Here is a 1096141-nt window from a genome sequence, read left to right on the forward strand (position 1 = left end):
ACTTTATTAAAAATTAACTACCCTAATCTTATTAATTACTCGAATAATTTAAAAATTACTACCTTAACCTTAACCCTAATGCATTCCTACTATTCTATAATTACCCTAACCCGTTTAAATACACAATTAAATAAAAAAATTATTAAAATCTTCTTCATGGGTATTCAATTACCCAATTAACTTTTCTAATATCGTAACTTCTCTTTAGATTTATATGTTATAAGTTTATATAAACAAAGGTATATATATTGTAATTAATTTCACAAAGGTATATATATGTTATAAGGTATATAAACAAAGGTTCTAAATTAGCCTTGAAAAGTTAAGTGTTAGGTTGTGGTTGAACCTTTGAAAAACCACTTTGGGTTATAGTTAAGCATGGGAAAAACTATTGTGAAAGGTTTTGGCTAAGCCTGGTAAAACTAATGTAAAGCTTGGTGAAAGCTTGTGACTTTCACCGTTCTTAGTGGATTGATTGGAAAATCCTTGGTTGAATAATTAAGGTAGTGGATGTAGGTCTTGGATCGAACCACTCTAAATTCTACTATGTTATCTACTCTGTTTTTGTTCTTATTTTCATTCATTCTTTTCACTTGCATTTTTTCCCATTTAGAGCTAATTTTTGAAAGAACCAAATTGTGCTATTCACCCCCATCTAGCATTTATAATTGAGACCAACAAGTGGTATCAGAGCTAGTTCCTTGTTCTTAAGGTCTAACACCCTATGAGAGGATCCAAATGACTTTCCAAAAATCCATAGTTGCTGAGGGACAATCAACAAATAGACTACCCCTGTTTGATGGCTCTAACTATCCTTATTGGAGCACTAGGATGTCAATTTACATTAGAGCTATAGATTATGAAATGTGGGACATCATAACTGATGGACCTTTTATTCTCTCAATTTTGAATGTAGTAACTAATGAGTTGATGCCAAAGCCAAGGTCTGAATGGACCGAGGCTAGAACTAAGAAAGTCCAAACAAACTTTAAGGCCATCAATACATTGCATTGTGCCTTGACCCCCATTGAATTCAACAAAGTTTCAAACCATACAACAGCTAAACAAGTGTGGGATAAACTTAGAATAATCCATAAAGAGACTTCTCAAGTTAAGGAGTCCAAAATAGCCCTCTTAACACATAACTATAAAATGTTTAAAATGTATCCTGGTGAAGACATCACTAGCATTCTAGACAGATTCACAAACATCACAAATAAATTGAGTCAGCTAGGCAAACAAATACCTGAGTATGAAATAGTTAAAAAACTTCTTAGAAGCCTACCAAAAAATTAGAAGCCTAAAGTAACTGCAATCCGAGAGGCCAAGGACCTAAATGTTATTATCTTAAATGAGATTTGTGGTTCTCTCCTTACTCATGAACTGGAGCTTAAAAAGGAAAGAATGTAGATCAAAAGCTCTATAAAGGTATGATCGGTTCACTACTCTATTTAACAGCAAACAGACCAGATATTCAGTTTAATATGTGTTTGTGTGCTAGCTTTCAGTCACAACATAAAGAATCACACTTAACAGTTGTTAGGAGAATTTTTAGATACCTCTTAGAAACCCAAACTTTAGGCATATGGTATTCTAGAGAGTCACTCCTTAGCTTAGTTGGATATTCAAATGCTGATTTTGCTGGTAGTAAAACTGATAGGAAAATCACTAGTGGAACCTGCCAATTTTTAGGTAGTATGCTTGTGTCATGGTCCAGTAAAAAGCAAAATTCAGTGGCTTTATCTATAGCAAAGGCAGAGTATGTATCACTAGGAAGCTGCTGTGCCCAAATATTATGGATTAAACAACAACTAAAGAATTATGGGTTATCAATGCATAACATACTAATATACCGTGATAATACAAGTGCAATTAACATTTCAAAAAATCCAGTACAACATTCTAGGACTAAGCACATTGAGATTAATCACCATTTTGTTAGAGACCATGCAGTGAAAGGTGATATTAAGATTGAATTCATGAATACTTTGCATCAATTAGCATATATTTTTACCAAACTTCTAAATGAAGATAGATTTTGTGAAATTAGGAGGAATTTAGGAATAATTAGTTTGTAAGAGTTATGAGAAAATTTTGGCTCATGCACATAAAACAAAATGCATTTAGTCGACTAAGGTGAATCTTAGTCAACTAAGAGTGTTCTATTAGCATTAAATAGTAAGATCAGTCAATAAAATGAAGAAAGAATAAAATAATGAAAAGAATGTGTCTACCGGGTAATAAAGAAAGGGGAAAAACTGCCTAAGTGAATAACGAAAATTTAGAGGGAATTTTTGTAATTTTAAGCAAATGAAATGAGGCAATATTTAAAGGGAAGGTAGATAGTTTTCTAAGAGGAAATTAAAACTGTTGACAATTTCTCTCTCCCTTAAAAATCGATCATCTGAAAATTAAAAACTTTTTTTTCTCTACATTTTGTCTTTTGAAACTGACTCTCATACAACTGAAACCCTTACAACTTAGAACCTCAAAACCCCAATCAGAAATCTCTCAAATCGAAATGGCAAAAACCTCTCAGAGCAAAGAAATTATTAAATAGAAGAAAGGAAAAAGGCTACTAGAAGTAAGGTTAGAAGCAGAAATGTAAAAAAAGAAACAAAAAACTGTGTCTGCTTCAATGACTGAGAAATCAAGGAAATTATAGAAAGAAAAGAAGCAGAAATCAGAGAAAAGAAAAAGGACAAGGATACAACGCCTAAGAAAGGTACTACTTCTTTTTCTAAATTCAGAAATAAAATGCATGAAGAAAGGTTTAGAACAATAGAGAATGCTCCTATCACCTGCGGGAAATACATTGATTGGGAGAGTTTTAGTAAAAATCCAAAGATTCAGACTAGTTTATCAGATTATTTTGATGAATTGAAATGGAAGGGGTATAACACATTTAAGATTAGATCCTACAGTGCCAGCTTGGTGAAAGAATTCTATGCTAGTATAGCATTAGGAAAGGAAGAACTAGATGATTTTGATGGCTATATTGAAAATGGACTAAATGTATTTTTGAATGGAAAGGAATTTGTAGTTATTGTTGATGATCTTGGTAATTTGCTGAAAGTTGAATGTGAGAATGGAGAGTTTGAATTCTCAGAGAAATATGACCCATCCTCTTTATGGGAAATCATTACTGGGAGAAAAGAGAAGTACTCATTAAAAAGCAATGCTGGTTTGACAACCAGTCCCCAGATAAGAGTTTTACATTACTTTATTGCAGCAAATATCCATGGCAGAAGTGGGAGTTTAAGCTACATTAGCCTTCAGGATATTTGGCTGATGGAACATGCTTTTAATGGGGTTGCTCTGAACCTAGACAGATTCATGATTGAATAGATGAGAGGAGAATGCAAGCTTAAGAAAATTAATTTGTCTTTTGAAAATGTTATCACATCCTTATTGCAGAAAAAGGGAGTTTGGGCAAAAATATATGAACTTGATGTGGTGAAGAGTAGAGACCAGGCTATCTACTTAGGTAGTCTACCTAAAATGGGTTACAAGTTGGATGGAGACAAATTTACTAAAACACCCAAGGTCTCTGTAATACCAGCACCAACAGAGTCAACATTCTCACAATTGTTTAGTGAAATAATTTTTAATCTATTAATGAGGATGGATGGAAAGCTCACTGATCAAGGAGCTAGGATGCAGAAAATTGAAGAGAAAATTATTGAACTGGAAAATGAATTGAAGGGAAAAGAAAAAATCCCATCAGAACCTGCTGCTACAGATTCCTTTGAAACACCAAGTGTTGCACTAGCACAGCAAGGTGCTGGAGGTTCAGCTTTGCAAGCATAAGAGTCTGCTCCTCATGGTGCAAGTCATGGTGTTCAAGCTTAAGGTCATGAACTTGAAATGGAATATCCAAGAAAATCACCCTTACCTGAGCTGCAGGATAAGGATGAATCCGATCAAGGTACCGAGGTGCTTGAATCTAATCAAGTAAATAACCCAACTAAACCCAACTTCAACCAGAACCTTAACCATCTCTTTCACATTTAGAAAAGGTTTTAATGATGGGATTGTTCCATCAAATGGTTCAAGAGGAACAAGCTGAGAAAGAAGTAGTTAAGGAAAAAGCTCAGCAAGCAGCATCTCCACCAGCCTCTAGAGTGAAAGCAAAATTTGGAAAAGAGAAACAAAAAGTTGCTACAATACCACAGACAAAGACAAAACCACCTGCTAAAGGGAAGAAAATAATGGCAACAAAAATAGCATTCCTCAAAAGAAGGCAATCCTCCAAATTGGCAGAAAAATTCAAGCTAGCAACAGCTTCCTCTCCACAGGAACCACTTGAAGTGTCTGACACATCCTTACCTGATTCCCTTTCTCAAGAATTACCCCCAGTCTCCTCTCCTCAACCCTTAGATGTTCAATATGGCACTGATGAGTCATCTTCCTCATCCTCCTCAAATGATGCTTAGAGATTGATGATGACAAAAAGAGGGAGGAATATGACAAAACCTTAGTGGGAGAACAAACCAGGAAATTAATTAAAAAAAATGTTAGGGTGGAGGAACCAGGAATTTAGGAAAGAAAGGAAGCAGAAATGAACCAAGGGCAATTTAGGAATATCAACTATTGTTTTTTATTTTTCTACTGTTTGTGCCATGATGGCATTTGAACACTTGAATTTAATTTTGTTGCTTATATGTTTGTGTGAAATATGGATGCTGATATGTTTATGGTATTTTGCTGTTGATAATTGAATATTTGTTGATATTTTGCTGTTTATAGTATTTTGATCGTTGTTGATAAAAGTCTGATACTACACTAATGTTGGGATTGTATACTGATTACTGATTTTTACTATAAATTATGTTTGTGAATGGATATGGATGTTGTGTATAGTATATCAGTTGAATGATGAATGATATAGACAAAATCTGATAATAATATGTTGTTGATAAACACTGTAAAATTTTGATAATAATCTGTCAACATTCATTTGCTGTAAATCACTTTATATTTTTGCACATACATACTTTGAATGTATAGTGTCAATTTCTAGACAACATGAATAAAATCTTCTGGAATGAATAAGCAAAATATGCATACACTAAGGGAGAACACTCACTTAGGGGGAGTAATCCTTATTGTTTATAGAAATTAAAAAGAATTAAAAGACACTGTGCTATTTATCAATGAATGTTTTGTCATCATAAAAAATGAGGAGATTGTTGGCTCCATTAGTTTTTGATGATAATAAAACATTTCCATTTTATTTGTGTCTAACATTTCTAACTAAGTGTGTAGGACAAAAAGTCATATGGAAATAATAAATCAACCTTTCAAATGTGTATATCAAAAATCATGAAAATGAAGAAAAACGATTGATCAACAATAAGGAAGGTCTTTAGTTAAATAATGAAGAATGTTGGTTGACTAAAATTTAAATTGGAGAAATGGCGGGTTGAAGAATATTGAGAAATAGAACCAATTTAGTCGACTAAGAAGCTACTGCCAAAAATGAGTTAGTCGACTAAATGCTCTCTACCAGAATCTGTGACCAGAAGACAGAACCAACTTAGTCAACCAAGACGAAAGTTAGTCAACTAAGAGCTTTCTGTCTGTAATTTGAACAAGAGCACTAGAAGACAGATTAACGGCTAGAGCCAACTCTCAACTATTTTCAACGGCCATAAATTACCAAACTGCCATCAGAGTTGTTTCTCTAAGTATAAAAAGGTCTCTCAACGGTTAAAAAATAAGTTTTTGGAAGTTTTGGAAGAGATTTGAGTCATTAAGAGCTAAAAAACTAGAAAATCTTCTCTGCACCTTACTGCACTTAAACGCCAATCTTTTGTATTTATATTCTGCACTCAACCTTGTACCATTTAGATTAACCCGTGATCATAAATACTTTCTTTTACTTCTCTTCTTGTATTCTTAGAGTGAGGGAGTCATTCTAAGTGGTTATTTCAAGCTAGGTTTGCTTGAATGTGTTAAGGTTCTAACTTAGCCTTGAAAAGTTAAGTGTCAGGTTGTGGTTGAGCCTTTGAAAAACCACTTTGAGTTTTGGTTGAGCTAATGAAAAACCATTGTGAAAGGTTGTGGTTAAGTCTTTGAAAAACCACTTTGGGTTATAGTTGAGCTTGGGAAAAACTATTGTGAAAGGTTTTGGCTAAGCCTGGTAGAATCTAATGTAAAGCTTGGTGAAAGCTTGTGAATTTCACCGTTCTTAGTGGATTGATTAGAAAATCCTTAGTTGAACAATCAAGGCGGTGGATGTAGGTCTTGGACCGAACCACTCTAAATTTTACTGTGTTATCTACTCTGTTTTTGTTCTTATTTTCATTCTTTCTTTTCACTTGCATTTGTTTCCACTTAGAGCTAATTTTTGAAAGAGTCAAATTGTGCTATTCACCCCTTTCTAGCACATATAATTGGGATCAACAATTTTCATATAAGAGTTATAAAGTCATATCACACTCGTTTGGCGGTTACTTGTAAGGAAAATGCATGCAAGTTTGCTTTGCATGAAACAAAGTTGCTTGTAGGAGAATATTGGCAAGTTTGGATGTTCCAAAAGGTACACACGTGTACCGTTGATGGTTTGCAAGGTGGGTACCGAACTACAAGCATGAGGTTAATTGGTGAGCTTATCTCCACCAGGTTGCAAGGAAATAATGTAACCTCATTGAAACATAAGGAAATAATGGAAGAGATGAATCATAAGTGTAGATTGAAATGCCTATATGGTAAGGCTTGATAAGCATTCGATCCCCCAGAGGAGTCATTCCAACTCCTTCCTTCGTATTTCCATATGTTGGACTGTAAAAATCTTAGTACTATCATAGCTATTGCTACAGTTGGGGAACAATGATTCAAGTATTGTTTTTGGGTGTTCGAGGCATGTATCCAAGGGTTCAGTGCTATAATGCAGCCTGTAGTTGCTATTGATGCCACACATCTGAAAGGTAGATTCAAAGGTATTTTGTTTGTTGTGGTTTGCAAAGATGCAAATCAGCAAATATATCTAGTTGCATTTGGCATTAGCCACGTGGAGGATGAAGAGTCTTGGTTGTGATTTCTTTCCCAATTGCATCGTGCAATTAGTTGTCTTGAAAATGCAATGTTCATTTTTGATCAGCATCTTGGCATTAGGAATGCAGTGGATAAAGTGTACGACAACGGGCACCATGGTCTGTGCAATTATCACTTGGGGAAAACTGTTAAAAATAGATTCAAATGCGAAAATGTTGTCGCAATTTTCACCCTGGCCACCAATTGCTACAAGCTTATCTATTTTAACAAACATATGAATCAACTAAAATAGCTTTGCAAACCTGCGTACGAATGCCTTATGATATTACGTCCTAAGAGATAGGCATGTGCATAATCACTGGTAAGGCACTACAAGCTCATGACATCCAACATTGTGGAGTGAATTAACTCTTGTCTAAGGTAGGCAAGAAAAATGCCAATAACCGTCTTGATCGAGTGCATCAAAGGCATGTTCTAACGTTGGTCCCATGATCGGCACAATGAGACATTGAATTTGACCACGCCCTTTAACCCTTGGGCTACCGATCTGTTGAACACACGGTTCAATGAAGCATGTCACTTTTCCACACAACCAATCGATCGAATAAAGTTCCAAGTTATAGGCAAGACAGAGGATAGAGTCGTTAACCTGTCCACCAAGACGTGTTCATGCAGTGAGTTTCAGACCGATCTACTCCCTGGCACGCATGCCATGGCTGCAATAAGTTATGAATATTCATGTTTTCTGATTTTGTGTGTGATGAATTGAAATTTTACATTGTTCACCAACTATGATTTCATTATCTTTGCAATAAGTGCAAATGTGCAGTTATTGAATTCTGCTCAGACTATTACAAGACTCAATCTTGGGTGTAGGGATATGCGATTCCCATTCGCCCGGTTGGGCATCCTAGTGAGTGGGACATCCCCTTTGATGTTCAACAAATTGTTGTTTTGTCACCAACTTGACGAGGTCAAGCAGGAAGACCTAGGAGGAAAAAGATTTCGTCAACTAGGGAAGGCAGTCGACGATGTAGATGTTCACAATTCAAGAGCTATGGTCATAATAGACAAAATTGTCAACCTTCGTTTCCAAGTCCATCGACAAATTTGAAGACATCGTCTACTCAGTCGACAGCTCAACGATGACGACGATGACCCAAGACATGTTCAATTTGCAAACAAATCAGACACACAAAAAACAGCTATCCAATGCGGATTAAAAACTTTGAGAATGTTTTGGGTGTCGTACCTGAAGATAGTGGCTCCTCAAATGTTAGTTGTTAGGGATTGTTTCCAACTTGCCATTGAGATTTGCATTGAATAATACTATTTTAACTTGAGTTTGACCGAGTCTGGAGATGATACTCTGACGTCTAACAATAGCCAGCATCAAGATGTATGCCTCTTAAGATAATATTGTGGGATCGTCAAATGCGTTGTACTCTTCCGTAATTTGTTTATCTTTGTAAACAATTAAATAAAACCACAATAGATTTAATATGGCATAAATTATAGGGAAATTTGTTTCAGGATAGGCATGATAGGTCAATCTATCAATAAGGAAGTGAACTTTTGATATTATCGACCTTTTTAGTGTAGATACGTTTTATCATTGTATGTATACTCATCATGATCTTTTTAGCAAGAGACTTGGCTTGGTTGTGTAAAATTCAACTGTACAATCTACCATTGATCTTGCTTTCCAATCATAGATAGAGGCCAACAAGATATGGTCTAAGTCACGCAATGCAGTTGAGGACGTCGGTTTACGCAATACGCAATTCTTTAAACATCATTAACTGTCTTAAGCAGTGACGGAGTTAGGATTTTATGTTTGGAAGGGGCGAAAAATCGAAAACAATATTTGTAAATTAAATAGTCATACTAAAAATTCAATGTAAAACAACTTAAACAAAAAAAGCTCATATGAAATTATACAAATAAATCCTAAAAATTATACAAATAACTAACCTTAGGTACTTAAGCAAATTACTTTCAACAAAAAATAGCTAAGACGGTAAATCCTATATCAAAATCATCAAGTGGAAATTATTAAATAAAAAAATTAAAGTTAAAAATATTAAAAATAAAATGTGTAAATACAAGTGTAAATCTTTTTTTGTTGCTAAAACATTTGTTAAAAATAAAATAAAGCAAGTAGTGGTTGTGAGCTTTTGATGAAGTGGATTTTGAAAATAATTCTATTGCAATTGATTTTATAATTTTTTTTTTGGAAAATGCAATTGGGTTTGTTTTAGTCCTATCAAAAATTAGTTGTTGAGTAATTGTTGTGGGATATTTAACCAAACAAAAAATTATTGTAGGGGTAAAATTATAAAAGTTCAAAAAAATAAAAAAAAATGTTAGAAAAATTTTAAAAAATACAGATAAATTACAAAAATTTAAAAATTGTTAGGGGGCGGGGACCCTTACTAGCCCTTTCTACCATCCGCCTTTAGTCTTAAGAGCTCGGTTGCTATACATAATAGCTAGTCACATACTTTCCAATACGGGATCACACTATTCGAATGAGTCACCTACCTAAAATGTGGTCATGTAATGCCAAAAATTAGGTCACGCAATGCATGAACAACGAATCACGCGTAGCCTGATTCACCCGTCTTGTATGAAATCCAGGGTTTTCTCTCCTTGAATAATGGGTCAAAAGAGCTGTTTATATACATGGTGATTAACAGTCAATTAAGAGAAAGAATGTACATGATTACTATGTTAACGAACTAAACAAAAACTTAAACAATTGTTATACAAAACACTGCGTTTCTGCTAGCACAGTTAATTCTTTTCCTCTTATTCAAAATGGAGTTGTTTTGTCTCCTAGTTTCCTTAATACCCTGAACCCTAACCCATAATTCAACAAAAATCTATTAAACCTATCTCTAGTTGTAAGTTCAACCCTTAAACCCAAACCCTCATACATAATCAAAATCAACGGCCACATCTTCTCGCACATCTAATGTCAGTGACAATGTCCATTAAATTAAGCGTGATGATAAATATTCTATTCAATACTGAAAGAAGAAGTGGAAACTACCTCTTGAACTTTCTATCGCATCTATAAGTTTTTCCATTGAACAAGGTAACGTTCTGTCTTTGTCCTCACGGTTTAAGAACAACGCACATGCTACTAAGTATAAGGTAATAGAGAATGCCATCATAAAGTGCTAAAAAATGGTAGATTGGGAAAGCTTAATGAATACGTAGACCTTAAGTATGACTTAAATACGTTTTTTGACATGGGTAAACTTAAGGATTTAATTACTTTTCCAAATATGGATTATAGTCCGACTCTTGTTAGGTAATTTTACTCCAACATACATTGGAGTAAAAATGAATTTGAAAATCCTTATGATTTTAATCCATATGTTTTGAACATGTTTTTGAACATAGAGGAACATGACAAACTTCCCCCATTTTATGAGTCGTACGGCATATGGGCTATAGTGACAGGAAAAATAAAACCATTCACGACAAATTCATGTTCTGCTCGTCATTTGCAATCTGCAACAGCTAGGCTCGTACATAATTTTCTAGCATCCACATTACAGAGAAAGATCAACTGTTAAAGACATGTTAGCGTTGAGGACCTATGTATGATGGCATTAATTGGAACCCAGTTGGATGTGAATATTGCACAACATATGATCATCAGAATGAGAAAAGTCGCCCTACGAGATGAGATGACTCTGCCATACGGAAACATCATATTGGCTCTTTTTAAGAAGAAAGGGATTTGGAGCAATAGATATGTAGCAATTGGACCAGTCGCAGGCTTCGTAGTCTCTCTATTGGATGGCTCTTGAAAAAAGGATATAAGATGAGTGTTGATGAGTCATTCAACTTTGTCGAATGTAGCCCAATTCATCTTGCCCATGATACTCCATCCACTAGTCTATCTAGAGTTATTTAGATCCTATTTCAAATGATGTGATGTATAATATGCTTGTAAGGAATGATGAGAAACTCATTAACCAAATTGATAAAATGCAAACATTGGAATTAAGGATACAGAATGTTGAGAATCTTCTAATGCAAAGAACAGATACAACTGATTGGGCAGCAAAAATGCGATCGAAAAAAATAAACAGAGATGATTTTCTCCAACATGAATCTCAAAGAAAACGAAAGTTAGTTATCATTGGTTCTGGCTGAGTCAAGCATAGTAGATGAATATTAACATTTTGTGATTAGAGATGAACGATTTGTTAACTGGTTTAAGGATATTGTAATTTGTTTGCTAAATAATTTGTGTTATATTGGTTTTTTTTTGGGCTACATGTGATTTAACTTTCATGTGTTTACTCATACTTTTGGTTGAGGGTTTAGAGTATTCAACTAGATATTATGTTATGATGGTTCTTGGGGTTGGTTTATGGTTTGATATTGTCCATCATAATTGCATTACCTCGCTTCAAAGAACATGACACACACTAAGTGAGCCAAGCAATGCCATAGCAAATAGTCACCTGATTCTATATTAACTAGTCACGCGATTCCAAATCATATAGTCACGCGATTCCATATCAAATAGTCACCTGATTCTATATTAACTAGTCACGCGATTCCAAATCATATAGTCACGCGATTTCATATCAACTAGTCACATGATTCTATATTTACTAGTCACGCGATTCCATATCAACTAGTCATGCGATTCCAAATCAAATAGTCATGCGATTCCATATTAACTAGTCACGTGATTCCATATCAATTAGTCACTTGATTCAATATCAACTAGTCACGCGATTCCATACACGCCATTCACGTAATGCATATGTCATGCTATTACTATACCCCATTAACGCAATGCCCCCGCGATATCAACTAGTGCGAGCATTGCAATATGTTACATGTCTATGTCACGCAATTCAATTCAGCATGTCATACAGTCTATAAAGTCATGGGGTTGGCATATGCAAACTCATGACCTCTGGCATGTAAATTGTGTAAAATACTAGCAGAATTTAAGATATGAATAAGAAGAAAACAATGTTATTGTTGGACCCATCTGCTTATCACATCAATGAATACCGAACTATTCTTATTGCCTTTCTCTTTGTTAAATGATACAAAAAAGAATAATTTGTAAATGATACAACAAAGAATAATTTGGAGATTATACACAACAATGTTACTTTACATATTAGGAAAAGGAATAAACAAATTAAAAAAATTAACAAGTCATGCTATTTGCAAAAATCTCAATGGAAAAACTTTTTCAAAGGCCGTCTATGGAGTTTTCCTTCAGGGTATGATCCTCCAAACCGATCAACCACTACAACGAAGCGATAACCCAATCCCTGTAACTGTGCGAATCATGTTATGTCTGGTTTTTACATTTAACTTATACCTCATCTGTGTAAAAAGTCATTTTTTAACATGTAAGCTGCAAAGTGCCCGACCCGATGGCATACAATGGAAAACAATATTGTTAATGGACCCATTTGCTTATCACGCAAGCTGAACTTCATTGCATTTATCTGACTGTACGATGAGTCGACTAACATCATACTCTATTTCTACAAGTTGATGTGCACTACCACCTAGTGACCGTTGAAAAAGCACAGTATGAAAATTGAGTCAACCTAAGGCCATGGCAAACCCTAAGAAGGATTCCCACCCCTCGCATATTCAAGCACGTGTTCTGGCAATACCGCCTCAGTCGGCTTGAATGTCTTCTTGGTCAAGGGAGGTCACATTTCTTTACTCAGACCTAGCAAAATAAGCTGTCAATTAAGTTACGCATAATAGTTAAAGGCCATGAACTAATACACAACCCATACATTTTAATAATTACAACTCATTAAAATATACTTACATAAAATTAGCTGTCAACAATGCATATTTTTTGCTTGTAGAGTTGTGGCTGGTGCTCGCGTGCCCGCTTACACATGACATTGATCCATGTGTCAATGTGTTGGTTGTCCAACAACTCATTCGGCATCTCCAATCACTAGAAAAAATAGGGGCCCTCCTACCTTTCAATGCTTAGAATGTTAACCCTGCATATATATAACACCCATGTCAAAAGGTCTATGGAATCAATAATCTAGAACCATTACCCTAATATCGTGTACTGTTATCATTTTACCTAGCTTACTCATTTTTCATGAAGGAATCATATTTGTCCTTTAAATCATCTTTCGCTCTACACTAGACTAATATCGAGCTAACGTATGAGCTTTGAAAGTATTTGCTGGCTATGCTCAAACGTGCATCTTCTACCTAAGGTGGAGGTGGAGGTGAAGCCTTAAGAGAAGGTTATGATCTAACCATGTTAGGGGGCCTTTGGTGGAATTGGGACATGAGCAGGACACGGAGAAGTTGTAGCTTGACTACTTGCAGGATGAGGTGCCTTTTCGACCTAAGGTAAAGGTGAAACCTCAGGAAAATATGTGCCTGATAATGTTGAAGGGCCTCTAGTGGAGTTTGGATAGGAGCAAGATATGGGGAAGTTGTAGTTGGACTACTAGCAAGATGATCTTCGATTGAGGCAGTGGGAGATGAGCTTGAAGCCGATGCAATTGCTTGATTTATGTCACTTGCCTCATCAAGATCAACCCTAGTACCGTTGCCTTCTTTGTTGCGGGCACCATCCTCTTTACCCATTGACCAACTCTACACCGTGAAAAAAATCAAACACATTAAAATAATGTATACATCGTACATGTTATAACTCACGCAATGCAAAAAGATAAAAGCTCATACTTCATAACGATTGATCAGCTGACCGACAATCTGATCCTCTAACCTTTGTAGTGACTGCTAGATACCCAGATGCAGTGACAGCATCTGCAGCTGCATTACCCACTACATCTCTAATTGCACTGCTCGTTGGATCTCCAACTACATTGCATGTATATGCATTTACATGTCTCGTTCAACCTCCATCTGCAGTGACTACATCTGCATTTGCATGTCTATTCTCATTTTCGTCCACATTGACTATAGGTTCTTCTTCCATTGTGTCTACATCTGTTGCATCTTTCACTTAAAGCTTGTAGTCATTTGAAGATGCAACAACGAGTTACATGCTTAAGCATGAGGAGCATCATGAAGGGCAGTAACAAAAGTAGAAGGAGGAGCAGCATGAAAAGCCATGACAATAGCAGCAAGAGCAGCAACATAAGAAGCAGTTAGAGAAGCAACATCATGAGGAGCAGTTGGAAAAGCAGCATCATGAAGAGCAGCATCATGAAGAGCAGCATTATGAAGAGCATTGGGAGCAACATAAGGAGAAACAACATGAAAAGTAGTAGGAAAGGCAGTAGGAGAAGCAACAAAAATAGAATTAGGCGCCTCAACAACAACGAGAGCCTCAGTAGCAACGAACTGAGCATGGATCTCCTCATCCATGGTGTGACTACGCTTAACACCTTCTCTTACCGCACTTTTCTGTTTATGATCCATTGTCTTCCACATTTACTGGGGATCGAATTCTGACCGACCCTCCAACTTCCATAATGGAATGTATTGCTGCCCCTTATAGATATTAACTTTAATGTCAGTCTAATATGCGGTCAACATCTCTTTTGCGGTTGGCTCCAATATCTCGATTGCCCACAACTGCACCAAAACGTACATTGCCATTAGGTTGAACCCTAGCTACTTTATGACAAAAAAAATAAGATTAAATAAAATAAAAAAATATGATTTCTTTACTTACTTTGCCTTCTTTCTCCAAACCTACAATATTGACGTGGAAGTATATAGGCCTCTTGTCACAATACCATTTCAGCATTCTTGGGCAAACCTGTCTAGATTGGCGCTGCCTTTCAAACAAGCTTCGGATATCAAGAATTGCTTCTAACACCCAAAACTGTATATCAATTACGAAACATTTTACTCACCTTATAAAATCTTATGCTAAAAGAATAATGATAAACATTAGGGTATGGCACATTACTTGAAATGCCCATATAAATTTGTAGAGGTGGTAATGTTTCTCTTTTGCTACTCCCGCCACTAGAGGTTTGAAACCCTTCATCAAGTAATCAACGATTAGACTCTAAACGTATGTGCCCCATGGGAACTCATTCTAGTCATCGATGTTTTTGACCAGCGACAACAACCATAAAATCACTAATCATCTATAGTCTTGATCGAATAAAACATTGTTCGTAATTAAGACGAAGGCCATCTTGGTCGCGTCTCCCTCCTGTTGTAATTGCCCTCCCTTGAACGTCTCTAAAACTTGTTGTATTTTCACCTCGTTCCCCAGTCCCTAATGTCGCTGGTGAATTTCTCTAGGGACGGCCTCGTAGGGATTGACAATAAGAGTTGGTATGGTACCAAACTTCAATCCTGTCACTAGGCAAAACTCCCTTTTCAAGAGCTGGACCTTCATTTTACTTATGGCAAACCATAACTCACCCTCGATGGCATTGAATTCACTGATTTTGTGTAACATTAGGTTATCCATGAAACTAACCCAGAATAAACTCTTTTCTGATTCAATGTCCATCATATGTCCAAAGCATGTTCTCTTCAAGGCTTCCAACTCATTTACTTTGCGCAACATATCATATATCATATGTAGATGCGACCACTTACAGTGGATGTTAATGCCAACATTGAACCCTCACCAGTGCCTCAACACTCAAAGCAAAGATTCCACATTATCTTTCTCTGTTCCTATGCTGGCTATCTGCAACATAAGACAGATAACATTTCCATTTTAGTTAATACGCTAATTATAGATTAAAAAAACAAGAGGAATTTCTTAGAAATAGCCCTACTCCTAAGCTCACTCCAAAAATGACCCTTACGATAATTTTAACTATTTTTAGACAACCTTGAAACGGAATAATTAATGCATATGTTGAGTATGGATTATTAAGTAAATTAATATATACATATTAAAACATTACAGTTGACCCAAAATATACAGAATGAACGCAATGTCGGTCATGCAATGCCATACAGATAAATTTCATGCAGTTGTAATACTCGCGTAATTTCATATAAAAACAAGTCACGCGATTACTAACATTAAATCATACAATGATCTATCAATAAGTCACGTAATGCTAAGAATAACTAAACCAATCATGCACAGACTAAGTGATGCCATGCTTGAATCATATTCACGCAATGACCTATCAACCAATCACGTAATCACATATCAACCAGTCACGCAATGTTAAACCTTAAATGCAGTGCCTAATGCAATCACACACACCCTAAATGACGCCATGCCAAAATCCAATCGTACATAAGGTGTTGACCACATACGCAAGCCCTCAGTAACGCAATACCTAAACCCTAAACTCAATTCCTATCAAATGATGATAACGCATACATATCAACCAGTCACACATGCCCTGTCACCTTTCGACCCCAAAAACACCAACTTCATGTTTATATTCAACAATTTCAAACAACAAGAATATCAATACGAACAAGCAATATGCATACGTTTATGCTCAAAAACCATAAATGAAAAACATGAAGAATAACAATAGCCCTAAAAACATTTCTCCACATAGTTCAAAATAAAATAAAAATATATTATACCTTTCTCCGCGTAATGTGAACTTTCTCTCACTGCTCAATATGTGAACTACCTTTATGCGAATAATAACCACTCCAAAATGCTTTTACCACTACAAAAAATGCTTGAAAGTTGAACTGGCGAGGAATGCTTTCGAGAGAATTCTTTATATGGAGATGTACGGTCTGTTGATGAGAATTGACGAACACACATCTTGTAAATATACTTAACCCGTTAATAGGTTTCAAGTTTAGACTCGGAGCCAAACAAATGGGTCGGTTTCATTTAGAGCAATTTTATCTTAATTTTAATTCTTTTGACTAAAAATAGTTAAAATTATAAGAAAATCTATTTTCAAAAACGCCTTATGCATGAGGCTCATTTATAAAAAAAAAAACTCTTTAAACTATCCACTTGTTGATGATTGCTTGTCTAGAGAAGCTGACAAAGCTGCAGTTGCTTTGACCACCTAAAGAGACAGCCATTGGATATTCTCTTGCAACATTTTATGTTGTTCTTAACTCTCTGTGCAAAGACTCTTTTGCATATATTAATGGGATTTCATGCCTTAAATAGCTTACTTCATAAATTTAACATTTCTTTCTCACTTAGAAATTTTCTACCTTGGAATTCGCCTTAGTTTATACCAGTAATTTTTACTGAACAAAGTATTTTGAGACAGTAATGTGATTATCTGATAACTTATTTCATCACTTCATGCTAATCTGAACTCCAAATTGAAGATTGCAATAACAAATTAACTTATTTATCAAGTTAATATATTTCCCTGTGACATTGTCTCCCTTGCTCACAACGTGACAAGCTTTGTCAAGCAATACATCCCCTTTTTTTGGGATAAGCTAAATTTCATATTATCCAAAGTAAGGAGGAGGCCTGCTAATATGAGTACTAGCAGCAACTAGAACGTACAGCAAAACTAACTACAAAGAAGAGCAGTTTACAGTTACATACAGCCACAAATCGGTAAGAAAACAAAACTCAGACAAGAAGACAGGAAACACTTCTCATCCTCAAGCTGAAGCCTATGTTTTCTCGATTGGATTCGGGAGGGGAGTACGGTTCTTAGAACACGCAATGAAAACTTAAAACTATGAAAATTTTGCATGAGTTTTCAGGTGCGCTTGCCGACGAGGGATAACCTTTATATTTCCTAGCTTTCTGTCCGGAGGCTACAGTTGCAGTGGTTAGAGGGATGCCATTTCTCTTGTAGCTATACCAATCGCTGTATAATTTGTAAGTACCACATTTCCTCACAAAAAGAAGGGATTTCTACCATTTGCTTTTGTTGTTTGTGCTTGATGAATTAGTATACTCCGTGTGTCATTTTGATAGTACATCATGTAAAATAGTCAGATTTCTGTTACCTGAATTATCGACTGTAATCTTGTTAACAGGCATCATGAATAAATTTTATTAACAAGATATTTTGAGGTGGTAAGATTCATTAAGTTATTTCATCAATTCATTCTTATCTAAACTCCAAACTGAAGATAACGACCATAAATTAGCGACCTACTGTGAATTGAACTGTGCAGTTTAAGACTTGAATTGAACTGTTGAAAATAAATGATAGCAATTACTACTGCCCATCTAAAGTATAATGAATCCTACCTACATATCTTCCCTATACTTGACATCTGTCCTTGGTATTTCAACATATTTGGAGGGCATTTTTGACTTCACAGTTTTGTTTCTTCTTTCTTGCTCACCTAGCTTCTTCCGTCCATATTGTTAAAAAAGAGTTGAAACGGGAGGGGAGGAGAGCTTGGATCAACCAGAATTTTTTTCTTGGTATTTATTTGTCACACTTGGATTTGTCATTTTTTAATTCTAAGGAACATTGTTGAGTTTTCACTCCCATTTCGTTTTTTTTTCTTTTTCTTTTTTTGTTCTTTTGCCTTCCACAACTGCCGCTTATGGCATTTTTGTTCTCTTTCCCACTTCATGATTCTAAGCTACATAAGCTCTTTACCCTCAACACCTGTATTTGGAATTTCATGATATTTAAAGGGTATTTTGAACTTTTTCTCTTTCTCTCCTTCTCTTTTCACCCATTCGCCTCTTATTAAGCCACACCTGGGTTTATCATTTTTTAATTCTGAGGAACATTGTTGAGTTTTCACTCTCATCATTTGCCACTTCATTCCGGTGCTATTAGCCGTGTGAATATGGTTTACTATGCCAGTGCTTTGTACACGTGGGTGACATGCAAGGATAATTGTTGATGTGGAATTCAAATTGAGATGAGGATGTCGAATATTAGGTAATTTTTTTTACCTTTTTGTCTTTTTTTTCAGTGCAGTGTTTGTCTCTTATTTTTATTTCTTACTTTATTTGCTTTATTTTTTTGTTTTTGTTCTTTACTTTTTCTTCTCTTTGTTTACTTCGGTTTTTCCGCAACATGTGAAAAGTAACTTACACTATCTTGCTTGTGGTCTTATTTTTTAAGCTTTCACATTTGGAAGGGTAGCTGTTCAGAAAGGTGTATAATTATAGCTTTCGAAGGTAATGTAGTTGAATTATACATTATTGTGCTTGAATTTGGAACATTATTGTGCTTTTAATTGTGTAAATATTACATGTTGTTGACTGCAGTTGTATCAATTATTTTCAGCATGAACTTTTGGTTTGTCTTTATATGTAATGACTGATATCCTAAGTTAAATTGTGTTCTTTGCTGTTTACCTTGTATCTTCTTTAACTCTTTAAAGTGTAGTTACTGTTTGTTATTCCTTTGACATGTCAAATTGGCTTTAATCACTTAATGACATGTTGCATACGCCGGCCTTTGAGGATGCTACAAATAGAAGGAACAAAAAAAGGTGGAGGCTGTTTTCTGTTTGAGGCCCGGTAGTATTTGTTAATCCACGATTTATGGAAGATTAAAAAAATCGTGGGCTATTTAGTGAGTAGTCACAGCAAAGTTAAGCAGCTCAAAAGAGCGGTTCTTTTGGTATAATAGCTGATTATGTAATAAAACCCGAACCAAGAATTGCAAGCGTGTTTGTTTGGTCCTGAAAATGACTGAAATCTATATCAGTATATATAGGTAGTTCTTGCCCGTGCCCCTGCAGTATTTCTAACCTTATTTTTTATGAATAAACATTGAGCAGTATTCAGCATTTTTCACTATTGTATTGATCGTTGGATAGTATATTTGGTTTCTTATGTGTGAAGCCATAGTTTTATAAGAGTATTAACAATATTAAATGGTCTTAAATAGGTGCTTTTTTCTGCTGCAACAGCTTCGAGTACTGTGAGCAAATTTATATATATATATATATATATATATGTGGTACAAGGTGTAATTAAAAGTTTAAAAGCCATTTATCTTGATGTTTTTTAATTGCCTTTCCAAGGCCTAAGAATGAGGGAAGAGGAAGTAGAGAATGTAGAAAAGAAAACTAAATCATAAAACAAGGGTTGTTTTCATAAGCAGAGTAGGCGGGAGGGCTTAATCTCTTCTTCAAGAAAATATTTGAAAACTTTGTAGAAGAGGTTTAAGCTTCTTATTTTTCGATTCTTTTTTTCTTTTACTCATTTTGGCAGCATGCTGTTGTTACTTACTATTTTTATTTAGGTAGTGTTAAATTTATGTTTCTTACGTGTTTTGATTTTTATTTCATTAGATTACTTATTCTTTGTTTCTTTGTATGTATCGATATAAATAAATTACCATGTTTTTGCTAATGTAAGCATCTTTTATAGTATTTTAAATTGTCAAATATCTAATCTTGAAACCATACTTTTTTTCCAGGCTATATCACCATCAAAGCTAGGATATTCTCTTGGGTAAGTTTAAAGTATCTTAATTAAAATATCTCCATCTTTATGTTTTTATAATTAAATAATCATGATTATAAAAATTCCTTTGAATATTTAACATATTGTTCAAACCTTTATAATTTTTTCCTGTGAATATTTAATTCCTCATGATCATATGGTAAAATTACTTATGTTACTTACTGTTGTTATTTAGGTAGTGTTAAATTTATGTTTACTCATTCTTTGTTTCTTTTTATGTATCGATATAAATAAATTGCCATGTTTTTCCTAATGTAAGGATATTTTATAGTATTTTAAATTGTCAAATATCTAATCTTGAAACCATTCTTTTTTTTTTCCAGACTATATCACCATCAAAGCTAGAGTATTCTCTTAGGTAAGTTTTCCTTTATTCACATGTTGATAAACAGAGACAAAGCTACGGTTAGACTATGGAATGTGCCAAATTTTATTCTAATTGTCCTGCTTTTGTCTGTCATCGAGATGTTTTCCTGTATTCAGTTGTTGGGTTTGATGGTGAACTAAAGACTGTGTCTCAAAAATCTGTTGATGTTTTCATTCCTTCTGATTTTTATAATTTACGCTTCTTGAATCCGAACACAAACGGACATTACACATCGTTGGCAAGCACCAGTCAAATACAAAATTCTGTTGCATTTAGAAACTCCAAACGAAAGCTTGGTTATAACACTGTTGAATCGTCATCCTATATTCAAAATGTTGAACAAGATTGTCGAAATTCTCAAAGGAGAAATATTGTGAGTTTTGAGATTGATCATAGAGATGATGACAACTTTTTCGAACAAGAGCTATCTCTTGCTTCTGATGCTTCTCAAATGCTTCCTATTCTGAATGATGAAGATGATATCTCAACATTTAATCAGCAAACTGCTCACATTGGGACCAGTTTTGTTGGAGATAATTCAACTTCTACGCATTTTGATTCAAGTGAGTATTTTTATGAATTCCCATTTTATATGTAATATTTCTTATTTTCATGATTATTTATTCTTCGTTTTCCTAACGATTTTATATTCATTATATGCAGATCAATATAATATTCCTCTAAATCTAGGTGGGCCAAGATATGTGTGTTGTTTTTGCGGTGCACAGATGTGGTATGAAGAAAGAAAAAATAAGTCAAGGAATGAGCGGAATCCGAGATTTACCATGTGTTGTATGGAGGGCAAAGTGTCTCTGCCACATTTCAAGCAAACACCTTCATTATTGGCTACATTGCTCAATTACAAAGGTGGTCGAACTGCTTATAAATTTAGACACAACATACGGGTTTACAATTCGATGTTTCAGTTCACTTCTATAGGTGGTAAAATAGACAGTGAAATTAATAGAAGGCCAGGCCCATATGTCTTTAAGATCAATGGGCAAAATCATCACAAGATAGGTTCTTTGCTACCTGTTGATGGTGAAAGACCGAAATTTGCGCAATTATACATTTATGATACTGAGAATGAAGTGTCTAACAGAATTAATGCATTGGGATATGATGTTCAACAATCTGGTGTCGAAGAGAATATTGTGAAGGAATTAATGGAAATGCTTGACCAAACTAATCAAATTGTCAAAGCTTTTCGAATGGCCAAGGAACGGTTTAAAGAACCTGATTACATACCAGTTAAATTGAGATTGATTGGTGCACGAATGAATGATGGTCAGCAATATACAAATCTTATCTCTTCAGAAGTTGCTGCACTTATTGTGGGAGATGTAGATCAATTGATTGACAAGCGTGACATAATCATTGAACATAGATCTAATGGTTTGCGAAGGATAAGTGATTTGCATCCAGCATTTATGCCTATGCAATATCCACTGTTATTTCCTTACGGAGAAGATGGCTTTCATCTTAATATTCCATACCAAAAGTGGAATCACACAACCAAAACGAAGCGAGGGACTGTGACTGCAAGAGAGTTTTATGTTTACATGCTTCAATTTCGCTTGAATCAAGGTTTCACATTGTTCTTGGGTGGAAAACTTTTTCACCAATATATAACTGATGCATTTACAAGCGTTGAAGGAATGAGATTGGATTATAATTTGAGGAATCAAAAGAAGTTCAGAACTGAAATTTTTCAGGGAGTAGTCGATGCTTTCACAAGAGGTGATACAGATGGAAACATGGTTGGGAAACGAATAATTTTGCCAGCAAGCTTTACTGGAGGGCCACGTTATTACATGCAAAATTATCAGGATGCCATGGCAATATGTACATATTATGGATACCCGGATCTCTTTATCACCTTTACATGTAATAGTAGATGGCCAGAAATAATTGCAGCATTGAAGTTCATTGATGGACAACGAGTGGAAGATAGACCAGATATTGTTTGTCGGGTTTTCAAGATTAGACTTCGATGTTTCATCAAAGAGTTGGTAGATGATCAACATTTTGGAAAAGTCCGAGCAGGTTAGTCTTCAAAATTAATTTATTAGTATTTATCATGTTGCTGCAATTTTTCAATAAACAAACAAAGCATTAATACTATTAGTATTTGCTTATTTTTTGAAATTCTCAATTTGTTCTCATAGCCCTTTATTTTTTTTATCAAGAATTAAAGTCTGAGATTGCATGTGTGTTTTGTTGGTTATACATTTTTTTCTTAAGGATAGGTATTTTGTTCATAATTTGTTGGTTATTTTTTCTACTCATTTTATGCTATAATTTCTTCTTTTCTTTACTGGATACAACTTTTTATATTTATTTCTATTTCAATTTTTAAATGATTTGTTGACAAGTTCATTATATGTTTTAATATAATATTGTATATTTACTGTTTTTTCCCATAAAATATTGTTAATATCACTAACAACATTTATTTATGCATTGTTGCTAACTATTATTTTATTACTCAATTCAAAGATAAAATATATTATCAAATTATTTAACTATTTAAACTAATTTTTAAACTATACATATCAAACAGTAACTTCTGCAGCATAGTTGCTTAGCGCTTGTATTCTCATCATCATAAAAAAAAATTATCAGCATCTTTTCATTCTTCTGTTTCATCAGTTATCTACATGATAGAATTTCAACCAATCTTTGGAAGTGTTGGGATCTTAGGACAGTTTGGAATGATGGTTCTGTGTTTTGTAGGACAAAAGTAAAATCTAAACAGAACAGCTTAAGCTATAAGCTTATAGCTTTCAATTTCATCAACTTCCTTAGAAACAATCGTTAGCACTTCTTTCACAGCCTAAATATTCTCCTCTGAGGACAGTTTGGAATGATGGTTCTGTGTTTTGTAGGACAAAAGTAAAATCTAGACAGAATAGCTTAAGCTATAAGCTTATAGCTTTGAATTTCATCAAGTTCCTTAGAAACAATCGTTAGTAGAAGAGTAGTACAGAAAAATAGTATGATTTTATTTTTGATTTTTTTTGTATCATTATCTGTTTAGACAATGGTTTTCATAGTTAATTGTGTTTTGTATTTGGATAGTCAAGCACCTTGGAACAATCTTCTGTTTTGAACCTACTAATGTCAAAATAATGGGTATAATCTATTGTTATTGATGTTAGTTCCCAGAGATTGTTCTTTTGAACAAACTTGCTTAGTGTTTGTATTCCCATCATCATAAAATAAAATAATCATGATGTTTTTACTCTCCTGTTTCATCAGTAATCTACACGATAGAATTTCAGAAGAGAGGGCTTCCTCATGCACATATATTACTGTGGTTACATCCTGATAATAGGTGTCTCAGTCCGGAAGATATTGATCGCATTATTTCTGCTGAAATACCTGATCCGAACATTGATCCTTTGGGCTATAAGGCTGTCATAGACTTTATGGTGCACGGACCATGTGGAACAATGAAGCCAAATGCTATATGCATGATCAAAAACCAGTGCAGCAAACATTATCCGAAAAAGTTCCAACCTCGAACACTTTTACCAGAAGATGGAGTTCCACTTTATAGAAGAAGAAATCAATCAAAAGCTATTCTGTTGGATGTCAAATCTGGATTCGAAATTGATAATCGATACATTGTTCCTCACAATCGGAATTTGTTGGTCAAATACCAATCCCACATCAATGTTGAAATCTGTAATAAAGCAAGATCCATCAAATACCTTTTCAAATATCTAAGCAAAGGTCCTGACAGAATTAGAGTTGCTATCGAACAGAGTGCCACAGCAAATGCATCCAATATTCACATGACTTCTACAGCAGTTGATGAAATAAAAAACTACTTAGATTGTAGATATGTTTCGGCACATGAAGCATGCTGGAGGTTGTTTAGTTTTGAATTGCATTATAGAGATCCATCAGTGGAACGTTTGCCCATTCATCTTCCTAATCAACAGAGGGTATCTTTCTGTGATAATGACTGCTTATTACGTGTTCTTTCTAGACCTGGAATTCGTGATACAAAATTCACAAAATGGATGGAAGCTAATGCACTACATGAAGATGCACGATGTTTAACTTACGTAGAGTTTCCTACAAAATGGGTTTGGAAAGACAACTTAAAAGAATGGAAAAGAAGAGAAGGAGGCAGATCTATTGGTAGAATTAGCTACATTCATCCAGCAGCAGGAGAACTATTCTATTTAAGGATGTTAATTAATGTTGTTAAGGGACCATCTGATTTCAAAGATTTACATACAGTTGATGGAATCTTATATGAATCATTTCAAGCTGCCTGTAATGCATTGGGTTTGTTGGGTGATGATAAAGAATGGGATGATGCTTTGGCACAAGCATCTGGGTGGGCTATGCCTTATCAATTGAGGCAACTTTTCACAACAATAGTGCTCTTTTGCCAAGTCACAGATGCAAGACAGCTTTGGGAAAAACATTGGGAAGCAATGTCAGAAGATATTCGACACCGATTCCAAAGTTTATATCAATTACAAAATTATGTAATACCAGATGAACATATCAAAGATTATACATTGACTGCTTTGGAATTACTATTTAGCAACAACTCCACCTCATTAGCAGAGTACGGTCTTCCAACTCCGATGCTTAACATGAACAGCCAGTCGATTGACAAGTTGTTGATGGAGGAATTAGATTACAACACTGAAGAACTTCGTGTTGAACATGCGACATTATTTGCTAAATTAAACAATGAGCAAAAAGAGATATACCATGCTATTTTGCAATCTGTTGCTCATGATGAAGGAACTTTTTTTTTCGTGTATGGTCATGGTGGTACAGGAAAAACTTTTCTTTGGAAAACCATCATATGTGCCCTCAGAGGAATTGGTCAAGTTGTTTTAGCTATTGCTTCATCTGGCATAGCTTCTTTATTACTTCCTCGAGGTAGAACTGCTCATTCAAGATTCAAGATACCTATTGATGTTGATGATCTGTCTACTTGTGAAATAAAAAAAGGAACACAATTAGCAAGATTGCTTCAAAAAACTGCTCTTATTCTTTGGGATGAAGCACCAATGATACATAGGAATTGTCTGGAAGCATTGCATAGAAGTCTCCAAGATATTATGCTTGATGATACCCGACATGAAAACAATAAAACCTTTGGCGGAAAAACAGTCCTCCTCGGAGGTGATTTCAGACAAATTTTGCCTGTCATTCCATCTGGATCTAAGCATGATGTGATCAATGCTTCGATATGTAAATCTCCTCTATGGGAACATTGCAAAATCTTTACTCTACAAACAAACATGAGATTATTGAGTCGATCGCTTGATCAAACTGCAACTGGTGAAATCAAAGACTTTGCTACATGGATTCTGAATGTTGGTGATGGTTGTGCACAAGGAATTGGTCCTAATGTTGATGACGATACAACAATCATCAAAATTCCAAATGATTTGTTGGTTAGTCCAGGAAATAATCCAATTCAAACAATATGTTCTACTATCTATCCTGACTTTGCTCAAAAATTTGCAGATATATCATATTTGCAACATAGAGCGATAGTAACTCCGTACAATGATACAGTCACCCTCATCAACGAGTTCATGCTTTCCGAACTGCCTGGTGATATCAAAACTTACTTGAGCTGTGACACAATTTCAAAGAGTTCGTCGAGCACCAGAGATGAAGATTTTTTTTATCCTACTGAGTTTCTCAATTCTCTATCTTTTAATGGGATTCCGAACCATAAACTTCAACTAAAAGTTGGTGCTACAATCATGTTATTGAGGAACATAAACCAAAGCTTAGGATTATGCAATGGCACTAGATTGATGGTGACTCATTTAGCATCCCGTGTGATCCAAGCTGAAATCATCTCTGGAAACCATATAGGTGAAAAAGTATTTGTTCCTAGAATAAACATGACAGTAAAAAATTCAAAGTGGCCATTTGTTTTGACCAGAAAACAATTTCCGATCAGATTGTGTTATGGGATGACAATAAATAAGAGTCAAGGACAAACACTTGACATAGTTGGCCTATTTTTGCCTAAGCCAGTTTTCACTCATGGCCAGTTATATGTTGCTCTTTCAAGAGCAACAAGTAGAGAAGGATTAAAAGTATTAATCCAATCTGAAAATGATTCTAATATAGGAACTACTAAAAATATTGTTTATAAAGAAATTCTACATGCTTTACATTAGATATATTCCATTCTTTCTTGATATTATTATATTTTGCGGTATCCTATTCTATCCTATTTATAATATAAATGTTTCTATTGATTAACTTGATGCATATTATGAATTATTGTATCATACAAGATTTTTGTGAATTATAGTAGATATTAATTGAATCTTCTTCCATTACTATTCCCAACATCTAACACTAGATGTTTTTCTTCATTTTACAAAATTTTTGCTATTATATGGTAATACTTTTGTTTATATTTATTTTCCATCAATATATCTAAAATCATGATAATTTTTTTACTGCCAAAATTATCTAAACTTATTATTCCATGCTTTCACAGGAAATCATGTCATATCAACCTCTGTCTGAATTACAAATTGGAAAAGAAGGAGGTACAATTCAAATTTGTGTTGCACGCATTTGGCACAGCATCAACTACAAACAGGCAAATGACATTATCAGCCTTGATTTCCTTGCCACCGATGATAAGGTTCGTTAACTTTTGATAAGGTTGTGATCTTAAAATAGTAATGCTCCAAATCTTATCAAACAATTAATAATCTTCTTTGCATCCAGGGCAATGCAATTCAAGCTATCATCCATAAAATACATATGAAAGAATTTGAATCCATCCTAAAAGAAGGACATGTTTACTGCATCTCTGAGTTCAAGGTGTCTAAACCAAAAAAAAGCTACAATGTAATTTCAGCTCCTTCTGCGATCACAATCACTTCAAAAACGAAGATTGTCAAGGCATCATCATCTGCTTTATCATTTCAACGCCACTACTTTCAGTTTTTGGAATTTGAACATCTGCCACATAGATATAAGATCAACGAAACTCTCACTGGTATGTTTAAATCTTTTTCTCAAAAATATCAGTTATTTATAAATTTTTACATAAAATTTAATTCAATTAAAATACTTACACAATACAATCAAATTAGTATTGAAATGATAATATATGAATCTATCCTAAGTTAAATATTGCTTCAATTTGCTAGAAAATATGATCAACTTACAATTTCGAGTGGAGAATGTATGCATGGACTATTATTAAATATTTAGCTACTTTTGATAAGAAATTGAAACAAATAAGAGATTTACACAAAACAGTATAAGTTAAGTTGTTAGATTATAACTTGAATATTGTTTAGTTTCGTATATCAAATGTTTAAGCTTTTACCTCATCATAGGACAAAATGCATAAATAAATTTCTCACCAAATAGAACTTACACTGCTAAAGTGCTATTCCCCTTCACCAAACAGAACTTGCAATGCTGCAGCACTAAGTTCTCAACGCTGCAACATTGTTTCCCTTCACCAAACAAAACTTAAAGCACTGCAGCACCAAGTTCTCAACGCTGCAGCGCTATTCAGTACCATTCCTACAACGCAGTAACATCACTTCTGCAACCTCAAGTTTCAATATGTTCAAACAGAATACGATAGCCTTAACCAAATTAATTCGTGTCATTATTCTTCAGAATGCAACATTTTTTTTATTGCACCATACCTTGTAAATATAAGCATACTGTATAACTGTTTGTTTTAATTAGTTCATTATCACATTTTCCTCTTAGTAATTCTATATATAATGTCAATAATTCATTTATTGTTAAATGTAGATATCATCGGTCTGATCATTTCAATGAGCAAAGTTACTGCCATATATGTCAGCAACAAATCAACTAAAGTTCCTAAACGGAACTTGCAATTACAGAACATCAAGTTTGCTACATCGAACTATACTTTCTTAACAAATATTACGTTTCTATAAATGATTAATATAAGTTGACTATTATATTCCTTTTGTTTCTATCTAGAGGCACAATAATTAACGCAACCCTCTGGGGAGATCTTGCATATTGTGTTGATGATGACATTATAGGACTAAAAAGCAAACCAATCATTATTTTGGCTGCTATGACAGTTGGAGAATACCAAGGTAAATGAATTAAATCTTCAACCATTATGCTATCTTCAATCATTATAATGTTTGACATGAACATACTCATAATTTAATCCATTCTATACATAAATTTATAGGACAACCATCTGTTGCTTCATGCTCTGCATCCAAAATTTATGTTGACTTAAATATTCCAATTGTGGCAGACATGAAAGCTAGGTAAACATTGAATAAAAATTATGATCTATCATACTTTTTTTTTTCATTTTGTTATTGTTTCTTTAACCACCATGCATTAATATTGAATTTATTATTTCTTGCTTTCATGTTCAATTCACACTCAGATTCGATGAAAAAAATGCACCAGTATTACTGCTTGATGTCCGCCAACGACCACAAATACCACCTGATCAACAAGAAAATCATAATCGTGTGACGATTAAGCAATTGCTGCAAATTGATCACTCCAAAACACAAGTAAGAATATCTTCCAATAATTAATTATGAAAACAAAAATCATATTCATTCTATTTGTCATCATCACTTTTTTTTTTTTTTAACATCTCATTACAGATAGAGACATACACTTGCATTGCAAAAATCAAAGAATTTGATTGCACAGAAGGATGGTATTACATCGGTTGCAAAATATGCATGAAAACATTGCAACAAATAAGTGATACTTTTTGGTGTCCAGATGCAAAACATGGAGAACAACTGCCTCATCTATGGTACATTTATCATCATAAATCATAATAGTCATTAACAGAACTTGATTTTTCATCACTCCTATCATTCTTTAACAAAATCATCTTTTCTTTCTTCCAAATTAGCTACAAATTAATCATCACTGTTGAAGACAATACTAGCAACGCAACATTTGTGGTATTTGGTGATGATGGTGAAAAAGTCATTGGTGCATCAATTCCTAAACTTGCATTGCTAAACCACTTAGACAAATATATCCTTCCTGAACCAATCACCAAACTCATTGATCAAGAAAAGCTATTTAGCATAAGCTTGGTCACAAAATCATTGGACACTGGAAATCTTACCTTCAGAATCAATAGTTGCAAAGCTGTTAATGAAGCCCATAAACCAACAATGATGCTTGGACAATCATCTACCTGTGAATCTACTTTACATTTGAATAAAAAAAAGAGCAACCTCGAAGTCCAAGAATGCCCTCCTTCCTCACCAGAAAACCAAATACAGCAAGACCTTTTTCCTGAAGAATCTCCAATCAAAAAAGTCAAATTGAGGTAATAGACAAGTACTTTACATTTTCATATATTATTTTAGATTTCTGTATTTAATAATATACATCTAACATGTCTTCTCAGTGACAATGTTGCTGTTATGATTATATTTTCCTTCATATTAAATATTATCTTAAACTAACCATCTCTTATTTAATATTTGTTACAGTGCTGAACAGAAACAAGATAAACATGGCTGAAAATCTATAATCACTGCTGTAACATAAGTTTTTGTTACTTCATAAACACCATCTTACTTCTCTGATGTTGTCCAAAAATTGACGCTGCATATTTTGAAAGAATTTGTACTGATCAAACTTTGTCCTTTTTTTGGACAACAAAATGTTCAGTTGTTCATCACTGAACATAAAACAACTTTTATATATTTTGTAATGTATGATATTATTATAGTAAACTTCATAATCATATGTGTGATACCCAATGTTACCACGAATGCATTAGAAACAGCAAAAGCTGCTCTTGAAGAACTCTTTTATCATATAATAACAATGATATATGTTGCTCATCTAATACTTCCAAGTACAGTACCAAGAATGCGAAGAATTGAATGTGGAATTGTCACTAGAATTCTTCCAAGTGATTATGGCTTCATCGAAGTAACAGGCAAATTTAGACTAGCAGCTGCAAAATGATTCTTCATGAAAGGATTGCTCACATAAACAAAAACTACCTGGTTTGCGATTACAAGGACATTGAACAGCATGTAGATCATGTTGCACAGAACAAGCTGTCAATGAAATATGACTGCTACCTTTCCTATTTTGATTGAACAATTTCTAGATGCTAAAGATCAATGCTAATAAATATCAGTTGACAATTTACATAGAGTTGAAGACGTTGCCAACCAATTAAAAAAAAAGCTCTAAGTAACATTAGCTGTTGACATAGGCACGAACCCAGAGAATACCAGAGAATCATTTCTTAGTAAATTGAAGCAAAATCAATCGTATTTCTTAGCAAATTCAAGCAATACCTAACTTAGCATAGATTCATTTATTATCAATTAATAACACCCGCGATATAACGCGGGTCAATAACTAGTTTAATATGAAGCTAAGGATTTAAAATTAAAAATCACAACAACCTGAAGAATTCTGAAGCTCCGAATTTTCGGCTAAGATGAAGCTAAGGGCAACCCATTATGAGTGAGATCATTTCACCTTGGTCCAGCTCATTTAGTATGGCTCTTCGACACTCAGACGAGCCCAATGTCTTAGGGCTGTCTGTCATCTCCAGGACCCAATTCTACACCTGACTCGGTTCAGTCATCAAGGACCGTCAAAACTCAATTACTCTTTTTATTTTCTTGTGCTCTTTAGTCCAATGGAGAGTGGCTTAAATTTCCAATTCATTTCCATTCAGGTAATTAATTTCAGATTTAAGAACCCCCTTTTCCAAATTGGTTTCTTTTAAATCTTGTTTAGATTTTCCTCTTTCTAATTTTTTTAATTTATCTTTACCCTTAAAAAGCAATTTGTTTTCTTTGTTTTATGTTCATTTTAGTGATTCTTGAAGCGGGTTTTTTGTCTGATACGTATGTGCTTTGGTCATTTGAGAACATTAAGCTACAATAATTTCAGGCTTGCCTCTATGATTTTTATGGTATAACACATGGTACATTTGCATCACTTCACTTAGTTCTCAATTATGAATTGTATGAAGGAATTATGGTTTTCAATGTCATATCTTCTGTTTTATTTTGCAACAATGTTATATAATATATATATATATATATATATATATATATATATATATTATGGCTCTTATTTTTCCCTTTATATCCTTTGTGATGGGATTAACAATACTGATGATGTATATTCTTTTTGGTTTGACATATTGATGATGTTATGTCCATTAGTTTTTAGGATTTCAGGGACTTTGAGTAGTTTGTGATTTGGTTCATGTTGATATTGTTTTGTAGAATGAGTGGCGTGCGATGGGAGTAAAACAGAGCCGTGGTTGGGTCCATTATGCGATTCATCGCCCTGCATAACACATAATGCTCTTTAAGAGACCTTTTGTGGTTAGTTGATTTTTGTTACTAATTTATTCTCTTTAATACTATATAGAAAATAATAAAAATAATTAAAATAAGTGAAGTATTACTTCATATAGAATATAACAATAAGAACAAGTAAAGTGTTATTTCATGCAGAACAAGTAAAACATAATTTCACGTAAAATAATTAAAATAAATAAAGTATTATTTTATATGAAACAATTTAAATTTAAATTATTGCATTTATAATATTTTACATTTCTACTACTTAAGAAATATCAAAATTTATTATAATGGTATAAATTATAATTTTTATTATTTTTTTTAACATTTTATATTTATTATTAAAAAATATAGCACTAAAATAATAAAAAATTATAAAAAAAGAATATTGCAATAAATATTAACAAAATTGATATGTGCATCGTAGCTCGCGGCTCGCGAGCTACAACATAGTTTGTGCCGCGAGCTGCATGGCCGCGAGCTATAACATAATTTGCTCGCGGTAAGTACATTACAATCTGCTTGCGACAAAAGCCTCGAGTTACAAGCTAAATAGCGCGTGGTAGAAGGAAAAATAGTGCCGCGTGCATAGATAGGCAACTTGCACGCGGCGGTTCGCGAGCTACAACATAATTTGTGCCGCGAGCTACATGGCCGCGAGCTATAACATAATTTGCTCGCGGTAAGTACATTACAATCTGCTCGCGACAAAAGCCTCGAGTTACAAGCTAAATAGCGCGTGGCAGAAGGAAAAACAGTGCCGCGTGCATAAATAGGCAACTTGCACGCGGCAAGTACCGCACACAACAGAACAACTTGCCGCGGTCAATACAAGTAGAAAAGCCCACCCAATAAATAAGTATGAAAGATTTAATTAACTACCCTTAAATACACACGTAAAACTGAAAAAAAGGAACCATTTCAGCTGAGTAGTTGTCAAGTTGACAAATTATGATACTCGGCTCAAAAGCAATTTTTTGTCAAAGAACCATTTTACTGGAGCTTGTCAATATCATCCATGATATTCAATAAAACATGAATCATTGCATTTAGCAATAATATTTAATCATGCAACGTAAAGATAGTACTTTTACTTTACTTTTAAATATTCTCATTATGTTTTCAAAAAAAATACTTACATTCTTTTTAAAGGTAAAAAATCTGTTTTGTGCCCTAATATTTTTTTTGTTTCAAATTTGATTTACTTTTCTTTTAAAATTTTAAAATCTTTATTCTATTTACAAGTTGATTATATCACCCTAACTTTATACATGAAAAATTTCTAAATCTTATAATAAGAAAATTTTCATGTAGGGGACAACAAACAAAAAAATACACTAATGATTTTTTATAAAAAGAGAAAAAATTAAAATTTTTCTTATGATCACCTAAAAAAAAGAAAACCATTTCCTTACTCTAAATATTGCATAAGGTGTTATTGTGTAAGGTGTTACCACTTAAAGAAAACCATTTCATTACAGGCGTTACAGCGCAAAGTGTTACAATACATGGTGTTACAATATAAGGCATTACTATATAATGCATTATAGTACAAAATATAACTTTTTCTTAAATTAATGCATAAAAACTTTTTAAGTAAGAATTTTTATTTAAGGGATAAAATATATATAGTTGATTTTGGCTATTAACTTATTCTCTTTAAGAATTGTTTTACAACTTAGTATTATACAAAGAATAATGAAAACAATTAGAACAAGAGAAGAACTATTTCGCATAAAACAACTAGAGCAAGTGAAATATTACTTCAAGTAAAACAATTAGAACAGTAAAGCACTGCATCACACTGAATAACTAGAGCAATTAGAGCATTACTTCATGCGACACAACTAATACAAGTGAAATAACTAATTTATATAAAATAATCGCCTCATACTAATAGCAGTGAAAGTAACTCGAAATAAGTGGTAGGGTTCATGAGTTACTTTCATCTTGAGATGTTTTAAAGAGTTTAGTTTGGTGGCTTAGATATATGAGTGCAGGTAAGAGGTCTTCCTCTTAACATTTTCTTGGAATACAAGTATTTTTTCTTTTACCTTATACTTTTGTACCTGTTCACGTACACTTTTTTCTCTTAACTTTTTTTTGTATAACTTTTCATATATATATATATATATATATATATATATATATCTTTTTTCTATTTCGTACTTTCTACTCGAGAATTACTTCAACGACCACATACTGAGTTTCTAACCTTTATTCATTATATGCAATAAAATCACTATTTTAATATCCATATAATGAGTTGTAGTAACGGTTACTCACATTAAAACTTTTTATAATAATGTCATTCATCACACACATTAAAACTTATTTTTGAGTAACAGTCACTTTTGGTATTATATAAAACCTCCACAATTCATTTGAAGGAACTTCACTTTTCTAGAGCTTCTCTTTAACTTCTCTCTAATTCTCTTCTACGTTCTCTAGTTATGCTCTTCCTATTCTCTTTCGTCTGTCACGATACTCAGTATTTCAGGAACTATTCCAATATTTTTCTTCACCGTTAACTTCAATTACATCCCTTTTACTTATTTGTAACACTTCTTTTTCCTATCACAAGAACTGCCTTTACACCTATCAATTATCAATAGCAATAAGAGAATCAGGCCCAGCAAACCATGCTTGCTAAGTAATTAATATTAGTGTTCATTAACCAGTATATAGCAAATGGATGAAAAAGAAAAAAAATACATATTAGTGTTTATGCATGGCATAAACAGTTTGGATGTCTTAGGATTCTGGGTTTGTAGTCTAATTCTCGACTGTGGGAGAATTCCATGTTTGGGCTTGTTTCTTGCTTTCTTTACTACGTTGTGGATGACACAATGTCCTTGCTACTACATCTTTAGATATAAAAATGCTTTAGATCTGGTGTACTGCTTAGATGGAGTTGATTAAAATTCTTCTTGAATGGTCACATGGATTTCACTTTTATGTGATTTTGCTCTCCAAGGTCACAGGACTTAAATGATTCCTATATATGTTTTTCAATCGTGAGTTTCCTCCTAACACTAATTTGTACACTCATTTGTTTCGTGATCGAGTTTACTCCCTTTTTTAAGTGTTTTTCTTAATGGATGAATTTCCAGGTTATAAAATGGGATCTATGGTTGGGGGAAAAAAAACAAATCATCAAATCTATGGAAATTGGAAAGCTCCATAACAAAAATGAAAAAATTATATTCTCCCCGTTTTAAAATTCCTTTATTCATTTCCACTCCAATTACGATTTTTCTTTTTCTTCCTTTCGTCTGTCTTATTTTCCACCTCACCTTACAGGTTACAAAATCCGATCACTTGTGGAAATGTCTTTTTCATGAAAAAAGAAAAAAAGCAATACTATTTTATTAATATAATAGTGGTAGCCTCACTTGCCATATACATTACCAAAAAAAACAACACCACTACGAAAACTTTGTGCAAGCAAAGAATAAGAGAGAGAGAGAGAGAGAGAGAGAGAGAGAGAATATATATAATGTTGGTTCTCTCTTACGCGCGATGTGTTAATTGTTTTTTCTTTTTTGCACAAGTTAAAAAATTGTGTGGTTTTAATTTCTTTGGCACAATTAAACAATAGGTAGAAAAAAATTAAATTAAATCAAATTAAATATTAGTCTAACCATAGAGACATTTAGCGTCATCAATAAATAAACAGCGTTTAGTTAAGAAGTAGCAGCGTAATAATGCCTTAAAAGGGGACAAAACTTTAGGCAAATAAGCTGGAATTGGGCGTACCATGTTCGGCTGTAAGCACTTCATCCTGTGTTGCATGCAACCTGACTAGCCCCTGTAAGTGCTCCGACATGTGCTATTGGTGGCAAGGCAAGACCGTCTCACCGACGAGCCATTTAGCTCTGCCACTAGCCTCCTAATCTTGTCACAATAAGCTTGTTGTGGCTATAAACAGTCAAATCTAGCAGCTTACAAGGATTTTAATTGGCCTTTTTAGCCACTGTATGTGACCTCAACAGTCAAAATGAGATATTCTCAACCTTTGGACTAAGGGTAAAATTTGTATTTAATTAATATTATCTGAATAAAAAACGTCAATTAAGTAATACCTCTACTCCTAAATCATAAGAAAGACTTTTGGGACAGAGCGAATACAAAACAATATAAAAACATGTGATGATTCATTAAGTAATACCAAGTGCATGATTGGAGGCTAAGCTTGTGAGAAATTCTCATAAGAATCAAACCAATTGTAGGAATTGCTAAGCTAATCTTGGTCTTTTATTTGGAGGAGTATTATATTTAAAGAATTAGCTTTGATATTATCAAATCATCACATTAATATATATTATCCCAATTAGAGACATTTGGCAAATTGAGCTCTAATTTTGTGCAACTGTCCTATGTTGGGATAATCAGGGGAAGTTGAGCATTAAACTACATCGTTTTAGCTTTCTATGGAAAATAAATGACAAAAATGAAAGATAAAAAAAAAAAGAGCGAGAGAATTAAAGAAAGAGAAAAATAACAAGGTTTTAGGTTTCTTGTGTGGAGAAAGGGCAAGAGATAAAGGACCAGAAAAGGCAAGAAAAAAGAAAGAAGAAAGAAAGAAAAGGCTGTCTGTCGGTTAGATCTGTGGTGGTTTTGCTTTTGAGACTATTTATTTTATTGTCATCCATTGGTGCATTTAGGGGTGAGCAAATAGAAATCGAACCGAATAACTGAATCGAACCAAAATAAGTTTAGTTTTTTCAATTCGGTTAGTTTGATTTTTTGATTAATTCGGTTAAGATAATTTGATTAGTATAATTACTTCGGTTCGATTTCGGTTAGGAAAATATCTAACCGAATAACCGAACTAATTGAAGGGCATTTTGGAGATGTTACCTAAAAAATTCCTAAATCCCCATTTCCTCTTTCTAGTTTCTGTCGTCCTGTCTCTCGTGACTCCTATCTCCACTATCCACTCTCGTCTCTTGCCCTTTCTGGTTTCTGTTGACTACAGTCCGTCTGCATCCGATCTCCATTCTCGCTCGATCTGGTTTCTACTGACTGCCCCTTCTAGTTTCTGGTTTCTGGCTTTATCTTTAGCAAGTCCAAGTTGCTGCCATTCTTGTTCCTTGATCCTTCACCTTTTTGGGCCTTCCCTCATCAAGTGACTAGTAAGTTTTTTGGGTTTTTTCCATCGTTTATCTGGTGAAGGCTTCACTATTCTTTTTAGTTTTTTTCTGGTTTTTACATTTTACATTTTACGTTTTTCTGGTTTTTTTAGTTTTTTTTTTTCTGGTTTTTTCTTTATCATTGAAAATGGCCATCCAAATACAGGGAGAAAGTGATGTTATTTGTTATTTGTATAGCATAGTACAATACTAATTAAAAAATATAAAACATGGAGAAATTTGATGATGATTTAATTTAATTTTAGTTACATATTTCCAATGTTAACATTGAACCATCCTAGTTTGATATAACTCTCAAATTATTCGAAAAGAATAGAAAATCACAAGAGTTTGATTTCACATTTTTATAGTGTACTAAGTTAGTGTGTGCAAATTCCTTGGAATTATTCTTAGGGTGCAGTTTCCTTGGATTCTTGTCTCATTGCATATCATTTTGCTTGATTGTTGATACCTAGCTGTTATTTTCCTTATTTTGTTCTTTTTCAATGCTTCAAAATTGGTTCTTTCAAGTCTCTTTCACAAATTTTACTTTTATCCAGTTTTGTCTGGTTTTAATGGTTTAATCTACAGTTGAAGGTCATGTTTATTCTGGATTTTTGATCTTGTTGGTGGGTTTTTAATTCTTTGCAGTTGAGCATTGTTGTTAATTTTGCTTTCATTTTGTTTTTTTAGTGAATTGATCGATTTTCATTCTAGGAAAATGGTAAAACATTCGTTAGTGCAATTTGGGACCATCTTTGATAAATCAATGTGTTGAAATAGGAGAATTTGTGTTTACTTTGCCTTTTATTTTGTTTCTAAAAACAATGCTGAATTACTTCAAATGATGAACTGTATTTTGATCATTTGGGTTTTAACAATTAGGTTTGATTATATTATTCGATGTTTGAGCATATTGGTTTATGTGAATTGTAAGTTTCAGGAATTGGCTTTTGTGCTGCAAATATGGCAGCTTGTATGTCTCCTTGTTTTGTACCATTTGACTCTCAAGCATTTGTTGGAGTGTTAGCCTTATCCAGAAAATATAGTTTGAAGGAGAGGTGGATTGATGGAGCTAGTTCTTGAAGGGTTTTAACAAGAGGGGTTCATTGGGTGCTTGCCAAAGGCAAAGAGATTTTCCACTTTTCACAAAGTTTAAATGTTCTGTTAACTCTAATAATGTTAGCCCAAATCATAGTAAAGCATCTTTTTTGGATTTACACCCTGAAGTTTCAATGCTTAGTGGTGAAGAAAATGATGCACTTTCTAACCGGAGAAATGAAAATTATTCTAAGAACATCACTAAGAGCTTAAGTGACAAATTTCTACAAATTTTTTTGCATTTAAGTTTTTCCAACAGAAAGTTATTAATATAAATTTGCTAATTAATTAATTCTTTTTGAGTGATAGGTTAAAGATTTCAATGGCAAGTGAAAGCGATAATCCAGCTCCACCTCCTACTTCTAGTGATCCTGCCATTGCACTTCCCTTTGTTACACCACCCTTGTCTCCTGCATCTTTCCTTCCATCTGAAACCCCCACTGTTGTTGTTGAAGATGATTTGTTGTTGTTTTTATCTAGTTGAATACTGTTAATGATTTGTTATTATTTGCTCAAAGATTATTTGTTATTGTTTATTCTATGTTTCTAATTATTTATCTATGTTTTTATCTGTGGGAGAGAGGTAAAAAGGGGTGTTAAAATCATTGGTCGATTGATATTTGTATACAAATAAAAAAATTATTAAGTTCGATTTTTGGTAATCGAACCGAACTAATTGAGTTAGTTTAGTTAGTTATTTATTTCGGTTCGATTTCGGTTAGTTTTATATAGGAGTTCGGTTAGTTCGGTTACTGAATGTTCAGTAACCGAATTAATCAAACTACCCGTTTGCACAGCCCTAGGTGTATTCTCGTTGCTTTCGAACCTTTTGTTTGATATTTTGTGTTAATATTCTACAATATTTTTATTATTTTACTATGGTAGCCAACCTCCCTTAAGGAACTACTTTTTGTGCAAGTCAAGAAGAGAAGAAAAAGAGAATATAATGGTGTTTCTCTCTTACTCGCGATGTCCTTTTTGTTGGCACAAGAAACTGTGTAGTTATAATTTCTTTGGCAAAATTAAAAAATAGGTAGAAATTAAATTAAATTAAATTAAATTAAATCAATAATGAACAACATTTAGTTAAGAAGTAGTAATTTCTTATTTTTGATGGTAGGGTAAACAACATCTAATAAGGAAATAATAATCTTCTTTTCATTTTTTTTCTAACAAGCTTATTTGTGAAAGAAAAAAAAAACACTCATTCTTTTCATTTCTTTTTCCTCTCTTCCAACTTTCAAACCAAATTTGAGGGTTTATAATTTTCCAAATCCTCTCCCCAACCTATTTCTCCCAAGGACCCTATCAATGTCAGGACCCAACACAACTGACCTGACTTAACACTGACAAATTCAACTTTCCTTTTTTTTTTTTTTTTACACTGACAAATTATAATTCCTATTATAATTTCTTCTAAAGTGGGATGTGGTTCAATATCCAAAAAAGCAAACTTTGGATTATTCACAAGAAGAAACAAGCAAGACTAAGGGAGGGACTTGTCTCCTCTAGCTCTTATTGCAACCCCGCTGCCAGCCACTGTATTCCTCGCGACAAACCGCACAGTAGTCAGGTTAGCTGAATTGGGTCCTGACAGTGATAGGGTCTTCGGGAGAAATAGGTTGGGGAGAAGACTTAGGAATGTCAATGACTACCCTATTATAGGATACTTGTAAGTACTTGACCCGGTTATTTCGAGTCAGAGTACCCAATAAACAGGTTTGAGATGGGTTCGGATAGTGATTTTACTATTAGAATCGGGTTCGGATACGGTTCGGATATCACACTTTGGATAAAAGTTACCTGATTATTTTTTTAACCAGATTCCGCGGATACCTATCCCAAACCCATTTACAAATACCCATTTATATATCTTTTTATTATTTAAATAGTTGAATAAAATTGATAATGATTGAACTCAAACCCAAGCCAAGGAAGGAAAGTACTCACTTTCTTAACCATCTTGACAAACAATTTCCTTCATTGTATATTGAGAAATATATTTAAAATATAGTTAGTTAAATAACTAATATGATGATATGAATATATATTAGATTATTAATTATGTTTAAATAATATGAATATCATATCATATTACAAAAGAATATAATTACTATTATATACATTTTTAATAAAAATGTATTTACTTTTTATTTTGGGTTAAAATTACAAAAATTATAACTTATAATATATATTTTTAAAGAGAGTTTTTGAGTTTAAAATAGTTTTGGAATCTAACTATTTTTTTAATTTCATGTAATTAAAGATAAACTCATATAGTTAATTAAATTTATTCATTAAACTATGATTATTAATTAACTTGAAATATTTTTAAATATAAATATATATTATATATATTGAGTAATATTATAAGAAATATAATTACTATATTATATATATACTAATACTTTTAGTATATATATACTTTAAATATAAATATATTTATTTTTTATTTTATGCTAACATTATAAAAATTATAACTTATAAAATTATTAATTGTAATATATACATATATATATATATATATATATATATATACACTTTATAGTTATTATAACTTGTAATGTCATTTAACACATACACTTTATATTATTTATTATGTTCATTTATAAAGAATATAATTACTATTATATAAATTAATTACTAAATAATATATATACATTTGTTTATATAAATTTGCAATATATAAAGTTAATTATCTAAAAAGAAGTTGTGAGATCATAATAGTTTTGAAATTTAGCTATTTTTTTTAAATTTCATGTAACTAAGGGCAAATTCATATAATTAATTAATAAAATTATGATTATTAATTAAATTGTAATGTTTTTTAATATCCATACTTTATATACATTGGGTTCATTTATAAAGAATACAATTACTATTTTGTATATACACTATAATACTTTTAATATATATACTTTAAATATAAATATATTTATTTTTTATTTTGTGTTAATATTATAAATACTATAACTTATAAAATTATTAATTGCAATATATATATATATATATATATACACGTTATAGTATATATAACTTGTAATGTCTTTTAACACATATACTTTATATTATATGTTATGTTCATTTATAAAGAATATAATTATTATTGTATACATTAATTACTAAATAATATATATACTTAATTATTTAAAAAGAAGTTGTGAGATTAGAATAGTTTTGAAACTTAGCTATTTTTTTTTAAATTTCATGTAACTAAGGGCAAATTCATATAATTAATTAAATTAATTAATAAAATTATAATTATTAATTAAATTGTAATGCCTTTTAATATCTATACTTTGTATACATTTGGTTCATTTATAAAGAATATAATTACTATTTTGTACATACACTATAATACTTTTAATATATATACTTTATAATATAAAACTTGTAATGTCTTTTAACACATACACTTTATATTATATATTATGTTCATTTATAAAGAATATAATTACTATTGTATAAATTAATTATGAAATAATATATATACTTTTGTTTATATAAATTTATAATATATAAACTTAATTATCTAAAAAAAAGTTGTGAGATTAGAATAGTTTTGAAACTTAGCTATTTTTTTAAAATTTCATGCAACTAAGGACAAATTCATATAATTAATAAAATTGTGATTATTAATTAAATTATAAAGTATTTTAATAACTATATTTTATATAAATTAGATTTATTTATAAAAAATATAATTACTATTTTGTATATACACTATAATACTTTTAATAGTTATTTATTTTTATTTTATATTAATATTATAAAATTATAATTTATAAAATTATAAAATTTATATAACAAATTTTTTTTTGTGCTTATTAGAAAAACACTATTAACTTACTTCACAATTTCTTAATCCAAATGTGAAATGTTTATGTAATTGATGTTAAAAAGAAAACAAAAAAATTAAAAAATAAAAACCCTAGCCACTCCCTTTTTTTCTTTTTTTTTTTCTCTTCTAGTCAGTAGTCACTCCTTGCCTCTTTCAGTCGAATCAGTCCTTATTCAGTTGTTCTTCCCCAAGACCCCAACTGCCAACCTACCACGCCACGCTCGGCTCCTTCATCAGTTCATCTTTTTTTTCTCCCCAGTCGCCTAGCCATAGCCACGCCCTGCCAGCTACCTCAGTGTCGCCCCAAGCCCCACGCCCTTGTTCTTCCCCAGTTGCCGGCTTACCACGCCACGCTCGGCTCCTTCATCAGTTCATCTTTCTTTTCTCCCCAGTAACCCAGCCACAGCCACGCCCTGCCGACTGCCTCAGTGTTTCCCTAAGCCTCACGCCCTTGTTTTTCCCCAACTGTCGGCCTACCACACCACGCTCAGCTCTTTCATCATTTCATCTTTCTTTTTTCCCCAGCTGCCCAGCCATAGCCACGCCCTACTGGCTGCCTCGGTGTCACCCCAGGCCCTACGCCCTTGTTTTTCCCTAGCTATTGGCCTACCACGCCACTCTAAGCTCCTTCATCAGTTCAGCTTTCTTTTCTCCCCACCCACCGTTATTAACGCATATAGTAGCATAGTTGGTGAAATTCAAAATTGATCAGCTCATCTGCTGGTTATAAGCATATAGTATTTTGAGTTAAAGATATACAGCTGCTTGATTTTCTTTCTGTTGGTTGTCCCTGAAGATTAAACTGTTATCAATTGATGATATTTTGCTAGATAAAAGCAGATGTTGAAACGAAAGGGGAATTCATCAACAGTCTCATCCATAAAGTCTTGGCTGCAGCTCATACAGATATAAAAGATGTCCTGAAATTTATGGATTGGCTTAACAGCGAACTTTCGTCATTGGTAAAGTCTCAAATCTTTCTAGGTTGTTTGCTTTACCATTGATCTTAATTCGTATTCATGTCACTCTGCACAATAAGTCTTAAGTTAATTACCACCACCTGTATTTCAACTACAAGTTACGAGTACTCCAAAGATAACAAAAAGGGGAGATTAGTCTACAGTTTATCGGTTGTTCTCAGTTCCAATAATACATAGCAGTGGTAATCTCTTTCTTAAGACTCCATAACTAGTATATAAGTTAGTAATAATGATCATCTCAGAATCTCTAGAAAGAAATTTAAATCATAGAGGAGTTTCAGTTTTTGCAGATTAAAAGTTCAATATTAACACTATTTTTGATATCTTCCAAGTGGACAGGGCAGTGTAGACACTTTTTTTTTAATTATATAATAAATAATAAATCATAAATATCAAAGTAAAAAAAAGTAAAGTAAAAAAAAAGGGAGCTGAAGCACACTTGGCCTCCATTGTCAACAAAATACAGAGCATTCAATGCTCCCCAAACGGCCAAGATTTGTGTGATCATTTTCGGTGGATATGTTTTGACTTTAAGGCTTATGATTATCTAAAATTTTGGACAATCAAGCTTTGAAACATTTTTGAAACTCAGGCATAAAAGGAAAGCCGGATTGAAAACCAAGCCTGAGGAGGCTCAGGGGGATTTTAAAAGCCAGGAAAATCAATAAAAAACCAAAAAAAAAAACACAACAGCAGCAACCAAAAACCAAGAAAAATTTTAAACCCCTAGCAGTTAGAACCACAATCCACAACAATCAAAAATACATACAAAAAAATACAAAATAATAAAAAAAAGAGGATCGGCTTTAGAGAGAGTGCCGAGGTTGAGAGAGAAGAAGGCAAAGGATTTTGGTCAGATTTGGGGTGCTGTAGGTTCAAAGGAAAGGAAAGAGAGAAGAGAGAGATGCTGGCCTGAGGGCGAGTGGCGAAGGAGAAAGAAGGGAAAAAAAAGAGAGGAAAGAGAGAGGAGATAGACGCCAGCGTGAGAAGAACGGTGTCGGGGAGAAGAAAGAGAGAAAGAAGAAGAAGAAAAAGAAAAAGAAAAAACAAAAGAAAGAAAAAGAAGAGTTGCTGGCTAAGAAGGGAGAAAGAGAAGCAAAGAAGAAGAAAAAAGAAAGAGAGAGAAAAAGAGAAAGAAGAAAAAAAAAAGGATAGCAGCTCCAAAACAGCACCGCATCAGTTGGAGAAAGGCTTCTCCCTCTCCCTCAGGTGGGCCAATTGCTAGATTGGATCCGGTGGGCTGTGCATAATTACTTTGGGTCATTATTCTGAGCCCAAACTAAGGTAAAATCTTTTTTCTTAATTGTCATATGGGCTTGTTTGCTGACCCAATATGATGTTAAGGAGCATTGTAAGTATAAGAAAATTAAGGAAAAGAATTAAGAGTGTTATTATGGTTAGAGATTTTGAAAGAATAAAGAAAGTTACAAGTAAATAATAGATGAACGTTTAAATTTAAATAAGTAAATATATTTATAAATGGAAAACATGGTGACCGATTTAGGTAGGAGGATAAGTCAATTTTAGTAGGCTATTAACTAGAATAAAAAGATAAAATACACATTAGATGTAAGCAGAAAATATAAAAAATATAAAAAAAAAACAAAACAAAATGAAATAGGTGAGAATAAAAATAGAGTGTTTTGTAATATAAAAAATGGGAGTAGATGGAAATATAGGAATACATATATTTAAATATATGATAAGTAATAATAAGATTAATAGAAATAGTTATTTAGTTATAAAAACAGATCCAAAAGTAAAATATATAGAGAAACAAAAAATACACTTAATTACTAAAAATAAATATATATAAAATATATATATAAATAAAATGTAATGGAATAAAATTGGTAGATGACAAGCTAGTTAAAAGAGATAGTTTTATATAAAATATAGAGATAATGAAAATGGGACACGATAATAATTATTTAATATAGATAAAAAAATCATGATACAAATATAAGAATTATAATTATTATAAGAAAAAAGGAAATGATTATTTGAGTGATTCCACCTTAAAAGATCAAAGAGTTGCCTCTTTTGGGTGGACTACTTATGTGTGGAGTTCAAGACGGATTTTCATCGAAGCGTCGGGATAAATCCGAAATCTATACTCCAATACCCATTAATTCAAATAATGGTTGTTAAAAAATAATATACATTAGAAAAAATAAATAATTAAAAAAACAATAATAAATAGGTAAGCAAGGCAACAAACCACCTTAAACTATTAAACATATTATTACATAAATTATGAACCAACTAAATCAATAAACGTAGTCATGTAGATATCATCATTTTATACTGTCATAGCATGCCCCATTCATCTTATTAATGGGGCGAGAATTTCGATCATGGGATTTCCTCGAAGAGCTCGTAAAGACGAATTCTTCCGAGGTATCCCTAGGTAAGGAAAACTTCGAGACTTCACCAAAGCGTTAGGATGGTCTACGAATGATTTTTCAATAAACGATTGTCGACCTCATCGTTTAAAATTGAATAAATCATGACATCATTTTACCACTATATCACGTGCATCTATGAAACCGACTAAAAGATTCAATTAGATAACATAATAAAAAATTAATTAATAAGAAAGATTAAGGAAACATAGGAATAAAATCAAGATAGGCTACAATAGGATAACTTAAGATTAAATGGTACCGTCCGTGGAACGGGCGTCACGAAGGTGCTAACCCTTCTCCGTGCGTAACCGTACTCCCGAACCTATCTCTGACAAACGTGGATCAGTTCTCGTTCTGTCAACAGACCTAAAATTAATTTAGGATTTCGTTGATTAGAATCGGATTAATAAGTTGCCAATCACACCTAAATAAAAAAAAAAGATTGGTGGCGACTCCTAGTTATTTTATTTTCACCCATGTCTGACGATCGGCTTTTCGGACCCGACACATTACAACAGGCAGCCTCTGATCTGAAAACCACAAATATGAGACTCAAGGATACTGTTAACCAAGTAATTTGGATTGTCTTTCATATTTTGATTTCGGATGAAAGTTGATGTCTATCTTTTCCTTAATTTCTGCCATGTTACTTTGATCTGTTCAGCTGAGGTCAAGCCGTAACTTTTGCATTGATATCATCCTCTTATGCATAATTCTTTGTATTGCTGTTTATTTATACAAGTAAGTTTCCTAATTTTACTTGAACTTTTGCATAGAGTATTGCACAGTGCAATTTGTTTCTTAGGCAAAACTTCACTGATTAAATTGTTGCTAATATATTTGCATAGTTGCTTCTCATATTTTGTTATTTTTATGTTTCTAGGTCTTTTGAAAAATGGATGCAATAGACAAAATGTGATGATAGTGTTAATTATAATTGCAATAAGACCCCCTCTCAATCGTCAGCATATGTAGGGTCAAGTTCACAACAAGTACCTATAATTGAGCCTTCTAGAACTCCTACTAGTGGTAGTCAAGCTTTGATCTCTCCTACTGGAAGTAAACCTCCATTGTGTAGTTAAAGTACTAAATGTCGTCGGAAATTAACTTCAGAGGTTTGGAATCATTTTTGAAAAGAAAAATATCAATGGGGAAGATGTGGCAAGTTGTAATTATTGTAAAGCTATTCTTAAGGCCAATAGCAAGAATGGAACAACCGCTTTGAAAAATCACATGAATACTTGTGTAAGGAGAAAAAATTCAAGCATTGAATAATGCTTTGAAAAGCAAAAGCAACTTGACATAGATACACAAGCTGATGGGAAGGTTCATATTCGAAATTACATATTTGATCAAGACATTTGAAAACATGATTTGGCTTGTGCTATAATCTTGCATGAGTATCCGCTTTCTATTGTTTCTCATGTTGGTTTTAAGAAGTTTGTTGCTGGTCTTCAACCCTTGTATAAGATGGTTTCTCGCAATACACTTAAAGAGGACATTCATAAGATTTATTGCTCAAAGAAATCCAAGCTACAATAGGGGTTTGAGAAGTTAAAAAGTCGAATAGCAATCACGACGGATATGTCGACTTCAAATCAAAAGAAAGGTTACATGGCCGTCACTGCTCATTATATTGACGAATCTTGAGAGTTGCAAAGCTATATCTTGAGATAAGCAATTTTTATTCTAATTCTTTAAATTGCATTATGTTATAGATTAATGGTTTTATGAAAAAAATTTAAGCAAATTCATTAATATTATTTTGAACATGTAAATTTGTATATGTCCTAGCACCTCACACGATGGATGTTCTTGCTCAAGAAGTGATGAATGCTTTGACTGAATGGTATATAGAGAGCAAACTCTCTACTATCACTGTGTATAATTGCACCTTCAATGATGGTATAATTTCTATCCTAGTGAATCACTTGGGTTCTGAACTTTTACTTGATGGAAAACTTCTTCACATGAGATGTTGTGCATATATATTGAATCTTATTGCTAAAGATGGATTATCTGTGATTGAAAATGTTCGTGATAATGTAGTATATTGGTCAACTGGTCCATCTAGATTAGAAAATTTTGAAGAAGTGGCTCATCAAGCTAAAGTGTCATATTCTAAAAAGTTGAGTTTAGATTGTAGAACTAGATAGAATTCAACTTATGTGATGCTTCGGACTGCTATAGGATACAAAGATCTTTTCCTTAAGTTGAAACTTAGAGACAAAGGTTACTCTTGTATGCTTAACGAGGAAGATTGGGAGAGAGCAAAAAATCTTGCTGACAAGTTGGAAATGTTTTTTATCTCACTACTTTTTTTTCTGGGACAGAGTATCCTACTGCAAATTGTTTATTTGTCAAAGTTTGTAAACTTAGAATTACAATTGTGAATTGGATGTGCTCTGATGATGTGACAATTAGTGCAATGGCAAAGAAAATTTTGATAAGTTTGAAAAATATTGGAAGAATATTCATATTGTGCTAGTTGTGGTGATTATCTTGGATCCTACGTATAAAATGAAGGTGGTTGAGTATTATTTTCCTAAAATTTATGGTGGTGCTGCAAATTATGAGATTGAAGAAGTTAGAAAAACTTGTTATGACTTACGTCAAGAATACCAGAGTAGATCCACCAATATAAAACTAGAGTCTTCTTAGAGTTCATTCGCAACAACATTTGATGAATCACCCGAATCAGATGATTTGTATAAATTTCTTTATTCTTCTACTGATGGGCATGTGAAGTCAGAATTGGATCATTATTTGGAAGACAAAATTTTACCATTCACTAAAACTTTTGGTATTTTGAATTGGTGGAAGACAAATGAGATAAGAATCCCACTTTGCAAATGATTGCTAGAGATTTTCTTGCTATTCCTATTTTTACAGTTGCATCTGAGTCAACCTTTAGCACTGGTGGGAGAGTGGTGAGTGACCATCGAAGTAGGCTTAAACCATACACTTTGGAGGCATTGATGTGTATTCAAAATTGGTTGAGGAATGAAACGAAAGGTAAATAAACTCATATTTTTATTTCATTTCTTTTCTTTAGAAAGTATCTATTATCCCAAGTGTTATATATATTCTTATTTTTTTTATTTGTGTAGGATCATGTATAACAAATGAAGATTCAATTGCCACGCTTGTTGACACCAACACGGAAGAAGATGATTGAATTGTTCATGAGCTTGCCTTATTGTCAATTTGTAATGTTGTTTAACTAGTTGTTTGGATATTTATTTTAATTATTTAAGTTTATGTTGTTGTCGTTTGGATATATGTGCTTGGTTATTTAAGTTTATGTTATTTGTTTGGATCTTTAGTTATTTAAGTTTATGTTGTTGTTTGGATATTTATGTATAGTTATTTAAGCTTATATCGTTGTATGGATATTTATTTTTAGTTATTTAAGTTTATGTTTAAGATCTTTGTTTTTTATTATTTAAATTTAAATTTTATTATTTTTTATTAATTTAATTAGTAGTTAATTTTATAAAATACATAGAGAAATATTATTGTTTATGTATACGAGTTCAGGTAATTAGATACCCATGAAGAAGATTTTAATAATTTTTTAATCTAATTGAGTTTTTAAACGAGTTAGGATAATTATAGGATAGTAAAAATATAATAGGGTTGGGGTTATGGTAGCAATTTTTAAAATTATTCGGGTAATTAATAGGGTTAGGGTAATTGATTTTTTATAAGATTAGGATCAGGTATTTTGAAATTATAGGGTACTTGACTCGTTGACATCCTTAAGAGGATTTGGAAAATTAGAAATCTTCAAATCTGGCATGGAAGTTGGAAGAAAGGAAAAAGAAATGAAAAGAGTGATTTTTTTTTTTTGCTTTCTCAAATGTGCTTGTTAGAAAAAAAAATGTAAAGAAGATTATTGTTTTCATAAATTGTTTGGTAACACCGGCAAGTTGGAGAAAGAAAATAAAGGCTTGATTTGAATAATATTTTTATTTTTTGTTTTTCTTTTTTAAAAATTAATAAAGAGCAAAATATAAAAAATAACAATGAATAAATTACAAAAAAATCAACCAAACACAGTTTAAAATTATTGTTTTTCATTATTATTGTACGTTTATGGGTAGATATAAAAGGATTTTTTTTTAAAAAAAAAATCAGTATTATAAATTGAAAACACTTAATTCAGCTTTTCTGTATTTTCATTTTCTTTTTACTCATCTACATCATGTATAAAAAACTATATTCTTTATACGTTTTTACCTTAATACTTTTTTTAAAAAAATTCAATTTATATCAATATATAATTATTATATAAATAAAAAATTCATCATTTTAAAAGAGTAATTACATGGTTTGATTTTGACGATATAAAAATAAATCAAACATCAAGTCAGGGATTAAAAGACCACGGAGGGAGCACACGGCCCAACGGTGCTTGACGGATTGACTAAGTAGCTAAAGGACTAAACGTCAACCCGAGGGACAAGAAGTGAGACAAAAGGATTTGGGGGTTCTAATGGAAAATGGCAACATTAGGTTTTTGCTAGAAACTCGCGTAATAATAAAAGTTACCTTTAGCGACCCCCAAAGCTACCAATTATTCTTGTCTACCTCCCCTCGCGCACGTCTAACGATTCCCTAGCTTTTGGAATTGAAAACTATTTCCTCCATTTCTACCCAGCTTATCTCATCTTTTATCAGTTCCTCAACTCACGTTTTTATGCCGTGTAAATGGAATCAAAATAACCACGTTTCCCGCTTTGAAAATGGAACCGGTTATGACTCAACAACTTCTTACGTACAACTAAATATAAGATTTATAAAATCTACTGAGGATGCTTTTTGGAGTAAAAAATTAGAAATTATATAAAGACTTTTGCATATATAATTAAGTTCCTTTCTTCTTCTTTTTTTATCTTTTTCTTTTAACACTTGTAAATTTTGCTTCTTAAAAGAAAAATTAAGAGATTGAGTATCATTGCTGTCGAAACTCAACAAGATAATTGCGTTTTGTCTATATAACTATACACAACGCGAAACAATTCATCCCTTTTATGGCAAAGTAGTAGTGAACATCAAACTTATTTATCCTTAATTTTAATTTGAAATATCGTCATATTTAGTTTATATATTTATATACATATACATACATACATATATGATGCAATAGCTTAGGATATATATCCATTTATGCTGAAATTATCTTTGCAATCAAGCTATAATGAGATAGTTCTTTGTTACAAATTATTATATGATGTAATTGATTAGGATTTGTACACCCTTTTTTGCTGTAACTATTTTTGTAATCTAATAGCTTTTTGGTACATATCATTACATGATATAACTGATTAGGATATAAACCCTTTTTTACTGTAATTATTTTTAATCTAATTATGATAATAATGAAACAATATATACTAACACAACCAATAAACAATATATATATATTTAATTTATTAAATTATGTATCGATACTTCGTGTGCGAAAGAATTGATTCCATTATAAAACTTGATAAAAACATTTATTTAATTAAAAGTGATATGGATAAAAAATCAATGTGACACAAATTTAATAATAAAAATAAAAAATAATTATTTTTATGTATGTAATTAATGAGAATTAAGTCAATAAATTTTGTGTATAGAAAATATATAAATTGTAATAAATAATTTATTAATCATAACATTAAAAAATAAAATCAATATTAAAAATTTTATTATGTAAGATCAAATTTGAGTAAAAATTTCTTAAGACTATTTCTCGTATCTCATCCCAATTATAAAATAACTTAATTTTACATAAACTCGGAATACTGATCTATGTACAATCCCTATTGCCGCGTGAGGTGTCGGTCAACTGAAAAAGCTCCTGGCCTAAGTTGAATATGGTGGGAGCAAAACTCAGACAGCCCTTTCCAACGCTGAACAAAACCGCGTGCGCGTGAAAACTCACGTGGTCTTCTTCCATTTTTAATTTAATTTAGTTTAGTGAAAGTCGTCCGGAGAATCCCAGAAACCAAACCGGGCCTCCCTCCCTGAGCTGCGGCTTCTGAATAACAGCTTTATGTCACTGACGATGGCTGAGTTTCCAATACCTCCACGCTTCTCGGGTTGCTCCTAACGCGGTTTACTAACTAAACCTTTCAAACGAAACAGAGGCCGATTTGATTGCAACAGACTAAATTTTGTTGTGGGAAATCACTTTGATATTCGGACTGCCATGTCGTTTCCAAGTCAAGAAAGTCAGAGCGAGTTCAACCACTGCCCAGATTTAACCGCTATGGTTCATAATGTAGATCAGACTCCTTTAGCCATTTCTCCGGACGACTTGACCCAGAGGTCCATGAACTCTCAGTTTCATCCTGACGTTGAAGTGGAGACCGGTTCTGTGGCACAGAATGGAGATGGGAGTAGTAGTTGGGGATTATCTTTCTCAGACATGCCGTTGGATTCATATTGGAAAGACCTTGATGTAGACCTCAGTTCTGTGGCACAGACTGAAGATTTGAGTCCGATATCGACATCTAAAACAGACACGCCGCGGCCAGGAGGAGGCAATGCTAATGAGTTACCCCAGCAGTTCAATTCCTCTGACCAGCCATTGAATTCACTTGCTGGGAATTTAACTGCTGATCAGCTGGTGAACTCTCACGGAGACGTTGAAACGGAGGTACGGTGTTCTGAACCAAACCAAAGCCACCTGGATCATGAAGAAAGACCATCTGATCAAGCTTCAAATGGACAAAAACAAAGGGGTCGTAAACCAAGGGTAACACCAGTGGAAAAAGCAAAGAACCAACTTGATCAAGCAGGAAATCACTTTGATGTTCGGACTGCCATGTCGTTTCCAAGTCAAGAAAGTCAGAGCGAGATCAACCACTGCCCAGATTTAACCGCTATGGTTCATAATGTAGATCAGACTCCTTTAGCCATTTCTCCGGACGACTTGACCCAGAGGTCCTTGAACTCTCAGTTTCAACCTCACGTTGAAGTGGAGACTGGTTCTGTGGCACAGAATGGAGATGGGAGTAGTAGTTGGGGATTACCTTTCTCAGACATGCCGTTGGATTCATATTGGAAAGACCTTGATGTAGACCTCAGTTCTGTGGCACAGACTGAAGATTTGAGTCCGATGTCGACATCTAAAACAGACATGCCGGGGCCAGGAGGAGGCAATGCTAATGAGTTACCCCAGCAGTTCAATTCCTCTGACCAGCCATTGAATTCACTTGCTGGGAATTTAACTGCTGATCAGCTGGTGAACTCTCACGGAGACGTTGAAACGGGGGTACGGTGTTCTGAACCAAACCAAAGCCACCTGGATCATGAAGAAAGAGCATCTGATCAAGCTTCAAATGGACAAAAACAAAGGGGTCGTAAACCAAGGGTAACACCAGTGGAAAAAGCAAAGAACCAACTTGATCAAGCAGGAACATCAGCTAAAGCTCGCAATGGACAGAAACGAAAGTCTCGTCAACCAATAATTCGCACAGAAGAGCAAGAACATGAAAGAAAAAGGAAAAAAAATGAATATGATAGACACTACCGGGCAGACATTAAGGTAAAAGAAATCCCTCTATTCATGTCCCGTTTGAGTTAAAGGATTTCACTAAATTTTCTTTGCTTTCTGTGTTGCAAATGGAGAATGAGTTAACGGAGCTGAGGGGACTCAAGGAGAAAATTGTGACAATAGTGTCCGAGTTAGAGGGGATTGATCAAAAGGGTTCACAGATTGACCGCGTGAGCCCTGATTTACAAAAAGGCCAACAGGAAGTGGTAGGAAACGATATGTCCCAGCAAGTAATAATTGATTCTGCCGATCGAGTTCCACCGATTTGGGCAAATGAAGTCCCAGTATCCATCTCGTCGGATAAATACGAGGTAATTAATGTGCTGTAATTTTCCCTAGTTACTATCACAGCAGTTTAATCAGTTGCTTTTAACTTGAACTTTGACTTGCATGGTCATGTTAGTTGAACTGATGTCAAGATGTACGATTTTTCTGACAAGGAAATGGAGGCCGACTGTCGTAGACTACAACGAATGAAATCCAAGTATGGAGAAATTGAGAAAATTGAATCCATGTTGGATAAATTCAAGAATTTGGAAGCCGAGTCACGTAGGTTCAAGCAAATAAAGCTCTTGTTTGGTGGAGTTGATGAAATTGAGCGCGAAATAAATAGGCTTAAGAAAATAGAGCTGCAGCTCGACAAATATAAGCAAATGGAGACCACAAGGGAAATGGACTCCTTTCAGGCATCTCCTGGTAGGCTTCAGGTATATTGTCTTGCTCGCTATCTTTCGTTTTGATCTGGTGAAAGGTTAAAATTCAACACTCTCATAGTCTCATTCTTCCACCCTTTTTATGATCTGCTTATATATTTCCTGTTTTTCCATCCCCCAGATCTGTCTTCGGATGGCCTCTTCATTGAACTTACACTCATATCACTAACATTACTTTTTTGGACACGAATTAATGCTGTGAGTTAATTATTTGCTGCACTGGAATGTGCCAGCAACTGGAGATTGATCAATCATGCTGTTATGAAAATTGTCTAAGAAACAATAAAGATAAAACTAAGAGAAATCAAGCAAGTAAAAAAATATAATAATTTATATGGTTCGGCCTCTTATCTACGGAATGCAATTATTCTTTTATTATTGAGAAATTAAAGTACAATAAATTAACCTCTATAGTTTCCCAAACCAACCCAAAATCTCTTACACACTCTTTCTCAATAACCTTGCAAGAACACTCACCCAAACTACTTTAACTTCACCTAGAGCAAAAGATAGAGTTACAAGGTATCTCTCTCTAAAGCTCTCAAAGCACTACTTGCAATTCTTAAAGTCTAAAGATCCACTTTTATAGTATAAAAGTCCAAAGTGTAATGTGATTATGACTCGATGTGGAATAAGAAATTTAAAACTATACAATTACTCAATGTTGTACATAAATAAGAATCCTAATCAAATAAGATCTAGAATTCTAGTCAACCTAAAACTCAACAAATCTCCACTTTTGACTTGAATTCAAACTCCTTAAACCTCTTCCACCAATCGTACTTAATTACAATTTCCTAATTTCATCTATTTTTCAACACCCTGAACAATTCTCCAAGTATAAGACTTTCCCAATCATTAGCCTTTATAATTACTACAACTACACATACCGAATCAAATATAGTCCAACACTCGATTCCATAAAACGGCCAGTGCACTTGTGTAACTATCAAGTCAATGGCACTAATTGACTTCGGAAAGGACCTTTATGACCCTTTCAATTCACTACTCACAAGATTTTTCATCTTTTCACCATCGTCTACACCATGGGAACCTTTCATCACCTCATCGGTAAATGAAATCTTACTTTGATAGCTACCATCTCCTGTGCACTGTTCCCATCTTTTCAAAACCTCACATTCTAGACGATATAAGTCATTATACAAATTCCCCCTCATCAGGACCATGTCGTCTTGTGTGACTTTTACCACTCCATCACAAACAGAATATCCATACCTTTTGGAGTCTAACAGGCTCAATGATATTAGATTCTAACACATCTATGAGTCATAGACCACACCACCCAAAGAATGCACAACTTCATTAAAACTTTTGATTTTCACCACTCCAAGACCCATGACCTTCACTATTGACTTATTACCCAAAGTAAAATTCCAAGCCACCCCTTCTTGAAGTAAATCAAAACAATCTTTTTGATAACATATGTGAGTTGCAGAAGCAGAATCTAAATATCAATCAAAATTTGCATCCATATTTTCTGATATTGCAAGGACATCACAATCATCACAATCATACTTTCATCCCTTTTTGTACGACAATCCCTTTTTGTACGACAATCCCTTTTAATATGTCCATACCTTTTACATTGAAAGCATGGGAGATTGTTGGATCTAGACTTACCACCCTTAGATTCCATACCGGTTGACTTCTTCCTACGAACCTCAGTTACCAATACCAAGCCACTTGGATATCTATCCCCTTCTTTACTTTTCTTTCAAGCTTCACGAGACATTAACGTTGCTTGTGCTTGTTCTAACATTATTGTATCCATCCCACATATCAGAAATTCCACAAATACCTCATAGGAGTCTTGAAGCAAAGTCATGAACAACAGTGCCTTTGCTTCTTCCTCCACTTTTACATCAACCTTTTTCAACTGATCAATGATATCATCGAATTCATTCATATGCTTCATAAGGTCTCCATTTTCCTCTATCTTTAAGCGATATAACTTTTGCCTAAGCTGCAACTTGTTGGAAAGGCTTTTTGCCAAGTAAATCTTCTCTAACTTTGCTCACAACCTTGGAGCAAAATCCTCATCAATAACATGGTTAAACACATTATCTCCAATGCAAAGCCAAATAGTGCTCACACACCTTTGCTCTAACTCTGCCCATTCAACATCAGGCATGTCATTTGGTTGCCCTTCTTTTTTTCTTAGTAAGAGGCGCATTAAATCTTGCTACACAAGAAGATCTTTCATCCTTCTCTACCACTGCGTGAAACTAGTCTTCCCATCAAACTTCTCAATTGAAAAATTTATAGAATTAGTAACTTTTGACATCCTTGTTGAATCTTGAATTTACCGAACCCGAAGCTCTGATACCAGTTTGTTATGAAAATTACTTAAGAAACAACAATGATAAAACCTAAAGAAATCAAGCAAACAGAAAAACACAAAAATTTATGTGGTTCGGCATCTTGCCCACTTTCACAAAGTGAAATTGTTCTATTATTATTGAAAAATTAAAGTACAATAAATTGACCTCTATGATTCTTAAAACCAGCCTAAGATCCCTTGCACATTTTTTCTTAATAACCTTGCAAGAACACTCACCCAAAGCACTCTAGTTCCACATAGAGCAAAAGACAGAGTTACAAGATGTTCCCTCTCTAGAGCTCTCAAAGCTACTTGCAATTCTTAAAGCCTGGAGATCTATTTTTATAGTAAAAAAGTCCAAAGTAGAATGTGATTAAGACTCGACGTAGAATAAGAAATTTAAAACTATATAACTATTCAATGTTGTACACAAACAAGAATCTTAATCAAATAAGAACTAAAATTCTAGTCAACCTAAAACTCAACACATGCAGACAGCAAAAGGTGGCTGATCTTGATCGATTCGAGCAAATGAAGACTATGAATAATGGAATTAAGAAAATGGAGTTTATGTTGGATAAATTCCCTAAGATGGAGGCCGCGTTACAAGAATTCGAGCAAATAAAGTCTGACTTCGGAGGAATTTATAAAATCAAGGCCGGAATATATGAGCTTAAGAAAACTGAATCGCAACGCGACAAACAAAAGGAACCGCAATTCTTTACAAAATCTCCTGGTAGTCTCCAGGTCTGTCTATCATTTTATAGATGAACAACAATGGGTAGGAGGCTAGATCAAAAATGTGTGACAATAATATAAATTTTTCGCTATATTTTGTAAAAGGGTTAGAGAAAGGAAGTAAAAAAAAGCCAAAGGAGAATAATGTTTTATTTCTTCTTTCCTCCCCTTTAGTGGGAAGAAAATAAAACGAATGGACACTTTTTTAACGTTTTTATATCTAATCTTTTTAAAAGTGAAATTAATGAATAAACAATAAAAGAAAGGAATATATTAGATATTTTTTAAAATTTTCAAACATATTTTATAAAAATATTCTAATTCAAAATAAATAATGTCTATATTTTTTAAATTAAAATTATATAAAAGTTTTCAAATAAATAATTAATATACAGAAGCTCAAAATTAATAAGAAACATTAATAGAGTGCTCTTTTACTATTATTATTATTATTATATTGAAAGTAAAGATCAGTAAGTTACATTCTAAAGTGTGAGACCAAAATGGTATGTTCCCCAAATTTTAAGGATCATGGAAATAATTAACTCTATTCTATAATTTGCTTTCCAGGAGCAGCGTGGGATGCATTCATTAGACTTGAATAGCGACTCTGATGTGGTATGGTTATTGCGTTAATTGCACACACTTTCGTTTGTTGAGTGAGGTTCCGTATGTTCATTTTTTAATTTATTTCTGCTTTACACTAGTTTGTTTATTGTATTGATCTTTTCTCCGACTTGTGTTGATTGTTTAGGCCTCAGATGATGGAATTAATCTAAAGCCCCCGGCCGCTGTGGGGTGTTCAAAGACAATACATGACATGCAGTATTCTGATGCTCTTGTCACTAAATTTATGGCGAAGCTTGATGATGACAACGCTGTGAGCAACGTGGATCACTCCAGCTTTAAAGATTTAGATGGAGAGTGCGAAAAAGTTGGCAAGTATAATATCCCACTGTCTCTGGTCTCGACTGCAAGGGATATCATCAAGGCCAAAGATGATATCACGAAACAGAGTAGATTTGGTCATTGTGTTATTGAGCCTGCTTATATTTTGCTTTGTGCTACAACCAAAGAGATGAGAAATTTGCCGCCTGAACAAGTTACGGAAGAGATTATGTTAAAGTGGAGAGATGCAATCAACGATGCTAAAGGTCTTAGATGTGATACGGAATTTGCTATGAAATATTTGAGAAAATTTGCTCAAGGTTACTTTGGTCTCAAAGCAAACAATGACCGGAAAAACTTGGAACGGAGGATGACAATTCTAAAGACCGAAGAAGAAGTCTTGAAACAGGAGCTTCAAAAGAAGACAAGTGAGATGAAGTTCCTGAAATCCAAACAAGAAGACTTAACATCTGAGCAATGCAAGGATTGTCTGGAATTCAAGAATCAAATTTTAACAAAAACTATTAGACTTTTTGATTAATTGGTTCTATGTTTTTTTTTTCTTTTGAGTGATGGTAGGCCATACATCAGGTACAAAGCAGAGAAGTTGATACCAATTAGCGGTAGAGACTAGAAAATAGGTTGTGTTTGGTACTTTACAATGCAATGTGATTACAGGTAATGTGATTACAAACAATATAATTGTAGAGAAAATAACATTACAATATTTGGTATGCAAGCAAAATAATGATTAAAATGCAGGAAAGATAACACCGCAATATTTGGTTTACAAGTACTTTACTGGTAATGTAATGTTAATTTTCAAAATTATCCTTATTTATTAAAATGCAAGTTTAATATACTTGTATTTTTTATTGTTAATTTTTATATAATATCATATCTTAAATATATTTTTAATGTCATATATTTTATTTTTATTTTTAATATAATTTTTATATTATATATTTTATTTTAATTTCTTTTACCTATATTATATAAATTTTAATTTCTTATATTTTATTTTATTTTAATTTTTGATTTTTATATTTTATATTTTATTTTAATATTTTTTATTTTAATTATAATGTTACAAAATATTTTTAACAAGGTAATAAAGTTGAAGAGTAAAAGTGTCTTTAAGAATATTGGAGAGTGTAATGTAATGTGATTGCATTAGTTTTGGATTACAATTACATTACATGCCTTGGTTGTAATGTGATTGCATTGCGATCTTACATTGCAGTGATTTATTACAAAACACACACTGCAATGTAATTTAATTGGGTACATTGCAGAGAATGTGCTCTCACTTCTGTCGTAGCAGGCGCTACCTTATATTTACTAACTTTCTATCCGAATGCTACTTCTGCAGAGGTTAGAGTTAAAAGGGATGCCATTCTCTGGTACCTACACCAATCGTTGTATGATTTATAAATACCACATTTCCTCACAAAAAGAATGGATTTGTACCATTGAATTTTGCTTTTGTTGTTTGTGCTTGATGAATTATTATACTCGTGCGTCATTTTGAAAGCACATCATGTAAAATAGCCAAGTTTTTGTTATTTGAATTATTGATTGTAATCTTGTTAACAAGCATCATGAATAGATTTTATTGACAAGATATTGTGAGATGGTAAGATTCATTAAGTTATTTCATCAATTTATTATTATTTAAATTGTAAACTATATTTGAGTATTTGATTTATTGATTGATGCATGATCTCTTTATCTAAAAAAGAGGGTTCAAACCTCCCTCCTCCAATTAAGAAAAAAACTCCAAACAAATTGAAGATAACAATCATAAATTAACGACCTACTGTGAATTGAACTGTTGAAAATAAATTATGCCAATTAGTACTGCCCATTTAATATGAAGCCACGGATTTAAAATTAAAAATCACATCGATTTGAAGAACTCTGAAGTTCAGAATTTTGGGCTAAGATGAAGCTAAGGATAACCCATTATGAATGAGATCATTTCAACATGATCCAGCTCATTTAATATGGCTCTTTGACACCCATTCGAGCCCAATGTCTTACGGCTGTCTGTCATCTCCAGTACCCCAATTCTACACCTGACTCGGTTCAGTCATCAAGGGCCTTCAAACCTTAATTACTCTTTTTTTTTTTTCTTGTCCTCTTTAGTCCAATTGAGAGTGGCTTAAATTTCCAATTCATTTCCAGGTAATTAATTTCAGATTTAAGAAACCCCCTTTCCAAATGGGTTTCTTTTAAATCTTGTTTAACTTTCCAAATGGGTTTCTTTTAAATCTTGTTTAACTTTTCTTCTTTCTAATTTTTTATTTATCTTTATACTTAAAAAGCAATATGTTTTCCTTGTTTTACGTTCATTTTATTGATTCTTGAAGTGGGTTTTTGTCTGATATACGTATATGCTTTGGTCATATGAGAACATTAAGCTACAATAATTTCAGGCTTGGCTCTATGATTCTTATGGTATAAGACATGGTACATTTGCATCACTTCACTTAATTCTGAATTATGAATTGTGTGAAGGAGCTATGGTTTTCAATGTCATATCTTCTGTTTTATTTTGCAAAAATGTTTTCTATTTATATATATATTATGGTTCTTGTTTTTTCCCTTTGTATCTTTTGTGATGGGACTAACAATACATGATGTATATTCTTTTTGGCTAGGCATATTGATGATGTTATGTCCTTTATGCGATTCATTGCCCTGAACCACACATAATGCTCTTCAGGAGATTTCTAGTAGTTAGTTGATTTTGATTACTAATTTATTCTCTTTAAGAATTATTTTACAACTTAATGCTACATAGAAAGTAATAAGAACAATTGAAACAAATGAAATATTATTTTATGCAGAATAGAACAATTATAGCAAGTGAAGTATTATTGCATACAAAATAATTAAAACAAGTAATGTATTATTTCACGTAAAACAATTAGAGTATATAGAATACAATTTCATACAAAACATCTTAAGTTTAAATTGTTGCATTTATAATATTTTATATTTTTACTACATAAAGAATAACAAAGTTTATTATAGCGGTGTAAATTATAATTTTTATCATATTTTTAACATTTTATATCACTTATTAAAAAATAAAGTACTAAAAAATAAAAAATTATAAAAAAAGAATATAACAATAAATATTAAAAAAATGATATGGACATACTAGCTCGTGGCTCAAGTGCCGCAAGGTGCAACATAATTCAAGCCACGAGCTACATCACAATCAAGGCCGTCAGCAATAACATAATTTGCTCGCGGTAAGTACACTACAACCTGCTGACGGCACAAGCCGCGAGTTACAAGCTAAATGGCGCTTGGTAAAAATGAAAAATAGTGCCGCGTGCATAAATAAGCAACTTGCACCCTGCAAGTACCGCACGCAAGAGAACAACTTGCTCTCGGTGAGCACAAATAGAAAAACCCACCCAATATCTGATGAATAAGTATAAGAAATATTTAATTAATTACTCTCAAATACACACGTAAAATAAAAAGAAAAAAACATTTTAAATGAGTAGTTGTCAAGTTGGCAAATTATGACACTAGGCTCAAAAGTAATTTTTGTTAAAGACCCACTTTATTGGAGCTTTTCAATTCCATCATGATATTCGATAAAACATGAAACATTGTATTTAGCAATAATTTTTAATCATGCAAGGATAAAGATAGTACTTGTACTTTACTTTTAAATATTCTCATTATCTTTTCGGAAAAAAATAATGTACATTCTTTTAAAGATAAAAAATCTGTTTTGTGCCCTAATATTTTTTTCCTTTCAAATTTGATTTACTTTTCTTTTAAAATTTTAAAATCTTTATTCTATTTACAAGTTGTATTATATCGCCCTAACTTTATACATGAAAAATTTCTAAATCTTATAATAAGAAAATTTTCATGTAGGGGACAACAAACAAGAAAATACACTAATGATTTTTGATAAAAAGAAAACAATTTAAAATTTTTCTTATGATCATCTAAAAAACAGAAAGCCATTTCCTCACTCTAAATATTGCATAAGGTGTTATTGTGTAAGGCGTTACTACTTAAAGAGCTATGGCATAAAATGTATTGCCTAATACATTACAAGCGTTAAAGCGCAAAGTGTTACAATACATGGTGTTACAGTATAAAGCATTACTATACAATGCATTATAGTGCAAAATATAACTTTTTCCTAAATTAATGCATAATAATTTTTTAAATAAGAATTTTTATGTAAGGGGTAAAATATAGATAGTTGATTTGAGCTATTAACTTATTCTCTTTAAGAATTGTTTGACAACTTAGGGTTATACAGAAAACAATGAGAACAATTAGAACAAGTAAAGTACTAATTCACGCAAAATAACTAGAGCAAGTGAAGTATTACTTCAAGTAAAACAATTAGAACAAGTAACGCACTGCTTCACTACAAATAACTAGAGCAAGTAGAGCACTACTTCATACGATATAACCAATGCAAGTTAAATAACTACTTCATACAAAATAATCACTTCACACTAATAGCGGTGAAAGCAACTCGAAATAAGTGATAGGGTTCACGAATTACTTTCATCTTGGAATGTTTTGAAGAGTTTGGTTTGGTGGCTTAGATATATGAAGGTAGTTAAGAGGTCTTTCTCTTAACCTTTTCCTGGAATACAAGTATTTTTTCCTTTTACCTTGTTCTATTATCCTTGTTCACGTACACCTTTTTCTTTGAACTCCTTCTTGTATAGCTTTTTATGTATATCTTTTCTCTATTTTGTACTTTTTGCTCGAGAATTACTTCAACGACCACATAATGAGTTTTTAACCTTTACTCATTATATGCAATAAAATCACTATTTTAATATCCATATAATGGGTTATAGTAACGGTTACTCACATTAAAACTCTTCATAATAATACCATTGATTACACACATTAAAGCTTATTCTTGAATAACAGTCACTTCTGGCACTATATAGAACCTCCACAATTCATTTGAAGGAACTTCACTTCTCTTTAACTTCTCTCTAATTCTCTTCTATGTTCTCTAGCTATGCTTTTCTTGTTCTCTTTCGTCTGTCACAATACTCAGTATTTTAGGAACTACTTCAATCTTTTTCTTCGCCGTTTCAATTGCATCCATTTTACTTATTTGTAACACTTCTTTTTCCTATCACAAGAACCACCTTTACACCTATCAACTATCAGCAGCAATAGGAGAATCAGGCCCAGCAACCCATGCTTGCTAAGTAATTAATATTAGTGTCCATTAATCAGTATCTAGAAAATGGATGAAAAAGAAAAAAAATATTTATCAGTGTTTACGCATGGCATAGACAGTTTGGATGTCTTGGAATTCCGAGTTTGTAGTTTAATTCTCTATTGTGGGAGAATTCCATGTTAAGGCTTGTCTCATGCTCTTTCCACTACGGTGTGGATGACATAATGTCCTTGCTACTGCATCTTTAGATATAAAAATGCTTCAGATCTGGTGCACTGCTTAAATGGAGGTGATTAAAATTCTTCTTGAATGGTCACATGGATTTCACTTTTATATGATGTAGCTCTCCAAGATCACAGGACTTAAATGATTCCTATGTTTTTCGATCTTGATTTTTCCTCCTAACACTACTTTGTACACTCAATTGTTTCGTGATCTAGTTTACTCCCCATTTTAAGTGTCTTTCTTAATGGATGAATTTCCAGGTTATAAAGTGGGATCTGTGTTTAGGGGAAAAAAAAAACAAATAATCAAATTCTATGGAAATTGGAAAGCTCCATAACAGAAGTGAAAAAATTGTATTCTCCTCGTTTTAATATTATCTTTTTCATTTCCACTCCAATTACGATTTTTCTTTTTCTTCCTTTTGTCTATCTCATATTCCACCTCACCTCACCGGCTACAAAATCCGATCGCTGTGGAAATGTCTTTTTCATGAAAAAAGAAAAAAACAATACTATTTTATTAATATAACGGCGGTAGCCTCGCTTACCATATACATTACTAAAAAAAAAACACCACTATGAAAACTTTACGCAAGCAAAGAATAAAAGAGAGAGCGAGAGAGAGAGAGAGAGAGAGAGAGAGAGAGAGAGAGAATATAATGTTGGTTGTCTCTCACGCACAATGTTTTTTACTTTTTTTTCTTTTTTGCACAAGTTAAAAAATTGTGTGGTGTTAATTTCTTTGGCACAATTAAACAATAGGTACAAAAAAATTAAATTAAATTAAATTAAATATTAGTCTAACCATACAAACATTTAGTGTCATCAATAAATAAACAGCGTTTGGTTAAGAAATAGCAGCGTAATAATGCCTTAAAAGGGGATAAAACTTCAGGCCAATAAGTTGGAATTGGGCGTACCATGTTAGGCCGCAAACACTTCATCCTGTGTTGCATGCGACCTAACTAGCCCCTTGTAAGTGCTCCGGCACGTGCAATTGGTGGCAAGGGAAGACCATCTCGCTGACGAGCCATTTGGCTTTGCCACTAGCCTCCTAATCTTGTTGCAGCGAGCTTGCTGTGGCTCCTGTAGTAACGTGCAGGTCTGGGAATCGAACCATCAGACGTGATAAAACACGAGGAGTCGTCACCAATCTTTTTTCCTTAGGTGTGATTGATCATCTATTGACTCGATTTTAATCGACGAAATCTTAAATTAATTTTAAGTCCGTCGAGAGAATCTTAAACTGATCTACGTTTCTTAGAACTAGATTCGGGAGTGCGATTATGCCCAGGGAAAGATTAACACCCCCGTGACACCCGTTTCATGAATGGTACCATTTGGTTTGAGATGATCCTATTGGGGCCTTAATCTTTATATTTATTATGTTTCCTTAGCTATTATTCATTATTCTAATCGAGGCCGTTCTCCCAAATTCGCCCATCATACTGGTGAGATCTGAGGATGTTCTCTCACTTAGAGAATTATCCGAGAAATTCGCTTTGGCAAATTTGACGAATAAATCTCATCATCGAGGTTATCGTACGTTTTTTAAAAAAATATTTTCATGAATGCAAACCTATTACGAGCAAAAACCTTTTTATTAAAGGTGTTTCCCGAGCCCTCCCATCGTACTAGTGGGACCCGGGGACATCCTTTCACCTAGAGAGCTTTCCGAGAAAAACTCACTTTCACAAAATCTTCGAAAAATCCCATCATTGTGAAGTTTATTATTTTTTTATTTTTTTTTATTTTAAGTTCTCCTATGTATTCCTTACTATTTCTTATGGATTTTCTTTCTCTATATTTCCCTTTATAGTTATACATATTATAAATTATCTATGCTTCTATGTTATTTAAGTAAACCTTTTTTTACTATTTAAATGATCTTTTCACTCCCAAATCTATAGCATGATATCTTATTTCATAATTATATATATTTTAATTCTATTTATTTCTTTTTTAATTATCTATCTTATTCCCTTTTCATAACACTTATTAATTTATTTAAATATATTTTATGCCACTAGATATTTAAATTTATATCTTACACCCATTTATTGTTTTGAATTTTCCATTATTGACTATTTTATTTATTTATTTATTGTCATGAATATTACCATTTTCATAATTTTCATTTTTTTTTATCTTTGGACGACTTAAATATATGCCATATATTCTCTTATATATGCCATATTTGTATTTATATTTTGTTTAACCAATTTATTGTATAATAATTTTTATTTATTTAAAATTAAAAAAATCTCGAAACCTCAAAATCGAGGCCCTCCCATCGTACTGGTGGAGCCTTAATTTGGGTTCCGAACCTAAGGAAAATTAGCTCAAGATTGTGACTCCTTACGTCCCGGCCAATCATCCCATCATCGATATTGATTACTTAATATTCCTATGATTAATATTATGGTGCTTTGAAATTCAATTTATATACTATCATAACTATTAATATTGACCCAAAACAAAGATTTTATTATTGTAATTAATGTTTTCTCTATCACACTATTTTAATTCTTAATAACAAATATTTACCTTTTTATTCGTTTCTCTTATAGTATACCTTGTTATTACTTTTTATTTCGCTGAACATTTATTTACTTATTTTTGCATTCTTACCTTAACTAAATATATCCTCATAATGACATTTTGTTTATAGATTCACTTTTTATTTATGTGTATACTCTATTTAGCAAAAACTCTTTTCTTTTTTCTTTTTTTGCGAAATAAATAATCACCTAAGCTTATATATATTTTATATATCCATACATATTTTTTCTTACCTGGATCTAATTTTACTATAAAACAATTAGTAGACTTATATGAATAACTTAAACTTATTACCATCATTTCCTAACCATTTGTTACATTTATTATTTATTTCATATACACATATTTTTTAGTTCCCTAAAGTCTATTATCTATTATGTTAAAGATTTTCACATTTTGCTTTCATATATTTCATTTTTCCTATGTATATAGTTCAGAAAATAATGGCACTATTATGACTAATAAACAAGAAATTAACATATCCCAACATCAATAGTCCAAACCCAAATCACTGGTCAGTGAGCAGATCCATTACCTACTGGGTTGAAACTGACCCACTGCTCTTAGTGAATTTAAGCTTTGTTGGGCTAAGGCTGCCTCCGATTCGGCCTAGGTCCAAACAATTCGCTCCAACCACACCACTTGGGGAAAAGGGAAAAGTTTTTCCTTCTCCAATCGTGCGACACTGTTTAGAGGCATTCTCTCTAACTACACAAGCCGACTTCTTTACTTTTTTACTTCTGTCACTCTTTCTCCTTTTTCTCTCTTTTTCTTCTAAAACAGATCTCCCCCGGCTCCCCCATTTTTTCCTTCATCTTTGCTCCTCTACTAGCTTTCTTACACACCTCACCGATGGCAACTAAACTCCCAAACTAGCGACACCAACCAGACCTTCTCTCCTTCCCAAACCAACGACGTCGACCACTCAAACCAGCTCTCCCTTCACCCCCCAAACCGGGCTTCTCTCTCTGTCGCTGATCTGCAAATGGCTCCCCGTGAAACCTCTAGACCTTTCCCAAACACTATAGATCAGCTCTCCCTTCACCGCCCAAATCGAGCTTCACTCTCTGTCACCGATCTGCAAATGGCTCCCCATGAAACCTCTAGATCTTTCCCAAAAACTGTCGATCGGCTTTCCCTTCACTGTCCAAATCTGCTCTCCCTTCACCACCCAAATCGAGCTTCCCACTCTCCAAGCCGGTTTCTCTCTCGTTGCCCGAATTGAGCTTTGCTCCCCTCGCCTGCGTTACTGTAGACACTGTAAAAAAGAAAAATCATAATTAATTAAAAATAAATAAAAAATAAAGAAAAAAGAAAAAAAGAAGAAGAGAGAGGTACGATTGGTAGGGTGCGAACGCACCCTGCCAGCCACCACCCTCACCCTGCCAGACGCCAAAAATTCACGTCTGGCAGGGTAGTGGGAGCGTGCCCCTTTCAACCCAGTATAAAGGGGGCACTGTAGCACTCATCCGAGGGGGAACCAAAAAATGAGCCAAAAATCAAAGAAAAAAACCTGCAAATCAAGGAATTCCTAGTTTTCTAGCAGCCACAACTATCCACAATCCAACAAATAAATAAAAAAAAGAGAGACCAAAAAATCATCAAATATATGCACAAAAAGGGGTAGAGAGCCTTGGGGGTTTTTTTTTGTCCCGTCGATTTTAGGGGAGAGATTTGGGGTTTTCGGGTTGCTGGTGAAAGGAAGGAGAGGGAGAAGAGAAGCTCCCAAGCCGCCGGTAGGTGAGGTTGGGGAGACAAAGTGAGGCGGCGCCGGTGAAGGGAGAGTTTGATTTGGGCAAAGGAAGAGAGCGATAGAGGGAGGTCCGGCGTGGGGTTGGTCGGCGGTTTGGTAGAGAAAGGGAGAGTCCGATTTGGGCAAAGAGAGAGCAGATCTAGGCAGCCAGCAGAGGGAGGTCCGGCGTGGGCTAGTGGCCAACAGTAGGAAGAGAGCGGCAAAGGGAGGTTCGACGTGGGGTTGGCCGGCGGTTTGGTAGAAAGAAGGGAGAAAGTTTGGGATCTAGAGAGAGAGACAAAAGGGAGAAAATGAAAAAAGATGAAAAAAAAAGCCATTTTATACTTAGGGTAAGACATCAAAACGGTGTAGTTTTGTACTTTGAGGAGTGGGCTTCTGGAGCTATTGTGGACATTCGCGGGTTTAGTTTCGGGCTAGTCCAAGCCCGACTTTGGTATGTTCTAGGCTCTACAATTATTGGGTTTGAATCTTTGATGCCTATTTTGAATGTTTTTAATTTTATTTTATTTATTTATCTATTTTAGTTATTTTTAGAGAAATAAAATTACAACTTTATATATATAAGAAGTGGGATAAGACAAACATATAAGAATATATATATATATATATATATATATATATATTTGATTATGTAATAAATAATTGTAAAATTGGGTAGAAAGGTTATTTAGTTATAAAAATAGATCCAAGAATAAAATATATAGAAAGAAACAAAAGAACATCTAACTAAAAATAATAATAGGTTTAAGTGAATGTTGAACATAAAATAACATTAAATATTTAGTAAATGGGAATAGGTTCACTTAGATTAAATTATATGTATCATAAAAGGAAATATATGACTAGATTAAGAATATGGGTAAGAGAAAATATAAAATGTAGGAAGAGTTGAAACGTGAGACATAATAATAATACACTTAATTAGGTGAGTTTATATGGGGAAATCATGACTGGAAAAGAATTTGAAAAAATAATAAAATAATAAAAATAGAAAATATAGTAGAATAAAATATGTAATTGTCAAAAAGATAGTTTCATAAATGAGAACGGAGCAAAGTGATGAGTTATTCAATTTAAATAAGATAAGTAAACAATACTAATGATGGGATTATTGGTCGGGACGCAAGAAGTCATAATCTCGAGCTCATTTTCTCTAGGTTCGGGATCCGAATTAAGGCTCCACCAGTATGATGGGAGGGCCTCAATTCCGAGATCCCGAAATTTTTTATAAATAATTTTTTTAAAACACAAAATCATTCAAAAAATAAATAATAAATAACAAATAATAGGTAAAAAAATATATATAATAAATAAATAATAAAAATGATAATAATAATTCAAATGTATATATATAATAAATGTATGAAAAGGTAAAACCCATGACATTAAATAAATAAACAAGTAGTATAAACTATCAACAAGGAAATTCCAAAACAATAAATAATTTAAAAATTAAACATTAAATATCTAGTGGTATAAACTATAGATTAATAAAATGTTATGTAAAAGAAAAAAAATAGAAAGTAAAAAATGGAATTAAACGTAGATATAAAATTTTAGGCATTAGGTTTGAATAAAAGATTGCTTACAAAAAATAATAAAATAAAAATAATAATTAGATAATAATAAATGACCAAAAAAATAGATAATTGTATTAGCATAGCATGTATATTGCATCATGCATATCATTGCATATAAATATTTCTATTTTCGAGTTTAAGCCCCGATGATGGGATCTTCCGAGGATCTTGCGAAGGCGAGTATCCTTCGAAAAGTTTCCTAGGTGAAGAGGTGTCCTCGAGTCCCACCAGTATGATGGGAGGGCTCGGGAAATATTTTTAATAAAAGGCTTTGACTCGTATTAGGTTCATTATGCACGAAAACATTATTTTTAAATAAAAACATACGATAACCCCAATTATGGGAATTATTCGTTGAATTTACGAATGCGAGTTTCTCGGGTAATTCCCTAGGTGAGAGAACACTTCGAACCTCACCAGTATGATGGGCGGGTTCGTGAGAACGTTCTCAATAAAAGGTTATTCGTTCGATATTTTTATCTCACGCCAAGCATATCATCTTTTCTCACATTTGCATTCCATTTTAGGTTAAATATAAGGAAAAATAAGATAACAATAACTAAGGAAATAAAATGAACTTTAAAAAATTAAAGCCTAATAGGATAATCTAAAAAATGATACCGTTCATGGAACGGACATTCCGGGGGTGCTAATCCTTCCCCAAGCGTAACCGTACTCCCGAACCTAGATTTTAAGAAATGCAGACCAGTTTAAGGTTCTTTTCGGTGGGCTTAAAATTAATTTAAGGCTTCATCGAATAGAAACGAGTCAACAGGTGGTCAATCACACCTAGTAAAAAAGATTGGTGGCGACTCTTAATTTTTTTTTTAAGTTTTCACTCACGTCTGGCGGTCAGGTTCTCGGACCCACACGTTACGACAGTTACTCGAAACTCATTTCCCTTAACTCAATGCCGCTTGGGCCCTCTCTCACTACCCAGCGGATTCCTCTCTTTTTTTCTCTCACCCAAAATCTCCTCCTTACAGCCGACGGCACCCACAACCCACTCTCTCTGCTTCCGAACTAAAAAAAATCCACCTTTCTAACCAATCATCCAACCATCAAACCCCCTAAAAATCTATTCCTAAAAACAACCTAAAAATCCCCAAACCCAGCTGCTTTCCTTTTCTCATTGTGTTTTTTTTTTTTTTTGTATTTTTTTGGTTGTGGATTTGTGGTTGTTTCTAGTCGCTAGACTAGGATTTTTTATTTTTGATGCTACTAGGGATTTTAGGGTTTTTTGGTTGCTGTTCTTTGTAGCTACAGTAATGCTTCTTTTATACTCCTCTTTCAGCCGGGTGCCATCTCCACTAACTTGCGAGATGCAATTTTTTCACATCTGGCACTGCGTTGTGCCTAGCAAGGTGCATCCACACCCTGCCAGTCTTACATTTTTTTTTTTTCATTTTTTTGTTATTTTTTTTCATTTTTCATTCCATTTTTTTTATATTTTCATTTTCATTTTTGTTATTATTATTTTGTCTTCTGTAAGATTTAAGTAACTCCTAAAAATATGGTGTCTACAGCTACAAACAGTCAGATCTGTTAGCCTACAAGAATTTTAATTGACTTTTTTAGCCACCATACACGACCTCAACAGTCAAAATGAGATATTCTCAATCTTCAGACTAAGGGTAAGATTTGTATTTAATTAATATTATATGAATAGAAAACGTCAATTAAGTAATACCTCTACTCCTAAATCATAAGAAAGACTTTTGGGACAGAGCGAATACAAAACAATATAAGAACATGTGATGATTCATTAAGTAATGCCAAGTGCATGATTGGAGGCTAAGCTTGTGCGAAATTCTCATAAGAATCAAACCAATTGTAGGAATCACTAAGTTAATCTTGGTCTTTTATTTGGAGGAGTATTATAATTAAAGAATTAGCTTTAATATTATCAAATCATCACATTAATGTTATCCCAATTAGAGACATTTGGCAAATTGAGCTCTAATTTTGTGCAATTCTCCTATGGTGGGATAATCAGGGGAAGTTGAGCATCAAACTACGTCGTTTTGGCTCTCTATGGAAAATAGATGATAAGAATGGAAGATAAAAAAAAAAAAAAAAAAAAGAGAGAGCGAGAGAATTAAAGGAAGAGAGAAATAACAGAGTTTTAGGTTTCTTGTGTGGAGAAAGGGCAAGAGATAAAGAACCAGAAAAGGCGAGAAAAAGGAAAGAAGAAAGAAGGAAGGGGCTGCCTGTCGGCTAGGTGTGGTTATCCCTCCTAATTATTATTGTACGTTTATGAGTAGATATAAAAGGATTGTTTTTTTAAAAAAATCAGTATTATAAATTGAAAACACTTAATTCATCTTTTATGTATTTTCATTTTCTTTTTACTCATCTACATCATGTATCAGTAAAAAACTATATTCTTTATACGTTTTTAACTTAATACTTTTTTTAAAAAAAATTCAATTTATATCAATATATAATTATTATATAAATAAAAAATTCATCATTTTAAAAGAGTAATTACATAGTTTGATTTTGACGATATAAAAATAAATCAAACATCACGTCAGGGATTAAAAGACCACGGAGGGACCACACGGCCAACAGTACTCGACGGATTGTCTAAGTAGCTGAAGGAGTAAACGCAACCCGAGGGACAAGAAGTGAGACAAAAGGATTTGGGGGTTCTAATGGAAAATGGCAACATTAGGTTTTTCCTAGAAACTCGCGTAATAATAAAAGTTACCTTTAGCAACCCCAAACCTACCAATTATTCTTGTCTACCTCCCCTCGCGCACGTCTAACTCCACCCTAGCTTTTGGAATTGAAAACTATTTCCACCATTTCTACCCAACTTATCTCATCTTTTATCAGTTCCTTACCTCAAGTTTTTATGCCGTGTAAATGGAATCAAAATAGCCACGTTTTCCGCTTTGAAAATGGAACTGGTTATGACTCAACAACTTCTTACGTACAAGTAAATATAAGATTCATAAAATCTACTGATGATGCTTTTTGGAGTTAAAAATTAGAAATTATATAAAGACTTTTGCATATATAATTAAGTTCCTTTCTTCTTCTTTTTTTGTCTTTTTCTTTTAAACACTTGTAAATTTTGCTTCTTAAAAGAAAAATTAAGAGATTGAATATCATTGTTGTCAAAACTCAACAAGATAATTGCATTTTGTCTAGATAACTAAACACAACACCAAACAATTCATCCCTTTTTATGACAAAGTAGTGGTGAACATCAAACTTATTTGTACTTAATTTTAATTTGAAATATCGTCATATTTAGTTTATATATATATATATATATATATATACATATATACATACATATATATATATAATTAATGATGCAATAGCTTAGGATATATATCCATTATGCTGAAATTATCTTTGCAATCAAACTATAATGAGATAGTTCTTTGTTACAAATTATTATATGATGTAGTTGATTAGGATTTGTAAACCCTTTTTTGCTGTAACTATTTTTGTAATCTAATAGCTTTTTGGTACATATCATTGCATGATATAACTGATTAGGATAAAAACCCTTTTATACTGTAATTATTTTTAATCTAATTATGATAATAATGAAACAATATGTACTAACACAACAAATAAACAATATATATATATATATATTTAATTTATTAAATTATGTATCGAAGAAGTTTCGTGTGCGAAAGAATTGATTCCATTATAAAACTTGATAAAAACATTTATTTAATTAAAAGTGATGTGGATAAAAAATCAATGTGACACAAATTTAACAATAAAAAAAATTAATTATTTTTATGTGTGTAATTAATCAAAATTAAATCAATAAATTTTGTGCATAGAAAATATATAAATTGTAATAAATAATTTATTAATCATAACATTAAAAAATAAAATCAATATTAAAAATTTTACTATGTAAGATCAAATTTTAGTAAAAATTTCTTAAGACTATTTGTCGTATCTCATCCCAGTCATAAAATAACTTAACTTTACATAAACTCGAATTGTTGATCTATGGTGACGTTTGGTACTTTATAATATAATGTGATTACACGTAATGTTATTACAAATAATATGTTTGCAAGCAATATGATTGTAAGGAAAATAACATTATAGTGTTTGGTATACAAATAAAATAATGATTAAAATGCAGAAAATATAACATTACAGCGTTTGGTTTACAAAAACTTTGCTGAGAATGTAATGTTAATTTTCAAAATGACCCATATTTATTAAAATATAAGTTTAATATACTTGTATTTTTTATTATTAATTTTTATATAATATCATCTCTTAAATATATTTTTAATGTCATATATTTTATTTTTATTTCTTATTATAATCTTATTTTTTTATTTGTTTAATATAATATTTTATGTTATATATTTTATTTTAATTTCTTTTACCTATATTATATAAATTTTAATTTCTTATATTTTATTTTATTTTAATTTTTTATTTTTATAGTATATATTTTATTTTAATATTTTTTATTTTAATTATAACATTACAAAATGTTATTAACTAGGTAATAAAATTGAAAAGTAAAAATATCTTTAAGAACATTATAGAATGTAATGTAATATAATTATATTAATTTTGGACTGCAATTACGTTACATACTTCAACTGTAATTTAATTATATTATAATCTTATATTGTAGTGATATATTATAAAATAAATATTATAATTTAATTTAATTAAATATATTATAAAAAACGTGCTATCACTTATCTCGTAACAAACGTGACCTACATACAATCCCTATTGCCGCGTGAGGTGTCGGTCAATTGAAAGATCTCCTGCCCTAAGTTGAAAATGGTGGAGGCAAAACACAGACAGCTCTTTCGACGCTGAACAACCACGTGAAAACTCACGCGGTCTTCTTCCATTTTTAATTTAATTTAGTTTTGTAAAGGTCATCTAGAATATCCCAGAAACCAAACCGGGCCTCGCTCCCTGAGCTGCGATTTCTGAATAACAGCTTTATGTCACTGACGATGGCTGGGTTTCCAATACCTAAAACTTCAACATATAGCAGTTTCTGAGCTTGCTCAGTGCCGGAACCTCCACTCTTCTCGGGTTGCTCCTAACGCGGTTTACTATCTAAACCTTTCAAACGAAACAGAGGCCGATTCGATTACAACAGACTAAATTTTGTTGTGGGAAATCACTTTGAAGTTCGGACTGCCATGTCGTTGCCAAGTCAAGAAAGTCAGAGCGAGTTGAACCAGTGCCCAAATTTAGCCGCTATGGTTCATAATGTAGAACCGACTCCTTTAGCCATTTCTCCGGACGACTTGACCCAGAGGTCCTTGAACTCTCAGTTTCATCCTGACGTTGAAGTGGAGACCGGTTCTGTGGCACAGAATGGAGATTTGAGTCTGATATTGACATCTAAAACAGACATGCCGCGGCCAGGAGGAGGCAATGCTAATGAGCTACCCCAGCAGTTCGATTCCTCTGACCAGCCATTGAATTCACTTGCTGACAATTTAACTGCTGATCAGCTGGTGAACTCTCACGGAAACGTTGAAACGGGGGTACGGTGTTCTGAACCAAACCAAAGCAACCTGGATCATGAAGAAAGACCATCTGATCAAGCTTCAAATGGACGAAAACAAAGGGGTCGTAAACCGAGGGTAATACCAGTGGAAAAATCGAAGAACCAACTTGATCAAGCAGGAACATCAGCTAAAGCTGGCAATGGACAGAAACGAAGGTCTCGTAAACCAATAATTCGCACAGAAGAGCAAGAAAATGAAAGAAAAAAGATAAAAAAAGAAATCGATAGAAGATACCGGAGGGGCAAGAAGGTAAAAGAAATCCCTCTATTCATTTCCCGTTTTCTATATATGAGTTACGGACTTTGCTAATTATTTTGCTTTCTGTGTCGCAAATGGAGAATGAGTTAACGGAGCTGAGGAAACTCGAGCAAGACTTGGATAGAGTTATGACAATAGCGTCCGGGTTTGGGAGGATTGACCAAATGGTGTCACAGATTAATCGCATGAGCTGTGAGTTACAAAAAATGCAACAGGAAGAGGTAGGAAACGGTATGTTCCTGCAAGAAATAATTGATTCCGCCGATCGAGTTCCACCGATCAGGGCAAATGAAGTCCAAGTATACGCCTGGTCGGATAAATGCAAGGTAATTAATGTGCTGTAATTTTCCCTAGTTACTATCACAGTAGTTTAATCAGTTGCTTTTAACTTGAACTTTTACTTGCGTGGTCATGTTAGTTTAGCTGATGTTAAGATATATGATTTTTCTGACAAGGAAATGGAGGCCGAGTGCCATAGATTTCATCTAATGAAATCCAAGTATGGAAAAATTGAGGAAGTTGAATCCATGTTAGATAAATTCAAGAATTTGGAGGCCGAGTCACATAGACTGAAACTAATGAAATCTAAGTATGGAGAAATTGAGGAAATTGAATCCAGGTTGGATAAATTCAAAAATTTGGAGGCCGAGTTCAATAGATTGGAACTAATGAAATCCAATTATAGAGAAATTGAGGAAATTGAATCCATGTTAGATAAATTCAAGAATTTGGAGGGCGAGTTCAATAGATTGGAACTAATGAAATCCATGTATGGAGAAATTGAGGAAAATGAATCCATGTTGGATAAATTCGAGAATTTGGAGACCAAGTCACGTAGACTGAAACTAATAAAATCCAAGTATGAAGAAATTGAGGAAATTGAATCCATGTTGGATAAATTCAAGAATTTGGAAGCTGAGTTCAATAGACTGGAACTAATGAAATCCAAGTACCGAGAAATTGAGGAAATTGAATCCATGTTGAATAAATTCAAGAGTTTGAAGACCAAGTCATATAGATTGGAACTAATGAAATCCAAGTATGGAGAAATTGAGGAAATTGAATCCATGTTGGATAAATTCAAGAATTTGGAAGCCGAGTCACATAGGTTCGAGCAAATAAAGCTCTTGTTTGGTGGAGTTGATGAAATTGAATCCGAAATAATTAGGCTTAAGGAAACAGAGCTGCAGCTTGACAAATATAAGCAAATGGAGGAGAACCGAAAGGAAATGGAGTTTATGTTGGATACATTCCATCGGATGGAGGCCAAGTTACAAAGATTCGAGCAAATAAAGTCCGAGTTCGGAGGAATTGATGAAATCAAAGCCGGAATGTATAGGCTTAAGAAAATAGAATCGCAGCGCGACCAACTAAAGGAACTGCAATTCTTTACAGAATCTCCTGGTAGTCTCCAGGTATGTCTATCATTTGACAGGTAGGGGGCTAGATCAAAAATATGTGACAATAATATCAATTTTTCAATACATTTTGTAAAAGGGTTAGAGAAAGGAAGAAAAAGAAGCAAAAGGAAAATAATGTTTTATTTCTTCTTTTCTTCCATTTTGTGGGAAGAAAATAAAATGAATTTACACTTTTTTCTAATCTTTTTAAAAGTGAAATAAACGAATAAAGAATAAAAGAAAGGAAAATATTAGATACTTGTTTAATTTTTCAGATGTATTTTATAAAAATATCTAATTCAAAATAAATAATTTCTATATTTTGTAAATTGAAATTATACAAAAGTTTTCAAATACATAAATATAATATACACAAACAAAAAATAAGACTTAACCAAAACATTAATAGAGTACCGTTTTGCTATTATTATTACAATATTGAAAGTAAAGATCAGTAAGTTACATTCTAAAGTGTGAGACCAGAATTTGTATGTTCCGGATCATGGAAATAAGTTACTCTATTCTATAATTTGCTTTGCAGGGGCACCATGGGACGCAGTCATCGGACTTGGATCGCGTTAATGGCACACACTCTTGGTTGTTGACCGAGGTTCCGTATGCTCATTTTTTAATTTATCTCCGCTTTTACGCTAGTTTGTTTATTGTATTGATCTTTTCTCCGACTTATGTCGATTGTTTAGGTCTCAAATGATGAAATTAATCTAAGGCTCCCTGCCGCTGTGAGGGGTGCAAATACAATGCATGACATGCAGTATTCTGATGCTTCAGTTACTAAATTTATGGCGAAGCTTGATGATGACAAGGCTATGAGCAACGTGGATCTCTCCAGCTTTAAAGATTTAGATGGAGAGTGCGAAAAAGTTGGCAACTATAATATCCCACTGTGTCTGGTCTCGACTGCACAGGATATCATCAAGGCCAAAGATGATATCACGAAACAGAGTAGATTTGGTCAATGTGTTATTGAGCCTGCTTATATTTTGCTTTGTGCTGCAATTAAAGAGATGATGGATTTGCCGCTTGAACAAGCTACGGAAGAGATTATGTTAAAGTGGAGAGATGCAATCAATGATGCTAAAGGTCTTCGATTTGAAACAGAATTTGCTATGGAATATATGAGAAAATTTGCTCGAGGTTACTTTGGTCTCAAAGCAAAGAATGACCGGGAAAGCTTGGAGCTGGGGATGACAATTCTGAAGACCGAAGAAGAGGTCTTAAAAATGGAGCTTGAAAAGAAGACAAATGAGATGAAGGTCCTGAAAGCCAAAGAAAAAGACTTAACATCTGAGCAATGCAAGGATTGTCAGAAATTCGCTGATCAATTTTTTAAAAAAAGCGTCAGTGTTTTTTGATTAATTGCTTCTATGTTTTTTTTTTCTTTTGAGTGATGTTGGGTCATATATCAAGTAAAAAGTGGAGACTAAGACTATATAGTCTTTTAGAGAAATCTTCATTCTTCTTTATTTTTCATTAGTTTTTAATTTATTACTGTTTTTTGGTTTACAGTGAAAAAGAAGCAAGACTGCAAAAGAGAAAGAGATTGAGGCTCTGATTTCTTGATTAGTTTAGATGCTTGGTCAGTGAACATCGTGCTGTTATATCTGAAAATTTGATGAAAACAAATAGAATTGGTGTTTATATACGTAGAGCATAACAGTTCGGTTTTTCAGATGTATGAACTTTGAAGGTGGAAAAGATTCTAATACTTGCCCTTCATCCTTAAACGGAAACCTATTCCTTGTATCAGCCTTTCATATTGCTGTGGAGATGCGTATTGGTGGTGACCACCAAATGAAATACGGGTGTCTCGTTGCCTCAATTGCATCAAACAAACTTTCTTTGAAGGGTTATCCGCCCCGACCCTCTTCAGATTCTCTAAGTGTTTCTTCCTGAGTGGATTGAGTTTTTCCATTCCTGTACAAAGAAGGGTTGAATTAACCCTTGATGTTGATACTAGCTTCCATCCTTCGGCTCCAGTCATTGATAATTGCAGGGCTAGAGTCGCTGACAGAGCTGTAGCTGCTCTGGCCACCTAAAGAGAGAGCGTCCTGCTGTTCCAAACTCTCTGTGCAACACTCTTTTGCACTATTGGTGGGATCTCATCCCAGCAATAGCTTACTTAATAAATTTAACATCTCACTTATAAATGTTTCTACCTTGGAATTCGCCTTAGTTTATACCATTTGCTTTCAAAAGACAAACATCATACAACGCCTTTGGTTGGGGCATAGTCTCGAATGGTCAAGTTTCTGTCACTAAATTATCCTCTTCGATCTATAAAACAGGCATACCAGTAGTTCTTACTGACAAAGCAATTTGGGACAGTAATATTTATTATCTGATAACTTATTGCATTCATTCATGCTAATCTGAACTCCAAATTGAACATTACAATAACATATATCTGACAACTTCTTTCAGGCTGAGGGGGTCAGGGTGAAGCCCTTTTTTCTCGTTTGAATTCTGAAAGAGGACCCTCCCTGGAAAAAGGGTGAAGAAACCTGAAAAGGTACATCACATAAAAATCAATACACCAGCAAGTCACAGTAGTTCTGGAAATGCCCCAAAGGTCTTCTAATCAAACAGCAAGAAAACTCATCAAGCTGCAGTATATAAGATTTTCAATTTTCAAAGTTTTTCCAATTAGCCCAAATTGCTGCTAAACCTCACCTATAAAAGAGGCAAAACCTGAAGCTCACAATAGCACAAAACAAAAACCAAAATGAAAGATTAAGAGCAATTCAAAGTTTCAAACTTTCAACTTCATTAACAGTATTTGGATTAATGGGATGCACAGAAATCATCGTTAACCTTAAAATCCTACACATATTTTTGAGTTTGCAGTTCGATGCCCAAAACAGCTAACCAGACAATGAAGCCAATTGATGAAAAACATTACAGAGAAACTACAAATAAACAACAAAAAGAAATCAGAAACTAATTAACCCCATTAGCGGACACAGTTTCCCCCATTATCTCCATAATCTGCTGCTGCATCAAGTCAGCCTTCTTAGCCACCAATTTAGCTTCTTCAACCTTTATAAATATCCACTCTTGATCCATCTTCCTCAGCTTCTCCTCTTCCAACCCCTTCATCCTCTCTTTCCACACCTCATTTTCAGGCAAAACCCTCGAAAACTCAGCCACCAAATAAGGAAACTTCTCCAAACTCCGCACCCAATTTCGCTCTCCGCTTCCCATTTCCTCTTCTACCTTCTCATTGTTCGTTGCGGATATTTTCTTGCCCCATATTCTTTTTGAAAGCTTGAATATTCTTCGGTCGTGATGGGTTCTTACGAGGGACTTGCTTCTTGCATGTTTATGGTACTTGAGTCTCAGTCTACGGACCTTATCGTTGATTTGGGAAGGAGTGAACTTGTAGTTGAGACGCTTGATGATGCGGTTGATTGTTCGGGTACCAACGGTTGTGATTGGTGGAGGAATGGATTTGGTGGCTCTGATCAAACATTTCAGGATCTGGATTTCGTCTGATTCGCTAAAAACTCTTGCGGATCTGCCGTTCGGAGTCGTGGAAGGAGGTGAGGTTGCCATGGTTTGACGGGGATCGGAAAGTTTTTGGGACTTCGAAGTTCCAATTTCTGGAATAGAGTATATAATAATATAAAAGTGTCTTATGGACCGGGAACCAGCCCACTAAACCCAAACCTTTTAAACCCTTAAACCCAAAATCTTAAATCCCTTAAACCCAAAACCCTAAACACAAAACCTTAAACCCTTAAACCACCCAAACCCAAAAAACCTTAAACCCTTAAACTACCCAAACCCTAAACCCTAAATACTTAAAAAACCCTAAATACAAAACTCTAGACCCTAAACACTAAAATCCAAAGCCATAAACCTTAAACCATTCAACTCTTAACTTAAATTGTGAAATTCATCTTTATATAAGTGGGTATAAAGTTTCTTGGCCAAAAAATTTTGAAGTGGGGGTGAGGGGGGGAAGCTCTGAAGTTTAAGACTTGAATTGAACTGTTGAAGAACTAAAAAGTATACATTTGAAGATTAAAATTAAAATCATACTAATTAGCACTGCCCATTTAATATGAAGCTGAGGATTTAAAATTAAAATTAAAAATAAGAAATCATATTTGAAGAACTCTAAAGTTTCGACTTTTGGGCTAGGACGAATGTAAGGATTATCCTTTATGAGTGAGATCAGTTCACCTTGGTCCAGCCCATTAAAAATGGCTCTTTGACAACCATAAGAGCCCAATGTCTTATGGCTGTCTGTCATCTCCAAGACTGCAATTCTACAACCTGTGTCAGTCCAGTAATCAGAGAGCTTCAAAACTCCATCACTCTTTTTTTCTTGTCCTCTTCAGTCGAATTGAGAGTGTCTTAAACCTCCAATTCATTTACATTCAGGTAATTAATTTCAGAGTCAACAACCCCCTTTTCCGAATGGGTTTCTAACAAATCTTGTTTAAATTTTCTTTCTTTATAATTTTTTTAATTTATCTTTATTCTTAAAAAGCGATTTGTTTTCCTTGTTTTATGTTTACTTAGTGATTCTTGAAGTGGGTTTTTGTCTGATACTTATATGCTTTGGTCATTTGAGAACAATAAACTACGATAATTTCAGGCTTGGCTCTACGAGTTCGAATATGGTGTAGTTTTAAGTTGATTTCTTTGTATTCTTCTGCTTACTTTTGCTTAGAATTTACAATAAAAAGTTAAGAAAGATAAAGCAAGTAGAACTAAATGTTTCGGACGGTGAAAGTTAGTGTCCTGTAATGAAATCCCCCATTTTCAGAACTGGTTAGGTGATCCCACATTGCAATTTCAAAAGGGTAGTAGTGAATTGTGGTAATTATGGTGTAGAAAGTTGCTGAGGCCAATTGTCTTAGTACATGCAAGCATACTTGCGCTGGTAGTTGAGGCACGCTTTGCGGGCATATTGGTAATCATTTGTATAAATCTTATGTGGACAGTGGAAAGTTTTGTGCTTCATGTGCCTGTGGTAATCAGCGGCAGTCAAGACATGCCGAGCTAGTTTACTTAGAGTTGCAGGTTAGTCATTAGGAGTTGTTGTTAGCTTGTTGGTAGCATGAAATGAGCTTATCAAGCGGGCACTTCTCTTGCTTCTTTAGATCAGTGCTTCTAATGCTCTTAAGAATGAACTCAGCTGTTCTAGTTTATTATTATCCCTCATTTGCTGTTTTATGGGTAGTTTGAGTTAGTATCTGCGGTTCTTGAATATTACTTTATGGGTTAACATGTAAAATTTCATATTGATAATGGAAATGACAATAAGTTATTTTACTTGTTAGGTCTCAGTTAATTTTTTTTAACTTCATTTGGAAAGTCGCAATGACACGAGCACGCAATGTTGTAGTTGCCACTGGCTTACTGGCTTTTGCAGCTGCAGGCCTAGCGTTTCCATTTTATATGGCGTAAGCATACTTCTTTCTATGACAATGTGTTGTTGTCTTGTTAAGAACTATATTTGTCAACCTGCAAAATTTGATTATGGGTTTTGTATCATCCAGGACCTCTAAGAGACCTGTGATTGACTCATCTAAGCCACTTCCCCCGCAGGCAACTTTCCGAGGGCCTTACGTAAATACTGGTTCACGTGATGTTGGACCTGATCATCAGACTTACCCAAAGAAATGATTATTTTCCTTGAATAGCTGGTGTTGATTGTAAGTAAACTGTCTGCTCATTTGCGCACTATATGAATTGAAGATGTGTTTGAAATTGGGCACTCTTTTGGACTAATGGATGTCTCTTTGGATACTGGCCTAGAAATTCGCTTAGCTCCCCACAGCATAATGAGTAATAGCTTATTTTTTGTACTCATGGAAGAAGACAGGTGAATATCACATTTATTATTTTGTAAGAACTCAAATGTGAGAAGTATGACATAATTATCAGCTTCTGCTTCCATCATCTGAAGTGGAATATAAAATTGATTGTGTGCAAGTTTTCTGGAATATTTTATGCGCCAGGATAATCTTGTCCCAGTGCACTTGGTAAGATTTCCTATGCTTGCAGCTGATAGCTTGATCTGTATCCTTCAGTATACATTTTAATCAAAAACTTTGTTTTGCTTTTCTCTGTTGAAATCAAGGACGTAACATGAATAGAAAAAGAGAAAAGATGGAAAAATTGAGCATTGAGCAACTGATGATTGGAGGCTTGTAGTGAATTTAAGTCATTTGTTATTTGGTGGCTTCCTGGTCTAACAATGCACCCAAAATGCCTGTTCTTATTTCTATTAGTGTGCAACTTTTAAACATTGCATTGTAGGTAATAGTGCTCAAGGAGTTGTTTGCCCATTTGATTGATGCTACTCAGGTGTGTTTGATATTTATGGCCAAGGAATGGTTCAAAATTTATATCAATCAATGTGTCCATAAAAAGCCTTCTGAGCTGATGAAGCCTAGGATTCGTGTGCAAGTTCTCTAAGGGTGGATAACTACTTATCTTCCTCATGCTCATGTTAATTTTGGAAGTTTCTGCTGATGCATTTTACCCTTGTGCTCATGTCCATTTTAGAAGTTTCTGTGGATGCATTATTGTTCCTTCAGGTTTACTAGTTTTATACATAAAAAGCTTGCCCATTCTGTCAATTTATTGCTTCACGGTTTGCTGCCTGTGCTTTCATCTTACTAACATCACTTCTTAAAGAGAAAATTTTGTATGTTGTTCTAACAATATTTATATCTTTAGTGAAAGAGGAAAATTATGCTGACCAATTCTTGTGAATGCCTTTGCATCATATCATGGCTCGGGATTATTAGATCTCATTCTTCTGCTGAATTATAGATATAGAGTCATGAATCAACTGTTTGACTTTTTGGAGACTTTGTGGCATCAACTTACTAAATCAACATCTCACAGAAATTTTGTTACCAAAATTTTCCTCAACACTATTTTAGGTGTTCCAACTCATCATTATTCTCCTTTTTTTATATGGTTCTTTTTTAGATGCCGATGATCCTTCCCCCACTCCTATCTTTTACCTGTTCTTCATTAATAGAGCACTCTCTCTATAGTTAAGGCCATGCCTATATTATTTAAGTTATGCTCCAGGTAGTTTGGTGGATATGTTAAAGTAACCAATATCCTTATCTAGGGCTTGAAGGGTTTTGGTTCCTTGGACCACTCATTTAGTGTAAGTTATCAGTTATCACTTTCCATTATTTGGTTTGTAAATTGCGTAGGCCAGAGGGAAGAAAGGTTATTTACCCTAAATTATTCTTCTGTTTTTATTCTATCCTTGGAAAACATCTTCAGGGGCTGTTTCACTTATGAATTTTGCCAATTTTCTAGTGACATTGAATCCTTCCAAAATGGAACTCCATTTCTGCTTTCTTGCCAATGGACACAATCAGCTTTATTTCGCTCTGGGAATGGATTGAACTTTGTTTTTGGTTGGGTATTGTATAAGTTATGCTTTAATAATATAATTAAAGATTAATGGGAGAGCAATTGTATTTGTTTGTGTTTAAAGAAAAAAACAAGAGCAGCGAAAAAAGAGTCAAATAAGAAAAATATCAGGCTGCTCAACTTCACACGTGCCAAAACTACTCCCAAAACTATTCATTTTACGTGTCAAATCTTTCCTCCTACTTACGCCACGTAATTTGGAACTATGGCCGTTAATAGCGTTAAAAATTGTGGCTGTAATGCCATGTCCGATGTAAACACAGTCTTTTGGTCGGTATCCCAAACAACTAATCAGCTGTAAGTTCCATTCCAGCAACGGCAACAAGTCATCCAATGGGCCACTCAGTATAACGTGTCTTCATCCATTGGCTGTTGGCAATAGCCTAGCAATGAGATAAAACACATAGGATACTTCCTCCCGGCGCGACTTCAATGGTTTTAGAGCTTTCGCTGTTTGGTCTTAAAAGGACCCACCATTGCAAACTTGCACGCAAGCTTCTCTTTTTTTTTTCTTTTTCTCATCTTTGCTTGAAAAGAAGAAGAGCCCAATTTTTCTTTCTTTTAAGAGACTCAAATCAATTAAAGAAGCTAGAATTCTAGCACGAACTAAAAAGAGAAAACATAAGTAGAGGTAGAAGAATGGCTGTTTTTCTAGCTACTAGTACTTCTACTGCCAATATAGCAGCTTCTTTTATTGCATCTTTACAGTCAAGCAAAAGCCATCCTTTTATATATCCAAGGAAGAACCTTACTCCAAGGAGAATTACGAAGCTTACACCTTTAAACGTGGCAGCTCCTCCATCATCATCAGCGGCATCACCAACTTCAGATCGAAAACTAGAAGAAGAGTATAAAGTAGGTGATGAGTTTGGTGAAGAGAGTTCAGAGGCTAAGTTTTCGTGGAAAGATCATTGGTACCCGGTTTCTTTGGTTGAAGATTTGGACCCAACCTTACCAACCCCATTTCAGCTTCTGGGTCTTGACTTAGTGCTTTGGTTTGATAAAGGAAGGAACGAATGGGTTGCTTTTGATGATAAATGTCCCCATAGGCTTGCTCCTTTATCTGTAAGTTTCTTAATTCTCTGTTTTAATCAGATCCTGGTTGCTACTTATTTGGTTTTTAATAAATATGAAGAATTTGGATTAAATTTCTATTTAACAATATAGTACGTACAACATTTAAACTTTTTTAAACCTTCTAGTCATTTTGTAAACTTGGTTTTAGATTTCAATATAGCCCATATTATTTGTTGGACACTATTGGTTTCTTTGAATTTGTAGGAAGGACGAATAGATGAAAATGGGCACTTGCAATGTTCGTATCATGGATGGTCTTTTGATGGATGTGGATCTTGCACTAGAATTCCTCAGGCTGCCTCTCAAGGTCCTGAAGCTCGTGCAGTTCAGTCTCCAAGAGCATGTGCTACTAGATTTCCCACAATGGTGTCTCAAGGCCTGCTTTTTGTATGGCCTGATGAGAATGGTCAGGAAAGAGCAAGCGCAACAAAACCCCCAATGTAATTGACATCTAATTTTGATTTCTGTTAATGGTTCATTTACTATATCAATTACTGGACTAGATGATCTGGGTGAATATCTTGATGAAACATCATTGCTATGGTTAATTTTCAGGTTGCCTGATGACTTCGAAAAACCTGAGTTTGCAACTGTGAATATTCAGCGCGATCTGTTCTATGGCTATGATACCCTCATGGAGAATGTCTCTGATCCTTCCCACATTGATTTTGCTCATCACAAGGTACTTTTACTAGCTTTACAATATTTAGTTGATTTACATGGGTTAGATGTTATTGCAAGATGCATCAAGCCATAGTGTAGATGATATTGAAAGATTCATTATTTCCGAGGGAAACAAAGTGTTGTGCAGGGTGCCATGGCTTTGTGGTTGGCACATTTCCTAGCTAGGTTAAAATTTTATTTTTGGTGTCTTCTAGTATAAGGCAGATGGCAAGCTAATATTATCTGGTCACCAATTTGTTCTGATGTTGAGGGACCAAGTAACTTCTGAGATGAGGCTTCCTTGAAGTTCTAAGTTTTATTTATACAAACTAGCTTTTCAAGATTAGGGTTTTAACCCCCGAAAATCAAAAAGTATTTAGCTTAAAATATCTATGTATGCCTGTGTAATTTCTTGCTTTCTACATATAATTAGGTTAAATCGAGATCAAAATCTTATATGCATATTTCAAACATGTCTCTTTAGGTACTAGACCAATTTTTCTTTTTTCTGTAATGATTTGGCAATATATAATTTTGAAACACACTAGTTCTTATAGGGTTTGTAATGTTGTTTTAATCCCTAGTCTTAGTTGTTGGAAGCGAATAAGGTAGCGAAATGTAATACATCCATTGCTGACAACATTTTTGCTCCATTCAACACAGGTTACAGGGAGGAGAGACAGAGCCAAACCTTTGCCGTTTAAGGTGGAGTCTAGTGGCCCCTGGGGCTTTGGTGGATCAAATGAGGGTAATCCAAAGATCAGTGCTAAGTTTGTTGCACCATGTTATGCTATGAATAAGTAAGTTAATTACCCTTGTTTAAGATTTAAAATTTCAATGCATGGTGGACTAACTTCATTTACATGTTACCGAAAAGTTTCATAAATTTGATATCTGCATGTCGAGGTATTCCCCATAGCATTATCAAGAATTTATTTGGTATCTTGTGATGAGACTTGTGTTTCAAAAACTGATCTAGGACTATTCTTAAAATACTTCCTCATGCCAAGACTCATGTTAAATTAAATGCGTCAAAGGTTACTGGCAAAGGCTTGCCTTTCAAAAAATTTCTTTGAAGTCTATTCTGCCTTTCTAGTCTGCTGCACATCTTTCACGTGTATAATCAATTTTATTTTGATAAAGATGACCTAATTGCTTTCACACTGATTGCAGCTTAGGTCAGCTAATGACTTATTGTTTCTTGTATTATTGTCCTTAAAATTTATGGAATGTCTTCCAAATTTATCGTACTTGTGCCATCTTTCCCCACAGAATAGAGATAGACACAAAGCTTCCAATAGTTGGTGAGCAGAAATGGAAGATATGGATATGTTCATTCAATGTACCAATGGCTCCAGGGAAGACACGATCAATTGTTTGTAGTGCTCGGAACTTCTTCCAGTTTACAGTACCAGGATCTGCCTGGTGGCAGGTGAGCACTGTTTCATTGTGCTCATATGCAAATGTTTATGTGTGATGTTGGAGTTATATGGGGATCTTTACTCCTATTTTCTTTTATGACCTTACTCCTTTTCGGCATAAATTATGTTTGTAGCTTATTGCAAGGTCAATGCGGGCTATTTTATTGTTTTGGTTTCTTTGAAATATACAAAACGTTTCGTAATCTTGTGTTAGAATTATTTGAACAGAGCCATAATCTGAGATTTTTCTTTCAAATGGTAATGACTAGATCTGTACCTGAGGAATCGTAACGTGCTAGGAAGTTTTGCATGAGAAATCACAGATTCATACAGATGTCTTCATGAACTAAAGACTGGGGTATGCTAAATTGAAAGATTAACTGGAAACTTTCCCCTCATCTGCTTGCAGTAGCTAATGATAGGCTTAAGCTCATCAAACATCTAGGTTCCTAATCAGAGCTTCACACTAAGGGAAAAGCCTTGATATAAGCACTCAAGTTATGCTATGCGACATTTCTGTATAAATTATAGTCTCATTTGTGGCTTCTCGTGTCAGGTGGTTCCTAGATGGTTTGAACATTGGACTTCAAACAAGGTCTATGATGGAGACATGATTGTCCTTCAAGGACAAGAGAAGATCTTTCTCTCAAAGTCAATGGAGAGTTCAGAAGATATAAATAAGCAGTACTCAAAGCTCACATTTACACCCGCACAAGCCGACCGCCTCGTCCTGGCATTCCGAAATTGGCTGAGACGTCACGGCAACAGTCAACCTGAATGGCTCAGCTCCAGCCCCCAGCAACCTCTCCCATCAACAGTATTATCAAAACGCCAGGTAATACAAACTTGTAACTTTCCATACTGATACTCACAACAGCTTCTTTGGGCATATTCTTAAAACTTTCCCTTTATCATTTGCAGATGTTGGATAGATTTGAACAGCACACTCTCAAGTGTTCATCATGTAAACAAGCTTACACATCATTTCGAACATGGCAAAAGATCCTAATTGGCGCAACTGTTGCATTTTGCGCGGCAGCCGGCATTCCTTCCGACATCCAGTTCCGGATCGTTTTAGCTGTGCTTGCACTGGTTTCTGCTGGCTTGGCATACGCATTGCATGAACTACAAAAGAACTTCGTTTTTGTTGATTATGTACATGCTGAAATTGATTAAAACACGTTCGGACCTTCAGATTGTATTTTGCAGTGTAAGCTGAACGTTAAAATACTGAGACTTTTAGTGTATATAGAAAGAAATTTAGAGTAATTTGAAAAGATGAGCAATTTTCCATTTAAGCTCTGGAAATTACAAAAGACGCAAAATTAAACATACTAATTTTTACAAAGTAAAATCCGCCAAACTACCTTTATCCCCTAAACCTAAGAACTAGTAAACTTAGTGACAGCCTTCGTCCCTTCCGAAACAGCGTGCTTAGCCAACTCTCCAGGCAGAACCAACCTCACAGCTGTCTGAATCTCGCGAGACGTAATCGTCGGCTTCTTGTTATAGCGAGCGAGCCTCGCGGCTTCCTGAGCGAGCTTCTCGAAAATGTCGTTGATGAAACTGTTCATAATTCCCATCGCCTTGCTCGAAATCCCGATATCTGGGTGGACTTGCTTCAAAACCTTGAAGATGTAGATCTTGTAGGTTTCCACGCTCTTCTTGGCTCGCTTCTTTTTCTTGTCGCCGGCTTCTTTGGGGAGTTTCTTCTCGGCGCGAGGCTTTTTCTCGGCAGCTGGGGCCTTCTCAGCCTTTTTCTCTTCCGCTGGCTTTTTCTCGGCGGGCTTCTTCTCGGCTTTTGGTGCCATTGGTAATTGATTTCAAGGACTGTTAGGCTTTTAGGGAAGAAGATCAGAAAATGTTGTAATGGAATGAGGAACACAGGAACTGAAAAGGTCATATATAAGGAAGAGGGGTGTAATTTGATTTGTTGGTTTTGATTTGCGAGGATCGGTGACGTGGAAAGTACGGGCCGTTGGATTTAGGAGGATGGGATTGGACGGAGAGGATTGGGTCTTGTCGTCTTTGTGGTTTAAGAATTTAAGCGGGATTTTGTTTCGTTTCCGTTTTTTAATTTTGTGCCAAATTTTCAATGTTTCGCGGGTAAGAGGGGTGGCTTTGTGTAAAGCGAACCATAGAGGGAATGAAAATGTGAGAACCAGTTTTTGGTCTCCACGTGGCGTGTGAAGAAGCGTTTTCTTCCCTTACCAAAGAAAATTACGTTTCTTTCTCGTTTTTCAGCTTTTTCCATATACATTTTTTGACCTTTAAAAGGTGATCTAATTAATTTTGTCTCATTTAGTTGTTTATTTTACTTTAATTATTATTCTCACCAAATTTAAAAAAAAATTATTAATGACAATTTTTTATAATCATTATCTTAATAAGTGCATATAAACACTTTTCAATATATTTTCCCCTCTTATTATAAACATAATATTAATAGTTGAATTTTTACCAAAAGATTGATTCGATTAATAAATTTATGTTTAACTGGATGTAAGTGATTTTGGATTTTAAATTCACTGAGAAACTCCTTGTTGGCACTAATCTTGAATAGATAATAATTTTTATGAGAATCGATACATCTTATTTTGGTTAAGAAATTGAATAATTAATTCATTTATTTTGAATTTTTGAAAAAAAATCAATATTTAGTATTCTTCGACGATAATAAACATTTACCCATAGTATTTGAGGTAAGTCATATTAATCTTTGCATTTATGATTCAAATATATATGTTGGCATATTTTTAAAATGAAATGTTATACCTATTCATATAAAAATTTATGGTTTTTCATATAAAAAATTGTGATTATTGAAAAGACATGTCAATCGAAAAATTATTTCTCATAGTGCAGTTATTGAATTATTAGTGGTTTTTTATATAAAAATTTATATTTTTTAGTAAAGTGATATTTGAAAAAACATCTGTAAATTCAAAAATTATAAAATAATTGAAAAACACCTATATTCAAAAGTTACAACTTTTCATATTATTGTTTAAAGGTTATGTCTTATGTCATAAATTGTTGTTATTTCAAAAATTAATTATTGAAACAATACATTTATTCAAATGTTATGTCTTATAACATATAAAGATGTGTTTAAGATATAAAAGTATCATAATGAAAAAGTTGTGTCTTTAAAGTTGTATCTTTAAGATTTATATTGTTCCCATCAATCATCACTCAGTATGTAAAATAGATTTATGCGAATAATCTTAGATACAATGAACCAACATCTAATTTCATTTTACATTTATTATAATAGACTGTTAGACACATTTAAGGATTGTAAAATTGTTTGGTCTTAGAGTTTATTTTCTGTAACAAGTAGATTATAAGGGATTTTGTATATTTTGATAAATGGAGTGAACTCAAAATATTTATGTCTTTTTTCTAAATTTGTATTCAAAACATAACACTTCTCTTGTTCCTATTTTTTTGCTCGTGTCTTGTTTGTTTTATGTCTTGTTGTGTGTCAAAATGATTATCAACAAGTCCTTTATATAGTTTTATTGAAAGATATCCTGATCTTACTTAATTGAATCCAAAAATGTAAAGTATCAAATTACAAATACCCATTAATATGTCTAAAAATTTTAAATTCGATGATGTATTGATAATATACCCATATGGCAAAAAATGGCCAACGTATAAAGTTTCCAAAGATGATTTGTGGTCGAAAACCTTAAAAATAATCAAGCACAGTAATTACTCACAACCCTTAGATGACTCAAAACAAAACAATATTCCAAAAAAATCTACTACTAATTATTAATGTCCGTGAACTCAAAATGAAGAAAGAAAATCAAATGTGAAGTAGCTTTTACCAGGACCAACTCGACCCCTCTTTATTAGTAATATTAGACATGAAGCACATTAATTCATCAACATCAAATAATTTACTTGGGAAAAGTCATATCAATTAAGATTAAAAAAATTCTAGTTCTGATCAACGTCTCATTGCAGGTAATAATAGATAACCACAAGTACTTTGGTGCTTGTAATAGCATAGAATATAGTCTCTTAAAAGCATTGGCTATTATAATATAACAAAAAGTATCATAAGGTTAAAGGGAAAATATGGAAATTAAATACATATATATAGTGTAAAAAGGTGATTTAATTACCTAATTATGTATTACAACGATGGATGTGGTTACCTATGCACATACTCGATAAGGCCACGGGTTTCAATTACTTAAATTTCAAAACTATCATAACTATATAAAAAAACAAAATATTACTACTATAAATTCTATACAGGGAATTCAATGTTTCAGTAAAAACTCAGAACTGAAATTATGGGGAGGAAAACTACAAGAAAATTAAAGAAGGAAAAAGAAACTGTGATATACAGGGTACATATATATAGCTCATGGCAAAATGTATGATGCTTTCGAATTCTTCTTTACAGACGTTGCTTTTAACATGCTGCCTCAAACATACATATCGAACTCCAATCCTTTGGAGTAAGCCTTGAAATAAAAAGAGAGACAGCAGGCCATACAGATGCGCTCTCCCTACAGGTTCTTGCTTCATATAGTTCATCCCCTATGAATATATATATAGGCGGCACATGGTTAAAACTTATAACCCAATTTAATTAGAACATAAGTTAATTAATTTCAAACGAGGTATTTTTCACTTGTGAAAGAATTATATATATATATATATATATATATATATATATATATATATGTATACAAGTTAAAATGCAGTAATCGCAATTATACTTTAGCATTTCGATTTGTTTCACTATAAATGGAACAAAAGATATAAATGTTTTAATTTCATAGTTCTCGTTGTTTTGTTATTTCGTCATTTACATTAAATAGAAAGAAAAGCATGAATCTAATAGTATTATTTATACGCAAGTGCTTCATCTTACCTATCATCTAGTTGCATACTGGTGGCTTGGAGTTCGAGCTTCGCTGGCTTTGTCAAAGGAGTAACAACTGGACTATGCCCAACGAACAAAGCAACGTGACCCATCAGCTTATCTTTCCTGGAAAATGTGGTACCGCAAGAACATTGCCACTTGAGATCACCGCAGTGCTTTTCATGAGTCCGGAGATCCGACAGCACTGAGAATTGCTTGCTGTTGCACCGCTTGCAAACATACATCTTGGGGCAATGGCTCCTCTTGTAGTGATTCTTCATGCAAATCATGGATTTCAGTGGTTGGAACTTGGCATGTTTCTGGTTCCACCTACAACCTTCCTGCGGACATGAGAATTTCTTAGGCAAATTCGTCGAACAGTTTGATCCCGTGGCACTTCCCTCATGATGTATCTTCATGGGGTTAGTCAAAGCTGCACTTGTCTTGTATTCATCACCATGAGCTCTCATGTGCATTCTCAAATTTGCGTCTCGCTTGAACCCTTTACCACAAACTTGGCAGTAGTGTGTGTACTTAGCTAATAAGTCCGCAGCATCCACTTCGACTATATCATAATTCTTCATTGAAATCCCTTGTGACCCTTCACTAATTTCGCTTCTTCGAGGCAATTCTTTCCTAATTTCCAGCTTATCATCATTGCTAACTTGCAAACTTCGACTGCTGTTGTTGTTGTAGTTACGATTATTGCAGTGATCACTATACCAGGTAATAGTTTCAGTACTAGAATAAAAGCCTTTTCCTCTTTCTTGAACTATGTTACCAACACAGTTATCATGACTAAAGTTTGGTTGTTGAGATATCCCATTATTATCAGGAACCCTAACATGCTGCTGGTGCACTTGATCAGTTGTGCTATTACTGTTACCTGCTGAAGTGGTTCCAAGAGACATTTGCTGGCAAATGAATATCATCGAAGACGCTGTTACAATGATTTCTTGAACCAAAGAACCCATGCTTGCTATGGCTAAAGACGTTGACTCAGGGTTGGTTTGATCTGGAGCGATAAGGATGCTAACAAGAGATTGGACCTGATGAACTTTATCTTTCAGGATGGCGAGATTATAGAGGAGAGAGCTCGAATGAGCCTCTGGGCCTGAACCTGCTTCAAGGGAAGATGGAACCATGTCTTCAGCCACAGAATACATTGGCAAACATTCTGATGCATTGGAGAAACATGAAGTCGCCCCTGAAATCATTTTCAAACTCTTTGCTTACGAGCTATCGGCTGCCTCTATATGTCTCTGATGGTAGTTTTATCTTCCTTTGGCTGGATTTGAATGGCACATTTCTAAAAGGCTTGTTTTGTGGGTAAGATTGATTATATAGGAAGAGGTACATACAAGAAAGCTTTTTCGTTCTTGGAGAAGTGTGAAAACAAACATAAAATTTGTTTAAGAAATTAAGACATGGACAATGAGAGAGCTGCTAAGTCAACTAAAGAGCTTCAATTCATCCCCAGATAAGACCTCCCTCACATTTTACGAATCTCGAACTATGACAACACTTAAATAAAGAAAAAGTCCATGAGAAAGTTGGCAAACATTTTCATATATAGTATTATATTATATTAAACAAAAAGAAACCCAAGAAACCCTATTGCTGTCATGAATTTATTAGCAATATTTTGTTTACATGCATGTAGGACAAATTGGATTGCATCATATCAATCTCTTATCTCTAGTTCTCCAATAAAAAGCAGATATTTTATTCTTATATGTCAATCTTTCACGCATGACTTGAAGTATTCAAATTGTTGAAGGTTATCCAATATGATAAGAATAAACCCTTGCCTCCTTTTTATTAGCCATCACTCATGAGCTCTTTCCTCAGGAAATTGAAACTCTAGCGAGTGTAAATGAAGGGAAAGAAATAAACTAATGAAGAAGGGTTCATTTAATCAATCCAGACAATTAAAAAATAAGCAAGCTAAATTTCTCGTTTTTGTTGTTTGTTCATGCATGGCATTGAGCAGGAATCTCAGTGAGGTATGTTGAAGTCGCATATATATTAGCCTCCAATTAGCAAATTTGAGTGCCAGTATTCGCTTGGAATATAAATGTGTATATTAGTAATAATCACACCTTGGATGATCAGCTATCCGGGCAGCTTAATAATATAGATTCTCTACTTCTTTTCATTAAGCTATAACGTTTGACCATTTCTTTTAGCTATAGCCATAATATAATTAATTGAGTAGGTAGATAGAGAAAAGTACCTTTAAATGAATAATATTAGTTAATCATTACATTAATATTGTAAATTATGAAACATAACCTCATGGTACGCTAGAAATAGGTTTGGAAATTAATTGATAATTAATCCATGATATCTATATATCTTTACCAAGATTTTAGGAGTAGTTTATTTTTTTTTTTTCAATCACTTCTCGACTTATCTCAAGGTTCTCATTTTTTTTTGAAAAGTAATTTCATGTATAAGCTAAAAAAATAATGATACATTGAATATCAATTCGAATATGTTGTCATGAGTACTTTTAGCTAGGACTATTTCATTATCCTTGTTATATATTTTAACGTTCGGCATCAGCCCTTTACCGCTTGTTGTTAATCTAAACTTTTACTTTAATGGTTTATTTGCCGTTTCTACTTTGTACTGATAGCATGTTTAGCCATTCCCCCTTTATTCCCAAAGAATTTTGGTTCCTTTGTTTGGTTGAAAAATGATCCAAGGAATAGTCATTCCTATGGAATGGCTATTCTTCAAAATCCTTCAAAACCAAGGAATAACTAATACCACCTTCTCCCATGGTATTAGCTATTTTATGGTTGAGGAATAAATTCAAAAATTAATAAAGACAAAAATACCCCTTACAAGTTTGAAAATTTACAACTTTATTGGTATAAAATATTTTTTTTCTCTCTCTCCTCTTTCTCTCACTTGATTCCAACTTTTAATAAAATATTAATATTAAATTATAAATAAAATATTAATATTTAAATTATCAATTATTAATAAAATAAATTATAAATTATTCCTATTTAAAAACAAAATAAATTAAAAATAAATAAACATAATATCATTTAAATTAGATAAACAATATTAATAATTAAATCATCAATTATTAATATTTTAAATAAATTACCAATTATTAATATTTAAAAAAAAAATAAAAATTAATCATAATAATATTTAAATTAAATAAAATATTAATATTTAAATTATATATTATTAATATTTTAAATAAATAATCAATTATTAATTTTCAAAAATAAAATAAAATAAAATAATTGATCATCATAATATTTAAATTAATAAAATATTAATATTTTAAAATATAAATAATTAAATTATAAATAAATAGTAATATTGAAATTATCAATTATTAATATTTTAAATAAATTATCAATTATTAATATTTTAAAAATAAAATAAAATAAAAATTAATCATAATAATATTTAAATTAAATAAATGTTAATATTTAAATGATTAATTATTAATATTTTAATTAAATTCTAGATTATTAATATTTAAAAAATCTAATAAAAATAAAATATCACATAAATAATAAAATGTGTTTTTATTTTTTTATTTTCTATTCTTTTCTTGTTTCAAAATTATTGTTACCAATCAAACACTACAATAAGTCATAATAATTATTCTTGTCATATTCCCTTTGTCATACCAAACTAAGTAATAACTATTCTATTCTATTCCCACCTCATTCTATTCTCACATAATAACTATTTTATTCCATTACTGTCTATTCTGCCAACCAAACGTACCATTATTGTTTCACCTGGGAAACAATTTCCCTTCGTGATTAACAATGTGAACAAATAAACCTGTGTGAAATAATTAAGCATGTTTAATTAGCTGTTGATGGCTTGGCAATGTGAAAAGTAAATTTTTAATTCTAAGGGCCGGGACTGGTTAGTTCTTTGAACTCATCGGAAATAAATGGGAGGAAAATTAGTGCCAGCAACTTGGTCACCAGGTATGAACGTTGAACCTAAATTGTTGCTTGCGGTCAATGATTTATTTTCTTCAAACCTAATTATTTAGGTTTCCTTAATTATAACCAGAGTCAACTTAAAATGTTGGGTTTTAGCCCATCTTTAAATACTTTCATAATATTAGCAAACCACTTTCACTCCCAAACCAAAAAAGAAAGATTAGCAAAGCAATGTAGTCCAAGTCATGTAGAGATCCAGAGACAAGACAAGCCTTATCAGTTTGGGGTCATAGATTCTGGTGGAGTTTCTACTGGACAGGGCATGTTTGGAAGTCGATGGAAGATGCAGGTACCAAATAAAAAAACCAAACGTCAAGCTTTCCGTTTCGGGTAAATACATATTAAACAAAGTATCAAAGTAGTACAGTTGGCTGAAGGATTTTGGGAAACTTTGTGAAAAGGAAGAGGAGGCCATGTCCAGCCAAGTCGATGTTGCTTCGCAATGCATGGATTTTGAGAAGCAAGGTTGTTGGCGGCTGTCTAAATGGTTTATTCTAGTATATAGTACACTAGTAGTAATAATGAGATTAAGAATGCATTAATCTCAATTTATTTATTTTTAAATAATATATATGTTAATTAACATCATATTTATAACCAAAACACTTTCAGTTTGATTTGACAAATTATTTTTCTTCTCACGAATTTGTCTGTATTTTCAAATAAGAAAGTATGATTTCAGAGTATCCTTGTTTTATTATGTTGTTAATTTCAAATTCAATCAAAAGCAATAAATACAATATTATAAGGTTTATTTTTGATATATTGTTATTGTATAATACATATATATTATCACTTAATTGTAACATTTCATGAATGTGTAAAGATAAAGTTTAAAAAATCTTTCAAAATAAATATTTTTAACATTATTAATATTTAATTTTTAAACTTTCAAACTTTTAAATTTATTTAATGACAAAGTGATAACATTTGATTTCTATAGATTGACCGTGTATAAAATATAAATCTTATATTATATAGATTTCATTAATTTTAAAATATTTATGTGACTGTGTTTGTAATTTGGGTTTGGCTGTTTTAATAGTTACATTATTTAGGACTTAAATAATGGCACAATTATTATCATCAAATGATTACTCTAATCTTAATAAATGTTGGCAAATTGGCTAGTTAGATTTGAATTTTTATATATATATATGTCACGTGCTTGATTTCACAAGCAATGCTCATGGGCGTTGGATCGTTTATTCTTTCGGGTCATCGGGGCGTTGGATCAAAACTCATGGGCATTTTCAGAAGTAAAGCTCGATCCAGTCAACTCAAGTGTTCTACTTATTGGGTTATCCAGTGGACCGTTTTCAGCCCGTTTAGGCTTATTAACAGAGACAAGACTCAAGAGTCAAGACAATGCAACAAATTTTAATATCCCATTTGAATAAAACGCAAAAATTACTACGTTGGTATAAAACGACGAAACATGAAACGCAAAACGGTGGCTTACAGTGACTGCGAAGAAAATGCAATAACAGATAAGATTACAAAGTGGGGGAGGGACAAGAGCAGAGACAAAAGACACTGAGCTTTTCTCCAGGGGGTGGCAATGGCAACAGCTACAGCAGCATCTACTCTCTCATGGCTTCACAGCTTTGGAGGAACCCAAAATGAGACAACAAAAGTTACAGACAGAAACCGGGTCTTCGTGGTTTTTGCCCAAAAGAAAGCTAAAAAGACTCGAAAGGTAAGCAAATTGTTTCGTAACATGAAATTTTGATTCTTTTTTTTTATTATTTAGTAAGCTGATTGGGTGTTGGTTAATGTTGGGTGCAGATAATATTGAAGGAGGATGTGGAATACCTAGGAAAGAAAGGGGAGCTTTTGGATGTGAAAGCTGGGTATTTCAGGAATTATCTTTTGCCTATGGGAAAGGCCCAGATTATCACTCCTGTTTTGCTTAAGTATTGTCTAACCTTAATCTTTTTTTTTTTGAATTTTTGTTTCTTTTCTTGATTTTTGAATAGTATTCAACTAAGAGTTGGAATGAAGTAAGATGAATTTGGTTTGGGATTGTAATAAACATACCTTTTGTATAACTGGGAGAAAATGTACCTTACATACGATTTGGAAAATAATTGATGGTTTTTTTTTTTTCCAGGGAAATGAAAATGGAGGAGGAACGAATTGAAGCAGAGAAGCAACGGGTAATTTAGTGGCACTTGTAGTCATTACTATCTTCTCCGTATTTAACAATTTTGAAAATTCGATGTTTGGGTCATCTCCTTTCTGCTTTTTTGTTTTGGTCTGTAATCCCACTAGTCCACTACACATTTAATGATTTGAGGCTGAAAGCAAGTTTGCAATGTCAAAATAGGAACTTCCCTGATTGAGGTGACGCTTGTGTTAGTATCTGTTTGTGTGTTTGCTCTGATGGTATGAAGTAAAATCATACAGGATTTCTTTTTGGTGTAGAGTGTGCAGTTTAATCAAACACTAGATTTATTTGTTCCAAGCTGGTATGCAAGGAACATAATATACTGATGTTGTTTCCCTATGGTGTTTTTTGACTTATTGACTGTTTTTCTGCTTGCCATTTGTGGTTTTAGTAGAGGAGTTTATTCTAATCATGTCTGTGCACTGAATCTTGTTAGATAATCTTGTTTTACTACAGGTAAAAGAAGAGGCACAACAACTTGCTCTAATATTTGAAACTGTTGGAGCTTTCAAGGTGAAGCGGAAAGGTGGTAAAGGAAAGCAAATTTTCGGAAGGTGAGTAGGATCCAACTCTAGGGTAAGCAGTTAACATTTTAGTTGTTTGCTTATCATATTTGCTCTCTGACATTCACCTGTTTTTGTCAGTGTCACTTCTCAAGATCTTGTAGACATTATCAAGGCACAGCTTCAAAGGTACCATCATCAATCTTTGTGGGTTTTAGATGTAAAAATTTGTTTACTTATTCTACTAACACAAGCTTTGTAACTCTGCAACTTATTCAGTAAATTTGTAACATTAGTTGCACTGAAACAAATTCAAGCAATTTGCCTAATTGAGTCGTAGCATTCAAATTTATGCATATGCCCCATTACAATTCTTAACACACATCTCCATCTGCTGATACAAGTTACACAATACAAATGAAGCTGATAAACTGTTCCATAAAGTTAGTTTAGTTCCATTGATAGATGCAACATCATGAACCATTTTCATTATGTTAAAGAGTTATAGTCTCCTTTAAGTTTCAGTGTTTCGCTGTTAGTAAAGATGTTAAGAAAGTTGATTTCTACGTGTATTCATGGTTAGATGATCAGCCACCAATTGGATATTATTATCCTGTTATTTGAACGGGTATATGAATCTTAGAGAAGAACCCTTTCTAAAAGGAAATCCCTAATCAACCAGATCTTTTGAAACCCTAGTAAATAGTAATTAAGAAATGTGAGATAAAAAATTCCCATTCTGACGTGCACTCCTCCTGACAAATTTTCCTCATGTACCAATCTAGTTGCTTAATTCTCAACTCTTTTATTGATTTGTAGGGATGTGGACAAACGAATTGTTTCTCTTCCAGAGATCAGGGAAACAGGAGAATATGTCGCAGAGCTGAAGCTCCACCCTGAAGTTACTGCTCGAGTGAGACTAAATGTTTATGCTAACTAAGGACAAGTCCCTTCTGTGCATCTCCTCTCTGGATGGGCAACTTTCTTTGCCACTTGCATCAGTCTAAGGCATGTGAGCATCTGATAATACAATTCTTTGAAATAGTGGGGGTAACTTTTCCTTGCAGCTTGTCAATAAAGGTTCAGGAATTGATCTTAAGAAGAACGTTCCTTACATTGGTTCTCTTACAAAGTTCTGCTCTTGGTACCTATTCTCTGCCAAGAATGACACCACTTGACTTATGATCGGCATATAGTTTAGGCTGAGAATTTAAAGAAGATAAAATTTTTGTTCTTAGATGTTCAAAGAGAAGCCGAAATTACCCAAGAAAAAAGATTACATTTGATTAAGTTTCATAAGGTTTTCACTACAGGTTTTGTATAATTCCAAATGGAGTGAATGAGTTTCACAATGCTGAATTCTTTATTGTTTGATTGCAGGAGGTAAATGATCAAGGCAAGTTCAAATGGTGCCCGCTGGAGAGTGACAAATATGTAATTTTTGTGTAGACATGTACTAGCTGTATTTATCATAGCAGAGGAGTTCTATATTTCTTTTTTCCAGGATTTTTATTATTCTCTTGTAGAATGTATTGATCTGTTGAAAATTATTCATATATTGCTTTATTTCATCTGGAAAACAGCTTCTCTATGTGGTTCTCATGGGTTGCATATGCCAAGCTTTCTCTCATCTTTATTGATGCTTTTTGTTTGCTTATGCCAATATATCGGAGCTTGAACCCTTGGGCTTGGCTGAAGTGGTGAGGGTGGGGTGAAATTTGGGTGTGTGAATACAGAGGGAGCAGTTATGATCAATCCTGCAAAACCATTCACCCCTATTGACAGAAGAGTCATAACTTTATACCTTTGCTTAAATTTTCTCATGCAAATGGCTCCTAATTTAGAGTTGCAAGCAGGATCGAATAGCCAAACCAAGTATACGACTATTTCATTTAAGTCGATGTCCCTTTCTTCTATACTAAATAAATGAGACAATGGTAGTCTGAAATTGGGGGTGACTAGAAGAGTTTCTTTTGTTGCGTAACTAATAAGACAGTAAACATGCGTGAACTGGTGTTATTGGACTAGGTCCAACTATCAGAACCAAAATCCTTTATGGCCCAAAAAAGGAAGAAAAGACTTGTTGCTGCCCAGGATCGAACTGGGGACCTTCAGTGTGTAAGACTGACGTGATAACCACTACACCACAGCAACGTTTGGTAGGCTGCGGTTGTTTTAATCAATATGTTGTGATATAAGATGGTCAAATTATTTCCAACAAAAACTAATATGATAGCATAAAATAGATTTCAATTTTTTTTTTTTATAATTGAAAGAAAAAGAATTCGAATTTTACTCTTTAAGTAGGAATCATGTACCAACCATGAACTAAATGCTCGAGAGTGTCAGGTTGATTTCAATTAAATTACTAACTTTAACACAAATTTCAAATTAGTAATAGCATCAACCAGAATATGATTTTCCTTATATGAACATTTAAACATTTGGAAACTATCATAGTCTTTCATAAACCATCTTCATCTTTGCATTTAATGCAAGAATTTAAAGTCAAAATATTTCATAACTCATTCAGGTAGGGAAGTATAATTAGCTAAATGGGATGAGATTGATCACAAATGAATTTCCCATAGTTTTGAAAACACTTCTTCTTAAGCAAAACTTTTACTTGAAAAGAGTGACTTATATATTTTAATTACATGCCATTATCTGCATGCACGGTAAGCATAAATAAGTACTCATCACTTTCCCTTCCACACATACTTTTCATTTGGTAACTACCATGACCTTGAAGAAACCTAACTGAACCAAATCTGTATGTGAAGCACATTAGGTAGGCAACATCTCACCAAAAAAGAAAGACTAACCACACAAAAAATTTATAGTGAAGAAAGCCTAATTGAATCTAACCCATGATGTATTAGTATGATACATGTGAAAATTAACTAAACCGAATCGATTTGGTTGATTGTGTTGGACTCAAACCCAAGTTTATGGAAGTTGAGTGATCAGCCAAGTGATTGGATGGATTGATTAGAAGTTAGAAGTTTGTTTAGCGTTATTATTACTGAGAGGAATAACCGGCAAATACCAAAATCACACCAAGCTTAGTTGTCTCAGTTAGCAAACACCTTGGAGCTTTGGTCCACAATGACTTGGCCACAACAACACAGAGAAAGCAGCAGACAAGCTCAAAGCGAAGAGATTTCGATACCCATCCAGCTGTGAAGTTGGAGGCCACGCCAATTCAAGATATATGAACTGTCCACATGTCACTTTGTTGGACAATATTGGAACCCACCCAAAGTACACCAAAAACACCTTTTCTAATTTTTTATATTCTCTTAGTGTGATTGGCTAGTGATAACTCTGGTTATCAGCCTATTACAAGCTTACAGGGTGGATTTCATTGTAGCCAATTAGGCATTTTTCTTTTGTTTGCTATAAGGGGTTGTTTGCAAAGCTTTCAACTTCTAATTTCAATCCCATAATCAATACTTTTAACCAGCTAGCAGTAGTTTGAGTTTATATTGCTAACCATCTCGATGTTGAATTTATTTGATTCGTTCAAAACAAGTCATGTTTAAAATTTTAAATTGAATAAAGTCAGTTCACATTAAATTTGAGATTTTATTGATATAATTTAGTTTTGAGATTTGACTGGCATGTATCTAAAACATGATAACATGTATAAGTTCTTGGCTGAAAACTTTTGGATAAGAATTTCTTGATATATATATATATATATATATAAGGGAAAGAAAAAGACTTGGAAAAGCATTATTGATGTTGAGACATTTTCTCAACACAAAGCTAGATTTAGGTTCCTTTGAGCAGTTAAGTGGCCAATGAAGAGAACCTTTCAATAAAACCAAGCAAAGTAAGCATAAATATATTATGTGGAGAGTGTTATTAGCACTTTGTTTAGAGCACATAGAATAATTAGAAGAGAATATTAGGAGGTTGCATGACAAGGCAACTCTCCCCCCACTACATGTGCAAATGTCAATGATGATCTCTCTCTCCTCTCTTTGTATTTGGACATCTCACGCAAGTGTCCACATGCTTCGCTTACCAACATTCACCAAAACGTGCACATAACAAACTCCATTTACACACAAGTGAGTGTGAGTGAGTAAATTAAGTCACCCCTTTTGTTTTCTTCTTTCTTGTATCTCAATGATAAGCCATGCTCTACTCATGTTATACTCCAAGACATATTTTTACATCAAACGAGTCTAAGAGTTTTACTTATTCAACATAAATTTAATTTCGTGACGCATAATTCGTTTTTTGATTACAAATTATTTACTCAAGACACGTGTTTAAATTTTTTGATGTCTTTATATTTAAAGATTTCAAAGTAAGCAATTAGTATCTTCTCAGGGAATATCAATGGCATGGATCTGGACCCCATTGGATGATTGGCAATTTAGTTAAGTTACTTGCAAAGTAAGGGATATTACAGTTGGTTAATTAGGTGTAACGGGTAGACTTAGAGCTAAGAAAGCAAGATAGACCATTAAAAAAATAATTTATATATATACAAAAAGAAATATAGAAGAATGATATTAATGAAGGAAGGAGAAAAAAAATGTAGAGATACAAATGGATACATATGGCTAAGGGCAGTTCCCAACTCAGCCTGCTCTATCCATTTATTCTTTGTCATTTAATGAAACAGACTGTGGTGTGAGAGAGTGAGGGAGAAAGAAAATAAAACAAAATTTAAAAGAGTATTTTTAGCTTTATTGTAACCAAAAAAAAGAACACCAAGGGGAAGAGAACCTAATCCACGACTTTTGGTTGTGGTGCTGGTGCTGCCAAACCCTAGATAGCCCAACCCTCCCATATTTCTTGTGTGTATACTCTCTTTTTAGTGTTACACATCGCTCTCTTCCCACTAGGAAAAGAACAATAACTGAAAACAACATAAATTTTAATGGGGGAAAAATTATAGAAACCCCATAAAGGAAAAAAATAAAATAACAAAAAAAAAAAAAGATGCCCCCATCACTCACTTTTCGTGAATGAAAGGCAACCATGAACACTAACCACTTACTTACTCAAAGTATTCAACTTCAACAAGTAGATCATCAAAAATCAGAAGTCTAAAGAAGAAATAAAAGAAGGAATTCAAAGAATAATAATTGATAACTGTAAATAATATCAAATTGAAACAATACTAATAATTCACATTGATCGATCCATAAATTTTTTTTTTTGGAGTTTTGGGTTTAGTAATGGCAATCTACCAAAGCTGGTGTCGAGAAAACAATAGCTTGTTGGGGTACTGCTCCAAATTGGAACTTGGAATCCCTGAGATCATCTTCCGGTGCTGGAAGATTAAGATCTAAAGATAGAATATTTCTAGGCTTGATGTCATCACCATTGCTGGAGTCGATTGTAGTGCTAGTAGTATCAGCACTCATGGTCATGCCAGCTGGATTGCTTGCAGCAGCAGCAGCTGCTGCTGCCGCCGCAGCCGCCGCCCTGTGCCGTCTCATATGACCTCCGAGGGCTTGACCAGAGGTGAATTCAGAGCCACAGATTGAACACTCGTGAATCTTACCCTTGTTCCCATGACAAGCCTTGTTGTTGTTGCTTACTTGTAAAGCAAGAACAGGACTTTCCCTGTTGAATTGCCCTTCTTCAACATCACCTTTCACTGCCAAAGCGAGTGGTTTTTTCTCTTCTGCCGTGGCTCCCTTGGGCTTCTTGTGGCTTGCCCTGTGCCCTCCTAGCGCTTGGAATGAAGGAAAAGATCGGTTACAGGTTTTACACTCGTAGATATAAAATCCAGCCTTGTTTGTCGTAGTAGCTATCTCAGAGAACTTTCGAGTTCCAAACTTTTCAATCTTGACTTTCTCTTCCATATCCCTTTTCGGACCATCACTTTGTGCTAACATGATCAGGCAATTAGCCATGTCCTCTTCTTCCTCAGTGCTCTCATAAATCTCGCTAGATGTCGTCGGAGAGGAAATTGAGTTGTATTCCTCCACCACTCCTCCTCCTCCTCCACCAGCAGCAGCACCAGGACCACCGCTATTGCCACCACCACTAGCACTTGAAGAGCTAGAGGTCACCGCGACACCGAACGGGGACGCTGACCTTTGGCGCTTTGTACGCTTGCCCTTCATGATCAAAGCTTGGTCATTAGACCCCACAAATTCCTCTTGAGCTTGCATATCCACCCTCTCCCCCAAACCAAAGCCCAGCCAAAGAGTACACGGGAGTTAGAAAAAGAAAAAAAATTGTACTGTAAGAAGGAAAAAAGAGAAGCGAGTGACCTAACAAAGGAGATGAGTAACAGCTAGAGAGAAAACAAATGAAGCAAGCAAAGATAGAGAGAGTATAAGGGGAATCTTATATATAGTGAATGGTAATAAGGGTGGTTGGTGTTTATGTATATACATTGAAACTTTCGTAATAAATTTGGGGTCAAAACTCAAAAAAGCCGCCCCGTGAATAGTTACTATGTACTCTATGAATTTCCATATATACCACCAATCTTTTTCTTGCTTTCCCAACCTTCAAAGTTGTTACTATTAGTTGAAACAAATATCTTACTTGTGTCTACATCATTCGACCAATAATCAAATATCATTTCCCCTAATTCTTCCTTCTCATCCAATTTATATTTAATCTTTCAGTAATAATATTATAAAGAATTGTTGGTTTGAGAATTTGATTCTGAAGATTTTTTGGGTTAGAATTGCGACAACCAATTAGGAGAATAACTATATATATTAAGCATTGATTAACTAAATCTTGGCAGTATCTTAGGGAGGAGAAGATAAGTGTAGGAAAAGATTAGAGTTGAGAATTAGGTGGAGAGAGAAAGAGAGAGGGAGAGAGGCTGAAAAGGGGCAAAAATGAGAGTTAGGACAGTTCAATTGAGTTGGTGTTGTGTTAAGAGTCAGTTTCACACACAGACACTCACTTTCTTACACACACTGTGGCAGCCAAGTCACGAATACACACAAACAAAACCATTAAAAGCAAAGGGGAATTGCACGTTAAAAGCATGCTGCCCTCATTCACTCCATGTCTTCTTAAAGCAAAGTAGCGCCACAAAAATTGAGTCCCTGAGAGAGATTCTGGTTACTTTCAAGCAAACCCCATCACTTTTTTATTCTTTCTCTCTCTTTTGTTAGGATTATTATGATTTTGATCAAAGTATGGCATTTCTTTTTTCTGTCTGTCTCTGATCTCATGGAAAGCTTGTGGGAATAGACTGTAGTTTAGGGCACCCCCCATGGCCAACGCCCAGCCCAGCAAGAAAAGAAAGGCATTCAACTGCAAAGGTTTCCGTTGTCAAGTAGGCTTTTGTTGAACAGAGGATGTTTACTTCACAAGTCACAAAGTATGGTTAACACAGGGATTCTGTGACTATTTTTCCAATTTCTTTTTTTCATGCTCTTTGGAAAGCCATTACATTGGGTTAATAATTCTTTCCCCACCATGCATATATCTAATCAACTAATTTCGTGAATTATTGAATCAATAGCTGAAAAGTCAATCTTGGCCTGTTAAAGAATTAAAATACCAACTTCATTTATTGAAAATTTAATGGGGAAAGCTTAAATTTCAAGTTCAGTCTGCCAAACAAACCATGTTAGTGAAGCAGTTGGCATCATTGAAATGCTGGGAATGAAAAATCTATGAAAGTCATTACCCACCAATTTTCTGCAAAATAAACAACAAATACACTAACAGAGTAGCGCCGAGCATTTAGCTCAATAGTTGTGTATAATCTCCTTGTCTTAAGAGTAAAGTTTGAATCTCCCTTTATCAAATTATTAAAAAAAAATATATACTAACAGAACAAGCATTTCATACTGGCAAAGTGGTAATTGACATGAAAATCATGATGGATGAGATTAAAAAAAGATAATAATTCATGACAAATTTTGTCATTTCAATCCCTCAATTTCAAAGGACGGGTCTATATCTGTTGCGTGGATGTGAATATATTAATATACATATACACATATTTACTTCCCTAACCCCAATTTAATAGCAAAGAGACAAAAAAAAAAATAAGACTTGGTAAAGTAAGGTTGAGTGTAATTAGCTAGCTAGTTGGCTAATGTAAAAAGATTCTCAACTGACAATGATTAAATCCGTACTTTATTTATTCATACAAGTGCTAAATTCATTGTTTCCAACGATGCTCCTTGTCAAGAATTCATGCATCAATTACCACATTGAAACTAGTTTTCCCAGCCAATGTTTCATTTTCTCCTATAATTTGATTGAAATTCACTATTGTTTAGTGACACTAGGTGATATATACTCCAAAAAGTTATCAATCCTTTAGAAGCAATATGTGCAGTGCTCTGATTGTTGTTAAGATGTGATATCTGTTTTTTCTTTAATTATTGGAAATGAAATCCTAATAATCACAAGAAAAATTAAATCATGTTTCCGAAACTTAATTGGACTTGCTCTTCATAATGTTGATTCTTCAAAATCTTGTTTAGATGCCAAGGATTAGAGTGGTCCTCACATATTCCTTGTAATGGTAGAGTGATCAGGCTGTGCTCAATAAATTATTAAAGTGAACCTCCACCAAATACTCTTTCTCAATTGTTTTTCCTAAAAGAAATCTTGCTAAATTAGAAATACTGCAAATTTTACTGTAAATTAATTGTAATTTGTTTAGAAAAATAAAAATCTGGAGCAGATAATGACTCCAACCCAAAATTATAGGGCATCAACTTTGAATCTATTGCTATAATAATTCACTATAATTAGTGTTTATTTACAGAAATATTACTCTCTTCTCAAAAAATTAATTTGAAAGAATATGCAAACTCATAGTTATAAGTTTTTCAGGATCTTTAACGTGTTTGGTACGGAATTGAAACATTTTATTTATTTCTTTTAAAGTGTTTGACATGACATTTATTTAGAGTATATTTACACTTATATTTATTGAATAACTTTTAATTAGTTCAATTTTTAGAATGTAAGTGACTGAAATTGTTATAATTGTTCATCCTTTCATTAATTAAGTGGTGGAATAGATTGGGGATCGATGGTTTTAACACAAATATAGGTCAATTTGTTTGATTTGATTAAAATTAAGAGCCACAAAAGCTTTAAGTTAGGTGTAAGTCACCAATTAGGTACCCCAAATCACAATGCAAATGATGCTATTAATGATTAAAGGTGTTATCAATGTTTCTAGAAAATCAAAATAAGAAATGTGTAGGTAGATGTCACAAGTCTTCTCTTTAGGTCACACTTGCCAGAGTAACACGTTGCTAGTTGTGAGCAATGCTTAATCTTCATGCCTTGCCGAAGCAATTAATTGCCTTGTCTTGTTTTCTGTTTTATGTATTTTTTTTTTTTTATAATTAGAGAGGGAGGATTCGAACCCTATTGTTTAGGCAAAAGGATTATGCATCAACTAATGAATCAATTTTTTTTGTTTTATGTATGATAATATAATGAATATCGTGATAAGCATATCCTTAATTCATGTTTTCTTTCCTAATTCGTTGTTAGATCGAAAAGTGTTAGTTGCAAACCTCGACCCACAGCCAAATGAACTACCTTTTTGCCCCCTCTTTGTGCCTTGGGGTGGCAATTCGGATCAATTATTCTGATCAAATCAATGTTTGTATCATAAAAACAATTCTCATTAATTTGAATCTTGTGATGATGAAAGGGTGGAATTCATATGGGATGGCTTCTTATATATAAAAAAGGATTGAGATTAATGGGTTGGAAGAAATTAATTTGTAACATGATGAAACGTATCATAGATTCATGTTTTTAATCTAAAAAATCTATCTGATAAGTGGATGAAGATTTTTTTTTATAAATTAAAAATTCATTCATCTCTTACTTATTTGAAATTATGAAAAAAGGTAGATTCCTTCTACTATTAAATATATAGTTCCAAAGTTAGATGTATGAGAAATAAATATATAAGATATGTATCAGAGTGGGGCTGAGAGAGCTGATTCTTGGCGTAAGAAATTAATGTTGTTTGTTATATGAGGCACGTAAGGGAAGGTGCACAGCCGCAATTCTTTGCTGTCTTCTGTTGTTGCTAAAGCCCCTGAAGGAAGTTGTAAAGTAAAGCAAAGCAAAGCGTTCTTCTTTTTCTCATCATATACCCAATGCCAATGTAACAGAAAAAGCTAATTAATTTGATTATAAGTTCATATATAAGATAATTATCAAAATCTTAATTAATTAAGATGTGATTAATGAAATATAAGAGTTTACACACTGTACATTTATAAAGTAATACTTTGTAATTAAGTAATAGTGTATAAATTCTGTGAAGTTGAGATATGTGATACCTAGTTACAATTTAATTCTATCACTTACACTATTCAAACCGGATATAACAAACTTTGAGTCATAAAAATAGAAATTGAGTATTTTGATTTCTTTTTTATTTATTTCATTGTCTTTTGATGTGTACTTAAGTATACTTTGTAAAACAATTACTCTTTTTTTTTTTTTTCGTTCAGTAGAACAATTACTCTTGTTTCTTTTTTCTAGCCTTAGTGTCACAGTCCCAAAAAGAAGTCATGTGAATCTTACATCGAAGAGAATATATGATTTTCAATGGCTAGAGCCATAAGTCTCACAAAAGAAACCTCACAGATTGAAAGTGGTGTGAATTTTTAAATGCCAATATCACTCTAATACATAATTAATATATAAAATTCATTGCTTCGACCATGACATCTTCTCCCACTTCAATAAGGATCTATTATCTTCAGTGGCATATCGCTAGTACCAGAATTTGTTTTGATACCAATTGGCTCCATTATCCTCAGTGACACGTTGCTAGTTCCAAAATCCGTTTTGATATCAACTGTCACGGTCTATATCAGACCCTATTAATCTGTTCGCCTCACAAGTTGAAGGTGGTGTGAACCTTTAACTGTCACGCCCTTTGATCTCACAAGTTGAAGGTAATGTGAACAAACAGTCAAGGTCCACACTAACTCTTGTGAAGTATTATCTACTTTGGTCTATTGACCTTACGGTTTTGTCTCACAAAAAATGCCTCACAAGTTAAAAGGTAGTGCGAACCTTTAAATGCCTAATATGACTCTATTACATAGTCAATCTAAGATTCATGGCTCTACTTGGCTCCTCATTGAAGCTTCTGTTTTATGTGAGACTTATGACTCTATCCGTTAGGAGTATATATTTTTTTCGATTTGAGATTCACATGGCTTCCCTCTAAGTCCGTGACACTTAACAACCTTGTAGTAAACATTATCCTATAACAAGATCATATTAAAAAAATCCAATAAAATGATACTATTTAAATCTGGCTTAAGATATGCTGATGAAGAGATGTTGATTGATCAAATATAATATTTGATTTATATAAGCATGTATTAGCTAAGAAAATCATTTTGGGATTGGCTGTACATGGGATTCGTTGATGATTATTTTTAGATATTTGATCCAATATCCAATTGGACTTAATTGCCGATTAAGTATAATTAGAGGATAATTATATTTAATGAATAAATATTTTTAACCCATAGAAATTCTTGGTGATCAAGTAATAATGAGAGAAATGAATTTTCTTCGGAATAATAAAAATATCATATTACATAGGGTGGAGGGTATTTCATAGATTTAAATATTAGTGAGTATGAAAATTTGGTTTGTTTCAAGAGTTGAGATTTAGTGTTTATTTATTGATGCTTTGTATTTTTTGTAATCTCTAATATTAATATTGAATGTGTTTTTATTTAAAAATTTGACAATTGTGAATGAAATAAAAATTAATGAGACTGATAATGAATTAATAATGGATTCTAACTTAATTTTTATCAGTATATTAACAAGACACCATAGAGTTAATCTCATCCAAAATTGAATACTAAACTTTTCTCAAATTTGGGGTCTTTTCCAAACTCTGGGCTCTTTGTTGAGAGATGGGGCCTATCTGCTGCTGTCATCAGAGAGAGCAACACACTCTCAAGCCTCTACAGACACTACACTACACTCAACTAGTGAACTTAATACTCACTCCACTCACCCACCTCTCTCTCTGACCATTTCTCTTGGGAGAAAGGGAGAGGGATCAGGAAGAGGCTGAGCCACAAGTCATGGGGTGTGACTCATGGAAGCATGTTAGTTGCAACTTGCAAGTTGCAGCTCAACCTCAAATTAAACTATTTGATTAAACAAACAAACAGATGTAAGTGTTTTTGTTTTATATGTTTTTTGGCTGTCAGTGAACAAACAAATTAAGCTGGCTTGTCCTTTATTCTTTTTTATTTTTCTTGGTTGTCAGTGGACCAACTCCCTTTGGAATTGGAACTGGTAAGAACATAAGAAAAATCCCTTGAGTAAAGTATCTAGAAGTCAGCATGGCATTTATGTCTAGCAATGGTGGATGACCAAAACCCCTCAAAAACTGGGGAGATCAAAAGGAAAAAGCTGTAAGGTTGGTTGAGCCAAATACAGTGGATGCTCTTGTTCTTATAAAAATTCAACAACAAATTTGGGATTTCTTTAATCTTTTGCTTCTTACAAAAAACCCAGAAACTGAGTAGACATTAGCAAACAAATTACCAAACCAAGTGTAATAAAGCATTAATCCAGCTCATGCTACAAGGAAAAGATAGGGATGCCTGGTCCAAACCGGTTGTTACAAGAATTTTATTATAAAGACTCTTCGGTATCATTACTACTTTGTTTGCTAGCTGGGATAACTAATTCTTGCCTGCACTTGGATTAATTTGATGAATTAGGTTACTTTTTGCATAACTGCTGGTCCATATGCCTGATGTCATCTGAAAATTTTCCCATGATTTTCCTTCCATAGTTTCCAGTGCTACTTTGATCTGTTTAAACTTCACTCAAAAGCATTCCCCCAAGTCTACTTAATGCAGGGTTGGAGTATTGTGCAAGGCACCTTTCCTTCTCATCTAACAGTATATTATTATAGTGTAGTTCAAGTCAGATCCTTGAAACATCTATTTCTTATTTATTTGTATTTACTCGCAGTTCACACCAATATATATGCATGTTAGAAATCATCTTGGTGTGGTGATAGAGACATTTGAGGCGTGGGATGAGTAAGGATTTAGCTTCTGGCTTGGACCAAAAAGTAGTACAAAAGTAAATATCGCTATCTGCAGAAACCCAATAGCAAGCAATGCAGAAGGAGTCAATCGCCTTTTTTTTTTTTTGGTAGGAGCAACCCCACTTGCATTATCCTGAGTGCGTCAACTATCTCTAATTTAAGCGTATAGTGAAGCTGAGAGACTTACAAACCATGTCAACAGTTTAGGGCCAAACCACAGACTGTATTCATCTGTCAACTTTGCTACTTATATATATATATATATTAGATACACACTGATAATAGCCATGAATAAATGGAGCATGAATCCAGATAGCTAACAACAGCAGCAGAAGAGAGAGTTTTGCATGCCGAATCCTATAAAATTTGTGAGTTTATCTTGCACTTTCATGTTGACATAAAGGTAATGGTGGGTAGTGGCAGTGTCAGTGATGGCTTTTAGTAGCAGACGATGATGCGTAGGAGTACCACTTTGGGAAGTTGTAAGTAATGGCACAAGGAAGAAAAACGAGGACAGCGATAGCCATCAAATCCTTATACTAGCTTTTAAGGACAATTGACTTTATGCCAACTCTATACACATAAATCCATTGATATAGGCTTCCACGACTACTCTTTTCACTTGTTAATTTCTACTTTGCATCTCACAATTGCCTCGTGATTTAACTCTCGATCAAGCATTAAATCAAAGCTAACAAATCTTAACTCAATAGATTGCTGCCGTATACTTGCCCCCAGCGGCCTTCATTGCAGTACCTCTATACATTAGCTGTTCCAATCAAAACCTGACAGACAACAAAAAAAAAGGCATGTTCCTTTTTCATATCTGTTTAATTTGAGTTTGATTAGGTCGCCGACCTACTGACACTCTTTGTTCCTTAATTTCAACCTAACGATTAATGATTTCAATGAATGATTGAGTGACCAACCTACTCATTTTTGCAAGTAATTTGTCATATAATAAAAAGCTTGTATGAGATTGTGGAACTTGATTTTATGAATACAAGTAATTAAGTACCTTTCTTCCTCCCATTATTTAACCATAAAATATATTTTTAAAAAATAAATCATATTATGGTGATCAAACTTATTGAATGATATATATCCTACAATAATTAAGCAATAATCCTTCTTCCACAACCCTTAAAAACCTGATTGAAGTTTGTATTTGATCTGCTTAGGTTAGTTGACATGTTTAAATTAACTTAATAATGGGTTTTATGTATTGCAAAAAAGAAGTGGAATTAAAGTCTAGTGCTAATAGAAAATTCCAATCAGCAACTAACAGATGTGACATGAACATAATCCCACTTGTTTCCTTTGGTGCACCAGTCAAACTAATTACTATTACTTGTTCCACTTTGTGAAGAAGATTACTGTTCAAAGGGAGAACCGTTTCAGGAAAGATATTTTCGTATTTTGTATGTATATATACATATATACATGAATTAATGGTTACTTACCAACTGAAAAAGCAGGTTGCTTCAGTGGCTCATCTGCTTGTTGATTAAGATTTTTCTTTATTCTTTCATAGTTCGGCGCAAAATACTGGGTGGTGCTTCTAACTTAAATAGAAAGGCAACACTTTGTACAACTTGTGAAAGTAATGTAATCTTCACCAATTTTATAAGATCAATAAATTGGAAGTACCAGGTAGGTTTAATGCTATGGTAAAAGAATCGATTTGCTGTTATATGTGGGGGTGGTTGGGCTTCAGCTAATAACCACCAGGCGGAGGCCCATACGACGAGCTATTAGCTCAACGGTTCATGGTTCAGGATGCCTTGAGGGCAGGGGGCACGTTGGTCTATGTAGCGAAAGCTACGGCCGAGAGGCTTAGAGGCTAGGCCCAACGTTGAAACAAGAATGTAGCTGGTATTTCTTGGGTCCAAGAGTTTGATTAGTGTCCTAGCAGATTTACTGGTTTCTACTGGCAGACAGCCAGAGACACAACTGGCCGCCGCATGGCACAAAAATTTCTGTAGCTAGCAGCATAAAGTTTCATTCTCAAATTGAAAAATCTGTGAAAAGATGGAATTAGCAACTCAAAAAGCAAGTTCGCTGCTACATTCACAAACCATGCAAGTTAAGTTTTTATTGTGTAGGGAATCATGACAGACAAAGATCAAGGTCTCATATTACACTCTCAACCTTGAAAGTAACATGCGGCTATGTAACAGAAGTTGGCAAAAGCAAGTGACAAATAGCACGGACTGCACTTTTATCATTGCAAGATTTATATTGGAGTCAAGCCAACGACACCTGCACACATATTACCAATACAAGTGAACATGCGAGGGAGCTAAGAATTCAATAAATGTTTGAAATGTATCAGCTTTTATATGAAGAACATATGTTATGCTGGGAAGAATATCGGCCAGGCATGTCAAAGATTGTCAGAATTTAAAAGTCACAACAGGAGAATGCCCAACTGATATCAGCACTGTAAGATCACTTAGTCCAACATTAGCTTTTAAACCTCCAAACATGAGTTAAACATCTCTTTCCCTATGTTACAAAGGCTTGGGGACAAACTCCTGGATATTGGTCTCAGATTAGATGTTAAGGCTCTGAATTGGCACACAGCAAATGACAAAATTATGTCCAATAGAAAGCAGATAGATATATATACCATATCCATTGCCAAGCCATAGGCATTTAAGTAATTTAAACATTTCAAGACTCCATCTGTGATGGCTTACTAGTTCTTCTAGCAGTTGCAAATTTATCAAAATCTAAAAACATGATATCTGTTAGTCCATATCCTCCCATGGCCTTCTAAAACCCCTTCCCACACCCCCACCACCACCCCCCACCACCCCCCCCCCCCCCCCCCCCCCCCCCCCCTCCAAAAAAAAAAAAATTGAATAAATAGACTTGAAGATACACCTATCTGAAGGAAGTACAATACACTGATCTAATTTAGTCAGGTTTTGAGAAAAGGTTAAACCAAAAGCAATATCAGTCATTCAAGCAAAATCAAGGCTTGAACAGAGCCAAGAAGCTTAAACCCCAAAATAAAATAAAGGCCATGGGAAACTGGTATTAAAAGTTGCAGAGTCCTCCAAGCTAGTAATATACTTTTTGCTTAGCCAAAATAATCAAGGACAAAACAAACAAAAGATAATTATGCTCAAACCATAGATGCAGGAATAAAGAAATCAGAGATATCTGGAAAAAGTATGAACTTCTTGTCTACTCTTAAAACACATAGGCATATACACAAAAGTACATGTATACGTACCACATGCCAATCTTCCACCTGCGTTGCCAGTGGTTAGACTAAGTTCATGTCCACCTGCAGATGCATAACCATATAGAAATATAAGAAAAACAAAGTTAGGAAGCAAATAAGAGCACATGAAAGAAATGACAAAAATATAATGTGATTATAGGAAAAAAAAATTCCAACTGTTTTCAAATAAAAACCAAAATATGCCCCTGACTAAGTATAACAGCTATGATGAAGCATAATATTTAAGGAAAAGTATTCTTTCTCTGACCAAATTCCACTCTCCTATGTCCAATATACTATAAGTCGCCCTTCTCTAACTATAATAAAGTACGAATCCACAACTTATGAGGGAAGTCTCCTTGCAAAGCAAAGTTGAGAATCATGAGCCAAATAATTACCCTTTCCAAGATCATCCTCAAGCTCATGAACCACAAGTGCTCTTCCAATGATTGCATTGGGGCCGCTTAGTGGTATCTGCACATGAGAGTAAAAAATTTAGAAACTGAAAAGGAAGCAGTAACGAGAGCCCTTCACACTGCGAAGGAATATTGCGCATGCACAGATACACAAGAGAATGGGCATGCTTGGACACTTGCACACAATTTATCAGAAAGAAACATAGGTTTGAACAGCACCTGCTTGTCCACAATTGTTGCCTCTGCCACTCCTGTCACCCAAACATTAAGCAATGAATAGAGCTAATTGGTGGACAGAATCATTTTATACAAAATTTAAGAATGCATTACCATCAGCATTAGCAACTATGTTTCCCAGGTCACCCGCATGGCGTACTTTATCCTCAGGAGCACCATGTGTCATGTTGTTAGGATTGAAATGTGCTCCTATCAATTAAAATTTTAAAAAATAAAATTTTATATATACATTAATTGAAATACAATAAGATTCTAAAACATGAGATTCAAATGCAATAAGTTCTACCTGTTGACATGCATCCATTTGTTGTGTCACCAAACTCGTGCTACACGTAAAACAAAGAGAAAGATTAAAATCATAGATTTGAAAGAACTTTTCTGTACTCAAATCCTTTGACAATGAGCAGCTAAAGCCGAAAACACTCACTAGGTGGAACCCATGAGGCCCTGGAGTAAGACCAGTAATACGAACATTTACAGTTGTAGGACCTATTTACAAAAGAAATATGTAAGCATTTACAGATGATAGCAACACTTGATTGCCAGAAAATTGGAAAACTACAAACTTAAAATTTTTTCTTTTTTACTATTGAATTTTCAGTGACTCCTAGAGTTGAGTTTCCATATCAAACAGCGAAAGTAAGAACATGTCAAGTAAAGTTTCAATAAGGCCTTCATTTCCTAAAATTTGTTGCAGGCTAGACATTCCCTTCAACTTTAACTTGAACATCAAAAATCTGAGCACAACACCCAGAAAACAATCAGTATAATTATCAGCTTGAAAAACTAGAAGATTATTGTCCTAGCACTAAAAATCTGGCATTTACAACATTTTAAAAAAAAAATCTCGAAGCAGAACTGAGCATACCCTAAATTTACCATGACTCTATCCAACCTCAAAGTATCAAACTTGGATATGAATTCGCCAATAACAAAAACCCCCAAAAGCAAAATGTACTCTTTTCCTTTCTTTTGCTTCTTCTCCTCAAACAAACAAAGAATTCCCAAGAAAGAAACCAAATTTCCCCACTAAAAAGCAACAAAATCCAGAACCCAAATCACAAAAATGTATCAAAAAAACCTAAATACAAAGATAAAAAGATACAAAAGAAAGAAGAAACTCACCATCATCATCTTGGGTCAACGTGACGACACCTTCAACTTTGGAATCACCTTTAAGGACAGCCACTGCTTTCTTGGTAGCAGCGAAAACAATAAGTGGCTTCTTGGGAACAGTGGCAGCAATGGAAAGGGATTGGCAAGGGAGCTTGAGAGAGACACCACGAAATGAGGATTGAAGAACTGCTGGGGTTGATGGGTTAGTTGGGAACGGAGCAAGGAGAGTGTGCTGAGATGTGGTCACTGTGAGAATAGCGTGGGCTGCCATGGCTGCTATAGCCGCAGCTTGCATTTGAGCGAGTGAAGATTATGATGGGATAATGTGAGCTGAGGTTGTGGTGGCTGCTGCGGCCCTTGGGATTTAGCTAGAAAGTAGTGTGCTGGCTTATATATGGGGAGGAAATGATCTATCTGAGTCTGCTCGGTAGATGGTGCTTGAATAGCCTGCGGGGACCGGTGTGGGTCAAAATCTCTAGTAATAAGTGAAAATCCAGGAATTTTTTTAAGTATTACCTTCATAGTATCAAACTTCAATTTGCTTTTACACTATCTGAAGATCAGCTTTCAAAGCCTTCAGCCACATTCAACAACAATTTCCCATGCGTCTAAACTTAATATTCGATTAATTTACCATGCCTATAAAAGATGGAAAATGGGAAAAAAATATAAAAAAATGTTTTAAGTTGAATTATTTTAATTAGATTATTGAATTTAATCATGATTACCATAAACATGATACATGCTGTCGTTTCCCGTAAAACCAAGTCTTATTTTTTCATTTAAAATGATTACTCTTCCGCATCCAAATCTTTGTTATTATCAGTTAAAACTAATTAAAATTAAATTATTTCATTCTGAATTGTGAAATGAATATTTCCTATTAACACAAAATAAATTTTTATGCGTTATGACTCTCATTTAAAACTTGCTTTTATAAAAGTTTCAAGATTGAAGTATAAAACTTTCTTTTTTAAAAAAACATATCAGAATTATTATTTATCTTTATGAGATCTAATTAATTAATGTCAAATTCTAAATTACAATGATTTACATTATATTTATTTATACTAATTATTATTAATTACTAAGTTTAATGTCACAAATAAAATGATATCAATTCAGTTCATTAAAGTTATTTAAAATTAAAAATATATATTTACAAACATAAAACTAAGAATGAATATATGATTTTGTTTTGACATAATATTCAAATAAATCTTTAAATTATTTAAGAAAATTCAAATAATTCATTATTTTTTTATTATTTTCAATCAAACTCCATATATTATTATTTTAAATTAAATAAATTTTTATAATTAATAATTAACTAATTATAATAAATAAAATATTATTTGTTATTTTATATCCACGTGACATTGTTGATATAAAAAATAAAAGATGCCACGTGTACATATTATTATGTCAAATTAAAATTTCATATAATTATCAATTATAATATATTAATATACTACATCATCATTAATTATAATATATTTACATATCATATCAATGCCATATAATATAGAATAATAAATTATATTTTGACTAAGTTAATTATTAATCATAAAAGTTTATTTAACTTAAAATAAAAATATAAAAACTTATTTAGTTCAAAAATAAAAATATAAAAATTTAATTAAATGTAATAAAAGTAAAAAAACTTATTTAATTTTTTAAAAATATTATATTTTATATTTTTTTATAAAATTGATTTTTTTTCATATAAAACTACTCATTTAAAAAATTTACTCAAAAATTTTTTTCCTTTCACTCGTAGAGTGAGTGTGCTAAATTGAAGTTATATTAGAAAAAAAAAAGGTATTAGAATATCGAAATATTCTAAAAGCAATTATTTATTTTGTAGTATAGTATTTTTTAATTCAAAAACTATAATAATATATTAAATACATATTACATAACTTAATTACGAAAAGAAAATTTCTTAGAAAATAAGAGAAACAAACAGCCGGAGAGTTTGTTGCTTCTTGCTCGAAGCCCCCAAACCGGAAACGGCCCTTTTCTCTTTTAATTTCTTTTCAATAGAAGTCCAACAAATCCAATCCAACCCACATAATCGCCTTTTTCGTTCACCTTTTCTCAATTAAATGGACTCTCCCAACCCGCCTTTAATGCGGGTCCTGACCCGACCTCCTCCTTCACCTGTACCCGCTTCCTCTTCGGATCCTACCCCTCCGTTACCACCCTCCTCGCCTTCACTCCCCCGCTCTCTCGACGGCGTCGTGGTGGTGGGCTTCATATCTCGGAGACCCGACGACTCTTCCCAGCTCATTAACCGGGTTGTAGACTCCAACGTGTTCGGGTCGGGTAAAATGAACCGGGTTTTGTCTCCTGATAAAGATGAACTCAAGGATTGGTTTAAGTATAGGAGAATTAGTTACTACCATGAAGAAGATAAAGGGATTTTGTTCTTGCAGTTTTGCTCAAACGGGTGTCCAGTTTTTAATGGGTCATTGGCTTCCGGATCGGATTTTGATGGGGTTTTGGAGGAACGGGAGTTCGGGGATCTTCAAGGCTTGCTTTTTATGTTCTCTGTAAGTTTTTTTTTTTTTTCAATTCATTCTTTGCTTGCTCTAATGGTGTTATAGTATTTTTAATTGGTGAATTTAATTTAGTTAAACATATCAGTTTTCAGTTTAGAATTTGACTGTGGTATTGAATATAGCTATATTTGATGAATTTAACGAAATTTAAGATAAGCTTGGAGTATGTACTTAGATTAAGGTGAAATGGAGGGTTTTTATTTAATTATTTAATTATTTTTATTATTTTGGGTAAATGTGTATGCATAATTTGGCATAATCTTGAAATGAAGTTCCCTTTTTTTTTCTTATTATTTTTTGAGAACTGAAATGAAGTTCCTCGATTATGAGTTAAGAGCATAAATTTGAGAGCATGAGTCACGTAATACTAGCCAAAAAAGGAAAATTTGTGGACGTGGTATTGCTCTATCAGTGTGTTAATTATCTGGCACTAAAGTGGCATGCATCTATCTTTCTTTGTATATTCAAGTCTATTTGTTTATTGTTTTGTGTTCTATGTTACAATTAGTCAGACAAGAGGCAATGGAAAACCTCATACCATACGACAAACTCTTTAAGAAAGCATGTTGTTGAATACTTACTAATGGCTTATATGTCTAATGATTAACTCAATTAGCAATGCAGGTCTGCCACATAATCATATATATTCAGGAGGGTTCACGCTTTGATACTCAAAATTTGAAAAAATTTCGGGTCTTGCAAGCTGCTAAGCATGCATTAACCCCATATGTAAAATCTCGAACGACACCACCATTGCCATCAAGGCCTCATTCTTCCTCAACTTCTCGCCCTTCAACAATAGCAACCACTGCCAGCACTTCTCCAGGTAGAAGTGGTGGCATGTTGGGTCGCAATGCTTCAGCTATCTCTCTCATGTCAGGTTTAGGTTCCTATACTTCTTTGTTTCCTGGGCAGTGTACCCCAGTGACACTATTTGTTTTTATTGATGATTTCTTTGATGTGTTAAATTCTACTCCTAATATTGAGGAGTCAGTAGAAACATCCTCAATTAATCATGCTTCTAATTCAAGCAGTTTAGCTAGGCCAACCTTGCCCATGAAAGGTTCTGCTTCAGTGGTAGTGTTAGCACGTCCTGTAAGTAAATCCGAAGGTGTTTTCCGGAAGAAACTGCAGTCATCTCTAGAGGCACAGATCCGTTTTTTAATTAAGAAATGTCGAACACTCTCAGGTTCAGAAGGCAGCCACAGTGGGTCAAGAAGTGCAGGTGTTTCAAATTCAGCCCCTCTGTTTTCGCTTGATGCATCCAGGGCTGTTGTGCTGCTAGACAAGTCAACAAATCAGAGAGGGGAATCTCTGGAGTTTGCCACTGGTCTTGTGGAAGATGTTTTGAATGGAAAAGCAACTTCAGATTCTTTTTTGCTTGAGACCCATAGTCAGAGTGCAAACAAAGAGGATCTTTCATCTTTGAAGGATTTTATCTACAGGCAGTCAGATATTTTGAGGGGAAGAGGGGGATTGGTTGCTAACACCAACAGTGGCCCTACTGCTGGTGTTGGTATGGTGGCTGTTGCTGCTGCTGCTGCCGCTGCCTCAGCTGCCTCTGGGAAGGCGTTGACTATGCCTGAACTTCCAAGTTTAGATATATGGTTGTCTTCCAGTCAGCTTATTCTAAATGGACTACTCTCTGCAAAGCGTGGGTGTATAAATGAAACTGAAATCGGTAAAAGAAAACCTCGTCGAAATGCCATTTCTGGACTGACTGAAGGGTTTGCTTCTAGAAGTAGTGAATCTTTAGATATTGCGGTATCTTGGTTGGAAAGTGGTAAAGGGCTTAACACAAAGTTTTCTAGTTTGTGGTGCGAGAGGGTCCTTCCAGCTGCAAAAGATATTTATTTGAAAGATTTGCCTGCTTGTTATCCCACATCGCAGCATGAAGCTCACTTGGAAAAGGCTTTGCATGCTTTTCACTCAATGGTCAGAGGACCTGCAGTGGAGCTGTTTGCAAAGAAGCTGGAGGAAGAATGCACATCAATGTGGAAATCTGGAAGGCAACTTTGTGATGCTGTTAGTTTGACAGGAAAGCCATGTATGCATCAAAGACATGATGTTGAGACTGGTGAGTTGCCTTCAGGAACTTTGATGAAACCTCATTCAAGTGGATATGTGTTTCTTCATGCTTGTGCTTGTGGTCGGACACGGCGATTACGATCTGACCCTTTTGATTTTGAATCAGCAAACATTACTTCCAATTGCTTTCCTGACTGTGATAAGCTTCTTTCAACACTCCAGCTACCAGAAGTAAGCAGCAAAGGACCAATTCAGCCATCTTCCTGGAGTTTGATTCGTATTGGCAGTGCAAGGTACTATGAACCTTCTAAAGGCTTGCTCCAAAGTGGGTTCAGTACCACTGAGAAGTTTCTTTTAAAGTGGAAAATATTTTTAGGGAAACGGGAAGCCCAAAATGTTGTATCAGCAAGAACTGTGCAGCTAGGTTCTATGGGTAGTTCAAGTACAGATCCTAAGGCTGAGCTTAGTGCTGACGTTGAGTTCAAGAAGGCTAGTGCCACAGAGTTCTGCTCTGGAGCAATAGAGAGTGCTGTTGAAAATACAAGAAAACCCTTGGAAATGAGCAAGTTCAATGGTAACAAGATCAGTTTTGGCAGAGGCCTTCCCAATTTCACAATGAAAAAACCTTTTTCGGAGGTTGTTGCTGGATCAGCAGCCACAGATTCAGGATTCCCTCCTCTTCAGCAGAGGAAACAACCTTCATCAGGGTCAGAAAAAGGAATGAAGAAAAATAAGGCAAGTGATCAGAGTTTGGAAGGTGTACATGCAACTGTTGATCCAGGATCTCAAAAACCCATACAGATTTCATCTGTTCAGCAAAGCTTAAATCAAGTAAGTTCTGATTGCAGCACAGATAGTGATCCCTTTTTACGGATAGGCAGTAATGTTGTTCCTGTGAATGTGAGCAATGATGAAAAATCAAAATTGAACCCTGACATTAAGCATGTGATGGCATATGTTGGTTTTGAGCATGAGTGCCCCTGTGGCCACCGTTTCTTACTGAATCCAGAGCATCTCAATCAACTTGGGTCCCCATATTCATTATTTGATGAATCTCAAATCGCTTGCTCTGTGGAAACTTCAGACTACACATTGGCTGATTCTTCAAAGGTGGGTAAGAATGGTGGTCAGGGTAAAGTTCATCGGAATTCAAATGGCACTATTAATGTTGCTGCTCCTGTAAATAAGATGAAAAGCAAGGACAAGGGTAAACAGGTGGTGGCAAATGGTGATGTCTTTAAAGATGGTTCGGCACAGCTTTCTATGCCTGAGAATCAGACATTTGTGAGTGTGGCAGGTGTGCCTGTCACTGTAAAAGACCTTGAAACAGGGCTTCATTCTGTTAGCCTTGACGATGGTGGCTCTGCTTTCTCCATGTTGAATAGAGATTTACCAATATACATGAACTGTCCACACTGCAGGTCTGCCAGAAACAAAAAAGATCAGCCTAAGGTTAAGTTTGCTAGCTCAATATCGCAGCTTCAGAGAATTTTTCTGGTAAGAAATACCACAAACTCTTGTCTGGCACATTGCCTTAAACTTTCTTCAACTTGTTTGAAAAGTAGTATTCAATTTAATGACTATATGCCCTGTTCAGATTTATTTGGAATCATATTAATTCTGCATCTATTTGTCTTCTTGGAATGCATGCTTTGTCCTTTCATCGAACATGAATACTAGGGACCATTGACATTTGAATCAGGATAGCTCTCATTTATATAGGTTCTACCTACCCAAAGTAATCAGTATTGCATATGAAACAGATTGGTAGACGCTTAGAAGTTTGTGAATTCTGACTTAGTGAATACTTTAGGGTTTCGTGACAAATCTTTGTAAAATTTATAGTATCATCACTCAGGCAACAAAGTAAATGCTTCTGGTTACATTTAGGTTTATTGTATTGTGTATGCTGTGCTGTGGGGTGTCTTTGTTTATTAAATTGTAGTTGAAAATACTTATTGTGTATATATATCTTGTTACATTTGTGTCATCTTGAAGCATTTACAATTTTTTGTCCATTTGATTGCTCAATGAGGTAGTTTCTCTCACTGGTGTACCATTTTCTGCATTAAAACTCATACATGATGTCTTGAAAGAAAGGCTATTGTCTGAAAAAATGAAGGAAAGAAAGAAAGAAAGCAAGAAACTCCCTACTCCCTCTTTACCAAATTTATCCCTTGACTATTGTAAAATTGTGTATAGTTGTATGTGTATCAGAAACTAAAATAGGATCAACACAGCTCAAATCTTATTTGTTGATGGTTTGATGAGTGGAGTGGATCATTTGGAGGGCTTGTTACTATTTTTTCAACCATTGCTTCATGCAATACCTTTTTTTCATTTTCTGGGAAAGATCATTGTTGATCATAATTCTGGAACTTAAGTATGCCTAACTGATAGGAGTTTCTTTCGTCATATTTTTCTTTTTGCCTCCAACTACAAGATGCCTGATCAGTGAAATCTGCTTCCAGGTCACACCTCCCTTTCCTGTCGTTCTGGCAACTTGTCCAGTCATACAATTTGAGGTATGTCTCACTTCCTCACTCATGAGCTTTGCTTTCAACAATGTATGATATTACTCCTGGTAAACCTTATGTGCTTGGGGATTTTAGCAGGGGCTCCTAGATTATTTTTATGTTGTCTTGTGATTTTCCCTTTATATTGATATCATGCCAACTTGATGATAATGAAGCGAAAATTGATAGATGCTATTTCTTGGATTTGTCATGGGAATGAGAGTGCTTTAAGCTTGCTAAGCATTCAGTGGTTTTTGTGCTACTGCTTCTCTAAATTAATAGTAAGAGTTCTGTTATAGGCATCATGCTTACCCTCATCAGTTCCAGACCGTGAACAAAAGTTGCAGTTCAGCCTTGGATGTAAAGTGATCTTACCACCAGGGAGTTTCCTTGTACTGAGATTGCCATTTGTATATGGTGTACAACTGGAGGATAAAAGTGTGCATTCTCTTAACCCCTTCGAAGATAAACCTGAAGTAACCGGTTGGATTAGTAGGGACACAACATTGCAGCTTATGTCCAAAGGAAGTGGTCTCAATGAGGGAATTTACAAATAGATGAAGTTACTGAGCCTAAAATTGGCTCAAATGGATATTTGCACCAATAATGAGTCTGCAGAGGCAGAGTTGTGTGACCAGCTCCATCTGGACTCAGGTGAGGCATTTAGAAAGATGCTTAATAAGTTGTTATTGTTTATTCTTTTTTAAATTTCTAGTCTGTTAAATTTGAAGTGGCTATTGTTTATATCCTTTCTATCACTTCATGCACTTCTTTCCTAAAGAAAGATTTCACAAAGCACATCATTAAAGATGGATTTGAGTGAAAATATGTAACTAATTTCTTGATGTAAGATGTTGCTCTTAATGAGGTGAGCCTCAAGTTAGAACCTCAAGATCCGAGAAGAATTCTGTTATGGTTGGTTGATGTTTTCATTTTGAGTTTAGCTCTTCTGAATGAAAGTTTTATTTGGTGTTAATATTCTTAAGTTATAATAAGAGACCTAGGTTGGAGCTTAATAGGTAGAATGAGGGTATCTCTACATCTCCTCCTCTAGAATGATCTCACCTATGTGTATGAAACTTATATTCAGAGGTGTCTTTGCAGAACAAGGATACTCATGTATTACCATCATGGTGCATTTGGTAACTGGTGAAGTTGATAAGAAGGCAGAGGTGAATTGAAATGATTAGAAATTTTCAGGTATTTATTTTACAACCTTCGTGTAAAAAGGATATTTATTAATTATTATCCTCAAATAGTTGGGCTTCCTATTAAACATGTAATTTGGAACCTCAGGTGGCTGGTGCTCTCTAGTGGACTCCTGATGATGTGTATGTTCTCTATGCCTGGCTTTCCCTCATCCTTATGTTTGTATTTTCAAAGATGAGTAGATATATTTGTGACTATGCACATCTAACTTGATTTTCTTTAGAATAACTAGACCAAGCTTGGTGCTTTCAATCCATGAATTCTCTAAAATACTAGTACTTTATGTTGATGCTCTATGTATCAAAATAATCTTGAAGATATAATTAGTGTGATTGGGAGTAGTGCTCTCGCTGAACAAACTTACGAACTTGTACAGATAATTTGCATGGTTGTAGTGGATGATTAGGGACAGATGTTGCACTAATCATGAAGATACAATTGACTAAAGATAAATACTACTAGTTATGTTTTACAGCTTATGCCATCTTCCCCTATTACTTGTTTCTGCATAATGTGAACTAAATGCTAGGAAAGGTATTGATATTGTTCCTGTTCTTCAATATCATTCCAGTTGTTATGAAAAGTTAACATGTACTGCGTGTTACTGATTTGTTTATTACATGCTACCTAAATTAACTGCAGTTAAGTGATACAACTTGATTTGAAGTAGTGTTATTGCAGCTTGTGGTTGGATTGGTCTTGGCTTCAAGCATGCTGTGTTGATTTTTATAGAACTTGAGAGAAGATGGTGGAGCAACTTCAAAATCTCATGCATGCACTTGCGTTTGCTGCTTGGGGAACTAGCTTTGTCATGGTGAAATAGTTTCATGCTTGTGGACTTGTTACTTGCCCGACAGAAAATGGAAGTTTGCATTAACCCCTGTTCACTTATTCCACATGAAAAAAAGTGTACATATGGGGATTAAAGAACAGCAAGTGTAAATAGGCAGACAGGTTTATAATGGGAGCAGGACTGTACCACAACTGAAATACTGAAAAGGTGAAAGAAACCTTTTTGGTATTATTATAACTAACTGCAACTACCCCAAGAAGAATTTTAATTAAATATCTATTGGAAATTGTTCGGATTTTTTATCCTTTGTTTATTAATGTATAGCATCTTTTTTCCCTATTATGCACATTAAGTGCTCTAAACATGTTTTTTACTTGGCTTATATATAAGAGCTTTGAAAATTCGTTTGAGGATTCTTTTGGGGCAAGTGAAATTTTTACCTTTCTAAGCTCTCTCTAAAACACTCCCTCTAAAGTTCTCTCCTGCTTGCTTAACTCTTCCTCTTACTTATTCTGTCTTATTGTGTCACTTTCCTATTCTCTACATTGTCTATCAATATCCACCACAGTACTTTACTCATCAGAGACTGCTTTAATAATCCATAGATGGTTTCATCTATGTCTTGCTATTTTGGGGATGTGTGAAGGTTTGTCTGTTTAAGGATTTGTCATTCTTATCCCTTTTTTTTTTTTTTTTTTTCAAATTGCCAAGAATTAGTGTCTCTTTTTTATATCTAAATCAATGACCACCATATTATCAAAAAATAAAAAAAGAAAAAATCAATAGATCCCCAGTGACCAAGTCTAATTCTTCTATTGTATTTTCGGATACATTGGGCCTCATATGTCACCAATAATGTAAATTGGGGAGCTGACCAAATGCCAAGATCTAGAACAAGTTGGAGTGATTAGATCACAATAATAGGCAGCAACTTAAACTATAAATTAAACAAGTTGACTCTTTGGTTAAGTTGGGTTCCTCTAATTTTTGCGCTTCATTTAGATTGCTTGTTCACAAAAATACTACTAGTATAAATCACACTCGGTAGATTGTCCATTAGAAGTTACTGGCCTGATATTACTAGTTCAGTTTGCGGCAACAGGATACCGATGCACGTATTAGTACAAAGTTTCAGTCTCGCATGTGAGATCTAAAAGCCACAGATATGCAAGCCTTGTCAGAAGAGAAAACTGTTCATAACAGGCCAGCACTTAGGAACTCAATGCTCACCGATGATCTGCACTGCAGACATCGTTAACAGGTTTAGAAGAGACAAGACTAGGAAGATAAAGGTGTTGTAAACTCAAATCCCTGGTTCAGGAGAGCCCCAGTCACCCATAACTTCAGGTTTGGCAAGTTCATGGACAGCTCGAAATCTCTGACCTGTTTTCGCAAAACAGCTTATTGATTGCAGTAGAAAAAGCAACAGGAAATCTACAAAAGGAACAGAACGAGGATGGCAAATAAGAAAAGGATCACTTACATTTAGAGTAAATGTCAATACAAATCTCTCAGAAGCAGTGTTCAGATTGGAATTTTGGACTTTGAAGTTAGTAAGGGTCTCAAGAGCCTTGTAAAGTGATACTGCAACCCCTTCACCTTTGTCGCACACCAATCTAATGTAAAACCCTCTTTCTTCCACTTGAAACATGTCCATCTGCAAAGCACAGCTATAAGAACTTGGCGATGTTTAACTTACATTTTGGGACTACTCTTTCTTTTATGTAACCATTGTTTTCGTTTCTATGGAGGAAAGGCTTATTAAAGTAAAAATCTTAAAAAACAAGGGAATGTTATTTATCTTCGTATGTACCTGCGTAATCTTCTTGCACATAGGATGGCTTTTCCGTGCAACTTGAATCTTCACAGGCTTATCAATTGGTTCTTGGTACCTTTCTGACCCTGCCAATGATGCTTCAAGACCCGCAATCTCAGCTTTTAGCTTCTTAGCCTGCATTTGCAGGTCTTGCACACACCTCACAGCATCTCCAATTATGGAAGCCTTATCCATCTGCAGGCATAAGAAGTGTAATTGTAATCCATAAAGATAGAATTAAGCTTGCACAATGATGGGTGCAACTGTAAATCGATGAACCGCTGTATTCTTGATGCTAAAATGGGTCAAAAAAAAAATCTGATAAACTAGTGACACTGGTATCACACGTACCTTGGTTATGTTAGGAACCAGGGAACGCAATGCATAGAGCTTCTCCTTCATCCGACCCCTCCTCCTCCGCTCCGAAATCAAAGTTCTTGACCGATCAAGCTTTGCTTTCTTTGTCGCTGTTGTGATAGTGGTTGTGGTTGTTCCGGAAGAGTTCTCATCATCATCGTCATTATCTTCCTCTCCGTACTTCATTATGTCCCCATCAAAACTTGACAATGCATTGTAAATGTAATTAGGATCCGGCACCATGGCGCTTGTAGCATCGAAGCCAAAAGCATCTCCAGGAGTTGACCGAATCTGCTTATCAACAAAACAGCCATTGACAAGATCATAATCAAAATCTGCAACAGAATCTTCGTTTTCTCCACGAATCAGATCGTTGAACTGATCGAAGTTAGGATCATCAATGAAATCATGTAGCTCAAAGTCGTTAGGGTGCTCCAGCGCGTAATCTCTGGATGCATCCATTGGTTACAATGCATTGCCTGATTGTGAGAGGTGTGGCTGACTAGCTGTTATAACTTATAAATTAGAATCTAGACGTGCTGTGCGTCATTTCATGGTGTGAAAGGAATCCGATGGAGAATCTGACGCTGCAAGTGATGATTTTTCCATTATTTAGTAATTACTAAATTAGTAAGGTAGTGACATATATAGCCTGTAACATCAACCATAGACTTAGAATTGATCGAGATATAATACATATTCAATTTTATTAAACAACTCTTGAGATGAAAATTAATCATTGATGTTGACTAGCCGGTTGTAAGTCCTCTAGGATCGGTTTTGGGTTAAAAAAAACAGAGAGAAAAGGGATCACAGATCTGAATTTATCCAAAATTTTAATCTATCCTACTGGCTGGATTAATGAAGTTCATATGGTAATAAAATCATTGGCATCAGTATACAACTTCAATGTTGAAACTTGGTCAGAATATGACGATGAATGGACCTCTAGGTTGCAAGAAAGTATTCAATAAATGCATGGACCTAGGCTTCATATTTGCCAGAGTTGAGGCTACTGAACTAGCGACATGCATCAAACAAAGGTGTCTGATATGAGAATGGTGATGGCATATATCTGTTTGGTGAATAGTTCTTGTTTGCAACTGCTAATGTGAGGTGAAAATGGTAAAAAAAAGGCTATCAATGGCCCAAAATTCTCCAAGGTTAGTTGTCTCGAATGAGTCTAATGACATCAGAATTCGTCTTTCTGTTGGGCAGCCATCCCCTGGCACCGGCATTCACGTTCTAAGCTGACACGCACTTTTGTTTTAAAAATGAAACACGACGCAATTTATCGATATCTTTTTGTGGGTGTGAATGGAACCGATAATCTTTTGTTCCATTTGAAAAATGAAAGGACAAAATTAATAGCTGTCACATCTGTCTTGTGTACTCATATTATATTATATATATATTAGTATAAGTTATAATTAATTTCTTCTCTTCTCAAGTTGAACAAAAATCCTCTGTACTAAGAAAGAGATGTTTTGCTGCCAGCTCTGTTCTTTCTCTCAGTGTGGGGGTGGGGTCTTGCTTACATCTTAACTGACAACATTAATGTCTTAATCATTCTACACAAAGCAAGCTTAGTGCAATTGATCATTTAATTATTCTATATGATTGTTTATTGTTTCAATGGAGAAATGGGGCTACGGGGCAAACGCATGGGGAAACGTGCCCCGTTGTGTACTTGAGATGCTCCTTTTGTTGGAACATGAATAAATTAATGAAACAACCTCGGGGTTTCCACAGGCTTTTCCTTAAACCAGATTTTAATGCTTAATGTTCAATTTTTCAGGGCGGATTACATAGGCAGTCTCAGCCCAACCAAATTTTTGGGCCTTTGTTTGATGATAAAGGTGGCATGGCCCATCAGGATTGGCCATAGATTTGGTTGGGCGTAATCTTTTGCTCCCATCAAACTTTTGGTTGGTCTATGGGTTTCTGAATCTTTTACCTATATACATATCACGCAAGCAGCCCTATCTTTATAGGGATAGGGCCATTTTTGTATTTCTGTGATAAGTTATGGATATCTACTTAGCTTAATATCTATGGCATTTTAGGTGCACATATATTGTAAACATGCAAAAATTAGTGGTATCAAGCTACTGGAAAATCAATTGATAATGACACCTACATATATATATTTTTTCAACATATATTTATCAAAGAAATTAGGAGGCCATTGTATAATTTTTCAAAAAATATCTTTAGATATAATATATATATATATATATATATATATAAACTCTTACAAAACTTGAGGAGGTCATGTTTCCTCAAGCTTGTTCATTGCTTCTCGCCTCCTCTAGGAGATATCACCTAGTTTTATGTGATTCATGAGAAATTTAAATGGAGAACAAAAAAAAAAAGAAAAATGAAACAAAAATGAAGAATATCAAACCCCAAAATGAAGACACGTAGACAATTAATTGACTGGAAAATATACTTGACAAAAGACCAAGTGGCATGATTTTATGGATATTCTGCAAATAGGACCAAGTGGAAAGGACTTAATTAATATGTAAATCAGCAACATAAACAGTGTCTGGTCGTCGCATTTTTTTAAAAAAATGTTTGTTTATGTTTTTGTGAACAAAGAAATCATCACCAACTCTTTCTGGTTAAGATTAAACAAAGCATGCCATTCGTTCTTGGTTCGACCACTTGTCTTTTGATATGATATTGTTTCTTTGTAGTTGCATCACGGACCACGACTGCCCTTTCAATTCAAACCTTTGAGATTTTAGTATTATTATTATTATTTTTATCTAAGTGCGGCAGTCTTCAACCTTGATATGATATCATGAATATCATCTCCATCTTCAATGGAGCTTGAGTTTGAGTATGTCTAAATCGTTGAAAACTTTGTTTCACCACTTTCAGTGATCCACAACAATCTGCACTCTCTTTCAATTTCTTACCCCAAATTAGATCTCTTTGGAAGTTTTTCGTTTTTTCCGTATTTGGATCCTAAACCACTACTTCCTCTCTAGTTGCAAATATTGACATTTAAAGATAAGTAACATAATAATAAACCAAGTCTAAGTAGCAAGATTGTTAAAAACATGATAATATCTCAAAAAAAACCTCTTAAATTATTCAAAAATTTTAAATAAATTTTTATTTTTCTAGTACTTTCAATTAAATTTTTGTATTTTTATTTTAAATTAAATAAAATTTTTATGATTAATTATCCTTAATCAAAACACCATTTATAATTTTATGTCACGTGGTGTTAATGTGGTATATTTACATATTATAGTGAATGATGATATGAAATGTTGATATAGTTTGATAATATGATCACATGATATGTTACTTTATACGTCAACGTCACATGAATATATAAATGATAAGTGATAGTTTAATTAATAATAATTAATTAATCGTTAATTATAAAAATTTATTTGATTTTAAAAAAATAAAAATTTGATTTATCATTCTGTTTTTTTTTTTCTCTTTATTGCTGCTCTTCCAGATGGGTGGGAAGCGGGATTATGACTGGTTCATGTATTTCTGACTTTCACGAGCTTTCTGTGAATTGCACTTTGCTGTCACAAGTCTTTCTCTTCCCTTGACTAAAGACTTTTTGCAGCATGCATGTATATTTTGGTTTATGGATAAACCTTTTTTGTCTTTAAAAAAAAAGTTTTTTCTTAATAAATTGTTAGGGGAAAAGAAGGAACCCAAACTCCATAGCACATGGCCAAGAGCAAAACAAAGAAATTCAAGTACCAATATATTAGGGTAGCAAACAAATATAGATCAATTATTGGTTCATAGTACAATTATTTAAGTTGGGTTCTTTTACGTGTCACCTTGGGGGACAACCGATCAAATTGTACGAGTTACATTACAAAAAGTTGCAGATCACAAACGTTAGCTTATCTAAATTGTATATTATAATATATATATATATATATATAATTTATATAAATTAATGGAATAATTGGAATGAGAGGAGAAAAATATTGTGAAGCAATGTTGTGGCAGTTTCAATTGAGAATTTTAGTTTGAAAATTAAACATTTTAAAAAGTAGAGTCTAGTATGTGGATAATCTACTATATGGAAATCATGGTCTTGTAAGTGTGCTCATTTTACAAGTTAAGATGACTTTTTCATTTCACCTTTAATTAAGTCTTAATAATTAAAAAATAAATTAGAATGTAAGTTAATCCATTCGAACTGGATCAGAGCCAACCTGTCCACTTGTCATTTTTGTCATTTACTAATAAAAAAAATTTACAAGTAATGTCCCTCAAAGACTTTTGGAATTTTGTGGAACAATAATTCAAAACTTCCAAGTCATCGTTTAATTTAAAAATTTTAAACTTAAATTTTAAAAAATAAAAAATGTGAAATTAATAGTACTCTGATAGTGTAACCCAAAATTATATGTATTCGGAAATACCATAACTCTCCTTTAAGCTTAGGATTCAAAAAATAAACAAATTGAAATTTAAAAATTAGAAATTTTATGTCATATTATATAACTTTTTTTTTCATTCAATCGTATTATATAACTTGCATTCAAGTATTTGATTGGTTGATTGATGTATAATTTTTATTTAAAGAATAATATTTTAATTTTTTTTAATTATAAAAAAATTATATTATATAACTTAAGGTGCAAAGAAACAAAACTTAGTAATAATAAAAAAAAATGGTCGCCCAATAATTGCCCTTAAAAGAGAATTCACACTTCAAAATTAAAAATTATATATCACAGCGTATAAGGACAACCCTGTCGGTATCCTAGAAAGTCAGTACCTTGGCAGTTGCATACGGAACTCAAACGTGTCGCCGCACGAAAAGCAGATAGAATTTGGGACCATTTACGGGGCACACCGCAAGAACAAGAACAAAGACATTTAAAGAGGGATCATCCCATTGGAGCTTACCAACCCAACAAAACTTAATTATTCTTCCACCCCCAGTCGGTGTCAATCTCGATGACCTTTTATTTACTTTTTCACTGTTTCACTGTCAATCAGTTTCGTCCTCTCTTTTTTTAGGGTAAGGATTTCTAACGTCTATCCCGAATGTAATGACCCTTCCAATACGCCACATAATTCTGACGTGTACCATCGAATTATTTTCCACAAGACACATTATTGAGTGGCTATCCGTTGCTCTCATTCGTCTGGGGACTGGGGTGTAGGTTAATTACGGAATGAGAGCTGAAAAAAGCCAACGGGAAGAAATGACTTTTGTTAATATTGTTTTTCCTTTTTATGACCAAGACCTTTTCCATTGATAATACTATCATCTTACAAGACATTGACAATGACTCGATGTAAAAGTCGTTTAATCTTGTATCATTTGTTTTGTAATACACGTGCTTTACGTGCCAAAAATGTCCTGCATTGAAGCCAAGTTTTTCCAACTTGACGATTTATATCACTCACAATCACTGTACTTTTTTCTGTATATAATAAAGAAACAATTTCTATGATTTTAACTCTCTCTCTCTCTCTCTCTCTATATATATATATATATATAGAATATAGAAAGTATAGTACTATTTAATGTGAGAAGGAACACTTTCTGTGGCGAAAAACCGACGAGTACTTCTTGTTGGGATTTCCATCTTCCACATGACGACCAAGTCAAAATAAAAATCTAGCCATAAGAAAGAGATAAAGAAGAAGATAATATAATAGAAGCATGAAGCCAGCAATAAATATTGAAAATGACGTGATCGACCACTCGAAAAGAAAGGGGTTGAAACTTCAAGCGATGCTTCAATTTGTTGCAGTTGGGAACAACAGAGATGGAAAAAAGATAAGATCAGGAACTTTGGAGTTTATCCACTCATGGATCACATGCTGACAAAGATAAAGGACAAAAGATATTTTTTATAAGGATTAAGGAAAAGTAAAACCCAAATAAAATATTGAAAAAGTAAGAAGATTGTCTATGTTCATGCAATGATCAGCACGTCTGTCTTCCAATTTTCTTTTTCTTTTTTATGGGAAAGAATGATAAATGACAAGCGATTGTATTTTATTCTGCCATATGCAGTGGAAATTGCACACATGGATGGTCTGGATAATTAATCCTGATCGTTCAGTTCTGTCCATACCCAATCCTCTTTTTCTTTGTTTTTTCTTTTTTTTTTTTTTTCCTGGTACATTTGCTCGTGCTATAGGATTGGGAATTCGAGATTGAGTTTCGATGCTGTCAGGCTTAGCCAAACCCCAAAAAACAAGATATGCCTGATGGTGTGGGGCTATCAAGTAACATGTGCCCTTGCATCCTTCTGCTCATTTCATTGCCGAAAACAAGAATACAACAAATATCCAGTACTCGTTGGCATGGCTCTCTCTCTCCCTCTCTCTTAAAGAAAAGATGCTGTTGTAATTATTAGTTGGACAGTACGTAGCTATATACTTTCACGGTCTCCAACATTGATCGTGTAAGCACCTCATTGGGAGAAATGGGATGTTGATTTAACTCTCGAGCTGGTATGAACACGTTGCAAGTGTACCAACTGAAGTTTTGTCCGACACTATAACATCAATTAACATGACCAATAATAGTAATAATAGTATCATTATTTATCATCAATGATACATAATCTTTATCCGTTTAATTTATAAAATAAATTTTTATTCGAGTATTTGATTCATTAATTGATATATAATTTTTTAATTTAAAAATAAAATCTAAATTTTTTTTCCTTCAACTAAAAAAAACTTACAAAACAAATCTCAAATCCAAAATTAAGATGTATGGTTTAGACTCTTTTACACTATTTAGTAGAAAAGGATGAAAATAGAGGAAAGGGTAAAATTGTGTGAGGAAAAAAATTTTGAAGGGGATGAAAGAAAGTTGTTTTTCTTTCCTTGTTTATGGTATGAAAGATGAAAAATTAGTAGGAGAAGAAGAAAGAGATGGGTTAAATTATAAATAAAATGACTAAATTAAGTAAAATGAGTTTATTCTTCTCAAATTAAATGTATCAAATTTGAAAAAAAAAAAGTACAAATTCATCCTTTATTTTTAAGGAAAGAAATATTATTTTTCTTCCACTCCCTTTCCTTTCTTCCTCGTTTCCTTCTACTAAATATAACTGTGTTGTTACTGTTCACACACTATTGCAGAAAAAGAACCTAACAAGACCCAAATTTCATAGGTCATATGGGTTCCTTGGTTGGCTCATTTTAAGTAAAACCAAAATCAAGTCACGGAAACCTTGTGTAAAGAAATTTTTAACAACTTTTACTTACATTTAAAACTTATATTTCATATGTTATGATTTAAAGTCTTGAGCAATAGTACAGAATATATATATATATATATATATATATATATGTATATTTAATAGTTATAGATGCATGCGTGCATAAAGTAACGTATGACTTTTTGCATGTTCAATCTTGATTATAATTTTGTTCACAGTTCCAATTTAAAAACAAGAAAAAAAATATTTTTTCTGAAGTGACGGGCTGATGGTCGGGTTAAAAGACTTAAATGTGTAGAAGTCATAGAAATTATTATTAACATACAGCAAACAATACAAAAGTTAAAGTAACGAGTTCTAATCTCATTACATATTTTAATTACATTCTTAATTTGCTACATATTTATATCACAGTACTGAAATAAAAACATCATAAACAACACTTAAACATAACTGAATTTAAAATTCTTATACTACAAAGCTAGAAATTGTAAGTAAAAACATAATAATATCAATGCGAACACTACGCAACACACGTCATTATTGCTTCATCATTATTATTTACAATCTTTTCTGTAAAAGGAAAAATTAACACAATTTTTATATATATTTTTCAAACGAAGACACATCTAATAACAGAGGCAGAGGGGAGGGGGGCTAGTGGGGGCCCAACCTCTACTAATTTTTAAAGTTTTATAATTTATTTGTATTTTTTAAAAAACATTATAATTTTGTCATTTCAATAATTATTAAATTTTTATAACTTATCTTTACTTTTGAGAAATTTTATAATTTCGTCCTTATAAAAAGTTTAAAACTTTTTTAACATATTTTTATTTTTTCTGAAATTTCATAATTTTACCCTTACAATAATTTTTTATTTAGTAAAATATCTCACAATAATTAGTCAATAACTAGTTTTAATAGGACTAAAATAAAACCAATTGCATTTAAAAAAAATTATAAAATCAAGTGTAATAAAATTATTTTCAAACCCCACTTTTCTAAAACTTCACAACCACTACTTGATCTCTTTTCTGTTTATCGAATGCTGTATAAACAAAAAAAAAACATTTTTTTTACATTTTTTTGCTTATCAACATTCTTTGTGTAAAAGACTTTTAGTCAGTAACTCAATTTTCATGTCATGATAATTGACAAGATTGGTTTATTTTCTTATTTTATCTGTAAGATTTTCAACTTTAAAATTTTTTATTTAATAATTTCTATTTGATGATTTTGATTTAAGATTTACAGTCTTAGCTATTTTTTGTTGAAAGTAATTTGATTAAACACTTAAGGTTAGTTATTGCTTATTTATTTAGAGATTGCTTGATTATTTTCCTACAAATTAGTTGTGCTTTTTTCTTTGCTTAGATTATTGTGAACAATTAAGTTTTTTATTCGAGGATTGTTTTTTCGTTGAATTGTCTATTAATATGGTATTTAATTTTTGTGATTAATTTTAGAGAATTGCTTCTCTATTGAATTGTTTATTGATAGTTTTTAATATTTTTTAAGGGATTGCTTTCAATTGAGATTTTTGTTATTATATTTGTTAATTTTTGTTTGATGTTAAATTTATCTAGAAATTGAGATTATTGTCATTATTAAATTATTTATGATTATACTAGTTAATTTTTTTAAGTAAATTATTAAGATTGATTCCTTTGAATAATTTTCATATGAACTTTTTTTGTCTAAGTTATTTTATACTATTGTCAAACATTAAATTTCTACTGTAACTGTTTAATTTATAAAAATTATTTTTCATTTTTTGTCTCTCCAAATATAAAATCCTGACTTCGTCACTGTTTGACAACACTTCATAGTTTATTAATCTATTGAAATAATTTTTATAACTTTCAAGATCTTTTACAACGATTTAATTAGTCATGAGACTTAATCGTGTATGTTAACTGCAAATGATTATAAGTGATCTTGCATTCGAGTTTCCTCAATAGTTTGCTCTGTTGCTATTACTCATGGAGGCGATTTTCAACATCTACATTAAGGATTGAGCAATCAATCTGCTTCAAATATTTAAATATAAAAGAAAAAAAAATCAAAATCCCACATCATAATCTACAGTTTCCAAATCAGAACTCATTGGAGTACTTTATTTTTTAAAGGTTGAAAGGGATTGTGGTTTTGACAACACAGCATTGCTTTGATGTACCCAAAAAAAAAAAAAACATAGCAATGCTTTGCTCTACTTAATAATTAGATTGGTTAGGTAGGACCAATAGTTATTGACGCAAATTAAACGGCTGAGATTTTGATATCATCATCTTCTTTGTTGTTGAATGTTGGTGGTTAAGTATTCTGCTTAAACTAAATCCGCCAATGGAATTGCTATCATCATTTCCACCATCATTTTTGCGTCAGTATCCGATAAACAAAGCAAATTAGCCAATAATTAATCATGAACAGAGTCCATGAATGATGTTGCTTCATTCTTCTAACCAATTATTTTCTCTTACTGTACAATATTATATAAAAACACATGCAACTTGGTTAATTAATTAGTCTTTTATGATGTGAAAGTTATCGCTTCCTTCTTTAATTATTAACCTCAAATTACCCCAAAAAATCATTACTTATGATCCTAATGTGCATCAAGCACTCCTTATGTATTATTATTTTTATACGATAAGAATCTCATAGTATATTTTAATGTTCGTCTAAGTTACGTGATTGAAGTTATACGTAATTTAAAAGATAAGATATAAATTTTTTTTAAATATGTCACCATCTATCAATTTTTGCAAACTTATGGATTTTCCTCCTATTTTTGCGAACTTTTGTTAATATGTCTCCCAATTTAATGATGTTGTGCCTTTTTTTCCTCCTATTTTCTGTCGTATATTCCTTCCTCGTCTTTCCAAGAACGTTAAATGTGAAATGACGTATGGATTTTCCAAAAGTCATTTGTAGGGAAAAAGATGGAGGAAGAAAATAAATCTCTAAGAACCCTCTAAAAGCCAGATAGAGGTTGTGGACTAGAAAATTGGGAGTAGTTTGTTTGTTTGCCTCTTTCTTTTTTCTTTCGTTTAAGGTTGGTTTTTGGTTTGCGAGTGATGTGTCTTCCTACGGTTGCCTCAAAAGCCAACTTATTTAATAATCTGAATACGTTAAGGGTGACCTACTGATGAACCAAAAGTCAAGAGATGGGAATAGTATCAAATCATGAATAAGCAAATGACCTCAAACTCCTTTCTAAAAGGCAGGCATGTCAAAGAAAAAAAATAAAAATTATATATTATAAGGGAAAATATTTGATCCATTGATATACTGATACGTTATCTAATACTTCATTAATGAGGTATTACTTGAAAGATATAAAAAGTTAATAATTTTTGAGAATTTATCAATTTCTTATTTTTAAAAAAATAATATTTTATTAACAAAGTATCAATATTTAATAGTCTAATCGTGTATAGAAATTATACATAAGTGCATCAAATATTAATCTATATGATATATAATATCTTATTTATTCCTTCATTATACACCCATTACTTAGAGTTTATCAAGTATATTATGAGATTCCAAAAAACATTTATTCTATTCTTATGGCTCAATATAAGTACGTGATATAAGCCATGCATTTCTATATTATCAACTTCGTAATTATTAATTCAATGGTTTAGTCCGATAAAATATATTAATTTATTATTAATTTAAATAGTATTATAAAGAAACAAGTATAATCTGCTGTTGATTTAAGATCAAAATTTAAATGTTTTGAAGAAGGAAATGATAATATAAATAGAAAAATAAATTAATAATCCATTCTTCCTACTGTTAATTTTTCACTTTCGCTTTTTTCTTATATTTATGTAAGAACAAAAAGGAGAAAGAATAGGTACTTTCGGTGTACTTCCTAGCCATGAAATATGTCTATATACTCCTTTGTACCTGGCTCATATTTATGACTAGGTACAAAATACCAAGTGGTTCACGATATTGTGAAAAAGTTGTGGATGGGGACGTTGCGCACTATCATCTGTAATCTTGTTTTTCTTTATTATATATTTTTATTTTCTTGTAATTCTAAACATGTTTTCTGTGCTCCAGTTTTTTTCAATATATTCCTCTTTATTATTAACCTAATTTTCAGAAAAAAATTATGTATTTTTGTCATTTTTATCTTAAAAGGTAAAATAAAAGGCAGCAAGAAAATTTAAATATAAACTGGAACTTGGTTTATCCATTTGTTGGAAAGATCAACTTTCTTGTGCCATGTCATGTAATTTAACTCTCCTGAAGTGAAATTCTTTGTTTAATCCTTGAAAACAGAAGGTTATTTTGGACAAAGACAATGTCATTTTGATTGCAAGAAATTGGAACTTTGTACGACAGGTTAAAAAGGTTAAACGTTCCCTTACGTTAGGAAAAACAGAACCAAGAAGCATTATCTTTTGCCAGAGTAGACACCCTGTCTGCATAATGTTTGAAGGGAAGAGATTGATTTGAAGGGAACAACAGCAATTAAAAGACCGGTTAATTGCCCACAAAGCAGACAGCATGATTGGTTTTCAACTTTCACATTTTACAACGTTAATTGTCAAGATCAACACAACTGTCTGGCGAGAAGATTTTAAGTAAAAGCGGCCCAGTGGCAGTAATTCTTTTCAAACCTACCATCATTAATTTTAAATATAATAAGATTTATCTAATTATCAAAAACAGTAACTATATCATAAAATGGAAAAAAAAAAAAAAAACAATTTGTTGGGTTCATATACATGTGAAACATATTTTTGGCATAGGCAATTTATTCCTCTTGACTTCTTCGTTTTTGCCTGTTTTTTCAAAGATGGCATAGGCAATTTGTTCCTGATGCACAACTTGCCTGGTGGTAGTGAATTATCGTTTCCAATGCCCAACAGCGAAGGCAACATACATATATTCTCCATATTTTTTCAACTTCCATTATGTTCTTGGAGAAATTAAACTAGACCATCTAGAACTTCAATTTTTATGTACTATGAAAAAATAATAAAAAAATTAAATAAACTCCACTTACAGTCGGATGTACAGACGGTTTTGTCGACTGATAGGTTTTATGTTTGATACTTTATAATTAAATAAGAACAGTCCTCCAATAAATTAATGCATCCTTTTATCGACTAGACAAGACAAGTGATAATTTTTTTTTTTTTGAAAAAATCAATCCCGAAAGAATCTTCCCCATATGATATGATATCACCGAAATTCACCTTGTTTAATTGTTGTCTTCCTAATATGAAGCACGTAAAAAACATGGATAATGTACAACATATCACCTCCTCTTTCTAACTCCTAGCCCTACAACTGCAACCCCCCTTCAATATCCCCCCTAATAAGTCCACCATATCTTCGTCTAATTGCAAGCAAGACAACACACAATTATTGCAAGTTACGACCGAAATGAGTCTGAATAAAATTTTATTTGAGAAACATTTTAAAGGAAAATCTATTAACTCATGGATGGAGTGAAAACAAAAGTAATACGACAAAAGTTTTATTTGGGATTTTAACATCTTGTTATACCATTGGTCGATTATTTCAACAGAAAAAAAAAAGAAGACAAAAATAAATGGACCATCAAATGAATATATCAAAGCGGCAATATTTAATTTTATAATTTTAAAATACTTTTGTCATGTTCTTTTATTTGTTTATTGATACGCGATGATTCGTTCACCAATTTCTCAATAATTGCTTGGCTTATCTGAGCTGAAATCGCATTTTTATTAATAAGAATTGAAATATAATTTACTTGGAAAGTTACGTATTGTATTGTTAATTATTTTAGATATTTACTCAATTTATAATGGATTTTGAAGATACGCCTTGAACATATCTCAAGTTAAACGAATCAACGGCCTAGGTTGCATCGCCAGAACTAAGAAAAGTAAAAATCCATGTCAGCTATGAGATCCAGTTTATGGATGACACGTGGATGGTTGAAAAAAGGGGAGGGGCACGATAATTTTGACAATGTACGCTGCTGCTGAGTCAGAAATTGGAAATGGATAAAGCTTTAACCGTGAAAACTGGGGGAACGGTCAAAAGTAACAGTAAAAACCAACCACGTGGCGAGAGGAGAGCGGTGGACCGGAAGAAGTGACGAAGCGGTGTCGTTTTGGGGCTTCACCTGAAGTTTTGCAACTATAAATACGTGGCGTTTGAGATCTTTAAAACACAGCTACGTGTTGGCTTCCCCTGATTACGCTCCGCTGTTTTCTCTGTTTCGTTGCTCTGCAAAATCCTTCTTCCTCGTCTCTGTTCTTTTATCCTTTTGTTTTTTTAAGGATTTTAAGACTACCCATTAGTTTAGTTTAGTTCTAGTTCTTGTAAAAAAAAAAAAAAGGGAAAAAAGGTGTCTGCGAGTGTTTATTATTGAAAGAAAATGTGTGGGATTTTAGCAGTTTTGGGTTGTTCTGATGATTCTCAAGCAAAAAGGGTTCGAGTACTGGAGCTTTCCCGCAGGCAATAATCTTTTCTTTCCACCTTTCCGTTTTTCTTTTTGGTCTCTACTCTTAGCTTTTGATGTTTGTGTCTTTAAAAGGTTGCATAAAATTTGTCAAATAGGTTTAAATAATGACAAGCTTTTTGAGTTTTGTTGCGTACAATGTAAAGAAAAAGAGTTCGGTGACTTAAGGTTTTTGTGTTTTTAATCCCTTGATTGTAAAGTTGAAAGCTCAAGGTAAAAAGTATAGATGCATTTTTATGTCGCATATTTCGGTTATGATGAAGTTCAACCTTGAACATGGTCTTGAATCCTTGATCATCAGAAGGTGGATAGCTTATACGGAAAATTTCCACCTTGAGAGGTTACCAGAAACATTTTTTTTCTTAACTTAGTCTTGGTCGTGAATTCTTGATCATCATCATTTTTATGGACTACGGAGATGGAGGCGAGAGCAAGCCAAGCTCTGTCAAGAGTCTTGAAACAGGGAAAAAACAAAAGAGTGGGAGAGTCTATATTTAAAGATTCTAATTCAATCAGATAATGAAGACAAGCATAACAAATTTCCATTAGATTTATCACTTATTAGTTAGTGATGTGGCCATAATTTAACAATTATTTGGAGAAAAATATAGTAATATTTCTAAAAGAAAAATGATGGATGTAGAACAATCAGCTGAAATAGCTATACTACTACCCTTTTCAACAGGCTGAAGCACCGTGGTCCTGACTGGAGTGGGCTGTACCAACATGGAGACTGCTATCTGGCCCATCAACGCCTTGCCATCGTTGATCCTGCTTCCGGTGATCAGCCTCTCTTCAATGAGGACAAAAGTGTTGTTGTCACGGTAGGCCTCTAAGCTTTTTTCTTTTTTTTTTGTCTTATTTTCCCATTTTCACCCTATATCACATGGGCCTTAGTCGAGACAAGTGGCTCTGCCCTATGTGCCTTGAAAATGGAAAAACCCCAAAGAATTTGGGATTTTGGAATAATTGTAATTTATGTGTAGTTATCGGTCATGAAGCAAAGTTACTAACAAAGGAAAAAAAATATGTGCTGAAAACCAGGTGAATGGAGAGATTTACAACCATGAAGAACTAAGGAAGAAGTTGGCAAACCACAAGTTCAGAACTGGCAGTGATTGTGATGTTATTGCCCATCTGGTAATTCGATTCATTTGATTTTTGGTCAAATTTTGTTTTTTGTAAATTTTTGCTCAAACAAGTGTAAGTTGTTCTTTAAATTTGTACTATATGCTAGTATGAGGAGTATGGGGAAGACTTTGTGGACATGTTGGATGGAATCTTCTCATTTGTGCTGCTGGATACCCGTGACAACAGTTTCATTGTTGCACGTGATGCTATTGGGGTCACCTCCCTCTATTTTGGCTGGGGTCTTGATGGTATTATTTTCTTGCTTCCTCAAATAGTATTCTTTTGCATGGATTTATAGCTGTCTAAATTGTGATTGAAAATTGGTTTTTGCTAAAATTCTTTTCTACTTGTTATGTTCAGGTTCGGTTTGGATATCTTCAGAATTGAAAGGTTTGAATGATGACTGTGAACACTTTGAGACCTTTCCTCCTGGCCATTTGTACTCTAGCAAATTAGGAGGATTTAGGAGGTGGTACAACCCACCATGGTTCTCTGAGGCCGTTCCATCAGTTCCATATGACCCCCTTGTTCTCAGACATGCATTTGAAAATGTAAGATTGATGAATTGCAGCCTGAGAAACATTTGACACTTACTAGACTAAGCAAAGAATTTTTTTTTCTTTTATTTTTGTGTAATTATAGCTTACTGGTCGGATTCAATATATTTGCAGGCTGTGATCAAAAGGTTGATGACCGATGTGCCTTTTGGAGTTCTGTTATCTGGAGGGCTTGATTCATCATTGGTCGCTTCTATCACAGCTCGGTACTTGGCTGGTACCAAGGCTGCCAAACATTGGGGAACACAGCTCCATTCTTTCTGTATCGGCCTAGAGGTAAAGCTCTACTAGCATAGGACGAAACCTTAAAGTACAGCTTTAAAGGATTTAATTGGTCCTTAAAACCTGTTTCTCAATTTGTCTGCAGGGTTCACCAGACCTGAAGGCTGCAAGGGAGGTTGCAGACTATCTGGGCACTGTTCATCATGAGTTTCACTTCACTGTTCAAGTATATTGACTGAATATTTAGTAATAGTTTTAATTCAAGAATTGTGGTCTAATAATTCTAGAGCAAGCTAAATTTCTCTCTAATGTGGCAGGATGGAATTGATGCCATCGAAGATGTCATATACCATATTGAAACCTATGACGTGACCACAATCAGGGCAAGCACTCCTATGTTTCTGATGTCACGAAAGATCAAGTCACTAGGAGTGAAGATGGTTATTTCTGGTGAAGGCTCTGATGAGATTTTTGGTGGATATTTGTACTTCCACAAGGCACCAAATAAGGAAGAATTCCACCGTGAAACATGCCACAAGGTAATAGATTATCTTACTTGGCGCTTTACGTATTAGCAAGAGGAGTTAGGATAGATGGATATAACCAAAACTGGTCTGTTTTGATACTTTTATGTAGATCATAGATGGATATAACCAAAACGGGTCCTGTTTTGATACTTTTATGTAGATCAAGGCCCTCCACCAGTATGATTGCTTGAGAGCTAACAAAGCAACATCTGCATGGGGATTGGAGGCTCGAGTCCCCTTCTTAGACAAGGAATTTATCAATGTTGCCATGGCTATAGACCCTGAATCAAAGTTGGTACGTACTTAAACAAGTATTTCTCTTAAAGGAGAAAAGTATATTTGTTCCAGGAATTGCTTGGTTTATTCTTCCACAGACTTATCAAGAATGCTTCTCTATTTTTTGAATCAGATCAAAAAAGATCAAGGACGCATTGAGAAGTGGGTTCTTAGAAGGGCCTTTGATGATGAAGAGCGTCCCTACCTGCCAAAGGTGTTTTAGCATCTTTTGTTGTCTTTGGTATTTGTCAACTAATTAAGTACCCAACTAACATGTCCTGTTTAATTTACCCTGCAGCATATCCTGTACAGGCAGAAAGAACAGTTTAGTGATGGTGTTGGTTATAGTTGGATCGATGGTCTCAAAGCCCATGCTGCCCAACATGTAAATATCTTTCTACTTCCTTTTATTGTCTTTCTTTTCCCCTCAATTCTTTTTGCTGTTTCCGTTAGTCTATTGTATATTTAATAACCATATATAATTTCCATTTGGAATCTGGAATTTTAAGTAGACTAACTTGAGGAACAAATAATTCTCACCTTATACTTTCAGGTGACGGATAAAATGATGCTTAATGCTTCTTACATCTTCCCTCACAATACCCCAACTACAAAAGAAGCCTACTACTACAGGATGATTTTTGAGAGGTTCTTCCCTCAGGTGAATATCTAAATTTCGCTGTTTGAATACATTTATATATGCTTTTAACTTTCTCAGAAGTACTGATGACTAAAGTGATCATCCTCCTTTGCCTGGTCTAACAGAACTCCGCTAGATTGACTGTCCCTGGAGGAGCTAGTGTAGCATGCAGCACTGCTAAAGCTGTTGAGTGGGATGCTGCCTGGAAGAACAACCTTGACCCTTCAGGCAGGGCTGCCCTGGGGGTCCATCTCTCAGCTTATGACGCAGAGACACCTCTGAGCAACGTGCCATCCAAGGTTATTGATAGTATACCAAGGATGATGGACCTTCCAGGAGTTGCCATACAAAGTTAGCGCCTGCCTACTGGAGGGAAGCAGAATGTGTGAATCTAATAATTAAGAGTAGGATTTGTGGCATATCCATGCAACTTCAGTATGCTCTGTTGTATACGATAGGCGATGTGTACGAGTACTAAAATATTTTGTGGCCGTCTGATCAATGTTTTCTTATCATCAACCTGCTGTTGTTTTTGCTTTTGCAGTGTGTTATCCATATTTTGCAGTGGAAGTTAATCATTAATTGAGAATCTTCCCTTTTGTTCTTATCATGTGCGAAAGCTTGAGCTGTTCCCATTTATAAGTTGCAATATGAAATGTGAAATCTGTTCTTATCTTTTACTTATTATGACCTTTTCCCGAAACTAAATTAGTCCTTTGTTATTCTGGCTTCTTTTGTCAAATCCAGAAATCTTGTCCTCAGAAGACTGTTATGTCAATTAGCTCAGCCATTCAATAATTCGACAAGAAATACGCTGTCCCTACTAGTTTAATGGAGCATTACCCAGTCTAAATTCTAGCTAATATTGGACTTGACAGGAGGAACTGTTGTGAGTATCATTATTGAGTAAGTGTCCTGTGGGAGGAGAGGGATGATTCAAGGAAGTTTGTCGAAGACCGAGTTGAGCAATTGGCAGTGAGGCAGCTCTAAGAAGTAGGACCTCTAATGGCCCAAACTGGCCCGCAAAAGGATCTAAGAAAAAACTTAAAAAGACCCAAAGCTTTTCCCTCCTCCCCTTTTCCTCCCATCTTGGCTCACATATCTAGTGATAATGGATATTGGCAACATAATAGTCTCAAAGACACCATCAGGAGAACAAATACGAAATAAGTTGCCTTATTTCTCTTTAGAAACAGTATGTGTTACTTTACAACAGAGGCTACACTAACCTTGACTAAACGGACGAGAGAGATACTATAGATGCAGAGAAAAGTGCATTTTTTCACCCTCTGCAAACCTATAATCAAAATTAATAATAATTAATTATAAAATGAAGAATACCACATACAATCTAATAGAACAACACCGTGTAGAATAGTTCATTCCAGGTATCAGGCAATCCAGGAAGGCACCAATGGCTACAATCAGCTGACCGGTCCGGGTTGGCCTTCTGAACAGGGCTTAAATCACCACTGTAAATTGAAGGGTGCCCATCTTTCCGAAGCTCAGAAAGCATGGTTATGTCCAACAAATATGCAGGAACGTGCATTTCCCTAATGACTTCATCCACCACTCTCATCTGGTCAGGGTATGTGCCGGGGTACGTAGCTTCGGTCATTGGCGTTGTTTCTCCATAACAGTTTTTTGTGGCGGCCACTGTTGCTCCAGCACTCCATTCACTTGGACTGTCAATGAAATTCCATCAAGATCATTGAATTTTGAATAGCAGTCAACTAACTAGCAAGTCTTATTAATCATGTGACACTAAATGGAGGTCATCTTACACCTCCGGGAGTCTTGTAATGAGACAGTATACATGTTTACATCTACTCCAAAAATCCAGTCCCAGATCAAAGAGGGTTTTTTGGAATGTGTGAAGTAATTTTCTTTCTGACATATCAGTTATGAGAACAGAACAATATACTCATTCATGCATCATGTGTTTTTTGTGAGAGCCATGGGCAGTGGTCCACCGAAAAATAGCAGTGAGGCAAGGTGTGGTCGGGCATTTTGCAGGAACGTTTGTAGTGATATATTTCTAAGCATTTAATAATAAAGGGTCAGTTTCCACCGACACAAAACGTTGTTCAAAAAGACACTTTCCTCACTGTATCACGAGGTTACAGTTGTAAAAAGAAAGAGCAAGGAGTAAAATCAGCTAACCACATTACTAGTTCTTGTACTATTAGATCTTTTTTTGCTGCAAGTACTCCTATTCTTTAATCAATAAAAGTAATTTGACTATCTCATGAAAGATGGGGAGATGGGTGAGAAGAACTCGAGGGTAGTCTCAGTACATCAACCATCTATCATGTATTTCTCATGGGAGGCTGGCAAAATATCTCCCGTGATGAATGGTCGAGTGAAGTTGAAGAGTGTATGCACCAACATTTTGTCCTTTACTTCATTTAACAGATGACCGACACTGATATTTTTATACTGCTGCTTTTTTTTTCTGCAAGTGTGGTTTTTTTTGCCCTTTCACATCCATGAAGGACCCATAGTCCCAAACCAATTTTCTTTGCAATCCATTCAATTATTTCCTGGTACCAGACCAGGGGCCATACTGCATCACTTCTTCCCAGTTTTAAGCTTTTTTTAAATAATGGTTCACACTCAGATATCTCCAAGCTGTATGGTAACATTTACTGTAGTTGCTTACACAGTTGTAGCAATTTCGGCAAGTCGCCATAGGCTATCAGCCATTTGTTTAATCAGTCACACTCTTCTATAATCAATGTTCTGTTGGGATTAACCTAAGCAGACGAAAACTGAACTCAGGTTGGGGCACTTCAGGCAGCCCTACTGCACAGCTCAGATTGGACCGAATTTTTAGTGCTTGGAGTCGGGTTACTTTTCCAGTTCCAAACACACAATTATTATTAATCAAAGCCTAGAGCTCCACTCCACACAATTATATGAGAGAGGGGGAGAGAAGACTTACTCGTAATGTGTGGGGGAAATGGACTGGAAAAAGACCCTGGTTCTCGTTATGTCAACATTGGTGTCAACCCAATTGGCCCATGTTCTCAGCCCTTTCTCCAAAGCAACCAAACGATCCATGTCCTTGTAATACTTACCCCCTGATTCAATCAAATCCCACCTGTCCAGATTTACCTCAAGCTATTAAATTACACAAACAAATCCCATTTTACAGTAGTACATGGTCAGAGAAATAGAAAAATTGCCTACCCTTGGAGGGATCCTTTATGAGTCCACCAGTGGCCTGTGTTGAACAACAGCACGTCTGCCATTCGCCAGGCGTTTCCATTTCCAGCTATGTCCTCTAACTTCAGGATTCTCCTCCCTTGTACCACATCTATGTCTACCAAATATGGAGCTCGATAAAATGATATCGATAAACCATATTCCTGCATTAATTACCATTAAAACAAAAATTCAAAATCAATACACGTTGTTAGTGCTAAATAAGGATTTTGGGGGGAAGGAGTGTTAGTTTCAACTTCCAGTTTGAGCTGATTGAAATTGCACTCTCTAGCACATGGTAAATCACACCAATGGAGGGAAAGAGACCGACAGGCCATCCTTAATGATTTGGGATACTAAATTGAAAGAACGCCAATTTATGATGCTTTCGAGGCCAGTACTACAGTATAATTCGAGGAAAAAAACAACCTAGCTAGTGCCTTATAGTTGGCAACAATTTACATGCCTCTGGCAATATAATGCTCACTTTGGGTCCCTCAAACCGTCAAACGTCAAATCCATCTCTGCCCCTTACCCTGCACCTGTGGTTTTTGGCTAAAATACCGCTGTAAAGACACATTACGGTGCGCTTGAAACGACCTTTTTGACCAGATTTTAAAAGCTTAAAACAAATTCTGCGTGTAAGGAAGAACAGTTCAAAAAAAAAAAAAAAACTTGTACACAATTTCTGGAAAGAAAAATTGGATCACAGACAGTAATACCAAACTACGAAAGTTTCAAATAAAGTTAAGACAAAAGCAGTTGCTTCCAGCCTTCATCCCACCACCGTAGAAAACCTTTCTTTTTCTATTTTTTCAGCAGCATTATAATTTTTATAAGAGCTAAGGAATCGGAATAAAGTACTAACAAGCTTTCATAAGACTAACCAGGAACTTGAAGGTGGAGTAAGGATCTCCTCTGATCATCTGAGTCTGCGTTTGTGGATCTGCAGCTGAAATCATACAAATCAAAGACTCCCATTGATTCCTCCCCAGAGAGTCACCAACAAACATCACATTTCTCTCTCTCATTTTCGACAGAAACACAAGTCCATCGAACCTGACATAAAGATACTAAAACCAAAATCATCACAATGTAAAACATAAAAAAAAAATGGCATTGCATTTTATATATAAAAAAGAAAACTAGCAGCAGAACAAAGCTATCTGATACCTTGGAAGCTGACAATTAAGAGGCTGCCATCGATATTTAAGGTAATCAGAATCAGGTCTTCCATTCATTTGGCAGTTGAATCCTGCATCTATGATTGGACAGCTGGAATATTGGTACAATGGATAAGTATCATCACGAACCCAAGTGCCTGCAAACAATGCACAAGTACTTTGGTTTGTTTGGAACATTGGCCTTCTATGTTGTGGGTGGCTATGGTGGTTCCTCAAGCTCATTATCAGAGCTGAAGAAGCTGTGTCGGATTGAAACAAGGCTAGAAAAAGAATGGTTAGACATGACTTGAAAAGATGAAATGAAGGAGATTGGGGAAAAAGAGGGGCCATTTTGCAGAGCCTATAAGAGAAGTGATATTGAAAGAGAAAAAAGCCAAAAAAGAAAAGAGAGAGAAAGAGAGAGGGAGAGAGGGAAGAATTTGTATAGTATAAAGAGAAAGTGGGGCTTTAGATATATAGTTCCTGTTAAGTTCTTATAAAGGAGTACAGTTTTTTGTTCCGTTGTGGTGCATGTGAAGTTTAGCGGAGAGGCTGCTAGGCCTTCACGTGAGTTTAAATGGAGTGTTTGCAGCTTGGCGGTGGATTCGTGTTGTTTGATTTTGGCCCTTTGAAACAGAGTCTCAGGCTTCCTTAATTCCTATTGGGGATTCTTTTTTGTCTGCAAGTTTATCTTTGTCCATTCCATGGGGTTTCCCTTTCCTAATTCCTCCCTCTTCTTGGGTTCTCTGCTAATCTGAATGTAATTAAATCGTGAGATTCTTGTCTGAAATGGTCAAAAATTGCAAATTTATAGAAAGAAAGAAGATGATATCATAAAGAAGGGAAGTCATTGATAAAAGGAACTGGTCGGGAGATGGGGCCAAAACTGACAAAATGCAATATAATGTGTTCCTTTTTTCTTTTTCTTACAAATTTATTTTATTATTATATATTTTGGAGATGGTCGACATAAGACTCCGACTTGGCGTGTGGCGTTGTTGTAGATGTCGGGCTCTGGTAGGCGCCATAAAGTTTGATCCTTGATCTCTCGTCCCTCTGATCATCAAAAGAGAAGAATACTTGCTGCCATGAACAAAAGCAAGATTTCCTACTTTCTATCCAACAAGCCAAATTTTTTTGCAAAAGCAAAATGTTCTTTGCTTTCCTTCATCCACATGCACAGAACATCATTCTTTAGCATTCAACTTTTTTTAGTTGATTAAACTACGGTGTGAGATTCATGTTTGATGATCATCTCCATCATCACCCATCTCTTACACATTAACAGAAACTTGATGCCAGTACTATACTTTACTTCCTTTCGTCAGCTTTCTCAATCATCGGAAGAGTTCATCAGAGTGATGGAAGGAAAAATTTAATCCCAATCTGTTTGAGTCAATTTCAAGTTCATGGTACTAGAAATTATTGATCAGGTGGGCTGCCATTTTCAGCTAGAACTTTATCAATCCAAATTCAAATGATTTACCCGCTATGACCAGTCTCATTCGTTCAAAACAAGTTGCAACAACTAACATCAGTCATCACTGCAGGAGTCACGAGTGACAAGACTTAAAGAAGATAAGTCGACGGTAATCTCGCTGCTGGGCCGATTACACAAGTGCATATAGCTGGTTGGGGGTCCAGACAGGGTTAAGTACGGTGGCTGAAAGCCATTAATACCACCAAAATGAATGGGCGAAAAAGTTGATTGTGATCAATGTGGATCGTGCAAGTTGTGACATAAGAAATTAGAAAGATTTGGTGTTGGAAACATCGCAGACTCTATAGCTGGGTGGGGGGGCGGGGCTAGCAACAGAAGCTTCTTTTGATATCTTTAGTTAAAGCGGTTGTACTTTCTACTTGGAAATTTCTTTCTCCAAGAAACGTCACTAGGTTTTTTAATAACCAAATCCAACAACTGACCCTAAACGTGTAAACTTTAACATTATCAAATATCAAATTAAAATTTAAGATTTGAGTAGTTATAAGGTTAGGAAATCTCATCAAATAATAAAGTTTAGATAAAATATTTCACAATAACGAGTACTTTATTTGTTGATATCTGAAAAAAAAATTAAATTATATAAAATATAATCTTACACTCTTTATCAACAGTTAAGTAATTCATGACGTTTGAGCGAGAATTGTTATTTTTTCTCATGATATACTCATGATTAATTTTTTTTATATTGAAATTATCTTATCATAATAACGAATTAGGTAAGATTCATCAAAATATTATATGAAATTTACATTTAGAAGTTTTTTTTCCTCAATCAATGAAATTTTTTTTATTAATAATGTAGAGGATTATTCTAAAGAAAACCATACATGATAGTTGCTCAGTCATAAAGATATAAAAAAGTAATAGAAAAGAAAACAAATACAATACATATTTATCTTTAAAAACTAAAAAATCAAAAACACCCAACAAGAAAATCATATTGAAAACAACATAAAAATCAATCTAAAATTTCATCCGACAAAAACTCCGTTAGAACAAAAAGCCATTACAACACCAATAACAATGATAATATAAATCTAACTCCACTTTTCATCCATGAACCATCAAACGGTTTCCAAACCATAGAACAAATCCATCATACCATTACCACCTTCTTGCCCTTTCTTCTCCCTTTTTCACCAATTTTGTATATTTAAATTTGAAGCTAAGTTCAAATAAATCCACCTCTCACGTAGTATTTTGTCATTTTTTTATAAGTTATGGATCTTATGTAATTTTTTTGTTATTATTATATAATTATAGAATTATAATAAAATTAATTGTAAGGGATATCTTCCTTGTTTTAATATCTATTCTTTGGAGCAAAATTAAGAAACATCTGATTTTGATTGTAAAGGATAATAATTTTTTTTTTGCATATCTTTCACAAAATTTTCAATCATAATAGTAATAATCAACGTGACAAAAGTTATTGTTTTAATATAATTTAGTCTAATTGCTTAATATATTTATTTTATTAACATAAGCAACATTTGAACCATCCAAACTAACATACTATTTTAAAAGGATGAAATATTCCTTAATAATTTTCTCCTTAACTTAAAATTAGTAAAATTGATCCGAACTTGAAAAATCTGTTTGAACTTGATCTAACTCTATCGGACAAATGAAAGTCAATAACTTAACATGAAACAACTCGATTCTAAATTAATTTAAACTTAAATTAATACTAAGACAACAATTTAAAATTGACTCGACTAATGAAGACCCAATCCTTGCCACCTCTACCTTAGTTCAATGGTTAGTTTGATTAAATTAAATTAAAAAGGATAATGATTTAAGGGTAGGAAGTTGAAGGGCCTCATTATGGTTTATCTTTCCATTTTAATACCGCATTTGACATTTATTTCTTTACTTAGAGCAAAACTCATGAATTCCATTCATGGAGTTTACATTAGATTAGTTAGGAGTAAGAGATTAGAACTGTTTCCCATACACGCTTTGATAATGACCTCGCCATGCATGGACAACACAAAACATGAATAAAATAGAACACATTGGTTTCTACAACTTTTGATGTTCTTATTATTCTTATAAATAAAATGCTCTGCAGAAAAGCATTCATTGGACAATTCAGTTCCCAAATTAAATTATTTAGGGAATAAGATAGCCAAGTTTCGATAACATTAACATCATCATTAATAAAGGAGGGAGAAGGGATTGGGCTATCAGGATAGGACAGAAAGTCATGGGTGAAAATGAATACAGCCTCCATTGAACCACAAAAGTTGCTGTCTTTGGACAAAATCCAAGAGCACATATAAAAAACAAGTGCCTTACGATCTTATTTTTACCTAATTATTATGGATTTTTTTACCAGAAAGTTGGACTAATTGCTATGAAAAATGGGTATGTCAGGAAACTAGAACCACCTAGCCAAGAGCTATAGAAGTAGGAAGTCTCCTTCTGTCCCCAAGTAGAAATTTGGAACCTCCTCTGCCTCATTCTCTTCCTCTCTGCCAGGCCTGCTTTCTCTTGTATCCTCCTTCCAAAGAAATGTAAAAGGAGTAATAAACCCAGAGCAGCTTCTAGGGTTGATCACATTGCCGTTGCTATAGCTATAAAGTTTGAATATAAGTTTAATTTCCAAGAAGAAAAAGGTTTATGCCCTACTCTGTCTATCGACTTTCCATTTATTTATTTACTTATTTTTCTCTTGAATGGAAGGTAATAAATTGTCTTATATTCAGATCACCAAGACAGGAATATACCATTATTTTACAAGATCTGTTGCTTCTTCAGAGGCCATCTTATGGCATTTTAGTTTCCACCCAAAAACCAATTAAACAGACATGAAGGAAAGGTAACTTTCACTAATATAAAAGAAGGTAATTGGATATGATATGCTTCTAAATTATACATCCATAAGGTTAATAGGGACAAAAGGATACTCAAAATAAGCTCTACGTTATTGATCCTAAAAGGTAATGAACTCTACATAATCTCCTAAACTATAACGTTAATAGTCTTTATCTGAGTTTGAGATGATCTGTCCGACTTATATTCTGTACAGAGGATTTACACATCCATGAGGTAAAATTTGGATGTCCTGCAGCCGGTCTACATGACAGCATCAAAAAACCATCTAGGCTAACCGTGGCACAATTCTTCCCAAGAGCAGCCTGGAAAATCATTCACTGGTCTAATTGCAGAATCTATGCGAACAAAGCAACACTCAGGCAGATATCCTCCTGCGCTTGTAGCACCTAATGGAATCACTACCACTGCATTTTCTTTTCTTATAATTGGTATCTACAACTGACCACTCTGGATTGGCTTCAGTATCACATGGTTCATGGTCAATTTGAGTTGGTTGGTTTACCTTTAAATAAGAAGGAGATCAAGTATCTTGTCAGAAAAGAAAGAGAAATGAGGATCAAAAGGAGATATAAAATGAAAGAATAGGTTAATGATGGAAAAAAATGAAACGCTTCAGAGTCAATAGAAGCACCATTACCACAATATGAACACAGTCTCCTTTATTACCACTCCCCCCACCTGCTTCAATCCTGCCGAAAACTTAAATCTGTTAGCGACTAATTGAGCACCATTGAAGACGGTAAGTTTGAAAAAGGAATAGAAAACCATGCAAATTCAAGAACAAAAAGAGGTTGCTCATGTGATATATAGTGGACTCAAGTAATGTTTAAACCAATATGATTCTAAAGGAGGATGGGAGGATTTTACCGGACTAATTTTCCTTCAACTTTAAAGACACATCAAACGTGGCACTGAGCAGAAACAATTAGATTGATAAATAGCTGGTATAATATTCAGTACAGCCTCATTTCAGATGAGTAAGGATTATATTCAGCTTGCCTAGAAATATGATGGAGCATGATTGATTTGGTGCCAGAATGAATGCAGATTGCAGATTTTCAAGTCATTCAAATTACAAACTGCTCTAATTCAAGCACACTGTTCTATCCTAAAGTGATAAAGTCCACTTCATCCTCAAGTTTGGTACAAGCCAAAAGAAAACTACATAAAAGTATACAACCTTCCTTTCATTAATGTTAGTGGCTACAGCTCTTCATCATAGTTTCTTTCACAAGCTTAAGCAATAGTAACAATGCTGTTCAATTTTCCCTTCCCTAGATTGAATGGCATTGAAGGCCAAGAGCTATAATTGGTAACATGCCTTATTTTTCTCTGTCCCCTAATATTGATAAGGAATGGTTTACACACAATTAGGCCCCATTTGGAGCTGAGCTGAGGTGCAGCTGCGCACCTTTTTCAATCTCACCACAATAAATCTAAACTCTAATCTCATCATTACAGTTATCAATTTCACCGCTATCACTGTTTTCAATCTCACCGGAGCCAATCAAGCCCTTACTGTGGTTAAGATAATAGATATATAAATTAGATTCTTCTTTTCCAATAAAATTCAATGGGGATGAAAAAGAGGGGGAGAGACAAGAGTAGGCATGGGAGAAAGAAAAAAGGCAGTTCTAACAAACAATTTCTCAAAGATGAAGGGGAAGAAACAGGAGAATATCTGACTCATTTAAAATATTTTCCAAAAGAGAGATACACCAACTTAGCTCATGGCTTTATACATTAGCATAGATAGTGAGGTTACACATCTATGCATCTGTGTGTTTGAGTGAAGAGACAAAGGCATCTTCTTTCATACTTTGATCATTTCCAAAAGGATGGTAAGTGATATGCTTGAAATAATTCAGGGTTCAAAGAACACCAACCCATCGCTATTACTATCAAACACCATATCCAACTGAAGCATGCCAATCCAGTTGAATTATAGGTTTTCCTTACCTTACTATCAAGGTATTCTGTGCCAGTTAGTGCTTCACCAGTCTTCCTTTGCTTTAGTAGTACATTTACATACGCAGACATGGGGCATTCTAAGGTCACCAATTTTCATATTTTTATCGAATTTACAATATCATTTATATACCATGGACATTTGCTTGATGAGAATTGTCATTTTATGATCTCTTCTTCTCCAAACACGTTCTCTTTACCAAGCAACTCAAATACTCAAAGTCAAGATGATTATCTAACAATATTTTCCTCCCATATAATCACGATTACCTGAATTTAATGACTGTAAGATATCCAAATGGATGATATTTACATAGGAGAGCTTTCATCTTTACAACCTGGTTAGAAGTCTAAGCCAGTAGTTATCATGAGTGTGACCATCCTAACAGGAAGAGTGAAGCTTGAGTGTTTTTTATTTTTTTCCAATTTCCCTTTTTTTTTTTTTTTTGCTAAATAGATTAAAAAAGAGGTGAGACATACTCCACTAGTCCTTGATCAATAAATCCATTGTCCTCGATTTGTCCTGCTTGAAATACTTCAGAGACTGCACTGGATCCATCGAGGTCGACATTATCACTGCTTTCAATAGCATCATTGTAAAGTTTGAACTGCGATCCTGCAAAACATGAATGAAACATGAATGTGATTCAGTGCAGTAATTAATACTTGAAGAAGGTGGCCAGGGAATAGGAAGTACCAATTGATAAGTTTGATTCCACTAAAGGTCTCTTAAGTAAAAGCTTCTGGCACATGATGGCACCCTGGAAATCTAAAAATGTATAATCTACATATGTTAATCTCTCAGAAGGCATCATCTTTGAAAATCCAAATGAAGTAGTCCACGTGTGTAGCACATTAGGAACAGCAGGTAATATCAGCCTCTGTACTCCTAATTCCATGAGTTTCTGAAGAAATCATACAAGAAACACTAGTAAGAAATTTGTCAGATGCCACATATATTAGCGAATAAATGTGGGATTATATTGAACCCCAAAAATGTCGTGCAATGTGGTTCGCCCCCGCCCCCCTCTTTTTTATTCTCCTTGATTTTTTTTTTCTTTTTGAAATATTATCTCCAAAGAATATACATGGAATTAATCTACAGCCATTATATTCCTTCAAAACATGTAGCAGCATTAATTATAAAGTATCAATTCAATATTAGTACCTAATTATCAAAACAGACACTGAATTGAAATGTTTTACATATTTTGATGCTATATAAAATGTGAAAGACCATATAATCAACATGTAAAATTTTTTAATTTTGTAATCATATGCTTCATAAAATTTATAAATGCTGCCCTTTATAAATTAATCTTAGTGCTAAATTATTTTGAATTTTTAATATATTTATCAGGTCATAATGAAACCACAAGTCATATATCCATTTGAACCTGATTAAATCTCTAGACCTTAACCCTCAATTTTACAACTTGAAAACTGTCTTAGTTTCTAAAACATTGTTTGGAATCCTCATCGATGTGAAATTCACCAATAGTAAACATAAAGCACTACCAATAAAAGACCCTAGAAACATGATAAAAATTACCTTTTCAAGCTCGTTCATCAAAATTCGACACATTCCAAGTCGCCGATATTGAAACCTGGTACCAATTAAAGGTATTTCGGCCACCTTTTCTCCATGGACCCTTGAATAGACAAGTAGCAATTAAAACTACTATTATCAAAAAAAGCATGCACACAAGACAGCCTAACTAAGAACTGTAGTCCTATACATCTTACTATCATTAATTAGAGAAGCTTACCTAACATTAGCAACGGTAATAAGTTCATCATGTCTTTCCAAAAGTATTGTGTAGAACCCTTGGAAGTTTAGGCGGTTAAGTTCTGAGCTGCAAAAGTCAAAATCACAAGGATCAAGCTTGAAGCTATTTCCTTATATTAAACACCCAAAACACAAATAAATCATCACTAATTATACCGAAGCAGCAACAATAGATTATGAAACTCAAGTATCAGCAGCAGAATAAGGCCCGATGGCCTAAATGCATAGACCTTGATAGGCTACCATATTAAATATAAGGAGGAGAAATCCAGGTCATTTGATACTAATTTAAAAATGTAGCCAATTTAAGCAATCAACTCCAAACAGGTTAAGGCAGATGGTCAGTCCAAGACAAAGTTTGGCCAGATTATTGAAGATAAATCACACAAAGTAGAGAAATCTGCTCTCTGTGATGCAGGCTTTGACAGCATGCATTGCCTACAGTTCTGCTGCCAGGAGTTTTTAAATCTACACTACTCCCCACATAAAGTGACAAGAATATATGAATTACAATGCTGCAACATGAACTAACAAGCATGCCAAAGATATAAAATTCAAACCAGTCCTCAAATCAAGAGGCAACATCAGAAAGAAAATCAGAGTAACATTGTTTAGGAACTGCGATAGTGGCATTCACCAAAACATTTAATATGGTTTCCATTTGTTCCTCAAATCATTTTAATAGCAAAAACCATGATAGTTGCAAATGAATCCAGACTTTGCAGCTACATTTTTCAGAATAGTAACAAGCACAACACCCAGTATATATTAAAGTTATCAAGATGACATCAGAAAACAAGAATTACCCACCTTCTACTGAATATAATATCTGCTACAAGATCTCTGCCGGTGTGAGGTTCTTTCACAGGCTCAAAACACTCATGCATCACATCAAGCGCAATGCTAAGCTTGCTGTAATTCTCAATTATGGCTTCGTTATCTGAAGCATCAAGATCATGAGTATCCGACAGCATGGTTTTAATTAGTGTCCAAGTTAGATTGTCCCTTCCAACAGGAATTGGTCTCCCTAAAAGCTCATGAAGGCCCACAAATATCTGCAGCAAAGCCACCACTATAAGCAACATTTCAAGATGTACCATCAACAGTGTGATATTACATTGCTCATGCACTAGAAACTTTTAAGGTAGGCTGCTGCCTTAAGAAATGAGTATGACATAACATTTATGATGTAAATCCTACAAATTTTTATCAATGACTAGCACAATGAAGGCAAAAGTTGACTGTTAATCTCAACCACATGAAATTCAACTGGATATAAATAATTTCTGCAAAAAGATTCTCTAAATTGCAGAAACATCTCCCCACGAACAATCATGCTCATCACTTGATCAAATCGTAAGAACTTTTGCTGTAAAAGCCAGTTCTCTGCCACTGCTTACTAGGCTTGCACTACTTGAATTCTAAATTTGACATATAAGAAGAACTAAAAGTGGTCAAAAGAGAGAAATGAAAATTTTACTAGCTTCTCATTGTGAAGCACTAAAGTATTTAAGAGAGGAGTGAATAGAGAAACAATTTATGCCCAAAGAAAAAGGGCAGAAAAAAGTCAGCTACTAGTCAATGCACAGTTCAATTCACAAAAATAAGCTGATTGGATGTACCTTTTCACAGTTTTTGCTGCAAAACCAATTTTCTTTTGCACATATTTTCAACTTATTCACCCCTCTACTGCATATGCACACAACGTGATCTGCACCAAATGCATGAAAACTGCATAAGAAACTATCCAAATGTGCTTTTAACCAGTCAGCAAGTGGAGAAAAGCAACCTACATTTATGCTCACACTGAGCACAAGTGAGAATTCTGTCATCCACAAAATCTGCATCATCTTCTTTAGGCTTGCTTTGACCACAAATTCCACAACAACATGATGGACAGAACCAGTCACCATCCGGAACACTCTATGACAGAAAATTCCAACAGAAGAAATCAAAGATTTGTAGGTTCTAAAAAAGGGAATAGAAGTAAATCTCGATAGGAATGAACTGACAATGAAACAAAAGAGATACCTCTAAACCAAGGCAACATTTGTGGAATGAGGATGGACATTGATCACATAAAATTAGTTCGCCCCCATAATGACAAACAGAACAAATGCAGTCGTTTCTGTCTTGTCGCCAACTGCCCTTCAACCGGCGATTCTGCTTTTTTTCAAACTTCATCTTATTATTATGTATCATTTGCAGCTGGCAATCTAACAGAGACCTACCATCTTCCAAGAAGATGTTGGCAGCTGGTCTGTGGCTACTGCTACCAGCATGTGCTACAAAGCCACCAAGGGTGTACACCTTGTCACAACAACTGCACTTAATTCCATCACGAGTTATCCGCCCTTCAACTTTCAACCTCTGCTCCTTCCTCCAGTAAAGCACTTTTGACCTTGGCAAAACAACATTGTTATCTATCAACCAAGACAGCACAGTTCGTGGATTCTGGTGCAATGGACTAGGGGTTACTACCTGCTGCACTCTTTTGGTTGATCGTAGCACACGGTTATGTTGACTACCTTTGAGATTCTCTCTTAATTTCATCAATGCCAGGGGTGTCTTTCCACCTTTCAATCTTGAGATGCTAGTGTTTTCAACAGGTGAGTTGGCTGGCCTTTTATCTAAGCAGGACACAGGATACAGTGAACTATCCTTTCTCTTCCTTTTGGGTTTTCGAGTTCTTTGGCCTCCTCTACTTAGCCCAACAAGATTTCTCTTCTCCAATTTCAAGTAAGACTCTCTGGACAAATTTTCCGATTCAGCATTTGATCGCATCAAGCTTCTCTGGATACCTATATAAGAAAGTGCAGAAGAAAGCTTCTCACTTGCTAGCTGACTATCAGCCTCCTCAATGACATTAATTTTCTCCAGAGGTCTAGAAGGAGAAGCATCAGTTTGAGATACTCCACCTTCTTCTATACACATTTTGCAGGCTGCTCGAAGTGAAAAGTATATCCTTCCACTTGGTGACGTGTAGCACAAATAGCGCCTTCCATTGCTGCTTGCATGGTGAAATGCCCAACCCAGCCATGAGAGATGCTTTTTTGCCTTTAGTGTCATATCACTTCTCTTGGAATGGCACTTGTGAGTCTCATCCAGTCCAGCCTTAGACCAGTCCAAAACAGCTTGAGGACAATATTCTGGTTCAACAACATGTACATCTTTCGTGGTTGGTTCACCAACAGATAAATCTTTGGTGTTTGAACAAATAAGTTCCCCGGATTGTTTCATCAAATCTAAACAGAGCTTATAAAGAGAGTAATAACAATCCCCAGTAGGTGAGATGTATCTCACTCTGACTATATGTTTGTCTTGCTTAGACTCAATTTTCCATCCCTGATATAGAAGATGCTTCCTAACATCAGTTCTCAGAGCATTCGCATGTTTCTTACCAGAAAGAGCATATTTGGTAATGGCATCAGGGCATGACTCAGCTTTAGGAACAAGGTCTACGCCAGCAGTCATCCATGTCGCAGTTTCATCGAGTCTTGAACTTCTGGCCCTCCTTTTGGCCAGATCTAAATTGGTTCCAGAAAACCCTTCATTGCTAGTAACAGAACTGATGCAGGAAGTGCCATCTGCAACAGAGGGTGAGACCAACAGAGCCTCAGGTAAAACACAGACTGCTGTGTCAAGACAGAATCCATTTGATCCAGTCAAAATATTGGTATCATCCTTTGAGGTACACATCAACTGACCTATATCAGATTTCTCTTGAATTGATTCAACAGTAGCTGGGTTTAGACTCATCATAGTATTGCCAATTGGATTCTCAACAGGTACAAGAGCAAAAGTGTCAGCTAAATCTGCATCAGAACACATATTAACATCTGCTGCTGGAATAACAGGCTCCAGTTGTGACTTGGAGTCTGGCTGGGAGGACCCAGAAAGGCCTGATACCCTGATAAAATGATTCACTGTGATTTCATGGTTATCTTTTATAACCTCCAGCACCAATTCTTTCCACAAAGCTTCACAAGAAGATGTCCACTCTCTAAGATTTTGAAAACCCTCTTTCTCCCGTAAATCATACCAAATTTGCTTCAGAGAAACTGAAATGTACCACTCTTGCTCATATTGTTCAATCAGCTCAAGAAACAACCAAGTCCCACGTCGGTGCCACTCCTCCTCCAAGTCATCCCAATCTTGAGTAATCCGTAAGTTTCCAATTTCAGCAATCATTTCATCACCCAAATCAGGGAAGAAAACTCTCCTCTTCTCCAAACCATCTTCATAGTCAAAAATCACACCTTCCCACCAAGAGTCCATAAAATATACATCCACACAGAGTCCATAGTAAAGACTCCATTTGCTAATCTCTATTTTCAGAGGCAATGGCCTAATAGACCCACGATAGTTACATTGATTTCCACAGGGACAACCAATGCCACCTACTACAGGTGAAGGAACACCCACAATGTCAACAAAATTATCTGAACTATCGTCAACGAGAATATGATCATACTTGACGTGACACCCTTGCTTATCCCATGAAATAACAGTTCCTTGATGCCATGAACCCTGAAACCCCTCTTCCACACTCCTCACCTACAAAATTCCAACATTTTTATGCACAGAACCAAAACTTCCAATGCATCAGATATTCATACTTTAAACAGTAAGTGATCAACCAAGGACTCTCAAAATTTTGAAAAAAAACTTCTAAGTTAACATTGCATGGCTACCAAGCAGACCCAAAACCAGGTGTATAAGAATGTTAATAATGAGATAAAGAATTAAACAACACAACGTAGCTCTAATCACACTGATTAACAGCATTGGAAACTTTCGGCTATAAACGAAACCAAATTAGAAGTTATAACCCAGTTTCAAAAAAAAAAAAAAAAAGGTTCCCACATTAAGAAAACTCAATGAGACACCACAGAAATCACAACCCAGGATTTGAAACCCCCTCTAAAAAAAGAAAAGAAACCCACCAAGAAGAAGCATATAATTGAAGGAAAATCATTCAAAACCAGAATGGGCATTAACCACATTACCTCAACTTTGTCATTAACATCAAGAATCTTATTTTCACAGATTCTCCGACGTTTCTTTTTCCTCAAAACAGAGCCTTTGTCTTCTAAAACACCAACCACCGCCATTGGAGACCTCCCTCCCCAAAAAGAGAAAACTTGATAGTTGATACCCTTCTAACTGAAGTACGTATTAACCAATGCCAAGAGAGTTATAGAGAAAGAGAGAGAAAAACAATAAAGGGTAAAAGAAGGATAACGAAAATCGCATTTAAAATAACAGCTTTCTTCTCTCTCACATTTAGTTTCCCTTTCTCCACCCGATTCTTTCTCACCAAGAAACAGCCTTATATACTCTACTGTCCTCTACATGTATCATAAGAAAACCAAACCTTCTTGTGCATGCACTATCATCCGTCCATCAACTCAGGACCCATCCGCAACGGCTGTGATTTGTTTTTCTCCTGTTTCACGTTTGTGCAGGAACGAAGATGTCGTCCGTCGTGTCATCAATATATGAAATTAATTTGTAATTTTAATTTTTAAAAATTCGTTTTGATCCTCGACGTTCGTGTGTTAAAAAAGGGTGGGGCCTTTTAAAAGCCTTGTGATTATCGTATGGATTGATTTCCCGTCCGATGGCAAATGGGAATGTGAAAAGAGATCTTTAAGTATAATTATCAAATATCTTTACTTAATGTTAATAGTTGACTCCACCTAATTGATTTAAGGCAATGGGCAATCTCCAATACATATATATATATTTTTAAACCACAAATTTAATTACCTAAATAATTAATGTGATGATTTTATAATATTAAATCTTTTAGACACCTTTTGTCTTTGATATATATATATATATATATATATATTACATTTGGTTTTTCAGAGTTTCCATTGCTTTTTCCAATGGCAAAGAAAGGTTGTTTATCGTGTGATTATATTCTTTTTAGAGTCTATTTGTTTGTTCATGTAGCATGCATAGCTTACCATGCAAACACAAGAGGAATTGTGTGACTACGAAAAAAGCATATTCCGAATTAAAATGGATAGAGTACTGCTGGTGATCATCTTTCTTTCAATTCTTGTGTGAGTCTAGAAGTTGAATGTTTTTCTATTTATTCATCCAAATTTTGAGGGAAACATTGATAAGAAGAATCCAAATTCATTCATGGTGGTTATTTTATGTATTACCCACATGAATTTTGACTGAATTTTGTCATTCTTCAGTTGCTATACATACATACATATCCCTTTAAATTTTCAAGTAAGTTAGAGTAAGCAATATATAGGAGGTAGTTCCCGAATTCTAGGGGGATTGTTTTTACTCTTTCCATGTTGACATAGATATCATTTAGGTAAAGCTTTTTCTAAAAAAAATAATTTAAATAAAATCAGATAGTTTTGTTTTACTATAATTTGATTAAACATATTTATAACTGACACTCACAAAAATTAATTAATGTTTTTGAAATGTCAATCTTTCAATTCTGCAATTGTAAAAAATAAATAAACAAAAATGAATTAGAAAGTTTGACTAAATCATTATTTGATTATTTATTATTATTATTATTTATAAAATCGACTTAACAAAAACATCTGGGTAAAAAAAATTGTCTGATTATCATTGTTTGTTTCAGCCATCATCACAAAATGAAATCATTAAGCCAATAAAAGCTTAATTATAATTCTATTTACTAAACTTGAAACCTTCAAAACCAACTATGAATCCAAAGACTCAATATCTTTCTGTCCTTGTGCTCGAAATTCATTTTTTAAAATCTCAATCTTTCAATTACGCGATTGTAATAAATAAATAAACAGAAATGAATTAGAAAATTTGATTAAATCATTATTTAATTATTTATTATTCTTATTTATAACAGTTACTTAGCAACAAAAACATCTGGTAAAAGAAGAAGAAAGATGTCTGATTATTGATATTTGTTTCAGCCATCATCATAAAATGAGATCATTAAGCCAAGGCTTAATTAGAATCCTATTTACTACGCTTGAAACCTTCAAGCCAACTACGAATCCCAGGACTCAATATCTTTCAATCTTTATGCTCGAAATTCATTAATTGTAACTGAAAAGCTTATACGTAGAGCTTCAACCATCATCACAAACTGAAATCATTAAGCCAATAGAGACTTAATTATAATCCTATTTACTAAGCTTGAAACCTTCAAGGCCAACTATGAATCCCAAGGATTCAATATCCTTTTGTCCTTGTGCTCGAAATTCATTGTAAGTGAAAGGCTTGTACTTAGAGCTTCGGATAACACAGTCAAAATCTGGAAACACAAAGTAATTTACCGAGATTCGATCTTCTTGCTTGTACACCCTCACTCTATGCTTCGCACTGACGTACCTGTCATCGCTTATAGCCTAAACCAAATCAACAAGTTAGTAAAAAGTAACATAAACCATGCAAAAAAGTAACTGTATTCGCACTTAGTCATAACTTGTCGGTTTTAACTATTATGTTTTGATTAAAGGTTAGAAAATGATATTAGAAAAGTGCATGAGAGCTTAAACAGACCTTCATCATTTCACCAAGATTGATGAGCAAGGTGTTGGCAACGGGTTTCACAGGAAACCATTTGTTGTCCTTGTAAACTTCCAATCCTCCAATTTGATCTTGGCTCAAAATTGAAAAAAGAGAGCCGTCTCTATGCGGTCCTGCACCCCAAGCTTGCTTACCTTCAGAAATTTGAGGGTATCGGTGAGCACGAATAAATGCAGTTGATTCTGCTAAATATGATTCGGATTGCCTTGGATCTAGATTGAGGTTTTTCGCCATAACTTGGAAGATAGTTCTAGCAATTCTAGCGAGATGTTTTCCATATTCTTCCACTTGATGTCTAGTGAAACCACAAAGAATAGAGATCTTGTTAAATTTAGAATGAAAACCAAAGAAATACAAGAATCCAGACACACACATATGTTGAAGACAAGTTTAGCATAGTGACCAAGCAGGCAAGTTAATCTTACTTCATGTTTTTAATGTCAATTTATGTGAATATAATAGATTATTCTCAAAATATTTAAAATAGTTATTAAAAAGGGATCTAGAAGAAGGAACGTAAGACGCACATTTATAACTGCTGTACCTGAAAGAGTCAAGCAAGGAATCTTGAGTTTGGAACTGTGAGAGTTGAGTGACAGGAAAATTGATGACTTCTGCCCAACAATTGAACATATCCTGCGAACTTCTCAAGGCAGCCCCTGATGAGCTAAGGAATACAGTTCCCCAAACGTAAGATAGAGGACTGCTTATAACGGCCTGTTTATGCTCAAATGGGAGGGAGAAAAGCTTTCTGGCTTGGTCCTGGATTTGGCTTAGAAGTGTTGAAGGCACCCCATGGTTAACCAAACGAAAGAGACCCCAATTTTTACAGGCCCCATCAAGCTTCTCCAGGCATTGAAGGTCTATGACAGGGATAGGATCCAAATCTTCGATATGTTCGATGCGTTCATCAGGGTCAATGTTCTGGGTTAGATTGCTATGTGGCCTGAAGAGAGGAGGGTATGATTTAATGTTCATTTCAAAAACATAAATGTTTTTTGTTCTTTACTTTGTATCTTTGCAGCTATATATGATTATGGTTAGGTGTCGAAAAAGCTGCTTTTAGAGTAGTACATTATCGTCTATGGCAAGCACTAGTATGTTATGCTACATACAAATGAAACATACTACATAACTTTGGAACATTACTAGATATTCAGAGCAATTATAGTAACGGTTTTTTTATAGAATATAGTATTATTTTGTCCGAATTCGGATTGTTTAGTTATTAAAACAGGACCTGAAATGATGTATAATAATTTTATGAATTTTTATTTATTATAAATAATATAATAAATTATCAAAAAATTAAATATCTAGAAAACTCATCCTATTCTAGAACAAACCCCTTGAATATACCATAAATAGAGCTGCTCCACAACAAAAGCATCAAAACTAATGTTAAACAAACAAAAAGAAAGAAAGAAAGAAAAAAAAAAACTGATTAACTGGTTCAGTCATCAGATTAGCTAACATGATTAACCCAACATATGCTTAAATATCCCTATTAAGCTTAAAACCTTCAAGGCCAACCTTATATCCCAGTGTCTCTATATCCGTCTGTCCTTGTGCATGAAAATCTTTGTAAGTAAAAGGCTTATAATTAGAGCTTTGTATAGTACAGTCAAGTTCCGGAAACACAAAATAGTTTATTGAGATTCGATCCACCTGCTTGTTCACTCATAATTAGAGCTTTGTATAGTACAGTCAAGTTCCGGAAACACAAAATAGTTTATTGAGATTCGATCCACCTGCTTGTTCACTCTTACCCTGTGCTTCACACTCACGTATTTATCATTGCTTATAGCCTGATCAAAACAAAATATTGTCAGCAAATTAAGCTATAAACATAACGACGTAACAATTTAATCATAAATTAGTGTATGATCATAAATTAAGAACTTGGTATTTGGTAGAACACCCAGTTTGAACTTCTTGTTCCAAGAAGAGTCAAGAGCTTATTTACCACTAGTCTGCACTGAATCAAAGTATTACAATGAAGTAGCCGGATGCAAGTACTCAAAGGGGAAAAAGAGATTGTTAGGGTTTAGATGTACCTGCATCATATCTCCAAGATTGATAATCAGGGTGTTGGCAATGGGTTTAATAGGGAACCATCTGTTTTCTCTGAAAGCCTCTAGTCCTCCAAGTTGATCTTGGTTCAATATTGAAAGAATTGAGCTGTCTGTATGGACCCCGACTCCCCAGGCTTGGCTGCCTTCAGAAATTCTTGGGTACCGATGAACGCGAATAAATCCAGTTGCTTCTGATAAATAAGATTTTGATAGTCTCGGATCAAGATTGAGGCTTTTGGCCATACCTTCGAATAAAGTTCTAGCAAGTCTAGCCTGGTGCCTTCCATATTCATCCAATAAATATCTAGTGCAACAATAAAGATTTGTGGCTTAATATCTAAATAAATCTTTAAATTATATCAAGAAAGTCAATTTAGCATATATAATTTTTTTACAATAAATCCCTTAATTTTTATTTTGAATAAAATAAACTCTTCTCATTAATTGTTGATTAACTTTTGTTAGTCAACGGTACCGTCATGTTAATGTGTCATCTTGATAAATTCAATGTCACGTGATAGATGATGTGGCATAAAAAATTACTGACTTGAAATTAGGTTTTTTCCTTTTCAAATGTCCAAAAACTATTGATTGGAGATTTGAAATAAAAAATTAAAAAAAAAACTAATTGTTTCAATTCTTTAACTAATTACCATCCATCATTCGTAATAAAAAAAAATCTAATCCAATTTTTTTAGTTTGATTGAAACCATTGTTGCTCAATTGAAAGTTGGTGTAGAGAAATTCGAGAATACTCAAAAACAATTTTGAGAAAAGAAAGAGTAAAGGTAGGACACACAACGTTTATTATATTGAAACTAATAAAGACACGTAATGTTGATTTACAATAAAATAAAATTAAATCCTTCTTTTCTCTTTCCTAAAATCTGTAAGGAAAATCTAATATTCTTTTCTTCCCAAGAATCTATAAAGAAAATTTAATAGTGTCGAATTTTATTTATTAACAATAATAGATTCTCTCTTTACATCTGATTTAAAAAATTCAAGACTACTCAAAGAACTATTTTTAGAAGAGGAATAGAAATTGCATACAGAGAGAGAAGAAAGTAAAGGCTTGATGATTTCAATATAATAAAAGTTAGGGAATATTGAAGAAAGTAAAGGTTTTTTTTTTGTTAGAAAGGATGATTTCAATTAAGAACATGGTAATTAGTTAAGAAACTATGACAATTAGTTTAAAACAAATAGGTTATTTTTTAATTTTTTATTTTAAATCGTAATTAATAATTTCTGAATATTTAGATGGATAAAAAAGGAAAAAAAACTCAATTCCTAATCAATAATTTTTTATACAACGTCATCTATCATATGACATTAACGTCATCAAGATAACACATCAACATGCTATATGGAAAATAATGTGCCAAAAAAATTATTAATTGTAATGTTGAATAATGGAAGTTAATTAACAATTAGTGTGAGGGTCTTATTTGATCCAAAGTAAAAACTTAAACACTTAATTAAACATAATAAAAATTAAATTAACTTTCTTAATATAATTAAAGGATTTGTTTCCATATTTAATCAAGATTTAAATTATTCAAGGAATTAGAGAAAAATGCATCCCTCATAGGGTGCCTTGGATTCATTAAAGAACAGATAAAAATAATTGTCAGTATCTAGATTTCGAATGCAAAAGTAAAAAACCTTACATTTTGCTTTAATTTATTATAAGAAAGAACTTATTAGCCTGAACCTAGTTCTTCAAGTTAAATTCATTCTTTTTTTCTTTGTCACGTGACTCACCTAAGCTAAGCTAAGTTTTGCTTAATTAGTGACTAATCAGGTTGATGCTTGATCCAAAGAGCCGTCCATGTGAAATTAACATGCGCAACCTAGCTAGCGAGTTGCCTACCTTTCATCGTCAACAGTACGGTTGATGTGGAAAATCCAAAGAAAGCTATGCTTGAAATGATACAGTCAACTACAATAATTGGCCTAGCTTTCCAGTACAGATGCACCATTATTTTCTTGCAACAGTGAATTAGTATAGTTAAAAACTGTTTACCCCAAATTTACCATGTCTATTAAGATTAGTTTGTTTTGACGTAAAATATATTTTAAAATATATTTTCAGAATTTATACTTATTTAAAAAATAAAAAAATTATTTCAAATATAAAATATTTTACAAATTAATAGAAAAAATATTTATTGATCACCTACAATGTCTTATACTCTTGTGAGGGTAAGACATTTTAAGAAGAACTAAAAAAACACTCTTATACTAAACGTAGTAATATAAGTTTAATGGATATTAATATTTAATTTAAAATATTAAAAAAATCAATATTTAACTTAAAATATTAAAAATATTAATATTTAATTAAAAATTTTTAACTTAAAATATTAATATTTAAATTATTCAATACTATAAAAATATTAAAAAATATTTTTTAATGAAATCATTCAATGCAATTAAAATTTTTATTTATAAACTCAATAAATCTTACAAATAGTTATAATAAAAAATATGTCAATTATGTTACTTAATGAATACACATTTATAAATATAAATTTTGAATGTTTTACACAATTGATAAATATTAATATTTTTATAATTATAGTAAAAAAATGGGATGAAATTTTTTTTGGAAAATTAAAATTTACTTTCAATATAGATATGTGCTTAAATGTTCTGAAAAATATTATCATTTATTTTATCAATTTTTATTTACATTTTTAATTTTGTATATGTTATATATATATATATATTTGGAGTGATGTATATGTTATATTTTAATTAGCAAGCAAACCCTTAAAACTAATTTATGTATGTGACAAGAAGGATCTTAGCTATCTAATCAGTCAGTATACCCTACTGAAATCGGTGGAAAGGATAAGAAGCAGATAAAGGTTTTTTACCTGAAAGAGTCAAGTAATGAATCTTCAACTTGGAACTGTGGGAGTTGACTGAGAGGGAAATTAATGACTTCTACCCAACTGATACTCTTGGAACTCCTCAGGATCCCCCCAGATGTTGTACGAGCCGTGGTGCCCCAGAAATAAGACAGGGGACTCCTTAGAATGGCCTGTTTATACTCGAACGAAAGGGCGAAAAGCTCTCTGGCTTGGTCCTGGATTCGGAGCAGTAGCTCTGAAGGAATCCCATGGTTGACCAAACGAAATAGGCCCCAGTCTTTGCAGGCTTCTCCAAGCTGGTCCAAGTCAAGGTATTGAAGGTCTATGTGAGGGATTGGATCCAAAGCTTCCACATCTTGGATGGATTCATCAAGGTCAACGTTCTGGTTTGGGTTGTTTCGTTGGCTAAACAGGGGAGGATAGGATCCCGTGTCCATTTCCTATTGGAGGAAGAGGAAAATTTATAAAAACTAGTTTCACTCACTTGCATTTCAATTGACTAGTACAAGAGGTATTTATAGGTACAATAAATGACCCTTCCCATCATCTAGTTGCATAAAACAACAATTAATAGACGTACGTGAATCACATTAATTTAAGATACATGCAATGAATTTAAACACGCAAAAAACTTCAGATTGCTAATTTCAACATTCCCCCTCAATTTGAAAATTTCTTCATCACCCCAAGTTTTGTTCTTAATCTACAAAAATCTTTAAACTTGAGAGGGTTCCTACAAAATATCTACGACTTGATCATGAGCCTTCATTTACTTGAGCTCCATTTTCTTTCTAGCAATACATTCTCTAATGAAATGATATCTTGTGTCTATATGCTTGCTTCGATCATGAAATATTGAATTTTTAGCGAGTGCTTGTGCGGACTTGTTGTCAATGCAAATCTCCGTAGCTTCTTCTTCTTGTTAGAATTGTAGTTCTTTCAACAACCTTCTAAGCCAAATAGCTTAAGTACAGGAAATTGCAGCAACTTATTCGGACTCACAAGTCAATAAATGGAAAGAAATCATACATCTGTTCTTCTTGTGCCTCTCAATTCCATGTAGTATCAAACTTAACATGTCGACTTACCACAACTATTAGCCTTTTGAATCCGAATCATAACCAATAAAGACAATGCTTGATACTTGGATCATTAAGTTTGGATCTTTCATATTGGGGTACATGACCATATCCAATACTTCCAAAGACTTGCAAATGATTCTCCAAGCTTCTTGAGGAGTTTGATCTTTGACATTTGTTGTTGGAGATCGGTTGGACAAATAAACTGCACGAGCAATAGGTTCAGCCCAAAACTCCTCGAGCACATTTTTGGCTTTCCAACGCGCATCTAGCCATGCTAAGAATAGTTCTATATATTCTTCTTGTACGCTACTCCATTTTGTTGTGGTAATCTAGAAAGTGTTAAAAGAAATGAAAAGTAGGAAATATTTATTTATTTATAACAAAAGAAGATGGATTAATTGGTCCACACTCATGTACCGGTAAAAACAAATAGAAGTGGCTTGGTTGCTCGTGACATGGATTCCTTTGGAAAACTTTTACTGGCGTGCTTACCAAGTAGGCATGCTCTACACAATTGATTGGGGTGATTGATTTGAGGGCCTCTTCTTTTCTCTCGTAGCTTTGAGTGCACCAAAGTTCAGCTGGACAAACCTCATATGCCAACATCATGCTTCAGTCTTGCACACTAGCCTTCAAGCACTTTGGATCAATTATCTTGATATTCAACTTGAACATCCTATTGCTTGAGATAAAGATCATAGCGATCAAATTAGCATTTTGATCTCTAATTCGATTTTTCCATGATAAGTTCATATTTCTTTTCAAGAAGTCGTCTTAAAACATAAGATATTACTTTTCAATTTAGTAGCATAATAAACAATATCAATCATGAGCTTATGACTACCATTTTTTGAAAAAGTTAAATGGGACGGTTCTTGCTGTGGGTCTTGTTTGATACTTTGTTTTTGCTATTTCTGATAAAATGATCTTGATGCAACCATTGGCTATAACTAATTGTGCTGAGCTCTCATCCTTAGCAGATACCCATGTACACTAGTTTTGATGAGAGCAAATTGTAAACTTCTCATCTCCAAGAGCTGAACATTGTTTCCTAATTTCACTTTCATCTCAAATCAAAGAGTTAACACATGTCAGGCTGTTGTTCAAAATGCACATCTTATCATAAATCTTCCAATGCCTCCAACAGTGATTTCCCCAGGCCGGCTTATCAACAAATTGCTGAAAGACTTTTGTCGGGGAGTGATCGATGGGATCTATATTTTGAGTTCGATGACGAGCAGGTTGTCACTTTAAGTCAATTTGTTTAATCATTCACAAAAAGCAACAAAAAATAAGAGACAAGATTCACATGGTTTATCAAATCAAAATCTAGTTCTGCACTTCCAAACTGATATCACTAACTCAAAACTATATATCCCGAGTATAGTATAGTATAGTGATTTGATGTCATAAAAATGTAACCCTTTCGACATTTGTTGAACAAGTAGTAGGTGTAATTTCATCATTCAGGCCCCGCCAAGGGAAGTACCAATTGAGAGTGCGAAAAGAGGGTTGCTCTTTTAGCACCCAAAAGAGAAAGTGGAGTTCCTTTTTTTAAACTCTTTATAACTTTCATGCATCTTCATCTATCATTGATTATCACTATTTAGTAGCAAAAATTGTTTGGACATATTTAGAAATGGAATCAAATGGAAGGGTGAAGATTTAGATATATAAATAAATTAATATTTATAATCAATGATTCTTTTTTAATAGTTCACTGAAAGAGTTTTATAAGTGAAAAACTCAAAATAATAAAAAGTTAATCATAAGATTCAAATTTTTAAATAATTTAAGCCAAAACATACCAACTAATCAATTAAATTAAACAATTCAAAGATGGGGATTCAAATTATTTATACCATTTTATCATGGTTGGTAAGTCAATGCTTCAGCCTTGATTTCAATAATAAAACTTTAGCTAGCTGGAGATAAATGCAGCCTAACTGCCCAAGTACACGAAGGTAACAACGGGTTTGCAGACCTACTTTCTGGCGACATATTGAAAGCAGCCCAACCCTATCTCTCTATTTGTCCACAAAGTAGCTAACTTAATTATTGAGAGGCAAAGAGCAGCCAATCCTTTGTCTACATCTTCAGTTCTTGAGGGTTCCACATTCCACTGCTAGCTAGTAGTTTTTCCATATCCTCTGACATATTTTATATTAGGGCAGGCCTTTGGTCAAAAATGGAAAGAACAGAACACACAATGAGCACTGAGATACGCATTTTCCATAATCAAACTTCTGCTGCACACTCTTAGTCATGATCCCAGGAATAGGGCAGGAAACATGGGATTAAGACGTTGAAGTCTAACGTTTTCCGTAATTAACTAGTAACTAGAAAAGCACACCATAAATGAAAGAACCCATGATCGCTAAGGACTAATCAACCATCTGCAATAAGCCTGAATCTTTCGAGCCCAACTTTATATCCTAGAGTCTTGGTGTCTTTCTGCACTTGTTCTTGGAAATCTGTGTAAGTGAAAGGCCTGTACTTTGAGCTGTGGATGACACTGCCTTCTGCTGGGAATACGAAGTAGCAAATTGAGAACCGCTCCTCGCGCTTGTTCACTCTCACTCTGTGTTTCACACTGATGTATTCGTCATCGCTTATAGCCTATGTCACAAACATTTTAACAAAAAAGGTGAACTTTCCAACAGTAATGAATATATATATAGGGATATTGGTTAATATACATCTTGGTCTCATTTCCTCAGGTTACTTATATGATTGACATCTTGTATATGGAATTCACTGACTGTGTGATTTTGAATTCCAGAATAGGATTTTCGGGGAGTAAACTTCAATTGTGTAAGTAAAATTATTCAGAAAATTATGACAAAGTAATAGGAGATGAAAGCTGAAAAGAAATTAAAATCAAGTAAGATTTTGTAGACCTGCATCATGTCACCAACATGGATTATAAGAGTGTTTGGGATTGGGTTAACCAGGAGCCATTTATTGTCCTTGAAAATTTCGAGTCCCCCGACTTGGTCTTGGCTCACTATAGAAAGCACTGAGCTATCAGTGTGTGCGATCATACCCCAAGCCTCATCAGCCATGGAGCCAGATGGATAGCGGTAAACACGTACGAATCCAGTGGATTCTGCCAAGTAAGACTGGGATTGTTTAGGATCCAGATCGAGATCCTTCGCCATTGCTTCAAACAAGGTCGTAGCAATTCTTGCGAGGTGCCTTCCATATTCTTTCAACAAAAGCCTAGCGAAAAGGACAGTTAAAGAAAAATATCTTGTTACACAGAAAGAAATAAAAGGAGTTAGACAAATACATATCAGCCTGTAGAAGCTCATCACTTATCATTTTGATTAGCAAGACATAGCAAAGTAGTAAGGTGGGGCATCTCTTTGTGAGTTGTAGCTTGGATTTATGTTATGTGAAAGGGAGATATAATTCAGTTCTTATAAAAAGTTTTACACTACTTTGAGCGACCATGATAGTCATGTCGAGAACTGAGAAAGAAGATTCGTTTTAAAAATATGCAGACCCCAAGGACTTTATGGTTTTTGTTTATATATATGATGGCAAAGAATAATTTTCTATTGATAGAAAAGCCTAAGACATTGAGGGGCAGTGCCACTTTTCTTCACTAAAACATATCAATCAAAAGCTGTTAGAAAGTCATTCTTGCTCCTTCATGCTTTTGATGATTTTTCCTTCTTTGCATTAGCTGACAAAGCATGCAATGGGAATGAATAATTAGTTGCTCGATATATAAAATATCAAGACGCATTATATATACTCTGAGAGGATCCTAGGCAAAATGAATTCAATCTTACTCGAACAACTTCCATTTGAGTTAGGTTTAATTCGATAAAGGCATCTAGCTAGATAGATATGGGCAATCAGACAAAATTGTTAGTGTCAGGATTTAGGACATGAATCTAGTTATAGTTCAGGCTTTATCATCATTCATAAAGTAAAAGTTTTAGCGACTAATTAAGATCATTAAATATAGTTATCCTTTTGTAAGAAGAATGAGATCCAAATCGTTCCTCTCTCTCTTTATATTTTCTCATATGTACGTATATAAAGATCAGTAATACGATGAGGATGCTCACATGGACCCCACCTATGAAGTAAGACTAGTTATCCTTTTCTATGGTATTTTGTTTGCTACATTTAGTTCAATGTTCATGACATAAATTGGCATTGGGACATATATAGTTTGACAACTATGGACGACGACCATCTATGATTAGCATTCTCCGGTCGTCTCCACAAAGTTCATCACAAGCAAAGGGAACAGTGGAAAGAAAAATATTCATTGTACCATCAATTTATGATAGTTAGCCAAACCGACGTATTGGTCCCACAGCCAGGAAATTCTTGATGAATCTAAGACTGACAAATGAGGTATGTGTTATTAAAATATATCCAGTTGCAGATGGTGGATACCACCTCCCCCACATCCAGAAAATATAACATCATCATACTCAAGTGCCTAGAAATTAATTAATTTCTTCCTATTTTAAGCTTCAAACTATTAAATGAACCATATGGTAAAAAATGTAAGGCATGGGAAATTAAAATTCAAAGAAAGTCTGACGATTGGTCTATTATTTTGTTACATACATTTTTGCCAGGGGTCTGAAAAGTTATTGATGCTGACCTTGCAATCTTCATTTTATGCAAAAGAAAATCCGAGACAGTTCAATCATTTGGTCACTTCGTGGTATTATTGCCCACCCAAAAGCAATACAAATCTCAAAATGCCCACCAAAAACAATCAACAGGGAAAGGACAAGAAACAAAATGAAAACAGTTACCTGAAACAATCAAGCATAGGATCTTCAGATTGGAACTGTGGTAGTTGACTGAGTGGAACGTTTAAGCCTTCCAACCAGTTGATATTTAAGGCACCCCTTAGGGCATCCCCGGATCGGGTAAGGGCAGGGGTGCCCCAAAAGTAAGACATAGGGCTTGTGAGAAGGGCTTGCTTGGAGTCAAAGGATAGAGCAAATAACTTTTTGGCATGGTCTTGAAGTTGGCTCAAAAGGCTTGGAGGAATCCCATGGTTGACCAAACGAAAAAGTCCCCAATCTTTACAAGCCTCTCCAAGCTTATCCAGACTAAGAAACTGAAGATCTACCACGGGAATAGGTACCGAACCCTGAGTGTCTTCCATGGCGTTTTTCAGTTCAGCAGCTATCTGGGGAGCACCGTTGAGATGGCGAAAGACTGGAGGGTAGGAATCAAGGTTGCTCATCTCAGGCATGGTTTTTTTAAATTCACGCTTTACGACGGCTAGATGGACGGGGTATCTATATATAGAGAAGAGCTTTTGTCTTCTTAGGAAGTTAATTTATTCCTGGTAGGGGCCCATTTGGATTTTTCCATGAAACGTGTCTATCCGGTCTATATCTATGTCCTGGCTGACTTGTTTTCTTTGGCATTTGGCCATCTTTGCAGCTGGGGTATCTTCAAAATCTGCAGCTCTTGGGTTGGATTCCCCTGCTTTAAACGATAAGCACTGGAAAGCCTACCTCATTTCCCTTGCCTGGCTGGTCTTGAAAAGCCTTCCCCTGGTGCAGTGGCAGTGCAACTTTTCAATCAAAGTACACTAATTCATGAGGGTTGCTTCTGGAACCAGGAGACAGGGGCCATGAAGTAAGCAAAGCAAAAAATAGCAAATGAACGTGGGTCTGTCCATATTACTCAGACTGCCCCCCCTTATGGCCTATGCCGTAATAGAAAGTGTCCATATTACTCGCAACCGAAATCCGTGAGGTTGTATTTATTACACCAAAATGTTCAAATTTCTGACAACTACATGGGTGGACTACTATTCGTAAGAGGTAAATACTCATAAATTCGTGATTTATTTTATTTTTTAAAAAGTTAGTGAATTTGAATCAACGATGATAGATACAAAAGAGAATAAATTCATGATTTATTATATCCACATCATATATTAAGGATCAATTTAATTACTTCAGACTGTCCAACCACTTAATCACAAGTCTTTATATGCTATTTGTGAGAGGTCAAACAACCAACCTATATTTGTAAGATTATCAATGAGTGCAACTCTTCTGCAAACCATTAAGGCCGAGTGCAGTTTTACCTAGGCTGAAAACATAAACCCGTCTCGAGGTTTTAGTTTAATTATGAAGATGGGCATGAAATAATCAATTAAATGTGGGGTTATAGGTCGGGTTTGGGGCATTCCAAGATCCGCCTTAACTACCTCTCATTTGCCATTTCCACATTGTAACACGTGGTTTGGTTTCTGGTTTGAGAAAGAGAGCGAGAGAGGGGAGATTGAACTTTCTAGTCACTTGGCAGAGACGAATGTTCGTTAAAATCCTAATGGATTATAGCAATTGCTCAAGGCTCGTAGTGGCCTACTCTTATGTTTGAATTGAAAGAAAATGGAGAGGAATAAGACTCCCATCCAATCTTGCATAGAGTAATTTTCTAGTCAAATGCTCATTAAGAGTGACAAATTTCATTTTTTTTAATATTAAAATTGGGCAAAAGAGGAGAATTGACGATGTTGGGGTGGTGATGTGTTGAATGTTGATAGGTTATATAAAAGTTGAAAGGAATTTAGATCACCACTTTAATAGAATCACCACTTTAATAGAAGCAAGACATCATTGTCGGAGTTTGGATGTTAGTGCCCTACTGCTACTAAGTTTTTTTCCTACTATTTAATTAGTGACAAATATGCTTATGGATGAGCAATTGACTGGTTTAGTTGGTTCAGTTAATTATATTTAAGGATCAAATAAATTAAATATTTTTAAAAAATATTACAATTGATTAAATTTTAAAGATGATCGAATCGATTAAATATCGAATTGATTCGATTGATTCGATTTTCAACCAAAAAATCAATATTTTTTTTATAAATTACAATATTTAAAATTTATAAATTTTATCTATAATTATAAAATATATAATGAAAATTAGTAATGAAAATATATATTTTATATAAATTTTTAAAAAATATAGATAATTAATTTATTCTTTTGGTTAATTCGGTTTAAAATTTTTAAAATAAAAAATTGACCAAATAAACCAATTAAACCAATAAATCCAATAAACTAATTAGATCCAACCATTTTACTTGAATTACATTCAATTTGATTGAATCATTGATCCAGTCCAATTTTATTTACCCCACCTATTTCCTACTATGCTCTACCCCTTTTTCTCTCTTATATTTGAAAACATTTGCCATCTTATTCATTTTCGTTTGTTTCTCCTTTTCCTCCATTTTCCCACGCTTATTGAAAAGATAAGTTTCCTTTCTTAGACATGCTGAAATTTACAAAAGCATTTTAATGTCTCCAAAATTTAAATTAACTTTTAACATAATAAAGGTATCAAACTTTAATCTTTATTTTTTTTCTTCATAATTAATGTATTATATTTTTAATTTATTTGGAATAGTGCATTCACTAAAAAATATTTTTTAATATTAAAAATTTAACTAATTTTAACAAATTCTTTTTTACAAGATTGAAGGATTATTAATAATTTTACTTCCAATATCAATATATAACACGGACGAATTGTGTTAATGTTAAATTATGGTACCATATTCAATGTTGTTAAATTTTGTTGTTGTGCTTGTCGATATATATAGGGATGAGTAAAATTGGATTGGACCAATGACCTAACCGAATCGAATACGATTTGGGTAAAACGATTTAGTCTAATTGGTCAATTAAATCTAGGTCTAAAAAGTTTGGTATAATTGGTTTATTTGGTTAGTTTTTAGTTTTAAAAATTTATTATGTCAAAATTTATGTAATATATATTTTTATAACTAATTTTCATTCCATATTTTATAATTATGGATGAAATCTATAAATTTTACATTATAATTTTTTTTAAAAAATGATAAAATTTTGACTTTTTTGACCCAAATCAAATTGATCGAACCAATTTAATGTTTGATCAATTTTAATTGATTTTTAAAAAATATTTGATTTATTTGATCTTTAAGTATGATAGATCGAATTGAGCAAACCGTTCAATTGCTCATCTCTAAATATTTGAATATAGAATAATAAAATTGATGAAATATTGTCAATTTTCAACACAATTAAAAGTATAGTGATAAAATTTAATATCAAATGGTAAGATAATGATATATTTAAAAAAAAAAACTAGGGGTAAATTTCAGAAACGCGTGAAACATGATGGCATCAGTCACCGTCAACCTGTATTTTTCCCATCTCTAGCAGAGATAAGTTGCTCAATGGGAAAGGCTGTACATTGTTCTCGGGTCCCCTTTTAAACCATTGATGATTAAGCTTCAAAAGTAAAGTGCCAAAAAACAATTGCTCTCCTGCCTGGTTGGCAATGAGAGGTCTTCCCCGTCAGTTTATGGCAACAAGGCAAGGAGGGGTTTGGAGTTTGGGGAGATAGAGAGAGAAAGAGCGAGACAGAGAGACGTGACGGGAAGAAACGATGACAACAAATAATTTAGAAATGACAAGGAAAGTTAAAGAGGTGATGGGGATTGGTTACTGAGTGTACGAGATGGAGCTAGTGCGACGAGTGATGGACATTGCAGGCCAATTCCTCCATTTATGATTGTCGAGGTAATTCATGACTGTGATGGTTGTCCTTCTTTTTGTTTTTTTGGACGAGGATATATTATAGTCCTGCAATACATTTTTGACCTAGAGATTTGTTCTTTGCAGACCCTCTTTTTTTTTTTTGGTGAAACAGGTTACGTGTCATTTTAAAGAATATCTACAGAATTTTTTAAGCTGTTTAAAAAATTTTAAATAAAACTTCCTTCTCTTATTATCGGTTAAAGTAATGCAAAATCACACCGAATTGAAAACGAATCAAAGTGAAATGAATTTCATTTTTACGATTCCATTAGATTGATATATATGTGGTGATATGGGGTAATTAAATTCGATTAAAAAGATATTATCCATTCGATTTTCGAATTGAAAACTTTTTTAACTAAATTAATTGAAATCCATATTAATTATATCATAAGAGGTACTTTGGAATTTTTTGGAATGTTGGACTTTTGTTGTTGGTTGTTTAAAATGTTGTTCAATATTATTGAATTTGCTTGAGTAGGTTAACATTCATATTTTAAATTTTTTTATTAAATTTTGGGAACATGACCTTTCGGTATTTAAGTTTAGTTTTCGGTTCGCTTTTAGTTTTTTCATAAGATGAGTTCAATTTATTCAATTTTAGAATTTTCACTGATTTCATCAAATTAATCGATTGCACAATCTTAAGTACATTCTTTAAATTTTTATATTTTTATTTCGAATTAAATAAACTTTTATAATTAACAGTTGATTAATAATTATTTATGTCACATGATACTGACATAGTATATTAATATGTTATAACAAATAATAACGTAACACAATGATATGCTATTGTGATATGGTCACGTGATAATTTTTATTTTCTACTTTAGTCTCACGTAGATACAAAAGTGAAAAGTAACTTTTTGATTAATGACAAATTAGTCAATAATTAATTATAAGAGTCTATTTAAATCAAAATAAAATTATAAAAATATGATTGAATGTAATAAAAAAACTTATATAACTTTCTTAAATAATTTAATTTTTTTAAAAAATATTATAGTTTTTAAAAATCAAAACCAAACCTACACAGTCGAATTCAACCAAGGACTATCATAGCAATAGGGTTAGAAATTTTGGAACCATTGTAACAAGAATGTAACGAGATTGTTTTTGATGAGAACCATACCAATTACGATATTTTTTTATTATATAACTAATCAATCCCAACCATTAATAATGTTATGTGAAGCTCACTTGAAGTTTATATTGATGGTCATATGAATCCCAATACTCATTTTCTTTATTGAGATTGTATAATTATATAAATTAGTTGAAATAAACTATAATAGATATCATATGGTCAACCAAACCATATAAGGTTGCTAAAGAATTTTGCTCTTGAAAATAAATTTTAATTTTTGTAAAAATTTTGATATAATATTTTTAAAAAAATTTAAATAAGTTTTTCTTTTTTAATTATATTTAATTAAGTTCTTATACATTTATTTTGAAACAAAAATTTTTTTTGATTAACGGTTGACTTATTATCATTAATCAATAAAAAGTCACTTGTCATTTTTTTATTTAGCTGCTCAATTAAGAATATGACAAAAAAATTCCTCATTTTGTTTGATAATAAATTGAATAATATTATTTATAATCACATAAAATATAAATTAAAAAAAAGAAATACTCAATCTTCGTGTTCCTTAATAAATTATTCGCGTTAAGAAAAATTAAAATTTCATGTTAATTTTGTCAAATTTAACAAGTGAACGGCCCCACAAAAGCCCAACTGCTTTGAAACAAACGTCCATGATGTTATCTAGACTTTTCCACAACATTCTAAAGTAAATACGGCCCGAGTTAAAGCCGAAACACTTTTAAATGGGCCAAACCTAAAGCCCAACTGACTTACCCCATTGACCCTATCTTCTCTTCCAAATCTCAGCCCTTTCTCTTTCTCTTCTTCTTCGCTGCGTCGAGACTCCGGCAAATCACGATAGCAGCTTTGCTAGGCCCCCTCAGGTCAGCCTTACCTCTCTCAGTTTCTTTTTTTTGTTAGATCATATTCCTCGGCTTCCTGTTTCTGGAAATAATTTCTGGTTCAAGTTTGTGGTTTACAAGTTTTTTTTTTTTTTAAATAGTGCTTTTTTAGTTCTCATTTCTTTTGTTTGTTTTGTTAAAGAAAAAATTTCACATGATGGGTTTTGTTTGGAGAACAAAATGCGTCATTTTGATTGTTATATGGAATGATTTTGTTATAATTTGTGTTGTATTTTAGTTAAGTGTTCAATTCTGTAGCGATTTTTAGGAAGAAAAAGCTGAGAAAAAAAATCGCGAGTGGTAAAGGAAGGGAGTCTTAATAAGTTTCGTCTTTGATTTTGTGATGTTGGTTTTTTGAATTTATGTTCATAATAATCTTTACTATTGTTTGATTATTATGGTTTTTGACTCTGTGAGGGTTTTTATATGCTTTTTGTTTCAGTTACTAGAACAACTTAGAAACGAGTTGCGGCAGTCATGGCCAAGCACCATCCCGATTTGATCATGTGCCGGAAGCAGCCTGGTATTGCAATAGGACGGCTGTGTGAGAAATGTGATGGCAAGTGTGTAATCTGTGACTCCTACGTGCGTCCTTGCACCCTTGTGCGGGTGTGTGATGAATGCAACTATGGCTCGTTCCAGGGTAGGTGTGTTATCTGTGGAGGAGTGGGAATATCTGATGCATATTACTGTAAGGAGTGTACACAGCAAGAGAAAGATCGGGATGGTTGTCCGAAAATTGTTAATCTGGGGAGTGCCAAAACTGACTTATTCTATGAACGTAAAAAATATGGTTTTAAGAAAAGATGATTGCTGGATGATTTTATCTGTAGTGTGATTTTCTTTTTTCTATGGTTATGTAGTTGAGGAATGAGGGATTTTAAAATGTCGGAATTATAGTTAAGGCTTTAGGTTTTGAGATTGTTGTCTGTTAAAGATTTTATCTTCAAGAACTCCAATATAAGTGTACCAGAGGCCTGATCTACATTTTATCTGTTATGGAAATAGCTAGTTTTATTGCTTATGGAGTTCTATTAACTGATTTGCTCTTATCTGATTCGTATTTGTATCATTGCGTCTTTACATAGATATAATGATTTACTTTACTATGTTTATGCCTTCCTTTTGGTCCATGTGAAAATCTATTGGATCTTGCGGTACATGATGTGAAGTAGCTTTCTTTTATTCTGTCAAGTCTCATCTTTTTTTAAGATTTGAACATAAACCTTTTAATTTGAAGACCTTAAGTTTTAACTGTTAGGATATTTTGTTAAGGACATGTCACTATATGTCTATTTGTACAATCCTTCATCATCATTCTACAAATTTATGTGATTCCTAGGGTTCTTTGTGTTCTTCAACCCGTCTATTTCTTCAATTTTAGTGACTTTCAAGCTGGTGAAGCTCATCTTTGGACAGAATACAGGGGAATTCATGCGATTACAATGAATACTTTGCGTTTTGCTAACTGTTCATGACCTCAGTTCAAGTAACTTTTCGAGTCATAAAGTTAAGTCTTCTGAACTAATACAAAGAAAATGTTGATTTATTAATGGTTAACTGAATGATGGTTAGGATGTACTTGTGAAATACCGCCATACTTGAATGGTACTTACCTTTCTCCTAGTGTTACTTTCAGTCATCTGTCCTTGCTTATAGATGCTTTAGTGAGCTGATACCTCTTTGGTGATTTGAGACAATCTGGTTTCTATTCTCCGTTTGTAACTGTGATTGTGCTCAGTGACTATAGCAAAAGTTGAGAGACAAATAGACAACATAATCTGCTTCAATTGGATATGGATGATGATGTGCTAGCAGAGATCATTCAAGTGGTGGTTGGATGAAAATTGATGCTAGATTATCTTTTGCAAGCAGACTGAATCACTAAGATCTTAAATTCAACAGCAATCACTGTACTCCAAAAGGTAAAGTGATTGGATGTTTGTTTATTAACTCCTGCTGTTGTAGCAATAAAGTTGTCGCTCTTCCTGTGAGAATAAAAGCAATTTCAATAAGGATACGATATTGTGGAGTGAAATTCATATTCAAAGTAAGGTGATTCATTTCAGAAACAAAAATGAATGCCTATCATCAACTTTTGAGCCATTCAAAGAAAGCAAAGGAGAAGAGCTCAGTTGTGGTTTTTGTCAATAGAAATGGGCAATTGACGCTTCTGCTATATTGTGCATTGCATTCAGATTTGGGATAAGATTGTTCCTTTTAGGCTGATCATAGTTTCTGGGAATTCATATCCAAAATTGGAATTAGATTTTCCTTTTCGGGTGGATGTTACTTTCTCTAGAACTCTCTTCATGGATCATATTTGTATCTCTTCTGTAAAATATATGAAACTATTTTGCTAAAGGGGGACAGTTCCCAGTTTCAACACTACAGTTAATACTGGAAAAACTTTGTTCTGTGAAGTGAAAGTGATGGAAGTAGTTTGCCCATGGTATTCACACAGACAAAAATGTCAACAGATATATCAAGTCTAGCTCTAGTGACTCCATTTGCATTTCTATAATGCCACTAATCTGAAAACCTTATTTAAAACGTTTTCTAGTGGAGAGAAATCTTCCTTTGATGGTTTCACCAATACAGAAAAGATAACGCCTCTCCAAGTTGCAGAAAGCCAGAGATAGGAGCTCCTCAATGACATTGCAAACTCTGCAATGCGGCTACAAGTAGCAGTATTTGGAGAATAAAACAATGGATGGAGTGCACTTTGAGAAGAGCAAGGGAAGAAATTGCTACTGCCATTGAAACCAGCCATAGGAAAACACCAGCTAGCACTCCAAAGCGGTACGGAAAGTGGATCAGTGTCAATTGAAAGAAACAACAATATGCTGATAGCAACTGCATTCATTTACCCCTAAACAACTTATTTTTTTTACACAGTTTTTCACTCTTAATAAGCCACTAAAATTAATTCTACTTTGCACAATTAATATGGCAATGCCCTTTTTTTTTTTTCTTTTTGGTGGCAAGTCATGTCTGTTTTCTAAACAAAATGATATTGACTAGCAGACTTGTCTGATTAGATGGCCGAAACTGGCTCCAGCTGACTTCCAGATTTCAAACATTATAACACCCTGTGATTGTCAACATCTTTCTCGAAGAGATAATGCTCCTTACAGCTTGAATCAATTACTAATCCATTATCATGGTTTTGGCCAAAATGCTTTATATTTTAAGCCTGGTACGATGAACCAAATCTCTATCATAATCCATAGCTTTATTGAAGTTTATATGATATTCATAGAAGTCAAAATGTCACAACAACATGGATTATAATTTATTAGAGTAAGAGAAATAGCGAGCCTCTGAATGTTCCCAGGTTATAGCGGCTTCCTTTATAAGCACTTTGTTTAGCAAGCATCATAACACATTTAACAAATATTGTTTTCATTATTGCTTCCAAAACTGGGAATTATGAATTTCCGCTTTTCTTATAGGTTTGAGAACTAACAACGTACTCTGAATAAATTTTGTTAATACCTTAACCAATATGCTTAGACCAGTACTCCTCAATATTTCAAAGCTTCTATATAAATCTTTTTATTATTATTATTATTATTGATTTATTTTTTGTAATTTGAGAATATCACAAAAAATCTCAATTTTCTAAGGAATTTTTACAATGTGAAAAATGATATCAGCGAAATATTCTTTAATCAAGAATACGTCGAAGACAATAATGAATGTGTATGTGCAATGGGAATGAATGAAAGAGTAGAATTTATTGTATTACGAGAGAACTATTAATTGGTTTGGGGGTGGAAACACAATTATGAGTAGCTGGACATTCATGTAGAATCTTCAGCACTTACTCCCATTGTTATTTGATGATTAACTTCTGTCTACACTCTAAACAATATATTTTCTGCCGAAACTTCACAGTTTATTACTATTTGGCAGTGTAGAATAGCTTGCAAGATACACATTCTATCAAGGGATATGATCCCACCATATAAATATATACCAGTGACAATACGAAAATTAAAATTAAGCATTACACATTAATTGTTTAAATCACAACTTCCAACTGAATTAAGTAGGATATATGTACCTACAGTATTTTACTCATCCTATCATGGAGTAGAGTGTACATGAGAAAAATGATTACGACTTTAGGATAGATAAAGCTTTCTTCCTTCCATTTCTCTTGTTTTTTTTTTTTCTTTTTCTGGTAAAGGAAGCGACAGTAACCTCGTTGACCAAATGGAGATCAACCAACGGCTCAGATCCAATCATGTAACAACTGTTGCATGAGTTGAACGTGGCATACATGATCTTCAAAACATCAACTCTCAGCATGAAACTTTTCTCTCTATAAATACGTCTTCCTGGTTTCTACCGGACTAGCAAATATTCAAAGGGCTAGAAAAATAGAGAGATGGGTTGTTTTGGAGTGAAGCTTTGCTTCTGCCTTTTGCTCACCTCGGCCATTTTTGCCTCTGCAGCTCGTAACACCATTCCACTTTCAGGTATGTTCTCTACTTCTCTTCCATTGTTAATTACTCAGTCATCCAAACCTTTAATTGCTTGCATAACCTAGTAAGTGTCCATAGAAAAGCACCATACATAGGATTTGTATTAAAATCGTTGTTGTGCGTGAAGCAAGCCAGTTTGGTTTACCCTACATGCAGGGTGGCATCCATGGATTGTCTTTGTTTCGGAAGAGACAACCTTCTTTGTCTGCAAATACAGATTTCCAATGGTTTTTTTTTTAATGATTTAAAGTTTAAACTATGTGGATTGAGTTGTAGTAATTGCGAAGTCATGTTTGTTTAATTAAACTGAATTTCTGCTCCCAAGGCATATAATTTTATGTTAACTTCATGATGATCACCTTCTACTACCAAACTAGCATTGGTTTTAGCTCAATGGTCGGTCACGTGAAAAGATGAAAAGATACAAGTATTTGTAAATTGTAAGACCTAGGATATGGAATCTTTTCATTTTCTATAAGACCTTAGTCGGGGACAAAATGCCTATAATCCGTTTGTGTATTGAGCTTACTTTGATCATTTTGCAACCAATATTGATTTTTTTTCTTTTGATTTTCAATTCATATAATTTATTTAAATTATATTTAAAAGTTTATAATAATCAAAGATTGCATACGTTAGTGATTTTATGCATAAACAAAAGTAATAAATCTAATGTAGCAATGTAGTTAAATGAAACATTGCATGGGTTATATATGTTGCAGGGGACAAGGTTGTGTTGGCCGCCGAGGGAAGGTCTCTAATGGCAAGCATCGAAGATTACAGTGAACCGACGGCAAATCGTGGCCATGATCCTCCTTCAAGGACTAGAGGTCGTAGCGGCAAAAATGGTGGTGGCCGCAGAGGTCGACTGGATTAATGCTACTTAATTTTTTTTTTAAATCTAAACATATGCCTCAGTATTGTGTATATGCTAAGGTTTTGCCGTGTAAGGTTGCTATATATGATTGCAATATATGTCAAATAAAGATTATTGTATTCTCTGAACTTTAATTGCTTCAAGTGTATAAATATGACTGCCTTTTATAGATAATATGCCCCAACAAGGACTCACCCTCCTTGCGGCAAAGCCACAAGCATTACTCCACCCCCCGGCATAGCCCGCCTCCGCCTCATATGCAATGAGCTCAACATATACTAAAATCTCTCTCATCTTTAACTCAAATGAAGATCAAAGTAGATATTTCCATAATTTAACAGAAGATTAATAATTGCAAAACCTTAGAACAGAGTTCCTCTTTTGTGAGATTGATAGGAATATGATCTCATCTTTGTGAGATCAATTCCATGAGAAAAACTTGGCCCGTTGGGCTTTGTGCTGTAAACATGAGTTCCGTCACGTGGCTTCTTGAACAATACACGTGGCACGAGCCCATCAACTCTGGGGCCAATGCAGCCTACCACGTAAACTGAAATCTTTGCACGAATCAAAAAGATCTAGAATATCCACAATCCTGGGACCTAGAAAAGGCATCTTTGTTTTCCCAAACAAATCTGCAACAGTTTCTTCCTTATGAATGGTAAATAGTAATCAGAAAGAGAAGAGCAGCCATGTTTTGGTATAGAAACTTAATCAAAATCTCAACAGCAACCAGACCGAAAAGCCCCATCACCACAAATCTCCTACTGACTTCCTTATCCCACTTCAGCACCGCCAACCAATCCCCTGCGGTGGCTCAGCCTTCAGGGCTGGGACCCACCAAGCCAAATGAGAAGCCAAGGGTGGTGGTGTTAGGGTCAGGGTGGGCTGGTTGCAGGCTAATGAAAGGCTTGGACCCCAACCTGTACGACATCGTTTGCGTGTCACCTAGGAATCATATGGTGTTTACGCCGCTCTTGGCTTCAACTTGTGTTGGGACTCTCGAGTTCAGGTCCGTGGCTGAACCCATTGCCAGGATTCAGCCCTCGATTTCTTCCGCACCCGGGTCGTATTTTTTTCTTGCTAATTGTACTGGTGTGGATACTGAGACCAATGAGGTAAGTGAAAAAAATGTTTCCTTTTTTGGGGTTAAAATAGTTATTTCCTTTTAGTGGGACTTTTGGACATGGGGGCTCTTTGAGAGAATGAAACGGTGTTGGCTCTAGGCAGAATTGGAAGTTAATTCAAAGCGGGGAGTCTGTTGATGATCCTAATTGCTAGTGCTAAATTTATGATGTTTATTGGATTTTTTCTTAAAACACGGCTTGATTGTTTGAATATTCTGGTTTTCTTCCCTCTTATTAGCATTGTTTTTTGGAACAATGAACTGGAGAAAAAAAAGTTGTGAAGTGGCTTAACAGTTAAAGTTTTGGCTTTGGGCTTTTGGCTATTGAGTTTAGTAAACTTTTAACAAAAATTTAGTTTTTAGAGAACAGTGTCGTTACAACAATCATAATAAATTGATGGATCTTATTTTTATATTGCTTGGTAGAATGAAATTGGTTGAATTAAGCTATAGCTGGTAGCATTCCTATACCAAGTGAATAATATGATATAATCTTCTTTTCTTGGTTGGAAACGAAAATGCTGTATGAAGTTTTTGAAGTTTGGGCTTTAGCAGTGGCTTAATCATGGAATATTTGGTTTGAGCATTGAAGGTGCAATGTGAGACTATTACTGCGGGAACTGACGCCTTGGATCCATGGAAGTTTAGGATTTCTTATGATAAGTTGGTAATTGCATCAGGAGCAGAGGCATCAACTTTTGGAATCCATGGTGTGAAAGAACATGCAACCTTTTTGCGTGAGGTTCACCATGCTCAGGAAATTCGCAGGAAGCTACTTCTGAACTTGATGCTATCTGATGTGCCAGGTAAAATACCACTTGATTGTTTTACCTTTTTTTTTTTGTTTCAAAAAATTACTGTAAATGCTGACTTTTACCATTTATGGTGGAGACAAATAACTCAAGTGTGATTAGATATTTTGCTTGCTGGTTTTGTGTTGAAGCAGGGGTTTCTGAAGAAGAGAAACGTAGATTGCTGCATTGTGTTGTTGTAGGAGGTGGTCCTACAGGAGTTGAGTTTAGTGGTGAACTTAGTGATTTTATTAGGAGGGATGTTCACCAAAGATACACACATGTAAAAGATTTTATCCATGTTACACTGATTGAGGTTGGTTTTACTTTAATCTAAGTTATGCAATACAAACCATTGATACTTCTTGATGTATTCCTCTAGTTTTGTCTTCCAACATATTTGTTTACACATTGCTGTTTGTCCCAAACTTTGCCTGGAAACATGGACGCCTACTCAAGATTCTTGCTGTTCTCCTGTATCATGTGAATTCCAGCATTAGGAGGTTCTCAATTGTAATAAAATTATTCTTTTCTTACTAGGCAAGTGAGATACTGTCTTCGTTTGATGATCGCCTCCGACGATATGCAATTAAGCAGTTAACAAAGGTGAGAGATAGTTGATTGATGCAAACATGAGTTTGTCTTTCCTATTTCTATTAAAGGAATTTCAATATCTCTTCATGTGTAGAACAGAGGATTTTCTTATTTTATTTTGCGCTCTGGATTTTTTTCATATTTAATTAAGTAGTTTTTCTCAGTCAGGGGTTCGTCTAGTTCGTGGGATTGTCAAGGATGTTAAACCTCAAAATCTAATTCTTAGTGATGGTTCAGAGGTTCCTTATGGATTGCTAGTGTGGTCAACAGGTGTTGGTCCTTCTCCTTTTGTAAACTCTCTGGGACTTCCAAAATCTCCAGGTGGAAGGTAAGATAGATTTGCAGAGCGACTTCTTTGTTCTAAAATTTTTCATGAAGATTCTCTTGATGTCATGGTAGTATGCACCTTATAAAAGCTTCTAACTGACATAAAAATTTAAAGCACGGTACTGGAAAATTTTCTTAAAATGGATGAATATAAATTTTGGACTTCAGCTGGTTCCCCCCTGATATTGAGGAAGGAATGTAAATTGATTCGATTTCATGCCAGTTGATTAGATGCCCTGCCCTGTGTCATAAGTGCATTATCTTTGAATTTACCTGCACTAATATCCTGCTTTGTGAAGCTTACTTTATTATGGGGTTGATTTTAATTTTATGACTTATTCCTTGTTGCTAACAGGATTGGTATTGATGAGTGGCTTCGAGTTCCTTCTGTGCAAGATGTGTTTTCAATTGGTGACTGCAGTGGGTTTCTGGAGAGTACTGGTAAACCTGTGCTTCCAGCTTTAGCTCAGGTAAGCTAGGAAGAGGTCTGACCTTTTTAGAGCTCTCCTTCAATTCTTTTTGTGCTTGTAAAGCTCTCTGGTGGAAATTGGACTTATTTGTCCAATAAGAGTTACCTGCCTGTGTTACTTCATGAACTCATTGCACTGACTAAGTAAATCAAAGTCTACCTACGTTTAAGTTTTTGTATCTTTGAAAGGGGTCATATCTTGAAGGGGACAGAATTGAGTCTTCTTAATGATGTTTTATTTAAGCTGCTCTTTCCATCCAAAATAGGGGTACAATACAAAGCTGTGTAGCCTATTGGATGTCAAGGACTATGGTGGACTTCCTATACTATCTTTTTAGAACATCTGTACTCTTTATTCCTTCAAGGTTGTGGGTATCTTTTGTTGCTTCAAAAACTGTGGTGGAAATGTTTCTCTCTTGGACAGGTTGCTGAGAGACAAGGAAAGTATCTGGCGAACCTATTGAATAATATCAGTAAAGCTGGTGGAGGACATGCTAATAGTGCCAAGAACATAGACTTTGGAGATCCATTTGAGTACAAGCATCTGGGAAGCATGGCGACTGTTGGCAGATTCAAGGCTCTTGTTGATCTGAGACAGAGCAAGGTGAACGCTCATTCATTTTTAACCTATCACTTTTGAGCTAGTAATATTGATGACTTATGAGCCGTCTTTGATATTTCCTGTAGGAGGCAAAAGGGATATCTCTAGCAGGATTCGTCAGCTGGTTTATATGGCGTTCAGCATATCTAACGCGTGTTGTTAGCTGGAGGAACAGATTCTATGTTGCTATTAACTGGCTGACAACTTTTGTGTTTGGTCGTGACATAAGCAGAATATAGATTTGAAGAGAGGTCAATGCCAGGTTTAAGATCTGAATCCCCTATTTCTCTCAATTCTTTTTGTTTCTTCATATGCTTTTCTGTACCTTTTGATTGCATGGATGATCGGATTACAGGGCATATTATGAATTTATAGTAGTACCAAGTTTTAATTGGGTGTCTAATTTGTAATTTTTACTAAAGGTTAGCGGCTTGGAAAGTTCCTCTGGTGTTCATCGGAGAATGGGATTATCAATGTTGCAAGATCTCTAGTTGTTGCTCTGCCGTGTGAGCCTCCACTCCAAAAAAGGAATCCAATTCAATAATAACACTATTGATGCTATTGACTAAAGCATATCATCCCAAAAGTACCTAAATTTCCCTTTGGCTAGTTTTTTGCTGTTCTTTATGCATTTTGTGTACACAGAATTAAGTGATATATTAAATCCACGGCAGTGTAGACTGAACTATATAAATAAAGATCATTGAGTTACAATAGATGCTCTATCTCATGCTTACATGTAGGCATCTCCACCATATGTTGAAGGTGGTTGCTAATACCTTCTCATATCATCAATCTTTAGGACAGCTTCGTTGCTGAAAATTTAACATTTGATATGCCAATTTACGCGGACAAAGTAGCAAAAGATTGGAATACCAGTAAAATGAAACCGAAACATGCTTGCGGATTTTGTACTCTCACAGAGCCTTGGCACGACAGTAAGGTGTTCATATATAAATCACCAAGTAAACAGCCGACCCATGCATACCTAGAAACAAGTCATTAGACACACTGCAATGCAGGAAAAAAGAAGCACCACGAGAGTGGCACAAAGCTAGGTGCCAATGACTAAATGATTATAGAGGATCGTACGTAGAAAATTTTCATTGGGTACTGGAAAATTATAAGTATTGACGTTTGCAACTGACATCGTTTCTAAAGTGGCGAGATAAGTGAAAATGGAAGCTCCATACAGAGTATATAAACCCTGCTCCCATTTCTTTTAGATATTTTCGCTACAGCAATCTAAGAACTAATCGTAGACAACCTCGAGCCTGGGACAATTCTGCTTACTTTCAAACTAAAAGCTCATATGTCCAGCCTATGAGCTAAGGCCACACTACTCCAACGTTGTCAGTTACTGTTGATTTCGCCAACGTTTTGCTGACAAGATCTTTTAGCTCGATCTCACCTGGAAACCTTCCCTCCTCCAGTTTAGAGAAAACCTATAATTTGCAGAAGTGAAAAGGTAAGTAAGCGAATGGAAACATGAATTCCTGAATTAAGAGTTAATGAAAAGAAAAGAAAAAGCTTTCAACACTCCTCACGTACTTATGTCAGGGACAAATAAAAAACAGATGAGAAATGAACGTAACTTTATTATAATACCAAAACTCAATCTAAGGTTTTCCAAGCAGCTAAATGAAACTCCATGAATCAATAAGCAATAACAATCTGTAAGTACGCATTCTCCAATGCTTGCAAGTATTAATTAAGTTTGGGTTCTCAAATGCCGGGAAATAAACAAGGAAGAGACTAAGATGGAAGCAAAATCATGGACTGTTTCATAAATCTTGGAAGCTCCTAACATTGGTTCGTGATCTTGTTCAAGGTTGAAAACATCTAGTTACGTATCATGACAGTGGAAACCTTTATATGTATCATCAATCAAGAATCTGTCAAGGATTTTCACTAATCCCACCATATTAAATTCCTGACAAGCAGAAGAAATTCAAGCCAAATCATCTAAAACCAGACATAAGATAGTAGAAAGGTCACTTTACCAGTTCATCATTGCAGTAAACCTCGAAAGCCCCTGAGCTTTGCAGAAAAGACTGCAATACATTCCCAAGAAGCCAAGCACTTGCAATGGACCCAAATCTATTTGCACGCAAAGAATAATACCATGGCGGTGGTGTCATAATCCCAATCATAGGAAAAATATGTTCACCTGCCATTATAATCCCTATAACTCCAAACTGAAAAACTGGAACCACTTTCGAAAGCAAACGTTTTGGCAATGGTGGTGGATAGTTAGCGAGGATTACATCAATTCCAGGAAACTGGGTTTCTAACATTTTCTTCATTGTCACCGCGGTTCCCCTGCAAAATTTCGTCGTTTACTTTTTAATTCTTCAAATACAGTATCTACGTTGTACCAAGGAAAAGGCAAGTATGAAAAATAAATATGAAATGGAACCTGTAAGAGCAAGAAGCGCAAAAGTTGATATTCACGGTGCTGCCATAACCGATTCCTCCAAGAGCGCTGGGTTTCTATAAAGGTAATAAAACGAGAGAAAAAAAATTAGATAAATTAAAGAAGAAGTTTACTAAAACAATTGATCAATGGCTAAAATTACCCGTAAAGGAATATCTAGGGTTTCATCGATGAGTGGAGGTTTGGGTTGACTGTGGTGGTGGTGGTGGTGGTGGTGGGACGGCGGTTTGGGCGGCGGAGGAGTGAAGAGGCTGAAGAGATCGGAGACGAAGAGGACGAGAGGCAATCCTAGGAGAAGGAGCTGGGCTCGATCCATGGCGGAGATGCGAAAGCCAACGAAAGATTGGGAACTTGGGGAAGTTCGAGAGTGGAGGAACGATTAAAAAATGTTTTTGGGCAAGTCAAATTAACTAACAACCTGTTTGGGTGATTGGATAACTCTACGCGGATCAAAGATGGAGCAAACCCGAAAAAATCTGAAACGGGTGGGATCGGAGTACGTTGCGTTGTTTCTGGAAAGTTGACTTAAACGTTCGTAGAGTTCGGTACAGAGCTTTCTTTAATTTTTTAACTTTCTTTCTTTGATCTTTTAGTCACGACTCAGAGTCAAGCTTCCTTGCGTTTGCCTAAAATGTACTTATTAAAACAACTTGGTATTTGAGAAACGAGTCAAACCAATTGTTCAAGGGGTTTGCATAACGATAGCAGTGGGAATGGTAAGTATAATATTAGATTTTTTTTTATTCTGTTTTTTTTAAGCTAAATAAGTTGAAGTTACCAAGCTATCCCTCCTACTTCTAGATTTACTTTGTCATGAAGCAATAGCATTGAATTATGTTATTAATCTTCAATCTAAATTCATAAAACACAATAATTAGATAAATTTATAAAATCCCCCACCCGCACCCAATATTTAACTCTAATATAAAAAAAATTACAGACTTAAATAAATTTTTAAATTATTTAAAAATTTCAAGAATATTTTTATTTTTCGATATGATTAATAATTTTTTTTAAATTAAATAATTTTTTATAATTTAAAAAATTTAATCATCATTAATTAAAATAATATTGATCATTTTATATTAACATTATATTAATGTGAAAAAATAAAAAAATCACATAATTGTACCTATCATGTTATATTAACATCATATAATATAAAATAATAAATAAATAATTATCATTAATTAACTGTTAATTATATAAAAATTTATTTAAATATAATAAAAACTTTTAGATATTATGCAGTCTTTACTTTTACCTGACTCAGTCAATCTTCACCTTGATTTACCGAGTTATGAGACAACGTCAAGCCCTTTGGATCGGGTCAAACCCGAGTACGAACTCATAATTTACAAGGTACAACCAATATAACATACAGGACTTTACCAGAATTTAACCGCGGGAAGGAAAGTCCGCGCCCGCCAAGTTACACCTTGACTTATCTCCTTCAACTAAAACTCCTTTGTATAAAAGCTTAACTCCAAGAAAAATTCAAACAAACAAACAGCTTCAGTCTTCAGCTAAGCAAACCAAACAATTGTTTAACCTTAGTATTTCCGATTTTTGCAAATGCAAACCTTCCAACCAACCGCAATTTCTTTTACGTTCAGGTCGCCGTGAAATGACTTCACCAGCACCACCTTCCACAGCGGCCGCAGCGGCGGAGTCCATCCACCGTTCACTCGCAGAGCTCACTTCTTCCTCGTCCGATTCCTTCGACAACCCCCGCCGGTTCACCGCCTTTGTTTCTCGACTGCGGCTCCTCCTCAACCACAACCACTTCCTCAACCCCGACTCTCTCCCTCCGGCTCTCCAAACAGCTCTCAAAGGAATCGCCTCGGATCTTTCCAAAGCCACCGAAACGGTGTCGGTTTACCGTAATAGAAGCAAGATCTTCGTCCTCATCAACTGCAAATCTCTCTCTTCTTCTCTGCAACAGCACTCCTCCGCCATAGCTTCCTGGCTCGCCTTGATCGAATCTTCCCTCTCCGACAACCTCCCTGAACTCCGCAAAAAAACCTCCGATCTGTCGCGTGACATGAAACAATCTCATTTCACCGTACAAAATCTCACCCCAAAAAAATAAACTTTTCTTTTTTTCTCAAAATATAAATATTAACAAATTCGTTTCTTTTTCCATTTTAGGTTACTGAAAATGAAGAGAGAGTGCATCGTACGCTACAAAAAGAAGGAGAAGGAAGGCAAACAAGTAAAGCAGTACAAAGCGCGATAATAATGGATTTAGCGAGATGCTTAGGAATTGATTCCGATAACCACGGGGAGTTAAATAATCAAGTTAAGTTGTTAAAAACGGATTTATCAAACGCAAATTCAGTTCCCGCAAGGCGGATTTTAGTGTCCTTGGAGAAGATTTTGGATAACTGGTCAATAGTTCCGGGAATGTCAACCTCAAACGTTGACCGTGATTTTGAAGAAGAAGCTCACATTTTACCTTTTAAGAATTTTTTGTGTCCGTTAACAAAGGAAGTCATGAAGGAACCCGTTGTGTTAGAGTCATCACAGACTTATGAACGAACGGCAATCAAGTATTGGTTCGAGAGGTGTTTGGAGGATGGAAGGGAGCCGACGTGTCCGGTAACGGGTCAGGTTTTGAAGTCGTTGGAGATGAAACCGAATATTGGATTGGCGGGTGCTATTGAGGAATGGGTTAATAGGAATGTTGAGATTCAGGTGAAGGGCGCGGTGGAGCAGCTAAGTAAGGAGGTGGAGGTGGAAGGTGTGGAGAGGGTGTTGGATGTGGTTTATAAGATATCAGAGGAGCATCCTTCTAATAGGTTTCGAGTTCGAAATGCTGGGGTTGTGGTGATGATTGTTACGTTGCTTAGGAATTGTTCAAAGAGTATTGGAACTGTTTTGAGAGGTAAAGCTCTCGCAGCTTTGCTTAGCATGGCAAAGGATGAAGAAAGCAAGGTTAGGACTTCCATTACATGCTCTTACATGTTTTATTTTATCAATGTGGAGAGTAAAAACTAGAATGTGATGGAAAAAATTTGGCTGGATTTTTCTGCTCCTTATTTACATTTAAGATTGGTTGCCGAATTTACTTGTATGCTTGGTTGAGTTATGTCTTCTGGAAAAGATATGAATTTGTTTCTCATATGAAGAAAGGATGATACATGTAAGTAATTAGGAATATTAAGTGCTTGAGGAAGTATTGAACTAGACAACGTCTTGTAATTTTGAGTCTTCAAATGTTTGCCTGTATTTCAATTTGGCAATTATTATACTTGCATATTTCTAGCTAAATTGTTTGTTTTCAATTCTCTCACACAAAAAAAGGAAGTAGAAATATTGCTTGCACTTTTGTTATACATATTTTATGCTTGTTGTTTGACAATGGAAGGTCTGTTCTGGAAAAAGGGTTCTGTGATGCTTATCATGTCTAGTTTCTGATATTGTTTCAAAATGTTTATTAGAAAATAATGCTTGAAGAGGGCATCACTAGATTGGCCATACATAGTCTTATTGGAAGCTCAGAGAAAGAGAGGGAGTATGCTGTGAAGTTATTACTGGAGTTCTCTAGTGATGAAGCTTGTTGTACGAGAATTGCTTCGGAGAAAGGAGCATTAGTTCTTCTCTCAAGCATGGCAGGAAATCTGGAGCACCCTGCTTTAGCCAATTTGGCCGAGGGGGTATTGACACAAATGGAGAAAGTTGAGGGTAGTGTTCAGCATTTAGCAGCTGCAGGAAGATTTGAACCCTTGCTCAGTCGATTGCATGAAGGTATGTCTAATGCTAACGCATTTCATGTTTGTTATTCAATTGATATAGAAAATGGGGATATGAAATATGTAAAGTATCAGCAGTTCTGGAGAAAGCAGAGAAGCTTTCTTTTTATCATTTGCTCAAAGTAGAATTTATGATATTACATAAAAGTGAAGGTGCTCTTTTACTTTGAGCAGGACCTGATGATGTCAAAATAGAGATGGCATCCATTATTGGGAGAATGACCTTGACAAATAATAGTAAAGAACGAATTGCCAGGCAATGTGCTCAAGCGCTAGTTGAGTTGTTATCTAAGACAGAGGGAAGAACACCAAGCTTGCAAGCATTAAATAACCTGTCAGGGTTGGATGACAATGCAACCATTCTTGTCGATTCTGCTGTACTTCCAGCACTGATAGCTATTCTTTTACAAGACCAAGGTGCTTCAACAGAATGGAAAGAATTAGCAGCATCAACAATTGCAAACATAGTATCAAATCCTGGGCACTGGGAATTAGCTGCAATCGACAAGAAAGGAAATTCAATGCAGTCAGAATCAGTAGTCTTTAGTCTTCTTGGACTTCTTTTTGTTGCATCCCCACAATGTCAAGCGTCTATTCTCCGCATCCTATATGGAATGGCTTCCTCACCACAGGCTGCAGGTAAATATTTTTTTTGAATTACCTCTGTGAAAACAATCATCTTCTTGACAATATGAGACCATTATGTCTTTGCTTATAAAGAAATTTGTGAAGGAATTTGGACTTCATGTACATATATTTGCATTAACAAATATGCTATTTGTTTGCCTTTTTTGTTTGTTTATTTATTCAAATATGTTGGATCTTTCAGAGTCAGTAGCCACACATATAAAAAATTCTGCGGATGGCATCAAAACGATTATACCATTTCTTGAATACCCAGAGGATGAACACAGAATTTATGCTTTTAAGCTTATAAGAGTACTCACAGAAAGGTTTGGTCATGATTTAGCTCTTGAGCTTAAACCTTCTGACAAGCTTTCCCTATTAAAAGAGAAATTACTAGACGACCAGTCAACAGACAGTGAGAAATCTGATGCTGCATGCATACTTGCTAATCTTCCACTCTCAGAAGATGAGGTAAAAACAATCCTGGGGGCAAGCTTTTTTCAATGGACAGTAATGACTCTTAAAAAGCAACAGCGTATCTCTAGTGGAAGAACATCCCGACGTACATCAAGCATGGCAGAAGGACTTCTAGGCCTATTACTCCACTTTACAATGAGCCTTGATCAAGAGACTATTGATGTGGTCATGGAGTATCAACTCATGACCATTTTCTGTGAGCAGCTCAGTTTTGCTGCAAAACCTAAAGTGAAAGAGCTGGCTGCTGTTGGATTGAAGAACTTGTCTGAAGCTGGAAGGTTACTTGCACCTGCAGACTCAGAACCATTACCTCCCCAAGGCTGCTGTGCTTCCTTGATGTTCTTGTTTCGGAGGGCTTCTCCAGAACCTTCCACTTGTCCCATACACAATGCTCCATGTGAAAACAATAGTCAGCTGTGCTTACTAAATTCCAATTGCATCAGACCCTTGGTTGACATTCTCCATGATGAGGATATGAATGTTCAAATTGCTGCAATTGAGGCTCTTTCAACTCTTGTGTTAGATACTTCCAATGGTTACAAAAGAGCTGTCGATGAGCTCGAAAAGCATGATGTTATTGCATCTGTCATTGAACTTTTTACAGAACTTCGTCCTGGGTTGCTTCAAGAGAGGGCACTTTGGATCATAGAGAGGGCATTGAGAGTGGATGGCCCTGCCCATAAGTACTCACTCAATCAATCACTGGTTAGGGCTTTGGTAGAAGCCTTTAAGCATGGGAATGCTAACGCAAAGAGGCATGCTCAGGATGCTCTTACCAACCTAAAGCAGCTATCAGGAGTAAGCGGAAAAGCCTCTAGTCAATCTCGACCAAGGAGGTAGGTAGCAATGGCAAATACCAATTGTTTTTACTTCTTCTGTGTCAATATTGTTTAACGCTATGATGCTTCTATTTTGTACAGCATTCACAGATACCAAATTTTGTATTCATTACTGTATGAATTCATCATAGATGTTGTGTATTCATCAGGCAAGAAAATTGATTCATAAATTCCTTTAATCTTTTCCCTGCTCAGCAGCATGATTACATACAGTTTACTCCTGCTTTAGAATTTAGAAATTCTGAAAAAAAAAAAAGAAGAAGAAAGGTTCTCTAAGCTGATAAGCATTCTTTTGAGCACTTGTTGCAATGTCTTTTACCGACAACATGCCCCTCAATTGTAGAAAAACAAGTGACATGCCGAAAAAAGAGGAAAACAACTTTGCCCCCAGACAATTCAGCAGGACTTGGTGTTGATGGACAGGAAAAAAAAATTATATGTTATTTCTTTATTTTCACTGATCTCAAAACATTTATCCGACATAATTGAGCATGTGAGTTAGCTTAATCTGACTTATAGGGACATACAACAGCGGCTTTAAAATCATTAAAGCCGAGTGACTTTCCTAAGTTTTCTACAGTCTGCTTCCTTCACATGCCTGATTTAGTAAATGTCTTGGACACTGAAACCCCATATTCACCGCTACGTTTAATTAATTAGAGCAAAATCGATGCAGCAGATTGAAAAAACAAATATATATATATATATATATATATATATATATATATATATTCTTTCAGTAGGAAGAGCAGAGTATCCCATTGAGAAAACAAATAGAAAGGAACAGAAACTGTTGTAGCTGGCGACTGACAGCAAACGACTTTATTATATTTTGATCCATATAATTAATTTTTCTGAAATTTTTTGTCAAGTTTGGGTGGAGGATTTAAACTTCGAATCTATAAAGCATTACATGTTTTTATCAATAAAGATTTGTTGAATGTGTTGATAGTTTTAAACAGTTGTTATATATTGATCCAATTGAAAACCTTTTTCTGTAAGCATTAAATCAAATTCACAGATCATTAGCCCTCTAGGTTAAGTTACATACTTGGCATGCAATCCATATGCTGTTTTTCTCCTCAAATATGATTATATTTATATACACTGTCATCCATTATTTTTATTTTCACCCAAAAAACGTGTGCTCGAAATTAAATCTTTTTAAACAATCTAAAATTCTGGGAATTGGATTCTGAGAATGCTGTATATCAATGGATCCACAGTTGCAGGAGAAGATGACTTGCAACATAAACTGTCTAAACTGCCCAAAAAGGACCAGTTAACTGCCAGCGCCATTGCAGCAAGCACCACCCGGTGACAGACTAACATTGGGCTGCCATAGTATATATCCGGCCTCAAAGCAATCTATATTTATTTTCATCAAAGGTACGTTGTCCCTGCTTTCTACTATTTTAATTTCATAATTTATAAGTTTAATTAGATAATAAATCTATGTCTAAAAAAAAAAAATGATGATATTAAATTATGTTATTCACGTAACTAACTTTTTTCATCATCTATTGTCATTTAATTTTAATTTAACATATTCAACAAGTAACCCACTGTTTACCATATAAAAAAAAAAGGTTTTTCCATTTGAGCAGTCAAAGTTCTTTGTCCTAAACCTGACAATTCTATTCAAGTAGCCCCATTTTATGATCAAAAAACGTATTTCCATTGAGCAATCGAAGCTTTTTGTCCTCCACGTACCGACAATCCCATGCAGCCAGCCAAAAAGGGTTTTTGTTATAATCAAACTCTGTGATTATTAAGCATAGTAGGGGGCAAAAAATTTAGGTTTGCACGTTTTCTGGCATTATAATCATAGTGTTTTACGATGGATGATTGTTATAATCAGACTCTTTTGAGTGTTAAGCATAGTGGGGATGATATTTATGTTTGCAACTTTTCTTTTTTTGCTTGCATTATTGATGTTTTATGATGTTGCATTGTGACCACCCCAGATCTTGATGTTCATACATTTGATTTCAGGATGTCAATAGGCAGCACTTTCGTTACTTTGTTTGAATATTGAGCCCACTACGGTTTTGACATTATGCAAGCCGAGTGCAACATCACCATGATTTTGTACCCATTCAAACAAAAGAAAATTTATATCATGGGGCTATATAAATTGTAGATTAATTAGCATTAAAGCTAACCATTTAAGAAAGAGGATAATGGTTCAGTAATAAAGTTGTGTTAGAATGGATTTAACTTAAATTTAATTCATACTAAGTATTTAAAAAAAAATAGACAAAATGTCAACGGCGACAAAAGCGTGATTGGATTAGATAAGAGAAAATATCATGTAACATATTTCAAAAAATAAAATAAATAGTATGTTTCAATCTCAAATCAAGCAGATAGAAAGATTTTAAAAAATTTATAAACATAAACATTATAAATCCTATTAACTTAATTCTTTCGAAAATATATAAAAAAGATAAAATTAATTCATTCGGACAAAATTAGTTTTTTTTTTCAGATATAGACGATTAAATATAACCACAGACCAAAACAAAAATGTTTACAATTTGTTTCTCCTCGAAAATGCAATTCACAAATAGTCGACAAATTGGTCCAGAAAACAAGTGTTTCTACCCCCCACGCCTTTTGCATTCTCAACCGTCAAACTATGAATATTAATAAGCATATTTACGTAACTTATCATGCAGTTTGTACCTCATAATATTTTCCAAATTAATTAGCTGATTAATTAAGAAATTAAACTACTGATGAAGTAGTATAGAAAATTATGAAGAACTCTAAATAATTAAAGACAAGAAAGATGTAGAGATGCCCTTTATTAGCTTTTATAGCAATGAATCAAAAATTTCAAATTACCTTTGCTTTCTTTCCCATGTGTTAATTGTAGTCTGACATTTTACATGTGCAAAAGGGTTTGCATGAAGGGCAAGTTCAATGGGGATCTCCCCAATTGCGTAGCTTTTTTTAACAAGTAAACTTAGTTTAGGTCTAGACTTAGAGCCTGTTTGGCTTAGCTTTTTTCTAATTTAAAAATTATTATAAAGTTCTTATGAAAAATAATAGTTTTTTAAATTAAGTTAAAGTTGTTGGTTAATTTTTTTTTTATAAGTTCTTTTTTATAAGTTATATTTTTTGTTAAAATTATCATAAAAAGTATTTTTTTAGAGAGTAATATTGTAATTATTTTTAACAAATGAGGATTTTTTTGAACAAAAATAAAAATGTTCTTGTATTTTTAAAAGAAGAGAAGAAAAAGTTCTTCATTGGAGCTTTTTTTTTAACTCTTTTTTAAAAATTTTGTTTTTTTAAAAAAAGTTATTTTTTTTTAAAAGCTTCTCAAAAGATCGTGTTTGTCTTGACTTTTGCTTTTAAAAAATAAATAAGTTAAAAAAAAGTTGGGCCAAACATGCACTTAGTCCTTCCATATTATATATTTTCCTATGTAGATTTAAGTTGTTAATTTGCTAAAGCATTTACATCTTCCTTGACAATATGCTCCCCTTGATCGTCCCCATTGCCTAGTTTTACATAAAAGAAGAAGAATTGTCCAAGTTTAGTTTGTAGCATTGAATCAGACTTAAACTTCATATACAGCTTCTTCAGGTACGCTGCCATTGCATTGCTTTATTCTCCTCTTTCCCATGTGCATGTTGTTTATTAAAGCATTTAACCCATGCTTTTACAATTTAAAAAAGGGGTTTTCTTTAAGAGCAAGGTCGAAAAACCTCCTGCGTAATTGCCCAAGGGACCCTATTTGTTTCCAGACCTTGTGAAGTGGATTCTATTTCTTTTCATCATCTTTTGGCCTCAGTAAGAAACCTCTAAACTATTTTAAAATGTATAACATGCAACACCTTCTACGATCTAACCTTGCCTCTTCTTCTTCTTTTCCCACCCCTTTTTCACCGTGCTAAAGTTGGATTGTGGTCTATAGAATTTGTTCCCTCATTTCCGATAAATTAGAATCCTGACTTTGAAGAATAAGTCTACTTTGTTCAGAAGTTATTCTTTCTTTTATTCCTTCATGATGATCATTCGTTTCAAACAATAACTTCCATTGCTTTAATTAACCTTCCGCCTCTCCAATCTCATCGATGGGCATTTTAATGGACTGTTGACTTATTAATTTGCATGATAAGTTATGCTTGCGAGATCATTCTTTTCAAAACTGCCGACTTCTTAAATTGAACAGCATTTCCAATCCCCCATTGGTTGATAGTTTTCATGTACTTTTGCAGCACCAAAAAGTTTGATATATCATTATTCTGAAAGGAATTAATTATCTTTGAAAAGATTCAAAAGTCCTACTGCTTCAAAGAAATTCCCCAAAAATCTTCCTCACTTTTATTTCACCCGATCACAACTGCAATGTGAACGTGCAGAGACTTATGAGTGACTTGTGGCTCAATTCCAACTTATTTATTTAGTTTAGCTAAGTGAACAAGTTGGGAACTAAAATTGTAATCTGGTATAATGAAGGAATCAAGATTGGACACGGTAAGTTAATGACCCACCCTTCATTTATACTCATCAAATTCATTAAGCATGAACTTGTTTACTATTAAGCACATTGCTTTTTCAAGGGGAAAGTGGTTGACACTTGACAATGTGTCAAGAAGTATAGCCTACCATAGGAGTATTTGGTCTTTAAGAGAAAATTATGAAAAATAAGCTTTCTTATAAGCTCAATTTAAAAATATTTTTTATTATAATTTTAATTATTTTTAGTCAATTTTTGACATCACTTGACAATAATGCCTTTTAAATAATTTCTAACAAATTAAAATTTTTTCAATTTTCTCTATCCTACTATCTAGATAAAAATTTCAAAATTAAATATCGATTTCTCTCTCTTGCCAAATACTGTCTATCTCATCATCCAGCTCTTTTTCGCCATCTCAAAGAGCAAAAATGAGATCGAGGTATATATTTTACGTTTTTGAGTTTATTGGTTTATTCATAAAATCTCAAAATTGAGAAATTGAAATTGGTAAAATATATCTGTAAATTAAAACACTATATGACTTTGATAATTTACATTTAATTACGAGTAGGCAAATCAATTAGTTATTAGGTATTGCATTACTGGTTTTTAAGTATTACGAGATTGATTTTTAGGTATTACGTGACGTAATCATTGTATTTCTAGTTTTTAGATATTACGTGACTAATTTTAAGTATTGTGTGATTAGTTTTTAAGCATTGTGCTCAATGCCTAAGTCACACAATGCTTTAAACTTAGTTACGTAATGTCTTACTAATCAATCACATAATACCTATAAACTAGTCACGCAATACCATATCAACTAGTCACGTAATACTATATCAATCAGTTACGGAATACTAAAAAATCAATAATATAATGTCTAAAAATTAGTTACGCAATGCTCAAAAATTGATTACACAATGCTTAAAAACCATCAAAATTACTGAATTTCATTTAACAAATTCAATAACTTCAAGTAATACATCATATTCCATTTAACAATATAATCAACAAATATGCCTATTTGACGAAAAATACTCAAAATGCTAAAAAAAATTTCTTCATATATCAAAAATCATTTTAAAATATTTTAAAATACTCAAAACGCTCAAAGTTTTTTTTCGTGTATCTAAAACTACTCCAAAATGCTCAAAATACTTAATAGTTTTTCTTTCTGGTAAGAAATACTCTAAAAATGGATAATTTGACGAAATAAACTTAAGAACCTAAAACACATACTTTGATGTCTTCGCTTAAAAGATATGAATCAGATTAAGACGTAAACTTAAACATATAGATTGATTTCATTAAGATAATTTTGTTTAAAATTATTTTTTAAAATTTAAAATAGTTAAAATTATAAATAAGATTATTTTAAAAAACACAGGAGTATTTTTAAAAAGAATCCTTGCTTTGTCGTATAGCCCAAATGCAGACCCCGTAAACCCCAATTTGACATGACATCCATCTACTTCAGTATCCCTGTTTGCTCTGTTGTTTTGCCTCTGTTTCTTTGGTCCCTGTTGTTGTTTCCTTTGGTCCCTGTTGTTGTTTCCTTTGGTTCTTGCTGTCTCGAGTTCACCACAAGATAATGAAATAGAGTGAATTGAAAACCACAGTTCCATGCAGGCAGGGAGAGGGACATTGATTGCTTGCTTTCTCCGAAAGAGGGTTCATTATGTAACCCTTTTCTCAGCTTTTAAAATACGGCTAAAAGTAAGAAAGAACGTTAAATTGATGCTGTTGGATATCTGATATCTTTAAAAAGGGAAACTTTTTTTTCCCTACCAGGTGCAACAATTTGAACAATGTAAAACTTTTTTCAAACGCACGTTGTGTACAGCTTTTAATGAGATTTATGAGGGAAGAGATTGGTCCGTACACAAATATTTATGAGATATGGTAACTCGTTCGAAATGACAACCATCATAAAAGAAATGCAGTTTCTCGATTACCTTTCCTTTCCCTGGAACGCCAAAGCTCTAAGCTTGCGTATGGCCATCATCCACCGTCACGGGTAACCCTAGTTTTATATGGGTACTACTATATGATTTCGAGACGTGAAGATATAGATTAGTGCTAATTATGATACAGGAAACAACCTAGAAAAGGAATGGTGCGTGTGATTGGAATATAGTTTTCTTTCTTTTAACTACAGAATGATTAACTCCGTGCTTTCAAAAGGTTTAGCTTTTTGTTTAGAGAAAACACTCTTTTACTTTTTCCAACTTTTTGTCTTGCACTTTTTGGCGTTTTACACTACAAGGAAACATTAAAATCTTGGGGCTATTTCATTTTCGGTGGTTCAAATGGTAAATTTAGAGTTCGACAGCTATATTAAGGCTTCAAAGATCAAGTCAAGATAACTTGGGATATCGTTGGCTACTGGTCACCTGTTGGCTTAGTAGTTCCAGTCTTTTGATTTTCTATAAACTCGACTTGGTTTTGCAGACAAGGGTGTGGAACTCAGAATGAGCCCTTCAATGCAGGATGCATCATTCGGAACAATGGAGAGGAAAGGAGAGTACGTTAATGGGGTTAGTGGAATCAATGACCACAGTGATTTTGATCCGAGTGCTCCTCCTCCATTCAGGATTGCTGATATCCGAGCCGCCATCCCGAAGCACTGTTGGGTCAAAAATCCTTGGAGGTCGATGAGTTATGTTTTCAGGGATGTCAGTGTGGTTTTTGCTTTAGGAGCAGCAGCAGTCTACCTGAATAGTTGGTTCTTTTGGCCACTCTACTGGCTTGCACAGGGAACAATGTTTTGGGCTATATTTGTCCTTGGACATGACTGGTAATCTTTTCTATACTTTATCGTCGTATGTTTTCAGCTTTGGTTTATATTTCAGAGTTAAATCCATTTGGGTTTGGATTGTGCAGTGGCCACGGAAGCTTTTCGGACGATCCCATTCTTAACAATGTAGTGGGACATATCTTACATTCTTCAATACTTGTTCCCTACCATGGATGGTAAGTTAGGCAACATTTACTCAGTACATTGTATACTTGGAATCTTTCTAGGGGCATGCAATTCCATAACTTCATTTGAAAATCTTGCAGGAGAATAAGCCATAGAACTCATCATCAGAACCAGGGAAATGTGGAGAAGGATGAGTCATGGGTTCCGGTCAAACATTCTCTACTTTTTTGCTTCTGCTCCGTGCAAAAGTTTGAGTGTTTGTTTCAAGGTCTCTTTACAAGGATAACATTGGAAACTGACCCTTCACGCTCTCTTTTTTAATCTCAGCTCCCTGAGAATATTTACAAGAATTTAGACATCAGTACGCGATTTCTGAGATTCACTCTCCCCTTCCCCCTTTTTGCGTTCCCTCTATATTTGGTGAGAAAGCTTGTTTTGATTGAATTTACATGAAAAAATTAACATTGTGCCATAAGGAGTTAAATTCCCTATCTTTGCCTTGTTTCATTACAGTGGTATAGAAGTCCAGGCAAGGAAGGATCTCACTTCAACCCTTACAGCAACTTGTTCACCCCCCAAGAGAGGAAGCTTGCAATGACTTCAACCGCTTGTTGGACTGTGATGGTTATTTTGCTTGCCTATTTATCCTTTGCAATAGGTCCAGCCCAAATGTTTATGCTCTACGGTGTTCCCTACTCGGTAGGTCTACCTTACTCCTCATGTTTCTAGATTTTTTAGTACGGAATTTCTCTGATAGTAATTTACTATATTTGGGAATGGTCTACCATTTCGTAGATTTTCGTGGTATGGCTGGATTTAGTGACCTACCTAAATCACCATGGCCATGAGCAGAAACTTCCTTGGTACCGTGGTAAGGTAAGGGCATAGCCTACCTAAATACACTTCAATTCACTTTGAATGCTGCACTGGGCAGTAAAATTTTCTTCAACTTGACAGGGGATTTTACCACCCAATGCAAAAGCATTCATTACTGAGGGTTCTGTTCTGTATTTGACAGGAATGGAGTCACCTCAGAGGAGGGCTTACAACAGTTGACAGGGATTATGGTTTATTCAACAATATCCACCATGACATTGGCACCCATGTCATCCATCATCTCTTCCCTCAAATCCCTCATTACCACTTGGTAGAAGCGGTATGTTCTTTATTAATTTCATCAGACAGAATGATCAAACAAGACAAAGTCTTTCATCTGTTTGAGTTTATCCTAATGGTTTGATGCTTTTGGCTTGCAGACCAAAACAGCTAAAGCAGTGATCGGAAAATACTATCGGGAACCAAAGAAATCTGGGCCTATTCCATTTCACTTAATAAAGACTCTAGTCACAAGCCTTAGACAAGACCATTATGTTAGCAACACTGGGGATATAGTATTCTATCAGACTGATCCACAGCTGTTTCAGTTACTTTCCCCTGGCAAATCTGGATGATGCTTCTAGGATATAGCTGAAGAAGGATTATTATAGTTCTTTCAGTTGTTTCAAAATCAAAACATGTGGCACACTTAAGACTTTGAGCTTTGTTCTTATCATTTCCAATAAATTTAACATTGTTAGCTTGCAACACAATCAAATATGCTTGTGGCTGTTCTCCAAACATGGAGTCAGGAAAGTTTCAGCAATCTCATCACGGTGAAGATGTTGGTCTTTTTCTAAGTGAAGGATATTTCCTTGTTGAATATATATCCTTAATATGCATAAAGATACGGACACTAGAAAATTTTTAAATTATCATTTTAAATATTTTTATCATAAATATTAAAAATATTCATCTAATTTATAAATAATAATTATAATTACTTCCAATGATTTTTATTGAAAATATTATTATAAATATTAATAAGATTTATCCAATTTGAAAATAACTATTTTAATTGCATTGGATACCTTTTATTAAAAAAAATTTTCATAATTGTAATAATATTGAATAATTTATAGATTAATATTACAAAATTTCATATATTCATTACATTAATAAGATTTATTCAAGATGAAAATAAAAAATTCTAATTACATCAAATGACTTTTATTAAAATATTAATAATTTTATTAATTGTAAATAAGAATTTTAATTGCACTGAATGACTTTTGTTAAAATTATTTTTTTATTATAAATGTTAATAAGGTTTATCCAATTTGATAAGAATTTTAATTGAGTTGAAAGACTTTTATTAAAAAGTAATTTTCTAATCTTAAATAATATTGAATAATTTATAAATTAATATTATAAAATTTCAGTTCTTTAGGCATCATTATATTAAAATTAAAAACACTCTTTTTCTTTTATTACATTCAATCAAGATTTTATATTTTTATTTTGAATTAAATAAGTTTTTATAGTAAATTATTAACTTAATCAAAATATCACTTATCTATATCATTTGACGCTGACATAACATGCAGACATATCATAATAAACGATAACCAAATACCACCAAAGTAAATGCTTCCTTTCTTTTCTTCTTAAATCTCCCTCTACCCAGGCTCTAGCATAAAGAACCTTGAGAATAATCTAAAACTTCATGTGATGTGTCAATTGCCAAATTATTAAATGCAATGTTCCTATAACCGAATTAGTTATCTACATATCAATTAGCCTACTGTGCACTTCTAACTATAGAATTGCTCTTATAGTAATTTAGTATATATTTGGAAATGACGTACCATTTTCGCAGATTTGCGTGGTATGGCTGGATTTAGTGACCTACCTACATCACCATGGCCATGACCAGAAACTTCGCAGGTAACATACACTTCAATTCACGTTGAATGCTGCATTGGGCAGTAAAATTTTATTCAACTTGACTGGGGATTTTGCCATCCAACGCAAATGAATTCATCACTCAGGGTTTTGTTCTGTATTTGACAGGAATGGAGGAGGGCTTACAACAGTTGACAGGGATTATGGTTTATTCAACAATATCCACCATGACATTGGCACCCATGTAATCCCCCAAATCCCTCATTTGTTTCAGTTGCTTTCCTCATTGAATACAAATCTATAATATTAACAAGTTTTTCTTTTCTTTTTTCGGTTTGCCTTATTCCAATGATGGGCTGGTCCCAGTACCCTAAAGAAGAACGGCCCAATAATAGACTAGGTCAATGCAGCCCGACCCAAAACAAACAAAAACTTTAGCCCGTGGCTTTGGCTTGTATGGCTCACATCGAACTGGCAGCAGCTAGTGAGAGAGTTTAAGTTACAGTAATTAACCGCATCTAAATTAATTAAAAAAAAAAACAAATCGTAGACTCACACAAGGAAGGTGTACGGTCGACGCCAATGTGCCCCATCTAGTACCAGGCTTGAGTCCCATTCCTGAAAATTTGAAATTCCAAAGAGAGAAAAAGCAACAGATTTGGGTCGGAAGTAGTGGCCAAGTTCAAAAGGCCGACATTGTAGTGGGGAAAGTCAGCATCTTCGGCTCCAAACCCCAAAGAATTTCCACAGCCCCACACCTCCTGACTCACTGTCTCACTTTCCCATTTGTCTCCCACCCCCCACCTTCACGGCTCAATCCTTTCCATTTAAAAAAATTCATATTTTCTTTAAGTTTTCTCTGATTAATTATTCATAACTTTATTACTTTTTATAATTAATCCAGCTGTCGTGCATTTTATTATATGACTTATCAAATCATAAAGTATACATAGGTTACTTTTTAAGCCTCAATACATTCAAATACAAATCAAAAATCTGAATACTACTTTTATTTTTTATTAATAGCTTTTACTATACGTAGGTGAATAATTTAATATATAAATATCATAATTATAATAATAAAAATAACAAATTAATAGATTATGATGTATTCAATCCACAATTAATTAGCATTTAATAGCATAAAAACATAAAATATATGTAAGTAAATTGTATTCTTGTGAAAAATACTAAAATTATATAAATTTTATATCTAAAATGAATTTTCTTTATAGAATATAATATATTATAATCAAGTGAATTTTCATTAATAAATTTTGAGATCATAAAAATAGAAAAAAGAAGAAAACATATTAATTTTGACAACAAAAAAATTTATAGTAGAAATTAAAAATTAATTTAAATTATTAACCAATTAAATTATAAATAATAATAGAGTAAAATTAATTAATTCAAAATAATTTTATATATATATATAAAGAACATAGATACGTAGGCCATCAACCAACATTAAGCCATGCATACCCTCCTGATGAATTAACAGCCGATGCTTCCAGCTATGAACAATTTATTTTAATAAAGAGTTCAAGATTAATAGAAAATCGATAACCAAAAATTAATGAATATTTAATTAATTTAATAAAAATGAAAAAAAAATTAAATTAATAAATTATGAAATAAGAATTTGATTAGATGTTGATAAGAGATAATACTAGTAAACAAATTCCCCTAGGCGCAAGGAGAAGGGTAGCCAACCCCATTATAATGCAAAGACAAGTAGACAAGAAAATGGTAAGAAAATAGACTCCTCATAGCGCGTGCAAACATATTCCTGAAATGGCTACCAGCTTTGCCCAATGCCCATTGCCTCCCTCCCCCCACTTTCAAATGCAAATCCCGCCATCTCTCTCTTTCCAACTACCCTTTTCCCCTCTTTCACCATCACCCTCCCACACATTCAAATTTTTATGCTTTTGGGGTCCCTTTGGAATCCATTCCTTTTTGCAAAGTTGTAAGCTGAAGTTGCTCACAGTCACAGAACCCATTTATTGCACTATTTTTCCCTTGGTTGTTTTACTTCCTTTTTGTCAACATGAAGTTGTTATCTTCTTCTTCTTCTTCTTCTTCAACTGTCTCTTTTGATCCCAAACTGTGCACTTCAAAGAGTGCAACTGCTGGTTGCCTTGCAGGGATCCTACGTCGAATTCTTTGCTCCCGTAGTCTCCCAACACACCCTTCTGATCACATTACTGAGGCTAATTCTGTGGCAAGTTACAAGAACCAACAATTCAATGCTGAGGACAAGGTTGATGCTTCCAAGTTCACTCCAGGGATTGTAGCAAGACTAATGGGCTTGGATTCCTTGCCTGAAATCAGCTTACTTAAGACACGAGCAAATCCAAATTCAATTACAAGAAGCCGGTCTATGAATTCAGCAGATTATAAGCAAGGTACTGATTCAATCCATGCCAAGCATAGACGAGTAAACTCTACATTGTCGTTCCGCGATATGCCTACCTACTTCGAGCTTGAAAATGAGGAATATTTTGTGCTCAGCTTTGAGAAGGAAAGTGAAAGGGAAGAGCTGAGATCCAAGCGAAGAAAATGTAGAGGAGGGAGTGGAGAATTGAAGCAAAGAAAAGAAGAGAAACATAAGGAGAAGGAAAACAGAGTGGAGAAGGTAAAAGAGGAAAAGAATAAGGGAAATCAGCAAGAGGCTAGCAAAAGGGTATTAAATGTGTTGAATGAGGAAAAGCTGAACAGAAGAATTGTTGATAAGCCTAGTCAGGAAGTAGCCAAATGCAACGAAGTTAATGGTGTCTACTTGGAGAAGCCAATTGTCAGCATTGGGGGTCTAGAGTGCTCAAAACTTGTGGACAAGAAAGGAGTGCCTGATGGAGCAAAATTGAGGAAGAAAATACAGCATCGTGTAGCTGAAAATGTAGAGCCTGAATGTAGCTCAGAAGATTCCAGCCCGGTTTCTGTTCTTGATTTTGATCAATTCGTCATTGATCATGATGTTCCTACATCAGGTTGGTGCCTCCCAATTCTGTTCATCACTTAATAGAAAAGTTATTTCATTCATCCTTTTAACTAAATGTGAATTGTTTGTAACAGAGGAAGATTCAAAAGCAGATGGGTCTAACTCAAGAAGGATATTATCACCAGACCTGGAAAATTATGGGTGCAAATCTCCTAGCAATGATGGTAATATGATGGAAGATGAGCTAAGGGTAAAAAATGTTGAAGGCAAAAGTTTGGGGTCAAGGAGAAAAGATTGCCACAGTGAGATAAACTTGGAATGTTGGGGTGCAATTAGCAGGATGACTGAAGCTGAGGTGGCTAAATCAAGTTGGTCATGCTCAAAGAATGAAGATCTTGAAGATATTACTGCAGATATTGGGTCAAAAATTCTAGACCAATTGTTAGATGAGCTGGTAATTTCAACCTTTGGGATCTCTCCCATGAAGAATTTGAACTTGTAAAAGTACAGCAGTAAAGCCCCTTTGTAAATTTTGCCATTGCAGAAACCTATAGTCAAAGATATATAGTACTTCCAGTATCTAATTTCAAAATGTTTTCTGTCAAGTCTTGCTCCCCTTTATCAACTAAATATAGTTTAAAATTTAAATTCTTTAAATGAAAGGATTAGGTAGCTTCAGTTAACTATGTGGCTGGATTCTTTATCTTCACCATGCTCTTACCTGTATAACAAGTAAGACCTGTCAAGTGAAGAAAACTGGATTACCATCACTGTAGTTCTGGCTGTCTTCTGAACGAAAAAGTTAAAAGGATGTGGCTGACAGCAAAAGCCTCATTCTAATATCCTGAAAACAACAATTAATACTAATAAATTAGTTGGAAGCTGTCAAAATCCTTGAGTGGATAAAGTGGATAGGTTGAGGTGGGGAAAAATGGGGAAAAGAAAAGATTCATGTACTAGAAGAACCTTCATTGCTCTAGAAAAGAAAAGAAGAAGAATCTAAATTCCAGCCAAACCATTTGCTTATCTTCAACAATTTATGAATCTTCATTCATGGTACAATCATCAAATGAATATCTTCATGGGAAACTCAAATATAATAAAATATGGACAAAAATTCATGATTGGACCCCTACAAGGACCACAATGGGGCTTGCCTAATTGATCTTTGCTTGCAAATTTCATTATGAAACTAGGTTAGCTACCAAGTCATTTAATAATGACTACTTGTAGAGATAGTTATTCATTTTTTTTTTATGTTTAAGGTATCAAGAATGAAATATTTTGATCTCAAATTATAGAACGAAGTGTAGCTATTTTGTTAACTTATTGTCTCACCTAGAAGCCAGAGACAATAACTTAATTGGATCTGCAGAAAGTCTTCTTTGTTTATTCAAGCTCTCCTCCTTGTGAAGCAAGTCATTAAGCAACACATTCGATCAGGATACCAAGTCAAACTTTGATTTGTCCTAATCTTGAGCTGAGTTTGGGGAATATTTTCATACCGCAAACTTGAAAACAATGCTCTATTGTTTTCTATTAAATTGCAAAGTTTGTCCTAATCAATGCTCAGTGTCACGCTTTACACCAATCTGTCATGCTACACATCAATCTATATGAGGTATTATCCGTTTTGGTCCATAAAAAAGTAAGGCAATGCTCAGTGTCACGCTCCACACCAATTTATGTTAGGTATTATCCGTTTTGGTCTATAAAAGGGACTTTACAAGTTAAAAGTAGTGTGAACCCCCGTTAGGAGTTTCTCTCCATAACCATAACATCTTTGATGGGAGTTTCTCTCTATGACCATAACATCTTCGATCTGGGACTTTATAGCTCAACTCGCTGAGAGCATTATTTCTATGATGTAAGATTCATGTCCACGAAAAGACCTCATGTTTACGAAAAGACCATGACATCCTCCTTTACTTCAACAAGGGTCCACTGTCACTGTCTTTAGTAGCACATCGTTAGTACTTAAAATCTGTTCTGATACCAATTGTCACACAATTGTCACGGTGCACACCAACTCCTATAAGGTATTATCCACTTTGGCCCGCTAGTCTCACGGTTTTATCCAACAAAAAGTGCCTCACAGGTTGAAGATGGTGTGAATTCCTATATTCTCAATATCGCTCTATTACATAACTAATGTGTGATTTATGGCTTCCCTTATAGAACCATAACATCCTCCCTTAATTCCAGTTGGGAGTCTCTCTTTAGGATCATAACATCTTCTTTTAATTCTTGTTAGGAATTTTTTTTAATGTGAAATTTTGTAACTCAATCCGCTAAGAGTATTATGTCGTGAAATTCACATGATGATGTGAAATTCACATCTAGACAAGGATCGTGACACTCAACCCCAACAGCAAGATAAAATAATCCCAAGACAGGTGGACAACGTTGGCAGCAGGAGTTTAGTCAAAGAAGTGGCCTACCCTAGATGAAGATATAATTAACAATTTCTGTTTCTGCATCTCCAAGAAACCTTATTGAACATTCACAACAACATTCTTGTTTTTTGCTGATGAGAAGCAAAAAAACTCATTGGTTCATTGTCTGAAATGACAGGCCTTGAAACTGTGGTTCATTCTTCCTGGCTTGTAGTGTCCATCCCACTACCAAGTTTACCCAATAAGAAAAGTTAATCTAAAGACACAAACGAGCTAACACTGGCAGGACTGCCTTTTTGTTAGTGCTCAACAATCACACCCACTTAGAATTATGGAATCAATGAACCTTCACCTTTTGAATGCCGAAAGTAAGATGCAGAATTCTAAAAAGTTGATAGGTAAATGGCACTGTAACGAGATAAAAAGAAGGATTACAGTGGCGAATCACATCAAATGATCCATCCATTCTTGTGCTTTGCGTAAAGATATTGAACTCTTGAGGTTTATGGTCTTTAAAAGAGTGCAGAAGCTGGATGTTGACATCCATATTTCCATTTCTTCCCAGCTAGAGATAGAATGTTGGGTTTAATTTGCATGCCAGCTCTCTGGTGGTAATGAGCAATGGAAAGAATAAAAAAAGCCATCTGCTCGTCCAGATTACAGTATAGAAAAGCATTATGATTCAACAAAATCAGAACTGGTAAGAGGACGAGCAAGTTTTCACTGAAAAAATATATATATTAATTAAATAAATGCGATAGTTTCTGGTACATAAAATGTGTACAACCCCCACCAATTGAAAATAAACCAAAAAATTAGTACAGCTGCTTCCATTTGCTAATTGAAATGAATGTATCTCTGGAAATTGACTAGTTGAACATCCGCCTTGCTACCCTCACCGCAAATCATGTTTCTACTTGGATGTATACGGAACTCTCATCCAAGACAAGAACCAAATTTAGAGACTAAAAAGAATAAAAGATATTATTCTTCAGACCTAAGAGCAGTGTTAGCAGAAATCTTTCCTTCTGCTCACCTTGTGTTCTCCTAAGGGGGCAATCAATTTTCCCCTTCCCCATTTCATTCCAATTACAAATGACGAATATTGATAAAAATTCAAAAAATGGCCGAAAACAAGAACTAGTTAAAGGTTAACTGAGAAGCTAATGGTGGGGCTAGCTTTGCTTTTAGGCCACCATCTGCTCCTGCTCCATGTACAATTGCTCCACCCAGGCAGGGAGCATCTCCGCACCCCCGGAGTTAAGATGACACTGCTGCTGCTCCTCGTCAAAACCAAATTGCCCAGCAGAAGGGGTGTCCTTCACCAGAGACTGGACCCAAGACACATCTGGCTCATCAGCAGTTGGCAACATTGAGGGTGCTGCATTTGCCAAATTGCTCCCACTGCTTCGGAACCCAAAAGAAGCAGATTTTCTTAGTTTACTTAGCTCTTCTCCCTGTATACCCCAGTCTAATTTGCCATCAGGGGAACCCCAATCTGACAGGTTAGAAGGCATTGCACTTGCTGAAGAAGTTGGTGAAGAAAACCCTGCATGACGATTTACAGCAGTACGCTCAATAAAGCTCTGGCTCCGCTTTGCAAAGGCAGCTGACCTTGAACTTAAAACTGCTGCTGCAGTGGGCCCAGATGATGCATCAATCCCAAAGGATGGAGATGCCCTCACAGGAGAGGATGCTAGGTTGGTTGGGTAGCTAGCACGAAGCTGCTGGTTAATATTCTGGCGCATCTGAACTCCAGTGGGAGACTGCAGCTGAGGAGCTGTGCCATCGAGTGAGATTCCTTGTAATTGCGGCAAAATAGTAGTATCAAGAGATCCAAAAATATCTTCAAGGTTAGTGGGCTTCACCCCTCCAAACCTATTTAATTCCCCAGTTCGATCACCAGTGGCAGAAAAAGCTGAGGCAGACGACAAGGGATTGTTCCAACTGGTTGGGGAGGAAAGACCAGATATCTCATCAATTAGCTGCTGCTGCTGGCGGCGACGATGGCTTTCCAGCCCAAGTAGTTCCATGTCTAAATCCATATCCCTAGCACTTAGTGCAGTTTTTAACCTACTACCAGGAAGCTGCAAGGTAGGAGGTACGATGCTTAACTGGTTTGGCCACATCGCTCCACCCATAGGAGAAGAGGTACCGGTAGGAGTCAAGGGTGGTGTTGATGTTGGAGGTATCATAACAGATGGAGAGCCAAGAGCAAGTGGGCTCATTGAACCCATGTCCAGCGAGGAACCATTAGCTGCATATGATCTTGGGGAAGGCACTGCCGAACCTGTTGAAGCATACAAGGGACGAAGCTCCTCTGGCTTGTGAGCAAAGAAACAGACCCTCCTGCTGCAATTAGTCTCGTCCTTGCATAGACGAGTTCGATACTGGGCAGGATGAAGCCAGCACTCAAATATACCATGTGCATACTCACAGTTATCACCCTGCCTGCATGATCCCTTACGAAATTCAGGGCAAGGGACACAGCTATAATGGTATTTCCTAGGGTCACGCCTCCTTGCATTCTCCCCAGGATGAACAAAGGGGCACTCAGTCCAGTCATGAGAGTAAGCCCTTGAGCAAGGCTTGACCTTGAAAGTATACATCCTAAACTCATCTGTCCCATATATCCCATTCTTAATGTCTGGAAGAGTAAGATCAACAGGATACTCTTTCTTCTCAGTTCCATCTTTCAAAACCCGGGCTATTGAGTTATCTTGCTGCTCTTGCCCTTCCATTTCATTTCCTTTTTGAGCAGGCAAAGCCTCCATTTCACCAACACTACCACTTCCTCTCAACAAAGCTTCCAACATCTTCTTCCTCAAGCTGAAAGCTGAATTACAAGCTGGTGTAATCAAATCACCAGGCCGGTTTCCATTAGCGTCAACGGAATTGATATCAGCAGAGGCATCAAGCAAGATCTTGACAACCTCAGCTGAATCAAAGGAGCCACCAGCAGCAGCACAGTGGAGAGCCGTGGCCCCATCTGAACCACAAGCCCTGTTAACATCCACACGGCCACTTCCAATAATATAATTGACTACATCCTTGCTGCCGAACATGGAAGCAATTAAAAGGGGTGTTCTTTCTTCAAACCCCATCTTCTTTAAACCTATTCTCCTTCCATACCACAGGCTTGGCTCATCGATATCATGACCCTCTTCCTCAATAGCACTTTTAAAGCCAATCAGATCATTTGAAGCCGAGAACTCGAGCAAAACAGAGAACTTTTGAGGAAGCATATCTTCTTTATGAGACTCCCCCTCCATCACAAAACCAGTTTGAGTTGGTTTCCTTTTTGAACCACTGCACATGGAAATTTCTCTTCTTTCCTACAAAATTGAAAACGCGGGGAAAAATCGTTCACCAACTCATCGAATAAATTTAGAGCCTAAAATGGACATAAAAGGCGACAAGGAGAGAGAGAAAGGACTATAAAACCCCACAATTCAAGAATTCAACACAAAATGAAGAGAAAGACACCAAAATTTGTTTCTTAAATCATTCAATTTTACAGATAAAGTTCCAATCTTTAAAACCAACCATTAAATTCATAACATATAAACTTATCTAAGAATTAAAAACCACGACTTAAAGTTTTAACCGAATAAGAAACAGAAAATCAGTTTTAAAAAAAAAAACAAAAACCTCAACAAAAATGAACTACACATATAAAAACACCAGGCAAATTTCCGAAAGTAGTACACATTAAAAGGAAAAAAAACTAACTACTCCCCCCACAACAAAAACACTTCATAAAGTTTCATTCTTTTCACACATTTTCTCACCTGCCAAACAGAACACAAACAAGGCGCCAACATAAGGAAAAAGAACCAAAAGAAAAAAAAAGGAGAGAAAAAAACATACCTTTGAAACACAAATATGAGAACTGGAGCAGAAACCCAGAATGTCTCTTTAACAAAAAAAACAACCTTTGTGTCTTTTAACTTCAAACCCGAGTTTAAAAGAGAGAGAAAGAAACAGAAAAGGAAAAGAGAGGTCTTTTGGTTTTGGGTTTTTTCTCTTTTTTTTATTATTTTAAATATTATACTTTTAAAGAGTCAAAAGGAGTGAGCCTATGGCTCCTTCCTGTCCTTTTCCCTCTAAAAAAAAGTTGAGACCCAGAAGAAAAAACTCAAATTCAAATGCAAATGCACATGAAATGCAAATTAAACTTTAATTCCTTTTATTTTTCCTTTTTGCTTTTCATGGGATTTTGTTACGTGGGAGTGGGATCCACGGGAGGAGCTCTTAATATCTAACCTCCAACGACTCAAGAAACGCCACGTGTCGATAGTTCTCTTGGCTTTTATTTTTATTTTTCTGTGTGTGGAAACGGCCACTCGATTTTAGAGAATCCGGATTTATCACGCCTTGCGCGTTTCTTTGGCTCTTGGCGGATGACGTGGACGTCCATGCACCGTCAGCAATGTCTTTTTATTATTTTAAAATCCTGTTCGTTAGTTGGTTCTGCGGATATTAGCCGACCGTGATTTTACGTTAGGAGACTGTCGAAGGGAGTTGAGGGATGGAAGGCGTACGGCGGGCTGTTTACTTGTCTGTGAAGGATGTGGGCGGTGACAATAACGGGGGAGATTGAATTGGATATTGTTTCAAGGAGGCAAAATTCTTGATGCTATCGACGAATCGCAGCGTTTCGATGGGTTCTAGAAGCATTTATCTGTCTTCTTGTTGGGACTTTTTTGAACCCTTCTGTTCTATTTGTTTAAATATACATTAATAGCTCATTAAATAATTTTGTTAAAATTTTTTAACTACGGTAATTCTTTTGCTGACGATAAATGATGGGTAAAAATTTTGGACCAAGTCTTGATAACATACTAGCTTTCCCACACTTTCAAACATAATTTTCAAATTTTGATTAATATTTATTAATTTTATATATAATATTCAAACATCGATACGTGAAGTCATTATCAAGTATACTATTTACAACCATTAACATAATTTATATATTTCGTATTACATTTTTTATCATTTTAGTATTAATTTTATACAAAGATAATTACTAAATACATACTGGTTTGTTGTTTTGTTCACTGGAATTGAAAGAAAATTAAAAATTTAGTTCATTATAAACAAATTATGTTTATAAAGTGGTAAAAATTTAGATTAATTTGTAACCATATTAATTCTTTAAAGGTATAATACCTAAAAAAACTCATAAATTATTTCAAAAAATTCTAATTAAGTCGTTTATACTTTTATTACATTCAATTAAGTTCTCGTATGTTTATTTTAAGTCAAACAATCTTTACATTCTATTTTAAATTAAATAAAATTTTATAATTAATAGTTGATTTAATTAAAATATCATTTGTTATTATATACAACGTGATATTGACGTGACATGTTAATAACATGATATGATGATATAATCAAATTGTATTTTTCACCCTCCATGTCGACAATAAGTCAACATCATATGAGTATAAAATGATAAAGAGTATTTTGATTAAAAATAATTAATCGATCATTAGTTATAAGGACTTATTGGATCTAAAATAAAAATATAAGAGTTTCATTGAACGTAATAACATAATAAAATTTTATTTAAATAATTTAAAGATTTTTTGAATATTTTATTTTTTAAAAAAATGACTTTAAGATAACTTCTTTCCTAGTATCATTTAGGTACCTATGTACTGTTTAATGAAAAGTAATTATTAATTATGTGGTTCCCTCAATTTGTCAATTTGACTTTTCCTATGCAATACTGTCTTCTCCCTTCTAAATTAATTTTGAAATGTTATGTCAATTGTCTTGTACACTATACCCAAAAAATATGTCTTATAATGTTAGCTAAAGAAATTCAAAAGATAGAAGAATGATTATGGGAAGTGGGATACCTAAAGGTTTGTCACAAAGACTAATGATCACATTTTCTTGGCAATTTGTCTTCCATTTACAGTCCAAGGGCACAGTAAGAAATCTTTTTCATATCTTCAAGGTATTCTTTTTATTTATAATTTAAAGGTTAATTATATATGAAAGAAATTATTATGCCATTGAAAAACTTGGGTTAAAATTAAACTAACTAAACCTATTGTTCATCACATTATTGATTGTAAATTTCCCTTTCACTTCTACTTTGAGTTTATTAATCCATAAAATAAAAAAAGAAGTTAAGGAAAGGATTATTTCTTTCCTTAATTTGATTAATATTATTTTTACTGTCAAATCATGTATCAAAAATCAAATACGTTTTTGTAAAGTTCTTGATTTTTCAATTCATTTTATAATAACAAAATAGTCATTGTTGCTCATGTCATGTACATATTTCTTCTCGTTGGATGATGAATGTTAAGCAATGATCTTATAAAAACCAATATTTCCATCATCAAATTATTTTAATGCACGAATGTAAGAATATTACAAATTCTTTTTTGGCAAGTGGATCAATAATTCCAATATATTGCGAAATGACGTAAACAGAACTATACTTCATGCAAAAATATAATACAATAAAATATCTTGAAAATAATTTCTTTTAAAACCCAAAAAAAAAAACATGACATTTGTCTTAATGGTTTAAGATATTGAAGTGGAGTTAATTGCTGACTAGATAATCTTAACTTATGTATTTTTTTTCCTAATTAAAGAATTCTCCATATAAACAAGACCGCCATATAAGATTCTTCCTTAAAATATTTATAATAAGTGTCCATCAAGAACTAAAATAATAAATTGGATAAGAATTTGGGGTGTAGCTCCAAGACTTGATGTCATACTAGGAACCATTGACACTTCCTTCCAAAGGGATAAACACGAAGAGCAAAGGCACTATAAAAAATCAACCTTGTAAATATCAATACAAAAAAAATAATGATTTTTTCACGATTCGAAATTTAGTTTTTTTTTTAAATAAAATTTAAAATTTTATTTTAACGATCAATTGAATGGGTCAAACGAATCGAACGACTCTGATTTTTCCCTTTTTTTTCCGGAGACAAAATTGACTACTAAAATCTATGAATTTGTTAAAGCATACAATAGAAAAGTCCATGGCGTGCTCTAAATCAGGGACCCCAGTATTAAAAACATAAAAGACGCTAAGGTTTACAAAGGATTGGGACCCAAGCATTTGATGTCGTTTTCCAATGGGTGGAAAGATTGCATTTTGATGTTGCAATCAATCACACTATGGTTTCTATCACCTTTCAAGAAGGTTATGAATAGATGCTCATTTAATATAGTAGGAGAAAAAAAATGGAAAAAGGGGGCTTTAATTTGCAAAAGGAAAAGAATTGGGTTGCATTACCAATGGTCATGATTGATCTTATTATATATACTTATCATCCCAAAAATATCATACATTGCACATAGAGATTATTGGGGTAATTATGACCTTTGCATATAGTTGATGATCATTTTTTCTTTTTATCAAATTCTACTTTTCTTCATTCATTTCCATATAAAGTGCCAAAGGGTCTGACTAAACGTGTTTAAAGAAGCTAAGTCAAGTTGTACAGAAAAGCATGGCTTGTTAGGCATCATAATTCATAGTAATAATTTTTTCGGTTTTTGGAATTTTAGTATCGAATCGATCATTTGCATACCGCGAAACAAAAGCCTAAAATAAAAAAATCCTGACAAGCGACCTGTTAATAGAGTACTGTTAAATTTGTTGAAATTATCCTTTGATATTATTGTATATCCGAAAATAAATAACTAAAGTTTTAGACTAGAGAGAGAGCGATAGCCTAGTCTTGATCTCATTTTGTTCAAATTAATAGTAATAATTATAGATATGTATATTATTTAATTTGGATAATGAATCTGTCATGCATTTTTATAGTTGAAAAATTCATGGGGATTGAATGTCGAAAATAATCAGATAACCTTTTATTTATCGGTAAAATATCTTAAATTTTTTATGTTTTGATTGAAATTACATAGTAATCTATTAGTTTTCGAAATAGACACTCTACTTTAAAAAAATATTTTTCGTTAGACACATAAGTCCAACTGTTAATATTTTTGTTAATAACTACTATATTTTTTATTAATTAAAAAAATCTCTTAGGGAGTCCGATCGGGGCTCCCCAGGTTTCTTGGTGAGTTAGGGAACACTAATCGATGCTCTCCATTCTTTTTATTTTTTAAAAAACGTAATAATAATTTTTTAAATTAATAAAAAATATTTTAATATTTTTATAATTTTTGTTAACGATATTTATATTTTTGAGGTGGAGTGTTTATTTTAAAAATTAATAAATTTTTGTGTAATTTTGATCAAAATTTAATAAGTAAGAATATTTTACATGATTTCTATCTTTGAACACGAGGAAAGAAAAGAACCTACTATGAGCTGAGAGGAATATTAAATTAAAGAAATGTCTGCTTTATCAACACACAGAATGCATTTAGTAAACAATGATGTGCTACTTGTCTCTTTCCTCTTTTGTTTATTCATTATGATGTTTCTCAGGCAAATTTCTCCACACATTATGATAATAAATTTCTATAATTGGAGATGCAAAGTGAAATTACAAATTCCAATGTTAATTGCTGTGACTTGAATGGAGCTAGGGTTTTAGAAACATTTGGTAATGTTAATTTATATCAATATGTGATGTTTTTTTTTCTTATTCTTATTATTTTTTAAGAAAGATGATTTATAAATTAAAAAGATTTATTCTTGAATAAATTATGGATCGAGGTTCAATAAGTTTAAAGTAAGGGAAATTATATTAAAGTTTGATGAGTTGGGATAAGAATTCCACTTCTTTTATTTACCATTCCATGGGCATATTATGAGCTTTTTGACCAAGAAATTTCACAATTATTAGAACCAATAAGTTAAAATATTGAATACTTCTTCTGCCAAACAATGACATTGAAACATTTGATGTTAATGTATAGTTCTGACTAGAATACTAGTTGAAGAAGCTTGTTGTTGTTGTTGTTGTTGTTATAGTGGAGGAATCAAACTAATCTAACATCCTGAAGCACATTAGAATGATCAAATATGTCGGAAGCTCTTGAATTTCTTTCCACCTTTTCTGGTTTATGGGGAAGAAAAGCAAAAAAGGGTCGGGAAGAGACTAGAAATTTGAGGCAAACGTGTAACATCAAGGCCATAGTTCAGCAATTTTCCAGCACCAAACAAAGCCGTCAAATCAAAAGGAAGCAAAGTCAGAGTTGGGCATGGAAAACTTTGTCTTTGCAATGCAAAGGCGGTTTCGTTTTCCACAAGGTTAGCTTTTAACGTAAGCCGGACCACGGTCCAGTACCACCTGGCCTCCTGCCATCTCGCGTGTGCCTCGTCATCTTTTGTTGGCTTTCGAACTCCTGTCAGCGCAAAATTTAGCCCTTAAGGTCCGAAGATCTTCTGTTAAAAAGATTAGAGAGATGATGAATTTCATGAATGAGGAAAGCAAAAGCTTGCTATGATGTTTACAGAGGCACGTTAATGGTTTGAAGAGATGGGTAGATGGCACCATCGGAGCCCTCACAAAACAAATGTTCAAACTCGTGTGCAAGCCCGACAATTTGGCAACCAAGCCAAGGTCAATGATTAATAAGTGAGCTTCAACATTTTTACCCAAGGTGTATCTCCGTGCTAAAACAGTTGTCTTGGTCCATCCGTGATCTAGTATTCTAGTTAGTGTTAAATCCTTGTCTCTAACCCTGTCACCAAACCTGACCCGAACTAGAAGAGAAATGACGGGAAGCTAAAGGAATTAAACAGGAAAACCAAAAGCTGTGGCCTAGGTTCTTGGTTGAATTTGGTAAGAAAACATAGGAAGTAGATAGCAGTTGTAATTTATTATTAGAACGGCTAAGAGACATTAACTGGGTGGGGGCTTAAGGAAATGTCATCTTTGTAAGTGGTTGGCGAGACAGCAGAGGTTAGGCAGTGCTAGTCTGCTAGAGGCCTAGAATCAGGACATAAGCTTTGTGAGAAAAGCCTATGGATTTTAGCCAAGGCCTGGGCCTTTGTAGTTTGACAAATATAGTGACTTCAAGTAGCTTTGTAGGTTTCTGAAGTATGACCAAGTGAGCGGCTGTTGACTCTAACCAATGACTCGCTTTAGCTTAGCCGAAAGAAACAAAGCAGCATTGGGATTATTTCATCTACCGAGCATGGCTTTTAAGTCCATTGCGCTGAAAACAGCAGCAAATGTGTAGAGCAGTGGGCTCTGGGAGAAGGACATTAAACAAGGACTATTATCCTATGAGATGGTTCATGGAGAAAAAAGTCTTATGGCTGATTAATCAATTGATCACATGAAGGCAACTTGCATCATTTTGCCCGTTTTGAGTCTTTGTATGCCAGCTTCAACTTCAGGAAGGTCAGATTACAGGTAATGCAGGCAAGCTGAGAAGAAAGTAACCCGTTACTCTTTCGACAAGGAGAACATTATACATTCTTTGACTGCGTTTAATACAACACAAAAATAATACCCAAAAGAATTACGTTAACGCTTGCCAAAGGCTTTAGTTACTAGAACCTATAAACTGGGGTCTACATTATACAATTTAATTACAACATCAAAAAATCAGTTCAGATTAATTTTAGCGGGAAGACATATTCCAGGAGCTTGCTCATTCACACCAACACCTTCACATGCAACTAGTTTCACAACAGACTGAGAAGTGAGATCGTACTTCTGCTGAGCCTCAGCAAAGCTTCTGCAGAGAACTTTTTCAAGCCAGTCTTCTACTGCTTCCCTTTTGTCTGATATCCAGGCAGCCGCGAGTATCTGTAACATGACTTCTTCATCAATCTCCAACCGAACCCCACACCCAACAGTGCTCTGAAATTGTGAGCTGACTTCCTTTACAATTTTATTGGCAAGTTCATCAAAATCAAACGGGTTGAAAACTATCTTTTTATATACTTGGCTAAAGAGTTCTTCCAACCAACCTTCTGAGTTCTCAGAGAGAGATTCACTGTCAGAGTCCCCCAAACTGATGCCCTCGTCTGTCTCCTCCACAGGAAGATTTAAATCCAGACAGGATCTCGACGCCTTGGGAACTCTCGTGTCTGTTTTCTCGAGCTCAGAAGAGTAACCAGTGTCAATCATCTTTCTTTTATTAACAGTTGCAGAAGTGGAAGCTTTTTTTATTATTGCAACTCTCGTGTTCGTATCATTGCTTCTGCTGACATCATCAGAAACGGAACCAACTACAATTTGCATTTGCCACCTTTTGGCTCCGAGTATTCTTTCCTCAGAGAATTTCATGGATTTCTTCTCACAGAGAACATTTATATTACCTTTTCTGATGGCTGACATTATAAGAACAGTATTGTTGAGGCTGATTTCTCTCCCATGCGAATCAGGAAATTTACCTGTTCTAATAGCCTGGTCCAAACTACGTTGGACATAATAATCAGCCTTATGCACATTTTCAAGGAAGATAACAGAATGGGGTTTCTTTCTCAACTCCTCAGCGATGAAGTCAGAAACTGTTTTTCCTCTAAACTTCACATCATAACCATTTAACTCTTGGCATTCAAAAATCGAGTTTGAATGGCTACCTTTGTCTTGCATGCTCAAATCCACAGAGATTAAGTTTTCCTGGCTGCCAAATAGTACCTCAGCAAGTGCTAAAGCTATTCTTCTCTTTCCAACTCTGTCAGGTCCAAGGAAAGTAAGCCAAATATCCCCTTTAGGGTTTATGCCAGAACGGCTTCCATATCTGCTCCTTAAATGGGATACAGCTTGGCTGACAGAATTTACAGCTTCATCTTGCCAGCCAACCTTTTCAGAAAGAACTTTCCTAATGGACTTGTAACCCCCTTGATCAAAATGCTCTCCTGATGTAAGACCAGAGCATGACGAAGATTGGGCAAATTGATATGAAGTATTCTCACTATTTGCATCAGCAGATATGGAACCTGAGAAGTGCTGAAGATGTGATTTATGATCTAGCGATTTTGTGGTGTTTGATTCCTGACTGGTCGATGCATATATTGTTCCTAACTTTAAATCTGTGGTGACGGGAGGAACAAATAAAGGTGTGCGTCCAGGACAAGAGCTCAGATTTGGCTGAGGGTTATTAGTAAACCAGGGCACATCCATATCTGTCTGCTGAGCTAGGCTTGACACATCTGCAAGTAACCTGGATTGGACATTAATATTCTCAGCTTCAGAACATGGTATTGGTATGTTACGTTTTGGTGGAAAAATCTTTTGCAATTGCATTTGTGTGCTGGAGCTTTGATCGGGAAATCGACTTTCACTGATAGACAGATCTTCACCACTGCTTTGCTTCTTGTCTGTGGCAAACTGTGGGACCTCAACAATTGGAACCAGAGACCTGCCAGAGGTAATATCCAACTTGTGGAACGGTGAAGTGTGATGGAGACGTCGGCAAATATCATTCCATTTCCTCTGCAACCCCGAAACTTTAGCATTCAACATGGTTTCACCATCTTTAGTCTGCACTGAATAATGAAGCACATTCTTAAATAAACTTAATTATAATTTTATCATTGAAATAAAGCATATGACTACTGCCAACAATGGATAAAAAGTATGTATGTGGTTGTTTATCTAAGCCAAGTCAAAGATTTCAAAATCTGAAGTGCTAACCCACCTTTGTCACATCCGCACCCTTGGTCGTGTCAACTGCTGCCATCCGTAACCAAGAAGGCAAGTTTTCTGAATACTGATCAGCAACTGAAGCTGTTGAGCCTCCCTTCAGAATAGCAGCAACTTCTAGTTCATACTTCTCATTACAAAGCTTGCATCGAGGGATAGATTGGTTTCTGCCACTTAATGGACTTCTCAAATCTGATGTTGTAGGGAAGAAGCCACCAAATGGAACAAAGGACCCCATCAAGCTGTAAGTATGTCATGAGCATGGAACTGTGAGATCCATTGGGTGAAAAACTGTCAGAAGCTAAAGGGCACTGGCAGTAGACACATACATATATAAATATAAACTTAGAATGGCACTAACTACTAATGTGCTGCAAAAGAACTACATTTCAGAGACAAACATATAGCAACCAAGCATAAGCTCAATGGTAGGTGCATGTATCCCTGGCTCAAGAATCACGGCTAATCCCCCATTTCCCAAATAAATTAGGAAAAGAAAAGAAGACAAGCCTATAAAATTTACTGAGACAAGAACCAAAGCTAGAAATATGTCATGAGTATGAGATAGGTGAAGCATCACAGCTAGATCATAATATATGTAGTGCATACATTTTCCCCTAAGAATGGAGTTCTTGTAAATTCTCTGCCAGAAACAAATAAAAAATTTATTATCCATTGAAAGAAAGAAGATGTTATTAAAGCACGTTAGATGCCACTCCCAGTGCCTAGATATCTCATACACTAGGGCTATGGTGAACTGAAGACAAAGTGCAAACAAGATGGTCATCAGAAAAAAATGAAATTTTAGTGCTGAAACCATATCATCTATATATACTTGGTGCTCTGTTTATAAACAAAACCAGGCCCTTTTTGCTCCAAAACCTAGAGACTTATGAACTTAATTTGGTATTGAGATATTTTATTGAAATACTGCATCTCCAGTTCTTCAAGTGATATCTACATCTACACATTAAAAGGACGCAAATTATCCAGCCGAAAGCCCTGATATAGCTCCAAACATTTATTTTTGAGTGCCTTTATCTTATCAAGTACTACTTTAGTAGTATTATATAGGACAAAGCCATGAGGCATGAAACCTTTTTTAACTACTAGTAGTAGTACATATTTATTTTATTGAACACACGTTCTAACAACACGAGTCACTAAACATCCAGGTAGGCAAAAACCCCTGAACAAAACATTTTATCAATAACCTAACACGAAAAAGCAAAAAGCAACTAAAAATAAAGAACATCATGTATACAGTATATATATAATGTAACAAATGGTGACTCCACTTGTAGAAATGCAAGACAAAACTTCGGTTTTGGCAAGAAATCGACAGATTACTACAATAACTAAGAGAATTTCAATCAAGCAAAATATGAACAACAAGAACATATTATATCAAAAGCCATATAAAAGATATTTACAGCATTGAGCAAAAACCCACCTGGATTTGGAGCAAACCCCATCAAATGAACTCTTGGAAGAAGTAATGGGCAACAACTGCAAATCCCAGTCTTTTTCTATATTGGGAAATTTGTCGGAAAACTTCCTATACATTTCGACACTAGCCACAGCTCCAATCAACCATAATTTCCTTCTATAAACTTCCATTAAACCCGTTAGTTTCAAAACCAAAGCACTAACAGAATCACTTAAAACACCATCCAAAATCAACCCTTTTAAATCCCCAAAATTTAAAACCACTCCTCCTCCAAAACCATTACACTTCTCCAAAACTCCTTCCGTTTCCTTCAACTTTATCCCCAATTTTTCCTCATTTCCTCCAATAACGAGCTCATTAACCTCATTTTCAATCGAAATCACATTCAACCCAGCCAAATCCCCATCCAAAAAACCAGATTTCCCTCTTGCTAAACTCTCTGTAAAACCCCTCAAAGCTTCTATAGCACAAACCCCAACAAGCAACGGACTTTTCCCGCTCTTTTTAACCATAACTTCACCAATTCTCCCACAATTCTCATCAACCCCGTCTTCTTGACCCGGAAACGGAAAATTGAACGCTGCCCGACCCGAAACCGAATCCGTTAAGTTACACAAAAAAATAGGCGGGCAACGGGTACGTGAAAACCGAGGGGAAACTTGAGTTACCGGCGGGTGAACTAAAGCCAACTTTATGTCACAGCTCCTAAACCCAGCTTCCCCGAAGACCCGACTAACAATCGGGTCATCGAGAATTGATAAAATAAAGTATTTAAGTTCGACCTTCAAAAGCGACGCCGTCTGAGAACAACCGGTGGCGTTATTGTTATTATTATTGTTACTGTGCAACTGCTGTAAATGGTAACTTTCTGGATGGCGCCGTTGATTGGCTTGCGACCGTTTGATTGCCGCCATCAAAGAGTTGGAAATCGGAGGGTCCTCGACGGTCTTCGAAGAAGGTAAACGGTCAAGCGAAACCCCGACGCAAAGCTCCAAGGCGCGGAATTGGAGTCGGGACGGATACGCGCTGCTTCGCGCGCGTGCACACGCGTCTCGGAGAGTGGACGACGGTAAGGAAAGCAGCGCCGACACCGCGTGGAGCGATGTCGTCTGTGCATGGCTCCTTCGACGCGCCACGGCCACCGCTTCGTCTAACGCACGCGCCGCTTCTTCCGTTAAGCATTGCCGAGCTGCGGTTGCCGGCGTCGGCATCGCCGGCTAGCATATAAACACAAAAAAAAAAACCCACAAAAAAATACCCAAACAAATATCTGATTTAAAAAAAATAAAAATGCAATTTTAATTAACTGAATGAAAATTCATAAAAAAAAAAAAGAAATATTTGTGTAAAAAAAATTAGAAGGGGGGATGGGCTGTACTTGGTGTTTTTAGTTTTTTGTCAGTTAGAGGCGTTAAGGCAATAAAAAAATTGAGGGAGTGTTTACTTCAACAACTTTTTGAAATTATTTATTGGGGGAAGGAGAAGGAGGCAAAGGCTGGATAGGGGGGTGCTAGCATAAAGGAAGAGACACTGTTTGCTGTTTTTGTTGTTTCCCTCCTTTTCTTTCGAGGAGAGCGTGGGGTCATGTCATGGGAGAAGGAACAAACAGATGGCGAGCATAGATTCTCTATCACCCAAAAGAAACATCTCCTTACTTCTTCTTCTTCTACTGCCACTTGTATTTTTTTTTTTCTTTCTATTATTATTAATATCATTAAATATATAACAAGATTAAAGAGCATATAATCAAAAGAATATGAGAATAAATACAGATAAGAAAGAGTTTAGAATTGTATTAGCTTGTCTCCTATGGTTATTATCCGTTTCCTTTATATAATAATACAAGTAAATAGTAATGATACGGGTTTACTTTTGAGATGGAGATGCCGTGTCCACTGAAGCAAATGGGCCAAAGGGAGGAGCAGTCGGGTCATTGTCGAGCGTAAACCAGCTTTCCTTTCGGGGAAGAGAGAGAAAGAAAGCAAAGAAAACTAGAAAAAAAAAGGTCATACTTTGATTTCTATATGCATTTGGATTTTGCATATTTTTGATAACAAAGGCAAGGAAGAAAGTTTTTAAAGAAAAAAAATAGAGGGAATAAACCAAAAAGCATTAAATCCAATTCACTATTCTCCACCACACGTATCCCTCCCGTCGCAGTCACGGAAAAAGGTCGAACATTTAATATGCAAACTTTTTAGCTGATGGGCACCCTTCCTTCCTTTGCAATTATCTCAGTCCTTTTCGATTTTAATGCTTTACATTATTTTTGGGGTTTTGAAAAGCTGCCACCACATCGTGACCCTCCCCTGGACCTCTCGTGTTTCATCTCTCTGCAGGGATGAGCAATATCAAACTAAATTGTTTATTAAAATTATATGTAATTTAAGTAAAATCATTTGATCTAATTAATTCATTAAATCAATTAATTCAAATTGTTTGATTAAATTGATTTTTTTATCGATTATTGATTTTAAAATTTTTAGATTAATTCATTCAAAAAACTAAATTAATTTTTTATATATTAATACATATAATTTTTTTATATATATCAAGAAGAATTAATAGTAATTTTAATTAATAATATACTTAAAATATATTATTTTATTATATGTATGTATCCAAATTATAATCATAATAATTTAATTTTAATTATATATAATTTATTATAAATCTATATTAATATGAAATTACAAATTATATATTTTAAATGACATAACTTATATGTTAATATTATAATACATTATAGTAAATATCCTACAAATGAATATGTTATGATTATCACATTATGGTAATGTTTCATAATATAAAATATTATGAATATATATATAGAATTGTATAAACATTATATATATTTAATTTATACATAAACATTAATATAACTTATAATAAACTTTAGTTATATAATTGTACTTAATAACCTTATTAATTATCACCTTAGTTTTTGTAACATATTGTTCATAATTAGTTATTATTTATACAAATTTTGATATAAAACATTATAACATATAAGTTGTGTTATTAATTTCATATATACATAATAAAGTAATGTATATTATATATATATATATACATATATTTAATTTATACATAAGTATTACTGTAACTTATAATAGACTTTATTTATATGATTACACTTAATAATTTTTTAATTATCGCCTTAATTTTTATAACATATTGTTTATAATTAGTTATTATTTATACAAAATTTGATATAAAAATCAAAATATTGTAACATATAAGTTGTGTCATTAATTTCATATATATAATAAAGTAATATATTATATATACGTATATTTAATTTATATATAAGTTGTATATATCATAATTATGGATGAAGTTTATAAGTTTTAATAATATAATTTGTTAAAAAAATGTGATAAAATTTTGATCAATTAATCCAAAACCAAACCAACCAAACCAATTCTATGTTTCGTTGGTTTGATCATCCTTTATGTTTGACTGATTTTGGTCAATTGTTCAAAACATATTTGGTCCATTTAATCTTTAAGCGACCAAATTATCTAATTCACTAATTTGCTCACCCTTATCTCTCAATGTTTTTCCATATATATATTCATTCGAAAAACCAACTTGTTTTACTGTTTTAGTAAAATTAAATAGGTTTGGTTTGGTAGGAAGACATTTTTATTCGGTATAATGTTTGAACATTTTTTTAATTATTTAAAAATATTTAAATAATTTTTTACTGGTTTGTTTAAGCTTATTTATTTTTATTTTAAATTATATAAGTTTCTTATTATTAATGATTAATTAATTACAATTAATTCAAATATTCCTTGTTATTTTATATTTATATGTTGTTGATGTGATGTGATGTGAAAGGTAAAAAATATTTTACGATTATGTCATCATACCGCATCAATACATCATGTCTTATTTATTGTTGACATGTAAGTATGTCACGTATCACATAATAATAAGTGATATTTTGATTAAGTTAATTATTATCATAAGATCATAAAAACTTATTTAATTTAAAATAAAAATATAAAAATTTATTTTATTCAAAATAAAAAAAATAAGAACTGAATTGAATTAGGAGTTTATTTAAATTTTTTTAAACAGTTTAGGAGTTTTTTACCTTTTTATTTCTTAAATTTGAATATTTTACTTAATTAGATTTACAGAACAAATTTTTTTTATCTATAAAAGTTTAAATTTTTACAAACATATTTATATTCTAAATCAACTACTCAAATTTTATCTCAACGAGTTATTTTTCTTTTATTTATGTTTGAAGGCAGAGTTTTAAAATGAAAATATTAGTTGGGGTTGGGTATTTAGGCCAATTCAACATCACCTCCAAATAAATTTTAAAAAGTAATTTATTTTTATATGTAAATATATGTTATACTTTCGATAATATTGTTTAGGATTTCCGTGACTGATGATTTGAACAAGAAAATGTAGCATTTGAAATATATTTTATATCAAAATAATAGATGAAATATATAAATTAAATATAATCAAAACATTATAGAAAAAATGAAATCAAAGTGGGACAGGTTGGATTCCCATTTTTCTTTTTCCATTTGTGCTATGATTTTATGTTAAAAATCAAGTCATGTCAAGTCAGGTTAGAAGTATCAAGTTAGATATGTGGATGAAAGAAGCCCACATTGCCTCACTTATATTATCTCATAAATTCAAGTAAATATTTTTAATTTGTATAATGTTTTATCTAAGGGGAAAAAAAGGAAGATGAACCTCCTATAACTATATTATTATGTGACAAATGATGCAAATAAATTATTAGATCAAACCAAATTTCTAAAAATTGAAGAATTTTAGTTTGTTATGAGATGATAACACTTAATTTTGTTGGTATCATATTTTAAATAGGTTTTTATACTATTTTAAAAAATTAAAAAAAAGTTTTATATTCTTTTATTCTGTTAAATTAAACTTTTATATTTTTATTTTGAGTCAAATATACCTTTATGATTGACGGTTAATAACGTGTAGTTAGTGAAAATGCTATTTATCATTTTTATATCTCATGGTGCTAACATGCGGTAATGGATGGTAACATAGTATGTTTTTATAGTATGATGACATGTTTATATGATATTTTTATATTTTTAAGTCAATGTTACATTAACACCACATGAGTATAAAATAACAAATATTGTTTTGACTAACAATAACTTATTAACCATTAATCATAAGAGTCTATATGATCCATAATAAAAATATAAAAACTTTATTAATCACAATATAAGAATAAAAATTTATTTAAATTTTTTTAATTTGAAAGTTTTTTATAACATTATAGCTTTTTCCTTTCATGATTAAAATTTGTATTGCTGTGATTTAAGAGCATCTTAAATTTTTAGTAATTTCAATTAAAACATCTTAAAGGTTAAAAATTGAAATATTAATTTAAAAGTTTTGAATTTAAAAAGAAGTGTTTTATATGTACAACAAAAAGGAAAAATGGATCAAGAAAAACAATATTAATCTATAAAATTCAAGAACAAAGGGAGGGATTCAATTAGGTGATGCAATAATTTGATGTGAATGAGGTAGGAACTCTTCCTAGAAATGGGTATTGAATTGATTTTGTATAAGAGTTGAGTTAAGCAAAATTGGTCTTCGACAATGACCTTTTGACACTAGCCGTGCGGCATTACCATCAGCCATAAAGCTATGCGAGGAGATAAAAGAGGGTTGGAAACTGCCAAATGCCAGGCCATTTGTCGCTAATGGTTCGTTTTCAGATGGGACCCCAACTAGACTAAATCCCCGTTGGGACCCCGTTTTTATTGATTGGTCCATACTGTCACGTGCATGGCAGGTAGGACGAGTCATTTCTTAGTTTTTACTAAGGTCCAATCGGTTTCCAACACGTGGGTTGAGGTCATCAAGAGTGAATGTAGAGGATTTCTGCTAATGTTGAGGATAACTCCAAAGGGAAAGAGGATCAATTGAAGCAAGTTCAATTGTTTTTCCGTCTCTCCTCGTCACAATGGAAAAAGGTGTTCGATTTGACCTGCTTCTTTTCGTTTTGTTCCCTACTGTTTGTTTTATTTATTTATTTGGTTTCTTTCCATTTTCCAATAATTTTCGGAAAACGAAATGCCCAAAAAATACTATTAATTCTACTTTCGTAAATATCTCCCATGTCCTAAAATTCTATTTTTAAATAAATAAATTTTGGACATGAGAATTTGGATTCTGTAATTTTGGTTTTTCCAAATAATGTGTGGTTACTATTACAACAATTTAAATCTAAATCAAATCATTGGTGGTAATCAAAATTTTTAAATGAGATATATTTTTTTGAGGACGAGATGAAAAAAAAAGAATTTAATCTTTTTAACAAAAATGATATATTAAATTAAATATTCCAATATTAAAATAAATGAATATGTAAACCTTGTGGCAAGCATGTCATAATTGTAATCTACCTCTTGCTTTCTAGAAGTTCAATAAATTCAAGTGTGGTTCATTATGACAAACACGAGTTTTGTTGTTGAATTAATGTTAGGCCAAAGTTAGGAAAGTGATGACAATGAAGAAGGAAAATTGGTATAATATTTGATTTTTTTTTGAATTATTGAAAAATTTTAAATAAATTTTTATTTTTTATTACGTTTAATAAGTTTGCATATTTTTACATTGGATCGAATACATCTTCTATGATTAATAGTTGACAAATTATCGTTAATTTAAATATCACTTATTACTTCATGTCATGTGATATTAATCTAAAATGTTGACCTATTATAATTGATGATCACGTGATATACTGATGTAACATGATCACATGATCTTTTGGTATTTTTTATTTTTCACATAAATACCATGTCAATGCAGTGTAAATATAAAATAATAAGTGATATTTTGACTAACGATAGTAAATCATGAATTAATCATAAAAACCCATTTAATCTAAAATAAAAAATATACAAACTTAATTAAACATAATAAAAAAATAAAATTTTATTTAAATTTTCTTAAATAATTCAAAAACTATTTAAAACATTATTGCCATAAAAAATTAAGTGTGTATTTAAATTTAGATAGCTTTATTTATAAATAACATATAATCAACACGTGGAGGTTATCTTTTGAATCATTTCAGTAAAAAAAAAAAAAGAACTTAAACGAAGTTGTAAGAGATAATATTATCATCTAGATTAGTTTTATTAGACAATCAACAACTATATACTATAAATATGAATATGAAAGTCTTGTCATAGTATTATTTTTAAAATGCTTACTTAAATGACTATACTAATCTAACTCCAAATACAAACTCCACCAAGTAAAATCCAAGTACCATATGCATAGAAAGAGTTGAAAAAATAATTTACTTATCAATATGAGAATACCCAAAGTGAGTATTGGCCAATGGATTCCATAGTCCAACCAAAAGGAACCTTTAAAACGTTAGCAAAAATTTAGTTAGGTAGTGAGAATAATTTTTGGGTTATGTGTGCAACAAGTCAACCATTTTTAGTATGCTTTTTTACAAGCTGAAATGCCCAAGTGGTCCTACCAAATTCGTGTCCAACCATATAAGAACCCACAACTACTTATTTTCTACTTTCAACGATAACTATTTTTTTTCTATAAAAGCAAAAATAGTATTAAAAAAAAGAAGTTGACCACATGGACCTCATATCCCCTCTCTCTTCTATAATTTAGATAGCCACCTGTGCTGGGGCCGATCCCCCAATCACTTTCAACTTTGAGCTTCTCAATCGGCAAAGGGGCAGGGCGAGGGGCCAACGTGGGGGGGAAAAGCTCTACCCTTGTGACAGCTTGTTTGGAGTTACATAACCCAACTTGCTGCCAGCCTCAATGAAGTACCAAACCCCACTGCCATTCCTCACCAAGGGAAAACAACCAAGGAATGGTTATGGGAAGTTTGTTTGTTTATGGTATGACGTGTACGTATTATTATAGATTGGTTTGTTTTCATTTCTAATAATAATAAAAATAAAATATTTAAAGATTTATAATTTTTAATCATAATTACATGTAATTTATTAATTTTCAAAATAAATATTCTATTTTACACGTTTAAACGATATTAATATTTAAATTTTTTTTCTTTTTCACTCTTTCCGTTTCTCTCAAATTATACACCGATCAGATCTTCTCAAAAAACACCAGATTGGTGCTCCCTTAGCCTAGGGAGCATTCTGTTTGCTTGACTTGGGGAGCACCGTCGAATGCACCCCAGGCCAGAGGAGCGTGACTAAAGATTTGGTCGGATTTGACCATGCATGACCAAATTCAATTGAGAGGTGGTTAATCGGCGATGAGAGTGTTGTCGGCCAACTGTTTGAGAGAAAAAATACATAAGGGAGAAAAGATTTTTTCAATAGGGAAAAATTTTGAAAATAAAAATTATAATTTATATATTGTGTAATTTTTAAAATTAATAAAAAATAAAATTATTTAAAAAAATTATCACGTCAATAAATTAATAAAAATATCAATAAAATTTTAACAGCTAAATTTATGTGTTCAATAAAAAGTAATTTCTGAATAAATTGTTAATTTTTTATATTAATAGATTTATGTAAAGTTTTAATTAAAACTTGAAAAGTGTCGATATTTTATTCTAATAATAAAGGGTTGGGTGTAAATATAAGAGGCGTGAGCGCGTGGGAGGAATGGTGGCAATAATGGAGGCGGAAAGGAATGGAAAGGGAAGATCCAAGTAATTATGGATTTTCTTGGATCTCACTTTCTGCATAAAGTGGCTTTTGCTTGAATTGGAACACTTGGGCGACACCATAAAATGTTGCCCTTCAACATTGTGCTCCTGTTTTGAGCCCGGACCGAACAACACACAATCTGGGGCTGTTGCTTTTGCCTTTTCCATTGCCATTAGGCCAGATGTTAGGTTTTTATGGTCCTAAGTAGAAATCCTTTTTCCTTCTTCTTTTTTTTGGGTCCAAGCTTTTGTCATTTATTGGATAATGTCATGGTAGATTTATTTATCAAAAAATATATTTGAATAATTGGATGCTAGAAAATTTACTTGCTTATCTTTATGTGGTTCGTATCCACAAATCAATTCAGATTAATTACTCGAGCAACTTGAGTTTAAATTCGGTTATTTATTTAATTAAGATTCACGAGTAACTTAACTCATTTAAATCTTGTATACAACAAAGTGGGAGAAAAGAAAATGAAAAGGGTAGCTTTGCTTGCAGTGTCAATCCAATGGTACTCTTGAGATGTCATGTGTGTTTGCTCATCACATATTTTGTCTTTGTGAATTGACCCTCTTTTATTTCCTTTTTAATGGAATACTTCATACTACTGTATTTGTAAACATAAAAAGATGCTGATTAAAAAGTGTTCACTTTTTCATTTTAGATGATCTAGGATATCAAATGACCCTTCCATCCTTCCACTTATCTTATTGGTTCTTATATGGTAAACACTGAAACAGATACTTTGCTTCAATTTTTGATCATGAAAGAAGGAAAGAAAAGGGTAGGTTTATGTAATTGAGAACAAATCGGGGCTCACCAACATCAATCAAAAGATCTAAAAATCTTTACAAAGACTCGGTTTTTTGTCCACACTCTAGAAGTGTAACTCTCAAGTGTATATCGAGGTATATTGGGTTTGATTGTATGATTGTGATGGGGGAAGAATGTGATTGACTTGAGCAGCTCGAAAGTAAATCACTCAAGGAAAACCCACCAAAAGAAAAGAAGGTAGCAAGCAAAGCAGTGTTTTGTGTTTCGAACTTTAACGATAAGATGGCACTTCATCATTGATGTGACACCATTTTTCCCAATGGAAGAAAGAGAAAGAAAGATGTGGGAGAGAAAATTATGAGAGATGGAAAATGGGTCGGTGTGTGGGGGGACCGATATATATTATTTTATCAAAGGGAAGCAGCTCCCCCTGTTTGATGGATTGCTGGATTTGTAAGATTCCCCTGAACATATTCAACCTTCCACTGAAATATGAAGCTGAAAACTACTATACTCCAAATAAGCATATTTGGGTACAGTCTCATACTGAAATCCTTTTTGAATTTAGCTACTTGGGTTGATGGACGTTTCCATTTGGTGCTAACTTTTTCATAAGAGCAAAAAGATTTCAAAGTATTACTAATCAGGTCAATTGTTCTAAAGGAGGCATCATGTTAACAACTATAATAATAAGTAATATACTAGACCTTGCTAGCTTTCTTTAAAAGCATTTTCAACTTGTTTTTCTAGGCAATGCAGAAGATATTCCCATGATTGAAAATGAACTAATCTCATAGTTTGCACACCTTAGGAGTTAGGACCAGCTATGTCTCTACAAAGCTACACTTTCAGTAAATTTAGTAAGGAAGACAATAATATTAATTGTATCTTGTCACTTGAGCTTAACTTATGTAGTATCTGGCAAGGAGATGATACAAATTGGAGTAAAGATTTGAGTTATAACACTCATTTTGGCAGCAAATAAAGTTTTAATCAGCTGGAACTTGGAAGGATTACAAACACAGATTTTAGAGGCAAGGATACATGTCCCCTTTCTAATTCTATCCAAAGTTGGGTACCATTCTCTTTTCTTATTCCTTATTATTTTTCCTCAATTGAGACAAAAGCAATACAAAATACAAGATCTGGGTATAAATCTTGTACCATACTCCCTCAAGAAAGGGAAAAGAAACTACCTTGTAGTTTCTTTTTTCTATAGACACTACACACTGAATTTGGCAAAAAAAAAAAGAAGAATTTAGTTATTTTAGAATAACTTTAGTTAATTACGAAGAAAAGGAATCAAGTTGTTTTGGAGGCCTTTTTGTGAAGGCTCAATTCATAATGAGATCCTAATGGTCCTATCTCAAGGCCTTGGTTCAACAAAATTCAACTTCAAGGCCTACAAAGCCCAACTGAAACGAAAAGCAACATAATCCAAAAAAAAAAAAAAAAAACCCAAAACCTCAGAGAAGGCAAAAACCCTACAAAGTTCCATTAATCCTAGTTTTTCAGATTCACTTCATCTTCTTCTTTGTTGTTGTAGTTGTTTTTAAAGGTTGTTTCTGAGCTTGTTATTACCAGGAATGAGAATTGCTCGAGTTCTGTTGGGTTCACTGGAAGGTGGCTTATCGCGCCCACGTCAACTTCTTCAAAGTGTCAGATTTCTCTCAACAGGTTTATTTTCAAGTACCCTTTTTTTCTTCTTTTGCAAATTTCATTAAAGTTTTCCCTTTGATCACAATTTTTTTAAATTTGTTTATCATCAAACAGGAAATGGGTTTGATGGGCAGCAGCCAAATTCCAATTCATATGAGTCAGCTGATGAATTTGAACGGAGGATTTTTGGTGGGTATTCTGGGGATAGTTTAAAGGCTCAATCTTTTTACGAAAAGCTCGATAAACTTGGGAGGGCACGTAACCGTTATAGTCCTAGAGTGGGTGGTGAAGATGGGCCATTTTCGTCATTGGATGACTTGGATGAGAGTTTCAATACGTTATCAGATGGAATGGATTGGAAATTGAAGGAAGCAGCCACTTATTTTGAGTTTGATATGGATGAAATTGAGAGGGAAGATTATGCTTTTAGACCAGATGCTAACTTTCCGCCTGGAACGACATATGAAACTAGGGTGTGTTTGTAAGCTTATCTTTGTTTCTTCTTATTAAATTTGTGTTGAAGGATTTTCGAAATACTGAAGCCAAAATTTTGATCTTGTTATTTGTCATGCACGTATTTCTTGCTCATGTATAAACTTTGACATTGGTGTTTGGCTTATGATTCTGATTGAGTTAAGTAAAGGATGAATTGATATGACGCAGGAATGGGCTTTGCAAAGTTAAAGGGTGTTGAAGAAAGACTAGTTAGAAAAATATTGATTTTCCAAGGTTCATGAATGAATAGTTACTAAAACTTAGAGAAGTTTCTGATTTATTATGCTACATGTTTAATCTGTAATTCCTGGCTTTTTCCACTAATTGTTTTCTTTTCTTAATAGCTGGATGTGTTCTTAAGTGATATTTTGAAGCACTTTAGAATGGTTGATAGCTTCAAGTACAGTTCAGAGAATCATTTTGCATGATTTATCATACTTGCAGAGATAAATGAAGTGCATGGGTGGTCATAAAAGTCATTTTGGTGAATGAAATTAATAATTCTTAAGAAACCAAGGATAGACGTATAGCCTACATTTCTTTCTATCTACATCGCCTTAGAAATCACCAGGATACAAAACAGTAGTTAAACCCAATCTATTAAACAAACCAGCACAAAAATCTGCAACACCATATTGCTCCCTAAAAACATGCCTACTTCTGATAGAGAAAAACCTGCCGTCATTCTATGAGATGGCTTTCACAGACTACAACTAGTTTTTTATTCATTGTTTAAAAACAATATTTGCTAGCAAAACATAAGCTTTCAGAGTAGATACATGCAAAATGACTAATCATAGCCAATAACATGGAACTTTGATTGGAAAAAAGAAAACATTGAATGTGCAGATTTGTTAGGCTTTGCAGTGTCTAGAAATCATTATAATTAGTAATTAGTACTGTGCTGCTACTCTAGTGTTTTGTTTTTTGGTATGTCAATACAATTTTTTCTTTCTAATTCTTTGTGGTTTAACGCAGGATCTTGATCTTAGAAGGCCAGGAATACGTAAACCTGTCAGAATGCCCACATTTGAAGTAACTACAGAGGAAGTTCTGCGAAAAGCTGATTTCAGGGTGAGCCTATCAAAATCTAGCATCACCGTTTTTTTTCTGAGTCTAAACAGAAGTGCACTCCTGTTTTTTAAATGCTGTAATGTAAGGTGAATAAGAAAGAAGAGGGGCTGGTGGAGGGAAAAGGGCAGGTGAATTTGACATTTCTATGATCCCTTGCTTCAAAACCTAAATAGTTCAAATGTGAGTTTTAGCTTTTCTTTGGCTGAAGTGGCACATGATGTGATTGATCACCTAAGATAGCAAACTTTCTTATGAATGCAGAATCAATCTTTTACCATTTTATTCTTTTCTCAGTTCTCTGTAATAGTAACTTTTCGAATATTCTTTCAAGCTATCTCTACCTTGTTGTTCCCTCAGTTATCAGCATTGACTTACAATTATACATAATAATTCATGTTGGGCAGAATGTTAGATTCCTGGCAAACTTCTTAACAGAGGGTGGAATTATTATCAAGAGGAGCTCGGTAAGTCTTAGTGCTTATTCTATTTATCTGGTTGCTTCACAAATGGTATTTTATAAATTTCCTTTAATTATTACCTTTTAGTTCATCTTGTAGACTGGTATTAGTGCCAAGGCGCAGAGGAAGGTTGCCAGGGAGATCAAGACTGCCAGAGCTTTTGGTCTGATGCCTTTTACGACAATGGGGACAAAGTCGTTTGTTTTTGGAAGAACTATGGAAAATCTTGATGAGGATTATCAATACGAGACTTTTGATAATAGCATGACAGCCGATGCAGACGAAAAAGATCCTTTTGAAGGCTAAGCTTGGGCTGAAATCTGAGTCTGAATAGTTTCATTTCCTCGTATCCTACTATTTGGGGCAAGTCCCATGTCAGCTTACTGTAGCTGAAATTGGAATCGAAATAAGATATAATTAATGCAATTAAGGCTGCTCATACCTTAGCATTTCTGGTGTATGGTCAAAGTATACACTGCATTTACAATCAGATTAGTTGGTATGATTAATCGAGGACGTTAGAAATTACATTATTCTATCAAGGGAACAGTTGTGTTTCTTTAGACTTCACGGATTAATGAAAACCTTGTCGTTTCTGGATTGATCTAAGGCTATATATAAGTATTTGGCAGCCCCAAAGTTTGAAGTTGTGCTTTTATTTCAGCCAGGACCCGCAATTGAAAGCTCTGAGTTGCTTGTAAACCCTGGGAGTTTGATTCAAGCTGTAAATTGGGTGGAGTGAATGACTGAATGGTAAAGAGCTTTGGCCTTATTAGTCTGGTGGGTGTTGTATTAATTTGATTACCTCATTAACGTATACCAACTACCATATACTTTTTGACAGTTAATGATGTGATGGAAGCCCCTATCGTTTTCCATGAAATTTAAAATTAAGTTGGGTTTAGGACTGCTTAATTTAATTTAATTTAATTTCCACCTTGTGACAAAAGGCTAAAAGATTCTAAGCTTTGCCTTCCTATGATGCTTCACTGGGTACCGGACTTGGTCTCCTTGTTTGAATACCTAATCTAGCTGTTCTACCGTGTCAGGAACCAGCTGTGTCTACACACTCTAAACTAAAGAACCCAGGGGTAGGCATTCTAAGATAGAAGGCCAAGTTCAAGGACAAGAAAATAAATAAAAGTAGATCTTTCTGATATGTTTAGAACAGTTTCTTTGATGGGGGCTGACCAGTCACAACATTGTATTATATATGTTAAATTGTTAATTTTCCACATCAAGTGAATCACGTCCTTATACTGACATCAAGTTCATTAAAACTAGCTTAAAAAATAGCTCTCGAGGTCAGCCCCGTGACTTAACAGATCAACCAACAATCAAAACAGAACATAAACCAAACTGGCCTTCTGTTCCTGTATACTAACAAAAGCTAACCTACAAGGAAGATTTTTTTTTTTTTTTTGTCTTTGCGCTTATGCAGGATTGAATTGATTGCTTGTTATAAAGATGAACATCCAACAAAATCTAAGTTAATCTCTTTCTTTCTTTTGTTTGTATTAAATTGTATTCCCCATATAACTATATGTAATTCTTTATCCCCATCAATCCTAGAAAATAAGTGACCAACATTTTCTCTCCTTTTTGTTGTGGGAACTATGATTAAAGTACTCTAAAAAGGTTTCACAACTGTAAATTCTGGAAGCAGGAAGGGTTAGCAGGGCAGAGAAAGATTGTTACTTGAGGTCTGTGGAAAAGGGCAGTGCATTGAAGTGTATATCCTTTTTGTGAAGTAATGTTTGATAGAATCAATTTCTGAAAGTTTTGAATCACCAGGTACCCTCTTCTCTCAAAAACACCAATTTCACGGGACCACACGCTCCACACTTGTATGAATTGTATTGTATTGTTTTATTACTCAACTCTCTTTTATCATTCCCCATCGTGCTCTCACCTTTGATCTTTCTTTCTTTTTTTTTTCTTTTTACTCTTCGATGAGAAACAACAAGAAACTACCATCTCTCAAATGACCCTAACACCCTTCTCCTTCACCATTTCCCTCCACCTCACCGCCATTATCATCATTTCATTAGCAACAGAATGTGCTGTTGTTGCTGCCCTCGGCTCGGCCTCCACGGTGGCTGTCACCTTTGGCACGGCTACTGTTTGTGGCATCATTGCTGGTGAGCCAACACAGAGAGTCCAGTGCTACCAAAATGGACTCAACATTTCAGTTTTGCCAAACGTATCATTCGAAGCAATCTCTGGTGGCACAAGCTTCTTTTGTGGCCTCAGGTCAGGTGGATTCAGCATCCTTTGTTGGGAGACTAAAACTTTAATGAATTCAAGTTTTAGGCCAAAGCGTATATATTTCAAACACAATGTCTCGTTGACTGACCTGGCGGTTGGTGATGATCAGGTTTGTGCCAGAGAGGTGGATTCTGGTGTAGCTAGATGCTGGAGAGGAGGAGGTGGTTCTCCATTTCCGTCACCTGGTCTAGGTTTGAAGTTTCGTGCAATCACATCAGGGAGTGGCTTTACTTGTGGGATTTTGAAGAATGATAGCACAGTTTTCTGTTGGGGTGGCAATAAGATTGGAGCTGAAATCCAAAGACAGTATGGTAAATTGTCAATGTCAAATTTGGTTGCTGGAGATTCTCATGCTTGTGGATTGACCAGGACAGGATTCTTGGTTTGTAAAGGGAATAATGAGTCCGGACAACTGGATGCTCCTTCTAGTTCAGCTTTTGAGTTCTCAGGTCTTTCACTGGGAAGCAATTTTGGTTGTGGTATTAGGAGAAGAAATGGATTGGTTCTGTGCTGGGGAGGAGATAACAGATCCAAATTTGATTATGATGCAGTACAAGATGTTTCATTTGAGTTGATTATTGCTGGTTTGAATTTTATTTGCGGCTTGACAACAAGGAATTTAACAATGATTTGTTGGGGTCCTGGGTGGTCTAATGGGAGTAATTCGACAAGTGATCTTCCTTTGGGAATGGTAATTCCAGGTCCATGTGTTCAGGCTTCATGTAATTGTGGTACATATCTGAATTCTGAGACCTTGTGCGATGGTTCAGGGAACATTTGCAAATCATGCCAGACTGAACTTCCAATTCCAGTGCCGTTGACACCAATTTTAGCACCACTCCCATCACAAGGATTGCAGCCATTTTCTCCAGCAAGGAAAGGTATTAACAGGCTTTCGTTGGCATTTTTGATTGTGGGATCAATCGGAGCTTTTGCAGGGATTTGCACTATTTTCTATTGTTTATGGGCAGGAGTATGTGGCTTCTTGCTTTGCAAGACACATAATTCTGTGCAACCCACGCTTACAGGTGCCAATATAATTACGACTGTTGTGGATAATAATGATTCCATCGCCCCCCCTTTAAGATCATTTTCCATCAGGCGCAACAGCTCACGGAGACTAGGACGCCAGAGAAGTGGGTCATCATCATCAAAACATGCAGAGAAAACCCAATTTTTTTCACTATTTGAGCTTTCTAATGCTACTAACAACTTCTCGCTGGAAAACAGGATTGGTGCTGGGAGCTTTGGGGTGGTTTACAAGGGCAAAGTTCCTGATGGTCGTGAAGTTGCCATTAAAAGAGGGGAAACTTCCGAAAAGGTGAAGAAATTCCAAGAAAAAGAAACTGCATTTGATTCAGAAATAGCGTTGTTATCACGTCTTCACCACAAGCATTTAGTGGGGTTAGTTGGATTCTGCCAAGAAAATGATGAGAGGCTTTTGGTTTATGAGTACATGAGCAATGGCGCCCTCTATGATCATCTACATAACAAGGACAATATTGAAAAGGGTAGTAGCATTCTAAATTCCTGGAAAATGAGGATCAAAATTGCATTAGATGCAGCAAGAGGGATTGAGTACCTTCACAACTATGCCGTACCACCTATAATTCATAGAGACATCAAGTCGTCAAATATACTATTGGATGCGAATTGGACAGCTAGAGTTTCAGATTTTGGTCTATCATTAATGGGACCAGAATCTGATCAAGAACATATGTCAACCAGGGCAGTTGGGACAGTTGGATACATTGATCCAGAATACTATGTATTGAATGTACTGACAGCAAAGAGCGATGTGTATGGCTTAGGGGTGGTGTTGTTAGAGCTTTTGACAGGAAGAAAAGCTGTTTTCAAAAATGAAGAAGGTGGGACAGGGCCAATGGGGGTGGTAGAATATGCCAGCCCGAGGATATTGGCAGGGGAACTCCGAGCAGTGGTGGATAGAAGGGTTGGGGTGCCAGAGATTCACGAGGCTGAGGCTGTGGAGCTGATGGCTTATACAGCTATGCATTGCGTGAATTTGGAGGGAAAGGAGAGACCTAATATAACAGACATTGTTGCCAATTTGGAGAGAGCACTCAGTCTTTGCGAGGATAGCCCTGCTAGCCTCTCTTCTAGAACGATTTCCATTCCTTCAGATTGAGATTTAACAAGAGTTCATGCAATTCTTTTTCTTTGCCAATTTTTTTTTTCAGAACTGTATCTTAGCTGATTATTCCCCATTTCAGTAATAACCCAATTTTCTTGATTCTTGTTATTATTTGTTGAATGTAAATAAAAGTAGAAAAAAATGTGGTGCTCTCTTTTGAAGCTAAAAGTTGTCCAAAAGATTGAAAAACAGGAAAGAAAGATCAGTAGTCACAGACAAAAATGGTCCCTATAATCTTGTTTTAGTGGTTAACTCTTATGCCCTACGTCGCTTTTGTACAACTCAAAGCATTTGACTAGTTTTTCTCTTTTGTCCTTCATCATGAACTTGAAGTGGTTTCTTATCAGTTTATCTTGCTTTTCACCTGTCAGTTTACGGTAATAACTATTGTTGTCCACGTCAAAGGCCTGTACTTAGGAGACAAAGCGGCAATTACTCCTCAAGTGGTTTCTTTTCATTTGTTTCTTTCGCCACCCCCATCCATCAACTCTCTTTCCTTGAAACCTTTTTGCTTAAGGCAATATTCCATTTCCAATCTTTGATGCTACCATGGAGAAACCGTCAACTGAGCTATCGACTAGAATCTAGCTGTTGGCACCTTCCTCTTGCCTTTGCATTCGACAGTTTTAAAGGTAATTCCTGATTAACATAGGCCTGTGTTGGAGATTCCACTAAAATCATTATGACCACATGGTTGGATCTAAATCAGGTCGGGTAATATTAAGAATCAGCTGATTTTTCAATGGAACAACCTGTCCTGTATAATTACACCAAATGGTTCAAGAGCTATAGCCTAATGTCTAAGCAGTATTACATATTCTAGCCCCAGCTCATGCATTTCCCCTTCCCCCAGCATTGCAATGGACAGAAAAGAAAACGCATAGAGCCATCATTCTTTGGGTTCCTAATTTTGGTCAGGAAAGGGGCGTGGGAAGCATTAAAGCTGACAAAAGGGATTACTTTACGAATATGGCATTGGTTGAAAGCTTGAAAGGGGCTTGTGATGATTTCAGGCATTGTAGTGAACGTGAGGTTTTAATAGTGGTGCCCGCTCTGTGCTTGGTCAAATTTTAAGAGGATTACGGTGATTTGATTGGTTCACCATCTTTCCTTGCAACAGAAGTTCTCCAAGTCAAAGTACTTGACAGTTCAAGGCCTGATGGGCTTGAACCGTTGTAAACATTTTCTAGTAAAAACGAATCTAGCACAGTGTTCTGAGATCCAATCAGAGGATTGCTGGGTGGGATCGGTTGTTAATAATTTAGGTATCTCCAAAGCTCACGATTCGTGCGATAAAGGAGCCCATTTCAACTTTCAAACCACTCCTGGACTTTTTTAGTCTAGCCCTTCCAAGATGGTGATGGAGGTGTCTTTCATCTCTTGAATAATGCTTTGACCTTGTAGCTTAGGTCATGTGACAACAAGAATCAGGAGCATAATAACAGTATCTTCTTACTAGAAGCATCGTGACAAAGATGGTAATATTCATATTTATAAATTTATTAAAGTTTTTAATTTTTGAAGCGCTTAACGTGATATTCTCTTTCATCTTATGCTTTCAATGTTATTAACATCCATGTGTGCCTCCACTAGAAATGCTTGATATAGATCGGATCAAAATTGAATCCATTCTAATATAATTTTATCACGAATTCATTACGCGAAAAGCTAACTTGATAAAATATGCAACATCCATGTTGACAAACTTTTCAAAATTTTCTTATCCATTTGATATGGGATTGAAACATCCTATTTATTTCTTTTCAAAATTGAATTTGACTAGATTGAAACTCCTGGTTTTGATTATAGATCTGTAGTAGTCTCATGAAAGTATTAAAGCTTCAAAACCAATTTGATATATCCTACGTAGTTAAGAACACGACCTGGATTAGGTGCTCAAAACCAATTCTTTTCAATACATTCCCTGTTCAATGGGCAAAGCTACATTGCCTTATTTTGCACGAGACGGTTGATATATAATTAACATGCTATGAACAGTTATTATCTAAGAGTTATATCTAACTCTCTAAAGTTTCGATACAATAAAATCCAATTTAAAATCAATCTAAACTCAACTCACGAACATCTCTAAATTATTTTTGTTATTTTTTTTCTTTAATCTGATTAATCATTACCGCATGTTAGAACTCGTACAATAAAAAAAGTTTCTTGGAACTTTTTGTGTCCAAAGAAACCATGGCAGCTTAAGCTAATTTCACGTGGAGCTGATTATTTAACATTCCACAATGTTTAAGTCAACGCCGCCCATGTCGATGAAAACATGTTACTTATCTTAGAAAGTGCGGATGCCCATGCAAAGCAAGGTGGCTTTGCCTTCCCAAAGCTCTCTGCCCACCTCTCTTTAACTTTGCTTCAAGATCCCAAATCTTCCCCTGCAAGACCGTTGGGAGTTTAAAAGTCGGTGCATAAACCATACATTATGCATACCATCATAAACAACAAATAATTGAGAACAATTATCATAGAGGGACCATGGTTTATATATAAGGAAGTAGACTTTGATATGCATATATCATCCACCCTGGAAGTAAATCATATACAAACTTTGCAAACCAGAATTTTCAGATAGCTAGTTGGATTTCTCTAAGCCTTCCAAGCAAGCAAAATGACGGTAAGAAAACGTCTCAATTTGTTTCTTGTTCTATTATTCTACTTAAACAACTTCAATTATTCTACTTCTTATAGTTACTTTTATCTCAATTATCATCCCATCGGTATTAATTAATTTAATTGGTTTTTTTTCCTCAGATCATAGAGATGAGAGTTCATATGGACTGTGCTGGATGTGAAAGCAAGGTGAAAAGTGCTCTTCAGAAAGTTAAAGGTTGGTACCACAAATTATCCACACCAATCAATGTTATAGTTTTTCTATATGATTTTTCACTTGTATGTAAGAATTTTTCAATTTATAACATTCGGGATTTCCATGTGCACACACAGGTGTTGACGAAGTTGACATTGATATCAGTATGCAAAAGGTGACGGTCACCGGATGGGCTGACCAGAAAAAGGTTCTTAAAACAGTCCGGAAAACCGGCAGGCGAGCTGAGCTGTGGCAGTTGCCCTACAATCCAGAACACCACAGTTTTGCTAATCACTACTACAATCAACACCAATGCAATGGCCCCTTGACATATTATGCACCCCAGCCTTCGTCTTCTTACAATTACTATAAGCATGGATATGATAGCAATGATCCTTCCTATTATCATCACCCCGCTCATTCAACTATATTTGGTAACCAAAATGGTTCAGCTTTTAGTGATGAGAATCCTCATGCTTGTTCTATAATGTGAATTTAAACAAACAAAAAATAAAAAAGAAAAGAAATCGCTGCAACCCTTGTTTTAGGATCTAAGAAGGATATAGTGTGCCTTTTTGTATTTCTTTGTAATGTACGAGCAAATGCACATCTAGATGTATACATACACACACATCTAGATGTATGTATGTTATTTTACCCATATACATGAAGTGTACCCAACTCAGCTAGGCAGCTCAAAATCTGTCATACGGAAATAAAAAGATCTCAGGAAAATGCTACCATTTCATAGTTTTTGTTAATGGCTTTTTGATAAAAGCACACACTCAACTCAAGTATTTTTATTCACTCTGCAAGCAGTCAATCCAGCTAGGTAAGTAGAAGATGTGTGCATGCACTGTCGAAAAAACAAAGAAAACAGTTTCCTATTTGGGTTAAGAAGAAGAATAAGAGGGCATGCCATCAAGTAGGTTTTCAGGTTCACTGTCAGCTCCAAGTATGAATTTTACGATGGACAAGGCACCCCTTTTCTCAATCTAACTGTATATGGTTTCTCAATCACACTTTTCTGGGGTATTTCCATCATTTAAAAGCATACTACATCCATGGCTTCCTTTTCAGGTTGCAGCTGTGAGGGCAGTGTAGACTTAAAGCAGCGGAAGCAAATAAACAGAGGTGATTTCTTGTCATAAGGTGCTTGAATTTCATTGAGGAATTTTTATAAACATAACGTTCACATACTTATTTACACATGAAAATCACAGCATTTGATTCACAAAGACACACCTGCTAGCTCTAATTCAAGTTCTATAATTTGTACATTCAACCCAGCAAACATATATAAATAACGGATACAAAGCTACCTATGTATTTGCTGGCAAAATAGAACAATTCCAGCACAAGCTACAACTCTCCACAAAATGTAAATAGGTGGCGGACAGAAGAGTTTCACTTACAAGGAGAGTCGGCGTTAACTCTTTAGGCCAGTATGGTCTCTCTCTAATCACCAATTCCATCACTTATCAGAAGTAATAAAATCCCCAGAGTTAGATCCACCTGCCCACAAGTACAAACGCGCATAATTTCAAAGGGGTCAAACAAATTCCAATTTTAGTGCCGAAGCTAATATGTTTCTACAAATAAACTGATATACATATATGTGTATGTGTGATCAAGTACTCAACTAATGAAAATGCAATGCTTTTTCTAGTTTTTCCCCTTTTTTTTTTTTCACTATCATTAATGTTCCAGCATTGATATTGTTTCAACATGCTGGAATAGCAGCACTCAAACGTAGCCAAAATAACAACTATACATTTTAAATTACAAGTTCTTCAGCATTTGGGATTTCCTAAAGGGAAAAAAAGAATATTTCCATGAAACCGAGCTTATTATAACCATTTGACATAGTTGAGATTGAGCCTCTTCCTTGTTTCGGAACAAAATTTTCTTTTTCTTTTTGTTAATTATTCTTAGCAATCAGACAGAAACTATATAAAAAACCCAAAGTTTTAGTCTAATTACTGAGAGAGTAATTTACCTCAAGGAGCACGTTTGTTCAATTTAAGTTTTCTCAAACGATTAATAGCGTGAAAAATATCACCTCCATGAACAGGAAACCCATCAGCCATCCAGCTTTGAAATGCTGACCCAACCGTTTCTTCTTTAAGGAGTCTCTCAATTCACAAAGATAAACACTTGGGTTCTCCTAGTTCTCATTCTGAAGTTTGCCCTTGAAGGTTATCAGCTGTTTGGGAACAAAAGAACCTCGAGAGATGAGGTAGTGGCATTAAACACTTGAGAAAGAGAGCCTTCGGTGTCGTAGCAGAGCCAGTGCTTTGGCATGCTTCGGCTCTTGACTTTCTCGCTAAAGAGCTGGATTTTGTAACTTGGTAAGTAATGGTCTCGAAGATAGGCCCCTTGTCCAATACCTAAAGACCACAGCTCAGCTATCTCTTTTATGATGATTCTGCCATTGGCTAATTCAAGTTTGAATTGGGCTAGGATTTTGGGCTAGGTACTTAGATCACTAGGCTTTGAATTAATTTTTGTTACATCTAAGCAACAATTTAGTTTAGATAAAAATAAAGTTTTAATAATTTTGGATTTGGGTAATTACAATTTTTGTATTATATCAAGTTAAATTTCTTACATTTTTTTATGTAAATTTGGATTGAGTTTTAAGTAGACTACACCATATATTTGACTTAGATTGTGTTTTTGGCCACTCTTTTGGCCTTTGCTTATAGTAATACATACAAAATAAAGGCTGAATAAGCCACCGACTATAATATTGCCAATGAAAATGACTTTCAGTTTTTCTTAGTCCATGATGAAGATGGGGATTTGATCCCATCGGTTGATCCAATCTACAAAGAGAGCTTGTTCATTGTTGACAATATTGTTCTAAGTCATTATCACATAGCCATCAACTTGGCACACAATTTTCTCCTTGATGACCAAATCAACCATACAAATTGTAGGAAGAAATAAAATTTGACAACACAAATGAAAGGAGCTAGATGCATTCATTAATGATTCATTCACTCCAGGAGGCTGAAGCTCCCCCCTTCCGGGCTTCCACTTTTACACAAGACTCCATACAGACAAATGCAGCGACTAGTTATACAATTTAAACAAAGACCAAACTAGCCACGAAGCAGCAGCAAATCCTTGGAAAAGGAATTGCCAAATGCCCTGGCTGTTTTATTTAGGACAAGCACTATTAGACGAAGACACACAGAGACCCTATCAAACCCTTTTTTCTCTTCTTTTCTGTGCGTCTCCTTAATCTTTAATTATTACAGGACATTGCTGCTTTGTCTTTGGCATGTTTCTTCGGCTAACAGTTGCATGGATCGCAGCTGCAGTTTGATCCACACTTGCAACCATTCCCTCCTTCAGAGCTCACCTCGGTCCCCTCAAAGTTCCTGCAAGTTAAACCCTGATTTCAATACTCTTAATTCCCATAAAAACTGGTTTACTGGTAATGAAATTGGAATCCAATTTTGTTTGATACTAACGTCTTCACTGTCGCAACTCCAGAGATGATGGTCTCAGTGGTGGTCTTCTCTGCGGATTCCAAGTTAAGGTTCCTGCTGCATCTGCAATATTCAAAGGTAAAGATTGAAATCAAACAAGTTAAACACGCACGTATATGCTCATATACATACACATAACATTTATACTTATTACCAATCAAATAAAAAGAAAAAAGAATTATTACCCGCAGCTGTCGCCGCATTTGCATCCAGAACCGCAGCTGCATCCTGAAGACATTTTTCTGGGAAATAGTTTGTACTAGGAAATTCAATAGACAAACGCAATCTCAAGGGTGAGTTTGTTTGAGGGAACTCGACTGGTACTTATAGTGGACTTGAAAAGAGGGAGAGTGTATATTCACCGTACACGTGGCAAAATCCTTGGATAATTGCGTCTTTGGAATTGTACAATTGCGTCATTCTCTTCCCCAAGTAAACACCCAGACAAATCTTTCTCTATTGCCCGTCCTTTTAATCCCTTGTTGACAGCCATTAAAATTATTAATATTACACTATACCGAGACTAGTACTTGTCTTATCTGACAAATATTATTTTGTCACGATGAATTAAGACAATAAGCCTTTCCTAAAAATTGGAGAATGATCAGTTTGATTCTTGTTATCATAGAACAAGAAATTATAGAGTGAAATATAAGTTCATTAAGGGGGGGAATATTTTCCAATTTTATGTGAACTAGGATGTAACAAGACTATTCCATTCCAAGTTAAAATGAAAAACATAAAAATGGGTTGCTAAAGCTAATCGTTGCTTTGGGTTATATTCATCTTTTTCTCATTTCTTATTATGAGATATTGAATATGGATGTCCACTTATGAATTCTTATAAAATTTGCCGCCCGCCCTTCAAGAAAATGTCACTTATCCAAATATAATTATACTAACAAGCTTTAAAAAAGAAGTCAACTAACCTATTGTAGACAAAGTGGAGATATCTACAATCTTCATTCATAGTGGATTGGAGAAAGCATCACAATGGAAATATATGTCATTTTCACGTGTAAATATTTTTTCCAATAAGTTCTAATCAATCAACTGTGGGAATGTCGAAACTTTGGGGTATGTGATGAGAATGTCTTGATGGGTTAGAATATGATGAAAATTGTACATTAAAAAAGCAATTGGTAATTGGTCAAGGAGAGAAGAGCTTGTGAGAAAAAAAGGCATGAAGCACGCATGCAATAGGTAAGATACAGTACTCGTAGGCATCAAAGTGATGTAACCTTCGACACTTTCGTGCAGACAACTAAGTTTTGTTGTTCTTCCGTGTAATGATATAAAGACATCAAAGTTCAAAACTATATTTTTCTTGTCATGAGTGTCTTGGATGAATTAATGGTAGCTTGGTAAGTAGGTGAGATGAGTTACCTGCTTTCAACAGATATAGTTTAGATCACTGTATATGTTTCTCTTTTAATATTTATGGATCTTTTCATCTTTTTGGTTTTTGCATGTGAAGCAAAAGCTAATAGTTATAATATAAATAAATGGTGGGTTTAAATGATCTATTACCCCTGATGCTGGGAGAAGCTTTCTGCTTCTACTGGTTTCTACCATTCTTTTCTCTTTTAAAAGATGGTGTTTATTTAAATATTTTTAGCCCCACAAAATTATTACTTCGTATTACTTCTACTAGTCCTGATGGCTGATGGAGAGAAATCTACAGAATTTTAAAAGAGCTTTAAAATCAAGTCCGATAATGCAGAAATAAATGCAAAAGTTGAGCCTACTGCCAGGAAACATGACATATGGTTTACTTATTCAAAAAGCAATTAACAAAATAAAACGGAAGCACGCATCTATCTAACAAAAATGGAATTAAGATGCAAAACTAGAACAGAGAAGGAATGATGTCAAAAGGAGAGAAATCACCTTATAGCTAATCAGCACTTTATGTTTTCTACACTGAGTGAGTTTGATTTCTCATCACCATTTACAAGCATTCTAAGGCCAGCTTTCAGCTCTGATATTCCTTCCTCCAGCACTGCGCAGACACAATATATAGGAACGCCTTGTACTCTCCTTTCCAACTCTTCATATACTTCTTCAGCCCCAGCCTCATCAATTTTATTTGCCACCACCAAGGATGGTCGATTGGACAGACCTTCCTGATGGTGCTCTAGCTCTAAGACTAAATCTCTCAGTTGATTCCATGGTGGAATTCCTTTCCTACCATCTAATGCAGCAGCCAAGTCTACAACATATGCCAAAACCTTAGTACGTTCTATGTGGCGGAGGAAAGCATGTCCAAGTCCACGATTCTGGTGAGCACCCTTTATCAATCCCGGAATATCAGCCACTGTAATTGAGAAGTCATCAAAGTTTAAATTCCCTAAATTTGGCCTCAGAGTCGTGAAAGCATAGTGGCCAATTGCAGGCTTAGCCCTTGAGATAGCCCCTAGAAGAGTACTTTTACCAGCATTGGGCATCCCTACAAGGCCCACATCAGCAATGCTCTTAAGTTCTAGAACAAGAACAGCTTCAGAACCAGGCAAACCAGTACGAAGGGAGGATCGATCATCATTTGATACTTCAACCTCAAATGCTTTATCCCTATGGACTTCATCCTTTGAAGTCTTAGGCTTCATTGGACCACTCGAGTAACATACATTACCTAAACCACCTTTCCCTCCATGAGCAACAATCATTCGCTGACCTTGCTCTGTTAACTCTGCCACATTGTACCTAATTTCTTCCAAAGCTTCAGATTCAGGCCCATTTGCTTGCTTCATGCCTCTTGATTGGTCCACAGTCAATCCATTTTTTAATGAATATTGCTCCACAGTTATTTCAGTACAAGATGATAACTGACCAGCAACATGCACTGATTTGACTTTCTCGGCCATACTTGAGTTCTTGGAGGCAGTTTGCTGATCAACTTCAGATTGATCATTAGCAAGTGTACCAGGGAGTTCCCAAGGATCCAAATCAGTTGAAGAACGATGTTCAACCATGGATGGTATTTCACCCTTTTTAAGATGAATTACAGTACCAATAGGCACTTGGAGAACCTGCCACACAGAAGAATCTCTTAATTCCAATTGGTTAAATAGAACACGAGTGGATAGCACAATGTTGGAAGTAAAGAAAGATCTTGAAAGTATTAACCTTGTCTTCTCCACGAGTTCCTATCTTGTTCTTTGAGGTTCCGTGTCCACCTCTACCTGCATTCTACAGCGAATCACAAATACAACACAATTCACATTCGATAAAGTGATTGAATGAAGACGAGAGAGAGAGAGAGAGAGAGAGAGAGAGAGAGAGAGAGAGAGGAAAGATAACATACAACATGATTTTGCAGGCCACTGAAGTCCCAAACTGCAGTGGAACATTCTAGAATCACGTCACCACCTCTTCCACCATTCCCACCTACATTAGTCCATTAAACATCATAAACAAAAGTAGCGACAAATCTAAAACTTTTCCCAAAGTTTTTCTAAGTTAAACACTCATTATCACCAAAATGAAACGAATTAACAACCATCACAATTCTTAATTCCATGTATGCGATGCATGAGTACGCATGTGTAGTATGAAGGAAAAAAGACTAGTATGTAACCATATGAAAGAGTGGTTACAGACAGGAAACACTGAGAGAAAACTCACCATCAGCTTCACCACGACGGTCATGGCGACTACGGCGAAAACTGGTGGAGCCATTACCACCATCACCCCCTTTGGCATAGAGTGTAAACCTGTCTCTCATTCTAGTCTCCTGCAAAAGAGGCCCATAAACCCCAAATATCAAATACAAGTCATAAGGATATGAATCAAACCCCTGAAAGTGAGCTAATGAGATGAAGATACACAGCAAACCTGTAAAGGGGTCTTCTTGTGAGGAACGTCAGAGTAAGAAAGCAAAGAGAAAATGTAGCATGGCGATCTCAAACATCTGCTTATGGTTTGCAATTGCAAAAGAGGTTTTGCTCGGTGCACCCACATTTGTGGTCTTGACGAGTTTCATAAATTCATTAATTTAACTAAGGATAATAATACAAATCAAAAAATAGGAGGCAGCCACTCAAGCATTTTATCAAAAAGTTAATGTTCATAGCTTCACAAAATAAATAAATGCATTTCTGATCAGCTTAAACCGTTCACCTTCAGCCTGTGTGGGTGACATGGTGATGGCTAGGTTCTAGGGAAACCTGATATTCGGAAGAAAGTTTTGCTGGCTGTCATTGTCAGGCTGCGGAAACCATGGTGCCGAAAGGATGGTTACTGACTCACTGGTGAGTGAAATGAAAGGGTGTGTGATTGGTGATTTCTGGCGCCCAATTGGAAAAAGAAAGTGCTGATCGGAGCCCAAGGATTGCTATGGAGATTGAAAGATGGGCTTAAGGATAAATAGGCCCAAAAATAGTAATTGCTATTTGTTGTGAATACGATGAGTATTTACAAACTAATTTCTCATTTTCTTTTCTTTGTCATTTGAACATAGGTTGTGCATTTAATTTGAATGAAATACTCTATATATAAGTAAAATTTAGCATTCCAGAAAAAGCTATAGTTTTTGAAATAAAAATTCTTTGCCTTCATTCGATGTTCTACTTGATATCTTTATTCATAAATTTATTAAACTTTTAGTATGAAAATTTAGAGATTAAGATTTAGGGTTTATAATTTAGAATTTACAATTTAGGATTCTGAATTTAGAATTTAAGAGTTAATAATTTTGATTGATAATATCAAAATAGACACGTGACGTAAAACTATGAAAAAAATATCAAATGAATGTAGAAAATTTCTGTTTGTAATTTTTGTACCTAAATAGAAATTATGTATCACCAAGAATTTAGTTTCATTACTTAAAGATTGTAATAAGTTTTTCTGTCTTTTTATTACACCCATGAAATGGTGGCAATCAAGCTAATAGTGAATTATACACAGATTTCATGTACTAATTCAAGGAACCATATATCTTACAAGTATAATTCTGCAATATAAAATCTTGTTAATTCATGAACATGGATTTCATCAAGAACCCATATTTATGAATGATCTAGATTCATGTATTGTTGAATTAAAACACAAAAAAAAAAAAGGAAGTTGGAGAAATCAACCCCTATTTTCTTAGGAAGCAATCTATTTGGCTTAAACTACTGTCTCAAAACAAATAACTTCATCTAAAAGCTCATCAAGAACTAATTCTTCTAGCTCAAGTGCCACAAATTCTTCTTCGGCTTGAGGGTTCATCCATGCATCTTTGGCGAAATCCCGAGCTACAATATCATCCAATGACTGGTCATGTTCTGGTCGGGAGGCCAGGTTCCTGCTGACTTTTGTCCACGTCTCTTGAAGAACATTGTTTTCCTTAAGCATTGGACTAATGCGACAGTTAAAGGAGAAGGGCTTTGGAAAGTATATAGATGATTTTTCATTGCTCTCAAGAAATGCCTCATTAACCAGATCATAAACGAGCTGTTGATCATAGTTGCTTCCAGCTTCCTCAAAGGAGCATTCGAGTTCAGGGCGGAACAAAGTCTCCAATTCCTTGAACAATGAAGGGTTCAATGGTTGGTTTGGTGAGTACCATGTCTGGAGGTACTCATTTTGTATGATACCTGGGAGCTCGAGATTATCTCTTATATTATTGTAGCAAGGATCAGCCTCTTTATCTGATTCAAAGAATAAGAAGCTACTACTGATCCCCATGGTTTCATACTCAACAATTTCGTGGCTTGTTGTATCGCAAAAGCCTGGTAAAGAATCTGTATTGTACGGGTCTTTTAAGATGGTAGAAGAATCTGTTTCATCCGTTGGAAGGTTTGGACAATTCAATTGTAGACCTGATAAAAGTTTAGGCAAAACAATGTACAATTAGCAGCCATTCCTCCAACAATATCAAGAACAGAACAATTATATCATACCTAAAGCAAATTACATTAGCTCAAGGAAATGAAAGTTTACTAATTATGCTTTGTGAGGTAGGCATATTTACCTTCTGAGATTGGATGCTCTGTCATGCTAATTATGTCATCTGAATCTGAACTTTGTTGTGTAGGCTCTGCACTTGGAATGACTTCACAAACACTCTCATGCTCTAGGTGAGGACTGCTTTTCTCCACTAACAACTCAACAATGTCTTCATCGAAGTCACATGGTTTAGCAATTTGTTGAGGCTTTCTATCCACTAATAAAACAGTTGAACTGCGGTTATTTCTTTCAATCATTTTTTCCTGTAATTCAGCTTCTAGAACAGCTTCTACTAGTTCAAATTTGTCTATATCTTCAGGGAAACTAATTGAATTCGGTTCATTATGCCCATCGCTCTCCCTGTTTGCATCATAATTTAAAACACTCCTAATTGGCATCTCTGAAGAAAGAGCATCGCGTGACACCTCATGTAGAAGGGAGCAGAAGGACTCAAGATCAGATAGAGAGGAAATCCTTCTGAAAAATTTCGGAGCACGCCTTCTTGATGCAACTTTATCTTCATTGGTCAATGTTAAGCTTTTAGAGTGATGCAAATTGGCCTCTTTGCTTACACTATGCTCAAACAATTGAGTATATCTTTCCAATGACTCATTTATAGATTTTGTTCTTCTTATCTTGTTGCGTCTACCGTCACTGGTATCGGGATCAGAAGCATCAGTCTGATAAGAACGACTGAAAGTTTTTATACTATCTTGTTCCACAGTTGTCTTTTCCAAGCTTTCAGACATCTCTCTCTCATTTGTGGACAATGTATCTCTTGAAGAAATCTGGAGGGCGGGTCCATCCACCATTGTGTGGTTAATACCCTTTCTCCTTTCCTTGAGGGCCTGCTTAATTATATGCTTAATATACTTGAGACGACTCATAACTAAATGATTCCAGCTTTGAGAATCAGATCCCTGGGATGAAGAGCTTGCTTCTTCTGTTATGGTGCTCCTAAGTCCATCATCAGTTCTCAACGCCCTTGACTTGGATAATCGAGTACCAGAACGTGATTTTTCTCCTTTTCCTAAGGACCAAACTTCCTTTTGCTTGTGCTCAAGTGTACTAGACCTAAGATATCTAGTCCGAGGTGAATCAGAAACTGGAAATGACCCTGATTTTGTTAATTTTAACGTCTTGTAAGTTTGCCTTGCAGGAAAATGCTGTGAAATACCAACCTCCGGATCTTGCAGAATATCTAGGAATAAATCTTTGTTTACCTTAAATATCTCCAAAACATCCCTGCTCTCCTTAACCTGATTATTTGAAACTTCTTTGTTAAGCTTCGTAGCCATTGGCTTCTGATTTATTAAGGTTCTAGTTCCCCTTTTCTTATCGAACTTTTTCTGGACAGTGGCATGCTTCTTAGAATTCTCTTCACGTTCCAAGTGGTTTTCTGCATTCACTCTGTCATTGCTATCAGGCTTTTTGCTCCTTGTAACTTGTTTCCTCGGGGTCTCTGGCAGAGAGGAAGTCGAGCTGGTAACAGAGGTGTCGGCTCTATTGCGGACGAGAATAACTGGATTCATCCAACCAGGACCAAAACCTGAAGGTTCCAGATGATGGGTTGAATCGGTTTGCTGTACCTGTGGTCTTGCAGAAAAGCCCAAATTCCGATGTTTATTGCTCTTTTCCTTGGGCTTCTCTTGACTGGTTAACCCCTTTGTGTAAGCTTTACTGGAGTTCTTGTTGGTTGAAAATGTATTTCTTGTTTGCTGTTGAACCTGTTAAATTAGGCAAGTCAATTTGATATTCCGTTGGATGCAAAAGAAACAATTCCATTGCATGATTGAACAACAACTGCAACTTCAGTTTAGCTGTTGATCATCATATGCATTATACAGATGAAAACACTAGGAATTTTATCGTAACTTACTTGGATTTGGCCTGCCTCTCCACCTAACAATCCTTGGGTTTCACCAGGTTCACGTTCCATGGATATAGTTTGTGGATTTGCACAGACTGCAATTAAGAATAAATTCTTCTAAGCATTAAGGAATCCCAATGAGCTTCCAGACAAAGTACAACATCATATGGGTAATACGCTCTGGTTGGATCAAGTTGGCAAGGGAGAATCAGATTTATCTAGGGAAATATATACCTGTTTTAAAGGCTTAAGATGAGATCTAAACGAGTTTCATATAGTAGTGAACAACTACTCCGCTTGCTTATCTATAAATGCATATTACTGCTGCAATCGAAATAGCTCAAATTGAACCATCCATACCAAGCATTTTGCAGCTTCATAGATAAAATTTTGCTGCCTGGGGGTGTTAGGGGATACAGACTTTTGCAGCCTTCTAGCTTTGATGACATGCATGATAGATTGCAGAAAATAACAGGGGATGCATCAGAATACTCATTAATTGTAGTTTAGTTACAAAAGCATCCAATCCAACACTGTTATATCTTTCACTTAACTGCACCAGATTAAAAATAAATCTTTGACATCATTTTCTGTACACTACATTTGAAAAATGGTCATGCCCCAATTTTTTGTTTTTCTAATAAGGTTCTTTAACACTTCAGAAACAAGTAGCTTCTTGCTAATAAGTCAATGTGAAAAGCGAAAAGGGTCCTATGATTATCATATAAATCTTTGACTGTAGAATTTATTATGAATTATATTTGATTCTGGTAATAAGAATTTGATTTATTTGTTAACTTATTAAGATGAAATTATAAAATATAAGCGTAGTATTAAAAGAGAGAGGTGAAGGAGGAGACAAGCTGAGATTTGCTTACATTTGACATGTCTTCCTCTGTTGTACTTTCTATGTAGGAACATCTTTTTGACATTATACCAATGATGGTAGTCAAGAACATTAAATATGCCCCCCATGCAACCTGGATGATAACTCTCAAATTCAACATCATCAAGATGTTCATGAAGTTCCCTTCCCATGTTGAACACAACAAGAAATGATCCTTTAAAGCCTGAATCCTCTGAGTGACGCTTGATTTCAACTAATAGGTCTGTAAAACCTGATAATGAAAAACACAGTTTTAATAAAGAAGGGAACTCGGGTATTTTCCTATACCAAATACTAGAATTGAACAGCAGATAACATGTATACAAGATGGTGAGAAGAGGTGACAAACATTTTTCTGACTATTTCTCCTGTCTGAACTAATCAGCAGGGAGGACTCATTCATGTTTGAAAAGTTTGTGAAATTTTCTGATTTTGACATCATCAATTATTTTTAGTGAAATTAAAAAAATCACGTACATACCTTCTGATCATTTCAAAGTGAAGAATAAAGAGTAAAGTAAAAAAAAAAATTCATTTAATGGAAGATGTTGCCACTATATAACAAGAGAAGTCTTTGACATGAATTTCTTGAGAAGAAAAACAACAAGAAAGGGTCAACTTCAATAAAGAAGCTCAAGGTGATCAGGTTCGAAACAGAAAAGGAGAAAAGCTTGCAGATTTGGCAGCCGTTTTCAATTTCACAAAGTTGGTTTACTTATTGATAACTTTCAATCAATGTTGAAACATCAGAAAAATTTATTATGGGATGGAAAAACAGCTGCCTTCTATTGATCATGCAGTCAATAACATAACAGGAGAAAAACAAAATAAAGGCAGAGAGAGAGAGAAAGAGAGGAAGAAACTGAGGAAAACACATTAAAACCTTAAAAAGGCTTACCTGAAATGCAGAAGGCTCGAGATTTTCTTTAAGCATGAGAGAGCTCAAAGCTCTGAAGCATGCAAAAAGGTGGAAGAGACAACGGAAAACAACAAATAGGAAAACATCTATAGAACAATCTTCTACATAAGGATCATTTGAGCGCAGAAGACACGCTTTCTTTAATCTGGCACCAAATAGAAGAAGACGATGAAGGACGTTACTCGTTAGTCGTTGCTCTAACAGTAGGAAGACCCAAAAAAAGGAAGGAATTGGATAGACGCCAAAGTTGGTTATATGAAGTCCCAGTTTACCCGCCAAGACTGGTCCACAGTTTCGGATTTTGGCAAAGACTAGTCCAAATACAAATGGCCAAAAGGGTCACGTCTATGAAATAAGCAATGGGCAAACATTAGCTGACCAACCATAATAATCATATATATTAAAAGAAGACTGCAGATAAGATGTTAAATTCTCACTTTCTGCAGATTACCAACCTTGTTTTCCTGTCCATAAAATTCCTCTATCACCAACTCGAGGTTAGGCTGTTGTGGGAGGAGGTGAAGGCTGGTTTCAAAGCAGCGGTTGTAACTTACAAGTCTTAGATTTGATACCTTAAAACGGGAAGAGTAGATTCCACTCATTCACAAAATCAAGCGAAATTTAATGCCTTGCCATGCATATATATGCAATGCACATTCTGGAACAAAAAGAACTGATGACCAAAATCTGAAACAGATGTCTTTGTATGTCTCCCTTTTAATTTATAGATGAGAAATCCTTTCCAGATACATACAACGTTAATTGAAAGCACATATACTGATTGACCCTTCAGGTAAAGAATCAGACTCAGAACATGTATCATTTCTTTTTCCATAAACCCTTTTTTTGCCCTCAGATGTTTCCTTAATTTTTGGTGCGGAGCATGCATCATCAATTGAGTAGAAAGCATTGCAAATTTATTAGTTAAATGATGTTTTTGTGGTTGAGAAGTCAACAGCGAGTATATGTACCTCATGAATACTGTCAACTTATTAAGAGCTAGAGTCATTAGTAATCTCATGTGATCACTGGAAGAGATCAATTTTTATAAAATATATAGTAGTAATTTGAACAATCTATATGTAGCATTGCTCAGAATCAGTCAATGCAATTCTTCCCTTTTTCAGAAAGAGTGGTTGAAATAAAATTGGAAATCTAACCTAAGATTCTTACTTAATTTTTAATTGGTGTCTCCTCCGGGTTGTACTGTAAGAAGTTGGGAATTGGAAGGAAATCTTGTCTGCACAAAACTTCAATTGGGTTAGGGAGCTTCTAGGTGAGGAAAGGACTATATATATTTCATAAGCTCTCACTGCAAAGATTCAAACCTTTCCCTTTGATTCTAGAATCGAGATTTTAATAAATTACTATAAGTCATGCCTATAAAATTAATCAATTAGTTATACATAGACCTTATCTTATTCAACTATTTATAATTGTCTGCTAAATTAACATGTTAATACTATTGGAATATCTGAAAGATTATAAGGCTGCTAGAGTATCAATTATTAACATATTTTTAAGAAATTAACACTAATATATTATCTTTCATTAATATACTCTTGTCAGACTTTAAATTCTGGCTGTCAATGTTGATTAGTAAAGTCTAATAGGCCACTAGTATATCACAAATCCACAAATATTTACTTTATTTTAGGCTTGAAAATATCAGAATCAAGGGTCCAATCTATAAATATAATTAAGAAATAAGTAATTTAGATCTCTTCCTATTCATTTTCCCTTTTTGTTTATCATTCCCATACCTGTTGCAGAGAAACTGAGCCGAGCAAGTTGTCCTAATGCTTGCAACAATTTTCATAGGCATCCAAGCTTTTAGCTAGGAACTGGTTCTGGTAGAATTACAGAAGCTGGTTGAGGAGTGGGGAAAAAAGAAAAATCTGGGTTTCATCTACTCGTATGGCAGTATGTTATGCTGCTTTGAAGATATCTAACAAAGCTTTTGAACAATTTTTGTCAATATTCCATGAATTTTACTTTGAAGATACCTAGATAATTGTAAACCCTTCTTGTCATCATATGACTTGTTCAAAGCTTTTGATATTAATTAGATTAAATATGTATTAAAGTAGAAGATTAATCCAAAAGGAACTCACTTGTACATAAAATAGAATAGTCAGTCAAGAATGAATAGTTCAAGTATTAAAAAAAATGAAAATAAAATTAAGTGAAAAAGATAAATACATACCATGTTTACCATGTAGTTAAAAAAAAAAAAAAAAACATAATCAGTTTGACTTAGCGTGTGTAATGCGACTATCTAAGCATTCATTTCTAGTCAAAGAAATGCACCGCTGAATAATCCACCTGGGGGACGAATGGAACCTCAAAAAATTGACCTAGAAATATGACTTAATGGTTCTAATCTCTCTCGAAACTGAAACTTCTGGGAATGTTGATGTCCACCATTTCACTGACTTAGAATTAACATTCACATTTAGATCTTTGGGTTATTTTATTTTATTTTTATTTTTTTGCAAACCTAAGTAAGCTTTGTCAAAAGGTTGGCATTGTCTCATTCGTCCAGGTTTTCAGATCATTTCAAAGCGTGGACTGAATCAATCAAGGTTTACGTTTCAGGAGAGTGTTCTATGCGTCAGCAATGGAGCAACGTTCCGTAAGCATTAAAGATTGAACGGAAACTGACACACCCATATTTTTCAAGGTCAAGAACTTGGGACTTGACTAATTTTTGTGTTTAGACAACTGAAGAAAATTGTGTTGTGTTGTTGGTGAAGTAAAACAGATGTTGTATTTTGATGGATATATGAGAAGCATAAAAGAACAACAAGTGAAATAGAGTTTTTTGGAGTAACAAAAGTTTGATATCTCTAATATGCATTAATTTAGTTTTTAATACATAGCAAAGCTTAACTAGTAATCTTAGATCAGTACAAGGCATAAGAATACATGCTAATCATTGCATAAGTCTTTCACTAGATGCATAGCTATCATAATAAGATAGGAATCTAGCTGTCTTAATACAAAATGATCACATATGATCCTAAAGTTAATAGCATGCACTGATGTGGTTTTCAATGCAAGTCTTATTTCAACACTCCTCCGTAGGACTTGCTTTGCAAACCCCTAGCATTAATCTAAGGTCTTCAAACCTCTCCTTTGGTAGTGCCTTGGTAAAGATGTCTGCTACTTGCTTGTTTGAGTTGCAGTAGCTGAACTTCACTTCATTTAATTTTTTAGCTTCTCGGACAACATGAAACTTTACATTGATGTGCTTAGTTCTGCCAGGGTTTAGAGGGTTCTTGGCAACAGCAATTGCTGATTTGCTATCCAAGAATAGTTCTATAGCTTCCTTTTGTTCAAACTTCAGATCCAAACACAACTTCATGAGCCACACAGCAGCTGCAGCAGCAATATATTATGCTTCAGCTGTTGACTGAGCCACTACCTCTTGTTTTTTTGAGTTCCAGCTAAAAGCAGCTCCTCCCAAATAAAACACATATCCTGATGTGCTTTTGAAATTTTGTTGGATCTCCAGCAAAATCACTATCACTGTATCCAACCAATTTGACTTCATTTAAGTATTTGAAGTGCAAGCCAAGATCAAGAGTGCCTTGCAGATACCTCAAAATCCTCTTAGCAGCTGAGAGATGCTGAACAGAAGGACTTTGCATAAATCTTGAGAGATAAGTAACTGAAAACATGATGTCAGGCCTTGATCCACATGCATAAAGTAGACTGCCAATTAAGCTTCTATAGATAGAAGGATCAGTGAGTTTGGGAGAGTTAGCATCATTGAATTTATCATTTACAACCATTGGAGTTGCAACTGATTTGCATTTCTACATGTCAAACTTTTCCAAGACTGCAGCAATATAAGTTTTCTGACAAAGGAAAATACCCTGGTGAAACTAATCAATCTGAAATCCCAAGTAGTACCTCATTTTTCCCAAATCAATCATGTCAAACTCAGTCTTCATGGTTGCCTTAAACTGAGTTATTAGTTTGCTTCCAGAACCTGTGATAAATAGATCATTAACATATAAAGAAACCATCAACATTACTTGATCTTGGACCTTTAAGACATAAAGTGTAGGTTCATTTACAATCCTGCAGAACCCTTTTGACTCCAGATAGTTGTCCATCCTGCTGTACCAGGCCCTAAGGGCTTGTTTGAGACCATACAAGGCCTTATGTAGCTTGTAGACCTTGTTGACTCTGTCATTGACTTTCAGCCCTTCAGGTATTTCAACATAGATAGCTTCCTATAGGACTCCATTCAAGAATGTTGATTTGATGTCAAGGTGATGAACCTTTCAACTAAGACCACCAGCTATAGCAAGTAAAAGTTTAACTGTCTCAAATCTGGTCACTAGTGCAAATGTATTAGTGAAATCAATTTTTGGTCGTTGAACAGAACCCTTTGCAACCAACTTGGCTTTATGCTTGTTGATTGAGCCATCAACATTGTACTTGGTTCTAAAAATCCATTTAGTACCAATGACATTCATAGAATTTGTTCTATCAACCAAGGACCAAGTTTTGTTTTTGTCAATCACCCTTAGCTCCTCTTTCATGGTAGCCTGCTAGTGAGCTAATTCTTTGGCTTTTGAGTAACTTGTTTGATCTGTAATGGCCATATTGCATCTGTCATATATGCTTTCTAGAATCCTGGTGCCCTTGACAGCAAATTCTTCATCATTAGGATCTTCAAGAGGTTCTTGAACCAATTCTGGTAATGTCCCTGGACCAAGCAACTTGTCATTTGAAGCCTCAATCACTTTTGACTTCTAGTTCCAATAGGCTTGCTCATCAAATCTAATATCCCTTACTATTTGAACCTTTTTGGAGCTTAAATTGAACACTCTGTAACCTTTGGATTGCAAACTGTAGCCAAGAAAGACTCCTAGCTCAGCTCTTGGTTCCGGCTTGGTTCTTTTGGCCTTTGGAACATGCACATAACAAATGCATCCAAAGACTTTGAGATGGTTAACAGCAGGTTTCACATTATACCATGCTTCATAGGGTGTTAACTTCTCCAAGGCTCTTGTTGGCAGAATATTTTGTAGATAAACAGCAGTATTTGTTGCCTCTGCCTAGAATTCCTTAGGCATTGATTTTTCAAATAGCAAGCACCTAGCCATATTCAATATAGTTCTATTTTTTCGTTCACAGACCTCATTTTGTTGAGGTGAATATGGAACAGTGAATTGATGCTTAATGCTAGCAGTAGATAAAAATGCTTCAAACTCGTCTGAATTGAACTCCCTTCCATTATCAGTTCTCAAACATTTCACCTTGCACCCTGACTCAAGCTCAATAGAAGCTTTGAACTTCTTAAATACTGAAAACACATTAGATTTGAACTTAATGAAATAAATCCAAGTCAACCTGGTATAGTCATCAATGAACAACACAAAGTACTTGCTATCATTGAGTGATTCAACACTCATTGGACCACAAACATCAGAATAGATCAGTTTAAGCTTCTCATAGGCTCTCTTAGTGCTTTTCAAAGGAAATGGTAGCCTTGTTTGCTTTCCTAATTGGTTGACTTCACAAACATCAATGTGTTCATATATGGAGGACAATTTTGTCACTAAATTGTTAGATTTCAGCAACTTCATTGTAGAGTAGTTGCAATGCCCAAATCTCCTATGCCATAGCTCAGACACATTATAACCATCCTTCTCAATAGCTTTTAGACTCATGTGATGCCAATCAAGAGGAAAACATCTATTTCTCATTTTGACAGACATTCAAACATTGCCTGAGGTTCAATGATAGTGCACTTTTTGTTTTTAAACAAGGTATAGTCATTGTCTACCATTTGATCAACACTCAGTAAGTTTTGACATGCTTGAGGCACTAAAAGAACATTTGAGACATACTTGGTTTCATTTAATGTTGGTACAACAACTATCCCTCTGCCAATGGCATCCAAAAACTCTCCATTCCCAATTTCTACCCTTGCACATTGATTCTGATCAATTGTGGTGAACAAGGATGCATTTGGTGATATGTGACTTGAACAAGCACTGTCAATTAACCAGGTCTGATCTGTCTTTCCCTTTTTGCCCTCTGATGCCATAAACAACAACTCTTCCGTTGTCTCAGCTTCCTCTAATACTTTAGCTTGTTGGTTTTATTGAACAGCTTTGTTTTTCATACCTTTTCCATATGACCAAGCTGATTACACTTCCTACACTTAACGTTTGGCCTAAACCAACAATATCTTTCAGCATGGTTAGTCTTTTTGCAGTAAGAGCACACTGCAATTCTGGTTTTCTTACTTTGTTGCCTCTGATTTGAAGTTACTACCTTCTCTTTGTTCCTTGTCTCATCTTGGAACTTTTTGTTGCCATCGTGAAGGACATTCTTGTCCCTAAACTTTGCTTGCAAAGCTGTCTCAATATGCTCATCAAGCCTGATCTGTCTTCTTGTTTTAGCAGCTTGAAGGGCATTTACCAACTCTTGTATTGTCATTAAGGTGAGGTCTTTGGATTCCTCAAGAGCTGCAATCTTTGACTCAAATCTCTCAGGAATACTCACCAGCACCTTCTCCACACTTCTTGAATCTGAAAGCTCAGCTCCCAAGAGCCTAACTTGGTTGACTATCTTCATAAGCTTATCCACATAGTCTTTCACAGACTCATTCTCCTTCATCTTCAGCTCTTATTGCCTCATCAAATTCAGAACCTGCATCTTCTTGGTTCTGTCTGACCCTTGAAACTCCTCCTTGAGCTTATCTCATGCTTCCTTGGCTGTTTCACAAGCCATAATTCTTGCAAATATAGGTTATATTACAGCAGCATGAATATAGGACAATGCCTTGTACTTTTTGGCTACTTATTCACTGTGCTGTCTTATTTGGTTTATAGTGGGATTGGCTTTGAGCTCAGGGGTTTCTCCTCTATGTTCAACAACTTCCCAGAGGTCAAATGCTATAAGAATAGCCTTCATTTTGACAGTCCATGATGTATAACCCTCACCATTAAATATTGGTGCAGAGAGACTTGCTGTACTGCCACTTGATGCCATACCTTTTGAGAGGAGGTTGTTTATGTGCTATGAAGGTTTTTAAGCTTGCTAACAGACCTCTAAGATCATTAGAGCTATGATACCATGTTGTGTTTTGATGAATATATGAGAAGTATGAAAGAACAGCAAGTGAAAAAGAGTTTTCTGGAGTAACAGAAGCTTGATATCTCTGATATGAATTAACTTAGTTTTTAATACATAGCAAAGCTTAACTAGTAAGCTTAGATCAGTACAAGGCACAAGAATACATGCTAATCATTGCATAAGTCTTTCACTAGATGCATAGCTATTATAATAAGATAGGAATCTAGCTGTCTTAATACAAAATGATCACCTATGATTCTAAGGTTAATAGCATGCATTGATGTGGTTTTCAATGCAAGTCATATTTCAACAACAGTTTGAGATGTCAAACACAATCCTATGAACTGCTGTGCAGTAAAAGAAAGTATGATGATCAAATTAACTTGTCATGGAAGTTGGATTAGGTTCTGGCAATCAACTCAGCTCCACTAAACTTTTATTTGCTATTATTTAATTTTTTTTTATCGAACATTGATACCAAGCTGGTGGTGATTCAATCCAAGACTATATGCACCTTGTGAGGTTTCTCTGTTGATTTATGAGGGAAATACATAATAGATTGAGGAATGTCATTGAGCAGTGTTTGCAGTGTATGATAATCATTACAAATATTAAACAAATCTCAGTAGTCAGAAATCATAAGGTAGCCCAAATTTGATGCTTAAAAGAAGCCTGACATGCTTGTACTTATCACCCTTTTTGTTATCTAATGGAACCGTCCGGATCCCAGTTCTTAACTCTGATACAGGCAAACATGTTTGGCCTCCGAAATCAGGTCTCCCTGTAGTGTCATACTCAAGGACTTCAATCCGAAGCACAGCCAATTCAGGAACTCGTAACAGGAATTCAAACTCCTCGTTCCATACAGGTAACCATTCGTCTTCAATTATTTCTGTTTCCTTTAAAGATCGATCTGCTGGAATGCCAGCAATTCCAATCTGCAGACAGATTAATTAGTCATCAAAAACTGCATACTTGTCCTGTTTATTTCCCAACAGTGAGCTGCATTTGAAACATATTAGGAATTTCAGTTACGTATGGAATTTTAATCATCTCACTCTTGCATAGAAGTCCGGTGGAGAATAGCGATCAAATGCTGTGTGGTGGAAATCCTGATGCCAACCTTCTCCTAGGAAAACTTTCACCTGTAAACATGGAACAAAAACACATCTTAAAGATTCCAGCTATGAAAGACTGACATCTAGATTCTAGTGAAGGAACTAAATGATGCACTTATGAGTAGGGCTAAATTCACCCACCGTCATAACAGTCTTGACGCTCAATTCCTCATTAGGATTAAAAACCTCATCATTTGGACCCCTATGCAATAAAAAGTCAGGTTTTTTCACATAGCCGCATCCACCATTGGCTTTAAACATTCCTTTCATTACCCAGAGGTGCTTTCCATAGCCCTGTCAGAAGAGAAGCCACAATAAGAATAGCTCAAACATGAAAATTGAGTGAGTAGAGGATGGAAGTTATTCCAACAAGCATTTAGATTATGAGTTCAAGAACTTATAGTTAAACATAGAATCAACAGAAGTGCTCCAGGAAAATTTGACCATCCTTGGAGGTCTGTAGGCAAAAGTTAAGCAAACTTCCTTAAAAGGATCCCGTGACATGGGTCATGGGGCTAGGTAATTCTTCCATAGAAGAGGCTGATGAAAGAATCAAGATCAATATTATTTGCCGTGATGTAAACTTTTTCCAGTGTAAGTGTCAAACCAGAAGTTTCTGTGAAATAAGATTGAAGCCATACATATTGGCCCATTTTAGAGGCCCTGAAAAGGTCTTACCTGCATATTAAATGCAACCATTTGAGCTCCATGCATCCATCCAACAAAAGGATTATAATTAGATGAGTCAAGGCGTATGCCCTTAGGATACACCCTAAGCAAATTCCGCTGAGTGAACCTAAAGAAAGAATTCAATAAATATGACAACTAAAAAGAGTGAAAATATGAAAATGTCAATGTTTATCATCAGTGTTTAAACATATGCAGGCAGTACACTCTTGCTGTTGGTTAATCTGAGGTATACATCATGTTATATAATGACTTGCTAAGCTACACATCTTTCGCATTGCCAGGGCACAAATTTCTTGTGATCTTATCTGAAATGTTGATCAAGGAGACTGAAATTTCGGGTTATGAAAATGCACCCATTTCAACATGCAAAACTGCCATGCTTTACAGGCTTGTTGATTTATGAACAATGAAGTATCTACTGAAACTAAACAGAGGCAGCTATACCTGACAATTTTAGTTCCATGTGTTTTAGTAGCATTTTCAAGCTCCTGCTCACTCAAGCTAAGCCGTCTGACTTTCTTAGGATCATCACTCAGCCAGTTTTCTAATCCACCTTTCAGCTTCCCTGCATGTATGGCAATTAGTTCCCTGTATTGATTCACAGCCTTCTCCTCATCTTCATCCGGAACATGTTCTGCTTCATCTGGTGGATTCTGCTACCAAATGATAAATGACAACAAGGTAAGCAATTTTTCTTTGTTCTCAACATTTGGTCATCGGAGCATGATATATATTCACTCTAAGGCACCTGTCTACTATTTTGACGTTCATTTCTTGCAGTTGCACTCTCATTTTCTGAAACGTCTTCCCCTGCTCTGCTTTTTGATTTTTTCCTTTTTTTTTCCTCAATGGTCTGGCCTTCAAGGTACTCCTTCGGGGGTTTGGTTGAAATCAGTACCTTTTTCTTCAGAAATTCTGGTGAAGGAAATTCCTCTAAATTTTCTGATTTGGTGCAGTAGAGCATTTCTCCAAATGTTTCTTTGACCATCTAAAAAGAAATCATGTTCAAGTTTAAAAGCACATTTCAAGTTTAGTAAAAAAGGTAACATTCCATACTGCCACCATCATTTTCACCTCACCTTAGCCACTTTTATCTGAAGATTTGAATTCAAGTGGTCTTCAAAAGTGATCACAACAGGATATTCTGAATTAGTAAATGCATTCTCCTTAATTGCTTGCAAACATTTTTGGAGGTCCACAGGAGGAGTGAGAGTCCTGCAGTTTTAGTGAAATTCATCACTCTGTACAGTTTTACTCATCTTTATAAAAACGGTAAACTTCCTGAACAAGTAATGTTACGAGTGCTAGTTATTGTGTATAGAAGAACATAAAAATAATATTAGCAAGTGAATATTCTTTCAGGATCACTTCGTTTCAAATTTCTTGAATTCGTAAGAATGAGGTTTCTTGTACAGGAAAAGAGAATGGATTGATAAAGAGTATGTTAGCTTCATACCCGCCATGACGAACTTCCGCATCAGTTCCCTTGGAATTTGGCCACAGATCCAATTCGATTGCTCTTACACCTTTAAGTAGAGCATCTTTAATCGGTTCGACACTGCTGGGACTGCTGAGTTGATTCCCAGTCAAGTAGGAGTTATGGCCCGTGAATAAGAAATAATGTGCCAATGGAGCATCCATGTCATGGTGCACCTGAATTGAAAGACATCTTCCACTGAGTTAACAATGGCAGACTGAATCTCTCCAGAATACTAAACTAAATTCATCAAAACAATGACAGATTATCCAATGATTATTCCAGGAAGTGGAAAATGGGGAATGGAATTATGGGAATAGAGGGTTTAAATACTTCAATTTCATCACTGATTAAATCAAAAGAAACAAAGCATTATATGGTTGCTAGTTATATTATGAACTAACGCATGAATGTATATATATTGATTCCTCTCATCATATTAAAGAGAAAAACCCCAATTACCTTTTGAGATGGAGGGTGAACAAGGTTATGGTCACCAAGGAGATATCTAAAGAAGGCTTCTAAATGGAGGCCCCTTCTGTGGAAGATGTTGAGATGCTTGAGGCTATCAAAAATGGCCTGCGCATCGTCCTTGGTGGCATTCTTTTCTCCTTGATGTTCAATCAGAAACCTCAGCAGTTCATCAATTGTCATCATTCCACCTGGTGAGTAACGGTAGAACACGTTCTTAACATCTAAAGGTGGCTCAACTACCCTTGTCTTGAATATTCTCCTCCAACACAGGCAGACCTTGAAATTCTGCTTCAGCATCTCCCTTTCACAGACAAAGATTGATTTCTCAACTGTGATGATGTTTCTTTCACTCTCCCCGTACTTGAATTTTTTCTTTTTTGTACATATATCAACTCAGGAAGATTGAAAGACAGGAATGCCGTTTAAATGAAGTGAGAATATGTGCTCATGCAAAGACTGTAAGGAAGCTGAAACAATCCATATTCCTTTTTCTGTCAGCTCTTTGGGAATGAAATGTTTAACAGGCTGCTACTTTTTTACTTGATACCAAGGGAAGAGATTGCTTGTCATTCGCTTAAAAGGGGTAAATCAAGGGTCAAGGAGAGCAAGGAATGAAATGGGCCCCGCTTCTTTCACTCTTTTTGGCAGCAAAGTCCAGCCAAGTTCTTGAGACCCAGTTTTTTTTTTTTATTCTCTAGCCAGGCAAGGCAAAGAATTTCTCAAGGTTTTATATCAGGAGATTCCATGGATTATGGATCATTGAGCTGGAATTGATCAGCCATAATCTTTATTATATAAATTAAAGAAACAAAGCATAGTGACTGGAATCTTTACGGTCAATAACAATATGTAGTACTACCATTATTGTAATGTGTACGAATGTTCAATCACTATTACGGATGCTTTCTGAAGATTGGACAAGAGAACAGATGCTGGGCCCCTGGGGCCTAAGGGAAAACATTATTTAAGGCGTTCTTGGTTTAAAATAAGTAGTTCAGATTGACTTAAGTCGTCGTGTTGACAGCTGTGAGTCGATATACAAGTCTTTGGAGTTTCAATTTTGACACAGGATTGTGAAACATCATCATGTTGTACAATTTCAAAGTTAGATGACTTGCGAAAGGTAATGCACTATAAATTCCTTACATTTGATTACAATCACAGAAGACAAAAATGAAATTTGATGGATTTTCTTTTGGGGGGATTGGTATATAGTGTGCTGTGAAATCTATTGCATTTGCATGAACTTCCCCAACTACGGGGAAGTAGTGTACTGATAAAGTTTGTTTAAGACTAAATATCTACTTGGACAAACTCAAAGCGCATGAGAAGCCCAAGTGAAGTGAACTTTTCTCCTTTGCGGTTGAAGAGAGGCACTGCCCTGATGCCTGGTCTCAACTCGGACACTGGCAGGCAAGTCTGGCCAGCGAAATAGTCTTTCTCTGACATGTTATATTCATGAACTTCAACACGAAGTAAAGCTATTTCAGGAACTGTCAATGGATATATGAATTCCTCATCCCACACCAGGGTCCAGTTGCCATTTCTTTTCTTTGTTTTCCTCATTGTCTTGTCTGCTGGTACTCCTTCTATGCCAACCTGCTCAGGAGCTTGGACATGTAAGTAATTGGATGATTGGTTTCTGCCACTCAAATTGCTAAAATGTACCATAAGCAAGAAACAAACCCTGGTGTAGAATTCTGGTGGAGACCAATGATTGAGGTGCCTTTGTTTAAAATCTAAATGCCATCCATCTCCCATGTATACTTTCACCTGTTGAATAACATGGGAAGGCAATTAGACAAAAGATGACCACTATGGAGGGGAATCAATTTTTTTTTTAAATAAAATAAAATAAAATTGAACTCCACACTCACTTTTAAGATTTTCTTCACTGGCAGCTTTGCTTTAGGATCAAAAACCTGATCATTTGGACCCACGTTCATCAGAAATTCTGGCTTTTTCACATAGCCACACCCTCCGTTGGATCTAAACATCCCATGCATCAACCATAGAGATTTTCCATATCCCTGCAATCAGACCATAAACATGTTATTATTAGACCCAAATTTTCAGAAAACGTTTTTGGATATTGAAAAAGGAAGCAGAAAATTAGAAACCAAACCTGCATATTTAATGCAACCATTTGAGCCCCATGCATCCAACCAATTAGGGGATTGTAGTTTGAGGAGTTAACCCGAGTACCCCTTGGATATATCCTCAAAATGTTCCTTTGAGTGAACCTATATACAACAATCTTCAAGCATTAGGTTCAGTCATTAAATAAACTTCGAACAATTTTCGTATTTAAAATATTAAAGTTATCGAACTTGCTGTGTACCTTACAACTTCTGTTCCATGGGAGATAGTAGCCTTTTCAAATTTTTGTTCACTCAAACTTAGGCGTCTAACTTTATCTAGCTCAACTTTTAGCTTCTCTCTTAGCTTTCCCTTAGGCTTTCCAGCTGGAATGGAAATTAGGTTCTTGTACGCTGGTGCTCCTAATGGGCGCAATAGACGATCACAGGCTTCATTGTCACCATCGCATAGACTATGTTCACTTGTATCACAGTCACTCTGCAGTAGAACAGGCCAAGCCATTTTTAAACCCTAAAATAGCAGAAATAAGAAAAGCAGAATAAGTTGTTGTTTTTTTTTTTTTCAGCTGACCTTCTCATCATCATTTGTGAGGTCTGGTGACATTCTCCCCCATACATCTTCATCAGAATCTTTTTCTTTGACTGAGTTACTTCTTCTGCTTGATAAGCTTTTATCTTCAAGGTATTCCTTTGGAGGTTTAGTTGATATGATAATTCGATATCTCAGTTCTTCCGGGGAAGGGAATTCTCTCACACAATCAGAATCAGGATAAAACAACATGTTTCCAAATGTTTGCGTGACCATCTATGGACAAAAACAAAAAAAAATAGGTATAGAAGCATTAGAAATGTATAATTCCAGGAAAGAGTGGTGGTATTGAAGAAGATTGACAACAAACCTGAGCTACTTTAGCTTGAAGATCTGGGGTAAGGTGGTCTTCAAAAGTAATTATTACAGGGTACGGAGAAGCAGAAAAAGCATGCTCTTTAATGGATTTCAAACATTTAATCAGCTCCACAGGAGTTGTCAAGGTCCTGCAATTCATAAACGCACATATAATCGAAATTCATCAACAGAAAAGAAAAACTGGGAAATTACAAGAACCTATCGAGCTTTCTTTAATTAAGTAAATTCTGTTGAGAATTTTTTTTTTGGACTTCGGACAAATATGCACATACCATCCATGAAGAACAAGCACATTATCTTTTGTAGAATTTGGCCATAAATCAAGCTCCACCACTCTTAAACCTCTCTTTAGTGCCTTTATGATTGGAACATCGCTGCAATCACTGCTGATTTGGTTTCCAGTCAAATATGAATTGTGACCAGTATAAATGAAGTAATGGGAGAGAGGAGCAGTCATATCTTGATGAACCTGAATGTACCATATATTCTATGTTAAACGTTGAAATGTATTTCGATTTTTCTCTCCAGACAAAAATATATAACTTGCCACCAAGAGAGAAGCAAACAGATTATACCTGATTAAGGAGAGAAGGGTTGAGATCCACAGAGAATAAGTAAAAATGAAAATCTTCAAGGCTTAAAGCCTTTTTTGTGAACTTTACGTTATAATGCCTCCTCTGAAGCACTTCCTCCACAATCCTCTCCGCATCTTCAATGGAAGCTTCAGCATCACCTTGAACCTCCACCAAGAACCGCCTCAGCTGCTCCACCGTCATGCAGGTACCCCCTCCCGCGTACTCCATGAACACCTCCTTCACATCCACTGGCGGGCCTGCCTCAGTGGTCCCGAATTTCTTAGGGAAACAAATGCACAAGCTATAATTTCCAATGTACCCCATAAAAAATAGCCTCGAGAAACCTTCCCTCACAGGGTCACAGATCAAAATAAAACATAAAACTTTCAAGTGCTAAAGAGTAAGGAGTGCTGTATATCTTTTTCTTTTCTTTTCTTTCAAACTTTCTCGGAATATAGTTGATTGCTGATGATTTTGTCAGGTGATATCTCCAACCCTCTTTATATATCAGATTTATTCAACAAATTCCCGCCTTCTTTGTTTTACTGCCATAAGTCATTCCTGGAAAGTGGATTTTATTGTCACATGCAAACATCATAGGGAAAAAAAATGGGAAGCAAATATCTTTGATAAATGTTGTTGTACTTGTTTAGAAGCAAGAATCATCTGTGATAGTCGTGGATGTATAAATTAGTCCTTTAAGTGGTCGGTTCTTTCTGTGTTTTCAGTCAAGCTCTCCTTTTACATTTGGTAGTTTGCATCTGCTTTTTATTTGTTTATCTTTTTCTCAGAAAAAGCTTGTCAACAGAGGCTTGTTGGTTTATTTTATTTAATTTTTCGCATTTTCACACAGTAAGAGAGAATCCTCTTTCCCTTTCGAATGAATTTTGAAAGACCCCATAAAGGAATCAATTCCAAAATGTTGCATTACTCGTCAGGATCGAATCCAAAATCAATAACTCTTTTTTAAAAAATAGAATGGATAATATCTTTAATTCAATATTTATACTAATTTTTTAAATTACAAAACCAAACTAAGCCTTATGAGGGGGGCTTTACCTTGTATTTGTATGTGTGGGATCAGAATTGACCCAACAATTGATTTTTTTTTTTTTTTGCATGTTAAGGTGAATAGCATGCAAAATGACATATAGATATACCATGACTAAGTCTGAAGAATATAAATTCTCTTATTCATTTGGTGTCTCGTTTTAATATTTTTTTCATAATTTTACATTAAATGTTCAATAAATTTCTCATAATAAAATATAAAGTTTAAGATTTGAGATTTAAAAGACTTAGGAATTAGGGTTTTTAGTTGATAACATAAAAGTGTCATATTAAAGTGTAAGGTTTACTGTTTGGAATTTAGGGTTTAAGATTTAAAAGCCTTAATAGTTAAGGTTTTTAGTTGATAGCATACAAGTGTGTGTAAGGTTTACGATTTAGGGTTTAAGAGTTAAGATTTTTAATCGATAGTAAAAAAATGCACAATATCAAGTGGGATAGAAGTTTTCTATTTGAATATGAAAGTGGTCAAGAGAATGTTTTTGCGATAGTTAATAGTATTAGGAAGTGTACCATTAGTGGCAAAATTGTTACTCTTATTTTTTTGGTTTCTTTCTTCTCTCAAGAAATACATCTACACTCTACAAACACATTTTAAAAAAAAAAAAGCATAATGTTTAAAAAAAAAATTTGAACTATTTAAGAAAATTCAAATATCTTTTTATTCTTTTATTATATTCAATGGAGTCTCTATATTTTTTTCTTGAATTAATTAAGCTTTTATAACTAATAGTTAACTAATTGTCTTTAGTTAAAATGCTACTTGTCATTTTATGCTCACATGATAATGATATGATGCTGATACGAAAGGTGAAAATGTCACATAACTATGTCATCATGTCACATTGTCATCAATTATGATATGTCAGCATGTCACGTTATCATCGATTAGGATATATCAATATGTCAAGTTAAAGCCACATAACATAAAATTACAAGTGATATTTTGATTAAGTCAACCATTAGTTGTAAAGACTTATTTTACTCAAAATAAAAGTATATGAGTTTATTTGATTTAAAATAAAGGTATAAAGACTTGATTGATTACAATAAAAAAAATAAAAATTTATTTAAATTTTTCTAAATAGTTTAAGACTTTTTTTAAATATTATATAAAAAGTACTACTATCAAATCAGCTAAAGTTTCTCAAAAATCATAACTATTAGCATTACCATTCTTATTATGCATAGACATCAAAAAAGATTGAATGCATAAAAATACCATTTTTTATTAGATATTATTGCAGTTCAAAATGAAATGCCTGTGGTTCCAAAGATATTATCATAGTTAAAATTTGAGACCAATTTGAATTATAAGAAAAGAAATGACAAAATTTATGAAATTAAAAAAAAATCAAAAGAAATTGGTTTAACTCTGTAAGTGAAAGGTATTCGGAAATCATGTAAAATAAAAAATTAAAATTTTATTAAAAAATTTACTTAAAATTAAAAAAAATTTAAATAATTATTATTAATTCGGACATGAATTGTGATTGAAGGGGATGTTTTATATCCATCCCATCCCGACCTTGGCTAATGTAACATTGATTACTTCTAATTATTGAATCAATCAATTTTTCTCGAAATGTCTTTTTTTTTTTTTTCCTGCAATCAGCTTTTGGGTTTGGGGTAATGACATCAGCAGCATGAGCATAGCAAAGCGTAGAGGAATTAATGGCAGCCGCAGAAGGGCAGGTGGAGCGGAGAGGAGATGGACCCATTTGCACGTGAATAACGCTGCTCTACACATAAACCAGCCAGTCAATTTCTCAGTAATTTAATATTCTTAGTAAAGTAAAATAATAATAATTAGTCATCTTTATCATGACCCGCTACATTGACCAGCTTCCATTTCTTTCTTTTACACATTTTAGTTCTTTCTGTTTTTTTAATTGTTGGTCTGGACTGACTTGCCTTTTAGTTTGTTTTAAAGCTTCTTCATGACATTGGGAAGTGTTCTCTGCCCAAGTAATTGGTTTGATAACAGCATAGTAGTATTTGTTGTAGTAAATTCTGACCCTATCTTCATTAAAGGCTGCAATTTGTAAGGTTAACCTTTGTATTTAGAAGTTCATACTGATAATCCAGAATGCTTATTAGCTTTATATTTATTAAGTTAAAACTATGAAGGTAACTTGAATATTTGAGATTGAAGACTCAAATTAGTAAGTCTGTTTATAAGTGAAAATGGGTTAATTTGTTTTAAGCTAAAATGATCCATTGTACCAATAAAGAGGGTTTTTAGTTGTTAAAAGATGGTTCAGTCAATCTATATGTATTTGGTTGTTAGTTTTATGGATGTAGGTATATTTTACAAGGAAAAAGATGAAAAGAGTTCTGATCTTTGGTAAACAGATATCATGTTACTGGAATTTGGGACATTAAATCTAAAAAGTTAAGATGAAAGGAGCAAGAAATATCCTATCTTAACAACCCCAGTGAAAGTGACTGGCATCCAGGTTTGGAGTTTGGGTCATTTGGATTCCACCAAAACCCAGCTTTATCTTCCAAACCAAAGTGGCAAGACAACATTGACTTTACAGGACTTCATATCATTCTTCCCAACAGGCTAGTTGTACTTGGCAAAAGCTATCCCGTTGATGTGAGATTTCAACAGGTTCGCATAACCTTTTGTAATAAGAACAAGTGTTTATTATAGCATTGGCGGCTGGAGCCAGCTATTTGGTACTTGAGAGGCAAATAATATTGTTATGGATAATTAATCATAACTTCAAAACTGAAATCACAGTTAGGTGGGAACTTAAGCATGGACAATCATGGTTGAAGATAAATTGGTGAAGTAGATACTGTAATGAAGCTGGTGTGCACCAAAGGGGGCACAGGGAAATAACTTGACCTGTATATGTATGTGGAACATTGTTCTGAAATACTGTTAACAAAAAATTAAGATCATAACTATACCGCAAAACAGAATAAATAATGCACAGAGAATAACTGTAAAGCAAAAGATTATGTTACACGAATAGAATGGACATCTGATAGTGAAACCTCAACAAGACTAAATACACCAGTCAAAACATCTCTTCATAGTCTCAGACGAACTCAAATCGCATGAGAAGTCTTACAGAGTTTAACTTCTCTCCCTTGCGATCAAACAGGGGAACTGCCCGAATCCCTGGTTTCAATTCAGAGACTGGCAAACAAGTTTGACCTGCAAAATCATCCTTCTCAGACATGTCATATTCGTGGACCTCAACTCGGAGCAAAGCCAATTCAGGAACAGTCAATGGCAATGCAAATTCTTCATCCCAAACAGGTGTCCAGTCGTCTTCTTTCTTCTTCGTTTTCTTCATTATTTCATCATCTGGCACTCCTGCTATGCCAACCTGCATTAAAAATTCAGAGTTAATATGTAGCAGGGTCATTAAACTACTTTGTTGTTCGTCAGTTCACTAGAAGTTTGGCTTTAAAATTCAAAATGTGAAATATATTAGAACTTGATTTGAAATAAACAAGGTCTAGATTACTCAGAAGTTCAAATACATGAAAATACAAACAATTAATATCTCGGTCTATGGGTGCAAATCAGCTTACCCTGGTATAGAAGTCAGGTGGAGAATACGAGTCAAAGTGTGTTTGTTTAAAATCTAAGTGCCACCCATCTCCCATATAGACTTTCACCTGTCAAGTAGACAACAAAGGATTCAGTAAAGGATGCCAAGAAGGATGAGAATCTGTTAATGTTGCATAATGCTCACCTTTAAAGTTTTCTTCACAGGTAACTTAGCTTTAGGATCAAACACTTGACCATCTGGATCCACATTCATAAGAAACTCAGGCTTTTTCACATAACCGCAGCCTCCATTAGATCTAAACATCCCATGCATCAGCCAAAGAGATCTACCATATCCCTGCAATTAGACCAGAACCCTGTTGGTTGGATGCATAAAGTGCACTACCAAACCATGTCATTCATATTATGGTCACAACAACGTATTTTGCATTCAAATTGAGAAGGAAAAATAGCATTGAACAAAAATGCTCTTAGTATTTATAGCATGATCTAATTCAATGTGCTCACTTTGGTGACTGAATGCTAAAAAATACCTTCAGGCAGGTATGTTTTTCTTTTAGTCTCTATAAACACATGCATAACTAAATCCTATATGAAACGCATACATAGGTTAAACCCTTCTATCCCCACAAGCTACTATCTTATCACCTGTGACCACATCCTTCACCTCATTCCTAAGGGGAAGGAAAATAATGCCATTTGAGATGAGCTGATGAAGATATTGCGATATCATCCCTCCATCCACTGTTCACCCCCCCCCCCCCCCCCCCCAAAAAAAAAAAATAAAATGAAAAGGTCTCCTCCCTATTCTCTTTTAACATCTAATTTTCTATTATGAATGAGACCAAATACATACACTCAGTTATGTCACTGAGGGACTTACTTCAGTGAAATACTAGTAGCTTACTTACCTTCAGCCTGAAGTTTATGAACTATAACACAAATCTAGAAACGATGTTCTAAACTAATCCAGCAACTTGAGGCAAGATTCGGAGGCATTAATTTCAGTGTAGAGCATTTAAATACTATGATAAAGGCAACTGAAATTACTAAAGAAAAAAAACCTGCATGTTAAAGGCAACCATTTGCGCTCCGTGCATCCAACCAATCAGTGGCTTGTAGTTGGAGGAGTTAAAGCGAGTACCCTTAGGATATATTCTCAGGAAATTCTTCTGGGTAAATCTAAAAACAATGATATTGAGGATTAGAAAAATGGGAATTCCAAAAAAGTTACAGCAGAAAAATCAATCAGATTTTACATATGCAGCACATCATCCCAGGATTGTGTGATTAGAAACTAATACAAATAATTACCTCACAACGTCCGTCCCATGAGACATTGTAGCCTTTTCAAGTGCTTGTTCACTCAGACTAAGGCGCCTAACTTTATCAAGTTCAACTTTAAGAGCTGCCTTCAACCCACCCTTGGGTTTGCCAGCATGAATGGCAATAAGGCGCTTGTAGACAGGTGCTTCTGAAGAGTGTAAATCAGGTTCAAATGCATCTGTGTCTTCATCATCCTGATTGTTCTCACTTGCATCACTATCAGTCTGCAAAAGATAGAGGAAACTTCAGTGTGACTACCAAAAAAGATACATAAGTCTTTGGAAGATGGTGCAGATATCTAGATGCACCTTTAAAGGATTCCTCATCATCGTTAATAAAAGGTACATATTAAGGTTAAACAAAACCAATATGTAATTCAATTCATTTCCAAACACACCTTCTCATCTTCTTGATCAGCCGTACGCTCTCCTGGTTCTTTTCCCCAAACATCATCATCAGAATCCTTCCCCTTCTGTGAATTATTCATTTTGCCCTTGTTACGCTGAGCTTCAAGGTACTCTTTGGGAGGTTTGGTTGAAATAATGATCCGATACTTCAGATCCTCTGGTGTAGGGAATTCTTTTAAACATTCAGATTCAGGACAAAACAACATTTGTCCAAATGTTTGAGTAACCATCTACCATGAAATTATTTTCACATCAGTCAAAGGTGGTTGCAAGCACAATTGTCAACTGAAAGATACAGAATTTCATAAAGTACCTGAGCAACTTTTGCCTGAAGATCTGAAGTCAGGTGATCTTCAAGAGTAATTACAACTGGATACGGGGATGCACTAAAAGCATGTTCTTTAATAGATTTCAAACATTTAATGAGTTCAACAGGAGTTGTCAAAGTCCTATATTCATAAACAGACAATTCAAAGAATGTTCAGGAAGCAGAAACAAAACAAAAATAAAAACAATAGAGCTGACTCATGATGTAAGTAAAAATCAAATGAGAAGGGCTGCAGACAAAGACGGAATAAATGCCAATTCCTTGCCTCTCCTCTACTCAATGATTTTTTCCACTTTGATATTAAATAGATACTCAAACGTGGATCAATATCTACAAATAGACATTCTTTCTTTCTTTTACTCCCAATTCAATAAAAGTTTCAAGGTTTAAAGGTAGCCAAGTTAAAGCTTCCTGAACATGGATCTAAATAGGGATTGATTCATTGATGAACACACACAAAGACATAAGATCAGCACGCTTAATAGTTATAACGTCTAAAATTAAGCTTCTAAGTATGACCTGTAGGGTAGAGACAATCAGGTTAGTTGCCTCTACCATTTATCTTGTATTCAGGAGCTGTTAACAATGAGTTTATCTAAAGAAACAAAATTTAAACATCCACCTTAATTACTTCCTCCAAGGAAAAGAAGCCTAATTTGGCTACAAGTCAACCACGAAGATCTCTCAAAACTACCTCATTGCTTGATGGACTTGGTCTCCTAAAATACTTTACAAATCATGGACTTCTCATGCAGAGGAAATGGATATCTGACTGACCGACAGAGTAGAAGAAATGGTCAACTTCTTTAAGATATGGGGATCAACAGAAACAGGAGCTACTGAGCTCCTCATTGAACTAAGTAAATAAAAATACTAAGTTATCAAAAGTAACATTGCATTTGTAAAAAGCTCAATTATAAATCAAACCATGCCAACTAATCAATGCTAGAAAGGCATACATTTTCCCCCATAAATGAATGATTTCTAAGTTGTTCCTATTACCATCTTAAGTCGCTATCTAGAGAAAGAAAATCGACATAGTTCTACAAAGACATTCTCACATTGAAAACATGATGAGTGCAGTTCTACATCACAATCCAAACAACAAGGAAATTAGAAATATTTTACCTTCCATGCAGAACATGCACATCATCTTTTGTGGAATTTGGCCATATATCAAGCTCCACTACCCTCACACCTCTCTTCAGTGCCTTTATGATTGGGACATCGCTACAGTCACTGCTGAGCTGATTCCCAGTCAAATATGAATTGTGGCCAGTGTATATGAAATAATGGGACAAAGGAGCTCTCATGTCATGGTGGACCTGAATTTAAAGATTCCATTAGATGTCAAAAATGGCCCCACAATCCACAAAAAATTTGCTAGCAAGTTTTCGATTGTGATTTGAGTACAATGGCATTAATCAAGCAACAAGAAAAAAGATTAGATAAAGAACATTCCTCAATATTCTCTAAAAAATTGTAAACTTTTACTATATATTGGATCAAAATTTGAAAAGCCTCATCAATATGCGTAAAGAGAACAACTTGTTCAACCAACAAACATCAAAGACGAATTTTGATAGTTTTTATGAGCAGTCCATTTGCTGCCCAAACAAAGAAAGAACAAAGCCAACTTTTGAAGTACATCAAAAGTGTCAAAATCAACCTCCACCAGCGTCAAAAATCCAATCTTTAACATACCAAAAAAGGGGAAAGTCCACAACCAATAAAATTCTATCAACGATAAGAGTTTAAGAACCTCAAAAGAAACAGAACATGTAGAAACAGAGTAAAAACGGAAATGATCAAAAAGAAGAAGGAAAAAGAAAACAAAGCACCTGATCACCAATAGGCGGATTTAGATCTGCAGAAAACAAGAAATGATGGAAATCGTCAAGAGTTAGAGCGTGTTTCCTGAACTTAGCCATATGATGTCGTTTTTGGAGCACCTGCTGCACAATCACCTCTGCTTCCTCCACCGTTGCGCCGCCTTGCCCCTGCACATCTATCAAGAACCTATGCAGCTGCTCCGCCGTCATGTGGAGCCCACCTTCAGCATACTTATTGAATGCATCTTTAACGTCCGTTGGCGGTGCTGCCTCGGTGACTTTGAACTTCCTAGTAAAGCAGACACACATCCTATAACTCCCCATCAATGAACTCTGTTTTTCTGATCAAGAATGAAAGAAGTTATTGGGAGAGACGGCTTCAAGGGTCTCTGGTTTTCTGGGGGGCTATATATAGGGATATAAGATTGTATTATTGAAAGGCTTAAGTGGGTTTTGTTTAGTATCGTTTGTTTGTTTCCGTATTTTTATATTGGAAGTATCTGATGAGAATGGAGCAGAGCTTTCACTCGGTTGATGTCCAGCTTTTGGTCAAGATTTTATTTTTATCTAATAGCTTCCCTGCCCTGCAGCTCTAAAGCCTACTCTTTTGTTTCCCACTGACGAAAAGAAAATGTCTTCTTTGTTATTAGATAGTGCAAAATGAAAAGATGAAAGGCGTTAAGCATTAGGAACAGCTGTTGGTGACACAAATTAAGTAATCACCTTGTTCACATTTGAATCAGAAGAGTCCACCAAATAAGAAATTAAACCTTTATTTTTCCCTATTTTCCTAGTTTTAAATTCATAATAAAATAAAAATTCTTAATAATTTTGTAATTAGCACAACCCCAACCCTTGAACCCAAAGGCCTTTCGTTTTCCCAAATGTTGGGGTCTCCCATTATCTACTTCCAAAGGTTAACAAGCCGGCAGATGCTTGCTGAAACGTGGAAATCCGCTCTCTCCATGGCTTTACGTGGGTATAATCTCAATGCTTCCATGACAATGACCGCAAGTAGCTCTGGCTTTCCATCTCTGGCCGATCCCTTCCTACCTGGGTTTTCAGCCTTCGTTAGCGCATGGCGATTGCTTAATTGCAAGGATTGAGTCTATTTTTTTTAAATAATACATTCTTGGATAATAAAAGATAAATTTTAAAAAGTACTTTCCTTTGAAAATAAAAATTTACTCTTATTTCGGAAATAACTCTTCAGTTTAGACAACATTACTACTTGAATTTACTTGTTTTTTATAGGATTTATTGGGTGTATGACATTGAAATTCAAAAAAATAAAATGAAAACATGATTAGGATAAAGGAGTAAAGAGTGAAATACACATTTCTCTTTTGGAACTTAGTTTATAATTTTCAAAAGATTTCAATCAGATTTTCTCAAAAAAATTAAATATTTTGAATTATTAATTAATTAATTAAATATTAAACTCTCATTTTAATATTAGGTATATAAACATTTTTTCATTGATTGATATATGATCTTTTATTTAAAAAAATAAAATTTAAATCTATTTCTTTTAATTTAAAAAAAAACTTTCATTTTAATATAACTTTCGTAAACACATTTAACTGTGAAATTTAAATAAAATTTGATGCATTAATCCTAGTACCATCACACTCTCATTTAATACGAAAAATAAATCAATAATCGAAAAAATATTAACAAAATTTCATTCTTATTCTAAATGAAAATTAAAAAAATTGGAATAAAAATATACTAATATTAATTTTATTTGATCCATTTTTCCCCCTTGATAAAGGCGTATTTTTTGGTGTAAAGTTAGTTCAAGGAATTGAAAGAAGGCGATGGTTCCGATTGGTGGGGTCTAAAACGCTCCCTGTGTCAATAAAATGATGTTACATTATTACTCCATCACCATTATTTGGTCGGGGCTTGCTCTTTACTTATGCTTCAATTTTCAAACACTGCCAAAATTTTTGATGCCCTGCCAGATGAATCCAATCAAATATAGAATTTAATACCCTTTATTATGCAATTTAAAATCTGTATATTCATTAATAATAAAAAAATATAAATCACAATAATTCTACTTTCAAAAAAAAAAGAATTGAGACAATAATTGCTTAGTGGGTTATCGTTTCTTATTAAATTGGGCTGTGGGATTTGCGAAAAAAGAAATTAATTAATACAGCTGAAAGCATCTATGGACATGATTATGGTAGGTCCCATTGAATGAATAAAATAAGTGTAAAAATGTTAGGTAGGCATGAGTTAAACATGGAGGGATTGATTGTTGAGTGAAAGGTTTAAAAAAACCAAAGGTACGCGTTGATAAAGGTTTGAAATAAATAAAGGCCACCAATTGATTTTGTATTTATACCGTGGACGCGGTGAAATGAATTTTTTTTTATTATAATTTAAAAATACTGATGATTATATTTAAATATTTAATTTATTGATTGATGTATAATTTTTATTTAAAAAATAAACTTTGAATCTCATTTTTTTCAATTAAAAATAAATAGTGAAGACTATGCTGTGATTAATTTCTTTAAAAAAATACCTCAATTAAATTGTTATTTTACAAATATTTTAATATTTATCCCTTGTACAATAATTATAAATCTGTGAATGGTTTTTTTCTTTTAATTTTACGACAAGGCTATTTGTATGTATGGAACAAAATATAATAATACAAACATGTATAATATATGTATAAAAAATTAAATAAATTTTTATTTTTTTATTATGTTTAATCAAGTTTGTATATTTTTATTTTGAGTCACATAAGTTTTATGATTAACCGTTGATTAATTGTTATTAATCAAAATGTCTTTTTTTATTTTATTTCATATGATAAAACATGTTAACATATTATAATAAATAATAACATAATATATTAATACGGTATGATAATATGATCACATTATATTTTTATCTTTCAAATCAATTTCCTGTGATATAAAAAAAGTAATATTTTAATTAATAATAATTAATCAATTATTAATTTTAAAAATTTATTTAGTTTAAAAAATATAAAAATTTAATTGAATAGAATAAAACAGAATAATAAAAATATATTTAAATTTTTTTTAAATAGTTTTAAAGTTTTTTAAAATATTAAGATTAAAAAAAATTAGTTACGAGAACAAAATGCATGTATTATTAGTTTACCTTTCATTGTTGGCTGAAGTCACCACACCTTTTTCCTTTTTTTTTTTTTTTTTTCTATTTCTTCTCGTCCGTAAGAGGAGTTTACTTTGACTTGATCAAGATCTTCTTTCCTCGTATCTTAATGACAAAGAAGATAATTGACAAATTAAATTGTTTAGAAATTACAACTGTACTGCCAGCGAAACCTGCACTGCAAGTGTCAAATCAAAAACCTCTGGGGTGCTGTAAGTTGTGGCTAACGCTACCCTTTGTTTCTAAATGCAATGGGCCTATTCACAATCGTTGAATGTGAACTTCGGCGGTGGCCTTACCACATTCAAACTTATTATCTCAAAAAAAGATTGTTTTTCTCGGGAATTCAAGGGCAATTATTAAATGGATGGCCACAAACTACAAGACAAAGGAACCAACTGGAAAATGTAATGTGAAGGCCGAACCAGTTTACCACTTTTCTCTCACTCTCACGGTCCGAATTTATGTTCGCCATTGCTCAAAGGGAATATCTGAACAATTAGAAGCATGTTACAACTGTCAGGTTATGCGGTGGCAGAAACAAATGATGGGGAAAACGACGATTTGTGTCTGTCTCGCCCTGCAAATTGTGATTGTCATGCATCTAATCATTTGTTGACAATGTATTCCATTCCACCGTCCATGTTTAAATAGCTTTTCTTCATAGTCAATGTTGCCATGTAAACAGCATATGGAGCTATTTACTTTGCCTTATGGTAGAAGTTAATTACTTAAGTGAACTGATTCTATATAGTGTATGTGAACTGATTCTATATAGTGTTTATAAGAAAAGGAGAGATCTACAAGTGACTCTAAAGCTACAAAATTTCTGTATACGTGGCAACTACATACATATTCTAGTCTAGATCATATGTCTCAGTGCATTTCGCATCTCCATATCTTTCACATGTTGTATTAGTTTCTTCTTATGTTCAGTTAAAATGTTGAAAAAATTACTATTGGGAGGCTTGGCGAGGCTGCATGGAGGTGTTGGTGAACCGACAGCAGCGGCTCTTTTAAGGTATTCCTTCTGCTTTGGTTCTGCCAAGCAAAGTAGGGATTCCTCGCACACTTCCTGAGCCGATGATGGTGGGACAGGCTTGAAGTCTTGCAGCTTTGAGTATTCTGAGATGAGGTGAAACATGTAATCGTAGACCTGATCCATGCTTAAACTTTCCATGAGTTGTTGCCCTCTTTTTCCAATTGCCTCAGCCTGTTTACCCAAATTTATCAGAAAGAAAGAAAAGGCACAATAACAAGCTTCTTCTTGCAAAAAGGTAATAAGGTCATTGACAATTGATTGCTATTGACTATTTATTATACTCATAGATTTTTACTCTTAGTATTGATATTAATGTTATGTGTAGACTCGGAAGCCAGAAATCTAGATTCAGCTAATCCAACAAATGAGAATTAAAATTACTGCAGCATGACTAATATCAGTTCTTGCTTCTTGCCATTTTGTGGGCCGAAAGATCATACCTCTGATGGGTTTGTATTACCCCAATCAACAGCAAACTTTATGGAGTGACATAAATCAACAGGAGAGACAGGCCAGTAGTTCAACTTAGGAATGAGACCACGAGTGAAGATATCTTCATATTGTGGGGAAATTAATAGAGCAAGAGAACCACAAGATAGGATATATTTTAAGCTTACAGACCAAGCATAGCCTTCAGCATAGATTTTATAACTGCAGAAAAAAGGGTAAAAAAAATATAACGTCAGTACATTACATTTAAGTTCAAACACTGAATGATGCACTTTTGAGCCTCAGCACTAACGTTCCTAAACTCCATTAACAGATGCAGCCCTCATTCAAATTAACCCCAGAAAGGGAATGCAATTCAAGTGGATAGAATTATCAAGTTACAAAGTCTGACAGAGTTTCACTCAACGACAGAAAAAAAAGAGAAAATTTGGGGGGGGGGGGGGGTGCAGTAGTACTTCAAATCGAAATTGCAAACTGCAAATGCTAGGACTACAAATCTAACTTTGCAAACTTTAAAATTGATGTGCTACTATATGAGACACAATAAAAATAGAACAACTGAGACATCTGCTCTGCAGGTAAGATCACACGAAAAAGATTCTCACCGATGCTTACACTGATTGGATAGTTTGGACTGCGCAAATCCACCCTTTGCTTCTTCTGCCCAGTTCTGCAATGCACAATAAAAAGCAACATTATCAAATAACTTATTTTGTCATTATTGCACTTAAAGCACATAATTTTGGCCCTTCGACCTATCATGTCTACAATAGAAATTCAAGCATTCACATTGTAATTTCAACCCAACCTGACGAATAATTTGTGCACCCCACTGCCTAGAGTGATTGCACTGCATAAGCTCCTGGCGAATTGGAGCTTCGACATCTGGATTTCCTTTCCAAAATGCCCAGGGCAACTTCCTTGTCCAATTTTCAGCTTGTGAACCCTGTTTAATATCTTTGAATTGCTTATCCCAGGGCTGTATATTTGTCTCTGGCCTGTAGACAAGTCATTTACCTTAAAGACATGTAAAAGAACTCAAATCATAACCAACACTAATACTAATTGTAAACCACATCTCTTATATCGTCATCTGTAGCTGAGGCTAATAGAAATTCCCAGATAGATGAAAACAATGCCATTTGCAAAGACATAGGTGTCCAAAATACATATATAAAGGATTTACATAACTAGAGAAAACTTTAAATAAAGCACTTAGCTTGACATTCAAATCAAACGAGTGATTTAACACGAATCATATGGATGGCATTATCAGTGAAACAAATATAACCAGGCACATTCAATTAATTAATCAACTTGCATATGCATACAGGCATGCAATATTGTTAAGATTAGCATCTCTTGGATATTTTCATACAATTCATACTTCAAATCGTCTATTCAATTTAACATTCTATCCATATAGAATTATCACTAAGTTAAAGTTATATAGGTCATATCAGGTTTGCTGCAATTTGGGTTTCGTAAATTCAGGTTTGGAGTTACTCATATAGTCAACTTTTTCCAACTCTAAGTCTCTAACATTGATTGTGGACACGATCTTGTAGCGAATGTAGACAATTTACAATCTGACAAAATAATTTGTGATTCAATGATTCTTACCAACCCCAAAAAGACCAGTCAGGAAAAGGGATGTCAAAGTGAGACTCAGTCGTACAATACCGGAACAGGGGCAACGGAAAAGACCCATGTTCGATTCTATCAATAGTAGGCTTGTCCATGCAATCAAACATCATATCCACATCAGGAACCATCCCAGGGTACCTTTTCAGAAGCTGTAACAATCCCCATATTGTAAACATCAATCTACTCTGTACACAAGCATAATATAAATCAACATACAATCTTCCCTCAACGATTACAACCCGAAGAGCAGCGTGTTGCTTGGCCTGCATTGTGTGGTTAATTGATATTCGGGTTTTGGCCCATGGTTCAAGATCACGGTAAATGAACTTGAAAAAGTTTGGGCATTTTTCAGAAACTTGAGAGGACATGAAACGGCGGCGTTGCTTCTTCTGCTCCTCCGAGAGTCGAGCGGCGTCGTTGGTGGCGTGGCGACAAGTGAGATAGGAGCATTGGATGATTTTGTAAGCGCGGGCTTGTCGGGTTTCTCCTGTGAATTTTTTTGCCGGGAAAATGTGCCATGGCGTTGGCTCTAAATTGTGTCCCGCAACTGTTTTCGTTTGTGAAGCAAAATCATCCACCTATTCCATAGAATTCCCCCAAAAGAAACAAAACCGTTACAACATTTCTCTTTTCATTACCACCTTTTACATCAAAACAAAATGGTATTCATAAAAGAAAAAAAAAAAGGACCTTGTAGATGAGGAGGGCGGCGAGGGAGAGGAAAGAAAGAGCGACGACAGAGTAGAAGAGATAGGAAGTAGAGCGAGGGTGGTGGATTCGAGGGTGTGGACAACCCATGCTTGATTTTTTGGCTTCTGCATCATCTCTCTCTGCTTTTTGTTTTTTTTTTTTTTGACAATTTAATAGTATTTCCCTTTTTTCTTCATGGTCTCTCGCATGGTCGTCTTGGGGCTTCCACTTTTCTACCACCTCCACCGTCCACGTGGATGGAATTCCTTGCTTCCTCCGATGCCGCCGTATCGCATGGTTTGCGAGTTGCGATGAGTTTGTTTTTTTTTTTTCTCTACAGTGGGCGCGGGTTCACTTCCTTTCGACTTCATCAAGTCCTGGGCCTTTAACCTTTGAGTTTTACTCCTAAATCTGGGTTCAACCCAGCATTGGCCTTGGTCCAAAAACCCATCTAGAATTCTCTTGGCAATTGCATTAAGTGATCAGTAACCAGAACTGGCAATCTTCTGGGTACATGATGATTATTATTATGGTACCTAAGAATTTATCGAAGACTAAATACGAACTGTTTAGAATTATCCAATCATCAACTGATTTCAATTTGATTAGTAGTTAATTGGTGAAATGAAAAGTAATAGTATAATTTACAGAGGATACCAGTTCAGCCTACCTGGGGAAACAAAGAAGAGATTTACATGATATTGACTAACGACAGAGAAACTTTTATCTAGAAGAATATGCAAAGCCTTCAATCAAACCTTTATGGAGCTCTTGGCAACAAATTTCATACAGTCCTGTATTCTACAAAACATGTCTGTATTGATTGCAGGCAGTGAGAAAAAAAACCATGCTCTTCTGTGGGGCATTGGAATTTACACCATCAGGAAGTGGCTGCAGAACCATTAATTAAACTCCTCAAACTGTAAATATCATCCTAACTTTCTTCATCTTCCTGCGACATATTGGACAACTACCAGCATCTTCTGCAATCCTGCAGTGATAAGGAGAGCCCATAATCTGATTTACACTAGTTTACAAGCTGCTGATATAATCGTGAGAATTCAATTATAGTAATGAGCTCGGTGAATAGCTTAATATTCAATGATGTTGATGCTATATCTTACCTTGTTCCGCAGGTGAAACAGGTAGCACAATGTCCACAAGGAAGAAAGAAACAATCTCTTGGTGCATCGAAGCAAACGACACAAAGACGAGTATTGTTGCTTTCCCCTTCGTTTGAAGGCTTTCCTTCAGGAAAAGTCTTCGCCAGCCACTCTTCCAGAACCTCCTCATCATGCGATACAGAATCATAAGATGAACCCCAGCTCGAGATATCATCATCCTTTTCTGGAAGCAATGGGGCTCGTTCTGATTCCATCCCTCCGGCATGGAGTCCTATTCCATCTATACTCTGGAAAATTTTACTGATTCTGAAGGCTAATAATATGAGGATGGTCATCACACCTACAATCGCAGAAGGTAAATGTAAAGATGGACTAATTGTTCTTCCTATGCAATAAGGGCTATGCAAGGGAAATAGAAAAACCTGATCCAACGAAATATGTAATCCATCGAGGTCCATAGGATACTTTAACATACCAGTTACTGTTAGCAGTTTCCTGAAAGAACCAAAATTGTGTGAAGTTCTTATATTTGAAATCTTAAAAAGAAAAAAAGAACACAATGATACTGAGAACTGTCTGGACAAAAACAGCTGAAAGATTATTGTCCATGCTTAGCAGAAACATCTTCAAAGTAGGAACTACTCTGATCCATTTATAGAATGATTGCAACCAAAAAATTTCTCTCACTAAAATTTAAAGTGAAAAGAAGAAACACTAATTAGGATAATAAAAGGCCACTACTTTTTTTTACTGGGTTTCCCTTTCTGGGGGAGAAACTAATTGTTAACCTGAGAAAGACATTGAAGAAAGCAGAGGTGCAGTTAAGTTCAATCTAACTAGAAGCAATTGAAGCCGATAACTATAAAGTTAATGGATGTTATTGTTTTACCTCATTAGGACCAGGTGAAGATAGGACAACAGCATTTTCTCCTAGAAGATAAAGCTCGAATGTACACAAACGGTTGCCCAAAGAACATCTGTAATATGCTTGAGTTGTATCACAGATGAGAGCATTGAATGAGAACTGCAGCTGTATCTGAATCATAAAGAGTTACGAAGAGATCAGGCATCTCAGGATGTGCACATTAAGTGTCAAACAAAAAACAGAACCATTGGGGAAAGTTTAGGTGAAACTGAAAGGACCATTATCACTCCACTTTATCAGCTGATGCAGCAACAATGTGAAAATTGATGAAAATTTGTGTCTCAAATTAAAGAAGGATTTTCATAATTCAAATCAGTCTGTTAGAAAAATCCAATGGTTAGGTTAATTAATTCAACTGCATAGTTCTATGAGAACTTTTGAACATAGGTAATTGTAGATTACTGATGTAAAGAGTGAGACAATATTTGAGGAATTACCTCCACTTCCTCACAGTTCAAATTCCTCAGAGCAATATAATAATTAGAAGACTTTGGAATCTCCTGTTGGATCTTTCCACTACCTGCAAAAATCGAGTTCATGGATGTATGGCATTTATGTGGCCTGATGCATTTCCAAGGAATAATCATAAACATACTTTCTGATATAAATCTTACCATATATAATATTCCACGACAAAGTTAAATTAGGATATGATGGATCCTCTATCCAATCAACAAGGCTTTGTGTACCTGCACGTTTAATTGAAATTTACTCCAATAAATACATTTCAACAATGCATTTCTGGTATCAAAGGTTTTACGAAAGAAGCAGGTGTCACCTTGAGCAATGACAAGGGATAAAGGTGAGGAACTGGTGGAACTTATAGCGTACGAAATATTCACTTTAGACCCTTTGTTTAAGAAGAATAGCCACTCCTGGAAAAGAAATGGATTAAAATTCTAAACCATTAATGGCAACTTCTAAATTAGCTCTGCTGCATAATTGATGCAAATTTATGACTTGACAGTTGAAATTATGAAATGAAACAAAAAAAAAAAAGTTCTTATGAATATGGAGAAACATTTACCTTATGTAAATTTGCTGGTACAAATGCATCATGTGTTTCAGTCCAGGAGATTTCAACATCTGAGGGAGGTGGTCTGCGAAATCCATACAGCATTAGCCCAGGTTTTTGCTTATTCAATTCTTTCACCTGTTGACAGACTAATCATGATTAGCCCAAAGTAATGACAACAGCAGAATCAAGACCAAAAGAAAGAGAGAGAGATAGAGAGAGAGTGAATAGACATATGCAGCAACATTCACCTTGATAGACTGAACTAAGAAAGGGTTAGTTTGTATAAGGCGTGAGCCATTCGGACCCAATTCTAAAGTCACAGATCCGTAATAACCCAGAATCAGAGTCATGGATGCTGCTGGGACAGAAATATTGGAAAACACAAAGCCACAAACAAATTAAAGAGATATCATTAATCTTATGAACATATTAATCCACCACTTGGTACTAAATACTCAGAAGATCCATTAACACTCAACTTCTTTGTTTTTAGTTTTTGAGAGAAGGGCTTTGCAGGGTTATATCTAGTTCTTAAGCAAACGACAGACAAAGTAAACTGATAGAACATTTTATAATAAACTGGAAGAAATAAGCCAAGAATAGAGAAAGAAAACTAACCAAAAAACCAAAATGTGACAAGCACAACCAAACAAGACCAAACATCATCCCTCATATCAATCCTGGCCACATTGGATATCGATATATTCAGGTGATAAGATACCCCAGAACGTTGTTGCTCTTGCTCCTGCTCTTGGTGGTGCAAGTTTTCATCATTTCTTTGGCCATTATTTTCTCCTTCTTCATGGACTCTTGAACTAGAAGAAGATGATGATGATGATGGAAGATTGGTGAGTGTAAAAGCAGAAGAAGGTCCAGGTGCATGTTGACTGTGTTGTGGGGAATGTTCCATGGTAGAAAAATGTTTTAGACTCTGAGACAGGGTATGGAAACAGAGTCGTAGTAAAGATGAAGAAATAAAGCTAGCAAAAAGGGCTTCCCTTATTCTGTTCTTTTCCCTCTCTCTTTTTTTTAATCTTTCTCAAATCTCTTAAATTTCGAAAGGAGCAGACATTGACGATTGAGAGAAGGGAGGTGTCACCAAGCAGTCCTGCGTGTGTTTGTTTCATGTTTCCTGGGATCTGGGAATGGTAGTTGCTGGGTGACAGTTAGTTGAAACTTGAAGGCACGACTTCAAGTTACCTTTTGAGGAATTCTTGGGTTTCCGAATATTAATACGAGGTTATTGTGTAGACGTGACGTGGCAAATTCTGGTTTGGATGGATTCACCGACATGTGTTGTTATGGATTCACATTTTTACGTGAAACATCTTATTGCATCTATTCTTTTATCTATATAAGAAATTATCACATTTTATTCGTAATATCTCTTATAAGATCTCACATATTAATATTAATAAAGATTCAATATTTGTGAAGATTTGAATTTATTCAAATATCACTTATCACGAAATTATTATCTCTTTTAAAAAAATATATTTATTAAACAAAAAAATACCGTTATTTATAAATTTAAAACCTACCCCATCTAGGCAGGTATCATTTGCAATATTTATTTGTTTAAATAAGTCATCTAATGTGGCGTTGTCGAAGGAGATAGGATTTGGTCCAAAAACACACAATACAAGCCCGAAGGGGCCCAAGTTCCAATCAAATTCGGCCCATAGGATACGAACCAAATATTCATATGGCCTGAAGCATGGCCATAGGATCCTATCAAAGCTCGGAAAACCAAATCCACTTACGGCCCAAAAGAAACAAGACAGTGTAGAATCCAAAGTTTCCAGGTAACAGAACTCCACATCCACTAGCCAATAATAATCAAGCAAAACACCCAATCGATTCACGTGGCACACAACCATTGGCTGATCGGTTTACCGGTGACATCATTCCCCATATATAATGCTCCTTTGCTGCTCCCATCTTCACATTAATCACCCCGAAAAGACAAAAAATAGTGAAGAGATGGAGAGGTCAAGATTGCTGTCTCTCACTTTGCTTTGCACTTTGGTCCTTTTTGGATCTCTAACTCTCACTCAGGTTCACCTTTGTTCATGTTTTTTCCCTTTTTATTTAATCTGGGTTTTAGCTGAACTGTTTGTTATTGGCTCTTGATTTGTGAATCAAATGTGAAAATCGCCTTATATTTTGTTGAGATTTTATGGGTTTCTTCTGTTTTTGATGTTTAATTGTTTGCTGAATTTCATTTACTTTGTTTCACTTTGTTAATTGAGTTTAAGATTGATGTAAGATTGATGGAAATTGGTTAGCATTAAGTTGTATTGTTATTAGATAGGCGAATATAAGAATCAGATTTGATTAGTGAATTTGATTGTTTGATGTGTTTTGTGGAATGTTCAGGCAAAAAAGTCCAAGGAAGATTTGAAGGAAGTTACTCACAAAGTTTACTTTGATGTTGAAATTGCAGGAAAACCTGCCGGTATGCTTCACATTTACTTAAACACTGGATATGTGATAAAGCGCCTTTTCTTTTAAAATACTATCTGTTAAGATGTGATAGGAATTGCACAACAGTGGTTACGTGATGATCTTTTTGTAAATAATTTGCAAGAAGAGATAGATTCTCGTATCGATATAATTAAGGATGGAATTCTTTTGTAAAACTGAATACCTCTTAGCTTTCTTTTATGCTATTATTTTTTAAGAGTTGGTGAAAATTTCATGGAATGTAGTGGCTTAAACGTCTTTCTACGGATAGACCTTTAAAGTTGAAAACATAAAGGGTTCTCTGAGTATGAAGTGATCTAGCATACCTGTAATAACTAGTATCTTGAGAAGAAACGAGGTTTTAGTTCTAGGTGTGGATAGAGATTTAATATAGTCATTCATATGGATTTGTGTGTAGAAGTGATGTGTTACTTCTCCTTCCACCTAATTGTGCTTTCAATGTCGAGAGCTAAAAGATTACTTAACTATTGTTCTCAGGTCGAGTTGTCATGGGACTCTTTGGAAAGGCAGTTCCCAAAACAGCAGGTCTGATCGTGTTATGGTTGCATTAATGGCTTATACATATGTTATGCAATTCTCCTAGCAATTATTTGCTAATCAGTTTAAACTTTCTTATATGCAGAAAATTTCCGAGCACTGTGCACAGGTTAGCAAGTGATCTCTCTGATTGGCCTCTGTTACTGTAAAATTTTCCTAAACTGGTAACAGGAGCCTGTAGAGGCATAAAGATGTAATGGCTGTAGGACTAGGCAAAAAACAAGAGTAAAGTTTGGCTAGCCATTTGTGAATGGCTCCTTAGGTACTTTTGTTTACAGTAGGGTCTTTCTAAGATTGGGTTTTCCATTGCAGGGGAGAAAGGTGTTGGAAAGAGTGGGAAATCTCTCCACTACAAAGGTAGTGCATTTCACAGGATTATTCCAAACTTCATGATACAAGGAGGTGACTTTACACTTGGTGATGGAAGAGGTGGAGAATCCATTTATGGTGAGAAATTTGCTGATGAGAATTTCAAGCTGAAGCACACTGGACCTGGTAAGCCATATGTCATTCTATCAAGTGCTATATGTAGCTTTCTGTAAGGAATGACTACTCAGAAATTCTGTGACAAGCATAAATTTCTTTGCATATAGGGCTTTTGTCAATGGCAAATGCTGGTCCAGACACCAATGGCTCGCAATTCTTCATCACAACCGTGACAACCAGCTGGTAATTACAAATTTACAATTGCAACCAATAAGATAATACAGTTATCACCTTTTACTTTGCTTCTAATCATTGACTACTTTCCACAGGTTGGATGGCAGACATGTTGTATTTGGAAAGGTACTGTCTGGAATGGATGTTGTTTACAAAATTGAAGCTGAAGGAAGGCAGAACGGCACACCTAAGAGCCAAGTTGTCATTGCTGACAGCGGTGAAATTCCTCTGTAATTATTTTGCTCATGTTCCAGTTGACAAAAAAAAACTCGGGGTGTCTTGTTATTCCTGTTTAGGCCGTCATGAAAACTCGGAGATGAACAATTTTTGTTTAATTGGGAGTTTTTCCTCTTAATTAATTTAAGGTGACTTCATTTACCTGATCAAATATCTATATTTTACTTGCTCTGTATTGGTGGCTGCTTCCATCTATATAAAAATAATGTATCTTATTCTTCATTTAGTTTTATATAGTATAGTTTAAATACTAATTAATGAGACTAACTTAATTAAATATATTATATTTAGAGATAATTAAGATGAAATTTAAATTTAAAAAAATTATAAAATTTACATGAAAAGCACACTAAATAATAATATAATAAAAATAAATTACTGAAGTAAGCCGGGTTGAAAGAGATTTATGCGTATTTTTCTTGAATATGCATCTCTAGCTCATTGGGAATGCCCGATATAACAACAGGGTGTCACTAAAACGTCCCCGACTTATCAAAAGCTACCCTCACCTTTCCCCTTCTATTCCCCTTGCATCAGGTCTGTTGTTCGAGAGGGCAAGGACTATGGAAATAGCTCATCTGACTGTATCAATGGTATAAGATGACAAATTGCTAATAAATAGACACACAATAAGCTACATTTGTCACCAGACACCAGGTTTATAGAACTGACCACCTGCTTCTGTAGATGAACTTCAAGAATGGTTAGGAGCTTGGCGGCATGAGTTAAGATCCTACGTAAGTCAAGGAGAAATATGAAAAAAAAAAAAAAAAACAGAGAAACGAAAGGAATAAAAATAGATTACTTGATCAAAGAAATGCATGCAGTGGCAATATTAAAGCCTAAACATCACCATGAGCTGAGGGTGGTGCTGTAAACTGAATTCGTGATCATGATACTCTGTCATAAGTTCCATTATAATCTGATTTTGCTATCAAAACAAACACAAATTAAGATGAGACCAGAATAGCGATCATATGTATTCAAGTAATAACAAATAACTGGTATACTCTTATTCTTTCAGAGAGGATTGGGTCATCATCTTACTGGGATCCGATAATGACTTCCTAAAACGGCAAAAGTTGAAGAGAAAATAACATGTTCCAGCATCATAAAATTGGATAATTGAATAAGTTGTTGAGTGTAGCATGTAGTAGGACTAGACATGGTAAGAAGAGCGCGGCTGAAGTTAATATCAGTGTATTATTCAACAAAAATCTGCCTTCTCCTCCCTGGTTTCTGAACACTTGCAGAAAATGAAAATGCCTCACTTTGCTTCACAGCCACCACAACCACCTTAATCCATAGCCCCTGACCAGAATTATACTATGACTTCAGCAGCCACCACCCTATAGCTAAAACTTCCACAAGGGCAATTTTATCTTCCTAAAATGATCTTATGAACTCAGTTCGTCACCACCATCAACTTCCACATGCACCGTATTATCTTCCTCATACCTACCAAAAACAAATCTTCCACAAAAACTTGCAAAGTAATATAGTCCTTGTGACCTAATCAGAATCCACCATAATTCCCCTGCATCCATAAGCAGAACCACCAAACTAGTCCATTACAACCATGGATGCCCACCTTGACCACTACCATCACCCCCTATCTTCTACCCCACGAGCAATTGCATGCACCAAACATTCAATACCGCCCATCTCCAGAGAATGAGAAATTTTCACTCAGATAATCAAAGAACAATAGATAGTAACTAAGAAAACAAAATGCGAGGAAAATTTATCTTAAGAACATATAAATGAGCTTTGCTGCCACATCCCTAAAGATCCTCCGTCCACCAACCAGTTGGTGAAATTTGCAAAACAAAAAAAAATCATAAAATAAATGCAAACAGATGAAAAATACCTCATATTCGTCTGCGGGGTAGATTAACGCAGACAAGGAAGTTCCGCAGCTATAACATAGAAAAACACAAAAGAACACAATATAAGCACAACCACCATCAGCTTAAGATTAACTTTCAAAATACGGTCCAATCACAGTTCAGTTCAGACTTAAGAGATGACTTAAACTAAACACACATCCCTTGACTCGTAAAACCTGAACCACACCTGAAACTGACTTGTTATTGAACAAAACAAACGACATAATGACACAAACAAAACGGCAAAACTTTTTATTGATCCCAATTGACACCACCACGATAAAAGACCAAACCTTAATCAAAAGACGAAGCTGAAGGTTTTTCGAAAATGAATCGAAAATCATTCTATTCAGTTCAAGAGCGCCTGCTGTCCACCTTCCCGTTCCTGGTCCTGCTCCGTTGACGAACAACATCCGAGAACTTGAACGACAAATCGCAGTAAATCTCTACAACCTTGGAGATATTCCCGTTGATCTCCTGTATCAATCCGACGTTCTAAACGAGATTATCGGGAATCTTCGACTGGTGATTCTCGTTAACTTTCTTGATGAGTTCCCGATTCTGATCCAGTACGGCTTGTGCCTGCTTAAAGCTCTTGCTCAGATTATTCCAGACTTCCACGTCACACTCCTCACCGTCCGTATCATCTCCATCTCCGTCATCCACTCCGTTCGCCTTCTCGGCTCCGCGGTTGAAACGCTTGTTGTTGCTCCTGGTGGTGTCGGCCATGCTAGCCTCCACCAGAAATGAAGTGTTTCAAACCGTCGTTTTTGTTTAATAATTTTTTAGTTGTTTTTCAGAGTTTTCTTTTGCTTTCTCTAGGGTTTTTCAGCAGGAAAATAAAAATCGGAGAGTTTTTTTATATATCTTGTGGTAAGAGAGAGAAACCGGAGCGGTGATGGAGCTACCAGTCGGAAATGGCGGTTTGTGTGTCTGTACTTCGGCTGTGATGGGAATGACTGACGGTCAAGTTATTATTGGCGGAGTTGTGCTTGCTTGCTTTCTGAAGAAACGTGATTGGTTTGTGATTGAGGGGGTTGTGACAGACAAGGGGAGGATAAATAAGCTTGCGATGTGTCCTACATTCATTTTATTTCCCTAGATATTTTGCAATCTGTTTGTATAGCTGGGATTGGATGATCACTTGAAAAAGAAACATTTAAAAAATAAATATCTGCCAACAAAGAGAAAAAGGTGCTTATATCCAGCTGTGCGTGACCTTCACTTTCACCTGAACGCGCGTGGAATGCCAGTAAAACGACCGCCGGTTAAAGGGTATCATTGTCTGAATAAGCCTTTCCTATGACCTCGGGTTCACATGATTTATTGAGCAATGTGTACATTTTATTAGCATTTTATTGGGGGAAAAATCATAAGGCTATGATTTCAATTTTCCCTCGTTCTTTCAAAATAAATAAATAAATAAAGAAAATTGCTAGCTTGCACCAAGAACAGAAGATGCCTCATCAACATAGTCTTTGTTTGTAACTTAGAAATGTAGTCTTTCATGTGTCTTTGTCATTACTAAGAACTGAGTCGGGTACATGATTTAGCTAAAATCAACATATAGGAACAGGGAAGCTTCATCTTAAAGAAGCTTTCACCGGCCTACAGAACTTCTACATACACATATGAACATCTGATACCTGTTGTTAAAAACACTACATTAACCTGTTATATTACATCCTAGTCATTCTTACACTAACAGAGGATGATGAGGAAAACCTGTGGTTGATATTACATTAATTACTTTACTCGGTGTCACTAACAGAATCTAAAAAGCTAAACTCCCTGTATCCATCAAGCTTGACTAGTACAGTTCCGCGGTTCTCTTCTCGCCACTGAATACCTTCCTCTTCCAGAAGCTTAATGACCTGCATGCACCAATTGCCAATATAAACTACTAGACAATGTCAATATAAACTAGACTATCCTTCAAAGAAAAAGCAAAACAGGTAAAGGGCTTGCAATGGAGAAAATGAATCAAAGTCTGAGATAAATCAGTCCAAAACATTTGAACCACATATAATCTACCAAAACATCCACATTGATATTTTCCAGATTAATCAACAAAGTTAACCATAAGGCCACAATGCAACCACCATAAAAGAGTCTAAGCCACACCAGAGAGGAGAAATAGTTGGATTTGGAATGATTAAAACCCTTACCGACTGTTTCAGTTTTGACTTCCCCATGCCATGCGTTCCACATCCAGTGATAACCCTCAGAGTTTGAACCGCTGGAGCACATGAAGGAAAGTAATTTAGTATAGAACTGCAACAGAAACACACAAGCTCACATACACAATGAGGTTCCACAAATGCTTACAGGGCACATGGGTTCCAAATAGAAGGTGCAGTTTCAAAAGTCTCATTGCTTGATTGACATGTTGCCCATGCAAATCAATTGTTATCACATTTTCAAATCCTTTGTTCCTGCAAAGACAGCTGATTGATTAGTTCATTTGACCACAAAAAAGGTAGAGGCAAACAGAGAATACTTCTTGTTCAGTTATATGAGGACTAACCTAGCTTTAAATATATCCTGGCTTGCCCTTTCATCTGCTTCCCTGGCCAATTTAGTCTGTTTCTTCCCCTACTCAGATGCAAGGTATCATGTCAGCATTTTACTCTAAAGCAACCCCCAGCCACAAATTTGAAATAAGACATCATATTGGCGTCAAGCAGAAAAGAAGACAAAATAAACATTGTGGGGATATGCTCCCCGGTTCTCATTGTTGCTTCAATGCACGTTTTTCCTTTCTCAAATTCACCAATAAAATGACATCACAACTAGAACCTATATGTAACATGTTGTCATTTGCACTGTTCTTCCCCTAAGTAGAACACACACCTGATCAGAAAGGTAAGCTGCATACTCCCATTCCCCCTTCGAATATGCTGTAGCAGCCTGTGGAAGAATGTTACTTCTATTGTCAAGTAGTTACCATAGTCAAATCAAGTTTAAACCTCGACCTATATATTGCAACTTTATCAAAGATATAAAATAATGCTATAAACATCTTACCTTCTGATAGTAGGATCTCATTGAATCCCAGTGCTCTTCGGCAGTCTTTCTAAATTTGTTATATTCATCTCCCTTAGCTACAATTCCAGGAAAATTGCGTTGTAAGGAAAAAGGCATTGCCAAATAGTACATAAACATATCTATAGGTTCGACAAATGAGTTTATGACAGATATTCTTGAAAATGGTTGAAAATGCTAACTGAAAAAGGAAACAATGGAAAAATGATATCAACCCTAAAAAAAACAACATTGGATGAAGAACCTCCTCAAAACTTACCTTTTCCTTTCACTTCTTTTTTCTAAATAAAACGTGCTTTAACAAAAGAAACTAGAGTGACTTAATCACTGTTTCTGCAGATTTTATGTTTTTGTTTCTCAGTATAGGAGGAAAGGGGGGGGGGGGGGGGGTGGTTGCGTGGTTGTTGATATACATGCACAGATAGCTGCAAGCAAACTAATTATTCAAGTAGGTTTGAGAACATTCAAATTATGGCCCATTAAATAAGGATTTTAACTCATACTTACTACTATCGTGTCTAAATCTTAGGAGTCAGGACAAAGACAAGAATAAATGTGTCAATACATATGCAGTGCCCAACATACATGTGAGTACTCATGGAAAGGTAGTTAATATTTTAGGTCTTTGTCAATTGCACTTCTAATAGAGATCCTCAATTACAATGTAGTGGTAGGACAACTTCAAAGTACGACTATTCATATTGATATTAATAATCCCACTTCAAGAGTAAAGGTCATGTTCAGTAACAAACTCATACATATAATAGCAAAAAATGCACGAGAAAATTAACATGAGAATACCATAGATTTCCTGCTGAGGCTCTGCAACACTAGATGGACTAACATCAATCCCTGGTCCCAATGACTGCATCTTCTTTACTACATTCCTCCAATTCATAGTGCTTGGTTCCTGTTCGGAGCTTTTGGGGATGTTAAATAAAGAAGCCAACACCTCATGAGGGAGATCTGACACATTACTCCTTGGGCAAGTTGGTAGAGCTTCAGAACCAGCAAGAACCTTTGAGTAATTCCTAAAATTGAAAAGAGGGCTACAACTTCAAGACCTGGTTTTCGATGCTTAAGATCCTTAAAGCAGGAGCAATTAAATTTAAAGGCAATACAAAACCTTACTACAATATTGCTACAGCCAAGGCAACATACAAGTTGTCTAAATCAAGAATTCTGAATAATACAAAGACTTCAGCACTAACATGAGAGATCTAATATTCAAACATGAAAGTGCATCATGCATGTTGTAGATGAGCATTGTTATATCAACCAAAAGTAATTCTCTATGACTGTATTGTCAGCGTCGACCATATAGTTTACATGCAATGCAAGTAAAAAATCCACCAGAGGTGGCAAATACTACTTTTACACCATACTGGTAAAGGACTAAAGAGCTTCTTTTAATCCAGTGATTGAAAAAAATTGTTGCTTTGTTCTCTCTGTAGTTTCTTCTAAGTCTAACAGGCAATTAATTGATCCCTCTCCCACAAGAATTATATCAAATGTAAATGATCTTATTCTTCAAGATTTATGCATGATATGTCTTGACACCATTTGGTCATCTACAATGTTTAAGTCTCTTATGCTATTACAGCATAACTTAAATGTAAGAAAAAGACTCCAAAACATCACTTAAAAGAATAACCAAGTAAAACAATCAAGGACAATGACAGACAGAATGAATTACCTGCAACCATAGCCCACTGACCATATACTATCCTGAAGTTCACTTTCTGATGAATTAGACATGCAATCAGATGCCCTATCTGTTACCTGTTAAAAAGTTTTATTTATCACTCCATATGGAATAGGTTGCAATGTGAAAAGCTTGAGAGAGAGAGAGAGAGAGAGAGATTTGAAATCAGTTGGGCAACAGAAGAAGTACTATAAAATATAAAGAACTTTAAAAACAAAAAATGATACAAAACTATAACCTCATGCATGTTCTAGCGCTGTCTGTTTCCAGAAAAATGGGAGCATTTTCTCAGTTTTCACTCCATTGCTGACTAAATAAATTTATATACATACAAAATAAATGTTCCCTTCAGTTAAATTTCGTTTGCAATACAAAGATGGACCTTGACTTCAAAGCCCCCACTGATCTCTCCTCTGAAAGTCAAAACCTCAAGCTTAGTATAAGAAACAACCACCAGATAGAACACTAAAGGACAATTTTAACCAAACTAAAAACTGAGAGTAGTTTCTTTCTATGTCTCCACTGTCCCTCTTAAGAAGAGGGTAAGCATTCTAATAGCACTGAAACCAGATCCTCTCAACCATAACACCTTAATTCCATCAAAACCTAGAACTGCTCTAGTGGGACAGAGAAAAAATATTACCAATTTAATGCCTAAATTATTCCAACAACAAAGCGTTAACTAAAAATAAATTATATTTAAAACAGAATGAGGGAACTGACCCAGGAAATTTGGAACATTTAAGTAACAAAATCCATATTACTTACACTGTCCGCACAGTCAGTGAGGAATCCTGTATCTTGTCTATTGTTCACATTGTCCTTACAATTCTTGGATTGTTCATAGGAGGAAGCAGACAAATCAAGTAATGCATCCAAAGCCTGGAAAGAAAGAATACACTGAATTTTAATGACATTCTTCAAAAATATAACATAGGAAAAGTATGCACACCCTCAAACTAAAGTAGTAAATCCATATTTCAATAGCTTAACCCTTAAACTCGTTTCCATTTTGTTAAGCAAGGTTGAACTTATGAACTCATCATCCAGAGAAAGATTATTAAAGATCTAAAGTCAACACAGTCCAACCCCTATTTAAATCAAGCAATCCAATTTCCAAATTTGCCTTTCTCCAAAGGTGATAATCAATTTAACCGCATAGAATCCTGATCCCTTAATGCAAAGCTGTATGGATAGAAATTATTTTTTTATCAACATTTAACAAAATTAATAACACTAGCAAAAGCAACCATCTATAAAGTACCAGATATACGCTAAAGGGAGCATTGCACAAGCAAATTTTATGTTTTTTCCCCTTATTTCCTCAATGACATCAAACTGCTTTACAGTTTAAGAAGTCTTTTAACATCAACATCATCAAAGAGGTCAGATTTTAGGACTCACAGTACCTTTTCCAAATTGTATCCACACTGACCTGCGAAGACAAAAGTTTTTGGTCATTCAACATGCAAAAGATTAAAAGTAATTAGTCCCAGAACTTCTTTATTCTAACAAAATGACAAAAACAAAAAAGAAATAAAAAAATCTCACATAAAACATCTCTAACAACACCCATGCTAAGTTCACACTCGTCCCCAAGCATTGAGCATAAGAATTGCTCCGCCTCTTCCTTCACCAACACCGATCTCCCCGCCGCCGTTGGCGCCGAGCCTCGCCGCGGGCTTGCCCTAACGTATTCTTTCCCGAGAACCGTCGAAACCATCCCCGTTGCTGCCACCACTCGTTTCTGCTGCTTTCCCACTCTGCAGCGTCCCCTACCACCATTCATATTTTGCATGCAACCCGTTTCAGCAAAACCTGACCCGGATGAACCCGACGACGATGATCCGCTCCAGATCGAGCTCGTGGACGGTTCCGGATCTTCACTGTTGTTATCTTCATCGGTCAAATTGGACGGAATCACCGCCGCTTTATCCAAATCCCCGTTTGCTTGGTTGTAAGCTGTAGTGGCTTCTTCTAGAGAGATCGAACCAAAGGCTTCCATTAACGAGCAGAGAAGCTTTTCTTGTTCTTCCTTGTCTTCCACTTTTAGCTGCTGATCCTGCTGACGTTGGGTCTCACGTGACGAATCGTTGACCGCCGGCAGTTTCGTCGCACGTGGCCGCTTCTTCTTCTTCTTCTTCGTCGCTGCGTGCTTCATTCTCGTTTAAAATCCCGAAACCCTAATTACGAAAGAAGAGGAGTACGGAGGAAGGCAGAAAAGGGGGTGAACTTGAAAAGAAAAGCTGGGTTCAGGGGCTGAAGAGAGGTTTACTGAAAATAAACAACCGGTGAAATTTGCAAGGTGTTGTTGAACGCTGGGGAGGGAGATTTTTTTATTTGTCTTCCTTTTGGTGGGGATGGAATCATTGAGATTCTTCGCGGGGTGGGGGTGGGGTATACAAAGATTTTGGATTCTCTGACCCCACGCGCTTTTATAGGAGGAATCAGATTTTACCAGTTGGTTGCCTTTTCTTGTTAGGATTAAAAGTCACCTTTTGATACTTAAATGTGATTGGTTGATTAATTATGTAGTATCCAGCGTGGCACGCTTCGATTAGGAATAACCTCCGTAAAATTAGGAAGTTAAATTTTGATTATCTAAACTCTCTTTTTTTTTTCTTTTTTTTTTTTTTGTTTCTTTCTGTTGTTCAAAACAGAGGATTATGGAATGTACCTATCCTTAGATAAATACCTTCAATAAATCAGGTCATTAAATAGAGCGGCGGGTTCGGTTAATTCACCAAGTTCGGAAGCTAGTTGCAAGGAAAATTGGGGGGTGGGGGGGCAATTAATTCCACAACAATAGTAAATCAAAGTTTGAGGAATCAATGTTCCATGATCCAATCACGACTTGGCTTGGCCCCTCAAGAAGCAGAGGGTTGGTCAGCAATGGTGATGCCATTGGAAACGCTAATGAGACTCAGACACTGCTATGACTACCACCATCTTTGTTCCATCATTCAACCAATCAGGTGAAAAGAAGCACTTCGTGAAAGTCATCTTTTTTTCTGGGTTGACTAAGAGCCAATGGCAATTGAATCAACATCCTTAATTGCTATTGCTTATTCACACACTTGATGTTGATTTGTAAAGTTGCACACCTCCACAAAGAGTACAGTGGTCTGAATTGGTTCAAGGGTTTGTGTCCAAAAAGACAACAAATGGCCACAAAGGGAACCATCAAGATTGGACCAATCACCAATCCATATGTTTGGGAAATGGTGATGGATCTCTTAAGGCTTAAGCAAATCTCCTTCAAACAGAAAATTAAGCCCACAGTGAGAAAACCACCAGATTCATAAAGGGAATTGCAGTTAAAGAAGCATACAATCTCTTCATGATTCCTTTTCTGGTGAACCAAACAAATTGTTGATTCAAAAATAGCCTCCTTTAATCATAAAGAAATTGGCTGATAACCACTTCTCCCCCTTTCCTTCCATGGTACCACTTATGCTTAGAAAGGAAGGACTCCACAATTGCAAGGCCAGCATACAAGAAAAAACTATACCACTATTTGAAAATTTTTTTTAAAAAAAGCATATAAATATGACATGCAATGCAAGCTTTATTGCTAGTAATTTACTAATTTAATTTGCCATTGATTTCCAGACTTTCATCGCATGGCTAACAAGGCTCCAAGAGATTTCTTCACTAGTCACATTATTTGAGCAGACAAAGGAAAAATGCTCCAACCATATACTCATGGTCTACCCTGCACTGTTTGAATTGGTTCGTCAAAAACAGAATTTACTAACATCTTTGGCTGCCCGTTACACTGAGGGCAGATAACCTGCTCTACTGTCCTGGGTGATCTTGGCTGATCTCGTTGGCATTCTTGAATGGAGCATGTGGAAACTAATTTAGTTGAAGCAAGGGAAGCGTGGAACTCTTCATGCCCTGGTGGCTTGCTGAAACTCAACTTATCATCTCTTGTTTCAAAGGAGCAGGTGCTGTGTAGCTTCCGTCTTTGCACCTCATCCTTGACTCTCTGTAATGTGAAAAATAAAAATAGAAATTTAATAACTAAAAAACCACTTATGAAAGAAGCATTCCCAGGTCATGATGAAATAATTATAAAGATCTTGTTAAAATAAGCACTTGAGATGACATGATGAAAAACTTTCCCTTACGTTTCCTTCTCTTTCAAATAAGAGGCTTATGGGCACCTGAGCATTTGACTCATTAGTTAGTACATAATCCCCTTGCCTAAAGAGCAAGGTTCAAATCCCCCCTCCCCCAATTATAAAAAAAATAATAATAATAATAAGAGGCTTATGGAATCTTAAGTGTTAAGCATTCACTCTTCCCACCAGCCTTTCAGTTTTTATGTCAGTCAAACAAAGAATATCCAACAGAACCCACTCACTTCTCTATGTAAAAGTACCACCTAGAGAAACTGTCTCATGGAACCCAAATGAAATCCTATTAGGTAGAATTCCATGAGATCTTCCAAGTATGAGGAGAATATTCTTTGAATTAACAAACTAAGTACATAATAATCAAAGGATCCAGATAAAAAGACATATGTCTCTATACTCAGGAAGCCAACTGCTTATGAATAACACATGAAAATTTCCCAAAAAGTAATAAAAGAATTACAAAAAATAAAGTAGAAGCGATTTGTTTTAAGATGGAGATTCTCTAGAAGGAGCATCATGTTGGTCAAGAGTAATGTCTTGACATGAATGTCAATTCGTTAATTGAGTCTGGTACTTGATAATAACAACAATCTAACATCTTTATGCAAGAGAATGTGGTAGACAGAAAAGTAATTTGACCCTTCATGAATCATACAACTAACCAAAGTAAGTCACAACTTTACATATAACATTTTGGAAACCAATATCAATTCATAAAATCTTTAAATCAACAAACCATCACCTCATTTTAACCCTCACTGCACAGAAAGCAATGGGGAGAAAGAAACACAAAAAATCTAGTTCTGTTATCATCCATCCACAAAGAAAGAAGGAAAGAACTAGAATTTCCTAACAATGATTGTTTTCAAATAGTTCCTGTATCCAGTTCCTCAAGGAAGAACTTAAAACTTACAAATCCCACTTTTATTATACAACACCACCAAAACAAAGAGTATACAGAACAATGATGTACAACTCATGTCATGCATTCATCCATAAAACGAAGCTTACTAAAAATAATACTCTCATAATAAGTATGAAGACTGAACTGCAAATAAGATAGACAAAAATCAGCTATCAACACTATAACCAAGACAAGAAACATGTAATTCCCTTCCAAGTACAAATCTTTGATAAAAGAGTAGCAGAGTCACTGCATTATATGGTCTGCCTTTCCAACTAACATCCAACTTGAGTCTAGCTTAAACAGGCACTCTAAACATTTAACCCCTGGCCTACTCCAGAGAGACCCACTATATTCACTCCCTTGAAGATACTGCTAAGCACGTGCTACACACATGGTTTTTACAGTCAATGCACATCTCAAAATGTTTCATTTACTTAAAAATAAGCAATATCGCATTCATCCCAAATGAAGTCGCTCAAATTCTCACTGTCTAATTCCAATAGTATAAAAAATGATATCATTAACAAACTGAATTCCCTCAGTTGTTCACTCAAACTCATCTCAATTTAAGCCTCCCAAATTCACATTTTTTCTAATAAAAAGGCCATTTTCCCAACGTTATCCAACAAAATTCCAAAAGAACATCAATGAAACAGTACATTAATGTCAGGTCAAACAATATTATGACCATAAAATTAGTACTAACATTTCCCAAAAACAAAAAAGCAAGAACAAACCTGTAACAATCTCAAGTCGAACTTAGGGAGACCAATCTGAGCAACGGTAAGTGAACCAAATAAGTTCCCCAGCAAAGCAGCATCAGGAACAACCAACCCATGAACCAAACCACCAATAAACCCACCCAAAAAACTATCTCCAGCACCCGTGGGATCAACCTGGTTAGCCACAAAAGGCCCGATTTTCATTTCCCCATCTTTCCAGAAAACCTCACATCCATCTTTCCCATGCGTTACCACCACACAACACCATTTCCTCACTTCCTCCACATCCATAAACAGAGCCTCCTCCTCCGACGCCTTTAAAAACTTTACCCGCGGTAACAAATGGTAAAAGCCACTCTCTTTTAACCCCACCAGTCTTACAGTCCCATTTTTTTCAAAAGCGCGGATTAAAGCTTGGATGTCAACAAAAACGGCATCGCAGATTTCAACCATTTTCGCCAGCGTTTCCGGTAATATCTCCCCGCCAACCCCAACCGCCATTCCAAAATCGAACCTTTTATCGGGTAGATCCGATGGGTTAATCGGGTCGCATGCTTCGACCCGTTTCAAGACCCTATCCTGATGGGCATTCTCGCTAAAACCCAGATCGAAATAGGCGTGGAAAACTGTGGTTTTGGAAGTGGGGACCACGATGGGATCGTAACTAACTGGGTATTTGAAATCGAGTCCAACTTTTGAGGTTAACTGGAAAGAAACGGAGAGGCCGTTGAGGACGTTGGAAATGAAAGAGGCGGCTCCGCCGAGGGTTTCGGCAACGACGGAGCCTCTTTGGAGGAGGACATCGTGGCAGTAGTTACCAACAATGAGAACGCTTTGAACTGGGTTGTTTTGATTTTGTGGGTTGGTGGTTACCATGGTGGAGGAGTTGAAAGAAAAAAAGGAAGGTTTTCTTGCTGTGTATTGGGGTCATGGAGGGAAAAGAAATGGGGAAGCTTTAAGAATTGAGAGACTCCATTGAATGGAGAAGGAAAGAGAGATATCTAGAGGAAGAATTGGAGGCTGTGAAATGTAGCCAAAAATCTAGGTGTCAAGATGGGCAGGACGCGCGCCAAAGAGAGATTGTGTCATCGTGTGGGGGGAAGGTGGGTTGGGGGGGTTAATAGGTAGCCAAGGCCAAAAACAATGCAAAAATGCATATTTTTCATATTGTTTTTGTTTTACTTTGGAGGCGATCCAGGGTCGTTGTTTTTGCTTTGAATTGCGAACCTAAGAAAAGGACTGATTCTCTACATCTTTAACCATAAAGAAATATGTAATTTCATTTTTTTTATGTTATTTTCATCGCAAATAAATCGATTTAAACTCGCATACATTTTTATTACCATTTCATTTTGATTAGCCCAAAATCTTATTCTTAGGAGGAAATTGTTTTAATTATATATTACATCATAATTTGTTAAATAAAATTTTAATACGTGATCAATTATTATTACTCAAAATATCAATTGTTATTTTATGTTACGTATGATATTAACGTGTTAAAATGTGACGATGACTTATTTGATTCATATTGAAATAATAGAAAAATAATATTTTTTTAAATTTTATTTAATAATTTAAAATTTTTTTACAAAAGTATATCTAAAAAATATTTATATAATAATTTCCTCCCCTACATTCTTTAAAAATAAAAGAAATGGCATTTATTGATGGAAGGAATCGCAGCTCTGGTAATTCGTGACCAAGACAAAGACTACTAGGGATCACAAAGTAATGGAATCAATCATATATCCTAAAGTCCGATACTAAGATACATTTATAGCGCGAAGTTTTTGGTTGTAGTCACAATTAGCGACAAATAGACGTTTGGATCACATTTACCCAATGATGATCTTCAATGGAGTTAACCAAGGAATATCTTTAATTAATACAATTAAATACATAACTTAATTTGTTAATTACAGAATCTTTAATTCAAATCTCCCTTTTTATCTTCAAGTTTGTATTTGATGTAATATACATAAATTTTATATACTATAAATGAATAAAATGTTATCAAATATAAACTTTCTTTTTTTTTTTTTAAAATCAGTGAAGTACATTGCTAGCTTTAGATGCCAGCGTTGAAATTAATCAAAGCATATTCCAAAAGAAAGGAGCTAAGGACCATCGTTCGTTCAGTCCTACGGGAAACTCGGTCACGATTTAAAGGCAGGAGCATCATGAAAAAAAGAAACATATGAAGGAATATGATTCTGCTTCATCGACATCTCGAGACTCCTTTTATATTCTACGTGTGAGAACGCTTGGCATTTCGAATATGATGCTCCTTTTGATGGACCCCTTTTTCCTTTTTCTGCCTTTGCTTTAATCTTTTTCCTTCCGTGCAAAAACTAAACTTGACTACAAACACACAACGTTGTTAAGGCTAATCCATCCAAAACTCAACGCAGGCAGCTTTTCAGCAAATAACAAATCAACTCCACAACCATGAAAATTTAAGATAAACCCCAAGTCACCTTAAGTCATTGTCTGATTCAATGTCAGCAAAGACGGTGTGTGGGCATCTTTGAGAGCGAAATGTCAAATGGTTGGACCAAAGGGTGTAAATGAGTCAAGTTACATGAATTCAACTCTCTGAATACTTGAATTTGTCTCCTTCATTATAAAGCTGAACTCGAACTTGAGCCGAGGTTGAGTTTTATGAAACTACAAAAATAAACCCAATTTCTTATGGTACATTTGAACATACTGATCACAAACCACATAATAGCAATACTCTCGTCACAAATTGATGGGTGAGTTAATAAGTTAAGTCATGCCTTAGGACCAAGGGGAGAAAGCACATTAGATAGCTATTTACTAAGTGAAGGTCAGGATTTAATACAGGGCAATGTAAATCATCAACCCTTCACATGAAGACTGTCAATCAGAACGAATACCACCCATAAAAGTCCTTGGATCAGGACAGCTCCCTGTAAACTGAGCTTGAGAGAAGTCGAAGCCTGGATTCTGCAGTATGAAAATAACACTGTTAGTGTAATGTGCAAGTTACCACTACACAACTAGTTAAAATAAGGTTTTAACTAATTATCAAGTCAAACATTTGACAATTTGACTCAGATAGCAATGAACTACATAAGAATCAAGTATTTCATAACTGTCAAATAGCATTTGGATAGACAACTAAAGCGGAAACTAGTGATGAAAAAACCAGACCAGACCAGTTCAACAGGAACTGGTAGCCTATCCAGTCCAATAAGATCATTTGAACCAAGAGTACATCAGACCAGTCAATCATCTGGTTGAACCGGTTTTAAGCATTTATTTCATCATTTAAACTAAAAACTTCTTTGCAAATGGTGAGACTTGGACCATTAATGACCATACCCTTGAGCCAAGTGTATTTTTTGTTAAGTATTTCCTGTATCTAATACTTATTAAATACCAAAATCATATTTTAAACTACAACACCCCACTTTTAGTTGGACCAGCCAGTTGGACTGATTAAACGGGGATCAGTTCACCTATGGTCCGGTTTTTAAAACATTGGTGGAAACAAATGAACAGCTAAAATGACAATTATAAGAAAAAAGTTTCTCCTAAAATGTATCATTTACATACAAGTGATGAAAAGACCAATGCACACTCTAAAATAGGTGTCAGGACTTTCCATAACACATGCATAAAGCTAGCATTTCTACCACTGTCAACTAACCATGCAAATATGTCCAACTCTGAACCCAACCTAATGTAGAACAGATTGAACAAAAATTTATAGATGATGTCTTCCTCTAATTCAAGAGCCAGCTTCTTGGAAACAACTTCCCTTTTTATGTGATCTTGCTTTGTCGTATATAGGATATTACATCATGTTCCAATCTACTAGATTAGCCAATAGCTACCTAGGAAGGTAGTACCTACTCAACAGTCTGATTATTGAATGTTTTACCAATTAGTGGTTACAAACTTCATTTATATCACTGTTGATTTTCCTGTCTAGAGCCTATTTTCATTTTGGCTGGGTGGTTAACCTCCCTCACATGCTATGCAATAAGATACGGCAGAAGAACCACAAAGTTAGTGCAATGCTACTAAGAGAGTCAAACCAAATTCGCAATAGGCAGCTTCCTGAGGGAGTAAAAGGAATAGATGCCTCTGGTGAGATCATTTCTCATCAATTTAGAAAGCACATAACAGGACTTTCACATTTTGCACTTCTACATAAAAGTAAATTATGAAAAGCCTATAATTGCAATGTAGATGAGTAGCACCTCACCCACGTGAAAAAGATGAGGATCAAGCTTATGTAATGTAGCATTTAAGTTTTAAAAAGCACATTGCATCATCAAGTTCTTAAGAAGGTTTCTTCAGAAATATTTCTTAGCAGTACTTGTTACTATGGCACGAAAAAGAATATAGGCACATTACAGAGTGACATTATATATCAAGAGAACTAACGCATGTAATCCTTATACAATTGCTTGACAACATCAAAAAATCTACAGAATCCACATGAAAGAAATATAAATGAAAAGTAAAGTAAAATGAAACAATATAAAGCTACATATAGTAATATTGCTTGCTGAAATGAAAAACATCTGCCAATATCCTACTCAGGAGAGAAAGCCTAAAAAGTATAGTTTGACAAAAGACAATTCACACAGAGACAGGTATGGAAAAAAAAAAAAATCTTTTCTCAAGCCATGGGTGTGTGTGAACAAGTTTAACAAACATCATAAAGGAACAGGTGGATCTTGAGAGCGACCAGCACTGTGAGCACATTAAGTTTAAAGAAAATAGCATACAAAATGACATTGATATTGTAACAATAGAATCATTCACTACAGCTGAATCAAACAACCATGTCATAACATTTATAAAGCAAGTTAAGATGGAAACACATGATTCACCTCTTCCTGAAACCTCTGGAGCATGAGGCGCTTCTGCTCGAGATCAGTTGCATAGGGGTCTAGCTGACCCTGACCTAGTATAGGTGACGGCCACGTCTGACCCTTGTCCCTCTTTTGCAATGTTATGTGCATTATATCATCCTCTGGCCATATTAAGACATCCCAGTTTAGCTCAACTCCAAAAACTAAAATTTCACACTCAACAGTCGAAAAACAAAGAATTTAAACAATAATCCATCATTCTGAAACATAAATTCAGCTTGACACAATACAATTAAACCTAAATACTCCACTAAATCATTATTAGGTATGTTCTAAATCTAATTTTCCTTCCCTAATCCCTAACTTGAACCAAAAAATAATTTAAGGAAAAAAATAAAAACAAAATACCTAGTGTCCAAAAAGACGAATCCGTCTTCACGGGGCAGAACAAATCATGCTAAAAAAAAAAACATCAAAATATTATTGAAATATACCAAATAAAGATAACCTCAAAATTCAACAAAATGATATATAAATTAAAACAGAAAAACATTAAAAAGACTAACATTGAGATAAGGAGGGTTGCCTTTGATCCCAACTTCGACATGTTTGGACTGAATCTTACAGTAAAACTGCTTGGAGTGAACATTCGGCGGTAAATTTATGTAAACATTTACCTCGTCTAGGGTTTGATCCCATTCAAATACCTTTTCACCTAAAAAAAAAGGAATTACAATAAAAAATAAAAATAACTTCAGACTTCCCAAATCACGAAAACAAAAAGAACATAAAAATGTAAACAGAGGGAAATGGAGAAACACCGTTGTGAACGAAACTGTGTCGTTCTTCAGGAGCCAATTTCTCCGACATATTTTATTTAGGGTTCGGAGGTTTTTTCTGTTACTGATTCGCTCTTTTTCTTGTCCTGGTTCGCGCGGTTTTGTTAACTCTCGTTTTGGTTTCTTCTTGAAACTTCTTCTCACATAATTTTTCAATTTTGTCAACTAGTCCTTATTATTTTACTATATTCCTTTTCAAGGTAAAAATTTAAAATAAATTACACTTTTGATCTTTTATTTTTTATTATATGTCCAAATAACAAAATTCACTCATTGAAAGCAGTAATCAAACATGTTTGTTTGTTTGTTTTGGATAACAAGACCCAACACAAAATGTTAATTTATGGGGGCAACAGTTGTGATTAAACTAGCAACTAGGTTGCTTTTTCTTTGTTAAATTGAAATCTCATCTTCTTTGATTAGCAAATGACCTCCATTGCTTTTTCTTTTTTATAAATCTTCATGCTTAGTTCTAATCCTTAACATTTGGTTAAAGCATGGAGTTAAAACAATTCTAGAATTTACTTAATCTGTAACCTTCCCTTTTAGCTCCTAATGTTTTGACCCTCGTCCAATGTTGCATAGAAGATAGTTTAGTCGATTATGATGGAATAATTTTAATTTGTGAGCTTAGGAATCTTATTAGGATGTGTTGAACCATGGAAATATAAATCTTATTTAATTTGATCCCAAACACAACCGATACAAATTGTTCTCATATTTCTTATACGTAAGGCGTACGTGAGTGGAGAGTTTGATATCCTTCTGCGTGCCACATGCACTAGTTTTTTTATTGTGAACTTTATTAATGAAATCAATACTTATATTTAAAAAAAAAATTCACCCCTAGAAAAAATACCTAGCAAAGATAGATATGATTCTAATTCATTTGAAGTCCAACTATTAGAGGATATTTTCTTACCATCCAAGGTAGTTGTCACTTTCATAAAAGATGACAATGGCAACATGAGTAATAAATTTTGGAGTCAAACTACCTGCAAAAGCAAATACTTTTGTAATAGCATTTTTTTAGTGAGTCCAAATTGTTCTTCATTCAAGAAAAGGACATACTCCATTTGTACAATTCTTATTTATATGATTTTATTAAATCTAAACCAAAAAAAAAAAAGAAGTTAGATAATTTATTAGCTTCTCATTGAAATTGCCTTAAAGAAGCACAAACCACACAAGGCAAAGTAATCCAAGTTAGTACTTGTTGAACCATGATAGCAATTTAAATGTCGCATGTCCAATACAACCTAAAGGGAAATTTCCTTCAATTCTATCTTTACCCAAAACTTTAGTAATACATTTCTTAATTTTCCATTTTCCAATGAAAGCTACAATAAAAAGGAGAACAACTAGAAAACCATGAATAAAGCAATAAGAATCCAATGTTTGTCTTCTTTTTCCCGAAGTAAAATAAGTATTCAAGTATATAACTCATTAACTAGTATATGATTTTCTACCTAAATAACAAGGTTCAAATCCTCTTCCCTCAATTAAAAATAAAAAATAAAAAAATAACATAAACGCGCCAACTTTAACAAATACTTTATATTTATAACAATTAATAAAAAAAACATAATTAACTCTCACTTTCTCATTGCAAAGACAAGTCTTTAAAAAAATCTTGCCAAGTTTTATTTTTTATCAAAAAAAATTTTCAGATTCGATTATTTTTATGAATTCGATGTCATAAAATCTTTATAATACAAATGTCTTTTATCGTAAATGCCGATAAACATTTATATCACAAATAGATAATCTTAGGCATGCAAAAAAACTCAAAGTTGAGTAACTTGAGCTATCTAAATACAAAAATCTACTCTTTAATTCCCTTGCTAGCAAAGAAAAGAGTAAGTGAGGAAATTTCGTCCAACATACTTTCTTGCTTCTAAGAATATCAGACCCGATCGAAAATGGCAGTACCTGCTTTTTTAAGTTTTGTCATTTTTTTATCATTTAGTTTTTGATAAAAAACTAAAGGAAGTAAAAATGGCAACCGTTTGATTCTTTGCAAAGGAAGCCATGAAAATACGAGGAAAGTTCTGACCCCTTTGAGTGTACGGATCTCGCTGCTCGATCCTCTTTAGCTATCATCCACACGGCAGTACCGGATCATTCCCCACATGCGCCCATGCTACACCACGTCGAAATTTTGGGGGAGGAAGCAAGCCGTTTTACGTGTTCCCATGTTCTCTACTTAGCAGTAGGAGTCTTGCAATCTCGAGCGTTCATCAGGTTGACCCAGCTATAGTGTTTTACGGTTAACCCTTTGATGTACTTTCAAGAATCGTTCATGGGGCCCAATTTACATGTTCCTGTAGTTTTGAGTAAGTCCACCTTGTCTAAATAGTGAAATTAGGATCATGACTCATGATTTTATATAGTTTACTATTGGAAGAATCCATTGGAAATTACATATGAAAAGCAATATGTGTCTAATTAATGTTTACTCCCTTTAATGACCTTGAGATAGGGATTTGTGGGAGCCCGAAAGATCTCCAATACTCTTCAATATTTAGAAAATGAGATTAAAATCAAATTTACTATTGTATTATATATACATCAATGTTGAATTTTGTCATTATACTTTCATTTTGTTGAATTTTGTAATTGTATTTTCACTTTTGTTTATTTTTTAACATAAAAATAACGAATTTGATGGAAAATTTTATTTACATTAATAAAATGTTCCATAAAATATTATAATTTATTATTTTTATCCAAAAATCAACAAACTTGAAAATATAATGACCAAATTTGTTATTTGCATTAACAAAATATAAAGTAAAAGATCCCAATGTCATTTTTTTTGTTCAAAATGTCACGAAATCAAAATATGGTAACAAAATTTAAAATATATTTATAATATAATTATAATTTTTACCTTAATCCAAAAAAAAAAAGGAAAAAATGTTCAAGATTTAAGTGGACTTAGATACAAGTTACAATATTTTTATTTTGATATGTGGAATAAGATTGTAACAAATGGAGAATATCTTTAATAAAGGGACAGCCAGTTAGTTCAGATTTTTCATATATAATTGGTGCCATGCCATCATTATCGTGCCGGCCATTGCAAACAAACCCTTGCTCGTACGATAAAGATGTGTGCAATTTGATGCATCACTTCTTCATACAAAATTAACTATATATGCTAGGTACCCATCTAATGCAAGCCATATTTGAGAGAATAATGAACTATGATGTTGGTGTTCTTACTTATATCCCAACAATAATATCAATCATATTATAAAATTAAAAGAAATTAACATTACAATATTCACTAATGAACCCAGAGGTCTCACTTATTATCTAATTCCTTCTTTGCTTCGATAATTTTATCCACATTTTATACAATATGGAAATTGCAAACAAAGTTTTGATCGATGTATTATATTTTAAAATGTTTTTATAAGATATATAATCGATGATTTGTAGTTAAAATTAATGTAGAGCAATTTTTTAGAAGAAAATTAGATGTTAGACGAATTAAAAATATTGAGTGATTATTTTCAAAATTTTATATTGAACGTTCACAAATAAAAGAAATGTAATTTTGACATTTTAAAAATATATATATAAATTTTAAAAAAAATGAGACCAAGGGGAGTAATACTATTTTTCATATATAATACAAAACAAATAGTTAGAGTGAGATCTAGAATATTTGCTAAGTTGTGGGGGTATTCTTGTTCAATTGAAGGTGGAATTTTTATTACTATATACTTCCATTGGAGCAAAACCTGTTGAATTGCCCTTCTATGAAGAATACATAACAAAATTAATTAATATATATATATATATATATATTAATTGAGTATATATATATTTGTTTCGTGATGCTGCCAAGTTTAATTTCTACCAAGAGGCGCAAATTACGATTGAATACCAGCTAGACACCTGACATATATAGAAAACTGTACGTGGAAGGCAAAAGGGTCATGCAAGAATGACAACAAAAGGGTGGGAAAATTCCGGGAAGCTGCACTCATGAAACGGTACCTCGACTCTTTCAACAATGCGGAATTTATAGCTTTGTCCCTTATATATAACCACCTGCATATACAGCACAGAGAAACTCCTCCACTTTGCTTTATTTCTCTTAGTTTTGGTAAGAGAAAATACATTGTAACAAAGCAACAAGCTAAGCTAAGCTAGTTGTTGGTGGTCGTGTGGGAATAAAGCTAGCTGTAATTGCACCGTTGCATTAATGGACTCAGGGTCAGGGGAGCTTTCTTACATGGAGAATGGAGACTCCAAGGCCTTGATGGGCAAGGAATTATGGAATGGAAGGATAGCTCAAAACATGTCGACTTCGCTTCTGCGTAAGAAATCCGACCCAATGCTGGTGTCAAGAGTTCGGTTTCAGATGCTTAGACAGTTCCTAGCCAATTTGCAAGAGGTCATTCTTGGAACTAAGCTTGCTGTGCTCTTCCCTGCCATCCCTTTAGCCATTGCTGCTGATTTCTACAAGTTTGGTCGAGTAAGTAACCTTGTCTTGAATCGATAAACTATTTTTCATGAGGGTTTTCTCTGAATACTAACTATCTATCTATGATTATCGTGGCCGATAGCCTTGGATATTTGCTTTGAGTTTGCTTGGTCTCACCCCGCTTGCTGAGCGTGTCAGCTTCCTCACTGAGTAAGTTGGCTAGAATTATTCTCTTTTTCCATATAGATTATTCCTTGAATATCTGTGCAAGATTTCTGACAAGGTTTTTCTTTTTTTCCTTTGTATAAAAATTCAGACAAATTGCATACTACACCGGTCCCACAGGTATTTTACATTTCAAATTAATAATCCATTAAGACAAAGCTTTTGTAATACTGAATTTGAGATTGGTGAGAATCGACAACAATGAGACTGAGAGAGGGTTGAATTGCTTTGCAGTTGGAGGGCTCCTGAATGCAACTTGTGGTAATGCAACAGAGCTGATAATAGCTTTGTTTGCTCTCTACCAAAGCAAAATACATGTTCTCAAGTACTCTCTCTTGGGTTCCATTCTCTCAAACCTCCTCCTTGTTCTTGGCAGCTCTCTCCTTTGTGGAGGCCTAGCCAACCTGAAAAAGGAGCAAAGATATGATAGAGTAAGATCACAACAGACAAAATATTAACTTTACAAAAAAAAAAAGAAAAAAAAAGAAGAAGAAATAGAGAAGTGTGACATATATATATATATATATAATTTATATATTCTGATGATTTATCTGTTTTCAATGAATTAACAGAAGCAGGCTGATGTGAACTCTCTGCTGCTGTTACTGGGATTGCTTTGCCACATGTTGCCGTTGATGTTCAGATACGCGGCAGCGCCAGGCATTTTCGTTGCTGACTCTACTCTTCAGCTGTCGAGAGCGAGTAGCATCGTCATGCTTGTAGCTTATGTTGGATATATCTTCTTCCAGCTTAAAACTCATAGGCAGATTTTCGAGTCTCAAGAGGTGATTATATATTATTTCTAAGAAACGAAGCTTAAAAATGGAAAATTATTAAATGAAACTTTTTTTTTTAGTAACGTTCCCTTTTTGTCTTTGCATGCATGAAAGTCGCAAACGAATAAATTAAAAAGTACAGGAAACTTTTGAACAAGAGGAAAAGAAAAGCAGCTGATGACAAGTACAACCATCTAGAAACCCATAAAAGAAATTTCACTTTCCTTTTCATAAAAGAGTTGGAGGTTGAAGTTAATTACAAAGTAAAAAAACCCAACTTCCAATTGTTTTTGGATTAACTTAGATCCATTGATCAAAGTGGAGAATGAACCACTTAATGAAACTTCAAGCAGGCTTGGGAAGAAATTATCTGATTGCTAATTGATTGGGCAAAAGGAATGTGATAGAAAATGATCAGACCCTGAAAATATAAGCGCCCACAGACTAACTCAAATTGATGAATGAGCAGGAAGAAGAAGACGAAGAAAAGGCAGTGATAGGATTTTGGAGTGCATTTAGCTGGTTGGTTGGTATGACACTCATCATAGCTTTGCTATCTGAGTATGTTGTGGGCACAATTGAGGTAAGCAGCCTAAATTTTTGATATATTACAGTTGCATTTACATTGATTCGAATATTGTATAACGTACATCTTGTCTTAATCAGGCTGCATCAGAATCTTGGGGCATTTCCATTAGCTTTATCAGCATAATTTTGATACCCATTGTGGGGAATGCTGCTGAACATGCTGGAGCAATCATATTTGCTTTTAAGAATAAGTTGGTATGCAAACGAAATAAGTTTTATCCATTTCATCTCATTTATATATCTAACTGAAAGTGGATTAATTAATTTACTGAACTGTGTTAAACTCTTTGAAACTGTACAGGACATATCTCTGGGTGTTGCTATGGGTTCTGCAACTCAAATTTCTATGTTTGCAGTAAGATTTAAGAAGCCCAAAAGCAGGTTCTTAAAACACTTGTATCTCTAATGGAATTCTGACAATCATCTACACATTTCAGGTTCCCTTATGTGTTGTAGTTGGCTGGATAATGGGAATCCAAATGGATCTTGATTTCAGTCTGCTTGAAACTGGTTGTCTAGCCTTAACAATAATTGTCGTAGCCTTCACTTTACAGGTTCTACAATCTTATTCCCTCTTTCCTTTTCTATGACATGTTAAAATTATAGTACTTATCTCTGTATATATATATATAAACCCATTTTCTTATTTTCAGGATGGAACTTCACATTACATGAAAGGAATAGTTCTTTGCCTTTGTTACACAGCCATTGCCGCATGCTTTTTTGTTCATAAAATTCCAGCCCCATTGGGTAAGTACACCAGCTTTGGTCTCCTTATTTTCTCATCAGTAAACACTAATTCCTTGCGAATTTTGCTTTGTTAATTAGATCAAACTAATGTCAACCTGGGACTCAAACCATCATCTGGATTCTCAGCCTAGCCGGCATCGCCTTTTCTGGCGGGGTGGTCTCTAACGTACCCCCAAGTCAAGGACATTGCAGTCATCCATTTTCCCAACCCCATGACAAATATTTTCATTTCCATTTTGATAGAAAGAGGACCTTGGTGGAGATTTGAGCACTGAGAAAGAGTGTTACAGCAGCCATGAAATGTCTGAGGCCATTTTCAAGTTAAATATATGAGAAGGAACCCACTTCTCATTTGAGAATGTTTGTAGATAAACTCTGTTCCTGTGATTTCCACAATAAGGTTTTTGTCGCTGATTTTAAATTTTTAATCTCTCTTGTCTCTTCATTTACTTATGTACTTGATTTATGCCATGAGACAAATGCCATTTTACCTGTGGTGATGTAATAAATCATAAATCAATCAATAAGGAAAGCCTTCCAGATCAGAGTTTATTTATTAATTAAAACTTTTGAGTTTCTTTTTTATTTTTGCTCGATTAAAAACTTTGAATTTACCCTAATAAAATAAGGGAAAGAAAAAAAGAAATTCCCATGCAAAAAGGCTATGACCATTAGGTTTTAAGACCCACCAGGCTCGAGAAATAAAGCTGGTGTTTCCCTTGTTCTAGACCAAGGTTGAGGGTGAATTGGAGAAACCAAACGCTTTTTTTCATATTCTTTTTCCTATTTTTTGCCCCAAAAGGAGAAACAAACTTTGGGAAAGACAAACTGACTGTACCAATTCCAAAGTTCCCATAGTATTTTGTGAGATTCGGTGCATGTATGGCCCTGTCCTCTTTACCTAACTGACTTATTCATTTATTTATTTATTGATCAAACACCTCTATTTGCTCAATTCGAAAGGACGGAATGAATTATTTTATTATTTTGCTTGTACATTCATTAAGCAATTTGATGTCACATCCCAAATTGAATAATGCAGTCCCTCCATGTTGCCTTTGACAGATGGAGGTTTTGCTTACATCCTGATGCATGCATCCTTTCCTTCTACTTGTTTCCACATGTTTAAACTTGTAAACAACACTTTGATTAAAAGAAAGTATTGGCAATTTGGCATGGTCGTCTCTCCCCGAACACATGACTCTCATTTACCTCCATGATCATTTCTTTTATGCCATCTCCAACTGCAATGATGATGCAGCTCATCATTCTCCCCAGTCAAAGCTGGAGAGAACCCTCAACTTGGAGTAACATATATACAGTCACATGGATCCATCATTCCAGCCTGTTGTAGGCTTTTCCTGAAACATCTGAATAAGATGGTTTTTGAATCTTTAACTTAATTAAGTTCATATGAGTATCTAGCACCACAGTCAACTTATAGTTGTACCACCAGCATAGTTGCAGCTGGCTAGCTGCTAAATTGGTAAGTCATAATCTCTCTTTCCAATCTCATATATGAAAATTAGATCTCGATTTATACAATTAAGAGTTTTTTTATTTTCAAAATATAAATATAAAATCTTTCGATTGAAATCTCATATTTTAATTATTGAATACATGATCGAAAATTAATTACGATGCCCTTGATGATTTAGTAATACTAACACATGTGCTAGATTATCTGATTTCTTTATCATCAAGTTAACACTATTCAATTGTAAGGCAGTCATCCTCATATTTGATTACATGCACCAAAAGGATCCAAACATTTGATTACTGAGATGTGGAGAGACATAAGAATCCAATTACCCTCCAATTCTTTTGGACCAGAAAAGAATGGAAATTTTAGTTAAAAGAAAAAGGACATTAGGTTCTTTAATTTGCCCATATTGAACTGTGCTTATGAAGGAAATGTGGTCCTCAATTGCTGCTTTGACCATTGACGAGCAAACTCGGATATGATTAAAGCCACAAGAAAAGTTATTTTTAAACTCAGTTGTTACCAAGATGCCAGCATAGAATCGGCCATGGTCACAATCTTGCCAGCAGACAACACCTTAGTAGGCTTTGACGCCTCAAGAACATGCCGATCACTAAAAAAAAGGCTTAGTTAATTCTCAATAATAAATTCTTTTTAACTTAAAAGAGAAGACAATAGATTTGGAGTTTTCTGATCCTGATAACTGCTAGTGGCATATTATAATCCAATATATTAACTTGACATGCAAGCCTGAAACCTTCCAAGAAATCCTCCCTCAAAAGAAGATGACTTCCTGTTTTCTTGAAGCAGCATATCCCCCACCATTTTTTATTCATCGAGAATCTAATTAATTAGAAAAAGTGATCAAGTCCTTTAATGGGATTTAACTCAAGAGTTTGTATTGCGTTACATCTATGCTGCCAGCCTAAGCAGGTGTTTATTTGACTGATTAGAAAGACTGTTAGAAGCTAATTGTAAGATACATTATCTTGGATAGGTGTATTTCTTTCTATAAAGATGGTTCAAAGTTTAGACAGAGCCAAGCTAGCCGAGTTACAACTGATGGCAGACAGGGAATGCAATAGAGAAGCAGAAGCTGCCAGTAACAATGTTGCCATTATCTTTGGGGTTACTGGGCTTGTTGGAAGAGAGCTAGCCAAAAGGCTAATCTCAAAATCCAAGTGGAAGGTCTATGGCATAGCTCGAAATCCCGAGAGGATACCAATCAAAAGTTCCGGCAGGTACCATTTCATATCCTGTGACCTGTTAGATCCTTTGGAAACCAAACAGAAACTCTCTGTTTTACAGGATGTGACTCACATGTTCTGGATCACTTGGGCAAGCCAGTATCCCCTGGATAGTCCAGAGTGCTGTGAGCAGAACAAGGCCATGATGTCCAACGCCTTGAGTGCCATCCTCCCCACAGCCAAGGCATTGAAGCACTTTTGTCTTCAAACTGGGATGAGTCATTATGTACCTGTGAAAGGGGAAACAGCTCATTTGTTTGATGAAGAATGGCCAAGGGCGGCAAATGCTAGCTGCAACTTTTATTATGTCCTGGAGGACTTGCTCCATGAGACGCTGGCCGGTAAGGTGGCTTGGTCTGTGCATAGGCCTGGCTTGATAATGGGTAGTTCTCATAGGACTGTGTTCAATTTTATAGGAAGTTTATGTGTTTATGGTGCTATCTGTAAACATTTAAACCTCCCTTTTGTGTTTGGAGGGACAATGGAGTGTTGGGAAGAAAGCTATATGGATAGCTCTGATGCTCGGCTAGTAGCTGAACAGCAAATTTGGGCTGCCACAACTGATGAAATACCTTCGACTGATGGCCAGGCGTTCAACGCAATCAATGGTCCGAGTTTTACTTGGAAGCAGATATGGCCAACTCTTGGAAAGAAATTTGGAGTCACAGTGCCTGAAGACATGTTTTGGGAGGATTTTTGGTTTACAACAGCCATGAGAGACAAGAAACAAGCATGGGAAGAAATTGTGATCAAGGAAAGTCTGATTCAGACAAAGATGGAAGATTTGGCCAATTGGCAATTCTTGGACATTTTGTTTCGGTTTCCTGTGAAACTGCTGGGGAGCCGAGGTAAAGTTGACCGCCTTGGTTTCACAATGAGAAGCAAGACACTGGATTCAATCTTGTATTGGATTGATTTCATGAGAGATGAAAAGTTCATTCCCTAGACATTTCCTCCTCTTTTCTGTGTTTATTGTTTCTTCTCGCTTTCATCTCTCCCTCATAGCTTGTTTGGTTTCATTTGGAAGCAAATCAATAGACAAAAGACCCCCATATTGTGATCACAGAGGCTCATTTGCAAATTAAACAATGTAGATTTCTTGTCTAAACAAATTTCCCTCTTGTTCCTGTTTTCGGAACTTAAACCATCAAAACAAGTCTATGCTGCACAGGGAGAGCAGCATAGGCCCCCATTCATCTATTGTCTAAACTTACAGCAATTGAGAATTAGACAGAGTTAAGAGAGAGAAAATGGAGTTCTGTACTTAAATAACTTTCAGGGTGTGATTCCCGAGTTTGACCTTAATCAAGATGGTCATATACAGTAACAAATGCTACTGCTACAGTTACAATACTAGAGATTATTTGGTTTGTGTTTGCATTCTATGTTGTAATGATCCTAAAGAATTGTTTCAGTCAAAATCTGTAATCAGTTTGATCAGTTGGTTGCTATACCAATGAGAACAAAGTTAAGACGGTATTAAAGAATGTTGGGAAGGATATCTGCATCTTGATGAAGTATTGGCTCTTACAGAATCTGTTTGTGCTCAAAGTTGGATGATGACCACCTGTCACGTGCTGATGCACAGAGCTTTTGCAATAGTTAAATTCATCACTCATCTTTTCTGGAAGTTAAGAAATCTCACTGAGAAAGCAAAGGCACCAAAAAATAGGACTGAAAAGCCGACTAGTGCGGCCACTGAAACTCCGATCATCCCAGAATCAATGCCGAAAACAGTGTGTATATACTCTTTCACAGTGCCTTGGAATGTTGGTTCGACAATCATGGTTTCCACATCACCAAGCTGAGAGCTGATGATACCATTTAAAGTCCATGCAGTAGGGCAGATGTAGTAGAACCAGATCCACCATCCCGGAATTCTCTGCAGTTCAAAACAGAAAAGTAACAAGTTAATGTCGGTTAGTTTAGAAACCACTAGGGTTGTGCTCTAGAACATTAGATAAAATACAATTCGTTTTCATCATGTAATTTTCTATGGAAAGGAATCTAAGCCCTTCTCCATCTAACCCCACCTCTATGGCTTGGCATCATATAAAGCACATACGGTTGATAAGACACCCAAAGATTTTAAGGATTAACGTGGACAAAAGCCTATAACACTCTTACACTATGAGTAGATTTCAGATAGGCACGTCCAATTTTTATCAGAACACAACGCTGTTCAAATGCATTGGAGTGGCCAAATAGGTCATCTCATCCCATAGCCATCATATTTAACAAACAAAAAGTGTCAACTGATAAAGCATATAACTAAGGGGATGGCAAGAAAAGAAACATAGCTGAAACACATTACCAACGCTTCAATAAGATTCAACTTCACATGGCTTCTTTTAACTGGCAATTTGGAAAAATCACACCCCTTACATGTAATCAATGTGCTTCTGATGTGATGATTTGACATAATATGGAAGAAATTAGAAAACGAATTGGCTAAGTGAATTCAACACGATTGTACTTGAGGGGTGCTTGATTCTCTTTAGTCAAAAGTTCACTTACTTATGTTGCTGTTTACTACGAAGCGAAAAAAGAAAATAAATTGGCAGAAAGTCTTTTAAACTACTGGCCAAAAGTAATGGTTACAATAAAAAACATTTCCCAGATATTTATTTGTAGAGTACTACCACATATTTTATAACAACAAATGCCCCAGTTTCCTTATTATGGAACAAATTGTCTACTTTCAACTTTTAGCAAGTTGCCCTTCAAATGCTTGTGGTAAATTACCAGTCCAACAATGCTTCTTAACCAATTAAAGAAGATGGAAAAGATCTAGAGAAATATTATTAACTCCATAGAAAGAGATCAGCTGTAGAATATGCAGAGAGCATTGTACTACTTACCGGCTTTGGGATAAGAAAACCTGAGAGGAGATTCCATAAAGAGTAAAAGGCAGAAGAGACGACAGCAGCCATTTGCTGAGAAGGTGTGAGACCAACAACCATCAAACCATAAAAGGTGAAGTAGGTGAAGGTAAGGAACATGAAGAGAAGATAGAGGAAAATTTTTCCTGCAAAAAAAGAGAGATTCTTATAAGTAAGATGCATTACAGAAAGTTGGTTTACATAGTACTTACCAGGAAATATTCCTTTGGTTTCAAAAGTACACATTTCATTTCTTTTGTCTTCTAGTAATTACTACTTATTATAATCAGAAATTGGATTCATGGAACACTTTTGTTCCCCATCAAAGAAAAAAAAACGACAAATCACTTTTTCTTGTTTAATATTGAATAGTAATGAACATAAAGATAAGATGGCAATGAAAGACGGGCTAGCTTATCATTCTCTAACAGGTTGGCCCCCCTTGGAGTTGAGGATAGGTAAATCCAAACCGTTTAATATAGTACTAAAATAACCTTCAAAACCAAAACATCAAATCCTTTATAAAATTCACCAATCTTCAATATCCAATCCAGAGAAGAGTCTGGTATAATTGACTGTACTTACCAACCAAAGAAGACTGACTGTCTATTTTCATTCATTGCTCAATAGGCAGACGGGACATACAAAGAAACCATTAGTAAACATTTTTCATTTATCCAGCTCATTCATCTGAAGAGACTGGTATATCTGTGATTTGTTTCATACATAAGTTTTCTGTTTGTTAAATACAAAGCCCTGTTTGTTTAGGGAGCAAGGCTGGGAATGCTCAAACCAAATACGTTTTGAAAATTCAGGAATCAATTTCTAAAAAAATTTTATTGCTCGCTCAGTGAATAAACTCCAAGCAGTTTTGAACCCCTCCCCCACCGAAAGCGGCATATATGATCTTCCTATTAATGGATGAAAGCTATCTTATCAACTACTAACTTAATTAGTACGGAAAGATATATTGAAAAAAGAATCAAAGACGATTGGGCTAAATTTGAGCAGTAAGGATGGGGGAAGGTTTGGGTAAAAATCTTAAGTATAATCCCTAAAGCTCTTTTTTGTACTTAATAATAACATCAAGGCAACCATCACTCTTGGGAAAAACAATCAGAAAAGCTCCACAAAAAGAAAAAAGGAATTGGTAAAGGAAGATACAGAATCTTACCAGCTGTTCTTTCAAAATTAATCATGAAATATGTGATGACCCCATACAAAATTGTCTGACCGGCAATGTATGGGAGCTCCACAAGACCCTGTTCATAAAAGAATTGAAACATTTTAGCAATTTAGTCAAAATAAACAGTACTGAAAACAAATTTCTTTCAGGACCATGGCAATTACCTGGGCTGCTGCATAAGCAGTGGGAGCATACATTCCTGCTGCTTTCTCTCTATAGAATACTGTTCTCTCAATGGATACAACTGGTTGTACTGAGGAAGCATTACTGACCCCAAGAAACAAGCATGAGGCGTAAAGGGCACCCATAACCATAAACAAACCTTGAGTTGTATCTCTGCAGAAACAATTTATATACCGAATGGTTTAGTAGGTTTGTAACAATGGCAGAAAAAAGTGACACCATAAATATACCAAAAATTCTTCTTTTCAAGGACCATGTTTTTAGAATCAAAAAGCAAGGTAGTGTTTAAAATAAAATTAACTGGAAATGAGTTTACATTAATAGCCTACTCTTGAATATTATGAAATTCAAAAGGGGAAAAAGAAATATTCATCAGAAACAGAGCCCAAAAGAAGGAAACGATAATTTTTCAAAATCAACAATGGAGGTCCAACTACAAACAATGATTTTGTTCAAGCCATTTTCTAAGTATTTGAAGTGTTAGCACAGAAACATGAAATAACTAAGATTACTTGCCTTTGGGAACCAACATCCCAGAACACGGAGCCTAATATTAGTGCGAATACCATCGTAAAGACCAATCTCACCAAGTTGTATTGTGGACTTCTCCAATACACAAGGTTTTGCTTCCTCAGGCAAATCAGAAACTGAGACAGTTGATTTTGCGAGTATGAGGAAGAAAACTTTAAAGGTTGTGAACCAGGAGGTGGAACACTCAGACGCATAATGGAATCTTCCACTTCCCTATAACAAGGATTAAAAATATTCATTTATGAATGCCAAAGCAAATTAAATTAAGAACTCAAGGCAGGTTGATTTAACCATACCAAAGAACAAAGTATATATTAAGTACTTGTCTCATCTTGCTTGGTTTAGTAACATGACATCACAATGATTACCTGTACTGCTCAGAATTTCTGTATATATCTGCGAAGTCTCTACCAATTCTCTGCTCTACTGCAGGGCTAGTAACCTCAAGCATCCACGTCGCCGGGTTGTATCCATAAGGAATTGATGGAATTCCACTAATTCCCTGTATAAAGAGAACAAATGTGAAACCTCTCCTAAGGAATTGCCATTCTGATCATTAGTATTTTAAATTGTGAATATGCTGAAATCTGGGTAGATAACTACATAAAAGTCCAAAGGAATAAGAGAAAATAATATGTGCTCCAAGGATGGATTACATTCAAATGGAACTTTCAGAAATTAGAAAAGAAAACTTTGGATTTAAAGGATAAAGCTTGGCATTGGTGTTAATGTTGCATACTAATTACTCTCAAGTGTTCCAGATAGTCTGGAACCATAAAATGCCAAATAAAGATCTCACATGTATCTGAGAGTAATCTTTTTGAGCATGATGCTAATACCTCGTGAAATATCTGTAACATATCACTCAAGACTTGCAACCTTCAATGAAAAATTTGTAACTTTTCCAGGTTTATTTCTTGAACTTTTTAATTTTTCTGTAACTGATGGGTCAAAATTTATCAACACAATGCTTCTAGTAGTAAATAACGCAGGCCAGGACCATCTTTGCCTTCTAAATGTGTTAAGGGGTCAAAAGACAGAGGAAGGCAACTTGCACTTTTATAGCTTAGACATAAGAACAACAAGAAAAGGAAGGAACAAAAACTCTGCTCATGAGCAAATATAAAAGAGGGTATCATCTTATTCTGTTAAGTTTTTCTTCTTGATACAATGATGAACTATACGAATTCAAGAACCTACAAATAATAATAACATTGATAATGCAAGGTCACCTGGAAATAGTCTATCAAAATCTGTGAGTTAGCTCCAAGCTTTCCTCCATATATAACCTGACCTCCTCGTTTCATAAGCAACAGCTGCAAAAGAAAATTTATGGGCAAATTCATATGAAAAGACACAAACATGTATTATGCACAACTCTTGTATTAACTTTGCAATATAACAACTATAATCAGACTCACCTCATCAAATGATTCAAAAATTTCAATACTGGGTTGGTGAATAGTGCACACCACAGTTCTTCCAGTATCAACAGTATTACGAACAGTTCTCATCACAATTGCTGCTGCCCGTGCATCAAGTCCAGATGTAGGCTCATCCATGAAAATAATGGAAGGATTTGCAACAAGCTCCACTGCAATAGTTAAACGTTTCCTCTGCTCTGTTGATAAGCCACTGCTTCCTGGTAAACCAACTAAAGCGTTCCTAAGTGTATCAAGCTCTACCAAACGCATCACTTCTTCAACAAACTCCTGTAAGGAAATGCAGAAAAATTATATAAAAAATGCAGTGAAAGTAACTAGATTAAAATAAATATAAATGTACAAAGAGTTATCAGCTCACATGTCTCTGGACTTTGCTAATTTCTTTCGGAAGGCGAAGACTGGAGGAAAACCAGAGAGACTCCTCAACTGTCACTTGAGGAGAATGTATATCATTTTGCTCAACATATCCAGAAACTCTGGCAAATGTCTTCTGTTCCTTTGGGTAACCTGATATCTTAATATCCCCTTCGATGTATCCGCTAGTTTTCCTTCCAGCAAGCACATCCATCAAGGTAGTCTTTCCTGCTCCACTTGACCCGACTAAAGCTGTAAGAACACCTGGTGAGAATACTCCACTAACGTTTGACAAGAGCTGCAATCTCCTTTCAGGTATGCCATGTGCACTCATTTCCTGAGATATTCAACCAGATGAAATAGGAAAATGGAAAAAGAAGGTTTCATATTCGTTAAAGATTCCAAAACTCCAAGAACCAAAAACCACGAGACAAACAAACCTTGGGCATATCAACATAGTAATTGATATTATGAAAAGTCATTGTTAATGGTTGAAATGGCAGAATCATTCCCTTCTTTTTACTGCCGCGGTGATCAGACGGAACACGTGATTCCAAGTCCTCACTTTCAACTGCATAGATAAGTCATAATTTTGTGAAGGAATGATCAGATTCCTTTAAAAGAGGCACAGATGCCCTACACATTGCAAAGTAAAATTATGTTGCATATATCAAAGATGACTAACCATCATTCCTAACAGAATTTTCTTCTGAGTCATCAAGTGGAATAATTGCCTTGGCTTTTCTGAGTGCTACGGTGAACAAATATAACAGAAAGACTTCTATGAGTATTTAGTTACATAAAGATAAAGTGTGGAGAAAGAAAGCTGTGTATGCATTTGATAAGTAAAAGGAAAACTCACGATTAAGGTAAGCTAAGGCCAGTGTCACAATGATGTTGAAAAGCACGGCATAAAGTAATAACACACCAACCCCAAGCCAATACCAATATCCATCAGAAGGTAGACCATGTGAATAAAGAATGTTATATCCGACAGTATTGTTCCCAATAGCAGATATCTGCAAGATGTCTCAACAATTACACGCCTAGGCATATAAACCGATATCAATTAACAGCCAATTGAAGGAAGTGTTTATTAATGCACCTTATTCCACCTTGAGGCAGTGAATTCATTAACAGAAATTGCTCTTTGTCCATACTGTAGTGGTGACAACCAAGAAGCCCAAACCCACCAAGGTTTAACCTTGTCTGAAAAAAGAATAATCAACCAATCAACTAACACTATCTTATCTTCCATTCCGAAGTAAAACTTACCACATCATACCTTTTGGTATAAGAAATCCACCCAACAAAAATATAACTAAAAGTGCAGCCGATCCAAATGTATTTGCAACGACTGTATCTCGTGCGATTCCAGCCAACATTCGGAATAGACCAATTGCCATTTGGTGCACTGCAAAGTTTAGGAACATGAAGCGGAAAAACCTACATTTAAAAGCAAGAATTAATTGGAAGAAATTACTAAGAGAGAAAAACATCATCCATCAGAGTGAGTGAAATAGAAGATACCTCCCAGCAGCAGGGGCAAAACCAACACTGTAGTATACAACAGAAGACCACACGACCGACTCAACAACGGAGTAAGGTACACGTAGAATCCAACTGACCACAGACCATACCCATGCAGGATGAAATAGATTATCTCGCTGCTTGTAAAAGACTGGGAGTCGAAATATCAGAAGGGGTAGCTCCGAAAATCCATTAAACATCATATGCACTACCCCAAAGAAAAGGCAAGAGAGGTAGAGGTTGCCATTAGTCTCATCTACTGGATGTAGTCTTGTTCGTAGAAAAATTGTGCTTGTGACGAATCCGACAAATGCAACCTTAAAGATGTGTAATACATAAATTTCAAAAGTGAAATACAATTACAAAAACTTGAAACGAAAAATAATAAAAAAATCATAGTACTAAGTTCCTATGTAATTGCAATCAACAAAAAGAGAAAAGAGGCAAGGTATAAAATGAACAAAGCAGAATTATTTTTTGTAACAGACTATTTGCCCTGCATCTTGGATAAATAAAATGTCCATTTTTCCAAAAACAAAAAGAACAAAGCGGAAGTAACAGACTAACAGTCCATATATTATCAAATCATAGATGGTTAAGAATATTGGTATACACATCGAGAAGTAAAATTCAGAAGCAAATATATATAACAATCGCAGAAGTGGCAAGCAAAGCATACCTGGCATGTCCTGAAAATGTAAAGAAAACTATGCCTGGTGATTAGTAGTTTTTCTCGTGCAAAGCACGTTCTCAAAAGTTCCCATTTTGATGCAGCAAATCTTGTTTTGGACAAAGCTGACGGATGATTTCGGGATTTATCATATGGAACACTAAGTGTTGACTCTAGAGACCTTCCGAATCTGGAATTTTTAAAAGCATTGGCCATTTCTGAAGCAGGAATGAACACATATGGCTTTGAAGGATCAGCCCAGTATTGAGCTTGATCCTTTTTAGAGGTCACCTGGCAAGTGTAACTTGTTAGGATAATACTTAAGAAGATCTAAACATAGAACTAGCAGTGAGGAAAATAAATACCTCTTGAAGAAAATCTGCAACACCCTTACGCGGTGGCAATTTGAATCCTAATGACTCAAAGAATTCCAAAACTTCTGCTCGAGGGCCCTGATACACCATATATCCTTCTGATAATAGAACTAGGTCATCAAACAGCTCAAATGTCTCAGGTGCAGGCTGTAGAAGAGCCATAAGTACAGTTCCTTCCATTAGATGAACAAAATTTCGCACACATTTTACAATTTGGAATGTTGTAGAGCTATCAAGTCCAGTAGATATTTCATCCATAAAAAGAGTTTTTCTCGGCCCAACAACCATCTCTCCTGCATAAGGATTGTGCTGACTGTTAGAAAATAACGGAGAGTATCACAGAATGGAGACTGGATTATAAAAATCATTCAAACTTTAACCTCTCTAAATTAAAATTCAAAATGAATGATAAGCCTCAATAAAGCCATTGCTATTTGCAGAACTCATTTATATTGCATTAAAAACCTTAACCAATTAGTTAACTGTCCTCAACCAAGCATCCTCCTATAGTGCACATGTTTGTGGTGAGAGAATAACTTATCTAGAACGAAAATTTCACCATTATACATCAAGCCTTCCCATGAAGTCATCAACATTTAGAACAAATGCAAGATATCATGCATCCCATCAATAATTATTGGTATGAATTCCAATTATAATAAAACTATAAGAAAATTAGTAAAATCCTCATCTGTCTGAGGACATTAAGATTTGAAACCCAATGCCCTAGCTGCAGGGGAGGACAATGTAAGTGATAAGAATCTGACAAAATTCACTGGTAAGGAAATGGTATCCAGATAGAAAGAGACCTGTAGTAACCCTTTTTCTTTGGCCACCCGAGACACCCCTGAGCATATCATTCCCAACCACGGTGTCAGAACATACATCAAGACCAAGCACTTTCATGACATAATCTGTTGAAATGCTATGCTTTATACCGCCAACAGATGACGCCTGTGCAAAATCAAAGAAGTAAATAAAAATCTTAAATCAGGAAAGGAGTAAACACTCAAAAATAAATGCACAGATAGTTAATATAAATTTTTAAAAAGGTGACCTTCATGAAAGCATCAATCTCTGGGACTGGACGTATCTTCCTCTCCTTTTCTAAATTGGCTAAATCTTTCATATACTCTGCGAGTAGATAGAAATATAAAAAGTGCATGAGAAAAGTAGTCAACTGAAACAGAAGTTAGAAAGCTTAACAAGGTTATAACAAAAAGAAGACGAGGGATGCAGTTTATAACAAGGTTAACTACCAAAGCTTGGGACACAAGAGTATATACAAAAAGAAAACGACAAGTCAAATCACAGGAAAAATGGGTTGTTCCTGCTCATGGCCTCGGTCATGAGCTTACTCCACTTCTTAACAAAAAAAAAAAGGCCTACTCCACTTCTAAAAGTGTCCGGTAATTAGCAGGAGACTAATAACATTGAGGCACAATGTAACATCAGAAACATCATTATATTTTTCCTTTTTTTGCTGTGATGATGAAATTTAAGAGGACAATAATAGTAAGTAAGAAACACAAAGTTGAAAATCTAACGTTAAAGTGAACTACAAGTATAACTAACATTTCCAGATAGTGGAAGTTAACAAACCTGCCAAGCCTTCACTTGCACCTTGACATCTAGCAGCAAAATCAAAAGTTTCTCGTACAGTGAGCTCTGGAATGTGATTATCTGTTTGGCTAATGTACGCAGAAGTCCTTCTAACATAAAACTTATCAAGTTTTGTGCCATTGTATGTGATTTCACCACTTGTCTGCAAAACATAAAAAGAAGTTTCTTATATTAACAATTACAGCTACCTTTTCTAAACTTAGACTGTGCGGCAATGACATGTTTTCACAGTATAGTTTCGTCGTTGCTTTAAATGTTGATCCTTCAGGAGGGATAAGAAAGCTTGGGCTAACATCCCTGATAATCCAACGGACCCGATATACTACCTAGGACAAAAAGGTACAAATCTGTCTTTTTATAGGAGTTTCCCAGCTCATAAGCCCGAATTTATTAATGAGAAAACAGTTTCGTTGACCATTGACCGTTGAATTTTCATTGTAAAGATTTGGTCTCTCAGCAGGAGCTGTTCAGTGTTCACGAATTGCAACTACTATGGGCAAAAAGCAAGTTGAAAAGTGATACGGAGTGATTCTTGATAATGACAGTAATTAACAAGCATGCACTGAGTTACATGCGGTTTGCTCAAGAGCAGATATGCAACAATGACTAACCTTCAAAGTCTTGTCGTCAAGTTTCCCAGCAAGAGCTAAAAGCAAGGTGGATTTGCCCGATCCTGGAGGTCCCAACAGCAAGGTCATCCTAAAAGAAGCAAAATATTTGTAGAAAAAATATTAGTTGCAACTTTGGTAGTATTATCATTAAAATGGTTGATAAAACCCGTGCAAGTAGTTACAAACCATCTCCAATAAACTGTGATTTTCCAAATGCTTTTTGGTTGCTAATTGAAGATATATTGAGTCCATGTCAACCATGGACAAGAAAGAAAGAATTAACAAAGATGGTAGTAATACCTTCCTGGTTTAACAACACCACTGACGTTTCTCAATATGTTTAACCGGAATTGTTTAGGACGTAATATCCTTAAACTTGCTGCGATTCTCTGTATTGAAATCAACACAAGTATGGTGTTACTATGTATAGAACCAAGAGAAAATTAAGAGAAGGGAAAAGAAAGATACTTAAGATACTAAACCTCAAAGAAGTCACGAGTAACGTTGATTAAAGTAGGTAAAGCTCTTGAGCCAATTTGCGCATCCGCCTCGACATTGAGGTTCTGGAACCTTACTTCAATCTTTGCCACCTCCATCCCAACTCTGTCAAAAGTTTTTTTTTTTAAATAAATAAATCTCAACCATAATCAAAGATCAAAACTCAAAAGAAATCACATGAAAACGTGATACCTATCAAGGCGTTCTTTCATAGCAGAGAGAAGCCAATAATTATCTTGGTCGTCCGTAGCCAACGCTTTCTTCACAAGGAGTTCTCTTCTAGCTCGATCAAGCTTTGTCACATCAATCGCCTCCGTCCCTCCGTTTTCTCCTCCTCCTCCAGCACGTTCATGCTCCGAAGGAGTCCTTCTCAGAATCGCGATATGTCCTCGCTTCACCGACGGCAAGCGCGATATTGCTTCCCACATAAGCTCTTCCTCATCTTGCTGAACGGCCTCCGCATTGGACGGTCTATGAAACGACTCTCCAACCGCCTCCATATCGAACTCAAAATATTCGCTTCCATTCGAGGCCGCCATAGCCTCCGTTTCTCTGTTTTTTCTTCGTAAAAGCTTTCAGAAGAGGGGTGAATGTACTTATACAGAAAACCAGAGTTTGAGTTGTAAGGGAACGCTGAATAGCTGGTACGAAGCTGTGCCGGGAACTTTGAAGATCTAAATAAAAAACCTGAATTACCCTTCCCTTACAGTAGGAAAGAACAGGGGTAAAACCGATATTTTAGACTTAGAAGCTTGTAAGTTTGTTCCTAAATGCGTGAGTCGGTTTTCTTTTTTTTTTCCTTTACCCGATTCCTACGATCAAATAAATAAGCGCTGCAACTAACACTGACACGTGTTTCAACCTTTTTTTTTTTTGCTATTTTTTCCCTCTTTTCCATATTTTTCGCACAAGAAATACTTTTGAATATTAAAGAAAATTTAACACTTAGATATTTGAAATATTTCATCAATTTCAAATATTTCCCATCATCACATATAATCTATTTAGAATGGTTGAATGAAGTGGTTTATGATATATATAAAGAAATTATTAACTAAAATTCTTCTTAATTACCAAGTTTAGTTAATAATTATAAATTTAAACCTAAGGTTTCAATGCATGTTATGTTGGTTTATTTATTTAACTCGTGTTTTAAGATTGAACTATTCAAAAAATATTAATATTTATAATAAATTACTACATATAGCATGAAAAATAACATTTTTTACAATAACTTCAAAAATTCATAAAATATATATCGAAAACTAATAAATTGACAAGTTATAGAAATAAGTAAGTCGAAATTTATATAGTGAAATATTCTTTAAATATAAAAGTATATACTTAAGTATTGGTTTGTGGTATACAGCTAGATACGGTGGCCTCATGTAATCAACTAATCATCAAAGTTGCAAATTTAGTTTGCTTTTGCATACGAGGATAGAAGAAGAGGAAAAGGTTACCTTTTCCACTGCCCAAAGGAGAAGAAATTAACGTGTCAATCTCACTTTGCATTACGTATTGGATGACCTTAGCTAAAGCTGATAACTTGTTTACGCATCGTAGTGTTCGGTTCAGCTTTTGCATATTTTTTAACTTTTTGGTCTGGGAAATTTTCCAGAGGCATGTGATTAACTGTGAGCCAGCACCAAACTAAGATGATTCTTTATGCTTAGGTAGTGTGAAATCTGATGATTTCTGCTAAATTACACGACAGCCTTAGCGTTAGGCTGACGTGATGATTTGTCACGTGTAGATTTAAGGGTTTTCCTTGCACGGAAACAATAAGATTTCAAGCAGATAATAAGGGCTCATGTTTGTTGAATATGCTTGAGGGGATGACAAAGCTCATTGAAATGGCAACTATGGTGACCAAGGGATGAAGCCGTGGGTCACACGTATAGGTTCTTCCTGTTTTATTGTGCTATTAGTGCAGATAATGCTAGTCTATAGCTAATTACTTGATAGAGCAACACCAAATTCTAACAGAAGAACAGCTCCCTTCATTGAGCTAGCTTGATTTTGACCGCCAAGGACCAAATTTTCTGACTTTTAAAGGGGATTTACGATCGGAACCCAGAGCAGTAAGGGTTTGGTGCCATGCAAAAATCAATGCTCAGAAAACAAAAAAGACAACGATAAATACTAACTCAGCTACTTTATCAGTGATGAGAAGAGAGTTTTTGCTGAAGGGAAAAGGAGGCTAGGCATGTTAGTGACCTGTACAGCATTAGCAGATGGGAGTTTTCAAACCCAAAACAAAAAAGCTTGTCCATTGCAGACAAAAGATTGATCCAGAGCGACCATGTTCCTTACTCAGCGTTTCGCCTTTCGACTATAACGGGTTGTTTGCTTCTCAGACTTTTTGACCTTAACATTCTTGCCTTTGAAGGTGAATTTGTCATCATCAGAATCATCATCATCTTCATCTCTATACTTCTTGCCTCGCTTCTTGCCATCTCCTCCAAAGACAATAATTTTCCTCGCATCTAACGGTTCTGCAACGCCTAACTTCTCCTTTGGCCTCCAAATGAACAGAGACCTAAGGAAACAGATTATATCAGATCATGAAGATTAATGACAACATAAACAATGATAAACTTCACAACAACATGAAAAACGAAGTAACTTGACACTGAAATTATCTGCTGTCTCATAGATTCTTACTAATCGTCTCCATTTATAAGATCTAAATTGAACAATAGCTATAACCTAATCACAGTCATTTAGTCTAAGCTTTGCAAAATCAGATCAACAGGAAACCAACATTTCTAGACCACTAACTTGAATTTATTAGATGTAAAATATCAATAGTCAAACAAAGCTTGAAAGTAAATCTTGCTTTGCTCATGTACCTCTTCCATCATTTGAGACAAATACCATCCAGACCCACTACACATGAAAGAGTGGACAGACTGTCCTAACACTATTGGCAAAATCATATGTGCTTAAATATTGGATGCCCTCACATGTTTCTTCCCTAGCAGCTAAAACATAATAATGAGACAGTCAACAAGAAAACATACTATCAACCAAACACTTCATTGCCAAAAGGGCTTCATGACAAGTTATAGAGGCATGAAAATCAGTATCACAGAATGCGGACTAAAGCAGAGAACAAATTCCAACCTTGAACTACCAGTTGCCAAAACATCATCTCGTGGATGTAGTTTGTTCACAGGACTAATAGTAGTAATGTTCGGATCCATAACCTCAGCTACTAAATGCCCTGTGTTGATATCTATGAAATCAATGGGATGTAGGGCAGTTCCATTATAATTTTCACTTATGTAGCGACCAATAACTGCCAGAGACTCTGATGGATCCTGCATAAAAAGTAACAATGGAATCTTTAAAGGTGAAAGCATACATAATAAACCAATAATGAAGTGTCTTCATATCAAATTTTCTAACCTTGGGATCCCATTCAGCTCGGAAAGGCGTCAAATGTCGATTGAAATCATGACTATGTACAATTTCTCGACTTGGTGAGTCCAAATTACCAAAGATGGAATCCCATATACGAAGGCGATTATCCTGAGATGTGGTAAGAATTTTGCTGCCAGACAATGGAGAGAAATAGGCAGAGTTAACAACACGCCTATGCTCTAGGTTATAAAGAGCAGATCCAGCTTCTAATCGACGCATATCCCACAAACGAGCCTGAGGTGATAAGAATATTTTATTGTTAGAAAAGTTATGCAAACTTACATGCAAAAATTGAGTATGTGTCCAGACAGTCTTTAAAGTTTTTGTTACTGATGATAGTAGCAAGAAAAACACAAAATCCCCATGTATACTTAGGTATACAAAAGGCTGCAACAGCTTAATATCTAGAACAAAATATGATGTGATGTAATTAGAAGCCTTACAAAGTGATCATTTCCACAGCTCAACAAAAGATCTGGTTGAACAGGATTACAGTGTAGACCGACGACTTTGCTTCTTTTCTTATGGATCATAATTGCCTTCCCAATTCGGCTGTTGGAGCGAGTGTCCACCCTGGATACAATAAAGAAATTTCCAAATGAATTGACTTTAACACTCAAATTTCTCAAACAATGAAAACTCATAATTTCATATTTTTGGGACTTGAAGGGTTTAAAATGAATGCATGGGAAAGAAAATTACTCACAAGTAGAGGAAACCAAAGTTATCCGCCACAAGCACAGCACCTTTCTCTGAGTTAATATCCATGCCATAAAGCATCCTCCAACTGCCTGGCCCCTAAAGATGTAAGACATATTAGTCATGCTTGATAATATATTGAGAAACAAAATACAAATGATGCAGGTAAAAACTACCTTTTCTTCCATTTTTAGTTTTACGCCTTTTGTCCCACCCACCTGAGTGGCCAGCATGAAGGGGGCAGGAAGGGTCCAATGTGAACTCTCCTATCTCTACTTTTCTTACATGTTTCTATTTTCTTTATTAACTGCTCTGTTCAGCTAAAATGTACTTAAATAAACACTGCCGCGTCATAGTCCTCCAACTAAGAAATGCAACCACCAAGTTTTTCAACTTATAAAATTATTTTTTTACAAATTACAGAAATCAAATATATCAAGCATCCTAGCCTCCCAAGCTTAAAAACAAATAAAAGGCATTTCTACTTGAACTTGCAGATTAATAAGGGCAATATATCATCCATACGGATTCAAATAAGTGAATTAACATGTATTTTGATCAGAGGGTGAACATGCAAAAAACACATTTCTGCATTGTTAGTTATTATAATTTTATAATATTATCAAAAGCATCAACAATTATGAATCATTCGTATTCAGAGAGTGATGCATAAAGCATAAGATCTTTGGTCAAGGAAACTCTCTTGTGTTAGCAGCATTATCAAGAAAATAATAAGAAATAAAAAGCATAAGATATAGGGAAAAACAAGGTTATCACAAATGATATGCAAATGCTGAAGAAGAAAACTGCAAAGGAATTGTTACCTGCCAACCATCAGGATTAAGATTCATTAAAGATGTTGAGATTCCAGTCTCCAAGTCAGTGCAACTAACAGTTCCATCTGAGGATGCAGCATATATTGTACCATCATTTGCAGGACTGAACCTGCAAGGATTTGAGACTACTGATTCTGAAACACTAAACATGCGCTAAAGAGTCTACAAAATAGAATTATATCCATGTACATTTCTTTTCTTACACAAAGCCACAAATACATATGCCCTTGTGTAATTTTATGCAGACAAAGTAAGATACAGCTTCAAACAAGGATCACTCACCTCATGTTATTGAGTATACACGAGTGTATGTTTCCATAAACTGTCTTTTCATGCACTTTAGCAAAATCCCAGACTCCAAGTTGTCCTTTCTTTAAAAAGAATTATAAAAAAGAGAGATAGATACCTCATTTTCAGAATCTTGGTTAACATAATCGTAAAACAAGTACCAACTCATTATCTAAACGAGGATAACCTTGTCTCCTGACAAAAGGATGTGATTGTATGTGGGATGGAACTCCAAACTCGTTACCCTTCTACTGTGGTATCTGATAGCGGCACAATTCACTTGATCTGGGATCACATATGCTGGCTTTATCTATAGGTGAAATAAAAGAAAGTAAAATAAATTCATTTTATGAATAGAATCACAGAATATCCCTACGAGATCACCATAGAACAGATAATTTCAAGGGTTCATAAAGGTTCGATCGAACAAGATCAACCAACATCAAATTGTAAACATAGTCTACCCTTAAGCGTAAACTGATTAAATATAAGCCCAAATGCAAAGAAAGCAGAGTTTCTCGCACCATAGGGTGTAATCGACTAAATCAGGAATTTTCAAATCTATAATATTATCACATTGCTGCTATAGACGTTGTCTCAAAAAAAGATTGACAAATAAAAATCTCAGTGTAAAAAAATCTTGAGAAGGCAGACAGTAGAACCTTAAGTTTGCAAAAATGTTAAGCCTTGATATAAGTTGCAAGCCACATCCAGGATATCAGCATTTCCCAATTCAATTTCCACTAAAAACTTTTAAAACTAGAAAATTTGATGTTAGACTTACAGTCAACCTCTAAAAAGTCAAAAATAATCAAGGAACAGTAAATTCACATTCCATATGTCCAAAAAGGTGATTACAAAAAACTGACATAAATGCAAACTATAGAGCCCCATTTTGCTTCGTAATGGTAACAGATGGAAGTGCTTGACAGACGTGTGACAACAACTAAACTACCTGGATGGTTTGCCTAACTATTTCAGTTTGCAAACAATGTGGCATGGTAAGTAACAGATTAAATGACATTTCAAATGGCATACAATATATTGTCAAAGAAGATAACTTGAAGATGCACAAGATTTACAATCTTAACTCTTGCCGCTAAGTTACATCTTAAAAGGATCACCAAAAATATTACTCAGCTGACAGACAAATGAATTACATGTGGAAGTAACTTGAAAAATTCACCTAAACAACCCTAGAAGCAATTCTGCTAAAGAGAACTGGAAATTTAACTTGCATCGAAGTATCCAAGTAGAAAACGATAAAAAGAAAATGATTGCACTCAAAGGTGAAAGAAATCCAACTGTCACTGCAAAAAGGGAAAATTCAAAGCTTACCGAAGCAATTCCAGGTCTAAGTTGGCGCTCAAATATAAATTCCACTGGATTCTGGGTATTTTTATGGGGTGCTGGGATGACCCCATGCTCTGTAGCTACCCTATGTGGACATGTCATTGTAGTATGACCTTCGAGATATAAAACACATGAACAACAAACATGATCAACCATATTTAATAAACAACAAAAATGTAATAGAATCTTCGAATAAAATTTATCATCATGGTTCATTTCACAGTGTCACAAAACAAGTCAGTTAACTTTTAAGTACAGGTACCAAAATAAACAGGGCATCGGTCAACTCTAGCAATTTGTAAAGTACCCATTTCAGTAATGTAGGAAGGAAACAAAAGAAAGAAATTACTAAAAAAAGGAAAAAGAAAGAAAAGGACTAAAGGCGAGAGACATTCAAGAGCAAATATTTGAAAAAAGAAGTGACTGACAACTCACCAGGCATTTTGCAAAGAAAGCAAGGCTTCATTGGGCAATCAATATACGTAGCCCCCTTAAACCCCGCCTCGTGACCCGCCCTCCTACAAACCTAAACGACAACTATACTTTACAAAAAGGAAAAAGTTTTCTTTTCTTCAAAAAAAGAAACGCCCCATCAAAACCAAAACAAACCCAATTTACTTACTTTACAGACTTTCTTGAGACTGATAGTAATGGGTATCTTTCCTTTCCTTTTGGCATCCTTAAAATCTTCCATTTTCTCTTCATTTTCATTATCTTCTTCTGATGGTGGGCCTCCTTCTTCTTCTTCTTCTTCTTCTTCCTCTGAAGAGCTTTGTTCATAGTCCGAATCTCTCCCAATAAGTACCTTAGGAAACGCTGTTCGTCTCGTTTGCGGGGCCATTTCTGGAAAACCAAGTTAAAATAAATAACAAAATAAACACGACAGAGATACGATACAAGGAAACTGAAACTAAAAGCCTAAAACGGCAAAATCGAAGTGTCTGGGGCAAAGAGGGAAAAAGACGAGGATACAAACGGACTTTGTTTCAATCGTATTGGGAGCACACGTGTTGTCGAATTTACAAGTTTGTCCTTAGGACATGATGCTGCCGAGGAGGGGTTTTAGGAAGTTGGGGTTAGTTTCGAGATTACGTTCGGGTACAAGACTGGAGATGACGTGGCTCGTTGTCCTCCGTTCGGAGTTTACCACGTGGATCTGTTATAAAACGGCGAAGTTTTGAACTATTTGGGCTATCCACGAAATAATAGAAAATAATTGTAGCTTTGGGTTCCGTTAAATAACTTTAGTGCATGTTTGATCTAATATTTTTTAATTTATTTATTTTTTAAATATAAAAATTAAGTTAAATATGATTTTTTAAAAAAAATTTAAAAAAATAATTTTTTTTTAAAATAAAATTTTTAAAAAAAAGCTTAAAAAAAGTTCTAAAGATGAACTTTTTCTTCTCTTCTTTTAAAAATACAAGAAAATTTTTATTTTTGTTTTAAAAATATCTTCATTTATTAAAAATAATTATAATATTACTCTCTTTAAAAAAATACATTCTATAATAATTTTAACAAAAATTATAACTTATAAAAAATATATATCAAATAATTTTAGCTTAATTTTAAAAACTATTATTTTTCATAAGAGCTTCATAATAACTTTTAAATTAGAAAAAAGTCAAGTCAAACTGGCTCTTAGAATAACTAGTTCGAAGAAAAATTTTTTGTGTAAAATGTTTTATTAAAAAATTTATTATTTTTTATTATTTAGATAAACAGTCAAAAATATTTTTAACATTTTGTACAAATAATTTACATCATGAATTATCAACATTAATTTTCTACCATAACACCATAAAAATATTAACATTCCTTAATTATGCAATGTATAATTATTATTATATAAATAATATTGAACTTTATTTATTTATTTCTTTCTTATCATATTATTGTGCTAGTAAGTTTGTTAAGTGCCCGTTTAACTTAATTTATTTTTAACTTATTTATTACTTAAAAACAGAAGTTGAGTCAAACAAAATTTCATGAAAAGTTATTAAAAAAATATTTTTTTTAAGAATAAAATCTAAAAAAAACTTAAAAAAACTCTAATTAGGAGATTTCTTTTCTCTTTTTTTTTTTAAAAAAAAATACACCAGCTTATTAAGAGAGCTATTTTTTCTCAAAAAATACTTCCTCCCTCTCTCCCTATCGATCTCCCTCTCCTCTCGCCCTTTTTGCAAATCATCATTCTAGGATTTTTTTTTTGTTCTTACAAAAATTAAAAAAAATCTAAAATTCAAAACTACATTCAAGTAGTATTTCTTCTTTTTCTTTCTATTTTGTTTTTCATTTTATTTTCTATCATTTTTTTTAACTTTGAAAACTCTTTTTATTAGTTGATATTTCTCAGTTTATTATTTGATATGACAATTATATAATATTCATTTATTTTTAACTTTTTTATGATGTATATAGTATTTGATGATTATAATTGAAATAATTAATCAAATAAATCAATGGTTGTTGAGATAAATTATATGAAAATTGAGATAACATTTGTTGATTATGGTTGTTGAGATAATATTGTTCGTGGAGGTGAACTTTGTTGGTAAGGACATCAATAGCTAAACGTGATTTTCTTAAATTATTACTATCACCTTAGACTTCTCTTCTTCTTTTTTGAGTTCTCATTGTTAGGGTTAAGGGTTCTAGTAGTAGACTCATTGTTTTCTTTCATCTCTTTTTTTATGATTTGTTATTAATTATAAACTTTAAGTTATATAAAAATCTTTTTTATATTTTCAAATTTTTATTTTAAATAGATAAAAAAATAAAGTTAATATTTTTTTTGAATAAAGAAATTCAGGATTAATAAAAATTTATTTATTAAATACATTTTATGATAATTTTAACTAAAATTATAGTTTATATGAGTTTTTTACCAAACAGCTTATTTATAAAAAATAGCATATAAAAAGTAAATTTACCAACAATTTTAACTTAATTTTAAAAGCTATTATTTTTTATAAGAGCTTTATAATAACGTTTAAGTTAAAAAAAAAAAACCAGACCAAACATGCTTTAAGTCAATAAATATTAAATTAAAATTTTAAAAAAATATATTGTCATGCGTGAAAATTTTATTTTCTATTTTATATAAATTTTTCTTTAATTGACTTTAATTAGTTTGTATTATATTAAAGATTGTGGTATCTTAATAAAAATAATTATAATAATATGATCCTTATGAAATAATTAAATAAAAATAACTAATGTTGTTTTCTTGAGAAAAAAATAATGACATTTTTTTTTGAATCCATCACAGAAAGGAAAAGATAGATAAAAAATGTTTTACATCTTTCTCAAACGTAAAACATATTATGGTAGTTAATATAAATTTTGTCATTGAACCATAAAATATTTGTATTGGGTTCTATCTTATTGGCTTCGGTGATATATGTGGAATGGCAGGTATCTTATTTTATTTTTATTAGAAAAAAATAAAAATAAAACCGTTACATCAAAATAGCATGTGAGAATGAAAAGTCTCGTAACGTCGCTTAATAAGATTGATCCTTTACCCTTAAAAGAATTCTTGAGAAACATCGTGCTAACAGAATATTGAAAAATCATATTTATAAAAAAATCTGTCAAGGGATTAGATTCACAATATTTATGAATAATTTTAATTTATCATTCCTTATTCAAAAAGAATTTTTTGATCAAAGTCAAATTTGAATCAACATTTAGTTTATCTGCTTCTATTTGAATCACTTACTCAGCTATTTTGTGATCCATAGCCAGAATCACTTGATGGCATTCCTCATCCGAAGCCAACAAAAGCCTCATAATTTTGCTCGATATGCAAAGCAGTTTCCAAGGTTGACTAAGAATCCACGTGTCCAAGTCTTAAGATGGTCACGAAAGACACCTGTCGTAGTAAACTATTGGCACGAAGCTCAATGAGCTCCACAAATGTTGAGTGGTATCCAATTATAAGGCAGCAGATACCATCTGATCAACACCTCCACACGAGGCCTATCAAGAATTCCAAAGTTTGAGTGGTATCCTAAAATTACTTTTTAGTTATGATGATCTTGTGAGTAGTAATCACGTTGTAATATCTAAATACCGTTTCGTTCTTCCATTTTCAAATGAACCACACAATGATGCTAAACAATACACCCAGTAAATATTGCAAGACGAGAATACCTCCCTTGAAGTTTTGATAAAACCAATCAAGAATATCCCAGCTATAAAAAGAGCCACAGAAATTAACAAAAATGAAAGAATTCAAACAGTTTTAACAAGAGGGAAATCACAAATGACATGAATAATCAACTCAGCTTCTATGTTGCACAAGGAGCAGAATGAACTGCTAGAGATGATGGCATGCCCGCTCCAACTTAGTTAAGATGCAATCTTTCCATGCCAACTACAAAAAAGTATGAATGCAATGGGCACTGAGCATTTGCAAATCAACAAGGGCGGGCATCTTTAATATCATTGCACAAAGCAAGTAAATTTAGTGGAACTTTAGTATTTAGTCCGTACTTGAGAAACCAAAGTTAAAATTTATAAGATAAACTTAATTTACACTCTTTGGTTTCAGTTTTTTTTTTCCGTATAAAACTCATGATTTTTTTGTTGGTGTATTTTTAAAATAAAATGTTATGTCACATAATTAAAGTTATCTTAATTTAAAAATTATGTCACAAATAGTAACATAGTATGACTATTAGATTGTAAGTGAGTTTTTCATGTGAATGGTTATATTTCTTGGTAAAGTGACATATAGAAAAAATAACTTTGAATTCAAAAATTATAAAACAATTAAAAAATACTATAGTTAAAAAGTTTAGATATGAAAAGTTAGTTTTTATATTGTAACTCAAAAATCATGTCTTATGAAATGAATGATTGTTTTTTCATAAAATCATTATTGAAACAATACCTTTATGTAAAGATTGCAACTTGTAAAATGTAAATGTATCTATAAGACAAAAAGGTGTTTGATGAAAGAGTTGTGTCCTTAATAAGAGACGCTTGTAAGTCTATATAAAAGATTTACTGCCAACCATTTTGGCACACTAAAAACAAATAAAACAAGATTAGAAAAATCAAAAGAGATAGAAGTGTTATACTCTGAAAATAAACATAAACACTTGAATTTTCATCATTTATTAAAAGAATCTATTTTTTTTTATAATCTACTTGATGCAAAAAGTAAGAACAACTTTGCAAACCCTAAATGTATATGACGCTTTACTCTTGTAAAGTGTAAAGATGAAATTAGACATTGATTTTATTATATCCCTAACGCTATTCACATAATTTCTTTTTTGCATATCGAGTGATAGTAACAAAATAAGTCGTAAAGATGGCGTCTATAAAAAACTTGCTTTAAAGTCAATTTTGCATATTTCTTAAATTCCATCTAAATCTCACTTGCATCAACATTTTTAATTTTCTAATCAATATTTAATAATTATAGTTCTATTTACATAAGAAGTTTTTTTTATTAATTTCATCAAATAAAATTATCAAAATATTCTCAATTCAAAAAATATTCATTTGTTCATACTTAAAAAAACTTATAATTTTACAAGATAAAATTAATGATATAATTTTTATAAGAATAGAATTTATTCACAAAATGTTAATTGAGAAAAAAAATTATAAGACACTACACGAAAAATGTTGAAATTACATGTAGTTATTTATCAAATTTATACTACATTTACAAGTGCAAAGTATGTATTAGACTTTGAAATTCTCGGTCAAACTTTGCTAGAAATTTATACGACTTATTCCTTCCATTCTCTATTATTTGCCTTCAATGACATTTTGCCAAGATTAAGAAAAATAATTTTGGTTTTATTTATTGTATATTAAATTTTTTATTTTCCATAGAATTATTTTTTAGTTTTTTTAATGTAAAAAAAAGTGAAGAGAAAAACATGAAACAAAAAAAAATTTAAATTGAAAAAGATAACTTCATTATTTAATCTTTTTAAAAAAATGAACAAAGAAAATATACTGAAGGAAGAAATAACTTTTCATAAAGACCTGAGTACATAATATTAAAATGTTAAGCAAACTCGTTCAAACAAAAATGAATAGCGACAATGATGTTTCTAGAGCTCTCAAGACTTTCAAAAGGTCCAATAGATATAAAAAAATTATATTTTAAATATTTAATTCAATAATTGATATATTTATTTTATTTTTGATATTTGAATATTTGATTCAATTTTTAAATTATTTTTCTTAAATAAAAATATAGTTGAGTACATATTTTTTTCAGCCTCAAATTGTTCAAATTGAAGCAACTGATCTCAACCTGAGGATAAGTTTCACTTTCGCTAGATCTTCATGATTAAATGTAAAGCAATAACATTACATCAAAAACTCATTGTTGCCCACTTGACAAAATCAGAAAACAATTTCTGATTTTTTGCACTATTGCCAAGTAAAAGTCTCCTTCTATTTCGACTTCGAATAAAATGACAAAATTAAATATAAGTGGCAGATGAGAAACAGAGAATTCACTCGCCGTACGTAAATAAAGAAAACCAAAATAATTCTAAAAATTTATATATGTCAATATGCAATAAATTTAAAGCCACATTTTAAACTCATGGTATCTGGTTAGTCGCTAGGAAACGATGTCGTTTTAACGTCATCTCTAGTTTCTTGGCGTCCCGACGGCTTATCCTGTATATTTGCACTCTCAAGAGTTTGTTCTTTGTTCGAAACACGCAGTGGCGGCAAAAGGCGCAGATAAGGGGAAGAAGCAGAAAGACTAACAGCCTAAACAGTTTAAACGCTATTCTTAACGAGAATAATGCTATCCTTGAGCCTTGCTATTCCAACCGTCAACACTTTATCTCCTCCCAAGCCTAAACCGAAGTCTAGTTTAGTTCAAACCGCCAGTAACCAAACAGAGATTTTTCCTTCTCGGGTTTTTGTTCCCAACCGTTTTGGTTATAAGCTGCAAGCAGCTACCACCGACGTAGCGAATGGGAAGATTTCTGTGGCGGGAGAGTTCTCGGAGGAGGAGGAGGAGCTGCCGGAGGGGCTTAATAAAGAGTTGATGCCGAAGCACGTGGCGGTGATCATGGATGGGAATGGGCGGTGGGCTCGCCAGCGGGGATTACCGACTTCGGCTGGGCATGAAGCTGGTGTAAGGTCGCTGAGGGAGCTCGTCGAGCTATGTTGTCGGTGGGGAATTCAGGTTCTCACTGTCTTCGCCTTCTCTTCTGAGAACTGGATTCGGCCTAAGGTGAGATATTAAAATTATTTCTCACTTACTTCTTAAAGTTATACACTTTCATGTAATATAGTATTCTTACGTGTTAGATTAAGGTGAGGAAGCTTCGGAGTGTTTAATTTGGGGTAAGCTCAGTGCAGGTGGAGGTTGACTTTTTGATGAGTTTGTTTGAAAGAGCGTTGAAGTCAGAGCTGGAGACTTTCTCTAGGTATAGTCCATCCATCCTTTCTCCTTTGACACCTCTGTCCTGATTTTGGCATTTAGAGAAACAATTTTATTGTTTATTTAAGATATAATTTCTAATCATTTCATTACGTTGGATGTATTTTGGTGGAAAAGTGAATATCTAGGGCTGAATTACTCTATATTCAAATTGTTGCAATTCAGCCATTATATGAATTATTAATTAATTAATGGTAGGGGAAGTAAGTTGGTGGGAAATCCTTAAGTGAAATGCAAATACTGTTCAACAGCATCTTGAAACAATTTTTGGATTATATTTCAAGTTTGAACAACCTTTTGTATTTTTGGTTTGGTATTGCATCTCTTCATGATTGTCAGAGGGTTATTTATTTCCTTGCAAAGGTTCTTTCGAGCAAAGCAAGTCTGTATGATATAGGTGCCTCATTGTGTTCATCTATGTTCTTTCATATATGTTCTATTTATTTTCTGATTTGCTTCAGATACATGGGGTGTTTGCTTGAGATTATACTTGATTATCTGATCATGATTTTGGTCTCACCAGGGGAGGCATTCGAATATCCGTGATCGGGGATTCATCAAAGCTTCCCACATCATTGCAGGAGCTGATCCATGAGGTAGAGGAGACCACAAAAGACAACTCCAGACTCCAACTCATTGTAGCAGTCAGCTACAGTGGGAAATACGATGTTGTACAAGCATGCAGAAGCATTGCTGAGAAAGCAAAACATGGCAATATTCAACTGGAAGACATCAACGAAAGCCTAATCGAGAGAGAATTGGAAACAAACTGCACTGAGTTTCCCTACCCGGATTTGTTAATTAGAACCAGCGGTGAACTAAGAGTCAGTAACTTTTTACTCTGGCAGTTGGCCTACACAGAGCTCTTCTTCGACCAACAACTCTGGCCTGATTTTGGAAAGGATGAGTTCGTAGAAGCTTTAACTTCACACCAGCAGAGACAGAGACGCTATGGTGGAAGACATTCATAAGCATTAGGCAGTTCATAAGCAACAACAGCTGATAACAAAAGTATAGCCTTTAAAGGGCGGGGACCCCAACGACCAAATTCAATTTTATTATACATTTACAGGAATAGTTATACCAATATGTAAAGCTCTCTTCAGAATAGAAAAATCAACATCAAGCTATTTTATGTATAACCTGATATGTTCAATCATGGCTTCTCAAATTTTATATACATCTTTAAATGGTTCTAGTTTCTGTGATCAGGATCTCCTGCAATAGTTGAGCAGATTGGGATGCTGCAATCCTTTTCTTGGCACTGACGTCTTAGATGCTTGGCTGATTAGTCCTACTTGTTCAATCATGCAGGGTCCAATTAATTTTTGGTAACAGACAAAATGCCAAATTTTCCCGACCGCAAGTTCATCTCCAAGTTGAGCTTATCTTCATTTCCAGCCAACCGTTTGCTGAGAAAACGAGGGAAAAAAGACTAGGAATTCTAACTTTCAGGTAGTTAACCGATTGATGCAAGGTTAATTTTAGTTTAGCCATTTGATTCCTAAGTCTTCACTCATAATATCTTAGATTTCTTCCATTCTCAATAGTCTTCTACCAAGACATAAGCAGCAAGAATAGAAACTTGGAGGACCCATTTTCTTAACTCTTATGGAAATTGGATAACGAGTTTAGAAATTCACACCTTTTGTCCGTTTGAATCATTTATATATAATATTCAGAAAGAATAGTACCCATGATTAGGAAGCTGAGAATTTAATCAGTCCTTTAAATTAACTATGTTACATTCTTTTTCTTTTCTTTTTATTATTGATGAGGAGTCTCTTTCTTCAAACTACTACTAATTAAAAGAAGTAGGAGCACCTACCTATATCAACACACCCAATAAGCCAAGGAAGTCTAGTCTCATTCTCATCACCGGATATTTTTTCAAATCATCCAATTGGGTTGACTTTTCATTTGGATTCCCTTCTGGCCAGGATTTGCCATCAGAAGAAACCAAACCAATAATTAAAAGGACTAATGCCAACATTTAGCTAAGAATGTGGCCTTGTTGACCTAATTTACCTTATCCTTAACCATGCTTTAATCATGGAGCAGTACCAATCTCCCATGTTTCTCTCAAGAATATATGTTAACAAAATATGTTATGTCTATGGATTGGAATAAAAATTGATAGTTCATGTAATTTTATTATAAGGAGCTTATCTATCTTAGTATATTTATATTATCTCATCATAATTTGTCAATGGATATGTGCTGTAGAAAGAAAAAAGGAATTGAATTGAACCCTATTTTTAATATAAAGCTAGTTAAAGTCATAAAGCCCATGTACTTGAGTATTGTGATTAAGTTCTTGAAAGGAAAACGCTTTCTAGGTTCTTCCATTTTATTTGTACTTTTTTCCTTTCAGTTTCCAAGCCAATTTCCCTTTCACCCAAGTAATTAGAAATAGCAATGATCATATTATAATTGGGTACTCTACATAAATTTACCTCATTAATTACTATATGATCCTATGATGGGTAGGATTCGAGTAATGGAATTTGAATACTCACGGTTTGAATTCGATTAAAAATAATATTTTTTTATTTTATAATAATATTTTTTATTTATAAATTATTTATAATTAATATAAATAATTACTAAAATTCATTAATCGTTGATTTTTAATTTTAATTTATTTTTATGAGCTAATTTTAATTTATTAGTTTAATTTAGTAGTAATACAAATAAAAAATAGTTTTAAATGGAATCAAATTTTACAATGAATTCTCATAATATTTATAATTAAATAGTCAAGTTTGAGTTTTTGTGAATATTAATAATCGAGTAAGGATAAGTATGGATAATGCATTTCAAAAAAAGGGGTAAATATGAATAATTAAATTTGAATTAAAATATCTCAAAATTAGCATCTATAGTATATACTACGAATTTCCTATTTCGGGCACACCATATCTATCCAATCCATCATTTGTACCATAGTACAATACAAGATGACAAATTTTAGATATTTTAAATCTTTCACAATTTAAATAAAAAATCCCATAAACCCGAACATGATTATTCTAAAAATCTGCCATGCCTTAAACTTACCAAAATTCTAAGCAGGTGAGTGGGCCTATGATCTCTTATCCTAAACCCATAATTAAACCATAATTAATTCCCTTAAGAATGTAACTTAATTAAGATTATTAATTAATAAATTACTATCTTTTGGATAATCTGGTATGGGGAGGCATTTATTCAACAGGTCCCTGGTTTTTAAAACTTTAGGCGCCGCCACCAGATCGAGTAGATTCCCTACTGACAACCACAAGCCTTTTCCATTGATTTCCAATAGTGTCTCGCCACATCACTCATCAGGGGGGCATAAAACCCTTCCATTTTGTCTTTTCCTTCCACGTCGTTGGCTTTTTAAAACAAAATCCCGGAGAGACTGACAATAGGCGATCCATACCGGATTAGGTTCATCTAAGGACAACATCGTAATTTCAGAACCCTTCTCCCTTTGCTTTAAGAAGTCGTAACTGACAGTGTTTGGAAAGTGCAGTTAAGTTCGTCGCTGGTTACGAGGTTTTTGTCGAAAATTACAAAAATACCAATTTATTTCTCCCTTTTTTGGTTCGGATAATTGGGGGTATATTTGGAGTTGAAGATATTTGTTTTTCTGGAGGATTTTTTTAGTTTGATGGGAATAATTTTCTCGGAAAGTACCTGGTCATGGGAAAGTCGTCTTTCAAGGATTCACTCAAAGCGCTCGAAGCTGATATTCAACATGCTAATACTCTGTATATCTGTTTTATCTTTTTTATTCGATTATGTATCTTCTTTTGCTTTTCTGTTTGATTTTTTTTTATTGCTGGGTTTTTTATTTAACTTTTTCTATGAATTTTGATTCCTTTTTCCCCCTAAAAAGGAACTTTCTACTCTAAAAAGGGCCAAACTTTGGATAAAATTTTATGGGGGTCTTCTCCTTTTGTTGGGGTTGATTGTTTGTGTACTTTGTGTTTGACAATGCAAGATTCTTAACAGATTATAGAAGTTCTGAACATTCTTCCAAGGTCACATTGTTGTTTAAACTGAGAATGGGTTTAAAATGTCTAGTGGGGTTTAAAATGTCTAGTCAAACTCTTGTTGCATTATAAATTGTAGAGATAGATTATAGGGAAGGAAGCGTTTCTAGGTGGTGTTGTGAAGGCATGATCGCATAAACAAATGAAACATTCTAAGCCTACAAAGGGAGCTGAGTGAAGGGTATCCCTTGATTCTAAATGATCCAAGCTTTACACTTTTTTTCTTTCGGGTTTGTTGACAATTGACACCGACAGTGGACTGTATCTTTGCTTTTCTTGGAAGATATATATTTTAGAATTTGGTTCCTTCTGGTTCATGGTAGTAAGGGCTGAATTGCTGTTATATGTGGTGAAGACCAGTGCAAGGATATTGGATCCATGGTAACCTGCAAGATGATGGAGGAATTCTTTGTTTTTTTTGGATAGCTGACAATGGGGGAATTTTTTTTTCTGTATCTGATTGATAGGATTAGTGAAACAGTGTCCCTAAGTTGTGCATGTAAGTAATGGAGAACCGACTGAATGACTGAAATATTCTTAATCCTAATGTCAAAGATTATGAATAAAGACATTCTATTTTAAATTCTTTTTTGCTTTATTATCGGCACTGCTTGATGGTTAACCCTGTACTTTTGCCTGCTTTTTCTCTACTGATTTCAGGGCTTTAGATCATCCAAGGGAGAAAGATGGAGCACGTCTTCAAATGAGACTGTCCTACAGTCCAGCAGCCCAGTTTTTCCTTTTCCTTGTTCAGTGGACTGATTGTCAACTTGCTGGTGCCCTTGGTTTGCTCAGAATACTTATTTATATGGTATATTTCTTTCCACCATATAATTCTCAGCAAGATTATCTTTCGCTCTTTGAATTGTTTGTTTGTGTTTCATTTAACACCTCCACCCCTACTTCTCAAGAGTTCCCGCTTTCCACCAAATCTTTCACCCTTTCTTTTATCTTGATCAAAATTGTAATCTCTTACCTAATAGTTACTTACAATTGGGCTGTGGCAATCTGGTGAACTGATGCAGACATATGCTGATGGCAAGACCACCATGTCTGTTTATGAGAGGAAAGCCAGCATTAGAGAATTTTATGGTGAGTGCGATTTTGAGAAGTCATAAATTTTGTTAGAAATGCTTAGTCTTACTCTCTCTCTGTTTTATAATTGTTTGCGCTGACAGCATTGTTTAGCTCAATTGAAGTGAAATCTGTCTCACTAGTTTGTTTTTGGGTAAACAGCTGTGATATTTCCTTCTTTATTGCAACTTCAAAGAGGTATCACGGATTTGGAAGATAGGAAACAGAAAGAAGTGTGTACCATGAGGTACCGGAGGAAGGATGAATTTGAAAGGGGGAAGCTCTCCGAAATTGACATAGAAAGGGAAGAGGAGTGTGGAATTTGCATGGAGATGAACAGCATGGTTGTATTGCCTAATTGCAGCCATTCTCTGTGTTTGAAGTGTTATCGGGATTGGTTAGTTTTTCCTTTTATGAGTACAACTTGATACTGTTTTACTATTATATATAGCCACATGATAATCATGCTCCATCAGTTGGAACTGTTGTTTCGGTTGATGGTAGTGTGTGTCTTACATCCTTGAGTGGAACCTTTTTATTTCTTCAGTAATCGTACTATGGGTATGGGCAGTTACCATTCATGAGGGTGACTAGCCAGTTTTACTGCATTTAAGGTCAATGTTTGCGTTCTGTTATAGGTTCATGATTCATGTTCCACTCTTCCTTTGCAAGTGACCTGATGCTGTTGTATTTCCTGTCAATTTCAGGCGTGGCCGGTCTCAATCATGTCCCTTTTGTCGGGATAGTCTGAAAAGGGTCAATTCTGGTGACCTTTGGATTTACACAGATAAGAGTGATCTTGTTGATTTATCATCTATTTTGAGAGAGAATTGTAAGAGGCTCTTCATGTACATCGAGAAATTGCCTCTTGTTGTCCCAGATCCTGTATTCGTTCCCTATGATGTTCATGTTAGGTGAGTGCTTTCATACAGGGCTATGATAACTGCCTGTATATAACTAGCATGGCTGTATATCCATATGATAAATCACCATTTTGAAATGTAAATACTCTCAGGCTTTGGCCCTCTGAATCCTACTGGCTTCAAAATGGGTCTTGTCTCTTTTTCCTAATAGAAATCCCTACTTCATGAGATAAGGAATGCTTATCTGAATTCTATTGTTTTTGTTATTTTTGAAATGGGTATATGATTTTCAAGTATAAACATTATTTCTCAATATGTAATTCAATGAGAAGATCAAAGAATAACAAAATTGCCAGTGCCCTGCCAATGTTTAACAGCAAACTGCTATGACTTCGATTTGGAAAATATTATATGGTTACACACCTTAACAAATCAAGTTGATGGTAAACTTTCACTTTGGATTTGTAGTAATCCAATGAAATTTTGGATAAATAGAATGCAGGAAAGTGGCAGGTAGCTTATGACTGATCTTGCATGCTCATATAATCTGCATTAAAACGAGGTTGATTGTCTTCCTGATGAGTATTATAAGCATATCCTCCATGGCTGGAAATGTCTAGTCCTGCAATTTCCTCTTCTACAGAAATTCTCAAGATTCTTAGCCGATGAAGGGCAAAGAAAAGAGGCCCCATTGTCACAGTTACCCAGCTCACTATCACCAAAACCTCAATCACTTGGCACCCAAGCAAGCCCCAGCCCCCACCCATGAAAAGGCCGTGGGGTCGCACCACCCCGCTCTCTCCTGAGTCATAGGCTTGAATCACAAACTCCTCCTTTGCAAACAATCCAGTGAAAATCAAACCCCAAGCACCACATCCCCCATGCAGTTGCGCAGCCTCTAATGGGTCATCAAAATTCAGTTTCACTGCCAGGAAATTAAGCCCGATCAAGACCCAAGCTGCGAAAAACCCACAAACGATAGCGGCCCACGGCTCAACCACTGAGCAGCCTGATGTGATCGCCACGAACCCACCTAGCAGTCCATTACAAACATCTAGTGCATCCCAATGGCCCACTAGTAACCTTCGGCCGAACAGCGTTACTATTCCGGCTGTTGATCCGGCTAACGTGGTCGTAACTGCCGTCCGTCCAATCGCTGTCCAATTACCTTGATCAGTTGTACTAGGGTAGGCCACAAGAATCTTATCAAATGAGCCTGGATTGAACCCAAACCATCCAAACCACAACAAAAATGTCCCAAGAACAACTAGAGTTGCATTATGCCCACGCATGGGCATCACCTTGCCAAATGCATCGAACCGGCCAACTCTTGGCCCTTCTATGAAAGAACCCCAAAGCCCAGCAACCGCACCTACCAGATGCACCACCCCACTCCCTGCAAAATCAATAGCACCAGAAGCAAACAGCGGGTTGCTTGAACTGGCACTGAGCCAACCGCCAGATGACCAAACCCAATGAACCACGATAGGATAAACAAATCCACTGAGGAAAAAAGAGAAAACCAGGTAGGCACTGAACTGGGTTCTCTCAGCTATTGAACCACTAGTAATTCCAGCAACTGCAATAGCAAAAGCCCATTGGTAAAGAAAGAAAGAGTAGTCATATGAACTATTAGGAATATCCTTCAAAGCAAAGAAGTTTGTGCCAATAAAAGGGTTGGAGCTATCACCAAAGGCAAAGGCAAAGCCGAAGAGATAGTAAGAGATACTACCAACAACCGCATCTACAACATTTGTGAGCATAATATTCATGGCATTCTTGGCCCGGACTGAGCCAGCACAAAGCATGGCAAAGCCAAGCTGCATAACAAAAACTAAATAAGCAGAGAAAAGAAGGTAGATAGTGTTGATAGAATAGGTGACGCTCTGCTCCCAAGAGATCTCCATGCTTGTTGGAGAATGGAGAGGGAGTTTGAGAAAGAGACAGATGAGATTGGTTAGATGTGATGGGAAGAGGGGAGAATGGGTTGATAGTTTTGTAACTGTGTGATGTTGTAATAATCTCGTTGAATGGTAGCTATGCTTGTGCCTTGTTGTCAGTTGTGAGTGTTTTTTACTTATTATTACTTACACTTTCCTTTAGGGTCAGTTTCTGAATGTGGTGAATTGTTGACTGGCAGTGCATTCTACTTCAAACACTGGAACACCCAATGGATAGACTCCTTAACTCGGATGGGTTAACTTGGACCCAGCAGACCAGAGTGGAGGAAACTGGATTTTCTATAGGATTATTATAATGTCAAAACTTTGAGCAATGCCACAATTTCCACAAGTTTTTCATAAAAGATTTGGCAAGCATATGAAGATGAAATTCCTCGTGGATTGAAGAATCTCATTGCCAATTTCTAAGATAAAATTTCATATACTACAGCAGAAAGAGAAAAAAAAATGCATTGTTCTTGCAGACTGCAGGTTTTGTAGTAGCTGGTATCTTAGAAGGAGCAATCATTTACAAACTAATCCTTGAAACTCCAACTTCAGTTTACATTTTACAATTGGTCATCTAAGGGGGTGACTGGAGAGAATAATTGATTGCTTCCAAACAAGTACATATTTAACCACAGAAGTGTCATCAAGGAACATCTGGGAAAGAAACGTGTAGTATGTAATAATTGTAAGGTTATAATACACAAACAAGTATATTTGACCTGGGTCAATGATATTCAGTTATGATGCTAGAGTACTCTGGCAGATTGGCTATAAATATGTGCAGGGAAAACTATATAGTGTGATAGTCTAAATTTCTATTTACAGTGAGCAAAGGTACAAAGGGACTAATATGCTCCCACATTGCTGCTCCGATCTACCTTAATTCGACTGGTAAGAGAAGGCCTCATTGTCACAATTGCAGATTCATTAGCTCCAGCTCTTATAGCAGCCTTTCCAGCTTCGATGAACCTCTTGACTGCATCCTCTACATATCTGTTGGCTTCACCCACTGTCATGCTTCTGCCAATATATGGGTAGGTATTGAGGACATAATCACCATTGAGCTGTGATGCAAGCTGAACGAGTTCAACTTGGAATTCTGAGAGGCGAGCATCTTCTTTTGGTCCCCATGGCCTCAATGATGTCTTCACCTCAGGTAGAGTTTCTGCATCCAAATTTCAGGATTTATTCTGAATCATTCTTGTAAAGACGTAATAAATGATTTGATCAGAAATTTACAAGCATCTGAACTTTTTATCTGACCATTATGACATCCAGAAATCTTTAGTTGACATAAGATAGACTTTCAATATTCAAAATCAAAATAATACGACCAAAACATGCTCTGTTCCAGTATATTGCGCTATCTTCCTGCCAGACCAATTATTATGTTTCATCTTTTACGTCTTTGGGCAGCCATGTGTGCGAAGGGAGAGGATGTGGTTGTTAGAAGAGAAGAGGGCACCAAAGAACAGTGTGCCATTCCTTACAACAAACGACATCTCCAAAGCATGAATCATTCAGTCAAAGTACTTTTATAGTTGCAGGGTTCCCATATGACTATGATTTTAGCAAGGAGAAAAGGGATACAATCCAAAGAAATGCACATAACATAATACTAATAGAAGCAAATTCCACCAGTGATACAAGAGCACAGTGCAAAACCATATTCCATATATATATGATAGGAAGTCAACTGATTAACAAAATACAAAGCATTATGTAAAGAAAATTCAACTCAATTCTATGATCAAGGAAATTGATGCATACCTGGACAGTCATTACGTGGAGTTTTGCGCAGGTTAAAATAATTCTCGAAGGTACCAGCCCAAGCATCCCTCTTTGTCAGGAAATTCGAATTCAGGTTGAAAAGCTTCTTCACTGTTGCAGGGATTGAAGAATGTTCGAATTGTGAATGTGGTGTTGGCCCAGGTGGCTCATGGATAACTGCACAAAAACAGAAAAGATTCAAACAGACAAAAGGTCAGGAATTGCAACATTTAGTAAACAACAGTGCATGCAATTCAAGAAATGAAGCAAATAAGAGAGAGGACTGACAGGACAGCTCTGGGAAATGCACTTCTCATAATATCATTTCAACATAAAAATGAAAAAACTGGACAAATAACACAATATTTCATTATTGGCTTTGCATCTACTAAAAAAGAGCTAAACTTCAGAGCTGTCTTCTGGTTGACTACACAAGTTTTCATCTCTCATACAGCCAATTGTCATCTTCAGAATCAACTGGAAATAGTTAGGGATTTAGCAATCAGGGGGATGTCGGACATGTTTCATTCTTTCTAGATAAGAAGCCATATCTTTCGAATTCAACACGAGTGGGAGTTTCCATTCTTGCATATCAAACAAGAATTTTTGAACAAAAGAAAAGCAAATAAAAGCAAATTCAGAAATGATTTGCCAACTCAAAAATAGACTGCTAGAACTTGCTACCTGCTATAAGTTCAGAGCTGTTACACATCTACTATTACAATTTATGTTTATCTATATCTATGAGTTACATCATTAATGATTAATTTCTATCGCAATATACTTTGTTACATTAGAATGAATTGTCTTAAGATCTTTTCCATTGAAGAGTGCAAGCTATACCTTTTACTATACATTGCACACAAACACCCAAAATTCAAATTTCCATACTAATACAGCACTTCATAAAACCAGGGAAAAAAAAAATCGAACTCAGGTTTACGGAGTTTAATGAAAAACTATGCGGGTAATTCAACTTTCCCCCTTTAGTGAGCTAACTGATTTAACTTAAAAAGCTAACCCCACTAGTGAACTGTTATCTAAAGACACAAAGACATCCCATCAAAAACAGGGTACAATTAGAAGTAAAGCTATGTCCTCTCAACTTTCAAAGTTCAAACCATGCTTCTAATCAACACCAAATCATTAAACTAAACGAACAAAAGTTCCGTAACAAATTATAGTTAAGATGAGATAGCAAATTATAATTCACTAACAGTACATTAATTATAGTATTACAGAATTATCCCTCCATCAAATATAAACCCATTAAAACAATGAAAAAAGAAATAAGTTAACAATTAAACAAAGATTTTTTCTTGGACAAAGAAACTCACCAGTAGCCTTGTCGATCCAGGGAGAGACCAAGATAGTAGGGACCCTAACACCCAACCTATTAAACTTGAAATAATACGGGTCGGGACCCACAATCCCATCAGGGTTAGGCACACCCGAGACAGGAGTCGGCACGTGATCATAAAACCCCCCGTGCTCATCGTAAGTAATCAAAAGCGCGGTCTCCTTCCACTGCGGACTACCTCTAAGTATCTCGTACACCTCCTTCACGAATTTCTGTCCACGCGCCACGTCGTGCGACGGGTGATCGTCGTTGGCCGGAAACGCCGTCACGTCAAAGTAGCGTTGCTCAACCACCACGTAATTGGGTAACCGCCCGAGCCGAGCATGGAGCCCGAACTTCAACGCATAGCTGTGGAATTTGGTCAGGTGTTTCAATTTTCTTAGGCTTTTGAAGAAAAGGGTGGCCGGGATATTTTGGTAATAAATGCCGAAGCTGAGGCCATTTTCGTCCAACGAATCGAAAATCGTTTTCTGAGGGAATCCGTTGATGAGATCTTTCTTGACATTACTCATGGCTCCGAACGACGTCGCCGAATGAACGTAAAACCGGTTCGGTTGAGTCGAAGCGGGAACCGAAGCAAACCACCGGTCGAAAACGCCGAACTCGTTCGCTAACTTAGTGTAAACCGGTAATCGACCCGGTTTAAACCCGCTCATGACGGTTTTTCCCATGCCGTCACCCATGCTCTCCGCTTGTTGGACAAAGCCATTCATCGGCGCGGGGTTGGCTGAGCTATCGTTCGACCCGAAAATCTGTTCTCGGATCGCTTGGAAGGAGTGGCCCGGGTCGGAATCGACGAAGAAAGCATCGTCGGAGACGGAAATTTCGGGAGAGTTGGGGTCGGTGACGTTGACTGGATTTGACTCGGAGCCGGTGAGGCCGTCGATATCGGGTCGGGTCGATTTAAGCCAACCTAAAATATGGTCAAAGGATCGGTTTTCCATGACGAGGATAACTATAGTTTTAATGGGTCCTTTGATTTTGTGCTTAGTTCGGAAATTATAGTTAGAACTAAGAGAGTGAGAGGAGATTATAAGATAACAGAAGAGAATGAGGGTGACGGGTATTCGTCGGCCGGAAGTCATTTCCCGCTGACGGTAAAGATGGTAAGAAAAACAAAATGAAAGAGGATTTGGTCGTTGGCGTACGAAATATAGTATAATGTTTTGAGAGTTATTTGGTAGAAGGAACTGTGTTTTAAAAAAAGAGGCTTTGTTTTACTTCAGTTCTGGTCTGGTTTTTCAAAGACCCACCAGCTGCCCGTGGAGAATCGTTGGGCCTTTGCCGGAAACCAGGCTTTACGGAACTCCTCTGACCCATGGGCCTGTCACAGTGGGGTAGGAGTTGATTATATTGGAAAGAATATTCGAATCCGAACCCGGACTGCCAATGAGACTTTAGAAGAATTTTCATTTAATTAAATGTTGGATTTGATAGTTAAAAATTAATATTGTCTTATCTAGTTTATATGTGGCTTGGAATAATATTTATTTATAACACAAAATTTGTCCGATGTACATAACTTTTAAATAAATTATCCGTAAGATGGCTGAATTAAACGACTTAAAATAAAATAAAATTGAAATTGACGTTTTCTTTTTAGTAATAATTGATCATCATGCTGTTGTATCTTCCTGATTATTTATTTGCATATGAATACAAAGGTTGATGTTTACGGAAAAGGGCATGAAAATGGCCCTTTAACGTCACGAATGCCTACAAGTAGTTCAAGGAAGATAACTTGACGGAGTAGCTTCCGTAGAAAATAAGCGACGACATTGTTGACTATGCCTTACATCAATTAACTGCGGGACCAACAAAGAAAGCAACCTTGATGAAATATGTAAGATATTTTCAACAGTAATAAATGTACGACACAGTTCCACGTTGAAAGAAAAAAAAATTAAATATAAAAAAATAAATTGATAATAATTTGATTAAAGTGAGAAAAATTTTAAATTAAATAGTAATTATAAGGACAATTAAACACTCTTTCAATACACTATCAATGATAAAATCTTAAAAACAATAGCATCGATACAAGCCTTAAAACCATTTTATTATTTTCCAGTCTTATATTCAAACAAAACCTAAGATCAAAAATAGGATCATTATCCTTGTCCAAAAAGAGCTGGTTTCGTTTTGAACAATTTAGTAATTGAAAATCGAAACCACAAGAAAGAAGAGCCATTGTGATCAACTATGCTTCAAAAAACTACATAGAAAACCAAGTATTTACTTAATGATCAATGATTTTTCTGGAGAGGCATAAACCAAATACTATAGACTAAGCTCAGGGAATAGACTAAAGAGATTAGATGCATTTTCTGGAACATAACTGGGTGGTGAAGGGCTCATCGTCCCGTCGAATGAGACAAGGGAGTGGTTAACTGCAGGCAGCTGTCATCGATCAAGACATGGGCAACTGGATGTAATCTCCAGCTAGTGAGGATTAAAAAAGATCGACTGCCATCTTGAGCTTGTTTTGTCTCCATTTAGGAAGCTTGTAGAAGGCTCCCTTCGGCATGCCAAATCTTTCTGCAAACTCCTCCTCTGACAAGTATGCCTACAAGAATATGTAACCACAAATTCAGATGCATTCAAGGATGATTCACAAGGATAGGCTGAAAAAAGTAATGGCAGTGATTAACAGATTATCATTGTAAGAAATACTAATTTCAATCTCTAAATTTTGGTTGTCTTATTTTCACATGCAGTCTCATGTCAAAAGCTTTAAAATTTTTTCACAAAATTTAAAGGATAAGAGATCCCTTTTTTCCCTTGACAAATAGCAAGTCACATTGTTTCAAATTGCATTGAAACTTAGGAATTCATAAATGTTGAAGTATCCTTAAAAGGTTTATTTGAAGTTTGAACACTAGGTGGAACAAGATTTTAAAAGCTGTATACTGTTAGCTGTTACCTCTCTTTTGGTCACATCTATGCCTGGAACTGGGTCAGTTGACACCACTGTCAATCTTTGATAAGGATATATTAATGCATTTGCACTGGTCTCAATTGTATCAATCTGGTTTGAGTTTTCATTTGTTGAAGGGGAGCTTGGTTTTACTACCGGAGAATCTGCAAAAAAGGTGATTCAATAAAAAAATTACATATTTTACGACAGGAAAGACAGCATAATTAGATAGAAAAGTTATAAATAAAACAAGGCATCCCAGCATAATGTGCATGGTAAATTAGTTTGCAAATGGAGTCACTCGACCTCAGTCTACGCATGCAAGTCTTTGTCAGAATCATTCTGCCTAGTGCAGATTCTTCTTTATTCAAACTAAAACACTCTGAATCAACTGTGCAAGTTGTTGATCCAAGAGGGTTAAGGTATTCCAATTTCAAGGTCATAATCAAGTTTTGTCTGGTCATCAGTAAGAATGCAACTCATTGAGTGGTTTAAAGCTAGGAAAACTTACAATGACTCTTAGTATCTATTACATCAGATGCATTACTTTTTCCCCTGTTCTAAAATATTCAAGTCTGCCGGATCTTGTAGAGATTATGAACTAATGAAATTGCATTTCCCTATACAGGCACAAAAACTTAATTTAAGCCTAAATAATTTCATTGAAAAATCAATTATGTTCAATGCACCTTGATAAGGTGAGGACCCCGTAAAGAGCTTCCTGACAATTGGTGTTGGGCTGGATACATTGTGGTTGTCAGAAAACTTCAAATGTGAACCTGATTTGCTAGATGCAGGAGATACACTTCTTTCCCATCCATTTGAACTGCCAGATCTGCTTCTTGGGCCATCTGGGGTAGCTTCCCTGGAGTAAGCTTTCCGTGCATTTCTTGCTGGTGCCTGAATGGTATAAGCTTGTGTAAAATTAATTTTGTTTTAGAATTGTAAAGTTCAATAAGTATCCCAATGTATTTCAGTAAAACATATGTTATATATACAAAATGTGGTATTTGCTAATAAATTCTAAAAAGATTAACCAAAAAAAGAAAACCAAAATTCCAGGGTTGCATTTATTTGGTTTTGCTTGATCATAAAATTTTTGCAAGGAAAAGGTTTCTTCTACTTGAACCAAAGGTGCCTTTGGCCATTAATGACAACTATCTGGCAATAAGTACAAATATTGTTGCACCACCCTATAGGTATTGTCACCCTTGCCTTGGCTGCACGCGGCTTAACATCTGTTGAGAATGCTAAGGGACAACTAGATCTTGAAAGGTATAAATAAAATATTATGTAACTTGAGCACATAGCATCTGAATATGTAGCAGTGAAGTGTCCCACAAACACTAGTTCCTTTAGTGAATAATTAAACAAGAATTACAGCTGACTGTTATTCCAATTGTCTATAGTAGACAGAATGAAAAACTCCCAGTGACTTGAGACATTATTTAACAGCTTCCCTGATTAAGCACACTGTGAAATGTCACTCATGGACGAACAGGCAGATCTCCACTGTCCAACAAACTCATGTTTCTGTACTCTGTATTCTAAAAGAAAACTGGCTGACTGTCATGTCTATTCCATTCTACATACAAAACTCCAAGACCAAATATCAATGAAGATATCCTCTTTCTTTAATGGTGAGACAGAGACCAACAGAAACTCAGGAAAAAAGAAACAAGTGGGAGAAACTATATCAAGTCAAAAAAGAATGCCCACATAATGAACCTAATACCTAAATTCTCATACATACATCTAAATAAAGCTCAGTAACAGTCACTTACAGTTCCACTTGATGTTTTCCCCTTCAAGGTAGCAAGCTTCCGCTCAAATGAATTGCCATGCATCTGCAAGACAGCAACTCAATTAAAACTTTAAACTGGACTTGTTCTTGCTGCCAAAATGCATAACTAAATCATGGAGATACCAGTTACACAATAAGTTCCCACACAGCAAAACTAGGATATTCTCTGATAGGAGGAAAAAGTAAATAAAATGAAAAACTTAGTAATAAAATCCTTCTTTGTTTATTATGTTACTTTTTACTAATGTTACTTTTTGAACTTGACATTAGTTCAAACCATTTAATGCAAAGGACAAAGATACATAATAATATAATAAATAGATAAACAAGTAAGCATATAATAAATAACTATGTATCTATATCATCAAATAAATTAGTAAGTACATAAAAATAAATATATTCATAGTTAATTAATGAAATTAAATAAATTAATATATTCATAATTAAGAATAAAAATACTATTGTAACATCTTAAAAAAATATAATTTGTTACCTATAAGTATGTGAAATATATTATTAACTAATATATGTGAAATATATTATTAACTAACATCTTCATTTTATTTCAATATATAAACAATTAGTAATTATTTCATTGAATTTTTATTTTATTACAATTTTCATTTAGTTTATTTAATATACCATTAGTAGTTAATACTAATTTTTATTTTATCTATTACTACAATACAATTGAAATATGTCAAAAATAATAATTTTTGTTTACTTAGACATACATGTAACTATATTATTATTTCACTGAATTTCCTTTTGCATTTCAAAATCAAATATTGTAAAATTATAAATTACAAAATGCACTTTGTCTCACCACTGAGCTATCAATTTCACCGTCACCACTGTTTTCAATCTGACTACTATCAATCTCATTGTTATGCCAAACAGAGCCTTAGATACTACCAGCAGCTCAAAGTTCAAGTATTTTTGCTGAAACATTTTCTACTATATTACACGTGTTTTCTATCCAATAAAGGTACTTCACAGAGTTCACAATATCAAGTATGCCCCCGCAACCCCGATATCCACTTATTCTGCATCACTGGTCATCACTGACTGGGTATCCAGGTCTAATGGAAATTGATTAGAAACAATCATAAAAAATTAAATAAAAATATGGATTAGCCAAGACAGTGAAAGTACACCAACATCATTGACAAGGAGCTAATAATAGGTACTTCTAACTAAGGCAGATTACCCACTTACATTTGCCTTTGAGGGATCCCATTCAAAGAAGCATGTGAAAAATGGTGGCTCATGGCCTTCAGTGATAACATATATAGGAGTTTCCAAAGAAAGTTCTTCTTCCAGAATGTCTGTTTCAAGGAATTTCTGCCAGTCAAGGAAACAAATATGAGAGCATAGAAAGAACTGAAGAGTATAAAACATTCACATAATGATAACATTTGTAAATGTTCAACATCAAAATATTGGTATGCCAAACTACAGATAATCCAGGACACAAAGAAGACCTTTGAGAAAATAAATTCTGAGAGAGTCTAGGCATATAATTTACCAGACCAAGATTAAGGGCTACTTGTTTTGATTTAATAGTTGAGTGGCGTCCAACCCAAACATATATTTCTTTATGGCAGTCTAGCACTAGTACATCTTCAGTAGTTAAATCATCTTGAGTGAAGCTATATATCTCTTTAACCTGAAAACAAAACCAAGCCAAAGTAAATCCTCAATAAAATCAAAGAGGTATTTTATAACTCAATAGTTGCTTTCCAATTTAGCAACAAATTCTTTCTTTAGAGAAAAAAAAAAAACTGAACATAATACTAATTTTTTGCCTTTTGAATTTCAAATTTTTACAGAGAAGAGAATGGAATACCACAATAATTTCATCAACTACGCACCATTTTATGTCCAGAATAATCAGATAGAAATTCAGCATGATTCAAAACTGATTAGCAAACTTTCAAGAAAGCAGAAAATTTGCATAAGGAACCCAGCCAAACCCCTTAAAAGAGATGCTTTCAGACCATTATATATATATATATATATATTTATCTTTATCATAGATTAATGAGTTTAATCCAAGATGACATGACTTCTCTATACTTCATTTTAGACACTCAGCTGAGACATGATTCACCAGGCAAATTTAAGTCCCTTCCTTTTACTACCTAGGCTATAAAATTCTGACAAAAGGTTTGGACAGTGATAATACTCTCCTCTACAATACATGACAAACTGTAGTATATACTGTGGCTATCCTGAAAGGAAATTCAAAAAGCAATTGACCAGCTTCATGGGAAAAGTTAAAATGTTTCTGACCAAAATGATGGATGAACTAATCCGTAGACTTGGCTGCTTATGCAAGGCACATTCACAAAAGGAAGTGAACGAAGAACCTACTTTCACAACAGGTCCTAAACACTGTAAAGATTAAAGAACTCTTATGTCTCTATGACATGCAATCCTAGGAATAAGCAAAAAGGATGAAATTTATGATTATATCCAAAGTCCATTCAATCTACTTGAGCATAGAGATCTCTCCTTACAGAAAGTCCATGGAACTGAATTTAACATAGATAGGTAATGTCAATCCTATTGACATTTGAATGGTTTCAAAAATAGGCATTTCCCTTAACTAGCCTAAATTTCAATGAACTCCTTGTTAAAAATCTATATGTGCAATATGAGTTGATGACAACATTTATATTGCAACCAAACATGCTTAACTATGAAAGGTATGCAAGCCAAAAGAACCAAACAAGGTGTACCTTGACATCACCTGAAAAGGGAAATCAAACCAAGCGGCAAAGAACCATAACCAACTGTCAGACATGTTTTGCAGCAATTTACAGCCGGCAATCTTCTGAACCAAGGCAGAAGCAAATTATCCTTCCAGAGAACAATAGTAAAAAGAGAGGAAATTTGCTTACCTTCAGTAGAGGTAAATTTAAATAAATGTTGATCTTCTATGAATTTTTTCATCTCTTTTTCTCTTGGATACTCTGTCTTTCCACCAAGTGAACTCCAGAAACTGTCTGGTTCGCTTCCTTCCCTCACCGATATGGGTTGCCATGTTGGCTGTAAATAGCATCAAAGAAATAAAATCAAGGATGATTAAATTAAGGATCAGAAAACAACAATGAGAAATTCACAACATAAATTTGTAGCAATGGCTTTCTCAGCCATTGAGAGAAAATTTATTGCTAAAATAGAAACTAATTAAAATATCTAATATTACAGCCCATTTGAATAACATAATTACATACATTAATCAGTTCAAGCATTCTATCAAGAAGATCATGGTCTCTACTCAAGGTGAGATTCCCAATCCAAGTGAAGACAGATGTTCCATTTTGCAGGATGTAACAGTAGGATGAATTCAGGGAGCTTGAAACCTGAAAAGATTTTAGTTTAACAAGTCAGTCATATGTGGAGGAGCATATGTACCGAAGCAAAATTATTCTAACCAGCTAAATAATTTGAGAAAGCCTAAACAAAAAAAAAATAATTCTGCTTGAAAGTTCAAAGCTTTCTCAAGATGAAAACTAATCAACCTTTGAGCATGACTTAACCATTTGATGACTTAATTGATATCAAGTGTTGCTCTTTTGACAATGTAAGCATAGTAATCATGTTAGCAAACAAACAGAAGGTGCAAAAGTAAACTGGAGATTCAATTTTTTAACTGATTTTCCTATAAAAAATTAAATGCAAGACCACTAACTCATTTATATTTGGCATATCATATTCATGGCAATGGTAGGTTGCTCTCAACAAGTACCACAAGTTGTATAAACATATAGGATATATTTTGGAATGTGGAAGTGTATTTCTCTTATAAAGAAAACATAATTCTTATACTGACAACAGGATATTAATGTTTGTTGCAGAGGCTCCTATTGGCATCCAACAGAAATATGATGTTTGAATGGTTATCAGGCAAAACAATATGTATTAAGGCATGTGAACGCCTGTGGGTGTAAGTCTGGTTGTGTGTGTGTGTGTGTGTGTGTGTGTGAGAGAGAGAGAGAGAGAGAGAGAGAGAGAGAGAGAGAGAGAGAGAGAGAGAGAGAAGGAGGGAGATGGGGAGACAGAGAGAGAGAGAGAGAGAGAGAGGGAGAGAACAAGGGTACTGTTTTAGGATGAATGTTAGATCTTGGACTTACATGATCAACCTGGATAGCTTGCATGTTTTCTGGACTCGTCCCTTGAACTCGAAAAAGTGCTGTTTTTTTTTCATCATAAGTATCATCATCAATACCACTTTCAGCAATAAACTTCTTGTACCCTGCACTGATACCTCCCTTTATTTTATATAAAAAAAAAAAGGCACAATGTAGTGTTAGAAGACTGCCTATTTTGTCGGTAGATTAGCACAAAAATTAATTTATACTCGAAAGTAATTAAGGGCAAACGTATCTTGTGAAGAACCAACCTTATAAACAATTAATGTCTGGAAAATAAGGAAAAACTGAACTGGCTCTCTATTTTCAGTAACCTGAGCCTGAAAATAAAACATGAGATTTAACCTAGTGAACATCATCTGTTGAGATTCAAAAGATGTTAGTGTTATACATATATCCCTTAGTAGTTAATCCTCATACATTCATGAAGAATAGCAAAATAGATCATACTCCTTTAGAATCAGAAAAGCAAAGGACCATTGCAATGGTCAACAAAGAGCAAAATAAGAATTTGCCTGTATGACATAGCCTGTCATTTTCAGTACCATGAATGAGTAAAACCATTGGCTTTCTCTGACAAAGCAAAATCACATAGAGACAAATCACATAAGATACACTAAAAATTACTTACAACTACTTGATTAATTCTTGAACATCCTAAGTTAACTTGTAGCATCAGGTTAATCAAACCAAAGTAACAAATATTATAATACGTGTTGGAGAATGAAAAATAGAACTTGCCATTACTGGATCCCCTCTGGTTGAATCAACAATTGCACTCATATGGAAGATGGCATCAGCTCTATCTTCCTGCAGGAAGGAACAGATAATGAGAAAAGGAGACAAATGACATGGTCAGAAAGCTGATCTAGTGATCATATGTAAAAACTAAAATGTTACAGCAAAATATAGCTGAAGATACCAAAATTGCATACGTAACAGTATTGCATGAAATTAAGAGCCAACATTTTAGTCCAAACAAGAAAATGCAACTCACAAGCACAGAATGAAATAAGTAGTCATATTGTTTTTGATTCGACATGATCATATCTAATGAGATATTTTCATTGGTATTGTTTCTTTGCTCTTCCTCTACTGCCTTTGGCATTAAAAAAATACTTACAGCCTTTGGTCATGATAGCACTTCAACAATCACTACAAGTTAAACTTAGCTTCTCAAGAAAAAGTTCATATTTCAAATAAATACTTTACTAGTTGAATAACTCATAACAAAGGCAGCAAAACCTTTCAACATTTAAGCAAGGCATCACCTATAAAATCTGCAACATTAAACGCTTCTAATTGTTCATTATAGAATTGTGATTGATTAAAAATCCTGATTAAACATATATAGAAATAAACATACAGGATCTCTATCAAAAAGGATAAATATTCTCGCATGCCCTATGCAGTAATCTAAAGGATTTTTTTTATAAAGTTTGCATGTCTAAGATTCCAATTGCTTGCTGTAGGATTGGGATGGATCCTAATGCCCAATCTCAAGCATCTCCTGGTTTACCAGACAAAAGCTCAAGATCTAAATGAAAAAGGTTATCATGTATTAATGAAGCATGCTTACCAGTACACTTCGGTGACCAAGCCATGCATAAAATAAACTCTCATCCCTTTCATTTCCAGGATATGTATACTGCACAACATAGCAATCCCCACTGTAGAGCTTTGTCTGTTCTGAAACTGGAATAAGGGACAGTTCATGACCATTTACCCGCCAAACCTGGCATTTCACCATTGCAAAAACACAAAATATGAGACAGTAAAGGCTTAAGCCATCACTCAGAAAAAAGAAGAATCATTTTCTTGAAATTGATGCTACTTTCAGTGTGCCTCTGCAATTTATATAAGACTGGAAGTCTTCTTCAGGAAGCTCCTTCACTTCATAACCCTGTTGCTTGAATATTGCTGAAAGAGAAAATGAAGTGAAATTTATAAGTGCATCATATATATAGCCTACAACTGATCCCCTTCCACCTCTTTCTTTCCAACAATTTTGTTGCAATAGGTGCAAACCTGCCACTTTTTCTCGCCCTTCATCATACAGCTTGGTCTCTGCAGTTTGAGGCCAAATATTGAAGTAGGATTTAAACATTGAAGTTTCTAGACCCTCAGTTAAAAATGTTAAGTGAGTCCTGCTTGACCTGTCATGCTTTCTGAGGAAATCCTGTAAAAGAGTAGCCAGCAATCCAGTCAGAAAGAATGCCTTAAACTCCTGCCGGCAAGCATAAGTAGAGGCAGTAACACTTGTCAACAAATTCTTCAATCTACATATCACAAATGCTCCTTACATTCACCAGCCTATCTCATACAATTAATGCCTTTTGGGCACTTTCTACATTGAGGGATAAAACCTTGTAAAACCATAGAGTGTAAATCTGGAAAAGATAGAAACCTATGAAGGTGGACTCCAGTAGATCAAAGTTTCACTTAAAGACAGAACCTGATATCCATGGATGTCCGTCTTCTTTAAGGGAATAATAAAATCATTTATTGTCAGAAATTTTCTCGCTTGTATTTTATACATAGCCTGAGGGAGCCATAAAGTGAAATAGGGGGCCCACCTTGTTTAGTCAAGGCTGGTATGTGGGAATAAGGAACCAATGTAAGTAACCTCATACTAAAACAAGTAATTTAATTAGAGATTATTCATCTACAGCTCAAGCAAAGCACTGCCTCTCATTCTCCATGCTAACTTTTGATATAAATAGATATACCAAAAAAAGAAAAGCACAAAAAGGCTTAATAGACTGCATTCTGACTTGATAATTCTATAAACAGCTTAGATGATTGAGGAACATTACAGCATTTGAAGAAAAGGTACAAGACAGCTTATCATATTAACTCAATGTCTTAATTAATAATATTCTTGCCAATCTTCTCCAAAGAAGCCAGAGCATCCTGTACAAAAATTATATCAGGTCAAATGGCTATTATGATTTTGGGATAAAATGCGGGAGAATAGGGAGAGGTAAAGGGAGGAAAGGGATAATGTCAGTTCATCTATAGATGCAGGCCTGGCATTTCTAAATGCATCCAACATATCCCCCTAATGATGCACTCAATCCAACATTTTGCTTTACATCTACATGTGTGAGTAGAAAGAGCGGGATGGAAAGGAGAGGGCAAGAAGCAGAAGAAAATAACTCTTACCTCTGCAGCTGAAATAGATGTCTTTCGTTCAGTTATTGAAGTATTTCTTCCCATCCAAACAAAAATTTCAGCACCACAGTCTAGCATATAGCACTTGCTTTTCTCAAGCATATCTTTATCCAATGAATTACTTCCAATTTGAGATAGTTTCCCCTGAAGATTTATCCTGAAAGATCTTAAAGTGTCACTCGAGAAAGGTATGCTATTTCATTTAAAGGAAGAGAAAAAAAAAATTTCTTGGAGAACAGAAAGAAAGAAAAGAAGAAGAGTAACACAGAAACTAACAGGACGAATTGATTCAATCAACAACATCTTACACCAGTTCAAAAGTTAGAAAAGAGCAGCTATTTATAAAAATATAGGAGGTAATAGCCAAAAGGTATACAGTATGATTTGACTCTTACAAATGCACAACACAGTTGTTTCTGACTACTCATATACAACCTTGCAAATACTTAGGAACTAAGTTTGTTCAAGTTGACAAAGACATATTAGCAAAATTCAAAGCCAAACTCACCAGAACAATATTACAGGACTGTCAACTTGTTGCTCACCAGCCAAAGCTGAGTCCCGGGGAATTGGTGCATAACCACCAAAAAAACTCCAAAATTCACCAACATCAGAATCACCAACCAATTTTCCATCCTCTGCAGCAAGAGAACCATTTAATAATTGCGATATCTTTTATTGGAAAAAAAGGTTGCAAGAAAATTTCCAACCTATAATTGCCACTTCACAGTTTCCAGCGTGCTTATTCTCTTTGATATACTGAACAACCTCCAAAGCTTTAGCCCTTTCTTGGATACTAGAGTTGCACCCGCTAAAGAGGAAAATTTTTGATGCAGTTTCAAGAATGAATACATCATTGTGATTCAAGGATGATCGAGAAAAAGGCACCTGGTCAGCAAGCATGACATAGGAAGAATCATAGTTAATGTTAAGCCAAGGTATTGAGAACAACAAAACTACTTTGTGTATTTATCAACATAGTACCAGTGCATAACAGAACCATTCAATTTTAAAGATTGATAATGAGTTCATGGCTTATTATTGAACAGACTCCTTGTATTGACTTGTTGGCATTGTATATAAATACAGCCTGTAATTACCAAAATATGCCTGCTATAGAACAATCATCCCTAAACAAGTGTTTTATTGGATCACTAGATTTTGTCTTGTAAAATAGACCACAAGAGCAACTTGGCTCTTTCAAGTTTTAATTTCTCAACTTGAATTTTCATCATTGCCCTGCAGAGTTATTTCGGTAATTATGTTATAAGACATGTATCTAGAGGGTTTTTTTTTTTTTTTTGGAATGTTAACTCAAATAATTAAATTCATCTCAATTCCTTTCCCAAACTTCAAACACAACTTACTTCTTTAACATGAACTACATGATCTCCCTTGCATGTTAACAAGGTGACTTGGTTTGTTTCACCATTTGAGTTCCCTGGCTGTGAAGAATATACTCCTTCAACAGGAATAATACAAGGTTTAAAATATGACAAGAATTTCTCTGTCTCTTGGCCTTGAACTTCTCGATACTGCACAGTGCAAGACCCTAGCGCTGCATCTAGTTGCAGTGCTTTGTCCGATGCTAAGGCTGAGTCTACCTGCCAATACAGCAACCATTCTCAAAATACCCAGTAGTAGCATAAGACTGCATTATGTAAATATTAATGGATCAATACCTGATAATTTTGGGTTTCAGGTGGCAAACCTTCTTTTTTTTAAAAAAAAAAAAACAGTGTTTAATACAATTAATAAATACTAAAATATTTCAATAATTTTTTCTAACAAAAAAGTTTCAATCGTATTTCAATCAAGCGGAGTGATACTTAGGCCTAACAACTTGCTTTATTTGGACATAAGGTCAAACACATTTGGCAGGTTCCATCCATTTTCTTGTCTGTATCATAACTCTTCCTGATATTGAAGAAACTACCAAATTTAACATTCAATAAAAATCTTGAAACATAATCTTGTCCATGAATAGAAAGACAAGAATGTGAAAAAAAAAAAAAAAAAACACAATCAATAACCTCATTTGCATCATTTCCCATCCAATAATGTATGTCGTGCTGCGGAGGCCCACTTTTTAGCACGCTTGTCTGTCTCAAACAACAACCAAAAATCCAAACATATAAATCTTTAAAAATCTAAATGTAATAATCATAACTCCATTTTACTAGACCAAAAAGTTAAAACGCTAAAACTTACACTTAAAACGACATATGCACTTCCAGAGTAGAATTTTCCATGAGAGGATTTTGGAACGGGAACCAACCGCAAATCCTCAATGCACCAGATTTCTAATCCACTAGATATACACAAAAAGGAGATTAAAACAGAGAAACACAAGGAAAAAAGAAATAAAGTTAACAGTTATGAATATACGGTTTTGCCCCTGCGCCATGTAATGCTGAATCAACGTCTTTGCTGTAAAAAGCCATTATCTCTCATCACTTAGACTTAAAGAACACAATCTGCAATCGAGGCATTGAATGTTAGATCTGAAAGCTTGATCAAAATCAAATGAAGAAGAAACAATTTGAGGGGAAAACGAAAAGGAAAAACCAAACCTGGAACTGACCAAACAGAAAGTTGAAAAGAGAAATGTTAAATAAAATATTCTGATCAGTGTTTAAGAATGGAGATTAACAGAGCAATAAAAAAGGTTGGGGAACGCCGAAAGGGGGAAGGAGAGATGAGACGCTTGGCTTTATCGTCCAGCTAACTGGGGACCCACGGCCCAAAGTGAAAGCTTTTCTGATTTGTTGAAAACGAAAGAAAGTGGACAATCATAGAAAAGGGGCGAGTGGCAGAGTGGGGTCTGGTTCTTGTTGGTTCCCGCTCCCGCCCGCTCTGGATTTCAATTTTTGCAATCAAAAACGACGTCGATGGATGCCTAATTTTGTATTTTAAATGGATTGGGACGTTAAATTGGGAGTTTGGGTCGGTGATTGGCCAGTCGTGCCGGCTAGCCTAAGCGTCAACCATCAATAGATGGTTCTAAAATTTTTTAGTACAAAGCAAATTCGAATTTGGACACGTGTTTGCGCTTGAATGAACAAATATTTTATTTAATATTTAATTCGAGAAAGAAGAGAGAAATTGTATATTAATAACTGAAAAAAGATAATTTTAAAAAATAAAAGGTCTAAATTTGATAAACCTGTTACAATCTTTTAAATCAAAGATACGTTCTCATAGTTAAGTGAATTAATTAATAAAAAAAATTCATTTATAAATTTTATTTAAAAAATCATGATTGAAATTAATAAATTATTATCTTAATTACTTGATTACGCATGTAATATGTTAGTTTGAATACATAAATAGATATTTTAAAATAAAAATAAGATAATTTCAGTTTTATATATATATAAAAGAAAATATATATAAGACGTGTTCGTAATTTATGATGGTTGGTAAGAGTTTTAAAGTAAAATAAAATGGTCTTAATGGTATAGGCCATGAACCATGTCAAGCATGGGAGAGTTATTAAACTTTTTGCGATTTATGAACTTGACAACGCAGCGAGTAGAAAGAAAGTAAGTAACATTAATCAAAGAAGCATTAATGTTGGAAACAAAATTAGGTTAATATGTAAGGAATTAGGTAGTCAAAATGGGTGGGGAATCTAAGGAAGAAACCTATTCATTCCGACTTTGAGATAACATTTGTGTAAGTGGCACCATCAAATGGGATCTTACTAAAATGTTCATGTTAAATGCTTGAATTTAACATGCATTTCAAAATTCAAGTATGATTTTAAATTAAATATTTATGAAATATTATTTTTTAATTAATAATTGGAATATAATTCGGCTCAAGTAATCCTGAACCCTTACTTACATTCTTATGCACATGTATCTAATTCCCAATTAGAATCCTATTATTAATTAACAGTAAGTGGAACCCTTCGATATATGGAATATTGGGCCAGATTCTTCTTACTTATCGGCCTAAGACTTGGGCCGCCACAATCAGGGCCTGAGCCAAGGAAATTTAAAAATTAAGGAATTGTCTTTGTAAAGGGTTTTGTTCAAATTCGGGAACTCAAAATTTAGGGTTTTCGCTGAAAAATAGGGGGAAGAACTGAAAGGTTCAGCAGAATCCGATGAATCCATTAACGTTAGTAAAGCGATTGCAGAACATAAACGCAAAAGAAGCAGATCTGGGGATATCGGAGGAAGCATCATGGCACGCTAAGTACAAAGATTCGGCTTACGTTTATGTAGGCGGCCTTCCCTTTGATCTCACAGAAGGCGATCTCCTCGCTGTTTTTTCCCAGTACATTTTCCTTTTCAAATTTCCTTTTTTCCGCTTTAAATTTTGTTGGAATTCGTCATTGGTTTGAATTTACTTCCTGCATCTGACTTGAATGTTTATTAATTTTTCTCAGATATGGAGAAATTGTAGATGTTAATCTTGTTAGAGATAAGGGTACTGGGAAGTCGAGAGGCTTTGCTTTTCTTGCTTACGAGGATCAAAGAAGTACAATTCTTGCTGTAGGTTAGGATTTCACTCTCTTAACGTTCAAATTTAAGCATCAGTTTTTTTTTTTTTAATGACGAAGAAAGTGATATGATAGAGTTTGTTTTTTGGTATTGAAGATAATCTTAACGGGACACAGATTTTGGGTCGAATTATAAGGGTTGATCACGTTGAAAAGTATAAGAAGAAAGAAGAAGAAGATGAAAAGGAAGAACAGAAGAAGAGGGAGGCCCGAGGGGTTTGTCGTGCTTTCCAGAGAGGTGAATGTACTCGTGGTGCTGGATGTAAATTTTCCCATGATGAGCAAGTAAGTTTCATTTCCTTTTCATACATGGTTAATTTGGGTAGCCCTTCATGATCATCATTTCTATGTTCTTAAGTCAGTGTTAGGAGTCCAGATGAATTTAAAGCTTAAATGGCTTATGCTAGCTACTAATTATGCGGACCTGTTTCCCTTGGGATGTTTGTTTAATAATTTATTTATGTGAAAATAAAATGATTAATATGTGGTACTTTCAAAAAAGCATGTACTATTTGCAATGTTAATTTTGAGTTGAATGGAGTAATCTTGTTATTCTTTTATTTCGTGGAACTCATTATCTAGATCATAAAACTGGCATGGTTATTGACTACCGCACTTTGTTAGCATATGTGGATTCTTTCTCATCGGAATGCAACAATGTTTTTGTCCAATTGATTTTGTGAACTATGATGGCCTAAGAGAAGTGTGCTTTGTTAATTTTGTAGTTACTTTTTGAAAAAAAAAAAAAAAAACTTGTTTTCCCTCTGTTATTTATCATTCTTGGCTTTTTTTCTCCATCTTGTAAGGGCTGGTGTTTTAAACATATCAAGTAGAGAATGTAGTTTGCCATTTATCGTTAGCTATGCCAAAGTCCTTTATGTTATATTATTTATAGTGTTGCCTATTTATGTCTTGTTCCATTTTCTGCCCAGAGAGCTGCAAACACTGGTTGGGGTCCTCAGGATCAAAGTTCAAGATGGGGACATGAAAAATTTGAGGGTTCAAAAAAGAATGAGAAAAGTTTTGGCATGCAAGAGCGTGCAGTTCAAGAAGGTTCTCAACCAGCAAGGAGTAATGAGAAGGCCTCAGAGAAAAGTGATGGGAGGGAAGGAAAGAGATCTAGAAGGTATGATGATAGGGATGTTGGACCAACATCAAGAGAAGATTATGATCATAGAGAGGAAAAGAGATCAACATGGCACAATGACAATGAATTCGAGCCTAATTCGAGAGATGATCGGTATAGAAGGGAAGAAAAAAGATCTAGAAGGCACAATGATAGTGACTTTGAGCCAAGGTCAGGAGAAGATCGTTATAGGAGGGATGAAAAGAGATCTATAAGGCATGATGATGATGAATATGGGGCAAGGTTAAGAGAAGATCGTTATAGGAGGGATGAAAAGAGATCAAAAAGGCATGGTGATGACAAGTATGAGCCAAGGTCTAATGGAGATCATGACAGGAGAGAAGAAAAAAAATTAGTAAGGAATGAATCAGAATCTCATCCAAGAGAAGATTATGATAAGAGAGGTGGGGAGAAATGGTCAGCCTATAACAGGGATTCTTCCTCCCATCAACGTGGAGAAAAGGATGATCGTGGGCATAAGTCAGATAGATAAAATTTTTATGTATGCGGAGAGGAGCTCTGTGCTTGATGTTTACTTGTACAGTGCGAAGTGCATCACTCATATCTAAAAGCCATTGTCTACTTAATTTGGCCTAGCTGTATCCTGAGCTTTGTTTGAAGTTTCTGTATTCATCATAAATATGGGGGGTTGTTCTTCAGGAGCAATACACAAATTTTTTATTATCAAGATGATCGGTCAACTGTTTAATTGTTAATCCGATTCCTGATGATGTTTTACATGTATAGCCTAAGATCAGGTTCTTCATGGCTGATTTAATGTCTTATGTTTCTTCCCTTTCCTGCTTTTGCGCAACATGGTTTGTGGGCGCTTAGTTCTGCATCCATGAGTTATATTCGGGAAGAGGTATTTTGTCTCGCTGATTGGGGCATCCAAGGAGAGTGAAGCAAAACAGCACACCATAAGACATTGCACGTAATTCACGTTCAAAGTAAATGGGTTGGAATTAAGAGGTAGCTCTAGGCATGTTGCGGTCTTCAGCTGCAATTCTTATGGAATTGTCAGGAATGATAGGTTCCTCTAACTCGTTGGAAGTGATTTCTCATCAGCAGCTGCCACTTTAAGTGGTGGTAACCCGGGTACTAAGACAGGACCTTCTCACAACCCAACATCTCTCCATCAATCCTTTGGTTTTCGTTTGATAAGGTTCTAGGAGTTCTTTGGAGTATGGATGGTTTATCTTCTGCATAGCCAATGTTTTTAGATTCAGATAGCCTGACACTCTTCAAATTAGTTAAAATTTTGCCCCTTAGACGAGTCAGATATTCTCACCAAAAGTTGGTTCCAGAACTTGATGATCTCCGAATCCTCCTTTTCATTTACCATTTGCTACTCCATGACATTCTGAACTTCAACATTGTCCCAGTCTTCTTCTGTAATGACTAAAGTGTTCTTGATTCCCCCAAGTTCGAAAAATTCCATCTGGACCAGGCTGCCATAGTAGATCACCTGAATCTTGTTCGAGTACAAACTTGAAATCGAATCAACAAGTCAGTACGCATATGCATATCCTAATCAGAGTTAACAAATTTGCATCAGATTTTCACAATTTTAAATCTTTTTCAACGTTTTGCAGAGTCTTCAAGAGTCTCTTTCTTACCATTTCAACCATCCATAAGTGCCCATCTGACCATGTTAGTGGTATGGCGCTCAAAGGATCCCACATAGACCAAGAATAGAATCATTGCCCACCAAGAGAAATTGTTCACCAAATGAGCACTCCTTTAATTTGTAGCTGAAATTTCACATGGACAGTCTTTTTACTGCTCCAAATTACAGAGATAGCCAAGAATCGATAACTTCTTGTCAGAATGAAGTACAAGAATTTGGTCTTTATATAAGGTGACAATTTGTTTCTTTTATTTTCTCTTATGCACTTTTCCTTTTTCCTCTATTAAGACTTGAAAATTTCTTTTCTGACATCAATTACCAGGTTAACATTAGAAAAATAAACAGGGCAGATGCATGATCAAGTGTTAGTACAAAGATAAAACATGAACAAGAAGTAGATTCCTCAACCTTAAACTGTAAATTAGTGCAAGAAACAAGAACATGTGAATTCTAAGCTTGAAATTCCTGGGAATCTATATATGGCAGCCTTTAGTTAGCAATTAGCAGTAATGAAACTAACAAGTCAATTTAGAGTTTGATGAGCGATTTCTATTAAATGTCGTTCTCATGACATTCACCAATAATCCTTACATGAACAATGTCCTCCACCAAAGTGATGGAATCGATACCGATCTCTTAGTATAATCTCTCTATTATAGAGCCTAGATACAAGCTTAGCAACTGAGTGACAGTCCCCACAAACACGAAGATTTTTTATGATTCGGATCGGCTGAGGTGCTTCCATGTAAAGTAATCCGAAGGCAATTGCTAACTTCTCACTATGAAGCTTAAGGGCATGTTCCTGCAGGTCGTCCTCTTCAATAAGTTGCAGAAGGTGGGACTTTTTGGGTACATAACCAACTGATTTTAATCTCGCCACAATCTCATCCAATTTTGAGTAAATTTCCTTGGAAAGTGGATGGCGGTTATCTCCCGCCAGAAACTCATGAACGACTCCATTGACCTCAATTGTGCTACAACCTTGTTCTTTCTTTAGTCCAGTCACTCTCATGTGCTTCCTTAATCTAGAAACACTATCCCATTTCCCAGTTTTGGCGTATACATTAGATAAAAGAACATATGCTCCATGATTTCCAGGATCCAACTCAAGCAAACGGCTGCAAGCCTTTTCAGCAAGCTCAACATTTCCATGAATTTGACAAGCTCCAAGAAGAGCCCCCCATACAGAATCACTAGGAACTATAGGCATTTTCTCAATAAATTCAACGGCTTCTTCGAAACGGCCTGCACGACCTAGTATATCAACCATGCAAGAATAATGCTGGACCTCAGGTGGAATCCCATAAACTGGTTCCATCTGATTTAGGAAGGTTTTTCCCTCCTTCACCAACCCTGCATGGCTACAAGCACATAACACATTGGTAAAAGTCACAGAATTGGGCTTCATTGTGGCTTCTTGCATTCTAGAGAACAAATCTATTGCAGCTCTCCCATGTCCATGCATCGCCAAACCAGCAATCATGGCGCTCCAAACAAATACATCCCTCCTCTCCACAGAATAAAATACCTCAAGTGCCTTATTTACATCTCCACATTTGGAATACATATCAATGAGTGAGGTTGTAAGATGACAATTTAACTGAATCCCCTGCTCTTTTACGTAGGCATGGATACCCCTGCCTATATCCATTGCTCCTAATTGAGCACAAGCTGATAGAGTGCTAACAAGAGTGATCTCATCAGGTTTAGCAATCTTGCTCAGTTTCAACTCATGATATATGGCCAGAGCCTCCTTTGGCTTCCCATTCTGTTCATAGCCAGAAATGAGAGCATTCCATGCAGCAATATCTTGCCTTGGCATGATATCAAGAACTCGCCTTGCTGCCTCGTACTCTCCTAATTTAGCATAACCATCAAGCATAGTTGTCCACGTGACAATATCCTTCTCCTCCATCATATCAAACAATCTTTTTGCATCTTCAAGACTCCCACATTTTGCATACATATCAAGCATCGCATTACTCAAAGTCAAGTTCACACTTATCCCATTCCTTTCAATATACGAACACACCCATCTCCCAAACTCCAAGTCCAACTTCTTCGTGCAAGCCGATAAAACACCCACCATTGTCACATCATTCGGCTTCACACTCTCTGCATCCATTCTTCTAAACAGCTCCAAAGCCTTTTCAGCACAACCCTTTTGTGCCAAACCAGTGATCAACGAATTCCAAGATACAACATCTTTTTCACCAATCATCATAAACACTCTATAAGCCGAATCCAAATCCCCACATGACAAATACAAATGTATCAAGGAATTCGAAATAAACACATCGGCTCCAAGCGAGGCCTTAATCACCATCCCATGAAGAGCTTGCCCAACGCATACACTAACAATCTCTGCAGCAGCCTTGATTACGAAAGGAAACGTGAATTTATTGGGGTAATAAGGACTCTCATCAACCATTCTTAGAAAGATCAAAATTCCTTGGAGGGGTTCAGGGCCCGAAGCATAAACACGAATGAGGGTATTCCAGGTGTAGAGATTCGGCTTGGGAATTTGATCGAACACTTTACGAGCATAATCCAAGCTCGAAAAAGGCGACAGAGCAGAGGCTGCAAAGAGTTTGCTAGCGGAGTATGGGTTAAAGAAAAGGCCTGTACGGAGCATTTGGGCATGGATCTGCTTGAGTTGGTTTAAATTGGTACATTGGTTGATACGTGACAAAACTGGGTCGTCATGGTCGTTATTGACCGTTTTGGAAGTTGGATGACGTGGAAGAGACAGGAGACGGGTGCCTAGAGTTTCCATGTTTCAGATGGGGGGATCTTCATCGGCTAGGCTTATCTACTTATAGATAGGCCTGTTTGTTTATGAGGAGGCTTAGAGAATACGGGCCAAAGCCCACTTAGATACTCTTGGTCGTTCTCCAAACGAAGATTACCCTTTTGAAGAAAGGAAAATGGGAAGGAAATGCATAAGATAAGCAGTAAAAACTCTTTGATCCGATAAGAAAATTTGTCAAAACATCATTACCTGAAAGGGAGATGGAAATGACTGAACCTTCACTGCTGCTGGATGATCAAGTTCTGGCTGCTAACAAAAATGTTGGAGTTGCGCCAAGTAATAGCAATAGGAGAATTAGTAATCAGGAGAGCCTGCTTGCTGTTGGAACAATGAGAGTTCTCTGTTCAATTGAATCTCCAAGGGAGAGAATGGGGTTGAAAGATGTTGTAGTAGTAGTAGAATTGTGTGCTATAAGGAGGAATTATCTTGGTAATGACGCATCTGACATGATTAGGCTCCCCAATCTAAACAGAAATTAGCTAATTGTCCAAATATTATCATGTATTATTAATTAAAAGTAAATAATGTGTCTTCCTTCTTCTTTCTTTTCTAGTTGATTAATTGTCTTAATATATGCATAGCGTTTTGGCTCTCTTTTGTGAATCTGAACCAGATTGCTATAACACTATCCATGATGATGGTTTTTTACAAGAGGAATGTGGCACTCAACAACGGCAGAGATGTAGTAGGCTCCCAAGGATGGGAAGAGGTTCTACTTTGATGGAGGTCAATGAGTTTGATTCCATCAGGTTGCGATTCATTGAGTGATATGGTGTATGCATTGACAGTAGAAGTGAAGGGCAATTCCATCCTGGTGCTGGAATCAATATAACCTCTGCTTTCTCATCCGTCAGCTTTCTTCCTGGATGGGCCGAAATGACAACACACATAGCTAAGCACATGGATGTTAGCATCAAAACTATAACAAAGAAGGTTGGTGACTCGAAAAGAAAAAAAGAAAAAGAACAAGATCTGACAACACCTAATTGATTTGCTTAGCTCTGTGTGTTGTCATTTGATGGAATTTCTGGTAATTATATACGCAGTGGTTGAAACGTTGCAGTATCTTACCTAATCCGGCTTTGATACCCCTATTCCAAATAAAAAAATTAAACTTGTTATTAAATGTAGTAGTTATCTATGGCGTTAATATCTCTTTGCCTATGTCGCCTAAAGATATTGATACCAATGGATTTAGGGTATTTTCTGTTGACTCTCATGCTTGCATGTGCCAAGTGGGATGAATGCCACATGTCTATCCACTTGGATACCATGCATCTTGGTGCATGTTTAAACACATTTGAAAAAGCTCAACGTGGTGCACTGCATGCTTATAATGTGATCTGGTTTTACACCTGTATTAGCTTCTTGAACAAGTGTTTTAATCCTAAGAATGTTGTTCATAATGTATAAATTCGATTAGTACGAAGGGAATAGTATGGCTGTCACCATAATCACCACAAGCCTCTATTCTTGCCTGTTTGCCATACCCAAAACAGAGGCTGCATTACAACAGCCATATACCAACTTTTCTGCACAATTCCTGGTTTCAATAAAATTTTGAAGGTATTGATTCTTTGGTGCCATATGAAAGTAGTTGTGTTGATGAGCTACAAACCATAAAGGTTAATTGTAATGAAAGAAAATAACAATATTAGTGCTAAACAAATTAAGTTGGCACATGCTTTTATATCTTTTTTGAGCAATCTCTCCTTGGTGGAAACAAAACAATGCTTAGAAACTTAATTGTTTAACATAGTGAAATGAAAGAAACATTATAAAAAGGCATAGGGATCAGATAATTGAAAAGTAGTTTGTACTTAAATCAACAACCATAAGCAGATTAGCAGGAATGCCTACAGCTGCTCATTGGGATTCAAAACAAAATGCATTATAAAGAGGAGAATAGTAAGTTTTTAAGTCTTCTTTTCTTAAACAATAGAGAATAAACTGATATACCAGTAGAACCAAAGTAGCCAACATGTCAGTTGCTGCCTATCATATCCTCTATCAATCTTCCAATTGAAATGAACGAGGATCCACCTTTCATAACAGCCTTCCTAGCCATCTCTGCCATTTCTTTCACTTTCTTTCTCAAGTCACTACCACCATCCATAACCAGCTGAATAGCTTTCTCTATCTCTTCTGCCATGACAAGATCACTTCTACCTCTCCTATAATCCAACCTCATCACTACTGCTAATCCGAGTTCCTTCATCAGATACGCATTGAGCTGTTGTTCAGCATACATTGGCCATGTTACAATTGGCACACCAAACCACAAGCTTTCCAGGATTGAGTTCCAACCACAATGAGATACAAACCCTCCTATTGCCTTATTGGCGAGAACCTCCACCTGCGGCGCCCACTCACATATTATCCCTCTCCCTTGGATCCTTTCCAGGAATCCTTCTGGTAACATTTCCTCAGGATTCTTGTAAATTAAGGTGTCATCATTTTGTGATGGTGGTGGCATACGCAAGGACCATAAGAATCTGTACCCACTCTGCTCTAGCCCAAGTGCTATTTCTTTCACTTGGGGTGCTCCGAAGCACCCCATGCTTCCAAAACAAAGAAATATCACTGATGATTGAGGTTGATCATCAAGCCATGTCATGACCTTGCTGCGTTTATCCAGGTCCAACTCTGGGTGAGGCAGAGCATTGAGGTCAATTACTGGTCCAACTGGATAAATTGGAGGGTTTGGGCCATTGAGAAAATAGTTAAGAGCACAAGGCTCAATCGCTTCAAACGTATTTACAATGATACCTTTGGCATCCTTAAACCTTTCAGCAACCTTGACGTATGCGGTGTAACCTCCATACTTGTTAAACACAGCTGAAGGCAGAACACAAAGAGGAACAGGATTGACAAATCCTGGGATCAACTGTTCAGAATCCGTGATTTCAAATTCTGAGCTGTTCTGGCTATGTCGGGTTGGTAGGTACAGCATGAGACCCAGGAACGCTGTATTTGTGGTTAAGTATATATAAGAAGGAAGACCCAATTCAGTCGCAATATCAATCATGGGGGCACAAAAGAAATCAAGAACTAATCCTGCAACTCGGCCCGAATCCGAGCTAGATCTCAGTGACACAATATTTCTGACAGCATCCCTAACAGGAGGGATGTAGCTCTCAATGAATGCATAGATGTAGTTTTCTGCCGACTTCCGAAGATCTAAGGAAGGAGGATCTACTTGAGGGAGGTCAATGAGTTGGATTCGATCAGGTTGCGAAGCAACAAGCGATTTGGTGTATGCATCCACTGAAGCACTTGGAGACCACTTCATTGAAAGAACAGTGATCCAAATTCGATCATCCTGGTGGATCAGGCGCTTTGCAAACTCAATAGTTGAGACCAAGTGGCCGATTCCTGGTGTTGGAATGAATATGAGCTCTACTTTCTTCATCTCTCAGCTCGTTTGATCTTCCTTTCTCGGCCTGTAGTCCTATTTAATCTGCCTTTATGTTGTATTGTACCCTGGAAGGGACCAGACCAACCAAAGCAGTGCTTCAAGCACAAATCCAAAAACTTACATGAAAAGTGAAAAGGGCGAATGAACAGAGAAATGAATGAAAGTATGCACCTGTTCTGTTGAGACTATTATGACTCCACTTTAACGAAAAGGATAGCAGAACCAAATCGCTGTGCAGCTTGCTAAAGATATGTGCTTTATTTTCTGACTATTATAAGCTTTTTATCTTAGCTGTAGTGGAAACTTATAGCATGTTTGGTTGGGGGAATGGCTTTTATTCTCAAAAAATTTTAGTTTCTTTGTTTGGTTGAAAAATTATTCAAGGAATAGCCATTTCATAGGAATGACTATTCTTCAAAATCTTTCAAAACCAAGGAATAGCTAATAACACCCTCCTCCATGGTATTAGCTATTTCATGATTGAGGAATAAATTCAAAAAATTAATAAAGACAAAAATACCTCTTACAAGTTTGAAAATTTATAACTTTATTGGTATAAAATATTATTTTTCTCTCTCTCCTCTTTCTCTCACTTGATTCCAACTTTTAATAAAATATTAATATTAAATTATAAATAAAATATTAATATTTAAATTATCAATTATTAATAAAATAAATTATAAATTATTCCTATTTAAAAACAAAATAAATTAAAAATAAATAAACATAATATCATTTAAATTAGATAAACAATATTAATAATTAAATCATCAATTATTAATATTTTAAATAAATTACCAATTATTAATATTTAAAAAATAAAATAAAAAATTAATCATAATAATATTTAAATTAAATAAAATATTAATATTTAAATTATCTATTATTAATATTTTAAATAAATAATCAATTATTAATTTTCAAAAATAAAATAAAATAAAATAATTGATCATCATAATATTTAAATTAAATAAAATATTAATATTTTAAAATATAAATAATTAAATTATAAATAAATATTAATATTGAAATTATCAATTATTAATATTTTAAATAAATTATCAATTATTAATATTTTAAATAAATTATCAATTATTAATATTTTAAAAATAAAATAAAATAAAAATTAATCATAATAATATTTAAATTAAATAAATGTTAATATTTAAATGATTAATTATTAATATTTTAATTAAATTCTAGATTATTAATATTTAAAAAATCTAATAAAAATAAAATATCACATAAATAATAAATGATGTTTTTATCTTTTTATTTTCTATTCCTTTCTTATTCCAAAATTATTGTTACCAACCAAACACTATAATAAGTCATAATAATTATTCCTGTCTCATTTCCTTTGTCATACCAAACTAAGTAATAACTATTCTATTCTATTTCTACCTCATTCTATTCTCACATAATAACTATTCTATTCCATTCCTGTCTATTCCGCCAATCAAACGTACCATTAGAGTATTTCTTACGCAGGTAACAGGTTTCTGATGTCGTCAATTTTGTTTTAGGTGAGTGGAGGATTATGATCTTTTTGTATGCATTCCTTCATGTTTCGGTTACTAATCATGTCCACCCTCTGAGTGGCTAATAAGAAAAATAATATTCCTAAAGAAATAGAATATAAATATCAACAAATGCTAGACAAATAGGAGAATAAGTTTCCTATGTCATTTAAGAAAAGCATAGATAGGAAAAGTAGGTGTTTGAATCGGATATGTAGGCATTAATATTTTAGCAGGGATGTCATTATCATCGTCTACCTGCCTTGCAACTGGGGTTGAAAGTGTCTCCTACAGATATTAATATCTATTGATGTATTTTCAAAATAAAAAAAAAATTATCTTTTCATATGTAAAGTTGTAAATGAAATTTTGTATTTTTTTTTAAATGAAAAGTTATGATTATTGAAAAGTTATTTCAATTGAAAGGTTATGTAAATATTGTAACTATTAAATTGTAATTGATTTTTCAAATGAAAAGTTATATCTCTTGATAAAATGGCATTTTAAAAAAATAATTTTAAATTTAAAAATTATGAGACAATTGAAAAATATCAATACTTAAAAGTTTGAATATGAAAAGCTATCTTTTTATATTATAACTCAAAAATTATGTCATATCCATGATTATTTTTTCATAAAGTAATTATTTAAAAAAAATTCTTTATTTAAAGTTTGTGTCTTGCAACATGCACGGATGTTTAAGATAGAAGTGCTTTAATGAAAGAATTGCATTATTAAAAGAAGAGACACTTGAAAGTTTATATAAAGGACTTGTAACTAATCATTTTGACACACCAAACAAACAAGATAAGAGAAAAAAAATCTAAGAGTAAGTGAAGTGTTATGTTTTAAATAAAATTTAAAAAGTAATTATATTTCTTATATTTTTTCAAAATAAAATCAAATAACTTTACAACCTTCAAATGTGTCTAGCAGTCTATTCTCGTAAGTGTAAAATAAAATTGAATGTTGATTTCATTGTATCTTAAAACTATTCGCATAATTCTCTTTAATTTATTGAATTGTAGAGATAAAATATAGCTTAAAAGATAACATCTATTGTAAGTCACATCTTGAAGTCAATTTTATCGATTCTCTTTTAATTTCAATAAAACACCATTTACATCAGCATTTTTATCACAAAAACCTGTGAGAAGTTTAGGGGAGTGATTGGCCTTTGCTAACATAGATAAAGATGGGGCAGGAGTACTTCTAGATTTCGTAGTCTAGAGACAGTTCAATTCTCAATCAAGACGAGTTTCTAGCAAATACTAAATTAGGTGAATTAATCAACTTATCATAAAAAAAACACAAGGAAATAGAAATTCATATTTGAGCAGTGGCACAGTATTCGCATCAGAATAATCTATAACATAAGTAAAAAGAAGTCCCATAGGGGCTTCTTCCTTTACCCACTTAGAAGGAGAAAAAAGAGGCAAAAAAGAAAGAAAAAAAAAAACAAGTAGAAAGTGGCCCGTGTGCAATTTACCAAAGCTAAAATATTATTTGGCCACAAAGCTAAAATATTATTCTATTGCTATTTACCAGGGGTGGAGCCGCCCCCCAAAATTTAAAAAACTTTTTACATACTATATGAACTTTTTAAATTTTTTTAATGACCCCTAAAACTTTTTTTTAATAATTAATTCAAATAAATGATAACAAAATAATTTTAGATGTTTAATTTAATTTTAATTTTTTTATTTTTTTCATTTATATTATTATTTTTATTTATTTATTTACATTTTATTTATTCATATGTTTTAAATCTTTATAAATTTTTTTCATAAATCTTTACAAACCATAAATCATATTCTATTTATTCATATTTTTTAAATCTTTATAGATTTTCTTTTATAAATTTATACAAATCATCAATCATATTCTTTGTCTTTCTTTTTTATTATGTCACATGTGGATTCTATTTTTTACTTGTCATATTCTTCTTTTTTCTGTTACGTAGATTTTATTTTTTATAATTTTAATTTTTAAAAATAAATAAATTATTATATAATTCTCAAATATAAATTACAATGTTGCATTGTTACTTAGAATTTTATCAATATATCATTTTTATTCAAAGAAACCAATGCGTTCTAGAATGCATATTGCAAAATTTAAGTAACAAAGATATATATTAAAATTAATAGAATAAAATAATTATACTGCTTTCAATACAATTTTATTTATTATATATCTTTAGTGACCCCAAAATAATTTTTTTATTTTTTAAACTGTTTGATAAAATTAGAGTAATTATGGTTAGTATATTGCTAGTTATTGATAATATTAGCCCATTTTTCCAAAAAAAAAATCAACCCATTTAATAGATTTTTTATTTTTTAAAAATAATTTTATTAGTTATAACATGGGCCCTAATAAGATGTTGCATAACCCATTCTTCAAGACTTGGAATTCGGGTAATTTGATCCACTGAAAAAAAAGAAAAAAAACAAAGGCCAAAGCAAAAACCTCTCAAAGATTATGGATTAGGGTTTTGCACATTTACATAGCTTCGAAGTTCCTAAAACCAGAAGAAATGTGGAGATCAATGGCAGGAAGGTCCAGGCAGGTAGTAGCACGGATCTTCTGTGCAGCCAACATCAATCAGGTTCTCTCTGAAACTCAAAAACCTTACCATTATCTCCCCAAAACCTTACTCTGTCCAACCCCTCGTTAGTAATGGTAGGACGGTTCCTAATATTGGCATTTGATTTTTTCTGACGTATTATGCACCAGCGAATATTAGAGTGTGTAAATACTCGATTTTGATTATTAACATATTAATCTTTTTAATTAATATATTTAGATGTCCATTAAAATAAATTTGCAAAAAATTTGCTCGACCTTGTAAATCATTGGAACTTTTTTTTGTGTGCGTGTGTGTTGATATCAGGCAAGTCTAAAATTATTTATTTTAGAAATGAAAAATGAAAAATCAATCATTAGTTAAAACAAAAAATGAAAAAGTAGAAAAGTCAAAATTATTTAAAATCAATCATTAAATTTGACTATTTGAGTTTGTATTTAAGATTCTGCTATATATGGTACTTATATATTCTGAATAATAAATTAATATTGATAATTTAAAATATATTTATTTTCAAAATTTTTGAATTTTTTTATTATTATAAAATGACATGTTATAATTAAGTGTTAGGTATACTTTAAAAAAAATCATTAAGTGTTAGTGTATAAATATTTCATAATAACGGTATATCAAATATAAACCATTTAACAAATGCACGTCAACTATTATAAATAAAAAATTAATTTTTTTACACCGGTATTTTTTACACTATTTTAGTGTTCTCCCTCTTTATGAAGAGCATATCATATTGTATATACATAAAATGTGTGTTTTTTTTCTTTGAGCACATTAATGTGGTCTAGGTGGAATTTTGGAGCTTTTGAGTTTAGCTATTAGTGGTGGAAATAATGGTTATAATAACAAGGACTTCCATAAGATTAAGGATGCAATATTATTTCCTATCTTTAATGACAATCTTAATTAATTAAAAAACATGACAACCTTCTTAAATATTTGAATGAAAAGCAAATGAAATTTATGTGTGGTGAGAGAGAAAAAAAAAGGTAAGAGAAGAATGCTTTAATTTTATTATTTTTTTATATTTTTTAAAATTCTTTTACAACATTGACAAATTATATAATTTTCAATGTTAAAAAGTTAATATTTATTTATATATATTATACAAAATATTATTATTGAAATGTTCTAATCCTAAGAAAGTGTACTATGTTACAAACTTATATTTTTAATCCAAAATATACCAATTAGATAGAGGAAGAGCGTTACTTATAGGTTCAAAATCTTTATCATTTTTATCTAACGTGAGATCCATAATATTTTTTCCCACTTAATCATATAATATTTTTGTTACAATTACTCTTTCACCCGTATCTGAAATATTAGTGTTAAATAAATTAAGTTTTTCCATGCTTTGATATCTTTTTGAAGTAATCTCCCCTCGTTAGAAGCCAAACAATGCTTAGAAACTTAATTGTTTTACATGGTGAAATGAAAGAAACATTATAAAAAGGCATAGAGATCGAATTGAACATTAGTTTGTACTTGCGTAAAAGCCAATAAGCTGATCAGCAGAAATGACTACTGCTGCTCATTGGGATCAGAACAATATGCATTATAAACAGGAGAAAAGTAAGTTTAGGTCTTCTTTCTTAAACAATAGAGAATAAACTGATATACAAGTAGAACCATAAGTAGCCAAAATGTCAGTTGCTGCCTATCATATCTTCTATCAATCTTCCCATTGAAATGAATGAGGATCCATCTTTCATAACAGACTTCCTAGCCATCTCTGCCATTTCTTTCACTTTCTTTCTCACCTCACTGCCACCATCCATAACCAGCCGAACACCTTTCTCTACCTCATCTGCCATCACAAGATCACTTGTACCTAACCTATAATCCAACCTCATCACTACTGCTAATCCGAGTTCCTTCATCAGATACGCATTGAGCTGTTGTTCAGCATACATAGGCCACGTTACAATTGGCACACCAAACCACAAGCTTTCCAGGATTGAGTTCCAACCACTATGCGATACAAATCCCCCTATTGCCTTGTTGGCAAGAACCTCCACCTGCGGCGCCCACCCACATATCATCCCTCTACCTTGGATCCTCTCCAGGAATCCTTCTGGTAACGTCTCCTCAGTATTCTTGTCAAGTAGTGCGGCATCACTTTGTAGTGGTGATGAAAAACGCAAGGACCATAAGAATCTGTATCCACTCTGTTCTAGCCCCAGTGCTATTTCTTGGACTTGGGGTGCTCCAAAGCTCCCCATGCTTCCAAAGCAAAGAAATATCACTGATGATTGAGGTTGATCATCAAGCCACGTCATGACCTTGTTGCGTTGATCCAGGTCCAACTCAGGGTGAGGCAGAGCCTTGAGGTCAATCACTGGTCCAACTGGATAAATTGGAGGGTTTGGGCCATTGAGAAAATAGTTAAGAGCACTAGGCTCAATGTCTTCAAACGTATTTACCATGATACCTTTGGCATCCTTCAACCTTTCAGCTACCTTGATAAATGTCGTGTAACCTCCATACTTGTTAAACACTGGTGAAGGCAGAACACAAACAGGAACGGGATTGACAAATCCTGGGATCAACTGTTCAGGATCCGTGATTTCAAATTCTGAGCTGTTCTGGTTATGTCGGGTTGGTAGGTACAGCATCAGACTCAGGAACGCTGCATTTGAGGTTAAGTATATATAAGAAGGAAGACCCAATTCAGCTGCAATATCAGTCATGGGCGCACAAAACAAATCAAGAACTAATCCTGCGACTCGGCCTGAACCCGAGCTAGATTCCAGTGACACAATATTTCTGACAGCATTTCTGACAGCAGGGATGTAGCTCTCAATGAATGCATAGATGTAGCCTTCTGGTGACTTCAAAAGATCAAAGGAAGGAGGATCTACTTGAGGGAGGTCAATGAGTTGGATTCGATCAGGTCGCGAAGCATCAAGCGATTTGGTGTATGCATCCACGAAAGCAGGTGAAAACCACGTCATCGAAAGAATAGTAATCCAAATTCGATCATCGTGATGGATCAGGCGCTTCGCAAATTCAATAGTTGAGGCCAAGTGGCCGATTCCTGGTATTGGAACGAATATGAGCTCTATTTTCTTCATCTCTCAGCTTGTTTGATCTTTCTTTCTCCTCCCGTAGTCCTATTTAATACGTCCTTAACGTTGTAATACACCCTGGAAGAGACCAGACCAACCAAGGCAGTGCTTCCAGAACGATCCAACAACTCACATGAAAGTGAAATGGGCAAATGAGCAGAGTCGAGATTATAACGACTAACCTGTAAAGGAAAGGATAGCAGAACCCAATTGCTGTCCAACCTGCTGAAGATATTTGCTTGAATTTGTGACTATGGTTGTATTCTGAACTTCTTATCTTAGTTGTGGTGACTTGAGTAGAGTATGCCCCACGCACATCGGAAAATGAAAATTTGTATTTTTTCAAGTGAAAAGTTATGATTATTGAGAAGTTATTTCAATTGAAAGGTTATGTAAATATTGTAACTGATTTTTTAAATAAAAAGTTATGTCTCTTGGTAAAATGACATGTTAAAAAAATAATTTTAAATTTAAAAATTATGAAAAAATTGAAAAATATTAATACTTAAAAGTTTGAATATAAAAAGTTATTTTTTTATATTATAACTCAAAAGTTATGTCATACCAATGGTTATCTTTTCATAAAGTAATTATTTGAATAATTTTTTTATTCAAAGTTTGTGTCTTGCAACATGTAAAGGTGTGATAGAAGTGCTTTACTAAAAGGATTATACTTTTAAAAAAGAGACACTTGAAAGTCTATATAAAGGACTTGTAGTCAATCATTTTGACCCACCAAACAAATAAGATAAGAGTAAAAAATCTAAGAATAAGTAAAGTGTTATGTTTTGAATAAAATTTAAAAAATAAATATATTTCCTATCATTTTTTCAAAAGAAGTAAAATAACTTTGCGACATTTTGATATGTCTAGCAGTCTATTCTCATAAGTACAAGATGAAATTAGACGTTAATTTCATTGTATTTTAAAACTATTCACATAATTCTCCTTAATATATCGAATTGTGAAAACAAAATATATTTTAAAAGATAACGTCTATTATAAGTGAGGTTTTGAAGTAAATTTTAATAATTCTTTTTAAATTTCAACAAAACCTCATTTGCACCAACATTTTTATCATAAAAACCTGATAGAAGTTTAAGGGAGTGATTGGCCTTTGCTGACATATATAAAGATGGGGCAGGAGTACTTCTAGATTTCGTAGTCTAGGGACAGTTCAATTCTCAATCAAGACGAGTTTCTAGCAAATACTAAATTAGGTGAATTAATCAACTTATCACAAAAAAAAAAAAAACAGGGAAATAGAAATTCATGTTTGAGTAGCGGCACGGTCTTCGCATCAGTATAATTAGGAATGGTAGGGCGGTTCCTAATATTGGTATTTGATTTTTTTCTGACGTATTATGCACCAGCGAATATTAGAGTGTGTAAATACTCGATTTTGATTATTAACATATTAATCTTTTAATTAATATATTTAAATGTTTATTAAAATAAATTTACAAAAAATTTGCCCCACCTTGTATATCATTGGAATTTTTTTTTTTGTGTGTGTTCGTGTTGATATCAGACAAGTCTCAAAATATTTATTTTAAAAATGAAAAATGAAAAATCAATCATTATTTAAAATAAAAAATGAAAAAGTAGAAAGGTCAAAATTATTTAAAATCAATCATTAAATTTGACTATTTGAGTTTGTATTTAAGATACTATTAATATATGGTACTTATATATTTGTCAGTAAATAATAATAAATAAATTTAAACATTGATAATTCTGAACAATAAATTAATATTCATAATTTAAAATATATTTATTTTAAAAATTTTTGAATTTTTATTTTTTTATCATTATAAAACGACATGTTATAATTAAGTGTTAGGTGTACTTTTGAAAAAAAATCATTAACTGTTAGCATATAAATATTACATAATAACGGTATATCAAATATAAACCATTTAACAAATACACATCAACTATAAAAAATAGACTTAAAATTAATTTTTTTGCACCTGTATTTTTTATACTATTGTAATGTAATTAAGTAGATTCTTCCTCTTTATGACGAGCATATCATATTGTATATGCATAAAATGTGTTTTTTTTTTCTTTGACTACATTAATGTGGTCTAGGTGGAATTTTGGAGCTTTTGAGTTTAGCTATTAGTGGTGGAAATAATGGTTCTAACAAGGACTTCCATAAGATTAAGGATGCAATATTATTTCCTATCTTTAATGACAATCGTAATTAATTAAAAAACATGACAACCTTAATAACAACCTTCTTAAATATTTCAATGAAAAGCAAATGAAACTTATGCGTGGTGAAAGAGAAAAAAAAAGTAAGAGAAGAATGCTTCAATTTTATTATTTTTGTATATTTTTTAAAATTCTGTTACCACATTGACAAATTATATAATTTTTAATGTTAAAAAGTTAATATTTATATGTATTATACAAAATATTATTATTGAAATGTTTTAATCCTAAGAAAGTGTAATATGTTACAAGCTCATATTTTTAATCCAAAATACACCAATTAGATAGAGGAAGACCATTACTTATAAATTCAAAATCTTGAGATCCATAATATTTTTTCCCACTTAATCATATAATATTTTTGTTACACTTACTCTTTTTTACCCCTATAGGAAATATTAGTGTTAAATAAATTAAGTTTTTCCATGCTTTTATATCTTTTTGAAGTAATCGATCCTTGTTGGAAACCAAACAATGCTTAGAAACTTAATTGTTTAACATAGTGAAATGAAAGAAACATTATAAAAAGGCATAGGGGTCGAATTGAACAGTAGTTTGTACTTGCATAAAAGCCAATAAGCTGATTAGCAGGAATGACTACTGCTGCTCATTGGGATCAGAACAAAATGCATTACAAAGAGAAGAATAGTAAGTTTTAAGTCTTCTTTTCTTAAACAATAGAGAATAAACTGACATACAAGTAGAACCATAAGTAGCCAAAATGTCAGTTGCTGCCTACCATATCCTCTATCAATCTTCCCATTGAAATGAATGAGGATCCATCTTTCATAACAGACTTCCTAGCCATCTCTGCCATTTCTTTCACTTTCTTTCTCACCTCACTGCCACCATCCATAACCAGCCGAACACCTTTCTCTACCTCATCTGCCATCACAAGATCACTTGTACCTAACCTATAATCCAACCTCATCACTACTGCTAATCCGAGTTCCTTCATCAGATACGCATTGAGCTGTTGTTCAGCATGCATAGGCCACGTTACAATTGGCACACCAAACCACAAGCTTTCCAGGATTGAGTTCCAACCACAATGCGATACAAATCCCCCTATTGCCTTGTTGGCAAGAACCTCCACCTGCGGCGCCCACCCACATATCATCCCTCTACCCTGGATCCTCTCCAGGAATCCTTCTGGTAACGTCTCCTCAGTATTCTTGTCAGTTAGTGCGGCATCACTTTGTAGTGGTGATGAAAAACGCAAGGACCATAAGAATCTGTATCCACTCTGCTCTAGCCCCAGTGCTATTTCTTTGAGTTGGGGTGCTCCAAAGCTTCCCATGCTTCCAAAGCAAAGAAATATCACTGATGATTGAGGCTGATCATCAAGCCACGTCATGACCTTGTTGCGTTGATCCAGGTCCAACTTAGGGTGAGGCAGAGCATTGAGGTCAATCACTGGTCCAACGGGATAAATTGGAGGGTTTGGGCCATTGAGAAAATAGTTAAGGGCACTAGGCTCAATGCCTTCAAACGTATTTACCATGATACCTTTGGCATCCTTCAACCTTTCAGCAACCTTGATAAATGTCGTGTAACCTCCATCCTTGTTAAACAACGGTGAAGGCAGAACACAAAGAGGAACAGGATTGACAAATCCTGGGATCAACTGTTCAGGATCCGTGATTTCAAATCCTGAGCTGTTCTGGCTATGTCGGGTTGGTAGGTACAGCATGAGACCCAGGGACGCTGCATTTGAGGCATAGTATATATAAGAAGGAAGACCCAATTCAGTTGCAATATCAATCATGGGCGCACAAAAGAAATCAAGAACTAATCCTGCGACTCGGCCAGAACCCGAGCTAGATTCCAGTGACACAATATTTCTGACAGCATTTCTGGCAGCAGGGATGTAGCTCTCAATGAATGCATAAATGTAGCCTTCTAGTGACTTCAAAAGATCAAAGGAAGGAGGATCTACTTGAGGGAGGTCAATGAGTTGGATTCGATCAGGTCGCGAAGCATCATGCGATTTGGTGTATGCATCCACGAAAGCAGGTGAAAACCACGTCATCGAAAGAATAGTAACCCAAATTCGATCATCGTGATGGATCAGGCGCTTCGCAAATTCAATAGTTGAGGCCCAGTGGCCGGTTCCTGGTATTGGAATGAATATGAGCTCTATTTTCTTCATCTCTCAGCTTGTTTGATCTTTCTTTCTCCTCCCGTAGTCCTATTTAATACGTCCTTAACGTTGTAATATACCCTGGAAGAGACCAGACCAACCAAGGCAGTGCTTCCAGAACGATCCAACAACTCAAATGAAAGTGAAATGGGCGAATGAGCAGAGTCGAGGCTATAACGACTAACCTGTAGAGGGAAGGATAGCAGAACCCAATTGCTGTCCAACTGGCTGAAGATATTTGCTTGAATTTGTGACTATGTTTGTATTCTAAGCTTCTTGTTTTAAGTTGTGGTGATTTGAGTAGAGTATGCCCCACGCACATCGGAAAAATCTTTTCTTTGGTGTTTTTTCTTGCTAAATTTCCACTCACAAACAAGATTAAAAAAAATAAAAGAATGGAAAATGAAAATAAAATGTGGTAGCATTTTTTTTCTTCAGGTACATTAATGTGGTTTAGGTGGAATTTTGGAGCTTTCGAGTCAATATATTATTTCCTATCTTTAATGACAATCTTAATTAATTAAAAATCATGACAACCTTAATAATAACCTTCTTAAATATTTCGGTGAAAAACACATGTAACTCATGATTGGTAATAGAGAGAGAAAAAAAAAAGAAAAAATATATTTTGAATAATTGCCATTAGCTATTCCTACAACCAAAATTTATTATATCCTCTCAAGTTAATAAAAAATTAGAGAAGAGAAAATTAAAAAAAATGTGAATCAAGTGTTAAAATTCTTTTTGGGTACATTAACAAATTTGAAATTTACAATGTTGTTAATTTTTTTTTTCAAAAAAAATCTTTTTATCTCCATTTGCAAAAAAAATTATAAAAAAGTGATTTTCAATTTTTTTCACTTTAACTTCTAAGCCAAAGATGAAAACAGTCTTTTTCATTTTTATTTATTAAAAATTTAAAAAAATTAATAGTTATTTTCAAAATCTTAAAATTTTTTATTTTTACTTATTAATGAAGTGAAATTTTATAATGATCTAATCGTATATAAAACTTATATATATTATCAATGCATCAAATATAAATCTTTTCATTCACATCACTAACCGGAATTGCATGAATCCCATACTCATTGGATTCCTTTTAAACAAGTTCAGAAAGCCTACCACACTCTTGGTCAAGTCAAACTATGGAGAAATTATTAACTAAGTAATGATAACATCAACTTTATTAATGCTTTTCATCATGAGATATGGAAAAATTCATTAATTAAGCATCAAAGAAAAGAGTTATCAATGTTCAAAAAAAAAGTAAATATATATAAAATTTATATAATTTTAAGACAACCAAAAAAAGAAATTGATTACTTATCAATCCCATTTATTAACATTTTCAATTTGATTTAATAAATACTTACCTTAATAAATAAATAAATAAATAGTAAAGACATCGATGAAACTCAATTTACTCAATTATCAATCTTAGTTGATAAAAACTGTTACTGAAGTGGCAGACAAGTTGCACTAATGAACGTTTCATGGTTGCTGGTGATTGACCGGATGACTCTTGGGGGGGTTTACTTGGACTGGGTTAACCCATGGGACACGGGGAGGCCTTGTGACCTTCTTGCACCGCCATGACCAACACAATTTACAAGTCAATACGTCACAAAACTAAACTTAGCGGTCGTTGTCTCCTAGTTCGAGTTGGCACACTTAGGCATTCCGCTAAAATTAATTATCAGAGGTTGGTTAGTGCATAGCCAGCATGCTCCTCCTAGAATTTAATACAACGTTCTATATTGGAAGACTAAGGTATCAATGCGTTTTTGTGAAAATGTCAACACTTTCATGATTATTTATAATTCCTGTTTGTTATATGTACATAGAATTTTATGTTTTGCTAGGCTCCGATCACTTTCCGAGCACAGAAGTTACTAAAAACCCCAGAAAGCAACCAGTTGTTTCACCTAAACATGGAAGCAGATATGACAATTAGATCTTCAAGTCCATTAACAGTATTTCCACTTTTGAAACAATTGGTCCATTGATAATATCTAAGACACGTTTGCTCTTTGACAACTTTTGAGCAATTCTGAAGATTTCACCGTCGCTGCTCCTGTTCATACCAGTGGCTAATTGGCTATATTTGAAGACTTTGAATACTCTGTCTGATTATTTTATTGATAAACAGAAAATATGTTGCAGGTGGTCCCGACTATGGCTAAACTTTATACTATAAAATGTGCCAAGTGAAGAGGAGGAATTGAGCACCTTTGTTTACTCGATCAAGCCACAAAAATTCAAGGAATTAGTCCCCACCAGCCTTTTCTTGTGGTGCAGTTCGATAACAATTATAGCGTTTCTGGTTCGGGACATGGCAGTATCTTGCTTGCCCGTCAGCATGCGGATTGGAAGCACTCTTTTCTCATTCAGCAGAGTGGCAATTCTACAATGGTGGATATGTTTGTTGCTAGCCGGTAGTTTTCCAAGCTCGACCAACGGAATCACAATAACCAGTTTCAGAGAATATGAGAGAGATCGCCAGGCCTTACTAGCGATTAAGTCTCAAATTCATGACCCGCTTGGAGTCACAAGCTCATGGAACAACTCTGTGTCCTTGTGCCGATGGAGGGGCGTAACATGTGGTCGTAAGAATCAAAGGGTCACCCAATTGGACTTAAAGAACCAAAATTTGAGAGGCTCCTTGTCACCCTATATAGGGAATCTCAGCTTTCTTAGGTTCATCGACCTTCGACACAACCTCTTGTCTGGTGGAATTCCTCCTGAAATTGGTCGTCTGTCCAGGCTTAAAATTTTAATGTTGAGAAATAATTCCTTTGGGGGAACATTACCTGCCAATTTGTCCCGTTGCTCTAAACTCGTTCATCTTGTAGCCGGACAGAACAGCCTTGTCGGGAATATCCCGGCAGAGTTTGGCAATTTATTGAAGCTGGAGAAACTAGGAATTGACACCAACTTCCTAACTGGGCAACTGCCAGTTTCATTAGGGAACCTTTCAAGTCTACGTCTTCTTAATGTAGGCGTGAACCGTTTGCAAGGGAGACTTCCTGATACGTTGGGCCAGCTAAAAAGGTTAGTTAATCTTACACTGGACCAGAATAATTTCTTTGGCTTACTTCCTCCTCCAATTTATAACATCTCTTCCATAGAGATGTTTAGTCTACCAAGTAATCAGTTCCATGGGAGCCTCCCTGACGACTTAGGCTTCACACTTGTAAACGTTAAAAAAATTTATATTGGGATTAATAATTTCTCTGGGACTCTACCGGAGTCATTATCCAATGCTTCAAAGCTTGAGGAGCTCGACGTTTCCGATAACTTTTTCACAGGTAAAGTATCAATTGATTTTAGCCGCATAAATATGACATGGGTAAATATGGAAAATAATAATTTAGGTAGTGGGTTAGTTGGTGATCTAGATTTTGTAACATCCTTAACTAACTGTAGCAATCTGGATACACTTAGTTTAGCTGATAATCAATTTGGAGGGATGCTGCCAAATTCTCTAACCAACCTTTCAACCATGATTACTGTAATCCATTTAGGTACTAATCGAGTAACCGGCACCATTCCTTCAGGGATAGCAAATCTTGTAAATCTAATTTCAATAGGTTTGGAGGAAAATCGACTGACTGGCCCCATACCTCATGCCATTGGTAAGCTTAAGAATTTGCAAGGTCTCACCTTGGGTGAAAATAAATTAGCAGGGAGAATCCCAACCTCTTTTGGAAATTTGACGCGGCTAAACGTGCTTGCTTTATATTACAACGAGTTAGAGGGCGGCATACCTCCAGGGCTCGGCAATTGTCAAAATTTGGTGCGGATGGTATTAAGTGGCAATAGGCTTACTGGTGTGGTTCCCCGATCAATTTTTAGTATAACAACCCTCTCAACTTCCCTAGAATTGTCCAACAATCTCCTTAGAGGCTCCCTGCCTTCAGAAGTAGGCAACCTGAAGAATATCCTGAACCTGGATTTATCCGGAAACCAGCTCTCTGGTCAAGTTCCCAGTGCCCTAGGTGGTTGTACAAGCTTGGAAAATCTCAATTTAGGAAATAATAATTTTTATGGGAGTATCCCCGACTCTCTGAGTTCTTTGAGGAGCATTGCACTGCTAGATCTCTCCCACAACAACTTTTCCGGACAAATTCCCGAATATCTTGAAAACTTGTCCTACTTGAAGTACTTAAACTTGTCTTATAATCATTTCGAGGGGAAAGTACCATCAAAAGGAGTGTTCAGTAACGCAACATCGACTTCATTGATCGGGAATGATAAGCTTTGTGGGGGTATTGCTGAACTGCATTTGCCATTGTGCCACTTCAATGAGCAGAAGAAATCGAGAACTTCTCATTCACTCAAAATAATCTTGATAGTTTGTGGGGTTCTTGGATTTCTTTCCTTGTCATTTTCTTTACTTTTCTACTGGCTGAGGAATAATAGAGAAGTATTGTCAGAGCCTTCATCTGTATTCCCCCTGAGAACTTCCATTCCAAGGATTTCTTATCAGCAACTCCTCAAAGCTACTAACGGATTCTCTCCAGCCAACTTGATTGGCCAAGGAAGTTTTGGGTCCGTGTATCGAGGAATGTTTAATCAGAACCAAGAGCAACAAGTTATCGCGGTGAAAGTGATGAACCTCCAAGAAACAAGAGCTTCCAAGAGTTTCATTGCAGAATGTAAAACACTGGGTCATCTTAAGCACCGTAATCTTGTCAAGATAATATCTGCTTGTTCGAGCGTTGATTTTCAAGGCAATGCTTTCAAAGCCCTTGTCTATGAGTTCATGCCAAATGGAAGCCTGGAAGGATGGCTGCATCCACCAACTGAAGCAGACTCCCTCGCACATAGAGAGCCAAAGATCTTGAACTTTTTGCAAAGATTAAACATCGCCATAGATGTGGCCTGTGCACTTGATTACCTCCATCATCACTGCCAGGTTCCGGTATTTCACTGTGATTTGAAGCCAAGCAACATTCTTCTTGACCATGACATGGTCGCCCACTTAGGAGATTTTGGATTAGCCAGGTTTTTTCCAAAATCCACGAACAAATTTTCCGGATATTCTACCAGCACTCTCGATCTAAAGGGAACTGTTGGTTATGCTGCGCCAGGTAAATTTATCTACTTCTTAAATGCATATTTTCCTTTCCAATCATCTCTGGGTCTTAGCAGTGGCTATCACTGCAGTTTTCTTTTTTTCTTTCCTATTAATGACAACCCTTAGCTTAACTGGAATAGAAGCTGGATTATTAATGCTCTTCATCTTAGAACTGTAATTCTTGGCAAAATTTAAGCTGGTAATAATTCCTATTTTTAGCAGAGTATGGCATTGGAACAGAGGCGACAACAAGCGGCGACATGTACAGCTTTGGAATCCTCCTGCTGGAAATGTACACAAGCAAGAGACCTACCGATGACATGTTCAAAGATGGTCTAACACTGCACCATTTCGCAAAGCTGGCATCGCCCGATCAATTACATGAAGTTGTGGATCCATTACTTCTAGCTGGGGATAACGAAGAAGAGAATGCAAGTAGCAGCAGAAACCCAAGCAGAGCACACATGCGAGAAACCAAAATGAAAGAGTGCCTGATTTCCATACTGAGAGTTGGAATTGCTTGTTCTGTTGAATCACCCAAAGATCGCATGGACATCGTCGATGCGGCTAAGGAATTGCATTTCATCAGGGACAAATTCCTTGGGGCCCGAATTCGGACACAAAGCTAAGCACATCTCTAGACTGGAGTTCAGTTCTTTCTTCTACCCAAAATCATGACATGCGTGTCAAACAATTTAGGCTTATCTTACCTATTTGCAATAAAATTTACTAAGCCCAAATTGCAATCAAATTGGGAAATTCAAATGTTATTATTATATTGAGATAAAAAGATAACAAGATTATAGCAAGCGCTACTATTTGATTTTTATTTATACAAAATCTAAATTTATATTACAAAAAACGAAATATTAGAATTAAAAGAAAATTCAGCAAAAATCACCGGCTCTTGCTATCGTAATCGACGACCTCGGAATCAGTAACGGACCGCGAGTGTTGGACGATGGACCGCCCGATCGAATTGATCCAATCCTCTTTCTCTTTCTCCGTATCCGCAACAAAATACATGGTGGAATCTCGAGTGGAGAGCTCGAAAGCGAAGGCCTTGTTCACGACATCCTCAGCTCCCTTGACTGTAAGACAACCGCCCACCGATACCACGCCACGTGGAATGGAGCCGCGGGTGACGGAAGCCGGATCCTTGAACCATAACAGCTTGCCTTGCTTCAGCACAAACCAGCGGCGGCGCCAGGTCTTGATGTAATCCCCTTGCTTAGTAAGCCAACCAGCTCGTTCGGGGTCGGTCCAGAACTCAACGCCTCTGTAGTCGTCCGGATTGGGGTCCTGACCCGTTGCCGCTCGCCATAGATTCTCCATTTCGTTTTAGAGAGAGAGATAGAGAGAGATGGCGTTTGGGAAAGTAACTGATTAATTTGTATTTGTACTGCGAAGTCCTTCGGCCGTTTTGACTGGAGTTGGAGATTCCTGTGGCTTCCCCTAAAACGACGTCGTTGGATCAGTGAATAACAAAATTTCAAAAATGTTGATCCCTATGTCTGAAATTTCGGAAAGACGTATCTTTATGTCTATATAACAAGAATATTTGTGTTTTGAGAATAAATAATTAAGGATGTTAGTAATTCATAGTAGGAGAAGCTAATTAATAGTTGAGCCAATAATAAAGTACAAGCAAAAGGAATAATATCTCGAAGTTTGTCGTACGGAATATCGATTGAAGATTAGATACACCATTGCATTCCACCCACTAGTTCAATTTCTAGGATAATTTATTAAACATAGCAGAAAGATGCTCATGGCAGACATGTTTCAGGCTGAGAGATGGCAAAGTGAAGGATTGATCAGAAAACTTGATGAGGCTTGGTACTCTTACATTGCAGGCAGCAGGTATGGCAGCTTCTTGGCAGGATTGCAAAGCGACAAATTGAACCCAAACAGAAGAAGAGCATTGAAACAATCAAACCAGAAGATAACTCGATGCTGGATAAATAATAGAATGCAAGCTGACAAGGGGCCAGAGCACAGTGAGAGAATCATATTTAATCAAGTTGCAAAAGATCCATCCTCCTCTTTGCCAATGACCATATCAAAGTTTATTTGTCTTTGTTTGTTTGGTGCTGTGGAGATAACCTTTCAAGTTGACTTTCGCATTGTCAGATTCTATAGTACAGCTTCTTGGAGCTGTGTTTTACGCTGAGAGGGGCTTGTTCTTGAGTTTCTTGGTTATTTCCGCAACATATTTACCTTGGTGAAAGGCCTGTTGGAGCTCTAGCTCGGTGGGTTCACGGGATCCATCGGCTGCGTAAGTGCCAGCACCGTAAGAGGAGCCACCCTTTACCTCATTCATCTCAAACATGCCACTGCCGAAAGTGTATCCAAGGGGGACAAATATCATACCATGATGTGCTAACTGTGTTACGGCAGTTAATCTGCAAATCAAGAAGAACAAAGAAAAAAAAACAGTCATAAACACAATTATGCAGATATGGAATTTATCCTCCAAATTCGATCAAGCAAAACAGTTCAAGTTGCTTTCAGAAAGGTATTTTGCTACCAAGAGCTTGGAAAATCTTCCTACAAGTTTTTATAGTATGAACTCATATAGCTCTTAGAACATATTATAAAGTGGATAAGAAGGAGCTTACGCAGTAAGCTCCTGGCCTCCCCCATGGAAACCAGTACTCCAGAAGATACCAGCAGGCTTGCCGGCAAGTGCTTGGCATTCCCACAGCTCATGAGAAGCATCAAAGAAGGCCTTAAACTGAGCTGCCATCACACCAAAACGAGAAGGAAATCCAAAGAGAAAACCATCAGCATCGATAAGCTGTTCTGGCCTAATCTCCGGTACATCATTTGCTTTACCAGGTGCCTTCATCTTTTGCAGTATTACACTGGATAGTGTCTCAGGAACCTGTTGAATACAACCAAGTCTAACTTCATAACATTACAAGGCCTTTCTTTCTTTAAGGGATAATTAGGGATTCATACCGTAATAAAACTACCTGCCAAAGTGTTGCTTCAACACCTTGAACTGCATTAGCCCCCCGTTGCACTTCCCTTGCCATTGTCTCGACATGACCATATAACGAATAATACCTATCCAAGGCAGAAAAGAATTAACATCCAAGGTTATAATTCAGGGACGGGAAAATATAGGAGAAAGTTACAGCCAATTTCAAGCACTAAAGATGTGTATTGTTCTTGCACATTGGTTGAGAAATCAATACTCACACTATATACAACTTAGTTGTAGCCATGGCTGCGACTGGGCTGGACATTTGATCTCGATTCACCAACTGCTTATGCTGTATGCTAATTTCAATCACTCGCCTGGATAGGAAGCAAACTACATGATACTTCTTACATCATTTAGAAGCTGTGAAAGTCCTTAGTTCCTTAATTTTAATTTAAAATTAAAATTTTGATCAAGACTTGAAATTATTAAAGATTACTTGGAATTTGTAAAACTTTCTTTTCCTCACACAACTTATCATGAAAACCCATAGTTTTTAACTTTGTATCCATAAATAACAAAAAAGGTATGTTGATAACAACAAATGCAGTGAAACAAAGTTAAAGAGAATCAGGCAGATCCCACAATTCCAAGTCAGGCATACTAAGAATTAAAGCTTCGTTTGGTTGATACTTTTGCAAAGAGCAAAACATAAAATATTAATAAAAAGCAAAAGGTAAATAGTGAAAAACAAATAACAAAACCACAACCAATGTATGAAACACATGGGATGTTCTTCTCCTAAATCAATAACTAAACCATCCAACTCCAAAGCAATAGGTAGATTTTGCAACCACCGAGGCAGAAAACAGATGCATCACAAATACAGGTAAGCTATATCCATGGCTATTTGACTAAAAAGACCAAACAGCATCCTTAAAGTGATTCAAGGTAGAGTACACTGGAAAATCTATAGCAACAGGAAAGCTGTATCATCATCATCATCATCATAATATTTTATCCAACAAATGCCTAAGTCAGCAGAAAGTAGAGAACATTTCCGTGGATGGGAGTCAACTATAGAGAAAGATGACAATCCAATTGATGCATAGATAATCCAGAGACACCCAGAAACTGTTGCAAGCCCTTCATAGCACCTTCCCTGAGCAGAATATATTTTGCATCTATATAGAAAGACAGATAAAATCGAATAAAGGAGGAAAGAAGTTGAGACAAGTTACCTTATGTTGAAGGAGACCTTATTACAGAAAAGTAGAAGAAAGAAAGAATGGCGTGAGCCAGGAGAAACAGATAAATGATGCTTTTGGGGTTTTGGTTTGTCTTCAAAGAAAACGTAACTGTAATCAGATAAACGCTTTTTCACGTGGCAAATCATGTGTTAACCGTTGCTTTACCTTATCTTAAAATATTGGGCATTTGTCATAGCCTTGAATTGTTCTTTCTCTAATACCCTGCCAAATGCTGCCAGGTCCCATGTGATTGCGATGAAGATTATTCAATTTGAAACATTTTTGTAAATTTTATTCGAAGCCTATAAAATAAAACTCAGACGTAGGCATCATATCTCAATATTCATGATGATGTATGATCCACACAAGTAACAGAAATAACTGGCGAGGGAGATGGTGTGAGGGGTAAGAGCCCTTCGGTAATATATATATATATCCAGAACTCGACTGGCCAACGAGATGAGAACAAGCTGTTTTTTCTTTCACATCCGAATCATTGAAAAAGAACTCCAAATCAAGTCTCTTTGGGGGTAAAAATGGAATAAGAAAAAAGGGTTCTCATCTATTTGCGCATTTCACAAATACGAAAGAACAAGGAGATCCACATTCTTCTCTGTTTAAAAAAACCAGCGACCATGGGTTGCCTGCCTGAGTGCTTCATTTTAGTAGCAACGTATGGACAAGAGATTACTTATTTCTCAACAAATGAAGACTCTGCAAGATCGATGGCACGGGCAAGAGCAGCAGCTTTGTTCTCACACTCTCTCTGTTCATCAGCAGGGACACTGTCAGCCACAATTCCTGCACCTGCTTGGAGGTGAGCAACCCATTCTCGACGCTTGTTGACATCCTTGTATGAATACATGGTGTCAAAACGAGTGGTAGATGGGAAAACGATGGTTCTTAGTGCAAGGGCAACATCCATATCACCAGAAAATGAAATGCCTCCAAACCCACCGCTATATGGTCCCCGCCTAGTGGCTTCTAGCCGATCAATCAACTCCATTGCTTTCACCTGTATTGCAGCATTATGGAAAATCAGAAACCACAAAAAAGTCAACCCTATATACTAGCCGGAAGCAAGAGTATTTGATCATTCTGGTAGAATTAGAAGAAATCCACAGGTTAGAGTTTCATATTTTGCGGACTTTGTTTGTTAAATTTCAAAACTATGATAAACCAGTAAAAGGAAAACCGTTACTAGAGATGGTGACAAGAAAGACCTTTGGTGCTCCACTAACAGTTCCAACAGGCAGTGCTGCACGCAAAGCATCCCAGCTACTTAAATCGTCGAGTAACTCCCCCGTGACCTGCAGATTTCAAGTACAACTTTCTCATCATGAAGAAGATCAAAAGCAAGCATCAGATAGCAGCTTAAATAATGGAAGCATATAAGCTTAAAGCTTACATCTCCCTCCATCAGAGCTACACATAATGTCTACAAAGGGGAGCATACCGTTGAGCTGATGTGCATAACATGGGAATATCGTTCAATATTCATCAGCTTTTCAACCTTAACAGATCCCGGCTTAGAAACCTGCATGAACAACCCATTTTAAGTACAGATTCACAGCCAAATGTACATGAGTAGAGAATATCATCAGAGATCCAACAGTGTGCATTGTCAACATGATTGTCAACATGATTGTCTCCATGCAATTATTCACAATCTTAAAAAAGCAGTGATATTGTATATTTGCCAATGCGATTGCATGAGCGAATGACCAGCATGGCACAAGTAAACCATCCATTAGACATTCTGCACAAACTGAAAGAAAATTAACAGAGGTCAATAAAAGAAAAATAAACCTTTCCAACATCATTCCTTCCCAAGTCAACTAGCATGATGTGCTCTGCACACTCCTTTTCATCGGCCAAAAGTTCTTTTTCCAACATTAAATCTTCCTTAGGTGTCTTCCCTCTTCTAATGGTCCCAGCAAGGGGTCGATTAGTAACCTTTCCCTGTCAACAAAGTGTAAGGACAAAATTGCTAATTAATGTCAGTTACAGCAATTCAACGTGATAACATGTTTGACAAGTGGGAAAGAAGGGGCAAGGGAATGGAGAATCTCAGTAGTACTCATAATCTGGCAGAAAACAAGAAGATAGGAAGAAATTATAATTTAAACATAATATGCATCAAAATACTCCAATCTAATCATTCTTTGGATTAGTGTAACAATTACCTTCTTCACACGTGTAAGAATTTCCGGACTAGAAGCAACAAGTATGCACCCTCTAGCCTGATCAGAAGAAAAGTGTATACAAGTTTAGAATTTCAACACTAAGCAAGCATTTCACAACCAAGATAAGGAGGCAAAACCTGCAAATACGTCATGTATGGGCTCGGATTAACAATTCTCAGTGCTCTGTATATTTCAAATGGGTCAGCAAATGTTCTCCGTTCAAAACGCTGACTTAATACAATCTGGAAAATATCACCAGCCAGAATATGCTCTTTAGCCTGCAACACAGCTTCCTTGTACGCCTCACTTGTCATGCTTGAGATCTCCAACTTAGGGCCAAAAAGACGAGTATACAACTTTATTGCACCAGCAGGCAGCTTTGGGCTGAAATTGATAATTTAGTCAGAAAAACTAAAACTCAACTGTAGGAAGAAAAAGATGTTAAACGAAAGGTGTGGAATCATTAAGAAAACAATCACTCACGGATCAATATCATGCACTCTAGATACTAAACTTTCCAACCGTTTCATGCCATCATTATAGGCCTCATCCACCGAAGAATATTGATCTAATCGCACCCAATGAATCACAAATGCTTTCTGAGGTAAAAAACGTTAACAATAAAAGGGAAAATTATATTCTCTAAAGCAGCCATAAAGTCCAACCAAAAAAATTTAAAATCTAGACCTAGAAACACAAGCCAAAAAAATTGCAAAAAATTAGTACAAAAGAAAACCTCGTCAAGTTGTATGATGTACATTTAATCAACAACAAAAAGATGTGTAATGTACATCAATCTTGGCATCACTATGATGGCCTTTGAAACAGCTTTTTGGTTTCGATAGAAGATTACTAAGTGGTACAAGATTTCTCCACTTAAATTTGAGAAACACCCAAAAGAAATAAGAGCTGACACTTAAAGATACAAATATTCAACCTTGTAAGCAAAAAAGAGGGAGATGCCCCCAAAAAAGAAATAGTTATAGCCTATAGGCCAAATGTAAAATACCTTCTCAACATGGTCAAATACAATCACATCACCGTAGAGGCCTAGATGAACATCAGGAAGGTTTCTGTCATCCAGGGGAGCACTAGAGAACGGCAACTTCTTCTTCTCTACATAACGCACCGTGTCATAAGAGAAATAACCAACCCAGCCACCTGAACAAGGACATTGTATATTACACCTTAATTTAGTGTCTTAAAAATTTTAAAAAAAAAAAAAAAACCTCCACTCTTCCATTCAACCCATTAGAAAATGATGTGACTGCTTAATTTTTGCAGAAATGTTGTTCAAAACAAAGGAAAAAGTCCAATATCAGCACAGAGATGTGCAACTCAATTGTAGCACAACTCCAGAGTATGAACAAAGTTTTGCCAGACTAGTTCCTATAGAAACAGAATTTAAAAAAAAAAAAGGACAAGATCGGAATAAACTATAAAGTTGATGATATAACCTTTAACCAAAAATCCACAAAGGGGTATCATGAAGATGAGGGCAAAGCCGTTAGTCCATGTCACTCACCACAAAAAACTTCAGGAAGCTCATCAATACGTTGCGGCTCCCATCCCTCCATAATTCTCCGTGGGACAATCATTGGATCCTCCACAATCTCCTCTGTCCTACACCCCTCCTCATGGTTCAAAATTGTAACCATATTTCCTTTTGCCACAATTTCAATGCTTGGCTGAGCTCCAACCACACTATACCTTCCCTAATTAACCCAAAAAAATAAAAACATTACTTAACCACACTATAAACATATAAAACGCACACAAAGAAGGAACTTACGATACTGGAAGTCTGCCAACCAGGCTCAACCGACTCAAACAAAAAGCTTGGAGCATCCCTATCATCTTCCTTAACCAAACATCGATATGCTATCACCGGCGTTAAGTGATCCGAGAATATACACCGGAAAAGAGGAACCAAATTCCCATTCTTCGAAGCTTCTCGAAATTTCACCGACTGGTCAACTGGTAACAATTGAAACCCACATAAACAAATAAAAATACATTTTCTGAAGAAAATAAGAAACTAAAACATTCAATATTTTAATTGATTTAATTAGATTTAACCGACTAATTTCCTCTTTAAGAAACAAAGGTAGAATTTTTCTTTTTAATTAAAATTCCCTGTCCTCTTGCCTTGTATTGCCTTGAGAGTAAATCACAACATAAATTAACCCCTTAGCCGCTTTAAAATTATTAAATGTTAATCAAAATTAGAAGGAAAGCGACATCTTTTTCTACTACGATTTCCGGGGAATCCAACAAAGCACTCTAAAATCAATAAAAGACATTTTCTTCCTTGAGATCGTAGTGAGAGTGAGAGTACCTAACGAAGAAGGTGATGAAAGAGCAGAGCATTTGAGTGTACGGATGCGGGAAGTGGAGCTGAGAAGTAAAAGGGACCTGGAACGGTAGCCGGACAATCTGGCGTTGAAGTTAACGGAGACGGTTGTAGAGGGACAGAGTGGAGTCGATGGAAGCTGACGGGGAGTAACGGCGGCTAGGGTTTCAGTGGTGGTGGCCATAGCACTTGTGGTTCGACACAAGAAACTGCGGTGCTAAACGTTTTCCATTTCTTTTAAAAAGAAGACAAGCACTCAAACGAGGGAATTGTAACAGAGAGAGTGTGTCGGTTCGTTGGTTTTGAATGACAAGTCACAAGTACACTGTTTTGTTGAGCTCGGGTCGGGTTTAGTTGGGCTTAGAAATTTTTTCAGCCAATAATTAGGCTTGAATTGACTCTCATTTGAAGATATTTTCTTGGATAAAATAGCCAGCTAGGTAGGAATAATTATACGATTGAAAATTATAATATTTATTCAATAAATTAGTTGGAATTATTATTATATATGAAAAAGACTATTAGAAATGTTAACATCATTCCCTACACGATTTATCAAAAAAATATCATCATTATTTGTATTCTAGCCATACAAAAAAAGTTGTGCTAATAGTTTTGATAAGTGTATTAAAAAGAAATATAGTTCCCTATTTACATAAAAATTTATTAAGATTATTTTCTTCTCAATCATGTCTTTTTTTTTATTTTGTGCTTTTAATAATCTCTCAATTAACCAACTTTTTTAACACCCATATCATATGTCAATCAAATAATTCTTCACTTATTTGGGTATAATGTTTAAAAACTTTATGAACTATTTAAAAAAATTCAAATAAATTTTTATTTTTGTATTACATTCAATTAAATCCTATATGCTTTTATTATAAGTCAAATAAGTTTTTACATTGTTGTTAATCTAAATATCACTTATCATTTTATATTATGTGATATTAACATGTCATAGTAGATGTAACATAACGTGATGATATTGTTATATGACATTTTTATTTTTCACATCAACATCACCTCAATGTTATGTGAATATAAAATAACACTTGTCATCTTAATTAATGATAGTTAATTAATCGTTAGTTATAAAGATTTGTTTGGTTCAAAAATGAAAATATAAAAACTTGATTAAATGTAATAAAAGAATAAATATTTATTTAAATTATTTTAAATAATTCAAATTTTTTAAAATATATTTTCATATTTATCGAACTATCACATCAATATATTTACATTATTATCATTATTATTTTTATTATTATTATTAAGACATGTTATTTAAATAATATAACATACTAAAAGTATAAAATTTAATGAAAAGTTATGCCCAAAGGTCATTTTATGAATTAAAAAGGTTCAATTTATTTTTTTTTCTTGGACCAAAAAGGAGCCGTGGCATGGAGAAAAAACGGAAACGTTTTGCATGTGAATAAATTAAAAATAATGGGACCACAAAAAACAGTGCAAAGCAAGTAATTAATTAATTTAACGAAGAAGATCGAAGAAAACATCCTATTACTTACTTGCTTGTGTGGGCCCAATACCGAACATCAAAGGATGAGCCCAAAAAATCCACCTTTCAAAGTATAAACACATAATCATGCAATGCAACTCCACTCCATTCCACCGCAGCGGCTCCACCCTTTTAGGGTTTCCATTTTAACCGCTTTGTGAAGGGGGATTTCGCAGAAGCCAAGCAAACATGGTTGTGAATACGTCCAAGAGGGAGAAGAAAGAGAAGTACGACCAGAAACTGTGTCGTCTCCTCGATGAGTACTCTCAGGTCTTGATCGTGGCTGCTGACAATGTCGGCTCCACCCAGGTGCAGAACATCAGGAAAGGTTTGAGGGGTGAGTCCGTCGTCCTTATGGGAAAGAATACTATGATGAAGAGGTCCATCAGGCTTCATGCTGAAAACACTAACAATGAAGCCATCAGAAACCTCATTCCTTTGCTTGTGGTATTGGATCATTTTATACATATACATACACACACGTAAATATATATATATATTTCTTTTTTTTATAAACTTTTTATCTGCTGGGGTGTTTTTTTGTCCATTTTGTTGAGAAAGTGTTTTGCTTGTTTACCAGGGGAATGTGGGGTTGATTTTTACCAAGGGTGATCTGAAGGAAGTTCGTGAAGAAGTTGCTAAATACAAGGTACAAATATATTGATACTAAGGTTACTTTTTGAATAAATATATGTTAATGGTAGAGTTTGTGTATTATATTTTCCTTATATTCACTTGTGAAAATTGTTTAACCACATGATTAGTTGAACTATCTCCGTTGTAAATTACCCATTTTATTGATTTCCATTTGTTTGCTGCCTAGTTTGTACAAATAAAAAGATGACCTTTTTCTTTCTGTTGCAATTCAAGAAATTATCTTTTACTAGTTTTGCAGATATTTACCACCAAAGTTCTAGTTCGCTTACGAAATTGGCCACCCTTTGATGATTAAATCTGTTCTTTGGACATGTATCTGATTTTATGTCAAATATTTCTGACAATTTTATGCTTATCTACAATATATCTTCGCCTTTTGTTTATATTGCTTGGACTTGGACTTGGTATGCTTCCGACTTTGGTCTCTTGTAAATTTTTTCCAAGATTTGGTTATATTTGGATGTGGTATACTTATGTCAAGCTTTGAGGTGTAGGATACATGTGAAATGCAATGTTTTAATCGTATGGCTTGACATGAACAGGTTGGGGCTCCAGCGCGTGTGGGTCTTATTGCTCCGATTGATGTCGTTGTGCCCCCTGGAAACACTGGCCTTGATCCTTCTCAAACTTCCTTCTTTCAGGTTCATAATCATACTTAAAGTTTTGCTTTCACAAGCTCTTAAATCTCACATTTGAACCTCTGATCAGGTGCTTAACATTCCGACCAAGATCAACAAAGGTACAGTGGAAATTATCACCCCTGTGGAGCTGATTAAGAAGGGTGACAAGGTTGGCTCATCTGAGGCTGCCCTTCTGTCTAAGCTTGGGATAAGACCATTTTCCTATGGTCTCGTTGTCCTGTCTGTTTATGACAGTGGATCAGTCTTCAGCCCCGAGGTGCTTGACCTAACTGAAGATGATCTTGTCGAGAAGTTTGCTAATGGGGTGTCCATGGCTGCTTCCCTTTCACTGGCTATTTCATACCCAACTCTCGCTGCTGCACCTCATATGTTTGTGAATGCCTACAAGAATGCTCTTGCTGTTGCTGTGGCTTCAGACTATTCTTTCCCTCAGGCTGAGAAAGTCAAAGAATACCTGAAGGTTGAATTATCATGCTTTCTTTAATTTGTCTTATGTCTTAATTAGTTTTGTAGCCTTGACCAATTACTAACGGGTTTTGACGAGTAAACTTGTAGGATCCGAGCAAGTTTGCAGTTGCTGTTGCTGCAGCTGCTCCAGCTTCCGGTGCTGCCAATCAAGAGAAGGTAGAGGAGCGCGAGGAGCCCAAAGAACTCGTAGAGGAGTCGGAAGAAGAGGACCTGGTTGCTGGTCTTTTTGACTAAGTAATAAATATTAGTAGGTTGATTTAAATTACTTCGCAGTTAAAGAACTAGATCTTGGATCAGTGCAGGAATTTTTTATTCACATGATGATACTATGTTGGATGATATTGTTTCCCTTGTTCCACAATTCAGCTTTTGAAACTTTTAGTACACTATAGCTTTCAGTTTGTTGATGTACTATAGCTTTTGAAATCCTCCCATGGGGAGGTACTACTTGCCAAGAATGAAAGAGGATAAAAGACAAACATTTCGATGTCCTGCCAGCACTTGTTCAGGAGAAGCCATTTTATTCCTTGTTTTCCTTTCCACTCTAGCAGTATATTCTCTTCCTTTTAATCTCTTTTTCTCCTCTCCAGGAAATCCCACAGGCACGGACAAACTAAAACAGAGAAACATTCTTGCATATGGGTTCATAGTTTAAGCCATGTCATCTTGAGGGTTGAGTTTTTGATGAAGGTGGAGTGTTAGGAGTTGAGGTATATCCGAATCAAATGCTGATAAGTTGAGCACTTGATTTTGCTCTAAGCGTGTATACATGCATGGGATGCTCCGTGTGCCACCGTCTACGTTTCATATGAAATTACATTCGGTAAAGCAAGGTTCTAATCCCCAATACAGCACGAATGTCACGTGCATATACACACAAATAGACAAGGGTGCAGTAGGCAAGCCCACCCAATATTCTCCCCACCTACATTAGTAAAGATTTACTCCTCATATTTCTGATAATATCCTACATAAAAAATTAAGTAAATTTTGAAGTCAAGAAATTATATTTTTTATTTAAAAAATATTTATTGAGTGAAAAAAAATATCTTTACTTGTAAACCAAAAATCTATCTTATATCAAATTCATTGTACAAGGACTTTTATTGTGCAAAGATTTAAAAAATCTTTATTAAAAATATTTATAAAAAGAAGTAATGTAATAAAAGAACCAATATAACACAAGAATCCCATCAAGAAAAAAAATTACGCAAGAATATATATTTTCAAAAGTTTATGGCAAAAAAAAAAAGAACCCCTATTTTTGAAATTTACAATTTGTATAAAATTGTCAATAATTGCATGTTCTCTTGCATTCCTGAAAGAAAGCTGTGGCGGATGGTATTCCCCCTCAAAGTTGCAATGGGTTTAGTCGTTGCAATACCCAAGTAGAATAAACATGACTGCAGCTTCAGGATCAAGCTTATAATGGCATGCCTGTTGAAATAAATTAATGTTCAATAAATAAGCCAATGAAAGTACAACCTCACCCAACTATAACACTTGCCTTGCCTGCTGGTGAAAGGCGACAAGTTTCATAAGTAGACACAGAGATCAACTTTAAAATAGATTTGACTAAATGCAACCTTGATTGTCCAGTTTGTAACACAAGAACAGTGGACTTGACACTTGATAATATTTTTTCGTATCAGTCGGTCCCGTCCTGTCTTGGTCCTGGCAGAAAGCTATATATGGTTGTAGTTTAATCTATTATGCTTTGACGTGCGTGCATGCATGTGCATGCATTGTCTTAACTAAGAACTACGACAATGGCATTTAATAAATGAAATGCAAACCTATAGCAACGTCATAATAACAATTGAACATCTGATCAACACCATCTGACAAAATTTGATTTGGAAGAACAATCGCATGCATAACAAGTAGCATATTTAGAAATAATTGTAGAAACAGTGGCTTCAAACCTGAAGTTAGGAGCAGGCACATTGAACAATTTAGACAGCCACCAAATCTGAGTCCTTACGTAACTCCTTAATGCGGAATTACTGGAGACAATTCCGAAAGAATCGAACTCCCTGTTCCAGGTAAATGGTTGACAGTGAGAAACAAAGCTCAAGAAGACAAAATGCTATCTGTCATTCTCAAATGACGAATTTCTACCTGCAGTGCAAAGGAGATATCGGCTTCATCAACCTTTAGTGTTACTCTCTTCGATTTATCATCACGAGATTGGCCTAGTTTGAAGAGCCCCTGTGCATTGAATCAAGTCAAATACCAGTTTCCATATTTGGTCAGGTTAGATAGTTAATGCCTTTCCAAGAAACAGTTAAAGCCGTCACCTAAAGCTAGGTTAAGAGAACTGAACTCAAAAGTCAAGAATAGGTACACTCTACTTACTTGGTCATTTAGCACTCGGCACATGCTTGAGAATTCCAAAATTCCAACTGGTGGTATCATTGCTGATTTGCAGATGTCAATATAAGATTTATTTAGCTGCACCAATATAACAACCTTATACATCAATTAGGCAACTAATAATACTGTCAAACGTTTCAATTAATGTCAAGCATTGAGGAAAACACACCTCCCCGACAGTTGAATCCTTCTTTCCACCACGGAAAAACTTCACTGCAGAGCAAAGTATAATCTGCAGTCAAACATAACAGCATGAGAGAAGATGAAGAAGCAGAGGCTTGACTTTGATATTAATTATCAGTCTATTTTATTATTAATAGGTTATTACTGTAGAAGTGAAATTAATATTAATGATCAAACTTACTTGTTGATGCTGAGGAAGAGACTGTATAGTGTCAACTATAGGTGATCTGAATGTCTTTGACAATGCAAGAGCCATATGATCAATCCTGACCTGAAATATATCATTAAAACAATGTGTAAGCAACTGTAGAGGCTGTCATAGGTAAGCATGATGTGTAAACTAACATAACAAGCTCAAGTTTGAAAGAGGTTAACATTAACCTATTGATGACCACTTACGGTATTATTTTCTTCTGATTGGAAGATTTCAAGAGCCGGAGCTGTCTGCTGACTAATGAACTCCTCTACAGATGCCAAACTCAGGTTGCTTGCAGATTCTCTTAATTCTGCTTCTAGAATTTCCATTGCACTCCTGGAACAAACTGAAGAATGTTAGCCAATAATTTAAAGTGACTACTCGAGTCAAAGCAGGGAAGATCTTATTCATTAGGAAGCAAACTATCTACAATGTTGATTTGTAAGAGAGAGAAAAAAAAAAGAATAAATTAGGAATTTGAAGATAATATATCTAATATAGCTTAGCTTAAAGCAATGAAAATAAAATGCCTTGAAAACAAATAGAATTTAAAGTATATTTATTATAATCAAACGTGCAGGACAATCCCTTTTGAAACAACATTAAATTGCTGCATCTGTTGTCAATTTTAACTAATATAAGTTATAATGTCACTTCTAAGACCTAATTGGTCAAAGACTGAACAATTGAATACAAGAGACCATGGTTAAGTTTGCAGCAACAGCAACGAAACACTGACCTACATACACAAAGAGCCTTCCGCATATCTCCAGATGCAGCTGCAACTTTCTGTTAAATTTCAAGCTGTCAGTATCTATTGATAGTAAATCAATTGAAGATGGGAAAAGGCTTTCAATAGAAGAGGTCAGATCATATAACTCACTCTGGCACAAAGTTCTAAAGCTTGCTGCTGGAAGACAATATATGGAAGTACCTATGAGAGTGTAAAGTCATTAAAACTCAATAAGATCATATTAGAAGTATGTCTACAAAGAAAAAGTGGAATGTAAAAATTACCAGGAGCCTCTCTTGAAGTATTGACAAGATTTGATCTTTAGAGTAGGCACGGAAGGTTACAACCATAGGCTTGCCTAACAGAGAAGTGGTAGCATAACTAATTAGTATTACCTCCAAAACAACCAACCATCCATATTGCATCATTGCAACTAGCCACTACTACAGAAAGGAACTAAAGCATTGCTTGGAGTTAATATCAGCAGAGAAAAACAATAAACAGAAAAATTCAGAAAATAATAAACTAGTAAGTAATAAGGAGAAAATCCATAACCCCCAGGTTCATGTATGATGGATGCTAAATACTGCACTACTTCAAAATGCTTTTATTTTTAACTCTGTTCCTTAGGTGGCAAACCAGAAAGATACTGGATGACCATCCACCATTTTATAGTTGAACAATAATCAGGAAAAGATAAAGTTATAAGGCAAGCTTCAAGAATCTCAAAGAAACAAGAACTGCTACCACAAGATAATTTAATAATACCAAGCTTAATGTCATTTTTGACCACTGTAACGCAAGTGAGGAGCTCACAATTCAATGACTGAAGTCTTGGAAGAAACCGATCAGCTAGGTCAATAGAATTTGCAATTCCTGCAAAAAAAAAAAAAACAGAACAAGAATAAAATCCATGAGCGAATAACAGCATGAATCAAGACAAATAAGGAGGGAAAAAAACACTGGCAATCAAGACAATTACATAGAAATGAGCAGATTTATAATGACATAGTTGCAATGAATATACCTATCAATATACATCTGGAGAATGGAAAAGTTGTAAGCATGAAAAGATCATGAAGCACTGCCCTGTCCTTCGTAATCAAATAATCCAACTCATCAGCAATAATCAACCTGCAAAAATTCATAATTTTTTTATCAAGGAAAAATGGAAGAGGAAAATAAAGATGATTCAAGCTAGTGAGGGAAAATTTCTTACATCATCTTTGAGCCAGCTCGTGCCTGGTTATTAGAATACAGTTTCTGTAGATGTTGTAAAGGTGATGTCGAGCCCATAGTTTTCTTCCTTGGTTGGTGCTTGCCAAGAATCTGTCAAGGTGATTATCAGGTAAATCTGTGCAGAATTCAAAGGTTCAATCTTGATAAAGTCTGAATAACAATACCTTACTAAAAATCTCAGATGTGTTTGCTAAAGAAGTACAATTCAGTGCTAATACTTCAAGTGGCTGCAAATCTTCCTGCTACAAAAAAGACAAAAGAAAGTAAATAATTGAAAATGATAACCCATTTCAATTACATTCTAAGAGGTGAAGGGATAATAAGCAATGAACCAACCTTTGTTGCCCAATCAATAACTTGCTGTTTTACTTTATCCATTGATAATGATTTCCCTGTCCCAGGACATCCACATGCATACAAACTCCCAGCTTTCTCTTGTTCTATACATGCCTTGCAAAACTCTAAAACCCTTTTCTGTTCATCTTCTCTGCACACAATAGTTGATGGAGCTGTTGAAACATGCAGTGCCTCCTTCACGGCCCTCATATGCTCAACATCTTAAAAATAGACAAAACCAACTCAATATTAGCAGTGATTGCTTAAAAGTTAAAATTAAAAAGCAGAGAGAGAGAAAGAATCATAGAATTACCTCTCGGATTCCAATTCTTCTTCACTGGTTTTTCACTAAAATCTTCCTTAATACCCTGTAAATAAATAAAATTAAGCAATATTAACAACCAATTAAATATTATCCATTCTTTTGTATAACATGTATTTCATCAAACAATAGAAAGAGTTAATTGATAAAAAATAATTAAATTTCCTATTACTTACATTTTACTCAATGATCCCAAAAATAATAACAAATGTTAAAAGTGATTTAAACAATAGCTACCAAAAAATAAACAAAGCAGTAAAACTTGTATCGTAACAGCTCACGTTTGCAGGGCTGTTTGGGCTCGAATTCAAGCGACGGCGAGGCGATTTAAGTTTCATAGGCGTCGACACCGGACTCTCTCTCGCCGCGGCTGCATCGGATCTTAACCTCCGTTTCTGAGGAATACAACAGCCGTTGGATCCAGCGATGTCGCCGCTCTTGTCAGACTTGATGGCGGCTACGATCTCCTTGAAGGAAGACGAGTTTCGATCAGCAATTGCAGGCATTGTTGGATTAAATCTTCGATCGGTTGGAGAAATTGGGAACAAAATTTAGGAGTTTCGATTGATGAGAGGGCGAGAAATATTGGAGGTATATAAAAGAAAAACATAATTAAAACAAAGAATGAAAATGAAGAGCGGGGAAATGCTTTTCGCGGGAAAATGTAACCGTAGCATTTTCGTCTCCCGCCTTCTATTCGGTTATTTTTGCCGCCCCCCCGGTTAATTACTCTGTTTGTAAAATGGGCTTAGCCCAATAATGTCCTATGGGTCCGAAACGGAGATCTTAGTAGGCTAAACTTATTTACTCAATTAAGGACACTCTCGTTCACCCTACAAGCAAACACTGGCCCAACAGAAAATGATACCATCAAAATAAAAATTAGCTGAGCTTTTATTTAGTTGATATTTTTAAGCATTAACTCTGAAGAGACTCGTGTACTATATTGGTTTATTTAATTTATTTTCCTTTTTACGTGACATGTGATTTACTTAATTAAAATAGACACATGACAAAACTAAAATTTAGATTCGTCGATTGTCTATTGGCCGGTGCCAGAATCACAAGGAAAATCATGTTCCGATTCATCTCTTTCTCTTCTTTTTTTTTTAGTTGCAGTAATTTTCTAAAAATCTCTTTTTTTCAAGAAAAAAAATGTTAGTATTAAAGCTTTAATTGATAAAAATCAGCATGTTAGACTTAATTACCAATGGGAACCAACCTGCCACATTCCTATCCATCAATTAGGTAAAATTTAAATTTAAAACCATAATCGGAAGTTAATTCAAGTTCTCTTGTCGGTATTGAGCATGACAGTCCAAAAAGGGACTACTCCAAAATAACGAAGTAATCACGTAATAAACTTTTGTCCTCTACTAAGCATGCAAACACGACAAATGTTCTTGCCGAAACTCTAGATGAGGCTTGTTGAGCACATACATACGTATTCTTTGTGCACTATTTATAGCAAAGAATTTTGTCACAAAGCCATTAATCGTGTGGTGTATTTAGTATACAAGCATGCATTTTTCATGTGACACATTCATACGCGTACTCATATATATAATAAAACATTTATAAATTAATCACTTCAATTAAATTATATTTTTAGTCAATCTTAACTTAAGATTAACATGGTAAATTAATAATTCACTAAATTTGTAAGATAATAGATTTAAAAAAAAAACACATAGATCCCACTTGATATATAAACTAATAATCTCCTATACATCAAAATTTTATATATATATATATATATAATATATAATTCAATTAGGAAGCTTTTGTAAAATATAATTCTAAAATTTTATTATTTGTTTCTCATTGAAATAAATATCTCTTTGCACCTCATTTCTAATTTTTCTTAATACACTAACAAGTTCTTGTATAGTGTTCTCGTATTGTAAGAGAAAACTATGCAATGTTATTTTTTGTTTTGAGTGCACCTTTGCGTGAAACAGATTTGAGTACAGAACAATCTTTTTTGTTATTTCTCATGAAGTTTTCAATAATTTACTCATTACGAATAATGATAATTCGTAATTTAGTAATTAAATAATATTCATATAATTATAATATATAATACATGTATTAAATTCAATGTTTTGAAAAAATATATATATACCTTGACAAATTAAATTTTTATTAATTAATATATAAATTAATAAATTATTAATGTATCAATTAAATAATATCTCAATTAATTAATAAATTTTATGATCTCAATCATATTAATTTATAGAAATTTTACTATATACACTTGTTTATTTTTTATTATAATATTTAAAAAATTAAAATATTTTAATAGACTAAAATGATGTGTACTATATATATATATATTTGAAAGGGATTTTTTTTTCAAGAAAAAAAATTTAAAATCCTGTGGAGTTCATAAAACCATTAATGATATGAATTCAACTGTAGGACTTGTCAAAAGTTCAACGTATTTGCGGCTGTCAATTGAAAGTTGGTCATCTCTCCCATGGTGTGAATGTAGAATCACATATTTAACTTGAAACCGATAGTTCGTATAAATCTAAAACTTCAACATTATATTCATGATCAACAGCCTTTGAAACACTTTGGGATTTATATTTTGTATGGACTTGAATGCCCCTTCAATGGTATATGATGAATTAATTGGAATCACTTCGAGTGAGTCTCAAATGGACCCCTTGTAGGGACATAGTCGCCGAAAGTGACCCCTTCCTTGTCGAAAATGACCTATTACTTGTAAAGATATTTTCAGCTGCCATATTACCAAAATATCCATTTCCTTTCCTTCCCACAATTAATATTCGGAGTTTTTCTCATAATTACCAGCTGTGCAATCATCGTGTCCCATACCCACAACCAAATCTAAAAGTGAAAAAATGGAAAGCAAATTAAGTTGATGCATCCTCACATTTTATGTATGTGGCTTATGTTTCAAGTCAATCCATGACATAATTACCTTTCTTAATTAATATACGGTGAATAATATCTCATGTTGTATATTCAAGTCACGTAAAAGTGAAATATGAGATTAGACATATTATAATATTTCATGTTACTATAATAAATTTAACTTAATACAATATAGTTTTAAAATGTGCTACTAAAAATATTTTTAATAACACTTTTTTAATATTTTTTAAAATTTTTTGTAGATCTAATTTTACTATATAAATTTTTAAATGCATTATGAATAAAATGCAATGATAGAAATTACATATACTAGCAAAAATTGCACTTTTTTATATTGTATTAAAGGTGTAAATGTGAAGCTAAAAATTTAAATAGCTACATTTTTTAAAATTTTATTATATAAAAAACTATATCGTTTAAAGAAATGTGATTAAAATTCAATTTTTTATAGTATACTACATATTCTTGTTTTTTTAATTAATTTTTGAATTTATTATTGATTAGTTTTAAGAAGGATATTTCTCTTGCTACCTAGTTGTAATTATTATTTATTTTTTATTTAATAACGCTGCATATTAATAATTAACCAACAAATTTGCATGTGGAGGTGTTTTAGTCATTTTGGGCTGAAAATGAAAAAAAAAAAGAAAAAAGAAAAGACATGGAGAGAAAGAAAGTTGGAACTATCAATTTCTTCTTTTTATCGGGAGGGAGAGGAAGCGACGAAGACTATGCAGATGATGAAGGGATAAGGAGATTGGCATGGCATTGGCGTCTACATGTCCCTGTCCGATCTTGGAACCCATGTGGAAATCGAAGGCCCCGCCCCCCTATTGGCAAAGTTTTCCGTCTGTTTGGGCTAAAGATTCTCCTCATGTGAACAACCGAGTCTCGACGATGTATCTAGCTAGCTATGCATCCCATATCTTCTCTTCCTCCTTTGCTTATATAAATGGCTAAACCAACGAATGTCCATCGTGTTCATGCTCTTTATCTTCAAAGATTTTTAGCTATTACTTGATAAAAATAATTTCAAAACCCTTAGCTGTCAAGAGGTCCATACCTAAACAACAATTTTGAAGGAATCTTTGAGAAACAAAAATATTTCTATATGCTTTGTGGAAATTAAAGATGAAAGTTTTTTTTTCTCTTTCATTTGAGGGATGAAAATTTCTTTCTAAAAGATAAGAAGGTTTGAGAAATATGCGTTTTAGATTGACTCGTTTGCATATCCTCCTCAACATGTATAAACACCACAAACAAATCAACACCTTTTCAGAAGATAGCTCTTATGTTCAAATATGTATATTTTTTAATTTTTCTTCACAAAATAAAATCTTCAAATATGTGTACAAAAATCTATTTGTGATTCCAAATGTTAGAAAAGAATTTTCATGATATGACAATAATAGGATATACAAATCCAACTAGTCTGCTCTTATCTTGTTCATATATTGATTGTGAGAGAGTGAACGGTCGCAGCAGTCTTAAGCCTGTAGACCTCGACATTCCTGTAATTTCAATCACCATCAATATATGATAAAATGCTTTCCAAATAGAAGGTTATATAAGTTTGGATTTATTAATTTAATTTTTTATATCCTTTTGAATACAACTTAAAGCCTAAAGATTAATTTAGAACCTATCTCTCCCCTTAATCTTGTTAATTCTATCAAATTAAAAGCGGAGAAAAACAGTAGGCTATAATTTCAAACATGGAATTTATATATATATATACATAAACAAGAAAATGATAATATACAGACTTCCATGTCAAATAAATTATGAAATAAAATATATTTAAGTGCATTTGTTTGAGGAGCCACGTATAAAACATAGAGTAACGCTGGAAAACATATACCATTCTCCATTTATTTTATAATTAAATTATTTTGTAAAATAAAACAAAATTCGTAGTAAAATGTGAAATCATATTAATATTTAATTAAAATTGACTAAATATCCAAAAGTAAAACGATCAAATTAAGTAAGGCCAATACACATGCAAGGCATATATATATAAACACATTAAAAAAGCCTATATATCTTAGTTAATTAGAAATTACACATGGCACGTGCAACATTCTTAGGATTTTGGTTCGAAAAGTGATGGAGGATCAAACGGGTAGCTTGGGATCAGTTGAGGAGAGCAGCACATGCATATGTACGTACCATGTGGTCTCTGTAGCCTTATTCACACATCAAAATTGGAAAGCAAATGACAAGCTGTCTGTCTGAGTGCCACAAAGTGAAATTTTGCGTATAAAAGACAGCATGCATTTTCCTTCTTTTTAAAGACTAATATACACGTTGCTGGTACTTCATACCATTCTTATAACTTCATAAAGCCAGTTTGGGGTTCTCTGGTCCGGACCACAATTTTGACATATACCACCAAACAATGCCCTAATCAATGGAGTGTCTATTTATTTGTGGATATTTTGACATCAGCCATCCATCTAGGCATTGTTGTAGCATCGGGGCTTTAGCTTTTAGGGTGACCACTGTTTGTAGTGATCATGGAAGTTAATTGTTGCCATTATAGTTCCGCAGAACATGAATGAGGATTAAAAGAGATTCCTCATCGCAGAGAGATAATGTTTGGTTTGGTTAGTGTTTCCTTTCTCTTGATGAGAAGATGATATCTATGGCTTACCAACTCAATGGACTCGTCCTCAGTTGGGTGTATTATGTTACAATAACTCCCGTTCAAGCATGATTACTTTTGGAGGGCGTGGTAGTAATGGCCGGTTTTCTTTTGGATTATGGTTTTGTCATATCCTTATTGGCTCTTCTTTTAGCTTCTGTTCCTACTCCACACTGAATGGAAAACGCAGTAACAGCATGTCAGAGCATTACATGCTTCGATCATTACTGCTTGTCTTCTTCTTCTGCCCTTTTTTCCATTTCCTGCCACTTAAATGTTGGATCAAGTTCGCATTTTCACCCTCGTCCAGGGTACAGTTCCAAAGTGGTTGTCCCTAATTAACGCAGTAACAACTGCGAAGACAAAGAATTGCACTTCGACGATATGTACTCCTTCAGAAGAAATAAAAGCATGCAAAATCTGTTGATCATAATTCAGTATAAAGAACAAAGTGTACATTGGACTAATGCTTCTACACTGGCCCATTCTTGATTAACTGTTAGCCATTGCTGGCAAGTTGTAGCCACCCTCCCTCCCCACATCCTGGTCATTAACATTTTCAGGCAGATGGAGATTCCATTAATGGTTCTACACTTGATTGAAAAATTATTGTGATGAGCTTTAAATGCTTGATTGAAAGTGAAGAGAGAGGGATAGATATAGCTAGATTGATGGAGTGAGATGTTGTGTTAACGTGTTCCATCGCATTCCACGCTTCCAGTACTTTTCTACCTGTTTCTTTCCAATTTCTCTGTTTCTTCATTGGTCCTTTCTTCTTCCAATGTCTTCTAAAATAGCATCTAATTTGGCCTTTTCCCTTATCACAGGTCTTGTTTGTCTGACATGATCGGTGGCCTCCTTTCATCTAATCACTTCCTCTGTGATCAGTGCCGTTCACTGTTTCTTTGATAGACGATGATTATGGTTTAATTTTTTGCGGCTCAAAATGCGCAACCTGTCTACATTCTTTGGTGAATGAATCGAGCTGCTGTATCAATGCTGTAATTTACTAACACAACTTGGAAGAAAAGGTGCTGAAGGCAGCTAAATGTACTTTTCATGGCTAGACAGTGCCATATGCTGAAAACCCTAATTAAAAAGATGATGCCACCGTAATTTAACTCAAATCGCAAAAACCATCTTGAAATTGAGCAATGCAGATTAAAAGGAAGAAACTTGGTGTAAAGGGTCATGATTGCCATGGATAAACACCACTTTGCGTATAGTTGAGGCTTTGAAAATGCAACAAAAGCTCATCAAGTTGGTGATAATTTCGGCTGGACCCCATAAATTTCCTGTCAAAAAATTTCCAATGCTTAGACTTGTATTGATTTGATGCAGCGATGAATTTGATACCGTTACCCTGCAAATCCAAACAAACAGATTGGTTTATGGGGGTTCTAAAAAAAATCTGGAGTCTTGAGAGTGGAGAAAAACAGTGAGGACTGGAGCTAGCCAGGCTGTCTGAATGGTGGGCTCCTGCCCGGCCATATTCATGGCGTGGAATGATTGTCTTCTCTCTATGGCACAGTGCCAACGAACCGCTTTGAGCCTTCTGGGGCCAGCTTGGTTCTACAACTTGCAACCAGTAAACAATCCCCCCTTTGCTCCACGGTTCATATCACAGCCCTATTACTTTAACTTAATTATTGAAACAAATTTTCATCAACGGATGCTAGACTTCCATGGTTAGCTATGAATTTCATCAATCCATCATAGGTTATAAAATAATCTTTCACTTGGTGTGGATTAGATTGCAATGCCAATGTGGACATGGCTAAGTATCCTTGTCGTACTTGCTTTTTATCCCCTTCAATCATGCTAAAAGAAACTTAATCCGAAGTCAAAAAGATTTTTTCAGAAAAAGGGAATCACAACCTTAAAAATATATTCTAACATAGGATTGGGGGTAATGATCAAAATCACGATGGACCACTCAATATTTATGAGTATTCATACCCGAAAAACTCTCTTTAACGAACGTGCCTGAAATAGTCGGAGCTAAATAAAGATATCGTAAATTAATAAAAATAATATCGATACGGTCAGGTACTAGAAAGGACGAGAATATGATAGAAAACCCATCAAGTGGAAATGGAAAAGACAATAAAAAAAATACTAAAATTAGAAGGCATGTTAAAGAATCAATATCAACCCTTCGATAGATCTCCAAAGTGAATTATCAGCCGTTGATCTTCTACGCTGTCATCCTCTACACTTTGCCTTCCTCATTCTGCTGATGTAATCGTCAAGCAAGTAGCCTCACCACAGCTCTCTCTCTCTCTCGAGCTAATTACATTGTGGACCGTCGATTCCTCATCACCTTCTTGGCTAGACTTCCTCAACTAGATGTTTTATTTTTTTCTATTTTTGTCCTTTTTCAAAAATTAAATATTGGTGAATTTTTTTAATAAACAGAAGGAAAGTGACGGCTGAGAAATTTCCTTCTCTTTTCTAGTTTTTTGAAAAGAGGAACAAAATAGACGAGGAGAATAAGTAAGGGACAGCATGTTACATGTTTATTGTTTGATGAATTACAAGGATATTATATTTTAATAATTACCCTTGATATAACATAATATAAAATTCAATTAACAATTGTCTTGCACTTTGAGACAAAATTGAGCACATGCCATTTTATGTTTCAATTTACGAAAGCATCCTTTCCCCCATTTTCCATTTTTGTCGGGAGAGGAGAGCTAGTTTAGAAACTAATTAAAACTTCATTATGTATAATGTTTGATAAATTTATTAAGAGTTAGATCATGTCCGGTACTACTTTTTTAAGGATAATTATGTCTATATTGGCTGAAATCATTTGGACGTAAATTTTATTAGTAAGGTCAAATTTAGGAGTTTCACATAACTACGTAACGATTTTGATAAGTTTTAAATAATATATATTATATTTTATAAAATTTTAAATTATTAAAAATATTTAATTTTTTTAATTATAAATTTTTATATTTTTATTTTGAATCAAATAAACTTTTATGATTAATGATTGTTACTTGTTACTTTAATGATACATGATGTTAACGTGATAAGTTGATACATTATAATAAATAGTTACATGACATGATAATACGATCATGTGATGTTATTCATTATTCATATCAACATTACATGGACATCAAATAACAAATGGTCAAATTTCAAAGTTTCACATAAATACGAAACAATTTTAATAAGTTTTAAATATTAGATATATTATTTAAAAATTTTAAATAAATTTTAAATTTTCAATTACATTTAATCAAATCCGTATACTTTTATTTTGGATCAAAAAATTTTTTGTTACTAATAGTTGCCACTTATCATTCTTATATCACATGCTGCTAACACATTCAATTGACAAATCATGATAAATAGTAATATAACATAATGATATGATCACATGATATTTTTTATCATTAATGTCAGCTCTATGTGAGTATAAAATGATAAATAATATTTTAACTAATGATAATAAAAATTTAGTTAGTTTAAAATAAATAATAAAATTTGGTTGAATGTTATAAAAGATAAGTATGCTTAAATATTACTAGTATTATTTAGTAAGAAAAATGCTGAAAAATAGCTGGTTATTCCTTTCAAGCTGTTTCAAAGTGGTTAAACGCTTGCAAATTTGCAAATGAATTACATAGAAAACGAATTTTATTTATGGAAAACATGCTTAAAATTCTTGATTTAGAGATATATACATTTCATTGACTTAAATTTTAATACATAAACTAACTATTCCTTTCCCATATTGAAAGCGGTTAAGGTCATCTTTGATATTTAAATGAAAAGATTAAAACCTACCCTTTCTTTTGTTCGTTTCTTAATAATCTAAGTAATTTATTCGTCATCTGTTAAGTTACGACTTAAATATTATTTTCGTCTTTTCTATTTCAAAATTATAATTTATGTAAAAATCTCATTTTATTAATTTATTCGATAATTTGTTAGTTAACAATTGTTTGTTTCACATTTTTATTTACATAATGAGTGTGTAAAAACCATAGAAATTCCATTACTGAATTGATATATGCAGTTATAAGCAAAACGGGTTTGATAATTTGGTGCAAATGGGGTTTAGATAAAATTTAAGAAATCAGTAAAATTGACTTCAAGGAGAGTCTTTCAATAGACGTTATCTTTAAGATTTATTTTGTCTCCATCACTTGGTATGCAAAATGAGAATAATGCAAATAGCTTTAGGGATACAATGAAGTCAATGTTTAATTTCATTTCGCACTTTACGAGAATATACCGTTAGATACACCTGAGAGTTTGTAAAATTATTCGGTTTTAGACCCTACTTTCTGTAGCAAATAGATTATAGAGAATTTGGATACTTTTGTAGTTGATGAAAATTTAAGTGTTTATGTTAATAGAACATAATATTTTTTTTACTTTTGATTTTTTTGTTTTTGTTTTATTTTTGGTTTGATGTGTCAAAATAATTGGTAACAAGCACTTTATATAAGCTTACAAGTGTCTATTATTTAAGGACACAATCCTTTAATGAATATATCATTTTGTGTAAAAGATATATTTATATTTTACAATATATAACTTTTGGATAAATGTATTGTTTTAATAATTATTTTATGATAAAAACTATTCATTTCATAAAGTATAATATTTGAGTTATAATTTAAAATAATAATTTTTAATATTTAAACTTTTGAGTCATGATGTTTTTTTAATTTGTCTCATAACTTTTAGATATAATTTTATCAAAAAATATAACTATTTACATAAAAACTTATTTATAATCTAATAGTCACGTTATGTCACTTTCTATAATATAACTTTTGATCTAAAATAATTTTTCATCAGTGATATAATTTTTAATTTTAAAAATACACCGACGTGATATCCTCCAAACAAAAGGTAAGAAATAGACACGTGCTGAGAAAGCAACAGCAGAAGGTCGGTAGGAAATGGGGGATGATCACGGTTTTTCTGATCTCTCTGCAAACAAAGTTTCACACAAGGTAACGGTGGTGTGCAAACGTGGTCCATATAAAACGGAACCAGATCACCTCCATCTGGTCCGTGAAACGAGCCGCGTAGAAATGAAATATTGAAAACCACAAAAAAAATCTCATTTGGGTCTCTACGACCCGTTTCATTGGTCTCTTTCATATCCGGTTCCGACTTAGACATGTCTGAACCAAAGAAAGAAAAATGGGAAAAATTAAAAACAAAACAACAAGAGGAAAATAAAAATCTCAACAAACGCGAACTTAACCAACCGGTAACCGGATCTCCCTGTGGAATGCATTTTGATGCTGTTTATATACACAACTGGATTCTGACGCCGTTTTAACCGGCTTAGACTGTTAGATTTTTTTTAAAAAATTTTTATTTTATTTTCGTTCTTTCTTTTTCAATACATTTTGCAAGGGCTAAAGGGCTTGTTGTATATTTAAGGAACGCTTGGAGCTCTCTTATTTTTCTGATAAGCTTCGCTGTCGAGCTTCGCCGGAGCTTTCAACAGGGCGGCAAAAAAAAAATTTTTTTTTTTTCATTCGTTAGTTTCCATCGAAGTCTGAACAAAAGAAATTTAAAGTAAGTTACTTCACTACCAATTCCTTGAAAATGGTTTAATATTTTTCTAGGAATCTCGAATTTCATCGGTTCTCGTGTTTCTAGATCCGTTTTTCATGGTAGCAAATGTGCTTTATAGATCCCAGTTTCTCGCTTTTTTGAGGAATTCTTTCTTTTTTCAGAGTATTGTTTCCGTTTGTTGACTTACAGGAATTTTTTTTTGGGTTCAGGGGAGAGTGAATTCAAAGAAAGGCAGGCTTTTTATTTTCCAGGATCTCAGTAAAGGATAAAGCTTTGAGTGAGAAGATTTCCAGCTAGCTTTTCAGTTTGTAAAGGCTCTGTTTGGCAGCGCCTTTCGAGAAGCCTAATTTCACCACCAAGCTTGAACAAATGGTAGTGAAAGTAGCAGCAACGGCGTGTTTGCAATGGTCACAGCCAATTCTTCCTCAATCTCCACCTTCCTCTCAAGCTTTAGCTTCAGCAATCTCTTCACCTTCCCTTCCCAAACGCTGCCGTAGTGATGGTGCTCTTATTTTCAAGTCAGTTCAAAGACTGAACCGGTCGGCTCTGTTCGGTTCCCACTCCACCAATATTCAACGGTCCCGATCTTGCGAGTTTCTCAAATCAGGATCCCGAACTTTAAGAAAAGCTTGCAGCGCTAGTTTAGATGCCTTTTCGGATGAAGAATTTTCAAAAAAAATTCAAGAATTGGCTCTCAGATTCCAGTTGTCAGACGACGATGGTGACACCAACAGCAAAAATACCCGAAATTCTTTAGATTCAGGAAGGGAGACGGGAGCCGTTTCTGATTCCAAAACCGATTCTTTGAAATTCAACGACCAACCGTCATGGTTAGAAAGAGGAGAAGAAATAATTCCATCAAGCATCGAACGTAAAGCCAACAGTGTTGATCTTCCGCTTTCGCTTCGAATTATAAAGAGAAAATTGCAATGGCAAGAAGGGTTTCGAGAAGCAGGGGAATCGGCTTATTGCTCAATGAAAAAGGCGTTTTCTTCAATGGTTTTTATAATCCGCGAGCTTCAGAGTTACACTTTACAAATGCGAGAGCTTTTGTTTTATGAAGATTTGCAAGGGATTCTTGTTAGAGTTCAGAAAGAGATGCACGCGTCGTTCGTTTGGTTGTTTCAACAGGTTTTTTCTCATACACCGACTTTGATGGTTTACGTGATGATCCTGTTGGCAAATTTTTCGGTTTATTCCATGGGAAGCAACGCTGCTATAGCAGCAGCAGCAGCGAATCCCGCACCTGGGTGTATTGTTTCTGTGGTTGAGGTTCAAGATCAGAAGAATCAAAAGTTTGATTCTTCCTCAATAAAATCATTTTCAGTGACGTCATCAAGTGGAAAAACCACTTCGATTGGCGGAAACAACGGCGGTGGTGGAAAAGTTAGGCCCGTTGCTAGTGGCACAGACGGTGACGGGTGCTTTGATGGATCAGACCAGTTCAGGACCATTGTTCCTGACGGAGCTTCCCAATTATCATCTCCAGGAACTACAGGGGAAGCGCAAACGGAGTCAACGTCAGGGCAAGTAACTAGAGAAGAAGAGCTAAGTCTTTGGAACTCAATCGTTGATGAAGCTTCAAAAATGCAAGCTTCATTTGGAGATGAATCGCTCGATCGTGAAACAATTCAGAGATTTATTTCGCCTGTTATAGCAAAGATCGAACCGGATGGTGATTATGAAGATTATTTCAGAACTGAGCTTCTGTACCAAACAGGGTTGTCACAAGAGCCTAACAACCCTCTCCTTCTTGCCAATTATGCTCAGTTTCTCTACCTTGTTGCACATGATTATGACAGGTACAAAATCTTCACCATCTTTTCATTCAATTTCCTTTTATGCTCTTTTTTGAGTTGGCTCTCACTTCATCATAGTTAGCATACTATTTTAAGTTCTTATAACATATTCGGTGTGTCTAGATTCATGGTGAAAGTAAATACGGAGTCAAGCACTGAGCTGGTTCAGCTGAAGCAGGAAGTGCTGTAATATCTATTTCTTGGCTTTTTGTTTCCGACTGCGCGGAAATAATTTGTTTATTAAAAAAAATGTTATCAACCTTGTCGTTTTGCCCATGCTTTGGGATGGGATTGTCTTCAATCTCTGATGCAGAGCAAACGTGTGGTGCAACTTGATAGGTGTCCCGTCCATGGTAAATATGAAAATATCCCCATATGCCACCTTTTGCGCGTGATCTTCACGTGCCTAACAGGAAAATATCCCCTCGCATGCTAACAGCCTTAGACCTATATGAATTAGTTGTTGAATATTGGACTTTTGACTAGGAAGATCTTTGCAGTGTATACGTAACTGTGAGTCGATCATCACTTCAGATGATGGACATTACAGCTGTTTGACTAAGGGTTTTGTTTTGTTTTGTGGTTTTTGTTGCGCGTAAACAGAGCCGAAGTGTACTTCAAGAAAGCAATAACGGTGGAACCAGCAGACGCGGAAGCATACAGTAAATACGCGAGCTTTCTATGGAGAGTTAGGAATGATTTGTGGGCAGCCGAGGAAACTTTCTTGGATGCAATTTCTGCAGATCCTAGTAACTCTTATTACGCCGCAAACTATGCTCATTTCCTATGGAATACTGGTGGAGAGGACACTTGTTTCCCTCTAAGCTCTCCAGACACTACCCAAGAAGCTTAAAAACCCTCTAAAAAACACAAACAAAAAGAAGAAGATAGACGTCAGAAACATAACCCACCAGAGCAAAAATCATTTGGCTACCGCCCCTCCTTTGTTTTTTCCCTTCTCTTCTGGAATTTGTTTACGAAATAAGGAAAAATGAAAAAAAGAAATAAGCAACCAAAGTAAAGGAGAGAAAAAGAATTTTCTTGTCTTTGAAACTTGTGTTATATTCTTTAATCCTAGTATTTCCATTTTAAGTGGTGGTGAGGCAACTCGGAGAGGGTGGGTTATTGGAGGTGTTTCGGAAGCAGGGTTTCACGCAAGGAATACGGGGAAAATGCATGGAAGGTGGCGACAGTTGGAAACTTGTTAAGCGCTGTGCGTGTCCTCGGCAGGAGCAGGCTGGTACTTGAGAACTACACACGTCAGGTGGAGTTTGGAGGAGGGATGAAGCTTTGATAAGCTTAGCTTTTTTGGCCTTTCTTTTTCTTGGCCTTTTTTGGCACAGGTCAAAATCATTGGTCTTCTTATTGGTTTACACCAGACCACATAACGAATTTGTACTTAGTTACCTTTTTTTTTTTGTTAATACAAGAACCATTTTATTTTTTTTTCATTTCTTTTATTTTAAATAAAAAAATTCGATTATAACAATATTTGTCAAATATGCTAAAAGGAGCACGTGGTTCTTTTTGAGGTGCTATTACTTGCAAATCACTGTTCGTTTATGATGAAATCATGCCTCCCTTTTATGTAGTTGCTTAGCTTTTTAGTCACCTCCTTTATACATATTTTGCTTGCCACTTTAAGTCCATATTGGACTACAGTGTAATATATTTTGCGAGCTGAACGTCGATTAGTTAATTAATATCTAAATAAATGAGCAAGTTGTTTTGAGTGGCTGGTACTAGAGAATAATTGCAGTAGGAACTGATTCCTTCTGTCTGATTAGCGATCTTTCATACTTTTTGCAAGTGTAATTATTTAAAGGGCACCGGCCCTTGAGCAGTTGATTAGACCTTGACTAGAAAGATTTACTCATTTTGGTTGGTGCAGCAGAAGCTGCAAGAACAAATAGTAAGAGCTTCATGCTAAGCACAAGATGAATTGGATTGTGCTACTGACCAAGAGTAGGTACGCCATGCTTACCAGATTCAACCACAGCTATTTCGTACAAAAATTTGGAAACTTTCGAGGTAAAAAAGGTACAAGAATTCTGCACACGAGCTTCACGGGATGCTGCAGTGGAAGTCACTACACCGACAGAATTGTTACAATACTCAAATATTGTTTACTACTTTAGAATCAAAATTGCTTTGCAGAGTCCTCCCAGCTACTCTCTGCTGCTTTTCGTTCATAGATTTTCTCCGTCTGATCGAAAGCTTGCTACCATTATTAGCAGATGGCCATAATACTTAGTCTATTCCATTTACATGCACGGTAGCCCTTCTTTGATCAAACGCTCGTCGTATTGAAAGCTGCCATCGGTCGTTGCTTTTTGAAGTTTTTTCCTTTTGTCAAGCAGGCAACCAAATGAATGGCTCCAGAAAATTACGAAAGTTTTTCTCGAACCCACGACCAAACTAATCGAGTTGATTGAAAGAGATTATGTCCAATATATCGGCCATGCACATGCAAATGTTCATACAATGTTACTCCAATTACTATTGGGGCTGTAATCTTCTCCTTGTCCTTTTTCATTGATTAATTATAGAAGTATAGAAGAGGGGGAAAGAACTCGACCTTTTCCTTTTGACCTTTTTTGGCTTCGGATGTATTAATATGAACGAACATCGCACTAATAAACCCATTCTTCTGAGCACATGGGGGCTGATGCAGTGTACATTATGGCGCTCCTACCTTTTCCTCTCACAACGCTTCTAGGGATTGAGGTTTGGCCAAAGCAGAAAATGACGGGCTATTCACGTGAAGGGATGGTGATGTTAAGCTACTCCCCATATCTCTCCTTTTTTACTACCGCCCCACGCCATTGCCAACTAACCTATATTAATATCTCCCTCTGTTTATTTTCTTTTCTTATTTCATTAATTAATTATACCAAACCTAAAGAAAAAGAGAAAATTAAAAGCTGAGTTGAATCTTTAGCTTTGAATAGTAAAACGAACAAATATATATACATAAATCTAAATAATTTTGTAACGTGACTGGGTTGACTATTTGCCACCTTCTTTTTTTCTTTTGCAATTTGTATGAATATATAATATAGAATAGAAATTTAAAATAACTTGGTCTCTCATTGATCTAGTGAATTTTTTTTTTTCTTTTTCAAATGAAATTGAGGACTCACACTAGTAAAAAACAGGCTTTTTCAGATAAAATATTTCTTTGAAAAAGCTCAAATTTTCGTTGGAATCCCTCCTCTCTCTAACTCTTGAATTCCTTCAATGTAACAAGAAAACTAAAAGAGGGACTAAACTTGAACTGGGGTTCTGTTCTCTAATTATTTCACCTCCAAAACACTTTGCTGTGGTAAAAAGAAAAATTGACAGTTTATTTGTTTATTCTTTACCATTAGTATCTATTCAAACTATGTATTAATTTTTCTCCCTCTCGCTCTAAAATTATCCAAGGTAATGTTAGATTCTAAGATCTTTAAGCAAAAACACAAGCTCACCATCTAACTAGAGTTAGGCCAATCACATTTTTCCCTTTTCAGCTAAGTCTATTACAGAAAATAAATTGAAACAAAAAGAAAACTAGGAAGGATTTTGATAACCATGGGCTTCTTAATAAACTCAGCCCATTTAATATGGGTTTCTTTTCACTAATTTGAGGAGGGCAGAGTGGGCTAAGTTTTGTAATAAATTGTAGGCTTTTACCCCGAGCTCTGAAGCCCATTACTTGTCTGGGTCGGCCTCTCTTAATGCTTAATTTGCTACATTGAGCTTTTGGATAGAAGACCAATATTTTTAAATTGGTCGAATTTATACTCTTGCCTCAAGCAAACACTTTATCCTTTTAATCTTATTTATTTATTTATTTCAATTTTGGATAAGAAAATCATAAATAAATACAAATAAATAGAAAAAGGACAAATTCTACTTACATCGCTTGTGGTTTTAACTTTTCTCTTATAACACTCCCATTTTTTTTCCAATTAACATCCTGTGGATAAATTTTATTTTTATAAGAGATTAAAATGTAAATTTTGTCTTAGTAAAATTTTTAAAAAATACTCTTAAATGTAAAAAAATAGGCTAATTTTTGAACTAAGAGAATTTTGATAAATTTTAAAAATAAAATTAACAGTTTAACTTTTATGGGAACAAAAATTATTTATAGGGTGCTAATTGAGGAAGAAGATATCCATAGAATATTAATAGAAAAAAAAAATTATAAGATGCTATGTGAGAAAGTTAATATCACAAAAGGTGTAGTTGAAGTTCGTAAAAAAAAAAGGAAAATATATTAAATTAAGCAAAGATTCTAATATTTAACCAAATTCGATATATAGCTGTTATTTTCAAGAAAATGTATTAAGACATGGAGTTCTCCTTTCACTTTTTTTTTTAATCTTATTCACAGCTAGAAAAAACAGGACTATATGGTGAGAAACTTAGTATATTCTTGGTTTTAAAGGTTAGTCTAAACAAACGAATGAGAAACTCTCTTTCCATCTATTTACATTTTTAGGATGGCATCTTTTTCTATTAGTGTTTATGTGTTTTTAAGTGTTGCATAACATGACATGATATGCTCAACATGTTTATTACACGAATTAGATTAAAATTATATATGACACGACATAATGATTTATAATCCGTTTAAATTATTAACATGATTAATTACACATGTAATAAACGAATTACAAATTATATAAATACACAATAATATAATTATTTTAAATTTAAATCTACTTAATTCCGTGTCACTGTTTATCTATCTTATTACCATGTGGTATAAACAATATTCAAGAAGATTATCTCCCTTTATTTTCTTTCGTATGGGAAGTTTTAAACAAACCATCCCCGCAGCAAGACCGGAATCCCATGTTGCTGAAATCTAGCAGGTCGACGGTCAATTCACCCGTATCTTTGTCAGCCCGGATGTGCAGCCCTTCCCATTTCCCACACGCAAAAAGAACAATTAATGTATGGAGACACATGAATTAATTAATTAATTACCATAATTCCTTCAAAAAACAATTTTGATAATAACCATTTAGAAAGCCATCCGAAGGAGGATTAAAACCCAAGGCTTCAACTTCTCCCCGATTTCCTCACCCCCTAATAATAATTCATGTAGCATTAATTCTCATATTTGAAATGGGCACCCACATTTTCTTTTCGAGACCTTCCATTTTTGTCATTGCTTTGATAACCCCAAAACACCCCTTCATTGCATAGGCTGAAAAGCTTATACTTTAAGGGTTAGAATCGTCTTATTAATATATGATGGCATCATTCCTATCCATACAAAGGAGTAGGGGGAGTGCTCCCATCATCCCCTGCACTTAAATTTCCCACAGCTAATTTACCATCTGATTTTCATTCAACTCATATAGAAATTTTTGGTAAAATTTTAAGAAAATGATTAAATAATTAATTATGTAATTAATTGTGGGTTTAATAACGAACCCACTGATCTCTCCATCTCTTTCCTTTAACAATTTGTCTGAGAGAGGAAGCTCAGGAGTTACAGCCACAGGGAATTCTCAATCGTTGGATTGATCACCAGCTCATCAATAGTAATTTCGCCATGTGGCTTTTACCAAGGCTTGCTGTGAGCTACTTGTATAAGCCACAGCTAGAATCTCTTCTGTCTTAAGCTTTTGTTATGGGGTTTTCTTACAACTAGAAAGAAGAGAGAAAAAATAAAAGAAAGAAAGAAAAGAACTCTTACTTAATTTTCTTCCCCGTTTTAATCTTGCTCAGGTATCTCTTCATGGAAGAAGGGGGCGGTGGTTTTGGTTATGGGAATTTACTGTCCAGGTCTTCTGTATATAAACCTAGTCCTCCATTATCTGCTATAGACAGGTTTTTATGGGGTCATAACCACTCGAAGATCAGCAAAGGAACAGTTGGTTCCACGGATGGTTTGCTGCGTGGTTTCTCCTTCTCGAGTGATGAAATTGGTGGCTATGTAGCTGGAGTTTCATGGCAAAGTAACCTTGATGAAAGCTTTGTTGACGGGCTTTTCATAGATGGGGGGAGCTTTGCTTTGACCGGTGACAAAAACCCTAACATGGAAACGAAAGAAGTGCAAGTTTCGATGAAGAGTTTCCCTAAAGGGGTAGGGAAGAGAAACAAGAAAGTCGCATCTGCAGCTTTGATCAAGGGTCAGTGGACAGATGATGAAGACAGGTGATATAAAACAGTTTGTTTTCTTTATTTTTTCTTTTTAAAGATTTTGTTTCCGTTTAATGGTTTTTGGTGCAAATGATACTGAATTGTCCTAGGGTTTTTGTTTTGGTTGATACAATACAGAAAACTGATAAGACTGGTGAAGCAATATGGAGTAAGGAAATGGGCACAGATAGCTGAGAATTTGGTTGGTAGAGCCGGAAAACAGTGTCGAGAGAGATGGCATAATCATTTGCGCCCTGATATCAAGGTTTCTCTTTCTTAATTTTCTTTTGTTTTTTTTATCAGTTTGAATCAAACTGATCAGTTTCTTCATTACTTTACCTGGTTTTTGTTGTCTTGATTCTTCAAAAATACATCAAGATTTCCGCGTTTATTCATTTGGTGACTCGTAGATTTGATTCTGACAAAGCAAATCGGAATCTAACAAACTTGGGTTTTTGACTAACGACAAACTCCTCGGACGTTGTCTGAAAATCTACGCATATTCAAACATTAGAGATTTTCGCAAACCCCGAAAGATGTGCTTAAGACACAGATATAGGACACGAAAGGATCTTACATTTAGGGTTTTCTTTTCATGCGTTATATGGTAAGAAAATTCCTTTTTTTCTTTTTGTAATCTCTCTGAGTTTGTTCTTGATTCTTCAGTTTGAAAGGCTTAAAGGCTTTTTGTTTGTATCTATAACTGTAAGTACCTTGACATGCAAATCATATGGCGGCGGGTTCAGAAACCGTTTTGCCAACATCTCCCATTTGTTCCACCTTTAGATCAGTATGTTAATTTTCATGTGATTTTGGAAATTATTTTTTTTTTCTATCAAAGCACTAATTTCGTCATAAAAGAGGCATGCCTTTAGCCTTTCCGTGAGAAAACTTTTTCATTGCATTTATGGGTCCTTTCCTTTCGAAATGCAATCACCAATTCTTGTTAATTTCATGGTGTCTTGTTTCAGAAAGATAGCTGGAGTGAAGAAGAGGAGAGAGTATTAGTTGAAGCTCATGCCAAGGTTGGGAACCGGTGGGCGGAGATTGCCAAGTTCATCCCTGGAAGAACTGAAAATGCCATAAAAAATCACTGGAATGCTACGAAGAGGAGGCAAAACTCAAGGAAGAAGAATAAACAAAATGATAACCAAAATGGCAAACCTCAGCCATCTATTCTTCAAGACTACATCAAGAGCCGAAATCTGAATAGCAACAACCGCAGCGCCACCTCCATCACCCCAAGCAACAGCTCCACCACTTCCACCACCCCCTCTAGCTCCCCATTCTCTGAAGACTTGTCCAGTCAATCCAAATATTTTCTCCCCGATCAACCGTCCGAATCCAATGATTCTCAGCCTTTGATTACTCAAACATATGATGAGGAACTGCTGTTCATGCAAAACTTCTTTGCAAATAACAATAACATTCAACCATGCATTGATTATTCCTTAACCAAAGGTCTAACTGAGGTGAAGTCAGTCCTTGTTGATAACGTCAGCAAAGGTCCTTCAACCATTGACTGCTCTGGATTTAATTGTCAGGTAAACGGTGTTCAGCAGTGTAACCCAGCTGATCCTTTTGGATTCTCCTCTTCCATTACAGACCCAAACTCGTTGACCAGTAGCCTTCAGGAACAAGAGCCTCGAACCACCTATCTGTTTTCCGACCTCTACCTGTCCCGCCTGTTAAATGGATCAGCAACCACATCTTCATTTTCCGCAGACTACGGCTACACCAACATGAACACCGATCTCCAAGCTGAGCAAGCTTCTTCACATGGAAGAAAAGAGATGGACTTGATCGAGATGGTTTCCTCCTCTCAATTCTTCCGGTAGCAACATATGTTTTCTCTTAGTTAAAAGAACAATCCTAGATAGTTCTTAAAGGATGTGTGAGGGGGATGGAATTCTAGACCATAAAACATATGAGATAAAAGCTTTCACTAATGGGTTTGGTTCTTTTTCACTCTAAAGTCATGGTTTGCGAACAAAAAATGATGCTTGTTACACTTTTTCAGCTTTGTTTGGTGGACTGCAATCAATTTAATGCGGATTTGTCTTTTTGTTTACTTTTTCTCAACAAATTGCGATTCTTTGACGCGTTCTACGTTGACCAAAGTTTCGGTTCGTACTTTGATCTGGAATTCCGAAATAGCCTTAATCTTCTTGCCTTCCATTGCCGATAGGAATATTTCTCAGTTCTATGTACCCATAATTGTTATATTCCCTTCACATTTCAGGGCTGGCTGTCATTCATTTTCTTGCATGCAATAATTCTACTCTTGCTATATATCAAACAAAGGGAAAAATCATTATGTTGAAGGTCCACTCCCTCCCATATTCCATTGTCAACAGCATTCATCATTATAATTGATTGAAATTCAACCAATTAGGAGAAAATTTTTAATTAATTCTAGTAATAATTAATATATGTATATAACATATATTAAAATTTATTTATTTTTCTTATAAAACATGTATTTCGATGGAATTTAAATAGTTTTTATATATATAAGACATGGATGTAAATTTTTATTTTCATTCCATTTATCATGGAACTAATCAGTCTTTGTAGATGTATTTTTATTTTAATTATTGTCTTAACCCATTTTCTTTCACTAATTATTGATTCATTGGTAGCAAAAAGACAAAGCAGACTATCTATGAGAATGAATTTAATACACAACATAAAATTTTAAGAATTAAATTAAAATAACAATGTATTTAATAAATAAATCTTTATTATTTAATATTATAGGAGAATCATATTGGATTTTATTTAATTATATTATATCATTTAAATAAGAGTAATATAATTATATAAATATGAAATAATATAAAGAGTGAATATTTAATACTACAATTATATAAAGCATCAATTGATATTAATTAATATTAAATTCTAGGGTAAAATACACTGACAGTCTCAACTTTCGATTATAATTTAATTTTTAAAATGAACACTTAATCCAAATCGTATAAAGACGTTAATGTTTAAATGTAAAATATCTAAAATATCTTTATTTTTTTTCTCTCAAGTCAACGGCAACACTTCCTTACGCCGTGGCCACCCCACTGCTAGATCTACTTGGGCTTCCATGGGAGCACTGTGCACTCCCCTAGGAAACCCCAGATCGAGCTCCTTGGGGGCACTAGATCGATGCACCCTTGGGAAGGGTTGCTGGCCATAGTAGTCAGATGGAAAGAATTTTTTTTTGATAAAGAGAAAAAATTATAAAATTATAATTTATAGTGATAATTTTTAAAATTAATGAAGAGTAAAATTATCTTAAAAATATTATCACGTTATCAAATTAACAAAAATATTAATAATTTACTAACGGTAAGACTTATATGTACAACGAAAATATTTTTTTGAGGTAGACGGTTCATTTTGAAAACTAATGAATCTATGTATAATTATGATCAAAAGTCGAAGAGTTAGTGTATTTTATCTTAAATTATATTATATAATTAAAATATTAATTAAATTTAACTTAAAAGTTTATTATTTCATATTAATAATTTAATAACACTAAATTATTTTGCATAACATAAAATAATTTACTAATAATATGAAGTAATATTTATAAATTCATACAATATCATATTTTATTGTGTAATACCAAAATATTCATTATATATTTTTCAAACTTTTTATATTCTAAAATAACTATGTCTATTTGTTGATTTTGAAGTAGTTTATATTAATTAAACAGTTTATAATTTACAAGTATTTTGTACCAAATTTAATATTATTTTAAATTTATTAAGTTAATTTATAATTTTCATTATAAAAAAATACATAAATATGATTTTTTATATGCAATCACTATTCACTCACTTATGACCAGTATCAGAAAAGAAAATATTGTATTTGAAACCAATGGAAGTAAGAACATTTACAGGTATTAAGTTACACATTCATGAACAAATAAATAATGGCCTAAATTCCGTAAAATTTTTTATTCCAGCTATATCAAGGGAATGACATACTTTCTGTCAGCTCTTTCCTCAAGAAAAAGGACATTGCATGCCTTGATTTCTAACTTTCTGCAATTAACTAAAGACAGAACACATATATCTACACATGACAATTATTCTGTTTACTAAGGACCTTTTTGAATTGTATGTATGAACTTCTGATTTACAGGCTGTGGTATTGTGCTAAAGTTTTGTGTTTTCTAGGACTTCAAAATGTTTTTCATGTCGTGGAAAGCTTCTGGCTTTTTCCCAGTGTGACATATGCAGTTATGAAGGTCATTTAGATTATCCTTCGACAAGGAGAAGCTATCTGGTCGTTTAACGTGTGTATGTTTCTAGTTCTGGGATCATGACATTTTGGCTCTGGCAAAGAAAATTCCAGCAAATAAACCTGGAACAAGCATGCAACAATTGACATAAGATGAAAATCTATGTTTGGTAAGTATTCATTCATGGTAGGCAGAGTCAGTTAAAATCATTACCGAAAAGTATGCTGAACGTGTTTGGTATACTGAGTGGAACTTTGAACAACACGATACCGGCAATAGAGATGGGAATCTTGTTCAAGGAACCTACAAGGCTGTAAATCAAGGATATAATGTCAGTGGTAGTATGATTACCATGTTAAAGCACAAAAAAAAAGAATACACTGCATATCATAGAAGATGAGAACGCCGTGCAAATAAGGGAACTGGAGACTGATTACAACATATACACACAAGTGATTCAAAAAATACAATGTTATCACAAAAAGTGGGAGCAGTAGTAATGTAAGCCTTAATCCTCGCTTCCCCTCAGGAATTACTTGAAAAGAGATCATTACTGGCCGATGGATTTTAATCAACAACTATGTACTTCCTCATGGCTAAATGAACTAGATGGAACTATTGCTATGGACTAACACAGATACCAGTTATTTGCTTAGCACAGAAAAAATGTTCACTAAAAAGTAGATTGATCTATACATGAGCATAAAGCACATCAGCAGAGCCATATAGTTTTTCTTCATTTCTCACTCTTGTTAACTTTCCTTGAAATCCGCAAGCCAGTCTCTTCGACATAAAAACCTAAAGAGGCATAAATTTCTTAAGGAGAAATTGTCTGACAATTTTGAGTTTAATCATACACAAAATCAAATACCTGTAAGTGGTTGGTCCAGTTTGATGCAAAAACCACATGGAGGTGAAGCTAATGGCAAGTCCAAGCAATCCACTAGCTGTTGCAACAACCCAAAACATTGGCAATTTAACTATATCACTGCAAATCAAACCTGCAAATGTTAGAATACAGAAGATGCAACTTGCAAGATGAAAAACTTGTATGACTGCAACAAAGTTAAACCTTTTAAGATGTTCACTTACACATTTATCACATATTCCCATTCATCTAAAACAATAATCAAGAAGATGGCAAAGGGTAGAGACAACAAATTATTCAGCAAAACCATGGACACTTCATTAAGTGATCCTGATTTTGTTGTCTGCTTAGCTTTGTCCATGACACGCCGCAGAGTAAGCTGTCACAAATTACAAATGTTGCTCATTAGTTGGTAATCATAAAAATATAAAGAGATCTGCACGAAAACCGTGGTTCCCATAGTCAAAACTAGAATTTCAGATCTCAAAAGTAAACATCACGAATAGACTAAATAGTGAATAAGTGTTCAATGCATACTGAGTAGCCAGCTGTTAAGATGCAATTTAGAATCTGCCAAGTATATCCTGTGGCATCAAATGAGAGATCTGTGATACTGCCACTGACAGCAGAGATAATCTGCAGAACAAAGACACGTAATGTCATTAATGTTAGACTTCAAATTTCTGAAGAGGAAAAATTAAATTCATCACTATAAGAGGTTGCTTTTTGATTTTTTGGGGAGTTGATTAACTAATTATGGAAGAGTGTTGACTTGATTGGTGCACTAAAGAATCAAATGGTGGTCATTCACATTGGCCTCTCTTGTGTCAAATGCATAATAATTTCTGTGTTTCCCTGATAAAATCAACGCTACAAGCGCAGCTAGGAAACTAAACTTTTAACTTCTTATGGGATGTTGTCCATATTTTGAAGATTCTGAGAACAAAAATTAGTACTGAAGTTGGTTTGTGCTGCAACAAGCAATCACTCAAAGTCTGGGGACAGGAAGAAACTAGCATACAATCACACGGAGGTAAAATAAATGGTGTTTTCCCTGAATCTGATAACCTCAAGGAGTAACTTTACCATCATAAACATTGCTGCCCACACTTTCTGATTTTGACGTTTTCGAAAGACATAATATTCTCCAATTGCTGTTAAAATATTCGTCATGTTCTTCAGAATGGTCACCATTGCTATATTTATGTATTTCAAACTGAAATGAAACATGCAAAAACTATGTATGTTAGGAGTCCACTTCTCCTCGCTTTTGGTCTATGCAATAAAAAAGGAATACGCTAAAGTTGCAGTCTATATCATACCTATACATGCCTGATACAAGCATGCCAACAAAGATGATATTCACAGGGATCCATACCCTGATCAGCTTCCAAGTGAGCTTTTCCACTGAAACTGCTCTACACAGACCCAATATGGCAACAACTAGACAACTGATCAGATTCTGCAGCGCAATACAGGAAAAAGAATGAACTTCCACCATGGCAAAGTTCTAACTGTTCACATGACAAGACCTCTTTGCCTACTTTGAATGCTATTAAGCTGGTGTACTAGATAGATTTACATACTTGATAAAACATCAAGGATATTCCTGCACTGAAATTATAACTTGAGAGAACAACTTTATTCAGCAAAATCATGCTGCATGAAGAAATGCAGTAGGCTGTTCCAGACAGAAGAGGCCCAGATCGTCTTCCAAATACATGTGCACGTTTTTCATTCCCATCAAATGGAAGATTGAAACTGTCACCAATTGCTGCTCTATTCCCTTTAAGAAACCTGATTGAAGAAAGTAAATGGATTTTACACATTATACTGAAGAACCATTGATACATACATTAAATTGACTTCTAAAGTATAAATTAAAAAAATTCAAATTTGTGTCAAAATCAAATTAGCAAAACTGTCATGCATGTGGGGATTGAAATACACCACACACAGGAGAGAACTTGAACAAATAGCAGTTTAGAGAAGAATTAAAGTAAAACATCAGAAGTTGAAAATGTATTTGGTTAATTCTACCTCTCAGTCAATGTTCCAGGCTCAGCATTTGCAGTGATACTGTTAATTGACCTCTGCCCTTGCTGATGGATACTGTTCAGGATCTCATATGCTCTATTTTTATCTGATGTCACCTTCCCGTTCCAAGAGGTTAATTCTGATTCCTCAGAATCATGACAAACAACCTGATCTAACTTGATATTTGACATATCACTGACCTGCATATGAGAAAAAATAAACATAAAATTCGGAATAATCAGCCAAAGAGCTCCAAATTGCTACTGCCAAAAGTTCAAATGACAATTTGCCAATGAAGTGAAACAATCCTAAAGCATGAACAAAAACTATAGTAGAAATAAGTTACTCCCTCAAAGATTAGAAAATTGTTGAAACTTCAGTACAGCAATAGTGCCTAAAGTAGAAGCTTTGCAACAAAATTCTATTGCTATCTCTATCAATATTCAGATATGTAAGTGGGAAACATGAAATTGCGCTGCTTTTGTTACTATAATTTTTCCCCTCCACAGTTTAAATAGAAAAAAAAAAACTTTCAATTTAAGGCAAATTAAGCCAAAGCATTTGCAATTAGTCAATTCGACTAATAATCCATGTTCGCAGAAAGAGAAAGTTTTCATCTTTGTTTGTAATACTTATCGTAATGCCAAGATTTTATGAAACAATCGGCAAACAAATAAGAAAATTAAAATTTTAAACATAACCCAAAAACAAGAAGATATTACCAATTTGATTGGTGCCCTTCAAGCTTCAATTTAGTATCTAACCCGATTGGCAACAAATTACAAAGCAAAGCCCCGAAGAAAAAGAGAATTATAGGAAAAAGAAATTATCAGAGCATAATCAGTTAAAGAAGGCAATCAGACGCCTCGGAAATGAAAGAGAAAGCAACCCGGAGTCCCAGAGGCAGAGGATCATGCAAAAGACGTGAAAACTGAAATTCGGATTCTTTTTAGATTGCACGCAAAGGGAAAACTAAAAGAGAGAGATCCAAAAGTAATGAGAAAGAAAAGTTTTTGAAGTTGTCACAAGTTGGCAGTTTAAAAGCATTGTGAAATGAAGGGTGAGGGAAGCAAACAGAGAGCGAGATTCCAGGAATGTAAGAATTTGAATAATGGATTTTGGAACAAGTCCCGAGGTTTTCCAAAGTCAAATGTTGTCTGAATCTAGCCATTAAAACTGAGCAAACAACTGAATTGAGAATGGATTTATTTGTTGATGGTGAAGCCTTGAAGGTGTTGCTGACTGGGTGTTGTTTTGAATCTTTTGATCTGTTTGCGCGGAATACATGCCCTGCTTTTGGCACTACAATGGAGGTGGGTCGGGTTCCCGGAGTCTCCAATTTGAAGCCCAATAAAGTTGAGCTTTGAATGCTTGATACTTCCTAAAAGACCCAAAGCGCAGTTTAGTTATGGGCCCATTGAGCTCAGGACGGCCCAAAATAATCCCATTCAGGAGCTCGAACTTTGCTCAAAGTTGTAACTGAGTTCGGCATCTTCTTTGTTTTTCCATGTCTCCAGGTCTACTTCAAAAAACTTATTTGGAGGCAATCTTCTCTAGGAAACTTTCATGGGGTCCAGGTGAACTGATTAATGTTTCCCTTTATTATAGAACATTGCCCTAAGTGTAGGACCAAGGAAGGAAAGGACTACAGGGTGCAGGTGCTGGGCCATTTATTCACCAACTTTTGCAGGAAGACGTAGAAACAGGAACTGACATTTTGTTACTACCGCAGCTGTTTCTGCCAGGGAAATGGGTCTTGTCTTTCAACTAGCACCGAGTCGATCATCAGATTTGAAGGACTGGGAAAGAAGAATTACACCGGTTTAACTTGGTGATAAAAGTAAAGCAATCCATTGGGGGTTTAAGTTTTGTGGATTGAAACAAGTTTATGAAGTTTGTCCATGGAGTTCTTTCGGGATGTGATATCTTAAACATCAATTCTCAATTTCAGTTGTCATTTCAACTCCGCATAACATGAATTCTCAACTCAACTCAGCCTGAGATCATGTGTAAGAAGATTTCAAGTACAACTCTATATTCATCTTATTTGAGAAGAATGTTTGTCAACATAAATTTATTTTGATAATTGGGTCCTTGGAATGAATGCGCTTCAGAGTTTTCATCCTAACTACGTTAACAAAAGGAATTTTTATTTGGAAAGAATTTGCCCTGCAGAAAACCTTGTAAGGCTGCAGAAGAGAAGCATATTCAGAAAGTACATTTACATTAGCAAGTTTGTGTATCAGATGGAGCAGCCTTGGTTCTGAGTTGAGTTCACTCTTTCAAATTTATAACAAAATGGCAAAATAAATAGACTGTAAACTTGAAATTAGATCTAACATCATTCAAAACTGTCTTATATAAATACAAAAAGAGAGAGAAAAAGAGCTACTAATCTGATCCAAACAGAAGATTTACATCACATTCTCTGATACACAAGTTATCCTAATTAACACAGCAGACATATTCTATCATAGCATCACAGCACTCCACATCATTTGGTTAATTTTGGCTGTAACCCTTTCTTGTTTTTGGGTCCAAGCAGAAGAGGTAAAAACCTGTCAAAAAATCATGCGTCATCAACATCACAAACACATATGCAGGTGACAAAATTTTCACAATCTCAATATAATTAAATAAGATGAAAAAGTGAAAAAAAAAGAAAAGAAAATCAAGGTTAAGACAAAAGAGGAGAAAGAAATTACATACATACACTCTCACACTCAAACAGTGTACACAATCACAAAGCAAGGAAGCACAGCCCTTGGATTGAAAACCAACAACTCTTCCTCGTCTACATTGGTATGTGCCCCACTCCCTCCTCCCCTCCCTATCACCGAATCAAACCCACCATCCTCCTTGTCTATTTCTTCCCCTTCCGATCCGACCCGACCCGCCACGACCCTGCAGACCAGCATGGCCCGTTTCACGTTCATGAACTTGAATTCTTCCTCGACATCCTCAGGGATCGCCACGTGTGCTCTCCAGCTCGTAGATAGCGTGGGGATTCCGTCCATTTTGGGTGAGAAACCGGACTTAATTATCCCACAGATGCTACAATACTGTTGATTGCAAATGCTGGAACTCCCATTAAGTCCCAAATCACACATGAAAGTTGAACAATAAAATCTCAACAGCTCGTTCCCATCAGCGATGCATCTCTCGTATCGTCTTCCTATACCGTTTCTTGCGGCTTTGGCTTTGACAAGCTCTCTGTACTCTTCGAACCTTGCCAGAATCTTCGGGCTGTTATGGATCTTTAAAATACGGTGGATTTCAGGGTTCTTAACTTTGTCTGTCCAACCTGTTTTGAATATGATCCGAACTATGTTCTTGCCCGAATCGCCATCAATGAGTTCGGATACGGCGTGTTTTGTTGCTTGGTGTTGTTCAAGAAAATGGGGTTTTTGGAAAATCTCACCGCAAGCTGTGCATGGGAAGATATCGTTACGTAGAGGGAAAAACTGGTTGTCGGATGAGATGTCGGATTCTGGACAAGACCCGGATGTTTTTTCATGACGTGTAGGAGGACTCTCGGATAAATGAGTTTCAGGTGGGATTATCATGGATACAAGGGATTGTTGGGAGTTTCTTGCGGAGGTTAACGTCGGTGTTGTTGTTGTTGCTGTAGGGTGTGTTTGGATGGTGTTTTTGCAGTTGGCTTTAGAGGAAGAGAAGATGCGTTTGAGACAAGACCAAGTCGAGGAAAGAGCTTTGTTAGGCTTGAGAGAAGGAGGGGGAAGAGAAAGAGGAGAGGCTTTGCGTTTCTTGGCTGGTTTGTGGTGGTCTTTGGCGGTGAAAATGAAGCAACCAAGGTGGAGAAGAAGGATGAAAAGAGAAAGGAATTTGTTGAAGAATACTGATCCAATGGTTTTCGCCATTGATAGACAGATACAGGGAGCTTGAAAAGTTTTCAGGTTGAGCAGCTAGCTCTGGTTCTAGTTTCAGGCCATCAAGCAGTCAATTACGTTGCTGAGAGAGAGAAAGAGATGTTGGAGGGAATGATGAAAGTAGAAAGGAAAAGAAAGGGAAAGGGAAGGAAGAATGTAAAGGTAGATGATGTTGTAAGAGTGGGGGCATGGAAGAATAAAGTTTTAGGAGTAGGTGTAACGCAACTTCATGGCACATTGGGCATCTCTCTCTCGATATCTTTATAAGACGATATATATAACTATTATAAGAGTAATTTTAATTTCTCGCTCTGGAGATGAGAAATTAATGACATGATTATTATTTTTAGTATATAGTTTTAATGTCAGTTTGCAGTCAGTTTAGCACCAACTTTAACCGAAAGTAACTGTGTGTCTACGCATTTTCTTGATTATGATCATCCCCGTTCTTCACTTTCTTTCTTTCGTTTTTCCTTTTAATTAAAAACTCAAAAATCCTATAAAAAATTGTATCAATTTTTTAATGAGAAATTAATAAACCTTTGGAGTTAAAAATTATTATGAAGTTTTTATGAAAAATAATAACTTTTAAAATTAAGTTAAAATTGTTTGATAAATTTTTTTTATAAGTTTGTTTTATATGTTATAATTTTGGTTAAAATTATCATAAAATATATTTTTTTATAAAAAAATATTATAATTATTTTTAACAGATGAGGATATTTTTGAAATAAAAATAATTTTTTTTATATTTTTAAAATAATAGAAGAGAAAGCTCCTTACATGAACTTTTCTTGAAGTTATTTTTTTAAAATTTTTATTTTAAAAATAAGTTATTTTTTTTAAAAGCTTCTCAAAATTTATATTTGACATGATTTTTACTTTTAAAAGGTAAATAAATTGAAAAAAAATAAAGCCAAACAAACATTAAATCATATTAAATTTAAGGTAGATGAGTTTATATATATCTCTTTATCAGTATGTGTGCAGATTTAATTTAATTTTATGTTGAATTTATTTAATTAAATATTAATTTACTGTTTAGTTGAATTTTTAAAAATCAAATTAAGCTTACACTACAAAACAATAGTTATTATCAATTGAATATTTCTTTGACATCTCTAAATTCCATTGATATTGAGCTTTATGATGGATTATTGACAAAATATTCCATCGATAAAGCGGTTCAAAAAACAATTTTGATAATACTTTTCGTTCAGCAACCGTCGGTTATAAAATTAAATATGTGATAATTTTCTCAATAGATTACAATGAAAGTTTTGAAATTAAATTGTTAATTATACTATAAGTTATTAAGTTGCATTGTATTTGACAATTCCGATCCACTAAACAAGAATGTTTTTGTTGAATGTTGTACTTCAAATAATTAATTAGTTTTAAGATTGCAATTAAAACAATTTTTTTTTGTCTGAAATTACTATAGTTTCTGATATGTTAAAAAATTAGAATTGAAATTTCATTTTGAAAACATAAACCATGAATTCCACAAGTAATTAATGCACCGACGAAACATGTTTCTGTGGGACTATAGAGAACAGTTAAATAGTTAATTATTCTCATATTTAAAACATTTTATATCACAAAAATTTAGAATTTTTTTTTCTAGCATTTTTCAATCTCAATAAATTTTCTTCTACTCATGGCCCATCAACCGACATTATGCAAAGACGACCTAATTTTTCCTTATCTCTAATTAAGGAGTCAAATTATTCCTAATCTAAATTTATTTAGACATTAATTATTTCACATTCAGTCATGTAAGCCACTATAAGCTGCTAAGATAATTTTGTTTATTAATAGAAAAAAGAAAATATGAAAAAACTAATTTGCATGTGAGGGCCGGCCCTAATTAAACCTGAAGCTGCAGCCTTAAAATTATCTCATGGCAAGGGAAGAGTGAATTCATGTACAAAGTATTGAAAAAAATTCCCAAGGAATGACATGGACGACGTGGCTGCACACGTGCAAGTTCACCCCATTTCAAGTGGCCGACCGTTTTTTTTATACTGTTTTTGACTTATTTACATAATTATTTGATTCTTGCTGGGGCTTCAGTTACAAGTTCTTCCTGTTTTGTTTCATTCATAAATTATTGAACATGCTGGCAGAAGGGAAAATGTCATTTCCCCTTCTAGTAAGGGAGAATCCAAAGTTTTTTTCACTTGTACCTGTTTCAGCATAACATTTGATGTGTTGCTTTGAATATATCCCAACAAACTTTTATAACACATGGTTTTGTCTAATTCTTCCTCTTTATCCTTGATGCCTTAAGGTGAAGCCAATTTATTTACAGAGATTGGGTTTGATTTTTCACATTAACAAAGGAGAATAAGGCCACTAAAGGATCTTAATTTCTTCACAAATGTAAGTAATTAACCACATCGGCTCAGATTCTGTAATCATGTGCAGTTAAGATATCGAAATCAAATCAATACAGTACAAAACAAAAAATGCTTCATTTTTTTTTTTGAAGCAAACCTTAAAATCACTAATTAATATGGCTTGGCACATAGTTTCAAGTTTATGTTTCTTTACCCTCATTTTCCAGGAATTAGTGGCTACTGCACTTCCACGGCTTGCCTTGGAGGGTAGTACGTACTTTTCCTATATAAAAATAAAACATACCAAGCACTTTCCTGCTCTGCTGACTCATCCATAAACAAAAGGAAAGAGAAGTGCCACCATTTCAGTTAAGTTCCATAGACAGGTAGATAATGACCAAGCCCTATTAACCAAAGGATCCACTGTAAAATTTTTTAACATAAAGGAAATTGCAACTTAAAGCGTGCATTATTATTCCATTACATACACAATTTTCAACTAAAAGTATTCCGAACTTAGCCGGGCTGGTAAACGAACAGATTGGTCCTTTGACTGTAACCTCTATAAATCAATAACCTAGCTCTACAATGTCAGGCTACTAAAGTCTATGGTTGTAGCAGCCGTACTAGCCAGCTTTCAAGGGTGGGTATTTTCTTTTGTGACTAATTAAAATATTAAAATAATTGTACAAATTTAATAATTCAATTAATGATTAAACTGATAAAGAAAAATATTAATGAAACAAAACTTAATTCTGTTTAACTTATATTATTTTTTAACTTAAGTAATAAAATTGTTGGCATAATTGATTCGGACACATCAAACAAAGAGTAATCTTAGATTGAACATCAAATTTAACATGACCGACCCAAAGTCAGCTACAGTGTCATTTTCAGAACTCAACGTAAACAAGGAAGCATCTTAGTCTCTCCAGTCATTTACTATTGGTAAAAGGCTGCAATGATTGCACTCAAATGTAATTACAAGGTTGTCTTAATTTCTCTTTTGTTTGTTTCGTCTCGTGAAAAATTGGAAACTTGCAAGAAGTATAGGTAGGATTGTTGATCATGGCGGTGGTGATGATGTGGGCCACACGATCTTCCCTAGACTACAATCTTGCTGCCAAGGTGGGTCGGTTTGATTTCCCTTTGGCCGATAAAAAATTCTGATGACTCCCCGTGTTTCCCGTTCATTTTTTTACTGTGTTATCACCTGATCAACATTTTAATACCACTTGTCATATAATTTAAACAACTTTTAGTACTTTAAAGATCCTTCATTCTTGGTTAATTACCATGATTACTAAAACTAGCTTACATTAATTAATTCTCTTGGGGTTATTTTGGAATTTGGACAGCTTAAAATAGTGAGCCGCACGATTAGGTAAGTTAAGTCGTTCGACTTTACGGATATAAATTCTTTATTTTGCTTTATTTTTTTTATAATTTTACATTAATAAAAAATTATAATTCTTAAATCCAAAATTATAAATTATAAATTTTAAACTTTAATATGTATGACAAATTTATTCAATACTTGATATAAAATTATAAAAAATACATGAAACGAGATATCAAATGAAAATAAAATTTTTTTATTATGACCTTACACTTACCAAAATAAACAAAAAGAAGATTAAAAAAATTAAGTCAATTAGTTAAGTCTTTTACTAATCCATGTGGTCTAATTGACGGGAAATTTCTACCTAAAAGTTACCATCTACTAGAATAAAGTTAACCTTTAAGACTTTATATGTTGAATTAATCAACAATTCCACATATATAATCATTCTCATTATTTTTTTTAGAACCTAATCATTCTCATTATTTTAAATTTTAATGATACAATTTTATAAAAAAAAAATGAAATTGAAATCATTATGATTGGGTGATTAAGATTGATATTTCCAATTCGCTTAATTTTATTTCTTGTTACTATAAGATAGTTTTTTCGAGTCTTAATTTTAAGACTCTTAATTCTAAATTTCAGATAGAATAATGATTGATATTGAAATTGGGGTTGTAATTAAACAAGTTATATAGTCTTAAATCTTAAGAGAGCAGCTAAAACTATGGATAAAAGTTAGACCCGAAAGCATATGAAATTTCAATGATATGATATGATATGATCATAGTATTACTTTTTAAGTTTTGTAACACAAAAATGAAAAAGGAAAAAACGGATAACATTGTTATGCTTTCATAGAAAAGCAAGTCAACGAGGGTATTGACATTTGAGTAAAATGTATGGTATGGCGTCGTTTTGATGAAGTAAAGAAGTCGGGGGCTTCTTTTTCTTTGGGACCTCTCGATCCTTTTCAACTTTGCTCCGATATCTCTTTTTTGCTTTGTTGCTCCTCCCTTGAAATGTAAGAAAGCTGCCGACATTGTTTTATTTTACTGCAATCTGTGTTTAATATAACAAATTAATCAATATTGGAATATATATTAATGTTGAAAAATAAGTAAATTTCTTCAGCTTTTAGCCCAAAAAGAAAAAGAAATTAAATTATATGGACCAAGGGCAAGAAGTTTGCCTTTGTTGGAGAAAAGAATTAACACATTTTGCTTTCTTCTTCTACCCCTTTTTGTAAATTACGGGTCTTTGTCTTGAAGATGCGCATGGCTAACAATGGAGGATACTAATTCATTATTTATTATTGAAATGGAAGCTTTGGTTCAGCCTAAAATTACTTATTATTATGCTTACAATTTAATTGGACTTTGTCGGATTGAAGTGGGGAACCCACTTGATACACACATTTATATGTTTCTCTAATCCAGTGGTTGGTTAACACATGTGGCTGGCATTAATGCTCATCAGCATTGAGATATGCTCCTGATCTTATTTCCTTTTTTGTTTTATTTGTTTTTTTTTTCTTTTTACAACCAATTGAGGGCATTCAGCCAGCAATTTCCCTTGAGCATCAAGTCTTCTGAATCTCATTATTGAACTTTGCTCAAAATCTGGCCAAAAGCGTGTGATAAAAAACCCTTTTGGGGTTCATCCAAGCCTATGCTCAAACTTTTTAAATGATTATAGAAATGGAAAATTTGATAGAAGTGAAAGGATAAGCCTGGGACACAATGAGCTAAAGTTTCTGTCTGGTTTGAAAGCTGACTAACTAGTCTTTAATTATCTCAACCCATATGACCAGCAATTATAGTTTGTACTTGTATTAGAGACTCATTGAATTGAGACTTTTTTTTTTTTTTAGTTTTATTTTATTTAATCTCTCTTTGGATCATCACTTTCAAATGAAAAACTGTAAAAATTTAAAAAAATTCATATATACATACAACAATTTCTGTGTGTGATGATTTTTTTTTGTATAAATAAAAATAATGATAAATTTCGAATTATATAATAAAAGATAGCATTTCATAATTTCACCCATCTCATTTTGGAATTTGACTTCCAACTCTTTATTCTACAGTCTTAAATTTTGAAGATATAGAATGGTTTCATCTGTACCAACACTTTGAGCTTCTTAGAGTGGAATAATAGTGCAGCTTTAAGAGGGGTAGTTTTGGTGGTAGAGTGATGGCAATGACCCACAGAGGGGGTCTGCCTTGCTCAGGCTCAGTTTATATAATTACTGCTTTGGATTATAAGGAAGGTAAAGACGGAAGAATCTATAAAGTAATGTTGAAAGCAGTGCATAATTGTGGGGGGATGGGTGACTGATGGTCAAGTCCCAGATGCCAGCTAATCTGCTATGAATATAGGTTTTGGCTCTTATACTAAGCTGCAATACTTCAAGCTACTCGTTGCCTTTCTAGTTGTCTGCTCCTTTTTCTTTAAATGCAACTTTTATTACCATCTTTTTGGTAGTTAATTTTGAACGAACTTTCATTCTCAATAATGTCATTTATGTTTGTTCAACTTTGACCTCCATAATTAGAATGGACACTGGAGGGCACCCAGCCGAAAACCTAACCACATTGGACATAAGGTTATATGTCTGAAGCAGACTCCTTAGCCCACAAACCAAGCCAGCTGAGCAGCGTAAGCCTAAGCCCATCAGGGTTTCACTTCCTTACGGGGCCTTTGATCATTGAACTGCGACAAGCCCAATCCAAGTCTAGGCAGAGAAAAGACAAATTATAGAGAAAGAAAAAAAAGGAAAGGAATCCAGAATCCGTTTTTCTGTTAATCCAATCAGTACACGTGTCAAATCTCTGACCAAACCCCATAAATATCCCTCCCGTTCTCTCTCTCCAAAAAACCTTTGAAAAATCTTTGTCCCTTCCTCTCTCTCAGTGAAGTGGTGAACGGTTGCCATGAGCTCCGGAGCTCTCCTCTTCTCTCCAAATTTCCCCAAATCCCCACCCGACATTATCTCCACCCGGAACAAGCCCAACCGGGCGCGATCCCTTTTCCGGGTTTGGGTCAATTCCCCCCATGGCTCTCTCTTTTTCCGTGTTTTAGTTAGTGATAGCTCAAGTGATAGAAGGAGAAGAAGAAGCGGGAAAGTGTTTGCAGACGTAAGAGAAATCCCCGAATCGATAAGAGAACCGGTTAAGCTTGGGGAACGATTAAATGATGTCGTTTTGAATGAGGAGGATTTTGACAGTTCGGTTCCTTGGTGGGAGCAGTTCCCCAAGCGTTGGGTTATAGTTATTTTGTGTTTCTCAGCCTTCTTGCTGTGCAATATGGATAGGGTAAGCCTTACTTTTAAGTTGGTTTTCCTTTCTTTGCTTCTTGATAAAAAAAAGAAAGCACTTCTTTTGAAGAGCTTTGAAAATGACCGTTAGTTTTATAGCTATAATTAGCAATAGTAGTTAAATTCAGTTAAACTTTTGTTATTCTTTGAATTATCAACTTTGAACAGATTTTGTTTGGCAGGTAAATATGAGCATTGCTATACTTCCCATGTCAGCTGAATTCAATTGGAACCCAGCAACTGTTGGTCTAATACAGTCATCTTTTTTTTGGGGTTATCTACTTACTCAGGTAATAAATTCTTTCTTTCTTTTCCTTTTTTTAATGGTCTGGTCATGATATGAAATTTTTGTTTCTGTTAATCTAAAGGATAAATTTTTGTTGGTTTTTCTTGCTAATTTAGTTGTAGTTAATGACAGATTGCTGGTGGCATATGGGCAGACACTGTAGGTGGCAAGTCGGTGTTAGGATTTGGGGTAATATGGTGGTCCATTGCTACAGCTCTTACTCCTGTTGCTGCTAAAATTGGTTTGCCATTCCTACTTGTCGTTCGTGCATTCATGGGAATTGGCGAGGTTGGTTCTTTTATCAGTATTCTACCCAAAAAGCAAATTAATTCAACAGCTTTTAAGACTCAAGAATAGTTTGAAATTTTATCTTAGAAAACTACAAATATTGTCACTGTACAAGGCCAAAGTATTGACTTAGTTTGATTTTGTTTTCAGGGTGTTGCTATGCCTGCCATGAATAATATTCTGTCCAGGTGGGTTCCTGTTGCCGAAAGGAGTAGATCACTAGCATTGGTGTATAGTGGAATGTATCTTGGCTCAGTTACTGGCCTTGCTTTTTCACCATTCTTGATTCATCAGTTTGGATGGCCATCAGTGTTTTACTCCTTCGGTTCTCTAGGGACAGTCTGGTTTGGTATATGGCTAAATAAGGTAATATTGCTCCCCATATTCGTGGTATTGATTGACATGTTTCTTTTCAAAGATTCTAAATTTGCTCTCATTCTAAACAAATTAGTATTATATGGAAATGAAGCACTCATATTTTGAATGATCTTAAGTTTTAGTGTAGATTTTTTGGATGAAGGCTTCAGTTGTTTGTCAACAAGCAAATTCTGATAGCGATAGAAGTGTTTGATTTTATTCAAAAATATCTTCCAAATGTAATATTTTTTTCTTCTTTTTTCTGTAGGCTCATAGTTCACCTCTTGAGGATCCTCAACTTCGGCCCCAGGAGAAGAAGCTTATTGTTACTAACAATATTACCAACAAGCCAGTTAAAACAATACCTTGGAGGTTAATCTTGTCGAAACCACCTGTATTGGCCCTAATAGTGTCTCATTTCTGTCACAATTGGGGAACATTTATTCTTTTGACATGGATGCCAACATACTATAATCAAGTAAGTCATTTCATCCCTGAATGCACACTGCTCTATTATTCTTGCAACCATAGCATTCAAAATGCTTAGTAAGCATCCTAAGTGTGGAAGAGTCAACAGAAACCGTAGATATTAAGTTCCTGGCAAACTATGGAAGTGAAATGTCCTGCACTGTCCCCTTATTTTGATAGCCAATGCCAATTTTTCATATTGGAAAATAATGCGCTTTTTAATAGTTAAGGCAACTGTTATAACTCATCAGTTGGCTAAGAATCTAGCTGATGAGTTCTGGCATTGTTATGTCTGAATTTGGATGATTCAGGACCATTTTCCCAAATTGTTGAAGTCTACTACCATTCTTCCTTGACTACATTGTGGCTTGTTGTTGACCTTGTTTCACCCTCACCCAAAAACATTTTTTCTTTCTCTGTTTCCACTTTTTAAAACTTGAAGCATTCACATGGTTATGTTCGGAGGCTTGTTCTAACAGTTGTTAAAAATGTTTCTCCTTCCCGTCATAGTATTAAGAATTTATTTTTGTTATACATCCATAGGTCCTGAAGTTCAATCTCACAGAATCTGGGCTCTTCTGTGTTTTGCCCTGGCTTACAATGGCTTTTTCTGCGAATCTTGGAGGGTGGATTGCAGATACACTTGTGAGCAAAGGTTTATCCGTGACCACTGTTCGCAAGGTACTCTTAGTTTTCATTTTCCTTAAAAAAATTCTTAGAATGGCTGTTTTGCATTTTCATTGTTCTTTAATTATGCAATTTTCTCTAAATATGCTTTCCTTCATATATACATTTATCAAGAGTGATGCACATGATGATTTTTTAAGTTCAATGCGCTAACAACTTTGGTAAAGTTACAAATTCAATTCTCTCTTTCTCATGTCTCCTAGTGTATGTGCATATGTGCTCTTTCATCTTCTTCTTCCAAGTTCTCTGTTGCTAATGCTAAGTTGAATTTCTAAATTGAACAGTCTGTTTAAGTTTACTGAATATATCTTACTATGCATTACAGATCATGCAATCAATTGGATTTCTTGGCCCTGCTTTCTTCCTAACTCAGCTGAGCCATGTCAATTCTCCTGCTATGGCTGTTTTGTGTATGGCATGCAGTCAGGTTTGCTTCTTTCAACACTTTGAAACATAAAATCAGTATACGTCTAGCGCCAGTTAACATACCTTCTTTTGTACTCAAACTTCCACTTAATCACGGTAGCTGAGTTACTCTACCAACAATGTTTTAATTGGTGGAAAAGATATTATATAGTGGGTGATCAGACCCCTCTCTCGAATTTTCTCTTCATTACTGAGTTTTGTCTGATGTCAAGGTTTATGACTTCTAGAATTTTAGATAGTTTGTAAATATTAAGTATAAAAAAAAAATGCAAAGTCGGGTATTTTTGTAAAATTCTTCTCTGTCCTATGTAAGTATGCTTATGGAGTCAGAAAATTCAGTCGATGCAATTGGCACAGCTAATTCTAGTTTTGTTATCTTGAATAGGGAACAGATGCATTTTCACAGTCTGGCCTGTATTCAAATCATCAAGATATTGCTCCTCGATATTCCGTAAGTTTTTAGTTCTTTCAGTTTGTTCTACAAAGCGTACTTCAATATAAAAGGAAGCTTAGAGTGATGAAGGGTGGCAAAATTTTGATTTGTGCTAATAATGCTTCACCTAACCACCGGTGTTTGTTGTAATAGCATTTGACATGAGCGGGTTATACTGGACTGCTGATATTGCTTCTCTTCTTAACCTTGTTTGGAGAAGTGATGGTTTTCCCTTTTTTATTTTCTATTTATTCTCTGCAGGGGGTATTACTTGGTTTATCCAACACTGCTGGAGTACTGGCAGGGGTGTTTGGAACTGCAGCAACTGGTTACATTCTGCAACATGGTAAGAAGTCATTCCTTGATTTTTTTCGAGTGGTAATTAGCTAAATAGAAATATATGTTAGACCAGTTGAAACTAAATTGAAAATCAAATTTGATTCCTGGCTTATATTTATGAACAAGAGAAATGTGCCCAATTGAACTGAATCATGGCCTAAGGAATACAATTTGCTGAAAAAATTTTAACTCACCTTTGGCTGTGGAAAGTTACCTACAGGTGACATCGGAGAATAAGCCAAGTGGGTGGAGTTGCTCCTACTTAATAACTTTGCCCTCATGTTTGGTTGAGTTGATCAATTTCATTTAAAACATTCATCATGCTGTATTTAGAAAGAGAATGAGAAAATAAAAATGTCTTTGTCGAAAAACAGTGGGTTGGTTCGAATTTCAGGACACTTCCATCCAAAGCCTTCCTAATATGGTGGCTATAGAATCCTGGTCCATGTGTATTAGCCTGTAGCACTTCATCTAGATTCAAGATCGCCCACAAAATCCTATGATTTCATTTCCCCCTATTCCCCCATAATTGAATCTTTACACAATTGCTGATTCTTGGGCATTTTCCTTTATATTGAACATTCTCAGGTTCTTGGGATGATGTGTTCAAGGTTTCAGTTGGGCTATACTTGGTTGGAACTGTGGTTTGGAACCTCTTTTCAACTGGTGAGAAAATACTGGACTGACTCTCGGATATTCAGATGTTTAGCATGGGGCATTCAAGCCCCCACGTGCCTGAGCTATTTGAGAGAGTTCAATTGATTGAATGAAGACAAAAGATGAAAAAGCATGAGTCAAATTTTGGAGGAAAGGACTTGAGCTAGTGGCCATATTTTCTTAATGCCAGGGAAGGAGACCCAAAATTTGAAATCCAAAATTGTCAATGGCTCTACTATTGCAATTGTTGCAAGAGGTCTCGTTGGAGGAAGAATTTATTTGTATGGTAAACACACCACAGCCTGTAATCCTGTAAATGCTATATTTAATCCTTAACAAATCAGTATGTAATTTCATTGCCTTTTTTCTCTCAAACACGTTGTTTTTTTGGTAGGATCTCTCAATCACTTGGACAGAAGTGATTATGTACCACACATACACACATGCACAAATACAGGCGCGCACACACACACACACACACATACACATATGTAAAACATGAAGAAAGTAAAATCTTTAATCCCTTAGGTTGGACTTTGTGATTTGTAAATGCTGAAAATTGAGAGTATAACTTTTATTGAAATTATAAAATAAGCATATGAAAACCCATATCAACTGATACGGAATATAAACATCACAAAGACATTGCTCTTTTGAATGACTAAGTGTACCCTTAAGCAACTGTAATCAAATTCAACAACCCAAACAAACATTGTATGAAATTGTGAAGTAAAAACAAATCAAACTATATACCACCCAAAGCCCAATTGGACCCCCATGCCTTAATTTCCTGTATATCCCATAAGAGCAAATACACAGTTGAGTTGAGAGAGCGAAATGTACCCAGATGTCACAAATCTTATGCTAGTATACGGGGCTGCAAGTAAACGCGAAGACCATCCTTCATGAACAGAGTGAGAGACATCTTTTGCTCAACCCTGTGTCCCGGAACCAGCGAGAGCCGGTAACGCAGCAGAACTGCTGAGGCCGCAGACTTCATTTGCAAGTAAGCCAAATCTTTCCCCAAACAAGTCCTTGGTCCAGCGTTGAATGCCACAAACTTGTAAGCATCCTTTGGTGGATCGAACTTGTTGCCTTCTGCAGATAGCCACCTTTCAGGCCTAAACTCCATGCAATCTTCTCCCCATATAGTCTTCATTCTTCCAACTGAATATATCGAATATGTCACAGTTGAGCCCGCGGGCACGAACGTGCCATCCGGTAAGACATCGTCTTGGACAACGTACTTGAAGTCCTGAGGGACTGAGGGGTACAAGCGCAGTGTTTCAGCTAATGCTGCTTTCAGATATATCAATCTGTCTGCTTCATCAAACACCAGAGGTTCTTCAAGCCATTTTTTGCGGTCTTGACCACGCGTGTCACAGAGAACCGTTGATATCTCGTTGATGATCTTTTGTTCAATCTCTGGATGGTTCATGATGAGCCAGAAGAACCAGCTGAGGGCTACGGAAGAGGTGTCCCGGCCAGCGAGGACAAAGTTTAGAGCAATTCGTTGGAGAACAGCGCTTGTAAAGAGATTGCCCTCAGCATCTCTTTTCTTCATAAAACGGGACAGTAAATCATCTGACGGAGATTCTTTTCGCGCTTCAATGGCATCGTTCATGTAGTTTTCAACGATTTGGAGGCTACTCTTTAATCTTCTCTCTGCTCCAATCCCCAAGATCTTCTCCAATCTCCATAGTAAACCAGGGTAAAGAAGCCTATAGAGAGTTGCTTCAGTGGCTGTGTCAAAAGCCATAGCAAATGGATTTTCAGGTAAGTCAGGAGAGAGTGTTTCTGGATCTTTACCGAAGGTAAGGCCACAAATGTTGTCAAAGGTTAAGCGAAGCAACAACTCTTGCAAGTCTACCCATTTCTTCTCATTGGATGCTTTGTCTAAAATACACCATAGACGATTCTTGATAGTTCTATTTACCCACCGAGCCATGGCTTGCCTGAGTGTCCGGGTTGTGAACTCAAGTGCTGCTGTTTTCCTTTGAATGAGCCATGTCTCTCCATCGCTATTGAAGATCCCTTGCCCCAAAAGATCATGAAATGCAGCTTGCCAGTGAGGCCCTTTCGGGTAGTTATCGAACCGCGTGCGGAGAATGTGCTCGATGTTTTTGGGGTGACAAGTGACGGTGTAGAACCCTTGCTTCCGAGCCAAGCAAGGAAGAGCAATCGTACAGGTTTGATAGGTTGCTGAGCCACCTGTTGCTCGAAGGTTACTAGCAATCCAATCATGGATTCTCCCCCGGTTCATGACAAGATATGGTAGGCTACCGACTATCGGCCATACTCTTGGACCGGTTAACCTCCTGACTAGGAGATGGAACCAGAGTGCGTAAGCAAATATAGCAGCAGCTAGGCTGAAGACAAATGTAAGGGTCTCCATGGGAATCAGAGAAAGTTGGTGCTAATCAAGGTCTAATATTATTACACTAGACAGTTTAATTTTGAGAGAGATTGATAACAATGGAGTTATATATAAAGTGATAAAATGAGAAAGGTTTAGGAAGAGTAGTTAGGAAATTTGAGTCCAAGGACAGGTCGCTGTTGGGTTGATAGGAACTATGAGAGAGAATTTACACGAAATTAAGCCATGGCAAGCTTTTTCAGTAGGTGCCAAAGACTTGCACTTGCTGTCATTAACTAAGACGTGTCCTTATGATTTATCAACTCAACTCTAATTGGTTAACTTTGCACTCTAATTAATCTATTTCATTCAATTGCCAGCCGGACTCTTAAACTTCTGGAAGAACTGCTATTTCAAATATGTCAGCAGAGGGTGTGTCTTTTGAATATCAGCATCGTATGATAGGAATAGTAATTAATCATGCCAATTAACCTTCAATATAGGCAAATGAATTAACAGTTAATTTAGAGATGAATATATTAATTAGTTTTAATCATGTATAATGACTACAGGTGTTAATATTTAGAAATTAACAATTCAGTGTTGTGTTATGTGTTATGATTTCAAAAGGAAATTGTGAATCTCACATCAATAGTGTATTAAAGTATGATTGAGTATTTAAATATTTACATCATCTTCATTTTGTAAGGTGCTGATTGTGAGATGAAATTATGAGACTCAATGAATTAAAATGGATAATACAAATTAGTGTGGATTGTGATAATATAAATCTCTTGTGGCTTATTTTTCTATGTTCCAAAACCTCTTACCTGACCTGTCAACGGATATCATCAAATGTGTACAATGGAAATTTCACATGAAATATAGAGAACACTTCTTTGGGGGGCTAATGCACTTTCTTGAATGTACGTTTGATAAAGAAAGTTAAGCCAATTGTTTTCCACAAAACCAACTGTTCACTATTTTACTTTTCTTGGAATCCTTGGTGACCCTATTCCAAAGAAAAAGAGAAAGAGAAGTGGTTAGAGACAGTTTACCCGCATTGAGAAAATGGGTTCTTGGTTACAAAGCCTAGAGATAAAAGCCAAGTCTAAAAGCACATGTTAAAAGAAAACCCAAGCTACAATTTGACTCCCTTTGAGTGAGTAGTTTCAAGAGAGGGGAAACTTTAAGAGAAAGAAATGTAAGGGCCTAAACGTTTCCTCTTTTTAACCCTTTTGCTTGAGGAACAGGTCATCATACCAAACGCCTTGATGTTTTCTTTTTCAGGGATTTTTACGTGATAATTAAATTTGTGAGTCAAATGCCATCGACTTTTGCTTTGTTATTTTAATGCTGTTTGTATTGTTCACGTCTATTTATTCTTGTCTAAGCTTACTGGTCTTTCAACAACAATCACAACTATACCCAATGAGTGCAGCCGATGTTGCACCATGACAAATTGTTTTGTTTTCTTTCATATATGCCACTTCATGCACTGCGAAGAGGGAACTAGGCATTTGTTTTATGGATTAGCTGAAAAATATGACATCTTGGCTAGCTGATAGTTATACCCTTTAAATCACTGATGATCCCATTATATATCTAGTATATATATATATATATACAGAAACTATGTCACATTGGTGTAATCACTGTCAATAATTTTACAACCAATTAATTAGTTGGTTAACGACCTTGTGATAAATATATATATATATATATATATATATATATATATATATATATAAAACTTTGTGTTATATTATATATTACTTCCCTGCAACTTTTGGATAAAAGATGCAGAAGCTCAATTAGCTGGTGGGATTAATAGAGCAAGTTTCAGTTAAAAATTATGGGAGTTGACAATCAGATTTATTCTTGTTTGATATCTCATATATATATATATATATATATATATATATATATATCCCTTGTGTTAGTTGTTCCAAGTAATGTTCCTCAATCCTCCATATTTCGAATTTGTTTCAGATCAGACATGTAGTAGAAATCCATCCAATGAAAATTCTAATTCCAGTGGAATAGGCTATATATATACTACATTACCAATTTTATGCTTTATTGTTCCGTCTTTGTTTATATCCAACACATATTCGATAGATATAAATATAAAGATTTGATTTTCTAAATATATAAAAACCTAAACGTATTCAAATTGAATACAAAATCGTATCTGAAATTGGGTAAGTTATTCAAATCTTAAGTTATAGAAACATTCATTCGGAAAGAATTATTAAGGTACTTAGTTCTTAATTAGGACTAATCACTTGATTAAGCATAATTGGCCGTTGCCCTCCCAACAAAATAGGCCACTTGATTTAGTAATAAAACTTTGGATTAAACTCCCTTTGTCATGGACCCTAATAAGAGGCAGTGGCGGATTACAAAGTTCTTTTAAGTCAGAATTTGGTTAACCACCGTGTTTGTATTTTCTTTATTGTATAAGAGATGAGGCATGAACACATGGGGGATTAATTAATTTCATAATCTTTTAAGGATGGGGCTTTAAATTAACGTACAGGTATCTTCTTCCTTTCTTTTGTGTGAAGTATCATCAAAAAGCAAATATGTACTGTGCTTCCAATCTTGGAAACATGATTAATTTTCTCTTCTATTATTTTTGATGTCTAATTTTGACTATAGTAGTACACGTGGCAAGTGACGTGGTAAACACGATACAAAAGGTGACATAGTAATACAGGTGTCAAAACATGTGACAAGTGATTTGATGAAACATGACATAAAAGATGACATGACAAAACACGATATAAAAGATATGACATGACAAAATACACGACAAGTGACGATACAAAATACGTTATAAACAAATGATGTAACGAAATATGCCGCTAAAAGATAATGTAACAGAACACATATTTCATCAACAGATGATGTAACAAAATACATCATAGAAAGTTGACACACAAATGATGTTATAAGGACATGTGATAGTTAGTGTTAGATATATTGTAACGATAAAAGACGTCAATACATGAACAACTAGTACGTGAAACAAAAGAGAAAAATTTTAATGTATATAAAACTAATCCTATTCATAATTTAACCCTAACTAATTAATTCTATATTGTAAGATAACTCTAACTAAACAATTTATATAATTATTTTAACAAAATTGATAAAAATCTTTATAACTCATAAGTTCATTCACCATCTCTTTATGACGTAACATGATAATATTTCTACCCAACTCATAGATTTGTGAAAATACTAACTCTAGGAACATATCAGCCTTGTTTGGCGGTGAGGTCCGTTTGGACTCCGATTTAGGTTGGTTGCAGATCTATGGGGCTGAAGCCCACATCAAAACGACTAAGGAACAAAAGTGATTTGGGCTTTGTAAAAGGCGATTTCCATTTGTTCCACTGGCTAGAGGGCTCAGGCCCACATCAAAACGGCCATGAAAGAGAAATGATGTTGGGTTTTTGTACGGAAGGTTGGAAAAGTGCATAGGTTAGCATTTAGCCACGTATCAAGTCCTATATCCATACCTGCTAAGATCAGCTCTCATCCCTTATTTTTCCTCCCCTGAAAAATTGGAAAATCACAGAAACAAAAAAGAATTAAAATAAAATAAAGTAATAAAAACCATTAAAAATCAAGCAATGAAGATAAGACACTTGTGGAGAGCTCGTGGTACAAACACTCCCAAGTTCTTCCCACTCATCATCTCAAAAGCCATCCAACGGTCCAAAATTCACTGCAAACACTATCCCCATAAAATATATTTCCACTATACATAATCTACCTAGCTCCAGCATCATTTCAAAAGAACAAGGGAAGAAAACTTGTCTAAGCTTAAGTGACAATGGCTTCTCTGCTAATTTCCTTTGCTCCTTCAACTACAAGGGTTTTCGCAGCAACAGCGGCAAAAGGTGCCGGTGGAAGCAAAGAAGAGAAAGGGCTTTTTGATTGGATTCTTGGGCAATTGCAGAAGGAGGAGCAGTTCTATGAAACTGATCCCATCCTCCAGAAAGTTGAAGGAAAGAATGGTGATGGCACTAGCAGTGGCCGCAAGAACTCTGTTTCTGTCCCACAGAAGAAGAAGGGTGGTGGCTTTGGGGGACTTTTCGCCAAGAAATGAAGTATAATCCGATCATCTGGGGGTCTCATTGGTTTGGAATTATTCCCGTTTTGTATCTTGTACTCTTGGAACCTTACTTGATTCTTGAACACTAAGCTGTTATTAATTTCCTTAAATGCACACTACCTTTTTCTCAATATATTCTATTAAATTATGAATTCATTTGAAGTTAGATGTTTGGATTAACTGATTCTTGGTAAGTTCACTGTTAAGAAATTAAAAATACTACCCAATAAACGAGAGTAAAGTGGCAGGCTGAGTTTTTTTACGAAAGGCTCATCACAGTTTAGGTTGTGAATTTATGTGCTTGTCTGCTTTAAAACCTTGGAATAAAACAAGGAACGTGAATAGCATATTTGATATACCGTATCTGATAAATTTGTCTGCAAAACAAAGTGAACTGTATACGGCAACATTTCATGCAACAGTGATTAAACAGAAACTGGCTCCGTCTGTTGTATTGTTTTTTTTTGGAGAATGCAACTGTTAATTTTCTGTATGTGATTGAGAAATATCATGCATTAGCTCACTATCTGTTGACACGTTGTCTTAACATTTCTGTAGTCGTCGCAGAGGTGAAGGTGACAGCTTCTAATGCATGAACCTGACAAAACCTAAAGACAATGAACTTCATATCTGGTAGAAGTTTAACATTTGTATAGACGAAGTTACAATAAATTAGAGTAGGAGAAACAGCCAGATCAGGCACTGGTTCGAGGTATTAAATAGAATAATTCTAGCCAATGGGAAATGGCAGATGCATGTCTGGATCAGCATCCAAGCAGATAGACAAGATTAGGTCAAAAATAAATCATGGTTTGCTCTCTTTCTGAGTAATTCTTTATTTTTCTTTCAATCTTAAATAATTGACAAGCTATTTAGGCAACTGCGAACATTGAACAAACAAAGATTTGTTAGGATCTTGTTATATTCAATTACATCTAGTACCTAACTCATTTCTGTCAGAGTGGACACAGTTAAACATCGGATTAGCTGGCATCTTGCTTTAAGGGACTATTTGTTTCAGAACAAGGCCAGTTCAAGCTAAAGAAACACAGTGTATGGCATAATAGAGAAGGATGTGAAATCCAAATTCCAACAAGACCTTGTTTAATCACAGGGTTCAAATCAAGCTTTGGTAGCGGACAGGATGGATAATGGATGATTGTCGTGTGCCAATTGACAAACAATAAGGACGAATGTCACACTATTGGCATGTCAATTTTGGTCTTGCCCTGAAGAAAGCTAGGCATGCTCGGCCAATTCTATGTCAAAAAGCTAAGAATTCTATTGCACACGCCCGATTTGGAAAACAATATCATGTGACTGCTTCAAGTAAAGTCCTCAACAGTCTGTTGTGGTTTTCGTCCTCTTTGAAAGTCGCAATAACTTTACTAGAAACTTTTTTGGTAGAAATGTGCTCATATTCACCTCGGGAAATGTAAAAACATATAGATTGAAGAACAAGATATACACCTATGTCAAGGCTAGAAATGGACTGATATGGAAACCTATGAAACAAAGCAAGTTAGCTGGTAAGCCCCGTCGGAGATATGCATCCCAACAGAATGTCCGGTAGGAGAAATGAATCCGAAAGGATAACATAAGATAGTCTTTCATAGGCAAACTAAGTAATGCTTTACTTTCTTCATCTAAAGAAAAAGACAATGTACATATAAGCTACTACCATGCTTAATATTTTCAGCAAACTATTTTATGACCAAATATTACCATTAACTACAGAGCTCAATGAGAATTAGCAGAAACAGAATTTGATCTAGGCAAAGAAGCAGAAGAGTTGATAAATTCGATGCAGTCCTCGATGGCAGCACTCCTATGAGAATCAACAGGAGTTACAAATGGCTTTGATCTTCCTGATGAAGAAGAAACCTTAGGAGAAGGCCTAATTCTCATTGACACCACATGCAAACCTTTTGCCACTTTCCCACCGAGATGCTTGAGAAATCTTACCGGTGAAAACTTAGATCTTTTACACAGCATGAAGCCACAACTCCTGGTGACTCCCCTGTTCCCAGCAGCCTTGTTATCGGACTTCTGCATAACAGAAGCATTTACCTTGTTGTTTCCCTTTTTCCTACTCACTTTGTTGCTCCCTTTAGTTGACATCTTCTGCATTTAGCTGACCTTTGAGAGAGAGAGAGAGAGAGAGAGAGAGAGAGAGAGAGAGAGATGGAGGTAGGGAGTTGCAGTAGGGGCAACAACTGAAGTCGCAGTGGATGGAAAATGAGGTGTGGATGGATGGGAGGGCTTGACAAATAAAAAAGGAGAGAATGCTGAAACAGTGGGCTAAAAAAGTTCAAGGCAAGGAGGGAAAAGTAATTAAAAAGAAAACAGAAAAATAAAAAAGTTATGATTAAATATAAGCCCACACTTCACACACTTATGTAAACTGAAAACAGTGTGATGTGGTTTTTGTAATCAAACCCAAATCATGGACTTACCTTGGGTAACTTTTCTTACAAGGGATTCTATCTGTAGTATGCTTTCTTCTCTTTTACATACCCTGCAATGCAAAGCATGATGATGTACGATCAAAGATAAAGAAATAAAGACTAAACGCCATTCAAGCAAAATAATAAATAATATTTCAACCAGCATCTGAATTTGAGTTTGTAATCACTCGGGCTGGGGCAAATTTGAGTTAAGAGAGAAGGGTTTAGGTTGCCACTTACTCTTTGGCTCAACTGTGAGAGGGTGTTTGGTCTAAGTTTCAAGACTTGCTTCTCTCTTTCTTATACAAAAGAAAAACCTAGTTGATTGCATTGTGTGGATTGATGTCATTAAGGGTCTCATACAAATTTTGCTATGGATCTTGGGCATGTATCAGGCGTCTGTTGTCAGGCAAAAACTTTTGGCAAAAGGGGGAGAAATGTCAACACTATCAGCTGGTTGCAAATGCATGTCAGGATCTCCAAAGCATTTAGCAAATGAATCAACTTACTCTTATGTCCATTTCTTTCTAACAACTTAAAGAATCCACCAGCATTTCGCATCCGAAATATATATATATATATAATGTTGTGTTATCATTCTTTTTTCGTTTTCAGAACGCTTGACATCATGACTAAGTTAGAAAGATGCCCCTCTCTGCAAGGCTACAAACGAAAGACGAAATGCTATCATTGTCTTCAGAATTTGGTGGGGACCTCGAATTCTCATGTACACACGAGGGGCTATAGACTAGTACCAATATCAAAATCATATGTATCACAAAAAGATGCTCAAAGAAGTTGGCAAGAAGCCTTTAGAGAGGAGGAATAGGATAAAAAAAATAAAACAAGGCATAGTTTTCTTTGATTTCTCCCAGTGCTCTCTTCATTTGGAATCTCTAAAGCAGAGGGTCCAGTGAGAGCCGATCTAAGCTGAATATATATATATTCTGCTATTTTCATTAAGTTTAATCTCTCTCCTTTAGAAAAGAAGTTATAGATGAGGTAACCTTTCGGTAAAATCTGCTTTGATCATAAATAAGATCGAAGAACTTTTTGACTTTATCCTTTGATCATATTCAGTATGGAAGCCACAGATTCCCCTGCTTTTGCTTGCTCAGGAGAAAAGGGTTGGAGGTTGGTGTTTTCCATTTATTTGATTGACCAAAAAGTAAACAAAAATAAATGCCAAAGGTGGTTAGAAGTTAAAAGTAACAAGTCAGAGAAAACCAGGTAAGTTAAAGACATGCCGGTCTCAATTTCCTAACCTCTCCCCCAAATCTCAAGACTGGAGATAACTATTCATTAAGGCTAAAAACCAGATTAGTACAGGATAAATTATGATTAGACATGACAAAAGATGCAATGAATGATTAACCATGTAAAATTAGTATGTCTAAAAGCCAAAAGAAAAATTACAAATACAACTGTATCTGCACTCTGCGGTTGAGTAGTGATAAGTGTTTATTGGTATCAAAATCACAATCAATTGATAAAGTGGAAGAAATTTTCTTTTTTCAGTGCAAAAGTTGGATGACAAAAGCATCCATTGTACTAAAGATTACCAAGCCTGATTGAGTTCAAGACAAAGGACCTAAAATGACAGTCTACCAAATGGGTAAATGCTCTGCCGAAAGCTGGACTCACTCATAGATGCTTCCTACTCTGTTTTCTTTCAACCTTTTCACTGATATATGCTGTCTGGAGTTCAGAATTATCTAACTAAGCCAAGTTACTGCTAATTGCAGTATATTGATTCAAGTCATTCAGTTACCATGCATAAATAGTATTAGGTTATTTGTGAAGACTGAAGGAGCAGTGTTTTTGTTAGTGCTGAATGAAAAACTGAAAATCAAACCAAAATAAGCCAGCAATTCTTAGGCTAACTTGACACATGAATAGGAAGATCCTCTCAGGCTTTCTTAGTGATTACCAAACCAGGTTTACTCAAGAAGAGGTGTAGCTTTATCTAGAGATCGATGGTCATTTCTAAAAATCATGTGATGACAGAGAAAAAGAAGGTTCTTAACAGCTCAAACAAGTGAACAACAGTCTATGCTCATCCCAACTCTTTCCCTCTCCAACCACTTGCAATAAATCTAACTGTGCGGTAATTACTGCAACTACCAAATGCCAATAGACCAATGCTCAAGAACTCGAGGAAACCAGATCTCAACTGCTATGATTAAGATGACTAGAGGCTGAAAGTCCTCGTATTGGGGATTCTAGGTTAACCAGAAAAGGGCAGGCATATGAGTACACACATTAAAGACTCTAGCTGGATTTAAAACATATACCATATAACCTACATGATTACTACATTCATAATGAATTTAAATGTCGTACAGCTTTCTTTCATTTCATTTTAATTTTGGTTGGCAAGCAAGCAAATCTAAGTACTCTTTTTCTATTTCAATTGGTATCATGGATTAAAGAAGTTCATTGGCAAACACCTGTCAGAATCGTAGCTCTTATACAGCTAGCAGAGAACCAAACAATCATGTATAAGCCACATTCAGATACAGTTAGCAAACTAAAAACGAAGCACAGTCAACTAGTCAAATTCCAGCTGATTTGAGCTTCTGTAATGCAATCTTCAACCGTTTACTTTGAGGCTACCAAAGTATACAGCAGTAGCTTTTTGCGATTTTCTCCAGTTATCTGTGCAACATGTTCCATGCTTTTAACCAGAATTTTATTCCCAAATTGTCACACAATTCACACAAGATTTTTGATAGAAATAAAGCAGAAAATGGTATTTCAGAGAGAAGAGTTGGAGTAGATAACCAGAACCAAGTTGTAGAGTGTGCCAACATTCATCCTCTGCTCCTGTATACAGCTTATCATTTAGCATCAGAACTTAAGATCATGGTCAAACATGCTTCAAAGACAAATATATAAATGCAAAACCCCCCTCCGATACAGTCTTACCATTTCCTCAAACCAAATGTTCCAAAACCAAACACTCCCTAGTCATCACCATCAGTTTCTCAACAAGAAAGATAAACAGATCAATAAAAGTCAATGAATTGAGTTCTTCAATGATCTGTATCTTAATCTTTCAAAAGTACAGAGAATATAGAGCTTTTCAATATACACAATCCTGTAATTGATATGAGAAAAGAAAACTCACTGTCTATCATTTTTTACAAGCAAAAGCTGTCCATCATGAGTAATGATATAATCCAAGAAATCCTTAACTTCTCCAGAATCCTTAAAACACTGAGGTGCATCAAGATCACTGTCCAAATTATACCAAACCCCATCAATATTTCTCAATGCAATCCAATGCCTACTTTTCCAGAGCCCAGCATACCGTCTAACCGGAACATTAATCACAATTCCCATCAAAATTTCATCATTAAGATCAATAGCTGATGCTCCATTTCGACGATCATGCCAAATCACAGTCTTCCCTTTCCCTTCAAGTGCAGCAATCAAAACATTTATGTCATAGTTTCCAGTAATTGAATTATGGTGAGGCTTGAAGACTAATGAAAAGGGTGTCCAAATTTCCTTGTTTGGGTCATCAAGAACGAGTTTTTCAGCAACGGAATTCAAGCTAGCTCGAGTAAATGCATCTTTTTGCTGAATTATAACAAAATATTACAAATTATTAACGAAACCTATATACAACAACATACTAGAAAAGAAAGAAAGCGAGAAAGAGAGAGAGAAGGTACCTGGAAGAGATTGTTAAGGGAATGTAAGAGGCAATATTGTAATCTCTGCCTTTCGTGATAGATTTGGTTCTGCTCGCTTGCCATGAATCAAAGGCTGTGGAAATTTGATTATTGCAAAGGGAACCAACAGCTGTTTTGCTCGTCAAATTCGAAGGTTCTTGATTTTGATCAGAGGCTCAACTTTGTCCGGTAGGCTGCTCGTTTTGCGGATCTTAAAACAGGTAGAATATTAAAAAAAAAAGAAAAAAAAACCAGCGTTCTTCGTTATCGAGAGTTTTCCATTTCCACCCCCCCTTCTGGCCGGATGTCTGGGTGACCAGGCTTGGGTGTTACTGTGAAACTGAAAACATAAGTCCCAAGTAAAAACCTTATGCGCTCGGCTAATTATTTTGAATTTGTTTAAATTTGCAAAGCAAAAAATTATTATAATGTTGATCTAATATATTATGTTAAAATATATTATTTAAGTCATTGTAACTTTAATCATGAAGGAAATGTTTGAAGTGCAAAAAATGAAAATATGTAATTGACACATAACATGAATTTATTTTTTTGTTATTTAGGAAAAATAGATTTGACCTCTTTTTTTCTTTGAAAATTGAAAGCTAACCACCTGAGCTTGGCCGGAAGTTGAGATAAATATCTCAAGTTTGAAGTTCCGACTGCACTGTTGCACGAACAAGCATTCCCCTTTTTAGTTTCAACTATGGAACAAAGTCATGGAAACTTGGAAGATATAGAGCAGATATAAAACAATATAGACAAATCCCTGCAGCTATGTTATGTCTACCTTGTAGCTATGCCTTTGCCCCATTTTCACTAAACAGATCCAGACAATAACCTTGACTCACTCACTGCTCACACGTAACCACACTCAAACTGATGTAGGAAGCTGTGCCATTTGATATATGCATTTGAGCCTTTTGTGCCTCTATTTCATAGGAGACTTAACCAGGTCTGTCAGAAGAAACCGCTTAATAGCAAACGACCTTTGCATATTTATCTATTATCAATTAATCTCAACTTAACTGTAAATAAAAACAATACATTCACGACCACAGCAATATCTACCTGTAAAGCTGCAGTTTTCTGTATCATAACATCCTAAACAAAAGAATAAGAAACAAATAAGATCAAAAGTCTTGTTTCCTGTCCACTACCCAAATCAAACCTGCACATATAGTCTTTTTTTTTTTTTTAAATTTTTAAATAGCAAAAAATCACAAGCTTTGCCTATTTTTTTACACAAAGAAACCATAAAAATACATTAAATCCACAAAATTTCCCCTCTTTTTACCCACCTGATGTTTACTCAAAAGAAGGTGGAAGTATTTTGGCCGTAAAAATTTGGAATCCAGGCAAAACTGAGAGATCTACTGCACCTTTTGGGAGGTTTGCAATTTTCTTAAGCAAAGAAAGCCTGTTCTCTCTAATTGTTTCGTCGTCCTTCACATAGAAGTCATATTAGTAAATCATAGAAGTCATATGAGTAAATCATTTTTGATTGGGATGGGGACGAAGAACCTGTGGAACTCAAATATAAAGAGAAAAATAATTTTCAAAATAAAAATAAAGAGAGAAAAATAATTGATTTGATACAATGTTAATTGATACCCTAGGCTGCTTACACTTGTTTAAGTTTATCAAGCAACTTGATTTAGCTTAAAAGTTGAGTTCAAACAAAGTTATTTTATTATAGGCTTACTTTGTTTTGTTTTGTTTTTTTTAAAGAAAATAAGCTTTGGTTAACAGTTTACCTTGAATTTGTCTATAAAACTTACAATTTTATATAATAAAGCAAAATAAAACTCCAAATCTTCATTTGAAATACCATTAAAGAATTTAAAAGTTGAAATCACAAATATACCTAAGACTAAGAGTTCAGAACAGAAAAGAATATTTGTCAATAATAAGAAAAGTCATTATCAGATCATTTAGTCCCATTGAACAAGCTTACAAACAAGTTCATGGAACCATGTTAAACAAGCTGATGAGTATATTAATTAATTTTATTAATGAGCCATAAATTATTAATGCTGCGAAGACAACATACCACCATCACAAACACTTGATTAAAAAAATCCTCAAGGGGTTGTATAGCTCTGACGACGATATTTCAATGAAATCATCAACTTCAATACCTGCATAACCAGAAAAGTTAGATTTCAGGGTTAGCTGGGAAGAGTGTTAATCAAACAAATTAGATCACAATGCCATTTTTCCTACAAAAGACAATAACTCAACAGCACCAGCAGACAGGTAATAAACTGAGAATACACCAGGGTGAATTTTGTTTTTAACAGACAAGAAAGTGTCCTGTAGAGCTCTCTCTTCGTTTGTTTTCAAATGCAGCATCATCCGCCTAATAAGATTAAATTAAAACACCATGAGAAGAGATTCCAGAATTTGTAAGTGATGCATCTCTATAATAAATCAAAGAATATGACAATTTTTCATATCTCAATGTCCAACAAGAAAATGACATTCTAAACTAACTAGAAATCTTACCAAGACTGAACAGCATATTCAGTTTTCAGTCAGAGATTTTAATACAGAATTGACTATCAAACAAAAGGGTAAGAGCTAAATGCTCAAATATCAAGTGTAAGCGACTGGGTACTTCTTTAGTACAAAAGGGAGTAATAGTACCTCCATATCAGCATCCACATCCTTTCCATGGTCAATTCTAGTTGGACAAGAATAGGCTTCCACAACCTTGGGAAAAGATTGCTTTCGGCAAGGTTTCCATTTGCTTTCATTTATTTTTATATGCTATCATATATCATTTGAGGATACTGGAAATTGATGAGAAATGGAAAGCAAAAACTCTTTAAAACAAAACATTCAGCAGCTCCCAAGCAAAGAAAGAAAGAAAGGAAAAATACAAATATGCATAAGACTCAAGCATAAAGCATTCATATTAGAAAATATCCATCACTGCAGACATTCATCATTCAAGATGTCTTGGATTCAGCAACAGGGTAGCCCATCTTCTATGTAGAAAGCAGACTTTTTAACAAAAACATATCCATCCATGTCATACACAAAGATATAAAGTGAGAATAGCCTGCAGCAAAGATGTCAAGGATATTATTGCCTAAACAATCACAGGCCCTTTTGCGTCCACTAACAAATGTCTTCATAATCGAGGCAATCCCTTTTTGGTGTTGACATGAACATTTCTTTGGTGTTCTTCAGTCAGTTAATTCTTCAAGATATACTTTCTATTATGGCCCAGGGCATGTTGTCAGTCATGAGTTGAGGACCAACAATAAGGAAATTGCATTTCTAACAAAACTATTATGAATAGATATAGCCATTGTATAGAGACACAAGAAATGAATACCTAAGACGAATAGCAACTGAGTGCACTTAATTTACATGTTGTTAGTTTTTGTCTTCCCTTTTGGTTGTAAATGGTTTGTACAGATGACTGATGATGAGGCCTTAAGGTTGCTAGGAGATGTCAATGAAAGAGTGTGTATCTTGATCTCTTATGCAACCATAAGGTGTCTGGGTCACGAATTATGACCTTGTTTTTGAACCTACCAGAATATGGTTGGCCTCTGTTTTCCATTGTTATTTTGAAATGGAAATTAGAGTTGCCTTGGCTTTTCAAAAAAAAAAAAAAAACACCTGCAGCCAGAAACACACCCTATCTGCATAAATTCGCCGATGGCACTGATAATATTCATAACTTCCACACAGCAAGGAATACAACACAATCCAAGGGTGAAACAAATAGCCTGACTCAATATCATCCCTACTCTTTTGTTCCCTAAATTTTGAAGCATTCCACACACAAAAAAAATGAAGAAATCTTTAATGGAAAACGATTCATAATCTCCACACAAAGTTTTTTTTTTTTGTTTTTTATTTCTCTTAACACCACAAGTGATTCTCATCTTAAGGTAAGCAATCAAATCCATCATGAGTTTCAAATTCTTCACCTTGACAAAAATGCTTTTGAAAATTTTTTATGTGCCAATGAAACAACTCTTTTTGTTCATAATTAAAAATAAAAAAATTTTAATAGACACCATTGTATTTTAATGTACAATCGGAATGTCAAATAAACACAACAAGCTACATGTTCACATAAGCACCATTGTGCCTTTATTATACTATAGGAATGTCATCACAAATAGATTAAATATCTATTTGCACCATTATACCTTCGACTAAATGTTTATACCATTATACCTTTATTATACTTAGCAACAAGACTAAATGTTTCTTGATAATCAAATCCCTCAACTTGACTATAACCTTTGGCTACCAAACGAGCTTTGAACCTTTCTATAGTGCCATCTGCCTTCATTTTGGTTTTCTAAACCCACTTATAGCTAATAGCATAAGAATCAACAGGTTGTGGAACTATGCTCCATATGCCATTATCCTCTACAGTTGCCAGTTTAGCAGCCTTAGCATTTCTCCAATGAGCATGTTTAACAACTTGATGATAAGTATTAGGTTCAGGAATATGTGACAAAGAAGTAGTAAAGTCTTGTGGGCAGGGGACAATTGAGTAGTAGACAAAAATTGAGTAATTGGATGTGAAGTAACAGAGTTTGAAGAAGTGGGAATGTGAACATCATCTACTTCAAGGTATTTAGCTGGTTTTCTAATTCTGTCACTTCTCCTATGTGGAATAGAATCAGTAGGAATATTAATATTATTAACAAGGCTTGAATCAAAAAAGTCAACTATAGGGTCAACATGACTATTAAAAACAGATTGCTCTTCAGAATTTAAAGGAAAATTAATGAAATGTGAAGATTCTGAAGTATTTGAAGATGTGGAAGACTAAATAGAAGGTGTAGAAAAAAAATTAGGAGTACAAGATGGAATAGAATGAGGTACAACATCCAAAAAATCAGAATCTGTATCATGCACATGAGGTGTTTGATAAAATGTATGATCATGTGAATTCTTAACAAAGGATTAAAATGGAAATACATGTTCATGAAAGATCACATTCCTAGATATTAGAACCTTGTTGGCAAGTAGATCATACACCTTGTAAGCTTTGACACCATTTGGATACCCTAAAAATATACATTTACTAGCCCTCAGATCAAATTTCTTTCTATGTTGACTAAGAGTGGAAACAAAACAGAGGCTGCCAAAAGCTCTAAGGTGATCATAAGAAGGTGATTGCTTATACAAAAGTTCATATGGAGTTAAATTGTTAAGAATTTTGCTTGGCATTCTATTAATAATACGAACAACAGTGAGAATAACATATCCCTAAAATTGAAGAGGATCATGAGACTAATGCAATGAAGATCTAGCAACCATTAATTATGTTGATGTTTTCTCTCAACTCTACCATTTTGTTGTGGAGTTTCAACACAAGTTACAAGATGAACAGTACCTATCCTGGCATAAAATTCAGTAAGAGCAAACTCTTTGCCATTGTCAATTCTTAAGATTTTAGTACAAGCTTTAAATTGAGTTTTAACAAAATTATTGAAATTGGAAATAATAGTTGAAACATCCGACTTCCATTTCATCAAAAATATCCAAGTGAACCTTGTAAAATCATCTAAAAGAGTAAGAAAATATCTTTGATTAGAAAAAGTAGGAATCTCATAAAAACTCCATATGTCAGCATGTACAATCTCAAAAGGACTGACAGTAGCTTGTGCATGAACAGGAAATGGAACTCTTCTTTGCTTAGCCATAAGATAGACTTCACAAAGTAAACCTATTGATCTTTGAACTTTTGAACAATTTTCATGAATTACATTTATTCTTTCTAGAGGTGCATGACCTAATCAACAATGCCACAAATCAAAGTTTGGATGTGTAACTATACTATTGAAAACAGAAGACAATTTGACTGACTTAATAACCTTATTAAAACTATACTTGGACAGATCTTGTTCATCTTCATTTACTTGCATGAAGTATAAGCCTACAGTGACTTTAGCTACCCTAGTCACCTTGCATGAATTTAGATCCTGAACAACACATATTTCATTAGTACACCAGACACAATTTTTTTTGAACTAATGAGCTTACTTACAGAAATGAGATTAAACTTGAAACTAGGAACATATAAGACACCATTAAATATGAAAGATGAAGTAAATTTGACAGTCCCAATATGAGCAACTAAAGCTCTTGCCTTATTTGGAAGTTGTACAAAACAATTAGACACTGATTTAACAGAAACAAAATTATTCAAGGAATAAGAAATATAATTTGTTGCCCTTGTATCTACTATCCAAGAATTATGCTTGATCATGACAGTATTCATATCTCTATATTTAGATGGAAGATTATTAGAATTACTGAAACAGACAAGGCCAAAAATAATACCTACAAATGCAAAATTGACCAAAGAGTGTTTGCTTTGTTAAGTGATTGTAGAATTTTCCTTTCCATCATCAATATTAATACCATTCTCATTTAAGAGATTCATCAGCTCGCTGACTTATTGCTTAATGAGTGACATCTGAAACATGGTGCTGTTTTCAGCAACCTCATAATCTTATGCATGCTATTTTCCATCAAAAACATATTGTTTTCCTTCAACAATGGAAACATTATTCACTGACTTATCTCTGTTATATGCATTTCCCTATGTTGAACTTAAAATTCTTAAGAAAGCCTATCAATCTATAGCACTTGTCTTTGGAATGTCCTTTCTTATTACAGTGAGAACAAATGATATCTTTCTTGAACTTTTTTTTGTCGTCTGATGCTATTGCCATGGTAGAAAATTTAACACTGGTTGACTTTGTATCAACAAATTTCTTTGTGCTTTTTCCTATAACACCATGTTATATACCTTATCCAAAGTAGGTATAGGATCCAACAAGATTATCTGTGATCTTATAGTAGAGTAAGAATCATTCAAACCGTTTAAGAACCTAAAGACCATATCCTTTTGATATTGGTTTGAATACTTCTTAAAGCAATTAGGATTGCATTTGCCACATTTACATTGTGGTAATGGCCTGTAATTCCTCATTTCTTCCCAAATTCCTTTTAATTCAATGAAATAAGTATCCACAGATCTAGTTCTTTGAGATACATTTTTCAAGGTGAATTGTAAATTGCATATTCTTGTGTCATCAGGCTATGAGAAATTTTACCTCAAAGTATTCTAAATTTCAGCAACTAAATCCATGTAGAACACAATTGAAGCTATGGGAGGAGTTATTGATTCTAATAACCAAGCCACTATTAAATTGTTATATCTTGTCCATGAATCAAAACGTGGATCTGTTACAGCTGGTTTAACAATGGTTCCATTTAGAAACTCTAGCTTATTCTTAATTGAGATTGCTAAAAGGAAGGATCTACTCCAAGGAATATAATTGTTTATAATAAGCTTAGGAGAAATAACAATTGATCCTGGATGATTAGAATGATATAAAAAGTAAGGTGATCGTGGATCTTGAGCTGGAGAAATAATAAATTTACTAATTGTACTTTCTTCCATGAATATTCTAGAGATTACAAGAATAGCAACAGAAATTCAACAACAATTTTCACCAAGAATGATGCTAAGTAATTGGAAATTAGAAACAAGTAAAGACCTTCGAATTCAGAAGAGTCTTGAAATCCTTAACCTAAAAGTGCTCTGATACCATGTTAAAATCAGCAGAGGAATAGAATAGAGGAATGAGAGGAAAAATCGAGAAGCCACTGTGAAGGAAATGATTTTTCTCATCCCTGAACTTGTCATTATAAGAATATTTATACAAGTAACTAATCAACTGATGCTAACCAACTAACTAACTAATCAACTACTTTAACTAATTACAACAGTAAAAGTAACTATTAATAGCAAAACATTAAAACTAAAGTTTACATTCTATACAACAATAAAATTACACGTGTTCTTCATTTTTCTTGACTGTAACAAGTCTTCTGCTCTTTTAATGTTCAAACATAGCCAATCTAAAATCAGCCTTAAATATCATCTTCACCTTCAGCTTTCAACAGGATGCGTGTGGCTTGAGAAAGGAGATGACTAAGGGGAAGGCGAGGATACCCATGGTTGGCTCTATGTCTTGAGGCTTGAGTTCAGTAGCCGCAAACGCATATGATGTGGGTATTTAATAAGTTTGGCCAAGTACGGTCAGATAGTGTCAGTTTTATTTGAGTTGGTGGCTTTTTTAAAAATAAAAATAAAAAAAATATTAGTTTTGGACCTAACATTTTAAAATAAAATCTTTGTTATATTATCTCTAGACATCTTTGAGTGTGACCTAATTAAATTCGATATCCAACATACTAAATACAATATTAATAATCTAGTTGCTTGAGTATACGTCTCAATTTATACTTATATAAAATTAGCATTATGTAATAAAAAATCAAATTCGATTTTATAAGATTCTAAAAGATTCAAGTGTGGGGATTAAACTATAACATATTCTTAATCAATCTAACGACTTAATTTTGACCACCATGATATGCTTATCAAGGGATTAGTCGGCCATGAAACCATACAAATCATCTTGCTTATATATAATATTCTTTTCAAAAATAAAACTGGTAATGATATTAATCCCTTTGTCATTGTCACCAATCATCACATCCGTATTATTCTTTGTTAATTGAGCTGAATTTGGACTCTGCAAAAATCAACAAAGTTTCCCCGTCTGTACTTGACATGCAATGCTCAACGCTCAAAGGCAAACGAAACAGAGAAAGTGAGTTTCCCATCAAAAGTCAAACTGAGTTGAGTCTGTTAGCATAAATGCACAACTTGGTTTTCTTTAATTAACAAAACTCAAACTATATATTATATTAAATAAGAAAGCTTTCAATTTCTTAGTCCTAGAAATAAATGATACATGTTTGGTCGGCAGATGTGACTTATGTGCACGCTTTTGATTTGACCAAGGCTTTATTTTATGAGAGGGACACACTAGCTGTTTTATTGAGTTTCTAGAATTAATATTGGAATAGAAACTGATATTATTAAATACAAAATTGTCTGCCATGCAATGCGCTATAAATCACCTTTCATCATTCTCTAAATCTCTCACTGGAGAAGCAGAAAACACTTGTGGGTGCTTTTGGGGTAGGGGGACCAAAAATAGTTCCCAAAAAATGCATCCCAGGTAATCAAAGCTTCTTCTTTGTCTTCATTTTTCTTTCTTATTTATTTGTTTTAAAACCAGTTCAATCAAGTTCAAGTTTTAGCAATCATTAATCTTCAAATCTTGTAAAGTTTATTTCTTTTTACTCATTTGTCATTGGTTAATTTTTGATTAGATAATTGTATAGTACTTAAATAGTACTATTTGTTTCTTTTTCTTTATTTTTCTTATTGAAATACACTTCCTAATATTATTTTTTTCCATTTTACAAATTTATTTGTCATATTAAAGAGTATCGTACATGGATACATTAAGCTTAAAGTTTTTATTAAAAAAAATAATTATTTGACCTTAATAATGACTAGATATGGTTGGTTTTATCAAGTGATGTAATCTGAAGCAGCTCCTTTGTTTTCTTCAGCGCAGGTGACATGGCAGCAATGCATGCAATTTTAGGCTTCTTAATATTAGCCTTCGTTCCCTTTCTGTTGCTCAAGTACCGTGAACCCGATGCTTCTCCATTCAATGACGGCAACAGCATCATCATACTGGTCTTCTGCATTGCTACATTGACATATGTTGCAGCCATGGTGACGGAACTTAGACTCCGAATTCGTGGTGTCGAATGCCCCAACGTTATAAGCAATGTCAGTTACTTATCTGCTTCTCTTGCCTCGATTTCACTCGTGATGATCCTTTTCCCGTACCTGGGTTGGTTCTTGTTTGTGATATGGATCGGTTTCTTTGTGATAGAGCTCTTCCAGCTGCTAGCTTCGGGTGCATCTTACCTTTGGAACAAGCAAGAAAAGAATGAGGATCAGTCGTCTGCGGCTGCAAGTACTCCTGACTCTCCTCCGGTTTAGAATCAATTTGCTCACCAACGATTGACATTAAATTCGTCCTACGTTCTTGTAAAAAAATTATTTTACTAATGAAACAATATTCATTATTTAAAAATCATTTTGCTAGCGAAAGAAGCAGAAGCAATACGCACGTAGTAATGATCGCTACTTCCTAAGAGTCGAGACTGCAATAGTTGCACCCGAACCTGGAAAAAGCCTTGCCCGTTACAAAGGCGACGTATCACCCTAACACTGCAATAAGTTGGCTACCCAGGAACGCTATCATACCTGATAACGAACAAATATATCTAGAGCCGGAAATAACTTCAGTCAATATGCCGGTTTTGCCTGCGAAAACTCAATCAAGATACATGACAGCGAAACAACACCATTACAGTGCACCAGTTATCAACACAGGACAGTAGGCAGGAACAGCGCTGGAAAACATTAAAACCCAAGTCGCAAATAATTTCAGTTTTATCAATCCTTTTTTGCAAGACAATCGCACAACGGCTAGCTTCCCTTGCTCAAGCCTTTGCATAGATGAGTTTCACGCACTGGTTAATCTATATCACGTACGGTGGCGGGTATGAAAGTCACGCTAGCTCGCGCGCTTTTGAGATCCTATAACAATTGCTAGGTTGCTCTGGCGCCAATGAGTTTATTAATTCTCTCTTACCGATCTATAATCTATAACATATTTAAAAGGAAGCCTCTAGTTGACCACGTGGAGGGTAGAGAGAGTGAAAGAGAAAAGATATTGAAGCAAAGAGAGAGAAAGAAAGGGGTGTAAAGAGGTCAGAGTTTACTGTTGAAGCAAAGAGAGGGAGTGCAAAGAGGCCAGTGTGTTGCACACATTCATACTCTAATCTATAACATAAGCCCTCATTTACCCACGTGTCGATCTAGGCAATGCTCACGTTTTCAATCTCTAAACCTGTTAGTAAATCTAACTTTACAAAAGAAGCAGTCAATCCACATTTTTTCATCAATATCTAAACCTATTAGTAAATCCAACTTTACAAAAGAACCAATCAACTCACGTTTTCCCATTAGTCAAATTCATATCTCTTTTCTCCATAGCCAGAGAAGCTACGTATTCTAGGAAGGAGTTTTGAACTCGTCAAACTTGAAGGGAGCGTTTTGAAATCTCTGTCATGGGTTCTCAAACAAAACCCAAATTGCCCACATTAGTAAGTCATTTGACCTTGTTGGTATTTCTTTGTCCATTCCCATCCCCTGTTCTTTTACTCCTTGAGTCGGCTTAGATTTGCTTGATCATTTTCATCTTTTCAGCTTTCCTCATTGTCAGCTTCCCCTCAAGTCTACGCGATACTTCAGGCTTGCTCTCGGTCGACTTGGAAAACAACAGGGAATCATGAATTTGTAATATTTTATCGTAGATTTCGGTAAGAGAGTTTTGGTTTTTGGGATTCAATGTTGTGTTTGCTTTTTGAGATTTCATTTTGGCCTTTGGATTTTCTACGCCTTGTCGACATGTGCGGTTTGAGGTGGGTGCCATGTCTAGTGTTCTTACCATATCTCTATTTTTTTTTGTTCTATCTTGGTTTTTATTCTTCACTTTAGTGTTTAGCACTTCTTAGTATATAACAAGTTTTTAGTTTAAGGTCCTTTCTCATGTCTGCCTTTATTTTTTTTGTCTATACATAACTTTGCTTTGAGTGCTAACATGTCTAACTCAATTTTCTCTTCAGTCAAGTAAATAGTTTTTTATTTAACCCCAACGCAACGCGGGGTTCAATCCTAGTCTATAATATACTTAAAAGGAAGCCCTAATAGGGCTTTCAGAGTTAACCACGTGAAGGGTATAGAGAGTGAAAGGGAAAAGATGTTGAAGCAAGGAGAGAGAAAGAGAGGGGTGCAAAGGGGTCAGAGTTAACCGCGTGAAGGGCAAATAGAGAGAAAGAGAAAAAGATGTTGAAGCAAATTAGCAAAGAAAGGGGGTGCAAAGAGGTCCGTGTGTTGCACATGGGTAATATTCTAGTATATTTAAAAAGAAACCCCAATTTAACTAGGTGTCGATTTCAAAGGTTGAAAAGTATTTCCAAAAAGAGTTTAAAATTGCTATGTGGACCGCATGTGTGTGTCTTATATTTGGCTCGTATGCACCGCACAGGTCATACTCCACTACTCTTAAAATTAAGCTCCTCTTTGGGGAAGCAGAGAAATAGTTACAAGAAAATAGGTCCCAATTAAATATATCTTCTTTGTTATGAATGTTTTTGTGAATATCCATTTATTCTATCAATATCTAGATTTGATATAAATTAGATTGGATTAAGATTTAATCTATCTAATCTCTAAGTGTTATCTTCATCTTGTAAATTTTATCAAGATAAGGGGGTTATTTGCCTATAAATAAGTCCCCTCAGTTCATTTGTAAACACATTTCAATAAGATCTCTTTTCTCCCCTCTAAATAATTTCTTTATTTTTTTGTTCTTTTAGTTATCTTTATTTGTTCTTTTAAGTTATTTTTATAATACGTAATCAGTACGATTCTCTCTCACACTTAAGCTTCACAAAATCAAAGTTCAATTTTTCTTCAGGTGATTTTTGTCTATTATCACTTCAGTGTTTTGCCCAAATTTTACAAATTTATAATAAGTCAATTTTCAATTTTATATTAACTGTTTTTCATTAGTCAATTTATTGTTTTGCTTGCCAATTACGATATATTGTGTAATACTAACATTTACGTTTTTCTTTTAAGCTATCATAATGTCAAATCTTACAAAGCTTGAATTTGTGGTTCTTGATATTACCGGCAAGAACTATCTATCTTGGATTCTAGATGCTGAAATCCATTTAGATGCTATGGGTCTTGAAGACACAATCAAAGAAGAAAATAAAGTATCCAATCAGGATAAGGCAAAAGCAACGATTTTCCTTCGCCACCATCTTCATGAAGGATTAAAAATTGAGTATTTCACAATAAAAGATCCAATCGATCTTTGGAAAAGTCTAAAGGAGAGATATGACCATCAGAAAACAGTAATTCTGTCGAAAACTCATTATGATTGGATGCATCTGCGATTGCAAGATTTTAAAATTGTAAGTGACTATAACTCAACATTATACAGAATTAGTTCTAATCTAAAATTGTGTGGAGAAAAGGTGATTGGTGCTGATTTGTTAAAAAAAACATTTTTTACTTTTCACCCCTCAAACGTGCTCCTGCAGCAATAATATCATGAAAAAGGTTTTAAGAAATACTCTGAACTGATTTCATGTCTCCTTGTGGTTGAGGAAAATAACGAGCTATTGATGAAAAATCATGAATCTCGACTTACTGGTTCTGCTCCATTCCCTTAAGTGAATGCGACATCATTTAGAAATTCTGGCTGTGGTCGTGGTCGTGATCATGGATATGAAAAAAATCGTCATAATTATCGTAGTCATGGTGGTTACACAAATTATTATTCTGATAATAAGAATACCCACCAGAAGTGGATGAATAGTGAAAAGATACATGAAAAAGATAAAGGTGGACAAAGTAAAAGGAATACAGAAAATGTTTGTTATCGATGTGGCATCAAAGACCATTGGTCACGTACTTGTCGTACACCAAAGTATCTTGTTAAACTTTATCAAGCATCACTAAGAGATAAAGGAAAAAATATCGAAACAAATTTTGTAGAAGATGATAGCCAAGTTGATATAACACACTTGGATGTTGTTGATTTTTTTGCCCACCCTGAAGGATGAATTGATCATTTGATTGGTGATGGAAATCTCAAAAATGAAATTTCTTAAATTATTTGTTGATGTGTTTTAGTACAACTCTATTAGAAACTTGCTATGTTTAGTATAATTCTATTAAGAAGTTAATGTGTTTTAATATGTTTATTAGGAAGATTTTTTTTGTGTTTTAATAACAAAGTTTATATTTAATGTTATCTTATATGAGTTTCTTACTATATATATTTTATTTTCTTGGAGAAAATATGGATATTCATCTGGTTAGATCCAAAATCAATGATGAAGATATTTGTCTAATAGATAGTGCTACAACGCACACTATATTTAAAGATAAGAAATATTTTTCTCACTTGACAATAAAAGAAGCTAATATCAATACAATATCTGGTAGTACAAGATTAATTGAAGGCTCTAGAAGAGCCAATATTTCACTACCTGGAGAACAAAGTTCATAATAAAAAATGCATTATTTTCTACAAGGTCTTAAAGAAACTTATTGAGTTTTAAAGATAATCGTTTGAATGGATATCATATTGAGACAACAAATGAAAGAGGTACTAAATATCTTTATGTTACATCTATTATATTGGGTAAAAAATGTGTATTGAAAAAATTACCCGCTTTGTCCTCTGGAATATACTACACAAAAATTAAAATGATTAAAACTTATGTAAACCAGAAGTTTATTGATAATTTTAATGTTAGGCATGACCGGTTAGGCCATCCAGGATCAATAATGATGCGAAAAATTATTGAAAATTCATGTGGTCATCCATTGAAAAACCAGAAGATTTTTCAATTTAATGAATTCTCATGTGTTGCATGCTCTCAAGGTAAATTAATTATAAAACCATCACTAGCAAAAGTTGGGATTGAATCTCCTATGTTTTTGGAACGTATTCAAGGTGATATATGTGGACCCATACATCCATCATGTGGACCATTTAGATATTTTATAGTTTTAATTGATGCATCAACAAGATGGTCACATGTGTGCTTATTATCAACTCACAATTTGGCATTTGCAAGATTACTTGCACAAATAATTCGTCTGCGACCACATTTTTCTGATTATGCAATCAAGACAATTCGCCTTGACAATGCTGGTGAATTTACATCTCAAGCTTTTAATGAATATTGCATGTCTATTGGAATAAATGTTGAACAATCTATTAGTCATGTTCATACACAAAATGGTCTACAGAATCATTTATCAAACGCCTTAAACTGATTGCAAGGCCATTACTTATGAAATCCAAACTTCCAATTTTTGCTTAGGGATATGCCATTTTGCATGCAGCAGCACTTGTACGCATCAGGCCAACAAGTTATCATAAATTCTCTCCTATACAATTGGTTTATGATCAGGAACCAAATATTTTTCATCTAAGAATTTTTAGATGTGTGGTATATGTTCCAATTGCTCCACCACATCGCACAAAGATGGATCCTCAAAGGAAGTTAGGAATATATGTTGGATATGAATCTCCATCTATAATTAAATAACTAGAACCCTCAACAGGAGATTTATTCATTGCAAGGTTTGCTGATTGTCATTTTGATAAAACAATTTTTCCAACATCAAGAGGAGAAAATAAGCAGCTAGAAAAGGAAATATCTTGGAATACATTATCATTATCTAGTTTTGATCCTTACACAAATTAATGTGAACAAGAAGTTCAAAAGATAATTCATTTGTAAAATATAGCAAATCAGTTGCCAGACGTATTTACTGACCTACAAAGAGTAACTAAATCTCATATACCAACTACAAATGCTCCAATCGGAATTTATATAGGACAATCTGTTGTTGCTAATGAGTCTAAGATACGCCAGAAGCGTGGAAGACCAATCGGTTCCAAAGATAAAATTCCTTGAAAAAGAAAAGAAGTAAATATTCAAGATGGTCAATAAGAGGAAACAAAAACTCCAAAAGAGACCCCTGACATAATTTTAGAAGAAATTCAGATACCTGAAATTAGTGAAATGAAGAGATCTCAATAAATTATGTCATGATGGGAAAAAGATGGAAACGAAATGAAATAAACGTCGACGATATTTTTGTATATAATGTGGCTCTCAATATTATGAAACAAAATGAGGATCTTGAACCTACATCTGTTGAATAATGTAGATATAGAAATGATTGGCCAATGTGGAAAGAAACAATTAAAATGGAATTAAATTCATGTGCAAAACGTGAAGTTTTTGGACCTGTAGTCCGTACGCCAAATGGGGGAAAACCAGTGGGATATAAATGGGTATTTGTCCGAAAACAAAATGAGAAAGATGAGATTGTGAGATATAAAGCACGGCTTGTCGCACAAGGTTTTACCCAAAAGCTTGGTATTGATTATGAAGAGACATATTTTCCTGTGGTGGATGCAATTACATTTTGATATTTAATTAGTCTGACAATACATGAAAAGCTTGAAATGCGTTTAATGGATGTAGTTATAGCCTATTTATACGGCTCACTTGAAAATGATATCTATATGAAAATCCCTAAAGGATTTAAGTTGCCTAAAGCACAAAATTTGAAATCTCGGGAGATTTATTCGATCAAATTAAATAAATCTTTATACGGATTAAAACAATCTGGACGCATGTGGTATAATCGCCTTAGTGAATATTCATCGAAAGAAGGCTATAAAAATGATCCAATATGCTCATGTGTTTTTATAAAAAAATTCAGATATGAATTTGTGATAATTGCTGTTTATGTTGATGATCTAAACATTATTGGGACTCCTGAAGAGTTATCAAAAGTCGTGGATTATTTAAAGAAAGAATTTGATATGAAAGACCTTGGAAAAATAAAGTTTTGTTTAGGTCTTCAGATTGAACACTTGACAAATAAAATTTTTGTCCATCAATATAATTATATAGTGAAAGTGCTAAAACGATTTTATATGGAAAAAGCACATCCATTGAGTTCACCAATGGTTGTAAGATCATTAGATGCGAAAAAAGACCCTTTCCGACCTCGGGAAGATAATGAAGAACTTCTTGGTCCTGAAGTACCATATCTTAGTGCAATTAGAGTATTAATGTATCTTGCTAGCAATACACGACATGATATTTCATTTACTGTGAATTTATTAGCTAGATATAATTCTTCTCCAACTCGAAGGCATTGGAATGGAATTAAACATATGCTTCGATATCTTCGAAGAACAATGGATATGGGCTTATATTATTAAAATCAGACTTAATTGGTTATGCAGATGTAGGATATTTATCAGATCCACATAAAGCTCGATCCCAGACAGGCTACTTATTCACATATAGAGGTACGACTATTTCTTGGCGTTCTGTAAAACAAACTATAATTGCTACTTCTTCTAACCATGCAGAAATTTTAACAATTCATGAGGCAAGTCGTGAATGTGTCTGGTTAAGATCTGTAACTCAACATATTCAAGAAATGTGTGGTTTGTCAACCAATGTGTGGTTTGTCAACCAAGAAAGAAATTCCAACAATATTATACGAGGATAATACTGCTTGCATAGCACAGTTAAAGGAAAGCTACATTAAAGGCGATCGAACAAAACATATTTCATCAAAATTCTTCTTCACTCATGACCTTCAAGAAAATGGTGATATTAGTGTTCAACAAATTCGTTCAAGTGACAATCTAGCAGATTTATTTACTAAAGCCCTTCCTACTGCAACATTCGAAAAGTTGGTACAAAAGATTGGGATACGCCGTTTTAAAGATCTTAAATAATGTAGTTATCAAGGAGAGTAAAATACGTACTGTACTATTTTCCTTCATCAAGGTTTTTCCCACTGGGTTTTTCTTGATAAAGTTTTTAATGAGGCAGTATTTCATAAGCGTATTCTTAAAAAGAATTATGTACACTTTTTCCTTCACTCGGATTTTTTCCTATGAGGTTTTTTTTTCTTTGTAAGATTTTAACGAGACATATTCTTAACACAATGGATATTCAAGGAAGAGTGTTATGAATATTTTTGTGAATATCCATTTATTCTATCTATATCTAAATTTGATGTAAATAAGATTGGATTGAAATTTAATCCATCTAATCTCTAAGTGTTATTTTCATCTTGTAAATTCTATCAAAATAAGAAGGTTATTTGCCTATAAATAGGCACTCTCAATTCATTTGTAAACACATTTTAATAAGATCTCTTTTCTTCCCTATAAATACTTTCTTTTCTTGTTCTTTCAATTATCTTTATTTGCTCTTTTAAGTTTTTTTTATAACATTCTTTTCTTTTTATCTACTTATTGATCTTCAAACATTAGTGTCTTTAAATCTTTCAACTATATTTCTTTTTACCCATTAGTTAAATTTGTTAGTTTTATAACTTTATCAAATTATTTATCCATAAATTTTAGCCATATGATGGTTGGTTTTATCAAGTCATTTAGCTCTTTGTTTTCTCTTCTGACTTCAGCGTACGCACATGACTTGGCAGCATTGCATGCAGTTTTAAGCTTCCCAATATTGGCCTTCAGTCCCCTCCTGTTGCTCAAGTACCACAAAAGAGGGCGCTTCTCCTATGCTCTCTTTCATTGCTACATTAATATATGTTATAGCCACGGTGACTGACTTCAAACGCCGAATTCGCGACAGCAAATGCCCTAAAATTATCAGCAATATCAGTCACTTATCTGCTCCTCTTGCCAGAATTTCACTTGTAATGATCCTTTTCCCGTACCTGAGGTGGTTCTTATTTGTGATATGGATTGGTTTCTTTGTTAAGCTAGTGCTCGACTCTCACCAAGAAGAGTTCTTCCAGCTGTTGGCCGTCCCAGCTTTGGGTGCATCTTACCTTTGGAGAAAATTATTGTGTCGCCAGGCCGAGATCAAAGAGCCATGATCAGTCATCTGCAAGCACTTCTGACTCTCCTGCTTGAGAAGCAATTGCTAACAGTTTTGCATATAAATTCCTTCCGTTGTCTTTTGTGTACCAAAATGCTGTCAGACTTGTGAAGCTAATAAACTGACCAGTGAGGTATCAGTCATGATGAATATTGTTGATGGTTAGTCGCTATATAATTGCATATTTCAATCCAGACCTCACTACTTAGATCCCATAAGCCTCAGTTATTTTGCCACTCCAACTTCTGTAGCCAGAAACCTAGAAATATGACTAACTAGCAGGTCAGCCTACTCAATAGGGAAGGACTAAAACAACAGGGCCCAAGTCTGTTGGTTAATTGCAAGTCTTCGATTGAACATACATAAGCAGCCTTCTTCCATATACACACATACATATCTTCTAAATTTCCATTCCACATCTACTTCAAGATCTTCTTTATCTTTCTTTACCCTATGCTTCATTAAGTTCAAAGACTTGAATAAAATATAAGATAAAACCCCTTAGCACAAACTAGGAGACATTCTGAAAAATGATTCCTATAAACAGATAATTTTTCAGGATTCTCTTACCTACAGTTGATCCTTCTGTTTGTTGTACTATGTACTTACTACCTGCAATTCCAGTCTCTAAAACTTGTAGACAACCACAGTGATATCTCAAATTAATCCAATCCGAAGACTGGTGCACCAGATGACTAAAAGTAGATACCTGAAGTTCAATAGTCACCTCCAAACAGTCACTAGGTGTTTGAAGACAATTTTACTTATGCTTGTTCATCATGCTAGAACTGATTCTTTAGGTAACAGCTATCTGAATTTTCTAAATCCAAACTAACGCATTATCCTGGTTGTAGTTCATTTGCATTGCTTGCCTCCCAACACGCTATCCATTATTCCCATTTGAATTCAAGGTTTAACCTTGCCTGTCCATTGCAGGCAACCAATTAATTTTATTAAAAGTAATGAATAACAAAAAGCAATACGCAAAAAAAGGGAGAACAAGACAGGAAGCAATGGTTGGAAGAATGTTACAACATTGATGAACTAAATAGATACAAATTTGTAAAGATGTGCCAAGATACAGAAATAATACACTAAAAAAATTTACCAAAACTAGCCTGCAAGAATTGTTGATTTAGGCACAGCAGAAAAATGCTTCAGGCTATGCGAAATGCGATGGCTTATAGGTTAAGTGATGGAAAAGGAGGTCATCGTTCTGCATCAGCATTCTCATTTGCCTCTGCAAATGTTAAAAAGTAATAAAAAAAATCAATACGATTAAATTCTTGTTTCCTTTTAGCATGACTTAGGCAAAGGGGAAAACAGACAGAAACAGGCAATTCGCAGGATCTACAAAAGAAATTTATAGTTAGGGGCACCCTGTCATCTCTATACCAGATCACAAATGCAGACAGACCAATCACTAACCACGTATCTGAAGTTAAAATACTTCACACAGACCATATTTCACTTAGCGATCATTTATTACAAGTTATTCATATGAAGAACAATGAAATATCAGCTCTTTCCTAAGAAGAATAAACCTCTTACTACTCACTTTGCAACCTTCCATATGTTCAATGTACACTACACATTCTCCATATTTACATTGTATAATGTTCCATCAAAAATAATTTTGAAACAGCCCCAATTTGGTATTTCCAATAAAACATTCACATGAAACATATCTATATTTCAATTTTCTAAATCTCCAACAAGTACAATCAGGTCACCTTCCAAAATTAAACATGTCATGTTCACATTCAAAAACAATTCCCCTACACACAAAATTTGTAATGCAACAAAACAATACATTAAAGCACCATTATTAATAATAATTCTCTAACAATAAATAACTAAAAAACTTTACCTTCACCTCCTCCTCCTTCTTCTTCTTCTTCTTCATCATCATCTTCAGTGTCCCCTTCATAATCTTCCCCATACCTTCCATTCAAATAATCCACTGCATCCGGAGTCAACACCAGATTATCGCAATTCAAGATATCAAACAAATTAAGCGTCCTCGGCGTCAACATTCTCAAAGTTCCGATATTCCGACTCGACAAATTCACATTCTCCGGCACTTCCATCATCAAAAACATCGATTTCTGCTTCGGGTCCAATCCCCACCTCTTCAACGCCTCCATAAAATCTTTCGTCTTCGGTTTCTCGAATTTATCCCCGAATTCCTCCACAACTATCGTGTTCTGGGCAGCACTGGATAATGCCGTCGAAATCGCCAATCTCTTTTCCTTTTTGTTGATTTTAATTGACCAGTCTCTCGGTTTGGGCCCGAAGATAACACCTCCGCCGGGCCGCAGAGGGCTGCGCATAGACCCACGACGGGCCCGCCCGGTTTTCTTCTGGGGGTAGGGTTTTTTCCCACCACCTCGGACTTCGCTGCGGGTGAGAGTGGAGGCGGTGCCACGTCGCTTGTTTTGTTGGTCCGTGATGATTGCCCGGTGAACTACGGCTCGAGCGGTTTCGGGTGGGGCCGACTTGAGGTCGAGATAGGTTTCGCCGATTTTTTCGCCGGTGAAGGATAGAATGGAGAGTGTGGAAAGTTGGGAAGCAATGCAGAGGTTGGGATTTGAGGAGGTTTTGAAGGAGAGAGAAAGACAGGGGAGCTTGGTGGAGGGAGAAGAGAGGAAAAGGGACGATGAGAAGAAGGAAAGCGAAGTGGGCGTTGGAGTTGAAGTAGCCATTTTTGTTCTTCGGATTCTGGGTGATGCAACGAAAGAAGAGCAAAATAAGGAACGCAAAGAGTGAAAAGTGTGTTGCGTTATCCACTCATACAACTTTCCTATCCTTGGTTAAGCTTGTCTCCTTGGACAAATGGAGTTGTAAGGAAAGGGGTAATTATTAACAAGTGTAACGGGGTTAAAATAAGGAAACTTTGGTGTAATGATCTCTGAAAATCATATTCAGACGTATTGACGCAGATTTTTTTTTTAAAACTTTAGTGTAATGGACTTAATTTGGTTTTCTCGTTTGTCCTTTAGACGAACAAAGGTTTAATCTCCACCGAAAGCCTAAACCTAGTAAATAATTTTAGGATATGTAGATAGTTATGGGCTCTCCCATATATTATTAACTTAAGGTAATTAGTGAGATAAATTATATATAATACATATTAATTTGATATAATATTTTAAATTTATTTTAAAATTTTAAATAAATTTTTATTTTTTATTATGTTTAATCAACCTTTTTTTTAAAGACAATCAACTTATGAATTTGATGAAATTTTTTTATATATTTTTATATATTAAAAAAATTTATATTTTGCAAGGCATTCTAAGTTTAAATTTTTGTATCAAAATAAATAAAATTAAAATCTTGACATATTTACATTAATATAATTTATTCTGAAAATTAACAGATACTCATATAATATGGAAACAGAACATGTATACGTATGGTTCTAATATCATTTATGTATCCTAACTTATATATTAATAACCCAAGAATTTAGTGAGAAATATCTTATATTTCCATTTCAAAGATATATTACGAAAAAATCCTGTATATTTCACAGAAACATCTGATACCTAAATCCTCAAAATAAAAGTCCATACTCAAGTCTAAACACATCCACATATCCTTTTTGAGGTTTTGAATATGTGCATATTAAGAAACTAATATGTACCAATTGTGACATTTTCTTTAAATTTTGAAATTTATATACGATAAATGTAACTCGATTCTTATATATATATATATATATATCAAGCCTCAAGCCTTAACCAATTTACATATCTCGTTGAAAGGTTGAACAAACGAACATATATGAGAAGGTGTAAATGAGAAAGGATTTTAATTTAGGTGCTTACAGACGAAGACCAAGAGAGGGAGAAAAACGTGGAAGAAGATGCTGATTGATTTGGATATGCTTACAGATGAAGACAAGAGAGGGGGAGAGAAGCGTGGAAGATAGTTGAAAATATTTTATATTTTGACAAAATAGTTTTTAAAAGAAATTATGATTTAATTACAATATTTTTTTTAAAAAAAAAGGAACTCACTTTATTGAGTAATCATACGTAAGGAAATTAATTACAATATATTAAATAAATTCTTATTATTTTATTTAATTAAATCGAACCAGACAAACTTAAATGAGGTTCTTTTTGTTATTGGCAGTTAGACACCTCTTTAACTTTCGTATAATCATATAAAATTGCTATTACCATTCATCTCAATCCATTATACTCGCTGGCATTGAATCGACATGAGGTGTGGACTGCGAATGATTATCCAAAAATGAAAAAATAAAATTAAAATTATTTCAAAAGTAAAAGCAAAAAAAAAAAAAAAGGTTTTTCTATTTTTAAAGATTCTTCTTTTACTCTTTCATATATGTTATAAACTCATTTTCCCTCTTTTTCCCTTACCCCCTCTTTCTGCTTGCTAGATCCCTCTTCTAGCCGAAAACTGGAATCAAACTATGTTTATCTACTTTATGAACTCTTTGGTTAAACCATAAAAGACTGCCAATTTCGGTTCTATCCAACACTTGGGAGTGAGATGTTGCCTTTATCTGCCCTTCATGGATCAGCTTAGCCCAAATCTTTGATGGGATAAGGGAGAGCTCCTTTCCTGTTTAACCAAGAGACAAAAAGGAAAAAGAAAATGCACACTCCCTACGCAGGCATTACCCTGTTCAGGTTCAAAGGGACTTTCTCAGCCTCATCTGCCACGGCATCCTGGCCAAAATGCCAAAGAGCTAAAAGCAGATACAGGCACCCCTGGTGCGTTTTTATGTCAATACAACATCAAGAACATAAACTCAATGTGCATAGAAGTTGTAGCCCAAACATTTTATTATCGAGACTAAACGATAGAGAAGGCAGAACAGATATAGATGTCTTAAGAGCTACTCAACAAACTAAACTGGTACTCACCTAATGCATGATAGTAAAAGACTGCATATATAACTGTTATTAGTGAGCTAATGATGCATCATCAGGGCTCCAAGGATTTCTGAAGCAATTCCCCTCATTCATGTGACCCTGCAAGGAAATCTCTATGAGATGTACCACACAAGGGAAGAAGAAAAACAAAGATTTGGAAATAAAGGCAGAGAAAGATGATAAATGCATGTACAAAAAGATAACATGCTTTGAGTTTAAGTAAGAACAATTATGCTTAACCATGGAATATCTAGTGCATGTGAACTAAGCGCACTTCTGATAGACTGGTCTGAGTTCTTATAATAATCATAGTACAAATAGCACACATCCTTTCATTTGCATTAAGTGAAACTCTTAAAATCCATTGGGAGTGGACGCTGATAATTATAGGATAAAGTAAACCTGCAGGGGATTAATCATCTGACATTGACCCGGACAGTCTGTTGTCCATTAGATACATTATGCGCTTGAATTTTTCTTAAAAAATGAATATTCAAAAGGATTTAAGTTATTTTACCATGAAATAATTTGATTGGACTATAACCTATTCAGTGCTGCATTCAATACCTTCAAGAACTTCAATAAGAATGAACTGCTCCAGTATACTGACCTTCACCTTTCAGAGGAGGAGATGTAACTGGCTGGCAAGTAAATTTCTCCACCAACTTCACCATGTTGTTCCCCGCTAACAGTTTTCTTAGCAGCCAGGAATTCAGCACTCATAGCATCCATCCCACGTTGCACAGCTTCCTCAGGGCTCCCATAACCATGCTCCTCAGCATATTTTCGGACATCCTCTGTTATCTTCATTGAGCAAAACTTTGGTCCACACATAGAGCAAAAATGAGCCACTTTGGCACCTTCAGATGGCAGGGTTTCATCATGGAAGGACATGGCAGTCATGGGGTCCAGTGACAAAGCAAACTGGTCCATCCACCGGAACTCAAATCTTGCCTTGCTTAATGCATCATCCCAGGCCTGAGCATGTGGATGACCTTTGGCTAAGTCAGCAGCATGAGCAGCTATCTTATATGCTATTACTCCAGCCTTCACATCATCTCTATTTGGCAAACCAAGGTGCTCCTTTGGAGTTACATAACAGAGAAGTGCTGTGCCAAGAGCCCCAATGTTGGCTGCACCAATTGCAGAAGTAATATGGTCATATCCAGGAGCTATATCAGTTGTCAAAGGACCAAGGGTATAGAAAGGTGCTTCATTACACCACTCCAGCTGCTTTTGCATATTTTCAGGAATCTTGTGCATGGGGATGTGTCCAGGTCCTTCATTCATTACCTAAAAACACAAAATTGAAAACTTCATAGCGCAAGCTACAAACCTAATTTAGAAGAAAACATTTAGATGAGGAATTTTTTTGCAGAAAATAAAGAACAATTATTGTAGTTATAAATGCTTACTGATGGAAAAATAGGATAACCTAGGGTATAGCTTATTTGAGAATACAACATTGTAAATGCTGGAATGAGATTGCTAATAACATTAAATATTGCACCAAACATTTTCATTTAACACAGAGTGATTCATAATCCAACCTGATACTTTATTAAGCTGATATGAACATTGTAAATGTTAAATGGGATGTTATAAGATAACCAAAACCATGCAGAGCCAGTAATATGCTTCAAATTGAGTAAAACTTTTGAACATCGTTATAAGCAGAAGGCAAAAGGCCCTTATGTAAGTTCCAACTTGAAATACCTGTACATCCTTTTCCCAAGCCCTACGGGTCAGTTCCCCTTGAGTTAAAAGCTCAGCAAACTGAGCAGTGTCATTGGCATCATATATAGATCCAGGTCTTAGTCCATCCCCAATTGAAAGCGCCACGTCATATTGGTTGCAGATATCGAGTATATCATCCCAGTGCTCATAAGCAAAGTTCTCCTTGTGGTAAGCCAAGCACCATTTTGCATGAATAGATCCTCCACGAGAAACGATTCCTGTCATACGCTTTGCAGTTAAGGGAATGTATCGCAGCAGTACCCCAGCATGGATCGTGAAGTAATCTACACCCTGCTCAGCTTGCTCAATCAGGGTGTCCCTGAAGACTTCCCAACTAAGATTTTCAGCAATGCCATTCACTTTTTCAAGTGCTTGATAGATAGGCACAGTCCCAACAGGCACAGCAGAATTACGTAGGATCCACTCACGGGTTTCATGAATGTGGCGTCCGGTTGAGAGATCCATGACAGTGTCAGCACCCCACATTGTTGCCCATTGAACCTTGTAAACTTCCTCCTCAATAGAACTTGCAACAGCTGAATTTCCAATATTTGCATTTACTTTGACCAAAAAGTTTCGGCCAACTATCATTGGTTCTAGCTCTGAGTGCTTCTTGTTGGAAGGAATAATTGCCCTCCCTCGGGCCACCTCTGACCTTACAAATTCTGGGTCAAGCTTTTCACGAGTAGCACAAAATAACATTTCCTCAGTAATGATTCCCTGCTTAGCATAGTACATCTGAGTGTATCTTGGTGCACCCAGCTTCTCACGTCTGTCAACCCATTCCTTGCGCAGTTTAGGGAGTCCTGTTTAAAGATGTCATGCACAAGACTGAGCAATTAACTTGACCATAAATATGAAAACATAACCATATCAGTAAATCAAAAATATGAAAAGGATTAGAATGATGGAGTAACTAGAAGAGAATCAGACTGGAGTAAAGACCCAAACTAACAATTTAGATTTATCAAAAATAGAAGAGTGGGGAGTTAGTGTAAGCAGAACAAAATGAAAAAGAAGATAACATTAAAGCCTTCAAACAACAGCAAGAAAGTAAAACATAAAATTTGAGCTCCCTACCAATGCGTGGATTGATGTTTTGAGGACCACTAGTGTCATATGTGTCAAAGTTTGGGTCATCTCCAGTCAAATGGATCCTTCGAAAGGGAACCTTGAGTGCATGGCCAGATTGTTCATGAATAACTTCCCTGAAAGATAGATCGTGCATTAAAAAATCACTGCCAGAAAAAGGGAAAGAAAATGGAACCAACAAGCTAGATATAACCAAATTAACCTGCATTCTTTTGAGCTCTTTGGGAAACATTCCTCAAAGGAAGGAAGCGGCATAAAATCAGGGGAAGCAGGATCGATGGTATGCTTCCTCTGCTTGCTTCTCTCCGAATTGGTTGTTGTAGGATCAAAAGTTAATGTGGCTCTAGGACCTGAATTCATGGTAGGATTGAATATTTCCTTCTTACAAGCACTTGAAATACGCCCAACCACATCAAAGCCAGGTAAAAAGGTTGTACTTGGAAACCTTGTAGGAGCAGAATAGTTGCCATTCTTGCATACAACTGATGTGAAACTAGCATGCACCGATACCATATCTGGATTGAGTGCAGCATGTGGTAAGTTATTGATAAATGATGACAACCATCAAACAATTAACTACATAAGCAACATCCGAACACAATTAATCAACCAATGCAGAGAGAGAAGGTTGATTTCGTTACAAACAAAAAAAGCTCACTGTTTCTCTCTTGAGAACAAAATAATAGATTTGTGGATACAAAAATTTAACTAATAGCATAAAATATGTATCTTGAAATCAACAAAAGTCAAATTTTAATTAGAATTACCAGGAATGCTAACAGATCTTCACAGCATATCGGTTGGGTTTTATTTCTTGATTCTTAAGCCCATTTAGTGTCTTTTATTTTTAAGCTGAATACTAGTTTTAGAGTTTGCTTAAAGTTAGTATAAAAGGTTCTTTGGTTTTGTAGTCACCATCAAGATAGTGAGAAACACATGAAAATCCTAAGAGGGTGACTAAAGATGAAAAATTAGCCGTAAGCGGATTTTCGGGTGAGCTTGACCATTGTAATGTCAAATCTTCGATCGTAAATCTCTATTTTGCTGTGCTTGTGAAAGTAGGCAACTGGTTCTTGAACCCACGTATACTGTTGGTGTTATCTCTTTACCATTTCTTTTCTTATTTTGAATTTGGTAATCATTTGTTTCTTTGGTTTTGATCAGTCTAGTTTCTAAGTTAATTAATTGGATCGTATTCTGTTGTACTATGAAATCACATCAATATCAAACTTCACAAAGTATTCATTTGGGAAAACAAAACACTTCTACTCAAGTTCCTAATATCCTAAAAGGACACCAAAATGGACCTGAAATGTGATTCGAGAACCACAAATTTCTATGCATTTTGGTAAACATCATCAATTTTCATTTATAAAATGTTTACCAGAGCTTTAAGAATAACATATGCTTCTTGCTTTGTATTCTACTCCTCATGTTATATAATCTTTCATATTCATCAGCATAAAAAGAAGAACGAAATTTAAATCTTTTCAGAACTAAAGTAACAAGATCATTTTCCACAAATCAAAATTAATAAGCACATAAAATCTCCATGTAGATTTCTTATTTACATTTCCGTAGATGATTTAGATTTAATAATTCTAATCTCCCGAATTATTTCAGATATATTTAACTGACTAGAAATGCAAAAATTACAGTAAAATTTAGGGAAATAAATCTTCCTTACTGATCTAGTATATTTAAAACTTTCTTTTCAAAAGAACCAAACAAAAGAAAGAAAGTTAAGCACCCGGTGAAGAGAAAAGAGAGAGGAAGAACCTGGAAAATAAGAAAAAGGATTGGCCTTATCTTCTAAGAATTCTCTGTAGTAGAGAAAGCTCCTCAGTGAGTTCGTTCAGCGGCTTCTACCATATATAGGGCGGAAAGTTCTCTCCAAAAGGCAACCGAAAGCGCATGTTTACGTGGACCTCTCAGATATTTTGCACTATTTTTTTTTTTAAAAAAGCATTTTGCACTATTGTTTTTGCGACAAAGCACGAGATTGCTCGACATGCCCACGAAGGAACCCGTGATGCATCCTGTGAAAATTTATCAACGGCTGATATCTCGTGCTCGTTGTTTTTCAGTTGATATGTAGTGCCTATTGACTTGTTTTATTTTTAGTTTATTTATTAGTTAAAAGTAAAAGTTACGCTAAATTTTTGTGAAAAGCTCAACTTAAAAAAAATTTCAATTAAAAACTTTTATTTTCTAAAAAACATGTCAGTTTATTAAAAAAATTATTTTTTAAAAAAAATATTTATTTTAAAAATACTTTCTCTCTCTCCATCGATCTTCCTCTCTTCTCTTTCTTTACGTAAATCATCATCTTAAGTTTTTTTTTTTTATTTTTACAAAAATTAAAAAAATATATTCAAAATTTAAAACTGTATTCAGATATTAGTTTTTTTTATTTTATTTTTTATAATTTTTTTAAATTTTAAAAACTCTTTTTATTAATTGATATTTTTTAATTTATTATTTGATATGATAATTATATGATATTTATTTATTTTAATTTTTTATGATATATATAATATTTGATGATTAAAATTGAAATAATTAATTAAATAGGTTAATGGTTATTGAGATAAATTAGATGAAAATTAAGATAATATTTGTTGATTATAATTATTAAGATAATATTGTTCACAAAAGTAAACTTTGGTAGTCAAGACATCAATAGCCAAACATGATTTTTCTAAATTATTACTCTCACTTTATACTTCGTTTCTTTTTTTTAATTCTTTTCTATTGTTAGGGTTAAAGGTTTTAATAGTTGACTTCTTACTTTTTTTTATCTCTTTTTTTATGATTTATTATTAATTATAAACTTTATGTTATATAAATTTTTTTTATATTTTCAAAATTTTATTTTAAATAGATAAAAAATAAAATTAATTTTTTTTATTTTGAACAAAAAAATTAGTGATTAATAAAAAGTTATTTATTTAATACCTTTTATGGTATTTTTAATTAAAATTAAAATTTATATAAATTATTTTATCAAACAATTTATTTACTAAACAGAGCTTGTAAAAAAAATTTACTAAATATTTTTAATTTAATTTTAACAATTATTATTTTTTATAAAAATTTTATAATAATTTTTAAATTAAAAAAAAATCAAGCCAAACATGCTCTTAGTATTATATGTTAACTTTTGGAGCCTACCCAGTTAGATCGTTTTTTTTTTCTAATTTTTTCTTTCCCAATTTTGATATTTGAATTATTAAAAATAAATATTATTTTAATTTCGAAATTTGGTTAAGGACTGATTAAAGGATAGGGAATTTGAGGAAGATATAGGGACAACAGATGATTGAGCTGTGGTCCATCCTATTGAGAGAACGGCCGACAGGTCAAGTGAACCTCTTCTTGTTTGTTTCCCGAGAAAGTGGGCGCAAGGAAGCGTCGTAATCTGAAAGAAACAGTGATATTTCGGTTTCCTTCTAAAATATCAAACCTCAACTCATCAACCACCCTTCCTTCTTCTTTTGACAGCTAATGTCTGAATTACATGTTACCCTTCCCTGTCTTTGTAAGAACTTCAACTTCTTTCTTTTTCTCAAAACCCAAGAAAACAAAATCAGGAAATAACGGCAGCAACTGTGCAGAAATGCATTCCTAAATAAAATCAGAATAAATCAGTTAAAAAGTTTAAGAACACTTGGATGTAGGAATTGTGCATTCAGTCTCATGTCAATGCTCCAAAAGGATGCTTTCAAGTTCCATGTCGGGAAACTATTATAAACAGCATGTACTGTCTATAGCAAAATATGTACAATGTTCATCTGAAGAAGACCTTTTCTGAGCCCAGCATATTTATGTGCAATAATGTTATATTTCACAGAATAATTACGTGTATAACTCAACTACTGTTACACTTGCCCACAGGCTAGAACTGTTTCGATGGAAATAATAGCCAATGTACAACAGAACAGCCGTTGGAGACTAACCCGCACTTATCAACATAACGTCGAGGATGGCAAGACAAGCTTGAAGCTCTTCAAGGAAATATATCTTCAGCTTTACCACTTCTTTTTCTACATTTTCCTCTGGTATGTGTAGTGAGATATAACAATGAAAAGACTTGGTAGGGTTAATGATAAAATAAAGCCAAAATTCACCTTGCTGAAATATACAAAAATGTGCAAGGGAGATGATGCCAGTCACCAGGACATGCTCATTGACAAGGTCATGGCATGAAGAAAGCTTTAGTTGACTACATGTTTTGCTCGTGGTTGACAGCAGTGAGCAAAAGCACTTATCCAGAGCCTGCTTGCACCGGCAGAAGAGGCTCTTGCTTGCCTCCAACGAAGATTGTTAGTTCCTTTGGTGCAACAACCAATTTCAACCAATCTTGTAACTCTTCACCTTCTACTTTCTCATTTTCTGAATAAAAGCAAGTGTTAGACCACAATATGAAGTAAAGGGATACTTTATTCTCTTTTCCCTTCTTAAAGATACAGTATATCTACTTCACAACTAGATTCAAACTGTCTAAAAGGTGCATGTTATCTACACTAGGATACAAGAGCCTGTAGGTGCTAAGATAAATTAACTAAAACAATAGAATAGCATTAAAGATCTAACAAGTACAGCAGAATAGTTTGTCGAGGAACATTGTGGAGATAGCAATACTTATTTATCATACAGCAAAAACAAGTTTGCTTTGAAACCTGTACTTGAAACCAACTACATATTGCTCACAAAATTGTGAGTAGGGATACAAGATAGAAAGAAAAACATAAAGTTAAAAGTTTTCTCTATATTATTCCCTAAACAGAAAACAGGAAAAGGGTGTCAGGAAAATACTAATACAACTTAATGGTGGAGGCCTTTACATATAATACAATTTTGGCAATCAACTACCTGTTCCATCCCTTATAATTCCATTAGATTTTAGGTTCAGAAAAATCTGTCAGTGCCCATAACAAAACAAGAACGCATATGACGCAAAAATGAAAATAGAATAGGATGTTGGGAATTTTATCATATGAAACAGGTAGCAACAGCAGATTACCTTCGAGGTGGGCACCAAGCCCCTCCAAAACAGTTGGATTAGCACGTACAACAGAAAGGGCTACTTCCAAGGCAGACTGTAATAATGCTTTCACCTCTCTTTGAACAAGATCAACAAGATGTCCCTAAATGTTCCACTCTGGATCAGTCTTCATTACAGATAGTGTAGGAATTGAAAACAAAAAGGATAAACTACATTTATTAAAAAGTAAAAAGGGACCTGATCTCGTCCCCAAGGAACTGCCCCCCCGGATTCATCCATGCCTCCACCAGAAAGTATAGCTAAGGACAGAGGGCCAATAGTCTGATTAAGACCATATTCAGCTACTGCCTTGTATGCCATGTCTGTTGCCCGCCGAATATCATCAAGCGCACCGGTAGAAACACGACCTGAATAAACAACTTCCTCTGCAGCACGTCCACCAAGAAGAGTAACCAAACGGCCACGTAACTCATCAATGAAGAGTAAATATCTATCCTCATTTGTGGGAGGAGAATACGTAAAGCCCAGTGCTCCTCCTGATCTTGGCAATATGCTCAGTTTCTGTCAACACGGTTGAGATAGTTTAGCACCATATTATCCATTTCATGTGAACATAAGCAGTTGGGATGATTTAAGTCCATTGTAGGACAATAGTGTCTCCATAGCACACCCCAACATTCATAATTGAAATTTACAATTCAGAATTCCCTGTATAGACCAAGGCCAAGGCCAAGTGGACCTTCATGTGTACTGGAAAAAAATTGCATAAAATGTGAAGAAACCTAATACTCCAATTTTCTATTTTAATATTTCGAATCATTGCTTAAGAAATTTTGAAGTCACTATACTACTGTTCCTGAAGTTGGTATTATGTACAAACATTACAATTTCCCATGCCCCCAAAAAACAGATCTTTTAACATATTACCAGTTTCTAAAAGGAAAGTCAAATCAGGCACCATATGCTAGTGACTCCATTTTTGCATCCATAAATGGAGGTCAAAGTTGATCCATCCTAGAGAACAAAATGCATAGCCTTTTACTGAGGGCTTGCCTTACCCTTTTTAAGTCAATAGAGACACTAACAATTTGGAAGGGCAATAACTAAATTAAGTCAATCATCTTCTAAATAAAGACCCAATAGAAATGATTGCCCTGTGACCATCTCTGTCACACCACATGAACAGTGCATGCAATCTCCTAAACCAAATTCTACACAACCACGGGTTAAGATTCCAAATTCAAATGTCATACTTTTCTTTTATCATTTCAAATTTTATACTGACATAACAAGAACGTATGAATAAACAAATAAAGAAATACACTGAGTTACATTCAGTCAAAATATTGCCATAATATACCTCAACACGTGGCTGTCCAGGAAGAAGGTTTGCAACAGCCGTACCTACCACTGCATGACCAGCTTCATGCCTTGCAACTACAGCCCTCTCACTTCCCTTTAACTTGGCCGTTTTCTTCTCTATGCCCTATGAAATACAATTCTTTTTGTCAATCAACTTGCAATTCAACATCTACTGATAACTCTTTAGCATAATTACACATTTTGTGACACAGATGTGTATGCAGGAATTATGTAAACAACTGCACATTGGTCAAAAGTCTATACAGTATTCCCTGTATCCCTATTAATATACTCATCAGAAAGTGCAAAAAGTAGTACAAATGCATTGCATGATAATACATTTTGTCCTCGATTTTTATTGTATTTTGTATTTTGAGGTATGTATATGTATGGTATACAGTCAAATCAATAATTAAAGCCTAGAACTGGATGAGAAGATTGCCTAACATCATTGGATAAAGGAAGTAATAATTAAAACTCAACTTTCAAGGCAAGGAAAAATGAGATATAAATTCTTAAAAAACACGAGGGAAGGAAATAGTCAAATTTAATATGCGTGAATTAACAACAGGAGGAAAACTAATAAGAAAAACACAAACAAAAATGCACTCAGAGAGAGAGAGATAGTTACAGCTATTGCTCGCTCTACTGCCTGAATGAAATCAATTCTCTCTACAACAATTTTGTTGTTTCTTCCTGCGAGCAAAGCAGCTTCATTTACCAGATTTGCAAGGTCAGCCCTGCAAAATATAAAAAATCATACAGTTACCACATCAAGAACAAATAAAAGTTTAAGAAGTGGAGAGGGAGGCTAAACGAGGAGGATAGGGAAGCAGTGGCATTTAAATGTGACAAAGTAAAAGAGAAAATACCCAGTAAAACCAGTTGTCATAGCAGCAATGTCACCAAGATCAACATCCTCTCCAAGGGGAAGTTCCTTCTTAGAAACATGTACTTTCAAAATTGCTTCTCTTCCAATCCTGTCAGGGGTCTCTACCTGGAAATCATATGAGATATAATATCCTTGAGATAACTGTTAAGCAAGAGGGAACTGCTCTATATAGCAGATTCAAACATTCAGAGAGTCAATTGAAATACAATACATCATACAAACCATGACAACACGATCAAATCTCCCAGGTCGACGAAGGGCAGGATCCAAGACATCAGAACGATTTGTAGCTCCAAGAACAATCACAGCGGAATTGCTGTCAAATCCATCCATCTCCTGTAATGTAGTTCCAAAATATTAGCTTCAGAAGGGAATGGCCAAGATGTCAAAGCAGAAGAAAAATTATGATGCAGGGAGACTTACAGTGAGCAATTGGTTCAAAGTTTGCTCCCGTTCATCATTGCTAACAATGCGAAATTTACCATCACGACTTTTTGCCACGGCATCTATCTGTGCATGAGGAAAGATGTCAGAAAATTCTACTAGAAATCAAAAAGCTGAACAGATTGTTCCAACAAAATAATAAGAACATAGACTGACCTCATCAATAAAAATTATTGATGGTGCCTCCTTCTTTGCTCGTGCAAAGAGATCTCTAACTCGAGAGGCACCCATGCCAACATACAGCTCTACAAACTCACTGGCAGAACAACTTATAAATGGAACTTCTGCTTCACCAGCCACAGCTTTCGCTAGAAGAGTCTTACCTGTCCCAGGAAGACCCACCTGTAACACAATTAAACCAAAGTACCAATTATATTTCTAATTTTACATAAGAGGGTAAGAATGCAAGGAAATCATCGTCTACTAATGGCAAATAAGCATTGAATGGAAAGATTCAACATGTCGAACTTCCATCCATGAACTTATTGAACTTATCATAACAAGAATGGCAAGTAGAAAGCTTTGAAGGACCGAAAATTTTTGGTGGAGAAGATATCCCAAGAGTAGGAGCCAGAATTAGCAAGCCTAACCCAACAATTGCCAACATCAATAAAGTTTTGCAAGTAGCCCATTACTTCCTAGACTGAATGCTTCTTCAACATCAGGAAGTACACCAATTTTTATTTTGAAATGCCAGAATGCTTAATTGTATCTAATATCAACTCACCAGGAGAACTCCTCGGGGAGGGCGAGCACCAAGTCGTATATACCTGTCCGGATTCCTAAGAAATTCCTGGGCAGAAATCATCAGCTTATAAAGACTATAGTATGATTCAAAGGAAGGATTTACTACAAAATATCAATTGTTAGTTGCATATGAAGTAGAGGATTTTTTTTTTTTTAATTAGAGTAGACGAGTTTTCTACATACCACAATTTCTTCTAGCTCTTCCTTGGCCTCATCAACACCGGCAACATCAGCAAAAGTGATTGTTTCACCTTGCTCAGACACTTTTGAACCCCCAGAACCACCAGACTTGCGATTCCTAATCTGACCAGCTGTGTGCTGCATAAATGCATGACTCAAATCAGAACCTATCCATGCAACACAGACATTAAGGTACTCAAAAACTTACAAGCAAATCCACACCTGAGAAAAGCTCACAGGGAATCGATGGAGAAGTCCCGCAAGGACAGCAACATAGAACAAAGCTATCTGCAAAAGAGAGCAAGTCAAAAATATAGAACTCCACACCTCAGATGTATAGGAACACATGATTCAGAAAGAACCATGTGAAGGTTGGTATCTCTATTACACGTTTAGAAGCTTTTGAAGGGCTGCCTATCATCTTCCCTCCAACAAACAATCTTTAGGATGCCAAACTGCAATTTTAACCAGTGCTACAACATGCTTAGCCCTTTCTAATCACCAACGTTTCTCATCATACTACCCTCCTTCACCGGTCACTGAGGACTAACCTCAGCAAACTGATACCTAGGCTACATTTGGTTTGAGGGGTCAAAGACAACACAATATATTTCTAGATATTCGATATCTACCAGTAAGACATCCAGATATTACTGATATATTATTTACAGCACGTAAGTGAAGACATTTTTGTCACAAAATTATAACCAATCTTAGTTACACCAACTACAAGCTTTATATTCCCTCCACCTCAAGAGGGAATAAGATTCCCAACTGTAGAGGGCACATTAGATCACTATTTGAGACTTTTAGTCAAAGACAAAGAAGGCAAGAGAATATACCCTCAGCTAAATACATACTCTTTGAGGAGGCAGCTTACAGCAAAAAACTACTTCACCAACATAACCAAGACAATTCAAATGGTTATCATTAACCATACTCAAAAAACTTCAAAAACAAGCAAATTAAACTACTTTGACCCAATTTACATAACAAAAAACAAGAAATACCACAACTTACCAATGCAGAGTTCAAGAATCCACCAGACCGCTTATCTGGAGACCCGAACTCCACATCATTTTCCAGCATTTTCTCATATGGAGTCTTGATATCACTCGGCCGTGTGGTTGTATACACAATTCTCTTGGTAGGCGCCACGCTCCTCAACAATGACTCCGACTCTTGTAACTTACTATAACTAATACCACCAATTTCACTCTCTTGAACACTCCCTTCGCTCTTCAATTTAAACATTATATGAACCCCATCCACCTCCACTTTCTGAACTTGATTACTATTAATCTTACTCAAAAACTCACTGTAAGGAACGCTGAGGAAAGTCGTTGGAGTCCTGGGCTCGGACCCGGGTAATGGAATCCCAGGTCGGAGCAACCGCATAACGAACATAACAATACCTAACTGTAAAAGTAAAACACCGACTTCTTGAGCTTGAATTATCGGTTGCCACTGCCATTTCTTTCCTTTGGACCACCAAAGCCCGCTTTTTCCGCTCTTTTCTCGTCTCTGATTGGTTGAACCGCCCGAATTTTGCGGATTCTTTTTCTGCTTCACTCCTTGGCCACCTTCGCTTTCATTATTCTCACTGGAACTCGCCTTCGAATCGCCGCTATCTGTACAATTAGCCAAAATTTTGCTGTCTTTGAACCTTAATTTACCTCCTCCGTAAAGATTGAACCGATCCTGGTTTCTCAAAACGGTGACGTTATGCAGAGGGATGTTGATTGAATTGGGGAGGAAACGGTTCGTGCTTTGCTGCAAAACTCTAAATCGATTGGTAGAGAAGTTTAATCCATGTAGATAAAGAAGATTGGAGTAAGAATTTGTGCTGAATTTATTGTGGATTGTTATCGTCGTCGGTCGTAGAAACTCAATCGATGACATTTGGGGAACCCTAGAAAATCAGGAAAAAGAAAAAAAAAACCTTTCAGAATCTAAACTGAAAATAGAAATTATTTTATATCTGAAAGATTTTGATTTTTTTTTTAGTCCCGTTTTTTGTGTGCAGTGTGCAGAATTTCATAGAGAGAGACAAGACGGAGAGCATTTGCGAAAGAGATAATTATGGGAGACTTCGAGCCGTTAGATTATAAGAAACGGTGGTCTCTTAACCGTCGAGTCCCCCATTTTGGGATTATCGGGAGCAAAGGAGTAAAGATTGGGTGCGTCGAGGATTACATAGAGTTTTTCTGATATTTACACGTGGAACGAGTGGGTTTGGAAGGTGAAGAAGATTGAGCCTTGACCACATGCCTGGGGCTGATTGGTGACCACACGCTTGGTCACATTAGGGCCCCAGCTTTCGATTGTTTTTTGTTTTTTGTTTATTCGGGCTTTAACTTTGAGCTGCGATCTGTCCAAATGATGCGATAGTTGGGCTGCGCACTAATCAAAACGCACACACTGACATACGTGCCGATACGAATCCTACGATATCAAATGAATCTTAAATATATAAATATAAATTTTTTATTATTTATTAGATTTTTTTTAAATTAAAAATATGAGTTTGTTATTCATATAGTTACTTAAATCTTATTTTCAAGGTTTAGGTTGTAAGAAGTTGGATTTAAGTTTAACTCGTAACATTTGATATCAAAATAGATTTAGATTTTTATTAATATAGATTTCATGAGTAATACAAGAGTTGAGATAAACTCAGACTAGTATAAGGGTTCTTCTCTTTTACTATTAAAAAGTTAATACAATAAAAGCGTTGTCTGTGAGTCTTAAACATATAAATATGAGTCTTTTTATCACCTATCAAGCATATAATATAAATATGAGTTTCTATTACGCATATATTTTGAATTGAGAATATTAATCTATAATTTATAAGTTTATTTAAACTCGATTTTCAGAATTTAAATTTGTACGAGGTTAAATTTAAGTTCCGATATGTGAAACATACACATTCTTTATATATAAAAACAATTTATTTTATCATTTTTTGGAAATAAAAAATTATAAATAATATTTTAATAAATTATATTAATTTATTTATTGATATAACTTTGAGTTGAAATGAACAGCTCACTCTTTGAGGGAATAAATTGTGCCTTTTTTAGGGAGGTTGCCAAATGAACTTTTTGTTTATTAAAATTCAAAATTTATTTTTTATGAATAAAAAGTGAAAAAAAGTTATTAATGTTTTAAGATTTGCATTTAATTTATTGTTAATGTATAATAAATACATTATTACTTAATTATAGAACGTCATGCCATCAATATATAATGTTAAAAGTTTTAAAGCATTTCAAAATAAACATTTTAAAATTATAAGTATTTATTTTTTAAAATTTTTAATTTTTATTTTATTAATTAATGATGTGTCAAAAATTTATTCATTATATAAAATTTAGTACGCTGATAATATATCAAAATATAAACTCATATGTTTCACAATAAAAAAAGAGTAGCAACGTCCAAATCTTAATTTTGTTTTCTATTTAATAATTTATTTCCTTTATATTGTATTATTTGAGGCTTATCATGAAAAAAAGAATTGAATTATTTGAGTAACTCATTATTTTATAAACAAAAAATATAAATCCAAGTGAGATTCATATTAATATATAATGATTCATGAAATCATATAATATTGAGATGAAATTTAAGTTTTTTTTTAATCTATATTTCCCTTCCTAAAACCAGAAAGGACTAATATTGCAAATAAAAGAAAACTACAGGTGAGTTGAGTAAATTGTGTAGAAATTCGAGGTCATATGACTAAAATATACATTCTTTGAAGTGTTAAAGACAATATTAACCGCCACTTCCTCGTATAGCTGTTTTCTATTTTGTCCTATATCGTCCCCCATGAATCAGGGGAAGAGAAAAAAGAAATGGCAGAGGAAGTCCTAAATTAGAGGATCTCAGATGAGCTATCCACCATGAAAACCCCACATCCAAAAACCACTCCCTGACCTCTCTTTTACTTTCTTTCTGTTTTTACTGAACAAAAAAGAATAATTGAGTTTCCATTAGGTTTCAAATGCAGGTTTTCAGCTGGAAATCTTCAGTCATTTTCTTAACATTTGAGTAGGTATAGTGGATTGCTTATACCCAATTTGGTTGTTTTATTGTCTTGTTTTCTGAAGATTAGATAGGAGATAAAGATGAGTATGGATGCAAAGGGCATTCGACTTCTTCTCTGGAGAATCATTAGATTTTCTGGGAATTGTTGCTATAAATTTGTCAGGAAATATCCACTCGTTTCAGGTGTTCTTAGCTTTGTTTTCTTCCTGTACATAATTTTTCCTTCTGTTTTCTACTTTTTGATGTATTCTTCTCCTATCCTTGTCTGCACTGTTGTTTCCATCCGATTTTATTTGAAAACCAAATATCCTGAATATTTCCAATGGCTTAAGAAACAAGACAGTGAGAGACCATCTGCTAATGTAAATAGATCAAACGATCCTTCTTTACGACCCCAGAAAAGTGTAAGAAGAAATGCTAGAAAGGAGGTCGTAATATGGGATAGAAAAGATAGTGAGGATAGGAACATGTTTTTTCCAACAAGTCATTATGACAGTCTGTTTAGTAAAACTAATTTCTTGGAAGAAAACCCGAAATCGATCTTCGAGGGGAAAGGGAATTCTAGTATGGAACATGGAGAGAGTTCCTCCCACAATGATGCTGGAAATGATCGAGCAGTTGATGATCCGAGTTCGACATCGAAACGTCATAGCGTGTCGGGTGATAGCTTTCAAGGGCAGTCAGGAAAAGGTCCTGACGGTGGTGGTGTTGAGGTAGAGGTAGAAAGCTTGGAAGAAGGGGAGGATGAGGATGAGGAAGAGGTTCAAGAAGAAGGAAACAAGGCTGTGGAATGGACGGATGATGATCAGAAGAATCTTATGGATCTTGGTTTTTCTGAGTTGGAAAGAAACAAAAGGCTGGAAAGTTTAATTGCAAAACGAAGAGCTAGAAAATTGTTGAAGATGGCAGTTGAGAAAACCCTGATGGACAGGGATGGTAATCCCCTTAGTCAAATTGCTCCAATTCTAACTGTAAAAAACAACCTTCTGGGTGTTTCTAATCCCAATGAAGAAGGATTACAAATGCCTGGTTCTGCCCCTTCCATCTTGTTGCCTGCAAAGAATCCATTTGACCTACCTTATGACCCACTTGAAGAAAAACCAAATCTTATGGCAGATAGTTTTCACCAAGAATTCATGGCAGCCAACCAAAAGGAAATGCTCCTCTGCAGGCATGAGAGCTTCTGTCACGGACCTTTATTTACATTGGAAACCACTCAAGATCCAGGGGATGCACAGTTTAACCCCGATTGGAGTACTGAGAAACGACCAGGGGAGGGTCGAGCAGTTTCTAGATTCAAAAGGCAGTCAGGTAAGGAAGAGATAAAAAACTTTCAGTATGTGTTCCACTGTAGAGATCCTTGTTTTATTTGGATAAGCTGTAGAGGTACATTTCTTGCTTTACTTATCCAGAGCTAAACCTTTTTCTATGTTAAAAAAACCTGAACCAATATGTTCTTTCAAGTTGAATTAACTTGGGTTTGAATGAAACTTAAAATGGGGATTTGAAACAAAGGAAATGGTTAACAGGAGAACTATGACAGAATTTTTCAAAGCTTTGAGGCGCATAATCAAATTCTTTAAGCCATTCTCCCCCACTCAAGTTTACCTTTCAGGTATACCCATTCCAAAGAAAAAAGTTCCTAATGACCCTCTCTAAAACAGTGTAAAAAACAAGGACTTTGAGTAGACTAGAGATAAGGTGAATGAACATATTCAGGACAAAGTTTGATCGGGCATTTTGCCTTCTGTGAAGTCCATAGCCTTTTAACCATCATATCTGTCAGTATCCTAGATACTAATTCAATGTAATTACTCCACATTCTATATAGAAGTTTTCCTTTTCCATTTACACTAGTTCCTAACTTTTCAACTCACTTATTGTTCTGTTATCTAATGGAATAATTTAACACTTACCCATTTCAGAAAAAGAAGGTCTCCACCAGCATAATTCCTCTGGTGTAGGAAGTAATACTGATCTTGTTGAACTAGAAGACTCCAACCACAATGAGGCAATAAACTCTTCAGAAGTGAGACATGCAGAGACTGTAGAAAGTGCGAACAATAGGATTGGAATAGGAGGGAAGGTGAAAAACCCTCATGATCTGGAGCCAGGATTAGATAGAGGAAGTGTAGTCAGAATGGAGACAGATTCCATTAAAAACAATGATTCCGGCTATTCATCTTCATCTGATGAATTGATCTTAGATCAAACAAGCAAACCTCCCCAGATATTTAGTGATCATGTGCAAAAGACGCTTAATCTTTCAATTCCTCCTAGGGGGAAAACTGTGAGTAGACTTCCCTATGATTCCAGCCCATCTCCATCTGAAAAGCGTAGGACAGACATCAGTTTATTTCTCGCAAATAGGCGATATGGCCATACACCAACCTGTTCCATAGCTTCTGACTTGCAAGTTGAGGTCTCGGAAGTTGGTTCACCTCCATTAACATCCGATGGAACAGTTTCATCTGTTGATGGTGATTCAGTTACCTATGATGCGGATGTTGACAGGGATATCAATTCTGACAGTGAAGAATTGTGGGGTGGTTCATTTAACCTATCAAGATCAGAGGCAAATCGAGTGAAACTGAGAGAACTACATGATATTAGTGAAGAGAATTCTGTTGAAGTAGAGTTATCAGGTTTAAACAGGAAACCTGAGGAGCCAATTGTTTCACCCTCTCCATCTGAACAGGAGGCCAAGCAAAATTTGAATAACACAAGTTCAGTATCTTCAAGAATAGATATAAGTGAAAATGGTCCATCCCATCCTACGAACAGAAACCGTGAAACTCCGGAAGATGTGAAACAAATACATGAAGAAGTTGAGGGATTCAAGACTTTCAATGTTTCTGAGACACTATCACCTGAAAATCCAGGGAAAACTATGCCTTTGATGGAGAAGTCAGTGGTTCATTCACCTTCTGAATCTTGTTTCGAGAAGCCAGAGGTCAGTTAGTTATTCCACCACTCTTCTGCTCTATTGAGACTGGTAAAATGAAAGCAAACCTAACAGTTTGAACATTGAGTGGTTCAAATGAAATGAGATCAAATTTGCCCTCCTTTTCTGTGTATCCAGTTACTATTAAGGCTTACCTTCTTTAATTGCAAATTTAGCAAAATAAAAATATATTAATCATTTATGGATGTTATGACATATACTTTTTTACCTTTTATTTGCTGGTTTCTAAAATATCAGGAAATTATTAAACTAACCCATTGCAACTTTGGCCTTCCAACAGCAATTTATTGAACCTCCTACAGAAGACTTTAACATCATTTGTAGGATGAAGCCAGTAACTCATGGAGATGTTTACACTTTAGACTTGAAACCATCTGAAAACAGAGACAATGAAGCCCAAATATTGATTAAGCCTGCAGCTGTGGGGGAGGTGAGACAACCAGCTAAGGAAATCAATTTAGATTCCAGTGAGTTCAGGCAAGGGAATTTAGAAACATCTTATGAGTCTAAAAACACTATGGAAACTGGAAAGGAGAAGGAGGAAAGCCAACCTTCAAAGTATATTGAAGAAGATACTCGAAACTTAACTGAGCATAACACTGGGGATGCACCAAATATAGTTCAAAATAGAGACGACTTGAATTCTGTTCCAGATGGAATAGATGATCAGAATGTTACAGAAGATAATGTTTCTGGAGTGAAACAAGGATTTGGTGGTTCTATTGCAATGGCTCTAAACCCAAGATTGGTGATGGAGCAATTTTCTGTCAGCTCAGTTTCATCTCCAAGATCTGTATTACCACAGAACATCCTGGCAGATCAAATACCTATTTCAATTGTTGAGCAACGGATACAAACAGATGTACCTCAATCCGCTATGGAAGACATAGTGAGAGACAGTTCAGCAGATGACCAACCGCATGAAAACCTGACTTTTAACATGCCCCAAAATGCGCAGCAAGTGGTTGAGAATTCCATAGATCACTCATCCAGTAATTGCAGTCTTGAAACACTAGAGGTCAGTATGAGAGTATTAGTAAATCATCTTCATAATCATGAAATCATATATAATGTTCAAGGCTTATGAATTCAAGTGTGAAAACAAGTTTACAATGGAGTACAAGTTCCTTCATTTTTTAAGTATCTTTCCATTTTCTTTTGTGCCAATCACCCCAACTCTCTCTTTCCCCCCCTCTTGTATGCGTGCTAGTTAATCCTAAAGCACACCTTCAGCATTTTGACTCACAGATTTACCTAATATTGAACAGGGATCATCTAACACGACACAGAAAACTACTAATTATAGCACTGTCCATAATATGAATGAACTGGTGTTAGAAGACATGCATGGCAAGGAAGATTCTATTGAGCATAACATAAAATCCAGTGAAGGTGAATCAGAAACTATGATGAGTTCTAAGGATACTAAAGAACTATCAGGACCATTCAGGGAAAGCGATCCTGGTTCTGTTGAGCATCTTGAAGGGGGGTCTGAAAAACTGATTGAATATGACACTGGAATCAGTCCATCAAATGTTAATTCAGATGTTCCTGAAACTATGATAAGATCAGAAGAGGTAATGCCATGCTTAACTTTGGCAAAAGATCCACATACTTGCTACTCAACTGACACTGAATTACAACAGCAATAGATATCCATTCAGTTATTTGATTTAGTAATTTTTAAATGAACTGAACATGCTGTAAACTGATGAGGTAATATGTGTGTTTTTTGTTAATTCGTACAGGAACCAACAAACTCTCCATGGAAGGTCATTAAGGAAGGCAACATTGTCGAAAATATCAATGATTCAGTAGTCAATGAGAAGGTAGACGGGGAGAAGTCGACAACTAGTGAAGGAGAATCCCAGTTCTCAATCAGACTGGAGGCCGTCAAGGGACCTGAAGAATCAAATGAACATGAAGCTGATGTGAACAAAAAAGAAGCACATGAAAGCGATAATACAAGCATTCCTGAAACTGCAACACAAGGAGAGGTAATATAATAGTATAAAGTAAATCATTCATAGTTTTAATTGATTCCAGCTAGCAAGAAGATGACAAAACAAAAGAAAAAAGAACTACCAATTTGAAAGAACCATTCAAATACCGAATAGCCGTGAACTATTGAGTTTGTTTCCCCTCTGAAAGAGCAAATAAAGAATGAAAATTAGATATATTTGCTCCTTCACTGAATAACAGTTTCCTTTATACTTCTAATTATGTATTGCCTACAATCCATTTCTCACAGATAAGCTTCCTTCCGTTTTCCTAGCTGTTTTTTTATTTTCTGCAGTGTTTATGATAGTCTCAAACATGCTATTTAGCTATACTGACATCGAGCTGGAACCTTTCTCAGAAGTCTGCAGCAGAAGTTGATAGTATTGGCGAAGTGAATGACTTATTAGCTGATAATATAACCAACAAAGAGATCTTGAACCATGTTCTTGATGGTGAAGGTGAGCCCCAAATATTAAGTAGACGAGAGGCTGTCATGGAACCATCAAACACCACCGAGGCAACTAGCGCAGGAACTGTCGAAGATACTGAACATGAATCCAAAAGACTGACCGATGCTGAAGCCAATGCTGGCCTATCAACTTCAGCAGAAGAAAGTGATAGCTTGAACAACATTAAAAATGGTGATGCACCAAAATTGGGGGAGGATGATCTCAAGGACATTGAAAACATCCCAGCTGCAGGTGATATTACAACGGGTATACCAATCGACCATGAGATTGCCATGGAAGCATCAAAAGCAACAGAATCTGAAGTCAAGGCTGTCAACCCTGAAGAAAATGATAGCAATGCAGTGGCAAACTGAGGCAGCACATGTACAAATGGCGCATCTGGAAACCATCAGTTTAGAGGCAGCGTCTGCTATGCGGAGCAACTTTCACCATAGAGAAGCTGAAAGGAACTCTCCCATCCTTGGATCAATCTAGTAATCAGCTATTGTAAATCTTGAACATATCAATTTTTAGAGAGTATATATATATATATACACACACACTAGGATATGTTAGAAAAGTAATATAAGAAAAGAACTAAGAAAGGTTGGCTTGAGGCGTGCCGTAACACACTATGTTTAAAGAGTTGGTACTCTTAAATTGAACAGTCACATTGGGAGAATAATCACATTGGAACACCGGTTAATTGTTCAATCTCGCTGTTTGATATGCACTAGCAACCATAGCTGCACATTAATTTCCAGCAATAACAAGAGCATGTTCTTTTCCTTGCATGAACCAACTGGATAATTTGTTTAGTCCCTTATTGTAATTTCACTCATCTGATCTCTGCCCCGTCTCTTATTACACTATATCTATGAACTGAATCACCACCGTATACAGAGATCACCACCAACTCTGCAGTCAGAAGAACAAGAACTAGCTTTGAATTGATATCGGTAGTCAACATCGCTTTTTCATCAAATCTTCTCCTTCTTTCAACTTTGTCCTGCTTCTGGAATTAATATCAATTTTAGAAACACAGGCTCTTATTATTCCCTCCTTCAAAAAGCCCCTGACAAATCCAACCCCGAAGACACAGATTAATATTTTATCGAAAGCATTAACTCCATTAGAAACCTTGTCGTACTTTGGACAATAAACAAGGTTTGATGGTTTGCAAATGTATTTAATATTATCAGCGGCTATCATGCACTCGTCAGGAAGGAACACGTAGAACATAAGCTCTCTTGAATTTTTTGAAACAGTAAAATTGTAAGAGATAAAGAGAAAAGAGGCACCAATGGGGGCACAGATAGGGGGCAGGGGATTATCAAGAAAAACGAATTAAATCTTTCGGTTGTACTGGTATCTGATTAAATCTCACAACTGAAGACAATAAAATCAAATCAAATCAAATATGAAATATAAAAATAAATAATAAAAGGGTATAGTACTTATCTTTTTTTTCTTTTGCAATTTTTTTGAAAGGCTGTGCTTGCGTTAATTACCTATAACTCAAATTTGAGTTTTGCAGTTTAAACCAATCACGTTACTTTCTGGTTTAATTAGTCTTCAACTGTAGAAGCACTAATTGTACGGAAGTGAACACGTTAAAATAGGAATTCAACTGATAGTCAAAGTCATCGTTTTAGTTTTATAATAAGATTTAATTAGTAGGAATACTCATAGTAGAAGTATACATATAAGAATTAGGATGTAAAAGCATACGTTAATTTGACTACTCATTCTAACTAGGATTTAGAGTCCAAATTATAATTAATTATTGCTTTTAAAAAATAATTAATTTACACGAATTAGGATTTAAAATCCAAATTACAATTAATTATTAAGAATTACGATTTAGAGTCCAATAATCATTCAAACTTGATGAAATTGTGTTTCCGTCAAACTCGAATACAAAGGATGAGGATAAGTATATATATACAAGTGATAGACACCTGTGAACGGCACCTACGAGTTTTAAACATAGCTTTTCCGTTATCATCGTGATTGTTTGCTATCTGCTCGTTGGTTGAAAGGTTTTTAATTCTCTGTTCCTTGAAAGTTCCTTCTTTCGTTCTCTGTTCCTAGAAAGAAAGTTGTTTCTTTCATTCTCTGTTCCTTGAGAGCCTCTGTGCGAAAGTTGTTCGATCAGTACCATGGCAGGTGGTGTAATCGCTAGTTCCGGCAATCGGGAGTTACCCGGCAAGCTGACGAAGCAAGTCCTATTTTGCACGTTCATAGCATCGTTCGGTGGCTTCTTGTTTGGTTATGATATTGGAATTTCAGGTTTACCTCTTCAATGACCAACTTATTTTATATTACTTTTATCTGTATTTATTTTTTCGTCATGATTGATATTTACAATATATTACTCCAATTATTCCTGAACACTCGATTATTTGATAATATATTTGTATGATAGGAAAAAATTTGAAGTTGTCGGTATTAAATATTTATTTAATTAACAGTTCTTTGATTTGTGTACAATGATTTTGATAACTAATTAAACATGCAATAATAATATTAATTTTTTCAATTAAAATAATAATATTAATTAATGACACTATATATATATAGGGGGAGTAACATCAATGGACGATTTCCTGGAAAAGTTCTTCCCGAAAGTTTACGCCAGGAAGCATCGGGCAAGGGAGAACAACTACTGCAAATTTAATGACGAATACCTTCAGCTCTTCACGTCCTCACTCTACCTGGCAGCCATTTTCGCTAGCTTTTTATCATCCATGTTTTCTAGGAAGTATGGACGAAGATGGACAATCGCAGTTTCCTCCCTCTTCTTTCTCGCTGGTGCCTTTCTGAATTTAGGTGCCAAGAACCTGGGTATGTTGATTGCCGGAAGGTTATTTCTGGGGCTCGGTCTTGGATGTGCTAACCAGGTAACAGTCATCGAAGTCGTATAGCATATACTTAGAACTTGTTGCACTGCTTTACTTTCTACTGTGTTAGATTGATTGTGCTAATAAAAGTTGTATTATTTTGCTGTTAAAACACAAACAGTCAATACCAGTCTTCATATCAGAAATCTCACCAGCAAAGTACAGAGGAGGACTGAATATTGTGTTCCAGTTGTTGATCACCGTCGGCATCTTTATTGCAAATCTTGTTAATTATGGCACTTCAAAAATAAAAAATCATGGTTGGAGGATTTCTTTGGGTGGTGCTGCTGTGCCAGCTGCGATACTCTTAGTGGGCTCTTATTTCATTGTGGACACCCCCGCAAGTCTCGTAGAGAGAGGGAAGAAGGAGGAAGGTTTAAACACTCTGAAGAAGATAAGGGATTCTGATAATGTTTCCGAAGAGTTTAACGAAATCGTTAGAGCCACTGAAGTTGCCAATAAGATTAAGCACCCTTTCTTGGAACTAGCCATGAAGAGGCATAACTGGCCTCCACTTATTTCTGCCACGGTTCTTCACTTCTTCCAACAGTTTACAGGGATGAATGTCATCATGTTTTATGCTCCGGTGCTGTTCCAAACTATGGGATTTGGGGGAGATGCGGCCTTAATGTCAGCTATGATCACCGGTGCAGTGAATATGTTTTCTACCCTTATTTCTAATTTCACCGTGGATGTAGTTGGGAGAAAACGGCTCCTCGTTGCTGGAGCTTTAACTATGTTGACTGGCCAGGTTAGTCAGTCAGTTAATGATTGATGTTACAAAATACCACCAGAGATTATTGCTTCTAACATATATTATGATAATTAATTTTTTCTATTTTTATCTTTTTTGCAGTGTGTGGTTGGGGGACTTTTGAAGCAGTACTTATTATCTACAAACTCAGTATCTCATATTGTTTCCATAGTTGTGGTGATCTTCATCTGCCTGTTTGTGTTTGCATATGCATGGTCATGGGGTCCCTTGGGGTGGCTAATAGCTAGTGAAGTCTTCCCGCTGGAGACTCGAAACGCTGGTTATTTCTTTGCCGTCGGCATGAACATGCTCTGCACCTTCATTATTGCTCAAGCATTCCTGACCATGCTCTGCAATATGCGTGCCTACATCTTCTTCTTCTTTGCTACCATTCTTGTCATCATGACTTGCGCAGTTATTGCCATGCTCCCTGAAACAAAGGGTATCCCAATGGAAGAAATGATGGACAGAACATGGAAGGTACACTGGTTTTGGAAGAGGTTTTATCAGAACGAAGTTGATGCTGAAGTTCAGCTTGAAAAAGGAAAGCCAGCTGCTTAAATATATATGTTCTAGCTTTAGTTTTGTTTCTTTTTTGGTTTTTTTTATTTCAACATAAACTATAGTTTATCTTTTTCGTTGAACTGTACGGAGGTTTTAGTTAATAATGATCAAGTCTTTATTTATTTTCATTTTCCTTTAATACTTTATAATAATAATAATTTCTTTGAGCATAATTATTTGTCATATTAGTTAAAATTAAAATTTGGAAAAACAAGATATTTAAAAATTTTGAAATTTGGATTTTTCCTAAACTACTTTTGAAAATTTTAATTATTTATAAAATTATAATAATTAATGATCCACAAACTTTGGTTGTTATATAAATATATATAGACTTAAATAAATAAATCGTTTTATAGTAAATATTTAAGTACACTTTTGTATCTCCTTGCCATATTTCAAAACTATCTCTTTAAAAGGTTTAATAATTTTTATTGTGACAATTTCGATTTTGATTTTGTAAGGTCAATTTATCTAAAACATGTCCAATAATGTCAAGCATAAAGGTAAAAAGATAAATTTTGAGTAATACATTAAACCTGTGCTTGAATTTGAATTGCAAATTTGCGACTGATAGCCAAATTAGGTCGAAAAATATTTCTTGATCTCACAAGTATTAATTATTCTCATTGCAAAAGGAAGTGAATTTTTAGATAAACTTGTTATTAATTTACTCTATGCTACGCAGTAAAAAGTAAATTTTACATAAAGAAACAGAAAGTATTACTATAAAAGGAAAAGTTTATGATAATAGCCAGTCATTTTGAAGAGTTTGCTAAGATTTAGTAAGCGAAAATCTGAATGTAAATTGGATAATATTATCCTCGTTAACAAAATGATTGAATTCTATGCAACTAACGATAAATGTCCCTCAAACCTCGCCATGGTTCTCTCTACTTGTTGGCTCAAGTCAATTGAATTCTCTTCTTGAAAACCCTTTTTTTTTTTTTTTTTGATAAGCCCGATAATGTTTCATTGAAACAAATGAGGATTCCTGCAATTGTAACCCTCCAGAGAAACAAAAATTTCTGGGCATTTGAGCCCATTCAATCACACCAGCCCTGTACATACACCTCATTCAATCCACCTTGGAATGTTCATCCTCTTAATGTCTTAGAAAACTCAATATTATACTAAATGAGTCAAAAAGCTACAAGCAAAAATCACGGTCGAGCGTAACCATTGAAGTATAAGAAGATCAGGGGTGTAGACAATGTTGACAAAGGGTTTGAAAGAGTCGTTGGAGCCACTGAAGTTGCCAATAGGATTAAGCACCCTTTTCGGCAACTGACCAAGCGAACTAATCGGCCACCAGTTGTCTCTTGCATTATCCTTCATGTCTTCCAGCAGTTTATGGGAATCAATGTGATCATGTTTTATGCTCCGGTGTTGTTTCAAACTATGGGATTCGTGGGGCAGTGCATCGCTTTTATCAGCTGCCATCGCCGGTTCAGTGAATGTATCGTTCTACTTTTATTGCTATCCGCAGTGTGGATAAAGCTGGAAGGAAAACGTTACTCATTCCTGGAGCTCTATGCATGCTGGCTGCACAGGTCATTTAAATTATTCACCTACTAGACTATGAAAAAAATGAAAAAAAAAAAGATTATTGCTAACAAAGATTTATGATTTCCCTTCTTTTTGGCAGTGTGTAAAGGGGGCACTTCTGCATACGTATTTGAAATCTACGAACAAAGTATCTTTCCGGGTTGCTGTAGTCGTGGTGTGTTATCTGCTTTTTTGTGAATAATTATGCATGGTCATGGGTTCCCATCGGGTGGCTAATAGCTAGTGAAATCTTCCCACTGGAGATTACCTTCATTATTGCTCAAGCATTCATGACCATGCTTTGCTATATGCGAGCTAACATCTTCTTCATCTTTGCTGCGATACTTTCCACCATGACTATCGGAGTAATCGCCATTCTCCCTGAAACAAAGGCTATCCCATTGGATGAAATGGTTGAAAGAGCATGGATGCAACACTGGTTCTGGAAAAGGTTTACAAATTACCTAGTGGCGATGACATTGAAAAACAAATGCAAGGGCAGCTTGAGCAACAGGAAATTAAGCGCGTTGATTAAATTGTACATCTTCTATTAATGTTCTGGCACAGCATAGATATTATTTAGTTCTCGTATTTCATAACAAGCTACAGTTTTATCTGTAAGGTAGGGGGGGCTAAGCAGTAAGTACTCTTTTTTTTTTTTTTTTTGAAATTTCAATTGAATTGATAAAACGGGAACAAAAGTTCGCCTCTTTACAAAAGACTAGAATATTACCCGGACCTTTTTGCACCCTCTCTTCTTTGCTTCAACATCTTTTCTCTTTCTCTCTATTTGCCCTTCACGTGGTTGACTCTTACCCCTTTGCACCCCTCTCTTTCTCTCTCTTTGCTTCAATATCTTATCCCTTTCACTCTCTCCGTCCTCCATGCGGTTAATTCTAGAAGTCTCACGTTTCCTTTTAAGTATATTATAAAAGTCATAACTTTCTACATGATAACTTATGAGAATAAAAATGTGATCAAATATAGAGCTAATTTTGAATCTTCAATTTATACATGTTATAGATTTTGTCAAGTATGCTTCGTACAAAATAAAGGGGTATGCCCTCACAAAATCCTTTTCACCAACCAGGAATCAAAAATAGACTAGTAAAAAGACCTTGTACACCTGCCATACTTGACCAAAAGAGAAGACAACCCACCTAACCTCACCACCTGCACAGAGTCCTAAGGCTAAAAGAAATTAAAAGCCGTTCCCCTGTAAGACCAAAAATCCTACTCGTCAATAATTACCTGCAGTCAAAAAATGCAGCTAAAGAGATAAAATGAAATCACCCCTATAAATTGATCCTCTGCTGCTACTCCTGAAGAAAGAAGAGGGACAGTGAACCAACTCTCCTCAGGCAGGACTGTTATAACTAGAAGCCTTCCCCCAAACGGTGAGCAGATTTTCAACCCTTCTTATCCCTTTGTAAGAACTCTTTACCCTTTGTATTGTCTAGTTTTGCTTATCTTTTAAATAAAACTCTATTACAAGCTGTGTGTACTTTCAGAAATTGTTGCAAAGGCTTCAAAAGAATTTTCTTTCAATCTTCAGTGGTTTATATAGATTTTATTATTAATTGACAGAATCTGCCAAAGGTACCAGTCTCAGTATTTATTTTTTTCATTTGTCTAATATATAGTACTAGTTTGGTTTTATAGCTTTGACATAATTGCCAAAACAAATTGATAAGAAGTGAAAACTGAATTGATAACTTCATTCAATGCTAAGGTATTTGCAATAGGAAAGTATAGTGATTTGATAAACCTAAGAAGTGTCCTTAGATAAGATGACACGTGAACTTAAGTTACTGATAAGGTTTGAATCTCATCGTCGTGTCAAAATAAACTTCGTTACAAAGTATATAAATTGCAATTTATGAAAATAAGCTTGATTAAAATTAATAATAAATCTAATTAATCATAAACAACTTAAGATTTAAATTTTTGAACCGTGGGATTTTAATTTGAACTAAACCAACTGCAATTGCTTATTGCTATTTCCTTTTTTTGTGCCAATGGCATATTGATTATGACACTGAACTATTGAAAGTTAGTTATAGCTTCAAGAAACGTTGGAAGGGAAGACGGGTAGTTTATCGACAAGAAAAGCAGAAGTCAACTTCCTTTAAACGTACGGTAAGGGCCCACAGTACTCTAAAATAACCACCACTAGTTCTCGTTATGTTGCAGCCGGGACTAGTCTGCAAAAGCCGCCCTCACCGAAGCGTTTACCATTCTTGTTGATAACGTCTTTGAAATAAAGTTAAAGCCAAAGAAAAATTGCCCTTTCCCCGATCTCTGTTCAATACAACTGGATCAATGGATTGCGTTTACAAGAACCCTAATGCACCCATAGAGGATCGAGTCAAAGACCTTCTTTCTCGAATGACTCTACAAGAAAAGATTGGCCAAATGACCCAAATCGAGCGACGTGTCGCCGATCCCTCTGCTCTCAAAGATTTTTCCATCGGTACCCTTTCTTTTAGGCACTTTCTCGAGTAGCTTGTTGACAATTATGTACTTTGGAAAACGATAATTGGCCACTTTTTCATTTTTTGGCAGGGAGTATACTTAGTGCCGGAGGAAGTGGGCCATTTGAGAACGCACTGTCATCTGATTGGGCTGATATGGTGGACAGGTTCCAGCAGGCAGCACTTGAGTCGCGGCTTGGGATACCGCTTATATATGGGATTGATGCGGTCCATGGTAACAATAGTGTCTATGGTGCCACTATATTTCCTCACAACGTTGGCCTTGGAGCCACTAGGTTTGTTTTCACCTTTGAACCCCCTCTCCCCCTAGTTTTGGTAGTAATTTCTAATGTGTTTTGATCAATGGCAGTGCTGACAAATAAAAAGAAATGAAGATTGTGATATAATTTTTCCCCAAATCATTAAGTGCATTAGAGAGAAAAAGGAAAAAAAAAAAAGTCTTAAACAATTCAACTAGAAGAAACTAGGTATTCTTGTATTTACCCTTCTTTATTTCCTCCTTCATGTTTGTATGGTGGAAGATTCATGGGAAGATTATTTAATATATGGTAACAGTAACTCTAATTATTCGAAATATATGATAGAGATGCTGATTTGGCTCAAAGAATTGGGACTGCAACCGCTCTTGAAGTTAGGGCAAGCGGCATTCAATATACCTTTGCACCGTGTGTTACCGTAAGTCATTGTAAACATAATTGGTCAAACGTGCCTCTATTTCTACTGTTATTCAATAATTACCAATCAAAACAAGGAACGTGACTTCAGTAAGCCAGTAACGCACTTTATTAATGTACAGCTTGCACCTATTACACTAATATGCAATATCACATTAGTTTTTGAATCATAGTTCCATGTGAATATTGGACATCTTATGTTCTAAATTTTTTTTATATATGCCTTGTGTTATTTTTGTCTGAACATCAAGTTGAGTTTAAAATAGAGTCTGAGCAATTGTTTTAATGGATTATAACAGGTATGCAGAGATCCCAGATGGGGAAGATGTTATGAGAGTTATAGTGAAGACACAAACAGTGTTAGAAAAATGACTTCAATTGTTACAGGTTTGCAGGGACAGCCACCAGTAGGACACCCGAAGGGCTACCCTTTTGTAGCTGGCAGGTAGATAGAAGCAATCACTAAAGACACTTTTTTATTCTCACTTCTTCTTTGCGGTGTTTTATTTGTTGGCTTTCTTTTTGCATTTTTATGCCTATGCATTTTCGTCTTGGTACATTAAAATATCACAATTTTACATGCTAGTTTGGCAAAAGGAAGATTTACTGGTATCTGGCCAACATATACCTCCATAAAACAGGCCTTGTAAAATCCTTGTTGTATTTAACTTTTCAAGTTAGCAATCATTTGTCTGTCACATTGTGTAGCTTGTCTGCACATTTTGCAGTTCTTTGGCCATCTAACTGCAAAAGAAAATTTCATGCTGCTCACCTTCTAATCCTTCATATGTTATCTTAACCTATATTTGTATTGGATTTCTGTATTAACAGCCATATACCTTATTAGGTAGTTGTTGGAATATTCTCATTGATTTTGCTTGATCCCAGAAACAATGTTATTGCATGTGCTAAGCATTTTGTTGGAGATGGCGGTACTGAAAAGGGTATAAATGAGGGGAATACCATATTATCATATGATGATTTAGAGAGGATCCATATGGCACCATATCTGGACTGTATTTCTCAGGGGGTTTCCACCATTATGGCATCATTTTCCAGTTGGAATGGACGTAAACTTCATGCTGACCATTTCCTCTTGACAGAAATTTTAAAAGATAAGCTAGGTTTTAAGGTAGGGAGCCCTATCCTAAATGCCCTATAGATTTATCCTGAAGTGCCTATTATAAGAAGGCATTCATTTGAAAAATGTAATTAGCATATGTAATTCCAGAGGAATGTTCTGTCCAGGGTTTTGTGATTTCTGATTGGGAAGCACTTGACCAACTTTGTGAACCTCAAGGCTCAAACAATCGTTACTGCATTTCTAGTGCTGTTAATGCTGGAATTGACATGGTATGCATTGTTTCCAAGAGTCTAGGATCAAGTTTATCTTTCTTTGATGCATATCTTCATTCCCTGACTGAGAAAATATGCAGGTAATGGTCCCTTTCAAATATAAACAATTTGTGGAGGATTTGGCATTTCTGGTCGAATCAGGGGAGGTACAGATGTCCAGGATAGACGATGCTGTTGAACGAATATTGAGAGTGAAGTTTGTCTCTGGTCTTTTCGAACATCCCTTCTCTGATAGATCTCTGCTAGATATAGTTGGTTGCAAGGTAAATTTTGAAGAGTTCAGCATCTGATGTATTCACCTCAATTATAGAGTCCTTCAGTGTCTCAACGAACTGAACTATTGGAATATCATAATTGATCAATTTCTAGCTTTTGAAGTATTTTCAGGTTATTTACCTCTAGTTATTTTTAGAAAATGCAGTGCCTTTTGATTGCCTAGTCCTTATTTATTTGTATATGTCCTTGTTGATTTTATACTGGAGAATGAACAATTGGAAATTGAGTACCAACTCTAATTTTCCTGCAGCTACACAGGGAACTAGCACGTGAAGCAGTTCGGAAGTCCTTGGTTCTATTGAAAAATGGAAAGAACCCAGAAAATCCTTTTCTTCCATTAGACAAGAATGCTAAAAGAATTCTTGTTGCTGGAACACATGCTGATGATCTTGGGTACCAGTGCGGAGGGTGGACAGGTACCTGGCATGGATGCAGTGGCAGAATTACAATTGGTAAGTAGTTATATGGCCCATTTGTTTCTCTCATCCGAACCTTCCATTCTCCATTTCCTCATTTTTATCATCTCTAGTTTCTTTCTATTGTTTCTCTTCTGGTATGCTCTCTGACAGTAAATTAATCAATCATTTGTCATAACTGCAGCCATACCATCCTTCAACGAAATGCATGCATAGACTCCTGATACACAGTTTTCTGTATTTGCATATATTTGATAAAAGGATTGCCTGACTTTACCATGCTTGCTTAGTATCTGCCAATAGACTATAACTTTGCTGCAACAAGATATATTTTTTGTATTCCTGAGTTCATATAGGCATCAGATTGATGGGTTTATTAATTTTTAGGCACAACCATCTTGGATGCCATTAGAGAAGCTGTAGGAGACAAAACAGAGGTGATCTATGATCAATATCCGTCACCAGACTCCTTAGCAGGGAAGAACTTCTCTTTTGCCATTGTAGTTGTTGGTGAACCACCTTACGCTGAAACCTTGGGTGACAACGCAGAGCTTGTAATCCCTTTCAATGGAAGTGACATAATAAGTTCAGTTGCTGACAAAATCCCCACATTGGCAATCCTCATATCTGGAAGACCTCTGGTTTTAGAGCCATGGCTTTTGGAAAAAGTGGATGCTCTAGTTGCTGCTTGGTTTCCTGGAAGTGAGGGAGGGGGAGTAACCGATGTAGTGTTTGGAGATTTCGAATTTGAGGGTCGGCTACCAATGACATGGTTTAGAAGTATCAACCAGCTGCCAATGAATGCTGGACATAATTCATATGACCCTTTGTTTCCCCTTGGCTTTGGATTGACATGCAATAAGGAGAAATCTGTAGAGTAAGTGGTTTGATGGCATGATTGAGGAAGAAATTTGCTTGCCCATTTAGTAAATATCTTTGCTTTTGGATTTATTCTGTAATAATGCAAATGATGTGCTCAATCACATTGCCATTCCACCTGAATCCTTTTTTTTATTCCAAAGTCATAATAACGTGAGTGGTGCTTAGACTTAGAGCCCCCTCCCTCCTTTATGCTGATGATGATGATTTATGGTTTCTTCTGAGTAAACTTAAATCAAGACACAAAATCACTGCCTCTTCTGGTTCCTAACCAAATCCCAGACTCCAAATAGTGCTAATTATCATTATCTTTATTATATATAAAAACACGAACTCCAAAAATATAAATAATGAACGAGACCTATATTTTTGACAATTTATTAAATTAATTTTTTTCTTATTTTCAGGATGTTTTTTCCTTTTTACTTATATGATCTCAAAATTTACTAACTAAACTTTAATTGGTTATATTATAGTTTTTTTATTAAAATTATTTTAGGTAAAATCTATTTAATGTTAATGTTTCTCAAAAGAATATGTACTTTATTTTTTGTTTACATACATTTTATATTTTTATGCTTAAATGTTAATTAATTGTGAATTAATCAAATCATTATCTATAAATTTATTATTTTTATTAGTCTAATTATGACTTTTACATATTAAATCATTCACGTGCCACGTCCGTGTAAGCAAAAACTAATTATGGTATAAACAATCATGTCAAATGAAAGTATAAAAAGCAATGTGAATAAACTTTCAATTCACGTACAAAATTTTCATTTACTTGAAATTCAGGACTAAATTGAAAAGTGATATAGTTCTGTTGCTATTTTTGTCATTAGATAGAAAAGCAGCCCCTCGACTCCCATTTTCCCATATATTTATAACCACCAGCATTTGTCGATTTCCCGCTTTTTTTTTTTTTTTTAATTTTATAGCATGAATCAACAAACTCTCGTTGGCTGTTGCGTAAAGACGTTTTCCATCTTCCACAATTCAACAATTTTTTAAAGAAAAAATGCAATATAAAATCAAATCAAAAGCAAAGAAACACTTTCTTCTCATCTGCTTCACTTCCTCTTGGGTCTGCTTCTGCCTTGGAGTAGTCGGTGAAAGCGAGAGAGATGAGCAAATTGGAGGAGATGAGTTGCGTTTACAAGAACCCAAATGCGCCAATAGAGGATCGGATCAAAAACCTTGTTTCTGGGATGACCCTGCAAGAAAAGATTGGTCAAATGACTCAAATCGAGCTCTGTGTTGCTACTCCCTCCGATGTCAGAGACCTCTCCATCGGTACCATATCCTCCCTTTTCTTTTACTCAAAATGATCCCCGCACCAGTTGCTAGAAGTTTGTTAAAGTTTAAACAGACGTAAAAGGGTACTCTTGATTCCTGATCAGAAGAGATAGAGAAGCGATTCATTGTCAATTTCTGTTTAGTTCCTGACTCAAATGTCAACCTCAACAGATATGCTTATATGTTCTTTCCAGGCTTTCTCTTTTTTTGTTTTTTTGTCATGCAAATATTTGTGGACTATTTGCAGGGAGTATGATCAGTGGTGGAGGAAAACCACCTTTAGAGAAAGCAACGCCCTCCGATTGGGCAGATACAGTTGACAGGTTCCAGCAGGCGGCACTTGATTCAAGGCTTGGAATACCGCTTATATATGGGATTGATGCGGTTCATGGTAACAACAGGTTCTATGGTGCTACTATATTTCCTCACAATATTGGCCTTGGAGCAACGAGGTTAGTTTCATTTTTAACCCGAACGTTTTGTCAGTAATCACCAATCTGTTTTGATCAATGATAAGGCTGATAAAGCAAATGACATGAAGAATTTTTTCCCAAGTCATATGGGAAATTAGTTTGATGCTCCTACGGTTCGGGTTTGCCAAGGTGAAAGGATTCTTTTCGTTTGCTGCTCTGGATTTTCTTTTGGATGATCAAAGGTCTTCAAAGGATTTGTGCTTTTCGTCTTCGCTCCTGAATATTTTTATGCTGTTGCTGTTGGTTTTGTTCTGTTTGATTCGAGCCGTTTTTCTTAGGGTATAGTCTTAGGTTGATGCTTTCCATGTTTCCTACTGCCAAGTTTTGTGTTTTGGCAGTTTTTGATTCTGTCTTGCCTTTGGTGGTTGAATGTTGGTCGGGACTACCGCGAGTTTTTGTGAACAGCTGTGCCCCTTTTTATTGTACAGTTCCTTTTTGCCAAGCCGATTTCCATGCCAATAGGAGTCTCGGGCAGCTTCAGCTTGAGACTATCAATGGCATATTGGTCGTAAGGCTAATGAAATCCACTTTTCCAAAAAAAAAAAAGAGAAATTAGAGGGTAAAAACAAAAGAGTTTTGAACTAACAGAAACTAGACATATCACTTACCAGAATACAATTAGCTTTCTCTTTTATCTCTCCATTTTTAACAACAATTACAGCTTCATAGGAAGAAAAGGTGAGGACAGGAAAGGATACTAGAAATATGGTATCGATACTTCCCAGATTTCTAAATAGTGTAATTTCAAATGTGTGATAGAGATGCTGATTTGGCTCAAAGGATTGGGGCTGCAGTAGCTCTTGAAGTCAGGGCAAGCGGCATTCACTTTAACTTTGCTCCCTGTGTCGCTGTAAGTCATTACAAACGTAATTGCCAAATCTTCTTATGTTAAAGTGGTTGAATAGTATAAAGGAAGCTTTTGTTTTTTCCAGCATCAAAATTGTTGTAACTCCTTTGACAACCATGTGATATCATATTTGCTTTCAATTTTCCAAGTTATCTCTAATAAGGAATGATAGTGCATCTTTTACCTTCTGGAGCTGATTTTGGTGCATACTTGAACACTTCGATAATCAATCTTGTCTTAATTGAAAATTAGATGAACCAGATGCCTGAATTTGAGTCTTAAGTGGATATTTGATATCCAACAAGCGCTCGAATCACGAGGCCCATGTTGATATTGGATTATCATAGGCTCTTATTTTTCTATCAATTCATTATATACTTTTATCTGAACCTTTAAGTTGACATTAGAAAACCAATTCGTCTGAGCAGTGTATTTCACTGGGTTATGACAGGTATGCAGAGATCCCAGATGGGGAAGATGCTATGAGAGTTTTAGTGAAGACACTAACATTGTGAGAAAGATGACTTCCATTATTACAGGTTTACAGGGACAGCCACCCAGTGGACATCCGAAGGGCTATCCTTTTGTAGCTGGCAGGTTTTGCCTACTCATTTTCAATTTGATTAGTTTAAAATTAAAAGATCTTCATTGTAAATCTTACTGAAAAATTTTAGCCTAGTTTGGGAAAAGGAAAATCCAGAAATATCTGGTCAACAGACTTGACCAAAAAATGGGGAATAAAGGCACTTTTACTTAAGCATATGTAATTTAAAGCTTCTCCCTTTTCACATCATGTTATGATATGTGTAGGTTTTTGCAGTTTCATAATAATTTGTCGACTTCTATCTCTCATGCACATAGATATTTCTAATGAATTCCTGTTTTGCAATCGTATACCTTATTGGAATATCATTGGAACTCAATGATTCTACTAATTTGATTCCAGAGACAATGTTATTGCATGTGCCAAGCATTTTGTTGGAGATGGGGGTACTGACAAGGGTATAAATGAGGGAAACACTGTATCCTCATACGATGACTTAGAGAGGATCCACATGGCACCTTATCTGGACTGTCTAAATCAGGGAGTTTCAACAGTTATGGCATCTTATTCTAGTTGGAATGGATGTAAACTTCATGCTCATCATTTCCTCCTGACAGATATTTTGAAAGACAAACTAGGATTTAAGGTACACAGTCTATTTGAAGTCTATCCTATATGACATATATAGTGTTTTCAAGTGAGAGTGCATACAATAATTGGTCATTCACTTACTGTAGTTAGCATTCTAATTGCTATTATAGCCACCTTTGTAATCAACTCTATTTTTTATCAGGGTGAGAGGGGTGAATGGCATTTTTCCTCTGTTCTTATTGTTGTAGAGAGGAGGATGAGGCAATATACTTAAACTTCTGTAACTGGAATTTCTCCACATAGATGAAGAATCTTTGTTTAAAATGGGTTACTAATACCTAAGCAAAATGAGTGATACTTGGTTTAAGAATTTTGAAATGCAGCATTTTGCGAAATTTTATTCCTATCTAGATAACTCTTGTGAATTTATGAGGCAGGGTTTTGTGATTTCTGATTGGAAAGCACTTGACAGACTTAGTGAACCTAGAGGCTCAAACTACCGTCACTGTGTTTCCACGGCAATTAATGCTGGAATCGACATGGTATAGTTTAGTTCCCAGACAAACAGGCTTCTTTCTTGGATTCATGTCTTTATTTACAATTGACTGAAAACATATGCAGGTGATGGTGCCTCATAGATATAAACAATTTATTGAGGATTTGACATCCCTGGTTGAATCAGGGGAGATACAGATGTCCAGGATAGATGATGCTGTTGAAAGAATACTGAGAGTGAAGTTTGTTGCTGGTCTTTTTGAATATCCCTTCTCTGACAGATCTCTGCTAGATATGGTTGGCTGCAAGGTAAAATTTGTAGAATTCGGCATTCAATTAGTTCACCTCAATCATATTTGCTGCGCTGTTCGGACCATGTAAAGTATCGCCAATGTCTCACCAAACTCTATTGCTTGGAACGCAATTGGTTGTTATCTTGTTCTAAAGAAAATACTTTACAGAGGCATTTTCCATTTATCAAGAAACTATATTATGTTTGTGTTCTTTGATTAAATAAAACTACATAAACATCAATATATCAGAATCAGAGATCATAGAGTTAGGAGGAAAAGTTCAAAGAGGATGCAGTAACGAAAATGATACCTCTCAGGGCGCTCAAAAACCTTATAGTAATAATAGGGGTAAGATATCCTATGTTAATATTATTGAGCAATAGGGCTCAAAGCTAGGATCTCTACCCAAATCCCCCACCTCTCCACCCATCTAAATCCAGCAGCCATGAGAAATCCTTGTAATTTAAAATAAGAAGTAGTTGCATTTGTTTTACCTTTTCCTTCCATGCAAAAATTTTATTGCTATTTAAAACAGTTGTCATTTGTTGAAGAATCTGAATGCCTTACCTAAGCTTCCTCTCTTTGTAAAAGTTCTAGTTGATTTTAAACTTCAGTTTGTAGATTCACTGTCATACCTCTATGATTTCTTGCAGCTGCACAGGGAACTAGCCCGTGAAGCTGTTCGCAAGTCCTTGGTTCTATTGAAAAACGGAAAGAATCCAGGAAAGCCATTCCTTCCATTAGACAAAAATGCCAGAAGAATTCTTGTTGCAGGAACACATGCTGACGATCTTGGATACCAGTGCGGAGGGTGGACACGTTACTGGCAGGGAAGCAGCGGCAGGATTACAATCGGTAAGCATTTACATCAACTATCTTTCCTTCTTCTACTAAACCCCACCCGCTTCCTTTCCTTTGATTTTTCCCTATATCTTCTATCCTCTCTATTATGTTTAACAGCAAGTAAATTTAGTATGCAGCCCTACTAGCCACTGAATTTCGTCCAGAATACATAAGTATTACTTACCTTATCTGAATTGTTTTTTTGAAAGTTTACTTACCTTACCTGATTAATCAGTCATTACATCCCTCCTTTAGTAGTTGATTTGAAATCTCTAGTTTTGACCATTTTAAGGAAGTTAGATATCAGTAATTTCGCTCCCTCCGCCATCCCCAATCTTCCAAAACAAAAAACAAAAATGTAAAACATGTGGAGTTTGATCTCTTTTAAATGTTAAACTTCTTTGTTTGTTCGGATTCTAACTCCATGGTCTGATCTGATATTAGAACTGTAAAGAGGATTTGCATTGTATTTTCTGTAGACATTGGTTTCATGCTTTTTATTTCTTTTTAGGCACAACAATCTTGGATGCCTTTAGAGAAGTCGTGGGAGAAAAAACAGAGGTGATTTATGACAAGTATCCTTCACCAGACAGCTTTGCCAGGCAGAACTTTTCTTTCGCCATTGTGGCTGTTGGTGAAGAACCATATGCAGAATCTGTGGGAGACAACTCAGAGCTTATAATCCCCTTCAATGGAAGTGAGTTAATAAGTTCAGTTGCTGAAAGAATCCCCACATTGGTAATCCTGATATCAGGAAGACCCTTAGTTATAGAGCCATGGCTTTTGGAAAAGGTGGATGCTCTGATTGCTGCTTGGTTACCTGGAACTGAAGGAAGGGGAATAACTGATGTCGTTTATGGAGACTATGAATTTGAGGGTCGACTACCAATGACATGGTTTAGGGCAATCAAACAGCTGCCAATTAACAGCGAAGATAATTCATGTGATCCTTTGTTTCCGCTCGGCTTTGGATTGACATGCTGTTAAGGACTAAGCAGAAACCTGTAGGCTAAATAATTCATGGCCCAGGCCAGCCAGTAGTGCATGTTTTTTTCTTTCCTTTTTGAGCAAAACATCTGGTCCATGATCAAATTTCATCCTTGATTTTGGACTTTTCCTGAAAAGCTGCTCATGAATGAACTCAACCACATTGTTGTTGCCCTGCAATCTCTCACAGTTTCCAAGTCACAATTATGTCAGCGATGTCTGCGGGCCTGTCTCTCCTTTTTCTTAATGGTGATTTTATGATTTTTCCACTAGCATAATTCAGGTTGACATCTTAGCATGCATGGATGCATTTCTGAGGATGGAATTGATCCAAAAAAAAGGGGCATTTTTTGTTCTTATCTAATAAGAAGACATCTCAGGACAGGGAATTGATGCCGCCTCAGATTCTTAACCAAATCCCAATAATACTAATGATCATGGTATGTCCTTTCTCTTTTATCATTTTCTTTTGTCCTAAGATGCTTCAAAATACATTGTTGTATTCTGATTTGTTCCACATGAAACAGTATACAGTCTTGTAAGTTTTGATTGCATTGATTAACGGTAGCCTGAGATACAAGTATTACTTCATTTTATCCTTTGAAATGTAACAAAAACCCCAGAATTAGATCATCTTGAAATCTGTTTGGGCCAGTGAAGCAGCATAGGGAATACCATACCTCTTCCCAAGCTAGCTGCAGATAAGAGGTTCTTCACTTTCATATATCAGTTTTTGCTAGTCTTATTTTCAAACCAGAAGCATTATACGTGAAGAATCAGAACAAATGTTCAGAAAAAAACAAGATAACCGAAAGTGTGAAATTATGACATAATGTATGCGGTCGTAACAACATAAGGTGTCGATCAAAATAAGAATAAATCTGATGGATTGGCCAAGGCTGGAGCAATAAAGGTCACCAACCACAATGCGTATTTTAATGTCAATATCTGTTGATTTGTGGATAGCTTGGGTCACTCTATGGTCTTGTAAAGGGTTGCCTTTTATGCTTTAAGTTGAACTATATTAGCCTTTTCAAGTTTCTGTAGGCACATCCATATCTCTGATGACTGCCAGTCCTCAACTGAGGACTTTTTGTATCCAGGAAGCCTTTTGAGGCCCTCGTTTTGAAGTCTCCTCTGGGAGACCCTATTAATAAATCCATTGCTGTTCAAAAAAAAAAAAAACGGAATAAGAATAAACTTGGCAAGCTTCTTTTTCCCATCAACTGACAGAAAGACTTCTCCATTTTAAAAAGGATGATGTGGATAATTTTGTCCATCTACCTTCAAAAAGAAAGCTACTTGGAATGACCATATTGCTCAATGTTTTCTCTGTATTCTTTGCTTGATATGTCGGACTGAATATACTAGATGCCAGCGACTTAATTTGGGTGGTTACTAGGCTTTTCTTGATGTTTCCCTTCTGCACAGTAAAACACAGGTGCTAATATTAACAAAATACTAGAAGACAGCTTCAGAAAAGGTAGGAATGGCAACAGCACACAGAATTGAACTTTGTTTTTACCATTTGTCATTATGTTTAAATACAAACACATAATCAAAATAAAGAGCTACAAGAACTTGCTATGATGCCCTACAAACTAACAGTCACATGATTAAGCCCGCAATCAGATATGGCGAACGCGTCCCTGCATGTCAGTGCAGTGTATCAGCATGTGTGTGTGTGTGTGTATGTGTGTATGGACACGCGCGTGCAAAGAGATTGAGAGAGAAAAAGGAATGTAAAGTTAAATAATCATGACCATCAAGGAAACTAAGTTGAATGCTTATTGGCATCTTTACTTGAGTTACTTTTGATTGATCCCTCATCATTGTTGTTCTGCCGTGTACAAGGTAATAAATCAGTTTTATTCAATGCCACAATTGATTTATCAGAAGAATTTTATGTTTCAGAGAGGAAAAGAAAGAAAGAAAGAAAGAAAGAAAGAAAGAAAAGGAGGCCAAACCTAACTTGATGGCTGAAGGGAAATGTGTTACCTCAATGAACTTTATGGATGTATTAGTTAATCATCATTGTTACTTTGTCTTACTAAGAAGCACTTAATTAGGGAGAAGATTCCTTTCTTCCTTTCTTTTTCCTCGAAGAATGAAGCAAATTGCAGGTCAATGAAATTTCCACCAAAAGGGAATCTCAAGGCCCATTCACAAATTTTTAAAATAAAAATTGTGATTAAGGAAAAAGGTCGAGAAACTCTTTTCTACCTAATGAAAAAAGCTTAATGTTCTGTCTCCACGAAGGAGTTCACAGTTTTTGAGCTTAAGGTTTAGAAACAAGTGCAGCCTTTATTACATTCACTAAGTTGATTTCCGCGCGTGCGCTTAGTATCTGAAAATCAAGATGCTTCCATAGACTTAACAAGAAGAGTTGAGCCAAGGTAAGTGTTAACATTCTTTCCATCATTAACAAGAAGATTGTAGGAGAGGGTTACTGCAAAAAGATGAGCCGCAGGTTATATAAATAAGCTAGTAAATCAACAGGGTAATCTGACCTGAATCTTGCTTTTGTACACTATGTTCTCTTAGTGTAACTTAATAATCTATACTTTGAAGGAGGAATCTTCTTCTTTTGGGAGAGGATCCGTTAACAAAGATCTCATAATGAAGGTAGATTACCAAGAATGAGAGGGGGCATTGAAGAATATGATGCTCAAAGTTAGTGGAATTCAGAGTCAGCCTCGACTAAAGTTTGAAAGTCAAGAACAGTCAAGTAGGCCATTTGGGGTGTACGAAAATGGGTTAGTGCAATAGTCTAAAGAGGTTGAATAGTTGGAAAGGGCAATCTGATACTATGGAATTCCAAATCAAGTGCCCTGTGACTCAGCCAATTTGAGCTGAGCATCCAGTCGGCTGTGTTCTAACTTTTGTTCAATAAATAATGGAGTATCCAAACCAGTTTCCAAAATCTGCAGCGATTGTAAAGATTTAGGCTCTACCTAGAAGTTTAGACCCTACACAGGATGCTTGAAAATCTTTCAACATATGGATCATAACTTTTGCCCTTAATTTCAGGCGTAGCAGCAAATTTTGAACATTTGGTTTTCTGGTGAAAACTTGGAGTCATTGGTTTGAACCAAATGAGTAAGGTTTACACATGGAACTGGCCAAAAGTTTATAACCAGAGTGATGGACTTCTGAAAACATGAAAGCAAACATTTCCTGGAATATTTACAACCGGTTATGCCTAAAACAGTCTAATCTAGTAAGCTCTCAACTTCTGATTGTAGATGCTTATTCGTTTACTTCATTCGCCATGTGAACCTGCAATTCCAACCCTACTTGCTGATGCATTTGTATGGTGCGCTCCAATCTTATCTTGGAGGAGACTACTCGAGGTGCCAAATAGTAGTACAAAAGCAATGTAGTCTTCTCTTATGCTTCAAATCATATTCCTAGACTATTAAGACAACTTTATCCGTAACACATATCCCGCATGTCCTTCTGTCGATGCATTCTGGATAAGCTCACCGCTGTTACCACATAGCATAGCAATTTGATCACGGGATAATCAGATTCAACTACAGAATCTTAAATACAAGGGAAAGTGGGAAACCCATGTTTAAGAATCTTCCTTCAGACTTTCTCATTTCAGACTATGAAATTCTTAGCAAAACTCAATCCTATCCCCTCGTGTTTGAATGCTATGGACTAAACTCAAGTTCTTGATGACATATTCACATAAAACCATGGGAAAAGCACAAAGACAGCTATACTAATCAACTGAAAGAAGACATGGCTTAGCAAGCCAGGAGAAACTCAGAGTAACTGATGTCTCATCCGTGAGGGTATTGCTGTGCCGATTGCATCTGAAAAACCAAATTTTGCGGTCCAAAATAAGACTCATGAGCAGCACTTCTGTGCAGACTCTGCCCCTGCATTTTTACTCCATAGGAGGGAATCCCGTAAGGAGAGGACATTAACATATTTCCTTGTGTTGAATTGAAAGCCATTGTTGCCCCACTGCAAGGCTGATTCCATTGAAAATGTGTTCTAGGCATGGCAGCAGAAGTGGGCTGCTGAGGGAGCACTGAAGACTGCTCCGGTGAAGGAGTTCCCTTATTGTCTGGTGAAGGAGTTCTCGTGTCGTTGAGATTGACAGTTGTTATGTCGTGAATGCTAGCTCTTCTCTTATCCTTCCCTCCTGAAAGCTGCCTGATGAAATACTTCTGAGCATGACTAGCCACCTGAGTCGGTGTTCTAGTGACAACAAAATTGCGCGAGATATTTCTCCAATCCCCTTTGCCATACTTTTTTAGGCCCATTAGAAACAATCTGTGAAAAATCCATCATCATTCTTGTCAATGAAATGCGAGTGAAAAATAAATTAATCAGGAAAATTATCACTCCAATATTTCAACTAAATCATTAGAAGAGATTTATTACATAATTCATAAACCTGAAAGTACTGTTGATGTAAACAGATAATATAGGTCATTAAAAGAATCAGTAAAATTATAATTTGTCATATAAACTATTAAAACTTTTAACTGAATAAAGGTTCATATTCAAGGGAAAAACTTACTTATGCTCCTCCTCTGTCCATGGAACCCCCTTCTTCCTCTCCTGCTCTGCAGGCCTGCCCGACGAAGGTCTCTTTCCACCAAGTCCATAAGAGTGTTTAAGTCCATCATAGCCATGGCTGTTCACCCAATCCAATGTGAATGGAGAGGTGCTATATCCAGGAATTGGAACCAGCCCTGCTTCTATACTGCTAACATCAGCTTCTAATTTTCTGTACTGCTTGATTACATCTGGTACCGTCTTCCCGGGGATCATTGCAGCCACTTTCTGCCATCGATCAGGATTATCCTTATCATGGACCGCCAAGGCATTCTCAAACATCTTGTTCTCTTCTGGTGTCCATTTCGTGCTCTTGCTCTCTTCAAGAAACCAATTTGTGCTGGAGATATAAGATGTCGGCGACAGAATTTCCATTTCCCACTTCATAACATCCAATTTAAAGACAAAATACTACCAAAACATGGAATTGTTATCCAAACAAGTTCCTAACTCACAGATCGTTTCAGATGACTGATCGCTCGGAGAATGGAATTTCACTTATAGCAATGGAATTGAAAAAAGAAGAGGGCAAAAACAGAGCAAGAAACTACAGGGGAAATGCAGAGAGATAGGGGGTATCAAACAGAAAATATCAGCGTTAAATCAGGGAGCATTTGCAAGGAATCAGAATACTTTTTCTAGTGCATAGGCAATCCCTGAGGAATCTAGAAAAGACCCACTTTCAAAAAAAAAAAAAAAGAATTTCAAGGAAAATCAACAAAATTATGTAACTCTAAAAAATACCCAGGCTATCCAAACAAAGAGCCCTAACACCACAATTAAGATCTAAAACAGTGAACCTTCAGAGACTAACAACAGAGAAACTAAAAAAGAGCAAATACCCTGAAAGAATTGAAAGAAACAGGGACGACAATTCTCTATACTTATAACAGAAAACAGCTGCTATAAGTTTGTTCTTGTTTATTACGTAGAGTAGGTCATAACTGAAAACTAACACTGAACTTCAACTTCCTTGGTAACCCAATTAGGCAAAAAGTGAGAAGCTGACAGCTGAAGGCCAGAAACCGACATAAACCCAAAAAAAAAAAGAAGCTGGAAATGAATACCCAATTGGGAAAAAAAACACTGAACTGAATAAAGAAGCAGTGAGGAAAGCTGAGGAAAGATCTGTTCTTTCTGCCCTTTCCTTGAGAAATGAGCAACAATGAAAAGAGAAGAAAGAAGGGGAGGAAAAAAAAAGTTGTGGACTAAGCTCAAAAGCAAAGCTACCAACGCTTCAAGGAATGAATCTAAAATTTGTTAAAATCTCCGGGAAGAGAGAGAAGAACCCAGTAGAAATAGACAGAGAAAAAGCAGAGAGAAGGTGGTGGTCTCTGATTGGAGAGTATGGGGTTATTGGATACTGCAACTCATGAAAAGTTCTTATTAAAATAGAACACACACACTCTCTCTCTCTCTCTCTTTGCTCTTTAATTTTTTTTTTATTTTTTTCTACTACATTAAAAATATTCCAATATTTTATTCTATGCAAAAAGCATGAAAACATTATAATTTTTTATGCTGTCACTTTTTTTTTTTTTTTGTAATTTTCAGTTGTGAAGAAAGTAGAAACTGGCATCTCCTTAATAACCATTGCACCTCACCTGTCCTACCCTACAATTGTACTTAAAAAAACCACAGCATACACTTCCAAAACTAATTTTGTATCGATTACTTTCAAATTCGTTGCCCATGTTCTCAATTTTACAATATTCAATTTAAATTTTCCTATTTACTTATATGCACAGCTTTAACCATGATAAAATAATTTATGGAAACATATTTAAACGATATTTATCTTGTAAAAATCATTTAATATTTATCAGAAAAGTGCAAAATTGTCTTAAAATTTTGGTTTTTTTTTTATCATGATGAACTTTAACCAAGAAATAATAAAGAAGGGGGGGGGGGGGGGGGGGGGGCGGAGAGTGGAGGGGAAAAAGAATAGTGGGGGCTACGGTCAGCTTCAATGGGTAGCCGCCAAAAGAACGGTCCAGATCAACGGTAAATTACCTGTGGCAACTTGATTAGTGGGGCCCTCACACGGTTACAACACTTTCATTGGGCGATCTCCCACATAATTGTCACCGGTTACAATCTCAAGAAGGAAGAAATCTGGGTCCCGACATCAATGGCCTGATTTCTACACGTGGGAGTATGTCATTGGTTAACAAGGGGTCATTAGTGTAAGCGGAATCGTAAGTAGCCAAGGCTGTAATTGATCCAATGAGCTGGATCCACGTAGGAAGTTAAAAAACTGTGACTAGGTAGGAGCAATCACATGAGATTAGATTCAACTTGGCAAGTACTTTTTAGCACACCCTTGGCCAACCCAACCAACCACCGCCTCTCACATCTCTACTCGCTTTTTCACAATGTTGGTTATTGGCATTAGGTGTGACCTCCCCACGCTCGTTCTCAGTGCGTGTAAGGCACTGCCAAAACATTGCATTTCTTAGTTATTTTAATTTTAATGATGCTATTTCTTTTTTCTTAACATGGTCAAGGATATTTTCAAAATTTTGCCTTAATCTAATCTTCTTAATTGTCGATTTTAAACAGGCACTCTTCCACTAGATAGATTGCATTTGCCCAATTATTCTTAAGAGCGTTTTTCATGAAGATCAATCACATATCGATAAGAAAAAATAATTTCTCTCATTATCAATTAAATTAACTTTTATAATAATAATATGATTTTTTTAAAGTATTTAATTACTTCCCATTAAAATAAAACATAACAATTACAACTGATATTGATTATTTTGACAAAAAAATAATTTTTTAGTATGTTGATTTTTTAAACTTATAATAAAATGTCATTGTTTTATTTTAGATCAATTAGTTGGTCAAATTTTTTCTTAATATTATTTAATGAAAATCGACATAAGTAAATTAGATAAGATAGTTGAGAGAAAAAAAATTCGAATCTTGCTCTTTAGACAAGAAGATCATACATCAATTAATAAGATAAATACTCGAGTGTAAATTATATAAGATAAATACAAGTATTTTGCCATTTGAACTTCTTTCTAACAACTAAGGGAAGGATTTTAATAAAAATATTTAACCAAAATTTAATTAGAAACTAACATGAGACACCATGTATTAGTTAAATTATGTGGAACAGACTTGGAAAAAAGTAAAAATATCAATATACCAAGTAGAAAGCGCACTTAATACCTCCACTAGGCGCGTGGTTAACGCGCCAAGAATGTCGGTTGTGCCGAATTATTTTTTACTCCTTTCCTCGTCTACGAGCCCTTAAACCAATACAACCAAGGCGGTCCCCTCCTGATGTGACCAACTGCTCCACTGCTATTGTCTTTTGTCCACCCTCCCATTCGGTCATCGTAAGCACGACGCCACTAAAAAACAAACCTCTAGCCCTGTTTACCTTTCTACCCTTCTTAATTCCCGACAAAAATGCCTCTTACAAGGGCATTTTGGTGTTTCAACAACATTTTTTTTTGTTCACATGCATGTAGCCCATACTTTTCCTAAATTAGGCTTTCAAGTGGGCCTCAACCCCTAAGCCCATAGAAAAATATAGGGGATTTGCAGGTAGGTTACAGCTTGAATGATGATTTTGCTTTATTTGCTAATGGGGTGTATTTAGTAGTACCTAACTTTCTCATTTCTTTGTTCCCCCGCTATTCAAACAAGGGACAAATTGGCTTTTACGTGCCCTTAATTATTGGGAACCTTGATTACCAAATCATTCGTGGTCTCATTATTGGTGCTTAGATTTCCAATTTCAATTCTCAAAAGGACAGCCCTATATTTTTTTTTTCCCATTCATTTCATTAGAATAGAACTCGAGCTTTTTTCATAATTTTTTCGATCAATAATATTCGATGAATTTATTGAGATTGCCATCACACGTAAATTCAACTCGTAAATCATAAATTTAATAATGTGCATTTAATTAAAAAGCCTAAAAAGAATCATGCTATTCTATATTGGAAGGGAGAGGGGGAAAATGAAATATTGTTTCTCTGCAATTGAAGTGAAAAGAAACATTGTTCTTTAGTGTTTATTCGACTAAGTGCTATCTTTTTCAAAGAAATAGACAAATATGATGAAATCATTTCAGTTGTTTAAGAATATTTAGACACGACTGTTTGAAATGTGCACTTGAAAACAACCAAATGGATAAATTAAAAGTGGTATTTATTTATTTATTTGGGAAAGGGGGGAATATTTTTGTTTATTGTGTGTTAGTGACTTGACTTTCAATTTTTTTATTTTATTTTTAAGTGGAATTCCAACGACTCAAGCAGCTCCAGTGTGGTTGAATTTATACTTGAATGAATCCCACATGCATTTCTCATTGTCCTATCCCTATCCTTCTTTAAAGTTAAAAAAGAAATCCAACTTACTATTTCATCCTTCGAGAGAAAATTCTAACATTGACAACGACAATTTCAAACTAATTAAAAGTGAAAATATTAAATATTTTTTGAATTATAAAAATATTGACTACTGATTTTTTGGATAATGTAAATCAGTACAAAGATATCATTGAAATAATTTATGAAATTCTTAAAATGTGAATATTTTTATAATTATATAATTTCTTTTTTTTTTTTTAAAAAAAAAGAACGTATAAGTTGGGCTTGCGATGGGCTAAGAGAGAAATCCGAATCAAGTGGCAAAGATGCTGGAGTGCCACGTGTACAGCTGATGTTATTTTGGGTGGGGCCATCATTATTGTGGGCACCTCGAACCTCGCACCAAATTCAATGAGAAAACGTGTCCATCGACTTGTCAAAAATATATCAATTTGCTCCTTCATAATTCATATTCTATACCCAAGATGTCTTTAAAAAATAAAAAAAGCAAAGTGTAGAACAGAAAAGCATACACGTGTTTCTTTTGAGCCACGATCCTATATGGGATTTTCCCCCATTTTAGTTATTTTTATTTTGGAGTGAACATTTTTAGATTATCCCAAAGAAAAAAAAAAAGAAATTTTAGATTTTTAAAATCTTACTTTGATTATTATTATTTTCTATTTATTAAAATGAATCCATAGTTAAAATAGACAATACCTATATTCAGGTAATATATTTCATATAAAAGAAAAAAACATGTAGTTTGTTCTTCTAAAAAAATTTAACTAGTAATACATTTAATTTTGTATTCAAATATTCAAAAGTTAAAGAATACGTATTAAATATATATTAACAACCAAAACAGGTCTAATTATTAAAATATATGTTAAAATTACTTTTGCTATTTGTTGTCCCTTCTTTTTATTATTATTATTATTATTATTTATTATATATTGAAATTTCCTCCAATAGTTGGTAGGGAATAAATTGGAAAATGCTTGTTTAAAATATAATATGTTGTCAGCAAATGACTAATAAACTAAAAAAAAAAAAATCACAAATGATTTGTTTAAGTGCTTAAAGGGTTTGCAGATGTGTAGATAACAATAAAAAAATAGATTCTTTTGTTGTGGGTTAATATCATCTCTTAATCTCCATCAAGTCATGCATGCATGCCCTCCAAAATTACATGAAGACAAAGATTTTGTAATGGGATGGGATTAATATACAACTAATCACTATTAAGATCTCCAAACAACAAGGAAGGACACAGTATTAACTTTTAGAAAGTTTGAGCTTTTTAATTAAACAACATGGTTTAATGACTTAAGTTTTTAATAATATTAAGCCTTTTCCTCTAACAACATGTGTGAGTTTAGGGTAAGCATCAACGTCCCATTTTATACTTGGTATGATTTAACCAGGGTTGGCCATATATTTATTTCTAAATTAATTATTTCACTATACAAATATATAAACAAATATTTTTTTGAAGTTGCTTCTGTCACATATTCTCTGCGTATTTAATTTTGTTCTGAAGACTGCTTACACATTATGGAAAGTTGGAAACAGCAGAAAAAAAGATGCTTTAAATATTTGTTCTGATGTCACAATAATAAAAGTAGTTGGCTGGTTCTATTTTCAGTTTTTCCCAAATGAGTTGCACCAAATTTTTGGCTTTGATGCAAATCAAAATCTTCTACTCCATACAATACTAACAATATGAACAACAGCCTTAGCAATTTTCATTCAAATTGAGCTCTTTTTCCCTGTGGAAAGTGACAAAAATACCAAGTTCAAAGTACAAAGAAATCAATTCCAACTTACCCTTTTTCTGTTGTTTTATATATAAGCTTAGTGCCCTTTAAATTTGGAAAATAAAAGGAGCATTGACGCTTGATTGCGATTGGGAGGTGGGGAGGTGGGGGGAGAAAGCGACTGCTAAATGCAGCAAAAATTTATGTGAGATAATAATAATTGAACCACCAACGACAATTTTGTTACCATTAAAGGAAAGATTCCTTTTCAATGTTGATCCCTTTCCTAAAAGTCATAAAGTAAGACAAGTGTGCCTGGGGAGAATTAAGATCCGGAGGACAGTGGGCTCAATAGTGGCAGTGTCCAACTAGCCCTCTTCCTGCACGCAACTTGCATTTGTTTTTGCAGTCTAGGAGGATGAGAAGAAAACCAATTACTGAATTGATGACACTATTGTTCATATAGATGATATTAGACATGAAATAGGAATATAGGAAGAGTAAATTGAAGAATAGATCGGTTAATGAAATGGATGGAAAATGACATGGGGATAAGGACCTTTTTTTGAACCCAACGCTGAATATATGGTATTATGTCGAGGCTCAAGATTTTCAGCAACAGAATCAGCAATCAATGTCGTGCAGAGAAGCCCATTGAACCATAGACTTGCCTCGTTAAAAGAGCAAAGCCCTCCCTTCATGATTGGGCCTAGGGGTTTGAGCCTAGCAAATCCTTCAGGCTTCAAGTTTTGTTTATGCCTTGCCTACCTACCCCAGTACCTGCTGCCAGATCAGGTGATCACTCTAAGGCCCAAACCAAAGCTTTGGTGTTTAGCTTAGAAGAAAAATAGAAATGCATGTGTATAATTAATTATTAATCGAGGCATGCTTAGTCCCTGCCTCCATTCTTGGCTTTACTGTTGGCTATGTTTATGTTAGCTTCCTTTTCATGTTAAATGAATTTGGCTAAAAGAGAACAAATAACAATAAGTAGCAATTAAGCTTCATTTCAAACAGGATTTGTGAATACAATAAACATTAGGAAACCTCTAAATTAGCAGCATATATGCACAACTTTAAAGCTCAAACTTGCAGGCCATATTTTATGGAAACCAAATTAAGTAAAAAAAAAAAAAAAGAAAAGAATTTCAGCTGTCCTTTTATTCAATGTGGAGCAACTTTCCTTGGCTTGCCCAAAAAGAACTCTTCTTATTACTTATTAGCTGTAAGCCGCTCTATAAAATTTCCATGTCTTCTGGTTTTTTCAGCTATTTCTCCAGGCTTCATCGATTTTCTCTAGCACTTCGGGAGGTCACTGGGAGGTGGTAGAAGAGTTTCATTTGGGCCGTTGCCATTGTCCACAACAAATGCCATCTTAAGCCCCCAAGTCGTATGCACTTCCAAATGGCAATGCATGAACCAAACCCCTGCAAACAAGAGAAAAATATATTCCATTCTATAAGGTTTAGACTAAGAAATTATATTTTCAGCTGGATCATACTTGAAAAATGGAACTATGAACTTCCTACCTGGATTGTCTGCCCTGAACCTTATGGCTGTCCATCCACCAGATGGAACTCCAATTGTGTTCCTTTCAACAGGATCAACAAGATTGAATTTTTTAGTATCCTTTTTGGGGTTGAAATTCCCCAATCCCCTTCCAACCTCAAAGAAGTTGAATCCATGCAAATGAAGAGGGTGGTTCTCTGGGGTAATCATCCCTGTGTCTTGCAAGACAAGCTGCACGGTGGAGTTATAAGCAAGTCTATACAGCTTCGTTCCTTGTTTGGTCTGAAAGTTTGTTAGCTGTGTGCTTGTGTAGTTAAATGGAACAGGAGGGTTGCCAGGGAAATCAGTAGTGAAAACTCCACTTATGTTGAAGAAATGGGCTTGAAGTAGAGAGATTTTTGGCATAACAAAAGTAACATTGTTAATAGAGGCCACAACACGGCTTCCGTTAACACATGAGGGGCAAGGGTTAATACCAAGGCCAACGGTGAAGAGAAGGGAATGATCAATCTTTAAAGGGACATTAGCAGGATATTGTTTTGAATTCAGGCTTCGTAGTGCATTTGTAAAATTTGTAGCTACCGAGGTAGCATTTTTTGGAGGGGGTGATGTGAGAGTGGTGGCAGTGCTGGTAAGACTACCCGAGTAGTGTAAGGTGGCAGTGGCAGTCACGTTATCTACTACAATGGGTGCGTCCATGAAAGGTGAGGCTGCAACCAAGTACTTTCCTGCGCCACGGTGGGCTGTGAGGAGGACATTCGTGGTCTGTCCTGGGGTTATAACAATGGTTTCTGTTTTGAAAGGTTTCACGTATGTGGCATCAACCTCGACAACAGTGAGTAGATGGCCGGCAATCTTAAAGAAGAGTTCTTCATTCAGTGCAGCGTTGATGATTCGAAGCATATATGTCTTTCCTGGTTTTACTCGCAATGTATATCCTCCTGCAGATTGAGAAAAATATATAGGGGAATTGATCAGATGACAAATATTCATGGTCATGGATACGTGTGTTAATTTACTGTGTATATCTCTTTTCCGAAACTTCTTTACCTTGTGTAGGGCAGCTTGAGACAGGTCCTGGATGGCCATTGATGGTGTGAGCATCAGAGACATTCGGGGCCAGGCCAGATTTCAAAGCTTCATTGATGACGGCTTCCACATCTGATTTCCACCATTCACCTACATACAAAAAATCGATTATATATTAAGCTTTCTAAAAAAGCAACATCCTCAATTAATTTCGTAGCAACTAGTACCATTCCAAGTCACCAGTCAAAATTTGTCCTAACAATTTAAGCAATTTATTAATGAAATAAATTATGAGAAGCAACATTATTAATGATCCTTATCTTGCTCTCTCACCTAAGATAATAGTCTCTTCCTTGTGGGGTTTGGGGAAAGGATAAGGAACACCACGTTTGGGCAAGATAACTATGGCACCATGGACGGTGGCCCTTAGCCAGAGAATATGTGCATGCCACCAAAGGGTTCCCCTTTGGCCAGTGATGGTGAAGTTGTACACAAAGTTCTGCCCTGGTTGAATCGGGCACTGGGTTATATATGCCGGCCCGTCTGCCCAGCCAGTTCGTATTTGCCTGATCCCATGCCTACTCCACAGGAAATATCAATGTTAGTAGGCACCAATGATTACTTCAGAGAAAGATCGACGGTGGGAATTTTGGATTTACCAGTGGATGGAGAGATTGTATTTCACATGGTTGACCACTTTGACAAGGACTGTGTCATCCTCTCTGGCAACTAGAGTGGGACCAGGGTAGCGTCCGTTCACAGTGACAATAGGTTTGCTTGAGCACAACCTAGTTGTTTTTTCCAACACCACCTGCACATGGTGCATAACAATAACCAATCAGATTTTGTGAAATTGGAATTGTTTGGAGGTGGTTGCAGACGCCAGATTTAGGTGGCTACATCACCAACATTTACTTCTTTGCTTTGCTGTTCAATCAATACTTGTTAGTTCCCATCAAACTCACGATGATGAATTTTCTTCTGTTATAATTTATACTACTAACTAACGAAGGAGATCCAATTGAAATTACCATTACTTATGGCTTTGAGTAATTTAATTTCATTCACTGATTAAAGAGAAATGCTTTTATTAGTATTTTTGGGTTGGAAATCTTTATTTTGATAGCTTCCGGACGTCGTCTAGGACACAGGATAATATGTTTTCAGTGGTTGGTCTATCATCTTAATTAACTTCAATTAATGAAATATCCTCGTCATAAACAAGTGCAAGGTCTCTGTACTTAGAGAAACTTCAAAATTATAGCACGTTAAGCACGATAACAAAGCCAAGAGAGAAGTATCATTGAAGAGAGATCACAAACATGCATGAACATGCAATGTGGGATTTGATTAGAAGAACATATGAAAAACGATTTTCGACCAGAAATACTACGTGAGAACGCCTATTTAGTTGCTAATCAAGGAAAAGCTCGGATTTCCTGGAAGAAGTTAGGCTTTAATGATTGATTATTTTCTCTAACCATGGAGAATATTGAATAATGGTGGGTACTTGCACAACCATATTAAAACTTGAAAGTGAAGCTCAAAACGCTTCCAAAGTTAATTTATGAGGGACAAAAATATCAGATATACTTGAAGAAGCAATATTCCTGTATTATCTTTAATTCTGAAAGCCTGAAAATGTTGCACTGAAAAAGTTGCAATCTCATAGTTCATCGTAAAACCAATGCGTATGCATGCCAGGTTTAAACCATATGCTTCATAACCCTTACCAAGCAGGGGCGAGGAATTTAAGCTTGACTCGAGTGGTAATGCAAGGATTTGAATAACGATTCAAGGTTTAACTTTGAATGACCCTTAGTAAGCCTTTTTTACATACATAAAGAATAAAGAAACGGTAATAACTGGTACATTCTTGGTTTAAAATGATGCACCTCTTAGTTTTAACTGTTTTTTTTTTGGGGGGGGGCAGTTTTAACTGTATTCATGCAAGCCTCGACATATATAGCAACCCTCCAAGAGCAGCCTATCCCCATGTCAATGACTAGCTAGGAACTGTACCATGGGAAATGAATGATGGGGGAGTGCTAACAGAGACCGCTCTGTTCCTGCATTAATACAAAAGGGCACTAGCATGGAGCAAAGTATAACTTACATCGAACTTGTAGTGCCGAACCATGCACTCTACTGACGCTGGAAACAACAAGCAAGCTAAAAACATTAGGACTCTAATCCATGGTGCCATCTCCATTGTCTCTAGCTCTCAGTACCCTATGCCGAACCCAAATTATATATTCCTTTTCTTTTTTGGCTCTTTCTTGGTGTACTCGGGTATTGAAGGCCAACTCAAACTTATAAAGAGGCGAAAGCTCTCTGCTGCCAAGTCGTTTTTACTTAGGTGGGTGAAAGGAAGAATACTTGAGAGGCAAGGGGCAATGTACAAAATCAGAGATATATACAGAAAAGTGTCTGATATTTCTTGTGTATCACACAAAGTAGTTATCTATCAAACGAAGTCTACAATTTGAAGCTAAGCTAGTAGAGCTCCTGATGCCATTTTTCAATTGACTTGGTGGTCAGCCATGGTTGGTCCAACCGTATTGGGTAAAGTACACCCGATCTCAACCAGAATGTTGATAGATTTCCAACCCCATTGAGGTCAAGCAGATGACATAAGCAACAAGCAAAACCGAAACCACTTAGTTCTATTCACCCTTTTTGTGGGCATTAGTAATTTAATCTGCAATTAAGGTTAAGTTCAAGCATTTGATTGGTAGATTATAGTATAACAAATCTCCCTAAATATTGTAGTAGGATTAGCTATCATCAAGTCATTACCACCAGTCCATTATAATGAGAAACTTTTATTAATTATGATGTGGGATATGAATCTTACTGCCACAAAACTGAGATATCATTGGAGTTCCTTTCGTTTTTTCACCCCCTTTGTGTGTGTGTTTTTCCTGGCAATGATGGTACATAATTCAAAAAATAAAAATAATCTTGGCAAAAGTTTACTCTAAAAGGACAACTTTGCAAATCTTTATGACTTATTCCCTTTATATATAATAAATCAAATCAAGGACTCTATTTTTCATGCTTGGTAATTGCAGAGTATCACTTAGGTCCTAGGGGGTTTAGGAGAAAGTTTGCATATCCTTGACAAGTTATTAATTAAAGGGCAACATCTTATTAAATTATTTGGTGATACAATAAAAATTTTAAGGTGAAAGACAGTGATCAAATTATAAAGTAGATCAGTCCCAAACTGAGAAAACATAAATTAATATGGGTTAGGTGTACTCAAATTAAATTAGCACTGCAAAAAAAAAAAGTAGAAGAAGACAAATATTATCATCATATCTGTTTAGCACTGCAAAAGCATGCTTTAAACTAAGTTGGAAGCAAGAGGGAATTTGGACTAGGGGCAGGAGTCACCTCAGTAACTAAAAATATTCTCTAAATATATTTACAATATTAATTTATAATGTTGAAAATTGGATAACTGTCACTTCACCTATGAACCTGGGTTATTTTCCATGAATCTGATGAAATCCTTTGAGAAGGAAAGTAAGTGGAAATGGTGGGTAGATGACAGATACAAAAAAAAAATGGTTAAGCCAACAAAATATTTTTAGTTGAGGAATGCCTTTCATGGATATATACAGAGAGTGGAGTTTGTTTTCTGAAAGATAAAGCTTTTTGTAGGGGGGTAAGTAACAGCTCATCTAACCTTTGTTTCCTTTAAAATATTCCACTAACAGAATTCTATATTGTTCTCTATAGCAAGCTAATTATATTTATTTATTGCTTATATATATTAAATAAATAAATAGGAGAAAATATGATGATTATGTGTTTCCTTTCTTTCGAATGTTTTCCCACATCAACAAGCAATGTCATGGAAAAATGTAGATGTTACCAATCCCAATTTGAAGATGTGGAAAAGCCCCTCAATTAAGTTCAAATATTATATTGTTTTGTTAGACATTCAAGATCATAGGAGAAAAACTCTGGCTTTTCTTCATTGACTATTCTTCTACTGATCAAACTAAGAGAAGGTTCCAATTGAATAATTAGTTCAGGTGTCACCCCTTCTCAATGAAACAAGGACTCAAAGCAATTATCAATGGCGGGAGGGGTCATGCACATATTCAACTATTGGATGTGCATTATATCACCAATCAAATCGTTACTTAAATCTCAAATATATATATATATATATATATATTTATTGCTAATGAGGAGGCCTACATGATAAAAACATGGTATCTCTCTTCATTTTTCTTCCCTTTGGGTGTTGGTAGATAAGGAAATAAGAATGGATCCGTCCAACAATTGAGCAAACTTCGTCTGGCAGAACTTTTAATTGCAAAGGGCTTTTCGAAAAGGTCGTGGTCCAGTACTTAGTCTGAGCTAGGCCACTTGAGAAGGCCCATTTAAGTGCACCGACCTCCATCTAGTTTAATCTTATAATCTCAAAGGGGCCGAAAACAAAGTGGATAAAGTGGAATTAATATGGTTTTTTTTTTTAATCAAAGTTTGAGTTTACAAGCTATGTCGAAAAGGACTCGCCTAGCTAGACAAAACGTTACAAGACAATTACCATATAGTTTGGAATATTAAAAAGAAGCACGAATAATAAGTGAACAAGACCTGAATTTTATCTATGTCCCATGCATATATGCAAATATAAGCGGTTTTACTCTTGTATGGCATTGCCGGTGTGAACGGGCTATCTGTATATGTCCATTGTGTGTGTAGGGTATGCTGCTGTCGCATCTTTGATAAAAATACAAATGAATTGGTTTCTTTGACAGAGAGTTGTATCAAGCTAGCAAGTCATCTTGGAGAGAAATTAAAAGCATTGGCTTGGGAGTTGGGACTGTTATTTTGTTCACACTAATAATTGTTCGGGAAGTCAGTCCAAATTCGTTCCCCATTGGACTAATGATTCGTGCAATCAATCATCTCTCACATGTTTCCAAAACCAAGAAATATTTTTTTTATTCTTAATGTCTCATGAAATATATGCAATTATCTTCATTGGTTATCTGTCGTTTGATTATTTTTATTATCATGGAATTTGTATATATTTCTGTCATATCGAGAAGAAGAAATTAAAAGTAATATCTTGGACGTCACGGAGATGTAAAGAGTGAAAGCTTAATTGGATATGGAAACAGAATTTTAATCAATGTGTAATAAATTATGGTGGAAAAAGCAGCTAAGTACTGCTAAAGTTCAGCTGGGGGGCATTGGAAGGATATATAGAGGGAGTTAGGAGTGGAGAGAATTCCTTGAACTCAACGATCTCCTCCACTGTTTCCTCCATAGAAGAAAGATTCACCGAAAGCCTCATTTATTTCTCAGGAGTGAACCCAGAAGAACCATTTGTTCCAGGTTGCTTGCAACGGAGAAAAACCAACTTTTTTTTTTCCTTTTTCCCCATTTATCGTATTAATTTTGTTTGAGAACTGTTCAGTGGTATTGAGGATGCATGTCTATGCTTCTTATTTCTCTTCAAGCTGGAAAATTCAACTGGGCAGAATCACCCGTGTTTAGTTATTTCACATGCTTAATTTGTTTATCTCTTGTAGGAAGAAGTGTCATGATTGGCCAGGCTCGTAAGTTTTTGCTGGCAAATAAGACTCAAAACTATTGAAATTTGTCACATCAGATGGACCATTTTGCTGTGAATCTGTTTCCCAAGTGAAAGGGAAAGAGTCGACTTGAGTGTTGTTTTACTTCCAAAACCGTCGGTAAATACTAGTAGCCAGGAAATTAGCTGTTTGGAAATGTATTTCTTTGCGTGGAGTGTGTTATGTTCCCTGTTATAATCTGTCACGTTCCAACAGCCCTAACCCTCTTATCGTTACTGCAAGCAAGTCAAAGATTCCTCCTTTGGATCTTTATGCAGAATTTTCGCATTCTAAAGTAGACTTAGAAAAGGTAGACTATAGTTGGGCCCAGTAGATGTGACCACATCCCCATGAGAGCTGAGGAATATTTTGATCCAAAGTTTTACTATTCAATTCGAGTGCTAGAGCAAATTCTACTGCCCCTGAAATCAGAAGGCACACAGCTTTTCTGGAAGCGATTGCATGTCTGTTCTATGGTGATGTGAAACTTGGTGTGTGAATGAGTTTTATCTTCTGTTTTATAGAATTATAAGTTTTAGAATCTTGATTTCTCTGTCAAGGTGTTGATAGATTCACTCCATTGTTTATTCGCAGATATTAGGCTAAATTGATTGTATTTGTTTAGGCTTCTTGGTATCTCATCTCAATCGTTGTGCTTTAGCAAAAATATTCTTTTACAAAGTACCATTAGGTATGCATTTGTTCTTTCTTTTTCTTTTGGTAAAAAGTAGGTATGTATTTATTATCTAGCCCTGTGATATAAGAACTGAAATTTTTGCATCTGAGTCTCTGTTATGCAGACTTCTCTGGAGTTTGTAGCTAAATGTAATTATAATTCTTTTTTCTTTGATAATATAAGTTTCGATCTCTAGTTCTGAGTCTTTCCGTTACTGAGTCTACTCCAAAACCACATGTAAACAGGCTTAGATAAATTTCTGGAAAGCAATGGAAAAAGATGATATCTACACGAAAGATGGGACAGTGGATTACAAGGGAAATCCTGCTAACAAGAAGGAAACAGGAACCTGGAGAGCCTGTCCATTTATCATAGGTAACCATAAAAGATAGTTGTTGAAATTAGTAATTAAAGATAGAGATTGGATGCTTACTTTAGCATTTATCTTCAGGAAATGAAGGGTGTGAAAGATTGGCATACTATGGGATGAGCACCAATCTGGTGCTTTATTTCAAGCATCGGCTGAATCAGCATAGTGCAGTTGCCGCTAAAAATAACCAGAACTGGGGTGGAACATGCTACATCACACCATTAATTGGAGCATTTCTGGCTGATGCGTATCTAGGAAGATATTGGACAATTGCCTGTTTCTCAATCATCTATATTTTTGTAAGTTTTACTCATCTGATACTTATTGTGATACTTATAATTGATCTGATACAGTAATTTGTACCACCCGAATTACATCATAACAAACTGAAATTGCTGAAGTTAAACATTATACCATATCAAGAAGAAGGAAAACAGAACCTGGAATTTTTATTTTCTCCAATTTATAGACTAGTGCCCCATTCTTTGATTGGTTTAGTAGAGTATCACCAAGTCCTTCAAAAAATTGACCTAAGTTTTTGAAGCAACATTTTCTGTGAAATCTGTTCCTTGGTAATTGAGACAAAAACATTTACTTTCACATTTTACACAGGGAATGACACTTTTAGCATTGTCTGCATCAGTCCATGGCATAAGGCCAAGATGTTATACAAAAGATAGCTGCGATCCAACAGACACACAGAGCGCTATGGCCTTTCTAGCACTTTACCTGATAGCACTAGGAACAGGAGGAATTAAGCCTTGCGTTTCATCATACGGAGCTGATCAGTTTGATGACACGGATGAAAAAGAGAAGAAACACAAGAGTTCTTTCTTCAATTGGTTCTATTTTTCCATAAACATTGGTGCTCTTATCGCTGCTTCTGTGCTGGTGTGGGTACAAGATAATGTGAGCTGGGGGTGGGGCTTTGGCATCCCAGCTATCGCCATGGCAATAGCTGTCTGCTTTTTCTTTTCAGGTACTCGTTTGTATCGATATCAAAAGCCTGGAGGCAGCCCTCTCACACGCCTCTGTCAGGTGTTGGTGGCATCCATCAGGAAATATAAGGTTGCAGTACCTGCTGATAAGTCTATTTTGTATGAGACGGTAGATGCGGAGTCCAATATCAAAGGAAGCCGCAAGATTGACCACACAACAGATCTCAGGTCAGCGCCTGGACTTCAATCTTAAATTTAGAAATTGATTAGAGCCAATTGGAGAAAAATAGTTCATCCATCAATTAGGTGAAATCTGGTAGGGAAGAAATAATTCATTACATTGTCTGAATTTAAATAAGAATCCAGTTGCCACGGATTAAATAATTGGTTGTTGATGCTTGAAGAACTCAACATACGACAAGCTAGTTAAGCTATGAACACGTTCGGATTTTTCCTGAAGCCATTTGTTGTGATAAGATAGAAAAACAAACTTGTAACTAGTAACTTGATGAGGATTAAAAAATTATTAAAATTCCTTGTGGTTCAATTTCCAAACTCGCCTTAGATATTCTAATTCTGCTAGTCAGACTTGATATATCTAGGTAGTACACAAGTATCGCAAATTTTCTCTTGGTTACATGCTTGAACTGTTGCTTTAGTTCCTTACCTTTAACTATGGCTATAATCTTCAGTTTCTTTGACAAAGCGGCAGTGGAAACTGAAAGAGACCACATAAAGGGCTCAAACCCGTGGAGACTTTGCACAGTGACACAAGTTGAGGAGCTGAAAGCTATAATTCGGTTGCTCCCAATATGGGCCTCTGGGATCATCTTTTCCACCGTGTACAGTCAGATGGGCAACTTATTTGTGTTGCAAGGTGAAAGAATGGATACTCGCGTCGGTCACTCTAAATTCAGGATCCCACCAGCATCGCTTTCCATCTTCGACACCCTCAGTGTGATATTTTGGGTGCCAATCTATGACAGAATCATTGTCCCAGCGACAAGAAGATTCACTGGTCACAAGAATGGCCTAACTCAACTTCAGCGGATGGGCATCGGCCTCTTCATATCAATATTTGCCATGGTAGCTGCAGCATTTCTGGAGCGCGAAAGACTGAAAATGATCAGAAGGCACAACTACTATGAGCTAAAGGAAATGCCCATGACAATATTCTGGCAAGTGCCGCAGTACTTCCTCATTGGGTGCGCAGAGGTTTTCACATTCATTGGACAGTTGGAGTTTTTCTATGAACAAGCACCTGATGCAATGAGGAGTTTCTGCTCTGCTCTATCACTCACCACCGTTGCTCTCGGTAGCTACTTGAGCTCTCTGCTTGTGACTATTGTTACCAGTGTGACCGCTAAGAATGGGAAGCCCGGATGGATACCAGACAACCTAAACTATGGTCACGTTGATTACTTTTTCTGGCTCTTGGCAGCACTGAGTGTGCTAAATTTAGCTGTTTTTGTCTGGATTGCGAATTGGTACACCTACAAAAGGGCAGTGGGAACTCTTCGTTGATTATTTCTATGGTGGCTTGTTCAAAGCAACTGTAAATTATTCACTCGCTGGTTGCGAAAAATTAAGGAATGTTCCCCCTTATTATGTATGAAATATGGTCGCTTCATGTCAATGTTTCAAAATAATGGGTGAAAAAGTTGAAGAGTATATGTTATGACAGAACAAGGTGAAAACGTTGAAGAGTATATGTTATGACAAAATGTAAGCAAAAATCATTTTATTACCTCTTTTCTTCAGATTTTAGTATTAGGTGGGTCCAAGTTTTTTCTTGGGCTGGCCTCAGGCCTATTACATTATAAGCTGAAGCCACTCAAAGTTGTCTCTTAAGATAAGGACCCATTTCTCTGCAATTCTACATGACAATGCTACAAGGCCCTTTCATCGTTTGCTTTTTTCGGCACTTAAAAAATCTTGGAGCCAAGTGTCAAACCGGGAAAATTTTATACCCAAAGAATTGGAATCTTCAGGCTCATAAAGCAGGATAGTAGCGTTACAGTGAATGATCACACAAAAATATCTCTGTCCCAACAAAAACTCCCGGCCTTCCCCTCTCTGCATTACGATACAATTAACACCTCTAACCCTCTGACCATTATTGACACAAACTAGTCAAAGAATTCAGCTATTCAAGTCATGTTTCCTTCCTATCCTTTTGAAATGTTTATACATATAAAGTTGACTTGGAGAGGATAAACTCTAGCTGTATCCAGTTTAAGTGGTCGCAACTTGATGATGATCGAGTGATATCCTGATTCAAGTGTTCCTATCCTATTATTCTAGTGCTAATTCAACTACTCCTGGATTCTTGAGGCATACCCATTTTTTCAGGATGCTATTGCATAATGCTTAGGGGCATCAGGTTTGTTATCCTGTAACTTTGATTCTATTTTAACTTGGTGTCTTGTGTTTGAACTTTTTCTTCTCTTCTTAACTAGTTTTAGAAACCAGCTTTTTCATATCAAGGTAGTTATACGGTGCTAATTAACTCCATTTATGTATGTTCAAAGAGTTAAATGGACACGATTGGTTTAAGCTTCTTGATTCTGTTATTGAATTGATATAAGTAGCCATGGGGTGCAAGAACTAAAAATTGGCAATTGACTTTCCGATGCTTACTTCTCTGCAATTTGTTGCTAAGTGCAGCTATGATTCGTTTTCCAGTGAATATAGGTTACATCGGATACGATTGGTTTAAGCTTCTTGATTCTGTTCTTGAATTGATATAAGTAGCCATGGGGTGCAAGAACTGAAAATTGGCAATTGACTTTCCGATGCTTACTTCTCTGCAATTTGTTGCTAAGTGCAGCTATGATTCGTTTTCCAGTGAATATAGGTTACATCTTCAAGTTCTCTGACCTTCTGCTTTTGAGTGATTTCTTGGACCAAGAAAAAGCAGGCTAAGATAAATTTCTGGAAAGTCATGGCTGAAGATGATTTCTATACAAAAGATGGGACAGTGGATTACCGGGGAAACCCTGCCAATAAAAAGAAAACTGGAACCTGGAAAGCCTGTCCCTTTATTATTGGTAATCATAAAATCAACCAGTTAAATTTATTAATGGTTAGTCAAAGATGGACGCTTATCTGTTTAGCATAAATCAACAGGAAATGAATGTTGTGAAAGATTGGCCTACAATGGGATGAGCAGCAATCTGGTGCGCTACTTTAAGCATCGACTCAATCAACATAGTTCTGTTGCTACTAGAAATAACCAGAACTGGAGTGGAACATGCTACATTACACCATTGATCGGAGCATTTCTGGCTGATGCTTACCTGGGAAGATATTGGACCATTGCCTTTTTCTCAATTATTTATGTCTTTGTAAGTTCTACTCACATGAAAAGGAGATAGTCTTATAATTGTATTGCAGAACTCTTGTAGAACAGAATAAAGTTTATATTTATATATTAAGGATTAAAGTTTATCGGTTAAATATTGAGGCCTAGGCTATTAATGGAAGAATTGAAGAAAAAAAAATGGTACTCTGGATCAGCCTAGTCTAGTAGTGCCAATTTTCTCCAGTACCAAACTCACTAAAAAGTTGACATGAGAATTGAACTTTTCATGGAATCTGCATTTTTCACGCAGGGAATGACACTTCTGGCATTGTCTGCAACCGTACATGGTATCAGGCCAAGGTGTTACGCAGAAGATAACTGCAACCCAACAGTTACGCAAAGTGCAGCGTTCTTTGTAGCACTTTACATGGTTGCACTGGGAACAGGAGGAATTAAGCCTTGTGTCTCATCATATGGAGCAGATCAGTTCGATGACACCGATGAGGCTGAGAAGAAGCACAAGAGCTCTTTCTTCAATTGGTTTTACTTTTCCATAAATATCGGTGCTCTTATTGCTTCTTCTGTGCTGGTCTGGCTACAGGATAATGTGAGTTGGGGATGGGGTTTTGGAATTCCTGCCATCGCTATGGCAGTAGCTGTTACATTTTTCTTTTCAGGTACTCGTTTGTACCGGAACCAAAAGCCTGGAGGCAGCCCTCTCACACGCCTCTGTCAGGTGCTGGTGGCATCCTTCAGGAAATTTCGATTGGCAGTACCTGCTGATAAGTCTCTTCTGTACGAGACTGCAGATGCAGAATCCAATATCAGAGGAAGCCGGAAGATTGAGCACACACAAGATTTTAGGTTAGTGCCAGAACGCCAATCTTAAACTAGCAACTGAATTACAGTCACGTGTAAAAATTGCGTTTTTTAATTCATTGACTTCATATAGTTTTTTAATTCTTGAATGATGTCTGAACAAGTTATTCCAGAAGTATTACCTACAATCCAGAACAGCTGGTGAACGTATGAACATTTCTTGATGTTTCCCTCAAAGCTGTTAGGGCAAAATTTAGTTTTCATTACTGACAACAAGTACGATCATCCATGTTCATGTGATTCAATTTTCAAACTTCCTCTCAGTATTCTACTTAAAATAAACTTCAGATTGTCACGTTGCTCAGTGCACGTAGGTAGAATACTTTCCTGTCTCTTGATTCCATGTTCAAGCTCTAAGGCAGCTGTTCTGATCTTCAGTTTCTTTGACAAAGCGGCTGTGGAAACTGCATCAGACCACAAAAAGGGTTCAGTAAACCCATGGAGACTTTGTACAGTTACTCAAGTTGAGGAGCTAAAAGCTATCATTCGCTTGCTCCCCATATAGGCCACTGGAATCATCTTTGCTGCTGTGTACAGTCAGATGAGCAATTTATTTGTGTTGCAAGGTGAAAGAATGAATACTCACGTCGGCAATTCTGCCTTCAAGATCCCACCAGCATCGCTTTCCATCTTCGACAACCTCAGTGTGATATTTTGGGTGCCAATCTATGACAGAATCATTGTCCCAGTGACAAGAAAATTTACCGGTCAAAAGAATGGCCTAACTCAACTTCAGCGGATGGGCATTGGCCTCTTCATATCAATATTTGCCATGGTAGCTGCAGCGATTCTGGAACTAGAAAGACTCCGAAGAGTGAGGAGGCACAAGTACTACGAGCTCAAGGAAATGCCCATGACAATATTTTGGCAAGTTCCACAATATGTCCTCACAGGGTGTGCAGAGGTTTTCACATTCATCGGACAGTTGGAGTTTGTCTATGAGCAAGCACCTGATGCCATGAGGAGTTTCTGCTCGGCACTACAACTCACTACTATTGCGCTTGGTAACTACTTAAGCTCCCTGCTTATGACTATTGTTACGAGTATAACCACTAGGAACGGAAAGCTCGGATGGATACCAGACAACTTAAATTATGGCCATGTTCATTACTTCTTCTGGCTCTTGGCAGTGCTGAGTGGGCTAAATTTAGGGGCATTTCTCTTGATTGCAAAATGGTACACATATAAAAGGCCACTGGGGACTCTTCGTTGATTTGGTGCCTTGTATATTACTTTCCATCTGCTTAAATTGTGTGTCCCAGTCCACTCCCTCCCCCTTCTTATGCATACAGTTAAAAGGCTTCCTCGTGTCCATGTTTCTAAATGATTTAATGAACAATGAAACTGGTTCAGAAAGATAGCTGACAGAATATCATGACTCGTGTCTCGTCACAAAGGGAAATTGAAATGCAACTGGAGTGTGTTTGACTTACCATTGACCCTTTGGCATTTGCAATGGTATTAAGTTATACAAATTTACTATTGTTCTTCAAGACCATAATGGCAATACAAGATTAGTTTTCCCCCGTGTTTTACGTGCCAAAGTCCCCCTCACACTCTGAAGTATCACAAACAGTTGGGCAGTAATGAAAGAAAAATTATGACAGAAGGTTTAGAAACTTGTATATTCGCCACGATACAGAATCTTCATTAGGTCATAAATCACATAAAAATACTTACAAGGAAGCAGTTCACTAAATGGTAGTACTTAGTCCAACATCCACCAGTGCCCTAAAAGGATTTTCTTATAAAAAGTTGGAGTGGAACTAGAGTTTGCTAGCTTGTTTACCAAACAATGAATGCCGGCCCTCAGCAATCAACTCCCCAGTTTCTTTGTTTCTGACAAGCACAATTGTCCCTGAATAACCTCCTCTTCGGCCTAGAACCTTTGATGTAATCTCTAACTCATCCTGCAAATTGCCTCTTAGAGATCAGAATCATATTAAAAGAGGTAAACCAGATTCTCTACCAGCGAGAAACTCGTCTGAAAGATCAAAGAAGAAGCAATGGCCGGCTCTTCATTCTGTCTGCCATGGATCATAACTTGGAATGATATTAAAAATCAGTGGGATTATAGGAAATATACTATCATTTCTCCTTTTGGCTTCACAGGAGGAGCCACGCTATAGATCCTCTTCTACCTCTAGATATCCAAATCCTCAAAAAAGAGCAAGATTCTATCTCACATCCTTGTTACAACTTTATACTAATATACCTTTCAATCACTCCCTATGCAGATAGTGCATAACCCAATAGACTTAAATCCATGATCAAACTGAATAACAAAGCATTAATGAAAACATTCAATGCATTAATGAAAATTACTAGTACTAAATTAAAAGCAACTCAAAGGGGTAGCATAACCCCCTAAAATTTTTTAAATTTTTTATTTATTATATATTTTTTCTTTTAATGCCTTTCCAAAATATAATATAAATAAAAAAAAATTTTAACTATATAATTGGAAGAAGGGGATTCAAACTCTACTTATGGATCATGCACTAATCAATTAACCAAATGCTTGAAAGCTAATATAAATAAAGCATAACAAAAGGACCTCATAAGCCCCACTCAACTTTATCTTAAGTTTTTCCACACTAAAACACACTTCATTCTTCAAAAGAGATCTATAAGTTTAACAGTTGTAACAAAGAAGGATAAGACCACTCACCACCATTGTGAAATTAAAAAGAAGTACTTTTGTCATTTTCTTTCTGTTTATATTATAATTATTATTTATTTCATTTTTATTATATTTTCTCATATGTTATAAGTTTTCACAAATTTTCTTCTTCAAACTTCTACGAACCATCAATTATGTTCTTCCTCTTTCTTTTTTGTTATATAAGTTCTATATTCTACTTGTAATTATAGTTTTCTTTTTTCTGTCATGTACATTTTATTTTTTATAATTTTAATTTTTAAAAATTAAAAAATTATTATGAAACTCTCCAATATAAATTATAGTGTTGTATTGTTGGTTTTTACTTAAAACTTCATTAATGTATCATTTATAAATCTTGATTAATAGATTAATTCGTCTTGTTTTAACTATTTCGTTTCTACAACAATTATACAGAGAGTCTTTTTAACAATGAAAATTATGAAAACAAAACTCTAAAACAAAATAAATTATAAAAAGAATCCAAAACAGAATAAAATAATAAATTTTTTATCAGATAATTTAATTATTTATATTAAAAAAGACATTACTAATCCTTGTAATATAAGAATCAATAATTGATCAATTTGAATTTGAAAAACATCCTCAGCATAATTTGTTTAAAAATTATTATAAATATTTCATTTTCTTACTTTTATTTATTATTTTAATATTATATAAAATTATTATTTATTATAAATTTTTTTAATTATTTTAAATTTAAAAATATTTAAACCTTATCTCTCTTTGTCAATGACCCTCAACCTTAACAAAATTGACAAGCTCCGCTGCTGCAACTCACTACATTAAAGTAAAAAGATATTCTTAAAGCGAACTCATAAGAAAGCTAACTTACATTGAGCTTAGCAGTTCCAAGAAAAGAGATGGACATGTCCACCGAAACTTCCATGGGAAGACCTTCGATATGGACAACAGCCCAACCAACTTCATCAACGAGATTCGCAATAGCACCAGTTGCTAAATTTCCACTTTTATCCTGGCAAAGTTAATTTATTTCCAAAAGAAAAATCAACCAAAATCTCACATAGTGAATTCTGATTCTATGGAATTTGAGATGGGGGGTTTTTGGGTAGCTTACGGTGAGCCGAGGAGGGACTTTGAATCTACAGGAAACGAAGCCAGGCTCAACCCTATCGACTCGGATGCCGCGTAAGGCGAAATCTTCGTAGAAGCTGCACTCGGAGCCGGCTCGGTGGGGGTGGATAGTGAGTCGCGACACGCACTCTGCTCCTTCTTTGTCTAGTTCCAGGAATTCTTTGACTTTTTCCATGTTAGATTTTCTTAGCTCTCTGCCTGAGGTTGTGAAAACTGAGAGAGAAGGCGGTTAAATAATGTTGCCAGTTACCAGTGATTCAACGAGGTTGAGTTGGATTGGACCTGGACATGCCAGTGAAGGGGATTGGTCTGGGACTCCGTTTCAGCTCGGTCCTTTCATTCTAGGTTGTTGGTGGGCTCAAGTCTGTTCAGTCTAATTACTTTTGAAAGACTGCAAAGGGCCTTACTGGACATGACTGGGTTGGACTAGTCTTCAGCCCATGGTTGGGCTTGTCTAATTTGAGGGAAAAGTACATCCATTCTTCCCAAAACTCCAATCTTAAGAATTTTAAATTCTAAGGATTAAGTTTTGATTTTGTACAATTGACACGTAACAATTACATTCCAATTTTAAGTTTTTTTTTACATAATTATTTTAAAAAATTTAAATAATTTTTTATTTTTCTATTGAGTGCGATCAAGTTCTTATACTTTTTATTTGAAATTAATACATCTATATAATTAATAATTAATTAATTATCGTTAATCAAAACGTCATGTTATTTTTTATTTATTAATATATGATGTTGATGTGACATTAACATAAACCTAATAAGGAAGATAAAAAGACGATGTGATCATATCATCATTTAAGTAAGTATGCCATATTACAATTTATTGTGACATGTCAACATTTACGTAGTATAAAATGATAGATAATATTTTCACTAATAAATAATCAATCCAAAGTTAGTTGTAATAATTCATTTGATTCAAATTAAAAATATAAAAAATTGATTGAATGTAATAAAAATAAAAAATTATTTAAATTTTTATAAATAAATCGTGATTTTTCTAAATATTATTTTTTTAACTCTGTTATGAATAACCCTATACACATTTGTGTGAAAGGTTTTTGTTAGACAAATTCTTTTATAGTGGTAAAAAGGTTATTATTGTCTCTCCAAAAAAAAAAAACACTTAACCTCGATTGTTAAAAACACACTTTATGGAATGAAAACAAGTGTGTGGATTTCAATGCTAATGATCCGCCTTGGAAGAGTTGACTTCCAAAATTTAAGAGACACCGAGAAATAGCAATTGGAAGCATCTTTGGGCTTCTGGGGTATTTCCCATTTAAAAATTACACCAAAATCCAAAGCAGTTTTTGGACTCTATTCTCAAAGAATCCTAAGTAGAGAACAAATCTCCCAAATGTTCCTCCCTTGAAATTAGGTTTTGGCCAAAAAAAAAAAACAAAGAAGTTTTGAAATTAGAGTCTTAATACATAATAGAATACTATTAATTACTCTCTAGAGTTTTTTTTTTCTTTACGTCTTTTTAATTTTTACAAAGATTAAAATAAAAAATTTGATTTTGACTGATGTTGTATTAAAATTAAAAAAATTATAATATAATTATCCAATGCTCTTTAATATGAAAAAATAAATTTGTAATATTAGATTCTAAGAAAGGAAAAAAAAGATTTCATTTAAGTATATCCTAAAAACGAAAGACATAGGAAGAAAAAAAAAGACGGATTGGGTTTTTTTAAATGAAAAAAAAAATAGAAAAAGAGATTATTTATGCTTCATGTGAGTTTGGGTAGATGTGTGAAATAGTATTTAAAAATATGTTTTATTTTTTTATATGTTTTGAAGATGTATTATTTTGTCCCCACACCAAGAAAATCAATTAAAAGAAATGATGTATGTGATGAATGCCATTTATTTAGCATATAAAATTAGAGTACAAAAAACAAATTGTTGTCATATCATTAGATTAGAACCAATATTTTCAAGCCCCATTATTGATTTTGTGTGTATGGGATAGCAAATATCATCATTTGGAAGAAAAGAATAATAAAAATATATATTTAAAAGAAAAAGAAGAAATTAACCCAATTTTAGAGAGAGTATTAGATAATAAAACCCAAAATAGAGAGGGTTTATCCAGGGTTTTCCGTTTTCCCATTTCTGTTTAGCTTCTCTTCCAAATCTTAATTCTTTCTCTCACTCGTAATAAGCTTCAGTGTAGTACATTCTATCTCGCTTTTTTTTTTTTTTCTCTGAGCATGAGCTCGTTGCCTCTTCTCAAGCCATGACTGTCCAGCCCCACCACCAACACCAGAGCCAGCGTCTCTCAACCTGCCACCGCCACCCCACCACCAAACCCATCACCGGCTTCTGCGCATCATGTCTACGAGAACGCCTCGCCGGCATCCAAAACAACTCCCCTACCGTCACGACCCCCTCCACTTCCTCAACCTCCCAGCTCCGCCGCTCCAAGTCCTGCTCCGGTGGCCCTAACCCATCCTCTTCCTCCGCCACCTCCGAGCCCCGCCGTAAATCTTGTGACGCAAGGGCTCACAATACCCTCCACGACCTTTTCGCCATAGATGACAAAATAAAAACTCTCAATCCCAACCACCCTCCTTCAAAAGTTGAAGCTTTTCAAGGCTTTGAAGAAGAAGAAGAACAAGGAGAGTTGAAAACGATGAAAGATTTCATAGATCTCGAATGGGGAAGCAAAAAAACTTCAGGGAAATCTTTGTGGGAAGCAGCTTCGGTCTTTAGCAAGAAATTGAGGAAATGGAGGAAAAAACAGAGCAAAAAGAAGGAGAAAACTGAGGGTTTGGTTCTTGATAAGGTGAATAAAAGGGGATTAAGAGACACTCAATCGGAGATCGGGGAATATGGGTTGTTTGGGAGAAGATCTTGTGATACTGATCCTAGATTGTCGGTTGATTTTGGTCGTTTGTCTGTCGATGATTCAAGGTTTTCTTTTGATGAGCCAAGGGCTTCTTGGGATGGTTATTTGATTGGGAAACAGAATCCAAAGGTTAATGAAGAAGGGAATGTTGGGGAAGAGAGATTGAGTGTCGTAAAAGAGGAAGAAAGGAGTAGCCCTGGTGGGTCAGCTCAAACGAGAGATTATTATGCGGATTCTTTGACTAGAAGGAGGAGAAGTTTTGACCGGTCAGGGTCGAATAGGAAGATTAGTTTGGGGGAAGCTGATGAAGTTAAATCTTCGATTTCGAATGCTAAAGTGTCTCCTGAGACTGTTGGGTTGTTTCACGGGGCGAAACTGTTGGTTACCGAGAAGGAACTGAGGGATTCCAATTGGTATTCGAGTGTAGAATCTGGTTCGAAGGATGTTGGGATTGTTGCTGCTGGGGTTGGTCAAAAAGGGTTTGATTTGAAGAAGGCAAGGAAGTGGAAAAATATTTGGAACATATGGGGTTTGATACAGAGGCGAAAAGAGAGTGAATTTGAAGATGAAGAAAGGAGTATTGGAGGGGATGTGGGTGATGAGAGGCTAGCAGAGTCGTTGCAGAAGCTTAGGAGGGTGGCTAATGGAGATGAAGATAGAGGTATTGGAGGAAATGTAGGTGAAGGGACACTGGCGGAGTCATTGCAAAAGCTGAGAGGGTTGGCTAATGGAGATGAAGTTAAAGGTATAGGAGGAATTGTGGCTGACCGGACACTAGCGGAGTCTTTGCAGAAGTTAAGAAGGGTGGCAAATGGAGATGCAAATGGGAGTGTTGTAAGCCAGAAGCTTATGCGGAGCTATAGTGTTAGTGCTAGGAATTCAGTGGATGGATCAGCTTTCTATGGAATGAGTGTGACTCCGTCTAAAGATGATGGTGAGAAGAGAAGGGAGAATTTTGTGCTGCAGCAGAATAGGAGTGTCAGGTATTCTCCTAACAACCATGATAATGGGCTATTGCGATTTTACTTGACGCCGATGAGGAGCTATCGGAGAAGCAAATCTGGAATAAGTAGACTAAAAAACCCACACTCTGTAGGTGGGAGCGTACTGTAAGGGTGCTTGAATTTGTTATGAGTAAGATATTATGTTGTAAAAACGTGAATGAATGTGTTTCTCCATGTTCTATAGATAAAAAAAAAAAAACACCAGATCATATGGTCATCTTTCTTGTGCTAAGCATATGTTTTTCTAATAACGCAGCAATGCAAAAAATGAAACAGTGTTTTCATATTTGTTAGTATAGTTAGAATTGTTGCTGAAATGTAGCTTAGTATTTACTACAAGAAATGAAATCACTTTGTTCACATTTTTTTCCCTTTTCTTCAGTGATGGCAAGGACTCGATTGTTCCCTGTTTGATCCTTTCTTGTAGAATTGGATAATGTTTGTGAAACTTGTTATCCGATGACTATGAGCTGAATGTCTTGAAATTACCATTTGCTTGTCAGCTCGATCATTCAAGGCTGTGATAGACAGATAACTAGGATAAGATTACTTACGAGGACGTTAAGGTTTTTTTTGTTGTCTTCTGCATGTTAGTTTCTTTTTGGTTCAAAGTTTCTGCACGATAATTGTTGATGATGTTATGCATCTTTTTAGTCTACTTTGCTTTTGCTTTCATGTATAGTGAAAAATGAGTGAGGCACTGCTTTGACTTCTTCATGACTAATTGGATCTCTACTGAAACTGGTATGTTTTAGTGGAGCTGTCATACTCAACTGTACCAAAAAATGGAGTTGCCTGAAGGATGTTTAACATGATGTGATGGCTTAGCTAGATGTTTGACAAAGAGTCAAAGATAGCCTTTCTTGAGCATTTTCACGAAATTGACCTGATGCTTCCTTAATTAGTCCTTAATATCAATGAATTCATTGATCACTGCCACGTCTTAATGAGTTACCTGATACTCTTAAATGCGAGTCAAGTTTTCTATTTTTGAAACGTACTTAGCTATGCTTTCTGGATTTCATCCGTCTGCAGGGCATCCTTTCATGCATTTAGGTCTACCATCTATGGGAAACTGATTAGAGCAACTCATTCAGTGTTTTCTTCTATATTTCGTTGTCATAAGTTGTTTTGCTTAAGCCCATGTTTTTCTGCAGCTGGTTTCGGAAACTTGCTACTTATATCAGTTATAACAGTGAATGGTGCAAGCATCAATGCACCCCTACGCAGCCAACACTTCTTCCTTTTATCTCACTTGGCCACAGCATATTAAAGTTCCCATTTATCTTTTAAGATGGATCTAGTCCATGGGTAGACGTGTTTTAGACATAAGAAACATCTCATTGCATACTTAGTTCTCACATGTAAAACAAAAATCTTGAGTGGCAACTTTCACCTTGTTTTTTGTCCCAGAAAAGAACATAGCAGATAAGAAGAATGCCTTCTCTCTATAACGACCTCCTTCCCCGAAAAGGACCAGTCGACGGTCTTCCCAAATACCAAGATCAATAATTATTCGTCTATTCAATGAAATATACTTCCACCAACAGACAAATCCGATTACAACACCACATATCTGTTATATCTTTCAAGTTCCATAATTCCACGTGCTTGCTGTCCACATGGATTCTGATAACTTTTGTTTGCCAGAAATTTTGTTTTCCTTGGATGCCAATGGAAAATTTCCAGGGCAAAAGTGGACAAGACAAAGCACAAATCACCTTCACTTCATGTGCATTTTGACTTTGCTCTATTTGCATGAGTAAAAACCAGGGGACGTTGCTGCTTGCACTTAGCTTAACTAGCAAGAATGAGATGAAATGTTGTAGCATTTAAAAGGGTTAACAAGACATGGATATTAAACATAACTGAGATCATCCAGGAAACTCAATCTTCAAACAAGATACATAGAAATGCATACGGAAACCCTCACAGATTCACTATATGCTATAGTAGAAAGCACTCACTCAACATCATACCCTTTCTCCTGAAGCTCTGAAACAACCTCATTCCTCATCCTGAGCCACAACTTTAATGCCTCCTGCTCAAACTTCTTGTTCTGCATCTCCTTCTGATAATTAAAGGAATCTTTATCCGTTTCGATGATCCCTTTAGGACCAATGGTAGTTCCAATCATGCCTCCTTTAGCAACAAACTCTTCCATTGCCTCAGCATCACCAGGATAAGGAAACTCCCTCCGCTCATATAAATGGGCTAGCTCTCTCTCTTCCTTCGGCCTAGGCTTCAACGTCCACCACCCCAGTGGGGATGTTTCGTTGTAAAGCCATGCGACGCCGAAGAGCGTGTAAGTGCATAGCAGTGCCTTCCCAACTTGCTTCCAAAAGTGGTAGTCTTCTTTGCCTAATCCTATCTTCTTCAAATACTTGTCCGCATTTATCGATTTCAACAACTGGAAGCCTGAAAATTTGGTAAAACTGGTTTCATTCAGCCTTTTGATCGAACAGGTTCAAGCCAACCAATGTAAAAAATATAATACAACTAAGTTTGTTCATACTTGACATTGGAATTTACCTGCTTTGGTTTCTTGATATCGTTTCCGAATCATTTTTGGGAAAAACCGAACCTTGATAAAACTATCCAAATCCGTTGATCAAGGAATAGTTTGAGTCTGTCGCATGGTCAAACGATTGGAGGGAAGCTTACCTTATCTAATTTCTATTAACGATAAGATCATAAGAGCATTAGGCAGTTTCTAAACTTTCAAATTTATCCCTACAGTTTCCAAAAATTCAGGAAACTACTTTCTACACTTCATGGGAAAGTTAGGGGTAATTGAGTCATTTAGTAAGATTAACGCTATATAAAGTATAAACGAGGCGGCTACGGTTTCTCAAGTCAGCACTTGGCGGTCACTTCAACGATGAACTCAACGCTCTCTTTAAATCGACCGATACGCAGTTTTTCTCCTGCGAGCTTTCAAAATGGTAAATTTGTCGAAGCTGAGCAATTTAAACCTCAATTAACTTCTTATTTGATTGAATCTTCAAAGCTTAAATGCTTCGGAAATGTAAATTCGAGGACCAGTTTGAGAGTTCACCAGCAGCTGCGAGATGACTCGGGTGAGTCAAGTAGGATTCTATCTCGTCGAGTTAGGGTTTCATCCAACGATACTCAGTTCGGTTCGTTGCCGAACAAAGGCGGGACTGAGTCGTCGAGTTTCGCGGAGTTTATCACGTCCGAGCGTGTTAAAGTGGTGGCGATGCTGGCTTTAGCTCTGGCGCTCTGTAATGCGGATAGAGTCGTGATGTCAGTGGCGATTGTGCCGTTGTCGCTTGCTCATGGCTGGAGCCGATCGTTTTCCGGCATTGTTCAGGTGGCTCTTTTAGTGCTTTCCTTTTGCTTCTCTTGATGAAATATTCGGTTATTGTTGCTTTGAAACTTAAAGGATAGTAAATTACACTATAATTTGCTAAAGAAATTGGTCAGTGTATGAATTTGGAGAAAAAAAGAATTGTTTTTGATTGGGAATGAGATAAATGTTGTAGTCAAAAGTTAACCTTTTTTGGGAAAACTAAACGCAGTATTTTCATTTCTTTATTCTAATTTTGTTAGTATTTGTATTACATTTGAAATCAATTATTATTTTCTCTTCTACCATGTGTTTTTGCTTTTAAATAACTTTGTAGGAAGCAAAGTACAGGTCGTAAAGGTAACAACCAAAGCGACCCTTAAATTGAGACTTGTTTGTTGCTGTACTTTCTTCGAATTAGTCAATAGAAATAAGCTCTTAGGCAAGTGGTTTTTATTACATAATCAAACTTGGGTGTAATTGTTTTTCTCTTTTTAAATAACGTTTAAAAAGTTACTAAGTGTTAAAATTTGTTGCAGTCATCTTTTCTGTGGGGATACTTGATTTCACCGATAGCAGGAGGGACATTAGTGGACTATTATGGTGGTAAGGTAGTAATGGCATGGGGAGTGGCATTGTGGTCATTAGCTACGTTTCTTACACCATGGGCTGCTGAAAACTCTTTGTGGGCATTACTTTTTGCAAGGGCTATGCTTGGTGTTGCAGAAGGTGTGGCTCTTCCGTGCATGAACAACATGGTGGCAAGGTATTGATGGTCTTCTTATTTTACCGTTTGATGATGATCACCAGAAATTGATGATATAAATCATGTGCCTTCGAGCAAGTTCATTTTCATAGTAACAACATGGTGAATCCTAACTGTTGAAGATTGTGCATACTTTTTGTTTTAGATGGTTTCCACCAACAGAACGTGCCAGGGCTGTTGCAATGGCAATGGCTGGATTTCAGCTTGGAAATGCAATAGGACTCACTTTATCCCCAATTCTCATGTCCCAAGGTGGTATATTTGGACCATTTGTGATATTTGGACTGTGTGGATTTCTTTGGGTTTTAGTATGGTTATCTGCAACATCAAGTACTCCTGCTAGAAGTTCCCAGATATCAAAATATGAACTGGACTACATAATGAACAAGAGGCAGAAATCTCATGCAGTGGAGAACAAACCTAAGACAAAAATGATCCCTCCATTCGGAAGGTTGCTTTCTAAAATGCCAACATGGTCTCTAATTCTTGCAAATGCCATGCATAGCTGGGTAATGCACATTCCTTTCCCTGTAGCTTATTACATAACTATGTTAATGATTTTCTAAATATGGTCTGGTTATGTAGCTTGTAACTATGCTCTCTGACCATTCTGCCTTTAGCTTTTTTCTAATTTCAAACAAAATGCTGTTGCCTTGCCTCAACAGCCTACATAAACACACTACACCCCCTCCCCCCAACACAAAGGAAATTTGAGTCAACCTAAACATTTATATGAATTGGATGCATTACTGGCTGAAATCACATTAACTGGGCAAAATAGTTTTCAACCAATGTAAAATTCTCATTAGATTATATATGTTTCAGTCACTTAGTTTTACATATCTGCAAATACTCTAACCTTTTCATAAAAAATTTTTTGCAGGGCTTTTTCGTTATTCTTTCATGGATGCCTATCTACTTTAACTTGGTAAGGGGTAAAAGTTAACTATGAGCTGTTCATTTTGTGATGGGTGAATAAATGTAGTCTTACTGTCTTTAGAATAAGGTGCAAATAAGGACCATTTTGGCATAGGTTCATCATGTTGATCTCAGACAAGCAGCATGGTTTAGTGCTGTTCCATGGAGCATGATGGCATTGACAGGGTACTTGGCTGGTTTATGGTCAGACACATTGATACGGAATGGTACCAGTATCACTTTGACTCGCAAGATCATGCAGGTAATTTTGGGAGAAAATGATACTATTGACTTTAAAAAATGGGTCAGTTATACAATGGTTAATTGTGCTTTTACCTCCTTTTCTTGTGGTGGTAGTTCGCTATTAGTCATTTGGTTCTTTGAACTTCCTTTCAGCTTACTAAGCGTCCAATCTGTGTCTTATCTGCAGTCCATTGGTTTTATTGGTCCTGCGATTGCTCTGATTGGCTTAACTGCAGCAAAAAGTCCATCAACTGCATCTGCTTGGCTTAGTGTAGCTGTTGGGCTGAAAGCATTCAGTCACTGTGGTTTCCTTGTTAACCTTCAGGTCAGATTAATCACTTATTTTCAAAAGTTAAACTGTAAGATTGAATGAATTTTTCACATTTGTCTAACTTTCTCCCTTTCAATTCTATTACCAGGAGATTGCTCCACATTATTCTGGTGTTTTACATGGTACGATAATTCATTTCCATCATCATGTATTTTTTGTTTGATTGCTTTCTTCATATGAAAATTTCAAGAGCAAACTGCCTTAAGTGATGAACTTCTTGTGACAAATGAATAGTCCATGTCAAATTTGTCCTTCAAAATATAAATCATTGTTACACTGCTTTAAACACTTATTGTTATGCTCTTAATGTAGATGCTAACTCCTCCATACTATTTGTTATGTGCATTGCCTGGTAGCATGTGTGTATATGAGCACATTGCCTGTGTTTATTGACAAGAAAGTAAATTGTTAAATATAAACAATTATCTTGGTACATGGACTTCCAGTATCATTTCTGAAGAAATGAACTTGAGCATGATAATTACACTGTAAGTCTAATGACAAATAAATGAATTTATTAGGAGGAGCATATTCTGTTTTCAGATTCTAGTTAAAAATAAGAAAAGTTTCCAGTTTGTTTCTTGTTTTGGCTGGAGAAATATACAGGTTGGTTAAGTTCATATAATGATTGCTTTTATTTCTGACCTTAGGAATTTCAAATACTGCTGGAACATTTGCTGCTATTCTGGGAACAGTTGGAGCTGGTTTCTTTGTTGAATTGGTGGGATCATTCCAAGGATTTTTATTGCTCACTTCACTCTTATACTTTCTAGCGGCTCTTTTCTACAATATCTTTTCCACTGGCGAGAGAGTCAACTTTGATGAAACTGGTCAGTATCATAACCAGTTGTTCTAATGATTCTTTAGTTTGCTTTTCTTTTACTTTCTTTGACAAAGCCATTTCAAATAAACCCCCATACACCTCCAACCTAGTACTAAGGTCATAACGCATTCTGCCATTGTAGAACTCAGTGCTATTATTTCATAATGCCAATAGTTCTTTGCAATAACAGGATGCTTAAATTCTAAGATCTAAATAATAGCTGACTATAAAAAACTACAAAGAGAAAATTAACCATACACATAAAACTTGTGAATTAGTTTTATTAAGAAAGATCGAGCATCTTCACCAAAAGTGTGATTTTAAGCTGACTGGCTGTGTCACTTGTTTAATCCTAACATCTACGCTCTCTTTATGTTGTTAATTGGTTGCATTTATAATTTGTGGTCAGCAGTTTCATGAAGAAGTTTTTGGACTGCTCGCTGTAAACCTGTGTTGCTGATGGATTGTGGAGTCATCTACTGCAACAAGAGGAGCAAAATTGTTTTTTTTTTTTTTTTTTGTGTCATAAACAATGTTGAGCAGTAGATCCTGTAAAAAAGAAATAATCCTCCTGTTAATTTCCTGTGGAAAGCCAAAGAAATGTACAGTACACGATTTTACCGTCCTGAGCCATATGGAGAATCTGATGTTCCAGTGCAGTCACTAGTCAGGGTTTAACGCAAATATAGGTGATAAATGCTTGAAGCTTTCATCTCACTGCCTGTTTCCATTCAGTCATGTATGTGTGTCTTTCTCCTAAAGATGGGGTTGACCCAGCCGTCCGGTTGACCTGAGACATCAATGTTCTGTTTTGGGCTACCCACAGAATGGATTGCTGTAGGTTCGAAGATGAGGACCGCCATTGCATATACTCTTTTACATGTAAGTGAACTGACTAATTGACTTTGAGTTTGAAAATTAATTTCGTTGAGATAAACCTGTAACCGCCCCACGATGAGGCGAGGGACTGTGGGAGCCCATGAGACACATTCGTCCTAGCGATAAAGCTTGACCTACTATTTTAGTCGTACGTATTAAAGTTATACGTCGACTGCTGTCTGCTGCCCTTGACTGGAATGAGAGCAGCTGCTATAGTAGCGGACGGCCTGTTGTTTTCACCTCTAATTGCAAATGATGTGGCCTTGCTAACAAGTAACAAGTGACAAGAAAGAAAGATGGCAACCTTTCCTGTACAAAGGGACTAATTCGAATATTTTGATTTGGGCCTTGGGCCGTTTAGTCACATCGAATTGCATTTAAGGTGCAAGCTGCATATGCTGGTAGTTGTTTTAGATATTTGACATACTTGCGTTACTGGCCGGCTCCACAAGAAAACGAGTTTTATCTTCTTGATTCGGTCTCTGCCATAAAATAAAATACGTATCCTTAAGCAATTAAGACCCATTTGCGTTTACTTTTACTTTTACTTTTGGCCACAGCCAGACATGATCAAACTGACCTAAGGAAAGGGCCGTAAGCTCTGAAAATGAAGAAAGCACTGCATCCAAGTAACCTCCAATCAAGTCGAGGAATACAGGGCCACGATCTGCCTGGCAAAAACTCCGACAAGAATCAACATAAAACTCACTCTGTCCGGAACTACTTCAAAGCTGCGTCCAGGAAACTAGCTGGAGTTTTCACAGGATCGCTATTTAGGAGAAGGAAAAAGGCTATTGCTGATATCAACAGAAAGAACAACCAAGTCACAAGAATTTCCTGTGAGTTTTGCTGGTTTCGTTTCTTTTCTTGTTGAATGAATGAACACAAAACATAAGTAGCCAAGGAGCTTTCAGCTATTAATACAATGGATATATGTTCGGCAGCAGCAATAAAAAGTTGTGTGAAAATGATATATATCCAATGACCATGAGCTTTCTTATGTTTTGCAGTTTCAACTTCGACAGATCGTTCGGTGGGAAGTGATGTTAGGAGCTCAGGAATGTTCAAGTCCTTTGATTCGTATGGCTCTTCCAATTCTGTCAGTGGACATATTCCAACACCCGATTTCTCCTTTGAAGAGATTTGTAAGGCAACTGGGAATTTCTCTCCAGGAAATAAAATTGGGGAAGGTGGGTTTGGAACGGTTTATAGAGGGAGGCTCAAGGATGGATCTCTGGTTGCTGTAAAGCGTGCTAAAAAGGTAATCTAGTATGCATGTTTTCAACGTTTGTAAATGAAGTAGATTTGTCTGGTCTCATAAAATGAATTACCATAACCATCAGGCATTGCCGGTACGTAAATTTGCTAGATTATCAATTGGGTATGAACAGGAATAGAACATAAAAAACAAAGGGATCCTTCTGAAATTACATACTAAGAGCCTTTATATTAGCATAAATGGTCAACCATTTTGTACATATCCGCACTAAATGATCAATTACATGCTAATGGCCATGAAAAATAGATGCTCAATCATTTAGTACATGTGTACTCAATCATCTAATCTGTGACAGGACGAGTATAACCAGGGCTTCTCACTGCAATTCAAGAATGAAATACTTACATTATCAAAGATTGAACATCTGAACTTAGTAAGGTTATTGGGATTTCTGGAGCATGGAGACGTGCAGATTATAGTGGTTGAATATGTCGGAAATGGAAATCTTCGAGAACATCTTGATGGTAAGGAACAAGTTTCACACTCTGAAAGTACTAAAACTAGAGTCAGGGAAAGCAGGAACAGGAGATAGATACTTCACTTTTGGAAATTTAAGTGTTGATTTACACGCAGTAATTTATGACAGAAAATAGGAAGCTAAAGGAAAGTTGTCAAAATAAAAAAGAGAGAGAGTTGATTCCCAATTTAATAGCGTCAATGGCTCACATAACAACATATAGTTAAGTACAATATAGTTTAATGTTAGCATTAACTAGTAAGAAATCTTTTCTTAATGCAGGTGTAAGGGGGAACGGGCTTGAAATTGCGGAACGGCTGGACATTGCAATTGATGTTGCTCATGCAATTACCTATCTTCACTCATACACAGGTATTTCTAATACTTTTCTAGTTTATACGTCATTAGGCATTTCCTTGTCTGCAACATGATTCAAAGAGTTGGTATCTTACTCTTTACCTGATGCCATGGTATGAGTTTGTGAAGTTCAAACTCAAAATTGTAGCACTATAGGAATTTTCTTGATCCTTCTTTTTATAATATGGAACTAGTTGATTGTTGTTGCAAGGTCAGCTGGCCAGTTTCAACACAATTGCACCTCAAATAATGACTCAATTACATGACTCTTTGTGACAAGGTATCTGGATAATAAAGGCTTTGAAGATGCTGAATCTGTTTTTTTCAATTGACAGATCCTCCTATAATCCATAGAGACATAAAAGCATCGAACATCCTTATCACAGAGAAACTTCGGGCCAAAGTGGCAGACTTTGGATTTGCACGACTTGCTTCAGAGGATCCCAGTGCAACCCACATCTCTACTCAAGTCAAAGGAACTGCAGGCTATGTGGATCCTGAATACACCAGAACATATCAGCTCACTGAAAAAAGTGATGTATACTCCTTTGGTGTAGTGCTCGTGGAGTTGATGACCGGAAGATATCCAGTAGAATCAAAAAGGCCAGTTAAGGAGAGAGTAATGATACGATGGGTGAGTATTACCTACTTCCCCCTGAACTACAAAGAAAATACGGGTTCTTCACAGAGATGCTCTAGAACTTGCAGTTAATTGATGAGCTTACTTTTCTGAGTATTTATAGCTCTTATTAACATGATTGTAACTCAACAAAGGTTGAAGCATCTAAGACATGAACCATGCATGTTAGCAAATGAAAAAGGCAGTAATTTAGCTTCTCATTTGAAGGTGTCACATATTAGGAAAATCGATTTCCATGATTCTTTTTAGTCTTTGTGAAGCATAATCTGCACTGCAGATAGGCACTGTTTCCATTACATTCGTACAGACATAAGTGCTCTTTGTATGTGTGCTTCTATGTAAAAAGCGCATGCCAGAAGTTGCAGATAAATGTCCTATTCTTAAGCCTCCTCTGCCATGCTGAATCTAGGTTTAAAGTAGCATATGCATAAAAGGATGCTGGTTCAAATTATACTCATGACCAAGTTCCTTCATGTAATTAGACTTGTAATCTTAATCCCGTTTTCAGGATTTTAGGATTTTGACCAATCTGCAACAGCCTAAATTGTTTCCTGCTGAATAACTTATGTTGGTAGTGGTAAATTCAAAAGGATAAAAGTTTAGTGAAAACAGAAGTCAGTAGTAGCCTTGTAGGCAACTGTATCCATTATCCAATTTACTTTACTAATTAAAGATAAAGAAGTTGGTTAGAGGTTATCATTGTATTCTTATTTCAAGGTATCCTAGTTAATTCTAGACTTGCACATGATGCTGTTTTACTTAAAACAAGAATGATGTCAATTTAGCTCTCTAAGACAAAATAGAAAGTTTCTTTCTGGTATTTGCATGGGAAAGATCCATCACAATGATCACATGAAGATGGTAAAGTTTCAATTGCTTGTCACATCATCATATGGCTTGTTCCCTTGTATTATGGCCAATTGTTGGGGATTGAAATGATTTTCCAACTCCACTGCAAGTCTGGTGACTTGGTGTATGCTGTTATTATCTTTGTTGGAAAACATGGGGGATATTACATTGCCAATTTTCCAGTGAGCAAATCTGTAAAACATCTAGAAAGCATAGAGGGAAAGCTGTCAACTAGAACATTCTCTGAGAGCTTTCTATTTGTGCAGGCAATGAAGAGATTAAAGGAAGGAGAGTTTGTAATTGCCATGGACCCAAGGCTAAGGAGAAGTCCAGCATCAAACATGGTGGTGGAGCGAGTCCTGAAATTGGCTCACCAATGCCTTGCACCAATGAGACAATCTAGACCATCCATGAAGAAGTGTGCGGAGGTATTGTGGGGAATCCGCAAAGATTTCAAAGAAAAAGCCTCTTCTTCTGCCTCTCACCATTCCGCAAATTTTCCTGATAGAGATGCAAAGACTAACAGGCAATTATTTGGAATAGAAGAGGATGAGAGCTATGGATTTATTTCTGCATAAAGTAGTGAGTGATTTCTTGAATTGTTTGTGAATTATTTTTCATTCTTTTCTCTTTGTAACTTCATCAAGTCCCAATCTCAAAACAACCAAAAATGTAAACAGCTTGTGCCACACTTTTCTATTCAATAGGAGTAGAACTACTCATAAAAGCTAGCAAATCTTTTTATTTTCTTACACAGACTTTGCCCATGGCTCTCCCAATCTAATGTTTGTTCTATGCCCCAAATTCACAAGTAAAACAATTGTACTTTTGACTCTATTGCAGAGATTTTACTTCATGTCCTATTTTGCATGTAGAATAATGCTTATAGATGATCAAGGCCTTCACATCACTGCCCCCTCTCACTCAGACAACCAGTACTGAACTCATATTGAAAAGAGAGAGAGATTTTGAGTATAAAACAATTCTGGTGAGGAAAAATGTATAAACTTCAATATAAAAATGGACAAGAAGAAATATGAAAAATATCTCCATCACTGTAATCGGAAATTGATCACCAATTCCTTCTTCATTTTAACTTATTCAAAATAATATTATATATATGTATATATATATATATAGCAACCCTCTTTGAGCTCACCATCTTATCTCATTTACGACTAAATTATGCCCATTAAAATTGATATTCTTTAACCTATGGAACCAAATACAATAACTTTATTTTAGTTTAAGATTTGATATAAAAGACTTTCAATAAGGTATAATAATCTAACTATTATTAAACTATCGTAATCAAACTAAAGTTTAAAATTATCATTATAAATCACAACTTTAAACATGAATTCACCAAATTCTAGTTTAGGAAATAATTTTTATTATCACCGTCAATGTATTTATTTAATTTAAATAAAAATATAATAATTTGATTGAATATGATAAAAGAATAAAAATTTATTTAAATTTTATTAATAGTTTAAGAATTTTTTAATCAGTTAAATAGGAAAAAAATGAAATAAAAGTTGGTATTATATTTAAAATAATATATAATATATATTTCCGTTAATTTAATTAATTCTATTCAGTTTTCGTGATATGGGCTTGGCCGCTTGGGTCCCAATCACCCAAAAAGGCTCGGAAAGGGAGGGAACCCGTGATATTGACCCATTCCCTTTTCAGATCCGTTGGTTGTGCCATCTCGTTGAGCGCGCTTTCCCTTGAATCTCGCCACGTGTCCCCCGCGCCTTTCCGGAAACCCAATAAGCTAACGAGCGTGTCTTTGCCCGCCTCATGTCATAAAGAAAAAACCAAAACCTCTAGTCTACAATCTGTCCGATATTTTTCCTTCTTCTTTCAAATCAGTTTCATTTTCTCTCTGTTCCCTTTCTTGTCTTTTTTCTGCTTTTGCTATCAAAAATCTCAGCTCTTCCGCATATTCCCCCAAAAATATCTCATTTCGCAACTTGCTTAGCAAATTTTGGAACTGTTTTAAGAATCCTTGTAAGACTTTGACACTGAGTCACTACTCACTACTCTCTTTGCATTCACTCAAGGTTCTCTCTCATCTTTCTCTCATTTTTCAGTGTTTCGGAAAGTCGAAGATGGCGGCAAACGGTAAAGCCGCAACGGAAAAAGTACCGGCGGTTGCGAATCCGTTGAGCGAAGAGCCGACGGGAATCGCATCGAATATCAATTACCACGCGCAGTTCAATCCTCATTTCTCGCCGTTCAAGTTTGAGCCGGATCAAGCCTTCTTTGCTACAGCCGAGAGTGTTCGTGATCGTCTCATTAAAGTATTTAATGATTTCTTTCTTGTTTTCTGTTTTTTTATTCATATTCTTTGCAAAGTTGTGTTTTTGGCTAATTATGAAACTCTTTGTTTTGATATTTTTTGAAGCAATGGAATGAAACCTTCCTTCACTTTCACAAAGTTGATCCGAAACAGACTTATTACTTATCAATGGAATATCTTCAAGGACGAGCTTTGACTAATGCGATTGGGAATCTCAACATTCAAGATGCTTACGCCGATGCTTTGAATAAGTTAGGACATGAACTCGAAGAGATTGTTGAGCAGGTAATTCCTAAATCGACTTTATATGGCGCCATTTAGTCATTGATTTTGTTACTTCTTTTTAAAAAAAAAAAGTTAAAAAAACATTTTAATAGTAATCCTTTAGAACAACTAAAAATTAAAAAGTAAAAAGGTTTTTAAATAACAAAATTGCATAATTTTATTTTTATATGAAATGATAATCGAAAGAACTATAGAACCTTAACTCCAATTTACAGAAAGGTGATTTCTTTTGCTCTTAGTCCTTTTAATGTGCATTGTATTGAGGACTGCAAAATTTGTAGGAGAAAGATGCTGCACTTGGAAATGGTGGTTTGGGAAGGCTTGCTTCTTGTTTTCTTGATTCCATGGCTACACTAAATTTGCCTGCTTGGGGATACGGTTTAAGGTACAAATATGGGCTTTTCAAGCAGCGGATCACCAAACAAGGACAAGAGGAAATTGCTGAGGATTGGCTTGAGGTTGTTTCAGTTGCACTTCACCTTTATGTTGTAGTAAATATTGCCTAGATTTCCTGGGATTATTCACTTATGCTTCTGTTTTGATTGCGAATTTTTGTAGAAGTTTAGTCCTTGGGAAGTTGTTAGGCATGATGTAGTGTTTCCTGTCAGATTCTTTGGTCGTGTAGAGGTTAATCCAGATGAGTCGTAAGTGTTAATTTAAGACTTAATATAGATTGTCTGAATGCCATTCTCTACTATTTCAGTTTTCATAAAATATAGATTACATTAAGTGATGTTTTTTGCTTTAAATGCATTGCAGCCGAAAATGGGTTGGGGGAGAGGTTGTGCAAGCCCTGGCTTATGATGTTCCAATTCCAGGCTACAAGACCAAGAACACAATTAGTCTACGCCTCTGGGAAGCAAAATCTTGTGCTGAGAATTTCAATCTGTTTCTGTTTAATGATGGACAATATGAATCTGCTGCAAAACTTCATTCTGGAGCTCAACAGGTGAATTATCAAGATCCCTTAATGAAAGGTGGGCCGGAAAGAAATAGCCTTCATATTGCAGAGGGAATTAACTCAGCTAATTTTGGAAATATAAATTGATTAATTGCTTTGTTGGTTTCTGGGTACAGAAATGGTATTATCACCAAGCTTCTAAGATTTTGTTGATTAATATTTATAAGCTTCTGAAAAATTTTTAGGCTACATTTATGTACGCATCCCACTGCATGTTTTCTTTGCTCTTATTGTCAATGAACTTTTTGCTCTCAGATATGTGCTGTTTTATATCCTGGAGATGCTACTGAAAATGGGAAGCTTTTACGTCTAAAACAACAATTTTTCCTGTGCAGTGCATCATTGCAGGTTAGTTGATACAGTTTTTGTTTCCTTCGTCCTTTACACAGTTTCTGGTTCCTTGATTCTTATGTTCCCTTTTCTTTTTCTTTTTTTCGTTTTTCTGTAAATAGAACTCTTTGGTCCCTGTGTTCTTTCATTACCACCAAGGTCCCTTACTTTTGTAGAATTTACCTTTTGAAAGCTACGGAAAAATTTAAATAATATATGTCAGTGGTCAAAACAGCATGTAAAGATTAGTGCATGGTTTATAGAATTAAAGTCTGATCTGTACTCAGGAACCTACATACAGGTTGAATTTGAAATCAGAGGAAAATGTTGAGGCTTTTCTTGGTCATAGTTCCAAGGGTGATTTTTCCGCTCAAATCTGCAAGTATTTTAGTGTCCTATGAACTCTGTAGATGAAGGCAGGGTTACATTGCTGCAATCAAGAATGACAACCCAATTTTAGTTGTACTAGCAATTTTTACTGAGCTAATTGTCTCAAATTCTTCAGTGTCATGGTTCTGAACTTAATTAAAAACAGGGTTTTTAATTTTTCTGCTAGGATTCTTTTATATTGGTTTTAATGTTGGAATTATTACAGGACATCATTCTCAGATTCAAGGAGAGAAGAAGTGGAAAGGGCTCATGGCAATGGTCTGAATTTCCCAGCAAGGTTGCTGTGCAGCTGAATGATACTCATCCTACACTTGCGATTCCTGAGCTGATGCGTTTACTAATGGATGATGAAGGACTTGGGTGGGATGAAGCTTGGGATGTGACAACAAGGTATCTTGTTCTACTTTCTACAATGTTTTATGGCAGCTTCTGTTGCTTTCTGGCACATATTGCCATCAACGTTTGTTGAAATAACAAGTATTAAATGTCAATAACTGAACCAGGACAATTGCTTATACCAATCACACTGTCCTTCCTGAAGCACTTGAGAAGTGGTCACAACCTGTAATGTGGAAGCTTCTTCCTCGCCACATGGAAATCATAGAGGAAATTGACAAGAGGGTAATTCACTTGCCCTTTGCTTTCTATATGTTTGAGTCTGCATTCTAATCCCAAATTTTATGTGTTTGCAGTTTCTTGCGATGATAAATGCCTCCCGTCCTGACCTTGAGCATAAGCTTTCTAGCATGCGCATTTTGGATCATAATCCCCAGAAGCCAGTTGTGAGGATGGCAAACTTATGTGTGGTATCTGCACATACGGTAAGCTATTCCACAAAAACATTTTAAGGATAAAGTTATTTTTCCAGATCATTAACGCAGCTCTATTTTCTCCCTGAAATTACTAAGTTTCTTAAATTTGTTATTAGAAATTTGAATAGTTATTTCTGAATGGTCATGAACTGTCTTCCTGCTACAACAAAAGCCAAGCAATTTATGATTGGACACACATACGCACATATATTTTCTTAAACTTGTATTTTGTGAAAGTGTCACCAACTGCAATAGCTTGTAATGCTTTTGAGGAATGGTTTTTCCAATAGACCTGTCATTGAGTTGAACTCCTTTTGATTCAATTTTTCATCTTGCTTTCTCACATGTTACTTATTCATTTTTCCTCAAGTCTCTTTATTGTTTGGTCATTTTTCTCCTTAGAAAGGAAAAAGAAGAGGAAAAAAAAAGCTCTGTTTTTTTCTTCTTTCATGAACCAAAAGTATTTCTGCTTTTGAGCTGTTCAGCGATTTTTTGGATGTTCTTCGAAGTAAGTTTATGTTGCTGATCTCTTTTCAGGTAAATGGTGTAGCCCAGCTACACAGTGACATCTTAAAGGCTGAGTTATTTGCAGATTTTGTCTCTATATGGCCCACCAAGTTCCAAAATAAGACTAATGGCATTACTCCTCGTCGGTGGCTTCATTTTTGCAGTCCAGAGCTCAGTAACATAATCACCAAGTGGTTAAAAACTGACCAATGGGTGACCAACCTCGACCTACTTTCCGGTCTTCAAAAAGTATGTATCAAAATAAATCTCTGGAGTATGAATTTTTTTTTATAGCACTGTTCCAGTAATTGCAATTATGTTACACATGAACTTATGCTGTTCCAACAGTTTGCTGATAATGCAGATCTTCAAAATGAATGGGCATCTGCTAAGATGGCTAATAAACAACGTTTGGCACAGTACATATTGCATGTAACAGGAGTAAGCATTGACCCAAACAGCTTATTTGACATACAAGTTAAGCGTATTCATGAGTACAAGAGACAGCTGCTGAATATTTTGGGTGCAATCTATAGGTACAAGAAGTTAAAGGTATCAAACCATACTGATTCATCTTGACATTTTGTTTGCCTAATGAAATTTCATTTACTTGCATTCGAGCCACTGTAGTGTGGTTATGTTTACACAATCTACCAAATTTGAAAATCATCATCAATTCATAATCCTTGTATCCATGTCACAATTTCTATTTCTATTGGTACATGCGTAATTCTTCAATCTGATTGCTATCTCCATATTTATAACTTGTTCACAGACACATCACAATGAATCAAATTCGGCAGCTAAAACAACTTAAGATAAAATATAAGAATGCCAAACTAATTGTATCCTATACGTAACAAAGCTGTGATATATGTCAGTTTTATTCATCACATTGAATTATTATTTAATTTTTTGGTTCTTAATGCTTATGTCAACTCATAGTTAATTACCAAATAATGTAAATGACAAGCTCTCTTAATTTGAACTTCATATCTTGATGTGGCAAGATTTATGCACGAAAATTTATTAACTTTTCTGAAACTAATTTATTGTAGGAGATGAGTCCTGAGCAGCGGAAGAATACAACTCCCCGCACTGTTATGATTGGAGGGAAAGCATTTGCTACTTATACAAATGCTAAAAGAATAGTCAAATTGGTGAATGATGTTGGTGAGGTAGTCAACAATGATCCTGAAGTCAATAGTTATTTGAAGGTAAATTAATTATTTTTCACTCTTCATTCAACTTCTGAGGTCTTTTATTGTACGTGGGTGCAATGTTTATTTCTCTAGCATGTGAAGTCCTTTTTACTTTTTCTGAATCAGAAATCTATTTACTGCTGCATGCTGTTGTATCATATGTTTGGGACTTCAAAGATATCATGATTGTTTAAGTCTAAGGCTTCAATAAGGCTTTAGAAGCAATTAATTCTTCTTTACTCTTTAAAGTATATATAGGCTGTAATTATCACAAAAAAAATTATATAGGTTGTATGCAAACATTTCTTATACACTGCTCTCTCTTGTTCTTGAATAAGGATCATAAATCTTTATTTAATTAATTTGCAAACGAAATTAGATAACTGTTGCCACTGGGGAGAACATTTAGTTATATTTTGATGTGTTGTTCATTTATTCCAGCTTGTTGGCTTGCTGCTACAAAATAGCATGTTATGTGCATATCTTATTTCAATCTTCTCACTAATGGCAAAATATTTCAGGTGGTATTTGTTCCAAATTATAATGTATCCGTAGCCGAAAAGCTTATCCCAGGAAGTGAGCTATCCCAACATATTAGTACTGCAGGCATGGAGGCTAGTGGGACAAGCAACATGAAATTTGCATTAAACGGCTGCCTCATAATAGGAACACTAGATGGTGCCAATGTGGAAATCAGAGAGGAAATAGGGGAGGATAATTTCTTTTTATTTGGTGCAAGAGCAGATGAAGTCCCTAGGTTGCGCAAGGAAAGAGAGAATGGATTGGTATGGATTTTTTGTACATCTCTATCTATATATGAGTCTGAAGAAGACTGCTATGTAGCCCAATCTATATGCTAAACACGTTACAGAATCAGTTTATGCATCACTTGCTAAAAATATGCATAGCTTCATGGTATTCAGTATTGTAACTACCACAAGAAGCTGCTGGCAAAAAATTTTTGTGAGCTTAGAGTCATCGCTTTGAGCTGGTAATTGCATTTTCTTGCCCTTGTCTGATATTATTTCTTACCTATCCAACAGTTCAAACCTGATCCTCGATTTGAAGAGGCCAAGCAATTCATAAGAAGTGGAGCATTTGGAAGTTATGACTACAACCCACTTCTTGACTCTCTCGAGGGGAACTCAGGTTATGGTCGAGGTGATTATTTCCTAGTTGGTCACGACTTCCCAAGTTACATGGATGCTCAAGCAAGAATAGATGAAGTTTACAAGTAAGATATTGGTGATCTTAATTTTTTTTTTTTTTAACCTTTAATATCATGTTACTGAAATAATATATGTCATATATCTCTCACCTTCAGGGACAGGAAAAAGTGGCTAAAGATGTCTATACTAAGCACTGCTGGCAGTGGCAAGTTCAGCAGTGATCGGACTATAGCTCAGTATGCTAAGGAAATCTGGAACATAGAGGAATGCCGCGTGCCATAGTTCCTACCAGTCTCATTGATCAGGTTTTCAAGTAGTGAAAGCATGCAAGGAGAAAGAATAATAGGATTCACATTCCAATATCGTTTGTCTTAAGCAGAGAACAAATAAGCCAGAAGGAAGCTCTGGTTCTTGATTTCGTCACACGTGTAATAAACTAATAAGTTATGTTGTACGAAATGGCTTTTACTGTTGTTTATTCAACAATATTATACATAATCTATATGTATTTTAGTTAGATAATGTCGTATTTTTCAGTCTATTTTTGAGCATTCGACATAGTTTGAAAGTGCTAGTTTAGGGTTGGCAGGTCGTCCCTTGGGTTGATAGGAAAATACGACTTTTTGAAAAATCTTAATCTCATAAAATTAAAAAAAAAAAGTTAAAATGAAAGAAACTTAAGATGTTAAAATTTCTTTTCTTTTCTTTTCTTTTCTTCTTTTTTTTTTCTGGGAAATGGATCAATTATCATTAAATTCTATAAAGCACAAGTCATACCGATTGTATAGACATACAATTAGTTTTGGGTTGGAGTTGACTCGGTGGAAACTGCGACATATGGGTTGCAATTTGACTCACTCGCATAGGACCTTAGTGTGCCGGGACTGTAAATATCTGTTGATAGGAAGTTGGATCTGTCTGGTAGATTATTGCACCGCTCTTCTGATGCGAGAAATTACTTGATATTTTTATTATTTATCTTTTATTCTTAATTTTCATTTTTTTCTTAATTACTTTTGCAAAAAAAAAAAAGCAAAATATAAAACTGAAAATTACCATCCATACGAAGCCATTCAACCCAAAGAAATAACCACATTAGATCAAGACTAATGAGGCTGCGCAAATTTATAGTGATATTTGATAAATGAGTTCACTATATGAACCAGTTTCGAGAGTAAAGCAAATCCTGAACTACTCCCTAATAAACACGCTTACAAGCAGCATAGGAAACAACGCCAATTATTGAAAGGAGCTCAACATCTGAATTAAAGCAGCATAGATCCTTCACTATCCTCAGGATGAAGAATTTGACCTAGGAGTAACTGATCTTGAAACAGATCTTGAAGTTGGACTTGCACTTCTGCTTCTAGAGTTAGAGTAGCTGTCCGGAGACCCTTCCTGTCTGTAACGCCTAGAGCTTTTCCTAGGTGGTGGAGAAATGCTTCGTGAGTAGCTCCTCCTTAAGCTCCTCTCTACAGGGGAAGTGCTACGTGAATAACTCCTCCTTGAGCTGGTTCTTCGTGTGGGGCTGACACTACGAGAATAGCTCCTCCTTGACCGAGGTGGTGTAGGACTTCGAGAAAGAGAACGGTAATGGTGTCGTCTATGGTATCGATCAGCCGGTGAATCATACCTCGAGTAATATGGTGAATAGGACCTGTCATGCCTCCTACCATATCGATCTTCTGGTGAGTAGGAACGATCCCGTCTTCTGCAGTACCGTTCGTCAGGCGAGTAGGAACGATCCCACCTACGGTAGTATCGGTCATCTGGCGAGTAGCACCGATCACGCCTTCTGTAGTACCGATCATCAGGAGAGTAGGAATGGTCACGTCTTCTGTAGTAGCAGTCATCTGGTGATCTGCTGTGAGGGGAGCGAGAACGTGAGCAAGACCTGTGAGGAGGGGAATACGATCTGCTCCTACTCCTACCAGATGAATAACGAGGTGACCGACTCCGGCTCCTTGAATAAGGTGAATAGCTGGGAGACCGACGAGAAGAGTAGCTTCGTGATCGATGACGCACTGTACGCACAGAAGAAAAATATCAAACATGATCTAGTTGGCAGGCAGAATATTAGAAGTGATTCAGATAAACATTTACCAATTACAAAACTAATAGAAAGGAGTCATACCTCGAATGGTTCTCAACCCCAAATACCTTCCTGGAGTTGGGGTTCTCCCCCTCCGCCTCTTAGCCTGCAGTTAACAAAACTCAAAAAATGAGACTGTGCAGTTACCAAGCAGTCCACAAATAAGGGGTGTTGAAAGAGCCTATGGCTGTTTTTCCTTGTTGTTTCTCTTTTCCCCCAAATAGATATGATAAATTTTAATAAACATAAACAAAAAAATCAACGTGCAGAATAAATGAAACAGCAAAAGACAACTGCTAAATAAAGAGAGAAATTCAGGGCATACAACCCTAACAGTCTGATACTTGTTGTTGTGTTTGATTTGTTTGGTTAGTTGTAAGACTTTTGGAGTTTGGTGAAGAGCTGCTACACACAGCTAACCTGCTGCCACAAAAACTTCAAGTGGAAAGAAGCAAACAACTTTCAAAGTCATAGAACTGACCATCCATAATTCTTATGCAATTTTAAGCAAGGAGCAGTTTACTAATAACTATCAAAGCAGCCATTAATCAAGATGAAACCGAAATTCTCAAATCATTTACCTTCTCCACTGTAATAACACGTCCTTCAAGAACAGAGCGGTTCAAATACTTGATGCAGCGTTCAGCTTCTTCATTAGTGGCCATTGTAACAAACCCAAATCCACGAGATTCCCTCGTCCATGGATCAACCACAAGATGGACATCAATCACCTATATATCAAGCTTCTCATTGTAAGAACTCAGAAAGCACATATACATAGCTTTTGACCATACATAAATATGGTTAAATAATAATACATTTGAAGATGATTTTTTTTTTTTAACTAAAACTCCAAAACTTAAAACATAAAAATACACAAAACGAAAGTCATACTCATCCATACATTTCCCTCACTAGCAAAATGTTTCTCTAACTCTCTCTTCGTGATCCGAGGTGACAAGCCTGTCACATACAAATTATTCCCAGGATTTTCAACGTCAATTTCAGCACTCCTACCAACCAAAAAATCAAATGGGCAAACAATTGTCAGCAATTCAGCATCTTAAGACAAGAAGCCACAATAAGCGGCACAAAGGAAGAACTAGAATAAATAATACCTTGATCGACTCCTTGACCTCGACAAAGATCTTGAGACAGACCTGCTGTACCGCTTGTGGGGTGAAGGAGAATGGGAATACCTTGACCTCCTAGAGTACGACATCTGGGAAAATGAATATAAACACCAGCTCAGTAATAATTTCCCAACAGTAACCTCGAATTACAGTCTCTCCTCTATAATCTAAATACATAACTAATTCATATTGAAAATTATGTCAAGTGGATAAAGAAAACCATTTGCTTCCACTCAAAAGAACAAAATTCACCACATTCTCAAACTGTTGCTCATACCCAAATCCTCAGTTTAATCTTTATATACCGATCGATCCGAAATTTACGACCCACGATTGAAAATTTCAAACTATATGATTCACGAATTTATAATCTTTATTATATAGAAAGATGACAAATTAACCAATTTTTTCTGCTCATTAAACATTTAAGTGAATTTTTTTCTTCAAAATTTGTTATTTAAAATACAAGATTGACATAAACTTTATTAATCTCTCCTCTCAGCAACTAAGCTAAGCGATTTTAACTTAAGGCCAAACCGATCCCTCATCATAAAATCGAAGCCAAATTCAAATTCACCGAACAAAAATTACATTAAAATCACGTAAAAATATTAACCCCCTACCAGAATTACAGATCGACTTTGGAAAAATTATATAAAAATCGATTAAATGCAAGACAATAAATTAATTATAATCGATAACTTACCTTCAAGGATGGACAGTTAAACGCTGAAGATCGAGTCGTTTAGATCTCTCTCTTTCTATGGGGCGAAGATTTTGTCTTGATGCACAGCAGAAGATTTCTTCGGGAAGGATGAAAGATGGCCAAGAGTAGATATTATTAAAAATATATAGTAAAGGGCTCCGACAGAAGTTTCTGGAGATTCGGACGTGAGGAGTGCATTAAAATCCGGTTGAATTCTTCACTTCAAGCCCGTGGGCCGTGGGTTTTTGGTCAGTTTCACGGGCTTCCTTAAAGTTAAGAGTTTGGGCAATCGAAGCATGACGCGTATAGACAGGAGTTGGGATTTAGGTAACTTGAGAGGACATTATTGATGAGCTGGCAAAGAGTGAAGTGACGAAAAAGGCCTCCATTAATCGACGTGGCTAGTTTTGAAAAAATACGTGATCGACTTGGGAGGATCCAACGGACAGATATTAAGTTACGATCTCCGCCGTAGATTATGGCCACTTTATTATAAACAAAATAGTGACCAGTAATTGGAACACCCGTTTTCGATAACTAGTGCTGAATGGGCGAAACTAGCAAATCTTTGTCAGTTTACCTTCTCTTCTGATAATTTTTTTGCATATATATATATATGATAAAATGCAATTCTTACGGAAGAGAAAATCGAATATTTTTTAGTAAGATTAAATTTTTATTAAATTCTAATCCTTTGCTGATACTCAATTTTTACTAGACTAAAGATCGATACTATTTTTGGTTAAGTAGGCCTATGACTACTAATTCTATATTTGTCCACAATCAATTTTATAAAATAAAAAAATTATTTTACAGATAACTCATGATAAGCAATTTCAGAATTTATTCAATTTTTCATTAACATCGAATTTTATGAAGACATTAGATGAAATAAAATATATTGCATTATGTATCAATAAAGGATAAAATAGTTATCGAGATTATAAATAATAGTTTTCGTTTATCTGATAGATGTATGTCGTAAAGGTGGAGGCATTAGTGGTCCAAATTGTTGATACTATTGGGTCACTGGCAAGGCTTGAGCAGGAGGTGGCATCGCAAGATATCCATACTGCTAGCAAGGTGCCCGGTATGCGTGTGATTGACAAACTTGAGGAGGATATTGCCCATGTGACAATGGTGGCATGGTTCATTTGTGACTTGAGTCATTAAATCTTCATATATAAATGTTTTATTATAGTTATGGTGGTGGTATATTTTATTATGGTTTATAGATATTATATTTTGTTGATAATTATTTTTATAATAATTTTTTTTTAATTTGAATAATGATGTTTTATTTTATTTGTAATTATATATATTTTAATTTAATTAAATTTATTGTGTTTAAAATTTAAAATAAATTATAAATCACGTCGTATAAAATTTAACCGAACTTATTTAATACATATGTTAGATATGCCATATCCGGTTACATATTTAATAACTTTATCCATATTCATGTTTAAGATATTGACATATTTAATTAATAATGTCGTGTTCATATTTATTTGTATAAATATTAATATTTTATCCTTACGCAATATAATTAAGACACACGAACTCGAATTATCAAATATAATAATATCAAATTTACTCGAAGTTTGAATTTATACAAAATAAAACCACTTAAGTAATAAATTAACTCTATTATTGATATAAATTAAGTAATCACACTACAAACGTGCTATCACATATACATCTAAACGATAATGGATTTGTGTTTGACAACTTAACTTGCAAGTGTTCATTCTGCATTATATATATAACTTCTTAAATTTGAAATTAAAGGTTTGCTAACTAGGTTATTATTATTATTATTATTAAAGTTAAAGTTTTGAGTAAATTATAGTTAATAGGATGAAATTCTCAAAAATAATTTGGTTAAAGGGGCTGTCGTATGTAGTGCTAATTTACCTAATCCCAAAGGATCAAAGATTCCGCTGAATGGGCCGGTTTGAGATAATTTCTGGGATGTATGGGCCGGTTTTGTGTTCTCAAAGTGACGACTTTTCAGTATTTGAGCCCTCTCGTGGGTCTGTATTGTAAAACAGAAGCCCAGGTCTAAGCTCAGAATCACGTCAACAGTCCAAATGCTGCTTTATTGGCGATTTACGATCCTGCATAATTCGAATTCGTACCAGCCAAACAAGCCCCAAGCTCTGCTAAATGCACGGTAGCACTCAGAAAATTGTACTTTCAACTTCACTCAAAACCCGCGAAAAAGCTTTCGAATCGAAACCAGAAACCAAACCGCCACACAAAACGGTCAATTCCTGGAACATCACGGTACAGGCTAATGAAACCGATCCAAGCAGCAAACGGATTCAGTTTCCGAGTCGGATTCTCCGGCCACAGCGGCCACCTCAGAGTCGAGCCTCTCTACACCGAGGAGCGCGATAACCCTATTAAAACTCTCCCCGACTTTGTTCTCGTAAGTTTTTTTTTTTTTTCCATTTTCACTTTAATCATATGCAAACAGGTAACTACTGTTTGAATTTTACATTTCGTGCCTTTTTTTTTTTCGAAAAGGTTTAAGTCCGGAGTTGCTTTGCAGTTGTTTAGGGTTTTGTAGTAACTTAGGTTCTTGTATATTTCTTTGTGCTTCAGCCACCTGCATTTCCCAGGGAAACACCGGAATCGATTAAGGAACATATAAAGGAGAAATATCTTTTGCCAAGATTGGACGATGAAGCTTTTTCTCCAGAAAAAGCTGGAAGGCAATGGGATTTTGACTGGTTTGAAAGGGTAAAAATACCATTGGAGCCATCATTGCCAAGAACTGTTATGGTTCCAGTCTGGGAGTTACCCTTCAGACGGTGCAAAGGGGGATCAGTTGAAGGAAAGTGGGAACCTAATTCATTGCAGGTGTGATTTGCAATTGCTTCTATTGTCTTTTGTATATATTCCCTCGGAAAAGGAAATCAAAGAAAAGCTTATATTAAACTTTTTATTATTTTCTCCTTTCTATTGTTTTGACATTGTCCAGAGAATAGGAATTTTCTTTTCCCCTGGTATTTCTATTTATTTATTTTTTTATAAGTAGAATTATAATCTTATATTGATTAGGTGGATGTGTCAGAACTAATAGTTGGGGGTCAAGCTTCTGGTTCTTTTCCGCACACGGTTGGTGGTGCTGCCAAGGATTTTGTAAGAGGAAGCATTAATAATCGCCCTTTTCGTCCAGGAGGCTTGGAGGATCAATCTGTAGAGAGGATTCTTCCGGATGGTGCATGTAATGGTGAGTGGGTTAGTGAGGTGCTAAATGGTGGTCCTGTTCAAACAATTCCTCCAGGCTTTAAGCAAGGGTTAAACCTTGGTGATCTTACGGTAATCTTCTTAATACATCATTGAACTTGAAAAAATTTTTCTTTTAAATCATAAGGTCTTTGTACTTTTGTTTGTTCCTAATTCTTTTATATTTCCAATTTTGAAGGCACATCCTTGCTTATGGAATGTTTACAAGGACAGAACTTCACTCAATAACACATCAGTTGAAAAGGTGGTCAGTGTTTTGGATTGCTGGGTTATATTCCTGTTGAAACTACTGCCAATCTATTAGTTATTGGACTTTGCATTAGATACATATTGTCTAGACGGAATGAACTTGAACCTGGTACTATCATGAAAAATGTATAAATATCATGTATCTATTGTCACATGCCTTATATTTAATTTGTGCCTTGATTATTCATGGTGGTTGCAGAGTGAGTTGTCTGTACAATTTGACGACTTGTTCAAGAAAGCTTGGGAAGAGGATGTTACAGAATTTGAGAAAGATGGTATGCATGACTAGCACCATGTTCTCTTCATTTATGCATCTGCTTGTAAAGTTGTGATCTCATGGGCAAAAAAGTATGAAAGTACTTGAAGAGCTTTGCCTTAATTTTGTTTGGCTGATGAAAAATAAATTGTATCTGTGCATGATTGAGATTCTGAGAATAGTTAGCTTTAGAGATGTGTGCATGCATTTCTGTTTTTTTTTTTTTGGGGGTGGGGTGGGGGAGGAAGAGCATGATAGTAAAGGAGTTTAGGCCTTTTTGGGCTCTTGAAAACTGACTTGCAGTGTATCAGGTTGTTCTTGATCTTGATAAGATTGTAGAGGTTGCATGCTTGCTAAAATTTTATAACCTGTTTTTAATTATTTAGTGGAGTATATTGTAAAGACTTGAAACCCAATAGGCAAGAGTTTGAAGAAAAAAATTATATATGTTATGATGAAAGCAATTTTGTATTTGTTTTCTAGATCCCTGCTTATATCTTGGCTTCATTGGGTAATTATGGATGGTTTTTTTATTTGGGATAACATTAAGTCGCATGTGTTTGGAAACTTTCCTTTGGATCTTTTTAACAGTTGGGTACAATATTCAAAGCTACCTTGGAGAAAACTGCTGATCTTAAGTAGTCTGTATCTAACCTGCTAAAGATTTACCTTTCTCTATGTTGAGCACATTTGTCTCTGCACCCTTAGAAGACAGGTCAAAAATTGAAAGCTTGCTTTGTTCATGTAAGAAATGCCAGGAACTCTTATTCCATGAAAGAACATTTAACTTCCATTGTACTCATCTTATAACGTGGTTTGCAAGCTAGGGTCCAGGAAAAGTTTGTTTGACTGACATTTTTTGTTTTTTTCCCCCTCTTATTTGGTCATTTAATCCATTGGTTTTGTTGCTGATGCAATCCGTATAAAGGGCATTCAACAGAATCAGATTCTGTTAAGTCAGAAGCTGAGGCGAACCAGGCTGATGTTCTCAACAGTCTTGATACTGGATCATCTGCTTTGGATGAAATTTTATCAGTTGAAGCAGAAAGATTAGATGAGAAAAGTGATGGGGGTGGTCAGCAACAAAAGGAGGTAAAGTAATTGAAAAATAAACTGCAGTTTACAACAATTTGTCACATCTGGAACACTCTCCTACCTGTGCAGTCTGTTTTTATTATTATTCCCTTTGGGTAATGATTTTGGTTATTGAGACCATTTATTGGCAGGCTTGGGCTGTTAGTGGAGGTAGTGAAGGGATTGCTGATCACTTTTACGAACTAGTTCCTGACATGGCAATTGAATATCCTTTTGAATTGGATACATTCCAGAAGGAGGTATCTGCCGTGCAAATTTTATTCTATAATTTGAATGCAATAGATTTATCATGGTTAGGGTAGAAAATGATGTTGACTTCTGAAAGAAACTTTGACCAGGGAAATGAAACCCCCAGTGATCCTTTAATCCTTTAAGGGAAAGGGATTCTTTTATATGATTCAAATTCTCCTAAGCTTCTGCCTTTTAGTGGAAGCCTGACTGGTAAAGTGATATTCAAAATATATTTCTTTGTCAATGTCATCCTTTTGGTTTTCGTATTGGTCAAGCTTGTAAAACTCTCAAAGTGTCATTGGTCTCTATTATACTTTTCTCCCCATTTACTAAAACATTGAGCATTGCACTTTTACTTGATTGGATTCATTTTTGTTTTGCCATGTTGTGTGAGCTTGATAGTTCTTTGTTTTGTTTAGCTTGAATTGTCTCTTGAACTGAATACAATTAGGGTATCACAAATGCTTCAAAGAAATCCTGCTTTTTTGGAGTTCCTATTAGCACACAGGGATTATGTAATGGCCTTAGGTTTATCCACTTCTAAACCCTTTGTATGGGTTGCTTTTATTCCTTTTCCTTTGATGACTTGCAGTCTGTTTTGCTTGAAGGGTAACTCTTAATCTTATGTAACACTCTGCTTACATAAGCCTTTTGTTTATTGTGATGATTACAGGCTATTTATTATTTGGAAAAGGGGGAGTCTGTTTTTGTGGCGGCTCATACATCTGCTGGAAAAACAGTTGTTGCAGAATATGCATTTGCTTTGGCGTCAAAAGTATGATAATCAAAATTATAGACATTGTTTTGTTTCCATTAGTAGTAGATGTGTTGAATCCTTTACGTTGATTAAGAACTAGAGGCCATATCTTTTTGATTTCCATAGTTTCTGAAGTTCTCTGGCAAATTTGATTTAGTTTCAAGATTTTTGATGATGCTTTTATGTCATGCAGCATTGCACTAGAGCTGTGTATACAGCTCCAATTAAAACAATCAGCAATCAGAAGTATAGAGATTTCTGTGGGAAATTTGATGTTGGTCTTCTTACTGGTGATGTTAGTTTGAGGCCTGAGGCTTCTTGTCTCATCATGACGACTGAAATATTAAGGTCAATGCTTTATCGGGGTGCGGATATTATTCGCGATATTGAATGGGTAAATTAGGGGATTGTTTTATGTGGCATCCCTTTAAATTGTTATTTCATTACATCTTTTGTTGCTGAATGCTTTGTTCTTTTTGTAATTTATAATTATAACAGCTAATGAATTTTTAATGTTGCTTTTCTGTTTGACTATATGGATATAGGTTATATTTGATGAGGTGCACTACGTGAATGATGTTGAAAGAGGCGTGGTTTGGGAAGAGGTCATAATCATGCTTCCAAAACATATTAACATCATCCTCCTTTCAGCCACGGTACTTTCTCCTCTAGCATTAGAGTTCCTTTATCAGCTTAGGGTCTGTTTGATAAATCATTAAAAGTTTTCAAACCATTGAAAATTAATATTTTCAGTGATTTATTTTTCTCAATGAGTTTGATAATTTAATTTTAAAAACCACTTAATGAAAGATTTTCAATGAAAAATGTTGAAAATCTTATGTAGATAAAAGCTACTTAATGTATTAAGTCAAATTTATGTAAGAAAAAAATTGTTATTTAATTACATTATTCTTATATTCTTTCCTTTTTTAACTATTATCAATACAAAATACTTATAGAATCATATTTCTCTTTATAAAGATTCAATAAACATTTTACTTAACATTTACTTTTCATCAACATACCAAACTATTAGCTCAATTAGAATGAATAATCCGAGAAGGGGGGGGGGGGGGGGGGGGGTTGAATTGGATTTCCAAAGATCTTCTTCACAGAATAAACTTGAAAAGAGATATGCCAAATATTAAGATGATTAACAATTTAATATATATCTAATTGAAAGTAGATGTGATAAAGATAAAGAGTGAAGTGTATACTTTTTGAAGGCTAAGGTATAATCTCCCTTTCTCTCAAGGATATGAGTGTTTGTGAAAATACAAAGCAAGAAGACCTCTAATTGGTGGATACTGCTTGGTGAAGACAAGTTTGCAAAGAGCCAATATCAAAGATGATTACAAAGAATAGGAATGAAAACTCAAATGGATTTAAGATCACGTGAAGGCTATGAAAGGCCTGAAAGAATGAAATAAACGCTTGCTCTCAACTTTTTTCTTGTTTATTCTCTTCTTTTCTTCATATATGTCCCAAAGACGGTGTATCTATGCTTAGAAAGCCTTTTGGAGTTGTTGGGTAGCATTAAATGCAAAAAGGGCCGTTGCTTTGTTGAAAATCTGCATACTTTACTGCCAACAGATACTTTTGGAATCGATCCCAATATGAGGGATCAATCCTGCCTTTATTTGTTGCATAAAAATTGAATTTTGTGAGGGGGGGATTGATCCTTCAAAGGATGGGATTGATCCCTAGTAGGTAGTAAGGGATCTTTTAGATTCTATCTCAAAGGGATTGATCTCTTGACCCTTGGGATCGATCCTTGTAGCTTCTCATTTAAAAAAAAAAAATTTCTCATTTGAACCTTTTTTTTTTTGTTTCAAAGCAATTTTGTTATTTCAAAACACCTTAAATACTTGATAAAAATATCAATTTTAATCGTCAAGTAATTTAAGATTTTGAATTTTTCTTAAGCTCAAAAGAAATTATTTAAGGATTTTGAACACGAAGAATTTAAGATAAAAGTCTATTTAAGCAATTTGAACGTTTTGCACCTTTGCTTCTGGGATTCCCTATTGTACATGGTGGGGGATAGAAAATTGGGTAAATTGGAGAAGCACCCTCTATTACTTTGCTTTATGAAACCAGATACAATTGGTGATGAACATTGGCAGTAGAGTATATTCTTGATAGTTTCCATTTTGTGAATGTCACTTTTGAAAATTAACAATTAAAACAATCATTCTTGACTTATGCTATTCAGTTCTTTAATCCATTGTTTCTGTAAAAAATCATAGCTTTCTGTGTTGCTCTTTATACTGTCTTCACATGGTTGACACATATAGTGCACTATATTCTACAGGTGCCGAATACAATTGAATTTGCTGATTGGATTGGTCGGACGAAGCAAAAAAAAATTCGTGTCACTGGGTAGGTAGTAAGCCTCTGCTTGTGGTTGAAGCTAGATTCTCAGTTGTCTGAGTAGTTTTTAGTCTTTTGAAACGATTGATATTTTCTTGAATACCTTTCCCTCCTGCCTTTATTGTTTCTTTTTTGCTGAAATTTTTTAACTATTGCAGAGAAGATTTGTGATCTTTTTGGGTCAACTTATTGACACTACTATCATTTTTCACTGTAAATTCCGTTTTCAGGACAACAAAAAGACCGGTCCCACTGGAGCATTGCCTGTTTTATTCTGGAGAACTTTACAAAATATGTGAAAGTGAAACTTTTATATCATTGGGACTAAAGGCTGCCAAAGATGCATACAAGAAAAAGAATTCCAATGCAATTAGTGGTGGTACTGCTTCGTATACTGGTTCTTCTGCAGTTCATGATGGGGCTCGAGGTCAGAAACGTGAAATTTCTAACCGAGGGAAACAAAATAAGCATTCTGGTCCACAAAATTTGGGGCACTATTCTGGGACAGGTTGGGGGAATCAAGGCAGTGGAGGTGGCCAGAATAGTTGGGGATCTAGGAGATCAACATGGTTGATGCTTATTGACAAGCTTTCAAAGCAGTCACTATTACCTGTAAGTTGCACTACACTATCTTGTTTGAACATGTTTTGTAAATGTGCAGCTTGTTTGGTTTAGGTTGTAGTTGAAAATTATGCTAACAATAACTTTTCAGTTGGTTTCTTTCTATCTCCTATCTTGTATGTTGTTTAAAAATGGGATTGTCTTTTTTAATCAAACACTGCTACTAAACTTGTGATGTTCACTGCATTGCCACCCAGTTTGGTCCATTGTGTCATTGTTTTCTTTACCTTGGTGACTGTTTTAAGTGGATATTTACGTTCTGGTGATGAAGGGTGAGAAACAATTTATGTTCATTCTTAATCAACACACTTTTGCATTGCCAATTTAATTGGGACTGTGTGAATTTATTTCCTAAATGCCTTCATTAGTTATCATAATTAATTAAAAATATGAGTATAGAACCACAAAATGTTTCTTTTTCCCTCATTTTAACCTTTTCTTTCCTTGTTAGCTTGAAAACTTTTGCTATTGATCTTTATGTAGGTGGTTATATTTGGTTTCTCAAAGAACCAATGTGATAAATCAGCTGACAGCATCTCTGGGACTGACCTCACTAGTAGTTCTGAGAAAAGTGAGATCCGTGTTTTTTGTGATAAAGCTTTTTCACGGCTTAAGGGATCTGATCGCAATTTACCTCAGGTTTCATCTTCTACATATTCAATTTTAAATTTGTATAAACCCTTTTATTTCAGAAGTTGTAATTTGATTGTGATGTACAGGTTGTCAGAGTTCAGAACCTTCTTTGCAGAGGAATTGGTGTGCATCATGCAGGTTTGCTTCCAATTGTCAAGGAAGTAGTTGAAATGCTCTTCTGTCGAGGTGTGATTAAGGTAAAAAGTGTTCAATTGATGGACTGTTTTTATGCAGTGTGACATCTACATTTGATTGTTTGGGCTTTTAAAACGATTCTGCAGTTTGTGGCTATCAAAAACTGTCTAGAAATCCATCTGAGTTTGGTTCTATTGGGATTGTTTTAGCATGCATTTTGCTTTGTTTTGGACAGTTTAGATGGTCTGTGATTAATTATTGCTTCTTGTTATTTGTGTTGTAGGTTTTGTTTTCAACAGAGACATTTGCAATGGGTGTTAATGCTCCAGCCAGAACGGTGAGTGATGTTGATGTTGTTGCTAATAATGGAAGGATATTGGTGCAAACCAGGATCACAGTTACATATTTCAGAGCCTGGAGTGCCTTCTTGGGTTGCTTAATTGGATTGACTCAAGACCAAGATTGTCTATTCTGCTTCAACTGACCAATTTTTGGATGGAATATGGCATATATGAGCCTGAATATTGTTATTTTGCTCAAGATGTCTTCTCTTTTGCGTGCCAATGTTTGAAGTATTAAGGATTGGCAAATGCTAAATGGTGCTTTTATGCAAGTTAGAATGTTTTATCATAGAAGCATATAATGTTAAACAACTATGCACTTTGTTAAACTTATATGGTTACTTTCTTAAATCTGATTTTAACTTGCATTAAGATTTTTTGCAGGTTGTCTTTGATACATTAAGGAAGTTTGATGGCAAGGAATTTAGACAGTTACTCCCTGGGGAATACACTCAAATGGCAGGTCGTGCTGGCAGAAGAGGACTTGATAAAACTGGTACAGTTATTGTGATGTGCCGTGATGAAATCCCAGAAGAGAGGGATTTGAAACATGTTATAACTGGAACTCCAACTAATCTCGAATCTCAGTTCCGATTGACATACATTATGATCCTACATCTTCTTCGTGTGGAAGAACTGAAGGTACTTTCTGGTTTTTGGAGTGGATAGGAGCTGTTTATCCCCTGCTGTTAAACAATTTTAACATCCCAATATTTGGAAATTTATGATGTTGCTCATTCTTCACCATTTGGCATTGCATGACTGTTTAATTTTTACTGTGCATGGATGAGAGATCTTTTTCCAATAGAGGACGTTAGACATCTCTGATTTTTTGTCATGCTCCATGGTCTCTAGTATAATATGGTTTAGTTAGCAGCTTTCCTATGAATTTCTTTTTTTTCTTCTGGCAATCAGGCTGATTAATTTCAACCCATTGAGCTCTATTTAATCTTTCTGCGTGTTTGGGTTCTCTTTTACTTTGGGGGGTGGGGGGGGGGGGGGGGGGGGGGGGGGGGAAAGAGCACAGTAATGATGATGCTTATGCAGAAACTTGTTTATCTCATCAATGAACAAAAGATAAATAAATTTTTTAAAGGAAAAAAAGACAACAGCTATAACTCTAGTAAGCAAAAATTTTTGGATCTCCTTGTGAAATAGTCGGTCACTCTTTAGGGTTAGTCCTTGAGGTCCATTTAATACTATTCCAAGAATATTGTTGGCAATAATGCACTCTGCCTCACGTGTTAGATTTATAACATCCAAAGGATCAAACTTGACATTGCATAGTCAGAAACTTTTTGCTCTCTTATTTAAGGCGCATTTGCGTAACTTTAGTGGTTTTCTCATTTCTCCTGATAAAATACAATTATATTACTCACAGTTTTTAAAAAGTTTTTGCCTATCTGTTACTATACTTGCATTGATTGGGAACCATAACTGGACTTTGATTCCAGGTGGAGGACATGTTGAAACGGAGTTTTTCTGAATTTCATGCTCAGAAGAAACTTCCAGAGCAGCAACAACGTCTATTGCGAAAGCTTGCACAGCCAAAGAAAACTATAGAGTAAGTGTTTGCATGATGAAAAATTGATTGCTGACATGTGTGTCAGGTTTAAATGTTTTCTTCCTACAAAATTTGCTTTGTTAAATGTTTCAGTGCAGATCTAGATGGTTTGGGCTAAATTATAAACTAATGATAATCTGGCTCTGCTTGTTTCTGATGTGTGATTTGACAAGTTCTATTTGGAGATCATGTTGCATTGGTCATAGAATCTTGTGTTGTTCATGGGTTGCATGTTTACTTCTTTCAGCTAATTAAAGAAAATAAAAGGTTTCGCTACTTTTCTAAATGCTGAAGTAGCCGAATGTTGTGAGACAAACAATGTGAGATTTTTCTGTGGATACTGATCCATCAAAGTGGATGCCAGTTTAGATACTTGTGGCTGTAGTTCCAATAGCATTCTATGAAAGGGAATGGAAGTCATTTAAGTTTTGATTTTTGACACAGAATGTAACATTGCAGGGTGTAGTTAGCATTATCCACTTCACTGATTTTAAAACATATTAGAAGTGTAAGCAATTGAGTAGCAGCTTTCAACATTATCTCTTCGTTTTGAACACTTTTCAAAGTTGATATTTATCCTTGCTTTCAAATGTGGCTTTTTGCATGTAGATGTATTAAAGGTGAACCTGCAATTGAAGAGTACTATGAGATGCATGCAGAGGCCGAGGAACACTACCGACAGATATCAAATGCTGTCATGCAGTCTCCTGTTGCCCAACAATTTCTTACTGTTGGGAGAGTGGTTGTGGTGAAATCTCAGTCAGTGAGTTATTCAATTTTGTTCTTGGCATGTTTTTTCAGTTTCTGTCATTTTTAGTTGCTCCAGTATTAGTTATGCACTTCTAATCTCTGTCAAGAACATACTTAGAAAGATGTTTGGCTTCTGATGAAAGAAGCCTTTTTCTATCGGTACTCAATAATTTGTTAAAGCCTTGGTTTTGGGGCCAAGTTTTGACATTCATGCACGCTAAGATTTTCTCATGTATCTTCCCCCTCCCCAGCAGACAGAAAATTTTGGCTTCTGCACTAATTTTCTTGATCGATGATCATCCTACTTGGAGCTTACATTGTTTGCAGTTTTCTTTTTTCTATAACATGCATGGTTTTTACAACATTTGGAGCAAAATAAAGAACTAATCATAAAGTAAAACCAGTCATTTTGATGAGTGGAAATGTGGTTTCCACCCTATATAGTTTTTTTTTTTGAAAATTTCCCTGATAGTTGACTGCTTCTAATAGCATTCTATGCCATATGTTAGGTTGGTTTTGCTGTTAACTCTTGTTTAAGGGTCTTATTTCAGTGTCTTACTCAAGTTGAACCTTTTAAAGTGTAGGCTTTTTCATTTCATTGTTTGATTGCGGATACTAATATATGCACTTATTAATTGACAGGCCCAGGACCATTTACTTGGAGTTGTCGTAAAATCACCTTCTGCCAATAACAAACAATATATTGTGCAAGTTCTTAAACCTGATGTGCCATTAATGACTCAAACTCCCTCAAGCAGCAGTAACTTGCAAGATAAGAGAAGTGCTGACTTCCAACAAGGTTATGTGCTGCTACCAAAAGCTAAACGTGGTCTCGAAGAAGACTACCGCTTATCTACTGGTCCACGTAAAGGATCAGGTATCATCAACATAAAACTGCCTCACCATGGTGCTGCTGCAGGAGTGAGTTTTGAGGTCAGAGAAACTGATAATACAGAATTCTTATGCATATGCAATAGCAAGATAAAAGTCGAGCAAGTTGGGATTCTTGAATATGGTAGCGATACTGCTTTCTCTAACGCAGTTCAGCAGCTGTTGAAATTGAAATCTAATGGAAACAAATATCCTCCAGCCTTAGATCCAATTAAAGGTATGACTGTTACTTTATTTATTTGAATTTTGATGTTTTGGGGAAAGTTGAACTGCATCACTTTTTTTTAATGCTTTCTTAGAGCTGTAAATGAAGCTAAGAATGAGAATTTCAGCAACCTATGGACTCTGATTTAGCTCTGAGGTATGCAATTGTACATGTTCTCAGAAAATTAGGAGGAATAAACTTGCACTTTTGCAGGCCTTGTTGATAGAGGACGATTATAGTGTTTCAGCAGATCTGAGGGGAACACAATAAACACACAAGCCCTCTTGCCAGTTGTGCCCTCTCTCTCTTGCTTATAAGTTGTTCTGCTTGTCTGGGGACAAAATTATTTCCAGAATTTAGGATAATAATCCTCAATGAGGGTTCTTTTTAGGCCTGTGTAACCTTTCCCTCAACCACCTTATATATTGGTATGTTAAGCAGCACCTTCGTTTAGATGAATCAGGGAACTAATTTAATAGAGATCTGAAAGAAGCATGTAATTCCGAACATTAGTTTAGTCATTTTGCTTTTCATACTCAATGCATGCTCCTTTTGGTGTTGTGATTCTATCAGCACTTTCGGTGATCATAGTTTGGGAGTTGAGTCAATCTAAAGAGACCTGTCTAATAGTGATTCTTTTTTCAGATCTCAAATTGAAAGACATGGATCTTGTTCAAAAATACTACAAGTGGACCCACCTACTGCAAAAAATGTCAGAGAACAAATGCCACGAATGTATTAAGTTGGAGGAGCACATTAAGCTAGCTAGAGAGATTAAGAAGCATAAAGATGAAGTTAATGCTCTTGAATTTCAATTATCTAATGAAGCGCTCCAACAGATGCCAGAATTTCAGGGCCGGGTATGGCCTTGCCATGTGCATATTTCTTAGCCTATTATTCTACTTAGAATAAGATGGATGCTCTGATGTTGATCAGTATGTGGCATCTTTTATAACATATTAAGCTTATTTGCAGATTGATGTTCTGAAGGAAATTGGTTGTATAGATGAAGACCATGTGGTTCAATTAAAAGGTCGTGTTGCCTGTGAGATGAATTCAGGGGAGGAATTGATATGCACAGAATGTTTATTTGAGAATCAACTAGATGACCTGGAACCTGAAGAAGCGGTGGCTTTAATGTCGGCCTTCGTCTTTCAGCAGAAGAACACTTCTGAACCTTCTCTTACATCAAAACTCTCTCAGGCCAAAAAAAGGTTATGATCTTGTTCTTCCGTTTTTCTCTTTTTGCATGGGAAAGTTTTATGTTATTAATTTCTTTTGCAGAGATTATTTTGCCTAATATTTATCATTGCAACTCTGATGTATCATAGTCATAGATCTTTAGGTTTAAACCAATTGTAGAATGGCAGGCATTTACAGCTTTCTAAGTAGGGCTGTTCAGAAAAACCGAATCAAATTGTTGGTTCTTGGTTTGGATTTTTATTGTTTACAGTTAGGCTTATGGGAAAAACCATTCAGCTTAGTTCAATTTCTAATTGTGCCATTTAAAAATCAAGATAGTCCGAATTAATTGGAATTAAAATGTTTTATCAATTTAAATGCTTATTTTATATGAAATTAAAAATAGCCTTTTCTTTTAAAGTCCAATTAGGTAGACTAGATCCAAGAGATCATGTCAAAATTAAATATATTTTATACATAAAAGAGATAAACTAAGTGACTGAAGCGAACCATGAAAATTCAGATTCAAGGTTTTATACAAAATTTTGGTTCGATTTGGATATTCCCTCTTGAAAAACAAATACATTGGTTTGGACCAAATACACTCCTATTCCTATTCCAACATATTAGTCTAGGTCCGCTGTGTACCATTGCAAATTTTGAATGTCCTGTGTGAGAAATTAGGTGCTTAGAAAGTTTGGATTTTCAACTTCTCAATGCTTGCATAAATACACAATAGCTAACCGATTTGCTTCAGCCGGTGTACTTGCAAGAAATTTTAGATTACAGTTCTAAAGAACTCGATATCTATGTAATAATCTAACCTGGATTATTGTTTCTTCCAGATTGTATGACACAGCTATAAGACTTGGTAATCTTCAAGCAGGGTTCAAATTACAAATAACACCCGAGGAGTATGCGAAAGAAAATCTCAAGTTTGGTCTTGTTGAAGTGGTGTACGAATGGGCAAAGGTTTCACAAGTTAACATGCTGATTAGACCTTGATCTAGGTTTTGGTTTGTCATCTTATATATCTTCCTTTGTTGCAGGGAACTCCATTTGCAGAAATTTGTGAGCTCACGGATGTTCCTGAAGGCCTTATAGTGCGGACAATTGTCAGGCTGGACGAGACTTGTCGTGAATTTAAAAGTGCTGCAGCTATAATGGGTAATTCATCACTTTATAAGAAAATGGAATCTGCTTCCAATGCCATAAAGCGTGATATCGTCTTTGCTGCTAGTTTGTACATTACAGGAGTGTGATGTGTACATTATTCTGTGATGCAGTTTAACATTGAATAGATCCTTAATCAGAAAAGATGTTTAGCCATTTTTCCCTTTGTTCAGTTCAGGAAAGCCAACATATCGCAACTGTTATCAACAGCACAGTTTGAGACCTAATCAATTGATATTGGCCAAAAACATCCTCCTCTTCGTTGGCAAGAACTTTTCAAGTTTCATTTGTACATTTGCATTTGATGTGTTTACAAGCATGGTTTTGATCGTTCTTGCATAGGAAAATCAGGTAAAATATAGCTTGGAGAAAAAACATTGGAAATTTACCATTCACGTTGCTTAATTGGGTCGACTTTGCTGCACAAAGTCAAACAATTCTGGGATACATTTTTTAATCAGGAAGGATGTTTTCGATTGCTCAGTATCCAAACTGACTGGTCATTATCTAGTTAAGATACCTAATAATTTAACCATGCATTGCATATCAACTGGTTCTGAAATTATTTTGCACAAATAGGAAACACATGACAAGTGACAAAGACGATGAAATGACACCGCACGTTCTTCTAATTCAATTGTCGCTCCTGTTAGGCTTGTCTGAAGCAATATAAACCTGGAAACCAAAGAGATTGCGTTAACAGGTTAGTTTACCTCATTCTTTAAATGCTAATGAAATGAACCAAAGCTTTTGTTGGTTTACCTCGTCCGAAGCAGCCGGGGTCCAGTCGTTAGTTGCTGGATTTCCCTTGCAAGAGGCATGGCAGCTGGTATCCAAATATGGTTCCAGGCTGAAGCTTCTGCCATTGGCGTTCTCCACCTTGATGAACCCTGTTCCTGTCTGCAATGGAAATTCCACCATTATCAATCAAAATTCTTTTTCTTTATAAATTATAATAATAATTGAAGAGAATAATAACAAGAAAAATGTCCTGGAAGATCTCATTGTACCGTGTGGTGCTGCTTGTCAATGCAATTGAGATCCTCATAATACCCAGTCTCCACAAACTCCTCTTTCACTTCATTTCCATTGAAAACTATTTTCTGGTTTCAAATTTTGAGGGGAAAAAGAAATCAGACGATTACGAAGGAAAAACTGAAAGTAGCAAACCAGCACCCAACAATAACATAAATCGATGGAACCATGATAGAATAATTAAGTATTACTGCTTACCATGCAAATCATACACTAATAATTTTAATTCCCGCTATTTGCACACAGTCAAATGCTTTAGATCTGTCGAGAAATTATCTAAAAACACTTCAAACAAAGAATATCCTAACCATTGCCAACTGAAACAAATTTTGAAGATTTTCAGTTGTTATGTAACAGAATTTGGGAAACATAATTCAACAGGCGTTTGTAGTCCAACGGTTAGGATAATTGCCTTCCAAGCAATAGACCCGGGTTCGACTCCCGGCAAACGCATGCCTAAATGTTTAAAATAATTTTTTCCTTTTTCTGTCACTCTTTTTCACTACTTTCCATTTTTATAAGTTCACACAATATTAGATCTGGTCAGACAATTTCCTTTTTCTCAAACTACCCAATACTAGATCCGGTCGGATCTTCCTAGACCACGCAATGTCCGATCTAGTCGGATCTCTTCAGATCATAAAGCCTTTCTTTTTTCACTCTTTTTCATTATTCTCCTTTTTTCTCACATCGCAAAATGGCAGATCCAGCTGGCTCTCCTCAGACCGTGTACTGCCAAATCCAGTCGAGGCTGGATCCGGTCAGATCTCCCCCCTTGGGAAGAGGGGAGTGTGAGAGAATTTTTTAAATAAGAGAGAACATTTTTTAAAATGAAAAATTATACAAGGGGAGTGAGATTTGGCCGCAGACCGTGCAATACCAGATTCGATCAGGATCTGGTCGGATCTCCCCTTGGGAAAAAGGACGCGTGAGAAATTCCTTTCTTTAATAGGAAAGAAAAATTTTTAAAATGAAAAATTATATAATGGGAGTGAGATTTGGCCACGTTTGTCGAAAGGTGGGAGAATTTTTTTTAATCGAAATTAAAATTTTAAAATGAAAAATTAAATTTATATATAATGTGATAATTTTTAAAATTAATCAAAAATAAAATTATTTAAAAAAATATTAACAGTTAATTAATTAAAATTATATATTTAACAAAAGATATTCTTTTTGGTTGTATTGTACATTTCCTAAACCGTATGAAATTATAGTTAAAATTGAAAAGATTAAGAATTTTACCCTTTTCCTGCCACCAAAAAAAAGTAAGGAAACACTAACCTGAGGATCATTTTCCAGACGTTGAAACTCAACGTATTCCGGGATCTCGGAAACGTCATCGTCGCCTACGGCGAGAGCATCGACGTACTTGGAAGCATATTCGCTTCGCTGAGGCTTAGTGTGACGTTTGGGTGCTTTTTCATCGAAGTATTCCCTCGTCTTCTCCTCCAATTTGGCCTCCTCTTCCACTGGTAAATGAACGTCACTCCTGTTTGGTCTCCGACCACACTCCATCTTTCTTTTTTCTCTCTTACGTCCAAACCCTGTTTAGCTCTTTCTTTCTACTTCTTCTGAAGGAGTAGAGTTATGTTGGCAATGGAAGATATTTGTTTGCTTAATTATTGCTTGATATTTATTATAGCTTTCATGTTTTGTACGGAAATTTGGACCAAAATATCAACAACCTCTAGATTTGGAAGCAAGAAAAAATCCTGAGAATCTTATCCAATTGCTTTGGTCCAGTTTTGAAATTTGATGGTACGCAGTAGGTGGCAGCTATTACTTTTTCCAAACCTAAAAAGGGCATGAATATGGAGCATGGACCCATAAGCTTCAATTTTCCAGAGGAAAGTTCCTGGTAAGTGTTGATGATATACATAGGGGCTTATACTAACACAAATAGTAGCTGCCTTCCCTCCCCTTTTTGTATCATAGATTTATAGTAGCATTGAATTCCAACCATTTCCAGAGCCACAGCAACAATAAACAGATACTTACTAGATTTGGCCACTTTCTAATTACTACTACCCTTTAGGGAATGAAATTATGAGAACCTTTTTACAGACTGGAACCACTAGAAAGGGTTGAAGCCCAATCTCATCAAAGGAACAAAGAAGTACATGGGAGACTCAACTAAGCTTAGACAGGACCATAGAAGTACATGAGAGACTCAACTAAGCTGAGACGAGGGAGAAAACATTCAATCCATTGGGCTGGAAGTCCTGTGTGGTTTATAGGGCAGCTTTCACATGCTCTTTAAAAAGAAAACAATTTCTTTTTCTTATATATATGTATAGCAGATTTTTATGTTTTAATTGTTTAACTACTATACCATGTACTAGTGGATAGGTATTATAAATTAATCTCTATTCCTTTTGTTATTCTCGTCTTTGCATTAGTTTGACTACAAGAGAAAATTACGTCACTAATTTAAATTAACAAATCTTTAATTGTGTGTTTGGTTATACAATTTTATCTCTCCATCTTCTCAATTCTTACTAAAATGCTTGCCTTTAAAAAAAAAATTTCTAATTGTGAGTTTGAGCATTTTTATGCCTTTTTTTGGATAAAATACTCTCACATTTTTAATTTTAATTGAAATTTTTTGGGGGTTCATTAATTTTAAAATGAATATCTACTCAAAAAAATCTTTCATTGGATACATTGATTCAGTTATTAGTGTTTTCGTTAATTCGATGATGTAATAATATTAAAATGATAATTTTATTTTTTATTAATTTTAAAAATTATTATTATATAATTTTTATTAATTAAAAAAAAGAGAGAGAGCACTTATAGGTACTCTCCAAGGGAAGAGAGTACTAAATTGGTGCTCTTTTTTAAAAAAAATATATATATAATAATAATTTTTTAATTAATTAAAAAAATATTTTAATTTTTTTATAATATGGTGTTTATATTTTTTAAGTGAAGTATTTATTTCAAAAATTAATAGATTTGTTTAAAATTTTGATTAAAACTTTAGAATTTGAAGATATTTTACCTTTTTTTTTTTTTTTTCTGTGTTTCTGATGCTTTTCAAATGAACATATTTGGCCATTTTCCATGTCGGTGATGATGTAAAGAGAAGGAGATTCTAGATTTGAGGTCAAGTTGGCAAGTGGGAGTTCTGAGCAATAATCCATGCATTGAAGTCAAACTAGGAAAACCAAATAACCATATATCCCGATCGACCCATAACACAATCCTGGCATCCATTATGAATCAGTTTGAGCAATACCTCCGCCCGTCCATAGATTTGCTCAAAAAACAAGAAGCAAGAAACAAGATGGACTTGAAGGTTTCGATTTCCCATTGGTTATGTCATTTGAAACTGGGGTCATTCCACGTTCCAAGCTTTCGATTTCCCATTGGTTATGTCATTTGAAACTGGGGTCATTCCACGTTCCAAGCTTTTCACTCTTTCCAATCATATAGATACTTTGGTACCATAGTTCAACCGGATAAGCCAAGGGGAAAATGACTTTGCATGCTAGCGTCTTATGTACGTAAACTAGGCTTTCCTGGGTGATGGGCTTGAGGGCTGATCATCAGGACAAAAGCATCAAAGTTTTTTGCTCACCTCTCCTGACCGTGCATATCTTAATCGGATGCTTCTTGTTTTCTGACCAAACCATTATACAATATTGCTGCCAGTAAGATCGTCAGCAGTGTTACTGTTATGAAATGGAAGCATCAGAGCCTCTTTCGTCCCCGATGACAATGACTCCTGTTTCGAGGGTCGGGCAAGGAACAAGTTGATTCATGACACAACTTACACGTACAATAATTCCCTCTCAGTCTCCGACGATACACTACGTACGTTAATTCAAGTGGTGGTGGCATTTGCTGCCCCCCACTTTCAAGACTCTAGACTCCATTGTTACAGCTAAACTTATATCTTCCCATCATGGTTCTAGCCTGACTCCAGCTTTTACTCATCCTGTATGCCTTAAGAAATATTCTATTTTACTCATCAAACATCATGGCACTACGTACCTTTAGTTGGTGTTTCTGTTTGGTTTTTGGCTATTTGCTTTTTATTTTTTGAAGAGTAATTATTATAAAGTAAAAGTAAAAGATAAAAACAATACCATAATTAATTCAAAAAGAGCAAATAATTAAAATGTAAGCCAAATTATAATATAATTAGTTTATATAGAATTTGTGCATTCAACAAAACTTCTAATAAAAAATTTTATAATTCAATATTTTCAACTATAGAAAGTTAATTTCAAGTTTAAAATGAATTGAGGAAAGTAGTATACTGTTCCTACGTCCAGAATTGAGAATCTTCTCCATTATTTTTTTATTGAGTACTTATTAATATACTTTTTAATCATCATTCACAAGTAAAACTCACTCATGTATTTTAAAAATCATATCTATGAATGGTGATTAAAAATTTATTTAAAAGTAATGAATTGAACAATAATAGATAAGAGTCAAACTCAAGAAAATCTAATCTTTTGGTTATGTAACATTGAATTTAAGTATGAAATAGTTTAAATAGTAAATAACCTATTTAGTCACTTAACTTGTCAAAAGGTTATATTTTGATACGTAATTTTAAAAAATTATATTTTGGTGTTAATATCTATAAAAATTTCGATTACATGAGATATCCGTATATATATTAACTCATCTACTATGAAAAAATACATCTGCCCTGTGTAATTGTTTTTCAACATGTTACATGATTAAGGTCGACTTATTGAAAATCACATCAAATAATGGTCAACTTTTAATGACTAAGTGATCAAATTAACATTAACTTTTATCAACGTTTGTGGTCTAAAAGTGATTTTTTTAAAGTTAAATTATAAAAAAAATTAATTACCAAATGAGTAATTTATACTAACCTAAATTACCTTTGAATAAACACTGCCTCCCAAAGTCCTACTCAAAGAAAATTCTACCCACTCGTAGCTAGCTATGTATACACTAATGGACAAGGCCGGTTCACTCCAAATGCCTCAGCCAAAAACTAAAAAATGAAGTTTGCCTAACAAAATATCAGGCTGGTCGTTAACCATTCACTTCCGAACACTTCCGCCAAAATCAGCCTACAGATACTCCCTAACCCAAAGAAACCAATCACCAATAAAGATGGATCGAGTAGGTTCTTTAGGATTAACGATTTGGATGCTTGTACAAGATACATAGTAGTATCAATTATCGGGTCACCTTTTCTTAGTGAGAAAAATATTAAAGTAAAGCTTAATTTCCAAGCATTATCCTCAAAAGGGTAGCCTTCAAATTTTATTGAAGACTAAAGAGAGATGATATAATATTTGCTTTCAAAAGAAGTAGCAGGAAATTTAAAGAAAGAAAACCTGAGACAGGGCAGGCCAGGCATATGCAGGCACACACTTTCTCTTTCTCTCTACAGGAAAACGGAGAAAGATATCAAAACCCCGTTTATAATTGAAAAAATATCTAGTGCAAATCATCATCCCCCCAAAAGAGAAGGGACAAGGGAACTTTTAGCTTTAGGCTTTAGCCAGCTAGCAAATGCATGAAAATTAACTAATCACGTTGCATTGCATGTATATCCATATGGTATGCCTGGAAAAATGTCGAATTCTGGTTCTGATGAAATGTGTTTTAATTGAAAATGTTGGATGTATATTAATTCTTAATCTAAAGCATATATATTATATATATGGAGTCTCCTAGACACCAATTAGGTAATGTTCCGAATTCAGTGAACTTTGATTTAGACTAGAGACCAAATAAATTTAAAACTTGAGACATGATAGATATTTGGAATCATATGAAATCCAACATCTTTCCTTTTGTCTTGTTTCCTTGGTTAGTTCCATTACGTAATAATATAGCTACTACCTTTTCCTTTTGAACAGTCTTTAAATACCCAAAGGTTCCGAAGAAGATAAAGTATCGAAGTCGAAATTCAATCTGCCCCCTCCCTCCTCATTCCTTTTCACGTTTCTGATCTTCCATTTCTGTTTGATTGCCTTGCCTTGCCTTGCCTTGCCTTGTGTGTGTCTTTGGGTGGAGAGACAATGCTTCCCAGCAGCTTGCTTTGTTCCATCCGTCCCAACTTCTCAAGGTAATTAATTTTAGTTATCCCCTTATAACCCTTCTACCTTACTTTGATATATGGTTTACCTTTTCTCATCCATGTTTCAAAGTTTATATATTGGTATTAAATATGTTTCTAATTTCAGCTACATTTTCCTTCTATAGCAATCCCTTGAGTCATTTTGTCTTTAAAAAATGTTCCCTTTTTGTGAAAACTGAACGGTGCAAGAAACTTACAAGAAATCAACAATAACCGTAACTTATTGTGAAAAGAAAACTTAAGCTTCATGCTTCATTTTTCTCCACACATTTGAATTTCAAGTCCTTTGACAATGTCAGATTAAGCATAATAAATTCATGAGGAGAACATTGAGGAGGATTGATATATAATGCTTGTGGTAGACCAAAACAAACATTAAAGATATTTTAATAGCATGATGGACCATATATATATATATATATATATATATAAAGGCTGCCATGGCTTTTGCGGGGACTTCGCTCTAAGCTCGAAAAGGGCAGGTAAGAAATAGAAAATCCTTACTCTGAAGGAAAATTGATTACTTCTTTCTTGTGGGCTTCATTTCCAAAGGGTAAGTGCATCCGACCAGGAAATTATCAATTGGAAAATGACTCACCTTGACTATAATACCTATACATATGGATCTTTCATCTCATGGAAAATCAGCCTTATAAATTTATTTGAAAACTTTCAGATCATGATTGCATGCATTAATACCAAAGTGGTGACAATAATTTTTTTCAACCGTTTTCAACATGTTCCGTTTCGGAATGTAGCTAGGCAAATATACCCTTTGCCCCATAGCTGGTATATATGTTTTTGGTCCTTTCCTTTGAGCCTCCTGCCTTTTTCGTAGGTTTTGGGCACTCCCACTTAAAAGATGCAACAACTTTAAGAAGATGGATAGATAATCCTTCGATCCTGCACCCAAGGCTATTAGGCAAGCTTTGAAATGAGGCAGCCCATATCAGTCATATGGATCCATCAGATTCTCGATTTTTTGCATGGCATATAGGTTGAAAGTGAAGCAAATCATAATTATCTGCTTGGTCTTAATCAACTTGACTTGGATACAAAGGAAGGCCCCAAAACATCAACTTCGTAAATAAACTTTGTCCAAGGAAACTGACTTCCCATGTTTTTAATCACGAAAACATCATCAAATCAACTATTTCATGACTTCAAATTCACTAGTCAAATGTGTTCGCGAGGGCTTATTTCTCATAATGGAAGATATGGTTTTCAAAAGTACATGAACCAACCTAGCTAGATAGAACCCCAAGCATCAAAGACGGGACCATTACCTATGTCAGCCATGTGACTGCCAATCCCAATTCCCATCCCTTCCTCTCTTTTTAACTCCAACCTTATCTTAGCAAAAGAAACATCATACTCAAATCTACACCATACACGTGGGCCAATAGGGCATTCTTGTAAATACAGACTAGACCAATCCCACGTGTAAAGCAACTGTACTGTGACAAGCCTTTGCAATGGATTAATTCATGGATTTGGTGTTGTACCAGGAAGAAGAAAGGCAACCGGGATAGCCTGGAAACTGAAGCCAAAGACCTTGACTTTTGGTACTCGGTTACGTTTAACAGAGATCCGTCTCCGAATCAGTCGTCCAGATTCTCTTTAAGATCTGATAATTCTCACGTTCCCAGGTCAGCCCGTGTCAGAGAATAAGAAGAGAAAAAGAAACACATTTTTTCTTTTCTTTTATTTCATTTCTTGGCATTGGGTTTTTGCTATCTTCCACTGGAGTGGTGCTACCCTTTATCCTGCGCATTCGCATCTAATACTAGCAAAAGTTTCTAACTTTGCTAGAAAAAACTCAACTTTTTAACTCACTGATTCACTGCTCATCTCACTCTGGTTCTTCAGAAACGGAGCAGCGGTGAAGGCGAAGAAGAAAGGAGAAATGGCGACCAAGGTATCAAACTTTTCGGATCTGATACAGCGAGTTGCAGCTTCTTGTTTGTTGCACCCGCTCGCCGCCGGTAGACAAGATTCCAGCGACGTTGACGCCGCGAGTCACGCCGTTATCGAGGAGAACCCGGATGAAGAAGAATATTACGAGTACGGTAATTCAAGTGACGATGAAGAGAAAGAAAATGGTGGGAAAGACATGGAAAAGTCGAGGAGAATAACAAGGGTTTGGAACACTGGAGAGAAATCGAAGGAAATGGTGGCATTAATGGAGGAGGTTTTCGAGTCGGTGGCGGAAATGAAGAAGGCTTACGTTAGGTTACAAGAGGCGCATTGTCCTTGGGACCCAGAGAGGATGAGGGCGGCTGACGTGGCGGTGGTGGGGGAGTTGAGGAGGCTTGGGGTGTTGCGGGAAAGGTTTAGGAGAAGGACACGTGGTGGTGGTGTTGGGAAAGGACACGTAGCTATGCTGAAGGAAGTGGTGGCACCGTACGAGGCGGCGGTGGAGGAGTTGAAGAGCGAAGTGAAGGTGAAGGAGGTGGAGATTGAGAACTTGAAAGAGAAGCTTAATACTGTTACTTGCCTTTCCAATGGTGGAAAGAAAGGGCGGGGTCTCTCCAAGAGGAAAGTCAGCTGCAGTCAAGGTAATTTGCTTTAAAATGACCTTTTAGACTTGTTGTTGAGAACCTTGTTGTTTCAATACTTGTACAATATCACTTGATGAAATTCGGGGTTATGTTGGTAATTATACGACTTAGACAACATGCGAACAAAGTTGGAATTGTTGTTGCTGACCAATGGTATCATGCCACGTCATCAGGAAGTCATTGTCAAACGAACTGTTCGTTCTTTCTTGTTCAATAACAGTAGGAGATCATTGGTTCTTTTGGCAAACTACCATGGGAATTTTGATTCAAAGCATGCCTTGGTTATATTCTGTTTGTGGTGAAATTGCATAGTTAGGGATATCAGTTTAACTTATTTGTACCTGGTGACAGTAATTGCAGCAGCACCGGCACCAGAGCTGTTTGAGGCCACAATGAGTCAGGTGAAGGAGGCGTCGAAGTCCTTCACATCTCTCCTTCTTTCCCTTATGCGTGAGGCTCGCTGGGACATTGCGGCCGCTGTCCGATCAATAGAAGCTGCCACCGCCACTCCTGATACTGCCTCCTTTACCACCACCATCACTCCCTCCGTCGTTGCGAATCACCACTCCAAGTATGCGCTTGAGTCGTATGTTTCACGTAAAATTTTTCAAGGCTTTGACCACGAGACTTTCTACATGGATGGCAGCCTCTCGTCGTTGCTTAATCCTGATCAGTACCGCCGAGAATGCTTCACCCAATATCGTGACATGAAGGCAATGGACCCCGCTGAACTCCTTGGTATCTTGCCTACATGTCATTTTGGTAAGTTCTGCTCCAAGAAGTACCTTGCCATTGTCCATCCCAAGATGGAAGAGTCCTTGTTCGGAGACTTGGAACAGCGCAGCCAGGTTTTGGCTGGAAACCATCCTAGAAGTCAGTTTTACGGGGAGTTCTTGGTGCTGGCCAAGGCAATCTGGTTGCTTCATTTGCTTGCATTCTCACTTGACCCATCACCAAGTCAGTTCGAGGCAAGTAGGGGAGCTGAGTTTCATCCACATTATATGGAAAGCGTTGCCAAAATTTCAGGTGGGCGGGTGCCTGCCGGTCAGATCGTGGGATTCCCAGTTAGCCCTGGGTTCAAGCTTGGAAATGGATCTGTTGTCAAGGCAAGGGTCTACCTAGTGGCTAGGACTTGAAGTAGTGATCGTCAGGCTTCTTGCATTTGCTTGGATAGGTTTTAGGATTTGCACATAGGGCAATTGGGTTTGGGTTTGTTGTTGTTGTTGTTGTTGTTGTTGTTGTCGCTGGACTGTCGAGGAAATTCCCCCTTCCATTAGACTACTGATGTTAGAATTATTAGGTCATTTGCACTTTAAGAATTAGGTTTAAACTCCACGGATCTTTCAGCCTTGGGCTGCTTGTCCGGTTTGCTTTATCAGATCTTAGCCATTCTGGAAGCGTGTATTTCCAGAGGACTAAAAATTTAGCTGTAAAAATTATGATGATATTTATTTTTCGATCAGCCCACTTAAGTTTCCACTTTCCATGAAAGTATACTTGTCTAAAACACTATTTTAAAGTTTGCAGGTATGGGGGGATGACAGGGTAAAAAGGCAGTTATATATATCCACCCATCTATCTATATATATAGCATCTAGAGCCAAGAGATGCATAGTTGTATACTTAGATCTTAGAGCTAGAAGGAAAGGCATGAAGATTAACATGACATGTGTTATCTGTGACATCTTGCCAAGCTCTTTACCTATTTGTAACTTTACATGGTAAATACTATAAGGTGGAAAATGCAATCACACAATGGTTGACATGCTAACAAGTAACAACCAAGTTAACCATAAAGGGAGAAGGTCAAAGACTCAAAAGTATGAATTTCCTCTTCCCCCTTAGTTTGTTCCCAAAAAAAAAAAAAGATGATAAAACCCTCAAAAAATGCAAATCATCATGTAGAAAAACCGGAGGTCTAGCCCATGTAAAAGGAAGTATACCATAAGCTACCTGCCAAAGGGAGGCATACTGATTGAGCAAGAGCAAAGTATTGCTTCCACCTTCAACTAAGTTTCCTTACACTAACAAACAAGGCAATGCAGGGCACATCAGTCCATACTCACGTTTTACTTCAAGAATAAGCAATATTTGTTGAATGTCCCACAAATGCAGGTATTACATGATTCCAAATACAATGAGGCAGACATTTGCCAATTTCAGTTTGGTTGGGAGAAGACAGGCAGACAGCTTGTAGTCCCACAAAAGGGTATAGTAATAATACCTTCTAAAAGATATTTATAGTTACAATGACACTGTTTTATATAAGATAAATGAAAAGTTACAAAAAAATTTGGCAATGCAATGCCTACCTTACTCTCCGTTCAAAGAATATACCTCTCAAGAATTGAAGTGACAAGCAAGCAAAAGTGGTGTCTTCCTAGTTGCAAACTAAAATCAGTCATAATATAATTCTCCCCGGAAAGCTTTCTTGGCCTGTCATCGCCATAACAAAGAAGGTTAGCATATCATAGTTGGTAGCAAATATAAAGGCTTTCTTACAATTATTACAAGTATGCTAAGAAAATTCAAAGCTTTGAATAGAAAAAATCTCTGCATCTAAATAACATGAAAAAGAAAAATCTTCCCATCCTTTTGCCAAAATAAAAAACATTAAAATGGATATATAAATCAAATCTATACTGAATACAGTTTGGCAAAGGGTCATCTTGATCATTAAGTTCTAATTTCTTTAAAATTCACTAAGGTGCCAGGCATGTCTAATAGTTTAGTCATCACACGGCACTAGGTTGAGCTCAACAAACATGGCAGTTTTCTAAATCCAGATGTTGCATCGTGGTGTGTTTAGACTAAATGCAGAGATGAAACTGGAAATCCTAGTGCAAAATAGAAACAGGAGATTGGAATACACAAGCATACATATGTCAAAAAAAGAATAACATGGGCCAAAGAAAGGACAAAGATCAAATCAAAATGCAGATCTTACCTGCTCAAGAGTCAAAAACATAACCACATTCCAAGATCCCAGCCGACTGAAATTTGGAAGAAACCCCTTATAAAAGGCAAGGAATCCCTGTGATGCATCAACTATCAAAAAGTTACTACTCATCATAATATTGCTTTTCTAGTAAAAAGTCAGTTTCTATCAAGACTAACTGCCAAAATTTTTATCTTTGAGAAAGGATTTAAGATAAACATTAATGAAGCACGAAAGAGAACTATTTTCAGAAGCTTGAAGTTAACTACACAGAGGGATAGTAATAGCAATGAAAGTAAAATTTTCAAGCCCAGAAGCATGCAAAAAATCTTTAATTCTGGCACAAATTTTGATCCTCCAGTAGTACCAAGAACATAGAGTGTAGTCAAAAGGACATAAATAGATTCTAGAGAAATCTAGAGGAGATGCAAGACAAACAACCAGAAAATCAACATACCTCATTCTTCAAAGTCTTAATAAAACAATCAAGAGTGTTTTTGTAGCCAGAGTCTCCCATCATTCTAGATTTCACCTGGAACATAACAAGCAGATCCATCCACCCAACATATGTTTTATAAAATCAGTTTATATGATGCAGAGCTCCACAATCTCGTACAAGCATAGCCTTATTGCCTCTGATGCTTGGAAGACAAATTAGACTAAAACTGAAGTATCAACATGGAAAAAGAGTCATAATTTAAACTGTATCAAGCATGACCGTGGCACATCATCTTCTTTCAAAATTCCAATCCAGAGCATTTTGCACTTTAGCACATAATGGCATAGTGGTTCTGCATATCCAGTGGTGCTTATCTCTAAATAAAGGTTTGACACAAGTTTTTCAGTCTAAAACTTGTTGCACCAATCAAAACAATTCCACAAACCAATATCACTGGATTTTCAAAAAAATGCTGGTTTAACAGAAGCTAAGTATTGAAGCAGAAACTAAAAGCACGATTATAATCAAATTTAACGACTACAGCACAAAGATAAGCAACAGATATTAATTCTAGGTCTGAACCATTCACAAAAGTGAAAGCTTCAAGCTATAGGACAAAAGTTATGACAGAGACAACAAAAAATCAAAAGTTACCAATCTTATAATTCTTCAGAAGCATAGCAGATAATGGAGTCAAGATCAAATACGTACCACATCAATGGGAGAACCAATACAGACTGCAAAGAAACCAGCTCCAAGACCCGCTAGAAGATGAGTTAGAACATTGTCTGAGAACCCTGGAATTTTCAAAACTGTCTGCATGAATATAAAGATTTTAGAAGTTAGAAATCATTAGAACAACCATACTAGCCAAGCATGATACCAAATTTATCAAAAAGAGTGACTTCAACATAGTTGACTTAAAATTGTAAATTCACCTGTTTCACTTGATCATAACTGGCTAGTTCAGCAGCATTTACAATGGCATTTCGTGCAATGTTGGGACCAAGCCCAGTCCACAGTGCCCCTAGTCCTTCCTGATTATTGAAAATTTTATATGATAAGTAAATTAATTTTATCAAGAAAAAATGGATAGTATTATTCTAAGAAAACTGACTTGTCTAACTATGGTGTAGTACGCATCCAAAGTCCCATAATAACGCCTAGCGACCCCAACTGGAAATTTTCCTTCAGCTTGCAACCGAACTTTGACAAGGTCGGTTGGATTAGCGACTGCAATAGCTATAGCACCTGTTTGATGTGAATGGCTTTTATATGAGTTTATTGTGAAAAGCGTCCTTTTAAGAAATCAAAAGGCAAACATTGATTAAAAGTGCACCACCTATAAACTGACAAAATGAGGTACAAAACAAAAAATGAAGATGTACACAGTTTAGTTCAGCAGAGTAGTTACCATTAACTCACCGGTCAATAACGCTGCAAGAATTTTTTGGTACAAAGGAATATCTCCAACATAATCACTGCCAACTAAAAATGTTTTGACCTGCCCATAACACATATATGTCAATCTATTACCAAAAAAGAAGCACAAAACATGCTAATTTGACCCATATCATAGCCTTACAGGTTCATATAACCCAATCCTTAAACCTCCATAAATGCATTGGCGATGTAAGCCAGCAATTATTCCTTTCCAGAGTGCCGACAAACCTTCTTCCTTAGCAATAGTAGCCATAGTACCCAACAAACCATTATATTTAGGTAAATTAACTTCATCACCAACTGCTTTCTTTTGGAGCTGGAGCCTGACTTTGGCAGTGTCCAAAGGGATGGTACAGAACTGCAAAACCATGAGCGTGATGTTTAAATAAAGGAAGAGTGTTAAGCATAAAAGGAAATAAAAGCAAGTCTCCGACCTGCTGAGAAAACAATGTGAAGCACATTGAACAAGAATAGTTCAATATGTTCTGGAAGCATTCCATGATGCTACTGTGCACAATCATATAGAAACAAGTATTCCACATCATTCCATATATAAGTTCTCATATCAAGCATTGCTTCCTGTGATCTTGATTAACCAATGATTGTCAAATAAAACAGGGTCGTACGAAAGCTGATTTGGCATATATCCACGGACAAGTCAGTAGAAGAATTCCCACCGAGAGTATCTTCAACCATATATAGAATATAATTGAATTAGTAGCATTTTAACATACATTTCTTACAAAAATGACCAAACATCTAAAATCTTGCCGAGCTAGTGCCACATGACCTTCTTCTAATCCTAACTGAGCTCGATGATTTATTTGGATCCAAAATTTTAACATTCATTCAAAATTCTTAACATTTTTTTTTGAAAGTTATTCAAAATTCTTAACATTGTATATGAACTGATAAAATATCAAAGACCCAGAAAACTAGGAGCTAATGCCAAGGACAAAATAAACTGAATCATCATCAGCAAATTAAACAACTATAAAAGCAAGCATAGAATTAAGCAATGAGCTTAAGATAGAAACATGAAAAAGTCCAGCTGAACACAAAAGCCAACCTTTCTCCATCAAACGAGCAATCAAGAAGAAAATAATCACAATAAGCAACCAAAAGAACAAAAAAGAGCACATGTAAATCTATATCCATAGATCGTGAATACCTCAGCAAAACAAGCAGCAAAAGCACTGCAAAGAAAAGTTTCAGCGAAAGAGAACTTGAGATCTGCCATCGGGAACTGAAAATGAGAAATGGGTAGCAGAGATTTGGGGGCGAATAAAAGGAAATGAATTGGTTGAGTGACAGTGAGACAATAAAAGGAACGGAAAAGGAAAGAAAGATACAGGATTTGTTTGATAAAAGGGCGAAACAGAATAATTAAAATGCGCCTTCATTGGCACCCATTTAAGGTTGTGCAACTGGGTTTTTCACTCCTTCTCATCTTCTTTCTTGTTTTCTCATTAATTTACTGCTAACATTAACATCTTCGTTTTGTTTCACATGTATATGGTTGTTGAGCTTGTCTCTGTCTTCAACATCTCATCATTGTTTTTTTGCCTTATTTCTATTTTTTTGTTTTTTTAACAGATGGGTTTGATTGTTCGTTAATCCGTTAATTTATTGTTTAATTTGGTTGCGTGCCTGAAAAGAAGACACTTGTGGTTATTTCATAGGCTATTATCTCCTAAAAGTCCACTTGAAGAAGTATTTTATATTTTTAACTTTTAAATTCTATAAAAAAATTTACACATAATATTTTTAAAAATTCTTAAATTATTCAAAAAAAAATATATTTACCATGCTCAATCAATTTTTTATATTTTTATTTTATATTAAATAAATTCTTATTATGATTAATTAATTACTTATCATTAATCAAAATATCAATACCTTTCACATAATATATTTATAAAATAAATTACTATAAAAATATCAAACAAAAATAACATAAAATTAAATCAATGTTACGTAGGATGGGACTTGAATTTAAGCTTAAAATAGTTTTAGGACTTTTTACTTATTATATAAAAAAAGTTTTATTAGTGCAATCATACTATTTAGTAGTGGAATCAAAATTTCACGTTAGAGGGAACGAAAATAAGAAATTTAATATTTAAGAAAATGAAACTATAAACTTTTTAAAAATTAAAAGCAAAATTTTAAAATTTTAAAAGAAAACATAGAAAAATTATATCCTTTTCAAGCTTTGTGAGGTGGGAGGCTCTAGTATCCCCCCTCCCTCGTCGCTAATACCATACCAATAATATAACTATAATTACAAAAAAGTAACAAGAAATTACACATGACATGAAATTAGCCTCCAACATGCCAAAACCTTTACTTCAATCCTTAGAGTTTAAAATATTTTAGGATTTGATTTTGGATGTTAGCCAAATATAATTCAAAATTAAGCATTATAAGTGACATTTGTGATGTGGGATCAATTTATTTTTCTCTTTATACAAAGTCAAAGCTTGGATAAACTTTTATATACACAAAAAAATAGCTAAATTTGGTTGCTGAATATCTATTTTGTAGCTTTGTGAAATTAATTACTTAAAAAGTAAGCAGCCAAATTTTAACCTTGACATTTTGATCTATCAATATCATGGTAGATTTTTATGCTTTCCGGTAAATCTAAAAGTTATTAACACATTTCACACTTGGGCTTAAAAGCCCAAAAATGAGTTTAAAGCCCAAGAATAACCCGTATAGGGTCCATGAGTCCGGTTGTTTTAGTGTATAGCAGTCTGACCCACATGACCCGACCCATGTGCCCAAGTGTTAGAAACAATAGCATTACAGCATTAGCAATTAATTACGCGTACGCACGCTGACGACCTAGGATTTATTCAAGAAAAGAAGAAGCCCTGGAATTGACAATGGCGTCATCCTCATCTGCATGGCCCGAAGCCGAAGTTGTACATGTGTTTTGACGCACTGGGTGATGAAGGCGAGGCGTACTTCACCTTCTCGGTGGAAACGACGGCCTTATTATCTTCGAAAATGAAGGAGGCTCCCTCTGTGGAGAAGCTAGCCTCAGTAGAGGGCGACAAAATGTGTGCCCACATAGGCTGCGGTGCGTTGGGATCGAAAATCCTTCTTTTGGGTGGAATGAAGCATACCCAAGGCGGAGATGCATCGTTCCGAAGATACAGCTTTGATGATCTGAACGATGGGTTCTCGCGCTTGATACACAAGACGCCTCCTCACGCCCTCCTTTGTTCCATATACTCGGAAGTTATCTAGAAAAGCTGAACCTTTCGCAGCGGAAATCGACGGCGAGCTATATGTTTTTGGATACTTAGAGGGCGATAAATGAATGCACAAAAACCTCAGAAGTTTTCGATCCAAAGCTGAATAAATGGACAGCACTGTCTGATCCATTATTTATTTCTGGTAGTCTTGCACCCAAGCCTGGAATTACTCAGTTCTTCTACCTCACACTCCTTTCTTAAAAGGAAATCTTTTTGTAAAGTCCAGCTTTTGATGTTTTACGTTACAACATTGATGACAACTTTTGGTACAGGGATATAACGTTTGGTGACTCAGCTCTTTGCTTTGCGGATAATTAAGTCCGGTGTAAGCTTTAGTTTTGGCGATGAAGATGTGTGTATTTTCTTTGAAAAATGTTTTTTTATCGGCCTATCTGGTTAAAAAGATATGGGAGTTTTTAAAATGGTGATCAAAGTGGAAAAGCTTGGATTGATTGCATCTGAGGATTATGCATGCTGTTGTTTTGCAAAGCTGGATGGTCAGAGGATGTGTCTTGTTAATATTATTGAGGATCCGGACTTAGAGATAAGGCAGATGTCATCGTGGCAACATGTGAATTTGAGTGGTTCAAGGACATTGCAGCGTCTCAGGCGAACCAGTTGTGGATGATACCAATGCCTGTGATTTACCTTTGCACGAAAGGAGTTTTTTGAAATATGATTATTTGGAGACGGATTTTGTGGATTTTCATATCCTGAACCAATATTGTCATCCCCGTGATCGATCTTCCTTTATTTGGAAAGCAATTGGGTGCTTCGTGCTGTAGCTCCTTCCTTAATTAAAGAACTTAACTAGGTTTTCTCTCGTGGGGAAGTGCCATCGAGCCACCGTCTTAGTAAACAAAATGTTAATTAAAGAACTTAACTAGGTTTTCTCTCCTGCATATAGATATTCGGCAAGGACTTGAGCTTTGTGCGTCTTTTGTGTTGTAAAATTTCTTATGCAAGTAATAACTATATGACCTCAACTCAGTTTTCCATCCGATCCATACATTCATTGAAAGATTTTCTCCTATCTGGTTTCCACTGATGTGCATAAATAGATTCTGATGGAGTTTATTTTTTGGTGCTGTTTTGAAACAGGTGATGTATAACATGTTAGCTCATGGGACAGGCTACGAAGGAATTAGGGGAATGATGACACTGAATTGTTATGGTTTTTGTAAATCTTCAGATTTTGGGTATGTTAGAATTGACGACTATATATGCTAGATAGTACTTTGCATCCTATCAATAGCAATTCCTCTGCTACGTTGAACGCCCTGAGGGGAACTTTGTTGATGGCTGGTTTAACTTGAAATATTGTGTTTTATAAGCATTTATGTGGTGACATTCATTGGCAGTATTTCTGATATCCTGCAGCTTTTTGAATATGGGTTTCCCTCCTAACGCTAATTATTTATTCCTGGGGGGCTGGGTTGATCTTGGAAACAAGAGTTTACAAATAATATGCCTTTTGTTCGTATCTTCACGATATAAAATATCATACGAATATAATATAAATAATTATTTTTATTAATATTTAAAATTTATATATGAATATATTTAATAATTATGTAGTACGATAATATGATTAATACGTTTTATTAAACGTGTTAATTTTTTTATACGATACGATATGATTAATAAGCACGATTAAACGATTAACATGATTTTTTTAAACACGATTAATACAATTAACTTAAAATATTTACAATTAAATATAATTTTATTATTCAAATTTAAAATAAAAATTATAAAAATAATAACATTAAATATAATAAAATTTAACATAAATAACATATATAAAATTTATTTTCATACTAATAAAATCTATTATTAATATTAAACGTGTCATTTATACACAATTAAACATAATAATATAATTAACACAATTAATTAAACATGTTAATCATATCAACACGATTAAAATATGAAATGCAATAAGACTAAATTCATAGTTATTTAATTTCGTAAATTTTCATGTCATATCCAAAATTATCAAGTCTAACCAAACAATCTAAATTTGTACTCAACTGCATTTTATATTTAAATAAATTAATGCAAACAATCACCTTCAAGTTGGTGAAGGTCTAGCTAATACTTACCCCGGATGAATCCACTTGGAACGTATCTGGATTCAACCTCAATAGGTTGGATCCAGCTTTGGACATGGCTGGATACTGAACATATATGGGCGGGATTTAACGTTCAATGTTGTTCCACCAGAGGATGTTCCTCTTGCAAGTTTGTAGAAATCTTGGGTGGGCTTTCGTGGGCCTGAATGGGGCACTTGACCCAACTTCCAAATTCAGATGTTGCATGACGATGTCAATATCCTTCCCGCTTTGCTAAACTCATTGGCGGGAACCAAACGCCTCCCAATCCCGCCAATTGAACACCAACGATTCAAAGTAACTTTCCTCTTTATATAAACCCCTCAATTCCCTCATTTGTTTCCTTTCTCTCTCAAAGCCCTAATCCTTAACCTCGCATCTTTCTCCCAAGAATAGCAAAAGAAACCCAAAAATGCTTGAGCTGAGGCTTGTTCAAGGTTCGCTTCTAAAGAAAGTCTTGGAAGCGATTAAGGACTTGGTCACCGATGCGAACTTCGACTGTTCGGCGACGGGGTTCTCGTTGCAGGCCATGGATTCGAGCCACGTGGCCCTGGTGGCTCTGTTGCTCAGATCGGAAGGGTTCGAGCACTATCGCTGCGATAGGAACATTTCCATGGGAATGAATCTCAATAACATGTCCAAGATGCTGAAATGCGCCGGTAATGATGACATCATCACTATCAAGGCTGACGACGGCAGTGATACAGTTACTTTCATGTTCGAGAGCCCCAGTAAGTTTTCAGTTGCTGTAATATTTTGGTAATTTTGTTTCCAGTAGGGTTTTGGGGTAGTTAGGGTTTTGGGAAATTGAGATTTATTGGAAATTTGTTTTGGGATTGTATCAATTGAATGTTTATTTTGGAAAATTGTCATTGGTTTGGTCGCTGGGAAATTTAGGAAAGCTAAAGAAAACTGTAAAAAACTATGAAATGATTGTTTATCTTATAAAACTGTGGTGATTTGTTTGGTGGCGGGGAGATGAACAAAAGAAACCAAGCCTTGGAAATGTAAAAGATTTTGATGTTTTATAAATGGTTTGTCGTAACACTTAGTCAAGATGAAGGTTTTTTGTGTTCATTCAATTGAAATGGGATTAGACTCTCTCCAGTGTTTTTGGGCTAGACTTGCTAATTTTGTTGCTAATATAAGGTTGAACTGACATTTGTTTTTGTGTGTTTGTTTACGGCTGTGCTAATGGATTAAAGCACAAGACAAGATATCAGATTTTGAGATGAAGCTGATGGATATTGATAGTGAGCACCTTGGAATTCCAGAGGCAGAGTACCATGCTATAGTTAGGATGCCTTCAGCTGAGTTTGCAAGGATTTGTAAAGATCTTGCTAGCATTGGTGATACTGGTACTGCTGAAATGTTTTGCTTTATAAGATTTTATAGATTATAGATTGTTAGGCTTTTCTTTCATCTTTTTAGTTGAGCTTATTTGCATGTACTTGTGCAAATGTTAACTCTAGTTTGATGTGGTTGCAGTTGTTATCTCTGTTACGAAGGAAGGTGTGAAGTTTTCCACGAGAGGTGATATTGGAACTGCAAATATTGTTCTCAGGCAAAATACCACTGTAGATAAAGTATGTTCTTTGGGCCTGCCATATTTTTTTTTTTTGCAAGTGCTGTAATTTGTTTAAACATGGTTATTTATAGAATGTTATACCCTGTTTCCACGTTATATAAGGTGACTAATTTGATGGTTCTATTGCTTTCTGGATAAACACTTGCAGCCAGAAGAAGCAACAATTATAGAGATGAACGAACCAGTGTCATTGACATTTGCATTGAGGTACATGAACTCATTTACAAAGGCCACTCCGTTGTCAAATACAGTGACAATCAGCTTGTCTTCAGAACTGCCTGTTGTGGTCGAGTACAAGATAGCTGAGATGGGTTATATCAGGTTCTACTTGGCACCCAAGATTGAAGAGGATGAGGATGAGACTAAGCCACAAGTGTAACTTGATTTTGGCATGGGATCCTGTTTCCTTGTTCAGTAGAATGTGTTTGATGTTGTCATCAATGTTGCCTTGAGGGTTCTACTTGAAGCTCACCATGTAGCCAAACGTTAAGTAGTTCAGGTCAGATGGATGATAAATTTCTTTCATGTGCTTGGATATTTTTGATGTTATGTTATAAATGATGATGCATCTCTTCTCTTATTTGTGTTCATTCCTACTGCAACTTAATGGATTCTCATTAAAAATGTTGAAGATTTGAAAGCCACAAGAAGTTGAGAATGCTTTGAACAGCCTAATTGCAGAAAGGGTAATTTTTTTTTTTGGAAGGCAAATTTATTGATGAAGTCTCTTAAAGAGATAAACAAGCTAAACAGCTTTCGAAAGAAGCAAAAGAATCCTCACATACGAGTGTACTTGTATGGGATCAGTTCAATTTGGGCAAAAGCAGCATTACTACCATTTTGCAGGAACATTGATTACGATAAAATTAAATCTAGTTAAAATTGTCTGTTAACTGCCCATAAAACAAGATAAGACTTCTGCTCAAGTTGATGAAACAAAACTACATTCTTCCTTTATTTGAGGTTCTACTTGCTATACCGCATAATCTCCTCTTCTTAGGCTCTGCAAAAGAGGGAGTTGTGGCACCACCTGAATTGACTTGTTTCAAATGCCCTTTCCCGCACTAAGACATAATAATGCTGGAATTGTGCCTATATTCCCTACTTATAGCCTTACACACTGCGTTTCTTGGCTTCATTGTGGAGAATAACCCCCAACTACTGTGGGAGAGCATCGGAGCATCCCCGTTACTGAGGGGATTTCGGAATATCAGAATAGAGATAATCGCAGCTACAGGCTTCTTTAGCATTCCCCAAGACCTGTAAGAACAAGCATAGGCATTATCCTTGTTATGAAAATAGCTTAAGAAATAACAAAGATAAATTTTAAAAAAATTAAATAAATAAAAAAATACAAAAATTTATGTGATTTAATCTTTTAGTTATATTCACAGAGTGAAGTCGTTTTATTACTATTAAGAATTCAGAATCTTTATGGTTTTTTAAATCAATTCAAGATCCTTTGTACATCTTCTCTCAATGTTTCTCAAGAATCTTACCCACGCCACTCTAGCTCCATACAAAACAAAACAGAGATTTCCATCATTAAATTGAAAGATCAATGCTGGTATGGCAATTACATCATTTTTTTTGGAAGTCAATAATTACAATATTATATAATACCAGATCAAAGATAAGCCCAATGGCTGGTCAAAAAGAGCCATTGTCAGCAGGTGCGATACATGCCGAGTTGCTGTCCAGAACTAAAAATCTTTAACACCTCAGGGGGTTAGCACAACCGCCTTTTCCAGTTATTTGCTGGATATTGGACAGCCAAGAAGGACCTGTACAAATTCCACCATATACACAAAAAGAAAGAGCACCGCCAGGATCACTGACAAAAGTGACCAAAACTTACAGACTCTATATACAGAATTATCAATCAAAAAGCATGTAACTGTTGTACTGTACTAGCAATCTCTCCTTCGCAATTCTGTATTGCTGGCTCACCAATGACCCAAAGCAGATTCTGGGACCTCAAAACCCCTTCCTTGGAGAGGAAGTCCGCTGCCTCATTCGCAGTTCTCAAGACTTGTTTTATTTCCCAGCGTGAAATTCTATCAAGCAGTTTATACATAATATAATATTCCCCGCTGTCATTAAAAAGTTGCAACTATATATTCACCCAAGAATTTAACTATATATTGTATCTCTTTATGTATAACTTAATAGAAAATTAAAATAAATTAAAAAAAATTCAAACCAGCATCAAGGCTCTAACATGTGTGCTTCTATATTACTAATTACTAATTCGCATACCCTTCCACCTAAATGTTTTAATAATAAATTATAAACATTTTAATAATAAATTATTAATATTTTAATAATATTATTATTAAATTATAATTTTATAATAACATATTGTTTTAAGCTAATGAGTTTCAAAAACATCAAAAATTTTATGAAATAATAAATAATACAATTAAATATATTTTTGACATTTTATCACTTATTCTTTTATTATTCTAAAGTTATTTTTTTTCAATTAAATATTAAAATAATGTCAAACTTACAATTCCTTTCTATTAAACAAACTACATTATAATTATTCTATTATATTTCTAAATTTTTCTATTCTTACATAATAGTTATGCCATTTCTCATTTATTTCATTATGAGCTCAATAAGAACCATGTGCAAGCCCAATGAATTTGAATTGTCTTAACTTGAATATAATTTATAATTTGATTTAATTTTAAGATAAAATATGTTTTTTTATTGGTTTTAATAATATAATGATAACAATAGTAAATTTTTTTAATGAAAAATGGTTTATTTTAGCTTAAATGTAATAACTAATAAATAAATCTTAATTCTATGTATTTTGACTTAAATCCCATTTCCTCCCTCATCTTGGCGGAAACGCTTAAAAGCAATCGAAAAAAACCCTAGTATTTACTCAGGAAAAGAAGCAGCCCTCGAACCATCATTAATGGCTTCATCCTCATTTATAAGGGCGGATTCATGGGAGTTTAGTATTACCTAACTCAATGTTATTTTGCTGAAGACATGATTCTCTAAATAGTATTACTATGACTATTTACTAGTTTGAGTTGTACCTTATGCAAACATTGAACCGATGCCTAGATCCAAGATCCAGCTTCTCTCCAAAGAAAAGTTGTTGAATTTCGTAATGGTTAATTTCACTTTCTAACTTACTACTAAAGTCTAACAGATAATCATGTTGAGAGATAACATATGTAAAAAAGCAAGGGACGATATTGTAAATTTCATAAATATCGAATTTCTTTCTTAATCACAATACAAATATAATAACACAGAGAATTGAAAAATCAATATTTATATACTTTGCTATAATTTTTACTTATTGCATCAGTATTACTATGAACAACAAGGTTATGTTTTTGTGTGTTGTTGCTCTTTGTTCTCCTCTTTCGAGACATTGAATTGTTAGAATTGGCTTACAGAAAAGAAAGTTAACCAATTAGTCTATGTATTACATAATTACAAAGAAATTCTTACACAAATATAATGAAATATAGTCTTACAAATTCTATCCTCCTTGAACATCGTAACTTGTTATGGCCGTCTTGAAGACAGCGACCATGTCATCTTCCTCCCAACCCTTGAAAGTCTGGTGCTACTCTTTCCTTCAAGTGCTTTCTTTCTTGCCGTGGCAGACATGCCAAGCATCCTCTTCACCAAAGAAGGCAAAACAGACCCATTTATACTTTTGGGCCAAAACATCATTCCTTTTACTAAGTTTAACAGGTTTTTGTACTCGTACAAATAAATAATTGCGCTCATAACACGTTGACAAGGTACTCCACTTATGTCCCACCTTCGGCATGTGCATGAATGTTATTGCAACATTACAAAGTAACTCTCCCTTACTAAATTGTCCCTCCCCTAATTCCATTCAACCTCTCACTTAGTAGTAAAACTCCTTGAATTTTCAAATTGAGATTTCAATAATCTTAGGGCTATAATTAGTCTTCCATTTACTCACATATTCTCTGTTTTGCACCAAGCTCTTCATCACATATATTCTAATATCCTCTCTAGTATGCTAATGATAGGCTTGGACATAACTTCTAATATCACTTCATTAAATGTTTCACACATGTTGTTTCAATTACATCATACTTGATAATTTCAGAGTAAAAGCTTAGTACCAATCCTATCTTGGCAATTTTCCCAAGTGATTAACTATTGCTTCTACTTCGTTATTAGGTGGGTTTTCCATGTATTCTAATTTCTTGTTGAACAAAGGTTGGTTTGGAGGCCTACTACACACATTTTTGGGGATATAACTGGCACACGTACTTTTGTAAGTATGACCCATTAAACCTAAACAAGCCTTTTGCTTATCAATTATATACTGTTCATACAAATCAAGCATACACATTATCATTTATGTATCAACATGCAATCTGGTGCGTCATCACAGTGTGATGGAATTCTACATCACCATGTGCGGAAATGTTAATGAATAACATACCAAGCGCCATCACAATATGATGGAATGCTACCTCACAACATATAAAAGCGCTAATAAACTCTTAATTCAAAAAATAGTTTTCATAACCCATGCAAAATTTTCATTACAAACATTTAACTATCAAATTTTTTAAAAAACAAGTAAATCATAGTGCCAGTCGTGACAACATACTTATAAGAAAACGTTCAACAACATATAATCATAAAATCAATAAAACATGACTTGACCTTCTGGGCATCAAGTGAATTGCTAGAATACCTACCAAGAAAAAATGAGAGCTTGTCTTCACGACAAGGGTAATAAGTTACTCATTGATCTGTAAAAAAAAAAAAAAAAAAACTAACATGTGAGTTACAAAAACTATATGAATAGATATAGGAAGGGAACAAATTAAGAGAGAGTTTTTACATAAATCATAAGTTGCATAATCATGACATTTATAAATCTCATAAGTTTCCTTCAAACTTTTATAAAAGAGTGTTGTTCAAAGCTATTTCATAAAAGTTTAATTGAGACCAAAGTTGTATAAATATTTAGGATGAAATGGAAGTTGAGATCATTTGAAAACCTTGTGAAAAGGGAGTGAAGACACTGTTCTGCAACTGAAATTTCGATACTTTTACAACAATAATAAGATATCACCGTCATCTTCAAATATAAAAAGATTACAATAAAATTAGTTCTAGTAAAAATTTTCCGCCAACTCTCCATAAAGCAAGAGAAGACATTTGCTCAGCACCTACAAGCTGATGAAAAACAAAAATACATTCTTCCTTTATTTGAGGTTCTACTTGCTATACTGCATAGTCTCCTCTTCTTGGCCTTCTGCAAAAGAGGGACAACTTGTGGCACCACCTGAATTGACTTGTTTCAACTGCCCCCTCCCGCACCATAGACATAATATTGCTGGAATTGTGCCTGTATTCCATACTTATAGCCTTACACACTGCGTTTCTTGGCTTCATTGTAGAGAATAACCCCAACTACTGTAAGAGAGTATCCGAACATCCCAGTTACTGATACAGGATTTCTAAATATCAGAATAGAGATAACCACAGCTAGAGCTCCTTTTGCATTCCCCAAGACCTGTAAGAACAAGCATACTTAATCTTTGAAGCATAGACATTATCCTCAAGGCAATAGCCAAATAGGCGCCTTATTTCTTTTAAGGAGAACAGAAATGTCTTGAGGATTGCTAGCTTCAATTATTTAAGTGCAACTTAAGAGATTTCCATCATTAAAATGAAAGATCAATGGCAAGTGAGTAAACCCCACAGATTTGAATGCTGGATATATATTTCAGGTCAACACAATTCCATATATAGTGCCTGAAACTTCTTATATAGGGAACTCGTGCCTGGGAAAGCCAGGTGAATACACGCAGAAGAATCTTCATGCTGACCATCTAACTCACTTAAACAATATTAAGGGGCTTCAATTCTGTCTACTTGGAATGAAATGCTACAATGTAGAAGGGTGGGGTATTTTATATGTAGGAAAAAGACTTTTCACCATTAACCAACTTTATGGATGCTATTGAAACTCAAGCCTCCCCATACCTATAGCAGGTAAAGTAATGTACCTACAAGATTCTATCTTGTTATTACGATATGCCAACAGCTAAAAGCACTTTATAAAAATATTTTCATTGGCAATCATCTTTCCCTTTCCATTGGCTTTGCAAATATATATGATAAAAAGAGATTGCCTAAAGTTTTAGCACAGGCAGGAATACCTGAAGAGTCAAGGGACTGGTGTGCTTAGTAACCAAGAAATTAGTCAAGTTCACAAAATATGCTAGCGCGGAATTGAAGATCAGATACAGTAAGAACTTCCAATCATCTCTTGCAAGTGCAATTGTAATCCCAACCACACCTTCTTCCATGAAAAGAGCTGCAGGAAGAAGGAATATGACAGCTACAGGAGCCATGTACATCAGGAGGTTCATAGAGTTTAGCTTTTCCCTAATAAAAACAATGAAACCTCGTTAGCCATGGATCGAATTTGAAGATGATAGGAAATCTAGTAAAATTCAAGATGGTACTTGTTAATTCAGAATCACTCCAAATTTCATGTTGATATAGAACTGGAAGAAAAATGTCCCTTACCCTTCAGAAGAAAGCAGAATCCCTTGAAGCACAGACTTCAAAGCTCGTGCTGCTGTAGCACCAATGCACATTATAAATCCGAACAGATGAAACAATGGTTCTCCCTTCAGCCATGTTATAGGAAGAAAACAACATCAGTGATGATACCATTCCTTTTTCCTTGACAAAAAGAAGAGAAAAAAACAACCACCTGAATTGATAAATACGAGGAATTTTTTCAATTTTCTTCACCAAAGACAAAACAACCATACACAAACAAATCCAAGTATTAAACTCTGAAGTCTTACCCCACTGGCAATGATGACACCAGTGACAACAGGAACCAGAGTGGCATATGTTACCCAACTTTCCCTCTTCCTGGTCATCACGTACGCAAAAACGGCCGTGAAAAACGGAGTGGTGGCCCCCACAGCCTGATTAAACGACACGGGAAGAAACCTAAGCGATATATTCCCACCAACGACAGATAAACAAAAGATGACCCCCAATGCAGATATCTTCATGAGCTGCAATCGCGATCTTATCCCTTGCAAAGGAGCGACTTTTAGCCATGCAATGGCCATGTAACTGAACATGGAACATGCCAACATGTGGCATAACGTAAGGGAAATCGGGTACCTGAACCCATAGTTGCTTAGCAAGAACTTGTTCAGTAACAAGACTCCTATGTTCGAGGAGTACCACGATGTTATCAGCCCGACAGTGAATAAACGGCTCATCGGGTTTGACGAGTTCTTTTATAATGCAGATCTAGAGAGATAAAAAGAGAAGAGTTACATGAATGAAAGAACCCAAAAAAGAAAAACAATTATTTTGATTGTTATTATTACAGAGTATGGAGAATTTAGGATTTTGAATTGGATGGTAAAGGAAGAATGAGAAGAAGGTTAAGGTTTTTGTCTCCAGGAAATTAAGGTAAAAGAGACAAGAGAGGGTAATGAGTTTTTGAAGTTTTTGAGGAGGTAAAGGCGGAGAAGAGTTCTTCTTGTTCAATTTTTTGTTACATTATCTTTTTTTTTTTTTTGCAAATTTAAATATATGCTTTTAGCAATTATCTATTTAATGGAAAAAAGATGAATGAAAACCTTTCATTTGAAAATTGCAAAAATTGACTAATGATCTTCGGAGGGAATGTTTGGTGCATGATTGACAGATAAGCAGTTATATCATAGTTTACATGAAATTTTTGAGTGATATTACTTACCATATAACTTTTCTCAGGAAAGAGATTGTTAGTTTGATGCAGGGAATTTAAGCTTTGATCAATTTCCAGAACAGACAAGCACACAGGATACATACATATAATGCTAATTAATTATAGTAATGCATCTGGGCCCGGCATTTCTCTTTTAACAGGAGAAGACGTTGTGTCTTTTAATTGCACTTAAAAAAGTTTTTAGCGCCCACCCCCCCCCCCCCCCCCCCCCCCCCTCCCCTCTCCCAATCTCCTTCATGCATGAGCATGATGTGTTTTTTTGCCTCATCATCACTATATATTCTTCATAGTTTCTGTAGGTCAGGGTGGGAAATTGGCAAGCTAACAAAATTATTAATATTCCAGTGCTATAACTACTAAATGGACTCAACAAGATTCGACATTATCTATATATAATTCCACGTTTACTTGCCTTCAAAAAACATATATTCCACGTTTAGTTAATTGATTTTGCACTTTCCAAAAAAAAAAATTGACAATCAACAAATTGTTTAAATACATTGGCTAAACTATTTCAAAGGCTCAAACGTAAAAGAAAAGAAGAAGATGCCAGTATAAACCCTATAAGGACAATCAACATGACGGTCTCCAGTCTTCGCCAGCATAAACTGCTTGATCTCCGAGCTCTTCTTCGATTCGAAGCAACTGCAAATAGATTTTTTTTCCCCATTAATTTCATTTATGGAGTTGCACAAAAAACATAGAATAGAAGAAGTAGCAGTTTACAAATGGAAAAACAAACCTGGTTGTACTTGGCCACCCGCTCTCCTCTGCAAGGAGCACCTGCTTTGATCTGACCTGCACCAAGGGCAACTGCTAAATCTGCTATGAAAGAATCATCAGTTTCCCCACATCTATGAGATACCACCACTCCCCAGTGGGCTTCCTTTGCTAGCTTTACCACTTCAATAGCTTCTGTCACTGTTCCAATCTGATTTATCTGATCCGGGGAACATAGAATTATTAGATCTTGCATCCAATAACGAATTAAAAACAAAAAGTTTCAACACATACTTTTGGAGTTCTTTATTCCAGCTTCAGATCATATTGATAGTTTTTTGTTACATTTACATAGATAACATAGGGGAAATAAGGTTAACAAGAGGGTAATTTAGCTAATTTGACATCATTATCAGCACAGATAAGTACTTGTGTTTCATCCAATATTCTGCAGGTACCTTGAGAAGAAGACAGTTGCAAGCAGAATCATGCATTGCTCTCTCCATGCGCTTTGGATTTGACATTAACAAGTCATCTCCTACCACCTGCAAAACAATCTCATCTTAAGTTACAGCTGGTCAATATAGAGCATAAACAAGAGATCCGAACAAATTGCTAAAGTACCCAATACATCCATCAATGTACATTCTCATGCAAGTCGGGATCCCATTTATGTTTAGGTGCACCAAAAGGCAACAATTAAATGATTATGTCAAACAAGATTTGATGATAAAAACCCAACCGAATTTGAAGTCAAATAATTTAATCATTTAGAAGGCAACTCAAAAGATAAAAGTATTATTCTAGTTGGTTATCTTCCATCTACCTCCAAAAGGCAGGAGCATTAACTCTACATCCAAGCCTTTTTTTTATGCATGATAAGTAGGATGGAAATGGCATTCAACTGAACTAAACATCAACATTATGTTAACAAAAAACAAACCTGACATAGTCCAAGACTGCAAAAACGCTTGCTGTGTTCCCAATCTTCCTTGTCAAAAGGATCTTCAATAGATGCAATTGGGTACTCTAAGACACCAGAAAAGAAGGATAAGGTATGGAACGGCATTAAACTATTGTTGAAAGAACAAAGAAGAAAAATTAAACAGAAGCTGTACAGAAAAACCAACATACCAGAGCAAAGTTCTTTGTACATCTGAATCATATCCTCCCCTGACTTGAAATTTTGCCCGGATTTATTTGGAGATTTGAATTCTAAATCATACTTTGTACCTATGTGAAGTAGAAAGAAAAGAAACTCTCAGTTGTTATAAGCAAGCCATGTCCAAAATGAGATATGAAAGTGGAAGAAACATGCAATCTGACTAGGGTAAAATATGCTTTCCTTCTGCCCTTTAACTACATGAGACAGCACACCTAAATCATACATTCAGTTTAATATCTTATATCCTCCTATAGAATGTAATGCAACAGTTGAATGATGATGCCAACATCTCTTAATGAACAGAGTGTAGAAGTTTCTCCTGAAACAATGTCCCCTATTTCATGTGCTACCAAATGATAATTGACTAATTTATAGGAAAATATTCATCACCTATGCAAAAATCAGTAGCAGCAACATCCATTCCTATCTTTATTCTGTCATTATACCCCGTTCTGCCGATAGCTTCTTTGACAATATCCAATCCTTCTCTAACACTGCCAACAAAAATAGGAGAAAATCAAACCAAAATTCCACCCAGATCCCTAAGAAAATGTAAGGTAAACTTCATTTCCCCGTATGGTGAAAAACAATGACAGTCAGACTTAATAGTGATACTTGCCTGGAGATGTTAGGAGTGAAACCACCATCTTCACCAACATTACATCCATTTGTACCATATTTTTCTGCAATAACAGCCTGTTTTTCTTATTAACAACAATTTCAATAAATGAATGAGTATATGCATGACATCTTCTATTCAAAACTCCTAGCAATAAAGTATACCACAAAAACATTCTACAGATAATTAGGCTGAATGGTATTTCCATTGTTTATGTCTACCTGCAAATGATCAATTAAAATCATTTCAAGCAACTTAATACAACTAAAACTTAGTTTTTATTTCTTAAAAAAGCACAGGTGTCTGCTTATTTTTGTGTATATAATGAGATCAATTCTCAATCAGGAACTTCAGAAAATTTTAGCGATAAACCAAGCAGCAAGCCAGAAACCTTAACATAGGCGACGTCACAGTCAAAAGCCTAGCTGTTAATAACAACATTATAGGCAGGTCCATATTACTTACCCAAATATATCCATCTTTCTTCTAAGAAACTTACTAAATCTCCTAAAGTTGTATGCGGTACCTCAACAACATAGCAGCATTGCATACCTCAAAAAAGATGAGGCATTCCTTTAATATAACAATTTCAAAGAAACTGGCAGATGGGAATGTTCAAGAAAGAATCATGCAGGTGTTTATTGGAAAATATTTCAAAGAATCAAATCATAAGTAAACAGCATATCAACTCATTACAATACAAGGACAGCCATAAGATCAAATGGTGATCAGCACAAACATAGCTGGCCAGACCTAGAAATGAAGACTAAATCACATAGAATTTTTCATGAAAGTTAATTTTTCATAAGCAATTTACCAAAATAAATTCCCAAACTGTTGTAAGACTCATGACTTCTCATATGGCAAACTTTACTTCCTTTCTAGCAAATGAACCAAACTTTACTTCCTTCCTAGCAGATGAGCCATTTAAGAGGTGTGTAACAAGCAAGTAACTTAAAAGTAAATCCCAAAGACTAAACAATTTGGTTTAACAAAATCACCTTCAAGTGATGATAGGTCTCAGAGCCCATTTGTAAGGCTTCGTCAAATCTGCTGGCTCCTGTTGGGAGAATCGTGATATCCTGATCGCAGCATAAGAAAAATCACGTTATACAGATATAGGGAAGTTTTAGGATAGAAGAATCTAAACCATCATGCAGACAGGTGTGTGACATGTATCAGAAGCAGAGGATGGAGATAAAATCCGGAATCAAAATCATAAAAAATGCTTAGATTCTGAGAGCTCCAAGATGCTTTTGACGAAATTAAACCTAAAGAAGATGATTCTTTACCTGAATGGGCATACTATTCCCAGAATGTTTTCCACCCCTGATAACTGTGAAGGCAGGGACAGGAAGGATTGAGTTGGTTTTACCAGAAAGATCGGCTATGTGTTTGTAAAGTGGAACCTGATTTTAATTTTGGTTAAAAAATTTCTAGCATATAAATGGGAAACTTAAAAAGGAGATTGACAAGAAATCATACCTCCTTTTCAGCAGCCCCAGCTTTGCATGCAGCGATTGACACAGCTAATATAGCATTTGCTCCAAGCTCACTCTGGGATAAATATATTTAGACAAAGGACCATAATGCAAAAAGTTCTGTGAACTATAGTTATAATGTGAACCATCCAACATAAAATTCAACAATCAAGAGATCTAAAAAGTGGTAAGGAAGAGATTAGCATAATAATTTCTTCCTATTCTCTTTATTTTCCCCTCATTTAACAATCCATATTAAGGAAGTTATCCTTCTTCTCTCCACTCCACCTTGTCCAGATGCTGGGCGAGAGGCATCTAAAACAATCTCTAGGTCCTACTATTAAAATGCATTGTTTTTAATAAATATGTAAAGTGAACAACTAACTGCACCTGAATTTTGAGAAAAGAAAAGAAAAATGTACCTTCTTTTCTGTCTTGTCCAAGTCTATCATGGCCTGATCAATTTGAAGCTGAACTGTTGGATCCATACCAACCAATGCCTCAGATATTTTCTCATTGATGTTCTTAACAGCTTTTGTCACAGCATTTCCAAGATATGTTCCCTTGTCCCCATCTCTCAGTTCAACAGCCTCATACCTGCAATAAAATTGTCAAAATTAAATGTTATCATGGTACTCCAGTTCTAGAGCAAAATAAATTTCCGATAATGAGAAATAAGAGTTTAAACATAATAAAAACCTCCCAAATGGGAAATAATAACTAGTAAAATGATCCAATTTAAAACTATGCACTGCCATATGAATCAAAATTAAATTGCTCAGTTCAGGTAATTTCTAAATTCCAATACAAACTGAATAATCTTTCCATTGTTTCCCATTGTTTATTATGTGCAAAACTGAATAATGTCGATTCAAATTTCAACATAAAGTAAAATTTCGATTCATGTATAATAAATGCAAACCTAAAATGTAAAATTCAAAAGTTTCTGATTTCCATTTCATTACCAACGATTTTTTCTCATCAATCAAACAAAGCACAAAAATCAGAAAATGAAAAGAAAAAGAGCAAAGAAGGTTACATTCCAGTGGAGTCGCCACTAGGCACGGAAGCACGGAACATTCCTTTGTTAGTGAACAAATCAACTTCAACAGTAGGAATTCCTCTGCTGTCGAGAATCTGCCGAGCTTTTACCTTCGTTATCACTGAAGGAACCGCTTTTTTCATATGACTAGACTGCAATTTCATTTATAAGAAAAAATAAGTCATCATCAAAACGAAAAGCGAAACAAAATTAAGTTTGATACACAGAGAGAGAGAGAGAGAGTTTTACGATAAACAGGACGGGATCGGGAGTTTTAGCTCGGACAGCGGCATTGACGGCGTCTTCGATTTTGCGAGAGAGCATGTGCTTGTCGAGGTACTCTTGCACCGACATGTTTTTACTCTACTTTCGGCGGCGAAATTGGTGTGAAGTGGTAAAGATCTGAGGAAGATGACTATTTTTTTACTCCAAATCTTCACAGGTTGAGAGCTAAGCTCTAGTTGATTTCTAAACAATCAGGAGCTTAGCTCAATATCTTCTAATTTAATATTTCAAACTTCTAAAAGTTCCTCCCTTTTCAGAGACTCCATTTTTCTCCTCTTCGATTGATTAATTCCAGTTTCCATTTATTTTTTTGGGAGGGGGTGTGTTTCAAACTTGTAGGCATTTGCCCATTAGGTAGGTCGATTGGAACTCAGCCCATCGATTTTATGGTTCAGGCTTTGGGCAAAATCTGGCCCAATAACTTCTTAAGCTAAAAACCTCAATTCAGGTTTGTATTTTACTGGTGTCATAAACTATTACCGTCTTTTTCCAAAGTATCAATTTGACGGGGTGTGCAACCCATATGTTTATGACCTTATCCGATATAAGATTGAAGCATTTTATATATATATATATATATATATTTATATTTATATTTAAAACGTTTAAGTAACATTCTTTTTCATCTAATCTAACGATGCTTTCTTTGTTATTGATCGATCTACTTAATTTCATTGATATAAATTGAGTTTAGATTAAATTTGTTTTGATATTATTTTGTCACGTGATGATTACTCTCTCTCCAAAATATTAAATATGTACAACATCCACAGAATCTCCTACCTACTGAATGTGAGATTTAAACATTTCAATTATGTCACATTGACATCAACCAAAAAGAGAGAACTTCTTTCGCCATATTATTTTCTTTTTTACAGAACGAATGAAAACTATATATTTTTTTTCCTTGCCCATCAATGGTTTATAATGAAAATTACAAATGACGGCCATTATCTGAAGATCTTATATTAAGGTTACCAGAAATAAACTTGCCATAGAAGTCACCCTTGGATCAAGTGAAAAACTGAAGTGGTGTAAAAGCTCAGCAAAAACAGTCTTGAGCTGAAGCTGAACTAAGTCTAAAATCTTATGCCCGAAGAAGTGATATCGTTTTGTTGTTACAGTTCCAATAAGTATCGGACCCTATGATATCAGAGAATGTGATTTGTCGGAATTTTCATTTTTTGCACTGGAAATCAAAAGAGCTACATGAATTCAGCATTATAGGTACATTTTGTGGATTTGTCCCTGTTAAAGTTACAACCTAATGCAACTCATTACAAACAGCTTCTGCTTTTTCTCATGCTACCACGAAAGCACTAGATGATCCAGTGAAATGCCGAATTGATCCCAAAAGTGCTTTCGCAGCCCCAAAATGTCTGATTCTGTATACTCCTGGCAACGCAGATGGTGGGATTGTCCATTCTATTGTTGCTTGGCTTCGGGGACTTAACTTTGAAGGTCTTGACCACTTAAAGCGAAGGCAGAAATCATCGTCGTCGTATCTTGGGACCCATGTATCCTTCCCTTGGAGTATCTCAACTAGGGAGAATGTACCCTCTGTCATGAGGTCGTTCCTCGGGCAAGCAGACCAGAAGACAACAGTCACTGTGTTACCGATCTTGAAGGTTGAATTAGCAGGAACATCGGAGCTGACATCCCCAAAGTTTTTACCAGCAGGAGTAGAGTCCATAACAACAGGAGTGAGTAAGCTTATTTGCTTGTTTAGAAGATCTGGAGGCTGTGGGCCAGGTTCAACAGGTTGACTTTTGATAAGAGCACTTGCAAGCTTCTGGAACTCCTGAATGTAGGCACTGAGTGTGTGTGGACCATACAGTGTGGAGGCACCCTAAGAAAAAAAAAATAAAGAACTTCTAAAAATACTAGACAAATAATAATTATTATATAACAAATTCTAAACTGAAATGAAATAACACCATTCCAAATGTTCACCATTGTTCTTTATGTGCATGTGCATGCATGACCAAAGAGCCATAACAGAATGTGAATTCAAAGCCAATTTGTGTGGCTTGCTTGTGGCAACTGAGCTATAGTAAGTTCAAGTCCTACCACTCTTGATTCAAGCAAGGAAACTGACCACTAGTCTATTATGGTAAGGAACTAACTTGCAGAGACCAAAGAGAAAGCACTTAATAAACACTATCACGATAAAATGCCAATTTTATGTGTGGCTCAAGCCATATCAGTGGCAATCAAGCCATAGTAAGTTCAAGGTCTAAAGCTCTCAAGCAATGAAACCAGCCAGCAATCTATTCTGGTTAATCAACAAACTTACTGAGAGTGAGAAAAGCCCAGGTAAAAAATACTGCGAAACTAATCTTTATCACTTAGGTCAATTTTTATAGCAAATAATTAGCGATATTTGGGTAATTATCCCCACAAGTAGTGTATATTTGGCACTGACCTCGTATCTCTGCACCTCATACTCCTCAAAGGTTGTAACATACTGTGAATATGTATTAGTCAACCCAGCTATAACAACATGAATGTTACTACCAAATTCTCCATTTCCAATGCTAGTAAGCACTGTCTTTACAGCATCACGAAGACGCCTCCCAGACATTGTTGTAAATTCTGCTTGAAACAAAAACTGTGAGAATCCATTCTTCTTGTCACACTGAGTGAAAAAACACACGTGGTGCCTCAGAACGAAACCTCAACACATGGTAGTGCAAGACGTGATGATTAAGAAATGAAAGATGGAGCCATAGGCAGTGACATTAAATTCAAACAGAAGATAAAAAGGGGGAAAAGCTATTACCTCCAGGTACACTGAGAATGACTAGCTGCCCTACCCGAAAGATCTGGATTGGAAGTATTGAAGGCTGCCAAGATCATGAATAAGCAAATGTTTCATCAGTGAACTTATGTTGTAATGGAAAAAAAATCTGCAAGAATTTTTTTCTTTTTGAGAATATTAAGACTACTTAGACGTAACAGAAGATAATCTGTCATCAAAGGAGTCCATAGGTCAAATGATTGAAATCCTTTATCAGGCATCTAAGGTAAAACTCATGCTATGGCATGACTCTTTCCTATCCACCCTGACATGCTGGAAGGGTCCTTGAGTCTCACTTTATGAAGATTCAGTAGGGCTTGTATGCCTCCTAAGATATACTTGCAACTTACCGCCCAATCATATGGTTGCTTCATTTCACCAGTATCTAGCAAGATGGGCTTTGGATGCTGACAATCAACTTGTTTCTTATCTGGAGTTTTAAGTAAGTTGCGCACAAGCCTCCAGAATGGATTACCCTGATATAACATCACAACAACATTAATCACACAAAAAACGCAAGCATAGGGCACAAAAAATATTGGCACATATAATGAGTGAAATGTTAGATCACCTTGTCATCTCCTTGCTTAAAATCAAATGCCCCAGGCCCATCAGTTGTTCCTGCAGCAAATGCAAATCCCATTGCAGCAGGACATGTTTTAACTACCTCAGAACCTCCTCCCTGTTTAGGAACTGTTACCTCAAGCTGGGAAAAGTCTAGGTAAGTGTGGCGGTAGTCAACCTTTCCTTTTAACTGCTCAGATGCTTTGTTGAACAGATCCACAGCTTTTCTGAATTGCCTCTCCCCAATAATACGTGTACTTTCAAATTCATCAGGATAGCTGCCAAGTGGAGCACAAAATGCATTTTATTCTTCTGACACTATGTATGTACTGCATAAGAAAAAGTGCATAGCAGGAAGAGGAATAGTACCCTGGTCCTCGGCCATAGCACAGTTCATTCTTTCCACCACAGGTGCTATGATTGAAGTCACAAGGAAGGCCAGTGTCTAAGCAAAATGCTCCGAGTACATTGGGACTAACATCACCGCAATTTGTTTGGCAGAATGCAGAGACAAATCCAGGCTTATCAGCCTGTCTAAGAGCACCCCTGACACGTCTAGCAACACTCAGAGTCCTGGTTGCAGGCCTACCAGGAGAAGACTGGAATGATGCAGCAAGCTCCAGCAACTCATGGTCTACACCAAAAAGATAGTATTAAAAGAAATATTGCATGGATCCAGCACATCAAGGAGTTGGAGCTACATAATATGGATCTGATGACTAATTTCTGTTACAGACTAATAAGAATATCTAGTAAATGATGCCATTTTTGTAATTGCTCTTTGTACATATTTTTCAAATTAATGCACAGAGATTAAAGTTGAAAGCTAAGAACTTACGATTATTATGAAGGTTTGGGATAATGTTTGAGACTCTTCGAGGTATTCCATCAGTCTCCAAATCATTAATATATGAACTTTTAATACCATTCTGCTCAAACCAGTCTTCTGTAAATCGTGCTGCTGCACCTTTGTTATCTCCACTGATCAGTGAGTTTGTACGACTCATTGATGTTCCATGAGTTGCAAACCAGTTGAAGGTACCCACTGGACCCCACTGGTTGTCTACAAACTTCAAAAGGGTCATTTCTTTATCAACATCATACTTATATTTGCTGCGCTCTGATGCAGGGTTATTGAGATAGGCACTAGGACTACGGTTTACACCAGCATCTAATAGTTCTCCTGTTAAAAACCCAGCATCTTTGAGCAAAAATATACACCTCCAATATTACAAAACAGAGTATACATGGCAAGATAATATCAAATAAGTAACAAATCAAGTATGTGAATAATTTCAAAAAACCTTTAGATTTGAGAGCAGAGATCACCAGAATTAAGGAAGATTCCCCTAAATATTATTTCTGCTCAAAAAGAGATGATAACATCTAAAAATAGGAAAAGAATATAGCAACTGCATGTTTCCTGCTCTTACCCTTATTAACAAAAATTGATCCAGGTCGGAGATTTTCATGAGCTTGTATAATACTTTTCTCAATGCCATCTACCAGGACATCAAATGACTGACGAACAAATCCAAGAGATGTCACGAGATACACCACATATTGGAGATAACCCCCAGGACCCGCGTGGGTATGAATACCACTAATAGCAACATTCTGTTCAGTATATAAGTCCCCATATCTGCAAGAATAAGAAGCAGATATATACAGGTAGACAAGTCAAAAGTTAAAATACTATGCGAATCAAACTAAAACGCATATTAACAAGTATCCAATTGCATCTATTTCAAAGGATTTTGTGTCTTTGGTTCAGTCTTACTCTATGTTGAATTTAAATTTTTTATTAAAAGGAAAAAGGTCAGACAAGAATACTAACTATAATTTCAAAAGATCATGCTAAATGAGTTTTGCACCTGAATAAGTTCTGCTATTCTTATGCATGTGATTTACTTCAAAGAGACTTTCAATAAACTTCAGTGGGATATAACTTTATATGCTAAAAACAAAAGGCAGTTCTTCAGGCATAAATGCTGTGATAATAAGTACCTTGCTTTCAATCTCTCAAGCACTTTAATTGTCACTAATTGCGAAGCCATGCAAGCATCAAGATTAACAAATACTACTCGTTTCCCCTGCGGCTCTGCCACAATAAACGAGCGAGCTCGCAGCCTGAAGTGAATCCCCGAAGCAATTTGTTCTGTGTTAGCATATCCCATCATATTAACGTCAGCAGCAGGTCCAGTAATGTCATAGCTTCCAAGCCCAATCAAATAGTTGGAATCTGAGAGTACTGTTTTACTATATTGCAGCACAAGTACTAGAGATATCCATAACCAAATAGTTCTCAAAGGACTTTGAAAATAACAGCAAAAAGAAGCAAGTACTTCCATCATGAACCCAAGTACACCAATCAGCACTTAGTACATTCTTCTTATTTTCCTTCATCAAAAACAAATAACATGTCAAAACATTTTTTATGGAAAAACAAGGATTATTGGAGGTTAGTATAACCACATGCATAAAACCACCAAAGGTCCACTAATCAAACTTAAGACACCAGAAATGAATAACGATATAACAATAATTTGTGTGATCCGAAAACTGCTTTTAATCCATGATTATGTTCCCCCTTTTCCGTATTCCATATAATTCTAAATACAAAAGCTTGTCATTACATCAAAAACTAACATCAAACCTAAAACTGAAGCAAAGCAGAAAAGCAAAAAGAATAACCATCTTGACATATCCAACGAGAGTGAAAACTTGTTGATCATTGACGCCATCATTTCAACCAACGAATCAAAACCCCAAATAACTAAATTATCTAATTCAGCTTAACAATAATAATCCATTTTTGAACTTAGCAGGTCTAATAAGCAACAGTCGATTAAAAGTAAGCCAACGATCAAGAACACCTTCCATAAACCACATTAAAACAACATTCGACGGAAACCCACTATAAAACTGGAACTCATAATCACTTTTTAGTACAAGATTCAAGAATTTCTACATGATTAAACAATATCCAAAATTTTTGAAAAAAAAAAAAAGAGAGGAAAAACTATACCTTCCCGATGAAAGTAGAGATTTCTCTCAGCTTCTTCTCATATTTTGTAAGTAAAGATAGGGAGAGGGCGGTGATGGGAGGGTACGATTCTTAAAGGAGTCAAACTAAGGAAACTTAAAACTGTATGCTTTGAAGGGAAGACAACAGAGTGATGATGCTGTTTTTTGTTACAGCCTTGCGATTTGTCAAGTTTGGTTTTTGGAATTTAGCTGCGGGGAACTGTTCGCGGGGTGCACAGAATGTCTATGCTGCCACGTGTAAAATTTGTTATTAATCTTTCGAATTTAGAATTCTCCTTTCTTGATCTGTGCACTTGGATTTCGGATCCTTTTCCACTGCTTCAGGGGATCAAGATCTTGTTTATTTAACAAGCTCATTGCCTTTTTTCGTTGATGTAATAATTACTTTTCTTATTCTTAATACTACACATATTGGGAATTTTGAGCTAAATTTAGGAAAATAGCCCAGAAAATATTCATTTCCTTTTGAAAATGAACATTAAACAAATTTTCGAAGTTCGATTTTTGCTTCTTTTCGAGGAATTTATAATAATATATACTAATTTAATTTGTTAAGGGAATTACAATCACACTATTTCATTACCATAACATAATAATAATAATTAAAAAAAATTTTTCCTCCGTCTGATTTTGTTTGTACCTTATTAATTTTTGTAAGTAAAATAAACTCAATTTTAATAAATTTTAAAATAAAATTTATAAATTTTGAATTTCAAAATTTTCAAAACATATTTTTTAAGATCTTAATTTTATATAATGTTTTAAAAGTAAAAAAGAAAAAAAAAGTGTGCAATGGGTAGTTAAATATAGTTATTATCAAGTTAAATAAGTCTTTTAATATAATTGAATCTATTTTTAATTCAGCCACAACAATAACGTATGACATTAATTTCTAGACAAAAAGTGAGTCATTGGCATTGCTCATTTGAGTCATGTGTTCATCATGAATGATACATTATGCAGGTAATAAAACCCAACCAGCACCATTTCTCCATTAAGGAACAATGTTTTCGTCTTGGAGAAACACATGGTACCATTTTTGGTCATGTATTTGGCACAAATATGGGAAGAATTACAATGTAATTTAACTTACAACTACACCCCTTTTGAAGAAAAATATATAACTTATGAATTACCTTTCTTAAGTTTGATCCTACCCAAGATGGTACATGAACGATATAGAGTGATTCGTCTCTTTATAGTTTCACACGTACACAAGCAATAGCACACAGATTTCAGTTTTGAGGAAATCCCTTTGCTTAACTGGAAAGTTGCTGCATTACTTAACCCACAGCATTGGGTCCAAAGCCCCCACCTCCAAAACCAAAACATGTTCTCAATCAAGCCATGAAAAAAACGTGAACTTCACTAATTAAATGCCTTAGAGAGATTGTGTTTCTAGCCGAAGTAACAAGCAGAGACGCCTGCTGGCGGGTCTGTTTCACACGTCCAACGTCAAAGATGAAAGGAGAAGCAATGAGAAAACGTCAGGAGGAAACATTTGCTGAATCTTGCAAATTTCAACCAAACAGAAAAGATTGAAAACGTCCATTTCACAAGTTGTGCCTCAAATCCTGGCACTTGTTTGTGACATGACAATGATTGGCAGGAAAAACAATTCAAATGTTCCCATAGGGTTAATCATCAAAGTTATTTTCTGATAATCGTTGCATTTGACTTCTGATAAAAGAGACACACAAAATTGATCTGATCTAGCAGAGCATTAGCCTGGATGCCCTGGAACAATTCAAATGTTCCCATAGGGTTAATCATCAACGGGTTGCTGTCATCCCTGGCTTTAAGGCAACGTCGGATTGAAAAAGGGGTTTACATTAATAATGTGTCTTATAGCCAGTTGAATAACACTTTTTCTTCCTCAAAACTGATGATACAGATGGTTACCTAATGCATGCAAAGCTTTCTCTGCATCCTTCTGGACCATCGCTCGGACTCTGTAAGTAAAATCGCACCGAGGACATCGGGGCCTGCGGAGGTGAGTTTTATTTAAATTCTGGCCCCAGTTTAGACAGGCTTCAGGTATATGTATTCACAGCTGCTCTGGCCTCTGAGCATAATTCTCAAAAGCAGGAAAGTTTTCGCCAATGCCTGTAGCATCATTTTTGTTTTTGTTATAATTTCTATTCAAATCTCTTTGCATCATTATCGTCTGAATTAACTGCAAGTGACTCTATACATATAATTGTTGAAATCAAGAGAACAGGTGCAGAGAGAGCAAAACGATGGTGAAGAAGAAGTTCTTTCATTCTTCGTTAAAGGAAGAAAATATCACCAATAAACTATTTATAATAGTCTGTTTCAAGTAACTGACTAATGACTAGACTAACTACATAATTACTTTACAGTGGAATGGTAAAATAGTAAAAAAAATATTTACATTAAATAGTCACATGACTTGCACATGGCTCTTGTTACTAAGCCTTTGCTATACTCTGGCATTTGGCATTCGATCCTCTAACTTTTTAAGGCTTTAGTCTTCTAACTTCTAACTCCAGTTAAGCAAATTCTCCAAGTAAGTCTAATACTCCCCCTCAAGATGAACTGTGTATATCATACACATTCATCTTGCTAAGTAATCTGTAGAAATCCTTAGGCTGTAAAGCCTTTGTGAATATATCTGCAACTTGATCTGCTGTTGAGATATATACTGGTTCTATTAAACCTGCAATTATATTTCTCTAATGAAGTGACAATCGAGCTCAATGTGTTTTGTACATTCATGAAACACAGGATTCTTGCTAATGTAAATGGCAGATTGACTGTCACAGTACAGTTTAATAGCATTTGTCTGACAAATTCCAAACTCTGCCAACAAGGATTTCAACCATATTATCTCACAAGATGTTGTTGCCATGGAACGATATTCAGCCTTAGCTGAACTTCTAGCAACTACAGATTGCTTTTTAGCCTTCCAACTAACCATTGAGTTTTCAAGAAATAAAACATATCCAGTGACAGATTTTCTAGTATTTGGACAACTTGCCCAATCACTATCAGAATAAGCTTGAATTTGCAAGTTTGACTGTGAATGCAGTAGAAGTCCTTGTCCTGGTGCCCCTTTCAAGTATCTTAAAACTCTGAATACTGCAGCTAAATGATCATTTGAAGGTTTGTCCATAAATTGAGATAACACTTGAACAGCATAACAAACATCTGGCCTTGTAAATGTCAAATACAATAACTTTCCAACCAATTGTCTGTAAATAGTAGGATCTTTCAATCGGTAATCTTCAATGGATTTCTGCAACTTGTAATTATAATCCATAGGGGTTGACACTGGTTTAGCACCTAGTAGACTATATTCTTCAAGCATATCCAAAACATACTTGCATTGACAAACAGATATTCTTTCAGGAGATCTAGCAATTTCCAACCCCAAGAAATACTTAACTATACCTAAATCTTTTAACTTGAATTGTGTACTTAAGTACTCTTTAATGTTGTCAACTAACTGATCAGATGTACTACCAATCACAATATCGTCTACATACACCAACAATGCAGCAAAATTTCCATCTCCAGTAGACATAGTAAATAAAGAATAGTCTAACAAAGATTGCTTAAAACCATACCTGATGAGAGAAGTTGTAAACTTTGCATTCCATTGCCTAGAAGCTTATTTGAGCCCATATAAAGACTTGTGAAGCTTGCAAGCAAGTTTTGTATCAGATGAATACTCCCCCTGAACTATATAACCTGATGGAATCTCCATATAAACTTCCTCCTCAAGGTCACCATGAAGAAAAGCATTATTTATGTCAAGCTGCCTTAAACACCACCCTTGTGCTGCTGTAATAGCTAGAAAAACTCTAACTGTAGTTTGTTTAGCAACAGGGCTAAACGTTTCTTGGTAATCAAAACCTTCAACTTGGCTGTAACCTTTTGCTACTAAACATGCCTTATATCTTTCCACACTACCATCAGCTTTCATCTTCACCTTGTATACCCATTTATAGCCTATAGTGTGACAATGTGAAGGCAAGGGTACTACAGACCATGTTTTGTTGTCTTCTAAGACTTGCAATTCAAGTGTCATTGCATCTTTCCAATGAGAATGTTGAATAGCTTGATGATAGGAAGTAGGTTCATGAATTTGAGATAAGGCCAAGGTAAAGGACTCATGAGTTGAAGACAGTTTATAAGCAGACAAGTAATCTGTTATAGGATATGAGGTTACATTGTTCAAGCTTGAAGGAATATCAATATGGTAGGCTTCCAAATATTTAGGAACATGTCTGGCTCGATAACTTCTCCTAGGTAAAGAATTGACATCAGGTTGAACAGACACAGAACTAGGTGTAACATGGTTATTGAAATTTGGAACATGATCAGTAGAGTCAATAGGAAAATTTTGAGTGGAATCAATGGAATTTGATGACAAATGATTTTCTAAATAAATGTCATGCTCACCTGATTGACAACTAACAAGTGGAGGGTCATAATTAGGCAAAACATTAGAACTAACTTGGAAATGATCAAATATAGAAGCAAGTGCACCAGGTGTTTGATAAAATGTAGGAACATCACTGCTATAACCTTTGGACAAAGAAAAAGGAAAAACATTTTCATGAAAAACAACTTTCCTGGACACTAACACTTTATGAGCATCAATATCATAAACTTTGTACCCTTTAACACCATTTGGATATCTCAAAAACACACATTTACTAGCTCTTTTATCAAATTTCTTTCTGTGTTGAGATAAAGTGGATGCAAAACACAAGTAGCCAAAAACTCTAAAATGATCATAGGTAGGTAAAGCATGATACAATAACTCAAATGGTGTTTTATTGGAGAGAAGTCTAGTAGGTATTCGATTAATAAAATGAACTGCTTTCATAACAAAATCACCCCAAAATGACATAGGTAGATGTGACTGATGCAATAAGGACCTAGCTACTGTCAAAATGTGTTGATGTTTTCTTTCCACCAAACCATTTTGTTCAGGATTTTCATTACAAGACAAATGATGAATAATACATGTTTTGCATAGAAATCAGGTAGTTTAAACTCTAATCCATTATCTGATCTTATAATTTTGATTGATGTTTGAAACTGATTTTTAACAAAATTTTGAAAAGCAGGAATGATGCTTGATACATCATATTTATATTTCATCAAGAAAACCCAAGTGAAACGAGTAAAATCATCAACTACAGTGAGAAAATATCGTTGACCAGACAATGTAGGTATTTCATAAGGTCCCCATATGTCAACATGTATAAGATCAAAAACATTCTTTGAACTTTGAATATGAACAGGAAATGAAAGTTTTTTTCTGTTTAGCAAGGGGACATATTTCACAAAGCAAATCATTTGAACAGTGAATATCTGGAACTTGTTTATTTAACACACGTATCATTTCTATAGGAGGATGTTCTAATCTAAAATGCCATAGGTCAAAAGATCTTGGAGCTGAAACACAAGGCTTGTTTGAAAAAGAGTTACAAGAAGTAAAAGAAGATACAATTGAAAAATCAACAAGTTTTTTCAGACTGAACTTTGATAAATCCTTTTCATCCTTGCTATCTTGCATGAGATAAAGGCCTGAGTAAACTCTAGCTACACCAGTCATTGTCCATGAGGCAAGGTCTTGAATAATGTAAACTTTATCAGTGAAAAATACAGAATTTGATGTAGAATCAGTGAGCTGAGAAACTGATATCAAGTTAAATTTGAAACTGGGAACATACAACACATTTGACAAGGTAAGCAAAGAAGTTATTTTAACTATGCCAATGTGAGAAACAATGGCTCTAGTATTGTTTGCGAGCTGAACATATCTATTAACAACAAGCTTGATAGAAATGAATTTATCTAAAGTACAACACATATGATCTGTTGCCCCTATATCTATGATCCAAGAACTTTGTTTAATCATGAAAGGATTCACATTTTTATATCTAGTAGGAAGGTTATTTGCAATATTAAAACATGAAATTCCAGATATGATACCTGCAAAAGATGAATTGATCAAAGAATGTTTTGCTTGGTGGTTGCTTGAAGAAGGAATTGATGAAGGACTTTTATCATTATTGACATTCATACCACTCCCATTGAGAAGATCCACCAGCTTATGAATTTGTTGTTTTATCATAAACAACTGTGAGTCAAAATCAAGAACTTCAGTGCCATCTTCATGATTTTGCTGCAAGTATTCTGCATCAACATTATTACCAGCAGAAACTTGATTCACAATAGATTTTCCTTTCTTGAATCCACCTCCTTTTCCTTTTGTAAATTTAAAATCATCTGGAAAACCTATCAATCTAAAACACCTTTCCTTGACATGGCCTTTTTTGTTACAGTGAGAACAAATGACATCCCTTTTTAATTTCCTTTTTCCTTCAAACATAGTGGCCATGGCTGTTGAAGATTCTAGAACTGACTGCCCTTGTATTAGTAAATTCCTTTGAGTTTCCTCCCTTAACACCAAGCTATAGACCTTATCCAAGGAAGGTATTGGATCCATTAAAATGATTTGAGACCTGATCCCAGAAAATGAATCATTTAAACCATTCAAAAACCTGAATGTCATGTCTTTCTGGTACTGTTCAGTGTATTTCTTAAAACAATTTGGGTTGCACTTACCACATTCGCAACGTGGTAATGGTCTAAAATTCCTCATTTCTTCCCAAACACCCTTCAACTCAATGAAGTAAATATCCACAGACCTACTTCCTTGTGTTATATTGCCTAAAGTGTACAGTAAGTTGCACACCCTAGTATCGTCTGGCTGTGCAAAGTTCTGTTTCAGTGTATTCCAAATTTCCATCGCATTATCCATATAGAAAATTGTTGAGGCTATAGGTGCTGTTACAGAGTCTAACAACCAAGCCACAATCAAGTCATTACACCTATTCCATGACTCAAACAGAGGATCCACAGGTTCTGGTTTAAGGATATTTCCATTAACAAATCCAACTTTATTCCTAACAGAGAAAGCAAGTAGGAATGATCTACACCATGACACATAATTATTTGTTGTCAGCTTAGGGTTTATCACTAGTAATCCAGGATGATCACTATGATGTAGATAAAACGGTGATTAAGGGTTCTCGGTTGGTGAAACACTAGTCTTCGAGCCTAATTGATTTGCCATTTGCAAATCTTCAGATGAAGAAGAGAAATTTGTTCTAGTGTTTGTCATTTGTACCAAAATCTCAAGAAACAAGAAATTCCCAAAAAAAAAAATCAAGAACTAAAACAACAAATTTGTACTGATTCAAAAAGCAAGAAGAAGAAAATACTTGCCTAAATCAAGAAAAACATTCATAGCAAGATTACCCGCTTTGATATCATGTTGAAATCAAGAGAACAAGTGCAGAGAGAGCAAAACGATGGTGAAGAAGAAGTTCTTTCATTCTTCGTTAAAGGAAGAAAATATCACCAGTAAACTATTTATAATAGCCTGTTTCAAGTAACTGACTAATGACTAGGCTAACTACATAATTACTTTACAGTTGAATGGTAAAATAGTAAAAAAAATATTTACATTAAATAGTCACATGACTTGCACATGGCTCTTGTTACTAAGCCTTGGATATACTCTGGCATTTGGCATTCGATCCTCTGACTTCTTAAAGCTTTGGTCTTCTAACTTCTAACTCCAGTTAAGCAAATTCTCCAAGTAAGTCTAATAATAATTAACTGATGCCTTAATGTTTTCGAGGGGAAAAAGATTATTGGAAAATAATATGCAAGAACAGGATGAAAACAGAAGAGAAAACTTATCAGTCAGGAGTCAGGACCCCAACATATTTGTACGCGTCAAATCATAAGTTAGTAGGTTTCTATTTGTTTTCACTTAATTCTGTTAACTAAACATTGTAAGAGTACTTCTTTTTGTAAGAAGAATAATAAATCAAATCAATTCAGATAAACTGTAACAAGTATCTTCTCCTTTCCCTCTCCTCACTCTCAGTTCCCTCCCTTCCCCTCCCGGATAAGGTCTGCTGGCAGTCGCTACGATTTGAGCTTGTAGTAAAAGAGGACAAAATACTCACAAAGTCAAATCTCCCTGTCGTGATACCACCGCCTTGTGGTGATTGCCGCGGTAGTTTATTTTTTCACATTCATTCTCAGATGAGGACATGCCAGCTTTCCACCAGCTCACTATCTTAATGATGTTTGACCCTTCTGGATAATTGTATAGAAAGGCTTTACTTTAATGCAAGGTCTGGCTAAAAATAGCGTAATACTAAAAAACATGAAATGCTGGGTGGGAGAGAGAGAGAGAGAGAGAGAGTAAAGAAAGAAAAAAAAATATGGGATCTAGAAAGTAATAATTTAGGCCAAAAAATGCAAAAAATTATACCATAAGTTGGATATATCGAGATTACTTTGAAATAAGATACAGAATGCAGATATGAGCAGGGACAAAATCCAATAGATGATTGCCATGCCTGTTCACATCACATGCTCTCCCATTAAGGGATGAAATCATAAATTAACTCCTAAAAAAGAAAGTTTACTTCTGATTAGCTGATCTCCTACGTACAATCATAAAGCCTAACTTGGCAAAGGACTGAGAATTTACAACTTCAAAATGCAGTTCTTTCAAGTTTAATATTCAGTGGTTCTGATTTCAGTACCCTGTTAGCAAGGAGTAGAAACAAAGCAAAGTAATCGTTGGAGATGGATCCAATGTGGTGGGCACTGAGCAGCGTCGGTAACAAGCATGAACCATTCTCAGATTACTAAAGATAGCGGTGAATCAGTTTGGAAAATTGAACATATCCTACTACTTAAATGAACATATTTGATATATCAGTAAATAATCTGTTTGACACAACTTGCCCAAATTACACAAGAACCACAGGAAGTGGGGCTTTCGTCTGCAGCCAGTTCGATAGTGGCCAGCTGGAAAGGTCATTAAGTTCTCAGAACAAAACGGTGAAGGAGCAATTTTGCCATGCAGTCTGTACGTACTGCAATAGGGTCTGGTTGACTGGTTGTAAAATATGCAGAGATGCAGCCCCAGCAATAAAGATTACCTAAGGCTCCGGTCACCCCTTCCACCAAAACTGTACTGAAAAATAAATGCCTACGAGAGGTCTCTGCTCAGATTTAAATTTAATACGTTATAGAAATCATATCACCATAAAGAAAATATGGGAGAGAAGAATTGTGGGTGAAATAGCTGCTTCTCTCCTTCAATTCATCATCAGCTTGAGAGTTGAGAACGTGGAAAGCTGTTGAATATCACGAAAAACAAAGCATCTTATTCAATAACTAGTCGACCCAATCATTTAAAAGGTCCTTTGGGAGAGTTATGTTGCCGCATGCTCCATGGTTTTTCTTTTTCCTTCATAACTTCAACGACATAAGAATGCAGGCCGATATGTAGCCAATAAAATCATCAGCACCACGATTAACATGCAATGATTCAGGAAACAACACTAATAATCCTTACATGCCGTAGAATAAGATAACTGTATATGTTTTACATCGATCTTCAAGATTTAAAACAAATTTCAACGTGGTTGATTATTGTGATCACGTCGGGCATCAGGAGAGAAAAAGGGAAAAAAAAAAATGGTCCGCAGGCTGATTCACTCGCTAAGGAACGTGGTAACCTGTATGTCCTAATTAGTGAAACCAAATGATTTTAAATAGAAATTTTCAATTAATTCGTAGTATTTTGTTTTACATAAAACCAAATCGAAACCCAATTGAATACTTTTTTTGAATCAAATCCACCTGAATTAAGTTCTATTTATATGAATATTTTTTATCTTAAAAATTTTAAAATATTAATTTTTGTTTATTTAAACAAATTTAGAAATTAAACAAATATATTTTTTGTAAAAAACTAAAAAGTAAATAAAATATAATTAAAAAGTACGATTCCAATTGGATAATGTATTTCTCAATTTATGAATCGAAAATCGAATTCAATATATATATATATTCAAATCAAACCGAATCAAATACAACAAAAAATCAATTTGCACCGAGTCGAACATTATGACTGATGATATCAGTTTTCGATTTTCTCCATTTTTTTACTCATACCTTACGACCCCCTGGAATGGTCGCTGGTGGTAGCTTGCAATCAGCCTCTTAATCATGCCGTCAATCAAGGTAAAATAAAAAGGAATCCGAGTTGAACAGATCACCAAAGTCTTACAAAGAAAAGCTCACATTGATGACAATATATAACTGACGGATTGATCCAAGTTGGCTTGCATTCAGCCATAACTGCAAATCAAGGGGTATGAAGAAAGAATTAGGTTGACACAAAGCCATAGATAGACGCACCTCCTTTTCATTTTCCTCAACATAATCTTTTCAAGCAAACACGACAACAGGAAAAGAAACATCCTAATAATTCTGTGGATATGGACTATAAGTACCTGAAACAGTCTTTCTTTTGTCACATGGAGAACAGTTTCTCCTACAAAGAACACTACAACTTACCGGATAGTCGAAGCAAGCTCACTCAGCCGATGACAACGCTAGGGAATATTAAATTAAATTATTCATTACCTAAAGATGTAAAAGAGTCTTTCCAGGAAATGTGTAGCTCAAGAAAATCATTAATTACTATTACTATTACTAATTATCCTCTACCTCTCCAGAATAAACCCATCTGTATCCTGTTACGCGAATACAAATACTATTTCGTTCCAAATCTTTCGTACTAAGGCACCTACGCTCTACTACGACATTCTCGGTCCCGTGTAATAACAAGATCTTGTACGTTTGATTTCAAATACTTTATAGCGACACAACAATTGCGCAACGTACGGTTCCACTGCTGCGTACGGTGCAACCGGAACCACGAAATCAAGCCCCACCAACCCCCACCCCCCGCTCTTTATACCAGACGCCATCAAATCAAGTAGTCGGGCAGACAAAGGACGCGTCTTGCCAGCCTGGCATTGTCCCGAGTTGGCCCGCACTCTCCACATCCGAATCAAATAAAAAATCCCCGAAATACCCTCAAGAAACCCGGAAAACCCCAACGTTCTTTCTTATCTCTCTCCCATCACTCTCTTAGATCACGCTCCCATCATTTCCTCTACCACAATGCCTTCATCAAAGCCTCTCAATATCTTTTTACTTTTAACGGTCACGATCAATCTCTGCTTCGCCGAGTTACCTTCTTTTCGAGAGGCGCCGGCATTTCGAAACGGCGGAGAATGTCCCAAGACAACATGGTCGTCCCTCGACAAAAAAGTCCACAACCCTTCCCTTATCCACATCGCGATGACCTTAGACACCGCTTACCTCCGTGGCTCCATTGCCGGAGTCTTCTCCGTTCTCCACCACGCTACTTGTCCTGAAAACATCGTCTTCCATTTCATCACCACGCACCGCCGCGGCGCTGAACTCACACGCGCCATTACCTCCACGTTCCCTTACCTCAACTTCCACCTTTACCACTTCGACAGTAACCTCGTAAAGGGAAAGATCTCGTCCTCCATTCGACGCGCGCTGGATCAACCGTTGAATTACGCTCGTATGTACTTAGCTGATCTGCTGCCAGCTGGAGTCCGGCGTATCATCTACTTTGACTCTGACCTCATCGTCGTCGATGACGTCAACAAGCTATGGAGCATCAATTTAGGAAGCCACGTATTGGGAGCTCCCGAGTATTGCCACGCCAACTTCACCAACTACTTCACATCCAAATTTTGGTCCAACCCGGTGTTTACGGCGTCGTTTAAAGGAAGATCAAGGAACCCTTGTTACTTCAACACTGGCGTTATGGTAATCGATTTATGGAAATGGAGAGAAGGAAAATACACGGAGAAATTGGAAAACTGGATGAGGATTCAGAAACGGTACCGTATTTACGAGCTTGGCTCTTTGCCTCCGTTTTTGTTAGTTTTCGCCGGTAACGTGGAAGGCATGGAGCACCGGTGGAACCAACATGGGCTCGGCGGGGACAACTTGGAAGGCTTATGTCGGGCGCTACACCCCGGTCCAGTCAGCTTGTTACATTGGAGCGGTAAGGGAAAGCCTTGGCTGAGAATCGACTCTAAAAAACCTTGCCCGTTGGATTCACTCTGGGCCCCTTACGATCTGTTTCGTCATCCGTCATTGTTCTCCGACAGCTGATAAACGGTGAAAGTCCAGCTTAGTTCATGGAAGTTTCGTAAAAAGATTGAGGACACGTGTAAAAAAGAGAGCACCTTGCGCGGTCGTGATAATATGGAGTTACCGCGGCTAAAGGCCTGTTAACCGCGACGGTCTTCACTTTTTGATGGTAAATACTTTGGTCTGTTTATATGCCAAAATGGGAAGTGGAAGCCAGAAAGGTGTTTTCCACTTTCAATTTCTTTTTTGTTTTTTAATTAGTGAGTTGGTTTGATGTTGTCTTTAGATTAAGAGAAAATGTTAATAAGCAGATGTGACCTCGTGGGGGGTGTCGGTTGTAGTATTGTTTTGATTTTTGTGTTACTAAAATATTCCGATTGTGGAATTATTTTTTGGGCCATAGATTTTGCTAATCTCATCTTGTAGAATACTTATACTATTTAACATTTTCAATTTTTCCTGTCAATATATATCTAATGTTTGTTATTCATAGGGGTTAACGTTCTATAATCTTAGAATTTGAATCGGTAGTGTCAATGTTTAAATTTAAAATGTTTATAAAATTTCTTGAAATTATTTTTAAAAATTCAAATAATTTTTTATTTTTTATTACATTTAAATTAAATTTTTAATGTTTTTAAGTATTATCTAACTTGATAATGTTGTTCTTTTACATGCGGACAACAAATTAAAGCAAAGGTTTTATCCGACAAAGAGGACAGGAAAGGGATAAGAATGATGAAAATTATTTTTAATTGCAAAATTAAAAACTTGTATAATTTCAGCATCCATTCTTTTTATCTTTCCTGTCAAACAAAGTCAACACTTAAAAGGGGAGGAATTTGATAATCCAATCGCAAATCGGCATGGAACTGTAACCAAAAGCATGAAAAACAATTAGAATAATGACCAAACCATATTAGTTGAAATTATAGTATTAAGTATTCTAAAGGCAACACAGGAAGATTTTGGATATCATTTGCATAGCAGTGGGCGTTACATATATTACTATGACAAAAGCAGAATCCCAAATTTCACAAATCACAATACATACATATATATATATATATATATATATATATATATATATATATATATATATATAGGCTTTCTGATAACTTATGTATAACAAGTTTTAGCGGAGCTTTATTCCTACATCGCTTGGTTTGGTTCTTTAAGCAGAAAGGTCCTGGTAAGAGCAGATTCGGAGTTATAACAAGAGACCAACAGTAGACGCAAAGCCTGCAACACAAAAATAGTCAACAACACAATAATTAATCAGCTGACAGCAGAAGTAGTTATTTCGTCTAATGCCAAAAAGTTGAGAGGAGTGAAGGCGAAAGAGCGGTTTAATTTGCAGAGTAATAGGTAAGTTCACTTTTACAGAGGAGCAGCAGCAATTGAATTCAAAAGGCTGAACAAAAATCTGGAAGCGCATCGCAAATCTGATCTTTCTACATGCATTTCAAGGACTTGGCCAAAATCCAGGTGTTTGCACCACCGAAAGGATACTTCGTAGTCATTCGTAGGTGCAAAAGAAGGTACTTCTAAACTTAAACCAATAAAGGCATAACAACTGTTGAAAACATCATGCTGAAAAATCATGGGGTGTTTTTGCATAAGACGTTGATGAGTTAAACACATACCTCCTTTTCACCCACATGCACAGTACGCTCTTCTATGTCGCTGAAAGGTACCTTCAATTTGCTTAGAGCAGCTGGGCCTGTGATTGGGGACATTGGTGTTACCATGAGATCGTCAGTTATGGTAAATATTGCCGGTCCAGTGACATATCCCCTGCCGCTTGTAGTGTCCTTGGAGTGAGACTTCGGATCCATTACAGTTAAGGCTACAGAGCTCCGTACGTCAGCAAAAGAGAGACGTGTCTTATCAGAAGTTAGACGACGGTGATTATACGCTCCGATGTACAAGTAGTATGGCTGCTGCATGTATTCTTTAATGTTTAATGGCTGTTTCTCATAGCCAAAACCTGGAGCAAGCTTGGGACTAACTAGCATTTCCATATTCTCCTTGGACTTTAAATATTGCTTAGCATCAAGGTCCTGAATGCTATCATATAGGTTATAGATGTTTCCTTTTGAAGTGTCACCTTGCATTTCTTTTACTATAAAACCAAGTGGAATAGGAAGGAAACTGAAGAGCAAATCAATAAAGTCTTCACTCGCTTCAGCGCAGCAAACCCTGTTCTTGGATTGGCTTACCATGAGCTTGACATAAATCTTCCCACAATCATTTGTTTCTGTCTCTAACTTAGATTTTGTGAAGCGTACCTGCTCAAAATCTTCCTTACTCGGCATGGAAACTGGGTTCTGCTCCAAAAAAGCTTCTGTCAAAGGTTGCTTTGATACCAGCAAGCACTTGAGCAAGTTCAAGGCCTGAGAGAAGACATCAGATTATGAATTTCTGATATGTTTATCTAACGAATAACTAGCTAGACATAGTTGGTTTTGGGTAGGACAAGTGGTCATGACTTTCTTGGGTACCTATCTTACCTTGTCTACTCCCATGCTGAAGGTCTTCTCTTCAATGGAGCTTGTGTCAATGATCCCAAGTTTAGAAAATAAGGAAAAGCTTGCTGCGGTTGACGAGGGCATTACTTGCAATTCATCACTTACTATAAGTCGGTTTGGTCCTTTGACAAATACGCCTCTGTCTCGAGTATCAAGATCCGTCCTCGTAGACTCGTTCATTTCCAAAGACATACAATCCATCCGCTCTCCACAATTACAAATAGCAGTCTCATAATGACTTAGTAGCTTACAACCAGTACGGCAAACAAAACACATCAGGGGTTTACTTTCATCAATTTTCAGTCTTAGCATCTTGCATTGATCTTCTGCTCCATTTTGTGGGTGTAGCAGCATGGTCTTGCAAGCTTCAGTTCGCAGGTGAATCATCTCAAGATTTTCAACACTTTTGTATAAGTTGTTCATGCAACCTATCCTTGTTGTTGGTTGTTGATTACAGGTGAGCCTGACTATTGCTCCGATGGGCATCGTCAAGAAACTGAAGAGGACATCAACAAAATCCTCATTTGATTCAACAAAAACAACTCTGTTGTTTGTCTTGTCCACCAAGGCCTTCAAGCTGATAGTATCCATGGACCTAGCTCTGGGTTTGGCTTCTTTCTTTGGTCAAATCAGGCAACAACCTTCCCAATCAGTAGCTAGCACTTTGTCTAAAACTGGTGTAACCTGCACCGTAAAACTGCATAACATAAGCTATATGCCTAAAACTGAAGGAAAATCGAAAGAATAAGAAACAAATTTAAAACTAAATTGGTTAACAATTCCGCTTATAACAAGGAAAAAAAAGGGTGGGGGGCGGGGGGCTTGATTGTGAAATGAAAAACTACTAATCCTAACATCCTCTTCATGAGATTTGGAAGACTTGTTAATCAATCATTTCCTGAAGTTTTGATAGCTTGAGAAGCCATTAAATTTGTCTTCTAGAATTCAATCAGTAAATTAAATCAGGTGTACTACTAAAATTACATTCTTTCATAATAAGGGCATAAAAATGGCAGAAAAGGAGAATTAGAAAGATTCCAGAACAACCGTTCATTCTGTTTCAATGAAGAGGGAAATTTCAACTTCAACTTCTCCACCTTGTTCTTACCAATGGGTCCCTGCTCACCCCATTGCATGAAAACATGACTTCAAAGAGAAAAAAAAAACTAAGAATACATGTAAACAAGTGCATTTTTTTTTTTTGAAAGTTGAAAACAACTGCATTAGCATTTAGTGGGTATAGGGTTTAGGATATGTAAACAAAGAATACATGTCTTGTGGCATTTAGGATATGTAAACAAGAATACATGTCTTGTGGCATCCAGACATATATATTTTGTATATCTCACTCCTAGAGGTGTTTAATGGGTCAAGTTGAGCCTACCAGGCTTCTTTCTCTAAAGGCAAACTTGAGCTAGATTTTGATCGGCTCATTTAATTATGATTTCATTGTTAATTAATAAAAAAGTATTTTTATATTGATATTTCAAATCAAAAAATAAAAAGTTATAATAATATTTTATTAATAATAAGTTAATCGAGCTTAGTTTAAGAATCTATACTTAAACCTGACCTAAATCAAAGCAAATCCATGGATCTAGGTCGATATAACCCACTTTTGAACACTTCTATGTCGTTCTTAGCAGTGTTCAAAAATCGAGTCAAATTTATCCACCTCTCTTTTGAAAATAATAAATATTATTTTGTATTAAGATTTTAATATATTAAATATTTTTAAAAAAATTAAATAAAATAATTTATTTAACTGGGTTGAATCAGGCTCGAGCTTAAAAAATTCCTACCCAAGGTCGACCCACAAGCTCGTGCGGGTAGCCTGGCCTGGACACCTGTAGTCAGTCACCCTTCAGAGGATTTACGTGAATTGCAACACGTCACTCTTGTCCTAACAAAAAAGCCCTCAGATAGCGTGGGAAATTGAAGGAATGTAACTTTCCTATTGCTATGGAAAGTTACTATTATTTTTCTTCTTAATTCAGCCCTAACCCAAGCCCTTTCTTCTTCTTCTTCTTCTTCTTCTTCTTCAAATGAATTTCAGTTTAGTTTCAAATCATTTCTTGTACCCTTTTCTTTGATCTATGGATTTGAATTAATTGATTTATTATTATAATCCCTCAGTTGGGCTCAACAGGCAGAATCTTGGACGTGCCTGTTATAAGCCAAAGCCAACATCTCTTGAAAACCAGAAAAGTGAAAGACAAGAATGTCCAGAGAATTCTGCTGTAGTGTCTGGAGAAGACCCCGACAGAGAATGAGGATTTTCCAGTAAGCTCAGATGAAGAAACCATGTTTGGAACCTTCAGTGTAGCAGGAAGGGATACTTCTGGAGGTTGAGAGGAAGGCTGGTAAGTTCATAACGAAGTTCAAAGAGCAGAGTAATATGATTATTTGGAAGTTGAGAATTCTTCATCCCCGTGGTCCTGGCACAGACATTTCCTCTCATTTGTCTGTCTTGTCTAATTTACAATATATAGTTGAAAATAGGATTTTTTGTATTCTTTTTACTACTAGAATGAAGTTTCTGCAGAACCATATTCAATGGTGACAACATGTTTTGAATTATTAGATCAAAAGCTGGACAATTCATTGACTTTTACTTCATCAGCTTTTTGATTTATGGATTGGTTTTCTGAATCAATACGTCTCAAAAGTTTCACGCTATACATTGTTGTCTAGTCATAACTAAAAAGCAAAAATAACTAAATATAAGAAATTATTTTGACTCATCTAATGCTTTTAACAATTAAAAGAAAAAAAATATAAACTTTGGATAGTTTGTTTTTATGTAAAATATTTTATGACAAACATTTTAAGGATTTATGTTTGTTTGGAGGATAGAAAATATATTTAAGATGTAAAATATTTTACTTGAAGGACGTAGGATGTTTTTTAGAGAAAAAAAAAAACTTTGATTCTAAACCTAGGAGTATTAGGTTTTATAAATATTAATATTTAACTTAAAATATTAAAAAGTAAAAAAATATAAATATTTAATTTAAAAAATTTTAACTTAAAATATTAATTTTTAAATTATTCAATACTATTAAAAATTAAAAAATATATATTTTTAATAAAATCATCCAATGCAATTAAAATTTTTATTTGTAAATTAAATAAATCTTACTTATAATTATAATAAAAAATATTTCAATGATTGTCATTTGATGAATACACATTTATAAATAGGTTTCGAATGTTTTACATTTTGATAAATATTAGTATTTTTATAATGTTATGGTAAAAAAGTGATGAGTTGAAATTTTTTTTGAAAATTAAAGCTTACTTTCATTATAGATGTGTAGTTAAACGCTTTGAAAAATATCATTATTAATTTTTTCATTTTCATTTTCATTCTTAATTTTGATCCCAAATCAATGAAAACCAAAATGTCACCATTGTTTTGTAATTAATTCTTTAACACCCATATAATTCCACTAGTGGAAAGTATTTTCCATCCAAACAATAAAAAATGTTTTCAATAGTTTATCTAAACAATAAAAAATATTGAATTTTCTGTAAAATATTTTACACAAAAAAATTTCCCTAAAAAATTATTTTTCAATAACGGAAAAGTACCTTTCAGGAATTGTACATATTTAATGCATAATTTAATATGCACAATACCTTTTGTAGGGTAGTACTTATAGTATATATAAAATATATTATTAACGATTAATAATCAATTGAAATAGCCGAAGATATTACATCAAGTAATCAATTAGAACCTAAATCGAATAAATCAAACCGAATTAATTAAATTTAATTAAATCGTTTGAAATTAATCTCACACCACTATTCCTATACATGATCTATTCGTTCAAAATGAAGTTTAGTTATAAACCAAAATTAAAAAAACAAATTACTTGTAGGGCCAACCAAAGGTAACTTATTTTGTCACCAATCTAATTATTACGAAATTAAAAATTACTTAAAAATATAAAATCTAACATTTACTATTGGTTCACGAGCTTGATTATATAATAAGATGAAAAATAAATAATATATATAACAAGACTAAAATTATATCCTAATGGTGTTTGAAGTTATTTTGGTTTAATATAATTTGAAACTTATTAATTAATTTTTTTTGGTTAAGTCAAGAATTTATTGATGTATTGGAGAGATAGAAGCGTTAATAAGTATCGAGTAAGGACAGTAGGTTTAAATTTGGTTAAATTATGCAAAGTCCTTATATTATAGTAAAGTGGTGAAATTGGTCTCTATATAATAATTTGTAAAAATTTAGTATTTATACTTTTTAAAATTAACAATGTCAATTCAATTGTTAATAATATTATTTTTTTTTCGATTATTTATGATAACATGACATTTTCTTGTTAATGTGCCATTGAATATGATGATGTGGTATTTTTAATTTATTTGACAATATTCTTTTCACTACTTTAAATTATAGAATACAAAAATTTTCTTCTTTGCCTTACAACGCTCTTATTCTAAATTGTACTTTTGATCTAATTCTTTTCCAATTCCATTTAAAACCGTTAGCTTATATCGGATAATTTCACTTATGCAATTATAAAATTCATATCATTGAATGATTACGTCATATCGCATTATTATTCTATTATTCGTGAAATACTACATCATTTTTACTATGTCATCAGATTAAATGTCACATCAATAAAAAAATACCATATCAATACAACCAAACTATATATCAGTATAGATAATAAAAAATTTTTAACATGTTAAATTAACATTGTTAATTTTGAAAAACATAAAAATTCAATTTTTACAAATTATTATATAAAAATCAAATCTATCACTTTGATAAAATATAAAGACTAATTATATAATTTGAACTTCAAATTTCTAGCCAAAACATCGCCACCCACCCCTAAAGCAAATAGTAGACTAGGACCATGCAACAAGTGGCTCATTTCTTTCTACTCCTTATACTTAATGTTTTATTTTATTTAATCATTTTAAATTATATAGAATTGACTATGAATTTGACTTAAATCCTACCTAACTATATTATTATTTTATATTTTTGTCCTTAACGTTAGATGGTGTTTAGGGAATAGATGTATTTATATATTAGCCAGTATCAAACTAGTTTTTTTTTTGTTTTTTTGGTTTCTATGATTTTTTAATTTTGAAAAAGAGTAAATAAGACAGAAAAAGAATGTTACCTTTCATGAATTGTACATATTTAATGCATAATTTAATAAGATCTAAATTCAAAGTTTTAAGATATTTAAAAATAAATATTATTAATTTAAAAAAAAAAAGATAAACAATTTTTGTTTCTCTCTAACTTTCTCTTACTCAATCTCTTCCTCTTCTCCCCCCAACAACAATAGATTCAAAATTCAAAATTCTTAATTTTGAATCTTCAAAATAATATTTATTATACTCTTCTTCTTAATTTAATTCTTAATATTTATATCACTCTTTTCTTTTGAAAATACTTTCAAAAAATGGTAATATATAATGAATTAAATGAAAAAAGCAATTGAAAAAGGTGGAAAGCAAAACATCAACCCTAAAGAAATATAATTGCTTTATGGGAATATAAATGTAGAAGGTGGTTTACAAAACTTACCCAACCTGCTTAGCAACTTGCAACACACAAAAAATCTGTAGAACTCAAGCTTTCTTTCAATACCCAGTAAGTCCACATATTCCAAGTTTGCTGGAGATTAAACAGGACGAAACAAAAATCTACCCAGTGCAACCTCCTATTAAAACTATAAACAGATGAACCCAAAAAGAAGCCCTAAATAAAAATCCTTTCTTTCCTTTGCATGAGTCCGACAAATTATCACGTTGAAACTTTGTAATGAGGTCTTCATAGTGTGGGTTTCAAAGGTGTTCGGAAAACCTCTTTTGTTAATCAAATAAAAGTAATAAACAAACAATTATAATATATAGAAAATAGTAAACTAAGAAGAAGATTGAAATAAATATTATCTTTAAGAATCAAAATTAAGAATTTAAAGTTTTGAAATTATAATAGGAGAAAAAGAACAAGAGAAGAAGGGATTGGGTGAGATGGAATTGGAGTGAGAGAAAAATTATTTTTATTTTTTTTTAAATAGTAATATTTATTTTTAAGTCTCTTAAAATTTTGAATTTATTTTTTAGTGAGATGGCATCATTTGATGTCCTGATAATGTATGAGAGCTATACACTGTCAGTACATTAAATATTTTTTCAATTTATAATGTAAAATAACTTTTGTAGAGTATTACTTATACTATATATATATATATATATATATATATATATATATATATGGACCAAGTTGTAAATTTGTGAATAGGATAAGGGTATTTTAGTCATTAAATATTTTAAAGTTATTCCATAATTCACGAAATAGAAAAAATCAGGGGAAGAGTCGAGAATACTTAAAGCAGACTTCTCCTCCATTTTAAAGAATATTGATTCCTGAGGAATTCTTATTCCTTATTTAACTTTTAAACTAAACAAAGGTTTAGGGATTGGTTGGGAATAGAGAGGGAATAGCATAGCTATTCTCCATACCAAACTTGTAGTTAAAGTTTTGAATTTATTTTTTAGTGAGATGACATCATTTGATGTCCTGATAATGTATGAGAGCTATACACAACATCAAACATTTTCTCAATTTAGTATATACAATAACTTTTCTAGAGTATTACTTATACTCCATATAGAATATATTATTAACGATTGATTTTTCAATTGATTCAATTGTAAATATAGTATACCAATAATTAATTGAAATAGGCGAAGATATTAAATCAAGCAATCAATTAGAACCTACACTAAATTAATTAAATTCAATTAATTTTGATCGATTTATTTGATTGAAATCAATTAGTACTCACTCCATGATCTATTTATTCAAAATAAAGTTTAGTTATAAACCAAAATTTAAAAAACAAATTACTTGTAGGGCCTACCAAAGGTCACTTATTTTATCACCAATCGAATTATTACGAAATTAAAAATTATTTAAAAATATAAAATCTAACATTTACTATTGGTTCATGAGCTTGATTATATAATAAGATGAAAAATAAATAATATATATAACAAGACTAAATTATATCCTGTAGGTGTTTGAAGTTAGTTTGGTTTAATTTAATTTGAAACTTATTAATGAATTGTTTTTTTGTTAAATCAGGAATTTATTGATGTATCGGAGAGATAGAAACGTTGGTAAGTGTCCAGTAAGCACAGTAGGTTTACATTTCTAGCCAAAACATCATCGCTTCGCCCACCCTTAAAGCAAATAGTAGACTAGGTCCACGCAACAAGTGGCTCATTTCTTTCTACTCCTTATTTTTAAAGTTTTATTTTATTTAATCATTTTAAATGTAAATTTGACTATGAATTTTACTTAAATCTTACCTTACAATGTTTATTAGTTTATATTTTTGTTTCTAACGTTAGATGGTGTTTAGGCCATAGATTTATTCATATATTAGCTATTACCAAACTTTTTTTTTTGGTGTCTATGACTTTTTAATTTTTAAAAAGAGTAAATAAGAAAAAAAAATTTTACCCCGAAGAAATTTGACTTTCAAAATACGAGTTTGACAAGTAATTACATAAACAGTGACCGAGTCAAAATTTTATTTTTGGGAATGAAAATGAAAAGTTTAATGTTTATAGGAATAAAATTATAAAATTTGTAAAAAATTTAAAAAAAATTTAAAATTTTAAAAAATAAAAAAATTATAAGATTTTAAAACTTTGGGGGACGAGCCTCCTACTAGCTCCCTCCCTCTGCCTCTGTACATAAAGTTTATTTTTTTTGAAAAGTGAATTTTATTAACTACACAACGAAAATGTCATTATTAGTTGCAAGCTGAAGCTGTGTGAGACTTGTTTTGACATGGAAATCGGATGTACAAAAAGTAACTGTACAATAAATGGACACAACTGCTCACAAAAAATTAGCAGCAATCCTGCCAAACATTCGGCCACCAAAAATAAGACTGGATCAAAAACTGCCTCAGCACAAGGATTATTTATTGTTGTCAAACGTTATGTGGCTCTATATACTACAAACAGACTTGGTTCCTAATTAATTTGCATCTTGCAGTGCTCATTATTGTTGTGCCCTGTTCAAATAATATTTATATGCTTTTGGTTTGTTTATGTTTGTATATCACTGTGAAATCATTAGCACTTTCGACTGTTCCAAATATTATTGGAAATAATGAAATTTTAATTTTGGGTTCATTTACAGCCTTTCAAGAACAGAAATAAATTTAGTGATATTTGTCAAAAGGTTAGCAAAGTTGCCGCCGATGACCATTGATCTCCTAACCTTGCCTTTGCTCGTACGGCACTAATTTATTATGTGTGGTTTAATTTGTAGAAAACCCTTTCTGATCCACCCCTTACCAAACCTTTATTTAATTTTAAGTGCCAAGCCTTCAAGTAGTTAGGCATGACCAAACTTGTGTTTCTTAGCAGATAAACTTTTATTTATAAGCCCTTAATGTGTAGATTAAGCTTGAAAATATAGGCATCAAAATTATCAATATCTGAGACAATAACTTAACTCTTTTGTTCATCTTCATGAACTTTTGTTATGAAATTAAGGTGCTTGTGTCAAAATCAAATGCCAAAATCATTCAAATCCAAAGATACAAAAGTCTGACTAATTATTAATTACAGTAATCAAAGCTTGATCACTATCCATTTTTATAGGGGGAAAACTGTCAATTAACAAAGACTGCATTCATCACGAGCTTATATATAGGAGTAGCATTCTCTTCACAAAAACAAAAACCCAAAACAAAGTGCTTTCTTCTCATTTCTTCTTTCCCACTTGAGTGATCGAAAATGGAGATGTGGTCTCTTTGGCTTTTTCTCATCTCTTTCCTCATTGTAAGTGTGACAACTTGGATTTATTGGTGGAGGAACCCTAGTTGTAATGGCAGACTACCTCCAGGTTCCATGGGACTCCCACTTATAGGGGAGACCTTTAATTTTCTTGTCACATCCAAGTCCATAGATATCCATCCTTTTATTAAGGAAAGAATGGAAAGGTAAAAAAACACATTAATCATTCAACAGGTAGAAATTGGAAACTTTCATCATTTTAAGCTATTGCTTCGTATATAAATATGGGTTGCTAAATTAATCTTTCATTTCTTAATTAACTACTAGATATGGTCCATTGTTCAAGACAAGTTTAGCAGGTCGATCAGTGGTGGTGTCGTCAGATCCTGATTTCAACTATTTTGTGCTCCAACAAGAAGATAAACTTGTTGAACTATATTACATGGATACCTTTGCAAAGCTGGTTCACAAAGAAAACGTCAATGAAGGTGGCTACTTGCACAAGTATCTCAAGCGCGTCCTTCTGAGTTGCATTGGCCCTGAATGTCTCAAAGAGAAGCTGCTTTCTCAATCTGAGGAAATCATAAACCATGAATTGCATGAGTGGACCAAACAGTCAGAAGTAGAAGTAAAAGCCCAAAGTGCTGCTGTAAGTAATTCTAGCTTAACCAAATATACTTCATAAAAAAGTAGTTGCGAAATAATATGAACCTTAGACACCTGTTTGAGGAGAGGAGGGGTAGAAACGGCTATAAATCAAGTTCGACTTATTATTACAATGTGTACTTAGTTCTTTTCTTTCTTTTTTCACTAATTTTATCACATTGTACAGATGACACATGGGTTTATTTCAAAGATTCTGATGGGTTGTGAATTGGAAAACTCAGAGGAAAACTTAAGTGAATATTTTTGTAGCTTCTTGCAAAGACTTTTGACGTTCCCTTTGTATATCCCTGGGACTGATTTCTACAGATGCATAAAGGTTAATCATCTCTATTACACCTGTTATAACCTTCTAAATTTTTTAACAAAATTTTAAAATCTTTAAAAACTAATATCTTTCTCTCTCTCTCTAAATATATATGCAGAAGCAACAAAAAGTATTAACGCTTATATCTCAGTTGCTAGAAGAGAGAAGGAAGTCTTATTCCCAAGGTTGTAATAATGGAGATTTTCTTGGTCAATTAGTGGAAGGCATGGGAAAAGAAGCATTTTTGACGCCGGAGTTCGTCAGCAACGTTATCTTTGGTCTCCTCGCTGCTACCATTGATACTATTTCCTCCGCTGTTACTTTAGCCATTAAGTGTGTATTGGATGATCCATCAGCATTGCAACAATTAACTGTCAGTGATTAACTATCGAAATATGATCATTCCGAATGATTTTTTTTTTATGTTGCGAACATTTTCATCGTTTTTATACGAAAAACCTTGATTTCTTTTTCCTTTTTATCTATTTTTTTGGGATATGATTTCACCAGGAGGAGCATGAGGAAATTCTAAAGAAAAGAGAAGGCACCAATCTTGGACTTTCATGGGAGGAATACAAATCTATGACTTTTACTCATTATGTGAGTTAAATGGCAACATTTTCTCAAAGAAAGAAAATTGATTTCTTTTCTAAGATTTTTAATTCATTATTTTATTATTATTAGGTGATTAAAGAAGCGCTTCGATTAGCAAGTGTTGCTCCTGGAATCTTCAGAAGAGTTATAACTGATATTCATATTAATGGTATAATTATTCTTATTTATAAATTGATCTGTCTATTTTGGATAATTAAACAAACCCCAAACATATATTTTATGATCAATAAAATGTTTCTTTATTTGCAGGTTATACCATACCAAAAGGATGGATTCTTTTGATTATACCTGCGGCCCTTCAACTTAACCCTAATATATATGAAGATCCTCTTACCTTCAACCCTTCAAGATGGAAGGTAGATACTATGTAAATCTTTTCCCAAGCTATTCTAACTTTAATTAAACTTTTGACTGACCCAAAGATGTTGATCGGATAGAAAATTGATTGAATAAGATTTTGTTTGATTGATAATAAACACAAAACCCTTACTCCACACAGAAACAGAATTAATAATAGTAACCTTAACACATGCAAACACAAATAGCAGAAATTTAAAGGATTGCTGTATAAGTTTGAATAATTGCAAGGTAATATTTCTCTTTTCTCATATTGTGCAAATCTTATAATTAAAGAACATGGGAGGCATTTCAATAGCGAAGAACTTCGTACCATTTGGAGGAGGGAATAGGACATGTGCAGGAGCAGAGTTCAGCAAGGTTCTGATGGCAGTCCTTTTACATGTCTGGGTTACCAAATACAGGTTTATATCTTTGTTATACTACTATAAAATTTGTACTTTTATGATTATTTACTTATATATCTAGCTACTATATATAAAGTATATCTAATATAGTGTCTTTGTTTTATGAATTTTCAATATAGGTTGACAAGGATCAGAGGAGGAGACGTAGCCCGCACACCGGTTTTGGAATTTACAAATGGTTTCTTCGTTAAAGTTTCAGAAAAGCAGCCATGACTTGTTAAATAATGCATCAGATATCAAAGAATAAAAGTGGACGTATAATCGTACTCTTAAATGAAACTTGTTTGGCTGCTATATATGTATTTGTGTTCCATATGTACACTGTAGTCAACAATTTGGTGGAAGTTTAATTTTCTTAATTAGCAATACTTTCCTTCGTTAAGCTATCAACTGATGCTGCTGTATGATTTATATATGACAACTTTCATATGGTATAATTAAGTTCTCAGTGTTCATGGTATTCAGTAAAAATTTTGGATGAGAATTTAAGAAACAGGAAAATAAGTTAACAATGGTTTTAATCTAGGATTATCATCTATTACTCAAAGGAGTAAAAGGAGATCTTAGATTCCACAAACAAGGGCAGAGGATTGTTACATACCTTAATATATAGCATATTTGGTATAGGAAATAGTTAAGCTATTCACTTTCTATTCTTATGTATTACTTATTCTCTTGTTTGATTGGCAAATGATCCAAGAAATAGCTATTCTATTGTAATAGTTAAAGGTCAAAATATCAACCTAGTCCCTATATTCATACATTTTATTTAGTTTCATCTCTGTACTCAAAAATAAAACAATTTAGTTATTTGATTTTAGGAATTGTTTCAATTCAACATCTCTTCCTAATGAAATTCAATTTTTTCGTCAAATGGATGATGTCAGCGTTGACATAGCACTTTTGGTGACGTGACATCGACATAATGACGTGACAGTGCCACGTGACATCGAGGTAATGACATAGTAGTGACACGTGACAATGTTGACATGGCACTGACATCTTGATTAAGTAAGAAAATATTTATATATGTTTCTTAATAACATAAATCTTTGATACTCAAACATTTGACTCATTAATAAGTATATGAATCATCTACTTAAATATTTCTATTTTTCAAAATTTTTTTTAGTTTGGTCCCTAAACACTTCAATTTTATTCAATTTAATCTCTGTATTATAGATTTTAATTTGTTCAATTTAATCCCTATAGCGTGGCATAAATTTTTTATTAGAATTTTTTTTTCTCAATTTCCCACGTTAGCATTGTCATGTGGCATCGACACATCAGCATGTTAGTGACATGTTATCATATTAGTGTCACGTGGCACATCACGTCATCATGTCAGTGCCACTTCATCCAAATGTGCCACGTTTGCGCCATGTTAGCAGTGATGGCACCTTCTTTAATGGTAAAATTGGATGTTGTTATGAGGAGAGACTAAATTGAAATTATTTTCAAAATTAAAAGATTAAATTACTTCGATTGTGAGTACATAGACTACATTGAACAAAATGCATGAGTACAAGGACTTAGTGTGTATTTTGACCAATAGTTAATCTTCAAAATCCTCCAAAAACAAAGCTTAACTAATCCCAACCCCCCATGGTATTTGTCATTCCATGGTTAGGGGAATAGCCTCTAAAAATGATAAGACAAAATACCTCTTATTAAAAATTTTAAAAGTAATAATATTTTAGTATTTTAATCATAACAATGTTTAAACTAAAAATGAAATATTAATATTTTAAAAATATGAATGTTTAACTTATTTATCTATTAATATTTTAAAATTTTAATTAAAATATAAATTAAAAAATGAAAAATGAAAATAGATAAAAAATAAAAAATTATACTAATATTTTAATATAAATTATTAAAATTTTAAAATTTTAATGAAAATAAAAATTAAATTATTTAAAAAAATTTCTTATTTTTATCATTTGGTATAAATTTTACTAAATTATATAAAGAATAAATTTGTTTGAAAAAAATTTTATTATAATAAAAAATTTAAATTTTTAATTATATATTATGAAAAATTAATATTTTAAATTTGAAAATTAATTAAATTATTAATATTTTAATCATAATAAAATTTAAATTATAAAAACAATATTAGTTTCTATTTTTAATGATTAAATTATAAATAAAATATTAATATTTAAAAATGTTAATGTTTAAATTATTAATATTTTAATGTAAAAGAAAATAAAAATAAATAATTATATATATTATAATGAAGGGTATTGTTATCTTTTTATCTCATACTTTTTTGTTATTCTAAAATTATTTTTACCAACCAAACCACAAAATAATATTCTTATTTTATTTTTCCCTTATTTTGTTTCCACAGAATATCTATTCTATTCTATTCCATTTTATTCCATGAACCAAATGTGCCTTTAGAGTATGTTTAACAACATTTGATGTCCTTCGTTTTTTCAATTTCCAAATTTAATTATTTACCTTATCTTATTAACCACATATATTTAGATGCTTTCAAATGTAGTAAGTCTCTTATCACTTATAAGAAAGAATAGAGTGCTTTAATAAGCCAAAGGAAAATTAAAATACCACTTGTTTCAATGTTTGAGAGGAACCAGGATTGTTTCAATGTCTTCCAATAAAACAAGCAATTATAATCATTAATGAGTAAAAGCAAACTCAAGATTGTTATTGTCATGATATGCAAATCTTCCAGGCATAGAAATTATGGTATGATAATAACTGCACTCTATATGCATGCATTGCAATCACAATTAAAATCGTTTGAACACTCCAGAAAGAAACAGTCTCTCTTAAGATCCTTGCTTTGACTCCTTAAACAGAAAGGTATGGGTTAGAGCCGATTCGGAGACAAAAGAGGCCACCATTAGACGGGATGCCTGCATCGGAAGAAAAACTCAGGAGCATTATAAATCAGAAAAAATTCAAGAAGATTTATGTTAGAGTTCCATCCGCCAAGCATAAAACTTCAGATAATACAGGCAAAGTATAGATATAATAAGCATCAGTTGACAGGACCTGCAAGGGTTTGTAAAGGTTAATCAAACTTGATTATAAAAGCAGGTTAATCAGGGAAGCCATTTTGAAAGCCCCCCCCTCCTTCCTTCCAAAATGCACTTCAATGATTTGGTCATATACCAATTCTTCTTCAGAATTCATTACAACATTCCGGTTGGTCAGAGTGGAAAAATGAACAAAAGAGACAGGTAGTCCTATCAGAAGAGACTAAAATAGTTGAAAAGATAAATGCAGGGTAGAAAATCATGAGATGTTTTGCAGAACTTGATATGTTAAACATACCTCCTCTTTACCAACATACACAATACGCTCTTCTACATCACGGAAAGGTACCTTCAATTTTCTTACAGCAGATAGACCTGTGACTGAGGACAATGGAGTTATGATAAGATCATCAGTTATGGTGAACATTGCTGGTCCTTTTAAAAATCCTCTACCACTTGAATTGTCATTGTAGTGAGACTTTGGATCCATGACAGTTAAAACTGAAGAAGCAATCGTTTCATCAGAAGGGATAAGTGTCTCAATAGAAGTCGGCTCTGGAAACCATTGACATTGTGACCATGTGAGGTAGTACGGTTGATGCATGTATTCTTCAATGTCTAATGGTTGTGCATCATATCTAAAACCAGGAGCAAGCTTGGGACTGACTAGCATTGCTGTCGTTTCCTTAGATACTAAATATTGCTTAGCATCAAGATCCTGAATGCTGTCATAAAGGTGATTTATGCATCCTTTTGAACTGCCCTCCTTCATTTCTTTTACTAGAAACCCAAGTGGAATAGTGAGGAAACTGAAGAGCAAATCAACAAAATTTTCACTTGCTTCAGCATAGCAAACCATGTTCTTGGATTTGCTGACCATGAGTTTGACATAGATCTTCCCATCCTCATTTGATGCTGTCTCCTCCCCTTTAAGTTTTCTGAAGCTCACCTGTTCAACATCTTCCATATTGTTTAGCCCCAGCACAGGGTTATATTCTAATAGAGCTTCTGTCAAAGGCGTCTTTGATACTAGCAAGCACTTGAGCAATTTTAAAGCCTGAGAGAAGACATCAGATTATCAATTTTCGAACCAAGTATAATTAAACAGAACAATCAGTCGGTAGATACCTGAATTACTCCCATCGAAAAGGGTCTCTCTTCGGTGGTGGTTGTGTCCTTGATCCCAAGTTTAGAAAATAAAGAATGGCTTGCTGGAGTTGATGAGGGAATTACTTGCAATTCATCACTTATTGTCATTCGAATCGGTCCTTTGACAAATACCCCTCCATCTTGATCATCAAACACTGCTTTTGTAGATTCTTTCTCCTTCAAATCTCTCTTACAATTCATAAGCTGTCCACATCCACAAATAGCATTCATGTAATGACTTAGTAGCTTATAATTTGAACAAGAACAATCACTCCTACCACATAGAAAATATCGCAGGGGTGCACCGTCATCAATTGCCAGTTTTAGGTTCTTGCATTGAGCACCTGCCCCATTTCGTGGGTATAGCAACATGGTCATGCATGCTTCTGTTCGGAGATACCGATTGTCGAGAACCTCAACGCTGTTATATAAGTTGTTCAGACAACCTATACTTGCTGTTGGTGGTCGATTACGGGTGAGCCTGACAATTGTTCCCATAGGCATTGTCAAGAAACTGAAGAGAATGTCAACAAACTTCTCATCTGATTCAACAAAAACAACTCTGTTGTTTGTCTTGTCCACCACAGCTTTCAAGCTGATATTGTTATTGTCCATGGATACCAGTTTTGGATTCCTTTGTCTGCTCAAATATTGCATCAAACCGCTCAGTTAGTCCTTGGTTAGCACTTCCTCTTAAACTGGTGAACCCTGCAGCATAAAACAATCAGTTAGTTGGTTAGCACTTACTCTTAAACTGGAGCACCCTGCAGCATAAAACTGGCTCTAAGCTCTATGCCTAAATCCAAATGAAAGTTGAAAGTTTAGATTAAAATTTCATTTAAAATCAAATTTGACAAATACGAAAATCAGGGCTTGATTCTGGAATAAAAAAAAAAAAGGAAAAAAGATCCTAACATCTTGTTCATGAGAATTACAATACTCAACAAACTTCTTTTGATTATCAAAAGCAAAGTTTTCCCCAAGGTATTGCTCAAGCTATGTTAATGAAGGAAAGAGATTGATAGGTCATGGATCATCAATTGAGAAAACAAAGAATAACAGTACAAGCAATTCAATAGAATTTTCGATGCAATGTTCTTATTTCTGATTTACCCTTTATTCTGTTTTATGGTGGTAAACAAAAGGTGAAAGTTTTCTACCAAGGCACTGGGGAACCAAATTACAACCATTCAAACACCTTTAAACCAGGTTCATTCAGGATATCAAACTTCTGCCTTCGATTTAAAATTTTCAAACAGTCAACCCAACGTTTTTGATTGCTAAAAAAAATGCAGACTTGCAGAGAAACCAGTAACTGAAAAAAGCCAGAGCCGAGAAATCTGCAAATGGAGTACTAAACAGATTGCAATAGCTAGAAATTCACGAACATCAAGTTATAAATATTAGCATGTGAGACTATATTACCTGGAAACAAAAGCTGACCAAAACAGCAGACTGGGAATGCTGGGAGACAAGTGAAGTATTCCCTATCAGTTTAAGAAGAGACTGGCAGGAGGGAGCTTAAAGCACAGATTCAAAGAAGACTAAAGGTGGAAAAGGTGCATGCTTCGGTCTAAGTCTTTAATCTTTGCTTTGTCAACTATGATCAGATTTATTGATGGAAGTCCTTCGTTGAGAAGTAGTGCACAGTCACAATCACAGTTAAGCTGTTGACTTGGGGTCTTCTTAACTCAAAAAAATACGTTTTAATCTTAGCATAGGTGATGTTACGGTTGCCAGATTAGATGGATGCTTAATTAAATCACAAAAGTTAGAGTAAGATGTACATTTTTCTTCTCTCTTTCCCTTTGGTACGGATTCTTTATATTCTGTTAAACTTTTACCCTTCATCCATATTTCTGACAACTTAACACAAGCAAAAAGGTAAATTTACCTTTGTTAGCATCTCATATCTGAATCACTTCATGCTACACTGGTTTTTCCTCTCTTTCCAAATTTCAACCTCGCAACACCGAGAAACTGCCCAGTACGTGTCCTGGCACCAATGTCCAATCCTGAATCTTGCTTCTGACATAAGGGATTTTGATTGTATTTCACAACCAGTTGAAAACAACCTTTTTGTTTTCCAGACACCAAAGCTACGCATGGACCATGCATCAGTCCCCTTAATCAGACTCCTTGTTCTGTCAGAGTTAGCTACTCTTGCCCTTTTATCATGCCCTCAATTGTTTCAGTCTAGTCCAAAGTTTCCCCATTTATACTACTACTGCTACTACTGAATTTTGTAGATTGAACATGCAAAAGAATGATTGTCAAGTATCAACAAATGAGAAAGAAAACAAAGAATGAAACTGACAACTACTTAAGAAGAAGGTCGAAAATCCATAATATTATTTATATTCAGGTACTACACGTTTCAACTCTCAATACCCATATCTCTATCCTTCTTCAAAATGTAACTTTTTGGAATAAATGGAGAGAAACCAGATAAAAATCATAACCCTTAAGAAAGGCAAGAGTAAAAAGAGTGTGGAAGTATGGACATGCAGTACCTCGAAGAAACGTGTGACCCAGTTACCCTGGCTTGTTTTGCTGGAGAGAAACGAAGCCAGGAGGGAAGAATATGATCATTTCCGGGGAAGGCCGGTGGAAAAAAGAGTAATTATATAAGCTTTACCAAAACGGCGGGAAAAATAGGAAGGTAAAAAGGATAAAAAGGAGGGAATGTCAACGAGTGAACAAAGGGATGAGGACCCTTTTTTTTACCTGCTAGTAATTTCCTGCTATGTACTTTTTTAACCACTAGTAATTTTCCATTCTCCTAATTTGCACCTTATTTCTACAATTACATCCATGAAATGCTACTAAAAGAAACAGCCCTTCAGTTGATACTGTAGTCTGAATTAAGCACAAGATTATGATTACAATGCATCCCCTTGTTGTAATTTAACCTACTAGACTACAACAGGAAAACAAATTCACAAACTCCATCATTCAATTTATAACATCAAAAATCAACATATATATCATTTTTTTCCCCTCAGTAATAGCTATATTGTTATTCCTCTGCCTTCTCGCTTGGGCTCTTCCAGGATAAAGGCATTGGTTAAAGCAGACTTGGTGACAAAAGAAGCCACCAGCAGTCGAGAAGCCTGCAACAGAGAACAGATTCATGAGAGGTTTCAACTAAGAAGGATACATATGTCTATCACAGTGCACAGTCGAAATCTTGGTGATGTTATACATAGGACAGCTAGCCCTTATGAAATTTAACCTCCTTTTCTGCATGTGATGAGAATTAAACGATCCATTTAGGAGCCAAACAACCGAGTAAATGCAACTAGTTTTGGACTCTAATTTGCTAACAAGTCTACTGTTTTTGATTGGCATAATCACTTGACTTGACACGCCATATCAATTCACATGACTGTCCAGTTACAACAGAGGAGAAAGTTGAATAGAAAGAGGTCCATCTGCATTGGAAATTTAACAGCTGGTGAAAGGCTCTATAGAGAATGTGCAACCTGAATCTATTTGTTTCATTGGAAACATGCTTGATAATGAGTAGAACTAGTTCAGAGGTGTGGAGTGTGAGAGTGTCCAGGAATATGATTACTGATGCATCTCAAAGTAATTAACCTGGTATGGGAATTTTAACTGATGATTTCCATCCCTCACTACGAAGTAATGAGGCTGTTAATTCTATTACCCACATCTAATATTATAATAAAAAACCATTCAATTATTTGTTATACCAGAATTTCATTGCAGAATCAAACTTACTTCTTCTTCGCCCACATGCACAACGCGCTCCTCTATATCACTGAAAGGTACCTTACATTTGCTTAGAACAGAGAGACCTGACGCTGGTGATATAGGTGTTATGATAAGATTGTCGGTTACTGTGAACATCGATGGTCCTTTGACAAAGCCTCCACTGCTTTTAGCATCCTTGTAGTGCGATTTTGGATCCACAACACTTAGGAGTGAGGCCTGAGCTGAATCGCTACAAGGGAGAAGCTTTTCATCAGAAAACAGCTCTGGGCTGAGGAATCCGTGAATCACTTTTACATGATAGTAAAGGTTCTGTTGACGCTTGCATTCCTCAACACCTAATGGCTGGTTCCCGAGTCTAAAACCCGGGGCAAGCCTGGGACTAACTAGCATTGCCTTGTGATCATTTGACTTCAGGTATCGCTCAGCGTCAAGATCCTGGATGCTATTGTAAAGATGATTGATGCATCCTCTTGAAGAATGGCTTTTCATTTCTTTTGCCACATGGCCCAGTGGAACAGTGAGGAAACTGAAGAGCAAATCCACAAAATCTTCAGAGACTTCAGCATAACAAACCATCTTCCTGGATTTGCTTACGATAAGCTTTGCACAAATCCTTTTGTAATTGTTTGACGATGCTTCTACGATTTCAGATTCAGTAAAGCTTCCTTGATTGAAGTTTGTGAAGCTTCCCTGATCGTAGTCTTCATTGTTCATATCCAATGATTTCTTCAATAGAGTTTCTGTCAAAGGTATTCTTGACACCAATGAGAATTTGAGCAAATCCAAAACCTGAAAAAAAAAAGGGACATCAGGTAATAAATTTCAGATAAAAGTAAGAAACTAGGCTATTGGTTTGATAACACATTTCTTTGCTAGTTACCTCGTCTACTCCTACATTGAAAGCCCTCTCTTCAATGGTGCTGCCATCTGTGAGACCAAGCTTTGAAAGTAAAGAAAAGCTACTTGCAGTTAATGGGGGCATTATTTTTAGTTCATCACTTACTATCATTCGTGTCAATCCTTTAACAAACACCCCTCTATCTCGAGCATCAGATAACATTTGCTTATTTTCTTTCTCGGACAGATAAATCTCATAGTTCATGCGCTTTCCACAACCGCAAATTGCATTCTTGTAATGACTCAATAACTTATACTTTGAAGCAGTGCACTCCCACGACTCACAACAAAAGTATTGCAGTGGCTCACTGTCATCAACTGTCAATTTTAGTCTCTCACATTGAGCAGCAGCACCATTTCGTGGGTGCAACAACATGCTCTTGCAAGCTTCAGTTTGGAAAAGCTGCACGTCCAGATTCTCAACACTTTCATACAAGTTGTCCATGCAACCTATTCCCACCGGTGGTGGTTGATAACGGATGAGCCTGATGATTGATCCTATAGGCATTGTCAAGAAGCTCAATAGGATATCAATGAAATCCTCATCAGATTCAACAAAAATAACTCTGTTTTTCTCCACATCAACTGATGCCTTCAATCTTAAACCTTTAACAAGTTTGCCTTCCATTGATGACATAAGTCGAGCAATACTGCACAACAGATGCTGAAAGTTAAAACACAAGCTTTTTGTCCACTTAATTGAATGCAAATGAGGTCATAAAGTCTAATGGAAGGATGACTTCAGAGCTATAAAAAATAAACAAACAAGCAAAATGTGAAGAATGAACACTGATCCTGATGCCCTCATCAATGGACTTCCCAATGGAAACAAAAACAAGTTACCAATTTTGCTTTCTTCAGTAACTTTGGCCTCTTCTGCAAACGTACTGAAGCCAAGAAGCCTGAAATTTGTTGGAAACTAGGATAAATTTTCTTAAATTGAACCAACGGAAGAATGATATAGTGGGGGCTAATTACTTTACAATCAGAGCACATTAATTGAATAAAAATTGTTAATAACTCCTGAGACCTCACAGATCCTACTCTCGAAAGACCATAAAGTTTTCCTTTACATGCAGAATTGTCGAATTTTACAGTAACTATGACAAAGGGTCTGTTCTTGCAAACAACATAATCACTCAAATATGCAACCAGCAAAACAAGATGAACTATGAAACGCTCCCATCCCACTAATCATTCCAAGTACAAAACAAGTCCTAATGCTTTATCATTGCCATTAAAGCACAAAAAAGAAAAGACCCCAGAAAAGAAACACTATGAACTCAATCATCTGCTGACATTCCAACCATGATTAATAACAATCACAGAGCTCACTAACAAGACAGCAAGTAACTAAACCCTGCAGATTGCATGAACCTTCTACACCTACACTAAAGAACGTTACCTGAAAATTGATTCAGCAGAAACCAGCTTTGCAGTTGCGGCTGCTGGGCCTGGGAAGTGAGAACTAAAGAATTTTTAAGTGCAGGAAAGATAATACAACGAAAGGCGAAGAGCCAGTAGTTTGATGATCTTCAACATTGAACAGCTAAATAGCTTTACTCATGTAAAAGGTCCTTACCTGAGAAGAAATGTACAGTCACATGATTGACTTGACTTAGGTCTTCTTACATTGGAGTAAACTCAACAAAAGTATCCATTAAAAGGACCCACCTAGTGCTTCTGATATACGTTTGTTCTTTTAGTTACTTACTCTATTTTGATTCCTAATCATATTTATTTGCCAAAAGGAAATTGATGTTATCATCTAAAATAATGGCTTATTCTAACAAAATATTTACTTACTGGTTTTTTGATTGATTTGATAGTAGAATATTGGTGGTTTCCACCATGGAATAATGCAACATTATAAGTTTTTTCAAGAAGGCTAAAAGCATATATTACCTATTTTCTTTAGATTAAATTTAGTAGTATATCCTAAAGTGTTACTACACAATTAGAAGAATTTAATTTATTTTTTTGGATGCATTAGAAGAAATTATTTTTTGATAGAATATAAACCAAACTCAACTAAACCAGCAAAATCCAACCTATAAGGAAACTAACTTTGCCTTATATATCCTTGATGGCAAAATGATCATAAAATTAAAGCCAAATAAATATCTCAAATTTCAATAAAAAAAATTAGTTAGATTTAGTTAGCTTTTAGGGAAATCCAGAGCCCTTTTATCGTATAGTATTTTTTTTTACCAAACCGGCTTTCAAGTCAATAGGAGTCGTTAATTACTTAAAAAAATTTATATTTTTTTATTACCTCTTACATTTAATCAAGTATTTATATTTTTATTTCAAATTAAATTAAGTTTTATGATTATCGATTAACTAATTATAATTAATTAAAATAATATTTTTTATTTTATACTTACGTGATACTACGTGTAGTATGAAACTATTGATGTCATAAATATTATGTAACATTATTATTTACTATAACATGTTAATATGTCATATATATTGATATTAATATTGAAACTGTCATGTGATCATGTCATCATAAAATATTAACATATCAAATCACTTTTTACTCTAACTTGTCAATTTGCATATATAATGTAACGTGATATAAAAAAAAATATAAATATTATATTGGTTATTGACCATTATAATTAGTTAATCGTTAATCATAAAATTTATTTAAATAAAAATAAAATATTAATAAATATAATAAAAAATAAAATTTTATTTAATTATTTTTAAATATTATACCAAAATTTTATCATACCAATAATATTTTGCACAGCATATTTTCTGAATTACTATCTAAAAAAATAAAATAAAAATATAACCCAAAAAAATTATAGTACTACTTTACATTCTAACAGCCGTCAGTAATGTTAGGTCAAACCCGCAGGGTCACATCTCTCCGTGATAAAAAGGATTAGAAGGATAATCGTTTTTTCTTTTATTGTTATTTGTTTACTGTTTCTTTTGTCCTGGTTTATTTGCTTAAGTAAATTTATTAAACATAAAAGCATAATCGCCATGTCGTAAATGAATCTGTCTATTTTAAGTAGTAGTTTCTCTGTTCATCTCTCGCACGCTCTCTTCTCAGCTGCTTTGCCTTCTCCAACCGTAAGATTCTTTTCAATGCCTCGAAACACTCGCGTTCAATTTACTCGACCTTATTGTTATTCTCCGATCCTTTTCAAAAACCCTAAATCTTTCTTTTATTTATTCATTCATTCGTTTATTTTCGAAGTTTGCAGGTGCGATTGGAGTTAGGGTTTAAAAGTAGCCCTGAGTCGAAATCTTAGGTAATTTCAGGTATACAATAATCTCTCCCTTGTTTGGCTGCTGAGAAAATGTGCCAAGGTGAAAAACGAACGGGAAAATGTTTGTCTTTCTTTGCTTAATTTTGTTTTGCATGTCGGAAATATTCTATCTCTGATTCAGATTGGCTGGAGTATCAATCATGATTGCGTATTTTATTTCTTTGAGTTATTATTATGTTTTATCATATTATTTTTTGCAAAAAAAATTATGAAGACTGATAACATTTGATTAAGTGTAGGGATTGTTGATTTTGATTGTTTGAGTCGTCTTCTTAACTGCATTATTGTTTTGCTAATAGCCACATTGTTGTTTTTACTAATGCTGCTCTGTCTGGAAATGATGATTTTTCCCTTTTTTTTTTTCTTATTTTCTAATTCGAAGGCTAATTAGATTGATGCTCATTGGGAGTTGAAGCCGAATTCCTTTGACAAAATGGGATTTGATAACGAGTGCATACTGAATATCCAATCTCTGGCCGGAGAGTACTTCTGTCCTGTTTGTCGTCTACTTGTCTACCCAAATGAAGCATTACAGTCGCAATGCACCCATCTTTACTGCAAACCATGTTTAACCTATGTTGTCAGCACTACTCGAGCTTGTCCTTATGATGGTTACTTAGTAACAGAAGCTGATTCTAAGGTATGTCTCCGACACTTTGATGGTTCATAGTGTATTCTCAATATCATTGTTTCCTGCTTATTGACCATTTTCTTTTCCCCTCAAAATACAGCCACTTGTTGAGTCGAATAAGATGCTTGCTGACACCATTGGGAAAATCACAGTTCATTGTCTATACCATAGAAGTGGCTGCACATGGCAGGGTCCTCTGTCTGAATGTACAGCTCATTGTTCTGGGTGTGCATTTGGCAATTCTCCTGTTGTATGTAATAGGTGTGGCATTCAGATTGTGCATCGTCAAGTTCAAGAACATGCACAAAATTGCCCTGTGAGTGCATTGAATTCTTTAGTAATATATCAGACCATCTTTTATGTAGCATTTGTGTTAAGTTTGACTTTCGTACATGCTTTTAATTACAGAGTGTGCAGCCACAAGCACAGCAGGCTAAGGGTGGTCAGGATACTGCAGCCACAGGTACCACAGCTGCTGATCAGGCCCAGATTGCTTCTCAGACAGGAACAGCTACTTCTCAGGCCCAGGCATCTCAAACTACAACATCTGGTACACCTGGACAGGAACCCAATCAGCAGGCCAACCCAAATCCCCGGTCCCAAGCTGTCTCCCAGGCTGCTGCGATGACTTCGGAACAGTTGTACCAACAGCAACAACAGTATCAGCAATACTACCAGCAGTATTCTGGATATGATCCGTATTATCAGCAATATTACCCCTATCAACAGCAGTCGGTTCTGCAATACCAGCAGCAACCTTTGCAGGTTAATGCACCACACATGGCTGGCCAGCATCCAGTCTACCTGCAGACACAGCCCCAACCTCAACCCCAAGTGCAGCCTCAACCACAGGTTCAGGCTCAAGTGCAGCCACAACCACAACCACAGGCCCAGCATCAGTCAAATTCATCTGTTCAGGCTCCTGTGGCTGCTCAACCTCAGAACCAGTCACAAGCCAACCAACAGCAGCAAACTCACATTACGGTGCCACCACCCTCTCAAATTCCTTTGCAAAATTACCCAGCAGCCCAGGGCCATCCTCAGCCTCAGGTTCAGCCATTTCCTCAAGCTCAGCCTCAGGTTCAGCCATTTCCTCAAGCTCAGCCTCATCTGCAACATGGGCAAATTCCTCGGTATCAGCAGCATCATTCCCAGCTGCACCAACCACAGCCCCAGCTTCTTCCTGCTCCTCAAGCTCAACCTCATTCACAAGCTCAGCCACAGGCCCAGCTTCAGCCTCAGCCTCAGCCCCAGCCCCAGCCGCATCCTCAACAAAGCCAGCCCATGAATCCAAATTTGCTGCCTCAGCCGCAGCAGCTGCACCCTGCAGCCCATGCTGTGACTGGTCATCAATCTTATCCACTATCACAGCCCCACCAGCAGATGCAGCTGGTAACACCACAACATCCCATGCATGTGCATGCTCAAGGTGGCCTTCACCCACAGCAACATCCTGCTCAAATGCAGAATTCATACCCTCAGCAACCTCCTCAGATGCGCCCACCCCAACCTCATGTTGCAATTTCTAACCAGCAGCAGCCAGGTTTGTTGCCATCACCAGGTTCTATGCTGCAACAAGTTCATCTTCATTCTCATCAACCTGCACTTCCAGTTCAACAACGGCCAGTTATGCATCCTGCTGCATCACCCATGTCTCAGCCGTATGTGCAGCAACAACCTTTGTCAACCCAACCGGTGGGCTTGGTTCAGCCTCAAATGCTTCAGCAAGGTCCTTTTGTGCAGCAACAGTCGTCCTTTCAGTCTCAGTCACGCCCCCTAGGGCCACCTCATTCCTTTCCGCAACCTCCTCATGCCTATGCACAACCACAGCAAAATGTTGCAGGATCTCATGCTGTGCATTTCCATCCATCACATAATCTTGTTGGGAGACCTATGACTCCAAATCATGGAGTACAATCACAGCCATATCCACATTCTGCAGCTGGTACACCAGTTAAGCCTGTGCATCTCGGTGCGAACCAGCCATCTTCTTATCAGAATAATGTGTTCAGGACGAACAACCAATCTGGGGTAACTTCACAACCAATGTCTGAGGTGCCAGGAGATCATGGTACTGACAAAAATGTGGCTGAGCAAGAAGCTGATTCATCCTCCCCGGGAACTGCTAGGAAGGAAGCTAATGAGTTGGATATGGCATCTAGTCTTGGAGCTGATGTGGCTGAGAAAAATACTGCAAAATTGGAAGCTGATTTGAAATCCGTAGATGAAAAACTTACTGGTGATGTTGGAGATGATAGTAATGGGGTTGATATATCTACCAAGGAGACACCAGAATCTAGAAGGACAGTTGGTACGGACCTTGAACAACATAGAGATCCTGTATCTAAGAATATGGTTACCTGTGAGGCAATTGAGGACCAGAAAGATGTTCACAACGGTGAGCACAAGGTAGAAGAAATTAAAATAAAGGATGGCCCTTCGTTGAAAACTCCCCCACTGCAGGAGGCTAAGCTTGGTGAAGAACAGAATGGAAAGATGCAGAAAGACAAAATTCTTCCTCATGATCAGGGCACTCCTAAAGGGCCTGCAGGCAATGGATTTAGAGGCATTCCTCCATCTAGTCAGGTGCAGCCTGGGGGCTATCTGCCACCTTCTCATTCAGTTCCAAATGTTGATCAGGGAAGGCACCAACCCCTACAGATGCCTTATGGGTCTAATAATAACCAACAAAGACCTGCTGTTTCTGCAATATTACAAGCACCTCCACCAGGACTGCCTTCACATGCACAAACACCAGGACTTCCTCCCAATCAATTTAGGCCGCAGGGCCCAGGACAGGCTTTAGTTCCACCTGAAAATTTACCGCCTGTTTCCTTTGGAAGAGACCCAAGTAATTATGGTCCTCAAGGGCCTTATAATCAAGGTCCTCCTTCCCTTTCTGGTGCTCCAAGGATATCTCAAGGTGAACCTCTTGTAGGCCTGTCATATGGTACACCACCTCTTACTGCATTTGACTCACATGGTGCACCATTATATGGCCCTGAAAGTCATTCGGTTCAGCATTCTGCCAACATGGTGGACTATCATGCTGATAATAGACGGCTAGATCCTAGAGCCTCAGGCCTTGATTCCACATCAACATTCAGCTTGCGTGGTGAAAGGTTAAAGCCTGTCCAAGATGAGTGTTCAAATCAATTTCCTTTGGATCGTGGTCATCGCGGTGATCGAGGACAGTTTGAAGAAGATCTTAAACATTTTCCTAGGCCTTCTCATTTGGATAATGAACCTGTTCCGAAATTTGGGAGCTACATCTCCTCATCTAGACCACTTGATAGAGGTCCTCATGGTTTTGGTATGGATATGGGACCAAGGGCTCAAGAGAAGGAACCTCATGGGTTTAGTTTTGATCCTATGATTGGCTCAGGTCCTTCTCGATTCTTGCCACCATATCATCCTGATGATACTGGAGAAAGACCAGTTGGTCTTCCCAAAGATACTCTAGGCAGACCAGATTTTCTTGGAACAGTTCCTAGCTATGGTCGGCATCGTATGGATGGTTTTGTTTCTAGAAGTCCAGGCAGAGAATATCCAGGCATATCCCCACACGGATTTGGAGGGCATCCTGGTGATGAGATAGATGGCAGGGAACGCCGATTCAGTGATAGGTTCCCTGGCTTGCCTGGCCATTTACATAGGGGTGGATTTGAGAGTTCTGATCGTATGGAGGAGCATTTGAGGAGTCGTGATATGATTAATCAAGATAATCGGCCTGCATACTTTAGAAGGGGTGAACATGTGGGTCATCATAACATGCCTGGTCATTTGCGGTTGGGAGAACCTATTGGCTTTGGTGATTTTTCTAGCCATGAACGAATAGGAGAATTTGGTGGGCCTGGAAACTTCCGTCATCCACGACTTGGTGAGCCAGGGTTTAGAAGCAGCTTTTCACTTCAAGAATTTCCTAATGATGGTGGAATCTATACAGTTAAGTGTTGGTTTTCTTCAAACTTTTATTGATTATGTTTGTGCTAAAATACTGCTCCAATCATCTTGTTTCTGTGCTAATATCATCTACGCATGCGGAGAAAGTGTATATCATTGAGTTCTTTGTGTTTCTGCTCCTTCTGCCCTATTTTTGACTCTTGGTGTTTTCAGGGTGGTATGGATTCATTTGAAAATTTGAGAAAGAGAAAACCAATGAGCATGGGTTGGTGCCGCATTTGTAAAATAGACTGTGAAACAGTTGAAGGCTTGGACCTGCACTCACAAACAAGGGAGCACCAGAAGATGGCTATGGATATGGTTGTGACCATCAAACAAAATGCAAAGAAACAAAAACTGTAAGTTCATGTGGCCATATTGTGCATGGTGGTATCCAAATGTTAATTTGTTTATGGGTAAGACACATCATTTTATTCTTTGTGTTGCTTTGTTTTGTAGAACCTCCAGTGATCACTCCATACGCAATGATACAAGCAAGTCAAAGAATGTAAAATTTGAAGGCCGTGTGAATAAGCATTGAGTCTTGATGTTTGCTGTCCATAGATTGTGGTTGTTCCCTTGCTCACTTGGGATTGAATTTGTTGGTGTGGTATTTGGCACTTAGTGATGTAGGTCACTCACCCTTCGATGCCTCTTTTTCACTTCTGGGTGGTTTATGCTGGTCCTGTCATTTCAGGTTGCTGCCATGTAAATGGAGATGGTTTTTGGAACTGACGTTCAGTGGCAGTTAAGTTTATTGGTTTTTTCTTTTTTGATATGATATCTTTTGCTTTTAGAACTTCAGTATTTTGTGTCAACTTCAGCATTATCTGGTTAAAATGGTTAAATTTTTTTTTACTATATCAAGCTGTTATGACTTACTTTGCTTGTTGAGATGGTTGTATCAATAGTTGGTTTTCTTATCCCTAGATATTTTAGGTTGAACCATACATATATCCAGTATATAAGCTTTTGCTCTTGCTTTCTTCAATCAACTGTTGGCTCAACCTTTCCTATTTTATTTAGGATTAGATTCCTTTCGTGACACTGTGGGATTTAACTGAACAAACTGTTTTCTTTCCTGAACTATTGTTGAGCTCACATGCAATTGCCAATTTTATTTTCTTCTATAACAAAAGGTTGTTGATTATTCATTGGTATTCATCCAGCCATCTTTTTGTTGCCCAGATGCTTTTTCTCTATCTACTTTTCTTGCCTCTTGTATATTCTAGGGAAGAAAATATAAATTGTACAGCAATTTCAAAATTTTTACAAAAGAATTATGAGTCAGCTGTAGATTACAGAACAAGTCTACATAATGTGGTGAAGTTTATATGGAAATTTGTTCTTAAATTGCTGTAAACATTTAGTCTAATTGTGGCTTTATATGCTTTCTATAATTAATTTCTAAGTTGTATAAAGTTCATCCGAAAATTAGTTTTTGGAAACATGCTTATTTTTAGAATGTGTAAACTTCCAAGTATTGTGGTCTTATCTAAACATTAGTGCTCGATATTAATTTTTGCTATCAAATGGTTGATGACTTCTGCATAAATCCCATTAATATATAAAAGGGGCATCTTTTTATGTTAATATGTAGACATTTTCACCTGGTTACAGTTAATCAATAAGATTTTTTTGTGCAAAAAAAATATTAATAATGCAACATGTCAATGATTATGGATATTAATAGTTCCTTGAACATTTGTAGCTAGGATTCGTTGATGAGCTGTATTATTTTGCTAGGAAAATGTGTTTTGCTATAGATTGCTAAACCTGTGGGACGAAAGCATTTGATCTTTATCTTCTTGGCAAGTTTAGGATATAAATTCAATTGGAGGGTCTATGTGTGCTCAAAATTTAACCAGTGGAAAGATTATGTAGCGGCATGGACATCAAAAGGACCTGCATGGTCATTCAATTGAAGTCCAAAAACAGAAAATTAGAAGCGTAAGCCAAAGATTGTTGGCTTTTATACTCAGTAGCTTTTTATGGTACTGCTTAAAGAGTGTGAACTGTTAAAGATTTAGTTAGGCTATGAGAGGTAGATCTTGCTTAATGGGATTAAGCTTTGTTCTTGGTGTTATGAATAAGGCCCTGGTTAAGACTATTGAACAGCACATAACTAGCAAGGGTTGAAATTGTCTCCAGCATTTAGTGGCTTGTTTCCAACCTCTGAATATATGATACTATCATAGGTTCAATATCCTTGCCATAAAGAATTTGTCTCTTCTGGCTGGAATTCAAAGAAAACTTCATCCAAGTTATTGCTGTTTAGGTGCTTTGTTCTGTTAGTTATAATAGTAAAATAATTTCCTTTAGTTATCTTTTAATATTTTTTAGGTCCAATGCTTAATAATATAACAATTCTTTTAAACTTGATAGAGTTGATTTTTATACTGGTGGAATTTCTTTTTTTTTTTTTCTATAATAGATTTTTTCAATTCGACCTCTCTTTTTTCGGCGAAGCAGACAACATAATGGCTGAAAGTTCAGTGGGAAGGTTTTGTCACTCATCTTTTTTAGATGTGGTAAGATTGTGTTCAGCATACAGATTTTGTCAGCGGTAAACTTTTCTTTGTAATATTCCTTTTTTTTCCCTTTCAAATTGGTTAACTGCTGGGTATTATATATGTTGCTTTATTTTCATACTGATTTTGCTTTTTATAGTTTCTTTTACGTTAATCTTTTACATTTTTTATGTCCAGCATTCAGTTGTGGGAAATATGTGGTAGTCTGTAATTGTAGAATTGAGAGGCTGATAAAATGTTAGTTAGAGTGTAAGTTATTTCATAAAGTGTATAATTATTTTTATTTTTTAGTAAGTGTATCAATTTAGGACAGTTTTGGAAATAGGTCCTTTTGTTGGATTGAGTGAGGTCATTGAGTACCCTTTTATTTTAGTTTAACAGTGCCTTGTGCCCTTGGGAGAGGGATTTAAAGGTTAAGCCATGAGTCCATGTAGACTTGCATGTTAGGATATACTTGTTTGGGCCAAGGGTTGTCCTGGGGCTTGGTCTATGCTAGGACAGACAAGAAAAGGCGTGCTTAACATGACCCCTGTTTGAAATGGTATGTTTTGCCGGGATCCATCTTTCCATACTAGATGATTTTGAACCTAAATGACATTTCCTTAGAAAAGAATGTGTTAGTCATGTTATTTTAACCTTTATTTCTAGGTTCTTTAGTGTTTCAATTTTAGGATCTGATAAATTATGCGTTACATTTGCCAATATTGGTGGTTCACCTTCCTTGCTGTCCCGATAGAGTGTGTGTGTGTGGATAAGTCTGTTTTGACTTAACACTCATGCAGCTATATTTGATGTACTATTCTAGAGGCGTTAATGTTATATCCTCATTGACCTTTATTGACTATATTTCATGTGCGCAAAATCTTTAGTTTCTATGTTCAGTTGCTCAATCATATCTGAGATACTCACTAAATAGTCAAGCACAATTGGGCTAACAATAAGTTTATCTTCCAACATTTTAAATGACTACCATTCATTTGTTATCTTCATAAAATTAGACATGATAAAGTATCAAGTGGAAAGTAATTAACAATAAACATAAATCTGAGACATACAAATAAACTATTAAGTAGAAGTTGACCATTGTTGAATTATTTTCCTAAGGCGATATTTTATGGGCATCAACTCTCAAGTTTATGTAAGCTCAAATTGCAATGATTTAAGAATATACTTATTAGTTTCGGGTCTGTTTAAACAGTCAGTTAATCATATTGTAGGATGGTTTTTGTCTGCCTATATCAGTCCAAGGTGAAATTTCAAATTTGAATCTTTTGTGCTTTAATACTCATAATACTAGTTGTATGATCAAAGAAGTGTTACATAGATGATGATTGGCAGGGGTACAATTAAGCAATTGGTTTTGTTTCCTCTGATTTTTACTTTGGTGAATTTGCATCATGAATCCCTTGGGAAATACTTAATGCTTCCTAAGACTGCCATATGTGCAAAATTTTTACTTCTTTGAAGCTGGGCAGCCCCTTTTTCAATGTTGGATGGCAATTCTGAACTGCAAATCCTGCATCTTTCATTGTGTTTCTGACCAGGTTTGTGATTTTATTCTTGATCATTGTGCGGTTGAATCTGCAACCCGAATGATAGTTTCTCTTTTTGCTTGTTAGTGCTCCTATTCAATTTTAAGATGTTCTTAGGTCTCTCATCTGTCTGTTATTATATCAATATTACTTTTTCTTGAAGTGAGTAGAGTGTAAAGCTCAAATTGGGAAGCCATTAGGTAGTATAGTATGCTAGACAAATTGCCGTCTTTGTGTAGGCGTAATTTTCCAATGGGGTTCTGGTTAAGCAATGGGCAATGGCTACTGGGTTTTTTTTTTTTTATACACTCAAGGAGGGGGTGCACACACTTAATTGATGGCCATTGTAGAACAGATTTGGGGCTTAGGGTTATGAAGGATTTGTCATGATTATACGGAGAGCCTTTTCGGGTCAATAGTTGATTTGATAGGAGTTTAAGATCAAAATATTGACTCAAATTGATGATTCTGGTTGCTTGAAATTCATGGAAACAGTGATCCTAGATATAATGATATAAATCTAGGGTCAAATTGGTGGGAATTGATTGAAAATATATTTAATTTAGGGTTTCAATACTATAAGAAAGAGTGGTGCATGGTTGCATTTGGCAAGAGTAGAGCACCATGATCGGTGCTGTTGGTTTGTGAATACTGTAGCAACAGAACTTTGAGAAGGATAGCGAGAAGCAAGATAGGTGAATCAACAATGATAAGTTCTTCAACATCCCTTCAGTAAAATATCCATTAAAATCAATTTTACTAGTCTGAAAATACAAAAAAAATATATATCTATAGGCAGACAGTGTTTTATCATAATTGGACTAGGAATTCTCAATATTTTTAGATTAGAGAAAACCCCAGTTATATAAATTTAGGACCACATCAGAAGTCTGAATAGAGTTACTAGAATTGTATAAAATCCAATGAGCCACATAAACAAGGCCCCATCCTAGCTAAATATTAAATTACTAAAAATGACCCTGCAAAACAAAACTCCAATAAACACTTTCACATGTGGTGCATGTGTAAATTACTGTCAAATGGGTGAACATATATGTTAAAAGGAAATGCTTGGCCAGAGTAAGAGAGAATCATTGGGGAGCTATAAGAAAAAAAGAGAATATGCATGGATGCAACCCTTGATAAAGGAGAAGAAATACTTTGTCAAAATTTGGGAATGCAAATAGATCATGAGGGTTCAAACCGATGGTGTAGAAAGTTTGTATGTCTTCAACTCTTTTCCCATCATCTTTTTCAATATAAATACTTTGATTTGTTTACTATTTACTAAGACTGACGGCTTACGTAGTTGTGGACTCTGAGAAGTCGAATTTACTTGTTCCCTTTATTTCTCCAAATATATTCTGTTATTTGCACATTGGAAGAGTTATCCTCAGTGCAGCATATTTTGTATTTCCTGGCATGCCATGATTGTATTTTTGTTTTTGCCTTGTTAGTGGTATCAATCCGTCCACCTCATACTAGATGTGTAGCAATTAGAATGATTTTTTCCCTTTGATTTTCATTTTTCATGACATATATAACATATCCATTATTGCAATTACACAGGCATGATGCTTTGCTTTTGCATGGATGTCGGTTTTGCCACTTTATCAACTTGTTACATTTTGCTTTACATTTATGTTATTTATACATACTAATATGTTAAGCAGTAGTGACTTTGGTCTTTATTGAGTTGGAAAACCAACTCAACTTTTAGTGATTGAAAATAAATAAAAAGAAAATTAAAGAATCACATGAAAATAAAGGATAATTTTTTCTGTTCAAATCAGAATTGAACCTTCTTTCATAGTTATTGTACGCTTGGTAATTTCATTGGAGGTAAAAATTGTAAAATAGTGGAGCTACTACATAGTACCGGGCTTCGGTCGCCTAATGAGTTATCCTGCTGCAGTGAAATATTTCCCTATAATGGTAGTATTTGGTCCGATCATTTAGATAAAATTGACGATTTGGGCAGTAGTGTTTTGACGGGCTTTTTTCGAAAAGCAATTCTGCATTTGAGGAAGACCTGTTACATGCAATCAACGTGTGATTTTCAAGGGGCTGGCTAATGACTTGGCTTTTCGAATGTTGGCCGAAGATGTGGCTGTGGGTCAGAGAATTAAGGACCTGCTCAAGTCTTTGCCTGTCATGTAAAGTATAGAGAATTAAGGACGACCTGATTCTTCAGCGACGAGTTTCCCTGGAAGAAGTTGTGATTTCTTGAATTCAGTGAGGGAAAAATGAAGCCATCAAATCCTTGTGAAGCGACGATGGGTAGATGGATAGAAAGCGTGCCGTTTAATAGATGAATGACATCTGTGCAGCTTTTCTCACTTAGGTCGCGATTTGCTTTTACAATGTTGAGATCTGGAAGAAAACTTATAGTGCTATATTTTACAAATGATTGGAATTAAATGAATTTCACTTTATCCCCTTCTTCATTATTCAATTATATTTGCTCTAATGCGTATTGTTTTTTCATGAATTAATAATATTAAACTAATGAGTATTCGAAATGCATAAATATGAAATTGGAATTTCCAATGTTGTCACACATTTTATTACTTATTAATCCGATAATTTCAGCCTATTTTCATTTTCCCCAAACGGAAATTATCGTCCAAAAGATTATTTTTAATTTCATTTTATTTCTTTGTTTCACTCAGAGTCGAAATTTGTCTGCAATCTGCATGCTTTTATTATTACTAAATAATGCATTTGTAGGAACAAAAATTAACAAAAAAAAAAAAAAAGAAACGACTCGATGTTAGGGTAACGTGCAAGTGCCAGCTGTTTTTTTAACCCTAGACGGCACCTTCCACCGACTTTTCAGCAAGCTAGACAATGGAGTCCAGCTGTCTCTTAGCAATTTTGAATTTTGAAATTTTTTTACCACTCCCCCGCCCCACTAACTTTTCAGCCGTTGCCTTGTCCTTGCACCCGTTGGAAAACCTGCGGCAGTCTCGTCTCGTAAGCTGAAAACCATTAATTCAAAAAATTGCTACTGTTAATAAAAAAATAATTTAAAATAAACGCTGGCTCTCGCCTTGAATATAAAATCTTCCCTAATAAGCCTCCTCAGTCCCCACTTTCACTTCCTAGATCTGTTTTTCCCTCTCCCAATTTTCTTGAATTTTCCTTCCTATTTTCCCTCTTCTCCAAAACCAAAAAAAGAGCAAAAATGCGTGAAATCCTTCATATTCAAGGAGGGCAATGCGGCAACCAAATCGGAGCCAAGTTCTGGGAAGTTGTGTGTACAGAGCACGGCATAGATCCAACCGGACGTTACCAGGGAGACTTGGATCTACAGCTTGAGAGGATCAATGTCTACTACAATGAAGCCAGTTGTGGCAGGTTCGTCCCTCGTGCCGTTCTTATGGACCTTGAACCTGGAACCATGGACAGCATCAGATCTGGTCCTGTTGGCCAGATTTTCAGACCGGACAACTTCGTCTTTGGTCAGTCCGGGGCTGGTAACAACTGGGCTAAAGGTCATTACACTGAGGGTGCTGAGTTGATCGATTCTGTGCTTGACGTTGTCAGAAAAGAGGCCGAAAATTGCGATTGTCTTCAAGGTAAGTTTGCTGAGTAACTTCACAAACGGATCTGAGGAACCTTGTTTAAGTTCTGCTTGTATAATAGTTAGTGTGGTATTCATTGACTCTTTTTGTTTCCCCTTTTTTCTAGGGTTTCAGGTTTGTCATTCATTGGGAGGAGGAACTGGATCTGGAATGGGAACACTTCTGATTTCGAAGATAAGGGAGGAATACCCAGATAGGATGATGTTGACTTTCTCCGTTTTCCCATCTCCTAAGGTCTCTGATACAGTCGTGGAGCCTTACAATGCTACTTTGTCTGTTCACCAGTTGGTTGAAAATGCTGATGAGTGTATGGTTCTTGACAATGAAGCCTTGTATGACATTTGTTTCCGGACGCTTAAGCTCACTACTCCCAGCTGTAAGTTTTCCCCTGATTTATTGTTTATACTATCAATGGATACATTGTTTTGTATTGCATTGTTGACTAAAGTTGATGTACTAGTACTTATGAGGTAACTATCATTTCAGCATCTTTGAAATGAAGGGGGAAGTGATACCATTTTAGTTTTATGGAAAGAAGCCCTTGTGGTTTTGTGTAATTTGGAGATAAAATTGTGGACTGTCATGTTATATCAAAATGTAATCATAACTGTTATCTTCAGAAAAGGCTTAAAATAAAATTAGTAAGAGCTAAGGTTTGTTCTTTGGCCGGGGGATTTTTCAAATGTCTTTCATCTCCGTAAATCTGTTTGATTTTTGACAGTTGTTGATCTAATTATTTTTTGGTTGAACAGTTGGTGATCTAAATCACTTGATCTCTGCAACAATGTCTGGAGTTACATGCTGCTTACGATTCCCTGGTCAGCTGAACTCTGATCTTAGGAAACTTGCTGTGAATCTTATCCCATTTCCTCGCCTTCACTTTTTCATGGTGGGTTTTGCTCCTCTCACCTCAAGAGGATCCCAACAGTACCGAGCTCTAACAGTTCCTGAGCTCACTCAACAAATGTGGGATGCAAAGAACATGATGTGTGCAGCTGATCCACGACATGGCCGTTACTTGACTGCGTCAGCTATGTTCCGTGGTAAAATGAGCACCAAGGAAGTGGACGAGCAGATGTTGAATGTTCAGAACAAGAATTCCTCCTACTTTGTTGAGTGGATCCCCAACAATGTGAAGTCAACAGTTTGTGACATCCCGCCCACTGGCCTCAAGATGGCATCAACATTCATTGGCAATTCAACATCCATTCAGGAGATGTTTAGGCGAGTGAGTGAGCAGTTCACAGCTATGTTTAGGAGGAAGGCCTTCTTGCATTGGTACACAGGAGAAGGTATGGATGAGATGGAGTTTACTGAGGCAGAGAGCAACATGAATGATCTGGTCTCCGAGTATCAGCAGTACCAAGATGCAACAGCTGATGAGGACGAGTTTGAGGAAGAGGAACCAGAATATGAGGACTAAAATCTTATTTATCTGTCGCCATTTTGGCTTATTCAAAACCTCAACTTCCAGTTGCTGGTTCATTTGGAATGTGAAAGAATTTAGTCATTATGCTCTGTAACTGTTTTTGCATTGATGAAGTTTCAATTTCGTTGAGAACTTTGTAGTAGCATTTCCTGAGTTCTTCAATTACTTGCTTGCTGTGCTCTTTCAGCAAAGCGTGCAGAAGAAAAACTATGTACCCTTTCTTCTTAAGTTTCTAAATAAACTGTTTTGTTGCAATTGTTCTTTCTTGAATTGATATCACAGTTGCACCCACCTTCCTTGTTCTTCGAACCAGAAAAATCTCGTCTTTCATGATTGCATCACTACAAAGACAAAAGGCATTCATTCCAGCCACAGTTCTCTTAAAAAATCAACATTGTGAAAATAGATGGTACTATCTATATTTATTTACTCTTGATTTCCCTTTTTCAATCTTAAAACTATGTCAAGTTACTGAAGAAAATCTATTAATAGTTCTTAGTATTTGTTAGCTATTTTTTCGCAAAGTTTAAAAAATAAAATGAAACATCAACCCTAATACGGCACCGTTTTAATCCATTCTCCTCTCGTTCATCTTTTTTTAATTTTTTAATACTCGTAAAGAACACTCCTTGGCCCTTGCTTCTTTCTTGATCCCGTTTCCCACCGCAGTTTCCTTGTTATTTCAGAGCAGAGAAACAAAAGCCAAACCAAAAATGGCGACGACACTCGCAAACAGAGCTGCTACGAATCAAACCATTGGGCTATCGAGACTCGTGTCCAACTTCTTCAGAAACCTCTCCATTGCCAGTTCTACTCAAAACCCTCGCGCCTCCTCCTCCTCTTCAGCTACCAAAAAACCCAAGCGGAAAAAGAAGAAGAACCTGTTTGAGGTAGCTCAGTTCTTACCCAACTGGGGACTTGGTTACCACATGGCCAAAACTCATTGGACTGATGTTTCTTATCAGATCACTAAGATCAATCTTTACAAGGTCCTCTTCTTCTCCCTCTCTCTCTACTTCAAAATAGAAAAAAAAAAAAAAGGAACTTTACGGATTGGGTTCTTAATGTTTTTCTTTTGGGTTCATTTATATTGAAAAAATGATTTTGAAATTATGGGTTTTTTGTGTTTACTCAGAAATGTGAAGAGTTGATGGAGTTAAATGGCTGTATTTGGTCTTATGAGCAAAATCTATTGATTTTTAATCTTTGATTTTTTTATAATTTATTGAAAAAAAATTTGGGGATTTAGTTAATTATGCTATTTTTGACATTGTTCGTTCAGTTCTTAGGGTTTAGGGTTTTAGGATTTACAAGGTTTGAATTTGTTTACAGGATGGAAGGCATGGCAAGGCATGGGGAGTTGTTCACAAATACGGTTAGTAACTAATTCGCCATAATTATTACAATTGAGAGGGGGGAAGGTATAATTTCCTATTTTTCAATATGGAGTTGGGGTTTGATATTTGTTCAAGTTTCAGGGTTAGAGCGTTTTGTATGTTCTGCTCATTGTTGTCTATTAATGTTGGTGATATTTGTCATTTTGATGAGATGATTGTTGGTATTTTCTTGGCTAGTCTTGTGCTCAATGTATCCTTGAATAAAGTTGTGTATGAGCTTCTGATTTGCTTTATTTTGCTATTTCTTGTTGGTGTTTGATAAAATTTATTTCATTTGATACTCCTGATCCCTGGTGGGAAATGCTGATTTTTGCTGTGAGTTGTGAGCAGCCAATAATAGAAACAAAAATGCATAGTGCACACAGATTTGCTAGGTGAAGAGAGAGGCAGAGAAGTGAGCTAAATTAAGTTAAACACATAAAGAATGACTTCAGAGGGATCTTTTATAGGTTTTCGGAAACAAAGGTGCATATGTGTACTAGAAGGTAAAAAAACAAGAAGTTATTGAAACTTAAACTTTATGTCAAATATTGGCTAAGATCAGAAGAAGTCAATTATATGGTTCCCTTTTGGTTTAGACTAATGGTTGTTATTGTGAGGCAATCTTAATATCAATGTAGAGGGTGGCAATTTCACCAGATCTCACCAGGCTGGGAATTGGAAGAAGGGATGTTGGTCCAGAAACAGCAACAGGGTATTATAGTTTGTCTTGAAAACAGTTCAGCAAAGACTAGATGTCTTAGTCTTTTGCGAATTATATGGCCTATATAGAAGTTTGCTTAAGTCTCTCTGTTAGTATCAAAGGTCCAAGTGCTCTGATAGCTTGCTTCTTGTTTAGGGTTAAAAATGTGTACCAATATTATTTTTGGAAATGTGCATAAGGAGATTGAATGGGCTTAAGTACTGCTTAGGGTACATTTGATTCTGATAGATCATATGCAATCTCCTAGACCCATGGTAGAAGAAACTGGTAATTCCTGAATTGATTTACCTATTGTGGTGATAACTCAGGAAGAATAGATGTTATTTCTCCATTCATTTAAGGTTGGGAAGCAATAAAAACTGCTAAGCTCACTTTCACCATCTGATTAGATATCTCTTTGCAATTACCTGTTTATGCAATGATTGAGTTGATGTTAATGATGCCTAATACAGGCATGCCAGCTGCAGATGCTCCCACGAAAGTAAGTGGAGTTCACAAGCGCTGTTGGAGATACCTTCCACATTTGTCAAAACCAGAAAAAATGACTCCACACTTGAAGAAACCAACAGAAAATGCCCCAAAGCCTGAAGCCCAAGTAGCTTGATGCATTGCCTCAAATTCTGGATGCTAGTAACCTGCTATTGTATTGTCATTGGCTGATTCTTTTGCACTCTGTAGGCAGAGTTATCTTCAGATATGGTAATGCTTTAAAATTCATTTCAAGATGCATGTGAACTTTCATATGCTATCAACTTTGTGCTTTGGAGCTGCTCAATTTTTACTGGCTCAAATGGGAAATCTGTAGTCAGAACTAAAAGTTTTGTGAAAGAGTTAATTTCATTTAAACGTTTTCTTTTGTTTGGAGTGGCATTTTGGTTAGTTGTATCTCTGATGCTTCTGCATATCTTTCATTTGGTTTTGACGACCATTGACAAACTAAGCCGTGAACTGTCCAGTGGATGAGTTAGAACAGCCAATGACAGTTTCCATTTGATTCCTCTTAGCTTAGTTGTTACTTCAAAGTATCTGTACATATGGAATGCGAGCTATGGGATTGTTGGGCAATTACAGTGAATGATGCTTCTGCTCGTAAGAGCTGCATATTTATCTTAGCGGTTTATGACAATGTTACGCGGGAAAATTTTAGGCTTTATGTTGTTTTAATTCACTATAATTTACATGAACAGCTCAATTTATCAATCTTTTGCTTTACAAGTACAAGGGAAGGTTGATTTCATTACCAAGACTCTGAGAAGCAACTTAACTGAATCACAAAGTCACACCTAACAAAGCACTTAATGATCCTGAATGTTTTAGATTAAGAGGGAGATGCTCTAAGTGCCACCTATGAACAGACTGGAAAGGCAAAACCTGCTATTACAATTGGCATAGTTCATCTGATCATGGACAGGCAGCTCTAGTTTGCAAATCTGATAGAGCTAGTTGATCCTTAAGCAAGAGAATGAAAGGACAGCTTCAATACCTATTAAGATGCGGACATGTTAAGCACATAATAGTTTGAACAGAAATGTCAAAGACAATAATGGAGATCTATTAATTTCATTCGCTCTCTTCTGAATCACTATCTTGGGAATCAATCTTCATGGCCTTCACAGCATTGCTTGCCTTAAAATCTTCAACAGCCTTGTCAAAACCGCTCCTTACATGCCTGCACATCAGCATCAGATCCTGACATGCATCTTTGAATACCTCTCTGGCCGGATCACCTGCAAAATTCCCATTGAAAAACAAAAATTTCACAACAGGAAAAAGAAAAAAAAAAACACAGAAGGAAGAGTTCCATACATGCACAACTACATGGAAGATCAGTCATCAGAGAAACAGAACAATGTACGAAAGATGTCAATTGAGGAAAGAAAACCCAAAATTCTGAAGGGGCTTGAAGGCAATGTCCATGAATTATAGTATTCCAAAAATCAGTTGATAGCCAACTAACTGCTGAGGACTTGGATGTTTACAAAGAACCACAAACTGAACCCAACCCAACAGTATGGCTCCATAAATATATTGATATCCAGAAATCATAAGGCAGGCAAAATGAATCAAATAACTCAACTAAAAACCTTGGGAAGACAACTTGCTTGATGACAAAAGAAGAAACCAGAATCCAAAACCCGCACTTCCATAAAAGTTAATCATGAAAAGAGAGCTAGTATTGAGTTACCAGTTGTCTGAACTCTAATATTAACTCGAGCATTCGAAGGATGAGGAATACTGTACCCACAGAATGTTACCCTTGGGCTGCAAAATCAAAATTTACATTATAATCACCCAAATCCTTCAGAAAAGAAAACCCAACATTAAACTCAAGCGATGATAATTCTGACAAGGGAAAAAAAAGAAAAAAACAGAGGTGATCGAACTGACTCTTGATTCAAAGTGAATCTAACAGCATTAGCTAAAGTATGATCCTCTTCCGTTAAGGAAAACGTTGCAGCACTATTATCAGTGAAGGACCCGTGTTCCATACTTTCTTTCAACCCACTTTCAAAATCCCTAAATGACCCTGATTTTATCTATCCAAAGCTGCAAAGGAAGAAGGAAAATAATAACAAAATCAAATAAAACTACAAGAATTTTCACCCCAATTATCGTGGCAAAAAAGGTGAAGCAGAAAATATAGCTTACCTGAGTATTTTGCGTGCAAAAACCCTACAGCGTAACAAGGGTTTTTCCGCTGAAAGGAAGATACAGAACCGAGGAAAGAAGCGGTTCCCAAATTACAAATTTAGCCCTCGACTTAAACTGGCTGATCACTTTTGTGTTACGTGGCGTGTTACTCTTGAGTTGTTAAGACTTATTTCCCGTACATCATATCTACACCGTAGACTTACCTCTTAAACCCTAATTCGAATAAAACGAACCTAGTACAAAGTTTCTTCTTCCATATCCTTGTTTTCTGCTAATCCTAAACTCTAACAAGAACTGAGCTGTTCTCCTATCAGAGCAAAACTGTAAAGTAAAGGTTTTATAAAACCCTTTCTTCTAATGTTGATTTGGCTGTTTTCCCGTGATATTTCTGATTAGTTTTTTTTTTATGGATCTTGTTTGTTTCTCAGGGGTCTAATGGCTGCCAACACCCCAGCTGGAATAGACAAAGAGCAGGTTTCTTCTTCTTTTTCTTATTTTATGAACATTTGCTTTGGTTCAATTAATTCTCAGGGGTTCAAGAAGACTTGATCTTTGCCGCTGATTAATTCGGTTTTTTTGTTGTTGAGTTTGTAGTGTTGAAATAATCTTGAGTCTTTTAGTCTCTATGGATTCAGGTTTTTGTTATGAACTAATTGGAAATGGTTTTAGATTATTTGGGTTTTGGGTTTAGTTAAAAGATTTTGATTTTGTTTATCTTCTTCCACCCACCCCCCAACTCTTGCAATGCGGGCGATTTGACGTTCATGTTTTGAATACTGTGCAGGCCTTTGGCATGGCGGAAACGGAGATGGAATATAGGGTAGAACTGTTTAACAGGTAAGGGAAATTGACAAACTTTAATGAATGTGTTTAGTAGATACATCTATAAGTTAACAAGGAATGTTTGTTGAAAAGATTGCTATCAGAAACACGTCTACATTATGTTTGGCCTCTTAAACTTCCTGTATACTCGATTTATCTGCCGACAACTGAAAATTTCAGAGTTCAGAATTTGAAACTGGACCCATGTGGCCCGGCATGGTTCTTCATTATTGATAGTTTGCACTTGTTGTAAGTTCATATTGCTAATACTCAAGTTCCTGAATTCAGCTTGTTTTTATGGTTTTCGTCCAGGCTTGCACAAACATGTTTCAACAAATGTGTTGACAAAAGGTATGAGAAGTCCTGACACCCCCTTTTTGGTTACCATGAACCTATTAAGAGATTTACACACGTTATTATAATTATTTTTTTATTCCTAAGGAAATGGTGTCAATGCTAATATCTTTCTGCTTTAGGTACAAGGAGTCTGAGCTAAACATGGGTGAAAATAGTTGCATTGATCGCTGTGTTTCAAAGTATTGGCAGGTAGGCTTAAGCTCAATTAAAATATTTTTAAATGTGTTTTATTAGAGTTGGAAGCATGTCTTATACTAGCTTTATATGACTGCTTCCTCTGGTTTTAAATTAAGTTATATACGGTATGTAGGGATAGTGTTAAGCTTTAACCTTCCGAATGATGCGCTGTATAAGGCTACAAGCTCTATACTGTATTGTATTGTTGGCCTAATATGCTTTGCAAAAAGCTCTATCATGAAGCCTTTTTTGTTTGGATCAAACTATTCTTGATTCAGATACCTATTGATGAGTTTTTCCTTAGATGTATTCCTTCGTTCTTAGTTGAAGGCTGAGATTTGATTCTTATGAGTGCAACCTTTCTTATTTTCTAGGTGAATGGGATGATTGGCCAGATGCTCAGTGCTGGTGGTCGGCCTCCAATGTAAAACACCAGCATCCTCCATCCTAAGTTATGTTTTTCATGTAAGGCATGGTCTGGGGAAAGGTGGAGATTGTATTACAACATATATTTGTAATGACTTTCCAAATTACATTTTTTTTCGACACAGTATCTGTGGGCAGTTTTTAATTCATTGCAATATAATAAAGATTTTGGTTCTAAATCTTAAGTTCCATATGACTTATGCACAATGCTTATAGAATTTTACTATATGAACTGCTTTGTTGGGCACCTCATTGGTCAGGATCGGGAAGGAGACTTAATTAATCTACTTTCATCAACTTTAAATTAATTGAGGTTAATTATTAAGAATTAAAGCCTTATCCATTTAGAATTAACTTTTAAACTTATATCGTACCATGAAAAATTTTCTACTGCTTAGGAACTTCATGAACCCACTCAATTGGCAAGTTGTTATAACCCAAGCACCACCCATGATACCACCTTTGCTGATAATAAAACATAAAAAACTCCCTTAATAATGAAATTAATCTAAATTAAATTGCACTAATCACTGATCAAATCAGTAGGAAGATCTGCTTGATGTCAAACTCAAAAATGAAAAGTTCATTCTTCTTATCATCATAAAATATTGTGTCCAGAATGAGAAGACAAAACATACACCATAACCAGGATATAATCGTTACAATTACTCTGTGGTGCTGAGGAAACATAAATGCCAAAGAGGGAAATAAGACAGGAAGATACAGGGGATAATTAAGTGAAAAGAAAAAAAGGACCTATACACTTTCAGTTTCTATGTTTTTTCGCTTCCAAGTTTGTACCGTCTTTGAGGGTTTCCTGCGCATCATTGTCCATCCCAAGGCTAAATAGAGCAGCAGCTTGGAGATAGAATGCAGTAGGCCAATCTGGAGAGACTACCTGGGCTTGCATAGCATCTCCAAGGGCTTCTTGTGCCATCTCATTCATCAAGTAGCACAAGCAGCGTCTTGCAAACACGGTTGGTGAAACCATCGTCCCACCATCAATGAACTACACACAAGGCAAAATATTAAACCATTAAAGATATTAAAGGTTTAAATCTTTAATCTGTAGGTACTCAAGTTTTTTGATTGCTGGGTATCAAATGGTTCTGCAAATTGCCAAATTGTATACAAGAGACTTACATGAGTGTAACATTCAATAGCTGTTCCAAAGTCTTTTGCTCGGAAAGCAGTATCTCCGCGTTTTTTCGAATTCAGAGTCTCCTGTATCTGATCTGTCCACATTTGGAAAGAAAGCTACAAGGCAGAACAAGTTCAACACCACTTAGCATGAAGCAATTTTATGAGAGGATTCATGTCAAAAGTTTGCTTAGATGATTTTGATAATGCTAAGAAAGTAATCATAGCAGTTCTTTTCTTCTAGTGTTTTGAAGGAAGAAGCTGTAAGCAATAAAGACAATTAGAAACATAATATTTATGAAGTTCATGTCTTTTTGACTCATGAGTATTTGGAAATTGCACCAATAAGGCCATCAGCTACTTTTTGCTCTACTACAGAGCATAACTTAAAGCCTTCTTTTGATTCTTTTTTCTTTATGAATCAGATTTGAAACAACATAAAAGGTCTAAACTGCTGACCTCATTTGCAATCCCCTCATCATCTTTGTATCCACTCTTCTCCAATATTTCATGTATTGCAGTAAGATCCATTCGTGAGCATGCTTCACCCAGAGGTGTCAATAACATTGTTTGCTTTGAGGATGCAGTTCCATGAGGAATGCCCATCAAAACATGTGATGGAACCTGTTAAATAATACAAGTAAAATAGGTGATATAGACTTTCTCAGGGAAAAAATGTAATTCAATTAATTATATACTTAAGAATAACAGAATAATGAAACTTAGTTCAGCACTCAATGTCTCAGAACTTTGAAGAGAAGTTACACTTCTTTATCCCTATCATAAAGCTTCAAGCTAGTAATGAGTAAATGCCATACAAAATTACAAAGGAGGATCTTATCTGCCACAGCAACTTTATTGTTGGCAAATTCAAATAGAGATCACTTGCAGTTAGAGGGCAAACCTTGGTTTCTATTTGAAGGTATTAGTATTAAAGCCTGGAATTTCTAAAATAAAAACTGGAGATAAAGAAAGAAGATAAGATAGTAGGGAATAATGTAAGCATACCTCAGTTTCTTTCTGAAGTGGAGTAAGCGCAGTTACAAGAGACTTCACATTTGGCCTCTCACGAGGTTCATACTGCAAACAGCGTGAAGCTAACCGCACTAGTTCAGTTCCATCATCGTTTGAAAAATGACCCTCCAGACATGAGTCCATTAGCATCAGGAAGTTTTTTCCACGTATTAGGTCTAGTGCCTGCATGATGATAACGATCCAACATTAAAGCATTTATATTATCTCAGACAAACATTGTAAGATGCAGTTTAAATATCCAAAATTTGAATGATTTCTTAAGTTGCTCTGAGAAAAGATACCAGACAAGTCTTCCACCTTAATGAAGATTAAGGCAAGAAAAGAAAACTTACATGGCTTGGTGGTATATGCTTGCCACTGAGAAGATCAAGCAATAGAGTGCCAAAACTGTAAACCACACTCTCTGGTATAACCCTTCCTGCCATGTTAAGTTGTCTAAATTAGCTCAGCTAAAGAGACAGCAACACATGTTGCATGAGAACCTAACATACCCAAAGCTAAATTCACATACCGTTTCCCAGAATATACATATGCATACATAAATAATATAGACAGACAGCCTCTGTACAAGAGTTCTGTAAACTTTATCTGTTAGCATGGGATACCTGTCCTTAGGTACTCTGGAGGGGTAAAAGCCAAGTTTGTACTATAACTTTTTCCATCTCTGCTATTCTTCATAAGGCCAAAGCTAGAGAGTCTGGGATTACCATCCTGTCAAGGAGTAACCCACTGTAAGAAATAAATAAATACAAATTTTAAAATGAACATTTTCAGTGAGGTACTAGGTTCAAATAAGGGTGCAAAGGATTAAATTACCTGATCAAACAAGATTCTATAAGCATTAAGGTCATGGTATAACGCCCTCCCTCTACTGCTGCAATATTCAAGCGCTTGAGCTAGATATAGCGCCACTCTCAGCCTCATTGCCCACTTCATATGCTGATTCTCCCCTATACCATTTCAACACAATACCAAACAACTAAAATTATTAAGATATCCATTATCAGCACTTTAATTCTACCATATACTATAGAAATGAAGATTCTATATAACTACTTCAACTAATTACCTATTTCCCAGAGTGTAAACAAATCAAACTATGTCACATTAAGAGATCGGAAAACAAAATTTAAAAGATTGAGTGAAAAATACAGTGAAAAAGATGCTTAGATAGAGTCTCATTAGGCATAAACTCAGCAACTAACAATCTGTCATCCCCTTCACAGCAACAACCAATCAAATTTGCTAGCCGCTCGCTTCTTAACTGTCCAACGGCTCTTGCTTCCTCCTAGAATAACCAACCAACAAGAAAAAAAAAAAGTCAATAATCACAAATCAACCAAAAGAAAAACATGAAAATAAATGGCAGTAAATTGGAAAAATAAATATATATACAAGGAACTGTCGAGGATCAGGCCAAGCCGATCTATTGAAGCGTTTAACGGCGACCCAACGATCCTCGTCGAGCTTCCCTCGGTAAACTACATTGGGAGCTTTCTCTCCATGCTCCGATACAATGTTATCCGTACAGAATCCCTGCGTGGCAGCTTTTAATTGGTCCAAGCTGTACTCGCAGAATCCAGGTAACGCTTCCTTCCCATTCTCTGATATAACAAACCAAAGAAAGATTTAAGATTTCTAAATTTTTTTTTAAACAAAGAAAAAAAAAAGAGAGAAAATGAGTATAAGACTTTCTCGAGAAAGTGATGGAAACAACTTTAGCTAACTAACCGAGATCGGAGGAGTCGTTGAGGTTTGACTTGAGATTTGACGGCCACCAGCAGAGTGATAGTTTGGAGCAACGAGCTCCCATTGGCTTAAACCTCGAATTTCAACTTAACTCACCCAAAAAAAAAGAAAAGAAAGAAAGAAAGAAGAAAAGTTCCTTTTTTTACTTTTCTTTTGCCTTGAGCTTTGTTGGAGACGGAATTTGAGGAGTGAAAGAGAGCAAGAGAAAAAATGCTACCACTGGTACTAAAAAGAGGAGGGTGGAGTGTTTGGGAAGCGAGAAAGTAAGAGAAAACTTTAAAACAAAAATAAAAAGCTTTTAACTTTTTGGATCCAAGATTTCTCCTTCTCCTTCTCCTCCTTCTCTCTCACATTTTCTTTTCACCACCTCATCATTCTCTCGTTTCCGTTTTTTTTTTTCATTTTTCTGTTTATATTTTTATATTTTCCTTGTTCTTTTCAAAGTCAAAATTTTTCCGCTTAAACTAAACCCACTCTTCACTTCATCACGTGGACTCACGATCCAATGAAATTGGACAACAGGGAGAAATAGAGTAGTAAGGGGCGAGTCAAAGCCACAGAAGAAAAACATTTATATGTATTAGGATGAGGTTTTGTAATAATGGGATGAGATTAGTGTTTAAGAAAGTGATGTCCTTGTCATAAAATCCAACCTAGAATTGGGAAATGGGGAAAATGAAAGACCTTTGATAAGTCATGGGATTTGATAATTATAGGTACTATTAATCAAAATAATTTTTAACTTTCGAAAAAAATTAAATAATTTTGAAAAGCGGGGCTGGAGGGGAGAAGAAGGTGGTATGACCTTAGGGTCACAATTGGCGTGAATAATTGTTTGGATTAAAAGCTGGAAATTCCTTGGCCTTTTCTATGATGTTGATGTTAAACATGGGATATGGTTTCTTGGTCCCCTCATCATTGATGGGTGTTTTCTGGATTTTAATTTTCTAATATTTAATTTATGAATTTCCTTGTGCAAAATTGGGCCTTTGATTTGCAGCAAGAGTGAAATGAGTTTTTGGCCATGGTTGGGGCCAATTAGATGAGTACATATCTTTGACTCCTTCCCAATAAAAAGGGGTCTGAAATTTGGGTGCTTTTTCCCTTTCTTGGTTATGATATTAAGATAGAATTAAACATCAAATTGCACCCAACAAGGGTGGAGTGAAATGAGGTGAAGGAACCTCCCATCCAGCTTTGCCTAAATTCTGCAGCAGTAATGTCTTTTAATGAGCAAACAATACAACCCTTTTTTTTTATAACAAATAGTACTACTATACAGCATTGATTAATCATAAGTCTTTTGCCATGTCAATCCTGGCACGAAAGATTCCAACAGAAGAAAGTTCTGATTGATATAAAATAAAGGGGGTGATATGAAATTGAGGTAAAGAAGAATCATGGAGGTCTCTACTCTAGGTAGCATGACATGCTTGAAATGATGAGGAAAATTTAAAACAATTCAACCTTAAAGTAGTCAGCTTATTGTTCTTGAATCTTGACCAACTTTTTCCAGCCTAATTTGACAGAGAAAAACCCAAAAAAACACTGTGGTCTCCTACCCCAAAGAAGAAGAAAATTTATAGGGAAGGAAAAAAGCCCACATGGGAAAGCAAGTGTGGCTTAGCAGTGGGTACAGCCCATATTTTTTATATTGGTTTTTCTGCTAAAATTTCAGCACTGACACAGAAGATCCTCTCCAGGATCTGCTTGGCAACTTGCCAACAGTACTTAACAGGGAGGTTCTTGGAGTTGGGAAGGGAAGCATGAGAGCTGAGATCAGTCCCTTTTTAACCTTGACAAATCTTAAAACCTGATTTTTTTTTGAAGAAAGAAAACCATGTTTGTTCAAGGACCACTTTGGAATATAATGAATGCTATAACATGTTCAACAGGAAATATGTCCTCCTCCTATCCATTTATGTGCTTTAATTGGAGATATTTTCTCATTCATTATTTACGAGGTAGGTTCAAACATCAGTAATGAACAGAAGCCCCTAAGATCCAAATTGGAAATGGAGAAAAGATAGGAACAAAAAAAGCATACTTTGTCCTGCAAATATAAGGTCTTTAGGTCTTAATTATTCTACGTACCAGACCAAAAATAAAAATGCAATTTGCATTGATTCATTGACTTGATCATGTAACAAGAGGTAACCCTTTTTCATGGTTCCTTATCCCCTAGACTAAGAACCCCAAGTCTCCATTTTTTACCTTTCAAAGCTTGAATCTGGAATTTTTGTCTTCTGGTTTAAAAATTCATTTAGTGTCAAATTGAAATCCATATTTCCACTGAAATAATTTAAATTGCAAGGGAAATTATAAACTCACAGCAAAATTTGTTTGTGGTTTGGTGGTTTCTAGTTTTCCACTCTTTTTATTTTTGGGGTTGGACTTTTAGGCCAATCTCTGCTGCCTGTTAGCTACTGGCTAAAGAAACAGCAAAATGTTCTGAAGCTGCTGCGAACAGATTAGCACAGGCTTTTTACGTTGCACTTGCACTAAGCAGTTGAGAAAGAAAAGTGCATGCAGCTGCAATAATCTCTGCTTTTCGAAAATACTTTTGAAAATGGCAGAGCAAGCAGCAAAGGAGAAGTCCTGGCACTATCCAAGATTAGAGTAAAAAGGGGCAGGGAAACAGTACCCTTGATGGAGAAAGGAACTAAGAAAGGCATGTGACGTAACAAGTGCTGTCTCCAATTTCATATACTAAGAGAAAAAGAATGTTAAAAAAAAAAAAAAAGCAGTGCAAGGTAAAAGGTGGTGGCAATGGCAATGGTGGGACATCAGACAAGAAGCATTATTCAATTGAATCATTGGTTCATGCCAGCTCCCATTGCCAAAAAGAAAGCCATCACATGCTCCCTAATCTTGTCACTGTACCCAAAAAGTTCAAAGCCTTGTATGTGGCCATCAAAGTACCATGGCCCCTGCAAATCTTTCAGCTTTCTTGCTTTCAATCTGCACAGCTCCTCAATCGGTTTAGTAATCCTCCAGATGAAAATTGGAGCCCTTTTTTCATCTTTGGATGCGACAATCTGGTGTATATAAGTATCCATGCACACATATACTAACATGTATAGATTTTATCAAGGAAACAGATGAATACTGGAATAAAGAAAAACTTTATTCCATTCCATTTTTAAATGGAAATTTACATCAAGGATTATCAGTATTTGTAAATAAGATGAGAATGCATTGCTTGAATCCTGTAACAGCACCAAGCTATCTTCAGCTTGTGCTGACATCTAATTATCATTTATCACTCTACCTAACTTGAATCTTGTGATTCATTTAACCTGTTTCTGTACACAGAATTCTACTTTGAAACACTTGATAAAAGCATCTTGCCAACATGGATGCTGATAATTCACACTCAGCTTGTAGTTGCCAAAGAATTCCCATTTAGTAATTTCTGGTGTTCTTCCTTGTTCTTGCCATCCTTATTTCTAGTGCTCAACGGAAGTAAAGGTGGAGCTGTGGCTCCGCTTGATCGGTCAGGTAGTTCTGTAATTAAGGATATCAAAGTCATCATATTTATACAGTTCATAGACTAAGAGAGCACCTTTCTTGAAGCCATTGGGCAAAAATTGTGTTCAAAATTAACACCCATGTCAAGTGAAATGGCACTTTTCTTAACAGCACTCTCAAGAATACTTAAAAAAAATGCTAATGAGAATTTCTATCATGCCACAGGAAGTATTGTGCTGCTATAGAATCAATGAACAAGATAAAATGTCAGATTTTATCAAATTGATTTAACAGTTCACATTGCATATAGCATCATTAAATGATCCAATAAATTACCCCAATCCTAACATCAGGAAATAATGTTGAATGCTAACCTGGCAATTTCCCGTCCAGAAAGAATGCTACCAAATTTACAGTATACCTGCATACAGATCAATTACTCTAGGTTAGTTCATGAAATGGCAGTGTTCCTATAGATTTCACTGTAAAAGCAACAATTTTTCCTTGTTTCCCCTTATTCACCATGCAACAACAATGTCAACTGTGTAATGTTTGCGAGACGCTATAATCAGAAGGCTCTGAATGACAGCTAGTAGCCAAGCGAACTGTTTTATGCATCTGCACGATGAAGCCAACAAACAACCAAAAAATTTGTAAAAAGAACAAACATAAAACCCTCCTATGTTCCTTTTATGCAAACAGCACTAATTGTCTGATTTTTAAACTGGCACTCACAATAAAAAACAAAGAAAACATCACCAAAGATTAAATTGCATTGTATGCAGTAACAGTCTAACAGTGATCCATTACCTTCTTGTGCCAAATTTTTGATATGTGCGGACAAATACTAAGGTGAAAATCATGTGTGATGAAAAAATCAAATCACCACAGCCATATACAACACCTTGGGGAACTGCAAATTTAGTGCAAATAAAATGAGCATCATGCTGTTGACATTGTAACTGATAAAAAGAACACGAAGAAGTTCAAAAACTCTAGAACTAACAGTTGATTAGGACGACTTCAAGAACACTCTCTGGAGGGGGTAACCTGGCAAGTTTCGAGCCCTGAAATAGACAGTTGTACCTGATTGTAAAAATTTCTTTAGTTATAAAAATGCAACTAATACTAACAAGGATCAAATAACCTTTCATAACATCATCAGTTTCAAGATTTTAAGATGAGATCAAACAGCAAAAAGATCATGCATATGTTTTATCAAGTTTACCTCATGACAATGATAGCTTGGACCAGGAAGCTGAGTTGAATAGAAGGTTACAATGCGGAGACTCTGAGAAGCCTACGAGAAGAAATTACAAGTACTACATAAATGAAGTCGTGGACTAATAAAGCAGGGCAATATCAGAAAGCGGTTCTTTTCATTCTAAAGAACAGATGTAAGCACCTAAAAACATAAAAAAAAAAAAGAAAAAAAGCACAGAATGGACTTACAACTAAATAAGCAAAAATCCTACACCATATCAGAACAGTGTATATTCTTTTGTTCTGAAAAACAAAAGGATGGAAAGTCCACTGCAACAAACAAATGTATTAGACAACCAATCGACAACTAAACTTTTACATTAGCCTCATTGTACTAACTATCAGGCTCATAAACTTAAGAAAGTATGAGAAAGGTTAAGTCAAAGGCAATAATCCATAAACTGATGCCTTGAATGTAACTTGTTTAGTTCCATAATATATCTAAGAAATAGTGTATCAGAAAGAAGAATCCTCTAGATGCACCATAATATAGTGTCATATCAAATTAAAAGTTTACAAATTGTATTATGTAAAATAGCTAATAAACAATTATTGACACCATTATGCTCATTTGTGTTACAATACATGGTATACATTTTCCTAAGTAATATAAAATGCATAAATTAACACCTTTGCAAAATCTCCATTAAGTCACTAATTATGCATATACAGGCATACCAATTTGAAAAAATAATTAAACAACCTTACCAAAAGAAAGGAACAAAAGATGAAGGTGAACAAAGTCTCGCTGATATAAAATTTGTTTTGACCAAGTTCCTAAATTAGAAAAATAACATAATATTAGTAAACCCTGCTACAGATTCAGGTAAAAGGTTATAGAACCAAAAAATGAAAACAAAAAGTTGGTACCCACTGGAAGAAGAAAGAATCCAGTATCCTGAAGCGTCGGTCCTGGCCGGTGTAGGTAATGTACTCCATGAGCAGCCAATCCATGGATGTACTGAAATAAGTAAATAAGAACTCCATGAGTTTTCAATTTTTTTCAAGCAGTTTTAACTTTAAAGCTGCAAAAAGAATTACAATCACTTCAAGGTACAACACAACTGCTAATAACCTTAATGGTCTCTTGATAAGATGAACAAAATTTCAAAGAAAAAGCAATTAACTACAAAGACCCAAACAACCTACTGTTCAAGGGAATTGATTATAAGCAATATAAATAAGATTAGTTTCTTCCTTAATTCTCATCATCCAAACACATTACAATCAAAATATAATTAACAAACTAATATAAAGCAGCAAAATTTTTCTAGGAAACAAAGAACCCATTTAGGTAATGGCCTAAAGTAATCAATGCTGATTAAAAAAAGCGTTTAAATTCAACAATTTATAAATTTAGAAACAGGGTCAAAAAGAAGACCTGAAAAACAAGTCCAGCAAGAATAAGCTTCCAATTCTCGGCAAGAAGTGAAATCTCTATCAAAGCCTCCGTGCAAATCTTCCTCCATAGCTTCACATTATAAACAAAGAAATCAAAAAACGAATCAAACCCAGAAAAGAAAAGAAAAAGAAAAAGAAAACAACAAAGATCATTTCAAATAAAATTCACAGGAAAAGAAAACCTTAGGAGCCTCACGATCAACGTAATGCGCCATTTTGTTGATAATTAAAAGTTAAAAGTTTGACATCCAATTGAAGAACAAATGAATAACATGGGCACATTTAAATATCCACATAAACCGTTCAACTAAAAAATATAATTTGAATTTGGGATTTCTTCTGTTTCTGGATTCGACAGATACGAAGTGCCAAACTACCTTTCAATTTTTTAAAAAAAGAATCAAAAAGAATACTAGAAATGAGGATTAATGGGGATAATTATCTAACTAATCCACCCATGAATTCACCTAATTTCAACTTCTAATTTGGAATGATTGGATGTAATTAGGCAGTTAAGAGAATATATTTTCTTTCTTTCAAAAAGATTCAATAAAGATTTCGGATTCGTAAAGGAAGGAAACTTACAAAAGGAAGCCAAAAGTTGGGTCTATTTATGGAAATTTAAGTTCTGATTTAGTTAAAAAATAGTAAAAAAGATATTTAAGTTGATGGCATAATTGCAGATTGACGGTTGCATTTACAGTAATGTTAAGCTGATGAAATATCGGCCGTTGGATCAGCAAACCATACACCCTGCTGTATTTGTATTGGCCCAATTAAATAGGCCGCTTGATGGCCGAATTATTTCTTTTTTCTTCTGGCTTTTTTTTTTTTTACATTAATTGGAATAGAAGTTGGAGAAAAGAACAAGTTGCAATAATGTAAGCTATCTGAATCTTGAAGTATTGAATAGGAGTAGCCTAAAAGCATGGATGATGGCTTTAGATTGGCAAATAATTAATCTTACTAAATGAAAGATTTAGGCAAACAAAACATAGCATGTTTATTAATGAAGCTCAACAGGATCATGGGGAAAGCTGTTAGCAGTTAAATTCGTGTCTCTGTATCTTTCCTTTTCAGCAACCAAACTACTGCCAAGTCCAACACAAAGCAAAGCTAGAACTAGAACTACTCCAGAAGACAAACTAAAGCAGTACTTCCGATACCTGTTCTGTAAATTGGAGAGCTTACCCTGTCTTTAGGGGAGTTTGCTTGGGACATCTATAACCATCGAGCCTGTTGAAGGTCCAAGGGTTAGGAGAAAAGCAGATATCATCCATTGATTATATGCACACTTACATTGCTGAAAACATTTTGCTCATACTACAGCCGATATTGCTTCTGTTGTTGAAAGTAAATATCAAAATACAATGATCCAAAGCTCGAGGGAACCTGTCCCTGATATTACAAACAAGCCTTGTTCATTAGACCTTATTTTTCATCGGGCGACCCTTACCGGTGATGGATATCTCACTGAGCATTGCCCATCCAACAAACCAGAAATATATGTATCTTTATCACTTAATTACATGATCATTTGCCGTGTGAGATTAGACCCTTCCAACTGGCGAAAGGGGTGGATATGAAACATATCTAGCAGGGGCCTCTCCTTCAACAGGATTAGGTGCACTTATTCTGTCATTTAATATGGTTTCCCCCAAAGTTCTTTCTTCAGAAGAGGTAACTGATTCTGAAAGCTCACAGTGTTTCCTACTATCCCAAATTGCTATACAAATCGAAAATGCTTGCATAAGCGAAAGCGATGAATTGAACTCAACTGAATAGATCCCATCCTTGAAAGGGGCCAAACTGAAGAAAGGCTTGTCGTCTTGTACTCCCCCCTGTTAGTTATCATGAAAACAAAGTTCAGTTGACATTTTCATTATAAGACAGTGGACGTTTTAATGTGGTTAGCATAAGATTCACAATCATACCTGAAAGAAAAGTTCAAATTGATTAGAAATTGAGGAACCTTTCAACGAACTAGATCGCTGGCTTAATTGACTCCTGTTCAAAAGAATCCTGAGTTTGCAACCCAAATCCCAACCACCACAGTCACATGCTCCACCTGATTTCCATCGTTGGATCAGTGATGAAGGCTCACCTTTATTTGGCAGGCTATGTACACCACTAGGAAGTATGACTGTAGCACTAATGTCTTGAGCACCCATAAAAGGACCTTTTTTCCCAGAATCAAAGTCAAGTTTTACCTCTGGCAAACGCTCTTTCAATGCAGCCTCAGGCAAGCTATTACGCTTATCGATCAGAAACCCATCTCTGATTGAACTTCTTCTGTTCCTTTTTGGGATTTTGACAACAATAGCTGCCTGCTCATCATTAGGCTGGAAGTCAGATGCTTGTGGATTTGCCTGTCCTACATCCAGGGTAAGAAGAACAAATTCTCTAATGCTAAACTGATCCAAGTGGTTTGGCCCGGACAAATGAGAAAACTTGGAACCAGAAACCTTCATCTGGGCAACAACATTAGGAATGTAATCCTGACCTTTGCCCTTCCCTCCTTGGTTTATCCACCTTCCATTCTTTTTCCTGACTTCTTGAATGGAAAAAAATGTGTAAATGCATCCATAATCACCCTTCCCTGAGGCACTTAACATCTTCACTGTAGCTGCAAGAATATTACTCTCATTATCAACAGCAAATGTGAACAAAGGCAACCCATTCTTGACTTGAACTCTAAGAAGAGCTTGAACTGCTGAAGATCCATATTTCTTGTTCTCTGATGAATCATTTACATTGACCGTGCAACAGGTGCTTGTATCTGATTTCACTTTGGCTGACTGCACAGTCACAGTTGTATGTCTTTGCCCTTCTGACGATTTAAAGGCACTTTCTGTTAATATTGAGTCCTGTAATTGGTTGGTAAAATTACGACAGTTAACTGCCTTTGGCTTCAGAAGTGGGTCCAATAGTCTTCTCAAAGGGCTGGACCTGGCTCTGCTTTTAGCATTGAGTTTATCACCACAAGTAGTATCGACACCAGAAGCAACAGAAATCTCTGAATCAGTTTTGCCTGAAGTACATGTTGAGCTCACATGAGGTATAGAAGAACCCTCTTTGAAGCCAGAACTTTTGCTTGTCTTACCCATGCTGAAGCTAAAACGACGAAAAGGAGAAGTGCTTCTAACTTTTTCAGTTGCGACCTTGCCTACCTTTGGATCTGATCCTTTGCAAGCCTCATTTGCAGCATACCTAGTTGGAGTTGCATTTCGCTTTTTCTCCTCTAGATTTCTGCTTCTGGAATAATTAATTTCTATCTTTGCTGCACGAGGCACAGAACGAGATCTTTCTGATGAAAGGTCATTACTATTTGCCTCTATGGAGCCCCTGGCTTTAATCTGTAAATGTTTACTGCCATCAAGTTCACAAGGCAAAGGACCTGAATGATGGAAATTGGAACTGAGCTCTGAACGGTGAGCATCTTTAGATGTTTGAGGAACAATCCTCCGACTAGGTTCTGCTTCTCTTTTACAAGACTTTGTTGTTAAATCAGAAAGGTTGCCAGGTCCAGAATGATTCACTTTCGGCAAATCTCTTGGCAAAAGGAGGACAACAGTATTTCTTGTGTCAATGACATCTTGGTTAGCACCTTTTGGAATAACTTCTTGAAACTTCTCTGCTTTCTTCATAAAATCACCAACTTGGTTCTTCATTTTCACCGTGTCACATGAGGCCACCTTATCTTTTACCCCGTTTGCAACAATTCCACTTTCTGAATCAATCTTTGAGTGCATTTCTCTTCTCCTGCACTTTTCCAGCTTGATTTCTGGATTAATTTTGCAAAAAGATTTACCTTCTCTGATGAAGTTTGCCTGAACATTCAAGGTGTTGCTCTGGGCAGCCTTGAGATCTTGTAACTTTCCAAGACTGTCCCTAAAAGGTTTGTTGAATGGCGAATTGCCTTCTACGGGGACCGATATCAGATGAGATTGAAATGAAGGACGTTGTAACCTTTGACGAGCAGGAGAGCAACTGCGACCTCTGCTTGAATGTGCTGATGATTCGTCTGTTGAAAACGAAGATGATGTGTTGCTGCTGGACAGCGAAGAGATACTACTTCTATGTAAGACCTGTTTATGGCTATACTGCCATTTTTCAAGACGCCCCCACTCAAGGACCCCAACATTTAAAACTTTTTCTTGAGGGTTTGCTCTTTTCTCCAGAAAACTTGGTAAATTCGACATATACTTGACAAGCTCATCTTCTTCATTTGCCTTTATCTCAGCATGTTGTCTATGATGCTTCCATGAAGATTTAGGTGAGAAATCTTTTCCACCTTTTGTAATTTCTTGATGAAGATCAGCATATGACAATTTAGTCTTTTCAAGTTCATACCTGCCTTGCAGATTCGCTTTCTGGCTTGCTGGGGGCAACATGATCTTTACAGAAGTTCCAAAGGACAGTTAAACTCTTGAATCCCTTTTGAGCTCTAAATGGCATTCCATACACTGGATAGGTCTTAAGCACTCCAGATCCTTTTCAGCTGCACATTTTTAACTCCATTCACATTGATGCAGACCACTATGGAGATAAAAACAAACATCGGAAAACAATATTACAATCGTATAAAATTGAAAAAACAAGAGAATCACATGCATAGTGGCATAAGGTTCTTGAACAAATAAGAGCTTATGGTTCAGTAGCTGAAGCAACCAAGAGAACACAACTCCTACAGCAACAAGAAATGATTTTCTTAACATATGATGAAGTTGTAAGATATCCCCCAAAAGCAACAATCTCTTTTGTATGGATATTTTCAGCTAGTCTTTACCATATAGTCACTAGACATTATTCAATACTATAGAGATGGTCAAAAGTACAAGCTCTGTCTTTTCTAATCACTTGCTTCAGTATCCTACATGCACCATGGAATTAACAAGGAAAGTACTAATAATCCCCGGTACCCAAAATCACGGCACCATGGAATGTAAAGCTGCCAATGCATAAATTAAAGATTGCAACAAACCAACTACACCAGAAAACTTATTTCATTCACGGATGAAAGGAATGGATATCTTCTAACTCAGTAAGTACGGTAGTTATCCAATTTACTAATTTTAAGTGAAAAACAATCACGCTTCAGTCAAATTTGTTTCCTTCTGAGTACCCCATAAATCGACCGTGAATTGCCATGTTTCCTATATATAATAATGGCCATGCATTTTCTTCAAAAATTTCCAGATTTTGTAACACTAAATCACAATTAACAAAGCTCAAATCATTTCCAAAACTAACAAATTAACTGCAAAATAGACCTCCATTGAACAATTTCCACAATTGGGTATCAAAATATTAAAAATAAAAATAAAAATTCTCAACTTTTTCACAGCTCAAGGTTGGCAAATTGACACAAGAAAGTGAAGACAAAATTGGAAATAAAACTAGAGAATCTTGATGCATACTTTGCAAAGAAAACGAGAGTGAGTGGTCCATAAGAAAAAATAAAACTAAAGAGTTTGAAAGTAATTATTCAGATAAGGCACAAATGAAGCGTCATCATCGAATCCGCGGAAGTTCAATGGAAACGACAAGATCGTCCTGAGCTTATTCAAAAGAACAGGCGCAATCATTGTTCAAATTTCGAAACACTAAAAACCTCTTTTGCTTCACCAAATTAATTATACACAATTTTAAAAAGAAAAAAAAGAAATTAAAATTGCTTCACTAAAGATTCACTTCCCTATCTTTTTCTCTTTCCAGAATCCAAACAATGTATGCTGTATAATTATTTGAATTATTTTTAAAAAAAGGGAAAGAGATGCTTGTTATCATGTGTCACCAGCATTCAAAATTTTCCAGGGAACCAAGCAAAACAGACTTTCTCGAGTGAAAGAAATAAAGAAAAAAGAAAGAAAGAAATCATACCGGTCTGAGTACAGGGAATGAAGAACGAAACGGCGGTCAGCAACGGAAAACGCGAACGCCTCGGGGAAGAAGCCCCACGTGTAAGCGGCGCATTGGACAGTAAAGAAACTGGCGAAATAACAGAAGATCAGAAGCAATAAAAAAAGAGACCAAGAGCTCGAAGGGAGAGGGAAAGCAATGATGAATCTCCTCGTTAAAAAGCTTTAAAAAGAACGAAATCCGAACCCTTTAGCTTTTTACTTGCTCAAAAATCCCGAAGCTCAAAGGCGCAGCCGGAGTGTGATAAAGAAAAGCTCTGAAGTAAGAGAAAGAAAAGAGGGAGAGTCTGGTTATTTACTTATTTATTTTAATTTAATGGCTGGAGCTCATATCCTTTCTTCCTCCTTTTTTGTTTTGCGTGCAGTACAGAGAGTCAAAGTCAGTGAGAGGGAGAGAAAGGGCGTTGGGAGGGAGTTGAATAATTTTTATCGTTGCAGTGTAAAAGATTGTTTTCTGATCGGACGGTTGGAAAAACGAAAGATTTTAAGAGAGAGATTAAAATCAACCGGTCACGTCAGATCGCAAAGATGCGGGACGGGCAAGGGTTATATTTCGGGTGGTCCCTACTCTGTAGCGGGAGGGTGCTGTTGATTCTTAAAAGGACCCTCGTTAAAAAGTTGTTTGATCAAGTGGTGGACCCCCACACTATGTTTTAGATCTATATGATGTGGTAGGGTCCACTAGTGCCTGGTGGACGTGTCTGATGGAGTGTCGATCATCAGGATATACTGGTAGTCCTCACGATTCTGATTGTCTTACTTTCCACTTGTCTTTTGAAGAGAACTTTTTTTTTTTTTACAAATTAATTAATAGGTAACTTATTTGGCCATAGGTTGCCTGATCCTTTGATTCTTGAACAACGGCTTATGGCTTGATTATGAGTATTCTTACCGAGACAATGATTAAGACTTTATATTATTGTTTGAATTTATAATTATTCTAAATCGAAAAACTCAATTAAATAACTGTTTACACGTCTTTACTTATTGCATTGGTTGTATTTATTTTCTCTTTTTTTTTATCATCTTGTTCACATAATAAAAAAAATCCAAAAAAAAATATTTTATTTTGCAGCTAAGTGTGAGTGTTTTTTTTGAGGAATAACGCATGGGATTCCTTATAAAATGAGGTCCCAACAGTCACTATCTTAATCTTTATGTTAAATAAATTGAAACATGCAAATATTGTCCACTTTATTCACACCAAAAAATGATGACTTACAGAGGAAAGAAAGAAAGAAAGGATAACAAAGGATGGCATGCTTTTGAGCCCGCGCCTCGTATGAAAAGTTTCCACTTTCAGTCCAAAGGAAAAGAGAGCAAAGTGAAAAAGGAATATGCAAAGGACAATTGGAACAGCAGTAGTGGGAAGTGGGAAAATTAAGAAAAGAAAGATTAATGTTGATTGGTAATTATTATGGGAGATACTAGTAGCATTTTGTTATAATGATGCTACTATTAGTTTCAAAATCACTTTTTACAAAAGCAAATCAAAAAATGATTGACACGATATTGTTCTCTTCATAGGACCAACACTTTTTTTTTTTTGTCTTTTATTCCTTTTACGACATGAATTATCACTTTTCGAATTTATAATATCTCGTCTCATATTAAATTTATATAAAAATTTTAAATTAATTACTATCAATAATTTAAATTTAAATTTTCATGTGGTTAAATATGAAATGTTACTAAATTAATAATGTTTAGGTTAGAATCGTCATAAGATTCAATAATGATTTTTTTTATTTTACTCTTCGAATGAATTTAGAAACAAGAATCAATTCCTTTTTATCTTGTTATTGAACATTTAGCCATTGTTTTTCTGTACCCAGAATGGCAGAGTTCACTTCTTTTTTTTTTTTTTTGTCAAAAGAGCACATAATAATTCTCAAAATTTTCTGACAATTTTAGGGTCCATGGTTTCATGTGTTGATGTTTCCCAATGAAAGGATTGAAATAGAAGTTAACTCTTCTCATTCAATAGACAGAATATGGTGAATATCATAGCAAATTAAAAAGTGAAATGGTTTAAGCTTACTAATTTTAATTCTTATTAGTGAAACAAAGCCATAATATAATAGAGAGGGAGGATGGATGAGTTACATTAATGTAAAATTAATTTATATCTTTTTATAACTTCATGTCCTATTAATATTCTGATAAACATGTTGTTAGATTTAACAAGTTACTCGTACTCGTCATTAAAACATAAAGTTTCAAGTCAATTTAATATCTTATCATATCAACATTTTCAATATATATTTACCAGTCAAGATTTTATTATATCAAATAAATAGTTCAATATTACCTAAATAGAATATGAAATCCGAAGTTTGAAGTAATCAAATATAAATCATATAAGAAACATAAAACATTAGTATAGGTGAATTTTTCATTTTATATTTATTTAAAAAAATCGAATTTAATTTCTTTAAATAAGAGATTCATACGTCTTTGGTGGGCATGTAGCCAAGTATTCCGATGCTTAAAGCTTTTATAAAGTGTGAGATTGGCGTTGAACAGCAGCAATTAAATTAATTTTCTTACCACAAAAAAACAAATGCAAAACGCCTTGTGGGGTTAGCCCCAAATTGACTGGTGGAAAATTAATTAAAATTAGGGCAACTACCAGTTCCATCCAAGTCCCTTCGGCTTTATGCTGACTGGTGCTGCTACATTACCAGCCAGCTATGCCTCAATTATTTATTTATAGATTATCAAAAACCTCCTAAGTTGATGAAAAGAAGAGACCCAGAATTATTTTATGGTTCTTCAACTTGCTTGTCTCGTCAATCCAAACAGAAAAACTTGGAAATTCCAGCTATTGCAGAAACCTGTGATCTTTTCTGCATTGCTTAAGCTGATTTGGAAAGTTGTGGGATGTTAACGTCACCAATAATTCTATCTTCCTTTGTTTCATTTGTACGTGCCCGGCTTTCTTCTTGCACTTGGTTGCTTTGAATGATAATGTGAATCATCAAGATAAAAAAAATTATTTGATAATTATATAAATAATTTAGTTATTAATATTTTAAAATTTTAATAAAAATAAAATGAAAATATTAAAAAAGAAACATATTATTAAATTATAATAATAAATAATTTTGTCTAATTTACTAAATTATAGTAAAAGATAATTTAGTGATTTTATCATTTAAATATCAAAATGAGTTATAATAACAAAATTTGCTCTACTCTATTTCATGAACCAAATAACATAATAATTATTTTATTTTTATAAAATAATTATAATATTTTATTTTATTCAATTCCGTAAATCAAACATGTCGTCATAGTTATAACTTATGAATGAAAAGTAAAGAAGGAAAGGTATGGGAAAAAGAAAATGCTGAATTGAAATTGATTTCCTTTCGTTTTCTTTTACCCCATTTTGGACGAGTAAATAAATAGGGTTTTATGTTGTCTTGTGGGAGGGGAATCATGGTGGTTTTGACAGCGGGAATATGTAACTCGTGTTAAATATGATTAATTAATTGCGAATAGGTAAGCAACTGAACAGAAAGTGAAAAGAAGAAAGCCTTACAACCACTGTAGCCTAATAATAGCATAACACCTACTCTTTTAATATTTCAACACAATGGGTTATTTATTAAAATTTTTAATTCTAGTTTGAGTTTATAGCATGAAAATGATTTAATTCAGATTCAATTTAACTTGTTTATGTTTTTTAGATTTTCTTCATGGAGAAGGTTTGGTAGTTGTGTTGGGAAGGAAATAGAATCAAAAGAAGGTGGATGTATATTTTTGAGTTATATAATAACAAAATAATTGATTATATCGAGATAAAAGAAATAAAGGAAGTTGATGCATATAAAAAATTGTGATGGTTTTTTGAAGGGAAATTTGCCATTTAGCCATATAAAAAAAGCAATCTGAATAAAATTGTGATTGATCTGAGGTTGGAAAACAAAGCTTGTAGCCATGAATTTTAATGATATGGTGACCCAATTCTAAGAACATCACTCTAATATTTGTTCAACCCCATTTGTTAAAAGTTACTTAATGGTGGTGGTGTGTCTTTAATTGCACAATCATTACACACAAATTTAAACAAAATCCCCCTAACATCCTTTTCTCTCTAAAGGAGAAATTATTCCAAGTATTTGCAGTCTTGGGGATAATGATAGGAACTGATCCAAATATACTTGATAATTTGTCATTAAATTACTAATGAAATTCATATGAAAAAGATGTTATCATATAATACAGAAGATTAGGGGAGGGGGGGATTGGTGATTGCGATCGGGCATTTTCTGATTGCTCGATGATCATGTGATTCTCTGAGAAAATGTTAGGCCACCATAGAAACAAAAAATCACCGACAGAGGCCCATGTGTCTCGAAAATCGAGGGCAGGATGATCTTCTTCACCACTTGAAAGCTTTTTTTTTTTTTACTGTTGTTTCTAGGAGGAGAAACAGTGTGGAAAAGACAAGGATCGTTGCCTTTGTACGGCAGGTGCATTACCATATTATTCCATTTTCCTTGAAAGTGGAAACAATCAAACAATCCCATCGAACACAAAATAATTTATTCAACATTTTTAAGCCTATTAATTTTCTTTGCTTGATCCCTTTCGGCTTTCCTTTCTGCTTCCCAAGAAAATTGGGAATTGTGGAGCCAAAAGAAAAAAAAATCAAGAATTTCCCTCTTAAAAGTACAGTCATCATGTTCCTAATTCCTTTGTTTTTTTAATGGCATAGCACATTAATAACAGGATTTGAGGATGTCATACTGGAACACAGCAAGCTTTCAGAATAAGAGATGCATAACCACATGAGAATTGGTCAAATTGTTTTTTTTTCTTTGGAATTTATACAATGATTGACAGCGACTCTCTCTAATCTCTATGGCTTTCCGAGTAACTGGAAACCTTAAATTTCCACCCTCCAACGACGAAAGATCATGTCAAAAGAATTCATCAATCCAAAAAAGCTGTGGAAAAGAAACAAAATCAAGCTGGTCCTTTAGGGGATTGAGTTTGATTGCAAGAACAAGTTGAAGACATCAACATGAATAGGAATGCATGGAATGAGTTAAGCTAGCTTGAGGTTTCTTGATTGATCGATGAAGGTGATGAGTGTTAAGATTTGTTAATTTGGTTAAAGGGCATGGAAGGTGATGGATTCCAGTTCTAATTCCTTCCAAATTCTGCTGTATTTCCATTTACACCATCCGGAACACGTGAATCTGCGCCAACTTTAACAGAGAGAGCACGTGAACGTGTACAAATTTCAAAGTTCATAAGAGTAGGTTTTTCTCTGTACTTGGATTGTGTTTTTGTCTTTTGCATGTGTTTAAACAAGGGAAATGTCATGGTTATCTACAGAGCAGCTTAGCTTGGACACTGGAACTCTGCCTTTCTGAATTTGGCTTCAAAGATTTTGGTGTATCTGGCCTTCTCATCAAGTTAAAATGAGCATGTGGAGAGGACCCAGACTCACCCTATACCATTTTCCAATTACACAACCATTACTATTCTACTGAAAACCCTGCCCCTAAGCATTAATTCAACTCTCTCCCCACTTTTTATCTTTCCTCTTCTGATTTCTGAACTGGGAGAAACTGATCATGTGCATAGCTATTAGCAGGGGCTGAGGGTCACGCCTCCCCTCCTTCCCCCACCCCCTCCCCCTCCCCCCCATATTTTGAAAATTTTTACTTAATATATATTTAATTATTATGAAAAATAATATGCTTCTAAGGTTGTGATCCTTTCAAAATTTATTAAATTTTTTTATTATATATTTTTTATACTCTTAAAATATTTTTATTCAATAATTTATATAAATAATAAAATAACTTCACAAACTTTACTCAATTTTACCTTAAATTTTAATTAAGTTTCTTCACATCTCGTTCTCTCTCTTTCTTTTTCTATTTTTCTTTTCTTTTGTCTTTAATTTTTACTTTACTCTCTTTTATGTAATTCACAATTGAAACACATTTTATTCTTTAAAATAGATTTATCAGCTTGGGTAATGATCACTAACCACCATTGTGTGAAACTAAAAGGAGGTAAATTTTTATTTTATCTTTTTTTTCTTTTTATTTATATTATTTAACTATTTATATATTTAATCATTATGTGAAATCTTATATATTGTATTTATATATTTATGTATTATAGTTTTATATTTAGTATTTTAAGTTTAAATATAAATAAAATAAAAATATTAGATGTTGATTGTATTAATTTTTTAAAAGTATAAGTAAGTTAAAAAAATTGATAAATTTTTTAAAAGAAAATATGTAAATCGTTCAAATTATTCTCCTACACTTGAATCGGCAATTTTAATAAAAATTTTGAAAAGAAGACTTTGAAACTAATTGGATGATGAGTTTTTTGTAAATAATTTAGTTGTTTATATTAAAAAAGATAATACTAGTCTTTTTAGTATAAAGTTAATAATTGATGAATTTGAATTTATGAAACATCGTCGAACACAATTTTTACTATTATAAATATTTTTTTCTTGTTCTTTTTTATTTACATACTATATAAAATAATCTATTATAAATTTTTTAATTATTGATTAAATTTAATGTATTAATTACAAATGTTAGCAGTTATATTAGCATCAATCATTTAATGATATTACTTATCATAGTAATAAATTGGAAAGGAATAACTTATATTTCATCTCCAAATTTGTCTGAGAACGGAGAAAATTAATCTGTAACATACCGTGCTCGGTCTGCGGAGTGAAGACAGACGAGGGACAGGACGGGGTTGTCCTGATAATCCGTGGAGGTCGAAGCTGTGGACATTTCATTAAGAGCAGCCCTCTGCCAGAAAAATGTTAATTTGGGACAATCAAAGACTGCAATCTGACAATGGTGCGATCATTGTCACCCTGCCAAAGGCCCAGAGGCGGACCCAGAGAAAGATTCCCCACTGTGGTCTCGAATTGCTCTCGACGTCCTGGCCGACTCTAGTGCTGATCATTGTCATGGCTTCATGATGAACTAAACTACTACATTCATCAAGGAAAGAAATGCTGATCTCCTTATGCAGGGAAACTGTAGACGAACTGTAGAGTATTGGATTACATGATGTTGCTTCTTCTTTTGCTGTTTCTAATATAAAATCAGACTGTCCGTCCAGTCCAGATAATGATGAATGTAAAATTTTACATGAAGAGTAATTAAAAAATAATTAATAAAATAATTTTATTATTATATATAAAAAAATTTATATATAATAATAATAAATTAAAAAATAACAATCACTTGTCACCTTTTTACCTCCATCCCTATGTATAAGTATATATTAGATAAGTTTATTATTATAACTTATAATAAATTTTTTTATAGGATGATGTTTAATAACTTAATTAGTTATCACCTTAGTTTTTGTAACGTATTGTTCATAATTAATTATTATTTATACAAACTTTGATATAAATCATTATAATATATAAATTATTTAATTAATTGTGTATATACATATAATAAAGTAATATATTATATATACATATATTTAATTTATATAAGCACTACTATAATTAATATATATATAATTACACTTAATAATTTTATTTGTTGTCACTTTAATTTTTATAACATATTATTTATAATTAATTATTATTTATACAATTTTTAATATAAAACATTATAACATATAAGTTGTGTCATTAATTTCATATATATATTGATAAAGTAATACATATAAATATATACTATATAAAATTAACTTATTACTTATACTTATTATACATAAGTAATTAATATTTTATAAAATAATAAAATTAGTTAATAATTAATAAACAATGTATTATAAATAAAGAACAAAATAATATTGGTTTTGTTTACAATTTAATAATATTAAATATATTATATTGTACATTAATGTCTAATGTATTATGAATATCTAAAGGTATTATTATTAATAATTATTCATTATATAGTACAATTTAATATAAATATATCAAAGTTTATTATTATTATTAATTAATTAATTATTTATTAATAAAATATAAAATATTTAAAATTTTGTTGATATAAGGATTCGAAGTTGTATGTAGATGGAAAGTAAACCAAAACTTTGCCAAGTATGAGCAAGGAAACAAATGTACGTTTTTTCTATATTTAGATTTCTTGTATATTTTATAATTATAGATGAAATTTATAAATTTTAATATTATAATTTGTAAAAAAAGTGATAAAATTTTGATTTATTGATTTAAAATTGAACCGATCGAATTTTTTTCTATTTGATTGATTTGATTTTTTTTATATTTAATTAATTTTGATTAATATTTTAAAATATTTAATTAATTTAGTCTTTAAATATAACAAATCATCTAATTTACTCATTTACTCACCCATTTAGTAAATATAAAATGTTTAAAATTTTGTTGATATAAGAATTCGAAGTTGTATGTAGATGGAAAGTAAACCAAACCTTTTGCCAAGTGTGAGTGAGGAAACAAATGTATGTTTTTTTTATATTTAGATTTTTTATATATTTTATAATTATAGATGAAGTTTATAAATTTTACTATTATAATTTGTAAAAAAGTGATAAAATTTTGATTCATTGGTCTAAAATTGAACCGATCGAGTTTTTTTTGTTTGATTGATTTAATTTTTTTATATTTAATTAATATTAATTAATATTTTAAAATATATTTAATTAATTTAGTCTTTAAATATAACAAATCATCCAATTTACTCATTTACTCACCCATTTTAGTAGGTGGAATAAGACACAGGAAAAATGACAATGGAAATAGCTCATCATAGACAGTACAAACTTTATTAGCTCACCAGAAGAGAATGGTGGGCTAGGCAAGGCCTATTTCAAAGCCTAAGAGAGGCCCGGAAGGCCCTCGAGTTTACTAGAAACTTCGTCCATCGAAGCCCGAAATTGCTGGACCGGTAAAGTACTAGAATCTTCCTTTGAATCCTTCAAATACCCAGCTTATCCCTCCTCCGTTGGCAAGTCAAGAATCACAAGAAGCGAAGTAAAAAAAAGTTCCCAGCTTTACTCTGAATCTAGAACCCCATCCAACGGACGAAAAAATTCCCAGAATTTGAAACGAAAATGTCGATGATCCCAAGTTTCTTCGGCAACCGACGAAGCAACAGCTTGGATCCCTTCTCTCTCGAAATATGGGATCCTTTCAAGAATTTCCCATCACTTCCCCAAGAGAGCTCTGCCTTCGTCAATACTCGCGTTGACTGGAAAGAGACCCCGGAAGCTCACGTGTTCAAGGCCGACCTTCCAGGGCTGAAGAAAGAGGAAGTGAAAGTGGAGATTGAAGATGACAGGGTGCTCCAAATCAGCGGAGAGAGGAATGTCGAGAAGGAAGACAGGAATGACACGTGGCATCGCGTAGAGCGTAGCAGTGGCAAGTTCATGAGGAGGTTTAGGTTGCCTGAGAATGCCCAGATGGATCAGGTTAAGGCTTCTATGGAAAATGGGGTCCTTACCGTTACTGTTCCCAAGGTTGAAGCGAAGAAGCCTGATATAAAGGCCATTCAGATTTCTGGTTGACGTTTGGAGTTTCTGAAACATGGAATAATGCTACAAACTGTAATGTCTTAAGTGAGTCTAATGTGTTTATCAGTGTTGGCTGTTAATCTTGTAAGTTGTCAGTAGATTATGTATTTACAATGTGGTTCAGTTCAAACTTCAAATGATGCAAGAATGTAATCAGAATTCTAGCAATGAAAGTGAGAGTTGTTCGTAATTAGTATTCCGCTTGATTACTCGATCCTTTCATTGCAGTTACTGTTTCATGATCTTCTTATAGTAATGGTCAGTCTCAGCTTGAAGTAATGAGAAACGAACATTAACTGATGTAATGTTCAAAAGCTCAGGATGAGCAAAGATAGCTTGGAGATTCGTAGGTTGGGAGGAAGACAGCCCTCGAACTTTGTTTTCTTTTTCCAATTTTCAGGCATTCCCTAGCTCTAGCACAGTCTGATTAGTATCATAATACTGCTAAAGGCCTACAGGATAAATTCGTCAGATTAAGAGCAAGCATAATTCACACATAATCCATGAAAACATGTCAAGTTTCCACACACAATGTGAATGGATTGGGAGTTGGGGCAGCATTAAGGTGATTGTGAGACTGGCTAGGCCACAACATAGTATGTCTGCCTGTGTCTGAAGCTGTGACGTAATACTCAAAGGATATCCTGCAGCTGTTCTTGCAGCCCTTGCTCTATCAAAGAGTCTCTGCATCAAAATCAAAAGTTTCTTTTTATCTAAAAAAAAATCAACAAAGAACAAATCAAACACTTATAAACCTCAGATTTTCCTTTCCTAAGGACAAGGATAAAGCAGATGACATCGATAGGAAAAATTTGGTTCTTCCCACACAATTCAACAACATATGAATACAAAATCTTTACTATCTTAAAAAGTACTCTTTCATCAATGACCATGTACAGAGTATACCAGCAAAACCCTCACAAATTGATCACTTTTTGACTTTTGATAAATCAAAGCAAGTAACAGTAACCTCAAATCCAGTAGGCTTAAAGAGACGTGGGAAATCCATAATGTTCTAGGCGTGCCATGACGTTTTCTTCAATCAATTTAGTAGAGTTCATATGAGATAAAATGAATTAACTATGCACATTACTGCATTCTCTTCTTCCATGGATTTAGTAACAATATCATAGCTATTTCCTTGTTCTGCTCTTACCATTTCTGATTTCACAAATGCCATACCAGCATTTCAGCCAAGGAAAAAAAGTTTCTACCCCAAATGTGAAAAGCCCATTTCAGTTCTCCATGGGCCTTAGCCCTCAAGTGCTCCAATTATGGATATGAAATATTCCAGAACGTGCTAGAGTAAAGTGTCTTATCCTTGCAGAAGCCTCTTGACAGTGTTTTAGAAAATGATTTAAACCTAAAAATAGAAGCATCTTGTGAATACTAGAATCCTCTATTAAGTCCTATAAAAGTCCAGTTCAGGTGCTCCTTGTATTCAGACAAGCAAAGCATAGAAATTCTACGACAGCTCCCTCAATTTTCCTTGTTATCAAAGTTTCCTGTTTAATATCGTTTTCCATTCCTGAAAATGTCTCTGATTCCAAGCTTCTTTGGCAGCCGCCGCAGCAACATCTTCGATCCTTTCTCTCTTGATGTTTGGGATCCTTTCAAGGACTTCCCTTTCCCTTCTTCACTCACCACACATACCCCAGAAACCTCGGCTTTTGTTAACACCCGGATGGACTGGAAGGAAACCCCAGAAGCTCACGTCTTCAAGGCTGATGTTCCAGGGCTCAAGAAAGAAGAAGTGAAAGTGGAGGTTGAGGATGACAGGGTGCTGCAGATAAGTGGAGAGAGGAACATAGAGAAGGAAGACAAGAACGATACTTGGCATCGCGTGGAGCGTAGCAGTGGCAAGTTCATGAGGAGGTTCAGATTGCCTGAGAATGCCAAGATGGATCAGATCAACGCTTCCATGGAAAATGGGGTGCTTACTGTGACTGTTCCAAAACAGGAGGTGAAAAAGCCTGACGTTAAGGCTATTGAGATTTCAGGCTAGAAAATTGAAGATGAGTTGTGAAGGCATCTCTCTCCTGCGACAGATTATCAAAATAACAACTTTAATAGAAAAAAAAAAGTTTGTGAGCTATGAAGTGGGTGCCTCTTTCTCTGTCAGATGAGAGTTTTGTTTGTGTGTGATAAATTATTAAGTACTATGTTCTTGTATGAAGTTTACCCTTCTTCCTTGTTTTTGAAATTGTGAAATTTGCTTGGAGCAAGTACAATTTGTCAGATAATGAATGTACAATTGAATGTGACAACGTACTTAAATGAAATATACATAGCACCCTGGTCTAGAATTGGAAAAATCTAGAATGCTTGAAGCCATTTCCATTTAGAAATGTTATTTTCTCATCAATGATGTGGGCTGTGAGAACTTGAGTTTTAAAGAAATTTTTTGATACTGAATACTGATGGAAAATTGTTACTGATGCGTACAAAATCAAGACTCATTCCTCTGGTTTCACAGCTTTTCGATCTTAGTCAACTCTGTAATCCTTGACAAAGGCCTAATATCACAAGAGTCTGGTTTGGTAAGCTGATATCAGATGGAAAACGTTCACAGTTCCTACAATTTCAACTTGGTGATCAGCCCTGGTGGGGCCTAGGGCAATGGCATTGCAGAAACAGCAGTGGCATTGATAAAAGTTGGTCATACATATAGTTGAGATGTTTATTATCAAGATTCAAGATACAGAACGTTATCGACATCTTGCAGATAACTACTACTGACTTGCTTTTATTCATTTAGCATGACAAGATACATTTTCTCAACTCACTCAACGAATTGTAGAAAGAAGCACCTTCCTGCGTGCAAAGTTCTATCTTCTCCTTCAAATTGATTATCTTACGCCTTAACTCATGCCCTTCTACATCCAGCATAAGCCTTCTTATGGCCTTTTCTATCTCTATGCTTACCAAGCTACTGTCCATTGCCAAACCTACTTTCCATACATGGGTCAGAAGTCTTGCATTCACTCTTTGATCCCCGAAACAGGGTTGACAAATCATTGGAACACCTGCACAAATACTTTCCAGGGTTGAGTTCCAGCCACAATGGCTCCAAAAACCTCCTATGGCCTTATGTGCCAATACTTCCTTTTGAGGTGCCCATTTCACAATTAGGCCTCTTTCTCCAATAAGTTCATTGAAATCATCAGGCAATAATGAACCTGGCCTGAGCACCCATAAGAAAGGTTGCCTGCTGTTAGTCAGTCCTTTAGCCATTTCCCTTAACTCGTTCTTATTCATGGAAGCTATGCTTCCTAGGCTCACATATAAAACTGAGTTATGAGTCTGCTTGTCAAGCCATTCTATGCAGCTTCTATCATCTTTCAGTAAACCGCTTGAGGCAGTTGGAACAATAGTATGAAGAGGGCCTATAGGAAAGACAGGAACTTTGCACTGTTGTTGTAACCGTGCCAGTGATGACTGTTCAAGGCAGTCTATAGTATTGCAAATGATGGCTGAGGATGATCTTATATCACTAGTTCTTGTTGTTTGTTGCAGTAAGATATCTAGATTTTTATTTTTGAAATTGGCTATGGGCAGATCCTTGAATCTGAGGGGATAAAGGCCAGGCACTAGGGCCAGTGACATGGCTTCTGTATCAACATAGAAGATTTAAACTATTAGAGTTGTTAACGATCAGGCAGTAAGGCCACTAGAGATTATGAAGCATTCTTTTCCATTGAAAAATGAATTGCTTAGCTAATGAATATTCAACTTTATCTCTAATACTGAAGAGCAACACAAATATTAAGGAAATATATACCTTGCAAGGGAAGATAACCCTCTCTCAGGAGTTGTGGAAATGAATAGTATGTGAGAAAAGTGGCAGCACTAGTGGTTCTCAACATGATGCTTGGAAGCTCCAGTTCATGTGCGACAGCTTCTGCAAAGTACATAGATCCATCATAGATGATACAAGGGAGCTTGTGACTATGATCTTCCTTCTCCCTTTCCATTATCTGGGTTAACGAGTTCTTGAGTGGGGCTTTGCAGCTGATGTTAAGACACGATATGACATCTGTAACATCCATGGAGGAGGCGTCTCGATCAAACAGGGTGTCTTGTATTGGCAGAAAAGTAAAATCAGGGTGATTGTCTGGATTAGGAAAGTTGAATCTAGTGTGTGCCACTGTAATGGAGAAGCCAATGGCATGAAGAAGGTTGCCGAGCTGAAGCATCGGATTTATGTGCCCCTGAAATGGACATGGAACCAGCACCAATTTACGCAGCCCCCACCCTTGCTTCTCCATCTCTTCTTCTCTATGAAAGGTTGTCAAGGATACTGGCCTCAAAGTCAGTACTTGTTTACCAGAGCAATTATCTAACCCCATGGAGTACAGAATTCTTGAAGTTGATCAGAGGGTGAAGTTCTGATATACTGGTGGAAGTATCTCAAGGCTACACTCTGGGCTTATATAGGTCTTCTAGGAACAGGTACAAAGCACTAAATGAGGCCCTAATTTCTTGCAGCAAGGTGTTAGTTTTTTCCCTTCACACCTTTTCAAGTTAGGTGTGGAGGTTACGCCATCCTTAGGACAGGGAACCATTAGTCAAACAAATCAATTGCAGCGAATGAAAATTCAAAATTAATAAAGCAAAGCAGTTTCCTTGATTTTCATTTTACCACTGCCGGTGCTCTGTGGGAGGTTTGTATGCTTTTGACACGGCACCATTAGTCAAAGCTCAAAAAGTCCAAAAAATCAACTGCAAGCGAAGCTGAACCGTCGTATCATTCCGCACCATTGGTGTCACTAATGCAATTTGTATCTACAGTGCTTCTTTTTAATCCGAAAATGGGCAAACAATTTCGCACATAAAAACGACACAGTTCAATACAGTATACACTTGCAAACCTGAAGTCCTGAACCAGAAATATTAAAACCAGTTGCTAATTGCAGCAATTCTTTTATGGTTTCTTCGGTTCTCATTAATTTAAGAAAGCTGTGGCCTGGGGCCTAGGGGACTGACTACTGAGGCAGAAAAAATGACAGCACACGCAGATCTTTGGATGTCAACCAACTGGGAGGTACTGGTTAGGTACCTTCACTGTTGCTATTTACTGCACTGACAGTTGAAAACTCAGAAAAATGTGTGTCACATATGTGAATGATAAGGAGGTTGTTTAGATATTCCTTATCTTGCATTATCCAAAAGAGAGATATTTCTTTAATATGCACAGCAATCACCAATGTCTACATGTAGCTGAAAAGAAATTCTAACTACTGATGCCTAAGATTTTTTTGCATTTAGCAGGAGAAGGCAAAGTTTTTTGGTCTCAAGAGATTACAGGAAGAACACCTTCCATGGTAAGTCCTAACAAGCACCCTTCTGCATCCAACATCAGCCTTCTTATGGGTTTTTCTATCTATGCATGTGCTTAATTCTTGGAAGCAAAGTATAAACAAATGCTCATAAACAATGCATGGAAGCTTCAGATCATGCTCCTCTTCTCTTTTTCCTGTAATCTTTCGTTAATGACATCTTGAATGAGGGCTTTGCAGCTGATATTAGGATGTGACATGACAGCTATGAAATCTGTAGGAGAGTTGTCTACATCGAATAGGTCGTCCGATATCGGTAGGACGGAGATGCCAGGGGAGACTGAGGGAACCGTGTGGTGATCCAAGTCAATATGAATTGTGGTGCCCAGCTTTGGTCCATGTGGCCCTGCCATGGGCATGGAACCAACACCAATCCGCAGTTTTCTGTGCCAGTAGATATGTACCTCGTTTGCATTAAGTGTAGAAGTCAAATTAATAGAATATTAAAGGCTCTGATGTGATTTACGTAATTCCACTGATTTTTAAGTCAAAAAGCAAATGTCGACTTTTTTTTTTCTTAGCTTTTAAGTAAAACGTGAGAAAAATTGTATTAGATCAATGACTTAACCGAATCAAATGTAATTTAAAATAAAATTATTTAATTTAATTAATTTATTAAATTTATTGATTCATAAAATTTCATTTAATTAATTTGTTTGATCAATTTTTAATTTTAAATTTTTTAAATTAAATTAAAAACTAATTTAATACATATTAATATATTTATATTATTATTATTAATTTTTATTTTATATTTTATAATTATAAATAAAATTTATAAAATTTTAATATTATAATTTATATAAAATAAAATTTTAATTTTTTATCCAAAATCGTGAATTGACCAAATCAAATTGATATTTGATTGATTTAGTCATTCTTTATATTTGATTAATTTTAAAAAATATTGAATATATTTAGTGCATGTTTGGCTTAACTTTTTTTTTCAACTTATTTACTTTTTAAAAGTAAAAGCCATATCAAACATGATCTTTTGAGAAACTCTTAAAAAAAAATTTTTTTTTTAAGAATAAAATTTATAAAAAAAAGCTTCAAAGAGGAGCTTTTTCTTCTCTTCTTTTAAAAATACAAGAGAATTTTTATTTTTATTCAAAAAATATCCTCATTTATTAAAAATAATTACAATATTACTCTCTAAAAAAAATACCTTCTATGATAATTTTAACAAAAATTATAATTTATAAAAAAAAAATTATCAAACAACTTTAACTTAATTTTAAAAGTTATTATTTTTCATAAGAACTTCATAATAGCTTTTAAATTAGAAAAAAATCAAACCAAACAAGCTCTTAGTCTACTCTAAAAATATGATAGACCAAACAGACATGAAAAACGAAAGCATTGGCTGTTAAGATTTCACGAGCAAGTTCTAAGTTTTTCATTTTTTTTCTTTATCGCTTTCTATGACTTATGGAAGTTTATCAATTATTTTGACAGGGCACCATCACTACTAGAATGTAGGAAAAATGAACTGCAAATAGATAATCAAGGCGACCAATTGTATGATTCCTGCAACTTACACGCCAAGACAGCACCCATTAGGAAATAGAATCATCCTTTTTGATGAATATGTGTATTGCCGAAATGAATTTGAAGTGGTGAACGTAAACAATATGAAATTTTGAGTAGGAAGCTGAATCCAGAAAGTTAAGTAAAGAAGAACGAAGGGGCAGTTACAGTAATACCAATATTTTACATTAAAGAACGAAAATTTAGTATTGCAAACCAAAATTTAACTATCATATCAATCCGAAACACAAGCACACTAGCAGAAATCTGATTTCATGTGTTCTTAACCTATACAAGACATGCAAACACATGAAGACCTATCAAACTGGAAGACAAGCAGGTAGAGTATCATAAAAGCAGCTTTAGCATCTTCAAGTTTTTAACCGGATATGTCAATGGCTTTGACATCAGGTTTTTTCACTTCCACCTTAGGAACAGTAACAGTAAGAACCCCATTTTCCATGGAAGCCTTAACTTGATCCATCTTCACATTCTCCGGCAACCTAAACCTCCTCGAGAACATGCCACTACTCCGCTCCACGCGATGCCAGGTATCGTTCTTGTCTTCCTTTTCTATTTTCCTCTCTCCGCTGATTTGAAGCACCCTGTCATCCTCAATCTCCACTTTCACTTCTTCTTTCTTAAGCCCTGGGAGATCAGCCTTGAAGACGTGAGCTTCTGGGGTTTCCTTCCAGTCAATTCGGGTGTTGGCAACAGCAGAGGTTTCAGGGGCATGTCTGGTGAGTGAAGAAGGGAAAGGGAAGTCCTTGAAAGGATCCCAAACGTCAAGAGAAAAAGGATCGAAGACGCTGCTGCTTCTGTTGCCGAAGAAACTCGGGATCATCGCCATTACTCCTCCACTACAAAACAATGATCAACGAAACACTGAATTAAGTGAAATTGATAGTGTTTGATTTGCTGATTGCTTTGCCAGAATCTGACGCTGAATTCTTGACGCTACAAAGGCCGGACATGTTGGGTATTTAAAACAAGCTGAAGAAGAGTCTAGTGTATTCCCGCACTTTCTATTTTGGGCCCCGAAGAAACTTATCTTCTGGGCAAATCCAGAATGTTTGAGAATTGACTCGAAGAATCTGGACTTGTTTCGTAGAGTGGGCTTCAACTTGGGCCCGAGTCTTATTTCTTTGTTTACCTTATAGGCCAACTCTAATCAATTAATTACTTAAATATTAGCCAACTCGTTGATTTATTTCGTATTTTTTATGTTGAAAATAATTTTTTAACACAAAAATTAATAACTTAAACTCCTATAAAAGCAATTCTTCTTCTTGTTATCATTATTCGATAAATTGTTAAAATACTATTATAAAATTTAATTATCATTCTTCAAAAAAATTGTAACATTTTTACTTACAGATTACCCATAGCTCATTTACAAAAATGCACATCTCAAACATTTGAATTCTTACTTAGTTTTAAATTTTGATGTTTTTCTAAATTAACTGGAAATTAGAAAATTATAATGGAATTCGTTTTTTATTTTATTTAAAAGCTACTTGAGAAATATGGAAAGTTGCACTTTAGGCACACAAGGCCTAACGGCCATGGATAACAAAGCGCAGCCCATTTCAACATTGACGTCGATTTGAGGGCTACAACGTCGAGACCATTCAAGCAATTTCCGGAACATTCGCGAATCACAAGAGTGAAGACAAAAAGTTTTCTTGAAGCCCAAAACACAAGTACTTGAAAGTACTAGATTCCTCTTTAGCTTCTTATAAATATCAAACATGTCCTGCTTTAGCAGCATCAATCACAAAGCAACTGAGTTCGATGAGAATCTGATCAGCACCTAAAGCCTTCCCATTACGTTCAAAGAAAAGAAAATGGCGATGATTCCAAGTTTCTTTGGCAAACGAAGGGGCAGCATCTTCGATCCTTTCTCTCTTGACCTTTGGGATCCTTTCAAGGACTTCCCTTGCTCTTCTTCTTCACTTACAACTCACGCCCCTGAAATCTCTGCTTTTGCCAATACACGATTCGACTGGAGGGAAACCCCGGAAGCTCACGTCTTCAAGGCTGACCTTCCAGGGCTCAAGAAAGAGGAAGTGAAACTCGAGATTGAGGATGACAGGGTGCTCCAAATCAGCGGAGAAAGGAACGTTGAGAAAGAAGACAAAAACGACACCTGGCACCGGGTTGAGCGTAGCAGTGGCAAGTTCATGAGGAGGTTCAGGTTGCCGGAGAATGTGAAGATGGATCAGGTTAAGGCTTCCATGGAAAATGGGGTTCTTACTGTTACTATTCCTAAAGAGGAAGTGAAGAAACCTGACGTCAAAGCCATTGAGATCTCTGGTTAAAATCTTAAATATGTTTGGTGTATGCAATTATGTACTACTCGTATACATAGTTGTGAAATATAATACTGTAATCTACTAAAGTGAAATCTTCTTTATTCTAATGTACCCGTCATTTCGTTTTCTCTTCTCTGACTTTCTTTTCAGCTTCAAATAGGTAACTTCAAAAGGACCTGCCGTTCATCCCCATCCTTTGAAATGAAAAATTGATTAGCTTTCATGTTTTACACTTCCTCCCGTTCTAGCTTTGCTTTCTTTTTTAGGGTTTTAGCTCTGATAGGTTCATTTCTTCAATGTATCTCAAGCAAATCTCATACAGATCTTCTAGCGGCTACAATTATGAACGGGGAAGCATGAAATATTGAAACATCATTTGACTCGAACTCCATCAGCAGCCGCAATCTCCTCAATGCGGCAAATTAACCCGTATTTGTATTAATTAAAAATAAAAAAGAAAACTGTTAGAAACAAAGTTTTCAAAGGTTAAGACCTTTTTAAGATTGGATTTGGAATTGATTTCCAAGTGAACAAGGAGCACGAAGAAGGGAAAAGAAAGAAAAACAGGCCAATTAGTGTCAATTAAGGTTAAAAGGTGAGCTAGCCGTAACATATGCGAACGGCGAGCAGGGTTACTTTACTTTCAACCTAGCCTCCCCCAAGTTCTCAAGTTAAGCTGTAACTTAATTGACCAAAAGAAAGATATATTTGTTTTTGCATACAGGAATAGTATCAGAGTAGGTAACTTGTTACTAGCTGGTTCATGGACTTCCTGCATAGAAGAAGAAGAAGCGGGATAGGTTCACAAACAAGTCAAATCTATTCTATTCCCAATCCTCTTCAATAATTTCCCAGATTTCCTCCTCTTTTGTCACCTTGCAATTTCTAAAGATAAACATCATACCGCGGAGTATGATGTGTTGAAAGAAAGGCTTAAACCATATTCATCTGGAGAACACATATTCACATTTACACAAGCAACAACCTATGTTGCAGTCGATTGAAAAAAGAACAGAGACAGATGTGGATGAACAAGCATCAGTTGCCACAAGTCGATTAAACAAAAAACAGAGATAGATGTGGACCTAAAGGACATGGGATATTATTAAAAATTTATACTTCCTAGGTGATTTGGAAGAATTTAAGCTTGATGTCAACAAACCAGCGACAAAATGTTCCTAGAAGCATTTTTATGTATTAGAAAGTATTAAATTTTGCTAGGCTTATTAGACACATGCTTCAGATAAATGATGACCTCTTTGTAACTAAAAGATCAAGGGTGATATGATGTAAGAAATCTTCCACTGGTGGAAACAGACAGGGTCTCCCAAATATGAAACAAACCAGTCTTGAATCTTGATAATATACATCTCAACCATGTGTATGACTGACTCTTATCAATGCCACTGCTGTTATTGGCAATGGTAGCCCTAAGCCCAACCAGGGCTGATCACCAAGTTCATATTGGAGGAACCATTTGCGTTTTTATCTGGTATCAGCTTGCTAAACCGAACTCTCTGATATTATGCCTTTGTCAAGGATTACAGAGTTGACTAAGATGGAAAAACTACGAAATCTGAGGATGAGTCTTGATTTGTACATATCAGTAACAATTCTGCTTTGGTATTTTGTTCTTGCACTTCTATTTTTGAAGTTTCTATAATTTAACGGAAATTCAGTCATTCATCCCTGAATTCAGTATTAAGAAACTTCTTTAAAATTCAAGTTGTCACAGCCCACATCATGGATGAGAAGAGAACATGTCACGTTTCAAATGGAAATGGCCTCAAGCATTTTATAATTCTCCAATTCTAGACCGGGTTGCTTTGTATATTTCGCTTACGCTCGTTGTGATATGAAATTACATTTATTGTTGGATAATTTGTTCATAAAAACGTAATTGCTCCAACCAAAATCCACAATTTCACAAACAAGGAAGAAAGGTGAATGTATGTTTTGACAATATTTCTTTTATTTCCTACATAGCTGAAGTTCAGAACTACTCACAGTCCATACAACAACATGGTATCACACACAATTGGTACAAAACCCTCAGCTGAGGAAGATATAGACACTCAATTCATAACTCACGAACTTTTTTGTTTTCCTATTAAAGTAGTTACTTTGAGTAATCTGTCGCAAGAGAGAGAGGCCTTCCAAACTAAACTTCAACTTTTTAGCCTGAAATCTCAATAGCCTTAACATCATCAGGCTTTTTCACCTCCAGTTTTGGAACAGTTACAGTAAGCACCCCATTTTCCATAGAAGCCTTGATACTGTTCGATTGAAAAACTTAATTTAAAAAACACGAAAAACTGAACAAGTGTTCAATTGCTGATTGCTTCCGAGAATCTGATACTGAATTCTTGATGCTGTGAAGGCAGGACATGTTGGGTATTTAAAACAAGCCGAAGAGGAATCCAGTACATTCCCAGACTTTCTCCTTTGGGCCTCCAGAAACTTAAAAGTGGCAATTCAAGAATGTTTGAAATTGACCTGAATGATCTGAACTTCTTTTGCAGAGACTTGCAAACATAGGCTTCAAATTATTGCGAATTTTGAGGTTGAAATATTGCGAATTTTGCATCAATATGAACGTTATTAAATATATATATATATATATATATATATATTACAAATTATAAATTTAGTCTTATGTTTTATTTAAGTTTTGTTGAATTTTATCTTTATATAATAATTTATATTTCTAATAACGTAAAAATTGTTCTATTAAAAATATTGATATGATTTGACTAAATTAATATAGTATTGATCAAGTTAATATGACATTTTTCGTTGATGTGATAAATTAAACTAATAAGATTCTAGCTCAATGATACAATTGCAAAAATATCATACCACATCTCATGTCATGGACCTTAAACAATGTTTTCAAAGTTTTGTTTGAAATATAAAACCCAATTTCTGCGTTCAAAAAAAAAAAAGAAAAAAAGAAAATCCAAAACGTACGCAAATGCTTTGTTTCTTAAATTTTCTTTTATAACTAAACTCCATTTTGAACAAATAGATCATGTGTAGAGTGAGTATTAATCAGTTTCAATCAAATAAATTGAACGAATTTAGTTAATTTAATTTGATTTGTTTGGTTTTTTATTAATCAATTCAATTTATTCGATTATTTTAATTGATTTTCAGTGTTCAAAATTTACAACTGAATTAATTTAAAAATTAATCATTAGTATACATTTTTACGTATACAATATACTACTCTGTATAATTCTGTGTGTATATTAAATTATACATTAAATATATATGTACATTTTGCATATAAGTTTATTCTTTTTTTTTTTAACTTTTAAATGTTAAATGAATGAGATGAGTTAAAATAATATCTTATAATTTAGTTATTTTTATGTTTTAGTCATCAGAAGACAACAAATGTCTAATGTGAAACTTTGTTGGTCAAAGGCAAAGATAACATGTGCAAAAGAAAAGAAAAAAGAGAAAAAGGCAAAGATAGCAAGACTGATTGAGGTTGAAATATTACGAATTTTGCATCAATATGAACGTTTTTAAATATATATATTTCAAATTATAAATATAGTCTTATGTTTTATTTAAGTTTCGTTGAATTTTATCTTTATATAATAATTTATATTTCTAATAACGTAAAAATTCTTCTATTAAAAGTATTGATATGATTTGACTAAATTAATGTAGCGTTGATCAAGTTAATATGACATTTTTTGTTGATGTGATAAATTAAACTAATAAGATTCTATCTCAATGATACAATTGCAAAAATATTGATATGATTTGACTAAATTAATATAGTATTGATCAAGCTAATATGACATTTTTCGTTGATGTGATAAATTAAACTAATAAGATTCTAGCTCAATGATACAATTGCAAAAATATCATACCACATCTCATGTCATGGACCTTAAACAATGTTTTCAAAGTTTTGTTTGAAATATAAAACCCAATTTCTGCGTTCAAAAAAAAAAAAAAAGAAAATCCAAAACGTACGCAAATGCTTTGTTTCTTAAATTTTCTTTTATAACTAAACTCCATTTTGAACAAATAGATCATGTGTAGAGTGAGTATTAATCAGTTTCAATCAAATAAATTGAACGAATTTAGTTAATTTAATTTGATTTGTTTGGTTTTTTATTAATCAATTCAATTTATTCGATTATTTTAATTGATTTTCAGTGTTCAAAATTTACAACTGAATTAATTTAAAAATTAATCATTAGTATACATTTTTACGTATACAATATACTACTCTGTATAATTCTGTGTGTATATTAAATTATGCATTAAATATATATGTACATTTTGCATATAAGTTTATTCTTTTTTTTTAACTTTTAAATGTTAAATGAATGAGATGAGTTAAAATAATATCTTATAATTTAGTTATTTTTATGTTTTAGTCATCAGAAGACAACAAATGTCTAATGTGAAACTTTGTTGGTCAAAGGCAAAGATAACATGTGCAAAAGAAAAGAAAAAAGAGAAAAAGGCCAAGATAGCAAGACTGATTGAGGTTGAAATATTACGAATTTTGCATCAATATGAACGTTATTAAATATATATATTTCAAATTATAAATATAGTCCTATGTTTTATTTAAGTTTCTTTGAATTTTATCTTTATATAATAATTTATATTTCGAATAACGTAAAAATTTTTCTATTAAAAGTATTGATATGATTTGACTAAATTAATGTAGCGTTGATCAAGTTAATATGACATTTTTTGTTGATGTGATAAATTAAACTAATAAGATTCTATCTCAATGATACAATTGCAAAAATATCATACCACATCGCATCATCTCAAATATGTAAAATTTTGAATGGTAAGAGTACGGATTTTTGTTATAAAATTTTGAGTGCTTCTGTTTCTGAAATTCTCATTCAAAATTTTCACCAAAAACCATGAATTAAAAACTTAATTATACCAGATGAAAGCTGTCATATATAAATCATATAGCAACATTAGTTGATAGCTTAACAAAGAAAAGTATTGCTAATTAAGAAAATTAAACTTCCACTAAATTGCTGACTGACTGTGGTGTACATATGGAACACAAATACTTATTTAGCAGCCAAACTAGTTTTATTTAAGAGTAGATTATACGTCCACTTTTAACCAGTCATGGATGCTTTTCTGAAACTTTAATGAAGAAACCATTTGTAAATTCCAAAACAGGTGTACGGGCCACGTCTCCTCCCCTGATCTTGGTGAACCTATTATTAAAACATTATATATATATATGAAAAAAGAGTATATTAGATATACTTATTATAGTGATATATAATTAAAATTATAAAAGTATTGTAATATTGTTTTGAGTATGATCACAATAACTGACAAATTTAGATACTGATTAATGAGGAATATCTTTCTTTGTTCTTTAGAAAAAAATCAAGAATACATATATGCTGATTAATCACTTGGTACAATTGTAATTTGACTACATACTTTACTATATGCACTATACGGCAGATTATTAGATATTTTATCAAAAATGAAAGATTAATTAGTATGTCAATTCATAGCATCTATAGTATATAATAAATAAGTATATGATTGATAAATTAGTAGAAAAGTAAATAATTGTAAGAGTAAAAATTTAATAGTAGTATAGTAAAGATATAAACCTGTATTTGGTAACCCAAACATGTAAAAGGACTGCCATCAGAACCTTGCTGAACTCTGCTCCTGCACATGTCCTATTCCCTCCTCCAAATGGTATGAAGTTCTTCGCCGTTGAAATGCTTCCCATGTTCTTTAATTAAAAGATTTGCAGATTATGAGAAAAGAGAAATATTTCCTTATTACAATTACTATAACTTACAAAAGTCTCAATCAACTATAGGAATACTTTAATTTTCTACTATCTTTGTGTTTATATGTGTTAATTAAGGTTCTGTTTAATTATGGAGTAATTATTTTTATTTTAAATTTTTATTAAATATTAAATTTAAAATAAAAAATAAAAATATCTATCAAATGAATCGATTACAAATTTAATTCAGCTAGAAAAACTTGGAAAACGATGTAATATTAATATATATGTATATATATATTATATCACTTTCACAAAAATATATATATTTATATTATCTACCTTCCATCTTGAAGGATTGAAGGTAAGAGGATCTTTATATGTATTAGGGTTAAGTTGAAGCGCTGCGGGTACAACCAAAAGGTTCCAACCTTTTGGTATAGTATAACCTGCAATAAAAGAAACATTTCATTCATAAAATTATATGTTTGTAATATATTTAACCATACAAAATAAATAAATTAATTTATTTTTTAAACAATAATCATACCATTAATGTGAATATCAGCTATAACCCTTCTCAAGATTCCAGGAGCAACACTTCCTATTCGAAGTGTTTCGTTTATGACCTAATAATAAAAAAAATTAAATGTGACTTCCATAGAAAGATTTTAAAAAAGCAATCAATTTTGCTTTTTTGGAAAAAGTTGCCAAAATTGGCAAATAACTTACGTAATGAGTAAAAGTCATAGATTTGTATTCCTCCCATGAAAGTCCAAGACTGGTGTCTTCTCTTTTCTTTAGAATTTCCTCGTGCTCCTCCTGATCAAATCATACAAAAAAAAAAAAAAAAAGAATCAAGGTTTTCTGCATAAAACGATGAAAATTTTTGTAATATAAAAATTAATCATTCGATGATCTTATTTTGGGTAATTAATCACTAACAGTTAATTGTTGCAAAGCTGATGGGTTGTCCAATAGATACTTAATGGCTAAAGTAGCAGTCGAGGAAATAGTCTCAACGCTGGCAAGGAGGAGACCAAACATAAGGCTGACGGCAAATTCCTTCGTCAAAAATGCTTCCTTTCCCATGTCTTCCACTATTTGGCCAAGAAAATCTCCGTTATTGCAACCTTGGGAATAGGACTTCCTTCTCTCTTCTAGTAGCTCCGATAGTATCTTTTCTACTTTTCGTTGCGTCTGCATATATATATATATATATATATTTAGTAGATGAAACTATATCTTTTGAAGATTTTAAAATTTTGCTGTAAAATTTAGAAAGTTATAGTAGATGTAATAGAGATGATTAACCTTTATACATTTGTAGAAAGCAGTCCCAGGGATGTACAAAGGGAATGTCATAAGTCCTTGCAAGAAGCTACATAAATATTCACTTAAATTTTCCTTAGATTTTTCCAATTCATAACTCATCAGAATTTTTGAAGTAAATCCAAGTATCATCTGCAAAATGCGATAAAATTAGCAAAACAAAAAAAAAGAAAAGAACTAAGTACACATCATAATAATAAGTCAGCCTTGGTTTAGCAGTTTCTACCCCTGCTCCTCCAACAGATGTCTATAAGGTTCATATTGTTTCATTAACATTATTAATATTTTACTATGAACTGTGTTTGGTTACGGTAAAATTACTTACGGCAGCACTTTGGCCTTTTACAGCTACCTCTGTCTGCTTCGTCCACTCATGCAATCCATGGTTTATGACATTCTCAGCCTGCCACAACAGCTTTTCTTTGAGAGCCTCAGGGCCAAAGTGACTCAGAATCACGCGCCTCAGATACTTGTGCACGTAACCACCTTCATTTGCATTTCCTTTGTGAACCAGGTTCGCAAAGGAATCCATGTAATATAGTTCCACAAGTTTTTCTTCTTGTTGAAGCACGAAATAGTTGAAATCAGGATCTAACGACACAACCACTGGTCGACCTGCTAAACTTGTCTTGAACAATGAACCGTATCTAGTAATTGAGAAATGAAGGATTTACCAATCCATATTTATATACCAAACAATAGTTTAAAATGATGGAAGTTTTCAATTTTCGCATGTTGAATGATTAATTACCTTTCCATTCTTTCCTTAATAAAAGGATGGATGTCTATGGACTTGCACGTGACAAGAAAATTAAGAGTCTCCCCTATAAGTGGAAGTCCCATGGAACCTGGAGGTAGTCTGCCATTACAACTAGGGTTCCTCCACCAAGAAATCCAAGTTGTCACACTTACAACAAGGAAAGATACGACAAAAAGCCAAAGAGACCACACCTCCATTGGATCGCTCAAGTGGCAAACAGGAATGAGATGAGAGCACAAATAACAGACAGCTAATTGGGGTTGCACTTTGTTTTGGGCTTTTGTGAAGAGAGTGCTACTCCTTATATACAAGTCCGTGATGATTTTGATCTTTGTTAATTGACAGTTTTCTCCCTAATGGATTGAATTATTGTTCAAAAATATGGATATATATATATATATATATATATATATATATTTATATTTATCAAGCTTTGATTACTGTAATTAATTAGTCAGACTTTTAGCAATGTAGAGCGTAATTAGTCAAAGATGATATAATTTTTCAAACGAATAACGTCATGTTATTGCCAAAAGTAGTAGTTGGTTGAATTTATTTATTTATTTATAGTTTGATGTTGCAAACAATTCGTTGAATTTAAGGAAAAGAACATTGTACCCATCACACATGGACATGGATGTCATGGACCTTAAACAATGTTTTCAAAGTTTTGTTTGAAATATAAAACCAACTTTCTGCTTTCAAAAAAAAAATGAAAAAGAAAGAAAATCCAAAACGTACGGCAAATGCTTTGTTTCTTAAATTTTCTTTCATAACTAAACTCCATTTTGAACAAATAGACCATGTCTAGAGTGAGTATTAATCAGTTTCAATCAAATAAATCGAACGAATTTAGTTAATTTAATTTGATTTGTTTGGTTTTGTATTAATCAATTCAATTTATTCGAATATTTTAATTGATTTTCAGTGTTCAAAATTTACAACTAAATTAATTTAAAAATCAAAATTTACAACTAAATTAATTTAAAAATTAATCATTAATATATTTTTTTATGTATACAATATACTAATCTATATAATTCTGTGTGTATATTAAATTATGCATTAAATATATATGTACACTTTGCATATAAGTTTATTCTTTTTTTTTTTTACTTTTAAATGTTAAATGAATGAGATGAGTTAAAATAATATCTTATAATTTAGTTATTTTTATGTTTTAGTCATGAGAAGACAACAAATGTATAATGTGAAATGTTACTGGTCAAAGGCAAAGAAAACATGTGCAAAAGAAAAGTAAAAGGAGAAAAAGGCAAAGATAACAAGACTGATTGAGGTTGAAATATTGCGAATTTTACGTCAATATGAACGTTATTCAATATATATATATTTCAAATTATAAATTTAGTCTTATGTTTTATGTAATTGTCGTTGAATTTTATCTTTATATAATAATTTATATTTCTAATAACGTAAAAATTCTTCTATTAAAAGTATTGATATGATTTGACTAAATTAATGTAGTGTTGATCGAGTTAATATGACATTTTTTGTTGATGTGAAAAAGTAAACTAAAAAGATTCCAGCTCAATGATACAATTACAAAAATACCATACCACATCTCATCGTCTCAATTATATAAAATTTGACTAAATTAATGTAGCATTTTAGTCAAGTTAATATGACATTTTTCTATTGATGTGACAAACTAAACTATCAAGATTCTAGCTCAATGATACAATTGCAAAAATATCATACCACATCTCATCATTTCAACTATATAATTTCTAACTTTAGAATAATCTCAATTCTATGAACATTATTAAATATATATTTCAAATTATAAATTTAGTCTTATGTTTTATTTAAGTGTAGTTGAGTTTTATCTTTATATAATAATTTATATTTCTAATAATGTAAAAATTCTTCTATTAAAAGTATTGATATGATTTGACTAAATTAATGTAGTATTGATCGAGTTAATATGACATTTTTTGTTGATGTGAAAAAGTAAACTAACAAGATTCTAACTCAATGATACAATTACAAAAATACCATACCACATCTCATCGTCTCAATTATATAAAATTTGACTAAATTAATGTAATGTTTTAGTCAAGTTAATATGACATTTTTCTATTGATGTGACAAACTAAACTATCAAGATTCTAGCTCAATGATACAATTGCAAAAATATCAAACCACATCTCATCATCTCAACTATATAATTTCCAAGTTTAAAATAATCTCAATTCTATGAACGTTATTAAATATATATATTTCAAATTATAAATTTAGTCTTATGTTTTATGTAATTGTCGTTGAATTTTATCTTTATATAATAATTTATATTTCTAATAACGTAAAAATTCTTCTATTAAAAGTATTGATATGATTTGACTAAATTAATGTAGTGTTGATCGAGTTATTATGACATTTTTTGTTGATGTGAAAAGTAAACTAACAAGATTCTAACTCAATGATACAATTACAAAAATACCATACCACATCTCATCGTCTCAATTATATAAAATTTGACAAAATTAATGTAATGTTTTAGTCAAGTTAATATGACATTTTTCTATTGATGTTACAAACTAAACTATCAAGATTCTAGCTCAATGATACAATTGCAAAAATATCAAACCACATCTCATCATCTCAACTATATAATTTCCAAGTTTAAAATAATCTCAATTCTATGAACGTTATTAAATATATATATTTCAAATTATAAATTTAGTCTTACGTTTTATTTAAGTGTCGTTGTATTTTATGTTTATATAATAATTTATATTTCTAATAACGTAAAAATTCTTCTATTAAAAATATTGATATGATTTGACTAAATTAATGCAGTGTTGATCAAGTTAATATGACATTTTTCGTTGATGTGATAAATTAAACTAACAAGATTCTAGCTCAATGATACAATTGCAAAAATAACATACCACATCTCATCATCTCAATTATATAAAATTTGACTAAATTAATATAGTGTTTTAATCAAGTTTATATGACATTTCTTTGTTGATGTGACAAACTAAACTATCAAGATTCTAGCTCAATGATACAATTGCAAAAATATCATACCACATATCATCATCTCAACTATATAATTTCTAAGTTTAAAATAATCTCAATTCTAACTATTTAATTTTTTTTTTTGAAATTGCGAAAAGGAGATTCGAATTTGCTCTTCAAGCAAATGAATCATATACCAATTAATGAGTCAAATACTCGAGTGCTTCTAACTATCTAAATTTGATACTATATAGTATCAAAATCTATACCAAACCATTGAAACAAAATAAAAAATCTATACTCTTGTTTTCAACTTCAAAAGTCATTGAAACAAAAAACGCCAAGGCAATGGCTAATAGCTTCATATATGTCATGCAAAAACAAAGAAATTCAATAACTTTAAAGTTAGAATTGCTTCGTCTATGTCATGCCAAAATATAATTATGCATCTCATGATAACATTCTCATGTTGAAGCTTTTTCTTCTCTTTCTTGGCTTTAGTTGCAACATTTTCTTGTGTTGAGTATAGAATATTGAAACAAAAATATATAAAGTGAGTATAGAATCTTTCTTGGTTTTAGTTGCAACATTTTCTTTTGTTGAGTATAGAATATTGAAACAAATATATATAAAGTGAGTATAGAATATTGAAAAAAATGAAGTAACATAAAGTAATTATTTACTTACAAGTTACCTTGAGTCGAGATAGTCCATTGTTAAGGTCTTGGTATAAACTAATCCGCCCATGTTTTTCGCTTGTTTTTTTTTTAACTCTTCTTGTTGGTTCACCATTTTTCTTCATGATGAAACACAATCTATCATTAAACCAGATTGCTCTCTTAATAACAGTATCAATATTAACATATAGAACTAGAAATTTCATATCTAGATACCTTGTAAGGATTTTTACTTGCTGTATAAGTATTAGTGTCAACAAGAAGTTGTTCTTTTGGTGTATTTTTGCCCATTGTTCTCCTATTTCGAGGCCTTATTAACTTAATTATGGTTTCAAATTAATGGTTTACTCACATCAAATTTGATTAACAAAAAAAGAACCTCTGGTTTTGAAGAAATTGTTCAATTTTATCTTTGCTTACCATTTTTTTATTAAAGTTGCAGAGCCGATTTTTAGTTGCAAGCCTGGTTTGTTCTTTTGGTTATCTCTCTTTTGCTTAGGTTTTTTGAGGTGTTTTTCAGCTATGTTTTAAAAACAATAATTGTGTGTTAATTCACTAAATATGGTTATAAACTGGTGCATTTAGTTCTAAGCTTTTCGTTTTTGCATGCAGATATAGTATCAGAATCACACTTAGTAGGTAACCTGTTACTAGCTGGTTCATGAACTTCCTGCACGGAAGAAAAAAACAGGATAGGTTCACAAAAAAGTCAAATCTAATCCAGATTCTCTTCAGTAATTTCCCAGATTTCTCCTCTTGTCACCTTACAATTTCTAAAGATGAACATCAAACTGCTGAGTATGATGTGTTGAAAGAAAGGATTAAACAAAAGGAGCCACTATAAACTATATTCATCTGGAGAACACATATTCACATTTACACAAGCAACAACCTATGTTGAAGTCGATTTAACAAAGAACAGAGACAGATGTGGATGAACAAGCATCAGTTGCCAGAAGTAAATACATTGAAGTCGATTAAACAAAAAACAAAGATAGATGTGGACCTGAAGGACAAGGGATATTATTAATATTTATACTTCGTCGGTGATTTGGAAGAATTTAAGCTTGATGTCAACAAACCAGCGACAAAATGTTCCTAGAAGCATTTTTATGTATTAGAAAGTATTAACTTTGCTTCAGATATGCTTCAGATAAATCATTACCTCTTTGTAACTAGAGGTTCAAAGATGATACGATGTAAGAAATTCTTCCAGTGGTGGAAACAGATAGGGTCTCCCAAAAAATGAAACAAACCAGTCTTGAATCTTGATAATAAACGTCTCAGTTAGATGTATGACTGACTCTTATCAATGCCACTACTGTTAACCATGGCTGATCAACAAGTTAATATTGAGGAACTGTGGGCGTTTTCATCCAGTATCAGCTTGCTACACCTAACTCCCTGATATTATGGCTTTGTCCACGAGTACAGAGTTGACTAAGATGGGAAGACTACGAAATCTGAGGATGAGTCATCACACACAATTCGTACAAAACCCTCGGCCGAGGGAGATAAGAGACACTCAATTCGTAACTCACGAATTATTATCTACATAGCAGAAGTTCAGAACTACTCACAGTCCATACAACAACATGGTACCACACACAATTCATACAAAACCCTCAGCTGAGGGAGACACTCAATTCATAACTCACGAACTTTTCTGTTTTCCTATTAAAGTAGTTACTTTGAGTAATCCGTCGCAAGGGCGAGAGGCCTTCCAAACTCAACTTCAATTTTTTAGCCTGAAATCTCAATAGCCTTAACATCATCAGGCTTTTTCACCTCCAGTTTTGGAACAGTTACAGTAAGCACCCCATTTTCCATAGAAGCCTTGATCTGATCCATCTTGGCATTCTCAGGCAATCTGAACCTTCTCATGAACTTGCCACTGCTACGTTCCACGCGATGCCAAGTGTCGTTCTTGTCTTCCTTCTCTATGTTCCTCTCTCCAGTTATATGAAGTACTCTGTCATCTTCAACCTGCACTTCAATTCTTCTTTCTTGAGCCCTGGAACATCAGCCTTGAAGACGTGAGCTTCTGGGTTTCCTTCCAGTCAATCCGGATGTTGACAAAAGCCGAGGTTTCTGGGGCATGTGTGGTGAGTGAAGAAGAGAAAGGGAAGTCCTTGAAAGGATCCCAAACATCAAGAGAGAAAGGATCGAAGACGCTGCTCCTTCGGTTGCCAAAGAAACTTGGGATCAACGCCATTACTTTTCCACTATAAAACAGTGATCAACGAAAAACTGAATAAGTGTTCGATTGCTGATTGCTTCCGAGAATCTGATACTGAATTCTTGATGCTCCGAAGGCAGGACATGTTGGGTATTTAAAACAAGCTGAAGAGGAATCTAGTACATTCTCAGACTTTCTCTTTTGGGCCTCGAGAAACTTAAAAGTTACGGTAATTCAATAATGTTTGAGAATTGACCTGAATGATCTGAACTTCTTTTGTAGAGACTTGCAAACATTGGCTTCAAATTGGACCCGAGCCTTGTTTACTAGTATAACTTATTAGCCGACTATCAGAAATTAATTCATAAAATATTTTGCCAGGCCAAACGGACCATAGAAAACAAGCGCAGCCCATTTAAACGTTGAGTGGAAAAAAGTCGAGACCATTCAAGCAATTTCTGTAACATTCGCTAATTACAAGAGTGAAGACAAAAAGTTTTGTTGAAGCCCAAAACACAAGTACTAGAAAGTAATAGATTCCTCTTTAGCTTCTTCTAAATGTCCAACATGTCCTACTTTAACAGCATCGAGAAAACAGCAACTGAGTTCGATAGATCTTATCAGCAACTAAAGACGTCTCATTACATCAAAGTACATCATCAATTTTTACTTTCACAAAGAAGAGAAAATGGCGATGATTCCAAGTTTCTTTGGCAATCGAGGGAGTAGCATCTTCGATCCTTTCTCTCTTGACCATTGGGATCCTTTCAAGGACTTTCCATTCTCTTCTTCTTCACTCACAGCACCTGCCCCTGAAACCTCTACTGTTGTCAACACCCATATCGACTGAAAGGAAACCCCGGAGGCTCACGTCTTCAAGGCTGACCTTCCAGGGCTCAAGAAAGAGGAAGTGAAGGTCGAGATTGAAGATGACAGGGTGCTCCAAATAAACAGAGAGAGGAAATTTGAAAAGGAAGACAAGAACAACACCTGGCATCGGGTTGAACGTAGCAGTGGCAAGTTCATGAGGAGGTTCAGGTTGCCGGAGGGTGTGAAAATGGATCAGGTTAAGGCTTCCATGGAAAATGGGGTTCTTACTGTTATTGTTCCTAAAGAGGAATTGAAGAAACCTGAGGTCAAAGCCATTGAAATTTCTGGTTAAAATCTTAAACAGTTTTGGTGCATGCAACTATGTTGTATTGTATACATCATTGTGATGTATAATACTGTAATCCACTAAAGTAAAATTTTCTTTACTTTAATTTACTTGTCATTTCGTTTTCTTTTCTTTAATATTCTTTTCAGCTTCAAAGAGGTAAGACCTGACCATTCATCCCAACCTTTAAAAACTTTTTAACAAGGAGCACAAAGAATGAAAAAGAAAGAAAAACAGGCCAATTAGTGTCAATTTATGTTAAAAGGTTAGATTTTGTGCCTTTGGTTTTTTCTCCTTTTGTTAGTCTTTTGATGTATTTTTCAGTATTGTTTTAAAAACATTAATTTTGTGTTAGTTTTGTTAAATATGATTATGAAATGGTGCTTACAGTTCTAAGTTTTTTGTTTTTGCATACAGGAATAATATCAGAATAACGAAATAATAACAACTAACACAGTACCAAAACCGATGTTATAATAAACAAAAAACAAAAAAGATTTTATGCTCGAAAAAATTTCTGAAGTATTTAAAAAAAATTATTTTTTATATTATGTTAATTAATATAAATGTTGTTATGCATTCTCTCTTGAGTATTGGATGATAATCTTAGTTTAAAACTATTATTAACTTTCATGTTTCTGAAATTCTCATCCAAGATATTCACCAAATACCATAAAGAGTAAGAACTTAATTATATCAGAGGAAAGCTGTCATATATAAATCATACAGCAACGTAGATGATAGCTTAACAAAGGAAAGCATTGCTAATTAAGAAAATTAAACTTCCACCAAATTGCTGACTAACTGTGCTGTACATATGGAACACAAATACTTATTTAGTAGCCAAACTAGTTTTATTTAAGATTAGATTATGCGTCCACTTTTAACCAATCATGGATGTTTTTCTGAAACTTTGATGAAGAAACCATTTGTAAATTCCAAAATTGGTGTACGGCCCACGTCTCCTCCCCTGATCTTGGTGAACCTATTATTAAAACATTATATATATGAAAAAAGAGCATATTAGATATACTTATTATTGTCATATATAATTAAAATTATAAAAGTATTGTAACATTGTTTTGAGTATGATCACAATAACTGACAAATTTAGATACTGATTAATGAGGAATATCTTTCTTTGTTCTTTAGAGAAAAAATCAAGAATACATATATGCTGATTAATCACTTGGTACAATTTTAATTTGGCTACATACTTTAATATATGCGCTAAACGGTAGATTAATAGATATTTTATCAAAAATGAAAGATTAATTAGTATGTAAATTCATAGCATCTGTATTGTATAATAAATAAGTATATGATTGATAAATTAGTAGAAAAGTAAATAATCGTAAAAGTAAAAATTTAATGGTAGTATAGTCAAGATATAAACCTGTATTTGGTAACCCAAACATGTAAAAGGACTGCCATCAGAACCTTGCTGAATTCTGCTCCTGCACATGACCTATTCCCTCCTCCAAATGGTATGAAGTTCTTCGCCGTTGAAATGCTTCCCATGTTCTTTAATTAAAAGAAATGTTACCTTATTACAATTACTAGAACATACAAAAGTCTCAATCAACTATAGGAATACTTTAATTTTCCACAATCTTTGTGTTTATATGTGTTAATTAAGGTTCTGTTTAATTACGGAGTAATTGTTTTTATTTTAAATCTTTATTAAAAATTAAATTTAAAATAAAAATAAAAATATCTATCAACTGAATCGATTACAAATTTAATTCAGCTAGAAAAGTTTGGGAAAAGATGCAATGTTAACATATGTATATATATATATATATATATATGTAATATCACTTTCAAAAAATATATATACTTATATTATCTACCTTCCATCTTGAAGGATTGAAGGTAAGAGGATCTTCATATGTATTAGGATTAAGTTGAAGCGTTGCGGGTACAATCAAAAGGTTCCAACCTTTGGGTATAGTATAACCTACAATAAAAGAAACATTCCATTCATAAAATTAAATGTTTGTAATATATTTAACCATACAAAATAAACAGATTAATTTATTTTTTTAAAAAAATTATACCGTTAATGTGAATATCAGCTATAACCCTTCTCAAGATTCCAGGAGCAACACTTCCTATTCGAAGTGCTTCGTTAATGACCTAAAAACAAAAAAAAATTAAATGTGACTTCCATAGAAAGATTTCAAAAAGGAATCAATTTTGCTTTCTTGGAAAAAGTTGCCAAAATTGGCAAATAACTTACGTAATGAGTAAAAGTCATAGATTTGTATTCCTCCCATGAAAGTCCAAGATTGGTGCTTTCTCTTTTCTTTAGAATTTCCTCATGCTCCTCCTAATCAAATCAAACCCAAAAAAAAAAAAAAGAATCAAGGTTTTCTGCATAAAATGATGAAAATTTTTTCAATATAAAAATTAAACATTTGATAATCTTATTTTAGGTAACCAATCACTGACTGTTAATTGTTGCAATGCTGATGGGTTGTCCAATAAACACTTAATGGCTAAAGCAGCAGTAGAGGAAACAGTCTCAACGCTAGCAAGGAGGAGACCAAACATAACGTTGACGACGAATTCCTTAGTCAAAAATGCTTCTTTTTCCATGTCTTCCACTATTTGGCCAAGAAAATCTCCTTTATTGCAACCTTGGGAATAAGACTTCCTTCTCTCTTCTAGTAGCTGAGACATCACTTTTACTGCTTTTCGTTGAGTCTGCATATGTGTGTGTGTGTATATATATATATATGTTTAGTAGATGATACTATCTTTTGAAGATTTTAAAATGCTGTAAAATTCAGAAGGTTATAGCAGGTGTAATAAAGATGATTAACCTTTATACATTTGTAGAAAGCTGTCCCAGGGATGTACAAAGGGAATGTCATAAGTCCTTGCAAGAAGCTACATAAATATTCACTTAAATTTTCCTCAGATTTTTCCGATTCATAACTCATCAAAATCTTTGAAGTAAATCCAAATATCATCTGCAAAACGCGATAAAATTAACGAGAAAAAAAAGAAAAGAACTAGGTACACATCATAATAATAAGTCAGCCTAGGTTTAGCCGTTTCTACCCTTGCTCCTCAAACCAGTGTCTATAAGGTTCATATTGTTTCATTAATACTGTTAATATTTTACTATGAGCTGTATTTGGTTACGATAAAATTACTTACAGCAGCACTTTGGCCTTTTACAGCTACCTCTGTCTGCTTTGTCCACTCATGAAATCCATGGTTTATGACATTCTCAGCCTGACACAGTAGCTTTTCTTTGAGAGCCTCAAAGCCAAAGTGACTCAGAATTGCATGCCTGAGATACTTGTGCACGTAACCACCTTCATTTATGTTTTCTTTGTGAACCAGGTTCGCAAAGGAATCCATGTAATATAGTTCCACAAGTTTTTCTTCTTGTTGGAGAACGAAAAAGTTGAAATCAGGATCTGACGACACCACCACTGGTCGACCTGCTAAACTTGTCTTGAACAATGGACCGTATCTAGTAGTTGAGAAATAAAGTATTTAACAACCCATAATCATATACAAAGCAATAGTTCAAAATGATGAAAGTTTTCAATTTTTGCATGTTGAATGAATAATTACCTTTTCATTCTTTCCTTAATAAAAGGATGGATGTCTATGGACTTGGATGTGACAAGAAAATTAAGGGTCTCCCCTATAAGTGGAAGTCCCATGGAACCTGGAGGTAGTCTGCCATTACAACTAGGGTTCCTCCACCAAGAAATCCAAGTTGCCACACTTACAACAAGGAAAGGGATGACAAAATACCAAAGAGACCACACCTCCATTGGATCACTCAAGTGGGAAAGGGGAATGAGAAGAAAGCGCGAGTAACAGACAGCTAACTGGGGTTGCAATTTGTTTTGGGCTTTTGTGAAGAGAGTGCTACTCCTTATATACAAGTCCGTGATGGTTTCGATGTTTGTTAATTGACAGTTTTCTCCCTAATGGATTGATTTACTGTTCAAAAGTATGGATATATTGATCAAGCTTTGATTACTGTGTAATTAGTCAGACTTTTAACAATGTAGAGTGTAATTAGTAAAAGATAATAGAATTTTTTTATAATATTGTTTCAAACAAATAACGTCATGCTATTACCAAAAGTACGTATTAATTGGTTGAATTTTTTTTATATACACGTTATTGATGGTTTGAATTCATAATAGATTATATATATATTTTTTTAAAAAAGTGTTTTATATCAACCTCAAATCAATATGTATTTCAAATTTCTAACTTACATTGCAAGAGATTCTTATGACATAAACATTGGCCAGGGTGAATTAACTCTGTACAATTCAATGGATTCTAATATTGGTATACTATTGCAAACGAGTCATTGAATTCAACACAATGTTTTGAAAGTTTGTTCGAAATATAAAACCAAATTTTTACGTTCAAAGAAAAAAAAGAAAGAAAATCCAAAATGTGCAGAAAATACTTTGTTTCTTATATTTTCTTTAATAACTAAACTCTATTTTGTATAAAGTGAGAAATCAATTGAATTTAGTTAATTCAATTTGATTTGTTAGGTTTCTGTATCAATTAATGAATTGATTCAATTTGTTTGATTATTTTAAATGACTTTCAGTGTTCAATATTTACAACTGAATTAATTTAAAAATCAATCATTAATATATTTTTTATGTATACAAAATATTATATATAAGTCAGTCGGTATATTAAATTATGCATTAAATATATATATATACACTTTGCATGTAAGTTTATACTAATTTTTTTTTTTTGCTTTTAAATGTTAAATGAATTAAATGAGTAAAAATAATATCTTATACATTAGTTATTTTAATCTTTTTAGTCATGACAAGACAACAATGTATAATGTGAAATTTGACCGGTCAAGTAAAAGATAACATATGCAAAAGGTTTTTTAAAAAAAAAAAGAGGCAAAGATGACAAGACTGATTGAGATTGAAATATTGCGAAATTTGCATCCCATTAAACATATATATATATATTAAATTATAAATTTAGTTTATATTTTATTTAAGTGTTGTTGAATTTTATCTTTATATAATAATTTATGTTTTTAATATCGTACAAATTCTTCTATTGAAAATATTGATATGATTTGACTAAATTGATGTATTGTTGATCAAGTTAATGTAACGTTTTGTTAGTGCAAATGGGGTTTAGATGGAATTTAAGAATCAGTAAAATTGACTTCAAGACAAGCCTTTCAATAGACGTTATCTTTAAGACTTATTTCACTCTCACAATTCAGTATGTAAAGGGGAATAATGCGAATAGCCTCATGGATTTAATGAAGCCAACGTTTAACTTTACCTTGCACTTTACAAGAGTAGACTGCTATCAAAATGGTTGGCAACAAGCCTTTATATAGGCTTGCAAGTGTTTCTTCTTCAAGGATAGAACCCTTTTATTAAGGCACCATTTTGTCTAAAAGATATCTTTACATTTTGCCAAACTCAACTTTTCGATAAAAGTATTGTTTTTATAATCATCTTATGAAAGGACAACTATTCATTCCATAAAACATAATTTTTAAGTTATAATTTGAAACAATAACTTTTTATATTTAAACTTTTGAGCTATGGTGTTTTTTCAATTTATCTCATAACTTTTGGATGTCATTTTACGAAAAAATATAATCATTCACATGAAAACCGATCTACAATCCAATAGTCATACTATGTCACTTTATGTGACATAACCTTTGCGCTCAAGCCAATAGTCATACTATATCATTTTATGTGACATAACTTTTAAATTGAAATAGTTCTTCATTATGTGACATAACTTTTAATTTTGAAAATACACCAACACATTTTTTGTTGATGTGACAGACAAAACTAGCAAGATTCTAACTCAATGATGCAATTGCAAAAATATCAGACCAAATCTCTGTTGAGTGAGGGCTGATCATGCATCAAATGCAAATAAAATGTAGTAAAAATAAATTTAAAAATTAAATTTACGCCTCACCCTCGTAGGATCTCTTTCATGCTAAATTGAGTATATAATTAAATAAAAATAAAAGTATATGATCAGATCACTTTACCTAAATAACAAAGGTTGATGAATATTTTGTTAAATCACCAAATCAACCTTCAAAAAGCTCAACCACCTCAGTCCAGTTGTTGTAAATCAAAACTGTCCAAAGAATCCTCGTGCAACCTTTAATGGTGATCCACACCAATGAATAAGAAAATCCTTCTGTAATGATTGTGAGTGCTAAGCCTTGACAATGTGCTAGCAAAGATGAGTTTCATAAACTCAAAATCCACACAAAATTGAGGGGTTGAATACACAAAAAAAAAAAAAAATGAAGTGAATGAAAAACTATTTTTCTCCACACAATGAACAGCAAGACCAAAGAATTTCTAATGTGTAGTTCACTCCTTTTTTTTTTTTTCTTTTCAGTTGTTTTCCACTCTCTTGTTTGGAGGTTATAGCAAGGTATTTATACCTTGAATTAATTTTAAACCCTAATTACAAAACTATTTTGTAATTGCCAATTAATCCAATAATTTGATTAAATAATTTAATTAAGTTCTTAAGAAGTCCAATTAACTTAATTGTTTAATTTAATCAATTAGGCCCAATAACTTAATTAAACAATTTAATTAATTAAGCCTAACAATTTAATTAAAAAATTTTAATCAACTAGGCCTAATGACTTAATTAAACAAATTCAATCAATTAGGCCCAATAACTTAATTGTTTAATTTAATTAATTAGGGCCAATGACTTAATTAAACAATTTAATCAATTAGGCCCAATGATTCAATTAAACAATTTAGTTAATTAGGCACAACTTAATTAAACAATTTTAATCAAGTGCTTGAGAAGCTCATAACTTCTAATTTGATTAAGTCCAACTTAATCACCTCTCCCATTTTATTTTCAACATTCATTTTAGGTGTGTGACTATTAGGCTTCTAACATGTTGGCAATGAACTCAACATATAATTCTTAAGCTCAATTTGGAATTAGATAAATTTAAACTACTTTAAATTTAGCATTAATCAAGTTAACTATTTAGAGTTCATAAACCAAGATTGGGATATAGCAATCCATCATGGTCACCCAAATGTTAGAAGAGTCAAGATGGTTTGACTCAACCTTTCAGTGATCAGCCTTTCAATGTAATTCATTCCCTCATCATATATCCCGAAGATGATAAGAACGTGATACAGTGTCTATTCTTATTGATCTTCATATTCATTCTTAAAGTTTGATCATCAGCTTTATAAAGACTTATGAAACTCCTTTCATAATCTTCAATTCGCCTTGATCAAGGACTTCAATAAGCTAATATCAACCAAGAACAGCTAGGATATATCCCATGCATCACTTGGGGTGATGATTCCTAGCTTGACCACTTATTTGCCTTCACATGCTTCATGCTATACCCAAAAGCATCATATTTTGGCATCCTTGGTTAGGCACCCTTAGGGATGAAATCAAAGCATAGTACTCCACACATAAGACAACCTGATGTCTCAAGTCTAAGGAGTATTTACACAACTGACACATGAGAAGTATTGCATAGACACTTGAGTGAAATACCAAATGCACTTCTTATGGCGGGTCATATTCAGTGAACTTGCTCTCCTAAGCAAGCACCTACATCCTAGTTCCAAGTATCTATATACTTCAACTTATGAGATCAGTTGCTTACTTCTTAAGTAAGGAAGATAGAATGTACCGGTCTCTAAGTATCATTGATGTCTAGTCTCAATGATACATTGACCCAGAACATTTTGAGATTATGCTTTGATGCATAAGGATCTCATAACTGCAACCTATTACAGTTCTCTTGCAAGGCATATTAATCTCATGGACTTCATCCAATCAGACTTATAACTTATTATAATTGATGTCTTATTAATGAAGAAAAACCTTTAATTATTCAACATGAATGATGTTGTTGCATAATTGAAATAAAGCCTTAACCAATCCCAATTGGCTGCAGGACTCATCCCAACAATCTCACCATCGCAATTATATAATAATCTCAATTCTAACTATCTAAATTTGATACTATATAGTATCAAAATCTATACGAAACCATTGAAATATAAACAAAAATCTATACTCTTGTTTTCAACTTCAAAAGGCATTGAAACACAAACCAAGTCAACGGCTAATAGCTTCATATATGTCATGCAAAAATAAAAAAATTCTATAATTTTAAAGTTTGAATAGCTTCATTTATGTCATGCCAAAAGATAATTATGCATCTCATGATAACATTCTCATGTTGAAGCTTTTCCTTCTCTTTCTTGGTACTAGTTGCAACATGTTCTTGTGTTAAGTATAGAATATTGAAACAAATATATGCAAAGTGAGTATAGAATATTGAAAAAAATGAAGTAAGATAAAATAATTATTTACTTACAAGTTACATTGAGTTGAGATAGTCCATTGTTAGGGTCTTGGTATAAACTAATTCTTTCTTGATATGGCCATGTTTTTTGTTTTTGTTTTTTTTTTGTCTTTGTTGGTTCACCATTTTTCTTCATGATGAAACACAATCTATCATTAAACCAGATCGCTCTCTTAGTAACAGTACCAATATTAACATATAGAACTAAAAATTTCATATCTAGATACCTTCTTAGGATTTTTACTTGCTGTATAAGTATTAATGTCAACAAGAAGTTGTTCTTTTGGTGTATTTTTGCCCATTGTTCTCCTATTTCGAGGCCTTATTAACTTAATTATGGTTTCAAATTAATGGTTTAGTCACATCAAATTTGATTAACCAAAAAAAAAAGAACCTCTGATTTTGAAGTTGTTGTTCAGTTTTGTCTTTGCTTTTTTCCATTTTTTTTTAAGTTGGAGAGCTGATTTTAGTTGCAAGCCTGGTTTGGGGTTTTGTGCCTTTGGTTATCTCTCCTTTGCTTAGTTTTTTTGAGGTGTATCCAGCTATGTTTTAAAAACAATAATTGTGTGTTAATTCTCTAAATATGGTTAGCCCTAAGCCCAACCAGGGCTGATCACCAAGTTAAAATTGTAGGAACTGTGTGCTTTTTCATCTGGTATTAGATTGCTACACCGGACTCTCTGATACTGAGATCGGAAAAATGAAACTTGAGGAGTAAGGAATGAGTTTTGTTTTGTACATATCAGTAACAATTCTGCTTTGGTATTTTGTTTCTGCACTTGTTTCTATAATTCAATTGAAATTCAGTCATTCATCCCTGAATTCAGTTTTAAGAAACTTCTTTAAAATTCAAGTTGTCACAGCCCACATCATAGATGAGAAGAGAACATGTCACGTTTCAAATGGAAATGGCCTCAAGCTTTTTATAATTCTCCAATTCTAGACCAGGTTGCTTTGTATATTTCACTTACGCTCGTTGTGACATGAAATTACATTTATCGTTGGATAATTTGTTCTCAAAAACGTAATTGCTCCAACCAAAATCCACAATTTCACAACAAGGAAGAAGAGTAAATGTATGTATTGACAATATTTCTTTTATTTTCTACATAGCTGAAGTTAAGAACTCCTCACAGTCCATACAACAACATGGTATCACACACAATTCGTACAAAACTCTCAGCTGAGAGAGAGACACTCACTTCATAACTCGCAAACTGTTTTGTTTTCCTATTAAAGTAGTTACTTTGAGTAATCTGTCGCAGGAGAGAGAGGCCTTCAAAACTCAACTTCAATTTTTAGCCTGAAATCTCAATTGTCTTAACATCGGGATTTTTCTCCTCCAGTTTTGGAACAGTCACAGTGAGCACTCCATTTTCCATGGAAGCCTTAATCTGATCCATCTTGGCATTCTCAGGCAATCTGAACCTCCTCATGAACTTGCCACTGCTACGTTCCACACGATGCCAAGTGTCGTTCTTGTCTTCCTTCTGTATATTCCTCTCTCCACTTATCTGAAGCACCCTGTCATCTTCAACCTCCACCTTCACTTCTTCTTTCTTAAGCCCTGGAAGATCAGCCTTGAAGACGTGAGCTTCTGGGGTTTCCTTCCAGTCAATCCGGGTGTTGACAAAAGTCGAGGTTTCTGGGGTATGTGTGGTGAGTGAAGGGAAAGGGGAGTCCTTGAAAGGATACCAAAGGTCAAGAGAGAAAGGATTGAAGACGCTGCTCCTTCTGTTGGCAAAAAAACTTGGGATCAACGCCATTACTTTTCCAATATGAAACAATGATCAAGGAAAATTGAATAAGCGAAATTGAAAGTGTTCGATTGCTGATTGCTTCCCAGAATCTGATGCTGCGAAACCAGGACATGTTGGGTATATAAAACAAGCGGAAGAGAAATCTAGCATATTCTCGGACTTTCTCTTTTGGGCCTCGAGAAACTTTCTTTTGCAGAGGCTTGCAAACATTGGCTTCAAATTGAAGCCGAGTCTTATTTCCTAGTATAACTTACTGGCCAACCATAAGAAATTAATTCGTATATTATTTTACCAGGTCAAACGGTCTATAAAAAGCGGAGAGCAGCCCATTTCAATGTTGAGTGCAAAAAAGTCCAGACCATTCAAGCAATTTCTGGAACATTCACGGATTACAAGTGTGAAGACAAAAAGTTTTCTTGAAGCCCAAAACACATGTACGAGATAGTACTAGATTCCTCTTTAGCTTCTTATAAATATCCTACTTTAACAGGATCAAGAAATCAGCAACTGAGAGTTCCATATATCAGCAAGACTTCCCATAACATTCAGTACATCATCAATCCTTACTTTTACAAATAACAAAGGAATGGCGATGACTCCAAATTTCTTTGGCAATCGAAGGAGTAGCATATTCGATCCTTGCTTTCTTGACCTTCGGGATCCTTTAAAGGATTTCCCTTTCTCTTCTTCTTCACTCACCACACACACCCCTGAAACCTCTGCTTTTGTCAACACCCGTATCGACTGGAAGGAAACCCCGGAAGCTCACGTATTCAAGGCTGACTTTCCAGGGCTCAAGACAGAAGAAGTCAAAGTTGAGATTGAAGATGACAGGGTGCTCCAAATCAACGGAGAAAGGAATGTTGAGAAGGAAGACGAGAACGATACCTGGCACCGGGTTGAGCGTAGCAGTGGCAAGTTCATGAGGAGGTTCAGGTTACCGGAGAATGTGAAGATGGATCAGGTTAAGGCTTCCATGGAAAATGGGGTTCTTACTATTACTGTTCCTAAAGAGGAACTGAAGAAACCTGACGTTAAAGCCATTGAGATTTCTGGTTAAAATCTTAAAAACTTTGATGTGCTTTTTCTTTGGGTGCAATTATGTGCTTTTGTTTACACCTATTAACACTGTAACCTAATGTTCTTTATTTTAATGTAACTGTGCCTTCGTTTTCTCTTCTTCAATACTCTTTTCAGTTCTGTTTCATCCCCTAACTTTTTAATAGATAAGAATTATTAGATTTCATGTTTTACACTTCCTCCAGTCCCAGTTGGCTGTGGTGTAAAGGTTCTTGATGAATTTAATCATAAGAAAGAGATCTCAATTTCTCATTCAAGTTGAAAAATATTGTACATATGAACACCCCAATGAAGGGAACATATCGTTGGACAGAGGGGATGGTGCTATTGAAATCACTGCATATATGCAGAAATCAGACAATGATGCAGTATCAGGATCAAGACCTGCAGAAGAGAAGGCAGTTGACAATAAACCTGGTATTACACAATATGCAGCGGACAAGGCAGAGAATGCAGTTGACAGTAGGCAAGGAACTGAACAAAATGTAGTTGATATTGCAATAGTAGTATTACACCATAAATTGTAATAGGAATCATGCAGAAAACAAGAGTGACAGAAGTCTGGAAACGGCAGAACTAGAAGGAGAAATATCATATACAGCACTCTAAGAAGAAAACAATTACACAATCATCACATGTCCAATAATCCAGGAGCAAATTAAGCGTAGTACCATTGGAAGGTTTAGTCAAAGGATCATATTGTAATTAGATTTTGTCTTTCATTGTATACAATACCGTTAGAAGAATTTCCCTAATACAGAGCTTCTTCATCAAATGTACAGTCTATATAAATCTTTATTTCACAAGTTTTAACAAGTGAAATTTCTGATTTTGGCTTGATTTAATCTATACAGGGAAAGACGTAAAGGCATTTAATTTTGGCGTTTGAGTACGTTATTCCAAAATTATTTATTAAAAGCACTATAGTTATATATATAATTATGAAATAATGGCGAGAGAGATATTGAGAATTATACAATTTACTATGATTGATTCAAATATATTTATTCAAATTAGTAATTGATTGTTTCTTAGTTGTATAATGTATTATAATTTTATAATATATTTTTTATAATTAAAGAGATTTTGATGAAAAAAAAAGTCAATATTTTGCACCGTCATGACAAACAAAATTGGTAGCAATGCAATTATAGTTATTTGTATGTTAGATCTAATAGATCTTAACCATTAATGATTAATTAATTATTATTAATCAAAACGTTATTTGTTATTTCTTATATTATATGATGTTAGTGTGATAATTACGTAGAAGGTGAAAAATATTTGTTATGTTATAATTTATTATAACATATAAACAAGTCACGTCAATATCATACAATATAAAATGATATGTAACATTTTAATTAATAATAATTAAGTATTAAGTTATTACAATTTATAAACATTTTATTTTTTTTATGTAAAAATCAATTATTGTACAATTTAACATTTCTGTAATTTTTTGAAGAAAAGAGAATTCATGCATGCAAACACACTCAAACTAAAAATGTGAATCACAGATTTAAATGTAAAGAGACAAATAGAAATGAATGAGATGAAAAAAGTATATATTTTAATATACCATTTGTATATTCCAATGAATTATTGATACCAGAAGCATGGGCAATTATTTCCTGAAGTACTATGGCCATAGCAAACTTGTTTTCAATGTTTCTAGAAATGCTTTTAGATCAACTTATTTCAAAGCATAAATTTGATAAACCAAGTGGGCCTTAGGACCAACTTGATGTTGCTATAGGAGTCCAGATCATTCCGGATAATTCTCAAGTATTTGTTAATTGCCCAGAATACTTAAGTTTCTTGAGGCCCAAAACACAAGTACGGGAAAGTACTAGATTCCTGTCTGCTGCCTGAAAATACCAAACATGTCCTTCCGTCACAACATCGAGGAAAGTTGCAGGTTCTGAGAGCTCTCATCAGCAATCGAACACATCCAATATCTTTTATCCAGTTCTCCCTCAATCCTTACTTTCATCGAGCAAAAATGGCGATGATCCCAAGTTTCTTTGGCAACCCAAGGAGCTGCATCTTCGATCCTTTCTCTCTCGACGTATGGGATCCTTTCAAGGATTTCCCTTTCTCTTCTTCTTTTTCACTCACCACACACTGAAACCTCTGCTTTTGTTGACACCCGTATCGACTGGAAGGAAACCCCGGAAGCTCACGTATTCAAGGCTGACCTTCCAGGGCTCAAGACAGAAGAAGTAAAAGTCGAGATTGAAGATGACAGGGTGCTCCAAATCAGCGGAGAAAGGAATGTTGAGAAGGAAGACAAGAACGACACCTGGCACCGGATTGAGCGTAGCAGTCGCAAGTTCATGAGGAGGTTCAGGTTGCCGGAGAAAGGGAAGATGGATCAGGTTAAGGCTTCCATGGAAAATGGGGTTCTTACAGTTACCGTCCCTAAGGAGGAAGTGAAGAAACCTGATGTTAAAGCCATTGAGATTTCTAGTTAAAACCGCGGTTGGTTTATATTGAACTTGAGAGTTCTTCTTATATGTTCTGGACTTGTATGTTAAAAACATGAAATTAGATTTCTCAAGGTTTTATTTACTAATGTAAAATGTTCTTTATCAAATTGACAATACTTCCTTTGCGAGCCCATTCAAAGAACTACATTAAGCTTTTTATCTACCAAGTTTAATTAGTAATAAGGGGCACAGATACCATAATATCTTACTGAAAGCACAAGGATCTGAGTTTCAGGTCTTGTAATCAAATGAATATATCTGCTTTGTTAACTCATTCAAAGAACAGCATGAAGAACCGCCCTCCCGTAGACAAAGATCTGCTTTCTCCTTCAAATCCATGGCTTTCTTTCTTATCTCCTCTCCCTCCATATCCACCATTAGTTTTTTTATTGCTCCTTCTATATTCCCTCTCTCCAACTTATTCTGCAATTCCAGGCCTACTCTCCAAACATGACAGATGTAGTTTGAGTTCAAGACTTGGTCTCCAAAGAAAGGCTTGCATAGCATTGGTACCCCTTCACAAATACTCTCAATGGTTGAATTCCATCCACAGTGACTCCAAAATCCGCCCACTGCACAATGCGCCAACACTTCTTTTTGGGGTGCCCATTTCACAATGCAACCTCTTTCTCCCAGACTCTCCTGGAATCCATTTGGCAATGACTCAATCCATTCTGAGCCACGAACAAAACCAGGCCTAATCACCCACAAGAATGGTTGTTTACTGTTAGCTAGACCCCAAGCCGTCTCAATTAGTGCTTGCTCATCAATGCTGGCCAAGCTGCCAAAGCTTACATAGATGACAGATTTTGAGGCTTGTTTGTTAAGCCAAGAGATGCAGTTCGCATCTTCCATCAATATTGAGCTGCAGATGGTTGGAGCAAACTTGTGAAACGGTCCTATGGTGAAAATTGGAGCGGGGAAGTATTCTCTGACTTTTGACAGTGCTGCTTGTTCAAGGAAGTGGATAGTGTTCACAATGATAGCTGATGAGCTCTTCGTCCCGTTTGTCATTGCAGCTCTCACCTCTGTCATTGCATCTGTTGGATTCTGTAATAGTAATGCACGCATGTGTTGGAGCTGAAGCGATTGAAGCTCTGGCATTTCGATTTCCGAAATAGAATCTGGAATGTATAATTTAAAGAGTTTAAGGATATCAGGGATGAGTCACCAAGAGTACTTGTGTATTGAATCATATGATTGAATTTGAATAGTTTAACAAGACAGCAGACAAATATGTGTAGTTGCTGTATTGTTGAACTTAAATATGATTTAATTTTTCTCTTCTGTGCAACCTTATTGCAAGACAGAAATAAGTACTTGTGATGCCTTCAGGCTTCTGTTATAATAATATTACAGAAATTATTCCAAATAAATTATTCTTCTGCAGAATTGTGTAAATTTCAATTTCCAACGGAGTATGTAGTCATCATATATTGAGCTTAATGCAGTTAGTAACACAAGGAGAGAAGCGGGGACATCCATTTGTTTATTTTCTCATACAACGAAAAGAAGTATACCTTTCCCATCAAGATGAGGAAAGGCAGGATAGAGTAACAATGTTGCAGCTGCACTTGTACGAACACTTATCCCAGGCAGCTTCAGATCATCAGCAACAGTTTGAGCACAATACATGAGTGTATCATAGAGGATGCCAGCAGCATGATCATGGGAATCTTTCTGATGCAATATCTTTTTCATGCATTGCTGAAATGGTGCTGCACAGTTCTTGTTGAGACTTAGCATGAGACTTGCAATATCTCCATCGGAGACTTCGGATTCCGTTAGCTTATCTGATATTGATATGAAGGTGAATTCAGGGTGGTTCGAAGGGTCAGGAGAGTTCAATTCAGGGTGAACTATAGAGATTGAGAAGCCTTTTGAGTGTAAAATAGTTGCTAGCTGGAGCATGGGAGTTATGTGGCCTTGAAATGGGTACAAAACAAACACTAAATGACCAGACTTCTGTTGTTTCTCCATAGCTTTCTCTCCGAGTTTCGTGCAGCAAGTCCTAGTTTAATTTGCTGCAGCCGCAAGTTAATGGAAAATGAAACCGAAGACTTTTAGGCCATCGGAGCCAAGAGTATAGAAGAATTTAGATAGGATGCTTGGATATTAACAAATAGCGTTTCAACGCATTTAGTCCTGGAACAGGTTTCAGTTAGCAAATCAAATTTGGCAGCTTTCATCAAATGAAAGCTATGGCCTTGGAAGCTTGTACATACCTACCAATTCACTTTATCATTATTGAATGCAAGTTCGAATTTTCTTTCTTCTGACTTTTGGGAGAAAAATAGACCATATGTCCCGGTTCTTTTAACTAGACAAATTTCTCCTCCAAAGTTCAAAGACTCACCACTCAACCACCCACCCTTTCCACGAAAAATGTAACACACAGAATCTTGGATATTCAGGGGAGGTGCTTTAAGAATTGACATAAATCTGAAACACAAGGACGAGATAAGTCCCAGCATTGATGTCCAATCAAAATGGAAAAAGAGAAAAAAATTGCTTTTCTAGCTCTTTAAGTAGTAGAAAAGAAATGAATTCAAGTAAGTTGTCACTTTCCAGAGATTTCATCAATAACCAAATTAATTTTGTTCCTGGTGAAGAATAGCTAATAGTTTCTGCAGATAGAAAAACAACAGTTCACCCTCCCAACTAATAAAACCCAGTTTCTAACCCTGAGCTTGCTTTCTCTACTTGCCATCCTAGACCTTCTGAACATCCACGAGATGAAGTAAAGAAGGTGTATCCCCACAAGAACAAACATGACCATTGTCACTACATATATGGTGCTAAATTCTATAGGTGCTATGTACAAAATTGTACAGACAAAATCTGCAGACACGGCAAGTACAGCAAGCCGCAACAACAGTTTAAGAGGAAACTGACTAGTGAGCATGAGGATTATGACAACAGAAAGGAAAAATCCTATAGAGCTGAAAAATATAACAAAAAAGAACATCAGTGCATCAGATGCAATGATAGCTATTCCATTTGAATGTATTGGATCTGGATCTTCTTTTGCATTTAATTCTCGATATCCACCTGGAGGGCTAAGAACTGATTGGTAGGTCACGGTAGCAATCAGAACAGCCACCACCATAAGTGAATTTCGCATCTCTGGAGTTGAGTTTTCAATTTCTTGGGTAAAGGTAGACCATATCTTCCAGATAAACAATGATGAAACCTCCGTATATATAAATTTCCAAGGCATCAAAGGGTCGCATTTACAGCACAATTTTTCAGCTAGATTGTTTTCAGGAACATGATGACTAGTTGATAATTTTCTCCAGCTTGATAAGAATCAAAATTTGTTTGTTGGTCAACTTGTTGAGTAGCAACAGTTGAGGTAACAGCTACAATTATATCTTCACTTCTAAATGCCCCTGCTTGTTGAAGCATCTTGCGAATCTTATGATCAATAGGATCGTCCAAAATTCGTCCTGAATGGAATAACATATCCAGGTCTGTGTAACCACTTCCATTGTTGGAATTCACTTCTACTTTAAAAATGCTACAAACCCCTTCTTGGTCAAGCAACAGTTTTGCTGCCTGTTGGCCAAAAGAAAACTCCAGTTATTTGCGGATAACCATCTAATGGTGATCATGTTCATTTCCATCAGTTCCATCATTCAGTTTAACAGTATTTATTTTCAAAACATTCTCAGACATTTTTTATCATAAATAAAAGCTTGTCTAAGATGTAGCAATTATCAATCCAAAAAATTGTCATTATCTTGGCATTGCAGCCATAGAGATATCATTTCCGCAGATTCCCAAAGTTTAGTAAAATTATGCTCTGACTTTAATTTCAGATACAACTATTGAAGCACAGAGAAACACACTACAGAAAAAATAAAATCATCAACTTTCCATTTTCTTGCCCAATCTAAGTTCAAGTTCTCCTCCATGGCTAATCATTTCAATTTTAAAAAGAAGATGGTTGAAAAGGTGAGGATAAAGAAGGAAATAAAGAATTCTTACTCGAAGTTGCTTCCTAGCAACTGCAATGTGTAAAATTGTGTTGCCATCATGGTCCTTTGCATTCACAAGCCTCGTTATTTCTTCAGTGTTGATCTCCTTGAGCATTCCCAAAAGTATTTCAAAAGCCTCAACTTGGTTGTTCTTCAATGCAACGTGAAGTGCAGATTCATCTTGATCCGTCAAATCAGCCTTACATTCAGGACAAGTGTTGATCAGAGCCCTCAACGCATCTACTCTCCCTGTAATAGCAGCAAAATGGATAGCTGTTCTTCCATCAGCACTCTTTTGTCGACTTAGCTCTTTGTTACTCATCAAAAGCTCTTTCACTATCTCTGTATATCCATTTGCTGAAGCCATGTGAATTGGACTAAACCCGTCCCTGTTGACCCTCTTAGCCAATGCAGGCTTCAAACTCATAATCTCTTTCACAAAATTCACACTTCCAGACGGTGCTGCAATATGCAGGCAAGTCTCTGCTATGCTGTCTAATGAGCCTCGTTCAAGAATGAGTGGATCCTCATTAAGTAGTGAATAAAACGAACTAGTATCTCCTGTTCTAGCAGCTGCATAGAGTCTCAGATCCGTTATTTGTAGTAATGGATGTGATCATATGGTTCATTTCATGCAAAATCATCATTTAAAGGGTAAATAGAGGGAAAGATAAGGAACAAGTCAAGTCAACGGCCGTAGTTAGTGGGATTGACTTCCAATTCAATGACATAGAAGGAAAGGCCAATCTAGCAGGGCCAATTATTGGATCTATGTAGCTATAGCTTGAGACTTGAATGATGATTAATCTAGTCAAGCATCTTTGTCGTGAATGAATACAGGAACGTACCAATCATCCCCACCTTGAAAGAAAATGCAGATTGTATAGACTTAAGAGCATACAAATATTAGTAATTGAAGAAGTTTTGAGAAGAAAATTTTCAAGGAAAATAGAAAAAACAAAATGAGAAGAAGACTGAATATCTGGTAATCAAAAGCAACCACAGAATAACGGTTGCATTTTCATTTACATGCTCTCAATACAAAAACTAAGATCTTTAGATTCAGCCTGGGGAGACTAAATCGGAAGAGAATTAGCTGAGCACAGAAAACGATTCATTGTTTTCTGTGCAGTGCCAATGGTAACTAAGTCAACACACCAGACATGGCTGGTAAGCCTTTAATAGAGACACTTAAAACGGCAACACTTATGCGCGTACAAAGAGAAATAAAAGAACTAGGCCTACACGACACTTGGAGATGTCGTACTACATAAACAAAAACATACAAAACAGCAAGTACATTCTTCATTTCAATACAACTGAAATAAAGACATAAAATGACATAAGGAACAACGTTTAATATTGTTAAACAAAGAAACGGCACAATATAAAACCTTTTCCTTCAAACTTCAGTATTCAGTTGGTTCCTGCCAAGTTATTTACCTGCTTCAAATCACTTTTCAACAGTAATGAACAGAGCATAAGCTATGACTTCAATTCAAGGGCATGTCATTAACTTATGATTTATCTCCATCTCATAATGTAACTAAACTCACAAAATCCGCTTTGTGAACTCATTCGAAGAGCTGTATGAAGTACCGCCCTCTCTGAGACAAATCTCTGCTTTCTTCTTCAAATCCATAGCTTTATTTCTAATCTCCACTCCTTCTATATCCACCATTAGTCTCTTTATAGCTCCTTCTATCTTTCCTCTCTCCAACTCATTATCCAATTCCAGGCCTATTTTCCACACATAACAGATGTACCTCATGTTGAGGAATTGGTCTCCGAAACAAGGCTTGCATAACATTGCTACTCCTTCGGAGACACTCTCAAGTGTAGAATTCCATCCACAGTGAGTCCAAAATCCACCCACTGCATCATGCGCTAACACCTCCCTTTGAGGTGCCCATTTAACAATGCAGCCTCTTTCTCCAACTTTCTCTTGGAAACTCTCTGGCAATAACTCGGTCCCTTCCGAGCCAAGAACCAGACCAGGCCTAATCACCCACAAAAATGGCTGTTCACTGTTGGCCAACCCCCAAGCTATCTCAACAATGTCTTGCTTACTCAAGCTGGCCATGCTTCCAAAGCTGACATAGATAACAGATTTTGGGGCTTGTTTGTCAAGCCAAGAAATGCAGTAAGCATCTTCCTTCAGTAATGAGCTGGAATTGGATGGAGCTAATTTGTGGAAAGGGCCAATAGTGAAAATTGGAGCAGGCGAGTATTCTTTAATCTTAGACAGTGCTGCTTCTTCAAGGAAATCCATTGTGTTTGCAATCATAGCTGATGATCTCTTTGTTGCATTTAACGCTGCAGCTCTCACTTCTGACATGGCGTCTGTTGGATTCTCTGACATAGCTGCAACCATTTGTTTAAGCTGAAGGGGTTGAAGCTCCGGTAATTGGTTTTCAAAGACAGACTCTGTCACATAATTTAAAATGGTATCAAGATATTAGCACCAAGTCAATGCGAAAAAAAAGTTGGTTGATTGATTTCAGATAATTTCATGCAGAGTTTAAGAGCCTATAGCTACAACCAAATACAATTACGTAATCATTCATCTGTTCTTTTATTACAGCAGAATACTTGATGCCTTTAAATTTCTGTTCTTTATTTGTGCATAATTTTCTAGAATCTAATTTCATATGGAATATTTCACCATCATAGAAACTTTTGTTGAAAAACTACTGTAAGGCGAAAAGCAGAAAAAATGAATTGGTCCACACATGCCTTGATCAGGATGAGGAATAACAGCAAAGAGCAGCATTGCTGCAGCAGTGGGACGCATGCTAATCCCTGGCAAACCAAGATCATCAGCAACAGTTTGAGCAAAGTACATGAGAGCATCATATACGATACCAGCAATACGTTCATAGGGATGCATCTCGTCCAAGATTCGCTTCAAGCATTGCTTCAATGGCGCTGCACAGTTCTTGTTGAGAGCCAAAACCAGACTCATAAAATCCCCTGGTGAGAGTGAGACTTTGGACTCAAGTAGCCTATCTGGAATGGATATGAAGGTGAATTGGGGGTGGTTTGAAGGGTTAGGAGAGTTGAATTCAGGGTGAACTATGGTGATGGAGTAACCTTTTGAGTGAAAGATAGTGGCTAGCTGGAGCATAGGGTTTATGTGGCCTTGGAATGGGTATAACACAAGCACCAATCTGCTGGCTTGTTCCCCTAGTTTCTCCATTTTTTTTCCTGTTGAGTTTAGTACCACAAGGCCTCACTTTGTTGAGTTTAAGGAAAACAATGTGAAGATCTGAAGCCAACGGAGCCAATCCGTCTGCATATTTACAGTGGTGGGTGTGTTTTACACGATTCGTCAAGGAACAGCTCTTTGACATCTCAATTTCTGCCTGCACCTAATCTCTTATTGGACTTTTGCTTGGTGGGGATATTTGGTGGCTATTGAGCCACGTCATAAACTGTTGAAAGCTAAAAATTCAAGGATATAAAATCTCATGCATCTGATGAATTGCAATCCAGGGCTCAAAATCCCAGATAAACCAGAGGTGGTTCACCTTTCAAGCTCCACCTATATGAAAATCAAATGTAAAGAATTTTCCAAATTCAAGTTGCCACAAGAGCATGATGCCATGATCATTACTGTGTGTATCTTTGCTACATGAATAGTCGAACAAAACATTTCCCAATAAGACAACAATTTTTGTAGAAAGATCTTTTTGACTTTTTTTTCTTTAAGATGAATGAAATGAATAACGATTTTTTTAAAAGAAATATAAATAAAGAAACAAATTATGTTTGATTATATATATCACCTTAACATTATTCATCCCAAAGCTTAGAATTTCGTGGTAAGTAAACCATGTGAAATTCAATGATATGTTTATTTATAGTGTCTTCACCTCTTGTAATCAAAGTAAGATATACCAGAAGACGGCTTGCATTTAGCATAGGTACCCCTTCACAAATACTCTCAAGTGTAGAATTCCATTCACAATGACTCTAATATCTCCCACTGCTCCATAGTTTTGTTGCATAGGGTTAAAAGAAAACAATATATGGTTCAGGTTTGAGTGATCCGAAAAGCTTTGTTTGATCTTGAACCCATGTATATATGTACATTAGTTAATTGACTAGCTAAAACCATCAGGAACTCAGATCAGTTAAAGCTCACATTCGAAATCTTTGTCAAGGAGATGCAGAATTTTCGAAGACTTGAAACCCATCAGCCCTTCTCTATTCCACAAATTTTGTTGTACTACAGATAACAAGATTATAGTAATGTGCAGTACAATGATAATGGGCAAAGCCCACTTCATCATTCACAAAAATCTAGCATTAAAAAATCATTTAAAGATCGTTCTTTATCCCCAGCTCACAACTCTAGTGGGCATTAGGTACATGAAATCTCTTTACACTTGAGATTGCACCATGGCTTTCTTCACATTTACCATCCCAATTGCACCCTTGTCCCCTTAATTAAAACCTCGAAAACTTTAGAGAACAGTGATTACTTAGTGGAGCACTTAATGTACTAAAAGCTAATGGCAGTACAGAGAAATGAATTGTCTGAAGTACGATCAGTCAGCAAAAATCTTTTTATCTCTGATCCCCTTTTAAATTGCATTCAGTGAGTCCAGTAAGGATCATGCAGAAAAGCAAAGCAAGATGAAGATGGGACAAATGACATTCTTTTGGGGGAAGAACACGGAAGATATATTTCCAGGCTGGCCAGGTCGAAGCTTATGCTCCTACTTTTTGGGGCTAATTTGGGTGTTCCTTCTTTCATTGATGGTAGAGCGGCTTTCCCATACCAGGTTCATCAAGCCAGGCAGCAATCATGTCACCGCAGGGCTTCTGCAAACAGTGATGTACGCCATCAGGGTTGCTTTGGCTTACTTGGTGATGCTTGCTGTCATGTCGTTTAACGTTGGTGTTTTTGTAGCTTCTGTTGCTGGGTATGCTGTTGGGTTCTTGGTTTATGGTAGTCGAGTTTTTAGGAAGTCTGAGTTTGGTCCCTTCGAGGAACCTTCTGATATTCCCCCTCTGAACTGTTGACAAAGAGAACACTTTTCATCTTATTTGAAAGTTTCTTAACACTCCAGTTTTGTTATCATTTATGCTATATGTGAAAACCACTTCAAATTTAGACAAACATGAAGACTTACAAGTTCCAAGCAATCTAATAACTTTGTTTTTTGATAAAGAATTATAGGATTCTGGTCAGAATCTTTATAAAAATCTCACCAACTTAATGTGTGGAAGTTCACATTGGATTAATACTTATTTCTTACAACAATTAACTTAAAATTTTATATAAATATTAAAAATCACATTCACATTTTGTGTAAGAAGTAATATCATAATTTTTAGAAAATCTTTTTTTTAATTGTCAATCAATCAAAAAAATTGATTAAGAATGGATCTATTTTCCAAATTCCCACACTAAAAGGGTGAATAAGCGGATTATTTTTTTCATAAATTTTTGACATAATATCTAATAAAGTTTTTAAACTATTAAAATAAATTCAAATAAATCTCTATACTTTTATTACATTTAATGAAGTTTTTATATTTTTATTTTAAATCAAATAAGTTTTTATATTTTTTATTTTGAGTCAAATAAATTTTTATGATTAATGATTAACTTAGTGAAAATGTTATTTGTTATTTTATATTATATGACGCTAACGTAGTATGTTAATATATCATAATTGATAATGATGTGATAAGCTTATGTAGCATGATAATATGATTCTGTGGCATTTTTTTACTCCACATATCAATGTCATATGGATATAAAATGAAAAATGATATTTTAAGTAATGATAATTAATCAATTATTAATTATAAAAGTTTATTTGATTCAAAATAAATGAATAAAAACTTAATTAAACAAAATAAAAGAACAAAAATTTATTTAATTTTTTTTAAATAATTCAAAGACTTTTTCAAATATCATGCCTACATTTTATCTTAAAGGGGGAAGAATAAATAATTAAAACATATCGTATTAAGTTAAAAAAAAAAAAAACCTCAAGTAAAAAATATCTTAGAAAGGCCCAAAGGAGTTGAAAGATTCAAATTCGTATCAGATGCAAGCCGCAAAATAGGGCCGAGTGATATTTACTTGGGCCAACACTCCTTTTTGGGCCTCTGTAAATTTGGTAGAAACACCCATCATTTCATTCCGTCATTGAATCATAAATTTTCACTTTTATCACTATCATGCAAGTAAAATATACATAAAGATAATTAGTGTATTTTTTGGATAAAATTTTTTAATTTATTTAAAACTTTTGGCCCAAAAATATTTAAAGGTTTGATAAATTGTTCACTATATAAAGTTCTGAATAAATTTTCTGATAAACTCTCTTTATATATTACGTAATATATCAAAATTTAAAATCTATTCATTTATAAGTTTTGATTTTGAATTTAGTCATTATTTAATTATTTTCCCTTAAAATCTCACAAAGCAACACAATGCTTTTAGCCATTCTTTTATGGCAAAACTTTTATGTATTGGAGTGAGCTCTAAGTAATTGAAATGCTTAAGTTGAAGCAAGATGTACTCAAGAAACGAAATTGAGTCAACAATATGAACAACATATTCACTTGATAAATCTTCCAAGTATTTAAGCTTGTAATTTCTAGCCTGTTACACACATCAAATCAACCCCATTTGTGGGCATAAACATCAAATCAGACCCCATTTGTGGGCAATTGGTAAACTTGACCATTAGGCACGTCCACGGCATAGACAGGCTGATCCCTCCTTTTCATGGACTTGACCTTTTTGGCATCAAGCACACGGATTCCTCTTTACCATTGAATCACAGCATGACTTGTAAAACCTCTCTTACCACCAATTTCCTCCAATATCCTGGATTAACTTTTGGGTTATTGTGAAGACGGTTGTCTTTTCTTGACGATTCAATTGCAGGTATTGAAAGCCCCCAATCCCATTGACATGTACTGCACATAACACAACTTCCAATGTATTATCATCTCATTTAGAGTTGCGTAACAGCAGCCTTCTTTATAAACCAAGCAAAATACAAGAGATTTTGCTGTTCCACCGCATAAAAAACCTCCCCCAAACTCACAAAGCTCCCAAGTCTCCAGGTCCAGACTCACAGACAGAGATTCTAGAATTGAGAAAGAGCCATGGAGAATATGAATCATGACCACATGAATGGCATGAACGACGAGTCAGCTGCTGGAGGGACGATGCACCACCACATGATGATGATGCACATGACCTTCTTTTGGGGGAAAAACGCTGAGATTCTCTTCTCGGGATGGCCTGGCACAAGAACTGGCATGTATGTCTTGGCCCTGATTGTTGTCTTTGTGCTTGGTTTCATGGTTGAGTGGATCTCTCACTCCCAATTGATCAAGCCTGGCTCAACCCATGTGGCCGCTGGTGTTGTTCAGACTTTGTTGCATGCTTTGAGGGTTGGTCTTGCATATTTGGTGATGCTAGCTGTCATGTCTTTCAATGGGGGTGTCTTCTTGGCTGCCGTGGCTGGGCATACTCTGGGGTTTTTGTTATTTGGCAGTAGAGTTTTCAAGAAATCCTCAGCCCCTGCCCCTGGAAAAACATCTGATCTTCCTCCTACCAGTTGTTGAACACAAGAATTGATTTCAGTTTCTTCACGGTGAATTTGTCTCCTTTATTAGTCTCTTTTGTGTTTGTCTTCTTCTTCTTAAAGTACCCCTTCTTTCTTTATGAATCCATGATGTAATTTCTGAAAGTAATGTACACCTTATGCTTTATTTTTTCTTTCAAGTTGGACTTGTTTGTCTTAATCTATGCTTTGCTCTGTATTTGTTTGTCAATTGATAAAAAGGAAATCTATAGATTGCTTAAGAAATAGGGATTCTTTTACCCACTTCTGTAATTCTTAGCCTATTTGAGTGAATTTTAGTGGTTGTGAAAGATAAAATAAAATAAAAAAAGTTTGATTAAGTTATAGATTTTCTTCAAGCTATCACCTAAGTATGGAATTATCCATCCAACATTAATGGCTAATGAATGTAGGGGGTCAATTGATTATTGACTCCAACCTTAAACCCAGGGATGGGATTTCATAAAAGCAACCAGCTGGAAGTCGCAATGTCAAGTCATTGTCAAAGTATGCAATGCAATGCACCCAGGACCAACCCTGGTTGAATTCCTCTGTCTCTCCTTTCACCCTTCCCTGTTCCATTTAACTTCTTCTCAAACTGATACTATTCTTTTGCAATTAGCAGTGGGCACCAGAATCCTTGGATTATCATCTGCTGCATTTTGATTGTACTGTTCTTTAGACAAGAATGGTTGCTAACATGATATCAAAACCTCTCTTAAGGGATTTAAAGTTTAAATTCTAAATGATTCCATCTCTATATCACTATACTGTCCATACATATTCTTTTTAAATTTAAGTTTCTAGCACAAGATGCATAATGAACTTCTTCTTTATTCATGCTTTCAATGAGCAATTACATGCAAATAGCATGTTAATGCTACTATTGTTTTGTAGACACTCACATATGAAGTGTTTACTATTTATTTAAATTTTTAAATAAGCAACTTAAACTTTTTAAGTCAAATAATTCTTGATATACAAATATATCAATTTACTTGAAAAATTCTCTAATCACTTTTCACCATACCTAATCAAATTCTCATTTTTCTTTCCTATAAGCACAAGCAATTTAACGTCTACGCATGTGAATTTTAAAACTTTCTCCCTACGAATTGAGCAAGTGCTACTTCAAGCAAACCTATCAAATAAAGCCACTTTCCTATTTGTCGAAAAGCAATCATGAAAATTTAGGAAAGAATCTTTGCATTATTTCTCCAATACTCGTATGTTGATTTCCATTTGTTTAAAGAAAAAGGAAAACAAGAAACAAATAGCACATAGTCACTTTCCATCATAATATATAGAAAACTTAAAACCGTAAGCCATGCATATTCTATCAAGTAGTTTTTTTAGAAGAGGGTAATGATCCTGTGACAGAAGTATTATCTCGAAATAACTATATATATATATATTTTTTTAAGAATTTGATGAGAAGGCAATAATAGTTGACCCTATCAGTAGCAGCCGTTCCATGGAAAAAAAAATCTCTCTGGGAACAAGACAAGGAACACGCCGTTGGCTTTATGAGAGATAAGCAAGAAATGAATGGTTCCTAGCTATCCTCCTGGATCCCTCTCTGCCTGAAGACAAGCGGTTTGTGAAAGTGATATTTAAACCACTGTATAATTTCTTCTCTTGTGTAATCCATTTGCCTAATTGACATGTCAAAATTCCAAAGTAGTTGACATTTTGGAAAACATAGATTATATATCAAATTAATTCGCTTTTGGGTGGAGGGAAGGGTCAGGTGTTTTAGCTGTGAATGCATGTGCTCCACCATTAATTGCTACCAACCTTAATTAAAACGCTGCAGGTACGGACATTTCATTGAATGGAGTTAAGGTTTCCAGTTTTGAGTCCCAACAATCAAGAATGGATTTCGTTTTGTTTGCTTCATGAGTTTAAGTCGGAATTAGATTCTTATTTATCAAACTTTGATCGATACTTTTGAATACGTTTATAGTATTATATGTTTATTTTATAAGATTCCTTGGATAATTTGAATTGTACATGTGAACAGTGATAATAAACATGTCGGGAAATATTTGATAAAAGAAATGGATAAGAGCTAGAGCTCTCCAAAAGCCGACAGTAATTGCATTATAGTCATAGATGTGCTAATCCGCCATAGACAGCAGCCAGTAAAAGAGAGATTAAAATTTCAAAGCATTCTAAATGAGGGGAAGGGTGTTTTGTTAGACAGATATCATGAAACTTTTGCTGGCATTTTCAGTACAACGTAGCACTGTAAGTGCTCGTAAACTTCTTCTGGTTAAGAGCTAAGAACTCCAGTTGTCATCTTCTCGTGTACCTGGCTCTTAATTTCCATATATAGAAGGCAAGGGAGGATTTTTTGGATTTTTTTTAATTATTATAAAAAAAATCTGGGTCAATGGTCATTTTTGGAAAAGAAAATTATAAGTGGAACTTGCCATATAGGGACCAAGAAAATTAAAACATGTACTACAAAATTTAACAGTACAATAAGGGTTAATGTACGATACAGTTAATCATCCAAAAACCCTAATTTTTTGTCGATGTCCTTATAATCCTCCTCATTTTCCTAAATCCAACACTAATTTCCACCCACATCCCTGAACTTAAACTTGAGTCGATTTTGTGCTTTTCTGTGTCTTAATTCCCATTGGAATTCCATCAAAATTAAATAAATTTTTACAGTTATCATAGGTAGATATGAATCATGATCATGGCATGGGAGGCATGGCACCAGCAACACAGTCAACCAATGGCACCTCCGGGATGCACCACCACGGGATGATGATGATGATGCATATGACCTTCTTCTGGGGCAAGAACGCCGAGATCCTCTTCCCAGGCTGGCCCGGCTCGCGTGCCTGGATGTATGGATTAGCCTTGATATTGATCTTTGTACTTGCTTTCCTTGTTGAATGGCTCTCTCATTCTAATCACTTGATCAAGCGAGGATCGAGCAATGTCTCAGCTGGCCTTTTGCAAACGTTCTTGCATGCCATAAGGGTTGCTCTTGCTTATCTGGTGATGCTTGCTGTCATGTCTTTTAATGTTGGGGTGTTTCTTATGGCGGTTGCTGGCCATACCTTGGGGTTTTTGTTGTTTGGCAGTAGGATGTTCAAGAAAAATACAGAAGTGTTGTCTTATGAGAAAACCTCTGATCTTCCTCCTATGAGTTGCTGATGATCTATGCAATGTATCCTTCTGTCTTAAATTTCCAATTTCCAATACATTTTACTTTTATATATCTCTTCACCCTCTTGTTATATTTCACTTTAGAACTTGTGAGATTTATCAGTCAATTCCTTAATGATATGTGTTACGTTATAGCTTGGTTCTTATTTCTTTGTCTGTTTGTGTGGGTGGGTTTGTGTTTTTCATCTTTTGTTGTAATGAAAATTTCCCAAAATTCTAAGGGTCCTCTTGCTTTTTCCATAATGGAATTAATCAAAGTATCAGGAAAAAACAATTTTCCTGTTGTGATATTTTCTTTTCAAATTCAATTGTAATATCTGACTCATAAAGACGAACAGATGACCATAGGGATTGGATTCTGCATCTTTTTTTCTTTTCCTCGAGAAAAGGAATAATAGAATGGTTTTGGGAACATAATTAAATTTCCATGTTCCATGGCTTGCTATCTTGTTGATTTGGCAATGCCTTTAACATATCCCACCAGAATCCAAAACCCTAGTGTCCAAGGGATTAGACACTTGCATACCCTTTACAAACGTATGAATCCTAATTAAGCATGTAAATCGAACGATTCTTTTGCCTATTTTCTTCATAGGGATCAATCATCTTTCAGTTCTCCATTAGTCTCCAGGGTTTTCCAGCAAAATCTAGGGCTTTCCCTTGGGTTTCATCAGTGGACCTGTAAAGTTCTAGTGCAAGCATTGAACATTGACAGACATGAGAGAACCGCAATTAAATTTTACAATAACTAGCCATCGAGAGGTTTCAATGCAAATTAAGATTTTTGTCTCAGTATCTGCCACACAAACATTATTCATCCTTTGATATTTTGGACATGGGTGTTCAATGCTTAGCTCAATGCCAACAGCCTACTTCAACTAAAAACTTTCATTAGGCATTGGCCCTTAGGCTCCTTCCAGTGGATTTCATCAACTTCTTCTCAGCTTTTATTCTCCCCAACCACCAATTGGTCGAGAATTTAAGGTTTTCCAACGGTTCTACAACTATGCGCAGAAAGGTTTAAAGAGGACAGGGCATATAACCGCATGGGTTAATTAAGGTGAACTCACCCACTTAATCCTAAATATATATTGGGCCTGTTATTGATGTATAAACTACTACTTATCAACAGATAGAGCCCACAATTGACCAGAATGTCTTTCTCTTCCTCATAAAAAAACTAAAGAAGGTTTAAGCCCAATGAATCTATTATTAGCACTATATATTATTTATTATGCATAATTAGGGTAATGTCTTGAGAAGTTAGATATTTAGAGTCCAAATGTTGAAGTCTAATGGGTACATCATTAATAAAATGAATACATAGAATGACTTTCCTTTAGGTAAGACAAGGAATGGATTAAAAGTAAAAAAATGTGGCATAAACTCTATAATAAGTCTTGGTAGTATATTGTTTTATTAACTAAGCCCTCCATATTTAATTACATTCTAATTAATCCTTAAACTTCTATTTTGAGTCAAATTAACACTTCGACTAAATGAAAGTGTAGCCATCATTAGACCCAATAATAGTTGTTCTTTTTACCACCATGACATATAATTCGGTTAGTTAATATGGCCACATGATAGAACCAAAATTTAGAATTATCAATAATTGATTGACTGACGTATTTGATTCAAAATAGAAATCTAAATATTCATTTGAATGTAATAAAAAGTGAAAAACTTAGTTAAAAAAAAAAAAGAAGAGATAGTATTTGAGTTTTCTTTGATTTTAAGCAAAAAAAAAATTGAAATTTTATCGAAAAACTCTGAAAATGGTTCCATTAGAATTGTGATTATCATTACTCATATCAAAATGTGATAATATTACTATTTTCTATGTATACTTTCTTTTTTGGATTATAGATACTATTTAGAATAAAGATTACAAATTGATATGGGAGTTCTAAATAATTATCCAAAGCACTTGCACAATGACATGTGAATTTTTTTTTAAAAAATATTTATTAGTCTTGAGAACTATTATGTTAGTCCACTTCTTTTACTTAATTGACAAGAGACTCTCTATGACATAAAGACTTGGTATAAACAAAAAAAAATTATATAATTACAAAAGATAATTACTGCTCAAAATGCTATTGACCGTAATCTTAACAGCTAATCTCATATTAAAGGGTAGGGTAGACTGCAAATTTTTAAATTTTCAACTATGTATTAAAAGTAGTGGGTTGATGAGATCCAGCAATATTCATTATGCGCCCACGAGAGGCTAGACCTCTAGTGACTGTGAAACTTATGATAGTCATAGTGTTTAGTCATTGTTAAAGATAGGACAGATAGGGGCCCTCCTTGTGTAACTCATTTCAGCGCGTATTAAATGTTAACCAACAGAATCAGTCTACCCTAGCCTCCATGGTTAGGTAGCTATATTTGAAGGGAAAAAAACACCAATACAGCCAGTCGTATGAACTCATCATTAAAGCTTAATGTGCATTAAGGTAAAAATATATTTCAAATTTACCACAAAGAGACAAAGGAAATCGGAAAACTCACACGGCCTAATTTCAATTGACAAGTGAAGTGTTGACTAGCTTTTATCTTAGTTCAGGATGGTGACAAAGGGAGGACTGGACTCTCTTGGTCACAGGACCTGAGGTGGAAAAGAGCTAGCTAGGCACAAAAGTTTTCCGCCAAGCTGCCATCTACTTGCCGTTATGCCTGGTATATCTTTAGAACTTTTGATAGCTCATGTATATCTGCACATGGGATTTGCACTAGATGGCGTCTCGAGCGAGCAGCTCTCACTCCCATAATCTTCAGATTCAGCTTCATCCAGAATAAGATCAAAAGATGGGAACAACTTCCAGCCGTGTCTCTCCAGGGTCAGTTGCCCGTTTATTGACCGCCACCCATCAAATTCCACAATTAGAAGCAGTGGTCCCTATATTGTTTTTTGTCTGGTGCAAAACGGCTAAATCAAATCTAGAAATCCCAGCTTATATCCATCTTTTAACATGCCTCTGAAACCGCCTGGTATTACGGAGCCCTTCTTTTCCTTCTGAGATCTTGCTGTTTGTAATGTTCTTTGCCAATTGACAGAACGTCTCTGCCTGATCAGTTCGCTCGATTTATTGCTAAGTAGCATTAGATATTCATCACTGTTTTGATGGGTCGCAGTAGACGCATGTATTCGTAAGATTAAGATCGTGTCCATGGTATTAATTAATCGAAAACACAACTTAATAAGCATGGAATCATCCGGGACCCTTTGGCTGACAATACCACACTCAACTCCTGCTTAAGCATGAGCTACTTCATTTGCCTCTCTCCTGACATGACAAAAACTACAGCTATTTGAACTTGAAGCTAGCTCGGTATTGAATTTCAACTCTGAATCGAATATCAACAAAGAATACAGCCCAGGATACAAGTCAAGTATCAGGATTCCATAGTTTGTACAAGTTGCTATTACAGCAAATGTATGCGGACAACAACTTAATCCCATCGCCCAAACTTGCTGGGAATATTTGAAGCATAATAATCCGCAATTGCCCTACAAATTGCACGCCTTGAGCGATCAAAATACTTGAGTATGAATGCCAGATCGATCACTTCCATCATTGCAAAATTTAACAATGCACCTTATCCCTATGTTGCCATAAAGTGGCTTCATACGCATCACTAGGCAAAAAGAAAAAGCAACAGTTTCATCTTCCTCGTGTTACTTTACCAGATTCAAAGTAAGTAGATAAAATGGAGTAAGTTCATCGGAATGAAGATGGAATCACTTCAACATTTTCTTGGTACAATTTCACTTAATATTTAGAAAACATGTCCTGTATTGTACATGATAAGCATAAAAACAAAAGCATATTTAAAAAAAGAAGAGAAAAAAAAATGATATACGAAAGAATCGAACATGGTTTCTAGATCCATCTATGTAAGAGCAAATAATGTGGACAGAGTAGATTGATCACAGATTCTGACCCCACAAAAACAGAAGCAAACACATATTTCCACATGGAAGACTGAAAAATCAAGTTCCTCACCTCCCAACTTCTCCCATACGAGTCGTATGGAGGGCGTAGACGGTCAGCACTAGATATAAACGAAAAACACAGCAAAAGGATAAAAGGGTGCACAAGGATTCTGGGCGCTGGCAAATCAGAAAACTACCTTGTCTTACCTGGCAAGCGCCTAAAAAGGACCATCTTTTTCATCGAAGAAACTTCGAAGATGGAAACTTTCCAGGTGAAAGTGATATTCAAACTTACAGCGTTTATGGACCCAAATGGATTAATTAGTTTCTGCCTCTGGTCATACTCATACGTGCCTTTGATTTAAAGTTACAAGTGGTCCTATCCCTAGAGCTTCATTTACGTTCATGTTCAAAAGTAAAATAGGGTGTACACCAACTTGCATAAAACCATCTAGGAAAGGTAGAAAGGCTAAATTTACTTAATGTTTCACTGAATCTTCACATTTTCATGAGATCCCTGTAAAACCAACATAATGAAATTTTTCACTGATGCTAGAAAGTGATGAAAGGGCACAAAATAGAAGTGCATGCCATGATGTGGAAACGAAAGACTTTTCGATGAGATACCAAAGGAAGTTCATATTGCTGATAGCTGATTTTATTACAAGGACTTTACCAAAGACATCCTCAATAAGCTTACAAAGACTTGAGCCAGCCAGCCAGCCAGCCAGCTAGCCAGAGGAAACAAAGACTGTACGTAATAATTTTATTTGCCCATCTAACCTCATACCCTAATTAGAAAAGAAAAAAAATTGAAAAATACATATTTTTTAACCTTATAAGTAATATTACTTTGTCCTACGCTCTGTAGATTCCCTATATTTGACCACTCTGTCTTTTTTTTCTTTTCCTCTTTATTCTGCCTTGAACTTGTTTTGTTCCCTTCATTTAGCTTAAATGAAAAATTAGAAGTGAGAAGCAACCCCGTGTGCTTGAGAGGGTTCTTATTTTAATATGTCCATTCCTGAGGTAGACCCACGTCTTGATGGTTCAAAGCCGGCACCGTCCTGGACTGGCGTTTTTGCTGTGAATACATGCTATTCCTCCCACTCACAGAAGCATCTGCATGGAATCAGAAAAAGGTTTTAAATTGAAATGTGAAGACAAAAGGCTTAACGAAAATGTTGTTTTCTTGGATGGTCAGTTAGCTACCGTGTTCAAGAGGAAAACCACTGTCGAACCTTGATGGGACCCCTGTTTTCTCAAAGTGGAGCTTCAGGGCCTGAAGTACTCTTGCGGGAATCAGAACTGTGGCACATCCTGATCAAGACAGAATCCAGGTTTAAATATCTGGGAAGGGATATCTGTGTATACACTGACTAGCAAAATCCAAGTCCACCAGGGTAATAATACTATTAATTAAATTTACACTAAGTTTCCGGTGAAAGCAACAAGCAAATGGAGTAAACCAGGACGGGACCACGGGCGGGGAAGATTCCTGTTCGCATTGATCAAATCTTGGACACTAGCAAACGAGAAATATTTAGTTGATGAAAAGGAATCTCGGAACATGGGAATATAAACAAATTACCAGAATTCATAGTCAAAACTCGGAAACCCAACACAATAAAAATACAAACTTAATCGGCATATGGGATAGTTGATAGTCCACTGAACATTTAACCACCCCAACGAATCAAACCAAACTTTCGCCTAAATCCAAAAGCGACCCCTGGAACCTTTCAATTATTCTAAGAACCGAAAAAAAAATTATCACCAAAAAGGAACACTTTTGAACCTTGTTTCTTGCGTGACTCACAAGGAGTTCCTATTCCACGAGGCAAGAAAACACCAGTCCCACATGAACCATTTCTTGAACCGGATGCATTAAGGAAAACAGCCCTCATATCAGAACCGGCTTGTTGGTTGGTCTGTTGCTGCTGCTGCTGCTGCCGAGTATACCAGGGATTATTAGAGTTTGTGGCAGCTTTTTGGCCATTGTCACTGAAGACTCTCCCTTTGCTTTGATAATGCTTAACCCTTGGCTTTTGTTCCATTTGCTTCATAGCTTGCTCTTGTTTAAGCCTGTGAAACTGTAATTTATAAGAAGTTAAATTAGTGCAATTTCATTACTAGTAAATAAGTCTAGAAGAAAAAAACTAATGATATTCCTGCTTACTTGGATAGCTCTTAGTTGATCATCAATAAGGGTTCGCTTTGATTGAAATCTAGCATATGGGTTACTCCTGGATACTTGGATTGAGGTGGATGTGCTTATAAATCTCTCACCTTGGTTATATCTGGCTGTTTCTTCATTTATCTTCATCTTTTCAAAATTCCCACCCATAGGTGTCAATGGCGGAGATGGCTCCCTTGATGGCCCAGCAGGACTATCAAGGTTCGACCAAAGCTGTGACCAGAGCGTTGATTCTGGTGAACCAGCCAAACCCCAGGACTAAAAAAATCAAAAGATCAGTTTTTTTAAATAAAACTTTGAAGCCAAAATAGAATCTGTCATGACCAAGAAGAGGAAATACCTTTTCATGTTTATCTTCATCTTGAAGCATGTATTGAGCCATCTGGCGAGTCAACTCACCCATGTAATCGTCTTCCTCTTCACTGCTCTCTGTTGAGCTTGAACACAGCTCAGAGCCAATAGGTGAACTAAACTCAGACCCGGAATCAGTTGAGCCAAATACGTAATAAAAGGCGTTTTGGTTGATGGGTTTGTTGCTGCTACTGTTGCTGTTATCCAGTGAGAGACCATGAAGGTCTTGGGGAGTGAAAAACTGAGAAGGAAGCAATAACTCAGAGTTGTTTAGGTCAACAGCCATCATAAATGAATTACAAGTTTTGCACTGTGAAGTGGAACAGAAATCAGGTGAGGGGGTTGATGATTTGCTATTATGGATGTTGCTGGTTCGACAAGATACAATTATTACCTGGTCTCTCACGCATGTACTCAGAGAAAAAAATAAGGCTAGAAAAGAGAAAAGCAGGAAAGATATACAAAGAGAGAATCCTGTGGGACTTCTTAACTGATGTTCTAAGGAATGGAGTATGGAACAGGGCTTTTTTTTAAGACAAAGATAGATTAAAAAAACCAAGACAACTTAGACAAGTTCAGTAGAGGACATGGGCGCCAGGTCTAGGACTTCTTATAGTGTGTTTTTTGTGTTCTGTCTGTGCTATGTGGGCTCTAGTAGGTTGGACCGTACATTTGTCCAGCCATGCGATTGCAAACTCACCTGCCATTTGTTAGGGAGTTGCACTCTGGTAAATTAACAAATTTGAGGACTAGTCTAGTCAGGGATGTTCACATGGTTTATGCAAAACTAACTGAGTTGTTAAACAGGTACAAATTTGGGTTTATTTAGGGGGCCAAGGGGCTTGTTGTTTCCTCAAACGAAAGAAAGGTTAACGTGGTTGACTGATGATTACTCTTCTTCTGTCTTGACATTTAAAAGTATGAACGCAGTCATTTGTTCTATTGTTATCTACAACAAAGGCAAAGCATTGTTGAAAAGTTTGCCATTAAAAAAGACCAGATCAGTTGTGCTAACTGGACTTTCTTAAAAGAGGTGGTTTATTTTGTGGACTTCTTTTCGATCTTTGGTTAGCTGTTGAGCATTTTTTTGTTCTTTTTCCTTTTTTTTTTGTTTGGGTTAAGCTTTAGCTGTTAGTCAACAAAACCTGCTGGTTAATGGATTAGGTGAGAATGAATGGACTGCATTGGTTTTAGATTTTGGTTGGACAGGTTTGGCACTAAATTTTGGAGTTAGCTGGAATGGTAATTGAGAAATGATTGGAAAGAAATAGAAACTATAAGTTATTCTGGAAAACCCACTTTAGCTTCCGGATCTTGCTGATATGGATATGCTGTCAAAACCTCCCTGCACATTTCTTTTCCATAAAATGTTCTCGGAAAGGACAGAAAAGATCTCAAAGCAGGTGCTCAAGTTAAGTGATTCGGCCTAAACTATGCCAACTTCATCTTATTCAGCCCTAGAGTCTTCAGCTGGGCTCTTCTGCAAGTGTTGGGGGGCTTGCCCAGATTACAGACTCAAGACCAACAGTTGTAGTTTTCTTGGGCCAAAATCTAATGCCTAAACCCAAATTTCTCCCATAAATGGTTCATCATTTTTTCACCAGTAGGATGAGGGATTACAATAAAAGAGATCCAAATTCCTGCTTTAAGAAGATGACATTTGCTGCATTAGTATTGGTATGATAGCATGAATTTCACTATCATAGTCTAAGTTTATCATGTTGTTCAAAACAAATATCTTTTGCAATAAATATGGAATGAGCTGACTGTCGGTTGTGGGCCTTATTTTGGCAGTGCATGGGTCATGACTACTTTTGCTCTCTCTGCCTCTAGAAAGTCTACATCCGTTTATATAGTGTTTAGAGTTTAACCAGATAAATAAAAACGAATATTTTTTTCTTAGTACAGAGGCATGGTTTGTGCAAGTATGATTTAATTGACTCAGCCAAAGAAAATCCTTCAAGTTTCAGCTAAGGATTAGTGGGGTAGAGAGAGGACACGAGCTGAACAAATGGTCTTTCTTTCTAGAGTCAACCTGTCTCATCCCTAGACTCTCAGCATCCAGGATGAGGATATGGTGGGAGCGTGGAACTTATGGCTTTAAGCTGGGAGCATATATTCTCATCGACGTGAGATTCACATGATTCATTTCTGGAAGGGTGACAATCTCTCTTACTTCAATAAGAGTCTATTATCTTTAGAGACTCTGATATCAACTCCTCCATTTCAAATCAATCAAAGACTAATTCATGTGAGATATTAACTCATATAAAGTATTATTCGACTTCATGATTAACTCATGTAAAGTATTATCCATTTTGATATGCTTATGTCATTATTTTATCTCACAAAAAGAATTTTATAGGTTAAAAATTATATAAAATTTTAAATACTTTATATCATTTTAATACATAATTAATTGAATAAAAAAATACACAATTAATATGAGATTCATAACTATTTTCTAAAATTATTTTTTTTTTTTTTATTAATAATTTTTTTTAATGTGAGATTTATAATTCTATTCGTTCGATGCAAACTCATATAGCTCCTTTTTGAAAGGATGGCATCTTCCCCGTGTTGTGATGATGAGCCACAATTGCTTAAAGAAAAAATCTTCTCCAGGAGAACAATTTCACATGTTGTGACTTGTGATATTATTCTTCTTCTGTTCTTGATTACAAAACTGAAATGAGAATTACAAAAGCATATCAAAGTTTACCGGTTTTCTAATTCTCTGATGCAAAAGTTTCACATAGAGAATTTTCCCTGTATTATTATACTATTAGACTTAGAATAGTTGAATAGTTTAGTAGTACAATCCTGGCAGCAATCTCAAGTGACACAGCTTGGCAAGGCAATCCAACGATCCTCACTATATGCTTTGGCCTTCACAAAAAAGAAACGGCTGAAAAGAATAAAAAAAGGGCCTACCTACTAAAGTTAAGCAGAAGCATCTGAAAGCTTTCTCAAAACTGTTTGCCCAGAGTTCAAAGCCTTGTTCCTCTGATTAGATTTTTGTTTCTCTTTCTGGGTTCGAATTCTTAAGGGAAAAAGATGACAAAAGAAAGGAAAATTGGTGTAGCCGTGGATTTCTCCAAGGGAAGCAAATTAGCTCTCCAATGGGCAATTGACAATCTGCTCGACAAAGGTGATACCCTGTATCTCATCCATGTCAAGCCCCAACAGGGTGATGAGTCCCGCAACCTTCTTTGGTCAACCACCGGCTCACGTAAGTGACTGTACAGTTCAATTCAATTTTTGATCAAGTTTTATGCTATGATCATTTGCTTTCCACGATGTTTGATTGAATTATATTAAATTGTAGCTCTGATTCCTTTGGCGGAGTTTCGTGAGAAGGAGGTGATGCAGAAGTACGAGGTTAATCTTGATCCTGAGGTTCTGGACTTGGTTGATACTGCTTCCAGGCAGAAGCAGGTTTCCCCTGGCAGCTTTATGTGTATTTCTCCTTCTGTTCTTTGTCATTATTTCTGATCTTTGATCTGATCTTGCTCTCATATCCATTACAGGTGACTATTGTGGCAAAGATTTACTGGGGTGATGCCAGGGACAGAATCTGTGAAGCTGTTGGAGACTTGAAGCTTGACTGTTTAGTCATGGGTAGCAGAGGACTTGGCACCATCCAAAGGTAAATCTTTATGATCTTCCTGCTAATTAAAGGGTGGATTGTTTTGGTTCAAGATCATTCATAGATAAATAATCCCAGTGAGCTGTTTTTTATTCATGTTACATTGATTTTGATATTCTGATTTTTATTTGAAATAGGGTACTGATTGGGAGTGTGAGCAACTATGTGATGGTAAATGCTACTTGCCCTGTAACAATCGTCAAGGATCCCAGTGCTCATGGTTTTTGACAAGAAAGTCTGATTTAGTTTTCTGCAAAGTATTGTATCTTCGAAAATAATTGGTGATCTCATCTCTCTATGGGGATACATGGATATCTTGATTCTTAAGGTGTGCTGAGATCTTGAGAGTGCTTTCCGAAGCTGTTTCCATGATTAAACCTTGTATCTACATGGTTTATAGTTGCAATAAATAACAAACTTTTGCTTCCTATTATTTTATTTATTGGCCTAGTGAACAATCTACCTATTGAACTCTCTGTATGTTCCAAGTCTTTGTTACAGACAGCAATCCTCCATTACTAGAGAGAAATTATACATATTTCAACTACAGAAAGGTTAAAGAATATATCCAAGTATGCAACTTATTTGAATTCAAACTTCTTTCTATCAAAGAAACCCTGCAAATTAGCATGATGCATGACTTTACTGCCTATGAAGTTTGAACTCCGGGAATCAAATTAACCTGTTTAATTTTGGCAGCTTCAATTTTCTTTACCCAATATCATGAATGAAATATTCCCTCTGTGGGAGATCAATCATGGGAGATGGCATCCAGCTCTTTATTCTGAAGGAGCTTTTGTGGCTTCATAGCGAGCTCCAACGTAGTTTACATGTTTCTCCTCTGGAGGCCTGCATTCATTGACTGCATCGATATTTTGCATCTTTCCAACCCATTTGCATAAAATGGGAAACCTCTCTTAAGTGACCAACTCCAGGCCCACTACTTCTCCAACCACTTCAAACCAGAAAGCTATAACAAAGTGCAGCAATGTCCAAGTATCCAATGCTATCACCTCCAAAGAAGACCTTCCCGTGGAGCTCATTCTCAAGCATTTTCAGCTGCTGACAACATTCTTCCACCGCCTGCTCTCGGTCCTTCCCTTCAGCCAAGTTAGCCTTCCTAGCTGTTGGCTGGATCTGCAAACAAGAATCAAAACACATCAGAAACAATATAGAACTCCATGCGTATAAATCAAATTCAACCTACCTTTTCACCTATGAACTTAGCCCAGAAGCGTGCCATGGCTCTTTCATAAGGATCCTGAGGCAAAAGAGGGTTATTTTTCCAGGCCTCATCTATGCACTCAAGAATGACAGGTGACTCCACGGTTGGTTTTCCATTGTGCACAAGCACAGGGATTTTCTTATGGACAGGATTGAGTTCCAGAGCTTGAAAGGTCTTCTTCAATGTATTCGAAAGGAATCCCTTTCAGCTTAAGGGGTAGCTCAATTCTTCGATTATAAGCACTTGCCCACATGCCAAATAACTCCACTTCTTCACCCATCTCAGTTCTGCTCTATGGAGAAATGAGGAGCAAATTGTTACTTTGTCTATTTTCCTATGAACTTGTTGCATTTTCTTAAATGAAAGATTTCTTGGCCTACAAGGCTGTGAAATTCGTCATCTAGTGGGTTGTTGGCAGAGCCTTTTCCTCCTAATCCATGAAAGGACCACAAGATTGTCAACTTCCATGAATGATTGAACTTAATTTAACCCATAAATATCAAATTCTCAATGACTGCTTTAATAGTTTATTTATAGAGAATCCATTATATATAGTAAATTATAAAATATAAAGTTTATTTACTTCATAGTTTTAATTTTTTTTTTTACACGACACCTTATGATGTTTTATTTCCCAATTAATATCAGCATATAAAATTTGATAGAACATTGTTTAAGGATAAGGAGAACTAAAATTAGATTATAATGGCTGCTTGGTCCTAATTAATAATTAATTAGACATTGGGTCTATATAATAACCAGGTTGACAACTTGCAAATTTTTTCTAATGTTTTTATTTTATTCTAATGATTCCATAACATGATTTTAACCTAAACATAGTTTATGGCTGCATGCATTATGACTAAATCCATGCTTTATGACACATGAGCATGAAGTATCCAGCTTTCTTATAATGCTTATCATGAATTGTAAGTTAAATCTGATACTATAAGAAACTTAAAATTAGTCAAATTGACTTAAAAGAAATTTTAACTTTAGGCATAATTTGTTTTTGGTACAACTTTAGGGATAATTACATAAAAAATTTGCAATTTCAGTAGGAATTAGGGTCACAATTAAACCACATTAGAAAAAAAATAATTAAATGATTTTCTTTTAATCCATAAAATTCAATCTTTTTTTGGAATAAGAGAGTCAATACAAATGGAAGTAAAACACTTTATTTGATTAAAGTAAGTTATTTTTTAATATAGAAAATACAAAAAAAAAATCATGTTTTATTAAAAGATTTATGCATTCTTTCTCCGACGGTCGTCTTCTCATTCCCTTCCCTCTTCCAGTAATTTTATGGAATCTCACAAGCAGCAAAACCCAGCAAAGCAATCCTCTAAAAGCCCCAAATTTCCTTCTTTTGAGCCTTTTTAAGGCTTCCCTTTTGCCCACTGGAATCAGTTTGTGAGCTTTGTTGTTAAACTTGGGTTAAAAAAATTGCAAACTTTGACCTTTTTCTAAAGTTGCACTCCACGGTACTGTAAATTCATATAAACAGCCCACATGTTTACCAATGATCAAAGGCAGGGAGAAAGAACTGGAAAGTATGGAACTCCAAGGCTGCAATATCTGCAGGTAATCTTTAGAGACACACAGAGGATGTACAGCTTTCAACTAGAACGGCATGTTCAGAAGTGTGTCGTTTGTAAAATTTGCAGAGCTACAAAAATAATTGCGGATGTCAAGTGGGCCAGAAAAAACCCTTGTTATTTCTGTGATTATTGCTATTCCCTTCTTCCCTGGAATAATGAGTCTCTTCTATATGGCGAATTTTCTGTGTATGATAATGAGCATGATTAGATGTTGAATGTTTCAAAAAAAAAAACTATTGGGTATCTGTATTTACACACCAAGGTTTCTGGGTATAAAATTTCATGTTAAAGAGTATATGTGGGAGCAATTTATTAATACTTGTTTTTTCCCATTTCACTTTAGGAACTGGTGAGTCAGTTTCAGAACACAACTGATGAAGGTATGCTGCATTATTTATAATAACTTCTTTCCTGCATTGATTATGTTGCCGATATTCTTGCCCTTTGTTAAAGAATATGAATTTGGTTAACTATCTTAACTTTCCTTCTGGTCATCTCTGTGTAGTGCGGACTAATTCGTATTATCATAAGAGTTATTACAATATTTTTCAGACAGTGTTACATACTTGGGGAGTTTGGTTTAATTGCTTTTCTGAAATGAGTGGTAGCAAAATCAAATATTTTTGGTTTCTGTATGCTTGTTTAATAGATTATTTAGAATGTAATTGCATATAATGTCTGTAATCTTTGACATGGCAGGTTTAGCGTCTTGCACCTAGGTAATGTTGTATTAAAATTTGACACCTACTAATCCATTAGATCCTCTGTTTCACAATGCCTTAACTGATGGGGTACTTGTATTCACAGAAACAAAAGAGAAGATTGCTGCCAATTTGGCAAACTTTGCTTATGATCCATATAATTATTCATTCTTGCGCCAGGTTCAAAACCCAATGTTTTATGGAATAATTTGTCGTCAATGAGTAATGTCTTTCATGTACTTTTCTACCACACTAACATCTGACTTTTCAAACAGCTTAATGTTTTGGAACTCTACCTAGACTGCTTAACAGAACCAAATGAGAAGCTTGTGGAATTTGGAATTGGAGGTATCTGCAATTCTTGTGTAGGTAAGTCTGGGCTTTTAATTCTTAAATTATGGTTTTCTATCTTCTTATTGATGATAACCTTTGCATCATGGGTACATTTTTTTTCCTTTGCAGATCCAGCAAATGCTGCTATTCTCACTCAGTGTGATGGAATCCCTCTTGTCATTCAGTGTTTATCAAGCCCAGTCAGAAATACAGTGAGTGGAAAATGTCCTGTTCTTGGTTATCTCCTTTTTTTGCCCCTAATTGTTTTGAGTTCCTAGAGATAGAACTTGGGATGGTGCGTTGTACTAAATTCATTATAAAAACTCTCTCACTCCCTCCGTCTCAAAGTTTATATGTACGACAGAACTTGGGAGTTTAACTTATGGTGCACATCTAACTAGCATCTAGTTTTTACTTACTGGAATTGATTCAGCTCATGAAAAAAAATCTAGTTTTTACCTGCTGTGAATTAATGCAGGAATTTGATGTATTAAAGCTGCTTGTGTTTAACTATGCTACACGTATACACATCTGAGAAACCTAATAATTGATTGTCAGGTGAATTATGCTCTGGGGGCCCTTTATTATCTTTGTAACAAGTCTAACAGGGAGGAGATTCTAAAGCCTGAAGTGGTTGATGTCATTGAGAGGTATGCTGCAGCTCAAACTGTAAATGTAAGCTTCAGTAATCTGGCCAAGGCATTTCTGGACAAGCATGTCTCTAAGGACAAGTAAGGTATGAATCCCACTTTTCAGCTATGATGTTTAATGGTGTGGATTGATTTCTTCCTGAACAGAGTCTAATGAAAATCTGATTTTGAAGTGCATGGCAACTAGAGCTTTCTGGTCTGTCTCCCCTTTATACTTTTTCACTCGATTGAACTACTTTCCATCAGCACTGGATTAGATTAGGTTGTGGTTTTGCCACTTCTTGAAAAGCTTGAAGAATTTATCACCATTGTTATCATGTTCTCATTGACCTCTTGGAACTTAGGAATTTCAGAAATAATCTTGTGTTTAAGAAATGAATCAGCAACATTGTACCAAAGATGATGTTTTTTTTTTTTTAATTCAAATCTGTTATTGTAATAGTCAGGACCAATCAAAATGGCAGCCATAACCAAAATAATACTCTTAGTTATGAATTTATAATGAACCAGTTATCAGAGACCAAACATTAGTAATCTCTACGCAGGTCACAGCGGCAGAACTTACAGAAGACATATATTGGTGCAGTTATTCATCAGGAAAGACGCATACAGCATTCAGTTTAGCCAGAATGTATGCAAGTATCTGCAAGACCAGGCAAAGTTGGTATTCCACTATTCCGTGTAGCAATGGCGGGTGGCTGTTTAACAATGTAACTTTTTAGGTGGAATTACTGGGATCTTTATCGGCCTGTCATTGGGACATCAGAAGAGTTTGAAGTTTATGATTATTGTAGCTTCTTCCTAAGTGGCAACCATAAAACTAAACATCAGACCACAAAAAGCTTTTGCTCGAAGACCAGAACCAACCAAATATTCATTTTGAATTTTAGGAAATGAAACACGATTGACCTTGTATGCATCTGACAAACAAGGTGCCATTATTACAAGATTTTGTGAAATTTGACCTGAGGTGTACGTATCCTTCCATTTGATATGTTAAACTATTTTTTTTTTCTTGAAAGTTAAGTCTGATTCATTTCATAGTAGGATAAACCTTAAACTTACAAAAGGCAGGCAGTAAACTTAGAGGGATTGAGTTACAAACCATGGAGTGGTTAACAAAAATGCAACTATCAGAAACCCTGTGAAGCTATACAGAATTCACAAAACCTTACCCACAACCTCGAAATTTATACAACTTTGGTATTCCTCAACAAGTCAAATCCACATACAGAACCTAAAGCAATTCGCAAGACATCTCCACAACTAGAAAAGTAAGAATGACAAACATTGCCTGCAGGCCTGTTTCCTCTTCTTACCTCTGCACGTGCCCTATGAAGTAAGCAGAATCAAGATCTATAACTGTCCAGCACTTCCATTCATATAACAACAATAATCTGTATGCATTTTGACTCAGCCAAAGGAAGCAAGGAAGAGCATTTTACCATATCCACCCAAGTTCCCAGTAAACCAGGATCCTCAAGGATAAATGCACGGCAACTCATTTGATCTGTCAACGCCTAGTTTATTATTGACAATTTGGAGTTTTTCTGCATGAGTTAAGCTGTGGCGGGTTATTTCTTGATTATACACCATAATCATATAAACAAACTGGCTATAATGCACATGAAAACATATTAACATTTTCATCAGCATGTACTTGTGCATTTGACTTTGATTTAATAGCAAGTCTCTTTTTATTCAAAAAGTTAATTTCAGCCATACAAAAAATATTAAAAAAATGCAAAACATAAAAATCACAGGCAGTTATGCAGAGAGAGAGAGAGAGAGAGAGAGAGAGATTATCAAGGAAATAAAGGGTAAGAGAGAAAATCAAGGACCATCAGACCTGATTTTCTCTTACCTCTATGGTTTCCACTTTGACTAATCCTGCAAAACACTTTTCAATCTTGTTTTTACGTTCTTTTCTTTCCTCAAATGTTTATGTGCTTCCAACTTAAAATTGTTATTATATCTTATTTCTTACCATTCTTAAACCAGCATGGATATCATACACAAACGTTTATGCCTTGATCAATACTCATTCAACCCTTTGGTCACGGCATTGACGCAGACCTCTTGCATTCTTGCCATTTCCCATTTCTTCCACCTTCTCCTCAAGCCTGTGGGACAACCAGGACCAGTTGCACAAGTTCTTGTAAAAAAAACTTTCCTCTCTAGAAAAAGCAAAATGCAGGATTAAGATGTTACAATATGATGTCTCAGTCTAGACATTTTATGTGGTTTTATCTCTTATGTATCAGGCTGGAGTAGTCTTAGGCCCCTCGGTATCATGCCGTATTCATGACATTAGGGAATTCTTCATTCAGCCTACTTCCGGGGATTATTATCAGTTTTCCTCATATTTGTTTGAGATTATGTTTATGTTCTTAATCGGTTTGGAGACAGATATATCTTTTTCAAAGCGCAACTTGTATGTAGCAAGCATTACTGCTTATAGTGGTTTGATCTTAAATAGCATCCTTGGAGCAGCTTTGAGCCCACTTTTCATCAAACTACTGAGAATCCCTGACAAGAAGATACAATTTGCCACCGTTATCATGATGATCCTAGCGAACTCAGCGTCTCTTGTTGTGATTCGATTAGTAGCTGATTTGAAACTCGACACTTCAGATGTAGGAAGATTGGCAGTAACTTCTTCTTTGGTCAATGAAATGTCATGTGTTCTTGTAGCTTCTCTATATCACGCTGTGGGTTCATGGAAAAGTTTTTCTTTCTTATTTCTCACCTTTCTTGTAACCGGATTGCTTATTGGTTTGAACCAATACTTGGCCTTCTGGATTAACAAGTCGGACGGGGATAACAAATATGTGAACAATGCGGATGTTTCATTTATTTTTTTCCTGATTCTGATGTTATCATTTATTGTTGAAACATGTGGATATAGCAGCACGATTTCTTGTTTCTTAGTTGGTTTGATGTTTCCTAGAAAAGGAAAAACATGTAGGACACTTTTGTCCAAACTCAGTTATCTTGTTGACAACTTCTTACTTCCAATTTATTTCGGATACATTGGGTTTCAGTTTGACGTAAATTATTTGAACAGTATTGGCACCATCATTACGGTTGTTGTTATGATCCTGTTGAACTTTGGGGGCAAACTTGTTAGCACCTTTGCAGCTTGCCATTACTTAAAGGTCCCACTGAATGAAGGATTCATGTTTGCTTTGATACTCAGCTTGAAGGGCCATTTCGATCTTCAACTTATCAATGTAGAACCAAACTCCAGGGTAAGTTTTCCTTTACCTGATCATATGATTATATTCCTAAACTCTCAAAAGAAACAAAGTGTTGCCTTTTGGTAAGCTTATTCTCTGTTTTCTTCACTATTGCTGCAGTTATGGTGGAATCCATGTGTCCACAGTGTGCTGTTGTCCACTGTGGTGTTTGACACGGTTATTGGGGGGATCATAGTTGCTTTTACAGTAAAACGAGAAGAAAAATCCTTATCTCACAAACAAACCTCACTTGAATTGCATGATCCGGAGTCTGAACTCCGAATTCTGGCTTGCACCTATGGCTCAAGGCATTCTTCGGGATCACTAGGGCTAATTTCAGCTTTGGGTGGATCAAAAAGGGCAATAGTCACCCCTTACTTGATGCACCTGGTTGAACGCCCGGAGAAGCGTAAAACCAATCTGATGTACCATCAACTTGCTGAGGGTGATCAATACAGTGACGAAGATGACTATGGTGGAGATGATGCTGTGGACACCTTTACCTCTGAGACAAAAATTTTGATCAACATTGTTAAGGCTGTGTCATCTTTTGCATCCTTGTACGAGGATGTGTGTACTGGTGCTGAGGACAGGTGTGTATCTATTATATTCCTTCCATTTCACGAGCATCAACGCATTGATGGCAATATGGAGATTGACAAGGAAGGGATTAGAGCAACTAACCAGAGGGTTCTGCCCATGCTCCGTGCTCGGTAGGGATCCTTGTGGACAGAACAATAACTGGATTCCAGCGACCACATGGCTCCAACTCGGTGCAACATGTAGCAACTTTGTTCTTTGGAGGCCCCAATGATAGAGGCATTGGCATTTTCCAAGTGGATCAGCAGCCATCCACAAGTTAACTTGACACTCATCAGATTCCTCCCAGTAAGAGAACAGATTTCTGGAAGTCATAACCAGGACAACGAGTTCTTATTGACTGTGTCAACTAACAATTCCCAGACCGCGATAGACAATGCCTCTCTGGTAGAATTCTATAACAGGTAACCCTACATTAACAAAAACATTCAGCTCTCTAGTTCCTCCTCCGTGATTATTTGCTTACAAATTTTGACATTGAAACCTTCTTTTTCTTTTTTTTTCCCATGATCAGGTATATTGCTTCAGGTAAAGCCAATTACACAGAGAAGCATGTTAGCAATGGGGGAGAAACTGTGACAGCTTTAACAGAATTAAGAAAAGTGTACTCGTTAGTTAATTATAGTTGGAAAGGGTGGAAGAGGGAATTCATCAATAACAACTTTGAGTGACTGGGAGGAGTGTCCAGAGCTCGGGACAGTAGGGGATTTTTTGGCTTCTACAGATTTCAACACCAATGCTTCAATTCTAGTTATTCAAAAACATCAGCACACCACTGATGATAGCTTCAGAGGTGACCACTGAATGTAAATGTATTTCCAAGTTAGTCATGAAAGTTTTAGCTGTTCTCATAGGTGTTAATTTAATTGAAATGTAGTGGTGAGGATAAAGCACATATTCAAAGATGTAGAAATTCATGCAGAACATCTTATATAGTTCCTTCAGGTTCACTTCCTATCCATGAAAAATATACTAATATAACTACAAAGAAAGAAATTGTCTGCACTTAGTCAGCAAACTTCTCTGCAGCAGAACTTTTCTGAAGGTACATTATTATCACTTCAATTAAGTACTATCTATCAAACGATGTAACTTTAATCTCAACAAGTTGAAGGAATACATCAGAAGTTTAAAAGGACATAATCTTAGCCGTAGTAGAGGAGTTCAACAGGACTTTATTTGGAAGCAGATTTTAAGGATTCTCTGCGGAGTCTAATGAAATCTTGATGTTTCTCCTTTGGAATCCGGCATTCATTGACAGCATCGATTTTTATGAGCTTTTCAATCCATTCAGATATAATTGGAAATTTCTCTGTCGTTAGTGCGTTTACTCCTGAAGCCTCTCCTGCACTATAAAACCAGAATAAAACATGTGCAACAATATCCAGGTATCCAATACTCTGACCTGCAAAAAATTCCTTCCCCTTGAGCTCATTCTCTAGAATTTTCAGCTGCTGATGCACTTCTTTAACACCCTGCTCTTGTTCCTTTCCTGTGCTATGAGAAACCTTCGCTGCTGTTGGTAAGAGCTGCAGACAGAAAGCCACATACATTTGGTAAACTGATTGTTCAAAACGAAATGATAAAGAGTGGAATGTAATATATACCTTCTCGTCTATGAATTTAGCCCAGAAACGAGCCATGGCTCTCTCATAGGGATCTTGAGGCAAAATAGAATTGTTTTTCCAAGTCTCATCAAGGTACTCAAGAATGACTAATGATTCTGCAAGTGGTTTTTCCTTATGCACAAGAAGAGGGACTTTCTTATGGATGGGATTATACTTGAGAAGTGAAGGACTCTTATTGGATAAGTCTTCTTCAATATATTCATAGGGTATTCCTTTGAGTTTCAGGGCTAGCTCAACTCTGCGGCTGAAAGGGCTTGCCCACATGCCAAATAGCTTCACTTCTTCGGCCATAGTTCTTCTTGGGTTTTGAAAGGCTATGGGATAAATGTTTACTGTTGTTCCCCCTTAGTCGATAACATGTTACTCTTATAACTTAATAGACCTCTAGCATAAACCGATTGCTGCATGGTTCTAAACCTCAGCCATCCAAAAATTTGGCTGTTCAGCTCCTAGGGTTGCACGATGTTGCCTAACAACCATCGGAGACTAGATACATGACACCATTAATATATTTCTCCGATACTCTCTAGGTGACACCATTTGTATATTTTTGTTTTGCCTAGGAATACACACATACATCCGAGGGTAATCTATTAACTAGATGGCCATGAAATTAATCAGAAAGTTGCATACATTTATGTGTGAGTAAGTTATGTTTTGCCTTGCCCCAATTAAATCGCTATAACCTAAAACCAACCACATCATGACTCATGAGGTTAATTAGGAATAATCCATCAAGCATCATAAGTTCATCTTCTAACACCAAAGGAACCGAAGAAATGTGGAATCCTTTTTCTTAGTGTGGAATATTGTAATCTTGCTGATGTCAACAGTCAGCAACGTTTGTTTATTTAGCTTGAATTTCTGTCTATGGAAAGTTTTACAAATTAGGAAGTTGCTTGCAGCAGTAAAAACTGCTGTACTGCATCAGTAAATTGCTCTGCAGCTCAGCTGACAAGAGGTACATAAAATTTCAACTTGAATATAACAAGTCTTATTTTCTCCTATAAGCAGAATATATAATAAACAGTAGCATAGATAGAACCTCATGATCACAATCCTGACAGGGTCATTCTAAAGGCTTTACTTAGATGCAGATTTAAAGGCTTTCAGGCGGGTTCTGATGTACTCAAGATGTTTCTCTTTTGGGATCCGGCATACCTCGACAGCATCAATTTCAACCACCTTTCCTATCCATCCGAATATAATCGGAAATTTCTCTTTTGTGAACATATCAACTCCCAAAGCCTCCTGCAAGTTTCCAAACCAGAATACTAAAACACTGGCAACAATATCCAGGTATCCAATGCTAGGACCTGAAAAATATTCCTTCCCTTGGAGCTCACTCTCTAGCAGTTTCAGCTGCTCAGTTATTTCCTCAATGGCCTGCTCTTTTTCCTTCCCTGAGGCGACACTAGCCTTCCTGGTTGTCATCAAGAGCTGCAAACAAAGGACCCCAAAAACTGATTATTTTCATGGTTTCAACAGAGAATTAAGAAATGGTCGAGTTCAATATACCTTTTCATCTATAAACTTAGCCCAGAAGCGGGCCATGGCTCTGTCATAAGGATCTTGAGGCAAAATAGGATTGTTTGTCCAGGTCTCGTCGATGTACTCCAGAATGACTAATGATTCTGCTATTGGTTTTCCATTATGGACAAGGACAGGAATTTTCTGATGAACTGGATTATACTTGAGAAGCAAACAACTCTTGCTGGATAGGTCTTCTTCCACGTATTCGTATGGTATTCCTTTAAGTTTCAGGGCTAGTTCAACCCTGCGGCTATAAGGGCTTGCCCACATGCCAAAGAGCTTCACTTCATCTTCATCAGCCATAGTTTGCTCCAGTTTTGAAGTGAAATTAACTAAAACTGGTTTCCTTCTTAAAGCTGTTGCAATTCCAACATTCCTGTCACATGATGAGATAATCACATGAATCTCAGCCATCCAAAAAGCTGACAGTTCAACCACTAGAACCTCCGCCCTTTGAATTGCACAATGCAGTCTAAGTGGATGACATTGAAAAACAGGAAAAATTAATAGCACTATTCGTATTCTCTATTTTTGGATTAGCTTTGACAATATCAGCCATTTCTACATTTATATTAGATACATATGTCTACTTGAAGTCTATATTTCCATGATTGGCGGCACAATTAACGATGGTGGCTGTGGCTCATTGGCTCGGATTCTTTGGTTGGTGGCTGAGGCTGATTTCTAGTTAGCTCTCAATTTTCAATGTAATCCTGATATAATTTAAACTAACTCCACAAACCAATTTATATATTTGTCAATTATTTAACGATAAGTAATAATAATTAACTTCATGTTTGGATCATTCAACTTATAATCAATATTCAACTAATATCTGCAATTTGTACTTTCTTTGGACATCGATAAAAAGATAAGATAATTTGTATATGAGATAACTATAATGATTCAAGTTTAACACCACTGCTCTAGTAACTTCTCTAGCCTAATGTGAGATGGGGTATAAAAACTCACTCACTCAAATCCTTTGCCTGATTAAGATCTCACTAACATAATGTCAAAACTCACAACAAGTTAGTACATGCTTTAATAACAATTAAGATTCAAATATTATTGACCCAATAATTTTTCAAGTCTAAATCACGTGATTTTAAAAGTTTAAATTCAATTAATTAATGGTAATTGACTTAAATCTTACATAAATCTTAACAATCACACTCATATATGATGTAATATGCATCATATAAACTATATTATAACATAATTTAAGATGATTGTAATTATAGTTTGATCTAACTTATATACTTGCTTTTCTAAATGATATTGATTACAGAGCTTCCGTTGTATTAATACATTTGTCTTATCCCAAACCAATAATCTAAAACCTACCAGGCAACTACTCATTCTTTAACTTTCAAAAAAAAAAAAAAACTACACATTCTTTAATTGTACCCAAAATAATGAAAATAGAATAAAGCCTCATTAGGCAATAAAATTTTCACATCAATAAAGTCGTTGTAGTATAGTGGTAAGTATTCCCGCCTGTCACGCGGGTGACCCGGGTTCGATCCCCGGCAGCGGCGGTTTTTTTTTTCTTTTCTTAATAACTGCAAATACCTTTCCGTGGCGGGAAATCCACGCTAACAGAAAAACAAACCCAAAAGTTTCGTTTACTTTTTCTTCAATTCTTATTTCAATCTCCCAAGCAACCGTCAGTTCCCATTCCAAAACCCCTCAGTTTGCTACGCCAATAACATGTTTCCCCTTACATTTCTCTTTTCTCCTCCACGTTCCTCCGCCCCATTACCGCCGACGACATCCACCGTCAGCCGCCGCATGATCAGCAGCACCACCATCCACATAATGGCACTAGACGGGATAGTTAACGTCAACTCACTCTTCACCTTCGCTTTATTCCTTGGCCTTGCATGGTACCCCACCCCCACCATCATAGACCCCAGCTCCCCTGCCTGTGCCGCTGACTCCAACGTCGCCGAGAACCTCATTGCATGCCACGTGTACTCATTCAGCTCCTTCCTCTTCTCTAGCCTCATTGCATCAGCCATCAAACAAGCCATAAAAATAAGCAAAGATAGCAAAGACGTAACAGGGCATGGAGTTGGCGCCAGTCTTGTGGATGTGAACTTGGTGGCTTTGAGGGTTGGGATGTTGGCTTCGGGTTTTGGTTCGGTTTTTGGATGTGGGTTTCTGATGATGGCTCTGGTGGCTATGGTTCAGATTAAGTTGGGGACTCTGAGTTGTGGGAGTCTTTACACTTTCGCTGCTATTGGTCCTTTGGTAGTTTTGGTCCCTTTGGCTCTGCTTATCTACATTTCTCTTGTTATTTATGCCTTTACTCGCTAAAAATGGATATATCTATAAAGATTACGGAATTCTTTGTTCTCCATATTTTGTTTTCATAATTTGGATGATTACATGATTTTTCTTGTCTTGGATTCACTGCCACCAGAGATGAATTTTTGCTACTAATCAAACATTTCTGCTACAGAACTTTGTACTTTAACATGGAGATTCTACTACTTTAATTATATATAAACTATCACGTGTCTCTGATGTCTCTCACTAATTTATTTCCAAGTTTGACACTCCTGGGATGATCTACTGATTTAGATGCATACTTTGGTAATATTTTAAGTGAGTGGTGTTGGGAATAGTGCACTGTGCTTGGTTTTCTTAATTAAAATTGCACAGTTGCAATGTCTGCAGATACGCTTTTTGCTAATATAGTAATCAGAGAACTTAGAAATCAGAGTAAATAAATTGAATTATCCCCATCAAGTCAATTTATTTTTCAATTCTAAGGCCGATATATTTAGTCTTCAAAAGCTGTCCATGGGAAATAACTCATTTCCTGGATTCTGCTTCTCTTATGCTAGTAAAGGCCCATGTGCTAGTAACTTGAAACAGAAATTTTGTCTAATAACTTGTTCAAACTTATCCTCAAGATTTCTAGATTAATGTAATGCATCTTGATTCAAAAGGTTTTTGCTAGGGCAAATTTGGGTCAAAGTTTTCATCTGATCAAGTAAGTCTCTCAGTTTCATGGCAAAGGATCAGATTACTACAATCTTCAGGTTCCATTATTTCTGCTGCATAATTGCAGTTCTTTCTGCATTTTCTTTCATCTCAATCTTTTTTTGGTGTCATTTTTCCAGCAATTGCTATTCCATAAACCAAATAATGATGCAAAATCCAAAGGAAGACATTGACCTACTTACATTCCCTTCTGCTTGGAATCATCTTTCTTTCCCTTCTGATCCTCCTCCTAAACTTCTTAAAATTGCCCTTTTTGTCAAGAAATGGCCTCATAAGTCTCATGCAGGAGGGCTTGAAAGGCATGCCTTGACTCTACACCTTGCCCTTGCAAAAAGGGGCCATGAGCTGCACATTTTCACTGCTTCTTCTCCAAATTCCTCCTTCCCAAGATATCCAATTAGCAATTTGATTTTTCATCTTTCAAAGCCAACAGGTGCTGGTTATCTGGAGCAGGCCGTCGTCTGGAAGCAATTTCAAACTCAAAATTCCACCAGAATACCATTTGATGTGATCCACACAGAAAGTGTTGGACTGTTGCATACTCGAGCAAAGAACCTGACAAATCTAGCTGTTACATGGCATGGGATTGCATATGAAACCATTCATTCTGATATCATTCAAGAGCTTCTGTGGACTCCTGAAGAGCAGCAGGCTTATGTGTTGACTGAAAGAGCTAAGAAGGTTGTTGAAGAGGTGAGATTTTTTCCAAGATATTCTCACCATGTTGCTACAAGTGACCATGCTGGGGATGTCCTGAAAAGAATTTACATGATCCCAGAAGAAAGAGTCCACATCATTCTTAATGGAGTAGATGAGGAGATCTTCAAACCTGATTTCTCTCAAGGAAATGATTTTAAAGGGAAGTTTGGCATCTCAAAAAGTAGATCTTTGATTTTGGGAATGGCTGGGAGGTTGGTAAAAGACAAAGGGCACCCTTTAATTTTTGAAGCTTTGAAGCAAATATTTATGGAAAATGAAAAATTCCGAGAAACTGTTATTGTTCTTGTTGCTGGTGATGGTCCTTGGGGTGCTAGATACAGAGATCTTGGGGCCAACATATTTGTTTTGGGTCCATTGGAACAAGCTCAATTAGCAAAGTTCTATAATGCGATAGATATTTTCATGAATCCAACTCTCCGAGCTCAGGGACTGGATCATACTTTGTTAGAAGCAATACTCACTGGGAAACCAGTAATAGCTACAAGACTTGCCAGCATCACAGGGTCAGTAATTGTCGGACCAGAAATGGGTTACACTTTCTCTCCTACTGTTGCCTCCTTGAAAAAGGCTCTCTATAGGGTTTGGAATGATGGCAGAGAGGTTTTGGAGAAGAAAGGCAAGGTTGCTAGGCAAAGAGGGTTGCAATTGTTCACTGCCACCAAAATGGCAGCCGCATATGAAAGACTGTTTCTGTGCATATTAAAGGAAGAATATTGCAAATACCAAAATCCGTTTAATTAACATTGCAATGTTAGTTTGATATTCAATTTTGTGACAGCATGTGGTGCAAGAATCAATTAGATTCTCCTTGAGGTGGTATCTCTCATAAGACTTGGTGAAGTCCTTTGATCTCTATCCCATTGATAGTCCTGACTGTTCAGAGACATGAAAGAAGAGTTGTACAACACATCTTTCTGCACTAGCAGCACCAGATGAAGAAATAAAGTTCCTGTTTAAGAAACTGGAAAAGAACTCAACTACTTCATTGCCTGAAGGCTACTATATCCAAGGATTTCCAGGATGAAGTCAAAGGTATCACTAATCACTCCAAGTCTTGATTTTTTAAGGTTGCTGATATGGAGTTAATTTACACATTTTATGGAAAATTTTCAATCAACTTCTTTTAATTTTGAATTTATGTGCTATAATCTCTTTCAACCAGACTTACATGAAGGTGGCATGGCATGAACATAGTGCACTTACTATTGGCAGCCAGATGACAGATTAGATCTATAGAGTCTTGGTTAATTTAGGAAAGATATGCAAGTCAAATGGTATGCATACTACATATTTCATTGAATATATCTTAAGAAACATGGGATATCTCATATCTGCACTTGGAACCATGTGCTTTTGCAGCCAAACATAGCAGAAGAAATAGCTTTCCTGCTCACTGTCACTGCCACTGGAAGCTCTGTTAATGTTCTATTTCCACTTCACTGATATTGGATTTAATTTTCTTTTCCTTTGAAAGGGCAATCCTTATGAATGAACAGTCCAAAAGGATACTGCTTGTACTTTTAGTTTTTTGTTGTGTAACTTTCATACATAGCAAAGAGACGGCATTTGGATACCGAATCTCAAGCATTCATATTGACACTTAAAAAGGAAAGCCTAAATTATCTATTCATTCTCAGCCTTTCACACATTAGGGAGGGAAATTGAGCATCTAAATACTTTCCGCTCTTCTCAGCCTAAGAAAACTTATCCCAGAGCTAAGTCTATGATGTAGTGAAGGAATTCTCAAACATCATTTCCAGATAGAATTATGAAAAAGATATCATATTACAGAAAGGATTTGAGATCCCTAATGGGCTCTGTCAATGTCAGGAACTTATTCGTACTTCTTGTCTTCCATGATTATTTGTTTGCTATATGAATTCCTGCAAAATGTCAAGGAAGATTATATAAGAAACCATACTGTTAAATCTTCAGAGAAGTTTCTTCATAGAAATATAACAGCTGCCATTACTCGTCTTGGGATAAACAGGTACAAATTTCTTCACCAGTCATATTTCATGAGTTTGGCCATTTTCATTTTTGCTAGTTTTTTGGTTAAGTAAAACACTAGTTAAATTTTGTAAATGAAAATACCTTGGAAAACTGATGGAGAATCCATATGCACTAGAAGCGCAGGCTCTAATAATAAAGCGAACCTGCAGAAATCCAAGTCAAGTTTTGAGTCTTAGTATAGTCAAAATTCATATAGTTGCATTGAGATATCTACTTGCAGCTTCATCTATAACATCAGTACCTTGCCACCAGTTTCCTCTAGAAGCATCCTGTGAATTGTTTCCATTAGGATCATCTTCACCTCCATCTTTCTTAAACTATTCATTCACAAAATATATAGTACAATTACCTTAATACATCTGAAAAATAAAATTTATAGAATAATAACTTTCATTCATCTTTCACAAAGTAGTTTTTGTATCAGAGATCAACCAGTCAGGACTCACAATAGGGTATGACGTAGAAGTTTGAGTACTCGAAGAACAGGAATATATGTCTTGGCCACCATAGTAAAGAGATGAACTTAAATGGCATGGTTCTGCCCTTTCTTCCTGAAAAACTGAGTTCCTCTCCTTGTTGGGTATGTTATAGGTTGCACCCTCAGCAAGTGGAGCTACGTTAAATGGGAAAAAGGGAAACAAGAATCAGAAAATATTATCAGAAACTAGTTTTACATTGTCAAACAAGGTAAGAAGTACTAAATTTTTCACAAAATGAGGATAGGTTTACTGAAGAATGAGGGAAATCATACTATTAACAGTCCATGAAGCACTGCTTCCAGGGAAGCAGCAACATGGAAGTAGTAGTTTAAAGAAAAACGTATAATAGGTCCTCAGGTGACTCTTACTGAATACAGAAAAATTCTGAGGATATGCTCCTATTGACACAAAAGTACTTGAGTTGACAAGCAAATAGACTTGGAATTTGTTTTCCCCAATGCTGCACAGTTCAAGCAATATAGAAGGTCTACATCTGATGGGAGAAATGGACTGAAATCATAAGAAAGTGAAGTGTCCTGATCAATAACCTTGCATTCCATGTCTCCAAGCTGAACCTTCTAAAGACTGATTTGGCCAAGATTCTAACACCTTGGAGCTTGAGGAGTTCCTCCCTCCCGCCTGAAATTTCAAATAAAGAAAAGTTACCTATCAGACTAGGAATCTGATTAAAGAAAACTCGTCCTTGGTTTCCACTAGAAAAATACTTTTCACATACAAAAACCATGCCTTTCCTCTGCTATGCTCTTGTATTCCAGAACAGAAGATTTACATACGATCAGAATGAAGAGGCCAAATAACATAGGAAACAGTCACTCCATCATTAACCCAGAACTAGAACTTTCAGCCTTTGATTGAAATTCTGAATTGCAGAAGATTATACCATATGGGACTTTTCAGCTTCAGTTCAAGAGTTCCGGCTTAGAAGTCATATTTCAGAGCTATTCAGACGAAAACTAACCTTTTCAAATTTTCCTGAACTTCTTAACCGATAATACAAGCATAAAAAATGAACTAAAACGTCACATATGAACTAAAGCATGTCCAATCAGCAGAATCAAATATATAAAAAGGAGAAGCAAGAAAGGAAGAGTTCTAAACGTGGATGACAGCAAGAAACGATATCCATAGCAACTGCAGCCACCAGCATGAGACAGTGTATATACCATGGATGGAGGTGGAAAAATGGAACTGAAAATCCCTTTCGACGTTGATGATGATGACTCCTTGGAGCCAAACAGATCAGCAGTGAAGGAGGAAGAAGAACCAACTTGCCTCTTACTCTCCATTTTCCTTTTCTTGTTTGTCAAACAAACCGCAGAAGAACTGAATTCCCAAGTAAGAACTAATCAAATTCTGTGTACAGACACCTTATAGGAAAGACCACCCTAGTTGGAAAAATAAAGAAAAACCAGATAAGATTTGCAGAGAAGATACAAAGGGAAAACAGAAGTGCACGTGAAGATCACAGTATATGGGGAAGATGTATATCAAACTGTCTCAGTAACCATCTAATATATATAAAAAAATGCTAAACAAGACGCCATTTGCAGGTGCAGCCCATGTGCCCCATCATCATCATCATCATCATCATCATCATCAAAAAGGTATTCTATGACTATATTTTATGGTAAACTTTTCTCTCTTTCTGTCTTTCCTTTTTTTTTTCTCTCTTTTCCTTTTAAAATCAAAGATTCAAAGGAATTTTTCTCTGCAACTTCCTTTCATTCACATTTGGTTCTCTGCATATAATATCAATCTCACTTTTTTCTCAACTAAACATAACGGATAAGTGCCACGAGGGGTCCACTTGTCATCCCAAGTGGCGTACCATTTACTGCCATCTGTCCTCTAATGGATAAATGCACCCTCTCTTGGCTCTGTAGGGTCATAATAAAAAAAAGGAAAAAAACGCCTTCAAGTTCACTATATCTTGACCTTTTCCTTTCCTTGGCTAATGACCCTCCATGGGAATGATTTTCTTTAGATATAGCCTCAAGGGGGTTTGAGTGAAAGAGAGATTTGGAGAAATCTCTATTCCCTTTGATCCCACAAGAAGATAACTAGATAAGGTTGTTTCCCCACTCAAACCTTTATCTATATGTGCCCCTAACAGTTGAACCTAATTATGTTTTTTAAATACCATAGTTGATACTAAAATACCATAAATGATCCCATTTAGATACCTGAAGCTACCTAACTGATCAATTCGTTTGTATTTTGTCATGGAGAAGATACTAAATGCATGACCAAATACCCTTTACTGATCTCTTCTGCTTTCCCTTTTTCGCTGTCTATCACTCAACGGTCAATGGTTCGGTTTTTCCATCAAGAATAGTAAACCACTCTCCTATCCCACATTTAAACTTGCCCGAATTCCCATAGCTTTTTCCCAGGAATCGGTTTCTAATCGGGGTTTGATCATGTGAGGCGGGGTTCCAATTCCATATATTAATTATAAGCAACTAGCATCTTGTTTAAGGGCAAAAGTAAATCAGTACTGTTGTTAGTCTCAAAATGTGAATCAATCATTGAGATAAAGTTGAAGTGTCAGCTCACTCAATTGGATAATGCTAGTTGACCACGTTTTCCTGGCAAATAATCCTAGTAGTTGTGGCCATTTTCTCATGATTTCGCCTTGGAAAGTATGGCTAAGAGTGCATGCTGTGATTTTGTTTGATAATAAGAGCTTGAAATCTTAGGTCTCATCATGCTGAAAAGGATCATTACCCCATTTGTACTCTCTCCTTACTTGTTTTTAACCCCATATTTTTTAAGCTACATGAATTTTACTCGGAGTCCATGGAATACATGCATATCAAATTTGTGAAGACAATGATGAGTGAGACAAGTTGGCATGTCAAGATGTTATGAAAATTGATCCTATAAGTTCACCAAGATCGGCATCTCTTGTTTGGGAATCCATGATACAAGTGTTAATTACTACTTAATTAGTAGCTTGAAACGTACTACTTCTGTTTTTGCTTGTAGAAGTTTAAAATAATAGTTTCAGAATCCTAAACCTTCCTTTTTCTCTATCTCTTTTTCTGATTTTTTTTTCTAAAAGCAAGGTCCATAGCAGAAATGAATCTATGTGCAGAGAACTGACTACATACATGGTCAAATTTGGGAAACTTTCACATTCTCTGGATATGCCGATTAATGAACATAAAAAAATAACAATAATAACCTATAGTTCAGGTATTGAAAAGGAATGGTAGAAGAACGTGAGCGGCAGGATTCGAACCTGCGCGGGCGAAGCCCACATGATTTCTAGTCATGCCCGATAACCACTCCGGCACGCCCACTTTGCTGCCGCATGGGTCCTCAATTACATTTCTTTTGAGACAAATAATGAATATGGCAATCACACAGATTACATTCCTTTTTATCTATTTATTTTACAGCAATACAAGGATTTTACGGTCATTGGCTGTGTGATGAGATGCCGAAAAGGCATCATGGTTAAGGCAATATGCTAGGATAAAGGTGGTCAAAAGAAAGAGCCAATAACAAGCAATCTTATCTATATATTATCTTCCATGTGCATCCTCCCTTAAATCATGGACAAAATTAGACAGTGCATCATACTTCAAGAATCTATCAAAACTACAGTTCTAAGTTGAAAGAACTCCTCAATGTGACTAACAAAATGTGGACTGTTCAAGCTCTGAACAGGAAAATCATATATCTGCCATATAGGTTCTCCAATCGAATTGCTCATTCCTGCTTCCTCTTCAAAAAACATTGCTGTCTTATCCTGTCAGTTTCTGTCACCCCTATGTGACTGAGTTCAATCATTTGAACCCTGAAACCAATGAAGTTTAAATTAAAGGAGGAAATAGTTTGATAAAGCAAATGAGCACAATTCACTCTTATGCAAGTTTTGATCTAGCAGTTTATTGCATTCATGGATTCAAAAAACTGCATTACTAGGTCTTTTCCATAAGCTTGATTGCATCGAGTAAGCAATTAATAACATTCAACTAACAAACCCATAAATGAAACATCACATGTTTTGGTTCTTACAAAAACATATATAGATCAAGATAATCCATGAAAATTAATGCAGCCAAAAACTAAGACAGAGTCATTACAACAGAATGATGAGCCTAATAATACATTTAAGTACACATGACGCACTTGTTCCACAGAGATGATGGGTGATGCCAAACTGATAGTTTCAAGTTGATAGTTTCACAGCTGACTTGGTGTAATTAGGTGCTGTTTAAATCCATGGACAAGTTCTTGGATATATAACCCTGTTGTCAATGAAGAACCAAATTAGACTAAAAGAATGTTAATTCCTTGTCACTAGTTATTGTTATAATTCTTTACCAAAAAAATAGAAAGAAAAATAAAATTGAAAGAGCAAAGGTCACTAGCAAACCTCAGTATTTGCCAAAAATTTCTTCCGGAGGATCATAAGCATGTTTCTCTGGAAAGAGCTCCTCAAAATCTTTCTTGACCTTGTTCCTTAAAAGAGGGTGAGGCAGAAGCCCCTTCAACAAAATCCTAAATGGCAACTCCTCTGGTGGATCTGGAGACTTTATCATGTCCTCGTATATGTTCATTGCATCAGCAGGAGATCCATCCCTCAAGAAGCCCCTAATGATCTCAGTGTATGTCTGAGAATCAGGGAACAGCTCTTCCTTTCTCATATATTCCCATAACTTCATTGCTTCATCCATTTTCTTGAATCTCGCTAATGCAATAATTAAGTCCTTATACAAGTAGACATCAGGCTTATACCAGTCTTGCTTTTGTATCACCTGGAAAACCTGAATATTCAACAAGTTACAAATATCAAGCAGAAGATATTATAACTCAGAAGACCTTATCTACTACATTAACGGCTAAAGCTTATTATATATAACACTAAAAGACCCATACGTTAGAGCTCTCTAAAAAATATCATTTTAATGCACAAAGCTGACTAATTCTCTTTTATCACTAGTAATACAAAAACCCATCAAGATTCTCAAGCTAACTACCGAGAAATCAATGCCCTCCAAAAACTAACATTTTTTCAAGCATTTGATCAAACAAAACAAAAGCAATTTCATTTCACTCTTTAACTCAATCAAGAACACAGAAACCTAAAGATTAAGAACAACCCCATTGAGTAAACATCAAAAAGAATTAATAGAGTGAAAATGCGAGTACCTTTACCGCGAGAGAAGTCTCCTCTTGGCGTTCAAGCTCTGTAAGAACCGCAATCAATTCCATTTTCAATAGCCTTAAAACATGCGTTTTGATAAATTTCTGAAGTTTGTCATCATCATCCTTAAATCTCTTTAAACCCAATATTACAAAAAGTGCTTCTTTGCCAATCAGCTTTTTGCCTTTCCAAAGGGGACCCCTCGGCCTCCCATCATGATATTGCTTCAACCCTGAGATAGGTATATGGGAATTTGATTGTACATGTGGGACTCGAGGGTTTACCGGAAATGGGGACCTTGTTATGGGGCTTTTTGCGAGGTTCTGAAGGAGGATTGAAGTTAAAATTGGGCGCTTCGACTTTAAAAAGACGCGAATTGCCATTAGAGCCGGAAGAACTCGAGAATGAGAAGGGTTTTGGTGGAGAAAAATGCTTCCAAGTCCAAGCAAGTGAGAAACGATGCGTTTCACATAGGGCATTCAAATATGTATATTAATAATTAAAAAATATTAATATTTAAATTACAAAAAATAATATTTAAATGTTAATATATAAATTATTTTTTTATAAATCCACTTTTAATTTAGAGTCTTCTAATTTCACTCTCTATAAAATTGGAAATAGTTTTCAAATACTAATATATAAATTACTTTTTGATAAATTTGCTTTAATTAGAAATTTTTTAACTTCACTTTTTATAAAATTATGAATTCATTAATATCATTAATTATATAAAACTCTAATTAATTAAGTAATATAACATGTAAAAACTCATGACATCACTTATCTTAATATGAGTTCGCCCCTTGTGTATATCCTAGCAATAAGTATATTATACATGTTGTTGGTCAAGTAATTCATTTCCTATTGTATAAAGAATAATATTTGATGATTACATTCTTCGTAGTCGAGTGTTCTTTAGTAATACAAGGTTTAATATCAGTAACAAGAATACAATCTGTGTTCTATTAGTCACTTGAGTTCCCTGCTGGTTAATGAATCCCAGATGTTAGTCAGAGCTGAAATGGTTCCAACCTTTGTCTTTGAAGCATCTCAAATTTGTCAAAGAAACATCTTATCTATCTATCAGGGCTCCATGATACTACATAAAGATCAACTTGGCTAGAAGGTTCCCCAGGATTTGGGACTTGAATGTGAAATTCATAAAGGAATCATTATTACAAGGCATTGGAGATCGTCATGATGACAAGCTGACAAGAACTGAGATCAAACATTTGATCTAAAACCGGGATTATGTATGTACAACAATTGGACTTCTCACAATATGGGTGCCATCCGACCAGATCAATGTTGTAGACAAGAGAGAATGGCTTTTTAAATCTCCTCCACTAACAGTCACCTTAAAAGATTTCGTCTCGTTCAATGCCTTAAAGGAGAGAATTTCAGGAACCACTTTAACTTCAAGTTTTGGGTTTGGGGAGACTTCTGCCTTGTAAGTAGAGTTCGCAAGACCAACATTTTTTACTGTTCTATGGAAGGTAACTGTGAAAGACTTGTTAGTTGGAACTGAAGCTGTCGGTGAAGGATAATTCAGATCCTTAGGTGGTACATTTTCAGAAGGTTTAGGACAAGAGCTGTTTCCTCCTGATACTAGTTTGACATTATCTGGACTATATCCCAAGCTGCACATCAATTTTATGTAGTCTTCCTTAAAAGCTTCATATACAAGTCCAGGATGAATGGCTTTAACGGGGTTGATATGTCCAGCACCATAAGCAATTTCACCATCTGGGTTCTTGGATTTATCCATTGGCCAGGCTACCAGCAAAGGAAAATATATGAAAATTCGTTTCCGCAGCAGTCACTTGTGAATGTTCAAATAAAGAATTATTTGATTAATTCCCTTACAGCCAAATCCAGTCTTTAACTCTTTTTTGACTGTAATAATGCAACACCCTCCTTGAACCATATCAAATCATTCCCCTGCTTCCTCTTAGTAGTCATAGTTTCCTGGAATTACTATATTTTCATAGGATAAGTACACACTGGAACATTTTATTCCAATATAGACCAGTCAGATTTTTATGTAACAGCAAGCAATGAAACAAAAGAGTGAAGAGCAGCCAGCAGGTGTGAAATAAAGACATAAATTAGTTACAAAGCTATGAAAAATCCATTTAAAGCTCCTTTGTTAATGACAAATCATGGGTTTTGATATATTCTTTATTTGGTATTCTTGTTAATGACAACTCATTTTTGGCTTACCAAAAGCTTTGTAGTTGAAGATGCTGCCAGAATGGCTGCAAACTTAAAATGCAATAAGGAACACTGCCAAACTAGTTTCGATCACCTTAGCATTAACCCCAATGCAAAAGTAGCTTAAATGGACTAGCATCCAAATCTTGACCTAAAACTAAAACGCCCAACTAGTTTCAGATTCCAAGACAATTAGACAAAACTAGTGTTACAGATCACCATTTGATGAGAGGAAGTTCTGCATTTAATATAGAAAAAAATATAGAATACACAGACAGGGACAGCCATTTGACAACTTATTTTAAGCCAGTTTTCTGATCCGTTCACCGTCATAACTTTGTCATCAATGATGCTACACCAAGAGTATTTAAAAAGGTAGCTGAAGCTGCTAAACGAGTTTCATTCGTACATTCACACAGCTGTCGGACAGAGATGGAAAAGCAAAGACAGAGGCGTTGCCGGCTTGTACTGGTTCCATTGCCATTCCAAGGACACATAAATCCGATGCTTCAGCTTGGATCCATTCTTCTCTCTAAGGGCTTCTCCATCACAGTTATTCACACTGCTTTCAACTCCCCTGACCCCTCAAACCATCCTGAATTTCATTTCGTATCCATACCTCATAACTTATCTGATCAAGTCATCTCTTCTGGCAATTTAGTACTTCTTATATCAGTTCTTAACGTGAATTGCCAAGCGCCCTTCCAGGAATGTTTGGTTCGGGTAGTGGAACAACAGGACGAACAAGAAGAGATTGCTTGCATTATCTATGATGAGTTAATGTACTTCTCTGAAGCAGCAGCAAAGTATGTGAAGCTGCCAAGTATTATCTTTCGCACCACCAGTGCTTCAACATATATTTCTCGTAGCGGGATTCTCCAACTCAAAGCAGAAGGTATTCTTAGTTTGCAAGGTACGTGTGTTTAGCTACAGCATCTACAACTGTCAGTGAATTTTGAATGAAAGATTCCACTATACCATATTACCAACTTGAATTCCAAGTGTCCTTAGTTATGTTTATTGCCTGGTACTATTTTCTCCAGGCATGCTGCATTCTGCAGGGAGAACCAATATTTTGGGGCTCCCGATCTAGACTGTAGCATATTTGATCCTGGATTAGAATCACTGATACTGGAAAATTAAATTTGTTAACTTAGGTTCAACATCGCAAGACTTGGTGCCTGGGCTTCATCCCCTCAGATTCAGGGATCTGCCTGTTTCCAAATTCGGAATACCAGAAAATTTCCTGCGGTTGATATCTAACATGAGCAAGACAAGAACATCTTCAGCTGTTATCTGGAACACTATTGATGTCCTTGAACAGTCATCACTACCAAAGATCCAAAAACAATGCCAAGTTCCAATATTTCCGATCGGTCCTCTGCACAAGGTCGCTCCAGCCTCCTCAAGCAGCTTGCTAAAGGAGGACACCGGCTGCATTACATGGCTTGACCAGCAAATTCAGAACTCAGTTCTATATATAAGCTTGGGGAGTGTAGCATCCATAGACAAGAAAGAGTTAGTTGAAATGGCTTGGGGTTTAGCCAACAGCAAGCAGCCATTCTTGTGGGTTATTAGGCCTGGGTTAGTTGACGATCTGGAATGGAACAAGCTGTTGCCTGAGGGTTTCATAGAAACTGTAGGAGAAAATGGCTGTATTGTAAAATGGGCACCCCAAACGGAGGTATTAGCACATGGTGCTGTGGGAGGGTTTTGGACCCATTGCGGTTGGAATTCAACACTGGAAAGCATATCAGAAGCGGTTCCAATGATCTGCAGACCATGTTTTGGCGATCAGAGGGTCAATGCAAGGTTTGTCAGTCACGAATGGAGGACCGGCTTACAATTGGAGAATCCATTTGAGAGAGGAAAGATAGAGAGAGCTATCAGGAGCCTAATGGTGGAAAAAGAAGGGGAAGAAATGAGGCAGAGGGCTTGGAATTTGAAGGAGATGGTTGAACTTTGCGTAAGAGAAGGGGGCTCTTCCTATGTTTCCTTGAATCAGTTAGTCGAGCTAATCATATCATTTTGATCACAGAGCTGGCATTGTTACGGCCACAGCTAGCATCCTTCTGAGCTAAAATATAGAGATGAAACTTTTGGAAACTTGTGAAAGGTTCCTAAATTACAACTTTAGGGGGAACAAAATTTAAACATATCCGCCCAATTAGCAGCATTTACTTGCATATCCAGGCAAGCACATTAACAGCGTAGCTTGGGAGAATTTGGCTGGTTTTAATAAGACAAAAGCAATTAATCAGGAAATTGGCCTGCCCTTTCAACAGCAATTATCAGCAATACAAATATCATTCAACAAATCCAATAAGCAAGGTCTCGTTATATCTTATGGTAAAAATATTAGGTTACAAGAGTGCAGAGGAAGATTTATCCATTCACATACAATTAGTCCATAAACAGTCACGTTTTAAGATTGTGCTCAAGTTATTTTGGTGTACAGTAGCAATTATACATCTTGAAATAACTGCATTCATTTGTCTACACAAGTCTATGTTCTAAGTTAAAACAACCACATAAGGGAACTGTAAACACACCACTTAGCAGTGGAGCAGAGAGCTAAAATGATTGGCACAGATACTCTTCTTGGGCAACAATATGTCCCTGGAGTAATTCTGCAGCGTAGAAGCAAAAGAGAAAGATGGTTACATTGACAGTGACACTAATTACCATATCATTGAAAAAACTAGGGGGAAAAAATGGAAATATCAATGCATTCCAACTACCAAAGACAGATATAAACAAAAACAACGAAAAGAGATAATATTTGTGCGGCAAAAGGCTTTACAGTTTTAAACAGGGCACATAACCCAAGAAGCAAGGAAACTAATTGGCTCAAGTATGGAGATAATTAGCAGCCATCATCAGCTCCAGAGTCAGTTCAGGTTCAATGTAGAACTCAGTCTCTTTACCCCTGACCAAATAGTAACATTCTGATCAGCGTAAAAGAAAATAGAGAGAGCTCATAAACAAAACTCAAAGTTCAAATATATAAAAACAGAGGTGATTCAAGCAATCAACAAAAGTAAAAAAGTCCATTCATAGGCCTTGCAGAACAAAATAAGTTGGTTAGTTTGAGAAATCGTATAGTTGTTAAAAGTTCATACTGCATAAAAATTACAAATAGCACTGATATGTGTGACTGATACCAAAACAAAACACAGCAAGAGAATATACAAGGCAATTCCTACTTTTTTGGTATTTTAAGTTCAAATATCTAATATCTGTACTCATCCATGTGGATGTAAACTATCACACAGGAAGAGGATAGCACACTCAATGATCCCATGCCTGTTCCATAATATCAAGCCAAGATCTATTTATCTTCGAACTAGTGCTTATTTTCAGATGATAATCCTGTTCATCAAGATTCCAACTACAGTATATAAAACAACCAGAATTGTTACAATATAACATGACAAATTGTTACTGAAGCATCTTAAATCGACAGATACATTATGTAAATGAGAGTGCTAAAAGCTTTATATTGCAAGGAAATCGCTTGCAATGCGGATTTCCACTTTAACTACAATCCCTCTCAACAGAAGAAGCCACTATTAACAGTCAAAGACCTTGTTGAAATACTAACACTTGCTTCTACCTAAGTACAATGAAGGTGCTCCTACATATAATTTGACAATTCACCTCCAGCATAATCATGACAGAGCTCTGCCAGAGAAAAACAACAACCAAACATGGGCTTCATTCACATACATTTTATCAACATATCCAATTCTCATAAAACTACAATTCGAGCTACAACTTTAAACATATATCCACAGTATTCAAACATTGTTTGAAGCAGCTTAAAAAATGAATAAATACTCAATGACAAAAAAGAAAAGAAAAACAAACAAATTTGATATACAATTAAAAGATAAAGAACCTGGAATATTGAAGAGACCAATAAAAATATTGACAGATCTTCTCAAGAATGACAGCACTTATCTCCGGAAAAGTCACCTCCCCATGCTCCGTCTCCGCAAAACTACCTTCATCATCACCCAAAACCCATTACTTTCCGCTTTCCAACAACCCAAAAAAATAAAAAAAAATAAAAAAACAAGAAATTAACATTTCCAATCAAGAAACAACAAAAAACCCAGAAAACCCAATTCCCCAGAAAGACCAGAGAAGAAGAGATCAAAGAAAGAGACCTGGAGAAGTAAGCATGTTACGTATGGTTTGAGAAACCATGGCAGCTTCCTTATCGATAACAAATTCCATCCCTTCAGCGCTGATGAGCTTCACTGTGTCTTCTTTCTTCATCTTTTTCTCTCCGTTTATCCGCAATCTGGAGAGATCGCGAGAGAGCTTGTCAGGGACTTTCCGGTTATCGACTTTGGGACGATAATGACTTCTTCGGAAAAACAAATATTTTCTGCATTTACAGGCGTCTTTTTCCTTTTATTTCCTTGTTTTTTTCTTTTCTTACGTTACTTTTACTTTTTGGGGTTTCAGGGGAAATTAGATTTAGAATACTCTCGCTTGGCGCGTGTTGATTCACGTGACGAAGATCGGTGGAGGGTGTTTGGGTAGCGCGTTTACTGCAGCATGAAGTTGAGTCAGCGGAATCGTGGATTGGATAGAATAAATCCGCACGCCGCCTTTTTAAAAAAAAAATTTAAAATTATTAAAAATTTTAAATAAAATATTTTTATATTTTTTTATCAAAAAATTTTTTATAATTAATAAATAATTAATTATTATTAATCAAAATAACATTTATCAATTTTATATCAAGTAAAATAAAAATATAATAAAATAATATTATCAATCATATCAACATATCATGTTGTTATTTAATATAACATATTAATATGTCACATAATTTAAAAAAATAAATAAATATAATAAAAATATATATTTAAATTTTATTAAATAAAAATAAATCCTATGCTCTAGTCTTTGATACTATCTTAATTTTTATCTTTTAATTTTCATATTTTGTTAAAGAAAATTTACTATGTTTTACTTTGAAAAGAAATAACCTAGTTATAAATTAAAAATATGCGTTACACAATCATCTAGCATCTTGCGTGGTGCCTATTATGTTCTTTAGGTTCATCATTCATCATTATCATGAAATGATGATACTTTCATATTTATTTTGTTTAATTAATAAGTAGTATCTCCATAACGCAAAGTTGCAAATTAATTGCATTTGTTATATTTAGATATTTTGGATTTTCTATAAAATCACTTAGGTTTTATGTCACGTTTTTTCAAATCCAATTATATTTTATAATATTTCAATATTTTTAGAGTTTATAATAAGTCTTGAATAATTTCGAATTAAAAATTGTTGAAATTATATATCGTCAACTACTCTTGAAATTACTCATTAAAAATAATTTAGTTTTATGTCACGTGTCAGTCTATTGCAAATTTGTAAGTTCAAAGTGAGGTATGATTCATGTTGCATTAAATTCATTAAAAAAATATAAAAATGTCCTCAAATCATTTTTTATATAAAAAAAATTAAATTATAATACATATTGGTCCAAATTATGTGAATTTTATCAAAGATGGACTAAGTAATGGGAAAATACAAATTTAAAAGGTTTTCTTAAATTAATAATAAAAAAAATTAAAGTCAAGATTTTCAATCTCTAAATTTTGAATTTGAATATCGAATAAAAAAATTGGTTATTCTCATTGTAAAACTCAAAATTGAAATAAAAAAAAAAAGATAATAATAAAAAGTTTATGTTGAAATATTAGATTTTAGCTAATATGTAAGTTTATTCTCATTGTAGTTGACTCGAAAAAAGGCCTTTCCCATATGTAAGTGATGACATTAACTTGTTATTTGAAACTTGAAACATAATATTATTAAGTTCTAATTATAGTATTAATTTCGTGGATTCTCACGCAAATTGATGCATGCTTACATCGATGAAAATTAAGTTAGCTCTTTAAACTTTATACTTATGAGTCAAAATCATTTCATTAATTGTGATTACAAGTAGTTTTTAAGAACAAATAAAAAATATTAGGATTATTGATTAAATAGTTATTAATATAATTATTTGTTGATAAAATCTTTTAAAAAGTTATTGAACTATTTTAAAAATTTTAAATTTTTTTATTACATTTAATTAAACACTTGTATTTTTTATTTTAAACTAAATAAATTTTTATAATTAACGATTGATTAAATGTTATTAATCAAAATAATATTTATTATTTGTATACTTACGTGACTATAACATGAAAGGTGAAAAGTTCATATGGACCTATCACCATGACACATTAACATACTACATCACTATTTAACATAACATGTTAACATACCATATTAATACCATACACAAAAGATAATAAATTACATTTTGATTAATAATACTTAATCAATTATTAATCATAAAAATTTATTTAATTTAAAATTAAAATATAAATATCAATTAAATGCAATAAAAAATGTTACTTGAATTTTTAAAATAATTTATAATTTTTTAATAAAATGACTGAATATTCTCAATGCCATTCATCATATGATTTAAATAAACCCATGAATGAAATGAAACAAATATAAAAATTTATGCAAGTGACATGATGACATGTAAAGCACCGATCTTTCAACGTTGACCGAACATCATTTGATCAACATTTTGAACCGACTATATTCGATCGTACGGCAATGAGAATAAAAAGCTATTTGGAAAAATGTTGAAGACAGTAGATCTGACCGCACCGGATTGAAGCTCAAAGAAAGAACAAATGCGGGGATCAGACGTTGGGGTGACATGGTAACATACATCCACTGGCACTGCCGAATCGCCCGCCAGCCTGCTCTTATTCATTTTCGACCTTTCAAAATTGTCTCTTTAACAAAAATGCCATTTGACGACACCGTTTTGAATCCTCCTCCCACCAAAAAGGCAAAAACCGTAATAAGAAAAGAAAAATCTATATATTTATTCTGGTCGATTTCAAAAATCAAAATCAAAAGCTCCCCCCCGGTCCCCTTCTCCACCTCTCTCCAATCGCCATCGGTTTTTCCGTTTCCTCTCATTTCATAACTCCTTTTTTCCTCTTTCCTTTATTTTATTTTTTATGAATTTTTCAGTATAATTTCGCTAAAATTATCAATTTTCCTTTTTGAGAATTTTCTCTTCTCGATCTATCCACTTCGGGTAAGTCCAATCGCTCCCAGATCTCTCTCTCTCTCTTTGGTTTTTATTTTTTTGATCGGTTGTTTTTTGGATCTTGCAGGTTTGAGAGAGAAGAGATAAGATAGAGAGAGAGAGAGAGAGAGAGAGAGAGAGAGAGAGAAATGGCGCATAGAGTAGATCACGAGTACGATTACCTTTTCAAGATCGTGTTGATTGGCGATTCTGGAGTTGGAAAATCGAATATTCTCTCTCGGTTCACCAGAAACGAGTTCTGTTTGGAATCTAAATCCACTATCGGCGTCGAGTTCGCTACCAGAACTCTCCAGGTTTTTCCATCTTTTCAATCAACTTTGCTTTTTTTTGTTTCGTTTAACTGCTGAAAGTTTAATGGTTCTCGAAGTTATTATACTTTTACCTGAAAATTCTCTTCACTTTTGATGTTTTCAAGTGTGTTTGAATACTTCTGATCTGATTTAGTGTCGGAAAATCTTGCATGATTAAGTTGATTGTGAAATCTTATGTTGATTATTAGATAATTATATGGTTTTAGCATGGAAGTTCAATTTGAATGATGTGTAGTGAGCTAAGAAAGAAATGGTTAGGTAGTGATGATCATTGAAGGGGCTTTCGCGTCATTTCCTCTTAAATCTTGAAATCATATAGTTGACTTTGAGATGATTGTTCCATCTCTATTTTGAGTAACAAATTCTACATGTCAGAAATGTTGAGGGTTGATCAATTCAAAGTTTTTTCCTGCTTTTATGTTATTTATCAGGCTACTATGCTCGAAGGACTAGAAGGTTTTTGTGTTTGTCAGAAAACAACTGTCTGTTTTTTTTTTGCCCCTCTGTTGGCAGATTATTTTATTGAATTGAAAAAGAAGTTATTTATTACGCCAAGCTGTATAGTGCTGTTTTGTTCCCATTTTTAATAGTAGGGAGTATATTGTTGTTGTTTATGGGTCCATGATATAATAATTGAGTGTTTGAGTCTGCAAGAAGAACACTTTCTTGCTCTTGCCAGCCTGTCATATTCGATTTATTAGAACCTTCTTTGACCCTTTATCATTAGTAATCATGGAATTGGTAATGCAGTTTGGTAAATTGTTGGTTTGTGTTTTACCACTAATTTCTTTCTTTTTCTTTTTTTTTTTTAATGAAATAGGTGGAGGGAAAGACTGTTAAGGCACAGATATGGGATACGGCAGGTCAGGAGAGATATCGAGCTATCACTAGTGCTTACTACAGAGGAGCTGTTGGTGCACTTCTTGTCTATGACATAACCAAGAGGCAAACCTTTGATAATGTTCAAAGGTGGCTGCGTGAGTTGAGGGACCATGCGGATTCCAACATTGTCATCATGATGGCTGGAAATAAATCGGACTTGAATCATCTCAGAGCCGTCTCTGAGGAGGATGGTCATGCTCTGGCTGAGAAGGAAGGTCTTTCGTTTCTCGAGACGTCAGCGCTGGACGCAACCAACGTTGAGAAGGCATTCCAAACTATATTGAATGAGATCTACCATATCATAAGCAAAAAGGCATTGGCAGCACAGGAAGCAGCTGCTAGTACTACACTTCCTGGCCAAGGAACCACCATAAATGTTGCTGATGCATCAGGGAACACTAAGAAAGGATGCTGTTCCACTTAAAAAAGTGATTGGTTATATTTGAGGAAGGGAAAAATATTTGCTAGCAAGCAGGCCTTTTCTTTTTTTTTTTTTTTATTTCTCCCTTTATTTGTTTCTTTTTCCCACCCTTTTTCAATTTTTGGCTGAGAGAGACACATGTAGAATACTTGTTTTTACTTAAATGAGTTGTGATAAGGAAGCTTGTGATATTTTAAACAACCATATTGGTGTTTGTAGGATGGAAAAGGCCTGCTTTTCCTCTGCTCGTCTCTCAACATGTTTTCCTTAAAAAGTGGAAGTTGGAAAGGTTCGGTGGGAAGTTGCTATTACAAACAAAGAAGCTTAATTTGTTTATTTGATTAAGTCACTAACTTGTAATAAAAGCGTGTCTCCTTTTAAGACTTACTCTCCCTCCTATTTTTCATCAGGACTGGTCTGTCTGCTAGGACAATGTGTGGCTCATTTCAACTTTTATTGTTGTGAGAACTGAAAGGTACATATTGACCTCGTCTCAATTGAGTAGCTGGTGAATCTCGTCTGCAGGTTACCTTGTCTGAATTGACTCGTTCAAATGAATCTAAAAGGGCCACAAAAGAAAAGGGTATTTAAAGCCCCATAAACTTGGTGGCTGTCTGACCAATATAGAAATGGGCACCATGGAGGTTGCTTCGTGCTTGATATGTGCAGGTACAAATAGGACATAACCATCTCAGAACGTTCCATCCAATATCCTTGACAGATAGGCTGATGGGGAATCAAACCAACTAGCTGATGGCATTCACATTGCAGGACAACCAAGTCTGGTTGTTCCAAGTCATCCAACGCAATAATATACCACTTATGCTGAAGAAACAGCAAAATTCATGAATCTGGTATGTTTTTTAATCTACATTCTCATCACAGAGTATAGAAAAGCAACTATAAAGGTATCGGTTACCAAGATTTGTTGAGAAACTAGTAAAAGACTATTCGATTTGTATAGTAACGTGATAAATTTTGTATGTTTTTTCGCAGTAATCCCTGATCTTGCTAAGAATTTCATTAGAGCTGGCTCCTGGCTCAGCTACTACATGGCAGGACAATACAAGTTTCCCAACGGTTATAGCCCATACATGGAGGTCATGAATATTTTGGACTCCCTTGATACCCTTGATACCACTTTCGAGTGTATCAATGTTAATTTCCTTCGGCGTCTTTTCCATCAATATACCAAATATATCTCTAAGCATGGGTAGAGTGGCAGTCAGAGCAAAAGTAGAGAAGACAAGGGTACAGAGAAGATCGACTGCCAACCAGTGTGGTTTCATCCATATAACAGCTCCAGCAATCATCACCCCAACAGATTGAATTAGGTCAGCCATGACATGCAAGTAAGCTCCTTGGAGATTTATGTTCAATATCTTGGTCTTCTCTGGAGTTCTTGGCACTAGACTAGTATCCTCTTCTTCAGCTGAATCACAAGGTTTCCCTCCCTCATGGTCATGATGATGGTGATGGTGGTGGTGGTGGTGATGATGTGTGTCCCCACAAGCATCGAGAGTGTGATCATGACCCAGCCAAAGGACCACAACTAAGTTTATAATAAATCCAAATGCAGCAATTGCAAACATGAGTGCCCCATTTACCTTTCCATTTTTGTGGAGAATTCTGTCAAGTGCTTCATAAATTAAGAGTGCAGAGATAAGCCATATGAGCTGCACAGAAGAAAGAGCACCCAGGACTTCAAGACGATTGTATCCAAAAGATTGGTATGAGGTTGCCTTCCATGCTGAAGCCCAGACTGTAAAAAGAGATATGGAGAATCCGGCAACATCAGTGAGCAAGTGGGCTGCATCCGTGATAACTGCAAGACTGTTGGCTTTTACTCCACCAATAATCTCTACCACCATAACCATAAGATAGAAAACAATGAGCCCAGAAAGTCTGGTTGCTGACTTCCATCGTTGCTTTGATTCCAAAGTAGTGTTTTCTTGCCTGGAAAAGGCGCAAACAGAGCAGCATTGTGAGTCTGGTGGCATTGAAATGATATTACTTCCTTCAGATACCATTGGCATCTCAATGCTGTTCTGATCCTGAGATCTCGAAATGGAGACTTCATCATATTCCATCTGCCTGGACAACAGGATCATTAATAAAGTCAAACAAACAAACAAGATGAGAGAGTAAGACCTTTATACAGAACCCACAATTTCAATCAAACTGCCAGATCAGGAGTTCTAGAGGTTAGGCTAGAAATGGCCATGTTTGATCATTTAAATTGCCATGGTCAAGGGCATCAATAAAATCTTGGAGCATGAGATCAATTACATGAGCTTGGCAAATTTAAATTATAAAACCATTGTAACTTAGCTTGTCATTTTTCATGAAATAGTAATAATTTTTAAAATGGGAGTAGATGGACAATTGCTGCAGGCTTCAAGCACAACCAAAACTTTTAGATCAACAGGACCGAGCAATTTAAGATTTAATATAAATCATCCCATATCTCTTCCAAATGAAAAGGCATATAATACCTCGCAAACTAAACTGAAAAATCTATGAATATCAGGATCCACCTGCAAGGGCATAAGGGATCAGTCATGCAGATCTATTCTCACCCTTCAAATCCTTCTCAAGCCACACCTTTTGAAGTATCATAATATAGCGATAGAACCACTGCTGAGGTCTATCAATTCCTCTCTTTATGCAGTCTTCATTTTTCAAACATAGCTAGCCAAGATTCCAAAGGTGAATTGTTGCTTTAAGTCCTAAATGCTGCCCAATATTTACTTTTCTGATGCCTCTGAACCTCATTCTTCTTAACAGCATTCACATTTCATAGTTCCAGCGTATAAACACAAACCCCAGATAAACCCATATAGGCAGCACAAAACTTTTATGATCCTAACCACAATTCAAATGCATGAAAAGAAAAAAAAAACACCATATTTTCACCAGAAATTAAATACCCATTTCAGGAAATCCCATCAGAAACCCGGAACACACAAAAAAAAAAAGCAGAAAATAGGCATAAGTTAATGAAATTTACCTGAGAACCAGAGCTGAAGGAAGAATAAAAAAAAAAGAAAGAGAGATCCTTACTTCATGAATTGAATTTGGTCAGAGTTTACAAAAGGATAGATATAAGGAAACATATAAAGACTGTGATTCTTTTTAGGACTTCCCCTTCCATGTATTTTTTATGAAAGCCCACCAGAGACGGCAGGTTTGGTGGCTGCCATCGTCAAAAAGACGACAAAACATAGAAGAAATTCGCGTTCAATTTGTTTCAATAATTTTTCACTTTCCCAGTTCCAAAGGAGATGGAACGCGAGCATTTATAGGTTGAAGCTTAACCGCCACGCGCTGTTGAGCGATTGGGCAAAGGGTTATACCGACCAAACTGTGGTCACTTGTGTCACAAAAAAGGACGAAAGAAGGAAACGGAAATTAACCAATTTTCTTTTTTTAGCTTTTCAGTTTTTATATCGTTTTCTATTATTGAAAAAAAATTAATTGTCCAAATATTTATTTCAAATATAAAATATTTTATGAATTAAAAAAATATTTATTGATTAAGTAAAATATCTTATATCATTTTGAGAGATCTAAAACATTTTTCTAAAAACATAACAACTACTTTTATACTAAACTTGGCATAATAAATTTAATAAATATTAATATTTTTTTAAAATATTAAAAAAATATTAATATTTAACTTAAATAATTTTTTAAGTTAAAATATTAATATTTAAATTATTGAATACTATTAAAATTTTAAAAAATATTTTAATGAAATCATTAGTGCAATTAATACTTTTATTGATAAATTGAATAAGTCTTACTAATAATTATAATAAAAAATTCAGTAATTATCTTTTAATGAATACAAATTTATAAATATAGATTTTAGATGTTTTACACAATTGATGAATATTGAAATTTTTATATTGTTATGGTAAAAAAATGATGAGATAGAAATTTTTTTTGAAAATTAAAACTTACTTTTCATTATAATATACAGTTAAATACTTAGAAAAATATAAAAATTGATTTTCCCGATTTTCATTGCCATTTTTAATTTTTAATGTAAAAACCAAATGACATTATTATTTTGTAGTCATCTCATATTTATCATTTTAACACTCAAATAACCCATGACTTTGGAAAATATTTTTCACAAGATGATTCAAATAATAAAAAATATTTTTGACAATTTATCCAATCAACAAAAAATATTAAATTTTTTTATAAAATATTTTACATAAAAAACATTTTTCAACAAGTTATTTTCCAATTAGCAAACGGTGCTTTGTCTAAGTTCTTATCTTGGTTGGAATGAAAACTTAAATAAAATATTTCATTACATTAGTCAATATAATCAAATTTAACAAGATAAGGCATAGTTGACAAAATTCCTACTCTAATAACTGACCAAACAATTCAAATGCATCGATTTTCAAAGAACACCATTTATATCTCGAATCCGAATAGCTGAAATAAACCGATTTTATCTATGATAACCGAATATTTGTTCTCCCGTAAAATTTATAAACTCAAACATGTATTAAAATTGAAATGAATAATAATTTTTATTTGAAAAAAATAAGGTTATTTAATTTTGATATTAATATCTATACTGTAGCCGACAAATTTGAACAAAGTTTTCAAAGCTTTCACCATAAATGAAACCAAACCTAAGCTATACTCTATCATGTCTCTATCCATAACACCACTTCAATTTGTTTAGATCCTAAATTCATTCATGGTTATTAAAATTTCCCAATTTTTTTTAGAAACTAATTTTTTTAGAAAATTAGACTCTCTAATTTTCTTTTATAAATCATAGATTAATATATTTTCAGAGTGAATCATAATTAAGAAAAACATACTATTAAAGGAAAAATAAAAAAGAAAGCAGGGGCATTTTCGAAATTAAACTAAAAACCGATGGCATTTTATTGATCTTCACTATAAAAAGGAGAGCGGATTTATCGACTCTGACGAAAATTATAGGCTTCTCCGCCACATCGGAGTTGCAGTCACCACCGCCTTTATTTTAAAATTTTGAAATATTATTTTATTATTTAATATAAGTAGTACTACTTTTGTTCCACACAAGAAATAATTTAAAAAAAAGGAAAGAGAGGAAAAGCCAGGCCACGTTCTTCTCCGCCCCTTTCTTTTCAAAGAACCTAAAACAGAACTCATTTCAAAAAACCAGAAGGAAAGAAAAAAAAAAAAAGAGAAGAATTTTGGGTTTTTTTTTTTTGTTGGAGAGATTGATTATTTGACCAAATTATGGGATCTGTTTCAATAGAGCCTGCTGTTTTGGATGATATAATATGTCGTTTATTGGAGTTTAAGCAAGGGAGGCCAGGGAAGCAAGTGCAGCTAATGGAAGGTGAGATCCGTCAGCTTTGCAATGTGTCAAGAGAAATATTTCTTCAACAGCCTAATCTTCTTGAGCTTGAAGCTCCCATCAAGATCTGTGGTAAGCTTTATTATTATTATTATTATTATTATTATTATTTTGTTTTTTCAATAGAAATATGGTGGATTCTCATGTTTTGGGTTTTTGGGTATTTTCGTTTTGGATTTGGGTGTTTTGGATTTTGATTGGATAAGCGAAAAATTGAAAATTTTTAAGAAATGTTTTTCTTTCTCTTTAGGGATTTGATTGAATAAGGGAAAAGCTGAGAAATTTGAAGAATTTTTTTTTTTGGGATGATTATGTTTGTCTTTGGGCTGCATTGAGGGTGTTATTCATTTCTTGCTTAAATTGCATTAATTTGAAAATTAATGTTTTTCGTGTTGTTCTTGGTACGATTGGTTTCTCTCTCTCTCTTTAAAATTTTAAATTTATTAGAGGTAAGATGAAAATATGGGATTAATTATGGTTTAGAGTAAATTGAAAATGAGATTGAATGATGTGATTATGTAGTTTAGTTATTGGTTGACTCTGCTATGCGTATCATCTGAATTAGATGAGAGATTGATAATAGGAAATTGTAACCTTCTTGCTGCATTGCATCTTTTAGATTTTCGTAGGGTTTTAATGCTATAAGGTGGGAGCTGCAGTCTAGAATAAATACAAGTATTGTTTTAAACTGGGTTAGCTGCTTCCCCTTTCCTTAGTTACTTGAGGATGCCGTGGGTTGGCTGGAAAGTCTCCTAGGTGGGGAAAAGTTCAGTAGCATAGAGTAGCGAATACGGAAAGTGGGACACTTATGTTAATCATCAAGGACTATTCTACGGATTGTTGATTGTTTAAAGTGGAAACCATAAACGCATAAAAGAAAGGAGTCCTAGCATTATGGGAGAATACACTATAAATGAGGAAATGAAAAATAAAATGCATTATGTAGAAATGTTTATCTTGACTTGCATGATTAGGTTAAGAAAAGTGAAAGTAATGTTATCATCCCATGTTCTTTGCTGGAATAATCACTTTAGTTGGGAGGGTAGAAAATATTGTTGGAAAGATTTTTGCTGTAAACATGATATTTTTCATGTTCTATCAATTTCATTAGATGATAAATTGATGAGCTGGTTGCCCTTTGTAGGAGGACACAATCGATTAATTTATGCCCTTTAAAGGAGTTAAAATAACTGCTTGTAAGCAATCACCTTATTCAATTACATTTCCTTTATATGATATTGGTGCTTTGGAAATTGTCAAGTCTATGCAATAATGCAAGTATCATCCTTGCTTGCCTAAGATATTTTGTGTTTCAGTCTGTTGCATTTTACTTCTTTGTCTATACGCATGGGTCTTTTGCAATGGCTTCTATATGATAACTAATTTTGGGTGCTTGATTATGCAACCTCAAGTTCTTTGACAACTGTTATAAAGCTGAATCCAGTTTTTATGAAAATCAATGGTGAGGAATCCCTTTTAGTGTTGTGACAGCTTCCATTATAAGTACATAGGACTAGATGATTGCTTGGCTTGTGGAATTCAGTTTAATCCTAACTATCTTGTTGGGTACTACTTGGTAGTTCCAATTATGAATAGGTAAGGCAACTCAGCCTAAAGAAATATTGGAAATGCACTGCTTATTAGTTCACATATTGGAATTTTTTAAGAGTATTAGTTGAACGAACTTCACTTTCAATTTATGTGGGCTTAGGTGGCAACTATATCAAAACAATAAAGTGGGGAAACATTGAATACAGCTCAATATTTCACATGCTTCTTAAACATCCATTCTGGAAATAGATCTTCTTAACTTTGACAATTGGTGTTAACTTTTTAAAAAAGATCTTTTAATCTGTGTTATTCTCTTTTTTCTTCTTTCAGGTGACATTCATGGGCAGTACTCTGATCTTCTGCGGCTTTTTGAATATGGTGGTTTCCCTCCTACTGCTAATTACTTATTCCTAGGGGACTATGTTGATCGTGGCAAGCAGAGTCTAGAAACAATATGCCTTTTGCTGGCCTATAAGATTAAATATCCTGAGAACTTCTTTCTTTTGAGAGGGAATCATGAATGTGCTTCTATTAATCGGATTTATGGATTTTATGATGAATGCAAACGAAGGTTCAACGTGAGACTTTGGAAAACCTTTACTGATTGTTTCAACTGTCTACCAGTGGCTGCTTTGATAGATGACAAAATATTGTGCATGCATGGTGGCCTTTCTCCTGATCTAACAAATTTGAATCAAATTAGGAGTTTACAGCGTCCAACTGATGTTCCAGATTCTGGTTTGCTTTGTGATTTACTTTGGTCAGATCCTGGTAGGGATATCAAAGGCTGGGGTGTGAATGATCGAGGAGTCTCATTCACCTTTGGGCCAGATAGAGTCTCTGACTTTTTAATGAAAAATGATATGGACCTTGTTTGCCGTGCCCATCAGGTTAGGGACATTTGCTATTTTTTTCCTTCTTTATGTGTTTGAGTGTGTAAGCTAAGAAGCTGACCATGATGCTTCTTTCAGGTTGTTGAAGATGGATACGAGTTTTTTGCTGACAGACAGCTTGTTACGATATTTTCCGCTCCAAACTATTGTGGTGAATTTGATAATGCTGGTGCAATGATGAGCGTGGATGAAAGCCTAATGTGCTCTTTCCAAATTCTTAAGCCTGCAGATAAAAGCTCCAGGTTCATTTGATGCACATGATGACTGCTGTCTCAGTTCCTTCATATAATTGCTGATGTAAGTTTTAATCCATCATTTTTATTCCATAACCTTGTAACCGTAGTATGGTTGTGGTGATATAAAACCATGAAGTTAATTATCTATTTTTGAGAGTTTGAAATGTTGTTCTTTATGTTGATTTTTGCTGATTGTCATTTGTTTATGTTGAATTCTTTTAGGGGTTGCTGTAAATTTTTATTTCCATTTCCTCTGATTTGAAGCTCTACATGAATTGAAATGTTAAAAGTGTGAAACAGTTTTGGTGCAGAATATTGTCATGGACAACTGATTTCTTCTGGATGATTCTATGAGACTCGGTTTTTGTAATTTGTAGAACTCTTAGAGTCCTCATGAGAGAAATACTGTACTTTATAAACTGTACACCTAAAAAAGTGACATTCAAGAAAACAAATAACTTATCAATCCTGTCTAGAGACAGATTTGAGTTAAATTCATCCTGTGGAACAACATTGTATATCACTTTGACCTTTGCTCTTTAATTTTATGCCTGCATAATCTTAAGCCCTAATTCTATTAGGTTAGCATCATGAGCTGCACTCTATCACCTTCTTCCTCTTTGAAACTATAATTAGTGATATGAAAAGAAACCCAACATTGAAGTAAGTACTGATTCAGTGGTGAATCGAAAGAGTCACTATCTCAATGAAGTGAAGTTTCCTTAATTTACCCAATTACAGAAAATATCATTGTTTGTAGCATAAGTCATTTCTTCTTTACTTAATTTTTCAATGATGATTTTACAATCTCTAGCATGAAACTACCAACTCTGCCTTTTGGGATCAGTGTTCCACCATCATGGTTGCTAATGCTTTGCAATCCCTCTTTGTCACAACTTGTTCTGTTCATCTACCATGGCTAGTGATAACTGAAGAAACAACTCTACATCCAGCATGTATTTTGTCTGTTTGTCCCAATTAATACCAACCAATCTGTTGTCAGTTATACTACAGTTCTGAGGAGTACCTTACCAATTTACTGCTTTATTAGTTGCTTTATGGCTTCACAAACCCAATGCTCTAGGTTAACTGCTGAATTCTTATGTTTGTTTTGGCAAGATTTGGTTTAGAATAGTTTTTTCTAGTTATTAACATGCGGAGAACCCTTGAACACTAATTATACCTATTCATTATTTTTTAGCAGGGAAATGTTAACAAATGGGAAATTTTCAATGTTCCTTCCAGTAATTGGTTAACTGTCTTATGTAATTCTACCAACAAAGACCATGCATTTTGTCACATAGATCATGTAGATCACAGATCTATGTGCTTGCAAGTTGTAAACTGTGTATTTTGGTTTGTTATCATTAGCCATCATTTCTTGTGTTTATATACATATTTTTGGAATTCTTGCATAGAATGTCACTCATATTTTATATTGTTTGTCAGCATATAGTCTGTCTTTATTGAGCATGGGATATTTAGTCAAAACTTGTAAAGGCCTTCAAAGCTGTTTTTATAATTTATTGCAACTATTCATTTGTCCCATATGTAACAATTTTTGTGATTGCCGGTTTGTATCATTCCTTGTAAACTTTGATCATCCTTCCAATTTATGAACCTTAATTCCCACTGTCTTTGTTGATTTTGACATATTTCTTGCAGTCCGGTTGTGATTTGAGGAGAACCTTCAAAGATCAGAACGCTGGTGTTGGAGCAACTTCAAGATCTGCGATCTTTGATCTGCAATATGACCAATTCCTCCCCATGTTAAGGGTACAGGTTATCTGTTTAAGGTATTGTATTCTAAGAGACAAGCTTTTGAGTATCTTAGTTTGGAGTAACCGTCTTTTAGGGCAACAACAAAGGCCACAAATATCATTCTTTTCAATTAAAGATTCACAGAAATCCCCGATGACTGTGTCCATACATTATGGTCTATAAGTGACCGTGTGTGTAAAATATGGATTCCACAGGAAGATTTTCTTAATCACAAGAGAATTTTCTTTCACCAGTTATCTTTGTTGTAAGCCTTGCATGAGGTTTGTTGCTTTTTGATGGCCTCTCTGCCCCAGTAACATACTAACATCAGCTAGTTTCTAGAATGAAAAATGTGTTATTGCTGATCATAAACCTCAACAGTATGAGTCAGAACAGATTCTTTTGACATCAATGAAGGTTCTGTTTAGGGTTTATGCCTGCACTACCCTTATAGAAAAGATTTCATTCTTGAATTTTGGATGGCAACCATCTCCCTTCTGCCATCTATGTAAAGATAACAGAGTGGATTTTGTTTTAAATGGAAAGTTGCCTGACAGATTTCTTGCATGACTACCCCAAAGCTTTGTTTTAGAGATCAATCATACGTGAAAAATCTAACACCATCAAGACTCTAGAGCAGAAAAGCTTGCATCTCTTTGGGCACCTTGCACAAAACTTGTGCCATTTGTCCAAATAACGTGAGCAGATGAAGCTCAAACGGACGCCTAGCTTGGAAGACAAAAGAAAACCAGGTTCAGTTTGCTTAAGTGAACTAGAGAGTAGCCTCGCAACCTCTCGCCACCTGTTCTGCCTTCCCATTCACGTCCTGTTCATGCAAGGAGTCCATCAAATGACGTATCCTTTACATGTTTAAGAGTCAAACTTTGCATGTGACTAAACCCAAAGCTTTTACTGCATTTGGAAAGTTCATGCATTAACTTCAACAAATGGGGTGAACGTGGAAGCTAATCGACACAACAGATTTTGCATGTCGGCGGTGCAAGTTCATGTGCGTTTAAGACTTCTGTAACTTACTGCAAGTTTTGGAGGCTATATAACTGAGTTTTTGCCACTCTTCACTGAACCAAAGCGCTTGCTTATACTAAAATAAAGATGCTTGCTCTGCTTTCACAAATATTGCTGCTAGTGCTTGCAGCAGAAAGCAGTGCATTTCCATTTGCCACCGTTTCCAATGCATATGAGAGGGTAAATGATCATCCTGCAGGCTCTGCAAAACAAGTGACTAATCATGAATCTACTCTAGCCATAGCGGGAATAGGCTATGGCCAGTCACCACCCTCTCGTGGGTATCTGCCTCCTCAAAGTCCACCATCAGTCCGATATCCGCCGCCCTCTCATAGGTATTTACCACCAATTCAAGGTCATCCACCACCTATTCACAGGCATCCTCCTCCTAGCCAATACCCACCACCCTCTCAAAGGTCACCGACCACCTAGCCGGTATCCTCCAGCCACTCTCAGTCATACACCACCTATTCGAGGCTATGCACCTCCTCAAACGTATCTACCACCATCTAGATACCCTCTATCCGCTCAAGGTCATCCACAGGGACGGAGCTAGTCAATTTTTATTGAGGGGATCAAAAGCTAAGAAGAATAAAAGTAAAAAATTTTTAAAGTTAATATATTAAACTTAACTATTAATAATTAAAAGATTTATAATAGATAATAATTTTATATAACATGTTAATAAAAAAAAAAAAAAAACTTATAATAGTGCTTTAGAAAAGTTTTATTCGACGATAACAATATCTTTTTTAATATAAACAATTAAATTATTTGTAAGAAACTTATCATCTATTTTGTTTTAAAGTCTTATATTTCTCAATATAAATGACTAAAAAATTACTGTAGTCAACATCCAATATTTTTATTTTATTATATTTAAGTTTATAATACTAAATATTAAACTATAATGTATAAACTATAAATAGTTAAATACGATATATAGAATTAATAATTTCTTCTTATACTCAAGATAATTTCCTTTCAATTAAATATAAAGTGTGAAGCACATTAAAAACATATACTCAAGATATTTTTTTTATATAATTAGAATTAATAAAAAATAATATATTGGTGAAATTTTAAACAATAACCAATAATGCAAAGCTAGAACTTATATTTGAGAATTACATATACAATAATTTTTTAATTTTTAAAAATTAAAATCATTAAAAATAAAATTCACATAACAAAAAAAAAAACTATGATAAGTAGAAGAAATAACCTATATAACAAAAACAAAAGAATATGATTGATAATTCGTAAAAATTTAAAAAAGAAAATCTATAGAAACTTAAAACATATAAGCAAATAGAATAAAATTGAAAAAAAAAATATAAATAGAAAAAATTAAATAAAATCTTTACTTTTTTATAATTTCACAATACAAAAACAAAAAAGAAGAGAGGGAAAGATGGGTGAAGAAACTTAAAAAATTAAGAACTTGAGTAAAATTAAATGGGATCTGTAAGATCATTTTATTATTTTTTTTAATTTTATTAATTATTTTATAAAAATTATTAAATATATATATAATATATAAAAAATTTCAAAAATCATGCCCCCCCCCCCCCCCCCCCCATTACAAAGGGACTCTCCACCCCTGGTCATCCACCACCTAGGCAATACCTGCCACCCACTCAAGGCTACTCGCCACCTCAAAAGCATCCACCACCATCTAGATATCTTCCTCCCACTTAAGGTCATCCACCACCAAGGCAATACTTGCCACCCACTCAAGGCTACTCGCCACCTCAAAAGTATCCACCGCCATCTAAATACCCTCCTCCCACTCAAGGTCATCCACCACCGAGGCAATACTTGCCACCCACTCAAGGCTACTCGCCACCTCAAAAGTATCCACCGCCATCTAAATACCCTCCTCCCACTCAAGGTCATCCACCACCGAGGCAATACCTGCCACCCACTCAAGGCTACTCGCCACCTCAAAAGTATCCACCGCCATCTAGATACCTTTCTCCCACTCAAGTTCATCAAACACCAAGGCAATACCTGCCACCCACTCAAGGCTACTCGCCACCTCAAAAATATCCACCGCCATCTAGATACCCTCCTCCCACTGAAGTTCATCCAATACCAAGGCAATACTCGCCATCTACTCAAGGCCACTCGCCACCTCAAAAGTATCCACCACCATCTAGATACCTTCCATCTACTCAAAGTCATCCAACACCAAGGCAATACTCACCACCTACTCAAGGCCACTCGCCACCTCAAAGGTATCCACCACCATTTAGATACCCTCCACATACTCAAGGTCATCCACCACCCACTCAAGGCCACTCACCACCATCTAGATATCCTCCACCTACTCATGATCACCCACCACCAAGGCAATACCCGCCACCCACTTAAGGCCACTCGCCACCTCAAAGTTATCCACCACCATCTAGATACCCTCCGCCTACTTAAGGTCATCCACCACCCACTTAAGGCCACTCACCACCATCTAGATATCCTCCATCTACTCAAGGCCATCCACCATCAAGTCAATATTCGCCACCCACTCAAGGCCACTCACCACCTCAAAGGTATCCACCACCATCTAGATACCCTCCACCTACCACTCAAGTTCATCCGCCACCAACCCAAGGTTATCCTCGAAATCCATCGCCCACAGAGTATCTACCACCTTCAAGAACTCCTCGTAGGTACCCTCCGCCATCTCATTACCCTCTCTTATACTCAACCTCCACCCTACCATAAAGTATCATCTATCCCAAAGCCGAGTCTCAATGTCGTACGTAGAACCAACAACTCCTAACGTTTGGGAGTTGGGACTGAATATGTATAACGAATGAATGTAGTCACGTTGCTATTTCTCTTCCTATATATCTTTGGTATAATGAAAACATGTTACCTTGTTATCAATAATACCACTTTACGTGCCCTACTGCAACATATTTGGTTCTAGTTGAAAGGAGAAATTAAGGGAAAAAATAGAGTAATGAAAAGAAGATAACAAATTAAAGATAACAACTTAATATTGGTTTAAGTAGGGTTTGAATAGTAGTCTTAGGTTATCCACTATTCGAACTAATTATCAACAATGATTTTAAAACATTAAATTTTAGTTTATGTATATTATAAATTTCTTATAATAAATTATTCTAAATATGCTTTTAAAATTTAATTTTTTTGAATTAATTTTAATTTATTAATTTAATTTTCATTAATAATATACATAAAAATTATTTAAAATTTATTTTATTCAGATATTTAACGATATTGTCTAAAATATTCAGATACAAGTTCAGAAAATATTAATTCAAAAAATTAATCAAACATTTATAGAGTCGAGTATCCTATTAAATAGTAGAGTTTGAATTAAGATACTTTAAAAACAACGAGTATCTTACCTATATGAGCCATGCAATTAAACAAGTAATAATATTTTTAGAGATATCAAATTAACACAGTTTTCCCTAAATTTTTAAAAGGGTAAACAAGAGAAAAATATATACGACTGATGAATCTCAACCTTGGAATTTTTTAGTTCATTTTAAAAAAAAATCATATCAACTATGAAGAAATGCAAAACAACTCACATAAAAATAACAAAGGGTCTAATAATAAGCTATAAATATAAGTTAAATTAATTCTCGGGCCAAAACCCAAATGTTGGTTGCAGGCAACCCATCAAGAAGCAACCAGCCGAAGCCCAACAAACTAACAACACGGGACCGAAAACCAAAGCCATGCGAAGCCCAAAGAATTGAAGAGCCCAGAAAAAGGAGAAACCGACCAAACCAGAAGCCACCCTTCTAAGTGAACAACGCTACACGGCGAGAAGTCAGTTCTCTTGCGAGAAGAACCAAAAAAAAGAAAAAACCATGTTTTTTCACATAGTATTGGAGAGGAACATGCAGTTGCATCCACGCCACTTCGGTCGTAACCTGCGGGAAAACCTGGTATCCAAGCTCATGAAAGATGTTGAGGGCACTTGCAGGTTCTTCTTTCCTGTACAATTTCAAAAGGGTTGTAGCTAAAAATTATATTCTTGCTTGTTTTAGGGTACTTTTTTTTTTTAAAAAAAAAAGGGAATTCAATTGAGCTGATTTGATTAAATTTTCGAGGTGGTTTTATAGCTTAAAGAGGCACTAAATGTAAGATTAAAATAAGTTGTTAGCTTTTTTAACCTGTAGTTTTATACATCAGTTTTTTGGAATTTTAACTTCTATTGTTCCTTTTAAGTTCCCAAAATCTTAGTCATAGTTGTCGGTGAATTGGGTTTTGATTATTTGATTGGTTTGAAGAATCTTAAAGGGCAAACATGACTGAAAGGTGTAAATTGGTAACTTTGCTAATTCTTTGCAGTGGTAGACATGGTTTTGTGGTGGCAATAACGGGTATAGAGAACGTTGGAAAAGGTTTAATTCGAGACGGGACGGGGTTTGTGACATTCCCTGTCAAGTATCAATGTGTTGTGTTTAGACCATTTAAGGGGGAGGTCTTGGAAGCTGTTGTTACTATGGTGAATAAGGCATGTATTCCCCTTTTTTTCTAGTCTGATTTATTTTTTTGTTAATACGATTCTTAACTATTGATTTCTGTCTTTTTTGCATGTTCCTAACTAGATTTGTGGTTTCCATACAGATGGGATTCTTTGCAGAAGCTGGGCCTGTTCAAATTTTTGTTTCCAACCATGTAAGTCTTGTTTCCTTTTACATCATGGCATCTGGCATGTTCTTTTGCCATGGAATCATTTTATGTAATCCCTTTCAGATTTATGTCCTATGTAGAACTTTGGCTTGTAACTTCTTATTTAGACTGCTTCCAAGGTTCAAGTTTTCCTTTCTTTTTGACCTTATTGGACTTGATATAATTATTTGATGAATGTTACGTTCTGTAACTTAAGTGAAAGTAGAGATTGTAAGAAGCATATACTATTTAAAGGATTGAATCTAAGATTATCTGTACTTGAACAAGAGCAACTGAAATTATCCTACTGGATTGACTTTATAGAACTAGTTTCTTTGTCAGGGAGAGATTTTTCTGTTCTGGTGACACATAGGAGAGAACATGAGTTTAATCTTTTGAGATTCTTTGTCTTTCACCTTAGCAATCTGGGTGATGATTTGTTTGAAGATTTGAGTTCATTTGCTTGGGTTTGTAATCCACGAAAGCTAGAAGTAAGATCTAGGAAGTTTTCTCATCTAATATGTGAGATAGGAAGGAGTAGCTGCGTTCGTATAAGCAATGCCTGTTGGAATAGGTTTCAGGAATGATGTCAATCAAATATAGGAAACTTTTGCTTCTTGGTGGTATTTCTACTTGATTAAATATTTGCATACATAACTTGTTAATTATGGTGAAGTTTCTGATTATGTAAGCTTTTCCATATTCACTTAATTAGAAATTTTGTGTTTTCCAGTTGATTCCAGATGATATGGAGTTTCAGTCTGGAGATATGCCAAATTATACTACCTCTGATGGATCGGTATGCTTCAGTTCCATTTTAAGGCAAGTAATTGCTAGTTATCTGTTGAAGAAATTTTGTTATTGACTTTATAACCTATGTTTTTACAGGTTAAGATTCAAAAGGATAGCGAAGTGCGCTTGAAGATAATTGGAACTCGCGTAGATGCTACTGAAATAGTATAATCTTGATCCTTTCCTCCTCCCAATTATTATCCCGCTAGTAGTTTTTATAATTATTCCTGGTGGTTGCTCGTATTTGGATAGAATATCCTAATATAACAAATAATCACAATCTTGTCACTTTAAGTATGAAGCTGATGAAGAGCTGTTTTAAGCTCACTAACAATTTCAACTAGTGACTGATTGCTGCAACTTGGGGATAGTTGGTGCTAGGGAGAGTTATGTGTTTACTATTTAGTGTATCTACAGATTTTCCAGATCGTAGCCCGCTTAAACAGGTTATATTTTTCACTAGGCTGCATTGGAGTTTGAGTTTCGTAGTGATGCAATTGTGACTCTTATTATTGATCCTTATTTTTTACTTTGTAAACCTTTTACATGCTTTTAGAACTCTATATAAATTAAAATCCATGTTATATGCCCTGAAAATTTGCATTTGTATATGGTTATGCTACGGTTATGAGATCAAAGATATCAAATTCCGATTGAATATCAGAACACTGCATGAGACTTGTGTTGTTTGTACTTGATGTAAGAAATTTCAAGTTTTTATGTTATTCATGTCTCATCTAATAGTAATGATCTTATTCTTGCAGTTCTGTATTGGTACCATAAAGGACGATTTCTTGGGTGTGATTAATGATCCCACAACAGCTTAGTCAGATGTTGGATATTGTCCTGTTGCATGAGAATGTTTCGGTTTCCCATGGTCTTGTAACTCTCTTGGGATGCTTCTCTTGTATATTTTCCATGGACATGGATTCTTTTAAAATTTTCAAGCTATTTGGCAAATCAAGATGAAATGAATGGTTGGGTCAATTGACTTTTAAAGAGTCTCTGAATTATTCAATCAAATTTTATCTATTAGTTATCTTATTTATACCTAAAGATTAAATGGAAGTGATTCAAGTTCATATAGTTGTGTAATTCAAAATTTTTTTATATATATTTTTTTGTTTTTTGTTATTGAGTTCAAATTATATATATATATATATATATATATACATATATATGAGCACCCGAGCATTTGATTTATTAGTAGTAGAGTTCGAATCTCTTCTTTCTTAATTATAAAAATATATATACATATATGGATATATTTATAAATTAAAAAATGGTTATATTGCATTTTAAAAAGAGTAATTCTAATTGCTGAACAAAAGAATGAGTTTCTTAGAGGTTTTTTCCTTGTCACTTGCTATGCACGTGATAAAAAAAATCTCAACCTATCTATAAGCGATAGAGGTCGTTCTTTCTTCGACAGACAAACTAGGGAGTGCTTAGTTCTTCACTGATGTGGGCCTTTCACAGTCCCCAGCCAACGCAACCACCGTCACTGTCCAACCCACCTCGTACTTCTCCGAAACTACCTTCCTCTTCTCTTACCTTAAACCCCACCATCTCCACCTCAAACCTCAACAACAATCAACTAATCCAATCCTTATGCAAGGAAGGCAACCTTAAACAAGCCTTCAAGCTCCTTTCCCAGGAACCCAACCCTTCTCAAAGAACCTACGAACTCCTTATCCTTTCCTGCGCCCACCAAAACTCCCTCTCCCTTGCCCAATCCCTTCATTCCCATATTTCCCAAAATGGGTTTGACCAAGATCCTTTCTTGGTCACCAAACTTATTTCTATGTACTCTGCTTTGGATTCCCTCGATGATGCTCGCAAGTTGTTCGATAAAACGCGTAAGAGAACAATTTTTGTTTGGAATGCGCTTTTTCGCGCGCTTACTTTGGCTGGTTTTGGAGAAGAAGTTTTGGGTTTATATAGACAGATGAATAGAACTGGAATCCCATCGGATAGATTTACTTATACTTATGTGCTTAAAGCTTGTGTTGCTTCTGAGTGTTTAGTTTCGCTTTTAAAGAAAGGAAAAGAAATTCATGCTTATATTTTGCGACATGGGTACGAAGCGCATGTTCATATTATGACTACTTTGGTGGATATGTATGCGAGGTTTGGTTGCGTTTCGTGTGCGAGTTTTGTGTTTGGGGAGATGCCCGTCAGGAATGTGGTTTCTTGGAGTGCAATGATTGCCTGTTATGCGAAAAATGGGAAATCGTTTGAGGCGTTGGAGCTTTTTAGGGAAATGATGGTTGAGACTCATGATTCCTTTCCGAATTCTGTTACCATGGTTAGTGTTCTTCAAGCTTGTGCAGCTCTGGCTGCTTTGGAGCAAGGGAAGTTGATTCATGCTTATATTCTCAGGAGAGGGCTTGATTCAGTTTTGCCGGTTATAAGTGCACTTATTACAATGTATTCACGATGTGGTAAGCTTGAATTGGGGCAACGGATTTTTGATCAGATGGAGAAAAGGGATGTTGTGTCATGGAATTCATTGATCTCAAGTTATGCAGTTCATGGATTTGGGAAGAAAGCAATTCAAATTTTTCAAGAGATGATTCATCAAGGTGTTTCGCCAAGTCCTGTAACTTTTGTTAGCGTTTTAGGAGCTTGCAGCCATGCAGGTCTTGTTGAAGAGGGAAAAAGGTTGTTTGATTCGATGCATAAAGAACATGGAATATATCCTAGTGTCGAGCACTATGCTTGTATGGTTGATCTTCTTGGTCGTGCCAATAGGTTAGAAGAGGCAGCTAGGATTATAGATGAAATGCGGATTGAGCCAGGGGCTAAGGTTTGGGGCTCACTTCTTGGCTCATGTAGGATCCATTGTAATGTTGATCTAGCAGAGAGAGCTAGCAGTAGGCTATTTCAACTTGAACCCGTCAGTGCTGGGAATTATGTACTTTTAGCTGATATATATGCAGAAGCTAAGATGTGGGATGAGGTAAAGAGAGTGAGGAAGCTGTTAGAAACTCGCTCACTGCAAAAAGTTCCAGGCAGAAGTTGGATTGAAGTCAAAAGGAAAATATATTCATTTGTTTCAGTTGATGAGTCCAACCCTCAGATCGAGGAAATCCAGTCGTTTTTAATTAAACTATCTGCAGAGATGAAGGAGAAGGGATACGTGCCGCAAACTAAAGTCGTGCTCTATGATCTCAACGAAGGAGAGAAGGAACGGATTCTACTGGGTCACAGTGAAAAACTGGCAGTTGCATTTGGACTCATCAATACAAATAAAGGGGAGACAATCCGGATAACAAAGAATTTGAGGTTATGTGAAGACTGCCACACATTGACAAAGTTCATTTCCAAGTTTGCAAATAAAGAGATTCTGGTTCGTGATGTGAATCGCTTCCACCATTTCCAGAATGGAGTTTGTTCATGTGATGATTATTGGTAGTTTTATCTTTTCTTCCTCCTTTTTCTCCTTTCAAGTATCGGAAAATAAGGCAAAGCAGAGTTTAATCTCTGTCATAAGACTACAAAGAGATTCACAGATGTATAGGAAACAAGCTTAATTGGTTTGTCATTGTTATGTTTTTGACCTCTTTCCCCCATAATTTAAATTGCCAGTTCTTTTTCCACTTAGTCCCGAACAGGGTCTTTCCTAGTTATCCAAACTGTCTGCAAAAGACAAAATTTAAGGATTTTGTTGTGAAATAAAGAATAGCTGCTGATCTTGATCAACAATTTTGGAAGAATTGATCCCAAGGGCCTAGAGTTCAACTCTCGATTACAATGGTACACAAACTACTGGATTGTCACTTTAGCAACTGTTTCAAATGAACAGAAAATGCACAAATTGGTGCCACAAAATTCCAAAAAAGGATTACATCATGCAGAATGCTCATTGCAATCACTGGACAGTAACAGAGTCCTCTTGCTTCATTTTGATGAGACTGCTTTCAATGTTGCGGAGAACTGGTTTATAGCTGTGACATTTTGAATGAAGTTAGGATCTAGAATCTTGCGGGAGATGTGTTTATAAATAATTAAGAAGGGTAAAGCAAGAATATCTTACAGGCGTGCAAGACTGTTATATGCTTGCGTTGCTTGTTGGAGATGTGCTGAAAGCTGCATTACTTCTGCTGATAGTGAATCTGCTCTGCTCTGTTCTTGCACAAGTTGGCCCTAGAAAAGATATATAGCACAATCAGAATAATATACTATTATCTTAAGGATCGAAAGGCTATCGGACGTAAAAGAGAAAATCCTGTAATACTCTTTAGGAAAATAAACAGATAAAACCCTATGAGATCTATCCCGCTTGATTGGCCTAACGGTTCAATGTAGAGTTCTTAAGCATACAACACATGTCAAAACGATTTCCTTTCGAAACACTAACCTTGAGGGAGAGAATTTCAGTTGTATTAGCCTGTAAACCAGTTCCAGTAACTCCACCTGTATGGAATGCTAAGGAACCACTTTTAGATAGCAAACTAGCCTGCTCTGTTCTTAGGTTATCTAGAACTCTACGTAGCTCTTCATTTTGTTTAAGACAGTCTTTAACCTGCAAAAACTTGGTGTTCTTAGTCAAAATAATGCATAGAATCCTGATTGGAAACTAGAATACTAGACATTTATGCCATTTGTAGCAAAGTTTCAGAAAACAGTTTGCATAGAATCCTGCAGACATTAACAATTGATGTTTACCTGATTCTCCCAATGTTTTGATGTGGTCATTGCCTCTTGACAAGAAGATGAGAGATTAGAATTTTCCTCAAAAAGCCTTTCTATCTCTGAAGATTGGTTATCAATCTGCCAATGTAAAAAAGCAACTTTGCCTCAACATAATAAATGCAGTTTAAATTTGCAGTTTAAATTTCTTACTCATACTGTGAAAAAAATAACATAAGCAAAGCCTCACCTCCGTTAGAAGTTTTTGTCTACTACTTTCAAGTCTCTCCACTGCTACAGCCAAATCATGCAGCTGTTTCTCAAGTTTTTCCTTATCTTCCTGTGCAATAGAAAATAATTGCCTTAATGAAGCATAAACCCCTTTATGATTGTATCATCAGTACATGAAATGATGTAAATGACGAAGTTTCACTAAGAAGCAAGAATGAAAATGAGCAGGCAGGGGCTAGAAGGCAATAATTTTCATTAAAACAACCAGAAAAGTTTCTTTTCCTTTTTGGGTGGAAGGGGGCACATAATTTACATGCATCTTATTATAACACAAGGTGCTACAAATGCAAACCAATGTAAGTTATCATAATACATGAAGGTGCTAAAAACATTTCCGAAACGGGTTAATAAACTAAAGGCACTATCTTACCAGAGAAAATTCCTTGCGGCTCGCTTTCTCCGAGATGACTTCTGCATTGCAGAAACAGGAATCAAGAGTAATATGAGACAACTTAATAAATTACTTGCGAAAGAGTAATGCATCAGGGTTGCTTATGTTTTATAGTAACTACATCTTCATGCATTATAAAACAGATATGTAGGTTTCAAATGAAGGAATGGAAAGGAAGATCTAACTTTTATTTTTTTATTTTATAATGTTTAGATGCATAAACATGTACAGATGTGGGCACATATATTAAAAAAATCATTGTTGACATTTATCATTTGTCAACGAACCACTTTTGGATAAAGCAGTGAGTCTTTCTTCCAATTCCTGTTTTTCCGATATCAGGGCAGATACCCGAGCTTGCTCCTCTGCCAATTGTTGTTGCTCTTGCTGCCTCGACAACGACTCTTGCTGTAATTTAGAAAAAACCATGAGTGATCCACACACAAAAAAAAAAAGAAACCACTCCAAAAGGGATACAAGGAAACACAAACTAAGCTCATTATAACCTGTAATTCAGCCGTTAATCTAGTTAACTCCTTTTCTAACGCTTGTAGTTGATCTGGTGAACTTCCCATAGTGTTTATTCCACCAAATGCACTGCTCATCGCTTGTTGCTGCATTGTGTTTAGTTCTGCTCTCAAGGCTGCTGCATCTTCCTCAGCCTAAAGCAAATTACATGAATAAAAGTTAAGCTGCATTCATGTACCAAGAGTAGAAACAGCTTACTTACTCTGTATTGCTCATCTTCGGCTTCCTTCAAACGTTTCTTGAACATGCGAAGCTGGGCTGAGAGGTCCTCCTATACTAAAACATCAGACCGTGTAAGCAAAGCTTAAAATGAACACGTTGAAGATTTTACAACAAATAAAATGCAAGAATAGGCATGTACCCGTGCAACAACAGCTGCATCTTTCTCCATTGCAACATCCCTCAGAGCCTTTCTTAGAGATGGTACAGTGTTCTGCTCCTGCAAATTATCACAATTTGAATGTAAATAAGCAGACCAGAGTAAAAGTATCATCAAATTTTTTAACCCATTTCATATCACAGTCCTGAAGTTGAAGTAGAGAAGAAAGAAAGCAAACCAACCACCCATGAAGAAACTTGTCATCAAAGAACAGCGTCTAACAATACAAGCCCCTCCAACGGTACCCAGTAAAAGCAGTAATATGCAAAAAAATATAACTAGTAAGCCATGCTGTAAAAAGATTGAGATGTTCAATTTACCAGTTCATTAAAGCGTGTTTGCAGGGTTTCATGCTCAATTTCCTTTGTTTGAAGCTGAATCAGGAAAATTAACACAAATTCAGCACATATTTTGCAATTCCCAAAAGCTTCCTTTAACTCTAAGTCCCAACATAAAACCTCAAGCAATACGAATATAATACCTTCAAGGATAATATCTTGTTATTTTCCTCTAATTCTGCATTTTTCTTCTGCAAGTCCTTCAGCTGCGATACTAAACCACTAACATCGGCCTGCACTACCAATAAAATAGCATGAGAATAATATAACCACTATAATACAATGGTAACAAAAATAATGTTATAGTCTAAACCTTCTTTGTGTACTCAATAGTTTTGATTTTCCAAAAATCCCTTATTTTGATAGAACAAACTAAAACAATTTCACCGGAATTTTCGACATTGAATTATGTATGAGAATTTAAATGCTAAGCTTCCATGATACTGAAAAATAATAGTAAAACTACACCACACGCAAAATAAAAAATCCTTATTTTCCTTAAATCTCTCAGCATCCAAACAGATAATAAAGAAAAAAGAAAAGAAAAGAAAAGAAGAAATTTTATGTAGTCCTTTTCAGCTCAGAACTTAACAAATTCTAAATTTCCACCGGAAGTAAAAAGGTTCAAAATTTAAAAAAGCAATAAAATTAAGATTATGAAATACCTCAGAGAGTCGATTTCCTCTTTCTGATTTCTTCACGACTGGAATATCTGCAAGCGTGAACAAAATTAAAATTAAATATAAAAAAGAAAAGAAATTAGCAAATAAAGTTTTCAATTTTAAGAAAAAAAAAAGGGGGGGAGAGACCGGTAGGGATTGAAGCCTTGGTGAGATCAGATCCAGAAGAAGCTTTGCTCATTCTTTCGGCGGCTCTCTTTTGACGAATCTCCTCCAGCTATTCAAAATCATCACAAAAACAATAATCAATATTATCAAAATTAATAAATATTATCAAAATTTGGACTTAAATCAATACAAAATTCTATGAAAAAAACGATTGGAAGAAAAGTTTTCTTACCGCTCGTCGACCTAGTGAAGCATGATGAGAATCCATCATGAAAAAATATAAAAGAAAGAATTACAAAGGAGTTATTTTTCTTTTCTTCTTTCGTTTTATTTATTTTCTCTGAATGCAGAGAATCTGGTAGTTCAATGCGAGTTTTGAACGAATTCTGTTAACGGTTCCCAAAAATAAAATTTTACTTAGAATAATCTTTTAAATCGATAAAAAGAAAAAAACGTGTCTGGGTGGTGTAGTTGGTTATCACGCTAGTCTCACACACTAGAGGTCCCCGGTTCGAACCCGGGCTCAGACATGCATCCTCCACTTTCCTTTTTGACCTTTTACCTCCATCTTTCACTTTCCTTTCCTTTTTTGCTTTTTACCGTCTTAATTTACCTCCATCTTTCACTTTCCTTTCCTTTTTTGCTTTTTACCGTCTTAATTTACCTCCATCTTTCACTTTCCTTTCCTTTTGTGCTTTTTACCGTCTTAATTTCTCATGCATCTGATGAAATTTTGTTGTCATTGCTTCATTATCAAATTGTCACTATCATCTTTTTGTCTACCCATTTATCTATTAATGTCATTTATCACTTTCACTCTTTGAAATTTTTGCCACTCCAATTGAAAACCATCCCCCCAGTTTTGTTTCAGGGATATCATTTCTGAGCTGAATTGCAGCAGTGTACTCCAATTGAAAACCATCCCCCCGGTTTTGTTTCAATTGCTGAGCTGAAGCAGCAGGTGATCTTCTTTACACAGCTACCCATAGAAAAGAACAGTAGTCACGTTTACCAAATCATTTTAGGTGGAATAAAATGATGGGCAATGATGATTTGCCAACAGCCTGTCTATAAATTATTGATGCAACTTCATTTTCCATAAATGCGTTTGCGTGACATGTGCAATCTGCCTATCAGCAATAGTCGCTTCCTCCGTGATACAAGCCTCTCTAAATGCTTCAATCAGATTAACACAGGTCACTTAGGGGTTTAATTTTCGACCGTAGACAAGGAATCTCTACCTTTTTCATCCAATGATCCGACATCCCAAGCTTTACAGCTTAGCTTTTATGGTTTTTCAATGAACCTCGTATAAACACCATGTTACACAACTTGCTTTATACTGATGGAGAGGCATTGGACCCAATCAGGAAAAAAAGAAAGAAAAGAAAACAGTGAAAAAGACAAACGATTCTTTTTGCACGAATGTCCCTGTTTGTTTTCTTGATAATACTTGTCAGCTAAGGAACCAAGCTAATAAGTAATGATCGGGTGGTTTGCGAGTTGTTATATATTTTGCTTGCTAAGAGGGAGAACATTACTCTGCTGATGTTAATTTGAGGGGGTACTTGTGCAGCCATGAAGTTCAGAAGCTTTTGTTTTTGCATCCCGGGATCAAAGAAAGAAGCCAAGCAAGAAGAATCAGATAGTTCTTCCCTCGAAAATAAATCACATAAAAAGTCTCGTCACAGTGGGAAAAAGAGAGAGGATCCAGATGATGGTGAAGGTGGCCTCCAGGGGGCTACTACTACCACAGCCAGCAGTGATGCTGGCATGGCTGCTGCTGCTGCTGCTGCTGTAGTGGTGGGTGCTACTGCAGCACATGCCTCTGCCATGGAAGGAAGTGGTTGTGGTAGTTCTCATGGCGGCGGCGGCGGCGGAGGGGATGGTGGTGGCTGATACACTATATAATATTCTGATGATATAGTTTTGGCCTTTGGCAATCTTGTCATATTGATTTTATAGTAGTTTTTTTTTCTTTCTCTTGTATGCAATGGGATGGAGAGTTTGGGTTTTGTTATTATGTTGATGGATTTTTCATCTTATTTTCTGGTGTTTCCGGTGGAATCCGTGAAGCTGGTGAAGCTTTGCAAGCTAGTTTGGTTTTGATGTGCCTTTGGATCTGTACTATAATTAATTCTTGTTTCAGAATAAGATTCACAATCATTTGAACTTTTCCTCAACATTTCTTCTTCCCCGATAAGGTTGGCAGAGACAATTATTGTAAAAGACCTATTCAGTTCTTATACTTTTTAATTTGGTTTATGTACATTGATTTTAAAAATTATTTTAATTTAATCTCTTCTTTTAACGATATTCAATTTGATTATAAAAAAAATAATATCAGTGCTGACGTGATATATTTTGGCAATATGGCATTGAGACATCGCATCGATGTGTTGACATGGTAATGTCACATGGTAATACCGCGTGATAGATAAAAATATTTTTTAAAAAACAATATTTGTCATTTCATAATAAATAAATTAAATAAAATTATATAATACAGAGATTAAATTGAACAAAATTGATATGCTGAGGGATGACATTGAAAAAAAATTTGAAAAGTACAAATATTTAAGGAGATTATTGATATATTTATTAATAAGTCAAATATTTAAGTATAAAAGATTTATAATGTTAAAAAATATAATAAATATTTTTTTACTTGATTATTTAATTTTAAAATATATACATTAATTTAGTTATTATATTATATATTTTTATTCAATTTAATCCATATAATGTGATAAAAATTTTTAAAAATTTTTTTTTAATTTGCCACGTCAATATTGTCACATTATCATATTAGTATCATGTGCCATTATCATATTATCATGTTCGATGCCACTTGATATGTCACGTCATTAAATGTGTCATGTCATGTCGATATCATATTTTTTAACGATAAAATTAGATATCATCAAGTAGAGAAATTAAATTGAAATAATTTTTAAAATTAATAAATTAAATTATTTTAATTTTAAATATAAAAATTAAATTAAATAAAATTTAAAAATATAAAGACCGAATAAATCTTTTAACTATCAATTATTTGAAGTAACCAACCAACAGAAATTAAACATTTACCTGAATTAGTCAGTGGGGACAACAACGTTTGCTTGATAAGGAAGGTGCTGCAAGCTGGCTTCCATGATTGGCACCTGCGTCTCGTTTTGTCTGCTCGTTAGTACAAATGGTAAATGGATTCATTACATTGTAACAAAATATCATGTATTATCTGATTCGATTAAATAAAATTAAAATAGTAAATTTTTTATATCTCATAGAGTAAGGTAGTTTACAAATATTAATTTTTAACATTAAAGTTTAATTATATATATATATATATTAGTTTAAAAATTTAAAATTACATTTAACATAATTAATACAACACTTATAAAATTCATTAATTATGTTAAATGTAATTTTAAAATTTAATTTTCATTAATAATACATATCAAACTATATTTTAAATTTATTTTAATTGAATATTTAACTAGTGATGTTTAGGATATCGAGATATCAATTTGAGTAAAAAATTTAAAATTTAATTAAGTATTTTATAAAATTCAAATATTCTGTCAAATAATAGAGTTCAAAGGCCTACTAGTTGGCATAATTAATCATTTACTGTAAGATTTGCTTTTGTACAATGTCCATGACACTCTTTTGTTTATAAGACGCCAACGTGCCACAGTCTTACAAAGAAATAATGAATCTCACGTCCTTACGTATTGAATCCACCGTTCCTACATCTTTCTGCCTTTGGGCGGCTTCTGAGTTGGGCTTATATTGGGCTTCATATGGGCTGCATCGATGTTAGAAATGATAATAAATAATAATAATAATAATGAAAACAGAGTCCCGAAGTGCGGGGGATTTTCCTAGTATATATAGGGACATCGTCTCAAATCCCCGATTAATATGTTTCTCTGTTACGTTTAGCTTAACGGGCATTGTGAAAACCCTAGCTCCAAATTTTTATCTTTTGATCTTTTTCTGGTAACGAATACAATGGCGACCCAGCAAACGAAAATTCGATGGGGGGAACTAGAAGAAGACGACAACGAGGATTTGGATTTCTTGTTACCACCAAGGCAAGTTATCGGACCCGACGAGAACGGGATCAAGAAAGTTATAGAGTACAAGTTCAACGACGAGGGAAACAAGGTCAAAATTACGACGACCACCCGCGTCAGAAAACTCGCCAATGCCCGACTCAGTAAGCGGGCCGTGGAGCGGAGGTCTTGGCCCAAGTTTGGGGATGCCGTAAGGGAAGATGTTGGTAGCCGACTCACTATGGTTTCCACTGAAGAGATCCTCCTTGAACGCCCTAGAGCCCCTGGTTCGTTTCTTTTAATTATAAATTATGAATGTTTAGCTTTGTTAATTTCGGTGTTGGTGAATTCTATTTTACTTTAGTTTATGAAAGAAAAAGAATTTTGGCTTACTTTATCTTTTTTTCTTATCGGAATTACTGAATTGTATGGAATTCTGGGTAGTTGAAAAGATTAAAATTTGAGTCGTTTCCATATTTGGCCTCGTTAATTATGTTGTTTGTGCATGGATGAATCAAAATTTAGCTTAATTTATGAATTTTTGAATAGTTTCGCTTGTTAATAGCTTTGAATCAATTGACCAAATTAGTTGGGTTCAAATATCTTGCGTAGTTTTATTACGACGCTTATTCTTATTAAGATAAGTTTTGGAGCTGCCTATAGGTAGCAAAGTCGAAGAAACAAAGGTTGCGGGAGATTCTTTGGCTCAACTAGGGAAAGGAGGTGCAGTTCTTATGGTGTGTAGGACATGTGGTAAAAAGGGTGACCACTGGACATCCAGGTGCCCGTACAAGGATCTTGCTCCACCGGCTGAGGGATTCATTGATAAACCTGCAGCTTCTGATACTGCAACAGCTGCTGCTGGCTCGGGCAAGAGTACATATGTTCCTCCAGGTATGAGAGCTGGAGCAGAGAGAAGCGGAACTGATATGAGACGCAGAAATGACGAGAACTCTGTCCGAGTCACTAATCTCTCAGAGGATACCCGGGAACCTGACTTGCTTGAGCTTTTCAGGCCATTTGGTGCAGTAAGCCGAGTTTATGTTGCTGTTGACCAGAAGACTGGCATGAGCAGAGGCTTTGGTTTCGTTAACTTTGTGAACAAGGAAGATGCCCAGAGGGCTATAAATAAACTGAATGGCTATGGTTATGACAATCTCATCCTGAGAGTTGAATGGGCCACACCAAGGACAAACTAGATTGTGTTTTTTATTTAGGTTTTAGTACTTAAATAAAAATTTTGGCCAGTTCTGTATCTTTTCTATGTCTAGATGTCATTAGGATAGATCCATGTCTTTTGAAGATTTGGTTTTCTATTTAGTTAACTTCTAATAGTATCTGACTTTCTGTGTAATTCTTCTTTTCCTTATATGATATGATTAGTTTTTGCTAGTATATTTTGCTTTGCTTTGATAATGCAGTAGTTTCTCTTTTCATCGGCTCATAGTTCTGCACAAGTAAATCTTGGCCCATAGGCTGCATATGGAGCAGGATTGTAACCATGTAGTTTATTGAAAGCTCATTATACCTTTTCTAGAAATCAAGTTTTACAGGAAGTCATTTTCGGCATTGTCATTATTTTCATTAAATTCATCTACTTTTTGTCAGCTATTGCATCATCTGCAGCAAGCTCCTTTGGTGGCTTGCTCTTATTCATAATAACTGCTAGTTACAACAGAATACAGGGCTAGTTTGATGCAGTTTCTTCAGTCAGAAATACATTGGTGAATCTCGTGCTCTGCTAGTCATTTAGGCCCTGGTGACATCATTCTTCATCCCACAGAAAGATGAAGTGGGGATTTGATACCTTTAGAGACAATGAGGTCAGAGCTGGTGGAAGGACTATTCATGGAGAAGAAGGAGCTGTATTCTGGTGGCAGTTTGAAACGTCCAGAATCACCTGGAAGTCTTGCGTAGGGTGCAGGAAGTAGTTCATTGAACATTGATCCTTCTGCGGTCAGCTGCTCACCGGTTCTGTACTGGATGATGACCCTGTAGATTAAAGGAATGAGACCCTCCATGAGAGAGAGAGGTATAGAAAAGGAGGAGAAAGATCTTGAGCTCGGTGAAACTGCTGCGAAGGGTTAATAAATAGAAGAAATAGGTGGATATTTTGGTAGAAAGTCCATCTCTTACAACCTAAACTGAGAGCTCATTCCAAACTGTTCGTGTGTAAAATAACTCACCAAACATGAATTATCCCTTTTTTAATGTCATCTTAGTTAAGGGTTATGTTGTCATTAGTTGGTGTTTCATTTTCACAGTCCAAGATCAAAACATTCCTCTACAGAAGTATTTACTTTCTTCATCACTGTGGAAGGGGCCACTGCTCTCTTTTTGTTCTGTTTGTTTGATTCTGTCATGTCATCGATTGGATTCCTTCATTCTCTTGATTCACCAAAGAGATCAACGAAGAAACTAAGATCTTTGAGTCTCTGGATCCTCTCAATTCCTGACAGTGAAACCTGTCGAAGATGAAGAAGAGACCAAGCAAACAAATCAAATTCCGAGACAACATCATATTCCACTGCAATCTACACTCAACTCTTTCTAGTCTTTCAGAAAATGATCTGGTAATACCCATTTGGACAATGATAATAATAGAGCACAAGACATCAAAGTTGCCATATACTTGTAAAATCTGGTTGGCTTACATAAACCTAAAACTCAGGGGTGGCTCAATAAGTTTAAAGACCTAAAACGAAATAATCAATGAAGTTTTTTTGTATTGAAATTAAAAAAATTATTAAATTTTTATTCTTTCAGCTTTTTGAGATGCAAAATTTTAATATTTTTTAAATAACTAATACAAAATCAGCAATCAAAATTTTTAATTCAAATAAATCAACTATCACATAAAATAAAAACAATATAAAAATATAATATAAATTAAAAATTAAAGTAAAAAGTCTGTAAATATTAGAATAATAGTACCTAATTGTTAAATGTTTATTGCAAAATACAAATGAGGTTCACGGCTTTATAAAGATAATAACATAACGGATTTCTTGTGTATTCTTTGAAGGAAAATTGAAGTAACGGAAGAAGGAAGAAATAGCAAATTAGAAAAAAGAAATTTAAAAGTAGATATTATACATTAAAAAAGAAATAATTCGTTTTATATAGGAGAAAAAATAATTGTTAGAAATCATTAAATATGTTGATTGGAAATAGGGAAAATAAGTGAGAAAAAAATAGTTATTAAAGATGATAAATACATATGACCGTTAGTTGATTGGAAATAATATAGTATTCTAAAAATTAGAAAGTGATAGAAAATTAAGATTTATTAGACACATAATTAAAAAAAGTGAGAAAATATGTAATTTTATTAATTATTTTTTATTTTTATATTTTTTTATATTTATATATTTTTAATATAATAAATTATATTATAAAATTTTAAGATCTCACCAAATTGAGAGCCTAAAGCCCTTGCTTGAGTGGCTTTACTCAAGGGCCAGCCCTTGCTTACATATACCTAAAACTTTTTAATCAAGTTTGGTTTTTATTCTACGGAGATGCATGTTAATTCTATCACCTAATCTCTCTCTTACTCTAGTTAATACTTAGTACATTTAACAGTTGTATTCTTGAAAATAGAATTAAACAAGTGTTTCAATCTCACATCGGGTAAATAAAGAGATTTCGAAAAAAATTTATCAGTATGAAAATTGCACACTTTATTAAATTAACTTTTTATAGAGAGGGTAATAATCCTATGACACGAACATGTTAGGAAAGATATAAATGGCTATTTTTTAGATGATTTTGTTGGAAAGTCCATGCCTTGCTGCCTAAAACAATGGAGAGCCACTTTCAAACCATGCATGTTGCAAAAAATTTACCAATTGTTACCAGACACGAAACTGTTAAGCATTTTGTTGTAATTTGATTAGCTAAGCGGGTGGGATTTGTCGATGTTTGAGTTTGATTTTCCTTCCTGGAATCGTCACCTGGAAGTTGAATTTCCGTAAACATCCATCTCATGTCTCTTCCAATAAATAAGAAGAAAGGAAACAAATTTCAAAAGGAAACACAGCAAGATAACACACCACAAACGCATGATAGCTAGGAAAATCCCACACGAAAATGGGCCTACATCCAAAACCCTGAAAATAATTCTCATGACACAAAGAGAAAGGAACAAATTTATCCAAAGTAAGGACACTTTGGATACACCCAAACTCAACAAAATTGGGAAATTACAGAAGCAAATTGTATGGAGGAGGAGAGCATGACACATTCTTTTTCATTGTAGATAGCAAATGGGAAATGTTTTGGACTTTTCGTTCTTCAAATTGTCAAATTGCAATAAATGTAATTTTTATTTAATAAAAACATCTTTTTTCCTTCTGTAACGGATAATATTATTCACTATCATTAATTACAATAAAAAAAATTAAATTAAATTGGAGGACGGCAAGTTCGGCCTGCTAGCCTAGTCCTGCATAATGCCGTACCACCAAATAGCCCAAAATGTTCTTATTATCTTATTAATATTCATGCCTAATTTTTTGGTTTACAATATGTTTGCATTTCTTTAAAGTATAATGTAAGAAAAGCAGTATTTTAACTTTATTTATGATTCAAAGTTATATTGCTCTCAAGAAATAACTTGTTATTAAAAAAATATTAATCACAACAATTTGCATCTAATAATTACTAATGAACCTAATTACTCTTTGACCAAATATAAAAGATAACCTAATTTAGTTGTTACCTGGATGAAAAGACAAAATATCTTCTCAAATTAAAAAAATATTAAACACTACTATTAATGAAGATTTATCAAAGATTGTTGTCCTCATCTATGGAATTCTTCAAAACCCACAAATTTGACTTGAAAAAAATGGGCTATATAGAGTATTTATTTTTGGTCTAATTTTTGTGGATCACCTTAAATGCAATAGTTTAATTTTATTTATGATTCAAAGTTATATTGCTTTCAAGAAATAACTTGTTATTAAAAAAATATTAATCACAACATTTGCATCTAATAATCACTAATGAACTTAGTTAATCTTTGACCAAATATAAAAGATAACATAATTTAGTTGTTATGTGGATGAAAAGACAAAATATCTTCTCAAATTAAAAAAATGTTAAACACTGCTATTTATGAAGATTTATTAAAGATTGTTGTCCTCATCTATGGAATTCTTCAAAACCCACAAATTTGACTTGAAAAAATGGGCTATATAGAGTATTTATTTTTGGCCTAATTTTCGTGAATCACCTTAAATGCAACAAGGAAAGAGTACAAAAAAGTTTATTTTTTTAATTTCTGTTTCAATGGGCAATGAAAACTTTCTCTTCTCCAATGGTTACCGTTTTCTTGTAAAGCTTCTGTTTTTGAAGTTTTTGTTTTTTTTACTGTCGTTGAATTCATGTGGAGAAAAGGGCAAGGAGGGGGCCCATAAATAAAGCCCAGATTCCCTTTGACAGTCTGTACTCGTCTCGTGGACCTTGCTTCTCTCAATATTCACTCTCTGTTTGTCTCTTTACATAACTCTCTCTCTCTCGTCTCCAAAGATTTTATTTTTACTAAAAAGCCATTGTGGAGATCACTAGCTTCTTTTCACTTCCAAGCTCTCATGGCTTCTGTTATTGAATCTGGCTGGCTGGTAAAGTTCCCTCCTTTTTGTTGCTCTTTCTTGTTTCTTGTTAAGTTTCTTTTTGGGAACTGCCCATTGCTTGTTTTGGATCTGTCTTTGTTGGGTTTATGTGGTTTTGGGATAACGATAGTTAATATGAAGGTTGGGTTGGTTGGGTGATGGTTATTTATTTCGAAGTTTTTAGTTTTTTTAGCTGTTTTTGGATGTGACGTTCAAGGTACATTCAGATGTTGGATGTCATTTTTGATTTTTACAAAGCAGGATTTGATTAAATAATGCTCTTTGGTTTTCTTTTCTCGTACGAATTGAAATTCATTTTGCCAGCATAGTTTGATTTTTTTTTTTTTTGGTTTTGTTTCTTAAGTATTGCAAATGATTGTTGTGGCTTTCATAACTGGGATGCTGGTAGCTGCAGAATGGAGATTAGTTTGGGTTTTGAATCCAGGTCGCTACTTCACTCTAGTTTTTGGTTAGATTGGCTACTTCATTAGCTCATCAAGGAAATTAGTTTACAATAACAAGTACCTGAAGTTGGAATCCAGACTAGAGCACCTTGTTTGTCAATGTTGAGTATGTGTTGCTTGCAACTGATCAGTTTGATCCTATATGTTAGTGGTCTATAGCAAAGGATCTTCAACAAAACTTTGAATTGTTTTTTAAACCCTCTTCCCTTTTGCTTAGAGTAAAGGCAAATTTGTCTGGTTTTGCTTATTGATTTCACCTCTGGATTCATTGTTTATTAATTTGTTTGAATCATATCATGCCCTTTTTATGCATAGAACAGCAGTTTATGTCATGAGATAATCTCCCTGAAAATCTTCTTTGTTTACCATGCAGTATCTGATCACACATTTCAGTGACTTCCAACTAGCAAGTCTGGGAAGTTTCTTTCTTCATGAAAGTGTTTTTTTCCTAGCTGGACTTCCATTTATATATCTGGAAAGAGCTGGATTGCTGAGCAAATACAAGATTCAGGTTAGTTCATCTTTGCTGCTATAGTTATCAACTGTTATTACTTTCTTAGTTTGTTAGCATAAAATTTGGCAGGGGGGGGGGGGGAAGGGAAGGGGTGTTAGTGACAAATAAATCCTTTCTTTGTCTTTATCTAGCAGAATTCGTAATCAATTAGATTCATTTCTAATTTATGTTTCTATGCAGACAAAAAACAACAGCCCTGCTGCTCAGGAAAAATGTATCACCCGCCTGCTTCTGTATCATTTTTGTGTCAACTTACCACTTATGAGTGCCTCTTATCCTGTTTTTAGATTCATGGGCATGAAAAGTAGTCTACCATTGCCATCCTGGTATTTTCAGGTTCTTTGTATGCTAGATCTTTTTTTCCTCCATTTTTACCCCATTCAGACGTAATAGTCTTGAATTATATTACTTATCCAGCAATATCTCTTCCATAAATTTACCTGAATGCAATAAAATTCTCTGTTTTGGAGCTCTAATTGGCTAGATCCTTTATTTGGTTCTGCAGGAAAGTGGTTCTATCACAGATAATATTCTACTTCATCCTTGAGGATTTCGTGTTTTACTGGGGACATCGAATTTTACATACAAAATGGCTCTACAAGCATGTGCACAGTGTCCATCATGAGTAAGTCTGAATATTAGGTGCTTGTACTAGTACTAATTAAAACTATGAACAATATTGTTCCTTGTAGGTTCTTTCTCATGTGCTTATTGGTTACTTAATATCATATACATTATACAGATATGCTACACCATTTGGACTGACATCTGAGTATGCTCACCCTGCTGAGATATTGTTCCTCGGGTTTGCAACAATTGTTGGTCCTGCCATCACTGGCCCACATCTGATCACTCTCTGGTTGTGGATGGTCCTTAGAGTCCTAGAGACAGTTGAGGCACATTGTGGTTACCATTTTCCATGGAGCCTCTCAAACTTTTTACCTTTATATGGGGGGTGAGTTGTGCATTCACTTGTTTCTTTGCTTCAGTCAGTGTATATAGTTTCATGTTTATGTTTTATCCATCAGCTGTGAAGTAATTGTTCATATCTTCATTTTAACAGTGCTGATTTTCATGACTATCATCACCGTTTGCTTTATACGAAATCTGGCAACTACTCTTCTACATTTGTTTACATGGACTGGTGAGTTTTAGGCATTTATTCTTTGAAGCGTAGCATGTTTTCCATGGTCAGATTGTAGTTTATAGTGGTTGCCTCTAGATTTGTGCCATTGAGAAGTAGATGAATTTTATGGATCTTCTTTCCTGTCCTTTTGTCTGTTGTTCTTAGCCATTTCAATACATTAAGCTTTTGCCACTTTATGGTAAAAAGCCTACTTTTAGAATGAATCTGCTTTTGGGATTTAGTTGCACCAAGAATCCACCTGTTTTCTGAGAATATTTGGTATGGAATGTTTTTTTGAAGTTTCTGTCTGGGGTTACAACTTCCAAGGCATAACCAAGGGAATATTTGTCAATGCCCCCACCAACACTCCTCTGACTTCCTAATATGTTAACTTGGCAGGAGTATTGTAAATTATAGTTTGCACTTGATCACTGGGAACTTTTTTGTGTTGTTTAAACTTCAAACAAACTTGATAGTAGCTGATGCACATTCTAAAGTTTGTCACTTTGGATGTCAAGATGCTCTGAAGAATGTTCTGCATAAAATATTTGCTTTCTTTATGTTATAATTAGTTAGAATCTGATGCTTTTCATGTTAGATGCTCTTGCCCTGTCAATTATTTGCTTGTATTCTATTTAATTTTGACAAGAAATATGGTGGATGAATTGCGTAATTAGAATTCTTGGTACTGGGTGCTGTGTTGTTATTTGTAGTGTGCTCTTTACAACTAATCATAGTTATTATTTCAATTCTGTTTTCATTTGCAACCAACTTCATTTCATAATAATTGAGGGGTCTGGACTTTATATCCTTGTGGTACTATATCATTTTTGCTGTTAGGTTCGGTGCACACTTGAAATGTTTTATCTGTAGCAACAATGTCTAGAAAGTGGCATGACATATACTGACTATGGCAGATCAACATGTATTCTCTCAGGATATTTGGTACTGATAAGGGCTACAGAAAATTGAAAGCACTAAAGCATGATGGAGTTGAAGATGACAGCAAGCAAACATAACGGAGAAAATTAGTTTCAAGGGCTTGACATAGAAGAGGGTTCCTGATCAAGGGCATGTTAGAAAAGGTCTCATTGTGTCCCTGCATCCTGTTGTGCAATCACCTTTTTGTGTTTAATTGCTGTTCGTGTTTACAGCATGTGCTAATGTGGAATAATTGGAAAGATTTCTTTGGACATTTTGTGACCCTTCTGTTCCTAGCATGAATGAAGTTGCTGTCCTATTCTTAACTTTCTTTTTCTTTTCCCATTTCAGAGTATCCGATTTCTCTATGCACTTATTATGCTGGACTCTGATCTCATGTCAATTATGCATATACAATGACCATAATTTTTTCCCCCTTTTTTTGTTACTTTTCAAACCCAGTGGAAATTCGACCTGGCTAAATAATTTCGTGGGAATCACAGCATTTTATTTGCCTGTGCCTATTCATACATTCTGTTTATTTCTATGTATTCCAGTCTAAAACCTAGCTTCAAATTACAAACTAGTTTGTATACTTTAATGAACAGGATTTCCATTGCAGGATTGTTGAATCTGAGGGTGTTGAAGTTTGGCCTGCAAAAGATGCTAAAGCATTTAGGGCCTTAATTCTTCTATGTTCCCTTTCGCCTGGATCAATATCATACCCTTTGCTAGCATGTATCATAGCTAGAATCGTAGCATGGTATAAATAGTCTAGTTTTAGTTTTAGCAGCTCAAATGTCTGTTATTGATTGAGAACTAGTAGCTTGCAACTAGGCAGAATTGGATTTGAGGAGCAGAAAAAGAACTAGGCTAGTTGTGAAGTTGATTTCTTGGCAAAACAATGCATGAAGCCAAGCCAAGCATGATTGTTCAAGATGATGAAATCTTGGAGCCAGAACTGGCACCCTTGCGGTATTTCCTGGAAATTCCCATCTCGGAAGGGTGCAAGAATAAACATCTGTTAGGGTGATGTAAAGCCATTTTCGTGGCAAACCAACCCACACGTACACCTGTGCAAGTTGATCCTACTGACTAATATGGCTTTAGACGAAAAATGGGAGAAGGGCGTCCTCGTGATTCCTTATTCCCTGTTTGGGAGAAGGCTGAATTCTTGTCTCTCTTTTCTTTGCCAATAATTGGAAAGAAAAGTTGATTGGCATGTGATGATTGGACGTAGATGGACGTCCATTCCATCCGATATGTCTCTCACCAAACAAATCCCAACTTTTTCATTAGCAAGGAAAGGAGGCTCTGGTGGACTTTTTCTTTTTTTCATTTTAATTATTTTGGAGTGCAAAATTCGTTTTGTGTTTCTAAGTTTCGTAGGCAGGTACCAGGCCCTGCTTTAGTGTCTAATCTCTTTTATAGAATTTCCAACTCCATATTGGCCCCATTCCTCGATCCTTTGATTTGACACTTTCTCCCCGTTTCTTATCTTATTTATACAATTGCTCTTCAATTTTAAGGTTTCAAACACATTGATTCAATAAATAAATTTATTTGTGAGGCTCATTTTATTTTGTAAGAGCATAATATTTTTAAAAAATCTTTAAATTATTTAAAAATTTTAAATAAATTTATATATTTTTATTAAGATTAATTAAGTTTTTATATTTTTAATTAAAATATTATTTATTATTATATATCACGTGATGTTAACATAACATGTTAACATGTTATAATTAATAATAATATAAAATATTAAAATATTATAATTAATTATAAATGATATGTTAATTTGATATGATAATATATTAATTTAAAAATATCAACGTTAATGTCATGTGGATATAAAATGACAAATAATATTTTAATTATAAATTTAATTTATTTTAAAATAAAAAACAAAAGTATGATAGAACATAAAAAAAGAATAAAATTTATTTAAAGAATTCAAAAAATTTTTAGAACATTATGGTTTTTTTTTTTTTAAAAATAAAGAATTCATAGTTCAATACCAACAGTTCATCATGGAAGAAATAAAAAAAATAACCTCGAAAGACAATGAAAAAATATTTAACTCGAGGTCTAAATTACAGAAGCACATGATAAATGTATGTATACTTTCTTTTATTGAAAAATTATACAGATTGATTGCACCAAAATAAAAATTTATGAGATGAATGAATTCACAAATGTTATAATTACGAACAAAAGCTGACTAATTAAATGTTTATTTTAAATGAGAATTAATACTGATTTCAAGACAAGTATCTAGTTTTAAAAGAAAACGGAAAAAGAAAAACTTGATATTATTGATAAAGGCGGCCCACCACGTGCTCAAACCGAAAACCTTAACATTGCTCATTCATGGTAGGGGGAAATTTCATTTTGGGGCAATGGAACAAGAATAATTAGTGTTCGCACCAATGAGAAAAAGTAATTACAAGTAAGGAAATCATGAATCTTATAATTATTAGATAATCACCATCTTATCCCTAATTAAATTGCTTTTCTCTACTCATCCTTTAAACTCCAAGTTTGAAGAAGAAGAAAAAGAGCTATCGGAAGAGAGAACATTATTAATAAAGTCAATAGTAGTCGTTTCATTTGTCAAAAATAACTTAGTTAATGTTGAAATTGATCAAATAACCTGACTTGGCATGCTATGTCTAGATCTCAAGCCAAATAGATAAGAGCATGATATATTGAGAACAAAAACAACCTTGTCAAATTAGATTCGACAATATTGAATCTAATCTAAATTGATTAGATCTGATTTAACAATTATTGAGTTTTGTTTTATCGTGTTTTGCTTTTCTAGACGGTAAATTAATATTGTGATGGACCATTATTGTCAATGCAACCAATGTCGAGACGTCGACTTTGACAGCTTTGATTCTCTCTCTTACTATTGGCTAAGGTTAAAGATGAGAAATTTAGAAAAAATGATAAAATTATAAATGCAAGTATCCTTTTTAATAATTATATATCAACTTATTCCCCTCCTAGTAATTATTTTTATCTCATTAAAGTGCAAACCCTCAAATATTCTTGGTTCCATTGCCTCATTTTGAAATTCCCCTCTTTTACCAAGGGGAAAATGAAGTCATCTAATGTAAGTAAAGGTTTTGTCTGCTTTTGCAACACTCTTTTGCCTTTTGCCTCTCGTCTGATCATTAATGAAAGGAAAAGAGGGCTAGCCTTTGGTTTATCATGCTGGATTACACCTGTAAATTCCTTTTAGTGGTTGATTGATTGTCTTTAAACCAAACTCACCACTCACACAAATACATACAATGGAAAGAGCTTGCTTTCATCATTTCATGTTATATTCATGCCCAATTTTTTCCTTGAATGAATCTTTTAAGCAATCCTCACATCTTTGTGGAATTTGGCCAACATACGCAATGAAATGATGTGAATAAATAAAACTATTATCGTTTCGGGTAAAAGATTTTCATTTCTTGAAAAAGAACCAACCAACAAAAGCCAGCCTCATTTTCATTTTTTTTTTGGTATATTTTGTGTTTCTAATATCCCATTTTTCCCCCACTATCTTTCATAACTCGATATTTTCCCCCTTCCTCCCAAAATCTTCTCCTTCAAAAAAGGGGCTAAAAATACAATTAGGAAAAGGACCTTAAGCTTTTCACTGCCCATAGACTAGACCCTAGAAAGGCCAAAAAGAAAAGCAGAATAGAGAGAGAGAGAGAGAGAGAGAGAGAGGGGAAAACGATTGAAACTCCGAATGCCTACGTGGCTCGCCTTAGATCCACCACGACTACGCTAACGTTGTCTGTACTATGCCTGGCCAGCGCCAGCTTTGTCAGCAGCATGGACGCGTCAGTGCACGCCTTGTCCGAGATCTCTCCCATTGTGGATCCTAAAACCGCCTCCCGTTCCACTCCTTCCGCCGGCGAATACGGCGGCGCGTGCAGATTACCCTTCCCCCTCAAACACATACGCGCCACCCCGCACGCGGTATCATTCGACACAACATCCCATAAACCGTCGCTCGCAAGGATCAAACAATCATCCTCCGCCGCCCGGTCCGTGATCATAACCTCCGGCTCACAGCTCACGTAAGGTTTCAAGTAGTTATCGCCTGTGTTCGCAGACAATGTTTTCAAGTGAGCGGCGTACGATAAGGAAATGGTGCAATCATGCAATCGTGCGCCAGTGGGTAAGAGAATGAATCCGAAACTTTTACCTATGGCTCGAGACATTGCGAGAACCCCGAGGACCCGAGGGCCGTCCCAATAAATGACCCGACCGCCTGCTGCTTGGATCCGGTTCAGCTCATCCGGACGATCCGGCTGTTAACATGAATCAAAAGAGCTTTAGTCACATTGCTATATTACGGTTTAATAAAAACATTATTTATTTTTCAATACTTCGTTGTTAAAAACCGCCTAAACAAATCCCTGCCGTAGGATTCAGAAGAGCTCATTGTTTCCGCATGATACGCATGAAGATAATGCACGAAAATGCTCTTCCACGTTTTAGCTTCTTAAGCTGTTAACAGCCTAGAAACTAAACGGGTAACCAAAAAGGGCCAGAAAAGAAAAGGGGGTGATTTTGGACACAATCAAGTCTAGTTTCTTAAAGAAGTCGTTTGGTTAACTGGAAACTCAAAAAGAAGGAAAATTGGAAATTTTCGAATCATTCTATCTGTTATCTTGTCTCTAGCCTTAAATCACATGATTAATAAAACATGATTACAGAGAGAGAACGACCATTTTCTTTTTTGTTGGGAGCAGTTTCTCAGAAACCAAACAGGCAAAAGGAGAGAGAGAACGAGCTAAAGTGCTAACCTTGTGATCAGACGATAAAGGAACGGGCTTGCCGTTACGACACAGAACAGCTCTAGAATCACCACAGTTAGCAACAATAATCTTATCAGGCGTTACGATAGCGACAACGGCTGTAGATCCAACAGCATCGCACTCGGGGGACTGTAACTCGCAACGGCAATTAGCTCCAACCACGCCCTCGTTCCACTTGATCACTTCTTTATCCATGCGCGTGAAGCTACGCTCCATCGCACCTTTCCATTCCTCCTCCTCACCCTGCAACTCTTCTTTCACCAGCTCATGTAACCGCTCTCTGCATCTCATCGCCACCTAACAAACAGCAACAACCAAAACCGCCAAAAAATTTTTCAATTTTCCCCATAAAAGAAAAGGAATGACTGATCTTTTTATTTAAATTTTTTAAATTACAAGACTCGTACGTGAGAGCAACCGTGGCCATCGTAGACGCCAAAATAGTGAAACCCAGTGGCCGCAGAGAACTGGCCTTGGCGCTGAAACGACGGGTGAATAGCGACGGCGTCTTCCATGTCTCTTCGCCTTCCACATACCGAAGCGACGCCGAATTTCGGATATAACTCTGAATCGGTTACAGGCGACAAAAGGGAAGGGCTCGAGTGACTTTTCACTATCGCTCCTTTCGTTTTCGATCTTCCGTTTTTAACTTTTACCTTTTGTTTATTCCCGTCTTCATCGGATACAGAATTGTCAACAGCGTTTTCACAGTCTAGAGACAATGAGGCTGTGTAAATTTGGAGCTTCTGGCGTTTCCGGCCGTTCTCAGCCTCTGATGGAGCCACGTCAGTGACGAATTTTATCCGTCTAATCTCCATTCTACGTTTCCTGGCTGCACGTGAACTTGGCTCGCACGGAGCTGATGCTTCGCCTTCGCTCACCATTCCGCAGCAGATCTCCGCCATTACAACAACTAAAACCACCCCATTATCATCAAAATTTCTGGTAAGAAATCTCGAAACCTCTTTTTCTTGCAATTTTTTTTCTTAATTACGCTTTTCTTTTTAAAAAATCAACGTAAAATCGAATGCGAAAATGAAATGAAAAGAACGCTCGCGCGCTCCATTGAGGGAGGCTTTTAAAAGGAAGAGGCTTTCGGTTTCAGTGGGAGGATGGAAGCTCCTTTTTGGGTCGCCACGGGCAGGCTGCCCGTCACCGTCACGGGCAGACCGAAAAGAGGTAGTACTGTTTTGTACCGTGACGCAGTGCTCTTTTCCCTAAATGAACTCATCTTCACCGTTGATCTCACTTCTCCCTTCCCTTTCAAAACCACCACGTGTTGCCTCTAATAGCGTTACCCTCTTACGTGGCCCAATCAAATATCAACAGCGCTATCAGAGGACCTTCCTTTCCTGACACGCATGTGGTCCTTCCCTAAGACGTTGGTTTTTCTTTTAATTGCCCTTTTTTGTGTTTTGAACTTCTTTTTGAGGTGAGATAGAGGAAAAAGAAAGAGTCTCCTCTTTTCGATTTCGAGTTGCTGTCCACGTGTCTCCATCGTGGAATACGAGAATGAGACACGATTTTTTTTCGTCCCGAAATTCCAACTTTATTCGGCTTAGGTTTTCGTGGCCCAATCAAATTTGTCTACGTATCCGTTGCTGATTTTGACTTGTGGGTCCCGACGTCCACATCGTTGACGCTTATGTAGAATATCTAGAGCCCCCTTGGTCCTCAATCTCGAACGCGTGTCTACCCCGACCCGAATCAGTTAATTAATCACTTGACTTTAATTACAACATTTGCCCCACAGAATTTATTATTTTTGCAGTTTGGCCCCCCAGGCCAAGGAAGAGGAACCCGAGCCGCTTTTGAACCTTTTACCGTACACAATTATGAGAGGGGAGGGGAGCATATTTTCAGGTAGGCAGCAACATAATCACACGAACTGGATTCTGCAGGGCACGTGGGGGATTAAGATTGGACAACGTGTGAACTGACAGAGAGGACAGTACGGGATAATGGGGCCACAGGTGAGGTAACCTGTAGACAAAGGTACACGTGTAACGTCAAGCTGGCAAGCAAAGTTGGAAGTAGAAACAGGGGGAGCGGGGGTTGCATGAAGTCGACACATTGGAAAAAAAAGGGGAAATGTTGCCACGTGATTTCTGGGAGTGAAAAAAAAAAATAAAGAAAAACTGAGGACCAGAGACAGAGTAGACAACTAGGGGGAAGAGAAAAAAACCTTTAACAAAAAAGAGTTTACTTTAATCAAATCAAAATGGGGAATGTTTGGTTAGTTAGGTTGGTTTTGGTTTCACGTCCATCTTCTTCTTCTGTGAAATTGAAACCCTACCAAACTTTCTTCTCCAAAAAAAAAAAAAATGATACAAGAAGAAGCGAAATTCCTTCTTTTTCGTTTGTAGGAAAACAGGGCCACGAAATGAGGAAAGAAAGGGGAGTGTATTCCTGTATCGTCCCACGTAAAGGGGGTCGAAGAAAACGAGAGACTTCTCTTGGGGGACGTAAAGGAAGTGACGCGTGACTAAAAGGGTTTGAAAGGATTAGGGAGGTGAGGTGGGAAGGGAGAGAGGGGTACGTGGAGTGAAGATCATGACACGTAGGGGGGGAAACGGAAAAAGAGGGCAGGTGAGTGTGTGTGTGTCTGTGAGAGAGAGAGAGAGAGAGAGGGTGTTTGGCTTAGAAAGAAAGAACTTCGAGGTAAGGGAGATTTGGAGGTGGGGGAGGGGGTACGTGGTGAGAGTAGTTTTGTGCATGTTGGGCAGATTGCATGTAAGCGTAGATTTTAGGGCATGGTTTAGATTACATTTGGCACCGGTGACATAACCCACAGCATGCAAGAAAAACGGCGGGATTGTAGCTGTAGAAGTCTAGGAAGAGGGGTTTTGCAGTTGACACCTAAGATTGGTTGCAGGTTGTATCTGCTAGCCTAGAACAGAGGACTTAAGTTCAGGGAACTGGAGGATTTTGGGGGCTTTCTCCGTTTTAAAAAAAAAGTTGTTGGAGTTTAAAGGTCGTGGAAAATTAAAGCATTTAGATCATCTTTGATACTAGTAATGACAAATTTTTTTCATAAAGTACAATCACTCTGGAGAAGAACATGGAAAAAGAAAAACAAAAAAAAAAAGCAGCTTAAAGTGCTACCCTGAACCGTCTTATTGACAAAAATAATACTGACTACATATATAATACACTTTGTCTGAGAGAAGTGAACTTGCATATATGGAGCTTAGGACTAAACAATGCTAAGCCTCCATTAATTAGTTTAAGTAAATATATTTTGTCGAAGAGCGAATCCCAATGAGAGTTTCCTTGTACCCGAAAGGGATGATATTGATTTTCTGGAGAAAGTGATATGACCGTACACCTAGGTTAATTTTAAAACATAGATGTTATATTAAAATAGATTCAGCTTATCATTAATCAATTACATATTTCAAGCCAAAAAAAAAAACCTTCTTCTTCTTCATTACGTTTGAAATATTGTTTGCAGAATATATATAAATTGGAACCAAACTCCATCAAACTGATTGTCTGCTCAGTCTTACCTTAATTAGTATAACGTAGCTCAGCTTCAACGTGGCTTCGGGACTGCACATTGATCGATGAATGACACGAGGGTTTCTCGAGTTATCGTCATGGGATTCAATATGTCAACACCAACAATATTAATTTGCTCTATTGATTTATCTACAGGCTCTTATTTTAATAGGTTTATGTCATGGGAAATGAATTTTGAAAGGGTATCCCTTTCCACTTGTCGTTGGTTTCTTTTTTCTTATATACCGAAGGGGGAATTGAATTCTTGTAAGGAATGGACGACGTCTGAATGGACTTTTGTTAATAATGTCAACTTGAGTATTTTTCTTTCTCTCACTTTGCTTTTATGTGTGTCACAGAGGCAAATGTCCTAGGTCTCACGATGCTTACGTTCTTTTAGTCTAAAGCACTCTGGGCTGTTAAGAGTCTGGTTTGCTTGTGTATCTTGCACCACTCTCAATCAACCAGATGTAATCAATTCCTGGTTTAGAATCAGGCAATAAACCCTCAAAATCACACAATCCAGGGATTAGACTAGTGATCTTTGTTTGCTTTGCGTGTGAATTAATGTTACCAAGTTTCTCTGGTTTCGGTCAGGTTTCCTTTCCTAATTATTCTTAATCCTTCCGGGATTTGTCAAATTAACATTGTTCGGAGTTTTCAACTTTAGTCCTTCTCACTCTATTCCGTCCAGTGAAACTGGTTAAAGAATTACAAGTTTCCACATCATTGTACTCGCTTTCTTCACTTAGACAGCATCATCCATGCTGTCCTTAAAGATGGTGGAACATGTGCCATAACCGAATGATCTTTTTCTAGGAACACATCAGCTGGGTTCCCCCTCCGTTGCCCACAGAAAGATGAGGCCCCTCCTTTTATCAAAATCATCAAGTTTTGGTTTGGTAAGTAATTAGGTGATTTGGTTACCGGAAGAAATTAATTTAAGAGGGAAGGTAGGTGTCATGGTCACCAGCGGTAGATTTAAATTTTTTCTAAATGATGTCATAATTAAAAAAAATATTAAAATGTATAAATTAAAAGTTTCAATTTAATATTTTAAAGTAAAAATATATAAAAAGATTATAATTGTCTACGATAATTTTTCATATTTTGAAAACGTTGTATGATAACATCAGTAGAAACACTATAAATACATCTAATAATATTAAAATTAAATAAAATATGATCGTATATAGTAAATTATCGAATTCAATAAATTAGGTGAAATGAGTATACTGTAATTTTTCTCATTGTAAAAGTTACAAATGGAGAAATATTTCCCCCTCTTGTTTGTTGGGTGAAGATAAAGTTGAAGGGGGTGTTGTGTTTCTGTTACTTTGTATTTTGCTCCTTTTATGTCGAAGAACAGTTTTCTAAAATAAAAAACTATATGATAGTTTTTAATTCATTGATCAAAACTAAATATAAACATCTAAAAATCACATAAATTAAATAAAAAAAATCAAATAATCAATATCTACAAAATAAATAAAAAAATTTATAATTTTAAGATATTATTTGAAATGTAATATTATTTTTTATTAACTAAATTATAATTATGAACTTAAATTATTAAATTAATCAAAAATATTTAGACATAAAATATTTAAAAATTTAATTTAGATTGAAAATTATAAAAACAATTGAAGTCTAATTGAGTTAGTTTGAGAGATTGAAAAACACAACTAAGGATTGAGAAGAGAAAACCTGAGTCTCTTGAATAGGACTTGAATTTTTGAAAAGAGAAAGTTGTTTAAGTTTTGACTTTTTGAATAAAATCTTTAATTATTGAATGAAAATATTTTATCTTGTCATGTAATATTTAAATATTAATATATAAATAATTTTATGATAAATTTATTTTTTAATAATATTTAAATATTATTAATATATAAAATTTTTAATAAAATTCAATTTTTGACGCTACTTCTTACAAATTGCAAAAAAAATCAATCAATTCATTAGTATTATTAAATATATAAAATTTTAAATAAATAATATAATACATAAATAATATATTAATGAAAAATTGGGTAGATTCTAATAGTACTTGTTATTTTAATTCAAAAAACGTGTTTAGTAAGTTAAAAGAAGATTTGTGTACGCGCTTGCCCTGTGAAATGAGTGTGGAATCATTTTTCAAGGTACCATTCAGATTTGGTTGGTCGTTTCAACAAAGCCCAAAATATGCAAATACGGTTAATAGAGGATCAAAGTTCCATACATGCTGGGTTTCTTTGTTTAGGCATAAAAACAAAGTTCAGGCATATGAATGGGCTTGAACTAGCCTTCTCAGGCTCTGGCCTTAGCCGACCCATGACACGTCTAGTTGAAAGGTGTCTTATTACAAGAGTCTTATACATAGCAAATTGCGAAGTGGGGTGGGTGGTGTTCAATTCCCTTTCAAGCTATGTTTGATGGGAAGAAGAGGCCGTTCAGTGTGATCCCTCCATCGACGTAAATAATCTGCCCTGTTATATAAGAAGCTGCAGGCAGGCAGAGAAATGCCACCAATGACGAGACTTCTTTTGGCTCTCCGGTGCGTCCCATCGGAATCTTAGTGATGAAAGCCTCAAGTGCTTTTTCATCATGAAAAAACTGCAAAGGAGAACGGAAAACAATCGTAATCAGCTCTTTCAAAATTGGAGAATGTGGAGCAAACTATGCTTTGACGAAGCTTTCCCAGTTTTCTAGCAAGGACAATGTAGCATTTGGTCTGTTAATGCTAGGTTGGCCTGTTGCCTCTTCTGCTAAATAGCTTTTTTCTAACTTCTTGTCATGGTGCTAAAGTGATCCCACATGTTCATCTTTTTTCTAAACAAATCACTTTTATTTTTATGTTGGACGATATTCGTGCTGGCTAGGTCCTATTATGATCATGCTGAATGATGATAAGCGTAGGGAAAGTTATTTACAGGTTCAACAAGGGGAGTTCTGATCACTGAAGGTGCAACAGCATTGACCCTAATATTGTCTCCCGCCCACTCACATGCTAAGTATTTTGCAAGCTGGTTCATGGCCCCTGAAACAGATGACATGAGATTCAGGGAAATGGCAAAAAATTTAAGGTCAAATCTTCAATTTCGAAATGAATTTGTGTATATATACATGCAGTAGAGGTAGTATATCAGGCAAGAGAGTTACCTTTGGTTGCTCCATATGTAGGCGCAGTTCTTAGTGGTATTAGGCCAGCAATTGAAGAGAGAAGCACAACGCTTCCTGCCCCTGAAGCTTTCAGAAGAGGATGTGCAAGTAGGCTCAAGTTATGAGCTGACTCAAAATTGGTACCCATGAGAAATGAAACTTCTTCAGCCGTTTCCTCTGAAATCGGCTTTGCAAAAACGGTTCCCACATTGTTTATCTGCAGTCGCACCAAACATCAGAACCACGAATCTCACAAAAACTCAAGAAATTATGACAGCCAGTAATTTTGGAAGGAAGTAGGAAAGCGGATGATGATAATCACCAGGATGTCAAGTTTCCCGTTGAATACAGAGGAGGCAGTGTTAATTAGCTTTTCCCTTTGGGCCTTAGACGAAACATCACAGGCTGAACCAGTAACTTGGAAGCCCTTTGCTTGCCATTCAAGTAAGCACTTGTTGAGCTCGGTTTCGGTTCGGGAGCATGTATGAATTCTTGCTCCTAGTCCCGCTAGTTCCTCTACGATAGCATGCCTGATTGCAGTACTTGGTGTCAGTCAAACAGCAGGTAAAGGAGCAAAACAGTCCCCAATATCAAGAATAAAGCAGCAACAAAGGGCTGTGGTCTTTGAATATACAAAAAATGTTATATATTTTCATGTAAAAAAGTCCAAGAATCAAAAGAGAAAGAGAGGGGGAAGAGAGAAAAAGAACCCGATTCCTTTGGTTCCACCAGTAACAAGGGCAGTCATGCCATGCAGACTCCATCTGTTATCCTTGCTAGAGCTATCTGCTTCAGCCATTCTTACTTCTCTGTCTGCCTCTTCCTTTGTCTGCTTGCAGTTGAGATATATTATGTGTGGCACATAGTTGCCTTCCCACATTCGCCATTGGTACAAAAGATTCCATAGGAAATTAAATGGGGGAAAAGGACAGCAGTTAAGTAGTTTTGGTTCCACACGGCAGTCACAATGTATGGACAAAGGCTATAGTCAATAAAGAATAAGATGCCGTTGTCCATATCCCATTGTGCTTGGTAATACCAATAGCCATTTAACCTTGCTTTTAATTAGCTCTCCTTCATAATTATTTAGGTGCATAAGGCATTACTAATTACTCAACAATTAGGGAGGTAGTTGATTTTCTTTTTCATCCATGTTTAAGGAGTAATAACAGAATAATTAACCAACCATTGGTCAAGTTTTTATTGTTTAGATAAATGTTTGACAAAAATCATATGAAAAATTATCACCTAGGAAAGTGTTTGCTCCAATCACTGAATTTATAATTATACTACCTGTAGGGATGAGCAAACCAAATCAGATTAATTATCCACTCAAATCAAATACAATTTTGGTAAAATGGTTTGGTCTAATTAATTCATTGGGTCAATTGATCTAAAATGTTTAGTCTAATTAGTTTTTTGGTCAGTTCTTGGATTTAAAATTTTTGAACCAATCCACTCAAAAAATACGCTAATTATATATATATATATATTAATATATAAAATATATTTTTATATATATTAAGAAAATGGATAATAAACTTAATTAATAATGTCACGATCCAAATCGGGGAGCTGTCATTGATGCACGAGCCCAGCAGGCAAAACCCACGAGATCTTAGCAAGCGTACAAAATTTTGGATCAAATTAGAACATATAACACGTAGCCAAGGGTTTTCCACAATTGTATATTCATAATATAATTTAAATTCAAATACATGTCAATTACCCCTTGGTGTCATGGGCCAAAATTTAAGCTTAACCTCGTGCGACCTTGAATTCTGAAAATAAAACTTAAGTAAGCTTATAAATCATGAATCCATATTCTCAACCCAAAAGACATGCCTAATAGGTGGTGGAAGATCCATGTTTATATATTCAAGACCCACCTCATCTCTTATTGATGTGAGATCCGTGATATTTTACCTCACCTAATTGTGTAATACTTTTGTTGCCTTCCCATTTTCGCCATTGGTACAAAAGATTCCATAGGAAATTAAATGGGGGAAAAGGACAGCACTTAAGTAGTTTTGGTTCCACACGGCAGTCACAATGTATGGACAAAGGCTATAGTCAATAAAGAATTAGATGCAATTGTCCACATCCCATTGTGCTTGGTAATACCAATAGCCATTAGACCTTGCTTTTAATTAGCTCTCCTTCATAATTATTTAGGTGCATAAGGCATTACTAATTACTCAACAATTAGGGAGGTAGTTGATTTTCTTTTTCATCCATGTTTAAGGAGTAATAACAGAATAATTAACCAACCATTGGTCAAGTTTGTATTGTTTAGATAAATGTTTGACAAAAATCATATGAAAAATTATCACCTTGGAAAGTGTTTGCTCCAATCACTGAATTTATAATTATACTACCTGTAGGGATGAGCAAACCAAACCAGATTAATTATCCACTCAAATCAAATACAATTTTGGTAAAATGGTTTGGTCTAATTAATTCATTGGGTCAATTGATCTAAAATGTTTAGTCTAATTAGTTTTTTGGTCAGTTCTTGGATTTAAAATTTTTGAACCAATCCACTCAAAAAATACGCTAATTATATATATATTAATATATAAAATATATTTTTATATATATTAAGAAAATGGATAATAAACTTAATTAATAATGTCACGATCCAAATCGGGGAGCTGTCATTGATGCATGAGCCCAGCAGGCAAAACCCACGAGATCTTAGCAAGCGTACAAAATTTTGGATCAAATTAGAACATATAACACATAGCCAAGGGTTTTCCACAATTGTATATTCATAATATAATTTAAATTCAAATACATGTCAATTACCCCTTGGTGTCATGGGCAAGAATTTAAGCTTAACCTCGTGCGACCTTGAATTCTGAAAATAAAACTTAAGTAAGCTTATAAATCATGAATCCATATTCTCAACCCAAAAGACATGCCTAATAGATGGTGGAAGATCCATGTTTATATATTCAAGACCCACCTCATCTCTTATTGATGTGAGATCCGTGATATTTTACCCCACCTAATTGTGTAATACTTTTGTTGCCTTCCCATTTTCGCCATTGGTACAAAAGATTCCATAGGAAATTAAATGGGGGAAAAGGACAGCACTTAAGTAGTTTTGGTTCCACACGGCAGTCACAATGTATGGACAAAGGCTATAGTCAATAAAGAATAAGATGCAGTTGTCCACATCCCATTGTGCTTGGTAATACCAATAGCCATTAGACCTTGCTTTTAATTAGCTCTCCTTCATAATTATTTAGGTGCATAAGGCATTACTAATTACTCAACAATTAGGGAGGTAGTTGATTTTTTTTTCATCCATGTTTAAGGAGTAATAACAGAATAATTAACCAACCATTGGTCAAGTTTTTATTGTTTAGATAAATGTTTGACAAAAATCATATGAAAAATTATCACCTAGGAAAGTTTTTACTCCAATCACTGAATTTATAATTATACTACTTGTAGGGATGAGCAAACCAAGTCAGATCAATTATCCATTCAAATAAAATGCGATTTAGGTAAAATGGTTTGGTCTAATTGATCCATTGGGTCAATTGATCCAAAATGTTTGATCTAATTAGTTTTTTGGTCAGTTCTTGGATTTAAAATTTTTGAATCAATCCACTCAAAAAATCACACTAATTATATATATATATATATATATATTAATATATAAAATATTTTTTATATGTATTAAGAAAATGGATAATAAACTTAATTAATAATGTCATGATCCAAATTAGGGAACTGTGATTGGCGCATGAGCCCAGCAGGCAAAACCCATGAGATCTGAGCAAGCGTAAAAAACTTTGGATCAAATTAGAACATATAACACATAGCCAAGGGTTTTCCACAATAGTATATGCATAATATAATTTAAATTCAAATACATGTCAATTACCCCTTGGTGTCATGGGCCAAAATTTAAGCTCAACCTCGTGTGACCTTAAACTCTGAAAATAGAACTTAAGTAAGTCTATAAATCATGAGTCCTTATTCCTAACCCAAAAGACATTCCTGATAGGTGGTGTAAGATCCATATTTATATATCCAAGACCCATCTCATCTCTTATTGATGTGAGATTCGTGACATTTTACCCCACCTAATTGTGTAATGCTTTTGTTGCACTGGCTCTTTACCTGTAGAGGAGAGGGACTTTTACGCTAGTTCGGGTCTACCTTGATCCTTGTATCTCTCATGGGAGCCCACATTAATGAATATCTGAGTTTGCTTTGATACCACTTGTCACAAGCCGAAACTTAAGCCCAACTTTTTTACCCGTAGAGGAGAAGGACTCTTACAATAGTTTGGGTCTACCTTGATCCTTGTATCTCTCATGGGGCCCTACATTAGTGAATATCTGAGTTTACTTTGATACCAATTGTCACAAGCTGAAACTTAAGCCCAACCCCATACGGTTTTAAACTTTTAAAATAAAGCTTAAGTATATACTTTAAAGCATTTGTTTTGGCATATAGAAGGGGCAAAAGCATAATTTCAAATGGGGTAAAGGAAAAAGAAGGGCTTTATCTCCACTAGAGGCTCATGAGAATACATCATTCCATAAACATATTGTTAGAAAAAAATTTCTAGGAAACAAATGAAAATAAAATAAAGCAAGTAAATACAGTAAAAAGTTTGAAGCGAGGTATCACTGTCTTTAAGGATAATTTTCGTCGCCCTTTCAGAGTACAAGACTCGGTGCAAAAGGACTGTAGCAGTTATCCTCCAGGATTCAACAGACCATTCCTTATAGTTTGCACAAACTAGTAAGGGATAGCAGGAACAACAAAAAGATTTCTCTGAAAAAATAAAACTCAATAGGAAAGGCATTAAAACAGAGAAATAGTATGCAAAGAAACTTGAGAGGAGAGTAGCAAAAGAAGCCTTGCTTAGTGTGTGTTGTAACTGAGGTAGGGAGGCTGTATTTATAGGTAGATGATGAAGTGAACGTTGCACCAAATCAGGAGAGTTTTTGAGTCTGATTTATTCAAAGGTTGAGAAAGCTTAAAAGAAAAATAGGTTAACATTAGTGGAGTTTGAGTTGATTCATTCAAAGGTTGAGAAAGCTTAAAAAAAAAAAAATTAAAGCTAAGGTATAAAAATTAACTTGGGCTTAGCCCATGTGTATACTTGTGCGCAAGAGAAAAAATTTAAATTTTTTCAAAGCTTAGCCCAATCTCGTGTGCGTGTGTGCCCACTCCTTTTTCTTCTTTGCAACAAATCCATAATGAGTTTGCATATTTAAAGCACTTACACATTTATGTACCTTAGCAATGTGGGATATTTGAACCTTATTCAATACACTATTTTCCCAACATATTTATCTTCTTTACCACCACTCCATTTATTCTTTCATCAATCGCCTACAACAACTGCCTCTAATGTAGCTGACTTTTCGGATGAAAACAACTTTGGTACAACAATTTTCAAATTGGTGAATTCTGTCACATGGAAATTCAAGTGTTTATGGTTAGAATATTTTTGTCACATAGACATCCACATGACTGTGATTTATGTCACGTAGTCATCCATATTGATGTCCACATAATATTAAGGTGGTAGATTTCTTTTAATGTTGATGACGATTGATTGATGAAATGAATAAAATTAAAATATTTTTAAAAAGTAATAAAATTAAAAACTACGTATTAGAATTCACGAATGAAAATAAAATATTATACAAAAGTCATAAATGTTTGATGCTAGTTAGAGAGAAAATCATTTCTAAAATGTGTAGTCTATTCACTAGAGTTCCGCATGTCTTAATTGTGAGCCTACGCTTTTTATAACATTACGTCTCTTCGATTAACTAATTTTCACTTAATGTCTTATTTTTGTTTGGAATTAGTCAACCAATGTGCTCATAGGCTTTTTAATTCTTGAATATTAATCTATATCATGGCATTATCAACTACAGATGGCAACAAAATATATATAGTAGAACAGTAATTATAGACAAAATGCAAGAAGCAACAGCTTTTGTTTCATTTTGGTAGATAATAGAAATGAAATCCAAATCCAAACAAGTGCCGCAGTTCAAATTTTTTTTTCATTGACAAGTTGCATTCTCAGACGGCAGATTAAGAGGGAAAAGAAAGAGAAAGACAAGCAACAGCTAGGGAGCTGTAACTGAGGTGCCGAACACTTCATTTCTTATTTTCTTGTTTTGGTTTTTGGGCAAAGCCTTGTGCTCCATTTCAAGATTGGGAACTAGCTTGGCTGTTCTTCTCGATTAAGGTTTCATGGTAGAAGAAGCCATTCACTGACATGCCCCCATCGATGTAAAAAGTCTGCCCTGTTATATAAGAGGATGCTAATAGGCACAGGAATCCCACCAAGGATGACACTTCCTCTGGCTCTCCAATGCATCCCATCGGAGTTCGACAGATGATAGTCTCTGAAAACTTTTGAATGTACTGCAAGCAAGGAGAATGACAACAATTATAAATACTACTAATTTACAACACTGAAAATATTGTATAGTTTGAGGAACAAAACTTTGCATGCTTTAATGTAACCTTTCAAATTTATATATGAACTTTTACCATAATGGTCTCAAATTGTATACTTTTTAATTATTAAAAAAATCCTAGCAATCAATATAGTCATTTCTTGTAATTTATTCTATAACTCTCTTAGGATATCCGTTTTGGTTACACTTACTCTGAATGATATGATCAGGCTGATAAACATAAACGGTAAATGTATGGGGAAAGAATATTTTTTACAAGTTCAACAAGGGGAGTTCGAATGACCAAAGGTGCAACAGAGTTGACTCTTATATTGTTCTTTGCCCACTTACATGCCAAGCATTTTGCAAGGTGGCTCATGGCTCCTGAAGACAATGGAATGAAAATCTCAATTCAGTCAAGAGTGATAAAATTACTCACCTATGTGCTTGCAATATAGGTTTAATTTGACAGGAAAATTATACACACATACACACACACACACACAGACCTGTTGTTGCTCCATATAAAGATCCACTACTTACTGATACCACACCAACAACTGAAGAGAGAAAAACGATGCTTCTCGCTACTAAAGCTTTCAAAAGAGGATATGCAAGTTGGCACAAGTTGTAAGTAGACTCAAAATTGATCCCCATGATCAATGAGAAATCTTTAGTGATGAAGTCTAGAGTCGGCTTTGAAATAAGTGTTCCCACATTGTTAATCTATAGCACACCAAGTTGGCATTATTGGAACCACAAATGTCTCATTAGCAAAACTCAGGAGTCTGGACATTATGCAGAATGAGAGTTACCAGAAAAAGAAAGAATGAGAATGGATGCTTACTTACCAGGATGTTGAGTTTTCCACCAAATTCAGAGAAGATAGTGCTTATTAGCTTCTCTCTTTGGGCTTGAGATGATACATCACAGATTGAACCAGTAACCTAGAAACCCTTTGCTTCCCAGTCAAGTAAGCATTTGTTGAGGTCAGTTTCATTTCGTGAGCACGTGTGTGTTCTCGCTCCCAATGCAACTAATTCTTCTACGATAGCGTACTTGGTTACAATATTAATTAATTTGTGATCAGTCAAATAGAAGCTCCATTTTTGCCAATATAATGATCTAATCACTGTAAAGGGGGTTCTTGTGATAGGGAGAGGAAGTATTGCAAACAAGTAAAAGGATGTGCCAGAGGCGGCAGAGAGGAAGATTGAAGCAATTCCTAAAGTATTAAGTACTGTGGTAGGTGGAAGACAATAAGAAGAGACTTAAAGAGACTTAGAGAGTACAAGATAATTAGAGAGAGAATTTAGAGAGAGAAGCTCTCAAGTTGAGAATGTGTTAGCTTGGAGGGGGAGAGAAGAGTCATTCCAAATGAATTGTGAGGCTCTATATATAGTGCTAAAAGTGACGATTACATAAGAATAAGCTTTAATGCGCTTAATGAATGACATTATTATGAAGAATATTAATGTAAGTAAACGTTACTGTAATTGGATGTAATAAGACTTGTTCTCAAGTAAGGGTAATAGAAAAGAGGTGTACAAGAATAGGTACAAGAGAAGAAGCTGTACGAGAATAGGTACAAGAGAATAAGCTGTACATGAATAAGTATACAAGAACAAGGTAAGAGGGTGAAACACTTGTACTTCAGGAAAAGGGTTAAGAGGAAGACCTTTTAACTACCTCCATATCTGAGCCACCAAGCCAAACTCTTTGGAACATCCCAAGATGAAAGTAACCCATGAACCCTGCCACTTGTTCCGAGTTGCTTTCACTGTCATCCAAGTGAAGTGGTTATTCTATTCGAAGTAGTTGTTTTACTTGTAATAATTGTTCCATAAGGAGTAGTGTTATATTTATTCTAGTTATTCTGCGTTAAGTAGCACTTCACTTGTTCTAGTTGTTCTGCGTGAAGTAGTGCTTCACTTGTTCTACTTATTCTACGTGAAGTAGCACTTCACTTGTTTTACTTATTCTGCGTGAAGTAGCACTTCACTTGTTCTGGTTGTTCTCTGTACAACATTATATTGTAACCTAATTCTTTAGAGTAACAGTATTAACCAAAATCTAGTATCTACATTTTGCCCCTTGCATAAAAATTTATTGTTAAAAATAATTCTTATGTATTAATTTAAAGTAATTTTTTTTATACTATAATGTATTGTACTGTATTATTTTGAGCAGTAATGCTTTGGGTAGTATTGTTTTAGACAATAACACTTTAGACATTAACACTTTAGGTAGTAACATATTACTATCTTGTGTATGGTGTAATACTATTTTTTTTTGTAATGTCAATATCTTTTTGTAATATTTGATTGATTATGCAATAATATTTAATGTCTTTCGTAATATTTGATTGCATTTTTTTTAATTTCAATATCTTTTGTAATATTTTATTGATTATGCAATAATATTTAATATCTTTTTCATAAAAAACCTTGATTCTATTTGTAATATTTTATTGATTATGCAATAATATTTAATATCTTTTTCATAAAAATCTTGATTCTATGTGGCTTATAAATATCAAGTTACTATAAACAATTTTCTTCATTCATATTCAAAGTAAAGCAAAATAAATTTTAGAGTAAAGTCGATTCTTTTGTGAATCTTTTCAAGTAAGTAAGTTTGTTTATTTATTTATATATATATATTTTAATTTTGTTTTCAATCAATTGACTTAATTAGTTGAATTTTTCTTACTTATTGCCCCCTACATGATTTTTTTTTAATTAAAATATGAGAAAAAAATTTATGCATGAAATATTTTAATTATAGAAGAAAATCACAAAGCAAGAATATTTATGTTACTCTAACTTTGTTTCAATCCTTTATTTACTTGGCTCGTTGCACGGTAGGTATGATTTCTGTTTGTTTTTGAATCTTACAGTTTGGAGTAATACGTTTCTTGATTTAATTTTTTTTTGAAGTATAGTTCATTGTTTTATTTTAACATATAGTGTTTAATAGGAAAGAGAAATATTAGAATAAAGAAAGTAAGAAAAGAATAAAGTGAATGGCATGTTAACTAAAGAGAGAAATACTAGAATAAAGAAATAAACTAATAGACGCATAAAAACTGGCAAAAGCTCCATGTCTTTTTTTTTTAATATAAATTGACTTTGACTTGTATCATGTTTTGGTGCAGCTTTTGCTTAAGGGTTTTTTTTTTTTTTCAATTGAAAGTTAACCTGATGTAGCCTTAGAAAAGTGAATAAAAGAAGTAAATAAATGCTGAAGCAAAAAGAGCAAACAAAGGCTGACTAACTTGTCAAAAATTTTTTTTTTTATTTGTTGGCAAAAAAAAGCTGCAAGTTGTAATAATCATTTTTTTTGTTTATATAAAGAACACGTTTTTAACTTAGAACAATTTATTGGCAGCCAAAAGCCGCCAGCTGCATATATATATATAGAGGGGGGTTTACTTTGGAGGAGTTTGTAGCGGCAAAGCTGCAAGTTGCAGTAGTTTTTTTTTATATATATAAAAAGGGAGTGTACTTTGGAGCAGTTTGTAGTAGCAAAGCTGTAGACCAAAATTTTTTTTTTTTTATAAAGAAGATGGCTTTACTTTGGAGCCGCGAGCTCTTTTAATTAGAGCTCGCGGTACATGCCGCGAGCTATTCTAATTTGAACGATTTTTTTAAAAATTTATAATAATATTTTTTTAGCTGACTCTTTTTTTTTCCTTTTGTGTTATAATTTATTATTTTATTGTAATGTATAGTTTTTGATAGAAAAAATATTAGAATAAAAGAAATGAGTAAAGGTTGAAGTGAAAGAAGCAAATAAAAGTTAGTGCATATCAACTTTTGATAAAAAGGCAAAAACTAAAATAATTAGTAAATAAATGAACAAAAGGTAGCACATGTCAAACCTTCGTTTCTCCTCTTATTTATTAGCAACACAAGCTGCGTTTCTTGTGTTTTTTTTTTTTAATGTATAGGACTTGGCTTTTGTAGGACTGTTTTTGGTTTTAGTGTTACTGTAGAACTTGCGGCATAAACTCAAGTATAGAAGAGAACTTTGGAAACAGTACTTTTGTTTTAACCTCAAGACACGCCATAGCTTTTATTTATTTTTTACTTGGTTTTGGTGCTAAAGCTTGTGGCTTGTGCGGCACCTTTGTTTTGAAGCTTTCTTTTGTCCTCGCGATTTACCGCAAGTTATTTCTATTGGAGCTCGCGGCATATACCGCGAGCTATTTCTTTTAAAGCTCGCGATTTATGCCGTAAGTTATTATTATTGTTTTATTTTTTTTATAATTTTTAATTATTATTTTATTTTTATTTAAAGTTATAATTTTTTTTAAGTTTTACTTATTTATTATATATATTTATATTGCATATATAAAAAAAATAATATCAAAATCTATAATTTTGATAAGTTTTATTTGTGATTTTTTTATACATAATAAATAAGTAAAAGTAAAAAATTATTGAGTATGTATACTTATCTCTTTTTCCATAATCATGTTTGTAGGTAACTTTTTCCATCATCCTCTATGCCTAGGACGCGTGTCCTTTCGAAGATCAATTATGGTGAGCTTGAAAGGGCTGCAACAAGGAAGAAAACCACTGCACATAAAAGTAAGAATAGTGATTCCAAATTAATTGTTCCCAAAAAAATTATAATAGAAAAGAGTGGTGAAGTTCCTCCTGTTTTTGAAAATTTGAAAGATGAAATTATTAAAGAAAGAGGAAAAGATCGTTTTTAGGAAGAGGTTCATGCTAGACAGGTTGACGAACATCCTTATGAGTCTGTTGGATATGATTGGAATCGTGTATGCTCAAAAGCACCTCCTCATAGAAGAAATGGTATTCCAGGACAATTTATTCTGAAATTCAGGTTTGAACGTGGTGAGTTTCCCCTTTTTGCTACTAAGTTAGGCTCCAATTCTCAATTTCTTCATGGTTGGGATGAATGGGTAACTAAGGTATTGAAGAATCCTTCTTATGTTAAACTTCTCTCTTCTGTTGGGATACTTGATGCTATACGTGTCACTTCTAAGCTTAATATTCGTAGAGAAAAAATGATGGATGTGTGGCGTGCTATTCTTGCAAGGTGGAGCACGTTTTCTTATACTATGATTATTACATGGGGGGAATTTACCTTCACTCTGGAAGATGTATGTGTTCTCTTGGAACTTCCTTGTATAGGAAAGGATGATTTTCACTCTATTAAGCTTTCTGAAGAAGAGGTATGTACTCGAGACTTGTTCTTCAATCTACTTAGGAGTTTGAGTAAAACTTTGAAGGTTGCAAGATTCTCCAATTGGATAGGGGTTTTTTATAAAAAGTTCAATGCTAAGGGAATTGAGATTGGTTCTCTTGAGTACCCAGGCCATAAGTATGAACTAGTAGCTTTAATAATTTTTTGGTTGGCACGACACGAACTCCCAAGGTGTCCAGATGATGGTATCTCTTCAGTAGTTGTTCATTTAGCAATAAAAATTGTTAAGGGAACACGTTTTCCTCTTGCTCCACTGTATTTAGGATCCCTATATAAGAGATTAGACTTGTTCCAACTCAAAACTGTTGAGTTAGCTGGGCGTTACAAAGTTTTGACTTATGTGGATACTTCCTTCATTCAAATGTGCTTATGGGAAAAGTTTGGTACTTGCACTCCCGTGCCTAATGCATATCCTTTTGCATATTTTACTGTGAATAACCCTTTATCCAGGAACAACTACAGAGCTTGGGCATGGCATGATCGACTCCCGAGAGGTAATGTTCTTGAAGTAATGCATGTGACAACAGAATTCAATCCCAAACCTTATGTGCGGCCCATAAATGGATTTGGTGATCCTAGAATTTATTATGATCGCCACCTTCTACAGTCTGGAAGAATGAGTTCACAATGTATTAACTTTTGTGTATGGGTTCACAGTTCCCAATTGCCATCTATGATTGAGAGTTCCAGTTTAGGTGGAGATAGAAATATTCTTTCTGTTGAGGTATATTCTCTTTTTAGAGTAGCACGTCAATTTGGGTTTGATCAACCAGCTTTGCCTGACTCTTCTTCAACTATCAGTTTTTCTTCTTGCGTTTCTTCATTCCTCATGGCAGGACTTCAACTTCGTTTAGATAAACTTAAGAGTTATACTGTCACAGCTTTTGATAGAGTTGGTACTCACACTTCTGGATGGTTTGCTTATTGGATGAATTGTGTTGAAGAATGAAGATATTTTATTATGCCTTTGACTAATTCCAGAGCTTGTCTCTACACTCCTCCTATAAGTAACTTTGATGTATCCTTACGTTTGATTTCTCTCAAAAAGAAAAGAAATGTAAATGAAGAAGAAAATGATGCTCCTCGCACTCTTACTCATCAAACAAAACATGTGCATCGAAAAGTAAGTTCATCCTTTACTTCTTCTTCTACTTCTTTTTTTTTTTAAATTCATTTCCTCATCATACTTTTTTTTTTGTAGAGAGAAACAACTACGAGAGTAGAACTTAACTCGATTGAAGAGGAAGAGACTTTTGAAGCTAAGACTGAGGAAGAATCATGTGACTCTGAACGTAGTGATGAATCTGATGATGAATTAGTTGATGTTGATAAAGCTGAAGTTGAGGGTGAGCCAACCCCTTTTGATGATTTCATTGATTTTGATGTTTTATTTCCAAATCATGTTTAGAGCTCTACCATGAACTAGGTATAAACATATTACTATGTTATTCTGATTAATGTTGTTCCCTTCCTTTTTTTTTTTAATTAAGATTGTTCTTACTCCGCAGGCTATTCGAGATGAGGTTGTTCCGACACTGAGATTATTCCTGTTGTTGAAGTTGTTGCTGAAGCTACTCCAAATGTTGAGGTTATTCATGATGTTGGAGTTGATACTGACGATGTTAGAGCTATTCCAATGACTCTTCATGTTTCTTCCTCCCTAGTCCCAGAACATAAAGATGCAAGTAGTGCTTTTGGCATTCAAGTAACACATACTGAAGAAAGTGGTAAGAATGTTGACTTCCATGGTTTTCAAGTTTCATTGGAGTATGTGGCATACTTGGAGCATGTTTTCAATATAAAGGAAAAGTTTTGGAGTACCTCCTTTGTAAAGAACGTAGACGTCATTTGCTTAATGATGGAAGTGTTGGGTAGAGCTTTAGCCATTTCCCATGCTCCACTAATGAGTACTTCACCAGAGGAATTGCAATAGATGTTACAGGATTTCGATGATGCTTGTAACTTTAGATTCAAGCTTGAGTGTCTCAGTGATTGTAGATCTAAAGCCAAGATTTTTCTCAACAAGTCTTCTTTGGAGAATGAGTTAGAAGACACTGCAGCGAAGATAGCTTTACTGAAAAAACGTGAAGTTGAAGTACAAGAATAATTAAATGTATTTGCCAATAATAACTCTTCTCTATGGAGTATGTAATTGACTAGTCTTTTGCTTTTCCTTTACTCTTTTTGAAAGCTCATTTGAGCTAGTACTTCACTATTGATATATCATATTTCTTTTTTTTTGCAATAATAATAATGTTATACGCTTGTTGCATATTTATTCACATTTCTTATATTGCATATGGCCAAAAGGGAACTCTCAACTTTATATCAAGGAGATTAACTCTAACTTGATATGAAGGAGATTAATTCAACCCTTAAAATAAGTAAGCGTAAGAGCTACGGCCAATTTGTGAGTAATAAGCTAGGGCCAAGAAATGAGTGATAAAGCTAGCGGCCAATAGCATAACATCATTACAGCCAAATTATGAGCGATAAAGCTAGCGGCTGGAATGTGAATAATAAATTATGGTCAAAGAATAAGTGATGAAGCTTGTGACCAAAAGAAGAATATCATTACAGCCAAAATATGAGCGGTAAAGCTTGCGGCTGAAGTAAGAATGATGAACTATGGTCAAAGAATAAGCGATAAAACTTGCGACTAATAGTATAATATAATTACAGCCAAAATATAAGCGATAAAGCTAGCGACTGAATATGAAATTTTTTTTAATGTCAAATTGCAATTCATAAAACGATGAAGAGTTAAAGTCATAGAAATATCATACATGAGCAGGAAGCGGGTTGTTCTGGACCCTGTTGTTCTCAATTAACAACTCTTCTACTTGCATTTTCTTATGGAATATTCCCTTCTGAAAATGATCTTTTCTTTCTCTACCTCTTCCTTAAATTGCATTCACTATTGGAGTATTCTTTCTATCGAAGCGAGTAACTCCTTTTTGTTTGAGAACCGTATTATTGGTTCTTTGTGCCATTTCCATTAAGGTAGCAAAAGTTGAAAAAGGTAAATTCTGCTAGTGTAGTCTACACTCGTCAAACATTTTTTTTTTGAATGCAAACCGTCACTAACTCCTTTTTATCATAAGACTCTTGTATATCCATCACCCTTTCTCTAAAGTGTTAGATGTATTCCATAAGGTCTTCTTTAGACTTTTGATATTCTGTTCCCAAATCAAGGAGATTAACCTTATCTTGAGTAGAGAAGAATAACTCTTCCCTAAACATCCACATCAATTATAGTTTCTCCATTTCCTTCATTTCCCTTAGTGTTTGTAATTAGAGGAATGACTTCATGAAGTGCACTCTCATTAAAGTGTACAGATTGAGCTTGAAAAATGGTGAAAGTGAAGGATACAAGTTGAGATATGGTCTCCAACATTCGTTTATTGTTGTCTTCTAACATTTGCATTCTCTCTTAAGAAGCCTCAATAATTTTCATTAGCTTTTGGATGTAGGTGGAAATAGATGCATTTTGGTTACCAGAGAAACTGTCCATCTTTTCCAATAACATAAAGTTTTTCTAGTAAGCTTTTACTTAATGCAATCACTCCTCCCTAATGGAGTCACCAAAATGTAAATGGGGTTCTTGTGATAGGGAGAGGAAGCGTTGCAAACAAGTAAAAGGATGTGCCAGAGGGGGTAGAGAGCAAAATTGAAGCAGTTCCTAAAGTATTAAGTACTGTGGTAGGTGAAAGACAATAAGAAGAGACTTAAAGAGACTTAAAGAGTATAAGATAATTAGAGAGAGAATTTAGAGAGAGAAGCTCTCAAGTTGAGAATGTGTTAGCTTGGAGGGGGAGAGAAGAGTCATTCCAAATGAATTGTGAGGCTCTATATATAATGCTAAAAGTGATGGTTACATAAGAATAGGCTTTAATGCGCTTAATGAATGACATTATTATGAAGAATATTAATGTAAGTAACCGTTACTGTAATTGGATGTAATAAGACTTGTTCTCAAGTAAGGGTAATAGAAAATAGGTGTACAAGAATAGGTACAAGAGAAGAAGCTGTACGAGAATAGGTACAAGAGAATAAGCTGTACATGAATAAGTATACAAGAATAAGGTAAGAGGGTGAAACAGTTGTACTTCAGGAAAGGGTTAAGAGGAAGACCTCTTAACTATCTCCATATCTGAGCCACCAAGCCAAACTCTTTGGAACATCCCAAGATGAAAGTAACCCATGAACCCTGTCATTTGTTTCGAGTTGCTTTCACTGTCATCCAAATGAAGTGATTATTTTATTCGAAGTAGTTGTTCTACTTGTATTAATTGTTCCATATGGAGTAGTGTTCTATTTATTCTAGTTATTCTACGTTAAGTAGCACTTCACTTGTTCTAGTTGTTCTGCGTGAAGTAGTGCTTCACTTGTTCTACTTATTCTACGTGAAGTAGCACTTCACTTGTTTTACTTATTCTGCGTGAAGTAGCACTTCACTTGTTCTAGTTGTTCTCTTTACAACATTATATTGTAACGTAATTCTTTAAAGTAACAGTATTAACCAAAATCTAGTATCTACAATCACCAAATGCAGATCATCTCATAAACGTTCCTAGTTAAAAAGTCACATCTAATTAACATGTATAAACAATGAAGCAAAGTTCTTTATATTTTGTTTGCGTTTTTCCTCCATAACTTGTCTCAAGATTTTAAAAACTTGCGCAATCCATAGGATGCTTTGTTATATTCATGAATGTGTCGTTCTGTGCATACGTAAAAAGTTTTGTCATTGAAAACAAATATATATTCAAAGGGAAGAAAATGTCAATGGCTTAACATATATGAAGAGTCTCCCAATTTCGAGTATATTATATAACATTGAAAGGTAAAGCAGCAAGAAACGAGGTGTAGCATCAAACTTGTAAAGAGCATATGGTAAAAAAGAAAGAGAGAGAGAAGAGAGAAAAATTAAGAACCTCGATTCCTTTGCTTCCACCAGTAACAAGTGCAGTCATGCCTTGAAGACTCCATCTGTTGTCCTTCCTAGAGCTATATGCTTGAGCCATTCTTACTTCTCTCTCTGATGGCTTGTAGTTGAGATATGTTAATTCCCACAAAGGCTATTGCTGACAAAAGATTCAATAGGAAATTAAAAGGGGGGGGGGGGGGGAAAGACAACATTTGAGAAGTCGTTTTCGAACAACTGTCACAATTAATGCATGGCAAAATATTTATTCTCGAGCCAATTCTAGATGAATTGTTTCTCAATCCTAGATGACAACAAGGGTTTATTGTCAACAAAGAAAATTTTATTTTAGGCATATTTTTTTAATTTTAATATTTAATAAAATCATATTTTTATTGAGTAAAATACATCTATCATATGTGATTTTTTATATACAAAAAGAATATAATTTAAAGTAAAGCAAATCCACAATCCATAAAAATATATAAAGAGAGATGCGTAGAAAGATAGAAGGCAAAGAGAGGAGAAGAAAAAAGGGTTTTCAATAAGGACTGATGACGTGAAAGGCGGCGAGAGGAGAGAAGGTAGATGTTCTTTCTTTATGTGATCATCAATTTTTAGAAAAAGACACTTTTGATGTTCAAGAAACTTTACATCTTGCTATCAAAAAGGAGAATTTATAAAACTCTTTTGAATTCACAATTTTTAAAAAATATTCTAAAATTATTTTTTTCAATAATTATTTAAATTAAAAAATAACAAAACATATCATCTCAACATCTTTCGAAGTCCACGTGATATAAATCTCAACTCAAAAAAAATCAAACAAGTATATCATTTTTTTTTTCACATGAAGAGGCTTGTATCTTTACATTGCATCGACTAATTAAGAAGGCACAATAGGTCCCGATTTGTATACATATTTTTTTACAATTTTAACAATTATAGCACAACAGACATTATGAGGCAAGAGTTATAGAGCAAGTTATATTTAAAATTTGTAGTCTATTCACTGGGATATAATTCATAGCCTTTCAGAAGATGGAAAGAGTGAATCAAATTCCAATCTCTCTTTTTTGTTAACTTAGATATTAAAATTTCTATAAATTAATATCGATAAATTAATAAACTCGAATAAATAATGTTTTTGTTCAATTTCGACTTAGGATCAATGTGGTAAATTGATAATTCACTAAATTTATAAAATAATACATTTTAAAAAAACACAAACACATAAGTTTCACTTGAAATATAAATTAATAATCTCCTAATATATCAAAATTATATATATATATATATAACTTAATTAAGAAGCCTTTGTAAAATATGACCCCAATGCTATTTGTTTTTCTTGAAATTGATGTCTCTTTGGATCTCATTTATAACTTTTCTTTATATTAAACAAACCACTCATAGAGTAACTTCTCTAGTTTCAGGAATTTTGTAATTTTGTATTGTTTGGCATCACCTTTTTCAATGTTGGTTGATAAATAGACCTCTTAATCATATTTGATATTGTTACTTGACTTATTTGCAAGTTAAACTTTTTTGACACTCACTATTGTAATTGCTTTTAGGTGCAATTTGGATTTTCTATGTTGTACTCACAAAATACTTTATGCATTTCTTTTGTCATTGTTGATTTCTTTATACTTTTAAGATGAGAAGCCATTGTGTTTAATTTTATCATTTGTGATATTGTATATTCTTTTTATAAATGTTTTTGTATGACTTAATGTTCATGAAGTATATTAATTAAGTTGACATCAAATGTGAGTTTAGGTTGTTACAAAAATGGATAGATTCATGACTTTTATTTAATACAACTAATTACACTCATAACTTGTTTTGGAAAGAAATACATAGAACAATGATATATCGTAATTCAGTAATTATGTAATATTCATATAATCACAATATACAATACATGTGTTAAGTTCTATATTTTAAAAAAATAAAAAATACTTTGATAAATTAGTTTTTTATTAATTAATGATAAATTAATAAATTATTAATTTATCGATTAAATGATATCTTAATTAATTAATAAATTTTTTTGATCCTAAAGATATTAATTTGTAGATGTTTTAGTGTATGTTCTAATTCCACAATATTGCATTGGCTAAAAAATTGTGGATTTTCGTGAGCCTACCCTTTCTAAAACATTACTTCTTTTCTATTAACTAATTTTCACTTAATGTCTTATTTCTCTTTGGATTTATTTATGCAATGTACTAATAAGCCATTTAATTATTCAATATTAATTTATATCATGACATTATCAACTACAGATGGCAACAACGCATATAGACACACACACATATTTTGTAGAAGAGTAATTATAGCCAAAATGAAAGAAGCTGTGGCTTTTGTTTCATTATGGTAGACAACAGAAAGAAAATCTAAATTCAAACAAGTGCAGCAGCTCATAATTTTTTTTATTGACCAGCTGCATACTTGGACTAGCAGATTAAGCGAAAAAAGAAAGAGAAAGACAAGCAACAACTAGGAAGCAGTAGCTACTGTGCCAAAGCCAAATGCATCATTTCGTTTTTGGGGCATTAATAAAAACAACTCTTATAGAGAAGATGTTTTCAAAAATAGTCCTCTTTATAATTTTAACTATTTTTAATCAAGTTGAACAAAACTACCTTTAATGAAGATATAAAATTACAAGCCATGATGTTACATACCATGTACAAAAATATGTTACACGCCATGTACAATAACATGTGACACGCCATGTATAAAAACATGTGACACGTCATAGTTAGGTTGTTACATGCCATGCACAAAAACATGTGACACACCATGGTTAGGTTGTTACACACTATGTACAAAAACATGTTACACGTTATGTACAAAAACATGTGACATGTCATGGTTAGGTTGTTACACGCTATGTACAAAAACATATGACACGCTATGGTTAGGTTGTTACACGTCATGTACAAAAATATGTGACACATCATGGTAGGTTGTTACACGCCATGGTTAAGTTGTTACACGTTATGTACAAAAACATGTTACACGCCATGTACAGATACATGTAACACATCATAGTTAAGTTGCTACATGCTATGGTTATGTTGTTACACGCCATGTACAAAAACATATAACACGCCATGGTTAGGTTGTTACATGTCATATACAAAAATATGTTACATGTCATGTACAAAAACATGTGACACGTTATGTTTAGGTTGTTACACATTATAGTTAGGTTACTACACGTCATGTACAAAAACATGTGACATGCCATGGTTAGGTTGTTACATGTCATGTACAAAAACATGTGACACACCATGGTTAGGTTGTTACACACCATATTGAAGAAAAAATATTATTGTTACACGCCATGTTGAAAAAATATTGTTGTTATACGCCATATTCAAATACATTTTGTGACACTTTAATGCCTAAAATGTTGTTGTTACTTACGAACCAAAATTTCAAATCTTCTCAACTCTCTTCATTTTTTTTTGACAATTTGGCATCGATTAAAGTATTTCTAATATGTTTTCATAAATCAAAACACAAATTTTCTTATCTAAAACACCTATTTCGACTAAAAATCGAAAAAAAATTTTCTTTGAAAACATAAGTTTATAAATTTCAAAATTTTGAGTTTATCGATGTCTAGGTTCCGAATTGATACAATTAAAAGCTATTTCAAACATCTGTGATTATTTCTACCATTTTAGTTTAATCCAAAATACCTAAAAATCAAAATTTTCAAATAGTCACCCACCCAAGCACATCAAAACCATCGCTTGGTGTCTTGAAAACGCAGGAAAGAAAAATCTAAAAACGTGAGAGAAAGAAATCGGGAGCATAACAGATGAATGCCGAAGAGAGAAATCGATAAAAATAGAGAGAGTGGGATGGCGATGAGAGAAATCGGAAGCATAAATGGGGAGAAATTGTGATGAATGATTTAATTTATTTGAAATAGATTCAATGGTATTTTTGTCAAGTTATGGCTAAATATGGTTAAAAACAATTAAATTTATTTTGATGGTTATTTTTGAAATGTAAGTTATTCTTCATAATTTCCTCTTCTTATTTTTTCTTGCTTGTTTCTTGGGGAAAGCCTTATGTGCTCTTTCAAGATAGGGAATTAGCCTAGCTGTTCTTCCCGAGCAAGGTCTCAGGGTAGAAGAAGGCATTTACTGACATGCCCCCATCGATGCAAAAAGTCTACCCTGTTATATAAAAGGATGTTGGTAGACACAAGAATCCCATCAAGGATGACACTTCCTCTGGCTATCCAATGCGTCCCATTGGATAGATTCATGACTTTTATTTAATAAAACTAATTACACTCATAACTTGTTTTGGAAAGAAATACATAGAATAATGATATATCGTAATTTAGTAATTATGTAATATTCATATAATCACAAAATATAATACATGTATTAAGTTTTATATTTTAAAAAAATTAAAAAATACTTTAATAAATTATTTTTTATTAATTAATCATAAATTAATAAATTATTAATTTATCGATTGAATGACATTTTAATTAATTAATAAATTTTTATGATCCTAAAGATATTAATTTATAGACGTTTTAGTGTATGTTCTAATTCCACAATATGCCATTGGCTAAAAAATTATGGATTTTTGTGAGCCTACCCTTTCTAAAACATTACTTCTCTTCTATTAACTAATTTTCACTTAATGTCTTCTCTCTTTGGATTTATTTATGCAATGTACTAATAGGCCTTTTAATTATTGAATATTAATTTATATCATGACATTATCAATTACAGATGGCAACAATACATACACACACACACACACATATATATATATATATATATATATATATATATATATATATATTGTAGAAGAATAATTATAGCCAAAATAAAAGAAGCAACAGCTTTTGTTTCATTATGGTAGACAACAGAAAGAAAATCCAAATTCAAACAAGTGCAACAGTTCAGAATTTTTTTTTATTGACCAGCTGCATACTCGAACTGGCAGATTAAGAGGAAAAAGAGAGACAAAGAGAAGCAACAACTAGGAAGCAGTAGCTGCGGTGCCAAAGCCAAATGCATCATTTCTTATTTTTCTTGTTTTGTTTCTTGGGCAAAGCCTTATGCACCATTTCAAGATAGGGAATTAGCTTGGCTGCTCATCCCGAGCAGGGTCTCATGGTAGAAGAAGGCATTCACTGACATGCCCCCATCGATGCAAAAAGTCTGCCCTGTTATATAAGAGGATGCTGGTAGACACAGGAATCCCACCAAGGATGACACTTCCTCTGGCTCTCCAATGCGTCCCATTGGAGTTCGAGAGATGATATTCTCTGAAAACTTTTGAATGTACTGCAAGCAAGGAGGACAACAAGTATAGATACTGCTAATTAACAACACTTAAAACGTAATACAGTTTGAGGAACAAAAACTTGCATGCTGTAGTGTAGCCTTTCCAGCATTTATGAGTTCTTGCCATATACTTTTTAATAATATGAAAATCCTAGCAACCAATATACTTATTTGTTGTGATTTACTTCATAATTCTCCTTGGATATCCTTTTTGATTACTCTGAATGATATGATCATGCTGATAAACTTAAGGACTACAAGCATGGGAGGAAAAATATATATATTTTACATCTTCAGTAAGGGGAGTTCGGATGAACCAAGGTGCAACAGAGTTGACCCTTATGTTGTCCTTTGCCCACTCACATGCCAAGTATTTTGCAAGGTGGTTCATGGCTACTGCAAATAATGGAATGGCAACCTAAATTCTCAATCTTGAACGATTACTCAACTATATGCTTGCAATAGAGGTTTTATTTTCCAGGGAAAAAATATATATATATGTATATGTACACACACATACCTTTTGTTACTCCATATAAAGATCCAAAACTTACTGATACCACACCAGCAATCGAAGAGAGAAAAACAATGCTTCCTGCCCCTGAAGCTTTCAAAAGAGGATAGGCAAGTTGGCACAAGTTGTAAGCAGACTCAAAATTGGTCCCCATCATAAATGAGAAATCTTCAGTGGTGATGTCTGGAGTCGGCTTTAAAATAGCTGTCCCCACATTGTTAATCTATAGCCACACCAATTTGGCATTTATATTGATATTTGAGGATACTAGTTTGGCATTGTTGCAATCACAAATGTCGTCTCATTAGCAAAACTCAGGAGTCGAGACACTATGCAGAATGAGAGTTTGATGAACTTCCAAAAAATAAAGTGAAGGAAAATGAAGGAGAGTAAAGAGAATGCTTAAGAGCAGCAAAGTGAAGAAAAAATAGAACAACTTCTTCATTCATATCAGTTTGCTACTTAAAGCTTAAGTACAGGGAATAAAAAGAGAACCATAAGACATGAAATTAGAAACTGAAAACTACCCACTAAGTAAACTCAATAGATAACTGATCCATAATTCTAAGTGGTAGACTAACATGTGCCAAGTAGGATAACCAACAATAACTGACTGCAACATAAAAAATAATACTAAACTTAAATGAGTCTTATGCACCAGCATGTAGTATCTGCTGGCTGCTCAGACAAACACTAGCAACAATTAAAGAGATGCATTCCAACTTCAACAGAGTTACCAGAAAAAGAAAAGAATCAGAATGGATGTTTACTTACCAGGATGTTGAGTTTTCCTCCAAATTCAGAGGAGACAGTGTTTATTAGCTTCTCTCTTTGGGCCTGCGATGATACATCACAGACTGAACCAGTAACCTGGAAACCCTTCGCTGCCCAGTCAAGTAAGCATTTGTTGAGGTCCGTTTCAGTCCGGGAGCATGTGTGTATTCTTGCTCTCAGTCCAGCTAATTCCTCTATGATAGCATGCCTGGTTGCAGTATTAATTTGTGATGAGTAAAATATTAGCTCCGTCTTGGCATAATCCAAGGAAAAGTAAATTAATGTCTTCACATCAGCATGTTAATTGTAATATAAGCCTTTAACAATTTCCCCTAGAATCCAATAAATGAAATCAAAATCGTCTTGGTGAACCGACCATCACAGTCACTTTTAGCAACACAAAAATCTAATTCCTGTTTTTCCTTGATTTACAAAATCTTTTATCGAATATAATGATCTAATCACCAAAACAGATCACTTCATCACTTCATACCAAGCGCCCCTAGTTAAAAAGTCGCATCTAATTAAAATGTATAAACAACAAAGCACAAGTTTTTATTTATTGTTTTTGTTTTTGTTCCAGAACCTGTCTCAGGATTTTATTAACTTACTCAATCCACATAATGCTTTATCGCATTCAGAACTGTATAGTTCTGGGTATACATAAAAGGTTTTGTCATTGTCAATAAACATATAACTAATTCTTAAGTTGTTGTACCTAAGTGAATAGTCAATGAGGGAAGTAAAGGAGAAGACAATGTCAATGGCCTGATATATATGAACCGTCCCCCAATTTCGAGTATATTATATATTGAAAGGTAAAGCAGCAAGAAACGAGGTGTAGTATCAAATTAACAAAAGCAGAAGGTAAAAAGAAAGAGAGGGAGAAGAGAGAAAGAGAACCCGATTCCTTTGGTTCCACCAGTAACAAGTGCAGTCATGCCTTGAAGACTCCATCTGTTGTCCTTCCTAGAGTTATCTGATTGAGCCATTCTTACTTCCATCTGTTGTCCTTCCTAGAGTTATCTGCTTAAGCCATTCTTACTTCTCTCTCTCTCGGCTTGTAGTTGAGATATATTAAGTATATATAGACAGTTTCTTCCCACGTAGGTCATTGCTGACAAAAGATTCAATAGGAAATTAAATGGGGAAAGGACAGCAGTTGAGTAGTTGTTTCCATAATGTGGTCACAATGAGTGGCAATTTTAAACAAATAATATATTAATGAAAAATTGGATAGATTCTAATAGTACTTGCTATTTTAATTCAAAAAACGTGTTTAGTAAGTTAAAAGAAGATTTACGAGCTTGCCCTGTGAAATGAGTGTGGAATCATTTTTCAAGGTACCATTCAGATTTGGTTGCTCGTTTCAACAAAGCCCAAAATATGCAAATACGGTTTATAGAGGATCAAAGTTACATACATGCTGGGTTTCTTTGTTTAGGCATAAAAACAAAGTTCAGGCATATGAATGGGCTTGAACTAGCCTTCTCAGGCTCTGGCCTTGGCCGACCCATGACACGTCTAGTTGAAAGGAGTCTTATTGTAAGAGTCTTATACATGGCAAATTGCGAAGTGGGGTGGGTGGTGTTCAATTTCTTTTCAAGCTATGTTTGATGGGAAGAAGAGGCCGTTCAGTGTGATCCCTCCATCGACGTAAATAATCTGCCCTGTTATATAAGAAGCTGCAGGCAGGCAGAGAAATGCCACCAATGACGAGACTTCCTTTGGCTCTCCGGCGCGTCCCATCGGAATCTTAGTGATGAAAGCCTCAAGTGCTTTTTCATCATGAAAAACCTACGAAGGAGAACGGAAAACAATCGTAATCAGCTCTTTCAAAATTGGAGAATGTGGAGTAAAGTATGCTTTGACGAAGCTTTCCCAGTTTTCTAGCAAGGACAATGTAGCATTTGGTCTGCTAATGTTAGGTTGGCCTGTTGCCTCTTCTGCTAAATAGCATTTTTCTAAGTTCTTGTCATGGTGCTAAAGTGATCCCACATGTTCATCTTTTCTCCAACAAAATCACTTTTATTTTTATATTGGACGATATTCGTGCTGGCTAAGTCCTATTATGATCATGCTGAATGATGATAAGCCTAGGGAAAGCTATTTACAGGTTCAGCAAGGGGAGTTCTGATCAGTGAAGGTGCAACAGCGTTGACCCTAATATTATCTCCCGCCCACTCACATGCAAGGTGTTTTGCAAGCTGGTTCATGGCCCCTGAAACAGATACATGATATTCAGGGAAATGGCAAAAAATTTAAGGTCAAACCTTCAATTTCGAAATGAATTTGTGCATATATACTTGCAGTAGAGGTAGTATATCAGGCAAGAGAGTTACCTTTGGTTGCTCCATATGTAGGCAAAGTTCTTACTGGTGTTAGGCCAGCAATTGAAGAGAGAAGCACAATGCTTCCTGCCCCTGAAGCTTTCAGAAGAGGATGTGCAAGTAGGCTCAAGTTATGAGCTGATTCAAAATTGGTACCCATGAGAAATGAAACTTCTTCAGCCGTTTCCTCTGAAATCGGCTTTGCAACAATGGTTCCCACATTGTTTATCTGCAGTCGCACCAAACATCAGAACCACGAATTTCACAAAAACTCAAGAAATTATGACACCCAGTAATTTTGGAAGGAAGTAGGAAAGCAGATGATGATAATCACCAGGATGTCAAGTTTCCCGTTGAATACAGAGGAGGCAGTGTTAATTAGCTTTTCCCCTTGGGCCTTAGACGAAACATCACAGGCTGAACCAGTAACTTGGAAGCCCTTTGCTTGCCATTCAAGTAAGCACTTGTTGAGCTCGGTTTCGGTTCGGGAGCATGTATGAATTCTTGCTCCTAGTCCCGCTAGTTCCTCTACGATAGCATGCCTGATTGCAGTACTTGGTGTCAGTCAAACAGCAGGTAAAGGAGCAAAACAGTCCCCAATATCAAGAATAAAGCAGCAACAAAGGGCTGTGGTCTTTGAATATATAAAAAATGTTATATATTTTCATGTAAAAAAGTCCAAGAATCAAAAGAGAGAGAGAGGGGGAAGAGAGAAAAAGAACCCGATTCCTTTGGTTCCACCAGTAACAAGGGCAGTCATGCCATGCAGACTCCATCTGTTATCCTTGCTAGAGCTATCTGCTTCAGCCATTCTTACTTCTCTGTCTGCCTCTTCCTTTGTCTGCTTGCAGTTGAGATATATTATGTGTGGCACATAGTTGCCTTCCCACATTCGCCATTGGTACAAAAGATTCCATAGGAAATTAAATGGGGGAAAAGGACAGCAGTTAAGTAGTTTTGGTTCCACACGGCAGTCACAATGTATGGACAAAGGCTATAGTCAATAAAGAATAAGATGCCGTTGTCCATATCCCATTGTGCTTGGTAATACCAATAGCCATTTAACCTTGCTTTTAATTAGCTCTCCTTCATAATTATTTAGGTGCATAAGGCATTACTAATTACTCAACAATTAGGGAGGTAGTTGATTTTCTTTTTCATCCATGTTTAAGGAGTAATAACAGAATAATTAACCAACCATTGGTCAAGTTTTTATTGTTTAGATAAATGTTTGACAAAAATCATATGAAAAATTATCACCTAGGAAAGTGTTTGCTCCAATCACTGAATTTATAATTATACTACCTGTAGGGATGAGCAAACCAAATCAGATTAATTATCCACTCAAATCAAATACAATTTTGGTAAAATGGTTTGGTCTAATTAATTCATTGGGTCAATTGATCTAAAATGTTTAGTCTAATTAGTTTTTTGGTCAGTTCTTGGATTTAAAATTTTTGAACCAATCCACTCAAAAAATACGCTAATTATATATATATATATATATTAATATATAAAATATATTTTTATATATATTAAGAAAATGGATAATAAACTTAATTAATAATGTCACGATCCAAATCGGGGAGCTGTCATTGATGCACGAGCCCAGCAGGCAAAACCCACGAGATCTTAGCAAGCGTACAAAATTTTGGATCAAATTAGAACATATAACACGTAGCCAAGGGTTTTCCACAATTGTATATTCATAATATAATTTAAATTCAAATACATGTCAATTACCCCTTGGTGTCATGGGCCAAAATTTAAGCTTAACCTCGTGCGACCTTGAATTCTGAAAATAAAACTTAAGTAAGCTTATAAATCATGAATCCATATTCTCAACCCAAAAGACATGCCTAATAGGTGGTGGAAGATCCATGTTTATATATTCAAGACCCACCTCATCTCTTATTGATGTGAGATCCGTGATATTTTACCTCACCTAATTGTGTAATACTTTTGTTGCCTTCCCATTTTCGCCATTGGTACAAAAGATTCCATAGGAAATTAAATGGGGGAAAAGGACAGCACTTAAGTAGTTTTGGTTCCACACGGCAGTCACAATGTATGGACAAAGGCTATAGTCAATAAAGAATTAGATGCAATTGTCCACATCCCATTGTGCTTGGTAATACCAATAGCCATTAGACCTTGCTTTTAATTAGCTCTCCTTCATAATTATTTAGGTGCATAAGGCATTACTAATTACTCAACAATTAGGGAGGTAGTTGATTTTCTTTTTCATCCATGTTTAAGGAGTAATAACAGAATAATTAACCAACCATTGGTCAAGTTTGTATTGTTTAGATAAATGTTTGACAAAAATCATATGAAAAATTATCACCTTGGAAAGTGTTTGCTCCAATCACTGAATTTATAATTATACTACCTGTAGGGATGAGCAAACCAAACCAGATTAATTATCCACTCAAATCAAATACAATTTTGGTAAAATGGTTTGGTCTAATTAATTCATTGGGTCAATTGATCTAAAATGTTTAGTCTAATTAGTTTTTTGGTCAGTTCTTGGATTTAAAATTTTTGAACCAATCCACTCAAAAAATACGCTAATTATATATATATTAATATATAAAATATATTTTTATATATATTAAGAAAATGGATAATAAACTTAATTAATAATGTCACGATCCAAATCGGGGAGCTGTCATTGATGCATGAGCCCAGCAGGCAAAACCCACGAGATCTTAGCAAGCGTACAAAATTTTGGATCAAATTAGAACATATAACACATAGCCAAGGGTTTTCCACAATTGTATATTCATAATATAATTTAAATTCAAATACATGTCAATTACCCCTTGGTGTCATGGGCAAGAATTTAAGCTTAACCTCGTGCGACCTTGAATTCTGAAAATAAAACTTAAGTAAGCTTATAAATCATGAATCCATATTCTCAACCCAAAAGACATGCCTAATAGATGGTGGAAGATCCATGTTTATATATTCAAGACTCACCTCATCTCTTATTGATGTGAGATCCGTGATATTTTACCCCACCTAATTGTGTAATACTTTTGTTGCCTTCCCATTTTCGCCATTGGTACAAAAGATTCCATAGGAAATTAAATGGGGGAAAAGGACAGCACTTAAGTAGTTTTGGTTCCACACGGCAGTCACAATGTATGGACAAAGGCTATAGTCAATAAAGAATAAGATGCAGTTGTCCACATCCCATTGTGCTTGGTAATACCAATAGCCATTAGACCTTGCTTTTAATTAGCTCTCCTTCATAATTATTTAGGTGCATAAGGCATTACTAATTACTCAACAATTAGGGAGGTAGTTGATTTTTTTTTCATCCATGTTTAAGGAGTAATAACAGAATAATTAACCAACCATTGGTCAAGTTTTTATTGTTTAGATAAATGTTTGACAAAAATCATATGAAAAATTATCACCTAGGAAAGTTTTTACTCCAATCACTGAATTTATAATTATACTACTTGTAGGGATGAGCAAACCAAGTCAGATCAATTATCCATTCAAATAAAATGCGATTTAGGTAAAATGGTTTGGTCTAATTGATCCATTGGGTCAATTGATCCAAAATGTTTGATCTAATTAGTTTTTTGGTCAGTTCTTGGATTTAAAATTTTTGAATCAATCCACTCAAAAAATCACACTAATTATATATATATATATATATATATATATTAATATATAAAATATTTTTTATATGTATTAAGAAAATGGATAATAAACTTAATTAATAATGTCATGATCCAAATTAGGGAATTGTGATTGGCGCATGAGCCCAGCAGGCAAAACCCATGAGATCTGAGCAAGCGTAAAAAACTTTGGATCAAATTAGAACATATAACACATAGCCAAGGGTTTTCCACAATAGTATATGCATAATATAATTTAAATTCAAATACATGTCAATTACCCCTTGGTGTCATGGGCCAAAATTTAAGCTCAACCTCGTGTGACCTTAAACTCTGAAAATAGAACTTAAGTAAGTCTATAAATCATGAGTCCTTATTCCTAACCCAAAAGACATTCCTGATAGGTGGTGTAAGATCCATATTTATATATCCAAGACCCATCTCATCTCTTATTGATGTGAGATTCGTGACATTTTACCCCACCTAATTGTGTAATGCTTTTGTTGCACTGGCTCTTTACCTGTAGAGGAGAGGGACTTTTACGCTAGTTCGGGTCTACCTTGATCCTTGTATCTCTCATGGGAGCCCACATTAATGAATATCTGAGTTTGCTTTGATACCACTTGTCACAAGCCGAAACTTAAGCCCAACTTTTTTACCCGTAGAGGAGAAGGACTCTTACAATAGTTTGGGTCTACCTTGATCCTTGTATCTCTCATGGGGCCCTACATTAGTGAATATCTGAGTTTACTTTGATACCAATTGTCACAAGCTGAAACTTAAGCCCAACCCCATACGGTTTTAAACTTTTAAAATAAAGCTTAAGTATATACTTTAAAGCATTTGTTTTGGCATATAGAAGGGGCAAAAGCATAATTTCAAATGGGGTAAAGGAAAAAGAAGGGCTTTATCTCCACTAGAGGCTCATGAGAATACATCATTCCATAAACATATTGTTAGAAAAAAATTTCTAGGAAACAAATGAAAATAAAATAAAGCAAGTAAATACAGTAAAAAGTTTGAAGCGAGGTATCACTGTCTTTAAGGATAATTTTCGTCGCCCTTTCAGAGTACAAGACTCGGTGCAAAAGGACTGTAGCAGTTATCCTCCAGGATTCAACAGACCATTCCTTATAGTTTGCACAAACTAGTAAGGGATAGCAGGAACAACAAAAAGATTTCTCTGAAAAAATAAAACTCAATAGGAAAGGCATTAAAACAGAGAAATAGTATGCAAAGAAACTTGAGAGGAGAGTAGCAAAAGAAGCCTTGCTTAGTGTGTGTTGTAACTGAGGTAGGGAGGCTGTATTTATAGGTAGATGATGAAGTGAACGTTGCACCAAATCAGGAGAGTTTTTGAGTCTGATTTATTCAAAGGTTGAGAAAGCTTAAAAGAAAAATAGGTTAACATTAGTGGAGTTTGAGTTGATTCATTCAAAGGTTGAGAAAGCTTAAAAAAAAAAAAATTAAAGCTAAGGTATAAAAATTAACTTGGGCTTAGCCCATGTGTATACTTGTGCGCAAGAGAAAAAATTTAAATTTTTTCAAAGCTTAGCCCAATCTCGTGTGCGTGTGTGCCCACTCCTTTTTCTTCTTTGCAACAAATCCATAATGAGTTTGCATATTTAAAGCACTTACACATTTATGTACCTTAGCAATGTGGGATATTTGAACCTTATTCAATACACTATTTTCCCAACATATTTATCTTCTTTACCACCACTCCATTTATTCTTTCATCAATCGCCTACAACAACTGCCTCTAATGTAGCTGACTTTTCGGATGAAAACAACTTTGGTACAACAATTTTCAAATTGGTGAATTCTGTCACATGGAAATTCAAGTGTTTATGGTTAGAATATTTTTGTCACATAGACATCCACATGACTGTGATTTATGTCACGTAGTCATCCATATTGATGTCCACATAATATTAAGGTGGTAGATTTCTTTTAATGTTGATGACGATTGATTGATGAAATGAATAAAATTAAAATATTTTTAAAAAGTAATAAAATTAAAAACTACGTATTAGAATTCACGAATGAAAATAAAATATTATACAAAAGTCATAAATGTTTGATGCTAGTTAGAGAGAAAATCATTTCTAAAATGTGTAGTCTATTCACTAGAGTTCCGCATGTCTTAATTGTGAGCCTACGCTTTTTATAACATTACGTCTCTTCGATTAACTAATTTTCACTTAATGTCTTATTTTTGTTTGGAATTAGTCAACCAATGTGCTCATAGGCTTTTTAATTCTTGAATATTAATCTATATCATGGCATTATCAACTACAGATGGCAACAAAATATATATAGTAGAACAGTAATTATAGACAAAATGCAAGAAGCAACAGCTTTTGTTTCATTTTGGTAGATAATAGAAATGAAATCCAAATCCAAACAAGTGCCGCAGTTCAAATTTTTTTTTCATTGACAAGTTGCATTCTCAGACGGCAGATTAAGAGGGAAAAGAAAGAGAAAGACAAGCAACAGCTAGGGAGCTGTAACTGAGGTGCCGAACACTTCATTTCTTATTTTCTTGTTTTGGTTTTTGGGCAAAGCCTTGTGCTCCATTTCAAGATTGGGAACTAGCTTGGCTGTTCTTCTCGATTAAGGTTTCATGGTAGAAGAAGCCATTCACTGACATGCCCCCATCGATGTAAAAAGTCTGCCCTGTTATATAAGAGGATGCTAATAGGCACAGGAATCCCACCAAGGATGACACTTCCTCTGGCTCTCCAATGCATCCCATCGGAGTTCGACAGATGATAGTCTCTGAAAACTTTTGAATGTACTGCAAGCAAGGAGAATGACAACAATTATAAATACTACTAATTTACAACACTGAAAATATTGTATAGTTTGAGGAACAAAACTTTGCATGCTTTAATGTAACCTTTCAAATTTATATATGAACTTTTACCATAATGGTCTCAAATTGTATACTTTTTAATTATTAAAAAAATCCTAGCAATCAATATAGTCATTTCTTGTAATTTATTCTATAACTCTCTTAGGATATCCGTTTTGGTTACACTTACTCTGAATGATATGATCAGGCTGATAAACATAAACGGTAAATGTATGGGGAAAGAATATTTTTTACAAGTTCAACAAGGGGAGTTCGAATGACCAAAGGTGCAACAGAGTTGACTCTTATATTGTTCTTTGCCCACTTACATGCCAAGCATTTTGCAAGGTGGCTCATGGCTCCTGAAGACAATGGAATGAAAATCTCAATTCAGTCAAGAGTGATAAAATTACTCACCTATGTGCTTGCAATATAGGTTTAATTTGACAGGAAAATTATACACACATACACACACACACACACAGACCTGTTGTTGCTCCATATAAAGATCCACTACTTACTGATACCACACCAACAACTGAAGAGAGAAAAACGATGCTTCTCGCTACTAAAGCTTTCAAAAGAGGATATGCAAGTTGGCACAAGTTGTAAGTAGACTCAAAATTGATCCCCATGATCAATGAGAAATCTTTAGTGATGAAGTCTAGAGTCGGCTTTGAAATAAGTGTTCCCACATTGTTAATCTATAGCACACCAAGTTGGCATTATTGGAACCACAAATGTCTCATTAGCAAAACTCAGGAGTCTGGACATTATGCAGAATGAGAGTTACCAGAAAAAGAAAGAATGAGAATGGATGCTTACTTACCAGGATGTTGAGTTTTCCACCAAATTCAGAGAAGATAGTGCTTATTAGCTTCTCTCTTTGGGCTTGAGATGATACATCACAGATTGAACCAGTAACCTAGAAACCCTTTGCTTCCCAGTCAAGTAAGCATTTGTTGAGGTCAGTTTCATTTCGTGAGCACGTGTGTGTTCTCGCTCCCAATGCAACTAATTCTTCTACGATAGCGTACTTGGTTACAATATTAATTAATTTGTGATCAGTCAAATAGAAGCTCCATTTTTGCCAATATAATGATCTAATCACTGTAAAGGGGGTTCTTGTGATAGGGAGAGGAAGTATTGCAAACAAGTAAAAGGATGTGCCAGAGGCGGCAGAGAGGAAGATTGAAGCAATTCCTAAAGTATTAAGTACTGTGGTAGGTGGAAGACAATAAGAAGAGACTTAAAGAGACTTAGAGAGTACAAGATAATTAGAGAGAGAATTTAGAGAGAGAAGCTCTCAAGTTGAGAATGTGTTAGCTTGGAGGGGGAGAGAAGAGTCATTCCAAATGAATTGTGAGGCTCTATATATAGTGCTAAAAGTGACGATTACATAAGAATAGGCTTTAATGCGCTTAATGAATGACATTATTATGAAGAATATTAATGTAAGTAAACGTTACTGTAATTGGATGTAATAAGACTTGTTCTCAAGTAAGGGTAATAGAAAAGAGGTGTACAAGAATAGGTACAAGAGAAGAAGCTGTACGAGAATAGGTACAAGAGAATAAGCTGTACATGAATAAGTATACAAGAACAAGGTAAGAGGGTGAAACACTTGTACTTCAGGAAAAGGGTTAAGAGGAAGACCTTTTAACTACCTCCATATCTGAGCCACCAAGCCAAACTCTTTGGAACATCCCAAGATGAAAGTAACCCATGAACCCTGCCACTTGTTCCGAGTTGCTTTCACTGTCATCCAAGTGAAGTGGTTATTCTATTCGAAGTAGTTGTTTTACTTGTAATAATTGTTCCATAAGGAGTAGTGTTCTATTTATTCTAGTTATTCTGCGTTAAGTAGCACTTCACTTGTTCTAGTTGTTCTGCGTGAAGTAGTGCTTCACTTGTTCTACTTATTCTACGTGAAGTAGCACTTCACTTGTTTTACTTATTCTGCGTGAAGTAGCACTTCACTTGTTCTGGTTGTTCTCTGTACAACATTATATTGTAACCTAATTCTTTAGAGTAACAGTATTAACCAAAATCTAGTATCTACATTTTGCCCCTTGCATAAAAATTTATTGTTAAAAATAATTCTTATGTATTAATTTAAAGTAATTTTTTTTATACTATAATGTATTGTACTGTATTATTTTGAGCAGTAATGCTTTGGGTAGTATTGTTTTAGACAATAACACTTTAGACATTAACACTTTAGGTAGTAACATATTACTATCTTGTGTATGGTGTAATACTATTTTTTTTTGTAATGTCAATATCTTTTTGTAATATTTGATTGATTATGCAATAATATTTAATGTCTTTCGTAATATTTGATTGCATTTTTTTTAATTTCAATATCTTTTGTAATATTTTATTGATTATGCAATAATATTTAATATCTTTTTCATAAAAAACCTTGATTCTATTTGTAATATTTTATTGATTATGCAATAATATTTAATATCTTTTTCATAAAAATCTTGATTCTATGTGGCTTATAAATATCAAGTTACTATAAACAATTTTCTTCATTCATATTCAAAGTAAAGCAAAATAAATTTTAGAGTAAAGTCGATTCTTTTGTGAATCTTTTCAAGTAAGTAAGTTTGTTTATTTATTTATATATATATATTTTAATTTTGTTTTCAATCAATTGACTTAATTAGTTGAATTTTTCTTACTTATTGCCCCCTACATGATTTTTTTTTAATTAAAATATGAGAAAAAAATTTATGCATGAAATATTTTAATTATAGAAGAAAATCACAAAGCAAGAATATTTATGTTACTCTAACTTTGTTTCAATCCTTTATTTACTTGGCTCGTTGCACGGTAGGTATGATTTCTGTTTGTTTTTGAATCTTACAGTTTGGAGTAATACGTTTCTTGATTTAATTTTTTTTTGAAGTATAGTTCATTGTTTTATTTTAACATATAGTGTTTAATAGGAAAGAGAAATATTAGAATAAAGAAAGTAAGAAAAGAATAAAGTGAATGGCATGTTAACTAAAGAGAGAAATACTAGAATAAAGAAATAAACTAATAGACGCATAAAAACTGGCAAAAGCTCCATGTCTTTTTTTTTTAATATAAATTGACTTTGACTTGTATCATGTTTTGGTGCAGCTTTTGCTTAAGGGTTTTTTTTTTTTTCAATTGAAAGTTAACCTGATGTAGCCTTAGAAAAGTGAATAAAAGAAGTAAATAAATGCTGAAGCAAAAAGAGCAAACAAAGGCTGACTAACTTGTCAAAATTTTTTTTTTTTATTTGTTGGCAAAAAAAAGCTGCAAGTTGTAATAATCATTTTTTTTGTTTATATAAAGAACACGTTTTTAACTTAGAACAATTTATTGGCAGCCAAAAGCCGCCAGCTGCATATATATATATATAGAGGGGGGTTTACTTTGGAGGAGTTTGTAGCGGCAAAGCTGCAAGTTGCAGTAGTTTTTTTTTATATATATAAAAAGGGAGTGTACTTTGGAGCAGTTTGTAGTAGCAAAGCTGTAGACCAAAATTTTTTTTTTTTTATAAAGAAGATGGCTTTACTTTGGAGCCGCGAGCTCTTTTAATTAGAGCTCGCGGTACATGCCGCGAGCTATTCTAATTTGAACGATTTTTTTAAAAATTTATAATAATATTTTTTTAGCTGACTCTTTTTTTTTCCTTTTGTGTTATAATTTATTATTTTATTGTAATGTATAGTTTTTGATAGAAAAAATATTAGAATAAAAGAAATGAGTAAAGGTTGAAGTGAAAGAAGCAAATAAAAGTTAGTGCATATCAACTTTTGATAAAAAGGCAAAAACTAAAATAATTAATAAATAAATGAACAAAAGGTAGCACATGTCAAACCTTCGTTTCTCCTCTTATTTATTAGCAACACAAGCTGCGTTTCTTGTGTTTTTTTTTTTTAATGTATAGGACTTGGCTTTTGTAGGACTGTTTTTGGTTTTAGTGTTACTGTAGAACTTGCGGCATAAACTCAAGTATAGAAGAGAACTTTGGAAACAGTACTTTTGTTTTAACCTCAAGACACGCCATAGCTTTTATTTATTTTTTACTTGGTTTTGGTGCTAAAGCTTGTGGCTTGTGCGGCACCTTTGTTTTGAAGCTTTCTTTTGTCCTCGCGATTTACCGCAAGTTATTTCTATTGGAGCTCGCGGCATATACCGCGAGCTATTTCTTTTAAAGCTCGCGATTTATGCCGTAAGTTATTATTATTGTTTTATTTTTTTTATAATTTTTAATTATTATTTTATTTTTATTTAAAGTTATAATTTTTTTTAAGTTTTACTTATTTATTATATATATTTATATTGCATATATAAAAATAATAATATCAAAATCTATAATTTTGATAAGTTTTATTTGTGATTTTTTTATACATAATAAATAAGTAAAAGTAAAAAATTATTGAGTATGTATACTTATCTCTTTTTCCATAATCATGTTTGTAGGTAACTTTTTCCATCATCCTCTATGCCTAGGACGCGTGTCCTTTCGAAGATCAATTATGGTGAGCTTGAAAGGGCTGCAACAAGGAAGAAAACCACTGCACATAAAAGTAAGAATAGTGATTCCAAATTAATTGTTCCCAAAAAAATTATAATAGAAAAGAGTGGTGAAGTTCCTCCTGTTTTTGAAAATTTGAAAGATGAAATTATTAAAGAAAGAGGAGAAGATCGTTTTTAGGAAGAGGTTCATGCTAGACAGGTTGACGAACATCCTTATGAGTCTGTTGGATATGATTGGAATCGTGTATGCTCAAAAGCACCTCCTCATAGAAGAAATGGTATTCCAGGACAATTTATTCTGAAATTCAGGTTTGAACGTGGTGAGTTTCCCCTTTTTGCTACTAAGTTAGGCTCCAATTCTCAATTTCTTCATGGTTGGGATGAATGGGTAACTAAGGTATTGAAGAATCCTTCTTATGTTAAACTTCTCTCTTCTGTTGGGATACTTGATGCTATACGTGTCACTTCTAAGCTTAATATTCGTAGAGAAAAAATGATGGATGTGTGGCGTGCTATTCTTGCAAGGTGGAGCACGTTTTCTTATACTATGATTATTACATGGGGGGAATTTACCTTCACTCTGGAAGATGTATGTGTTCTCTTGGAACTTCCTTGTATAGGAAAGGATGATTTTCACTCTATTAAGCTTTCTGAAGAAGAGGTATGTACTCGAGACTTGTTCTTCAATCTACTTAGGAGTTTGAGTAAAACTTTGAAGGTTGCAAGATTCTCCAATTGGATAGGGGTTTTTTATAAAAAGTTCAATGCTAAGGGAATTGAGATTGGTTCTCTTGAGTACCCAGGCCATAAGTATGAACTAGTAGCTTTAATAATTTTTTGGTTGGCACGACACGAACTCCCAAGGTGTCCAGATGATGGTATCTCTTCAGTAGTTGTTCATTTAGCAATAAAAATTGTTAAGGGAACACGTTTTCCTCTTGCTCCACTGTATTTAGGATCCCTATATAAGAGATTAGACTTGTTCCAACTCAAAACTGTTGAGTTAGCTGGGCGTTACAAAGTTTTGACTTATGTGGATACTTCCTTCATTCAAATGTGCTTATGGGAAAAGTTTGGTACTTGCACTCCCGTGCCTAATGCATATCCTTTTGCATATTTTACTGTGAATAACCCTTTATCCAGGAACAACTACAGAGCTTGGGCATGGCATGATCGACTCCCGAGAGGTAATGTTCTTGAAGTAATGCATGTGACAACAGAATTCAATCCCAAACCTTATGTGCGGCCCATAAATGGATTTGGTGATCCTAGAATTTATTATGATCGCCACCTTCTACAGTCTGGAAGAATGAGTTCACAATGTATTAACTTTTGTGTATGGGTTCACAGTTCCCAATTGCCATCTATGATTGAGAGTTTCAGTTTAGGTGGAGATAGAAATATTCTTTCTGTTGAGGTATATTCTCTTTTTAGAGTAGCACGTCAATTTGGGTTTGATCAACCAGCTTTGCCTGACTCTTCTTCAACTATCAGTTTTTCTTCTTGCGTTTCTTCATTCCTCATGGCAGGACTTCAACTTCGTTTAGATAAACTTAAGAGTTATACTGTCACAGCTTTTGATAGAGTTGGTACTCACACTTCTGGATGGTTTGCTTATTGGATGAATTGTGTTGAAGAATGAAGATATTTTATTATGCCTTTGACTAATTCCAGAGCTTGTCTCTACACTCCTCCTATAAGTAACTTTGATGTATCCTTACGTTTGATTTCTCTCAAAAAGAAAAGAAATGTAAATGAAGAAGAAAATGATGCTCCTCGCACTCTTACTCATCAAACAAAACATGTGCATCGAAAAGTAAGTTCATCCTTTACTTCTTCTTCTACTTCTTTTTTTTTTTAAATTCATTTCCTCATCATACTTTTTTTTTTGTAGAGAGAAACAACTACGAGAGTAGAACTTAACTCGATTGAAGAGGAAGAGACTTTTGAAGCTAAGACTGAGGAAGAATCATGTGACTCTGAACGTAGTGATGAATCTGATGATGAATTAGTTGATGTTGATAAAGCTGAAGTTGAGGGTGAGCCAACCCCTTTTGATGATTTCATTGATTTTGATGTTTTATTTCCAAATCATGTTTAGAGCTCTACCATGAACTAGGTATAAACATATTACTATGTTATTCTGATTAATGTTGTTCCCTTCCTTTTTTTTTTTAATTAAGATTGTTCTTACTCCGCAGGCTATTCGAGATGAGGTTGTTCCGACACTGAGATTATTCCTGTTGTTGAAGTTGTTGCTGAAGCTACTCCAAATGTTGAGGTTATTCATGATGTTGGAGTTGATACTGACGATGTTAGAGCTATTCCAATGACTCTTCATGTTTCTTCCTCCCTAGTCCCAGAACATAAAGATGCAAGTAGTGCTTTTGGCATTCAAGTAACACATACTGAAGAAAGTGGTAAGAATGTTGACTTCCATGGTTTTCAAGTTTCATTGGAGTATGTGGCATACTTGGAGCATGTTTTCAATATAAAGGAAAAGTTTTGGAGTACCTCCTTTGTAAAGAACGTAGACGTCATTTGCTTAATGATGGAAGTGTTGGGTAGAGCTTTAGCCATTTCCCATGCTCCACTAATGAGTACTTCACCAGAGGAATTGCAATAGATGTTACAGGATTTCGATGATGCTTGTAACTTTAGATTCAAGCTTGAGTGTCTCAGTGATTGTAGATCTAAAGCCAAGATTTTTCTCAACAAGTCTTCTTTGGAGAATGAGTTAGAAGACACTGCAGCGAAGATAGCTTTACTGAAAAAACGTGAAGTTGAAGTACAAGAATAATTAAATGTATTTGCCAATAATAACTCTTCTCTATGGAGTATGTAATTGACTAGTCTTTTGCTTTTCCTTTACTCTTTTTGAAAGCTCATTTGAGCTAGTACTTCACTATTGATATATCATATTTCTTTTTTTTTGCAATAATAATAATGTTATACGCTTGTTGCATATTTATTCACATTTCTTATATTGCATATGGCCAAAAGGGAACTCTCAACTTTATATCAAGGAGATTAACTCTAACTTGATATGAAGGAGATTAATTCAACCCTTAAAATAAGTAAGCGTAAGAGCTACGGCCAATTTGTGAGTAATAAGCTAGGGCCAAGAAATGAGTGATAAAGCTAGCGGCCAATAGCATAACATCATTACAGCCAAATTATGAGCGATAAAGCTAGCGGCTGGAATGTGAATAATAAATTATGGTCAAAGAATAAGTGATGAAGCTTGTGACCAAAAGAAGAATATCATTACAGCCAAAATATGAGCGGTAAAGCTTGCGGCTGAAGTAAGAATGATGAACTATGGTCAAAGAATAAGCGATAAAACTTGCGACTAATAGTATAATATAATTACAGCCAAAATATAAGCGATAAAGCTAGCGACTGAATATGAAATTTTTTTTAATGTCAAATTGCAATTCATAAAACGATGAAGAGTTAAAGTCATAGAAATATCATACATGAGCAGGAAGCGGGTTGTTCTGGACCCTGTTGTTCTCAATTAACAACTCTTCTACTTGCATTTTCTTATGGAATATTCCCTTCTGAAAATGATCTTTTCTTTCTCTACCTCTTCCTTAAATTGCATTCACTATTGGAGTATTCTTTCTATCGAAGCGAGTAACTCCTTTTTGTTTGAGAACCGTATTATTGGTTCTTTGTGCCATTTCCATTAAGGTAGCAAAAGTTGAAAAAGGTAAATTCTGCTAGTGTAGTCTACACTCGTCAAACATTTTTTTTTTGAATGCAAACCGTCACTAACTCCTTTTTATCATAAGACTCTTGTATATCCATCACCCTTTCTCTAAAGTGTTAGATGTATTCCATAAGGTCTTCTTTAGACTTTTGATATTCTGTTCCCAAATCAAGGAGATTAACCTTATCTTGAGTAGAGAAGAATAACTCTTCCCTAAACATCCACATCAATTATAGTTTCTCCATTTCCTTCATTTCCCTTAGTGTTTGTAATTAGAGGAATGACTTCATGAAGTGCACTCTCATTAAAGTGTACAGATTGAGCTTGAAAAATGGTGAAAGTGAAGGATACAAGTTGAGATATGGTCTCCAACATTCGCTTATTGTTGTCTTCTAACATTTGCATTCTCTCTTAAGAAGCCTCAATAATTTTCATTAGCTTTTGGATGTAGGTGGAAATAGATGCATTTTGGTTACCAGAGAAACTGTCCATCTCTTCCAATAACATAAAGTTTTTCTAGTAAGCTTTTACTTAATGCAATCACTCCTCCCTAATGGAGTCACCAAAATGTAAATGGGGTTCTTGTGATAGGGAGAGGAAGCGTTGCAAACAAGTAAAAGGATGTGCCAGAGGGGGTAGAGAGCAAAATTGAAGCAGTTCCTAAAGTATTAAGTACTGTGGTAGGTGAAAGACAATAAGAAGAGACTTAAAGAGACTTAAAGAGTATAAGATAATTAGAGAGAGAATTTAGAGAGAGAAGCTCTCAAGTTGAGAATGTGTTAGCTTGGAGGGGGAGAGAAGAGTCATTCCAAATGAATTGTGAGGCTCTATATATAATGCTAAAAGTGATGGTTACATAAGAATAGGCTTTAATGCGCTTAATGAATGACATTATTATGAAGAATATTAATGTAAGTAACCGTTACTGTAATTGGATGTAATAAGACTTGTTCTCAAGTAAGGGTAATAGAAAATAGGTGTACAAGAATAGGTACAAGAGAAGAAGCTGTACGAGAATAGGTACAAGAGAATAAGCTGTACATGAATAAGTATACAAGAATAAGGTAAGAGGGTGAAACAGTTGTACTTCAGGAAAGGGTTAAGAGGAAGACCTCTTAACTATCTCCATATCTGAGCCACCAAGCCAAACTCTTTGGAACATCCCAAGATGAAAGTAACCCATGAACCCTGTCATTTGTTTCGAGTTGCTTTCACTGTCATCCAAATGAAGTGATTATTTTATTCGAAGTAGTTGTTCTACTTGTATTAATTGTTCCATATGGAGTAGTGTTCTATTTATTCTAGTTATTCTACGTTAAGTAGCACTTCACTTGTTCTAGTTGTTCTGCGTGAAGTAGTGCTTCACTTGTTCTACTTATTCTACGTGAAGTAGCACTTCACTTGTTTTACTTATTCTGCGTGAAGTAGCACTTCACTTGTTCTAGTTGTTCTCTTTACAACATTATATTGTAACGTAATTCTTTAAAGTAACAGTATTAACCAAAATCTAGTATCTACAATCACCAAATGCAGATCATCTCATAAACGTTCCTAGTTAAAAAGTCACATCTAATTAACATGTATAAACAATGAAGCAAAGTTCTTTATATTTTGTTTGCGTTTTTCCTCCATAACTTGTCTCAAGATTTTAAAAACTTGCGCAATCCATAGGATGCTTTGTTATATTCATGAATGTGTCGTTCTGTGCATACGTAAAAAGTTTTGTCATTGAAAACAAATATATATTCAAAGGGAAGAAAATGTCAATGGCTTAACATATATGAAGAGTCTCCCAATTTCGAGTATATTATATAACATTGAAAGGTAAAGCAGCAAGAAACGAGGTGTAGCATCAAACTTGTAAAGAGCATATGGTAAAAAAGAAAGAGAGAGAGAAGAGAGAAAAATTAAGAACCTCGATTCCTTTGCTTCCACCAGTAACAAGTGCAGTCATGCCTTGAAGACTCCATCTGTTGTCCTTCCTAGAGCTATATGCTTGAGCCATTCTTACTTCTCTCTCTGATGGCTTGTAGTTGAGATATGTTAATTCCCACAAAGGCTATTGCTGACAAAAGATTCAATAGGAAATTAAAAGGGGGGGGGGGGGGGGGGGGGGAAAGACAACATTTGAGAAGTCGTTTTCGAACAACTGTCACAATTAATGCATGGCAAAATATTTATTCTCGAGCCAATTCTAGATGAATTGTTTCTCAATCCTAGATGACAACAAGGGTTTATTGTCAACAAAGAAAATTTTATTTTAGGCATATTTTTTTAATTTTAATATTTAATAAAATCATATTTTTATTGAGTAAAATACATCTATCATATGTGATTTTTTATATACAAAAAGAATATAATTTAAAGTAAAGCAAATCCACAATCCATAAAAATATATAAAGAGAGATGCGTAGAAAGATAGAAGGCAAAGAGAGGAGAAGAAAAAAGGGTTTTCAATAAGGACTGATGACGTGAAAGGCGGCGAGAGGAGAGAAGGTAGATGTTCTTTCTTTATGTGATCATCAATTTTTAGAAAAAGACACTTTTGATGTTCAAGAAACTTTACATCTTGCTATCAAAAAGGAGAATTTATAAAACTCTTTTGAATTCACAATTTTTAAAAAATATTCTAAAATTATTTTTTTCAATAATTATTTAAATTAAAAAATAACAAAACATATCATCTCAACATCTTTCGAAGTCCACGTGATATAAATCTCAACTCAAAAAAAATCAAACAAGTATATCATTTTTTTTTTCACATGAAGAGGCTTGTATCTTTACATTGCATCGACTAATTAAGAAGGCACAATAGGTCCCGATTTGTATACATATTTTTTTACAATTTTAACAATTATAGCACAACAGACATTATGAGGCAAGAGTTATAGAGCAAGTTATATTTAAAATTTGTAGTCTATTCACTGGGATATAATTCATAGCCTTTCAGAAGATGGAAAGAGTGAATCAAATTCCAATCTCTCTTTTTTGTTAACTTAGATATTAAAATTTCTATAAATTAATATCGATAAATTAATAAACTCGAATAAATAATGTTTTTGTTCAATTTCGACTTAGGATCAATGTGGTAAATTGATAATTCACTAAATTTATAAAATAATACATTTTAAAAAAACACAAACACATAAGTTTCACTTGAAATATAAATTAATAATCTCCTAATATATCAAAATTATATATATATATATATATATATATATAACTTAATTAAGAAGCCTTTGTAAAATATGACCCCAATGCTATTTGTTTTTCTTGAAATTGATGTCTCTTTGGATCTCATTTATAACTTTTCTTTATATTAAACAAACCACTCATAGAGTAACTTCTCTAGTTTCAGGAATTTTGTAATTTTGTATTGTTTGGCATCACCTTTTTCAATGTTGGTTGATAAATAGACCTCTTAATCATATTTGATATTGTTACTTGACTTATTTGCAAGTTAAACTTTTTTGACACTCACTATTGTAATTGCTTTTAGGTGCAATTTGGATTTTCTATGTTGTACTCACAAAATACTTTATGCATTTCTTTTGTCATTGTTGATTTCTTTATACTTTTAAGATGAGAAGCCATTGTGTTTAATTTTATCATTTGTGATATTGTATATTCTTTTTATAAATGTTTTTGTATGACTTAATGTTCATGAAGTATATTAATTAAGTTGACATCAAATGTGAGTTTAGGTTGTTACAAAAATGGATAGATTCATGACTTTTATTTAATACAACTAATTACACTCATAACTTGTTTTGGAAAGAAATACATAGAACAATGATATATCGTAATTCAGTAATTATGTAATATTCATATAATCACAATATACAATACATGTGTTAAGTTCTATATTTTAAAAAAATAAAAAATACTTTGATAAATTAGTTTTTTATTAATTAATGATAAATTAATAAATTATTAATTTATCGATTAAATGATATCTTAATTAATTAATAAATTTTTTTGATCCTAAAGATATTAATTTGTAGATGTTTTAGTGTATGTTCTAATTCCACAATATTGCATTGGCTAAAAAATTGTGGATTTTCGTGAGCCTACCCTTTCTAAAACATTACTTCTTTTCTATTAACTAATTTTCACTTAATGTCTTATTTCTCTTTGGATTTATTTATGCAATGTACTAATAAGCCATTTAATTATTCAATATTAATTTATATCATGACATTATCAACTACAGATGGCAACAACGCATATAGACACACACACATATTTTGTAGAAGAGTAATTATAGCCAAAATGAAAGAAGCTGTGGCTTTTGTTTCATTATGGTAGACAACAGAAAGAAAATCTAAATTCAAACAAGTGCAGCAGCTCATAATTTTTTTTATTGACCAGCTGCATACTTGGACTAGCAGATTAAGCGAAAAAAGAAAGAGAAAGACAAGCAACAACTAGGAAGCAGTAGCTACTGTGCCAAAGCCAAATGCATCATTTCGTTTTTGGGGCATTAATAAAAACAACTCTTATAGAGAAGATGTTTTCAAAAATAGTCCTCTTTATAATTTTAACTATTTTTAATCAAGTTGAACAAAACTACCTTTAATGAAGATATAAAATTACAAGCCATGATGTTACATACCATGTACAAAAATATGTTACACGCCATGTACAATAACATGTGACACGCCATGTATAAAAACATGTGACACGTCATAGTTAGGTTGTTACATGCCATGCACAAAAACATGTGACACACCATGGTTAGGTTGTTACACACTATGTACAAAAACATGTTACACGTTATGTACAAAAACATGTGACATGTCATGGTTAGGTTGTTACACGCTATGTACAAAAACATATGACACGCTATGGTTAGGTTGTTACACGTCATGTACAAAAATATGTGACACATCATGGTAGGTTGTTACACGCCATGGTTAAGTTGTTACACGTTATGTACAAAAACATGTTACACGCCATGTACAGATACATGTAACACATCATAGTTAAGTTGCTACATGCTATGGTTATGTTGTTACACGCCATGTACAAAAACATATAACACGCCATGGTTAGGTTGTTACATGTCATATACAAAAATATGTTACATGTCATGTACAAAAACATGTGACACGTTATGTTTAGGTTGTTACACATTATAGTTAGGTTACTACACGTCATGTACAAAAACATGTGACATGCCATGGTTAGGTTGTTACATGTCATGTACAAAAACATGTGACACACCATGGTTAGGTTGTTACACACCATATTGAAGAAAAAATATTATTGTTACACGCCATGTTGAAAAAATATTGTTGTTATACGCCATATTCAAATACATTTTGTGACACTTTAATGCCTAAAATGTTGTTGTTACTTACGAACCAAAATTTCAAATCTTCTCAACTCTCTTCATTTTTTTTTGACAATTTGGCATCGATTAAAGTATTTCTAATATGTTTTCATAAATCAAAACACAAATTTTCTTATCTAAAACACCTATTTCGACTAAAAATCGAAAAAAAATTTTCTTTGAAAACATAAGTTTATAAATTTCAAAATTTTGAGTTTATCGATGTCTAGGTTCCGAATTGATACAATTAAAAGCTATTTCAAACATCTGTGATTATTTCTACCATTTTAGTTTAATCCAAAATACCTAAAAATCAAAATTTTCAAATAGTCACCCACCCAAGCACATCAAAACCATCGCTTGGTGTCTTGAAAACGCAGGAAAGAAAAATCTAAAAACGTGAGAGAAAGAAATCGGGAGCATAACAGATGAATGCCGAAGAGAGAAATCGATAAAAATAGAGAGAGTGGGATGGCGATGAGAGAAATCGGAAGCATAAATGGGGAGAAATTGTGATGAATGATTTAATTTATTTGAAATAGATTCAATGGTATTTTTGTCAAGTTATGGCTAAATATGGTTAAAAACAATTAAATTTATTTTGATGGTTATTTTTGAAATGTAAGTTATTCTTCATAATTTCCTCTTCTTATTTTTTCTTGCTTGTTTCTTGGGGAAAGCCTTATGTGCTCTTTCAAGATAGGGAATTAGCCTAGCTGTTCTTCCCGAGCAAGGTCTCAGGGTAGAAGAAGGCATTTACTGACATGCCCCCATCGATGCAAAAAGTCTACCCTGTTATATAAAAGGATGTTGGTAGACACAAGAATCCCATCAAGGATGACACTTCCTCTGGCTATCCAATGCGTCCCATTGGATAGATTCATGACTTTTATTTAATAAAACTAATTACACTCATAACTTGTTTTGGAAAGAAATACATAGAATAATGATATATCGTAATTTAGTAATTATGTAATATTCATATAATCACAAAATATAATACATGTATTAAGTTTTATATTTTAAAAAAATTAAAAAATACTTTAATAAATTATTTTTTATTAATTAATCATAAATTAATAAATTATTAATTTATCGATTGAATGACATTTTAATTAATTAATAAATTTTTATGATCCTAAAGATATTAATTTATAGACGTTTTAGTGTATGTTCTAATTCCACAATATGCCATTGGCTAAAAAATTATGGATTTTTGTGAGCCTACCCTTTCTAAAACATTACTTCTCTTCTATTAACTAATTTTCACTTAATGTCTTCTCTCTTTGGATTTATTTATGCAATGTACTAATAGGCCTTTTAATTATTGAATATTAATTTATATCATGACATTATCAATTACAGATGGCAACAATACATACACACACACACACACATATATATATATATATATATATATATATATATATATATATATATATATATATATATTGTAGAAGAATAATTATAGCCAAAATAAAAGAAGCAACAGCTTTTGTTTCATTATGGTAGACAACAGAAAGAAAATCCAAATTCAAACAAGTGCAACAGTTCAGAATTTTTTTTTATTGACCAGCTGCATACTCGAACTGGCAGATTAAGAGGAAAAAGAGAGACAAAGAGAAGCAACAACTAGGAAGCAGTAGCTGCGGTGCCAAAGCCAAATGCATCATTTCTTATTTTTCTTGTTTTGTTTCTTGGGCAAAGCCTTATGCACCATTTCAAGATAGGGAATTAGCTTGGCTGCTCATCCCGAGCAGGGTCTCATGGTAGAAGAAGGCATTCACTGACATGCCCCCATCGATGCAAAAAGTCTGCCCTGTTATATAAGAGGATGCTGGTAGACACAGGAATCCCACCAAGGATGACACTTCCTCTGGCTCTCCAATGCGTCCCATTGGAGTTCGAGAGATGATATTCTCTGAAAACTTTTGAATGTACTGCAAGCAAGGAGGACAACAAGTATAGATACTGCTAATTAACAACACTTAAAACGTAATACAGTTTGAGGAACAAAAACTTGCATGCTGTAGTGTAGCCTTTCCAGCATTTATGAGTTCTTGCCATATACTTTTTAATAATATGAAAATCCTAGCAACCAATATACTTATTTGTTGTGATTTACTTCATAATTCTCCTTGGATATCCTTTTTGATTACTCTGAATGATATGATCATGCTGATAAACTTAAGGACTACAAGCATGGGAGGAAAAATATATATATTTTACATCTTCAGTAAGGGGAGTTCGGATGAACCAAGGTGCAACAGAGTTGACCCTTATGTTGTCCTTTGCCCACTCACATGCCAAGTATTTTGCAAGGTGGTTCATGGCTACTGCAAATAATGGAATGGCAACCTAAATTCTCAATCTTGAACGATTACTCAACTATATGCTTGCAATAGAGGTTTTATTTTCCAGGGAAAAAATATATATATATGTATATGTACACACACATACCTTTTGTTACTCCATATAAAGATCCAAAACTTACTGATACCACACCAGCAATCGAAGAGAGAAAAACAATGCTTCCTGCCCCTGAAGCTTTCAAAAGAGGATAGGCAAGTTGGCACAAGTTGTAAGCAGACTCAAAATTGGTCCCCATCATAAATGAGAAATCTTCAGTGGTGATGTCTGGAGTCGGCTTTAAAATAGCTGTCCCCACATTGTTAATCTATAGCCACACCAATTTGGCATTTATATTGATATTTGAGGATACTAGTTTGGCATTGTTGCAATCACAAATGTCGTCTCATTAGCAAAACTCAGGAGTCGAGACACTATGCAGAATGAGAGTTTGATGAACTTCCAAAAAATAAAGTGAAGGAAAATGAAGGAGAGTAAAGAGAATGCTTAAGAGCAGCAAAGTGAAGAAAAAATAGAACAACTTCTTCATTCATATCAGTTTGCTACTTAAAGCTTAAGTACAGGGAATAAAAAGAGAACCATAAGACATGAAATTAGAAACTGAAAACTACCCACTAAGTAAACTCAATAGATAACTGATCCATAATTCTAAGTGGTAGACTAACATGTGCCAAGTAGGATAACCAACAATAACTGACTGCAACATAAAAAATAATACTAAACTTAAATGAGTCTTATGCACCAGCATGTAGTATCTGCTGGCTGCTCAGACAAACACTAGCAACAATTAAAGAGATGCATTCCAACTTCAACAGAGTTACCAGAAAAAGAAAAGAATCAGAATGGATGTTTACTTACCAGGATGTTGAGTTTTCCTCCAAATTCAGAGGAGACAGTGTTTATTAGCTTCTCTCTTTGGGCCTGCGATGATACATCACAGACTGAACCAGTAACCTGGAAACCCTTCGCTGCCCAGTCAAGTAAGCATTTGTTGAGGTCCGTTTCAGTCCGGGAGCATGTGTGTATTCTTGCTCTCAGTCCAGCTAATTCCTCTATGATAGCATGCCTGGTTGCAGTATTAATTTGTGATGAGTAAAATATTAGCTCCGTCTTGGCATAATCCAAGGAAAAGTAAATTAATGTCTTCACATCAGCATGTTAATTGTAATATAAGCCTTTAACAATTTCCCCTAGAATCCAATAAATGAAATCAAAATCGTCTTGGTGAACCGACCATCACAGTCACTTTTAGCAACACAAAAATCTAATTCCTGTTTTTCCTTGATTTACAAAATCTTTTATCGAATATAATGATCTAATCACCAAAACAGATCACTTCATCACTTCATACCAAGCGCCCCTAGTTAAAAAGTCGCATCTAATTAAAATGTATAAACAACAAAGCACAAGTTTTTATTTATTGTTTTTGTTTTTGTTCCAGAACCTGTCTCAGGATTTTATTAACTTACTCAATCCACATAATGCTTTATCGCATTCAGAACTGTATAGTTCTGGGTATACATAAAAGGTTTTGTCATTGTCAATAAACATATAACTAATTCTTAAGTTGTTGTACCTAAGTGAATAGTCAATGAGGGAAGTAAAGGAGAAGACAATGTCAATGGCCTGATATATATGAACCGTCCCCCAATTTCGAGTATATTATATATTGAAAGGTAAAGCAGCAAGAAACGAGGTGTAGTATCAAATTAACAAAAGCAGAAGGTAAAAAGAAAGAGAGGGAGAAGAGAGAAAGAGAACCCGATTCCTTTGGTTCCACCAGTAACAAGTGCAGTCATGCCTTGAAGACTCCATCTGTTGTCCTTCCTAGAGTTATCTGATTGAGCCATTCTTACTTCCATCTGTTGTCCTTCCTAGAGTTATCTGCTTAAGCCATTCTTACTTCTCTCTCTCTCGGCTTGTAGTTGAGATATATTAAGTATATATAGACAGTTTCTTCCCACGTAGGTCATTGCTGACAAAAGATTCAATAGGAAATTAAATGGGGAAAGGACAGCAGTTGAGTAGTTGTTTCCATAATGTGGTCACAATGAGTGGCAATTTTAAACAAATAATATATTAATGAAAAATTGGATAGATTCTAATAGTACTTGCTATTTTAATTCAAAAAACGTGTTTAGTAAGTTAAAAGAAGATTTACGAGCTTGCCCTGTGAAATGAGTGTGGAATCATTTTTCAAGGTACCATTCAGATTTGGTTGCTCGTTTCAACAAAGCCCAAAATATGCAAATACGGTTTATAGAGGATCAAAGTTACATACATGCTGGGTTTCTTTGTTTAGGCATAAAAACAAAGTTCAGGCATATGAATGGGCTTGAACTAGCCTTCTCAGGCTCTGGCCTTGGCCGACCCATGACACGTCTAGTTGAAAGGAGTCTTATTGTAAGAGTCTTATACATGGCAAATTGCGAAGTGGGGTGGGTGGTGTTCAATTTCTTTTCAAGCTATGTTTGATGGGAAGAAGAGGCCGTTCAGTGTGATCCCTCCATCGACGTAAATAATCTGCCCTGTTATATAAGAAGCTGCAGGCAGGCAGAGAAATGCCACCAATGACGAGACTTCCTTTGGCTCTCCGGCGCGTCCCATCGGAATCTTAGTGATGAAAGCCTCAAGTGCTTTTTCATCATGAAAAACCTACGAAGGAGAACGGAAAACAATCGTAATCAGCTCTTTCAAAATTGGAGAATGTGGAGTAAAGTATGCTTTGACGAAGCTTTCCCAGTTTTCTAGCAAGGACAATGTAGCATTTGGTCTGCTAATGTTAGGTTGGCCTGTTGCCTCTTCTGCTAAATAGCATTTTTCTAAGTTCTTGTCATGGTGCTAAAGTGATCCCACATGTTCATCTTTTCTCCAACAAAATCACTTTTATTTTTATATTGGACGATATTCGTGCTGGCTAAGTCCTATTATGATCATGCTGAATGATGATAAGCCTAGGGAAAGCTATTTACAGGTTCAGCAAGGGGAGTTCTGATCAGTGAAGGTGCAACAGCGTTGACCCTAATATTATCTCCCGCCCACTCACATGCAAGGTGTTTTGCAAGCTGGTTCATGGCCCCTGAAACAGATACATGATATTCAGGGAAATGGCAAAAAATTTAAGGTCAAACCTTCAATTTCGAAATGAATTTGTGCATATATACTTGCAGTAGAGGTAGTATATCAGGCAAGAGAGTTACCTTTGGTTGCTCCATATGTAGGCAAAGTTCTTACTGGTGTTAGGCCAGCAATTGAAGAGAGAAGCACAATGCTTCCTGCCCCTGAAGCTTTCAGAAGAGGATGTGCAAGTAGGCTCAAGTTATGAGCTGATTCAAAATTGGTACCCATGAGAAATGAAACTTCTTCAGCCGTTTCCTCTGAAATCGGCTTTGCAACAATGGTTCCCACATTGTTTATCTGCAGTCGCACCAAACATCAGAACCACGAATTTCACAAAAACTCAAGAAATTATGACACCCAGTAATTTTGGAAGGAAGTAGGAAAGCAGATGATGATAATCACCAGGATGTCAAGTTTCCCGTTGAATACAGAGGAGGCAGTGTTAATTAGCTTTTCCCCTTGGGCCTTAGACGAAACATCACAGGCTGAACCAGTAACTTGGAAGCCCTTTGCTTGCCATTCAAGTAAGCACTTGTTGAGCTCGGTTTCGGTTCGGGAGCATGTATGAATTCTTGCTCCTAGTCCCGCTAGTTCCTCTACGATAGCATGCCTGATTGCAGTACTTGGTGTCAGTCAAACAGCAGGTAAAGGAGCAAAACAGTCCCCAATATCAAGAATAAAGCAGCAACAAAGGGCTGTGGTCTTTGAATATATAAAAAATGTTATATATTTTCATGTAAAAAAGTCCAAGAATCAAAAGAGAGAGAGAGGGGGAAGAGAGAAAAAGAACCCGATTCCTTTGGTTCCACCAGTAACAAGGGCAGTCATGCCATGCAGACTCCATCTGTTATCCTTGCTAGAGCTATCTGCTTCAGCCATTCTTACTTCTCTGTCTGCCTCTTCCTTTGTCTGCTTGCAGTTGAGATATATTATGTGTGGCACATAGTTGCCTTCCCACATTCGCCATTGGTACAAAAGATTCCATAGGAAATTAAATGGGGGAAAAGGACAGCAGTTAAGTAGTTTTGGTTCCACACGGCAGTCACAATGTATGGACAAGGGCTATAGTCAATAAAGAATAAGATACCGTTGTCCATATCCCATTGTGCTTGGTAATACCAATAGCCATTAGACCTTGCTTTTAATTAGCTCTCCTTCATAATTATTTAGGTGCATAAGGCATTACTAATTACTCAACAATTAGGGAGGTAGTTGATTTTCTTTTTCATCCATGTTTAAGGAGTAATAACAGAATAATTAACCAACCATTGGTCAAGTTTTTATTGTTTAGATAAATGTTTGACAAAAATCATATGAAAAATTATCACCTAGGAAAGTGGTTGCTCCAATCACTGAATTTATTATTATACTACCTGTAGGGATGAGCAAACCAAACTAGATTAATTATCCATTCAAATCAAATACAATTTTGGTAAAATGGTTTGGTCTAATTATATCATTGGATCAATTGATCTAAAATGTTTAGTCTAATTAGTTTTTTGGTCAGTTCTTGGATTTAAAATTTTTGAGCCAATCCACTCAAAAAATACGCTAATTATATATATATATATTAATATATAAAATATATTTTTATATATATTAAGAAAATGGATAATAAACTTAATTAATAATGTCACGATCCAAATCGGGGAGCTGTCATTGATGCACGAGCCCAGCAGGCAAAACCCACGAGATCTTAGCAAGCGTACAAAATTTTGGATCAAATTAGAACATATAACACATAGCCAAGGGTTTTCCACAATTGTATATTCATAATATAATTTAAATTCAAATACATGTCAATTACCCCTTGGTGTCATGGGCCAAAATTTAAGCTCAACCTCGTGTGACCTTGAATTCTGAAAATAAAACTTAAGTAAGCCTATAAATCATGAACCCATATTCTCAACCCAAAAGACATGCCTAATAAGTGGTGGAAGATCCATGTTTATATATCCAAGACCCACTTCATCTCTTATTGATGTGAGATCCATGACATTTTACCCCACCTAATTATGTAATACTTTTGTTGCACTGGCTCTTTACTTGTAGAGGAGAGGGACTCTTACTCTAATTCAGGTCTACCTTGACCCTTATATCTCTCATGGGGCCCCACATTTGTGAATATCTGAGTTTGCTTTGATACCACTTGTCACAAGCCGGAACTTAAGCCCACCCTCTTTACCCGTAGAGGAGAGAGACTCTTACACTAGTTCGGGTCTACCTTGATCTTTGTATCTCTCATGGGGGCTTACATTAGTGAATATCTGAGTTTGCTTTGATACCACTCGTCACAAGTCGGAACTTAAGCCCAACCTCTTTACCCGTAAAGAAGAGAGACTCTTACGCTAGTTCGGGTCTACCTTGATCTTTGTATCTCTCATGGGGGCTTACATTAGTGAATATCTGAGTTTGCTTTGACACCACTTGTCATAAGCCGAAACTTAAGCCCAACCCCATATGGTCTTAAACTTTAAAAATAGAGCTTAAGTAAGCCTATAAATCATAGATCCATGTTTCTAATCCAAAAGACATGCTTGATAGGTGATGAAAGACCCATGTTTATATACTCAAGACTCACCTCATCTCTTACTGATGTGAGATCCGCGACATTGGCACATAGTTCATGCTGTTTCTGAACCTACACAAGCCATACATTGGCTAACAAGGTGGTTGGTCTCATACAACTCTTAATACAATAATAACATAAATTGACATGATGCCAATACATGCTGAAAGCTAATTCTGAAGTGGAAAACCCATAGTCAAACATAGCAGGGTGGATATATCAAAATGGAGACTTACCAAATGCCAAAATTGGTTTGTTAAATGATGGCCCTAGCCACACACTGCCCAATGACTTATTTATCTGCACATGCTACAATAAAAGGGTGAATTATCTAATAGTAAGAGGTGCAAACAACTCAAATATATTGGTATAGATAGTCATACACACACACACACACACACACACATATTACACCATCATGCATACAAAATGTTCTAACAAACATTTCCAATATTAGGGGTATATCATTCATCCTTAAGAGTATTCCATAAATTTCTCAAATCATATGGATACCATTATATGTCCGTAAATAATGCATATCAAATTAGGCTTATTTATGAAGCCATTACAAATTTGATCTTCATAGGCACACCATATTTGCCAATGTGTCATATTAAATTCAAATTTATCTCTATTTACTCGAGGTCATAACATATCACTCATATTTCAAATCATAATCATAGAGTGATCATTCTTGGACATAATCAAATCACACATGTTGGCTAATCGACAGAGTTAAATCACGTTCAAGTTTAAGTCGTTGGTGGAGCATTAAATCACGCACGTGCCGAAGCAATGGGCAGAGGATCAGATCACGCTTGGAGTTGAAACATTCGGTGGAGAACAGATCATGCTCAATGTTGAAACAATTGACAAAGAATCAAAGTCATCATTTAAAGGTACTCGACAAATGGCATCAAGTGGGACTAATACCACTATCCCTTTAGGCATAGAACAAAGTCACAACAATAGGACTCCACTCAACCTTAAATCAAACCAACGTCCGAAATTCTCCTCATCGAACGGAATATAAATCCACAATCAAGGCCATCATGCCTTTGATATCACATATATCCACCATTTCACATCAAAGATTATTCTTAATGAATTTCAAATACTATCTAGCTCAATACCATTTCTAAGTGCTCTCAATTCTCCAAGGCATCAGATATTCATAATCCTCTAAGAGGTTAATTGTCTAGAGTAACTATTCCTAGACATTCCTCATAATTCACTAGACTTCCTAGTCAAGGCTCAAACATACACCGCTATCCACCACTATGTGGCTTGCGCTATGGCACACACATACACAACATTTATATCATATATATATATATATAATTTATTAATTTAGACACATCCATCTAGGCATTTATATACGTACATAATATTTTCGTACCATGGTAGTGCATCATTCAATGCGTGATGCATGACATCCATTTTATTTAACAAATAAACCCACTCACAATAACAGTCGAAGGCACTTTTTCATAACCAAGCTCAACTTCTAGCCTCCAGCCATTGCCTAGCTCACCAATAAGTCAATAGGTTCAATTTCCTCTTGAACAAATCAAAATAATAATTATTTCCTAGCTTTCAAAATTTTTCAACTTTTCAAAAATAAGCTTTATTCTAACTTTTCATTGTTATAAAACCTATGTTCCAAATCTAAAGTTTAAAAGGCTTAAATCCTTACCTTAAATGTTAGATTACCCAAATCTTAACTCCAAATCTCCAGCAAAATCAAGGGAGAATTATACCTGCGCTAAAATGAATGGGTTTCAAAATTCTAAATCAATTAAATCAAAAATCAATTGGTAAAAATGCTTAACCTTACCTCTAGAGTGGCTTTCCAAGCTTTAATCCACTTTAATTGAGCCTAAAAATCAAGTTGGGGCCCTAGGGTTTTGGTGGGTGGAGAGAGAAAGGAGTTTGGGTTTTGTTTTAAATTGAATGGAATGCTAAGACCCTTTTTATTTTTGCAATTATATAGGGATGTATTGATACATTTGCACAATTTTCCTTCAAATCTATCAATACATGGAGTCATGTATCGATAGTATCGTTAGATTTCAAACAGAATGCTTTCTGCCTGAAATCTATCGATGATTTGAGAATCTATCGATACTTTTTCCACTGAATGCCTCCTGTTTCAGATCTATTGATACATTTGAACAATGTATCGATAGATGTTCATCTTAGTTCAAATCTATCAATACATTCTTTGAATTTATTGATACATTTGAACAATGTATCGATAGATGTTCATCTTAGTTCAAATCTATCAATACATTCTTTGAATTTATTGATAGAAAATGTCTAGATTGCTTCATATTATTTTTCCAGCCAAGAATGTATCAATACACTTTCCCTTATATAGACATTTTCAACACTCCAACTTAAAAAAATCCAAATCTTAACATCCCAAATCATTCCTTGTTTAAATCACACCTTAAACAACTAGTATAACTCATAATTCTTACACATATATTCTCAAATACAAGATCAAATCTCAAACTTTAAGCTTCATCATATATGACTCTCGAGTAAAAAGAAAGAGTGAGAAAGCAAAGAATAAATGAGTAGCCACACAAATATGATTGACAATTAATGTCTGAAAATACGACAACAGGAATAGAAAGCAGGGAAATGACAACTAACAAATTAGCAAATATGATCCTATATGCTGCTGTGCCACAATAACATGACTGAAAATGATAGTGAAGATCATCAATTATTATATTTTAAAAGTGACAGATACAGGCTGTAGATTATACTTTAATCTCTTTATAAACATGTGAAATTTTACGAAAATGTAAATGAATATAATTGTCTTTCTTTACTTTTATTTTTTAAGTAGTTAATTGATACTTTTCAACCTTTTTTTTAGATAGACATTTCATTTCAACGAAGAGAAATTTAAATCAAATTCTTGTAAGAGTACAAGACAACACCAGTAAGTTACTATTTAAACCCATATCAACTTAAAAGCCAGACTTTGCAAGAAAACCACCCAGCAAAAGTATCACATTCATTCCTAGAGAAGAATCAAGACAGAACCTATACATCAATTCAATCAAAACTCAAATCCTACCCCATCTATGCAAAAACCTGATTCAATCAAAGATCAGCAAACAATATACTCTTCAATTAAGTAATACATTTATTATCACAATCTTTGTGAGATCAACTCACATAAGAGATGATGAAATTGTTCTAAGCTTCCTTGTAACTAACATTCGGATAATCAAAAAACAGATCAAAATCTTCTGAATTTATTGCACTATCTTCCCTTCTCACATGGCATCAAAGTCTATTATCAGGATTGTTACAGCTTTCAGTACTGTGACGAAAAATCACCATAGACTCATCTTAAAAAACTCACAAGTATTGATGTTGTAATTTTTCTTTGATTTGTGCTTATTGTCTCCAATTGTTTGTTCATTGAATCTATAACTTTATACAAGGCTTTCGTCCCAAAATTTTTTTTTTCTAATTCCGTCATTGATGGTGCACTTGTGATCAATATAATTGTTTCATATTGAAAATAGTGGAATATAGTACACACGGAACTCAATCATTCAAAAAGACAAAATCTTATTCATTATTTCAAGTTTTCGTGTTCAAGTGTTCTTCAGTATATATGTACGTGTAAGTCCAATTTCTTTATACTTAAATAAGTCTTAATTCTTTTATTTCAATTAATTAAATCTCTTTATTTTTATTTTTAGTCAAATAGATCTTTATAGTTAAGGATTAATTTATAATTATCATTAATCAAAATATCACTTGTTATTTTATGTTCATGTGATACTGACGTGACGTTGATGTAAAGGGTGAAAATATTACATAATAATGTCAACATGTCACATTAGTATGTTACATTATTATTTATTATATGTTAATATACCACATGACATAGAATGAAAAGTGATATTTTGACTAATAATAATTAATAATAAAAATTTATTTGACTCAAAATAAAAAAGATAAAAACTTAATTGAACGTAATGAGAGAATAAAAACTTAATTATTTAAATTTTTTGAATAATTCAAGATTTTTTTAAAATAGACCTTGGCATGTCAAATTAAATCACTTCCTATCCTTAGCAAAAGAAAATGAATGCAAATATACAATGCATTCGGTAGCTTAAAAATAATGGAAGAGAAAGAAAGAAAGAAATTCAAAGGCGCTTTCAATTTCTTAGTTGTAATCACATGCCCCACCACTTTGTTTTGCCAGTTTCGTACAATAATTCAGCAAGTAGATGATCAGCCTTGCAATGCTTTTTCATGCATATGGGAAGGAGAAGCCATTCACGTCACCCCTCCATCAACACAAATAATCCGTCCTGCTATGTAAGAGGCTACCGATAGGCATAGGAATGCCACCAAGGAAGACACTTCTTTAGGCTCTCCAATCCGTCCCAAAGGAGTTCTTGAGATTACAGATTTCAGACATTTTTTCTTCTTCGAAAGCCTGCAAGGGAGAGGAACAAAGTTTGAGATTATAATTTGCCTGATCTAGAATTTTTCACTGGTGGATTAATTTATGCTACATATAAATGGCACATTAATTAGAAAATTGATCTTATTACAGCTTTGGTAAGAGGGGTTCTAATGAACGCTGGCGCAACACAATTAGTCCTTAAATTGTCTTTTGCCCACTCACAAGCTAAAGTCTTTGTAAGTTGGTTCAATGCTCCTGCAGATTGGGAGGATCACACCCTTTTGAGGCATTTTTTTTTCCAATTTAGAACGCCATATTTGTTGCAAAATTATGGATGTAAAAGAATCTACCTTTGGCTGCACTATAGAAGGATCCACCTATATTTATTGATATAACAGCAGCCATTGAAGATATGAAAACAACGCTTCCTGCTCCCCGAGCTTTCAGATCAAGGGGATGTGAAAATTGGCACAGATGAGATGCAGATTCGAAATTCGCACTCGTTAGAGTTGAGAACTCTTCAGCGGTGAACTCCACAGTTGGCTTCCATAAATATACTCCGACATTGTTTATCTAGAGACAGAAAACTGGCATATATAAGAACCTAATTCCATCATGTAGAAGTTTTCTGAATCTGAGCAAATCTAGTTGGACTTACGAGGATGTCAAGTTTCTGATTGAAAAGAAAGGAGACTGTGCTCACTAGTGTTATGATTAAATCAATACAGTAGAATCATGCATGCAGAGAAGAAGATGTAAAACAAAACAAAACAGAGGAGCTTGGTTAATATTGATCATATCCATTAACTAAAGAAAGATACATGAATATATACATTAGATGCATGGTTAACACTTGTACAAAACTACCAAGCGTTTACATAGGATTAAGATAAGCATGCAATGCTTACACGTTCAAGGACATGTAGCAGCAAACAAGACTCTGGCTTTTGAAACCAGTATAACGAAGCAAAACGGACACTTGTCCAAAACTTAGTTAAATAGAAAAACAACACTCAAGCTAGTTTTATCTCAACAACTAGCTTTTCTCGTTGTGCTCCGGGATGAAACATCACAGACTGAGCCTGAGACTTGGAAGCCCTTCTTCTCCCATACACTTAAACATTCTTTAAGTTGTGTTTCAGTTCGAGAGCATGTATGTATTCCGGCCCCCCAAACGTTGCCAATTCCACCACAATGGCATACCATCTGCTGCTGTTCTTCTTTCTGCTCTCTGCCTCAGCCATTTTCCTCCCCTCCGTCTTTCTATCTTCCTCTCTTACTCTGTTAAGAAGACTAGATAAACTATTTATAGATACCAGATGCAAATTAAGAACCAACTGTCAAATTTCAAACGTTCAACACTTGACTCTTGTAAAGCAAAAAACGTGAAACGAAAATTGTCTTTTAAGACTTACCTCTTCTAGTGAGAATTCAAGTATGCTTTCTTGCTTCAAGTTTTTGTTACTGAAAATGTTTAGTTTGCCTAGTTTACTTGTCCAGTCCAGTCCTTACTAGCCCATTTGATTTGAAATCTTCCCATACCGGCCCCTAAACTTAGCAAATAATCATTCTTAAATTTTAAATGAACGATAAAAACAAAATCAAATGACCCAAACTCAAGCCGAATCATGAAGAACATGTCATAAATTTCAACTACAAATTCTTGCAACTCAACAACTTATTTTTTTCCAATTGTCGTAACGTGCGGGTCCGGGAACCCGACCGCTATACGATGAACTGTGAAAACTCACTAAAAAATTTAACTAGGAGTCGCCACCAATCTTTTTTTTTATATTTTACTAGGTGTGATTGGCCACCTATTTGACTCGATTCTAATCGATGAAAATTTAAATTAATTTTAAGCCCACCGAAAAGAACCTTAAACCGGTCTATAATTTTCTGGATCTAGGTTCGGGAGTACGGTTGCGCCCGGGGAAGGATTAGCACCCCTCGGACGCCCATTCCATGAACGGTACCATTTTTAGATTATCCTATTGGGCTTTAATTTTTAATTTCACTAGATTTCCTTAATTATTATTTTTTATTTTATCTCCTATTTAACCTAAAATGGAATGCGAATGGGTGGTGAGATGAAATGCATGACGTGAGATAAAAATGCCGGACAAATAACCTTTTATCGAGGATATTTTCCGAATCCGCCCATCATACTGGTGGGACTCGGGATATTCTCTCACCTAAGGAATTATCCGAGAAACTCGCCTTCGCAAATTCGACGAATAATTCCCGTCATCGGGGTCATCGTACGTTTTCTTTTTAAAATAATATTTTTGTGCCTAATGAACCTAATTCGGGCAAAAGCCTTTTATTAAAGATGGTTCTCGAGCCCTCTCATCATACTGGTGGGACCCGAGGACATCTTTTCACCTAAGAAACTTTTCGAGAAATACCCGCCTTCGCAGGATCCCCGCAAGATCCCATCATCGGGGCTTGAACTCGAAAACCAAAAATATTGATATGCAATGATATGTATGATGCAATATGTATATGCTATGCTAATGCAATTATTTATTTTTTATTATCATTAATTATTTTTATTTTATTATATATTTTATTATCCTATTTCCTATTCTTATTTCTTATTATTATTCTTATTATTATTTTTATACTTTACATTTTTTGTTCTAAGTTCTTTGTTTTTCATTTATAGTTAGACAAATTGTTTATAATTCTGTGTTATTTTAATGAATAAAAATTATATATTTTTTATCGTACTATATATATATTTTTATATTTTTATTTTTATTATATTTTTTATAAGCGATTTTTATTCAAACCTAATGCCTAAGATCTCACTTCATACATATATTATTATTATTGTTTTTTTATTTTTTTTTATTTTTTACATTTTTTATAGTTTGTGCCATTTAATATTCAATGCTTAATTTTAAATTAGTTGTTTTTTATTATTTTATTATTTTATTTATTTAATGTCATGTATATTGTATTTTCACAAATTAATTATTTATTATATGTTTGAATTATTATTATATATTTATTATTTTTATCAAGTAATTTTTTGGTATAGTCAAACTTTTCATTTATTAAGAATCTCGGAATTTTGAAAACGAGACCCTCCCATCATACTGGTGGGGCCTTGATTCGGATTCCGAGCCTAGGGAACATAAGCTCGGGATTGCGACTTCTCGCATCCCGATCGATTATCCCATCATCGGCATCAAATTGAACAGTTATCTTATCTATATTAAATAGTTCTTTATCTTCTTCTATTTTGTTCTTTCTCCATTTATATAGAACTACCTTTTTACCTAATTTGATTTTTCCACATTTTTGTTTCATCATATTTTAATTCTAGTTCTCCCTAATTTATTTTCGCTCTTATTATCTCTACATAAATTTTCATGACTATGAATCTCATAAATATGTTCCACATTTCATCTTTTCCCATATTTATATATATATTTTTTAAAACAAACAATCCGCTAAATATTATATGTTCTTTAGCTAAATTAATACTCTAACGAAACCAATTAGCTTCCTCTTTTTTTTATTTTATATATATATATATATTTTAAGTCAAACTTAGCACCACAAAATCAAGCCAATATATCTATAATAAAAATGAAAAATTTACCTTGTTATGAATAGCCACTCCCTCCAACACCGAAACAGTGTCGTTTTGTAATCAAAAGGGGTTTTGGGTGAGTCAAAACGGTGCCATTTTTAACCTTTGGACCCTCCCTCTTTCTTCACTCACCATTCTTCTCCCTTTCTCCTTCTCGCCCGATCCTCACTGTCGCTGGCACTGCGTCACTTGCAGATCTGGTGTCGCGCCAGCCGTCGCTCCTCTCTCTCTGGTGCCGCGCCAGCCGCCGCTCCTCTCTCTCTTCTTCCGTTCGGTGCTCCTTCTTCTTGCGCCGGCAGCAGAACGCCTCTCCCTCTTTTCTCTATTTTTCTGCCCAGCTCTTCTTCTTCATTTTTCTGGTTCTCTGGTTGCTTTTTATTGCTTAGAAAGCTGGTCCCCCCTTTGCTGCAGGTTCTCCCCCTCCCATTTGCTGCAGGTTCTCCCCCTTTGCTGCAGGTTCTCCCCCTCCCATTTATACCCGACTTCTGGGCTTTGGAGGGGGCGCTCCACTACCCTGCCAGACGCGAAAAATTCGTGTCTGGCAGGTGAGAGAGGTGCCTGGCAGGGTGCGTCCGCACCCTGCCAGTCGTACCTCTCTCCTTTTTTCATTCTTTCATTTTTTCATTTCATTTTTCACTCTGTTTTTTATTTTAAATTTAGTGTCTACACCAATAAATAGAGAACTTTTACTCCCTTTCTGAGGATGAATTCAATAATAAAATTTAATTTTTATTTTTCAAACTTGTACTTGAAAATAATAGATTTTTCATAAGGAGATGCTTATGAAATTCCTCTATTTTGCTTTTGTTTCTTTAATCAAAAAGAAAAGTGATTGCTAAACGTTAAAAGAGATGTTTATACTAACCCTGCTTATTTCTTAATAAATTCCTAATATAAGGAAATATCCTAACATAGGTCTAACTATTTATAAAATAAAACAGTAAGAAACTTTTTTTTTTCATAATTTGAATTTTATAAATACAGTAGCACAAATGTCATTTTGGGTTAGTGTATTACAACATACATCTCTATCTTTTTTGTCTCGGAAAAATGAGAGAAATAAGGGTTTCGGTCTTTCTTGTAGAACATTTAAGCCTGATAAGATTAAGAGTAATATATACCCGTTTATTTCACCTACAAGAACTAAGAAAAGCATGCCAGACTGCAAATTTATGTCGTACAACAAAATTTGCTGGTCTTTTCACTCAATTGGGAAGAACACGAATCAATGAACGTCAAGCTCCTGCTCGTTCAAAGCTGTTCATCACAATTCATGATCATCTGTCGGCTTTTTCCTTTTTACGGCAAAAGTCTAGCATGACAAGATGTTTGTCTTGAAGCCCAAGGACTAGAAATTAAGTTCCCATGAAATTTATCGAGCTTTCGATGAAGAACAAGTCACCAGGGAAAGCCAACATCTACTTGCTTGGTAAAGAACAAATGATTACACCTATACAAATATGATTGAACATTAATGTCTTAAATAGGACAACAAAATAGAAATCGCTTATTAAAACTCCAGGTTTTGGGGTCAAATTAAATCCTAAACCCATCTCTTTGTTCTTGTTCAAAGTCTTGCTCTTGGGAAGAAGAACCCATTTGCTGTCACCCCACCATCAACACAAATAATTTCCCAGTTATGTAGGAGGCTGCTGGAAGGCATAGGAATGCTACCAAACGGGCAACCTCTTTGGGCTGTCCAGGGCGACCGAGAGGGGTTCGAGAGTTCAGAGCTGCCAGAAATTCTTTGCTACTGAGAATCTGACAAGAAAAAATGGAAGTAATTCAATATCACAGTTTCAATATATTTATTAATCCAAGAGAAAAGCATGGTGAAGAGATGTTCCTGGTTCAACAAGTGGGGTTCTAATGAAATAAGGTGCAACACAATTGCTCCTGATATTGTCTTTTGCCCACTCACATGCCAAATTCATAGTCAGCTGATTCACTGCTCCTGTATAAAGATATTTGACCAAAATTTACACTTAGCAAATTAAACTGCATGCATTAAAATTCAGGATTACTAAGATTTAGTTTTTCTCCGAAGTACCTTTAGTTGCTCCATAGATAGATCCAATATTGAGCGAGAGCACACCAGCAACAGAAGAAACAAAAACAATGCATCCAGCTCCTGATGCTTTGAGAAGGGGATAAGCAAGTTGGCAGAAATGGAAAGCAGATTCAAAATTGAATCTTAGATTACTAAGATTTAATCTAAGCATGCTTCCTACCATCTAGTCTTTACACTTGAAAACTTCACATAGAAGAGATAACGAGTCAACCTTAGGAAGAAGTTAACTTACAAGGATGTTGAGTTTTCCGGTAAAGAGAGGAAACTTTGCTCATCAGCCTTTCCCTTTCAGCTGGAGAGGCTACATCACAGACTGAACCAACAACTTGTAAACCTTTCGTCCTCCATTCTTTCAAGCATTCATTCAGCTGATCTTCATTGCGCGAGCACGTATAAACTGTTGCCCCTAGCGCTGCCAACTCTTCCACAACAGTATGCCTAAAACATAATTTAATACGACATATTGGAGCAACAGATATTAACTGAAAGAGCAATCTCATGACTACAGAGGGAATAGAGAAGGAAACTAGCCATTACCCAATTCCTTTTGTTCCACCAGTAACAAGAGCAGTTGCTCCTTTGAGAGACCATTGGCTGTCTCTACAGCTTGAGGTTCCATCCCTTGCCATTTCTCTCTCTCTCTCTCTGTCTCTCTTTCACTCTCCGGTCAAGAGCTTGATGTTCAGTACTGCAGCTTTTTGGAGCTCAAATTTGGGAAACAAGCGTAAAGAACAATATAGTGACAAAGCCCAATGCCAGTCAACTATCGACGAGTACAATTAAAAATATACAACGAAAGACTGCTAGCTTGTCGCATATGCCGATGGTGGGATTCATAAAGAAATTGTGAGAAATAATTTTGTTTATTTAAAAATATATTTTATTATAATTTTAATTAATTTATCACATGATTTGACAATAATACTTTTTAAATAATTTCAGACAAATTAAAATAATTTTAACTTTTTTTATTCCGCTATATAGATAAAAATTTTAAAATTAAATCCTGATTTCTCTTACCAAATACTGTCTATCTCATCATTCAGCTCTTTCTCGTCATCCCAAAAAACAGATATGACATTAAAGTAGGTATTTTAGGTTATTAGATTTATTGGTTTATTCATAGAACTCTAAAATTGAGGATTTAAAATTGAGTAGATATATTTATAAATTAGAACACTATATGACTTTGGCAATTTAAACCTAGTTACGAGCAGGTAAATCAATTAGTTATTAAGTATTACATTACTAGCTTTTAGGCATCGTGTTACTAGGTTTTTAGATATTGCGAGACTAGTTTTTAATCATTGCATGACTTAATTATTGCGTCTCTGGTTTTTAGGCATTACGTGACTAGTTTTATGTACTACGTGACTGATTGTTAGGCATTGCGTGAGTGATTTTTTAGCATTGCCTAAGTCATATAATGCCTTACTGACTAGTCATACAATGCCTTACTAACCAGTCATGCATTGCCCATCAACTAATCACGTAATACTATATTAACCAGTCATGCAATACCTAAAAATTAGTGATGCAATGCCTTAAAACTGGTAACCTAATGCCCCAAAACCGGTTACGCTATGCCTAAAAACCACTAAAACTATTGAATTTCATTCAACAAAATCAACAACTTCAAATAATACACTATATTCCATTTAACAACATAATCAACGAATATACTTACTTGACCAAGAATGCTCGAAATGCTTAAAGGTTTTCCTTCTTGTATCAAAAACCATTCTAAAATGCTTAAAAATGCTTAACATGCACAAAGATTTTTCTTCGTGTATCAATAACTACTCCAAAATATTCAAAATGCTTAAAAGTTCTTTTTTCTGGCAAGGAATACTCTAGAGATGAATGTTTTGGCCAGAAAAGTTCAAAGGATATGAGTCGATTTGAGATGCGGATCTAAACATATAAGTTGGTTTCATTAAAGGTAATTTTGTCTAAAATTAATTTTTCTTAGCTAAAAATAATTAAAATTATAAATAATGCTATTTTCGAAAATACCTTATGTATAAGGGGTATTTTTGAAAAGAACCCTTGATAAAAAAGGAGCAATTGCTAATAAACAATTATGCCAAATTCAACACAATCAAATAAGGACTAGAAAACCCTGCCATAAGTGCCTAACCAGGCTTTAACAAGTTAATTAACTTGTTCCTGGTATCAAAGATTAGATGAAATATGCTTTGCAAACTGAAAAGATATGGTGGGTTAGGAATATCTAGCTTTAGCTATAAAAATTTGGCACTCTTTGCGAAATGTTGGTGGTAATATGGCACAAAAAGTGGTGTTCTCTGGATATGCTTAATAATGGAGAAATATGGCAATGATCAATCTAATTGGCTTCCATCCATTGCTCGACCTTCTAAAATGTCATCGGCTTGGCGAAGCATAATCAACATATCGTCCATCAAAGAGGTTCAGGAACTTATAAGATTTCATGCATGTCGATGCCTCATTGGTAATGATGCCCTTCTCATTTTTTGACTTGATAAATGGGCTTTGGAAAATGAAGCTCTTTGCTTCAAATATCCTAGACTTTTCTCTATTGCAATGGACAAGGGGGCATAGGTGCATGATATTTGGCACAATGGCAATTGGTCTATCTCTTTTTGACGCAACCTTTTCTCATGGGAGGTTGAGTTTTATAGCGAGCTTCGTTCATTGTTGGGTCACATTGTTCTTGTTCTGAGCAAAATGGATAAACTTATATGGAAGTATAACTCTAGAGGTAACTTTTTAGTCAAAACATTTTGCTCTTTACTTGATGCTAGTTCTAATAGTCAAACTTCATGGCTCCACTTTGTTTGGACATTATCTGTCCCCCTAAGTTTCAAAGCTTCTTATGGCTCGCTACTATTGACTCGATCCCCTTCAAAGCCTTCCTTCACTTGAGGGGGGTGGACTTCAGCTCGAAGCAACTACATTGCACTTGGTGTGGTTATGAGTTAGAGACATGCTCACACATCCTTCTCACATGCCATTTTAATTGGACAACATAGGGCCTTGTTCTTTAATACTAGAGGATGTGATGGTCCTCTCTTTGTACTATATCATCCTTTTTGCAATCTTGGGCTGGTTGTGCTTTGGTGAATCACACACACTAGCGGTGGATGATAGTTTGTTGTGTCACGTTTTAGTCTTTGTGGTTGGCTTGTAATGAGTTGGTTTTTAATAGCAAAGTATGGAATGGGTCTGCAATATTTTTTTTTATTGGAATGCGATCTATGCTCTGGGTGCACGCATGTGATGGCATTGATGTGGTTGATGATAATGGCTAGTGGCTCGAACCCCGACACACATATATTACACGGTCCCTCTCTCCACTCGCAACTAGGGGTCTCTTGGATACCTTTATCTGAAGATGAGTTTAAATTCAAAGTGGATGGCTCAGCAAAGGGTAAACCAAGCCCAGTAGGATGTGGTGGAGTACTATGTAACTCTAATGGTTATGTTGTGGGTAAGGGCGGATTTAGAAAATTTTTTAAGTGGTGTTATAAGTAAAATAATAATAATAATTAAAAAATTTTTAATCAATTCAAGATCTGTCGAGAGAGCACTTAGATCAAATTCAATACAACTTTGCTTAGAAGATTATTGAGTACCATCATTAGTAGAATTATATTCTTGTTGATCAGGATTTGAATGTTGTAAGACAATTCCTTGTATTTTAAAATTATCTTTTCAAGACTTATTTATACATAAACCTGTTAAAAATTATTACTAATTTCTCATTAGCATATTCAACAACTAACAATTTGACAAATTTCTATTCATCGATCAAACTAAGTATACGCATCTACAAACTACGTAAACTTAAATACAAAAATTAAATAATCAAATAATACATCTACAAAATAAATCAAAAAAAGAAAGACACATAATTTCAAAATATTATTTGACATGTAATACTATTTTCTGTTAGCAAGATTTTGTTCGAATCCTAAACTATCAAATTAATCAAAAATATTTACACATGAATCATTTAAACACTTGATTTGGGTTGAAAATTATTTATAGTTGAACAATTAAAGTTTAGATGAGTTGTTTTGAAAGAGTAAAAAATGCAACCAAAGATCTAGAAGAGAAATCTCATTGCAGGTCTCAAAAGTAATATTTGAATTTTTGGAGAAAAAGATTTTAGTTTAGGTTTTGACTTTTTTAATAAAATCTTAAATTATAAATTTTTTATCTTTTAATATTTAAATATTAATATATAAATTATTTTTTGATAAATTTATTTTGACCGGTAATTTTTGACCCCACTCTTTACAAAATTGTAAAAAAATTAGTGAGTTCTTTAGTGTTATTAATCAATAAAATTCTAGATAAGTAATATACTTAGTATAACATGACACCACTCTTATATAACTGGGTCTGCCCATGATTGTGGGTGTCTTGTTTGGCCCACTTGGCATCCAAGACTCCAACTTTGCAGAGCTTATGGTCATTCTTCATGCATTGCATCTTTTCTCTCACTCCTCTTTCACAAGTTCTAAGTTGATTATTGAATCTAACTTCAAGAATGTTCTATCGTGGGTGACCAACATTGATACGAGGCTTTGGGACAAGTGATATTTATTTAATGAGATTGATGCACTTGTTCTTTCACTGGACATGGTGTCTTTTACTCATATTTTATGACAGGGTAATTGTTTTGTAAATTCCTTAACGAAGTTTGGAGTTAATAGAAACATGATATTCTCAACATGGTGGTAACTTTTGATACTTTTATTTGGTTGAGATGCTGCCTTCTGTTTTATGTTAATACTTGGATTTGTTTATGACTGTTGCATTGTCTTACGGTACCGATAAGCGAATCTTTTATTTAATGGTACTGAGTACCACTAGGGTTGTACGCGATTGCATGTCCTGACCCTTGATCCCTATATATAAACAGATCTTTACAATGTAATTTCCATAATTTTAATACAAATTTCTTTTAACTAAGAAAAAAACCATTTTATTACCTTGGGTCACAGTTTTATTACAGCTTGCAAATTTCTCACGTTACAAACTTCACTTAGCATTCTTTTCCTCTCATTCCTTCTTTAAGTTTTTTTTTTCTTTTAAAAGTAAATTCCATTAATCAAGACAGGGAGCCCCCGTAAAGAACGTTCTTTCTTTAAGTTACAACTAATACACCTGAAACCACACCTTTTCCTTTTAGAAAGATTGCAAGAAACCTTAAATTTCTCGATATCCGAACTTTAAACTATTTATTTGAGTGTGAAATAATAGTTTCTCCCAAATCGTAGTTAAAAAATTAATATAAACAAAGCGGCAATCAAATGGCAGTTTAACTTGCGAGATACTGAAGTATCCTGTTCTGATTAGATATTGAGATCTTTCATCCTTCTCTGTCACTGCGTAAAACTAGTCTTCCCATCAAACTTCTTAATTGAAAAATATGTAGAACTAACAACTTTTGACATCCTTGTTGAATCTTGAATTTACCGAACTCGAAGTTCCGATACCAGTTTGTTGTGAAAATTACCCAAGAAACAATAAAGATAAAACTCAGAAAAATCAAGTAAACAGAAAACACAAGAATTTACGTGGTTCGGCCTCTTGACTACGTTCATAGAGTGAAACTGTTCTTCTATATTTGAGAAATCAAAGTACAATAAATTGATCCCTATGATTCCTCAAACTAACCCAAGATCCCTTGCACACTTTTCTTTAATAAACTCTTAAGAACACTCACCCAAACCACTCTAACTCCATCTAGAGCAAAAGACAGAGTTACAAAGTGTTCCCTCTCTAGAGCTCTCAAAGTACTACTTGTAATTCAAAAGCCTAGAGATCCACTTTTATAGTATAAAAGTCCAAAATATAATGTGATTAGAACTCGATGTGGAATAAGAAGTTTAAAATCATACAACTACTCAATGTTGTACACAAACAAGAATCCTAATCATATAAGATCTAGAATTCTAGTCAACCTAAAACTCAACATAATCATAAATTGCAAATAACCTAGCATTGTTCAGGAATACATATAGATTCCTCAACCTGACAAAAGAAAAATCTACCACTTATTCGCTCCTAGCAACTAGCGTGCCAAAAATTGAACCCGAGAAATTAACAAGCCCCATTACTTCTTTTGGCAAATAAACAAACATAACAAAGACATTACAATGAGGAAAAACAGAAGCTTACAAAGATGTTGAGCTTGCTATCAAACAAAGATGAAACATTTTCCATTAACTTCTTTCTTTCTACTCCAATAGACACATCGCAGATAGAACCAAAAACCTCAAAACCCAAACTTTTCTAATCTACTAAGCACTTGTCAAGCTCATTTTCATTACGTGAACAAGTGTGCACACTTGCTTCAAGTCCTACCAATTCCTCCACTATGGCACATCTAATAAACAAACCAACAAAAGATACCCAGTTCAAAAAGACTTATAAAAGTTTCAGCTTTATAGTTCATGAAAACTAAATGGCCAATCTTTTTCATGTTCATGGAAAATGGGAATTTTTTTTGTTTTTACCCAATTCCACGTGTGCTGCTAGTTACCAGTGCTGTCAAACCTTGAAGTGACCATCTGTTAGATTTTGTGTTTCTTGGCGCAATGGATTGGTTCAAAATGGGACTTTTTTATTGAAATGAAAAGGAAGTTTTGGGATTAAAAGAGAGGATTAAATGGGTGTTATGCTGGGGTTTAAAGGAAGAGGAAAAAGGCTTTTGGGTGTTAATGATAATTGAAGAAGGTGAAATCAGAGCTTGCTTCATTGGCTAATGAAAGGGCTTCAAACAGCTACCAGCTTCTCCCATGATGCTAGGTTCTTAAATACAAAACAGAGTGGCAACTTGGTGATCAATAAAGTCAAAATTGGTCACCCAAAAACATAAAAACCCAATTCAGATACTACTTTACAATATAATATGATTACAAGTAATATAATTTCAAGCAATGTAATTGTAAAGAAGATAATATTATAATATTAGTTATATAAGCAAAGAAGATAATATTGTAGTATTAGTTATATAAATAAAGTGTGTTTGATATATAAGTAAAGCAATGATTAAAATGTATGGAAGATAATATTAGAGCGTTTAGTTTACAAATACTTTATTGAGAATATAATGTTAAGTTTCAAAATTATCCTTATTTATTAAAATACAAATTTAATATACTTGTATTTTTTTATTACTAATTTTTATATAATATCAACTCTTAAATATATTTTTAATATCATATATTTTATTTTTATTTCTTATTATAGTCTTATATATTTTGTTTTCATTTTTTAATATAACTTTTTATATTATATATTTTATTTTAATTTTTTCTTTTAAAAGAAAAAAAAATTTTATTAACAGTTTTTTTTTAGAGGCAAGAAGAAATTTTATTGACAGTTACTATGACTACTAAGAATAATAAAAAGACATTCATTGAAATCTATATAAAAAAAATAAATTATAATATTAAAAAATATTTTTATCAAAGTAACAAAATTGAAGGATAAAAATATCTTTAACAACATTGCAGAGTATACTTATTTTATGTTTAAAATCGAACCAATCGAACTAATTTTATGTTTGATTTTGATTGATTTGGTCTTCTTTCATGTTTAGTCGATTTTGATGGATTTTTTAAAAATGTTTGATCCTTTTAATCTTTAGGTATGACAGACCAAACAACCAAATCTACCTATTTATTCACCCTTAACTACTTATATACTTTAAAGCATTTGTTTTGGCATATAGAAGGGGCAAAAGCATAATTTCAAATAGGGTAAAGGAAAAAGAAAGGCTTTATCTCCAGTAGAGGCTCGTGAGAATACATCATTCCATAAACATATTGCTAGAAAAAAAATTTCTAAGAAACAAATGAAAATAAAATAAAGCAAGCAAATATAGTAAAAAGTCTGAAGCAAGGCATCACTGTCCTTAAGGATAATTTTTGTCGCCCTTTTGGAGTACAAGACTTGGTGCAAAAAAGACTGTAGCAGTTATCCTTTAGGATTCAATAGACCATTCCCTATAGTTTGCACAAACTAGTAAAGGATAGTAGGAAAACAAAATAGATTTTTCTGGAAAAATAAAACTCAGTAGGAAAGGAATGAAAACAGAGAAATAGTATGCAGAGAAACTTGAGAGGAGAGTAGTAAGAGAAACCTTGTTTGGTGTGTGTTGTACTTGAGGCAGGGAGGCTATATTTATAGGTAGAAGATGAAGTAAAAGTTGCACCAAATCAGGAGAGTTTTTGAGTCTGATTCATTCAAAGGCTGAGAAAGCTTAAAAAAAATTGGCTGGCATTAGTTGAGTTTGAGTTGATTCATTCAAAGGCTAAGAAAGCTTAAAAAAAATTAAAACTAAGGTATAAAAATTAACTTGGGCCTAGCCCATGTGTATACTTGTGCGCAAGAGAGAAAATTTGAATTTTTTCAAAGCCTAACCCAATCTCGTGTACGCACGAGCCCACATCTTTTTCTTCTTTGTAACAAACCCATAATGAGTTTGCTTATTTAAAGCACTCACACCTTTATGTATCTTAATAATGTAGGATATTTGAATCTTATGACATACACTATTTTTCCAACATATTTATCTTCTTTGCCACCACTCCATTTATTCTTTCATCAATCGCCTATGAAAACTGCTGTAGCTAATTTCCGGATGAAAATAACTTTGGTACAACAATTTTCAGATTGGTGAATTCTGTCACATAGAAATTCAAGTGTTTATGGCTCGAATATTTTTGTCACATAGACATCCACATGACTGTGATATATGTCACGTATTCATCCATATTGATGTCCACATAATATTAAGGTGGTAGATTTCTTTTAATTTTGATGACGATTGATTGACGAAATGAATAAAATTAGAATATTTTTAAAAACTTATGAAATTAAAAATTAAGTATTAGAATTCACGAATGAAAATAAAATATTACACAAAAGTCATAAATGTTTGATGCAAGTTAGAGAGAAACTCATTTCTAAAATGTGTAGTCTATTCACTAGAGTTCCACATGTCCTAATTGTGAGCCTACCCTTTCTATAATATTACGTCTCTTCGATTAAGTAATTTTCACTTAATGTCTTATTTTTGTTTGGAATTAGTCAACCAATGTGCTCATAGGCCTTTTAATTCTTGAATATTAATCTATATCATGGCATTATCAACTACAAATGGCAACAAAATATATATAGTAGAAGAGTAATTATAGACAAAATGCAAGAAGCAGCAGCTTTTGTTTCATTATGGTTGACAATAGAAATGAAATCCAAATCCAAACAAGTGTAGCAGTTCAGATTTTTTTTTTTATTGACCAGCTGCATTCTCAGACTAGCAGATCAAGAGGAAGAAGAGAGAGAAAGACAAGCAACAGCTAGGAACCTTTGGCTGAGGTGCCGAGCGCTTCATTTCTTATTTTCTTGTTTTGTTTATTGGGCAAAGCCTTATGCGCCATTTCAAGATTGGGAATTAGCCTGGCTATTCTTCCCTAGTAAGGTTTTATGGCAGAAGAAGCCATTCACTGACATGCCCCCATCGATGCAAAAAGTCTGCCCTGTTATATAAGAGGATGCTGGTAGGCACAGGAATCCCACCAAGGATGACACTTCCTCTGGCTCTCCAATGCGTCCCATCGAGTTCGAGAGATGATAGTCTCTGAAAACTTTTGAATGTACTGCAAGCAAGGAGAAGGACAACAATTATAAATACTACTAATTTACAACACTGACAATATTATACAGTTTGAGGAACAAAAATTTTCATGCTTTAGTGTAACCTTTCGAATTTATATATGAACTCTTGCCATAGTGGTCTCAAATTGTGTACTCTTTAATGATCTGAAAAATCCTAGCCATCAATATACTCATTTCTTGTAATTTATTCTATAACTCTCTTGGGATATCCTTTTTGGTTACACTTACTCTGAATGATATGATCAGGCTTATAAATATAAACAGTAAATGTATGGGGAAAAATATTTTTAAAGGTTCAGCAAGGGGAGTTTGGATGATCCAAGGTGCAACGGAGTTGACCCTTATATTGTTCTTTGCCCACTCACATGCCAAGTATTTTGCAAGGTGGTTAATGGCTTCTGAAGACAATGGAATAAAAATCTCAATTCAGTCAAGATTGATAAAATTACTCAACTGCTTGCAGTAGACCTTTAATTTGGCAGGAAAATTATATATATAGACATACACACACACACCTTTTGTTGCTACATATAAAGATCCACAACTTACTGATACCACACCAACAACTAAAGAGAGAAAAACGATGCTTCCTGCCCCTGAAGCTTTCAGAAGAGGGTATGCAAGTTGGCACAAGTTGTAAGCAGACTCAAAATTGGTGCCCATGATCAATGAGAAATCTTCAGCAGTGAAGTCATGGAGTCGGCTTTGAAATAAGTGTTCCCACATTGTTAATCTATAGCACACCAAGTTGGCATTATTGGAACCACAAATGTCTCATTAGCAAAACTCAAGAGTTGGGACACTATGCAGAATGAGAGTTACGAGAAAAAGAAAGAATGAGAATGGATGTTTACTCACCAGGATGTTGAGTTTTCCACCAAATTCAGAGGAGATAGTGTTTATTAGCTTCTCTCTTTGGGCCTGAGATGATACATCACAGACTGAACCAGTAACCTGGAAACCCTTTGCTTCCCAGTCAAGTAGGCATTTGTTGAGGTCGGTTTTATTTCGTGAGCACGTGTGTGTTCTTGCTCCCAGTGCAGCTAATTCCTCTACGATAGCATACCTGGTTGCAGTATTTATTAATTTGTGATCAGTCAAATAGAAGCTCCATTTTGGCCAATGTAATGATCCAATCACCAAACGCAGATCATCTCATAAACGTTCCTAGTTAAAAAGTCACATCTAATTAACATGTATAAACAACGAAGCAAAGTTCCTTATATTTTGTTTGTGCTTTTCCTCCAGAACTTGTCTCAAGATTTTAATACCTTGCGCAATCCACTGGATGCTTTGTTATATTCATGAATGTATCGTTCTGTGTATACGTAAAAAGTTTTGTCATTGGAAACAAATATATATTCAAAGGGAAGTAAAGGAGAAGAAAATGTCAATGGCCTGAAATATATGAAGAGTCTCCCAATTTCGAGAATATTATATAATATTGAAAGGTAAAGTAGCAAGAAACGAGGTGTAGTATCAAACTTGCAAAGAGCACATGGTAAAAAAGAAAGAGAGAGAGAAGAGAGCAAAATTAAGAACCCGATTCCTTTGGTTCCACCAGTAACAAGTGCAGTCATGCCTTGAAGACTCCATCTGTTGTCCTTCCTAGAGTTATCTGCTTGAGCCATTCTTACTTCTCTCTCTCTCTGCTTGTAGTTGAGATATATTAAGTTTATATAGACAGTTTCTTCCCACGTAGGTCATTGCTGCCAAAAGATTCAATAGGAAATTAAATGGGGAAAGGACAGCAGTTGAGTAGTTGTTTCCATAATGTGGTCACAATGAGTGGCAAAATGTTCACTCTCAAGCCAATTCTAGTTGAATTCTTTCTCATCCTAGATAACAACAAGGGCTTATTGTCAACAAAGAAAGATGAAGGTGTTGAGATCCCATTTTTGCTTGGTAATTCTATATACTAAACAGCTACATTAAACCTAGCTTTTAATTATCTAGAGGGGAATTTGGAGGTGGGGGAGGGGGTACGTGGTGAGAGTAGTTTTGTGCATGTTGGGCAGATTGCATGTAGGCGTGGATTTCAGGGCATGGTTTGGACTACATTTGGCACCTGTGACATAACACACAGCATGCCAAAAAAAGGGCGGGATTGTAGCTGTACAGGTCTAGGAAGAGGGGTTTTGCAGTTGACACCTAAGTTTGGTTGCAGGTTGTATCTGCCAGCCTAGAACAGGGGACTTAAGTTCAGGGAATTGGAGGATTTTGGGGGCTTTCTCCTTAAAAAAAAAAAAAAAATTGTTGGAGTTTAAAGGTCGTGGAAAATTAAAGCATTTAGATCATCTTTGATACTAGTAATGACAAATTTTTTCATAAAGTACAATCACTCTGGAGAAGAACATGGAAAAAGAAAAACAAAAAAAAAAGCAACTTAAAGTGCTACCCTGAACCGTCTTATTGACAAAAATAATCCTGACTACATATATAATCTACTTTTTCTGAGAGAAGTGAACTTGCATATACGGAGCTTAGGACTAAACAATGCTAAGCCTCCGTTAATTAGTTTAAGTAAATATATTTTGTCGAAGAGCGAACCCCAATGAGAGTTTCTTCGTACCCGAAAGGGATGTTATTGATTTTCTTGAGAAAGTGATGTGACTGTACACCAAGATTAATTTTAAAACATAGATGTTATATTAAAATGTATTCAGCTTATCATTAATCAATTGCATATTTCAAGCCAAAAAAAAAAAAACCTTCTTGTTCATTACGTTTGAAATATTGTTTGGAGAATATATTTATTGGACCAAACTCCATCAAATTGATTGTCTGCTCAGTCTTACCTTAGTATAATATAGCTCAGCTTCAACGTGGCTTCGGCACTGCACATTGATCGAAGAATGGCACGAGGGTTTCTCGAGTTATCGTCATGGGATTCAATATTAGTTTAAGTAAATGGGGAAAGGACAGCAGTTGAGTAGTTGTTTCCATAATGCGGTCACAATGAGTGGCAAAATGTTCACTCTCAAGCCAATTCTAGATGAATTCTTTCTCATCCTAGATAACAACAAGGGCTTATCGTCAACAAAGAAAGATGAAGGTGTTGAGATCCCGTTTTTGCTTGGTAATTCTATATACTAAACGGCTACATTAAACCTAGCTTTTAATTATCTAGAGTTAACAAATTACTAGAGAGTAACTCCAAATTAAGTAGTCCATGATCCATACATATAGGGCATTACTAATTACTCAACAATTAGGTAGTTAGTTGATTTTTTTTCCTGAGTAAAATTAAAAGGAAAGGGAGTAGAATAATTAATCGACTGTTAAGTTAAGTTTTCGTTGTTTAAGTAAATGTTCAACAAAATATATATATATATATATATATATATATATATATATATATATATCATATAGGAAAGTTGTTAATTCAGTGCACTTAATCTATGATTATACTGATCATATACTTTAAGGTTAATAATTTCTCGTACCTCCAAAATTTATCCCCCAATGAGGTCATGTATTGCTTTATCAACTTGCTACAGCCTGTCCATATTTATCTCCTTCTCCACAACTCTGTTTATTCTTTGATGGGTCACCTGTTGAAACTGCCTCTAGACTTAGCTGTTTTTCAGCAATTTAATATTATATCTGTATGTCAGAGCACCAACTCCAAAAGCTACAGATAGTGAATAACATATATACCCTTCACAATATATTGAATTAATTTGTTGTATCTATCTGTGTATCTATCTATATATTCTTATTAACCTTCAATTCTTTTAAAGTAAATTATTCACAAAAAAATTAAATTTTAGTTATATAAAAAAATTAGAATTTTTATTTCATTGAATCCATCAAAAATTTACTCACGAGATTTTGCATGGCTGATGAGTTTTAATAGCAATATCTATGTTCAATTAAGGACACATAACTGACTTTTTCCATGTATGGATGGTTAGTACATGAAGTTAGGGTATGAACCCATTTTGTATATTTGTACATTTTATCTCTTATTTAATTTTTTTCTATTAAATTCATATTATATCTTGATACATATAATTTGTGCTAAGAGTGATAGGACATAACATATAATTTAATACAATCACTACAACAAATTTGATTTAAAACAATACATTTTTAAAATGTGCTACTAAAAATATTTTCAAAAAATCTTTGTATATGAAGGGTATTTTTGAAAAGAACCCTTAATAAAAAAAAGCAATTGTTAATAAACAATTATGCCAAATTCAAAACAATCAAGCAAGGACTAGAAAACCGTGCCATAAGTGCCTAACGAAGCTTTAACAGGTTAATTAGCTTGTTCCTGGTATCAAAGGTTACATGGAACATGTTATGCAAACCGAAAAAGATATGGTGGATTAGGAATATCTAACTTTAGCTATAAAATTTGGCACTCCTTGCGAAATGATGGTGGCAATATGGCACAAAAAGTGATGTTCTCTAGAGATGCTTAACAATGAAAAAATATGGCAATGATCAATCTAATTGGCTTCATCCATTGCTCGGCCTTCTAAAATGTCATCGGCTTAGCCCAGCGTTGTCTATTAAATTCAGATTAATCTTGATACATATAATTTGTGTTCAAAGTGATAGGAAATAACATATAATTAAATACAATAAGGGAACACATTTGTTTAGAAAGTCATAATGAATGAGGATTTATATAAATGGTAGAATATTTATATTTTTAAACAATTAAATGATCAATCAAATGATAATAATATATATTAAAAAAGAAACATGAGGTGATTAGCAATCAACATTTCACTAAAAAAATCAATTGTTTCTAATAATAAGTAATAAAAAGTTTACTATATGTTGTAATCAATCAAAACTATTTGATTTATACACTTTGTGAAAGTGGATTAGTAATTTAATGAATATTAATATTTACTAAGATTGATAGTTAATATTTTCTAATTAGTGGCTAGAAAATTAGGTTTTAAGCTTAATACGTTATGAATAATTAATTGATGATATGTCTTAATGAATGATTAAATTTTGACTTATATCATTTTTCCAATAAAGTAAGAAAGTATTGGTTGTTGAACGGATATATGTCAAAATCAATGTGTTTTCTCCTTTTTACTTTTATAATCTTAAAATGTATTTAATTAGTTATAGTATACTGTTTTCTACAAAGATTTTCTTTTGGATAAAAAAATTATTTAATTTTAGCACTTTTCATAAAATTTATATCCTTTTTTTAGTAAAATGCACCAATCATCAGTATTTTTGTATAATATTTTATGTCATATGCCATGTTAAAACACTCAATCTTTGGATCCACAATTTTTTTTTAAAATAATTCCAAATTCATTTACATTCAATAATCATTAAAAAATTAAAAAATTAACGAAATATATCACCTCAACAGCTTGTGAACTTCCTGTCGTGACGTGCGGGTCCGGGAACCCGTCCGCCAGACGCGGGGCGAAAATTAAAATCTCAAAGTGTGGGAGTCGCCACCAATCTTTTTTATCTAGGTGTGATTGGTCACCTATTAACTCGATTCTTAATCGATGAAGCCCTAAATTAATTTTAGGTCCGTCGAAAGAACGAGAACTGGTCCACGTTTTTTAGAGATGGGTTCGGGAGTGCGGTTACGCACGGAGAAGGGTTAGCACCTCCGTGACGCCCGTTCTACGAACGGTACCATTTAATCTTAAGTTATCTTAATATAGCCTTTTCTTAGTTTAATCCCTATTTTATTAATTAAATTTTTATTGAATTGTCAGACTGAGTTATTCACTTGGTATTACGTATGCATATGATGCAAGCGTAGAATGATGTCGTGACTTGTTTATTTTAAATGGAGTCGGTAATCTTTTATTGGAAAATTATTCGAAGACTATCCCAACGCTTTGGTGAAGTCTCGAAATTCTCCTCACCTAGAGATATCCCCGGAAGAACTCGTCTCTACGAGCTCCTCGGGAAAATCCCATCATCGGGATTCCCGCGCCATTTGCAAAATATGAGTGGCATGCAATGACAGTGTAAAATGATGGTATCTATATGCACGCGTTTATTGATTGGTGAAAAAATTTGGTTATTTATTCATTATTTATTATTTATTTTTTAGTTGTCTATTTAAATCCATATTTGTTGTTGACCAATTTTTACTTGGTTACAAAGCTTGTCTAATAAATAATTAATTAATTTTTAAACGATTGGATTGTTTAGTAATATTTATCTAAATTAACAAAATTTTCCATATATATTGTTTTCTAACAATGATTATTAGGCTTAATGGGTTTTGGAGTTTAGAGTTCGGATTTATCCCGACGCTTCGGTGAAAATCCGTCCCTGACTTCGTACCCGAAAATATCCACCGGAAAGAGGCAACTCTTTGTCCCTTTTTGGTGGTAATACTCAAATATTTATTCCAATTATATTATTTATTATATTTATTTATTTATTTTTCATTTTTATTATCATTATTATTTTTTATATTTTTATATTTTTATATTTTTTTATATTAAAAAAAATGTAATATAATGTATATATATATTTGCATCATTAATTATTGTTATCATTATTTTATTTTATTATTTTATTTTAATATTATTTTTTTGGCCTCCAAATATATTTATAATATTAACATTTTTTATTATTTGTCATTGTTATTATTTACATTTATATTTTAATTTTTAATTTTATGAATTTTTATTTTTGTTTTTTTTTTATTTTTTAATATTAAGTATAAATATTTCTTTCCTAAAAAAATGTATTTTTATTGAAATGGGCTAGACCCAACACCAAGAAGCCCAAACAAAACAAAACAGGAAAATGGGTTATACCTTGTTGGGCCGGAAGGATGGCCCAAGTGGTCTGGGCCGCGTGGAAGTCTGCCTGGCCCGCTTCCTTGGTCCGCTTGGCCCTCTCCTAAACGCACCGTTTTGGGGCTCTGGGGACTCCCTCAAACGACGTCGTTTTGGGATCGACCCTTTGGATTCTTCCCTCTGCCAAAACGACGCCGTTTTAGGCCTTGGACTCGGGTATATAAACCCCGCTTTCGTCCTTTCCTCTCATTTTGAGCCTTTCAGTTTCTCTCTCTAGCGTTTCCTCTCCCTTCTCTCTAAAACTCTCCTCTCTTCTCTCTTCGCCGGCGCCGGCGTTCCCCCCTTTCTCCTCTCGGATTTCTCTCTCCTAGCCGGCGAATCGCTTCGCCTTCCGTTGCCGGCGTCAAGCTCTCTCCCTTCTTCTCTCCCCCGGCCGTTCCTTCCTTTTCTCTCTCTCTCTTTTCTCTTCTCAGATCTCAACCCTTTTTCCCTTTTTCTTTGTTGTTGCTTTTTGTTCTTTGATTGTTTGTGGCTAACTGCTCTTGATGATTTTTTGGTTTTTTTCGTGTTGTGGCTGGGTCTTCTTGCTGGTAGATCTCCCCTTTTATTTTTGTGTGTGTCTTTTTAAAGAGCCGGGTTGTCCAAAAATTTGGACAACCCGGCGAGGGGGGGTTCTGGCACCAGGGAGTTGGTGGCCAGAACCCCTGGTGCATGGTGGTTGGGGACTTGATGGGAAGGGATGGTGAAGGGATGGTGAGGGGATGGTGAGGGGATGGCTGGGCGCATGCCCAGCCATCCCTTTTTTTTTTTTTTAATTATTATTATATTTTTTAATATACTTTTTTATATTTTAGTTTATTTTATTATTTATTATATATATATATATATTTTATGGTGTCTACACTTCCATGTAATATAAATCTCAACCCAAAAATATAAAAAAAGTACACCGATTTTTTTTCACAAGAAGAGGCCCATATATTTACATTGCATGAGACCAAGAAGGTGCAATAGGGTCCACAATGTGTCTAAGAAAGTATAGTAGGTCCCAATATGTGTTATATAAATATATAAATATATGCAATTTTAACACAACATGAGGTACATGAGGCAATAGTTACAGAGAGAATTATTTCTAAAATGTGTAGTCTATTCACCGGGATATTCATGGCTTTTTTGGAAGATGGATAGAGTTGATAATCGTTTTATGGTGCAATCATTTAGAGTAACATATGATTAGGGGTATATATTGTACTATTTAATGAATACATCATTGTCAAAAAAATTCCAATCTCTCTTTTTGTTGGCCTATATATGTCCTAATTCCACATAATGCTATTGGCTAAATAATGTGGATTTTGGGAGCCTACCTTTTCTAAAACATTACTTCACTTGTATTAACTAATTTTCACTTAATGTCTTATTTCTCTTTGGATTTATTCATCCAATGTACACATAGGTCTTTTAATTCTTGAAGATTAATCTATATCATGGCATTATCGACTACAGATGGCAACAATATATATATACATGTATATAGAAGAGTAATTATAGCAAAAACGAAAGAAGCAGCAGCTTTTGTTTCATTTTTGGTGGACAACAGAAAGGAAATCCAAATTCAAACAAGGGCAGCAGTTCAGAATTTTTTTTTTTATGGAGTAGCTACATACTCAGACAGGCAGATGATGAGGGAAAAGAAAGAGAAAGACTAGCAACAACTAGGAAGCTGTAGCTGAGGTGCCAAATGCAACATTTCTTATTTTCTTGTTTTGTTTTTTGGACAAAGCCTTATGCAGCATTTCAAGATAGGGAATTAGCCTGACTGTTCTTCCCGAGTAAGGTTTCATGGTAGAAGAAGCCATTCACTGACATGCCCCCATCGATGCAAAACGTCTGCCCTGTTATATAAGAGGACGCTGGTAGGCACAGGAATCCCACCAAGGATGACACTTCCTCTGGCTCTCCAATGCGTCCCAATGGAGTTCGAGAGATAATAATCTCTGAAAACTTTTGAATGTACTGTAAGCAAGGAGAAGGACAACAATTATAAATACTACTACAACACTGAAAACGTTATACAGTTTTGAGGAACAAAAACTTGCATGCTCTGGTGTAACCTTTCCAACATTTATGAATTCTTGCCATAGTGGTCCCAGATTGTATACTTTTTAACAATATGAAAATCCTAACAATCAATATATATACTCATTTGTTGTGATTTACACTATAATTCTCCTTGGATATCCTTTTGATTACTCTGAATGATATGATCATGCTGATAAACATAAAGACTAAAAGCATGGGGGGAAAATATATATATTTTACATCTTCGGTAAGGGGAGTTTGGATGAACCAAGGTGCAACAGAGTTGACCCTTATGTTGTCCTTTGCCCACTCACATGCCAAGTATTTTGCAAGGTGGTTCATGGCTCCTGAAAACAATGGAATGACAATCTAAATTCTCAATCTTGAATGATAAAATTACTCAACTATATGCTTGCAATAAAGGTTTCATTTGCCAGGAAAATTATATATATATACACGCACATACCTTTTGTTGCTCCATATAAAGATCCAAAACTTACTGATACCACCCCAGAAACTGAAGAGAGAAAAACAATGCTTCCTGCCCCTGAAGCTTTCAAAAGAGGATATGCAAGTTGGCACAAGTTGTAAGCAGACTCAAAATTGGTCCCCATGATAAATGAGAAATCTTCAGCGGTGAAGTCTGGAGTCGGCTTTAAAACGCTTGTCCCCACATTGTTAATCTATAGCCACACAAATTCGGCATTATTGGAACCACAAATGTCTCATTAGCAGAACTCAGGAGTGGGGACACTATGCAGAATGAGAGTTACCAGAAAAAGAAAGAATGAGAATGGATGTTCACTCACCAGGATGTTGAGTTTTCCACCAAATTCAGAGGAGACAGTGTTTATTAGCTTCTCTCTTTGGGCCTGAGATGATACATCACAGACTGAACCAGTAACCTGGAAACCCTTTGCGTCCCAGTCAAGTAAGCACTTGTTGAGATCAGTTTCATTTCGTGAGCACGTGTGTATTCTTGCTCCCAGTGCAGCTAATTCCTCTACGATAGCATACCTGATCGCAGCATTAATTTGTGATCAGTCAAATAGATGCTCCATTTTGCCAAGTTCCGAGGAGGAAAAGATCTCTTCAGATCAGCATCGATATATCGTAATATAAGCCTTTAATCAATTTCCTCTAGAGTTAGATAAAATGAAATCACATGATCAACTCCAATCTAATTTGTGTTGGTTAACTATCCCAAGTTTTTTTTCTTAACTAATTTGTGCCATGTGGTAAAAAAAGTCATGCAATAATTACAATAACCGGTTATCAAATGAAATTATTTTTTTAAATTGTAACATGTCAATTTAAACTTTTTTTATCATGTGGCATAAATTAGTTAAAAAAATTAAAAAAAAATTGATCTAAAATTTTTATATGTTATGAAAAAAATTCTAAAAGCTTTGGAGGGGCCGTGACCCCCATCACATAAGGAGGCTCCGCCCCTGATTCACGCTTACTAAAAAATATAGATAAAGATAAATTACTTATAATACGTTAAAACTATTGAATTATGAAATCAGTGGATTTGATCAGAAAATCTTAACATGAAAAAAAAGTAGTCACATGCAGCAAGGTAAGAGAAAGAAAATATAAAGAGAGAGAGCGAGAGAGATGACCCTATTCCTTTGGTTCCACCAGTAACAAGAGCAGTCATGGCATGAAGTGACCATCTGTTTTTGCTGCCACCGCTATGAGCTGCAGCTGCCTGATCAGCCATTTCCTCTTCTCTTGATCTCTTGCCTGCCAAACTAGGAATTAATGTGTTTATGGATAGCCTTCTTTCAGCAGTTCTTTGTGGCTAAAGTTTGAACGAAATCAAGTGGAGACAAAAGAAGGATAATGCTATTTCAACCATTATTGATGTTATAGTTTCTCTTTTATTTGTGGTAATTATAATCAATTCTTTTATCGTTGAATTTACAATAATTTTTAATTTCATAGATATAAGTCCAATTCTTTTGCCCTTTTCGAAGGGTTAAAAGATTGGGTTTCTTTTATTACAATATGGACAAAATACATATTAGACTTTTTCTTGTTTTTTGTCCTTTTTCTCCTCTTTGGAGGATTAGAGATGGGGTCCTTTTCATTTCAAGAAGAAAATCTGGCATCCTTACGAGAAAGAAAATAGAATCTGGCATTTATAGGACACCACAATGGTTTATTACTAGAGTTCAAAGACGGAATAATTTTCTGTACCATCTCTCAATAAAATCATTGCTAGTATAATTAGACAATTGACACTGTTGAAGAAATCTTGATTACTATACAAGATCCAATCCTTACAATTTTACCTAATGAATTGGACACTAAATCTTGGTGCCAGCTAATTAAACCACCTTTTGTGCACGTTTCACAGAGGAATTTCCATTCCAGTATCAAGCACTGGACTGAAATTAAATGGAATTCTAGGATAATGAACGTTTCAGTGCTATCACTGATTGCTCGTCCAAAGATGTTTGCCTTGAAGCCCAAGGGCTAGCAATTAAGCTCCCATGAACTTTTAATGAAGGAACAAGTTACAAAGAAAAGCCAAACATCTACTTGCTTGTATATATTCGAGTAAAAGGAAAGAGTGAGAAAAGAAAGAATAAATGAGTAGCCACACAAATATGATTGACATTTAATGCCTTAAAATAGGACAACAGGAATCGAAAGTAAGGAACTGACAACTAACAAATTAGCAAATATGATCCTATATGTTGCTGTGCCACAATAAGATGACTGAAAGTGGTAGTGAAGATCATCAATTATTATATCTAAAAAGTTACAGATATAGGCTGTAGATTATACTTTAATCTTCTTGTTGCTTTAATCTCTTTATAAACATGTGAAATTTTACAAAAATTTTCTTTAATTCTATTTTTTAAGTAGCTGATATAATGACCAAGACACTGCCAAAGCCAAGATTTGAGTCTTAGAAGCAAACTCAGTGTATATGCAAGTATTAAGGAGGAGTGTTAAGTTAATACTTGCATGATATTGTACACTTGTCAAGCTTTTGTTATACTTTGCTTCATTGTACTGGTCATTAATCATGCATGTTTTCTGTTAATTCCCTCTCCTACGTGTATAGCTGCATGAGTTTGTTGTCTTTATGCCATAACACTTGCGTCTATAGTATGTTACAAGTGCTAATCATGCCTATTGTATATTTAACTTGTACTTCAATCTTATCAATGAAGCATGTTTTGCAGTTTCTTGTAACCATCGACAGTCTTTCTTTCAAGTTTTGTAAGTCTCTGTTTTAGTTTTATAACAGAGCATCTTTGCCATCTTGTTTTCTATTATAGACTAGAAATATATCATCTGATTGAAAAGAAAGGAGATTGTGCTCGCTAGTGTTATGATTAAATCAGTAGTATCAAGCATGCAGAGAAGAAGATGTAAAACAAAATAAAACAGAGGAGCTTGGTTGATATTGATCATATCCATTAACTAAAGAAAGATACATGAATATATACATTAGATGCATGGTTAACACAAATAAAACATGATACTAATGTAACACAAATGAATATATACATTGGTTAATATTTATTTTTAGTCAAATAGATTCTTATAACTAATGATTAACTTATAATTGTCATTAATTAAAATATCACTTATTATTTTATATTCACGTGATACTGACGTGGCATTGATGTAAAGGGTGAAAATATTATATGATACTGTCAGCATGTCATATTAGTATATTATGTTATTATTTATTACAACATGTCAGTATATCACATGACATTGAATGAAAAGTGATATTTTGACTAATAAGAATTAATAATAAAAATTTATTTGACTCAAAATAAAAAAAATAAAAACTTAATTATTTAATTAAATTTTTTGAATAATTCAAGATTTTTTAAGTTTAAAATAGACCTTGGCATGTCAAATTAAATCACTTGCTATCCTTAGCTAAAGAAAATGAATGCAAATATACAATGCATTCGGTAGCTTAAAAATAATGGAAGAGAAAGAAAGAAAGAAATTCAAAGGCGCTTTCAATTTCTTAGTTGTAATCACATGCCCCACCACTTTGTTTTGCCAGTTTCGTACAATAATTCAGCAAGTAGATGATCAGCCTTGCAATGCTTTTTCACGCATATGGGAAGGAGAAGCCATTCACGTCACCCCTCCATCAACACAAATAATCCGTCCTGCTATGTAACAGGCTACCGATAGGCATAGGAATGCCACCAAGGAAGACACTTCTTTAGGCTCTCCAATCCGTCCCAAAGGAGTTCTTGAGATTACAGATTTCAGACATTTTTTCTTCTTCGAAAGCCTGCAAGGGAGAGGAACAAAGTTTGAGATTATAATTTGCCTGATCTAGAATTTTTCACTGATGGATTAATTTATGTTACATATAAATGGCACATTAATTAGAAAATTGATCTTGTTACAGCTTTGGTAAGAGGGGTTCTAATGAACCCTGGCGCAACACAATTAGTCCTTATATTGTCTTTTGCCCACTCACAAGCTAAAGTCTTGGTAAGTTGGTTCAATGCTCCTGCAGATTGGGAAGATCATGAAGAACATGTCATAAATTTTAACTACAAATTCTTGCAACTCAACAACTTATTTTTTTCCAATAAATAGAGAACTTTTACTCCCTTTCTGAGGATGAATTCAATAATAAAATTTAATTTTTATTTTTCAAACTTGTACTTGAAAATAATAGATTTTACATAAGGAGATGCTTATGAAATTCCTCTATTTTGCTTTTGTTTCTTAATCAAAAAGAAAAGTGATTGCTAAATGTTAAAAGAGATGCTTATACTAACCCTACTTTATTTCTTAATAAATTCCTAATATGAGGAAATATCCTATCATAGGTCTAACTATTTATAAAATAAAACAATAAGAAACTTTTTTTTTTCACAATTTGAATTTTATAAATACAGTAACTCAATTATCATTTTGGATTTATGTATTACAACATACATCTCTATCTTTTGTGTCTCGGAAAAATGAGAGAAATAAGGGTTTGGGTCTTTCTTGTAGAACATTTAAGCCTGATAAGATTAAGAGTAATATATACCCGTTTATTTCACCTACAAGAACTAAGAAAAGCATGCCAGAATGCAAATTTGTGTCGTACAACAAAATTTGCTGGTCTTTTCATTCAATTGGGAAGAACACGAATCAATGAACGTCAAGCTCCTGCTCGTTCAAAGCTGTTCATCACAATTCATGATCATCTGTCGGCTTTTTCCTTTTTACGGCAAAAGTCTAGCATGACAAGATGTTTGTCTTGAAGCCCAAGGACTAGAAATTAAGTTCCCATGACATTTATCGAGCTTTCGATGAAGAACAAGTCACCAGGGAAAGCCAACATCTACTTGCTTGGTAAAGAACAAATGATTACACCTATACAAATATGATTGAACATTAATGTCTTAAATGGGACAACAAAATAGAAATCGCTTATTAAAACTCCAGGTTTTGGGGTCAAATTAAATCCTAAACCCATCTCTTTGTTCTTGTTCAAAGTCTTGCTCTTGGGAAGAAGAACCCATTTGCTGTCACCCCACCATCAACACAAATAATTTGCCCAGTTATGTAGGAGGCTGCTGGAAGGCATAGGAATGCTACCAAATGGGCAACCTCTTTGGGCTGTCCAGGGCGACCGAGAGGGGTTCGAGAGTTCAGAGCTGCCAGAAATTCTTTGCTACTGAGAATCTGACAAGAAAAAATGGAAGTAATTCAATATCACAGTTTCAATATATTTATTAATCCAAGAGAAAAGCATGGCGAAGAGATGTTACTGGTTCAACAAGTGGGGTTCTAATGAAATAAGGTGCAACACAATTGCTCCTGATATTGTCTTTTGCCCACTCACATGCCAAATTCATAGTCAGCTGATTCATTGCTCCTGTATAAAGATATTTGACCAAAATTTGCACTTAACAAATTAAACTGCATGCATTAAAATTCAGGATTACTAAGATTTAGTTTTTCTTCCGAAGTACCTTTAGTTGCTCCATAGATAGATCCAATATTGAGCGAGAGCACACCAGCAACAGAAGAAACAAAAACAATGCATCCAGCTCCTGATGCTTTGAGAAGGGGATAAGCAAGTTGGCAGAAATGGAAAGCAGATTCAAAATTGGTACTCATCATAGTTGACAGTTCTTCAGCTGTGTAATCCATGGTCGGTTTCCAAGTGTTCGTCCCCACATTGTTTATCTATAACAAAAAAAAAAATTACACAACAATTCTATTAGATTGCTGATAAAGAAAATCTTATAAATTTGTTAAGTTAAAAGTATTCTAGACACATTAATATAAAGGTCACTTCATTTATTGTCTCGTCTTAAAATTTTAATATATATATATAATAGAAAAACAGGTATTGCTTTCATTCATTATGTTTTTCTTTGGTTCATTTCACACGGGAGATCCAAAATCTTTACGCGTGAGGAGAGCTGTATGGTTGTAACCATAAAAAAAATCTCACATATATTAAATTAAGGATATTATATATATATATATATATATATATATATATAAATGTAATAAGTATCTCTTTACCTATTGTCTATTGATTTTACATTAAAAATTAATTTTAAAATTTTAAAATAATATCAGAGCAGGTATTAACCGTAATCCTTTCTCTTCGATTTGCTCTGTTAAGGACCATATCCTTTTATGATTAATTCCAACCATGTGACCATTCTCTGTTTTCTGAATTCAAAATCCTTGACCTCACTCAAGTAAAATGAAAATGCTCTTCAAAGTAAGTGGGTTTCTTGTTCAAATCATCAACACTCAACCACTCTTCCACCTTGTGAATATGTTCCATTTCTTTATCATATTTAATTCAGTTTTCAATGTAAAGAAGAGTTAGTATCCCTAGGAATGTAAACAGGAAAGGGCAGGAGATTATAGATAACTACTCCAGCCAGTAATTTTTTAAAGATTCAATTTCAACAATTTTATTGTGGTCAGGCAAGTCAGAACTCACGTGCTTCCCAAACCTAGGGTCGCTGGTTACAGGATCATACGATTTTCTCTAAGAGCAATGACTAGTTGAGTTAATCTATGCATGCTTCCTACCATCTTGTGTTTACACTTGAAAACTTCACATAGAAGAGATAACGAGTCAACCTTAGGGAGAAGTTAACTCACAAGGATGTTGAGTTTCCCAGTAAAGAGAGAGGAAACTTTGTTCATCAGCCTTTCCCTTTCAGCCGGAGAGGCTACATCACAGACTGAACCAACAACTTGTAAACCTTTCGTCCTCCATTCTTTCAAGCATTCATTCAGCTGATCTTCGTTGCGCGAGCACGTATAAACTGTTGCCCCTAGCGCTGTCAACTCTTCCACAACAGCATGCCTAAAACATAATTTAATACGACATATTGGAGCAACAGATATCAACTGAAAGAGCAATCTCTTGACTACAGAGGGAATAGAGAAGGAAAGTAGCCATTACCCAATTCCTTTTGTTCCACCAGTAACAAGAGCAGTTGCTCCTTTGAGAGACCATTGGCTGTCTCTACAGCTTGAAGTTCCATCCCTTGCCATTACAACTCTCTCTCTCTCTTTCACTCTCTGGTCAAGAGCTTGATGTTCAGTACTGCAGCTTCTTGGAGCTCAAATTTTGGAAACAAGCGTAGAGAACAATATAGTAACAAAGCCCAATGCCAGTCAACTATCGACGAGTACAATTAAAAATATACAACGAAGACTGGCAGCTTGTGGTAGATGGCAATGGTGTTAGATCAAATTCAATACAACTTTGCTTAGAAGATTATTGAGTACCATAATTGGTAGAATTATATTCTTGTTGCCCAGGATTTTAATCTTGTGAAACAATTTCTTGTATTTTAAAATATCTTTTCAAGACTTATTTATACAAAAACTTGTTAAAAATTATTACTCATTTCTTTCTCATTAGCATATTCAACAACTAACAATTTGACAAATTTCTATTCATTGATAAAAAATAAGTATACACATATACAAACGACATAAAATTAAATATAAAAATTAAATAATTAAATAATATATCTACAAAGTAAATAAAAAAAAAAGACTCATAATTTCAAAATATTATTTAACATGCAATACTATTTTCTACTAGAAAGATTTTGTTCGAATCCCAAACTATCAAATTAATCAAAAAATATTTACACATGAATCATTTAAACACTTGATTTGGGGTTGAAAATTATTTATAATTGAGCAATGAAAGTCTAGATGAGTTGTTTTGAAAGAGTAAAAAATGCAACCAAAGATTGAGAAGAGAAGTATCAATGCAGGTTTTAAAAGTAATATTTGAATTTTTGGAGAGAAAGATTTTAGTTTAAGTTTTGACTTTTTAATAAAATCTTAAATTATAATTTTTTTATCTTTTAATATTTAAATATTAATATATAAATTATGTTTTGATAAATTTATTTTGATAGGAAATTTTTGACCTCACTCTTTACAAAATTGTAAAAAAATTAGTGAGTTCTTTAGTGTTATTAATTATATAAAATTCTAGATGAGTAATATACTTGGTATAAATTTTTAACAATTGAGTGGTGTCACGTGACACTACTCTTATACAGCTGGATCCGCCCATGGTTGTGGGTGTCTTGTTTGGCCCACTTGGCATCCAAGACTCCAACTTTGCCGAGCTTATGGCCATTCTTCATGCATTGCATCTTTTCTCGCGCTCCTCTTTCGCAAGCTTTAAGTTGATTATTGAATCTGACTCCAAGAATGTTCTATCGTGAGTGACCAATATTGATACGAGGCTTTGGGACAAGTGGTATTTATTTAATGAGATTGATACACTTGTTCTTTCACTAGGCATGGTGTCTTTTACCCATTTTTTATAGTAAGATAATTGTTTTGTAGATTCTTTAACGAAGTTTGGAGTTGACAGAAACATGATATTCTCAGCATGGTGATAACTTTTGATACTTTTATTTGGTTGAGCTGTTGCCTTTTGGTTTATGTTAATACTCGGATTTGTTTATGACTTTTACATTGTCTTACGGTGCCAATAAGCGAATCTTTTATTTAATGGTACGGAGTACCATTAGGGTTGTACTCGATTGTATGTCCTGACCTTAATCCCCATATATAGATAGATCTTTACACTGTAATTTCAATAATTTTAATACAAATTTCATTTGACTAAGAAAAAAATCATTTTATTACCTTGGGTCACAGTTCTATTACAGCTTGCAAATTTCTCACGTTACAAACTTCTCTTAGCATTCTTTTTCCTCTCGTTCTTTCTTTAAGTTTTTTTTTTTTAAAAAATGATAAATTCAATTAATCAAGACAGAAAGCTCCTGTAAAAAACGTTCTTTCTTTAAGTTACAACTGATGCACCTGAAACCACACTTTTTCCTTTTAGAAAGATTGCAGGAAACCTTAAATTTCTCGATATCCGAACTTCAAACCATTTATTTGAGTGTGAAATAATAGTTTCTCCCAAATCGTAGTTAAAAAATTAATATAAACGGAGCAGCAATTGAATGGCAGTTTAACTGGCGAGATACTGAAGTATCCTGCTCTGATCAGATATTTGATGTAACTTATGTAACCTTTCATACGATAATAGTATCAATCATTTGTAACCTTTAAACGTATGTGTCAAATAGTGGAGACTGCTGCTGATACGTTGATCTCACGAGCTCAGTTGGCTAAAGATGAATTTGTATGCGAGATTCAAGGCATAGATAAGAGTTAGAGAGTTTTGATGCATATGTACAACTTTGACCACAATTCAGATTTAAAGAGAACAGGGGGACAATGAAAAGAAAGACGGTTTCCTACTGATGCTATTCGCACTTCAATTTATTCACAATCACCATAGAAATTACTCCGTATACAAAAAACACTGCTAAAGTTACAATCAGTTAATCATAAACCAGTAAAATCTCAAAGTACAGGGAAATAGATAGCAAGAGAGAAAGAGAGAGAGAGTAGGTAGATAAGAGTTCAATACCAAGAAATGGAGACAAAACTAGAGAACTATGAGCCAGTTAATAAACTAGGACACAAATGCAAACATAGGAAGTATCTCCTTTTCCAGGCTGGCTAATGGAGCTAAACAAGATATCAAAAGTAGCTATTTCCATGACAGAATTCTCAAAGAACTCACAGCCATGTCATCGTGATTAGAGAATAATGACTATAATCCAAATGAGAACAGTGAAGGAAATACTGCCAGCCCCATCTCATCAAAGACCATTGAAAGAAAAACAAAAGATAAGCTGAGGAAAGCCAACCACTATATAGCATAAAAACAATTTAGGAGGGGAGAAGTTCTTGTTCAAATATGAAAGAATGAGCAGGGGACAGCCAACAAAATCCAGTGAAAATCAGGACAATCTGAAACTTTTTAATTTTAACAGTGGTTGGCTTGCTGTAAAATAGGAAAGGAGAGAGAGACAAACAAGACATGGTTGACTAACTGGAGGTTTCTAGTAATTTTTGGGGTAGAAACCATTTACAGACATGCCGCCATCAACACAGATAATCTGACCAGTTATGTAAGATGATGCAGGCAGGCAAAGGAATGCCACCAAGGATGAAACCTCAGTTGGGTCACCAAGACGCTGTAGAGGAGTTCGAGAATACACCTCTTCTAAATATTCTTGGTTGCTGAGTACCTGGAAAATAATTAGTGAGATCAACAAAATGTAAGATTACCCCAACCAGGTTCAAAGTACATGTACTAGATACAAGTATCTGTACTCTTAGATGCAACTGTCCGTGTGAGTGTAAATTAGCGAGTTAGTGAATGAAAAACAGAGAGAGGAAGATTATAATTAGATGTGACAATGCTTAGTATGAACAGCATCAATTTTGATTATGAAATCACATGGATCGAGCAGATGCTATTGACATATAACATTCACAAATCAGACTTTATGCTCTGTACATCCCACATCATTGATCCATGTTTCATAATGTTGTGTAAAAGGTAGTTTGAAGGGTAGGTTCTAAAAACAACTTCAAAGGAGCTTCAGCCTGGAGCTCATTTTGAAATTTGACAAATTCAGATTTATAAATTCCAGGATCTTTAACTGTTAGTACTCAGAAGCTATTTGTTAATAATGAAGAAAACCTCTGAATAAATGCTTATACTGAAAAAAACACCAACAACAGAGAATACCTCTTAAGTATTCTATGAACCCTTATAGCCAAAATTCTTGGTACTATGTTAAATAGGGAAACAAGCATGTATTATATTATGCCAGAGAATCAAAGTCATTGCATATCACTACCATAATCCAGCATCACTGTAAAAATACAATCAGATTCAGTGCAAACTATGAACAAGATTAGAGTGCAAAGAAAATTACTTGCTCCACCATGGAGGTTCTAATGTACCAAGGTGCGACAGCATTACTCCTTATATTATCCTTTGCCCACTCACAAGCCAAATTTCTTGTAAGTTGATTGATAGCTCCTACAAGTCAAAACACACCCCACCACCCTAGTAAACAAAAGGTATAACCAATTGGTTCTACAAATTCCCACTGCATAACAGCATTCAATGAAAATTTTCTCAAATATATATTTACCTTTAGTTGCTCCTTGAAGTGACATGGACTTGAGTGAAACAAATCCAGACACAGAGGATGTGAATACAACACTTCCTACTCCTGATGCTTTGAGAAGTGGATAAGCAAGTTGGCATAAGTTGAAAACAGATTCAAAATTGGTTGCCAAAAGAGTTGAAACTTCTTCAGCTGTGAACTCTACCATTGGTTTCCTTATATTAGTCCCAACATTATTAATCTGTGAAAACAAAGGTACATTTTAGTTTTAACATATAAAAACGAACAAAGATTTTCACTACAAAGACATAATCATAAATTGCAAATAACCTAGCATTTGTCAGGAATACATATAGATTCCTCAACCTGACAAAAGGAAAAACTACCACTTATCCGTTTCTAGCAACTAGTGCGCCAAAAATTGAACCCAAGAAATTAACAAGCCCCATTACTCTTTTTGGCAAATAAACAAACATAGCAGAGACATTACAATGAGGAAAAAACAGAAGCTTACAAGGATGTTGAGCTTGCTATCAAACAAAGATGAAACATTTTCCATTAACCTCTCTCTTTCTACTCCCATAGACACATCGCAGATAGAACCAGAAACCTCAAAACCCAAACTTTTCCAATCTACTAAGCACTTGTCAAGCTCATTTTCATTACGTGAACAAGTGTACACTCTTGCTCCAAGTCCTGCCAATTCCTCCACTATGGCACGTCTAATAAACAAACCAACAAAAGATACCCAGTTCAAAAAGACTCATAAAAGTTTCAGCTTTATAGTTCATGAAAACTAAATGGCCAATCTTTTTCATGTTCATGGAAAATGGGAATCTTTTTGTTTTTACCCAACTCCACGTGTGCCGCCAGTTACCAATGCTGTCATGCCTTGGAGTGACCATCTGTTAGATTTTGTGTTTCTTGGCGCCATGGATTGGTTCAAATGGGACTTTTGTATTGAAATGAAAAGGAAGTTTTGGGATTAAAAGAGAGGATTATATGGGTGTTATGCTGGGGTTTAAAGGAAGAGCAAAAAGGGTTTTGGGTGTTAATGAGAACTGAAGAAGCTGAGATCAGAGCTTGCTTCATTGGTTAATGAAAGGGCTTCAAACAGCAACCAGCTTCCCCCACGATGTAAGGTTCTTGAATATAGAACAGAGTGGCTACTTGGTGATCAACAGAGTCAAAATTGGTCACCCAAAAACATAAAAACCCAATTCAAATGCTGCTGCAGCCTTCGGTAGTTTATAATATAATATTATTATAAATAATATAATTTTAAGTACTATAATTGTAGACACTAAAAAACAGAGTAAAAAAATGTATAAATGAAAAATGAAAAATGAAAGAATGGAAAAAGGAGAGAGGTACGACTGGCAGGGTGCGGACGCACCCTGCCAGGCACCTCTCTCACCTGCCAGACGCGAATTTTTCGCGTCTGGCAGGGTAGTGGAGCGCCCCCTCCAAAGCCCAGAAATCGGGTATAAATGGGAGGGGGAGAACCTGCAGCAAGGGGGGAGCTTTCTAAGCAATGAAAAGCAACGAGAGAACCAGAAAAATAGAGAAGGGGAGCTGGGCAGAAAAATAGAGGGAGGAGGAACCTGCAACAAAAAATTCCAGCAGCCACACAAAAAAATCCACAAAAGAAATCGGAGAACCCGCAGCAGAGGGAACCCGCAGCAGGGAGAACCCGCAGCAGAGAGGGAACCCGCAGCAGAGGGAACCCGCAGCAGGGAGAACCCGCAGCAGAGAGGGAACCCGCAGCAGAGGGAACCGGCAGCAGGGAGAACCCGCAGCAGAGGGAGAACCCGCAGCAGAGAGGGAACCCGCAGCAGAGGGAACCGGCAGCAGGGAGAACCCGCAACAGAGAGGGAACCCGCAGCGGAGGGAACCGGCAGCAGGGAGAACCCGCAGCAAGAAGAGTTGAACCAGAAAAAGAGAGAATGAGAGTTGAACCAGAAAAAGAGAGAAGAAGAGTTGAACCAGAAAAAGAGAGAATGAGAGTTGAAGCTGGGTTATCTGCTGCGGCATAAAGAAGAAAAGACGAAAACCATACCTCAGTGCAAAAAGAGTCTCCAAACGACACCGTTCAGGTGAGGTAAAAAAAAATCACACGTCTTTCATAATTTATTGTGTTTTGTATGAATTGGGTTTATTGTGGTGATTAATGATATATAGAAAAATTAAATCATTACAATATAATGTTTTTAAAATCTTCAAATAGTATTCTGTAAGTAGGGAAATTAGCATGAGCAAAAGTGTAAAGATGCAAAGAGATAAAATGACAAGTATTCCATTTTAAAGACGATTACTTAAAAACAAAAATAAAAAAAATGAAATAGGTAAAGATAAAAATAGGATGTTTCATAATATATAAAAAAAAGAGATGTAAGAAATGGAGATAGATAAGAATATAGGAATATATTTAAATATATAATAAATAATAATAAAATTATGAAGAGATAGATATTTGGTTACAAAGGTAGATGAAAAAATAAATAAATATATAACAAAACAAAGAAATACATCTAATTGCTAAAACTAAATATATATAATGTGTATACATGTAAAATATAATGGAATAAGATCGGTAAAGTAAAAAAAAAACAAATCAAAAGAGATAATTTTATGTAAAATGTAGAGTTAATAAAAATAGGATGAGATAATAGATTATTTAATATAGATAAAGAATCATTTAACTTAATGCCGATGATGGGATAATTGATCGGGATGCGAGAAGTCGCAATCCCGAGCTTATGTTCCCTAGGCTCGGAATCCGAATCAAGGCCCCACCAGTATGATGGGAGGGTCTCGTTTTTAAGATTCCGAAATCCTTAATAAATAAAGAGCTTGATTATACAACAAAAATTATTACTTGATGAAATTAATTGATAAAAAATAAATAATAAGTAATAAAATAATGATAAAATGATAACAATCCAAATATATATAATAATTAATTCGTGAAAATACAATATATATGACATTAAATAAGTAAATAAATAAATTAATAATAATAAAAAAATAATAATAACTAATTTAAAAGTAAGCATCGAATATTAAGTGGCATAAAGAAATGTGAAAATAATAAATAAAGACCTTAGGCATTAGGTTTGAATAAAAATCACTTATGAAAAATATAATAATAATAAAAATATAAAAATATATATAAAATAGTACGATAAAAAATATATAATTTTTATTCATTAAAATAACATAGAATTATAAACAATTTGTCTAACTATAAATGAAAAACAAAGAACTTAGGACAAAAAAATGTAAAGTATAAAAATAATAATAATAATAATAAGAAATAAGAATAGGAAATAGGATAATAAAATATATATAATAAAAATAAAAATAATAAATGATAAAAAAATAAATAATTGTATTAGCATAACATATACATATTGCATCATACATATCATTGCATATCAATATTTTTGGTTTTCGAGCTTAACCCCCGATGATGGGATCTTTCGGGGATCCTGCGAAGGCGGGTATTTCTCGAAAAGTTCCTTAGGTGAAAAGATGTCCTCGGGTCCCACCAGTGTGATGGGAGGGCTCGAGAACCATCTTTAATAAAAGGCTTTTGCTCGAATTAGGTTCATTATGCACAAAATATTATTTTAAAAAGAAAACGTACGATGACCCCGATGACGGGAATTATTCGTCGAATTTGCGAAGGCGAGTTTCTCGGATAATTCCTTAGGTGAGAGAATATCCCGAGTCCCACCAGTATGATGGGCGGATTCGGAAAATATCCTCGATAAAAGGTTATTTGTCCGGCATTTTTATCTCACGCCATGCATTTCATCTCACCACCCATTTGCATTCCATTTTAGGTTAAATAGGAGATAAAATAAAAAATAGTAATTAAGGAAGTCTAGTGAAATTAAAAATTAAAGCCCAATAGGATAATCTAAAAATGGTACCGTTCATGGAACGGGCGTCCGAGGGGTGCTAATCCTTCCCCGGGTGTAACCGTACTCCCGAACCTAGATCCAGAAAATTGTAGACCGGTTTAAGGTTCTTTTCGGTGGGCTTAAAATTAATTTAAGTTTGCATCGATTAGAATCGAGTCAATAGGTGGCCAATCGCACCTAGTAGTAAAAAAAAGATTGGTGGCGACTCCTAGTTAAATTTTTTTAGTGAGTTTTCACATTCACGTCTAGCGGTCGGGTTCACGGACCCGCACGTTACGACAGCTGGCGACTCCACTGGGGACTAGAGAGTCGAGCCATAAAAAATAATAATAGGTTATCCAAGGCTTTAAATAATTCACTGTTTTCTTAATATTAATGATTTGTACTGCATACTTTGTTTGGTACATTAGTTTATTTCGCATTTATTACTTTATTACTTCTAATACTTGTGGGGATTTAAGGTAGAGGGATGTGAGATTGTTACTTTGAACTCATGATTTCCTTCACACACACAGCACGTTCTACCTTCATGCATAAACCCTCCACCCGGGTTATGTCCTTTTTAGGAGGGAGTTTAGTAGCTACGCTCTCGTGAGGTGATAACCTCCGCACGGGCTAGTGAAGACTCCCACTCAAATCGAACCTAGTCCGTTTGAAGCCTGTAATGGGTGAGGACCGGGGTGCCTTACTAGTCCGCGTGGACGACAGTGAGGAACGATTTGGGAACCTTAGCTCTGTTTATAAACCCCGCTCAGCATATAGAGTACCGAGAGCAGCTTAACCTTAGAAAGAGCCATACCCGTGAGAACATACCTTATAAATAGGTACACATGAAGGAATTTCTTCCACTCCCTCCATTTTAAATTATGCCCCGAGATAATAAAGTATCGTGGAGTAGACAATAATACCCATGATATTGCTTGTTATTCTCTTATTATTTTTAACACCACATTATTTCTTTTTACCATACTAACTTAAGTTTATTTTGCTTGTCATGCGCATGTTACATGTTCATTTGCATACATCGTAATTGCATATAGGAGGAATATTGGCTACACAACATTCAACCTAAGAGATCCCAGTTATATCCATGGCATCGTCATCAGCCGGCCCGCTCAACATATACAGAAATGACTATGAGATAGAGTTACAGATGAGGCAGACTCAACAGGAAAAAGGAGACTGTTTGACCCAAGGACATATCTCAAATTTACCCGAGAGAGTTCACTTGGATCTTCAGCAGAATGACCTCACAGAGATGGTAGGAATTTGGGAACAATGGAGACGTGCTCACCGAGACGATTTTCAGAACAAGTATGGACACATTGCATGGCTCCTATATGTACCAGTCGATGACCAGATGCTCCGAGCCATTGTCCAGTTTTGGGATCCCTCATATCGTTGCTTTGTCTTTAACAAGGTGGACATGACCCCTACCATAGAAGAATACTCCTCTCTACTCCGGATAGACCATATGCAGCCTGACAAGATCTATTGGAGGGCCCAGAAGACGGGACACCGACGAAAGTTGGCCAAGTTATTAGGAATGACTACGGTGGAAGTGGATCAGCATTTGAAGAAGAAAGGAGACACAGAATGCCTTCCGTGGAGTTTCTTGAACGGATATATTAAAAAACACATGGAGGATGAACAAGGTCTCTTGGCTTTTGCGATGGCGATTTACGGCTTAGTGGTCTTCCCAAAGGTTCTAGGTCATGTGGAGGTGTCAGTCATAGACTTCTTTGATCAGGTGACAAGGAGCATCAACCCGGCCCCGTCCATCTTAGCTGAAACCTTCAGATCCTTGAATTTCTGTCGACGCAAAGGTGAGGGACGGTTCATCGGATGTGCTCAACTCCTAACCATATGGATCAAAAGCCATTTCGAATGCAAAGAGAGCAAATTTCGAAAGCTTTATCTGTCTGCGAGTTGTCCTATCCTTGAGTTCTGCGAAAGTGAATGGCCTGACTACAAAAGGAAAGAAGAGTGGGTCACAAGGCTCCGGAGGTTAATGAGCATTGAAGTGACTTGGAGAGCTCCATGGATGCCACGAATGCAAGTAATGTATAAATGTGGGGATAAGCCGTGGGTACCACTGATGGGACCTTGGGGAGCCATCAGCTATGCCCCAATAATGGTGCGGAGACAGTTCGGATCTGAGCAATTCGTGCCCATGACTCACCAGCTCGACCAGTTAGAGTTTACATATGGAGAGCCAGAAACGCTAAAGAGAATTGAGGAAATTGCTCAAGACTGGAAGAAAACTTGCCGAGTAGATCAGGGAAGGGTTACTGATGAAGTCACCACAGGATATCATACTTGGCATGACCAAAGGGTGAAAAATGTCATACATCCCCCGAAGAACCCATCCAAACATCCCGTAAACCCAGAACCTCAAGACGTCCTGTTGGAGAGTGAGTTAACGAGGAAAAGACTTGAAAAGGAGATGATGAATATGAAGCGTAGGCGTGAGGATGAGCTAGAAGAAGTGAAGAAAGAAACTGCAAGAAAGGTACGGGTGGCTTTGAAAGAGCGGGATGAGTGGCAAAGCAAGTTTGAGGAAGCGAGCGTGGCAAATTCTTCTCTGTTAGCCCGAATACAAGAACTCCAAAGTGCCAACAACGCTTTGCAGCACGAGGTACAAAGGAAAGAACAAACCATCCAAGAGTTGAAAAATGACTGCGACATGTTGGAAACTGCCATGGAGGGTTATAAGGCACAGTATGAAGCAGTAAGGCAAGAATATTTCCAAATGAGGGAAAGAAACAATTCATGCGCACAAAGCCTTCAAAGGAAAGAAGCTGAAATGCAATGGATACTGAGGCAGATGAGAGAAGTGGCATTTAGAGCTCGAGTAATGGCAGACAAGACTGAAGAACTCAGGCGGGAGATCCTTCCCAAGGATGAATTGAGTGAGCGGTTGATCAGTCACCTCAAGATGGTTAGGGACCAATATGACAAAGTCGGTTTTTCATTTTGATAGTTATGAATGGTTTTAGACAATGATGTAATTGGATATTTAAGTTTTATGGATGCGGATTTTCTTATGGTAAATGTTGGATGGCCAATATTTTTTCTATTCAAATACATTTCATTTGCATCATAATGCATGATTCAGACAAAAATAATAAATAATAATGCACTCAATATAAAATTCTAACTTATTCCTTGAACTAATAGAACAAAATTCCAGAAAAACAAATTCTCCACAGATACAATACAAGAGCCCGTTCTAAGATCATGGGGGACGAGCATTCAGAGAGGATGGATAAGATTGAGAAGAAGCAAGAAGAAATCATGGGTCAGTTATCAAAAATTTTGGAGTTAATATCTACAGATAAAGGAAAGAAAGTGGCGGGGAGTTTTGGTACACCAGAAGCCGTTCAACAGACAGAAACCAATACAGACCCCGTGTATCCACCAGGATTTACACCTCCACCTGCAAGGAATGCTTCTATTCCCATGCCATCCATGGGTCAATATCCATTTTTTGGGATGCCAATAGGACCACCACCGACTTATGCTCAACAAAGGCCAATTGGAGGGGCAAGTCCTTCAGATCCCATCTCTGTGCCTGATTTGGATGATCCAAAGGAACAAGAGAAGCTCAAATGTGGATCCGTTGAATCGAAAGATAATCCCGATACTCATCAAAAATTTGACCTTTTTGAGGAAAGACTGCGCATGGTAGAAGGAATGGGAATGTATTGTTCTATGGATGCAATTGAGCTTTGTCTGGTTCCAGATGTGGTTATACCCCCAAAGTTCAAAGTTCCAGACTTTGAGAAGTATGATGGAACCAAGTGTCCGGTCACACATATCACCATGTATTGTAGAAGAATGGCCGCATATGCTCATGATGACAAACTCTTGATACATTGCTTCCAAGATAGCCTTACTGGTGCTGCAGCAAAATGGTACGTCCAACTGGACCGCAATCGAATCCACACGTGGAAAGACCTTGCTCGGGCGTTTGTAGCTCAGTATAAGCACGTTACAGATATGGCTCCAGATCGCCTTTCTTTACAAAACATGGAGAAGAAAACCACTGAAAGCTTCAAAGAATACGCTCAAAGATGGAGGAATGTGGCCTCTCAAGTTCAGCCACCATTGACTGAGAAAGAAACCACTGTAATGTTTGTTAACACCTTGCGAGCCCCTTACTATGAACGATTGGTTGGTAGTGCCACCAAGAACTTTGCTGATATGGTGATTTCGGGAGAAATGATAGAAACTGCCATTAAGCAAGGGAAGATAGAAGGAGGTGATATGGCAAACACAAGGAAAGGGGGAACTTTCAAGAGGAAAGAAGGAGAAGCCCAAGCCATTACTTCAGGACAACACCAAGGAGGAACATACAACCCTTACCAGCCATACCTACCATACCCCTATTACCCAGCTGTGCACAACACTTCACAAAGCCCATACCCATACCCGCCTATGCCAAATGCCTTCCCTAACCCGTACCCATATAATCCCATCCAACGGACACCTTACCCGCCTGCTTCCACACCTGTTACAGCTTCAACCACACAACAAACAACACCTTCAAACAACCATACTACCGGTGAATCAAGAGGATGGCGAAACAAGCAAGAGAAAGTGCAGTTTGACCCTATCCCAATCCCTTATGCTGAACTCTTCACTCAGTTGGTTGCAAACCATCTAGTAGCTCCCTTATACATAGAGCCATTAAAACCTCCGTTCCCAAGATGGTATGACACGTCCGCCCATTGTGATTACCATTACGGAATCGAAGGTCACTCGATTGAGAATTGCACGGCATTTAAGCATAAGGTGCAAGGGTTGATCAAGGCAGGAATCCTGAACTTTGAAAAAAAGCCAGAACAGAATGTTAACAACAACCCACTGCCAAATCATGCTGGGGCGGGGGTAAATGCAATCGAAAGGGAGGTGTATGTTAAAAGGAACATTCGGGAAGTGGAAACCTCCATGGAGAAAGTATTTGAAGCCTTGGTAAAGGCCGATATGCTCGAGGTGTGGCCTGAATGTCCTAATGTGAATGACTCACGAGATATCCAAAGACTATGTTGCTTGTACCACAAAGGATGTGTGGGACATTCAATCCAGGGTTGTAGTTCTTTCCGGAAGGAAGTGCAAAGAATGATGGACGAATCAAAGATCGAGTTCTATACGAAAGCTTCAGAGTCAGCAGTAAACATGATATCCAAGGAGTCTACTCACCCAATGAAGATAAAACCTTTGACCATTTTCTACGAACCAAAAGGAGAGCTTGTGGAGGACAAAAACCATGCCAAGATGGTCATCGAAGTCCCTAAACCCTTCCCCTACGAAGACAACAAAGCTGTCCCATGGAACTACAACTGCAATGTACAAGTTTCGGAAGCGAAGAAATGGATAGCTGAATCTCAAGATGATGCTGCCAATATAACTGGTGTTGGAGGGATTACCCGCAGCGGGCGTTGCTATTCACCGGAAGCATTCGAGAATCTCAAGAATGAGAAGGGAAAGGAAAAAGAGCAAAGTCCTAGAGGAGAAGAGGTACAACCTCCGGAATCGACAGATGGTTCGAAAAGATCGGTGACAGAAAAAGAAGCTGCCGAGTTCCTCAAGTTCATCAAACATAGTGAGTACAATGTAATCGAGCAATTGAACCGGATGCCCGCTCGTATTTCACTACTATCTTTGCTCCTCAGCTCAGAATCACATAGGAACTCTCTGATGAAGATTCTGAACCAAGCATATGTGGATCATGATATCTCGGTTGAAAATTTGGACTACATTGTTGGGAACATTTCGGTGGGTAACATAATATCCTTTAGCGATGAAGAAATCCCTTCTGGAGGTAGAGGAAATTACAAAGCCTTGCACATCACTACCAAGTGTAAAGGTTGTACCGTCGCAAAGGTACTGCTTGACAACGGATCGTCCTTAAATGTGATGCCCATGAGGACCTTGGCCCGTTTACCCATCAACATGTCCTACATGCGAAAGAGTCAGATGATCGTAAGAGCTTTCGATGGAACAAGGAGAGAAGTAGTAGGGGACATTGAGATACCAGTAGAAATTGGCCCATGTACCTTTACCATTGAATTCCAGGTTATGGATATTGCTCCTTCATACAATTATTTGTTGGGAAGACCTTGGATACACATGGCTGGGGCCATACCTTCATCTCTTCATCAGAAGGTCAAGTTCATCGTGGAAGGGAAGATTGTCTGTGTTAACGGGGAAGAGGACTTACTCATAAGCAAGCCAGCAGATACGCCTTACGTGGAAGCAGCGGAAGAAGTGCCTGAATGTTCCTTTCGATCCTTCGAGTTTGTTAACACCACGTATGTGGGAGAAGGAACCACACCGCCTATTCCGAGGCTTTCCAAAACCACCAAGATGATTGTCAGTCAGATATTAGGAAAAGGATACCGAGCGGGGGCAGGATTGGGAAAAGAACTGCAAGGTATTAGAAGTCCCATACGCACTACCAAAAATGAAGAAAGGTTTGGCCTGGGGTACAAGCCAACTAAGAAGGAAAGAGAAGAAATGATAGCCGAAAGAAGAAAAGAAAGGTTGGCTCGCTTTAAGGGGCATGAGTTGGAAATCCGAGGAATGACATATCCTCATCTTTACAAGACATTCCGATCTGGAGGTTGCATCTTTCCTGAATCACTCACCGTTGAGAACCAAGAATCAGTGTCAGCTCTAGGAGGGACTTTTTCTGATTTGTCAATATGTGCAACGGAGGAAGGTGAAGAACAGCCAAGAAATGCGGATGAGATTCCTACTACATACCTTGGGCCACCAAATCTAAAGCTGAGCAACTGGACCACCATGAGTTTACCAGTCACTTGTGATTCAATTTCAAAGTAATGCAAACTAAACATCCATGCTTATGCCCAAAAGCATTGGAATTTTATGTATCGGGCTTTTTATCATTTATCATTTTAATAAATTGACATGCGTAGTGCATTTCTCATATCTCCTCTCATAATTAATCATTTCCATTAGTGTCGTTTCATCCTTTTATTTTAACTATTTACCTATACAATAGTTCTACATATTTCAATTCCCTTTACCTTCCAGGATTCCAAATAATGAATGCAAAGATGATAATGACAGTGGTTTTGAAGTTGATTTTGAAAAAGGTACAAGTGTCAGTGAACTTGACAGTACAGAAAACGTGGAGGATTATGATTTAACTCCGGACTTGTTAAGGCTAGTAGAACAGGAGGGGAGACAAATTGTCCCACATCAAGAGATACTTGAAACAATTAATTTGGGAGATGAAGAAAATAAGAAAGAAGTTAGAATTGGTGTGACGTTGGTGTCAATGGAAAAAGAAAAACTAATAAAGCTACTTCATGAATATGTAGATGTGTTTGCATGGTCTTATCAAGATATGCCAGGACTCAACACAGACATTGTAGCCCATAAACTGCCTTTGAAACCTGAATGCAAACCGATTAAGCAAAAGTTGAGAAGAATGAAACCCGAAATGTTGTTGAAAATTAAAGAAGAAGTGAAAAAGCAGTTCGATGCAGGATTCTTGGAAGTAGCTAAGTACCCTGAATGGGTTGCAAATATTGTCCCAGTTCCTAAGAAAGACGGGAAGGTGAGAATGTGTGTGGATTATCGAGACTTGAATAGAGCTAGCCCAAAAGATAATTTTCCTCTTCCCCACATTGACACCCTTGTTGACAATACTGCCCGCCACTCCATGTTTTCCTTTATGGATGGCTTTTCAGGGTATAACCAAATTAAGATGGCACCAGAGGATAGAGAGAAAACTACCTTCATAACTATGTGGGGGACCTTTTGTTATAAGGTAATGCCATTTGGTTTGAAGAATGCCGGGGCAACTTATCAGCGAGCTATGGTGACTCTCTTCCATGATATGATGCACAAAGAGGTTGAGGTGTATGTGGATGATATGATTGTAAAAGCTCGCAAAACAGAGGACCATGCTACTAATCTTGAAAGATTATTTAAGAGGTTACGGAAGTTCCAGCTCAGATTAAATCCGGCAAAGTGCACTTTTGGAGTCACTTCAGGAAAGCTACTGGGTTTCATCGTCAGTGAAAGAGGAATAGAAGTTGACCCAGATAAGATTCAAGCAATCCGTGATTTGCCCCCTCCCAAGACGCAAAAAGAAGTTAGAGGATTTTTGGGGAGATTAAATTATATAGCCCGGTTCATATCACAACTCACACTCAAATGTGACCCGATCTTCAAACTCCTTCGCAAACACAATCCGGGGGCGTGGAATGAGGAGTGCCAAGTTGCTTTTAACAAAGTTAAAGAATATTTGTTGAGTCCACCAGTATTGGCACCACCTGTGGTCGGGAGACCCCTCCTCTTATACTTAACGGTAAATGAAGGATCCATGGGATGTGTGTTAGGGCAACATGATGAAACTGGTAAGAAAGAAAGGGCAGTTTACTACTTGAGCAAGAAGTTCACTGAATACGAGTCCAAGTATTCCTCGTTGGAAAAGATGTGTTGTGCTTTAGCATGGACGGCGCATCGACTCAGGCAGTACATGCTATATCATACCACTTGGCTCATTGCAAAGTTAGACCCAATTAAATACATCTTCGAGAAACCTTCCTTATCAGGTAGAGTGGCAAGATGGCAAGTGTTATTGTCTGAATATGATATTGTATATGTGTCCCAGAAAGCTATCAAAGGAAGTGCAATCGCAGATTTTCTTGCAGAAAGGGTGGAAGAGGATTATGAACCAATGGAGTTTGAGTTTCCAGATGAGGACTTGATGTCAATATGTCAAACAAGTGGGGAGGAATCAGAGAAAGAGAATTGGAAGATGTTTTTCGACGGAGCTTCGAATGCCTTGGGGCATGGCATAGGGGTCGTGTTAGTATCACCAGAAGGAGATCATTATCCCGTTATAGCTAAACTCAACTTCTATTGCACCAATAATGTAGCTGAATATGAAGCTTGTGTCATGGGCATTCAAGCAGCAATCGAGAGGAAAATTCACATTTTGGAAGTGTATGGGGACTCTGCTTTGGTTATTTATCAGTTGCGAGGAGAATGGGAGACACGTGACTCAAAGTTAGTTCGGTATCACAAGTATGTATCAAAGCTGATTGAAAATTTTGATGAAATTTGCTTCAATCATTTGCCCCGAGAGGAGAACCAAATGGCCGATGCATTAGCCACGCTGGCAGCAATGTTCAAAGTTGGTACCAATGTCAAGATCCAACCCATCATGATTAATCTTCGAGAGTGTCCCGCGCACTGCTCTAGTGTAGAAGAAGAAATAGACGGGAAACCGTGGTATCATGATATTGTGCACTATCTCAAATTTCAGCAGTACCCGGATCAAAGCTCAGAAAATGATAAGAAAACCATTAGAAGGTTGGCAATGAATTTCTTCTTGGATGGGAACATCCTATACAAGAGAAGTAGGGATCAAACACTTTTGAGATGCGTGGATTCAGCCGAAGCTCGGAGAATAGTCGAAGAAGTTCACGAAGGAGTTTGTGGAGCACATGCAAGTGGACATAAGTTGGCAAGACAGGTCATGAGGGCGGGGTATTACTGGCTCACGTTGGAAAGGGATTGTATAGACTTCGCTCGAAAGTGTCACAAGTGTCAGATATATGCGGACAGAATCCACACCCCTGCTAATTCACTGCATGTATTGACATCACCATGGCCATTCTCAATGTGGGGCATGGATGTGATTGGGTTGATAACTCCGAAGGCATCAAATGGGCATCGATTTATTCTGGTGGCAATTGACTACTTCACTAAGTGGGTAGAAGCATCATCTTATGCCAATGTGACCCAGAAAGTGGTATGTAAATTCGTCCAAAAAGAAATAATATGCCGCTATGGTCTCCCAGAAAGGATCATCACGGATAACGCTAGTAACCTCAATGGTTCGATGATGAGAGAGGTTTGTGCCAAGTTCAAGATCAAGCATCACAATTCAACACCTTATCGCCCAAAGATGAATGGAGCAGTGGAAGCAGCCAACAAGAACATCAAAAGGATAATTGAAAAGATGACAGATATATACAAAGATTGGCATGAGAAGTTACCTTTTGCTTTGCATGCTTATCGCACAACAGTCCGAACTTCCACGGGAACTACACCGTTCTCTTTGGTATATGGGATAGAAGCAGTTTTGCCAATTGAAGTGGAAATCCCTTCCCTTCGGGTCCTTAAAGAAGTACAGTTGGAAGAAGCCGAATGGGTTAATGCTCGTTATGAGCAATTGAATCTCATAGAAGAAAAAAGGTTGACAGCACTTTGCCATGGGCAGTTATATCAAAAGAGAATGATGAGGGCATATGACAAGAAGGCACACTCTCGACAGTTCCGAGAAGGAGAATTAGTATTGAAAAGAATTCTCCCGAACCAGCATGATCCTCGCGGGAAATGGACACCGAATTGGGAAGGACCATTCGTGGTGAAGAAAGCTTTTTCAGGAGGAGCACTAATTTTGGCGGAGATGGATGGAAGGGAGTTTTCCAACCCGGTGAATGCCGATGCTGTCAAGAAATATTTTGCATAAAAAAAAAAAATAATAATAAAAAAAAAAAAAAAAAAAAAAAGAGAAAGAAAATTTTCAAGTTGAAAACCTGAAAAGGCAGCTTGAATTTGGGAGATGTGTTTAGGGCGAAAACCCGAAAGGGCGGTCTAGACACGGAAAGGTCCAAATACTACAAAAGCTTAACACAGAATTGGTGAAGCTCATGATCCGAGATGTTCATACAAAAGGCAAGGGAGCTGACAAATGTGCCTATTTCGGGATAAAATTTTGAGACTACTGTTAATATCCATCGAAACAGTCATTAAGAAAAGACTGTATCCCTTTTGTATTAATCAATTTTCCCTTGTTCCTTGTCATTATACTTGATTGTAGAAACTTCACTTTTTTCTAATGAAAAATAGCCTTTCACTCCCAACAATGCCCTCATTTCCATTCTGCCAAAATAGGAGATATGAGTACATTGCATTGCATTTGTCATAAAATTGGAATGATACTTAATAAAGAGCATGATAAAGTAAAAAATGTTTGCAATATTTTGAAAAAAGATTGTAATTGATAGGGAATGGAATGGAGTCTAAGAAGGGAAAGAAAGGAATGGAATTAGCAATAGAATGGAACACAGTTAAAATGTGAAGAGTGATTGGAACATGCATATGATAGAAGAAGAAAACAGTTATGAGCAATGAATTGAGGAAGACGAGAGATCAGAAATGTGATCGATTCATCCCCCATTGATCAAAGAAAAGGCTCTAAAAACACTAAAAAAGGGAAACTGATGAAGATGAATTGACATGTTCAAAATTTTAAAGTAATTGAAAAAGAGGGAAATTCATCTTTAAAATTATATGAATCTCAGATGAGGAATTGATTATTTTTCACAATTTCAAAAAAGGAAAAAGGTTTCGTTGCCTCAAGTTTGAAGAATTCATTTTTTAAAGGTACGTTGCCTCAGCTTTGAGGAGCTCACTTTTAAAAGTTCTCGTTGCCTCAGTTTTGAGGAGCTCATTTTTTTAAATCTCGTTGCCTCAGTTTTGAGGAGTTCATTTTGAAGGTTTAGTGCCTCAATTTTGAGGGGTTCATTTTAAAAGTCTCATTGCCTCAGTTTTGAGGAGTTCATTTTAAAGTTTCGGTGCCTCAGTTTTGAGGAGTTCATTTTTAAAGTCTCGTTGCCTCATTTTTGAGGAGTTCATTTTAAAAGTCTTGTGGCCTCAGTTTCGAGGAATTTATTTAAACTATATATGTATAATAAAAATTTGGTAAGAGAATTAAAGAATTTAGTCAAATACGGTGTCTACGTCTTTGCACTATTTCGAATTTTCGAAATGTTCAAAGAGGGGCAGCTGTAGACACTAAAAAACAGAGTAAAAAAATGTATAAATGAAAAATGAAAAATGAAAGAATGGAAAAAGGAGAGAGGTACGACTGGCAGGGTGCGGACGCACCCTGCCAGGCACCTCTCTCACCTGCCAGACGCGAATTTTTCGCGTCTGGCAGGGTAGTGGAGCGCCCCCTCCAAAGCCCAGAAATCGGGTATAAATGGGAGGGGGAGAACCTGCAGCAAGGGGGGAGCTTTCTAAGCAATGAAAAGCAACGAGAGAACCAGAAAAATAGAGAAGGGGAGCTGGGCAGAAAAATAGAGGGAGGAGGAACCTGCAACAAAAAATTCCAGCAGCCACACAAAAAAATCCACAAAAGAAATCGGAGAACCCGCAGCAGAGGGAACCCGCAGCAGGGAGAACCCGCAGCAGAGAGGGAACCCGCAGCAGAGGGAACCCGCAGCAGGGAGAACCCGCAGCAGAGAGGGAACCCGCAGCAGAGGGAACCGGCAGCAGGGAGAACCCGCAGCAGAGGGAGAACCCGCAGCAGAGAGGGAACCCGCAGCAGAGGGAACCGGCAGCAGGGAGAACCCGCAACAGAGAGGGAACCCGCAGCGGAGGGAACCGGCAGCAGGGAGAACCCGCAGCAAGAAGAGTTGAACCAGAAAAAGAGAGAATGAGAGTTGAACCAGAAAAAGAGAGAAGAAGAGTTGAACCAGAAAAAGAGAGAATGAGAGTTGAAGCTGGGTTATCTGCTGCGGCATAAAGAAGAAAAGACGAAAACCATACCTCAGTGCAAAAAGAGTCTCCAAACGACACCGTTCAGGTGAGGTAAAAAAAAATCACACGTCTTTCATAATTTATTGTGTTTTGTATGAATTGGGTTTATTGTGGTGATTAATGATATATAGAAAAATTAAATCATTACAATATAATGTTTTTAAAATCTTCAAATAGTATTCTGTAAGTAGGGAAATTAGCATGAGCAAAAGTGTAAAGATGCAAAGAGATAAAATGACAAGTATTCCATTTTAAAGACGATTACTTAAAAACAAAAATAAAAAAAATGAAATAGGTAAAGATAAAAATAGGATGTTTCATAATATATAAAAAAAAGAGATGTAAGAAATGGAGATAGATAAGAATATAGGAATATATTTAAATATATAATAAATAATAATAAAATTATGAAGAGATAGATATTTGGTTACAAAGGTAGATGAAAAAATAAATAAATATATAACAAAACAAAGAAATACATCTAATTGCTAAAACTAAATATATATAATGTGTATACATGTAAAATATAATGGAATAAGATCGGTAAAGTAAAAAAAAAACAAATCAAAAGAGATAATTTTATGTAAAATGTAGAGTTAATAAAAATAGGATGAGATAATAGATTATTTAATATAGATAAAGAATCATTTAACTTAATGCCGATGATGGGATAATTGATCGGGATGCGAGAAGTCGCAATCCCGAGCTTATGTTCCCTAGGCTCGGAATCCGAATCAAGGCCCCACCAGTATGATGGGAGGGTCTCGTTTTTAAGATTCCGAAATCCTTAATAAATAAAGAGCTTGATTATACAACAAAAATTATTACTTGATGAAATTAATTGATAAAAAATAAATAATAAGTAATAAAATAATGATAAAATGATAACAATCCAAATATATATAATAATTAATTCGTGAAAATACAATATATATGACATTAAATAAGTAAATAAATAAATTAATAATAATAAAAAAATAATAATAACTAATTTAAAAGTAAGCATCGAATATTAAGTGGCATAAAGAAATGTGAAAATAATAAATAAAGACCTTAGGCATTAGGTTTGAATAAAAATCACTTATGAAAAATATAATAATAATAAAAATATAAAAATATATATAAAATAGTACGATAAAAAATATATAATTTTTATTCATTAAAATAACATAGAATTATAAACAATTTGTCTAACTATAAATGAAAAACAAAGAACTTAGGACAAAAAAATGTAAAGTATAAAAATAATAATAATAATAATAAGAAATAAGAATAGGAAATAGGATAATAAAATATATATAATAAAAATAAAAATAATAAATGATAAAAAAATAAATAATTGTATTAGCATAACATATACATATTGCATCATACATATCATTGCATATCAATATTTTTGGTTTTCGAGCTTAACCCCCGATGATGGGATCTTTCGGGGATCCTGCGAAGGCGGGTATTTCTCGAAAAGTTCCTTAGGTGAAAAGATGTCCTCGGGTCCCACCAGTGTGATGGGAGGGCTCGAGAACCATCTTTAATAAAAGGCTTTTGCTCGAATTAGGTTCATTATGCACAAAATATTATTTTAAAAAGAAAACGTACGATGACCCCGATGACGGGAATTATTCGTCGAATTTGCGAAGGCGAGTTTCTCGGATAATTCCTTAGGTGAGAGAATATCCCGAGTCCCACCAGTATGATGGGCGGATTCGGAAAATATCCTCGATAAAAGGTTATTTGTCCGGCATTTTTATCTCACGCCATGCATTTCATCTCACCACCCATTTGCATTCCATTTTAGGTTAAATAGGAGATAAAATAAAAAATAGTAATTAAGGAAGTCTAGTGAAATTAAAAATTAAAGCCCAATAGGATAATCTAAAAATGGTACCGTTCATGGAACGGGCGTCCGAGGGGTGCTAATCCTTCCCCGGGTGTAACCGTACTCCCGAACCTAGATCCAGAAAATTGTAGACCGGTTTAAGGTTCTTTTCGGTGGGCTTAAAATTAATTTAAGTTTGCATCGATTAGAATCGAGTCAATAGGTGGCCAATCGCACCTAGTAGTAAAAAAAAGATTGGTGGCGACTCCTAGTTAAATTTTTTTAGTGAGTTTTCACATTCACGTCTAGCGGTCGGGTTCACGGACCCGCACGTTACGACAATAATTACAAATAATATGATTGTAAAAATGATAATATTGTAGTATTAGTTAAATAAGTAAAGTGTGTTTGATATATAAGTAAAGTAATAATTAAAATATATAAAAGATAATATATTGTAGTTTTTATAAAATATATTGTAGATAATATATAAAATATATAATATTGTAGTTTTTAATTTATAAATACTTTATTAAAAATATAATATTAATTTTTAAAATTATTTTTATTATTAAAATATAAATTTAATATATTTGTATTTTTCTATTACTAATTTTTATATAATATCATTTTTTAAATATATTTTTAATATCATATATTTTATTTTTATTTTTTATTATAATCTTATATATTTTATTTTTATTTTTTAATATAATTTTTTATATTATATATTTTAATTTAATTTTTTAAATGATAATATAAATTTTATTAACAGTTTTTTTTTAGGTAAGAAGAAATTTTATTGACAGTTACTATGACTACTAAGAATAATAAAAAGGCATTCATTAAAATCTATATATAAAAAAAATTATAATATTGTAAAATACTTTTATCAAAATAATAAAATTGAAAGTTAAAAATATCTTTAACAACATTGCAGAATGTAATACAATCTGATTATATTGGTTTTGGATTATAATCACATTACATCCATTGGTTTATTACAAAACAAATACTACAATATAATTTAATTAGATATTTTGCTGAGAATGTGCTATTAAGTGTACAATTATCTTTGCTTGACCCTTAATACCCATATGAATATTTTCATCTTTCATAGGAATTACTTAGTACAGAACCTTTTCTCCTCCTCCTCCTCATGACTAAATATTCATCATTTACTTGAACTTTCAACTACAATTTGCTTAAAGATCCGATCAGATTTTCTTTAAACAAACAGTACAATGTTAAGTAACAACACTGGGTGAAGAACCAAAGCTTTCGACAGAAATGGTTAGTAGTACTTACTTGTAATTAACAAAGTTGTTGTAACTTCAGCTTTCTCTAAGAAGCCATGGAATTATCTATAATAAAACCTAGAGATTCTTGTCAATGGACAAATTGTTGAACGTCAAGACAATGTCCAGGAAAAGACAAATAATGTGCATAAGAACAATCGTTACGACAGAAGAATCAGAGTTTCCATTATAAGATTTGTCTGAAGTTCAATTTCTTCCATGGGAGCGCTGCATAGGCCATTCTTGTTTGCTTCCATTCTTGATCATATAAAAATAAAAGTTTATATAACAGTGCTACCAACAAAACAAACTTGGCTCTTCTTCTTTTATTTGACTTCTTCCATCGTACAAAAATGTTGTGAAGAAGATGTTTTGTCAATAAAATTTACGAAGTCAACGTGATAGTTCCTTTAATCATAAAATAAACCCTTTGATCACACAGAGGGGGAGCATGTTTGGAGTTTACTTGATGTCTTCTATAATGGCTACAATGGCAAAGGAGAAGGCCACAATTCAAAGGATCTTGAAAGTTTCCCACCAAATAAAAATATTTTAAAAGCAGATAAAATACATATATAATGGATGAGAAAGACTTGCATAGCTGGAAGACAAGGATTGGGTTGTTTTTTCAGGCAATGGTTCACACCATTCGTAGAAATTATTACTTGAATCAATCTTCAGGGGATTCATATACAGCTAAAGATATAATTTAATGCTACTGTAATATTTTACTGTTAATTGTCAATTAGACAATTACATTCCAGTGAAGAGATTGGCTTGGAGGCTGTCACCCATATTAGGGCACAATCTATACAGAAAAACTCGAACCAAAAGAAAATATAATATAGAAAACGAAGAGAAAGCTTCAGCAAGTGATTATTTGAAAGAAGGAAATTAATGAATATGTAGTCTTCATTAGTTCTTACTGGCAATTCTTTTGTTCTGGGATATTAATCCTAGCTAGGAAAGAAAACAGAAAACCTGCTACAAAGAACTCAAACTAAAGGGAAGGAAAGCAAATTAAGCAACAATTAAATGCTACACAAAATAAATAAAAAAATAAAATAAAACCAGAAGCCAGTTTTTCCAGCATTTCAGATTAACCTGGATGTACCACAGGATTGACTAATGATTCGGACAATCCTGACAGGTTCGACATGCCTTTAGTTTTCACTTGTAGAACACAAAACTCTGATATGACTCTTTTAAGAGAAATGATTATTCGAATATACAAAACGTGTAAAATTTTATATACATTATCATTACTTTCGTCTCTCTTTTATTTATTTACTAATATCTTACAAATTTAGCAGTCGGAAATTGGATATATGTATAGGTAATCTCTGAGTATTCCACATGGCAAGCGAGAATGGATGGTTTAAGTTTATACAGGAGGTGGCAGCTGGCACATGTCATCTTAAAGCTCTAGAGCCAGCTTCCATCTATGTTGAACTATCCCACAAGGGTAAGCACATACGTATGGACTGGCGGCCAAATTTATGCAGCGAAAAAAAGTTTGAATTGTTCAAATATCAGGTAGCCCCAACGATGCTTTGGTGCCGAGATGAAGGCATTTTTTTTTTATGGAAAATAGCTTTATAATTGGGCATTAATGCATTGTCAATGCCAATTGGTCTAAAATGAATTGGAAATTTCAAAATAATTACGTTGGATTGAGAATTTGATAATGATCATTGTCACTTTTACTGAGAACTTACAAAATATGGTATTCATTATCGTGAATATCTTAGTTCGATTTAATAATAACAATCATAGTATCTATAAGAGGTTTAAAAACAAATCATATCTGTTTAATTATAGTACTTTTGTTTTTTTTACTTTCCTATCCATAGATTTATCCGTTTAGCAAATACTTAATTAATAGTACAACATTTGTCTGCAAACATACTATGTGTGAGACGTTGGAGAATTAATAATTCGTTAATTATAAGAAGCTTTGATTGGGGTTGATGAGCTCTTGCCATGGAGTTTCTATTTCTAGGTTATGTCTTTCACTTGGTAGGTAGATTAACCGTAAATTTGAAGAACTAATTCCATCTTAAAACAAAGAAAACAAATATTTATCAAGTTATCATGGCATCAAATTACGGTAATCAAAATCATAGATGGTGAGTTACATCATCTTCTTTTTTAAAAGCTAGAACTTCATCGAAAAATATATTTAGCAAAAATTGTAACACAATCATAGTTTCACTCGTTATCATGTCGCAACGAAATCGAAAGAAAACAAGCACATATCACTACAACATATATAGCATTGGTTTTTAAGTCTAACTTTGATACCATTTATAATAAAGAAGTAACATATATAGATTCTTTACCATAAACACTAGTCAACTATTGGTTTTTTAAATTTATTGGACGAAACTTATGTGTAGAGGATTTCTCCGGCTTATCGACCAATAAATCATAGAAGTTCAAGATATATAACTTGAAAATAATCTGACAAAGGAAATAGAATTTCTAAACAAGTTTATTGTATTAAAGAAAAATAAACACCGCCCAATCTTTCCTTCCATGACCAAATATATAAAATTTTGGATTTGTCCTTTGGTGGAATTGGAAATTGTCCAAATCTAGGAAGTTACAGATCATTTCATGTTGTAGTCTAGAAGATAGCAGGCCCCTGAATATGAAAACACCTTCACTATCTTCCAGTTGACCACGTCTCTCTCTCTCTCTCTCTCTCTCTCTCTCTCAGTGCTTGAATGGAGACTGATCAGTCTGCACCAGAAAACCCAGACCAGGGATCCTCGGATGAACAGCGAACAAGCCCTGCAAGGTCCTACGAGTGCACTTTTTGCAAGAGAGGTTTCTCCAATGCGCAGGCCCTGGGTGGCCACATGAATATTCACCGTAGAGACAAAGCCAAGCTCAAGCAAGCTTCTTCACCAGGTGAAACTACTCAACAATCTCTGGACATCGTCCCAAAGATCATCCCATCCTCGTATTCTCCGAACCATCCGAGCTGCACAACAGTACTACTGCCTATAGCGGATGCCAAGTCTAGTCAAGAAATTAGAAGCAGCCCTGGAAAGTGGCCTTGGGTTATTCCGGAGGAGGATGATGCTAACAAAAGAGACAAAACCCATGTTGGGGAAATCAGACAACTGCCTTTGTTTGATGAAAAACCATCAACAACAGATCAAAATTATCCAAGCAGTCAAGCTCAAGGGGGCATTGGAAAGGGTATGTCATCAAGCCAGGGGTCATCAGGGTTGGATCAGTTGGACCTTGAACTTAGACTGGGGCCTGAGCCTCCAGATTCGTCGCCAACAATGACTACCAAAAAGTTCTTTTAAATTCGAAACAATATCATGGTACGTATATTTGTTCCCCCTCTCCCTTTGTTATTTTTTCAATTGTTGGATGATGAATATTATGTTTACCTCTATGTAGCCACAAACCTTTTTTGAGGGGGCTATAATATTTGGCTATAAACATTTCATGATTGCGTATTTGTCGTTTTGCCAATTTCTTCATGTATTTAGTATTGAACCTGTTCAGACTTAACATATCAAGTTTTATTGATATGTTTATGATTATGTTCTTTGCAATACCGTCTTCTACTTCTCATGTTTTATGCCCAATAACATGAATTTACGTGCAACAAATAGCATCGGAGATAAAGGTGAATGGTTTTTCATTTTTAAGATAAGAGAATTCCAGGTTTTCCCTGTCCAGCATTCAATCTGCTTCAAAACTCAATTCAAAGGCGAGGGAGGGAGATATAAATATTGCAATAGTATTAACTTGTACAGGTGTCTGCAAATGCTTCACAAGATAGAGAACCAGTACCTACAGTTTGTCTATCCTGTATGGCCATATAGTAACAAAGGATTCATGGTTAATTTCTTTCGAACTGCCCTTTTTTTTTTGCTTGATAATTAATGAACAAGAATAGTAGTACAGAGAGAAGTGTAAAGAAACAGATATAATGTGACGTTCTAGGGGATTAGATGTATGTTAATCTCAGTACTGTCCGGTGACATTTGCAAATATGCATTCATGGTTCTGTTCTAGGGTTGGTTCTTTGGAGTAAGAAATTGAAATGAGTAAAGGAACCATTGTTTCCGACATTAATCCAAACAGAAGATCATAAACAAGTGATCCTTGTCAAAAGCTGACAGCCCAAACGACAGGTTTTGTCCACTAAACTACTCATTTCTGATTTCTCATACCTTCTCTCACCGACAGAAAGTTTACTAAAGAAGTACTTGAAAACTTCGAACCAATCGTTTTATGGCTTAAAATTTGTCATCTTTTATACAGTCAGCTTCTGAAGTTAAAACTTGAAAGTAACTATAAGTTCAGGGAGCCATGGCTTTTACTGGGTGTTCGAACTCAGTAGATTTTAAATCTACAAGCATTTAATTCCAAGTACAGCATGTAAATGCACGTTATCATAAAGATTGTGGCTGACATCTCCTTAAAAGAATTCAACTATTTTTATGTTTCACTAATTACCTGGAAATTAGAACATGTCAGTACACACTCGTTTAATTTTGTTCTGTCAATTTTAACGGTTCATTAATGTATTGACAATGATTCATACGTTTCTATAACTATACAACTACTGGAAAAAATACATTTATTGAAATTCTATTTAATTAGATGATATTTTTATTATGTCAAATTCTTCAATCCCAGACCATTTGTCTTGTCTCTTTTAATTATTTGTATTAAACACGTTTGTAAATATCTTTTACTTGCTTTCGCAGAACCCTTACTGAGGGAACTAATCAGTGGTGCCTTGCATTATGAAACAAAGACAAGAACAATTTAGATTTGTAATTTTTCAATTCCAGGGTGAGCATAAAAAGCATGGAGTGCATAGTATTATCCCAATCCCCATCTGCATGTCTTCATTGCTTCCCAAACCTGAAGAGTACGACTTGCCTAGACTTTAGTAATGTAACTGACAAAAAGCATATTATTGCATAGTACTACTTTAGCTCAGATTCAGAATAAATGTATATGCATCTAACAGGACTATTGATCATAGCTGAGTGATGATGACTGCTGAAATCGTGAAGAAATCCAGTTTCTCCAGTCTCTTTCACAGGTGCAGAACACATCCCGAGGCCATTTAATATATAGTATGTAGTGCTTGCTGCTTCTATTTGTTATCAGATGCTGGCCCTTACAACTGTAAACGGTTGGGAAGCCTCCAGGTACTTCCATCGTGAAACTAGAAACTAGCTGCACTATACTTACCATATCTGCTGGGTAACTAGACCAAACTTCAGGACTTATGTTCAATGATCAATCCTGTATAAATGAGCTGTCAGGTAGCTTGTTGTAAATTTATTCTTTCAGTATTGAGATTATAACCACTGTAATATTTTGTCTCACATGTAAAAAATTACAAACTTATCACGTGATATCAATCAACGAACAAAAAATTCATAAAAGAGTTAACGAATTCGAACACCTGTTTTTTGAAATCATATTAAATTTTTTAAAATGAATATCCTAATTAAAATCAATTGATAATAGGTAAAAAAATCTTATTATATTTATATGTGAAGGATATTCTGAATTTAACAATGTAAGACTATCATCACTTTAGTAATTTCAAATTGATTTTTCAATTTTATTTTTTATTTTTTGATATTAAAAACCATGATCCATCAATATTATAAAAAGTTTTGCATCTGCTTTGACTGGTTGGTTGTAAGAGGATTAATTTACCATATAAACTACTGACTAATCAGAGTTAATCCTTGCAAATAACTATTGACTCATTGCCAGTTAATCCTTGCAAATACTTTCCCGACATGACATAAATAGTTTGTCATAATTGTCGTCGTTGTTGTCAACATCTTTCACTGTCCAGTATGGCAATGCCAATGCATGACACATTCATCGTCTGATCAAAACAATTTTCGTTAGGGAAAATGCTGCCCTCCCTTTTAAACAATGACAAGAAAAGGAAATAATGCAACAAAATTTACCTTCAATAGATTGAAATATGGAACATCAAGGTCGAGTTTCAAGCCACTGGAGACCCCGACGGTAAATCAGGCGATCATTTGGTTAGGTATTACTTAGTCTTTACTGTAACTATGAAAATTGCTTCACATTTCGACAGAATAAATAACATAGCCTTAAGCCAGTGCATGTTTCTTAGACTCATAACGCCTCCATCAATAATTACACACGATGTTATTGAACCACATTTGCACAAAAATCATCTGACAGACTGGGGAAAGATATTGGCTACAAATCTTTCGTCTCAGTCATCATCAACATATATGGTTTCTTGCTGAAACAGGCCACCGAAGACCTTCCTCACTTCAGTCTTCTCTGTCTCTTTAGCCTTTGTCTTCGGTGTCTCCTTCGGCTTTGGGAAAAAAGATTTAGGAGCAGGTTGCTTGACAACAGCTTTCTTGGAAGGTAACGTTCTAGCCTTAGCTTGTCCCCTGACAGTGGCAATCTGCACTTTAGGCTTCTCCTCATCAGAAGGTTTTTGAACTGCAGTTGCCATTTGGGAACTGAATTTTTCCCAAGAGAGTCCCGAGCTGAAGCCCCTAGCTTTACTCAAGAGGCCTTCTACCGACGCCCCCGCAGCCTCTGCTTTCTCTTGGGCTTCTTCAGCTAGGCTAGTAGCCCTGGCTTCTTGCTTCGAAAGCTTTTTCACTTCCTCTTCCAGCTTCTTTGTTGCTTCAGCCGCTTCACGAGCTTTCTCAGCAGCTACTGTTGCCTCTTCTTCAGCTTTAGCCTTTGCAAGAGCTTCTGCATAGGCCTTCCTTCTTCCATCCTCCGGAATAGCACTGAAAAAGCAAGTATCAAAAGCACAAATTAGGACATATTTCTTTCCCAAGCAATCTATAATCTCTTATAACTATATAATCGATAAGCTAACATCCAAGCAGTTTACCTGAAAAGCTCATTTACACCCTTCAATGGAGCTGATGGGCTTGTAAAAACTTCAACAACCTGTCTCACTTAGCAACCGTTAAGATATAGGAGTAACAGAAGCAAAACAGAAAGATAAAAATTACTATCCAACTTTAAGCAAACTTCAAATATTGCATTATGCAAGACACAAGTGTTTACATATAAATGATCACTTGTACATGGAATCAAATCCATGGTCACATTTGGATTTATATCTCATCCTAAATTGATCCTCTTACCACCTAAATAAACCTATACAGCTTAGTTATACCCAATAATGAACCCTTGAAAATGAAGGTTTTAGAAGCACAAGGGAAAACAAAGTTTACCTTGTTTTCTGCCACAGCTGTGTTGGAGAAAACATCTGCAACCAGAGATGCTATCTGAGATTTTGCAACCTAACAACGATTTCCAAAAATATTGAGCAATAAGACAAACAAAAATTATGATCCAGAAAGAAAATTTTTACAGTGAAACAGATAAAACTGCATACATTACATTATTTTACATTACTTTGTAGGCGTTTGCACCAATGCTGCCTTCAGCTGACACCACAATATTGTAAGGGCTCTCTGCTGAATAATCTTCTATGAGGGTTGTCTTTAATAACGTGTAGCTAACGTCAGTTTGGATTAGTTTTTGCAAGAATTCGGGTAGACTCAACGGTTGAGATTGAGAGAAGAGGTTGCTAAAGAAAGATGTGATACCATCAAGCACATTATAAGTTGAAGCACCCGCTTGGTTCCCATCATAGACAATTGCCACATGGCCTACGCCAGCCAGTTGAGCAGCTTCAATAACTTGTAAGGCATCTGCTGTGGAGACCTCGGAAGTGGGACCATTTTCACCACGGCCAATTGTGACTACAACTTTGCTGGCATTGCCAATTGCTTTGGCTATTGATTCTGCATCTTCGAAGGTAGATTCTACTGCATTGAGGCGCTTTGATTCTTCATTGGATATGATCTATGGTGAGAAAGGATTAGTGTTGAGCAACACAAAGAATTAGCAGAATTGACTTTCCTATGTATACATTGCATAAAATATGAGACTTATTTACACAGAATCGAGACATCTGATCTTATGGTGCAATACAGTTCCAAACTTGTCCCCAGTTGATCCTCAAGACTTCTGATTTGGTTAATAACAGTATCATTTTTCTTCTAATTTGGCAGATTGAGATAGACAATATCAAGATGAATTGGATATGTCATCTTGTCTAAGTGACATTTGATCTTCAAAAGATGAATCACTAAGTTATTCTGACTCCGGGAAAAACGAAATGCAACCTATTTAATATCACAGGCCCTGGTTTACTGGAAGATGTTGTTTGACTCTCTCATGCATTCAAAGTTCATTACTCTTTCAACAATTCAATCCATGGAAACTATTTCCCGGTTTTAAGTATTCAAGCTATTTCATTCTCTTATCAAAGATATTTCAGATTACCAAACTAAGCTTATGATCCACGATTATTGTGGCTTTGGTTTAAGATCGCTAACCTTGTATTGGGCAGCAAGACGAGCCAGTTCCTGGGCAGCAGCAAGCTCTGGCACACCAGCCCGAACAGTGAAACCCTGACGCAGCAATGTCTGTGCAATGCGAATGCCAGCCTGTCCGGTTGCACCCGCAACAAATACAGTGGCTGGATCTTTTCTCCTTGCGTTCCCAAACGATATACCCGTAGAAGGTTTACTCACGAGCGGGACCAAAGTTTTCACGTCAGGTACCTTGCCGAAATTGAAACGGAAAGAAGTAGAATTGCCTGAATCTTCAGTTTGGCCTTCTTCAGGACTGTCTTTAGCTTTTCCAAGCTGGAACGGACCGGACCTTTTGGCAAACACTGTGAACCTTGGGTTCGTGAGGGTTTGCCTTGACCGGGGCGTGGTGGTTAAGAGAAATGAATTGGAGGTGAGAGTTGGAGCCATGGATATGTAATGAAAAGGATAAAAAAGAGGATGTCAAATGGCGACCCTCTCCTTCAATTCAACCAGTCTTCTCCGTATGTTACTATTATTTAGGCCCATTTAGTTCTTAGTACTCGGATGCCTGTGGCTGTGGCAATTGAGCTGCGTTTTATCCAGATGAGAGGAGTGATGGGCAACTACCAAATAGAAATGAGCCACGTAGTCACAATTTTATCCACTAAAGGAAATCGGTCACCAGTCGTTGAGAAGCACGTCACATTGGGCATATGTTTGAACCACCAGAAAATGACGGATGCATCCGCGTTTTATTTGTTGCAAGCTTAATCCACTGACTTACAAAGTCGGATAAGCATGGTCCACACAACGCAGAGCACTGGCTTTATGCGAACAGAAAATCTTGAGCAATTAAATTAAAGACTAAATCACAGATAATTCGGGTTTAAGTCAGGTCGGTATTGAGACTTCAACACAAGGGATATTGTATTCCCATCGAGGAGATCAGAAGCAGCAGCAGCTGAAGCTTTTGACCATCCCTGAGTTCACTACAGCCCCAAGTGTGGTGATAATCGACTGACAACAATTGGCAAAGCAGCAAAATAGAACCTACTAACATTATAAACGAAACCGCTTGTAGTCGAGCAAATAATTACAACTTCAGCCGGCGATATAACACCATGCGATATCGAAAACCATACTAAAAACATTTGCTCATCCATTGAAGGTCCTAGATGGCTTCCTAGAACGAGATGGTCATAATTTACGGGCTGGTCCTCTTCCACCTTTCTCTAGAAATGAAAATGAAGAACTTGGCGAAATAGAGAAGAGAAGAAGGCTTTTTATAAGTGGTAAATATTCAGACACTAGAGTAACATGGAAAAATGCCATCATCAACCTATGATCAGAATACTGAAAAACCTACTTCGCATCAGAAACTAGACAATCAAATCCATTTCACCATCTCATGCTCTTTTGTAGCTTCATAAAAGTGAAAAAAGATTTCCTCCTTCCCAACGATTTAAAAATGATCTACAATCCCAGAAAAATAGGTCATACTCAAAATTTAAAGGGTAGGAGAAGCCTACTCTATTCTCAACTACCAAGCCATACATCTCATGAGATTTGATAAATCAACTCCGATAAATTAAGCTTTCAAGGAGCTACATCCTGCTCAAGCTCAACTTGCACCATTTCCAACTTTATGTACAGCTTATTCCTTTGTCCCAAATCCACCAATACGGATACAGGACATGTGAAAATGTTTAGAACTCGCACGATTGGGACATTATCAAGAGGATAAATAGCAAATAAACCCTCACAAACGCTATTTATTTTAGAGAGAAACTAGACACCTAACAGGTATGGGAAACATGCACTTGCAAAAGACTCAACCAATGAAGAACAAGGAGAAAAAGCACCATCACATGGGAGACAGAAGGATTGCCTAATTCATCTTACATAAGCAATGTTTTTATCCTTGCCATACTTCAAATATACACTACATTGCCATCCATCCTAACATCCTAGAGCCCACAGGCTCAGATTTGGTTATAATGACATTTCCCAAACCAATAGCTGATTAGGAATTGCAATAGATCAGTGCATAATCAGTGCAAATATACCTTTAGGACTTTTAAGAAATATTCTCATACAGATTTAATCAGTGCAAATACATACATGACGATGTCATCTGCAGAAACTTTTCAGTGCATAATCAGGCCAGGATAAGTCCGATAACCGTAGCACCAGCAATAATTTTAGAAAACAAAGTCCCCGGAACAACTATCAAGCTGCCAACCATAGAGGTTAAACCAAAACAAAGTGAGAAAGTAGGTAGTATAAATATACAAAGAGGATTAACCTCCAAACACTGATTTCTTCTCCTACAGAGCCCATAAAAGAATGAAAACTCCGCACCTGAATTGAGGTTCAAATTGGAGATCTGCACATGGCCTGCTCAACCAAGTCATCTAGTTGAAAATAAATTTATCTACCAATTGACCACAAAGGTGATTTAGAAATCTCATATTAATGCATCAGAAAAGACTTTTATGTAATGTTTTATCTAAATAAACAACAAAGAATTTGATACCACAAACCTGGTTAATTCCATCCCTCAGGCATACATCAAACTCACATTTCACATCAAGTGCATCAAATAAAGTCAACCACAAAAATCAACCAAGGCAACAGCATGCCTTCACACCCATGTGACTAAAAAAACAAATTCCCAACTGAGGGAAGACAGTTATTACCAGAAATCTAGCAGCAAGGTCTGCATAAAGTTGCACTCAAGAGAAAAGCTCAGGAAATCCTCATTTATCCATTCCAGCTGCCAGCAGTAAACACAAACTACATTAAGCAAGTAACCAATATATAAAGACACTCCAATTCGAAACATAAAAACTCCTATCAAACTTTAAATATATCTGCTCAACAAAAAGAAAATAACATATTAATGTTCAAAAGACACAAAAAGATTCAGCGACTAATGCCCTTCTTCGCTTTGAGTGATTCAATCGCCTTCTTCCTTAACTCAATTTCAAGCTTCTTCTGCTCAGTCTCTGCATCTTCATCATCACTTGGTTGAGATTTCCTCTTAGCCACATGTTCACCATCTGAACTAGAGTCATCATCTTGACCTTTCATTTTCAGCTTCTCCGCACGACGTTCTTCCCTTCTGCGACGCCTCTCCTCACGACGTCTCCGCTTCTCCTCCTTTCGCAATCTCTTTTCTTCCTTCCTCCTCCTCTTAGCCTCTTTTCTGCCCTCTATTTCAGAATCATAACTAGAGTCATCATCTGAAGTAACTTCACGCCTCTCAGACCTTTTATGCTTTCTCTTTTCCTTATGCTTAGTTCTGTGCTTATCACTTCCTTCAGAACCTGAATCCAAACCATGATTATACTGATCAAGTTTTTCAAGCAACATTGGTGAAGTTTCTGCTTTGTGGCGTTGATCACTGTCCTTTATATCATTTTGACGGGAACGGCCCCTCTCACTAGATCTTTTTCCTTCTCTCAGGTGCAATGAACTTTGCTTCTCACCTTGAAATGTGTCCTCGGATATTGCAGGCGATCTCTGTCGATCAGGAGTTCCCAAATCAACCCCTTTTCCAGAACACTTCTCACTGTGAGGAATAAGATACAATAGTCAGACCTCTATACCAGTGATCAAACAAGAAAAATAATATCATGGTTGAGACGGAATAATACCTCTTGATTTCAAGGTCTTTCTTTCTCGATTCCATGTTATCAAGCCGACTCAAAGATTCTGTAGACCGACCACCTGCTAATTGATCAGAAGTATGAACCTTCCTAGGAGAAACCCTCTGCTTACTGACCAGGGGTGAATGCCTAAAGGAAAAAATAGATCAAACATAGTTGAACATTCATAATGTCAAAGCCAACATAAGCACTAAAATAGTTGAGACAGAATAATACCTCTTGATTTCAAGGTCTTTCTTTCTCGATTCCATGTTATCAAGCCGACTCAAAGATTCTGTAGACCGACTACCTGCTAATTGATCAGAAGTATGAACCTTCCTAGGAGAAACCCTCTGCTTACTGACTAGCGGTGAATGCCTAAAGGAAAAAATAGTTGAACATTCATAATTTCAAAGCCAACATAAGCACTAAAATAGTATGAAAAATGATAAATTTGAAACCTAACCTGCTTCTGCTGGCTTCATTTTTTCTGCCAGTCCCTTTACTGTCCCGTTGACCTTTCAATTCTCTTGGTTTCCGCTCAGGACTAGAGCCGTCATGACTAGCAATTCGCTCCCGCCTTTGCCTCATAGGACTCTCATACGGACTTGATGACCTTCAAAATCAACAATATGAAAATAAATAAGTTGCAAAGCATGGATAACAAAATATAATGGATTATGATACAAGTTAGATATCTCAAAGAAAAGTTTAATAATTTACCTTCTATCTTCACTGGCAGATCGATTCCTCACATGAGATGGAGATTTGGATACAGAAGACTTATTTGGGGACAGTGACAAAGCTGGCACTTTATAACCTGCATCCCTCTGATCCATACGATCTCTATCTGGGGAACTAGAGAGCCTACGTCCCACAGGAGACAACTTTCCACGCACTCTGCACCATAAAATTTTCTGATATACTTAAAACTGCTCCATGTATTCCACCTAAAAATTTTCAAATATAGTTGGAACAGGATTTCAACATACCCTTGTCTTTCTCCAGGAGAAAGCAAAGGCGATCTTCGTTTCTCTGGAGACCTCATAACTGGTGAAGAAGATCTACGTTGCACAGGAGACAAAGAACTTGATTGATACGGTGAACGAGACCTACCATGGGAAGGAGTTATTGACCTATGGCTGGAAGCTGGTGATCTATGTCCTACAAGAGATGATGACCTGTATCGTGGTGGTGTCGATGAAGATCTACGATGCTGTTGTCGCATAGGAGAAGGTGATTTACGTTGCATAGGAGGCGGTGATCTACATCGCAAGGGTGATGGAGATTTACGGCGCACAGGAAACAGAGATCTACGACGTATAGGTGATGGAGATCTACGGCGCCCAGGTGAAGGAGATCTACGACGCACAGGTGATGGAGATCTTCGACGCACAAGTGATGGAGATCTACGACGTCGAACAAGGGATGGTGATCTGTGACGTCGATTTGATAATGGTGATCTATGACGTCGGATTGGTGATGGTGATCTATGACATCGGATTGGTGATGGTGATCTATGACGTCGGATAGGTGATGGTGATCTATGACGCCGGATGGGTGACCGTGATCTACGACGCACGGGTGTAGGTGATCTGCGCCGATATGGGGAACGTAATCTACGTCTTATAGGAGATCGTGATCTGCGAGGTGAGCGAGATCGAGATCTTCGCCTAGAATAAGACAATCTTCGTCTTGCAGGGGAACGTGGTGACCGAGGTGAATGTCTAGATCGAGGAGTTAGAGATCGCCTTCTTGGAGAACGATACATCCTATCAGAAGAAATGGAACGCTGTCGTTGTTGAGGTGATCTGGATACACTCCTAGACTTCTGTTTGTCACTGCACGCAAATTGAGATGCTAAAATCTCAAAAAACTTACACTAATGGAACGTTTATGAAACAAACAGAAACTTCTAAATGTCAAGTAAGAATGGTTAACACAAAAACTTTCTCCCAGCCCGGTGATCACAATGTATTTATGCTATTTAATTGTACAGTGAGAAAACATACTCTGAATAGCTTCTTGAATTAGAAAGTGATCTGCTGATTGATTGAGAACGCGGTCCCCTGCATATGAAACCCAAGATATTTAATAAACATGTTTCTTATATGCAATCCTAGCAATACAATCAAACTTTAGCAGTGATTGAATTACCGAGGGGATGCAGAACGGTCAGTTGAACATGGAGATCTAGAAACTCTGCAAAAGATTAATACATAATTAAGTGTCCTAAAATAGAAAAATTCTCGTTTTAAAGATATTGCAATCATTTACTTCAATACATACACCATTTTATATTCAAAAACAACTTTCCACTAATCCCCCAACTTACTGAACTTACCCATTTGGAAAGAAAAAGGCTTCTAATTCAAACCAATTTAATGCACAATCTCAAACTTCAACAAATACTAAAGTCCTCAAGAGGACACCCTTATGGTTTACGAATTAGGACTTCCAACTTGGTCTTGGGTACAAGTCTTAGAAATGGGGGAGCAGGCCTATAGGATGAAAGAAGACTACCACAAGTTGCATAGCCCAAAACTCAATGGGCTTCTACAACAACTATAAAAGAAAACAAAAATTAAATTCTTAATCCACCCACCCCTGGAAAATATTGAGCATAAGCCCCAAACCAACAACAGCAGCAAATTTTCAGGTGATATTTGTACTATATGATAAGTTCAAAACTTATTATAACCTATAGACAGAAAAAAAGAAAGCTGATATGAAGGCAATTAAAACCTCACCTCTTCCTTCCAACACCATTCCTTTGGTCGGCATCTCTTTCACCCTCAGGACGTGCACTTGAACTCTTTGGCAGCTTATTCTTTGAGGATGGCTCCAACTCCAGGTCGCCAGCCTTCCTTTCATCCCCATTGTCCTACAGTAGTTTGAGGTAAAGGACATGAACCCAAATAATTGCAGAAGCTAGCTGATTGCCATAAGAAACACAAAGTAAAGTTAAAACCAAAAACCCAACTCTTTGCATTGCAACTCCAGCATGAAAAAGTTAGTATTACCATCTTCCTCAATCTCTCCTGTTCAAGTTCTCCACTCTCCTTATCTTTCTTCTTCTGAATCTCATTTGCTATTCGATCTGACTCCGCCTGCAACCACCCATAATAACATGGTTTAAAAGAGAAACAACAAGAGTACTACAAGAAATGTAAACCACAATCCTAGAAATATTTAAACCTTTTTCTTCCTAGTTTCTTCTTCTTTAGCATCCAAAAACTGTTGAGGAACACCACTTGCATTTCTCTGCGCGCTAAGCAGAAGGGTCCAGAGCTCTTTCATAAACTTTCCAGTATTCTTCTCCATGAATCCAGTGAGGGATATCTGAACTTGCTTGCCATTGACTTCCTGCATCAGAGCCGACAACAAGATGAACTATAAACAACATTGCACCATTATCTAAATCCCATATCAACAAACAATTAACAGGAAGCCACAAGAATAAAGAGACAGCCCCACAGCTCAAGAAAAGATTTAATGAGACAGCATCCTGCTCGGTTCAATCATCTAGCTAACAAGAAGTATGTCTTGAAGTTTTGATCCCCAAGCTGGCAATACACTTTTGAGCCACGTCAAATTATTACAATACACACTCATTACCGGAGAAACAAAAGAGATAGGGGGAAAAAATACTATTACCTTCCCATCCAGAAGACCATAGATGAAGTTAATAAGAACTTCATCTTCAAAACCGAGAAGCTCAGTTACCCGAGTAGCAATCCAAGGTCTAATAACATCCATCTCAACCTTCGTCATATCAACCTAAAAGAAAAACACAACAATTTTTTTCTTTTGATTTAATAAAATTAAATAACAGTGAACATTAAAGCCATTAATTGCATCAAAATTCGAACAAAAAATAATGTATTTAAAAACCAACCAGATGGTCCAATTCAGGAGCAAATTTCTGCGATTTCAGTAGCTTCGCTTGCTTATTGGAGAACCGAGTGTCTTGATCAGCCGAAGTACCCTAAATTTAAAAAAAAAAAAAGAAAATTAATCGACAAATTGCTAAGATCTGAACAATACACAAGACTGAAAATAAATTTTAAAAATTTACCCGGAAAAATCCGCCCGACATTTTCTAGGGTTTGAAGAGCGATCCTTTTGCTTTAAGATGGTGTGTGAGTGAGAGAACTGCTTGTTAGAGAGAGCGAGAGATTCGAACTTATAATTTACGCCATGAAATTCTAGGGTTTGGGGCTTAATCGAAGGGGAAGCTTGAGAAACTCTCAGGCGACGCGAGAGAGAGAAATAGAAAATATCTTGTACCGTTTAGGCTTGGGCTTTAGGGAATAGGTACCCTAAATCGATGAAATCGATAGTTATTTGATTCCGAATTCAGGCCTCGGTTTCAGTGGAATTACTACTTTGCCTTGTTTCTGTTAAGCGTTGGGTCAAATGGTGCTTTGAATGTTGGTTGGGTCGGGTTGAAATGGCCAGACTTGGATTTACTATTGGCCCAAAAAATGCACAACGCTTTAAATCTAGTAAAATCTCCATAAATTAAGATCTTAAAATTATACATTTTTATTAATTAATTAAAATATTATTTTAATTAATAATTTATTAATTTATACATTAATTAATACAAATTTAATTTATCAATATATTTTATATTTTTATTCAAAAAATTAAACTTAATACATGTATTGTGTATTGTAATTATACGAATATTACATAATTATTGAATTACAAATTAACATTTATTTAGTCAAAATAAATTCACAAATGTAATTAATCTTTTTAAATAGAGATCATGAATCTATCCATTTTTACAATAAATTAAAATTACATTTAATGTATACTTAATTAATATACTTAATTAATATACTTCATGAACATTGAGTCAAGTAAAAACATCTATAAAAAGGATATATAATATCACAAACGATAAAACTAAACATAGTAACTTCTCATCTTAAAAGTATAAAAAAACAATAATGACGGATAAAATGCATAAAGCATTATGTAAATACAATATATAAAATCCAAATTGCACCCAAAAGCAATGGCAACATTGAATATAAAAAAAGTTTAACTTACAAATGAGACAAGAAATAATATCGAATACGATAAGTAAGTAAAGTATTTATCAGTCAATATCAATTTTCTCTTACAATACAAGAACAATACATCAAAAATATTTAATGCACTGAGAAAAGTTAGAGATAAAGTATAAGGAAATATCAATTTCAAGAAAAAACAAGTTTCATTTTAGTTATATTTTACAAAATCCTCTTAATTAAGTCATGTATATATATATATATATATATAATTTTAATGTATAAAGAGATTATTAATTTATACATGACTACTATGTTTTTTTTTAAATGTATTATCTTATAAATTTAACAAATTACTAATTTACCATATTGATCTCAAGTCTGGATCGATTAAAAAAATTATTTAATCAATGTTATTAATTTATCGAGATTTTATTGTAATAAAAAATATGCACCAATCATTTAGTCACATGTCCGAAAACAAACACACTATATTTAAAACTTAGCTAATAAAAATTTAGTGGTCCGATAAACCAAATTAGTGAAGAAATAAGAGTGATTATTTGACTTTCTTTTTGGTCTTTTTCACTTTAAAAAAAAAAAAGGCAAACATTCAACATCAATTACATAATCACCGGTCAGCATTAGTGCATTAAAAGTGGTTGCCATTTGCTCACCTATAAAATAATAAACCATATTACAAGGTTTATATGTCATTGGATCGAAAATTTTTCATCTAAGTCTAAATCCCATTCCCACAAATGATAATTCTCACCTACAACAAATATTTTGTCACTAGTGACAATAAGTGTTGCTTAATTGTCATTACTTGTCACTCGTATGTAATGATGGTTCAACAAATATTGTAAGAAATGAATAAGGACTCAATTCAATTATATTTGCTTCTTTGACAAACCTTTCTATTTTGGGCATTAAATAATAGAAGTAGTACATCTTTGTCTATGTCTTTTTTTGATTGTGTGAAAAATTATTTATTAAATGGGGAAGTAAACCTTTGGTTCAAGACTAATGACAAGTTTAGACTTAATTTGCTCCTATGTAGTGTCGATTAGCATTTCGATTTTGGAAAATTACTTAGTTGAAGATTTCCAATGACAAATATTTTAAGTAATTTTGAACTATTTAATACACAATAAAATTTTTATAAATTAATACTCGATAAATTAATAATTTCGATTAAATAATATTTTCTATCAATCCTGATTTGAGATCAACATGGTAAATTAATAATTAGTTAAATTTATAAAATAATACATTTAAAAAAATTACGTAAGTCTACTTAATATATAAATTAATGATCTCTTTATACGTTAAAATTATATATATATATATATATGACTCATTTAGGAGGTCTATGTAAAATATAATTCTAATATTACTTGTTTTTTCTTGAAATTAATATATATTCTCAATGCATTAAAAAGCTTTAGAGTATTGTTCTCGAGTTGTAAGAGAAAATTATGGAATGTAATTGTTTCTTTTAGTGCATCAATAAATTCTAATATAAAACTATCGTTTTTAATTTCATCTTTTTTGTTATTTTTATGATGTTATCAATAATTTGCTTGTAACAAATAATGATAATTCGTAATTCGATAATTAAGTAATATTTGTATAATCATAATACACACTATATATACTAAATTGAATTTTTGAGAAAAAATAAAATTTTTTGATAAATTAATGCATAAATTAATAAACTATTAATTTATCAATTAAATAATATCTTCATTAATTAATAAAAATTTTTATCAAAAAATATTAATTTATGAAAATTTTACTCTATTAAGTCAATTTTATTTTAAAAAATTATTATATATAGTCATTCTCCCTAAAATTTGAAGAAAAGATGACAGCAGATTCCAATTTGGGAGGATCTGTACCGTTTATTTTAAATGGGACCCACAATCAAGCACACGCTGACGTGGACATGATCAAACTCGACTGTCCTCTCCTCCCCCCTCTGTATATATACGACCAAAACAAAATTTAGTGACAAAAAAAAAAAAAAAAAGGAGTTGTACAGAGCATTTAGCTCATCACTTCTCTCTCTTTCTCTGCCTACAGGCTACAGCCTTTCCTAGGAAGAAACTGATACAAGAAAAAAGAAAAAAAAAATCTGAAAGAGCTCTTCAGATTATGCCACGTGGCCCCATTCCTTATAATCGGATGCAAACCTATTTATATTCCACTCTTTATTCTCGATTTCTCGTCCGCCCTCTCTGTCTATCCTCTCTCTCTCTCTCTCTCTCCAGCTCCGATTCGCCAAACCCTAGTCTCCTTTCTCTGATTGTATCCGATCGATCGGTTTTTCAAAGTTCGCTTCCCATGCTCCGCTACTTTTTCTCCTAAAATTTCACCGAGAGGAAAAAGAATCCGAGAATTCTTTCTTGTCTGTAAAAAGAAAATAAAGAAGAATCGAAGGAGGAGGAGCTAGATAGAAGATTCGAGGAAAAACGAAATGGCCTCGTCGACAACGAGCGCGGTGTACATCCACGTCATCGAAGACGTCATCAACAAGGTTCGCGATGAGTTCATCAACAACGGTGGACCCGGGGAAACTGTCCTCAACGAACTTCAAGGAGTAAAAAAAAATCCTTCTCTCATTTCCTTTTTATTCGGTTCTTTTTAATTTTAGGGTTCGATTTTTTTAATTATTTTTAGAAAATGATTTGTGGTTTTGGGGATTATCGGTGTGTCTCGATTTGATCTGATTGGAACGCTAGGGTTTTTGATTAATTTTATCGAAATGAAACTGATCTAGTGAATTGATTGTGCGAAATATTGGATTTTTAGATTTGGGAAATGAAGATGATGCAAGCGGGAGTAGTCTGTGGTCCAATTGAGAGGTCTTCGGGTCAGAAACAGCCCACACCTGGTGGCCCAATTACTCCGGTGCACGATCTTAATGTTCCCTACGAAGGGCCCGAGGAGTATGAAACTCCTACAGCTGATATGCTTTTCCCTCCGGTTATGGCCCAATTACTCTGCTTTGAGTGCCTTTATTTGCTTAAATTGTGGTGGATATTTTTGTTTTGTGATTTTTTGATTAATGGTTTTAATTATGTAGACTCCATTGCAAACACCTGTTCCTACACCGTTGCCTGGAAGTGCAGATGGTTCTATGTATAACATCCCTACTGGAAGTAGTGACTATCCTACTCCTGTGACTGATGGTGGCGGCAATACTGATGCGAAAGGTGCAAGGCCGAGCCCGTATATGGTAAGCATGCTCTGTTAGTGCCATTTTCATTTGGGAAACATTGTGTAACAGTAGTTGTACTTTTGCACTTGCCAAAGAAAGGAAAAAGAAGTGGCTTTGTTGGCTCATTGAAGCTTTATTGGTGATCTATACTTTTTATTTTTTTTTCCACAGCAATCTCCTTCTCCTTGGCCGAATCAAAGGACCCCACTCAGTGTTGATGTTAATGTCGGTGAGTATGTCATTAAAAGAGCAATTAGTTCTAACCCACTACGGTTTGTTAATAATAAGTGCTATTTTCTTGTAGCTTATGTGGAAGGGCGGGATGAGGTGGATAGAGGACCTTCTCATCAACCCCTGACACAGGTAACTCCTGTTACGAGTAAAATTACAACTGCATAATGATGTCTGGGTTTTTCTGGTTTGAGGAGCACTCATGGGTCATGCAAAAGGGTTTCACATCCCAAAGGGTTTGAATTGACTCTTTTTGGAAATATTTCGTTCAATAATCCTTGTTCCTATGTCAAGACGAACTATTATTACTTAAGTTGGTGATTAATTTTAATATTGGAGAAAATTCCAGGACTTCTTTATGATGTCTTCTGGAAAGCGAAAACGTGAGGATTTTACCACTCAATATCACAATGGTGGTGGATATATACCCCAACAAGATGGAGCTGGAGATGCCATATTTGAAGTTGCAAAGGCAGAGGTTAGTTATCCTCTTATTTAGTGACAGTCTGTCATGTGCGTGTTCATTTGAAATTTTTGTTCAATCGCAAATCATGGTTTGATATCTTCTGTGGATGTGTGTGGCTCTGGTAGACCTCTACTTTATCTCCTTCTGTATGTAAATCATGGATTTGCCTTTCTTCTCCAGAAAGTTGTAGAATCTTTTTTTTTTTTTAATCTTCTTTGGGGAAAACAGGATTCTTAAATCTGTGTTGTTGCAGCCTAATATGAGAATATCACAGTGATTCAAGCCATTGATTTGATATGGCAAACTAGCAATTACTGTAATTACACGCATTATAAGACCCAACATCCATTGGCTATTCTTCTTTTCCAAGGGTCTTATGCTGGTGAAGATCTTTCCTGCTTATCAAAATAACATCACTGATAAACTGCTTAAAAAGTAATATTGAAATGAGTAATGTTTCTTGTGGTCAAATACTGATTAGTCGGTATTTGGTAGGAGCAGGACTAGTTTATTCTATGTAAATGGAGAATAAAGGAGTGATAAGTTGATTAGTGTCCATTCTGGTAGTGCTTGACATGGATCAAGGTCTTCCTGGAAGTTCTGTTTCTGTACTGTTGTAGAGTTATTGTGGTCTCCTCTGAAGTTACAGGTTTTAGGTTAGTAGTCATTAAGTGTTTTGTGAATTAGGAAAGAATATTCTTAAAAGTTACAAGTATGTGTTGATGAGTGTATTTTGAGCTGACAGAGAATGTTCTCAAAGGGTAAAGCAGTTGGCAGACAGTATATGACAGTTCTTTTAGATCAGTGTGATAAGAAGAGGTTTCTTAAGTCCCCTTACTAGTGAAATTGCTGGTGCAATTTAGTGAATTGTTGCGTGTCTGCTTATTCATTTCTCTGTCAACTTCATTGACTGAATTATTCATTATTGAAGTCTTGCAAGTTGTCCATTTTGGGGTACTCTTTCTTTTAGAGAGGGACTGCCAGTATGAACATTTGTAAATTTGTTATATGAAGGAAAACGGCAGACATACCTGTTAGCCTAAGTTCTTTTATTCATTATTGTTGGATCTGCTTCAGACAAGATGTTTTTTTGTACCCACATTCTTTTCTCTTTTATTTACTTTTTATCTTAATAATAACGCAAAAGCAAACATAGTTGAAGCTCTGAGCTATAATGTGATGATTGTTTATGAGGAAAGTTATTTATTCTAGTTGAAGCCAGAGGGGTGCTTGTAAACCAGAAATATTGTTGGAATGTTTGAGTTTGTAGTTGTTTCAACTATGAGCTATAATGTGATGAATATTTTTGAGGAAACTTATTTATGCTAGTTGAAACCAGAAGGGTGCTTGTAAACCAGAAATATTGTTGGAATATTTGAGTTTGTAGTTGTCATGTGTTTTACACCCTTCTTTAATGTATTATATCTAAACTTTCAGGGAAGTAAGGGTAGTGATTTCCTTGATAGACGTGATTCTACAACCACTGCAAAAAGCGAGATCTTAGCACACTTGGCTAGGTCATCTTCAAAGATCCCTCAACTGGATGGACCAATTCCTGATCCATATGATGATATGCTTTCAACTCCTAATGTAAGTATCATATTGTGATATTCCAATGACATTCATCTGTTCTATTTTCTCTGATGTGAGATGCATTGTGCAATTATCTATGTTGATATTGGCATGCAACCTATCTTTTAATATGACTGCGTTGTTTAATTGCAGTTCAATTTCGATGTTGCATTATATATAGTGTATAACTACTGTACAATGCTTAGCCAACTTGGTATCTGCAGTTGCACTTGGCTGACCCCAAAAACCGGTGATGGTAATCTTTTGAGGGTAAAGTTGAATTGGCATATGGGAAATGCCACAATAAATCTAGATTTTGGCTGCATTGCTTATATTGTAAGTGGGGGGAATAGAAAATTTTCAAATTTAGAAACCAGTGACCAGTTCAATGGTAGTTTTGCTCCTTAACTGAGTGATAGAATGGTTCTTGATTTTTCTTTGGTCAATTCCTAACCTTATTTTGTGACATTCTGCAACATAGTGATAGAATGGTTCTTGGTTTTTCTTTGGTCGGTTCCTAATCTTATTTTGTGACATTTTGCAACAGTGTTACTTTGTGCATGTGGTTTAGAATGGGCCTTTTCTCTTTGTTGCTCATGTATATCATTGGAGATTTCACTAACTTACAGGCTGTTGCTTTTTGATTTTCTTCTCTTACCTTGAAGATATACAATTATCAAGGAGTTGTCAATGAAGACTACAATGTAGTGAACACACCGGCTCCTAATGGTAACTTTAGCAATGATTGAATTGAGGATTGCATCTTATTGTACTTTGATTATATGCCTGTTCCTCCCTCTCTCTCCCTTATTTGTTGGTTTTTTTTGGTTTACCTGCTTTTCTTGTTTACCTCCCAGACCTTCAAGCTGCAACTCCTGCTCCTGTTGCCCAAAATGATACTGGAGATGACGACGACGATGAGCCATTGAATGAAGATGATGATGATGATGAATTGGATGATGTGGACCAGGGAGAGGAGCTGAACACACAGCATTTAGTTTTGGCTCAATTTGACAAGGTGATTTTGCTATTTCTGCAGCGTGCGTCATTGCTGCCCATGACGTACTTCATAATTTGTATTTATATAAGTTTTGGTAGTCTCATTACTCTTCTATGTAGACAATAACTGATGATATTGTATGTTTGTGTTTGTAGGTGACTCGTACCAAGAGCAGATGGAAATGCACACTGAAGGATGGCATCATGCATATAAACAACAAGGACATTCTCTTTAATAAGGTGTGCTTGTCACTGAGTAATATATGGCATTTATTTTTACTCGTCTGTCACTGTTATTGAATCAAAGTTTTTGGCTGAATGAGTATAATCTTTTGCAGGCAACAGGTGAATTTGACTTCTGATTTTGTTAGAGAAATGTCTATTCACCATCAAATTGCAAATTGCTTTAAAAGATCAAGTGAAGGGTCTTATTGGGTGTTTGGTAGTTTTTCTTCGATTAATATTAGAGTGAAATCTTGAAGGAAGGGCATGACATGTTTTATTTTAATACCTTCCGTGAGACTTGGGTTGGATGGTTGTCCTATTGTACATAAAGGAAGAGCTTTTTCGGCCTTAGAATGGATGGCTACTTGAGATGCTTCATGAAGTTTTAACGTTTCTGCGATGGAATATGTAATTTTATTTTTACTACATACTTAAGACGTTTTGGTTCATTTACGGGTCTCAATTGTTTGTTTACTTATATTTGTTGCACTTTGGTTTCAAAATCAAACCTCGCTTTCGTTCCTGCTTTTAGCTGAAACATCATTCTTCCTTGTAGTGAAAGACATGAAACAATACACTGATTTGCTTGTGGTGGTAGCATTTAGCAACAGCTAAAATGCAAGGCACAATTAAGTTAAAAATAGCCTGTATTTGAGTGTTCTGCTTTACCTCTTGAAATTTCCAAAGGCAACGATTTGTTATTGTAAAGCAACAACAAAGAGGAATAGACAGAATCCCATATTCAAAACATGCTCCTCTTCCAAAAGGGGAATCAACAACCGTAACTCTGGGAGACAAATCGCGTTATCATCTTTCTTGCAAGCAAAATGATAGGCAACGTCAAATCACCCAAGAAGCTTCCCATCATGGGAAATGCATTATACAACAAGATGAAAGACACCGGTATCGACTATGGAGAAAGATCCCCATCGATCAAGACACCATCAATTTTATATGAACTAACTACACTGGCAAATCTACCTTATGGTCGAAAAACACAAAGTGAACCAACCACATTTGATGTACAGATGCAGAACAAAAGCATCACTGTGCATCATTGACAAGAAGGCATTTGGTTTGAAACAAAGTGAACACAGTTGAAGCCTCCACATATGCTGGAACAGCTGGATGTTTCCAACCAATTGGTGTTGGCATTGCAGCTTTCTTGTCACCAGTGCCTTGGTTACCGTTTTTCCATGTTGGCATCACGAATTCTTCAATCTCTGAAAATGAATTCTGTGATGGAATGAGCGGCGATAGTAAGGGAATTGCAGCTGGAGAAGTCCCACCAGAGGACCCAAAAGGGCTGGTACCGGCAGCGGCAGCATTCATCTGATCAAGCTTAAGAGATGCTGGGGCACGCTTTTGTAGCCTGGTGGGTGGTTTCCCTGCTATGGCTTTGGTCAAGCCGATATGTTGTTGCTCAAATAAGTTCCCACCGTCCTCCATTGTTGAAATGAAACGCCGCGTGTTGTCATCAGTGCCTTGGTCACCATTTTTCCATGTTAGAACCACGAATTCTTCTGTATCTGGAAATGGATACGGTGATAAAGTGACAGGCGACAGTAAGGGAATTGCAGCCGGAGAAGTCCCACCAGAGGTCCCAAAAAGGCGGGTCCCGGCAGCGGCAGTGTTTATCCGATCAAGCTTAAGAGACGCCGGAGCATGCTTTTGTAGCCTGGTGGGTGGCTTCCCTACTTTGGTTTTGGTCATGCCAATAAATTGCTTCTCGAATATGTTCCCACCGTCCTCCATTCTTGATATGAAACCCCCTGGAAACTTCCAACAGAAACGACTCTCCCTTTCTCTTTTCTATCTCTCTCAACACCCCAAACCATCAATGGTTTAAACATGAGCATGGCAACTCAAGGACAGATATAAAAAGGTCAAATATAGAGAATAGAGGAAGGGAAAATGTGAAGTGGGAATGGGGGCGGGGGGGCGGGGAATGGTCAATCAAGACCTTGTCTTGGGAACCGGGAAATATGGGGTCAGTTAACAGGGGTGATGAAAGGAGAGTGCTGGAAAGGCATTGTCGAAAGACAGTTATAAAGGTGTGGGCAACGGTCATTTCCTGAATCACTCAGGGGCATTATTTATTTTGAGTGGCTAATATTTTTTTCCAACGAGACTTTCTCAATCCCCCAAGTCAAACCCATCATTATTCTACCATTTTTGGGAGGCTGACAAGATGTTTCTCTCTGAACTGCATCTGATATCTTCGCTGCAAAACCACGGTTTCATTTGATTTTGTAATGTTGGAAGTCCAATAAGTTGCAGTTTCCATATGCCTTCGACTGTCTTGAATTATGGGTCAAAACCCAAAACGAAAGACAAGTTACAGTTAGAACCCAAAAACCGTTTTTCTTATTTTGTTTTTAAGTTTTTTTTTTTAACTTTTTTAGCTGATGTTGAACAAAACAAAGTTGAATTATTGCATATAGCTGACATGAAAATACCCGAATAAATCCAAAGCCTCAATATCAAGAATAGAATCCATCACATGTGTCGTATGGTAACAAATAAAATAAAAGGACAGAAACAAGATAAAAGCGGGAAAATCACCTACCAACCGACAGATTTTTGTGTGTTTTTTTCTTTATTTTTTGTGTATTCTCTGATCATTTCTTCCAATGGCTTGCAGTGCCACTACTAAGCCTCTACTGAACCTCGAAATCTCACAGTCACACCGGCCAAAGAAACCACTCCCTCTCTTTTTCTGTTCCTTCACTAATAGGCCAAGACTTTCTCCAAAGACTTTGTGCTCTCAAGCAAAAGATTACTGCAAGATTGACATCTTTTCAAGTCCATCACTGTTTTGTAGTCGGAAACCCAGATTCCAGGTAAAGTATCAATGACTATGATTTCTCTTTGAACTTTGGGTTGTTTAAATCATGGGATTTTTTTGTTTGCTTTTTGTAGGTTGCTGCACAGAGGGATTATTCTTCAGGGGAAGAAGCAGAGTCACTTGGACCTGACTCAGCTTACCAAGAGCGTTTTTCTTGGTCTTCAGTGATTTCGCCGTACGTTTTTATCTTTTTTTTTTTTAATTTTATGTTTTCCTTCACTGGGTAGTTTTGGTTTTTTCTTCCTTTTTTTTTTTGTCCAATTATCTTCTTGGTAGGGAGAAGGGTTAGCTTCTTAGTATAGTTGGTGATAATGGAAATTTGAAGAAAGGAATAATTAGGGATAGGTTGTAGATCATTTTAATGAACAGTCTCCTCTAACCTTCTGTCAATTTAGTGACTTGACTTAATTTTGATTCTTGCGATCAGATTTTTGTTCCCAGCTCTGGGAGGGTTGTTATTTGGGTATGACATTGGTGCCACCTCTGGTGCTACCATCTCTTTGCAGGTACTTCAACAGCCTACTGTTTTTCTCATAATTTTATCCAATTAATTTACCATTTCTTGTTTAGTTCAGCAGCATTAACTACATTAAAAGATCATATTTTTTCATCTAATATATTATGTTGATAATGTCAGTCACCTGAGCTTAGTGGCATTACTTGGTTCAACCTTTCAGCTGTTCAGCTTGGTCTAGTGGTATGATTCCTTGCTTTTACCTACACAACTGGTGCATCTTTTGTGGACATTTGCGATCTTTTTCTGTCAATAATTAATGACAATGTATTCTTTTTCTTTCTAACTATATTGGCTTGAGTGCAGGTCAGTGGCTCCCTTTATGGGGCGCTTCTTGGTTCCCTCCTTGTCTATCCAATTGCAGATTTCCTTGGTAGTCCTTTGTTCAACTTCTTCATCATAGTTGGAGCTTATATGTATCAATTTCTCTTAACCAATATTTTTGATTTGTGCATGAAGGAAGGAGGAGGGAACTCATCATTGCTGCTCTATTATATGTGCTTGGTGGTTCGTTGACTGCTTATGCTCCAGACCTTAGTGTTCTCTTAGTAGGACGGCTACTTTATGGCCTGGGTATTGGACTGGTGAGCTTCACAAAACTAAATGCTGGTATTTCTGGTAGATTTATTATGATGTGCTTACTTATAACATCCTGCAACAATGCCATTGCACAGGCCATGCATGGGGCTCCCCTCTACATAGCAGAAACTTGCCCATCTCAGATACGTGGTACACTAATATCTCTAAAGGAACTATTCATAGTTCTGGGAATTTTGGTAAGTTCTTAAACATGTTGTTTGACTACCTACTTTATTTCTTTGTAAGCAAGCTGAGCTCAAGTATGGATTCCTCTGTAGTTGGGATATTTTGTGGGAAGCTTCCAAATTAATGCTGTTGGGGGGTGGCGATTCATGTATGGGTGTAGTGCTCCAATTGCATTACTTATGGGAATAGGCATGTGGAGTCTCCCACCATCACCACGCTGGTTACTTCTCAGAGCGGTTCAAGGTAAAGGATATTTACAAGAATACAAAGAGAAGGCCATCCTTGCCCTAAGCAAACTACGGGGTCGGGCTCCAGGTGATGAAGCATCTGAGAAGCAAATAGAAGATAACCTATTGTCAGTGAAGTCTACATATGTGGAACAGGAATCTGAAGGAAATATCTTGGAGGTATTTCAGGGGCCAAGTTTGAAAGCCTTCATAATCGCTGGAGGTTTAGTCCTTTTTCAACAGGTACTACTCCTCCTTGCTCATCCGTACTATTATTTATTTATAAATTATATTCCTATGTTTTTTGCTAATAAACATATGAGGAGGGAACACTAAGAATTCAGAATTTTATGTTAAAGAGCTTATTTAGTACCTTTATTATGACAGATAACTGGCCAACCGAGTGTTCTGTATTATGCTGGTCCAATTCTACAGGTACTGATAATTGAATCGTTTCTCTATTATCCCAGTGTTTTTAAAATGGATATGTCAATTATCCAAACTCATATAATAGTTTTTGTAATTTTGTTTCTGAAGAGTGCTGGATTTTCTGCGGCTGCTGATGCTACCCGCCTTTCCGTTCTAGTAGGTTTGTTCAAGGTAACTCTTAATAGATCTTGTTATTTAACTTTTGAATCAGGGTTTATCATGTTACCTTCTTTCCTATGCTGATTAATTACTGTTTTAAATATACCTTCCTGTAGTTACTAATGACTTGGATAGCTGTTGTAAAAGTTGATGATCTTGGCAGAAGACCTTTGCTGATTGGAGGTGTTGGTGGGATTGTATGTAAACTATTCCCCTCATTTCTGTTGAACTGTCATGCCCTTAGGTATGTTAGTTTGCAAAGATGATTATGGAAGTTTTTATTTGTCTTTCTGAACTCATTGCACTGCAGGCTCTTTCCTTGTTTCTTCTTTCTGCTTATTACAAATTTCTTGGAGGATTCCCTTTCGTTGCTGTAGCTGCTCTACTTCTCTATGTCGGTTGCTATCAGGCCAGTATTTTCTCTTTTTGGCACTGGGACACCTTCTAGGATCAGAAATTTTATTTTATTTCTTTTCCCTCCTAGAGTTTTACATATGAAAAGAACTAATAAAGCTTCAACATGGTTGGAAAAAGGAAAGCGGTTCCAAATGGAAAAAAAAAAAAAAGCTGGAAATCAAAGAAAGAGAATTATGTGGAAAAAGTAGAAAAAAAGAAAAGGCTGTTCACGTGCTTTCCTTGTCCATGAGACCAAGGTGTACTCTAATCTGACACTTTCCCTTGTAAATGATGTTTCAGATATCATTTGGGCCTATCAGTTGGCTAATGGTGTCTGAAATTTTCCCACTACGCACAAGAGGGAAAGGGATTAGTCTTGCAGTTCTCACTAACTTTGGTTCAAATGCTATTGTTACCTTTGCATTCTCACCATTGAAGGTATTGATTCAATTCTGAACAGAGTACTTCTTTTAAAGTTGCTTTCTTGTAGTTTTTAGTGCTTTGAATTTGACTGTTGCGATCAGAATTAATATCTGCTGATTCTGCAGGAGTTGCTAGGAGCAGAAAATCTTTTCCTTGTTTTTGGTGCTATTGCTCTGTCATCACTTTTGTTTGTTGTACTCTACGTCCCTGAGACTAAAGGTTTGAGCTTAGAAGAAATAGAATCCAAGATCCTGAAGTGAAAGCTCAGCAATTCCCGCTATCATCATGATTTCAGGGCAAAGATATTTCTCAGGATTGCACTGGATGGTTTTCTATTTATAATCTCATGGGATTTGTTGGACTACTATTTTAGCTGAACGTTTCTTATGACATGTAAATGGAGTTGTATGTATGATAATCAATGCCCTTCTTAAACGAATGCCATGATGGAGATTTTTGTGTATTCAATTGAAAAGCTCGCGAAGAAGGGTTATGACATGCTCCTGAAAGAAGTCTATGTGTATCCCAATATCCCAAAAACACCCAGCAAAAACTATTTCCTGTTATTTGACTTATTTCTTGCATTAAATACAATCATTTGAGTGCTTTTGATTGCTGATTGAATTTCAAGTGCTTGTATTGTTGCCAAGAAGCTTGCTGCACAGGAGAAAGATCTCCAGGTTGGTGAATGTGGGCATTTTGAAATGTTTTCATATTTTGGTTAACCATAAGATCCTGAATCTACTTTCACAGTTTTACAGCCATTGACAGATCTATGTAAGATAGTTTTATTTCTTCATATTTCTTCTCCTGAAAAAGTAAGCAATTCCAGGGATTGTTATCAGCACAACAACAGCTGTTATGAATATAATAAAGATAATCAATCCACCTGGCTTTCTCCTTCCTCAATTATCAGTGACAGTTGTGGAAGCTTTGAAATTTCAAGGCTTTGTGCTTGTCCACTTCTGCTGAAATCCAATAATATAGTGTTCACTTTGCAAGTGCTCCAATTGATGATAAGACTTTCCTAAAAGAACATACAAATAGTGGTCACTTGCGGATGCTTACTTTGAATTAGACTTGGGGGTGGAAAACGTTTAAATGGGTCATTTTGTTATATATTATCAAAGTCCATGTTTTTGTACTTACTATGGAATTCTTAGTTTGGTGTGTCTGGTGTTATTGTAAGAAGAAAGATCAATTGATGTACCTTCTCGTTGGCATATCAGAAACCATCTGATATCTTGCCAGTCCTTACACTAACGATTCTTTTTGTTTTTTGTAAGCCACAGCGGCTAAACTTGTGTCTCCCAAGTGAGACTATTAATAATATCATCACTTTTCCAAAAAAAAAAAAAAAAAAACTTGCAAGTCCATTGATCTTTCTGAAAATTTCCTGGAAAATATATGTTTAGAGATCCACCTTGAAGGTGGGAAGCCTTAACCGGATGTGTTGGTAACAGGTAAGCCCGAAGGCTGTTCCCGTCCCTGTCAGGGGAGATGCCAACCATCTCTCCTTTCTACGAACACTCCTGGAAAATATATGTTTGTTTTCCTTCTACATGGGAAAAATAAGCAGCTTGGGCAGATACATTAGATTTCAGGCTGTTCACATCTATTTCTAGTGTCAAACTCAACTGCACCAAGATGAAATTTGTAGAAATGCTATTGTTTGAAGAATTGAAAACTTCTTAAAATTGGCTTGCTGCAACTGCTTATTGGCTGAAGTCCATCTGGATATCGTTGCTAAACACCTGACAGTTTTCCCACTTGGGACACGGTAATCAGTTCATTTTTTTAGTTATGTATCGTTGTCTCGTGACTCTCATCGCCGGTACCTTGCAAATAGGGAAACCACCTTACCTGAAAGAATCAACTAAAACAAGCAGTATTAACTTCGCAATTCAATGTTCACATCTGACTCGTTTATGTCATTTTCCAGGAAACGTGGAAGCTGACATTGACCAAAAACGTATGCAACATGACTAATTAATGTTGATTAGCTTGCGTGGAAATACGACCCGCCGCTACATCTTTCCTTGCAAACGAGACGAGGAAAGATTTATCTATTGGAAAATATTTGTGACCATGTAAATTATCAGCTCAAATGCAAAGGAGTTTCATGCAGTGTCTATTGCTTTCTTCCTTCTACGGACGATACAAACAAAAAAGGATATATTATTGATATGTTCGTATGAATCACGCTTCTGCTATTCATTTTATGGCCCTTTGCCAATAACCCTTTATTTGTCAAGTAGCTTTAGTCAACAAGTTTTATGGCTTAAGCACTGTGCCAAAGTCTTGATTCCATAGACATTGCTAGTTATCAGCCATCGAATTCAAAGATGAAGTCATTGGATATTCTTCCTCATAATTGATGAAAAAAGAAAAACTATTGGTCGGTTCTAAAAATTTCAACTCTTTCATATGACACAATCAACCCGTGTGCTCAAAGTTTCAAAGAAGAATGTTTTGTCAAAGTTTCAAACAAGAATATTTTGTCATGTACAAAATATCATGTCACCTCCCATTGCTTTGAATGCCCGTTAATGACTAAAGGGTGACGTTAAATCAAATACTAAATGGGAGATTATCGATCTTGTTTGGTTTCTGATTCTTTTGCCTACTTTGTTTAAGTTGAGGTAGTCTGATTATTAAAGCTGGATGATCCTAACATTTGTTCTGTTCCAACATGATCCTAGCCTCTAGGCTTTCAAGCAGAAGAATCTGTACTAAGTCCGCATTTTTCCTGTTGTTTTCATACAATAATTACTATATATTATGACTGTTTCGATGTTGGGGTTATGGACCTTGTTGCCTATGGCAGATTAAGGTTTCTCCTATGTTTCCTGAAAAATGGAAACCTGGAAATGAAATCTGGAAGTGGATTTTTCATTTTCATAATCTGTGAGCTGAACTGATCATAGGTGAGGCAACCATAAAATTATTGGTAGATAGATTTTACAGATTAGCTGCAGTACGCAGTTTAACTAAATTAATAACATGGTAATGTTAACACAAGAATGCTCATAAGCTGTAGCAAAATGGATGTAACTCCTGGACTTCAAATTTCTCAACCTCCTCTCACCATAACTGCTCCTTCATTTATCTATTTATTGGTACAATAAGAGAGCTTTACGATTGGAACGTAAGATATCTTTCTACACCACCCCGATTACATCAGCTAAGCCAAATAGGCCTCTCCGTTACTACTCTCTGCTTGACGTTTGTTGCAGTTAAACAGACATAAGCTTGCTGTATTTTCACCATACTGAGCCTTGAAAAATACTAACAAATTCAGCGACCACAGCTGAGAATGGAATCAGTTGTACTAGACAAGGAATTGGCAGAAAAGTTGTCACATGATGCAGGAAATGACATATCATTGACAGATGTTTGATGAGGAACTGTAATCACACAATCACTGGCACCATCAAGTAGCAACTCTGGCAAGGAGGCACTCCCATTTAAGTATTGTACCACTGTGCTCATGCTAGGCCTACTTGCTGGTGCAGGATGTGCACACAGCAAACCCAGCTTCAGTACCAATTCCATTTCTGTCACCACATAGTTACCTTCCAATCTTGGGTCATTTGTCTGAAGAATCAGATCAGTTTTCCAGAATTGAAGAACCCAATCAACCAAAATTATCTCTTCTGGCGGTCTTTCTGGTTCTAAAGTTCTCCTTCCACAAGCTATTTCCAGCATTAAGTTCCCAAAAGCAAACACATCAGAGCTGGTTGTGGCCTGACCAGTTCTAGCGAGCTCTGGTGCAATGTATCCCACAGTACCGACCACATGAGTGGTTTGAGGAGTGGCCCCATGCTCATGGAATTTAGCTAGCCCAAAATCTCCTAGTCTTCCATTAAGAAGGGCATCTAGTAGAATATTGCTAGCTTTTATATCTCTGTGAATCACAACTTGATCCCATTGTTCGTGAAGGTAAAGAAGTGCTGATGCTACTCCTTTAAGGATTTGAAATCTTTGAACCCAATTAAGGTTCGGTTTTTCATTACTAAATAAGAACTTGTCAAGACTTCCATTGGGCATGAAATCATAGACCAAGAGAAGCTCTCCCTTTCTCCTGCAATAGCCTAGGAGCTGCACCAAGTTCCTATGCCTTAGCCTTCCCATGCTAGCAATTTCAGCTACGAATTCCTTCATCCCTTGTTTTGAATTGTGGGAGACCCTTTTGATTGCAACTTGTTCATGGGAAGAAGGTAAAGCTCCCCTGTAAACCTCTCCGAAACCACCAACTCCTAGGAGTTCTCTTTCTTTGAAACCATTTGTTGCTTTGTAAAGATCCCTGTAACAGAATCTCTGAGGACCATATTCCTGTTCCCAGTCTTCTCTTATTTCTTCATATTTCTTCCTCCATGTCTTGTAAGCAGCTCCAATGAAAAATATAACCAGAAGACTCATAATTAGCAATGGAACCATGATCCTGAAATCTACTTTCTTCGCGGGATATCTACGATGGGGTGGAGAAGGAAGCTTGGAGTAGTCAAGGCTTTGTGCTTGCCCACTTTTATTGAAGCTCCATCCAAGAATGTACTGATTACTTGACATTGCCCCGGTCGATGCAGAGAAACCAACATACATGTATTTCAAGAATACTTGAGAAAGATCAAGCTTTGCTGACAAAAGAGGGCGCCTTGGCTTCTTGGTTCTAAGAGGAGCTAGTGTTACTTGAAGTAGCATCTCTCTTTCATCATAATCTATCCACACCTGAATTGGCTTTCCACTTATGAGCTCCAGGGTCTTATTTTTCCCTTCCGTCTCTGAATAGTAAGTTGCTGGAGCTGATGCGTTGGACAGCAAGTTGTTGACATCAATTCCTACATGGTTGGCATCGATATCTTCAAACTCAGGGCTTTTGATAGTATCCAGCTCTATTGCAAACACATGGTTGGTTGAGCGGCCATTGGTTCTAGTGTTGAAAAGTCCAAAATACTGGCTAGCTACAGCTCCCGTGAGCTCCATAGATGGTGAGATAGTGAAGGCAAGGCCATGGCCGCCGAGTTTGGGAAACTCAGGGACCATGGCAAAGACAAAGCTGGAAGAGAATGACAGAGAACCAGAGTTATTGGACGATGATGTATTAAACTTGATAGGCAAAGGAAAGAAAGCACGACCAATCTGTTGATAAGAACTGTTTGTTAACTCCAATAGGCCATTTGGGTGGATTTTGGCAATTCCATTAAGATGAAGATTGGCTTCATGAAAGCCTTCGTGGATAAACTGGTTTTGGTCCTTAGCTAAGGCAATGGAACAAACTGTAGCCAGAGTAACTAGAATATGGAGAAATCTACAAATTCCAGCCATTGAAAACAAATCAGGGAGAGGAAGATGGCAATTTTGGATTATCCAGTTCTTGGGCTGAAAATATCAGTTAAAACCTGTTACCCCTAGAGTCATCGGGACGAAGAAGTAAGGTAGGTTTCAAAGATGGAAGTTCACAGAGTCTAGAATTCTGACAATGTTTACCAGGTCTTAATATCATTTTCAGACCGTGACCATAAATATCATATCAGAAATTAAGAAAGAACATGCAATTGACTTACAACATGACAAAAAGAAGTATGTACTTTTTGGCTTCTTGCTCCAACCCTGGAAAACCTTCTTAGCTGTCAGTAATTGATAGAGTTACCGTATGCAACACCTAACTCTCCAAACTTCAAATATAACAGCCGCTAAAATTGTTTACCATAAATGCTTTTATTATCGAGATCATGATGATTACAACGAATGGGGATGCTATAGAATTTATGTGGCAGGATTTTGTTCAAGAAGACATTCATTAAGATAATTATATAAAATATTTAATTTTTTTTAATATGATATCAAAATTTTAAATCTGATAAAGTAAAATTTTCTTTTTTCGTAATACGATACTGTTAAGTTGGATAGATCAAATTCTAACAACTTTCGTCAAACTTCATAAATCCTTACCACCTAATCAATGAAACCTGAAAGTATTGGTAGTATACAAGATCATAACGGGACAGCAACTCTTTAAAGATTAAGCTTTTACAGTTAATATAATACCATAGCTTTTTCCAACCCAACTAACTCAGATCATATTGGTAGCAATTTAATTATTAAATCTTGATCAAGGAATCTCCTTAGTTTAGCCAATAGTAACTAAGCTAGTCAACTACATAAGACCTAAAAGTCATTACATGCAGTAAATTAACTTAGAAAAGTATATACACCTGTCCTATCACGGTATCATTAACTTACTGAAATAAATTATTTTAAAGTAAAAGTAATTGTCCTAGGGTAATATTCCTTTTCAATTAAAAAAATATACTTATAAAGGTTTCTTTGATAAATAAAACAAGAAATGATGATGAGAGCATTAGGTTGGAATTTTTTTTCTGTTAAATTTCAAGATAAAATCTTTAAAGTTAAGTCAATCATTAAAAGTAAAGTCATATTTTATAAATAAATAAATAAAAGATTAATAAATTCCTTTATTCTAAAATATATAATTTTACTTATTGGAGTAAGTATAGTATTTTGAGAGACACGCCATTAGTGTAGTAATGGAGGAAGTTGGGAAGTCCAAGGTCTGTAATATTGTTTACCAGGTGTGCTGTACAATGAAACCTTCCTATCAATTTAACTGAAGGGGTTTGGATACAAAGCATCAAACTCTTGGATTACAAACAATTAAAGGGCAATTATTCTCCCATCTTCTGTTCATTTGCACTGCTTCAAGGCATGAAAGTAGGAGTTCCAGCAAGGTAATAACATACGTGGGGAGCTTCTAATTGATAAAAAGTCGGTGTAAGTTCTAAATGTAGCAACAAAATTGACGTTATGTGTATTAAACCAGAAAGATCAGATTGACTTGCAGAGTTACAGAATGCTTGAAAAAAAAGCAAAGGTAAAAATCCAAAATGCAGGAACAAGTTCTATCTATGTACAACATTTGCAATTCTTCATTCAGCTCTCCACCCTGTTTAAAGCTTGACAAGAAAAGGGCTGCTTCAGCGACCTACACGGAGAACTGTGTCGGTACTCGAGAAGGAATTCAGAGAACCCCTCCCAAGTGATGAGGAAAACGAAATTATACAATCAGATGCCAGGTTGTTTGCCACGGATAGGTTAGTTTCAGTACTGTCAAGTGGGAGAGTTTCAAGAATAGAAGATGGTTTACTTTCGGCACGGTCCAGTGGTATATCAGGCAAACTGGCATTGCCATCAAGATACTGCACCACTTCCTTGATGGTAGGTCTTCTATCGGGCCTGGGGTCGGAACAAAGCAAGCCTAGTTTCAAAACTTTCACCATCTCCTCCACCACATAATTACCTTGTAATCTAGGATCACTAGCATCAAGAATAATACCTCTTTTCCAGCACCTATTGACCAACTCAACTAGAAAAATCTCTTCAGGGGGTAGGTGAGGATCTATAGGTTTCCTCCCGCAAGCCACCTCAAGCAGAAAAGCCCCGAAAGCAAACACATCAGAACTTTTAGTAGCCTTCCCTGTTCTGGTAATTTCGGGATCCAGATATCCTAAAGTCCCTACAAGGCAGGTGGTTTGTGGACCAGCATCATGATCATAAAATCTGGCAAGGCCAAAATCTCCTAGCCGTCCATTTAGATTGGAATCTAAAAGAACATTGCCAGCTTTGATATCTCTGTGCAGAACAACTTGTTCCCATTCTTCATGGAGATAACGAAGAGCAGATGCCACCCCTCTGATGATTTGAAATCTTTGAGGCCAATTAAGGTTTGGATGGTCATCGTCGAAGAGGAATTGGTCAAGGCTCCCATTTGGCATATAATCGTAGACCAAAAGGAGTTCTTTCTTTCGCCTGCAATAGCCAAGAAGCGGCACCAAGTTCTTATGCCTTAGCCTTCCCATGCTAACAATCTCAGAGACAAATTCCTTCATCCCTTGATTTGATTCATGGGACACTTTCTTGACCGCAATTTGTTCATTGGAAGAAGGAAGTGTACCTTTATATACCTTCCCGAAACCTCCGGCTCCAACAAGCTGTTTGTCTCTAAAACCTTGGGTTGCTTTGTAGAGAGTCTTGTAGGAGAACCTTTGAGGTCCATACTCCTGTTCCCAGGCTTCATATACTTCTTCATATTTCTTCCTCCTGTAAAAATATGTTGCTCCAGTGATTATTACCAGCAAAAGCCCTGCTGCTATGATCAAAATCAATCGATCCGGTTTTATTCTTCTGCCAACTTTGGGAAGTTTTGGAAGCTCTGATATCTCAAGGCTTCGTGCTTGTCCACTTCTGTTGAAGCTCCATCCCAGAATATAATGGTTACTTGCAATTGAACCTGTTGCTGCAGAGAAACCAACATACATAGTGTCTAGTAGAATATCAGAGAGATCGACTGATGTTGACAGCAGAGGCTGGTCTGGTTTTGGGCTTCTCATTGGTGCCAATGTGACATTGAGTAGTTTTTCTCCATCATTGTAGTCCACCCAAACCTGTATTGGATGTCCACTGATGAGCTTCAAGCTTCTATTCTTCCTTTCTTCATTGGAAAAATATGCTGCTGGTTCGGATTGGATGGACTTCAAGCCATTAACATCAATTCCTACATGATTATCATTTCTATCCTCAAATTCAGGACTGAGGATAGTATCAAACTCAACTGCAAAGATGTGATTTGAAGAATTGCCGTTGTTTGTAGTATTAAAGAGTCCTAGATATTGGCTTTCAACAGCATGGCTGAAATCCATAGATGGGGAGATGACAAAGACAATGCCATGGCCACTAGTATCTTTCCATTCAGGAACCATGGCAATGACAAAATTCGTGGAGAAGGAAAGAGATCGAACTGTACTTGGGGAAGAAGTGTTGAATTTTATTGGAGATGGGTAGAAAGCATGGGCAGCAAGTTGTTTTGAAGTATTGGTGAGCTGCAGTATACCATTGTGGTGGATTTTGGCATTCCCATCAAGGTGCAAATTAGCACCAACGAAGCCATTGTAGATGAACTGGTCAGTATCTTCAGCCCTGGCCAGCGAAATCAGAGCCAGGCAGGAACACAACAAAAAATAAAATGATGTAAAAGCAGCAGCCATTGTGAAAAGAACGAACGGTCTTGGTGCTAAGAGAACCTACTTTAAGTTTATCTCTCCGGGCAACACCTTGTAGCAATATATTATATGACCTCCTGCAGAAATGGTCAAGTTCTAGGACGAGGAGAATAATCATTCAATGATTTTAATTTCAACAGTCAATAAATGGAATTACTGAAATAACGTGGAAACTGATAATTGACCTCTACTTTGGTTGTTAGGCCGCATGATAATAGGATGAGGCAGCGAGGCACCATCTTCCCTTTATCCCTCTCATTCCTTTGCCATTGGGATATGACCTTGGGGGAAGGTTATACTCAGCCAAACCCAAGGTCAATAATGATGAACTGGTTTTAATCATGCCTATGGTTAAATTCCTGGTTAAAAAGTAAACGGTTTATGTGATTTTAAAATTATTTTTTGAATTTTTTTGTGCAGCAAGTCAACTTGTTTATGCAATGATATGCTTACTTGGGCTCAAAGTTTCATATTAGGACAACTAGCATAAAGTTTTTGTCAGTTGCATCCCTGAGGATCAAGGTGACATAAACATAGAGCTTATTCAAGATTATCATTTCTTTAATATCGGTAACAAAATTTCAATGATCTACGAAAACAAATGGCATATCCTCAACGTTTGCTATATTCCAGGAGAAAAAGTCCAACAAATTGGCAAGTAACATACATGCAATTTCCTCCAGTGTGACTGTTATATTATTCTTCTGGAGACTACAACAGGTTGCTACTTTTACAAGCACGGAATGGACTTGGCCTGGTATTGACTCTCAGAAGTCTTCTCATCTGCGCATGGGGACTTCTTTACTTAAAAATTTACATTTTTGGGCTTAGAAAAGAAAACTTCACAGGAAAAATTTTTGAGACTAAAACTTATGTGGGAATTTGGTTCTTCAAAGGAGCAGACTAACACCTTTTTACTTCTTTGATCCACTAGAGATAAATCCCAAATTCCTTCATTTCTTGGTGCTTGAGCTCACCTGGATCATCCATGCTTCATCAGTTTACTACCAGCATACGGAATCCTATGCTAGAAAAAGTCTATACAACATGAATGCTTCTCCATAACGTTTTGATTTAGAGATATTAATTTGTCTGTTTAAGGAAGTCGACTTGGATGATCTAGCTACCCTTTTTCATTATGTAGAAGATGATAATCCTTTTGCAGCTGTTTACTATGGTTTATTAGTCAAAGCACGAAGCATGAAATAATATTTTTTTTACCAAGTCAGAACTTGTTCTACACCAAATACTACTAGTTCTAAATTCTAATTAATTTGATAACATTTCAAATACAATGCAATTGAGAATAAGCATATCTTCCCAATGCAGCCAAAAGAACACACACTACATGATCTACATTATTATAGAAAGCTGATATCATCACATGGTCTATTCTTATTCAAAGAAAATCAACATTTATTAAATATAATCTATTAAATCATTGAAAAAGTTTGTCAAAAACAGAAGGGTATAGTCAGAGAGTAATGCCCTATGCATATATTGAAGAGCTAATATTGCATATAGGGGCGGCTTGTCTTCACTTCGTTTGTTTTTCTGCTTTCTTTTCTAAATAAAGCTTGGTGTATATTAATATCAAGCATTAGCCAGTAACTAATACATGCCAGCAAATTATGTGCCTCAACATAACTTTAAAAAAAAAATGCCTCACTCTTTGTCTTAAATCTACATTGCTTTTCACATGCATGGTTTGATAAAGGAAAGGGAGCTTTAACTTATGCCATATGGAATTGTCCAGGAACCGGGGAAAGAAATTTCATGGCCAGGAGTACATGTTCTTTGAATCAAAGGACTTTTTATTATTGTAATTAATTAAGTAATAGATTGAGAACCAAAACTTTGACTTATCAGTTAGGGGGAAGAAATAGAGCAGTAGGCTGGTTTCCTGGCATTGACAAAATTTAGCCACTGTTTACATACCTTTTCTTATATATCACAAAACACTCTCAAAATATTACTTTACGTAGGTACTTTGCAACCTTGATTGGTAGAAGGTTGCATAGGCAGAAATGTTTTGTTGAATTTGGATTTAACCTTCCAAAATTCCAATGCACATGCATAACTTGCAGAGGCATGCATAACAGCTGCTTTGACATGTTGGAAATGGACGGTGACCCTCAGGGTGCATCCTCATCATTTCTGAAAGAACAATAAAACAGAGAAAATTGACTTCTCGTGGTGGACTTAACCTAACAAGCCTCTAAACCTTATCCAATACTTAACAATGCAAAAAAAAAAAAAAATGAGGTACAATGTGTGAAATAAAATAAGATTGTAGGAATATTGGGTTCCCGTTGCCACACAATTTCCATAATTAGTTTGCAAGAAATCATTCAAAATTTAGATAGAAATTGTCTATCTTGGACTTGGATACCATGCAACAATAAACACCACCATTTTTTTCCATCCTTAGTATCAAACGAGGTTATAATCAGTTGTAGCTTAGCCAAATAGATTATATAAAATTTCGACCGACCAAAACCAGGGTATGTTACTCGATTGGCTGGAGATAATCTTCAATAAGATATGTGGAAACAGGAAGGATTTAGCAGTAACTGTTCATTGCAAGTCAATCTGTTTATGCTTTCATACTTTTCATATTTTTTCAGATATCTTCTTCTGTAGAACTCATTACAACATCTCACTTTTGCATCAGTAATTAGACTCAGCGTGTTGTTGATAAATTGAATTCCAACAACAAAGTCCAATTAGAAGAAAAATATACATGCATTGTCCTCGTGCAGTGTATGTCACTCCTGTTGGTAATAAATAATAATGCCTTGTCATCCTTAGATCATGATCATGGACTTTGTCTCCATTGACTCTCATTTAAAACAGAAAAGCCATCATTTATTCTTTCATTAAGTACAGCATGCGTACAGGGAAAGGAGCAACATGTTTAGTTCTACCTGAAAGCTTTGGAGGCACCTTCAAACTGGGCTGAAACCTCTTCGGAGCTTATTGTAGACCTTAAAGTGTGAACTTAGGAGGAAGAAATGCATTGTGCAAGTGGAAAGCCTAGTGACCTGTGAGACATGGCCAAAAGAGAATTGTACATAAATCCAAAAAGATGGTATGTTTTAGGTGGGGAAAGAAGAAAGCATGTGCAGAAAATCTTGCACTAATAAAGTACTGTGATATAAGACAACAAAATACATGTCTCACGTGGAAGTGGAAGACTTCTTGGGATCAAAATGGAAACAGAGGAAAAAGGGCAATGAGGAAAACGAGGGAGGTTCCCTTAAGCATGAATAAAAACATGGTTATCTCTACTTTATTTGAATAGAAAGGAACATAAGTATGTACAACAAGAAAACCAGTTCTCTTCTTGCTATTCTTAGTCGCATAAAAGAGGAGGTTTGATGAGCATATTGCAGTGGATAACTTCTTATTAAAGTGTGATATCTAACATCTCATATCTGATTTGATGTAAATGTGATTGTTAAGACTTATATAATAATCCAAGTTCACCACTTGATTTAGATCCAAAAAGCTGTTGAGCCGGTGGTTGGGCTTGAGTTGTTACAAATGGTATCAGAGTCAGTACAAGTTTGATATGAGCTTTCACATTGCCCTGGTGAGATCTTAGTCCTGTGGATGTGATGTGTGGCCTTGATGAGGATATCAAGAATTTGAATGGATGAGATTGTGATACCCAACATTCCACATCTGATCTGATGTGAATGTGATTGTTAAAATTTATATAACAATCTAAGTCCACCACTACTAATAACTTGAGCTTAAACTTTTGAAAGTCACGTGATTTAGGCCCAAAAAGTTACTGAGCCAGTGGTTGGACTTGAGTCGTTACATAAAGAATATTACGACAAACCGGGGCTAAGATGATATACTTGATTAATTTATGCTGTTGTTTTTGGTGTTCTTCATCGATGTAACAACTGGTGTTGCCGCTGTAGCACTGTGTTCCTTCTGTACTTAGCAGGTTTTCCTGCTTCTTTGGATGAATAAAATCTCAGTTATCCCCAAAAAGAAAAAAAAAAAAAAAAGAAGACTAAGTGTGAAGAAAATTTAGTAGGCTAAGAGATGGTTGAATGAAGGTGTTGGTGGAATGAAAACCAGGATGTCGACAAGAGGGGAACTTTCCATCCTTAGCAGTACTGCAGGTCCTTAAGGCAGTTGTATATGTTCTTCGAACTAGTGCAGCTTACGCACGGTTATGATTGACTGGCGGATGCAGATAAGTCTGCCCCTCATGCGAAAAATTTGACCCAAAAGCTAGGAAAGAATGATGGCTGTCAATATTGAATCTCTTCTGTTTCATAACCTTCTAGTATAGTAACTACCAAAGAACATTTGGAGAAGGGTGGAATTAATGATACTGAGGTGCAAATCAGATTTTCCTATATGTTTTCACAATGACAGTAATCTGTAAACTTCTCCGTATTCTATTGGCTTGTTTCCATATACTAGCATTTAATTACAATATGCAAACTACTCAAGCTCAATCAAAGGTTTAAGTTACACGATTAGCTATTGCATTGCGTTAATAATTAACTTGACTTGGAGCAAATTATTTTTTATGTGCAGCCAAAGAGTGTAAGATGTAGTACATGGATAGGTTGGCATTGAGCTCACATATTTTTACCAGAACTAGAAGATACAGCATAATATTTGGCGGAAAGAAGCTTATAGCCCGTGGCAAATTCTACGCATCAATCTCAAACTTATTCCGCATCCTTTGTCCATTGCTGATGTTCAGCTTGCTTTCTCACATTTAAGGGTTCTGATGAGAGATATTTTCTGATTCAACGACCAGTGCTGAGGATAGACGAGGAAAAGGAGTTGGCAGAAACAGAATTATTAAAATTATGTTCAATTCACATCATTTCAATTCTAGCACCATCCAAAGGTATCTCAGGCAAGGTAACATTCCCATCCAAATATTGCACCAGCTGCCTCATGCTAGGCCTGTTTGATGCCCTGGGGTTTGTACAAAGAAGACCTAGTCTCAAAACCAACTCCATTTCCTCTGCCACATATTCGCCTTCCAATCTATGGTCGCTTGCATCAAGAATAGCTCCTGCTTTCCATAATTGAAGAACCCAATCAGCCAAAATCGTCCCTTCAGGATCTAGTTGTAGCTCTAGAGGCTTCCTTCCACATGCTATTTCAAGCATGAAAGTTCCAAAGGCAAAAACATCGGTGCTGGTAGTGGCCTTCCCGGTTCTAGCCAGCTCTGGTGCCATGTATCCCAGAGTCCCAACCACGCAAGTAGTTTGGGGATTTGTGCCATGATCATATAATTTGGCAAGACCAAAGTCTCCTAACCTTCCATTAAAGTTAGCATCTAACAGAATATTGCTAGCTTTTACATCTCTGTGAAGCACAAGTTGCTCCCACTCTTCATGAAGGTAAAGCAGTGCAGATGCTATGTCTTTAAGAATTCGAAATCGTTGAACCCAACTAAGGTTTGGCTTTGAATTGCTAAATAGGAACTTGTCTAGACTTCCATTGGGCATACAGTCATAGACCAATAGAAGTTCTCCTTTACGCCGGCAGTAGCCTAGGAGCTGCACCAAGTTCCTGTGCCTTAGCCTTCCCATGCTAATAATTTCACTAACAAACTGCTTCATCCCTTGTTTTGAATCATGGGAGATCTTCTTGACGGCTATATGCTCATTTGAAGAAGGTAATACTCCTCTGTAAACACTTCCAAAACCCCCACGACCAAGTAGTTCTCTTTCTTTAAAGCCTTTTGTTGCTTTATAGAGATCCTTATAAGAAAACCTTTGAGGACCATATTCTTTTTCCCAATCTTCACGTATTTCTTCATATTTTTTCCTTCGTATAACATATGCACCACCAGAGATTGCTACAAGCATAGCAATCACCGCTACTGAAGGAAGAATAATTATCAAATCTGCTTTTGACTTTGGTTTTCTCCGTGGAGGAAGTGAAGGAAGCTTTGAGTAGTCAAGGCTTTGTGCTTTCCCAAACTTTCTGAAGCTCCAGCCGAGAATATAGTGATCACTAGCCAATTCACCAGTTGATGAAGAGAAACCAACATACATGGAATCCAAAAGAACAGTAGAAAGATCAATGCTTGTTGATAAAAGAGGTTGGCTAGGCTTATTGCTTCCCACAGGAGCTAATGTTACATTGAGCAGCTTCTCTACTTCATCATAATCTATCCACAGCTGCATTGGACTTCCACTCAAGAAATCCAAGCTTTTAGTTATCCCTTCTGTAAAGTATGTTGCTGGAGCTGATTTCAAGGATCTCAAGTTGTTTACATCGATTCCAACATGGCTGCCTTCCATATCTCCAAATTCAGGGCTTTGAATTGTGTCTAGCTCTATAGCAAACACATGGTTTGCAGAAAGGCCAGTGCTTGAAGAATTAAACAGCCCAAAATACTGGCTTGCTACAGCCCCTGCCAGCTCCATTGTAGGTGAGATAGTGAATGCAATACCATGGCCACCAGGATTGGCCAATTCTGGGACCATGGCAAACACAAAGTTGGTTGAAAATGATAGCGAATCAGAGCTGTTAGATGAAGATTTGTTGAACTTGAGAGGAAAGGGGAAGAAAGCACGGCCGACTTGTATATTTGAAGTGTTGGTTAGCTCCAATAGACCATTGGGTAGGATCTTAGCAATCCCATTTAGATGCAGATTGGCTCCCTTAAAGCCATTGAAGATGAACTGGTTTTGTTCTTGGGGTAAGGCAAACCGGTTTAAAAACATAAAGAATGTTACCAGAATAAGGAGTGATTTAAGATCTGCAGCCATTGAGAGAAGAAAGAAAACAGAGAAATGGTGACTGCTTGTTTATCTATATCAAACCATGGCCGTGAGTTCCCTTTTTCCTCAATTATCTATCTTTAAAAGAGAAAATTATAGAAAATGACATTTTTTGATAAAAATATTTTAAAAGTAATTATTAAAATAAATTTAATTATTTTTAATCATATTTAATCATGACTTGACAAAAATTCTCTTGAAACTATTTTAAATAAATTAAACTATTCATTACAATTTCTTTTCATTTCTCTCCATTTGTGCTTCGGATTTCTTTCTCACCATCCTAGTCTCTCAAATTTTATCGATTTATCTGTTCGACATTTGTCTGCTATGATTTCGATTTCTCTCTCTCATGTTTTCAGATTTTTCTTTCTTACGCTTTCAAGACATCAAGCAATGGTTTTGATGTGCTTAGGTGGGTGGCTGTTTGGAAAATTCAATTTTTAGGTATTTTGAATAAAACTAAAACGGTAAAAATAATTACAAATGCATGAAATAGCTTTTAATTGAATCAATTCGAAACCTAAATATCAATAAACTCAAAATTTTGAAATTTATAAATTTAGGTTTTCAAAGAATTTTTTTTTATTTTTAGTCAAAGTAAGTGTTTTAGATAAAAAAAATTGTATTTTGATTTATGAAAACATATTAGAAACACTTTAATCTGTGCCAAATTGTCAAAAAAAATAAAAAAAAAGAAAAAAATTGATAAGATTTGAAGTTTCACAGGTTTTTGTATATGGCGTGTCACAAGTTGTTGTACATGACGTGTAACACCCTAACCATAACTTGTCACAGGCTTTTGTACAAAGCGTGTCACATGCTAATCATGGCTTATCACAAGCTTTTGTACATGACGTGTCACATGCTAATCATGGCTTGTCACAGGTTTTTGTACATGACGTGTCACATGTTTTTATATATGGCGTGTAACACGCTAACCATGACTTGTCACAGGTTTTTGTACATGGCGTGTCACACGCTAACCATGGCTTGTCACAGGTTTTTGTACATGACGTGTCACAGATTTTTGTACATGGCGTGTAACATCATAGTGTGTAACTTCGTTAAGGGTAATTTTATCCAACTTGACTAAAAATGGTTAAAACTATAAAGAAGATTATTTTTAAAAAAATCTTATCTTTAAGGACTATTTTTTAAAATGCCTCTATTTAAAAAGGGGATACAACTAGTCAATCACTCTGCCTTAGTGTCTAATTGGATAGATTTATTTTTAACTTATTTATTTTTTTATAAAAAAGTTTGAGCAAAACAATATTTTATAAGAAACTCCTAAAAAAATAATTTTTTTAAAAAATAAAAATTAAAAAGAAAAATTTTAAAAAAACTTTAAATAAAAATTTTCTTTTATTTTTTTTAAAAGCACGTCTAACTTCTTAAGAGAGTTTTTTTTTTCAAAAAGATCTTCTCTTAAAAAATACCCCTCCGTCTCTACCTATCGATCTCCCTCTCCTCTCTCGTTTATTGCAAATTATTTTTCTAAGATTTTTCTGTTCTTACAAAAATTAAAAAAAAATCCAAAATTTAAAATTGTATTTAGGTATTATTTCTTTTTTTTCTTTTTATTTTGTTTTGTTTTTCATTTTATTTTCTATCTTTTTTTTTTTTTGCTTTGAAAACTCTCTTTGTTGTTTGATATGGTAATTATGTAATGTTTATTTGTTCTTAACTTCTTTCTTTTTTTTTTTTTTTTTATAATTAGGGGAGGGGAGATTCGAACCCTATTTTTTAGACAGAGAGATTCGAACCCTATTCTTTAGGTAGGGAAATTATGCACTAACCAATGAGACAAATTCTCGGGTGCAATTTCTTTATGATATATATAACATTTGTTGATTATAATTGAAAAATTAGTCAAATAAGTCAATCATAGTTTAGATAAATTAGATGAAAATTGAAAATCAATATTTGTATTCGTTTGTAGTAACTCAGATTTAAAATTTTTTTTCTTTTAGATATAATAATAAGCTACACTACAAGAAAATTTAAATAGACTTATAGCAATTACAGAATCCCTGAACTTCTCATCAATGAATTTCACATTTAAGTTAATAGTGCCCATTAGATGATTGACACTTCTCGACAAAATAAATAACCCATTAAAAAATAAAAATAAAAACCAAAACATTTTTGTTCATGGATGGGAACTTTATTGATGAGGACATTAAGACCTTGATAGATTTATATGGAATTAGTGTTTATGATTTCAATAGGAAAATGAATTACCAAATCAGTGGCTAAACGTGATTTTTCTAACTCAGTTAGATTTATTATTAATACTATTTTGGGTTCTCATTTTTGCATGTAACATTAGTTTCGTTCAATTTCAAAGGTCATAAATTTCAAGTCATTATTTAAAAAATAACAACAAATATTTTTTTTATATTCTTCTTTTATCTTTCAACAATTCACAATATTATAGGAGAAATTATATTTTTTTCACACTCATCTTTTTTAATTTGATTCAATTTTTTCTCTTGATTTGTTAAATACCATTTCTAGTAATTTTAATCAAAATTAAAGTTTATATAAGTTGTTTTATCAAATAGCGTATCTATAAAAAAGAGCTTATAAAAAGTAAATTTATCAAACAACTTTAGCTTAATTTTTAAAATTATTATTTATTAAAAAATGACCCTAAAAGATAAAAATATTTTCAAAAATAATTTTTTTTATAATTTTAACTATTTTTAGTCAAATTGGACAAAATTACCCTTAATGAAACCTCCTTATATCAAATACACATAATTTTATATGACATATACATGATGTTATACGTCATATACAAAAATATATTATACGCTATGTATTAAACCTCCTTATATCAAGTACATATGATGTTACACGCCATACACATGATGCTATACGTCATGTTGAAAAATTTTATTGTTACACGATATGTACAAAAACATATTACACGACATGATTAAAAAAGATTGTTACATGCCTTGTTAAAAAAATATATTATTGTTACACACCATATACAAAAACATGTTTTACGTCATGTTGAAAAAAATATTATTGTTATATGCCATATTGAAAAAAATATTATTATTACACGTCATATTGAAAAAATATTATTGTTACACTTTGATGTCTGAAATATTGTTGTTACTTGCGAACTAAAATTTCAAATCCTTTCAGCTCTCTTAATTTTTTTTTTATTTTTTACGATTTGGCACTAATTAAAATATTTTTAACATATTTTCATAAATCAAAACATAATTTTGAATTTTCCTTATCTAAAACACCTATTTCAACTAAAAATCGAAAAAAAAAATTTTAAAACCCTAGGTTTATAAATTTCAAATTCTTGAGTTTATTTGTATCTAGGCTTCGAATCGATTCAATTAAAAACTATTTCAAACATCTATAATCATTTTTACTATTTTAGTTTCATCCAAAATATCTAAAAATCAAATTCTCTAAATAATCACCCACCCTAAGCACATCAAAATCATTTATCGGTGTCCTAAAAGCTCGAGAGAGAGAAATCGAGAGCACAGCAAACAGATGTTGAAGAGAAAAATCGATAAAATTAAAGAAAAATAAATGGTGTGAGAGAGAAATCGGGAGTAGAGATGAAAATATGGAGAAATTGTGATGGATAATTTAATTTATTTGAAATAATTTAAAAGTTATTTTTATCAAGTTATAATTAAATATAGTTAAAAATAGTTAACTTTATTTTTATGGTTACTTTTGAAACTAAATTATGAAAGATGATTGTTTTTCACAAATTTTTTTCATAAAATTTTTATAATAACTATTAAATTAAAAAAAAATCAAGTCAAATATGCTCGTAGTCTCTCGGAAGGTTCCTTACGTGGTCCAGATTTTGCCGTCAAAATGGAAATATTATATACGTGGGAGAGTAAGTGGGGCTCAGCGACCTACATGATCATATCACTGCTTTGAAAAGTCGAAATTGTGGAATCAAAGCAGGAAAGGGAATCCCAGAAAAGGATCATCATGGATAGAAAGAACAATATCCTTTTGTTTCGTTGTTTTTCTAAATAACTCTTGAACAATACCTTAAAATGAATGTAAACAGAGAATTTTTTTTACTTGTGTTGTTCATTTCTGAACCATGTGATTCAGTTACTTGTATCAACTTATCGAATTAGTCCACATTTAACGCTACAGGAGAAGTTGGGATACTGTAACCCACATAGAAAGTGCTGCTCTCCATGGATGGTGGACAGTTTCCTCTGCTTTGCAAATACTGATGGAAACAAATGACAATTTTTATCTCGATAGGTGACCAGAGAACAAGACTTTGGATAAGTAGAATATGGTGCCAAACTTTCCAATTTCTTTTGCCTTTATTATGAACGAAGTTTCAGCAAAGGAGGCCTCATTTATGTAAGCATGAAATGGACTGGCTTTGATGTGGAATCTATTCAGATTCAGGACCCCAACGAAAGTTCAGAGCATTTTGTGAAGGAATAACAGCTAAACATTGGGCTAGATTTTGTCGTGGTGGTTGATGTTCAATTCAGTTTATAGTTGGTAGACTGGTAGTATTTTCTTCAGACAGGCTGCCTGGAATTTTTTTTTCTTTTTTTAATTTTCTTTCTATTTCAGGACCTAATTAATAATATTTTTCAACACATTATTATGTCATATGCTCCTGTACACGGTTACACCACGTACCAAAAGTTAGACCAGTAGTTCTGAAGGTGAGAATTCTTGGATACAAACTTTGAACAGTTGTAAGGTGGATTACAGTTAATGATGATGATGCTTCATATTGAATACAAAACATAAAATTAGATTTCTTGAAACTATTTATTAGAAAAGGCTGTCCAGAAAACCATGTCGCAATCAGGGTAAAATTTATCTTTCAGTTGGCTTGGAGTACTCTTCCTTCATAACTGCAAAAAGGCAAAAAGAAAAATGAGAGGAGTCATTGGTATCCTGAACAAGGATCAGTTTGAGTTACCAGGTGACAATGATGAAGACTACTGAACCTCCATAGTAGGACTGAACAGAAAGAGTTATAACTGATGTACATTTGACTCTGTGACTTACCATGATATCAACTGATCATTTTCGAAATAGTATCCAGACTCTAGAAAGAAATTTTGGCAATAGATATGATATAATTTGGATTTTAGAATCCTCAGGCAGTCACGATTCAGCATCCATTTGTTAAATAATTTAATCCTCTAATACTAAAATCAAGTATGCAAGTGGATGCCAAATTTGCAATTACGAGGAAAAAGGAAGGTACCAACTTGAGCATTGTTAGAAATGGGAATGTGTGGAGATGAGTTTCTAGCTGAATGATCGATTGTAGATTGGGCTGGCTCCTCTCTCCACAGCAAAGAGTTTACAGCCCCTTTCACTTTTTCGATCACACCCACATCACCAGGAGTTCTACTTGGACTCATTGCATCAGATATTGCCTGAGAAAGTGCTTTCTCATCTTCCCCTGGCTCAAATTTGTTCTTTATATACTCCTTCACTGAAACACCTTTATCCCAATTGTTCTCTCTGGGGCTGATTGGGTTATCAGCTTTTACGGCATGCTTGTCAGTTTCTTGAGTAGCATACTTGTCAGCTTCATGAGTACCATCCTTGCTGGTTTTTTGAGCAGCATGCTCATTATTTTCATAAGTAGTATGCTTCTCAGTTTTGGAAGCTGTTGGCGCTGAAACAGAGAGGCCTTGAATCTTTGAAGCAATCTTCTGGGTTGCATCTGTTCCTGTGGCATTAGCTGGTGCCTGCTTCTTGGCCTTGGCTTCCGCCAATGTGTGCTCTTTTTTTCCTTGTTCAGCAACAGGTTTGACACTGCTTGGCAAAACATGCTTCTCTGAGATTACAGGAACTGCCCTTGGATGCTGCCTTGCATTCTCCTTGTACCCTTCAGGTGCCAGCTCCGATTCATACACTGTAAATAATATGTCACAAGCAAGAGAATTTCACTAAATATAAGAGGAAAGCAGCTAGAAAGGGCATCAACAAAATTGAGTCAAAGTTTTTGAGGCTTAAAATTTTAGCACTGATGAGATTCATACATATGAGCCTAAAAATAGTGGTTTGATGTGATTACAGAACGCTCATTGTTAAGCTTGTAAGAAGATTTATGATATTACTTGGAGCACCAAGATACTCAGGATCTCCTACATCTTCATCTCCGTCGTCCTCATCTTCCAACCTAACACCCCAAGAGGGCGTGGTGTTATCTCCTTCACTATGCTTCCTTTTGATGAAACTCTGTCTCCATCTTCGAGCTTTCTCCTTGACTTTTGCAAGAACGGTTAACTTTTTGGGATGGTAATGGACGTCTTCAGGATCATTGACCTCCTGGCTCCTTGCAGATGTGGGTGAAGAGTGTGACTGTGGCGACCAGGTTTGAGGATCCTCAGCTATACAAGAAAGTTATTTAAGACAAAAACTATGAAAGATAACAAAATCTTTACTTGCTTTGAGCCAAAAAAACACATTTTTTTTTTCCTTTAGAAATGATTCATGACTCCAATTTTGGCTTTAAGCAAAATGCTAAAGAAATCAGTTGTTGAACAGAAATAGTATCCTGAAGATCTCTGGCCCTTGAATGTACCTGATTAACCTGTTGTGTTCTTAGTATGAAATTCTGGGATTACCTCGAAGAAGTTGTTCAATAGTTGGAGTGGTAGGATTTCGATGATTATCGGGATATCGATGCAAGGGATCAAGTTGAGCCATGTTTTCTCCAATTGCTGACTGATTGAATTTCGTGTTCTTTCCCGTCTTGAAAGTCTTCCACAATCAGTTTTGCGTTCTAGATGTCAACCCAAAGAGAGACATATAAGAGACAACATTACTGGAGGATGACTCTCCGGTGTTTTTGCATGGACGGTAAACAATTGCCACATAATTCGATGAAGTACTGAGATGCCTGTGGGCACAAGTTTTACACATGGTAACAAAATATGGATAACATGGAATTGTTTTCCTTTTCCTTAAAATAGCAATTTGACTAGGTCTGGATCAACTTTCAACCTCTTCTTTGGCCTCTTGTCCAATGGGACAGGAATTTGACAATAACCTTTGCAAACATATGGTGCTTCCACTAGCTGAAATGATGATGCAGTTCCATGCACATTCTGATAAATACAGGAAACACGACCTTTCAGATTAGACAGAGTACCATTCTTTCCAAGTGCATGTATTTTGTGCTAATGAATTGTAATTGTTTAGAGAAGATCCTTATTTAGAATCAAATCAATACAAATCCTTACAAAACATTAAATTAATAAAACCACCTTTCACATGTCCTTACAATCCTTTAGCTAGAACAAAACATTGAAATTAAGAAAATGAAAATGTTGTTCAAATTTGTTCCAAAGGTTCTGAATAGCAAACTGACAATACATAAAATTTAATTATTCCATTGATTCATCAGCAAAATGCTTCCTCTTTCTTGTCGATCACATGGCATCTGAGGACCATAATTCCATGCCCTCAAGCAAACAGATTCACATGTAAGTCTTAAAATTTTCTATTACACATGGCAATGAAGCTCTTTTATTAAGGAGCACACCAACCCTTTGCATTGAACATCAATTATACCACGGCAAAGGATAGATTTCCAGAATTGAGTCAGCAAACGTTATTACTCAGAACAAGGCATGTTTATTTACTTAACATGTGATGGAAGGATATACAGAAAACTAAATGTCCCAGATAATTCTTCACAAAATTTAAGAAGATTACTTCCTCTAAACAGGCTTTACCTCAGCATAATACAACTAAGCTGGCTGCAAAATTTAGGTCTTGTTATCCTTTCATAAATATATGGCTATGCATCACCAAAAACAGTTACAAGTGATTTGAAAATCCAGACTTGGGAAAAGAGTGTCTTCAATGAAAGGATAGTCTAAATTCTCTCTTCCATCCTTTTGAGAGAACACCAAGATAAAGCTGATTTTCTTCTATCTCGATGATGGTTGACAGTTTCACATTGCAATAGAGACTGAGTCATTCGATAACTCAAATCCAACTACAGCCTGGATTCTTCCTCACTCCTCTATCCGACATTAGCTTACACACACCTGCTGCATCATCCCAGTCATTCCCCATTTTCAGTACTTTTGATAGCAACACATATGTTGCAGGATCATTAGGCCACAGCTCTAGAAGCCTATTTGCTGAACGTGTAGCAATTTCTATATTTCCATAAACCTCACAAGCACTTAGAAGAGCTTTGTAAACAGATGGTCCTGGCTCGATTGGCATGCTATTAATAAAGGCTTCTGCTTCATTCAGATACGCTGCCCTACCAAAAAGATTAATAACAGCAGCATAGTGCTCCACTCCAGGCAGTTCAAGCAAGGCATCATTTTTCATCAACTCAAAGTATTCAAGTCCTTTGTCAAGAAATCCAACATGGCTGCAAGCAGATAGTACCGCAAGGAACGTGGTGCTATCGGGTGTAATCTCTGTCTTTCTCATCTGTTCAAACAACTCCAGAGCCTCTCTACCATATCCGTGATGAGCGCATCCTGATAGCAGCGAGTTCCATGAGATCACGTCATGTTCTTCCATCAATGAGAACACCATTTTTGAATCATTGATCACACCACATCTAGCATACATAGAAACAAGCCCATTTTGCACATAGGGATTCAAAGCATTCCCAGTTTTCAAAATAAGAGCATGCATTTGCTTTCCCCCTTCAAGGGCTGAACTATTCCCTATTGCTCCTAACATGCTTGTAAATGTAAAAAAGTCCATATTAATCCCTGCCTGCCTCATTTCCACAAAACATTTCATAGCTTTGTCATCATAACTTAAGTTACAGAAACCAGCAATGACTGCATTCCATGAGACTTGATCCCACCAAGATACACCTTCACACAACTTTTGAAAATCCTCCAAACTACAACTACATTTCGAATACACAGTCAAAAGGGTAACTGCAATATACACATTACTTTCCAAACCATCCTGAATTATCCGACAATGAACTTGTCTACAACAATCCAAATAATCTGGACTCAAAAACGAACTCAATAAGCTATTATACGTCACATGGTTCAACCTGAGCCCCAAACCCAACATCTCCTTTACTAAAGCCATTGCCTCATTAGGCAATCCATTCTGTGCGCACCCTGATACCATAGCTGTCCAAGTAATTACATTTTTGTCAATCATTTTATCAAAAACCCGCCTCGAATTCTCAATATTCCAACACTTCGAGTACATATCAAGCAACCCTGTTCCTATAACAACATTATAAAAAAACCCAACTTTCAGACAGAAGCAATGAACTTGAGCCCCAAGCTCTTCTTTTTCCAACAGCGAGCAACCAACTAAAACATCTGAAATAGTAAAAGGGGTAACCTTTATTCCAGTTCTTAACATTTTTATAAAATGTTTAACAGCAATTTCCGGGGAATTAACATGAATATAACCAGAAATTAAAGAGTTCCAACAAACCGCATTTCTTTCAGGCAATTCATCAAACAGGTTTTGAGCACTAAAAATTTCACCATTTTTACCATACATGAAAATAAGACCGCTGCAAATATAGAGATTTGAAGTGAAACCCATTTTGATAACCGTTGAATGAAGTTGAATGCCGGTACTAAGAGAAGCTGATTTGGCACAAACAGATATGATTTTGTTGAAAGTGAAAGGGCTTGAGAAAGACCCATCTTGTTGAAACTGAGAAAAGAACTCCAAATGAAGTGAATTTGATTGGTTTTCTTTGTAATTGAAGATTTGGGTCTGGCAAGAGAGTGGATTGTTTCGTGGGTTATGAGCATTTTGGGTAGTTAGCGAGCGGGAAAGGTGATGGATGGTTGGTTTTGGGAATTTAAGAAAGGAGCAGAGCAGGCGAGAAGAGGAAGTTAACTTCATCGTGACACTGAGACACCATCTCCGGCTTTATAAGAATTGTTCGTGTTCCGTACATGTTACTTATCCGAGGTAAATTTGCAGTAAATCTATGAAAGGTTTTGGTCTAATAACATTGAGATTCCCATTTTGTGTTTTTCTAATGGGGAAATCCCCATATTTTTGTCCTTGATAATACTTTTTTCATTACAATTTTCTCATAAATAAAAAATTCAAGAACCCTTCAAATTTAATTTAATAATTAATACTACTATTAGAGTCAATATACAGGAATTTACCATTGAGCTCACCTCTTTCATGGGTAACTTGCTGCGTGGTAACTTGCTCCATGCAGCAAATGACCAAGTAAAATTAATAGGGGGAAAACAAAATTCCCTGGCATGTTCCTGACAACTGGAAACATTGAAGATCTCGCCAAATCTCAATGACCGAAGGGCTCAACTATGGCTCATAATGGCTACACCACGCTTGGGCACGCTCTAGCCACTTAGGTCCACTGTGATAAACCCTCTTCAGCCCGTCCACAAAACCCAGCAGTCCCTATTTCTCAAAACATATAGTCAAAACTACACTGTCTTCTTATCCCCTCCTCAAACCCACCAAAGACCTGAAACACAAACAATGCCTTCTTTCGCTGCCCCATCCCACCTCCTCTCCCCATCTGCCAACCTCTCCTCTTCCACTCGCCGGCAACTGCCCCCTACTTCCTCCTCTTCCTCACGCGCTTCCCCGCGGTCCTCCTCCATCAAATGCCACCTCCCTTTTCAAAACCCTAAACCCCAGAAGCCAACCTCCCTCCTCCGCTCCCTCTCCAAACCCCTCACGCTAGCCTCCGCTTCTGCTGCCACTCTCCTCATCCGCATCACTCCCATTCCTACCCTTCTCGCTGGAGGCGGCGGAGAAAACTTTGGCGGCAGTGGAGGCTTATCTGGTGGCGGCGGCGGAGGCGGTGGTTCTGGTGGCGGCGATGGAAGCAGTGGCAACTTCTGGGAAAAGCTCTTTTCGCCTTCGCCGGCAATTGCGGACGATAACAATCAGACCCAAGAATGGGATTCTCATGGATTACCTGCCAACATAGTAGTTCAACTCAACAAGCTAAGTGGGTTCAAAAAATACAAGCTTTCAGACATTTTATTCTTCGACCGACGGCGATGGACTACGGTAGGAACTGAAGATTCATTCTTTGAAATGGTTTCGTTAAGACCCGGAGGGATCTACACTAAAACGCAGTTACAAAAAGAGCTCGAAACTTTAGCCACTTGTGGAATGTTTGAGAAGGTTGACATGGAAGGCAAAACTAACCCAGATGGAACTTTGGGATTGACCATCTCTTTTACAGAAAGTACTTGGCAATCAGCTGATAGGTTTAGGTGTATAAATGTGGGGCTAATGGCTCAATCCAAGCCCATCGAAATGGACTCTGATATGACAGATAAGGAGAAATTGGAGTATTATAAAAATCAAGAGAAGGATTATAAGAGGAGGATTGAGAGAGCCAGGCCATGCTTGTTGCCAGTGCAAGTGCATAGGGAAGTGTTGCAAATGTTGAGGGATCAAGGGAAAGTGAGTGCTAGGTTGTTGCAGAAGATAAGGGATAGAGTTCAGAAATGGTACCATGATGAAGGGTATGCTTGTGCTCAGGTTGTGAATTTTGGGAACTTGAATACTAAGGAAGTGGTTTGTGAGGTTGTGGAAGGGGATATTACACAGCTTGTGATTCAATTCCAGGATAAGCTTGGGAATGTTGTTGAAGGGAATACCCAGCTTCCTGTTGTCAGGAGAGAGTTGCCCAAACAGGTAGACTAATTACGGCTGTTTCTTGGTTTTAATTTTTTATTTTTCTTGAGCTACTGAGAAACTAACCAAGAATCACATTGTGGATAGTGATATGTTATAAGTTATTTACTTTAAATGCTAGTTAGGTAATATTTGATCGATTGTTCACTTTTAAGTCTTGAAATGCATTTGATCATTTTCTACATTCAGAAATAGCTGTAAACAATTGAAATAGTTAACTTGATAGTTAGCAGGACAAGTAAATCAGTTGAGGTCTAGAAGAGAGAAAAAACTATTGTGACGATTTCAAGTAAGGCACTGACTTTGGGTGTTTTCTAATAAGCTCTTATAAACTATAGATTTGCAGATAAAATATGTCTTCATTTCAACCAGTGATGAGTAATTTTTTGTTGATTCGAATGTTTGGCTTCTCACTGTAATGGTGACTGATTGTTAGTTCATACCTTTAGTTATAGAGTTGCTAATTATGCCTATGCCTATATACCGTGTTTTTTATTTCTGATTTAAGTAACTAGTTGCAGTTGTGATGGTGTTTAATTGTTGATTAATGTCTCTGCTTTTGATTTACAGCTTCGACAAGGCAATGTTTTTAACATTGAGGCAGGGAAACAAGCCCTGAGAAACATAAACTCATTGGCTTTGTTTTCAAATATCGAAGTGAACCCACGTCCTGATGAGAAAAATGAGGGAGGCATCATTGTTGAGATAAAGCTTAAAGAGCTGGATCAAAAATCAGCTGAAGTCAGTACGGAGTGGAGCATTGTCCCTGGACGTGGGGGGCGTCCCACATTGGTATGTAAATCTTGTTATATATTTGTACTCTGCAATTTGCATGTAGATGATTAGAGATTATGGTTTACACTTAGAAATTCTGATTGAATTTTGTTTGCGTATTGCACATATATTTTCTGTTCAGGCTTCATTTCAACCTGGTGGAACTGTCTCTTTTGAGCACCGAAATCTCAAAGGGCTTAACAGATCAATTCTTGGTTCATTGACCACCAGTAACTTTTTTAATCCTCAGGTAAGTTATCCTGAATATGCATGTTGCTCTCTCTCTCTCTCTCTCTCTCAATGACTATTTACACCAGTGATTAGTGTAAATTTTTCATCCTAAGATGTTCCTGTCATTCTTTTCTTCAGGATGATCTTGCTTTCAAATTAGAATATGTGCACCCATATTTAGATGGTGTTTATAATCCACGCAACCGTACTTTTCGAGCAAGCTGCTTTAACAGCCGGAAACTAAGTCCAGTTTTCACTGGTGGGCCAGGAGTTGATGAAGTCCCCCCAATATGGGTTGATCGAGCTGGTGTCAAAGCTAACATTACAGAGGTAATCTGCTATGTCTAAAAAAGTCCTTAAAGTGATTGTTGGATTTTATGTATACTGGAATCAATTGTGATCAATATGCTTCTGGCAGAATTTCACCCGTCAAAGTAAATTCACTTACGGACTTGTGATGGAAGAGATAACAACACGTGATGAAAGCAGTCATATCTCTCCCAATGGTCAAAGAGTGCTGCCAAGTGGAGGCATCAGCGCAGATGGACCTCCAACCACTCTAAGTGGTACTGGTGTTGATCGAATGGCATTTCTACAGGCAAATATCACACGTGATAATACCAAGTTTGTAAATGGAGCTATAGTTGGTGAGAGGAATGTATTCCAGGTTAGTTCATCACATTGTGAATACTATGACTGGACCAGGATAATCTTTCTTTGCTGATACTGTTCCATATCTGGCATGAGTTCAAAGCATTAATAGCATACAATTGCTTGATACATGCTTGTAAATGAACCGTTATGTGTTCGATTTATTCTAAGATTGATAACAAAGCCATTCTCCTAATCTTTCTAGCATTTCTGCATTTCTTATGTAATAAACAGGAATAATAGCTCCTTATTCTGGCCGCTGGATTGACATACGCATTTTTTTGCGTTTTTGAAATAGTTAAATGGATAAGCTTAAGCTTACTTACAAGTGCTCCTGTTCCTGTAAACCGCTGCCTACCTTTAGCTTCATTATGGTTTATTAATAAATCTGCATTTGAGTTTCCTGTAAAATTCTGTTCCTAGCTCATTGCTGGTTTTTATTTACATAATGCAGGTGGACCAAGGACTTGGCATTGGCAGCAAGTTTCCGTTCTTTAACCGCCACCAACTAACATTTACACGATTTCTCCAACTAAAGCAAGTGGAAGAAGGAGCCAATAAACCACCACCACCTGTTCTAGTCCTTCATGGCCATTATGGAGGTTGTGTGGGTGACCTACCAAGTTATGATGCTTTTACTCTTGGGGGCCCCTATTCTGTGAGAGGTTATAACATGGGTGAGTTAGGCGCAGCTAGAAACATTATCGAGGTAAGAATGATTGGTGATACCTGTTTTCTTTACTAATCTTTGGTTTTTCTTTTAATGTCATGATTTTTGTTGTATTTCATGTTAAAATGGAGGCTAAGAATGAGGATTCTGGTGATAAAAAGGCCATAGGAGAGTTAACTAACTATAAATTGAATACGGGAGTGTGCTTGTGTTTACATAAAATGACAACTAATCTGAAATCCTTTTTCTGATGTTACGTGCAGCTTGGAGCCGAGCTTAGAATACCTGTGAGAAATACACATGTATATGCATTTGCAGAGCATGGCAATGATCTAGGAAGTTCAAAGGATGTAAAGGGTAACCCAACAGAGGTCTACAGGCGAATGGGTCATGGTTCATCATATGGTGTTGGTGTCAAGCTAGGTCTAGTGAGAGCCGAGTATGCTGTTGACCATAACACTGGAACTGGTGCAGTCTTCTTCCGATTTGGGGAAAGATATTAAAATGTGATTTAGGTCTAATTTTGCTTAATACAGGGTGGCCATTTGGGTTTTCTAGTTACTGTTAGAGCTGTTCTTGATCTTACAGATCTTTTGAGATACATGGAACTAGGTACAATAATACTTAAGCGGCTTTCTTGTTTCAAATAATTATTTTATTGAAAATCTTGTGCGTTATATTTTTATCCTATGCTGTACAAACTGAGGGATTGCAAGGAAATTGTTGGTGCTTGATTATGCTTTCTGTACTTCTCAAAGCCCCTTTTGCTTAGTAGATCTTCTTGGCACTTGAATTAAACATGGTAGTATTTGTCCTGCTCTGGCGTTGAAGGTTTTTGCAGCAATTAAACAACGGCAGTTACTGATTGAATAGCAAACAGAGAAAGAATATGGAAGAGAATCGAGGCAACTCCAAAGGCCTTCCTTTCAGAATTATTAATCAATAAAAAAATGCCTTTGCTTTCAAATTACAAATAATTACCACTTAACTTGTGGCGAGGTACAAAGCCAGGTATACAAGGGTCAACCACTATGCCACTAGCTGCTACGAATTAATGGAATGAAAGAAAAAGGGAAAGGTAAAAGTCAGAGAAAAGGCCTATTTTACAATAACTGCAATTGGCAAATAGCAATCTTTCAGTTGTGACTATGATCGGGAAGTACCTTCCCCCTTCTCTGAGCTTCTAAATTGGTGTAGATGGATCTTACATTTGAACTTCGGATATGTTAACATGAGATGCTACATTATATTCACCATAATTCACTTCCCTGCATGGTAAGCTCGGCCTGCTCAGGGCAATACAAAGTTGCACTTCCTTGCTATAAACCTAGTTCCTTTTTCAACTTCGCAAGAGTAGCTTCTATCTCATCAATGTTCTCCTCAATGTTGCTACCCTTTTTGGCTTCATTTTGAAAACTGCTTCCTGTTTTCTCAGAATTACTATAGTCATCTCTGTTGTTAGCTTCAACTTCTTCATCAGTTATGTTGAGCTCTTTCTCCAGAAATTCCACAAATTCCTCTCCTATGGCCTGCCAAGAGAGAATTCAACTAGCATGAATTGGTATTAATAAGAGGATATCATTAGTATGGATTGGTAATCCACATGATTTATTATGCACAGTTTGAATCAGTGTGATTATGCACTTCAAAGATATTGGAACTAGCAAAGACAATAACATCATACTGCTAATTCCTCCCACAAGCTTTTTGGCTTTTCTTGTGAAGACACACTTGCTTCCCAATTCCGAAATTCTTCTTGAAGGTCTTTAAAGAAGTCCTCTGCAACACAAATCAAGACATGAGCTATAAAGAGAACTGGGATTTACTTGCCATTTAGAGGAAAAAGACAACAGATGCTAGACAAGATTTTGAAATGATGCAAGTTTATCTTATCGTCCTTATAATCTCAATAGAGAGTACAAATCTACCTAGCGAAATTTGAGCATCCCTCAAAAAATTACCTGCAGCATAAAGTGTTAAGTATAAGAATAACAAAAATAAACCTACCTCCTACAAAATTATAAGAAAACATATAACTTTTAAGTATCCTTATGTGGTAGTTAGATTGTTTGCCCAAAGAGAGATGGTAGGAAGAGACAGTTTAAAAGAGTTGAAAGGATGAGATGTGCAATTATAATAATGCAACATTGCATGGCATGGACCACAAACATCTGTCAAACAACCAAGAACATATTGCTATAGTAGATCAGGCACAGGGATTGTCAGGGGGAAAAAAACCTTGACTCCTGATAGATTGTTCCAAGTCAACCTTTGGCCAAACCCCCACCATTTTCGGGTGATCTTTTAACTAAAAGAAATGGAAAACCTTTTCTAACGAAATACAAACACTTCAGTGGCTCTAAGAGAAGCAGCGATGCGTAAACACTGGACATTTACAAAATGAATACAACTCTTTATGGCCAAAAATAATTAATTTGCTTTTGGTAGGCTTTGAGGCTGTTACCAAATCCATAGAATTCTTCTTCTTGGGCATTTGTGCTCTGTCCTCGTTGAGTTCCAGAGTATGAAAAATCAGATGTGCGGTCAGGGTTGTATCTTCTCCTAGATTCGGAGTTCAGCAAGGTATTGTATGCATGCTTAATCCTCATAAATTTCTCCTGTGCATTTGCCTGTATACGAGAATTACTTAATATACAAAGCCACAAACATAAAATGAAAGCACTAAAGATTAGAAAGGCAAACAAGAAAAGGAGCAGATGCGGCAATCCAACTATGAAGGGAGAATGATGGAAAAGCATAAGCAACCCAACTTGACACTGTCATAGAGTAAACAAAGTGCACATGCTCTGCATTTTCTTAAACTCAAACTATGAAAACAAGTAGCAAAACACTTGCCACATTGCTCTCAAGCACTTAAAAAGCCTTAATCAAGAGAGATGATGTCTGACAAAGCCAATATCTTCTCAAAGCTCAGGATTTACTCTTTCCTGGAGACAGCCATTGTTTTATGTGTTAAACCTAAAACCCTGCACTGGAACGCCTCATTTGCTGATTTCATGTGTTCTAAATTACAACAACATGTGAACAATAGCAATGCATCTGATTTGTTAAGAAAAGTATTAACTAACTGAGATGAGAATATTGAAGCTTGAGAAACATAATACGGGACATGAAGAGTTGCTACCTATCAAATTGATGACGTTATTTTTTAATTTTAGGAGATCTTTTACACCAAAACAAGAAGAGAGGATAGCAATCATAAGATGGCAGAAGATCCGATTTTTGCACTCAAGACATATCTAAGAGTCTAAGCATTACAGAACCAGCCTAAAACTCCAATGACTTATTCAGACAAGTAAATAACTCAATACACCTTCCGCTCCAAAATTCCTTTCATCCCTCCCTCTCCACCAGCTAACACTAGCCAGGACATGCACTGTTCACGAGTGCGTGCAAGTCAGAACAAGACCAAGCCCTTCACCCGATTATTGCAAAGTTAAAACTCATTAAAAACCATTTGCTAATTGGAACTCAGTGCACAAAACAAGAATAATAACAAATCCGATCAGTCTAAAATTCAATAATAATACGTAATAGCCCTTCATTCTATTGTTGAAAACTATATGACCCTCCAAAACTTATTTCTAATATAGAAATGAACAAAAACGAAGCCAAAACAGAGGATGATGAAACTTTTAATGTCTAGTCACCGAATTACCTCTTTGTTGACATCAGGGTGATACTTCAAAGCAAGTTTCCTATAAGCCCTTTTAATTTCATTTGGAGTTGCAGAAGGAGAAACACCCAAAACTTCATAAGGAGACTCTCTCCAACTCGCTCTCAAAAGGGTACAACCATTTCTTTTTCGGTGATACCTGACAAGAGATGGTGCAAATGGTCTTGGTCCTCTTGGAGCAAAGCCAAAGCCAAAGCGACCTCTTTGGCAATATCTGAAACTGGGTATTGCCAAATTTGCTTGCTTTTGAAGAACAAGGAACGATCTTGCAGAAAAGTGAGGTATAAAGAGAAGGGGATCTGGTGTTAAAGAACGAACCAATCCATGCGTATTCATGAATTAACCCTCTTCTATGGTATCTCTAATATTCATAAAAGTTGGATTTTGGATGCAAAAACTCTCGCTTTGGCTTTGAAATTGGGTTGCAGCAGAAGTTGTGGGTGGTGTGAAGGTGGGCCTTGGCTTGTGATGATAACTATATCAACGGTTCAAAGAGGTTGTCACCTTAGACAGCAACAAATACAAACCAAAATACCAAAATACCCCATTTATCCATATTTTTTTGTCTTAAAAAGAAAGTTCGGTTCTTGTATATACTACTTACTAGACACCAAAAATACCGGCCATGACTTCAGTTTCTAAGATGTATGTAAACAAGAGCTTCCCTTCGTCCTTTCCTTGGTCTGTGAAAGATCAAACCGTGCTCCAAATATGTAGTTTTCCAGTAACATCTGTGTCAAGTGAACAAACTTTGGTCAAGAATGAATGTTTGGTATTTGCACAAATGCCTAAAAGAATTAGCGTGTCAACACACTATCATGAAACTGGAATGGGAGAAAAAGGTGATTTACAAAGAAATGTGTTAGACAGTAGTCATTTGATTAGTGTTTTAAAATTTTGTGTTGCTGAAGGATGTTTTGAACTTGGAAGAAGTTACCATGCTTTGATTGCAAAGATTGGACTTGATGAGGATGAGTTTGTGGGTACTAGCCTTATTGATATGTATGCTAAATGTGGAGATATGGATAGTGCGGTTGTGCTATTTAATCAGATGCCTCGCTTAGATGTTGCTTCATGTAATTGTTTGATTTCTGGTTACGCTAGTTGTGGATTGTTTGATGAAGCTTTTAGTTTCTTCATGAAGTTTGATAGCTTCGGTAACAAGCCTAATCCTTATACATACTCGACCATGCTATCAATTTGTGGAACCCTTTCAGTTATTGAAGAAGGAAAACAGCTTCATGCCCAAGTTGTGAAGATGCAACATTTATCAGAAACAGCTGTGAGTAATGTGCTTTTGACAATGTATAGCAAGTGTGGGGCAATGGAGGAAGCTGAATCACTGTTTAACCGTCTTCCACAAAGGAACCTCATTTCATGGACTGCAATTATTAATGGATTATATAAGCATGAGGATTTTGAGAAAGCTATGATGCTGTTCTGCTTGATGAGAGAGAATGGGATTGAACCAAATGAGTACACATTTACAATTGCTCTTGCATCTTGTAGAAGTGTGAAGAATCTTGATAATGGTCGTTTGCTTCATGCTTTAGTTATTAAAAGGGGGATGGCTTTGGGTGAATTTGTTGGGACTGCAATTATAGATATGTACTCTGAGCTTGGACAAATGGATGATGCAGAAAAGCATTTCAAGGGAATGGGAACTTTGGCCTCTAAAGTATCATGGAATGCCCTAACCAAGGGTCTAGTTCACAATGAGAAAGCCCATGACGCTTTGGATGCTTTTAGTGAAATGGTAAGAAAAGATACTGCATGTGATGAGTTTACCTTTTCCATCATTCTGAAAGCTTGTGCTTCCTTACCATCATTCACAAGTTGCCAGCAGATACATGCTCGGGTAGTGAAAGCTAACTTTGACACAAACATGCATGTGGGAAGCTCATTGATAGAAGCTTATACTAAATGTGGGAGCGTAGAAGATGCAGAGCGGGTTTTCAGTCAGATTTCAGTACCAGATGTCATATCATGGAACTCAGTCATCAAAGCGTATTCGCAGAACAGCAATCCAAGAAGGGCTATATCACTGTTTAGGGGGATGATTGACAAAGGATTTAGACCAACAGGTTCCACTTTCCTCGCTGTTCTTTCTGCATATAGCCACTCTGGCAAAATCCAAGATGGCCAAGAAATATTTCAATCAATGGTAAGAGAATTTGGTATCTTACCAGAAGAAGCACATTATAGTTGCATGGTGGACTTACTAGGAAGATCTGGACAACTGGAAAAGGCACTTGATTTCATAAACAACTTGCCCATCAAACCTACAGCTTCAATATGGACACCTCTACTTGCAGCTTGCCGGTGCCACAACAATCTCCAAATGGCAGAATTTGTTGCAAAGCACATACTAGCTTTGGACCAGAATGCTGCAACAGTTTATGTTACCCTCTCAAATATGTATGCCGAAGCAAGGCAATTGGTCGATGCAGAAAACCAGAGAAAGCTGATGAAACTAAAGGAGGTTACAAAGGAACCAGGATGTAGTTGGATAGAAGTAAAAAACAAGATACACAAATTCTTTTCTCTCGATAGAACACACCCCGAATCTGCAAAAATATACAATAAGTTGAACCAAGTAATGATACAAATAAAAGACAATGCATCCACAAATGCAAATCCCTTGTATCCAGAGGAAGATTCTTGCCTATACCACAGTGAGAAACTTGCAGTTTGCTTCGGCCTAATAAGCTTGCCAGCGGGAAAGCCGGTCAGAGTTTTCAAGAACCTCAGAGTTTGCACTGATTGTCATATGTTTATGAAGTTTGCATCGATGATTACAGAACGAGTTATAGTGTTAAGTGATAATTATAGGTTTCATCACTTCAACAAAGGTTGCTGCTCCTGTCGAGATTATTGGTAATGTAATGCTTTGGAGAACATGAACAATACATAAGCTTCATTCCCTGCTCCTACATCAGTTCATCGAAGTCAAAGTGCTATTATCACGATCAAACGGCTCATAACAATCAGATTTTGCAAACCCCACTATGGGTCCCTTTTAGTGTCAAAGTAAGCATGATCAATGTCTAACATTGTGAGGTTATAAATGTTATATGTTCTTTTCAGATACTACCCAAGTGGGCCCCTACTGAAACTATATATTTACAAGTTATAATGTTATAACTTATAACTGAAACGCATCTGCCCTTTTCCCGCCTTTAAAGGTTATCAACGGCAAAGCATTTCTTGGGGACCCACAAAACAAAAATCACCATCATGCACCGTTTATCTCCCTCATTTACTGATGCCTACGCCAATCTTTTAGAAATCTACGCTCGTGATCGAGCGCTGAAATCGGGAAGACTACTCCACGCGCACCTGATCATCAATGGGTTGGCTCGTTTGACTGATTTAGCCTCCAAGTTCAAAGCTTTTTACACTGAGTGTGGCCAAATATCAGATGCTCGTACACTGTTCGATAAAATTCCCAAAACAAATGTCAGTCGTTGGACTTCCATCATAGGGGCATGTTGTCAACGTGGGTATTATCAGGAGGCAATAAATGTTTTCTCTGAAATGCAAGCAGAAGGTTTGGGAGTTAACATATATGTTATCCCCAGGATTTTGAAGGCTTGTGGGCACGTTTTGGATCAAGAAACAGGAGAGAAAATACATTGCTCGTGCCTCAAGAAATCCTTTGAAACTGATGCTTTTGTTACTAGTTCTCTTATTTTTATGTACTCGAAATGTGGGCAAGTTGAAAAGGCGAAAAAAGTGTTTGATGGGATGTTTGAGAAAGATTTGGTAGCTTTGAATGCTGTTGTTTCAGGATATGCTCAAAAGGGGCTTGTAGAAGAAGGGTTACGTTTGGTATTGGAGATGAAATTGATGGGAATGAGGCCTGATGTGGTTACTTGGAACACTTTGATAGCTGGTTTTTCAAAGAAGGATGAACATTGGATGGTGTCTAAAGTTCTTGAATTGATGTTGGCTTATGGGATTGAGACTGATGTGGTATCCTGGACTTCTGTCATATCGGGGCTTGTGCAGAATTTTCGATATGATGAGGCTTTTGGTAGTTTTAAGAAGATGATTAAGCAAGGGCTCTATCCAAGTTCAGCCACAATTAGTAGTCTTTTGCCTGCTTGCATGAGTGCAGTGAATTTGAAGCTTGGGAAGGAGGTCCATGGATATGCGTTGGTGATTGGCGCTGAAAATGATATTTATGTGAAGAGTGCTCTTGTTGATATGTATGCTAAGTGTGGCTTTATATCTGAAGCAAGAACTTTGTTTTATAAAATGTCTGAAAGGAACACTGTTACTTGGAATTCAATGATCTTTGGGTATGCAAATCATGGATTCTGTGAGGAAGCAATTGACCTTTTCAGACAGATGGAGGAGGAGGGGAAGAAGCCAGATCACTTGACTTTCACAGCAGTCCTCACTGCTTGTAGTCATGCTGGATTGGTTGAGCTTGGACAGAGTTTATTCAACTTGATGCTCGAGAAGTACAAGATTACCCCAAGATCAGAGCATTATGCTTGCCTAGTAGATCTTTTTGGTCGAGCAGGAAAAGTTAATGAGGCTTATGATGTTATTAAGACCATGCCTATAGAACCAGATTTATTTGTATGGGGGGCACTATTAGGAGCATGTAGGACCCATGGGAATATTCATCTTGCTGAGCTAGCAGCTAAACATTTGCGAGAGCTCGAGCCTGGTAGCACAGGAAACAATTTGCTGTTGGCAAATTTATATGCTGATGTTGGCAGTTGGGGAAATGTTTTAAGGTTAAAGAAGGTGATAAAGAAAAGGAAGCTGAGAAAATTTCTGGGATGCAGTTGGTTAGAAGGTTCCTAATGCTTAAGCATGATTTCTTAAAACGTCACGTATTGTCCCCGAGGATGATTGATATTCCTCGTGCTTTATATTATGATTTTCTCAAGCTCACTTGTGCAGTTCCCTCATCAATGGTTTGGCTTCGGGATTACAGCTCCTTCATGCCTTGCATTCTCATGAAAGGATGATTGGAAGCTATAGCAGAGCCCTAAGGTAAGGCTTCTACTGCTTTCCCTAGAGTATCTTTCTTTTCTGCTGGAAAAGTTCAAACTGCCTTGTACATATTGCATCCATCCGCTACATTTAGTTGAAAGAACTCAAAACTTCCACAAGCTAAGAAGTTGTGGATGAAGTTTGGGGATGCTCAGATCCAAAAAGACAAAAAGATGGGGCATAAAGTTATTCGGGTTAATGAATCCTTCTTGAGGGGACCATGTAAAAAGGCTTGAAACGGTTGGACTGCAGCGCAGGAATGTTGTTCAGAGGCGGCTGCGAAGGCATTCCGGTGGAACTTTTCAGAGAGGCACCAGTAGAAAAGATAAAAAGAAAAGACCAAGAATATTCGAACTGGTGGTAGCCTGCTATATAGTTTTGATTTCAAATGGAGATATTGTTAGCTCCTCTGTCATGTCGACATTTACATTCCACATGAAATTGCTTGAGCTTCAAAACGAATCCAGACCCTCAAACATTCACCTTTACATGCACCTTTTCTTTCTTTCTTTCTTTTTTTTTTTTTTTTCCATTTGTTCTCTTTTCCAGTCAAATTTTCATTCTTTTTGGTTTGCTTTGAAAGACTACAACCAGCACAATGTGAGGCCAGAAACAAAATTCCCCATAATTCCTTGTTGTTGGGTTAACTATGCTGACGTTCAATAATCTTCCAAATATCTGGTTAAGTACAAAGATGCCCATACAAAGGAATAAAGTACTTTAAAATCTCAAACCTGCAAAAGTATATAAAACAATAGAATAAAGAATCCGATATTGATTTGATAATTTCTTCCCTAATAACCCAAAAATTTGCCAATATTTGGGTAGTGACATGTTGGAACAACCATTGCCCTTGCCGAAAGGTCAATTCTCGGGTATCAGCATGTGCTTCTTTGTTATCCTTGATTGGCAACAAGTTGCAGAACTAGTGACAAACAAGCTCCTGCCAGAAACAGAAGAGAATTGCTCCAAAATAGAAGTTCTGACAAATAGTAAACTTGGCCAAATCAATCAATGTGTCCCACGCCCAACCCAACTCATAGTTTTGTATGCATTCATAATTACGAGCACTCACTCACTTAAAATACTGAAAGAAAATAATCAAACAAGCAAAATAAAGTTTGTTTTGGAATTTGTATAATTTGAGGATGTAGAGAAATTGCAGGATTGGCTGCTAATTACTTCAAGCCAAAGGGAAAAAGGATGAAAAGTTTTCAATAAATAAAGAGGCCAAAAGTTCATAAAGTCATTGATCCAATAACAAGCAAGATGGGTGATGGACTTTTGCTTAGCTTTTTTATTGGCTTTTTGTTTCTTGGCCAAAAAGAAAGTTTAATATATTCGATAATACACAGGTTAATGGCCAAGGTAAGAATGTAGTTTTCCGACTTGCTCTAGTTAAGGTAGAGGCTGAGTAAACAGCCGGGGTACGTCCATGCTGCTATCAGGTAATAAGCTAGGTAGAAGATGTAATATATGCAGAGAACTTCTGTCTGCCATCAAGTAAATCAAGGAAGCAATTCACTGAGAGATTTTATCTCTTTGCCAGGTTCAAATTCAAGTCTCATTCATAGCTTGAAAACTCCACTCAAATATCTCCAAATGCTTCATCAGGATTGGAATCCATCTGTCTGTCAAGAAACCATGAGAACACAGCCATTTCAGAGAGTCAAGTGAACACCAAGTTGCTCAAAATTTCTCAATCTACAACAGAAATTAATGATCCATGATGAATTTGTAACGCAACGATTTAATTTGAAATTTCAAAAACACGAGAAAGAAATCAACAAGCAGCAAACATGAGAAACATCAAATTAAGCAACGGTCTTTCTGAAAAACAGGCAAAACTATGTTTTATCACTAACTAATCAAGAGCAACCTGAAACAAAACCACTTAAACTAAGGTCATTGAACCAGTCTAGCTACATCAACTACTACCGTGAATGCAAGGAATGGGGAGAAAAGAAAAGGAAAATGGAAATAGGATAAATTTTGCGATGCAAAAGGTAAATGAAGCAGACAGTTCTGTTCAAAAGAACATATAAAAATATAAATACACATAGAAACAACAGCTAAAAAAAAAATTAAGCACTACCGCAGAGCTGCATAAAGTTAGAAGCCAATAGCTCAAAGATAGCGCCGAGGCATGTACGAGCTCCCATAAACAGAAGAAGAGAGGGTAAACTGCCTAGAAATGCGTCTATTCATCTTGTGAACTAAGTCACAGTCTAGACAATCAACTAGATACTAAATCATAGAGTGACTCTGTATGCAGAAAAGGCATCAATCATAATCAAGTAAAACTAATACAGGAACCTCAAAGCCAAAAAGGATTCCTTTTCTTGTAGATGAGTATGAATACAAAATTATTGCCTCTTAATCCTGTTTAAACCATGTCGTCACATCCATTCCCCATAACAACAAAACAATCTAAACTAAATCGCTTTCCATTCCATTCAAAACTCCAAGCAAGTTCCAGAACCAACAGTTTATATAGCACTGTACATCTCGAAATTACTTTTAACTTCAAAAAACCGTAATTTTCAAGCAAATTAACGCTTTCTAAAATTCAATTTTCAGCAAAAGGAAGTTACTTTGAAAATAAAAATTCAGACTTTTCAACAAAACCCATATACATCTACCAGTCAACCAATCAATGAAGCTAAAAATTCATATTATAAGAATGGTAAAAGAAAGAAAAGAACTGACCTTCGTACAAAAATACAACTAATTTAACTTATCATTGGGAGCCATATGATGGGGATACGACACTACAGAACCATATTTATTCCCACCAGAGCAATCACTCCGCTGGATAATCCCATACGGATTCGCTTCATACCCATTTTGATGATGATGCTGTTGCTGATGGTGATGATGATACCCTGCTTGATGCATCCCCACATGTCCATACATCGGCATCGGCATTGGCATCATTGGTGCCCCATAAGGCATCGGTATAGCCATCCCCATATGCCCATTCCCATTCGCACTACCACCACCACCACTTCCGCCGCCGCCGCCGCCGCTTCCACCCTCATGAAGACTCTGCGGCACCGGCGTTGATGCAAACAGCTGATCGGAAGACGATGGGCCTTCGTTGCTTAACCCTTGCATTCTTTTCAAGTAAAGCCGATATTTTTGCAAATGACTGGCGACGTTCTCGCGGGTCAAGCCTTCGACGTTCATTAACTGCATGATCGTTTTGGGAACCGCGTTTTTGATCCCCAAATGGGCCACCACATCAACGAATCTCTTATGCAGTTGCGGCGTCCACACTAAACGCGGTCGTTTCAACGTCCTCGCCGACGGATCCTCCGAATTCTCCGTCGTCCTAACCGCTGAATCCGCTTCCTCTGCAATATCCATCTTCCTCATCTTCTTCGGGTCTGATCCGGATCCCGAACCCGACCCGTCCCCCACCGGTTCAACTACCATCGGGTCATTGAAAGAACGAAAATTGTTATTATTATTATTATTATTATTATTGTTGTTATTGGTAGTGGAGGAGTGGGACCCGGTGGAACGGAGAGAGGAGAGGGTACTGTGGGAAGCGCGGTTGACGTCGAGAGTGGTCCGACGAGGCTCCGGCGAGATGCTGAAAGCGGAGGCGAGTTCCGGTGGGATTAAGGATTGTGATAACGGAGTTAAATCATCGGTGTTAGGTAATCCCATCTCCCATTCGAGAACTCTTTCGTCATCGTCGTCGTCGTCGTCAACGACGGCAGCTGTGGCGGTTGCGGTGGCTGCAGCGGCGGTGACCTCTTCATCCTCTCCGCCATTAGCTTCGTATTCACTCATATTCACTTCTTCCCCCATATAAATTTCTCCTTTTCCGGCCCTCAAATTAGAGATTTTCTTGAAATTCTTATTATGGTTTTTCGGACCGTGTTGTTTGGACCGGGAAGAAGGAGTAAAAATTGAAGAGATTTTTCAGATATTTGCGTGAAAATCGGGGGGCTGTTTGGGAGGAAAGAAAAAATGAAATTCGCTTTTTTAAGGGAAAAAGAAAGGAAAAGGAAGAGAAAAAAAAAAGTGCAATATCTGATTCCAGATCGGTCTAGCGGTACTGCCAACGTGGACGACTTAGCCAGATATTTTTGATCCGCTAAATATCTCTCTCCTTCCTTAACATCAAAATCAGGGCTTCTCCAATTACATTTTGCCACGTAATCCATTCGTGGGTCGTACGGATGGAACCGGTCGTGCTGGATCGTCGGTGGTGGGGGGATTTTATTACGGAAACGCCCGTGCTCGGATTGGAAGATAGGCGGCCAAGTAAGCAAAGTAGGTGCACTTTTGAGGGTGTTTCGGGGAATGTGGTGGCTAGAATTTTTCTGGACGGTTTTGCCCTTGCCCGTCTTTTTCAAAGCGGACCGACCAATGGGAGAAGAGGATGTTGGTGAACAGCTGGAAGGAGAGACGTGGACAAATTTAGGACTGACAGCGTGGAACGTCTCAACCGTTAGATGGAAAACTGCGCACGATGAATGGGTGGACGATCTTAGGATGGATTTGAGTATAACAAGGTTTACAATAAGATGAGATGCGGATGAGCAAAGCCTTGGCTTATCCACTTTCAGACCAATAGTTGTTTATGTTATGTAAGAATATAAAATTGACCCAAAAAGAGCTAAATCTGACGACTAGGGTACTCCGTGCCAAAAGTGGATGCTTACTACATGTTATCTTACATTATTTCCAAGGAATTGCTAAAGAATTCCAAGAAAAAATAATAAATTAAAAAAAAAATTAATCATTTTTTATTAGATAAATACGTCCACCGTCATTATTTATATCTATTCATTTTCGAACCTAAACTATAAGTGATGACAATTAATATCTTGAAATCGATTGGAGATACCATACTATTTAATCAAAGATTAGGTCATGTTGAAATAAAATTGTAAGGCTACTTGTGATCAAATACCATAAATAGTTTTTAGTTAGGTACCATCAAGACTTAGGTAACGTTTGGTACGAGAGAAGTGAGAGTATATTCTCTACAATATATCCAATTAAATTATATTATAGTGTTTATTTTGCAACAGATCACTGCAATATAAAATTGCAATGCAATCACGTTACAGTCAAATGATGTTATGTGATTATAGTCTAAAACTAATACAATCACATTACATTGCACTCTATAATATTCTTAAAGACACTTTTACCCTTCAACTTTATTATCTTATTAAAAATATTATGTAACATTATAATTTAAAAAAAATATATTAAAATAAAATATATAATATAAAAATAAAAAATTAAAATAAAATAAAATATAAGAAATTAAAATTGATATAATATAGGTAAAAGATATTAAAATAAAATATATAATAAATAATATTATTATAAGAAATAAAAATAACATATATGACATTAAAAAAATATTTAAGAGATGATATTACATAAAAATTAACAATAAAAAATATAAGTATATTAAACTTGTATTTAATAAATAGAGGTAATTTTAAAAATTAACATTACATCCTCAACAAAATACTTATAAATCAAACGATGCAATGTTTTTTTTCCTGTATTTTAATCATTATTTTGCTTACATATCAAATACTGTAATATTATTTTCTCTACAATCACATTACTTGTAATTACATTATTTATAATCATATTATATTGTAAAGTATCAAATATCACCTTATATCAAAATGTGTCAACTAACTTAGTTGAAAAAATGGATGGATACCCAAAAGAAAGTCCAAGTGGGCTTGTTACTTGTTAGGATCCAACTGCGGACCAGTCTTGAACTCTGCTGCCCAATTAAGCACAGCCCAAAAATCAAGGAACATGGTGAGCCAAGGTTATGTAAGAAATTTCTCTCTTGGACCATAACTACAACACTGCCATTTATCTGTAACGCTGTGGCAGCTTCTGCCACGAAGGCAGACAGCGAGCTTGGCAGAAGAGACTGGTGGCTGGGCTGTTAACTAGTTGCTCATGAACTATGGCCATCACCGCACCTATGTCTCTACCTAGGCCACCACCTTTCACTTCCATTTTCAAGCCAAGATCTCATCATTCGTCTCGACTGTTGGCTTCTCATCTCACCTTATCAACAACTTTCTCATCAAGGTATGCCATCCATTTTCAGGATCCGGTTGGGAGAAATCATCAGAAAAAGAGCGACACACTTTGGATAACTTTTGCTACTCCTGAAGAGGTTCTGCCTTCCGATGCCACCCCACTTGACAATTCCCAGCAGATAGTGTCCACTACGGGTGATGAGGGCGTGGCAACTGTTATTCAAGCTCTTCTCTTTGTTGCCTTTGTTGCTCTAACTATTCTCACTATTGGGGTAACTTCACTTTCTCAAATAATTGCTGCTTTTCTCCCTTTTTTTTATTCCTAAATTCACATGAAGTTTTGATTTTGAACCGTGGGTTGTTGCTGAATTGGAGTGCTTTTGAATTGGGTTCCAGGTTATATACATAGCAGTGCAAGATTTCTTGGGAAAGAGGGAGAGAGACAAGTTTGAAAAAGAAGAGGCTGCCAAGGAGAAGAATGGAAAGAAGAAGAAGGTGAGAGCCAGCGCTAGGCCAAGGGGATTTGGTCAGAAGATTGATGAAGATGATGATGATGATATTTAGAGCGCAGATTTTTCTTGCAAGCTTTTCATTTTCTTTGTGACTTCAAAACTTTTCTTTTATTTCATGGAAGACTTTGTTGAGGCAAAAGATTTTCTTGTCACGTAATCAACTGAAAACGTTGTCCACTGCTTGTAAACGTAATGACTCTGGTTTCCAATCTAAAAATTGTAGCCTCCACAGCTTTCTGAGGTAATTCTATTGAAGGATTTATATTATATAAGCATCGGGGAATGACAGATCTAATCTTAACATTCCCAAATGATTTCTTAATTCCTTTTTAGAGTCTCGCTTTTTTTTTGAAATTATCAGGAAAACCTCAAATGACTTCCCATTGGCAGTCGAACGCTGAACCACACAAAAGCTGATTGTATGTTCTCGTCATGTGGGTAGTCTCCTTAAGCATTTCCGGAACCAGACAACTACTAGCGCCCCAATTCCACTATGATCAATCTTCTTTCTTGAGCTTGAAATATTTTCACATTGTTTTGCATACTACCGGATATTGCAGTTTGCTTCAAAGGCCAATATTTTTTGCCAACAATCCATCAGTAAACAACTTGTAGAAGCAATGGCAGCAGCTTCTCTACGGTACAGAAGCAAACTGATGTCGTTGCCCCTTCATCCTCAGTCTATAGTCATCAATAGTGGTCATGTCATTGCTTAATGCATCCCTATGGTCTTTTCCACCAACGTCCAATGCTTTTACCGCTACCACTTCTGTGTTTAAACATGACAAAATTGTCCAGGGTGGACCCTCAATGATAGTAGTACTTCAGTGGGAACTTCATATTTCCAAGAAACATGCAAGAAAAACAGGACCAAGTGACCAACCTATACCTGGTAGAATATTCTTTGTGCAATTCACAAAAGCACAAATTTTAAAAAAATTTTCCTCTAAAGATCTTTTGATTTTATATCCAAATGTTACTTTCTACTTCATGGTTTCAAAAACAATGAATGAAGACGGTTAAAATTTCTTAAATTACATAATACTTTTAAGGCTAAACACAAAATTTAACCATCTTTATCACGTACATGATAAAGGGGGTCCTGACCTTTGTCATCTTTGATCATTTGGAAAGAAGGCATCAAATAAACCAACAAGTATTATAAACATAAACAGGTTGATAGCAAAACGAAAATTACGCATTTAGGGTGGAAAAGAAAAAGAGGAAAAATGCCGTCATTAAGCATACATCGAGGGGGAAAAACTATGGCCTCACCTAAACATCAACAGCTCTCCACATGCCAACATTTTGTACAGTCGCCTTATCATATAAACTACCTCACCATTTTAAATTTTTACACCCTTAAAAACTTGTATAATCATTTATCTCCTCTGCAGGGGCATCAGTTGTATTCAACAGCTGAACCTCAGCTTTGCTCGATTCTATGTATAAACCTTAAGCTACACAATGTACAGTTTCCAGTACAAGCAACAACTTTATTTCCATTCAGCTCTTACCTGTCTAAAAAGATAGGTAGAACCATAGGCTCTAGATACGGGGATGAAAGGAAGAGGGGAAGCCCACAGAGCTTCTGTTAGCTGTACAAACACATTCTTTCCTACACCAATTAAGCAGGGTGTGGAGACTGAGCAGCAATTCTCCTTTCTGAAAAGAATGCAAATCACATGTTAAAGAGGGTTGCAACATACAGCAGCTGTAAGATGATAACAGGGATCAAATTTAAATCAATAAAAAAGAATGGTTAATTTTGGTACTATAGTTCAACATCCACTAATAGGGGAGCCATATGCATTCCATGACTTCAACAGAGCCATGTGCCTCCTCAGCTCAAACCCTAAGGTTTCATGATAATTACGACTAATTAACAGCACATTCCCAGAGTATCAAATGTCCATGAAAGGGTTTCTAAATACAAAACTGAATGTTTGAGCAAAAAACATTATAAGCAATTAAAATTTAACTCTGTCAATAATTACTTGTCAGAGTTTCAGGATATCTAGTTTCATCAATTTTTTTATCAGCAGGTATCATTATATCAATAGATACGTGGTTATGAGCCAGTTAGTTCACTTTCTAAAAATCACACAATCAAATGTAGAAACAAAATTCAGGGAAACTACAAAAACCTTGCCTAGATAAGTGAACCAATTACTAATGTAGTAGTGAATGCTATACTAAGAAACTCATTTACATAATACATGGACATATATATATATATAAACTAATAAGCAACCATTGATGACAAGGAAGAATCAGTACCCCCAGCAGCAACAAGTTTCTCTACACGTGCAACAATATGCTTTCCATAAGTGTACTTCTTCAATGCATTTAAATGGACCTTAATTCGAGAAAGGATCAGCTCACGTTGCTGGTCATCACAAGTCTCTAGTACTTTCTGTACAACGTAGTTCGCAAACTGATCTTTCATCATTGCCTGTGGTGGACAAACAGCTGTCAGTAGAAATGACATGGATGATATGAAATTCTACAGAGACTAATTCTAGAGACAATTAAACAGAGAGCTAAATCCTGAACACCATGCAATCAATTTTAAAAAGAATATTCTAGACATATTCTTTACGTCATAACATCCTGAGACATCAGTGTAATATGCAGAATTTTAGAGTTTCTTTCAGCTATAGCAGCAGCATTCCTCGCTATACATGAAAGTTGATACCTTGCAACATACACACCCAGATTACAAATATGAATAAAAGTATCATTCTCGCCAACAAGGAAGATCACCATACTCGGCCAAACCAAGCACAAATAAAGGCAGTCATGGTTCATGGCTCTTCTTCAATGATTTACAAACCAGTGAAGTTATTTGGACATTTTCTTTCAAAGACAAGGAATTAAAAGCAGAAAGTATTTCTATTCAAAGTTAAAAGACTCAGAATAAAAAATGGACAAACCTGAAGAGGCTCATTCTCATCGGTAGAACCAAGCATTTCATTCACCAACAATTGACGTTCAGAAGGACCACCAAAAGTTAAGCACTTCTCAACAACATTAGAGGCAAACTTCTGCTGACTCATCTGGACTATCTTTCCAGCTAACTCTTTAATTATAATTGAGCGCTCATGAGGCTTTCCATGCTCCAGTACATGCTGTTAAGTGAATGAAAGAGATCAGTTAATGCTTCGAAAAAGAAATACTATTGAGACATTTAACTAATGACAAAAATAAACACATTTTAAAGATACACTGCGAAAAATAAACAATAAATGCCAAAAAATTTTGGACAGCATATTAATAGAAAATAAAGGCAAAAGAGAAAAGACTCTCAAGCAGATTTGGTTGATTACTTCTGCCCCAACAAATCCTATGCCATACAAACTATAAGCTTCCAGCAAAGAGAGACAACCTGGACAACATAATTGCCATACTGGTCTTGGGCCAACATGCTAACAGATCCTAAAATCTCATCCATGACTTTACTCTGTGTTTTTGGGTCCTTGCAGTGCTCCAGTATTCTCTGCAGTGTTAAAAAATATTAATACAGACCACACATAGCTCATTCTTAGCATAGAACAGTTTCAAAAGTTCAAAAGTTAAGCAAAAAAACAAGTTCTAAACCTGTATCACTCGGCACCCATATGGATGAGTGGAAAGGGTCACAACTTGGTCAAAAAATGTTGTAACTATAAATTGGATGTTTTCCTCAGGAACACATTCAATACACTTCTGGATGACATGGTTGCCATTCTGATCTCGTACACAGCGCATGACACTACCATCAAGCTCTTGAACCATTTTAATCTTCTGATCCAGATCAACAACTTCTATGGCCTTAAAATGTTAAACAAAGCATACATAATTATCAGAATGCTGGGCAGTATTCTTCGTGTAACCATTCAGAATCTGATCAATTAGCATGAGCACTTTTACGATATCTATATAAAGCAAGATACGGAAATGACAAAATTAAGCTCTATTACATTGATTGAAGCTTACCATAGCACATATTAACAATTAAACATAAACACAGACTTATATGGATTTTAAATGAAATGGAAAGTAAAATCCAACCACAGAAATTTTCAAATTATCAATCATTGTGCTGATCTCATTTAGAGAGAAACTCATAATTGTCAAGAAACTGCAGAATAATTATGAGGAACAGTATGATGAATGAAAAGAATCAACAGGAGAAGTTGTTCAACATGCAACTTGATGATTATGAGTAAATGGAATGGAAGAAGAACAAGAACTAAAGTCTAGCAGAATTGCAACCATATACCAATACCTTTTGGATCACTCGACAACCATACATTTGAAGACTAAGTGTTAGAACATGACCAAAAAGCTTGCCAGCGAGCTCTCTTCTCTGAGCTGGAAGTCCATGCTCAAAAAACTGTACACAGATATAGATTTTATTTGGTAAATATAATAAACCATAAAAATATACAACTAAGCAGATATGCAACAGATTAAGCAGCAGATACCTTTTGAATGACATAATTACCAAACACATCAGTCATCAAAGCAAGAGCTTGAGGCATGATTTCCTCGTAAACCATATTTTTCTCTTCAGTTGTAGCCGTTTCAAGTTTTTGCTGTATAAATCGGCTGCCATACTGATCCGCACTGGTCAAAAAAAAATATTAGGATGACTGTGTGAATAAATAAAACATGATTTTAAGACAAGAGCATACCTGAACTCAACAACATGACCAGCAATTTCTGAAAGTTCAAAGCACTTTGTTTTATTGCTCTTAAACTCTTCAAGTAGCGAGGAGGCAAAGCTTTCATCCATGTTACATCCTGCATCCAAATGCCAGGGTCCGATGACACCCCCAGCTAGATTCCTCATCCCAGAAGGAAAACGCATATTCAGGTCAGTGTGTCTGATAGGACTTCCGGGTCCAACTGGTGAGTTTGGAATAACAGGACTTGCTAAGGGGCTTCCAGGATATGACATACCAGCACCAAAGGTGGGATTTCCATAAAAACCATGAAGATTAGAACTACCAGATTTAGCACCCAATGGAACACCATATTGAGATTTCTGAGGTGATAGCAGAGCTCCAAGATAAGCTTTTTGAAGCTCAAGCAAGTTCATGTATGAATTACCTAGGAAGTTCCTATCCATAGAGGGATCATTAAGAGCTGCAAGCTGTGCTGCAGCATAATCAGATGTCCTCAGATACTGAAGATACATAGGATCAACAAAAGGTGCCTGCAGAGCATTCCCAGCTATTTGGCTTCCAACTCTACCAAGATTATGGGACTCAGATGCAGCATTTGAAATGTTCTGTCCAGAACCCAAACCTCCTCCAAGCACTCTAGAGTCCATTCCAGGGACTGCCATAGGTGATGCAGCAGCAACATTTTCAAACAATGGTGGCAGATTACCAGTTCCAAGTTGGCTAGCCATCATAGAGGCCACAGCAGGGTTTAAAGAGTAACCACTTAACCCATAGTTTGGAAATGATGAATTCATACCATCACCATGCTGATACTGAGCAGGTAAGCTGCCTCCGCCATTGAGAGTGGAAGTAGGTGATCCTTTCATATATGAATTGTTAGAGGGGACAGCAGATTTCTGGAGTTCAGCTTGCCTATCAGCAAGCAAGGATGGGTTTTTCAGGTCTGATCTGCCCCCATTACTCTTAGCTGAAGGCATATGTAAATGGCCAGATTCAGATTTCTTCAAGTATGCCTGCTGCTTGATATGATTCTGACCATCTTGCAGACCAAACAAATAATTCTGGTGATTTTCAACATCTTGTTCAATTTGTGAGGGTAACTGATTATCTTCATCTATGATACCATTTGATGACAGGCTCATGCCTGATAAAGCTGCTACCAGATCTGCAGACTCATTGACACCAGATGTGACACCACCAAAGGTGCTTGGATTATTTATGCTTCTTTTCTCTGAGTTACCAACTCTGCCTCCTCCAATTGGTGTCAGGCAAGGACTAGGAGCTCTAGCTACAAGTTGGGGATCAGGAGTGGTACTTCTAGACAAGGAAGCACCTACAGCAGCAGCATAAGAGTATGAAGAAGGTGGCCCAATGGAATGGACTGCAGACGAGCCTTGACCACTCGCACTTGACCGTAAAGTATCTCCAGAAGTCAGTTCACGGCGCAAATGAGCCAGCTCAGATTCAGCAGAACCTACATTCTCAAAGTTCTCATCAAAAGCATTACGACTAGCAGGACGAGATGGAATCCTTGTGACAGGAGCGGAGTGTCCCAAGTCATCCTGCAAAAATACTAAATATTAAATAACTGCAACAAAAAAAAAGGGCCAAGTTCTAGAAGTTTTTGATATATGAACAAGAATAACTAAGTGTGATGGTTACATAGAAAGTTAAGGAAAGAGCAAAAATATGAAAATTTAAATGAGAAAGAATTTTGAAATCTATGATATACTGTAAACAGCCTAGCTATTTATGAAGCAGAACACAAATTCATCACAAATAGGCCCAATAAGCTTTACACATAGTACTATCAATACCTTGGGAATCACAAGAATGGTAATTAATTGTATCGGTCATACATATAATCATTTTGTGAGTAGACACAAAGTGCAATCTCGAGACAACTAAAAGATGAAAGCTAACCATAGGCTTCCAAAGAAATGACCCATGAAACTATAAGAGCAGTCACATTGAGTACTATAAAGCCTAAACAATTGAAATTTAAACATGTGTAAAGAAGGCATGCTAATGAGAACGCAACTGCCTCTGTTGCAGGCCTTAGAGAGTACACAAAAGTAAAAGGGATGCAGTTATTATGGTTTCTGCGACCCAATTTACATGCTTATAGAATTGGCTTGACTGACTGATTACTTTCCTTCTCTATTCTTGTTCAAGCAGAAGACAAACTATCATTAATTAAACATGCCTTGAAGTCAATTACAACCAAATCACATTTCCAATGAAATTAATCAAGCCCACAATCGCTTAAATGGGCATATCAGTTATCAAAAAAATAAACAACCTAAATTTCAACAGCATTTAAAATTAGTGAAATGGTAGTAAGGCTACAAACTGTCTGACTCAGAGACATGTGGCAAACTGCTAGATTTTTTACCAGTAACAGAATTTTCTTTGAGCATATGCCATTTATTACACGCCAAAGACAAGCCAGAAAACTGCATTTGTAACTCTCCAAGACAAGCGTCACTAAGTAGAATATCAATCCAATGACCGCATGTACCAAAGGATATGCAACATGCTACATGTCAAAACATATAATGATGAGATAAAAGCCTCTACAAATAATCCATATTGCGAGAATCCTTGGATAAGCAAACTGTTATCACCAAGCAACAAGTGGCAGATACTGTACAAAATCAAAAACCTCAGAACAAGTGGAATTGATGACCAAACGTTAAAGTACAGTTGGTGATCACCTGAAAAATTTCAGCGAGGCTTTTCTGTTTGCTCCCAAGTCCTATACCAGACAAACCAATCAGTCCATCACCACCCCAGTCCGCTGAGCTATGCACTTGCTCTGCCTCTACTTCGTTCTCTTGTTTCCTGGAATCAAACCCTGGTGGCATCGAAAACAATGACCTACTGCCACCATTATCAGCCCTATTCGCTTTCCTCCTATCTCCAATCCCACCTATCACTGAACCCCCTCCCTTCAACCTCTGTGCAAACTTCCAATCCTCCTTGGAAAGCAAAGGAGGTGGGAGCCTCGGGTTGAGATTCACATTCGAGTAATAGTAAGAATGATAAGCTGGATCAGACCTAAGCTCTTCCTCAGATGCAAACCCATTTCCATTTTTAGCTCCAGCAAAAGCTGAAAAGGCGATAGCCCCACTACCGCCACCAGCACCGGTAGCAGCAGCAGCAGCTCCACCCCCAAACAACCCGCCAACAGCACTCAGTGAACCCTCCACGGTAGGAGGTGCAGAGCCACTTCTATACAAGTTTAGCTCCCGTTCGAGATCATCGGCGTCTTGCCTACTACGCTGCTCACGAAGCAATAACCCTATCTCCTTCTCCAAATCATCCCCAAATGATCCTTCACTACTTCCTATCATTGGTCTCCTACCCAATTCAGATAGCATTCTTTAAAACCCTAATTGATCATTACCCTCTATCAAAACTCCCAAAAATGATCACTAACCAAAACCAATAATAAGACTCTAAACCCAAAACTAACGCCAAAAAAACCAAAACTTTTCTACACTAATACACCTAAAAAACATATTCACAAACTTCAAGATGCTAACTTTAAGCTACCAAATGAGTCAAAGATCAAAACTTTAATCACCCTGAGCTCATAAACAGCAAAAACCCATCTCCCCAAGCTTATCAAAACTAAGAAAACAAAATAAAACGATACCCAAATTGATATATTCTTCAAATTTTGATATCATAAAATTAGCCAACAAAAACCAGAAAAGAGCACCATGTTTTCCAAGTAAAACCAGCAACAAAAACAAAATAAAAAAATAGAGCTAAAAATTAAGAAAGAATAGCTCGGAAAGGAGAAAACTTTAATTTTTGAAGCTGAGATCAAAGAAGAGAGTGAAAAGAAGTTTAGCGATATATAGAGAGAGAGTTGACGGCTGAGATCAAATCCGGCGGCGATTTTTTCTTACAAGAACCCTTTTAGGGTTTTGTTACAATTCAGGGAGGCTGGGATTAAATACAGTGAGTGAGTTAAAAAAAATCTTTTTTTTTTCATTTTTCTTTTGCTTTGGGTTTTCTTTTGCTTTGGGTTTTCTTTTTTTTAATTTTATTTTTGTGGGGAATTAATGAGATTATTGAATTTATTTCCTAAAAATCAGGGGTAATTGACCAAGTGATAACCGACTGATGTACTGAAAAGAAAATAAAATTTGTTTTGGCAAAAGATAATGATGTTTGTTCACCTCGTGTTCCAGAAACAGGAATCTGTGACTGACACGTCGTCACATTAGATTCGCTGCTGCCTTAAGGCTTTCCCTCTGTAAAACGCCCCAAGTACGGGTAGTAAATCTAGTTAAATATCTGAACTACCCTTTTGGTCTCATTAGATTTTTGACCCCCCACCCTGGGCCTTGCCCCTGGATCTTCTACCAATTCTTGCCTACTTAAGGAAATCTTTCTAGTTCAACCACTTCTTCAGAGTTCAGTTCCACTTCTTCTCTTTTTGTTTGTTCCAACTCCATTCCCCCATTCCCCTTTGATTGACTTTCAACTCTTTCAAGTCCATTTCAATTGACAAAATCATACTTTGAAAAATTAGCAGAAAAAACTTACCAGGAGAGAGAGCTTATCTAATACTGAAGTGTTTGAAGATCTTTTCCATGATCCCAGGTAACATTTTGGTGAACCCTATGCATAATCAGCCCCTACTATTTTTACCATATTGAGAATTAAAACAAGCTGTTGTGTTTGTTCTATTCTTGCATGTTTCTGGCTGGCTTGATTATTTGGTTCATAGACTGATTGCTTGATACTTTTCTATATATATGTAGTTAAGCAGGGCAAGATGCATGCCATTAGGGCAGTTGGCACCAAGGAGTTTTTTGCCTTGAAAATTGATTAGCTCACTTGCAGAAAAAGGATGGCCATAAGGTGCAAAATTTGCCATAGATGGAAAGGCTGATGTCTGGCTCCCAAAACAGGTTCTATAGAAAAAGTACATCAATTGGAGCATTTGTTTTTAGCTTCTTTCAGCTTTGCCAGAAGAAAACACAGCCTTCAGCCTTGGCTTATTGCACCAAGTTTTGTCATAATCAAAACATCTTGAACATCATTAGCATTATGCTAAGTTAGAATTCTCTCTTATAAAATGGCGGTCTCAGACTCCCATTATTAACCTAAATTAATTACCAAGCTTTTATCTTGTACCCACACTGTGCAAATGTTTATACTAACTATATCTAGGGAGCTTCTGGCAACACTACCAAATTACCTGCCCCATTTTGCATTCATTACATACTAGATGGAGCCCATCAAAGGGTAGCTTCTTCTTCTTTACATGCTTCCTTTCTAAAGGTAGGAAGTCTGCTTGGGAACAAATTGGGAATTTTCATACTACTACCATTGAATTCCCTCCAACCCTAAAGCTAACTTACCTGCCCTCTAGGACAAGGCAACTCAAACCCAAGAAAAGTAAAAAATTGTCACCAATCTAATGTCCAATTTGCTTACACATTAACTTGAAACATGCTACCATGTTGAAAAGAAAGTCTTACAAAGCTCTCATTCTTATTCTTTTGGTAGGCAACAAGAAGTATGGCTGTTGAAGGAGACGGGTCATGACTGTTAACCCAAAAGTATGATTATTATTATTATTATTCAGATTAAACTAACCTATTTTCTATCAAAATATATACAATGAAATGAAGTTATGGATATGAAATAGAAAGATCTCCTTATTTTTGGCATAAATAAACTAGATGGAGATCAGCATCTAGCAAAGGTATCAAAAAGCTGCCAGCCATAAAGGTTTCGGGGCACAGTTGCTTGTGAAGAGTTAGCTTAGAACTTAAGTCTGTTGATCAGAAAGCAGGTTAAGCTCATAAATGAAAAGTGAGAGCATGTTATGCAACAACAAACCTCTCAAGGGAGGAAATATAATTGGGAAGGAGAGTTTTTTTCATGTGCCCATCCATCCACCACCCTCTGCTTTTAATGGAATGGTTTAGCACGTGAAAGGGTGGTACACTCTAATTTAGATAATCTCTTTCTCACACTTATATGACAAAACCCTAATAACAAAGTTTGAACACATGTTCGGTGGTGATCTCAGTAGATAAATTTCTAAAAATAAAAATTCGAGTCTCAATTTTTTAAGAGAGAAATCATGTATCAACCATTACCTTAAATTTTAAATTATAATCAATTGAGTTATTTGGTATAGTCTTATAGATGTCAATGAGTACCTTATAATAGAATATTTTGTATTAACTGGCTTGATTAAGTAAGATTAAGATATTCTATGATAGTGTTTAGGTAGTGGTATTAGAGTCTACCCACTGTTCAATCCGATTATAAATAATAACTTTTTAATATTTTGTTTATAAATTTTTTAATTAGTGTAATATATACCAAAATTCATAAATTTGTTACAAATATGATGTTAGACTCTAATTTTATTTCTTATGAACTAATTATAATTTATTATTTTAATTTTTATTAATAATATAATATAATTTAAATTTATTTTACTTGAATATTTAACTAGTACAAGTATTTAACAAGTATTATTTAAAATATTCAAATACGAGTTCGGATGACAATTTAAAAAATTTAATCTAGTATTGATAGTATTCCACTTTCAATACCCTATTGAGTTTGAGTTAAGATTTTCAAAAAATTTAACAAGCCGGGTACCCATCCGTTAACATCCCTAATTACAAACCTCCTCCACATAAAATTGTATAAATAAAAAAAAATCATTTCTTGGTGAATGAGAAGATATATGAAAGATCATTGATAAACCATTAATGTGGTTAATCAATGCTATTATGAATTAAAAAAGTGTGTAGTTTTAGATTTGCAAAGTTTTTATGTAAATGCACGGTATTTTTCTAAAACTAAAACATATATTCAAACCTTATATCATATAAAGTAGCATGTGACCCCTTCATAATTATTAATTAAACTGGTTAGCCGAAACTTTTGAGTCTTCACATCAGGCTTTGTTTTCAAAACAAGAGCCCCACACAAACTAATCATACTTGACTAAATCTTTGAATTGATCTTCCTTGATTTCTTTGCATAAAGTACCCCTATTTTTTTTGGATATACTATGCTTATTTGATCATTTAAGGAAAATATTTTTGTATTTTATATTAATTAAGATATGTATTTGAATGAAATAATCCTCTTATTTCGTTCATTTTTATCCTCGAATAAAAATAAAAATACTTATTCCAGAGATTTAACATACCCGATGCTTAAAATTTTAATTGAAATATATATCGAATTTTATATCTTGGTATAAAAAGAGTTATTCAGATAAAAGAGAATTATCTATTATAATATAAAAGTCTATCTATCAAAAATAAAATATTTATGGTAATTCTTTTACGAGATTTTTATCTTTAATTTTAAAAAAATGGTAACGATATACTTTAAGAGTTAAAATTTGTTATTAATATTATCAAACTTGAATAAATTATCACTTGTCAGTAATTATAAAGCAAAACAATTACGTGATTAATTATGTGATTAAGAAACATACGAATTAGGACAACCAATCATAATTAACACAACCTTTTCTTTTAGCAAAATTAGATGTGGGTCATCTTGAAATTAGGGTTGTGATTTAATTGCATTAAAACATCAACTTGTGTCCTTGTTATCATAAGAAATACGTGTTGAGTTGAAGCAACCATTAAAGCTGAAAGGGAAAGCATTGTATGTCCAGGGATACTAACAAGATTTTACTTGAAAAGTGATTAAAGAATGATTATAAAAATAATCATATTATATATATCAAATTTTATTATTATAATAAAAAAAAAATTAAAAATTAAAGATCACCATCCTCTGTTACTCCTTTGACTCTTTCGCCACCTGCCAGTCATTCGACTCTAACCCTGTCTCCAATTCGTTTGACTCCGCCCTTATCTCCAACGGTTCTAACTTTCAGCTTTCGGGTTAGTTACCAACAAAGAACGAAACCCAGAAGAGAAAATGGGAAATTTTAGGTACGGGTACTTGTCTTCGGGGGTTTGATCCCATTGTTCTGCTGTTCTGTTGCCACGTTAGTACATGCAATTTGTCCGAAACAATGTTCCATCAGACACGTAATGGATGATAGGATTCGATACTAGCCTAAGCTTTTTAAGGAATCGAAGGGCCATTTTGCAATTTTGATGAAATATCAGCTCCTGTTTTCCATCTTCCATGGAAAAATATTCTATTTGGGAGGTATTGAAGCGTCGTAAGTTCGGGAATCCGATTGTTCGAGAAAAATAAATATTTTATAAATTATTATTATTATTATTATTATTTAATATTATCTCGGTTCCTAGTAATTTAATATTTAAAATGTTGTACAAAATAGTATTTTATTATTTTTATGATATTTGTAAGGTGAAATGTTACAATTAAAATTAGAGCATAAAAGATAAAATGATTGTTGGTAAGTAATTATAGTTGTGATTTCGCAATAGAAATTATAACTTTTTTCAGAAATTCCCTTTTTTTAACTATTTTGATATTTGAATAAAGCAATACAAGAATTTAGAATGGGCCACGTCATAGTTACATATCAGTTAGGCCCAACCCGATGTTTTTCCGGACCAAGAAATCAAACCTTTTATTGGACCCAATATCAAAAAATTCAAGGGAAAAGTAACAAGAAAAATAGAAAAAAAAAAAGAACAAAAACCAAAAAAATATAAATTAAAGTCCGAAACTCATTCTAGATACATACTTCAAATATATAAAAACTTTATGTGTTTATAAAATCATGTTAATTTCACCATTTTATTAAAAAACAATAAATTATTCAATATCATGAGTAAAACTTTTAACTCATGGAATTGCCAATAGTGACAATATTTACACATTTGTTAATTTGGAAAAATGTTGAGGATAATATATCACAAATATCACTCTAGTTATTGTCAATTGATTTTACATTTGATACATATCTTAAAAATTCAACATGATGTTATAGTAGACGTTATTCTCATTTGTTCTTTTTGTGATTCATGTTATGTAATAGGTTTGTCGTCTCTATACATAAAAGAGAGTATTAAAGTGATGATAAAATAAATTTCACATATGCTAAATTAGAGATGTTAGTGGGTACCTGCTAATTTTAAAGTACAAAATCCGAACTCAATTAACAGATCGGGTACCTAAACCCTACAACTATCTGGATATTTTTTAAATTTACTACTCTAACTTGAATTTTAATACATACCCACTATCCAATAATTATCCAAACTCAATACAAATAGTAAAATTACTATCCGAACCCTTTCTAAACCCGATATAAGATATCCTAACTCTATATAATCGAGGTCAGTTATCCGTGGGTATCTTGTAACAAGACCATCCCTATTCTAAATTTAAAATATCTTAAGTATATAAATATAATAAAAATCTATTCACTTATTATCAATTAATTTTAAGTTAGATGTCCGTTTAAGAAATTCATCATGGTATCGAAACAAACACTACCTCCATTGATTGACCTTTATGTGATTCAGTCACATGATAGGTCTATAATCCTTGCACATGAAGAGAAAAGTATTGAAATTTTGATAAAATAAATCTCACATCTATTAAGTTAGAGATATCATGAATATATAAATATAATAAAAAAGCTCTCAATCTATAATAATTAATTTTTTGATCAAATGTCCATTCTAAATTCTAAATAATTCTAACAGTAACCTTGGTTTAAGAAGAAAGGCGCGGATTGTCCCCACTCTTCTCAATTGCTGAAAGGAAAAAGAAGGAAACTTTTTTTTTTTTTGGGATTTTTGTTAATACAAGGTTACATTTTATGTGGTCATATGCAGAAAATGACACCAAAAAAAGAAAAAAGTATATGAATTATATCTTTGCTATGATTGTTAATCAGCAGATATGACACCATAAAACACCCAACCCTTTTTTTCTTTCCCATCATTTGTAGCAACTCATTATTTACTTCTCGTTTATTGTTCATTTCACAAGAATATACTTAGCTTTTTCTTTTTCTTTTTATCTTTTTTGTGAAATTTGTAAAGCAACTTTCACTTTGGAACCCAAAAAAAAAAAAGTGAAAGGAGCGGAGGGCACCAAAGAAAGGATTGAGATTCTATTTTGAACCAACTTTTCGAAGCTTTTGTCCCAAAGTCAAATTTTCCATTAATCAAAACGCTCCATTTTTCCTCCTTATTTATGTGGCATCAAATTCTCTGGGTAAACGTCAATATTTGTTAGTTACTTAGTGTGAGCATAATTAATGACACACGTAGGTATCAATAATTATTATTATTATTATTTGACGAGTAAATCAATTTTCAAAGTGAAGAAAATTCGTTCAAAAGTAAATTCGTTATACTTTATTATAATATGACATATAAAATCAAATTATCAAAGTACCCGAGAAAAGTTCAAAACTCGAAAAATATATATATGTCATGTATCTTAATAAAAAAATTCCTTAGTGTCGAACTTGGGATAATAAATAGTGAATTTTACTTAAACGTTTTAAATTAAGATTATGTTAATTAAAACGATGAGATTATGTTATAATCTTCACATGTACATACTCTAATTTTGATTTGTAGTGGATTATGATGTGGTTGAAGTTAACAACTAAGATCTCCCAAAAAAGAAAACCTCAAAGCGAAGTCTCTAATCATGAATCATATAGGAACTGCATGCAAACAAAAGAATGTTTCATGTCACTTTTAAGGCGTGCACTAGAACGAAAACTTAGGCACTGTCTGCTTTTAGGAAAATGGGATTGGGAAGGAGAGAGATGAAACACAAATGAGTGGCACCCAAAGGGTTTTTTCTCTTTTTATCTTTTGATCTGTCACCCAAATTCAGAGTGGAAATAACAGTTGCTATACTACTTTTTATAGCATCTTCTTCCCCTTTGGTGGAGTTCTTCCATACGCCTTTTCTTCTTTGTGTGTGTCTCTTTCCCCTTCTCTCTTTAAACCCCCTTCTTCATTTCCTTTTGATGCTTGCCTTTGAACAAGTGGCAGCTATTTCATTCAGATGATTAAAAGTATATTAAAAAGTAATATCGTAAAGGTGGATATTCTTGCAAATAAACATTCACCGATCGAAATTATCTCAATTTAAGAATCTTAATATTTTTTATTTGATTTATTCATCTCTTTTGGAAAAAATTGATAAACTCTTCTTGATTCCGGACCAAGTACTAAATTTGCAAAAAGAAGTTAGATGCAATACAAACAAGCATCTTTGTATAAAATATTTGGAAAAGATTGAGCCAGAGAAATACTGTTGTGTATAAGTTTTGATTAGGAGCTAAATTTTATTCTTTTTATCAATTAACATATGTTGAAAACTACATCGGACCGTATTAGAAAGAAGGGAGACTGAAGGTGCGTTCGATAAAAATTTTAATAAATTTTTTTCAAAATGTTTTAAAAATTTTAATTTTGGAAAATTTCAGTTTATCAAACAAGGTCTTCTTCCCAACAACAATTGACCTAATTAACAATTATTAATATTATGGTTTGGCCATTAAACTTTGACGAAGACATACCCTTTTTTTGCGTTAGAGTCAACCTTGCATCATTGTATGCTTATTACGATTATTATAGTACACAAAGAAATTAAGCAATGGGAGTGGATTTATGATCACAAAAAAGAAATGTCATCATGATAACATTGTGATGCATAATTTTTTTTTTTAGAATTAAATGAACCAAATTATGGGTTCAAATTAATATTCCTTTGAATGAGTAATTTGAACTTTCTACTTATATATATATATAATATGCAAAATAATATGTTGTGCTTGAATAAATACTCTCTTATTTATTTTTTTATCACCTAATTTTTTAAAGAACTTCTACTCTATAATATTTTTTATGTGAAAAAGTTTTATTTACCTTTCCCTCTTTGAAGAAATATTATTGAATAATGATTTTATGAATCCGACTTGCCCAGAATTTCACTGTAACTATATATTACCTAAACTTAATACTACAAGTTATTAAATAAATTTTTTATCAGGAAAATTTTAAGTTTTACATTTAATTAATTTATGATTATTTACGTGACTTTTTACTTACTGCAGTAAATTTTATATTCAATAATTTTTATTTATTATTAATACTAATTTAATTAATAACAAATATTTTAATCGTTTTATTATTGACCATGTGAAGAAATTTCTGACTAAAGAAAACACAAGGTAATTAAGTGTAAATTTAGTCTCAAATTATTGTATTATTATCCAATTTTTTAATTTGGCACTGACAAAAGAATTAAAAAAAATGGAATTTTGATAACCTTTTAGGTTAAGTTTTGGTCCACAAATTTTATTTTAAATGTAAATTGCAATTTGAGCATGTCAATCATGCCAAATTTTAGAGTTGAAAATAAAATCACATGTCAATAAGACAGTGACGTGGGACCAGAGTTTACTGGCATTGAACGGGTGTGGGTCCATTTCACGCGCCAACACAGAACAAGACACTCTTTGCCTCGTTTTGAAGAATCTTCGTAGTTCCTGCCAGTTGCCAACACACGCACCAACACGTCACACGCGCCTCTCATTTACTCGGCGACTGTTTGAATTTCAAACTCGGCGTCTCGACATTTTAACAGTTTCACTCTTTTACCTCTCGTCTCATTTTCAGTCAACCTCAATTTAACTCCAACCTTAATCCCCACTGGACCGGTCAATCTCTTCAACGTCGTTAATTATTTTCTCATTTTCTCCACTCCTAAACTGCCACGTGGGCTCGATCATCTTACGGCGTCTAAACTTTAAGGTGGCCTCGTTTCCCTTTAAAAGCCAGTAAAGCTCTCTTCAGACCTGAAAATTTTTTTCTTTCCTTCTTGGCCTTTTTTCTGGATCTGGAATTCTCGTCGGTCAAGCATGTCTTCGACGTCGTCGTATTGGTGTTACAGCTGCACCCGTCTGGTTCGCGTCCTGGCTGTAGACAACGGAACCAACGGCAACGTTGCATGCCCGTACTGCGACGGAGGTTTCATCGAGGAGATCGAATCATCGGATAATCACAATCGTCGATTTCCAGCCATGTACATGATCACCAGCAACGATAATAGTCGGCAAAACTCGAATCGGACACGAAACCTCGTCTTTCGTCGAAATCGTCGAAGTTCCGTTGACCGGTCAAACATCAATCCAATCATCGTCCTACGTGGTGCCGCCGACGCCACCGACGACGAGAATAACAACACCAATGGGAGCAACAACAGCGGCTTCGAATTCTTCTATGACGACGGATCCGGGTCGGGCTTAAGGCCCATACCGACTTCGATGTCCGAATCATTAATGGGGTTGGGTTTCGATCGGTTACTAGAACAACTTTCCCAGATCGAAATAACCGGATTGGGGCAACCAGAGAACCCGCCAGCTTCGAAATCGGCGATCGAATCAATGCCGACGATTCAAATATCTTCGACCCATGTTTGTTCAGAAACTCACTGTGCCGTTTGTAAAGAGCCTTTCGAGCTTGGGACCGAAGCTAGGGAGATGCCATGTAAGCATATTTACCATGAAGATTGTATCATCCCATGGCTTTCCCTTCGAAACTCGTGCCCCGTTTGCCGCCACGAAATGCCGTCGGACCGAATCGAGTCAAACGATGACGCTTCGGAGACAGTGGGATTGAGTATATGGAGGTTACCGGGTGGGGTTTTTGCGGTGGGGAGGTTTAGAGGAGAAAGGGAAGTGCCCGTGGTTTACACGGAGATGGACGGAGCGTTTGGGGAATCGGGTTCGGGTCATGGAGCTCCGAGGAGGGTCTCGTGGGTTGGGGTTAGAAGAAGAGAGAGTGGGTTAAGGAGAGTTGTTAGAAACGTGACGTCGTTTTTGAGGGGTTTAAGGTCTCAGTCTCGTCGTGGAAGTGAAGAGTCTGGTGGTTTAACCAGAAGTGGTTCCACTTCTATGCTCAGTAGCTTTACAAGAAGTAGAAGCAGAAGCTCAAGCTCGGTTCTGGAATGAGAAAAATTTTGGGGGTAATTATAAAAAAAGAAAGAAAAATTATTTTTACTTCTTTTTTGGTCTTGAATTTATGATAAAATATGTGTTCTTTGATTGTTGTAAATAGCATTTAATTGGCAAGAATTTGAATTTTTCATGTAGCAATATATCAGCTGCAATTTCATCTTTAATATCTGTGATTCAATTTGTTTCTAATCGGATAGCAAAAAACAGAGGAGTGGAGCTAAAAGAATGTAGAAACCTCGTGTCTTGTTTGATCGAAAACAGAAACCTTGTTGTGTTACCCACCCAGGTTTTGGGGTCTTAGGGGAATGGGGGATCCTGCCTTTTCTGGTGGGGATTTTTGGCAGCAAAGGTTTTAAAGCTTTTGTGATTATCTGATAGCAGCAAATTTACCTTGTCAGCATCCTCCCTTACACATGTTGAAAGCAGAAAGTCGAAACGCGAACTTCCTTTCCAATTCCCAAGTTACCCAAAACATAAAAAAAAGTCGTGGGTTAGTAAGCAGGCGAGATATAAATCCAGAGTATGCCGATTTGGCAAAGATTTGGTCTAATCTTCTATCCAGGGGAAAATGAAGTAGTCTAGATACCGTACCAAACACCCTCACTTTCCCGCGGCATCCGCGGGCCGAGCCGGATGTGATGTATGCAAGACATGGCCTGGCCTGGAGCCATGACCAAATGGAGCTCATATGGGACAGCTGGACTTGGGGGGCCAAGTCGCGCCTTCCTTTTAAACTGGTGACGTGTTCAAAGCTTAAGCTTTGGAGAAAACGAACATAGGAAGGAAGATAGTGAGAAAGGAAAAGGAGATTCCACTGACCAAACATGGCAAAATCCGCACTCACTCCGCTCTCCTGTCTGGTTAACCATTAATGTCGCCAAACTACTACTTCCAAACTAATACTAATTTATTGAACAACTGTTAACATCTAATTAATGCCTTAATCGTTGTCATTTGTCAACAATCATTATCATCTATTTATCTTTATGGTGAATAAAAGTAATTTTAATTTTAATATATTTATGGAATTTTCTGAGATAAAAAAAGTAATTTTGAGAAATTATTTATTTTGAATTTCATTGCCAGAAAAGAATTGAGATATTAGCAAGTTTTGGATTTCTGATTTGGTGGTGGATGCTCACACACTAGAAATCTGATGGGCCATAAAATGCTAGATCTAGCGGTTGATATGAAGTCATCCACGTTGTCAAAAGTACATGGCAGCGCTTAGATCCGAAGCAAGTCCACGTGTCACTCTCTAGAGTTCTCTTCGAACTAGAAAAATAACATTAAAAACCAAAGAAATAAAAAAATTAATTGCTATCAACTGTTTGGTTTCGGACCAAGAAAGAGAGCGCAATCGCAACAGCAAGAAAGAAAAGAGAGAGAGAGAGAGAGAAAGAGAGTTTGTAGAATTTTCTTCTTATTTTCCTTTTGATTTTTCTCTCAGCTTGTTCATGTTATGCAATTAAAGGACGGCCGTTTGATTGATAGATCTTCGTTTTTCTTGTGTAAGTATTGTTCTTTGTTTCTTTGCATTGAATTCTGTTTGTTTCCGAGAAAATGGAGGAAAACTGAGACTTTTCTTTTGCTGTTTCCTCGCGTTTTCTCATCAGCCAAACAAACCTGGAAAGTTGACTTCTTGTCTTTTTTTTTTTGGTTTCGTTAGATTTTGATTCATACAGGGCAATGCAGGCTACTGTGCTAATATCTTTATTTATGTCTTTCAAAATATTATTAATTTTGCTTGATTTTGCGGTTGATTCTGTCTATGCGTGTGGTTTTTTTTATAATAATGCTCAAATTCAATAAAAGGAAGAAATTTAATTCATACACTTTGAATCTTTTGCTTCTGAGTTTGTGTAAAGTATGGCTTCATTAGCACAATATAGTATTAACTATGCTTTAAAGGGTGGGGCTTTATATACAATATTAAATTACTAAAATAATGACTATTGACAAGGTAAATGGCATTCCAATTCATAAACAATTAGTTCAATTGGTTTCTTAAGTTATTTTAAATTGGAACTGAGAGATAGAGATGTAGTCGTATTAACCTTTTAATAAATTATCTATTGGATTTCATTAGTGGGTCAAATTTGATAAGCTTTAATGGCTTTTGAATGGGTCATGCTTTGAATCAGTAAATTAGGTGGTTAAGTCTCGATTTGTTTCATGTATGAAGGGGTTACTATGACTGTTTCCACTGAAAAAAATTTATGATCTTTTTTCTTTTTCCTTGTTGGATTCCAATTCCTTTTACTATGCTTCCCCTTTGGAGTTTGGAGGAGTTTAATATGTTTGTAGTCATGGTTTTATCAACAAGATTGAAATCTGTGGTTTTGTAATTACCATTTCAGAGCTTAGAGCATGTTGACAGATAGGTACATTTCGTAATCATATGTAGAAAAACTGATTTCTATTTGAGACTCAAGAGAAAGCATTGGCTCAGACATCGCAAACATGTGACTGTAGAATGACATATTTGTGAATAACCATTAACAGGCAAGTGTACTACTCTTTTTCTCTCCATAGCTTGACTTCTTATGCCGCTAGAAGTCTTTTATCTACAAGATTCAAAACTTGTTATGGCATGCAATCTTTTGGGACTAATAAAATTTCTACTTTTCAAAAAAAAAAAAAAAAACAGGCCACAGATGGGACTGGTGGATAAGATATTGAGAATGTGAGGGGAATTGTTTTTAGCTTAATATAGACCTCAGCGATCCTTAAATTTTGAGTATGATTTCAATTTAATAAAGCATATTTCCAGGCTATCCATGCTTTGTTTGATTGAAATTGACTTGTAATATTGATTTACATACAATTGAAATATCATAGGATTTGAAAGTTTCAAGAGAAGAAGCTGTTTGCATACCATCTGCTAGTGGAATATCTGCATTTTGCAACAATGAGTTTTGTTTTCCGAGGGACTAGAGGAGATATAGAAAGTGGGTTTTCGGGACTTATTCCTGAACGTCCTGCTGTGGTATGTTCACTTATCCACATCTGTACTTACCTGTTGGACAGCCAGATTGTCTTATACTACACAATGGGACTTGATCTTCTCACTGTGCCTTTTTTTTTCAGCGTATACATGCAGCCCGACCAGTTAATTCCAATTCACTGGCCTTTCTTGTTACAGGTAATGTTTCTAGTTCCATATGTTTTCTCCCATTGCATCTATTAACATTTGTCCCTAGTCATTCCTTATTGTAACTTCAACTTGCATTCTAATCTGTTCTTACCTGTTTGTTTTTAGCAGTTCTTTTGCTGTTTATGATTTTAAACTCTCACCAAATGTCACCAAACTTTCTGGTATGTACTTACTACACATTCAATGGGAGCATGCTGGTAATACATGGCAATTATGAAGGTATCCTTTGTGTCTGTGCATGCAGCTTTGGGTAGTAGTGGGTGTCTTTTTAATGGCTACGAGCCTGAGGATGTATGCAACTTGTCAGCAACTTCAAGCTCGGGCCCGAGCTCATGCTGCAGCAGCTAGTGGTTTGCTAGGCCATACCGAGTTGCGTTTGCACATGCCACCATCAATCGCTTTTGCTACAAGAGGACGCTTACAAGGACTAAGACTCCAACTTGCACTTCTTGACCGTGAATTTGATGACCTGGGTATGGTGCTTTTTCAAAATTCAGTCATAAGATTCTATGGTTTGGATTTAACATGCATTGACAGATATTCAAAGGGAGTATTGGCTGTAATTTAGGTGGTTTTGTGGAGATTAATACTTTCTTTCTGTCTGCTCCAGATTATGAAACCCTGAGAGCATTAGATTCTGATAATACTTCCACAACTCCTTCAATGAGTGAGGAAGAGATAAATGCCTTACCGGTGCACAAGTACAAGGTCCCCGGCCCAGAGAGGTACGCATCAGTGCTTCTGTTTAAGTAGCAGGAATTTTACCACTTACAGCTAGGCTCTAGTTGTGAACTAGCATGTGGGGCTTGCTTAATTTTCTTTTGACCATGTTCATAGTCACATTGATTTTTCTTCCTTGTTATTTTTTACAGTGCTGGATCATCACTGCAGCAGGCATCATCTTCATCAGCCTCTGTTGAGGTATCATTAAATAATTTAAAGTTTAATTTTTTTAATAAACTAGAAAATATTGTTGATTAGAAACCACTTTTAAGTAATTCCTTCTGCAGTTGATCACTCTGTTTTCAAGTTGTAATAATTTTTCATGAAGCTTTTATAATTTTCAAAGAAGATCTTGGGTAACATAACAAATCATTGAGTACATCTCATAATCAAAGTTGGCATAATCATAGAGGGCATTAAAGTGTTCAACACAAATTTGTCTGTGTCTGTGCATCATTATAAATCATTTTATACATACTGTTTTTTCATGGATGGTTTTTGTAATCTAAGTCACAAATATCTGTTGCAGCCAAAGCAAGATTCTAGGAAAGCTGATGGGAGTATGAAGGCTTCAGAAGATGAACTAACTTGTACTATTTGCTTGGATCAAGTTAACAGGGGGGAGCTTGTTCGTAGCTTGCCGTGTCTGCATCAGGTTCTAGCTCAACAGTCTACTTGATTTCTGTTGTTATCTAATGATGTTAAGGTGTACAGTTCATTTGTCAAAACTGTGGTCTGTTTTCCCCTATTTGTTCTATCATCATCTCCTAGTCAAATGAATTGCACATACGAACATCTCACATCTATACTGCAATGGTGATTTTTAAGTGAGTTAGACCTAATGACCTAACAACAACATTAGCTAGTGCTTTTTTGGAAGTAATCTCAAGGTTTTGCAAGCTTCTGAATTTGAATTTTAATTATAATGTATGTTGTTGAACAGTGAATGCTAGAAATTTTGTATCACGTGCAATTTTTCCATCTCTTAGTAGTGTAATGTATTAGTGTTTTTTCCAACCTTTCCATTTCCTGACTGTTGTTTCGTAGTAGTTTCCCATGTTATCCTCATAAACATTGTAAACTGAGAAATTATTACCAAATTTCATGGGAAATCTCTTTTTCATGGATGTGACTGAGAGAAAATATTCTTTTTCTTAAACCTTTCAGAGTTAAATGCATCTGTGAACTCCTGACTTGTTGAAACTGTAAATGTCCGTCTTTCTATCTTAAATGCATGACCTTTTACCATTATCGTTCTAAAGTCTGTTCTTGACTTTTTCTTTTAATTATTTGGCCAAACATTTCTGATTTCTTGATGATTCTTGTTCTTGTGCTAGCATCCTTGTGCTTTTTATGCATAGTGCTAATAGTTAAATCCTAAAGTCTAAATCCTTCCTATAATACCGAGTTGTAATAGATGTTATCTTGATGTCATATCTATTATATGGTATTTGATATAGTAACAATGTCTCTTCTTACAGTTCCATGCCAGCTGTATTGATCCGTGGCTGCGGCAACAAGGCACATGTCCTGTATGTAAGTTTAAAATGGGGTCAGTATGGCAGGAAAACAGGGAGAGTGAGTCAGATGATTCAGACATGGTGTAACTTGACTCCCCTAGAAACACAATCTGTATATGCAGTAAAGTATATCTATTATGTTTGCAGTTACATAAAAAGTAATGTTTTTTGGATTGTGTCTGTAAATATCCTCGTCGGTATGTTATCTATCATGGACTTCATGAAAGAAAAGGAGGGTATAGGTTCATCATGCTTAGCCTTGTACCTTTAACTGAAAAAAATTCCATATGATCTCATATAATATACTTTGTGTGAGGTCATTGGTTCCTTTTGGATAGATTTGTAGCTTTTTTTCTATCCAACACATATCTTTATTCTACTTTTCTATGAATTCCCTTCTCCTATCTAAGTGCTGGAATTTTGGTGGTGCTTGTGGAAGATCTAGGACTTCATCTCACCACGTCACATATTCTAATGGCATATATTGTTTATATTAGACATGATGAAATGCTTGGTATTTGGTTTGTGATTCAATCATTATTTCTAAGAAGAAGAAGCCGGCAATACTGAAATGCATCATTGAACCATTCTCTGGGGAGGGCTTTGCATTAGCTTGCATCACTGTTGTTATCTTCTAATTAGACATTAGCATCACTGATTATGTCATAGTCTTCATCATCTTTCTCACAATATGGAATATTAGTATATTATCTCTGACCTTAAGGTGATCTTGTTCCTTACCGTGTGAACCGACAAGTCACACCAGATAGATCCAGATTTGGCTTCGGTTTAATATGTAGCTGAGCCTGGACATTGGGGCTGCATCGCAGGTCATGGATTGGTGCTGATAACGCATGTCATGGGTAATGATAGCTGAGGTAAAAGGAAAATTTGATAACGCATTTTTTATGAACACCTCTTTTGGTAAGAAAAATATATATGTAAAATTGTTTGAACGTGATCAGCCCGTGGGAAAAGCGTCGAGGGTCCCCAAAGTGATGCCTGGCCCAATCCTTTGCCGCCATTGACAGGCTGATCTGAGGCTGACATCAAACGAAATAAACAAATTAACCGCGTGTAGTACAATACTACTACAAACTTTGCAAAGTCAAAGCTGTACTGCAAACTAAGAAGCGGCGAGCAAATCCAGGTATTTATATATCCACGCTTAGAAGTTAGATAATAACTAAAGTCAACTAATCCACGAAAGAGGGAAGAAGTATCCATCCGCTCTTATCTATGGCCATAATTTCTTCTTCGGCAAAACTTAAGTCCAAGTCCCTGTTCATTTTTCTCCTTCTCTTGCAATTCTCCGTAACCAAAGGTCATGGAGGGGACGATCACGAGGACGAAGGTGATCATGCAAACTTGCATGAGAAGGGCATAATCTTGGTGAAGATATGGTGCTTGATAATTCTTCTAGTCAGCACTTTTGCGGGTGGTGTCTCCCCCTACTTTTACCGATGGAACGAAAGTTTTCTCCTCTTAGGCACCCAGTTTGCGGGTGGGGTTTTTCTAGCCACCTCTTTGATTCATTTCTTGAGCGATGCTAACGAAACTTTTGGTAAGCTCACGACCAAAACTTACCCTTTTGCATTCATGCTGGCATCGGCGGGCTATCTTCTCACCATGCTTGGTGATTGCATAGTTATCTATGTTACATCAAGTGGTGAAAGAGAAGCTAGAGTTGAAATGGAAGAAGGGAGAACTGCTGATGAGGAGCACTCTAAAGATGTAGGAATGGATGCCAACCCAGTTTTCCTGAGGACGACGTCTCTCGGGGATACTGTGCTTCTTATTCTCGCCCTGTGTTTTCATTCAGTTTTCGAGGGCATTGCTGTTGGCGTTGCGGGTAAGTTTCTAGAGCTTTCATTTATCCAGTTATGCGTAAACAAGCTTAGAGATAGACGAAAGCACCATAGCTGGAACCTGACAGCTTTTCTTTAGATGAATCCGAGTTGAATATTGCACAAACTTATTGAAGTTGCTTCAGGTTTCAGCCCTTCGATTTATCAACCATAAGCCTGTTTCCATGCTTCAGATACCAAGGCAGATGCGTGGAGGAATCTTTGGACAATATCACTGCACAAAATTTTTGCGGCCATTGCGATGGGCATTGCACTGCTCAGGATGATACCAAAGAGGCCATTTCTATTGACCTGTGGTTACTCTTTTGCCTTTGCTGTTTCTAGCCCCATCGGAGTAGGGATCGGCATTGCCATTGATGCAACAACTCAAGGACATGTAGCTGATTGGATTTACGCAATCTCGATGGGACTTGCTTGTGGGGTTTTCATTTACGTTGCCATCAATCATCTTATCGCCAAGGGCTTCAAACCACAAGCAAAATGTTACTTCGACACTCGCTACTTCAAGTTTCTTGCTGTGCTTCTTGGAGTAGCAGTTATAGCAGTTGTTATGATCTGGGACTAATGTAACTCTTTGCATACTAATTTGTAAGTTTCTTCAATTATAATGAACGCAACATCAATAATCAAATACCAGGCATTGAAATTACTCCATGTTCAAATAATATTCATCTCGATTGTGCCTATTGAGAAAATATATTTGGGGACCTTAATCACATGCTCCAAATGACAGAGGAAACATATCCCCTTCTTTCGGCACAGAAATATAGTTCTCTTCAAATTATGCCTGGATTTTGTACATTGAATTCTGTCCCTGAACTTTGTCAATGGAATTTCCTTCAACTGATATTTACCAGGAATGGCTTCAAATGAACATGAAATATACCATTTAGGGAGACTGTCCTAATATATTGGATTAGAGTTCTCAATGATTCCAGCCGCATTGAGTGTAAGAACAGAACTTTATAGTGTGAAGAATTGGAAACTCTCCTTCTTCCCATCTCTGTTCTTTTTCCGATCACCTCATTCTAATACAAGTATGTGCTTGCACATTAACTTCTGTTTGGACTACTGGAAAAAGGAACATAAACATGAAGAAATCTCCATGATTGTTCGTATACGCAGACTCTGGAGCAAGTAAAGTAGAGCTACAAATAGTAGCCTAGAAGATTTGTAGTTGGTGCAACCAAAAATTTGTTTAGTCTAAACTAAAGTCTGATTAAAACCTATTTTCACAAAACCCTTTTAGCCATAGACTCAATAGACTCTAGCTAAATCTGCTTTATCTTTAACTTGATGATAAAGCTTCAGTGATTGGTTTTTGTTATGTACAGTAGAAATAGCAAGGCAGACACCCTAATCATTTCCATTGTTGCTTAAAAGAAAGGTGGGTCAAAAGTCCTTCTCTTCCCCTAGCCACCGGGGACTAGCCCAGGGGTTCTATTTGGTTGAAAAGAGCTGCCATCACCAACCAAAAATGTGCATGTCCCAGTGAACTCTTTCATGAAAATGATCATCATGATGAACGTAAATCTGAATTCACTGGTTGATTTTTGGTAAGGTGTGGGAAGATGGTAACTCCTTTGATTTGTCTTGATCACCAAGAATATTTAACGGTTAGACTTGACCTTCACATATAGCAGTCGCATAATAACTGAGGGTATATATGTGATCATAGAATACATTGGGTCAAAAGACACAAGATCTAAATGCACATTGGTTGGGATGTTTGTTTCACTGTTTACTTCAGTGGAAATAAAACAGATGAAGTAAACATGGTTATCCTTGAATATCTCTTTCAATGGCTCCATTAATCTTAATAAAGAATTTTCTTTTATTATCCCTAAAGCAAATTGTGGGAATTCGGAATCAAGTGAGAAAAGGTAGAGGATGCACACTTACTAACTAGACTGATCCTTGTAGATAAATTTTTATTTTTATGAAAATATTTCTTGTAGTTTTAGTTGGTTTAATTTCTTTATATGCATGTAATTATGTTGGTTTTTTGAGAAAGTGATATCAAGAAAGATTTTTTTTTTTTTAATTTCTTCCCCACCCAAACGATGTAATATCTCTAGAAAAGGGTATCATCAGTTAGCTGTGTTAAGGTTAGGAATGGTGAAATTTTGTGTTTCAAGATATGTTTGAGGGGCATAACAAGGACAAAACATTGATTAATTGACTTTAATGATACTCAACAGTAAAGATTGGGCCACGGTTGGTAATTCCTGCTTTCTCAAACTTGTAACATCTTATTACCTAATCAACCAAACGTCTCTATATAAACTGACATCCCTACAGGTTTCCATCAATCACTCCAAAAGAGCTAAACTTCATAGACTTAGACCAATAGTTTGTTTCCTGCTTGTTTTAGCTAAGTAATCTGTTGTCCCAACCAACATGGGTGCTTCTTCAGCTCTTCTGTCACCAGCAGTTCTCATGACCTTCCTTGTTGCTGTTGGCAGTCTCATGGCCTATCCTGAGGTTGTCACTGCAAAGCATGCAGGCATCACCAGGCACTACCACTTCGACGTATGAAATTATTGCATTTCTTACTTTAGATAGAATGTTGTAGCTTGTGAAGTGAAAGTATAACATAGGCCTGAAAATTTCATCTACACTATGTTTCTTTTTCCATTGCAGATAAAGCTGAAAAGTATCACCCGCTTGTGCCGCACTAAGAGCATTGTCGCAGTTAATGGGAAGTTCCCTGGACCTCGTCTAATTGCCAGGGAGGGTGACCGCTTAGTCGTTGAAGTGGTTA

General features: G+C 35.1%; 171 protein-coding genes, 4 long non-coding RNA genes, 6 other non-coding genes and 17 pseudogenes across 272 annotated transcripts in view; 87 read left to right on the forward strand and 111 right to left on the reverse strand.

The window, feature by feature from the left end:
- Nucleotides 1-21490: 21490 nt before the first annotated feature.
- On the forward strand, nucleotides 21491-26884 carry LOC148761034 (uncharacterized). The gene is made up of 2 exons (XM_088809738.1): nucleotides 21491-22751; nucleotides 23967-26884. The coding sequence occupies exons 1-2, from the start codon at nucleotides 21491-21493 to the stop codon at nucleotides 26882-26884; spliced, it is 4179 nt and encodes a 1392-aa protein (XP_088665864.1).
- Nucleotides 26885-28729: 1845 nt separating this feature from the next.
- On the forward strand, nucleotides 28730-29504 carry LOC18605638 (uncharacterized). The gene is made up of 3 exons (XR_016028634.1): nucleotides 28730-29005; nucleotides 29131-29263; nucleotides 29360-29504. It is a non-coding gene; the product is annotated as an uncharacterized LOC18605638 (long non-coding RNA).
- Nucleotides 29505-51510: 22006 nt separating this feature from the next.
- On the forward strand, nucleotides 51511-58545 carry LOC18590457 (uncharacterized). The gene is made up of 5 exons (XM_018126564.2): nucleotides 51511-53076; nucleotides 53160-53396; nucleotides 53526-53792; nucleotides 57448-57495; nucleotides 57632-58545. Exons 1-5 carry the CDS (start codon nucleotides 51736-51738, stop codon nucleotides 58304-58306), a joined length of 2568 nt encoding a protein of 855 aa, XP_017982053.2. The 5' UTR covers nucleotides 51511-51735; the 3' UTR covers nucleotides 58307-58545.
- A 15357-nt stretch (nucleotides 58546-73902) lies between these two features.
- LOC18590458 (uncharacterized) lies at nucleotides 73903-77943 on the forward strand. Its single transcript, XM_088810002.1, has 5 exons — nucleotides 73903-74873; nucleotides 74963-75208; nucleotides 75338-76297; nucleotides 76824-76892; nucleotides 76984-77943. The coding sequence occupies exons 1-5, from the start codon at nucleotides 74250-74252 to the stop codon at nucleotides 77653-77655; spliced, it is 2571 nt and encodes an 856-aa protein (XP_088666128.1). The 5' UTR covers nucleotides 73903-74249; the 3' UTR covers nucleotides 77656-77943.
- A 1090-nt stretch (nucleotides 77944-79033) lies between these two features.
- On the reverse strand, nucleotides 79034-79903 carry LOC18590459 (putative transcription factor At4g00390). The gene has a single exon (XM_018128529.2). The coding sequence runs from the start codon at nucleotides 79853-79855 to the stop codon at nucleotides 79241-79243; it is 615 nt and encodes a 204-aa protein (XP_017984018.1). The 5' UTR covers nucleotides 79856-79903; the 3' UTR covers nucleotides 79034-79240.
- A 646-nt stretch (nucleotides 79904-80549) lies between these two features.
- LOC18590460 (uncharacterized) lies at nucleotides 80550-82249 on the forward strand. Of its 3 annotated transcripts, XM_018127688.2 has the most exons (4): nucleotides 80560-80689; nucleotides 81256-81334; nucleotides 81595-81717; nucleotides 81814-82249. In XM_018127688.2, exons 3-4 carry the CDS (start codon nucleotides 81635-81637, stop codon nucleotides 81938-81940), a joined length of 210 nt encoding a protein of 69 aa, XP_017983177.1. In that variant the 5' UTR covers nucleotides 80560-80689; nucleotides 81256-81334; nucleotides 81595-81634; the 3' UTR covers nucleotides 81941-82249. The 3 variants fall into 3 exon arrangements, with proteins under 3 accessions (XP_007016057.1, XP_017983177.1, XP_088665678.1); XM_007015995.3 differs by lacking the exon at nucleotides 81256-81334 and having other exon boundaries at nucleotides 80550-80689; XM_088809552.1 differs by lacking the exon at nucleotides 81256-81334 and having other exon boundaries at nucleotides 81602-81717.
- Nucleotides 82250-84204: 1955 nt separating this feature from the next.
- Nucleotides 84205-88149, forward strand: ACD1 (Pheophorbide a oxygenase family protein with Rieske 2Fe-2S domain-containing protein). Its single transcript, XM_007015996.3, has 7 exons — nucleotides 84205-84784; nucleotides 85001-85236; nucleotides 85352-85478; nucleotides 86123-86259; nucleotides 86732-86891; nucleotides 87437-87715; nucleotides 87802-88149. Exons 1-7 carry the CDS (start codon nucleotides 84359-84361, stop codon nucleotides 88054-88056), a joined length of 1620 nt encoding a protein of 539 aa, XP_007016058.3. The 5' UTR covers nucleotides 84205-84358; the 3' UTR covers nucleotides 88057-88149.
- On the reverse strand, nucleotides 88147-88763 carry LOC18590462 (histone H2B.2). Its single transcript, XM_007015997.3, has one exon. It carries the CDS (start codon nucleotides 88689-88691, stop codon nucleotides 88263-88265), a length of 429 nt encoding a protein of 142 aa, XP_007016059.1. The 5' UTR covers nucleotides 88692-88763; the 3' UTR covers nucleotides 88147-88262.
- A 2298-nt stretch (nucleotides 88764-91061) lies between these two features.
- Nucleotides 91062-93164, reverse strand: LOC18590463 (C2H2 and C2HC zinc fingers superfamily protein). 2 transcript variants are annotated; one of them, XM_007015998.3, is made up of 2 exons: nucleotides 91781-93162; nucleotides 91062-91443 (listed from the first exon to the last, which is right to left on the reverse strand). In XM_007015998.3, exons 1-2 carry the CDS (start codon nucleotides 92986-92988, stop codon nucleotides 91437-91439), a joined length of 1215 nt encoding a protein of 404 aa, XP_007016060.2. In that variant the 5' UTR covers nucleotides 92989-93162; the 3' UTR covers nucleotides 91062-91436. The 2 variants fall into 2 exon arrangements, with proteins under 2 accessions (XP_007016060.2, XP_088665616.1); XM_088809490.1 differs by lacking the exon at nucleotides 91062-91443 and having other exon boundaries at nucleotides 91777-93164.
- Nucleotides 93165-97227: 4063 nt separating this feature from the next.
- Nucleotides 97228-100030, forward strand: RPL9 (ribosomal protein L9). 2 transcript variants are annotated; one of them, XM_007016000.3, is made up of 7 exons: nucleotides 97228-97465; nucleotides 97555-97682; nucleotides 97880-97925; nucleotides 98393-98490; nucleotides 98581-98628; nucleotides 99259-99451; nucleotides 99820-100030. In XM_007016000.3, the coding sequence occupies exons 1-6, from the start codon at nucleotides 97328-97330 to the stop codon at nucleotides 99377-99379; spliced, it is 579 nt and encodes a 192-aa protein (XP_007016062.1). In that variant the 5' UTR covers nucleotides 97228-97327; the 3' UTR covers nucleotides 99380-99451; nucleotides 99820-100030. The 2 variants fall into 2 exon arrangements, with proteins under 2 accessions (XP_007016062.1, XP_007016061.1); XM_007015999.3 differs by having other exon boundaries at nucleotides 97230-97465; nucleotides 99259-99447.
- Nucleotides 100031-100520: 490 nt separating this feature from the next.
- On the reverse strand, nucleotides 100521-100593 carry TRNAV-UAC (transfer RNA valine (anticodon UAC)). Its single transcript has one exon. It is a non-coding gene; the product is annotated as a tRNA-Val (tRNA).
- Nucleotides 100594-103520: 2927 nt separating this feature from the next.
- On the reverse strand, nucleotides 103521-104775 carry LOC18590465 (C2H2-type zinc finger family protein). Its single transcript, XM_007016001.3, has one exon. It carries the CDS (start codon nucleotides 104583-104585, stop codon nucleotides 103635-103637), a length of 951 nt encoding a protein of 316 aa, XP_007016063.3. The 5' UTR covers nucleotides 104586-104775; the 3' UTR covers nucleotides 103521-103634.
- An 8746-nt stretch (nucleotides 104776-113521) lies between these two features.
- Nucleotides 113522-116874, reverse strand: CSD2 (copper/zinc superoxide dismutase 2). The gene is made up of 8 exons (XM_007016002.3): nucleotides 116498-116874; nucleotides 115800-115861; nucleotides 115659-115698; nucleotides 115466-115561; nucleotides 115355-115386; nucleotides 115118-115193; nucleotides 114729-114782; nucleotides 113522-113746 (listed from the first exon to the last, which is right to left on the reverse strand). Exons 1-8 carry the CDS (start codon nucleotides 116781-116783, stop codon nucleotides 113721-113723), a joined length of 672 nt encoding a protein of 223 aa, XP_007016064.3. The 5' UTR covers nucleotides 116784-116874; the 3' UTR covers nucleotides 113522-113720.
- A 1553-nt stretch (nucleotides 116875-118427) lies between these two features.
- LOC18590467 (uncharacterized) lies at nucleotides 118428-125900 on the forward strand. 3 transcript variants are annotated; one of them, XM_007016005.3, is made up of 7 exons: nucleotides 118428-119043; nucleotides 119677-122577; nucleotides 123552-123605; nucleotides 123896-124250; nucleotides 124701-124796; nucleotides 124893-124927; nucleotides 125476-125900. In XM_007016005.3, exons 1-4 carry the CDS (start codon nucleotides 118597-118599, stop codon nucleotides 124151-124153), a joined length of 3660 nt encoding a protein of 1219 aa, XP_007016067.3. In that variant the 5' UTR covers nucleotides 118428-118596; the 3' UTR covers nucleotides 124154-124250; nucleotides 124701-124796; nucleotides 124893-124927; nucleotides 125476-125900. The 3 variants fall into 3 exon arrangements, with proteins under 3 accessions (XP_007016067.3, XP_007016066.3, XP_007016068.3); XM_007016004.3 differs by having other exon boundaries at nucleotides 125487-125900; XM_007016006.3 differs by having other exon boundaries at nucleotides 118902-119043; nucleotides 119669-122577; nucleotides 125487-125900.
- Nucleotides 125901-126647: 747 nt separating this feature from the next.
- On the reverse strand, nucleotides 126648-128269 carry FRU (FER-like regulator of iron uptake). Its single transcript, XM_007016007.3, has 4 exons — nucleotides 127766-128269; nucleotides 127412-127609; nucleotides 127082-127255; nucleotides 126648-126981 (listed from the first exon to the last, which is right to left on the reverse strand). The coding sequence occupies exons 1-4, from the start codon at nucleotides 128231-128233 to the stop codon at nucleotides 126877-126879; spliced, it is 945 nt and encodes a 314-aa protein (XP_007016069.3). The 5' UTR covers nucleotides 128234-128269; the 3' UTR covers nucleotides 126648-126876.
- Nucleotides 128270-141157: 12888 nt separating this feature from the next.
- Nucleotides 141158-145408, forward strand: LOC18590469 (asparagine synthetase [glutamine-hydrolyzing] 1). The gene is made up of 13 exons (XM_007016008.3): nucleotides 141158-141444; nucleotides 142134-142272; nucleotides 142493-142588; nucleotides 142686-142827; nucleotides 142940-143130; nucleotides 143251-143412; nucleotides 143504-143584; nucleotides 143676-143897; nucleotides 144046-144180; nucleotides 144295-144375; nucleotides 144460-144546; nucleotides 144715-144822; nucleotides 144927-145408. The coding sequence occupies exons 1-13, from the start codon at nucleotides 141365-141367 to the stop codon at nucleotides 145155-145157; spliced, it is 1755 nt and encodes a 584-aa protein (XP_007016070.3). The 5' UTR covers nucleotides 141158-141364; the 3' UTR covers nucleotides 145158-145408.
- Nucleotides 145409-145961: 553 nt separating this feature from the next.
- Nucleotides 145962-149944, reverse strand: PMR5 (Pmr5/Cas1p GDSL/SGNH-like acyl-esterase family protein (DUF828)). Its single transcript, XM_007016009.3, has 5 exons — nucleotides 149182-149944; nucleotides 148896-149067; nucleotides 147994-148172; nucleotides 147746-147904; nucleotides 145962-146486 (listed from the first exon to the last, which is right to left on the reverse strand). The coding sequence occupies exons 1-5, from the start codon at nucleotides 149520-149522 to the stop codon at nucleotides 146153-146155; spliced, it is 1185 nt and encodes a 394-aa protein (XP_007016071.3). The 5' UTR covers nucleotides 149523-149944; the 3' UTR covers nucleotides 145962-146152.
- Nucleotides 149945-153515: 3571 nt separating this feature from the next.
- LOC18590471 (PHD finger transcription factor) lies at nucleotides 153516-162554 on the reverse strand. The gene is made up of 11 exons (XM_007016010.3): nucleotides 162283-162554; nucleotides 159305-161830; nucleotides 159067-159196; nucleotides 158896-158984; nucleotides 158084-158328; nucleotides 157254-157340; nucleotides 157037-157136; nucleotides 156182-156389; nucleotides 155965-156100; nucleotides 154154-154205; nucleotides 153516-154018 (listed from the first exon to the last, which is right to left on the reverse strand). Exons 1-11 carry the CDS (start codon nucleotides 162385-162387, stop codon nucleotides 153872-153874), a joined length of 3825 nt encoding a protein of 1274 aa, XP_007016072.3. The 5' UTR covers nucleotides 162388-162554; the 3' UTR covers nucleotides 153516-153871.
- A 1640-nt stretch (nucleotides 162555-164194) lies between these two features.
- On the reverse strand, nucleotides 164195-165808 carry LOC18590472 (gibberellin 2-beta-dioxygenase 8-like). The gene is made up of 3 exons (XM_007016011.3): nucleotides 165375-165808; nucleotides 164804-165125; nucleotides 164195-164649 (listed from the first exon to the last, which is right to left on the reverse strand). The coding sequence occupies exons 1-3, from the start codon at nucleotides 165806-165808 to the stop codon at nucleotides 164425-164427; spliced, it is 981 nt and encodes a 326-aa protein (XP_007016073.3). The 3' UTR covers nucleotides 164195-164424.
- Nucleotides 165809-166165: 357 nt separating this feature from the next.
- On the reverse strand, nucleotides 166166-170260 carry LOC18590473 (gibberellin 2-beta-dioxygenase 8-like). The gene is made up of 4 exons (XM_088810108.1): nucleotides 169791-170260; nucleotides 166888-167209; nucleotides 166582-166638; nucleotides 166166-166498 (listed from the first exon to the last, which is right to left on the reverse strand). The coding sequence occupies exons 1-4, from the start codon at nucleotides 170222-170224 to the stop codon at nucleotides 166325-166327; spliced, it is 987 nt and encodes a 328-aa protein (XP_088666234.1). The 5' UTR covers nucleotides 170225-170260; the 3' UTR covers nucleotides 166166-166324.
- A 2433-nt stretch (nucleotides 170261-172693) lies between these two features.
- On the reverse strand, nucleotides 172694-176152 carry LOC18590474 (gibberellin 2-beta-dioxygenase 6-like). Its single transcript, XM_007016013.3, has 3 exons — nucleotides 175660-176152; nucleotides 173770-174091; nucleotides 172694-173488 (listed from the first exon to the last, which is right to left on the reverse strand). Exons 1-3 carry the CDS (start codon nucleotides 176106-176108, stop codon nucleotides 173258-173260), a joined length of 1002 nt encoding a protein of 333 aa, XP_007016075.3. The 5' UTR covers nucleotides 176109-176152; the 3' UTR covers nucleotides 172694-173257.
- Nucleotides 176153-181309: 5157 nt separating this feature from the next.
- LOC18590475 (PHF5-like protein) lies at nucleotides 181310-182488 on the forward strand. Its single transcript, XM_007016015.3, has 2 exons — nucleotides 181310-181446; nucleotides 181907-182488. The coding sequence occupies exon 2, from the start codon at nucleotides 181942-181944 to the stop codon at nucleotides 182272-182274; it is 333 nt and encodes a 110-aa protein (XP_007016077.1). The 5' UTR covers nucleotides 181310-181446; nucleotides 181907-181941; the 3' UTR covers nucleotides 182275-182488.
- Nucleotides 182489-185769: 3281 nt separating this feature from the next.
- On the forward strand, nucleotides 185770-186903 carry LOC148761035 (protein PSY3-like). The gene is made up of 2 exons (XM_088810237.1): nucleotides 185770-185951; nucleotides 186680-186903. The coding sequence occupies exons 1-2, from the start codon at nucleotides 185861-185863 to the stop codon at nucleotides 186832-186834; spliced, it is 246 nt and encodes an 81-aa protein (XP_088666363.1). The 5' UTR covers nucleotides 185770-185860; the 3' UTR covers nucleotides 186835-186903.
- Nucleotides 186904-187421: 518 nt separating this feature from the next.
- LOC18590476 (internal alternative NAD(P)H-ubiquinone oxidoreductase A2, mitochondrial) lies at nucleotides 187422-191458 on the forward strand. Of its 2 annotated transcripts, none has more exons than XM_018127706.2 (9): nucleotides 187422-187952; nucleotides 188553-188766; nucleotides 188907-189067; nucleotides 189292-189357; nucleotides 189510-189673; nucleotides 190028-190142; nucleotides 190566-190745; nucleotides 190829-191004; nucleotides 191170-191312. In XM_018127706.2, exons 1-8 carry the CDS (start codon nucleotides 187527-187529, stop codon nucleotides 190979-190981), a joined length of 1479 nt encoding a protein of 492 aa, XP_017983195.1. In that variant the 5' UTR covers nucleotides 187422-187526; the 3' UTR covers nucleotides 190982-191004; nucleotides 191170-191312. The 2 variants fall into 2 exon arrangements, with proteins under 2 accessions (XP_017983195.1, XP_017983194.1); XM_018127705.2 differs by having other exon boundaries at nucleotides 187423-187952; nucleotides 191165-191458.
- A 360-nt stretch (nucleotides 191459-191818) lies between these two features.
- On the reverse strand, nucleotides 191819-193573 carry LOC18590477 (Selenoprotein, Rdx type). The gene is made up of 4 exons (XM_018127707.2): nucleotides 193322-193573; nucleotides 193162-193235; nucleotides 192746-193064; nucleotides 191819-192187 (listed from the first exon to the last, which is right to left on the reverse strand). Exons 1-4 carry the CDS (start codon nucleotides 193493-193495, stop codon nucleotides 192071-192073), a joined length of 684 nt encoding a protein of 227 aa, XP_017983196.2. The 5' UTR covers nucleotides 193496-193573; the 3' UTR covers nucleotides 191819-192070.
- A 1058-nt stretch (nucleotides 193574-194631) lies between these two features.
- Nucleotides 194632-200243, forward strand: LOC18590478 (U-box domain-containing protein 44-like). 2 transcript variants are annotated; one of them, XM_088809889.1, is made up of 6 exons: nucleotides 194632-195244; nucleotides 195331-196116; nucleotides 196623-196929; nucleotides 197109-197573; nucleotides 197764-198874; nucleotides 200104-200243. In XM_088809889.1, the coding sequence occupies exons 1-6, from the start codon at nucleotides 194807-194809 to the stop codon at nucleotides 200117-200119; spliced, it is 3123 nt and encodes a 1040-aa protein (XP_088666015.1). In that variant the 5' UTR covers nucleotides 194632-194806; the 3' UTR covers nucleotides 200120-200243. The 2 variants fall into 2 exon arrangements, with proteins under 2 accessions (XP_088666015.1, XP_017983383.2); XM_018127894.2 differs by lacking the exon at nucleotides 200104-200243 and having other exon boundaries at nucleotides 194634-195244; nucleotides 197764-199056.
- Nucleotides 200125-207929, forward strand: LOC18590479 (acyl-lipid omega-3 desaturase (cytochrome b5), endoplasmic reticulum-like). Its single transcript, XM_018127895.2, has 9 exons — nucleotides 200125-200266; nucleotides 205809-206154; nucleotides 206241-206330; nucleotides 206421-206487; nucleotides 206608-206700; nucleotides 206794-206979; nucleotides 207076-207156; nucleotides 207299-207436; nucleotides 207537-207929. Exons 2-9 carry the CDS (start codon nucleotides 205829-205831, stop codon nucleotides 207729-207731), a joined length of 1176 nt encoding a protein of 391 aa, XP_017983384.2. The 5' UTR covers nucleotides 200125-200266; nucleotides 205809-205828; the 3' UTR covers nucleotides 207732-207929.
- A 2826-nt stretch (nucleotides 207930-210755) lies between these two features.
- Nucleotides 210756-212537, forward strand: LOC18590480 (uncharacterized). Its single transcript, XM_018126716.2, has 2 exons — nucleotides 210756-211994; nucleotides 212080-212537. The coding sequence occupies exons 1-2, from the start codon at nucleotides 211055-211057 to the stop codon at nucleotides 212445-212447; spliced, it is 1308 nt and encodes a 435-aa protein (XP_017982205.2). The 5' UTR covers nucleotides 210756-211054; the 3' UTR covers nucleotides 212448-212537.
- Nucleotides 212538-215058: 2521 nt separating this feature from the next.
- LOC18590481 (zinc finger (CCCH-type) family protein) lies at nucleotides 215059-218370 on the reverse strand. The gene is made up of 2 exons (XM_007016022.3): nucleotides 218212-218370; nucleotides 215059-217676 (listed from the first exon to the last, which is right to left on the reverse strand). Exon 2 carries the CDS (start codon nucleotides 217656-217658, stop codon nucleotides 215529-215531), a length of 2130 nt encoding a protein of 709 aa, XP_007016084.3. The 5' UTR covers nucleotides 217659-217676; nucleotides 218212-218370; the 3' UTR covers nucleotides 215059-215528.
- A 6320-nt stretch (nucleotides 218371-224690) lies between these two features.
- Nucleotides 224691-229990, reverse strand: LOC18590482 (Double Clp-N motif-containing P-loop nucleoside triphosphate hydrolases superfamily protein). Its single transcript, XM_007016023.3, has 3 exons — nucleotides 228373-229990; nucleotides 226915-227161; nucleotides 224691-226757 (listed from the first exon to the last, which is right to left on the reverse strand). Exons 1-3 carry the CDS (start codon nucleotides 229578-229580, stop codon nucleotides 224871-224873), a joined length of 3342 nt encoding a protein of 1113 aa, XP_007016085.3. The 5' UTR covers nucleotides 229581-229990; the 3' UTR covers nucleotides 224691-224870.
- Nucleotides 229991-239284: 9294 nt separating this feature from the next.
- LOC18590483 (Ribosomal protein S18) lies at nucleotides 239285-242140 on the forward strand. Its single transcript, XM_007016024.3, has 5 exons — nucleotides 239285-239522; nucleotides 239619-239977; nucleotides 240978-241073; nucleotides 241478-241537; nucleotides 241631-242140. The coding sequence occupies exons 1-5, from the start codon at nucleotides 239432-239434 to the stop codon at nucleotides 241835-241837; spliced, it is 813 nt and encodes a 270-aa protein (XP_007016086.2). The 5' UTR covers nucleotides 239285-239431; the 3' UTR covers nucleotides 241838-242140.
- An 836-nt stretch (nucleotides 242141-242976) lies between these two features.
- On the forward strand, nucleotides 242977-246062 carry LOC18590484 (putative serine/threonine-protein kinase-like protein CCR3 pseudogene; annotated as a pseudogene).
- A 1777-nt stretch (nucleotides 246063-247839) lies between these two features.
- LOC108663178 (uncharacterized) lies at nucleotides 247840-251131 on the reverse strand. The gene is made up of 3 exons (XR_001929188.2): nucleotides 250775-251131; nucleotides 250191-250290; nucleotides 247840-248344 (listed from the first exon to the last, which is right to left on the reverse strand). It is a non-coding gene; the product is annotated as an uncharacterized LOC108663178 (long non-coding RNA).
- LOC18590485 (Heavy metal transport/detoxification superfamily protein) lies at nucleotides 248358-249510 on the forward strand. Its single transcript, XM_007016026.3, has 3 exons — nucleotides 248358-248583; nucleotides 248721-248796; nucleotides 248913-249510. The coding sequence occupies exons 1-3, from the start codon at nucleotides 248578-248580 to the stop codon at nucleotides 249266-249268; spliced, it is 438 nt and encodes a 145-aa protein (XP_007016088.1). The 5' UTR covers nucleotides 248358-248577; the 3' UTR covers nucleotides 249269-249510.
- Nucleotides 251132-251729: 598 nt separating the features above from the next.
- LOC108663470 (metallothionein-like protein 1) lies at nucleotides 251730-252602 on the reverse strand. The gene is made up of 3 exons (XM_018127733.2): nucleotides 252461-252602; nucleotides 252258-252338; nucleotides 251730-252164 (listed from the first exon to the last, which is right to left on the reverse strand). The coding sequence occupies exons 1-3, from the start codon at nucleotides 252511-252513 to the stop codon at nucleotides 252077-252079; spliced, it is 222 nt and encodes a 73-aa protein (XP_017983222.2). The 5' UTR covers nucleotides 252514-252602; the 3' UTR covers nucleotides 251730-252076.
- On the reverse strand, nucleotides 252513-256616 carry LOC18590486 (GTP-binding protein Obg/CgtA). 5 transcript variants are annotated; one of them, XM_018127731.2, is made up of 6 exons: nucleotides 256110-256616; nucleotides 255900-256008; nucleotides 255580-255662; nucleotides 255402-255464; nucleotides 254166-255304; nucleotides 252513-252743 (listed from the first exon to the last, which is right to left on the reverse strand). In XM_018127731.2, exons 1-5 carry the CDS (start codon nucleotides 256233-256235, stop codon nucleotides 254177-254179), a joined length of 1509 nt encoding a protein of 502 aa, XP_017983220.2. In that variant the 5' UTR covers nucleotides 256236-256616; the 3' UTR covers nucleotides 252513-252743; nucleotides 254166-254176. The 5 variants fall into 5 exon arrangements, with proteins under 5 accessions (XP_017983220.2, XP_007016090.3, XP_007016091.3 ...); XM_007016028.3 differs by having other exon boundaries at nucleotides 252513-252753; XM_007016029.3 differs by lacking the exon at nucleotides 252513-252743 and having other exon boundaries at nucleotides 254142-255304; nucleotides 256110-256242; nucleotides 256395-256616.
- A 745-nt stretch (nucleotides 256617-257361) lies between these two features.
- Nucleotides 257362-262117, reverse strand: LOC18590487 (protein TRM32-like). 3 transcript variants are annotated; one of them, XM_007016030.3, is made up of 5 exons: nucleotides 261864-262117; nucleotides 260958-261197; nucleotides 260089-260174; nucleotides 258235-259936; nucleotides 257362-258082 (listed from the first exon to the last, which is right to left on the reverse strand). In XM_007016030.3, the coding sequence occupies exons 2-5, from the start codon at nucleotides 261115-261117 to the stop codon at nucleotides 257388-257390; spliced, it is 2643 nt and encodes an 880-aa protein (XP_007016092.3). In that variant the 5' UTR covers nucleotides 261118-261197; nucleotides 261864-262117; the 3' UTR covers nucleotides 257362-257387. The 3 variants fall into 3 exon arrangements, with proteins under 3 accessions (XP_007016092.3, XP_088666436.1, XP_088666435.1); XM_088810310.1 differs by lacking the exon at nucleotides 260958-261197; XM_088810309.1 differs by lacking the exons at nucleotides 260958-261197; nucleotides 261864-262117 and adding an exon at nucleotides 260440-260510.
- Nucleotides 262118-264954: 2837 nt separating this feature from the next.
- LOC148761036 (uncharacterized) lies at nucleotides 264955-268529 on the reverse strand. The gene is made up of 8 exons (XM_088809739.1): nucleotides 268035-268529; nucleotides 267755-267846; nucleotides 267041-267599; nucleotides 266737-266959; nucleotides 266482-266607; nucleotides 265803-265881; nucleotides 265363-265601; nucleotides 264955-265265 (listed from the first exon to the last, which is right to left on the reverse strand). The coding sequence occupies exons 1-8, from the start codon at nucleotides 268527-268529 to the stop codon at nucleotides 264955-264957; spliced, it is 2124 nt and encodes a 707-aa protein (XP_088665865.1).
- A 994-nt stretch (nucleotides 268530-269523) lies between these two features.
- LOC18590488 (phosphoinositide phospholipase C 1-like) lies at nucleotides 269524-273449 on the reverse strand. Its single transcript, XM_007016031.3, has 9 exons — nucleotides 272736-273449; nucleotides 272253-272449; nucleotides 271876-272011; nucleotides 271545-271784; nucleotides 271241-271449; nucleotides 270785-270902; nucleotides 270248-270400; nucleotides 270047-270133; nucleotides 269524-269926 (listed from the first exon to the last, which is right to left on the reverse strand). Exons 1-9 carry the CDS (start codon nucleotides 273042-273044, stop codon nucleotides 269618-269620), a joined length of 1758 nt encoding a protein of 585 aa, XP_007016093.3. The 5' UTR covers nucleotides 273045-273449; the 3' UTR covers nucleotides 269524-269617.
- A 418-nt stretch (nucleotides 273450-273867) lies between these two features.
- Nucleotides 273868-276724, reverse strand: LOC18590489 (phosphoinositide phospholipase C 4-like). Its single transcript, XM_007016032.3, has 9 exons — nucleotides 276329-276724; nucleotides 276026-276222; nucleotides 275746-275881; nucleotides 275418-275651; nucleotides 275089-275324; nucleotides 274873-274990; nucleotides 274625-274777; nucleotides 274434-274520; nucleotides 273868-274346 (listed from the first exon to the last, which is right to left on the reverse strand). Exons 1-9 carry the CDS (start codon nucleotides 276650-276652, stop codon nucleotides 274041-274043), a joined length of 1791 nt encoding a protein of 596 aa, XP_007016094.3. The 5' UTR covers nucleotides 276653-276724; the 3' UTR covers nucleotides 273868-274040.
- Nucleotides 276725-280177: 3453 nt separating this feature from the next.
- Nucleotides 280178-285389, reverse strand: LOC18590491 (phosphoinositide phospholipase C 4-like). The gene is made up of 9 exons (XM_007016035.3): nucleotides 284834-285389; nucleotides 284121-284317; nucleotides 282978-283113; nucleotides 282655-282894; nucleotides 282246-282481; nucleotides 281996-282113; nucleotides 281116-281268; nucleotides 280952-281038; nucleotides 280178-280743 (listed from the first exon to the last, which is right to left on the reverse strand). Exons 1-9 carry the CDS (start codon nucleotides 285146-285148, stop codon nucleotides 280450-280452), a joined length of 1776 nt encoding a protein of 591 aa, XP_007016097.3. The 5' UTR covers nucleotides 285149-285389; the 3' UTR covers nucleotides 280178-280449.
- A 3341-nt stretch (nucleotides 285390-288730) lies between these two features.
- LOC18590493 (O-glucosyltransferase rumi-like protein (DUF821)) lies at nucleotides 288731-292299 on the reverse strand. The gene is made up of 6 exons (XM_007016037.3): nucleotides 291816-292299; nucleotides 291102-291703; nucleotides 290287-290476; nucleotides 290084-290148; nucleotides 289469-289679; nucleotides 288731-289199 (listed from the first exon to the last, which is right to left on the reverse strand). The coding sequence occupies exons 1-6, from the start codon at nucleotides 291921-291923 to the stop codon at nucleotides 288849-288851; spliced, it is 1527 nt and encodes a 508-aa protein (XP_007016099.3). The 5' UTR covers nucleotides 291924-292299; the 3' UTR covers nucleotides 288731-288848.
- Nucleotides 292300-292390: 91 nt separating this feature from the next.
- Nucleotides 292391-295965, reverse strand: LOC18590494 (E3 ubiquitin-protein ligase APD2-like). Its single transcript, XM_018128219.2, has 10 exons — nucleotides 295501-295965; nucleotides 295131-295237; nucleotides 294892-295017; nucleotides 294643-294739; nucleotides 294479-294553; nucleotides 294302-294384; nucleotides 293829-293975; nucleotides 293362-293434; nucleotides 292940-293279; nucleotides 292391-292806 (listed from the first exon to the last, which is right to left on the reverse strand). Exons 1-10 carry the CDS (start codon nucleotides 295790-295792, stop codon nucleotides 292731-292733), a joined length of 1416 nt encoding a protein of 471 aa, XP_017983708.2. The 5' UTR covers nucleotides 295793-295965; the 3' UTR covers nucleotides 292391-292730.
- Nucleotides 295966-296785: 820 nt separating this feature from the next.
- Nucleotides 296786-298954, forward strand: ROC7 (rotamase CYP 7). Its single transcript, XM_007016040.3, has 7 exons — nucleotides 296786-296940; nucleotides 297262-297340; nucleotides 297847-297894; nucleotides 297992-298015; nucleotides 298219-298401; nucleotides 298500-298575; nucleotides 298662-298954. Exons 1-7 carry the CDS (start codon nucleotides 296803-296805, stop codon nucleotides 298798-298800), a joined length of 687 nt encoding a protein of 228 aa, XP_007016102.3. The 5' UTR covers nucleotides 296786-296802; the 3' UTR covers nucleotides 298801-298954.
- Nucleotides 298955-299196: 242 nt separating this feature from the next.
- LOC18590496 (uncharacterized) lies at nucleotides 299197-301839 on the reverse strand. Its single transcript, XR_016028193.1, has 2 exons — nucleotides 300986-301839; nucleotides 299197-300722 (listed from the first exon to the last, which is right to left on the reverse strand). It is a non-coding gene; the product is annotated as an uncharacterized LOC18590496 (long non-coding RNA).
- Nucleotides 301840-302169: 330 nt separating this feature from the next.
- LOC18590497 (smr (Small MutS Related) domain-containing protein) lies at nucleotides 302170-307833 on the reverse strand. Its single transcript, XM_007016042.3, has 11 exons — nucleotides 306994-307833; nucleotides 306852-306877; nucleotides 306211-306324; nucleotides 305434-305519; nucleotides 304539-304768; nucleotides 303720-303796; nucleotides 303546-303602; nucleotides 303220-303287; nucleotides 303021-303127; nucleotides 302861-302931; nucleotides 302170-302566 (listed from the first exon to the last, which is right to left on the reverse strand). The coding sequence occupies exons 1-11, from the start codon at nucleotides 307601-307603 to the stop codon at nucleotides 302444-302446; spliced, it is 1569 nt and encodes a 522-aa protein (XP_007016104.3). The 5' UTR covers nucleotides 307604-307833; the 3' UTR covers nucleotides 302170-302443.
- Nucleotides 307834-308992: 1159 nt separating this feature from the next.
- MIK (pfkB-like carbohydrate kinase family protein) lies at nucleotides 308993-312323 on the reverse strand. Its single transcript, XM_018128421.2, has 2 exons — nucleotides 311229-312323; nucleotides 308993-309433 (listed from the first exon to the last, which is right to left on the reverse strand). Exons 1-2 carry the CDS (start codon nucleotides 312087-312089, stop codon nucleotides 309146-309148), a joined length of 1149 nt encoding a protein of 382 aa, XP_017983910.2. The 5' UTR covers nucleotides 312090-312323; the 3' UTR covers nucleotides 308993-309145.
- A 1493-nt stretch (nucleotides 312324-313816) lies between these two features.
- On the reverse strand, nucleotides 313817-317041 carry LOC18590499 (HSP20-like chaperones superfamily protein). Its single transcript, XM_007016044.3, has 5 exons — nucleotides 316891-317041; nucleotides 316636-316784; nucleotides 316478-316526; nucleotides 316088-316230; nucleotides 313817-314186 (listed from the first exon to the last, which is right to left on the reverse strand). The coding sequence occupies exons 1-5, from the start codon at nucleotides 316937-316939 to the stop codon at nucleotides 314100-314102; spliced, it is 477 nt and encodes a 158-aa protein (XP_007016106.1). The 5' UTR covers nucleotides 316940-317041; the 3' UTR covers nucleotides 313817-314099.
- Nucleotides 317042-320993: 3952 nt separating this feature from the next.
- On the forward strand, nucleotides 320994-324233 carry LOC18590500 (vacuolar cation/proton exchanger 3-like). Its single transcript, XM_007016045.3, has 11 exons — nucleotides 320994-321400; nucleotides 321492-321559; nucleotides 321666-321694; nucleotides 321809-322005; nucleotides 322147-322359; nucleotides 322820-322933; nucleotides 323017-323133; nucleotides 323240-323293; nucleotides 323376-323492; nucleotides 323592-323688; nucleotides 323767-324233. The coding sequence occupies exons 1-11, from the start codon at nucleotides 321128-321130 to the stop codon at nucleotides 323817-323819; spliced, it is 1332 nt and encodes a 443-aa protein (XP_007016107.3). The 5' UTR covers nucleotides 320994-321127; the 3' UTR covers nucleotides 323820-324233.
- Nucleotides 324234-326123: 1890 nt separating this feature from the next.
- LOC18590501 (NAD(P)-binding Rossmann-fold superfamily protein) lies at nucleotides 326124-327481 on the forward strand. Its single transcript, XM_007016050.3, has one exon. The coding sequence runs from the start codon at nucleotides 326189-326191 to the stop codon at nucleotides 327362-327364; it is 1176 nt and encodes a 391-aa protein (XP_007016112.3). The 5' UTR covers nucleotides 326124-326188; the 3' UTR covers nucleotides 327365-327481.
- Nucleotides 327482-327654: 173 nt separating this feature from the next.
- Nucleotides 327655-339018, reverse strand: ABCG31 (pleiotropic drug resistance 3). The gene is made up of 24 exons (XM_007016051.3): nucleotides 338498-339018; nucleotides 338290-338410; nucleotides 338108-338196; nucleotides 337808-337895; nucleotides 337176-337338; nucleotides 336631-336707; nucleotides 336383-336527; nucleotides 335565-335866; nucleotides 335209-335490; nucleotides 334530-334846; nucleotides 334285-334445; nucleotides 334105-334208; nucleotides 333862-334018; nucleotides 333685-333750; nucleotides 333440-333570; nucleotides 333004-333336; nucleotides 332622-332912; nucleotides 332433-332516; nucleotides 331569-331702; nucleotides 331186-331413; nucleotides 330651-330822; nucleotides 330475-330562; nucleotides 329280-329446; nucleotides 327655-328300 (listed from the first exon to the last, which is right to left on the reverse strand). The coding sequence occupies exons 1-24, from the start codon at nucleotides 338842-338844 to the stop codon at nucleotides 328034-328036; spliced, it is 4314 nt and encodes a 1437-aa protein (XP_007016113.3). The 5' UTR covers nucleotides 338845-339018; the 3' UTR covers nucleotides 327655-328033.
- A 1426-nt stretch (nucleotides 339019-340444) lies between these two features.
- Nucleotides 340445-345869, reverse strand: DDB2 (damaged DNA binding 2). The gene is made up of 11 exons (XM_007016052.3): nucleotides 345533-345869; nucleotides 345346-345436; nucleotides 344896-345023; nucleotides 343745-343867; nucleotides 343552-343640; nucleotides 343258-343378; nucleotides 342441-342532; nucleotides 342178-342307; nucleotides 341720-341968; nucleotides 341435-341631; nucleotides 340445-340847 (listed from the first exon to the last, which is right to left on the reverse strand). Exons 1-11 carry the CDS (start codon nucleotides 345749-345751, stop codon nucleotides 340622-340624), a joined length of 1665 nt encoding a protein of 554 aa, XP_007016114.3. The 5' UTR covers nucleotides 345752-345869; the 3' UTR covers nucleotides 340445-340621.
- A 5696-nt stretch (nucleotides 345870-351565) lies between these two features.
- On the forward strand, nucleotides 351566-353557 carry CPT4 (Undecaprenyl pyrophosphate synthetase family protein). The gene is made up of 3 exons (XM_018127172.2): nucleotides 351566-352144; nucleotides 352273-352340; nucleotides 352878-353557. Exons 1-3 carry the CDS (start codon nucleotides 351707-351709, stop codon nucleotides 353323-353325), a joined length of 954 nt encoding a protein of 317 aa, XP_017982661.1. The 5' UTR covers nucleotides 351566-351706; the 3' UTR covers nucleotides 353326-353557.
- A 2156-nt stretch (nucleotides 353558-355713) lies between these two features.
- LOC18590505 (RING/U-box superfamily protein) lies at nucleotides 355714-358564 on the forward strand. 3 transcript variants are annotated; one of them, XM_018127175.2, is made up of 5 exons: nucleotides 355714-356109; nucleotides 357055-357205; nucleotides 357378-357486; nucleotides 357631-357865; nucleotides 358016-358163. In XM_018127175.2, the coding sequence occupies exons 1-5, from the start codon at nucleotides 356042-356044 to the stop codon at nucleotides 358050-358052; spliced, it is 600 nt and encodes a 199-aa protein (XP_017982664.2). In that variant the 5' UTR covers nucleotides 355714-356041; the 3' UTR covers nucleotides 358053-358163. The 3 variants fall into 3 exon arrangements, with proteins under 3 accessions (XP_017982664.2, XP_017982663.2, XP_007016117.3); XM_018127174.2 differs by lacking the exon at nucleotides 358016-358163 and adding an exon at nucleotides 358176-358564 and having other exon boundaries at nucleotides 355724-356109; XM_007016055.3 differs by lacking the exon at nucleotides 358016-358163 and adding an exon at nucleotides 358176-358564 and having other exon boundaries at nucleotides 355728-356109; nucleotides 357420-357486.
- Nucleotides 358523-360410, reverse strand: LOC18590506 (ammonium transporter 1 member 3-like). The gene has a single exon (XM_007016056.3). It carries the CDS (start codon nucleotides 360236-360238, stop codon nucleotides 358850-358852), a length of 1389 nt encoding a protein of 462 aa, XP_007016118.3. The 5' UTR covers nucleotides 360239-360410; the 3' UTR covers nucleotides 358523-358849.
- Nucleotides 360411-360935: 525 nt separating this feature from the next.
- On the reverse strand, nucleotides 360936-364663 carry NPC1 (non-specific phospholipase C1). The gene is made up of 3 exons (XM_007016057.3): nucleotides 363388-364663; nucleotides 362051-362227; nucleotides 360936-361445 (listed from the first exon to the last, which is right to left on the reverse strand). The coding sequence occupies exons 1-3, from the start codon at nucleotides 364493-364495 to the stop codon at nucleotides 361126-361128; spliced, it is 1605 nt and encodes a 534-aa protein (XP_007016119.1). The 5' UTR covers nucleotides 364496-364663; the 3' UTR covers nucleotides 360936-361125.
- Nucleotides 364664-365568: 905 nt separating this feature from the next.
- VLN1 (villin-like 1) lies at nucleotides 365569-378168 on the reverse strand. Of its 2 annotated transcripts, XM_007016058.3 has the most exons (23): nucleotides 378039-378164; nucleotides 377854-377942; nucleotides 377677-377776; nucleotides 377499-377567; nucleotides 376833-377069; nucleotides 376176-376353; nucleotides 375974-376103; nucleotides 375457-375622; nucleotides 374320-374470; nucleotides 374126-374211; nucleotides 373871-374026; nucleotides 373033-373101; nucleotides 372543-372611; nucleotides 372274-372411; nucleotides 371374-371502; nucleotides 371038-371185; nucleotides 370876-370886; nucleotides 369660-369800; nucleotides 369350-369475; nucleotides 368112-368174; nucleotides 367017-367227; nucleotides 366334-366491; nucleotides 365569-365976 (listed from the first exon to the last, which is right to left on the reverse strand). In XM_007016058.3, the coding sequence occupies exons 2-23, from the start codon at nucleotides 377907-377909 to the stop codon at nucleotides 365863-365865; spliced, it is 2706 nt and encodes a 901-aa protein (XP_007016120.3). In that variant the 5' UTR covers nucleotides 377910-377942; nucleotides 378039-378164; the 3' UTR covers nucleotides 365569-365862. The 2 variants fall into 2 exon arrangements, with proteins under 2 accessions (XP_007016120.3, XP_088665768.1); XM_088809642.1 differs by lacking the exons at nucleotides 365569-365976; nucleotides 366334-366491; nucleotides 367017-367227 and adding an exon at nucleotides 367633-367912 and having other exon boundaries at nucleotides 378039-378168.
- A 1327-nt stretch (nucleotides 378169-379495) lies between these two features.
- On the forward strand, nucleotides 379496-381820 carry LOC18590509 (RNA recognition motif (RRM)-containing protein). Its single transcript, XM_018128062.2, has 4 exons — nucleotides 379496-379752; nucleotides 379865-379974; nucleotides 380076-380263; nucleotides 380911-381820. The coding sequence occupies exons 1-4, from the start codon at nucleotides 379580-379582 to the stop codon at nucleotides 381595-381597; spliced, it is 1158 nt and encodes a 385-aa protein (XP_017983551.2). The 5' UTR covers nucleotides 379496-379579; the 3' UTR covers nucleotides 381598-381820.
- Nucleotides 381821-383261: 1441 nt separating this feature from the next.
- On the reverse strand, nucleotides 383262-385534 carry OTP81 (Tetratricopeptide repeat (TPR)-like superfamily protein). The gene has a single exon (XM_018128061.2). It carries the CDS (start codon nucleotides 385508-385510, stop codon nucleotides 383309-383311), a length of 2202 nt encoding a protein of 733 aa, XP_017983550.2. The 5' UTR covers nucleotides 385511-385534; the 3' UTR covers nucleotides 383262-383308.
- Nucleotides 385535-387321: 1787 nt separating this feature from the next.
- LOC18590512 (UDP-glycosyltransferase 71K1-like) lies at nucleotides 387322-389286 on the reverse strand. The gene is made up of 2 exons (XM_007016062.3): nucleotides 389136-389286; nucleotides 387322-389029 (listed from the first exon to the last, which is right to left on the reverse strand). Exon 2 carries the CDS (start codon nucleotides 388956-388958, stop codon nucleotides 387531-387533), a length of 1428 nt encoding a protein of 475 aa, XP_007016124.3. The 5' UTR covers nucleotides 388959-389029; nucleotides 389136-389286; the 3' UTR covers nucleotides 387322-387530.
- Nucleotides 389287-394535: 5249 nt separating this feature from the next.
- On the reverse strand, nucleotides 394536-396415 carry LOC18590513 (UDP-glycosyltransferase 71K1 pseudogene; annotated as a pseudogene).
- A 2503-nt stretch (nucleotides 396416-398918) lies between these two features.
- Nucleotides 398919-400786, reverse strand: LOC18590514 (UDP-glycosyltransferase 71K1 pseudogene; annotated as a pseudogene).
- A 1983-nt stretch (nucleotides 400787-402769) lies between these two features.
- On the forward strand, nucleotides 402770-406245 carry LOC18590515 (receptor kinase-like protein Xa21). Of its 2 annotated transcripts, none has more exons than XM_018127523.2 (2): nucleotides 402770-405619; nucleotides 405826-406245. In XM_018127523.2, exons 1-2 carry the CDS (start codon nucleotides 402859-402861, stop codon nucleotides 406233-406235), a joined length of 3171 nt encoding a protein of 1056 aa, XP_017983012.2. In that variant the 5' UTR covers nucleotides 402770-402858; the 3' UTR covers nucleotides 406236-406245. The 2 variants fall into 2 exon arrangements, with proteins under 2 accessions (XP_017983012.2, XP_007016127.3); XM_007016065.3 differs by having other exon boundaries at nucleotides 405829-406245.
- Nucleotides 406246-406357: 112 nt separating this feature from the next.
- On the reverse strand, nucleotides 406358-407738 carry PH1 (pleckstrin homolog 1). The gene is made up of 2 exons (XM_007016066.3): nucleotides 407456-407738; nucleotides 406358-407061 (listed from the first exon to the last, which is right to left on the reverse strand). The coding sequence occupies exon 2, from the start codon at nucleotides 406939-406941 to the stop codon at nucleotides 406504-406506; it is 438 nt and encodes a 145-aa protein (XP_007016128.1). The 5' UTR covers nucleotides 406942-407061; nucleotides 407456-407738; the 3' UTR covers nucleotides 406358-406503.
- On the reverse strand, nucleotides 407277-410072 carry LOC18590517 (Quinone reductase family protein). 4 transcript variants are annotated; one of them, XM_007016067.3, is made up of 5 exons: nucleotides 409777-410072; nucleotides 408814-408912; nucleotides 408585-408678; nucleotides 408228-408493; nucleotides 407277-408011 (listed from the first exon to the last, which is right to left on the reverse strand). In XM_007016067.3, exons 1-5 carry the CDS (start codon nucleotides 409929-409931, stop codon nucleotides 407771-407773), a joined length of 855 nt encoding a protein of 284 aa, XP_007016129.3. In that variant the 5' UTR covers nucleotides 409932-410072; the 3' UTR covers nucleotides 407277-407770. The 4 variants fall into 4 exon arrangements, with proteins under 4 accessions (XP_007016129.3, XP_017983015.2, XP_088666303.1 ...); XM_018127526.2 differs by having other exon boundaries at nucleotides 408228-408512; nucleotides 408571-408678; XM_088810177.1 differs by having other exon boundaries at nucleotides 408228-408512; nucleotides 408571-408678; nucleotides 408814-408928; nucleotides 409777-409876.
- Nucleotides 410073-410184: 112 nt separating this feature from the next.
- ASA2 (anthranilate synthase 2) lies at nucleotides 410185-414640 on the reverse strand. The gene is made up of 11 exons (XM_088810175.1): nucleotides 414310-414640; nucleotides 413764-413948; nucleotides 413497-413686; nucleotides 412981-413132; nucleotides 412455-412570; nucleotides 412109-412355; nucleotides 411972-412028; nucleotides 411595-411747; nucleotides 411242-411322; nucleotides 411009-411095; nucleotides 410185-410800 (listed from the first exon to the last, which is right to left on the reverse strand). The coding sequence occupies exons 1-11, from the start codon at nucleotides 414506-414508 to the stop codon at nucleotides 410477-410479; spliced, it is 1791 nt and encodes a 596-aa protein (XP_088666301.1). The 5' UTR covers nucleotides 414509-414640; the 3' UTR covers nucleotides 410185-410476.
- A 1395-nt stretch (nucleotides 414641-416035) lies between these two features.
- LOC18590520 (large ribosomal subunit protein uL10y-like) lies at nucleotides 416036-417846 on the forward strand. The gene is made up of 5 exons (XM_007016076.3): nucleotides 416036-416293; nucleotides 416427-416495; nucleotides 417046-417144; nucleotides 417212-417604; nucleotides 417700-417846. Exons 1-5 carry the CDS (start codon nucleotides 416036-416038, stop codon nucleotides 417844-417846), a joined length of 966 nt encoding a protein of 321 aa, XP_007016138.3.
- Nucleotides 417847-418713: 867 nt separating this feature from the next.
- On the reverse strand, nucleotides 418714-423653 carry LOC18590521 (DNA replication factor CDC6B-like). Of its 5 annotated transcripts, none has more exons than XM_088810049.1 (17): nucleotides 423279-423639; nucleotides 422989-423043; nucleotides 422676-422896; nucleotides 422504-422578; nucleotides 422320-422429; nucleotides 422128-422234; nucleotides 421869-421976; nucleotides 421385-421458; nucleotides 421251-421301; nucleotides 421107-421156; nucleotides 420571-420703; nucleotides 420353-420442; nucleotides 420158-420220; nucleotides 419971-420066; nucleotides 419734-419823; nucleotides 419538-419648; nucleotides 418714-419049 (listed from the first exon to the last, which is right to left on the reverse strand). In XM_088810049.1, the coding sequence occupies exons 1-16, from the start codon at nucleotides 423501-423503 to the stop codon at nucleotides 419616-419618; spliced, it is 1581 nt and encodes a 526-aa protein (XP_088666175.1). In that variant the 5' UTR covers nucleotides 423504-423639; the 3' UTR covers nucleotides 418714-419049; nucleotides 419538-419615. The 5 variants fall into 5 exon arrangements, with proteins under 5 accessions (XP_088666175.1, XP_088666174.1, XP_007016140.3 ...); XM_088810048.1 differs by having other exon boundaries at nucleotides 422504-422581; XM_007016078.3 differs by having other exon boundaries at nucleotides 421917-421976; nucleotides 423279-423635.
- A 10282-nt stretch (nucleotides 423654-433935) lies between these two features.
- Nucleotides 433936-437366, forward strand: LOC18590523 (Tetratricopeptide repeat (TPR)-like superfamily protein). Its single transcript, XM_007016085.3, has 3 exons — nucleotides 433936-434116; nucleotides 434326-435918; nucleotides 436519-437366. The coding sequence occupies exons 2-3, from the start codon at nucleotides 434486-434488 to the stop codon at nucleotides 436766-436768; spliced, it is 1683 nt and encodes a 560-aa protein (XP_007016147.3). The 5' UTR covers nucleotides 433936-434116; nucleotides 434326-434485; the 3' UTR covers nucleotides 436769-437366.
- A 4289-nt stretch (nucleotides 437367-441655) lies between these two features.
- On the forward strand, nucleotides 441656-444105 carry MYB119 (myb domain protein 119). Its single transcript, XM_088809740.1, has 3 exons — nucleotides 441656-442074; nucleotides 442198-442324; nucleotides 443031-444105. The coding sequence occupies exons 1-3, from the start codon at nucleotides 441656-441658 to the stop codon at nucleotides 443895-443897; spliced, it is 1413 nt and encodes a 470-aa protein (XP_088665866.1). The 3' UTR covers nucleotides 443898-444105.
- A 1895-nt stretch (nucleotides 444106-446000) lies between these two features.
- Nucleotides 446001-450469, reverse strand: GONST2 (golgi nucleotide sugar transporter 2). Its single transcript, XM_018128258.2, has 10 exons — nucleotides 449942-450469; nucleotides 449223-449419; nucleotides 448769-448979; nucleotides 448505-448644; nucleotides 448269-448398; nucleotides 447720-447818; nucleotides 447407-447561; nucleotides 447186-447302; nucleotides 446528-446625; nucleotides 446001-446436 (listed from the first exon to the last, which is right to left on the reverse strand). The coding sequence occupies exons 2-10, from the start codon at nucleotides 449408-449410 to the stop codon at nucleotides 446393-446395; spliced, it is 1182 nt and encodes a 393-aa protein (XP_017983747.2). The 5' UTR covers nucleotides 449411-449419; nucleotides 449942-450469; the 3' UTR covers nucleotides 446001-446392.
- A 1049-nt stretch (nucleotides 450470-451518) lies between these two features.
- LOC18590526 (zinc finger (C2H2 type) family protein) lies at nucleotides 451519-453353 on the reverse strand. Of its 2 annotated transcripts, none has more exons than XM_007016090.3 (2): nucleotides 451933-453353; nucleotides 451519-451777 (listed from the first exon to the last, which is right to left on the reverse strand). In XM_007016090.3, exon 1 carries the CDS (start codon nucleotides 453098-453100, stop codon nucleotides 451943-451945), a length of 1158 nt encoding a protein of 385 aa, XP_007016152.2. In that variant the 5' UTR covers nucleotides 453101-453353; the 3' UTR covers nucleotides 451519-451777; nucleotides 451933-451942. The 2 variants fall into 2 exon arrangements, with proteins under 2 accessions (XP_007016152.2, XP_007016151.2); XM_007016089.3 differs by having other exon boundaries at nucleotides 451929-453352.
- Nucleotides 453354-459666: 6313 nt separating this feature from the next.
- Nucleotides 459667-464434, forward strand: PHT4;1 (phosphate transporter 4;1). The gene is made up of 10 exons (XM_018128119.2): nucleotides 459667-460116; nucleotides 460301-460408; nucleotides 460537-460692; nucleotides 460843-461058; nucleotides 461318-461527; nucleotides 462061-462198; nucleotides 462530-462631; nucleotides 463016-463081; nucleotides 463325-463409; nucleotides 463991-464434. Exons 1-10 carry the CDS (start codon nucleotides 459736-459738, stop codon nucleotides 464086-464088), a joined length of 1560 nt encoding a protein of 519 aa, XP_017983608.2. The 5' UTR covers nucleotides 459667-459735; the 3' UTR covers nucleotides 464089-464434.
- Nucleotides 464435-464704: 270 nt separating this feature from the next.
- CYP86A1 (cytochrome P450, family 86, subfamily A, polypeptide 1) lies at nucleotides 464705-466508 on the reverse strand. Its single transcript, XM_007016093.3, has one exon. The coding sequence runs from the start codon at nucleotides 466452-466454 to the stop codon at nucleotides 464919-464921; it is 1536 nt and encodes a 511-aa protein (XP_007016155.3). The 5' UTR covers nucleotides 466455-466508; the 3' UTR covers nucleotides 464705-464918.
- A 3636-nt stretch (nucleotides 466509-470144) lies between these two features.
- On the forward strand, nucleotides 470145-470675 carry LOC18590529 (thylakoid soluble phosphoprotein). The gene has a single exon (XM_007016094.3). The coding sequence runs from the start codon at nucleotides 470263-470265 to the stop codon at nucleotides 470536-470538; it is 276 nt and encodes a 91-aa protein (XP_007016156.3). The 5' UTR covers nucleotides 470145-470262; the 3' UTR covers nucleotides 470539-470675.
- A 1477-nt stretch (nucleotides 470676-472152) lies between these two features.
- LOC148761037 (josephin protein-like protein) lies at nucleotides 472153-473492 on the reverse strand. Its single transcript, XM_088809653.1, has 3 exons — nucleotides 473232-473492; nucleotides 473001-473062; nucleotides 472153-472845 (listed from the first exon to the last, which is right to left on the reverse strand). The coding sequence occupies exon 3, from the start codon at nucleotides 472672-472674 to the stop codon at nucleotides 472285-472287; it is 390 nt and encodes a 129-aa protein (XP_088665779.1). The 5' UTR covers nucleotides 472675-472845; nucleotides 473001-473062; nucleotides 473232-473492; the 3' UTR covers nucleotides 472153-472284.
- A 2375-nt stretch (nucleotides 473493-475867) lies between these two features.
- On the reverse strand, nucleotides 475868-477662 carry JOSL (JOSEPHIN-like protein). Of its 2 annotated transcripts, XM_088809651.1 has the most exons (4): nucleotides 477462-477662; nucleotides 477285-477338; nucleotides 476672-477011; nucleotides 475868-476576 (listed from the first exon to the last, which is right to left on the reverse strand). In XM_088809651.1, the coding sequence occupies exons 3-4, from the start codon at nucleotides 476753-476755 to the stop codon at nucleotides 476118-476120; spliced, it is 543 nt and encodes a 180-aa protein (XP_088665777.1). In that variant the 5' UTR covers nucleotides 476756-477011; nucleotides 477285-477338; nucleotides 477462-477662; the 3' UTR covers nucleotides 475868-476117. The 2 variants fall into 2 exon arrangements, with proteins under 2 accessions (XP_088665777.1, XP_088665778.1); XM_088809652.1 differs by having other exon boundaries at nucleotides 476672-477003; nucleotides 477285-477662.
- Nucleotides 477663-496171: 18509 nt separating this feature from the next.
- Nucleotides 496172-497991, reverse strand: RPL4 (ribosomal protein L4). The gene is made up of 2 exons (XM_018128522.2): nucleotides 497028-497991; nucleotides 496172-496397 (listed from the first exon to the last, which is right to left on the reverse strand). The coding sequence occupies exons 1-2, from the start codon at nucleotides 497860-497862 to the stop codon at nucleotides 496366-496368; spliced, it is 867 nt and encodes a 288-aa protein (XP_017984011.2). The 5' UTR covers nucleotides 497863-497991; the 3' UTR covers nucleotides 496172-496365.
- Nucleotides 497992-499728: 1737 nt separating this feature from the next.
- THIC (thiaminC) lies at nucleotides 499729-504837 on the reverse strand. 4 transcript variants are annotated; one of them, XR_001929433.2, is made up of 7 exons: nucleotides 504679-504837; nucleotides 503102-503414; nucleotides 502888-503015; nucleotides 501787-502613; nucleotides 500687-501363; nucleotides 500062-500169; nucleotides 499729-499905 (listed from the first exon to the last, which is right to left on the reverse strand). XR_001929433.2 is itself a non-coding variant. In XM_018127298.2 (6 exons), the coding sequence occupies exons 2-6, from the start codon at nucleotides 503410-503412 to the stop codon at nucleotides 500160-500162; spliced, it is 1953 nt and encodes a 650-aa protein (XP_017982787.1). In that variant the 5' UTR covers nucleotides 503413-503414; nucleotides 504679-504837; the 3' UTR covers nucleotides 499953-500159. The 4 variants fall into 4 exon arrangements, 2 of the variants coding, with proteins under 2 accessions (XP_017982787.1, XP_007016166.1); XR_001929434.2 differs by having other exon boundaries at nucleotides 500681-501363; XM_018127298.2 differs by lacking the exon at nucleotides 499729-499905 and having other exon boundaries at nucleotides 499953-500169.
- A 1781-nt stretch (nucleotides 504838-506618) lies between these two features.
- Nucleotides 506619-513722, reverse strand: LOC18590534 (ATP-dependent zinc metalloprotease FTSH 7, chloroplastic-like). Its single transcript, XM_007016107.3, has 13 exons — nucleotides 512553-513722; nucleotides 511755-511820; nucleotides 511536-511670; nucleotides 511333-511398; nucleotides 510762-510947; nucleotides 510585-510671; nucleotides 510384-510497; nucleotides 510142-510266; nucleotides 509901-510009; nucleotides 509268-509393; nucleotides 508145-508468; nucleotides 507926-508049; nucleotides 506619-507294 (listed from the first exon to the last, which is right to left on the reverse strand). Exons 1-13 carry the CDS (start codon nucleotides 513432-513434, stop codon nucleotides 507167-507169), a joined length of 2472 nt encoding a protein of 823 aa, XP_007016169.3. The 5' UTR covers nucleotides 513435-513722; the 3' UTR covers nucleotides 506619-507166.
- A 1652-nt stretch (nucleotides 513723-515374) lies between these two features.
- LOC18590536 (uncharacterized) lies at nucleotides 515375-521717 on the forward strand. The gene is made up of 6 exons (XM_088809363.1): nucleotides 515375-516899; nucleotides 517514-518541; nucleotides 518834-519571; nucleotides 519822-520130; nucleotides 520302-520550; nucleotides 520913-521717. Exons 1-6 carry the CDS (start codon nucleotides 515669-515671, stop codon nucleotides 521375-521377), a joined length of 4020 nt encoding a protein of 1339 aa, XP_088665489.1. The 5' UTR covers nucleotides 515375-515668; the 3' UTR covers nucleotides 521378-521717.
- A 1281-nt stretch (nucleotides 521718-522998) lies between these two features.
- On the forward strand, nucleotides 522999-525352 carry STP2 (sugar transporter 2). The gene is made up of 4 exons (XM_007016111.3): nucleotides 522999-523295; nucleotides 523587-523906; nucleotides 524028-524657; nucleotides 524763-525352. The coding sequence occupies exons 1-4, from the start codon at nucleotides 523166-523168 to the stop codon at nucleotides 525219-525221; spliced, it is 1539 nt and encodes a 512-aa protein (XP_007016173.2). The 5' UTR covers nucleotides 522999-523165; the 3' UTR covers nucleotides 525222-525352.
- Nucleotides 525353-528905: 3553 nt separating this feature from the next.
- Nucleotides 528906-533116, forward strand: LOC18590539 (uncharacterized). The gene is made up of 9 exons (XM_018128121.2): nucleotides 528906-529245; nucleotides 529338-529542; nucleotides 529852-529942; nucleotides 530241-530386; nucleotides 530830-531073; nucleotides 531190-531294; nucleotides 531378-531560; nucleotides 531824-532025; nucleotides 532377-533116. Exons 1-9 carry the CDS (start codon nucleotides 529095-529097, stop codon nucleotides 532868-532870), a joined length of 1821 nt encoding a protein of 606 aa, XP_017983610.1. The 5' UTR covers nucleotides 528906-529094; the 3' UTR covers nucleotides 532871-533116.
- Nucleotides 533117-533950: 834 nt separating this feature from the next.
- Nucleotides 533951-539829, forward strand: LOC18590540 (uncharacterized). The gene is made up of 9 exons (XM_007016119.3): nucleotides 533951-534164; nucleotides 534415-534619; nucleotides 535400-535490; nucleotides 535939-536084; nucleotides 536434-536677; nucleotides 537060-537164; nucleotides 537244-537426; nucleotides 538064-538265; nucleotides 538765-539829. Exons 1-9 carry the CDS (start codon nucleotides 533996-533998, stop codon nucleotides 539238-539240), a joined length of 1821 nt encoding a protein of 606 aa, XP_007016181.3. The 5' UTR covers nucleotides 533951-533995; the 3' UTR covers nucleotides 539241-539829.
- A 2463-nt stretch (nucleotides 539830-542292) lies between these two features.
- Nucleotides 542293-545177, reverse strand: LOC18590541 (Homeodomain-like transcriptional regulator). The gene is made up of 2 exons (XM_007016120.3): nucleotides 543781-545177; nucleotides 542293-543530 (listed from the first exon to the last, which is right to left on the reverse strand). Exons 1-2 carry the CDS (start codon nucleotides 544203-544205, stop codon nucleotides 543032-543034), a joined length of 924 nt encoding a protein of 307 aa, XP_007016182.1. The 5' UTR covers nucleotides 544206-545177; the 3' UTR covers nucleotides 542293-543031.
- Nucleotides 545178-550893: 5716 nt separating this feature from the next.
- LOC18590542 (laccase-4) lies at nucleotides 550894-554828 on the reverse strand. The gene is made up of 6 exons (XM_018128417.2): nucleotides 554567-554828; nucleotides 553110-553261; nucleotides 552784-553028; nucleotides 552472-552600; nucleotides 551442-552362; nucleotides 550894-551339 (listed from the first exon to the last, which is right to left on the reverse strand). The coding sequence occupies exons 1-6, from the start codon at nucleotides 554660-554662 to the stop codon at nucleotides 551209-551211; spliced, it is 1674 nt and encodes a 557-aa protein (XP_017983906.1). The 5' UTR covers nucleotides 554663-554828; the 3' UTR covers nucleotides 550894-551208.
- Nucleotides 554829-558384: 3556 nt separating this feature from the next.
- Nucleotides 558385-561784, forward strand: LOC18590543 (protein NRT1/ PTR FAMILY 8.1-like). 2 transcript variants are annotated; one of them, XM_018127576.2, is made up of 6 exons: nucleotides 558386-558544; nucleotides 558648-558744; nucleotides 558975-559104; nucleotides 559181-559398; nucleotides 559712-560265; nucleotides 560730-561784. In XM_018127576.2, the coding sequence occupies exons 3-6, from the start codon at nucleotides 558999-559001 to the stop codon at nucleotides 561559-561561; spliced, it is 1710 nt and encodes a 569-aa protein (XP_017983065.2). In that variant the 5' UTR covers nucleotides 558386-558544; nucleotides 558648-558744; nucleotides 558975-558998; the 3' UTR covers nucleotides 561562-561784. The 2 variants fall into 2 exon arrangements, with proteins under 2 accessions (XP_017983064.2, XP_017983065.2); XM_018127575.2 differs by lacking the exon at nucleotides 558648-558744 and having other exon boundaries at nucleotides 558385-558544.
- A 146-nt stretch (nucleotides 561785-561930) lies between these two features.
- On the forward strand, nucleotides 561931-564737 carry LOC18590544 (protein NRT1/ PTR FAMILY 8.1-like). The gene is made up of 4 exons (XM_088809354.1): nucleotides 561931-563087; nucleotides 563167-563384; nucleotides 563652-564205; nucleotides 564599-564737. Exons 1-4 carry the CDS (start codon nucleotides 562982-562984, stop codon nucleotides 564723-564725), a joined length of 1005 nt encoding a protein of 334 aa, XP_088665480.1. The 5' UTR covers nucleotides 561931-562981; the 3' UTR covers nucleotides 564726-564737.
- Nucleotides 564738-564761: 24 nt separating this feature from the next.
- LOC148761038 (protein NRT1/ PTR FAMILY 8.2 pseudogene) lies at nucleotides 564762-565652 on the forward strand (annotated as a pseudogene).
- A 166-nt stretch (nucleotides 565653-565818) lies between these two features.
- LOC18590545 (Thioesterase superfamily protein) lies at nucleotides 565819-568219 on the reverse strand. The gene is made up of 3 exons (XM_007016124.3): nucleotides 567982-568219; nucleotides 567739-567879; nucleotides 565819-566130 (listed from the first exon to the last, which is right to left on the reverse strand). Exons 1-3 carry the CDS (start codon nucleotides 568171-568173, stop codon nucleotides 565987-565989), a joined length of 477 nt encoding a protein of 158 aa, XP_007016186.2. The 5' UTR covers nucleotides 568174-568219; the 3' UTR covers nucleotides 565819-565986.
- Nucleotides 568220-570125: 1906 nt separating this feature from the next.
- Nucleotides 570126-572105, forward strand: LOC18590546 (protein OCTOPUS-like). Its single transcript, XM_007016125.3, has one exon. The coding sequence runs from the start codon at nucleotides 570258-570260 to the stop codon at nucleotides 571980-571982; it is 1725 nt and encodes a 574-aa protein (XP_007016187.1). The 5' UTR covers nucleotides 570126-570257; the 3' UTR covers nucleotides 571983-572105.
- Nucleotides 572106-573684: 1579 nt separating this feature from the next.
- On the reverse strand, nucleotides 573685-574595 carry LOC18590547 (homeobox prospero protein). The gene is made up of 2 exons (XM_007016126.3): nucleotides 574406-574595; nucleotides 573685-574291 (listed from the first exon to the last, which is right to left on the reverse strand). The coding sequence occupies exons 1-2, from the start codon at nucleotides 574437-574439 to the stop codon at nucleotides 573837-573839; spliced, it is 489 nt and encodes a 162-aa protein (XP_007016188.1). The 5' UTR covers nucleotides 574440-574595; the 3' UTR covers nucleotides 573685-573836.
- Nucleotides 574596-574612: 17 nt separating this feature from the next.
- On the forward strand, nucleotides 574613-578981 carry PHT4;3 (phosphate transporter 4;3). Of its 4 annotated transcripts, XM_088809636.1 has the most exons (10): nucleotides 574730-574818; nucleotides 574919-575207; nucleotides 575723-575949; nucleotides 576095-576458; nucleotides 576833-576877; nucleotides 576983-577129; nucleotides 577298-577435; nucleotides 577530-577563; nucleotides 578092-578271; nucleotides 578674-578981. In XM_088809636.1, exons 2-10 carry the CDS (start codon nucleotides 575094-575096, stop codon nucleotides 578682-578684), a joined length of 1260 nt encoding a protein of 419 aa, XP_088665762.1. In that variant the 5' UTR covers nucleotides 574730-574818; nucleotides 574919-575093; the 3' UTR covers nucleotides 578685-578981. The 4 variants fall into 4 exon arrangements, with proteins under 4 accessions (XP_088665761.1, XP_088665760.1, XP_007016189.1 ...); XM_088809634.1 differs by having other exon boundaries at nucleotides 574711-575207; XM_007016127.3 differs by having other exon boundaries at nucleotides 574715-575207; nucleotides 578677-578981.
- Nucleotides 578982-579660: 679 nt separating this feature from the next.
- CRCK1 (calmodulin-binding receptor-like cytoplasmic kinase 1) lies at nucleotides 579661-583477 on the forward strand. Its single transcript, XM_007016129.3, has 6 exons — nucleotides 579661-579982; nucleotides 580154-580404; nucleotides 580718-580886; nucleotides 581162-581251; nucleotides 581572-581870; nucleotides 582992-583477. The coding sequence occupies exons 1-6, from the start codon at nucleotides 579751-579753 to the stop codon at nucleotides 583301-583303; spliced, it is 1353 nt and encodes a 450-aa protein (XP_007016191.3). The 5' UTR covers nucleotides 579661-579750; the 3' UTR covers nucleotides 583304-583477.
- A 1116-nt stretch (nucleotides 583478-584593) lies between these two features.
- PHS2 (alpha-glucan phosphorylase 2) lies at nucleotides 584594-591211 on the forward strand. Of its 2 annotated transcripts, XM_007016130.3 has the most exons (16): nucleotides 584594-584741; nucleotides 584825-585034; nucleotides 585139-585318; nucleotides 585600-585776; nucleotides 585877-585962; nucleotides 586078-586267; nucleotides 586535-586627; nucleotides 587205-587389; nucleotides 587503-587620; nucleotides 587692-587820; nucleotides 588349-588567; nucleotides 588667-588870; nucleotides 589377-589535; nucleotides 590042-590305; nucleotides 590564-590754; nucleotides 590845-591211. In XM_007016130.3, the coding sequence occupies exons 2-16, from the start codon at nucleotides 584843-584845 to the stop codon at nucleotides 590969-590971; spliced, it is 2514 nt and encodes an 837-aa protein (XP_007016192.3). In that variant the 5' UTR covers nucleotides 584594-584741; nucleotides 584825-584842; the 3' UTR covers nucleotides 590972-591211. The 2 variants fall into 2 exon arrangements, with proteins under 2 accessions (XP_007016192.3, XP_088666193.1); XM_088810067.1 differs by lacking the exon at nucleotides 584594-584741 and having other exon boundaries at nucleotides 584763-585034.
- Nucleotides 591212-591805: 594 nt separating this feature from the next.
- On the reverse strand, nucleotides 591806-594782 carry LOC18590551 (uncharacterized). Of its 4 annotated transcripts, none has more exons than XM_007016135.3 (6): nucleotides 594621-594782; nucleotides 593900-594003; nucleotides 593686-593794; nucleotides 593363-593512; nucleotides 592824-592887; nucleotides 591806-592713 (listed from the first exon to the last, which is right to left on the reverse strand). In XM_007016135.3, the coding sequence occupies exons 2-6, from the start codon at nucleotides 594001-594003 to the stop codon at nucleotides 591983-591985; spliced, it is 1158 nt and encodes a 385-aa protein (XP_007016197.3). In that variant the 5' UTR covers nucleotides 594621-594782; the 3' UTR covers nucleotides 591806-591982. The 4 variants fall into 4 exon arrangements, 1 of the variants encoding a protein (XP_007016197.3); XR_001929499.2 differs by having other exon boundaries at nucleotides 592635-592713; nucleotides 592824-593216; XR_001929500.2 differs by lacking the exon at nucleotides 591806-592713 and adding an exon at nucleotides 593110-593216.
- Nucleotides 594783-596724: 1942 nt separating this feature from the next.
- LOC18590552 (RNA helicase, ATP-dependent, SK12/DOB1 protein) lies at nucleotides 596725-610620 on the forward strand. 6 transcript variants are annotated; one of them, XM_088809786.1, is made up of 24 exons: nucleotides 596725-597054; nucleotides 597231-597488; nucleotides 597690-597950; nucleotides 598057-598125; nucleotides 598327-598402; nucleotides 599312-599475; nucleotides 599610-599717; nucleotides 600383-600484; nucleotides 600660-600860; nucleotides 601012-601122; nucleotides 602781-602848; nucleotides 603070-603451; nucleotides 603944-604099; nucleotides 604180-604290; nucleotides 604512-604565; nucleotides 604954-605211; nucleotides 606024-606133; nucleotides 606743-606896; nucleotides 607526-607991; nucleotides 608625-608839; nucleotides 608955-609193; nucleotides 610007-610133; nucleotides 610211-610328; nucleotides 610508-610620. In XM_088809786.1, exons 1-24 carry the CDS (start codon nucleotides 596920-596922, stop codon nucleotides 610552-610554), a joined length of 3990 nt encoding a protein of 1329 aa, XP_088665912.1. In that variant the 5' UTR covers nucleotides 596725-596919; the 3' UTR covers nucleotides 610555-610620. The 6 variants fall into 6 exon arrangements, with proteins under 6 accessions (XP_088665912.1, XP_088665913.1, XP_017983205.2 ...); XM_088809787.1 differs by having other exon boundaries at nucleotides 596726-597054; nucleotides 610448-610582; XM_018127716.2 differs by having other exon boundaries at nucleotides 596730-597054; nucleotides 610211-610582.
- A 225-nt stretch (nucleotides 610621-610845) lies between these two features.
- On the reverse strand, nucleotides 610846-613022 carry LOC18590553 (uncharacterized). The gene is made up of 4 exons (XM_007016141.3): nucleotides 612654-613022; nucleotides 611345-611437; nucleotides 611097-611234; nucleotides 610846-611009 (listed from the first exon to the last, which is right to left on the reverse strand). The coding sequence occupies exons 1-4, from the start codon at nucleotides 612885-612887 to the stop codon at nucleotides 610968-610970; spliced, it is 507 nt and encodes a 168-aa protein (XP_007016203.3). The 5' UTR covers nucleotides 612888-613022; the 3' UTR covers nucleotides 610846-610967.
- TRNAG-UCC (transfer RNA glycine (anticodon UCC)) lies at nucleotides 611751-611822 on the forward strand. Its single transcript has one exon. It is a non-coding gene; the product is annotated as a tRNA-Gly (tRNA).
- Nucleotides 613023-617272: 4250 nt separating the features above from the next.
- Nucleotides 617273-621485, forward strand: GIL1 (glucose-6-phosphate isomerase, putative (DUF641)). Of its 2 annotated transcripts, XM_007016143.3 has the most exons (4): nucleotides 617273-617445; nucleotides 618966-619106; nucleotides 619327-620015; nucleotides 620370-621485. In XM_007016143.3, the coding sequence occupies exons 1-4, from the start codon at nucleotides 617399-617401 to the stop codon at nucleotides 621152-621154; spliced, it is 1662 nt and encodes a 553-aa protein (XP_007016205.2). In that variant the 5' UTR covers nucleotides 617273-617398; the 3' UTR covers nucleotides 621155-621485. The 2 variants fall into 2 exon arrangements, with proteins under 2 accessions (XP_007016205.2, XP_017983150.2); XM_018127661.2 differs by lacking the exon at nucleotides 618966-619106 and having other exon boundaries at nucleotides 617274-617445.
- Nucleotides 621486-622058: 573 nt separating this feature from the next.
- Nucleotides 622059-626298, reverse strand: UCP2 (uncoupling protein 2). Its single transcript, XM_018127662.2, has 9 exons — nucleotides 626010-626298; nucleotides 624981-625196; nucleotides 624821-624899; nucleotides 624513-624646; nucleotides 624334-624432; nucleotides 624107-624211; nucleotides 623414-623488; nucleotides 622966-623052; nucleotides 622059-622454 (listed from the first exon to the last, which is right to left on the reverse strand). Exons 1-9 carry the CDS (start codon nucleotides 626076-626078, stop codon nucleotides 622416-622418), a joined length of 903 nt encoding a protein of 300 aa, XP_017983151.2. The 5' UTR covers nucleotides 626079-626298; the 3' UTR covers nucleotides 622059-622415.
- A 4164-nt stretch (nucleotides 626299-630462) lies between these two features.
- Nucleotides 630463-632386, forward strand: PCNA2 (proliferating cell nuclear antigen 2). The gene is made up of 4 exons (XM_007016148.3): nucleotides 630463-630949; nucleotides 631424-631576; nucleotides 631707-631804; nucleotides 631955-632386. Exons 1-4 carry the CDS (start codon nucleotides 630631-630633, stop codon nucleotides 632183-632185), a joined length of 801 nt encoding a protein of 266 aa, XP_007016210.1. The 5' UTR covers nucleotides 630463-630630; the 3' UTR covers nucleotides 632186-632386.
- A 2828-nt stretch (nucleotides 632387-635214) lies between these two features.
- LOC18590560 (putative sugar phosphate/phosphate translocator At3g11320) lies at nucleotides 635215-639630 on the reverse strand. 2 transcript variants are annotated; one of them, XM_018128227.2, is made up of 5 exons: nucleotides 639581-639630; nucleotides 638664-639126; nucleotides 638377-638480; nucleotides 638004-638232; nucleotides 635215-637354 (listed from the first exon to the last, which is right to left on the reverse strand). In XM_018128227.2, exons 2-5 carry the CDS (start codon nucleotides 639093-639095, stop codon nucleotides 637208-637210), a joined length of 912 nt encoding a protein of 303 aa, XP_017983716.2. In that variant the 5' UTR covers nucleotides 639096-639126; nucleotides 639581-639630; the 3' UTR covers nucleotides 635215-637207. The 2 variants fall into 2 exon arrangements, with proteins under 2 accessions (XP_017983716.2, XP_007016212.3); XM_007016150.3 differs by lacking the exon at nucleotides 639581-639630 and having other exon boundaries at nucleotides 638664-639340.
- Nucleotides 639631-639953: 323 nt separating this feature from the next.
- ENOC (cytosolic enolase) lies at nucleotides 639954-645211 on the reverse strand. Its single transcript, XM_007016151.3, has 13 exons — nucleotides 644869-645211; nucleotides 644617-644771; nucleotides 644000-644174; nucleotides 643582-643653; nucleotides 643389-643505; nucleotides 643098-643178; nucleotides 642097-642173; nucleotides 641868-641971; nucleotides 641447-641545; nucleotides 641256-641341; nucleotides 640771-640857; nucleotides 640335-640532; nucleotides 639954-640237 (listed from the first exon to the last, which is right to left on the reverse strand). Exons 1-13 carry the CDS (start codon nucleotides 644971-644973, stop codon nucleotides 640166-640168), a joined length of 1428 nt encoding a protein of 475 aa, XP_007016213.1. The 5' UTR covers nucleotides 644974-645211; the 3' UTR covers nucleotides 639954-640165.
- An 857-nt stretch (nucleotides 645212-646068) lies between these two features.
- LOC18590562 (neutral ceramidase 1) lies at nucleotides 646069-651529 on the reverse strand. Its single transcript, XM_007016156.3, has 10 exons — nucleotides 651297-651529; nucleotides 650276-650668; nucleotides 649702-649910; nucleotides 649107-649451; nucleotides 648638-648902; nucleotides 648276-648546; nucleotides 648055-648180; nucleotides 647687-647750; nucleotides 647330-647499; nucleotides 646069-646753 (listed from the first exon to the last, which is right to left on the reverse strand). The coding sequence occupies exons 2-10, from the start codon at nucleotides 650620-650622 to the stop codon at nucleotides 646205-646207; spliced, it is 2346 nt and encodes a 781-aa protein (XP_007016218.3). The 5' UTR covers nucleotides 650623-650668; nucleotides 651297-651529; the 3' UTR covers nucleotides 646069-646204.
- A 10687-nt stretch (nucleotides 651530-662216) lies between these two features.
- Nucleotides 662217-663782, forward strand: GATL3 (galacturonosyltransferase-like 3). Its single transcript, XM_007016162.3, has one exon. The coding sequence runs from the start codon at nucleotides 662369-662371 to the stop codon at nucleotides 663401-663403; it is 1035 nt and encodes a 344-aa protein (XP_007016224.1). The 5' UTR covers nucleotides 662217-662368; the 3' UTR covers nucleotides 663404-663782.
- Nucleotides 663783-664534: 752 nt separating this feature from the next.
- On the reverse strand, nucleotides 664535-666504 carry LOC18590565 (uncharacterized). The gene is made up of 3 exons (XM_018126933.2): nucleotides 665896-666504; nucleotides 665029-665778; nucleotides 664535-664624 (listed from the first exon to the last, which is right to left on the reverse strand). Exons 1-3 carry the CDS (start codon nucleotides 666502-666504, stop codon nucleotides 664535-664537), a joined length of 1449 nt encoding a protein of 482 aa, XP_017982422.2.
- Nucleotides 666505-674691: 8187 nt separating this feature from the next.
- LOC18590566 (beta-amyrin 16-alpha-hydroxylase CYP87D16-like) lies at nucleotides 674692-677478 on the forward strand. Its single transcript, XM_018126650.2, has 9 exons — nucleotides 674692-674945; nucleotides 675067-675388; nucleotides 675572-675721; nucleotides 675828-676082; nucleotides 676220-676309; nucleotides 676394-676472; nucleotides 676574-676680; nucleotides 676958-677085; nucleotides 677208-677478. Exons 1-9 carry the CDS (start codon nucleotides 674740-674742, stop codon nucleotides 677299-677301), a joined length of 1431 nt encoding a protein of 476 aa, XP_017982139.2. The 5' UTR covers nucleotides 674692-674739; the 3' UTR covers nucleotides 677302-677478.
- A 2158-nt stretch (nucleotides 677479-679636) lies between these two features.
- LOC18590567 (uncharacterized) lies at nucleotides 679637-682922 on the reverse strand. The gene is made up of 4 exons (XM_007016166.3): nucleotides 682674-682922; nucleotides 681228-681956; nucleotides 680398-681156; nucleotides 679637-679976 (listed from the first exon to the last, which is right to left on the reverse strand). Exons 2-4 carry the CDS (start codon nucleotides 681903-681905, stop codon nucleotides 679890-679892), a joined length of 1524 nt encoding a protein of 507 aa, XP_007016228.3. The 5' UTR covers nucleotides 681906-681956; nucleotides 682674-682922; the 3' UTR covers nucleotides 679637-679889.
- Nucleotides 682923-683578: 656 nt separating this feature from the next.
- Nucleotides 683579-687580, reverse strand: LOC18590568 (uncharacterized). 4 transcript variants are annotated; one of them, XM_018126530.2, is made up of 6 exons: nucleotides 687466-687580; nucleotides 687289-687351; nucleotides 686727-686785; nucleotides 685867-686533; nucleotides 684993-685775; nucleotides 683579-684361 (listed from the first exon to the last, which is right to left on the reverse strand). In XM_018126530.2, the coding sequence occupies exons 4-6, from the start codon at nucleotides 686518-686520 to the stop codon at nucleotides 684260-684262; spliced, it is 1539 nt and encodes a 512-aa protein (XP_017982019.2). In that variant the 5' UTR covers nucleotides 686521-686533; nucleotides 686727-686785; nucleotides 687289-687351; nucleotides 687466-687580; the 3' UTR covers nucleotides 683579-684259. The 4 variants fall into 4 exon arrangements, with proteins under 4 accessions (XP_017982019.2, XP_007016229.3, XP_007016230.3 ...); XM_007016167.3 differs by lacking the exon at nucleotides 686727-686785; XM_007016168.3 differs by lacking the exon at nucleotides 687466-687580 and having other exon boundaries at nucleotides 687289-687455.
- Nucleotides 687581-688860: 1280 nt separating this feature from the next.
- On the forward strand, nucleotides 688861-696893 carry LOC18590569 (uncharacterized). 8 transcript variants are annotated; one of them, XR_016028324.1, is made up of 9 exons: nucleotides 688861-688976; nucleotides 689111-689168; nucleotides 689559-689816; nucleotides 689908-690123; nucleotides 690216-693752; nucleotides 693924-694108; nucleotides 694209-694378; nucleotides 694447-694496; nucleotides 696184-696893. XR_016028324.1 is itself a non-coding variant. In XM_088809657.1 (8 exons), the coding sequence occupies exons 3-7, from the start codon at nucleotides 689610-689612 to the stop codon at nucleotides 694288-694290; spliced, it is 4227 nt and encodes a 1408-aa protein (XP_088665783.1). In that variant the 5' UTR covers nucleotides 688861-688976; nucleotides 689111-689168; nucleotides 689559-689609; the 3' UTR covers nucleotides 694291-694319; nucleotides 694447-694553. The 8 variants fall into 8 exon arrangements, 1 of the variants encoding a protein (XP_088665783.1); XR_001929426.2 differs by having other exon boundaries at nucleotides 694209-694319; XM_088809657.1 differs by lacking the exon at nucleotides 696184-696893 and having other exon boundaries at nucleotides 694209-694319; nucleotides 694447-694553.
- Nucleotides 696894-700867: 3974 nt separating this feature from the next.
- Nucleotides 700868-703083, forward strand: TUB7 (tubulin beta-7 chain). Its single transcript, XM_007016177.3, has 3 exons — nucleotides 700868-701393; nucleotides 701506-701775; nucleotides 702152-703083. Exons 1-3 carry the CDS (start codon nucleotides 701000-701002, stop codon nucleotides 702820-702822), a joined length of 1335 nt encoding a protein of 444 aa, XP_007016239.1. The 5' UTR covers nucleotides 700868-700999; the 3' UTR covers nucleotides 702823-703083.
- Nucleotides 703084-703451: 368 nt separating this feature from the next.
- Nucleotides 703452-705774, forward strand: LOC18590571 (uncharacterized). Its single transcript, XM_007016178.3, has 3 exons — nucleotides 703452-703817; nucleotides 704161-704203; nucleotides 705381-705774. Exons 1-3 carry the CDS (start codon nucleotides 703542-703544, stop codon nucleotides 705530-705532), a joined length of 471 nt encoding a protein of 156 aa, XP_007016240.3. The 5' UTR covers nucleotides 703452-703541; the 3' UTR covers nucleotides 705533-705774.
- A 370-nt stretch (nucleotides 705775-706144) lies between these two features.
- RPC14 (RNApolymerase 14 kDa subunit) lies at nucleotides 706145-707706 on the reverse strand. The gene is made up of 4 exons (XM_007016180.3): nucleotides 707578-707706; nucleotides 707317-707475; nucleotides 707114-707190; nucleotides 706145-706655 (listed from the first exon to the last, which is right to left on the reverse strand). Exons 2-4 carry the CDS (start codon nucleotides 707415-707417, stop codon nucleotides 706489-706491), a joined length of 345 nt encoding a protein of 114 aa, XP_007016242.2. The 5' UTR covers nucleotides 707418-707475; nucleotides 707578-707706; the 3' UTR covers nucleotides 706145-706488.
- Nucleotides 707707-707755: 49 nt separating this feature from the next.
- On the forward strand, nucleotides 707756-709541 carry TIM10 (Tim10/DDP family zinc finger protein). 4 transcript variants are annotated; one of them, XM_088810000.1, is made up of 6 exons: nucleotides 707756-707908; nucleotides 708009-708054; nucleotides 708365-708417; nucleotides 708691-708753; nucleotides 708879-708948; nucleotides 709311-709541. In XM_088810000.1, exons 2-6 carry the CDS (start codon nucleotides 708016-708018, stop codon nucleotides 709362-709364), a joined length of 279 nt encoding a protein of 92 aa, XP_088666126.1. In that variant the 5' UTR covers nucleotides 707756-707908; nucleotides 708009-708015; the 3' UTR covers nucleotides 709365-709541. The 4 variants fall into 4 exon arrangements, with proteins under 4 accessions (XP_088666126.1, XP_007016246.1, XP_088666127.1 ...); XM_007016184.3 differs by having other exon boundaries at nucleotides 707762-707908; nucleotides 708715-708753; XM_088810001.1 differs by having other exon boundaries at nucleotides 707780-707914.
- Nucleotides 709542-709924: 383 nt separating this feature from the next.
- On the reverse strand, nucleotides 709925-713673 carry LOC18590574 (serine/threonine-protein kinase BSK5). The gene is made up of 10 exons (XM_018127215.2): nucleotides 713269-713673; nucleotides 712933-713141; nucleotides 712690-712825; nucleotides 712354-712487; nucleotides 712143-712248; nucleotides 711870-711955; nucleotides 711511-711699; nucleotides 710962-711126; nucleotides 710506-710619; nucleotides 709925-710371 (listed from the first exon to the last, which is right to left on the reverse strand). The coding sequence occupies exons 1-10, from the start codon at nucleotides 713348-713350 to the stop codon at nucleotides 710129-710131; spliced, it is 1464 nt and encodes a 487-aa protein (XP_017982704.2). The 5' UTR covers nucleotides 713351-713673; the 3' UTR covers nucleotides 709925-710128.
- Nucleotides 713674-716400: 2727 nt separating this feature from the next.
- Nucleotides 716401-720751, reverse strand: ATIPCS3 (Inositol phosphorylceramide synthase 3). 3 transcript variants are annotated; one of them, XM_018127217.2, is made up of 11 exons: nucleotides 720613-720751; nucleotides 719402-719491; nucleotides 718895-718981; nucleotides 718729-718797; nucleotides 718210-718290; nucleotides 717986-718057; nucleotides 717764-717824; nucleotides 717568-717670; nucleotides 717280-717375; nucleotides 717132-717178; nucleotides 716401-716793 (listed from the first exon to the last, which is right to left on the reverse strand). In XM_018127217.2, exons 1-11 carry the CDS (start codon nucleotides 720640-720642, stop codon nucleotides 716663-716665), a joined length of 867 nt encoding a protein of 288 aa, XP_017982706.1. In that variant the 5' UTR covers nucleotides 720643-720751; the 3' UTR covers nucleotides 716401-716662. The 3 variants fall into 3 exon arrangements, with proteins under 3 accessions (XP_017982706.1, XP_017982705.1, XP_017982707.1); XM_018127216.2 differs by lacking the exon at nucleotides 720613-720751 and adding an exon at nucleotides 719604-719981; XM_018127218.2 differs by lacking the exons at nucleotides 718210-718290; nucleotides 720613-720751 and adding an exon at nucleotides 719604-719981.
- Nucleotides 720676-725758, reverse strand: LOC18590576 (uncharacterized). 2 transcript variants are annotated; one of them, XM_088809859.1, is made up of 3 exons: nucleotides 725305-725758; nucleotides 721356-723922; nucleotides 720676-721262 (listed from the first exon to the last, which is right to left on the reverse strand). In XM_088809859.1, exons 2-3 carry the CDS (start codon nucleotides 723813-723815, stop codon nucleotides 720972-720974), a joined length of 2751 nt encoding a protein of 916 aa, XP_088665985.1. In that variant the 5' UTR covers nucleotides 723816-723922; nucleotides 725305-725758; the 3' UTR covers nucleotides 720676-720971. The 2 variants fall into 2 exon arrangements, with proteins under 2 accessions (XP_088665985.1, XP_088665984.1); XM_088809858.1 differs by having other exon boundaries at nucleotides 721356-723960.
- Nucleotides 725759-734300: 8542 nt separating this feature from the next.
- On the forward strand, nucleotides 734301-735066 carry LOC18590578 (18.2 kDa class I heat shock protein-like). The gene has a single exon (XM_007016191.3). The coding sequence runs from the start codon at nucleotides 734415-734417 to the stop codon at nucleotides 734865-734867; it is 453 nt and encodes a 150-aa protein (XP_007016253.1). The 5' UTR covers nucleotides 734301-734414; the 3' UTR covers nucleotides 734868-735066.
- Nucleotides 735067-736297: 1231 nt separating this feature from the next.
- On the forward strand, nucleotides 736298-737155 carry LOC18590579 (17.3 kDa class I heat shock protein). Its single transcript, XM_007016192.3, has one exon. It carries the CDS (start codon nucleotides 736408-736410, stop codon nucleotides 736876-736878), a length of 471 nt encoding a protein of 156 aa, XP_007016254.1. The 5' UTR covers nucleotides 736298-736407; the 3' UTR covers nucleotides 736879-737155.
- A 343-nt stretch (nucleotides 737156-737498) lies between these two features.
- Nucleotides 737499-739720, reverse strand: LOC18590580 (UDP-glucose iridoid glucosyltransferase-like). The gene is made up of 2 exons (XM_007016193.3): nucleotides 738655-739720; nucleotides 737499-738484 (listed from the first exon to the last, which is right to left on the reverse strand). The coding sequence occupies exons 1-2, from the start codon at nucleotides 739220-739222 to the stop codon at nucleotides 737628-737630; spliced, it is 1425 nt and encodes a 474-aa protein (XP_007016255.3). The 5' UTR covers nucleotides 739223-739720; the 3' UTR covers nucleotides 737499-737627.
- A 231-nt stretch (nucleotides 739721-739951) lies between these two features.
- LOC148761039 (uncharacterized) lies at nucleotides 739952-740665 on the forward strand. The gene is made up of 2 exons (XR_016028410.1): nucleotides 739952-740197; nucleotides 740393-740665. It is a non-coding gene; the product is annotated as an uncharacterized LOC148761039 (long non-coding RNA).
- Nucleotides 740666-741906: 1241 nt separating this feature from the next.
- Nucleotides 741907-742701, reverse strand: LOC18590582 (17.3 kDa class I heat shock protein-like). The gene has a single exon (XM_018126523.2). The coding sequence runs from the start codon at nucleotides 742590-742592 to the stop codon at nucleotides 742122-742124; it is 471 nt and encodes a 156-aa protein (XP_017982012.2). The 5' UTR covers nucleotides 742593-742701; the 3' UTR covers nucleotides 741907-742121.
- An 800-nt stretch (nucleotides 742702-743501) lies between these two features.
- LOC18590583 (17.3 kDa class I heat shock protein-like) lies at nucleotides 743502-744185 on the forward strand. Its single transcript, XM_007016196.3, has one exon. It carries the CDS (start codon nucleotides 743590-743592, stop codon nucleotides 744061-744063), a length of 474 nt encoding a protein of 157 aa, XP_007016258.3. The 5' UTR covers nucleotides 743502-743589; the 3' UTR covers nucleotides 744064-744185.
- Nucleotides 744186-749007: 4822 nt separating this feature from the next.
- Nucleotides 749008-752167, reverse strand: LOC18590584 (beta-amyrin 16-alpha-hydroxylase CYP87D16-like). Its single transcript, XM_088810144.1, has 9 exons — nucleotides 751905-752167; nucleotides 751479-751800; nucleotides 751136-751285; nucleotides 750767-751021; nucleotides 750554-750643; nucleotides 750372-750450; nucleotides 750164-750270; nucleotides 749694-749821; nucleotides 749008-749279 (listed from the first exon to the last, which is right to left on the reverse strand). The coding sequence occupies exons 1-9, from the start codon at nucleotides 752108-752110 to the stop codon at nucleotides 749186-749188; spliced, it is 1431 nt and encodes a 476-aa protein (XP_088666270.1). The 5' UTR covers nucleotides 752111-752167; the 3' UTR covers nucleotides 749008-749185.
- A 5023-nt stretch (nucleotides 752168-757190) lies between these two features.
- Nucleotides 757191-757826, reverse strand: LOC108663175 (17.3 kDa class I heat shock protein-like; annotated as a pseudogene).
- A 616-nt stretch (nucleotides 757827-758442) lies between these two features.
- Nucleotides 758443-758916, forward strand: LOC108663176 (18.2 kDa class I heat shock protein-like; annotated as a pseudogene).
- An 861-nt stretch (nucleotides 758917-759777) lies between these two features.
- LOC18590585 (beta-amyrin 16-alpha-hydroxylase CYP87D16-like) lies at nucleotides 759778-762710 on the reverse strand. The gene is made up of 9 exons (XM_088810214.1): nucleotides 762505-762710; nucleotides 762079-762400; nucleotides 761739-761888; nucleotides 761365-761619; nucleotides 761153-761242; nucleotides 760971-761049; nucleotides 760764-760870; nucleotides 760307-760434; nucleotides 759778-759895 (listed from the first exon to the last, which is right to left on the reverse strand). Exons 1-9 carry the CDS (start codon nucleotides 762708-762710, stop codon nucleotides 759802-759804), a joined length of 1431 nt encoding a protein of 476 aa, XP_088666340.1. The 3' UTR covers nucleotides 759778-759801.
- Nucleotides 762711-768349: 5639 nt separating this feature from the next.
- LOC18590586 (17.3 kDa class I heat shock protein-like) lies at nucleotides 768350-769224 on the reverse strand. The gene has a single exon (XM_007016199.3). The coding sequence runs from the start codon at nucleotides 769063-769065 to the stop codon at nucleotides 768598-768600; it is 468 nt and encodes a 155-aa protein (XP_007016261.3). The 5' UTR covers nucleotides 769066-769224; the 3' UTR covers nucleotides 768350-768597.
- Nucleotides 769225-769561: 337 nt separating this feature from the next.
- Nucleotides 769562-770244, forward strand: LOC18590587 (17.3 kDa class I heat shock protein-like). Its single transcript, XM_007016200.3, has one exon. The coding sequence runs from the start codon at nucleotides 769646-769648 to the stop codon at nucleotides 770117-770119; it is 474 nt and encodes a 157-aa protein (XP_007016262.3). The 5' UTR covers nucleotides 769562-769645; the 3' UTR covers nucleotides 770120-770244.
- Nucleotides 770245-771968: 1724 nt separating this feature from the next.
- LOC18590588 (17.3 kDa class I heat shock protein-like) lies at nucleotides 771969-772754 on the forward strand (annotated as a pseudogene).
- A 106-nt stretch (nucleotides 772755-772860) lies between these two features.
- LOC18590589 (UDP-glucose iridoid glucosyltransferase-like) lies at nucleotides 772861-774789 on the reverse strand. The gene is made up of 2 exons (XM_007016202.3): nucleotides 774152-774789; nucleotides 772861-773755 (listed from the first exon to the last, which is right to left on the reverse strand). Exons 1-2 carry the CDS (start codon nucleotides 774609-774611, stop codon nucleotides 772863-772865), a joined length of 1353 nt encoding a protein of 450 aa, XP_007016264.2. The 5' UTR covers nucleotides 774612-774789; the 3' UTR covers nucleotides 772861-772862.
- A 416-nt stretch (nucleotides 774790-775205) lies between these two features.
- Nucleotides 775206-777227, reverse strand: LOC18590590 (uncharacterized; annotated as a pseudogene). The gene is made up of 2 exons (XR_016028646.1): nucleotides 776622-777227; nucleotides 775206-776189 (listed from the first exon to the last, which is right to left on the reverse strand). The product of XR_016028646.1 is annotated as an uncharacterized LOC18590590 (transcript).
- A 365-nt stretch (nucleotides 777228-777592) lies between these two features.
- LOC18590591 (UDP-glucose iridoid glucosyltransferase-like) lies at nucleotides 777593-779977 on the reverse strand. Its single transcript, XM_018127981.2, has 2 exons — nucleotides 779348-779977; nucleotides 777593-779038 (listed from the first exon to the last, which is right to left on the reverse strand). The coding sequence occupies exons 1-2, from the start codon at nucleotides 779808-779810 to the stop codon at nucleotides 778164-778166; spliced, it is 1338 nt and encodes a 445-aa protein (XP_017983470.1). The 5' UTR covers nucleotides 779811-779977; the 3' UTR covers nucleotides 777593-778163.
- Nucleotides 779978-780987: 1010 nt separating this feature from the next.
- On the forward strand, nucleotides 780988-781688 carry LOC148761040 (copper transporter 6 pseudogene; annotated as a pseudogene).
- Nucleotides 781689-783449: 1761 nt separating this feature from the next.
- On the forward strand, nucleotides 783450-784379 carry LOC18590593 (copper transporter 2-like). Its single transcript, XM_007016207.3, has one exon. It carries the CDS (start codon nucleotides 783755-783757, stop codon nucleotides 784217-784219), a length of 465 nt encoding a protein of 154 aa, XP_007016269.1. The 5' UTR covers nucleotides 783450-783754; the 3' UTR covers nucleotides 784220-784379.
- A 2398-nt stretch (nucleotides 784380-786777) lies between these two features.
- On the forward strand, nucleotides 786778-787553 carry LOC18590594 (copper transporter 6 pseudogene; annotated as a pseudogene).
- A 4409-nt stretch (nucleotides 787554-791962) lies between these two features.
- Nucleotides 791963-794700, reverse strand: LOC18590595 (G patch domain protein). Its single transcript, XM_007016209.3, has 5 exons — nucleotides 793888-794700; nucleotides 793530-793805; nucleotides 793149-793443; nucleotides 792563-792670; nucleotides 791963-792472 (listed from the first exon to the last, which is right to left on the reverse strand). The coding sequence occupies exons 1-5, from the start codon at nucleotides 794185-794187 to the stop codon at nucleotides 792360-792362; spliced, it is 1092 nt and encodes a 363-aa protein (XP_007016271.3). The 5' UTR covers nucleotides 794188-794700; the 3' UTR covers nucleotides 791963-792359.
- A 2024-nt stretch (nucleotides 794701-796724) lies between these two features.
- On the forward strand, nucleotides 796725-797980 carry LOC18590596 (universal stress protein PHOS32-like). Its single transcript, XM_007016212.3, has 4 exons — nucleotides 796725-797130; nucleotides 797227-797336; nucleotides 797429-797547; nucleotides 797685-797980. The coding sequence occupies exons 1-4, from the start codon at nucleotides 796956-796958 to the stop codon at nucleotides 797773-797775; spliced, it is 495 nt and encodes a 164-aa protein (XP_007016274.1). The 5' UTR covers nucleotides 796725-796955; the 3' UTR covers nucleotides 797776-797980.
- A 141-nt stretch (nucleotides 797981-798121) lies between these two features.
- Nucleotides 798122-799214, reverse strand: LOC18590597 (glutathione S-transferase U7-like; annotated as a pseudogene). The gene is made up of 2 exons (XR_016028647.1): nucleotides 798755-799214; nucleotides 798122-798684 (listed from the first exon to the last, which is right to left on the reverse strand). The product of XR_016028647.1 is annotated as a glutathione S-transferase U7-like (transcript).
- A 777-nt stretch (nucleotides 799215-799991) lies between these two features.
- LOC18590598 (ARM repeat superfamily protein) lies at nucleotides 799992-803007 on the forward strand. 3 transcript variants are annotated; one of them, XM_007016215.3, is made up of 7 exons: nucleotides 799992-800359; nucleotides 800720-800756; nucleotides 801184-801257; nucleotides 801353-801446; nucleotides 801540-801622; nucleotides 801969-802146; nucleotides 802647-803007. In XM_007016215.3, exons 1-6 carry the CDS (start codon nucleotides 800288-800290, stop codon nucleotides 802143-802145), a joined length of 537 nt encoding a protein of 178 aa, XP_007016277.2. In that variant the 5' UTR covers nucleotides 799992-800287; the 3' UTR covers nucleotide 802146; nucleotides 802647-803007. The 3 variants fall into 3 exon arrangements, with proteins under 3 accessions (XP_007016277.2, XP_088666509.1, XP_007016276.1); XM_088810383.1 differs by lacking the exon at nucleotides 802647-803007 and adding an exon at nucleotides 802234-802594; XM_007016214.3 differs by having other exon boundaries at nucleotides 799995-800359; nucleotides 802606-803007.
- Nucleotides 803008-803869: 862 nt separating this feature from the next.
- LOC18590599 (cation/H(+) antiporter 2-like) lies at nucleotides 803870-806745 on the forward strand. The gene is given in 7 exon segments (XM_018126937.2): nucleotides 803870-804218; nucleotides 804325-805311; nucleotides 805420-805993; nucleotides 805996-806113; nucleotides 806115-806303; nucleotides 806414-806510; nucleotides 806512-806745. Coding segments are annotated over 7 exon segments (2313 nt in total). The 5' UTR covers nucleotides 803870-804062; the 3' UTR covers nucleotides 806704-806745.
- A 75-nt stretch (nucleotides 806746-806820) lies between these two features.
- Nucleotides 806821-808213, reverse strand: LOC18590600 (glutathione S-transferase U7-like). The gene is made up of 2 exons (XM_007016218.3): nucleotides 807507-808213; nucleotides 806821-807428 (listed from the first exon to the last, which is right to left on the reverse strand). Exons 1-2 carry the CDS (start codon nucleotides 807816-807818, stop codon nucleotides 807075-807077), a joined length of 666 nt encoding a protein of 221 aa, XP_007016280.3. The 5' UTR covers nucleotides 807819-808213; the 3' UTR covers nucleotides 806821-807074.
- A 276-nt stretch (nucleotides 808214-808489) lies between these two features.
- Nucleotides 808490-809588, reverse strand: LOC18590601 (glutathione S-transferase U7-like). The gene is made up of 2 exons (XM_007016219.3): nucleotides 809046-809588; nucleotides 808490-808967 (listed from the first exon to the last, which is right to left on the reverse strand). The coding sequence occupies exons 1-2, from the start codon at nucleotides 809472-809474 to the stop codon at nucleotides 808611-808613; spliced, it is 786 nt and encodes a 261-aa protein (XP_007016281.3). The 5' UTR covers nucleotides 809475-809588; the 3' UTR covers nucleotides 808490-808610.
- Nucleotides 809589-810529: 941 nt separating this feature from the next.
- TRNAD-GUC (transfer RNA aspartic acid (anticodon GUC)) lies at nucleotides 810530-810601 on the forward strand. Its single transcript has one exon. It is a non-coding gene; the product is annotated as a tRNA-Asp (tRNA).
- Nucleotides 810602-810724: 123 nt separating this feature from the next.
- Nucleotides 810725-811425, forward strand: LOC18590602 (uncharacterized). The gene has a single exon (XM_007016220.3). It carries the CDS (start codon nucleotides 810774-810776, stop codon nucleotides 811380-811382), a length of 609 nt encoding a protein of 202 aa, XP_007016282.3. The 5' UTR covers nucleotides 810725-810773; the 3' UTR covers nucleotides 811383-811425.
- A 345-nt stretch (nucleotides 811426-811770) lies between these two features.
- On the forward strand, nucleotides 811771-814372 carry LOC18590603 (UDP-Glycosyltransferase superfamily protein). Its single transcript, XM_088809979.1, has 3 exons — nucleotides 811771-813827; nucleotides 813958-814069; nucleotides 814155-814372. Exon 1 carries the CDS (start codon nucleotides 812082-812084, stop codon nucleotides 813534-813536), a length of 1455 nt encoding a protein of 484 aa, XP_088666105.1. The 5' UTR covers nucleotides 811771-812081; the 3' UTR covers nucleotides 813537-813827; nucleotides 813958-814069; nucleotides 814155-814372.
- Nucleotides 814373-814388: 16 nt separating this feature from the next.
- On the reverse strand, nucleotides 814389-817076 carry LOC18590604 (uncharacterized). Its single transcript, XM_007016223.3, has 6 exons — nucleotides 816472-817076; nucleotides 815836-815926; nucleotides 815255-815421; nucleotides 815050-815125; nucleotides 814890-814951; nucleotides 814389-814678 (listed from the first exon to the last, which is right to left on the reverse strand). The coding sequence occupies exons 1-5, from the start codon at nucleotides 816592-816594 to the stop codon at nucleotides 814935-814937; spliced, it is 474 nt and encodes a 157-aa protein (XP_007016285.2). The 5' UTR covers nucleotides 816595-817076; the 3' UTR covers nucleotides 814389-814678; nucleotides 814890-814934.
- A 1455-nt stretch (nucleotides 817077-818531) lies between these two features.
- On the reverse strand, nucleotides 818532-818613 carry TRNAS-AGA (transfer RNA serine (anticodon AGA)). The gene has a single exon. It is a non-coding gene; the product is annotated as a tRNA-Ser (tRNA).
- A 202-nt stretch (nucleotides 818614-818815) lies between these two features.
- On the reverse strand, nucleotides 818816-820918 carry LOC18590605 (Pentatricopeptide repeat (PPR) superfamily protein). Of its 3 annotated transcripts, XR_001929563.2 has the most exons (4): nucleotides 820472-820918; nucleotides 819696-820086; nucleotides 819449-819567; nucleotides 818816-819113 (listed from the first exon to the last, which is right to left on the reverse strand). XR_001929563.2 is itself a non-coding variant. In XM_018128021.2 (3 exons), exons 1-2 carry the CDS (start codon nucleotides 820847-820849, stop codon nucleotides 819697-819699), a joined length of 768 nt encoding a protein of 255 aa, XP_017983510.2. In that variant the 5' UTR covers nucleotides 820850-820918; the 3' UTR covers nucleotides 818816-819113; nucleotide 819696. The 3 variants fall into 3 exon arrangements, 2 of the variants coding, with proteins under 2 accessions (XP_017983510.2, XP_017983509.2); XM_018128021.2 differs by lacking the exon at nucleotides 819449-819567; XM_018128020.2 differs by lacking the exon at nucleotides 818816-819113 and having other exon boundaries at nucleotides 819219-819567.
- Nucleotides 820919-821718: 800 nt separating this feature from the next.
- On the reverse strand, nucleotides 821719-822237 carry LOC148761041 (subtilisin-like serine protease-like protein). The gene has a single exon (XM_088809741.1). It carries the CDS (start codon nucleotides 822235-822237, stop codon nucleotides 821719-821721), a length of 519 nt encoding a protein of 172 aa, XP_088665867.1.
- An 866-nt stretch (nucleotides 822238-823103) lies between these two features.
- LOC18590607 (UDP-glucose iridoid glucosyltransferase-like) lies at nucleotides 823104-824791 on the forward strand. The gene is made up of 2 exons (XM_018128019.2): nucleotides 823104-823596; nucleotides 823841-824791. The coding sequence occupies exons 1-2, from the start codon at nucleotides 823116-823118 to the stop codon at nucleotides 824713-824715; spliced, it is 1356 nt and encodes a 451-aa protein (XP_017983508.2). The 5' UTR covers nucleotides 823104-823115; the 3' UTR covers nucleotides 824716-824791.
- A 264-nt stretch (nucleotides 824792-825055) lies between these two features.
- Nucleotides 825056-827123, reverse strand: LOC18590608 (BTB/POZ domain-containing protein). The gene is made up of 4 exons (XM_007016228.3): nucleotides 826856-827123; nucleotides 826585-826690; nucleotides 825487-825612; nucleotides 825056-825313 (listed from the first exon to the last, which is right to left on the reverse strand). Exons 1-3 carry the CDS (start codon nucleotides 826965-826967, stop codon nucleotides 825534-825536), a joined length of 297 nt encoding a protein of 98 aa, XP_007016290.1. The 5' UTR covers nucleotides 826968-827123; the 3' UTR covers nucleotides 825056-825313; nucleotides 825487-825533.
- Nucleotides 827124-829639: 2516 nt separating this feature from the next.
- Nucleotides 829640-831850, forward strand: RABA2D (RAB GTPase homolog A2D). Its single transcript, XM_007016229.3, has 3 exons — nucleotides 829640-829837; nucleotides 829917-830142; nucleotides 830981-831850. The coding sequence occupies exons 2-3, from the start codon at nucleotides 829978-829980 to the stop codon at nucleotides 831464-831466; spliced, it is 651 nt and encodes a 216-aa protein (XP_007016291.1). The 5' UTR covers nucleotides 829640-829837; nucleotides 829917-829977; the 3' UTR covers nucleotides 831467-831850.
- A 537-nt stretch (nucleotides 831851-832387) lies between these two features.
- Nucleotides 832388-834745, reverse strand: MTPB1 (metal tolerance protein B1). 3 transcript variants are annotated; one of them, XM_007016232.3, is made up of 2 exons: nucleotides 834527-834745; nucleotides 832388-833557 (listed from the first exon to the last, which is right to left on the reverse strand). In XM_007016232.3, the coding sequence occupies exons 1-2, from the start codon at nucleotides 834577-834579 to the stop codon at nucleotides 832411-832413; spliced, it is 1200 nt and encodes a 399-aa protein (XP_007016294.3). In that variant the 5' UTR covers nucleotides 834580-834745; the 3' UTR covers nucleotides 832388-832410. The 3 variants fall into 3 exon arrangements, with proteins under 3 accessions (XP_007016294.3, XP_007016292.3, XP_017983210.2); XM_007016230.3 differs by having other exon boundaries at nucleotides 834474-834745; XM_018127721.2 differs by lacking the exon at nucleotides 834527-834745 and adding an exon at nucleotides 834001-834460.
- A 1691-nt stretch (nucleotides 834746-836436) lies between these two features.
- Nucleotides 836437-841544, forward strand: LOC18590611 (serine/threonine-protein phosphatase PP1 isozyme 2). Its single transcript, XM_007016233.3, has 4 exons — nucleotides 836437-836918; nucleotides 838728-839287; nucleotides 839369-839587; nucleotides 841192-841544. Exons 1-3 carry the CDS (start codon nucleotides 836726-836728, stop codon nucleotides 839540-839542), a joined length of 927 nt encoding a protein of 308 aa, XP_007016295.1. The 5' UTR covers nucleotides 836437-836725; the 3' UTR covers nucleotides 839543-839587; nucleotides 841192-841544.
- Nucleotides 841545-846095: 4551 nt separating this feature from the next.
- Nucleotides 846096-848766, forward strand: NRPB7 (DNA-directed RNA polymerase II). The gene is made up of 6 exons (XM_007016235.3): nucleotides 846096-846283; nucleotides 846652-846817; nucleotides 846931-846981; nucleotides 847709-847774; nucleotides 847864-847932; nucleotides 848532-848766. Exons 1-6 carry the CDS (start codon nucleotides 846168-846170, stop codon nucleotides 848592-848594), a joined length of 531 nt encoding a protein of 176 aa, XP_007016297.1. The 5' UTR covers nucleotides 846096-846167; the 3' UTR covers nucleotides 848595-848766.
- Nucleotides 848767-849190: 424 nt separating this feature from the next.
- Nucleotides 849191-851369, forward strand: CRR2 (Tetratricopeptide repeat (TPR)-like superfamily protein). The gene has a single exon (XM_007016242.3). It carries the CDS (start codon nucleotides 849230-849232, stop codon nucleotides 851183-851185), a length of 1956 nt encoding a protein of 651 aa, XP_007016304.3. The 5' UTR covers nucleotides 849191-849229; the 3' UTR covers nucleotides 851186-851369.
- A 55-nt stretch (nucleotides 851370-851424) lies between these two features.
- On the reverse strand, nucleotides 851425-855510 carry LOC18590615 (myosin heavy chain-like protein). The gene is made up of 15 exons (XM_018128035.2): nucleotides 855350-855510; nucleotides 855139-855226; nucleotides 854995-855041; nucleotides 854473-854562; nucleotides 854312-854365; nucleotides 853974-854051; nucleotides 853815-853883; nucleotides 853591-853746; nucleotides 853372-853492; nucleotides 853064-853104; nucleotides 852653-852742; nucleotides 852439-852543; nucleotides 852131-852295; nucleotides 851807-851916; nucleotides 851425-851717 (listed from the first exon to the last, which is right to left on the reverse strand). The coding sequence occupies exons 1-15, from the start codon at nucleotides 855386-855388 to the stop codon at nucleotides 851642-851644; spliced, it is 1329 nt and encodes a 442-aa protein (XP_017983524.2). The 5' UTR covers nucleotides 855389-855510; the 3' UTR covers nucleotides 851425-851641.
- A 63-nt stretch (nucleotides 855511-855573) lies between these two features.
- On the forward strand, nucleotides 855574-855647 carry TRNAV-CAC (transfer RNA valine (anticodon CAC)). The gene has a single exon. It is a non-coding gene; the product is annotated as a tRNA-Val (tRNA).
- A 3388-nt stretch (nucleotides 855648-859035) lies between these two features.
- On the forward strand, nucleotides 859036-860573 carry LOC18590617 (uncharacterized). The gene is made up of 2 exons (XM_018127018.2): nucleotides 859036-859465; nucleotides 859842-860573. Exons 1-2 carry the CDS (start codon nucleotides 859135-859137, stop codon nucleotides 860375-860377), a joined length of 867 nt encoding a protein of 288 aa, XP_017982507.1. The 5' UTR covers nucleotides 859036-859134; the 3' UTR covers nucleotides 860378-860573.
- A 4048-nt stretch (nucleotides 860574-864621) lies between these two features.
- Nucleotides 864622-868147, forward strand: LOC18590619 (methylsterol monooxygenase 2-2). Its single transcript, XM_007016247.3, has 7 exons — nucleotides 864622-864805; nucleotides 865634-865771; nucleotides 865955-866100; nucleotides 866280-866399; nucleotides 866517-866729; nucleotides 866838-866918; nucleotides 867838-868147. The coding sequence occupies exons 1-7, from the start codon at nucleotides 864776-864778 to the stop codon at nucleotides 867917-867919; spliced, it is 810 nt and encodes a 269-aa protein (XP_007016309.1). The 5' UTR covers nucleotides 864622-864775; the 3' UTR covers nucleotides 867920-868147.
- Nucleotides 868148-871267: 3120 nt separating this feature from the next.
- On the reverse strand, nucleotides 871268-873761 carry LOC18590620 (putative protein phosphatase 2C 24). Its single transcript, XM_018127016.2, has 4 exons — nucleotides 873061-873761; nucleotides 872642-872950; nucleotides 872038-872143; nucleotides 871268-871932 (listed from the first exon to the last, which is right to left on the reverse strand). The coding sequence occupies exons 1-4, from the start codon at nucleotides 873556-873558 to the stop codon at nucleotides 871580-871582; spliced, it is 1266 nt and encodes a 421-aa protein (XP_017982505.2). The 5' UTR covers nucleotides 873559-873761; the 3' UTR covers nucleotides 871268-871579.
- Nucleotides 873762-878340: 4579 nt separating this feature from the next.
- On the reverse strand, nucleotides 878341-880169 carry LOC18590622 (tropinone reductase homolog At2g29290-like). The gene is made up of 5 exons (XM_018127017.2): nucleotides 880009-880169; nucleotides 879621-879828; nucleotides 879299-879515; nucleotides 879070-879176; nucleotides 878341-878752 (listed from the first exon to the last, which is right to left on the reverse strand). The coding sequence occupies exons 1-5, from the start codon at nucleotides 880095-880097 to the stop codon at nucleotides 878558-878560; spliced, it is 816 nt and encodes a 271-aa protein (XP_017982506.2). The 5' UTR covers nucleotides 880098-880169; the 3' UTR covers nucleotides 878341-878557.
- Nucleotides 880170-885248: 5079 nt separating this feature from the next.
- Nucleotides 885249-896069, reverse strand: LOC148761042 (tropinone reductase homolog At5g06060-like). Of its 3 annotated transcripts, XM_088809996.1 has the most exons (4): nucleotides 886602-887233; nucleotides 886260-886476; nucleotides 886028-886134; nucleotides 885249-885715 (listed from the first exon to the last, which is right to left on the reverse strand). In XM_088809996.1, the coding sequence occupies exons 2-4, from the start codon at nucleotides 886405-886407 to the stop codon at nucleotides 885497-885499; spliced, it is 474 nt and encodes a 157-aa protein (XP_088666122.1). In that variant the 5' UTR covers nucleotides 886408-886476; nucleotides 886602-887233; the 3' UTR covers nucleotides 885249-885496. The 3 variants fall into 3 exon arrangements, 2 of the variants coding, with proteins under 2 accessions (XP_088666122.1, XP_088666123.1); XM_088809997.1 differs by having other exon boundaries at nucleotides 886102-886134; nucleotides 886260-887232; XR_016028409.1 differs by lacking the exons at nucleotides 886028-886134; nucleotides 886260-886476; nucleotides 886602-887233 and adding an exon at nucleotides 895926-896069.
- A 4696-nt stretch (nucleotides 896070-900765) lies between these two features.
- LOC148761043 (tropinone reductase homolog At2g29290-like) lies at nucleotides 900766-904108 on the reverse strand. Of its 2 annotated transcripts, XM_088809802.1 has the most exons (6): nucleotides 903966-904108; nucleotides 903446-903659; nucleotides 902543-902750; nucleotides 901775-901991; nucleotides 901544-901650; nucleotides 900766-901254 (listed from the first exon to the last, which is right to left on the reverse strand). In XM_088809802.1, exons 2-6 carry the CDS (start codon nucleotides 903544-903546, stop codon nucleotides 901036-901038), a joined length of 852 nt encoding a protein of 283 aa, XP_088665928.1. In that variant the 5' UTR covers nucleotides 903547-903659; nucleotides 903966-904108; the 3' UTR covers nucleotides 900766-901035. The 2 variants fall into 2 exon arrangements, with proteins under 2 accessions (XP_088665928.1, XP_088665929.1); XM_088809803.1 differs by lacking the exon at nucleotides 901544-901650.
- LOC148761044 (tropinone reductase homolog At2g29290-like) lies at nucleotides 903928-905754 on the reverse strand. Its single transcript, XM_088809801.1, has 5 exons — nucleotides 905595-905754; nucleotides 905207-905414; nucleotides 904885-905101; nucleotides 904657-904763; nucleotides 903928-904339 (listed from the first exon to the last, which is right to left on the reverse strand). The coding sequence occupies exons 1-5, from the start codon at nucleotides 905681-905683 to the stop codon at nucleotides 904145-904147; spliced, it is 816 nt and encodes a 271-aa protein (XP_088665927.1). The 5' UTR covers nucleotides 905684-905754; the 3' UTR covers nucleotides 903928-904144.
- A 5086-nt stretch (nucleotides 905755-910840) lies between these two features.
- Nucleotides 910841-921662, reverse strand: LOC18590623 (tropinone reductase homolog At5g06060-like). 3 transcript variants are annotated; one of them, XM_088809994.1, is made up of 4 exons: nucleotides 912194-912813; nucleotides 911852-912068; nucleotides 911620-911726; nucleotides 910841-911307 (listed from the first exon to the last, which is right to left on the reverse strand). In XM_088809994.1, the coding sequence occupies exons 2-4, from the start codon at nucleotides 911997-911999 to the stop codon at nucleotides 911089-911091; spliced, it is 474 nt and encodes a 157-aa protein (XP_088666120.1). In that variant the 5' UTR covers nucleotides 912000-912068; nucleotides 912194-912813; the 3' UTR covers nucleotides 910841-911088. The 3 variants fall into 3 exon arrangements, 2 of the variants coding, with proteins under 2 accessions (XP_088666120.1, XP_088666121.1); XM_088809995.1 differs by having other exon boundaries at nucleotides 911694-911726; nucleotides 911852-912813; XR_016028408.1 differs by lacking the exons at nucleotides 911620-911726; nucleotides 911852-912068; nucleotides 912194-912813 and adding an exon at nucleotides 921519-921662.
- Nucleotides 921663-926389: 4727 nt separating this feature from the next.
- On the reverse strand, nucleotides 926390-929732 carry LOC18590624 (tropinone reductase homolog At2g29290-like). 2 transcript variants are annotated; one of them, XM_088809595.1, is made up of 6 exons: nucleotides 929590-929732; nucleotides 929070-929283; nucleotides 928167-928374; nucleotides 927399-927615; nucleotides 927168-927274; nucleotides 926390-926878 (listed from the first exon to the last, which is right to left on the reverse strand). In XM_088809595.1, exons 2-6 carry the CDS (start codon nucleotides 929168-929170, stop codon nucleotides 926660-926662), a joined length of 852 nt encoding a protein of 283 aa, XP_088665721.1. In that variant the 5' UTR covers nucleotides 929171-929283; nucleotides 929590-929732; the 3' UTR covers nucleotides 926390-926659. The 2 variants fall into 2 exon arrangements, with proteins under 2 accessions (XP_088665721.1, XP_088665722.1); XM_088809596.1 differs by lacking the exon at nucleotides 927168-927274.
- LOC18590625 (tropinone reductase homolog At2g29290-like) lies at nucleotides 929552-931378 on the reverse strand. The gene is made up of 5 exons (XM_007016259.3): nucleotides 931219-931378; nucleotides 930831-931038; nucleotides 930509-930725; nucleotides 930281-930387; nucleotides 929552-929963 (listed from the first exon to the last, which is right to left on the reverse strand). Exons 1-5 carry the CDS (start codon nucleotides 931305-931307, stop codon nucleotides 929769-929771), a joined length of 816 nt encoding a protein of 271 aa, XP_007016321.2. The 5' UTR covers nucleotides 931308-931378; the 3' UTR covers nucleotides 929552-929768.
- Nucleotides 931379-937288: 5910 nt separating this feature from the next.
- On the reverse strand, nucleotides 937289-943788 carry LOC18590627 (tropinone reductase homolog At2g29360-like; annotated as a pseudogene).
- Nucleotides 943789-952316: 8528 nt separating this feature from the next.
- LOC18590629 (tropinone reductase homolog At1g07440-like) lies at nucleotides 952317-954464 on the reverse strand (annotated as a pseudogene). Its single transcript, XR_016028295.1, has 4 exons — nucleotides 954346-954464; nucleotides 953662-953869; nucleotides 953319-953536; nucleotides 952317-952784 (listed from the first exon to the last, which is right to left on the reverse strand). The product of XR_016028295.1 is annotated as a tropinone reductase homolog At1g07440-like (transcript).
- A 6648-nt stretch (nucleotides 954465-961112) lies between these two features.
- Nucleotides 961113-963518, reverse strand: LOC18590630 (tropinone reductase homolog At5g06060-like). Its single transcript, XM_018128210.2, has 5 exons — nucleotides 963275-963518; nucleotides 962459-962666; nucleotides 962116-962332; nucleotides 961890-961996; nucleotides 961113-961583 (listed from the first exon to the last, which is right to left on the reverse strand). Exons 1-5 carry the CDS (start codon nucleotides 963373-963375, stop codon nucleotides 961365-961367), a joined length of 852 nt encoding a protein of 283 aa, XP_017983699.2. The 5' UTR covers nucleotides 963376-963518; the 3' UTR covers nucleotides 961113-961364.
- Nucleotides 963519-966918: 3400 nt separating this feature from the next.
- Nucleotides 966919-969277, reverse strand: LOC18590628 (tropinone reductase homolog At5g06060-like). Its single transcript, XM_018128501.2, has 5 exons — nucleotides 969088-969277; nucleotides 968781-968988; nucleotides 967622-967838; nucleotides 967418-967524; nucleotides 966919-967331 (listed from the first exon to the last, which is right to left on the reverse strand). Exons 1-5 carry the CDS (start codon nucleotides 969177-969179, stop codon nucleotides 967137-967139), a joined length of 819 nt encoding a protein of 272 aa, XP_017983990.1. The 5' UTR covers nucleotides 969180-969277; the 3' UTR covers nucleotides 966919-967136.
- A 2073-nt stretch (nucleotides 969278-971350) lies between these two features.
- Nucleotides 971351-974390, reverse strand: LOC18590631 (tropinone reductase homolog At2g29260, chloroplastic-like). The gene is made up of 5 exons (XM_007016267.3): nucleotides 974017-974390; nucleotides 973680-973887; nucleotides 973190-973406; nucleotides 972968-973074; nucleotides 971351-972271 (listed from the first exon to the last, which is right to left on the reverse strand). Exons 1-5 carry the CDS (start codon nucleotides 974097-974099, stop codon nucleotides 972083-972085), a joined length of 804 nt encoding a protein of 267 aa, XP_007016329.3. The 5' UTR covers nucleotides 974100-974390; the 3' UTR covers nucleotides 971351-972082.
- A 474-nt stretch (nucleotides 974391-974864) lies between these two features.
- LOC148761045 (uncharacterized) lies at nucleotides 974865-980126 on the forward strand. Its single transcript, XM_088810134.1, has 2 exons — nucleotides 974865-975261; nucleotides 978135-980126. Exon 2 carries the CDS (start codon nucleotides 978185-978187, stop codon nucleotides 980072-980074), a length of 1890 nt encoding a protein of 629 aa, XP_088666260.1. The 5' UTR covers nucleotides 974865-975261; nucleotides 978135-978184; the 3' UTR covers nucleotides 980075-980126.
- Nucleotides 980127-995521: 15395 nt separating this feature from the next.
- Nucleotides 995522-996289, forward strand: LOC18590632 (putative transcriptional regulator RABBIT EARS). The gene has a single exon (XM_088810158.1). It carries the CDS (start codon nucleotides 995538-995540, stop codon nucleotides 996129-996131), a length of 594 nt encoding a protein of 197 aa, XP_088666284.1. The 5' UTR covers nucleotides 995522-995537; the 3' UTR covers nucleotides 996132-996289.
- Nucleotides 996290-998885: 2596 nt separating this feature from the next.
- PTAC16 (plastid transcriptionally active 16) lies at nucleotides 998886-1001782 on the reverse strand. Its single transcript, XM_007016269.3, has 5 exons — nucleotides 1001235-1001782; nucleotides 1000246-1000698; nucleotides 1000062-1000130; nucleotides 999713-999771; nucleotides 998886-999605 (listed from the first exon to the last, which is right to left on the reverse strand). Exons 1-5 carry the CDS (start codon nucleotides 1001658-1001660, stop codon nucleotides 999068-999070), a joined length of 1545 nt encoding a protein of 514 aa, XP_007016331.3. The 5' UTR covers nucleotides 1001661-1001782; the 3' UTR covers nucleotides 998886-999067.
- Nucleotides 1001783-1003961: 2179 nt separating this feature from the next.
- LOC18590634 (splicing factor PWI domain-containing protein) lies at nucleotides 1003962-1009175 on the reverse strand. The gene is made up of 14 exons (XM_088809477.1): nucleotides 1008942-1009175; nucleotides 1008762-1008851; nucleotides 1008521-1008643; nucleotides 1008062-1008229; nucleotides 1007887-1007973; nucleotides 1007614-1007747; nucleotides 1007021-1007065; nucleotides 1006876-1006932; nucleotides 1005856-1006704; nucleotides 1005587-1005763; nucleotides 1005330-1005479; nucleotides 1005101-1005241; nucleotides 1004873-1005013; nucleotides 1003962-1004787 (listed from the first exon to the last, which is right to left on the reverse strand). Exons 1-14 carry the CDS (start codon nucleotides 1008960-1008962, stop codon nucleotides 1004139-1004141), a joined length of 2832 nt encoding a protein of 943 aa, XP_088665603.1. The 5' UTR covers nucleotides 1008963-1009175; the 3' UTR covers nucleotides 1003962-1004138.
- A 2736-nt stretch (nucleotides 1009176-1011911) lies between these two features.
- Nucleotides 1011912-1017055, forward strand: LOC18590635 (transcription initiation factor IIA large subunit-like). 2 transcript variants are annotated; one of them, XM_007016272.3, is made up of 11 exons: nucleotides 1011912-1012492; nucleotides 1012705-1012878; nucleotides 1012979-1013131; nucleotides 1013285-1013342; nucleotides 1013418-1013476; nucleotides 1013694-1013822; nucleotides 1015248-1015400; nucleotides 1016048-1016111; nucleotides 1016240-1016400; nucleotides 1016538-1016621; nucleotides 1016720-1017055. In XM_007016272.3, the coding sequence occupies exons 1-11, from the start codon at nucleotides 1012370-1012372 to the stop codon at nucleotides 1016741-1016743; spliced, it is 1182 nt and encodes a 393-aa protein (XP_007016334.3). In that variant the 5' UTR covers nucleotides 1011912-1012369; the 3' UTR covers nucleotides 1016744-1017055. The 2 variants fall into 2 exon arrangements, with proteins under 2 accessions (XP_007016334.3, XP_017983002.2); XM_018127513.2 differs by having other exon boundaries at nucleotides 1013285-1013476.
- A 180-nt stretch (nucleotides 1017056-1017235) lies between these two features.
- On the reverse strand, nucleotides 1017236-1018873 carry LOC148761046 (uncharacterized). The gene has a single exon (XM_088809633.1). It carries the CDS (start codon nucleotides 1018359-1018361, stop codon nucleotides 1017651-1017653), a length of 711 nt encoding a protein of 236 aa, XP_088665759.1. The 5' UTR covers nucleotides 1018362-1018873; the 3' UTR covers nucleotides 1017236-1017650.
- LOC18590637 (Major facilitator superfamily protein) lies at nucleotides 1018796-1022933 on the forward strand. Of its 4 annotated transcripts, none has more exons than XM_088809630.1 (15): nucleotides 1018798-1018949; nucleotides 1019251-1019449; nucleotides 1019529-1019629; nucleotides 1019882-1019960; nucleotides 1020092-1020151; nucleotides 1020275-1020341; nucleotides 1020428-1020552; nucleotides 1020643-1020744; nucleotides 1020826-1021203; nucleotides 1021348-1021395; nucleotides 1021498-1021560; nucleotides 1021665-1021745; nucleotides 1021859-1021957; nucleotides 1022245-1022382; nucleotides 1022493-1022933. In XM_088809630.1, the coding sequence occupies exons 1-15, from the start codon at nucleotides 1018894-1018896 to the stop codon at nucleotides 1022625-1022627; spliced, it is 1731 nt and encodes a 576-aa protein (XP_088665756.1). In that variant the 5' UTR covers nucleotides 1018798-1018893; the 3' UTR covers nucleotides 1022628-1022933. The 4 variants fall into 4 exon arrangements, with proteins under 4 accessions (XP_088665758.1, XP_088665756.1, XP_088665757.1 ...); XM_088809631.1 differs by having other exon boundaries at nucleotides 1018817-1018943; XM_088809632.1 differs by lacking the exon at nucleotides 1022493-1022933 and having other exon boundaries at nucleotides 1018796-1018949; nucleotides 1021665-1021792.
- An 833-nt stretch (nucleotides 1022934-1023766) lies between these two features.
- Nucleotides 1023767-1023897, reverse strand: LOC148761047 (U6atac minor spliceosomal RNA). The gene has a single exon (XR_016028701.1). It is a non-coding gene; the product is annotated as a U6atac minor spliceosomal RNA (small nuclear RNA).
- Nucleotides 1023898-1025402: 1505 nt separating this feature from the next.
- On the reverse strand, nucleotides 1025403-1027846 carry LOC18590638 (L-type lectin-domain containing receptor kinase I.8 pseudogene; annotated as a pseudogene).
- A 1168-nt stretch (nucleotides 1027847-1029014) lies between these two features.
- LOC18590639 (L-type lectin-domain containing receptor kinase I.8 pseudogene) lies at nucleotides 1029015-1031519 on the reverse strand (annotated as a pseudogene).
- A 4464-nt stretch (nucleotides 1031520-1035983) lies between these two features.
- LOC18590640 (L-type lectin-domain containing receptor kinase SIT2 pseudogene) lies at nucleotides 1035984-1038264 on the reverse strand (annotated as a pseudogene).
- A 4562-nt stretch (nucleotides 1038265-1042826) lies between these two features.
- LOC18590641 (pentatricopeptide repeat-containing protein At3g24000, mitochondrial) lies at nucleotides 1042827-1048519 on the reverse strand. 6 transcript variants are annotated; one of them, XM_007016282.3, is made up of 5 exons: nucleotides 1045972-1046232; nucleotides 1044859-1045341; nucleotides 1044349-1044621; nucleotides 1043488-1044143; nucleotides 1042827-1043124 (listed from the first exon to the last, which is right to left on the reverse strand). In XM_007016282.3, the coding sequence occupies exons 2-5, from the start codon at nucleotides 1044938-1044940 to the stop codon at nucleotides 1043119-1043121; spliced, it is 1017 nt and encodes a 338-aa protein (XP_007016344.3). In that variant the 5' UTR covers nucleotides 1044941-1045341; nucleotides 1045972-1046232; the 3' UTR covers nucleotides 1042827-1043118. The 6 variants fall into 6 exon arrangements, 5 of the variants coding, with proteins under 5 accessions (XP_007016344.3, XP_007016343.3, XP_017982683.2 ...); XM_007016281.3 differs by having other exon boundaries at nucleotides 1043484-1044143; XR_001929419.2 differs by lacking the exons at nucleotides 1042827-1043124; nucleotides 1043488-1044143; nucleotides 1044349-1044621 and having other exon boundaries at nucleotides 1044963-1045133; nucleotides 1045238-1045341; nucleotides 1045972-1048302.
- Nucleotides 1048520-1048717: 198 nt separating this feature from the next.
- On the forward strand, nucleotides 1048718-1052967 carry TOC75-III (translocon at the outer envelope membrane of chloroplasts 75-III). The gene is made up of 7 exons (XM_007016284.3): nucleotides 1048718-1049893; nucleotides 1050464-1050685; nucleotides 1050810-1050917; nucleotides 1051037-1051228; nucleotides 1051317-1051565; nucleotides 1052004-1052258; nucleotides 1052483-1052967. The coding sequence occupies exons 1-7, from the start codon at nucleotides 1048718-1048720 to the stop codon at nucleotides 1052720-1052722; spliced, it is 2442 nt and encodes an 813-aa protein (XP_007016346.3). The 3' UTR covers nucleotides 1052723-1052967.
- A 142-nt stretch (nucleotides 1052968-1053109) lies between these two features.
- On the reverse strand, nucleotides 1053110-1056381 carry LOC18590644 (Chaperone DnaJ-domain superfamily protein). 2 transcript variants are annotated; one of them, XM_007016285.3, is made up of 5 exons: nucleotides 1055899-1056381; nucleotides 1054684-1054849; nucleotides 1054148-1054180; nucleotides 1053904-1053998; nucleotides 1053110-1053748 (listed from the first exon to the last, which is right to left on the reverse strand). In XM_007016285.3, the coding sequence occupies exons 1-5, from the start codon at nucleotides 1056250-1056252 to the stop codon at nucleotides 1053539-1053541; spliced, it is 858 nt and encodes a 285-aa protein (XP_007016347.2). In that variant the 5' UTR covers nucleotides 1056253-1056381; the 3' UTR covers nucleotides 1053110-1053538. The 2 variants fall into 2 exon arrangements, with proteins under 2 accessions (XP_007016347.2, XP_007016348.2); XM_007016286.3 differs by lacking the exon at nucleotides 1054148-1054180 and having other exon boundaries at nucleotides 1055899-1056380.
- LOC18590645 (pentatricopeptide repeat-containing protein At2g03880, mitochondrial pseudogene) lies at nucleotides 1056381-1058847 on the forward strand (annotated as a pseudogene).
- A 232-nt stretch (nucleotides 1058848-1059079) lies between these two features.
- LOC18590646 (Tetratricopeptide repeat (TPR)-like superfamily protein) lies at nucleotides 1059080-1061417 on the forward strand. The gene has a single exon (XM_018127198.2). The coding sequence runs from the start codon at nucleotides 1059154-1059156 to the stop codon at nucleotides 1060735-1060737; it is 1584 nt and encodes a 527-aa protein (XP_017982687.2). The 5' UTR covers nucleotides 1059080-1059153; the 3' UTR covers nucleotides 1060738-1061417.
- A 144-nt stretch (nucleotides 1061418-1061561) lies between these two features.
- Nucleotides 1061562-1065253, reverse strand: BOA (Homeodomain-like superfamily protein). Of its 4 annotated transcripts, none has more exons than XR_016028396.1 (2): nucleotides 1063025-1065252; nucleotides 1061562-1062560 (listed from the first exon to the last, which is right to left on the reverse strand). XR_016028396.1 is itself a non-coding variant. In XM_007016290.3 (2 exons), exon 1 carries the CDS (start codon nucleotides 1064746-1064748, stop codon nucleotides 1063657-1063659), a length of 1092 nt encoding a protein of 363 aa, XP_007016352.3. In that variant the 5' UTR covers nucleotides 1064749-1065253; the 3' UTR covers nucleotides 1061562-1062556; nucleotides 1063639-1063656. The 4 variants fall into 4 exon arrangements, 3 of the variants coding, with proteins under 3 accessions (XP_007016352.3, XP_017982689.2, XP_017982688.2); XM_007016290.3 differs by having other exon boundaries at nucleotides 1061562-1062556; nucleotides 1063639-1065253; XM_018127200.2 differs by having other exon boundaries at nucleotides 1061562-1062633; nucleotides 1063639-1065253.
- A 1525-nt stretch (nucleotides 1065254-1066778) lies between these two features.
- LOC18590648 (uncharacterized) lies at nucleotides 1066779-1067730 on the forward strand. The gene is made up of 2 exons (XM_007016291.3): nucleotides 1066779-1067245; nucleotides 1067370-1067730. The coding sequence occupies exons 1-2, from the start codon at nucleotides 1066895-1066897 to the stop codon at nucleotides 1067535-1067537; spliced, it is 519 nt and encodes a 172-aa protein (XP_007016353.3). The 5' UTR covers nucleotides 1066779-1066894; the 3' UTR covers nucleotides 1067538-1067730.
- Nucleotides 1067731-1068661: 931 nt separating this feature from the next.
- On the reverse strand, nucleotides 1068662-1076205 carry PUM2 (pumilio 2). Its single transcript, XM_007016292.3, has 9 exons — nucleotides 1074876-1076205; nucleotides 1072165-1073720; nucleotides 1071955-1072096; nucleotides 1071756-1071863; nucleotides 1071086-1071298; nucleotides 1070874-1070984; nucleotides 1070422-1070616; nucleotides 1069766-1069940; nucleotides 1068662-1069150 (listed from the first exon to the last, which is right to left on the reverse strand). The coding sequence occupies exons 1-9, from the start codon at nucleotides 1075539-1075541 to the stop codon at nucleotides 1069113-1069115; spliced, it is 3204 nt and encodes a 1067-aa protein (XP_007016354.2). The 5' UTR covers nucleotides 1075542-1076205; the 3' UTR covers nucleotides 1068662-1069112.
- Nucleotides 1076206-1084945: 8740 nt separating this feature from the next.
- On the forward strand, nucleotides 1084946-1086273 carry RDUF2 (zinc finger (C3HC4-type RING finger) family protein). Its single transcript, XM_018126940.2, has one exon. It carries the CDS (start codon nucleotides 1085012-1085014, stop codon nucleotides 1086101-1086103), a length of 1092 nt encoding a protein of 363 aa, XP_017982429.2. The 5' UTR covers nucleotides 1084946-1085011; the 3' UTR covers nucleotides 1086104-1086273.
- A 1029-nt stretch (nucleotides 1086274-1087302) lies between these two features.
- On the forward strand, nucleotides 1087303-1091913 carry LOC18590652 (E3 ubiquitin-protein ligase SDIR1-like). 2 transcript variants are annotated; one of them, XM_018127229.2, is made up of 10 exons: nucleotides 1087303-1087620; nucleotides 1088470-1088614; nucleotides 1088951-1089098; nucleotides 1089200-1089254; nucleotides 1089372-1089427; nucleotides 1089511-1089739; nucleotides 1089877-1089991; nucleotides 1090139-1090187; nucleotides 1090519-1090644; nucleotides 1091471-1091913. In XM_018127229.2, exons 3-10 carry the CDS (start codon nucleotides 1089021-1089023, stop codon nucleotides 1091594-1091596), a joined length of 834 nt encoding a protein of 277 aa, XP_017982718.1. In that variant the 5' UTR covers nucleotides 1087303-1087620; nucleotides 1088470-1088614; nucleotides 1088951-1089020; the 3' UTR covers nucleotides 1091597-1091913. The 2 variants fall into 2 exon arrangements, with proteins under 2 accessions (XP_017982718.1, XP_007016360.1); XM_007016298.3 differs by having other exon boundaries at nucleotides 1087327-1087620; nucleotides 1089375-1089427.
- A 763-nt stretch (nucleotides 1091914-1092676) lies between these two features.
- On the forward strand, nucleotides 1092677-1094026 carry ZIP2 (ZRT/IRT-like protein 2). Of its 2 annotated transcripts, XM_018127227.2 has the most exons (3): nucleotides 1092677-1093073; nucleotides 1093158-1093361; nucleotides 1093551-1094026. In XM_018127227.2, exons 1-3 carry the CDS (start codon nucleotides 1092749-1092751, stop codon nucleotides 1093940-1093942), a joined length of 921 nt encoding a protein of 306 aa, XP_017982716.2. In that variant the 5' UTR covers nucleotides 1092677-1092748; the 3' UTR covers nucleotides 1093943-1094026. The 2 variants fall into 2 exon arrangements, with proteins under 2 accessions (XP_017982716.2, XP_017982715.2); XM_018127226.2 differs by having other exon boundaries at nucleotides 1092678-1093361.
- Nucleotides 1094027-1095702: 1676 nt separating this feature from the next.
- LOC18590654 (laccase-2) overlaps nucleotides 1095703-1096141 on the forward strand; it is a 2688-nt gene continuing 2249 nt past the window's right edge. Inside the window, exons 1-2 of the mRNA XM_018127224.2 lie at nucleotides 1095703-1095909; nucleotides 1096021-1096141. The exon at nucleotides 1096021-1096141 is cut by the window's right edge and continues 31 nt beyond it. Coding sequence (XP_017982713.2) covers nucleotides 1095778-1095909; nucleotides 1096021-1096141 — 253 coding nt within the window. The 5' untranslated portion in view covers nucleotides 1095703-1095777. The remainder of the gene's footprint in view (nucleotides 1095910-1096020) is intronic.

Source organism: Theobroma cacao, chromosome 9 (assembly GCF_053813885.1).
Source record: "Theobroma cacao isolate CCN51 chromosome 9, ASM5381388v1, whole genome shotgun sequence".
Classification (NCBI taxonomy): Eukaryota; Viridiplantae; Streptophyta; class Magnoliopsida; order Malvales; family Malvaceae; genus Theobroma; species Theobroma cacao.

Excerpts from the sequence above, each read along its gene's own strand:
- LOC18590598 (XM_007016215.3), top strand. The coding sequence starts at position 800,288 with ATGTTTACCAATGATCAAAGGCAGGGAGAAAGAACTGGAAAGTATGGA. Across the intron at positions 801,258-801,352 it reads ATTATTCATTCTTGCGCCAG|CTTAATGTTTTGGAACTCTA; the intron begins GTTCAAAACCCA and ends CTTTTCAAACAG. Across the intron at positions 801,447-801,539 it reads TATCTGCAATTCTTGTGTAG|ATCCAGCAAATGCTGCTATT; the intron begins GTAAGTCTGGGC and ends TTTCCTTTGCAG.
- LOC18590589 (XM_007016202.3), bottom strand. The coding sequence starts at position 774,611 with ATGGAGAAACAACAGAAGTCTGGTCATTTAGTGTTTGTTTTGTACCCA. Across the intron at positions 773,756-774,151 it reads TCCTCATCTTGATGGGAAAG|ATTCTATTTCGGAAATCGAA; the intron begins GTATACTTCTTT and ends TATACATTCCAG.
- LOC18590475 (XM_007016015.3), top strand. The coding sequence starts at position 181,942 with ATGGCCAAGCACCATCCCGATTTGATCATGTGCCGGAAGCAGCCTGGT.
- LOC18590607 (XM_018128019.2), top strand. The coding sequence starts at position 823,116 with ATGGAAAAGCAAAGACAGAGGCGTTGCCGGCTTGTACTGGTTCCATTG. Across the intron at positions 823,597-823,840 it reads AGGTATTCTTAGTTTGCAAG|GTTCAACATCGCAAGACTTG; the intron begins GTACGTGTGTTT and ends TTGTTAACTTAG.
- LOC18590494 (XM_018128219.2), bottom strand. The coding sequence starts at position 295,792 with ATGGAACATTCCCCACAACACAGTCAACATGCACCTGGACCTTCTTCT. Across the intron at positions 294,740-294,891 it reads TACCAGCAAATTTACATAAG|GAGTGGCTATTCTTCTTAAA; the intron begins GTAAATGTTTCT and ends TTTCTTTTCCAG. Across the intron at positions 293,280-293,361 it reads TACATATTTCGTTGGATCAG|GTGTGATGACCATCCTCATA; the intron begins GTTTTTCTATTT and ends CTGCGATTGTAG.
- LOC18590574 (XM_018127215.2), bottom strand. The coding sequence starts at position 713,350 with ATGGGAGCTCGTTGCTCCAAACTATCACTCTGCTGGTGGCCGTCAAAT. Across the intron at positions 713,142-713,268 it reads CAACGACTCCTCCGATCTCG|AGAATGGGAAGGAAGCGTTA; the intron begins GTTAGTTAGCTA and ends TTGTTATATCAG. Across the intron at positions 711,956-712,142 it reads TCCAGAGTACCTAAGGACAG|GAAGGGTTATACCAGAGAGT; the intron begins GTATCCCATGCT and ends TTAACATGGCAG.
- LOC18590637 (XM_088809630.1), top strand. The coding sequence starts at position 1,018,894 with ATGCCTTCGACTGTCTTGAATTATGGGTCAAAACCCAAAACGAAAGAC. Across the intron at positions 1,018,950-1,019,250 it reads AAAACGAAAGACAAGTTACA|TGCCACTACTAAGCCTCTAC; the intron begins GTTAGAACCCAA and ends AATGGCTTGCAG. Across the intron at positions 1,021,204-1,021,347 it reads GTTTAGTCCTTTTTCAACAG|ATAACTGGCCAACCGAGTGT; the intron begins GTACTACTCCTC and ends TTATTATGACAG.
- LOC18590459 (XM_018128529.2), bottom strand. The coding sequence starts at position 79,855 with ATGGCAACCTCACCTCCTTCCACGACTCCGAACGGCAGATCCGCAAGA.
- LOC18590473 (XM_088810108.1), bottom strand. The coding sequence starts at position 170,224 with ATGGACACGGGATCCTATCCTCCCCTGTTTAGCCAACGAAACAACCCA. Across the intron at positions 166,639-166,887 it reads ATCTTGGAGATATGATGCAG|GCTATAAGCAATGATAAATA; the intron begins GTACATCTAAAC and ends TGTTTTGATCAG. Across the intron at positions 166,499-166,581 it reads GGGTAAGAGTGAACAAGCAG|GTGGATCGAATCTCAATAAA; the intron begins GTGGATCGAATC and ends GTGAACAAGCAG.
- ATIPCS3 (XM_018127216.2), bottom strand. The coding sequence starts at position 719,636 with ATGGCGCATTACGTTGATCGTGAGGCTCCTAAG. Across the intron at positions 717,825-717,985 it reads CAAGCTATCATTGTCATGAG|GGCTCGAAACTTGCCAGGTT; the intron begins GTAAACTTGATA and ends TGTCTATTTCAG. Across the intron at positions 717,376-717,567 it reads CAAAAATTTGGCACAAGAAG|ATGCATAAAACAGTTCGCTT; the intron begins GTAATGGATCAC and ends TTCATCGTGCAG.
- LOC18590620 (XM_018127016.2), bottom strand. The coding sequence starts at position 873,558 with ATGGCGGAGATCTGCTGCGGAATGGTGAGCGAAGGCGAAGCATCAGCT. Across the intron at positions 872,951-873,060 it reads ATGGCCACGGTTGCTCTCAC|GTGGCGATGAGATGCAGAGA; the intron begins GTACGAGTCTTG and ends GCTGTTTGTTAG. Across the intron at positions 871,933-872,037 it reads CGCAATGTCTCGAGCCATAG|GCGATAACTACTTGAAACCT; the intron begins GTAAAAGTTTCG and ends CTGCGAACACAG.
- LOC18590500 (XM_007016045.3), top strand. The coding sequence starts at position 321,128 with ATGGACTCAGGGTCAGGGGAGCTTTCTTACATGGAGAATGGAGACTCC. Across the intron at positions 323,294-323,375 it reads CTCAAATTTCTATGTTTGCA|GTTCCCTTATGTGTTGTAGT; the intron begins GTAAGATTTAAG and ends TACACATTTCAG. Across the intron at positions 323,493-323,591 it reads TCGTAGCCTTCACTTTACAG|GATGGAACTTCACATTACAT; the intron begins GTTCTACAATCT and ends TCTTATTTTCAG.
- LOC18590596 (XM_007016212.3), top strand. The coding sequence starts at position 796,956 with ATGACAAAAGAAAGGAAAATTGGTGTAGCCGTGGATTTCTCCAAGGGA. Across the intron at positions 797,337-797,428 it reads CTGCTTCCAGGCAGAAGCAG|GTGACTATTGTGGCAAAGAT; the intron begins GTTTCCCCTGGC and ends TATCCATTACAG. Across the intron at positions 797,548-797,684 it reads GGACTTGGCACCATCCAAAG|GGTACTGATTGGGAGTGTGA; the intron begins GTAAATCTTTAT and ends TATTTGAAATAG.
- TOC75-III (XM_007016284.3), top strand. The coding sequence starts at position 1,048,718 with ATGCCTTCTTTCGCTGCCCCATCCCACCTCCTCTCCCCATCTGCCAAC. Across the intron at positions 1,050,686-1,050,809 it reads GTGGGGGGCGTCCCACATTG|GCTTCATTTCAACCTGGTGG; the intron begins GTATGTAAATCT and ends TTTTCTGTTCAG. Across the intron at positions 1,050,918-1,051,036 it reads GTAACTTTTTTAATCCTCAG|GATGATCTTGCTTTCAAATT; the intron begins GTAAGTTATCCT and ends TCTTTTCTTCAG.
- LOC18590499 (XM_007016044.3), bottom strand. The coding sequence starts at position 316,939 with ATGTCGGAGAAATTGGCTCCTGAAGAACGACACAGTTTCGTTCACAAC. Across the intron at positions 316,527-316,635 it reads GCAACCCTCCTTATCTCAAT|CATGATTTGTTCTGCCCCGT; the intron begins GTTAGTCTTTTT and ends TTTTTTTTTTAG. Across the intron at positions 314,187-316,087 it reads TCCAGAGGTTTCAGGAAGAG|AATCCAGGCTTCGACTTCTC; the intron begins GTGAATCATGTG and ends TTCATACTGCAG.
- LOC18590478 (XM_088809889.1), top strand. The coding sequence starts at position 194,807 with ATGACTTCACCAGCACCACCTTCCACAGCGGCCGCAGCGGCGGAGTCC. Across the intron at positions 196,930-197,108 it reads GCTCAGTCGATTGCATGAAG|GACCTGATGATGTCAAAATA; the intron begins GTATGTCTAATG and ends TACTTTGAGCAG. Across the intron at positions 197,574-197,763 it reads TTCCTCACCACAGGCTGCAG|AGTCAGTAGCCACACATATA; the intron begins GTAAATATTTTT and ends TGGATCTTTCAG.
- LOC18590534 (XM_007016107.3), bottom strand. The coding sequence starts at position 513,434 with ATGTCATCGATTGAGTTTCTACGACCGACGACGATAACAATCCACAAT. Across the intron at positions 511,671-511,754 it reads TCCCTGTGAGCTTTTCTCAG|CACACAGCTGGTCAGATTAG; the intron begins GTGTGGATTTGC and ends GCATTTATGCAG. Across the intron at positions 508,469-509,267 it reads CTGGACAGCCACGTGTTGAG|AAACTGAGCATATTGCCAAG; the intron begins GTATATTATGGC and ends CCGTGTTGACAG.
- LOC18590523 (XM_007016085.3), top strand. The coding sequence starts at position 434,486 with ATGGTAGTGAAAGTAGCAGCAACGGCGTGTTTGCAATGGTCACAGCCA. Across the intron at positions 435,919-436,518 it reads GTTGCACATGATTATGACAG|AGCCGAAGTGTACTTCAAGA; the intron begins GTACAAAATCTT and ends GCGCGTAAACAG.
- LOC18590541 (XM_007016120.3), bottom strand. The coding sequence starts at position 544,205 with ATGAAGTGGGAAATGGAAATTCTGTCGCCGACATCTTATATCTCCAGC. Across the intron at positions 543,531-543,780 it reads TGGACAGAGGAGGAGCATAA|ATTGTTTCTAATGGGCCTAA; the intron begins GTAAGTTTTTCC and ends GATTTTTCACAG.
- LOC18590584 (XM_088810144.1), bottom strand. The coding sequence starts at position 752,110 with ATGGAGGTGTGGTCTCTTTGGCTTTTTGTCGTATCTTTCCTTGTTGTA. Across the intron at positions 751,286-751,478 it reads TAAAAGGCCAAAGTGCTGCC|ATGATACTTGGATTTACTTC; the intron begins GTAAGTAATTTT and ends CGCATTTTGCAG. Across the intron at positions 751,022-751,135 it reads CTTTCTACAAATGTATAAAG|ACGCAACGAAAAGTAGAAAA; the intron begins GTTAATCATCTC and ends ATATATATGCAG.
- LOC18590560 (XM_018128227.2), bottom strand. The coding sequence starts at position 639,095 with ATGAGCCGTTTATTCACTGTCGGGCTGATAACATCGTGGTACTCCTCG. Across the intron at positions 638,481-638,663 it reads GTGTCATCATTGCCAGTGGG|GGAGAACCATTGTTTCATCT; the intron begins GTAAGACTTCAG and ends ACATGGCTGAAG. Across the intron at positions 638,233-638,376 it reads ATTCTGCTTTCTTCTGAAGG|GGAAAAGCTAAACTCTATGA; the intron begins GTAAGGGACATT and ends TGTTTTTATTAG.
- LOC148761043 (XM_088809802.1), bottom strand. The coding sequence starts at position 903,546 with ATGGAAGTAAGAATGGCTCAATCAGATAACTCTAGGAAGGACAACAGA. Across the intron at positions 901,651-901,774 it reads TTTATATGGAGTAACAAAAG|TAGCCATGAACCACCTTGCA; the intron begins GTATGTGTGTGT and ends CATTATTTGCAG. Across the intron at positions 901,255-901,543 it reads GAACTCCCCTTACTGAAGAT|TACATTCAAAAGTTTTCAGA; the intron begins GTAAAATATATA and ends CCTTGCTTGCAG.
- OTP81 (XM_018128061.2), bottom strand. The coding sequence starts at position 385,510 with ATGGAAACTCTAGGCACCCGTCTCCTGTCTCTTCCACGTCATCCAACT.
- LOC18590457 (XM_018126564.2), top strand. The coding sequence starts at position 51,736 with ATGTCGTTTCCAAGTCAAGAAAGTCAGAGCGAGTTCAACCACTGCCCA. Across the intron at positions 53,077-53,159 it reads ACTACCGGGCAGACATTAAG|AATGAGTTAACGGAGCTGAG; the intron begins GTAAAAGAAATC and ends TTGCAAATGGAG. Across the intron at positions 53,793-57,447 it reads CATCTCCTGGTAGGCTTCAG|GAGCAGCGTGGGATGCATTC; the intron begins GTATATTGTCTT and ends TTTGCTTTCCAG.
- LOC18590623 (XM_088809994.1), bottom strand. The coding sequence starts at position 911,999 with ATGGGGATCAATTTTGAGTCTACTTACAACTTGTGCCAACTTGCATAT. Across the intron at positions 911,727-911,851 it reads TTTATATGGAGCAACAACAG|GAGCCATGAGCCACCTTGCA; the intron begins GTCTGTGTGTGT and ends CATTGTCTTCAG. Across the intron at positions 911,308-911,619 it reads GAACTCCCCTTGTTGAACTT|TACATTCAAAAGTTTTCAGA; the intron begins GTAAAAAATATT and ends CCTTGCTTGCAG.
- CRR2 (XM_007016242.3), top strand. The coding sequence starts at position 849,230 with ATGTGGGCCTTTCACAGTCCCCAGCCAACGCAACCACCGTCACTGTCC.
- LOC148761045 (XM_088810134.1), top strand. The coding sequence starts at position 978,185 with ATGGCATCGTCATCAGCCGGCCCGCTCAACATATACAGAAATGACTAT.
- BOA (XM_007016290.3), bottom strand. The coding sequence starts at position 1,064,748 with ATGGGGGAAGAAGTGAATATGAGTGAATACGAAGCTAATGGCGGAGAG.
- LOC18590571 (XM_007016178.3), top strand. The coding sequence starts at position 703,542 with ATGGCGACGACACTCGCAAACAGAGCTGCTACGAATCAAACCATTGGG. Across the intron at positions 703,818-704,160 it reads CTAAGATCAATCTTTACAAG|GATGGAAGGCATGGCAAGGC; the intron begins GTCCTCTTCTTC and ends ATTTGTTTACAG. Across the intron at positions 704,204-705,380 it reads GGGAGTTGTTCACAAATACG|GCATGCCAGCTGCAGATGCT; the intron begins GTTAGTAACTAA and ends TGCCTAATACAG.
- LOC18590544 (XM_088809354.1), top strand. The coding sequence starts at position 562,982 with ATGGCTGAAGATGATTTCTATACAAAAGATGGGACAGTGGATTACCGG. Across the intron at positions 563,385-563,651 it reads TCTCAATTATTTATGTCTTT|GGAATGACACTTCTGGCATT; the intron begins GTAAGTTCTACT and ends TTTTTCACGCAG. Across the intron at positions 564,206-564,598 it reads GAGCACACACAAGATTTTAG|TTTCTTTGACAAAGCGGCTG; the intron begins GTTAGTGCCAGA and ends TCTGATCTTCAG.
- LOC18590487 (XM_007016030.3), bottom strand. The coding sequence starts at position 261,117 with ATGGGAAGGGAACTTCATGAACATCTTGATGATGTTGAATTTGAGAGT. Across the intron at positions 260,175-260,957 it reads CAGAGGAAGACATGTCAAAT|TCTGTGCAAATCCACAAACT; the intron begins GTAAGCAAATCT and ends TCTTAATTGCAG. Across the intron at positions 259,937-260,088 it reads GAGAGGCAGGCCAAATCCAA|GTTCAACAGCAAACAAGAAA; the intron begins GTAAGTTACGAT and ends CTAATTTAACAG.
- LOC18590483 (XM_007016024.3), top strand. The coding sequence starts at position 239,432 with ATGAGAATTGCTCGAGTTCTGTTGGGTTCACTGGAAGGTGGCTTATCG. Across the intron at positions 239,523-239,618 it reads TGTCAGATTTCTCTCAACAG|GAAATGGGTTTGATGGGCAG; the intron begins GTTTATTTTCAA and ends ATCATCAAACAG. Across the intron at positions 241,074-241,477 it reads TGCGAAAAGCTGATTTCAGG|AATGTTAGATTCCTGGCAAA; the intron begins GTGAGCCTATCA and ends CATGTTGGGCAG.
- LOC18590587 (XM_007016200.3), top strand. The coding sequence starts at position 769,646 with ATGGCGATGACTCCAAATTTCTTTGGCAATCGAAGGAGTAGCATATTC.
- LOC18590585 (XM_088810214.1), bottom strand. The coding sequence starts at position 762,710 with ATGGAGGTGTGGTCTCTTTGGTATTTTGTCATCCCTTTCCTTGTTGTA. Across the intron at positions 761,889-762,078 it reads TAAAAGGCCAAAGTGCTGCT|ATGATATTTGGATTTACTTC; the intron begins GTAAGTAATTTT and ends CGCGTTTTGCAG. Across the intron at positions 761,243-761,364 it reads CAGCATTGCAACAATTAACA|GAGGAGCATGAGGAAATTCT; the intron begins GTCAGTGATTGG and ends TGATTTGATTAG.
- LOC18590625 (XM_007016259.3), bottom strand. The coding sequence starts at position 931,307 with ATGGCTGAAGCAGATAGCTCTAGCAAGGATAACAGATGGAGTCTGCAT. Across the intron at positions 931,039-931,218 it reads GGTGGAACCAAAGGAATCGG|GCATGCTATCGTAGAGGAAC; the intron begins GTTCTTTTTCTC and ends TACTGCAATCAG. Across the intron at positions 930,726-930,830 it reads ACGGGAAACTTGACATCCTG|ATAAACAATGTGGGAACCAT; the intron begins GTGATTATCATC and ends GTGCGACTGCAG.
- LOC18590562 (XM_007016156.3), bottom strand. The coding sequence starts at position 650,622 with ATGATGGAAGTACTTGCTTCTTTTTGCTGTTATTTTCAAAGTCCTTTG. Across the intron at positions 649,911-650,275 it reads CTTGAGAGATTGAAAGCAAG|ATATGGGGACTTATATACTG; the intron begins GTACTTATTATC and ends TTATTCTTGCAG. Across the intron at positions 648,903-649,106 it reads CCCAAACCTTCATAATAATC|ACCATGAGTTGCTGGAGCTT; the intron begins GTAAGTTCTTAG and ends TTTTTGGTGTAG.
- ABCG31 (XM_007016051.3), bottom strand. The coding sequence starts at position 338,844 with ATGGCGGCCTCGAATGGAAGCGAATATTTTGAGTTCGATATGGAGGCG. Across the intron at positions 331,414-331,568 it reads AGAAATTCTGAGCAGTACAG|GGAAGTGGAAGATTCCATTA; the intron begins GTAATCATTGTG and ends TCCTTGTTATAG. Across the intron at positions 329,447-330,474 it reads TAATTTTGAAAGAACAGCTG|GAAAAATTTTCCTCTATCTT; the intron begins GTAAGATTCTGT and ends CTTTTTTTGCAG.
- LOC18590602 (XM_007016220.3), top strand. The coding sequence starts at position 810,774 with ATGTTTCCCCTTACATTTCTCTTTTCTCCTCCACGTTCCTCCGCCCCA.
- PH1 (XM_007016066.3), bottom strand. The coding sequence starts at position 406,941 with ATGGAGAATCTATGGCGAGCGGCAACGGGTCAGGACCCCAATCCGGAC.
- LOC18590552 (XM_018127716.2), top strand. The coding sequence starts at position 596,920 with ATGAAACCGATCCAAGCAGCAAACGGATTCAGTTTCCGAGTCGGATTC. Across the intron at positions 609,194-610,006 it reads CTCTCTCAGGCCAAAAAAAG|ATTGTATGACACAGCTATAA; the intron begins GTTATGATCTTG and ends TGTTTCTTCCAG. Across the intron at positions 610,134-610,210 it reads TGGTGTACGAATGGGCAAAG|GGAACTCCATTTGCAGAAAT; the intron begins GTTTCACAAGTT and ends CCTTTGTTGCAG.
- NPC1 (XM_007016057.3), bottom strand. The coding sequence starts at position 364,495 with ATGACTTCCGGCCGACGAATACCCGTCACCCTCATTCTCTTCTGTTAT. Across the intron at positions 362,228-363,387 it reads CTGGATCGACAAGGCTACTG|TTATCCATGAGCCACCTGGG; the intron begins GTGAGTTTCTTT and ends GTTTTTGTGCAG. Across the intron at positions 361,446-362,050 it reads TCCACGTAATGACTGTCCAG|AAACTCTACCTGAGGTGAAG; the intron begins GTATGCATCAAT and ends ATTTGGATGCAG.
- LOC148761035 (XM_088810237.1), top strand. The coding sequence starts at position 185,861 with ATGGGTTGTTTTGGAGTGAAGCTTTGCTTCTGCCTTTTGCTCACCTCG. Across the intron at positions 185,952-186,679 it reads TAACACCATTCCACTTTCAG|GGGACAAGGTTGTGTTGGCC; the intron begins GTATGTTCTCTA and ends TATATGTTGCAG.
- LOC18590497 (XM_007016042.3), bottom strand. The coding sequence starts at position 307,603 with ATGAAGCACGCAGCGACGAAGAAGAAGAAGAAGAAGCGGCCACGTGCG. Across the intron at positions 306,325-306,851 it reads GTGGATACAATTTGGAAAAG|GCTTTGGATGCATTACTTGA; the intron begins GTACTGTGAGTC and ends CTTTCTTTCCAG. Across the intron at positions 303,288-303,545 it reads CAGCTTACCTTTCTGATCAG|GGGAAGAAACAGACTAAATT; the intron begins GTGTGTGTTCTA and ends GCATCTGAGTAG.
- TIM10 (XM_088810000.1), top strand. The coding sequence starts at position 708,016 with ATGGCTGCCAACACCCCAGCTGGAATAGACAAAGAGCAG. Across the intron at positions 708,055-708,364 it reads CTGGAATAGACAAAGAGCAG|GCCTTTGGCATGGCGGAAAC; the intron begins GTTTCTTCTTCT and ends AATACTGTGCAG. Across the intron at positions 708,949-709,310 it reads GTGTTTCAAAGTATTGGCAG|GTGAATGGGATGATTGGCCA; the intron begins GTAGGCTTAAGC and ends CTTATTTTCTAG.
- CYP86A1 (XM_007016093.3), bottom strand. The coding sequence starts at position 466,454 with ATGGAGACCCTTACATTTGTCTTCAGCCTAGCTGCTGCTATATTTGCT.
- GIL1 (XM_007016143.3), top strand. The coding sequence starts at position 617,399 with ATGCTTCCCAGCAGCTTGCTTTGTTCCATCCGTCCCAACTTCTCAAG. Across the intron at positions 619,107-619,326 it reads GATAATTCTCACGTTCCCAG|AAACGGAGCAGCGGTGAAGG; the intron begins GTCAGCCCGTGT and ends CTGGTTCTTCAG. Across the intron at positions 620,016-620,369 it reads GAAAGTCAGCTGCAGTCAAG|TAATTGCAGCAGCACCGGCA; the intron begins GTAATTTGCTTT and ends ACCTGGTGACAG.
- VLN1 (XM_007016058.3), bottom strand. The coding sequence starts at position 377,909 with ATGGCTTTTTACAGCAAAGACGTTGATTCAGCATTACATGGCGCAGGG. Across the intron at positions 373,102-373,870 it reads TTGGTCACCGAAGTGTACTG|GAAGATAGAGCTGATGCCAT; the intron begins GTAAGCATGCTT and ends TCCTTCCTGCAG. Across the intron at positions 372,612-373,032 it reads CCAGAGGGGATCCAGTAATG|GCTCAGGTTACTGAAAATAG; the intron begins GCAAGTTCTATT and ends TTTTATTTTCAG.
- LOC18590648 (XM_007016291.3), top strand. The coding sequence starts at position 1,066,895 with ATGGCCATCACCGCACCTATGTCTCTACCTAGGCCACCACCTTTCACT. Across the intron at positions 1,067,246-1,067,369 it reads TAACTATTCTCACTATTGGG|GTTATATACATAGCAGTGCA; the intron begins GTAACTTCACTT and ends ATTGGGTTCCAG.
- MTPB1 (XM_007016232.3), bottom strand. The coding sequence starts at position 834,579 with ATGTTTCCTTATATCTATCCTTTTGTAAACTCTGACCAAATTCAATTC. Across the intron at positions 833,558-834,526 it reads GACCAAATTCAATTCATGAA|GCAGATGGAATATGATGAAG; the intron begins GTAAGGATCTCT and ends CCTGTTGTCCAG.
- LOC18590486 (XM_018127731.2), bottom strand. The coding sequence starts at position 256,235 with ATGTGGGTGCACCGAGCAAAACCTCTTTTGCAATTGCAAACCATAAGC. Across the intron at positions 255,465-255,579 it reads GTGGCCTGCAAAATCATGTT|AATGCAGGTAGAGGTGGACA; the intron begins GTATGTTATCTT and ends GATTCGCTGTAG. Across the intron at positions 255,305-255,401 it reads GAACTCGTGGAGAAGACAAG|GTTCTCCAAGTGCCTATTGG; the intron begins GTTAATACTTTC and ends TCTGTGTGGCAG.
- LOC148761042 (XM_088809996.1), bottom strand. The coding sequence starts at position 886,407 with ATGGGGATCAATTTTGAGTCTACTTACAACTTGTGCCAACTTGCATAT. Across the intron at positions 886,135-886,259 it reads TTTATATGGAGCAACAACAG|GAGCCATGAGCCACCTTGCA; the intron begins GTCTGTGTGTGT and ends CATTGTCTTCAG. Across the intron at positions 885,716-886,027 it reads GAACTCCCCTTGTTGAACTT|TACATTCAAAAGTTTTCAGA; the intron begins GTAAAAAATATT and ends CCTTGCTTGCAG.
- LOC18590617 (XM_018127018.2), top strand. The coding sequence starts at position 859,135 with ATGGCGACCCAGCAAACGAAAATTCGATGGGGGGAACTAGAAGAAGAC. Across the intron at positions 859,466-859,841 it reads TGAACGCCCTAGAGCCCCTG|GTAGCAAAGTCGAAGAAACA; the intron begins GTTCGTTTCTTT and ends AGCTGCCTATAG.
- LOC18590604 (XM_007016223.3), bottom strand. The coding sequence starts at position 816,594 with ATGGAGAGTAAGAGGCAAGTTGGTTCTTCTTCCTCCTTCACTGCTGAT. Across the intron at positions 815,927-816,471 it reads TTTTTCCACCTCCATCCATG|GCGGGAGGGAGGAACTCCTC; the intron begins GTATATACACTG and ends TTGAAATTTCAG. Across the intron at positions 815,126-815,254 it reads CTTCTACGTCATACCCTATT|TTTAAGAAAGATGGAGGTGA; the intron begins GTGAGTCCTGAC and ends GTGAATGAATAG.
- LOC18590509 (XM_018128062.2), top strand. The coding sequence starts at position 379,580 with ATGAATCCATTAACGTTAGTAAAGCGATTGCAGAACATAAACGCAAAA. Across the intron at positions 379,753-379,864 it reads CTCCTCGCTGTTTTTTCCCA|ATATGGAGAAATTGTAGATG; the intron begins GTACATTTTCCT and ends AATTTTTCTCAG. Across the intron at positions 379,975-380,075 it reads AAGTACAATTCTTGCTGTAG|ATAATCTTAACGGGACACAG; the intron begins GTTAGGATTTCA and ends TTGGTATTGAAG.
- LOC18590569 (XM_088809657.1), top strand. The coding sequence starts at position 689,610 with ATGGGATTTGATAACGAGTGCATACTGAATATCCAATCTCTGGCCGGA. Across the intron at positions 689,817-689,907 it reads TAACAGAAGCTGATTCTAAG|CCACTTGTTGAGTCGAATAA; the intron begins GTATGTCTCCGA and ends CTCAAAATACAG. Across the intron at positions 690,124-690,215 it reads AACATGCACAAAATTGCCCT|AGTGTGCAGCCACAAGCACA; the intron begins GTGAGTGCATTG and ends TTTTAATTACAG.
- LOC18590566 (XM_018126650.2), top strand. The coding sequence starts at position 674,740 with ATGGAGATGTGGTCTCTTTGGCTTTTTCTCATCTCTTTCCTCATTGTA. Across the intron at positions 676,473-676,573 it reads AACTGATATTCATATTAATG|GTTATACCATACCAAAAGGA; the intron begins GTATAATTATTC and ends CTTTATTTGCAG. Across the intron at positions 677,086-677,207 it reads GTCTGGGTTACCAAATACAG|GTTGACAAGGATCAGAGGAG; the intron begins GTTTATATCTTT and ends TTTTCAATATAG.
- LOC18590539 (XM_018128121.2), top strand. The coding sequence starts at position 529,095 with ATGGATTGCGTTTACAAGAACCCTAATGCACCCATAGAGGATCGAGTC. Across the intron at positions 529,543-529,851 it reads GTTGGCCTTGGAGCCACTAG|AGATGCTGATTTGGCTCAAA; the intron begins GTTTGTTTTCAC and ends AATATATGATAG. Across the intron at positions 532,026-532,376 it reads CAGTGGCAGAATTACAATTG|GCACAACCATCTTGGATGCC; the intron begins GTAAGTAGTTAT and ends ATTAATTTTTAG.
- LOC18590579 (XM_007016192.3), top strand. The coding sequence starts at position 736,408 with ATGTCTCTGATTCCAAGCTTCTTTGGCAGCCGCCGCAGCAACATCTTC.
- MYB119 (XM_088809740.1), top strand. The coding sequence starts at position 441,656 with ATGGAAGAAGGGGGCGGTGGTTTTGGTTATGGGAATTTACTGTCCAGG. Across the intron at positions 442,075-442,197 it reads TGGACAGATGATGAAGACAG|AAAACTGATAAGACTGGTGA; the intron begins GTGATATAAAAC and ends GATACAATACAG. Across the intron at positions 442,325-443,030 it reads ATTTGCGCCCTGATATCAAG|AAAGATAGCTGGAGTGAAGA; the intron begins GTTTCTCTTTCT and ends GTCTTGTTTCAG.
- LOC148761034 (XM_088809738.1), top strand. The coding sequence starts at position 21,491 with ATGTGTTGTATGGAGGGCAAAGTGTCTCTGCCACATTTCAAGCAAACA. Across the intron at positions 22,752-23,966 it reads TTTTGGAAAAGTCCGAGCAG|TAATCTACACGATAGAATTT; the intron begins GTTAGTCTTCAA and ends CTGTTTCATCAG.
- LOC18590491 (XM_007016035.3), bottom strand. The coding sequence starts at position 285,148 with ATGGGGAGTTATAGGATGTGTGTCTGCTTTACTAGGAAGTTCAAAGTC. Across the intron at positions 281,269-281,995 it reads TGGTTGCCTTTAACATGCAG|GGATATGGTAGATCTCTTTG; the intron begins GTTTTTTTTCTT and ends GTCTAATTGCAG. Across the intron at positions 280,744-280,951 it reads CACCTGACTTCTATACCAGG|GTTGGCATAGCAGGAGTGCC; the intron begins GTAAGCTGATTT and ends TTTTTAATGCAG.
- LOC18590526 (XM_007016090.3), bottom strand. The coding sequence starts at position 453,100 with ATGGCGAAAACCATTGGATCAGTATTCTTCAACAAATTCCTTTCTCTT.
- PTAC16 (XM_007016269.3), bottom strand. The coding sequence starts at position 1,001,660 with ATGGCTCCAACTCTCACCTCCAATTCATTTCTCTTAACCACCACGCCC. Across the intron at positions 999,772-1,000,061 it reads CAGCTGTGGCAGAAAACAAG|GTTGTTGAAGTTTTTACAAG; the intron begins GTAAACTTTGTT and ends TAAGTGAGACAG. Across the intron at positions 999,606-999,712 it reads GGTGTAAATGAGCTTTTCAG|TGCTATTCCGGAGGATGGAA; the intron begins GTAAACTGCTTG and ends TTGCTTTTTCAG.
- LOC18590582 (XM_018126523.2), bottom strand. The coding sequence starts at position 742,592 with ATGGCGATGATCCCGAGTTTCTTCGGCAACAGAAGCAGCAGCGTCTTC.
- LOC18590540 (XM_007016119.3), top strand. The coding sequence starts at position 533,996 with ATGAGCAAATTGGAGGAGATGAGTTGCGTTTACAAGAACCCAAATGCG. Across the intron at positions 536,678-537,059 it reads AAGACAAACTAGGATTTAAG|GGTTTTGTGATTTCTGATTG; the intron begins GTACACAGTCTA and ends TTTATGAGGCAG. Across the intron at positions 537,165-537,243 it reads TTAATGCTGGAATCGACATG|GTGATGGTGCCTCATAGATA; the intron begins GTATAGTTTAGT and ends AAACATATGCAG.
- LOC18590632 (XM_088810158.1), top strand. The coding sequence starts at position 995,538 with ATGGAGACTGATCAGTCTGCACCAGAAAACCCAGACCAGGGATCCTCG.
- LOC18590644 (XM_007016285.3), bottom strand. The coding sequence starts at position 1,056,252 with ATGAATACGCATGGATTGGTTCGTTCTTTAACACCAGATCCCCTTCTC. Across the intron at positions 1,054,181-1,054,683 it reads AGAAGAATTCTATGGATTTG|GTAATTTTTTGAGGGATGCT; the intron begins GTAACAGCCTCA and ends TTTATGCTGCAG. Across the intron at positions 1,053,999-1,054,147 it reads GGATGCTCAAATTTCGCTAG|AGGACTTCTTTAAAGACCTT; the intron begins GTAGATTTGTAC and ends TTTGTGTTGCAG.
- FRU (XM_007016007.3), bottom strand. The coding sequence starts at position 128,233 with ATGGATGCATCCAGAGATTACGCGCTGGAGCACCCTAACGACTTTGAG. Across the intron at positions 127,256-127,411 it reads TGTGCAAGAAGATTACGCAG|ATGGACATGTTTCAAGTGGA; the intron begins GTACATACGAAG and ends TGTGCTTTGCAG. Across the intron at positions 126,982-127,081 it reads TATTGACATTTACTCTAAAT|GTCAGAGATTTCGAGCTGTC; the intron begins GTAAGTGATCCT and ends TTGCGAAAACAG.
- LOC18590583 (XM_007016196.3), top strand. The coding sequence starts at position 743,590 with ATGGCGATGATTCCAAGTTTCTTTGGCAAACGAAGGGGCAGCATCTTC.
- LOC18590634 (XM_088809477.1), bottom strand. The coding sequence starts at position 1,008,962 with ATGTCGGGCGGATTTTTCCGG. Across the intron at positions 1,007,748-1,007,886 it reads AGGAGAGATTGAGGAAGATG|GACAATGGGGATGAAAGGAA; the intron begins GTAATACTAACT and ends AAACTACTGTAG. Across the intron at positions 1,006,933-1,007,020 it reads GACCGTTCTGCATCCCCTCG|GGGACCGCGTTCTCAATCAA; the intron begins GTAATTCAATCA and ends TTTCATATGCAG.
- LOC148761046 (XM_088809633.1), bottom strand. The coding sequence starts at position 1,018,361 with ATGGAGGACGGTGGGAACATATTCGAGAAGCAATTTATTGGCATGACC.
- LOC18590595 (XM_007016209.3), bottom strand. The coding sequence starts at position 794,187 with ATGATGGCTGTTGACCTAAACAACTCTGAGTTATTGCTTCCTTCTCAG. Across the intron at positions 793,444-793,529 it reads ATCAACTAAGAGCTATCCAA|TTTCACAGGCTTAAACAAGA; the intron begins GTAAGCAGGAAT and ends TATAAATTACAG. Across the intron at positions 792,671-793,148 it reads TGAGTCACGCAAGAAACAAG|GATGTGCCACAGTTCTGATT; the intron begins GTTCAAAAGTGT and ends TGTCTTGATCAG.
- LOC18590517 (XM_018127526.2), bottom strand. The coding sequence starts at position 409,931 with ATGATTTGCCACGTGAAAAAGCGTTTATCTGATTACAGTTACGTTTTC. Across the intron at positions 408,913-409,776 it reads AAGGTCTCCTTCAACATAAG|GCGAGTGATTGAAATTAGCA; the intron begins GTAACTTGTCTC and ends CTTCCTATCCAG. Across the intron at positions 408,679-408,813 it reads ACAACTAAGTTGTATATAGT|GTATTATTCGTTATATGGTC; the intron begins GTGAGTATTGAT and ends TGCCTTGGATAG.
- GATL3 (XM_007016162.3), top strand. The coding sequence starts at position 662,369 with ATGCCTTCATCAAAGCCTCTCAATATCTTTTTACTTTTAACGGTCACG.
- LOC18590622 (XM_018127017.2), bottom strand. The coding sequence starts at position 880,097 with ATGGCTGAAGCAGATAGCTCTAGCAAGGATAACAGATGGAGTCTGCAT. Across the intron at positions 879,177-879,298 it reads TACATATGGAGCAACCAAAG|GGGCCATGAACCAGCTTGCA; the intron begins GTAACTCTCTTG and ends CATCTGTTTCAG. Across the intron at positions 878,753-879,069 it reads GAACTCCCCTTGTTGAACCT|TTTTTTCATGATGAAAAAGC; the intron begins GTAAATAACTTT and ends TCTCCTTTGCAG.
- RABA2D (XM_007016229.3), top strand. The coding sequence starts at position 829,978 with ATGGCGCATAGAGTAGATCACGAGTACGATTACCTTTTCAAGATCGTG. Across the intron at positions 830,143-830,980 it reads TCGCTACCAGAACTCTCCAG|GTGGAGGGAAAGACTGTTAA; the intron begins GTTTTTCCATCT and ends TTAATGAAATAG.
- LOC18590546 (XM_007016125.3), top strand. The coding sequence starts at position 570,258 with ATGACTGTCCAGCCCCACCACCAACACCAGAGCCAGCGTCTCTCAACC.
- LOC18590542 (XM_018128417.2), bottom strand. The coding sequence starts at position 554,662 with ATGGAGATGGCACCATGGATTAGAGTCCTAATGTTTTTAGCTTGCTTG. Across the intron at positions 553,262-554,566 it reads TTCGGCACTACAAGTTCGAT|GTGGTGTTGGAAAAAACAAC; the intron begins GTAAGTTATACT and ends CACCATGTGCAG. Across the intron at positions 552,363-552,471 it reads CTCAAGCTGCCCTACACAAG|GAGGATATACATTGCGAGTA; the intron begins GTAAAGAAGTTT and ends CTCAATCTGCAG.
- ROC7 (XM_007016040.3), top strand. The coding sequence starts at position 296,803 with ATGCTCCTTTGCTGCTCCCATCTTCACATTAATCACCCCGAAAAGACA. Across the intron at positions 296,941-297,261 it reads GATCTCTAACTCTCACTCAG|GCAAAAAAGTCCAAGGAAGA; the intron begins GTTCACCTTTGT and ends TGGAATGTTCAG. Across the intron at positions 298,576-298,661 it reads ACAACCGTGACAACCAGCTG|GTTGGATGGCAGACATGTTG; the intron begins GTAATTACAAAT and ends TACTTTCCACAG.
- LOC18590586 (XM_007016199.3), bottom strand. The coding sequence starts at position 769,065 with ATGGCGTTGATCCCAAGTTTTTTTGCCAACAGAAGGAGCAGCGTCTTC.
- LOC18590600 (XM_007016218.3), bottom strand. The coding sequence starts at position 807,818 with ATGGCCGAAGAAGTGAAGCTATTTGGCATGTGGGCAAGCCCTTTCAGC. Across the intron at positions 807,429-807,506 it reads CTAAATTCATAGACGAGAAG|CTCTTACCAACAGCAGCGAA; the intron begins GTATATATTACA and ends TTCTGTCTGCAG.
- ZIP2 (XM_018127226.2), top strand. The coding sequence starts at position 1,092,749 with ATGGCCATAATTTCTTCTTCGGCAAAACTTAAGTCCAAGTCCCTGTTC. Across the intron at positions 1,093,362-1,093,550 it reads CATTGCTGTTGGCGTTGCGG|ATACCAAGGCAGATGCGTGG; the intron begins GTAAGTTTCTAG and ends TCCATGCTTCAG.
- LOC18590467 (XM_007016005.3), top strand. The coding sequence starts at position 118,597 with ATGGACTCTCCCAACCCGCCTTTAATGCGGGTCCTGACCCGACCTCCT. Across the intron at positions 119,044-119,676 it reads GCTTGCTTTTTATGTTCTCT|GTCTGCCACATAATCATATA; the intron begins GTAAGTTTTTTT and ends TTAGCAATGCAG. Across the intron at positions 123,606-123,895 it reads GTCCAGTCATACAATTTGAG|GCATCATGCTTACCCTCATC; the intron begins GTATGTCTCACT and ends GTTCTGTTATAG.
- LOC18590565 (XM_018126933.2), bottom strand. The coding sequence starts at position 666,504 with ATGGATACTATCAGCTTGAAGGCCTTGGTGGACAAGACAAACAACAGA. Across the intron at positions 665,779-665,895 it reads TCAGCATGGGAGTAGACAAG|GCCTTGAACTTGCTCAAGTG; the intron begins GTAAGATAGGTA and ends GTCTTCTCTCAG. Across the intron at positions 664,625-665,028 it reads TGCATGTGGGTGAAAAGGAG|GCTTTGCGTCTACTGTTGGT; the intron begins GTATGTGTTTAA and ends TTTGTGTTGCAG.
- RPC14 (XM_007016180.3), bottom strand. The coding sequence starts at position 707,417 with ATGGAACACGGGTCCTTCACTGATAATAGTGCTGCAACGTTTTCCTTA. Across the intron at positions 707,191-707,316 it reads AGATTCACTTTGAATCAAGA|CCCAAGGGTAACATTCTGTG; the intron begins GTCAGTTCGATC and ends TTGATTTTGCAG. Across the intron at positions 706,656-707,113 it reads TATTAGAGTTCAGACAACTG|GTGATCCGGCCAGAGAGGTA; the intron begins GTAACTCAATAC and ends GGAATTTTGCAG.
- TUB7 (XM_007016177.3), top strand. The coding sequence starts at position 701,000 with ATGCGTGAAATCCTTCATATTCAAGGAGGGCAATGCGGCAACCAAATC. Across the intron at positions 701,394-701,505 it reads AAATTGCGATTGTCTTCAAG|GGTTTCAGGTTTGTCATTCA; the intron begins GTAAGTTTGCTG and ends CCTTTTTTCTAG. Across the intron at positions 701,776-702,151 it reads TAAGCTCACTACTCCCAGCT|TTGGTGATCTAAATCACTTG; the intron begins GTAAGTTTTCCC and ends TTGGTTGAACAG.
- LOC108663470 (XM_018127733.2), bottom strand. The coding sequence starts at position 252,513 with ATGTCTTCAGGATGCAGCTGCGGTTCTGGATGCAAATGCGGCGACAGC. Across the intron at positions 252,339-252,460 it reads AAATGCGGCGACAGCTGCGG|ATGCAGCAGGAACCTTAACT; the intron begins GTAATAATTCTT and ends TGAATATTGCAG. Across the intron at positions 252,165-252,257 it reads GGAGTTGCGACAGTGAAGAC|GAACTTTGAGGGGACCGAGG; the intron begins GTTAGTATCAAA and ends TTTAACTTGCAG.
- UCP2 (XM_018127662.2), bottom strand. The coding sequence starts at position 626,078 with ATGGCAGATCTCAAGTTCTCTTTCGCTGAAACTTTTCTTTGCAGTGCT. Across the intron at positions 623,489-624,106 it reads TTGGTTCTCCCATTGATGTG|GTGAAATCTAGAATGATGGG; the intron begins GTACGTATTTGA and ends GTTATGTTCCAG. Across the intron at positions 623,053-623,413 it reads TTAAGACTTTGAAGAATGAG|GGATTCCTTGCCTTTTATAA; the intron begins GTATGTTGATTT and ends GATGCATCACAG.
- CSD2 (XM_007016002.3), bottom strand. The coding sequence starts at position 116,783 with ATGCAAGCTGCGGCTATAGCAGCCATGGCAGCCCACGCTATTCTCACA. Across the intron at positions 115,387-115,465 it reads CATAGTTGCTAATGCTGATG|GAGTGGCAGAGGCAACAATT; the intron begins GTAATGCATTCT and ends TTTGGGTGACAG. Across the intron at positions 114,783-115,117 it reads TGAGGATGATCTTGGAAAGG|GTGGACATGAACTTAGTCTA; the intron begins GTAATTATTTGG and ends ATGCATCTGCAG.
- LOC18590601 (XM_007016219.3), bottom strand. The coding sequence starts at position 809,474 with ATGGCTGAGATTCATGTGATTATCTCATCATGTGACAGGAATGTTGGA. Across the intron at positions 808,968-809,045 it reads CTAAGTTTATAGATGAAAAG|CTCTTGATGACAACCAGGAA; the intron begins GTATATTGAACT and ends CTTTGTTTGCAG.
- ENOC (XM_007016151.3), bottom strand. The coding sequence starts at position 644,973 with ATGTCGGTGCAAGAGTACCTCGACAAGCACATGCTCTCTCGCAAAATC. Across the intron at positions 643,654-643,999 it reads TGGACAAGACAGAAAAGAAG|AGTGAGCTTGGAGCAAATGC; the intron begins GTACATTTTTCT and ends TATTTATCCCAG. Across the intron at positions 641,546-641,867 it reads TGCTACTGATTTTTGCATAG|GTACAAAGTATGATTTAGAA; the intron begins GTGATGAATATT and ends TACTTCACATAG.
- LOC18590465 (XM_007016001.3), bottom strand. The coding sequence starts at position 104,585 with ATGCAAGCTCAAGAGGAATTTGTGGGGTCTAATGACCAAGCTTTGATC.
- PHS2 (XM_007016130.3), top strand. The coding sequence starts at position 584,843 with ATGGCGGCAAACGGTAAAGCCGCAACGGAAAAAGTACCGGCGGTTGCG. Across the intron at positions 586,628-587,204 it reads TGTGCAGTGCATCATTGCAG|GACATCATTCTCAGATTCAA; the intron begins GTTAGTTGATAC and ends GAATTATTACAG. Across the intron at positions 590,755-590,844 it reads AGAATAGATGAAGTTTACAA|GGACAGGAAAAAGTGGCTAA; the intron begins GTAAGATATTGG and ends TCTCACCTTCAG.
- DDB2 (XM_007016052.3), bottom strand. The coding sequence starts at position 345,751 with ATGGCCCCGCAAACGAGACGAACAGCGTTTCCTAAGGTACTTATTGGG. Across the intron at positions 342,533-343,257 it reads TTAATCCTGATGGTTGGCAG|GGGCCAGGCAGTTGGAGGAT; the intron begins GTAACAATTCCT and ends TTACATCTTTAG. Across the intron at positions 341,969-342,177 it reads GCTGTGGAAATGATCACTTT|GCTCGTTTGTGGGATATGCG; the intron begins GTAAGGCTTCTA and ends TTATCACCTCAG.
- LOC18590501 (XM_007016050.3), top strand. The coding sequence starts at position 326,189 with ATGGTTCAAAGTTTAGACAGAGCCAAGCTAGCCGAGTTACAACTGATG.
- STP2 (XM_007016111.3), top strand. The coding sequence starts at position 523,166 with ATGGCAGGTGGTGTAATCGCTAGTTCCGGCAATCGGGAGTTACCCGGC. Across the intron at positions 523,907-524,027 it reads GTCTTGGATGTGCTAACCAG|TCAATACCAGTCTTCATATC; the intron begins GTAACAGTCATC and ends AAACACAAACAG. Across the intron at positions 524,658-524,762 it reads TAACTATGTTGACTGGCCAG|TGTGTGGTTGGGGGACTTTT; the intron begins GTTAGTCAGTCA and ends TCTTTTTTGCAG.
- LOC18590593 (XM_007016207.3), top strand. The coding sequence starts at position 783,755 with ATGGAGAATATGAATCATGACCACATGAATGGCATGAACGACGAGTCA.
- ASA2 (XM_088810175.1), bottom strand. The coding sequence starts at position 414,508 with ATGGCCACCACCACTGAAACCCTAGCCGCCGTTACTCCCCGTCAGCTT. Across the intron at positions 412,356-412,454 it reads AGAGTGCATGATATTGATCC|CCCAAAGCTGCCTGCTGGTG; the intron begins GTGAGTGATTGT and ends TATCAATTTCAG. Across the intron at positions 411,323-411,594 it reads GAAGGAATGATGTTGGAAAG|GTTTCTAAGCCGGGATCTGT; the intron begins GTTTATTTTTCT and ends TTGTTCATGCAG.
- LOC18590615 (XM_018128035.2), bottom strand. The coding sequence starts at position 855,388 with ATGATGGATTCTCATCATGCTTCACTAGGTCGACGAGCG. Across the intron at positions 855,227-855,349 it reads CTTCACTAGGTCGACGAGCG|CTGGAGGAGATTCGTCAAAA; the intron begins GTAAGAAAACTT and ends GATTTTGAATAG. Across the intron at positions 853,884-853,973 it reads ATGCAGCTGTTGTTGCACGG|GAGGACCTCTCAGCCCAGCT; the intron begins GTACATGCCTAT and ends GTTTTAGTATAG.
- LOC148761036 (XM_088809739.1), bottom strand. The coding sequence starts at position 268,529 with ATGAAGGAGAATGAGTCTGTGAAAGACTATGTGGATAAGCTTATGAAG. Across the intron at positions 267,847-268,034 it reads AGCTTGGTCATATGGAAAAG|AATCAATGTGCAAGGGTAGA; the intron begins GTATGAAAAACA and ends ACAATTGATCAG. Across the intron at positions 265,882-266,481 it reads GGCCATTACAGATCAAACAA|GTTCTGGAAGCAAACTAATA; the intron begins GTTACTCAAAAG and ends TATTTATCACAG.
- MIK (XM_018128421.2), bottom strand. The coding sequence starts at position 312,089 with ATGGTAACCACCAACCCACAAAATCAAAACAACCCAGTTCAAAGCGTT. Across the intron at positions 309,434-311,228 it reads TCGACTTGAGATTGTTACAG|AGAGTCAAGGATGAGGTGCA; the intron begins GTTTGTTCTTGC and ends TTCACATTACAG.
- PMR5 (XM_007016009.3), bottom strand. The coding sequence starts at position 149,522 with ATGGCCCCTCTTTTTCCCCAATCTCCTTCATTTCATCTTTTCAAGTCA. Across the intron at positions 148,173-148,895 it reads ACTCCACCTTCAAGTTCCTG|GAATATGGTTTATCGATATC; the intron begins GTTAGTCTTATG and ends TAATTAATGCAG. Across the intron at positions 146,487-147,745 it reads ATTTCCCCCACACATTACGA|TCCAAGTGAATGGAGTGCTG; the intron begins GTAAGTCTTCTC and ends TTTCATTGACAG.
- LOC18590469 (XM_007016008.3), top strand. The coding sequence starts at position 141,365 with ATGTGTGGGATTTTAGCAGTTTTGGGTTGTTCTGATGATTCTCAAGCA. Across the intron at positions 142,828-142,939 it reads TTTTGGCTGGGGTCTTGATG|GTTCGGTTTGGATATCTTCA; the intron begins GTATTATTTTCT and ends TGTTATGTTCAG. Across the intron at positions 143,131-143,250 it reads TCAGACATGCATTTGAAAAT|GCTGTGATCAAAAGGTTGAT; the intron begins GTAAGATTGATG and ends ATATATTTGCAG.
- LOC18590603 (XM_088809979.1), top strand. The coding sequence starts at position 812,082 with ATGGCAAAGGATCAGATTACTACAATCTTCAGGTTCCATTATTTCTGC.
- LOC18590576 (XM_088809859.1), bottom strand. The coding sequence starts at position 723,815 with ATGTTGCCCCCAGCAAGCCAGAAAGCGAATCTGCAAGGCAGGTATGAA. Across the intron at positions 721,263-721,355 it reads AATTTGAACTTTTCTTTCAG|GGGGGAGTACAAGACGACAA; the intron begins GTATGATTGTGA and ends GATAACTAACAG.
- LOC18590568 (XM_007016167.3), bottom strand. The coding sequence starts at position 686,520 with ATGTCATCAATGGAAGGCAAACTTGTTAAAGGTTTAAGATTGAAGGCA. Across the intron at positions 685,776-685,866 it reads TCAATGTAGGAGTAGACGAG|GTTTTGGATTTGCTCAAATT; the intron begins GTAACTAGCAAA and ends TTTTTTTTTCAG. Across the intron at positions 684,362-684,992 it reads TGCATGTGGGCGAAGAAGAA|GCTTCTCGACTGCTGGTGGC; the intron begins GTAAGTTTGATT and ends TCTCTGTTGCAG.
- GONST2 (XM_018128258.2), bottom strand. The coding sequence starts at position 449,410 with ATGTCAAATATCAAGTTAGATCAGGTTGTTTGTCATGATTCTGAGGAA. Across the intron at positions 448,399-448,504 it reads CTTGTATCAGGCATGTATAG|TTTGAAATACATAAATATAG; the intron begins GTATGATATAGA and ends GTTTCATTTCAG. Across the intron at positions 447,819-448,268 it reads GGGCAGCAATGTTTATGATG|ATTATCTCTGCTGTCAGTGG; the intron begins GTAAAGTTACTC and ends TTTGTTCTGCAG.
- LOC18590630 (XM_018128210.2), bottom strand. The coding sequence starts at position 963,375 with ATGGCTGATCAGGCAGCTGCAGCTCATAGCGGTGGCAGCAAAAACAGA. Across the intron at positions 962,667-963,274 it reads GGTGGAACCAAAGGAATAGG|GTATGCTATCGTAGAGGAAT; the intron begins GTCATCTCTCTC and ends TGCTGCGATCAG. Across the intron at positions 962,333-962,458 it reads GTGGAAAACTCAACATCCTG|ATTAACAATGTGGGGACAAG; the intron begins GTGAGTGAACAT and ends GTGTGGCTATAG.
- LOC18590536 (XM_088809363.1), top strand. The coding sequence starts at position 515,669 with ATGAGTATGGATGCAAAGGGCATTCGACTTCTTCTCTGGAGAATCATT. Across the intron at positions 516,900-517,513 it reads TAGATTCAAAAGGCAGTCAG|AAAAAGAAGGTCTCCACCAG; the intron begins GTAAGGAAGAGA and ends TACCCATTTCAG. Across the intron at positions 520,551-520,912 it reads AAACTGCAACACAAGGAGAG|AAGTCTGCAGCAGAAGTTGA; the intron begins GTAATATAATAG and ends AACCTTTCTCAG.
- LOC18590515 (XM_018127523.2), top strand. The coding sequence starts at position 402,859 with ATGGCAGTATCTTGCTTGCCCGTCAGCATGCGGATTGGAAGCACTCTT. Across the intron at positions 405,620-405,825 it reads TGTTGGTTATGCTGCGCCAG|CAGAGTATGGCATTGGAACA; the intron begins GTAAATTTATCT and ends TCCTATTTTTAG.
- LOC18590641 (XM_018127194.2), bottom strand. The coding sequence starts at position 1,048,426 with ATGGAGCAAGTTACCACGCAGCAAGTTACCCATGAAAGAG. Across the intron at positions 1,047,559-1,048,386 it reads GCAAGTTACCCATGAAAGAG|ATGTTTTAGTTGGTTGCTCG; the intron begins GTGAGCTCAATG and ends TTACTATTTCAG.
- LOC18590631 (XM_007016267.3), bottom strand. The coding sequence starts at position 974,099 with ATGGCGCCAAGAAACACAAAATCTAACAGATGGTCACTCCAAGGCATG. Across the intron at positions 973,888-974,016 it reads GGCGGCACACGTGGAGTTGG|ACGTGCCATAGTGGAGGAAT; the intron begins GTAAAAACAAAA and ends TTTGTTTATTAG. Across the intron at positions 972,272-972,967 it reads GAACCTCCATGGTGGAGCAA|GTACTCAGCAACCAAGAATA; the intron begins GTAATTTTCTTT and ends ATTATTTTCCAG.
- RPL9 (XM_007016000.3), top strand. The coding sequence starts at position 97,328 with ATGGCAACAGCTACAGCAGCATCTACTCTCTCATGGCTTCACAGCTTT. Across the intron at positions 97,926-98,392 it reads TTGAAGCAGAGAAGCAACGG|GTAAAAGAAGAGGCACAACA; the intron begins GTAATTTAGTGG and ends GTTTTACTACAG. Across the intron at positions 98,629-99,258 it reads ATCAAGGCACAGCTTCAAAG|GGATGTGGACAAACGAATTG; the intron begins GTACCATCATCA and ends ATTGATTTGTAG.
- LOC18590652 (XM_018127229.2), top strand. The coding sequence starts at position 1,089,021 with ATGAGTTTTGTTTTCCGAGGGACTAGAGGAGATATAGAAAGTGGGTTT. Across the intron at positions 1,089,255-1,089,371 it reads ACTGGCCTTTCTTGTTACAG|CAGTTCTTTTGCTGTTTATG; the intron begins GTAATGTTTCTA and ends GTTTGTTTTTAG. Across the intron at positions 1,090,645-1,091,470 it reads GCTTGCCGTGTCTGCATCAG|TTCCATGCCAGCTGTATTGA; the intron begins GTTCTAGCTCAA and ends CTCTTCTTACAG.
- LOC18590551 (XM_007016135.3), bottom strand. The coding sequence starts at position 594,003 with ATGTCGTACTCTAGGAGGTCAAGGTATTCCCATTCTCCTTCACCCCAC. Across the intron at positions 592,888-593,362 it reads GTGTTATTACAGTGGAGAAG|GCTAAGAGGCGGAGGGGGAG; the intron begins GTAAATGATTTG and ends TGTTAACTGCAG. Across the intron at positions 592,714-592,823 it reads GGGGTTGAGAACCATTCGAG|TGCGTCATCGATCACGAAGC; the intron begins GTATGACTCCTT and ends CTGTGCGTACAG.
- LOC18590471 (XM_007016010.3), bottom strand. The coding sequence starts at position 162,387 with ATGGCGGTGGTTGGTGTTTTAGAAGACAAAGGCTCTGTTTTGAGGAAA. Across the intron at positions 154,206-155,964 it reads ATTGATCAAGGACTAGTGGA|GATTGAAGCAGGTGGGGGGA; the intron begins GTATGTCTCACC and ends AGTTTTCGGCAG. Across the intron at positions 154,019-154,153 it reads GAGACTGTGTTCATATTGTG|GTAAACCAACCAACTCAAAT; the intron begins GTAATGGTGCTT and ends TCTTATTTAAAG.
- LOC18590521 (XM_088810048.1), bottom strand. The coding sequence starts at position 423,503 with ATGCCTGCAATTGCTGATCGAAACTCGTCTTCCTTCAAGGAGATCGTA. Across the intron at positions 422,235-422,319 it reads CGAGCTGGCTCAAAGATGAT|GTTGATTATTGCTGATGAGT; the intron begins GTAAGAAATTTT and ends GAATTTTTGCAG. Across the intron at positions 420,067-420,157 it reads AGGATTCAACTGTCGGGGAG|CTAAATAAATCTTATATTGA; the intron begins GTGTGTTTTCCT and ends ATATTGGTGCAG.
- RPL4 (XM_018128522.2), bottom strand. The coding sequence starts at position 497,862 with ATGGCTACTTCAACTCCAACGCCCACTTCGCTTTCCTTCTTCTCATCG. Across the intron at positions 496,398-497,027 it reads AGAAGGAGGAGGAGGTGAAG|AGGCAAATGAGAATGCTGAT; the intron begins GTAAAGTTTTTT and ends TAACATTTGCAG.
- LOC18590505 (XM_018127174.2), top strand. The coding sequence starts at position 356,042 with ATGGGAAAGTCGTCTTTCAAGGATTCACTCAAAGCGCTCGAAGCTGAT. Across the intron at positions 356,110-357,054 it reads ATTCAACATGCTAATACTCT|GGCTTTAGATCATCCAAGGG; the intron begins GTATATCTGTTT and ends TACTGATTTCAG. Across the intron at positions 357,206-357,377 it reads TCAGAATACTTATTTATATG|TTACTTACAATTGGGCTGTG; the intron begins GTATATTTCTTT and ends CTTACCTAATAG.
- LOC18590463 (XM_007015998.3), bottom strand. The coding sequence starts at position 92,988 with ATGATTTCAGGGGCGACTTCATGTTTCTCCAATGCATCAGAATGTTTG.
- LOC18590460 (XM_007015995.3), top strand. The coding sequence starts at position 81,635 with ATGACACGAGCACGCAATGTTGTAGTTGCCACTGGCTTACTGGCTTTT. Across the intron at positions 81,718-81,813 it reads GCGTTTCCATTTTATATGGC|GACCTCTAAGAGACCTGTGA; the intron begins GTAAGCATACTT and ends TGTATCATCCAG.
- LOC18590512 (XM_007016062.3), bottom strand. The coding sequence starts at position 388,958 with ATGAAGAAAGTAGAGCTCATATTCATTCCAACACCAGGAATCGGCCAC.
- LOC18590580 (XM_007016193.3), bottom strand. The coding sequence starts at position 739,222 with ATGGGGTTAGATAATTGCTCTGGTAAACAAGTACTGACTTTGAGGCCA. Across the intron at positions 738,485-738,654 it reads GGGTTATCTTCCCTTGCAAG|AAGCCATGTCACTGGCCCTA; the intron begins GTATATATTTCC and ends ATGTTGATACAG.
- THIC (XM_018127298.2), bottom strand. The coding sequence starts at position 503,412 with ATGGTATCGGTGCATGCTAGTTTCACATCAGTTGTATGCAAGAATGGC. Across the intron at positions 503,016-503,101 it reads AAGAGCTCAAAAGAATGCAG|GGAAGTTATTCATGAACAAT; the intron begins GTTAATTTGGTT and ends TCTATCTTTCAG. Across the intron at positions 501,364-501,786 it reads CTTGGGAAAAGGATGTACAG|GTAATGAATGAAGGACCTGG; the intron begins GTATTTCAAGTT and ends TTGTGTTTTTAG.
- JOSL (XM_088809651.1), bottom strand. The coding sequence starts at position 476,755 with ATGGCAAGCGAGCAGAACCAAATCTATCACGAAAGGCAGAGATTACAA. Across the intron at positions 476,577-476,671 it reads CCCTTAACAATCTCTTCCAG|CAAAAAGATGCATTTACTCG; the intron begins GTACCTTCTCTC and ends GTTATAATTCAG.
- LOC18590482 (XM_007016023.3), bottom strand. The coding sequence starts at position 229,580 with ATGCCGACGCCGGCAACCGCAGCTCGGCAATGCTTAACGGAAGAAGCG. Across the intron at positions 227,162-228,372 it reads GGGGTTTGCTCCAAATCCAG|CTTGATGGGGTCCTTTGTTC; the intron begins GTGGGTTTTTGC and ends ACATACTTACAG. Across the intron at positions 226,758-226,914 it reads AGGGTGCGGATGTGACAAAG|ACTAAAGATGGTGAAACCAT; the intron begins GTGGGTTAGCAC and ends TATTCAGTGCAG.
- ACD1 (XM_007015996.3), top strand. The coding sequence starts at position 84,359 with ATGGCTGTTTTTCTAGCTACTAGTACTTCTACTGCCAATATAGCAGCT. Across the intron at positions 85,237-85,351 it reads AGCGCAACAAAACCCCCAAT|GTTGCCTGATGACTTCGAAA; the intron begins GTAATTGACATC and ends GTTAATTTTCAG. Across the intron at positions 85,479-86,122 it reads TTGATTTTGCTCATCACAAG|GTTACAGGGAGGAGAGACAG; the intron begins GTACTTTTACTA and ends CATTCAACACAG.
- LOC18590611 (XM_007016233.3), top strand. The coding sequence starts at position 836,726 with ATGGGATCTGTTTCAATAGAGCCTGCTGTTTTGGATGATATAATATGT. Across the intron at positions 836,919-838,727 it reads AGCTCCCATCAAGATCTGTG|GTGACATTCATGGGCAGTAC; the intron begins GTAAGCTTTATT and ends TTCTTCTTTCAG. Across the intron at positions 839,288-839,368 it reads TTGTTTGCCGTGCCCATCAG|GTTGTTGAAGATGGATACGA; the intron begins GTTAGGGACATT and ends TGCTTCTTTCAG.
- LOC18590628 (XM_018128501.2), bottom strand. The coding sequence starts at position 969,179 with ATGGCAAGGGATGGAACTTCAAGCTGTAGAGACAGCCAATGGTCTCTC. Across the intron at positions 967,839-968,780 it reads CTGGGAAACTCAACATCCTT|ATAAACAATGTGGGGACGAA; the intron begins GTGAGTTAACTT and ends TTTTTGTTATAG. Across the intron at positions 967,332-967,417 it reads GAACCCCACTTGTTGAACCA|ATTCTCAGTAGCAAAGAATT; the intron begins GTAACATCTCTT and ends TTTTCTTGTCAG.
- LOC18590578 (XM_007016191.3), top strand. The coding sequence starts at position 734,415 with ATGTCGATGATCCCAAGTTTCTTCGGCAACCGACGAAGCAACAGCTTG.
- LOC18590619 (XM_007016247.3), top strand. The coding sequence starts at position 864,776 with ATGGCTTCTGTTATTGAATCTGGCTGGCTG. Across the intron at positions 865,772-865,954 it reads TGAGCAAATACAAGATTCAG|ACAAAAAACAACAGCCCTGC; the intron begins GTTAGTTCATCT and ends GTTTCTATGCAG. Across the intron at positions 866,101-866,279 it reads AGTCTACCATTGCCATCCTG|GAAAGTGGTTCTATCACAGA; the intron begins GTATTTTCAGGT and ends TTGGTTCTGCAG.
- LOC18590480 (XM_018126716.2), top strand. The coding sequence starts at position 211,055 with ATGAAGTTGTTATCTTCTTCTTCTTCTTCTTCTTCAACTGTCTCTTTT. Across the intron at positions 211,995-212,079 it reads TCATGATGTTCCTACATCAG|AGGAAGATTCAAAAGCAGAT; the intron begins GTTGGTGCCTCC and ends TGTTTGTAACAG.
- LOC148761037 (XM_088809653.1), bottom strand. The coding sequence starts at position 472,674 with ATGCAGAAGATGTCAACTAAAGGGAGCAACAAAGTGAGTAGGAAAAAG.
- LOC18590646 (XM_018127198.2), top strand. The coding sequence starts at position 1,059,154 with ATGCACCGTTTATCTCCCTCATTTACTGATGCCTACGCCAATCTTTTA.
- LOC18590476 (XM_018127706.2), top strand. The coding sequence starts at position 187,527 with ATGTTTTGGTATAGAAACTTAATCAAAATCTCAACAGCAACCAGACCG. Across the intron at positions 188,767-188,906 it reads GATGCTATCTGATGTGCCAG|GGGTTTCTGAAGAAGAGAAA; the intron begins GTAAAATACCAC and ends GTGTTGAAGCAG. Across the intron at positions 189,068-189,291 it reads TCCATGTTACACTGATTGAG|GCAAGTGAGATACTGTCTTC; the intron begins GTTGGTTTTACT and ends TTTTCTTACTAG.
- LOC18590485 (XM_007016026.3), top strand. Across the intron at positions 248,797-248,912 it reads TGCTCTTCAGAAAGTTAAAG|GTGTTGACGAAGTTGACATT; the intron begins GTTGGTACCACA and ends GTGCACACACAG.
- LOC18590481 (XM_007016022.3), bottom strand. The coding sequence starts at position 217,658 with ATGTGCAGTGGTTCAAAAAGGAAACCAACTCAAACTGGTTTTGTGATG.
- LOC18590545 (XM_007016124.3), bottom strand. The coding sequence starts at position 568,173 with ATGGAAAAAGTCAAAGAATTCCTGGAACTAGACAAAGAAGGAGCAGAG. Across the intron at positions 567,880-567,981 it reads AAGTCCCTCCTCGGCTCACC|GATAAAAGTGGAAATTTAGC; the intron begins GTAAGCTACCCA and ends TAACTTTGCCAG. Across the intron at positions 566,131-567,738 it reads TTGGAACTGCTAAGCTCAAT|GATGAGTTAGAGATTACATC; the intron begins GTAAGTTAGCTT and ends GGCAATTTGCAG.
- LOC18590493 (XM_007016037.3), bottom strand. The coding sequence starts at position 291,923 with ATGGGTTGTCCACACCCTCGAATCCACCACCCTCGCTCTACTTCCTAT. Across the intron at positions 290,477-291,101 it reads GACTGGTCTTTTTGGGGTTG|GCCAGAGACAAATATACAGC; the intron begins GTAAGAATCATT and ends ACTTGTCTACAG. Across the intron at positions 289,680-290,083 it reads TCCAATCAGTGTAAGCATCG|TTATAAAATCTATGCTGAAG; the intron begins GTGAGAATCTTT and ends TTTTTTCTGCAG.
- LOC18590472 (XM_007016011.3), bottom strand. The coding sequence starts at position 165,808 with ATGAACATTAAATCATACCCTCCTCTCTTCAGGCCACATAGCAATCTA. Across the intron at positions 165,126-165,374 it reads TCCTTGCTTGACTCTTTCAG|ACATCAAGTGGAAGAATATG; the intron begins GTACAGCAGTTA and ends TGGTTTCACTAG. Across the intron at positions 164,650-164,803 it reads ATCTTGGTGAAATGATGAAG|GCTATAAGCGATGACAGGTA; the intron begins GTCTGTTTAAGC and ends GATTTGGTTTAG.
- LOC18590529 (XM_007016094.3), top strand. The coding sequence starts at position 470,263 with ATGGCTTCTCTGCTAATTTCCTTTGCTCCTTCAACTACAAGGGTTTTC.
- LOC18590553 (XM_007016141.3), bottom strand. The coding sequence starts at position 612,887 with ATGGAGTGTGGTCGGAGACCAAACAGGAGTGACGTTCATTTACCAGTG. Across the intron at positions 611,235-611,344 it reads TTGACAAGCAGCACCACACG|ACAGGAACAGGGTTCATCAA; the intron begins GTACAATGAGAT and ends TTTCCATTGCAG. Across the intron at positions 611,010-611,096 it reads CCCCGGCTGCTTCGGACGAG|GTTTATATTGCTTCAGACAA; the intron begins GTAAACCAACAA and ends TTTGGTTTCCAG.
- LOC18590624 (XM_088809595.1), bottom strand. The coding sequence starts at position 929,170 with ATGGAAGTAAGAATGGCTCAATCAGATAACTCTAGGAAGGACAACAGA. Across the intron at positions 927,616-928,166 it reads GAGGAAAACTCAACATCCTG|ATTAACAATGTGGGGACAGC; the intron begins GTAAGTAAACAT and ends GTGTGGCTATAG. Across the intron at positions 926,879-927,167 it reads GAACTCCCCTTACTGAAGAT|TACATTCAAAAGTTTTCAGA; the intron begins GTAAAATATATA and ends CCTTGCTTGCAG.
- LOC148761044 (XM_088809801.1), bottom strand. The coding sequence starts at position 905,683 with ATGGCTGAAGCAGATAGCTCTAGCAAGGATAACAGATGGAGTCTGCAT. Across the intron at positions 905,415-905,594 it reads GGTGGAACCAAAGGAATCGG|GCATGCTATCGTAGAGGAAC; the intron begins GTTCTTTTTCTC and ends TACTGCAATCAG. Across the intron at positions 905,102-905,206 it reads ACGGGAAACTTGACATCCTG|ATAAACAATGTGGGAACCAT; the intron begins GTGATTATCATC and ends GTGCGACTGCAG.
- RDUF2 (XM_018126940.2), top strand. The coding sequence starts at position 1,085,012 with ATGTCTTCGACGTCGTCGTATTGGTGTTACAGCTGCACCCGTCTGGTT.
- PUM2 (XM_007016292.3), bottom strand. The coding sequence starts at position 1,075,541 with ATGCTATCTGAATTGGGTAGGAGACCAATGATAGGAAGTAGTGAAGGA. Across the intron at positions 1,073,721-1,074,875 it reads GCCTCGCTGAAATTTTTCAG|GATGACTTGGGACACTCCGC; the intron begins GTGATCACCAAC and ends GTATTTTTGCAG. Across the intron at positions 1,071,864-1,071,954 it reads GTAATTATGTCATTCAAAAG|TTTTTTGAGCATGGACTTCC; the intron begins GTATCTGCTGCT and ends ATCTGTGTACAG.
- LOC18590547 (XM_007016126.3), bottom strand. The coding sequence starts at position 574,439 with ATGATTCGGAAACGATATCAAGAAACCAAAGCAG. Across the intron at positions 574,292-574,405 it reads ATATCAAGAAACCAAAGCAG|GCTTCCAGTTGTTGAAATCG; the intron begins GTAAATTCCAAT and ends CCAAATTTTCAG.
- LOC18590608 (XM_007016228.3), bottom strand. The coding sequence starts at position 826,967 with ATGAAGAAAGAAGACACAGTGAAGCTCATCAGCGCTGAAGGGATGGAA. Across the intron at positions 826,691-826,855 it reads TAACATGCTTACTTCTCCAG|GTAGTTTTGCGGAGACGGAG; the intron begins GTCTCTTTCTTT and ends GTGATGATGAAG. Across the intron at positions 825,613-826,584 it reads TGGTCTCTTCAATATTCCAG|GGGTAAAGAGACTGAGTTCT; the intron begins GTTCTTTATCTT and ends CTATTTGGTCAG.
- NRPB7 (XM_007016235.3), top strand. The coding sequence starts at position 846,168 with ATGTTTTTTCACATAGTATTGGAGAGGAACATGCAGTTGCATCCACGC. Across the intron at positions 846,982-847,708 it reads AAATTTTTGTTTCCAACCAT|TTGATTCCAGATGATATGGA; the intron begins GTAAGTCTTGTT and ends TGTGTTTTCCAG. Across the intron at positions 847,933-848,531 it reads GCGTAGATGCTACTGAAATA|TTCTGTATTGGTACCATAAA; the intron begins GTATAATCTTGA and ends TTATTCTTGCAG.
- PCNA2 (XM_007016148.3), top strand. The coding sequence starts at position 630,631 with ATGCTTGAGCTGAGGCTTGTTCAAGGTTCGCTTCTAAAGAAAGTCTTG. Across the intron at positions 631,577-631,706 it reads TGCTAGCATTGGTGATACTG|TTGTTATCTCTGTTACGAAG; the intron begins GTACTGCTGAAA and ends ATGTGGTTGCAG. Across the intron at positions 631,805-631,954 it reads AAAATACCACTGTAGATAAA|CCAGAAGAAGCAACAATTAT; the intron begins GTATGTTCTTTG and ends AAACACTTGCAG.
- LOC18590543 (XM_018127575.2), top strand. The coding sequence starts at position 558,999 with ATGGAAAAAGATGATATCTACACGAAAGATGGGACAGTGGATTACAAG. Across the intron at positions 559,105-559,180 it reads AGCCTGTCCATTTATCATAG|GAAATGAAGGGTGTGAAAGA; the intron begins GTAACCATAAAA and ends ATTTATCTTCAG. Across the intron at positions 559,399-559,711 it reads TCTCAATCATCTATATTTTT|GGAATGACACTTTTAGCATT; the intron begins GTAAGTTTTACT and ends CATTTTACACAG.
- LOC18590506 (XM_007016056.3), bottom strand. The coding sequence starts at position 360,238 with ATGGAGATCTCTTGGGAGCAGAGCGTCACCTATTCTATCAACACTATC.
- LOC18590488 (XM_007016031.3), bottom strand. The coding sequence starts at position 273,044 with ATGCTGAAGCAGAATTTCAAGGTCTGCCTGTGTTGGAGGAGAATATTC. Across the intron at positions 272,450-272,735 it reads TTCACCCTCCATCTCAAAAG|GTGCACCATGACATGGATGC; the intron begins GTAATTGGGGTT and ends CTTTCAATTCAG. Across the intron at positions 270,401-270,784 it reads TGGTTGCATTTAATATGCAG|GGCTATGGAAAGCACCTCTG; the intron begins GTAAGACCTTTT and ends CTCTTCTGACAG.
- CPT4 (XM_018127172.2), top strand. The coding sequence starts at position 351,707 with ATGCTATCCTTGAGCCTTGCTATTCCAACCGTCAACACTTTATCTCCT. Across the intron at positions 352,145-352,272 it reads AGAACTGGATTCGGCCTAAG|GTGGAGGTTGACTTTTTGAT; the intron begins GTGAGATATTAA and ends AGCTCAGTGCAG. Across the intron at positions 352,341-352,877 it reads GAGCTGGAGACTTTCTCTAG|GGGAGGCATTCGAATATCCG; the intron begins GTATAGTCCATC and ends TGGTCTCACCAG.
- LOC18590458 (XM_088810002.1), top strand. The coding sequence starts at position 74,250 with ATGTCGTTGCCAAGTCAAGAAAGTCAGAGCGAGTTGAACCAGTGCCCA. Across the intron at positions 74,874-74,962 it reads GATACCGGAGGGGCAAGAAG|AATGAGTTAACGGAGCTGAG; the intron begins GTAAAAGAAATC and ends TCGCAAATGGAG. Across the intron at positions 76,893-76,983 it reads ACTCTTGGTTGTTGACCGAG|GTCTCAAATGATGAAATTAA; the intron begins GTTCCGTATGCT and ends TCGATTGTTTAG.
- LOC18590477 (XM_018127707.2), bottom strand. The coding sequence starts at position 193,495 with ATGGATCGAGCCCAGCTCCTTCTCCTAGGATTGCCTCTCGTCCTCTTC. Across the intron at positions 193,236-193,321 it reads CCCTAGATATTCCTTTACGG|AAACCCAGCGCTCTTGGAGG; the intron begins GTAATTTTAGCC and ends TTACCTTTATAG. Across the intron at positions 192,188-192,745 it reads TTTACTGCAATGATGAACTG|GTTTTCTCTAAACTGGAGGA; the intron begins GTAAAGTGACCT and ends TGCAAATTATAG.
- LOC18590479 (XM_018127895.2), top strand. The coding sequence starts at position 205,829 with ATGAGCCCTTCAATGCAGGATGCATCATTCGGAACAATGGAGAGGAAA. Across the intron at positions 206,701-206,793 it reads TTGCGTTCCCTCTATATTTG|TGGTATAGAAGTCCAGGCAA; the intron begins GTGAGAAAGCTT and ends GTTTCATTACAG. Across the intron at positions 207,157-207,298 it reads TTCCTTGGTACCGTGGTAAG|GAATGGAGTCACCTCAGAGG; the intron begins GTAAGGGCATAG and ends TGTATTTGACAG.
- LOC18590474 (XM_007016013.3), bottom strand. The coding sequence starts at position 176,108 with ATGCCTGAGATGAGCAACCTTGATTCCTACCCTCCAGTCTTTCGCCAT. Across the intron at positions 174,092-175,659 it reads CCTATGCTTGATTGTTTCAG|GCTTTTGTTGAAAGAATATG; the intron begins GTAACTGTTTTC and ends CCTTTTCGCTAG. Across the intron at positions 173,489-173,769 it reads ATGTTGGTGACATGATGCAG|GCTATAAGCGATGACGAATA; the intron begins GTCTACAAAATC and ends TTTGTGACATAG.
- LOC18590567 (XM_007016166.3), bottom strand. The coding sequence starts at position 681,905 with ATGCAATATTTGAGCAGACAAAGGAATCCAAAACTGGTATCCATGGAC. Across the intron at positions 681,157-681,227 it reads TTTCGATGGGAGTAATTCAG|GCTTTAAAATTGCTCAAGTG; the intron begins GTATCTACCGAC and ends GTCTTCTCTCAG. Across the intron at positions 679,977-680,397 it reads TGTATGTTGGTAAAGAGGAG|GCATCCCGTCTAATGGTGGC; the intron begins GTATGTTTAACA and ends CTTCCGATGCAG.
- LOC148761041 (XM_088809741.1), bottom strand. The coding sequence starts at position 822,237 with ATGGATAAATCCAAGAACCCAGATGGTGAAATTGCTTATGGTGCTGGA.
- LOC18590462 (XM_007015997.3), bottom strand. The coding sequence starts at position 88,691 with ATGGCACCAAAAGCCGAGAAGAAGCCCGCCGAGAAAAAGCCAGCGGAA.
- CRCK1 (XM_007016129.3), top strand. The coding sequence starts at position 579,751 with ATGAAGAAAGCACTGCATCCAAGTAACCTCCAATCAAGTCGAGGAATA. Across the intron at positions 579,983-580,153 it reads CCAAGTCACAAGAATTTCCT|TTTCAACTTCGACAGATCGT; the intron begins GTGAGTTTTGCT and ends TATGTTTTGCAG. Across the intron at positions 581,871-582,991 it reads AGAGAGTAATGATACGATGG|GCAATGAAGAGATTAAAGGA; the intron begins GTGAGTATTACC and ends CTATTTGTGCAG.
- LOC18590489 (XM_007016032.3), bottom strand. The coding sequence starts at position 276,652 with ATGGGGTACATTGGAAATTATAGCTTGTGCATTTGTTTCCCTAAGAAA. Across the intron at positions 274,778-274,872 it reads TGGTTGCATTAAATATGCAG|GGATATGGAAAATCTCTATG; the intron begins GTTTGGTTTCTA and ends GTCTGATTGCAG. Across the intron at positions 274,521-274,624 it reads CAGTGAAGAAAATCTTAAAA|GTGAAAGTATACATGGGAGA; the intron begins GTGAGTGTGGAG and ends GTTATTCAACAG.
- LOC18590591 (XM_018127981.2), bottom strand. The coding sequence starts at position 779,810 with ATGGAGAAACTAGGGGAACAAGCCAGCAGATTGGTGCTTGTGTTATAC. Across the intron at positions 779,039-779,347 it reads TATTCCTCATCCTGATCAAG|AGTCTGTCTTTGAAAACCAA; the intron begins GCATGTGTGGAC and ends ATTATGTGACAG.
- LOC18590605 (XM_018128021.2), bottom strand. The coding sequence starts at position 820,849 with ATGGCAATTCGCGTCTTTTTAAAGTCGAAGCGCCCAATTTTAACTTCA. Across the intron at positions 820,087-820,471 it reads AGACTTCTCTCGCGGTAAAG|GTTTTCCAGGTGATACAAAA; the intron begins GTACTCGCATTT and ends TTGAATATTCAG.
- LOC18590635 (XM_018127513.2), top strand. The coding sequence starts at position 1,012,370 with ATGGCCTCGTCGACAACGAGCGCGGTGTACATCCACGTCATCGAAGAC. Across the intron at positions 1,013,477-1,013,693 it reads CTCATCAACCCCTGACACAG|GACTTCTTTATGATGTCTTC; the intron begins GTAACTCCTGTT and ends AGAAAATTCCAG. Across the intron at positions 1,013,823-1,015,247 it reads TTGAAGTTGCAAAGGCAGAG|GGAAGTAAGGGTAGTGATTT; the intron begins GTTAGTTATCCT and ends CTAAACTTTCAG.
- LOC18590520 (XM_007016076.3), top strand. The coding sequence starts at position 416,036 with ATGGTTGTGAATACGTCCAAGAGGGAGAAGAAAGAGAAGTACGACCAG. Across the intron at positions 416,294-416,426 it reads ACCTCATTCCTTTGCTTGTG|GGGAATGTGGGGTTGATTTT; the intron begins GTATTGGATCAT and ends CTTGTTTACCAG. Across the intron at positions 416,496-417,045 it reads AAGAAGTTGCTAAATACAAG|GTTGGGGCTCCAGCGCGTGT; the intron begins GTACAAATATAT and ends TGACATGAACAG.